Source organism: Dendrobates tinctorius, unplaced genomic scaffold (assembly GCF_039654945.1).
Source record: "Dendrobates tinctorius isolate UK_male_01 unplaced genomic scaffold, ASM3965494v1 ptg000293l, whole genome shotgun sequence".
Classification (NCBI taxonomy): Eukaryota; Metazoa; Chordata; class Amphibia; order Anura; family Dendrobatidae; genus Dendrobates; species Dendrobates tinctorius.
Genome location: NW_027361960.1, coordinates 18,846,767 through 20,000,199, shown reverse-complemented (window position 1 = coordinate 20,000,199; position 1,153,433 = coordinate 18,846,767). Strand labels below are relative to the sequence as shown.

Genomic DNA, 1,153,433 nt, shown 5'->3' with positions numbered 1-1,153,433 from the left:
TACGGGATAATGGGGAAGAGACAGAAGTTCAGGGGTGCGGCACCTCGGGTGGTGGAGAGGCGGCAGCTTGGGTGGTGGTGTAGAAGTCACATCTACGACCACCACACTCTCCAATTGACACCTCTTGAAATGCAGCCAAAATGTCAAAATCTCTAGCTTAATTTATAGAAAATGTAGGGGTTCCTTTTTGACGTCATCATCCAACAAGTCCAATATTAGTATGTGATGGCTTGTCAGAATCCATGCCAAGTACACCAGGTTTCAGTAGTTGCGAGTCCTGGCCCCGTGCTCTTCCAGGTGTTCTTCCTCTGGCTCTTCCAGTCATGATTTAATCTAGAAGATTTTTCCTTCGTAATCCAGAGACAGAGTACAACACCGCCCAAGCGTTCACCCTCTGCTCCTCAGACTTTCTATCTTCACAGTGAATGCCTATAGGCAGAAGATGATGATGGTAGTAGTAGTTGGAGCATTTAAGACAGTCATGAAGCAGCCATAACAACTTGAAACAGAAGTATTTTTACCGAGATACCACACTGTTCAATATGTGGCCTGTATTTTTACCCAAAAATAGTGTAGAGAACTAGGGTAACAGACGGAAAATACAGTGGAATATAGTCCTGAATTGCTACAATTTGTAGTCCACAAATACATCAGACGTCTGACAGCGATACCAGACTGTTCAATATGTGGCCTGAATTTTTTATATTTAAAAAAGTCTTTAAAAAATAACCAGACTCGGGAAGACCTATCAGTTGGACTGGCAACTTACATCAGGTTGGTGTTACGGGGAACGGTTGCCCGCCTTCTGTCTCCAACTACCACACAGCTTCCTGCCTGAATGGGTGCTACGCCTCCCTACCCCTGTGTGCTGTTGTCCTCGCTCTGCATGTCCTCCTGCCAGGTTGGGTCAGTTACTGTTTCATTCACCACCTCATCTTCCACTTCCACACCCTGGTCCTACTCCTTTCTGGCAAATGTGTCTCATCATCGTCCACCTCTTTGGACCATGGCTGCTCAAATATTTGGGCACAGCTACATGGAATCTCATCTTGCCCCACTTCAAGTGGACCAGGAGAAGCATGAATCTATAAATGGATGTCACGGCATTGTCACAGTATGTCTGGTTCTGCGTGACGCGACCCGACGATCGGTCGGTCACAAAACCACAAGACAGACAAGGGGACACCGGGGAAACAATTACAACAGTGGGCCCTATAATAGGGAACGGGGAAGTGGACACCTCCTGCACTCCCTAAGGAAGAGCCCTGAACTCTCCTCATGTTCCCTATACAGGATCTTTCAACCTGTCGCTGACCAGGATACCTCAGTCCCTCACTTGCACTGCACCTATCCCTTACTAGGGAACTAGCAAGTGCGGACACTGGTCCTCACCGCTGTCCTAGTAAAACACCAGGGAAAACAACAGACTAGGAAAAACAAACAACTTAGCTTTCTCTGCTGCCAATGCTCCTGAGGCAGCAGAGTATGGCACCCAGACACAGCTTCCAGCAGAAACACCAAGACTCCAAATAAGCTGCAACAGCAGTGCTCCAAATAGCTCCTTTCTTCTCCAAGGTTGGTTAGTGAATGACCGGTATTACCAACAGGGAGCAGCAGCAGCTGACAACCTTTTATAGGAAGGAGGGGGGGTCACCACCTTCTGACTAATTAAACATGTAGTAACACCAGCGGCCACCAGGGGCAAAAACCCAGCAGCCGACCAACTACAGTTGTAGTAACACCAGCGGCCATGGGGGGCCAAACTCCAAATTAACCCCAGAGGCCAGAAAGGAAAAAGGTTCATATAAGAGAGCCCAGACTCTGCCACAGATCCGAAAATGGATTGTGACAATGGAAAAGTGAACAGCTCTTCTGAGTGTCCACATGTGGGATCAGTTGTCTCAGGGCACTCAGCATGGTGGGAGGAAAGAGGATCATGATGAGGAATATGCAGTCCAGACTTGATCGTGTTTAAGACAGGGTGCTGGAGGTGGTGGCCATGTAACTGGAAGTATTATCCGCTATCCAACCAACAACCTTTTCACACTGCTCTGGCTTCAATAGTGCTGTCTTGCTGTGGTCCCCTAGGAATTTTGACACTAAGGTTCAGCGAGAAGATGTGGGTGTTTTCTGTGGCCCAATTTCAGCTTGCCCACGGCCTCGGCATGCACCATCACATCCACTTCCCCATCCCTTGCCGCACGCCTTGACCATTGTAAATGGACTATAATACTTTTCAAGTTAACTACAATACAAATGGCTGAAATTAGAGCGAACTTGTATGTGAAACATGTGCGGGAAAAGCACACTTTAAACTATCTAGACTGTTGTTAAAAATGTTTTTTTGGTTATCCAATTAGTGCCACTAAGTACCGTAACAGACAGCAAAAACACTAGAATACGTAGGCCTAAAATTACCAAATTTGTAGCACACTGATGTATGAGGCGTGTCACAGATATACCACACTGTTAAATATGTGGTCTGTTTTATTTAAAAAAGCAACATAGTGCTGTATATAACTTGAGTAATAGACAGGAAAACACAGGAATACTGGCCTAAAATACCCAAATTTGTAGCACACGGATGTATGAGGCATGTCACAGATATACCACACTATTAAATATGTGGCCTGCTTTATTTAAAAAAGCAACATAGTGCTGTATATACCACCATGGTTACTTACCGGTAGCCGGTTTTTCCGGAACCCATGAAAGCACACTTGAGAGAGGGATCGGCCCTGCCAGGACAGGAACCTACTGAAATATAAGGGGTGGCACCTCTCCCCCGCTTCAGTTGGTTACAGAGCATTGAGAGGACATCCCGGTTAGTCACAAGTTTATCCAACACCACATCACACAAATACACCCTATTAACGTGCACATCCATACGGTGAAAAAGGGGGGGGGAATATACGGGTGCTGTCATGGGTTCTGGAAAAACCGGATACCGATAAGTAACCATGGTCGTGTTCCCTTCACCCATGACAGCACACCTGAGAGATTTTTGGAGACTTCGAAACACCTTAGGGAGGGACCACCACTTGCAGCACCCTTCCACCAAAGGTCAAGTCAGCAGAGGAGGATAGGTTTAATCTACAGTATAGTGTTTAAAGAAGGTTGATGGTGAGGCCCAGGTAGCAGCCTTACAAATTTGATCAATTGATACCTCTGCCTTTTCAGCCCAGGAGGCCGCCACGGCTCTGGTAGAATGAGCCTTGATGCTGTCAGGAATCAGAACACTACTAGCTGAGTAGGCTATACTAATGGCCTCCCTAATCCATCTGGCAATAGTCCCTTTTGATACTCCATAGCCCTTTCTGGCACCCTGAAAGGCTACAAATAGGGACTGGGACCTCCTCCACTGGCTAGTGACAGATATATATTCTAGCACGGCTCTCTTAACATCCAAATTGTGGAATTTTTCCTCCCCTGGATTTTTTTGATTTTCGCAAAAGTAAGGAAGAACAATCTCTCCTGACTTCGATGAAAATCTGATACTACCTTAGGTAGATAAGCGGGGTCTGTTTTTAATACCACACTGTCCTGAAAAACTTGTGTATAGGGTGGATTTACGGAGAGAGCCTGCAAGTCACTTACTCTACGGGCCGATGTAAGGGCCACTAAAATAATCGTTTTTAGGGTAAGATACTTTTTGGGTAGTTGTTGAATAGGCTCATATGGTTTTTTTGTAAGGGCCTCTAGTACCAGGTTTAGATCCCAAGGGGCTATTCTAGGTATTGGGATAGGTCTAGACCTATGGCAGGATTTAATATATCTAGCTACCCATCTGTTTGCTGCCAATTTGCAGTTATAAAACGCACCCAGTGCGGATACTTGAACTTTAAGAGTATTTACCGCTAACCCCAGCTGTAATCCTGATTGTAAAAACTCCAAGATGGCACTAATTGGGGGCTCTTGCTCTAACGGCTTACCTAGGAGCTGCAGGAATTTATTTCATGTTCTGCTGTAGATATTAGTCGTTACTAGTGTTGAGCGATACCGTTCGATACCCAAAAATATTGTATCGGATGGTATCGCCCGATACGAAAAAAATATCGGGTATCGCCGATTCCGATACCGGAAGTCCCATTCAAGTCAATGGGACTTCCGGTATCGGAATTAAAAAAAGCCCTTTATTTCCTTGTTGGCTAATTCTACATAATTGAAAACAAATAAGAATCATGTAGAATGTATTGTGGGAGGTGGAGGAGACATTAAAAGCATAGTGGTTTATTCAAATCACATGGCATAGCATTAATTCCAATTTTTTTTTTCAGTACGTTCGGAGTTAAAAAGATATTGACTATGCTAACCTTTTTTATATTTTGTCAGATATGTATGTTTCACAACTTCCATGCTCTTCACGTTCTTATGTACTTCTCCCACACTTTCTCCTTCATGATCCGCAGCAGTAGCATTTTTTTCATCAACTTTTTCTTCACCTTATTCATCTTCTTCTTCTTCATCTTCTTCCCATTATTTTTTTTTTCCATTCTTCATATTCTTCTTATTCAGCTATTATCAATTTTAATATGCTATTTCTACATCTTCTTCCTATTCTTCTTTGTCTTCATTTTCGTATGGTGACAGGCATTCCTGTAGTACTTATCTATAAAAGTTATAAGATTACACCTTACGTTCTGCCTGTCACTAAAGATTTACAACAGGATTTGTCCGCGTTCAGTTTGGCCTGCAGCAGCAGGCATTTTCCAGGGGCACCACGAGGAGGAACGGACTCACCCCCATTTACTGCTTAGTCTTCTTCTGCTTATAATTTTGATTTCTTCTATGCTGATTTTTAGTCTTATGCTTAATGTTCTTCTGCTTTCTGTTCTTCTGCTTTTGCTTCTTCTGCTTCTTGTTCTTCTGTCTTTTGTTCTGTATCTTGGTGGTTGTCTTCATGTTCTTTGTCCTCTTGGTCTTATTATTTAGGGTCATATTTCTGGTCTTCTTTGGTGTGGTCTTCAGGGTCGTCATCATCAGGGTCGTCGTCATGGAGATCAATAAGGATTACCAAAGACAATTTCAAAAAGCTTGATCTTGGAAATGTAGCAGAAGGTACAAGAAGGCTGAGAAACTGGCGAGAACCAGCAGACAGTGCTGGCACCCGGATGGGTAGCAGAAGGAACAAGAGCCAATGGCACTACCAAAGACCAACTGACGGTGCTGGACCACGGTTACTAAGCAGAAGGTACCTGTGCTAAAAAGCACTACCAAGGACCAGCTGACGGTGCTGGACCTCGGATACCGAGATGGAGGCACCTAGGCCAAAGGCTGTGGCGAGAACCAGCACACAGTGCTGGCACCCGGATGGGTAGCAGAAGGAACAAGAGCCAATGGCACTTCTGAGGACCAACTGACAGTGCTGGACCACGGTTACTAAGCAGAAGGTACCTGTGCTAAAAAGCACTACCAAGGACCAGCTGACGGTGCTGGACCTCGGATACCGAGATGGAGGCACCTAGGCCAAAGGCTGTGGCGAGAACCAGCAGACAGTGCTGGCACCCGGATGGGTAGCAGAAGGAACAAGAGTCAATGGCACTTCTGAGGACCAACTGACGGTGCTGGACCACGGTTACTAAGCAGAAGGTACCTGTGCTAAAATGCTCTACCAAGGACCAGCTGACAGTGCTGGACCTCGGATACCGAGATGGAGGCACCTAGGCCAAAGGCTGTGGCGAGAACCAGCAGACAGTGCTGGCACCCGGATGGGTAGCAGAAGGAACAAGAGCCAATGGCACTACCGAGGACCAACTGACGGTGCTGGACCACGGTTACTAAGCAGAAGGTACCTGTGCTAAAAAGCACTACCAAGGACCAGCTGACGGTGCTGGACTTCGGATACCGAGATGGAGGCACCTAGGCCAAAGGCTCTGGCGAGAACCAACAGACAGTGCTGGAACCCGGGTGGGTAGCAGAAGGTACCCATTCAAAGCAAAGTAGCCAGGCCGCAAGCCGGCCGCAGTTACCGAAACCCACAGTCCTACAGGGGGTCCATGTCCCATTGGCACTACGGATCCAGCCTTCAGTGCCAGTTCCCGCAGCCCACATAGGAGTCACCTAAACTGCAGGCACCGTAGAGTCGGCTAACCCGGCCGCAAGACGACAGGACAACGGATTGGTGGCATAGTGACCTTGACACTACCCGGAAACAGCAGGCGTGCTGAAAACAGGCTGGGCAACAGGGAGTACCCGTGCCAAAGACACTGCCGAGAACCAGCTGACGGTGCTGGAACCCAGATGGGTAGCAAAAGCTACAAGAGCCAATGGCACTACCGAGGAACAGCTGACGGTGTTGGACCACGGTTACTAGGCAGGAGGTACCTGTGCTAGAAAGCACTACCAAGGACCAGCTGACGGTGCTGGACCTCGGATACCGAGATGGAGGCACCTAGGCCACAGGCTCTGGCGAGAACCAGCAGAAAGTGCTGGAACCCGGGTGGGTAGCAGAAGGTACCCATTCAAAGCAAAGTAGCCAGGCCGCAAGCCGGCCGCAGTTACCGAAACCCACAGTCCTACAGGGGGTCCATGTCCCATTGGCACTACGGATCCAGCCTTCAGTGCCAGTTCCCGCAGCCCACATAGGAGTCACCTAAACTGCAGGCACCGTAGAGTCGGCTAACCCGGCCGCAAGACGACAGGACAACGGATTGGTGGCATAGTGACCTTGACACTACCCGGAAACAGCAGGCGTGCTGGAACCAGGCTGGGCAACAGGGAGTACCCGTGCCAAAGACACTGCCGAGAACCAGCTGACGGTGCTGGAACCCAGATGGGTAGCAAAAGCTACAAGAGCCAATGGCACTACCGAGGAACAGCTGACGGTGCTGGACCACAGTTACTAGGCAGGAGGTACCTGTGCTAGAAAGCACTACCAAGGACCAGCTGACGGTGCTGGACCTCGGATACCGAGATGGAGGCACCTAGGCCAAAGGCTCTGGCGAGAACCAGCAGACAGTGCTGGAACCCGGGTGGGTAGCAGAAGGTACCCATTCAAAGCAAAGTAGCCAGGCCACAAGCCGGCCGCAGTTACCGAAACCCACAGTCCTACAGGGGGTCCATGTCCCATTGGCACTACGGATCCAGCCTTCAGTGCCAGTTCCCGCAGCCCACATAGGAGTCACCTAAACTGCAGGTACAGTAGAGTCGGCTAACCCAGCCGCAAGACGACAGGACAACGGATTGGTGGCATAGTGACCTTGACACTACCCGGAAACAGCAGGCGTGCTGGAACCAGGCTGGGCAACAGGGAGTCCCCGTGCCAAAGACACTGCCGAGCACCAACTGGCGTTGTTGGAGCCCAGGGAAAATCATGGTGTAGGCCGAGGCCTACTTGGTGGTAGTTTTAGATTGTTTGTAGGCTACAACAGACTGTCAACGTGCTCCAATTAGGCATCTGTCTCCACTCTGTTTCCAGGATTTCACGTGACCACCAACACCGCCAGTTTATGCGTACAGTAGCCGTCTGCCCAATCCACACGTGTTCCTGTGTTACTGGTGTTCTGTAATGTCAGCAGATCCCCTGATGTTTGTCTGCCAATGTCTCCTGCTCTGTCCACATTCCCACCACTTGCAGTGGGAAGGTGGACAGCGCAGGAGACAATGCCGGACACACATTGGGGGATCAGCTCACGTTACAGAACACCAGGAACAAGTGTGGAATGCGTGGACGGCAACTGTGAGCAGGAACTGGCGGTGTTGGAGGTCAGGGGAAATACTAGAGACAGAGTGGAGACAGAGGCCAAATCAGAGAATGTTTAAATCTGAAGTAGTTACAATTTGGAGGCAGCAGCAGTTTGCCCTCCACACAGCAGGGGATCAGCCGACGTTACCGAACCCCACTTTCACATGAACGAGTGTGTTTTTCTGTGTGGACAGCACTTCCGAGCACCAACTAGCGTTGTTGGAACCCAGGGACAATCATGGTGCAGGCCGAGGCCTACTAGGAGCCAGGTGTAAAGCTGAGGTATTTTGACTTTGGAGGGAGCAGGACATTTTGCCCTCCACACAGCAGGGGATCAGCTGACGTTACTGACCCCCACTTTCACATGAACAAGTGTGTTTTTCTGTGTGGACAGCACTTCCGAGCACCAACTAGCGTTGTTGGAACCCAGGGACAATCAGGGTGCAGGCCGAGGCCTACTAGGAGCCAGGTGTAAAGCTGAGGTATTTTGACTTTGGAGGGAGCAGGACACTTTGCCCTCCACACAGCAGGGGATCAGCTGACGTTACCGAACCCCACTTTCACATGAACGAGTGTGTTTTTCTGTGTGGACAGCACTTCCGAGCAACAACTGACGATGTTGGAGCCCAGGGATAGTCATTTTGTAGGCTGAGGCCTACTTGGAGGCAGTTTAAGATAAGACGTTGTTTGAATTTGGAGGCAGCAGCAGTTTGCCCTCCACACAGCAGGGGATCAGCTGACATTACTGACCCCCACTTTCACATGAACGAGTGTGTTTTTCTGTGTGGACAGCACTTCCGAGCACCAACTAGCGTTGTTGGAGCCCAGGGAGAACCAGGGTGCAGGCCGAGGCCTACTTGGTGGCAGTTTTAGATTGTTTGTAGGCTAAAACAGACTGTCAACGTGCTCCAATTAGGCATCTGTCTCCACTCTGTTTCCAGGATTTCACGTGACCACCAACACCGCCAGTTTATGCGTACAGCAGCCGTCTGCCCAATCCACACGTGTTCCTGTGTTACTGGGATTCTGTAATGTCAGCAGATTCCCTGATGTGTGTCTGCCACTGTCTCCTGCTCTGTCCACATTCCCACCGCTTGCAGTGGGAAGGTGGACAGCGCAGGAGACAGTGGCGGACACATATTGGGGGATCTGCTGACGTTACAGAACCCCAGTAACACAGGAACACGTGTGGAATGCGTGGACGGCAACTGTGAGCAGGAACTGGCGGTGTTGGAGGTCAGGGGAAATACTAGAGACAGAGTGGAGACAGAGGCCAAATCAGAGAATGTTTAAATCTGAAGTAGTTACAATTTGGAGGCAGCAGCAGTTTGCCCTCCACACAGCAGGGGATCAGCTGACGTTACTGAACCCCACTTTCACATGAACGAGTGTGTTTTTCTGTGTGGACAGCACTTCCGAGCACCAACTAGCGTTGTTGGAACCCAGGGACAATCAGGGTGCAGGCCGAGGCCTACTAGGAGCCAGGTGTAAAGCTGAGGTATTTTGACTTTGGAGGGAGCAGGACACATTGCCATCCACACAGCAGGGGATCAGCTGACGTTACTGACCCCCACTTTCACATGAACAAGTGTGTTTTTCTGTGTGGACAGCACTTCCGAGCACCAACTAGCGTTGTTGGAAGCCAGGGAAAATCAGGTAGTAGGCCGAGGCCTACTTGGAGCCAGGTGTAAATCTGAGGTTGTTTGACTGTGGAGGGAGCAGGAAACTTTGCCATACACACAGCAGGGGATCAGCTGACGTTACCGAACCCCACTTACACATGAGCGAGTGTTTTGTCTGTGCGGACAGCACTTCTGAGCACCAACTGGTGGTGTCGGAGCCCAGGGAAAATCAGGTAGTAGGCCGAGGCCTACTTGGAGCCAGGTGTAAATCTGAGGTTGTTTGACTGTGGAGGGAGCAGGACACTTTGCCATACACACAGCAGGGGATCAGCTGACGTTACCGAACCCCACTTACACATGAGCGAGTGTTTTGTCTGTGCGGACAGCACTTCTGAGCACCAACTGGCGGTGTCGGAGCCCAGGGAAAATCAGGTAGTAGGCCGAGGCCTATTTGGTGGCAGTTTGCGATTGTTTGTAGACTACTACTAACTGTCAACGTACTCCAATTAGGCCTCTGTCTTCACTCTGTTTCGAGTATTTCCTCTGGCTTCCAACCACGCCAGTTGCTGCTCTGAAATGCCGTCTGCACAACTCACACTTGTCCCTGTATTACTGGGGTTCTGTAACAGCAGCTTCTCCCTAGAGGTGAGTCAGGCAATGTCTCCTGCTCTGTCCACATTTCCACTACAAGTAGTGGGAATGTAGACAAAGCAGGAGACATTGCCGTGCTCAACTCTGGAGATGAGCAGATGTTACAGGACCCAGGTACCACAGGAACAAGTGTGGATTGTGCAGACGGCACTTGAGAGCAGAAACAGGCGGTGTTGTAGGCCGGAGGAAATACTCAAAACAGAGTGGAGACAGAGGGCAAATCAGAGAACATATTAAATCAGAGGTAGTCAGAAGTTGTAGGCAGCAGGAGAGTTTGCCGTACACACAGCAGGGGATCAGCTGACGTTACCGAACCCCACTTACACATGAGCGAGTGTTTTGTCTGTGCGGACAGCACTTCTGAGCACCAACTGGCGGTGTCGGAGCCCAGGGAAAATCAGGTAGTAGGACGAGGCCTACTTGGAGCCAGGTGTAAATCTGAGGTTGTTTGACTGTGGAGGGAGCAGGACACTTTGCCATACACACAGCAGGGGATCAGCTGACGTTAACGAACCCCACTTACACATGAGTGAGTGTTTTGTCTGTGTGGACAGCACTTCTGAGCAATAACGGGCGTTGCTGTAGCCCAGGAAATAAAGTTCAGGTCATAGAAACATGAACACAACAGGAGACCTGGATCCTGTTGCCAGCCAATTATTTATTCTGGAAGAGGACTGGCAAATTTAGGTGAGATCCAGGCCTTGTTCATTTTCACAAAAGTAAGCCGGTCAACATTATCGGCGGATAGTCGCGTGCGACGGTCTGTTACCACACCACCTGCAGCACTAAACACACGTTCTGATAATACACTGGCAGCAGGGCAAGCCAGCACCTCCAATGCATACTGGCTAAGCTCTGGCCATGTATCCAGCTTAGAGACCCAATACTTGATCGGGGAAGAGCCGTCTGGGAGAACACTAACAGGGCACGACAAGTAGTCTGTCACCATCTGACGGAAACGTTGCCTCCTGCTGACTGGAGCCGTCTGTGACGGTGTAGCCGTTTGTGGCGGTCACACAAAACTTTTCCACATTTGGGCCATACTGACCTTGCCTTGTCCTGCGGCACTGCCTCTGCTACCTCTTTGTGCAAAGCTTCCTCCACTGCCTCTACCCACATGGCTGCTTTGAAAAGCACTACCAGCAACACTTGTGGGGGAAATGGAGAACATGATGGCCTGCACAAGTGTTTCTTGGTACTCCCGCATTTTTCGCTCCCGGTTCAACTGTGGTATGAGGCTTTGTAAGTTGTCCCGGTAGCGAGGATCTAGGAGGGTGTACACCCAATAATCAGCCATGTGGAGAATGTTGGCGATGCAGCGGTCATTTAACAAGCACTGCAGCATGAAATCAACCATGTGCTGCAGACTGCCAACTGGACCGGAAACGCTGTCCCCAGCTTGAGGCAGCATCTCTGCCTGCTCAGCATCACCCCACCCTCGCTGTACACACTGACTACTAGAGCCTTGTGTATCTCCCTCCTCTGGAGAGATGTGTTCCTCCTCCTCCATTGACTCCTCGTCATCCTCCTCACTAAGTGTCCCCTGCCTGGGTCTTTGTGTGGAAGCACGTTGCGCAGACTTGCCAGAAGCAGATGGCATTTCTGACTGCTCATCCTCGACCTCTTCAAAAACCTCCTCACTTAGTGCTTGTAAGGTTTTTTGAAGCAGACAGATGAGGGGGACAGTCATGCTGATTAGTGAATCATCTGCACTGGCCATCCGCGTGGAGTCATCGAAGGCACGCAAAACTTGGCAGATGTCCCTCATAGTGGCCCACTCAGTGGTGGTGAAGTGTGTCCGGCGCACAGTGCGACTTGTTTGCGCCTGATGCAGCTGGTACTCCATTACTGCTGCCTGCTGCTCACACAACCGCTCCAACATATGTAACGTTGAATTCCACCTGGTGGGGAGGTCACATATGATGCGATGTTCTGGCAGGCGAAATCGGCGTTGCAGAGATGCAATGCGCGATCTTGCCATGCTGGAACGCCGCAAGTGAGCACACTCTAGGCGAACCTTGTGCAGCAGTGCATCAAGATCCGGATAGTCCCTCAGAAAGCTCTGCACGACCAAATTGAGCACGTGTGCCAGACATGGTATGTGAGGGAGGTTGCCTAGGCCCAGAGCTGCCACTAGATTTCGGCCATTGTCACTCACTACCAAACCTGGCTGGAGATTCGCTGGCACAAACCACACATCGCTCTCCTGCTTGATGGCATTCCAGAGCTCCTGTGCTGTGTGTCTCCGATTCCCCAAAGAAATTAATTTAAGGATGGCCTGTTGACGTTTGGCCACACCTGTGCTCATATCTGGCCTAACAGGCTCACGCAGTGCTGATTCCGAGGAACTAGAGTAGGAGGAGGACTCAATATGTACAGACTGCATTCCTGCAATCCTTGGAGTTGGCAGAATACGTACAGAGCCACTCTCCAGATCTGTACCCGGCTCCACAACATTGACCCAATGGGCAGTGAGGGAAAGGTATCGTCCCTGTCCATGGCTACTGGTCCACGCATCGGTGGTCAGGTGGACCTTGCTACTGACGGCATTTAGTAGCGCATTTTTAATTTTTCCCTCCACATGCTTTTGCAGGGCAGGGACAGCTTGCCTGCTGAAATAAAAGCGGCTGGGCACATTGTATTGTGGAACTGCCAATGACATAAAGTTCCGGAAGGTGTCAGTCTCCACCAGCCTGAATGACAGCATCTCAAGGGCCAGTAGTTTGGCAATGCCGGCATTCAGAGCCAGTGCTCGGGGATGGTTTGCCGAGTATGGCCGCTTTTTCTCCCATGCCTGTGCTACCGATTGCTGGTGAGTGGCCTGGGAGTGTGCTGATGACTGCGAACGTGGTTCAGTGGGTGGAATTTCACTGGGTCTCTGGACAACAGTGGCAGTCATTCTTCCATGGCATTCCAGTGAGGAAGCCGAACCAGCTGTGTGTGAGCTGGAGGAAGAGGCCCCAACACGAGCTGAAGAGGTGGTAGGTGCTGCTGAAGGTTGGCCTACATCTTCAGTGTGTCTGTGTAACTCCACCTCGTGCTTGGTACGCACATGTTTCCACATATTTGTGGTATTGAGGTTGCTCACATTTTTCCCTCGTTTCACATTCTGATGACACAGCTTGCATTTGACAAAGCAAATGTCGTCTGCAACTGTGTCAAAAAAAGACCACGCACTGCAAGTCCTGGGAGCGCACGTTTTGTGTTTTGGAAGAGGATTGCTCCTCACGGGTGCCAAAGTGGAGGCTACAGGCAACCAAGTCTGCCCCCGCCCTCTCCCTCCTCTTTTGGCCGTTCTGGGAATCTCTTCCTCAGAGCTGCTCCCACCACCTTCCTGTGGCTGACGCCATGATAGGTCAAGGACCTCATCATCTCCACTCCCCTCTTCAAGCACCGGCTGGTCCTGGGTTGTCTCGCCAGCACAGTATGCACCAGAAATTGGCAACTGAGTCTCATCATCATCAGATGAGCACTGAGGTGTGCTGACAATAGGCACTGGCCCACCCGCCTCTTCAGATTCAGAGGGACAAAGCAGTTGCGCATCACTGCATACTCCCTCTTCTTCACGCTCTAGAATGCTGCTTGGCTGGCCACCTCTTTCCAAGCCAACAGATTCTGAGAACAGAAGTAAAGATTGAGATGGCTCCTGTCCAGGGCTCTCAGACTGCCTGGGCAATTTGGCAGGTGGTGAAGAGACAGATGGTTGCTCTTCAGTGCTCTGGCCTTGGGAGGATGCGGAAGTCATTGAAGTGGATGCGTTAGCTGCCATCCATCCGACAATGGCTTCAATTTGTTCGTCACGCAGCAGTGGGGTACGGCGAGGTCCTACAAAGCTGCGCATGAAGGACTGTTGCCTGGTAAAAGTGGGGGATGCCGGGTCACTGGTGGCCGCAGCAGACACGAAATCCCCACGTCCTCTGCCTGCTGAATCCCCCCGTCCTCTCCCTGCTGAAACTCCACGGCCACGACCACGTGCCTTACTCCCTGCCTTCTTCATCTTGGTAGACTGATAAAGATAGGCAGAAATGTAAAAAAGGGGTGGCTTAGTGTTCTTATTCCTGAACACCTGCTAACCAGTATAAGAAACACTAATTTGGCTAAGAGTGTGTGTACTACACTTTAATATGATCTAATGTGGCCTAGACAACTGTAAAGTGGAGTGTTTGGTGAACTTTATTTCCTTTTTTTTTTGGGGGGGAAAGGAAAGGATGTGACCAAAGTTTGAAAGCTATAGTATCACAAACTTTTTGGAGCGATTACAATGCAGGAAGCTAACCTACAATGCAATTGATGAGGCTCCAAAAAATAGGGTGATACTAGCCTGGCTGGCCCTGAAGGGCACAAGCCAGCAAAAAGGCTCCTCTATCTAATCCTATATAGTGTTTGCAACCAACCAATGACAATGGATGCGGTTGGAAGCACACTAATATAGGAGCAAAAATCTGGCTAAATTAGTTGCAAAAAAAGGACTATGTATGAGGCATTGACGCACGCTGAGCGGACTACAGCTAGCGGTGGCTGTAGAACGCACTGCAACGTGAGCTGCACTCACACACAGAGAGACCTGTCAGACAGCCAAAAACAGTGCAGAGAAATGGGCTATAGCACTGAAAGGCTGCTGAAAGGCTCCGCTGTCCACTCCTTTAGTGTTTGCAACCAACGTATATGGATACGTATGGAAGCACACTATACAGGAGAAAAAAATAGCAGCAATAAAAGAAAAATGTGTATGAGGCAGAGACACACGCTGGGCGGCCTACAAGCAGACGTGCCTGCAGGACACACTACACAGCGTGGGTCTGCACTCACACAGCCCTTGCAGACAGCTGTGAAAACAGCGCTGCTAGGGAAAAGCAAGCTATAGTGGTGGTTTATGTAGCCTGGGTTAAGCACTATATGTTTTGTGGAATCGCTATTTCTAACTGTCCCTCACAGTCTTCAACAGCAGCCTGTCCCTAACTGAATTCACAGCAGAGTGACCAGAAATGGCGGCTGCAGCGCTTTTTATAGTGCATCATGACATCATTTCAGCAGCCAATCACAGCCATGCCAGTAGTTAACATGCCTACATGCCTAACAGGATGTGCCCACACTTCTGAGGATCCCCATTGACTGAATCAAATCGAGCGGGCTCCTAGCATTATGGGAACTTCCGATTCCGGTATTCGATATGAAAAAAGTATCGGAACTAAGTATCGGAATTCCGATACAGCTAATATCGGCCGATACCCGATACTTGCGGTATCGGAATGCTCAACACTAGTCGTTACCAGTTTCTTACTTTTTAGCAGGGTGGCCACCAACCCGGGAGAGAACCCTCTATCCATTAGAAGTGACCTCTCAAATTCCACACCGTCAGATGGAATCCCTTGACCTGAGCGTGGAATTTTGGACCTTGAGTTAGCAGGTCCGGGAATTCCGGCAGAATCCATGGATCTGAGAGGGACATCATTCGAAGCAGAGAGAACCAGGGCCTTTTTGGCCAGAATGGGGCTATTAGGATCACCCTGGCTTGATCTTTCCTGACCTTTCTCACTACAGTTGGGATGAGTGTCACTGGGGGAAATGCATAGGCTAGCTTGAAGTCCCACGGGATGTGCAATGAGTCCACCACCCATGGCTTTTCCCTTGGGTTTAGTGAGCAGAATCTCTCCACTTGCCTGTTGTTTTTGTTGGCAAAGAGGTCTATCACTGGTTCCACCATAGCCGTATTATCTTTTGAAAAACGGACCGATTTAGAGCCCATTCCCCTTGCTTCAGTGTATTGCGACTCAGGAAATCAGCCTCTATATTTTCTGCCCCCTTTATCTGCAATGCCGTTAGAGAGAGTAGGTGCTGTTCTGCTCTGTGAAAAATGTCGCTGGCTGCCTTCATTAGGGAGTGTGATCTTGTACCCCCCTGGTGATTGATGTATGCCACTGTTACCTTGTTGTCTGACATGATACAGACATTGCGGCCACTGAGGAGGGGAATAAAGTCTCTTAGGGCTTTGCTCACTGCCCACAGTTCTCTCAAGTTGGAAGATGCGCCCTTTTCTTGAGGCCCCCAGGAACCCTGGGCCACATGACCCCTTAGTTGTGCCCCCCACCCTGAGGAGCTTGCGTCTGTCAGAATTATGTCGGTTACTGGTCTGTCCCATGGCATCCCTGATGCCAAGTTTGTCCTGTCTAACCACCAGTTGAGAGCGTCCCTGACCTCTAAGGAAAGCTCCAGTCTTCCTTCTAAATGCCCTCTCAGCGATCTTTGTACTGATAGAACCTCCCCTTGAAGCTGTTGGGTGTGAAATTGTGCCCACCTGACTGCCGAGATACAGGACGTCAGGATACCTAGCAAGGACATCGCATTCCTCATGGTCATATGAGGTTGGTCTCGGGCAGACAAGGTCACATACTCCACCTTCTCTATTTTGGCCTCTGGTAATAGACAGGCTTGTTGCTCTGAATCCAGGATAAAACCTGGAAAGGTCTGTTTTTTAGGGGCTGTAGTCTCTATTTTTTGACATTTACCATCCACCCCAGTTTCTGTAGAGTGTCGGTCACTCGTCTCAACTGTACCGTACAGTGGTCTTCTGAGCTGCCCACTATTAGGAAATCATCCAAATAGGGTATTATGATCGTGTCATGAATTCGGAGGAAGGCTGTCATTTCCGCTACGACTTTGGTAAAAACTCTCGGGGCTATGGATATGCCAAATGGAAGGACTCTGAATTGAAAATGCCTGAGAATGCCCTGGATATAGAGAGCCACTCTTAAATATTTTTGATAATCTGGGTGGATGGGGATGTGAGAGTATGCATTCTTTAAATCGACTACGGCCATAAAACAATCGTGATGCAGCAGTTTTATGGCTGTAGCTACCGACTCCATCTTGAAGGTCTGATTTTTTATCCACTGATTGAGGCCTCTGAGGTTTATGATTGTTCTGAACGACTGGTCTGGTTTTTTCTATCAGGAAGAGGGGCGAGTAGAACCCTCTTCTCTCCTGTTCGCTCGGGACTTTGGAAAGAACCTGCTTGTCTAGCAGGCTCAGGATTTCTGATTCTAAGGCCAACTGCTCTTCTATCGCCTTACTGATAGGGGTAATGACAAACGCTGTTTTCGGCTGGCATAAAAAAGGGATCTTCAGGCCTTCTCTTAAGATGCTTAGGATCCAGGTATTGGATGAGATGTCTTCCCAGGCCGGAGAAAAGAGCGCCAATCTCCCCCCTACCGGAATACTGGCGTCATTGTGGGGATTTCTTTGAAGTGGAGGTGGCTCCACCAAACATAAATCCAGACTCTTTTTTCCTTTTGTCTTCCCATCTCCTTCTATCTGCCGGAGGACGGCCCCTGTTGAATTTTCCTCTCTGAAAGGGCGGCCTCCTCTGATCTGCTGGGAACCTGGGGAAGCTTTTCTTTCTGTCATTAGCTTTCTCCAAGATGTCATCTAGGTTTTTCCCAAATAAAAACCAACCATCGCATGGGAGAGAGCACAGTTTAGCTTTAGACTGCAGATCTCCTGGACAGCTTTTAAGCCACAATGTGCGTCTGGTGGCGTTCGATAATCCTGCTTAGCTGTCAACCTCACAGAGTCAGCAGAGGTGTCTGCCAAAAAAGCTGCCGCCCCATGCAGAAGATACATATCTGCCAGTATTTTCTCTCTTGAGACTTTTGACGCTAGTCTCTCTTCTAATTGCTGCAGCCAAATCATTAGGGAATGCACCGTGCAGGTGTCAGCTATTGCGGGCTTCAATTCTCCTGCTGCTTCCCATGCATGCGAACATAAGGAGGAAAAAAAATTTTTTTTTCAAAATTTCAAAAAAAACAACATCATTTGAAAGGTAACTCACCAAACCCTGACTGATGCACTGGCAGGATGCAGCAGAGCCCCATTGATAAAGGCTGGGGCAGCACAGGTGCATTCCACTGATAAGGACAGCCAGTAACCCTATATGGTCCGGCTGCCCAGTGGAAAAAAGCACACTAATAAGGCTTGCTTAAGACATAAGTCACACTGATAAGTGTGATGCAATGTGTCAGAGCGGCCTATTGATGACGCCCATATTTATAGCAGGCGGGCAGCTCAACACTATATACATGCATCACACAGAAAGACCAAGTCAACATAAAGGGCTCTAACTGCATCCTGCAAAAATGATAAAAAGTGCAAAAAGAGAAATAGATATGGGGTATTAGTTACTATTTTGGCCAAAGCAGATAAGCTCACAACCCATCGTCAAGGGTCCCCAGATATTGTGAGTCCCTAACACTAAGTCTAAACTGCGAACATAAGGAGGAAAAAAAAAATTTTTGCCAAAATTTCAAAAAAAACAACATCATTTGAAAGGTAACTCACCAAACCCTGACTGATGCACTGGCAGGATACAGCAGAGCCCCATTGATAAAGGCTGGGGCAGCACAGGTGCATTCCACTGATAAGAACAGCCAGTAACCCTATATGGTCCGGCTGCCCAGTGGAAAAAAGCACACTAATAAGGATTGCTTAAGACATAAGTCACACTGATAAGTGTGATGCAATGTGTCAGAGCAGCCTATTGATGACGCCCATAATTATAGCAGGCGGGCAGCTCAGTTAGAGCCCTTTATGTTGGCTTGGTCTTTCTGTGTGATGCATGTATACGAGTATAGTGCTGAGCTGCCCGCCTGCTATAATTATGGGCGTCATCAATAGGCTGCTCTGACACATTGCATCACACTTATCAGTGTGACTTATGTCTTAAGCAAGCCTTATTAGTGTGCTTTTTTCCACTGGGCAGCCGGACCATATAGGGTTACTGGCTGGCCTTATCAGTGGAATGCACCTGTGCTGCCCCAGCCTTTATCAATGGGGCTCTGCTGCATCCTGCCAGTGCATCAGTCAGGGTTTGGTGAGTTACCTTTCAAATGATGCTGCTTCCCATGCATGTCTTAAGTAGGAGTCCGATTTTTTATCTAGCGGGTCCCTAAGTACCCCTGAGTCTTCAAAGGGCAGAGCCGATTTCTTGGATGACCTGGACACCGTTGCGTCAATCTTTGGGACTTTGTCCCATATTTCTGTGTCCTTATGCTCAAAGGGATACCTCCTCTTAGAGGAGGAGGGAAGAGCTCCTGACCTCTCGGGTTTCCTCCACTCTCTCGATGAGTGCCTGGACCTTTTCATTGACTGGAAAGGTCCGTTTCTTCCTCTCCTGTAGTCCCCCAAACATGACATCCTCCAGGGACTTAGCCGTTTTTTCCTCCTGTCGCCCAAACGGGGACCGTGGAAACCAGCCTATTCGGAATCTGTATGTGGGAGCTTCCTAGGAGGTTGAAATATGCAAAATCCAGCAGCAGCAGGTGAGGAGATTTTATTCTTACATTGATTTTGCAATCTCTCTAAGGATCTCTACATATCTCTGGGTAACGCTGTACAACACGGTTCAAAAGAACCCACATCACCAGTGAGCAGTGAGTATGTCCGTATGAGAGTTGAATAATAGAGTAATAAGATAATAATTGTCATCTGTATTATCTGTCAATCTGTTCTGGTAATATACTAATATACTAACTGTTTGTGTACTGGTGTACTGTGTAGCACAGAGCCTGGGATAGACTCCATGCAGTGTTGATTTTAGATTGACAGTAAAGGTACTGTCACACTTAGCGATGCACCATTGATATGACGCAGTCATAGTGGTGGCGAATGGGTTAATCTAACAAAGAGTTAATGTCACCATTCGATTGTAAGGTGACATTAACCCTTTGTTAGATTAACCCATTCGCCACCGCTACAGGGCAATGGGAAGCCCACACATTTTTTAACAACGAATTAACCCCTTAAAATAACAACTACAACTCCCAAATTTTACACACAAACCCTCATCTAATTATTAGTCAGGGACATATTAAAAAACATGAAATGAAATGCTTTACTGAATGCAAACCATGTGTCATTTCATGTCGGGTTGGGGAATGATTTGATAGAAGCCGGCAATTGAATAAGCGGCTATTCTGCTATGAAAAACTCTGTGAAATATAAATATATATATATATATATATATATATATGCTTGTTACAATGACATATGTATATACATACATACATCTGTTCTTTCGTTTCTTTATTAAACCTGTCAGTGTGAGTTTACTGTATAGCGCAATCGATTGCCGGCTTTTCTAAAGGACACCGGTTGCGTATTTCTCGCAAGTCACACATCTGGTCCGTGTGTAATGCGTAGTTTTAGTGCACTCATAGACTTGCATTGGCGTATTACGGGCTTAGTATGCTGACAATCGCAGCATGCTGCGATTGGCACGGACCGTAGAATACGCCCGAGAAATATACGGCTGTTGGGAGCAAACCCATAGAGAATAATTTGTCCATGTGTAATGCGTGCTTTTAACGCCTCTCACTCGTCCGTATTCCTCGCCAGTGTGACCCCGGCCTTAGGGATATACATAAATCCCTGATTGATGAGGGATTCCGATTAGGAATGGTCCTCTGTATGTGACAGAGGACATTATTCAACTCACTCTGAACTGAATTAGGCGCAGTGATTGATATAAGGGATTTTTGTTATCTTCTCTTTGTAAAATCAAATGACCACTGAAAAGTGAAAGGGAAAAAAAATCCCTGAATGAGCATGTATGAATGAATCAACTCTAGTGTTGAGCGATACCTTCCGATATCGGGAAATATCGGATCGGATTGGATCGGACCGATACCCCAAAAATATCGGATATCGCCGATTCTGATACCGGAAACCAATGCAAGTCAATGGGACACAAATATCGGAATGAAAAAAAACCCTTACCTTCCTTGTAGGTCAATTCTACATGAAGGAAAACAACTAGAAAAATGTAGAATGTATTGGGGGAGGTGGAGGAGACATTAAAGGCATAGAGGTTTAGCCCAATCAAATGGAATAGCAGGAATTAATTTTTTTTAAAAAATTTTTTAATTCTTCGGGGTGGTCTTCAGGGTCTTCGTCTCCAGGGTCGTTGGTTTCGGGGTTGTCGTCTTCTTCGGGGTGGTCTTCAGGGTCGTCGTCTTTAGGGTCGTCGTCAGGGAGATCCAGAGTGATTACCAAAAACCATTTCAAAAAGCTTGAACTTGGAAATGTAGCAGAAGGTACAAGAAGAGCCAATGGAACTACCGAGGACCAGCTGATGGTACTGGAACCCGGTTATTAAGCAGGAGGTACCTGTACCAGAAAGCACTACCAAGGACCAGCAGACGTTGGTGGAACTTGGATACCGAGAAGGAGGCACCTAAGCCAAAGGCTCTGCCTCGAACCAGCTGACGCTATTGGAACCCAGGGGGACATATTTAAGATTGACTTCCAAAGAGCCAGCAAATGGTACTGGAACTCAGATAGGCAGCAGAAGGTACACATGAAAAAAAAATTTGCAAGGCCGCGAGCCGGCCAGAGTTACCGAAACCCACAGTCCTACAGGGGGAGCTTGTCCTATTGGCACTACGGAACCAGCCTTCATTGCCAGATCCTGCAGCCCACATAGGAAGCACCTAAACTGCAGGCACCATAGAGTCGACTAACCCGACCGCAACAGGACAGGACAACGTATTGGAGGCAAAGTGATGTTGACACTACCCGGAAACAGCTGGCGTGCTGGAACCAGGCTGGGCAGGAGGGAGTACCCGTGCCAAAGACACTTCTGAGCAGCAACTGGCTGTGTTGGAGCCCAGGGATTACAGTAGGAACAGAGTGTAGCCAAAGGCCTAATTGGAGCAAGTTTAGTATCTGTAGTAGTGTGAATGTGAACAGAGCAGGCGAAATTGCCGGACACACAGCAGGGGATCAGCTGACGTTACTGAACCCCAATAACACAGGAGCAAGTGTTGAATGTGCAGACGGCACTTCTGAGCAGCAACTGGTGGTGTTGGAGCCCAGGGATTACAGTTCAGGTGGTAGAAACATGAACACAACAGGAGACCTGGATACTGTTGCCAACCAATTATTTAATCTGGAAGAGGACTGGCAAATTCCTGCGAGATCCAGGCCTTGTTCATTTTCAGAAAAGTAAGCCGGTCAACGTTATCGCAGGATAGTCGAATGCGACGGTCTGTTAGTACACCACCTGCGGCACTAAAGACTCGTTCCGATAATACACTAGCAGCAGGGCAAGCCAGCACCTCCAATGCATACTGGCTAAGCTCTGGCCATGTATCCAGCTTAGAGACCCAAAATTTGAAGGGGGAAGAGCCGTGTGGGAGAACACTGAGAGGGCAAGACATGTAGTCTGTCACCATCTGATGGAAACGTTGCCTCCTGCTGACTGGAGCCGTCTGTGATGGTGTAGACATTTGTTGCGGGCACACAAAACTTTGACACATTTGGGTCATACTGGTGTTGCCTTGTGCTGAGGCGCTGCTTCTGCTCCCTCTTTGTGCAGAGCTTCCTCCACTGCCTCGACGCACTGAGCTGCTTTGTAAAGCACTAGCAGCACTGCTCTCGGGTGGAATGGAGAACATGATGGACTGCACCAGTGTGTCTTGGTACTCCCACATTTTATGCTCCCGATTCAACGGTGTTATGAGGCTTTGTAAGTTGTCCCGGTAGCAAGGATCTAGGAGGGTGTACACCTAAAAATCAGCCGTGTTGAGAATGTGGGCGATGCGGCGGTCATTTCTCAGGCACTGCAGCATGAAATCAACCATGTGCTGCAGACTGCCAACTGGCCAAGAAACACTGTCCCTTGCTTGAGGCGTCATCTGTGCCTGCTCTGCATCACCCCACCCTCACTCTACATATTGACTACTAGAACATTGTGTACCTCCCTCCTCTGGACAGATGTCTTCCTCCTCCATTGACTCCCCTCATCCTTCCCACAAAGTGTCCCCTGCCTAGGCCTTTGAGAGGAATCACGTTGCGCAGACTGTCCAGAAGCAGATGGCATTTGTCACTCCTCATCCTCCACCTCTTCCACAACCTCCTCCATTAGTGCTTGCAGTGTTTTTTCAAGCTGGCAGATAAGAGGGATAGTCATGCTGACTAGTGCATCATCTGCACTCGCCATCTGCGTGGAATCATCGAAGGCACGCAAAACGTGGCAGATGTCCTTCATAGAGGCCCACTCAGTGGTGGTGAAGTGTGAACGGCGTGCAGTGCGACTTGTTTGCGCCTGATGCAGCTGGTACTTCATTACTGCTGCATGCTGCTCACACAACCTCCCCAACATATGTAACGTTGAATTCCACCTGGTGGGTAGGTCACATATGATGCGATGTTCCGGAAGGCGGAATCGGCGCTGCCGAACTGCAAAGCGCGATCTTGCCATGCTGGAACGCTGCAAGTGAGCGCACTCTATGCGGACCTTGTGCATCAAGATCCAGACATTCCCTCAAAAAACTCTGCCCGACCAAGTTGAGCACATGTGCCAGACATGGGATGTGAGTGAGGTTGCCTAGGCCCAGAGCTGCCACCAGATTTCAGCTATTGTCACACACTACCATGCCTGGCTGGAGATTCGCTGGCACAAACCACACGTCGCTCTCCTGCTTGATGGCATTCCAGAGCTCCTGCGCTGTGTGGCTTTGATTCCCCAAACAAATTATTTTCAATACGGCCTGCTGACGTTTGGCCACGGTTGTGCTCATATCGGTCGTAACAGGTAAGCGCTCACGGGTCCATGTGGAGGTAGACTGTGACGGCTCCTGCAGCGCTGATTCAGAGGAACTGGAGTATGAGGAGGAGTCAATGTGTACAGACTGGATTCCTGCAATCCTTGGAGTTGGCAGAACACGTACAGCGCCACTCTCAAGATCTGTACCCGGCTCCACAACATTTACCCAATGGGCTGTGAGGGAAAGATATCGTCCCTGTCCATGGTTACTGGTCCACACATCGCTGGTCAGGTGGACCTTGCTACTGACGGCGTTTAGTAGCGCATTTTTAATTTTTCCCTCCACATGCTTTTGCAGGGCAGGGACGGCTTGCCTGCTGAAATAAAAACGGCTAGGCACGTTGTATTGTGGGACTGCCAATGCCTGGAAATTACGGAAGGTGTCAGTCTCCACCAGCCTGAATGAGAGCATTTCAAGGGACAGTAGTTTTGCAATGCCAGCATTCAGAGCCTGTGCTCAGGGGTGGTTTGCCAAGTATGGGTGCCTTTTCTCCCATGCCTGTGCTACCGATGGCTGTAGACTGGCCTGGGAGTGTGAGGATGACAGGGAACGTGGTGCTGTGGGTGGAATGACACTGTGTCTCTGTACAACAGTGCCAGAGGTTCTTCCATGGCGATCCTGTGAGGAAGCCGAACGAGCTGTGTGTGAGCTAGAGGAAAAGGCTACAACATGAGCTGAAGAGGTCGTAGGTGGCGCTGTAGGTTGGCCTTGGTCTTCAGTGTGTCTTTGTAACTCCACCATGTACTTGGTCCGCACATGTTTCCACATATTTGTGGTACTGAGGTTGCTGACACTTTTCCCTCTTTTCACTTTCTGATTACACAGCTTGCATTTGACAAAGCAAATGTCATCTGCAACTGTGTCAAAAAAGGACCAGGCACTGCAAGTCTTGGAAGCGCCCGTTTTGGGTTTTGGAAGAGGCATGCTCCTAATGGGTGCCGAAGTGGAGGCTACTGGCAACCGAGTCTGCCCCCTCCCTCTCCCTCCTTTTTTAGCCGTTTGGGGAATCTCTTCCTCAGAGCTGCTCCCACCACCTTCCTGTACCTCACGCCATGATGGGTCAAGGACCTCATCATCTACACTACTCTCTTCAAGCGACTGCTTCTCCTGGGTTGTCTCGACAGCACAGTACGCACCAGAAAGTGGCACCTGAGTCTCATCATCAGATGCATACTGAGGTGTGCTGACCATAGGCACTGCCCCTCCCGCCTCTTCAGATTCAGAGAGACAAAGCTGTTGCACATCACTGCATACTACCTCTTCTTCAAATTCTCGAATGCTGCTTGGCTGGCCCCCTCTTTCCAAGCCAACAGATTCAGAGAACAGAAGTAGAGATGGCTCCTGTCCAGGGCTCTCTGACTGCCTGGGCAATTAGGCAGGTGGTGAAGAGACAGATGGGTGATCTTCAGTGCTCTGGACCTGAGAGGATCTGGAACTAATTGAAGTCGATGCGTTAGCTGCCATCCATCCGACAACGGCTTCAATTTGTTCGTCCCACAGTAGTGGGGTACGGTGAGCTCCTACAAAGCTGCGCATAATAGACTGTTCCCTAGTAAAACTGCAGGATGCTGCGTCACTGGTGCCCGCACCAGGCACAGAATCCCCACGTCCTCTCCCTGCAGAAACTCCATGCCAACGACCACGTGCCTTGCTCCCTGCCTTCTTCATCTTGGAAGACTGATAAAGATAGGCAGAAAAGTACTAAGGGCTTAGTGTGCTTATTCCTGAACAGCTGCTAACAGGTATAAGAAACACTAATTTTATAATGTGTGGACTAGACTTTAATAAGAGCTAATGTGGCCTACACAACTGTAAAGTGGAGTGTTTGGTGAACTATATTAACTCTTTTTTTCTCACAGAAAGACACTGGATGTGCCCAAAGATGTAAAACTTTTTGTAGCTATTACAATGCAGGAAGGTAACCTACAATGCAATAGATGAGGCTCCAAAAAATAGGCTAATACTAATCTGGCTGGGGCTGCAGGTCACAAGGAAGCAGAAAGGCTCCTCTATCTACTCCTGTATAGTGTTTGCAAATATTCTAGCTGGATACGGATGGAACCACACTAATAGGAGAAATCTGGAAAAATGAGCAGCACTAATGCAAAAAAGGAAAATGTATGAGGCAGTGACGCATACTGAGCGGGCTAGAACCGGAGGTGGCTGCAGAACACACTACAGCGTGAGCTGCACTCACACACAGAGACCTCGCAGACAGCCGTGAACAGAGCTGCAAGGCAAAAGAAAGCTTCTCACACAGCGGTTGCTAAAGTAGCCTGGGTAAAGCACAATAAAGCAAATCGCTAGCTCAAACTGTCCCTCAGAGTCAGAACAGCAGCGTCCTGTCCCTAAGTAAATTCACAGCAGAGTGAACCCAAAATGGCGGTGGCGGCTTTTATAGTGCATCATGACATCATTGCAGCAGCTAATCACAGCCATGCCATTAGTTAACATGCCTAACATGCATAACAGGATTTGCCCACACTTCTTAGGATTCCTCATTGGCTGAATTAAATCAAACTGGCTCATTACATTATGGGAACTTCCGATTCCGGTATTCGATATTCTAAAAGAATCGGAACTCAGTATCGGAACTCCGATATTGGATATCGGCCGATATTCGCTGTATTGCAGTATCGGAATGCTCAACATTAATCATCACACATCATTTTGTGTCAAGAGATTGTTACCTTTCTAGTTCTTGTGGGAGATCCCAGACAGATGCGTTATAGATATTTCAAATCTACATATGAGACTGACTGAATTGAGTAATGATATAGCTCGTGTTATATGTGGCATTACATTGTAAAGTTTCCTGGATGCATTTGGCCAGAAAAGGGCAAGGCTCGGTTACTCACATTATACAGTTAACTGCTCTTATAGTGAAATCCCGTGATTTTGAGAGTTTTGCAGAGATTGATTTTGATTAAGTCTAAAAGAACTACTGCCTTCTGTTACTGTGTGAAGGACGCTATATTTCTAAAATTCTGATGGGAGGGGGGAATGATAGGGCTGCGCAGTTCTCCTCTCCGTTGTTATCTCCGCTGAGTGTCTATTGGGAGGATTCAAGGAGCTTTGCTCAAGATTCTCTGTGGTTCTGTTCTTGGCGTAAATACTCGCTAGGAGATTTGTGCATTTTAAAGTAACAGTACTTAATTGAAGTGGAATGAAATTTTGTAAGTTGAAGTGAAAGTAAAATATGGTGCCTAATTTAGAAGGAAATTGTAAGTGATTGTTTGGTCATTATTGTGTTTGAACCTGCTTCTAGTTGTGTGATTGATTTGTATAGAAAATTGTGGAACAACAAAGGGGGTAGCTGACTGTATGGCTGATAAAGTAGGTTAGAGGCCTATCACACCTGGGCCTTCTTACTTTAGTCAGCGGGATTTTTTGCTGTGGGTGAGAGGCGAGGGCAAGGAGCCTTCTGGATACAGCTTGACAGGCTCACTCTGACTTGCTTTGTGTGGCCTGTAAGACAAAGGTCCAGGCACACAGAAGGGCATTTCAGAACAGAGGTGAGCTGTCTAAGTTGAAGCAGCCTTCCCACGTTCCATGGAGCTGGGCAGGAAGGAAAAAGACCTATTCCTATTCTAGCCAGCTGATCTAATGGGTGAGAGGCAGAGAGCCTTCTCGTTACATCCTGTAGGTCTACCGGGTGAGAGGCAAGGAGCCTTCCCACTACACCTTGGCAGGCTCTCTCTGACTTGCTATGTGTGGCCTGTAAGACAAAGGTCCAGGCACACAGAGGTGCATTTCAGAAGAAAGGTGAGCTGTCGGGAGTAAAGGTTGAAGCCAATGCAACTTTTTCTGTGTACAGTCGGTGCCCCCAATGGGATCCAAGACAGCTATGCAAATTGTAAAAGACAGAGAAGAAAGGAAGCAGTGAAACAAGTGGGACCAATATTGAAAAAGGCAAAAATACCAGAGTGTGAATGTTTGGCTGTACAAAAAGGCACAGACAAGGAAAGAAAATAGCAAGTGAATAAATGATGTTTGAGAATGTGCAGCAGTATGGAAGGTGTATTATGAATGTTTTGATTGACAAATTTTAACCAGAGACCCAAACAAAACAGATGGACTTGTAAACAATGTGGTCAGACTCAGACAAACCCAGACTGAATAGGTACTTGTGTGACCTGTACAACTGACCTAATCGAGTTGCGCTAAATCCTGTCCAGACAAGATCATATGTAGTGACATAAGATGCTGACATAATAGTGTGGGTAGTGGGGACATTGACCTTTGAGGAGTAAGCTGACAGTAGACATCAGACGACCAACCACATCAGGACCTATAAGGGCGACTAGAATAAGAAAGATGCAAGTGTATTATCCCTGGAGCCCCTCTGACCAGCTAGCTTTGCTGAAGCAGCTACCTGACCCTGAAAACCAACCATTCCTGTTTTACAGACACATAAAGGAAATACAGGAGACATATAGGTGTACCTGGTCAGACCTAGAGAGGTTGGTGAGTTTAAAGGCAGGTGACGCACTAGGACATATAATTAAGACACACACAGATGAGGCAAAGAATCAGGCTTGGGGCATGGATGAAAAATCTACACAGTCTGGGGAGACGTACTGTGAGTAAAACAGTGGGCTACAGTGGAGCAAACAGAGCAGTCTGTACTCCTGACTAACGTGACACAGCAATAAGGAGAGAGTGTAGAGATGTACTTTGGATGGTGAAGGCCTGTCACACTAAGCGATATCGCTAGCAATATCGCTATAACGTCAATGGTTATTGTGACGTAGCAGTGATATTGCTAGCGATATTGCTATGTCTGATACTTACCTCCAACCGGCTCCCCCGCTGATTATCGCTAATCGTGTGAGAACGTCCTGGACCGTTTCTCGTTGTCAGCTTCCTGCTGGGCTTCCTGTGGCGCCGACGAGCGATGCGTGGACACGGGCGGGAGGACGTCAGCATCGCCTCGTTTGACAGGTAAGTAGCGACCCCCAACCGCTGCTATGTCGCTGGTGAGATCTGCCTGTGTGGCAGCTCACTAGCGACCACTTAGCGATGCACCAGCGATCCTGACCGCGTCATATCGCTCGTCGGGATCGCTGGTGCATCGCTTAGTGTGACAGTACCTTAAGAATACTGGTTGAATGCATTCATTGATGGTATGAACCAAGACTTACGAGACACGTACAGACAGCCAGACCTGAATGGAGATATGTAGAGCCGAAAGACCTCCTTAAGGTAGCTAAAGTAGTTGAGCAAACAAGGACAATAAGACAACCTGTCATGTATGCTGGAGCACAAGGAAAACAGTGGAGACGTAGAAAGGGACCTAGGGACATAGAAGCAGTGAGGTGCCGGAAATGTGGTGCTTACAAAACTTATTGTTAGTGACAATACCCCTATGAATTTACTGTCATGATTAAATTGGAAAAAAAAAAAAGGGGAACCACTTCTCCTTGTTTAAAGCAATACCCCTTGAGCCTAGCCAAATCAATGGCCCTAAGCAGGGATATTAACCCCTTCCAGACATCCGATGTACTATCCCGTCCATGGGACCCGGGCCCCTATGCCCATGGACGGGATAGTACGTCTACTGCGATCAGCGGCGCCCACGTGGTGAGCGCCGCTGATCGCGGCCGGGTGTAAGCTGATTATCACAGCTGACACCCGGCACAATGTGTCAGGGGCGGTCACGGATCGCCCCCAACACGTTAACCCCTTGCACACCGCGATCAAACATGATCGCGGTGTACCGGGGATTAAAGGGAAGCATCGGCAGGGAAGGGGCTCCCTCCGTGCTTCCCTGAGCCCCCCACAGCAGCGCAATGTGCAGCGCTGCTGCCGGGAGCTCCTTTCCTGCAGGCCCCCGAATCCAAGATGGCGACGGGGGCCTTCGGGGGCCTGCAGGAAGCTGGCTTCCTCAGTGCCTGCAAAGCGCAGGCATGAGGAAGCCTTGTGCACTGCCTGTGACAGATCGCTGATCTGTCACAGTGATCTGTGATGTGATCTGTCACAGAACAGTGATGTCCAACCTGGGACTATTTAATAAAGTAAAAAAAAAATAAAAATAAAGTGTTAAAATAATTTAAAAAAAATCGCCAAATAAATTACAAAAAAAAAAAAATATTCCCCCAAATAAATCCATTTTTTGAAAATAAAAAAAAACAAAACAATAAAAGTACACATATTAGGTATCGCTGCGTCCATAACGACCCGCCCTATAAAACAGTCCCATTAGTTAACCCCTTTAGCGAACCCCTTAAAAAATAAAAATAAAAAACGAAGCAAAAAATAATGATTTATTATCATACCGCCAAACAAAAAGTGTAATAACGCGCGATCAAAAAAACGCATATAAATATCCATGGTACCGCTGAAAACGTCATCTTGTCCCGCAAAAAACGAGCTGCCACACAGCATCATCAGCGAAAAAATAAAAAAGTTATAGCTCGCAGAATAAAGCGATGCAAAAATAATTATTTTTTATATAAAATAGTTTTCATTGCATAAAACCGACAAAACATAAAAAAACGACCTAAATGAGGTATCGCTGTAACCATACTGACCCAAAGAATAAAACTGCTTTATCAATTTTACCGCACGTGGAACGGTGTAAACGCACCCCCCCAAAAGAAATTCATGAAATGCTGGTTTTTGTTCATTCTGCATCACAAAAATCGGAATAAAAAGCGATCAAAAAATGTCACGTGCCCGAAAATGGTACCAATAAAAACGTCAACTCGTCCCGCAAAAAATAAGACCTCACATGACTCGGTGGATCAAAATACGGAAAAATTATAGCTCTCAATATGTGGTGATGCAAAAACTATTTTTACAATAAAAAGCGTCTTTTAGCATGCGACAGCCGCCAAACATAAAAACCGCCATAAATGGTAAATCAAACCCCCCGTTATCACCCCCTTAGTTAGGGAAAATTAATAAAATAAAAAAATGTATTTATTTCCATTTTTCCGCTAGGGTTAGGGCTAGGGTTATGGTTAGGGTTAGGGCTAGGGTTAGGGCTAGGGTTAGGGCTAGGGCTGAGATTAGGGTTAGGGGTGTGTTGGGGTTCGGGTTGGAGTTAGAATTGGAGGTTTCCACTGTTTGGGCACATCAGGGGCTCTCCAAATGCAACATGGCGTCTGATTTCAATTCCAGCCAATTCTGAGTTGAAAAAGTCAAATGGTGCTCCTTCCCTTCCAAGCTCTGACATGCGCCCAAACAGTGTTTTACCCCCACATGTAGGGTATCAGCCTACTCAGGACAAATTGCAAAACAATTTTTGGGGTCCAATTTCTCCTGTTACCCTTAGGAAAATAAAAAATTGGGGGCAAAAATATCATTTTTGTGGAAAAAAAAAAGATTTTTTTATTTTCGCATCCGAGCGTTATAAAATTCTGTGAAGCCCTTGGGGGTTCAAAGTGCTCACCTCACATCTAGATAAGTTCCTTAGGGGGTCTAGTTTTCAAAATGGGGTCATTTGTGGGGGGTTTCCACTGTTTAGGTACATTAGGGGCTCTCCAAAGGCAACATGACACCCGCAGACAATTCCATCAAAGTCTGCATTCCAAAACGTCACTACTTCCCTTCCGAGCCCCGACGTGTGCCCATACAGTAGTTTTCTCCCACATATGGGGTATCAGCATACTCAGGACAAATTGGACAACATCTTTTGGGGTCCAATTTCTCCTGGTACCCTTGGGAAAATAAAAAAATGGTGACTAAAAGATCATGTTTGTGGAAAAAATACGAATTTTTTATTTTCACGCCCGGGCGTTATAAACTTCTGTGAAGCACTGGGGGGTTCAAAGTTCTCACCACACATCTAGATAAGTTCCTTGGGGGGTCTAGTTTACAAAATGGTGTCATTTGTGGGGGGTTTCCACTGTTTAGGTACATCAGGGGTTTTCCAATCGCGACATGGTGTCCGATCTCAATTCCAGACAAAAACGTCAAATGGCGCTGCTTCCCTTCCGAGCTCTGCCATGCGCCCAAATAGTGGTTTACCCCCACATGTGGGGTATCAGCATACTCAGGACAAATTGCACAATAACTTTTAGTGTCCTGTTACCCTTGGAAAAATAAGAATTGAGGGTGAAACGATCATTTTTGTGGAAAAAATATGATTTTTTAATTGTACTGCTGTACGTTATAAACTTCTGTAAAGCCCTTGTGGGTTCAAAGTTCTCACCACGTAACTAGATAAGTTCCTTGGGGGGTCTAGTTTCCAAAATGGGGTCACTTGGGGGGGTTTCCACTGTTTAGGTACATCAGGGACTCTCCAAACGTGACATGGCGTCCGATCTGAGTTCCAGACAATTTTGCATTGAAAAAGTCAAACGGCGCTCCTTCCATTCTGAGCTCTGCCATGCGCCGAAACAGTCGTTCCCCCCCACATATCAGGTATCAGCGTACTCAGGACAAATTGCACAATAACTTCTGCAGTCCAATTTCTCCTGTTACCCTTGGTAAAATAAAAAAAATTGAACCTGAAGTACTTTTTTTGTGAAAAAAGTTAGATGTTCATTTTTTTTTAAATATTCAAAAAAATTCCTGTGACGCACCTAAAGGGTTAATAAACTTCTTGAATGTGGTTTTGAGCACCTTAAGGGGTGCAGTTTTTAGAATGGTGTCACTTTTGGGTATTTTCTATCATATAGACCCCTCAAAGTGGCTTCAAATGTGATGTGGTCCGTAAAAATAAAATGGTGTTGTAAAAATGAGAAATCGCTGGTCAACTTTTAACCCTTATAACTTCCTAACAAAAAAAAATTTTGGTTCCAAAATTGTGCTGATGTAAAGTAAACATGTGGGAAATGTTAGTTATCAAGTTTTTTGGGTGCCATATCTCTGTGATTTAAGGGCATAAAAATTCAAAGTTGGAAAATTGCGAAATTTTCAAAATTTTCGCCAAATTTCCGTTTTTCTCACAAATAAACGCAAGTTATTTGAATGAAATTTTACCACTAACATGAAGTACAATATGTCACGAGAAAACAATGTCAGAATCACCGGGATCCATGGAAGCGTTCCAGAGTTATGACCTCATAAAGGTACAGTGGTCAGAATTGCAAAAATTGGCCCGTCATGAACGTGCAAACCACCCTTGGGGGTGAAGGGGTTAAAGAGTATGATAAGGCAGGGGTTCTGGTGCAAAGATCTTCCCCCTGCAACACCCCTTTGTATCCCATTATGAAAAAAGGACCTAAGGGTTCCCCTGACACAAAATGGTTCATGACCTAAGGGCTATTAATAATGTTACAGAGAGTATAACCTCAATTGTCTATAAACAGAAAGATAGTGAGGAAACACTTAGCTAACCTAAATGAATTCAAGTCTCCAGGTCCAGATGAATTACACCCCAGAGTACTGAAGGAGATAGCAGAAGAAATTTTTGAACCCCCTCTCCATAATCTTTGAAAATTCTTGGAGAACAGGAGAAGTTCCAGAGGACTGGAGAAGAGCAAATGTTGTTCCTATCTTCAAAAAGGGGAAGAAGGCGGACCCAGGCAACTATGGGCCGGTGAGTCTGACTTCTATACCAGGAAAGATCTTTGAACAAATTATTAAACAACATGTATGTCAGTACCTGGATAAGAATTAAGTGATTAAACAGAGTCAGCATGGGTTTGTAACTAATAAGTCATGTCAGACTAACTTAATTTCCTTCTATGACGGAATCACTGATTGGGTGGATCAAGGAAATGCTGTAGATATAGTATATCTTGACTTCAGCAAAGCATTTGACAAAGTATCTCCCACAATCCTTATTGAAAAAATGACTAAGTATGGAATGGACAAGGCAACTGTTAGGTGGATTCATAACTGGCTTAGTGATCGGACCCAAAGAGTGGTCGTAAATGTCTGCACATCCAGTTGGAAGAATGTCTCAAGTGGGGTGCCACAGGGCTCTGTCCTGGGCCCTGTATTGTTCAACATCTTTATCAACGATTTAGATGAAGGAATTGAGGGTAAACTGATTAAATTTGCTGATGACACAAAGCTAGGAGGGATAGCTAATACTAGAGAAGAGAGAGAGAGGTTTCAAAAAGATATAAATAAACTGGAGAAGTGGGCAGCAACTAACAGAATAGTTTCTAACAGGGAAAAATGCAAAGTACTACATCTGGGCAATAAAAATGAAAAAAACATATACAGAATGGGAGGAATAGGGCTAAGCAACAGCACATGTGAAAAAGACTTGGGTATACTAATAGATCACAGACTGAATATGAGTCAGCAGTGTGATGCAGCAGCAAAAAAGGCAAATGCAATTCTAGGATGTATTAACAGAAGCATACAGTCTAGATCACGTGAAGTCATTATTTCCCTCTACTCCTCTTTGGTCAGACCTCATCTGGAATATTGTGTCCAGTTTTGGGCACCACATTTTAAAAAAGACATCAACAAACTGGAGCAAGTTCAGAAAAGAGCGACCAGAATGGTGACCGGTCTGCAAACCATGTCTTATGAGGAAAGGTTGCAGGATTTGGGAATGTTTAGTTTGCAAAAGAGAAGACTGAGAGGAGACTTAATAGCTGTCTACAAATATCTAAAGGGATGTCACATTGTAGAAGGATCAACTTTATTCTCATTTGCACAAGGAAAGACTAGAAGCAATGGGATGAAACTGAATGGGAAGAGACACAGATTAGATATTAGAAAAAACTTTTTGACAGTTAGAGTGATATATGAGTGGAACAAGCTGCCACGAGAAGTGGTGAGTTCTCCTTCAATGGAAGTCTTCAAACAGAGGCTGGACAGACATCTGACTGGGATGATTTAGCGAATCCTGCTTTGAGCAGGGGGTTGGACCAGATGGCCCAGGAGGTCCCTTCCAACTCTACGATTCTATGATTCTTTGATTCTATGATCCACACACATCTGTCACAGATCCCAGTGATGTCAAAATGTTTCACAGTCCTTGATTTAGCGGGTGCATTTTTCTCTGTACCCCTGCACGCTGGCTGACAGTATCTTTTTCCTTTACTCATGAAGGTAAGCAATATTGTTGGACAGTCCTCCCACAAAGGGGGAAAGAAATCCCCTACCATCTAATCAGCAGTGATGGCAAGGATCCTTGAGTAGTGGCAATCACCTCATCCGCAGATTGTACTATTACAGTACGTGGATGACCTCTTGCTCTTCTGCCCGGACCAGAGGTCCTGCAGGGAAGCTACAGGTTTCTTGGTATGTTTTTTTTTTTTAGCAGAAAAGGGTTGCAAGGTCTCACGTGACAAATTACAGCATTGCAAACAAAAGGTGACATTTTTGGGACATTGTATTGCCGAAGGGACGAGACACCTGATTGATGACAGGAAACAGGCAATTTCAAATCTCCCTTTACCCAGGTCACATCAGCATCTACGCAACTTCCTAGGTTTGGTGACCTACTACAGGCCTTGGATAAGGTCTGCTTCACAAATGATGCAACCACTTTATGACTGCTTGTCATCAGACCCCTAATGATCTCACTCAAGAAGCAATTGATTCCTTCCACTCCCTCAAACTGCTCATTGTGTCAGCCCCGGCCTTAGGCATGCCAAACTGTGACCAGCCATTTTTCTTATTTTGCACAGAGCAGGGAGGACATGCTCCGCAGTACTGACACAACAACATGGAGGGAAACATAGACCAATAGCTTACTACTCAGCACAATTAGACCCGGTAATCAGAGGGTCACCTACGTGTGTAGATTCGGTAGGAGCAGCTGCACTACTACTAGGAAAGGAATGTGACATCACACTGACGTTTCCTTTGACAATTTATTCCCCACAAGACATCCATTCCATACTCGTACAAGTTCAACCCAAAATATCTGTCTATGGCCAGACAGCTCCGACTTGAATGTGCTCTACTAATTCCTGAGTATGTCACCATCAAAAGGTGTAACGTTCTGAATCCAGCCACTCCTGCCTGTGGATTCAGAAAAGGGGGAATTGGTGACCGTATTAGCGAGTGAGGAAGAATACTTTGACATGACGCATGAACATGACTGCATAGAACTGATGAGTCAGGAGACAGTGGATTTTGCATACGTTCATGAAAAACCTGTTCCTAATGCAGATTTTGAGTTTTCTTTTTTGTAGATGTCTCCAGATACCACCAGGATGGACGATTCTACACTGGATATGCAGTAGTATCCTCGCATGAGGTAATCCGAGCTGAACCACTCCCTCCTCACATGTCGGCACAGGAGGCAGAGTTGAAGCCACTCACTGAGGCGTGTAGAGCCGCTGCAGGTAAAGTCGCTAATCAGCCGGTAAGCCCATTAAGAATGCAGAGCTGGTGAAACAATTGATGGAGGCATTGATGTTACCAGTCCAGGTTGGCATTGTCAAGGTAAAAGCACACACAAAAGGTGGCTCCGTGGAGGTAGAGGGCAACAGAAGGGCGGACGAGGCTGCTAAAGTAGCAGCAAGGCGGCCTAGGGAGCAGTGGACTGTGGCGGGGAGTCAGCGTATTCCAGCCACACTGAAATCCCTCCAGCAAAATGCTGCCCAAACAGAGAAGGTACACCGGGGGAGACTGGGAGCTGAGCTGAACTCAAATGGAGTATGGGAGAATAAGGATAAATTGTGCCCACCGAAGTCCCTGTTCCCAATCATGGCGCAAGCAACACATGGCCCCACTCACGCCTCAAAAAGTCACATGTGTGCCATGGTAGATGCCTTCTGGATCGCTCCTGGTTTCAGTTCAGTTCAAGAAAGCGACACCTAGGCCTCTCTACCCATTTCAGAGGCTGCAGATTGACTACATACAGCTACCAAGGTAGGAGTGTATGCAAATATCCTAGTATGTGTAGATCTCTAATCTGGTTGGCCGGAAGCCTATTCGGTAAAATGTGCAAATGCTAAAACAGCTGCAGACAAACTGATGAAAGAACTGATCTGCTGGTATAGTGTCCCAGAAACCATAGAAAGCGATAGGGGTACACACTTCATGAGAGAAATAATGAGGGAAGTCATGCAGGCCCTGGGTGCACAGCAAGCATTTTATACACCATATAGGCCAATAAGTAATGGGAAAGTGGAAAGACTAAATGGGACACTTAAACTGAAAATTCAAAAGGCCATGGCAGATACGCTGGATGGAGTGCTTGCCTCTTGCACTCTTTTCAGCCAGACACACTCCAAATAGAAACACAGGCTTGTTTCTTTTTGAAGTCCTGTTTGGTAGTGCACCAAAGACTGGTCGGTACTTCCCACAGGTGCTACAAATGCAACACAGTTCTAGAACAGCCTATGTCCAGGCCTTGCAGAAAAGACTTAGTGTGGTGCATAAACATGTGTTATCATCCATTCCAGATCCTAATGCCAGTGCAGATGTGCATCAGCTGAATCCAGGTGATTGGGTGGTTATGCGCAGACACATGAGAAGGAGCCTGGACTCACGATTTGACAGCCCCTTCCAAGTCCAGCTGACCACATTCACCTCAGTAAAAACTTGAGGGAAAGCCCGCCTGGATCCATGCCAGTCACTGCAAGAAGGTCCTTTCAACAGCAGAATGACTGTTCTCCTAATCACCTTGCTGACAGTGACAGGGTTACTGCACTCTACAGAGACACAGGATAAACTCTTAGATGCTGACTGGGACAACAAACTTATTCTGCATCATGCTCTTCTCATAAAGGACATGGAAGGACAGAAACCGAAAGACTGTTGGATCTGTACACACAGCACAGTATCTGCAAGGACTATGCCATACTTAGCCTTACCTCTGGAGCCATGGGAGGTATTAACCCCACACTGCATACACAATGAGACTTGGACTCAATATAGGTTTTGGGGAAAAGATGTGGCCCGTGATATATCTGCCTCATTGGCTATAATCGGATGGGCCGCTAATTCCTGGTTTCAGTTTAATATAACGCGGCCTAAGGTACAAATGTGAAGGAGGAATGTGTCAAATAATTGGTCCCACCTGTTGTAATTATATCGACCCTGCTGGCAATCTCCAGATCAGGGCCAGTATAGACAAAAGAGGTGAACTTAGAGACCAATGGTTAAAACAACACAGTGCAAACAGAGACCCTGTTGAAGTAACACATTCTTTTTTTTTTAAATCCAGCAAATTGGTTTAATGGCATAGCAGGATGGATTTCTGGCATTGCACAGACTTGTATGCAAATGTTGTTGTTTTGCATATTGTTTTATGTAGCCGTAAAAGCGCTAATATATGTATTACTTAAGCTACCGAATAATGTAGGCATGAAAAAAGAATCTAAGGCTGAACCTTCTGTAGTGTATCATAGACCCCAGATAGCCATTGCTGATGGGGAAAGTGAGTGTCCACACTGAGGGTGGATGGGGGAAGCAGGTAGGAAGCCCGCTTATGGGTACTAGACCCATGAGACAGTAGCTCCTTTGTGGACATCAGCTGACCCTGGGGCAAAGGTTATACCATTTACAAAAGGGGGAAATTGATAGAGAAGGGTTAATTATTTGCCTTTAAATGCCTAACTGCCTTTAAATTCTTAATTTGCCTTTTGCCTTTCATTTATTCTTATGACACTGCAGCTTTGGCTGTCTCCTCTTCAAGGGAAATACGCTTCTTATCATATATGTTCTCAATAGTCAGCCACAATGTGTTCTGGGTACATTTTAAACAAACTATGACCCTGAAGTGATGGTGGGGGCCACATGAGCTCCATAGAATTACATATTGTTGTAAATGGTATAAAAGATTGCCTTGTGTTTCATTGCGTCAGATAAAGTGATAAAGTGACTGCCCATGTACAGTCTCTTTTGTCTCCAAGCGCTTGTAAATTAAGGGGGTAAAACTCCTAATTCAGCCTCACTGGTGATCTGGCAGACCTGACGTGGGTCAGAACGAAAACAGCTACGACAAGGCCCATTGTCACCCTGATGGCCTTGAGGAGAGCATCCGTGTCTTCTACTGGGAAACACCGTTTGCAACCTGTGTCACTGTCTGAGGAGTAGGAGGAGGATGGGTGTTCGGCCTGGGAAATGGCCGAGGAAGGTTTCTGAGGTAGAACTAGGGGGATTCTTCCTACTCTTTTTCCCTTTTTTAACAATGCTTTAAGTGAGCCTTCCATCTCCGACCTAATGACCGATCTAAGGTTGGTTGCGAAACTAGGTGTTTCTTCTGCCATGGTTTGCTAGATGCAGCTGGCGCAAAGGTCCTTTTGGTTTAGGTTTTCCCTAAGGAATTTAAACATACAAAGGAACGCCCCTATTAACAACTTGCTAACATTCACGAAGATCACTCATTACTAGAGTTGAGCGACTTTGCCTTTTTTTGGGTCGAGTTGGGTTTCATGAAACCCAACTTTCTAAAAAGTCGGTTAGAACGAAATCGGCCGATTATCGTGAAAAGTCGAAGGCCGACTGAAACACGAAACCCAATGCAAGTCAATGGGGAAGCAAAGTTGGCAGGGAGTGGAGGACATTAAACACACCTACAGTGCCCATTTGAATGGCAAAAACATCAATTTTTATTACTGAAGATTGTCAACCTTTATTTACTTCATAATAATAGTTACACACTGAAAACTGGGGGTTATTTGGCTAAAGTTGTGTAGGGGTAGGGCTGGCTCCAGGTTTTCATGTGCCCTGGGCCAAAGAGCGCCCCTTTAACACATACCACAACTCATGATGCTCCGATACGGTAGAGAAATAGCGGTATAGTACAATGAAAAATACTTCACTTTTTACATCTCATGACTGATATCGATTTTAAATTCTCCAATAGCAACAAAAACGGACAGTATATTACTCCATACAGTATTATGGGCACCGCATAGTGCACTATACAGAGTAATGAGGCCCATATATTTCTCCATACAGAATCATTGGTCCCATATAATGTTTGAAGCAGTATATGATGAGCTCCACATAATGCTACAGTATATGTTGGTCCCCATGGATGAAGCTCCACTGTCTTATGGGCCCAAATAATGCTCCATATATAATGGGTCCCATTTCTAATGCTCCAGTGTATAATGGGCCCTGTAAATGCTGCTCCAGTGTCTGATGTCCACTGTTGTAATGCTCCAGTGTATGGTGGGCCCCATATATCATTCTCCAGAGTATAGTGCTCCCCAAAAATTGCTGTCCCAACATTGAAAACAATAGTCTCCTCGCTAGGGAATCCCTGTACTAGTCTGGACTCCTCGTCGTCCCCATCTTCCATCTCACTGCACTTGGCTGTTTAGGCAGAGGGCGTACAGATGTGATGTCATTGCGCTCCCTGATCAGAATATCACTGCCAGGACACACGGAAGACGTCATGGCGGTGAAGCAGGGAGAGGTAAGTATTTCAACGTTGCAAGTGCTGTGATCCGGAGCAAGCAGGCGGGGCCCTGTTGTGAGTTCATTTTCCCCTTCACCGTCGATGTCTGATGAACTCCCTCTTCTGGTGAAGGAAGGTAGTGAGGCTGATTACCAAACACCTGATCTGGTAGATGATGACTGGGTAACAGGAAATTCTGACTGGATATAAGGCAGCCAACGCCCTTCTGAGTCGCTGGTGATTTCTCTGCTGGATTCTTGGAGACCAGTCTGATTCCTGCTTCCCAAAGATAAGTTTTTGCTCTGCTATTGAACTTATTAGTTTTGCTTTTTTTACCTTGTTTTTTGGAGTTCAGCCATCCCCGGTCGGGGGTGTGCTGAGTTCCATTTTTGTCTCTGATCAGTTTGTCTCTTTGCTCTGTCTTCAGAATTTATCTGAGTGCTGATATAGTCATTTTGAAGTCCTAGCGACTTCAGGGCCTGTTTTTCCTATCAGACGGTTGGGACATTTTTTGTCCTTTTTAGTTAGCTTGGGCCCCATCGTTTGCTCAACCTATCTTTCTATCTGTGTTAGTGTTTTCATCTTGCTTCAACGTCATTATATGTTGGGGGCTGCCTATTGCTTTGGGGTCTGCTCTGGGGCAGTTTAGATTTCCCCTTTCTTTCTTTAGGCCTATTTAGTTCTCCGGCTGTGATCGAGGGGTCTAGGGCATCGTAGGAACCCCCCACGGCTACTGTTAGTTGTTGTGGATAGGATCAGGGGTCTGCAATCCGATAGCTACCAACCTCTCCGGTTTTCTGGACTTAGCTTGTATTTTTGTTTTTTCCTCCTTCTGTGACTCATTCATAACAGAATCGCCAGTCATACCGCAGATCCTAGGGTACTCAATAGCAGGAGACAATTGTAAAAAAAAAAAAAGAGTTTGTCAGAATTTCTTTTTTTTTGTGTATATTTTTTCCTCTATGTCTCTGAGGCCGTAGGGGGAATTTTTTTTTTTCTTGCTCAATGGAGATGAAGCAATTGTCTGATCGTGTGGAGCAGCTCACTGCTGAAGTGCGGGGAATTTCCGCCTATCTTGCTCATTCACATGCTGCTGAACCAAAGATCCCTACTCCTGATGTGTTTTTTGGGGATCGGTCTAAATTTTTGAATTTTAAGAATAATTGTAAATTATTTTTTGCCTTGAAGCCTAACTCGTCGGGGAGCTCCGCGCAGCAGGTTAGAATTGTCATCTCTTTGCTGCACGGCGATCCCCAGGATTGGGCGTTTTCTTTGAAACCTGATGATCCTATTCTTACTAATGTGAACACATTTTTTCAAGCCTTGGGGTTGTTGTATGATGAACCTAATGCTATTGATCAGGCTGAAAAGGCCCTGTTGGCATTGAGCCAGGGTCGGGATTCTGCAGAGTTGTACTGTCAAAAATTCCAAAAGTGGGTGGTCCTTACTACCTGGAATAATGGTGCCTTGGCAGCTCTCTTTCGGAAGGGTTTGTCAGAAACCGTAAAAGATACTATGGTGGGATTTCCTGTTCCCTCTGGTCTTTACGATTCTATGTCATTAGCCATTCAGGTTGATCGGCGTTTGCGTGAACGCAAGACCGCACGAGAGGTGTTGCCACCTGTTGAACAAATGTCTGAACCTATGCAATGTGATAGAGTTTTGTCTAGGGTGCAACGTCAGGAGTTCAGAAGGCGTAATAAGCTGTGTTTCTTCTGTGGTGATGCCTCGCATATTATTTCTGTCTGCCCTAAACGAGAGAAATGTTTTGCACACAGATTTGCTGTGGGTGGTGTTCAACCTAAGTTTCTTCTGGCAATTACTCTGATCTACTCCCTGTCCACATTTTCCGCTAAGGCTTTTATGGATTCGGGAGCAGCTCTGAACCTGATGGACTTGGATTTTGCTAAACGTTGTGGATTTCCTATGACACCTCTGTGGACGCCTATCCCTTTGAGGGGTATTGATGCTACTCCTTTGGCGAAGAATAAACCTCAGTTTTGGACCCAGTTGGTAATACGGGTCGCCCCTAGACCATCAAGAGAATTGCAGATTTTTGGTGTTGCATAATTTGCATGATACCATTGTTCTGGGGTTTCCCTGGTTGCAAATTCATAATCCAGTTATGGATTGGAAATCTGTGTCTGTGGTGAGTTGGGGTTGTCGGTGTGCCCTTAGTGATGCTCCTGTTTTCTCCACCTCTCCCCAGTCGCATGATGTTCCTGACTATTTGGCTGATTTTTATGATGTATTTAGTGAGAATGAGTCTGCATCTTTGCCTCCTCATAGGAGTTATGACTGTGCAATTGAGCTGAGCCCTGGGTGTAAATTTCCCAAGGGTCGACTTTTCAATTTATCTGTACCCGAGCACGAGGCTATGCGATCCCATATTAAGGAGTCGTTGGAGAAGGGTCATATTAGACCATCCTCTTCACCCTTAGGTGCTGGGTTTTTTTTCGTGGCTAAGAAAGATGGGTCATTAAGGCCTTGTATTGACTATCGTGCCCTCAACAAAATTACTATTAAATATCAGTATCCGTTACCCCTGATTTCGGATCTATTCTCCAGAGTTAAAGGTGCTTGCTGGTTTACCAAGCTTGACCTCAGGGGGCGTATAATCTTATCCGCATTAAGCATGGGGATGAATGGAAGATGGCGTTTAATACTCCAGAGGGACATTTTGAGTACCTGGTGATGCCTTTTGGGCTCACTAATGCCCCTTCTGTCTTCCAGTGCTTCATGAACGACATTTTCCGAGACTTTGTGGATAAATTTTTGATTATCTATCTGGATGATATTTTGATCTTCTCCAAGGATTGGGATTCTCATGTGGAACATGTTCGGACGGTGTTCCGGATCTTGAGGGAGAATTTCCTGTATGTCAAAGGATCGAAATGCCTTTTTGGGGTCCAGAGGATTTCATTTTTGGGATTTATTTTGTCTCCGTCAACTATTGAAATGGATCCGGCCAAGGTACAGGCCATTTATGATTGGGTTCAGCCCACTTCTTTTAAGGCCCTTCAGAAGTTTTTGGGTTTTGCTAATTTTTATCGGAAATTTATAGCAAAATTTTCTAGTATTGCCAAGCCATTGACTGATCTGACTAAGAAGGGTGCTGATGTGTTGAATTGGTCTCCGGAGGCTGTTTCTTCCTTTCAGGAGCTGAAGCGAAGATTCACTTCTGCCCCGGTTTTGCGGCAACCTGATGTCTCACTCCCGTTCCAGGTAGAGGTGGATGCTTCTGAGATTGGTGCAGGAGCTGTTTTGTCCCAAAAGGATCCTGTAACATCTAAAATGAATCCCTGTGCTTTCTTTTCCCGAAAGTTCTCCCCATCTGAACGTAACTATGATGTGGGGAATCGGGAACTGTTGGCCATGAAATGGGCATTTGAGGAGTGGAGACATTGGTTTGAGGGAGCTAAACATCAAGTCGTGGTCCTCACTGACCACAAGAATTTGATTTACCTGGAGTCGGCCAAACGCTTGAACCCTAGACAGGCTAGATGGGCCTTGTTTTTTTACACGTTTTGATTTTGTGGTCTCTTTTCTTCCTGGCACTAAGAATGTCAAGGCTGATGCTCTTTCTAGGAGCTTCTTTGCTGATTCTCCTGTGGTGACCCAGCCTACCATCTTAGGCGAAGGGGTAGTTCTTTCTGCCATCTCGCCCGATTTGAGACGTGCTCTGGAAGAGTTCCAGGAGGACAAACCTGAGCGTTGTCCCAGTGGAAAGTTGTATGTTCCTGACCAGTGGAAGAAGAGAGTGATGTCTGAAGTTCATTGCTCTGCATTGGCTGGTCATCCAGGTATTTTTGGTACTAGAGATCTGGTGAGTCGGTCTTTTTGGTGGCCCGCCTTGTCTCGTGATGTCAGGAATTTTGTGCAGTCCTGTGGGACTTGCTCCCAGTCTAAACCTTGTTCTCGCTCTAGTGGGTTGTTGATGCCTTTGCCGGTCCCCAGGAGGCCATGGACCCATATTTCAATGGATTTCATCTCTGATATGCCTGTCTCTCAGAGAATGACTGTTATTTGGGTGGTTTGTGACAGGTTCTCTAAGGCTACTTTCACACATCCGGTGTGTGGGGTCCGGCGGCGTGCGGCGAAAAGCCGGGCCGCCGGATCCGGCCTGCAGCCGTGACACCGGATGTGTGTGCGGCGTCTGATACGGCTCGGACGTGATTTAAAGGAGCCGCAGCAGGAGGTGGACAGAGACAGCCGCTGAGAGAGACAGCTGCTGAAAGGGAGGTGAGGGGAGGGTAGGAGAGGAGAGGGGAGGGGAGAGGAGAGGGGGTTGGAGAGAGAGAGAGACATGTGGGGTTAACACTCAGTGTCCGGGCGAGAGAATCTCTCTCTCTTGCCAGGCACTTGTGGGGTTAACCCCACAGAGAGATCTCTCTCTCTCACCCAGACACTGTGAGTGTTAACCCCACAAGTGCCCGGCGAGAGAGATCTCTCACAAGTGTCTGGGTGACAGAGAGAGATCTCTCTCTCTCTCACCGGGCACTTGTGGGGTTAACATTTACAGAGTCCGGGCATGCGCTGTGGAAAAAGCCGGTCCGGCGCAGAGAACGTTTTTTCCAGACGCCGGACCGGCTGTTTTTGCCGGATCTGGCAAAAACCGGATACGCCGCATAGGCATCAGGCGCGATGCGGCGATAATGAAACTCTATGGGGAAAAAACCGGATCCGGTGGCAACAGGCGCCGGATCCGGTTTTTACACTTTTCGCCGCATCGCGCCTGATGCACAAAAAACTGATGTGTGAAAGTAGCTTAGATGGTTCATCTTGTACCACTCCCTAAGTTGCCATCTTCTTCTGAGTTAGTGCCCCTGTTTTTGCAACAGGTGGTTCGCTTGCACGGGATTCCTGAGAACATTGTATCTGACAGAGGAGTTCAGTTTGTGTCTAGATTTTGGAGGACGTTCTGTTCCAAGCTGGGAATTCAGTTGTCCTTCTCCTCTGCGTTTCACCCTCAGACCAATGGGCAGACGGAGAGAACAAACCAGACCTTGGAGTCGTATTTGAGATGTTTTATATCCGCTGATCAGGATGATTGGGTTTCATTTTTGCCCTTGGCCGAATTTGCTTTAAATAATAGAGCTAGTTCTGCCACTTTGATGTCACCTTTTTTTTGTAACTTTGGGTTTCATCCTCGATTCTCTTCAGGGCAGGTGGAGCCTTCTGCCTGCCCAGGTGTTGACACTGTGGTGGAGAGAATGCACCAGATCTGGGACCAAGTGGTGGATAAGTTATCTCTCCCCCAGGAAAAGGCCCAGCGGTTTTCCAACCGACATAGGACCGTTGGTCCCCAGTTTAAGGTGGGTGATATGGTTTGGTTATCATCAAAAAATATCGCTATGAAGGTAGCTTCTCCTAAGTTTAAGCCTAGATTTATTGGGCCTTACAAGATTTTGGAGATCATTAATCCGGTCTCTTTTCGGTTGGCTCTTCCTGTCACATTTAAAATCCATAATGTGTTTCATAAGTCCTTGTTGAAGAGGTTTGTTGAACCAGTAGTTCCTGGGGTGGCACCTCCGGACCCTGTATTGGTTGAAGGTAACATGGAATATGAGGTAGAGAAGATACTGGATTCCCGTCAGGCTAGACGGAGACTCCAGTATTTGGTTAAGTGGAAGGGTTATGGTCAGGAGGATAATTCCTGGGTCTCTGCCTCTGATATTCATGCCAAAAGATTGGTGCGTGCCTTTCATCGGGCTCACCCTGATCGCCCTGGTGGCGTGGATGAGGGTTCGGTGACCCCTCCTCAAGGGGGAGGTACTGTTATGAGTTCATTTTCCTCTTCACCATTGAGGTCTGATGAACTCCCTCTTCTGGTGAAGGAAGGTAGTGAGGCTGATTACCAAGCACCTGAGCTGGGAGAGGATGACTGGGCGACGGGGATCTCTGACTGGATATAAGGCAGCCGACGCCCTTCTGCCTCGCTGGTGATTTCTCTGTGGAATTCTTGGAGACCAGTCTGATTCCTGCTCCTCAAAAGCTAAGTTTTCTGCCTTGCTTTTTGCATTTGTGTTTTGGTTTTATTTTGCCTTGCTTTTCTGGATTCTGTCATTCCCTGCTGGGGTGAGATGAATTCCTTTGTGTCTTTTTGCTCTGTCTTCAGAAAATACCTGAGTACTGACATAGTCTTTTTGAAGCCTAGCGTCTTCAGGGCCTTTTTCCCTGTCAGTCTGTTGGCTCTTATTTTGATAGGGTTTTTCACGGATTGCAGACAGCAGCTTTCCTATCCTGTCCTTTCTAGTTAGCTTGGGCCTCATCATTTGCTCAGTCTATCTTTCTATCTGTGTTAGTGTTTTTTTTCTTCTTGCTTCACCGTCATTATATGTTGGGGGCTGCCTATTGCTTTGGGGTCTGCTCTGGGGCAGTTTAGATTTCCCTTTCTGTCTTTAGGCTAGGCAGTTCTCTGGCTGTGATCGAGGGGTCTAGGGCATCGTAGGAACCCCCCCACGGCTACTGCTAGTTGTTGTTAATAGGTTCAGGGGTCTGCAATCTGATAGCTGCCAACTTCTCTGGTTTTCTGGACTTAGCTAGCATTTCTGTTTTTGCCTCCTACGGTGACTCATTCATAACAGGCAAATGTTATGAACGACTGACTCACCAAATCTCTGGTACCAAAAATACCCGGATGACCAGTCAATGCGGAGCAATGGACTTCAGACATCACTCTCTTTCTCCAGTGGTCAGGAACATACAATCTTCCCATAGGGCAACGCTCAGGTTTATCCTCCTGAAATTCCTCCAGGGCGCGTCTCAAATCGGGCGAAATGGCAGAAAGAACTACCCCCTCACCTAGGATAGTAGTAGGCTTGGTCACATTAAGAGAATCAGCAAAGAAACTCCTAGAAAGGGCGTCTGCCTTAACATTCTTAGTGCCCGGAAGAAAAGAGACCACAAAATTAAAATGCGTGAAAAACAAGGCCCATCTAGCCTGTCTAGGATTCAAGCGTTTGGCCGACTCCAGATAAATCAGTTTCTTGTGATCGGTGAGGACCACAACTTGATGTCTAGCTCCCTCCAACCAATGTCTCCACTCCTCAAATGCCCATTTCATGGCCAACAATTCCCGATTCCCCACATCATAGTTGCGTTCAGATGGGGAAAACTTTCGAGAAAAGAAGGCACAGGGATTCATCTTAGAAGTCACAGGGTCATTTTGGGACAACACAGCTCCTACACCAATCTCAGAAGCGTCCACCTCCACTTGAAATGGAAGTGAGACATCAGGTTGCCGTAAAACTGGAGCTGAAGTAAATCTCTGCTTAAGCTCCTGAAATGCTGAGACAGCCTCAGGAGACCAATTCAGCACATCAGCTCCCTTCTTGGTCAGATCAGTCAGTGGTTTGACAATACTTGAAAAATTACCTATAAATTTACGATAGAAATTAGAAAAACCCAAAAACTTCTGGAGAGCCTTCAAAGAAGTATGCTGAACCCAATCATAAATGGCCTGTACCTTGGCCGGGTCCATTTCTATAGTCGATGGAGACAAGATAAATCCCAAAAATGAAATCCTCTCTACACCAAAGAGGCACTTTGATCCCTTAACAAACAGGGAATTCTTCCTCAATATCCGGAACACAGTCCGGACATGTTCCACATGGGAATCCCAATCACTAGAAAAGATCAAAATATCACCCAGATAGATGATCAAAAACTTATCCACAAAGTCTAGGAAAATATCATTCATAAAGGATTGGAAGACAGAAGGGGCATTAGAAAGCCCAAAAGGCATCACCAGGTACTCAAAATGTCCCTCCGGAGTATTAAACGCCGTCTTCCATTCATCCCCGTGCTTGATGTGAATAAAATTATACGCCCCCCTGAGGTCAAGCTTAGTAAACCAGCAGGCACTCTTAACTCTGGAGAATAAATCAGACATCAGAGGTAACGGGTACTGATATTTAACCGTCATCTTGTTAAGGGAACGATAATCAATACACGGTCTTAATGAACCATCTTTCTTGGCCACAAAAAAAAACAGTGCCTAACGGTGACGAGGATGGTCTAATATGACCCTTTTCCAGCGATTCCTTAATATAGGATCGCATAGCATCATGTTCGGGTACAGATAAGTTGAAAAGCAGACCATTAGGAAATTTACACCCAGGCATCAACTCAATTGCACATAACTCCTATGAGGAGGCAAAGACGCAGACTTACTCTCACTAAAAACATCAGAGAAATCAGCCAGATAATCAGGAATATCATGAGACTGAGGACAGGTGGAGAAAACAGGAGTGTCCCTAAGAACACACTGACAATCCCAACTCACCACAGACACAGATTTCCAATCCAAAACAGGGTTATGAGTTTGCAACCAGGGGAACCCCAGAACAATAGTATCATGCAAATTTTGCAGCACCAAAAATGTACAATTTTCTTGGTGGTCTGGGGCAACTCGCATTATCACCTGGGTCCAAAACTGAGGTTTATTCTCCGCCAAAGGAGTGGCATCAATACCCCTCAAAGGAATGGGCGTCTGCAGAGGCGTCAGGGACAAACCACAACGTTTAGCAAAGTCCAAATCCATCAGATTTGCTCCTGAATGCACAAAAGCCTTCGTGGAAAATGTGGACGAGGAGCAGATCAAAGTAATTGCCAAAAGGAACTTAGGTTGTATACTGCCCACAGCAAATGTGTGTGCAAAACATTGCTCTCATCTAGGGCAGACAGAAATACTATGAGAGGCGTCTCCACAGAAAAAACACTGCTTATTACGCCTTCTAAACTCCTGACGTTGCGCCCTAGAAAAAACTCCATCACATTGCCTAGGTTCAGACATTTGTTCAAAAGGTGGCAGCGCCTCCCGTGTAGTTTTACGTTCACGTAAACGCCGATCAACTTGAATGGCTAATGACATAGAGCCATCCAGACCAGAGGGAACAGGAAATCCCACCATAACATCTTTTACGGTCTCTGACAAACCTTTCCGAAAGAGAACTGCCAATGCACTATCATTCCATGTAGTAAGGACCGCCCACTTTTGGAATTTTTGACAGTACAACTCTGCAGGATCCTGACCCTGGTTTAATGCCAACAGGGTTCTCTCAGCTTGATCAACGGCATTAGGTTCATCATACAACAACCCCTAGGCCTGAAAAAATGCATCCACATTAGTCAGAATAGGATTTTCAGGTGTCAGAGAAAAAGCCCAATCTTGGGGATCACCGCGCAGCAAGGAGATGACAATTTTAACCTGCTGCACAGAGCTCCCCAATGAGTTAGGCTTCAAAGCAAGAAATAATTTACAATTATTCTTAAAATTCAGAAATTTAGACCGATCCCCAGAAAACACATCAGGAGTAGGAATCTTGGGTTCAGCAGCATGTGACTGAATAAGGTAGGTGGAAATTCCCTGTACTTCAGCAGCAAGTTGCTCCACACGATCAGACAGTTGCTTAATCTCCATTAGGAAAAAAAATCCTCCTACGGCACCAGAAAAAAAGAGGAAAAAATACATTAAAAAAAAAAAAAATTCTGACACTTTTTTTTTTCTTTCTCTAACAATTCTTTCCTGCTTTTGAGTACCCTAGAATCTACGGTATGGCTGGTGATTCTGTTATGAATGGGAAACCGAGGAGGAAAAACAAGACAACAAGCTAAGTCTCAGAAAACCAGAGAAGTTGGTAACTATGCAGATTGCAGATCCCTGATCTTAACCGCACAACTAGAAGCAGTCGTGGAGCATTCCTACGTTGGTCCTAGACACCTCATCACAACCGGAGAACTACATAAGCCTAAAGCAGGAAAAGAGGAAAACTAACTGCCCCAGAGCAGACCCCAAAGGAAAGACAGCCCCCCACATGTATTGACGGTGAAACAAGATGAAAATACAAACAAAGGCAGGAAAATAGGCTGAGCAAATGATGGGGCATGGCTAACTAAAAAGGACAGAAAAGGAAAGACACTGTCTGCAATCTGCCAAAAGCAACCTACAAAAATATTGTCCAACACTTCTGATAGCAAAATTAACCCTGAAGTCACTAGACTTCTAAACTTATATCAGCACTCTGAAATATTCTGAGACAGAGCAAAAAAGAGGCCAATCTAATAAGGGGCAAAAAGCAGATTGGCAAATACTGATTAATAGGAGTGGAATTTCAGCATAGCCCCAGCAGGGGCAGGCTGATTACACAACAAACTGAATTAACCAACAAGGGCAAGTGTGAACATTAGCAAAAAACAAACTTAACTTGAGAAGACTGGAAGAGAGCTGAAGTCCAGGACCTGAGAAGCAGACTGAATCACCAGCACCCGGATAGGGCGTCGGCTGTCTTATATCCAGTCTGATACTCCAGAGATCCAATCGTTATCTTCCTCATCAGGTGGCAGATCACTACCACTTATACCAACCACACTACCTCTTGTCACCACCAGAGGGAGAACGGAAGGGGAACTCTCAACTGGTGGAGCAGAAAATGAGTTCATGATACCCCGCCCTCATTATGATGTCATAATGCCCCTATCTACATAATGGGGAAAAAGTGTGTGCATATCAAGCCCAGCCCCTCATTATGATATCATACTGGTTTCCATGGCGACGCTGATTCATCATAGGTTGCAAGCCCCGCCGCTCATTATGATGTCATAATGGTTGACTATGGGATGGAGGATGTGTATAACAGGTATATGGGCACGGGACTATGGGATGGCGGATATGTATGATGGGTATATGGGCACTCTACTATGGGATGTAGGAAGTGTGATGGGTATATGGGCACTCTACTATGGGATGGAGGATATATATGATGGGTATATATGGGCACGGGACTATGGGATGGAGGATGTGTATGATGGGTATATAGGCACTCTACTATGGGATGGAGGATATGTATGATGGGTATATATGGGCATGGGACTATGGGATGGAGGATGTGTATGATGGGTATATGGGCACGGGCCTATGGGATGGAGGATGTGTGATGGGTATATGGGCACTCGACTATGGGATGTAGGATATGTATGATGGGTATATGGGCACGGGCCTATGGGATGGTGGATATGTATGATGAGTATATGGACACGGGACTATGGGATGGAGGATATGTATTATGGGTATATGGGCACGGGACTGTGGGATGGAGGATAATTATAATTTGCTGTAACTAACCACAGTTAGTTACTATGCCCGGGCAGCGCCAGGCTCTTCAGCTAGTTGTCTATAAAAGAGAATAAATATTATTGGGACTACAAATAATAGGGGCCTATATAAATAATAGATGTTTCAAATTGTCAATAAAAGAGAATAAATATTATTGGTGCTATAAATGAAAGGTACAATGAAACAATTCTGATTAACATATCAATTGGCTTATAAAAGAGATATCGCACTATGTTTCACTTTGATTACTGGGAATCATGTCAGTAACCAATTTAATACACTTTGATACACAACGATATCCATATGATATCTACTTGGGACTATAAAAAATAATTTAATACACTTTGATATCACTTTGTTTACAATTTGTGGGAATCGTGTCAGTAATCAATTTAATACACTTTGATTCACTACGATATCCAAATGATATCTATTTAATTAACTTTGATATCACTTTGATAGGGGGCGGGGCACCTTTCAGATTTCTTTTTGACGAGACTTCCCTCCACCTTACTACTCACGTGACTTATGAATGTAATTGCTGGCACCAGAAATTTTTAGGGGCTTCATCACAAATGGGGTGAATACATATGCACATGCTAATTTCAAGGTATTTGATCCCATAAATTTAATTTATGCCTATATTTTTCTCCCTTCACTTCGCCGACTTAGTGCTGATGCACCACACACAAATTGGATTACAAAAATATTTAAACACAGGTTGTAATGTAACCAAATAGGTAAGAAGCAAAGGGGGCAAATACTTTTCCAAGCCACTGTAAGGATGGTATGGTAAGAACCAACTGCGACCTAACATGGAATAGACCCATGCAATACAGGTACAGAATTATAAGAATAGAATACAATCTAATATAGAATAGACCTAAACAATACAACTACAGTGTAATAAGAACCAAGTAAAATTTAACATGAATTAGACCTAGACGTTACAGGTGCCTAAGCAATGGAGGTATAGTATGAAAAGGATAAACTATAATCTAACCCAGAATAGGCCCAAACAATACAGGTACAGTATGATAAGAAAGGACAATAATCTAACATTGAGTAAACCCAAACAATGGCAACATAATTAATGTGATATTTAATTTTCAGGGAATAAATGCATATTGTGAAAGAAATGAATATGTTTGGCTGAAATTACCTATTCTGGCACAATCAGCAGAGATCTCCTTAAGTCCCAATGTGTCTCAGTGAGATGATGCTCCCATTTCTAACCATTACTTGTCCACTTTGGTCCTATAATAATATGCCTCTGTTCTGTTATTCCAGAGCTCTTGGTCTCCTGTACTATAGAGATAAGGAACCCAACATTTATCCTTGGTAGGTTGACTTCACAATCACTCCAAATGTGCTCTGCAGCTCTATGTTTTCAGGCCTCAGGAAAGAATTTTCTCATCATGATGTATCAGAGCAATCAGAGATTGAAAAAATTACATCACAGATTGAAATTAAACTGATCTAAATGGGACCAAGCAAAACATGTTGTCCACAAAGCATATGGCATAACACAGTAAAATTAAGAAATTCCGACTCTAGGTATGCACTACTGAAAAAAGCAACAACAATATTTAGGAGTCTCCATAAAGCCAAAACTGTGCTGCTTCTTTAAATGGTTAAATAAATGATTTCTTATTGTTTTCACTGATAATTATCAAATAAATCACTTTCTAGTGGTCAAAAATGTAACACTATAATACACTGTATAACTTTTGTTTCCAAGGCTTCTAGCTTGCCATAATTTTACATATATATTAGAAGGCATATTCTGGCATCTTGGGTGATTAACATTTCAAATATCAGCTACAATACAAAGTGGAAGAATGTGCATCATTAGACATATATGTCTCAATTGATAGCGAAGCTAATTGGTAATAAAAGTTAACTATGTCTACTAAATCTAATTTTAAAGGCAACATAAAGTGCATTTGGCTTAAATGACCACTAAATCGAAAACATGACTTCATTGAAGAAACCAGCATTTCTGAAAAGGCATTTGTAAAGTTAACATCCACAAGCAGGATTCATCTTTATAAACAATATTGGGGGCGATAACAGTACACAGCAAAATCATACCCAATAAAAGTACTAGGGTATAATAAATTACTTTCAGCTGCAGTATAGCATTCCAAATAATTTTTAACTTCACTGGTATTAAAAAAATCTTAAATTCATGTTAATACATAATATTCTATAAAAAACTACTTACAGAAATAATTTATTTCATATTAACCCCTTACCAGCGTAGGACATAATAGTACACCCACGTCGGACACCCTCCCTTTGATGTGGGCTTCGGCGGTAAGCCCACATCTTTCCCCGGACTTGTCAGCTTTCCTACCCACCGGTTATTCCGGCTATGTGATCATGGGTTGGCATGACAACCAGAGGTCTCTTGGAGACCTCTACGGTTGTTACTGCCGGCTTAATGTGAGCGCCACTCGGTGGTCGGCTCTCATAGCAAGTAAGTAATTCTGCTATATAGAGGCAATCTGATCATCATCTGTATGTAGCACAGCCGATTGGATTATGGCAGCTTGTAGTCTCCCATGGAGACTATTGAAGCCTGCCAAAAGTGAAAAAAGTTTTTAAAAATATAAAAAAAATAAAAGTTCAAATCACCCCCCTTTCGCCCCAATCAAAATAAAACAATCAAAAAATCAAACATACACATATTTGTTATTGTCACACTCAGAATTGCCTGATCTATCATTAAAAAAAGGATTAACCTGATCGCTGAACGACATAGCGAGAAAATAGTCAAAACTCCAGAATTACTTTTTTTGGTCATCGCAACATTGCATTAAAATGCAATAATGGGCTTTCAAAAGATCATATCTGCACCAACGTGGTATCATTAAAAACGTCAGCTCAGCACGCAAAAAATAAACCCTCACTAAACCAGAAACTACAAAAAAAGGAAATGCTACGGTTATCGGAAAATGGCGCAATTTTATTTTCTTTTTTTAACAAAGTTTGGATTTTTTTTTCACCACTTAGAAAAGAACCTAGACATGTTTGGTGTCTATGAACTCATAATGAAATGGAGAATCATAATGACAGGTCAGCTTTAGCATATAGTGAACCTAGTAAAAAAGCAAAACAAAAAAAACAATAGCCGGATTGCACCTTTTTTGCAATTTCACCGCACTTTGAATTTTTTTCCCATTTTTGAGTACACAATATGGTAAAACCAATGGTGTCGTTCAAAAGTACAACTTGTCCCACAAAAACAAGCCCTCACATGGCCATATTAATGGAAAAATAAAAAAATTATTGGTCTGAGAAGAAGGGGAGCAAAAAACAAAAATGCAAAGCCGAAAATACCTCTGGTCATGAAGGGATTAAAGATGGGGGTTTTTTTGTTTTTCAAGAGCTCACAGCTCCTATTCATCTCAACTTTGTGCTTGCCAGAGGGTGGTGCAATCCTGAAAATTGACAGTTTGGGCCTCCATAATGCCTGAGCCATTGATCCAAACTGTGCGCTCTCCAAAGCTGCTGACGGAGACAGTTTTGCTTCTGAAGTCTCAAAAAAGCATGGGTTCTCAAAGGTGGCTGGATCTAGTCATGCGGCCAGCTTCAGAGCAGCTATTTCAAGCAGCATGGCAAAAAGCATGCAAATTAGTGATCCTCGCCTTTGAAACCAGCCAATGCAGTGATGGCGGTAACATCGATAATGAGTTGCAAACTATAAAATTAAAAATTGTTCTATTCTTCAAAACAAAGAGGGTATATAATATCAAGTAAAAGGCAAAAATGCATTATATAAACCCTTTGCAATTTTAACTATGTACAAGCATGAGACAACCCTTTTAAATTTAAGCAAGAATTAGACCGAAGTCTAAGTAGGAAAATAATAAAAAAAATAAACCTCATAGTATTTATGAGATATACTTTATAAAAGACTCCGTTTATTAATGGTCCAACCATGCAAGGAGGAGTTAAAAAAACAACTTAATTATTAGAAATGAGCGAACCTTTCAAGGTTTGGTTCGGATTGGCAAACTTCCCAAAGTTCGCCGAACATATCCGAACCCCACTGAATTCAATGGGAGGCAAAACCAAACACATAGGCAACACCTTCGGATGGGCAAAATAGCTGCCAAAACAGCCCAAAGTAGAGGCAGACACCAGGAAAAGTGGCATCAATTGATCCAGAGTACAAATATTATAATTGCACTGCATGGATGCATGGGACAGGGCATGGATCAGCATTTCTACCTTAAACATTGATCAGTAACATGTGGATGAGTGACAGGTATAGGTCTGGTGCTCTGAGAGCAATGCCAAATTCAGGCAAAACACATGAATTAGATCCAACTTGGAGTCCAAACATTTCCAAAAAGTAAGGGCAAACACCCGGAAAAGTGGCATCAATTGAATCACAGTAGAAATTTGATAAAGGCACTGTGACGCTTCAGGGATTTGGCAGCGTCCGAGAGTGAACCCTCTGGGTCGCGGAACTGAGGCCCCCGGGGCGAGCGCGCCAGGTGGAACCGACCCGTATACAGGGATCATTAGGGGCAGGCCCGCGGGGGTCAGACACTGTGACAGCTGGAACCAAGAGGGGCGGCTTGAAGGTCCGGAGTGGGCACAGGCAGGACTGGGGAACCAGACAGGAACCAAGATACAGGACTGTGGTAAGCATGGGGAGAGGCACGGAGCGGTAAGCACACTGGAGCACGGAACAGAGACGGAGACCAGAGGGGACATAGGCGGCGGAACAAGGACCAGGCAATACAGAAGACAGGCAGGGAGGCAGGAACTAGCACGCAGTGGCAGAGACAAACAAGTCTGGGACAGAGGAAACCACGAGACAGAGGGAGACACTATAGACAAGCTATAGGCGGCCAAATCAGTGTAGGGAAGACACACGATACTCAGGCGTCCTCCCCTTATGGGAGACACCTGATATATCCCCTGCTGACAGGTGATTGGCTGGCCAACATCCGGCAGCTGCCCACTGCAAGGTTAAGGGATTTGACGGGCGCGTGCCCGAGACCTAAGGCGCATGTGCGGGCTTGCAGTTGTCCGAGATGAAGGAGGAGGAGGGAGTGTGCATGAGCGGAGGGGAGTGCGGCAGGCTGGGTAAGGAGATGCAGCGGCAGGACCCGGTGCCAGTGGGTCTGAGATTGGCTAAAAACTTTTTCAGCATACGTGGAGCATTTACATTCTCCCGAGGCTCCCAGGACCTCTCCTCGGGACCAAATCCCTTCCAATCGATAAGGAAGAAGGTTTTTCCCCTAACTCTTTTCATGACGAGAATATCTTTAAGATCAAAGATGTTATCAGCCCCAATTGGCTGAGGGGAAGAAATAGGAGCAGGGCAAAACCCATTGAGAATGACAGGTTTAAGGAGCGAGACATGGAAGGTGTTAGGGACTTGGAGTGAAGCCGGCAACCTCAATTTGTATGCAGTGTTGTTGATGCGTCCAAGTACTTCAAAAGGCCCTATGTACCGGGGGCTCAACTTGTACGAAGGGACTTTCAGACGGATATGTTTGGTTGAAAGCCAGACTTTGTCGCCAGGATGGTATGGTGGAACGTCCCTCCGCCTTTTTTCTGCATGTCTCTTTATCCGGACACTGGAGTTCACGAGAGCGTGCCTGGTCTCTTTCCAGACTTGTGAAAACTCAGAGGCAAGAGCATCTGCCGAAGGAACCCCCGAAGATGTGGAAATGGGCAGCGGGACGCCAGGGTTCTGGCATGAGACCACAAAAAACGGTAACTTGGAGGTGGACTCATTAGGATGATTATTTGGGGCAAATTCTGCCCAAGGAAGAAGTGAGACCCAGTTGTCTTGGTGGGCATTGGAAAAGTGACGCAGGTAGGACGTCAGAACTTGATTGATTCGTTCCACTTGCCCGTCGGTCTGAGGGTGCTAGGCGGAGGAGAAGTCCAGAGATGTACCCATGAGCCGACAGAGAGCTCTCCAGAATCGAGAGGTAAACTGGACTCCTTGATCAGATACAATCTGTTGAGGGAGTCCATGCAGTTTGAAGATCTGATGGATGAAGATCTCGGCCAACTCGGGAGCCAAAAGCAAACCGGGCAATGGGATGAAATGGGCCATCTTGGAGAAGCGATCTACTACCACGAGGATAGTTGCACACCCAGTAGAGCGAGGCAGGTCTGTCACGAAATCCATGGCAATTTGCCGCCAAGGAGCTTCTGGAACAGGTAACGGTTGAAGAAGACCGGAAGACAGACTCCTCAGCACCTTGTTCTGAGCACAAGTAGTACAGGAAGCTACATAATCCGTCACGTCCTGGCGAAGAGAGGGCCACCAATAGTAGCGAGAGAGAAGCAAGAGGGTCTTCTTGGTCCCAACGTGTCCTGCAATTTTGGACGAGTGCCCCCAGCGTAGCATCTCCAGTCTTTTGCTCTGTGGAATGAAGGTTCTGCCTGGCGGAAGGGTGGAGAGGCTCAGGGGAGCCACGGTGATGACTTTTGCAGGCTCGATGATATATGATGGGACCTCCATTTCAGGTGACTGCAAAGACCTGGAGAGTGCATCCGCCTTGGTGGTCCTATTCCCGGGTCAAAAATGAAGCTTGAAGTCGAAGCGAGAAAAATACAGAGACCATCTGGCTTGCCTGGAATTGAGTCTTTGGGCAGAGTTAAGATAGGCTAAGTTCTTGTGGTCAGTGAAGATAGTGAAGGAGTGAACTGCCCCTTCGAGCAGATACCGCCATTCTTCCAGAGCCATCTTTATGGCGAGCAACTCCCGATCTCCGATTGAATAGTTACACTCAGCATAGGAAAAGGACTTGGAAAAAAACCCACAGGGAACCAGATGTCCAGATGATGCCCGCTGGGAAAGAACTGCCCCAGCACCGGTGGAGGAGGCATCCACCTCTAGGATGAAGGGCCGACTGGCTACAGGGCGATGCAAGATTGGTGCTGACGCAAAGGAGCGTTTTCAGGGCAAGAAAGGTGTCTTCCGCCTCAGGAGACCAGGCGTTCGACTTAGTTCCTTTTCGGGTCAGGACCGTGATGGGATTGGTCACTGAGGAGAAGTGAGGAACAAACTGCCTGTAATAATTGGCAAATCCCAGGAAGCGCTGAATGGCTTTCACTCCGACAGGACGGGGCCATTTGAGTAGAACAGAGCTTCTCGGGATCCATCTTCAGCCCAGAATCCGTGATTATGTTTCCCAAGAAAGGCAACGAGGTTTGCTCAAACAGGCATTTCTCTAATTTAGCATAGAGATGATTCTCCCGAAGGCGTTGCAGGACCAGGCGAACACTTCTCCGATGCGAGGATAGATCGGGAGAAAAGATGAGAATGTCATCAAAGTACACCACAACACAGGAGTACAACAAATCCCAAAAAACCTCGTTAACGAATTCCTGGAACACTGCCGGGGCATTGCAGAGTCCAAACGGCATGACCAAATATTCATAATGGCCATCCCGAGTATTGAAAGCCGTCTTCCACTCGTCCCCGGCACGGATTCGGATCAAATTATAGGCTCCTCGTAGATCCAATTTGGTAAAGACCCGGGCTCCCCTCAGCCGGTGAAAGAGTTCTGGGATTAGCGGAAGAGGATACCGATTTTTAACGGTGATATTGTTCAGGCCTCGATAGTCAATACATGGCTGGAGGGGTCCGTCTTTCTTCCGGACAAAGAAAAAACCCGTGCCTGCAGGGGAAGATGACTTCTGAAGGAAACCCTTGGCCAAATTTTCCTGAATGTACTCTGTCATGGCCGAGGTCTCATCTGGAGACAGTGGATACGTTCTCCCACTGGGAGGAGTGGCTCCTGGAATCAAATCGATGGGGCAGTCATAGAACCAGTAGGGAATCCGCCTCCTTCTTACTGAAGACGTCGGCATACGCGTGATATGGTGTGGGAAGTCCCGGAAGATCGGCTGGCTCCTGTAGCAGACGGGAACGGGCCACCAACAACAGACAGCGTTCATGGCAGATATGACCCCAGCGCAGAATCTCCCCAGAGCGCCAGTCAAGAACCGATTCATGCAAGCTGAGTCAGGGTAACCCAAGGAGAAAGGCGTGGGACAAATTAGGCAGGACATAAAAGGCTATCTTCTCCAGGTGAAGAGCTCCAACTTGTAGCTCCACTTCGGCAGTAACCATGGTGATGAGCTCCGGAAGTGGTCTGCCATCCACAGAGGCAATCGCACTCGGGTTTTCCAAGGTAACCACTGGAATCTGGAACTTGTCAACTTCTAGCTGAATGAAATTACCAACCGTCCACATATGCCTCCACAGATCTACGCTCTCGACCTAGAATAATTAAGGCTGAAATGGTAAGGGGCAGAGAGGAATTAGGGTCACCTAGGGAGGCCTCTCTTACCTGGCCTAGGTGGAGGCGTTTCCCGGTCTCACAGGACAGGTCCGCAGAAAATGGTTTTCTCCGCTGCAATACAGACAGAGACCTTCCGTCATTTTCTCTCTGCGCTGTTGCTCAGACAATCTTAAATGGTCTATCTGCATGGGCTCGGGGGCGGTATTAGCAGAGGGTGCAGAGGCATGTGGAATGGGAGCTTGATACAGCCTAAAGAGTCACTTTTCCCTAGCTGATTTGCGAGAACGTTCGAGAAACCGGAGATCTATACGGGTGGCCAGGGATATGAGATCCTCCAGGGTGGTGGGGGTATCCCGACCGGCAAGCTCGTCCTTTATTTTGCCAGAGAGACCTCTCCAGAAGGCTCCAACCAGGGCCTCATTATTCCACCCAAGTTCCGAAGACAGTGTCCGGAAGCGGATGGCATACTGTCCCACGGTAAAGGAACCCTGGCAGAGGTTAAAAAGAGCCTCAGTAGTAGAAGCCAACCATCCGGGCTCGTCAAATACCTTACAGAACATATCAAGAAAATTCTGGTTACTGGAAACCACAGGATCATCCCTCTCCCACAAAGGATTCACCCAGGCAAAAGCCTCCCACTCAAGGTGGGACACTATAAACGCCACTTTGGCTCGATCTGAGGGGTATTGCTGGGGTAGAAGCGCAAAGTGCAGTCTGCACTGGTTCAAGAAACCCCGGCATAGCTTGGGGTCCCCTCTATACCTGGGTGGTTTGAAGGGTGGAAAGCCGGGTGTCCATGGACTTTATGAAGGACATTAACCGGGTCTGGTTTTCCTGTAAGAAAAGCAATTCCTTTTGCGTAGCGGCCGCGGCTCCAGCAGGGTCAATGGCCTGAGTATACTGTGATGCTTCATGGATTTGGCAGCGTCCGAGATGCGGAACTGAGGCCCCCGGGGCGAGCGCGCCAGGTGGAACCGACCCCTATTCAAGGAACCGTAAAGGGCAGGCCCGCGGGGGTCAGACACCGCGACAGCTGGAACAAAGAGGGGTGGCTCGAAGGAACGGAGTGGCCACAGGCAGGACCGGGGTACTGGACAGGAACCAAGATACAGGACTCCATGCGGTAAGCACGAGGAGAGGCACAGAGCGGTTAGCACCAGGAAACAACTAGGACGACAGACAGACAGCAGGCAGGAGAACTGGACAGGGAGCGGGACAGACACTGGAGGACGGAACAGAGACGGAGACCAGAGGGGACATAGGCGGCAGAACAAGGACCAGGCAGGACGAAAGACAGGTAGGGAGGCAGGAACTAGCACACAGTGGCAGAGACAAACAAGGCTGGGACAGAGGAAATCAAGAGACAGAGGGAGACACTATAGACAAGCTATAGGCGGCTGTAGGTATTCAACTCGCTCAGGAGCCACGGGAGTCAATCAGGAGGCACGTTCCTTTAAAAGTTCAGAGGGTTTATTGCTTCATAACCCATAAAGCAGCACATAACACAATGAATAGCCTTTAGCTCAGGCAAAAGCAAGAATAAGTGTCCATGATTTCAGGCTCAGTCCTGGAGCCTCAGCAAACACAGGAGGCTTATCCGCCCTCACATACAGCCAATATCCACAGGCCTCACCGGGACCTTCCACATGGCTCAATCAGATCCATGCACTCTCTCTCATGTGACCTACTCTGGTTACCTTATATGGTCCGTAGCCACGCCCAGCGGGTCACATGGCCATGACCTCATCACAGGTCCTTCAAGCATTCATACACATATACTTTATTATGACACTCTTAAACACACCCCTGGGTGGATTTGTAGATGATTGATCCCGCCCATCTCATCAATCATCTGAATGCTTTTCCCTGACACATTGGAGCGACAGATCAGCTCTGCTGATCAGCACATAAGCAAGCCTTCATCTCAAGGCCACCTACTTTGAGATACATAATGATCCTTCAGCATCCCATACCCATTACCACAATGGATATGCCTGTAGGCCCGTCCTGGGACACCCACACAGCGCCCCCTAGTGGACATAGTGGTCACTGCACCACACGGCCAAATCAGTGCAGGGAAGGCACACGATACTCAGGCGTCCTCCCCTTATAGGAGACGCCTGATATATCCCCTGCTGACAGGTGACTGGCTGGCCAAGATCCGGCAGCCACCCACCGCAAGGTTAAGGGATTTGACGGGTGCGCGCCTGCGACCTAAGGCGCATGTGCGGGCTTGCAGCTGCCCGAGAGGAAGGATGAGGAGGGAGCGTGCATGAGCGGAGGGGAGCGTGGCAGGCTGGGTAAGGAGATGCAACAGCGGGACCCGGTGCCGGTGGGACGGCGTCATGCACGGCCGCCGACGTTACAGGCACAGAAGAGATACCTCAGGCAACAGCTCAAACTGCTTTTCTGCTCAGCCACACGCAGGTGCCACAAACATTAGGTTTGTGCCACGCTGGTCTGCCTCACTGCTGTCTTGGAAAAAACATTCTTAAGATTGTTTACAAGCATGTTTCAATATTCCAGCATGCGCGCATCCCTTTCCGGAGGAAAGCATCTGCCAGAATTTTCTCTTATACTGTGGATCTAACAGAGTGGCAACCTGGTAGTCAGCACTATTTCTAACCCTAAGAATACAGGCATCATGTTGCAGAAAGTGCAGCAAGAAGGTGCTCATGTGTCAGGTGCTTCCATGAGGTCTAAGTCCATGGTGTGTTGGTCAAGGAGTAACACTCAAGTTGCTTCCACTGTCCCTTCCCGCCAACCAGGGACGAAAGAGAGGGGATCATTATCCTCTTTTTTCCCTGATTGTAGCACACCAATCACCTCTTCCTCCTCGTTCTCCTCCATCTGTTCCTCGGCACCTGCACCTACACTAAAAGTATGTCTGGTACCATGAGCCCCCCTTTGATCACTATAATCCACACTCCCATGGCACCCACCTGTGCGATGACAGACCAGAACTTAGATATATTGTTGTCCCTTCTGCATCCACCTCTGCTTCCACCTCTTCCTCTGGGACCACCACCTCCTCACACCAACTATTCAAAGTGTACTCCAGCATGCAGATGATCAGAATAGTGATGCTGATGACAGCATCGTCAGCAATAACCATCTTAGTAGCCATTTTGAAACTGTGCAGAAGGGTGTAGAGGTCCTTCATCTGTGCCCACTCAGCAAGCATGATTTGAACCACGAGAAAATAGGGGGGGAAGCCAGCACTGCTTAAGGTTAGAACGCATAAATTGGAGTGCATATGCACATAATGTCTAGCTGTATTCAAAAATGAGATATTTAGCAAAAAAATTGATCAATTCAATTGAGCCACCCCGCCGCGCCAAGGCAATCTCATATGGGGGGTCCTACTCTATATATTTTTAATAAATACTGTGCCATTATGGCCTCCTAAATACATTTAGGGCATGACCACATCAAGTGCAATCTGTACCTGAACATTACTGGATCGCTCCCATGAAGCCAGATGAAGCAAGTGTAGATGAAGGCCAACCAGGTCTGAACACAGACATATCAGGAATGACCTCCACACATTGCCTGACCAGCAAACATAGATGAAGGGCGATGTTGGTCCAGACACAGGTGCACAATTAAATAAAGCTTGGGGCAGGGTGGGGCTGCCGTGTGTGTGCACAGCAGCCTAATCCATCACAATGAACACAGAAAAATTATGGCGGACATAACCAAGCGTGCACGGCAACAGTGGTGGTGAGCCACAAACCAACAACAAGAAAATAGGGGGGGAAGCCAGCACTGCTTAAGGTTAGAACGCATAAATTGGAGTGCATATGCACATAATGTCTAGCTGTATTCAAAAATGAGATATTTAGCAAAAAAATTGATCAATTCAATTGAGCCACCCCGCCGCGCCAAGGCAATCTCATATGGGGGGTCCTACTCTATATATTTTTAATAAATACTGTGCCATTACGGCCTCCTAAATACATTTAGAGCATGACCACATCAAGTGCAATCTGTACCTGAACATTACTGGATCGCTCCCATGAAGCCAGATGAAGCAAGTGTAGATGAAGGCCAACCAGGTCTGAACACAGACATATCAGGAATGGCCTCCACACATTGCCTGACCAGCAAACATAGATGAAGGGCGATGTTGGTCCAGACACAGGTGCACAATTAAATAAAGCTTGGGGCAGGGTGGGGCTGCCGTGTGTGTGCACAGCAGCCTAATCCATCACAATGAACACAGAAAAATTATGGCGGACATAACCAAGCGTGCACAGCAACAGTGGTGGTGAGCCACAAACCAACAACAAGAAAATGGGGGGGAAGCCAGCACTGCTTAAGGTTAGAACGCATAAATTGGAGTGCATATGCACATAATGTCTAGCTGTATTCAAAAATGAGATATTTAGCAAAAAAATTGATCAATTCAATTGAGCCACCCCGCCGCGCCAAGGCAATCTCATATGGGGGGTCCTACTCTATATATTTTTAATAAATACTGTGCCATTACGGCCTCCTAAATACATTTAGAGCATGACCACATCAAGTGCAATCTGTACCTGAACATTACTGGATCGCTCCCATGAAGCCAGATGAAGCAAGTGTAGATGAAGGCCAACCAGGTCTGAACACAGACATATCAGGAATGGCCTCCACACATTGCCTGACCAGCAAACATAGATGAAGGGCGATGTTGGTCCAGACACAGGTGCACAATTAAATAAAGCTTGGGGCAGGGTGGGGCTGCCGTGTGTGTGCACAGCAGCCTAATCCATCACAATGAACACAGAAAAATTATGGCGGACATAACCAAGCGTGCACGGCAACAGTGGTGGTGAGCCACAAACCAACAACAAGAAAATAGGGGGGGAAGCCAGCACTGCTTAAGGTTAGAACGCATAAATTGGAGTGCATATGCACATAATGTCTAGCTGTATTCAAAAATGAGATATTTAGCAAAAAAATTGATCAATTCAATTGAGCCACCCCGCCGCGCCAAGGCAATCTCATATGGGGGGTCCTACTCTATATATTTTTAATAAATACTGTGCCATTACAGCCTCCTAAATACATTTAGAGCATGACCACATCAAGTGCAATCTGTACCTGAACATTACTGGATCGCTCCCATGAAGCCAGATGAAGCAAGTGTAGATGAAGGCCAACCAGGTCTGAACACAGACATATCAGGAATGGCCTCCACACATTGCCTGACCAGCAAACATAGATGAAGGGCGATGTTGGTCCAGACACAGGTGCACAATTAAATAAAGCTTGGGGCAGGGTGGGGCTGCCGTGTGTGTGCACAGCAGCCTAATCCATCACAATGAACACAGAAAAATTATGGCGGACATAACCAAGCGTGCACGGCAACAGTGGTGGTGAGCCACAAACCAACAACAAGAAAATAGGGGGGGAAGCCAGCACTGCTTAAGGTTAGAACGCATAAATTGGAGTGCATATGCACATAATGTCTAGCTGTATTCAAAAATGAGATATTTAGCAAAAAAATTGATCAATTCAATTGAGCCACCCCGCCGCGCCAAGGCAATCTCATATGGGGGGTCCTACTCTATATATTTTTAATAAATACTGTGCCATTACGGCCTCCTAAATACATTTAGAGCATGACCACATCAAGTGCAATCTGTACCTGAACATTACTGGATCGCTCCCATGAAGCCAGATGAAGCAAGTGTAGATGAAGGCCAACCAGGTCTGAACACAGACATATCAGGAATGGCCTCCACACATTGCCTGACCAGCAAACATAGATGAAGGGCGATGTTGGTCCAGACACAGGTGCACAATTAAATAAAGCTTGGGGCAGGGTGGGGCTGCCGTGTGTGTGCACAGCAGCCTAATCCATCACAATGAACACAGAAAAATTATGGCGGACATAACCAAGCGTGCACGGCAACAGTGGTGGTGAGCCAAAAACCAACAACAAGAAAATAGGGGGGGAAGCCAGCACTGCTTAAGGTTAGAACGCATAAATTGGAGTGCATATGCACATAATGTCTAGCTGTATTCAAAAATGAGATATTTAGCAAAAAAATTGATCAATTCAATTGAGCCACCCTGCCGCGCCAAGGCAATCTCATATGGGGGGTCCTACTCTATATATTTTTAATAAATACTGTGCCATTACGGCCTCCTAAATACATTTAGAGCATGACCACATCAAGTGCAATCTGTACCTGAACATTACTGGATCGCTCCCATGAAGCCAGATGAAGCAAGTGTAGATGAAGGCCAACCAGGTCTGAACACAGACATATCAGGAATGGCCTCCACACATTGCCTGACCAGCAAACATAGATGAAGGGCGATGTTGGTCCAGACACAGGTGCACAATTAAATAATGGCACAGCATTTATTAAAAATATATAGAGTAGGACCCCCCATATGAGATTGCCTTGGCGCGGCGGGGTGGCTCAATTGAATTGATCAATTGTTTTGCTAAATATCTCATTTTTGAATACAGCTAGACATTATGTGCATATGCACTCTAATTTATGCGTCCTAACCTTAAGCAGTGCTGGCTTCCCCCCCTATTTTCTTGTTGTTGGTTTGTGGCTGACCACCACTGTTGCCGTGCACGCTTGGTTATGTCTACCATAATTTTCTGTGTTCATTGTGATGGATTAGGCTGCTGTGCACACACACGGCAGCCCCACCCTGCCCCAAGCTTTATTTAATTGTGCACCTGTGTCTGGACCAACATCGCCCTTCATCTATGTTTGCTGGTCAGGCAATGTGTGGAGGCCATTCCTGATATGTCTGTGTTCAGACCTGGTTGGCCTTCATCTGCACTTGCTTCATCTGGCTTCATGGGAGCGATCCAGTAAATGTTCAGGTACAGATTGCACTTGATGTGGTCATGCTCTAAGTGTATTTAGGAGGCCGTAATGGCACAGCATTTATTAAAAATATATAGAGTAGGACCCCCCATATGAGATTGCCTTGGCGCGGCGGGGTGGCTCAATTGAATTGATCAATTTTTTTTGCTAAATATCTCATTTTTGAATACAGCTAGACATTATGTGCATATGCACTCTAATTTATGCGTCCTAACCTTAAGCAGTGCTGGCTTCCCCCCCTATTTTCTTGTTGTTGGTTTGTGGCTGACCACCACTGTTGCCATGCACGCTTGGTTATGTCTACCATAATTTTCTGTGTTCATTGTGATAGATTAGGCTGCTGTGCACACACACGGCAGCCCCACCCTGCCCCAAGCTTTATTTAATTGTGCACCTGTGTCTGGACCAACATCACCCTTCATCTATGTTTGCTGGTCAGGCAATGTGTGGAGGCCATTCCTGATATGTCTGTGTTCAGACCTGGTTGGCCTTCATCTGCACTTGCTTCATCTGGCTTCATGGGAGCGATCCAGTAAATGTTCAGGTACAGATTGCACTTGATGTGGTCATGCTCTAAGTGTATTTAGGAGGCCGTAATGGCACAGCATTTATTAAAAATATATAGAGTAGGACCCCCCATATGAGATTGCCTTGGCGCGGCGGGGTGGCTCAATTGAATTGATCAATTTTTTTGCTAAATATCTCATTTTTGAATACAGCTAGACATTATGTGCATATGCACTCTAATTTATGCGTCCTAACCTTAAGCAGTGCTGGCTTCCCCCCCTATTTTCTTGTTGTTGGTTTGTGGCTGACCTCCACTGTTGCCGTGCATGCTTGGTTATGTCTACCATAATTTTCTGTGTTCATTGTGATGGATTAGGCTGCTGTGCACACACACGGCAGCCCCACCCTGCCCCAAGCTTTATTTAATTGTGCACCTGTGTCTGGACCAACACCGCCCTTCATCTATGTTTGCTGGTCAGGCAATGTGTGGAGGCCATTCCTGATATGTCTGTGTTCAGACCTGGTTGGCCTTCATCTGCACTTGCTTCATCTGGCTTCATGGGAGCGATCCAGTAAATGTTCAGGTACAGATTGCACTTGATGTGGTCATGCTCTAAGTGTATTTAGGAGGCCGTAATGGCACAGCATTTATTAAAAATATATAGAGTAGGACCCCCCATATGAGATTGCCTTGGCGCGGCGGGGTGGCTCAATTGAATTGATCAATATTTTTTTGCTAAATATCTCATTTTTGAATACAGCTAGACATTATGTGCATATGCACTCTAATTTATGCTTCCTAACCTTAAGCAGTGCTGGCTTCCCCCCCTATTTTCTTGTTGTTGGTTTGTGGCTGACCACCACTGTTGCCGTGCATGCTTGGTTATGTCTACCATAATTTTCTGTGTTCATTGTGATGGATTAGGCTGCTGTGCACACACACGGCAGCCCCACCCTGCCCCAAGCTTTATTTAATTGTGCACCTGTGTCTGGACCAACATCGCCCTTCATCTATGTTTGCTGGTCAGGCAATGTGTGGAGGCCATTCCTGATATGTCTGTGTTCAGACCTGGTTGGCCTTCATCTGCACTTGCTTCATCTGGCTTCATGGGAGCGATCCAGTAAATGTTCAGGTACAGATTGCACTTGATGTGGTCATGCTCTAAGTGTATTTAGGAGGCCGTAATGGCACAGCATTTATTAAAAATATATAGAGTAGGACCCCCCATATGAGATTGCCTTGGCGCGGCGGGGTGGCTCAATTGAATTGATCAATTTTTTTGCTAAATATCTCATTTTTGAATACAGCTAGACATTATGTGCATATGCACTCTAATTTATGCGTCCTAACCTTAAGCAGTGCTGGCTTCCCCCCCTATTTTCTGATTTGAACCACATCCGTACTGTGTTGGCCCAGGCTATGCAAAAGGACATACTGGACTACGGCTCATCGCTGCAACATGTGCAGAGTGGAATTCCACCGTGTCAGCACATCGCATATTAAATGTTTAACCAGTATGCCTAAAGACCTCTGCAACGATACAAGTTAATGACGTTTGGGGTGCGAATGGTGGAAGTGAGCACACAGCAACCATGCTTCCTGCAGCAGGGCACCCAGGCCAGGATAGTGAAGGAGAATTTGCTGTACCACAAGGTTGAGGACGTGAGCCATGCAAAGCACGCATGTAAGGTTACTCCGGCATAGGGTCACCACAAGGTTTGCACTGTTGTCACACACAACCTATCATGGCCACAGGTTCAGTAGAGACAGCTAATGCTCAACTCAACCTGGATAGCTGTCCAAATGAGCTGTGTGACTGCGATCTCCAAGGCATATTAATTTAAACAATTCCTGATTGTGGTAAGCCCTGGCTGTGCAGTACAAAGGTGGGGGAGATTCTCTTTGCTCTGTTAGAATGCATGTCTTATTAAGGGAGAGATTAAGGGCACAGGTGGCCCTAGAAGAGGTGGAGAAGGCATAAGCAATGGAGGAAGTGTTAGAAACAGAGGTTTGTCCCGCAAGCCTTGGGGATTCAAAAACCTGTGGAGCAGCCTCCACAGCCACCAGTCACCCAGTGCCCAGTCAGTGAGATGTAATGCCCCTGCCCATGTTTGCTCGTCCAGGTGTTAGTGGTGAAATGCACCTTGGCAGACATTGATTTTTTTCAAGGAATGGATAATGTTGCCTGCAACATGCTAGAGTAGCGCAGGCACAGTTTTTTAGAGAAATAATGGCGACTACAAAGGCCATCAGCTTTCGGAAACCGTTTGTATCCATCAGGCAGAAAGACAACATTTCCATAGCCGATACCATAACTGCAGGACTGAGGGCTGGCTGCTGTGCTGAAGGAGGGTAATTAGGGTGCCATCTCTGAGGATTGTACTGTGTGTTATGTTAAGGTCGAGGAAGAGAACAAGAGGCCACTTGATGCAGCACTTGCAATCCCCTGGAGCACATGCTGTTCCTGGTCCTCATCTACAAAGAGTACCACTATGCAGCTGCCAAAGAAAGGGAGTCGAGTAGCCAGTCCAGTAATGGACATTGTCAGTTGTCTTTTAATAGAAAAAGATGGTGTTTTGTTTATTATAGCTTTCAGTAACATTACCACCTAACCCATGTACACCTTGAACAACAAGCTTATTCTCCCTTCCACCACGACCTCGCTTTTTTCCCACTCATTTTGGATGTAACCTTCCCCTTTTCTAACCAGCTGTATCACAACCCTACGCCCAGACCTGTCAATCACCTGTCACTAACTTAATCAGTATTTGTTTGCTGAGATAGTGTGTCTGGACCACACTATTAGCTGAAAGGATTCAGATTCAGAAATGTGGGTTGGTGTCTGGACCACACCACTAGCAGAAAGGATTTAGATTATGAAATGTGGTCTGTTGTCTGGGCCACACTATTAGCACAAACAATTTGGACCACACTATTAGCACAAACAACTTAGATTCTGAAATGTGGCCTAGTGTATGGGCCACACTATTAGCAGAAAGGATTTTAATTCTGAAATATGAACTCCTAAATGTACCACACTATTAGCACAAATGATTTCGATTTTGAAATGTGGCTTGGTGTATGGCCCATGCTATTAGCAGAAAGATTTAGATTCTGAAATATGGTCAGGTGTCTGTCCCACACTATTAGCAAAAACAATTTAGATTATGAAATGTGGCCTAGTCTCTGGCCCACTCTATTAGCAAAAACAATTGAGATTCTGAAATATGGCCTGGTCTGTGGCCCACACTATTAGCAGAAAGGATTTAGATTATGAAATGTGGCCTTGTCTCTGGCCCATACTATTAGGCCAAACAATTTAGATTATGAAATGTGGCCTGGTATATGGCCCACACTATTAGCAGAAAGGATTTAGATTCTGAAATGTGGACTTCTGGCTGAATCAAACTATTAGCACAAACAATTTAGATTCCGAAATGTGGCCTGGTGTCTGGCCCACACTATTTGTACAAACAATTTAGATTATGAAATGTGGCCTGGTGTCTGGCCCACACTATTTGTACAAACCATTTAGATTATGAAATGTGGCCTGGTGTTTGGCCCACACTATTTGTACAAACCATTTAGATTATGAAATGTGGCCTGGTGTCTGGCCCACACTATTTGTACAAACAATTTAGATTATGAAATGTGGCCTGGTGTCTGGCCCACACTATTTGTACAAACCATTTAGATTATGAAATGTGGCCTGGTGTCTGGCCCACACTATTTGTACAAACCATTTAGATTATGAAATGTGGCCTGGTGTTTGGCCCACACTATTTGTACAAACAATTTAGATTATGAAATGGGGGCTGGTCTCTGGCACACACTATTAGCAGAAAGGATTTAGATTCTGAAATGTGGACTCCTAGCTGCACTACACTATTAGCATAAACAATTTAGATTCTGAAATGTGGCCTGGAGTCTGACCCACACTATTAGCAGAAAGGATTTAGATTATGAAATGTGGCCTGGTGTCTGGCCCACACTATTAGCAGAAAGGATTTAGATTCTAAAATGTGGACGCCTGGCTGCACCATACTATTAGCACAAATTATTTAAATGCTGGGAGGTCGATTTGACAGGATCCTATCTAGCTAAACTAGCTGACAATAAACCGCCTAGGTAACTATCTGACTACTTGCAGCAGGAGTAGCCTCTCTGCGCAGTTACACTGACAAAATGGAGCAAAAACAAGATGTTCTGTTTTTATATGGAGAGTGACATGTGACCTCAGCAGCCAATGACAGAAGCTCTTATGTCTGTATGTTGTGGATGGCTTCTGAGCCCTGAATGGCTGCTGGAATCTCCACATACGAAGTTAATTAAAAATCAAAAAACAGTCCGCCACTACTCTGACCTCTCCGCACCGTACCCTCTCCCCTTATCAAACAGGTCCCCCCTGCTCATCATATAGCTCCACTATCCTAGTCAAAGTCCTATCAAAAGCATTAGTGGAAACAAAACTCGGTAATTTACTGAGCTTTTGCCGAGTTTTACAGATTTTGATGAAAAATGCTTTGGAATCCAATCACGAATCCGAATGTGCAATGTTCATGCTGAATTTGAGATTGGCATTTTCCGAACGAGTTTGCTTATCTCTAATAAGTATGACAATCGAATTGTCATATCCATATAATTATTTCCTTACAATATTACAATATTCGATAACTAAAAAAATTGGAATGCTGACATTAAATGTATAAAATCAATACTCCTGTGAAAAAGCAAATGTGAAATGTGTGTCAGGGCTATCTCCTGGGATCCTGCACCTGCACTTTATTATGGGTAAGCTTCTTTAGCTGATATCTACATGCACATGCACTTTGCTGCTGTTACTTAATGAATATATGGGGATTGTATGATAGAAGACTGAGGCTACTAGGCATTTTGAGCTATTATGGCTTTCTCTCCCTATAACTTGTTCAAAAACTTTATTTGGTGCATTACAACTGATTCTTTACCAATGATTGTTTACTCCCAGGGAAATATTGTATCTTTTTATGTTCACCTCTATTTTATAGCATGTGATTACTGTATAAAAATGTTTTTGATTAATAAAGATTTGCTAATTGATTATACACATTTGAAGTGAGCACTACTTTTTTTAGCTATCAAGCATTGTATTGAGTAATAGTTTCTTCTAGTTACTGTATATTCAGATTTTGAAGTACTGATAGGGGACCATGTTATCTGCACAATAAATATGCCCCCAGCCTTAATAATTCTAACTTTTCCTGTGATTTTTTAATATTCCCTTATAATGTGGGATTACAAGGTCAGCAAAATAAGAAATGGTTTTGTGACGCCATCAGGACTCACTAAATATACAGTGGGGGAAATAAGTATTTGATTCCTTGCTGATTTTGTAAGTTTTCCCACTGACAAAGACATGAACAGTCTATAATTTTAAGGGTAGGTTAATTTTAACTTTGAAAGATAGAATATCAAAAATAAAATCCTGAAAATCACACTGTATAAATTATATAAATTTATTTTCATTTTGCAGTGAGAAATAAGTATTTGATTCCTCTGGCAAACGAGACATAATACTTTGTGGTAAAACCCTTGTTGGCGAGCACAGCAGTCAGTCATTTTTTGTAGTTGATGATGAGGTTTGCGCACATGTCAGGAGGACACTCCAGTACTTTAATGTGCTTCTTTTTGAGCCACTCCTTTGTTACCTTGGCTGTATGTTTTGGGTCATTGTCTTGCTGGAAGACCCAGCCATGACCCATTTTTAATGTTCTGGCAGAGGGAAGGAGGTTGTCACTCAGGATTTTATGGTACAAGGCTCCATCCATTCTCCCATTGATGCAGTGAAGCAGTCCTGTCCTGTGCCCTTAGCAGAGAAACACCCCAAAACATAATGTTTCCACCTCCATGCTTGACAGTGTGGACAGTGTTCTTTGGGTCATAGGCAGCATTTCTCTTCCTCCAAGCACGGCGAGTTGAGTTAATGCAAAAGAGCTCAATTTTTGTGTCATCTGACCACAGCACCATCTCCCAGTCACTCACAGAATCATAGAGGTGTTCATTGGCAAATTTCAGACAGGCCTGCACATGTGCCTTCTTGAGCAGGGGGGCCTTGCGGGCACTGCAGTATCTTAAACCTTTATGGCGTAATGTGTTACCAATGGTTTTCTTGGTGACTGTGGGGTCCCAGCTGCCTTAAGATCATTAACAAGTTCCCCCCGTATATTTTAGGTTGATCTCTCACCTTCCTCATGATCAAGGATACTCTACAAGGTGAGATTTTGCATTGTGCCCCAGATTGATGTCGATTGACAGTCATTTTGTATTTCTTCCATTTTCTTACTATTGCACCAATAGTTGTCTCCTTCTCACCCAGCATGTTACGTATGGTTTTGTAGCCCATTTCAGCTTTGTGCAGGTCTATGATCTTGTCCCTGACATCCTTATAAAGCTCTTGCCCATGTTGCAGTGGTGAGAATCTGACTGATTAATTGAGTCTGTGGAAAGGAGTCTTTTATAAAGGTGACTTTGTAAGACAGCTGTCTTTAATGCAGGTAACGAGTTGATTAGGAGCATCTGACTGGTCTGTAGGAGCCAGAACTCTTAATGGTTGGTAGGGGGTCAAATACTTATTTCCCACTGCAAAATGCAAATAAATTTATATAATTTATACAATGTGATTTTCTGGATTTTATTTTTGATATTCTATCTCTCAATGTTAAAATTAACCTACCCTTAAAATTATAGACTGTTCATGTCTTTGTCAGTGGGCAAACTTACAAAATCAGCAAGAGATCAAATACATATTTCCCCCACTGTATGTAGAGTTGTCAACATTCCCACAGTCGGAATGTGTCAAATGAATTCAAATGCAATTCGAAACTAATTGAAAGACAATAATTACTTTATATGTACCAAATTCTATTCTATTCTAGAATAGAATAAATTCTATTCTAAAGAAGTATGTGTAAAGGCAGCAAATATATTTTGAAATTGTTGTCTAAAGACTTGAAAAAATGTAAAATATAAAACCATCTTTAAAAAAAAACAAAAAGAGCCAAAAATGAGCCAATTGCATTACTACTGTAATCCAAAGGCTGACTGAATGCAAATAGGACATTTATGGTAAGTATGAATTGCACAGCTGTAATCCAGCTTTAAAAATGTTTAAGATATAAATGACCTAAAATCACAACAAGCGGAGACAATTTATTCTTGTTCCAGAATCTGTCTCTTTTGCAAATCAAGATTAAGAAGTCTATTAAATATCTGAACTATTTCATAATCCAGTGATTATAGAGGATAATGTAGGAATCTATTCTAAATTTAAAGTAGTTAATTGTCTTTTTACCAACATAAACTGTAAGTATAATACTAATACACTGAGCGTATATGTTTAAAGATTTATAACATTTACATGTTATGGATATCACATGAAGCAAGAATAGAATGTGTGGAATGGTATTTTATATTAACCCCTTCACCAGTTTTGACGTACCTATATGTCATGGTCGGATAGGGGTGCCCGTGCTATCACCGCCAGGAGCTCACCATAAGTAATAGCTGAGTCCTGGCTGTCACTGCCAGGAACAGTGCCCACATCGTACCCTGTTGTTTAACCCCTTAGTAACAGAGCCAATTTTGTCCTTAATGACCAAGCTCATTTTTACAGTTCTGACCACTGTCACTTTGAGGTTATAGCTCTGGAACTCTTCAACAGATCCCACTGATTCTGAGACTGCTTTTTTGTGACATATTGTACTTCATGTTAGTGGTAAAATTTCTTCTATATAACTTGTGTTTATTTATGAAAAAAGCAGAAATTTGGCAAAAATTTTGAAAATTTGGCAATTTTCAAACTTTTAATTTTTGTGCCCTTAAATCAGTGACATCGCACAAAATAGTTAAAAAATAACATTTCCCACATGATGCTATAAGGGTTAAAAGTTTACCAGCAATTTTCCCAACAAAATTTACAAAACCATTTTTTTAGGGACCACCTCACATTTGAAGAGAGTTTGGGGAGTCAATATAACAGAAAATACCCAAAAGTGACACCATTCTAAAAACTGCACCCTTCAAGGTGTGCAAAATCACATTCAAGAAGTTTATTAAGCCTTCAGGTGCTTCACGAGAACTAAAGCAATGTGGAATGAAAAAATGAACATTTTAATTTTTTCACAAAAAATTTACTTTGGAACCAAACTTTTTTTATTTTCACAAGGGTATCAGGAGAAAATGGACCACAAAATTTGTAGTGCAATTTCTCCTGGGAACGCCGATACCCTGTGTGTGGGGGAAAGCCACTGTTTAAGCGCATGGCAGGGCGCAGAAGGGAAGGAGCACCGGTTGACGTTTTGAACACAAAATTTGCTGGAATCAATGGCAGTGCCATGTCATGTTTGGAGAACTCCTGATGTACCTAAACAGTGGAAATCTCCCAATTCTAACTCCAGCCATAACACTCCAACACACCACTAACCGTAATCCCAACCCTAACCATAACCCTAACTACAACCCAAACATAAACACCACCACTGTAACCCCAACATCACAACCGTAACCCCAGCACAACCCTTATCCCACCCCTAGCCCCAACTCTTGCCCAAACCTAACCCTGGCCTCAACCCTAACTCTAGCGCTAACTCCAACCCTAACCCTAGCCCCAACCCTAATCCTAATGCAAAAATACACATTATTTTTACCTAACTAAAGGGGTTATAAAGGGGGTTTGAGTTACTATTTTTTTTATTTTGATCACCGTGATATGGTCTTTCACAGTGATCAAAATGAACCAATAGGAAAAATCTATTGTTGCCGGGTGCCAGCCAGCAGATCTTGGCTGAAGAAGACGCCGAGGGCCGGAGGATGCAGGAGGTGCCAGAGGTACCGGGGGGCTCGAGGGACCTTATTTCTCTCTCCTCTGATGTGCTAGATCATATCAGAGGAGAGATAAATAACTAGGAAATCAGACTTTTTATTTTTTTTGCAGTGAATAACGGCCATTATTGCAACACTGGCGACGGTAAAAACTGACCCGAATCATGGTTTTCCAACGGTGTGGGGTGCTATAACCTTATTTCACAGCACCGTTAAAAAGCAGCGCTGATGAATAAGTACCCTTAACTGCCGTTGTTAAAAGACATATCGGCGGTCGTTAAGGGGTTAATCCCCTAAATGTCGCTATCGATCGCAATATTTTTGAGGCTAGGGGTCCAATTGGCGACCCTGCAACGTCATCACGAGGGCCAGATCATTATCATAGCAACCCAAGGTCATCATGATGGCATTGTTAGATCATGCCAGGAGCATGGTCTAAGAGGTGTTCTGTCAGTGCAGCACTGACAGGTATAAAGCATTGCAGTGTTGGTGCACTGCAATGCATAATACCAGTGATTAGAATAACAAAAGTTAAAGTCCCAAAGAGAAACTGAGTAAAACAAAGTTAAAAAAGTAAAAAAATGTGTAAAAATATTTTAAAAGAATATCACAAATCAATTAAAAAAATAAATATTATACCAATAAATAGGAATATTTATGTAAAAATTTAATTATACAAAAATAAGTACTATTTGGTATTGACATGTAGTAGTAATAATAATAATAATAATAATTTTATTTCTATAGCGCCAACATATTCCGCAGCACTTATTTCATAGAGGGGACTTCTACAGACAACAGACATTACAGCATAGCATAGCAATAAACACAAAGATCAAAACAGATACCAATAGGAATGAGGGTCCTGCTCGCAAGCTTACAATCTGTAAGGGAAAAGGGGAGACACGAAAGGTGGATGGTAACAATTGCTTTTACCATCAGCATAGAGATGGTACTGGAACCCAAATCTACTGATTGCTTGACCAATAGGGGCAGTATACAAAGAGAAGAGGAGAGGGCCTAGAACCGATCCGTGACATGTATGGATTAACACCCTATAAGACTGTCACACTGGTTAACCTCTGTAGTGAACACTGTAAAAAAATTATTAAAAAACATGGCAAAAAACTAGGCTTTTTCATCAAATTGACAAACAAAAAGTAGGAGAAAACACGATCAAAAAGTTGAATGGAATTAAAAATGGTGTTGCTCAAAATGTCATCTTGTCTTGCAAAAAACAAGCTGCCATACAAGTCCATCAGAGAAGAAATAAAAATGCTATAGCTCTAAGCCCTATAGCTAACAGCTAAGCAAAAACAATTATCTATTCTATAAAATAGTTTTTAATGTGTAAAAGCATCAAAACATAAAAAATGATACATACAGTGGGGCAAAAAAGTATTTAGTCAGTCAGCAATAGTGCAAGTTCCACCACTTAAAAAGATGAGAGGCGTCTGTAATTTACATCATAGGTAGACCTCAACTATGGGAGACAAACTGAGAAAAAAAAATCCAGAAAATCACATTGTCTGTTTTTTTTTCATTTTATTTGCATATTATGGTGGAAAATAAGTATTTGGTCAGAAACAAGCAATCAAGATTTCTGGCTCTCACAGACCTGTAACTTCTTCTTTAAGAGTCTCCTCTTTCCTCCACTCATTACCTGTAGTAATGGCACCTGTTTAAACTTGTTATCAGTATAAAAAGACACCTGTGCACACCCTCAAACAGTCTGACTCCAAACTCCACTATGGTGAAGACCAAAGAGCTGTCAAAGGACACCAGAAACAAAATTGTAGCCCTGCACCAGGCTGGGAAGACTGAATCTGCAATAGCCAACCAGCTTGGAGTGAAGAAATCAACTGTGGGAGCAATAATTAGAAAATGGAAGACATACAAGACCACTGAGAATCTCCCTCGATCTGGTGCTCCACGCAAAATCCCACCCCGTGGGGTCAGAATGATCACAAGAACGGTGAGCAAAAATCCCAGAACCACGCGGGGGGACCTAGTGAATGAACTGCAGAGAGCTGGGACCAATGTAACAAGGCCTACCATAAGTAACACACTACGCCACCATGGACTCAGATCCTGCAGTGCTAGACGTGTCCCACTGCTTAAGCCTGTACATGTCTGGGCCCATCTGAAGTTTGCTAGAGAGCATTTGGATGATCCAGAGGAGTTTTGGGAGAATGTCCTATGGTCTGATGAAACCAAACTGGAACTGTTTGGTAGAAACACAACTTGTCGTGTTTGGAGGAAAAAGAATACTGAGTTGCATCCATCAAACACCATACCTACTGTAAAGCATGGTGGTGGAAACATCATGCTTTGGGGCTGTTTCTCTGCAAAGGGGCCAGGACGACTGATCCGGGTACATGAAAGAATGAATGGGGGCATGTATCGTGAGATTTTGAGTGCAAACCTCCTTCCATCAGCAAGGGCATTGAAGATGAAACGTGGCTGGGTCTTTCAACATGACAATGATCCAAAGCACACCACCAGGGCAACGAAGGAGTGGCTTCGTAAGAAGCATTTCAAGGTCCTGGAGTGGCCTAGCCAGTCTCCAGATCTCAACCCTATAGAAAACCTTTGGAGGGAGTTGAAAGTCCGTGTTGCCAAGCGAAAAGCCAAAAACATCACTGCTCTAGAGGAGATCTGCATGGAGGAATGGGCCAACATACCAACAACAGTGTGTGGCAACCTTGTGAAGACTTACAGAAAACGTTTGACCTCTGTCATTGCCAACAAAGGATATATCACAAAGTATTGAGATGAAATTTTGTTTCTGACTAAATACTTATTTTCCACCATAATATGCAAATAAAATGAAAAAAAAACAGACAATGTGATTTTCTGGATTTTTTTTTCTCAGTTTGTCTCCCATAGTTGAGGTCTACCTATGATGTAAATTACAGACGCCTCTCATCTTTTTAAGTGGTGGAACTTGCACTATTGCTGACTGACTAAATACTTTTTTGCCCCACTGTATGTGGTATTGCTGACATTGTACTGACCCGAAGAATAAAACTGCCTTAACACTTTTACCATACAATGAATGGCATAAAAAAAAGTCAAGAAAACAATTTATGAATTGTTGGTTTTTGTTTATGCTGCCTCCTAAAAATCGAAATAGAAAATGATCAAAATACATCAAGAGCCCAAAAATGGTGCCATTAAAAACATCAACTCGTCATGCAAAAAATAAGCCCTCACACAGCTGTCAGTAACATAGTAACATAGTAACATAGTTATTAAGGTTGAAGGAAGACTTTAAGTCCATCTAGTTCAACCCATATCGTATCCTAACTTGCCCTAACAGTAGAAATTAGAAAGATTGAAGTGATGCAAAAACTTGCTTTTGCACAAAAACAGGGTCTTTTAGTGTGTGATAGGAGCCAAAGATAAAAAAAAAATGTACTGCACGAGGAACGGAGTAAAAAAAAAATATGACTAATTCTTCGCCTAAATATCTTAAATATGTGATTCAAATGGAACCCTCGGCAGAAGATTCCCTAAAATGAGGCAGATGGAGACACTATGAACGCCGTCTGGCCTATGATCCAGCTGAGTCCCTCTTTTTAAGAGTGCAAAAAAGTCTGGTAGGACATAATCGTGTGCACCTCTGAAAAGAAGGACACTGCTGAAGAGAGACCAGAAGGAGTCAAGACAGAGTAACACTGTTGCCTCAGCCTAGATAACAGGATAAATGTGATACAAAATGTTATGTAAAAGGTTCCAACAAAAAGATTCAACTCAATACATAAAAAAACAACTTCCCACTCAGGTCCTTCATCTGTCAATGGGTCAATGGAAATATAGGGGGCTTCCACAAAACTGTTAGTACAAAAGCTCTGGAAAAGATCAATGGCTCCTTGCCACCCAAAAGAAATCCTGCAAATTCTGCGATCTCAAATCCAAATGTCCACATCCCTTCTGGGTCCCACAGTGTGCCTAAACCACATTTACCATACACATGTTTGGAATTTGTGTATGAGGTGAGGGCCCGCTTAATTTACAGGGTTCATGTCTCCAAAAGCACCAGCTGGGAACAATGTACTGGCATTATGGCAGATTTGCAATTTTCACATAGCAACGTCCATTGCTGCTTTTTTTCTGGAAAGCACGCATGGAGTCAAAATTGACACTATAACTGTAGATATATTCCCGAGTGGTGTAATTTCCAAAATGGGGTCACTTGAGGGGAGGATTCTGTTCTTCTGGTGCTTATAATATTTTCTGGCACTCTAAAATTTTGTAAGGCACATGTGGTGTCAATATGCTCACTGCACCTCGAGATAAATTCATTGAGAAGTGCAGTTTGTAAAATAACAAAACAAAAAAGAAAAATTTCAGCTCACCCATTCAGAGTATCCTCTATGGCAACTTGTGCATTTCAGAGCAGTCTGCTGGAAAACCAGATGGTAGGCATGGGCACTACGATGTGGTTAATCCTTGAATAACTCTCTTCCGTGCAATCTTCAGTGGTGAAACCAATTATATTGCAGACTCTTGAGTTGTCCCCTCAGTGTAGAGATGGTCTCCTGGATGCTTGTTCCGTACTGGACTGTATCCAAGTTTAGCTTTGTTGGGATTGCCTCATTCCTGAGAGATGTAAGGAAATACTCCTTGCAATTTCAGCCAGCTTTGCTCATTACTTGCCTTGTTCTGAGGAAAACCTATGGGCCTCAGTTTGTAAAATGGGGTCAATTGTGGCTGGGTTTTACTGTTCTGGCACCTCAGGAGCTCTGCCAACATGACAAGGCACCCTCAAACCATTCCAGCAACATCTGAACTCCAATATGGCACTCCTTTCCATCTGAGCTTTGCACTGTCTCAAAAGCACTTTTTGACCACATATGGGGTATTGGCAGTACTCAAAAGAAATTTAGTTTCAAATTTAATGGTCTTTTTTCTCCTATTATGCCTTCTGAAAATTGAAAACTTGTGGCCAAAGCAACATTTTAGTGGAAAATTGTCAAATATCCATTGACTCAGCCCAACGTTATACAATTTTGTGAATTGCCTGAAGATTAAAAATGCTCACTACAGCCTCAGATGAATTCCACGAGAAGTGAAATTTCCTAATGAGGGCACTTATGAGTGTTTCTGCTGTTTAGGCATATCAGGGGCATTTCAAATATGATATGGCATTCACAATTTATTCCAGACATAATTGTGCTCCAGAATTCAATTAACACTCCTTCCCTTCCAAGCCCTGCCGTGTGCCAAAACGGTAGTTTTCCACCACATATCAAGTATCAAAGTACTCATTAGAAATCGCCAAACAGATTTTGTGGTCCATTCTATCTTGCGACTAGTGTTGAGCGATACCATCCGATATCGTGAAATATCGGATCGGATTGGATCGGACCGATACCCAAAAAGAGAGGAGTTGTGGGTTGGAAGCGGAACCTTGCCTATAGGTTCTCAGCGCAAGGCCGGGGCCCGGTCCCCAAGGTTGTATGGTTCTGCAGCAGACACCAGTGGAGTAGTTGGCTGTAAATGCACTACTCCCATCCAAGACTTGGGGCACAACAGCATGTGTATAGAGAGCCGGGACTCAGGATAAAGGGAGTCCCCAAAGTAGGCTACAGCTGTCTGCCGTACAAGGAGAGTTGTTAGGAACATCTGACTGGAGGAACTTCAGAGTACCATGGTACTGGAGCTCTTCACATTACAAGGCGCAATAGAGGAGTCGTTCAGGAGAGGTACATGTTGGCGGAGTGTTGGAGAGGAGAAGCCTGACTTGCCCGGGAGGTTGATTGAGTCTCTGCCCCGGAGGACACGGCACGGAGGCAGGCACCAGTGTGTACCACGAACAGTGAGTAAAGCTTTGGAACTACAAGCTCTGGTGTCCTCCATTATTTTGTGCGCCAACCCCGTCAGCACCACTACATCTGGGTACCAACATTCCTCACACCGCCTGCGCCTATTCACTGCCCTGGGGTTACAGCTTCACCTTTGGGGTGCTACACCATCTCTGCTGCAACACACCATCAGCCCCAGAGGATCTGCACGCAGCGTTGGCTTAACATCTTGCTTGCCAAACACCACAGGTGGCGTCACGAACTATCACATAAACTATTTCTCTAACCACCATTGATTTGGGCGCCCAGGGCCACAGACCGGGTCACAGCTGCCGTGACATATCCCACTGACACCGGCCCGGTGCCGAGTACCCCGCTAGCCCTGGGAGGGCGACCCATATGTTTCACTACTTCCATGCTCTTCACCTTCTTTTTTACTTCTCCCACACTTTCTCCTTCATGATCCTCAGCAGCAGCAGCATCTTTTTCATCAACTTCTTCTTCACCTTATTCATCTTCTTCTTCACCTTCTTCCTATTATTCTTTTTTTTCCATTCTTCATATTATTCTTATTCAGAAGGAACAAGAAGGCTGAGGAACTGCCGAGAACCAGCTGACGGTACTGGAACCCGGATGGGTAGCAGAAGGAACAAGAGCCAATGGCACTACCGAGGACCAGCTGATGGTACTGGAACCCAGCTAATAAGCAGGAGGTACCTGTGCTAGAAAACACTACCAAGGACCAGGAGACATTGCTGGAACTCGGATACCAAGAAGGAGGCACCTAAGCCAAAGGCACTGCCGAGAACCAGCTGACGGTGCTGGAACCCAGATGGGTAGCAGAAGCTGCAAGAGCCAATGGAACTACCGAGGACCAGCTGACGGTGCTGGAACCCGGAGCGGCAGCAGAAGGAACAAGAGCCAATGGCACTACCGATTACCAGCTGATGGTGCTGGAACCCGATTACTAAACAGGAGGTACCTGTGCTAGAAAGCACTACCAAGGACCAGCAGACGTTGCTGGGACTCGGATACCGAGAAGGAGGCACCTAAGCCAAAGGCACTGCCGAGAACCAGCTGACGGTGCAGGAACCCGGATAGGTAGCAGAAGGTACCCATGAAAAACAAAGTAGCAAGGCCGCGAGCCGGCCGCAGTTACCGAAACCCACAGTCCTACAGGGGGTGCTTGTCCTATTGGCACTACGGAATCAGCCTTTGTTGCCAGATCCCGCAGCCCACATAGGAAGCGCATAAACTGCAGGCACCATAGACACGGCTAACCCGACCGCAACACGACAGGACAACGTATTGGTGGCAAAGTGACGTTGACACTACCCGGAAACAGCAGGTGTGCTGGAACCAGGCTGGGCAGGATGGAGTACCCGTGCCAAAGACACTGCCGAGAACCAGCTGACGGTGCTGGAACCCGGATGGGTAGCAGAAGCTGCAAGAGCCAATGGAACTACCGAGGACCAGCTGACGGTGCTGGAGCCCGGAGCGGCAGCAGAAGGAACAAGAGCCAATGGCACTACCGAGGACCAGCTGACGGTGCTGGAACCCGGTTACTAAGCAGGAGGTACCTGTGCTAGAAAGCACTGCCAAGGACCAGCAGATGTTGCTGGAACTCGGATACTGAGAAGAAGGCACCTAAGCCAAAGGCACTACCGAGAACCAGCTGACGGTGCTAGAACCCAGATGGGTAGCAGAAGCTGCATGAGCCAATGGAACTAGCGAGGACCAGCTGATGGTGCTGGAACCCGGAAGGGCAGCAGAAGGAACAAGAGCCAATGGCACTACCGAGGACCAGCTGACGGTGCTGGAACCCGGTTACTAAGCAGGAGGTACCTGTGCTAGAAAGCACTATCAAGGACCAGCAGATGTTGCTGGAACTCAGATACCAAGAAGGAGGCACCTAAGCCAAAGGCACTACCAAGAACCAGCTGATGGTGCTGGAACCCAGTTACTAAGCAGGAGGTACCTGTGCTAGAAAGCACTACCAACGACCAGCAGACGTTGCTGGAACTCGGATACCAAGAAGGAGGCACCTCAGCCAAAGGAACTGACGAGAACCAGCTGACGGTGCAGGAAACCGCATGGGTAGCAGAAGGTACACATGAAAAACAAAGTTGCAAGGCTGCGAGCCGGCCGCAGTTACCGAAACCCACAGTCCTACAGGGGGTGCTTGTCCTCTTGGCACTACGGAACCAGCATTTGTTGCCTAATAGTGGGAATGTGGACAGAGCAGGAGACATTGCCGGACACACATCAGGGGATCAACTGACGTTACTGAACCCCAGTAACACAGGAACAAGTGTTGATTGTGCAGACGGCACTTCTGAGCAGCAACTGGCGGTGTTGGAGGCCAGGGTAAATACTAGAGACAGAGTGGAGCCAGAGGCCTAATTGGAGCAAGTTTGCAATCAGTAGTAGCGTGAATGTGGAGGCAGCAGTAGACATTGCCGGACACGCAGCAGGGAAGCAGATGGCGTTACTGAACCCCACTAACACAGGAGCTAGTGCTTTTCTCTGTGCAGATGGCACGTCTGAGCAGCAACTGGCGGTGTTGGAGCCCAGGTTCAATCAGGGTTTAGGCTGAGGCCTAATTGTAGCAAGTTTTATATCTGAAGTAGTTTGAATGTGGAGGCAGCAGGAGACTTTGCCGGACACACAGCAGGGGAGCAGCTGGCGTTACTGAACCCCACTAACACTGGAGCATGTGTTTTTCTCTGTGCAGACGGCACTTCTGAGCAACAACTGGTGGTGTTGGAGCCCAGGTTCAATCAGGGTTTAGGCTGAGGCCTAATTGGAGCAAGTTTTATATCTGATGTAGTTTGAATGTGGAGGCAGCAGGAGACTTTGCCGGAAACACAGCAGGGGAGCAGCTGGCGTTACTGAACCCCACTAACACTGGAGCATGTGTTTTTCTCGGTGCAGACGGCACTTCTGAGCAACAACTGGTGGTGTTGGAGCCCTGGTTCAATCAGGTTTAGGCTGAGGCCTAATTGGAGAAAGTTTTATATCTGATGTAGTTTGAATGTGGAGGCAGCAGGAGACTTTGCCGGACACACAGCAGGGGAGCAGCTAGCGTTACCGAACCCCACTAAAACTGGAGCATGTGTTTTTCTCTGTGCAGACAGCACTTCTGAGCAACAACTGGCGGTGTTGGAGCCCAGGTTCAATCAGGGTTTAGGCTGAGGCCTAATTGGAGCAAGTTTTATATCTCATGTAGTTTGAATGTGGAGGCAGCAGGAGGCTTTGCTAGACACACAGCAGGGGAGCAGCTGGCGTTACTGAACCCCACTAACACAGGAGCTAGTGTTTTTCTCTGTGCAGACGGCACTTCTGAGCAACAACTGGCGGTGTTGGAGCCCAGGGTCATTCATGGAGTAGGCTAAGGCCGAATTGGAGCAAGTTTAATATCTGATGTTGGGATGAATGTGGAGGCAGCAGTAGACTTTGCTGGACACACAGCAGGGGAGCAGCTGGTGTTACTGAACCCCACTAACACAGGAGCTAGTGTTTTTCTCTGTGCAGACGGCACGTCTGAGCAGCAACTGGCGGTGTTGGAGCCCAGGATCAATCATGGTTTAGGCTGAGGCCTAATTGGAGCAAGTTTTATATCTGATGTAGTTTGAATGTGGAGGCAGCAGGAGACTTTGCCGGACACACAGCAGGGGAGCAGCTGGTGTTACTGAACCCCACTAACACTGGAGCATGTGTTTTTCTCTGTGCAGAGGGCACTTCTGAGCAACAACTGGCGGTGTTGGAGCCCAGGGATTACAGTTCAGGTGGTAGAAATACGAACACAACAGGAGACCTGGATACTGTTGCCAACCAATTATTTATTATGTAAGAGGACTGGCAAATTCCGGCGAGATCCAGGCCTTGTTCATTTTCAGAAAAGTAAGCCGGTCAAAGTTATCGGAGGATAGTCGCGTGCAACGGTCTGTTAGTACACCACCTGCGGCACTAAAGTCGCGTTCCGATAATACACTAGCAGCAGGGCAAGCCAGCACCTCCAATGCATACTGGCTAAGCTCTGGTCATGTATCCAGCTTACAGACCCAAAACTTGAAGGAGGAACAGCCGTCTTGGAGTACACTGAGAGGGCACGACATGTAGTCTGTCACCATCTGACGGAAACGTTGCCTCCTGCTGACTGGAGACGTCTGTGATGGTGTAGACATTTGTGGCGGGCACACAAAACTTTGCCACATTTGGGCCATACTGGTCTTGTCTTGTGCTGAGGCACTGCCTCTGCTACCTCTTTGTGCAGAGCTTCGTCCACTGCCTCGACGCACAGAGCTGCTTTGTAAAGCACTAGCAGCACTGCTCTTGGGTGGAATGGAGAACATGATGGAATGCACCAGTATGTCTTGGTACTCCCGCATTTTACGCTCCCGGTTCAAAGGTGTTATGAGGCTTTGTAAGTTGTCCCGGTTTCGAGGATCTAGGAGGGTGTACACCCAATAATCTGCCGTTTTGAGAATGTGCGCGATGCGGCGGTCGTTTCTCAGGCACTGCAGCATGAAATCAACCATGTGCTGCAGACTCCCAACTGCACAAGAAATGCTGTCCCCTGCTTGAGGCGTCATCTCTGCCTGCTCTGCATCACCTCACCCTCGCTCTACATACTGGCTACTAGAGCATTGTGTACCTCCTCTGGAGAGATATCTTCCTCCTCCATTGACTCCTCCTCATCCTCCTCACAAAGTGTCCCCTGCCTTGGCCTTTGTGAGGAACCACATTGCGCAGACTGTCCAGAAGCAGATGGCATTTGTGACTCCTCATCCTCCACTTCTTCCAAAACCTCCTCCCTTAGTGCTTGCAGTGTTTTTTGAAGCAGGCAGATAAGGGGGACAGTCATGCTGACCTGTGCATCATCTGCACTTGCCATCCGCGTGGAATCATCGAAGGCATGCAAAACGAGGCAGATGTCCTTCATAGAGGCCCACTCAGTGGTGCTGAAGTGTGACCGGCGCACAGTGCGACTTGTTTGCGCCTGATGCAGCTGGTACTCCATTACTGCTGCCTGCTGCTCACACAACCGCTCCAACATATGTAACGTTGAATTCCACTTGGTGGGTAGGTCACATATGATGTGATGTTCCAGAAGGCGGAATCGGCGCTGCAGAGCTGCAATGCGCGATCTTGCCATGCTGGAACGCCGCAAGTGAGCGCACTTTATGCGGACCTTGTGCAGCAGTTCATCAAGATCCGGATAGTCCCTCAGAAAGCTCTGCATGACCAAGTTGAGCACATGTGCCAGACATGGGATGTGAGTGAGGTTCCCTAGGCCCAGAGCTGCCACCAGATTTTGGCTATTGTCACACACTACCAAGCCTGGCTGGAGATTCGCTGGCACAAACCACACGTCGCTCTCCTGCTTGATGGCATTCCAGAGCTCCTGCACTGTGTGGCTTCGATTCCCCAAAGAAATTAATTTCAGTAAGGCCTGTTGACGTTTGGCCACGGCTGTGCTCATATCGGGTAAGCGTTCACGGGTCCATGTGGAGGTAGACCGTGACGGCTCCTGCAGTGCTGATTCTGAGGAACTGGAGTATGAGGAGGAGTCAATGTGTACAGACTGGATTCCTGCAATTCTTGGAGTTGGCAGAACACGTACAGTGCCACTCTCAAGAGCTGTACTCGGCTCCACATCATCGACCCAATGGACAGTGAGGGAAAGGTGTCGTCCCTGTCCATGGTTACTGGTCCACGCATCGGTGGTCAGGTGGACCTTGCTACTGACGGCGTTTAGTAGCGCATGTTTAATTTTTCCCTCCAGATGCTTTTGCAGGCCAATGACGGCTTGCCTGCTGAAATAAAAGCGGCTGGGCACAGTGTATTGTGGGACTGCCAATGCCATGAAGTTAAGGAAGGTGTTACCAGCCTGAATGAATGCATTTCAAGGGTCAGTAGTTTTGCAATGCCAGCATTCAGAGCCTGTGCTCGGGGATGGTTTGCCGAGTATGGCCGCCTTTTCTCCCATGCCTGTGCTACTGATGGCTGTAGAGTGGCCTGGGAGTGTGAGGATGACAGGGAACGTGGTGCTGTGGGTGGAATGTCACTGTGTCTCTGGACGACAGTGCCAGAGGTTTTTCCATGGCGATCCTGTCAGGAAGCCGAACCAGCTGTGTGTGAGCTGGAGGAAGAGGCTACAACACGAGCTGAAGAGGTGGTAGGTGGTGCTGTAGGTTGGCCTACATCTTCAGTGTGTCTTTGTAACTCCACCACGTGCTTGGTCTGCACATGTTTCCACATATTTGTGGTATTGAGGTTGCTGACACTTTTCCCTCTTTTGACTTTCTGATTACACAGCTTGCATTTGACAAAGCAAATGTCATCTGCAACTGTGTCAAAAAAGGACCACGCACTGCAAGTCCTGAGAGCGCCCGTTTTGGGTTTTGGAAGAGGAATGCTCCTAACGGGTGCCGACGTGGAAGCTACAGGCAACCAAGTCTGCCCCTTCCATCTCCCTCCTGTTCTGGCCGTTCGGGGAATCTCTTCCTCAGAGCTGCTCCCACCACCTCCCTGTTCCTCACGCCATGATGGGTCAAGACCTCATCATCTACATTCTCCTCTTCAAACAACTGCTTCTCCTGGGTAGTCTCGCAAGCACAGTACGCACCTGAGTCTCATCATCTGATGCGTACTGAGGTGTGCTGACCATACTGTAGGCACTGGCCCACCCGCCTCTTCAGATTCAGAGGGACAAAGCAGTTTCGCATCACTGCATACTCCCTCTTCTTCACATTCTAGAATGCTGCTTGGCTGGCCCCCTGTTTCCAGGCCAAGAGATTCAGAGAACAGAAGTAGAGATGGCTCCTGTCCAGGGCGCTCTGACTGCCTGGGCAATTTGGCAGGTGGTGAAGAGACAGATGGTTGCTCTTCAGTGCTCTGGCCCAGAGAGGATGTGGAAGTAATTGAAGTCGATGCGCTAGCTGCCATCCATCCGACAACGGCTTCAATTTGTTCGTCCCGCAGCACGTGCTTTACTCCCTGCCTTCTTCATCTTGGTAGACTGATAAAGATAGGCAGAAAAGTACAAAGGTGGGCTTAGTGTGCTTATTCCTGAACAGCTGCTAACAGGTATAAGAAACACTAATTTTATAAAGTGTGGACTACACTTTAGCTAATGTGGCCTACACAACTGTCAAGTGGAGTGTTTGGTGAACTTTATTTACGTGTTTTTTTTCAAAAAAACAAAAAGGATGTGACCAAAGATGTGAAAGCGATAGTATCACAAACTTTTTGGAACTATTACAATGCAGGAAGGTAACCTACAATGCAATAGATGAGGCTCCAAAAAATAGGCTAATACTAATCTGGCTGCGGCTGCAGGGCACAAGCCAGAAAAAAGGTTCCTCTATCTACTCCTACTTTATATAGTGTTTGCAACTAACCAATGTAGATGGATACGGATGGAAGCACACTAATAGGAGAAAAAAATCAGGAAAAATGAGCTGCAATAAAACAAAAAAAGGACTATGTATGAGGCAGTGACGCACGCTGAGCGGACTACAACCAGAGGTGGCTGCAGAACACACTACAATGTGAGCTGCACTCACACACAGAGACCTCACAGACAGCCATGAACAGTGCAGAGAACAGGGCACTAGCACTGAAAGGCTGTAGAAAGGCTCCGCTGTCTACTCCTACAGTGTTTGCAACCAATGTAGATGGATACAGATGGATGTACACTAATAGGAGAATTAATGAAAAATGAGCAGCAATAAAGCAAAAATAAATATGTATGAGGCAGTGACGCATGCTGAGCGGCCTACAACCAGAGGTGCCTGCAGGACACACTACAGCGTGAGCTGCACTCACACAGACCTTGCAGACAGCTGTGAACAGCACTGCAAGGCAAAAGAAAGCTATAGTGATTGATAATGTGATTGATAATGTAGCCTGGGTAAAGCACAATATTATATAGCAAATCGCTATCTCTAACTGTCCCTCAGAGTCTTGAACAGCAGCCTGTCCCTAACTGAATTCACAGCAGAGTGAACCCTAAATGGCGGCGGCGTCTTTTATAGTGCATCATGACATCATTTCAGCAGCCAATCACAGCCATGCCATTAGTTAACATGCCTACATGCCTAACAGGATGTGCCCACACGTCTGAGGATTCCTCATTGGCTGAATCAAATCAAACTGGCTCATAGCATTATGGGAACTTCCGATTCCGGTATTCGATATGCAAAAAGTATCGGAACTCAGTATCGGAATTCCGATACCGCGAATATCGGCCGATACCTGATATTTGCGGTATCGGAATGCTCAACACTACTTGTGACCCTTGTGAAAAGGAAAAATTTGGGGCTAAAGCAACATTTTTGCAGGAAAAATTAGATTTTTTTTTATTTTTATGGCTCAACATTATAAAATTCTGCTCACCACACTTCTAGATAAATTCCTCGCGGGGTGTAGTATCCAAAATGAGGTCACTTGTGAGGGTTTCCACTGTTTCCACTGTTTAGGAACATCAGGGGCTCTGCAAAAGTGACATGGCTAATTTTGTGTTCCAATAGTTGAATGGTGCTGCTTCTCTTCCAAGCCCTGCCGTGCACCCAAACAGTGGTCTCCCATCACACATGGGGTATCTGTGTACTAAGGAGAAACAGCACAACAAATTGTATTTCTCCTTTTCCACTTTTGAAAATTAAATGCAAAATTTGGGGCTAAAGCAATATTTTTTTGGGAAAAGTAAAATTTTGGTTTTGGTCCACCCACATTGATTTAATCCTGATGAAGCCCCTAAAGAGATAATAAACCTCTTGAAAGTGTTTTTGAGCACTTTGAGGGGTATAGTTTTTAAAATGGGGTAATTTTTGGGTATTTTCCTTCACATAGTCCCCTCAAATTAACTTCAAATGGGATGTGGTCCCTAGAAGAAATGATTTTGTAAATTTTATTGGAAAAAAAAATTGGTGATAAGTTTAAATCCTTCTGAGTAATAAAAAATTGTGTTTAAAAATGATGCGGAGGTGAAGTAGATATGTGGTAAATGGTATTTATTTACTAGTTTGTGTGATATTTGGTTTAAGGGCATAAAAGTTTGAAAATTGCTAAATTTTCACATTTTTGTTCAAATTTTCTGCATTTTCACAAATAAACACAAATCATATCGATCACAATTTATGACTAACATGATGTACAACATGTCACAAAAAACAGTCTTGGAATCACTTGGATATGTTGAAGCGTTCCAAGGCTATTACTTCATAATTTGACACTGGTCAGAATTGAAAAAATTGGCCTGGTCAGGAAGGTGAAAACAAGTAAGGGAGTGAAGGGGATAAAGGCTACATAATCATAATAAATAAATAAATGTAATATAATATAATAAATATAAATAAAATATAATAAATGTATTATACCACAATGAGTGAAGGTAGTCAAATACATATACAGTCATGGCAGAAAGTGTTGGCACTTTTTATGTTATATCATGAAAAACTGTAAAAAAAAAAATACATTATTATTGCAACCGTAACAATCCATACTACAGAATTGAACATGTCAGTTTCCCCTGTGGTCGCCATAAAAAATGGCATTTTTGCAATTGTTCTTACTTATTTCCCATGCTAAAAAAGTGAGTAATTGGTAGTATCCTGAGTTACAATTAACTATGAAATGACAAAATACAGTCTTTAAAAAGAAAAGTCAACAGAAATAAAAAATAAGGCTTTTAAGTCAGCAACTTAAATTATTTTTTAAAAACTGACCAAAGGTAGAAAAACATAAAAATAACTATAATGGAGCATGATATGCCTATGTTTGAATGAGCATTTCATTTGCAGTTTCACTTAAAGTGTACAGTACCTGCTGTTCCAGATGACTTTTCAAAATAGGGATAGGTTTACACTACATTCATGACTGTTCTTGTGCTCCTCTAAAAAGATGTACACAGCCACAAAGGAGCAGAGTCCATTGGACCTATGTTTGTGTTATTATAAGGAGTGGCTCTGATCAAAGACAAAAAATGTTCAACTGCCTCTACACCCCGGTCATGGGGTACATTGGAGTAGAGGGCTTGAACATCCATTGTTATGAGAACACAATTGGGGACACAAGGGAAAGCCAGGGACACAAGCCTGACTGAACAAACATTGCCAAAATATTAGGAATGTTTTTTTGCTACACAGCCTGTGAAAACATTTTTTAACTAACCACCAGAAAAATTTGGAATCTCTTAAATGAACTAGTATAGATTTTATACCAGACAATGCTTCTGATAGTTATGGGAGCCTGATCAATAGGGAAAGCTTTTGGATATTTAAGTTGGGGATTCTAGCTCCTGAGGGGTTAACCCTTACCATTGAAAAGGTTAATAGGTGACTTTTATTATATTGTGTTATTTTATTATATGTTGTTTTTATCTCCTGTTTCTTACCTTGTTTTATTACGTTTTATTTTACTCAGGCTTAGGGGTTTTATTTCATTCATTTTTATATATACATTCTTGTTCTTATTGTGTTTTTTACCATGTGACCTCATTTTTATTATGTGATCTGTTCTTATCATGTGTTTAAGTATATCGTGGCACAGCTGTGTAGGTGCACAAAAGAAGGTTCCCACACCAGGACAAATGTCAATGAAATTTTGGCACACAACTTGTATATGCTTTGTGAAGAATTTTATTTGCAGTCACACTTATACATAGACGTTTCGGCTGCTACAATTAGCCTTCATCAGTATACTGCAGAGTCAGAAAAGGCATACATAAGACAAAAACAAAATAACAAAAATGGATGCTACAAATAAATTGGAATACATCATAATTAAGAAAAAAACAAAATAGTGCTCATGTGATCAGGAGGCAGGGACAGAAAAAATATAAGGTAAGACTGGGAAGGGAGGAAAGGAAGGAAAAGGAGAAAGCACGTACCGAGACTGCTCTTATTTAGTCCATGAGTCAATGCCTTTAAATATGACAAGAGGTCCTTATATTGAGGTAATCTAATATAGGGAGGTAATATACCCTGATGAGGATTAATAAAGTGTACTTACTGAAGGTATGGCCAACAAATGAGCGGAGGGACAATATGTAATCCACTATCAAGATGATGGTCATGTGACCTAAATAAATGAGATATGCAGGTATAGGTAAAATTGAAAATTATGAACCCGTGTAAAATCAAAAATAATGTGGGTTCCAAACCTGAGATATATTGGAAGAGGACAAAATAATGTCTGAATATTCCTGATAGCAATAATCCTTGTCTCAAAAAGATTGTCTGTAAGGATAAAAATATTTATAGTCTGGACATACTGGTAAATAATATGCAGAATGATATTTTATCTAGAGACTTACCCCTAATGAAAATCAAAGTGGCAAAAATCAGAAAAAAATTTTTCTTTGTGTATGAATCTTCAGAGTACTGAAGTGCACAAACAGCCTTAGAGGTATGTAGCTGGCCATCTATATGGAAAGAAAAAACATGAGGGCCTTAAGTGAAAAAGGTAAAAACACAAAGGGTTAACTCTATATGTCAGAGTGTATTTCCTTACCGTTGGTGAGTGGTGGCGCCGTGTCCCCTTATGTAGAACGCGGTATCCGCCGCTTGTGGTGCAGGGCAATGCTGTGTCATATCGGGGTTTATATGGGCGCGGGGCGAGACAAACGCCCGCAGTGACCGGAACTGCGTCACTGGAAGTGACGCGAAGTATCGTGTCATTGTTTTGTTACCTGGTAACTGGTAACCAGGAAGCGTTGCTAGCCTGTGATGTGGATGGAAATGCAGGGTATGCGCCTCCCGCTGTGACTATAACCCTATGCGGGGAATCTAGCGATTAACCCGTTGTGGAACTAACAGTAACGGGCCACTATAACAAGGGGAAAAAAAGGGGAGAAAAGGGGGGGAAAGATATATGCAATAAAAGAAACACAGGAGGGAAGAGTCCGAGGGGTAGGAGGACCAGGATGGTGACATTTGCGTGTAGTTTAGTTTAGACGGCTCTGTGAAAACAAGACAATCTATTAATGTTATAGTATTTGAATACAGGGATCATTGATAAAATACTGTCCCACCATTAATATATACCCTAAAGGCTGATATTAGATTAACAATATTGTGTACAAAAAAGATACACTATTTACCCAGCATTATTAATGAGTCAAAATATATCGATTAGTATAATATAAACTCATTAGATGAAGGATAGTAAATCATATTCTCTGTTGAGGCCCCTTGGATGCAGAGTCTGTAACTCATGTATCCAGAAGGCCTCTCTTTTCTTAAGAAGCTGGATGTGATTTCCACCCCTTCGAGGGTGGGGGACATGCTCAATGACTTGAAACTTCAACTGGGGGAAGATGTGTCCTGCTGTGATAAAATGGTGTGGTACAGGTAATAGTGTATTTCTACATCTGATCGTAGACTTGTGCTTGCTAATGTGGTCCTTTACTGGTTGTGTGGTTTCACCTATGTAAAGTAGACCACACGGACACTTAATCTGGTATATCACAAGTGATGTATCACATGTACTGAAGTCTTTAATCAAATATCGCTTGCCCGAGTGTGGATGGTGAAAATAACCACCTTTGATTACATTGCACACTGGTTGCAATGTAAGCATGAGTAAGTGCCCGTCTTAGGAGTGGAGACGGGAATCTTTGTATGGAAGACCTAGTCCCTGAGCCGATGTCAGCCCTGACCAATGTGTCCTGGATGTTTTAAGGACGTTTATAGCATGGTAGAAAATTCTGGCGAAATTCAGCAATTTCCGGGTGTGCCTTTCTCAATAGGCCCCAATGTTTCCTGATAGTACGGTGAAGGATGTGCACGTATGGATGAAATGTATGGATGAAAGGTATTCTGCCTGTTACCGAAAGATGAGAGGAAGTAGGGGAATGAAGTGCCCGGTCCAGTAAATCTGATGGATAGCCTCTCCTCTGAAACTTATTATGCATTTCCCTCAGTCTATCTTTACTTGTGGTGGGGTCCGAGACAATGCGTTCGACCCTCCTGAATTGAGACGAGGGTATGGACTTCTTTGTAGAAAGAGGATGTAGACTCTTATAATGCAAGAGGCTATTGCGATCTGTGGATTTCACAAAGAGATCCGTACTCAGATATCCGTTTACATCTTTAATGATCTTAGTGTCAAGAAAACTCACTTCATGTTCATCCCTAGTAATAGTGAAAGAAAGACCAGGCCAAGCTGCATTAAGTATGTTATGAAATTCCTCAAGGGTGTTCAGTGGACCCGTCCATATGCAGAAAATATCGTCTATGATTCTTTTCCAGACTAGACAATTGGTCTTAAAGAGGGGATTGGAATACACTACATCATCCTCAAAAGTGGCCATAAACGTATTTGTATACGGGGGTGCTACGTTAGACCCCATAGCGGTCCCTTTTGTCTGCAAATAAAACGTATCCTCGAAAAGAAAGTAGTTTTTAGTGAGTACCAAAGTCAGTAGTTCGAGGCAAAAAGCAACCATATCACCGTCCATTTCTGATCGTGTCAATTGATGTCTAACACAACTGATACCCAAATCATGTGGAATAGATGTGTAGAGGTCCTTGACGTCAAAAGACACCAGGAGGGAGTCCTTTGGAACCTGGCCTAAAGTACTATAACCATGAGAAAGTCCCCTGTGTCGAGTAAAAAGGAAGGTACTTTGCGTGTAAGGGGTGTCAGAATTTTTTCAAAAAGTATGGATAGCCGTGACAGAATAGATTCTGTTGACGCCAATATGGGTCAGCCGGGGGGATTCTCCAATCTTTTATGAATCTTGGGAAGAACATAAAACACGGGGGTGATGGGGTCAGTTTTTATCAAAAAATCACGTTTTTGTATCAATGACACCTCTGAGGGTATAATCACTAACAATAGTGTTAATGGAATCTCTAACACTTCTAATGGGATCTTGAGGTAATATTGAATAGACTGAACTGTCATTGAGTTGGCGCCTAACTTTCCCTGATATAATCTTGTTTGTCCATTACGACAATTGCTCCGCCTTTATCGGTGGGTTTTATGATGATATTGGGGTCCTTGCGTAAAGCCTCTAAAGTTGGAAGTCAACTGAATCAAGATTAGGGGAGACATGTAATTTCCCTTTCTCAATATTCTGTCTTAGTTTGCGAAAAGCATTATCAATAAATTCTATAAATGATTCCACAGCATGGGAACCAGGTGGAGGTCTGTATACGCTTTTATTGCGGAGCCCCAAGTGGTCAATAGAAATGGGACACAGAGTGGTAGATAGAGTGGGAAGTACCTCCTTGTCCTTCTTGGCGAAATGTACCAAAAGTCTTATACGGCGATAAAACCGTTGTAAGTCCATGTCCATTTGAAATGTGCTCATTCTAAATGAAGGGCAATAGGATAAGCCCTTCTGTAGGAGATTGCTTTCTGCAATGCTGGGACCTCATTATCGTGTAGGATTCTGAATTTTTTCCTTCGTTGACTCCTGCGGATCCTCTTCTGCGTGGGCGTCTTCTGCATTGGTCTAAAAAATGCGATGACCCTGAACGATAATCTCTTCTATCCGTCTCAGAGCCCGATGTAGAAGGATCGTTGGATGACTGGTGGTCAAACCTAGAGGAGTTAGATAGAGAAGTGGTATTATAACGCCAGTGTTACATCCTATTATTATTATAATCTTCAGTGTCTCTCTGGAACTTAATTCTTTTTCTGTGTTCAGTGTCCCGCTTATGTTGATCTATAATCCCTTTCAGTTTGTCCTTCAAGGAAATAAGTTCGTCTAACGTACTGGACGAGGCCAGTTGTGACTCAATATTCTTGATAACGTCGCGACTAGTATTGATAGCGGTCTGCAAATGTTCAACAGTTAGAGTCAATAAATCAAATGAGCATTTATTCAATATTTGCTCAAATTTTTGGCAAAAATCGGTGGAGTCACTGAATAGAGTTGGCCGTAGTGGGACTCTAAGTCCTCTCGGGAGTTTCTCAAGAAGAAACTAATGCTATACTTTCTAAGCTCAGTTTTTCTAGTGATTTCCTCAAAGTCCCCCCAAAAGAGACGAGAGGGAGAGACCTGAAGCATGAATTAAGACACCAGACGAATCTTGAACTTCATTGTGCGACATTATCAGAATATTTCCGAGTCCAACGCATCCCTGTTAATGGAAGTGCTGCATCAAGTAGCCTCTCCTCCTCCTCCTCTCCTCCTTTTCCTCCACCTTAACATCATACGCAGTACAAGCCTCAAAAATTTCCAAATGCCCAACTGACTGTGGGGAACCTCAGATTGGCCATTCTGCAGAGCTGTGCACACACTGTATTCGATGGGCATCAGAGGTCTGCTCCAAAGAATCATAGAATCCAGAAAAGGAAAGTATTCTGCACCAATGTCCAAAATTTTTTCATGCTGGATTTGGAGCCGGATTAAGTAGGGTTCGAGCAGAATCCAACCCTCTTCAACAGACGTTATTCACCAAGGGTGGAGGTGATCCTGATGAGACTCAGATACCAGAGGTGCATGCTGACTGTACTGTGATGTTAGGGCAGGAAGAGGAGGATGGTGACTCTTAGGATGAGGAGTGTGAGGATGACAATGAGGTTGTAGATCCCACCTGGTGTGAACCCAGAGGTATGCAGCTGAGTAGCTAAGCAGAGGAGGTAGAGGAGGAGGAATATGAGGAGGTTACATTACGACTTCCCACACAGACATGAAGTGATGCAACCATGACAAGCACTGCATCCTCAGCCCCAACTCTGGCTGTGGCCAGCTTCAGTCGCGAGTGTGCAGTTCGCAGGGGTGGCAAGGGTTGCCTAGCCTGGGCCTTTATGAGACTACAAAGGATGACCCAACACACGTTATCTGTCAAATTTGGAAAAAACCTCAGTAGAGGCAAAAAGTGCAGTAATTTGACAACTACATGCATGAACCGACACATACACGATCAATGTGGCAGTGTGGGAATTTCACTGCAGTAAAATGATGATTAGCAGGCCTCGCCAACCACCAGCCGTCCCATCAACTCTATCTGCTACTTCATTCTCCTCTGTCACCATTCGAAGTCTTCTCACACAGGTCTCTGGCCACACAAACTACAATTGTTTACCAACCACAGGTGGTCACCTGTTACCAAAGTAGACATGTCTGCTGCTTTTGTGTCACCTAGCACAACTCATCTTTCTTAATCCACCAGAACATCTCCGCCTGCACTTTACTTACAGTCCAGCAGTTTGTCCTGTTTTCCATACTCCGCCCCCTCTCAGCACAGCAGCCAGCCCTTGGTCCTGCAGTTGTAGTCTTGTAAAAGAATGTTTCCTCCTACACATGGCAAAGCTAAGAGCTTGAACTCCACCATCTCCAATCTGTAGGCCACAGAAATGCTGCCTTTCCGCCTGGTGGATACAGATGGTTTCAAAAAGTTGATGGCCACTGCAGTCCCTCAGTACCATTTGCACAGTCGCCATTACTTCTCTAAGAAGGCTGTGCCTGCGCTACACCAGCATGTCACCTACATCATCAACATCTCACTGACTGGGCACTGGGTGACTCTGGTGGCTGTGGAGGCAGGCGGTCATGGGGCTGCTCCCCAAGTCTTTGAATTCCCTAGACTTGTGGGATAAACCTCTGTATCTAACAGGTCCTCCACTGCTTCAGCCTCCTCCACCTCCTCTATGGCCTCTATATGTGGCCTCATCCTCTCCATTAATCAGACACATGTTTCCAACAATGCAGACATAATCTCCTCCTCTGTACTGCACAGCCATGGCTAACCGCAATCAGGCAGTGTTTAAATTAATATGCCTTGGAGCAGGGCCGCCATCAAGGCATTACTGCCCTGACTGGTATATGGGGCACGATCAACAGAGGGGGCCGCATCGGGCCCCGTCACCTCTACCCATCGGGCCCCACTGTCCCACCTCCAGCGGCAGGTTCAGTTACTCTATTGCCGTGCAGGCCCACATGGCAATAGTTAAAGCCGCCAGCCAATCGGAGGCTGGCAGCTGACATCAGCGCGCATGGTACCGGCGTCTGAAGTCATTGTCAGTAACCGGTGAGTGCGCGCTTTCAGGTTAGGGTGAAGATCGCTCGCCGCTAGAGCGTGGCAAGGTAAGGAGAAAGGTGTTTTCTTTAATTAGTATTGAAAGTGGCAAGCCAGCAGGAAGAAGACGGAGCAGGATTGGAGACACTGGGGGCAGGATGGAGACGGGGCAGGATTGGAGATGGGGCAGGATTGGAGACAGGGCAGGATTGGAGACACTGGGAGCATGATTGGAGACACGGGGGCAGGATTGGAGACATGGGGGCAGGATTGGAGACACTGGGGGCAGGATTGGAGACATGGGGGCAGGATTAGAGACACAGGGGCAGGATTGGAGACATGGGGACAGGATTGGAGACACAGGGGGCATGATTGAAGACACAGGGGGCATGTTTGGAGACACAGGGGCAGGATTGGAGACATGGGGGGCATGATGAAAGACATGGGGGCAGGATTGCAGACACAGGGGGCATGATTGGAGACACTGGGGGCATGATTGGAGACATGGGGGCATGATTGGAGACACGGGGCAGGATTGGAGACACAGGGGCAGGATTGGAGACACCGGGGCAGGATTGGAGACAAAGGGGGCAGGATAGAGACATGGTACAGGATGGAGACAGATGGGGCAGGATTGGAAACATGGGGGCAGGATTGGAGACATGGGGCAGGATAAAAGACATGGGGGCAGGATTGGAGACACAGGTAGCAGGATGGAGATATGGTGCGGGATGGAGACAGATGAGGCAGGATCATGGGGCAGGATGGAGACAGATGGTGCAGGATCATGGAGCCTGATGGATACAATGGAGACAGATGGGGCAGAATGGGGAGATCATATGGGGCAGAATGGATACTCATGAGCGCAGGATGGGAAAACATATGGCTTAAGCCAGTAATGAGACACACGGAGGTCAGGATGGGGGATATTATTACCATAGGTGCTAATTAAGGGAGATGGTTAAGGTCACTGCTGGTACTCACCAGCGCATCCCTACTCCTTGGCATGCCCCCGCTGCTCAGTGCGTTCCTGCTGCTGGTCTCCTGGGTTCCAGGCGCGTTTGTGCTTTGCGCATGCGCGGTGGCATCTCTTGCACCGCAAGGGTCCCTGGGAGCTCTGACCCGGTGGCTCCACCCCCAACATGGCGACACCCACCAGGTATTTCTGCCCGGCGTCTTCCCAGGTAAGACGCCTGGTTAACTTATGCGGTGGCGCTAGCTTCTTGCTGGCGTCCTCTTAGGTCCTCAGGTCCCTGTGCCTTTGCTGCACCTTTTGCTCTGTGTCTCTGCTCTACCTCTTCGCCCTGTATCTCTGCCGTACCATTTACGCTCGGTGTCTCTGCCGCACCTCCTCCCCCTGTCTCAGCTTCACCTGTTTGCTCTGTGTCTCTGTCTTCACACTTGTACAGTACCTCTGCCTTGTCTTCCTGTCTGTGTCTCTGCCACCTCTGTCTGCTGCGACAGCTGCAGTCTTTCCGTTCCAGTGCTTCCATTGATTTCTGTGTCCTCTTAGCTGGTTCCTCTAATTGTTACCTTATTTGTCTCCCTTTCAGCATCTTGCCTCTGCCAGCCCCAGGTCCTCCCGGTATCGCCTGTCTTCTCTACTCCTCGGTTTCCAGTATCCCCTGGCTCATATCCACTATATTACCTCATCTCGGCCTTCCTCTTTATCCTGCCTGTGACGCCCTAGTCGGCCCTTTGTCTCCGGCCGTTGTGGTTCCATCCCCCCTGGGTCTGCCCCTAAAGCTCCCTGTATAGGGGGTGGTCTACACCTGGTCCGCTCGCCATCGGGGGCTCTGGAGCCACAACCCAGAGGGTCCACTTCAGGGTTTTTCTCTAAGTACCCTAACGGTCACAGTATAACCGTAACAGTATAACCAGACCATGGACCCCGCTGGAGCCTCGGTCGCCCAGAAGGAGCTTGTCTATTTGTGGGAGAAGCAGACATGCATTATGTCCTTCATGAAGTCTATGGACTCTCATCTCTCCGCACTCCAGTCCTCCGATCCAGGAAACGCCTCTCAGCTGGCAGGCCTGCAACAGGAGTTGGCCCAGCAGCGAGACACCCAGGCCCATATTCTTACATATATGGCCTCAGTGGATGACCGGTTTCTTTCCTTGCAGTCGGCCACCTCTGCTCCCATTCCAGCTTCGGTTCCCCACCCTCCTCCCCGTTTGGCAAAGCCACCTCGGTATAACGGTGACCCCCAAGCTGTGCCGGGTTTTCTTAAATCAATGTCGTCTCCATTTTGAATTCCTGCCTCTGCAATACCCCACAGATGGGGCCAAGGTGGCCTTTGTGGCGTCCACCTGGAGGGGGACGCTTTGGCATGGGTTAACCCCATCTGGGAGTGTGACGACCCCGTGGTCTCCCAGCTGTCAACCTTCCTGGAGACCTTTCATTGAGTGTTCGAAGAGCCGGGTCGCTTATCCTCTACCACTGAGTCTCTGTTTAGCCTGCACCAAGGGTCCCTAACTGTAGGCCAGTACGCTATCAGGTTTCGTACTTTGTCTTCCAATTTAAGCTGGAATAACGAGGCTTTCGTGGGAGCCTTCTGACGAGGTCTCTTGGGGCGAATAAAAGATGAACTAGCAGGTTGTGACACTCCAACTGCCTTGGAAGATCTAATTTCATTAGCCACCCATATTGATCTTCATTTTCAGGAGCGTGCCCATGAGAGAAGGAATCCACGTCTTCCTCCGTCTGCTTGTAGACCACCTAGCCCGGGACCTCCTCTTCAGCTTCTGGACCTGAGCCAATGCAAGTAGACTGGCTTAAACTATCCGAACAACGACGTAAGGAGAGACAAACGCAGGATCTTTGTTTCTACTGCGGGAGTGCCTCCGATCTGCTTCAAGCCTGTCCAGAACGTCCAGAAAACTCTATCGCCTAGGTCAGGTAAGTGTTAGGTGTTGGGTTCCTGTCGCTGCACAGCAGGAATCCCAAGCCTTGCATTTGGCAGTCTCCCATTCCTCTCCGGCTGCAGAGGAGGCTGCTCAGCAGACTTGTCGATCCAGGCGCTCTGCTCAGACCAGCTTTGTAGGTTGGGTTGCTGCTGCCACCTCTGGTCTAGCTATAGCAACGCATGCTGGTCAGCAGCGAGCTACTCCAGAGACTAAGTCCTCCTTTCGGTCCACCAAGCATGCACGTGGGACGATTTCTTATTGGAGATCGGAGGTCACATGCTCAGGTCCTTCTCCAGCTCGGATTGGACCATCAGGAAGGTCAGGAAGGTCCCGGAAGGACTATAAAAGGTTTGCATGGCCACTCGACCATGCGCTAATATAGAGAAAGATTTAAACCATGTGGAACGAGAGTTGTATGCATGTATGAATGTCTTTGGTGAATGACTCATTAGAAACCCATACCCTTGGTACGCATGTGTTGTGTAGCCTAGCCTGTTAGCGCCCAGGCTGAGGAGCAAGTAGGAAGCAGAGTCAGAGACTGGCATCAACGCCAAGTGGTGGCTTGGTCTGTACGCCACGGTTCACTTGGTCGACACTCCACAGTCGCCAGCGTTACGTAGTGTCGTCTGCTGTTGCGACACTGCACGCTTAGTAGGTCTAGAGGGACTCTGACCCTGTGTCCTTGGGGCTGAGTTCTGTGACCTGATACTGAGCGTTTACCTTGTCTGTGAGCTTTAACAGGCACCGGCATTTATGTTCAGCTGTAGTGCGGCTTTGTGAAGCAACAGAGTCTGCTCCTGTACACACCGAGTGACGTTAACCCGCATGTGTTCCTTTATTATACCATCATATAGCGTCCGTCATTACTGAGCAGCAGTTTACCACCACTGCACGGTTGACCCCGGGCTGCGAACGCACCTTATTACCATCTTTATATGGTTCGTTCCGCCAGCCCTAATATTATATTAGCGCCATGGTCTGGCTAGTAATGGCGGACGAACAGCGATTGCAGCGGTACATCCAGCAGCTGGAGGGTAGGTTGGCGGCTCTTGAGCACAAAACCTCAGCCATGGATGTTACTGCAATAGCTGTTCAGGCTGCTAGCATGGCTGCAGCTATTTTGTCCACTGCCACCCCTGCTCCGACATTATCCCACCTCCCACTGCCACAAATTTTCTTGCGATAGTAAGGCATGTAGGGGATTTCTGAATTTCTGAGCCAGTGTGCAATACACCTTGAGCTCCTGGCTGCACGTTTTCCCTCAGAGTGGGCTAAGGTGGGGTTCATAATATCCCTCCTATCAGACAGGGCATTGGAGTGGGCCACGCCATTATGGGAGTGCGGCGATCATGTGGTACAGAGTGCTCCACGGTTCTTGAGCACTCTGAAACAGGTCTTTTTAGGACCTCTGTCACCCATGATACGGCGCTCCAACTGCTGGCATCGACACAGGGCTCGTCCATGGTCAGACATTTTGCCGTCCACTTCCGGACCCTAGCATCTGAGCTGGAGTGGCCGGATAAAGCCCTCATTTCTGTATTTTGGAGGGAGCTGGCTGTCCATGTGAAGGACGCTCTGGCCACTAGGGAGATTCCCACCACACAGGAGGAGTTAATAGCAATATCTACTCGCATCGACCTCCACTTTAATGAGCGAAGGTTGGAGCGAGCCCAGGGCAGGCAGAGGTTTCGGCTGGCTCTCACCTTCGCCATACCTCTGGAACCTCTGGTCCAGGCGTTCGAGCCACATGAGGCCATGGAGACGTCTCGAGTGGGATCCAAGTCCCAGATCGCTCTGGCACGCATGGTCTGTCATGTCTGCCGGTAGTCAGGACATCTAGCCTCCAGATGTTCTCGGCAACTGGGAGAGCGTCCCCGTTTGGTGACCTTGGGAGCTGGCTCACTAAACGCAGTGGTGTCTTCTTCTAAGTTGACCTTTAAGGGGACAATTTCTATTGGCCCATCCACCCATGTGGTAGAGCTTTGCGTGGATTCCGGTGTGGAGGGCAACTTCATGTCCTCTGCCTTCGCCCGATGGCACGCAATTCCACTAGTTATGCTCGCCAAGCCAGTTACCATACGGGTGATAAATGGGTCGACACTACCATCACAGATAACCCATCAGACCATCCCTTTTGCGTTATCCATGTCTCCTTCCCATCAAAAGATCATCTCCCTGCTAGTCATTCCCGAATGAATTGACGAGGTACTCTAAGGGATGCCGTGGCTACGTATCATTCCCCTCATATAGAGTGGTCCTCAGGGAGAATTCTGGGATGGAGTAAATCTTGTGTTGGTAGATGTCAAAGGGAGTGTGTTCAGGTTGCTACTACTGAGGTACCCGCAGATCTCTTCTCCCTCCCCAAACACTATTGGCCCTATGCGGACGTGTTCTCCAAGAAGGCAGCGGAGACCCTTCTGCCTCATCGGCCCTATGACTATTTGCCCAGTGCTGAGCCTCCTTGGGGTCGAGTTTATCCACTCTCTCTCCCGGAGACGGAGGCAATGTCTCAGTATATCAGGGAGAATCTGGCAAGAGGCTTTATTAGGAAGTCAGTCTCACCTGCAGGGGCGGGGTTTTTCTTTGTGCAGAAGAAGAACGGAGAACTATGTCTATGCATAGATTACAGGGGTCTTAACGCCATCACTGTTAAGAACAAGTACCCTTTGCCCCTGATATCGGAGCTTTTTGATAGGTTGCAGGGAGCTAGGGTCTTTACCAAACTAGACCTGCGAGGTGCTTACAACCTGATTCGCATCCGTGAGGGGGAAGAATGGAAGACAACATTTAACACCAGGGATGGGCACTATGAATATCTGGTGATGCCCTTCGGGCTCTGTAATGCTCCGGCCTTCTTCCAAGACTTTGTGAATGACATCTTCCGGGATATGCTCACCACCTCTGTTGTAGTCTATCTGGATGATATCCTCATCTACTCTCCAGATATAGACTCCCACCAGAGAGATGTTTTCAAAGTCTTCGACCTCCTACGGGCAAACTCACTCTACGCCAAGTTGGAGAAGTGTGTGTTTGAGCAGGAGTCCATGCCATTCCGGGGCTATATCATCTCCACTCAAGGATTGGCCATGGATTCTGCCAAGCTACAGGCGGTTATGGATTGGCAGGAACCTTATTCCCTTAAGGCGGTGCAGCGCTTTATGGGATTTATTAACAATTACCGCCAATTCATTCCTCACTTCTCAACCTTGGTAGCTCCCTTGGTGGCCCTCATCAAGAAGGGAGCAAATCCTAAATTGTGGTCAGAGGAGGTCTCCAAGGCCTTCCTCTCTATTAAGTCTCATTTTAACAGCGCTCCCATTTTACATTGCCCCGATGTAGATAAGCTGTTTATTTTAGAGGTGGATGCCTCGTCCGTCAGTGCTGGAGCCGTCCTGTTACAGAAGGACGCTCAAGGTCGAAAGCACCCTTGCTTCTTTTCTAAGACCTTCTCACCGGCGGAGAGGAACTATTCCATTGAGGACAGGGAGTTGCTGGCCATGAAATTGGCCTTTTCTGAATGGAGACATCTCCTGGTGGGGGCCCGTTACCCCTTCCACGTCTACACTGACCACAAAAATTTAGTGTATGTACAAACTGCCCAGCGACTAAACTCTCACCAAGCCCGAGGGTCTCTCTTTTTCTCCAGGTTCCACTTCATCCTACATTTTCTTTCCGGTGAGAAGAATGTCTGGGCCGATGCGCTCTCTCGCTCTGTGGTATCAGCAGAGGAGGAGGAGGAGGAGCCTCGGTTAATTGTACCATCTGAGAGCCTGAGGACGGTGGCTTCGGTCACCCTTGACTCTGTACCCCCAGGGCAAGACTTTTGTCCCTGTCCGTTTGCGTCCGGAGGTCCTCTCTTTGGCTCACGTGTCCAAGGTGGGTGGACACTTTGGTACAAAGCGGACAGTTGAGCTTTGGGCGAGGACGTACTGGTGGCCACATATGGCCCGTGACGTCAAGGACTATATTCAGGCATGCGTCTCCTGCGCCAAGAATAAGTCTTCCCGGCAACGACCCTTTGGGTTACTTTACCCCTTACCCGTGGGGGACAGACCCTGGGAGATGGTTGGCATGGACTTAGTGGTGGGTCTACACAAGTCCAGTGGCAGCACAATTATTTGGGTCATCACTGACCGTTTTTCTAAAATGGTGCACTTGGTGCCTCTCTCTCGGCTACCTTCCGCACGGGGCCTAGCAGTGTTGTTTGTTAAACACACTTTCCGGTTACACGGCAAGATTGTCAGTGACTGGGGTCCCCAGTTCGCGTCTCGGTTCTGGAGAGAGCTCTGTCACTTGCTCAGTTTTGAGCTGAATCTCTCCTCGGCCAATCATCCCGAGACTAATGGGTTGGTAGAGAGGGCCAACCAGACCCTGGTAACATATCTCCGACATTTTGTCTCGGCCAGGCAGGATGACTAGGCATCCTTGTTGCCATGGGCAGAGTTCGCCTTGAACAACACTGTGGCCGATTCCACTGGCCAAACCCCATTTCTCCTTAACTATGGCCAACATCCTCGTGTCCCAGTGCCCATGCCCGTGTATTCAACTGACTCTAGGGTGGCAGACTGAGCGATGGAGGAACGTGATATTTGGGACCGCACCCAGGAAGCTATTCGGGCCTCTAAAGAAAGAATGAGGGTCTCCGCGGACACACACCGGCATCCTGCTCCATCCTTCTCCCCTGGCGACTTAGTGTGGCTCTCCGTCCGTAAAATCAGGCTGCGAGTCGAGTCCACTCCTCACTACATTGGTCCCTTTTAGGTCCTCGAGCAGATCAGTTCTGTGGTCTATCGGCTGGCCCTTACACCACACTTGGCTACTCTGACACCTTCCACGTGTCCCTTCTTAAGCCGGTCCACATGTCTCGGTTCTCTGAGTTATCTGCCGGAACATCAGACCTCTCCTCAGTTGAGTTTGAGGTTAATGCCATCATGGGATGCAGGGTGGTATGTGGAAAAAACTTTTATTTGGTGGACTGAAAGGGTCATGGTCCAGAAGATCGGACCTGGGAGCCAGTGGAGAACATCCGCGCTCCACTTCTCATTGCGGCATTTGAGCCTAGCGAGGCCTAGAGGGGAGGGGGCCCTAGGAGGGGGGTAATGTTAGGCGTCGGGTTCCTGTCGCTGCACAGCAGGAATCCCGAGCCTCGCATTCGGCAGTCTCCCATTCTTCTCTGGCTGCAGAGGAGGCTGCTCAGCAGACTCGTCGATCCAGGCGCTCTGCTCAGACAATCTTTGCAGGTTTGGTTGCTGCTGCTACCTCTGGCCCAGCTATAGCAACGCATGCTGGTCAGCAGCGAGCTACTCCAGGGACTAAGTCCTCCTTTCGGTCCACTGAGCATGCCCGTGGGACGATCTCTCATCGGAGGTCACATGCTCAGGTCCTTCTCCAGCTCGGATTGGACCATCAGGAAGGTCAGGAAGGTCCCGGAAGGACGCGGCTATAAAAGGTTTGCATGGCCACTCGGCCATGCGCTAATATAGAGAAAGATTTAGACCATGTGGAGAGAGAGTTGTATGCATGTATGAATTTCTCTGGCAAATGACTCATTGGAAACCCATACCCTTGGTACGCATGTGTTGTGTAGCCTAGCCTGTTAGCGCCCAGGCTGAGGAGCTAGTAGGAGGCAGAGTCAGAGACTGGCATCAATGCCAAGTGGTGGCTTGGTCTGTATGCCACGGTTTACTTGATCGACACTCCACGGTCGCCAGCGTCACTTAGTGGCGTCTGCAGTTGCGACGCCACACGCTTAGTAGGTCTAGAGGGACTCTGACCCTGTGTCCTTGGGGCTGAGTTCTGTGACCTGAAACTGAGCGTTTACCTTGCCGAGCTCAGTGACCTTTAACAGGCTCCGGCATTTATGTTCAGCGGTAGTGCTGCTCTGTGAAGCAACAGAGTCCTCTCCTGTACACACCGGGTGACGTTAACCTGCTTGTGTTCCTCTATTATACCGCCATATAGCGTCCATCATTACTGAGCAGCAGTTTACCACCTCTGCATGGTGGACCCCGGGCTGCTAATGCACCTTATTACCATCTTTATTATTTGGTGCGTTCCGCCAGCCCTAACAGTAAGAGAGCCTCCCTAGGTGTATGTGATACCTCTCTATCCCTCACTCTGTCCGCCCTGCTGCATGTAGGTGGTAAACATTTTTCGGTGGCAGCCTATGACGATTCGGGCGCAGCCGGGAACTTTATTAGGCTCGAGGAGGTCATTAAGTTTTCTGGCCCAGTGAGGACCTTGGAGAATCCTCGGATCCTCGCATCCATAGATGGCAAACCCTTGCAGGAGATCATTACACAGGTCACTCAGTCACTCAAGAGGTGGAACTTCAGGTAGGGGCTCTGCACAAGGAGAGAATCGTATTTTGTTTTAGCTGGTATCTCTCATCCAATTCTTCTCGGTCTTCCTTGGTTGCGGACTCACGAGCCCACCTTGGATTGGCATAATGGAAATATTTTGCACTGGGGGGAGTCCTGCAGGGCACGGTGTCTGCTGTTGGTGCTACTGGGAACCCATCATCCAAATTGGGGATCGTAAGTCACCAGGTCAAGGTGTAATTGTTACTGAGGCTAAGGGAGATACAACAGCAGTAGTGCTAGGCATGAATGTTATGCGTCATGTGTTTCCTGAATTGCTCGCTGCCTTGCATGCTTCTCTCCCTTCTGCTTCTTCCCCTTACAGGAAAGCTGTTCAACGGACCATCAAAGTGCTCTGCACCCAACAGAAATTTACCAACTGTAAAGGTGAGATCTGCCGTGCGTGTATCAACGCACGACCAGTTGCCTTGTTGGCCAATAGCGAGGCTTTAGTCTGGTGCCGACCCTGACCAGGAATTAACAACGAAGACTATGAAGCACTTCTCGACTCCATCCCAATTGAAGGTCAGCCCCTGATAAAAGCTGCCAGAGGTATCGTCACTGTCTCAAACGGTAGAGTACCAGTACGGCTAATCAACCTGAGTGATGCACCCATCGAGCTATACAAGTTTAATTCAGATAGAAAAACTGGAGGAAAAAGAGTCCAAAAGCTATATACATAAATATTTTATTAATCTATTAGAAGACACATGAATTAGATACAGGACATGTATAGATAAAGTAAGTGGTCTAATGGTGGTTTAGCCTGAAACAAATAAAACAGATCAGCAGCAATGACATTATAAAAGGCCAGCTGAAACAATGATAGCGGGGTGAATGTAGTGCCTATCAAATGTGAAGTGGAACTAGTAAATAATCATGTACAAAAATTGTATAGATATCAGAAAAATTGGTCACAGTCTATTGCACTCTATCCCTGGAACATGAGCTGCTGGCAAAGTGGTGGAGGATGCAGTCACAGCAGACATAAGATGGTCACAATCCGTGTAACATATATATATAATTACTGCAATGAAGGCCATGGCGGACCGTAATGGTATCAGCTGTCGCTGCAGGGCGCCACCAGACAGGTCAGGAAATACAGCACTGGAGAGAGCCGCAAAGTACTGTCAATCAAGATGCCAACGTCACACTACATAAAGAATTGCATATTGCACAATGCCCGCATAAAAGCAGTATTAAATGTTAACACATACCCATCATATCATGTAACAGGCGCTGGTCAGGAGACTCCAACGCATGCGCTACTTTCCTCTCGGCATTGGTCTATTAGAGTCGTGACTCTATGTAACTGGATATAAAGGGGTTTGTTTTACATCTTTGGCCACGCCCCCGAGGAAGCGGTATCTAGACCACGAAACGCGTGTTGGGGTCTCCTGACCAGCGGCTGTTACATGACATTATGAGTATGTGTTAACATTTAATACTGCTTTTATGCGGGCGTTGTGCAATATGCAATTCTTTATATAGTGTGACGTTGGCATCTTGATCGACAGTACTTTGCGGCTCTCTCCAGTGCTGTATTTCCTGACCTGTGTGGTGGCGCCCTGCAGCAACAGCTGATACCATTAAGGTCCGCCATGGCCTTCATTGCAGTAATTATATATGTTACACGGATTGTGACCATCTTATGTCTGCTGTGACTGTGTCTTCCACCACTTTGTCAGCAGCTCATGTTCCAGGGATAAAGTGCAATAGACTGTGACCAATTTTTCTGATTTCTATACAATTTTTATACATGATTATTTACTAGTTCCACTTCACATTTGATAGGCACTACATTCACCCAGCTATCATTGTTTCAGTTGGCCTTTTATAATGTCATTGCTGCTGGTCTGTTTTCTTTGTTTCAGGCTAAACCACCATTAGACCACTTACTTTATCTATACATGTCCTGTATCTCATTCATGTGTCTTCTAATAGATTATTAAAATATATGTATATAGCTTTTGGACTTTTTTTCCTCCAGTTTTTCTATTTGATATAGAGTCGTCTCTAGGGACATTGCATGAGGCAGCATTTAGGGATTTATAATTATGTGTTAAACATGCATTTTTGGAGTTTTCTTGTTGCACAAGTTTAATTCAGTTGCTCAACTGTACATCCTTGATCCTGAAGACATCATAGATGACGAGACACTCGCTCATCAAAAGTCGATGAAAGCCGCTCCCAAAGGTTCTAATACACCCACTACCTTCTGGTGGAATGAACTTAATGTCGGGGATGCTAACACTCCCATCGAACACATCCAGCGTGTCACCAAAGTTGCTAAACGACACAGCCAAGCTTTCAGCAAGCACCCACTTGACTTTGGCAGGACATCCCTGATACAACACAGAATCCAAACTGGTGATCATCCTCCTATCAAGGAAAGACACCGTTCAGTACCTCTTACTAACTATCAGAAAGTAAAGACGCTGTTAAAGGAGATGAAAGATTCTAAAGTCATTCGGGAAAGTCAAAGCCCATGGGCTGCACAAATCATCCTGGTGAAGAAGAAGGATGGTAACATCAGGTTTTGTGTCGACCACAGAAAGCTGAACAGCGTTACGCACAAAGACACCTAACCTCTTCCACGGATTGAAGAATCCATCACGGCTCTTTGCTCAGCTGCATATTTCTCCACTCTTGACTTGACCAGTGGCTATTGGCAGGTACCCATTGCTCCTGAAGATAGGGAGAAGACAGCCTTCACCACCCCGATGGGACTCTACGAGTTTGTCGGTATGCCATTTGGGTTATGCACTGCCCCTGCTACATTTCAGCGACTCATGGAGAGATGTCTTGGTCACCTCATCTTCCAAAGTGTTCTATTATATCTTGATGATGTGATCGTGTATTCTCGTACTTATGAAGAACACTTTGGCCATCTTGCAGAAGTATTCAAGGTACTCATTGAACATGGCCTGAAACTAAAGCCATCAAAGTGCCATCTGCTCAAGCTGAAGGTCAAATACCTGGGTCATGTTGTAAGTGCCGAAGGTATCCAGCCTGATCCTGACAAAATATCAGCTGTGAATGACAGGGATACTCCAAGAACTGTGAAAGAAGTCAAGAGTTTCTAGGGTTTGCAGGCTACTACCGCCGCTTCATCCCTCCTTTTGCGCAAATAGCAGAACTCCTTACAGAACTGCTACGAGGTTGCCCTAGAGAACACTACGACAGAAGACTTCCAATTGATTGGTCTGAATGTCAAGAAACTGCCTTTCAGATGCTGAAAAGCTTACTAACTTCCCCTCCAATTCTGGAGTATCCTGACTACTGCCACCCTTTCTGTAGCTACACGGATGCCAGCTATCAAGGCCTTGGGGCAGTGGTATCACAAGTCCAGAATGGCAAAGAGAGAGTCATTGCCTATGCCAGCTGAAGCTTGCGAGGCGCTGAGAGGAACGATAACAATTACAGCTCATTCAAGTTAGAGCTGCTAGCTCTTGTGTGGGTCGTCACTGAAAGGTTCAAAGGTTACCTCGCGGCTACCCCCTTCACTGTTTACACGGACAATAATCCTCTCGTTCACCTTAATATTGCATGGCTAGGTGCTCTGGAGCAGATATGGGCTTCAAGATTGGCGAGTTTCTGCTTTGACATTAAGTATCGCAGTGGCAAGATCAACATCAATGCAGATGTGTTATCTCGTTTGCCCATAGGAGAAGAGCCTCCTGAGGAAGATCTGTGGGAAGATGTCAAGATGCCTCCCTTCTATCAAAGATTTGCTACACAGAACGCCACTGCTGCTACACAAACTGATGCAGTGTCTCAACCGAAACCGGATTTGTCCCAAAATCCATTGAGATGGAAAACCCTTCAAAAGGAGAATAGTGTCCTAGGAGAGATCTATGAATACCTGACTACTGGGAGAATACCTGCCCGACGATGCAGACGATATCCTGATGTTGAGCTTAATCATCTATGGAGACAGCGCAAAAGACTCTTCATTCAAAAGGGCTTGATCTTGCACAATTCCCTGGACCCTGTTTAAGGTGAAAGATTACATCAGATTCTAATCCCACGGCAAGATGCCAGAATTGTTCTCGATGCCTACCATGACCAGTCTGGGCACTTTGGCGTACACAAAACTGAAGCTACCATACGCCAATGCTTCTATTGGATTGGGATGCGTTCAGATATAGAGAATTGGTGTAGCGCATGCTCAGCTTGCAATCTCACTAAAGCTGGTAAGAAAGATGCCAGAGCTCCTCTTCAACTAATCCATTCTCAGAAACCGAACTAACTAGTTGCTCTTGATCATGTGAAGCTAGCTCCAACTCGTTCGGGCTACACATATGCCCTTACCATGGTGGACCACTATACTAAGTGGGTTGCCATTAAACTGGTGAAAGACCTTACAGCTCGGACTACAGCTATCACCTTCTACCACGAATATGTGAGACATCACGGTTGCCCTGAAGCAGTCCTCACAGACCGTGGACCTGCCTTTGAGTCCCAACTATTTCAAGAACTCTGCCAATTCCATGAGTGCAAGAAGCTAAGAACCACTGCCTATCATCCACAAGGGAATGGCCTTTGTGAGAAAGTCAACCAGACCATCAATATGCTGTGAACAGCATCTGTTACCAAACAAGCCGAATGGTCTCAACTACTTGATGACTTAGTGGAAACCTACAACAATACTGTCCATTGTTCTACTGGCTACTCGCCATATTACTTGATGTTTGGAAAACAAGGTCAACTCCCAAAAGATCGTGCTTTGGGAATCCATGTTGCCGATGTGATCAATCCCCTGCCTAAAACTGACTGGGTCTCAGAACATCAGCGAAGAATACATGAAGCCCAGCAGATCGTTGATCACTGCATGGGCGAAGCTCACCGTCAACAGGAAGAGAGCTACAATCAAAGAGCTAATGCTTCTCCACTTCACCTTGGAGACAAAGTGTGGCTAAAGAAGTGCCACCTTACAGGGAAACTCGAATCACTCTGGGAAACAGAGCCCTACACAATTACAGCTATCATATATCCGGAGTCCGGTGTATATGAAGTGAAGAAACCCGGAATAGCCTCACAGACGGTGCACAGAAACCGCATGAAGTTATGTACAAAAGAGGATCCACTGGTGATGTCCTCACCTCCTCCACAAATCATGCCGGGTTACACACCAAATCCTACCTTGGAGCCATTTTAGTTAGTTAGTCAGTTTAGTAATGTTTACGCCTCTGCAGCTAGATAATACCATGCACTTTACTTATTGTTTGCATTATTTTCCTATGCAGCCGTGGACTTATTATGGACTGGTGGTTGACACTAAATTGCCTTTCCAGAGCCTTTCATACGGACGATAGTATGTTGCAGAAAGAGACTTTATTTCACAATGGCACTTCCACCTTCATGTTTTGCAGATGTTTATTGCATATTGTTCTCCCATATATCTGTGCATGCTTGCCTTGGTGTTGCTTTACATTACCTGTATATTTCCTACTTTAGTAGTCCACCACTCGCACAGTCGCCAAGGACGGCTTATCATCAGAGGGGAAGTATGTAGTGACCCAGTCCAGAGTGTGTCTGTCCCTTTAAGTAATACTGAATTGTGAGTAGCTTCTGTACACTACTGCTCACTCTCTAACTGGCTTTCTAATTTATTTGTGAGCTGTAATTCTCCATTTCTAGTCACCTTCATTTTAGATGCAATGCATTTCTCGTTTGCTATGTTCTGTCACCATCTAATGGTGAAAGTGTACAATGACTGAATTATTCTTTTGTAAGGATCTGAGATGTGAATTCGGTTTCCTATTGGCCAGCTCCTAGTCACATGCTCAATAGGAGGAGCTGTTTTGCAAGGCAAGTCTAGAATGTTCGGTAGTCTAAGGGATGCCTTCAGGGAAAGCAGAACACACGTGGAGGAGGTTTTCACCTCAAGATCTCTTGCAGGCAGAAAAGCCTGAGTTCCCTCTAACCTGTACAGAAATCATTCTATTGCTGACAGGATTCACCACATGTAAAGTATTGCTTACAGGATTCACCACATCTAAAGAATTGCTGACAGGATTCACCACATCTCAAATATTGCTGACAGGATTCTCCACATGTAAAGTATTGCTGACAGGACTCATCACATATAAAGAATTGCTGACAGGATTCACCACATCTAAAGTCTTTATGACAAGATTCATCACAGTTTCTACATTCACCTATAAGTACTTGTGCATATGCCGTGACACACTGTGGAGATAACCCCAAGTACAGTTCTGTAACCTCTAATTTCTGCATCTACCTCCCTCTGTAAAATATCAAAAGACATTGTCCAGTGCTCTTAAAGCTCCAGACCATAATCACATCTCAGCATCTAAGTGTGAACTGTATTTGCCGTGGACTACCCATGAGAGACTGTTCCTTATTTGTTCCAAGTTATAATTCCTGTTCCTACTGAAGTAAAAGCAACTGTTATCCTCGAGACCGGTGTGTGTCATAATTCCTTCGGCTGTGGACACCGTGTGGGCCTGGATAGCAGGGAACATTCGGCCGTGTCATTACAGCAGGACCATAGCATATGTAGCATATCGGTGTAAGGTTCTCAGTCTTTTTTGACATGTTCTTTGAAATTCAGTTTTTTGCATCAGCCATTTTGTTTTCTGTCCTGCTGCAGCTATCTTGCCCTCAGTTAATATGCAGTTTCCAGCTTTCATGTTCCCGCCCTGATTCTCTCCCTCTTGCCTCTTAAGCAGCCTCGGCTGAGCAATCAGTGCTTCAGAATCAAGTCTGCAGTTTGCCTGTGACCTGGCTCCTGGAAATCTTGGACTTGGTACTCCAGCCATCTCCTGCTGATGAACTTTTGAACACTTGTGGACACTGGAAACCTGCTGCCTGCTAAATCCACAGTTGCAAGGGAAGTAACAGAGAGAGACCATGAACCTGTTGTGGAAGTTCTGCTGTGCTTAAAGTTTACTCTGGCCTGATGTGCCTCCTGCCTCTGTATCTGCAAACTGTGTGAACCCTTTTGCTTGCTTGTATGAAGTAATACAAGTCCTTCCTAATCACACCTGTGTCTCCTGTGTTTTTCCTCGCACCCAAGCACAAGACGCTATATGAATCGTACACAGTACATCACAAGATTCTGAAGCTAACGTTGGTGTCTGCTGGGTCTGGGAAGGCCGTGTCTGCCGTGACCGTGGATGTCAGATATCCATTTATATCTTCTGTGAGGACAGTGGTTGTGACTTCTCACAACCATTCCAGGTGAGCGCATTCCCTTCTTTTTACTCTGGAGTGTTACCACAGGTAAACACTATTGTGTGTTTTTTTTTCCTTCCAGTACTTCTGTCTTAAAGGATCTGGAAGATGGAGGCTCGCATAAAGGAGTTGTGTGGTGTGACTGATACAATCCTTGAAGATATACAGACTTTAAAAACCCGCTTTGCAAGCCTGCAGGACCTTAAAAATCACAATTTGCAGGTTTTTGGACAAACTACTCAGGATTTTATGAGTCAGGACTGAGGCTCTAGAGGAACGAGTCAAGGCTCCAGTCATAACCCCGAGTTCTGGGATCCCCAAGTTACCCCCTTTTCATTTTGGCGGTGAACGTGAAAAATTCAAGGGATTTATTAACCAATGCAACCTGTTTTTCTCTGCACATGCTTCACAATTTCCCACTGAACGATCCAAAGTGCTTACTATAATCATGCTGCTTACCAACAAGGTTCTGATGTGGGCAAATCCTCTGATTGAGACTGAGGATGAATGTTTTAATCATCTTGATGCTTTCATTTCAGCCATGGGGCAGGTGTTTGATGACCCCAACCGAGGTGCAACAGCTGAGGCAGCCATGTTAACTTTGCACCAAGGTAAGCACTCAGTAGCTTAATATGCCTTGGATTTCAGGAGATGGGCTCTCGATACCACTTGGGACAGTTCCTCCAAAAATCTATTTTTTTGGAAAGGGTTGTATCCTCAGATTAAGGATGAACTTGCTCGAGCAGACCCTCCCACTGCATTAGGTGACTTTATTAACTACTGCATCCGTATCGATGCTCGTCTTACTGAACGCAGACAAGAGATGGTTCGAAAGTAATCGCACTAACTTTTTCCTACCTTCCTCCCCAGCTAAGGAACCTTTGAGTAGAATCACACGGGAACCAGAACCTGAACCCATACAGGTGGACTCTGTACAGAGATGGGTTAGTGATGCATGCAAAGAACATCGCCTAAAGGAAAATCTATGTTTCTACTGCGATAAGTCAGGGCACTTTATTATAAACTGCCCCAGCCATTCTCGTAAGACTACTGCAGCAGTCATTCACTGTGAGTGTTGTGAAATGAGGTCTGTCATGTCCGAGCCTCAGGCTCCAGAGAGATCTGCAGCCATAGATATTGATTTCTCGGACTTAAACTCCGTTAGTTCTGAGGCCAATGACTGTGTAAACGCAGCAATTTTTCAAGTTTCCTCAGCCGTGTCCCAGCTGAGCTGTAAGAAGAACAATTCTCATTGCTTCCTTTCCATCAAACTCTGGGTTGACTCTGTCTGGGTGTCTAGCTCTGCTATGATTGGGGCAAGTGGAAATTTTATGGATATTTCCTTTGCTCTGAAACATGGGATACATTCAGTGAAGAAGGCTACTCCAGTACAGACGGAGACTGTGGATGGCTCCCTGCTGACCTCTGGACCAGTGGATCAGGAAACGGCACCTTTGAAGGTCCTTTTGGGTAAAGATCATCAGGAGAAACTGTCTTTTATGCTTATCTCTTCTCTCCACTTTCCCATTATTCTAGGGCTACCATGGCTGTAGGCTCAGAACCCTACAATTAACTGGGAGACCAAGGAACTGCACTTTCCGGAGAAACAGATGAGTCCAGAAGTTTCCGCTTGCTCTGTTCCTAAAGGAACCATGTCAGTCCTGGAACTACCAGCTGTATACCAGGACTATGCGGATGTGTGTGACAAGAAGAACGCTGACCAGCTTCCCCCTCACTGTCCATATGATTGTCCAATTGAATTATTGCCTGGAGCAGAGATACCTTTTGGTAAGATCTACCCCCTGGCGGGGCCGAGCTAAAGGCTTTAAAGGACTATATAGATGAAAATCTAACCAAGGTCTTCATACGCCACTCTTCATCTCCTGCAGGTGCACCCATCTTCTTTGTGAAGAAGGATGGCTCTCTGAGACCCTGCATAGACTATAGGGAACTCAATAAATTTACTGTTAGAAACTGTTATCCATTGCCTTAGATCCCAGAGTTATTGGAGAGAGTGCGGCATGCCAAAATTTTCTCTAAACTGGATCTCCGTGGGGCCTATAACTTGGTCCGTATTAGACCTGGGGATGAATGGAAGACTGCATTCAGGTCACGCTATGGACACTTTGAATATCTAGTCATGCCTTTTGGTCTGTGTAACGCCCCAGCCACTTTCCAACACTTGGTGAATGACATCTTCAGGGATCTCCTAGATACATTCGTGGTGATTTATCTGGATGATATTTTAATTTTTTCTAAAGACAGAACCATCTTTACTTCAAACTTGAAAAGTGTGAATTCCATAGGACCGAAATTCAATTTCTGGGGTAGGTAATGTCTACACAAGGAATTAGTGTGGATGGAAGCAAAACCCAAGCCATCAACGATTGGCCAGTTCCTAGGAATGTGAAGGAAGTGCAGCGCTTCATCGGGTTTGCCAATTTCTATAGACACTTTATTAGGAATTTCACTGAGGTAGTGTCACCTATCACACAACTTACCCGGAAGGAGTCTAGGTTCTCCTGGACCCCTCAAGCCCAAGAAGCATGTTCCCATCTAAAGGATAAATTTACCACTGCACCTATCCTAGTGCATCCCAACCCCGAACTTGCCTTCATAATAGAGGTGGATGCTTAAAGACTGTGCCATCGGCGCTATACTCTCTCAGAGAGCAGGTGAGAAGAATGCCTTGCATCCTTGTGCTTTCTTTTCCCAGCGGTTATCTTCGGCTGAGAGGAACTACGATGTGGGCAATAGAGAATTGTTGGCCATTATTGCCGCCTTCAAGGAATGGAGACACCTTCAGGGATCTGCACCGCAAATAGTCGTCCTGACAGACCATCGCAACCTTGAATTTATCAGGTCGGCTAAGTGTCTGACTCCTCGCCAGGCTCTTTGGAATCTTTTCCTAAGCCAATTTAATTTTGTAATTTCTTATAGACTAGGATCGCGCAATGGAAAGGCTGATGCACTCTCTAGGATTCATTCAACAGAGACCCGTCCATTTACTCCTCCTAAGGCTATTCTTCCTGACTCTAGATTCCTGGGAGTGATTGATAATCAAGACCTACTTAAGGACATCAAGGAAGCATATCATTCGGATTCTTTGTGAGCACAACCTCCAAGGGACGTAAGTCTTGTCTTTAAGAATGGTGTGTGGATACAGGGACAACGTTTGTATATACCCGAAATGGTAAGATTGAGAGTATTGCAACTTATCCATGGTTCTAAGATAGCTGGGCATAGAGGAGTTCTAAAGACACAAGAATTTCTTTCTCGTTTCTTTTGGTGGCCCACTTACAGAAAGGACGTTTTAAACTATGTCACTTCATGTGAAGTCTGTGCAAGATGCAAGACACCACGCTCCTCGCCAACGGGTCTATTGCAACCCCTTCCCACGCCGTCCCGCCCATCTGGATCCATTTCTATGGACTTCATTGTAGAGTTACCAACCTCTCAAGGGAAGTGGTGGTGGATCGGTTAACAAAGGCAGCTCATTTTATTCCCTGTGTTGGCTTACCCACTGTAAAACAGACATCAGACTTGATGATTCAGAATGTGTTTCGCTTGCATGGAGTACCGGATGAGGTCATTTCAGATCAAGGGGTGCAATTCACTTCAAGGTTTTGGCAGAATTTCTGTGCCGCATTGGACATTAAAGTAAACCTTTCTTCTGCTTTTCATCCCCAGACTCATGGACAGACAGAACGGACCAATCAGACCCTGGAGCAGTATCTCCTTTGCTTTATCTGCCACCTAGATGGATGATTGGGTGGATCTACTTCCACTGGCTGAGTTCTCTTATAACAACTCTCTGAGCGCCTCCACTTAGCAGTCTCCTTTCTACGCCAATCTAGGTTATCATCCTAACATTCTGCCTCGATTTCCCATAGATACGCCCTTGCCGGCAGTGGCTGAAAGAATGACATCTTTACAAAAGAATATTGATCTTCTAAAGGAAAATCTGGAATTGGCTCAGGAAAGGTACAAGAAAGCAGCAGATAAATTTCGTAAACCTGCACCTGCTTTCAAGGTAGGAGACTTGGTCTAGCTGTCAACCAGAAATCTTAAGTTAAAAATTCCATCATCTAAATTGGGACACAAGTACATTGGACCCTATAAAATCAATAAAATTATAAGTGCCGTTGCTTGTTGTCTTCAGCTGCCCAGATCTATGTCTTTTTGACATGTTCTTTGAAATTCAGTTTTTTCCGTCTGCCATTTTGCTTTCTGTCCTGCTGCAGCTAGCTTGCCCTCAGTTAATATGGAGTTTCCAGCTTTCATGTTCCCGCCCTGATTCTCTCCCTCTTAAGCAGCCTCCGCTGAGCAATCAGTGCTTCAGAATCAAGTCTGCAGTTAGCCTGTGATCTGGCTCCTGGAAGTCTTGGACTTGGTACTCCAGCCATCTCCTGCTGATGAACTTTTGAACACTTGTGGACGCTGGAAACCTGCTGCCTGCTAAATCCACAGTTGCAAGAGAAGTAACAGAGAGAGACCATGAACATGGTGTGGAAGTTCTGCTGTGCTTAAAGTTTACTCTGGCCTGCTGTGTCTCCTGCCTCTGTATCTGCAAAGTGTGTGAACCCTTTTGCTTGCTTGTATGAAGTAATACAAGTCCTTCCTAATCACACCTGTTCTCACACCAGCCTTTTTCATCCACACAGGAGTCCTATATACCCTATGTATGGTGAATAATTGCGACACCCTCCCAGACTCACTTATAGAAATTTTAGGGACATAATGCAAGACCAACTCCCACTGAACATCCAATATGTCTCCCAAGTCCACAATCGACCTAACTTTGGCCGTCAATGGATGTCTGTCCAAAAAGGTGTCAAGCAATCCATTGTAAAGAAGCGTTATAAAACCCCTAGTACTCCTCTGTGCCCCAAGTATACTCAACAAACTGTCCCTCTGTATCATTATCGGTGATCTTCTCCACTTCTTATGAAATGCATGCCACAGCTGCAGGTACTGGAAGAACATATTGCATTCCAATGGGAATTCTTTCTCAATTGCTTCAAATGTTTTGAACGTCTCATCATCCAACAGCTGCGACATATACCTATTCTCCACTGTTCAAAATTTCGTAGATGTAGCATTTCGATCAACCGCGGATCATACCAAATAGACGTGTAACTCGTGTATTCCCTTATTTCCCTCCACTGCTTAAGTTTCTCAAGCAGTGCCAGTGTTGGAAACCTTCTAGAACTCAGCCAAAATCTGCCCGCCTCCAAGGAAGCCAACAGTGGACCCTTCCCCACCATGTGAGATATAACCTTCCCCACTGAACTGTGATCCCCCCCATCCCACCATATGTTGACATTGAGACTCAATGTAATATAATCATTGATTGGGGACAGCCGGGCCTCCATCGTCTTTTGGGAGCTGCAACAACTCTAGCTTGATATGCGCTCGTCCTTCCTTCCATATCAAATCCCGGAAGATGGCATTAATTCTATAAAATCTGTTCTGAGGTAACCAGATTGGTGCATTATACATCACATACAAAAACTAAGACATGAGTATCTTCTTAATTAAGTTTGCACGCCCGGCCATTGTCAAGTTTAGCTTCCTCCACGCCACGATCTTTCGTTTAAACTTACACAATAGCAGAGTCAAATTAAGCCTCTCATAGTCCATAAGATTGTTTGATACCTTAATACCCAGATATGTAACTTCCTTGACTACCTGTAGTTGAGTTAAACAATCTCTATCAACAGGGATCCCGCGGTCCAACGGCAGCAGCACCGATTTATCCCAATTAATACGTATCCCAGATACACCATCATATTCATCAAGAACCGTCATCACTGCCCTCAAAGAACCCCCCACATCCCCCCAAAACAACAGCATGTAGTCGGCATAGAGTGCCACCTTTTCTTCGTGTGTTCCATATTGGAATCCCACAATATTTTGCTCCTGTCTTATTACCGCCGCCAGTGGCTCAAATGCTATGGCAAACAGAAGGGGAGACAGGGGAAACCCCTGCCTCGTACCCCTAACTAAGGAAAATTCCTCAGACAACTGCTTATTAAATCGCATTCTGGCCTTTGGAGCAGTATACAGCAATTGAACCCACTTAATAAATACTTCCCCAAAGTCCATGTAGCGCATTGTAGCCCACAAGTACCTCCACTCTACGCTATCAAATGCTTTGGCAGCGTCTAATGACAGGATCGCTCTATGCCCTACATTGTCCGCCTCCACCTGCATATTAATAAAGAGTCTCCTCAGATTCGCTGCTGTGGATTTGTTTTGCAGGAACCCCATCTGATTATGGTGTATTATAGATGTTATGACTTTACTAAGACAATTAACCATCATCTTCACCAACAATTTTACATCTGTTGTCAATAATGAGATCGGGCAATATGACACCGGTGCGGTGGGATCTCTACCCTTTTTGGGAAGCAAAACAATGATCGCTTCTCGCATGGACCGCGGGAGTTCACCCCTCTCTTTTATATACTTCCAACAAAACAGGCAACAGAAGTTCTTTATATTTTTTAAACATTTCCCCCGGCAGTTTGAGTAATACCCTAATTATTTTATTATTATTCAAATATTCAATTATCAATAATCATTTAATTATGAATTATTAATTATGTGCACCTAGTACAAGCAGTTGTGTATGTGTACATGAGGAATAGCATTATTTCTAGTCATTACATTACTTGTATAAAGGTTCTCTCTAATTTTAAGTTGTCCCTATGCTAGTTAGCAGACACTAGCTTTTAGGATGTTTCTTACATGCAGTACAATTGAGGGATTCTAAAGGCCCCGTCACACTAAGCGACTTACCAGCGATCCCGACACCGATATCAAGGTGTCAGCATCGCTAGTAAGTCGCTATGTGATCGCTGGTGAGCTGTCACACAGACAGCTTCACCAGCGATCAGCACAGCGATGCCGAGCGCCCGGCATCGGTGGCCATCCCTGTAAAAAATAGAATCAAAATAAAAAATACAGTTATATTCTCACCTTCCGACGTCCCGTTCAGCCATCCTGCCTCTCTCCACGCTCCGGTCCCAGTCATCCTTTGCGAGAATGACTGAGAGATGTCACGGTCTCGAGGGATAACAAAGTCTCGCGGTCATTCGTGCAAAGGATCACTGGGACCAGAGCGTGGAGAGAGGCAGGATGGCTGAACGGGACGTCGGAAGGTGAAAATAACTATATTTTTTATTTTTTTTATTATTTTTTACACCTGATCGCTGGTCTCCCGCCTGGCACACACAGCGATGCGTGCTGGCCAGCGTGAGACCAGCGACCAAAGAAATGTCCAGAGGTTTTTTCCAGCGATCAGCGATACCGGCAGGGGGGCCGCTCGCTGATCGCTGTCACACACAGCGATCTCGCGGGTGAGATCGCTGTTATGTCACAAAAGTTGTGACTCAGCAGCGATCTCGCTATCGAGATCGCTTAGTGTGATGGGGCCTTAAGGCTATGTGCACACATTGAGTATTTGGATGCAGAAATCTCTGCATCATTTCTGCATCTGTTTCCAGGAAAAACAAAGTGACAAAAACAAATGTTTTTGCTGCATTTTCCTCGTGTGCTTTTCTAGCATTTTTGGACAACAATGAATGCTACAAAGATAGATATTAGATATGATAAAGACAGACAAATCGACAAAAAGACATACTGTATAGATAGGCAGACATATACTGTAGACATAAAATTGCACAACCCCTCAATATATTATAAAATGGCACCCTGTGCAGTTTATTGGACAGATTTTTATGATTAAATATAATCATAAAAAAACAACTTGGGGTCCCCTCTCATTTTTGATTATCCGCAAATGTAAAGTAGACAGCTGTGAGCTAATATTATCAGGCTGGGAAGGTCCATGGTTATTGGGCCCTTCCCAGCCTAAAAGTACCTGCTTTCAGCCACACTAGAAGTGGTGCATCACATTAGAAGTGCCGATTCTGGCGCTTCACCTTTGCTCTTGCCGATTGCTCTGGTGTGGTGGCAATCGGTCATGGTAGTTGTCAATTGTCATAAATGACAGAAGTGTCTATCAGACACACCCATTACTTACTCCAATCAAAACCCCTAATCAAAAATAAAAAACAGACACAAAAAACACTCCTCCACACATTCCCTAGTTCCCAGGTCCGCCTTTAGTCCAGAGAATCCGCCATAGCACACAGAATCCGCAAATGGATACCTGAAGAACATAAAAAGAGAGGAAAAAAAAAAGACACTGTCCCTCGTTCACCAATTTATTAGAAAAAAATGTTCCCACACAGGTCCAACATAGTCCAAGCGAATCCAGTGTAGTTCTTCAAATCCTCTGTGCAAAGAATATGGAGACTCAATCTGAGGCTCAATAGCCTTTACCAGCAGCCACTCTCAACTCCTCCTGCGCTGCACAAGACCTGATGGCTCGGAACAGCAGTATCGTCATTAACTACACCACTCATTAGAGTCACCGGAACAGAGCGTGGAAAATTTTTTTTCTCATAAATTGGTGAACAAGGGACAGTGTTCTGTTTTTTTTCTCTCTGTCTCTCTTTCAAATAAAAGTAGAAAAAACAGGGTTTGATGCCAGCTGTGATTTTTGACAATTCACAGATGACATCAGTTCCAACCACTATTACCCTGATTGCCACCACCCCAGGGCATAGAGGAACAGCGAGACAAAGCTCTAGCACAGGTGTGTCTCATGTGATGCAGCACCTCTGGGGCACCTGCGAGCTGGTACATTTAAGGCCCCGTCACACACAGCAATCTCGCTAGTGAGATCGCTGATTTTGTGATGGGGATCAGCGACCGCCCCCCCGCCGGTTATTGCTGATCGTGCACTATCGTGCACAGCCGTTTTTTGATTGTTGGTCTCCCGCTGGCAGCGCGCATCGCTGTGTGTGGCAGCGGGAGCCAACGATCAGTGAGGCTCCCAGCCCTCTAAGCAGGCGCTGGGAGCTGGTCTCTAAGGTAAATATCGGGTTACTAAGGGGTGCACGTCACTTAGTGTACCTTAGAAACTTGCGTGCTGGCAGCTCCTGGCGCAAGCACGCAGGTTTCTAAGGTACACATTGGGTAACTAAGTGACGCGCGCCGCTTAGTAACCCGATATTTACCTTAGAAACCAGCGTCCTCGCTGGTGCTGATTGCTGGTGAAGCTGCTTGTTTGGCAGCTCACCAGCGATCATGTAGTGATGCACCAGTGATCCTGACAAGGTCATATCGTTGTCGGGATAACTGGTGCATCGTTTAGTGTAACGGGGCCTTTATTCTGGCAAGGGCCCAATAACCTTGGATTTTTCCAGCCTGATAGTATCAGCTCACAGCTGTCTGCTTTAGCTTTGCTGGTTACTAAAAATAGGGGGGGACCACGTCGTTTTTTTCATTTATTTATTTCATAAAATGCTGTTCAATAAGCTTCACAGGGCAAAATGTTATAATATGCAGGGGGGTCATTTTATATATGTCTATATGTCTGTCTATATCTATCTATATCTATTACCTATGTCTATCTATTATCTATTTCTATAGATCTGACAGAAGAAAGGAGACTCTCTTTAATGATTAATGTAGAAATCCTTTATTGGTACTTCAATTGAAAGGGATATATTAAAACCATTTAAAAAAGAAAATCGTGGAATGTGTAGGATGCAAAAAATAGACAATATAAAAACACCACATTGGTTGTAAATATAAAATGGATAGGTATACACTACATTTAACAAATGGATGGTAGTGTGATGCATAGAGTAAATAGCATATGTTTGCTCTGCCTGCACCATTATAGTCTATGTCCCCGTTGTCGCATATCAAAAAAAGGAGAAAAAGGATCAATGCATAGAAATGGAGCACACCTTGTTGTAGAAAAATATGTAATAATAATTTTATTAAAATGATGAACCACAACAAACCACATACATAATAAAACACCATTAAAATCTACAATAACAATAACACATAGCCCAAGGTCCCGTGCTTATACAAGATGGCACACTAAACCTGATCCTGAATATACAATTATGTGTAAAATATGGTACACCAAAAATCATGAGGCCATGCGACCAGGGATTCACAGCCAGTCTCCCATGCCAGTACTAGCCAAGCCTCAAGCTGCTTAGCTGCTGTGATCTGACGAGGGCATGCAAATTCAGCTTAGAATGGCTGTTGATAGATGTACAATGCACCATGTAGCACCCTACTATTTAATATTTTCCCATTGGTAGTGCTCCTATTACATTTATCGCTTAGCCTCCCGTTGGTGCATATGTCCAAATCCTGTTTTGCAAGGGGGTCTGGACATAAGCACCAATGGGACCAACGAACATGACCAAAAATGCTGTGAGAAAGGACCCTAAGGCTGGTTTCACATTTGCGTTTTTTAGCGCTGGAAAAAAACGCATACCTGCGCATGCGTTTTTTCCCCTATATTTAACATGGGTGCGCATACCTGCGCGCTGGTAAGCGCATGTATGCGATTTTCATGCGCTGCGTTTTTTTGGGGTGTGCGTTGGTATTTTCCAGACGCAGCATGTTGCATTTTTTGGAAAAAAAACGCAAACGCGGTAAAAACGCACTAAAAACGCATACAAACGCATAAAAACGCTGCGTCTTTTTCATGCATGCTCATAAAAATGCTTGAAAAAAACGCAGCAGTTGTATGCTTATGTATGCGTTTTTTCAATGCGTTTTTTTGCGGGAAAAACGCGCTGCAAAAAAAAGCAAGTGTGAAACTAGCCTAAGGCCTGTTTCACACTTGCTTTTTTTTGCAGCGCGTTTTTCCCGCAAAAAAAGCATTGAAAAACGCATACAAATGCATACAAACGCTGCGTTTTTTTTCAAGCATTTTTATGAGCATGCAGGAAAAAAACGCAGTGTTTTTGTGCGTTTGTATGCGTTTTTTGTGCGTTTGCGTTTTTTTACAGATTTTGGAAAAAACCCCAAAAAAGAAAAAAAAAACATTCAACAACACACAAGACCAATGGGACTTCATTGTGGGTGTGGTATGTTAATATATAGACCCTGTCTACAGTATTCTTCACATTTGCTTGATTCTTCTCGTGACCATGGATCTGCGCTGGAAGAGTTTTCACTTCAACTTGGATTTGGACATCGCGATGGCTCAGGCGTATGCAGTTGCTTGCCATGAACAAAGGAAGAGAGAGAGGGAGCGAAGACGGCAGCGGCGGCGTATGTGGATACATCCGATTGTTGAACTCCGGGAGAGCCGTGGGGCATACCACACCCTCTACAGCGAGCTCCAGGCAAACCCGGAGAAATTTATAGATTATATCCGGATGTCCCAAGAAAGTTTCAGGGATTTGCTTGCTCGTGTCCAACAATCCATCCGGAGACAGGACACACAGCTCCGTCGTGCGATTCCTCCTGAGGAACGGCTACTGGTGACATTACGGTATGTAATATTAAACCAAGGGGTGCGGTCTGATGTTTTTTTTTTAAATTTAGTATTCAAAACCTTGGGTAATTAGTTTTCGTGAATGTACTAATATTTTATTTTATAGTTTTTTAAAATAATATACATAAATATTAATTTTACTTCTTTGTCTGTTCACAGATTCCTGGCGACTGGAGAAACCCTATCTTCACTACACTTCCAGTACCGTACTGGAATCTCTACCTTGTCTGGAATTGTTGCTGACACCTGCCGGGCTCTCTGGAATGTTCTTTGTCCAGAATTTCTGCCCCTGCCCACCGCTGAAAAGTGGATGGAAATTGCTGACAAATTCTGGACAGTATGCAATTTTCCCAACTGTTTGGGAGCTGTTGATGGTAAACACATACGGATCATCAAACCCAAAAGAACGGGATCTGAGTACTATAATTACAAAAAGTACTTTTCAATAGTACTCATGGCCATTGCGGATGCCGGATGTATGTTTGTAGCAGTGGACATTGGAGCATTTGGCCGTGGTAATGACTCACAGGCTTTTAAAAACTCAGACATGGGCCGGAGGTTGTATGGCAACCAATTTAATTTCCCTATGTCACGGCCTCTTCCTCACACCGAAGCTCCGCCACTGCCCTTTGTAATGGTTGGCGATGAGGCTTTTCAAATGTGCGGAAACTTACTGAAACCCTACTCCAGCCGGGACTTGGACCACACCAAAAAAATATTTAATTACAGGCTGACCAGGGCCAGAAGAACTGTCGAGTGTGCTTTTGGGATTCTTGTCTCCAGATGGCGAATTCTGGGCACGGCCATTAATCTTAAACTTGAAACAGTCAATGAGGTGGTGAAGGCGTGTGTGGTTCTACATAACTTTGTGATGGCTAAAGAGCACCCGACCTTTGAACTGGACGATGATGCTCCTAACCCATTGCCTGAATTCACTCAGCACACTCTCAGGTCATCCGTTGAAGTTGGCCAAATGAGGGACCAATTTGCGGCCTACTTTATTTCTGATGTAGGACGGGTGCACTGGCAAGATGAAATGGTGTAATGTTTTTGTTTGTTTATGATAATAAAAAACCTTATTTGATACCATTACTGAGTGCACTATATTTTTTAAAATCCAATTAAATAAAAAACTTCCCATGTATAACTGAATTTTTTGATGTTCACACACCTGGGCAGGTAAATACACATATGAGTTAAAATGCAGCAGGCCATGAATCAGGAAACCAATTTTTTTCAAGAGAAAATTGTCAAACTAGTTGAAAAAAAAGTACCGTATGTGATTTCAACCCCACCCAATGAAAGTCAATCGTGAATACAAGTCAGCATTGAGTGGATGAATGTAATCAGCTCAATTCCAACTTTGATTTAAAATTGTGGTATAAAATTGTGGTAGTGTATAAATTGTGGTAGTTTATCTAGACAAGTTTCTAGAGTTATTACACTAGGCCTTGGAATGACTATACTAGGTCGTGGTATTTAAAATATGAGTATAGTAGGCCTTGGGCCTACTAGTATAGTCATATGTGAAATTACCACGGCCTAGTATAGTCATACCAAGGCCTACTGTAATAACTCGATTTTTACCAACTAGGATCTTGTTTCACGAAAAACAAACTGGTGAAACTTGACAAGTTTCAACAGTTTGTTTTTCATGAAACCAGATCCAAGTTGGTAAAACTCGAGTTATTACACTAGGCCTTGGAATGACTGTACTAGTCCGTGTTATTTCACATATGACTATACTAGGCCTTGGGTTGGTTTTTAACATGTATTTACCCATCAGTGTGTGTGAGCGGCGCAAACAACATTAATGAAACTTTGTAATGGTGAACCACAAATGTAAATTTATTTTTAATCACAAAAATAAGCAAAAAAATTATTTTTTCCGGCGTTTGGGGGCAGATGGTTTCAATTTGGGGGTGTGCAGGGAATATGCAACACTTGCAGTTGAAGACGGTGTTTGAGGGGAAGGGGCAACAAAACTTGTGGGGGAAGGTAGTCCAGTTAAGGGAATTAAAATAGGAACACTTGGAGGAGAGGAAATCTGTTCAGGTACATTTGTTGTAATGGCATGTCGCCGTAGGCTTGTGTGCCTGGACCGACTTTGGCCCAATGCCCGCCTTGATTGATTTCGGCTTGAACTTGGGGCAAATATTGAGTGTAGGTCCCCCGTCTGCTGGGGTGGCTGCTGCTGCTGCTGAGGTGGCTGCTGCTGCTGCTGAGGTGGCTGCTGCTGCTGAGGTGGCGGCTGCTGCTGCTGAGGCGGCTGCTGCTGCTGAGGTGGCTGCTGCTGCTGAGGTGGCTGCTGCTGTTGAGGTGGCTGCTGCTGCTGAGGTGGCTGCTGCTGCTGAGGTGGCTGCTGCTGCTGCTCTTGGTTGTCAGTGCTCGTCCTTGCAGGAGGACTGGTGGCGGCAGTGATGGTCCAGGTTTGCAGAGTGGTGGTGGCAGGGCTACTACATGTTGTTGTAGCGGCAGGGCTGTTCCATGTTTGCCTAGTGGTGGCTGAGCTCCACGCATGCATGGGAGTGGCGGTGGTGCTCCAGACAGGAGCAGCGCTTGCCATGGTGGTGTCGGTGAAGTGACCAGCTGCACTCAGACTTGTGGTGGTGTAACGGTGGGTGTCCTGGCTTTGAATAGAGGTGTCCATGCAGTGGTATGCAGCACAAGTCGGTAGTGAGGTGAAGCGAGTCAATGGTGGCACAGGTGGAAATGACACCACTGACTGCTGACCGTACCGATTATGCTGCATAGCCTGCAAGAAAGCATTGTTGCAGGCCTGCAGCACATTCAGCTGTTGCTCAGGACTAAGGTGTTCCGCCATGCCCTTTTCAATCTTACTAAAAAAATGGTGTGCTGGTCTGTTGAGGTCAGCCTCCAGACGGTCAAGGCGCTGTTCTACAGAATTGAAGCGGTGTTCAAAGTGGTTAAAACCACGTTCCATGAGTGCAAAACCGCTTTCAACTCTGTCGGACAGCGACTTGAGGCTGGAATTAAAGGCCTCGCTCAAATGCATAAACTCGGGCAAGACATTCCTGTCCAAGGCCCTCTGCCGCTGGCGGGTAGTGCCCGCATAACCAGTGGCAGAGACCTGGGACAGGGGAACACCTGATGGCCCAGCTTCCTGGACACCAGCTGTCTGTGTGGCTGACCTGCAAGGTGCTTCCTGGCTGTCGGATGGCTGGGACGGGTCAGAGGACGTCCGAGGAAGGACCGCTCCAGGGCCAGGTTGCAGGGTGCTGCTCCAGGTGCTGTGGAAGAAAGGAAAATCATTACTACCATGCCTTTACAAGAAGCATCAGCTGTGGATTAGAAAAACACAGATTAATAAAAATAAAAACCCAAAATTTATAATACTTACGATCTCGTGGCAAGGACCGGTCTAAGGAACTGCAACGCGTGATAGTGACGGTATCTAGTTCTGGTCCTTGACGCAGATCCACTGCGAACCTGGCCCTCAGCACGAACATCACTGTTGAAGCGGTCCTTGATCGAACGCCAACGTGTTCGGACTTTGTCCACTGTTGGGAAAAAAAAAACAGTGCCGTCAAGGCCAACAGTCACTGCGGCACAATATAGCAATACAATACTCAAAGCAGTCACTGTAGAGCCCGATGACACTGTTGGGTTTCCTGCTAGAATATACCTAGCACGAAACCCAACAGTGCCGTCAAGGACAACAGTCACTGCGGCACAATATAGCAATACAATACTCAAAGCAGTCACTGTAGAGCCCGATGACACTGTTGGGTTTCCTGCTAGAATATACCTAGCACGAAACCCAACAGTGCCGTCAAGGACAACAGTCACTGCGGCACAATATAGCAATACAATACTCAAAGCAGTCACTGTAGAGCCCGATGACACTGTTGGGTTTCCTGCTAGAATATACCTAGCACGAAACCCAACAGTGCCGTCAAGGCCAACAGTCACTGCGGCACAATATAGCAATACAATACTCAAAGCAGTCACTGTAGAGCCCGATGACACTGTTGGGTTTCCTGCTAGAATATACCTAGCACGAAACCCAACAGTGCCGTCAAGGACAACAGTCACTGCGGCACAATATAGCAATACAATACTCAAAGCAGTCACTGTAGAGCCCGATGACACTGTTGGGTTTCCTGCTAGAATATACCTAGCACGAAACCCAACAGTGCCGTCAAGGACAACAGTCACTGCGGCACAATATAGCAATACAATACTCAAAGCAGTCACTGTAGAGCCCGATGACACTGTTGGGTTTCCTGCTAGAATATACCTAGCACGAAACCCAACAGTGCCGTCAAGGCCAACAGTCACTGCGGCACAATATAGCAATACAATACTCAAAGCAGTCACTGTAGAGCCCGATGACACTGTTGGGTTTCCTGCTAGAATATACCTAGCACGAAACCCAACAGTGCCGTCAAGGCCAACAGTCACTGCGGCACAATACAGAGCAGGGAAATACTCACTAAACGCCTTTTTGGAGGATGCTGTGGCGCTGTCCCAGCCATCCATCAACGCTGCGGCCACCTCATTCCATAGCCGCCGGGTCACCACATTGTCCTTGTACAGCCGGTCACGGCTGTCCCACAACGGCGCACGCTCCTGGACCAGGCTGATGAGCTGCTCATTATCCAGGTAGACGCCTTCATCACGTTGTGGAACCTAGACAAAACACATTCATTAGAATAATCAAATTTAAATTGAATAAAAAGTTACCAAAAAAAAAAAAAACATAAAAAAGAGTAAAAATAGAAGATAAAAAATAAAGAACATTACAAATCATTTGATACATACATTCCGTATCACCACCGGGACTTGGCTTCGCTGCTCCTGCTCTTCGCCCTCAGTAGTCCCGTCCGCAGAAGATGATGATGATGATGTCTTAAAAAAGTTGAAAAAAATGTAAGAGATTTGGAGTAGCAGCAGATATACTTACCAGATGCACGAAAATAATCACCTCACGGTCTGCTTGCGCCAATTCCTGCCGCGATGGTGAATATTCGGATTCTGAAGACATACTGCATGTAAAAATAATAAAAATCATTAGTACATACATAATTTAAAAGGACAGGCATATAATGTAATATACTCACATTCTTGACGCTGATAGAAGATGGGTTCCTTGGTGACTGTCTGCTCTCCAATCTGTCAGTGTAGTAGTGGCAGAGTTTTGGCAGGCACCTCCTTTATATAGACTTTTTTTTTTTGACTGAGAAGTTTATAACTAGTACAACAAGTGGACACCGACAAAAAGAAGTTTATATCTAGGACAACAAGTGGACACCGACAAAAAGAAGTTTATATCTAGGACAACAAGTGGACACCGACAAAAAGAAGTTTATATCTAGGACAACAAGTGGACACCGACAAAAAGAAGTTTATATCTAGGACAACAAGTGGACACCGCCAAAAAGAAGTTTATATCTAGGACAACAAGTGGACACCACCAAAAAGAAATTTATATCTAGTACAACAAGTGGACACCACCAAAAAGAAGTTTATATCTAGTACAACAAGTGGACACCACCAAAAAAACGCAGCGCTAAAAAAACGCATACATGCGCATGCCATAATAACCCTAACCCTAACCCTGACCCTAACCCTAACCCTGACCCTAACCCTAACCCTGACCCTAACCCTGACCCTAACCCTGACCCTAACCCTGACCCTAACCCTAACCCTGACCCTAACCCTGACCCTAACCCTGACCCTGACCCTAACCCTGACCCTGACCCTGACCCTGACCCTAACCCTGACCCTGACCCTGACCCTAACCCTGACCCTAACCCTAACCCTGACCCTAACCCTTAACCAAACCATACCCTGATCCTAACCCTAACCCTGACCCTAACCCTGACCCTAACCCTGACCCTAACCATGACCCTAACCCTGACCCTGACCCTAAACCTAACCCTGACCCTGACCCTAACCCTGACCCTAACCCTGACCCTAACCCTAACCCTGACCCTAACCCTAACCCTGACCCTAACCCTAACCCTGACCCTGACCCTAACCCTTAACCAAACCATACCCTGATCCTAACCCTAACCCTAACCCTAACCATAACCCTAACCCTAACCCTAACCCTTAACCAAACCATACTAACCCTAACCCTGACCCTGACCCTAACCCTGACCCTGACCCTAACCCTGAACCTAACCCTAACCCTAACCCTAACCCTGACCCTGACCCTGACCCTGACCCTGACCCTGACCCTAACCCTTAACCAAACCATACCCTGATCCTAACCCTAACCCTAACCCTGACCCTAACCCTGACCCTGACCCTGATCCTAACCCTGACCCTGACCCTGACCCTAACCCTTAACCAAACCATACCCTAACCCTAACCCTGACCCTAACCCTGACCCTAACCCTGACCCTGACCCTGATCCTAACCCTAACCCTGACCCTGACCCTAACCCTAACCCTTAACCAAACCATACCCTAACCCTGACCCTGACCCTAACCCTAACCCTAACCATTGTAAAAAAAAAACGCATGTGCAAAAAAACGCATACATAAGCATGCCAATGCGCACATATGCTCACCATAGACTTATAATGGGTGTCTTGCTGTAAAAAAACGCATTGCGCGCGCATGTGTTTTTTTGAGGCAAATCGGACGCACAAAAAATGCAACAGGTTGCATTTTGTGCGCCCGAGCGCATACCGCAAAAAAACGCATGCGCGGTAAAACGCGTACAAACGCATGTGTATGCGCACATAAGCGCATCCCATGCAAAGTATAGGAAAAAAAAACGCATGCGCTATTTAGCGCTAAATTACCGCGAAAAAAAAACGCAAATGTGAAACCAGCCTAAGCTGTTGTACATGTAAATAACGCATGGTAATAGTATGTTCTGTAGAGAACGCCTTTCACTGGGTGCTCTCTACAATCCAGTGTACTTTGGTTTTTCGAATTAACTGATGTTAAACACCTTCACCTCATTCTCTAAAATTTATCAAATTAAAATTATAGTGGGGTGTTGATTTTTTCTGTGTGCAAAAAAAAAAAAAATCAAAGCTCAACTTTTGAAAGTCTACCTTTTGTTTCAGGGGGTTCATATGAGGAGCAGCACTAGATTGGGCCATTACATGACTAATATACTTAACTTTTTTACCATTTTTCCTCATTTATAGGTTGCATCTGAGCTAGTCCCTGGAGACTTGCCCCTGTGATGTCTGTAATACACAGCACACTGAGGTATGATGAAATTCTTCTCCTTTGTGTCCATTTAGCATACCAAAAAAAATGCCAAGTAAAACCAGTAATTTAATTAACAAGGTGGAGACATAATGTTCAGTTATTTAAGACTGTTCAAGAAAATGCTGACACCCAAAAAACACAATGCTGTTTAATTTCAAATGCTGTGCAGCTCATCTTCAAATCTTGTGTAAGGTCAAGTTCACACTAGACGTTTTTGCAATGTTTGTGTGTTTTTTTAAGCTAATTTTCATCTGTGTTTTACAGTACCAGCAAAGCCACTGAGATTTCCCAAATCTCATGCACACACATTATTTTTTTTGTCATTGGTATTTTGTGCTTTGCATGTTTTTTTTTGGACATAGAGCATGTCACTTATTAGGGGAACAGATAGGGCAATCTGTCACAAAGACAGGGATCGTCGAACGGTGTGCTGCCTACCTGGTGCTCGAGTCCAACACATCGCTGATCGGGTTGACAGATTCCTGGGAAGGGTTGGTGAGGATCTAGCAGTCATGGTGCACATTGGCACAAATGACAAAGTTAGAGGTAGGTGGAAGGTCCTTAAAGATGATTTCAGGGAATCAGGCTGCAAGCTTAAAGCAAGGACCTCCAAGGTGGTATTTTTGGAAATACTTCCTGTACCACGTGCCACGCCAGAGAGGCAACGGGAGATTAGGGAGGTTAATAAGTGGCTCAGGAATTGGTGTAGGAAGGAGGGGTTTGGGTTCCTGGAGAACTGGGCCGACTTCTCAGTTGGCTACAGGTTCTACGCTAGGGAGGGGAGGGTTCAGCTGTGCTGGGGGAGAAAATGGCTAGAAGGTTGGAGGAGTGTTTAAACTAGGGAAGGGGGGGAGGGTATTCCATTTATAGGAGGGGAAGACAGTGCAGATAGAGACCTGGGCACAAATAATGAAATTGGGGGTGGGTTTAGAACAGTTAATAATTTAAGAAAGAATAGAGGTACAGAGAGATACATAAAGTGCATGTATACTAATGCCAGAAGCCTCGCCAACAAAATGGAGGAATTAGAGTTAATTTTATTGGAACATAATTATGACATGGTGGGGATATCTGAGCCAAGACTGGGCTGTTAATTTACAGGGCTATAGTCTGTTCAGAAATCACCGTACAAATAAGCAAGGGGGAGGTGTGTGTTTATATGTAAAATCATACTTAAAACCCATCCTGCGTGATAATATATATGAATCTAATGAAAATGTAGAGTCCCTGTGGGTAGAGATAAGGGGAGGGGGGAAAAATAATAAATTACTTATACTTATTTGTTATAAGTCTCCTAAAATGATGGAAGCAACAGAGAATATCCTCATCAAGCAAATAGATGAAGCAGCAACTCAAGAAGTCATTATTATGGGGGACTTCAACTACCCTGAAAAACATTGGGGAACCGAAACCTGCAGTTCCAGCAAAGGTAATGGGTTTTTGACAACTATGAGAGGCAATTACCTTTCACAACTGGTTCAGGACGCAACAAGGGGGGGGCACTGCTAGACCTAATATTAACCAACAGGCCAGACCGCATATCAAATATAAGGGTTGGGGGTCACTTGGGTAATAGGGATCACAAAATAATAAGATTTCCAGTGTCCTTTAATAAGATGTGTAGTAGAGGGGTTACAAGGACACTAAACTGCAGGAAAGCAAATTTCCAACGGATGAGAGATGATCCTGGTGCAATTAACTGGGACGATATCCTGAGACTTAAAAATACACAAAGAAAATGGGAGACGTTTATTAGCATCCTGAATAGGACCTGTGCACAATATATACCGTATGGGAATAAACATGCTAGAAATAGGAGGAAACCGCTATGGCTAAATAGAGCTGTAAAGGGTGTAATAAGAGATAAAAAATAAAGCATTTAGAGAATTAAAGCAAGTAGGTAGTGATGAGGCATTAAATAAATGCAGAAAATTAAATAAATTCTGTAAAAAGCAAATTAAGGCAGCAAAGATTGAGACAGAGAGACTCATTGCCAGAGAAAGTAAAAATAATCCCAAAATATTCTTTAACTACATAAATAGTATGAAACTAAAAAATTATAGTGTTGGCCCCCTTAAAAATAGTCTGGGTGAAATGGTGGCTGAGGATGAGGAAAAAGCCAATATGCTAAATGACTTTTTTTCAACAGCATTTACACAAGAAAATCCCATGACGGATAACATGATCAGTGATAAAAATTCTCCATTAAATGTCACCTGCTTAACCCAGCAGGAAGTACGGCGGCATCTAAAAATCACTAAAATTGACAAATCCCCGGGCCCGGATGGGATACACCCCCGAGTACTGCAGGAATTAAGTACAGTCATAAATAGACCATTATTTTTTGTTAGGAATGGCAGAACGCACTAAATAAAATAAATAATAAAGTGCGTTCGCCGCTCGGGGTCCACCGTGCAGAAGGTGTTATAACTGCTGCTGAGTAATAGCAGATGTGCTATATGGCGGTTTAATGCGCATGGGGTTAAACGTCACCCAGGTGCGCAAAGCAATCACTGTTTAATCACAGAGATGCCAGTAAGGGTAAACACAAAAAGGCTGAGCCTGTTAAGCTATGTGCCCACGTAGCGATTTTCAAGCAAATTTTTCCTGAGCAGAAACGCATGTTCTTGCCAGGGAAATCGCATGCGCTTTTTGACACGTGTTTTTGACATGATTGTCAAGCGTTTTGACATGCGTTTTCCCATGCCTTTTTGCTCATATAATTGATGGTATGCGAAATCGTGAGCGATTCCACAAAATTAATGAACATGCTGCGTTTTTTACCGCTAAGCGATTCCTCAGCGGTAAAAAACGCACCATTGGCACAACATGTGTGTTTTCTATTGCAAATGCATGGAACGCTTATTTTAAGCGTTTCCGCGGCAGAATCGCGCGTTAAAAAACGCAGCGGAAATGCTTAAAAACCGCTACGTGGGCACACAGCCTTAGCGTCACAGGTCTCAGATATATGCACACACAGTATCAGGTCACATGTGCAGGACCAAAGGCAGAAGGAACTGCATCCATCTAGACCTACCGTGTGTGCGGCTTCGTTACTGCAGGCGCCAAAGAGAGCTGCAACTGCAGCATGGCGTAGGACACTGCCGCGAGACGATAGTCCCATGAGGAGTAGCACAATCGGATGCTAGTGTAGAGGCGCGGTGTGCACAGTGGCCTAAGGCTTGCCACTGACTGGCGCTGACTTGCTGAACTAATTCCCTATCCACATGCGTAATATCAGAGGGAAGGGGTTTCAAATGAGTCAGTCACCAGAATCATACATCCGTCACCATTCACACATCTAGCAAGTAATGTCTATAGTAGCGCATGGCCAAACGGCCATGCGGTCCTTTTATAGCCGTGCGCTGCTGGGACCTTCCAGATCTCTGAGATGGACCAACCAGATCAGGGGATGGACCTGAGCACGTGGCTCCCGAGCTCCAATGGGAGATCGTCCCATGAGCATGCCCAGTGGAGCGGCAGCGGGACTTAGCCTCAGGAGTGACTTGCTGCAAAGCAGTATGTGAGGCTCTTGACTCCTGTTGTGTAGCTACAGGAATCCGACGCCTAACAATTTTTAATCTTTAGATGCCATAATAACAGGGTCTGTACTACAGGACTGGCGTATAGCAAATGTGGTGCCAATATTCAAAAGGAGACAAAAACTGAACTTGGAAATTATAGGCCAGTAAGTTTAACCTCAACTTTGGGTAAAATCTTGGAGGGTTTTCTAAGAGATACTATACTGGAGTATCTGAAGAAGAATAACCTCATGACCCAATATCAACATGGGCTTATAAGGGACCGTTCCTGTCAGACTAATCTAATAAGCTTTTAAGAAGAGGTAAGTTCCGGACTGGACCAAGGGAATGCAGTGGATGTGGTGTACATGGACTTTTCAAAAGCTTTTGATACGGTGGCATGCAAAAGGTTGATACATAAAATGAGAACAATGGGGATAGGGGAAAATATGTGTAAGTGGGTTAAGAGCTGGCTCGGGGATAGGAAACAAAGGGTGCTTATTAATGGAGCACACTGGGACTGGGTCATGGTTAGCAGTGGGGTACCACAGGGGTCAGCATTGGGCCCGCCTCTTTTTAACATATTTATTTATGACCTTGTAAGGGACATAGAGAGTAGAATTTCAATATTTGCATTTGACACTAAACTCTGCAGGGTAATCAATACAGAGGAGGACAATTTTATATTACAGGAGGATTTATGTAAACTAGAAGCTTGGGCTGATAAATGGCAAATGTGCTTTAATGGGGATAAATGTAAGGTCATGCACTTGGGTAGAACAAACAAGATGTATAATTATGTGCTTAATTGTAAAACAATGGGCAAAACTGTCACTGAAAAAGACCTGGGTGTATGGGTGGACGACAAACTCCCATTTAGTGGCCAGTGTCAGGCAGCTGCTGCAAAGGCAAATAAAATAATGGGATGCATTAAAAGAGGCATAGATGCTCATGAGGAGAACATAATTTTACCTCTATATGTCACTAGTGCGACCACACTTAGAATACTGTGTACAGTTTTGGTCTCCGGTGTATAAGAAAGACATAGCTGAACTGGAGAGGGTGCAAAGAAGGGCGACCAAGGTTATTAGGGAACTAGGGTGTCTGCAATACCAAGACAGGTTATTACACTTGGGGTTATTTAGCTTGGAAAATCGAAGGCTTAGGGGTGATCTTATTATAATGTATAAATATATGCGGGGACAGTACAAAGACTTTTCTAATGATCTTTTTACTCTTAGACCTGTGACGGGGACAAGGGGGCATCCTCTCCGTCTGGAGGAAAGAATGTTTAAGCATAATCACAGACGCGGATTCTTTACTGTAAGAGCCGTGAGACTATGGAACTCTCTGCCATATGATGTTGTAATGAGTGATTCCCTACTAAAGTTTAAGAAGGGACTGGATGCCTTTCTTGAAAAGTATAATATTACAGGGTATATACACTAGTTTCCTTAATATTGCGTTGATCCAGGGAGCTAGTCTGATTGCCGTATGTGGAGTCGGGAAGGAATTTTTTTCCCCAATGTGAAGTTTACTGTTTGCCACATGGGATTTTTTTGCCTTCCTCTGGTTCAACATGTTAGGGCAGGTTAGGACAGGATATGGGTTGAACTAGATGGACTTAAAGTCTTCCTTAAACCTTAATAACTATGTTAACATGTTACTATGTTACAATGTTACTTCTTTCAGTATTTTTTCAGCTGAAAAAACACAGCAAAAGCACACGTATCATGTTTTGCTACGTTTTTTAGTCACAACCTGATTCTATGGAATAGGACTTTTTTTCTAACGTTATCAGCATGCGCAAGAGACAAATCTAGCATGTCAAAAATGCCGAAAAAATGCAAGAAAAACCTACTTCTTTTCTCCCAAGAGATCAGGTTTTGCTGCAGAAAAAAAAAACACTGGAAAAACGCCTAGTGTGAACTTACTCTAAAAGTTACATATACTAATTTATGACTTTCAAGAAAGTGAAAATACATTTTCTACCTATATTTCATAATTCTTAGAGAAATTGTTCACAATATGTATCTTGAAGGAGGTATGGCTTGTGATGTACACAGGTGACTTTTCATGAAATCTACACTAATCTCTCAGAAAAGAAAACATTGGAATCTCATGCAGCAAGCAGAAAATGGACAATGCAAGTCACCTCGTTTTAAAGTATTGACTATCTCGGTCTATTAATTTTGTGTTTGTTCTCTTATCACAACCAACCAGACAACTTTTGTCAATAAAAGTGGAAATCTTCTGCGTAACAGATGTGAAATGTGCTGAGGTATTTAATTTATTTTGGACCCGTCTGTCCATATATTTCTTTTAGTGTTGTTTGTCTAGTCTATGCTATGTAAGCAAACTTGGAATTACATTTCTCTCACTTCAATCGGAGAAATTTCTACATAGCCAATAGTTAATTCAAATACCATTAGTATGAGTCTGGTCTTCATATCTATCTATGCTTAGAAATAGTGGTGTGGTATTGAAATATCCCACGCTTTATCTTTGACAGCAGGTTATTGTTGTAGAAAAAAATTTCAGATTATAACTGGACATCCATGTACAGCAGCCTATTGTAAATAATGGGTATGTATGTATAAAAATGTATATCTGCACTGTTCCTCTAACTAAACTGAATTTTCAGGGCAATGTAGTATGTGGCATTTTGAAATATTATACTTAAAGGGAAATTGTCCCCAGGTTTATGCTACCTCATCTGAGAGCAGCACAATGACGGAAAAAAGACGCAGAATCCAACGATGTATCACTAAGTTTACTGAGTGCAGCAGTTGAGACACAATCAGGGTTTTTGCCGAAGAGAGCTCAGAAAGCTGACAATGAACAATGTCTATTGACAATTGCTGTTTGTATATATCCAACATATATAAAAGCAGTGTCCCTGAACTTTTTTTTTCTCTCCCTTCTCCTGCCTTAGTTGATTATTTGACCTAACACCTGTTACCTGCTTCAGTGCACAGCCTGGAGGAGCACTCTCATCCTCCTACACAAGCATGCTGCAGTCTGGAGACTTCAGGGAAAATGCCGGACGTCAGAGATCCACAGTCCAGGCACATCGGCCCCTGGGCAGCTCTGATCAAACCTGCCTAGGGGCTCAGGTATTGTCCACAAATGCGGCTAAAGTTTTGTTACCCGTCTCTCTCTCATTTTGTAAGAAATCTCTGTGTTTGAAAGCTTATGTGGATAGTGGCTCTGAGGGAAATTCTTTGGTTGCCAGGAATCTGGCTGTACTGCTACTGAGGCTTAATGCCCCTATTAAAACCACTGATATCAATGGCACATCTATTGTTCAGGGTGGAGTGGAATTCATTACTCCAGGAATTGCAATGTCAGTGGGGGCATTACATACTGAACATATGTCATTTTTTGAGATTGATGATTTATCAGACGCAGTTGTTTTGGGTATGCCGTGGTTACACAAGCACAATCCTGTCATTGACTGGCACCTTGGTGATATTGTGCGCTGGAGTCCACACTGTCAGGATAACTGCATATTGCTAGCAGTGAACCAGGTTGATGTTAAAACCCCTAAAACCCCATGATCTCTCTATGCACAACCTGACAGTCTTTATGCCTCTCGTCATGAAGTTATTTAGCATTTCCTCTCCTCCCACAGTGGGACGGCCGCAGGTGCCTCCTTGCAGTGTTGGTATGTAATGGATGTGGTGCAGCTTGTGTATCCCTTTACTCTTTACTTCTGGCCACCATAGCAGCCATTATAGCAGCTTCATTTTCCCATAGGTGTCTCCCTTAAAGCCCAGTCACTAAGAGCGCACAGTACAACTTATTGGTATGTGCCTCCTTCTCTTGATCTTGTTCTTCACGATTGCTTGCTATTCCCTGTGCCATCATTTATTCTGTGCTATAATGTGAACGATGTCTTAGCATGTTATCCATTTTTCATTTTGAAAACCCATGTAATTTGTTGTATATACTTTCTTTGTCAATTTTTATTTTTGTTATCTTTATTTATATTTCACAGTACATTGATGAAGGTCCTAGACCGAAACGTCTGTATGTATGTACTGCAATTCATTAAAACCACCTTTCTGCATCAGAATCTTTTTGGTGTGTGCCAAGTCTATTTAAATTGAAGTTCACGGATTGGGATCCTACTTGTGCACCACCTCCGTTTACCAGGGTTGTGCCAACGGTTTTGTACTAATGATGTTAAAACCTCTGTGATACCTTATGCTTTCAGGGACTATGAGGATGTCTTTTCTGAAGTGGAATCTGAGAAATTACTCCCTCATAGAGAATATGATTGCCCTATAGACTTGATTCCGGATGCCCGTCTCCCAAAGGGGGAATATTTAATCTCTCTGGTCCAGAGCGTCAGGCCATGAGTGACTACATAGCAGACAGTTTACAAAAAGGCTTTATTAGACCGTCCACTTCACCAGTTGGGGCCAGGTTCTTCTTTGTGGGAAAAGAAAGATGGGGGTCTCAGACCTTGCATTGATTACCAGGAATTAAACGCAATCACTGTAAAGAACCAGTATCCGCTTCCACTCATCCCTGATCTTTTTAATCAACTTATGGGAGCCCGTTGGTCTACTAAACTTGACCTCCGGGGGGCATATAATCTAGTCCGCATAAGAGAGGGAGATGAGTGGAAGACCACGTTTAACACCCCCCTTGGCCACTTTGAGTACCTCGTAAAGTCATTCGGACTCAGTAACGCACCTGCCGTGTTTCAAAATTTTGTGAACGATATTTTCAGAGACATTTGTGGGGTGTATGTAGTCGTGTATTTGGATGACATCCTGATTTACTCTGCTGACCCTGTGACACACGCTCAACACGTCTGTTCTGTGCTCCAAAGACTGCAAGAACATTCTTTATTTGCTAAACTAGAGAAATGTGTTTTTTTTGCTGAGGAGGTACAGTTTCTGGGGTACATGGTCTCAGGCAAAGGTTTCCGCATGGATCCTGCAAAGATCCAACCCATTAAAGCATGGGTACAGCCCAAATCGCTAAAAGCGCTGCAGCGATTCTTAGGGTTTGCCAATTACTACCGCAAATTTATCAAGGGTTTTTCAGAGATTGCCAAACCACTCACGGATTTGACCCAGAAGGGGCAGACGTGGCTAATTGGAAACCTGAGGCACTTCAGGCATTTTCTACTTTAAAGGAGTGTTTGTGGCTAACCCGGTACTAATCCAGCCTGACCTAGACCGGTCGTTTGTGGTAGAAGTGGATACCTCTGAGGTTGGAGTAGGGGCAGTGCTTTCACAAGGCACGGCATCCCCTACGCAACTTCGTCCATGTGCTTTCTTTTCCCGAAAGTTCTCTCCTACGGAGAGGAATTATGATATAGGGAATCGGGAATTGTTGGCCATAAAATGGGCCTTCGAGGAATGGCATCACTTCCTCCAAGGTGCTAAACATAAAATTACAGTGATCACAGATTACAAGAACTTGACCTACCTGGAGTCAGCCAAAAGACATAATTCTAGACAGGCAAGGTGGGCCTTGTTTTTCTCGAGATTTGACTTCGTAATCACCTTTCGTCCAGGTACTAAAAACGTAAGGGCTGATGCCCTCTCTTGCAGTTTTTGCCCCTCACAAGCCGGGGACTCTGAACCAGTTCCTATATTGGCCAATGGAAATGTTTCGGCAGTGTCTTTGGACCTTCTGGAGGCGATCCGTAGGTCCCCAGAAGAAGCCCCTGACATGACGCCCCCCAAAAAATTGTTCGTACCGGCCACGTTTCGCCTGCAAGTTCTGAAAGAGTCGCACTACTCTGTTCTGGCAGGCCATCCTGGTGTCAATAATACCACCAGACTGGTGACTAGGAATTTTTGGTGGTTAAGGATTGTAAAGATTATGTGTTAGCTTGTGAAATCTGTGCCCGCACCAAGTCCCCCCATAATCGCCCTGCCGGCTGGCTCCAGTCCTTGCCCATCCCTGAGAGTCCATGGACCCACATCTCCATGGACTTCATTACTGACCTGCCACCCTCAGAAGGGAAGATGTGTATCTGGGTGGTGGTGGATAGGTTCAGTAAGCAATGTCATCTTGTTCCCCTGTCTGGTTTACCTAATTCTGAAACTTTGAGTAAGCTCTTCATTGTTCATGTTATACGATTGCACAGCGCTCCGGTGAATATTGTGTCCAACAGGGGTACCCAGTTCGTTTCTAAGTTCTGGAGGGCGTTCTGCAAACGCATGGGCGTTGAATTGTCCTTCTCCTCTGCCTATCACCCTGAGACCAATGGTCAAACTGAACGCACCAACTAGGCTTTGGAGCAGTATCTCCGCTGTTACGTATCGGAGCATCAATCTGATTGGGTGGAACATCTGCCGTTAGCTGAGTTCGCCCTGATCAACCAATACCAGGAGTCCATCAAAACTACCCCTTTCTACTGCAATCATGGACTGCACCCACGCTTTGGTTCATTTTCAGCCAGGTTGTCGGAGATCCCGGGGGTAGAAAAATCTATACATCGGTTAAAGACTATCTGGTCGGAAGTAAACACAAACTTGAAGGGGTCCCAGGTTAGACAAGCTTTGGCTGCAAATAGATGGTGATCCAAGGGACCACACCTGGGAGTTGGGGACAAGGTCTGGCTTTCCACCAAGAATATCAAGTTTAAAGTGCCGTCTGCCAAACTGGGTCCAAGATTCATTGGTCCATATGAAATATTGGAAGTGATTAACCCGGCAGCTTTTCGTTTAAAACGCCCTCAGTCTTTTAAATTGCCCAATGTTTTCCACAAATCTCTCCTCAAGTTGTACCGCTCTCCAATCCATCTTGTCCAGTCCCCTCCTCCTCCAGTTTTGGTCTGGGGCACCTTGGAATACGAAGTCCAGGGTGTTCTTGACTCCCACTTAGTGAGAGGTTCCGTGCAGTAACTGGTGCACTGGAAGGGCTACGGCCCAGAGGAGAGGTCCTGGGTTCCCGCTAGTGACATCCACGCCAAAGGTTTGATTAGAAAATTTCACCTCCTTCACCCTAACAAACCTGGTTTTGAGGGTCCGGAGGCCCCTCTTAGAAGGGGGGGTACTGTCACATCGCCATTTGATACAGGGACTGCTGTTCCTGCTTCGGCCACTAGGAGGCACCAGACTGGCACGTCGCTGTCAGACCCGAGCTCTGCTATTCCGGTCTGTCATGTCACTGTCAAACTCGGGAACGGCTGTTCCTGCCTCAGCCACTGGGAGGCGCCGTGGTCTGCCCGTGCGTACTGCTAACAGGGGAGAGGCTCCTCCGCAGGCATCTGGTGGCCGCAGGCTGTGCTCCTCTGTCGGTCATGAAGGGGTTGGTGCATCACCATCTGGCCTGGTCCTGGGGGCGGTCCTAATGACATCATCAGACCGTGAACCTGTGAGGGATGATCTGATCCCTCAAATATCTTCGGGCTGGTCTTGCAGGCCGCCAGATATAGTCTTGGTTTCCCCAGTGTGCTAGTTTGCTATTTGCTATCTTTGATTCTGACCTTTGCCTGGATTTCTGACTCTGCTCCTGTCTAACGATTTTGTACCTCTGCCTTCCTCCCGGTTTATGACTCTGACCTTGGCCTGGATATGACTCTGCTACTGTCTGCCGTTTTTGTACCTCTGCTGCCCGCCTGGTTTAGACTTGGATTCCTGACTACACTTTCGGTCCCGTTTTTTAACCCCTTTCTGGCCACCGTCCTACTCTGGTCCGCTGCTCTTATCCAGACAGCTACCTCCTGGGCTCTGCTGTAAATCCAGATCCCTGTATAGGGGTAAAGGGTATCGGGGTTGCTCGGGGTGCTGTCTTACTGCAGCCCAGACTCGCAGACGGACGTTACACTGGGATTCTGGACAGCAGAGAGGTGACGTCTGGGCCAGAGAGGTAGATCTGAGTGTCATCAGCATAAAGGTGGTACTGGAATCCGTGGGACTTTATGAGTTGCCCCAGACCAAGTGTATAGATTGAGAAGAGTAAGGGTCCTAAAACAGAGCCTTGGGGGACTCTAACAGAGAGAGGGTGGGATGAGGAGGTGGTGTGGGAGTGAGAGACGCTGAATGTGCGGTTGGAAAGGTATGAGGAGATCCAGGATAGGGTGAGGTCTTTGATGCCAAAGGAGGAGAGGATCTGTAGTAGGAGGCAGTGTTCAACTGTGTCGAATGCAGAGGACAGGCCTAGAAGCAGGAGTATAGAGTATTATCCATTTGATTTGGCTGTAACTAGGTCGTTAGTAATTTTGGTCAGGGCTGTCTCAGTGGAGTGATGGGGACGGAAACCTGATTGTAGATTGTCAAAGAGCAGGTTAGTTGATAGGTTGGAGGAAAGTTCAGCGTGGACGTGCAGCTCCAGGAGTTTGGAAGCGAATGGGAGCAACGATATTGGGCGATAGCTGAACATAGCGGTTGGGTTGAGAGTTGGTGTTTTAAGGATAGGCGTGATTGTGGCATGTTTGAAAGCAGAAGGGAAGGTACCGGACGTTAGTGATAGGTTGAAGAGGTGGGTTTGGGATGGGATAAGCGTGTTGTGAGGTTGGGGAGGAGGTGGGATGGGATGGGGTCGAGTGCACAGGTTGTGAGGTGCGATTTGGAGAAGAGACAATTAAGCTCCCCTTCAGTGATATTGGAGAATAAGGTTATGGGGTTTGGGCATTGGTCTGGTATACAAAGGGGTTGTGGTGGTTGAATGATGAAGACTTGCCTTGTTTGGTCGATCTTATTTTTGAAGTGTGTGGCAAAGTCCTCGGCAGAGATGAGGGAGGTTGGAGGGGGCAGTGGTGGGCGGAGGAGGGAGTTAAAAGTTTTGAATAACTGTTTGGGGTTGTAAGATAGGGAAGATTCGAGGGTTGTGAAGTAAGCATGTTTAGCAGAGGTGAGGGCATATTTAAAAGCGAGTGTTGCCTGTTTGAATGCAGTGAAGTCGGCTTGCGACTTTGTTCTCTTCCAGCGCCGCTCTGCAATCCTGGACACTTGTCGTAGCTTTTTAGTGGTGCTATTGTGCCAGGGTTGTCTGTTGATACGTCACATTCTGCCATGAACGAGAGGGGTGACCGTGTCAAGAGCTGATGCGAGAGTGGCATTGTAGAAAGCAATGGCACTGTCTGTGTCGTGGAGTGAGGATATGGATGCCAGTGGTAGAATAGAGTCAGAGAGCGTGTGGGTGTCTAGGTGTGCAAGGTTTCTGCGGGGGTACGCATGTTGCTGGACATGGGTGCCAGGAGGAGGAGGACAGGGATGAGAAAGTGAGTAGATGGTGGTCGGATAGAGGAAGAGGGGAGGTAGTGAAGTTAGAAAGAGAGCAGAGTCGGGTGAAGACCAGGTCTAATGTGTGTCCATCTGTGTGGGTGGCTGAGGAGGACCACTGAGTAAGTCCAAAGGATGAAGTAAGGGACAGGAGTTTGGAGGCTGCTGACTGAAGGGTATCAGTGGGGATGTTGAAGTCACCCATGGTGATAGTGTGGATGTCAGTTGAAAGAAAATGAAGAAGCCAGGTAAAGAATTGGTCAATGAAGGAAGTGGTCGGGCCTGGAGGTCAGTATATGATGGCCACTTGGAGGTTGGAGGGAGAGTAGATGCGGACAGAGTGGACTTCAAAAGAGGGGAGGATTAGGGAGGGAAGTGGTGGGATTTGGTTAAAGGTGCAGTTGGTAGAAAGGAGAAGACCCACTCCTCCACCATGTCTATTGCCAGGGCGAGGAGTGTGGGTGAAGGGGAGGCCACCGTGACACCATGCTCAGGCCCTATTGCAGCTCGGATTGGGCCATCAGGAAGGTCCCGGAAGGCTGCGTATATAAAAGGATCGCACGACCGCACGGCCGTGCGCTAATATAAAAAAAAATTAGACCTGGTGGAGTGAGTGTTGTATGCATGTATGAATGTCTCTGATGAATGACTCATTAAGAAACCCCTACCCTTGGTGCGCATGTGTTGTGCAGCCTAGCCTGTTAAGCGCCCAGGCCTAGGTGTAGGTAGAGGCAGAGGCAGTGTCCACCGGTGGCTCTACACGCCACGGTGCACTTGCTCGACACTCCACCATAGGCAGCATCAATAGTGGCATCCGCAGGTGCAACACCACATGCTCAGAGGGTCTAGAGGGACTCTGACCCCGTGTCCTTGAGGCAGAGTTCTGTGACCGCATTCTGTGTGCTCCATTGCCGAGCTCTGTGAGTTCTAACAGACTCCGACTTTTATGTTCCGCGGTAGTGCGGTTCTGTGACGTAACAGAGTCCGCTCCAGTACACGTCAGGTGACTATTAACCTGCATGTGGTCTTTTATACCGCCATATAGCATCCGCCATTACCAAGCAGCAGTTTACCACCTCTGCACTGTGGACCCCGGGCTGCGAACGCACCTTACTATTATCTTTATTATTTGGTGCGTTCCGCCAGCCCTAACACTGGGCTATGGGATAGAAGATATGTATGATGGGTATATGGGCACGGGACTATGGGATAGAAGATATGAATGATGGGTATATGGGCATGGGACTGTGGGATGGCAGATAGGTATGATGGGTATATGGGCACTGGACTATGGGATAGAGGATAATCATTATAATTTGTTATACCTAACCACAGTTAGTTACTATGCCCGGGCAATGCTGGGCTCTTCAGCTAGTCATTGAATAATTGTGACATCATCAGTTGATTATGGCATCATCGATTGATTGTGATATCATCATATGATTATGACATCATCAATTGATTGATATCATCAAATGATCATGACCTCATTGAATAATTATGACATCAAATGATTATGACATCATCAGTTGATTATGACATCTAATGATTATGACATCATTGAATAATTGTAACATCATCAGTAGGGATGAGCAAGTACTGAAGTATTCGGACTCGCTATACTCGTACTGAGTATACCGTAATACTCGGCTATTTGGTACGAGTAGCGAGTCCAATGATAGTCAATGGAAAATGAGAGTAATTGTCTGCTGGACCCTACAAAGCGGTCTGGGGGCTGAGGAAAATGCTAAAAAATGTGTAAATGTTAAAAAAATGTATGCTGTAAACAAATGTATATAACATGGGGGCACCTGATCAGGGGCTGCACGAGTGGTTTTACACCACTGCTTCACTAGAATGTACAAACACTATTTGAAGTCCTGTCGTTTTTTGCTGGCAGAGCGGGACACGTACACCACTTACGCAGTGCCAGTGATATACAGTAGAAGTGCCGTAAGAGTGAGTGATGGTGGAGGTGATCTTCTGACAGCTAAGTGTGTAAGTGATGTAAGAAGAGAGATCTGCCCTAGGGGCTGTGTGATGGTTAATGCAGGAAGAAGCCACCCATCATCATCACAATTATAAAGTTTGGACTTCTAGCTTTGTTGTTCCACTGCCCAATGTGTAGGCACAGACATAGTGTCTTCAAAACATTAGCCCTAGTTGCTGTCTCATGGATGACACAGGAAGGAGGCCTCAAGAGCCAGACAATTATGAAAGTAGACTACTAGCATGGTAGTTCCAGTGCCCAATTTGCAGGCATAGACATAGTGTCTTCAAAACATTAGCCCTAGGGGCTGTCTCATGGTTGATGAAGGAAGCAAGGCAGGTCTGAAGGACCAAACAAGTATGATGAAGCTAGGACTACTAGCACAGTAGTTGCAGTGCCCAGTGTCCAGGCATAGCCATAGTGTCTCCAAAAATTAGCCCAAGGGGCTATATCATAGTTGATGAAGGAAGCAAGGCAGGTCGGAAGGGGCAAACAATTATGATGAAGCTAGGACTACTAGCACTGTAGTTGCAGTGCCCAGTGTCCAGGAATAGCCATAGTGTCTCCAAAAATTAGCCCAAGGGGCATGGTACCATGGTTGATGAAGGAAGAAGGGTCTCACTCTCATTACAAGTGCCTCCAATGGGAAATATTAATTAACAGAACATTGTTTTTAGCTTATTGACCATGAGGTACATGTGGCAGAAGCATGATCTGAAAACATGTGTAAGAAGAAGAAAAGGGGCTTGTATGGGAAGGGATGGACGTGATCACCAATTTAAAAAAAAATAACATTTTGGGTGACTTTAGGTTGGGATACCGTCATCTGGTGGGCTTAAATATTGTTGCGAAATCCAGTCCTTGTTAAATTTTATCAGAGTCAGCCTGTCTGCATTCTCTGTAGTCAACCGTGTGCGTGTATCTGTGATGATTGCCTCAGCGGCACTGAAAACGCGCTCTGACATCACACTAGCAACAGGGCAGGCCAGCACCTCCAAGGCATATAAGGAGAGGTCTGGCCAACTGTGCAGCTTGGATACCCAGTAATTAAATGGAACCGAAGCATCAGGAAGGACGCTGGTATGGTCACTTAGATAGTCGTTGACCATTTTGTTCAACTTCTCCCTCCTTGACATTGTTACTGGTCCAGCAAGTCCTTGCTGATGAGCCGGTTTATTGAAGATGGCCCAGTTTGTGGACATTTTACCACCACCTCTTTTGGACCTGCTTGGCATGTCTCTCCCCATTAATGCATGCTGTTAAATAGAGCTGGTACCTCTGCTAGCAGTGGTGTCTAAAGGTGTTGCCATCAAATGATCGACAACGGCCCTCTTGAAGGATTCCATTGTGAAACCCCTTGGTGACTGCAACAGTAGTGTGGGTCTAGAAAGGTGGCCAACCAGTATAGGTTACTATTGAAAATGTGGATTACGCGAGGGTCTTGGCACAGACAGTCAGATATGAAGTGTGCCATGTGTGCCAAAGAGGCAAATCTTCTGTGACCCCAGAAGGAGGATCAATACCCATCCTCTCCTCACACTGACTCTCCTCCTCCACCTCCTCCTCTCCAGCCCACCCATGCTGGACAGACATGAAGCTGGGTGTTGGGATTCCCCTCTGTAGCATGAGGTGTCCCCTCGGTACCACTGAAAAAGTAGTCCTCTTCCTCCTCGTTTTCATCATCATCTTCATCCCCCAATCTTGCCTGATGATATTGGCTGGGCTGGGTAGGATCACCCATTGTGAAATCTTGCTCCATACCCAGCTGCTGGGCACGCAAAGATTCCATTTTTTGATTCTGCAGCGATTTTTTTTCAGCAGACATAGCATAGGGATGGTTATGCTGATAACAGCCTGATCACCGCTCACAAGCTTGGTGGGTGCAGTACTCAAAGTTATCAAGCACCTCACAAATATCGGTGATTCACACCCACAGTTGTTATGTATCTTGGCTGAGTCTCAGTGTGATGGGCATGTTTAAGCTGGTATTCAGCAAGTGCCCTCTGCTGCTCACTTATCCTTGACAACATATGATATGATGATTTCCATCATGTTGGCAGGTCACAAATGAGTCTGTGGTTTGGCAAATTAAATTGCTTTTGAAGCGCTGCAAGACCAGCAACAGCGGTTGAGGAATGGCGGAAAAGGGCGCAAATATGGCGCACCTTCTCAAGTAGGTACGGCAAGTGAGGGTATGTTTTTATAAATTTCTGCACCACTAGGTTCAGCACGTGAGCCATGCATGGCACATGAACATGTACATATACACCCATTGTCGCAGACAACCAGACCGGGCTGGAGTTGCAGTGGGGAGAGCCACTGATTGGTCTGTTGTTTTAGTTCTTGCCACAGCTCTGCTGCAGTGTGTTTCACCTAAACAGATCAGCTTCAGCAGAGCATGTTGCCACTTTGCCGATGCGCTGCTGCACAGCTCCCAACTTGGGAGTGATGTGGAGGGTAATTCAGCATAGGATGACGAGGCAGAGGAGGAGGAAGAGAGGAGACAGGACGTATATGATGAGGCGGAAACCCTGATTGAGGTTGGACCCGCTATTCGTGACGTGGGTAGGATATGTGATGGTCCAGTTTGAGACTTTGTCCCACCCTCCACCAGGTTGAGCGAGTGTCCTGTGACAGATGTATCGTCCCTGGCCACAAGTACTAGTCCACGTGTCTGTTGTAAGATGGACCTTCCCGGTTACGGCATTGGTGAGAGCACGCTTAAGATTGTTTAAGACGTGCTGGTATAACGCAGGGACGGCACACCGGGAAAAATAGTGCCGGCTGGGAACCGAGTATCGTGGGGCAGCCACAGCCAAAAGATCACGGAAAGACTGCCCCATAAGCCTAAATGGCAACATCTCCATGGCTAGCAACTTGGCAATGTGCGCGTTCAGTATTTATGCTTGTGGGTGCATGGCTTGGTAATTATGCCTCCTTTCATACATCTGGGGCACGGACAATTGGATGCTTTCCTGGGACAAAAAAGTGGATGAGCTTGTTGTGTCCTGTGTCTGTGCAACCGCAGCTTGTGAGCAAGAGGTATGATGATCACCTGCTTCCTACCCAGCAGATTGGGAAGGACGAATCACAGGCGATATGGCAGTGGTTTGACCCACAGACACCGATTTGGCACCCTGTTGTTCAGACCACCGAAGAGGGTGTTTGGCTGCCACGTGTTTCCGCATACTGGTGGTGCTTTGGTTGCCTTTACCCTGGCCTCTGCTCAGCTTCGTATGGCAGATGCTACAGATGACAACATTTGGTTCAGAAGGACTATCGGAAAATTTTTTTCCAGGCAGCGGCTGAACGCACCCTTGCCTTGACTTGGGGCACAGAGGGATTGCTCTTGGCAACAGTTGACACACTTCACACTCTGCTCAAACCAGTAGCGCTCGGTGCCTTTGTTGGTGCTACATATCCACCTTCTTCCTCTGTGCTGCTGTGTTGGCTATGCGTGCCAACGGTCCAGGTCAGATCAGTGGTCTCATCATTGATCACCTCGTCGTCCATGTCATCTTCCTTCCGTGTTGATATTGGGGACTGGCCAGATGGCAACTGTGTCACATCACCAACAGCCTCCACCTCTTCACCCGGTATATCACGTGGCTTTCTTCTAGCAGTGGGGTTTCAAATATTTGGCCATCATCAACAGACGATACCTCCTCACACTCCTTTTCAATGTCGCGCAGTGAGAGGCCAGAGGCAACGAAAGGAAATGGACCAAACAGATCCTCGGAGTGGCCAAGGTTGACTTCAAGTGTTTCCTGTGACTCTTGACTGGGTGATGAACTAGGAACAGGTTGAGAATAGGATGACCCAGCGTTCTCTGTATGGACAGTAGACTGTTTTGTCATGGACGATTGGGTGCTACATTTCATTGAGGCCTTATCAGCCATCCAAGACAGTATCTGCTCTTGTTCTTCTGGCTTCCAGAGCCATTTACATTCCAGACCAGGAAATTTCATCAGGAACCTAGATGCATCAACCTTCTTCAGTCTCCCAGACTCTGTGTCTTGTTGGGCATCAATGACAACCCCACATCCATGTCCCTGTCCTTTCACAACAGCCTTTTTAGGAATTTTTTTTTCTGCCATAGTTGCAGATGTTCAGATGCAGATATTGGGGAACAAGGAGCAGTTAGTGCTTTGTGGAAGATAGAACGACAGTCTAGTACTGCTTTGTGTTTTACAAACATCACCGCAGCAGCAGAAAAATAAAGTGAGATTACGCACCCCAGTAACCACACAAGACAGCGGTGCTGCCACTAAAAAATTGCCCTGAGGTTTAAAGTGAGATTACGCACCCCAGTAACCACACAAGACAGCGGTGCTGCCAATAAAAATGCCCTGAGGTTTAAGGTGCGATTACGCACCCCAGTAACCACACAAGACAGCGTGTCAGTTGTTCAGTACCGTGCGTCCTATTCGCTGTGAACACAGCACCACAACAGCACAAAAAAACTGCCCTACAGGGGTAAATGAGACCCCGAAAATAGCTGTGAAAACTGTCACTACTCAGTCCCTGACCTTATACTTTCAGCTCTGAAAATAGCTTTTGGGTTTTACAGAGGATTTCTGGATGATTTGCACAGTCCAGACCCTGACCTTATACTTTCACCTCTGAAAAGAGCTTTTGGGTTTTACAGAGGATTTCTGGATGATTTACACCAAAAAACACAACTCTCCCTACAAGCTGCTCACACATGCAATGTGCAGAAAATGGCGGCGGCAGGGCTTATATAGAGCCAGGCTATGATTCATAGGCTATAAGTCATAACCTATAACTTGCGTATGATGCTGGACGGCCAGCCAATCATAGTAATGCCGCCCACAACCAAGAAGACTGTGGCATTACTGTGATTGGCAAATGCTGGGCGGGAGATCCGAATAGTGTGAGGCGAGTATTTATACTCGCTATGTTCCGAGTAGCGCGAGCACTTCACTACTCGCCGAGTACCGAATACCCACAATTATGCTCGCTCATCGCTAATCATCAGTTGCTTATGACATCATTGATTGATTGTGATATCATCATATGATTATGACATCATGGTCAATACACACACATACACACACATATATACACATACATACACTCAGTTTATATATATAGAAGATTACAAAAATGTACCGCAAGCCACAGATTACTGTATGAGTGAGAAATTTAACCCAACAAAATTTTTAAATGCTTTTTTTGGAGTGATAAATATGACAGTAATGTACCCCAGACCACAGAATACTAGAGATGAGCGACTTTGCCTTTTTTAGGGTCGAGTCGGGTTTCATGAAACCCGACTTTCTCAAAAGTCGAGTCGAACGAAATCAGCCGACTATCGGGAAAAGTCGAAGGTCCGACTGAAACACGAAACCCAATGCAAGTCAATTGTGAAGAAAAGTCGGCAGGAAGTGGAGGACAGTAAACACACCTACATGCCGGACTGTTTTTTTAAAGTGCGCGAAAACTCTCTCACTCTATCTCTCTCCGCGGATGCTGCACATGTCATCTCGTTGCCCACAGTGTACGTCCTTGCTCAGTGGCTGAAAAAAATCACGTGCAAGCATTCTGGGAAATCCGACTTTGTTGCTCGTTTTGCCGACCACATGGCCGACTTCACGCTGTTGTTGGGTTTCGGTCGGCGAAACCCGACTTTGCCATAAGTCGGCAACTTATGAATCTGGTCGACCTGTTTCGCTCAACTCTACAGAATACTATATGAGTAATTTAATCTAGAAAAAATTAATTGGAATGTTATATAACAAGAAAAAGGTACAACAAAACATGTAATGCTAGATGGTTCATACAATATATTCAATTTTTTCACCAAAGAAATTGCAGAGCTATATATTTTGCAAGGTACTGCACAGCCTTATTATCTGTCTATAGACTGTAGTCTGCCACTGTTCCTGCTCCTGCAACTCTCTTTCCCTAACTAAACTAAATGCAGAATGTATCTGATACAAACGGCAAAGCAAACAATTAGCCCTTAGAAGGGCTCTTAGTATGATGGTTCAGCTTCAGCACCAGTATTAACACAACAGGACTCTGATTTGTTATACTGCCTGGACAAACACTCTCTTCCTCCAAAACAAACTGTCATAGATCTGTGTAATGTAGTCAGTATGCCGGTCAGGTGGCGTCTATTCTTTTATAGCCCTTGATGATGTTGCATGGCCAGCCAATCACAGTAATGCCACTACCAAGATGGCATTACAGTGACGCACAATCAATCTTGCATGCTTATTGACTGTGCAACAGACATCAAACATGCGGGGCAGGGATTGAGTTTTAAATTGAGCTCCTCCCAATGCTCATTGAGTAACGAGCACATCCGAGCACTGTTATACTTGAGTGATATCCGAGTATCACTCAGCACGTTCTCTCATCCCTAGTAGTAATATTGCTAGTAGTAATATTGCTTGCTAAAAGGTTGCTGCTCAAATATTGTCTGAAACCATCTGTTCCAACACGACAAGAACTCAAAGACGAACTGAAACATTTACTATACCTGGAAAGGCTTGATGCTAAGAAAAAAAGAGAGGACAATTAAATATTTTTAAAAAATGGAAGCCATTTATTTTGAAATACTGTAATTCAGAAGAGATATCCCAAATAGTTACACCAGTTATTACGTACATATAGTATCATCAGGAGAGACTAAAAGGCACTATGGACAAACTAATGGTAGGCATCTAAATATCTCAACTCTATGACAATACTCTAGATTGGTTTCTTCCCTGACATAAATCATTGAAAGAAAAAGCAGGAAAGGGTTATCACAGAACAGCAACCAGGTTTACAACAACTTAGGGTCCCGTTACATTTAGTGATGCACCAGCGATCCCGACAACGATACGACCTGGTCAGGATCGCTGGTGCATTGCTAAATGGTCGCTAGTGAGCTGCCAAACAGGCAGATCTCACCAGTAGAGTTGAGCGAAACGGGTCGAAAAAATTCAAAAGTCGCCGACTTTTGGCAAAGTCGGGTTTCATGAAACGAAACCCGACCCTAGGATGAGGTCGGCCACGAGGTCGGCGACTTACGCGCCAAAGTCGCGTTTCAAAAGTTTGTTTTGCGCTCTTTTTCAGCCAATCAGGATCCACGGACACTGTGGGCAACGTGATGACATAGGCACGGGTCACCACCATCTTTCAGAAGGGCGTGCAAGTGATTGGCTTGCTTTGGTGGGCGTCACAGGGGGTATAAAAGGGCGTGCACGCCGACCGCCATCTTACTTCTGCCGATCTTAGTATAGGGAGAGGTTGCTGCTGATTCTGTAGGGAGAGCGTTAGGCAGGGAAGAAGACAAAAAAACTGCTTCTGCTGCTAGCGATTTGGCCTGCACAACACACCAGTCACTGTGTGTGCAGTGCAAGGGGAGGCTATATAGTGGTGTATCAGTGGTGTTGGTTGTTGGGCTGCCTTCTAAGGCTTCCTGACATTCCTGCATTGCTGTTTACCCACTGCTCCGCAAACTGCTTTTCTAAAAGCAATCCCAATTTTTTTTTTTTGTCCTGCTGAGAAGAAAAAAAAACTGCTTCTGCTGCTAGCAATTTGGCCTGCACAACACACCAGTCACTGTGTGTGCAGTGCAAGGGGAGGCTATATATTGGTGTATCAGTGGTGTTGGTTGTTGGGCTGCCTTCTAAGGCTTCCTGACATTCCTGCATTGCTGTTTACCCACTGCTCCGCAAACTGCTTTTTTAAAAGCAATCCAATCTCCCTTATCCTCTAGTCACTTTTGTCACAGCTGTGCCATCGAGCCTGTCACATAGCGCTCAGATATTCATTGGGCCTCACACAATCCAAAAGTGTCCAGTGTCCAAAAGTGTGTGCAGAGATTCAAAATCTCCCTTATCCTCTAGTCACTTTGGTCACAGCTGTGCCATCGAGCCTGTGACATAGCGCTCAGATATCAGTGGGCCTCACACAATCCAAAAGTGTCCATCCAGTGTCCAAAAGTGTGTGCAGAGATTCAAAATCTCCCTTATCCTCTAGTCACTTTGGTCACAGCTGTGCCATCGAGCCTGTCACATAGCGCTCAGATATCAGTGGGACTCACACAATCCAAAAGTGTCCATCCAGTGTCCAAAAGTGTGTGCAGAGATTCAAAATCTCCCTTATCCTCTAGTCACTTTGGTCACAGCTGTGCCATCGAGCCTGTCACATAGCGAACAGATATCAGTGGGCCTCACACAATCCAAAAGTGTCCATCCAGTGTCCAAAAGTGTGTGCAGAGATTCAAAATCTCCCTTATCCTCTAGTCACTTTGTGGTCACAGCTGTGCCATCGAGCCTGTCACATAGCGCTCAGATATCAGTGGGCCTCACACAATCCAAAAGTGTCCATCCAGTGTCCAAAAGTGTGTGCAGAGATTCAAAATCTCCCTTATCCTCTAGTCACTTTGGTCACAGCTGTGCCATCAAGCCTGTCACATAGCGCTCAGATATCAGTGGGCCTCACACAATCCAAAAGTGTCCAGTGTCCAAAAGTGTGTGCAGAGATTCAAAATCTCCCTTATCCTCTAGTCACTTTGGTCACAGCTGTGCCATCGAGCCTGTCACATAGCGCTCAGATATCAGTGGGCCTCACACAATCCAAAAGTGTCCATCCAGTGTCCAAAAGTGGGTGCAGAGATTCAAAATCTCCCTTATCCTCTAGTCACTTTGGTCACAGCTGTGCCATCGAGCCTGTCACATAGCGCTCAGATATCAGTGGGCCTCACATAATCCAAAAGTGTCCAGTGTCCAAAAGTGTGTGCAGAGATTCAAAATCTCCCTTATCCTCTAGTCACTTTGGTCACAGCTGTGCCATCGAGCCTGTCGCATAGCGCTCAGATATCAGTGGGCCTCACACAATCCAAAAGTGTCCATCCAGTGTCCAAAAGTGTGTGCAGAGATTCAAAATCTCCCTTATCCTCTAGTCACTTTGGTCACAGCTGTGCCATCGAGCCTGTCACATAGCGCTCAGATATCAGTGGGCCTCACACAATCCAAAAGTGTCCAGTGTCCAAAAGTGTGTGCAGAGATTCAAAATCTCCCTTATCCTCTAGTCACTTTGGTCACAGCTGTGCCATCGAGCCTGTCACATAGCGCTCAGATATCAGTGGGCCTCACACAATCCAAAAGTGTCCAGTGTCCAAAAGTGTGTGCAGAGATTCAAAATCTCCCTTATCCTCTAGTCACTTTGGTCACAGCTGTGCCATCGAGCCTGTCACATAGCGCTCAGATATCAGTGGGCCTCACACAATCCAAAAGTGTCCAGTGTCCAAAAGTGTGTGCAGAGATTCAAAATCTCCCTTATCCTCTAGTCACTTTGGTCACAGCTGTGCCATCGAGCCTGTCACATAGCGCTCAGATATCAGTGGGCCTCACACAATCCAAAAGTGTCCAGTGTCCAAAAGTGTGTGCAGAGATTCAAAATCTCCCTTATCCTCTAGTCACTTTGGTCACAGCTGTGCCATCGAGCCTGTCACATAGCGCTCAGATATCAGTGGGCCTCACACAATCCAAAAGTGTCCAGTGTCCAAAAGTGTGTGCAGAGATTCAAAATCTCCCTTATCCTCTAGTCACTTTGGTCACAGCTGTGCCATCGAGCCTGTCACATAGCGCTCAGATATCAGTGGGCCTCACACAATCCAAAAGTGTCCAGTGTCCAAAAGTGTGTGCAGAGATTCAAAATCTCCCTTATCCTCTAGTCACTTTGGTCACAGCTGTGCCATCGAGCCTGTCACATAGCGCTCAGATATCAGTGGGCCTCACACAATCCAAAAGTGTCCAGTGTCCAAAAGTGTGTGCAGAGATTCAAAATCTCCCTTATCCTCTAGTCACTTTGGTCACAGCTGTGCCATCGAGCCTGTCACATAGCGCTCAGATATCAGTGGGCCTCACACAATCCAAAAGTGTCCAGTGTCCAAAAGTGTGTGCAGAGATTCAAAATCTCCCTTATCCTCTAGTCACTTTGGTCACAGCTGTGCCATCGAGCCTGTCACATAGCGCTCAGATATCAGTGGGCCTCACACAATCCAAAAGTGTCCAGTGTCCAAAAGTGTGTGCAGAGATTCAAAATCTCCCTTATCCTCTAGTCACTTTGGTCACAGCTGTGCCATCGAGCCTGTCACATAGCGCTCAGATATCAGTGGGCCTCACACAATCCAAAAGTGTCCAGTGTCCAAAAGTGTGTGCAGAGATTCAAAATCTCCCTTATCCTCTAGTCACTTTGGTCACAGCTGTGCCATCGAGCCTGTCACATAGCGCTCAGATATCAGTGGGCCTCACACAATCCAAAAGTGTCCAGTGTCCAAAAGTGTGTGCAGAGATTCAAAATCTCCCTTATCCTCTAGTCACTTTGGTCACAGCTGTGCCATCGAGCCTGTCACATAGCGCTCAGATATCAGTGGGCCTCACACAATCCAAAAGTGTCCAGTGTCCAAAAGTGTGTGCAGAGATTCAAAATCTCCCTTATCCTCTAGTCACTTTGGTCACAGCTGTGCCATCGAGCCTGTCACATAGCGCTCAGATATCAGTGGGCCTCACACAATCCAAAAGTGTCCAGTGTCCAAAAGTGTGTGCAGAGATTCAAAATCTCCCTTATTCTCTAGTCACTTTGGTCACAGCTGTGCCATCGAGCCTGTGACATAACGCTCAGATATCAGTGGGCCTCACACAATCCAAAAGTGTCCAGTGTCCAAAAGTGTGTTCAGAGATTCAAAATCTCCCTTATCCTCTAGTCACAGCTGTGCCATCGAGCCTGTCACATAGCGCTCAGATATCAGTGGGCCTCACACAATCCAAAAGTGTCCAGTGTCCACAAGTGTCTGCAGAAATTCAAAATCTCCCCTGTCCTATAGACACCTTGTACCTTGTTTTACATTACTATATAGTTTGTTGGATTTTGTCTACATTTCTACCAAAAATGAGGAAGGCTGGTGGAAGAGGCCGTGGAATTGGGTGGGGGTTGGCAGCTGGTAATGATGGTGTAGGTGGTGGATCTGATGGTAGTGGCAAGAGCAAAATAGGACCGAATGCAGGAGGTGCTGACCCTGCGTCATCGTCTGGCTACATAAGGCCTCGAACGCTTAGTTTTCTAGGAGTTGGCAAACCGCTTTTAAAGCCAGAGCATCAGGAAAAAGTTTTGTCTTACATTGCTGACTCAGCCTCCAGCTCTATCGCCTCCTCTTCTTCAGTTGTAAAAAGTAAAAGCACTGAGTCGTCATTGGAGGCTCATGTTCATGAACCACACCTTTCCTTGTGTCCTTCACCCCAACCAAGATTGAAGGATGACGCAGGCCATACTACTGATTACTCCATGGAGCTGTTTTCACATACCATGCCTGGATTATCAAGTGAAATGGTGAATTACCCAGGCCAAGATGAATCTGACATGGAGTGCACTGATGCACAGCCGCTGATGGATGATTCTGCTGGTACATTCACTCAGAGCACTACATTGTCCTCGCAGTGTACAGAGCCAGATTCTGACCCTGATGAGACTCAGGTGCCCCTTCCCGCACACTATACCACCATACACGGTGACACAGAGGAAGGTGCACATGACATAGAAGAGGAGGTGATGGATGACCCAGTTGTTGACCCAGATTGGCATCCATTGGGGGAAGAGGGTGCTGCTTCCAATAGCTCAGATGAGGAGCATCCACAGCAGACATCGACATCGCAACAGCTGTTATCTGGCAGGCCCGGAGCACTCCAAAGACAGGTTCCAAACATCAAAAGAGTTGCTGGACAGCTTGTCCAGAGGGTCAAAAGATCACAGCGTGCTAGGCCGCAAAATGTCTGCCAAAGTAGGAAGAGTGCAGTGTGGCACTTTTTTGACCAAAATCCTCATGATCAGGCCAAGGTTATCTGTAAGAAGTGCGCAAAGACCTTTAGCCGAGGGAAAAATTTGAAAAATTTGAATACCAGTTGCATGCTTAGACATTTAACCAGCATGCACTTGCAAGCGTGGACACAACACCAAACCTCAAGTGCCACATGTGCAACTGATCACAACGAAGGTAGTCAGCAACGCTACATTGTTTCCCCCACTGTAAGCCCACCGGTTAGCACAGCAGCAAATGTTGAGGTGTCGTTGCAAGACCACAGCAGTCAGGGAATCCCACTGTTATATCAACGAAAGACTGATTCTAGGCCATCAGAAAGAACACCAACTCCATCACCATCATCAACCCTCTCTCAGTCCGCCCTCTCCACCGCTACTTCCACCATATGCAGCTCTCAAGTCCAGCTCACCCTCCCAGACACTATGAGTAGGTCAAGAAAGTACTCAGTCTCTCATCCGCGTACACTGGGTTTGAACGCCCACATTGCCAAACTAATCTCGTTTGAGATGATGCCCTTTCGGTTGGTGGAAAGCACAGCTTTCCGCGAACTCATGGCCTATGCAGTACCACGCTATGACCTACCCAGTCGCCACTTCTTCTCTCGCAAAGCCATCCCAGCCCTCCACCATCATGTGAAAGATCGCATTGTCCATGCACTCAAGCAGTCAGTGAGCGGAAAGGTGCACCTCACAACTGATGCATGGTCCAGTCGGCATGGCCAGGGCCGTTACGTGTCCATCACTGCGCACTGGGTTAATGTGGTGGATGCAGGGTCCACAGGGGACAGCGGTGGTGGGACAGTGCTGCCTAGCCCACGGTATAGGAAACAGTTGGCTGTAGGCGTTCGACCCTCCTCCTCCTCCTCCTCCTCCAGAAGCGAAAGCTCGTCCACAGAGTGCAGTCGTACGAGCACTCCATCTGCAGCTGCCACTGTTGCACACGATGTGTCCCCCTATCGAGCAGCTAGTGGAAAGCGTCAGCAGGCTGTGTTGCAGATGATGTGTTTGGGCGACAGACACACCGCCGAGGTGCTGGCCGAGTACTTGAAGCGACAAACTGAGTCATGGCTGGGCAGTGTACATCTTGAGGCAGGCAAGGTAGTTAGTGATAACGGCCGTAATTTTGTGGCAGCCATAGCCCTTTCAAAACTCAGCCACATACCTTGCTTGGCTCACACCTTGAACCTGGTGGTGCAGTGCTTCCTCAAAAATTATCCGGAGTTAACAGCCCTGCTCCAGAAGGTGCGAAGACTGTGCGCGCACATCCGCCGGTCGCCTGTACACTCCGTTCGTATGCAGAAGCTGCAGCGATTGCTCCACCTTCCCAACCACCGCCTCATTATCGACATTGCAACAAGGTGGAACTCCACCCTGCACATGGTGGAGCGGCTGTGCGAGCAGAGGCAGGCCATAATGCATTTGTGGGAGGATACACGGCCAGGCACTTTGAGAGCAGACATGGAGTTGACAGGTGTGCAGTGGTCGAAGCTGAAAGACCTTTGTAAAGTCCTTCAGTGTTTTGAGGAATGCACACGGCTGGTAAGCGCAGACGACGCCATCCTAAGCATGAGCATCCCACTTATGCGTCTGCTCATGCAAACTTTGACGCACCTTAAGGAGCAGGCGTCTGCAGCCAATGTTGATGAGGAGGAAGAGGAGGAGGGAATCCTTCATGACATTCAGCCATTGTCTGCTCAGGGACCTCTCCTGGACGAGGTGGAGGAAGAGGAGGAGGAGGATGATGATGGGGATGATTACTTAGGGGAGGAGGTTGCATCTCGTGGGGCAAGTGAAAATGTTGGCGTGGCAAGGTCTGGTACAGGGTTTGTGCGTGACTGGAGGGATGTGGATTTGCCAGAAAGTGCTCCTCCACCCAGCACTCGCAGTGCATCATTGACACCGGGAATATTGGCCCACATGTCAGATTATGCCTTGCGGATCCTAAAAAGGGACCCCCGCATTGCCAAAATGATGAACGATGACGACTACTGGTTGGCCAGCATCCTGGATCCACGCTATAAAGGCAACTTACAAAACATCATGCCACAGGAGAACCTTGACCTAATATTGGCTAATAAACAAGCAACTCTGGTAAATCGGTTGCTTGAGGCATTCCCAGCACACAGCAGCGGTGATGGTTCTCACACGAGCCGTACGGGCCGGGGGCAGCTTGGCAGAGGTGTTCGTGGTGCACACAGCAGAAGTGGCGTTGGAGACAGGGGTTTCATGACAATGTTGTGGACTGATTTTTCAAATACCGCTCACACAACTGGTAATACTGCATCGATGGAAAGTGACAGGAGACAGCAGTTGTCAACTATGGTTACAAACTACTTTTCCTCCCATATCGATGTTCTCCCACACAGGTCATTCCCCTTTGACTATTGGGCCGCTAAACTGGACACCTGGCCTGAATTGGCACAATATGCCTTACAGGAGCTCGCTTGCCCAGCTGCAAGTGTGCTATCGGAAAGAGTCTTCAGTGCAGCTGGATCAATCCTGACAGAAAAAAGGACCCGTCTGTCAACCCAAAATGTGGATGATCTAACCTTCATTAAAATGAACCACGCATGGGTTTCCAAGGATTTTGTCCCACCTTCCCCTGATGACACATAGGGTGACAGAAAAATGGCTTGCTTTGGTCCACCTCTTCCTGGTACTTCACCTATTTCGCCTTTTGCATCAGCTGAATGTCCAACATCAACATATGCCACTTTCTAAAACTCCCTAACTGTGCTGCCTCCCCCCCATGGCCGGGGTCACCACCTAGCGCACGACACCGTGCGAGTGCCGTTGCCCTGAACAGGTGGGTAGGCCGACTCTTGGGCGCGGGCACTGGCACAGGGTCCCTCATAGTGCAATCAAGTGTCTCTGACGGTGGTGGTGCACACCCGCCGTCAGACACACCGCTGTACTATGAGGGGCCCAGTGTCAGTACCGACGCCCACGAGTGGGGCCCCCCTTGCTTGGGCAGGGCCCCAGCATTTGCAATCTTTACCTCTCCCTGCTCCTCCGCTGTGTAATCTGGGCCGTCAAATCCATACTGTGCCTGACACCGTCTGAGCCTGCCTCCTGATGTATAGACATATATTTTGAATGTGTACGCTATCCATACATGTTATCCGGGGAAAAGGGACCCTTTCTAACCTTTGTGCAATCACGTGCAATCCATACTGGGCCTAACACCGTCTGAGCCTGCCTCCTGAGACATATATTTTGAATGTGTACGCTATCCATACATGTTATCTGGGGATACGGTACCCTTTCTAACCTTTGTGCAATCACGTGCAATCCATACTGGGCCTAACACCGTCTGAGCCTGCCTCCTGAGACATATATTTTGAATGTGTACGCTATCCATACATGTTATCTGGGGATACGGTACCCTTTCTAACCTTTGTGCAATCACGTGCAATCCATACTGGGCCTAACACCGTCTGAGCCTGCCTCCTGAGACATATATTTTGAATGTGTACGCTATCCATACATGTTATCTGGGGATACGGTACCCTTTCTAACCTTTGTGCAATCACGTGCAATCCATACTGGGCCTAACACCGTCTGAGCCTGCCTCCTGAGACATATATTTTGAATGTGTACGCTATCCATACATGTTATCCGGGGATACGGTACCCTTTCTAACCTTTGTGCAATCACGTGCAATCCATACTGGGCCTAACACCGTCTGAGCCTGCCTCCTGATGTATAGACATATATTTTGAATGTGTACACTATCCATACATGTTATCTGGGGATACTGTACCCTTTCTCACCTTTGTGCAATCACGTGCAATCCATACTGGGCCTAACACCGTCTGAGAATGATAGATGGGGCCCACCATACACTGGAACATTCCAAAGGTGGACATCAGACACTGGAGCAGCATTTACAGGGCCCATTATACACTAGAGCATTAGAAATGGGGCCCATTATGTTTGGAGCATTATTTGGGCCCATAAGACAGTAGAGCTTCATCCATGGGGACCAACATATACTGTAGCATTATGTGGAGCTCATCATATACTGTTTCAAACATTATATGGGACCAATGATTCTGTATGGAGAAATAGATGGGCCTCGTCATGAGATGTAAAAAGTGAGGTATTTTTCATTGGACTATACCGCTATTTCTCTGCCGTATCGGAGCATGATGAGTTGTGGTATGTGTTAAAGGGGCGCTCTTTCGCCCAGGGCACATGAAAACCTGGAGCCAGCACTCCCCCCCCACAGTCTGTAGCCAAATAACCCCCATTTTTCAGTGCGTAACTTGTATTATGAAGTTAATTAAGGTTGACAAGCTTAAGTAAGAAGAATTGATGCTTTTGGCATTCAAATGGGCACTGTTGGTGTGTTTCCTGTCCTCCTCTCACTGCCGACTTTTATTCCCCATTGACTTACATTGGGTTTCGTGTTTCGGGACGACCCCGACTTTTCCCTATAATCGGACGATCTTGCTCGACCCGACTTTTGGAAAAGTCGGGTTTCACGAAACGAAACGCGACCCTAAAAAACCAAAAGTCGCTCAACTCTACTCACCAGCAATGCAGAAGCGGTCGGCACTTACCTGTCAGACGCGGCGATGAAGACGTCCTCCCGCCCGCGTCCATGCGTCGCTCGTCGGCGCCAGCAGGAAGCCCAGCAGGAAGATGCCGACAAGAAATGGCCCAGGACGTTCTCGCGCGATCAGCGATAACCAGCGGGGGAGCCGGTGGGAGATAAGTGTCACATATAGCGATATCGCTAGCGATATCGCTGCTGTGTCACAAAATCAGTGACACTTTCGCGATATTGCTAGCGATATCGCTATGTGTGAAGCCCCCTTAAGAGTTAAGCAAAAGGATAAAACCAAAATGAACTATGAAAATATATTTCAGAGGGCAATATGTTGAAATGTTACAGGGATAAAACTGTCCTATTTTCATTTTTCTAAGCCGATCCAATGTACACCAACAAGCCTGCGTGCGTGCATTGAATAGCTATATACAATGTAAGATAAAAGTTTTATCTTGTTTGTTTTTGTTTACTTATTACACAAAATCAATAAAAGATATAAAAAAATCAGTACAGATGTGAACATAACAAATATCTAAATAGATAACATAAGAAGGTTTATACAGTAGATTATGGTATATGAGTATACAGTATTTAAATGTTGCATTAACTGTCATTTTCTTTATAATATTTATTTTTCTGTTTTGTTTTTTTATGTTATTTTTTTACATTTTTCTAGCTTAATTTCTCATATCCATTACACCTGTTCTTCAGATTTTCTATCTATCGAGTCACATGTGGTCATGCATATTGCTTGCATTATGTAATATTTGTTAGTGCACAATGAATTCTCTATGCCCCGGAATATAAGCTCAGCTGTTGTATTAGTCAAGCCTGATGAAGAGACCTGAGTAGTCTCGAAAGCTTGCAATTTGTTACCATCTTTTCAGCTAGCCATTAAAAGGTATCAACCACTGAGGACTCTCAATTCTGAATATATTTCAAGCTCAATGATGGACATTCATAAATAGCATAGATGCACTTCTTGTGTCAGTATCTAGTCCTAGAATCTGTTTTTTCTTGCCCTTAGACTTGCCCTTAGTTAACATGGATCTTGATGTTTCACAAGTCGGCCATCTTGCTTCCTGCCAAAGCTGTATATAAAGCCAGCACCTGTTCTGTTTCATTGCTTGAGTATTATGTTTTGGACTTTGTGCCTCTGCAGTCCCAAGCCTGGACTTCCTATCCCTGTTGGTCCTCTCTTAACGGCGGAGTCCTCTGCCAACCTGCACGTCTGGATCCCTGCCTGCTGACCGAGTGATTGCTGAACACCTGACTTCAGAAACCTCTGCCTGACTACACCTGCGGTGAAGTAAGAACTCCAGCCAGCTAGTGTGTTCCTCCGCTCTGCAAGGGTCTGTGTCTTGTGCCCGCATTGCTCAGTGACTTTGAATGCTGTGTCGCAGAGTATCAACTCTGCTAAAACCATTTATCAGATTGACTGAACATTTATCTGGACTTATATGTTATCAGATCACTAATACAATATTGCTTGCGCAACCCATTGCGTCTGCAGTCTCTTTGACCTAGCCACTGGTGTCCAGTTGTCTCCACTAGTATCGTGACATCTTGCATGAGCTGCGCTTCTCTGCCCTCGAGTCTGGCGTACGACGGCTGGTTGCCATGGAGAGGTGGATAATAACAAATCCTCCCTGGGGGGGCGGAGCATCACGATAGAGTGCGCGTCGATTTGCTGCAGATCTATAGCCACTCCTCTTACTATCGTAATGACACCTCGGCCATGCCCTTGTCACGATCCATGCTGGATTGTGACAGATAAAAGCAAATGTTACATTTTTTTTTCCTTTAAGCTGTTTGCTTAAAGTTAGTTTTGCCCCCGGTGGCCATTAGGGTCATTACACAGTGGTGTCTTTAGTTCTAGTTTTGCCCCCCGGTGGTGGCTAGTATTATTACACGGGTATCACTAGCATGTGTGATGGCTTTGGCTCTTGCCTATAAAGGAGAGTCAGGTGGTCTCACTCACAGATGGTGATATTGGTCATTTCCAACCATCCTTGGTGGAGGAAGGAGCTAGAGAAGAGTTCCTTACAGCTCAGTCAGAGTCCTGGTGGTGAAGGAACAACAGTGTCCAGGAGTTCCTTGCAGCTCTGACAAAGCTTTGGTGAAGTAGCAGCTATTCAGAAGGAAAGCTGCACTCAGGTGCTGGACTCTGTTGCTGGGAGCAATAGCAACAGAGCAAAGCTAAGTGGTGTCCCTGTTTGTAACTTTCCTTATGTGTGTTTTAGTGCAGTGGTGGGATTAGTTTCTGCACCGTCCAATTCATTAGAAAGGGATAGGTGCAGGGCGAGCTAGGGTTTTTAGGTATCCTGCTCGTCGCCAGGTGCGGAACCTGCCTAGGGACTGTCAGGAGAGTACAGACACTGACTCAGGGGAGTGCAGGAGGTCTCCACGTCCCCGTTCCCTATTGCAGGGCCCTCCATTGTATTGGTTTCCCTGGTGTTTCCCTTAACTCTGTAAATTCGCCCTGCTGGAGGCGGTGTATCCAGATACAAGTGAAATAGAAGTGTTTTTTGTTGGGGGTGGTGATCAGGTTATATTTATATACACTGCTGCCGATTGCAATCCTCTCTCCCGATGTGGGGTAAGCATGCAGTATAATGGTCGGGCCCCGCGTTACCACAAAGGAGAAGTTGCACAGCAGTAATCATTTTGCTGATCTAAGGGCCCAATTCTTAATTAACCAACATTACCTGATGAAGCCCAGAGAGTGAAACGAGTGTCAAGGTCCAGCAGGTCCCACGTAGTGTCTGTCCTTGGAAAAAATTTATGTTACACCATGACCACAGGTATTGACTGATTTAATCAGATATGCAACACCTAGCACTATTTTCACTTTATTTCTTTTCTGAGTATTCGTCTCTCCTTGTGTATTTGACTATACCTGCATAAGAGCTATAGCTATATGCATTTGTGCTATATACACCTATATGCTGCTATTGCTATGTATTTCAATACAATGGATGCTATCATGCTGCTAGTGTAATTATAGACCATCTAATATATAAAGCTCATTGTGGGTGTGTATGTGTGTACGTCCGGGATTGGCATCTGCACCGTCGCAGCTACAGCCACAAAATTTGGCACAGTCTCACGTCTGGACCCCGAGAGCGTCATAGGCTATGTTGTGAGGTGAAATTTAAACCCCGCGCGGTCCAATTCACCAAACAATTTTACCCCTATCTACATAATGGGGCAAAAGTGTATGTATGTATTGGCATCTGCACCGTCGTAGCTACAGCCATAAAATTTGGCACAGTCACACGTCTGGACCCCGAGAGCATCATAGGCTATGTTGTCAGGCGAAATTTTAATCCCACGCGTTCCAATTCACCAAACAAACCTATCTACATAATGGGGAAAAAGTGAAAGGAAAAGTGTTGGAGGCAAATTGACAGCTGCCAGATGTGACCAAGGGGGACTTAAAGAACGAGAGTGATGGCGCCAAAGAGTATATACCGTACATTTGCTAAGGTGGGGCCCTGACATGGGATACTCACCACATACGGGGATATGAACACACACAAAATGTGCCACACACTACCACGTGCTTCAACACATATACCACCCTCAGCACACATTTCACCACACATACACCAACCTCGCCACATAAAAGTCGAAACACAAAAGTCACCACTCAAAACTCGCCACGCTGTCCCAGAGCTGTTTAAAAGATGAAAATTGAGCTGTGATTGGTTGCTATCAGCAACAGTTTTCTTTGTAGACATTTGTGGTAACTGAGGCCTATTATTCTTATCATTTCTATGATGTTATCGTCCTTCTGTAAAGCTGGAAATAACACAATTTATTACCGTGCCAACACAGACCACCCTCTGGTACAGACTGCAGGGGGAACCCAGTATCACACAGGATAGGATTAAGGCCCCATCACACTAAACAATGTCCCAGCGATCCCACCAATGATCCGACATGATGAGATCGCTGGGACATCGTTTAGGCTGATCGCTGGTGAGCTGTCACATAGACAGCCCCAGCGATCAGGACCAGCGACGCTGGACGCTGGTTTCTAATGTAAACATCGGGTATCCAGAAGCCGCGCGACTCCTGGATACCTGCTGTTTACCTTGGAAACCGGTGTACACGGAGGAGTCGCGCGGCTCCTGGATACCCGATGTTTACATTAGCAACCAGAGTCCAGCGTCGCTAATCGCTGGTCTCTCGCTGTCACACGCAGCGATGAGCGCTGGGCAGAGGGAGACCAGCAATCGAAAAACAGCCCAGGCCGCTCGAGCACGATCAGCGATAACCGGCAGGGGGGCCGGACGCTGATCCCTGTCACACACAGCGATCTCGCTGGCGAGATAGCTGATGTGTCACAAAATCAGCGATCTCGCTAGCGAGGTCGCTTAGTGTGAAGGCGCCTTTAGATTCACAGCTCAGCAGTCAGTATCACACAGGATAGGATTAGACACATGGCTCAGCAGGCAGTATCACACAGGATAGGATTAGATACACAGCTCAGCAGTCAGTATCACACAGGATAGGAATAGATACATGGCTCAGCACACAGTATCACACAGGATAGGATTAGATACGCAGCTCAGCACACAGTATCACTCAGAATAGTATTAGATACATGGCTCAGCAGACAGTATCACACAGAATAGGATTAGATACACAGCTCAGCAGTCAGTATCACACTGGATAGGATTAGATGCATGGCTTTTATGTGCAATATAATCATTATAATTTGTTATAACTAACCACAGTTGGTTACTATGCCCAGGCAATGCTGGGCTTCTCAGCTAGTTGTCTATATATTTATAACTGAGAGGTCCACTGGGAGTTCCAGCATGTCTCTGTTTTGTAAAAATTAGCCTGATTTAAGGTTTTTGGATATTTATAGTGCTTATTATATCTGTTTATACAGTGTTGTGCAAATTAATTGGGACAAAGCAGTTTTTTAAGTAAAATCTTAAGTTGGTTACCAGTCAGTGATTCAAACCAGTTTTAACTGCTTTCAACAGGCACTCACACCTGTTCAAAGCAGTTAAAACTGGTTTGAATCACTGACTGGTAACCAACTTACCATTTTACTTAAAAAAATGCTTTGTCCCAATTAATTTGCACAGCACTGTAACATTGAGATACAAAAGACTATATATTTGTTTACTTACTTATATATAAATCCATAGGGTCTGATACAGAATTGTTGTTGCCAAGGTATCTATTCCATTATTTCCAAACACTGTTTTTCGGTGATTCCTTTGTATCCCCATTCATACTGCACTCACACACAAATGATACACCATTTGAAAGGTAAACTTGCCCCCTTCAGCAAGAAAATAGCCAAACAAACCACACATCCACGATTTGATCACAAAATACAGTTTAAACATTAATTTTCATAAACCTGCAGTAAGGAAAAATGACCTGCAGATGGCACCACAATACCCCAAAGCACACTACCAACACATTTGTAAACATGCACTGCTTTTGCGCTGATTACTTCGCCCCACCCACACACATGATACGCCATTTCAAAGGCAAACTTGCTCCCTTCAGTAAGAAAACAGCCAAACAAACCACACATTCACGATTTTATCACTAAATACAGTTTAAACATTCATTTTCATAAACCTGCAGAAAGACACAATGACCTGCAGATGGCACTTCAACCAGAAAACATTTTTTGACCTCTACTTATCAAACAATTTATTGTATTAACCAATCTACATATATAAATATGTGTCTGTGTTCATCAGCTCATGAAATACATTTACATTTGACCAGCTTGCTTTTTCTGAAATTGCCTGCATCCCCGACGACCAATGTGCGAAAATTTTGCATGGGCCAAGCTAGTATACTTATAATTGTATTGGGAATTAAATGAGAGAACATAACGTCTCAATATATCTTTTAGCAGACAATACAATATGTACACACTATATACAGCTCTAGCAAAAATTAAATGACCACTGCAAAATTTTCAATTTGTCTGATTTTCTCTTTATAGGTATATTTTTGAGTAAAATGTAAATTGCTCTTTTATTCTATAAACTACTGACATATCTTCGAATTTTCAAGCACTACATTTTGTCTTTATGTTCAGAAAATGAGAAATGGTCAAAATAACAAAAAAATGCAGTGCTTGCAGACTTGAAATAATGCTAACAATACTAATGTTTTAACGCAGGAAGAGATCAGAAATCAATATTTTGTGGAATAACCATGATTTTTAATCACAGCATTCATGTGTCTTGGCATGCTTTCCACCAGATTTTCACACTGCTTTTGGGTGACCTTATGCCCCTCCTGGTACAAAAATTTAAGCAGTTCTTTATTTGATGGTTTGTGACTCTCCATCTTCCTCTTGATTGCATTCCAGAGGTTTTCAATGGGGTTCAGGTCTGAAGATTGTGCTCATCATGACAGGGATTTGATGTGGCGGTCCTTCACCCACACATTGATTGACCTAGCTGTGTGGCATGGCGCACTGTCCTGCTGGAAAAAACAGACCTTAGAGTTGGGGACCATTGCCTGAGCAGAAGGAATCGACTGTTTTCCAGAATAACCTTTCATGCGGCTTGATTCATATGTCCTTCGCAAAGAGTAACCTGCCCAATTCCAGCCTTGCTGAAGCATCCCCTGATCATCACCGATCCTCCACCAAATTCCACAGTGGGTGCAAGACACTGTGGCTTGTATGCCTCTCCAGGTCTCCATCTAACCATTAGACGACCAAGTGTTGGGCAAAGCTGAAAATTAGACTCATCAGACAAGATTACCTTACCCCAGTCCTCTATGGTCCAATCCTTATGGTCTTTGGCAAACTTCAGCCTGGCTCGCCTTTGCTTCTCATTGATGAAAGGCTTTTTTCTTGCTTTAAATGACTTGAGCCCTGCCTCCAGGAGCCTGTTACGAACTGTTCTTGCTGTGCTCTTCACCCGAGCTGCCATTTGCCATTCCTTCTGTAGGTCACTTGGTGTCATCCTGTGGTTGCTGTGTGACATTCGAATAAGATGACAGTCATCCCGGTCAGTGGAGAGTTGTTTTCGCCCTCTGCCAGTCTGTAGCTTTGCTGTTCCCAATGTCTGCTGCTTGAACTTGTTGTAATTGACTGCCATCTTAGAAATTTTAAGGATGGAGGCAACATGACACTCAATGTATCCCTCTGCTAGTAAAGCCAGAATTGAACCTCTCTTTTCTTCACTCAAGACTTTTCTTTTCAACTCTTTTGGCATGGTGAAAAGATATTTTTTTCATTCCTATTACTTATGGGATATTACTAGCACTTGTTTTGCCATCCAGCTTGTCCTATTGCAAGAGGATTGTGAACACCACAGCAGAATATTAAAAAACTTTCCTTCGTTAAATAAGATTTGGTTCAGGTGATCTCCTTGTCAGAAGCACATTAAGTATAATGAGGTGTACTCTGGTTGGAATTCAACTGACACTGGAATGGAATGGCTGTCAGATATGTAGATCAACATAAAATTAGGCCCAAACTAAATTCAACATATGGCACTTCAAAGAACATAAACACAAAAAATGGGTGCTGGTGTCATGAAACAATCAGCCCCAACAAAGAGACCCATAAAAAATGGATATATTTAAGATAGTAAATTTTATTGATATAGTATAAATATATGCACAAAAATTGTGGCACAAAATATCTGCAAAAAAGTACAACCAGAAGGGGGCACCAAAGTATCACTCCATCTATAATACAATCAATTACAATGTGACAATAAGTCACCAAACAATAGAGGCATATCAAATAAGTTTATAATTTCATATATCACATAGGGTCCATAATTACAAGCAAAAACATGGAGACTCTTATAGCAAGCTGATTTAAATGTTATTTAAATTGGCGCTATGATCTCTCAGCAAGAGAGTTAAATAGCCCAAAGAACATATGTATAAAAAATCAGACTCCCATATTAGTATGACAATTAATTAGACCGCCATGAAATGTATCTGAAAAGAGTTGCCAGATGATGCAGAGGAGTGAGACAGACGTGCCCCCTCGTCCCGACGCGCGTTTTACCCGCAGCTTCTTGAGGGGGCATGTCTAACTGGGGTCTGGGAGGGCTTCTTATATCATAACGTGGCCAATAGAAACGCCGGATATAATTCAGAGGAAGTGCTCATCAGTGATTCACCACCAGACAAAGCGGCACATGCGTCCGTCAACTTCTTAACCACTTCTCAAGTGTGCTTCCTGGATAGCGCTGTCTGGACCGCGCGCTGGAACGCAAGCCGGGACAGAGATAAGTGCTCCAGGAAGTACGTGGAACGATGACGATACCCGCATGCGCACAGCCTTTTGGAGGTCAAAGAACGGAAACTAAGTGTAACGAACAATGAAGGAACGAGAAAATCCTAATAAGATAGGGAATGGGATTGTCCTATTGCAAGAGGATTGTGAACACCACAGCAGAGTATAAAAAACTTTCCTTCGTTAAATAAGATTTGGTTCAGGTGATCTCCTAGTCAGAAGCACATTAAGTATAATGTGGTGTACTCTGGTTGGAATTCAACTGACACTGGAATGGAATGGCTGTCAGATATGTAGAGAAGCTGATTTTTATAAAACTGTGCATTGGTGTCTTAATTTTTGCCAGAGATGTGTATATATAATATATAATATATATATATAATATACACTGCTCAAAAAAATAAAGGGAACGCTAAAATACCACATCCTAGATATCACTGAATGAAATATTCCAGTTGCAAATCTTTATTCATTACATAGTGGCATGTATTGAGAACAATAAAACTTAGAAATGATCAATGTAAATCAAAATTAATATCCCAAGGAGGTCTGGACTTGGAAAGATACTGAAAATCAAAGTGGAAAATCAAATTACAGGCTGATCCATTTTCAGTAGAAATGCTTGAAGACAAGGAAATGATGCTCAGTAGTGTTTGTGGCCTCCACGTGCCTGTATGACCTCCCTACAACACCTGGACATGCTACTAATAAAGTGGTGGATGTTCTCCTGAGGGATCTCCACCCAGACCTGGATTAAAGCTTCAGTCAACTCCTGGACAGTCTGTGGTGCAATGTGGCATTGGTGGATGGAACGAGACATGATATCCCGGATATGCTCGATTGAATTCAGGTCTGGGGAACTGGCAGGCTAGTCCATAGCATCAATGACCTCATCATGCATTAACTGCTGATACACTCCAATCACATGAGGTCTGGCATTGTCCTGCATTAGGAGGAACCTAGAGCCAACCGCACCAGCATATGGTCTCACAAGGGGTCTGAGGATCTCATCTCGGTAGCTAATGTCAGTCAGGCTACCTCTGGTGAGCATATGGAGGGCTGTGCGGCCCTCCAAAGAAATGCCACCCCACACCATTACTGACCCACTGCCAAACCGGTCATGCTGAAGGATGTTACAGGCAGCAGATTACTCTCCACACCGTCTCCAGACTCTGTCACGTCTGTCACATGTGCTCAGTGTGAACCTGCTTTCATCTGTGAAGAGCACAGGGCGCCAGTAGCGAATTTGCCAATCCTGGTGTTCTGTGGCAAATGCCAAGCATCCTACACGGTGTTGGGCTGTGAGCAAAACCCCTATCTGTGTACGTCGGGCACTCAGACCATCCTCATGGAGTCGGTTACTAACCGCTTTTGCAGACACATGCACATTTGTGGCCTGCTAGAGGTAATTTTGCCGGGCTCTGGCAGTGCTCCTCCTGTTTCTCCTTACACAAAGGTTGAGATAGCGGTCCTGTTGCTGGGTTGTTGCCCTCCTACAGCCCCCTCCACGTCTCCTGGTGTACTGGCCTGTCTCCTAGTAGCGCCTACAGCCTCTGGACACTACTCTGACAGACACAGCAAACCTTCTTGCCACAGCTCACATTGATGTGCCCTCCTAGATGAGCTGCACTACTTGAGCCACTTGTGTGGGTTGTAGAGTCCGTCTCATGCTACCACGAGTGTGAAAGCACAACCAACATTCAAAAGTAAGAAAAAAAAGTGATCCAGCTGGAGACGGAGGCGGCTGCAATTTACAAAGCTTTATTGGACAACTTAAAAATATGTTGGTTCTTTAAAAATTTCTATAGCAAACACCAAGCACACCAGTGAGGAGGATCAACGCGTTTCAACTAAAAAATAGTCTTAGTCATGATCTACCTGCTAATACATTGAGAAACTATATATAGAGTGCACATGACATTGATTGGACAGACAATTAAAAATGCAAAAAAGCATATACAAAAAAAAAAAAACCCAAATATTTCTTGGTCAAGAATCATCATGGATAACAGTGAATTAGGATAAAACATTTCCTTATAAGATACTGCATAAACAATGTTCAGTATAATTTTATTAAATCTTGTCTGGCATTGAGACCATGGGGAATACGGGTGTCTACTACTGATGAACTTTCAGACTCTTCAATGAGTTCAACTAGCAGTATACATTCTGTGGATCAGAGGTCGGCTTCCAACATTCCTAGTACCAGTGGAGCGATTTCAAAAAACGCAGGAAACTTGTTTTTCTTCCTCTTGCTCCTAATTCATGTGGATGCTCACCACAGTCCGTGCTGGGCGTTGGCAGGCTTGGGGATTGCTTTGCAGACGGGTAAGCTGACTACAACTTTTTTTTTAACATTCAAAAGTGACCAAAACATCAGCCAGGAAGCATTGGCACTGAGATGTGGTCTGTGGTCCCCACCTGCAGAACTACATTATTGAGGGTGTCTTGATAATTGCCAATAATTTCCATCTGTTGTCTATTCCATTTGCACAACAGCATATGAAATTGATTGTCAATCAGTGTTGCTTCCTAAGTGGACAGTTTGATTTCACAGAAGTTTGATTTACTTGGAGTTATAGTCTGTTGTTTAAGTGTTCCCTTTATTTTTTTGAGCAGTGTATATAATTTTTATAAAGTGTCAGAAATGTACTTTCATACATTTTGAGTAGTTTGGCTTTCATTCTCATTTTAAAAGATGGGAAAATGTATGTTTTTTTATTAGTTTCATAGTAATTCTGCACACTAATAATTGCTCAATAATTATGTACACATAGATATTCTCCTAAGAAAGAACTCACTTTTAGTTTACTTAAATATTCAGGATTGAGGTTTATTAATTTTCCTGATTGAACATCAGCACTGCTGTTTTTCAATAATAAAATTAATCATCAAATATACAAATTGCTTTATAATTATGCATACACTGGAATAGCCCCCCACACTGTTTCTCTGCATAATATCCCCCACACACTGCCTCGTTTCATAATACCCTCCCACGCTGCGATCTTATAATTTCCCCCAAAGTAGCACAGCTCCATAACATCCCCAACGCTGCTCCCTCTCTCTCTCCACTGACCCATAATGTGTCCTCACATTCCCTCCCATCTATAATAGTAGTTTGTACATTCAAATGTGCTCTGCAGTGACAGCAGTGTAATGAGATCAACAGCGTGATGACCTCATCATGTAGCTGCACATCGGAATGGCAAGATGACAAACTTTTCCCTGCCCCTGTCCCAGGACTCAAGTGCTCAAATGAATGAATTAATTTATGACATGAATAGAATTAAATACAGGAACAAGGAAGCCGGAGTCTACCGCTTCTTTGGGGTCCGTAAGAAATCCTTTGGTGGGCCACGTGCAGCCGACGTGCCGAATGTTGTGTAGGGATGCCATATAACCGACTTACTGAAAAAAAATACCTATTAAAATGTAACTTTTATTAAGTACCTTTAAAAAATCTTATTACTGATTTTTGATACAAATATCCCCTAATCCATGGGATTAACCAAACTGGGCTTCTAACATTACTTAAGAAGAATGGATGATAAATTGCAGATCAAACTGATCTACCCAGTCAAAAAGCCAGTTAAATTTTTCTGGCTAGATATAACAAACTACAGCAGGAAAAATTCCTGCAAAAACAGCCCATAAGAGCCTCAAAAAAAGAAAAACAGAAAGGGAAGGGACAAAAAATAATATGTATACAAAATTGATGTATAGTGCTGCACACTAATTACAATTACACTCAGCCGGTGTGTGGAAAAGAGTGATCTGGCCCTATAGATAACTTGACCTAACTGAACACCTACCTAGGTGTGGAGGTTGGCACCCTAAGAAACACGAAAATGCCCCCCCCGCTCGTGCGTCGGCTGTCCCTATTCTCCTATATCTCCCTATAAGACGTAAGACCAGAAAAAGAGCCAGGTGGCCTGTATCCACTTGTTTAGGCCTCCTTCACGCTTCCGTTTTTGACCATCAGTCAAAATCCGCCAGATTTTGAAAAAAAACGGATCCGCCAATTTTTTTGGCGGATCCGTTTTTTTCCCCATTGAGTTGCATTACTGGCGGATCTTGACGGATGGCCAACCGTTGGATCCGTTTTTTTGCGGATCCTCCAAATTTTTTCCGTCCGCTGGCAAGCCTGGACGGACACTGCAAGGTTTTTTGTTGTTGTAGGGTCCGCATGCCCGGAGAAAGGAAGTCAGGGAGAAAATTAACCCTGAAATCCCTTCTGGCGGACGAAAAAAATTCTCTCTCTCTCTCCCCCCCCCCCCAGGCAGCGGTTCATTTAAAATTCGTGATTCTACGGATCCGTCAAAAAACGGATCCTGTGCCATCCGTTCACATCAGTTATGAACGGATCCGCTTTTCCGCCTTTTTGGCGGATTTTAACTGACACAAAAAACTGAAGTGTGAAAGAGGCCTTAGGAGATCTTCATGGATGCAATAGAATGTTTTATACAATCAGATATAGGTGTTTAGAAAGAGTAAAGAGTCCATGCAGCCTAAGCTGCTTCACACCACTCATATTAACTACATCTAATATATAAAGCTCAATGTGGGTGTGTATGTACAGTATTTGTGTGTGTGTGAGTGTGTATGTATGTACAGTGGGGCAAAAAAGTATTTAGTCAGTCAGCAATAGTGCAAGTTCCACCACTTAAAAAGATGAGAGGCGTCTGTAATTTACATCATAGGTAGACCTCAACTATGGGAGACAAACTGAGAACAAAAAATCCAGAAAATCACATTGTCTGTTTTTTTTTCATTTTATTTGCATATTATGGTGGAAAATAAGTATTTGGTCAGAAACAAAATTTCATCTCAATACTTTGTGATATATCCTCTGTTGGCAATGACAGAGGTCAAACGTTTTCTGTAAGTCTTCACAAGGTTGCCACACACTGTTGTTGGTATGTTGGCCCATTCCTCCATGCAGATCTCCTCTAGAGCAGTGATGTTTTTGGCTTTTCGCTTGGCAACACGGACTTTCAACTCCCTCCAAAGGTTTTCTATAGGGTTGAGATCTGGAGACTGGCTAGGCCACTCCAGGACCTTGAAATGCTTCTTACGAAGCCACTCCTTCGTTGCCCTGGCGGTGTGCTTTGGATCATTGTCATGTTGAAAGACCCAGCCACGTTTCATCTTCAATGCCCTTGCTGATGGAAGGAGGTTTGCACTCAAAATCTCACGATACATGGCCCCATTCATTCTTTCATGTACCCGGATCAGTCGTCCTGGCACCTTTGCAGAGAAACAGCCCCAAAGCATGATGTTTCCACCACCATGCTTTACAGTAGGTATGGTGTTTGATGGATGCAACTCAGTATTCTTTTTCCTCCAAACACGACAAGTTGTGTTTCTACCAAACAGTTCCAGTTTGGTTTCATCAGACCATAGGACATTCTCCCAAAACTCCTCTGAATCATCCAAATGCTCTCTAGCAAACTTCAGACGGGCCCGGACATGTACAGGCTTAAGCAGTGGGACACGTCTGGCACTGCAGGATCTGAGTCCATGGTGGCGTAGTGTGTTACTTATGGTAGGCCTTGTTACATTGGTCCCAGCTCTCTGCAGTTCATTCACTAGGTCCCCCCGCGTGGTTCTGGGATTTTTGCTCACCGTTCTTGTGATCATTCTGACCCCACGGGGTGGGATTTTGTGTGGAGCACCAGATCGAGGGAGATTATCAGTGGTCTTGTATGTCTTCCATTTTCTAATTATTGCACAGTTGATTTCTTCACTCCAAGCTGGTTGGCTATTGCAGATTCAGTCTTCCCAGCCTGGTGCAGGGCTACAATTTTGTTTCTGGTGTCCTTTGACAGCTCTTTGGTCTTCACCATAGTGGAGTTTGGAGTCAGACTGTTTGAGGGTGTGCACAGGTGTCTTTTTATACTGATAACAAGTTTAAACAGGTGCCATTACTACAGGTAATGAGTGGAGGAAAGAGGAGACTCTTAAAGAAGAAGTTACAGGTCTGTGAGAGCCAGAAATCTTGATTGCTTGTTTCTGACCAAATACTTATTTTCCACCATAATATGCAAATAAAATGAAAAAAAACAGACAATGTGATTTTCTGGATTTTTTGTTCTCAGTTTGTCTCCCATAGTTGAGGTCTACCTATGATGTAAATTACAGACGCCTCTCATCTTTTTAAGTGGTGGAACTTGCACTATTGCTGACTGACTAAATACTTTTTTGCCCCACTGTATGTGTGTGTGTGTGTGTGTGTGTGTGTGTGTATGTGTGTGTGTGTGTGTATGTGTGTGTGTGTGTGTGTGTGAGTGTGTATGTATGTATGTGTGTGTGTGTGTATGTCCGGGATTGGCATCCGCACCGTCGCAGCTACAGCCATATAATTTTGCACAGTCACACGTCTGGACCCTGAGAGCGTCATAGGCTATGTTGTGAGGCAAAATTTTAACCCCGAGAGTTCCAATTCACCAAACAATTTTGCCCCTATCTACATAATGGGGAAAAAGTGAGGAAAAGTGTTGGAGGAAAAATTGACAGCTGCCAGATATGAACAAGGGGGACTTAAAGAATGAGAGTGATGGCGCCAAAGAGTATATACTGTACAGTTGCTAAGGTGGGGCCCTGACATGGGATACTCACCACACACGGGGATATGAACACACACACAAAATGCGCCACACACTACCACGTGCTTCAACACATATACCACCCTCAGCACACATTTCACCACACATACACCAACCTCGCCACATAAAAGTCGAAACACAAAAGTCGCCACTCAAAACTCGCCACGCTGTCCAAGAGCTGTTTAAAAGATGAAAAATGAGCTGTGATTGGTTGCTATCAGCAACAGTTTTCTTTGAAGACAGTTGTGGTAACTGAGGCTTATTATTCTTATCATTTCTATGGTGTTATCGTCTATTAGATACACAGCTCAGCAGTCAGTTTCACACAAGATAGAATTAGATACACGGCTGAGCAGTCAGTATCACACAGGATAGTATTAGATACACAGCTCAGCAGGCAGTATCACACAGGATAAGATTAGATACACGGCTGAGCAGTCAGTATCACACAGGATAGGATTAGATATACAGCTCAGCAGTCAGTTTCACACAGGATAGGATTAGATATACAGCTCAGCAGTCAGTATCACACAGGATAGGATTAGATACACTGCTGAGCAGTCAGTATCACACATAATAGGATTAGATACACAGCTTAGCAGGCAGTATCACACAGGATAGGATTAGATACACGGCTGAGCAGTCAGTATCACACAGGACAGTATTAGATACACAGCTCAGCAGGCAGTATCACACAGGATAGGATTAGATACACAGCTCAGCAGTCAGTATCACACAGGATAGGATTAGATACACAGCTCAGCAGTCAGTATCACACAGGATAGGATTAGATACACAGCTCAGCAGTCAGTATCACACAGGATAGGATTAGATATACAGCTCAGCAGACAGTATCACACAGAATAGGATTAGATACACAGCTCAGCAGTCAGTATCACACAGGATAGGATTAGATACACAGCTCAGCAGTCAGTATCACACAGGATAGGATTAGATACACAGCTCAGCAGTCAGTAACACACAGGATAGGATTAGATACACAGCTCAGCCGTCAGTAACACACAGGATAGTATTAGATACACAGCTCAGCAGTCAGTATCACACAACTGTAGCCTGGTCATGTGATGATCCAAGCGTCAGGAAGTCTATTGGGCATGCACAATGGAATCTTGAGGACAGAAGCCTGTCTGATTGTGCGCAGGTAATGTGCCCCTATTGTTATGTACAAATGGTGATGCTAAACAGGAAGTGCCTGATCGCATGGAACCAGAGATATAAAAAGGGGGAGTATTAACACCCCTGCAATTTTGCCAGATAATACTTAGTTTCTTCCTGAAAATGATTGCAAACACAAATTCTTTGGTATTATTATCTTCATTTAATTTGTCTTAAATGAAAAAACACAAAAGAGAATGAAGCAAAAAGCAAAACAGTGATCATTTCACACAAAACTCCAAAAATGGGCCAGACAAAAGTATTGGCACCCTCAGACGAGTCATATAGCGGGATTATAGATCCACCAAATGTTTGTAGTAGATAGCAATGGATAAAATATAACTTTTAATCAAAGTCTCATAAAATAACAATGATCACCCAGTGAAAAATACCAAAAAAAACAAAAACCACAAAAAACATGAAGACAGGTAAAAAATACTCACAGCTTGTATCTGCCTGTATTGAGTATAGGCCTCTTGGCAATAATGAATAGTTTATCTGTGGTATATCAGAAAAGGCCGCAGTATATTTTATATACAAATGCTTCAAATTTAAATTTTACCGTGCAGCCTAATATAGCTTTACCAGGAAAACATGTCAATTTTTATGCCAATGGGACATAATTGTACCGTTGGACTAGATAAACAGTGATAATGAACCAATGGAACATGTGTTTACATATGTAACCAGTTCCTCCTTGGCCACTGTTATTAGTAAAAGGGAACAATTGATGAATATCAGGAGGCCATTGTTATAGCAGCTAATAAGGCAGTGATGGAAACATTACGTTATGACAAATCACATTAAAGGAACCAAGCTACCCCACTGTATCAGTGAGCATTCCAAGTGGCCATAACCAGCTCAAATACAACAGTGCCACGTTAACACATACTAGTGCGGCTTTTAACCTATTGGATCTCACCCAGTCTTGAGGAATTCATACATTTCTGTGCCCTCTATCATTGCCACAAAGTCATGGTGGACGATACCAGGTGTGCCTGCCTTGTAGGTTGCGTCCCCCGACGCATTTCGTTAGATTACACTCATCAGGGGAGCTATAGCAAAGAATGTGGCTGCCTTACCCAAATGACATCATCATCACCATGGCAACCGTTATGACATAACCGTCACCATTGCAACCTATTAAGACATCATTGTCACCATGACAACCATTGTGACAGCATCTTCACCATTGCAACCTATTATGACATTAGCGTCACCATGGCAACCATTATAACATTATAATGAGGGTCGGTGCTTGCAACCTATGATGACATCAGCGTTGCCATGGCAATCATTATAACATCATAATGAGGAGCGGGGCTTGATATACACACACTTTTCCCCCATTACGTATTTAGGGGCAAAATTGTTAGGTGAATTGGAACATGCAGGGTTAAAATTTCGCCTCAGAACATAGCCTATGACGCTCTCGGGGTCCAGACGTGTGACTGTGCCAAATTTTGTGGCTGTAGCTGCGACGATGCGGATGCCTATCCCAGACATACACACATACACACACATACATACACACATACATACATACACACCCACATTGAGCTTTATATATTAGATTATTATACAGCACCTGCGTCCCATAAATGAAATCACAATTATCAAGCCTCACTAGTATATATATCAATTATTGTAGAACCTATTCCAATAAAAGAAAAAAGGGGGAAGAACAAATACAGGGATATATAATATATTTAAAATACAGGATACAAGATATAAATACCGGGTCACATGACCCAGTTATGGTCATGACTTTATGTTAGTGGACAAGGAATCAGATGAAACAGTAATTTTGTTGCTCATTAGGACCTTCAGCACAAGAGTACAGTTGTGTCCAAAAGTATTGACACCCCTGCAATTCTGTCAGATAATACTCAGTTTCTTCCTGAAAATGATTGCAAACACAATTTCTTTGGTATTATTATCTTCATTTAATTTGTCTTAAATGAAAAAACACAAAAGAGAATGAAGCAAAAAGCAAAACATTGATCATTTCACACAAAACTCCAAAAATGGGCCAGACAAAAGTATTGGCACCCTCAGCCTAATACTTGGTTGCACAACCTTTAGCCAAAATAACTGCCACCAACCGCTTCCGGTAACCATCAATGAGTTTCTTACAATGCTCTGCTGGAATTTTAGACCATTCTTCTTTGGCAAACTGCTCCAGGTCCCTGATATTTGAAGGGTGCCTTCTCCAAACTGCTATTTTTAGATCTCTTCACAGGTGTTGTATGGGATTCAGGTCTGGACTCATTGCTGGCCACCTTAGAAGTCTCCAGTGCTTTCTCTCAAACCATTTTCTAGTGCTTTTTGAAGTGTGTTTTGGGTCATTGTCCTGCTGGAAGACCCATGACCTCTGAGGGAGACCCAGCTTTCTCACACTGGGCCCTACATTATGCTGCAAAATTTGTTGGTAGTCTTCAGACTTCATATTGCCATGCACACGGTCAAGCAGTCCAGTGCCAGAGGCAGCAAAGCAACCCCAAAACATGAGGGAACCTCCACCATGTTTGTCTTTAGGGACCGTGTTTTTTTCTTTGAATGCCTCTTTTTTCTCCTGTAAACTCTATGTTGATGCCTTTGCCCAAAAAGCTCTACTTTTGTCTCATCTGACCAGAGAACATTCTTCCAAAACGTTTTAGGCTTTTTCAGGTAAGTTTTGGCAAACTCCAGCCTGGCTTTTTTATGTCTCGGGGTAAGAAGTGGGGTCTTCCTGGGTCTCCTACCTTACAGTCCCTTTTCATTCAGACGCCGACAGATAGTACGGGTTGACACTGTTGTACCCTCGGACTGCAGGGCAGCTTGAACTTGTTTGGATGTTAGTCGAGGTTCTTTATCCAACATCCGCACAATCTTGCGTTGAAATCTCTTGTCAATTTTTCTTTTCCGTCCACATCTAGGGAGGTTAGCCACAGTGCCATGGGCTTTAAACTTCTTGATGACACTGCGCACGGTAGACACAGGAACATTCAGGTCTTTGGAGATGGACTTGTAGCCTTGAGATTGCTCATGCTTCCTCACAATTTGGTTTCTCAAGTCCTCAGACAGTTCTTTGGTCTTCTTTCTTTTCTCCATGCTCAATGTGGTACACACAAGGACACAGGACAGAGGTTGAGTCAACTTTAATCCATGTCAGCTGGCTGCAAGTGTGATTTAGTTATTGCCAACACCTCTTTGGTGCCACAGGTAAGTTACAGGTGCTGTTAATTACACAAATTAGAGAAGCATCACATGATTTTTCGAACAGTGCCAATACTTTTGTCTACCCTCTTTTTTATGTTTGGTGTGGAATTATATCCAGTATGGCGTTAGGACAATTCTTTTTGTGTTTTTTCATTTAAGACAATTTAAATGAAGATAATAATAACAAAGAATTTGTGTTTGCAATCATTTTCAGGAAGAAACTGAGTATTATCTGACAAAATTGTAGGGGTGTCAATACTTTTGGCCACAACTGTATGTGCAGCCTCGTGAATTGGATAACGTTCCACTGCCAGACCGCTCTGCCCGCAATGAGTCTCTACTGATGAACAGAGGGGGAAACGCGTTGACAGTGGGCGAACTCAATCTGAGTGATCATACTATCATGTACTTATGGGCTAATACTATGCAGCAACTGATGGTCACAGATAAGTACAAAGTTTGGTTGTTTTGACATATGGGTTCACATTTATGCATAGATGGGCATCTGTATCTGCCTAAGGTATCGATAGTGGTATTTAGCCACTGACTATTTGTATATTTTCATTAGTATGTGAACCTGTTACCTTATGTGATCCATCTTTGGTGTTTACGGATTTGTTTTGAGGGTATACTGCTGTAGTTTAGAATCCAGGATCGAGGCTTTAGTTCATCTTTATGTGTGTATGTCAGCAGATATGTTGGTATCACTACCCTTGTACACAAAAATGGCATCACTGTAGCAACATGATGGATCAGTAGATATATTTGCTGTGACTAATCATATATTGCATATCTATTTTAGTGGATTTTCTTTTTGGGTTGGGACTTTTAGGTTGTATCAAACAATTTATCTAATACTAGCTGAAGAGCCCGGCGTTGCCTGGGCATAGTAACCAACTGTGGTTAGTTATAACAAATTATAATGATTATATTTCACATAAAACCATTTCACATCATATATTCAACACTAAAGATTTGCAACACAAATTAAACGATTACCCAAGTATCCTCTCCTGTGTGATACTGACTGCTCAGCCGTGTATCTAATCCTCTCCTGTGTGATACTGACTGCTCAGCCGTGTATCTAATCCTCTCCTGTGTGATACTGACTGCTGAGCCATGTATCTAATCCTATCCTGTGTGATACTGACTGCTGAGCCATGTATCTAACCCTATCCTGTGTGATACTGACTGCTCAGCCGTGTATCTAATCCTCTCCTGTGTGATACTGACTGCTGAGCCGTGTATCTAATCCTCTCCTGTGTGATACTGACTGCTAAGCTGTGTATCTAATCCTATCCTGTGTGATACTGACTGCTCAGCCGTGTATCTAATCCTATCCTGTGTGATACTGACTGCTGAGCCATGTATCTAATCCTCTCCTGTGTGATACTGACTGCTGAGCTGTGTATCTAATCCTCTCCTGTGTGATACTGACTGCTGAGCTGTGTATCTAATACTATCCTGTGTGATACTGACTGCTGAGCCGTGTATCTAATCCTATCCTGTGTGATACTGACTGCTGAGCCGTGTATCTAATCCTATCCTGTGTGATACTGACTGCTGAGCTGTGTATCTAATCCTATCCTGTGTGATACTGACTGCTGAGCCGTGTATCTAATCCTATCCTGTGTGATACTGACTGCTGAGCCGTGTATCTAATCCTATTCTGTGTGATACTGTGTGTTGAGCTGTGTATCTAATAGACGATAACACCATAGAAATGATAAGAATAATAGGCCTCAGTTACCACAACTGTCTACAAAGAAAACTGTTGCTGATAGCAACCAATCACAGCTCATTTTTCATCTTTTAAACAGCTCTGGGACAGCGTGGCGAGTTTTGAGTGGCGACTTTTGTGTTTCGACTTTTATGTGGTGAGGTTGGTGTATGTGTGGTGAAATGTGTGCTGAGGGTGGTATATGTGTTGAAGCACGTGGTAGTGTGTGGCGCATTTTGTGTGTGTGATCATATCCCCGTGTGTGGTGAGTATCCTATGTCAGGGCCCCACCTTAGCAACTGTACGGTTTATACTCTTTGGCGCCATCGCTCTCATTCTTTAAGTCCCCCTTGTTCACATCTGGCAGCTGTCAATTTGCCTCCAACACCTTTCCTTTCACTTTTTCCCAATTATGTAGATAGGGGCAAAAAATTTTTGTGAATTGCAACGCGCAGGGTTAAAATTTCGCCTCACAACATAGCCTATGATGCTCTCCGGGTCCAGACGTGTGACTGTGCCAAATTATATGGCTGTAGCTACGATGGTGCAGATGCCAATACATACACTTTTTTCCCCATTATGTAGATAGGGACAAAATTGTTTGGTGAATTGGAACGCTCAGGGTTAAAATTTTGCCTCACAGCATAGCCTATGATGCTCTCAGGGTCCAGACGTGTGACTGTGCCAAATTATATGGCTGTAGTTGCGACGGTGCGGATGCCAATACCGGACATACACACACACACACATACATACACACCCACATTGAGCTTTATATATTAGACTAGCTGAAGAGCCCGGCGCTGCCTGGGCATAGTAACTAACTGTGGTTAGTTATAACAAATTATAATTATCCTCCATCCCATAGTCCCATGCCCATATACCCATCATACATATCCACCATCCCATAGTCCCGTGCCCATATACCCATCATACATATCCTCCATCCCATAGTCCAGTGCCCATATACCCATCACACATCCTCCATCCCATAGTCCCATGCCCATATACCCATCATACATATCCTCCATCCCAAAGTCCCATGCCCATATACCCATCATACATATCCTCCATCCCAAAGTCCCATGCCCATATACCCATCATACATATTCGCCATCCCATAGTTGAGTGCCCATATACCTATCACACATCCTTCATCTCATAGTCCCATGCTGTGCCAAATACCCATCATACATATCCTCCATCCCATAGTCCTGTGCCCATATACCCATCATACATATCCGCCATCCCATAGTCCCATGCCCATATACCCGTTATACATATCCTCTATCCCATAGTCCAGTGCCCATATGCCCATCACACATCCTCCATCCCATAGTCCCGTGCCCATATACCCATTATGACATCATCATCACCATGGCAACCGTTCTGACATAACTGTCACCATTGCAACCTATTAAGACATCATCGTCACCATGACAACCATTGTGACAGCATCTTCGCCATTGCAACCTATTATGACATTAGCGTCACCATGGCAACCATTATAACATCATAATGAGGGGCTGGGCTTGCAACCTATGATGACATCAGCGTTGCCATGGCAACCATTATGACATCATAATGAGGGCGGGGCTTGATATACACACACTATTTCCCCATTATGTATTTAGGGGCAAAATTGTTTGGTGAATTGGAACACGCAGGGTTAAAATTTTGCCTCACAACATAGCCTATGACGCTCTCGGGGTCCAGACGTGTGACTGTGCCAAATTTTGTGGCTGTAGCTACGACGATGCGGATGCCAATCCTGGACATACACACATACACACACATACATACATACACACTCACATTGAGCTTTATATATTAGATTATTATACAGCACCTGCGTCCCATAAATGAAATCACAATTATCAAGCCTCACTAGTATATATATCAATTATTGTAGAACCTATTCCAATAAAAGAAAAAAGGGGGAAGAACAAATACAGGGATATATAATATATTTAAAATACAGGATACAAGATATAAATACCGGGTCGCATGACCCAGTTATGGTCATGACTTTATGTTAGTGGACAAGGAATCAGATGAAACAGTAATTTTGATGCTCATTAGGACCCTCCAGGACAAGAGTACAGTTGTGGCCAAAAGTATTGACACCCCTGCAATTCTGTCAGATAATACTCAGTTTCTTCCTGAAAATGATTGCAAACACAAATTCTTTGGTATTATTATCTTCATTTAATTTGTCTTAACTGAAAAAACACAAAAGAGAATGAAGCAAAAAGCAAAACATTGATCATTTCACACAAAACTCCAAAAATGGGCAAGACAAAAGTACTGGCACCCTCAGCCTAATACTTGGTTGCACAACCTTTAGCCAAAATAACTGCGACCAACCGCTTCCGGTAACCATCAACGAGTTTCTTACAATGCTCTGTTGGAATTTTAGACCATTCTTCTTTGGCAAACTGCTCCAGGTCCCTGATATTTGAAGGGTGCCTTATCCAAACTGCCATTTTTAGATCTCTCCACAGGTGTTCTATGGGATTCAGGTCTGGACTCATTGCTGGCCACCTTAGAAGTCTCCAGTGCTTTCTCTCAAACCATTTTCTAGTGCTTTTTGAAGTGTGTTTTGGGTCATTGTCCTGCTGGAAGACCCATGACCTCTGAGGGAGACCCAGCTTTCTCACACTGGGCCCTACATTATGCTGCAAAATTTGTTGGTAGTCTTCAGACTTCATAATGCCATGCACATGGTCAAGCAGTCCAGTGCCAGAGGCAGCAAAGCAACCCCAAAACATCAGGGAACCTCCGCCATGTTTGACTGTAGGGACCGTGTTTTTTCTTTGAATGCCTCTTTTTTTCTCCTGTAAACTCTATGTTGATGCCTTTGCCCAAAAAGCTCTACTTTTGTCTCATCTGACCAGAGAACATTCTTCCAAAACATTTTAGGCTTTTTCAGGTAAGTTTTGGCAAACTCCAGCCTGGCTTTTTTATGTCTCGGGGTAAGAAGTGGGGTCTTCCTGGGTCTTTTACCATACAGTCCCTTTTCATTCAGACGCCAACGGATAGTACGGGTTGACACTGTTGTACCCTTAGACTGCAGGGCAGCTTGAACTTGTTTGGATGTTAGTCAAGGTTTTTATCCAACATCTGCACAATCTTGTGTTGAAATCTCTTGTCAATTTTTCTTTTCCGTCCACATCTAGGGAGGTTAGCCACAGTGCCATGGGCTTTAAACTTCTTGATGACACTGCGCACGGTAGACACAGGAACATTCAGGTCCTTGGAGATGGACTTGAAGCCTTGAGATTGCTCATGCTTCCTCACAATTTGGTTTCTCAAGTCCTCAGACAGTTCTTTGGTCTTCTTTCTTTTCTCCATGCTCAATGTGGCACACACAAGGACGCAGAACAGAGGTCGAGTCAACTTTAATCCATGTCAACTGGCTGCAAGAGTGATTTAGTTATTGCCAACACCTGTTAGGTGCCACAGGTAAGTTACAGGTGGTGTTAATTACACAAATTAGAGAAGCATCACATGATTTTTTGAACAGTGCCAATACTTTTGTCCACCCTCTTTTTTATGTTTGGTGTGGAATTATATCCAATTTGGCTTTAGGACAATTCTTTTTGTGTTTTTTCATTTAAGACAAATTAAATGAAGATAATAATACCAAAGAATTTGTGTTTGCAATCATTTTCAGGAAGAAACTGAGTATTATCTGACAGAATTGCAGGGGTGTCAATACTTTTGGCCACAACTGTACGTAGCCTAAATATCCATTAGCATTCTTTTCTTAGTAGGGATTTATCAAAGCTACCCCCCAGTGGGTTTCACCGCACTACTTCAAGAACACAAAAAGACACATTTTTTGGATTGTTCTGATGCACCAGTCTGATATGTCTCGCCAAATGTGTATCTCTCTCATGTTTAATATCGCCCGTGCTCCCCCACTCATCTATGCAACTCCCTTTTAGTTTTTCCCACATAATTATATGGGCAGGAGCACGTGGAAATATACACTACACCTTCCATTTTACAATTCGCAAAATCACGTATGTAGTAGATTTTTTCCGATGTGTTCCCTTTAAAAGATTTCTCTAATCCAAGGACAGAACTTACAGTTACCACACTTAAAAATACCACATGGTTTACGATCCTGCCACATCCCTTGTGGTCTAGGTTTGTCCTAAAAACTATGCACCAACCAATCAAGCAGTGATCTCCCTTTTCTCTATGTCACCTTAGGTGTACAAGGAATAAAATCCCTTAATTCAGGGTCAGTCCTTAGGATTTCCCAATGCCTCCTCAGTATATTCTGGACCTCATTTGATCTGTTATCAAACATGCCAATAATTCTCGGTATCTCTGGTGAATCCTCACTCAGAGTGGGGTGCAATAAATCTTGACGATTCCGTCCTGCCGCATGATCCCATGCTTTATCTATTACATCCGTTGGATAGCCTCTCTGTGGAAACCTGCACCCAAGATCATGGGCTTGTACATCAAAGTCTCGTTTCTCTGAGCAGGTCTGCCATATAACAAGAATAATAAAAATAATCAATACAGGCTTTAAGCATTCATTATAAAAATTAATGTTTTTTTCCTTTTATTTTTTGGGGATACCAAGAAAACATAAGTTTCTATTACAATGCATGGTCAAAATGATGAAATTTGAAACATTTTTAATATATCTAATAAATCAAGAAGCCAGTAATCCTGTTCAACCTTAAACACAGGCAAAAGGTCCATTTTGCTCAATTTCTTTTTAGAGCTTAAAAAATATAAAACACACAACCCAGGGCAGCAAGGAGACTAAAGCAATCTCCACGCTCCATTTGAAACAGCCATTTAGATGTAAGATAAGTTCCTTGCTTTCTATTTCTTAACTTTTGTTCTCCTATCGATTGTTATCGTGTGAAGTAATCAATTTCCTTAAATGCACCATGCATTTTAGTAGATAAAAAGGTGCGAATGGTGGAAGTCATCATTTTTTTAGAAATATAAAGTAAATCAAAATTACTCACGTCATCCCTCCCAAAAAAATAAAATTAAAAAAATAAACAAAACTTGTCATAACTGTTAGTTAATGTTTTAGAAAGTTTCAGTTAACATGTTTTATTCATGTACTCTCCTACACTTTTGTGTTAAAGCTCACCTCTACATAAAACAAAGCCGTGAATAAGGCTGAGTTCCATACCCTACTGTCTCTCAGTTCATAGTCACAAAACATTAACTAGCTTTTTATTACATTTTTAGTATATCACATTGGCTTGCTCCAAGTTTCAATAAGTGGGGGGTACAAGTACTGATATCCCACCAATCCTTAACACAACAGGGCAGAAGGGCTCAGTGTTGTGCTCTTTCTCAATCAGCTATGTTAGGCTGACCTCGGAGGGCAAAGTGAGCAGTGTAGAGTGCACGAAAAGCCAATAGCTATGTAATCGTTGGGGCTGAAGGTTGTTTCCTACTAAATCTTTACAGTGCTGAGAGATCACGCTGGAACTGTAGCTACCAGCAGGAAGGAGTAGGAGATTACTTTATTATGGATTTCTATTGATAAACTCCTATGCCCTCTCTTGTGGCGGCTGCAGACCGCTAAAACTACATCTATTTATAACATCTATGTAGGGGATATGACTGGAAGCTCTGTATCAGAAAAAAATGAGATTTGACAGCTATACATGTACAATATATTAAGAAATTATGGCAATCAACCGAGAATGAAATTCGATGTATGATGCTAGCTGTCCCTATTCGAGTATTTAACCAAGATAAAATAAAGTTATCACTTTTTCCCTGACTAACAAAGTAAGGCTACCGTCCCATCTATGTATACATGCTCCAAAATGAAATTGTATCCTATTATAGTGAAACAGGAAAATAGTTCATTTATGTGGCTTTTTCTTTCCTAGTGGTTTAGCTGTAAGTATCGTAATGATCGCAGTTGATCCCCGAGCTGGAGAGGCTACAGACCAAACTCGCAGGCTGAGACACAGAAATGCAACTGAAAGATATAGAAGGGCAGTGGCATGAAGAAGATCTGCGAAGGGAAGAGAAAGCGCTGACCAGTAATACATTTTCCTGCTTTTAGCACCATCTGCACTATTAGACAGTTTTTGATTATCTCCCTCATTATGTGCACTTTTAAGAAGTGAAATCATGACAGGGATTTTATATGTAAAGATTTTAATTGCAGGCACTGTATTTGGTTGGAAAGGTTGATTAACACAATACAGAAGAAAAAAATTGGCAGTGGATAAAGCAGTTAGCTTGAAACTTACGAAAGGGTAACTATGAGCCTTGCAAGTAGTGTGTAAGAGGGTGGTTTGCCATTAGGATGAAAAGGACACTGGTATCCTTTTGGTGAGCTTGATGTTAATGATCACTGTGTGGACCAGAGTGGTTCTTTTCTAACTTTCCATGAACCTAATACTAGGCAGGAAAGCAGGGTGCTCTAGCACAGAGATGATCACTCAGAAGAGGTATACTTACTCTGTTTGGTGAGAAACATATGTTGCTAGCTAACCAGCTGGACTAAAGTGGTTCTTTTTCATTCACTTCGGTGGCATAGCAGAGAAAGGGTGCTTTGTGCTCAGCAGACTCCCAGAAGATACACCCAAATAATGATTGTTAGGTAAACACAGAGATAAAATTTGTCAAAATTGTGTGTAAGATGATATTGTTTAATAGTGAGCACTTTAAAATACATATCATTGATTTTTAATGAAAAACAAAGAGCAGAACTAAAAACTTGACCATTTTTAATTTCAAATAATTCAGTTAAAGATTGCATTTGTAAACATACACGTGCAGATCTATCATTGTTATCAATCCAACCAAAGAAACTGAGACAAGAAAACTCTGCAAAGCAGAATTTTTTTGTCCTGAGACTGCACGATCTGCTATTGGTAGGGGCTTTTTGCGAAGAAGAGTGCTGATTCCATATTCTAGCTTAGTTGCTAGGAGATCCAACCCTACTCGTTTTTTAATCTTGTTTTTTTACAGGAGACCAGGACTTAAAAGTCACCACTAGTCACCGATGCTACACTCACAGCAGCTCATTCTCCCGGGGTTTTCAGCCAGGACGGTCACATCGGTGCAAATTCCAGGTTAAAAAACAATTATTGCAGACATGGATTACGATGTAGGACAGTATGAGGGATTCCGTGAGGGATATTGTTGTTTTGTTGTTGTTTTATTTTTTTGCAGGAAACGAGGGCTTCAATTGAATGGGTATAAGGCAAGTTTATCTGTGCTTGTTATTTTTGAATAAATTTGTAAAACAGTGTGTATTTTTATTTCAAATAAAGTACGTTATTCTGTGTTTTTTATTGCCAGTATGATTATGAGGTTAGTAATGTGGGCCTCTTATAGATGCCTATCCATTATTAACTGCTGAGCTTGATGTCACCTGAAAATGCAAAGGTGACATCAACCCCACAAATATGAACAGTACTTTCCACCACCACAAAGCAAATGGTAAGAGCCAAACAAGGTGCCAGAATTTGAGCATCTAATATATGAGTCTTTTCTGGGGTGGCTGCGGGCTGCTATTTTTAGGCTGGAGGGGCCAATATCTATGTCCACTTACCAGCCTGAGAATACCAGCCCCAGCTGTCTGATTTAGATTGGCTGGTTGTCAAAAAGGAAGGGGACCACTATGTTTTTATTATATATTTAATTTTAAAAAATGGTGTGGGGACCACTCTATTCTGGATAACCAGCCATAATAAAGCTGACAGCTGAGGGTTGCAGCCCACAGCTTTTATTTTTTTCCATGCCGGTTATCCAAAATAGAACAAACTCCACGTCATTTTTTAAATTATTTATTTATAGCGCAGGCACCGGCTGATGAATTATGCGATTGCTATCGATAGCAGCATTTAGCGGGTTAAGCACCAGGTGTCATTAATAATAAGCTAGGAGAATATTTGGTTAAGGATGACTCCCTTATCCCAATAATTTATAAAACTCTTATCGATCACCATGGCCAGCCCACAGTGGCATCAACCAATTCGGTGTTGTCACCCATATCCATCACATTGGAAAAAATTCTGACATCTAATTAAAGGGACAAAATCCTTTTTGTTAGATTTGTTTTTCAAATAAAATAAATAATATTGATTATATATTGCCTGATACCATTTTAGTAACTATAGATGTGGCAAGTTTATATACCAATTAAACACCAAAAGGAACTTGCAGTGGTGGCAATAAAATGGCTTTTGAATTTAACGGAGTTATCAGAATTACAAAGGGATTTTATCACTGATCTTTTAACAATGGCATTAACTGAAAATTATTTCCTGTTTCAAGTTACTTTTTGCAAACAAAAAGGGGTTTCAGCGATGGGTGCTAATATGGCCCTCCATACGCAAATGGACATATGGATTTTTTTAAAGAAAAACGTATATATAATCACACTTTATTTCAATCACATGTAAAGATGTGGTATAGATTTATAGATATCATTTGTGTATGGGAGGGGTCACTGGAAACATTACAAATTTTTCATAATTATTTGAATAGCATCTAGATTGAGTTACAATTCTCTATGTAATGCAGTTTACAGGAAATTATTTTTCTCAATACCTTGATTATTAAAAATTATAGCTTTGGTTTTGATATTGCCATTTTTTTAAAAAAAAGTATAGATAAAAATAGTGTATTACATTTAGAACGTGCACATCCCTTCATTAAAAAAGGTAATCCCAATATCACAGTTTCTGAGGGTCAGTAGGATTGTTTCTGAACCCCTTACATGTGAACGTAGGCTTGCAAAGATGAAAAGCAATTTCCATACCAGGGGCTATCCCATACACCGCTTGGCCAAAGCTGAAATTGATACTGCAATTGAGAAAAGTGCATCAAAGATGATGATGTCTAATAGAATTCCTTATGTTAGAGAATTTCACCCCATAAATATTAAAGTGAATCAAATAGTTAAAAAAAACACTGGTACATTTTAGATCAATCATGCCCAGACAGTCTGAAATTTAGAAACCCAATATTAATTTGTAATAAAAGTTACCAATATTAGAAATAAATTGGTTAACATGGGAAGTGAGATTAAATTTCCTAGACAATCTTTTATTTCCACCACAAAATATGGAACGTGTCGTTGTTTAAATTGTGCACAATTTTACACGTCCACAGACAGCACAATCCTAGAAGATAAACCTTTTTTACCTGCATGTCTAACAACATTATTTATTTAATTAGTTGCCCCTGTGGGTATATATACATTGGGGAAACAATCCAACAAGTTAGGCTATGCTTAAAATAAATTGACTATTAGATTTTTAAAGATAAAAACCATACTATAGCACAATTAAAATTCCAAATAATAGAACAAATCACAATCCCGAGAAAAGGTGGTAATATTAAAAAAAATTCTCCTCCATAGAGGGTACATACTCTCAATTCATTATAGTCAAAAGGTCTGAATAGAAAGTATGAGATTAATCGCATCGTGTGAGAGTTATTTTGCTTTTCCTTTGCTTATATTTTTCCTTTTCTTTTTAGATGTCCCTTGTTCGTTAATTCACATTGATGAGTCCTTATATGAAATGATATGCGGATCAAGTGGATTTGGATCAATTAAGAGCTGATAAATTGATCGAGAAATAACATGCGGAGAAATAGATAATACATTTTTAAAAATATTTTTTTTTAAATTAAAAATATACATGGATATAATGAATTTAATATATACATTTCATATTAATAACAATAAATCTACTTTAGTGCTCCAGTATATATTTAATTCATTTCCATTGGATGAATGGATGTATATATTTTTTATGGAACATGCGAATTGGAAAATTATTTTGTTTTGTTTTTTTTTTCCATAGTTGTATATTTTGTATATAACAAATAATTCTTGTATTCTGTTATTTTTTATTTTTACGTGTATAATTTACATTGAATATAACCATATTTCTATAATGAAGTTTTATTCACATGTGGAACATATGATGTAATTTCCTTTGTCTGATCCTTTATAAGCATACCTTTGTATCTTCACTGCAGCATGGAAAAAACCCTGGGATGGGCTGAAATGTCTAAAGGCCCCGTCACACTAAGCGAGATCGCTAGCGATATCGCTTAGGCATCACCGGTTTTGTAACGCAGCAGCGATATTGCTAGCGATATCGCTATGTGTGATACTTACCTCTGACCGGCTCCCCCGCTGGCTATCGCTGATCGTGCGAGAACGTCCTGGGCCGTTTCTCATCGGCCGCTTGGACGTGGGCGGGAGGACGTCTTCATCGCCGCGTCTGACAGGTAAGTAGCGACTGCCGACCGCTGCTGCATCGCTGGTGAGATCTGCCTGTTTGGCAGCTCACTAGCGACCATTTAGTGATGCACCAGCGATCCTGACCGGGTCGTATCATTGTCGGGATCCCTGGTGCATCGCTAAATGTGACGGTACCCTAATAGGATTAGTGCATTGAATAAACATCAATTACTCAATACATGAGTGCCAGACTTTTTTTTTACTTCTACTTCAGCTGAAAACAAGGCGGCAACCTGGACATACCTACCTACCTGGACGTATGGATACGTCCAAGGTCGCGGAGTTAAAAAGACCACTCTATATATTTGTTCTAAGCAATGGTATGTGCCCATTTCTCAGGAGTACATGTAACATGAAAACTCACAAGTCCGCAAACTCTTTAAACCTGCTAATTAACAATATATCTGTAAGTTCATAGTGCTTGGTCACCTGCCAGCTCCACTTTTATAGGTAACTGACAGATGCAGATATTCATGTTACACTTTTTGCATTTTTTTATTAGAACATTCACATCTCCTATAATGCATGTCTACATGTTCTGTAATGTGTTTGCAAAATACACAACAGCAAATCCAACTGACCAATGTGGATTTAATGACTGACTTGCACCATATATTAAGGAGCAAAAGGAGTAAATCCGGTACATCCATCCATCAATAAAACAGACATTTTTATTTTTATTGGGAAGACATTAAAATCTTTGGAATCCAAAACACATATTAAAAAATCGACGCATTTCTGGCACACACAGGTGCCCTTGGATATAGAAAATGAACATGGTAATAATATTTAAAAATCTGCAAACCAACTGCAAACCAACTGCATCAGTCAAAACAGAATGAGGTAGGTAAATATATAAACTGACAAATGAAGCAAATAAAGAGAATGACGTAAATACTCGTGTATAAGCAGATTTTTTTCAGCACTTTTTTTGTGCTGAAAACGCCCTCCTCAGCTTAGACACGAGTCAATTCATTTCTCTATAAAAGCGCACAGTGACAGGTGCTGCCGCTGGCTTCCAGCACACATCTTTCTTACCTTCCATGTGCGCCATCGCTGCATCTTATTCGTACCGACGCCAGCAGCTCTTCCAGACGAGCGATCACGTGGCCCCGCTCATTAAAGTAATGAATATTCATGCCTCTCCACTCCCATGCATGGAGTGAAAATTAGTTACCTTAATGCGTGGGGCCATGTGATCACTCAGCCGGAAGAGCTGCTGGTGCCAAAACGAGATACAGTGAGGGTACACAAGCAAGGTAAGTAGGATGTTTTTCTTTTTTATAGGATAAGGATAGGGGATAAGGAGCCATTCATACAAGGATAGGGGATAAGGAGCCATGCATTCAACGACAGGATGGGGGAGCCATGCATACCAGGACAGTGATGGGGGAGCCATGCATCCAAGGACAGGGACCGGGGAGCCATGCATACAAGGACAGGGACTGGGGAGCCATGCATACAAGATCCAAAGCGCCTATTGTAAAGCAAGGTGTTTTTGCCCATTGCCTCCTCTAACGGGCCTGTCACTTTTTCAATGCCATAAAATAAGAATTGTTACATGTCACCCTTGTAAATTACAGTGTAATATTTAACTGCACCAGCATATCTACTATTGCTATTATTGATGTTGGCTATGTGTTCAGAAATTTGTTTCTTGAGTTTTGTGGTCATTCATCTAATGTAGCATAAATTACACATGCGGCATTCAATAAAGTGAACTACATCATGGTGTGAAATGCAATTGATGAATGAATCAACATTTCATTCCATACAATTTAGCAGTGTGAGGGATTGTTTCTTGTTGGCAGCAAAATTACAGACATTTCACCTGTCCCCCACGCATTTGAAAAACCCTTTTGAAGAGAGACCAAGAGGATGATGATCATGTAGACCACATCATACTGGGAGAAAGGACGTCCCCAAGTGAACGACTCCTCTTGACAACACATCAACCCTCATCAATAATGTGGAGGAATCATCGTAGCCTTCCAAGACACAAGGTAGCTTCTTGCAGGAAACTTCAGTAGAGATGCCAGCTACTATGAAGGATGAGGTGGTCTCTGAGGCCACAAGTCAGGAACAGCCAGAAGTGGCCACTTTGGTCTCTGAATAGAGTTGAGCGAAACGGGTCTGTCAAATTAAAAAAACGCCGACTTTAGCTAAAGTCGGGTTTTGCCGATCGAAACCAGACCATAGCGTGAAGTCGGCCATGAGGTCGCCGAGCACCAAAGTCGCGTTTCAAATAATGCTTCCAGCGCCTTTTCTCAGCCAATGAAGGTGGACACACACTGTGGGCAACGCGATGACATGGGCAGCGGCCACCACCATCTTAGAGAAGGGCATTGAAGTGATTGGCTGGCTTTGTGTGGCATCACAGTGGGTATTAAAGTCCATGACCGCTGACCGTCATCTTACTTCTGACGATCTTAGAATAGGGAGAGGTGCTGCTGCTGCTGATTCTGAATAGGGAGAGAGTTAGGCAAGGAAGAAGAAAAAAAAATTGCTTCTGCTTTTCACTGTACAGTTAGTGTGCAGTGAAAGGGGAGGATTTTTGTTGTGTGCAGCAGTGGTGATTAGGCTGCCTTTTAAGGCTACCTGATAGCTGCATTGCTGTGTGCACACTGCTGTTCAAACTGCTTTTACAAAGCACTCCAAATTTTATTATTTTGTTCTGGTGAGTTACCGAGCGTTCATTTTTTCACACATCGTATAGCGGTGTATGCTCCTCACACACTACCGTGTACCGGCTGGTATCACGGACAAATAGAAGCTATCTTGGTGTGACTCTGGAAAAACAAGCCGAGGAGATTTTCCATTTTTTCCAGACCTACAGTTGTGGCCAAAAGTATTGACACCCCTGCAATTCTGTCAGATAATATTCAGTTTCTTCCTGAAAATGATTGCAAACACAAATTCTTTGGTATTATTATCTTCATTTAATTTGTCTTAAATGAAAAAACACAAAAAGAATTGTCCTAAAGCCAAATTGGATATAATTCCACACCAAACATAAAAAAGAGGGTGGACAAAAGTATTGGCACTGCTCGAAAAATCATGTGATGCTTCTCTAATTTGTGTAATTAACAGCACCTGTAACTTACCTGTGGCACCTAACAGGTGTTGGCAATAACTAAATCACACTTGCAGCCAGTTGACATAGATTAAAGTTGACTCAACCTCTGTCCTGTGTCCTTGTGTGTACCACATTGAGCACGGAGAAAAGAAAGAAGACCAAAGAACTGTCTGAGGACTTGAGAAACCAAATTATGAGGAAGCGTGGATGGGATCGTTGGGGCATCGATAGGCTGATCGCTGGTGAGCTGTCACATAGACAGCCCCTCCAGCGATCAGGACCAGCGAGCAAGCTGGTATCCAACGTAAACAGTGGGTTTCTAAGAGCTGAGTGAGTGCTAATTAGAGGTCACAGAACTCTGTCCCAGAGGCACAGGACTAGAGTTCCGAGTCTAGACCATCAGCGCTCGGCGTCACGGCTGCGGTGTCAGAAAAAGGATGGAATATATACAATCGTGCCAAGTGCGCACAGTACCGCTGCGGCGGATGGCACTAGCCACCCAGGGTGGGGAGGAAAGCGCTAGAGTTGCGCACGGCGTCGCACTGGTGGTTACTGCTACCTGCCGCGGTACGACTCAGTGCCCTGAGCAGGGAGGCACAATCGGACGCTAGAAAGTGCAGAGGACTGAGATGCACTGTGGCGTATAGCTTAGCCACTGACAGGCGCTGACTCTAACCTCTAAGCCCTAACAACAGACACAACCAAGGGTAGGGGTTTCATAATAAGTCATTCGCAGTAACAAACATCCGTCATCATACACACCATAAGCCATAAGAGTCTATACTAGCACATGGCCGAGCAGCTATGCGACTCTTTTATAGCGGCGTCCTTCCGGGACCTTCCCAGTGGACCAATCAGAGCAGGAAAGGGACCTGCGCATGTGACCTCTGACCTCCAATGAGAGGTCGTCCCATGGGCATGCTCAGTAGGCAAAATACAGGACTTACAGTTGTAGCCAAAAGTATTGACACCCCTGCAATTCTGTCAGATAATACTCAGTTTCTTCCTGAAAATGATTGCAAACACAAATTCTTTGGTATTATTATCTTCATTTAATTTGTCTTAAATGAAAAAACACAAAAAGAATTGTCCTAAAGCCAAATTGACATAATTCCACACCAAACATAAAAAAGAGGGTGGACAAAAGTATTGGCACTGTTCGAAAAATCATGTGATGCTTCTCTAATTTGTGTAATTAACAGCACCTGTAACTTACCTGTGGCACCTAACAGGTGTTGGCAATAACGAAATCACACTTGCAGCCAGTTGACACGGATTAAAGTTGACTCAACCTTTGTCCTGTGTCCTTGTGTGTACCACATTGAGCATGGAGAAAAGAAAGACCAAAGAACTGTCTGAGGACTTGAGAAACCGAATTGTGAGGAAGCATGAGCAATCTCAAGGCTACAAGTCCATCTCCAAAGACCTGAATGTTCCTGTGTCTACCGTGCGCAGTGTCATCAAGAAGTTTAAAGCCCATGGCACTGTGGCTAACCTCCCTAGATGTGGACGGAAAAGAAAAATTGACAAGAGATTTCAACGCAAGATTGTGCGGATGTTGGATAAAGAACCTCGACTAACATCCAAACAAGTTCAAGCTGCCCTGCAGTCCGAGGGTACAACAGTGTCAACCCGTACTATCCGTCGGTGTCTGAATGAAAAGGGACTGTATGGTAGGAGACCCAGGAAGACCCCACTTCTTACCCCAAAACATAAAAAAGCCAGGCTGGAGTTTGCCAAAACTTACCTGAAAAAGCCTAAAACATTTTGGAAGAATGTTCTCTGGTCAGATGAGACAAAAGTAGAGCTTTTTGAGCAAAGGCATCAACATAGAGTTTACAGGAGAAAAAAGAGGCATTCAAAGAAAAGAAGATGGTCCCTACAGTCAAACATGGTGGAGGTTCCCTGATGTTTTGGGGTTGCTTTGCTGCCTCTGGCACTGGACTGCTTGACCGTGTGCATGGCATTATGAAGTCTGAAGACTACCAAAAAATTTTGTAGCATAATGTAGGGCCCAGTGTGAGAAAGCTGGGTCTCTCTCAGAGGTCATGGGTCTTCCAGCAGGACAATGACCAAAAACACACTTCAAAAAGCACTATAAAATGGTTTGAGAGAAAGCACTGGAGACTTCTAAGGTGGCCAGCAATGAGTCCAGACCTGAATCCCATAGAACACCTGTGGAGAGATCTAAAAATGGCAGTTTGGAGAAGGCACCCTTCAATTATGAGGGACCTGGAGCAGTTTGCCAAAGAAGAATGGTCTAAAATTCCAGCAGAGCATTGTAAGAAACTCATTGATGGTTACCGGAAGCGGTTGGTGGCAGTTATTTTGGCTAAAGGTTGTGCAACCAAGTATTAGGCTGAGGGTGAAATGATCAATGTTTTGCTTTTTGCTTCATTCTCTTTTGTGTTTTTTCATTTAAGACAAATTAAATGAAGATAATAATACCAAAGAATTTGTGTTTGCAATCATTTTCAGGAAGAAACTGAGTATTATCTAACAGAATTGCAGGGGTGTCAATACTTTTGGCCACAACTGTACACCTTATAGACCTGTCTGCTTTTCAAACAGTTTCGTATATCTGCTGTTTGATTACGGTCAAAACTAGACAGAGACAGCGTGTGACAGTCCGTATACAAATAGACGGAGATTGACAATTTTCCATACAGACACCGTATAGTGGTGTACACTCCTCACACACTACCGTGTACCGGCTGGTATGACGGACAAATACAAGCTATCTGTGTGTGACTGTGGAAAAACAAGCCGAGGAGATTTTCCATTTTTCCAAACCTACACTATAGAGAGCTGTCCGCTTTTCAGTTTCGTATATCTGCTGTTTGATTACGGTCAAAAATAGACAGAGACAGCGTGTGTCACTCCGTATAAAAATAGACGGAGATTGACAATTTTCCATGCAGACACCGTATAGAGCTGTCCGATTCTCAAACTGTATTGTATATCTGCCGTTCGCATTACAGTCACATCTATACAGAGTCAGCGTGTGTGTGTGACACTCCGTAAATACATATACAGAGATTGTTAGTTACACAAAAAACGCATACAGCTGTACACTTCTGATACAGTTCCGTATATCTGCTTGTTGGATAACGGTCAAATACATACTGGGAGAGTGTCTGTGACTAACAAAATATATATGTAGATTTAATTTTTTTAATACACCTTACACAGCTGGACGCTCCTCATACAGTACCATCTCTCTGCTGGTATTTTTGGTACATTTTCCCAAACATGAGGAAGTATGGTGGAAGAGTCTGTGGACGTGGGCAGGGGGGCGCAGCTGGTACTGATGGTGGTGGTGCATCGGCTGGTTCTGGCAAAAGCACAATAGCAGCTAAGACAGGGGGTGTTGAGCCTGCGTCATCCTCTGGCCCAAGAAGGCCTGTAAGGTTCCCTTTTCCTGGAGTGTAAGGTTCCCTTTTCCTGGAGTAGGAAAACCACTTTTAAATCTGGAGCATCAGAAACAGGTTTTGGCGTACATTGCCGAAACAGCCACCAGCTCTATTACCTCCTCTTCTGAACGTTCGAAACCTGCAAGCACGGAGTCGTCAGTGCAGGGTTCTGGTCAGGAAAAACACCTTTCCTTGTGTCCTTCACCCCCATCAAAAGTTAAGGATGCGGCAGACCACACTTCAGATTACTCTGTGGAGCTCTTTTCACATACCATGCTTGGGTTATCCAGTTAAATCCTGAATTCCCCAGTCCAAAATGAATCTGACATGGAGTGCACTGATGCACAGCCACTGCTAGATGATTCTGCTAGTACATTGACCCAGAGCACTACATTGCCCTCGCAGTCTACTGAGCCAGAATCTGACCTTGATGAAACTCAGGTGCCCCTTCCCGCATACTATACCACCTTACACGGTGACACAGAGGAAGGTAAAGAGGAAGGTGCAGATGACTTTGAAGAGGTGATGGATGACCCGGTTCTTGACCTGGATTGGCATCCATTGGGGGAGGAGGGTGGTGCTGGCAATAGTTCAGAAAAGGAGAAGGATCCGCAGTAGGCATTGACATCGCAGCAGCGGTTATCTGGCAGGCCCGTAGCTGTCCAAAAACAAGGACCAAAAACTAAAAGAGTTGCAGGACAGCTTGGCCAGACGGTCAACTTAGCACAGCGTGCAAGGCCAGAAAATGTATACCATAGTAGGAAGAGTGCAGTGTGGCACTTCTTTGTCCAAAATCCTACTGATGAGGCAAAGGTTACCTGTAAGAAGTGCAGAAGGACCTTTAGCCGAGGTAAACAACTCAGAAATTTGAATACCAGTTGCATGCTTAGATATTTAATCAACATGCACTTGCAAGCGTGGACGGACTACAAAACCTCAGGTACCACATGTGCACCTGCTGTGACTGAAGGTAGCCAGCAACGCTCCATCGCTTCCCCCACTGTAAGACCACCGCTACCGTTAAGCACACCACCAGCACTAAATGTGGAGGTGTCGTCGCAAGGCCAAAGCACTCAGGGAATCACAATGGTTTTGCAGCACAACACTGAATTTAGGCCATCACCACCAATACCATCACCAACCCCCTCTCACTCCGTCCAGTCCACCACTACTTCTCCCATATGCAGCTCTTCAGTCCAGCTCACCCTACCAGACACTTTGAGTAGGACAAGAAAGTACTCATCCTCTCATCCGCGTACACTGTGTTTGAACGCCTACATTGCCAAACTAATCTCATTAGAGATGATGCCCTACCGTTTAGTTGAAAGCGAAGCTTTCTGCGAGCTCATGGCCTACGCTGTCCCACGCTATGACCTACCCAGTTGGCACTTTTTTTCTCGAAAAGCCATCCCTGCCCTCCACCGGCATGTGAAAGACCGCATTGACCATGCACTAAAACAGTCAGTGAGTGGAAAGGTGCGCCTCACAACAGATGCATGGTCCAGTAGGCATGGCCAGGGCCGTTACGTGTCCATCACTGCGCACTGGGTTAATGTGGTGGATGCAGGCTTCACAGGGGACAGTGGCGATGGAACAGTGCTGCCTAGCCCACGGTATAGGAAACAGTTGGCTGTAGGCTTTCGACCCTCCTCTTCCTCCATAAGCGAAAGCTCGTCCACAGAGCACAGTCGCATGAGCACTCCATCCGCAGCTGGCAGTGTTGCACACAAGGTGTCCCACTATCGAACAGCTAGTGGTAATCGTCAGCAGGCTGTGTTAAAGATGCTGTCTTTGGGTGACAACAGACACACCGCGGAGGTACTGGCTGACTACTTGCAGTGACAAACTGAGTCATGGCTGGGCAGTCTACATCTTGAGGCAGGCAAGGTAGTCAGTGATAACGGCCGTAATTTTGTGGCAGCCATAGCCCGTGCAAAACTCACACACATACTTTGCCTGGCTCACACTTTGAACCTGGTGGTGCAGTACTTCCTTAATATTTATCCGGAGTTAACATCACTGCTCCATAAGGTGCGAAGACTGTGCTCGCACATCCGTCACTCAGCCATACACTCAAGTCGTATGCAGAAGCTGCAGTGATTGCTCCACCTCCCCAAGCACCGCCTAATCATAGACGTTGCAGCAAGGTGGAACTCCACCCTGCACATGGTTGAGGCTGTGCAAACAGAGGCAGGCTGTAATGCTTTTGTGGGAGGATACATGGGCAGTCAGTTTGAGGGAAGACATGGAATTGTCAGGTGTGCAGTGGTCAAAGCTGAAAGACCTCTGTAAAGTCCTTCAGTGTTTTGAGGAATGCACATGGCTGGTAAGCGCAGACGACGCCATCATAAGCATGAGCATCCCACTTATCCGTCTGCTCATGCAAAGTTTGACGCTCTTTAAGGATCTGGCGTCTGCAGCAGAGGAGGAGGAACAGGAGGAGGAGGAGGGAAGCCATGCTGACAGTCAGCCATTGTCTGGTCAGGTAACTGTCCTGGACGAGGTGGAGGAAGGGGAGGAGGATGAGGGGGATGATTATTTTGGGCAGGAGGATGCTTCTCAGAGGGCAAGAGAAAATGTTGGCGTTCCAAGGTCAGGTACAGTGTTTGTGTGTGACTGTAGGGATGTGGATTTGCCAGAAAGTGCTCCTCCACCCAGCAGTGGCAGTGCATTATCGACACCTGGAACATTGGCCCACGTGTGCGATTATGCCTTGCGGATTCTAAAAAGGGACCCCCGCATTGCCAATATGATGAAGGATGACGACTACTGGCTGGCCAGCATCCTCGATCCAGGCTACAAAGGCAAATTACACAACATCATGCCACAGGAGAACCTAGAGATAATATTGGCTAACAAACAAGCAACTCTGGTAAACCGTTTGTTTAAGGCTTTCCCAGCACACAGCAGCGGTGCTGGTTCTCCCACAAGCCGTAGTGGGCACAATGGAAGAGGTGTTCGTGGGGCACACAACCGAAGTGGCGTTGGAGACAGGGGTTTAATGACCATGTTGTGGAATGATTTCTCAAGTACCGCTCAAACAACTGCTAATACTGCATCGATTAAAAGTGACAGGAGACAGCTGTTGTCAACAATGGTTACAAACTACTTCTCCTCCCATATCGATGTTCTCCCTCACAGGTCATTCCCCTTTGACTATTGGGCCTCTAAACTGGACACCTGGCCTGAATTGGCACACTATGCCTTACAGGAGCTCGCTTGCCCTGCTTCTAGTGTGTTATCTGAAAGAGTCTTCAGTGCTGCTGGATCAATCCTGACAGAAAAAATGACCCGTCTGTCGACTCAAAATGTTGATGATCTAGCCTTCATTAAAATGAACCATGCATGGGTTTCAAAGGATTTTGTCCCACCTTCAACTGATAACACACAGGTTGCCAGAAAACTGCCTCGTTTTGTCCTCCTCTTCCTCGGACTTGCCCAATTCCGCCATTTGCAGCAGCTGAATGTCCAGCCTACACATCAACATATGCCATTTTTTAAACCTCCCTAACTGGGCTGCCCACCCCCCCAAGGGCTAGGGTCAACACCTGGCGCACCCGGGCCGTTGCTCTGAACAGGTGGATGGGCCCACTGATGGCTGACGGCACTGGCACAGGGTCCCTCATTGTACAATACAGTGTCTCTGACGGTGGAGGCCCACTCGCCATCAGACACACCAGAGTACTATGAGGGGCCCTGTGCCAGTACCGTCAACCACGAGTGTGCCCCCCCGCTTGGTCATGGCCAGAGCACTTGCCAGTTGCAATACTTACCTCTCCCTGCTCCACCGCTGTGTAGTCTGGGCAGTTAAATCCTTCACAGGGACGGCCACTAGAAATTTGGTGTATTGATCGATGTTGGTTAAGATGTAGCTATGGCCTGTCCTTCTGGCCTCTACCTTCAGATGATCAATGGCTACCATTTGTAATGGATGTCAACTTACAAGCGGATGCAGTGGCGCTTTATGATCACCTTTCACCTTTCATTTTGTCAATGTCTCCTCTCATGCCAATCCAATAGAATTGCCTACGGCCTGTGGCTTCTGTCTTTTGCACTCCAAAATGACCAGACACATCATGAAAGGCAGTAAGGACCATGTGTACATCTCTCCCTGTGATCACAATTTGATGGAGACGAGTAAGGGTGATGTGATCCACGCTACTGCGATAAAGCAATCCTTTCTTCACAAAAAAAATTTTCGCGGTCTCCACAGATACAGTAATTGAGGGTCTACATCGCCTCTGCAACATCTACAGGGAGGTTTTCCAGCGATGAATAATTCCCAAATTTCTGCTAACACTCAACTTTCCATCTGTACTTGTATCCATGTAGTTTCCAGTAGCGGAGAGTCTGGACTGGCTTACTGAGATTGAAATATAAACGAAGATTTAAAAGTACCACAACACTGTATACTGTTATACGCTTCTAATACCTTTCCCTTTTTCTACTTTTTAAATTCTGGTGTAATACATAGTGAGCCTGTGAGTGTCTGTGTCTGACTCCGGAAGTATAGACGGAAATTTACAATTATCCCTAGACTGGATACACCTGGTATGTGCTGATACAGTACCTTTGTTAAAAATTTGTTATTACGGTATCATCCATTGGGAGTGAGCGTGTGTGGTTTACGCCTTCTATATATACGGTGAATTGGAGATACCCATTTTTACCCTATACTCGATACAGCTTGTATCTTGTTATACAGTACCTTTGTTCGACATTTAGTATTACGGTCAAATCCATACTGAGTAAGAGTCTGAGAGTGACTACGGGACTATGTATACATAGATTTCAATTGTACCCTATAATATATATACTTGCTATCTTGTTATCCAGTACCTTTTTCACAACATTTTTTTATTATGGTCAAACCCAGACTGAGTGAACGTCTGAGGGTGACTCCGGAAATATATACCGAGATTTCAAATTTGGCCAACACTGTATACAGCTGTACGCTTCTGATACAGTAACCTTTTTTGCTATTTAGATTTTGGTGTAATCTATAATGAGCCTGTGAACGTCTGTCTGTTACTCCGGGAATATATTTGGAGATTTAAGATTACCCCAACACTGTATATAGCTGTATGCTTGTGTTACATTACCCATTTACAGCTTTTCATATTCTTGTGTAATCCATACTGGGCCTGAGAGCGTTTCTGTCTGCCTCCTGAAATATATACGGAGATTCCTAATGTTTACACTACACTATATATACCTTGTATCTGGTGATACTGTACCCTTTTTCAACTTTTTATTTTATTGTGTACTCCATACTGAGCCTGTGAGCGTCTGTATATGACTCATGAAATATATAGAGATTTACTGTTTTTCCCTAGACTGTATAGAGCTGTACGCTTCTGATACAGTACCATATATCTGTTGGTATTTTGGGTCCATTTTCCAAAACATGAGGAAGTATGGTGGAAGAGGACGCAAATGTGGGCATGGGGGGCCACCTGGTACTGATGGTGGTGCATCTGCTGGTAGTGCCAAAAACACAATAGCAGCTAAGGCAGGAGGTGTTGAGCCTGTGTCATGGTGTAGCTCTGGAAGGCCTGTAAGGCTCCCTTTTCTGGGAGTAGGTAGACTGCTTTTAAAGCCAGAGCATCAGGAACTGTTTTTGGCTTACATTTCTGAAACAGCCTCCAGCTCTATCGCCTCCTCTTCTGAAGTTTAAAAAAATGCAAGCACTGAGTCGTTAGTGCAGGCTTCTGGTCAGGAGCAACCCCTTTTCTTGTGTCCTTCACCCACACCAAAAGTGAAGGATGCGGCAGCACACAGTTCAGATTACTCCATGGAGCTCTTTTCACATACCATGCCTGGGTTAATTAAAAATGGGGCCCATCATATACTGGAGCATTCCAAATGGGGGACATCAGACACTGGATCAGCATTTAGAGGGCTCATTATACACTGGAGCATTAGAAATGGAGCCCATTATATATGGAGCATTATTAGGGCCCATCATACACTGGAGCATCATCCATGAGGCCCATCATATAGTGGAGCCTTCCAGATGGGGGACATCAGACACTGGAGCAGTATTTACAAGGCCCATTATACACTGGAGCATTAGAAATGGAGCCCATTATATATGGAGCATTATTTGGGCCCATAACACACTGGAGCATCGTCCATGGGGACCATCATATACTGTAGCATTATGTGGAGCTCATCATATACTGTATGAAGCATTATATGTGACCAATTATTCTGTATGGAGAAATATATGGGGCTCATTATTCTGTATGACACACAATGTGGTGGCTATAATACTGTATGGAGTAATATACTGTCCTTTTTTGAGCTATTGTACAATTTAAAATAGATCAGTCATGTCATGTAAGCAGTGAAGTATTTGTCATTCATTGTACTATACCTATATTTCTGTGCCGTATCGGAGCATCATGAGTTGTGGTATGTGTTAAAGGGGCGCACTGACACTCTTTGGCCCAGGGCACACGAAAACCTGGAACCAGCCCTACCCCCCCACAACTTTAGCCAAATAACCCCCAGTTTTCAATGCGTAACTATTATTATGAAGTAAATTAAGGTTGACAAGCTTCAGTAATAAGAATTGATGTTTTTGGCATTGAAATGGGCACTGTAGGTGTGTTTACTGTCCTCCACTCCCTGCCGACTTTGCTTCCCCATTGACTTGCATTGGGCTTTGTGTTTCAGTCTGCCTCCGACTTTTCGCTATAGTCGGCCGATTTCGTTCGACCCGACTTTTGCGAAAGTCGGGTTTCATGAAATCCGACTCGACCCTAAAAAGGGCACAGTCGCTCATCTCTATCCCTGACTAAGGACAAGGGTGGAGACACCAAAGAAGTGCTACACCAATGGCAGTGGCACTACAAGTTGATCAATGGGTTCTGGATTTTTTGGGGAACATACAGCATGATAACAACACAGATGGTTTCCTGAAAAATCTAGTGCTCGTTTTTCACCAAATACCCCAACACTTCCATCTCTGGGTAAGAAGCACATTGATGATAGTGGTGGAATCATCTATCCTACTAAATGACCCTCTGTCCCTTTTAAGCTACATTGAGCAAAGCTGGATTCAACCTTCTTCCTCGCAAAGTTCTACGCCATCCAGCCATTATGGCAGTGCCCCAAAATATGGTCCCAATGTGCCACAACTTCCTAATCATCCAAACACACACTATACCTTGCCCCTGACATACAGCAGGGATTGTGGCCACTCCAGCCAGTAAACCATTTATATGTCCCAAGGCTCATATAACCTGCCTGAAAGTGTCCCTCCCCTTCCAATGGATAGTTTTGGGCAATACACACAAGCAACAATGACGTCTGCACAATTGCCTAGGGGTCAAAACTTGACACCAAGTGCCTTCAGTTTTAATTTGCAGGAGGACTATGCCCATCTCTAGTTTTTTTTTCTTCTTTGAGACTCATTATTATTTTCTGATTGGTGTGCACAGTGCAAAATTTTATGGTTATGGTTTATACAGTAGTAAGCATTATGCAAATAAAGTTATGATCTGCAAAAGTTTGTTTGCTTCTCTTTAAACATTCTTTAACCATTATCATTACATGTGTACTAGGATCACTTTAGACGAGTGGTTCCCAAACTCCAGTCCTCATGGACCCCAACAGGTCATGTTTTCAGGATTTCCTTAGTATTTCACAGGTGATGGAAGGCATCAGGAATTCTCTCACATGTGTAACAATATGGAAATCCTGAAAACATGACCTGTTGGGGTCCAAGAGGAGTGGAGTTTGGGAACCACTGCTTTAGACCAATGGTGTTGTAAGGTTGGAGAATTTTGATGATCAAGAACATTACACTTCAACTACATCTGTTAGTAGGGTCCAACACTGTGCTGCCCTGCATTCCAGACAGCGCCTAAGCACAGTGAAGCCTCACATACACATTGTATGCCCCCACATTATAGATATACTACACTTCCATTTGTACACACATGTTGAATCCAACGCTGGTGACAATCATATTTTCAAATGAATCTCTTCATGGTTGCATCATTGTTATATCTATACGAGTGCATCTGCAACTCATGTATTGGACCTACAAGTCAATGGTCCTCATTTTCTTGCAAGTCTCCATCCAGCACCAAAACATGTCAGAAAAGCAAAAGAAAAACACTACTCCGAAGAAATGACAACAATTAATGAAGTCCACTAATGGGGTCCATTTAACATGGAAGTGATGCTTCAGGGGACATAAAATAATCTGCATGAAAGTCCCTGATGCACAGTCCACAGGGGCAGCCCCATGGTAAGACATCCAAATAAGTAGGAGTATTAGAGCCAGAAATATGAAGCTGCTAGATTTCATCCTGACCCAAATCATGGATCCTACTATAATTATGCAGGATGACATTGGCCTTTATCACGAGCGTGATGTTATCTGGTTTCATCTGAATGGTACCGGTGGAACACACACCACTTAGACTTTATGATCCCAAAGGCACACTCCACACAATAAATGGCACATGAAAGTAGCTCCTCCCAAGTGAAGTCACTAATTTACACAGCAATCCCACAAATTTTTTTATTTTCACAAGGGTAGCAAGAAAAAATTGACACCAAAATTTGTTGTGCAATTTCTCATGAGTACGCCGAAAGCACATTTTTGGAGGAAAACTACTGTTTGGGCACATGATGAGCATACTACCCAAGACCATTTTTTCTCAACCGAGAAGTAGGCAACACTCCATAACACTTAGAACCATATACTGTAGATCATGCAGCAATTGTTAGGCATCGAGTTTCCCCCACTGCACAGGGGGAATCTCAAGCCATGTCCTTTGCGGTCTCCCATTCCTCTGCGGCTGCAGAGATTCCTGCTCAGCAGAGACTCCTGCTCAGCAGAGATATCGGTCCAGGAATCTTGCCCAGGCTAATGCTAGGCATCTGGTTGCTCCTTCAGGCTCTGCTGTAACACCATGTTTGAGTCAGCAGCAAGCAGACGCTCCAGGGACTACAGTTGTGGCCAAAAGTATTGACACCCCTGCAATTCTGTCAGATAATACTCAGTTTCTTCCTGAAAATGATTGCAAACACAAATTCTTTGGTATTATTATCTTCATTTAATTTGTCTTAAATGAAAAAACACAAAAGAGAATGAAGCAAAAAGCAAAACATTGATCATTTCACACAAAACTCCAAAAATGGTCCAGACAAAAGTATTGGCACCCTCAGCCTAATACTTGGTTGCACAACCTTTAGCCAAAATAACTGCCACCAACCGCTTCCGGTAACCATCAATGAGTTTCTTACAATGCTCTGCTGGAATTTTAGACCATTCTTCTTTGGCAAACTGCTCCAGGTCCCTGATATTTGAAGGGTGCCTTCTCCAAACTGCCATTTTTAGATCTCTCCACAGGTGTTCTATGGGATTCAGGTCTGGACTCATTGCTGGCCAACTTAGAAGTCTCCAGTGCTTTCTCTCAAATCATTTTCTAGTGCTTTTTGAAGTGTGTTTTGGGTCATTGTCCTGCTGGAAGACCTATGACCTCTGAGGGAGACCCAGCTTTCTCACACTGGGCCCTACATTATGCTGCAAAATTTGTTGGTAGTCTTCAGACCTCATAATGCCATGCACACAGTCAAGCAGTCCAGTGCCAGAGGCAGCAAAGCAACTCCAAAACATCAGGGAACGTCCGCCATGTTTGACTGTAGGGACCGTGTTCTTTTCTTTGAACGCCTCTTTTTTTCTCCTGTAAACTCTATGTTGATGCCTTTGCCCAAAAAGCTCTACTTTTGTCTCATCTGACCAGAGAACATTCTTCCAAAACGTTTTAGGCTTTTTCAGGTAAGTTTTGGAAAACTCCAGCCTGGCTTTTTTATGTCTCGGGGTAAGAAGTGGGGTCTTCCTGGGTCTCCTACCATACAGTCCCTTTTCATTCAGACGCCGATGGATAGTACGGGTTGACACTGTTGTACCCTCGGTCTATATGGCAGCTTGAACTTGTTTGGATGTTAGTCGAGGTTCTTTATCCAACATCCGCACAATCTTGCGTTGAAATCTCTTGTCAATTTTTCTTTTCCGTCCACATCTAGGGAGGTTAGCCACAGTGCCATGGGCTTTAAACTTCTTGATGACACTGCGCACGGTAGACACAGGAACATTCAGGTCTTTGGAGATGGACTTGTAGCCTTGAGATTGCTCATGCTTCCTCACAATTCGGTTTCTCAAGTCCTCAGACAGTTCTTTGGTCTTTCTTTTCTCCATGCTCAATGTGGTACACACAAGGACACAGGACAAAGGTTGAGTCAACTTTAATCCGTGTCAACTGGCTGCAAGTGTGATTTCGTTATTGCCAACACCTGTTAGGTGCCACAGGTAAGTTACAGGTGCTGTTAATTACACAAATTAGAGAAGCATCACATGATTTTTCGAACAGTGCCAATACTTTTGTCCACCCTCTTTTTTATGTTTGGTGTGGAATTATGTCAATTTGGCTTTAGGACAATTCTTTTTGTGTTTTTTCATTTAAGACAAATTAAATGAAGATAATAATACCAAAGAATTTGTGTTTGCAATCATTTTCAGGAAGAAACTGAGTATTATCTGACAGAATTGCAGGGGTGTCAATACTTTTGGCCACAACTGTAAGTCCTGTATTTTGCCTACTGAGCATGCCCATGGGACGACCTCTCATTGGAGGTCAGAGGTCACATGCGCAGGTCCCTTTCCTGCTCTGATTGGTCCACTGGGAAGGTCCCGGAAGGACGCCGCTATAAAAGAGTCGCATAGCTGCTCGGCCATGTGCTAGTATAGACTCTTATGGCTTATGGTGTGTATGATGACGGATGTTTGTTACTGCGAATGACTTATTATGAAACCCCTACCCTTGGTTGTGTCTGTTGTTAGGGCTTAGAGGTTAGAGTCAGCGCCTGTCAGTGGCTAAGCTATACGCCACAGTGCATCTCAGTCCTCTGCACTTTCTAGCGTCCGATTGTGCCTCCCTGCTCAGGGCACTGAGTCGTACCGCGGCAGGTAGCAGTAACCACCAGTGCGACGCCGTGCGCAACTCTAGCGCTTTCCTCCCCACCCTGGGTGGCTAGTGCCATCCGCCGCAGCGGTACTGTGCGCACTTGGCACGATTGTATATATTCCATCCTTTTTCTGACACCGCAGCCGTGACGCCGAGCGCTGATGGTCTAGACTCGGAACTCTAGTCCTGTGCCTCTGGGACAGAGTTCTGTGACCTCTAATTAGCACTCACTCAGCTCTTAGAAACCCGCTGTTTACATTGGATACCAGCGTGACGCTGGTTTCCAAGGTAAACATTGGGTTTCTAAGAGCCGTGCGGCTCTTAGAAACCCACTGTTTACGTTGGATACCAGCTTGCTCGCTGGTCCTGATCGCTGGAGGGGCTGTCTATGTGACAGCTCACCAGCGATCAGCCTATCGATGTCCCAACGATCCCATCCACGTCGGATCGGTGGTGGGATCGCTGGGACATCGTTATGTGTAACGGGGCCTTTAGTATAGGAACACATGTTTTTATGTCTACAGTAATATATCGCCAATCCAAATGTTAATACAAACATAAATAAACTCCCCACCAAGAAACAGTTTGCCTCAATGGGGATAAGCCAAATTGCTATATCGTTCCCTATATGTAGAGACCACAAGGTGTCAGTCAATCCTGCCAACAAGCTGCAGACAGAGTCAAGACAGAAATAGTGGATCAAACATATTCAGACTGTCATATTGACTATGTAAATATTACCTTAGTCCACTTTACTGCAAACATAGACGCCGCAGTGGCGTGCTGTCCCCCCTGTCCCCGACGCGCGTTTCGCACCATGCTTCTTCCTGACAGTCATGTGAGGGCTTGTTTTTGCAGGACAAGTTGACGTTTTTATTGGTATTATTTTCGGCACATGGCATTTTTTGATCACTTTCTATTCTGATTTTTGAAAAGCAGAATGAACAAAAACCAGGATTTTTTTTTTATTGCCATTCTGCGTGTGGTAAAATTGATTAGGCAACTTTATTTTTCAGGTCAGTAGGAGTACAGCGATACAACATTTATATAATTTTTATGTTTTGCACTTTTACACAATAAAAACTATTTTATAAAAAAAATAATTGTTTCTGCATCACTTTAGTCTGCGAGCTATCACTTTTTTATTTTTCCACTGATGGAGCTGTTTGTTTTTTACAGGACAAGATGTAATTTTCATTAGTACCATTTATATTTCCATTTGACTTTTTGATCACGTTTTATTCCATTTTTTGTTTGGCAGCATGATAAAAAAGCAAAGGTTTATGCGCCGTTTTTTTTACGGTACAAAAGGAGTTAACTAATGTGACAGTTGTATAGGTCGGGTCGTTCTGAACGCAGCAATACTAAATGTGTACTTTTTTGTTTTTAAATATATGTATTTATTGGTTTAATATTTTATCTTTTTTCTTTTGTGATTTTCATTTAATAGTTTTAAAACATATAACTTTTTTTACTTAGTCCTTGTATGAGACTTGATTTTTTATTTTTCTGATCACTGGTCTCATGAATTACACATATATTGCATTGTATGAGATCTAACAGTTTTACTCCGCCAGATTTACTCCGTTTTATTTTTCTGATCACTGGTCTCATGAATTACACATACTGTATATTGCATTGTATGAGATCTAACAGTTTTACTCCGTCAGATCAACTAAGCTGCTGACTGAGTCTAAGGCTGTGTGCACACGCTGAGGATTCTGCTGCGGATCCGCAGCGGATTTGGTCGCTGCGGATCCGCAGCAGTTTTTGCTGCGGTGTACAGTACCATTATTCCCTATGGGAAATGGAAACCGCAGTGCAGATGCTGCGGAATATTCCGCGCGGATTATCTGCGGTTTCTAAACCGCAGAAAGAATTGACATGTCAATTCTTTCTGCGGATTCTGCAGCGGTTTCCTATCTCCTCCATTGTGGAGATGGTGAAACCGCAGGGCCAAACCGCAGGCTAATCCGCAGATAAACCGCGGGTCTTTTGACCTGCGGATTTATCTGTCGATTTTGCAAAATCTGCGCGGATGAATCCGCAGACCAGTCCGCGTACCCTTACAAGACACCATAGCTGGCTGACCAGGAGGTCACCACATGACCTCTGGGTGCCATGACAATGCTCAGATCCAACGTGATGTGATCACATCTCATCTCGGGGGGGGGGCATCGGAGAGCTGAGTAAAGCAATGGTCTCCCTTTGCTATTTTCTAGATCTAGAAGATAGCAAAGGGTTAACATCATTGTGACATGATCCAATCAGGTCCCAATGATGTTACCTGTCTGGACTATTGCTTTGCACCGGAATCACAGTGCTTGCAAGATCCTAGGGATCTTGAACGTTGAGAGACCACCAACTGTTGATAAACATTGGCGATGCACAGAGTCCATAAAGTGCAAAGCAAACGTTTATCTACATTGGGTGGTCGGGAAGCAGTTTAACAATGTTGCAATACCACACTTCCTAATAAATATATACCAAGTAATTACTACATATCTAAATGACCATACCAGCAACAAACATGGGTTAAAGGGAACCTGTCATGCCAGATGACAGTATTAACTTGCAGATATAAGGCTATTTTGCAGGTCAATAGCACAACTTCATTGCGTGCCCGCAATACCAAAAGTGTATAAATCGGGTAAAAATAAGTTTTTGGACCATGAGCCGCTGGCTTTCAGCCATGCACAGACCAATTACCTTCCCCACTCACAGCACTGAGAACAGTGGATGAAATCATGGGCCAGCACTGATTAGTTGCCGACTCAGCATTTTAGTGTGCAGTCTGCTGTCAATGGGAAGGGGGTAGGTCAGCTGCTCTCAGTGCTGCAAGCATGGTCTATATTTGGTCTGGGCATGGCTGCATTACTGTAAGGGTCACAAAGCGGGTGCCTTTATTGTGCTGGTTATGCGTTTAACGCATCCTTACACAGTGGCACTAACGCTATGTAACAGATGCGGTAATGCACCCATTGGCCGAAATGTTAGTAACACATCCTAACACATGCCTAATTCGGCATGGGTTAGCGATGATGCGTTACTTTGTGACGCACCCGAGAACGCAGTCTACAGCTTTTTCGGATGCGTCGGGTTTAACGCACAGCAAAAGGATGCGTTCGTTGTGCATAGACCTGTATGGCTAATGCATACTAGCAAAACGCTACCATGCGTTAGCGCATACGTTAGCGCTAGGTGGCCAAAAAAGTTAAAAATGACATCTGCGTTAGCGCATCCGTTTAACGGATCCGTTAAACGGATGCCCCTAACGCAATGTGAACCTAGCCTTAATACTGTTATCGGACATTTAGCGGACATAACAGGTTCCTTCTTTTTAGAGACCTCAAGACACATTTTTAGTTTTTGAGGGTCAAAGTTGTAAGTATTAGAGCTCAAAAACACAAAAAGTACCATCAATACATGAAACAAATGAGGACAATGTCATTCTAAAAAGGAATGTTAAAGCAGCAATGACTCCCGATATAATTATACCAGTCAGCGCTCTTTTACGAATGGTTTGACAACATCATACTGTCAGACATACATCGCGGAGAGACACAAAACCACCATCAATCTCATCACATTCGCCTCAGGGTCAGAAGGAGTCTTTCCTCGGGAGAAATTCTTAGCTGCATACACGTGTCATTGTACACTATTTTGGGGTGCAAATGTTCCAAAAGTTGGTCAAATGTTCAAATGGATAGACCGCAAATGAAAAAAACGTTGCAGTGTGTTGGTAAATTTTGGTATACAAAGCATGGAAGTTATGCTTTTTTTTACTATACTATCATGTATGTAGTTTGTGCCACATTTTGGTTTAACATACTTTTTTGACAAATGTGTGACATTTAATTTGTGTTCAAAACTTTGTTACCACAATTAGCCAACCCATAATCTCGATGGGGTTTAATAATGCCCTTTTGTTTGGAATGTAATGTATGAAGAATAGAAAAAAAGACTGTTATTTATGTGCTGTTATTGCAGTAAATAATCAAGGACGAAAGTGTTGGCATCTTTCAAATTGCTCCAGAAAATGAAGTATTTCTTCCTGAAAATTATTGCGATTACAAGTTTTGTTATACATGTTTATTTCCTTTGTATGTATTGGAATAAGACAAAAGGGCAAATTAGACATAATTTCACACAAAACCCCCAAAGTGGGCAGGATAAAATTGTTGGTACTTTTCCAAAATTGTGGGTGAACAACTTTGTTTCACGCATATGACGCTCATTCAAACTCAGCTGGCTGTGACAAGTAACAGGCGTGAGGAATATTAACGCCACACTTGAAACCAGGTAAAAAGAAGAGACGTTGACTCAATCTTTGCATGGAGTACAGAAAGAGGAGAAAAGAACTGTCAGAGGACTTGAAAAACAAAATTGTTGAAAAATATCAACAATCTTAAGGTTATTAGTCTATCTCCAAAGATCATGATGTTCTTTTGTCCACGGTGTGCAACATAATCAAGAAATTTACAGCCCATGGCACTGTAGCTAAACTCCCTGGACGTGGACGGCAGAGAAGAATTGATGAAAGGTTGTTACGCAGGACAGTGTGGATAAGCAGCCCCAATCAAGTTCCAAAGAAATTCAAGCTGTCCTGCAAGCTCAGGGTGCATCAGTGTCAGCCTGAACTATCTTTCGATATTTGAATGAAATCTTAGATTTTTTAGGTAAAGAATGAGGCCAACAAAGAAGAGACCACAGTACCTACAGTAATATATATGGTGTAGGTTCAAATATGTTTTAGGGGTGTTTTGCTGCATCTGGCACTAGGTCCCTTGACTGTGTGCAAAGCATCATGAAATCTGAAGCTTACCAAAGGTTTTTGGGTTTCAATGTAGTGCCCACTGTCAGAAAGCTGTGTTTGCGTCCTAAGTCAAGAGTCTTCCAGCAGAACAATGACCTCAAACATACTTCAAGAAGCACCCAGAAATAGATGGAAACAAAAAGCTGTACAATTCTGAAGAGGCCAGAAATGTGTCCGGATCCAAAGCCCATTGAACACCTTTGGAGAGATCTTAAAACTGCAGGTGGGAGAAGGCACCCTTCAAATATCATAGATCAGGAGCAGTTTGCAAAAGAAGAGTGATCCAAAATTCCAGTTGGGGTTTTGTTTGAAATTATGTCCAATTTGTCTTTTTTCTGTTTTTCCAATACACACATAGGAAATAAACATGTGTATAACAAAACATAATAATAATAATAAATTCTATTTCTATAGCGCTGACATATTCCGCAGCACTTTACATTACAGAGGGTACTTGTACAGACGATAGACATTACAGCATAACAATAATCACATAGATCATAGCAGATACCAAGAGGAATGAGGGCCCTGCTCGCAAGCTTACAATCTATGAGGAAAAAAGGTAGACCCGAAAGGTGAGTGGTAACATTTGCCCTGATTGTTTGGACCAGCCATAGTGTTAAGTGTGTAACAGTACGGACACAGAGGGCTGATAGATGCATAAAGCATGTGGGAACATGATGCGGGAAACCTGGTTAGGGTAAAACTTTTGACTATGCCACACAGGGATAGTTAGGTTAATGTGTTGAGGCGGTAGACCAGTCTGAATAAATACGTTTTCAGGGCACGCTTAAAATTGTAGGGATCAGGGTCTAATCGGATTGACCTTGGAAATGCATTCCAAATAATTGGCGCAGCACGTGTATAGTCTTGGAGACGGGAGAGGGAGGTTCTTATTACTGAGGATGCTAACCTCAGGTCATCAGCAGAAGTAGGGTGGTAGGGTGGTAGACTGAAACGAGGGAGGAGATGTAGGGTGGTGCTGTGCAATGGAGAGCTTTGTGGGTGAGGGTAATAAGTTTGCACTGGATTCTGGAGTGGATGGGTAGCCAGTGTAATGACTGGCACAAGGTAGAGGCATCGGTGTAACGATTGCCGAGGAATATGATCCTGGCTGCAGCATTCAGGACAGATTGGAGGGGGGAGAGTTTGGTAAGAGGGAGACCGATTAGAAGAGTGTTACAATAGTCCAGACGAGAATGAATAAGAGAAACAGTAAGAGTTTTTGTGGAGTCAAAAGTAAGAAAAGGTCGATTTCTAGAAATGTTTTTGAGGTGCAGATAACAAGAGCGAGCCAGTGATCGGATGTGGGGGGCAAAGGAGAGCTCGGAGTCAAGTATGACCCCAAGACAGCGGGCATGTTGCTGGGGAGTAAAGGTGGAACCACACACGGAAATGGCAATGTCGGGTATAGGTACATTAGTAGCGGGAGGAGACACAAGGAGTTCAGTCTTTGACAGGTTCAGTTTCAGATATAGTGAGGACACAATGTTAGACACAGCGTTTAGACAATCGCTGGTGTTTTCTAAAAAGGCAGGCGTGATGTCAGGAGAGGAAGCGTATAATTGGGTGTCATCAGCATAGTGATGGCACTGGAAACCAAATCTACTAATTGTTTGACCAATAGGGGCAGTGTACAAAGAGAAGAGGAGGGGGCCTAGGACAGATCCTTGAGGAACCCCAACAGTAAGGGGAAGATGAGAGAAGGAGGAACCAGCAAAAGATACAGTAAATGAGCGGTCAGAGAGATAGGAGGAAAACCAGGAGAGAACGGTGTCCTTGATTCCAATGGAGCGGAGCATAGTGAGGAGGAGCTGATGATCCACAGTGTCGAATGCTTAAATGAGGGAAAGATCCCAGAAGAGAGAGAGAGGTTAAATATAACTTATAGAGCACTAAAAACTCCAACAGTAAAACAATATTTTGCCAGTGCGGGAATGTTGAAACCCAACCATAATAAACATTGGAAGATAATACTGTCTTCTCAATTACCTGCTGTAAAAAATGGAAAAAATGTGTTAGCCCAAATAAACATGGTAAAAATTAAAAAGTCACTTATACAAAGCACATATAGGTAGAACGTGAATTCAAAATTAGAGAAAAAATAAGCTGACATTCAATGGACATTACATATTAAAAATAAATTGGGAAGCAACGACTTTTGAGGTATTCATTTTAGGTCTATACGGATGTTTAGTTTGGGAAGTAGTAATCATCGATGTATTCAATGTACGATGTATTGCTGACCAGGAAGAGGTCATTAGTGCATATGTCAGTGATGTCCGCAGGATAATTCCTGCCATAACTTCTCCAGAGAAATACCCACTACTGAAAATTAACAAAGACCCACAAAGCGCTGCCATTTATGCTTAAAATGAGGCATTAGGAAGAACACAATACACCAATATGAAACCGGCCCCACAAAACCTGGCCTATGCATCCAATGATGTTTCCAAATGTATCTCACTTTTTGGATTTTTACAAGTATTTATTTTTATACTTCAGGTTGCTACTTCACAAACTACAAATTCTTACTACTATACCCCTAGATGAATACCTCAAATGTTGTCACTTCACAAACTAAAAATTATCCCTTTACCCCCTATCTGAATACCTTTAAACATGTTGCTTCACAATTTTTTTTTAATATACCATGACCATTGAATGGCAAATTTTTATATCTCATCTTGGAATTCACTGTCATTCTAAAAAATAAAAAAGAGATACTTACACTTAAAGAGGTTGCCATATGGTATAAGTCTGTATTCACTCTATGTGACTACAAACTTGAATCCATGCGGTGCATCCGCTGTGAAGATTTACAAATCTGTAGTCACATGGAGTGACTGCAGACTTGTACCCTAAGGTTGGACAATCCCTTTAAGCAGTAGGTGTGGACTGGCGCTTCATTGGTATCAACCCAGCAGTGACAATGGACTAGAGATCATTGCTGTAGGTGGCACCCTGCCTAAACAGGGGTAATCTGGATAACATATTGTTAGGGCTGGCGGAACGCACCAAATAATAAAAAGATAGTAATAATCGTCACGCTCCCACAGCGGCGTTGCCCACTCCAATGCCCTGTCCGACAGGAGGGATACTATGAATCCCACCTTGGCCCGCTCTGAGGGGAAACGTGCAGCCAAGAGCTCAACGCGTATAGTACACTGGTTCACAAACCCCCTACACGACTTGCTCTCACCAGAAAACTTATCTGGTAGCGGGAGGTGGGATAAGGTCGGAACAGGGGTGGAAGTGGACAAATTGGCTGCAGCCACGCTAGCAGCCTGAACAGCTACCGTGGTAACATCCACGGCTGAGGTTGTACGCTTGAGAGCTGACAACATGCCCTCCAGCTGCTGGATGTACTGCTGTAGTCGCTGTTCGTCCGCCATTACTAGCCAGACCCTGGTGCAAGTATAATGTTAGGGATGGCGGAACGCATCAAATAATATAAAGATGGTAATAAGGTGCGTTCGCAGCCCGGGGTCCACTGTGCAGAGATGATAACTGCTGCTCGGTAATGGCGGACACTAAATGGCGGTATCGCACTGGAGACACGTGGGTTAAACGCCACCCAGTATGTAGTAGCGACAGGCTCTGTTGCTTCAGAGCCACGGTATCGTATAACACAGATGCTGTACCCTGTTGACTGTCACAGCTGAGTCAGATCTAGTGTACGGTCACAAGACTCTGCCCCAAGGACGCCGGATAAGAGTCTCTCTAGACCCACTAGGCGCACGGCATTGCACCTGCGAACGCCACTAATAGACGCTGGCTACTGTGGAGTGCAGACAAAGTGCACAGTGGCGTACAGGCAAAGCCACTACTTGGCGCTGATGCTAGGCCCTGACTCTGACTCCTGCCTAGGCACTAACTGGCAAGGCTAATCAACACATGCGCACCAAAGATAGGGGTTTCATAATGAGTCAGTCACCAGAGACATTCATACGTGCATACAACACCCACTCCACATTGTCTATACTAGCGGCCGTGCGATCCTTTTATAACCGCAGCCTTCTGGGACCTTGCTGACAACCCAATCCGAGCTACTTGAGGACCTGAGCATGTGACCTCTGACCACCAATGAGCGGTCGTCTCCCAGGCATGCTCAGATGGAGAATAGCAGGACTTAGTCCCAGGAGCGTCTGCTCGCCGCTGACTAATGCTGAACCTGGGGCGGCTGAGCAGGAACCTCTGTGGCTGAAGAAGCATGGGAGCCTGCAGAGGACATGGCTCGAGATTCCCCCTGTGCAGTGATGGGAACCTCACACATGTAGCATTGCTGCCTAACAAAAACTCGGGTTGTTGGCAATCTAGGGGTAACCAATAGCCTAGTGCAGCAGCGTTATTTTGATAACTAATTATGTAATCAAAAAATAAATGTACCCTCTCTACTATCAAAGAATAAAAAAAATGATTCCACTTAAACAGTAGGTGTGGAGCAGAGTGGCAACTCAGCAAAATTAGGCAGTGGACTGGAAATCACGGCTGTAGGTAATATAGTGGTAACCGGAAAAAAAAGACAAGAAACAGCTCAGGGATTATGATATCTATATATGTAATGCAATATTAAATGTCATCTTCCCTAATCCCACCGCCCTCCCCTCCCCTGATAAAAAAATGATGTTTCCACTTAATGAGTGCAGACTGGTGACTCCGTAAGATCAGACTGACTTTAGACCATTGCTGTAAGTGGGGCCCTTCCTACAAAGCCTGCTCCCACAGCTGACCGTGCGGCCTGCAGCGCTACCGGCCATCACCGTACAGCAGAGCACTGCGGGCCGCACATGTCACACAGCGCAAAGCATGTCGGACTGGGGAGGAGCAAGCCGCAGTCTTACGTCGTTTCCTGAGTCGCAAGTTACGTCACTGGAGTAGTTGACACGTCGCCTAGCAACAAGGGTCAGCGTCTGCCGTTGTTGTCTTGGTAACGGTCATAAACTAGAGGACCTAGCTCCAGCTTCAGGGTACTCGGACACGCACGTTCAGCGACATCTGACCTCAGCCGAGATCCTGACCATGGTGATCGAGAGCAGCGCCAGCAAGAGCAGGGACAAAACCGCCGCAGCCTCCGGATTTACTGTGAAAGCCCTGATGAAGAACGCAGTGGTAAGTGACAGCAGTGATGGCCGCTGTGCCCCATGTTATAATGTGATGCTGCCCCTTAGCCTGCCACTGAGGTCTACACCACCATGTGCTGAGCAGCGCCCCTAGTGGAGAGAACTGCACTGCACTGCATGTTGGCATGTGAGGGGATGCTTGGCATGGTGGGGTGCACAGTATGGGGGTGCTGCTCCTCTGTGCTCACAGCGTGGCATGGTGGGGGTGCACAGTATGGGGGTGCTGCTCCTCTGTGCTCACAGCTTGGCATGGTGGGGGTGCACAGTATTGGGGTGCTGCTCCTCTGTGCTCACAGCATGGCATGGTGGGGGTGCACAGTATGGGGGTGCTGCTCCTCTGTGCTCACAGCGTGGCATGGTGGGGGTGCACAGTATGGGGGTGCTGCTCCTCTGTGCTCACAGCTTGGCATGGTGGGGGTGCACAGTATTGGGGTGCTGCTCCTCTGTGCTCACAGCATGGCATGGTGGGGGTGCACAGTATTGGGGTGCTGCTCCTCTGCGCTCACAGCTTAGCATGGTGGGGTTGCACAGTATGGGGGTGCTGCTCCTCTGTGCTCACAGCATGGCATGGTGGGGGTGCACAGTATTGGGGTGCTGCTCCTCTGCGCTCACAGCTTAGCATGGTGGGGTTGCACAGTATGGGGGTGCTGCTCCTCTGCGCTCACAGCTTGGCATGGTGGGGGGTGCACAGTATTGGGGTGCTGCTCCTCTGCGCTCACAGCTTGGCATGGTGGGGGGTGCACAGTATTGGGGTGCTACTCCTGTGCTCACAGCTTGGCATGGTGGGGGTGCACAGTATGGGGGTGCTGCTCCTCTGTTCTTACATCTTGGCATGGTGGGGGTGCACAGTATGGGGGTGCTGCTCCTCTGCGCTCACAGCTTAGCATGGTGGGGGTGCACAGAATTGGGGTGCTACTCCTGTGCTCACAGCTTAGCATGGTGGGGGTGCACAGTATTGGGGTGCTACTCCTGTGCTCACAGCTTGGCATGGCAGGGGTGCACAGTATGGGGGTGCTGCTCCTCTGTTCTTACAGCTTGGCATGGCGGGGGTGCACAGTATGGGGGTGCTGCTCCTCTGCGCTCACAGCTTAGCATGGTGGGGGTGCACAGAATTGGGGTGCTACTCCTGTGCTCACAGCTTAGCATGGTGGGGGTGCACAGTATTGGGGTGCTACTCCTGTGCTCACAGCTTGGCATGGTGGGGGTGCACAGTATGGGGGTGCTGTTCCTCTGTTCTTACAGCTTGGCATGGTGGGGGTGCACAGTATGGGCCGGTGTTAGTCAAAGTGAGGCCCTAGGCAAAGTTTAAAATGGGGCCCCAAATGCTAACATATTCACATCACACAGAAGCATTTCAATTGCATTTACATGCGCTGAGTTCAGGACGCTAAGTGAGTGTGATCGACAATATTGAAATCATTCAACACTTGTTTCCCGGCCTCTTTCCACTGTCTGAGAAAGAATGATGGGAACAGAACAATCACTAATGGATCACGAATAGATCACCATACAGTGTCATGTTATCAGCAGCACATCTACAGTTTACACCAAATAGTCCTCCATATAATATAATGTGCCCCATAGTCCTCCATATAGTATAATTCAGTCCTCAGTCCTCCATATAGTATAATACACTCCCCATAGTCCTCTATATAGTATAATACACTCCCTATAGTCCTCCATATAATATAATGTGCCCCATAGTCCTCCATATAGTATAATACACTCCTCAGTCCTCCATATAGTATAATACACTCCCCATAGTCCTCCATATAGTATAATACACTCCCTATTGTCCTCAATATAATATAATGTGCCCCATAGTCCTTCATATTATTATTATTATGCATTTATATAACCATTTATTCCATGGTGCTTTACATGTGAAAAGGGGAAATATAGACAAGTATAATAAACATTCCAAAAGAACATCCTTATTCCATTATTAGTAGAGTACATAAATAATGCCTCATGAAATCTTATAGTATGGAGACGATTCTCAATTAAATGAGAGAGAAGAGAACATAGAATCCAAATCCATTTCAAACATATATATATTTATTTATCAAAAAGTAGACACATATCAGAGATACAGGATAATAAAAAGAATCAATAAAATGGGTAATCACATAAGGCCCGATACTAGAAAAAACAAGTGGACGACCTGTATTGGGTATGGTTGCCCAGACGAATCCCGTAGCGTAGGGAATATATGATTCTATGTATGAAATACTGAGTTAACCCCGGTTGGTGACTAAATACACATGCCAGTGACTGGTAGATAAATGCCCAAGATGTAAATCACCAGTGTTGCAAAAAGAGAAGTTTTGCAATTGTGTGACTCCCGTATATAGTAATCCAATGTATGTATGGTCAAACGGGAGAAAGAAAAGGCAATTAGAAGTGCAGCACTGGTAATAGAGTAGTATTGAAGATAGTTATTACACCAACCAAGTAATATATGGTGAGATATATGGTTCAGAGGTCGCTTATGAGAAGCTTCCCCTATGCAATATATTGTGTTGCAAACCCAGAAAAAGAATAACAATACCAATTGTTGGTGAGCTGGGTGTGAATCAGCCAGTGCTGAGAACGGTTGTGTCACCCCCATATGTTGAAAAATAAAGTAACAGTTAACACAATTGTCTGTTACTGTTGTAAAAAAGTAAGGAAAAGGAGGGCAACCACCGCTCGCTGCATTGGCCGTGGTATAGCATTAAACTGAGTCTTGTTCAGAACTCAGTAATGCACCATATCAGCTGCATATAGTAGAACATATAACAATAAACCCTGCGGAAAAAGTCAAAGTGAGCTTAAATAAGCTGGATAAACATACCCATCATATCCTGGTGTGTAGCAGGCGCCAACTTGTATACCCCTACGCGCGTTTCGCGGTATACAAAACCGCTTCCTCGGAGGGCGTGGCTATAATTGTGAACGTCCCAATCTGTAGATGGAACAAAAACCTACTCTATTAAACAACATATAACCTGTAACACTGCTCAAGTCATCTACTATGCAACGTGTGAGTGTCCGAAAGTTTATGTAGGTCTCACGAGTCGCCAATTAAAATTACGCGTTCGTGAACATGTCCGCGACATCCTTGCATCAAAGACGATTACTGATTTGACACAGTTAAAAACCATACCATATTATAAACCAGTATTGCATGTGGGCGGGCTTCCCTCTGAATATGTAGTAAATGAGTGGGACTATTCCAGCACATCATGCCGCATTTGGAGGTTGCTTGTGCACATGTCGCGGGCACGGAGACAGCCGGCGCGTCACTACCGGCTACGGCTGATGACGGTTGCAGTTGAGTGACGTCACCGGGTATTTCGGGTGAACCGCATGGCCATCTTGGCGCCTAATGGCGACGCGACTTCCGGGTCCTGTATGCCGGTGCCACGCGCCACTTAGTGCAACACTCTACAGCTGCTAAGGGGGTTTAAATGGCATGAAGAGACAGACTACACCACCTCAGCCCCCTGACGAAGCCTACGCGAAACGCGTGTAGGGGCGAGCTGTGCGGCATGCGGAGCATCCATGGGTAAGGTATTTAGAATACTGTGATCATATGTGCTGTTAATATGGGGTCACTATGGCTACTATGCTATGATGACTAATTTTTTGTGGGGCCTCATAGTTTTACTGCACTGGTGTCCAGTTTCTTTGGATATGTAGGTTGTATGATACAAAATTACTGCTAGCACTGTCACTTTAATATAAGTTGTAATGTGATTAATAAGTTTCCCATTGGTTTGTTGTGCGCTGCTGCACTCTTTTTGCTGCACCTTAAAACCCTGTACAAATCACTCTATAATGATTTGACATTGTCTTTATGTTGGTATCTCTTATATGAGATTAGTAAAGCCTTTTCTGATTTTACAAGTATAATAAACATGTGTAAGACAAGCGACACACAAGTACATAAGGAGAGGGGACCCTCCATATAGTATAATACACTCCTCAGTCCTCCATATAGTATAATACACTCCCCATAGTCCTCCATATAGTATAATAAACTCTTCATAGTCCTCCATATAATATAATGTGCCCCATAGTCCTCCATATAGTATAATACACTCCCTATCCTCTATATAATATAATGTTCCCCATAGTCCTCCATGTAGTATAATACACAACTCAGTCCTCCATATAATATAATGTGCCCCATAGTCCACCATATAGTATAATGCACTCATCAGTCCACCATATAGTATAATACACTCCTCATAGTTCTCCATATAATATAATGTGCCCCATAGTCCTCCATATAGTTCAATACACTCCCTATAGTGCTCCATATAATATAATGTGCCCCATAGTCCTCCATATAGTATAATACACTCCTCATTCCTCCATATAATATAATGTGCCCCATAGTCCTCCATATAGTATAATACACTCCTCAATCCTCCATGTAGTATAATACACTCCCCATGGTCCACCATATAGTATAATACACTCCTCATAGTCCTCCATATAGTATAACACACTCCTCATAGTCCTCCATATATTAAAATACACTCAGTCCTCCATATAGTATAATACACTACTCTGTCCTCCACAGTCCTCATCATAGTCCTCCATATATTAAAATACACTGCTCAGTCCTCCATATAGTATAATACACTCCTCATAGTGCTCCATATAGTATAATACACCACCAGTCATCCATGTAGTACAATTCACTTCCCATAGTATAATGCACCCCATAGTTCTTCATATAGTATAATGTATTCCCCATAGTCCTCGATACAGTATAATTCAGCCCACATATAGTATAATGCAGCCACCCCATAGAGCATAATGCAGCCACCCCAGAGTATAATGCAGCCTCGCCATACAAAATAATGTAACCCCCATAGAATATAATGCAGCCCCCCTCTTATAGTATAATGCAGCCACCCCTTAAAGCATAATGCAGCCACCCCACAGAATATAATGTAACCCCCATAGAATATAATGCAGCCCCCCCTCATAGTATAATGCATTCCCTCCATTGAATATATGGCAGCCCCCCATAGAGTATAATGCTGCCCCCCAGAATATAATGCAGCCCCTTATATAGTATAATGTAGCCCCTCCATAGAATACAATGTAGCCCACCTCATATAGTATAATGCAGCCCCAATGGAATATAATGTAGCCCCCTCATAAAGTATAATGAAGCCCCCATGCAATATAATCTAGCCCCCCATAGAATATAATGCAGCTCCCCCATATAATACAATGTAGCCTCCTCATATAGTATAATGTAGCCCCCTCTGTTGTGAATTCTCTTGCTCGGAGTTCTGAGCCGAAGCTCCTTCTGCTCCCTCTGGTGGTTGCTGAGAGTAGTGGAACTGGCCAGGTGGATGGAAGTTCCCCACCATTTGCTCAGTCTGTGTTTGTGTCTCATCTTGTCTCACCGACAAAATATGTTTGGAGGCTGTCTATTCCTTTGGGGATCTGCTCCGGGGCAGTTTAGATTTCATCTTTCTGTCTTTAGGCTTAGGCCTGTTTCACACTTACGTTTTTCAGATCAGTTGTAATCCGCGAAAATGGCAGAAAACGGATCCGCCGGTGTTTTGACTGCAACTTGTGCCACCGGACCGTTGATTTGACGGATCCGGCAAAGGTTGAATTTTAAAGGAACCCGTGTCCGGAAAAGAGAGAGAGAGAAGAGAGAGAGAGAGACTTTTTCTCTCTCCCGGAACGGCATTCAGGGTTAAAAATGTTCCCGGATCAGAGTTTACGGGCATGCGCAGTTAAAAATAGCGGACCGTCAACAAAAAAAAACGTTGCAGCGTCCGTCTCATCCGCCCGGGAGAGGGTAAAATTTTGGCGGGTCCGCGAAAAAATGGGTGTGACGGACGACCGACAGTCAAGATCCGCCACTAATGTAAGTCTATTGGGGAAAAAAACGGATCTGCCCCTTTCTTGGCGGATCCGTTTTTTTCCGAAATTGGCGGATTTTGGCTGACGCAGAAAAACTGAAGTGTGAAACAAACAGGCTAGTCCTCCGGCTGTGTCGAAGCGTCTAGGACATCGTAGGAACGCTCCACGGCTACTGCTACTTGTGTGGATCGGATCAAGGGTCTGCAATCCGCTTAGTTACCAACCACTCTGGTCTTCTGGTGGCTTAGCCTTCTCCTGCCATCCTCCTCAGGGACCCATTCATAACAGAATCACCAGCCAAACCGCAAACTCTAGGGTACTCAAAGGAAGGAAAGAATTGTAAAAAAAAAAAAAAAAGGTGTCAGAATTTTTTTTTATATAATTTTTCCTCTTTTTCTCTGGGGGCCGTAGGAGGATTTTTTCTTTAATGGAGACTAAACAATTGTCCGATCGTGTTGAGCAGCTCGCTACTGAAGTGCGGGGAATTTCTGCCTATCTCGCTCAATCATCTGCTGTAGAACCAAAGATCCCTACTCCTGATGTGTTTTTCTGGGGATCTGTCTAAATTTTTGAATTTCAAGAATAACTGTAAACTATTTCTTGCCTTGAAGCCTAATTCATCGAGGAGCTCGGTGCAGCATGTTAAAATTGTCATCTCCCTGCGGCGTTGAGATCCCCAGGATTGGGCCTTTTCTTTGACACCCGGAGATCCTATTCTGGCTAATGTAGATGCGTTTTTTCAGGCCCTGGGGTTGTTGTATGATGAACCTAATGCTATTGATCAAGCTGAGAAGACCTTATTGGCATTGAATCAGGGTCAGGATGCTGCGGAGTTATACTGCCAGAAGTTCCGAAAGTGGACGGTCCTTACTAAATGGAATGATGATGCCTTAGCAGCTCTCTTTCGGAAAGGTCTAGCAGAAACCGTAAAAGATGTTATGGTGGGATTTCCTGTCCTCTCTGGTCTTAACGACTCCATGTCATTAGCAATTCAAATTGATCGACGTTGACATGAACGTAAAAGTACGTGAGAGGCGGTGCTGCCTTTTGAACAAACTTCTGAACCCATGCAATGTGATAGGGTTTTGTCTAGGGCGCAACGTCAAGAGTTCAGAAGGCATAATAAGTTATGCTTCTTTTGTGGGGACGCCTCTCATGTTATTTCTGTCTGCCCTCAACGAGAAAAACGTTTTGCTCACGCATTTGCGGTAGGCAGTGTACAACCTAAGTTCCTGTTGGCAGTTACCTTGATCTGCTTCTTGTCTACTTTTTCTGCTAAGGCCTATGTTGATTCAGGAGCAGCTTTGAATCTGATGGATCTTGACTTTGCCAAGCGTTGTGGTTTCCCCATGGTGCCCCTGAGAACCCCTATTCCCTTGAGGGGGATTGATGCTTCCCCTTTGGCTGAGAATAAACCCGTTTTGGACCTAGGTGGTAATGCGGGTCGCCCCGGACCATCAAGAGAATTGTAAATTTTTGGTGTTGCACAATTTACATGATACTAGTGTACTGGGTTTTCCTTGGTTGCAAACCCATAATCCTGTTTTAGATTGGAAATCTCTGTCTGTGGTGAGTTGGGGTTGTCAATGTGTTCTTAGTGACATTCCTGCTTTCTCCACCTCTCCCCAGTCTCAAGACATTCCTGACTATTTGGCTGATTTTTCTGATGTATTTAGTGAGAGTAAGTCCGCGTCTTTGCCTCCTCATAGGAGTTATGACTGCGCAATTGAGTTAATGCCCGGTTGTAAATTTCCCAAGGGTCGGCTTTTCAACCTATCTGTACCTGAACATGGTGCCATGCGATCTTATATCAAGGAATCATTGGAGAAGGGTTATATCAGACCATCCTCTTTGCCTTTGGGTGCTGTTTTTTTCTTTGTGGCCAAAAAAGATGGCTCATTAAGGCCATGTATTGACTATCGTTCTCTTAACAAGATCACTGTTAAATATCAGTACTCGTTACCCCTGATTTCTGATTTATTTTCCAGAGTTAAAAGTGCTTTTTGGTTTACCAAACTTGACCTCAGGGGGGCGTATAATCTTATTCACATCAAGCACAGGGATGAATGGAAGACGGCGTTTAATACTCCGGAGGGACATTTTGAGTACCTGGTGATGCCTTTTGTGCTCACTAATGCCCCTTCCGTCTACCAATCTTTTATGAACGATATTTTCCGGGACCTTGTGGATAAGTTTTTGATAATTTATCTGGATGATATTTTGATTTTTTCCAGTGATTGGGATTCTCATGTGGAACATGTCTGGACTGTGTTCCGGATTTTGGGGGAAAATACTCTGTATGTTAAGGGATCGAAATATCTTTTTAGTGTACAGAGGATTTCGTTTTTGGGATTCATTTTGTCCCCATCTGCTATTGAAATGGACCCGGCCAAGGTACAGGCCATTTATGATTGGGTTCAGCCCACTTCTCTGAAGGCTCTTCAGAAGTGTTTGGGTTTTGATAATTTTTACCGTAAATTTATAAGTAATTTTTCTGGCATTGTTAAACCTCTTATGGATTTGACTAAAAAGGGCACTTATGTGGTAAATTGGTCTCCAGAGGCAGTCTCGGCATTTCAGGAGCTTAAGCAGAGATTCACTTCTGCTCCGCTTCTACGGCAACCTGATGTTTCACTCCCATTTCAGGTGGAGATAGATGCTTCTGAGAATGGTGAAGGAGCCGTTTTGTCTCAGAGAGATCCGGTAACCTCTAAGATGAATCCTTGTGCCTTCTTTTCTTGAAAATTTTCTCCATCTGAACGTAACTATGACGTGGGGAATCGGGAATTATTGGCCATGAAGTGGGCGTTTGAAGAGTGGAGACATTGGTTGGAGGGAGCTAGACATCAAGTTGTGGTCCTCACCGATCACAAGAATTTGATTTATCTTGAATCAGCCAAGCGCTTGAATCCTAGACAGGCTAGATGGGCCTTGTTTTTCACGCGTTTTAATTTTGTGGTCTCCTTCCGGGCACTAAGAATGTTAAGGCGGACGCCCTTTCTAGGAGTTTCTTTGCGGATTCACTTGACGTGACCGAGCCTACGACCATTCTAAATGAGGATGTAGTTCTTTCCGCCATCTCTCCTGGTTTGAGACGTGCCCTGGAGGAATTTCAGTAGGATAAACCTGAATGATGCCCTATGGGAAAATTGTATGTCCCTGACCAGTGGAGTAAAAGAGTTATGTCTGAAATTCATTGCTCTGTGTTGGCTGGTCATCCAGGTATCTTTGGTACCAGAGATTTGGTGAGTCGGTATTTTTGGTGGCCTGCCTTATCTCGTGATGTCAGGAATTTTGTGCAGTCCTGTGGGACTTGTTCTCGGTCTATGTCCTGTTCTCGTGCTAGTGGTTTGTTGATGCCTCTGCCGGTGCCCAGGAGGCCATGGACCTCAATGGTTTTTATCTCTGATTTCCCTGTCTCTCAGAGAATGACTGTTCTTTGGGTGATCTGTGATAGATTTTCTAAGATGGTCCATCTTGTACCACTCCCGAAGTTGCCATCTTCTTCTGAGTTGGTGCCCTTGTTTTTACAACAAGTGGTTCGTTTGCACGGGATTCTTGAGAACATTGTGTCGGACAGAGGGGTCCAGTTTGTTTCCAGATTTTGGAGGGCTTTTTGTTCCAAACTGGGAATTCAGTTGTCTTTCTCCTCTGCATTTCATCCTCAGACCAATGGGCAGACTGAGAGAACAAACCAGACGTTGGACTCCTATTTGAGATGTTTCATATCTGCTGATCAAGATGATTGGCTAAACAATAGGGCTAGCTCTGCCACTTTGATGTCTCCTTTCTTTTGTAACTTTGGGTTTCATCCTCGATTTTCTTCTAGGCAGGTAGAAGCTTCTGCCTGCCCAGGTGTGGATTCTGTGGTAGAGAGAATGCAGCAGATTTGGGACCAAGCAGTGGATAAGTTGTCCCACTCTCAGGAAAAGGCCCAACGGTTTTCCAACCGGCATAGGACCATTGGTCCCCGGTTTAAAGTGGGTGGTATGGTTTGGTTGTCCTCAAAAAATATTCCCATGAAGGTTGCCTCTCCAAAATTCAAGCCAAGGTTTATTGGACCTTATAAGATTTTGGAAATCCTTAACCCCGTTTCTTTTCGTTTGGCTCTTCCAGTTACGTTTAAGATTCGGAACGTCTTTCATAAATCTTTGTTGAAAAGGTTTGTGGAGTCAGTTGTTCCCATGGCAGCGCCCCCTGACCCTGTACTGGTTAAGGGTAATTTGGAGTATGAGGAAGAGAAGATATTGGATTCTTGTCTGGCTAGACGGAGACTTCAGTACTTGGTCAAGTGGAAGGGTTATGGCCAGGAGAATAATTCTTGGGTCTCTGCTTCTGACATCCATGCCAAAAGATTGATTTGTGCCTTTCACCGGGCCCATCCTGATCGGCTTTGTGGCATTGATGAGGGTTCGGTGACCCCTCCTCAAGAGGGGGGGTACTGTTGTGAATTCTCTTGCTCGGAGTTCTCCCTCTGCTCCCTCTGGTGGTTGCTGAGAGTAGTGGAGCTGGCCAGGTGGATGGAAGTTCCCCACCTGACGACGATAATTGGAGACCTGGGATTACTTGCTGGGAGCATATAATTAAGCTGGCTGCTCTTGGAGGTTGCTGGTGATTTCCTCCGTGTGCATTTGGAGCTCTTTTGTCCCCTGCCTGATCTGCATGGTTCAGCTAAGTGATTCTTTTGCTAATCCTTTGCATCTAATCTGGTTGTGTCTTTTTTTTGCTTTCTGTTTTGCTGCTAGGGTTCAGCGTGCTCCCTGCTGGGGGCAGCGCTGGGCCCTGCCTCATATGTTGCAGCTTGTTCAGTCCCCTGTTATGTTAGTATCTTTTTTGCTTTGCTGCCAGTTTATACCAGAGTGCTGAACTAGCAAGGGTGAGATCGTGTGATCTCAGGTTTTTTTGTATATCAGAAGTGTTGGACTTTTTTAGGGTTTTGTGCGTGATTGCAGACAGTATCTTTTCTGTCCTGTCCTGTCTAGACAGCTTGGGCCCCACCATTTGCTCAGTCTGTTCTCTGCCTGTGTTTGTGTCTCATCTTGTCTCGCAGACAATATATGTTTGGGGGCTGTATATTCCTTTGGGGATCTGCTTCAGGGCAGTTTAGATTTCATCTTTCTGTCTTTAGGCTTTGTTAGTCCTCCGGCTGTGACAAAGCATCTACGGCATCGTAGGAACGCTCCACGGCTACTGCTAGTTGTGTGGATAGGATCAGGGGTCTGCAATCCACTTAGTTACAAACCTCTCTGGTCTTCTGGTGGCTTAGCCTTTTCCTGCCATCTTCCTCCGTGACCCATTCATAACACCCCTCATAGAGTATGATGCAATCACCCCCATAGAATAAATATAATACAGCCCCCCCATAGAATATAATGTAGCCCCCCATATTGTATAACACAGCCTCCCCCATAGAATATAATATATATAGCACAGCCACAAAGTATATAACGCAGCCGCATAGTATATAGCACAGCCCACATATTATATAGCACAGCCCACATAATATATAACACAGCCCCACATTGTATATAGCACAGCACCATTTGGTATATAGCACAGCCCCACATGGTATATAGCACAGCACCACACCACATGGTGTTACGTGTTACAGAACCACTTAGCACCCAGAATATGTTGTGCAGTTATATGGATGTATAATAGGTTCTATGAGAGATGCATGTCCCTAATGTATCAGCATTCCCCTTTTGTCCGCCCTCCCCCCACCTTTGTAATTTCCACAGTAAACATGGCGGGCTCCGGTCACCTGCGGCTTTTGTAATGCATGTCTGGCCTGCCCTCGGTACCTGTGTGATATATTCTGTGTCCTGTGAGTAAAGTGTTGTCAGACTGGAAATACATGGAGAAGCAGTGATCTTTTATATGCGTCCATGTAACCCAGGGATTCCAGCCAGCATCAGTCATTCAGACTCCAGCCAACGCAGAGCGGACCTCCGAAAACACGGGGTGGTACTGAAAGAGGTACCCCAGCTTGGTAGACCCCGTTACACTGGTGGCAGACAGCGGGATTTGATACCCCTTCTACAGGAGGAAAGGAATGAATGGAAAATGACTACCAGAAGTTAAAGAGGACTACATTAAAAGATATGGTGGAAGCGCGAGGGTTGATCGCCAGCAACAAAACAAAAGCGGATTTGATAGCAGCCATCATGGAACACGCCAGTGCAGCGCCTCCCAATGTGAACGTGGAGGAGACCGAATTCCAGAGGGAGGTAAAGAACAGACTGGCGTTCTATGGCCCAAACCCTGCGGTAGAGATCACACAAGAGGTGATGGCTGATGTGCGTACTGATCTGAAGGAAAAGATGGCCGAGTGGACCAGGATAGAGCTAGCCAAGATGGAGATGGCAGAGCGGACCAAAGTGGAGCTGGCCAAGATGGAGATGGCAGAGCAGAGAGAGGAGTGCCAGCGAGCAGGGGGAGCTCTGGCCTTCGACCAGGTACCTTCAACAGTAAGCCACAAAAAGATCCAGTATAATGCCTTCCGATAGGTGGGGGAGGCAGAGGAAGACATTGATGGCTTTCTGCAGGACTTTGAGCGGCAGTGTGCCCTTCATCAAGTGAAGCCGGAGGAACGGGTTCAGATTCTGGCCAGCAAGCTGACAGGCCGAGCAGGAGACGCCTATCGCACGGTACCTGATGAGGACTGTATGGACTATGAGCGGATCAAAGAGGTGATCTTGGCCCGGTATCCGCTGACACCAGAGGCCTATCGCCAAAAGTTCCGCGGACTTATAAAACGCATAACCGATACCCACGCTGAATGGGCCTGTAAATTACGGCGGTCACTGCTACAGTGGGTACAAGGGAGCCAAGCAACCACTAAGGAGGACGTCCTCCAGCTCTTCCTGTTAGAACGATTCTTTAATGGACTAAACCCCTAGACACAGGAATGGCTTTGGGACAGGCGGCCAACGACTCTTGAGGAAGCCGCTCGTCTGGCCGATGAACATCATGATGCCAGGAGGCCGCAGTTCTCCGGATCAAAGGTGGTCACTAGGGGCCCGCCCATGGACCTGGAGGGCCCCAAACCACCGAAGATTGTAGGGAGATCAGCTAGAAACCCGGCCTACCACAGTCCCCCTGGGGCGCGATGCCACACCTGCCGTCAGCTGGGCCACCTGCAAAGACAATGCCCTACCGGACTCAGCATACCCAGTGGCCAAAGGTGGGAACAGCTACCTTCAGCCGGGCTGCTGTACACTGCTACCAAGGCGAAGCTGACCCGGCATTGGGGGCTACGACTAACCAAGGGTTGGAAGAGATGGAGGAAGTGCTGCATGAAGTAGACCCCGTGCAGGCAGCCCGGGTAGATAATCGACAACAGCATCGACAGGTCGTGTGGGTTAATGGGAAACGTATGCAGGGACTAAGAGATTCCGGAGCAACTTTGACCCTTGTGAAGCCTTATCTCATCCGGGACCGAGAGAAGACGGACCAGACAGTGGCAGTCCGTGTAGCAGGGGGAGCTATACATCGATTACCCACTGCCAGGATTCACCTGAATTGGGGAGTCGGGGATGGCCTTGTTGAGGTCGGCTTGATGGAGGATTTGCCTGCAGACGTCTTGCTGGGAAATGACTTGGGGCCCATGTTGTCTGCATCCTCGGTGGCCCCTCAGGCTGAGACCTATCCTGTGACCACCCGGAGACAAGCTCGAGCTGCGGAGGTGGAATCACACTCAGAGGAGGCCCAGGTAAGACATACCAGCCCTGCACGTATTCCCATAGCCAGACACATTTCTTGGGCCACCCCAGATTAATTTAAGAGGGAGTTACTTGAAGATCCTTCATTAGAGGGATATCGTGGGAAGGCACAGGAGGGGAGAGGAGTACTGGAAGGGGAACAGTTTGTATGGAAGCAGGGACTCCTCTACCGGATCACAGAGCAGCACCACACAGGGACGAGCCCCACTATAAAACAACAGCTGGTAGTTCCCAAGAAGTATAGGCAGGAGCTACTGCGAATCTCTCATGATATACCCTTGTCCGGGCACTTCGGCATCAGTCGCACCAAGCATCGTCTGACACAAAACTTCTTTTGGCCGGGGGTAACCTATGATGTTCGTCAGTACTGCCAGACCTGTGACAGTTGTCAGCGCATTTGCAAGAGGGGGATCGATGCAAGGCCAAATTACGCCCCCTCCCCATTGTGGAGGAACCATTTAGCCGAGTAGCGGTCGATCTGATAGGGCCGTTAGCCAAACCCAGTCCGTCCGGGAAAAAGTATATATTGACCGTGGTAGATTATGCCACACGGTATCCAGAGGCGGTTGCGTTACCTAACATATTGGCAGAGACGGTGGCGGCCGCCCTGCTCCAGGTTTTCTCACGGGTTGGATTTCCCCGGGAGATTATCTCGGACCAGGGTACCCAGTTTACAGCAGAGGTGACCGACCAACCAACTGTGGAAACTGTGCGGCGTAAAGTCCATTAGAAGCGCCCCGTACCACCCGCAAACCAATGGGTTGTGTGAACGCTTTAACGGGACATTAAAACAGCTCATTGGGACTTTTACCAGGATCTACAGGGACTGGGAGAAATTCTTGCCACACCTCCTGTTTGCCTATCGGGAGGTGCCCCAAGAATCAACGGGGTTCTCCCCGTTCGAGCTGGTATACGGGAGACGGGTAAGGGGACCCCTAGACTTAGTGCTGGAACACTGGGAAGGGGAGGGCCTCATAGAAGGGGTACCTATTGTACCCTATGTGCTGGAATTCCGGGACCACCTACAGGAGGTGACTCAGGCTGTACGTAAGAACATGCAGGCGACCCAGTGGCGCCAGCGCATATGGTACGATCGGAGGGCCAGAGAGCGCACTTTGGAAATAGGACAGAAGGTCCTGGTGTTAGAGCCCACTAAGCAGAATAAGTTTCAAGCTGCATGGCAGGGGCCCTACCAGGTAGTGGGGAAAATAGCCGACACAACCTATAATGTCGCCGATTGTGACGAACCCAAGGTTATCCGCATGTTCCACGTGAATATGCTGAAGCCCTACCGGGAGCGCCCTGAAGAGGTAGTGGCCATCTGTGCACCTGAAGCAGAGGGTTTAGCCGGACTTCCCTTGCCGGATGTCTTAGGGGAAAGGACTCAGTCTAAAACATGGGACCAGGTACACTTGGGTGAAGACCTAGGCCCCTGGGAGAGACAGCAGGCGGAGACATTGTTGAGGCTGCGACAGAGGATGTTTTCAGAGAGGCCGGGGTACACTCGCCTGGCACAACACAAGGTTGAGACCCAGGATCAGACCCCCCTGCGACAAAACCCCTTCAGCGTCCCTGAGTCTGTACGAGAGGGGATGCGACAAGAGATGTTGCGTTTAGGGGTCATTGAAGAGTCAGATAGTCCCTGGGCATCCCCCGTAGTGTTAGTGCCCAAGAAGGATGGGACTACACGGTTTTGTGTAGACTATCGTAAGCTCAATGAGAAAACAGTGACGGATGCATATCCCATGCCGCGTGTGGATGAGTTGTTAGACCGGCTGGCGGGGGCAAAGTATTTGACCACCATCGATCTATGCAAAGGCTACTGGCAGATTCCCCTTAGTCCTGACGCTATTCCCAAGTTGGCATTTGTCACCCCGTTCGGCTTATTCCAGTTTCGAGTTATGCCATTCGGGATGAAGAATGCCCTGGCGACCTTCCAAAGGCTGGCTGACCGGCTTCTGGATGGTCTCCAGGACTATGCTTGTGCCTACCTGGACGACATCGCCATCTACAGTGCGACATGGGAAGAGCATCTAAATCACCTAGAGACAGTATTGGACAGGATCCACCAGGCCGGAATCACCCTGAACCCAAACAAGTGTCACGTGGGCAAAGCAGAGGTTCAGTATTTAGGGCATTGGGTGGGAAGTGGGAAACAGCGACCAGAACCAGCCAAGAATGAGGCCATAGCCAAATGGCCCATCCCACGCACTAAAACTCAGGTCATGGCGTTTCTAGGGACAGCGGGGTATTACAGGAAATTTGTTCCCAATTACAGCAGCGTAGCCAAGCCCCTCACTGTTTTGACCCATAAGAACCAACCCCACCAGGTAACCTGGACCTCAGAGTGTGAGGAAGCCTTCCGCCAACTAAAGGACGCCCTCACCAATACCCCTGTATTGGCCGCACCCGATCCAACTAAACGTTTCCTTGTTCATATGGACGCTTCAATGTTTGGATTGGGGGCAGTACTGAGCCAAGTCGGGCCGGACGGCCAAGAACACCCGGTAGCTTACCTGAGTCGGAAACTACTGCCCCGTGAAGTAAGCTATGCGGCCATCGAGAAGGAGTGCCTAACGGTAGTATGGGCACTCAAGAAGTTGCAACCATATTTGTATGGACGACAGTTTTCCCGTCTAACGGACCATAATCCCCTACTCTGGCTTAATCGGGTCTCCGGAGACAACGCCAGATTGCTGCGGTGGAGTTTAGCCCTACAACCTCTGGACTTCACCATCCACTACAGACCCGGCAAACAAAACGGTAACGCCGATGGACTAAGTCGACAAATGGAACTTGTACCAACCCCATAAACTTCGGTCATCCCCAAACCGATCCGTTGAGGATCAGACTGTGTATGCCGATCGCGTCGCTGAAAAGGGGGAGGCGTGTTATGTGTTACAGAACCACTTAGCACCCAGAATATGTTGTGCAGTTATATGGATGTATAATAGGTTCTATGAGAGATGCATGTCCCTAATGTATCAGCATTCCCCTTTTGTCCGCCCTCCCCCCACCTTTGTAATTTCCACAATAAACATGGCGGGCTCCGGCCACCTGCGGCTTTTGTAATGCATGTCTGGCCTGCCCTCGGTACCTGTGTGATATATTCTGTGTCCTGTGAGTAAAGTGTTGTCAGACTGGAAATACATGGAGAAGCAGTGATCTTTTATATGTGTCCATGTAACCCAGGGATTCCAGCCAGCATCATTCATTCAGACTCCAGCCAACGCAGTGCGGACCTCCGAAAACACGGGATGGTACTGAAAGAGGTACCCCAGCTTGGTAGACCCCGTTACACATGGTATACAGCACAGCCCCACATTTATTAATTTTGTTGCCCTCCTTTGTACCCGCTCTAGTTCCATTATATGGGGGTGCTGCTCCTCTGTGCTTATAGCGCATGGTGGGGGTGCACATTATGGGGGTGCTGCTCCTCTGCACTTACAGCTTGGCATGGTGGGGGTGCACAGTATGGGGGTGCTGCTACTCTGCGCTTACAGCTTGGCATGGTGGGGGTGCACATTACGGGGATGCTGCTCCTCTGTGCTTACAGCTTGGTATGGTGGGGGTGCACAGTATAGGGATGCTGCTCCTCTGCGCTTACAGCTTGGTATGGTGGGGGTGCACAGTATGGGGGTGCTGCTCCACTGTGCTTACAGCTTGGCATGGTGGGGGTGCACAGTATGGGGGTGCTGCTCCTCAGTGCCTACAGTTTGGCATGGTGGGCGTGCACAGCATGGGGATGCAGCTCCTCTGCGCTTACAGCTTGGCATGGTGGGGGTGCACAGTATGGGGGTGCTGCTCCTCTGTGCTCACAGCTTGACATGGTGGGGGTGCACATTATGGGGTGCTGCTCCTCAGTGCTCACAGCTTGGCATGGTGGGGGTGCACAGTATGGGGGTGCTGCTCCTCTGCGCTTACAGCTTGGCATGGTAAGGGTGCACAGTATGGGAGTGCTGCTCCTCTGCGCTTACAGCTTGGCATGGTGAGTGTGCACAGTATGGGGGTGCTGCTCCTCTATGCTTACAGCTTGGCATGGTGTGGGTGCACAGTATGGGGGTGCTGCTCCTCTGTGCTTATAGCTTGACATGGTGGGGGTGTACAGTAAGGGGTGCTGCTCCTCAGTGCTCATAGCTTGGCATGGTGGGGGTGCACAGTATGGGGGTGCTGCTCCTCTGCGCTTACAGCTTGGCATGGTGGGGGTGCACAGTATGGAGGTGCTGCTCCTCTCCGCTTACAGCTTGGTATGGTGGGGTGCTGCTCCTCTGTGCTTACAGCTTGGCATAGTGGGGGTGCACAGTATGGGGATGCTGCTGCTCTGCGCTTACAGCTTGGCATGGTGGGGGTGCACAGTATGGGGGTGCTGCTCCTCTGCGCGTACAGCTTGGCATGGTGGGGGTGCACAGTATGGGGGTGCTGCTCCTCTGTGCTTACATCTTGGTATGGTGGGGGTGCACAGTATGGGGGTGCTGCTCCTCTGTGCTTACAGCTTGGCATGGTAGGGGTGCACAGCATGGGGGTGCTGCTCTTCTGTTCTCACAGCTTGGCATTGTGGGGGTGCACAGTATGGGGGTGCTGCTCCTCTGTGTCTGTGCTTACAGCTTGGCATGGTGGGTGTGCACAGTACGGGGGTGCTGCTCCTCTGTGCTTACATTGCCATCCGCTGAGGTCTACATGACCATGCTGTGGGTTTTGTAGCAATGCCCCCATGGAGAGTACTGCATTGTGTTCAGTCTTCTCTATATGGCACCATATTATGGCACATTATGGGGTGTATGGCATCTTGGCACACAGTCTGAGGTTGCTGTCCCTCCGCTGGGGTCTATGTCACCATGCTGTGAGTTTCTGTGTGGTCAGTCTGCTTTTCTGTATGTTACAGCACATTATCGAGTGCTTGCTATCTTAGAGCACAATTTGGGGAATTTCACTTTTCTGAAATATAGTAGATGCACAACAATCTATTCATATCGATATGCAAAATGTGCAGTTGGCACAGAGGCACCCAACATCTCAATAGTTTACCAGTATATAGATGTCACAGTCAGGAAACGCTGCGGGTTTGACGCTGTGTACATCCGCAGCATCCAGATGTTACAGCATAGTGGAGGGGATTTCATGAAATCCCATCTCCACTATGTGTTCAAAAGACGCAGGTGGTAAACCCACGTATCCTCACATGCGGCTCATCTTTCCAGACCGCAGCATGTCTGTTTACAATGCGGCAACGCTCCGTCTCTGCAGCGTAAATTTCCCATAGGCAACCAATAAATGCGGTAAAACCTCATCTAATGATTAGACATATGTGTAATAACTGCGTAAACGCAGCTTACTACGTATGTGTATTAATTTACATAAGGTCTTACCTCCTCCCACTGCCGGAGATCGGCGTCCACTGCAGTTCTCGCGATAACTTAGCTTACCATGAGAACTGCCGTGTTACCGCGAGAACTGCCATACATACCGTGTTACCGCATGAGTCTCGCATGTCAATACCCACCACTGCTGCCGGCACTCGGGATCGGAGTGTGCGGCTGCATGTATTTCTATGTAGCTGAACGCTCCGGTCCTGAGTGCTGTCTATCTATCCCATATCTATCTATCTATTTATCTATCTATCTATCTACTGTATCTATCTATCTATTATCTCTCTCTATATATCTATCTATCTGTCTATCTATCTATCTATCTATCTATCTATCTATCTATCTATCTATCTATCATCTCTCTCTCTATCTATCCCATATCTATCTATCATCTCTCTATCTATCTTTATCTCTCTCTATCTATCTATTATCTCTCTATCTATCTATTATCTCTCTATCTATCTATTATCTCTGTCTCTATCTATCTGTGTGTGTAAACATTCTTCAATGGAGTATGTAAAAGAAAAGCTTGGATAAGGAAATTATATCACAATTCTTTTTTTTTTTTTGTTAAATAATATATCTTTATTTAACTTACAAAAAAAACGCATACAAATCCGCAAGAAAAAAACGCATCAAAAACGCAGGTGAGCTGCCAGTGACCTCTGATGCAGATTTCACCTGCGTCAGATCCTGAGCAAATACCGAGCCAGTCCTGACCGTAGAAACATACCCTTAGAGGCAGGTGTGGCTAGAATGTACATGGAGGTGCAGGACCATGCTCAGCCCGTATCGCCCGGCTTTATGATTTATATGCTGAGATGGGACAGAATGTGATAGAAAACAATCAGAGCCACAGAGTGCTCCCTGTCATACCGCCATACACCTGCATTAGTGAGGCCATGCAGTCAGGGCATTGCAGAGCTCTATAGAGTCACTGGCCGAGCTGTCTGCTAATATAATAAGGAGACTTATAACACATTCAGTCCCGAAGAACACATCCTAGGGACACTGTGTATACAATAAAGGACAGCACTTTACATAATCTGAGAGAACACTACAATATATACTAAAGCACGGTGCTATACATAATGATGGACTTTCTTTTACCAACAAGAGTATTACTCCCATCTTCTCTATACTAGTAAAGATGCATTTACACTGAAAGATAATCATGAACGAGCTTACTAATTATTATTAATAATAACAACAACGTAATAACCCTGGTTTGACAGTAACGTTTTCAGCCTAAATACTGGCCTTGGGCTATGGCTGATAGCCCAGATTGCCCTCCCTAATATCCGCCCCTGACAATTTGTAATCAACAGGTGAATAGTAAGAAAAGCCTGGATTATGGAGAGAAACTGGGAATTACACTTTTGAGCTAAACGTGGCATTTGGCTGCATGCTTTTCTTTCAGTGATGTGTTTGACATTTGTAGTGATGGACATAGTGATGGATTCTAGAATAGCAGTGCTGGTCATACGATGCAGCAAGGCTGAGAAATCGTTCTATCTGGCTTCTTCATGTTCGGCCCCTTCACACATCCTCTAAAAAACCATACTTGTGAGACCGTCCATTTTTACTATCCGTGTGGTTTTCAGTTGGCCGTTCATAGGTACGTGTGTACCATCCATGTGCCACTCATATCTACATGTGTACCATCCATGTACCATCCATGTGCCATCCATGTCCACGTGTGTACCATCCATGTGACATCCGTGTCTACATGTGTACCATCCATGTGCCACCCATGTCTACATGTGTACCATCCATGTACCATCCATGTGCCATCCATGTCCATGTGTGTACCATCCATGTGACATCCGTGTCTACATGTGTACCATCCATGTGCCACCCATGTCTACATGTATACCATCCATGTGCCATCCGTGTCTACGTGTGTACCCTCGATGTGCCATCCATGTCTACGTGTGTACCATCCTTGTGCCATCCATGTCTACATATGTACCATCCATGTCTACATGTGTATCATCCATGTGCCACATTCAAGAACTTTATTAACACTTTAGGTGCTTCACGAGAACTAACGCAATGTGAAAGGAAAAAAATGAACATTTTACTTTTTTCACAAAAAATGTACTTTAGATCGAAACTTTTTTATTTTCACAAGGGTATCAGGAGAAAATGGACCACATTATTTGTTGTGCAATTTCTTCTGAGTACACCGATACCACATATGTGGGGGAAAGCCACTGTTTAAACGCTTGACAGGGCTCAGAAGAGAAGGAGCACCGTTTGACTTTTTGAAGGCAAAATTGGCTGGAATCGATGGCTGGCACCATGCTGTGTTTGGAGACCCCCTGATGTGCCTAAACAGTGGAAACCCCTCCAATTCTAACTCCAATCCTAACACAGCTCTAACCCCAACACAGCCCTAACCCTAATCCCAACCCTAACCCCAACACCACAAATGTAACCCTAACTCATCCAAAACCCCAACACAATCGTAACCCAATCCCAACCGTAATCCCAACCCAACTGTAACCCCAACACAACCCTAACCCCAATCCAACTATAACCCCAACCCAACCTTTACCCCAACACAACCCTAACCCCAACACATCCCTAACCCCAACAAAACTGTAACCCCAACACAACACAAAGGCAAGGGTTGATTTACTATTTTTTTTATTTTGATCACTGTGAAAGGAAAAATCTCCTATTGCTGCCGGGTAACGATCGTCAGATCTCACCGGGTGCACTACGCATGCACTCGCCATTATCTTCCAGAAAGATGGCACAGAGGGCCAGGGTACAGAGCAGGAGGATCTGGGGATGGCGGAGGTATCGGGGGGGCTCGGGTACCCCATTTCGCTCTCCTCTGGTATGCTTGATAATATCAGGAGAGAGAAATTATTGAAAAACCAGACTTTTTTTGTGATCGCCATTATTCGGTGAAAAAACAGCAATCACAAGCATAGGGATGTGTGAGGTGCCAAGGGGAGAGGTACTAGAAAACAGGTATATTTCTCCCCGTTTCATTTCATATGTCTCCCTGTACTGATGATGAAGCCAGTTTATTTCACTGTAATCCAGTCCTGGTTTCCTTAGTGATCAGCATGGAAAGGACTGGTAGTTCCCCCTCCACTAATTCAATACAGGTTTTGGTTTCCTGACTGGTCCAGCTGATATAATCAGGAGGAGCTGGGATCTCTCAGTCTATCTCGTCTGCTGAGCTGGGAGCTGACACAGTAAGATAACATGGACTTGTTTGCTGTTATATAGGTTTATTTTGTAGTTAGCCTGCTATTGTTAGTTAGTGGCCAGACGGCCTTAGACGTTTTATTTCATGTTTGGCATGTGTAACATTGGATAACAAGTGTGCACAATAAATATGCCGTGTCCATATTGCTAGTCTGCTGAAGTGACTTCATAGCCACACGCTTGTGCCAAAGCAAAGATCCTAGCTGAGCTATCTATTCCCCACAAATGGTGTTTCGAATGCGGGCACTTGTGGCTGCTGGACTGTGACTGCAGAGAAAACGCTGTGTATGTCCTGGCTGAAAGCTTCTGCGCTTTTGAAGAGCCAAGAGTCCAGTAATATGGAGGAACTAGTGAAGCAGTTATTGCAAGCAAATGTGCAACAACAGCAGACTAATACTTGCTTCCAGAAGGCTCTGGAGCAGCAACACCAGATGCAGCAAGAGCAGTTGGAGGCAATAAAACAGGCCTTGGTTCGGCAACCCCGAGATGAGGGAGACCGTGCACAAAGCGCTGCTAGTGCGCAGAAAGCCGTACAGAAGACTTTGCTTAAAATGACCGCAGACGATGATGTGGAAGCATACCTCACCGTGTTTGAACGTATTGCAGAACGTGAGCACTTACCACTGGACAGATGGGCTGAGGTAGTGGCTCCATTTCTGAGCGGAGATCCACAAAAAGCCTATTACGATCTGAGTGGAGCGGATGCTATGGACTATATCAAACTCAAAGGCGAAATCCTGGCAAGGCTGGGAGTAAACACGTATGTACGTGCACAGAGGGTGCATTTATGGAATTTTGTGGAGCATCAGCCAGCCCGCTCACAAATGCATGATCTCATCCATCTGGTAAAAAAATGGCTGCAACCGGAGGCTTTAACGTCCGCACAGATGGTGGAGCGTGTTGTTCTAGACAAGTACCTGCGGTCCTTACCCGCTAAGATCCAGAGGTGGGTTGGACAGGGTGACCCAACTACCGCTGACCAGTTGGTGAATATGGTCGAACGCTACAATGCTTCTGAAAGCCTACTCCAAGGGACGTTAGCACCCCACTGGCCCCCCAAGAAATCGCTGGAGAGTCCTGCGAAACCTACTCCATCTTCAAAAGAAGAGAACGTCACGATGAAGGGTAGCAGACCTACAAAGGACTATGGAGGTGGTACGGGCTCACATCAAGCCAGCAGACCTCGTCTGGGATCTCCATCGAGGAGACAAGGGCCTATACAATGTTGGCGATGTCGCGGGCTTGGCCATGTAGCAGCTAACTGCCCAATGACTACAGAGCCAATGGACTGTAATGCTATGAGGCGTCTTTCATTATATGTGCAGTCAGTCTGTGTGGCGGAGACCCTCACGGGAAATGAACAACACGTGTGCCATGTCGAGGTTGACGGTTATAGTGTGAATGCCGTCTTGGATTCCGGCAGTCAAGTAACTTTGGTACATGCCAGTTTGGTGGACTCTAGCGCCCTAACGAACTTAACCGTGGGCATTAGTTGCATCCATGGGGATACTAAGAACTACCCCACTGCCTGGGTTACTCTTGCCACGCCAGTAGGGACGAAAAGACATCAAGCGGCAGTCATAAAGTCTATGGGACACAGTGTAATCCTGGGGAGAGACTTTCCCTTATTTTGGGACTTGTGGAACTTCAAAAGTGGCATGAACCCTCTAGTTGAAGACGGTGCTCCGGAGCTAGCCCCTGAACCATTGCAGCAAGACGACGGAGAACTCATCTCAGAGGAAGTACTAGAATCTGTGGACTCTCCTCTGGCTGTGTATGCAGGCGAGGCAGACCAGCTAAAGGATGTTTTAGAAATGCCTGACCTTGAGGTGGCCCGTGGTAAGTTCGGGACCGCTCAGCAGCAGGATCCCACTCTAGCAAGGGCGTGGGAAAACATAAAGGTCTCCGAGGGAAGACCATTGTACCCAGGGGCTCAAAACGAGTTCCCACACGTGGCGGTGCAGCAGGATATGTTGTATCACATAGACAAGGTGCGAGGGGTGGTGGTAGAACAACTAGTGGTACCTAAGTCCTTTCGCCAGGTAGTTTTGGAGTTGGCACATAAACATCCCTTGGGAGGACACCTGGCGGTAGAAAAGACAAAACACCGTATTCTGCAACGTTTCTTTTGGCCGGGTCTAGTGGGAGACGTGACCCAGTACTGTCGGTCATGTCCTACGTGTCAATTGACCGCACCTATGTCACATTTTAGAAGCCCCTTAGTGCCCTTACCAATAATAGAGGTGCCCTTCAAGAGGATAGCAATGGATATAGTCGGTCCATTAGTTAAATCTGCCAGGGGCCATCAGTACATTTTGGTAGTATTGGATTACGCCACGCGTTGTCCCGAAGCAGTGCCCTTGCGGAATGCCAATGTGAAATCAGTTTCAAAGGAGCTGGTTAATATGTTTTCCCGCACTGGCATTCCGAAAGAGATACTTACGGATCAAGGGACCCCCTTTATGTCTCGTATACTTAAGGATTTATGTAAACTGCTAAAAATCTCCCATTTGCGTACCTCAGTATATCACCCTCAGACTGATGGTTTGGTGGAGCGCTTTAACAAAACCCTAAAGGGAATGTTGAAAAGGGTGGTGGATAAGGACGGGAGAGATTGGGATGCCCTACTACCATACCTCCTGTTCGCTATATGTGAGGTACCCCAATCCTCCACAGGCTTTTCACCTTTTGAGTTGGTTTATGGGCGGTGTCCTAGAGGCCTGTTAGATATTGCCAAGGAGACTTGGGAACAAGAGGTAACTCCTTATCGCAGTGTAATTGAACACATAACACTTATGCAGGACCGAATTGCAGCAGTTATGCCAATAGTTAAAGAGTGTTTAGAGCGCGCACAACATGCCCAAAGCACGGTATACAACCGAGCGGCAAAAACACGAGTCTTTCAACCCGGAGACAGGGTGTTGGTATTGGTGCCTACCATAGAGAATAAATTTCTTGCGAAATGGCAGGGACCATACGAAGTGCTGGAACGAGTAGGTGAAGTAAATTATAAGATACACCAACCAGACAAGAGAAAGCCCGAACAAATATACCACATAAACTTGCTTAAGGCCTGGCGGGACAGGGAGAGTCTGGTGGCAGGAGCTGCCCTTGAGGATGGGCCTCGAGGGGCACCACCTTCTAAGGTAAAGGACCCCCAGGTAGCTCCGCCAGAAGTGGGTATTGCAGACACGCTATCCGAAAGGCAAAAACGAGAGACCAGGGAGTTCATACAGAGGAACGCAGATATTTTCTCGGAACTTCCTGGCCGGACTCACCTAATTAAACATGACATTATTACTGATCCACAGGCGCGGGTATGGCTTAAACCATATCGAATTCCGGAGGCTCGGAGACAAGCCATTGCCCAGGAAGTGAAGAAGATGTTAGAGCTCGGGGTCATCGAGGAGTCCCGGAGTGATTGGGCTAGCCCTATCGTACTGGTGCCCAAACCCGATGGGACTATCCGATTTTGTAACGATTTTCGGAAAGTAAACGAAGTATCGAAATTCGATGCCTACCCGATGCCAAGAGTCGATGAACTGATAGAGAGACTGGGTTCGGCTAGGTACATATCTACTATTAACTTAACAAAAGGTTATTGGCAGATTCCCCTCACGGAATCAGCCAAAGAGAAAACTGCCTTTGTTACGCCCCAGGGATTATTCCAGTACCGAGATATGCCATTTGGGTTGCATGGTGCCGCAGCCACCTTCCAACGTCTAATGGATATTGTCCTAAAACCCCATGGCCAGTATGCATCTGCGTACTTGGACGACATTATTATCTTTAGCAATGACTGGGACACACATTTGTCAAAAGTACAAGCCGTCTTAGACTCCTTAAAAACAGCTGGGTTGACTGCCAATCCCAAGAAATGTACGTTGGGATTGGAAGAGGCTCGCTATCTGGGATATAGCATAGGGAGAGGCGTCGTGAAGCCTCAAGCCAATAAAGTGGATGCTATTCCAAATTGTCCACGACCGGTAACCAAAAAACAGGTTGGAGCTTTTTTAGGGATCGTTGGTTATTATAGGCGGTTCATCAAACATTTTGCGACCATCGCAGCTCCTCTCACAGATCTTACTAAGGGGTCGAAATCTGTCACAATAAAGTGGAACGCAGAAGCAGAGGAGGCCTTTCAGCGATTGAAAACAGTCCTCTGTGACCAACCAGTGTTGGTTGCACCAGACTTTAAACGGGAGTTTATTGTCCAAACAGACACCTCTGGGGTGGGCCTCGGCGCGGTTTTGTCTCAAGAAGTAAATGGCGAGGAACACCCAGTGGCTTATCTAAGCAGAAAGCTTACGAGAGCAGAAAAGAACTACAGTGTAGTTGAGTGGGAAGCCCTGGCTGTGAAATGGGCCCTGTGCACCTTGCGCTATTATTTACTAGGTCGCCAGTTTAGGCTAGTGACGGACCATTCGCCCCTAACATGGATGTCCCGGGCAAAAGAAGGCAATGCACGGGTGACACACTGGTTCTTAGCATTACAAGGGTTTAAATTTTCCGTTGAGCACAGGGCGGGCACAGCGCACAGAAATGCAGATGCGTTGTCTAGAACGCACTGCTTGGTGACTCGTCGTGTCCGACCCCACGGGCTCGAACAGAGGAGGGGGGTGTGTGAGGTGCCAAGGGGAGAGGTACTAGAAAACAGGTATGTTTCTCCCCGTTTCATTTCATATGTCTCCCTGTACTGATGATGAAGCCAGTTTATTTCACTGTAATCCAGTCCTGGTTTCCTTAGTGATCAGCATGGAAAGGACTGGTAGTTCCCCCTCCACTAATTCAATACAGGTTTTGGTTTCCTGACTGGTCCAGCTGATATAATCAGGAGGAGCTGGGATCTCTCAGTCTATCTCGTCTGCTGAGCTGGGAGCTGACACAGTAAGATAACATGGACTTGTTTGCTGTTATATAGGTTTATTTTGTAGTTAGCCTGCTATTGTTAGTTAGTGGCCAGACGGCCTTAGACGTTTTATTTCATGTTTGGCATGTGTAACATTGGATAACAAGTGTGCACAATAAATATGCCGTGTCCATATTGCTAGTCTGCTGAAGTGACTTCATAGCCACACGCTTGTGCCAAAGCAAAGATCCCCAGCTGAGCTATCTATTCCCCACAGATGGTAAAAACCGACTCGAATTATGTTCTCTATGGTCTCGGCTACCTGGGGTTTTCCGATGCTGGGAGGGCGCTATACACTTATTTCTCAGCAACGGCGCTTAGAATAAGGCCCCTTAACTGTCGCTGTTAAAAGGCATATCGGCGGTCATTAAGGGGTTAATATATGTACAGTAAGTTATAAATACAAGTTATATATGTGATAGATATCTATTTATCTATCTATCTTTTTGCACATCCTTAACACATAAAAATCTGTAAATGCTATTCTGCATTCTATTCCGTATGTGTCACACGGATGTCACATGGATGGTACACACGGATTGTACACTGAGGTCATCTGAGGTCATCCATGTGCTGCACGAATTTACATGGGCCCATGGACTTGTATTGGCCCCTTGTCATTCATGCTGCTCCTAAAACACGGACATGGGTCACACAAATACACAGTCCTTGTGAAAACACGGACATGTGTGCAACTCTTGTCTACTATTTAATTGTCTAATTCTGTCTGTCTGTCTGTAATGGAAATCCTACCTTGCTGATTGGTCGCGGCAGTTTGGCCACGACCAATCAGCGACAGTTGCTTAGTCTTCGCAGCAACACGGCTGCATTGCTTGTTGTACAGGCACATTACAGCCGTTAAGGCATCACTGCTGTCGCTCATTACACAGGCACAGTCCTGTACATATTCTGGAGTACAATACATTAGGTAACAGCAGAAAAGTGACTGCAGCTCTGGGTGTAACTGGAGTACAATACATTAGTTAACAGCAGAAAAGTGACTGCAGCTCTGGGTGTAACTGGAGTACAATACATTAGATAACAGCAGAACAGTGACAACAGCTCTTGGTGTAAATGGAGTACAATACATTAGGTAACAGCAGAACAGTGACTGCAGATCTGGGTGTAACTGGAGTACACTACATTAGGTAACAGCAGAACAGTGACTGCAGTTCTCGGTGTAACTGGAGTACAATACATTAGGTAACAGCAGAACAGTGACTGCAGATCTGGGTGTAACTGGAGTACACTACATTAGGTAACAGCAGAACAGTGACTGCAGCTCTGGGTGTAACAGGAGGACATTAGGTAAGAGCAGAACTGTGACTGCTGCTCTGGGTGTCACCTGCGTACAATACGTTAGCTAAGAGCAGAACAGTGCAGCTCTGGGTGTAACTTGCTTACAATACATTAGGTAAGTGCAGAACGGTGACTGCAGCTCTGGGTGTAACTGGACTACAATACATTAGGTAAAAGCAGAACAGTGACTGCAGCTCTGGGAGTAACTGGAGTACAATACATTAGATAACAGCAGAACAGTGCCAGCAGCTCTGGCTGTAACTGGAGTACAATACATTAGGTAACAACAGAACAGTGACAGCAGCTCCGGGTGTAACATGAGTATAATACACTAGATGGTGGCCTGATTCTATCGCATCGGGTAGTTTAGAGTCTCTGTTAAAATAGAAAATAGTTATATGCTTACCTTTCGACAGCCCCCCGGACTCTGTCCTGCCTCTCACCACACTCCCGGCATCTTCCGGTCCCAGTAATGATTAGCGAGAAGGGCCGGAGATGACGTCACTCTTGCTAGAGCGCGACGTCATCAGCGGTGTTTCGCATAAAGCATTACTGGGACCGGAAGATGCCAGGAGCGTGGTGAGAGGAGGGACAGAGTCCGGGGGCTGTCGGAAGGTGAGTATATCACTATTATTTATTTTAACAGAGACTCTAGAATACCCGATGCGATAGAATCGGGCCACCATCTAGTACTTTATAATGCATATGTGTGGATAGCTGTCTTCGGTACGTGTGAAAACGGGGGCCTTAAAGGGAGTCTATCAGAAGTCAATATTTTTAGGAGTAGTGAGATTAACATTAGAATAAAGTCCAGGTCCTGAGACCCCCGGTGATTGCTCATAGAGCCCCTTGAGATGTGCACAATTTAGGAGATAGCAGCACACAGCTCCTTCCTGAGAGTGTACACAAAGCTGAGTATGGATGAAATAGAAATAGCACTCGGCCCTATGTTATACTATGGGGCAGTGAAGATCTTCAATTTTTTTGCATGTTGATTCTGCATGAGAGAACAATTGCAGTTATTGTGAGTGGCTACGGAATTTGGATCATGCGCACCCATACAAGTCAAGGGGTGCATCTGAAACATCAGACTGGACTCGGATGTCATCCCAGTGCAGTCTGATTACCGCAGACACAGAGAATGGAGAAGATGGAGGAATACATCTTCTCCATCTTCTCCACACCTGTGATCCGATTCTGTCATGTGAAATAATCGGATCACACTAAGTTGACTGTCGGCTCAATCTCTGGCAAACTTGAGTTGAGTGTCATTAGCATACTCGCCCTGATTCTCTTGTATGGCAGAATCTATTCCTGTCTGACTGCAGCCTTAGTTATACACTCGGTGGCCAGTATATTATGGGCACCTACTTAATAGAGATGGCTCATGGAGACAAAATCAGTTGTTATGCCTGTGTAGATCATACCGATATCATGAAGGGACATATAGACCCCTCTGTATTATCCATACCTGAGAATCACCCTGTAAGAGTGGCTACCCTTCTGGTGGTCTCCCATCTGATGGTCCGACATGTACTACTACATTTCCTTCCCCTCTTGCCAGCTTTGGATTTTAGCTGTTGTCGATCTGCAGGAACAGCTTACCGCCTTGGTGGGTTTTCTCCTGAAATACTTTGTTGGGCATCCTTCCTTCTCTGTAAAGTCTGCGATCTGAGTGGATCCCTGCTCTGCTCACCTCCAATCTCCATAATCCCCTTAACGCATCCGTTTATTGTATCTTATGGTCCGCACTTGATTTTGCTTGTGTTTCTTATATTGGCCTATGTTCGCACATGTGCTTCCCCCTCCTTCCTCCAACACTTAGAGCTTGAGAGATATCATTTAACCATTCTGTCTTGAACCAAGCACTCTCTCACATTATTATGGGGAAGTAATCATCAGAAAATGACCTATTGTTTAAATCAGGTTTTTGTGTCACGCATATTTCTTAAAACATTTTTAGCAATATTTTTTATTTAGTATACATATTATTTGTTGTATTAAAAATAAATTACAGAAATCTTGCAATTTTTCCCATTGGACACTGGAGCTTTTTTTATACTCATACTTCTAGAGATGGGAGAAATGATTGCCAGGACTTCGGTCCAACAGCCAGGTAAGTAATCTGTGACCATAACTCCATAACAACCGCTGATACATATAAAAATGGCAGACTATAAATGGCCTTATTCCCTCATTGTTGTTTTAAAACTGCAATCGGGAATATGTTTATAGCGCCACTCAGCGTCAGAAAATCTCCGGGATTTTAGTGTAGCTGAGACCCTAGACAACATGGTCAAGGCTGGTTTTTCCAGTCTCTGATCATGTGATTGTCACTATTCAATGAATTAGGTGAACAAGTAACAAAAAAGGGTGCCAGCTATTAAAAACATTAACAACAGCTGGTATTTTTCCTATTAGTTAATTTTGATCACAGTGATAGACTCTATCACAGTGATCAAAAGTCAATAATTAATATGTCACACCCCCTGTGTCATCCCCTAGTCACATTACTTTTTTTTTTGGGGTTGGGGTTAAGCTAGGGTTTGGTTGGGATTAGGGTTAGGATTGGGCTTAGGGTTAGAGTTGGTCTTTGTCACGGTATTGTCACGGTATGTCTGGCTCTGCGTGACGCGACCCGATGATCGGTCGGTCACAAAACCACAAGACAGACAAGGGGACACTGGGGAAACAATTACAACGGTGAGCCCTATAATAGGGAACGGGGAAGTGGATACCTCCAGCACCCCCTAAGGAAGAGCCCTGAATTCTCCTCACGTTCCCTATACAGGATGTTTCAACCTGTCGCCGACCAGTATACCTCAGTCCCTCACTTGCCCTGCACCTATCCCTTACTAGGGAACTGGCAAGTGCGGACACTGGTCCTCACCACTGTACAAGTAAAACACAAGGAAAAATAATGGACAGGGAAAAACAAACAACTTAGCTTTCTCTGCTGCCAATGCTCTCCTGAGGCAGCAGAGTACGGCACCTGAACTCAGCTTTCAGCAGAAACACCACTGCTCTAGATAGGCTGCAAAAAGCACTGCTCCAGATAGCTCCTCTCTTCTCAAAGGTTGGTTAGTGAATGACCAGTATTACCAACAGGGAGCAGCAGCAGCTGATGACCTTTTATAGGAAGGGGGGGGAGGTCACCACCTGCTGACTAATTAAACATGTAATAACACCAGCGGCCACCGGGGGCAAAAACCAGCAGCCGACCAACTACAGTTGTAGTAACACCAGCGGCCATTGGGGGCAAAACTCCATATTAACCCCAGAGGCCAGAAAGGAAAAAGGTTCATATAAGAGAGTCCCAGACTCTGCCACAGATCCGGAAATGGATCGTGACAGGCTTAGCGTTAGGGTTGGGCTTAAGGTTAGGGTTGGGCTTAGGATTAACATTGTTTTTACCAAAGTTTTAAAAATGATGACTAGTGTTGAGCGCAGTGCCGTAACGATAAACTTCATGGCCCTGGGGCAAAACTTCATAGTGAGGCACCTCAACATTTCAATTACTAGAGGTTGTGCGGAACGTGGTGAAGCCTGCTATGCATTGTTGTACACCACGTTCTGCAAGACCTTTAATAGATTTTGTTTATGATGCAAGTTCTAGATTCAGCCGCTCTCTCCAGGAGGAGAGAGACTGGAGCTGACATTTCTGCCTCCCCCAGCAGGTGCCAGACATCAAATACTACAACCCCCGACCACAGGTACAGTAGTCACTATTGCTCCCTCCCGGTTGTGAGGAGAGACTGAGTGGGGATTGTACACAGCTCTGATTATTGAAAACAAGAGGCAGATGACTCACTAAGAAGATAGATACTGCATGACCCGGAGCCGGGAGGAATGTGTGATTATGGATCAATAGTATAACGTGGCACAGCTGTGTCGGTGCACAAAAGAAGGTTCCCACACCAGTATAGAATAAGCAAAAAAATTTTGGCACTCAACTCGTTGCAAAGATGAAGAATTTTTATTTGCAGTCACAAATATAGACATTTTGGCTGTATCAACTAGCCTTCATCAGTAAACAAGACTGCTCCTATCTCTATATTTTTCTGGCCATTATATTGTATGACCAATAGTAAATTAGGTGCTATTGGAGGTGATACCATCCACCATGTAAGAACTGGTATATAAACCATTAGATCTGTGACTTTGAAAAGTTCCAAAGGTTGCACCAACCAGAAGTTGGCATAAACATCCTATGGCTATGCCCGAAGGGAATTGTCCCAAAGGGGATTACTTGTGGGATTGGTAAATCCTGTGACTCATAGAAAACCCCAATTTCATGCTGTAAGAACAGCAGCTGCCTGTAGTTTCAAATGTCTGTTGTTGGTGGGTGGCAGCAGGACCTGTGCGAACACGGCATCCAACGCTGGTGTGGGAACCTGCAGACTGGAGAGGGGCAGGGCTTCTCACAGTTTGTCACAGAGATATTTGTGTCTGCTGAGACTGTCTCCTCTCAATGCTGAGAGTTTGTTACAGTGTGCACTGTGCCTGCCTTGCCAACTCTCTGTGATCTCCAGACTAACATACTGTTACAAATCTTGTGCTATGAGACTCTCCAGGCCAGTGCAGGTTTCCATTCATTGACAGCTGGCAGAGCTCCTGGAAATGATTGAAATGAGAGTATCCTGTCCTCCGGGTAACATTGTCTGACAGGAAAGTTTGCCCCCTGTACTCCCCCAACCTCCCCCCCCATATTGACACAGGCACAAACCCCTCTCCATGTCACCTACCCCCTCACAGTGCTGGAACATCCCAATCCCCATATTCCACCCCCCTCCGCACGATGCTGGCACATCACCCCTCTCCATGTTTATAGTATATGGAGGACTATGGGGGGTGCAGTATACTATATGGAGCACTATGATGGTGCATTATAATGGGTGACTATGGATGATGCACTATAATATACAGAGCCAATTATACTATGTGGAAGCCATTATAATACTGGGAGGGCTCTGTGAGGGGCATGATAATACTTGAAGGACTATAAGGAAGCCTTTATACTTTATGGAGGGCGATTTAAAGAGACACTGTCACCAGTGTCACTTACGTGGCTGCTCAGTGTAGTTTTCATAAAATCTCTGTTCAATCAGTTTGAAATTATCATTGTAGGACTAATCAAATAGTCCAGCACATTCATTTACTGCTAAATATGAATCAGGGAAAACAGTAATTATATTAAAATTACAGCAAGCAGCTCAGTAAGTGACACATCGCTGGAATCCGGGTCTCTATCTCTACATTATGCTGCTATCAGATGGGATGGCAAAATCCTGGTGACAGTGTCCCTTTAAGGCTGTGTGGGGGCGATAATACAGTGTGAAGAGATGTTGGGGCCATTATACTGTATGAAGGACCGTGTGGAGTTCACAATGGGAATCATACTGTAGAAGAGGGGTAGTCTTATACAGCAAGTATATTCCAAACTCTATATTTTAACTGGAAAAGTTGGGGGTCGTCTTAGATGCCCAGTCGTCTTATACACCGGAAAATACGGTAATGCTAAATACTATCTACCTATACACGCACTACAACTACTATATGCGACACAGACTGCACTGACGATCCGACACTGGCCGCTGACCGATGAGCAATGGCCAATGAGCAGTTCAGCAGTTGGGGTAAACAAGACCTCAGTGTCAGTGCACGTCGCATCGCGGCCGCTGCTTGAACTATTGGCTGAGTCATCGCCTGGCACGACACCACACGATCAGCTAACAGTCTACTGTCTGCCATAGAGCTCCTATTACTAAGCGACATAGCGTTTCCCCGTTTAAAGTATAAACGAACAAAAAACGTTTACGCTTGCACTTTCATGGATCTTTTCGTTATTTTTATTAACTTTAAACTCGAATAATATAGGAGCTTGGAATTTTATGAGAAATTAAAGTATTAAAATACAATTTTTTACCATCAGTTTGGGGCCTCTTGGGTGGTTGGGGCCCTGGGGCAGTGCCCCGGCTGCCCCGGTTGTAGTTACAGCCCTGATTAGGGGCTCTCCAAATGGAACATGGCGTCTACTATCGATTCCAGCCATTTTTGCATTCACAAATGGTGCGGCTTCCCTTCCGAGCCCTGCTGTGTGCCCAAATACTAGTTTTCCCCCACATTTGAAGTATCGGCGTATTCAAGAGAAATTGCACAACAAATTTTGGGATCCATTTTCTCCTGTTACCCTTGTGAAAGTAAAAAATTTTTACTTCCACATTCCATTAATTCCTGTGAAGCACCTGAAGGGTTTTTAGAATGGTGTCACTTTGGGGTTATTTTTTGTCATATAGACCCCTCATTGTCACTTCAAATGTGATGTGGTCCCTAAAACAATGGTTTTGTAAATTTTGTTGGAAAATTTAGAAATTGCTGATCAACTTTCAACCCCTCTAACTTTCTAACAAAATAATTATGTTTCAAAAATTCTGCTGATGCAAGGTAGACATGTGGTAAATATTATTTAGTAATAATTTGTTGTGGTATAACTATCTGATTTAAAGTCATAGACATTTAAAGTGTGCAAATTGCGAAATTTTCAATTTTTTTGCCAAACTTTCAACATTTTCATAAAAATACACAAATCCTTTTGACCAAAATTTAAGTCTAAAATGAAGTACAATATGTCATGAAAAAAAACAGTTTTAGAATCATCGGGATCCGTTGAAGCGGTCCAGAGTTATTACCACATAAAGTGACACTGATCAGATTTCAAAAATTTGTCCTGGTCATTAAGGTTAAAATTATCTCCATCATTAAACAGGAGGTTTGTGACTCTCCTTCACTTTTTTAGAAATAAGAGAAGGCTGGTAGTGCAATAAGAGACTGCGCTGCTGTGGTAGAATTCAAGATATCTTTATTGCCAATAAAGATATCTTGAATTCTACCACAGCAGCGCAGTCTCTTATTGCAATACCAGCCTTCTCTTTGTACCAAGTCCTTGGACCTCGTGCAGACTGCTGCAGCTGTTTTATGCGATTATAGGTGTTGTGACTCTCACAACTCTATCAGGTGAGCCTAACATTTGCTGTGCACTCATCTACTTTCCATACAGACCTACGCATTGGAAGCGCCCTGTCTCCCCCTTTTACTTTTTTAGAATTGAGAGTCCTCAGTGGTTGATACCTTTTAATGGCTAACTGAAAAGATGGTAACAAATTGCAAGCTTTCGAGACTACTCAGGTCTCTTCATCAGGCATTGACTAATACAACATCTGAAGAATCACATTTATGCACAAAACAGCACAGAAATAACGCAATAGATAATACAAGTGACGTGAAGCAGAATTGTCATTATGGGAGAGGAATAGACATAAATATTGGAGCAGTTCATAGATAAGGAGTGTGAAAGTTTTATTGTCCTCTGATTGGAGTCTGGTACTGTGTTGTGTGATGACCCCAGAAGGTCTGAAGAGCAAATTCCTTAGTTGATGTAGAAAGACCTAAATCCATGCGACACATTCATTCCTGCACTGAGTGTGTCAAAGGTTGTCATAAATGTATATTCCCAGACCCTCCTGTCTCTCTGAGACTTGAAGTTACCTTTTAAAACAAGTAATTTAATGTCCATCATGCTATGACCGGGGATACAAAAATGTTTTGCCACAGGTAAATCCATTCTTTTTTCTGTTATTGTGTGGCGATGAGAATTCATCCTTGTTCTCAGTTTTTGCCCCGTCTCCCCCCACATACAGACCCCCGGTTGGACATTTAGTACAAATACTTAGGTACACCACATTAGATGTGATGCACCTGAAAGTACCTGGGATCTTGTAGTCCTGATGTGAGTTGAGGATCATTATCTTGTCCGTGGTCATTATAAATGGTTTTACATTTTTTCTGGTTGCAAGGAAAGTTTCCTGTAGCTGTTGAAGAGGACAGGGAGCTTCTGACAATGATGCTTCTTAAATTTAGGGGCTGCCTAAAACACAGTAGTGGGGGATCTGGAAATATGGATTGTAATTGGGCATCTTTTTGTAGTAACGGTTGTAATTTCCATGCAGCTCCCCTTAACACCTCCAGATTTGTATTGTAGGTGACTACTAGAGGCACTCGGTTATTTTCTTCTTTAGCTTTGTAATGTAGCAGGTGATTCCTTGATATTCTGGTGGCTTGTGTAATTTGTTTTTCAATTGCTCTTGGATGGTAGCCCTGATTCAAAAAGGCGACCAAGGTCTTTGTCTCTTTCCATGGGGTTGGAACATATACGATTGTATCTGATGGCTTGACTGTAGACTATAGAGTTTTTTTATGTGTTTTTGATGGAAGTTGTCCCATTTAAGGTATGTTGGACGGTCAATTGGCTTCTGATATAGGGATGCCTCTATTTCATTGTTCTTTAGCTTAATGATGGTGTCTAAAAAGTTAAGTAGTTGAGTGTTAAGTTGATGATGGGATGAAATTAATTAAACTGTTCCTGGAATGTCTTTAGCTGTTGCTCAGCCTCCGTCTGTCTATTTACTGGCTAACACAGTACAAAGATGTACAGTATATCTTTCCTGTATCTCCTTGACTTTGGCATTTCCAGCTCTTCTTTTGATTTGCTGGGCTAGCTCAACAGGATTATTGGGGTATTACACACACTTAATGGTATTTCTATTTTACTAATAACCTATCCTTAGGATATTAGCAGATCAATGGCGGTCCAACATCCGACAACCCCATTGATCAGCTGTTTGCAGCTCTGACAGTGGCCGAATGTAAACAATGAATTGAAACCAGCAAAAATCAACTGATCGCCATGGTAGCTTTTTTCTTAAATACTAAAGTGGACCACCTTTTGCAAAACCAAATACATTGTAATGTACTTTGAAAGTCTAATATCTGATTTGCTGGAGATAGAACAACACAGCTCCGTACATTGTAGTGACCATTTTCAGGTGCTGCAGAAAGCTCCTATTCAAATGAATGGGAACTGACCTGCAGTACCCGAGAATGACCACTATGCGATGTATGAAGCTATGCCGTGCCGTGCCAGCTGCGTGCAGTGTTTACATGCATTTGACGGTAAAAACTGACAGTAACCGAATTCTGATAAAAACTGACATTCTGATGGTAGAAACCAACACACTGACCAAATTCTGGTGGGAAAAACTAACACCCTGACCGAATTTTGGTGGGAAAAACTGACACCCTGACCGAATTCTAATGGTAAAAACTAATACACTGACCAAACTCTGATGATAAAAACTGACACACTGACCGAATTCTGATGGTAAAAACTGACACACTGACCGATTTCTGGTGGACATAACTGACACACTGACTAAATTCTGATGGTAAAAACTGACACACTGACCGATTTCTGGTGGACATAACTGACACACTGACTAAATTCTGATGGTAAAAACTGACACACTGAACAAACTGTGATTGTAAAAACTGACACACTGACTGAATTTTGACAGTACAAACTGACACCATGACACCATGACCGAATTCTAGTGGGAAAAACTGACACACTTACCAAATTCTAATGGTGCAAATTGACACTGACTGAATTCTGATGGTAGAAACTGACACCCTGACTGAATTCTGATGGAAAAAACTGACACCCTGACCAAATTCTGGTGGGGCAAACTGACAATGACCAAATTTTGATGGTAAAAACTGATACTGACCGAATTCTAATGACACTCTGATAAAAAACACTGATGAAACTCGTGCAAGAAAATTACTGTTGTCAGAATCACCCCTAAGGAATATCAGGAGTGGACAAGCTCTTTAAGCCTATTTAATTTTTCTTAGCTACAATTACATACAATTACCCTCATTCCATTGTCCACTAAGAATTGTTTCTACTTATTGGTCCTGATTTGAAATAATTGAAAAGCCTATATTTAGAGGCTATCAGATATTTTTCTCCATTTCATGCAAATGGTAAAACATATTGCTTTTAAACAGATGAATGCAGGTCTGTCTGTCTAACTAATTCCCTGCCATTCATGCAGAGGAAAAGCAGATTAAAATAATAGCAGTGCAGTCAACCATAGGCTCCCAGACACCATTAATACACCAATACCCTTGTTATAGCTCACTATATTGGGTACTTAATTAGTGGTGCGCCAGCAATCAGGATCATTGCCAAAAAAGAAAGCAGCCATCGATCATCAATGCTCATAATAAAACGTCAGGTATTTATATCTGCTGCAGACTTGATGGCGGCCAGTGAGACCGTACAAATATTGATCACATCACTAAAACGTCAAAGCAGAAAAGCAAAACAGGAGATTTTGAACGTTCGCTGATGTCAATGTGTAAAGGAATTGTTCAATTTGAATCATAGTGGAAAAGTAGGATATTGTGTCTCATGAGACTTGTCTGCCGATAGGCTTCGGCATTTTAGTCTCTTTACTATGGCTGGCCATACCCATACTGTCCACTATACTTACCATCACAATGAGATAGATAACTATACAACCGTCACCAGTGATGTGTCTGTGCTGAAATATAGTAGCTCTTTATTTGTGATCCATGTGAGACGCTCCAAAAACCGCTCATGTGCATGGCACCCTAGAATCAAACATCACTGATCTGATGGCAGCTTGTCAAGAACGTACCTGGAAACATCACTGGTGGCATTAGCTGGGCATTGTATGGTGCTATTTTTTGCTTACTATATTACCCTTATGTCATTAATATTTTTTGTAAGCACAGTACATGGACACAGTGTGAAACTGCTATTTGGCACTGTATGGCATTATTAAAATTCAGTATCTGTTATTACAGTGCTTTGCAAAAGTATTCGGCCCCCTGAAACTTTTCAACCTTTTCCCACATATCATGCTTCAAACATAAAGATACCAAATGTAAATTTTTGGTGAAGAATCAACAACAAGTGGGACACAATTGTGAAGTTGAACGAAATTTATTGGTTATTTTAAATTTTTGTGGAAATTCAAAAACTGAAAAGTGGGGCGTACAATATTTTTCGGCCCCTTTACTTTCAGTGCAGCAAATTCACTCCAGAAGTTCATTGTGGATCTCTGAATGATCCAATGTTTTCCTAAATGACTAATGATGATAAATATAATCCACCTATGTGTAATCAAGTCTCAGTATAAATGCACCTGCTCTGTGATAGTCTCAGGGTTCTGTTTGAAGCACAGAGAGCATCATGAAGACCAAGGAACACAACAGGCAGGTCCGTGATACTGTTGTGGAGAAGTTTAAAGCCGGATTAGGATACAAAATGATTTCCAAAATTTTAAACATTCCAAGGAGCACTGTGCAAGCGATCATATTGAAATGGAAGGAGTAAATCTACCAAGACCCGGCCGTCCCTCTGATCAGAGATGCAGCCAAGAGGCCCATAATCACTCTGGATGAACTGCAGAGATCTACAGCTGAGGTGGGTGTCATGATCCCAGTGCTGGTTTTGACCTGCACGTCAGGGGTTAATGTTTTGGGCTCAGTGCAGGCTTGACCTGTACGCCGGGGGTTAATTATTGTAGCCTCTCTTTGGCTGAGGGAGGGCTTCTTATAGCCCTGGGAGACTCCAATCCCTGTCAGTCATACTTTTGCCTTTGGCCGAGTGTGGTGACCCATGTGTGCCTGTGCCTTCTGATTGTCTTCTAGTTTGCTTATATGGTTCTGACCCGGTTCTGTCCCCTGTTGTGAGTTTGTCTCTTGATTCTGTACTGTTTATCTGCTTCTCTGGTTTCTGACTCATTGCCTATGTCCTGACTAGTCTCTGATTGCCCCTCTTGTGCTTTGCTGCTATCTCCATGTATGACTCATTTCTTACGTTCTGACTACTCTCTGCTTGTCCCTCTGGTACCGCGCTGCCCTCTCTGTGTATGACCCCCGTTTGTCTGATTTGAGGATCCCTGTAGTAGAATCCTGAACTTATCTCCAGCAGCAGGACACTAAGCCCCGTGCCCTGTAGTCACATGATCGTAGGTCCTTCACTGCTTTCTACCTTCAGTGACACAGGTCCTGTGAGCCTGGAGCACGCATCGTCACCACTGCTGCCCCGCTCCACAGGTATCTTTGGGCACAGGTTTGTACTCAGGACATGCGCACTGGCTCAGTGAGCAAGTGCAGTGCGGTGTTCCGGACATTATAACTGACCATGAACTTTTTTTTCTCTCACTTCTGCAGCATGGACCCAATGCATGCTTTATCTGAGCAGGTGAAATGCTTGACTCAGTCACTGCGGAAGCTAAGTTTAGAACACCAAACTCTGACCCAGTCCCAACAGCAGGTTGCGGACTTGGTTCAGGGGATGCTTTCCGATGGGTTTCAGCAGGTGGGGACAAGAGATGTCATTTTAGTCTCACCCGAATCCCCGGTTGAATTACCAGGTACGTTTGCTGGTAACAAAAATGATTTTAGAGCATTTAAGGAGGGCTGTAAGCTCTTTTTCTCCTTGAGACCCCGCTCCTCTGGGGATGAGAAACAGAGGGTGGGGGTGATTATTTCCCTGCTTAGAGGGGCCGCTTCTGCCCAAGAGAGAATGACCGTGGATGCGTTTTTTGAGCCTTAGGGCTTATTTGCGATGAGCCCGATAGAGTGTGTTTGGCTGAGATGAGTGATGAGTGTCTGTCAGGGGAAGCACTCGGCCGAGTGGTTCTGTTCTGAATTTAGACGTTGGGCAGCTGAGATTTCTTGGAGTGATGCCGCCCTTCGGGGGTTGTTCCGTAGAGGCCTGTGTGAATGTCTGAAGGATGCCCTGGCACTTCATCCTCCACCTGACTCCCTGGAGGATGCCATGACCCAAGCGGTTCGCATGGATCGCAGACTGCAGGCAAAAGGGGTGATGCAACTCGAAAGCTCTTTATTCCCCAGTGGAGGTGAGACCCGAACTCCTCCTGAGGCTATAGAGGTGAGCGCTGTCACCTGTGAGGAGAAGGAAAGAAGACGCCGCCGGGAGAAGCAGTTGTGCTTTTATTGTGGGGAATCTGGACATTGGAAGAAGGACTGCCCCTCCTGTCCGTCATCCTCCAAGGTGGCGTGAAAACGACCAGGTCTGGGTAGTAATCGAGGAGGCTACCCAGACCTTCAGGTACCTTTTTCCTCGCTTGCAAAAATTGTGCTTCGGGTGGAACTGGATCTTGCTGATGGTCCTGTTCAGACTACCGCCTTTGTTGATTGTGGCTCTGCTGTTAACCTGATTGATGCCCGGAATGTAGCTCTTAATAAGATAGGGACAGTCAGGCTTCAGGACCCTGTTAAACTTGTGGCAATTAACTCGTCCTCTCTTACCCGGGACGGTATCTGTTTCAGGTCTGAACTTTTTTCTCTGAAAGTGGATCCCACTCATGTGGAAAAATTAACTTGTCTTGTGTTAGATAACTTGCCTGCAGGACTGGTACTGGGGATGCCTTGGTTTCAACGCCATAATCCTACCATTGATTGGGTGACAGGGGAGATCACCCAATGTGGATGCAAAGATAAATGTTGTAACCTGGGGCCTCATGTTAAGTCTGTTAAAACCGTATCTGTGTCATCTGTCGGTCTGGAAGGTATTCCGGAGTACCTGAAGGATTTCGAAGACGTATTTTTTTCGAAAGCGAGGCTGAGGCGCTGCCACCACATAGACCCTACAATTATGCCATTGATTTAGTACCCGGAGCCAAGTTACCTAAGGCTCGATTGTTCAATTTGTCAGGGCCTGAGCGCCAAGCCATGAAGGAGTACATAGCTGAGAGTCTCCGCAAAGGGCATATCAGGCCTTCTGTGTCACCCCTGGCAGCAGGATTCTTCTTTGTGAAGGAGAAAGATGGTAGTTTGCGGCCGTGCCTCGACTTTCGGGAACTTAACAAGATAACGGTTAGGAACACTTATCCACTTCCCCTCATCCCAGACTTATGTAACCAGCTATCTGGGGCCCAATGGTTCTCCAAATTAGATCTTCGGGGGGGGGCCTACAACCTGATAAGGGTTCGGGAAGGGGACGAGTGGAAAACTGCGTTCCTCACATCAGGGGGACTCTTTGAAAACCTGGTTATGCCGTTTGGGTTAACTAATGCCCCCGCTATTTTCCAAAACTTTATCAATGTAGTGTTTTCTGACCTGATAGGCCATTTGGTTGTCATTTATTTGGATGACATTTTGGTGTATTCCCCGGACAGTCAGTCTCACTTGCAACGTCTACAGACAGTACTCTAGAGACTCAGGGAGAACCACTTGTTTGCTAAATTGGAACAATGTTCGTTTTTCATACAGGAACTGTCTTTTTTAGGGCTGATTGTATCTTGTGAGCGGTTTCGTATCGACCCTAAGAAGATGCTGGCGATCGCAGACTGGGTTCAGCCTCATGATCTCAAGTGGCTCCAGCGCTTTTTGGGATTTGCTAACTATTACCGGAGATTCATTAAAGGTTTCTCTCAAGTGGTTAAACCACTCATGGATCTTACCCGGAAGGGGGCTGATTTAAAAAATTTGTCAGAACTCGCTAAGGAGTCCTTCTCAGCTCTTAAGAAATGTTTCTGTCACGGTCACGCCTGTCTGGACGCAGCGAATACCGCAAGGCGAACCCATATGACACGCGTGACTCTGGATACACCGCCTCCAGTTGGGCAAATTTAAATAATAAGACGTGCAGCTGGATACACCACCTCCAACTGGCGAATTTAGATATTACACGTATACAAAAGTCTGGAAACCCCGCCTCCAGCAAGACGAATTTAAATAATAAAGGGAAACGTGGGAGTCAATAACAATGGAGAGACCTGCGATAGGGAAACGGGGAAGTGGAGACCTCCTGCACTCCCCTGAGTCAGTGTCTCTACACTCCTATCGTTCCCTATGCCGGTTCCGCACCGGGCGACGCACAGGAACCTCAAAACCCTGACTCGCCCTGCACCTAAACCCTCACAAGGGAATTGGTCAGTGCGAAAACTAATCCCACCACTGCACTGAACACACATAAGGAAAAATGACAATACAGGGGGACACCACTTAGCTTTGCTCTGTTGCTTATGCTCCCCGCAGCAGAGCCCACCACCTGCGTACATCTTCTCCTTCAACCGGATCCATCACCATAACCGGATCCATCACCATAGTGCAGCCTTGGAGCAGAGTCCACCAATTGCAGCTGCCCAGTAAACAGAGTCCCAAAGATGAGTCCAGCTTCTGCCAAAAAGTCCAGCATGCTTGAGTCGAACTTTTCCGCCAATAAGTCCAGCATGCTTGAGTCCAGCTTTCAGCAACCAAGTCCAGCATGCTGAGTGCAACTCTCACCATAGTCGCCACTCGACCAAGCCATGCAAGCACTTCCTGCTGACACCATAAACTGCGACTCCACCACGCCATGCCAGCCCTTCTTGCAGACCCCATCGTTGGACTCCACCAATCCATGCCAGCACTCCTTGCAGACTCCACAGCTGCCACTCGTCCCCTCTGGCTGGGCTGCCCAGGACTCTTGTTCAGCTTCATCTTTCACCCAGGCTTCCTTGTGACTAACTGAAGACCTATCACCAACAGTGATTGATACACCTGACACTCTTTTATAGAGCATTCACACCTGCTTTATAATTACGTGCACTTAACCAAAGAAACTAAAGTGCACTACCTCTCACCACCACCGGGGCAACTTAGAACAAACGACACCACAGTGCAATAATTCTAATGGCCACCGGGGGGCAATCACACCACTTTGAAGTTCGGCGTAATATCACTCGGGCCCAGGGAAGGTATAAATATTTTGCTGACAAAAAGAGAGCCCCGGGACACATGTTTCAGGTAGGGGAGAAGGTTTGGCTTTCCACATGTAACTTGAAGGTACCATCAGCTAAATTGGGACCAAAGTTCATTGGTCCGTATGAGATTGTGGAAATAGTCAACCCAGTGGCATATAGGCTGCATCTACCCACCTCCTTCAAAATATCCAAGAGTTCCATAAATCGCTTTTGAAACCCGTGAGGTCTGTCAAGGAGGACTCCGAGCTTGTTGTTCCTCCAGTGTTGGTGGAGGGTCACTTGGAGTATGAGGTCGGACATATTGTGGACTCTCAGCGGGTGCGCCACTCCTTGCAGTACCTGGTCCACTGGAAGGGATATGGACCAGAGGATCGCTCGTGGGTTCCTGCTCACTCTGTACATGCGGATCGCCTGGTTCGGGCTTTCCATGTCAAATACCTGGGGAAGCCTGGGGGTCCAGAGGCTCCCCGTTGAGAGGGTCGTACTGTCATGATCCCAGTGCAGGTTTTGACCTGCACGTCGGGTTAATGTTTTGGGCTCAGTGCAGGCTTGACCTGCACGCCGGGGGTTAATTATTGTAGCCTCTCTTTGGCTCAGGGAGGGCTTCTTATAGCCCTTGGAGACTCCAATCCCTATCAGTCATACTTTTGCCTTTGGTCGAGTGTGGTGACCTCTGTGTGCCTGTGCCTTCTGATTGTCTTCTAGTTTACTTATATGGTTCTGACCCGGTTCTGTCCCCTGTGAGTTTGTCTCTTGATTCTGTACTGTTTATCTGCTTCTCTGGTTTCTGAGTCATTGCCTATGTCCTGACTAGTCTCTGATTGCCCCTCTTGTACTTTGCTGCTATCTCCGTGTATGACGCATTGCTTACGTTCTGACTACTCTCTGCTTGTCCCTCTGGTACCGCGCTGCCCTCTCTGTGTATGACCCCCGTTTGTCTGATTTGAGGATCCCTGTAGTAGAATCCTGCACTTATCTCCAGCAGCAGGATGCTATGCTCCGCCCCTGCAGTCACATGATCATAGGTCCTTCACTGCTTTCTACTTTCAGTGACACAGGTCCTGTGAGCCTGGAGCTCGCATCATCACCACTGCTGCCCCGCTCCACAGGTATCTTTGGGCACAGGCTTGTACTCAGGACATGCGCACTGGCTCAGTGAGCAAGTGCAGTGTGGGGTTCCTGACAGTGCGACAATCAGTCGTACACTGCACAAATCTGGCCTTTATGGAAGAGTGGCAAGAAGAAAGCCATTTCTCAAAGATATCCATAAAAAGTGTTGATTAAAGTTTTCAACAAGCCACCTGGGAGACACACCAAACATGTAGAAGAAGGTGCTCTAGTCAGATGAAACCAAAATCAAACTTTTTGGCAACAATGCCAAACGATTTGTTTGGCGTAAAAGCAACACAGCTCATCACCCTGAACACACCATCCTGTTGTGAGTTCATTTTCCCCTTCATTACTGAGGCCTTTAGGAACTCCCTCTTCTGGTAAAGAAAGGTAGTGAGCCTGATTGTCAAACACCTGAGGCTGATGATTGTGACTGGCTGAGTGGAGTTACGGACTGGATATAATGCTGCCGACGCCCTTCTGCCCTGCGGGTGATTTCTCTGTGGGATCCTTGGAGACCAGTCTGAATTCCTGCTCCCCCAAAGCTAAGTTTGCTGCTCGGCCTTTTGCTTTTGTGCTTTGACTTTGTTTTTGCTTTGTTTTTCTGGATTTCTGCCATTCCCTGCTGGGGTGTGCTGAATTCATTTAGCTCTGTCTTCTGAAAATACCTGAGTGCTGATTCAGTTGTTGAAGCCTAGCTGCTTCAGGGCCTTTTTCATATCAGCTGGTTGGCTTATGTCTTTGATAGGGTTTTGGCAGATTGCAGACAGCAGCCTTCCTGTCCTTTCCTATCTAGGTAGTTTTGGGGCCCCGTCTTTGCTCAGTCTATCTTTTTGTCTGTGTTAGTATTTTCATCTTGCTTCACCGTCATTATATGTTGGGGGCTGCCTATTGCTTTGGGGTCTGCTCTGGGGCAGTTTAGATTTCCCCTTTCTTTCTTTAGGCCTATGTATTTCTCCGGCTGTGATCGAGGGGTCTAGGGCATCGTAGGAACCCCCCACGGCTACTGCTAGTTTTGTTGATAGGTTCAGGGGTCTGCAATCTGATAGTTGCCAACTTCTCTGGTTTTCTGGACTTAGCTTGTATTTCTGCTTTTGCCTCCTACGGTGACTCATTCATAACAGAATCACCCGCCATACTGCAGATTCTAGGGTACTCAATAGCAGGAAAGAATTGTAAAAAAAAAAAAAAAAAAAGTGTGTATATTTTTTCCTCTATATCTCTGAGGCCGTAGGGGGAATTTTTTTTTTCTCTCAATGGAGATAAAGCAATTGTCTGATCGTGTGGAGCAGCTCGCTGCGGAAGTGCGGGGAATTTCCGCCTACCTTGCTCATTCACATGCTGCTGAACCAAAGATTCCTACACCTGATGTATTTTTTGGGGATCGGTCTAAATTTTTGAATTTCAAAAATAATTGTAAATTATTTTTTGCCTTGAAGCCTAACTCGTCAGGGAGCTCCGCGCAGCAGGTTAAAATTGTCATCTCTTTGCTGCGTGGCGATCCCCAGGATTGGGCGTTTTCTTTCAAACCAGATGATCCTATTCTGACTAATGTGAACGCATTCTTTCAAGCTTTGGGGTTGTTGTATGACGAACCTAATGCCATTGATCAGGCTGAAAAGACCCTGCTGGCATTGAGCCAGGGTCGTGATTCTGCAGAATTGTACTGTCAAAAATTCCGAAAGTGGGCAGTACTTACCTGGAATGATAATGCCTTGGCTGCTCTCTTTCGGAAGGGGTTGTCAGAAGCCGTAAAAGATACTATGGTGGGATTTCCTGTTCCCTCTGGTCTTGACGATTCTATGTCATTAGCCATTCAGGTTGATCGGCGTTTGCGCGAACGCAAAGCTGCACGAGAGGTGTTGCCACCTGTTGAACAAATGTCTTGACCTATGTAATGTGATAGAGTTTTTTCCAGAGAGCAGCGTCAGGAGTTCAGAAGGCGTAATAAGTTGTGTTTTTTCTGTGGAGATGCCTCGCATATTTCTGTCTGTCCCAAACGAGAGAAACGCTTTGCACACACGTTTTCTGTTGGGGGTGTTCAACCTAAGTTTCTTCTGGCTATTACTCTGATCTGCTCCCTGTCCACATTTTCCGCCAAGGCGTTTGTGGATTTGGGAGCAGCCCTAAACCTAATGGACTTGGATTTTGTTAAACGTTGTGGATTTCCGATGACACCTCTGCAGACGCCTATCCCTTTGAGGGGAATTGATGCTACTCCTTTGGCTAAAAATAAACCACAGTTTTGGACCCAGGTGGTAATGCGGGTCGCCCCAGACCATCAAGAAAATTACAGATTTCTGGTGTTGCATAATCTGCATGATACTGTTGTTCTGGGGTTTCCCTGGTTACAGATTCATAATCCAGTTTTGGATTGGAAATCTGTGTCTGTGGTGAGTTGGGGTTGTCGGTGTGCCTTTAGTGAGGCTCCGGTGTTTTCCACCTCTCCTCAGTCGCATGATGTTCCTGATTATTTGGCGGACTTTTATGATGTATTTAGTGAGAATGAGTCTGCGTCTCTGCCTCCTCATAGGAGTTATGACTGTGCAATTGAACTGAGCCCGGGGTGTAAATTTCCCAAGGGTCGGCTCTTCAATTTATCTGTACCCGAGCATGAGGCTATGCGATCCTATATTAAGGAGGCGTTGGAGAAGGGTCATATTAGACCATCCTCGTCACCCTTGGGTGCCGTTTTTTTTTTTTGTAGCCAAAAAGGATGGATCATTAAGATCTTGTATTGATTATCGTGCCCTCAACAAAATTACTGTTAAATATCAGTATCCGTTACCCCTGATTTCTGATCTATTCTCCAGAGTTAAAGGTGCTTGCTGGTTTACCAAGCTTGACCTCAGGGGGCGTATAATCTTATTCGCATTAAGCATGGGCAATGAATGAAAGACGGCGTTTAATACTCCGGAGGGACATTTTGAGTACCTGGTGATGCCTTTTGGGCTCACTAATGCCCCTTCTGTCTTCCAGTGCTTCATGAACGATATTTTCCGAGATTTTGTCGATAAATTTTTGATTATCTATCTGGATGATATTTTGATCTTCTCCAAGGATTGGGATTCTCATGTGGAACATATTCGGACTGTGTTCCGGATCTTGAGGGAGAATTCCCTGTATGTCAAGGGATCTAAATGCCTTTTTGGAGTACAGAGGATTTCTTTTTTGGGATTTATTTTGTCCCCGTCAACTATTGAAATGGACCTGGCCAAGGTACAGGCCATTCACGATTGGGTTCAGCCCACTTCTTTGAAGGCCCTCCAGAAGTTTTTGGGTTTTGCTAATTTTTATCGGAAATTTATAGCAAAATTTTCTAGTATTGCCAAGCCATTGACTGATTTGACTAAAAAGGGTGCTGATGTGTTAAATTGGTCTCCGGAGGCTGTTTCTTCCTTTCAGGAGTTGAAGCGAAGATTCACCTCTGCCCAGGTTTTGCAGCAACCTGATGTCTCACTTCCATTCCAGGTAGAGGTGGATGCTTCTGAGATTGGTGCAGGAGCTGTTTTGTCCCAAAAGGATCCTGTAACATCTAAAATGAATCCCTGTGCTTTCTTTTCCCGAAAGTTCTCTCCATCTGAACGTAACTATGATGTGGGGAATAGGGAACTGTTGGCCATGAAATGGGCATTTGAGGAGTGGAGACATTGGTTGACATTGGTTGGAGGGAGCTAAGCATCAAGTCGTGGTCCTCACTGACCACAAGAATTTGATTTACCTAGAGTCGGCTAAGCGCTTGAACCCTAGACAGGCTAGGTGGGCCTTGTTTTTTACACGTTTTGATTTTGTGGCTTCTTTTCTTCCTGGAACAAAGAATGTCAAGGCAGACGCCCTCTCTAGGAGCTTCCTTGCTGATTCTCCTGTGGTGACCAAGCCTGCTACCATCTTAGGCGAAGGGGTAGTTCTTTCTGCCATCTCGCCCGATTTGAGATGTGCTCTGGAGGAGTTCCAGGAGGACAAACATGAGCGTTGTCCCAGTGGAAAGTTGTATGTTCCTGACCAGTGGAAGAAGAGAGTGATGTCTGAAGTTCATTGCTCTGCTTTGGCTGGTCATCCAGGTTTTTTTGGTACTAGAGATCTGGTGAGTCGGTTTCTTTGGTGGCCCTCCTTGTCTCGTGATGTCAGGAATTTTGTGCAGTCCTGTGGGACGTGCTCCCGGTCTAAATCGTGTTCTCGCTCTAGTGGGTTGTTGATGCCTTTGCCTGTCCCCAAGAGGCCATGGACCCATATTTCAATGGATTTCATCTCTGATATGTCTGTCTCTCAGAGGATGACTGTTATTTGGGTGATTTGTGATAGGTTCTCTAAGATGGTTCATCTTGTACCACTCCCTAAGTGGATTCCTGAGAACATTGTATCTGACAGAGGAGTGCAGTTTGTGTCTAGATTTTGGAGAACTTTCTGTTCCAGACTGGGAATTCAGTTGTCCTTCTCCTCTGCTTTTCACCCTCAGACCAATGGGCAGACAGAGAGAACAAACCAGACCTTGGAGTCATATTTGAGATGTTTTATTTCTGCTGATCAGGATGATTGGGTTTCATTTTTGCCCTTGGCCGAATTTGCTTTGAATAATAGAGCTAGTTCTGCCACTTTGATGTCACCTTTTTTTTGTAACTTTGGGTTTCATCCTCGATTTTCTTCAGGGCAGGTGGAGCCCTCTGCCTGCCCAGGTGTTGACACTGTGGTGGAGAGAATGCACCAGATCTGGGACCAAGTGGTGGATAAGTTATCTCTCTCCCAGGAGAAGGCCCAGCGGTTTTCCAACCGACATAGGACCATTGGTCCCCAGTTTAAGGTTGGAAATATGGTGTGGTTATCATCAAAAAATATTGCTATGAAGGTGGCTTCTCCTAAGTTTAAGCCTAGATTTATTGGACCTTACAAGATTGTGGAGATTATTAATCCGGTCTCTTTTCATTTGGCTCTTCCTGTCACATTTAAAATCCATAATGTGTTCCATAAATCTTTGTTGAAGAGGTTTGTTGAACCTGTTGTTTCGGGGGTGGCACCTCCAGACCCTGTATTGGTTGAAGGTATCATGGAGTATGAGGTAGAGAAAGTACTGGATTCCCGTCTAGCTAGACGGAGACTCCAGTATTTGGTTAAGTGGAAGGGTTATGGTCAGGAGGATAATTCCTGGGTCTCCGCCTCTGATATTCATGCCAAACGATTGGTGCGTGCCTTTCATCGGGCTCACCCTGATCGCCCTGGTGGCATAGTTGAGGGTTCGGTGACCCCTCCTCAAGGGGGAGGTACTGTTGTGAGTTCATTTTCCCCTTCATTACTGAGGCCCGAGGAACTCCCTCTTCTGGTAAAGAAAGGTAGTGAGCCTGATTATCAAACACCTGAGGCTGATGATGATGACTGGCTGAGTGGAGTTGCTGACTGGATATAATGCTGCCGACGCCCTTCTGCCCTGCGGGTGATTTCTCTGTGGGATCCTTGGAGACCAGTCTGAATTCCTGCTCTTCCAAAGCTAAGTTTGCTGCTCGGCCTTTTGCTTTTGTGCTTTGACTTTGTTTTTGCTTTGTTTTTCTGGATTTCTGCCATTCCCTGCTGGGGTGTGCTGAATTCATTTAGCTCTGTCTTCTGAAAATACCTGAGTGCTGATTCAGTTGTTGAAGCCTAGCTGCTTCAGGGCCTTTTTCATATCAGCTGGTTGGCTTATGTCTTTGATAGGGTTTTGGCAGATTGCAGACAGCAGCCTTCCTGTCCTTTCCTATCTAGGTAGTTTTGGGGCCCCGTCTTTGCTAAGTCTATCTTTCTGTCTGTGTTAGTATTTTCATCTTGCTTCACCGTCATTATATGTTGGGGGCTGCCTATTGCTTTGGGGTCTGCTCTGGGGCAGTTTAGATTTCCCCTTTCTTTCTTTAGGCCTATGTATTTCTCCGGCTGTGATCGAGGGGTCTAGGGCATCGTAGGAACCCCCCACGGCTACTGCTAGTTGTGTTGATAGGTTCAGGGGTCTGCAATCTGATAGTTGCCAACTTCTCTGGTTTTCTGGACTTAGCTTGTATTTCTGCTTTTGCCTCCTACGGTGACTCATTCATAACACCATCCCCACTGTCAAACATGGTGGTGGCAACATCATGGTTTGGGGCTGCTTTTCTTTAGCAAGGACAGGGAAGATGGTTAAAATTGATGGGTAGATGGATGAAGCCAAATACAGGACCATTCTTGAAGAAAACCTGTTGGAGTCTGCAAAAGACCTGAGACTGAGACGGAGATTTGTCTTCCAACAAGACAATGATCCCAAACGTAAAGCAAAATCTACAATGGAATGGTTCACAAATAAAGGTATCCAGGTGTTAGAATGGCCAAGTCAAAGTCCAGACCTGAATCCAATCGAGAATCTGTGGAAAGAGCTGAAAACTGTTGTTCACAAATGATCTCCATCAAACCTCACTGAGCTCGAGCTGTTTGCCAAGGAAGAATGGGCAAGAATTTCAGTCTCTCGATGTACAAAACTGATAGATACATACCCCAAGCGACTTGCATCTGTAATCACAGCAAAAGGTGGAGCAACAAAGTATTAAGTTAAAGGGGCCGAATAATATTTCACGCCCCACTTTTCAGTTTTTGAATTTCCACAAAAATTTAAATCAATACCGCCTTTGATGACAATGAAGTCTACGAGACAAGGGTGAGAGGGAAAAAGAAGGAGGGCGCAGATCTAAGTGCAGAGTTTTAATTATGTCAGAAATAAAAATTCTCACCTTTTTGGTATCTTGTTGCTCAGCGTGTAACCCTGTGTTTGGGTAATGGAGTAATCCTCTGGATCTGCTGACCTGCAGCTCAAAACAGGTGGAACGAGCTACCTTGTAGGAGATTCGTCAGGGAATGCAGAAAAGGATTTCCAGTTTGTCAAGGAGCGCTTCCGACTGATTCATTAATTACTCCGAATATTTCAAAGAATATCCAGTGTATTATTAGACATACAAACACAACGCGTTTCGGCTATACATCTATGTATAGCCGAAACGCGTTGTGTTTGTATGTCTGATAATAAACTGGATATTCCTTGAAATATTTGGAGTAATTAATGAATCAGCCGGAAGCGCTCCTTGACAAACTGGAAATCATTTTCTGCACAAAAATTTAAAATAACCAATAAATTTCGTTCAACTTCACAATTGTGTCCCACATGTTGATTCTTCACCAAAAATTTACATTTGGTATCTTTATGTTTGAAGAATGATATGTGGGAAAAGGTGGAAAAGTTCCAGGGGGCTGAATACTTTCACAAGGCACTGTGTATATAATACAATATTGCACATTTTTTGCTAGATTCGTAAGCAAGCTTTGGTGAGATTACAGGGGAACATTTGGAAACACGTTCTTACAATGCTATTAACATTATTCCTTTTTTCCTTAAATTCACTAATGCAGTATAATATTTGGAGGACACCACTCAGTGCATTAGATGGCAGCATCTGATTGATAGTGGCATGCTCGCCACCACTTAACAGCCTCTCCTAAAATTACCATTAGTGCTAAAGCTTTTTGAAATGCAGTAATCATCAGGAAAAGGGATCGTCACCTCTGGACATCACCTTGTTAAATGAAATGTCCTTCAGTGCTGATTTGACGCATGGGGGGGCTTATCCTAGGAATTCCGGTATTACAAGTCTCAGATGTCAAGCCTTTATGTTTGTGCTCGTTACCCAGCGCTGCAAGTAAACAGAGCACTACAGGCCATTCACAGAACAACAGCAGCTTTACACGTGTGCTAAAAATATGTACAGGACAATGATCTGACACAAAGGAGAGACATCGTTAAAGGGAACCTATCAGGAGGATCTTACAAGGTGAACTAGAAGTACTGTATGGCTGTATTGCAGTAATGCAATGTGCCAGCACTGAGAAATCAGGCTTTACCATACAGTTTACCATACAGTAACGTAGTTATATGCAGAGACTTGTTAGTCACTATCATCAGCTGCCGGAGACCCACCTGTAAGACCAGTGCACAGTGCGGCTCGTTCCACGGCAGCCATTAAAAGTATATACATGGCTGTGATCATACAGCCAGTGCCTGACACAGTTTAGGCAGCATGTATCACCTGTCAAGCTTCCTTTAAAGGGAATATGTCACCTATTTTTTCGACTATAAGATGCGGCCACCGCCATCAGGGGCTTATCTACAGCATTCTGTAATGCTGTAGATAAGCCCCCGATGTAACCTGAAAGATAAGAAAAACACGTTAGATTATACTCATCCAGGGGCAGTCCGGGTTCGGGCCGGGTCCGATGGGTGTCGCTGTCCGGTCCGGCGCCTCCCATCTTCTAGCGATGACGTACTCTTCTTTGCTTCACCCATCGGACCCGGACCGCCCACCTCGGTGAGTATATTATAACTCATTTTTCTTATCTTTCAGGTTACATCGGGGGCTTACCTACAGCATTACAGAATGCTGTAGATAAGCCCCTGATGGCGGTGGCCGCATCTTATAGTCGAAAAAATAGGAGACAAATTCCCTTTAATGTACAAAAAAGGTAAACTGTTCACGCACCCTGATTGTATTGTTACGTGAAGGAGCGAGCTGCCACTAAAAGCCAGCACTTGCCTCTATCAGCAGTGACTGGAGCCAGCTCTGATTGCTGCTATTTAATCTGCAAATTAACCCTAGATCTGCAGATTAATAACATCCAAACTGACAATATCCCTTTAAGAGGTTAACTGGGGGAAAGTTGTGGTCGTGAATCAGTTAAGAAGAATATGAGATGCTTCCTATTTGGCTAGAAAAATGAGACTGGGTGCTAATATGATTAATATGGAAGGCACATGTAGGATAGAATATCATATAACAAAAATGTTGTTGCTTGAGGTATAAACATTGGTAAATTTAGTGCCGCGGTTATACAAGGGAATTAAATAGATATAGCGATATTTACAGCCCACGGTCCTACATTTCCAGACAGCAGGATAAATGTCCCTGGCATGATGAGACATTCAATTAGGACGGGGACACATTTAATCACTGATCCTGCAGCATTATAAATAAGACCGCAGCCATCTAGTAAATAATAGAAATAAAATGATACCGCCCTACGTAAAGTATACTGTGAAGGTTCTCTCTGCCGCCCTGGCTAATGTAGCGGTATGAACATGGATTGTATAGTCACCGGGAAAGTAATTAATATTATTGAGTATTTCATATTCCAGAGTTTTTCCTTGGACCACGTATAGCTGGTTATTTATGCAGCCGGAATTTCCGAAAAGTTGCTTTATAATACCAATGTTTCATTTGCAAATAGCGTCTTTTTTTTTTTTGCTCTCAAGTCACTAAAACTGTTCAATGAATTTTCCCTTCAAGATGTTGCTTGCCAGAAGCAGCCATAAATCCACAGATAGTCGGTCAAATTTATCAGAGTGCTTCTATAAATACTGCTACAATACACCTTGTCTTGCATTAATAAATTTGAGTGAGGTACATTTGACCTTGGTTGATGAATCGTTGTTCCCTTGGATTCCGTTTTTTCGCTTACTGGTGGGCAGAGATGTCGGAAACCTCATTAGTGGGTTTAGAGATTAATCTTTGAGACACGTGTGTTTCGGCATACAGAAGCTCTTCAATTACATATGACAGGTATAGAAGTATTGCTCCGCTTGTTATAGAAAAAACCCGAGTTGTCACTAATGACAGTCATGGTCATAGGGTGTCTAATTTGGAGAATGGGAATGTATAAAATCCTATTATTTATTTTAATTACAGAACATGATGAATATCGAACTGTTGCGATTTTGGAAATCATTTTCTACCTTGACATACACAAATTGTCTCTTCAGAGAGGAAGAGGACTAGAACTCTACTGCCACCTATAGAAAGTAGCAATCCTAAAAGTCAATGTTGACCCTTTAACAAGCCTTGTCACATGACTTAGGATAAAAGCCAAAACCAGAATCTCAACTTGCAGACACTATGTTTCGGGGTACTGCCCCTCATCAGTGCAATGTGAGATCTGCTTTGGCTATGTAAGAGGCATCTGACCGGGATCCAGAGGAGTATTGCGGCCTTAAACTCTTCATCTCAGCATGCTTAACATGTCTACCTGGACAGAATTTTGTTATCACATAACAGTTGCACCTGACTTAAATGTAAAGATTCTTTTTAAAGCACCAGCGTCTTTTTTTATTTTATTCCTGGTGTGGTGTTACTAATCTAACAGTGACTCAATCTTATAATCACCAGACAGCCTTCCCGGCACCACTCCGTCCCGCGCCGCCTTCTTATGGCCACAACTTCTGACTGTTCGGAAGTCAGAGGTAACTGTCTCAAGTGCTCAATGTAAGTCTATGAGAGTCTCATTCTGGACTCATTCCGGTTCGCTTAGGCTTACATTGAGTTCTGACTTCTGGATCGACTAGCAAACACTGGAGCGATCCAGCAGGTCACAAACTGCTGGAGACCATCCATAGCTGTGCCGAAAATAGAAGAAGACGGCATCTGGTAAGTATAAGAAAAGGGTCAGAGAACTTAGTTTGGTAGCACCACTCCAACGATTTAATAAAACAAACGCTGGAGTGGTGCTTTTAATATCACCGATACGAGGGGAAACATGGCTGGACATGGTTTTGGTGGTCTCTAAAACAAGACCTACTGTGTCCACCTGACTTGACAACATCATTTGAATGAAAAATTGACTTTATAAAATCACTGCTCAAAACACAGAGTAAGCACACTTACACTCACTGGCCACTTTATTAGGTACACCATGCTAGTAACGGGTTGGACCCCCTTTTGCCTTCAGAACTGCCTCAATTCTTCGTGGCAGAGATTCAACAAGGTGCTGGAAGCATTCCTCAGAGATTTTGGACCATATTGACATGATGGCATCACACAGTTGGCGCAGATTTGTCGGCTGCACATCCCTGATGCGAATCTCCCGTTCCACCACATCCCAAAGATGCTCTATTGGATTGAGATCTGGTGACTGAGGAGGCCATTTGAGTACAGTGAACTCATTGTCATGTTCAAGAAACCAATCTGAGATGATTCGAGCTTTATGACATGGCGCATTATCCTGCTGAAAGTAGCCATCAGATGTTGGGTACATTGTGGTCATAAAGGGATCGACATGGTCAGCAACAATACTCAGGTAGGCTGTGGCGTTGCAACGATGCTCAATTGGTACCAAGGGGCCCAAAGAGTGCCAAGAAAAAATTCCCCACACCATGACACCACCACCACCAGCCTGAACCGTTGATACAAGGCAGGATGGATCCATGCTTTCATGTTGTTTACGCCAAATTCTGACCCTACCATCCGAATGTCGCAGCAGAAATCGAGACTCATCAGACCAGGCAACGTTTTTCCAATCTTCTACTGTCCAATTTCGATGAGCTTGTGCAAATTGTAGCCTCAGTTTCCTGTTCTTAGCTGAGAGGAGTGGTACCCGGTGTGGTCTTCTGCTGCTGTAGCCCATCTGCCTCAAAGTTCGACGCACTGTGCGTTCAGAGATGCTCTTCTGCCTACCTTGGTTGTAACGGGTGGCAATTTGAGTCACTGTTGCCTTTCTATCAGCTCGAACCAGTCTGCCCATTCTCCTCTGACCTCTGGCATCAACAAGGCATTTCCGGCCACAGAACTGCCGCTCACTGGATTTTTTTTCTTTTTCGGACCATTCTCTGTAAACCCTAGAGATGGTTGTGCGTGAAAATCCCAGTAGATCAGCAGTTTCTGAAATACTCAGACCAGCCCTTCTGGCACCAACAATCATGCCACGTTCAAAGGCACTCAAATCACCTTTCTTCCCCATACTGATGCTCGGTTTGAACTGCAGGAGATTGTCTTGACCATGTCTACATGCCTAAATGCACTGAGTTGCCGCCATGTGATTGGCAGATTAGAAATTAAGTCTTAACACACAGTTGGACAGGTGTACCTAATAAAGTGGCCAGTGAGTGTATGTACGGCAATGGACATGTTTGTAAAACAAATCTTCAAATATCCTCTTCAGAGCGGAAGATGACCTGAATTCTAGTGATGTTATTGTACAGTAGTTATTCTATAAATCGAGATTTCTAGGTCGCTGTTATCAAATAAATGAGTGGTGATCAGCAATTTATAATGTCAATCAGTACTTGAATATTTAAAGAGAATCTGTCAGCACACAATGGCTGTTCAAGCTCAGCATATTGTAGGGGATATAGATGTAATAAAAGTCATACCTTTAATGCCAGTTGTCTTCCGTTCTTTGCCATAAATCTTTCCTTAGTCAAATATGGCATGGCTGAACAGTTTAGCTCACTCTTCCATCTACTTGTTTTCTATCTAGAACGAAAAACTAAAGAAATGAACTGTAGTATAAGTTGGTGTACATTCAGCATGTAGTGCATGTTCACACTGGCCACTAAACAGACAAAAACAAGCTAAAAACAAAGTAAGAAAATAAATAGCAATTATGCATCAAATGATATAATGTGCTTGGTTCCTTTTGGATAAATATTTAGGCTTAATGTGCGCTGCTGAGACTAGGATAAAGTCACCACATGAGAATCTTTTTAACTCTTTATTCCCAACGCGTTTCAAAGTGAAAAGCCACTTCTTCTTCAGGGGATGACATATAGTGGATAGATACAACCTTCTCTGGTTAAATACATTCATTATTTGAATTTCGGCGCCAAAAAACCACATGGGATGAGAGGACAGATGTCAGAGTTCAAGGGTTAATGGAACGTGAAAACAGTTTATAAATGTTCTTATTATTTAACAGTAACATTTCTTAATTTCTCTTTACAGATAATATATTGAAAAAGAAAAAATAAAAAATAAAGAAAAACTACATACTAAAAAAAGGTTTAATATGGGAGATGGATCGAACCCATTGAAAAAATTATATACATATCGTAGTCTAGAGTCTATACCACTCGAACAGAGCGGATTTCGTTCCAAAAAGGAAGAAAACGGGAAAGAGTATTAAAATATGTTAAAAGATGTAATTAAAATTTCTTTAATTAAAATTGTATTAAAATGTGGATGAAAATTGTATAAAAATTGTGTATAATAAAATTGCGTTGGATTGATAATTGTTTGAAAAGGATTTTTTGCTATATGGACTTAGTGATATAATTCTGAGGCGGGATGTCAAAATGATCGATTGGTGCATGGTAAAAGAAGCGGACCTACAAAAATGAGTCCAGACATACCCCACGGAAGCAAGTTCTCATCCAAAGTCAGAGAACACCTAAAACATTAAAAAATTGCAATTTGGATGAGAACTTGCTTCCGTGGGGTATGTCTGGACTCATTTTTGTAGGTCCGTTTCTTTTACCATGCACCAATCGATCATTTTGACATCCCGCCTCAGAATTATATCACTAAGTCCATATAGAAAAAAATCCTTTTCAAACAATTATCAATCCAACGCAATTTTATTATACACAATTTTTATACAATTTTCATCCACATTTTAATACAATTTTAATTAAAGAAATTTTAATTACATCTTTTAACATATTTTAATACTCTTTCCCGTTTTCTTCCTTTTTGGAACGAAATCCGCTCTGTTCGAGTGGTATAGACTCTAGACTACGATATGTATATAATTTTTTCAATGGGTTCGATCCATCTCCCATATTAAACCTTTTTTTAGTATGTAGTTTTTCTTTATTTTTTATTTTTTCTTTTTCAATATGTTATCTGTAAAGAGAAATTAAGAAATGTTACTGTTAAATAATAAGAACATTTATAAACTGTTTTCATGTTCCATTAACCCTTGAACTCTGACATCTGTCCTCTCATCCCATGTGGTTTTTTGGCGCCGAAATTCAAATAATGAATGTATTTAACCAGAGAAGGTTGTATCTATCCACTATATGTCATCCCCTGAAGAAGAAGTGGCTTTTCACTTTGAAACGCGTTGGGAATAAAGAGTTAAAAAGATTCTCATGTGGTGACTTTATCCTAGTCTCAGCAGCGCACATTAAGCCTAAATATTTATCCAAAAGGAACTATACTGGCGGTCACGGTTGTGAACCTCGGGCGTGCAGCATGCTGACAGTGATTTACATGCTTTTATTCGTTCTGGGAAAGGTGAGTAGATTCCATTTGAATTTGTTCTATCTTCCACCCAGATAAGACCCTATTGCGCTCTTTCCTTTTTAGTTTTATAATGTGCTTGGTTAACATAGTTTTGATAAAAAAAAACATAAAAACCATCCCACCATGTCATGATGACCCTATTTGGGGCAGTCCTAACTTCTAGTATTAACACCTTACCATACTGTATGTCTAAATTACATTAATGTGAATAAGGGCTAAGAAGGACCGAGTCCCCGATGGACACCCAGCGATGGGGAGCCATATAAACATAATGTCCAGTTCAAAGAAAAGGGAGGTCATGCCGTTATTTGCACAGAGTGTAAAAACCTAAAACGAAAACCTAAAGAAATGAACTGGAGTATAAGTAGGTGTGCATGCAGCGTTTAGGTGCATGTTCACACTGGCCACTAAACAGACAGAACCTAAGATAAAAACAAAGTAAGCAAATACCCTGCAGTAAATAAATAAATAGCCACAGTGCATGAAAATTATATAGGGTACTCAGTTAACATAATTTTAATTAAAAAAACAACATAAAAGCCATTCCAGTACGTCATGGTGACCCGATTTGGGACTGTCCTATCCTACAGTATTAAAATCTTACCTTTTGCCTAAATGACGTAAATATGAATGCAATTGTAAATCCAGGGCTGTCAATCAAGGAAGAGGGGTCAGAAATAGATTGAAAACTAGTAGCTGGGAAGTTTCACTGAACTGCTTAACAATACCAAAGGTGCAGCGAGCACTTCTCACACGTTGACGGACTTTGGTAAGTAAGGGGGTGCCTCACCTGTCCCTGGAACTGGGACCCTAACTATCCCTGTCCCGGGGGTACTCTTAAAGGTAGAGAGACCAGAGTCTCCAACCTTACTATGCTCCTATTAAAGCCCTAAGCTGTCTCCTCCCACTCCCCCCAGGAAGCCTGGGACAGAGACAGATATGTTAGTGCATATACACGTAAGACAACAGGGATATCCAAAAGCAACTTACATACTAAAAAAAGGGTAGAGAGGAATAAAGGGAAGGGTAGGAAGGTACAAACCATATGGGAATAGGTAAATGGAGAAAGGATACACCCAAAAACAGCAGACAACAATCTCCAGCAGCAACTACCAACTCCAGCAAACCACTAGATTTTCACAGGCAGGGGTCTGGCCAGGTTTTATAAGCAAAAATGAGCATGTCAGGAGGTGCTGCATATCTCAATCCAGCATACAAAGAGTTGTTAACCTGTTCAGCACCAAAGGAAACTAAGTCCATTTAATATGAGGGACAGAACACACAGGCTAAATGGAAGACCTGCGCTTCACAGTACATAAAGACCGCCTATTCCCAGATCTCCCAGGAGGATGTGACCAAATCATGACAGCTCTGCATTAGTAAATGTGAATAAGGAATGATTACTGGCAAATGCAGCAACAGATTTGGACACTAAAAGTATCATTTTCAATTATGGCTATGCTTGGTTTGAACAGGTGTCGAAGTAGTAACATCTCTCTTTGTGGAGAGCGACATACTACTCGGGTAAATTGGATATGCATATTGTCTCTCCAGAGAGGAAGATGACTTAAGCCCCCGTTACACATAACGATGTTCCAGCGATCCCACCAATGATCCGACATGGATGGGATCGCTGGGACATCGTTAGGCTGATCACTGGTGAGCTGTCACATAGACAGCCCCTCCAGCGATCAGGACCAGCGAGCAAGCTGGTTTCTAAGGTAAACATCGGGTATTAAGAGCCGCGTGGCTCCTGGATACCCACTGTTTGCATTAGAAACCAGCATCCAGCGCCGCTGATCGCTGGTCTCTCGCTGCTACACGCAGCAATGCGTGCTGGCCAGTGGGAGACCAGCGATGAAAAAGTGGCCCAGGTCGATCGAGCACGATCAGCGATACCTGGCAGGGGGGCCAGTCGCTGATCCCCGTCACACACAGCGATCTCGCTGGCGAGATCGCTGTGGCATCACAAAATCAGCGATCTCGCTAGTGTGTGACGGGGCCTTTAAACTCCGGTGCCATTTATTGGAAGTAGTGATCCTAAAAGTCAATGTATTTTGAACAACCCTAATTAAGGGAGAGAGGGAAAAAAGACAGGTGAGGCGCTTCCTCCGACCGTGATACGTTTTTACTAACAGTAAAAAAAAATGTTGTTCAGTTGTGGTTATGCTCACCTTTAATCAGTAAGAAATACACATTGAAATTCTCAAGGAATCGATTCTTTGGGTACCTCTCTGCCGTGTCTTGTATATTCCAATAAGGTGCGCAGCTCACTTTGGAGAACTATGTACTGATCCTACTTCGGATATACATAGGTAGTAAAGTGTGTATGAAGAGGAACTCCATGCAAATGTGGCGCTAAACACCTTAGGATTTCTTAAATACATCCAAATACGAGAAAAATCTGTTTTAAAAAATTAACTTATATTCTCAAAGAAAAATTATTAAAATACAGTACAACGTGTTTCGGCTGCTTTTTTCACAGTGCAGCCTTCATCATGTAACAAAAATAGACAACATGCAAAAGCACTATAAAGTTGTACTGTATTTTACTAATTTTTAATAATTTTTCTTTGAGAAATAAAATTAATTTTTTTAAATAGATTTTCCTCGGATTTGGATATATTTAAGAAATGCTAAGGTGTTTAGCGCCACATTTGTATGGAGTTCCTCTTCATACAGACTAAGGGTACAGTTACGCGAAGCACCAGCGATCCCAACAACGATACGACCTGTAAGGATCACTGGTGCGTCGCTAAATGGTCTCTAGTGAGTTGTCAAACCGGCAGATCTACTAACCGACGTAGCAACGATCCGGCGATCCATATAACGACCTCGGCTGTTGTTGGTACCTTGTCACACAGCAGCTATTCTGAATGATTCCAGCCTGCGTCCCTGAGTTCTGCGTGGCCAATGAGGTCGCTCGTCGGTGTCAAACATAGCGATGCATGCTGGCCAGGCGGTCGCCGCTGCGTGTCACATGTAGCGAGATTGCAGGCGAGATCGCTGCTGCGTCACAAAATTGGTGACGCTTTAGCGATCTCGCTATGTGAGACGGGGCCTTAAATAAAAGTCAATGTCATCCCTTTAACCCCTTACCTACAATTGACGTAATATTCCGTCCATGTGTCCATGGACCTAATTACCATGGACGGAATATTACGTCATCGCGATCAGCGGCGCCCACGTGGTGAGCGCCGCTGATCGCGGCCGAGTGTCAGCTAATTATCATAGCTGACACCCGGCACAATGTGTCAGGGGCGGTCACGGACCGCCCCCGACACGTTAACCCCTTGCACACCGCGATCAAACGCGATCGCGGTGTACCGGGGGTTAAAGGGAAGCATCGGCAGGGAGGGGGCTCCCTCCGTGCTTCCCTGAGCCCCCCACGGCAGCGCAATGTGCAGCGCTGCTGCGGGGGGCTCTTTCCCTACAGGCCCCCGGATCCAAGATGGCGACGGGGGCCTGCAGGGAGCTGACTTCCTCACTGCCTGCAAACCGCAGGCATGAGGAAGTCTGCAGCAGTGCCTGTGACAGATCGCTGATCTGTCACAGTGATCTGTGATGTGACAGATCAGCGATCTGTCACAGGACAGTGATGTCCCACCTGGGACAAGGTAATAAAGTAAAAAAAAAAAAAAAAAAAAAAAAGTGTTAAAAATAATTTTAAAAAAATCGCTAAATAAATCAGTAAAAAAAAAAAAATATTCCCCAATAAATCCATTTTTTCAAAATAAAAAAAACCAAAAACAATAAAAGTACACGTATTTGGTATCGCCGCGTCCGTAATGACCTGCCCTATAAAACTGTCCCATTAGTTAACCCCTTTAGCGAACCCCTTAAAAAATAAAAATAAAAAACGAAGCAAAAAATAATGATTTATTATCATACCACCGAACAAAAAGTGCAATAACGCGCGATCAAAAAGACGCATATAAATATGCATGGTACCGCTGAAAACGTCATCTTGTCCCGCAAAAAACGATCCACCATACAGCATCATCCGCAAAAAAATAAAAAAGTTATAGCTCGCAGAATAAAGCGATACAAAAATAATTATTTTTTATATAAAATAGTTTTCATTGCAAAAAACCGACAAAACATAAAAAACGACCTAAATGAGGTATCGCTGTAACCGTACTGACCCAAAGAATAAAACCGCTTTATCAATTTTACCACACGCGGAACGGTGTAAACGCACCCCCCCAAAAGAAATTCATGAAACGCTGGTTTTTGTTCATTCTGCGTCCCAAAAATCGGAATAAAAAGCGATCAAAAAATGTCACGTGCCCGAAAATGGTACCAATAAAAATGTCAACTCGTCCCGCAAAAAATAAGACCTCACATGACTCGGTGGGTCAAAATACGGAAAAATTATAGCTCACAATATGTGGTGATGCAAAAACTATTTTTACAATAAAAAGCGTCTTTTAGCGTGCGACAGCCGCCAAACATAAAAACCGCCATAAATCGTAAATCAAACCCCCCGTTATCACCCCCTTAGTTAGGGAAAAATAATAAAACTAAAAGAAAATGTATTTATTTCCATTTTCCCGGTAGGGCTAGGGTTAGGGTTAGGGCTAGGGTTAGGGTTAGGGCTAGGGTTAGGGCTAGGGTTAGGGCTAGGGCTCAGATTAGGGTTAGGGGTGTGTTGAGGTTCGGGTTGGAGTTATAATTGGGGGTTTCCACTGTTTGGGCACATCAGGTGCTCTCCAAAGGCAACATGGCGTCTGATCTCAATTCCAGCCAATTCTGCGTTGAAAAAGTCAAATGGTGCTCCTTCCCTTCCAAGCTCTGCCATGTGCCCAAACAGTGTTTTACCCCCACATGTAGGGTATCAGCCTACTCAGGACAAATTACAAAACAACTTTTGGGGTCCAATTTCTCCTGTTACCCTTAGGAAAATAAAAAATTGGGGGCAAAAATATAATTTTGCGGAAAAAAATGTTTTTTTTATTTTCACGCCCAGGCGTTATAAACTTCTGTGAAGCACTTGGGGGTTCAAAGTGCTCTCCACACATCTAGATAAGCTCGGTGGGGGGTCTAGTTTCCAAAATGGGGTCACTTGTGGGGAGTTTCAATAGTTTAGGTACATTAGGGGCTCTCCAAACGCATATGACACCCGCATACCAATCCATCAAAGTCTGCATTCCAAAACGTCACTACTTCCCTTCCGAGCCCCGACGTGTGCCCATACAGTAGTTTTCTCCCACATATGAGGTATCAGCGTACTCAGGACAAATTGGACAACAACTTTTGGGGTCCAATGTCTCCTGTTACCCTTGGGAAAATAAAAAAAATGGGGACTAAAAGATGATGTTTGTTGAAAAAATACGATATTTTTAATTTCACGCCCGGTCGTTATAAACTTCTGTGAAGCACTGGGGGGTTCAAAGTGCTCACCACACATCTAGATAAGTTCATTAGGGGGTCTAGTTTCCAAAATGGGGTCACTTGTGGGGGGTTTCCACTATTTAGGTACATCAGGGGCTCTCCAAACGCAACATGACACCCGCAGACCATTCCATCAAAGTCTGCATTCCAAAACGTCACTACTTCCCTTCCGAGCCCCGACGTGTGCCCATACAGTAGTTTTCTCCCACATATGAGGTATCAGCGTACTCAGGACAAATTGGACAACAACTTTTGGGGTCCAATTTCTCCTGTTACCCTTGGGAAAATAAAAAAATGGGGACTAAAAGATCATGTTTGTGGAAAAAATACGATTTTTTTATTTTCACGCCCGGACGTTATAAACTTCAGTGAAGCACTGGGGGGTTCAAAGTGCTCACCACACATCTAGATAAGTTCCTTGGGGGGTCTAGTTTCCAAAATGGTGTCATTTGTGGGGGGTTTCTACTGTTTTGGTACATCAGGGGCTTTCCTAACGCGACATGGTGTCCGATCTCAATTCCAGCCAAAAACGTCAAATGGCGCTGCTTCCCTTCCGAGCTCTGCCATACGCCCAAATAGTGGTTTACCCCCACATGTGGGGTATCAGCGTACTCAGGATAAATTGCACAATATCTTTTAGGGTCCTGTTACTTTTGGAAAAATAAGAATTGAGGGTGAAAAGATCATTTTTGTGGAAAAAATATGATTTTTTTAATTGTACTGCTGTACGTTATAAACTTCTGTGAAGCCCTTGGGGGTTCAAAGTTCTCACCACACATCTAGATAAGTTCCTTGGGGGGTCTAGATTCCAAAATGGTGTCATTTGTGGGGGGTTTCCACTGTTTTGGTACATCAGGGGTTTTCCAATCGCGACATGGTGTCCGATCTCAATTCTAGCCAAAAACGTCAAATGGCGCTGCTTCCCTTCCGAGCTCTGCTATGCGCCCAAATAGTCATTTACACCCACATATGGGGTATCAGCGTACTCAGGACAAATTGCACAATAACTTTTAGGGTCCTGTTACCCTTGGAAAAATAAAAATTGGGGGTGAAAAGATCATTTTTGTGGAAAAAATATGATTTTTTAATTGTACCGCTGTACGTTATAAACTTCTGTGAAGCCCTTGTGGGTTCAAAGTTCTCACCACATATCTATATAAGTTCCTTGGGGGGTCTAGTTTCCAAAATGGGGTCACTTGGGGGGGGTTTCCACTGTTTAGGTACATCAGGGGCTCGCCAAACGTGACATGGCGTCCGATCTGAATTCCAGCCAATTTTGCATTGAAAAAGTCAAACGGCGCTCCTTCCATTCTGAGCTCTGCCATGCGCCGAAACAGTGGTTCCCCCCCACATATCAGGTATCAGCGTACTCAGGACAAATTGCACAATAAGTCTTGCAGTCCAATTTCTCCTGTTACCCTTGGTAAAATAAAGAAAATTGAACCTGAAGTATTTTTTTTGTGAAAAAAAGTTAAATGTTCATTTTTTTTTAATATTCAAAAAATTCCTGTGACGCACCTAAAGGGTTAATAAACTTCTTGAATGTGGTTTTAAGCACCTTAAGGGGTGCAGTTTTTAGAATGGTGTCACTTTTGGGTATTTTCTATCATATAGACCCCTCAAAGTGGCTTCAAATGTGAAGTGGTCCCTAAAAATAAAATGGTGTTGCAAAAATGAGAAATCGCTGGTCAATTTTTAACCCTTATAACTTCCTAACAAAAAAAAATTTTGGTTCCAAAACTGTGCTGATGTAAAGTAAACATGTGGGAAATGTTATGTATTAAGTTTTTTCAAAATTTTCGCCAAATTTCCGTTTTTTTCACAAATAAACGCAAGTTATTTGAATGCAATTTTACCACTAACATGAAGTACAATATGTCACGAGAAAACAATGTCAGAATCACCGGGATCCATAGAAGCGTTCCAGAGTTATGACCTCATAAAGGTACAGTGGTCAGAATTGTAAAAATTGGCCCGGTAGTTAACGTGCAAACCACCCTTGGTAGTGAAGGGGTTAATGAGCCTTGCCACATGACTTAGGATAAAAAGCCAAACCAAAATCTCTATTTGCACATTGTTTAAAGATGTTTCCTCTCCACAGTGCAAAGCAAGAGAGCTGATTTGGCTTTTATGAGAGGCTTCTGACTGGGTTCTAAGGGGTAACATCTCTCCTTGTGTAGAGTGATATTCCTTATATGCCAGTGTAAGGAAACAATGCTCCTCTGGGAAATGAAATATGCAAAGACAGTTATTTTGGGCTAACAGACAACATTTAACATTTACATGTTGCAATAAGTTTTTTTTTAAATTTTTTCAAACAATTAATTGTATGAAACCTTTTCCTGTTTTGTCAGTAGGATTTACCTCCAAAAACAATAATTTTTAGGTCAACAAAAAAGAATGTTATCAGTGTACATTAAGCAAATTACACAGGTCAACGAAAAAAATTTTTTTTTCTGGTGTCCAAAATATTTTAATGAATTTGGGGTATTTTTGGGGTGCTGATTCTGAATATGTCATCAGTTTTGCCAGATTGGCTCAAGTTTTTGAGATTTTTGGTATCTTATTTATAGCACTTGTTGGTAAATGCGACGCATCATCTCATTAATTTCTTTGGATTAGTACTTGAACTGAGCAGTTCTCAATATAGTTTTGTGTTAATTAGTGTTCTAAAAGTTTGTTCATAGCTTGATTTTTGCACTAACTTTATGTTGTTGTCTGTTTTCCAGTGAAAAGCATGAACTCATCATGAAGAAGTTGTCTTAACGATCCAGACTCATTCTGTTACATTTGTGGTGAATATACACTGCCAAAACATAGAAGAAACATAACAGACTTCGTAAAAAAAGTGTATTTTGCCTATTTTGGGGTTATGCTTGGGGACCAAGACAAGTTTTGGGCACCACACATAGTGTGCAAAGCATGTATCGAATTATTACGAAAATGGAGCAAAGGACAAAGAAAAAGCTTCAAATTTGGTGTTCCAATGGTGTGGAGAGAGCCAAAAAATCATCATGATGACTGTTATTTCTGTGCAGTGCAAGTGCAAGGATTCAATAAGCATAAGAAACGAAAATGGGAGTAACATGGAATCTGCAAGAAGGCCTGTCCCTCATTGTGAAGATGTGCCTGTACCTGTGTTTACCATAAATAACAGTCATCATGATGATTTTTTGGCTCTCTCCACACCATTGGAACACCAAATTTGAAGCTTTTTCTTTGTCCTTTGCTCCATTTTCGTAATAATTCGATACATGCTTTGCACACTATGTGTGGTGCCCAAAACTTGTCTTGGTCCCCAAGCATAACCCCAAAATAGGCAAAATACACTTTTTTTACGAAGTCTGTTATGTTTCTTCTATGTTTTGGCAGTGTGTATTCACCACAAATGTAACAGAATGAGTCTGGATCGTTAAGACAACTTCTTCTTGATGAGTTCATGCTTTTCACTGGAAAACAGACAACAACATAAAGTTAGTGCAAAAATCAAGCTATGAACAAACTTTTAGAACACTAATTAACACAAAACTATATTGAGAACTGCTCAGTTCAAGTACTAATCCAAAGAAATTAATGAGATGATGCGTCGCATTTACCAACAAGTGCTATAAATAAGATACCAAAAATCTCAAAAACTTGAGCCAATCTGGCAAAACTGATGACATATTCAGAATCAGCACCCCAAAAATACCCTAAATTCGATGAAATATCTTTGGCACCAAAAATGCTGTTGACCAGTGTTATTGATTGTTTATTGATGAGCATGTTTACTTTGAACAAAGATCACATATAATCGTGTATGTGAACAATATTTAGGCAATGATTGCCACATATAAAAGGTCCCTTAGCTTTAGATCAGATTACATGGATCAATCTCATTGCATGCAGGAGAGTGTAAGCTGCCGACCATGCATCTGCCCACCACACTAAATGCTATTAGGCATGAGTTGATTTCCATCAGATACTTCATAAATTTACCGCCACAATTTCATATCTGAATGTGGCCTAAGGACACTTTGAGTGACAGCTCAGTCTCCCTATGGGATCTGTAGTTAGGTGGACTGTCAGTGTTGTGTGTGATAGTTCAGTCATCCATTCTGATGCTGGGGCATGCTAGACTGTCAGCATATTGATTGACAGCCCTGCTGCTCAATCTGGTCTAGCCGGCAGGGGTTTCCCGTGGCATTGCCCGTCTTTCATTATTGGCAATGTATTTAGCTGGATTGCTGTCTGCAGTCCAATGTCAGTTGTAGCTTTGCTTAAGTTAGGTGTGTGTGCTTGGTGCTTGCTCTGTGTGTGACTTGTTGATCTTGTTTCTGACCTTGGATTTGTTGTGACTATTCGTGTGGATTATCCCTTCTGCTTTTGTCACTCTCTGAACTTCAGGTGTCTGACCCCGAACTTGGCCTATGAGTATCCATTTTTTGTTCACCCTGGTTTTGACGTTCCCTTCCTGGTATTTGACCCCGGCCTATTAACTGACCACGCCTTTGCCTTACCCCTCTGTACTACGAGCCCTCCTTGTATCTGACCTCGGGCCTCCTGACTATCCTGTCTCATGGCTTGTCCGTGAGTAGTGACTCAGTGTCACATTTACACCACGTGCTGCTCTATTTCAAATGTATTTTTTTTACTAAAAAGTGACTTTTATTAATTCATCAAATATGTCATAAACAGAACAATTAGTTGCTACATTGTGGAAACCATATCATGACAATGCGTAATTGGAACATAGATATGTACTATGTACAGCTAGAGAACACATACAATGTCTGTTTGACTTCTATCCATATTTACTTGGCTTGTCTGTAAGATTTTAGTATGCAAGCAGTGCCTTTTCATATATACAGTAGCTAAAGGAAAAAATTGAGCTGACCTTAAGATAACTCATGTGTGGTATTTCATGTTCATATATATAATTTCATTTTTATGTTTCTCATTTAATTTGATAGCAGCAACCTAGAAATCCCTGTAGATAGAAGTGAATAGAATAAGTACTGTACAATAATATCACTGACTGTACAACACAAACAGACGGTTCTGGGACTTGCAGGTTGTTTGCTTTTTGAAGGTCACTGGCATAGAAGCAGAATCCATTTTATCAATGGAAATTGTCTATTTTCTGGGTAGACATATGATGTGCAATTGTATTCATAGAGATAGTAGGTAGTGGTGATAATTTTAACATTTATAATAACAATATCTGTGGCATAGGAAGATGTCAGCATGAATATTTAAAAGGGTTTTCTAACCAGCTTACAATTGACATTAGGACAGCTGCAGCCAAAACCCAGTGCTGTCAATATTACTACAGCTAGTGATTGATTCTTGCTACATATTGAAAAGCCAAAAAAGGAATAATAGAATACAAGTAATGAGCCAATCAAGAATCACAATATATAAAGGAATCAGCAACACTTAGTATCCACATATAGATTAGAAAGGGTGTCTAAATAGGCAAGTAGAAATAGATTGCACAAAAATTGGTTTCATATAGTAGATATATATATATACATACATATGTAGCAAAATATATAGTATAATGCATAGTTGCAAGTTTTTTCAAATATGTATATATGAAAAACAAGGCAGTTTATGTCACCAATTAGATATTAAAGTGCACAGGTGCGTATGTCAAAATATATCCATAGGTCTAAAATAATGTTAAAGCAATCCTAAAAAACGGATCTGCCATATATACATAAGGAGATAGAGGGTTTAATCACATGTCAATGGTGATAGATAACATTGCCCGATATAATCAAGTTAAAAAAAGAACCAGTGCACAAGATTGTTATACAAAAATTACAATAAGCCAAGACCCAGACTTACTATTAGTGGAAATCGGGACCACAACACACATTTCGCTATTTAGCTTCCTCGGAGGTGCCTCCCGAGGAAGCTAATTAGCGAAACGTGCGTTGGGGTCCCAGTAAACTGCCTTGTTTTTCTTATATACATATTTGAAAAAACTTGCAACTATGCATTATACTTTATATTTTGCTACATATGTATGTATGTATATATATATCTACTATATGAAACCAATTTTTGTGTAGTCTATTTCTACTTGCCTATTTAGACACCCTTTCTAATCTATATGTGGATACTAAGTGTCGCTGATTCCTTTATATATTGTGATTCTTGATTGACTCATTACTTGTATTCTATTACGGTATTCCTTTTTTGGAAGAAAATAATAAAAATATACATTTTTTTACTTTATTGCTCTTTAATCCATTTTTTCTTTGGGTATTATATCTTGTTGTGATGGATGAGTTTGATATTAGCCTGCTTTTGGTTTGATATTGAAAAGCCACATCAATGCTGGAGACTGGTAAACAAAAATTCTTAGGAGATAGAGAATATTCCATTTATTTGAGAGGAATTTAATTTTACTGGAATGTAAAATTAAAAAAAAATTTTGAGAACACAGATTTTTGTAAATTTGCTTTACGCCGATTCAGCAAAACAGAGACTGGCTGGCCATCATTTTGCTGAACTGTAGATGACTGGCAAAAGTAAAAAAAAAAATTATATATATATATATATATATATATATATATATATACACTCACCTTACCACCAATCTGTCCTCAGGGCTTCTTTGTGCTGTCCCATCTTCCTGTTCATTTTAGATAGGGTCTTCTGGCCATAGCCAGGCCTTAAAGGTCACCTCGTTTCCCTCATCATGACATGCAATTCTCAGTTACTTCTCAGACTTGTCAGTGGCTGCAAGTCCCGAATTAGATTGACCAGATCAAAGATTCAACAGCAGAAAAAGAACCGGACAGAGGTCACTGTGCATCAGATGTCTGTTCAGATGTATGTTACATCACGACTTGTGATGTGCAGTGACTTCTGAGGCCTAGTTGCGGCTTGAGTTTACAAACCTAAAATGAACAGACCGGGAGAAGTGGTTCGCAATGGGGAAAAGAAGAAACTAGAGGATCAGACAGCGTTCAGCCTGCAGTGGAGGGGTCAGACAGTTTTTTCTTTGTTTCTTACATCTTATTCATGGAGAATAACCTTGCTGCAAATAGATTTTCCAGGGTTAGTTTGCATGATTTGGCAAATTCAAATGTTGTCAGATACACTCATCTTTACTAGGTGGCAAGGAAGCCTTAACATTCCTGTGGAAGGAGATTAGTAATTCAAAGTATTATTTTTTTTACATCTGTAAAAAAAAAAATCATTAGGTTGATTAACCCTTTCTCCAGTAATAAAAATTACTTATAGATCAATGGGGATCCGACAGCTGGGACCTACACTGATCGGCAGAACTGAGAACTTTTAAATCCATTAGAATGGAGCGTCGGTGCGTATGCTTATGGCCATTTCCAACAGCCTCTCCATTTATTCTCTGTTCCGCTGCCAAATAAAGCCTAGCACAGTGCTTGGCAGCTCCATAGGGAATAAATGGAGCCCAGTATGACATGCACAATGCCGCCCCATTCCAACAGGGATAATAGTTTCCCATCGATGATAAAGTTACCCAGTGTTCTGCCGATTGGTGCGGATCCCAGCTGTCAGACCCCCATAGATCTTTAAGTCATCACCATTCAGATAGACTTCACTGAATAACCCTTCAAAGTAAATAGTACGCAGGAACGTAAGGTCCATTTACACTGCATCATTATTGGGAATGAGCATTTATAGGAATGTGTAAACAGAACTCGCGCTACTGAGAGTAATAGCAGACTGTGTGCACTGAACAATCTATTACCATATTTACTAATCAGTGGTTATTCATCTCTGCAATATTGGGTAATGTAAATGCAGTTTTATATGTACACCTAGAAAATTTGTTTTAACACTTATCTCGATTTTATAGAATCATTACCCTTGTGTTTAATTTGCTATTGTTTTTGTCATGTTTTAAGCCAATACATATATAGTACAGGTCAAAAGTTTGGACACATCTGTCCTTGCAATGGTGTTTTTGGTCATTGTCTTGTTGCAGCACAAGTGATGGACCCACTATATGCAAACCAGATGGGATGGCATGTCATTGCAGAATACTGTGGTTGCCAATCTATGTAAGTGTGCTTTGAATTTGGAATTAATCATCAACAGTGCCACTTGCAAAGCACCCCCCCCACCATAACAACTCTTCTTCCATACTTCACGCTGCATCACTTGTGTAGAAACCATCTGCTCACCCTTTCTGCATCCCACATAGACATGGAAGTGGGTACCACAAATTTTGATTCAGCAGACCACAGTATAGATTTCCATTAATTGACCCCATAAAATCTCTTCTATTTATTTGCGGTTCTCAGTGGAGACTTCTTTGCAGCAATTGGAACACTTCCCGCAGTCTCTTCTGGATAGTTGATGTTGAGCTATGTCTGCTACTTGAGGTCTGTGCATCATATATGAAGAATGTTATCTTAGGTGCTGTCATTTTGAGGTTTCTGAGACTGGTAACTGTGATGAACTTATCCTTTGCAGCAGAAGTAATTCCTAGTCTTCCTTTCCTGGGCCTACCCTCATGAGAGACAGTGACTTACAGTTTCATGCCTGACTTTGAGAATTTCTTCAAACTTTTCGCAGTTTACTAGATTGACTGACCTTTATGTGTTTAATCAATAATTGGCTGTCATTTCTCTTTAGTTAGTTGCCATATACTGGCTTCAAACATACAGTATGTGGAATAGGGCTTGACATTGTATGGAACTGTTTGACTAAGGCTCATTGTTGAGTCAATAACTCACACACTATGTGATGGAAATAAAGCCACACTTTTCAATTTTTCAAGACCCTGTTGCTGCTGTCTTTACATGTACAGATATGTATGTATATGAAAAGAGTTGGTGCAAATATGCAGCCTTGATTTACACATTTATTTATTGAGAAGGGTTCTGAAAGGATATTACTTTACAAACACCATCATCATTGTCCCCATTGGGCGGACAATCTAAATTCCCTATCAGTATGTCTTTAGAGTGTGGGAGGAACCGGAGTACCCGGAGGAAACCCAGGCAAACACGGGGAGAACATACAAACTTCTTAGTGTCCTTGGTGGAATTTGAACCCAGGACTCCCACGCACATTTCTAATTTATATATACTGTATATATATCTATATATATATATATACACAGTATAAATCAAGAAAAAAGGGCAGCACTACCAAAACAATATAGTAGGTGCAAAACCTATTCAGTAGTGTCCAAACAGCCAAATTAACAAAAGGAAAAAAAAGTGGCTTGACAAAGACAGGTCACCGTTGAAACGTTGCCACCTAAGGATCAGTAAAGTATCCACTGTTTTCACATTTATTTGAGTGCTGCCTATTTTTTTTCCATTTTTTTTCTTTTATATACACAGTATATTTATATATATATATATATATATATATAAAGCTCTTCATGTGGCTTATAGGATTATATGTTGAGTCCCTGGACAGGGACAAAATTTGGTATGCAGTGGGGTATATTGAGTACTAATACCTGGAGCACTCCATTTTTGTCCTTGTGTCATTGATCTACTGTTTTGAGTCTCCTTGTGTTGTCACAAAAGACTACAACGCTTTGCAATCTTCTCCATATTCACCATGAATAATTTCCCATTTTCACTGGAAGGTCACATTGAAGAGGACTGATAATCTCTCCCGACATTTCTGATTTATTAAATACTTATATACTGCAAACTAACAATGCTGGCGCATCTTGTATTGAAACTGTGTATTGGGCGGTTCCACTGTTATTCCTACTAGAAGTTGATGAATAAATTGACTCATAGTTTTTACCAGTTGGGGGCTGTTCTTGCACTATCCAATCAGTGTTGACAAAGTAGGGATACGCCCATTTGACATGAGTAACATTAACACCCATTTGTCAATTTTTTTACAGTTATAAAGGAGGAATAATAGAACAGCACTATGTGGAGTATAATGGAAAGACGTCCACTATTGAATCCTATGGGATATTGAGATGTGTCGGGTAGAGCTTTAGCTAACTTAATTTAGCATTTTTCTGTTCCAGTTGCCGTTTCTTTCTTGTGTTGGAGTAGGACGTGTATCCGTAGATTTTTAGATATCATATCTTTCGGTAAGACCTCTTTGGATCAGCTTTGTTGTCTCTGCCTGGTAAATCCTCATGTTGGAAAATAAAATATTCCATAATACACAATTACAGTAAAATCTAATTTGCCAGTGGCAGTTGTCAGTGATTTGTGAAACAATACAAGTCATCTGTCTTTGTCCTTATTGCTGACGCGCGCATCAAGCACTGAGTATTGCAGGGAATTGACAGCATTGTACCTCTCTGAAAGGAGCTGTAGTGACAAAGATAATAAATCAATCTCAATATGCTTCTGTCTGTCAGTGTCAGAAATGACACATATTTTAACATTTCAGAGCAAAGCCACAAATTGATGGATATCACAGAATAAAACATTAGCTCAAATAAATTGATTCTGACTTTCTGCGGCATGCATACAAATTTCCTTTAGCAGACTTGTGCCATGTATTGAATATATTGTAAAACAACCTGCATATTCTGCGCCAACACAAACAATAGCATTAATATGCACCGTCCTAGTAAGGGGAAGGTCGATCTGATTTCTTAGTATAGCCTAGAAAAAAAAATGGAATCCATTTTCCTGATGCACATAGGAAAGCTATAGGGTCCCATTTAGACAAGTGGATAACTGGAAATTGCTCATTCCCAGCCGTCTACACAGGCCAGCAAACATGCAAAGGCAAAAATTGCTCATCCATTGGGTGCGGTGACTTTTAATATGACTTCAAATCTCATCATCCTGTGAAAACAGTTGTTCTCTACACATAGGATTCTGGTGTTCTTGTAATGGGCAGTGTAATGGGCATGTAATGGGCAGTGTAATGGGCAGTGTAATAGGCGTGTAATGGGCAGTGTAATGGGCAGTGTAATGGGCGTGTAATGGGTAGTGTAATGGGCAGTGTAATGGGCGTGTAATGGGCAGTGTAATGGTCGTGTAATGGGCGTGTAATGAGCGTGTAATGGGCAGTGTAATGGGCATGTAATGGGCAGTGTAATGGGCAGTGTAATAGGCGTGTAATGGGCAGTGTAATGGGCAATGTAATGGTCATGTAATGGGCGTGTAATGGGTAGTGTAATGGGCAGTGTAATGGGCGTGTAATGGGCAGTGTAATGGGCGTGTAATGGGCAGTGTAATGGGCAGTGTAATGGTCATGTAATGGGCGTGTAATGGGTAGTGTAATGCGCAGTGTAATGGGCGTGTAATGGGCAGTGTAATTGGCATGTAATGGGCAGTGTAATGGGCGTGTAATGGGCAGTGTAATGGGCGTGTAATGGGCAGTGTAATGGGCAATGTAATGGTCATGTAATGGGTGTGTAATGGGTAGTGTAATGGGCAGTGTAATGGGTGTGTAATGGGCAGTGTAATGGGCATGTAATGGGCAGTGTAATGGGCGTGTAATGGGCAGTGTAATGGGCATGTAATGGGCAGTGTAATTGGCAGTGTAATGGGCAATGTAATGGTCGTGTAATGGGCGTGTAATGGGTAGTGTAATGGGCAGTGTAATGGGCGTGTAATGGGCAGTGTAATGGGCGTGTAATGGGCGTGTAATGGGCAGTGTAATGGGCGTGTAATGGGCAGTGTAATGGGCAGTGTAATGGGTGTGTAATGGGCAGTGTAATGGGCATGTAATGGGCAGTGTAATGGGCGTGTAATGGGCAGTGTAATGGGCATGTAATGGGCAGTGTAATGGGCAGTGTAATGGGCAATGTAATGGACAGTGTAATGGGCATGTAATGGGCAGTGTAATGGGCAGTGTAATGGGCGTGTAATGGGCAGTGTAATGGGCATGTTATGGGCAGTGTAATGGGCGTGTAATGGGCAGTGTAATGGGCAGTGTAATGGGCAATGTAATGGTCATGTAATGGGCGTGTAATGGGTAGTGTAATGGGCAGTGTAATGGGCGTGTAATGGGCAGTGTAATGGGCGTGTAATGGGCGTGTAATGGGCAGTGTAATGGCAGTGTAATGGGCAGTGTAATGGATGTGTAATGGGCAGTGTAATGGGCCTTATGTTTGTATCTGTAAATCAATAGGGTTAGTGTAAGTGTCCTTAGTCCTTCCAGACCTCTACTGCCAATCACTGCAGTGGAAAACCCTTTTACTGATTCCAAAGATAGGACATATATATAGAGATGGATATGAAGGTGAGAAAGTCATTTTTTCCCATCAGGTTCGTTATGATATCTGCTTTCTTAGCCACTGAGCGTTTCCAGCCCAAGGCCTCATTTTCATGGCAGCATTGAAATATAGGCGAAATAATGAGATAATACGGACTTAGAACACATATGTATCAGACTACAGAAACATTGATAGTTGCATTGCCCCTGATTGCGCTATGGAAGTAAGGTGGACGTGAAATATTGTCATGTAAGGGAGGCTATACCGGCAGCCATCGCTGCTGAGAAACACGTTATTTTGTATTAGCTTAATAGAAAGGTAGATGGATCACACAAAAAGCCCAGCGTTGCATCGGACAGCATTGTTCTCACATAGCAAACATGACCTTTAAGTGGAAATAAAAGTATGCATGTGAAAAGGAAAAGTCAATAAGACATTTAGATTTTATGATACACATCTAACCAAAAGGGCAGAGGATTTACCCAATTAAAGTGTTCCTGAGTGAGCTATTTGATCCTGGAATCAAACAGGGGAAGAGTTCTAGTCTTTAGATGAAGTCCTGCGTAGGCGAAATGCATGAGTTAGTATTTCAGTGTGGCATGAATGTAAAGGCAATCTGTCAGCAGGTTTTTACTATGTAATCTGACAGCACCGTGATGTAGGGACTGAGACCCCAATTCCAGTGATGTGTCATTTAATTTAACGGGTGCAACAGTTGAGATGGTCACAGTTTTCTCTGCTGTAGATCTAGCAGGGTTCAGTGTTTGATCCGTATAAAACCCTACCCATGACCCACACCACAACTTTCATTGTTGGGGGTGGGTTGGACTAGTATGCACAAGGCCAGTTGTCCTCTAGTGATAATGACCTGCTCATAAAGCACTGATTGTATTGAAACAGCCTCATAAGTATCACATTTCTGGAATTAGGGTCTTTGCTTCTACATTGTGGTGCTTTCAGATTACAGAACAAAAACCTGCTGAAAGATTACCGTTAATTGGTGATTCCTTTTTGGGTATCCTACTGATATTTTTTTTAAAGGAAATGTCCATGCATTTAAGTTTGCTTTGACTACTTCTTGTATCATTTACTAATGACATGTGGAACGATTCCAAAGGCTCCATGGAAAGGCTTCCAGAAATTAATACCTGCAGTAGTTTTTCCTATGTTTCTTTTTCGAAGTGATATTTTGTACAGATATGGTATGTTTTATATTTTTAGTTGGCACTTTTCAGAAATGTTAGTGTATTATCAGTTTGCGGCACGCACAAAGCTCAAGATGCTTCAAAATGATTACAAGATGTATGCCTTTTCATTAGTTTGGTGCGTCTTACTCCAGCAGCCTTCTGGCCAGGATTGGCGTAACGCTTGCCATACACATAAGTAGCTGACGACCATGATCAGCTTATTTTTACCAGTACTAGCAGCATGTTCATTAGTACATGTGGTAAGTACTATTCACCTTAAAAAAACAGCCGAGTATGGAGTCATATCTTGCAAGTACCTCCTAGGAGAGGTAGCCGCCATATAAATAAATGTCCAACATGTTTCTGGCTTTCCATACGTCTCTGACCATGTTGCAAGGCTTGCTTAACAAATGTCGTATTATTTTTTTTTCATACATCAATAGTTAAAGTAAAAAACTTTGTAATATTATTATTATTATAATATATTATATTATTGTTTCTTTTGAACTGATTTATCATTCTTAAAATAATCAGATTTTCCCATTACTGAGTTAGAAAATGAAAGTTGGTGCTTATAATGTTCTATGGGGATCTGTAACTGACTTTTCAGTAGAACGTTCAGCATAACCTATCTGCCTGTAGTTCCTCCTTCCCACATAGAATTTTAAAAGCACCGACTGTTATCACTTATCTCAGTAATGGGAAAATTAGTTTTCAATGAATAAGATTATGCCTGTGAATTGAAAGTGAAAGATCAGCCCAATGGAAACAAATTTTGTAGATAAAAATAAGAAACTTTGTGATATATTATGTACACTGTTGATATATGAAATAAAAATTAAAACAAAGGTTGCTCTTTAAGTGTTATAGATGGACTTATAGAGTAGATTGGGTAGATAATGTTACTCTCCTATGTGCATCGGCTCACACTAAAATCTTTGTATCCTGCATATGGCTGGAGGTGAGGACACAGCACAAGCACACTGAAAGGGATTCACTAATTGTGCAAATCCAGCTTCACACCCTTATAGAAGTAAACCCCAGAAGTTAAGTTATCCACACATAGGATACAGATAAAACCCCACAGATCCTTCCAACGCGTTTTGAACTTATGATTCCTTAGTCATAAATCAACCATGACTAACTATTCATACGTTCAAACTGCGTTGGTTGGATCTGTGATGTTTCATCTGTATCCTATGCACTTTGTGAATTTTATGTGTGGATAAATAACATTTTGGATTTGCTACCAGGCTGTAATGCTGGATTTCGACAGTTGGTCTCTTCTAGGTGATGCTTGCAATATAGTTTATTTTGTTTTGCGAGAGAGCTATTATATGGGAAATTTCATTTTTAAACTATTTGATTCATACAGTAACTTGAATATATTGGTGTTGCCCTATATGATTGCTGGTTTTATAGTGTTTTTTTCTTTTAGGTATGAAATGTATGGTTATGTGGTGCACAGACACAGGTGTAGAGGCAATGCTCCATTGAAAAAAATGTGTAAGCAAGCTAATGGTAAAAAGGAATGAAAAATATCAGCCAAACAGGACAACCATCTGTAGACCACTTTATCAGGGTTGTTGCTCCTCATCAGTGCAAAGCAGGGTGCTGGCTGGTGGAGATAGCTGTGTAGCAGCTCAGGAGAAGTGTTGGCTCTTCTTAAAGGGACCTGGTGTATAGAGATTTATCTACAGGCAATTCTCAATGGGAAAAGTATACAAATTAGCGCTACGTAGTGGCCCAACTGGAGGTTGTAATGTTAGGTCCCGATGAGATACTAGATTTCATTCTTCTGGAAGAGTACCTGTAGCCCATATAGTACATAAGGTGTATGGTTACTCTGTATTTTGGAAGTTAGTTTTAGGTTAGGATATAGTACCATACATAAGTACCGGTACATATGTTTTGGCTTTGTTTTTTCGTTGCCTTAAACAATCCATATGTTATAAAGGCTTTATTTCAAGTACATTCTGCTTTTACAATGTGCATAAAAAAAATCTGAACTTCTTTTGATTACGAGACAATCAGGAAAGCATCCGTTCCTGTTCAATGCTTCTCTTCCACTCTGTGCCTCAGGAGAACACATATCAACTTGTCATGAGATGCGGACTGGGCTAGAACCCAACAGCACAATTCCACCTTGAGTAGTCAAAAAGACACATACGTTGGGAAGCTGTCATAAGAAAAAATGCCTATCTTAGCTGGAATAGTAGACTCGGATGAGAATTTTTCAAAAGATTTCTACCATGATATAATGTTTGAGAATATCATATCTTATGTAGTGTCTCGTTTTCAGTCTTCAGTAGTGTTCCGCACCTTTGCCTACCAGCTTCCTGCTTAGCTGATAATTGCCAACAGAGCAAGCTCTGCTTTTGCCCTATTTAAAATGTTCTGATCCAGCAATTGGGCCAGCTTCAGAGTATCTATTGCAAGGTGTGTAGTAAACAGCTTACAAGTGCACACTAATTGCCTAGGAAACCGTCCACCTCTGAGGTGGCTGGTAACCTTGGCAACAAGCTATAAGCTATAGAATTAAAATGCCCTCCATTCTTGAGAATATCTAGACTTTTAATAGGGGGGAAGTTGCAAAATGTCTTTGTTTTTACAAGCAGTATGCAATTTTACCATTTTAAGATGAGTCGGCCCTTTAATACTGTGAAGCCTATAACAGAGTATATTTAGCATACATTTATAGTGGCCAGCAATCAGTCGGGTGAAATGCACACAGGAAAATTGTATTAATGATCATACTGTATACATGGAGTTGTTATTGTACTGTCTAACCAGGCAATTGCACGACCATTGATCGGATTACATGTAGCCAATTGGCGGCCCTGATCAGCCAGGGTAAAAGATCTGAGGAGTCTTAGAGTTTGCCAGACACACTGGATGAGTGTGTGTTACCATTGAGCCACATCACACTTGTTATTATTATTATTATTATTTATTGTTATAGCGCCATTTATTCCATGGCGCTTTACATGTGAGGGGGGTATACATAAAAACAAGTACAATAATCTTAAACAATACAAGTCATAACTGGTACAGGAGGAGAGAGGACCCTGCCCGCGAGGGCTCACAATCTTCAAGGGATGGGTGATAATACAGTAGGCGAGGGTAGAGCTGGTCGTGCAGCGGTTTGGTCGATCGGTGGTTACTGCAGGTTATAGGCTTGTCGGAAGAGGTGGGTCTTCAGGCTCTTTTTGAAGGTTTCGATGGTAGGTGAGAGTCTGATATGTTGTGGTAGAGAGTTCCAGAGTAGGGGTGATGCGCGAGAGAAATCTTGTATGCGATTGTGGGAAGAGGAGATAAGAGGGGAGTAGAGAAGGAGATCTTGTGAGGATCGGAGGTTGCGTGCAGGAAAGTACCGGGAGACGAGGTCACAGATGTATGGAGGAGACAAGTTGTGGATGGCTTTGTATGTCATGGTTAGGGTTTTGTAATGGAGTCTCTGGGCAATTGGGAGCCAGTGAAGGGATTGACAGAGGGGAGAAGCTGGAGAATAGCGGGGGGACAGGTGGATTAGTCGGGCAGCAGAGTTTAGAATAGATTGGAGGGGTGCGAGAGTGTTTGAGGGGAGGCCGCAGAGCATGAGGTTGCAGTAGTCAAGGCGAGAGATGATGAGGGCATGGACTAGGGTTTTTGCAGATTCTTGGGTGAGGAATGAACGGATGCGTGAAATATTTTTGAGTTGAAGTCGGCAGGAAGTGGAAAGGGTTTGGATATGTGGTTTGAAGGAGAGATCAGCATCAAGGATTACTCCGAGGCAGCGAGCTTGTGGGACTGGGGAGAGTGGGCAGTCATTTACTGTAATTGATAGGTTCGTAGGGGGGGTCACGTGAGATGGGGGAAAGATGATGAATTCTGTTTTGTCCATGTTGAGTTTCAGATATCTAGTGGAGAAGAAGGATGAAATAGTGGACAGACATTGAGGGATTCTGGTTAGTAGGGAGGTGATATCTGGTCCAGAGATGTAGATCTGTGTGTCATCAGCATAAAGATGATACTGAAAGCCATGAGATTCTATGAGCTGTCCCAGGCCAAAGGTGTAAATAGAGAACAGCAGGGGCCCTAGGACTGAACCTTGTGGGACTCCGACAGATAGGGGGCGAGGTGAGGAGGTGGTGTGTGAGTGGGAGACGCTGAATGTCCGGTCTGTTAGGTATGATGAGATCCAGGAGAGGGCCAAGTCTGTGATGCCGAGGGATGAGAGGGTCTGTAATAATAGGGAATGGTCCACTGTGTCAAAGGCAGCCGACAGGTCCAGGAGGAGGAGGACAGAGTAGTGTCGCTTGCTCTTGGCAGTTAAGAGGTCATTGGTGACCTTAGTAAGGGCAGTTTCAGTGGAGTGGTGTGACCGGAAGCCAGATTGTAAGCGGTCGAAGAGGGAGCAAGAAGAGAGATGGGAGGACAGTTCAAGGTAGACGTGTTGTTCCAGTAGCTTGGAGGCGTATGGGAGAAGTGATATAGGGCGATAGCTAGATACAGAGGATGGGTCAAGAGAGGGCTTTTTGAGGATAGGTGTGATGGAGGCATGTTTAAAGCTTGAGGGGAAAACACCAGTTGTTAGTGATAGGTTGAAGAGATGGGTTAGGGTTGGGATGAAGACTGTGGTGAGGTTTGGGATGAAGTGGGATGGGATCGGGTCGAGTGCACAGGTGGTGAGATGTGATCTTGAGAGTAGAGTGGAGAGTCGATCTTCTGTAATGGTGGAGAAGTTGGTTTTGAAGGTGGAGGGCTGGGAAGTCGGGAGGAAGGGCTCTGGGGGTTGTTGACCAAAACTGTCCCTGATGTTATCAATTTTCTGCTTGAAAAATGAGGCAAAGTCTTCAGCTGAGATGAGTGGGGAGGGAGGAGGTGCTGGGGGGCGGAGGAGAGAATTGAAGGTGTTGAATAACTGTTTAGGGTTGTGAGACAGGGAGGATATGAGAGATGAGAAGTAGGTTTGTTTAGCTGTGGCGAGTGTGGTCTTGAAAGTAGTGAGGGACTGTTTGAATGCGATGAAATGCTCGTTGGAGTGGGATCTTTTCCATCTGCGCTCAGCAGCCCTGGAAGCTCGCCTCAGCTCTTTGGTCAGGCTGGTGTGCCAGGGCTGTCTGTTGATTTTGCGAGTTTTGGTATGTGTAAGTGGGGCAGCGGATTCCAAAGCTACAGCTATTGTGGTGTTATATAAAGCGGCAGCGTCATCCGCATTGTGTAAGGAACTTATATCTGTAAGAGGGAGGAGGGATTCGGAGAATGAGTGTAGGTCAAGGTGTTTAAGATTCCTGCGAGGGTGTGAAAGTTTGTGGGGTGGGGATTGTAGACATGGAGTGAAGAGGGAAGAGAATGTGAGCAGGTTGTGGTCAGAGAGAGGAAGAGGTGAGTTAGAGAGGTTAGATAGGGAGCAGAGGCGGGTGAAGATGAGGTCCAGTGTGTGGCCATCTTTGTGGGTGGCTGTAGAAGACCATTGAGTGAGGCCGAAGGAGGAAGTGAGAGATAGAAGTTTAGTGGCAGCTGAGAGGGAAGTGTCAATGGGGATGTTGAAGTCGCCCATGACTTGTTGATCTTTGGCATTGAAGTCATCATACTAATAATTATATTAGTTGACAAAAGGCACAGGTTCATCGAGCTCAGCCATTCTTCACCAATAATACAATATTTATCACAAGGTTATCTATAATTCATAATGCCATCCCCACAGATGACTTTTTCCCATTTAGAGAATTTAAAATATACTACTTAACTCTTTGTTTTCTGTCCCTTAGCATGTTTCTTTAACCCCTTTACGACCTTAAATGTATCCATACCATATGTCCAGGTTGCCGGGTACTTACCGACCTTGGACGTATGGATACGTCATGATATGGATACGTCTGATTCTGACAGCTGACATCTGGCTCTGGCGGTGCGATCGCAGCATTTAGTGACAAGGCAGAAGGAAGAAAGCGCCTCTGCCCTTAGATCGGCATCCCCACAACGTCATCATGGGGCCCCAATCGTTGCCATGTCGACCCAATGTCGTCACGAAGACATCCGCTGCACCAGGCACTAGGAAGTTAGTTAGGTCACGTGCAGTACAAGATCTAACTAACTTGCGTCTGCAGCACTGACTGACAGGTTATAAAGCATAGCAATGCTCCTGCATTGCTACGTCTCATACGTAACTGTGATCTGACTGTAAAAAGTGAATGTCCCATAGTGAGACTAAGTAAAAAAGTTAAAGAAAGGTGAAAAAAGTTGTAAAAATATTTTTTAAAAAGACACAAAATAATTACGAAAATTATTTTTTACCCATAAATAAATATTATTGTGAAAAAAAATGGTACCAATAAAAACGTCAACTCATCCCACAAAAAAGCAAGACATCACATAACTTTGTCAGCAGAAAAATAGACAAATTATAGAATTATAGCTATCAAAAGATGGGGAGGCAGAAACTAGTTTTTAGAAAAAGAAGCGTCTTTTAGTGTGTGACAGCAGCCAAACATAAAAATCAAATATAAATCTGGTATCGCTGTAATCGCACCGACTCAAAGAATAAATTAGTCTAATCGCTTGCACTGCACAAGTAAGGCTAGTATCACATTAACATTCAGAAGGGCTGCAGATGGCAGCCTCCTTCCTTCTTTCTTCCTCAGTGAAAATGTAGCGTTTCCGTGCGGTCGCCGCACACATCAAATCGCCACATGCGGATGCATCCACATACAACGCATGTCCCTGCGTACCCAGTTTTAAAGATAGGTATGCAGGGAAACGCTGGACGCATGCGACAGTAGGCGGAGTGTGGGCGGAGCTTCACGGAGGAAGAAAGGAGGACGTAGACTGCCATCCGCAGCCCTCCTCAAAGCAAGTGTGAAACCAGCCTAACGAAGTAAAAAATACAGTGGGGGAAAAAGTATTTAGTCAGCCACCATTTGTGCAAGTTCTCCCACTTAAGAAGATGAGAGAGGCCTGTAATTGACAGCATAGGTAGACCACAGCTATGAGAGTCAAAATGAGAAAACAAATCCAGAAAATCACCTTGTCTGAATTGGCAAGATTTATTTTGCAAATTATGGTGGAAAATAAGTATTTGGTCACCTAAAAACATGCAAGATTTCTGGCTCTCGCAGACCTGTAACACCTTCATTAAGAGGCTCCTCTTTCCTCCCCTCATTACCTGTAGTAATGGCACCTGTTTGAACTTTTTATCAGTATAAAAGACACCTGTTCACAACCTCAAACAGTCACACTCAAAACTCCACTATGGTGAAGACCAAAGAGCTGTCGAAGGACACCAGCAACAAAATTGTAGCCCTGCACCAGGCTGGGAAGACTGAATCTGCAATAGGCAAGCAGCTTGGTGTGATGAAATCAACTGTGGGAACAATAATAAGAAAATGGAAGACTTACAATACCACTGATAATCTCCCTCAATCTGGGGCTCCATGCAAGATCTCACCCCGTGGGGTCAAAATGATCACAAGAAGGGTGAGCAAAAATCCCAGAATCTCACAGGGGGACCTAGTGAATGACCTGCATACAGCTGGGACCAACATAACAAAGGCTACCATCAGTTTCACACTATGCCGCCAGGGACTCAGATCCTGCAGTGCCAGACGTGTCCCTCTGCTTAAGCCAGTACATGTCCGGGCCCTCCTGAAGTTTGCTAACGAGCATTTGGATTATCCAGAAGAGTATTGGGAGAATGTCATATGGTCTGATGAAACCAAAGTAGAACTGTTTGGTAGAAACAAAACTCGTGTTTGGTGGAGACAGAATGCTGAGTTCCATCCAAAGAACACCATACCTACTGTTAAGCATAAGGGTGGCAACGTCATGCTTTGGGGCTGTTTCTCTGCAAAGGGACCAGGATGACTGATCCGTATACATGAAAGAATGAATGGGGCCATGTATCATTAGATTTTGAGCGCAATCCTCATTCCATCAGCAAGGACATTGAAGATGGAACGTGGATGGGTCTTTCAGCATGATAATGATCCCAAGCACACTGCCAGGACAACGAAGGAGTGGCTTCTTAAGAAGCATATAAAGGTCCTAGAGTGGCCTAGCCAGTTTCCAGATCTCAACCTCATAGAAAACCTTTGAAGGGATTTGAAAGTCCGTGTTGCCCAGCAACAGGCCCAAAACATCACTGCTCTAGAGGAGATCTGCATGGAGAACTAGGCCAACATACCACCAACAGTGTGCTCCAGCCTTGTGAAGACTTACAGAAAACGTTTGAGCTCTGTCATTGCCAACAAAGGATATATAACAAAATATTGAGATCAACTTTTTATAATGACCGAATACTTATTTTCCACCATAAATCTTGCCAAATCAGACAAGGTGATTTTCTGGATTTGTTTTCTCATTTTGACTCTCATAGTTGTGGTCTACTTATGTTGTCAATTACAGGCCTCTCTCATCTTTTTCAGTGGGAGAACTTGCACAATTCTTGGCTGACTAAATACTTTTTTCCCCACTGTACATAAAAACAATTGTTCACATACTGTTGATTTGTTCATTCTGCCTTGCAAAGATCGCAGTAAAGCTCGGCTCACTTTTATCCTGCACGCTACGCTGAGCACTTACGCCAGGGTTTCCTTGTAAACCTCTAAAATACGTGATTCAGACAGAACCCCTGGCAGAAGATTCCCTACAATGAGGCAGATGGAGGCACTGTGGACGCTGTCTGACCTGTGATCCGGCAGTGTCTGTCTTTTCATGAGTTGTGCATTAATGTGCCATCGGCCATAGTTTTGAGCACCTCTGAAAAAAGGACACCGCTGAACAGAGGCCAGACAGAGTCCAGAGTAGCACTGCTGCCTCATTATAGTGAATGGATCCCTTGGGGTTTTCATCTGAATTACATCACTCGGAGATTTAAAGGGAAACCCCAATGTAAGTGCTCAGCATAGAGTTCCAGATAAATGTGATCCAAAATGTTATGTAAAATATTCCCAGTAAAAGCTTCAACTAAGTCCACAAAAAAAGCTAGTCCTCACTCATATCCATCATGTGTTAATGGAAATATATGGGTGTTACAAAGCACAAAAGCTCTGGAAAAGCTAAATGACTCCTCGCCCCCCTAAGAGAAATTCAGCAAATTCTGTGCTCCCAAATCCAAATGTCCCCTCCCTTCTGAGCCCCAGTGTGCCTAATCCACATTTAGCGTCCACATGTTTGGCATATCTGTAGCCATGAGAGACCCGCCTAATTTACAGTTGCATGAGCTGGGAACAATATACGGGCACTATACCATACAGATCACTACAACTGCAGTTTGCAATTTTCACTCAGCAACATCCACGGCTGCTTATTTCTGGAAAACACCTATGGAATCAAAATCGTCATGACACCTGTAGATAAATTCCCAAAGGTGTATAATTTCCAAAATGGGGTCACTTGAGGGGGGATTCTTCTCTTCTAGAACTTAGGAGCTCTGTATATGGAGTGCGCAAACTATTATATAAAATTCTGCGCTCCAGTATGCCTCTTGAATAAGGCTACTTTCACACATCAGGTTTTCGGCGTCAGGCGCGATCCGGCGTCGTGCCGGAATGCCGGATCCGGCAAATGTTTTGTAAAACCTGATGTGCCGGATCCGGTTTTCTGCCGGATCCGTCTTGTTCTTGACAGACAAAACCGGATCCGTCTCATCCGGTTCATCCGTTTTTCTATCCGTTTTTCGACGGATTACGCCGGATCTGGTTTTTAAAATTGACCCTTGTGGCCTTCCGAACGGGATTGGCTACTGGAAAACTATATATAGCATGTTCCTACATCCCTTCTTTGACAGGTTGTAGAGGAGAAAGTGCAGGTTGGAGAGAAGAGCAAGTTACTGGCGAAGATGGATGTTGTCATTGGAAATATTACCACTAGAAGTTCTGTGACGGTTTCAGTAATGAGGGACAATTTTGCACTATACTTTATGTCACCTCAAGGCAGAGTACACTGGCAGGATGACAGAGTGTGAAAGATTTGTGCCCTCACCAAACTTGTGTACCTTCTGGACCAACAGTATATACCTTTGCCAACCAAAGTTGGCTATCTTGTCATGGTCTTACTATTTTTAGCTTTAGGCCACAGGTGTGTACCTGGTTGTGTTTTATGCAAAGTATTTCACCTTTTAACAAAAGTTGTGTACATTGTTAGGAAATCACCAACAATAAACACAACTTTTCAGGTGAAATACTTTGCTTCAAACACAACCAGGAACACAACTGTGGCAAAAAGCTAAAATTTACCCACAGTTATATACCTGGTTTTGAATACCTTTTTACCTTTTAAATACCCTGTATTTAACCTTTTTTTTAAACATATTTCGCCGCAGAAAGAAATGACAGACAACCAGTGTAAACAATAATTTAACTTTTATTTAAAATATTTTTTTTTGTGTAAACTGTTTTTAAAGTTAAAAAAACTTTTTTAATAAAGGTTTGAAACCAACCAAATGGGCATTTTTATTAAAAAAAAAACATTATAACTCGGTGTAGTGTGGGGTGGAAATACTGCTGGAGGGGCTGCGGGACACTTCGACAATGGGAGTGTGGAGAGAGGACTGGGATCGTGGTGGGGAAGGAACAGTTAGAGGTGATGGTGTGGAAAAAGCTACAGAATGGGTGGACATGTGGGAGGCAGAAGAGGTGGTGGGCGGTGGAGTGGAGGGTTGGGCAGGGACTGTAGGAGCAGATGATGTTGATGGAAAGTTGTACGGGGAAGGAGTTTGGTACGGGGAAGGAGTTTGGTACGGGGCAGGTTGCTGGAAGTGGGGAGATGTCTGGTACTGGGGAGGTTGCTGGTACTGGGAAGGTTGCTGGTACTGGTGAGGTTGCTGGTATGTAATAGGAGGGGGAGGATGGAAAGTGGCTGGAGGGGGTGCAGATGTAATAGGAGGGGGAGGATGGAAAGTGGCTGGAGGGGGTGCAGGTGGAGGAACTACAGTGGTGGGAGGTGGAGGTTGGGAGGTAACCTGCTGTAGAGCACCGTGGCACGAATGCATTACATGCATCTGCTGGGTAGGAGATAGTGTTGCCATGCGCTCCACAACAGACCTGAAAAAGGTGTGGTTTGGCGAAGATCTTGCTTCTGAATGCATGGTTTGCAGAAGTGTCTTCACCTCCAGAATGCTGGAGTTGATCTGCTGAAAGCCTGCGGAGATTTGCTCTGACAAGACTTTTAGACAGTTCTGGAAAGATGCATTCAGATGCAAGAACTCTGGCGCATAACTCTTTTCCTGACCCCTCTGCCGCTGCCGCCCAGTACCCGCAGGTGTACTAGAGGTGGCAGGGGCAGAAGGGTGGGGTAAAGGGAAAGCGATCTCCTCACCAGCAGCTTCATGTAATGTAGGCGGCCACGATGCTCCTGTGCTGGTGGATGGGACAGATGGGTCGAATGTGTGGGAAGGCTGGGAAGGTGCAGATGTACCGGGGCGGTCGAAGTGTCCCTCGGTGCCGGTCTCCTCAGGGATCGCCTCAGAAGGGTCCAATCGTGCAGGCTCCCGAGTGCTGCTCACCGTGCTGTGGAATAAAGAGAAAAAAAAACAATTAAAATACTGACATGGTATGGCCCTGGCTCAAAAAAAAAAGTTACATCTAACATTTTTTTTCACATGTGGTGTGTAATATTTACCTTCTAGTGACCATTGTTTCCCGGAGGAACGACAGGGCTTGTGCTTACTTGTACTTGCTCCTGCGTCCTCCAGATCCACTCGGGGCCCGCATCTCTTTATTGAACTCCTTCTTGAAACGATCCCTCACAGACCGCCACCGATTCACAATTCTGTTCCCTGAAACGAGAAAGGAGTGGTTAGTATACAACATCAGTGTTTCACAAACTCCAGTCCTCATGGTCCCCAGGGGTCATGTTTTCAGGATTTCCATAGTAAATAGAAATCCTGAACACATGATCCGTGGGGACCACGAGGACTGGAGTTCGGGAAACACTGGTTTACATCAAGCAACCGGTACTGTATATACTTACGCTCTTTAATCTGGGCCCGAACATCGAGGTCCTCCCAGCGGCCCACAAGGAGCGAACAGATTTCCTCCCAGAGTCGTCGGGTAACGATAAGGTCAGCGTGGCGGCGGTCAGCCATATTCCAGAGCGGCTCCCTTTCTCTGACGAGATCGATGAGGTGGTCCACATCGAGTCCTCCATCCTCACCGTCAGAGTCGGGAGCACGCTGTGAAGGCTGTTAAAGAAAAAGACAAAAATAACATAATTAGCCTCCACAAAAGAAATGAAATAAAAAGTGCAAAAAAACAAAGCAAAAATATTTATACTTACACGCTGGTGACCGCCGCGTTGCTGTCGCCGACGACCCTGGGAGGCACTGCGAGGACCTCTTGGCCGAGCACCAGATTGGGAAGACTAGAGAAGAAAACAAAAAATGTTATGTCTTTGGATGTAGGCGTTTGTTTGCTGTGTGTGGTCTGCAGAACATTGTTTTCTATGTGTTGTGTGTAGTGTGATGTTGTGTTTCTGCGTTTGATGCAAAAAACTTACCAATTGTGAGCCCACTCCAGGTGTCTGTCCACCCCTTCCTTCTTCTTCTGGGAGCTCCTCTTCATCTTGTGAATCCTGTTTTGAAATAAAAGGCAATGAATAGACATATATTACAGAGATGATGGATTTTGGAAATAAAAACTTACCGTCAAACGCTGACGATGCGAGGGAGGGCTCCCAGAAGATGATGTGCTGTCTTCCTGGTGGCCACACTCCATGCCTGTGGGTGGTGTTCCAGCTGCTGCCATTGCTGCTGCTGCTGCATCTATTGGGCGGCTGTTGAATAAAGAGAAACAAAGGGCCAATGAATATCTTGATATTCAATAGCCCTAGTTTGGAGGAATGGGGGATTTGATAATTACCGTCTCTCATCTGCTGCTGGCCTCCCCTCCTCAGCATGTTCCATTTGCTGCTCCATTTGGGGTGGTGGTGGTGCTGATGGTGCTGCAGTGGTCTCCTGCCTTCTCCTGCTGCGCTTGGTTGCTTTCTTGGGTGGCATGTTGGGTGTGGCTGTGGGTCCCACTGTCTTGCTTTTATATGTCTTGTGGGCAGAGCTACTGAGCATGCTCAGACCAAAAAAAACGGATCCGGCTACCGGATCCGGCTTTCGCCGGATCAGGCGCATTGCGGCGCTCATAGGCTTTCATTGTGTGAAAAAGACGGACGCGCCGGATCCGGCGTGTCCGGCTTTTTCGCCGGAGACAAAAAACGTTACAGTAGCCGTTTTTTCCAGACGCCGGATCGCGACACATTGCCGGATCCGGCGAAAACCGGATGAAACGCATGGCCATCCGGCGCGATCCGGCGCAAATGCAAGTCAATGGGGGGGAAACCGGATCCGGCATTGCATTTCGCCGGATCCGGTTTCTGTCAAAAGCGCCGGATCGCGCCTGACGGCGAAAACCTGATGTGTGAAAGAGGCCTAACAGTACTGCTTAGCCATATGGCAAAACTCGGGAGGGATGGAGCGCTATTTTGCTAGTAGTTCTCTGTCCTTCCAGAGTTTCGCTGTATGACTGAGCAGTACTGTACAACCACATTTGAGGTATTTCTACATTCAGCAGAATTTGTGGGACACAATTTTTGGCCATTTTTACCCATTTCCCAGTATAAAAATGTAAATCTGGGGCTAAAACAACATTTTGGTGGTATAAATATAATTGGTTTTCTTCATTGCCCTATAATATAAAATTATGTGACCCACCTGTGGTGTCAATATGATCACTGCACCCCTAGGTGAATTTATTTAGAGGTGTAGTTTGTAAAATTGGATCTCTTATGGAGGGTTCTGCTGTTCTTGCACCTCAGGGGCTCTGCCAATGTAACATGGCATGCTCAAACCAGTCCAAAAATATGTGAAATCCAATATGGTACTTCTTCATGGCCTCCATCTTTCTGCTGGGGACCTGGAAATGGAAACCACATCTATCATACAGTTATGACAACCATTGGCATTGGTTATTTCCAACAATATGACCCTAAAACAAGGAAAGGTTGTGTGCCCCTGGTCTATCACATTTGCCTGTTTATCACTGAATTGTTGGCACCTTGAACTGTGTACTAGGTAAATCCAATTCCACTAGCCCCCACTGTAGATATGTATTACATTCTAGTTGTCATAGATTGCAGATTTTTGTTCTTGTTTTATGACTTATCTTTATTACAATTTTCTGCATGGTGATTGTGGCAACTATATACGGGGATGGCGTTTACCATTATTTCATGGCCATTGCTGCCATCACATTGTCTTATTTTGCCTCATGCATTTGGTGCTCCATTTTGACTTTCTACAGCCAATGTGTCTTTTAACTCCTTAGATCTATACCTGACATAATAAAGCGTAGAGAGAATTCCTAGTCACCACCACAGAACTCATGAAATTATTCTACCAATGACCTATAGTGTTATAATTGGGCTCAACCTTGAATTTCGCCACCACCCTTCAAATAAATGATCTGTGAGCTGGAGCCATTGCCTGAGGAAGGAAGCTAAGTGGTCATGAAAGCCGGCAGCTAAAAACATTCATTAGCCTCTAATAATATGATCTTTATTGAACCTTTGTGAGCTTTTCTGTCAGGCAAGCGTGATGAAACCATAGCAAGTCTCTGAGAGCCTTTACCTTTCCTCTATGAGGTGTGCTAGGATGGAGTGTGCGGCACGTTCCTCTGCCTTGTTTCCCATATTCGAATGCGTCTCATTCATTATTAACGGCATTGTCTATACAGTGTGTTACTATTACACCACACAGCATCGCTATTATCTTCATCCAAACACGAAAATACATTGATGCATTTCTTTTACACTTTCTAACATAGTTTGACATCTTTATGGTGATGAATATGTATGCAATGCCTCTATAATGTGCCAGTAAATGATAAATATTAGCCGGCTGCCATTTGCCTGCGTTGTAAATACTGCGGGTGCGCTCTGGGTTATGATTGATTCAGATGAGTTTTATTGTGTTTTGTTGCCCCCCTGCTGGTAAAACAAAAATGCAGACATTTCTTATGCAAAAATAGCTAAATATAATAGAAATAAGATGTTTTGTTGACAATTCAAGCAAAGGAAAAATTATATCTGTAACTGTACAAGAACATTTTGCAGGTTGGTAGTTTACTTCAACTTATTGGGCAATACTTTACATTTTTAGTTTTTTTTATGCTAGAAAAGCTTTATAAAATATCAGAGATAACTCTGAAATAATAGAGCACATGGAATGCTGACTTCTTTTAAATCATGCCAGCTAAAACTCAATTTTTGGGTTGATCACAGAAGCTGCTAATGAAAGTATGGCAGAGTTTTTTTTCCAAATGTCTTAATATCTGTCCAAACATATATCAGTGTGATTTGGTCTGAATAAACAATTCATTTGATTTGCCAGAGCTATGGCATAATGGCCCGTCAATTTAACTATTTGGCCTTATCACCGTTAACCCCTTTGCGACCTGCACTATACTAGTGCTGCTCAGGTCGCTTCCCTCCCTTTGATGTTGGCTGCGGTGGTGAGCCCACATCTTTCCCGGTATATGTCAGCTGTTTTGAACAGCTGACATGTGCCCGGAACAGCCGCGGGTGGAATCGCAGAACACCCACAGCTAACCCGTTAAATGCCGCTGTCAAACTCTGTGACAGCGGCATTTAACGTGCGCTTCCGGCCATCGAGTCGGAAATACGCTCACCGGTGACCCCCGTCACGTGATCGCGGGTCACCGATGGGTTGGCATGACAACCAGAAGTGTCCGTGCCGGATTGCTTTGAGCGCTACCCAGTGGTCGGCGCTCATAGCAAGTGAGTAATTCTGCTACATGCAGGCCATCTGATCATCGCCTGTACATAGCAGAGCCAATTGTGTTATGACAGCATCTAGTCTCCCATGGAGACTATTGTAGCATGCCAAAAGTAAAAAAAAATGTTTTTAAAAATATTAAAAAAATAAAAAATATATAAAAGTTTAAATCACCCCATTTAAAATAAAACAATAAAAAAATCAAACATGCACATATTTGGTGTCGCTGCATTCAGAATCGCCCAATCTATCAATAAAAAAAAGATTAAACCGATCGCTGAAAAGCGTATTGAGAAAAAAGTCAAAACGCCAGAATTACGTTTTTTTTTTGGTTGCCATGACATTGCATTAAAATGCAATAACGGGCGATCAAAAGATCGTATCTGCATCAAAGTGGATCATTAAAAACGTCAGCTCAGCATGCAAAAAAATAAGCCCTCTTCCAACCCCAGATAAAGAAAAATGGAGACGCTACGGGTATTGGAAAATGGCGCAGTTTTTTTTTAACAAACTTTGGATTTTTTTTCACCATTTAAATAAAAAAGAACCTAGACATGTTTGGTATCTATAAACTCATAATGACCTGGAGAATCATAATGTCAGGTCAGTTTTAGCAATTGGTGAACATAGTAAAAAAAATCCAAAAAACCATTGTGGAATTGCGCTTTTTTGCAATTTCACCGCATTTGGAACTTTTTTCCCATCTTTAAGTATACGATATGGTAAAACCAATGGTGTCGTTCAAAAGTACAACTTGTCCCCCAAAAAACAAGCCATCACGTGGTCATGGTGAAAGAAAAATGAAAAAGTTATGGCTCTGAGAAGAAGGGGTGGGAAAAACAGAAGCGCAAAAACGAAAAAGGGCAAGGTCTCAAAGGGGTTAAAAGCCCCCATTCACATTAGACGAATGTCAGCAGAAACCACCGATACTAACTTGTTCATCTGATAATCTAATGTGTATGGGGGCACCAAACTGATGTTTGGAAGAGATGTCAATCGTTGGGGTTGCCAACCATCCAGAAATTCTTGCACAGTCAATCAAAATGACTCATTTTCTTTCCACTGTTGGTGAAAAAAACTTGAGTTATTAATGATTTTTTTTGCTGCTGTAGAAACTTTTGCAGATCTTTATGACTTTTTGTTATCATGCTTTTACATTTCACAGTGAAATCAGTTGATGTCTCCATATAGGATTTATTGTCTGTAGACATGGATCACTTATACATAATATGATAGTGATTTATTATGGTCATCTAATGTCTCTGTATAAAAAAATTGTCTGTTATTTTTTGAGAAGCTATCCAGAAAAAAATTAAAATAAAGTTGGCAACCGTCGATCACATTGTTCTCCTGGAGATAATCTGCCAAATGAGTGCTCCTGTGTATGGGATAGTCAGCTGAGATGGTTGTTGGCCACACATTTGGCTGAAGCATTGTTTGGCTGACAGCCATCTGATGTGATGGGGGCTGCCATAGTGAAAAATTAAAATCCTCTCCAAAAGAGCTAAAGAGCTAACACTTCAAGCTCTTTTTGAAGTAGGCCTCACACATTGAACATTTGGGGAAGAGGAAAAAAAAATTAAAACTGGGAAGTTAGGGAGAAAGAAGCAAATTAAAAGAACCTTTGAAGCAGAGACCTCCTGCCGTGGACAGGTAATTAAAACAGGATATCTGCTGTGGAAAAAGACAGCGAGAATGATATTCGTTTATGCATAGGTGGAGGAAAATTGTGTTCCCCAGGAAAGAACTTCCTTTCATGAAAGACTCTTGCAACCTAGCCAGTGCCAGTGGTTAGATATGAATATTGGGATTTGTATCTAACCAATATTTATGGTATATGGATTTTCGGTGTCTTAGTGAAGGGAAAGACGTGATGCATTCAATCATGTTGCCATGGGGCCATTAGAAACTCTCCAGCTTAATAATGTTCCAATAGATGATGCGAACTAGGCAATGTTTGATCTCTATGTAATGGTAAAATCGTGATAAGAAATATGACATCAAAATCTACCACCTGTAACCACCAGGGGCGAAGTTATTCTGTAAGTTGGTGATCTCATAAAATTCTGAATGGCTGATCACCTCCCACAAACAGCACCAACATGAGGTCATCAAGGGGAGATGTGTGGGCGTAATTTGCAGCTGATGAAAATCTGGGTTTGGGTTATTGTTCATTGGGAAGACATAGTTCACTGTGTCAGTGTTCCATTTTCATAATCTGAGTGCTTCACTCTGCTAAGCTCTGAGCCATTTCTGTGACTAGGTTTATTCTCTTTCATTATTCCTTTTTATCTTATGTGATTGCATATATTGTATGGTTTGTTCCCATTTTGTATCATCTTGTATATTTTTTTATAAACACTGCCTATCTTTCTGGATTACATATTTAGATGTAATAACTCTGCTCCTCTTGCTCTGTAAACCGCACCCCTGAAGCTATATGTTACCTGTAACGGGTGTCCAATCAGCCTGTGTAAACAATCGGTGGCAGCTAGTTGTGGTTCCTATTGCTATTGCGGAGCTGGCAGTGACTGTACGGGGTATATATATACAGTATATATTGCATGCATTGAAATTGGAGGTGTATATACAGTGGGGAAAAAAGTATTTAGTCAGTCAGCAATAGTGCAAGTTCCACCACTTAAAAAGATGAGAGGCGTCTGTAATTTACATCATAGGTAGACCTCAACTATGGGAGACAAACTGAGAAAAAAAAATCCAGAAAATCACATTGTCTGTTTTTTTTTCATTTTATTTGCATATTATGGTGGAAAATAAGTATTTGGTCAGAAACAAGCAATCAAGATTTCTGGCTCTCACAGACCTGTAACTTCTTCTTTAAGAGTCTCCTCTTTCCTCCACTCATTACCTGTAGTAATGGCACCTGTTTAAACTTGTTATCAGTATAAAAAGACACCTGTGCACACCCTCAAACAGTCTGACTCCAAACTCCACTATGGTGAAGACCAAAGAGCTGTCAAAGGACACCAGAAACAAAATTGTAGCCCTGCACCAGGCTGGGAAGACTGAATCTGCAATAGCCAACCAGCTTGGAGTGAAGAAATCAACTGTGGGAGCAATAATTAGAAAATGGAAGACATACAAGACCACTGGTAATCTCCCTCGATCTGGTGCTCCACGCAAAATCCCACCCCGTGGGGTCAGAATGATCACAAGAACGGTGAGCAAAAATCCCAGAACCACGCGGGGGGACCTAGTGAATGAACTGCAGAGAGCTGGGACCAATGTAACAAGGCCTACCATAAGTAACACACTACGCCACCATGGACTCAGATCCTGCAGTGCCAGACGTGTCCCACTGCTTAAGCCTGTACATGTCCGGGCCCGTCTGAAGTTTGCTAGAGAGCATTTGGATGATCCAGAGGAGTTTTGGGAGAATGTCCTATGGTCTGATGAAACCAAACTGGAACTGTTTGGTAGAAACACAACTTGTCGTGTTTGGAGGAAAAAGAATACTGAATTGCATCCATCAAATACCATACCTACTGTAAAGCATGGTGGTGGAAACATCATGCTTTGGGGCTGTTTCTCTGCAAAGGGGCCAGGACGACTGATCCGGGTACATGAAAGAATGAATGGGGCCATGTATCGTGAGATTTTGAGTGCAAACCTCCTTCCATCAGCAAGGGCATTGAAGATGAAACGTGGCTGGGTCTTTCAACATGACAATGATCCAAAGCACACCGCCAGGGCAACGAAGGAGTGGCTTCGTAAGAAGCATTTCAAGGTCCTGGAGTGGCCTAGCCAGTCTCCAGATCTCAACCCTATAGAAAACCTTTGGAGGGAGTTGAAAGTCCGTGTTGCCAAGCGAAAAGCCAAAAACATCACTGCTCTAGAGGAGATCTGCATGGAGGAATGGGCCAACATACCAACAACAGTGTGTGGCAACCTTGTACAGACTTACAGAAAACGTTTGACCTCTCTCATTGCCAACAAAGGATATATCACAAAGTATTGATATGAAATTTTGTTTCTGACCAAATACTTATTTTCCACCATAATATGCAAATAAAATGAAAAAAAAACAGACAATGTGATTTTCTGGATTTTTTTTTCTCAGTTGGTCTCCCATAGTTGAGGTCTACCTATGATGTAAATTACAGACGCCTCTCATCTTTTTAAGTAGTGGAACTTGCACTATTGCTGACTGACTAAATACTTTTTTTCCCCACTGTAATAATAATCTTTATTTTTTATATAGCGCTAACATATTCCGCAGCGCTTTACAGTTTGCACACAATATCATCACTGTCCCTGATAGGGCTCACAATCTATATTGTTAGTTCCCCAATAACCAGCCTAGTACTGAAAGCAGCCACAGTCTCGTCCAATCATCACTTGTCCTGATGATTGGAGGCAGCGGAGTTGCTTTACCTTGTCACCTGGTGGCAGTGATGGAATCTGTGTGATCTCTCAGTTATTATCTGTGACAGAGTGGTAACAGTGCTGGGTTCTGCGTAGCCCCCCCCCCGGCAGTGTATCTTTGATAGGGACCTTTACACTTGGGTGAGCCAGCGGGATGTGAAAGACTTGTACAGTATAGCTTTCTTGTGGAATATCTGTTGCAAACACATTGTGATAGTTTGCACAAGTGCAGACAGAGACTTCATAACATAAGAATTGCTGCAGATTATTTGCAAACTAGTAATAAACAGAGGGTATTCCTTTTCTACTATTTTGCAAGCTTAGCCATCAATAGTGCTGGTAGCATATAAGAACCCATTTTAGAAGCCTGTTCTTCCTTGGAGCACTCCGAGCTTGTAAGCCAGAACACAAGACTAGCAGGACCTTAGGGCTCATTCAGACAAGCGTATAATTTATCTGTGTGCTGTCAACGCACAAAAGGACTGCATAGAGAGAACATAGACCCATTATAGCCTGTGCCAGTACACATGGCAATTTCCTACGCGGACCGATAATTTGCATGGAAACAATCACAGCATGTACTACTTTGGCCTGTTTTACGTTCAAAAATCATACATCAATTGCAAAGGCAGCTCCTGCGCCCATCCACAATGTGGACAGAACTTGAAGCTGCACAAGGAGCCGGTCAAGTCCACACATTTCGGTTGTGAATGGCCAAATTTCCAATATGGCAATCTGAAAATAAAGTCATAGAATGCTAATAACTGCTAATTAATTACCGGTTCCAACTGCCCACATCACAGCTGAAAAAAGGATGCTCTGTATATTGTACAATGAAAGCATTCTAATAGATACAAAAACTAAAATGTTAAAAATGTGCAATATTTCTAATATTAAAGGAGTTGTCTGATTGGTGGGGGTTCATTATCCATTTGTAGAAGCCATCCTCTTGTCAACATCACTTTTTTTACAGATGGTGTTATGTTTGCATCAACAATTTGTTGAAATTTCATTGCATTCATTCTTCCCTCTATCCGTTAAATGTTCTGCGTGCCAATGTCTGCAAAACAACCCCAAAGCATGATTGAACCACCCCCATGCTTAATGGTTGGTGAGATGTTCCTTTCCTGAAATGCTGTGCCTTTTAGTCTCCACACATATCTTTGATCATTGTGGCCAAAGAGTTCTACTGTAACCTCATCGGTCCACAGGACTTGTTTCCAAAATGCATCAGGCTTGTGTAAATGTTCCTTTGCATACTACTGATGCTGAATTTTATGGTGAGGATGCAGGAGAGGTTTTCTTCTGATGACACTTCCAGCAAGGAAATATTTGTTGAGGTGTCTCTAAATAGTAGAGTAATGTTCAGAACTCCAGAGTCTGCTAAATCTTTCTGAAGGTATTTTGCAGTCAAGCAGGATTTCTAATTTGCTTCTGTAGCAATCTTACAAGCAGCTGTCACTGAAATTTTGCTTGGTCTTCCAGACCTTATCTTGACCTCCACTGTTCCTGTTAACTGCCATTTCTTAATTAAATTTTGAAACTGATACCCTTCTCCTGCTTCGTGAAACTCCACCATTTTCAGAGTGCTAGGCCAGCTGCTTAGAAGAACCCATGGCTGCAGTTTTTGGCGCAAGATTAGAGGAGGCTGTGTTTTTATAAAGCGGGGAAATTTGCATCACCTGGCCTTTCCTAACAATAATAGTGGACAAGCCATAACCCTAGCAGGTTAATTAAGGTCTGAAGCCATAGTCAAAGTTATTATATTATATATATATAATTTTTTTGCCTAAAATACAAAGGAAATGTGTCCTCTTTAACTTTTGGGGGGAAAAAAGTGTGACTTACAATCCGAAAATATATTTGCATGTACAATTTTATTTTTTTTGTGCATAATGTGAATATGCATGTAAACAAATATGCATGTGTTTTCATGGATGGTGGGGCCCAGACAGTCTTGCCCAGGCGCCCATCACTGTGTTCACCTCTGCCACTATACATAGAGAAACATATATCTTGATCTGTTGAGTTGTGACACTACACTAGTGGGATAGAAAAGCGGCGCACATTAAACACTAATGCTTTCAGCAGCTTTGTCATTTCTTCCTGGTGTCTTGGTAAAGTCTGATTTTTCATTGCTTATGAAGCAAAGGGACTTGCACAATAATAGCTGTGTAATTAGATCTTGGTCAGATGAAAGACTAAAAGCTTACAATGAAGTCCCTATTCTTTGAGACCAGCATGATTGGTAGCTATGGGGAAATTGTGGAGCCACATGAGTTCATATAAGCAAATGTTGTAATGAGATAACTGTTCCCGGACTTAAACGGATAACCGAAAAATGGAAAATGTACTGTCGGCATTCTGTTACTAACGAGACTTGGTGAAAATACAGTAATGTACAAATGAATCAGTCCTCGAAAAAGAAGAATGGATAGAAATACTTTTACTGATGTAAAATTGAGATCTCTTCTAAATGCAGAATGTGCAGTTACTGCAGTTCATGGGATTGTCATTTTCTGGGGGTTGATACCCTGTTACGTCTGGGAACCATTTATAGCCAAATTTATCGAAACTGTGTAACCAGCAAACTGGCCTATTTGCCCATAACAGTCAATAAAGTGCAGTTTTTCAGAGCTTCTAAAATTGATTGTACATAATTAGAAAACCGTGACTGCCACAACATCTGTTATTGGTTGTGTCTGGTATTTCAGCACAGCTACACTACAGTGATCGGGACTGAGCTGTAATACCACAAACAACCTGTAGGTGGGTGTGGCACTAGTTGTGTAGATACCTATGATATAGCATTTATAGATAACTAGACATTTTGGTAGGCATTGAAAGTTCCTAATTGCTATAAATTTAGGTTGTTAATTGGGGTTCTGGAAAATGTATTCTTTTTCATTTCATACATGCGTGCACGTTCTGTATTGATTCTCTGAGCACGTTCATCACAGCACCTCTAATCTGGAATTGCACATGAAGTCTGGTGGGCTCATTGCGCCCATAAAGAGGAAATTTTGTGTGTGCATACACAGTCTATTGCAGCTGATATTAAGTTCATCCTTATGTCCTGTAGAGCAAAATCTCTTTCTGTACTGATAGCAATTCGCATTACATGGGCAGCGCTAGAGCTACAAGTGGTCATTATACCTAATATCGGTGTGGTTGGAGCAGAAAGCACACTATTGTTAACATGTAGCCGCACTTTTCAAGGCATTATCAGTTGTAAATTGGACCATAATTTTTTTATAAAAGTCATGCAGTTTACGTGTCAGTCATACAACCATGTTTAAACACGTACATGAAAAAATTGTATCTGTGTCATCAGTGTTTTGGATCAGTGTACGGTCCATGTGTCCAATTTTACCATCAGTGTGTCATCAGCCTGTGGTCCTTGTGTCTGTTTTACCATCAGTATATTGTCCATGTGTCCATTTCTACCATCAGTGTGTCATCAGCCTGTGGTTCATGTGTCCGTTTCTACCATCAGTGTGTCATCAGCCTGTGGTCCATGTGTCCGTTTCTACCATCAGTGTGTCATCAGCCTCTGGTCCATGTGTCCGTTTCTACCATCAGTGTGTCATCAGCATATGATCCATTTGTCCGTTTTTTACCATCAGTGTTTCATTCCTGTGTCTGGTTTGACCCTCAGTGTGTGACCAGTATATGGTCCATGTGTCTGTTTTTACCATCAGGTTGTCATCAGTGTGCGGTCCGTGTGTCCATGTTTGCCATTAGGGTGTCACCCTTGTGTCCGATTTTACCAACAGTGTATTAATTTTTACCATCAGTGTGTGTCATCGGTGTGCGGTCCATGTGTCCATGTTTACCATCAGTGTGTCCGTTTTTACCATTTTACCATCTGTGTGTCATTCATATATGGTCCGTATGTCTGTCTTACATCAGTGTCATCCGGGTGTCATTTGAGTGTCCGTTTTTACAATCAGTGTGTCATCCATGTGTCTGTTTTTACCACCAGGGTCTCATGTGTGTGTCCGTTTTTACCATCAGTGTCATTCATGTGTTCGTTTTTACCGTTAAGGTGTCATGTGTGTGTTCATTTTTACCATCAGTGTCATTTGTGTGTCCGTTTTCACCATCAGTACGAGTTCCATGTGTTGTCAGTGTTTTTTAAAGATGGATAAATAAATGACAAAGCTTCTCCTATACTTTACCATGTAAAATATGGATGGCACCTGTGTTCTTTATGTATTTTTAATGTTGTGACAGACTTGTACAAGTATTTCCATCCATAATGCCAGAATAAAAACAAGCATGTCTGTGTGAGTTTTGTATCGACGTAAGGTCCATGAAAAACCCGAACATATGAATACCAACATAGATCTGGCATGGACCAGACCAGCACATCAGCCTCCTCCAATTGGAAAACAGTTTTCCCATGCACAGTGATTTCAGTTGGAGGAGGCTGATGGACAGGTCTTGCCCCCCTAAGTGAAGAAAGGACAGTCAGCAGCACTCTCTAGAAGGACGCAAGGTCAGAAGCTCCAAGAAACTCATTTGTTGATTCTCCAGTACATTCACAAGAGACAGCTTCCAAATCCCGGGTATACAGCTAAAACAAAATATATCACTTTTGTATAAGGCAGAATAAATTTTGTTTTACTTCTACACTCAAGATTTGGATGCCGGTCTTGCCCCCCATCAACAGGAGGAGCACTGTGCAGTCTGAAAGAAAGTTAACACTTGTGTATTAATAGGTATCCCAAAATTTTGTCTCCAACTCATTTAATGAAATAAAGATTAGGTAGCTTACAGCTTTAATATAAAATCAGGCTACATAATGTTTGGGGTGTTTTTTTACAAGTTTTTATTTTCTTTAACAAAGCAGATCATGACAAATTTACAGACACAATGAGTGAGATTCCTCAAACCTTTTATGCTAGAAAACTAGCATAAGACTCTGAAAAGTTGTTCATTTCTTGCATAAAGTGGAGTTCTTAAAAAATGTGACTTTTGACGTTTTCACGCCAGTTTGAATTAGCCCCGCCGAAATGGGCAAAGCTGGGAGGAAGCAAGGCGGGATGGGTGGTAACTATGCCCCGCCCCCTAAATTCACCAAAAGTGTAGGCGTCTTTCATACCTGAAGTGCTACTCCAGTCAATGGCTAGATTAGCATTTCTGTGGAGGCACACAATGGAGCACATCGCAGAGGAGGTGTGCCAAATTCATTAAGTGGCTTGTGCCTCCTAATTCGAAGGATTGTATTTCAGAGAGCCCTTTATAAAGACTGTCAGCAACTTTGCCTACCTGACTTCTGGTATTTGCCAGGCTCAACATATACTACAACATGAGCTCTTTTTGTTTCAGGTTAAACTCACACAACTATATTTTTACATTCTACACTCTTTTTTGAGGTGTTAGCCTTAAACATAACTTATGTCTATAATGACAGGGCTGGTGATTACTGGTGAAATCACAAACTAAAAAGACATCCAGTGGCTTTATAGTCTTCAGTATGATCATATGTTAACCCCTTAAGCCCCAAGGGTGGTTTGCACGTTCATGACCGGGCCAGTTTTTACAATTCTGACCACTGTCCCTTTATGAGGTAATAACTCTGAAACGCTTCCATGGATCCCGGTGATTCTGACATTGTTTTCTCGTGACATACTTTATGTTATTGGTAAAATTTAATTCAAATAACTTGCGTTTATTTGTGAAAAAAATGGAAATTTGGCGAAAATTTTGAAAATGTTGCAATTTTCCAACTTTGAATTTTTATGCCCTTAAATCACAGAGATACAGCCCACAAAAAACTTGATAAGTAACATTTCCCACATGTTTACTTTAAATCAGCACAATTTTGGAACCAACATTTTTTTTTTTGTTAGGAAGTTATAAGGGTTAAAAATTGACCAGCGATTTCTCATTTTTGCAACACCATTTTATTTTTATGGACTACATCACATTTGAAGCCACTTTGCGGGGTCTATATGATAGAAAATACCCAAAAGTGACACCATTCTAAAAACTGCACCCCTTAAGGTGCTCAAAACCACATTCAAGAAGTTTATTCACCCTTCAGGAATTTTTTGAATATTTAAAAAAAATTTTTTTTATTTTACCAAGGGTAACAGGAGAAATTGGACTGCAAAAGTTATTGTGCAATTTGTCCTGAGTACGCTGATACCTGATTTGTGGGGTGAACCACTGTTTCGGTTCATGGCAGAGCTCAGAAGGGAAGGAGCGCCGTTTGACTTTTTCAATGCAAAATTGGCTGTAATTCAGATCGGACGCCATGTCGCGTTTGGAGAGCCCCTGATGTACCTAAACAGTGGAAATCCCCCATAAGTGTCCCCATTTTGGAAACTAGACCCCCCAAGGAACTTATCTAGATATGTGGTGAGAGTTTTGAACCCACAAGGACTTCACAGAAGTTTATAACGTACAGCGGTACAATTAAAAAATCATATTTTTTCCACAAAAATGATCTTTTCACCCCAATTTTTATTTTCCCAAGGGTAACAGGACCCTAAAAGTTATTGTGCAATTTGTCCTGAGTACGATGATACCCCACATGTGGGGGTAAACCACTATTTTGGCGCATGGCAGAGCTCTGAAGGGAAGCAGCGCCATTTGACGTTTTTGGCTGGAATTGAGATCGGACACCATGTCGCGTTTGTAAAGCCCCTGATGTACCAAAACAGTGGAAACCCCCACAAATGACACCATTTTGGAAACTAGACCCCCCAAGGAACTTATCTAGATGTGTGGTGAGAACTTTGAACCCCCAGTGCTTTTTGCCCCCAATTTTTTATTTTCCTAAGGGTAACTGGGGAAATTGGACCCCAAAATTTGTTTTGCAATTTGTCCTGAGTAGGCTGATACCCTATATGTGGGGGTAAAACACTGTTTGGGCGCATGGCAGAGCTTGGAAGGGAAGGAGCACCATTTGACTTTTTCAACGCAGAATTGGCTGGAATTGAGAGCCGACGCCATGTTGCATTTGGAGAGCACCTGATGTCCCCAAACAGTGGAAACCCCCCAATTATAACTCCAACCCTAACCCCAACACACCCCTAACCCTAATCTCAGGCGTAACTCTAGCCCTAACCCTAACCCTAGCCTTAGCCCTAACCCTAACCCTAACGGGAAAATGGAAATAAATACACTTTCTTTTAATTTTATTACTTTTCCTTAACTAAGGGGGTGATAACGGGGGGTTTGATTTGAAATTTTATGACGGTTTTCATGTTTGGCAGCTGTAACACGCTAAAAGGCGCTTTTTATTGTAAAAATAGTTTTTGCATCACCACATATTGATATAGCTATAATTTTTCCGCATTTTGACCCACTGAGTCATGTGCAGTCTTATTTTTTGCGGGACGAGTTGACGTTTTTATTGGTACCATTTTCGGGCATGTGACATTTTTTGATCGCTTTTTATTCCGATTTTTGAGACGCAGAATGAACAAAAACCAGCGTTTCATGAATTTCTTTTGGGGGTTGCGCTTACACTGTTCCGCGTGCGGTAAAATTGATAAGGCGGTTTTATTCTCTGGGTCAGTACGGTTACAGCAATACTTCATTTATGTCTTTTTTTATGTTTTTGCGGTTTTATGCAATGAAAACTATTTTATCTAAAAAATAATTATTTTTGCATCGCTTTATTCAGCGAGCTATAACTTTTTTATTTTTTCTCTCATGATGCTGTATGGCAGCTCCTTTTTTGCGGGACAAGATGACGTTTTCAGCGGTACCATGGATATTTATATCTGTCTTTTTGATCGCGCGTTATTGCACTATTTGTTCGGCGGTATAATAATAAATCATTATTTTTTGCTTCTTTCTTTTTTTATTTTTATTTTTTAAGGGGTTCACTAAAGGGGTTAACTAATAGGGCAGTTTTATAGGGCAGGTCGTTACGGATGCGGCGATACCAAATATGTGTACTTCTATTGTTTTTTTCTTTTTTTCTTTCCAAAAAATGAATTTATTGGGGAATATTTTTTTTTCTAATTTATTTAGCGATTTTTTTTAAAATTATTTTTACACTTTTTTTTTTTTTAACTTTATTAGGTTGTCCCAGGGGGGACATCACTGTCCTGTGATAGATCGCTGATCTGTCACGTCATAGATCACTGTGACAGATCAGCGATCTGTCACAGGCATAGACGCAGACTTCCTCATGCCTGCGCTTTGCAGGCACTGAGGAAGTCAGCTCCCTACAGGCCCCCGAAGGTCCCCGTCGCCATCTTGGATACGGGGACCTGTAGGGAAAGAGACCCCCGCAGCAGCGCTGCACATTGTGCTGCCGTGGGGGGCTCAGGGAAGCACGGAGGGAGCCCCCTCCCTGCCGATGCTTCCCTTTAACCCCTGGTACACCGCGATCGTGTTTGATCGTGGTTTGCAAGGGGTTTAACGTGTCGGGGGCGGTCCGTGACCGCCCCTGACACATTGTGCCGGGTGTCAGCTGTGATAATTAGCTGACACCCGGTCGCTGTGACGTACTATCCCGTCCCTGGGGATTAAGTCCCAGGGCACATGGACGGGATAGTACGTCACATGGGATTAAGGGGTTAATATGATGATGGAAATCACTTTCATCTTTGTACAATATAGAAGTTACTTTGTACAAATATAACATGTCCAAAATGAATTGCATCATAACAACGTAAGAGCAACCACAATCTTACAAAATCTAAATCGGAAAAAGATTCAGATTTTTTTTTTGAAAGAATGAGTGTACAGATGTAACTTGCCAGTTGAATGAAATCCATTCCCATTCCCAGATGTCTCTCTGTCGAAAAACGTGTTTTGTTCTTAGTTTTGAGATACATGAAGAACTTCTGTAACTGTTTCCAAAAAGTGTCAAAAATAATTAGTCCCATTGGTTTTCTTTGTGACTGTGCAGTTTTATGTAGTCACAAAAAATGTTATATCAAGCATTTACTAGCCTAAAATAAAAAAAAAATATTACAAATGTTCTCTTGATATTTTCCCGAAGGACTAATTAATGCAGTGCATTAAACATGTAGATGGCCATTACCTTATCATTGCACAATATGCGGAAAATCATGTCCACGTTTCCGTTGTGCGTGTAATAAATGCAAAACTATGGAACAGATGGAGAAGATCTAATCTGTGGACAGCTCCTTTTATTAAAGATAATAAAGTGTGAAGATGAATTAGTTACCAAAGTAAAATTAGCCATTCAATAAAAGAGTCCAATATTAGATAATATTTAAGCTAAAATATGATTTTTAAAGAAAAGCATATGCACAGTGCACTCTTCTATTCAATTATGGGAAGTCAGGAAGACTGGCAAGAAGTGTTTACAGTATCCTCAAATACCATAAAGAGGATTAGTCAAAAAGAAAGCAGGCATGCCAGGTATTTTTTAGAATATCAAACTGTATATTTATTATTATCATTCAAATTTCTCATAATGATGAAATAATAAAGTAAAACCTGATAAAATCCAATAATATAAATGCCTGAAGGGCTGGATTTATTTTCTTTGCTAACAGGCTCGGACTTGCCCATCGAGGAGCACTTGAATTCCCCAATGGGCCCCATACAGAATTGGGCCCCTACCTCCCCATAGGAGCAGTAGTTGGCACAGTATACTTGATTCACTATGTAGAGACAAAACATCTCATTATTCGTTTATCAAATTACCCAAACTATTGTGATATAGTATTATAGGCAAATTTTTGTCTGTGTATTATTATTTATTATTATTAAAGCGCCATTTGTTCCATGGCGTTTTACATGTGAGGAGGGGTATACATAATAAAAAACAAGTACAGTAATCTTAAACAATACAAGTCTTGACTGGTACAGTAGGAGAGAGGACCCTGCCCGCGAGGGCTCACAATCTACAAGGGATGGGTGAGGATATAGTAGGAGAGGGTAGAGCTGGTCATGTAGTGGTTTGATGGTTACTGTCGGTTGTAGGCATGTCAAAATAGATAGATGTTCAGGTTCCTATTGAAGGTTTCGATGGTAGGCGAGAGGCTGATATGTTGGGTTAGAGAGTTCCAAAGTAGGGAGGATGTGCTGGAGAAATCTTGTATGTGAATGTGTTAAGAGGAGATATGAGGGGAGTAGAGAAGAAGATCTTGTGAGGATCGGAGGTTGTGTGCAGGTAAGTACAGGGAGATTAGGTCAAAGATGTATGGAGGACACAGGTTGTGGATAGCTTTGTATGTCATGGTTATGGTTTTGAACTGGAGCCTCTCGGTAATGGGGAGCCAGTGCAGGGATTGACAGAGGGGAGAGGCCAGCGAATAGCAGGGGGGCATGTGAATTAATCAGGCAGCAGAGTTTGTAATATTTGCATGTAGCTTACCCGTGAGCCCCCAGAGTAAATATTACTACTGTATTTGGCCTTTGGCATCCCAGTCCAACACTAGATATAATTACTATAGTCTTCAAGCAGAGTTACACTTTCTAAAGACTTTACAGATCTGTCATAGAGATTCAGTCATATGTAAAAGTTTGGGCACCCCTATTAATGTTAACCTTTTTTCTTTAAAGAAACAATTTTGGTTTTTGCAACAGGTATTTCAGTTTCATATATCTAATAACTGATGGACTCGGTTATATTTCTGGATTCAAATGAGGTTTATTGTACTAACAGAAAATGTGCAATCTGCATTTAAACAAAATTTGACCGGTGCAAAAGTATGGGCACCCTTATCATTTTCTTGATTTGAACACTCCTAACTACTTTTTACTGACTTCCTGAAGCACTAAATTGGTTTTGTAACCTCATTGAGCTTTGAACTTCATAGCCAGGTGTATCAAATCATGAGAAAAGGTATTTAAAGTGGCCACTTGCAAGTAGTTCTCCTATTTGATTCTCCTATGAAGAGTGGCATCATGGGCTCCTCAAAACAATTCTCAAATGATCTGAAAACAAAGATTATTCAACATAGCTTTTCAGGGGAAGGATACAAAAAGTTGTCTCAGAGATTTAACCTGTCAGTTTCCACTGTGAGGAACATAGTAAGGAAATGGAAGAACACAGGTACAGTTCTTGTTAAGCCCAGAAGTGGCAGGCCAAGAAAAATATCAGAAAGGCAGAGAAGAAGAATGGTGAGAACAGTCAAGGACAATCCACAGACCACCTCCAAAGACCTGCAGCATCATCTTGCTGCAGATGGTGTCACTGTGCATCGGTCAACAATACAGCGCATGCATAACTCCTTTTTGTATGACCAAACAACTCAATCTTTGTTTCATCAGTCCACTGGACCTTCTTCCAAAATGTAACTTGCTTTTCCAAATGTGCTTTTTCACACCTCAGGCGACTCTGTTTGTGGCGTGCTTGCAGAAACGGCTTCTTTCGCATCACTCTCCCATACAGCTTCTCCTTGTGCAAAGTGCGCTGTATTGTTGACCGATGCACAGTGACACCATCTGCAGCAAGATGATGCTGCAGGTCTTTGGAGGTGGTCTGTGGATTGTCCTTGACTGTTCTCACCATTCTTCTTCTCTGCCTTTCTGATATTTTTCTTGGCCTGCCACTTCTGGGCTTAACAAGAACTGTACCTGTGTTCTTCCATTTCCTTACTATGTTCCTCACAGTGGAAACTGACAGGTTAAATCTCTGAGACAACTTTTTGTATCCTTCCCCTGAAAAGCTATGTTGAATAATCTTTGTTTTCAGATCATTTGAGAGTTGTTTTGAGGAGCCCATGATGCCACTCTTCATAGGAGAATCAAATAGGAGAACTACTTGCAAGTGGCCACTTTAAATACCTTTTCTCATGATTTGATACACCTGGCTATGAAGTTCAAAGCTCAATGAGGTTACAAAACCAATTTAGTGCTTCAGGAAGTCAGTAAAAAGTAGTTAGGAGTGTTCAAATCAAGAAAATGATAAGGGTGCCCATACTTTTGCACCGGTCAAATTTTGTTTAAATGCAGATTGCACATTTTCTGTTAGTACAATAAACCTCATTTGAATCCAGAAATATAACTGAGTCCATCAGCTATTAGATATATGAAACTGAAATAGCTGTTGAAAAAACCAAAATTGTTATAAAGAAAAAAGGTTAACATTAATAGGGGTGCCCAAACTTTTACATATGTCTGTATGTCAGAAGTTTTTTATTAGAGGTGTTTGGGTACAGAGAATTCCACCATTGGCTACATTAAGAAATATCTGAAGCATTAACCCATCCCTCATCCTGAAGTACATATATATCATACTTAAGAGCTAAGCCCGTTTTAATCAGGTTAGGTGTTGGCTGTGTTGGACTGCCAACACCTGCTTCTAACAGCAGAAGTCAGAACTCGTTTTGATTGTTGCTGTTTAACTATTAAATGCCACTTTCAGGAGCTGAGAATACCTTTAAATGGTTCCTCACTGCCTATGGGCACATTCAGGCACCCATCAGCATCGCTTCAGTGTGATCGCAGGGAGCCAATGCATTTTTATCAGCAAGGAAACTTCTGAAGGCTTCTGCCGCCACCATCTTGTTACACCTTGGAAGCCCACCCAAAGGCAGGGATTTGTCAAACCTGCAGGTGACCCATGTGGTTTGTGGACTCACTGTGCCACAGATCGGACTTACCCTGGAGGGGCATGACTAAGCAGCTATTTTTCTGTTAACTAGAGCCTCTAGTGGTGAGGTCAGGCATGTGCAGCAGGTAGCTTGCCAGGTACCACTCCAGGGCTGCGTCCAGCAGTAGCAGCTGACCCCACAGGTCTAAACTATTAATCCAGACTCCTGGTCAGGGCAGGCTGTGCACAGGAAGTTCAGAATGTTAAAAAACAGAAATGTAGATTTTTTTGCAAATTTATTAAAAAAGAAAAAGCTGAAATATCACATGGTCATAAGTATTCAGCGCCTTTGCTCAGACACTCATATTTAAGTCACATGCTGTCCATTTCCTTGTGATCCTCCTTGAGATGGTTCTACTCCTTCATTGGAGTCCAGCTGTGTTTAAACTGATAGGACTTGATTTGTAAAGGCACACACCTGTCTGTATAAGACCTCACAGCTCACAGTGCATTTCAGACCAAATGAGAATCATGAGATCAAAGGAACTGGCCAAGGAACTCGCAGACAGAATTGAGGCAAGGCATAGATCTGGTCAAAGTGACAAAATAATTTATGCAGTATTCAAGGTTCCTAAGAGCACAGTGGACTCCATAATTCTTCAATGGAGGAAGTTTGGGACCACCAGAAATCTTTCTAGACCTGGCCGTCCAGCCAAACTGAGCAATCGTGGGAGAAGATCCTTGGTGAGAGAGGTAAAGAAGAACCCCAAGATCACTGTGGCTGATCTCCACAGATGCAGTAGGGAGATGGGAGAAAGTTCCACAAAGTCAACAATCACTGTAGCCCTCCACCAGTGAGGCCTTTAGGGCAGAGTGGCCCAACAGAAGCCTCTCCTCAGTGCCAGACATATGAAAGCCCACATAGAGTTTGCTAAAAACTCATGAAGGACTCCCAGACTATGAGAAATAAGATTCTCTGATCTGATGAGACAAAAATAGAATTTTTTGGTGATAATTCTTAGCAGTATGTGTGTAGAAAACTAGGCACTGCTCATTACCTGCCCAATACAATCCCAACAGTGAAACATGGTGGTGGCAGCATCATGCTATGGGGGTGTTTTCAGCTGCAGGGACAGGACAACTGGTTGCAATTGAAGGAAACATGTATGCTGCCAAGTACAGAGATATCCTGGATGAAAACTTCTTCCAGAGTGCTCTGGACCTCAGACTTGGCTGAAGGTTCACCTTCCAACAAGACAATGGCCCTAAGCACAAAGCTAAAATAACAAAGGAGTGGCTTCAGAACAACTCTGTGACCATTCTCGACTGGCCCAGCCAGAGTCCTGACGTAAATCCAATTGAGCATCTCTGGAGAGAACTGAAAATGGCTGTCCAACAACATTCACCATTCAACCTGACAGAACTGGAGAGGATCTGCAAGGAAAAATGGCAGAGAGTCCCCAAATCCAGGTGTGAAAAACTTGTTGCATCATTCTCAAGAATACTCATGGCTGTACTAGCTCAAAAGGGTGCTTCTACTCAATACTGAGCAAAGGGTCTGAATACTCATGACCATGTCAGTTTTTCTTTTTTAATAAATTTGCAAAAATTTCTACACTTGTTTTTTTTTAGTCAAGATGGAGTGCAGAGTATACATTAATGAGAAAAAAATGAATTTTTTTGAATTTAATAAATGGCTGCAATATAGAAAAAGGAACAAAAAGCAGCACCAAAAATAGTGGGGGTGCAAAAGCCTCCCAGGTACGTACCCTTGTAGATATATCCAAAAAATGGAGGCAGAACACCAATAAGTGAAAATCACATGCAATTTAATTGCCCATATGGCTATGTTTCAGTCCAGAGATGTGGACCTTTCATATATGTGATATCTCTGTGTCCATAAAAGTTTGATCTACGAAAATATAATATTATTTAACCCTTGTGTTAATCGGCATAAAAAAAGCAGAAATTGAAACAGCCAGAAGTGCTGTTTTTTAGTCACTGAACCTAACCCCAAAATTTAATAATAAGCTATCAAAGCATTGCCTGTACCCCAAAATGATACTGATAAAGCTACAGCCTGCTACACATTAGGTCCTTATATAGCTCCTTTGACAGAAAAGTAAAAAAGTTATAGATCTCAGAGATCCAATATTTTTAGAAAGTTCAGATTTTTTTTTAACTTTTTAAGTTTTCAATTTCTTTTACAAATTTGCTTTCACCTTAATCATTCTTACCCAACGTATCATATTGCCAGGTCAGTTTTACTTTACAACGAATATTGTAAAAACTAACTCCAAAAAGACACTGGCAGAAATGTTTTTTCTTTCACCATTTTATCCCTCATGGAATTTTTTTTACCTGTTTTTCTGTACATTATATAATAAAGTTAATGGTGTCATTCAGTACAACAATTTGTCGCACAAAAAATAAGCCTTCATAAAACTATGTTGACGGAAAAATAAAAAAATACTTATGGCTCTTGGAAGAAGAGAATTAAATGAAAAAACGAAAAAAATGTCCCAATTCCAAAGTTAATCACTCCAAGATCAACCTTTATTCTTGGAGAATGAGCAGCACTTGGCTGAACGCTCTTGTTCATGTGGGTCTCAGAAGTCGTTAAAGCTCTTTGATTTGGCCATAAATAGGCTTAGAAGATCGTTCTGGAGAAAAGAGATAAGAAAATTGCTTAGCCTTATCAAGTCTAACCTGCACCTAACTGACCATGGCATACAAAATGCATAATTTCTTTACTAAATACAATATATATTTTTTTATTAGATGTATAACTGCTATAAAAAGTGAACAAATTATATTGTTGCAAAATGTAACCACATAATGAATTATAACCTCTGCTAAAAATTGCAAAAATTAAATTTTAGTTCCCAAATGTATCCTTAGATCTGTCAAACCATCGCTTCAGGAGCTGGAAGTAGAGCAGAGATTGCATATAGCAAACATTTACACAGAATTCCGCTGTTGACTGCTGTAGCTGCAAGATAAAATAACGTGACCATAGTGTCGTAAGCTTCTGAAATAACAAGGACTGAACGGTGCTTTATGAAAATGTTATATAGTACACTTACTACTGTATACATGATATTATATAGGTGCAGACACATGGCTTGTCAACTTGGAATTCAGTATACTACTCATATTCTGAGAGCTATATCTTTTGACGGTGGATGAATGGAAAACATTAATTTCGATTTGTTAGTTTTTTTTCCATAGCGTTTACCCATACGGATTAAATAATGAGACATTTTTGTGGCTAAAATCATTACAAAAGTGTTGATTCCAATTCTGTACTATTTTTTACATAATATCAAAATGTTTATAAGGAACCTGTCAGCAGATCTCACCCCCAAATGATTCATATGTGCATGAAGCTCTTTCAAAGAATATTCCAGCAATACATTTACTTGGCCTCTCTGTTCCTCCATTACTAAGAAAACCGCGTTTTGCATGTCACTCCAGCTCTATTTCTTGCCTAGAGCCACCTTCTCGTGCTTGAATGATGGTCTCCTTTGGCTGATGTCACACAGCGTTGATGTTGTCAGTCCAGCAGCAGGAGGCGGCTCTGGGTGGAGAATAGGCCAGGAGTGAAAGAGGCTTCAGATCGTCCGTAACTTTTTGCATATCAATTGAAACGGTGATTTCTCAGTAACCGGGAAATGGACTGGCCATGTAAAAGTCTTACTGGGCTTGATTTTGAAAGAGCTCCATGTGCATGTAAATTGTTTGGGGGTAAAATCCTGCTGACAGCCTCCCTTTAAGAAAAAAAATTGTGATTTCTATTTTGTTTTATTTTTTTGGTTTACTTTATCTTTGATTTATAACTTTTTTTACATTTTATTTTAGTCTTATTACAGGACTTGAAATTAAAGAGTACCTATCATGAAAAATTACTCCTCCTTTTTTATTCTAATATATTATTAGAAAAACACACCTAAATTCTAAATATAAGTAATTAAAAAATCACTGAGGAGAGGTCTTTAAAATGTAATATGCAAATTTATATGCTAATGACTATCAGTATAAAGTCGCCAGCATTTCTAAGCATACCTAGCTACACTATGTCACTCCACAGCACGGAGGTGAGGCATGTGTTCTGAGCACATACCATCTTCAGGAGCAGTATGCACTCCAGAGACACACTGTAGCTTTATTAGAAGACTTTTCCCCTCCTGTCCGCAGCTTCAACCATTGTCACACTGGTCTGTGCTTTGATCAGAGTGAAAATGCTCTGATCAGAGCACAGAGAACCAGTGTGATAGTGATAGATAATGAAGCTGCTGAGAGGCAGGGACAAGTGTAATAATATATAGGGTGGGCCATTTATAGGGATACACCTGGGTGGGCCATTTATAAAGATGCAATGCAAAATGGCCGACTTCAAAATGGCTACTATGGTCACCACCCATCTTGAAAAGTTTCCCCCCTTCCATATACTAATGTGCCACAAACAGGAAGTTAATATGACCAACCATTCCCATTTTATTTAGGTTTATCCATATAAATGGCCCACCCAGGTCTATCCATATAAATGGCCCAACCTGTACTTATTGCTGCTGGAGCGGCGGAGATCAGTCTTCTAATAAAGTGCAGCGACATCACCGTGAACAGCACATATGGGAACACTTCCTGGTCTCTCTCCTCCCTAAACAGAGATACCATAATAACTAGTGAGATCTTGCTGTTTAGTGAGGAGAGAGAGACCAGGATGTGTACTCATACATGTGACTCCCGGGGACATCGTTGCACTTTATTAGTAGACTGATCGCTGCCGCTTCCCTGCTCTTCATCAATGATAAGTATATTACAGCTGTCCCTGCCTGTCAGCAGCTTCTCTGTCTATCAGAATCACTAGTCATTGCTTTCATTGAAGCATTTTCACCCCGACCAGAACACAGACCAGTGTGACAATGGTAGATAGTGAAGTTGTTGACAGGTAGGGAAAAATATTCTAATAAAGTAGCAGTTTACACGGGATCAGCATGCTTTCAGTCTCTGCCTGAGCATGCGCATTAGAAGCTTATGTGACACAGAAGCTTCAGTGAGAAGCTGTGCTATTCTCAATATGGCAACACGCTTCCATTGAAACAATAGGTATAAAGAACAATGTTTTCATAGTTAGATACCGACTTTTTGAAAGTCAGCATCTATCATTACCTAGTACACATACACATTGTTAGGGCTGGCGGAATGCACCAAATAATATAAAAATGGTAATAAGGTGCATTCGCAGCCCGGGGTCCACCGAGCAGAGATGTTAACTGCTGCTCGGTAATGGCAGACACAAAATGGCGGTATCGCACTGGACACACGGGTTAAACGCCACCCAGTGTGTAGTTGCGATGAGCTGTCACTTCACAGAGTCGCGGAACCACAGAACACAGATGCTGTACCCTGTTAACAGTAACAGGGCACAGCTGAATCAACGCTAGTGTCCGGTCTCAAGACTCAGCCCCGAGGACGCGGGGTAAGAGCCTCTCTAGACCCACTAAGCACACAGCGGCGTACCTACGATCCCTGGACGAATACTGACTAATAAATTTGGCGCACTGAGTGTGCACAGCGTTGCACTGGTGACCACCACTAACCACCCTGACTAGGGATTCTAGCGCACTGATTGCGCATGGAGTCATGCTGGCAAGCTCCACAACTTGGCGCTGACTCTGCCTCCTACCTGAGCTATCAGCCTAGGCACTAGCTGGCAGGGCTGAACAACACATGCATACCAAGAGTAGGGGTATCATAATGAGTTCAATGAAAAGATCCAGCTCACCAGAGACAGCATCCTGACATCGGAGCATGAAACCACTGTGTCAAAGCGCTTGGTTAAAACAGTGAAGAGAGGAATGTCCAGCTCCACTATGTAGTGAAAACATAAATCCTTTTATTCACTTAGTCCATTCAAAGGTGAAGTTAAAAGGCCAGCATAGAAAAACAAGGCTTGCGTTCTCAACGCGTTTCTGGTGACTTCGCACCCTTTGTCATGAACTACGCAACGCAAGCCTTGGATTGGATTGGATTTATGTTTTCACTACATCGTGGAGCTGGACATTCCTTTCTTCATTGTTTCATAATGAGTCAGTCACCAGAGACATTAATACGTGCATACAACACACACACCACATGGTCTATACTAGAGCACAGCCGTGCGATCCTTTTATAACCGCAGCCTTCCCAGACCTTGCTGATGACCCAATCCGAGCTGCTTGAGGACCTGAGCATGTGACCTCTGACCACCAATGAGCGGTCGTCTCCCAGGCATGCTCAGATGGAGAAAAGCAGGACTTAGTCCCAGGAGTGTCTGCTCGCCGCTGACTAATGCTGATTGCTATAGCTGAACCTGGGGCGGCAGCAGCAACCAAATGCATAGCATTAGCCTGAGCAAGGCGCTGGGACTGACATCTCTGCTGAGCAGAAGCCGCTGCAGAAGAATGGGAGACCGCAGAGGACATGCCTTGAGATTCCACCTGTGCATATTTTTCAACAGGAGTTTTGTGAATTGTTTCTACAGGGTAAACCTGCAAATGGTATCGATTTTCTAAAGTAGCAGAAGTAGGAAATATAAATCTAATATTCACAATAAAATCATATTAGAACAGTGTTATTGGGTAATTGTATACCTTTTTGAAAATTGTTAAAATATAGTGACTTGATGAAGTTTAAATACTATACATAAGGATACGACAGTGAAATGTAACTGAGGAAGAAGTATTAATCCATCATTAATTATAAACCAACTTTCTTGTCATTCATCTATGTTGATCACCAAGCATTCGTTATGCAATCGACTTATTCTATTAAAAATCACTTTCACATCCCAATAAGCAGAATCTGTATATACTATAAGATGAACACATTTCATGGGAAAGAACACAGAGCTCAGAGTCCATTGTGTTCTGCTTTTTATCCTCAATTGCTTGGTAAAGCCAACTGGCACAGCCATACAGATCTGCATTTGAATATCGTCCCCTTGCTATTTTACGGTTATGCACTGCGGCTTCTGTTTTAACACTGGTTTTCTCTGGATGGATCTTTTGAATGCAGTGCTAAGAATCTGGATTGTTTTCCTTTTAGACAAGTGGAACTAAATGCTTTGGAGCCAACAGAGGAAGCCATTTACAAAGCTCAAAAGCACTTTCCGATTGCCAAGCACAGTTACGCTTCATGGCAGGAGATGTCTTGGTGATGTCAGGAAGTTACCAAAACAGGAATGGAATAATGGCAGTCAGACAAATCACATTCAATAAATTCTCTTTCCCTTATTGTGGGATGAAAGCAATTCTTTGCACAAAATATTTCAAAACTAGTTAGCTCTACAACAATCAGATTATAAGAAATGAAACACATTTATAATTTCAGGTAGAAAAATAAGTAATTGTTTTCTCTGTCCTTATTATTAGATTTCCATTTTCACATGTCAGATGTTTGTCGAGTTTTTAATTATATATATATATATATATATATATATATATATATATATACATATATATATATATATATATATATACACTCACTGGCCACTTTATTAGGTACACCTGTCCAACTGTGTGTTAAGACTTAATTTCTAATCAGCCAATCACATGGCGGCAACTCAGTGCATTTAGGCATGTAGACATGGTCAAGACAATCTCCTGCAGTTCAAACCGAGCATCAGTATGGGGAAGAAAGGTGATTTGAGTGCCTTTGAACGTGGCATGATTGTTGGTGCCAGAAGGGCTGGTCTGAGTATTTCAGAAACTGCTGATCTACTGGGATTTTCACGCACAACCATCTCTAGGGTTTACAGAGAATGGTCCGAAAAAGAAAAAAAATCCAGTGAGCGGCAGTTCTGTGGCCGGAAATGCCTTGTTGATGCCAGAGGTCAAAGGAGAATGGGCATACTGGTTCGAGCTGATAGAAAGGCAACAGTGACTCAAATTGCCACCCGTTACAACCAAGGTAGGCAGAAGAGCATCTCTGAACGCACAGTGCGTCGAACTTTGAGGCAGATGGGCTACAGCAGCAGAAGACCACACTGGGTACCACTCCTTTCAGCTAAGAACAGGAAACTGAGGCTACAATTTGCACAAGCTCATCGAAATTGGACAGTAGAAGATTGGAAAAACGTTGCCTGGTCTGATGAGTCTCGATTTCTGCTGCGACATTCGGATGGTAGGGTCAGAATTTGTCGTAAACAACATGAAAGCATGGATCCATCCAGCCTTGTATCAACGGTTCAGGCTGGTGGTGGTGGTGTCATGGTGTGGGGAATTTTTTCTGGGCACTCTTTGGGCCCCTTGGTACCAATTGAGCATCGTTGCAACGCCACAGCCTACCTGAGTATTGTTGCTGACCATGTCCATCCCTTTATGACCACAATGTACCCAACATCTGAAGGCTACTTTCAGCAGGATAATGCGCCATGTCATAAAGCTCGAATCATCTCAGATTGGTTTCTTGAACATGACAATGAGTTCACTGTACTCAAATGGCCTCCTCAGTCACCAGATCTCAATCCAATAGAGCATCTTTGGGATGTGGTGGAACGGGAGATTCGCATCAGGGATGTGCAGCCGACAAATCTGCGCCAACTGTGTGATGCCATCATGTCAATATGGTCCAAAATCTCTGAGGAATGCTTCCAGCACCTTGTTGAATCTCTGCCACGAAGAATTGAGGCAGTTCTGAAGGCAAAAGGGGGTCCAACCCGTTACTAGCATGGTGTACCTAATAAAGTGGCCAGTGAGTGTATATGCTATATATATATATATATATATATATATATATAATATTAATATATAAAATATTATTATCTGTAATGAAGCAGATAAATTTTATAATTGTGAAGACCTTCTCTAAGTAACTATCAGAAACCACAGGAAGTCATAATTCAAATACAAGCCGGGAGATAGTATGCTCCCTAAAGCAGGAGCCTGTTTTGCTGTAAATCTAACTAAATTAGTACATAGACCACATAGGGGAGTTGATCACCGCATAAAGTTCCTTAACCGAGAATGGTGGTGGAACTACAATTTCCAAACTAGAATGCCACAAGGGCATGAATGTTAAATATGACCTCATATAAGTGAGCATATATCACATCCCGACACATTCCACACACCCTAGTTACTTAATGCAATTTGCCACCACTCATCAAACAGACGGGGTGATGAGTCCCCAAAATATATTATTACTTGGCAATCAAAAGGTCACATACTCTCTCAAAGGCTATGGATTCTTTAGAGCATACAATGATCGACCTTATTAAAGATAAAAAAGCTAAAAATAAAACGACACACAAATCTGCAAAATAGTTATAAAATAAAAAGGTTGACATAACAGAAATACTTAAATGTTTCCATCTACAGTTATCTTCCGTTCCCGTGAGGGAAGGAGAAATGAATGATGGATTACATCAGCATGCACAGCCCTCACATGTGAGCCACTTCTTTTGTGCCACCCTTTTTAAACTCCTGACCATAAGCTCATATTTCCAGGATGACTCAGATTGGTCCATTTAAAAGTTGCTGTTTATGAATGGACAATGAGTTGAGTTGTGGCATTTCAAATATCCTGTGTCTCCACCCCTTTCCTCTGTACAGTAAATAGGAAATGTTCTGCCCAGCTACAAACCATTTGCTATCTCCTTTTGAAGCTCCAATGACAATCCTCTCAATGTTCTTCCAGAAGACCCCCCCGACTTCCTGCAATAAGAGTATGCAGATGTTATCTCTGTGTAGAGACAATATGTGGATACAGTCTTGCTAGTTATTTCACTGACATTATAGTTTCCCTTACAATTATATACTTCCTTCTCACCATCTCATGCAACATCAGTGACTGACCTCACAAATGCTTTTCTGGATAAATGTAAAATTCCACAGACACATTCCAACATTTTGTAGAAAGCTTTTCAAAGAAGAACAAATGCTATTATAAATCCATGCGAATCCCTATAGATTTAGATTGGGATGTGATTAAACCTCCCTCCACATAAAAGGTAATAGGTTTCCAATACTTTAATACATATAGTGATATGTACAATACCTGTATCAGTTATTCTACCCTTAAAATTCACATACAATTTTATTTTGCAAAACACATTTTCACCCACCAAAATCCCCTTAATATTGCAGAATGTGGGTGAATCTCTATGCCTGAAGTATCATTTCTCCTTGCGGAGAATGACGCCTCTCACACAGCCAAACCAGGTCTCACACTTTGCACTGATGAGGGGCAGTACCCCGAAACACAGTGTCTGCAAATTGAGATTCTGGTTTTGGCTTTTATCCTAAGTCATGTAACAATGCTTGTTAAAGGGTTGACATTGACTTTTAGGATTGCTACTTCCAATAGGTGGCACTAGAGTTCTAGTCCTCTTCCTCTCTGAAGAAACAATTTGCTATCTCTATGCCTGAAACATGTCATAAAACTTATTGCAATCACAGTTTGCATTGTATACAGCTCAGTAGGGTAATGTAGTTCACCAGTATCCCAATATCTTTAACTCTCCAAGGTCTACCCTCCAGACCGTCTGAGTTTCTGGAAACAACAATATTTTACAAACTCTTTAATTTGGACAGGGGGAGTCAGCCTTCTCCCCATGGTAGCATTTTAATTATTATTCTTTATAATCAGATTCATTCAACTACATCACATCTGTGCAGCAAAGGAATGGGTTTTGTTAATTTTACTCTCCTTCCATTGATGATAACTTCAAAAAGACCTGTTTGTTCTTCGCACCTTTTAAGTAAAACCCATAACACTGGAATTCTTTAGAAGGTTAATGCTTTATCATGAGACTTATATTACACTTTTCTCCTTGACCAAACTTTTTGTAGTCATTTGGTTTATTTTACCTTAAAAAAAAACTTAAAGTAGACAAAACAATCGGTGTAACTTTTCCCTAATGTAAAGTTATATTACACAGTAGATGCATCTCAGTGAAATATTAATTACCTGCTATGAATGTTTCTTTGCTAAATGTGTTACCTACAATCTGAAAAGATTAATTAATGGAAAGTATATTTCAAACTTCTGCATTTTAGCCGGTAATTTGTTTCTGCGGCTTTATATTACATGGTTGTCAGCCTTTGAAAACAATGTCTATGATTTTCAAAGAGATTTTTAATCATCTCTGAAGTGAAATAAACACATGCTGGTGTTAAGTGGTTTTGCAATAATGACAATAAGAAGTTTTTAAAAATTGTTTGCTTAGCCATTGCGGCAACCTAGAGATATCTGCCAGTTTATGCCTGCTTTTAGATCTTTTCAGCCAAGAAAATACAGCGTAAGCTTAGCATGTTACCTGAAATTCTGCCAGTATGTAGTCATTATTAACACTGATATTTTCCTATATGCACATTAAATTTCCAGTCATATTAAGAACCTCTGTGTACATGGACTTCATGGCTTCAATACATAACGGAGTCCTGAAAGCCATGCTGGCTGTGTCTTTACATGCTTCTCGAGAATATTGTGAGCCCCATTGGGGATAATGTGTGCAAACTGTAAAGTGCTGCGGAATACGTTGGCGCTATATAAATATAAAGATTATTATTATTATTAATAATAAATCATCTTCTATTCTATTGGGATACTATTCAGCCAAATAGTAATGGATTCGGTTGTCGAAGATTAGAAAAGCATAGTTGCGTTTGTTTCAAGAAGTGAAGATATACTAGTCCATAGGTTTTCTCTGGTACTGCTGCATAGCTCCATTGAAGTGGGTCCGAATGGAAATGCCACACACACACAGACAATTGTGGATAAATGGCGTGCATTCTGTTGATATGAGGCAGGTGCAGGCTGAACCTGGAGTTAGTCCAGTAAAGTCAAAAATATAAGGAAACAGACGCACTCGAGATATGATTTTTCAAATGCATATAGAAGAATTTATTGAAGTCACCACAGAAATAATGAAGTGTGGAGGTAACGTTTCGACCCTGTATCCGGTCTTTCTCAAACCTCACTTTAAGCAGAACAGAAGTTTGAGAAGGAGAGGCAATAGCGGAGTAAATACAGAAGGATCACAAGAAGAGCTATGAGCCATACAGGGAAGTCTGGCAGGGCACAAGAAGGGACAAAAGTCCTGGTATGAGCTTATGGTCTGGGGCGAATGTGTCATCTGTGGTGATGTGACACACACAGATACACATCCTGTGAACACGTGTGGCACTGTTTCTGCATAACCAGCCATATTTTTCTAAAAGACTCTCTTAAGCCCCTCTGTAGTTAATAGATAGCTATCTCTCCCGACTCATCTATGCGCAGAAGCGCTCTGCTTAGCGGAGCATTCCTGTGTTTTCTGTGAGAAAGCTACTTCCAGGCTTTTTTTTGGAAGCCCAAAATTGGATATGTTGGATCTTGATCCCCTCCAATATTATCTGTTAGGGGTGAGTGGGAAGGCCCAATATACTGTTGGATGAGCCCATGGATATTGACAGTTCAGAAGACGTTAGTCTAATGTGTATGAGGGGCCTTTATTCTCTTTTTGTTAGGAAACCATACAACAGAGCAATTTATGTAATAAAAGTGGTAAATCTTCTCGTGCAAATTGAATGGATTTGTTCATCTACTTCATGGTTCTCAGTAAAATTTTAAAATTTTTTACACATCTTGTATTCCGGACCTTATCAGTGACCCAACCTTGTGAATTAATCAGCGTTTGTTACACAAAAATCACTCAACTTACTTCATTAACACAAAAACCTTCTTAGCCTTTGATAAATGATCCCCATGGCTCCAAAACCACAATAGGAAGTTTTCATGCATAGAGCTATACTTGGTAATCAATTTAATGAACAAATTAATTTGGCTTCTCGTAATGAAGTGCTTAATTAACATCCATTGTCCTTCAGTGAGATTGGTATTTCTCCGATGCAAATCCCACTGCATTCAGTAACCATTCCATAAAAAAAACCCTACAATATTGGAGTGTAACAGCAACACAATAATAAATGTTAAAAAACCGCTATAAACCTTTCTGTAAAGTTTGCAAAGCGAGATGTTTTTGTTTTGTCTTCCATTTATCGAGGTCGAATGGAATATAAATATTTTTCTGAAAGTGTGATATCAATTGTAGGCTTTAAATGCCCTTGATTAATAAAAATACATGTGGTTGCAAAGTATAGCTCTGCTTTTAAGCTGTTAAGAAGAACATAAAATGATTATAGCTTGCAGTAAATGTTATTACTGATCGGAGATGTTTCCTGAGGGATCAAGCAATCTTCTGCACTTTTCTTAAAACTGACCCTCTCACCTTGAGAAAGCAGACATGAAGGAGAGCTGCAAATACAGGACCACTGTCAGGTCAACCTGTCGTGGCTCTGACAGGTCTCTGATATAAAACCCAATTTACTGTATAAGAAGCACATCCATTATCCTCCTGATTTTAAAATAGAACATACATCAGCAAAATGATAAAAGAAAGTGCTTAAGAATTATGAAAGTCAAGGACTATGTCATATCGGAAAGTTTTTTGCATATTACTGATTCAAATTACGTTAAACCTTAATAACATTCTTCTTTCTTCATATTTCATACAAGTGCTTAGCATCACAGAAAATGAATTGCTCATCCAAATTTATCCAGCAACAGCCATTAGATGAAATATATTGCTGTTTCTTCCTCCGAGCGGAGTGTAAAAACAGTTCCCTCATATGTTCTAAATACGCTACTTAATTATGTTTTGTTTTATACGCTCCTTTACTTAGTAATGTTTAACGGGATGTGCAGTTGTCGGCATGACCTCATAAATTGCATTTGGATTTCTCCATACATTTAGGCTTGTGGCATGATGGATCACAATGATTTATGTCCCATGCTTAAATGTGGGTGACTTTTATGGAGTGAGATGAAATGCATGTGCGTAGCCAGTTCATAAGATGTCTATTTAGCGGAGTTTTCAATTCGTTGGTCCGGAATTATTAAATTGATAGCATGCACATGATCAACCCTTATTCAGGAAGAGTCTCCTGCATCTCCGTATGTTCAGGCTATGAATAAGTAGCAGATAACTCAGCAGTGATGCCAAGATCTGATTGCTTTTCATGACGTCAAAAGGCTTCCTGTGGTCGCTTTTTCGCAAGCGTCTTGGAAATAGCTACGATCTCTCCAAAACCAATTTTTCCAAAATGACACCTAGTCAAAAAGGCAATATCAGTTTATTTTGGTATGGTGTGGAAAAGTCAACAAAATGTTATATTGATCTGATGACTATTTTAATCATACTGTCAGGTAGTCATTACAATATGAACTCTCCAGCAATCATTTAGCCTGTGCCCATTTGGAGACTGTAGAATATAGGATAGCTTTTTGATGGATCCTTAGGACAACTGGTAATTCATAATCCTCAACGCTCATGGGTGGGTGATTACTGCAGTGAGAGGGCACAATTTCACTAGTTAAAGGGAATTTACCACTATATTTGCACTGACAAATTTGAGAGCACATCATGGGTTGTACTGTTCTGTTTGGTGTAGTTCTGATAAAATAAAAGTTTTATTGGCATGAGATTCTCGTAAACCTACAGCTATGTAATTTGACCATATCCCCACCAGTGATTGGCACCTATGCACAGTGCATACAGAAAGCAGTCAAGCCGTAGTGAGGGTGTGGTTATACCGAGCTCAGCATTCAGAGGACTGGTAGATCTGCAGGAGATAAAACTTTTATCAAAACTGCAGCCCCGGATGTGACACATTACTGAAATCAGGGTCTCTACCCCCACATTCTGCTGTAATATCCTTTAAAAAAAACAAGAGATCATAGACATTTTTGTTTTGAATATAAATGTAAATACTTTTATTCCCCAAAAAGACAAAAGCATTCTAGGAGTGATACCTTTATTGGCTAACCAGAAAAATTATATATGCAGCATTCAGAGCACAGAGGTTCCTTCATCAGGCGTGTTTACAATACAGACTTGTCTGATGATTGAGCCTCTGTGCTCTGAATGCTGTATATATATATATATATATATATATATATGTTTCTGGTTATCCAATAAAGGTATCACTCTTTGAATACATTTTTGGGGCAGAAAAGTATTTACATTGATTTTTCTGGTAACACGGTACCACAATATACTTTTTAATTGTAAATCATGCCTTTGAACATGAAATAATATTTTTTGCAATATTTTTGCTTTACCTGACACATAGAGCATTAGTATATTATTTTATATTCATATTATGATATGTTACAATTTCACACATTAAAGACCAGACGGTATAAATAACAGTAGAACTGCAATGTCAGTAGCTTCCGTTTTCCTTACCTTGTGAAAGCAGTTTTCCTTTGAGCTAAGTAGTGTTGGCAATGAAGTGAGATCAATATAAGAATGAAGTTAGATTTAATGTATTTGCAATAGTTCAGAGGAAAGGTTTAGTAAATTGAGTCACATTGCACAAGAAAAAAGAGCCGAAATTTAAAAGCAATAAATAACACTTGTAGTTCAATCACATTCCTAGCTCCAGAAGGATCTATGTCATTAACCAAAAATGGTTTTTCTGAAAGGTCAAGAAGGGTTCCTTAAGGGTAACCTAGCAGGTCCAAATTATCGAGAAGAGTAGTGCCAGATCCTTATAAGATGTAAAACTTTATGTAGTCATCATTAAAAGCAGATACTTTAAACTGGGAAAATAGAAACTACAACGCGTTTTGAACGCTCTCCGGCATTCGTTGTCTGAGCTGAGTCTCAGCTTATCCCAAAATACTTATATATCGAAGTTAAGCCAATCAAAATAAAAATAGGAATCTCATGATATACACAGACAAAACACAATAAAAAGTCTGATGAAAACAAGAAATGTTAATTTTTCAAAAAACATAATGACATTTAAAGGAAATTTAGATTAAAAAGGATGAAAAAAATTAAAAATGAATAGTTTCTCTTTTCCAAGTGTAACATGGAATCTGCTTTTAATGATGACTAAATATAGTTTAACATTTTATAAGGATCTGGAACTACTCTTCTCAATCCTTTCGGTTACTTATGTATGGTCAATACGGAGTTCCGTGTCACTTCATACCTCAGTCCTCTATGATGAGCTGGCTTCAGGTCACTAACTGCTATTATTGAGGTATACAATCCAAATCTAATAAGGTGTTTGATATGAACACTAATAGCACAATCTCTCAAGAATTAACTTTTATTCCGCTGTGGCTCTATGCTAATGAGACTGGGCTAATCCACTGGGGCATCTCTTGCCCATGCTAGTCCTGCCTCAGATCTTCTAATCACAGGTCACTGGGTATGACTGACAGGCTGTACGATGGTCCTAAGATAACAGGGATGTGTTTGCAGGCTGTCAATCATTCTCAGTACATGACACATGTCCACCACATATCTGTCTTCCGTTTGTCGTATTTTGCTTTTAACCCCTTCACCCCGAAGCCAGTTTTCACCTTCCTGACCAAGTCAGTTTTTTCAATTCTGACTACTGTCGCTTTATGTTGTTGCCGAGTAAAAATTGCTAATCTGGTATTGTAGTGCCCGTACATTGTAGTGACAAGTGTGTTGTAGTGACCAGTACGTTATGCCTAGCTTGTGCTTCTGGAGACACGCACCCATAAATTAGGCAGGCTCTCATCGCTACAGAAATGCCAAACATGTGGACGCTAAATGTGGTTTAGGCACATTGGGGCTCAGAAGGGAGAGGGGCATTTGGATTTGGGAGTGCAGAATTCACTGGATTTCTTTTGGGTGTTGAGGTGCCACTGTGCTTTTCCAGAGCCCAGAGCCTTTGTTCTACCAGTAATGTCGAAACCCCTATATTTTCGTTAACAAATGAAAAACCTAAGTGGGAACTTGCTTTTTTTGTGGATTGAGCTGAAGCTTTTATTGGGAACATTTTACATAACATTTAGGATCACATTTATCTGGCGCTCTAGGCTGAGCACTTTCTTTGGAGTTTCCATCTAAATCTCTGAGTGACATGACTGATTTAACCCCCGAGGGATCCATTCACTATTTTGAGGCATCAGAGTTACTTTAGACTCTGCCTACCCTCTGTTTAGCGGTGTCCTTTTCAAAAGTGCATGTGCACAAAATTGTAGTTGAGCCCGCTTTTATGAAGGCCTAAAAAGACGAAGACTGCCGGATCACAGGTCCTATGCATCCTCAGTGCCTCCATCTGCCTCATTATAGGCCTGTTTCCAGACAAACATTTTTTTTTTTATGTTTGGCTGCTGTCACACACTAAAAGATGCTTTTTATTGCAGAAACTTGTTTTTGCATCCCCATATTTAGACAGCTATAATTTTTACTAGATTTTAGCGCTCGGAGTCATGTGACAGCTTCATTTTTCCTCAATGAGTTGACAATTTTATTGGTACCATTTTCAGGCACATATTTTTTTATCGCTTTCTATTCTGAACAAAAACCATTAATTCAGGAAATGTTTTTTTTTTTTTTTTATACTGTTCCCCGTGTGGTAAAATTGATAAGGCAGCCTTATTCTTCAGATCAGCACGATTACAGCGATGCCTCATTTATATAATTTTTTTGTTGTTTTGGCGCTTTTACACAATAAAAACTATTTTATAGAAAAAATAATTGTTTTTACATCGCTTTATTCTGACAGCTATAACTTTTATTTTTCTACTGACGAAGCTGTATGACAGCTTGTTTCTTTGTGGGACAAGATGTATTTTTCAGCGGAACCATTTTTATTTACATTTGTCTTTTTTATCGCTTTTTTGCACTTTTTTTGCGGTATGTAGATAAAATATAGATTTTTGCCTCATTTTTATTTTTTTTTTACGGTTTTCACTGAAGAGGTTAACTAGTATAACAGTTTTATAAGTCGGGTTCTGTCGGACCCGGCAATACCAAATATGTGTACTTCTTTTGTTTATTTTTGTACATAAATTAATTATATTTATTGGATTAATATTTTTTCATTTTTTGTGTTCTTTATTTGATGAATTTGTAAAAATATTTTTACAATTTTTAATTGCTTTTTTTTACCTTTTTTGCATTTTCTGCACTGCAGGGCATCAGAGCAGCATCTGACAGGGAGGTAGGAGACGTGTTAGCTCCTGCTCTTAGCAGTCACTTACAGGCCACCTTCCCTTAAGAACTCTGAAGGACCCCGGGGCCATCTTGCGACCCGGATCACCATGGAGACTATTGGCACGACGTGAATGCATTGCATTGCGCTGATGGGAGCAGACAGGGAGCTCCCTCCCTATGTGATGCTCCTTGATGTCGCTGTCACTATTGGTAGGAGCATCAGGGGGGGTTAAACATCTGTGATTGGTGCTATCACCGATTGTGGGCGTTGCTGCAGAGTGTCAGCTCTCACATAGAGCTGACACCTGCAGTATGAGCCCGCGATCGCAAGGCCGTATATATACTTCTCTTTACGAGAACGCAGCTCCCGCAGATCAGTATTTATGGCGCACATCAGGAAGGGGTTAATATTAGTTTACCCCCAGGATCTTCATCTTACCATTCCAGTATGCATATCTATGGCAAGTAGGGGGAGAATAGGAGTAGTAGTCTGCACTGCTGATGTAATTCAAAATGATTAAAGGGAAACTGTCACCTCAATTTGGCATGGTATGTAAATGAGTTGTATCCGGTCCAATGGGCGGTGTTGTGGCTCCTTCCCTCCACTCCTCCTTGGCCGCTGTATGCAATCTTTCTTGGAATTTCCGTAGTTGGCGTCCAGATTATGCGTGTGCGCATTACAATATCCTATCGCGCATGTGCAGTATGCTTTGCCCAACTGCGGGCAAAGCCGAAAAGCAGTAGTGTGCGTGTGCCGGTGAACTATGTCCCTGAAGTATTTCACTGCCATTTCTGTGTTCCGTGACAAGGTTATTAAGGGAATGCGTGAACAGCAATACCAAGACAGGTTACCAAAGTTAGGGTTATTCAGTGTAGAAAAAGAAGGCTTGGGAGCAACCATATGACAATGTACAAATATACTGTTGTGAGTTCATTTTCCCCTTCACTACTGAGGCCCGAGGAACTCCCTCTTCTGGTAAAGAAAGGTAGTGAGCCTGATTATCAAACACCTGAGGCTGATGATGATGACTGGCTGAGTGGAGTTGCTGACTGGATATAAGGCTGCCGACGCCCTTCTGCCCTGCGGGTGATTTCTCTGTGGGATCCTTGGAGACCAGTCTGAATTCCTGCTCCTCTAAAGCTAAGTTTGCTGCCCGGCTTTTTGCATTGGTTCTTTGACCTTGTTTTGCTTTGTTTTTCTGGATTTCTGCCATTCCCTGCTGGGGTGTGCTGAATTCCTTTAGCTCTGTCTTCTGAAAATACCTGAGTGCTGATTTAGTTTTTGAAGCCTAGCTGCTTCAGGGCCTTTTTCATATCAGCTTGTTGGCTTATGTCTTTGATAGGGTTTTGGCAGATTGCAGACAGCAGCCTTCCTGTCCTTTCCTATCTAGGTAGTTTTGGGCCCCGTCTTTGCTCAGTCTATCTTTCTGTCTGTATTAGTGTTTTCATCTTGCTTCACCGTCATTATATGTTGGGGGCTACCTATTGCTTTGGGGTCTCCTCTGGGGCAGTTTAGATTTCCCCTTTCTTTCTTTAGGCCTATTTAATTCTCCGGCTGTGATCGAGGGGTCTAGGGCTTCGTAGGAACCCCCCACGGCTACTGCTAGTTGTGTTGATAGGTTCAGGGGTCTGCAATCTGATAGTTGCCAGCTTCTCTGGTTTTCTGGACTTAGCTTGTATTTCTGTTTTTGCCTCCTACGGTGACTCATTCATAACAGAATCACCCGCCATACCGCAGATCCTAGGGTACTCAATAGCAGGAAAGAATTGTTAAAAAAAAAAAAAAAGTGTGTATATTTTTTCCTCTATATCTCTGAGGCCGTAGGGGGAATTTTTTTTTCTCTCAATGGAGATAAAGCAATTGTCTGATCGTGTGGAGCAGCTCGCTGCGGAAGTGCAGGGAATTTCCACCTACCTTGCTCATTCACATGCTGCTGAACCAAAGATTCCTACACCTGATGTATTTTTTGGGGATCGGTCTAAATTTTTGAATTTCAAAAATAATTGTAAATTATTTTTTGCCTTGAAGCCTAACTCGTCAGGGAGCTCCGCGCAGCAGGTTAAAATTGTCATCTCTTTGCTGCGTGGCGATCCCCAGGATTGGGCGTTTTCTTTGAAACCAGATGATCCTATTCTGACTAATGTGAACGCATTTTTTCAGGCCTTGGGGTTGTTTGACGAACCTAATGCCATTGATCAGGCTGAAAAAACCCTGCTGGCATTGAACCAGGGTCGTGATTCTGCAGAATTGTACTGTCAAGAATTCTGAAAGTGGGCAGTACTTACTACCTGGAATGATAATGCCTTGGCTGCTCTCTTTCGGAAGGGGTTGTCAGAAGAAGTAAAAGATACTATGGTGGGATTTCCTGTTCCCTCTGGTCTTGACGATTCTATGTCATTAGCAATTCAGGTTGATCGGCGTTTGCGCGAACGCAAAGCTGCACGAGAGGTGTTGCCACCTGTTGAACAAATGTCTGAACCTATGCAATGTGATAGAGTTTTTTCCAGAGAGCAGCGTCAGGAGTTCAGAAGGCGTAATAAGTTGTGTTTTTTCTGTGGAGATGCCTCGCATATTATTTCTGTCTGTCCTAAACGAGAGAAACGCTTTGCACACACGTTTTCTGTTGGGGGTGTTCAACCTAAGTTTCTTCTGGCTATTACTCTGATCTGCTCCCTGTCCACATTTTCCGCCAAGGCTTTTGTGGATTCGGGAGCAGCTCTAAACCTAATGGACTTGGATTTTGCTAAACGTTGTGGATTTCCGATGACACCTCTGCAGACGCCTATCCCTTTGAGGGGGATTGATGCTACTCCTTTGGCTAAAAATAAACCTCAGTTTTGGACCCAGGTGGTAATGCGGGTCGCCCCAGACCATCAAGAAAATTGCAGATTTTTGGTGTTGCATAATCTGCATGATACTATTGTTCTGGGGTTTCCCTGGTTACAAATTCATAATCCAGTTTTGGATTGGAAATCTGTGTCTGTGGTGAGTTGGGGTTGTCGGTGTGCCTTTAGTGAGGCTCCGGTGTTTTCCACCTCTCCTCAGTCGCATGATGTTCTTGATTATTTGGCGGACTTTTATGATGTATTTAGTGAGAATGAGTCTGCATCTCTGCCTCCTCATAGGAGTTATGACTGTGCAATTGAACTGAACCCTGGGTGTAAATTTCCCAAGGGTCGGCTCTTCAATTTATCTGTACCCGAGCACGAGGCTATGCGATCCTATATTAAGGAGGCGTTGGAGAAGGGTCATATTAGACCATCCTCGTCACCCTTAGGTGCCGGTTTTTTTTTGTAGCCAAAAAGGATGGATCATTAAGAACTTGTATTGATTATCGTGCCCTCAACAAAATTACTGTTAAATATCAGTATCCGTTACCCCTGATTTCTGATCTATTCTCCAGAGTTAAAGGTGCTTGCTGGTTTACCAAGCTTGACCTCAGGGGGGCGTATAATCTTATTCGCATTAAGCATGGGGATGAATGGAAGACGGCGTTTAATACTCCGGAGGGACATTTTGAGTACCTGGTGATGCCTTTTGGGCTCACTAATGCCCCTTCTGTCTTCCAGTGCTTCATGAACGATATTTTCCTAGATTTTGTCGATAAATTTTTGATTATCTATCTGGATGATATTTTGATCTTCTCCAAGGATTGGGATTCTCATGTGGAACATATTCGGACTGTGTTCCGGATCTTGAGGGAGAATTCCCTGTATGTCAAAGGATCTAAATGCCTTTTTGGAGTACAGAGGATTTCTTTTTTGGGATTTATTTTGTCCCCGTCAACTATTGAAATGGACCCGGCCAAGGTACAGGCCATTTACGATTGGGTTCAGCCCACTTCTTTGAAGGCCCTCCAGAAGTTTTTGGGTTTTGCTAATTTTTATCAGAAATTTATAGCAAAATTTTCTAGTATTGCCAAGCCATTGACTGATTTGACTAAAAAGGGTGCTGATGTGTTAAATTGGTCTCCGGAGGCTGTTTCTTCCTTTCAGGAGCTGAAGCTAAGATTCACCTCCGCCCCGGTTTTGCGGCAACCTGATGTCTCACTTCCATTCCAGGTAGAGGTGGATGCTTCTGAGATTGGTGCAGGAGCTGTTTTGTCCCAAAAGGATCCTGTAACTTCTAAAATGAATCCCTGTGCTTTCTTTTCCCGAAAGTTCTCTCCATCTGAACGTAACTATGATGTGGGGAATAGGGAACTGTTGGCCATGAAATGGGCATTTGAGGAGTGGAGACATTGGTTGGAGGGAGCTAAGCATCAAGTCGTGGTCCTCACTGACCACAAGAATTTGATTTACCTAGAGTCGGCTAAGCGCTTGAACCCTAGACAGGCTAGGTGGGCCTTGTTTTTTACACGTTTTGATTTTGTGGTTTCTTTTCTTCCTGGAACGAAGAATGTCATGGCAGACGCCCTCTCTAGGAGCTTCTTTGCTGATTCTCCTGTGGTGACCAAGCCTGCTACCATCTTAGGTGAAGGGGTAGTTCTTTCTGCCATCTCGCCCGATTTGAGACGTGCTCTGGAAGAGTTCCAGGAGGACAAACCTGAGCGTTGTCCCAGTGGAAAGTTGTATGTTCCTGACCAGTGGAAGAAGAGAGTGATGTCTGAAGTTCATTGCTCTGCTTTGGCTGGTCATCCAGGTATTTTTGGTACTAGAGATCTGGTGAGTCGGTTTTTTTGGTGGCCCTCCTTGTCTCGTGATATCAGGAATTTTGTGCAGTCCTGTGGGACGTGCTCCCGGTCTAAATCGTGTTCTCGCTCTTGTGGGTTGTTGATGCCTTTGCCTGTCCCCAAGAGGCCATGGACCCATATTTCAATGGATTTCATCTCTGATATGCCTGTCTCTCAAAGGATGACTGTTATTTGGGTGATTTGTGATAGGTTCTCTAAGATGGTTCATCTTGTACCACTCCCTAAGTTGCCGTCTTCCTCTGAGTTGGTGCCCCTGTTTTTACAACAGGTGGTTCGTTTGCACGGGATTCCTGAGAACATTGTACCTGACAGAGGAGTCCAGTTTGTGTCTAGATTTTGGAGAACTTTCTGTTCCAGGCTGGGAATTCAGTTGTCCTTCTCCTCTGCTTTTCACCCTCAGACCAATGGGTAGACAGAGAGAACAAACCAGACCTTGGAGTCATATTTGAGATGTTTTATTTCTGCTGATCAGGATGATTGGGTTTCATTTTTGCCCTTGGCCGAATTTGCTTTAAATAATAGAGCTAGTTCTGCCACTTTGATGTCACCTTTTTTTTGTAACTTTGGGTTTCATCCTCGATTTTCTTCAGGGCAGGTGGAGCCCTCTGCCTGCCCAGGTGTTAACACGGTGGTGGAGAGAATGCACCATATCTGGGACCAAGTGGTGGATAAGTTATCTCTCTCCCAGGAAAAGGCCCAGCGGTTTTCCAACCGACATAGGACCATTGGTCCCCAGTTTAAGGTTGGTGATATGGTGTGGTTATCATCAAAAAATATTGCTATGAAGGTGGCTTCTCCTAAGTTTAAGCCTAGATTTATTGGACCTTACAAGATTGTGGAGATTATTAATCCGGTCTCTTTTCGTTTGGCTCTTCCTGTCACATTTAAAATCCATAATGTGTTCCATAAATCTTTGTTGAAGAGGTTTGTTGAACCTGTTGTTCCGGGGGTGGCACCTCCAGACCCTGTATTGGTTGAAGGTAACATGGAATATGAGGTAGAGAAAGTACTGGATTCCCGTCTGGCTAGACGGAGACTCCAGTATTTGGTTAAGTGGAAGGGTTATGGTCAGGAGGATAATTCCTGGGTCTCTGCCTCTGATATTCATGCCAAAAGATTGGTGCGTGCCTTTCATCGGGCTCACCCTGATCGCCCTGGTGGCGTAGTTGAGGATTCGGTGACCCCTTCTCAAGGGGGAGGTACTGTTGTGAGTTCATTTTCCCCTTCACTACTGAGGCCCGAGGAACTCCCTCTTCTGGTAAAGAAAGGTAGTGAGCCTGATTATCAAACACCTGAGGCTGATGATGATGACTGGCCGAGTGGAGTTGCTGACTGGATATAAGGCTGCCGACGCCCTTCTACCCTGCGGGTGATTTCTCTGTGGGATCCTTGGAGACCAGTCTGAATTCCTGCTCCTCTAAAGCTAAGTTTGCTGCCCGGCTTTTTGCATTGGTGCTTTGACCTTGTTTTGCTTTGTTTTTCTGGATTTCTGCCATTCCCTGCTGGGATGTGCTGAATTCCTTTAGCTCTGTCTTCTGAAAATACCTGAGTGCTGATTTAGTTTTTGAAGCCTAGCTGCTTCAGGGCCTTTTTCATATCAGCTTGTTGGCTTATGTCTTTGATAGGGTTTTGGCAGATTGCAGACAGCAGCCTTCCTGTCCTTTCCTATCTAGGTAGTTTTGGGCCCCGTCTTTGCTCAGTCTATCTTTCTGTCTGTGTTAGTGTTTTCATCTTGCTTCACCGTCATTATATGTTGGGGGCTGCCTATTGCTTTGGGGTCTCCTCTGGGGCAGTTTAGATTTCCCCTTTCTTTCTTTAGGCCTATTTAATTCTCCGGCTGTGATCGAGGGGTCTAGGGCATCGTAGGAACCCCCCACGGCTACTGCTAGTTGTGTTGATAGGTTCGGGGGTCTGCAATCTGATAGTTGCCAACTTCTCTGGTTTTCTGGACTTAGCTTGTATTTCTGTTTTTGCCTCCTACGGTGACTCATTCATAACATATACTGTATGAGGAGACAGTGCAGAGATGTTTCTAATGGTCCTCTTATACATAGGCGATGATGACAAGGGGGCATCTTCTACGTCTGGAGCAAAGAAGTTTTAATCATCATACTCATAATGATATTGTAATGGTTGATTCACTAAAAAGTATAAGGAGGCCTGGATGCCTTTCTTGAAAAATATGTTACAGATTAAGGGCACTAAGTTCTGTGATGAGGCATTGATCCAGGGAACTAGTCTGATTGCCACATGTGGGGTTGGAAAGGAATTTTTTACCGTAATATGGGGCACTTAGCATCTTCCTCATGGGGTTTTTGCCTTTCTCTGGATAATCATGTTAGGCTATAGGTTGGACTCGATGGGCTCATATCTACCTTCAAGCTTAAAAACTATGAAACTATAAAATATTATATTGACGTATCTAATAGCGTTGAGCATTCCGATACTGCAAATATCGGGTATCGGCCGATATTCGCTGTATCGAAATTCCGATCCCGAGTACCGATATTTTTACAATATCGGATACCGGAATCGGAAGTTCCCATAATGCAATGAGCCAGTGTTGTGGCTGTGATTGGCTGCTGAAATGATGTCATCATGATGAGCGGTCTGTGCGCATCATGATGACACAGACCCCCAGCAGCCCGCACAGACCCCCAGCAGGCCCACACAGACCCCCAGCAGCCCGCACAGACCCCCGGCAGGCCCGCACAGACCCCCGAGAGGCCCGTACAGACCCCGCCCGCACACACAGACACGCACAGTGTCCGCCCACGCACCGCCCACACTCTTCCCCCCTCCTAAAATGGATGTACAAGTAAAGAAAGGGTTTTTTAAATTCCATTGACTTGAATGGGACTTACGGTATCAGAATCGGCGAGACCTGATACTTTTTGGGTATCGGCCAATCCAATCCGATCCGATATTTCTCAATATAGGATGGTATCGCTCAACACTAGTATCTAATAAACTTGTATTCTTAGATTACCGTACTTCTGATTCTCATGTTTATGCCTGTTTGCTGTTGGGTTTTCAGGACATTAATTTACCATCCTATTCTATATTGCTCTTTTTTAATGGAAGGTAATACCTGAATGACTATGATATCTCTCATCTTTATGGCATATCCACAGGATATAACATAAATGTCTGAAAAATGAATGTCCCACACCTAGACTGACAGACATACTGAAAATAAGGACATGCCTTTATATGCCATGAAAAACATGATTCAAATACACCAAAAAGTGCTCTTATTCTCTATATTGTGATTGACCAGCCTTTCATTTGATAGCTGCTTCTTTTATTGTGAACATTTTCATTAGCTGGAACCTGTCAGTCGATTCATGCTGCCAAAGCTATGCTCTTGTGTTTCAGAGAAAACATAGTTTGAGGAGCCAACCTAAGGCTATGGGAATGGGTGTGATAGTCCGCCGCCGCCCCAGCCGCCTTTTACCCACTGCTCTAGATGATTGACAGGTCTTTCCCTATATGTAAGAGGGCTACAATCATGCAACTAGGCTTTGATTCATACTGCCCATAGTTTCAGTTCCCTTTAAATTTGATACAATATATTTTAACCTGCACATCCTGATTCTTGTATTTATTACAAAGCCTCATTAAACCTCTATATCTTTAACCGAACATAAATGGAATTTCATGGACTTTTATTAAAGACCTTAGAGGAAGAGAGAAGAGACTCTATATAAGTCTACAAACTAGATTACTCCAAGCAAATGTATTTAAGATCGCTTAGTGACATATGTATTGAAGAAAACTCTCTCGGCTTAAACAATACATTGAAGTAAAAATCACGTTTGTGTTAATTTTTGTAAAAAACTTCGAATCTCATGTTTCTCCCATTGAACTGATTTGAAATGGACAAAGATGTTTTCATGACCGTTAATCACAAACATTGCAGATATCTGACGTCTATCTGTAGAGAAAAAGAATGAGTACAATAAAAGCGAATCTTGTGTTTTTTCCAAATATACTTGCAAGTCAAGATAGTGTATGGGAAGTGATATATGCTTTATGAAGGTGATGTCAACAGCCAGTGAGAAAAGTGAGTGCACACACAATGGATGCTGTGGGAGGTGAAAAAGATTATTGGATTATGACAACTAAATAGGATGAGAAGATTAATAGAAGGAGACAAGCTTTAGAGAGGTACGAGTGATGGATAGCACTATGCTGTTATTACAGATGATGTCTGCTGCATCTTCCTCTGGTTTGGAGAAGCCAACTCACTATAATACATGTACAGAGCACCTAAAGTAATTACAGTGTAGTGATTGGTAATGTAGAAACTAAGCTTGTAGGTGTATAGTTATATTAGATATACTGTACGCACACACGTGCGGGTTCGGCACTCGACGTGTACACATCTCTAGAAGAATATACACATGTAATAATACATATTAGAGATGAGCAAAACCTTTTTCAGGACCCTGGTCTAGTAACTGTGCCAGTAGTCTGTGAACTTACATGCGGTCTACTGTTTAGTAGAAGGGCTAAGAATGCTATCAGGGTCTACTGGAGGGGCAGCTGGACCATGGTCCTGCAAATCTTTTTGTTTAGCTCTGAGATATATACTTTCTTTGGTGCAGAATGTCTGCTATTGGAGGGATTAGTCACACATGGAATAAACCAGTTCCATACATTTTACGGGGATTATCTTTGATACATTTTGATGAATTTCTACAAATCATATCCAGATGAAGAGGACAGATTTAGAAATTTCTCCTACAGCTTCAGCACCCAGCAGGGCCTTGTAGCAGCCATTCTTTTAGAGCTAGCACACTGTAAAAGCAGTGTCGATTTTCATTATATTTATTCTGCTTTTAGATACTGTAATATATTTGCCTGTCTAATTCCATGTGCCTTCAGTCAGTTGCTGCGACTCTGACTCACTGACTGCTGGGGAGGCTAAGATGATCGTTGCTGGGCAGAATGCTTGGTGCCTAGCTCGTCATTCATTCAGGAGACTGATCTTTCTTTCTGCTAGATGGTGTACATGCCACCTTGCAAGAGCTTCTCAAGTGCTGCTGTACCACATGACTCCCACCTACCTATTTGTTTAGTTCTAGTCATGTATGTAAGTGAGGTCTTCCAGACTGGCCATTGATTTGTGGTAGTCAATAGTTCATTGAAAAGGCGAATTCTGCTACCAATGACCACATCTCTGCCTGGTGAGTCTGTCATTCTTCCTGTCTCTCTAGTTCAGATCCAGCAAGCGGACAGTTCTTCTGTCAGGTTGCTCCTTCAGCTAGCAGCTACTCTGTGGACGCAACCCAGGGCCTCTGCAATGAAGGCCATTCTCTTTATATAGACCTGCTGTGCAGAATGCCTTTAGCCAAGTCTGTCAGTTAAAGCCCTATAAAAATCAACAGATTTTAATATCAGAGACCACACGCTAAATCTATGAACTCGAACAGGGTAAATGTGGGCAGTTTGAAAGTCCTACTGGCTATCTTTTGATTATTTGGAAGTCTGTTCAATAGTAATGAGCGAACGTGCTCAGATAAGGTGTCATCTCAGCATGTTCCTGTGCTAACCGAGTGTCTTCTGCATGCTCGAATAATATGTTTGAGTCCCTGCACCTGCATGTCTCGCAGCTGTTCGACTGCCACACAAAATGCGTGGGTTGCCTGTTTGTTATGCAACTTCTGTATGTGTTGCGGCTGTTCGACTGCCGCACAAAATGCGTGGGTTGCCTGTTTGTTATGCAACCTCTGTATGTGTTGCGGCTGTCGAACCGCCACGAGTCATGCAGGTGCAGGGACTCAAATATATTATTTAAGCAGGCCGAAGACACTCAATTAGGACGCTAGCTTGGTTGCATAAGATCTTAACCAAGCATGTTCACTCATCACTACTGTTAAACAATAACATTATATTTTTTAATGTCTAATTTTATTAATTTCCAGTATGCATTTCTCCTGAAATTAGGTTCAGCAGAAATACAGGGGACTAGGTCTCTAGCTGTTATATGGACATTAAAATTTGGTAATATTATGGCATTATAACCTGACGCATATTTGCGCTAAATGTCCTTTCACCATAAATTGTGGAGAATACCTTTAGGTTAAAGACAGTTTTCCCATAAAAAAGTAATCAGTAGATCTTGTAATAATAATAAGTTCCGCAACGGGATATGTAAAAAAAAATATGTTACTGTACTAAGGTAATCTTATAAATGAGCCCCTGCTGTGTACTGTGTAATGGCTGTGTCTGAACGTGCAGGAACATGGCCTTATCATACCTCACCTCCTGGGCAGGGGAGAGCAAAAGAGAATATACAGACAAGGCAACATCAATTGCAGTTGATTTTTCCTGTGATCTAAAACATGTTTTTAAACAGGCAGGTAAATGTTTTGCCTCACAAAAAGAATCAGCTGTGATCCTATGCTGTCCTGCCTGTATATTCTTTTGCTCTCCTCCTGCCCAGGAGCTGTGGTATGATCAGACCATGTTCCTGCACAGTCAGACACAGCCATTACACAGTACACAGCAGGGACACATTTATAAGATTACCTCAGCACAGGAGCGTTTTTTAACCCCTTTCTGCCATCTGATGTACTATCCCATCCATGTGCCCCGGCACAATTAGACCATGGACGGGATAGTACGTCATGGCGATCGGCCGCACTCACGGGGGGAGCGCAGCCGATCGCGGCCAGGTGTCAACTGATTCTCACAGTTGACCCCCGGCACTAACTGCCAGGAGAGGTCACAGACTGCTCCTGGCACTTTAACCCCTGAAACACTGTGATCAAACAAGATCGCAGCCTTCCAGTGCCAGCAGATCGCTGCTATGGTAACCCGATGTTGTCATGACGACATCCGGGTTACCAGAGCTGAGAAACTTCCTGTCATGCGCAGTGCATGTCAGGAAGACTCTCATCCATAATGACCCAACCTATAAACCTGTCCCATTAGTTAACCCCTTTAGTGAACCCCATAAAAAAACCAAAAAAATAATGCTTTATCATCATACCGCCGAACAAAAAGTGGAATAACACGCAATTAAAAAGACGGATATAAATAAACATGGTACCGCTGAAAATGTCATCTTGTCTTGAAGAAAACGAGCTGCCATACAGCATCATCAGCAAAAAAATAAAAAAGTTATATCTCTCAGAATAAAGTGTTGCAAAAATAATTATTTTTTTATATAAAATAGTTTTTATTATATAAAAGCGCCAAAACATAAAAAATGATAAAGCGACAGTGGTCATAATTGTAAAAATCGGCCTGGTCATTAACGTGCAAACCACCCTTGGGAGTAAAGGAGTTAAATAGATCCTATTATGGAGCTTATAATTATTCCAAGATCTATTTTTGAAATTATACTTTGTTTATGGGACAGCATCTCTAATCTTAAATTCTGTATGAACTTTAATAAGGCTGTCTTGTTTTCAGGGTCATTCTTTACTAACAGATTCAGTGTTATTACTGATTATTATACTGTGTTTGTTATTATGACATAGTGTTAGGCATTGAGTTCCCACCACTGCACTGGGGGAATCTCAAGCCATGTTCTCTGCAGTCTCCCATTTTTCTTCAGCCACAGAGGTTCCTGCTTAGCAGAGACATCGGTCCCAGTGTCTTACTCAGGCTGATGCTATGTCTGTGGTTGCTGCTGCTGCTGCCGCCGCGCCCCCCCCCCCCCCCCCAGGTTCAGCTACAGCATCTGCGCTAGCAGTGATGGACCCCCGAACGCTGCAGACGGCGTCCGAGGGTCCGTCACAGAATGACGGCACATCGCTAACGCATGCCGTTTATGACACGCGTTAGCGATGCGCTCGTCTATAGGAGTGTATGGGTGCGTTAACGCACCCGTTACATAGCGTTAATGCCGCTATGTAACGGATACGTTAAATGCAGCACCTGAATGCTATGTGAACCCTGCCTTAGTCAGCGGCGAGCAAACGCTCCTGGGACAAAGTCCTGCTTTTCTCCATCTGAGCATGCCCGTGAGACGGCCACTCATTGGTGGTCAGAGGTCACATGCTCAGGTCCTCAAGCAGCTCGGATTGGGCCATCAGCAAGGTCCTGGAAGGCTGCGGCTATAAAAGGATCGCATGGCCGTGCGCTAGTATAGGCAATATGAAGTGAGTGTTGTATACATGTATGAATGTCTCTGGTGAATGACTTATTATGAAACCTCTATCCAGAGTCATTGCCTAGCGTCAGCGCCTAGTTGTGGCGTTCGCCAGTGCCTGCTTGTCATAGCATCAATGTAGCAGGCAGCATCGCGCGCGTCATACCGAAAGTACATTAAAAAATAGGGAAATCATTAGCGCTGACTCAGCTGTGCCCTGTGACAGTCAACAGGGTACGGCATCTGTCCTCAGTGGTTCCATGACACTGTGCAGTAACAGAGCCCGTCACTACTACTCACTGGGTGTCGTTTAACCCACGAGTGTCCAGTGTGATACCGTGATTTTGTGTCCGTCATTATTGAGCAGCAGTTAACGGTGGACCCCAGGCTGCGAACGCACCTTATTACCATCTTTATATTATTTGCTGCATTCTGCCAGCCGTAATACATAGTAACAGTATTTAATAATGATAAATGTTATTGATGCTCAGAAATGCTTAAAGGGAATCTGTCACCCTTTTTTTGGCCTATGAGCTGCCGCCACTGACATCAGGGGCTTATCTACAGCATTCTGTAATGCTGTGGATTAGCCCCCGATGTAACCTTAAAGATAAGAAAAACGAGTTAGATTATACTCACCGGAGGGGGCGGTCCGGTCCGATGGGTGTCGCTGTCCGGTCCGACGCCTCCCATCTTCATACGATGCCATCCTCTTCTTCCCTTCCTGTAGTAGCTCTGGCGCAGGCACACTGCTCTGCCCTGTTGAGGGCTGAGCAGAATACTGCAGTGCGCAGGCGCCGGACCTCTCCCAACGCCTGCACACTGCAGTATTCTGCTCAGCCCTCTCCAGAGCAAACAACAGGTAGGGAAGAACAGGATGGCGTCATATGAAGATGGGAGGCTTCGGACCAGACAGCGACACCGATCGGACCGGACCGCCCCCTCCAATGAGTATAATCTAACATGTTTTTCTTATCTTTCAGGTTACGTCGGGGGCTTATCTACAGCATTACAGAATGCTGTAGATAAGCCCCTGATGTCAATGCCGAAAGCTGATATTCCAAAAAAAGGGTAACAGATTCCCTTTAAAAAGATCTGCTCCCCTGCAATAGTTAGCAAAATGTATTATCAGCCTCATCCCATATCAACTAACATACTTTGTTCACCTTCTAACCAGCAGTGATAATAACAAAGCAAGCCTTTAGATCTGCTTATCTGCTCACAAATACCGAAGTCTTATGTTCGAATTCTATTAAAATTCATATTTGCATCTTGCTACAAACTCCAGTGCGATTTTTCATCACAGAAATTCATTAAATTCACATTGTTTTCATTTTACAAATCTCCGCTCCTGACAGGTTTCCTGTGATTAGTAAACACAATATATATGCGATCTGACACCGCCGATGATGGAATTGATGCTGACATGATACTCAGAAAGCATTATTTATCCCCACTTCGTATTTTACTTGTACTGTTTGGAATGTTTCTTCCTAATTATTAAAAACTCTTCACTTTCGCAGGTGAAGCATGTTTAGTTCTGCTGCAAAACAGTCTTCATTATTGAGCAGGAAGTGCATGAAGGCAATTTCTAGAAATGTTTTTCCCATTGTCTCCCTATTGAAGGTTATAGAGTTCAGAAATTGTTAGATCAGCTTACTTATTAACCCTTTACCACAAAAGGGCATAATATTAACATCCTATGAAGGTGCCCTCAGGAGGGGGTTCAGTAGTTGAGCTCCCATCACATGTGGCAGATACCGGCTATAATACTTAGCCGGCATCTATCTCTACAGTGACAGCTGGCGACAGGTTCCAGCCAAAGCTTGTATCTATGTAAATGCTTCTGTCAATCTCTGACAGCGAAATTTAAATGGAACATGTACTGGAGCCTGTGCGCACCGTCTCCCATCACCCACCCCCCCACATTGTGATTGCGGGAGACCGATAGGTTACTATGACAGCTCGGTCCGCCTATGAAGCTCAGCCATTGGCGATCCAATCGGACTTGGACCGAAAATATGGTTGTCCACATGAGCCTATGGAAAAGCTATCAATATAAAAGCACTGGACCACCCATTTAATAATACACGGCACAAATAGAAATGGAGACCCTGCAAGCAGGTGGTGCTGAGCCATAGTGCGGCAATGTGCATGAGGCCAGCACAAGGACATTCCCAAATTTTAAGGAACTTTGTAGACAATCTTACATGTATATGGGAGGTACAGTTGATGTTAATGTAAAGTTTGCTTCTTGAAATAAATCTAACAAGTAGTTATTCCATCATTTTTTAATACAGCACACACATAAAATATAGCAATTACAGATTAAGAATGATTTAAGTGACCTCAGCATGGAGGATCAAATGCGTTTGCAGCAAGTGTCTTTTTGAGATAATTCTCTAGACTCTTCAATAACTTATTATACCAAATAATTGTGGTATATTTGCATTGAGAGCGCTCTTCCTCTACTGTCCGTCCGGTTGTGCCATTGTATTTACAAAATGTTTCCAACAGTGATATCAATAGCAAAACATTTCTAAATTGACTTTACAGGAAGGTCTCATTGCCTAGCAACTACTTGGAATTCACATTTTTGAATGCAATTTTCATCAATTCTGCTTATTGAGAAGAGCTCTCATTTTCATGTCTCTTGGAATGAAAGAAGATATAAATTACACATATGGAGAAAATAGAGTATAGATGGTCACATTTTCTGCGTCCCATGACAACGTGAATTTGTTTGCATTTTGAAGTGTTCCTTATCTTCACATGGATAAGAGTTCTAATTTCATGACTGGTCACTACAGAAAATACAACCAGATATGAACATTTAGATTACAATCACATTGAATAAACCCTAAAAGACAAAAATTACTTAAAGGGAATCTGTTAGTTAGATCAGCTGATCACTACGGAAAACACAACCAGATATGAATATTTAGATTACAATCATATTGAATAAATGCTGAAAAGGCAAAAAATACTTAAAGAGAATCTGTTAGTTTGATCAACCCCCCAACTGAATATGGGGTCAAGCAGGTCTGTGAAATGCAAATCCACCTACACTTGTATATCTTCTATCTGTTGCTGCATTCCTGATAAATTAACATTTTAATACATGTGCAAACAAGGCTTTTATTGCACTTGGCATGACAGAGTATTTAATCTATGCCTTCAAATGATATTTCTGTGTGATGTCATGTGCCAGGCAAGGAAATCAGATAGTGAGCTATCAATCAAGATGAAGAGGCTGGTGCTGGGTGGGGAAACAACCTCATAAGGCAGAGACTAGTTAAGTGCTCTAGCATGCCCAGAACTTGTAATATATCATTTACATATGAATAAAATGCTACTTTCTCTGGAATGCAGCAACAGATAGAAGGTGTTAAAGTGTCAATGGATTTATATTTATAGACCTGCATGTCCATGTTTGCCTATTTCCCTGATCTATACACAGCTGTATATTAACCCCTTTCTGCGATCGTACGGAATAGTATGTCCGATGGCAGCACCCCCACTTTGTTGTGGGCTCTGGCGGTGAGCCCGCATCAAAGCTGGGACATGTCAGCTGTTTTGAACAGTTGACATGTGTCCACAATAGTCGCGGGTGGAATCGCGATCCACTCACGTCTATTAACTAGTTAAATGACGCTGTCATACCGGGCCATAGATCGTAATGGCGTATGACGGCACATGCACAATACTAATTTTATGCTTTGCCCACAGTTGAGCAAAGCATACTGTGCACGCGCGAGAGGCAACTCTACGGGATCTGTGATATTCCCAGATCATAATGCGTACAGCAAGGCAAGGGGGGGAAGAGAATGAGAATATAGCCCCGCCGATTGGACCGGACCGCGGAGATTTACATACACCGCAGGAGAGCTAAAAACGGTATTTATGCATCAAAGGTGAGGAGTCAGGGAGTATCAAAAGTACTGCTATAATGCTTATGTGACACTAAATTGAATGATATCTTTACATCATATCACAAAAAAAGGGGGACAGATTCCTTTAATAAAAAATATCCAAGTAAAATAAGTAAGGCCTCATTCAGACATGCATAAATCACATACTTGTTTTATGTGTGTTTTTTTTACGAATTGAACACATGACCATTATAGTCTACGGGGCTATTCATATGTACATGTTTTCTTGCAAGTGGTTCACAAAAACACTAGCGACGTCCCATTATGTAAACATTCCTCTTTTTCTCAAACTTCCTTATTTAAAGAGGGAACTGAGGATAGATACCGGTTCACCTAAAATGGATCAAGGTTGGATGACCAGAGGATGATCTCTGAAGCCTTCTTTAGAGAAATGGGAATATTTCTGTTTTTATCCCATTTTAAAAAAATGGGCTCTATATAAATTGCTATTCTCAAAATCTTGCATCTATAAGAGTTTGCCATTGTCTTCACCAAAATATTAATGAAGGGTGTCTGGGCGGCACGGTGGCTCAGTGGTTAGCGCTGTAGCCTTGCAGCGCTGGAGTCCTGGGTTCGAATCCCACCAAGGACAACATCTGCAAGGAGTTTGACATTTTCAGGATACAGACATTAATGACAGTTACAGAAACAGACAAGAAATGACGCCGATGCTATAGGATGTAGTTTTTGACATGCCATGCCTAAATGACATGTAAGGATGCATTTACACTACATGATAATCATGATCCAGCGTTATTAAAATGCTCATTTCATGATTATCTTTCAGCTGATCGCCCTATGAACAAACAAAACTCTCGTTCAAAAAGGTGAAATGATGTTTTGCGCGGATCATCATCCTGTGTAAACAGGACTTTCACTGCCGAGAAACATGACATCCTATTGACACTTAGTGATCTAGTGAAGATCTCTCCTTGCACGTCATTTGCTTTCGTCTGCCTACGTAAACAGTAATTTATATGACCGGCTATAGGAAAAAGTTTAAAGATTGGCAGTCATATTGTGCCACCATGTACTGAGGTACAAGTAGGTGACAAATAATACATATTAGAAGGGACACCGTGCACCCATAGATGCATTGCGTGCATGGAACCTTATTCATAAAGTAAATGAAATACTAAAATGATAGTATGGTGTAACTACCGCAGTGTGAGTTTTATTACTTCTATGTCCCAAGTGCACTTTAATATACTGCAGAGTGTGGTTGACCTTTTACTCCAGAAGTTAATTATATTCTATAATGCAGCTCTATTTGTCAGGATCCTGACAGTGCCGGCGTACAGCCCTCGCTGAGCAGGGACTCACCAGTGCTGTAGGGGTCCCGGGGACAGTAACAGCTGGAAAGTACAGACGCACAGGACCTGAACGCTGAAGTATTAGCAAGCAGGCACGGGACCTACGGTCATGTGACCACAAGGGGGCGGGGCTTAGCGTCCTGCTTGCTAAGATGGAAGAACACTCAGAGTCGGGCAAACCAGAGATCATACACAATACGGGCGAATGAGGTACAGGAGGGACAAGCAGATGGGAGGTCAGACGAAGCCAAAGGTCATACACAAGAGGGCTGTGCGGTACAAAAGGGACGAGCAGAGAGCAGTCGAGTCACAAGCAGAGGGTCATACACGAGAGGACGGTGCGGTACAAGAGGGTCAGGCAGAACTCGTAACAGGGACAGAACCAGATCACAACCAAACAAGCAACAAGTTATCAGGCACAAGGCACACGTACACAAGAGGTCACTTAACTCAGCCGAGGGTAGGAGTATAACTGACACTGGACCCAGTGAGCATTAAATAGCCGCCCTCTGCCAAAGAGAGGCAGCACAATTAACCTCCAGTCTGACCAGGATGGGCCAAAGCAAAACCCCGTCCTGGATCATGACATATTTTAGAGGACCTTTTACCGTGGACTGACGTGATTAGAGTAGTGCGAGTGTTTTTGCTCGTCTCTAGTCATCATAGCTGTTAGGTCATACCAGATAAATTGACATTAAACAATGCCTACTAAGTCATCGCAAGTGTAAATCCTCTAGTGGGACTCAACAGGACAAAAGAAAAATTAGAATTAAAAAAGTGCAATAAAATAAAGTCACACTTCCCAATTTTTTTTAATTTTATGAAAAAATATTTTATTGCTGTTTTTCCCATTCCTTAGCAAAAGTGAAGTTTGAGTTAAGCAATCGATGTCTACCCCCCACAGTGGGACCAATAACACTGTAATCTGTCCCAAAAAACACAAGCTACATAAATAGGAAAAAAAAGGTGCAGTTCTTGGAGTGTGTTGAAATAAAAAAAACAGCTTTGGTCCTTAGGATTCTGAATAACCTTTGTGACCATGCTGACCACTAGTACATTGTATGCCTAGGTGCGTGTACCCAACGCTATTCAGCTGCAGCCTTGCCGGAGAAGCTTGGAGAATGAAAGATATGAGACCGCCATTCATGGGGATCGTCTGTGTTTAATCTTTGATGCTGTCACAAGAAAGCAGTAATTTTATTAAGACTGGAGATGGAATCCATATTTGTTGTTTTATTAGTTGTTTGATAAGCGACACAGTTAATAGCAGACATGTAGTGGTTTCTTACGTCTGATTGATAGTTTCCTGCCGGGCTTCTCTGTCTGATTGTGAAGTGCTAATTTCCCTCCGTGCGTCCTTCTAGTCGCTGGAGTGCATATCTGAACGCCCTCTTTGGTTTCTAGGAGTCACTTTAGATTCTGACGTGCTGTTCGGAGCTGCCGTATAATAGCAGCGTTCCGCAACCGGGTTCGTCAAGCAACTGTCCACATAAAGCATCTTGACAATGTTAATTACTTGGTGTTAGCTGACATTTGTCACTAACACCCGGGTAGGAACTTTAGTCTTCTTTTGTGATTTAATAGTAAGGATGTATAAATGACATGACCAATGAGTATTGCAAGCACATTCAGACTATCTTCATTCTGTAGCTCAGCTTGAGACGGGTTTTCTATGCACAGCTGTATTGTGCACGTACTATACATTCTCTGTATAGCGCAGGACATTTTGAAATGCATATAATATGCAAAGAAATGGCCTGACAGATAAAGTATAATTATGCAGTTTAGTAATATTAAATGAGCTGTCTCAGAATAGACCATGGCAGAATATTGCTTGGTGGATATACCACCAATGTCACATCACTTGGGGTCTACCTGCAGTAACCCCCACCGATTACTAGCAATGACAACACCATCATTGGTGTTACCTCTTGTTTGCTCCACCTGGCTTTTTTCTAGTGGTCATATTGATGGAGATTGTAGTCAGTGGCCAGCAACAGAAAAAGCCAAGGGGATCAAACAGAAGATGAAGCTGTTGTCATTCTGAGTCACAGTGGGTGGACTACCACTATTCGAACATTGGCTGTATATACTGGCCATATAGACAATATAGAGTCACTGCACACGCTGATTATGCTTAATGTGAAATAAATTTATTGCTTGACGGTGAGGAAGCGACATCTATCGACGTTTCGGCCACATCGGCCTTTATCACAATAGTCGCTGTAATAAAAATAAAATACATACTGTACATAAAAATATATAAATATGTCAAAAAATGTACACTTTATACAACATTTATACATGTAGTATCCCGGGAGAATAGAATACATGCATTAGAATCATTTGGGAGAATATAGAGACATTCGAGACGTAAGAATGAGAGATAATGTGGTAGATAAGACACTGTAAGAAACAATATGGAGGAACGCGGTCATACCCCTTTAAATTGAATGTAGGATTCGCTTTCACCAAATCGATAATGTCACTGCTAGGCATAAATGAATTGATAGCATATTCTGTAAGTAAGGATAAATGGACATATCGTTAGGGTGACATATAGTAAATAAAGTACTGAACTGGGTGTCTGTAGGCACAATAAATAGATCAGATTAACCAGCGTAAACAATATAGCTAGTTATGTGCACAAGAGACTTTCAAGGACTATAAAGGTTTGCCTATGCGTATAGCCGGTGGATATTAAGGAAAAAGGTATAGTGTATTTTGGGAAAAAATACCAACATTGTCGATAATCCTGTTCCTTGAGGAGGTGATGGACTGGTAAATATGCCAGGGCTGAATGGAGAAAAAGGGGTACGTTAGGTATAAAATAGGATTGATGGTCCTGATTTGCTACCATATTCAAGTTGGTGGTATAGCGGTGGTCCCTGTATGGGACGGTACTTACAGTTATTGGTGGCGCAGTGGGTGAAATATGCACAGTGGTGCCAAGGCAGTGAGTGGATGCTGAGAGGCAGATGCGTTTTTTATACTGTCCGGTCCGGTCATGTGACCGGAAGTGAGGTCAGACGCCGGCGCGTGCGCATTGGAGCGCGGCTGTGTCGTCTCACAGTGTTACCCACCAAAAAGATGTCGCTGGCTGCCCACACATGCGCAATAAAGCGCGGTCAGGAAATATTTAATGACGGCATGCAGAGGCTGCTGAGGCTTTAAGTGGGACACACGCCTCTAAGGGGGAGGTGCAGTATGTTACACATGAAAAGGCTGGGCAGTTGAGATATAAAACAATTATATACAGACAGGTTTATTGCAAATAAGATAAATACACATATACATAGTATTTAAGCTGCGTAGGAGTCCAAACTTAAATAGGATGAAATAAACTAAAAAGAAATAAAAGGAATAATATGTGGCTTGGGGGTGAGCGGGTAATGAGGCTGGAAACGGATGTAAACAATGAGATGAACTGTAATCAAATGAAAACTAGGAAAAATAAAAAAATAGATAAAAAATAAAAAGAAAAAAGAAAAAAAGGGAAAAAAAAAAGGAAAAAAAGGGGAAAAAAAAAAAGAAAAAAAAAGGAAAAAAAGGGGAAAAAATTTTTTTTGGGGAAATAAATAAACAAAAACAAAAACAAATTGGCAAAATGAAAATAAAAAAAACCTTTAGAAAAAGGAAAACTGAAAAAACAGGGAAAAAGGGGAGGGAAATAAAATGAAAACTTGAAAAAAAATTTTTTTGAAAAAGAAAAAGAAAACACATTATGGTTCATTATCTTACCACTTGGGTTAGATGTAAAAAGAGACTCAAGAAGGCAACCACTCAATGGGTCTAAGGGAAAAGAAGGGGAAAAAAATTATTATTAGATTAACCAATCAATATCTCGGTTGAGACCCCTCGGATGTAAGGTGTCAAGAGTGTAGATCCAGAACGTCTCCCGTTGTTTTAAAAGGCGAATATGGTTACCACCTCTTTTGGGTCTAGGGACTTTCTCAATTATTTGGAATCGTAATTGTGATACGTTGTGTCGGGCTTCCTTGAAATGGGCAGGAAGTGGGAGCCATGTTTTACCACACCTAATCGTGGACTTGTGACTGGATATTCTATCCCTAATAGCCTGGGTGGTTTCACCCATGTACAGAAAACCACATGGGCATTTGATGATATAAATGACGAAGTTGGTTTCACAAGTGAAGTAATCTTTGATTGGATAGGATTTGCCAGAACGTGGGTGAACTATTTCATTGCCTTTAATGATGTTAGAACAGCTCATGCAATTTAGGCAGGGGAACGTACCTGTTCTTTTCTGTCCTGTCAAAGTCTGTGTATTGATGTGACTGGAGGTACCCAGGTCAGCACGGACTAACTTGTCCTTGATATTTTGAGGTCTCCTCAAGCACATCAATGGTGGAGATTTGAAAATGTTGATTCTAGGATAGGCTCTGGTCAATAAAGGCCAATGTTTGTGGATGAGATTGTGTATTCTTTGCATGGATGGGTGGTGACCATGAACAAATGGGAGTCTGGGTGGTTTGATTGTTGTGGTTCCGGTGGTGTCAGAGTCAATCAGTGCTTTGGTCATCTCAGAGGCCAGAAGTGCAGGTGGATAATGTCTAGATTCAAATTTATTGGACATTTCTCGTAACCTGAGGTCTCTAGTTGATGGATCTGACACAATCCTGGTGACCCTTTTAAATTGAGATCGTGGGAGACTGTTGCGGGTGGACCTTGGATGGCAACTGTCATACAGGAGAAGGTTGTTGCAGTCAGTGGGTTTAGTGTAAAGGTCGGATGAAAGTCTTCCTTGTGCGTCTTTATTAACCCTAGTGTCCAAAAAAGTGATTGATTCCAAGTTATGGGACATTGTGAATTTTAACTCATGTCTGGCATTATTAATGGTGTCATAGAATTTGAAAAGGCTAGTTGAGTCCCCACGCCATATACAGAAAACATTGTCGATGTAGCGAAACCACACTGTGGCCGATTCCTGGAAAAGAGGATTAGAGTAAATGTAGTCTCGTTCAAACTTATCCATGTACAGATTTGCGTACGCGGGGGCTACATTAGAGCCCATCGCGGTGCCACATGTCTGGATGAAGAAATCATCCTGGAATCGGAAAAAGTTTTCCCGTAAGACTACGTTTAAAAGGTCCAAACATAGTGCCTGTGTGTCTGGTTCAATATTAGCTTCAATGAGAGTTAGTTTGACAGCCTCTATACCTTTGTCATGTGTTATTGATGTGTATAAACTGTTGACATCAAAGGTGCAGAGAATGCTGCTGGGTGAAATGGAACTAATGGAACGGATCTTATTCAGGAAATCTCCTGTGTCCAGAATGAAAGATTTGGTGGTATGAGTAAATGGTGTTAATATTTTTTCCAAGAAGATGGATAAGGGATTGAGAATTGAGTCTGTGGAGGCTACTATGGGACATCCAGGAGGGTTGTGTAGGTCTTTGTGAATTTTGGGGAGGGTATAGAGCACCGGGGTTATTGGATGTTGAGTTGTCAGAAATGTTCTGGTCTTTGCATCTATAGTCTTGAGCTGTATGTGTTTATCAAGAATTTCATCTATTTTCCTGCATATTTGGAACATTGGGTCAATATGTACTTTCCTGTATGTGTTGGTATCCGAGAGTTGTCTCTTAATTTCGGTCACGTATTGATTCTTATTCATGACAACGATTGCACCTCCTTTGTCTGCCGGTTTTATAATGATGTTAGGATTATCTCTCAAGGATGAGATGGCTTGTTTTTCAACAGGTGATAAATTATGGCGGACAGGAAGTAGGCCCAATCGTTGTTCATGGATGGTCTGTTTAATATCCCTGTCAAGGAGGTCTATAAAGGTCTCAACTGCATGATTAGTTTAGGGAGGCATGAAGCTACTTGGATTGCGTAACCCTAGGGTGTCAATTGTGATAGAAGGGCTTACATCCCGATTGGGATCTGGAGATGTGATATTAGTTAACCTTGTTGGAGAATCATCAAAATGTACCTTTAATCTAATGTTGCGATAAAATGATTGTAGGTCTTTCTCTAATTGGAAAGCATCCCATCTTGGTGTTGGACAGAATGAGAGACCTAGGTTTAGTACTTTAAGCTCTAAAGGAGAAAGGGAGTAATCAGAGATGTTTACTACTAAGTTTGGACTCCTACCTGTTGTGACCGAAGAGTCATCTGGCGATTTTGCTCTCCTCCTCCTCGACTGCCTTGTTGGCGTGCGTTTTGACCTAAAAAAGGAACTCTGGAAAGAGAAGTGCTGCCAGTGTCGCTCCCGGATCCAGGTGAAGAACCTCCAACCGGAGAGGATCCCCCGGAGGCTATATGTCCCCCTTGTTGGCGACGAGATCTGGAACGATAGTGTCTCGGTGCTGGATCTTCCCATCTGTACACTCTGTTATTCAGGTAGTCTTCTGTGTCACGTTGGAATTTGGATCTCTTCCTTTCTTCTAGAGTTTTTTGGTGTGTTAGTAGAACAGTATCTACTTTATTTTTGAGAGTACTAAACTCCGTATTGTTCAAAGTTGAGGTTAATTGGGTCTCTATAGTAGAGATTTTTGCTTCGGTATCAATTATGGCTTCTTGAAGGTATTCAATTGTGAGTAAAATTATGTCAAATGAGCATTTATTCAGAATTCTCTGAAAAGTGGCGCAGTACTTGGCGTTGTCAGAGAAAAGAGTGGGTCTCAAGTGGCTACGAAGCCCGCGGGGTATCTTCCCCTGTCGATGGTATTCGCCCAACGTGGCGCAATGTAGATCATAAGCTATGAGTCTTTTCTTTTCTTTCTCCCAATCTCTCGTCTTGATGTCCCTACTGGGAACGTGAAGAAAATCTGAGCCGGATCTGATTTTGGATAGAATCGTTGATCCTAGTGCATCATCGTACATAAATGTTTCAGACGTCATGGATACTGGGTCGGTGCTAATAACCAAAAAATTCTTAAACTGGATACTATAGATGGTTAGCACTCGGCCTGAGAGTTGGAGTTAGCGGTGCTAGTGAAAAGGAACGGATAGTCCCCAAATTGCATAGACAATATAGAGTCACTGCACATGCTGATTATGCTTAATGTGAAATAAATTTATTGCTTGACTGTGAGGAAGCGACATCTATCGACGTTTCGGCCACATCGGCCTTTATCACAATAGTCGCTGTAATAAAAATAAAATACATTTATACATTTATTGAAAAGGACTATCCGTTCCTTTTCACTAGCACCGCTAACTCCAACTCGCACGCCGAGTGCTAACCATCTATAGTATCCAGTTTAAGAATTTTTTGGTTATTAGCACCGACCCAGTATCCATGACGTCTGAAACATTTATGTACGACGATGCACTAGGATCAACGATTCTATCCAAAATCAGATCCGGCTCAGATTTTCTTCATGTTCCCAGTAGGGATATCAAGACGAGAGATTGGGAGAAAGAAAAGAAAAGACTCATAGCTTATGATCTACATTGCGCCACGTTGGGCGAATACCATCGACAGGGGAAGATACCCCGCGGGCTTCGTAGCCACTTGAGACCCACTCTTTTCTCTGACAACGCCAAGTACTGCGCCACTTTTCAGAGAATTCTGAATAAATGCTCATTTGACATAATTTTACTCACAGTTGAATACCTTCAAGAAGCCATAATTGATACCGAAGCAAAAATCTCTACTATAGAGACCCAATTAACCTCAACTTTGAACAATACGGAGTTTAGTACTCTCAAAAATAAAGTAGATACTGTTCTACTAACACACCGAAAAACTCTAGAAGAAAGGAAGAGATCCAAATTCCAACGTGACACAGAAGACTACCTGAATAACAGAGTGTACAGATGGGAAGATCCAGCACCGAGACACTATCATTCCAGATCTCGTCGCCAACAAGGGGGACATATAGCCTCCGGGGGATCCTCTCCGGTTGGAGGTTCTTCACCTGGATCCGGGAGCGACACTGGCAGCACTTCTCTTTCCAGAGTTCCTTTTTTAGGTCAAAACGCACGCCAACAAGGCGGTCGAGGAGGAGGAGAACAAAATCGCCAGATGACTCTTCGGTCACAACAGGTAGGAGTCCAAACTTAGTAGTAAACATCTCTGATTACTCCCTTTCTCCTTTAGAGCTTAAAGTACTAAACCTAGGTCTCTCATTCTGTCCAACACCAAGATGGGATGCTTTCCAATTAGAGAAAGACCTACAATCATTTTATCGCAACATTAGATTAAAGGAACATTTTGATGATTCTCCAACAAGGTTAACTAATGTCACAGCTCCAGATCCCAATCGGGATGTAAGCCCTTCTATCACAATTGACACCCTAGGGTTATGCAATCCAAGTAGCTTCATGCCTCCCAAAACTAATCATGCAGTTGAGACCTTTATAGACCTCCTTGACAGGGATATTAAACAGACCATCCATGAACAACGATTGGGCCTACTTCCTGTCCGCCATAATTTATCACCTGTTGAAAAACAAGCCATCTCATCCTTGAGAGATAATCCAAACATCATTATAAAACCGGCAGACAAAGGAGGTGCAATCGTTGTCATGAATAAGAATCAATACGTGACCGAAATCAAGAGACAACTCTCGGATACTAACACATACAGGAAAGTACATATTGACCCTACGTTCCAAATACGCAGGAAAATAGACGAAATTCTTGATAAACACATACAGCTCAAGACTATAGATGCAAAGACCAGAACATTTCTGACAAATCAACATCCAATAACCCCGGTGCTCTATACCCTCCCCAAAATTCACAAAGACCTACACAACCCTCCTGGACGTCCCATAGTAGCCTCCACAGACTCAATTCTCAATCCCTTATCCATCTTCTTGGAAAAAATATTAACACCATTTACTCATACCACCAAATCTTTCATTCTGGACACAGGAGATTTCCTGAATAAGATCCGTTCCATTAGTTCCATTTCACCCAGCAGCATTCTCTGCACCTTTGATGTCAACAGTTTATACACATCAATAACACATGACAAAGGTATAGAGGCTGTCAAACTAACTCTCATTGAAGCTAATATTGAACCAGACACACAGGCACTATGTTTGGACCTTTTAAACGTAGTCTTACGGGAAAACTTTTTCCGATTCCAGGATGATTTCTTCATCCAGACATGTGGCACCGCGATGGGCTCTAATGTAGCCCCCGCGTACGCAAATCTGTACATGGATAAGTTTGAACGAGACTACATTTACTCTAATCCTCTTTTCCAGGAATCGGCCACAGTGTGGTTTCGCTACATCGACAATGTTTTCTGTATATGGCGTGGGGACTCAACTAGCCTTTTCAAATTCTATGACATCATTAATAATGCCAGACATGAGTTGAAATTCACAATGTCCCATAACTTGGAATCAATCACTTTTTTGGACACTAGGGTTAATAAAGACACACAAGGAAGACTTTCATCCGACCTTTACACTAAACCCACCGACTGCAACAACCTTCTCCTGTATGACAGTTGCCATCCAAGGTCCACCCGCAACAGTCTCCCACGATCTCAATTTAAAAGGGTCACCAGGATTGTGTCAGATCCATCAACTAGAGACCTCAGGTTACGAGAAATGTCCAATAAATTTGAATCTAGACATTATCCACCTGCACTTCTGGCCTCTGAGATGACCAAAGCACTGATTGACTCTGACACCACCGGAACCACAACAATCAAACCACCCAGACTCCCATTTGTTCATGGTCACCACCCATCCATGCAAAGAATACACAATCTCATCCACAAACATTGGCCTTTATTGACCAGAGCCTATCCTAGAATCAACATTTTCAAATCTCCACCATTGATGTGCTTGAGGAGACCTCAAAATATCAAGGACAAGTTAGTCCGTGCTGACCTGGGTACCTCCAGTCACATCAATACACAGACTTTGACAGGACAGAAAAGAACAGGTACGTTCCCCTGCCTAAATTGCATGAGCTGTTCTAACATCATTAAAGGCAATGAAATAGTTCACCCACGTTCTGGCAAATCCTATCCAATCAAAGATTACTTCACTTGTGAAACCAACTTCGTCATTTATATCATCAAATGTCCATGTGGTTTACTGTACGTGGGTGAAACCACCCAGGCTATTAGGGATAGAATATCCAGTCACAAGTCCACGATTAGGTGTGGTAAAACATGGCTCCCACTTCCTGCCCATTTCAAGAAAGCCCGACACAACGTATCACAATTACGATTCCAAATAATTGAGAAAGTCCCTAGACCCAAAAGAGGTGGTAACCATATTCACCTTTTAAAACAACGGGAGACGTTCTGGATCTACACTCTTGACACCTTACATCCGAGGGGTCTCAACCGAGATATTGATTGGTTAATCTAATAATAATTTTTTTTTCCCTTCTTTTCCCTTAGACCCATTGAGTGGTTGCCTTCTTGAGTCTCTTTTTACATCTAACCCAAGCGGTAAGATAATGAACCATAATGTGTTTTCTTTTTCTTTTTCAAAAATTTTTTTTTCCAAGTTTTCATTTTATTTCCCTCCCCTTTTTCCCTGTTTTTTCAGTTTTCCTTTTTCTAAAGGTTTTTTTATTTTCATTTTGCCAATTTGTTTTTTGTTTTTGTTTATTTATTTCCCCAAAAAAATTTTTTTCCCCTTTTTTTCTTTTTTCTTTTTCTTTTTTATCTATTTTTTTTATTTTTCCTAGTTTTCATTTGATTACAGTTCATCTCATTGTTTACATCCATTTCCAGCCTCATTACCCGCTCACCCCCAAGCCACATATTATTCCTTTTATTTCTTTTTAGTTTATTTCATCCTATTTAAGTTTGGACTCCTACGCAGCTTAAATACTATGTATATGTCCAGCCTTTTCATGTGTAACATACTGCACCTCCCCCTTAGAGGCGTGTGTCCCACTTAAAGCCTCAGCAGCCTCTGCATGCCGTCATTAAATATTTCCTGACCGCGCTTTATTGCACATGTGTGGGCAGCCAGCGACATCTTTTTGGTGGGTAACACTGTGAGACGACACAGCCGCGCTCCAATGCGCACGCGCCGGCGTCTGACTTCACTTCCGGTCACATGACCGGACCGGACAGTATAAAAAGCGCATCCTGCCACTCAGCATCCACTCACTGCCTTGGCACCACTGTGCATATTTCACCCACTGCGCCACCAATAACTGTAAGTACCGTCCCATACAGGGACCACCGCTATACCACCAACTTGAAAATGGTAGCAAATCAGGACCATCAATCCTATTTTATACCTAACGTACCCCTTTTTCTCCATTCAGCCCTGGCATATTTACCAGTCCATCACCTCCTCAAGGAACAGGATTATCGACAATTTTGGTATTTTTTCCCAAAATACACTATACCTTTTTCCTTAATATCCACCGGCTATACGCATAGGCAAACCTTTATAGTCCTTGAAAGTCTCTTGTGCACATAACTAGCTATATTGTTTACGCTGGTTAATCTGATCTATTTATTGTGCCTACAGACACCCAGTTCAGTACTTTATTTACTATATGTCACCCTAACGATATGTCCATTTATCCTTACTTACAGAATATGCTATCAATTCATTTATGCCTAGCAGTGACATTATCGATTTGGTGAAAGCGAATCCTACATTCAATTTAAAGGGGTATGACCGCGTTCCTCCATATTGTTTCTTACATTGTCTTATCTACCGCATTATCTCTCATTCTTACGTCTCGAATGTCTCTATATTCTCCCAAATGATTCTAATGCATGTATTCTATTCTCCCGGGATACTACATGTATAAATGTTGTATAAAGTGTACATTTTTTGACATATTTATATATTTTTATGTATGTATTTTATTTTTATTACAGCGACTATTGTGATAAAGGCCGATGTGGCCGAAACGTCGATAGATGTCGCTTCCTCACCGTCAAGCAATAAATTTATTTCACATTAAGCATAATCAGCGTGTGCAGTGACTCTATATTGTCTATGCAATTTGGGGACTATCCGTTCCTTTTCACTAGCACCGCTAACTCCAACTCTCAGGCCGAGTGCTAACCATCTATAGTATACTGGCCATATGTCATAATGTCTTTTATTATACTTTCTGTCTTTTTATTATACTAACTCTTTATAAGGAATCTCTCAGCAGAATTTCATCCCACAAACTCTTAATATCTGCATGCAGGTCTTTCAAAAACAAGTGCAGCAAAACCTTTACATGGCCACTGCATTCCTCCATTTTTGACAAATCAGCGTTTGAATTGATAGACAAATGAGGCTGAAGGGCTATGGTACATCTGAAGCCTCTAATAGTCCAGCTCTATTCTCCGCCCAGGTCCACCTCCGCCTGCTGCTTAACTGACAGACTTTGATGTGTGACTGCATGAAAAGGAGACGACAATCAAGCGGGAGAAGTTGGCTGTAGGAAATCAAATAGAGGTGGAGTGACAGAGGCTTCAGATTTACAAATAGTTTTTCAGCCTCATTTAGATACAAATTCAGATGCTGAATTCTCAGTAATGGGAAAATGGACTGGTCATGTAAAAGTATTGCTGGACTTCTCTTTGAAAGAATTACATGTGCCTGTAAATATTTTGGGATCCGAAATCCTGCTGACAGATTCCCTTTAACCCCTTTGCTCCCCAACCCTTTTTCATTTTTGCGTTTCTGATTTTTGCTTCCCTTATTCTCAGAGCCATATTTATTTTTTCGTCAATTGCGGTCAATGGCCAATTGAGGGCTTGTTTTTTGCGCGATGTGTTGCACTTTTGAACGACACCATTGGTTTTACCATATTGTGTACGCAAAAACGGGAAAAAAATTCCAAGTGCGGTGAAATTGTCAGAGCCCACATCAAAAGGGGAGACACAACATGCGCAGTACATGTACGGTGCATGTCGTGAAGGGTGGATCTCAGAAAATAAGAAGAAGGAACAGCATCCAATCCGGGTGAAAAAAGTCACTACATTTATTCTGCCAACAGTACATCAGTGGATCTATCACCAGAATTCACATTCCAAATTGCATACCTTATTAAATAGTAGTCTGAGAACTGATGTGCTTACTGTGAAAATCCATGTTAGAATGGCTATATAATCCCTTCCACCCTTCCTATTAAAATGAGCACTTTATGAGTCTGGCTAGAGATGGAAACTAGCATGCCAACCTCATTAGGTTTAAGTCATCTATTAACTAATGTAGTCAGTTTGTATTGTAAAGTCTGATGACAGATCCATCTCCTGTTGACAGGGAATAAATGTCCGTTGAGGAATAACCCATTTTATAAGAAATTACAAGATGAATCATACATATTTTTCCCTTTTATAACCTCATATTACAATATACATACATTTTCAAAGCAAGGATATTGTTAGAATATGGTCATGAATATTTTTCTCACCACCTGCTACATTCATTCAACTTAGTACTATTGCTTGGCAGTGCATTTGCCAAGCTGTCTTAGCTATTCAGGCATTTTATCAACTCAACTAAGACAAAATAGCATGAACTAAATTGAATCGTTGATGACTCTCTGGAGATAATGGGCTCCTGGCAAGATGCACACTAGTGCCATTAAAGATGCAGCCATCATTTATGCTTGACCTATCTACGTCACGGTGGCCTGAAATATTGTACAGCCGAACAATAGGGTACATATAATAAAGATCCATAAGCAAGTGTGAGGGATATAGGGAGCCAGACTAATTATTTGTGGTGGAAACACAATATAAGGTACATGCTACACTTGTTCAGGATTCTTGGTGCTGACCCATCTGTATCAAATATTTATCATCTCATTACACATATAAATAAGTCATACCGTCTACATTTTATACAAATTCTAAGCTGCAGTAGAAGTTGGAATTGAAAACTGCATGATTTTAGGCAGTTTCTACTTCAGGCACTGTAATAAGTCTTTTTTTATAACAATAGATTTATGTATTTTTGTTATTTTTATTATGTAAGTACTAGAGGTGTGCCCGAAGCTATCTCATTGGGAGCGAAGTGTGTGTGTCTAGCCGCTGCCCGCCCACCCATCTCCGTGCAGTCACAGCCGGCAGGAAAGACGGTGGTTTGCGGCCTGTGCTGGAGATGGGGTGCGGCGCCGCCAGAGGGCGCCCGCACCACATCTCCAACACAGGCTGCAAGCCGCGGTCTTTCATGCCGACTGTGGCTGCACGGAGGTGGGTGGGCAGGCAGCGGCTGGATCCGGTGCGTGTAGTCAGGCGGCGGCGGGTCCTGGCGGGGGTCCGGCTGTGGGTCCGACGGCGGGCCCTGGCGGCGGGTTCTGGCGGGGGTCCGGCGGCTGGGGGTCCGGTGTGGGAGTCCTGCTGGTGGTACTGCAGAAGGGCCTGGTACCACCACCGGGTGCCATATTGGAATACCCATCACTTGGGTATTCCAATATGGCGGTCGGCATACTTCCGGTCGGCATGGTGAGTTAAGGGATTCGAGGACATCCAGACAGAAGTGGATAATGGACAATTTAAGACAATTATATAGTAGATGAAGCAGTGGCAGGCTCCCTCTTTTTTATGAGCTGAAATGTCTTATAAAGAAACAAGGTGTAGAGAAGTGTCTACTGGTTGATCCTCTCCCAGCTTCTTCGAGACCAACTCAGGTTGATTAACAGTAGGATGATGAGTGTCACCCAGGCCGAGCTGACAATGATGGAGCTGATGGAAGAAGCCCGGCAGATACTTCTTCCCACCTCTAGTTCTTTTTACAACTATTTAATGGAAAACTGGTTTAGTTGCCCATAGCAAATAAGCTCAGCTTTAATTTCTTAATCTGCTCTGGTAAAATGGTAATAAAATTGAAAATATGAAAATAGGTTTAGGCAAAGGATTTGTCCATTCTTTAAAAAAAAGAAACTTTCTTCTTTAAATGCAATAGGTTATATGCTAATCATATGCACTCATAATCACAAAAATAATTTGAAGCTCGTAGACCTAAGGCCCGTTTACATCAGTTTATACAGGGCACTTAATGACCGCTAATCAATAAACAAGATGCTGATGGGCTGTCATTTATTTTTTTAATACATGCACACTATACTCCTGATGTGCATTGAACGATCTGTAATAGATGGATCATTGCGCATAATCTACCGTTGTTCTCGATAGCATGAGTCCGAATGTTGTTTTGCCTATAATGATGATTTTAGGCCAGCTTAAAAATCACTTCCTTCGACGAATGAGAGTTTTGCATTCAGTCTATCTGGTGATTGGCAGTCTGTTTATACCGCAAGATTATGGTGAAGCGAGCGATCATAGGCATGCGCTTTCAGAATAGTATTGCTGGGTACACGCACCCCTAGACTGAGCCTATGTGGTTCATTTTCACTTCCTCTATTTATGATCAGAACTATATAGTAAAACAGATACTGTTGACTACAGCAGTCATATTTTATGTATTGCACATATTTATGGCTATATACAGTGAATAAATTGTCTGCAGTGTGAATATGTTGGCATTTTGTGGTTTGTCTTCGCATTTTCACTAAATGGTACACAGTCGTAAGCTTTGACATTTTAAAAGTTATTTTAGTTTTGCTGGTGAAGAATAAACCTTTGTGCCTATATCAACAAATCCTGCAAGCATATAGTTTTCAGCAGCATCTTCAACCTGGCGGCATGCAAAGAGGTAGAATACCCCAGAGAATGGTGGTGGCTGTAGAAATTGGCCCTCGCCTCTTAGTTTTTAAGAAAATTTTTTTAAAAAACCACAGGCATAATGGTGCATAAACATCTTGAATAAAGTTAGAGCTGCAAATCTTCTTTTTTCTTGTATAAAATGATTTCCTCTTTCCCTGATCGCCCACTTTTCTTTTCACGCAGCGACCTCTTCTTATGTCACTTCTTTAATGCTCCCGTAATCTAGCAGGAGCATTTAAGGTCCTCAGCTGGAAGACACAGCTGGGAACCCTGAGTAAGCGGTTTATCACTGCTTTTGCCTTTAAGTGCTATATAATGAATCGAAGCATCAGCAATATTGATGCTTGTATTGGACCCAACATTGCCATGATCACTATGTGTCTCCCTGAGTTTGCAGGGCTCCTGGGACATAGCAGCTCCAGATCAGCTCTGCCAGTTATGTGTGTCACTATAGAGGCCGTTTCTTTTTATTTAACTAGAACTCCTATAGATGCTCCAGGTACAATGAAAAGCTAAGCAATAGACATACCCACCATTTGCCTGTTCGATGGTTTGTCACTTTTTCTACATTTTCATTCTTGGTTTTATATATGTTGGTTTAGTAAAATTATTGATTTTATACCTGGCCTATGTTTAAAGCACTACCAATCAGCCACTACCAATCCTTATTCCCTCATCGCCGATTTAAAACATTGATTGGGAATAAGTCTATAGCACCCCCCAGAGTCTGAAAATAATTTGGAGAACACGATCAGGGCCGGTTTTTCGGGTTCCCCATCACATGATCACGCAAAAAAAAGTGTGTCTGCTATAACAATAATTTCTCTTCTGACATGATATAACACGTCAGAGGAGAGATAAATGATGTCCCCATGTCCCCCTGAGTACCATCTCCTTACATGGGCCTTCCTGCTTAATCCCCCGACTCTTCATGAAAAAATGGTAGGCGCATGCGCAATGCACCTGCCGAGACCTGCTGGCCAGCACCCGGCAACAGCAGGGAATTTTACGATTGTTTCCAGACTTTTGTTCACTGTTATATACCCTATCACAGTGATCAAAAGCCCAATAATTAGTAAAACATCCCTTAGTCAGATTACATTTTTTTATTTTATTTTTTTTATTTCTTTCATTCTTTGCTGTTAGGGTTACGGTTGGGCTTAGGGTTAGGGTTGGGCTTAGTGTTTGAGTTGAGCTTAAGGTTAAGGTTGGGTTTAAAGTTTTTGGTAGGATTTGGCTTAGGTTAGGGTTGGGCTTAGTGTTAGGGTTGGGCTTAGTGTTAGTGTTGTGGTTATGGTTTTTTCAAAAGTTTTAAAAAAGTGATGACGATATGATGACTAGTGTTGAAAACAAGTGTTACTCAAGTTTGCAGCAGGTGCTCGGGTATGCAACAAGTATCACGGGTGCTCGACTGAGATGCTCGAGTCCATGCCCCACATGTTTTACGGCTGTTTGACAACCCAAAAAACATGGGGAATTGCCTGCCATACATGGGCAATCCCTGCATTTTTTTGGCTGTCTAACATCCGCAAAATCCTGCGGAACAGGAACTCAAGCATGTTACACAAACACTCGTGATACTCAGTGCATACCCAAGCACCCGATACAAACTCGAGTAGCGAGCACTTGCGCTAAGCAACAATGATGACATATTCATTATGACGACCTAACATTATCAAATTTTGTGTAGTACATTTCAGTTCAAAATCCTTACTATACTCAGGGAAAAAATCCTTGAGGGATATAGTTTCCAAAATTGTGTCAGTTGTAGGGGTTTTATACTATTTAGGCACCATAAAGGCCCTGCAAATGTTACATGTCATCTGCTATCTATTTCAGCCAATTTGTGTTCCGAGCTCTTCTATTTGTCCAAACAGAACTTTTTGACCTACATGTGAGGTATCGCTGCGCTCAAAAGAAAGTGGGTAACAAATGGTGGGGTCTAGTTTTTGAGGCTAAATCAAAATTTTAGAGGTAAAATTTAGATGTATTTTTTTTTACATTCCACTTTGCATTAATTCCTGTGCAGCTCGTGAAGGGTTAAAAAATTTACTGACAACAGTTTTGAAGTATTTGAGGGGGGGGGCGGTTTTTGAAATGGTATCACTTTTGGTGGGTTTCGAATATGTAGGCCTCTTAAGGTCCATTGAAATCTGAATAGGTCCCTAAAGAAACAGGTTTTGTAAATTTGTTGAAAAAATGAGAAATCGCTGCTAAACCTTTAAACCCCTCTAACATCCAAACAAAATAAAACGATGTTTGAAAAATGATGCAGATGTGAAGTAGACATATGGGAAAAGTTATTTATTAATTATTTTGTACAAGCATGACTGGTTTAAGGATATAAAAATTGAAAGTTCGAAAATTGAGATTTCTTTTCACATTTTTCACAATATTTTCACAAACGCCAGTTATATCAAAGAAATGTTACCACTTTCATGAAGTACAATATGTCATGAAAAAAATAGTCTCAGAATCAGTGCGATCTGTTGAAACGTTGAAGAGCTACAACTTCATAAAGTGATGCTGGTCAGATTCCTGAAATTTGGCCTGGTCATTAAGGTGAAACTTAGCTCCATAACTAAGAGGTTAAAGTGCTCGCATTTTTTCGGTGTTTATACATTGTTTTGCTTTACGGCTTAGCTATAAGGACTGCAGTTTAGGTGTGTGTATATATACATTTTGACTCAAGGTGTGAGCCATTCTCAAGTGAGCATACTAGTGTATCAAAAGACCATATGTAGGGCTGTAAACACTACTTTAGTGTCTAGTTAAATACTTCTGTTTTCTCACTTTATTATGAAACGTTTTGGGTGTTTTTTTTTGTTTGATTTTGTTTGATTTTAATACAGTAATATTCCTAATTCCTGTTTTGCGCGTTTATGACATATTCTGCAGTTTTCTGAACTCACATAGAAGTGAATAGAAAGAGCCTTGGATGCGTGGACCCCTCTTCATTCTCAGGGGCATAAGAGGTGAACCTGTGATTGTGACACGTGCAGATCCCAGTGGTAAAGCTAACATACTGTATATCGGGTATTTAGGACATAACCTGTAGATTTTCCACCATCTATGAAGCTGTCAGAAGAGGGCAGCATCATAAAAATAACAAAAAAGCAAACACCCCCAGGGAAGGTCAAAAATAGGCATTGTCAGAATGATCTGGGAGGACTCTGTCTCACGTGACCTTGCTGAGAACTTTTCACTCCTGTTGTTTCCTGTGATTATGGTATCCGGAGAGAACTGTACTGTAGCATGGCAGGACCAGTGAAGTTGTTTGTGTCTCTTTCTGCCTTACGTTTTGCCTTAAGCATGTGAATTGCATGGTCAATAGGGTTGCGATCTGGTGATTGACACCGCCATTGCAGATTATTCTACTTCTTTTCTTTAAAAAATTCTTGAGTCATTGTCTATCTGTACTGTGAAGCGCTCTCAAATCAACCTTTGCTGCATTTCATTGAATTTGAACAGAAAATATAGCCCTGTACACTTCAGAATTAATCCAGTTGCTACTGTCTTCAGTCACATCATGAATAAACACTAGTGTCATTGAAAGCCGTGCATGCCCATGCCATCACACTGCCTCCACCATGTTTTACAGAAGATGTGGTGTGCTTTGGATCATGAGCCATTCCAAGCCTTCTTCATACTTTCTTCTTCGCATCATACTGGTACAGGTTGAACTTAGTTTTATCTGTCCAAAGAATGCTTTTTCAGAACTGGGCTAGATGTTTTTTGTTTTTTTTTTGGCAAAGTGTAATCTTTCCTTTCTATTTTTAAGGCTGATTAATGGTTTGCACATTGTGATGAACCCTTTGTATTTTCTCTCATGAAGTCTTCTCTTTATGGTAGACTTAGATACTGAAACAACTAGTTCCTGGAGAGTGTTCTTGACTTGAGTGGATGTGGATGTTGCAAAGAGATTTTTCTTCACCATGGAAAGAATTCTGCAGTCATCCACTTCTGCTGTCATCTGTTGATGTCCTGGCCTTGTTTTAGTTCTCAAGCTCACCAGTGTGCTCTTTTTTCAGGATGTGCCAAACTGTGTGGTCACTCATAACATTTCTGTTATCTCTTTGATTTCTTTTTTTATTCAGTCTTGTGATGTTCTGCTTGTTTTCCATTGAGAACTCCCTTGACCACATGTTGTGGGTTCACTGCAACAGCATCCAAATGCAAATGCCACCCCTGTAAACAGTTCTAGACATTTTACCTGCTTAATTGATGATGTGTTAAAGAGGGAATAGCCCATGCAGCACATTAACCCCTTCCTGACATGCTAGTACTGCTATGTGGCTGCTGCGTTCCCGCAAACAGCAGTACTAGTACAGCACCGCGATTGCGCGGCCTCACGCTGAGTGTGACAGCTGACACCCCGCAACAACGCCCATGATCACATTGTTCTGATGGACCCCTGGCACCAAGATGGCTGCGGGAACCTTCTGGGTCCTGCAGAGAAGGTGGCATGTGAGCTTCTTTTGGGAGCATGCCTCCTTCCCTGCCTGTCAGATCCTGATCTGATACTCTGCAGTGCAGAGTGTGAGATCAATGATCTGATGTAAAATAGTAATTTCCCATACTGGGACTGTGTAAAAAAGTTGAAAAAAATATATGTTACAGAGCGTAAAATTTTACCACATGCGGAACAGTATAAAAAAACAAAAACAAAATGAAATTCCTGAATTGCTAGTTTTTGTTTATGCCCTCTCCCAAAAATAATAATAGAAAGGGATCATAAAATGTCATGTGCCCAAAAATGGTACAAATAAAAACGTCAGCTCGTCCCGCAAAATGCAGGCCCTCACATGACTCTGTTGGTCGAAATAAGAAAAAATTATAGCTTTCAAAATGAGGTGATGCAAAAACTAGTTTTCACAATAAAAAGCATCTTTTAGTGTGTGACAGCAGTCAAACATAAAAACCCAATGTAAATATGGTATTGCTGTAATCGCACCAACCCGAAGAATAAAGTCGCCTAATCACTTATACTGCATGAGGATTGGCGTAAAAAATAAATAAAACCAATTCTTCACATACTGTTGATTTTTTTCATTCTGCCTCCCAAAGATCGCAGTAAGGCTTGGCACACATTTACCCTGCGCACTGCGCTGAGCGCTTACACCGGGGTTTCCATGTAAATCTCTGAAATACGTGATTAAGACAGAACCCCCGATGAAAAATTCCCTATAATGAGGCAGATGGAGGCACTGCAGACACCATTGGACCTGTGATTTGACAGTATCCGTCTTTTTAGGATTGCATAAATGTGCCGTCAGCTACAGTTGTGTGCACTTCTGAAAAGGACACCGCTGAACAGAGCCCAGACGGAGTCCAAAGTAAATATGCTTCCTCACTATAGTGAATGGATCACTCGAGGGTTTCATCTGAATCACGTCACTCAGAGTGTTAGGGTCGGCGGAACGCACCAGATATAAATAATAGGGGGTGCGTTCGCCGCCCGGGGTCCACCGTGCGGTAGGTGACAAGACCGCTGCTGAGTAATGGCGAATGCACCAAAAGGTGAAGTACTGCGCTCGGGTTAACGTCACCCGAACGCTAAGAGCGGCTCTGTTCACACACAGAGTCGCTAACACAAAAGACTTATGAGGACGCTGGCCCTGTTCACTTCACAGGCTAACCAGCGAGTGACGTTGCAAACGCAGACGCCAAGGACGCTGCTACTGCAGCGCGGCAATTACTATGGCCGCTGAACGACGGCGCCGGAATGACCGAGCACCGTCAGACGCTAGTGTGCAGTGCAGGAGGCACAGTGGCGTGTAGCTTGCCACAATCTGGAGCTGACTACCCAACAATCTGTCACCATTCGTAATAACCGAGGGAAGGGGTTTCAAATAAGTCAGCCACCAGTCCATGCATCCATCACCATACACACACAGCATAATATGCTACACTAGCGCATGGCCGAGCCGCCATGCAGGCTTTTTATAGCCATGCGCTTCCGGGACCTTCCAGTACTATAGGAAGGACCAATCAGATCCGACATAGGACCTGCACATGTGACCCCTGCTCTCCACTGAGAAGACAAGTTGCGGGCATGCCCAGTAGCACGGCACGAGGACTTAGCCTCCGGAGCAGTTCCCTGCAAAGCAGGTTGCGCCACCATTGCTGCACCAGAGGTGGCAGCAACATCCAGGCTCACAGAACAAGTCTGAGGGAAATGCCTGGTTCGCCGAGAATGCTGAGCAGGAGTCTGAGCGGTCGGAGGAGAATGGGAGACCGTAGGATGTCTGGCTCTGGATTCCCGCTGTGCAGTGCCAGGAATCCGACACCTAACACAGAGATTCAGATAGAAAGCCCAAAGTAAGTGCTCAGAGTAGAGCACCAGATAAATGTGATCCTAAACGTTATGCAAAATGTTCACAATAAAATCTTCCACTCAAGCCACAAAAAAAGCAAGTCCCCACTCATATCTGTCAACTGTTAATAAAAATATAGTGGTCTTCCATGTTACTGGTAGTACAAAGGCTCTGGAAAAGCTAAATGGCCCCTTGGTCCCCAGAAGATATTCAATAAATTCTCCACATCCAAATACTCCCCCTCCCTTCTGAGCCCCAGTGTGCCTAAACAACATATAGCGACCACAGGTTTGACATTTCTGTAGTGATAAGACCCTGCCTAATTTACAGGTGCATGTCTCCAGAAGCATAAGCTGGGCATAACATACTGGTCACTACAATGGCAGTTTGCAACATTCACTGCTGACTGATTCTGGAAAACACCCATGGAGTCAAAATCATCGCTACATCTGTAGATAAATTCCCAAAGGGTTATAATTTCCAAAATGTGGTCACTTCAGGGGGGAATTCTGCTTTTCAAGCATTTAGTAGATCTTTATATGGAATCCGCAAACTAGTCTAGGAAAATCTGCACTCCTGGAGGCAAATAGCGCTCCGTCCCTCATGAGTCTCTCCATATGGCAAAGTAGTACTATACAGCCACATATGGGGTATTGCCATGTTCAGTAGAAATTGTGGGACAAATTTTAGTGTCATTTTTACCCATTTCCCAGTGTAAAAATTTAAAACTTGGGGCTAACACACAATCTTGGTGGTAAAAATGTTAATTATTTGTTCTTCACTGCCAATGGTATAAATTTCTGTGACACACCTGTGGTGTCAATATGATCACTACACCCCTAGATGAATTCATTGAGAGGTTTAATTGGTAAAATGGGGTGACTTATGGGGGGTTCTGCTGTGGTGGCACCTCAGGGGCTCTGTCAATGTAACAAGTGCAGCATAATCTGCACTGTAATATGGTGCTACTTCTCTTCTGAGCTTTACATTGTTCCTCAAAAGTAGGTTTTAGCCACATATGGGGTATCATTGAACTCTGGAGAAATTGCAAAACAAAACGTCATGGTCCATTTTCTCCTTTTGCTCTTGTGAAAATACAAAATTTGTAGCTAAAAAAGATTTTTTCTCGGAAAAATGTGATTTTTTTTATTTTCACGGCTTAACTTTATAAACTTCTGTGAAGCTCCTGTAGGTTTAAGGTGCTCAATACACTTCTAGATAAGGTCCCAAAGGGGTCTAGTTTCCAAAATGGGGTCAATTGTGGGGGTTTCCACTGTTTAAGCACGTAAGGGGTTCTTCAAACGCGACATGGCATCTGCTAATTATTCCATCAAATTTTGCATTCAAAAAGTCAAATGGCGCTCCTTCCCTTCCAAGCCCTGCCGTGCGCCCAAACAGTAGTATTCTCCCACATATAGAGTATCGGCATACTCAGGAGAACTTGCACAACAAAATGTATGGAGCAATTTCTCCTGTTACCCTTATGAAAATGCAAAATTTGGAGCTAAAAAAAAATTATCTGGGAAAAATGTGATTTTTTGCATTTTCACATCTCTATGTTATACACTTCTGTGAAGCACCTGTGGGTTCAAGGTGCTCAATATACATCTAGATAAGTTCTCTAAGGGGTCTAGTTTCCAAAATGGTGTCACTTGTTGGGGGTTTCTACTGTTTAGGCACATCAGGGGCTCTCCAAACGCGACATGGCAACTGCTAATTATTCCAGCATATTTTACATTCAAAAAGTCAAATGGCGCTCCTTTCCTTCCAAGCCCTGCCATGTGACTAAACAGTAGATTTCCCCCACATATGGAGTATTGGCATGGTCAGGAGAAGTTTCACAATAAAATGTGTGGTGCAGTTTGTCCTGTTACCCTTGCAAAAGTAAAAAAAAAATTAGGTCTAAAAGGAAAATTTTTGAGAAAGAAAAGTAAATGTTTCTTTTTTCCTTCCACATTCCAAAAATTCCTGTGAAGCACCTAAAGGGTTAATAAACTTCTTGAAAGTGATTTTGAGTACCCTGAGGGGTGCAGTTTTTAGAATGGTGTCATTTTGGGTCTTTTCTGTCATATAGGCCCCTCTAAGTCATAACTTCTTATATGGTGGATGGGGTATTTAGTTCTTTCCGGTTTGTGAGTGTGGGTGCTACTACTACTCGTGCTCCCTTATATTTACACCCCATTGTGAATAGATTGCTCTCACAAACTGCTAACATGGCACCCGTTAGCACCCGCTGAGTCATATAGCCTCCGGTTGCAGCTCGTAAACTACACTCGCTACTAGCCATGGTATAGTGGGTAATTTAGATTTCTCATGATAATGACAAGTTTTTCTCTAAATTGTAATAAAACAGAGGGTACACTGTTAACCTAGAAGATGCATGTTTCCAGTAATTTAGAACAAAAGAAATGTTCTAATCAATTTTCTCGCACCAGCATTATCTTAAGTATTATTTGTTTACAGTTATTATCCATGAGCAAAGCAATCGAGGCAGGATCTGCAGTAAACTCTGGCCAATTATAATGATTTTCACCCATATGTGGGAAATAGAATACATTTGTTTCATTTTAACTAATTTGTATCTTGAATGTTTACAGAAACAACGAGAAATTAATCATTTCATTCTTATTTTCCATTAGCAACAAGATGTGTAAAATTATCCTTTCTAATAGAATGGATGAAGCACTGCTTGGGTTCTATAATGAAAGACAGTGTTGGTTATGTATTTTTTTATATAATAAACAAAGTGAAATTTGTTTGCTCTGGAGAATCCAATTGAGAATCTCTGATCCTTGCAGCAGGTCACAAAGAACTAATTAACCTGCAGAATCATCAACATCATTTGGATAAAGCTCATCTATATATTGGAGACAATCAATAACACTTTTCTTCAAAAGGAAATCGATGCGTAGTGAATGAAGGGGTGTAGAAACCAATTGTCTAATATAACATGAAAAATTACTAATTTTTGGAGAAATGTTGTAATAATGCAGTTACGTTCTCTATCATAAAACTATCTGCATGTCCTTAGCCTGAATGGGGTTCTCATATCCCTGTCCTGTTATATGTGATGTTCTAGTTATCTGTATTAGGGCTCATACATGCCATGGTGTTATGTAACTGTGGTGTATGGTCTTTGAAATGTTAGTTATTATGGATGAGCTCACCTGTAGAAGCACAGTAATGCACTGCTTCCTGGGAAGAATATGGTCCATATAGTGCACTATACAATGATATCGACACTCTGGAACACCATTGAGATTCTACATCACATGTATCTGCCCTAATAAATAACAAAAAATAAAGGCAACGCTTTAATGAATAATGAGAAACAATGTGGATTTATTCACCAAAGATGCAATGTATCAGCATCCTTTTCTATTTCTTGATATAATATTTGGCTTTTCTCCTTGGCAGAATATTGATGCACCCACAATTTTGGACTGTTTTGTTAAATACAGCTCTGGAAAAAATTGAGACCACTTTCAAATGTTCAGTTTGTCTGATTTTTCTCTTTATAGGTATACTAGCTATGAACCCGTTCTATGCCTGGGTGGCGAACATTTTTATTGGTATATGGTCTCCCATCCTGGTATGTGCTGCCCCCCTCCTATCCTGGTGTGCATGGCACCCCTCATCCCAATCCTGGTATGCATGGTACCCTCACCCCCTCAATCCTGGTAAGCATGGCACCCTATTCCTCATTCTGGTATGCATGGTCCCCTCACCCCCCAATCCTGGTATGCATGGTACCCCCTTATCCCTATCCTGGTATGTATAGTCCCTCACCCCCATATCCTGGTATGCATGGCCCCCTCACCCCCCAATCCTGGTAAGCATGGTCCCCTCACCCCCCTATCCTGGTATGCATGGTCCTCACACTCCCGTATCCTGGTATGCATGGTCCCCCTCTCCCCCCTATCCTGGTTTGCATGGTCCTCTCACACCCCCCATCCTGGTATGCATGGTCCCCTCACCCCCCTTTTATGGTATGCATGGTCCCCTTACCCTCCTTTCGTGGTATGCATGGTCCCCTCACCCCCCTTTCGTGGTATGCATGGTCCCCTCACTCCCCTTTCGTGGTATGCATGGTCCCCTCACTCCTCTTTCGTGGTATGCATGGTCCCCTCACCCCCCTTTTGTGGTATGCATGGTCCCCTCACTCCCCTTTTTTGGCATGCATGGTCCTCTCACTCCTTTCGTGGTATGCATGGTCCCCTCACCCCCCTTTCGAGGTATGCATGGTACCCTCACTCCTCTTTCATGGTATGCATGGTCCCCTCACCCCCTTTTCATGGTATGCATGGTCCCCTCACCCCCCCTTTCGTGGTATGCATGGTCTTCTCACCCCCCTATCCTGGTATGCACAGTCCCCTCACTCCACTTTCGTGGTATGCATACTCCCCTCACCCCCCTATCCTGGTATGCTTGATCCCCTCACCTCCCAATGCTGGTATGCATGGTCCCCTCTCCCCCCTTTCCTGGTATGCATGGTCGCCTCACCCCCCTTTCCTGGTATTCATAGTCCCCCTCACCCCTATTAAACTACACACATACAGAAAAAAACATTTATACTCACCCTTCTTTCCTGTGCTCCAGCGCTGTCACGTTCTTCTGGAGGCCGGGGGGAAGGAGTCTGGCACCAGAGTACGCGCATGCCCATCGTGCTGCCCAGCACCATATTGCTGAAGATACACTGCAAATGTGTCTTCAGTAAAATGGCGCCGGATCGTGCTATGCGCATGCGCGATTCCGGCCGCACTCCTGCCCCGGTCTCCGGCCGAAGAGAAGCACCACGACAATGCTCCTCCCGGTCAGGTAAGTATGTAAGTATGGTGCCTGAGATCACGGTATGTACGCATACCGCCATCTCCGGGCGCCATACACACTCCTTACCGCTGGATGCCTCATTCTGTCTGGAGCTAGACTGCGCAGGCGCATTGCGCTTGCGCAGTCTATAAAGGCTTCAGACAGAGTGATGCTTAGCCCGTTATATTATAGATTGTTTAGTAAAATGTAAATTGTTCTTTTAGTCTATAAACTTCTGACAACGTGTCTCCGAATTTCCAAGCAAAAAAATTTTGGATTTTTTTTCTGACAAAAATGGTCAAAATTAAAAAAAAAAGCAAACAGTGCTTTCATACCTCAAATAGTGCAAAGAAAACAAGTTCAGAATAATTTAGAAACAACAATACTAATGTTTTAACTCGGGAAGAATTCAGAAATCAATATTATGTGGAATAACCATGATTTTTCAAAACAGCTTTCATGCCTTTCATGCGTCTTGGCATGCTTGCCATCAATCTTTCACACTGCTTCTGGCACAACAATTTAAGGAGTTCTTTGCTTGATGGCTTGTGGCTATCCATCATCCTGTTGATTACATTCCAGAGGTTTTCAATGGGGTTCAGGTCTGGAGAATGTGCTGCCCATGACAGGGTTTTGATGTGGTGGACTCTTAAGTAACCTCCCTAAATCTGACATTTCCCTCTCCATGGGTGGCACCACAATAACACCCCGGCAGCAGGCGCGCTGTCTGGGTGTTATGTTTGACACCAATCTCTCCTTCACATCCCATATACAATCTCTTGCCCGCTCTTGCCACTTACACCTAAAGAACATCTCTAAAATCCACCCTTTTCTCACCATGGAAACAACAAAAACCCTCACTGTAGCATTGATCCACTCCCACATAGATTACTGCAATGCTCTATTAATTGGCATCCCCATTACTTGACTATCCCCTCACCAGTCAATACTTAATGCAGCAGCCAGAGTCATCTATCTGGCTAATCAGTACTCGGACACGTCCGCTCTTCGCCAGTCCTTACATTGGCTGCCCATTCATTATAGGATCCAATTCAAAGTACTTGTTCTCACCCATAAAGCTCTCCACAGTGCAGCACCCCCCTACATCTCTGCAAACGACTTTCGACTAACCTCTGCACTAATCCGTACCTCCCACTCCCGATTCCAAGACTTCTCCCGCGCTGTGCCAACCCTCTGGAATGCTCTACCCCAAGAAATTAGGACTATCCACAATTTGCATAGTTTCAGGCACTCCCTCAAAACACATTTGTTCAGAGCGGCCTATCACGTTCACTAATCAAAGTCATTCTATGTGTAAGTGTGCATGTGTAGCCCATTCACTTTCTTCATCCATCCCTCACTCCCTCAAGATGGCTGGACCATCATTGTAAATACACACCTGTACTTTGTATCTCCTCCACCTCATTGTAGATTGTAAGCTCTCACGAGCAGGGTCGTCTTATTTTGCTTTAATTGTTGTATTGTTAACGTTGTTACGTATGACTCATGTTTTGAAACTGTTAAACTGTAAAGCGCTGCGGAATATGATATATACACTCACTGGCCACTTTATTAGGTACACCTGTCCAACTGTGTGTTAAGACTTAATTTCTAATCAGCCAATCACATGGCGGCAACTCAGTGCATTTAGGCATGTAGACATGGTCAAGACAATCTCCTGCAGTTCAAACCGAGCATCAGTATGGGGAAGAAAGGTGATTTGAGTGCCTTTGAACGTGGCATGATTGTTGGTGCCAGAAGGGCTGGTCTGAGAATTTCAGAAACTGCTGATCTACTGGGATTTTCACGCACAACCATCTCTAGGGTTTACAGAGAATGGTCCGAAAAAGAAAAAAAATCCAGTGAGCGGCAGTTCTGTGGCCGGAAATGCCATGTTGATGCCAGAGGTCAGAGGAGAATGGGCAGACTGGTTCGAGCTGATAGAAAGGCAACAGTGACTCATATTGCCACCCGTTACAACCAAGGTAGGCAGAAGAGCATCTCTGAACGCACAGTGCGTCGAACTTTGAGGCAGATGGGCTACAGCAGCAGAAGACCACACTGGGTACCACTCCTCTCAGCTAAGAACAGGAAACTGAGGCTACAATTTGCACAAGCTCATCGAAATTGGACAGTAGAAGATTGGAAAAACGTTGCCTGGTCTGATGAGTCTCGATTTCTGCTGCGACATTCGGATGGTAGGGTCAGAATTTGGCGTAAACAACATGAAAGCATGGATCCATCCTGCCTTGTATCAACGGTTCAGGCTGGTGGTGGTGGTGTCATGGTGTGGGGAATTTTTTCTGGGCACTCTTTGGGCCCCTTGGTACCAATTGAGCATCGTTGCAACGCCACAGCCTACCTGAGTATTGTTGCTGACCATGTCCATCCCTTTATGACCACAATGTACCCAACATCTGATGGCTACTTTCAGCAGGATAATGCGCCATGTCATAAAGCTCGAATCATCTCAGATTGGTTTCTTGAACATGACAATGAGTTTACTGTACTCAAATGGCCTCCTCAGTCACCAGATCTCAATCCAATAGAGCATCTTTGGGATGTGGTGGAACGGGAGATTCGCATCAGGGATGTGCAGCCGACAAATCTGCGCCAACTGTGTGATGCCATCATGTCAATATGGTCCAAAATCTCTGAGGAATGCTTCCAACACCTTGTTGAATCTCTGCCACGAAGAATTGAGGCAGTTCTGAAGGCAAAAGGGGGTAGAACCCCTTACTAGCATGGTGTACCTAATAAAGTGGCCAGTGAGTGTATATATATATATATATATATATATAAGCAGCACCAAAACCTTGCTTGTAATTGTTCAGAAAATTTACATGGGAGAGAGGAGCAAATGAGAGAGAGGACACTGCTGACCATAAGAGCTTACACTTTACATGAGAAAGAGACAGAGAGAGAGGGGACCCCGCTGACTATAAGATCGTACACTTCATAAGGCGATAAGGAGAACCCCGCTGACCATAATATCTTACACTCTACATTAGAGAGAGAACCCCACTGACCAAAATATTTTATACTCTGCAGCAGAGGTCTCAAACGGCATTCCTCAAGGGCCGCAAACAGGTCATGTTTTCAGGATTTCCTTGTATTGCACAGGTGATAATTTAAGCACAGATAATGATTCCAGCAATACTAAGGAAATCTCAAAAACACACATGGTTTGTGGCCCTTGAGGAATGCAGTTTGAGACCTCTGCTCTACAGCAAAAAGAGAGGAACCTGTTGATCATAAGAGCTTACACTCTATGTTAGTAAGAGAGGATCCCTGTTGACCATAAGAGCCTACACTCTACAGGAAAGAGAGGGGAAACTGCTGATCATAAGATCTTACACTCTAAGTAGAAAGAGAGGACCTCCATTGACCATAAGAACTTAAACTTTACAGGCGAGAGAGGACCACACTGACCATAAGAGCTTACAGTATGTAGGAGAGAGATGACCCTGCTGTCAATAAGCACTTACTCTTTACAGGCTCGAGAGGACATTTCTGGCCGACACTGTGCTTGGTTATATCCGGCTGTCCCAGTACTAAACAATAGAGTGGAAGTACTTATGAGTGGATCCACACCATTTTATTAGGGCATTTCTTTGGATCAGTGGGGGTCCTAACGGTCAGACCTCCAGTAATCAACAAGTTATGGCCTATGCTGTGAATAGGTGGAAATCACCCTTTAACATATTAGTCTATGCCTTATAAAGACATTTATGCTGATGTTTTCTTGCTTCCCGTTATGGAAATGACATAAGATTCTCTGTTAGCTATATCTCTTGCATGACTTTGTTGTTATGGAGTTCATCACCTAACATACTGTGCAGAGCTGCAAACATGCCGCGACTATAAATAAATGGTAACGATAATAATAAAATGTGTGTTTGAGGCACATATTATAAACTAGTGACTGGGAGATGATTTACTAGCCCCCTGCAATATCCCACCGTTCAGGTGTGCGTGAAAGCTTAATTAGGTCTGTGCTGCTTGTATTATTCCTCTGCATTTGGCCATGAGTGATACATTGCTGGACAGATAAAACAATTTTTCACTTCGCGATGCCACATTTAAATCTCCGCAGGATCTATGCATGTCGCTGAGTGGAGGTCTATTTTATTTGCTCAACCTCCCGGTGTTTTCTTGTTCCTTCTGCTTCCTTTAGCCCGAAGAACTCCTCCACAAACAGACAACACACCATTTTAATAAGACGCGATGCAATATAAACACAGCATAAAGCATGGAATCATTTTGCTGGGCTTTTTCCATGCTCAGTCTGTGCTTACGTTCCAGTTAGCACGTTTGCTTGGAACGTTAAAGGGCATAAAATGAAGTAAACAGGAGGACATGTAGCGAGTGCTGAAGCTGCGGAGGATGTATTTATATATATATATTGGGTTTTTTGATGTTGGTTTTCGATTAGCCTTGTTGACCAGCCTTATCACATACTGTTCTTTAAAATACCACAGTAAATGTCATCAGATACATGGGCGAAGAGTGATTTTCTCCGCTTTGTTATTCCACGTGGTAGTGAAATTTGGATCAGTAACTTGTGTTGCTTTTGAGGAAGATAATCCTCACATATAGGAGATGCTAGAGACAAGTCACCATTACTCTGTTTTCTGTTAGTTTTCATTGTGCCCACAGAAGTAGTAAATGTGGATGATGATAACAATGATAGTGGGGATGACCATTTACCAGTAAGTGTCTTTTACCCAAACGGAGCAGAGCTATGCTTGTCATCTGGCATACCTTACACATACCGTACTTACAGACTCAATTAGGCCTTATTCACTATTCTAGTAAAATTAAGTTGCATGATGGAACGGCCAGGGGCAGATTTACTGTCTGTGAAGCCTGTACACATAGGATCATAATAGAAAAAGGGACCACTGTTTCCCTAAAAGCAGCAATCTGCTACTGGATAGCACGTATGGCACAGAGTTATTGATAATGGCTCATAGTTACTGGTAGAAGAAGAAGTGGCCCATTTTCTGTTTTTGCATAGGGGTCCTCTGGTGTCTGTGTCATCCCCCAGGAATGACATTTTGTGTGTCACCTACTGCTTGTATTCTGTCATCCATAGGAACTAAAGCCTTAGGCTAGGTTCACATTTGCGGTTGAGTATGCAGCGTATCGTCCGCCACCGCAAATGCATACAAAAACGCATGCAAACACATGCGGTTGCAGACTATTGGCAAGTGCTATTTTCCCGGTGAATTTTTTAATGTACACAAGCCACGCCCAGTGGGCGTGTCTATGTAAATTGTTGCATATGCAAACGCAAAGCGTACACATGTGCTTGCGTATGCCTGCGTTCTCATAGGCTGTCATGTGTTATTTTGACACAAGCGTCCGCATGCGGATGGCCGTGGATATTTGACGCCCCCAGAATTGCAACATGGTGCGTTTTCCGTGCCACGCCGCACCCTGGAAACGACGCATGTGTACACATCCACAGACGAACGCATGCAAACGCATGTTCATGCATACACCATGTTACAGATAGGTATGCATGACACATGCGGATGGATGCAGATAAAACGCGGCAGACACAACCGCAAATGTGAAACCAGCCTTATTCAGACTTCCATGAGTTTTCATATACATTAAAACTTGTACTATTGTTCAGAAGTTATCAACTTTGATCATCAGGATTTCATCAGTGATATTTCACTAAGAAAAAAAATGAACAAAACCGGCAAAGCTCCTCTCCGTTACTATATCAATCATGGACAGCACACGGATGACACTCTAATGTCATCCGTGTGCTGTCCGTCATTTTTACCGACCCATAGACTTGTATGGATATTTTAGATCATTAACTTGTATGGATATTTGTGATCATAGACTTCTATGGGTATTTTTGATCATAGGCTTATATTGGTATATTTTATTACAGACTTGTATGTGTATTTTTTTGAAGACTTGTATCTTTATATTTTCTTATAGATTTGTATAGTTATTTTTGATTGTAGACATATATGAATAATTTTAATTATAGACTTGTGTTGGTGTTTTTCGATGTAGATGTGTATGAGTATTTTTGATCACAGACTTGTATGGGTATTTTTAATCATAGACATATATAGGTAATTGAATCCTTGATTTATATAAAAAATGGACGTGTCTTCGTGATTTTTTAATGATCAATCAGTCCTCAACAAATATGTAAACGTGTACACAGGCCAATTGGCCATAATGGGTACTTGTTATATCTGCAAAAAACACAGATAGCACTCGTACGTGTCTCATGGACATTTGAATAAGGCCTTAGTCTGTTTTCTACACACCATTAATTCAGAGGAGTGTAGGCACAAAATACAGCAGTTATTAGTTACTAGATTATGGCCCGATGCTATCGCATCGGGAGGATGCAATAGCATCACACCTCTTGCCATGTTATCCCTCAACACACACACTCCTCTCACCTTTCACCATCTCCACTCACTCTCTCACTCCACATACGACCCCTTCTCTCACTCCGTCTCTCATACTCACGCCGTCATCGCCGCTGCTCCACGATCCCCATCTTCTTCCGCCGGTGCCATCCTGGATCCAGACGTTGTCCACGCCGGCGACATGTTCTTGCGGTGACGCCATCTTGAGTATCGTGAAATCCCGCGATACTCAAGATGGCGTCGCCGGAAGAACATGTCGCCGGCGTGGACGATGTCGGGATCCAAAATGGCGTCGGTGAAATCTCGCGAGTTTTCGCCGACGCCATTTTGGATCCCGACGTCGCCGGCAACATGTTCTTGCGGCGACGCCATCTTGAGTATCGCGGGATTTCGCTGATCCAAAATAGCGTCGCCGCAGGAACATGTCGCCGGCGTGGATGCCGTCGGGATCCAAAATGGCTTGGATCCCGACGTCCCCCACGCCGGCGACATGTTCTTGCGGCGACGCCATCTTGACTATCGCGGGATTTCGCCGATCCAAAATGGCGTTGCTGCAAGAACATGTCGCCGGCCTGGAGGATGTCTGGATCCAGGATGGCGCCGGCGGAAGATGATGTCGGGGATCGTGGATCAGCGGCGATGATGGCGTGAGTATGAGAGACGGAGTGAGAGAAAGGGTCGTATGTGGAGTGAAAGAGTGAGTGGAGATGGTGAAAGGTGAGAGGAGTATGTGTGTTGAGGGTTAATATGGAAAGAGGTGTGCGGTGACGTCACCGGTTACAACTGGACGGAAGTTGTTACAACCGGAAGCTGCTTAGGGCATTTATTATTATAGATAACCAGGTACAGACTGGGGATGAAATTCAGCCCTGGCATTTGAAATCACACAGGCCCATGCTGTCCTCATCCCCAAGCACCAGATGGGATATATTACAAATATTACCCTGGATGGAGGAAAGCAAGATTTACTACAAGACCAATATTTCAAATGATACCCATGGCCTGCTGGGGTAAGTGACGGAGTCAGCGACTTTGTGCTCTGTCATAACTCTTAACAGTGTGGGTGTCTTGAGAACAACGATACTGTTAACAGTGTAGCAGACAAGGCAGCTCACAACCAGACAGACCCTTCTGGCATTTGCCAGAATGGCCAGTCCAGCCCTGGTTATAACATTGTGCTAAATGGAACCTATCAGCAGGATTTTGCTAAGATAACTACACACAGGACCATATTGGTGCTTTGATACTGAGTAAAATGATACCTGTGGTAAATAAAAATATTTTTTGGATTTTGTGTAATCATGGTTTGAAGGTTTCTTATAATCATAGCTTCAGGCATCAGAACGGGACTGGAGTAGGCTCTGCTATGGCCCCTCTCTGCTGATTCTGTTGTCTTTATCATCCTCCTGGTTTAAGCCTAAATCTGCACTTGCGCCACCATAGGTGCCATCTTACAGAATAATACCAGGAGGTAAGTGTGCGCAAGCGCCGCCCGCTGCTAGGATGGTATCGGCACACAGTTTAAACTAGGAAGACGATAAAGACAACAGGAGCAGTGGAGGGCTGTGGCAGAGCCAAAAACCCTACCCACAGTCCCGTCCCAATTCATGAAGCTATGATTGTAACAAAATTCATATAGCACAAGTCATATAACCAGGTTGAGAACATACCCACAAAATTTTAAAGTGTAGTGATGAGCGAGTATACTCATTGCTCGGGTGTCCTCCGAGTATTTGGCGTGCTTGGAGATTTAGTTTTTGTCGTCTTATCTGCATGATTTGCGACTGCTAGACAGCTTGAATACATGTGTGGAATGCCAATTTGTTAGAGAATTCCCACATGTATTCAGCCTGTCTGCAAGTCGCAAATTATGCAGATAAAACGATGAAAACTAAATCTCCGAGCATGCCAAAATACTCGGAGGACACCTGAGCATGCTTGGGAAAACCTGAGCAACAAGTATACTCGCTCATCACTATTAAAGTGTTCTCCCTTCAGTTAGACAGACAGATAATAAAGCTGGGGAGTACTCTTATACATAATGAAAACTTGTGAAACCATCAAAAGATGGAGTAACCATAAACCACCAAGTGCCAATTAAAAGATACAAGTTTATCAAGATGATTAAAAATGGAAAATTTCAAGCATAGAATGTCAAGGTCTAATAAGGAAAAAAAAATGAGTAATAGAAGGAATTGCAGAGTCTGATGTAGGGTATGGGAACAACCTCTGGGAGCCCCAGCATATAAACCAAGGTCGTTAGATAAGATAAAATAGCAAGTGCACACAAAAGTCAAAAAGACAATCCTAGTTAGTTCTTGCAAGAACCGTAAACATCATGGTAATTTGATATCAATATGTGCAATTATCAAAATGAGAAATGCTTATCCATAGTATTCCAGGACTAAAATGCGCTCCTTGCTACCCCAACGCGCGTTTTGTGTAGTTGCTTTTTCAAAGGGAAGAGTCAAGGGGAAGCTAAGATTATAAGAAATCTTCAAACCCTGATTACACAAAATCCACAGGTATCATTTTAATCAGTATCAAAGCACCAATATGGTCATGTGTATTTAATTTAGCAAAATCCTTCTCACAGGTTCTCTTTAAATACAGTAAAATAAAGAGCTTTGTTAAAATTTAAAATTGCTCCAATTTGCATAGGACTGTAAATATGGCATACATTTCAATAGGACTGCAAGCATTATGTACACTTGTATAAGATTGCAAGTACTGCATACATTTTCCAAGGATTACAAGTATTGCATATATTTGGATAGGATTGCAGATATCGCATACATTTGCATAGAGATTCCAAATTTTGCATACATTTGCATAGGATGGCATTTTGGAACAAGTGTAAGAAAGTCTATTAAAACACCTAGCGGAAGCATATTCCACACGATCAATTTTATCTGAAGTGCCTTTGGCTTTACTGTATAGTATCACACTTTCCAATTACATCCGTTAGACTTTAATCCTTCCGAGAATTAGACACAAATACTAATAGTCTCACCTGCTAGCTTTGTTTTGTCTTTTTTCAGGCTACTAAGGAGAAAATTGTTTCAGGTACTTCCAGAACAGCAAATATTGATGTTTTGTGGGCTTCCTGCCTTCCTCAACCTGTCACTTACTTTGTAGTCGCACAGCTAAAGTTGATTTTAAGCATGAAGCGCTGTGAAAGTAAAATTCTTTTGAGAGCCAAGGACCTGAATTATATTTCGTAAAGGAAAATTGATTTATAAGAATAAATACCAGTATCAAACCCATTCAGATGTAATTGTCAGAGCGCTTAAAACAGTTGCAGACTGAAAAGCGTTTGTACAAAGGCTCCATATCCAATGGCTCTATTCATGCACAGTTTTAGCGCCGTATAGTCTGCGCTCTATTTAATGGTGTGATTTAAAAAGAAACTCTTTATAGCTCTTATCAGAAAGTTTACTAATGGGACGTACTTTATAAAGCAAAATAACATATGGAGTTCAAACTGCGCTTTGATTCCAAGTTCCTTGTGTGTTTTTACCATTGACGAAATGTAAATGTAGTTGTCTTGTGTGCCCTTGTCTACAAGCAATGTGCCATAAACACTCATAAATTACTTTTTCGATTGATATTCCAACTACTTTCTTCATCAAATCACTAAAGAGTTTGTCTGATAAGAAATACATTGATTTTCAGATTACAGCACGTCGATGTTAGTAGGGTAACTACACTGTTCCCCATGCTGCAGGTTGGTTCCCATTGGTCCTTGCTTCTTTCACCTTCTCTGTGAATCAGTTAAGCCTTTTCATATGTTTTACTCTCTTTTCTCACGTTACTGTCTGCTACATTGCAGTACTTCTGCTTTCCAGTTGTGTCCTATAAGTGTTCTCCTACTAAGCTCTGCCAGAACCGATCTTTATTAGGCACCCTATAATCACTGCATATGAGGTAGCAGAGTGGCCACTCCCTTCTAGACGCAAGGTGCTGTGGTCGCTATTGATCATGGCCCCTCACTCCCTGATGTCCTTGACCTTCCCTCATCAAGACGAGTTGAAAAATACCCATTGCAGTGGTCTTACTGTATTTTTAATGTAAACTTTTTTGAAAGGGGTGGTCCACTACATTAAACTACTCTAACCCCTTCATAACCAGGTGATTTTCCTTTTTTTACATTTTTTCCTCCCCTTCTTCCAAGCACCATACCTTTTTAATTTTCCGTTCACATAGACATTTGAGGGCTTGTTTTCTGTGTGACGAGTTGTACTTTTGAATGACTCCATTCATTTTATCATGTGATGCACTGGAAAGCTGGCAAAAAATTGCAAGTGTATTGAAATTGCAAAAAAAGTACAATTCCACAGTTGTTTTTTCAATTTGTTATTTACAATGTTCACTATATGGCAAAGCCGACCTGGCAATATAATTCTCTAATTCAGCATGATTATGCAGATACCAAACATGTATAGTTAATTTTTTTACTTTAATCCCTTCACGACCTTAGATGTATCCATACGTCCAGGTCACCTGGTACTTACCAACCATGGACGTATGGATTTTTTTAATGGATATGTTTCAGACAGCTGACACCCAGCACTCAGTGCCAGGAGAGGTGCCCCTAAATGTTGCAAACACGTAGCAAGCAGGGAGAGGGAAGACCTTGTATTGGCATCCAGTGATGTCATCATGGGGGGCTTGATCGTTGCCATGGTGACCCGATGGCATCATGACGACATCCGGGTCATGAAGGACTAGCAAGATAGTTAGATCATACGCAGTGCATGGTCTAACTTGTGTCTGTAGAAATCGCAAAATTATATATATATAGGCAAAAAACGATGCTTTATCATCATACCGCTGAACAAAAAGTGGAAGAAAACGCAGTCAAAAAGACAAATGTAAATAAAAATTGTACTTCTGAAACAATAATCTTGTCCCACAAAAAACAAGCCACAATACAGGTCAATCAGCAGAAAAATACAATAGCTCTCAGAATAAAGCGATGCAAAAATAATTATTTTTTCTATAAAATAGTTTTTATTGTGTAAAATCGCCAAAACATAAAAAATAAATAAATGAGGTATCGCTGTAATCATACTGACACGAAGAATAAAGTCATCTATTTTACAATACACGGAACAGCATACAAAAAATTTCAACTATTCCTGAATTGTTGGTTTTTGTTTATTCTGCTTCCCATAAATTGGAAAAGAGTATGATTAAAAAATGTCATGAGCACGAAAATGGTACCAATAAAAACTTCACCTCGTCCCGCAAAAAATAAGGTTTCACATCACTCTGTCGGCAGAAATATAGAAAAATTATAGCTCTCAAAATATAACAATGCAAAAATTTGTTTTTGGAAAAAAGTGTCTTTTACTGTGTGACAGCAGCCAAACATAAAACCCGATATAAATCTGGTAATGTAATCGCACCGACCTGAAGGATAAAGTCATCTAATCACTTATACCACACGAAGAACAAAATAAAAAATAAATAAAACCAATTTTTCACCTGCGGTTGATTTGTTCATCCTGCCTCTCAAAGATCAGAGTAAGGCTTGGCTCACATTTATCCTGCATTCTGCACTCAGCACTTTCACCAGGGTTTCCATGTAAATCTCTGAAATATGTGATTTAGACGGAACATTCAGTGGAAATTGCCTGTAATGAGGCAAATTGAGGCACTGAGGATACTGTCTGGTCTTTTGGTCCGGTGGTGTCAGTCTTTTTAGGTGTGCATAAAAGTGCCGTCAACCTTAGTTTTGTGCAATTTTGAGAAGAAGGATGACGCTAAACAGAGGCCACATAGAGTCCAAAGTAACTCTGCTGCCTCATTATAGTGAATTGCTTCCTCGGTGGTTTCATTTGCATCATGTGACTGGACATCCAGAATCTCTGAGTGGATACAAGGCCGCCGATGCCCTGCTGGGTTGCTGGTGATCCTCTGCTCTGAGCTCTGGCCTCCAGTTTAGTCCTGTCTACTAAAGCTAAATTTTTGCTCTGCTATTGTTCCATGAGATTTTGTCTGGTTTACTTAGTGTTTGTGTTCAGCCAGCCCTGGTTGGGACTGGCTGAACTCCATTTTTGTCTCTGATCAGTTGATCTCTTTGCTCTGTTTTCAGAATATACCTGAGTGCTGATATAGTGATTTTGAAGTCTAGTGACTTCAGGGCCTTTTCTATCAGACGTGTTGGACATTATTTTTGGCAGGGTTTTTGCGTGATTGCAGACAGTTGCTTTTCTTTCCTGTCCTATCTAGTTAGTGAGGGCCCCATCGTTTGCTCAGCCTGTCTTTCTGTCTTTGTTTGTGTTTTCATCTGTTTTCACCGTCAATACATGTTGGGGGCTGTCTATTGCTTTAGGGTCTGCTCTGGGGCAGTTTAGATTTCCCCTTTCTTTCTTTAGGTTTATTTAGTTCTCCGGCTGTGATCGAGGTGTCTAGGACCACCGTAGGAACACCCCACGGCTACTGTTAGTTGTTGTGAATAGGATCAGGGGTCTGCAATCCGCTAGCTACCAACCTCTCCGGTTTTCTGGACTTAGCTTGTATTTTTTGTTTTTTCCTCCTCCGGTGACTCATTCATAACACATTTCCCAGTGCGAAAATGTAAAATCTGGGGCTAAAACAAAAAGTTGGTAGTAATAATTTAATTATTTTTTTCTTCACAGCCCATTGGTATAAAATTCTGTGATCCACCTGAGGTGTCAATATGAATTCATTTAGAGGTGTAGTTTGTAAAATGGGGTCTCTTACTGGGTGTTCTGCTGTTCTGGCACCTTAGGGTTCTCCCAATGTGATATTGCTCCCTCAAACCAGTCCAGCAAAATCTGAACTCCAATGTGGCACTTGTTCCCTTTCTGAGCTATACACTGTGCCTCAAAAGTAGTTTTTAACCCCATATGGGGTGGGGTATCATCGTACTTAGGAGGAATTGCACAACAAAATTTGGGGTCAATTTTCTCCTGTTACCTTGTGAAAATAAAATATTTGGGACTAAAAGAACATTTTTGTGGGAAAAATGTGATTTTTTTATTTTCACGACTCAATGTTATAAATTTCTGAGAAGCACCTGGGGATTCAAAGTGCTTACTACACATCTTATTTCCAAAATGATGTCACTGGTGGGAAACTTCCACTGTTTAGGCACATCAGAGACTCTCCAAGCACAACATGGTGTCTGCTAATTATTCCAGCAAGTTTTCCATTCAAAAAGTCAAAAAGTGCTCCTTCCCTTCAGATTCCTGCCACACACCCAAACATGGATCCATGATTAAGACTCTTTTGAGTTGAAACGCGTTGGATTTTTTACCATCCACTGGGGTAACCACTACCTGTAACATGTTCTTTTAACGAAAAGCAATAAAGGAATATTTTTTATAACTACCTTGCTGCCTGAGATCGCTGGAGATTACTGTGTGTAAAGAATAAAGTTGCCTATAGCACATGAGGAATGGCATAAAAAGGAAATAAAACCAATTCTTCACATGCTGTTGATTTTTTTTATTCTGCCTCCCAAAGATCACAATAAGGCTCTGCGCACATTTATCATGCGCTCTGCACTGAGTGCTTACACCGGGGTTTCCGTGTAAATCTCTGAAATACCTGATTCAGACAGAACCTCTGGTGGAACATTCCCTGTAATGAGGCAGAAGGATACACTGTGGACGCCGCCTGACCTGTGATCTGATGGTGTCCGTCTTTTTAGGATTGCATAAAAGTGCTGTGTCGGCCACAATATTATGCACTTCTGAAAAAAGAACACTGCGGAACAGAGGCCAGACGGAGTCAAGAGTAACTCTGTTGCCTCACTTTAGTGAATGGATCCATCGGGGGGGTTTCATCTGAATCATGTCACTCTGAGATTTAGATGGAAACACCAAAGTAAGTGGTCAGCATAGAGCACCGAATAACTGTAATCCTAAACGTAATGTAAAATCTTCCCAATAAAAGCTTCTACTCAGTTTACAAAAAGAGCAAGTCGCCACTCAGATCTGTCATCTGTTAGTGGAAATATAGGGGGCTTCCACATTACTGGTAGCACAAAGGCTCTGGAAAAGCGAAATAGCTCCTCACCTGCCAAAAGAAATTCAGCAAATTCTTCGCTCCCAAATCCAAATGCCTCCTCCCTTTTGAGCCCCAGTGTGCCTAAACAATGTATAGTACCCACATGTTTGGCATTTCTGTAGTTATGAGAGTACGCCTAATTTACAGGTGCGTGTCTCCTGAAGCATGAGCTGGGCATAATGTACTGGTGACTGCAACATACTGATCACTACAACAGCAGTTTGCAATTTTCACTCAGCAACATCCACTGTTGCCTGTTTCTGGAAAACACCCATGGAGTCAAAATCGTCACTAAATTTGTAGATAAATTTTCAAAGGGTTATAATTTCCAATATGTGGTCACTTGAGGGAGGATTCTGCTTTTCTATACTTAAGAGCTCTTTATATGGAATTCACAAACTAGTCTAGAAAAATTTGCACTCCAGGAGGCAAATTTTACGTTGTAAACTTCTGTGAAGCACCTCTGGGTTCAAGGTGCTCAATACACATCTAGATAAGTTCCCTAACGGGACTAGTTTGCAAGATGGTGTCACTTGCTGGGGGTTTCCACTGTTTAGGCACATCAGAGGCTCTCCAAACGCGACATGGCAGTTGCTATTTATTCAAGCATATTTTACATTCAAAAAGTCAAACGGCGCTCCTTCCTTTCCGAGCCTTGCCATGCGCCCAAACAGTAGATTTCCCCCATATATGGGGTATTGGCATGCTCAGGAGAAATTGCACAACAAAATATATGGTCCATTTTCTCCTGTTACCCTTGTGAAAGTAAAAAAAAAAATAGTTCTAAAGGAACATTTTTGTGAAAAAGTAAATGTTTATTTTTTCCTCCACAGTTTCAAAATTCCTGTGAAGCACCTGAAGGGTTAATAAACTTCTTGAATGTGGTTTTGAGCACCATGAGGGGGCAGTTTTTAGAATAGTGTCATTTTTGGGTATTTTCTGTTATTTAGGCCCCTCAAAGTCACTTCTTAAGTGTGAGGCAGTCCCTAAAAAAATGGTTTTTCAAATTTTGTTGTATAAATGAGAAATTGCTGGTCAGCTTTTAACCCTTATAACTTCATAATAAAAAAGTTATGTTTCAAAAATTGTGCTGATGTAAAGAAGACATGTATGAAATGTTATTTATTAACTATTTTGTGCGATATGACTTTCTGATTTAAGGGAATAAAAATTTTAAAAATTGCAAAATTGTAAAATTTTTTGCCAAATTTCCATTTTTTGCACAAATAAATGCAATTCATATCAAAGAAATGTTACCACTATAATAAAGTACAATATGTCACGAGAAAACAATCTCAGACTCACCGGGATCCGTTGAAGTGTTCCAGAGTTATTACCTCATAAAGTGACAGTGGTCAGAATTGTAAAAATTGACCTGGTCAGGAAGGTGAAAACAGGCTTCTTCCCAAAGGGGTTAAAAAATGAAAAATTGCTGGTCAACTTTTAATTCTTATAACTTGCTAACCGAAAAAAATGTTTCCAAATTTGTGCTCAAGTAATGTAAACATGTGAAAAATGTTATTTATGAACAATTTTGTGTGACATAACTCTTTGATTTAACCCCTTCATGACCCAGCCTATTTTGACCTTAATGACCTGGCCATTTTTTTGCAGTTCTGACCAGTGTCCCTTTATGATGTAATAACTCAGGGACGCTTCAACGGATCCTAGCGATTTTGAGATAGTTTTTTCATGACATATTGGGCTTCACATTAGTGGTAAATTTAGGTAGATAATTTTTGCATTTATTTGTGAAAAAATCAGAAATTTGGCAAAAAGTTTGAAAATTTCGCAATTTTCAAATTTTGAATTTTTATTCTGTCAAACCAGAGAGTTATGTGACTAACTAATAGTTACTAAATAACATTTCCCACATGTCTACTTTACATCAGCACAATTTTGGAAACAAATTTTTTTTTTGTTAGGAAGTTATAAGAGTTAAAAGTTGACCAGTGATTTCTCATTTTTACAACAAAATTTACAAAACCAATTTTTTTTAGAGACCACCTCACATTTGAAGTCACTTTGAGGGGTCTATACGGCAGAAAATACCCAAAAGCAACACCATTCTAAAAACTGCACCCCTAAAGCTACTCTAAACTACATTCAAGAAGATTATTAACGCTTCAGGTGCCTCACAGGAACTAAAGCAATGTGGAAGGAAAAAATGGACGTTTTAATTTTTCCAACAAAAATTTTCTTTTAGCATTAATGTTTTCATTTCACATGGGTAAAAGGATAAAATGGATCCTATAATTTGTTGGGCAATTTCTCCTGAGTACACCGATACCTCATATGTGGTCATAAACCACTGGGTGCATGGCGGGGTTCAGAAGGGAAGGAGCGCCATTTGACTTTTTGAATGGAAAATACGCTGAAATATTTAGCGGTTGCCATGTCACGTTTGGAGAGCCCCTGTGTGCCTAAACATTGGAGCTCCCCCACAAGTGACCCCATTTTTGGAAACTAGACCCCCTATGGAACTTATCTAGATGCATAGTGATCATTTGGAACCCCCAGGTGCTTCACAAATTATTCCGTAAAAAAAAAGTACTTTTTTTCACCAAAAATTTCTTTTAGCATCATTTTTTTCATTTTCACATGGGCAACATGATAAAATGGATCCTAAAATTTGTTGGGCAATTTCTCCTGAGTACACTGATATCTCATATGTGGTTATAAACCACTGTTTGGGCGCACGGCAGGGTCCGGAAGGGAAGGAACGCCATTTAACTTTTTGAATGGAAAATTAGCTCCAATCTTTATTGGACATCATGTCGCATTTGGAGAGCCCCTGTGTGCCTAAACAGTGAAAACCCCCCACAAGTCACACCATTTTGGAAACTAGACCCCTTAAGGAACTTATCTAGATGTGTAGTGAGCACTTTGAACCCCCAACTGCTTCACAAAAGTTTATAATGCAGAGCAGTGAAAATAAATAATCACTTTCCTCAAAAATTATTTTTTAGCACGCTATTTTTTATTTTCACATGGAGAAATTGGACCACAAAAGTTGGTGTCCAGTTTGTCCTGAGTACGCTGGTACCCCATATGTGGGGGGAACCACTGTATGGCGCACGGCAGGGCTCAGAAGGGAAGGAGCGCCATTTAACTTTTTGAAATGAAAATTAGCTCCATTCGTTAGCTGATACCATGTCGTGTTTGGAGAGCCCCTATGAGCCTAAACTTTGGAGCTCCCCCACAAAGGAACTAATCTAGATGCATAGTGAGCACTTTGAACCCCCAGGTGCTTCACAGAAGTTTATAACGCAGAGCTGTGAAAATAAAAAATATTTTTTTTTCCTCAAAAAATTATTTTTGTGTCCGCAATTTTTTATTTTCACAAGTGTAACAGGAGAAATTGGACCCCAAAAGTTGTTTTACAGTTTGTCCTGAGTACGCTGGTACCCCCATATGTGGGGGGAACCACTGTTCAGGCACACGTCGGGGCTCGGAAGGGAAGTATTGACATTTTGAAATGCTGACTTTGATGGAATGGTCTGCAGGTGTCATGTTACATTTGCAGAGCCCCTGATGTGCCTAAACTTTGGAAACCCCATACAAGTGACCCCATTTTGGAAACTAGACCCCCCAAGGAACTTATCTAAATGTGTGATGAGCATCTTGAACCCCCAAGTGTTTCACAGAAGTTTATAACGCAAAGGTGTGAAAATAAAAAATCATTTTTTTCCTCAAAAATAATTTTTTAGCCCTCAATTTTTTATTTTCCCAAGGGTAACAGGAGAAATTAGACCCCCAAAGTTGTTGTTCAATTTTTCCTGAGTACGCTGATACCCCATATGTTGGAGTAAACCATTGTTTGGGCACACGTCGGGGCTTGGAAGGGAGGGAGCACCATTTGACTTTTTGAACTCAAAATTGGCTGGAATCAATGGTGGCAACATGTCGCGTTTGGATGTGCCTAAACAGTGGAAACCCCTCAATTCTAACTCCAACCCTAACCCCAACACACCCCAACCACACCCTAACCCCAACACATCCCTAGCCCTAATCCCAACCCTAAACATAACCCTAACCCCAACACACCCCTAACCCTAATCCCAACCCTAAACATAACCCTAACCCCAACACACCCCTAACCCTAATCCCAACCCTAACCCGAACACACCCCTAACCCTAATCTTAACCCTAATGCCAACCCTAACCCTAGTTCCAACCCTAACCCTAATTCTAACCCTAATTCCAACCCTAACCCTAATTCAACCCTAACCCTAATTCAACCCTAACCCTAATTCCAACCCTAACCCTATTTCCAACCCTAACCCTAATTCTAACCTTAACCCTAATGGAAAAATAAAAATATTTTCTTTATTTTATTATTTGTGCCTACCTATGGGGGTGATAAAGGGGGAGTTTATTTACTTTTTATTTTATTTTGAATGAATGAATGGAATCTGCAACTGGAAGATTTGAGCGGGCGCACTGCGCATGCGCCCGCCATTTTTTAAGATGGCAGCGCCCATGATCTGGGACTGTGGGACACCGGGAGCGACAGCGGCACTCGGAAGGTACCGGGGGGTGGGAGAGGAGGTGATCGGAAGCTGGGGGGAGCAGATGATGACAGCAGTGGCAGATCGCCACTGTCATTCAGTGGCGGGGGGCAGATCATCCCTGTTAGCTGGTGGGGGGGTTGGATCGGTGTCTCCGGCCATGGCCAATGCTACTGCAGTATCGGCCATGGCTGGTTTGTAATATTTCATCAAATTTCATTGATGAAATATTACTATCGGTCTGATTGGCTGTTTCACTTTTAACAGCCAATCAGAGCGATTGTAGCCACGTGGGGGCTAAGCCACCCCCCCGGGGTGAAGTACAAAGCCCCCTGTACCTGCGGGTCAGGTGACCTTTCAGTGACCCCGGTCACCCGACCCGCAAGGGAGCTTTGAAGTCATGACATAGCATATGCGTCATGGTCAGATTGGCACCGACTTTCATGCTGCATACGCTGTGTCACAGGTCGGGAAGAGGTTAAGGGCATATTGGCTAAATTATACTACTATCAAGAAGTACAATATGTCACGAAAAACAATTTCAGAGTCAGTGTGATCCGTCAAAGCGTTCCATAGTTATTACCACATAAAGTGACAGTGGTCAGAATTGTAAAATTTGGCCTGGTCATGAAGGTGAAAACAACCTTGAGGTGAAGGGGTTAATGGAACCCTGTCATCACAGAATGACTGTTCAAACTAAATACCGCCACTTTGCTCTTCTTGGTGTAGCCAATCATTTAAATACACCTTCACAATTGCCTGTTTTTCCCTCTCCACCCCCTTCTTGTTTGATTGACAGCTCTAGCTTTATGTGGGCCAGAGAATGGTGGAGATAAAGGTAAACCTAGCAGGTGGGAAGGTGTATGTTAGGATTGGCGAAACGCACCAAATAAGAAATTATAATGAGCTGCATTCGCAACCCGGGGTCCACCGTGCACTGATGGAAAAACCGTAGCTAGCACAATGGTGGAGCACAGCTGCGAGAAAACACTTTCAACACACTGAATCACTCAGTGTGCGCAGAGCGCAGAGTACCAAGCTCTGTTACACCACAGAGCGGTACTTAAAAGCAAATCACAAAGGACTATACCCTGTTAGACTGCACAGGCATATAGAAAGCAAAATATTAATTGGGGCCCTATAACTTAACCCCCCAAGGAAGACTAAGCTGGTGGTTGACCCTGCTCTAACACACGGTGTACTTTAGCACACACATCTGAAGACGCCCAGTGCAGATGCTAAGTTCAAGCGGGAGTTCCCTCCCTACACTGCCTGTCTAGACAAACACTCACAATGCTATTAGCGGCACATGTGCACAGAGGACCTTTTATACATATAGCTCAAGTCCAGACAGACAGAACCTTGCCTGTGGACCAATCAGAAGCTGCCACATAACCAGAGCAGGTGATGTCTGAGCACCAATGAGAAGGCACCAGATCCCGGACATGCTCAGTAGGATGAAATCTGGGCATTAGGCTACAGAATACAATGCAGCATGTGTAGAGCAGTAGTCACCATAGGCTTAGCTGGAGAGCCAGCAGCAACTACATGTGCAGCCTGAGCCTGGGCAAGGCACTGCGACTGAAGTCTGTGTTGAGCAGTCATGCCAGTGGCCAAGCCTGAATGGGAGACCACAACACCAGACAAGGCTTGAGATTCATTCTGTGCAGTGGGAGAATACTGGTTCCTAACAGTGGATATAAATGATTGGCCTTCCTTGTGATTGTCTCTTATTCATTTTATTGTAATGTGGCGGTCAAATAAATATAATTCTGGTGTTTACATTTTTTTCTCGTTAAGCCTTTTTTTCTCGAGTTTTTCAAATGCAGTGACACTAAATATGTGTATTTTTAACCCTTACTGCCATTGGATGGGATACTACATCCAATACCACTACCCCGCTTTGATGTGGGCTCCAGCGGTGAGCCCGCATCAAATCTGGGACATGTCAGCTGTTTTGAACAGCTGACATGTGCCCGCAATAGGCGCAGGTGGAATCGCGATCCCCTCTCGTCTATTAACTAGTTAAATGCCGCTGTCAAACTCTGACAGTGGCATTTAACAAGTACTCCGGCCATCCGGCCGGAAATGCGCTCACCGGTGACCCCGTCACCTGATTGGGGATCATCGGTTCATCGGCATAACAACCAGAGGTCTCCTGGAGAACTATATGGTTGTTGATGCCAGATTGCTATGAGCACCACCCTGTGGTCGACGCTCATAGCAATGCAGTAATTTTGCTACATAGAGGTGATCTGAGCATCGCCTCTATTTAGCAGAGCCGATCAAGTTATGGCAGCTTCTAGCCTCCCATGGATGCTATTGAGGCATGCCAAGACTTAAAAATATAGTTTAAAAAAAATATAAAAGTTTAAATCACCCTCCTTTCGCCCCATTCAAAATAAAACAATAAAAAAACAAACATACACATATTTTGTATCACCGTGTTCAGAATCGCCTGATCTATCAATAAAAAAACGTTTAACCTGATCGCTAAACTGCCTAGCGGGAAAAAAAAAACGAAATGCCAGAATTTTTTTTGTCGCTGTTACATTGCGTTAAAATACAATAACGGGCCATCAAAAGAACATATTTGCACAAAAGTGGTATCATTAGAAACGACAGCTCGGCGCACAAAAAATAAGCCCTCACCCGCCCTGAGATCACGAAAAATGGAGACGCTACAGGTATCGGAAAATGGCACAATTTTATTTTATTTTTTTTTTAGCAATCTTTGGAATTTTTTTTCGAGTACATGATGTGCTAAAACCAATGATGTCGTTCAAAAGTACAACTCGTCCTGCAAAAAATAAGCCCTCACATGACCATATTGATGGGAAAATTAAAAAGTTATGGCTCTGAAAAGAAGGGGAGCGAAAAACAAAACGCAAAACTGAAAAAAGCTCTGGTCATGAAGGGGTTAATGATTTTTTTTTTAATTTTTACATTTTTTTTTCCAATGGGGTAAAAGGAGGGTGATTTTAACTTTTTCATTTTTTTTTAAAACTTTTTTTAACTATATGTAATAGTCTCTGTAGGGGACTTGAAGCCGCAATCATCTGATCGCTTTTACTATACATCACGATCTCCTGAGTGCCAGTTAAAGGGTGGCTTTCACAGGGTAATCGTCATGACATGCATGGAGGTCTTCAGAAGTCCCCAAGTTGTCATGGCAACCCAGCAGTGGCCCACAATCACGTCACGGGTGTGCCAGTGTTTTCGCAATGGGCCCCGCCCTGCTGGCTCTTGTTAGGCTAGTTTCACACTAGCGTTTTTGAGCGCAGCGACGGCCTGCGCACGGCCGCCGCTAAGCCCCACCCCCTGCCGCGCCTCCGCCGGTAGCTCCGCCTGCCGGCGCATGATGCTGCATGCGCCCTGCGTCCCCTATCTTTATCACTGGGGGCACAGGCCATGCGCAGTATGCATTGCCGTGCGCCGACTTGCGCCAAACGCAACCTGCTGCAGTTTGGTTGCGCCGGCGCACCGTCAAAAAGGCACATGCTCCGCCAAACGCATACTATGCACGGCCTGCGCCCCCAGTGATAAAGATAGGGGACGCAGGGCGCATGCAGCGTCATGCGCCGCTAGGCGGAGCTACCGGCGGAGGCGCTGCAGGGGGCGGGGCTTAGTGGCGGCCGTGCGCAGGCCGTCGCTGAGCTCAAAAACGCTAGTGTGAAACTAGCCTTAAGTGCCGCTGTCAGAGGTTCAGAGCAGCATTTAACAGGTTATCAGCCACAAGCGGAGATCTGTTCTGCCTGCATCTGTTAGAGGCACATGATGTCTGATTAAAGGGAATCTGTCACCCATTTTTAGTGATATTATGTAAAGATATCATTCAATAGTGTGTCACATAAGGATTCTATTAGGACTTTTGATTCCCCCTGACCCCGTACCTTTGATGCATAAATACCTTTTTTATCTCGGTTGAGATGTGTGTAAATCGCTGTGGTCTGGTCTGATGGGCAGGGCTTATTCGCCTTCTCCCCCTGTCTTGCTCTACGCATTTCTTCTTCTTCCTGCTGTTCACGTAGTGTTTCCGCGGTTGCGCATTGAAAATGCCTCCGGCGCTTGCACAGTATGCTTTGCCTAACTGTGGGCAAAGCATATAATCGGTACTGCTCATGCGCCGGTATTTTCCAGCGTGTCTATGCCCCGGGAGTCTGCAAATGCAGGATACACTTCCTGGCTGCTGGATGCATAGTAAAGCCCCGTGCTGTGCTGAGGAAGCCATAGTGCCAGCTCCAGAGGCCTTTTTTAAGGCGCAAGCGCTGAAAACTACGGCGTCTGTGAGATTCACAGATGAAGCTACGTTCAGCAAGCCGAGGAGGGGGAGAAGGCAAATAAGCCCCTCCCATCGGACCGGACCGCGGCGATTTACATACATCTCAACTGCGATAAAAAAGGTATTTATGCATCAAAGGTGCGGGGTCAGGGGGAATCAAAAGTCCTAATAGAATCCTTATGTAACACACAATTGAATATCTTTACATGATATCACTAAAAATGGGTGACAGATTCCCTTTAAATAATCCAGAATCTGTCAGGAAAGAGAGGACTTGATATATGACATAAATATACCGTAAGTCAAATGTCTTGAAGGGGTCTTAACCTTCAAATGTCTTGAAGTGGTTAAAACCTCTTTTGGAGAGTAGACAGGAAAATGCAGTGTTTTTCTCCTGATCCACTGTCTCTGTGTGTTAGCACACAATGTCAAATTTAATGTTAATGATAGCCATTAAAAGCATAAGTAATGAAAATAGATGGCAAATCAATACATTTGCAGTGAATTATGGTGATTTTTCATCATGGACAGTGATTAGAAAATAGAAATGTTATAAATTAATTGATCTACATAAAATGGAAAAACTGATCCACCAGGTTTGACATTTTTATTAAATCAGGTTTGTTCACTTCAGAAGCTTAAAGAATAAGGATCAGGCATCCCTATCAATAAACATATGATGCCTCTTATTTCTCTTCTCACCTTGTACTAATATGTGTACAATCAGAATCAACCATTTTCAAATAGTAAACTGCTAGCCTGGCGTTGTGATGGTTGGAAAAAGACATGATAAAAAAGAATTTTGTCTCATTGCTCAGCTTTGTTTTTTACATTTATTTAATTAAAACAATCTCTGTGCGCATCTATTTTCATTAATTAGGTGAAAGTTTCTCCCCATTTCATGCTAAGTTAGAGCACCACCGCAAGTACACTGATCTACATGCTGATTTATGGCAGATTGCATCATCTAACATTTATTACAGTAACCACTTAATAGAAGACAAGAAGTGTTTAAAATCATAGCCAGACAGTAAGATTTAATACTAAGGACATCACTACGCAGGTTATTCAAGATGTTCAAAGACATATGCTGAAAATGTGATTATACAGTTAGATATATAGGAGAGATTAGCTGATCAAGTCAATGCAAATCGAATTTGTGAATTTTTGTCACACTTTCTGGAATTCCCTTGACCTGGTCAATTCCAACAATTTGCAATTTGCTTTGTGTGAAGTGACAAATCCACCTGCTGCCATTTTACAAATGGACAAAGAAGGCAGAAATGAGCTTGGCCACAGTCAGACTTCCCGTAATGCCTTCATTTTATGACATTATACACAGAAGAGACTATCATAGCCTGCATAAAAGCAGAGGCAGGGTGTCAGGAACACCGCACTGCACTTGCTCACTGAGCCTGTGAGCATGTCCTGAGTACAAACGATACCTGCAGAGCGGGGCAGCAGCGGTGAAGATGCGTGCTTCAGACTAACAGGACCTGAAGCACGTGACTGCTGGGGGCGTGGGCTAAGCTCCACAGAGCTAGGAGCTGAAGTAAAACTCCTAGAAAGGTAACTACGGGACAATGTACCAAGGGGCATAGGCAGAGACATAAACCAGATTAAGCTGGGGTCAAAGCACGAGATAGCACGACAATACCAAAGGGTTAGACAGCGGATAATCAGGACGTAGCAATAGATCAGAAAACCAGAACGGGTAATAGACGGTACAATAGGGACAAACTGTAATGGAGTAACGATAGCCAAGCCAGGAGGTCAGAACCGGAGAAGACGATAGTACCAAAACGTGAGACAGAGAACAGAGTGAGGGGACAGACCGGGTCATACACGGGAATCAAACAAGCAACGCAGTATACACGCACACCAGGGGTCAGACACACAGCCAGATCAACAGTATAGCTGACAGGGAATCCTAGTCTGAAGTGAGTATAAATGCCCCTCCCAGATCCCAAGAGAGGCCGGCAAAAGTTAACCCTGCGAGAACAGGACATTAACCATGTCCTAACCATGACACAGGGAAAGCAGCAACCATTTTGTGATGAGCCTGGATTACAGTTTCTGTGGACACATTGAACAAAAAGTTTGTTAGTCAACAGCAGTAGTGAAGGTTCGTGTAGTCTCTGAAGGAAAATAGTAATAATAGATTCAATTGCTAGGGGGAGAGAGAAATAGGAGAGCTATCAGTAGTGTTTAATCCAAACAGTGATTATAGTGCAGCTGCTGTATTTCAGTTACTCATTTTTTTCATTCTTCATGCAGTAGCAAGCCAACAATATTGGCAAAAAAAACTTCAGTATCTGCAAGACAAAGTGTACGAGTCAGAAACTACTTTGCTGAGTTCTTATGCACCTGTTATATAGCTGACAGTAGTACAACCAAATGCATTTCACAATTGGCCTCTTTTGCAAGCATACTAGTAGAGTGGAAACAGAAGACATTAGGAAATATGTACAATATATCATATCACTCATTTCAAAGTTGTAGCAAGATGACGTTACCACTGACTCCATAAGTTTGAATCAGTTTCTACATATTCCTCACCCTGTGTGCCTGTTACAGCAGTAACAGGTAACCTCTTCAATTGTTGACTTTCAATTATTTGAATGACATCACTGTCTTTTTTTTATCTCTTATTCCCCAAAGCACCAACATGGCAGATATTTCACAACAACAGTTGATTTTTCGGATTAAATGAAAAGTCAGCATTGTACATGCATAAGATGGGGGCCTAGGAGGTGGAGGACATCATTTAATTGCATAGCTATGTTGTTGGGACGGTCAGCTGTGGGGGTAAGGGGTGGCTCAGTGGTTAGCAAATCCCACAAAGGACAACATCTGCAAGGAGTTTGTATGTTCTCCCTGTGTTTGCGTGGGTTTCCTTCGGGTTTTCCAGTTTCCTTCAACATTCCAAAGACATAGTGGTAGGGAATTTAGATTATGAGCCCCATCGGGGACAGTGCTAATAATGTCTGTAAAGCGCTGTGGAATTAATGGAATAAATAAAATAAATAAGGGCACGGCCAATGGCGCAGGACATTTTCCACGCTGAGAGAAGTTTGCGTGGGTTTCCTCCGGCTACTCCGGTTTCCTCCCACATGCTAAAGACATAATAAAGACATACTGATAGGGAATTTAGATTGTGAGCCCCATCAGGGACAGTGATGATAATGTGTGCAAATTGGAAAGCGCTGCGGAATATGTCCGGGCTATATAAAATAAAAAATAATAATAATAAAAGTGTCAGACATGTCAAGGATGATGATGATTGCATGGTGGGCAGGACGTGGGAATGAGGTGATATGACTATGCGATGTTATCAGAGAAGGAGGGTGACATCAGTAATAAAGAGTCCAGCTGCTTCTTCCTCAGTGATCTTGGGAATAGGTGATGCCACAACTGCAATTATTGGAGGAGACTCAACAGCTTCTGAAATCTGTGGTGGTGGTGGTGATGGTGGTGTGTCCTACATGCAGTAATTTTGTGTGTGGAAGCTGTTTCCCATGCATACAAAGGATATTTTACAGTTTAGGCTCTTTATTAGGAAAATAAGCCATGAATGTCCTACACAAATAGACTAGAACTATGTTTCTCAGTCATCATTAGAAATGGCATCACCTACTCAAGTGGGAAAAGCAATCAGAACAGAAATATGGGCATGGCTTAAACTGTCATTCTCCTTGACCTTTTTATTATCTTTTTGGTAGCAATGATGCATCCTCAAGTACTCCTTGGATGTTGCCATCTTTCATCAGTATTTTTTGGACATTGACTGCTTTGAATTCTCCAAATAGTACCCTGCATAGCATTGGGTCCCTGCATAGGACTGGTACAAAAGTTGAAAGTTTTTTTTAGACAATATTGATGAGCTTTTACGACTACAATTTTAATTACCATCGTCCACATTTAAAAAAAAAACATGTATTTTTTGTGCATTGACGGGGTTAAATTTCTCTGGTAGGACTCGGCACAGGATTTGGTCCTGTGCAAGGCAGGTACAAAAGGCTTTTTTTAAACAAAATCCATGAGCTTCTATGACTACAATTTAATTTACCACCATTCTCATAAAAAAAAATAAATATAGGTTAGGAATTGACTGGTGTGAATTTCCTTTGATAGTATCCTGCACAAGATTGGGTGCTAGTGCATGGCTGGACGCAAAAGACTAAAAACATGTTATAGCAAAATTCATGAGCCTTCCTGGCTACAATTTTACTTTACCACATCCTCATTAAAAGAAAAAAACAATTTGGCCTCTAGCACTGTACACATGATTAGTCCCATACACAGGGCTTCCATGATTTTTTACAAAAATAAGTGGCTCTCGTGCCAGTGGGCATCCACTCATCCACTCATGAGCAGGAACATAAGAGACTGTTGTACTGTTATTTTTCATCACTAATCCACATAGTTGGAAAGGGCATTCATACTAGGAAGCTTACGCCGACTACATTTACACTTGGTCTGGACATCTATGTAGGCAGAAAAACCTACATAGAAACCAGCATAGCTTATAGGACAGACAGTGATGTATGAATGGATAGTCGTCATGGCCTGGCCCTTGTGTGCATAGTTTATAAGATGCATGGTTAGACCAGCTTTGGCATGCACCACAGGCCTATGCAGGAGAATTCTTAGTAGACCCCATTCAGAATATGTACTCCAGATACATTTAATAGGGTAATTTGGGCTATTACCCCGAGACCTGATCATTATGATAGCCCAAGTAGGTTTTGACTCCAATTCCTATGGAGTTGCTTCATTTTTTTGGCCACATTCTCTTTATGGGCCAAAATGGTGACTTTGCAGGAATGCCTCACACTGCAGGTGATCAGGCTTATCCATGTCTTTCATATTTGGCAACTCATTGGAATGGTTGGAATATAATACTTCCTTTATGGAACACAGCTTTTGCCTGTCTGCTAAGGGCTCATTCAGCTGTCAGTGAAAACTGGTTTGCTTTGTAATCTAGTAAAAAGAATAAGCATCTTATGTTATGGGGGAACATGGTATCAGTTATGTTTAACTAAAACATTCCTGGTCCATTAAGTTGTCCCATACACATTAGGTTGATCAATACCACTATAATTACAGGCTTTACTTTAAGATTCCTGCAAAATTTGGTGGGACCAGCCAATCATGTGTACAGAGGCCTCCTAAATCCTTCTCACACATGATCCTGAGAAAAAGAATGATCTAGCATGTAGAATTTCAAATCCTAATCCTTTTGTTCCTACTGAAGATAAACTACCTTCTCCCCCATTACCAGAGCAGTCTGGCTTATTCCCCTTTTCCCATTCCAAACTTAGTCAAGTGCGACCAAACTAAGCCGGCGTGTGTATGGTTGGTCAGGAATTATATCTGTCCGAAGAACATGGTGTGTGGACATCCTTACACCCTTTTTACATCAACACAGGATGTGTAGTCTTAAGTGCTATTCTTGGATTCAAAAAAGAAAATCCTGACTAAAACCTGCTTGAGCCATTAGAGGTTAATGAGTTCCATCAGGATTTGATAGGATACCTTACAGCACAAATCTATCAAGGCTTTCATGGCTCCATAATTTCAGCTTGAGTAGAGCCTTAATTTACAACCCCAATGGTAGACATCATAACTAAAATTTATCCAGACAAAATTCTTACGCCAGCTATCCTCCAATCTCTCCCGCTATGCAATATTTTTGATTTTTTCACATGCACACGTTGTGCTTACATCAGCAATGTTCCTGGTGACCTTTAGATGAAAGGTACAGATGTAGGAGGGTGGCCAAATATAACTCAGGTCCTTAATATATCGAAATACTACAGTTTGAGAGCAAAATCGAGCACAAACTTCACAAAATCTTTAACTAAGATTTTCTTGGTAAATACGAGTGCAGTTCTGTTTTACTATTGCCAAGGGATGGAAGTAGGGTTGTGTGAGCAGCGCCATATGCCGTTCTTCGCCAGATAAGAATAATTTGGAGCTGAATTCATACATGCAGTGGTAATTGTAGCCTTGTTCTGTGTTTTTTTTAAAAGCTTCCAAAGTACAGAAGTGCTGCTGAAATGGGCTTATATATGTAGGCTTTAGAAGTACAGCAGCGTTTTCTCATTGTATAACTGTTTAACAAAGCATTACCGCTATAATAAGAAGTTCTGCGGCTTTAAAAAAATATTTGAAACCTTTGAATTGATTGCTGATTCCTTTCACTTCCTCTTGTGTCTTAATCTATCAAAAGAGAGAGAATTAAAATGAGATTTGACATGTCTTTCTTATACACTGCCAAAGTGGTTTTATAAGCGGTAATTGTACTCGCTTCAGTTAAGTATACACGCGCGGTATGAGGCGGCTCTTTGCATCTTTGAATTGGTGTTGTCATTATTGAGCTGGAAGCAGCAATGTGTGATCTGCGCATAGAAAAGCCGCTCTATGCCGATGGGCTTAAATTGAAATCTAACAAAGTTTACAATATGAAATCAATAGTTTCATTAAAAAAAAACATTTTTTTTGTCTAATCTTGCCTTCACATGTGGTTGGATCATAATAGACATTAATGCTGCTGAACTAAACCTATTCTTTTACCAGTGTCCTCTTTGTTAAAAGACTGCACATGGATAATTTAAGAACTGAACAATGTATTATATTCCACTGTGCATGTACATTTTCTTATATCATTCATTAAATATAACCCTCTCTAGACCTTTCCGGAGATTGACAGGGAGAAAACATGGAGCTTTTTGCCTTTTTTTAAAAAGTTTTTTTTCAATGTGAGATAACCTTATGTTTTGAGCAACATAAAGGTAAATTGTTGTGCATGCAATGTGTTATTTTTTTGGTTTTGTTTCTTTCCCCGAAGGCAGAGGAGAGGTACAATATTTTATCTGTAGAAAATCCATTCCGCTTTTCATCTCAGACTATGGTCTTAAACTGGCCATACACATAAGATTAGGATCTGCAATAATGCATCTGATCAATCACTTGTCAGTCCATTCGTATGAAAGATTAGATTTTAAAGGGAATCTAACAGCTGGATTTCACCCCCCAAACTATTAATATGCACATATAGCTCTTTCTGTCATGACCCCGGACAGGATGGTTTCGCCTCCATCCTGGTCAGGTCAGGGTTAATTTCAGTTCGCCTCTCTTTGGTTCTGAGGTGGCTATTTAATCTTGGCAGTTCCTGGGCTTGGTGTTGGTGATACTTCCGAATATTTGGTTTGTGATTGCTGACCCAGGTTACTCATCTGTAATCGTTGTGCCTCTGTGCTTGTGTGCCTTGCTTTGTATGACCCAGTTTGTCCCCTAACTTTTGCTTCTGTATCCTGCTTTGTACTGCCCTGTCCCTCCTGGTTATCTGACCCCTTGGCTTGTCTCCAATTACTCTCTGTCTAATCCCTAGGTACCACGCTTTCATCTGGCTTTTGACCCTCGGCTCTCCTTTGACTAGGTTTACTTTCTGTTCTCTGTACTTCACGCTTTCAGTTGCCTTCCCCATCCTCATGCATGGTGACTCCACCCCCCTGGTCACCTGACTGCTTAGTTCCAGGTCCTGTGTTCACTGCTTAGGCTCAGGTCCTTGCGCACGGCGTGCCTGGCTCCTTCACTCCCTGAGCTCATTCACGTGCCCCCTGATAGCACCCCTGGGCTTTGCCAGTGACACCAGTGGTGTCATCATATTTTCATAGACAAGTCTAGCTTTACTTGGCCAGTCCATTCTTCGGTTACGGAAAAATCAGCGTTGGAATTGACATGCCTTCCATTGAGGCTGTAGATCTGAAGCCTCTGTCACTCTAGCTCTATTCCCTACCTAGTGCTGACTCCTCCTGCTTTACTGACAGTCTATTCTGAGTGACATCAGGAAACGGTGTCTTCAGTCAAGCAGAAGGCATAGCGGGGAATAGAGTTTGAGTGGAGAAGATTTCTGATCTACAGCATGTCAATTAAACCGTGGATTACTCTGTAACGGAGGAATGGACTGCCACTTTAAAGGTTTTGCTGGAGTTGTCTTTGAAAGAACTACATGCACATATAAATAGTTCAAGTGAAATCCTACCAACAGATTCCCTTTAATATGCCAGATTGAATTGACAGATCAGGAGCACAACAAAAAAAATTGTTTAAAAAGTTACGATACACATTGGTGAATGATCCCCCAGTAATGGCCAACCACATCATAAACACACTTTCAGCAGATGAGTAGTCAAAAAAAAAGACAACACGACTTGACATGTTTTACTTTTTTGTAAGACTCAGGTGATCCATCTGGTAAAATGTTAAAACTATGATCAAAAGAAATGATGAAAAAATCACCCATTTCTGAAAAATCTCTTCTTATGCAAATTGGCTCTGGACAAAGGACTAGATCTGATCTCATCCTGTAGGATCTGTAAAGATTTTCCCGAAGTTCTCGATGAAAACTATCGTAATATGCGCGTCTGTACAAATCGTTTCTGATAAATATACTAGATATTTTTTACTCATTAGACACTCTTTTAAATGCCTAGAAAAGATTGCTTTGATATGTTTGATATGGTGACATTATTTATTGACAATGGCCGCTGTTTGGTGCAAACTATTGGTCTAAAGTAAGCCAAGTAAGAGCTGGAATTAGGAAAAGAAATATGTCTAATTTTTGCATGAGCCAAATCTATCACTAAGGGTATGTACAAACATTGCAGTGCAGCATTGTGGCACGAACAACACTGCATACAACACCACATACAATATACACATTTTTGATGTGTTTTTAACTTCGGTTTTTGCAGCATTTATTTGAATGGCTGAAAAGTGCTGTTTAGTCTAAGATTATGGGGCTTAGCTATTAGCATTAGTAAATGTGGGCCATATTGTATACATTAGTCTATGATATCATTTGCCCCAGAGACATGACATATCCTTTATTCACATGTAAACTCAGATATATGTAAGAATAAGACTATAACAAAAGAGTTTTTGAGGCTTTTGTGCATAGTGAATATTTGCATTTTTAAGGAGGCCTGCAGTAAAAAGTTCCATTAGCGTTATTGCTTTCTGCTTCGCCAAAGTTCCATTCCATTATGATTGTCATAAGTATTAGCCATGCCATTTTCCCTGTCATTGGTTAAATCTCAGAAAGTGGCTGCATTAATGAATCGGAAGAGGTCAAACAATAAGATTGCTTTTGACTTGTACTTTTCCTAATGAAATTAAAGGTCTATTAAATTGAGAGTGGGGGCTGCAATGATGGACAGTTTCACTTCTCAAGTATTACTAGGAAAAATATCAAATCATAGAAAATATGTTGATGCTGTCAATTTATATACATGTGTGCGTTTTTATACTCTTGATCTTTACGTATATATTATGCCAGAACCTTTGAGAATACCGATTGTTAAAGGGGTTTTTTCACCAACAAAGTTCATTTTAAAGTTGATTTTAATCAATACAATAATATAATAATTTCCACAATTGGATGCATAAATAAAATATTCCTATGTTGAGATAATCTTATACATGTGTTCCTGCTGTGCACTGTGTAATGCCTGTGTCTGACCATGCAGGAACATGGTCTGATCATACTGCAGCTCCTGGGCAGGGGAGGAAGTATACAGAGAGGACAGAATGGAATCGCTGCTGATTATTTCTATGAGGTAAAACATTTCCCTGCCTGTTTTTATACATGTATTACCTCAAAGAAAGAATCAGCTGTGATCCCATGCTGTCCTGTCTGTATACTCTCTTTTGCTTCTTCCCCTGCCCAGGAGCTGCGGCATGATCAGACCATGTTCCTGTATGGTCAGACAACGCCATTACACAGTACACAGCAGGGGCACATTTATAAGATTATCTCAGCACAGGAACATTTTATTTAAACACATCCAATTGTGAAAGTTATTATTATTCCAAGATCTATTGCTTAAATTGTACTTTGTTTGTGGGAAAACCCCTTTAAGTCTGATTAACCAACCCCTTAAAGACCTATAATGTATAGTATGTTCATCACAAGTGGCGTAAAGGGTGTATGGTTTGTCCTCATGCAGCGCACTTTGTTGGTATGTTACACTGCCTGCATCTGCTGGTAACAGTAGTGTCCAGAGCTTCCTCCAAGCACTGATGGTTATACATTTAAATGTTCACCATCATTTCCTGACACCGGCATTTAAACGTACTGTTTGGGCCTGCATCCGCTGCCATCAGGCCCTGCAATGCAATTGCAGCAAAATAAATGTATTACTATGGCAGCCGGAGGCCTACTTAAGGCCCTTGTTACTACCATCTTGGTTCTCCTATGAAGTGGAATTTGTGGCCTGGCGTCATAGGAGACCACCCATTACACCATATGCTGTAATGCTGTAGTAATGCAACATACAGTTAGGTCCAGAAATAGTTGTACAGTGACAGAATCTTCGTGATTTCAGCTCTGCAGGCCACTTTTGTTGATTTAAAATGAAACAAGTGAGATGCAATTGAAGTGTAGACTTTCAGGTTTACTTTAAGGGGGTTGAACAAAATTATCTTGTGAAATGTTTAGGAATTGCAACTATTTTTCTACAGTGTCCTCATTTCAGGGGCTCAAAAGTAATTGGACAAATTAACTTTACCATAAATAAAATGTCCATTTCTAAGGGTATGTGCACACGTTGCGGATTTTGATATAGATCCGCAATGTTTTTGGACGCGCGGAAATGCATCAAATCCGCAATGTTGTGCACATGCTGCGGAAAAATCCGCACAGATTTGCAGCTGTTTTTTTCCGCAGCATGTCAATTCTTTTTGCGGATCCGCAGCAGCGTTTTTAGTCTGGCATATATATATATATATATATATATATATATATTCATCTCTCTCTCTCTCTCCATTCCCAGTAACACCAAACAAATCCGCACAGCAAAAACGCAATATATCCGCATCAATTCCGCAAGCGTTTTGCCCTGCATTTTTCTACCAAGAGATGCAGATTCTCTGCAGAAAATTCCGCAGGCTAATCTGCAGCGTGTGCACATACCCTAACACTGTGTATGGAATTCTTTGCAGACAATGACTTCCTCAAGAATGAAAGCCATGGACGTCATCAAACTCTGGATTTCCTCATTTGTGATGCTTTGCCTTTACTGCTGCCAACTTCACTTGTTGCTAAGTTTGTGAGCTTTCTGCCTTAAGTTTTGTGTTAAGCATGTGAAATGGGTTTGTGATCTGGTGATCGACTCAGCCATTGCAGAATATTCCCCTTCTTTACCATAAAAACTCCTGGGTTGCGTTTGCAGTATATTTTGGATTATTGTCCATCTGTGAGCAGCATGGTGCTTAATGGTTAGCACTGCAGCCTTGGGTTCAAATCCCACCAAGGACAACATGTGCAAGGAGGTGGTATGTTTTATTTGATCTTGCATGTGTTTTCTCTGGGTTCTCTGGTTTCATCCAAAACACTCCAAAGACATACTGACAGGGAATTTAGATTGTGAGCCCCATCGGGGACAGTGATGGTAATGTCTGTAAAGCGCTGTGGAATTAATGGCGCTATATAACTGAGTAAAATGAATAAATAAAATACTGTGAAGAAAAAATTCTCTGTCTTCTCCATTCTGCCAGATGACATCCGAGTGCAGTCCGATGTTTTCCACAGACTCATTGATATGCATGGCCGAGTGTGATCTGAATATCGGATGTAAATCATGCATACTGCAATGATTTCCTCCTATAGACTCTGTCCATGGTAAAAATTGGACATGTGCACAGCCCCATAGAATAACATTGACCAGTGTCGCACCTGGACCTACAATAATGTCATCCGCTAAAGCCCTAATGCTTAATTACTGGTTTGTGTGAATGTATCCAGAATGAATGTGACCCCACTAACTTATATTAATGGCATAAGTGATTACACACGGGAAGCTTGTGTATGGGGAAGAACCTCAATGACTACACATAGCCCTACATCATGTGCGTGACAAATCTGTAATATTGTCCATTACTCATTGAGTTTGAAGCTTTTCATTTCCTGTAGAAGTTATGATGGAAATCATTACATATATGACTAAATAAGTATTCACTAATTATATAGCGTTTTGTCATGATCAATATATGGAGGACATTGTGTATCAGATTATGGACATACATTAAGGAATTGCTTTTCGCAAATCTCCGTAGAAGAAGCATTACCATGCAGAGTTCACTTTCATCTTCCCCAAATGCTGTGCGCTGTAGAATTAAATATATGTATAAGTATGATGAATGGGACAGGCGGGGATCTCACTGATATATGCATTACTTTGTAGGTGAGAGGCCCCCCTGCAGCAGGAGCATTCAAGGAACGACCTGCAAGGCCCACGGCTTTTCGCAAGTTTTATGAGCGAGGAGACTTCCCAATTGCCCTTGAACATGATACAAAAGGAAACAAAATCGCCTGGAAGGTAAGTGCGGGCACAGCTGTGACTGCCAGCTGTGCCGATTGAGGGGACAAGTTCTGGCGCCAAACAACGTTGGCTTCTAAGTAAATAAACCGGAGACATTTCTTTACAAATGAAAGTTTTTTTTGATGGAAGCTGTTCAAAGGCAGCCCCCCGAGCCGACCGTCCACCTTGCCTAACAATGAAATTATCGTCTGGAAGAGAGGACGATGACAGAGCCTCTTTGCCTGTGAGAATTATCTCCTACATCAATTCATCTCTATTTTTATGAGGACCTGGCAACCCTGGCTCCTTCAGACAGTCCATCAAGTGATTGCATATTGCTAGCTGTAGCCATTTATCTCCCCCAAATTTCACCTTCCTGCAGGACACTTCCAAATGGAAGCTTTAATTACCTAAATGGATAGGTCAGAATTGGCTGCTCCCTAGGAAACGCGGAGCAGAATATAAACCACGGCAGATTCTTATTCCGAGACTGTGCTTTTAGTCTGCAGCATATGTCAAGCAACGTAATCGCTGTCATACATGCCTCTGTTAGAGGCTGACCTCCACTGCTGAAATCATTACAGCACCGACATTTCGCTGACAAAAGGTTAATTGGCTTCAAAATAAATGTATTGCCTAATGACTCCATTCCAATACGGCTGGGCTGCTGTCTCCGAACGGCCCACTGATGTTATTTGTAAAAACTTGCCAATCTCTTTAACTCACCAGGGCAAGCTTTTAAATTTAATTTGAGAGAACGAATACTGATCTTTTCCCAGCCCCGGCCATTTAATTATGTGTATTCCCGGAATCTTTTCTTCCTCCTTTATTTCTCCTGGTCAGAATCATAAATTCATGAGGGCAAAATAAGTGAGAAATTATTGTTTGAGCATTCCAGCAAGACAGATGGAACCCAGCGTCTTAAAGTCAAATGCTAGTAACAGCCAAGGATAGCAACTCTACAATGTGGCCACCCGTTGAGTGTGAGAAGAATCAAGGTTGTAGCAACTCACTGAGTGCAAGGACAAGCAAGGGTGTAGCCACTCATGGAGTGTGAGGACAAGCAAGGTTGTAGCCACTCACGGAGTGTGAGAGCAAGCAAGGTTGTAGCCATAAACGGAGGGTGAGTTCAAGCAAGGTTGTAGCCACTAACGGAGTGTGAGGACAAGCAAGGTTGTAGCCACTCGCTGAGTGCGAGGACAAGCAAGGTTGTAGCCACTCACTGAGTGTGGGGACAGGCATCTGTTTAGCCATTCACTGAGTGTGAAGACAACCAAAGTTGTAGCCACTCACGGAGTGTGAGGATAAGCAAGATTGTAGCCACTCACTGAGTGCGAGGGCAAGTAAGGTTGTAGCCACTCACTGAGTGAGAGGAAAAGCAAGGTTGTGGCCACTCAGTGAGTGTGAGGACAAGCAAGGTTTTAGCCACTCACTGAGTGCGAGGACAAGCAAGGTTGTAGCCACTCACTCAGTGTGAGGAAAAGCAAGGTTGTAGCTACTCACTCAGTGTGAGGAAAAGCAAGGATGTAGCCACTCACTGAGTGCGAGGACAAGTAAGGTTGTAGCTACTCAGTGAGTGTGAGGACAAGCAAGGTTGTAGCCACTCAGTGAGTGTGAGGACAAGCAAGGTTGTAGACACTTGCTGAGTGTGAGGACAAGCAAGGTTGTAGCCACTCACTCAGTGTGAGGACAAGTAAGGTTATAGCCACTCAGTGTGAGGAAAAGCAAGGTTATAGCCACTCAGTGTGAGGAAAAGCAAGGTTGTAGCCACTCACTAAGTGTGAGGACAAGTAAGGTTGTAGTCACTCAGTAAGTGTGAGGACAAGCAAGGTTATAGACTCTTGCTGAGTGTGAGGACAAGCAAGGTTGTAGCCACTCACTCAGTGTGAGGACAAGCAAGGTTGTAGGCACTCAGTGAGTGTGAGGACAAGCAAGGGTGTAGACACTTGCTGAGTGTGAGGACAAGCAAGGTTGCAACCACTCACTGAGACCTGTGATTGCTTCTTTTTTTCATCAGACTAAATAGCAGAATGGAATTGATAGACAACTGATATTACATGTATTCTCCTGCTGGCGAGAAAAATAACATCTTTAAGAAATGTGGCTGGTTTGATAAACTGTATTTAATAAGATATCCAGCTATGCATTGTAAAATACAGTAAGAAGAGCTGCAGATTTTATTTATACAGAGCAAATAGTATTTTTTTTTGTCTGAGTAAACCCGACTGGAAGGAAATTATTCTAAAGTTTAGTTCGGAAATTTCAAGTCCTAATATTATGTCCTTCATTTGACAGCTTGTGATCTGAACCTAAGCAGATTATGTATCTGTACAACGATAATGGCTGATATGGTTGTTTGTGAATAGGAAAGCTAAGCAGATCATAGCGCTCCTATGTCCCCGAGCTGAATCCAGCACAGTGTGGTATTCTCAGAGATTTATCTGCTGATTATACTATTCCTAATACATGAAAAACAATTGCCGATCTAGATATATTTGCTAGGTATGCCTGCTCGGAATAGAAATGGTTCAGATATATGAATATCATTCTTTCCATTACGCGTCATGACTCATATCCATGCCTATGGCCTTTACTGTATAGCATTTCACTTACTTGTCGTTTTAATCCTAATAATAGGGCACTTGGTTATAGGAAGGAAAAATAATGTTTAGTGATCTCCTTCTACTACAGATTTGTTCCGTTTTGGTAGGATTGTTAAGGTTTTTGCCATCTAATCTGAGAGCAGCTTTATGTAGAGGCAGAGATTCCAATGATGTATCACTTACTGGACTGGTTTATGTAGTTTTGATTAAATCACAGATTTATCAGCAGGAAATTATTGCTTGAGAACTAGTAAGCCTTCTACCATGTAATTCACCATGTACATGTACAGTTCTGCAACCACCACTGATTGGCAACTTTCTGCCTATGGACAGTGCGCACAGAAAGCTGCCAATCACAGTGGCATAAGCAGGTTTATACAGAGCTCAGCATTCAGAGAATTGGTAAATCTACAGCAGAGAAAACAGTGATTTTATAATAAATATAAGAAAGAAGCTCAGTAAGTGACACATTGCTGGAATCAGAGTCTCTGTCCCTACGTCATGCTACTCTCAGAAGCAAAACTATGCGGCAAGCAGCCCAGTAAGTGATACATCATGCTACTCTCAGTTATTAGCAAAAACCTGGAAACAGATTATTTTTCAGGTTTCTGTGTTTGCTAGTCTTCTTTCCTTGGTCCTCTCTCTTCTTTATAGAAGTTATTTGAAGATGCATCGTAAGGCGCCCTTCAAACGTCCGTTTTTATGTATCCGTATGCCATACATTTTTAAGAGCTGCAAATACTGACACACACCCATTGTATTCAATGGTGGAGCGCACATGTCAGGTTTTTCACATGGACTGTGCCGTGTGCGGGCCGCACACATACACACTGATGACACATGGATGATATCATGTGTCTTGCGTGATACGTACCGGCGCCTGGAAAGAAGCAGTACAGCTTGCGTTGTTCCGAGGTGCCGGCTTCTGAGGGCAGCTCTCATCATTATCTCTTGGTAGTGCTGAGATCAGTACAACCAGGAGGCAATGATGGGAGTTGTAATCAGCACCCGCTGTGTCCCTCCTGTGTAAAATAAAGAATTAAATAAGAAAAAAGATGTGGGCTCCCACACAATTTTCATAACCAGGCGGTGGCGTAATAGTGTTGGGGTCGATGTCACCTTTGTATTGTCAGGTGACATCAAGCCCAGGGGTTAGTAATGGAAAAGCGTCTATAAGATACCGCCCATTACTAACCCCATAGTAAGTATTGAAATAAACACACAGCAAAAATAAAATCCTTTATTTGAATTAAAACAAAACACCCTGTTTTTTACAGTTATTTAAAAATAAACACAGTTATACTCACATTTACACCCAATCCATGGAAGCCCATGTCTCCTGTAAAAAACAAAAATAATAAACAACCATTTTGCTCACCTGTCTGATGTGAAGATAATCCATACTGTCTGACATCTGATTTTCAATATGAACAGTGCCATGATGCGACCATTCCCTCTGAAAAGCAGGACACAATGAGCTGCTGTGAGTGCAGTTCACTTTGAACTGCCTGATGAACTGCAGTGATTTCAGTGAGATCACCGCGAACACCGTGAGGTCACCGCAGTTCATCGGGCCACTCACAGTGAAGTAAGCCTGGGAACACACCTTCGGTGACCAGCATTAACCTCTATGACGTCACCGCTCATGACTGTATCTGCGAACTCAGCACCTCATTGTCTCATGGTTTTCAGCCTGGATGGATAAAACTTCAATGGGGATTGCAATTAGTCTTGCTTTGGCCAAGATGGAATTGAATTTTTTTCAGAGTGGGTGACACGTTCAGCAGTCATGGGGAGAAGAAGTGGCTCTTAAGTGGAGAAACAAGCAAGTTTCCCTCATAAGATATGAGAAAGTCTCTCATATTCACTTGTACTATTAAGTTCTGCAAAGTTTGTTAGAAAGAAAGTGACTGTTTAAACTGCAGTTTTATTGATTTAGGGTATCCTTTTTAGGTAGAAGCTGCAATTAATTCATCAACATGAGTCCAGCTTCCCACTCCTTCAGTAATAAATACCTGATATTGCCTAGAGATCTTTATGTCAGCCATACTTTTTCTCTGTTGTGGCCACTGGAGAAGAAATATGCCGTAATTGGTCAAATGGACAGGGCTTGTCGTTCATCATGCAGCCAGTAGTGATGAGCAAACGTGCCCGGATAAGGTGTTATCTGAGCACGCTCGAGTTATAACCGAGTGTCTTCAGCATGCTAAATGCTATGCTCGAATTCCCATGGCTGCATTTTTCATGGCTGTTCGACAGCCGCGAGACATGCAGGGGTGGGACTCAAACATAGTATTCGAGCACGCAGAAGTCACTCGGTTAGCACAGGAGCGTGCGCTGATAACACCTTAGCTAGCTGCCAGCTCTGAGTCATACTGCCCATAGTTTGGCTAGCATGAATCAAGTGACAGGTACCCTTTAAAAGGAATCTTCACTAGTGATGAGCGAGTATACTCGCTGCTTGGGTGTCCTCTGAGTATTTTGGCATGCTCAGAGATTTATTTTTCCTCGTCTCAGCTGCATGATTTGTGGCTGCTGGACAGCCTGAATACATGTGTGGAATGCCTGATTGTTAGGGAATTCCCACATGTATGCAGCCTGTATACAAGTCGCAAATCATGCAGCTGAGACGAGGAAAACTAAATCTCCGAGCATGACATAATACTCAGAGATCACCCGAGCATGCTTGGGAAAACCCGATAAACGAGTATACTCGCTCATCACTAATCTTCACTGTCACGCTCGTGCCTTGACTGAGTGGCGCGAGCCAGGGGGTTGTGGCCCCACTGTGCCACAAACCAAACTACCCTGGAAGGGGCGTAACTACGGCAGCTACCTCGGTCTTCACTGGACCCTCTGATAGTGAGGTCAGGCTTGTGCGGCAGGTAGCTGCCGGGTGCCACTCCAGGGTGGTGTCTGGCTGTGGTTGCTGATCCCACTCAGGAACAGGACACCTGGACAGGTGCGAGTGACAAGCAGGCTGAGACACAGGCCAGGCGGGCATGGCTTGGAGACACAGGACAGGCGGGCACGGCTTGGAGACACAGGACAGGCGGGCACGGCTTGGAGACACAGGCCAGGCGGGCATGGCTTGGAGACACAGGACAGGCGGGCACGGCTTGGAGACACAGGACAGGCGGGCACGGCTTGGAGACACAGGACAGGTGGGCACGGCTTGGAGACACAGGACAGGCGGGCACGGCTTGGAGACACAGGACAAGCGGGCACGGCTTGGAGACACAGGACAGACTGGCGTGGTATGAGAAGGGGCAGGTAGGGACCTGTTCACACAGCAGGTGCAGGCAGGAGGGAGTGGTGTATGTTGGAACAGGATTTGGACCTGTTCACACAGGAGGTGCAGGTATGGATATAGGCAGGAGTGTGGAGTAGGCAGAGCCACAGGAGTGCGGGGCAGGCAGAGCGGCTAGAGAGCCGTGCAGGCAGAGCGGCTAGAGAGCCGTGCAGGCAGAGCGGCTAGAGAGGCGTGCAGGCAGAGCGGCTAGAGAGGCGTGCAGGCAGAGCGGCTAGAGAGCCGTGCAGGCAGAGCGGCTAGAGAGCCGATTCACAGACAGAGCTGCAATGGTGCAGATTCACAGATAGAGCTGCAAGGGTGCAGGTTCACAGACAGAGCTGCAAGGGTGCAGATTCACAGACAGAGCTGCAAGGGTGCAGATTCACAGACAGAGCTGCAAGGGTGCAGATTCACAGACAGAGCAGCAAGGGTGTAGATTCACAGACAGAGCAGCAAGGGTGCAGATTCACAGACAGAGCAGCAAGGGTGCAGATTCACAGACAGAGCTGCAAGGGTGCAGATTCACAGACAGAGCTGCAAGGGTGCAGATTCACAGACAGAGCTGCAAGGGTACAGATTCACAGACAGAGCTGCAAGGGTGCAGATTTACAGACAGAGCTGCAAGGGTGCAGATTCACAGATAGAGCTGCAAGGGTGCAGATTCACAGATAGAGCTGCAAGGGTGCAGATTCACAGATAGAGCTGCAAGGGTGCAGATTCACAGATAGAGCTGCAAGGGTTCAGATTCACAGATAGAGCTGCAAGGGTGCAGATTCACAGATAGAGCTGCAAGGGTGCAGATTCACAGACAGGGAGGGCACAAGGAAAGATACAGCAAGGAAGGAAGCCACGGACAAGGAGAAAGGGAGACTAAGGTACAACAGAGCACAGACAAGGTACTGGAACCAAGACTCAAGGGCCAGGATATTCAGCCTCCTGGCAGGCAGACAAGGTACAAGGCAAGACAAGAAGTATTCCTCCAGAGAAGGAGGAAATACACAGAACAGGGTCTGGCTTCCTCAGCAGCAAGATACTAACTGAGATTAGACATTGCTTAGGCAAAGGTCAGTGAATGTGGCGAAACTAAATAGTCAAGGGCTCTAGGTGATTGGTAAGGGACATATTACACAGGTGCACCCTGACTGCATAAGAACCAGAGAGTTCAGGCGCCGCCCCCCTATACACACAGTCAGGAAACATGGAGAGCAGAGGCACAGAGATGGCAACAGACAGAATTCACAGCATGACTTGAAGCCGAAAGTAAGTTGGTGTGCGGGGGGATGGGAGGCCATGCAGTGATGCCAGCAGGGTTGTTACATTCACTTTTTATCATCTTGCCAATTTTAAGTTCAAAATATTTTTTTTAATATAAGATAATAGAGGCTGCAACTCCATGTTGTCATACAGAACTCCAAATCTAGTACATAGACGTAGCAGAAAAATGTAATATGCTACCTACCTGTAGCTGCCACTAGAGGGAGCATGGGTACTCACTGCAGTCAGGTCCTAAGCTCGCTCTAATGGGTTGCTGCAGGTAGTCAGGATGTTTTGTATAGTATGTCTATTTATGTATATCCCAGATAATTGGATCTCTGCATCCAACCACTGTTAAAATATATTAATACATTAAAAATCCGATATTTGCGATCCCTTTTAGATAGAAACGTAAAAAATGATAATTATTTTAACCACTGAAATCACCAAGATTTAGACAAAATCTTACTTTTGGTTGGTCCCTTCTTATTGCACGAAAAGTTGTATCAACATTTAATCAGGTTTCTTCTGAAATGCTGATATGAGATATAATCTCGATACCGTGGTAGTGTAGTCATATTTAAGAAATCTCCTATAATGAACAAGAGATCATCCTCAATATATATGTGCCACTATCGTCATCATCGCTAATATTTTACTTTCTGGATCTATTAGAATTGTAATGAATAACAGTTGTGTCCATAATGACAATTTGAGCAGATTGGCGGTGAGGATTGACTTTAGTATCTTTTCTATATATTAACTTACTAAGGCTGGTTTCACATTAGCGTTGAAACAATGCTGCGCACTGCGTCGGTAAGCCCCGCCCCGATCCGGCTCCCTGCCCGCCCCATCCGGGATCACCGCCTACTATCGCATTTGCACGCATGCTGCATGTTGCATTTCGGCGCGCACGGCGCACCGTCAAAAGTGCGCAGCACGCTACTTTCACACTGGCAGCGCATGATCTGCGCACCCTATGCTAAGGATAGGGTGCGCCGATCGCATGCGTGCAAATGCGATAGTAGGCGGTGATCCCGGATGGGGCGGGCAGGGAGCCGGATCGGGGCGGGGCTTACCGACGCAGTGCGCAGCGTTGTTTCAACGCTAATGTGAAACCAGCCTAAAGGCTGTATTTCATCTGGCATCATGTTTTTGAAACCTAATCTTTGTAGTATAATGTAGGGACAGAGACCCTGATTCCAGTGATCACTTACTGCTCTGCTTGCTGTTTTTAAAAAAATGTCCTGCTGTTAAAACAGTGATTTTATGACTAGTCCTTCATAGTGATTAGTAGTGATGAGTATACTCGTTACTTGGGTTTTCCCAAGCATGCTCGGGTGTCCTCTGAATATTTTGGCGTGCTCGGATATTTAGTTTCTGTCACCGTAGCTGCATGATTTGCGGCTGCTGGACAGCCTGAATACATGTGGGGATTTCCTAAAAATCAAGTAATCCGCACATGTAGTCACGCTGTCTAGCAGTCACAAATCATGCAGCTACGGCAACACAAACTAAATTTCCAAGCACACCAAAATGCTCGGAGGACACCCAAGCATGCTCGGGAAATCTCGAGAAACGAGTTTACTCACTCATCACTAGTGATTTACCTATACACAGAAAGCTGCCAATCAGTGTGGTGGGTGGGGTTATATGGAGCTAAGTATTCAGAGTACTGGTAGATCTCCAGTCGTTAAAACTGTGATTTCAAAAAAACTGTAGCAAGCAGCCTAGTAAGGAATATTTTGCTAGAATCAGGGTCTCTGCCCCTACATTATGCTGCTCCCAGATGAGGTAGCAAAAACCTGGTGACAGATTCCCTTTAAGTCACAATATTATATATATTATGCAATGTACCAATTACAGTGATCAGCTACACTTACCTTTGCATAAATACTTCTTTGGTCTGGAGCCATGGCAGACTCGCTGCTCCCAGTACACTTAACGGACTGAATAATATGCAGCGAAATAAACTGCTACAATTTATAGCCCCACTGCCTAAGTGCAGTTATTAAGGCACTCTTCATTTCTGCAGTATAATATGTACATTTTCCCAAGACCTTTCACAGCGCTAATATCCACGTTATCAGAAGTGCGTCAGCGCCGCGGCATTGTTCTGGGATGCACAGCGGATGTCATCTCCTATCGGCGTGTGAGCACATACATTGCATGTAATTACACTATATCCTGTGCTAAGAGGCTGATTACACCTGTGAGCACACAACACTCGCACCATACCGTCACTATCATCCTTTCCATGTGTGTGGTCATGTTATCATCAATCGCAAAAATATTTAGAAATAAACAATTCTTAATCTTCCCACTGTTGATATAATGGCCTGAAGAAACACTGATCTGGTGGCCGTCAGAGCTGGACTGGAGGTGCTGGAGCAGTACATCTGATTAGCGCCCTTCCCAACCAGTACGTTTAGTAGTCTAACTACATCCTGCTGAAGGGAAGCGTTTAAGGAATATTGCAGATAGTGATGCTTTCAATGAGGATGGATTTTTTACACATGCCGAAGGTGCTATATTTTGTAGGAAACCTCTCAAGCAAGGCTTTAGGAGTTCATTAAGCAACCTGCATGGAGGGATGGAGCAGTGAGTAATGAAAAGTGTTTTACACACAAGTGTTGGATGTAATCTAAACCCTTCCAGCAACGTTGAAAGGATGATTATGCAGCTATTTTTTTCCCTCGCAACAAACCAAGTTGTATTTTCCATAATTGCTTAGAAGCATATTTCCCCTGATATATCAATTGCGTGAAGAGATACGAAAAGCACAGCATGACGCCTAAAAGTACTGTAATATGGAATATCTGGGATTTCTGTTGAAAGTAAGACAGCAAAGGAGACTAAATAAATCTAATATGTCTATATGTGCGTGTATGGGATTTCTGAGGTGATAGATTATGAAATATTGTGGATTTTTGCAGCGGTCATTGTTGGAAGACTTAATAATATCCTCATACGAGGGGCGCCTGAAAAGTTCGAGGCCCACCAATGAAATCTTTTCTGCATGGTCTTGTTTTGCAATGCAATTTGTTATTTAGTTAGTTGAATGGTCGCATGAGCAATCTGGATTTATTTTGATTTTTTTTGTTTCCGTTACAGCTTTTTAAAGTTGGGTCGCAAGGCTGAAATATGGAAATGGAGAAGTTGGCAAAGTTCACACATCGGCTGCTGCAATTCACTCCTGTGGTTTCCAACTGCTTCAGCACCCACCGTATTCCCCTGATTTGGCTCCCTCGGACTATCACCTATTCCCACAGAGGAAAAAGCACCTTGGTGGAAGGTGGAATTGCAGCCATTGCAGCAGCCGATGTGTGAACTTTGCCAACTTCTCCAAGGTGTGTGCCTTTGCAAATCAGTTTACTTAAACAGCCAGACTCGAATGAAAGAGTAGAACCATCTCAAGAAGGATGACAAGGAAATGGACAGCATGTGACTTAAATATGAGTGTCTGAGCAAAGGGTCTGAATACTTATGATCATGTGATATTTCAGTTTTTCTTTTTTTAATAAATTTGCAAAAATTTCTACATTTCTGTTTTTGTTTTCAGTCAAGATGGGGTGCTGAGTGTACTTTAATGAGAATGGTTGCAATGAAACAAAGATTGAAAAATTTAAAGGTGTCTGAATATTTTCCATACCCACTGTATTTCAGGTTTCAGGGCTGTCGCTGGGCAACATTGAGTTTTATCTCCCTCTAAAAAGTTTCTATTGGGTTCAGGTCTGGAGACTGGCTAGGCCACTCCAGGACCTTGAAATTCTTCTCACAGAACCACTCCTTAGTTGCCCTGGCTGTGTGTTTTTGGGTCATTGTCATGCTAGAAGACCCAATCACGACCCATCTTCAATTCTCTTACTGAGGGAAAGTGGTTGTTGGACAAAATTTCATAATACATGACCCCATCCATCCTCCCTTTAATATGGTTCATTCATTCTTTCCCCTTTGCTGAAAAGCACCCTCAAAGTATATTTCCCCCACCGTGCTTCACAGTTGGAATGGTATTCTTGGGGTGTTACTCATCCTTCTTCTTCCTCCAAACATAGCGAATGGAGTTGATACTAAAAAGTTCTATTTTGATCTCATCTGACCACACAGTCTTCTCCCATGCCTCCACTGGATCATCCAAATGGTCATTGGCGAACTTCAAATGGGCCTGGACATGTGCTGGCATTAGCAGGGGGATCTTGTGTGCCCTGCAGGATTTTAATCCATGACGGCATAGTGTGTTACTAACAGCAATGTTTGAGACGGGGTTCCAGCACTCTTCAGGTCTTTGACCAGGTCCTCCTATATAGTTCTGGGCTGATTCCTGACCTTTCTCAGAATCATCCTTACCCCATGAGGAGAGATCTTGCATTGAGCCCCAGACCGAGGAAGATTGACAGTCATCTTGTGTTTCTTCCATTTTCTAATAATATGGCCAAAAGTTGTTGCCTTCTCACCAAGCTGCTTGCCTATTGGCCTGTAGCCCATCCCAGCCCTGTACAGGTCTACAATTTTGTCCCTGATGTCCTTAAACAGCTTTTTGGTCTTGGCCATGGTGAAGAGGTTGGAGTGTGAATGATTGAGTGTGTGGACAGTTGTATTTTATTCAGGTAGCAAATTCAAACATGTGCAGTTAATACAGGTAATGAGTGCAGAGTAGGAGGGCATCTTAAAGAAAAACTAACAGGTCTGTGAGAGCAAGAATTGTTGCTGGTTTTTGGGTGATCAAATACTTATTTCATGCAATATAATGCAATTTGATTATTTAAAAAGCACAATTTTTTTTTTGTTTGTCTTTTATTTTTAGATCCTGTCTGTCACAGGTGAAGTGTACCTACAATAAAAATTACAGACCTCTCCATTCTTTGTAGGTGGGGAAACTTGCAAAATTGGAATTGTATGAAATTCTTATTTTCCCCACTGTATATTTGTGTATATATACTGTGTATATATATATATATATATATATATATATATATATATATATATATATATAGGAGAACAAAAAGGAAATCCAGCAAGAACTCAGCAAACCAGGATTGGAGTAAAATGATGCTTTTCTTTATTTCTTCAATAAGGTTAAAAAGACGACCCACAAGGATCAGGAACCAGAGTGCATGGCAGAAATAAACGCAAATGGGACTACGCGTTTCGGCGACCTAACCGCCATCTTCACGGTCCAAACCTCAAACCTTTAGCTGGACACTGACATACATACTCATATATATATATATATGAGTATGTGCCGTGAGTGGACATACCATTGGGCAGACGTACAGGGATCCGGTAGTTAATGGCACCCATTTCCACCTACAAAGCTGGTGGAATTGTGCATTATGATGAGCTATTGGACTGCAAAGGGCCCATATATTGTTCTTGCACAGTGACCCTCTGCTGTCATGTGTCCGCTCCTGTACAGTTCTTTCCAAAACTTTTAGGCAGAAAGACGCTTTCAAAAATAGAAGGAAAAATAATCTTTTTTTATCAACTAACAAAATGCAAAGTTAGAGAACAAAAGAAAAATCTAAATAAAATCAATATTTGGTGTGCCCACCCATTGCCTTTAAAACAGCATTAATTCTTCTAGATGTATTTACACCAAGACAGGGAGTTTGTAGGATTCTAATTGGGTGTATCAGTAACCAATTATACCAGACAAGTGGTACTAATCATCACTTTCATATATAGTTTATTACAGTAATTAATAGAAACAGAAACAGCTGTGTTGGAGGCTTAAAGCTGGGCTATTGCAGAGAAAGCCAGGAGACCTTTTAATTAATTTTATTTTTGTATTTATTTTTTTTGTATTTCAGCGTCACCGCTTATCTGTATTAGACAACCCCTTAAATACAGCATTCGATAGCATGAATAAAATAAGATCTGCCGCTAAATTCTATAGTCCGAATATAAGCCTTTTTTCCACTTCTATACTTCTGTCTTAACCTGAACCGAGCAAATTCTGCTGTACCGTTCCTTACATAATAGGCTCATATGTATATACAGATATATTTTCATGCTATTGTAAAAAAGGACTGAGAAAGACAGTGAGAAGCTTCCTACCTCCTACACTGTGAAGCTGACACAATAGAATTGCAAATTTCCCTGTCATCAATTAATAGCTCGGGCTTATCGCAAATTTTTTCGAAATCTTGAATAGTGCAGCATGTAATTTATTGCTCTCCTTTTTGGGATCCAGACACAATTAAAGACGTCTTTTTATTTGATGTAAATTGCAAACTCTTGGAAACATACAGAATGAAAATGCAGTCGTGTATTAGAAATAACTTTAATTTAAATTTGCTAAATGACCTCCGAAAGCTCGCTGAAAGATTTTCCGCTGAATGGGCTGACGCACCATGCCTGTATAATTTATGTGGGGAATTAGTGCGAATGGTTCACTTTTATGGAGAAGTGCTGCTTGTAGCAGGCCGGCAGAAACCATTTTCCCCCAAGCTTCCATCTGTTCTTCAAACCAGGGCATATGCCATCTCATCGAGCTTGAAAGTCAACTGATTTATAACTCCTGAAAAGTGCATAGATTGAAAAGAAAGGTCGACTGCCGTTATATGACAGTGATTTGTTAGGCACTTGGATAAAGACAATTCACATTACTATGGACCCGAGGGAAAACTAGCGATTCTGTAAGCTTCAAAACTTGCTGGATTGACAACCAGGAGAAAAGAAAAACACTATTGAGTTAAAAATCTATTGTTGACCGTTTTCTCCTTTTACAATGCAGGGGTTAAGGGTGGGATGTAGAGCAACAACGCTAAAATGATATTGTTATCAATTTGTTTCAGGCAGAAGAAGGTTTCTTTGCCGGGCTGCAAAGGTTGCCATCTAAAAGTGTCAGAGCTTGTTACACTTTAATCTTTTAACCGTAAGCTGAGACATCAGTCTTAAAAGTGCTGCTTGCTGCTTTTCGGAAAGTTCCGCTCAGGATCACATACAGGACGCTGATGAGTTTTCTCAAGCTGCCCTGAAGGTGAATCCTCCTCGGTCCAGGCCCAATTAGTAATTTAATAAATGTTTGAGGCTTGTTTCCATCACTTTAATTCTTCCCACCCACCAATATTACCGCAGGACTACAAAGTAATAAACCGTCTGTTGGGTAGGAAGCCAAATCAAATTGACAATATGTCCATAAAAAGAAATCAATGTGTGTTTTGATGTTTTCATTTGAAGCTGAATTCCTTCCTATATTTTCACATTTAAATCAGTGTGATCTGGGATTCTGTGCTCTCTGCTGTAGGAAATGGATTTATTTGATGTTTAAATTAAATCAGAAATATATCATATGTTACACAAGTGCATGAGGAATAGAACAAATAAGGCAAATATGGGAAAATTATTTTGTTGACTAATATTATTATTTATACAACATCAATGATTCCACATCAGAAAGGAGTTACATGCAACATACAGATATAATTGACAATAAACAAACTAGCAATGATAGACTGGTAGAGAGGGAAGAGGACCCTGCCCTTACAGGCTTACATTGTACAGGATGATGGGGAAGGAGACAGTAGGCTGGGGGGGTTGAAGTACCTCTGGTGGTGTTGAGGTGGCAGAGCGGTCATTTCAGGCTGTAAGCTTTTTTGAAGAGATTAGTTTTCAGGTTCTGTCTGAAGGATTCAAATTTGGATGTGTTGGAGCACAGAATTCCAGAGGATATTTGGGAGAAGTCTTGGAGGCGATTGGGTGAGGAACGAATAAGTCTAGTAGGAGAGAAGGAGATCTTGGGAGGAAGGGAGATTACGTGAGGGAAGATATTGGGAGATTAGTTTGGAAATGTACGGAGGAGACAGGTTATGGATGGCTTTGTAGGTCAGAGCCAATGAAGGGATTTGCAAAGGGGAGAAGCGGAGGAGTATCGAAGAGAGAGATGAACTAGTCGGACAGCAGTGTTAAGGATGGACTGAAGAGGTGCGAGAGTGTTAACAGATAGGCCAGATAGTCAAGGCGGGAGATGATGAGGGTATGCATAATCATTTTAGTAGATTAAGGGAAGGGGAAAGGACGGATTCTTGAAATATTTTTGAGCTAGAGGCAACAGGAGGTGGCGATAGCTTGGATGTGCAGTTTGAATGCCAGGGCAGAGTCAAGGGTTACTCCATGATGTCATTTATTGTGATAGATCATGTAGGGAAGATATGTGAGATGGAGAAAAGATATGAGTTCAGATTTGTCCACATTGAGCTTGAGTAAGCGGAAGGAGAAAGAAAATATGACACTCCGGGATCCACAGAGGTAGATCTGAGTGTCATTGGCATATACAGTGAGGAAAAAAGTATTTAGTCAGCCACCAATTGTGCAAGCTCTCCCACTTAAAACGATGAGAGAGGCCTGTAATTGACATCATAGGTAGACCACAACTATGAGAGTCAAAATGAGAAAACAAATCCAGAAAATCATCTTGTCTGATTTGGCAAGATTTATTTTGCAAATTATGGTGGAAAATAAGTATTTGGTCATTAACAAAAGTTCATCTCAATATTTTGGTATATATCCTTTGTTGGCAATCACATAGGTCAAACGTTTTCTGTAAGTCTTCACAAGGTTGGCACACACTGTTGGTAGTATGTTGGCCCATTCCTGCATACAGATCTCCTCTAGAGCAGTGATGTTTTGGGCCTGTTGCTGGGCAACACAGACTTTCAAATCCCTGTAAAGGATTTCTATGAGGTTAAGATCTGGAGACTAGCTAGGCCACTCCAGGACCTTCATATGCTTCTTACGAAGCCACTCCTTCATTGCCCTAGCGGTGTGCTTGGGATCATTATCATGCTGAAAGACCCATCCACATTTCATCTTCAATGCCCTTGCTGATGGAAGGAGGTTTGCACTCAAAATCTCACGATACATGGCTCCATTCTTTTTTTCATGTACACGGATCAGTTGTCCTGGTCCCTTTGCAGAGAAACAACCCCAAAGCATGATGTTGCCACCCCATGCTTCACAGTAGGTATGTTGTTTGGATGCAAATCAACATTCTGTCTTCTCCAAACATGACGAGTTTTGTTTCTACCAAACAGTTCTACTTTGGTTTCATCAGGCCATATGACATTCTCACAATACTCTTCTGGATATTCCAAATGCTCTCTAGCAAACTTCAGATGGGCCCAGACATGTACTGGCTTAAGCAGGGGGACACGCCTGGCACTGCAGGATGTGAGTCCCTGGCGGCATAGTGTGTTACTGATGGTAGCCTTAGTTACGGTGGTCCCAGCTCTATGCAGGTCATTCACTAGGTCTCCCCATGTGGTTCTGGGATGTTTGCTCACCGTTCTTGTGATCATTTTGACCCCACGGGGTAAGATCTTGCGTGGAGCCCCAGATTGAGGGAGATTATCAGTGGTCTGGTATGTCTTCCATTTTCTTTTTATTGCTCCAACAGTTGATTTCATCACACCAAGCTGCTTCCCTATTGCAGATTCAGTCTTCCTAGCCTGGTGCAGGGCTACAATTTTGTTACCAATGTTCTTCGACAGCTCTTTGGTCTTCACCATATTGGAGTTTGGAGTGTGACTGAGGTTGTGGACAGGTGTCTTTTATATTAATAACAAGTTCAAACAGGTGCCATTACTACATTTAATGAGTTGAGGACAGAGGAGCCTCTTAAAGAAGTTACAGGTCTGTGAGAGCCAGAAATCTTGCATGTTTTTAGATGACCAAATATTTATTTTCAACCATAATTTGCAAAATTAATCTTGCCAAATCAGACAAGGTGATTTTCTGGATTTGTTTTATCATTTTGACTCTCATAGATGTGGTCTGCCTATGATGTCAATTAAAGGCCTCTGTGATCTTGCACTATTGTTGGCTGACTAAATACTGTTTTTCCCCTGTAGGTGGTACTGGAAGCCATGGAACTTTGAGTTGTCCAAGGCCAAGGATAAAGATGGAGAAGAGTATGGATCCTAGAACAGAGTTTTGAGAGACTCCAACAGAGAGCGGGTGGGATGAGGAGGTAATGTGGGAGTAGGATAGACTAAATGTGCGGTTGAAAAGGTATGAGGAGATCCAGGACACTGCAAGTCATTGACGACAAAGGAAGAGAGGATCTATAGTAGGAGGCAGTGGTCAACTGTGTTGAAGGGAGAGAACAGTTCTAGAAGGAGGAATATAGAAAATTGTCTGTTAGCTTTGGCTACAAAAGGTGTTAGTAATTTTGGTCAGGACAGTTTGAGTGGAATCAGAAGCCAGATTGTAGGTTGTCAAAGAGCAAGTTAGGGGTACTTCACACTAAGGGAGATCGCTAGCGAGATCGCTGTGTGTGGCACGCATCAGCAACTGGCCCCCCCCGCCGGGTATCGCTGATTGTGCAGGAATGTCCTGGGCCATTTTATGATCGTTGGTCTCCCGCTGGCCAACACACATCGCTGCATGTGGCAGCGGGAGACCAATGATCAGCGAGCTCCCAGTCCTGTAAGCAGATGCTGGGAGCTGGTATCCACGGTAAATAATAATCTTTATTTTTATATAGCGCTAACATATCCCGCAGCGCTTTACAGTTTGCACACATTATCACCACTGTCCCCAATGGGGCTCACAATCTAAATTTCCTATCAGTATGTCTTTAGAATGTGGGAGGAAACCGGAGTGCCCGGAGGAAACCCACACAAACACGGGGAGAACATACAAACTCCTTGCAGATGTTGTCCTTGGTGGGATTCGAACCCAGGACCCCAGTGCTGCAAGGCTGCAGCGCTAACCACTGAGCCACCGTGCCGTGCATTAGTGGGTAACTAAGTGCGCGCGTCACTTAGTTACCCGCTGTTTATCCTGGATACCAGCGTGCACGTGCTGGGAGCTCACATCCAAGGTAAACAGCGGGTAACTAAGCGCCGTGGGCGCTTTGTTACCTGTGTCCTCGCTGGTCCTGATTTCTGGTGAGTCTTCCTGTTTGACAGCTCACCAGCGATCATGTAGCGACGCACCAGCGATCCTGACTAGGTCGTATCGTTGTCGGGATCGCTGGTGCGTCGTTTAGTGTAACGGGACTCTTAGAAGTGAGAGTTAAATTCAGCGTGAACATGCTGCTCAAGGAGCTTGAAAGCAAATGGGAACAGTGATATGGTGTGATAGCTAGATAGTGCAGTTGGGTCGAGTCATGGCTTTTTGAGAATAGGCATGATTGCATGATTGTGGCATGTTCAAAAACAGAAGGGAAGGTAACAGAAGTTATTGATAAGAGTTTTCTGCGGGGGAGGACATGGGTGACATTTGAGGAGGACAGAGATGAGAAATTGAGTAAATGGTGGTCAGACAAGGGGAATAGGGAGACTGTGAAGTTAGATAGGGAGCAGAGACGGGTGAAGATATTGTCTAATGTATGTCCGTCTGTATGGGTGGCTAAGTAAGACCACTGAGTATCATAGTATCATAGAATGTTAGATTTGGAAGGGACCTCAAGGGTCATCGTGTCCAACCCCCTGGTAAGTGCAGCGCAGGATTCACTAAACAGTCACAGACAGGTATCTGTCTAGCCTTTGTTTGAAGCAAAAATTCACTACACACTCTAATGCAATAATTTGCAACCATCAGTGGAATTTTATTTTAGACATACAGGTAAGTGCCAAGTTACAAAAATTAGTCCAAAACCCAGTAAAATAGAAACACCCGACGTTTCGACCCTCCGGGGTCTTAATCATGGGGTTTACTTGGGTTCAAGAGGAATGGGAGCCAGGTTTAGGGAATAGCCGTATATAAGCTTCCATGCGGGTAATGGTAGGCTGTAGATAAATGGTAACCTTTGCAAGATATGAAATGTACCAGGTAATGATAGCTAATAGGTTAGAGGTAACCTTTAAGAGGCTTTAAATGGAGGCCCGGTAGAGTCCTGTGCAATAAAAGGCGTTGCTTTTTGTGTGTAATATTTTTCGTGTCCGGGATGGTAAGATAAACTGTACATGTTGCTGCGCACTTATAGTCAGAGTAGTGCCAATCATAGGTGGCCAATGGTGGTAACTGCGTCCTGAGGCTGTTAGGGCTGGCGGAACGCACCAGATTATGAAATAGTAGAGAGTGTGTTCGCAGCCCGTGGTCCACCGTGCAGAGGTGGTACACTGCTGCTAGGTAATGGCGGAAGGGAAGAGCGGCGTGAAAACAGTCACACGTGGGTTACGTCACCCAGTGTGAAAAGGAGCGGATTCTGTTACTTCACAGAACCGCACAGCCGCTTGAAAGTGAATGCCGGGGCCTGTTTAGCTCACAGAGCCTGGCCACAGAGCGCACAGCAAACAGCCACAGAACTCCACCCCAAGGCATGGGGTTAGAGTCCTTCTAGGCCACTGAGTGCGCGGCGTCGCTGCCACGAATGCCGCTATAGACGCTGGCTAAGGTGTGCGGAGCAATTGCTCTGAGGCGTGCCGAGTCACTGATAGTGACTAATATCTGACTCAACTCTGTCATACCTACACCTAAGCCTGGGCGCTAGCAGGCTAGGCTGCACAACACATGCGTACCAAGAGTACGGGTTTCATAATGAGTCAGCAACCAGAGACATTCATACATGCATCCATCACTCACTCCTTATAGTCAGAAAATACTGGCTATCCTAGCGCATAGCCGAGAGGCCATGCGAACCTTTTATAGCCACGAGCGTCCGGGACCTTCCTGGCTTCTCGGATGGGTCAATCCGAACACGAGCAGAACCTGAGCATGTGACCTTCGATTTCCAATGGGAGATCATGCCACAGGCATGCTCAGTGGCCCGACATGAGGACTTAGTCCCTGGAGAATCTCGCTGTTGAGCAGCATGCATTGCCATAGCTGTGCCAGAGGTGGCAGCAGCAAGCAAACCCACGGAGCTGTTCTGGGCAGAGTGCCGGAACCAACGAGTTTGCTGAGCAAGCTCCTCTGTGGCTGGATAGGAATGGGAGACCGCCGGAAGTAAGGTTCGGGATTCTGACTGTGCAGCGACAGAAATCCGATGCCTAACAGAGGCTGTAGGACCATCCAGGATATGCTTGCGCCCTCCTCCCCTGGCTGGGTGTTTGTGATACTGTGGACAGGCTGATTATGGGTATGTGACACTGCTCCTATATTTATTAATGCATCTCTTGTCTGCACTAGCACCTTATAATGACTATTATGGACTTATTCCATTGATGTGTTGGGGCTTACGTATTTGCTGCATGATCCCATAGCCTGCATTTATTCCCTCTATCACTTTTTTGTGCACTTTACTTGGGTTAAATTCCTTTCCTCTTTATATGTATTTTTGTCATTTTATGACTTTGAATATATTCATTATGTGTATTGTAATCTGAATAAAATTTATTACTTGCTTTATACTCCTTTTGTGAGTGGTGTGCTTTGGATACCTGGTATCCCTTTTTGAGCTAAGGACATACAGTATGTAAGCAGGGTGAAGGAGTAAGTGTGGGGGGAAAAGAAAAGTTAAGTACATTTAATAAACAGTGGTTACTCTTACGTTCTGGTCACTTCTGGGACATTTCTGGAATATTTCTGCTGTACACTTAAAGAGCCACACTTGATGGAACCATTCAGACCTCGGTCATCTCCAAATTTATACAGCTTTAAGTGCACATGGAATAGATCAGGTGTGAGCAGGAGGGAAGAACTGCATGAAGGCAGGTCAGAGAAACAGCAGGAGGTGATTAGGAGACAGGAGATAAAATGCATTCAGGATGAATTGCATTCAGGAAGCAGATTTACCCAAATAGATAGAGATGACTGTGTATTAGCATCAATGGATTAAAGGGATATTGCAAGTAGTAGGAAGCAGACACACCTGTGGATGAATTAGATGGATTGTCAGGTCAAGAGTAGTGGTGACATTGAAGTACATATACATGGGATTACATTTCTGGAATATTTCTGCTGTACACTTAAAGAGGCACACTTGATGGAGCCTTTCAGACCTACAATACATAGTAAATAGTACATAGGTACTAATGTGTATTTTTCATGCATATATGTATATTTCGATATATACCCCTACTATAGTTCTGCAACACTGTTCCATATCTGTCATTAATTAAAATCTTTATTAAAAATGGTCCATTTGTCAAGAAGATTCATCAATATAATTTCTGAAAGGGGTTTTCTTGGTTGGGCAACACTGGGCAACAAAATTATAAAAGAACAAGTATTCACTACTGTTGTTCATCACTGACTTCAGCGGTGTACCATGTCATCATTGAAGCCATCTAAACAGCAATTGGTCATGACCACTCATTGGCAGTTATTTACATTGTCTATAGTACATAAATATTATGCATAATGGCAGTTATATTTGAATCCATTCCGGGACACCTTTGGATTGTTTAGGGTTGGGGGTCATACTAAAAAAGGTATTAATAACTTATAGATTAATTTTTATAAATGGTTAACAAATCTTTTATCAACTAGTTTAACCAACTGATAAAATGTGCACTATGAAACTGCAAATGGAAGCGGAACAATTCCACTGGCTAGTAATTGTAAGTGATATATTGTGGAAATATCCCTCAGTGAACACTGGTTTTAAAAGCAAGACATAAAAGGGTGGCTTTATCTGTAGCTTTTGAAGCTGTACGCAGTTTCTGATTCACTGAATAAAGCCTTTGTCTTTGCTATGATTACGACTTTCACTAAGTGTTAAGCGTATTACAAATAACACTTCAATGCTGTATATCAGGCACGGCTTCATAAGAGTCCGTATAAGCTTTTCTGAAGTATTCTTGTTTAGAATATTGATAGTTTGAATTCCCTGTAGCTTTTATTGTCATTCTGTTGTATGATGGAACAATGTTTTCTGCTTTTCAAAATGTCCATCTGAATATTCCAAAAATTAATTTATGTATTTCCAAAAAATAGATGCCCAAAATATCTTTCCAGGCCTGGAACAATGGTAAATATAAAGGCAGTTTTCTACAGTGCCGTTGGTTTGCCCATTTTATAGATTAGCTGCCCTTAAAGGGAATCTGTCACCCTTTTTCTGGCATCAACATCAGGGGCTTATCTACAGCATTCTGTAATGCTGTAGATAAGCCTCCTATGTAACCTGAAAGATAAGAAAAAAGAGTTCGATTATACTCACCCCGGCGTTCGGTCCGGTCCGATGATTGTCGCCGTCCGGTCCAGCACCTCCCATCTTCATACGATGCCGTCCTCTTCTTCCCTGCCTGTCGTGGCTCCGGTGCAGGTGCACTGCTCTGCCCTGTTGAGGGCAGAGCAGAGTTCTGCAGTGCGCAGGCGCCGGGAGAGGTCACGTATGGATGAGCACGCTTTCACTGTTTGTGGTGTGATTTATGTATAAACATGGTGTGTTTCTGATAAGTAGTATGATAAAAATGTTTATTCATTGGCAATAACCTTGGGGTCCTCCTATGCTCTGTAATCCAACTGATGCGATGGAGAGGTACCGCCATTTTATCTGTAGATTCCCTGTCCCTGAAGGTCTGATCCCCTCTCTCCATGGTGCTGTCATGGACTCTGAGAAATCCCGCTACCGGTAAGTAACTATATCTTTCCCTTTTATATACATTTGTAATAAACCTGTTTAATAGATTACTCCGTAAATATGTAGATTGTTACATAGTATAGTTAATAAGCGCTGTATTGGGCAGGCCATGATTTAGTATGGTAGACAGCACCAACTTCTGCAATGAAGGTCAAGAATGTCAACCTTATATATACAAAGTACGGTAGTGAGTCAACTGCTGAGAACAAAAAGTAGGAAATGACTATAAACTTTTCATAAAGCATAAAACAGTGAAGACACTAAACTGATTTGTGAATTGTTATATAAAATGAATTGCTGCGGTAGGTACGGTAACAAATCCGTCAGATTAATGGCCACAAAGAAAGAACGGGAGAGAACGCAACTGTAATAGTTATATTGCATGGTAAAAGAAAAAGTCACACAGATGCTGTACTAAAAATATAAACTGAACAAAGCCTCGTAGAGTCATAAAGGGAAGAAAAAGATACATTTAGAAGCAAGGGGGAAATAAAAACCTTTCAATAAGATCTGACCTCAGCTGACACAAAAGGACTTGGAGTTACTAAAATAAACTGAAGCAGTGCTGGAAAGTTGGCTGGAGAAGTGGAGTAAACGTTAAGGCCACTTTTAAAACAATGTATAAATATTTTCATTTTTTATATTTTTTGTTATATTTTATGTATATTTATGTCATTCTTAAGAGTGTCCAGCTACAAGGTCACCACGAATATTGACGCCGTCGTTCCACTCTTAATTACAGCAGTTCATTCATATTCGGCCTGTATCATGGCCTCGGTTAATGAGGCCAACAAGTAAATATAGTGACATTTTAGTAACTGAACAACATTGTTGAACTTGTATACTGTAGATAAGTAGCATTCAAGTATTTAAAGCAAGGATTACTCTCCCAAAATGAGTTGGAAGTTACTGCCTTAAACAGATTAATATAGCTCTTTTTTCTGCTATCTGTTGGGCATCAGAGCGTCTGACAGCTGATTTCACGATTGGTGTTTGTGTGTTTTGCGTGTGTGGCCAGATGTTAGGCTAGTTTCACACTAGCGTTTTTAGCTTCAATAGAATCGCATACAAAAAACACATCATACGTTTGTATGTGTTTGCTTTTTAAGGCGCATGCGTTTTAATCAGTTTCTAGCCATGTTAACTCTTAAAATGCATGCGCTTTTAAACGCAAGCGTGTGCACGTCTATGCGCACGCCTGCGTTCCCATAGACTGTAATGTGATTTTTTTTTTTGCGCATTCCGTGCCCAAGCGTGCGCATGCGTTTTTTGAGACAGGTCGGACGGACCAAAAATGCAACAGGTTGCGTCCGGCGCGCCTAGGCGCACACTACAAAAAAACGCATGCACACAAAAAATGCATACGCTAGACCATGCGCCTCCATGTTAAAGATAGGGATGCAGGAAACCAGCCTTACATTATGGTCAGTAGTATAATATGAAACACAGTCCATGCAACACATTTTATTTTGTAGTGTTTTCCTGGTTATTTGTAGGTCAGTGGCTTTAGGAAATACAAAGGTGAAATAAAATTTTGGGGTTTGACTTTTTTGTTACCTTTTTTTATGAATAGGGTAGGAAAAAGACTTGTGCAAAATGACTCTAAATAAGAAATGCTAGAAGAGCAGCGCTCAGCAGAATGATCAGTGGCGCCCCCTCATCTATTCTTCCCCAAGTCAAAACTTGTATGTATGACTTGTCAGACGTTAAAAAGTTTGTTAAAATTATAGTTAAAATTGGAGTTATACTTTGTATTCTACATTTTGAAAATTGGAGACTTTCACCTACCAAATAATTCATCATAAAAGATTACTGCTATATTCCACAACATTATCAAAATTTTGCTAAGCCTTGAAAAACATACATTTATTGATGGAGCTAAATGGGTAATTTGTGATGGAGTTTTTAAACAATATCTTTGTATAAGTCCTTCCTTTATACACTGCTCAAAAAATAAAGGGAACACTTAAACAACAGAATATAACTGTCAGGAACACCGCACTGCACTTGCTCACTGAGCCAGTGCGCGTGTCCTGAGTACAAAGACTGTGCACAAAGATACCTGCGGAGCGGGGTCTCAATGGTGACGGTGCATGCTCCAAGCTCACAGGACCTGGAGCACGTGACTGCTGGTGGCGTGGCCTCAGCTCCACAGAGCCAGGAGCTGCAGGGAAACTCCTAGAAAGGTAACTACAGGGCAATGTTACCAAGGGGCATAGACAGAGACAGAAACCAAATCAAGCCGGTTCAAAGCACGAGATAGCAATACAGTACCAAAGGGTTAGACAGAATGGATAGTCAGGACGTAGCAGTAGATCAGAAAACCTGAACGGGCAATAGATGGTACAATAAGGACAAACTGTAGCGGAGTAACGATAGCCAAGCCAGGAGGTCAGAACCAGAAAAGACAATAGTACCAAAACGAGAGACGGAGTACAGAGTGAGAGAACGGACCGGGTCATACACAGAACCCTGGTAAAGAGTGAGTATAAATACCCGTCCCAGATCCAGAAAGAGGCCACGAACACTTAACCCTGTGAGTGCAGGACAAGAACCCTGTTCAAACCATGACAATAACTCCAATTAAATCAAACTTCTGTGAAATTAAACTGTCCACTTAGGAAGCAACACTGATTGAGAATCAATTTCACATGCTGTTGTGCAAATGGAATAGACAACAGATAGAAATTATTGGCAATTATCAAGACACACTCAATAAAGGAGTGGTTCTGCAGTTGGGGACATCTCAGTACCAATGCTTTCTGGCTGATGTTTTGGTCACTTTTGAATGTTGGTTGTGCTTTCACACTCGAGGTAGCATGAGATGGACTGTACAACCCACACAAGTGGCTCAGGTGGTGCAGCTCATCCAGGATGGCACATCAATGAGAGCTTTGGCAAGAAGGTTTGCTGTCTCTGTCAGCGTAGTGTCCAGAGGCTGGAAACACTACCAGGAGACAGGCCAGTACACCAGGAGACATGGAAGGGCTGTAGGAGGGCTATACCCCAGCAGAAGGACTGCTACCTCCACCTTTGTGCAAGGAGTAACAGGATCAACACTGCCAGAGCCCTGCAAAATGACCTCCAGCACGCCACAAATGTTCATGTGTCTGCACAAACGGTTAGAAACCGACTCCATGAGGATGGTCTGAGGGCCCGGCATCCACAGATGTGGGTTGTGCTCACAGCCCGACACCATGCAGGATGCTTGGCATTTGCCACAGAACACCAGGATTGGCAAATTCGCCACTGGCACCCTGTGCTCTTCACAGATGAAAGCAGGTTCACACTGAGCACATGTGACAGACGTGACAGTGTCTGGAGACACTGGAGACATCGTGGAGAGTGATCTGCTGCCTGCAACATCCTTCAGCATGACCAATTTGGTGGTGGGTCAGTAATGGTGTGGGGTGGCATTTCTTTGGAGGGCTGCACAGCTCTCCATGTGCTTGCCAGAGGTAGCCTGACTGCCATTAGGTACCGAGATGAGATCGTCAGACCCCTTGTGAGACCATATGCTGGTGCAGTTGGCCCTGGGTTCCTCCTAATGCAGGACAATGCCAGACGTCATGTGGCTGGAGTGTGTCAGCAGTTCCTGGAAGATGAAGGCTGTGGTGTAGTGACCACTGGGTCTGCTAGGGGGCACTGTGTGGGTGTCCCAGGAGAGAGGATGAGTGGCAGAGTGCTGAATGATCGTTATGTATCCCAAGGTAGGTGGCCTTGGGATGGAAGCTTGAATACGTGTGTTAATCAGCAGAGGTACTGCTGAGCTTTCATTACACTGTGTCAGGGAGAGCTTTCCAGGTAGCTGGTGAGACGGGCGAGACCAGCTACCTACAAATCCACCCAGGGGTGTGTCTAGAACGCCATAGTAAAGAATGTATGAATGCTTGTAGGACCTGTGATGAGGTCATAGCCATGTGACCCGGTGGGCGTGGCTACGGACCATATAAGGTGGCCAGGGTAGGTCACATGAGTGAATGCTTGGACCCAGTTGGTCCGTTTGGAAGGTCTCGCTGGAAGACGTGTCTGCCTTCCTGAAGTGCCTGTGTGTAATGGCTGCACGTGTCTGAGAGTTCCCAGAGGAGGGAATGGACATCTGCAGTGTGGTGAAGCAACCATAAGATAACCAGGCCATGGGATGAGATAACTGTGAGGCTAGAGAGCCTGCGTATTGGACATTGCATAACCTGTGTGACTACAGGGTTAACAGAGTGGAGCTCTGTCATGGACGCTATGCTGTTTGATATGAACTTTCTATTGCTTTGGGTTTATGATGCCTGAATAAACCGCATGGACTGTTATTGTTTTATGGAAAACCCGTGCCGGATCTGGTTATTTGGCTGCAAAGCGAGTATCCCCAACCTTAATAACAAGCGCTACCTTACAAGGCATTGAAGCTATGGGCTGGCCTGCCCGTTCCCCAGACCTGAATCCGATTGAGCACATATGGGGCATCATGTCTCGCTCCATCCACCAAAGTCACATTGCATCACAGACTGTCCAGGAGTTGGCGGATGCTTTAATCCAGGTCTGAGAGGAGATCCCTCAGGAGATCATCCGCCGCCTCATCAGGAGCATACCTAGGCATTGTACAGTAAGGAGGTCATACAGGCACATGGAGGCCACACACAATACTGAGCATCTTTTCCTTGTCATGAGGCATTTTCACTGAAGTTTGTTTTTCCACTTTGATTGTGAGTATCAAATCCAGGCCTTCATGGGATATTCATTTTGATTTACATTGATAATTGTTATGTTTTATTGTTGTGAACACATTCCACTATGCACTGAATAAAAATTTGCAACTGGAATATTTCATTCAGAGATATCTAGGATGTGGTATTTTAGTGTTCCCTTTATTGTTTTGAGCAGTGAATTTCTCATTCCTTTGAATCCATTTTTTAGCTAAAAAAAACTGCATCAAACTTGCACAGAAAAATGTCATAAAACAGGAATGTGTGATTCCAGCCTATTGTCTGTTAGGGTAAGTGTCACGCGGGGCTTAGGTCAACTAAGGCAGAAATACCCGGGGCCCCTGTGATGTCCCTTTAACTAGGGGAAACCCTGTCTGACCCTCAACCCAGGGTTTTTGCTGATGGTGCAAATGCCTGAGCCTCCACCCTTTCCTTATCTCCTGCTCAGCCCTAAGCTTAACCCTCCACCCTCCACCCAGTGAGGAGACAAACCACCAAAGCCCCAAACAATAAAGACAGACAGGGAGAACTTAAACTGCACCGCGCCGCATACACACAGGACTATACAGTAATGTGAACAGGGCACAACAAAACACAAATATGGGAAGGCGAGAAGGTAACAATGGATCATACGACGCCAGATATGAATCTCTCTCTCTCCAACACCTCCACTCCAGACCGGAACCACTTGGTATGACACACAAGCTATAATCGGCGACGCCCATAGGCCAGCACGACTATTTAAAGACCGTGGGCGTGACCAAACATACAACCTGATCTTCAGGTAGATTAACCCCCGATAGCCTGAGAAACTCAAGCCGGCGCCACTGAGGCTATAGTGGACGGAGGTAGAACTACCTCTGCCTGCCGGACGCTGTGGTGTGAATAGCGTCCGACATGACAGTACCCCGTCTTCTACGAGGGACCCCAGGGCCCTCAAGACTCATAGGACCCGGCTTGTCCGGATGACGACGGTGAAAAGAACTGACCAGCCGATCTGCATGTATGTCCGAGGCTGGTACCCAAGACCTCTCCTCCGGACCATACCCCCGCCAGTGTACCAAATACTGAAGAGTACGGCGCACTACTCGAGAGTCCACTACCTTGGAGACCTCAAACTCTAAATCGCCATCCACCATGACTGGAGGTGGCATCGGCGTCGTGTCCACAGAGCCTACCACCTTTTTCAATAAAGCCCTGTGAAACACGTTGTGTATCTTGTATACTGCAGGGAGTTCCAACCGATAAGCAACTGGGTTAATGATGGCAGCAATCTTAAAAGGCCCAATAAACCTTGGACACAATTTTAAAGATGGAATTTTGAGTTTTATATTTTTAGTCGCTAACCACACCCATTCACCCACACACAGGTCCGGACCTGGCACGCGTCTACTGTCAGCCACCCATTTGTACCTCGCACTCATGCTCAACAATCGCTGTCTCACCCTCCTCCAGACCGATGATAATTGAGCTCCTAGCTGGTCCTCCTCCGGGACGCCCCCCGAGTCACCCTGACGTAAGGTACAAAATTGAGGATGTTGACCGTAAACACAAAAGAACGGAGACTCTCCCGATGACTCTTGACGGTGATTATTTAACGCGAACTCGGCCAGAGGAAGGAAAGTAGACCACTCCTCTTGGTTGTCGGACACAAAGCATCGTAAATACTGCTCCAGATTTTGGTTCATGCGCTCAGTTTGACCATTTGACTGTGGATGAAACGCCGATGAATGTGACAACTTGATCCCCAAACGTGAGCAAAAAGCTTTCCAAAACCTCGCAACAAATTGAGTTCCCCTATCAGATACTATGTCCGACGGAACTCCGTGGAGTCTGACCACCTCCTGCACAAACACCTGAGCCAACGTCTTCGCATTGGGCAAGGAGGGCAATGAGACAAAATGCGCCATCTTTGAAAATCGGTCAACCACCACCAGGATGACCGTGTTCCCCGCCGAGACTGGCAAGTCAGTGATAAAATCCATGGAGATTTCTGTCCATGGTCTATTAGGTACCCCCAGAGGCTGTAGCGTGCCAGCAGGACGGGCTCGGGGCGACTTGGCCCTGGTGCACGTGATGCAAGCTGCCACGTACGAGACAACGTCCTGCCGGATTTTGGGCCACCAGAAACGACGCGATACCAGCTCCAAGGTGCCCTTAACCCCTGGATGACCAGCCAGTACTGAGTCGTGATGTTCCCTCAACACCTTAAGACGAAGATGAAGGGGTACAAATGATTTGCTGGCGGGAAGTCCTGGCGGTACCTCCTCTTGGGCCTCGGCAATCTCCGCCTCTACCTCAGTCGTGAGAGCCGAAACCACTACACCTTCCTGGAGGATGGGTACCGGCTCTTCCCGAGGTTCTCCCCCCGGAAAACACCTGGACAAGGCATCCGCCTCGGTGTTTTTAGCCCCGGGACGTTAAGTCACCAGAAAATTGAAACGTGTAAAATACAATGCCCAGCGAGCCTGCCTAGGAGACAGACGCTTGGCCGACTCCAGATAGAGCAGGTTCTTATGGTGATAACTGTGACCTGGTGAGCCGCCCCCTCCAAGAAGTGTCGCCATTCCTCAAAAGCCAATTTGATGGCCAACAACTCCCTGTTGCCGATATCATAATTCCGTTCGGCCGGCGACAGCTTCTTGGAGAAGTAGGCGCATGGATGCATATCGCTCAAAGATGAGCCCTGTGACAGTACTGCCCCCACTCCCACCTCAGATGCATCAACCTCCACCACAAAAGGTTTAGACACGTCCGGTTGCACCAGAATGGGGGCTGAAGCAAAACTGCTCTTCAGACGCTCAAATGCACGTATCGCCACCTCAGACCAGCTAGTCAGATCGGTACCTTTTTTTGTCATGTCCGTGAGCGGTTTGGCTATAGTAGAAAAGTGTTTTATAAATTTCCTATAATAATTAGCAAACCCAAGGAACCGCTGGAGCGCTTTCAGATTATCAGGCCTTTCCCATTGTAGCACCGCTTGCACCTTAGCGGTGTCCATTTTAAACCCTGCGGCGGACACAATATATCCCAAAAAAGGCAACTCCTGAACAAAAAATAAGCATTTTTCCAGCTTAGCATAGAGCTTATTCTCACGGAGCAACTGTAACACCTGCCTGACATGCTCTAAATGAATGTCCCGGTCGCTCGAATAAATGAGGATATCATCCAGGTATACAATCACAAATTTCCCCAGGACATGAGCAAACACGTCATTAATAAAATGTTGGAAAACAGCAGGCGCGGTTGTCAACCCAAATGGCATAACCAGGCTCTCAAAATGACCCTCAGGAGTGTTAAAGGCCGTCTTCCACTCATCCCCCTGACGGACCCTTATGAGGTTATACGCCCCCCTGAGGTCAAGCTTGGAAAACCACTTTGCCCCCGCCACCTGGTTGAACAAATCAGGGATCAAAGGCATCGGGTATGGATCACAGATCATAATCTGGTTTAACTCCCGGAAATCCAGACACGGCCGTAACCCCCCATCTTTCTTCTTAATGAAGAAAAACCCCGCTGCTACAGGCGAGGACGAAGGCCGGATGTGTCCTTTGCTCAGACTCTCCGCGATGTAGTCTTTCAGAGCTTGTCTCTCTGGACCAGAAATGTTAAACATCCTGGCCTTAGGTAATTTGGCCCCGGGTTTTAACCTAATCGCACAGTCATAGGCTCTATGTGGAGGCAGTTCTGAGCAACCCTTCTCAGAGAAAACATCCGCGAAATCCTGCAAAGCCTCCGGAAGGCTGGGCGTCACGGCGGACACACATGTGGCCAAGCAATTGTCCTGGCAAAAACCACTCCATTGGACTATGTCCTGAGTTTTCCAATCAATCACCGGGTTGTGCCTGGACAACCATGGAAAACCCAAGACCATTTGTGCTGGGAGATTACGGAGGATCCTACATGTAACCCACTCCGAATGTAGGACCCCAATGTGGAGTTTCACCTCAGCCACAAACTCCGTAATCTCCGCCTGAGGGAGGGGAGCGGCATTAATGGTAACCACCTGAATAGGATGAGGGAGTTTTTCGATCTTAAACCCGGCAGTGCGTGCAAACTCCTCATCTATGAGATAGGTGGCGGAACCGCTATCCACAAACACTGATATTGGTAGCTCTCTGCCCGCGATAATAACCTTGGCAGGGAGCATACATTGAGATACCATCATGGAGGATATGCATACGCTCAGTTGGGTCTCCTCCATACCCACTGAGCTTAGTAGTTTTCCGCCGGTGTGACCTTCTTCGGTAGCACAGGACAAGCGTTAACATAATGATTCCTTTTACCACAGTAAAAACATGCTCCGGGCTTCGTGAACCCAGGGACGCGACGCTTAACCTGTGACACCCCCGCAATTTGCATAGGCTCAGTGGGCTCACCTGCAGCAACCACACTTGCACCCCTGCTTTCCCCCAGGGGTAGCGTCTCCTGTGCCCCCTGACGCAAACGGCGATCAATGCGTATAACCAAACTCATGGCAGACTCCAACGATGCAGGAGTCTCATACATCAGGAGGGCCTGTTTAACTCTTCCTAAAACCCCCTGAATAAACTGACTCCGCAGCGCTGGGTCGTTCCACTGTGTGTCTACTGCCCAACGGCGAAATTCGGAGCAATAGTCTTCCGCCATACGTTCCCCCTGACGGAGGGCGCGGATTTTAGATTCTGCTAGAGCTAATCTGTCGGGATCATCATAAATGAGCCCGAGTGCAGAAAAAACATTATCGACAGAATGAAATGTAGCAGAGTCAGCTGGTAAGGAAAATGCCCATGCTTGGGGGTCCCCACTCAGTAATGATAACACCAGGCCCACCCGCTGAGCCTCATTACCTGAGGAGACCGGGCGCATGCGGAAGTATAACTTGCAGGCCTCCCGAAATATGACAAATTTGCTGCGTTCCCCTGAGAATCGTTCTGGCAGCGGGATCTTCGGCTCTGCACCGACACCTGCAGATGCCGTTTGCACCTTCGCTACTACCAGGCCCTGCTGCTGAACTGCCCCTTTCAACTCGGAGACCTGTAAGGACAGCGCCGCCAACTGGCGGGTTATGGAATCCATGGGATCCATGGACTCCTGAAAAATGTGGGCCGATTATAATGTCACGCGGGGCTTAGGTCAACTAAGGCAGAAATACCCGGGGCCCCTGTGATGTCCCTTTAACTAGGGGAAACCCTGTCTGACCCTCAACCCAGGGTTTTTGCTGATGGTGCAAATGCCTGAGCCTCCACCCTTTCCTTATCTCCTGCTCAGCCCTAAGCTTAACCCGCCACCCTCCACCCAGTGAGGAGACAAACCACCAAAGCCCCAAACAATAAAGACAGACAGGGAGAACTTAAACTGCACCGCGCCGCATACACACAGGACTATACAGTAATGTGAACAGGGCACAACAAAACACAAATATGGGAAGGCGAGAAGGTAACAATGGATCATACGACACCAGATATGAATCTTTCTCTCTCCAACACCTCCACTCCAGACCGGAACCACTTGGTATGACACACAAGCTATAATCGGCGACGCCCATAGGCCAGTACGACTATTTAAAGACCGTGGGCGTGACCAAACATCCAACCTGATCTTCAGGTAGATTAACCCCCGATAGCCTGAGAAACTCAAGCCGGCGCCACTGAGGCTATAGTGGACGGAGGTGGAACTACCTCTGCCTGCCGGACGCTGTGGTGTGAATAGCGTCCGACATGACAGTAAGTTAGGATAGGATATGGGTTGAACTAGATGGACTTAAAGTCTTCCTTCAACTTTAATAACTATGTTACTATGTTACTATGTCTCTGTCCGTGCCACCTAGAAATAATGAAACTGCATCAGCTGGTTCCATGATAATAAAATATTGCATGATATGAAACATTGTGTTTTTTTATCACTTTTGGGTGTAAGCCATCTCAAGGGAATCTGCCACCAGGATTTTGCCATCTATCCTGAGAAAAGGTTAGTGTAGAGACATAGTCCTTGATTCCAGTGATGTATCACTTACTAGACTGCTTGTTGAAATTTTCATAAAATCTCTGTTTTATCAGCAGGAAATTATCAGTAAACTTGCTGCCATGTAATAAGTCATAAAGATGACATCTGAATAACCTTGCCCCCACCACTGATTGACAGATTTCTTCCTATGCACAGTGTACACAGAAGGCTGCCAATCAGTGATGTGGGCGGGGTCATACAGAGTAGGATTTGGAGAACTGGTAGATAAAATCAGCAATTTTATAAAAAATACAATAAGCTCAGAAGCTCTATGTATGCTGCTTTCAGATGGGGTAGCAAAATCCTGCTGACAGATTCACTTTAAGTTTCTCTACAAACTGGTTGTCACTATCCATCTCATCATCTTTTGGTAATATTAAAAACACTTAAATATATAGATAAAATATATATACGGTAGATATGATATATAGATAAAAAGTAATATCAAATCCATCTCCATTTACTTTTCAGAGGCAAACAGCAGGCAATGCTCATACATTTTTTAACATTTTTTCTAAGTGAGGAAATACGAGTCTGATACAAACAGGTCTCTAAGTATGAGGCAAGAAGGTTCCTTTCGTACAGCACTGCAGTCTGCGGCAAACCAACGGTGCACTTTGAAATTCTTATGCAAGTGTAATCATCAGCAGAGCAAATATACAGTACTTTCTGCAGAGGCTTTGCCGAATAGAGCAGGGTCATTATTATTCTTTGCAGGTCCAACGTCTTCTGTCTCATTTAAAAAAGTGATTAACCCATACAATTCAGCTTCTGTACATCAGATAAAAAGTATAAACAAATTCTTGCACCTCTCTGCAGTTCTGTTCCCAATGCTTTGATATAAGAGTCAATTACAGAAGGTTTTTAGGGTGTTTATTTTTATTTTTTTACAGCCTCACCGTAAATGTAAGCAATTTACAATTAAGGCCTCTTTCACACATCAGGTTTTCGCCGTCAGGCGCGATCCGGCGCTTTTGACAGAAACCGGATCCGGCGAAATGCAATGCCGGATCCGGTTTCCCCCCCATTGACTTGCATTTGCGCCGGATCGCGCCGTATGGCCATGCGTTTCATCCGGTTTTCGCCGGATCCGGCAATGTGTCGCGATCCGGCGTCTGGAAAAAACGGCTACTGTAACGTTTTTTGTCTCCGGCGAAAAAGCCGGACACGCCGGATCCGGCACGTCCGGCTTTTTCACACAATGAAAGCCTATGAGCGCCGCAATGCGCCTGATCCAGCGAAAGCCGGATCCGGTGGCCGGATCCGTTTTTTTTGGTCTGAGCATGCTCAGTAGCTCTGCCCACAAGACATATATAAAAGCAAGACAGTGGGACCCACAGCCACACCCAACATGCCACCCAAGAAAGCAACCAAGCGAAGCAGGAGAAGGCAGGAGACCACTGCAGCACCATCAGCACCACCACCACCCCAAATGGAGCAGCAAATGGAACATGCTGAGGAGGGGAGGCCAGCAGCAGATGAGAGACGGTAATTATCAAATCCCCCATTCCTCCAAACTAGGGCTATTGAATATCAAGATATTCATTGGCCCTTTGTTTCTCTTTATTCAACAGCCGCCCAATAGATGCAGCAGCAGCAGCAATGGCAGCAGCTGGAACACCACCCACAGGCATGGAGTGTGGCCACCAGGAAGACAGCACATCATCTTCTGGGAGCCCACCCTCGCATCGTCAGCGTTTGACGGTAAGTTTTTATTTCCAAAATCCATCATCTCTGTAATATATGTCTATTCATTGCCTTTTATTTCAAAACAGGATTCACAAGATGAAGAGGAGCTCCCAGAAGAAGAAGGAAGGGGTGGACAGACACCTGGAGTGGGCTCACAATTGGTAAGTTTTTTGCATCAAACGCAGAAACACAACATCACACTACACACAACACATAGAAAACAATGTTCTGCAGACCACACACAGCAAACAAATGCCTACATCCAAAGACATAACATTTTTTGTTTTCTTCTCTAGTCTTCCCAATCTGGTGCTCGGCCAAGAGGTCCTCGCAGTGCCTCCCAGGGTCGTCGGCGACAGCAACGCGGCGGTCACCAGCGTGTAAGTATAAATATTTTTGCTTTGTTTTTTTGCACTTTTTATTTCATTTCTTTTGTGGAGGCTAATTATGTTATTTTTGTCTTTTTCTTTAACAGCCTTCACAGCGTGCTCCCGACTCTGACGGTGAGGATGGAGGACTCGATGTGGACCACCTCATCGATCTCGTCAGAGAAAGGGAGCCGCTCTGGAATATGACTGACCGCCGCCACGCTGACCTTATCGTTACCCGACGACTCTGGGAGGAAATCTGTTCGCTCCTTGTGGGCCGCTGGGAGGACCTCGATGTTCGGGCCCAGATTAAAGAGCGTAAGTATATACAGTACCGGTTGCTTGATGTAAACCAGTGTTTCCCGAACTCCAGTCCTCGTGGTCCCCACGGATCATGTGTTCAGGATTTCTATTTACTATGGAAATCCTGAAAACATGACCCCTGGGGACCATGAGGACTGGAGTTTGGGAAACACTGATGTTGTATACTAACCACTTTGTCCTTTCTCGTTTCAGGGAACAGAATTGTGAATCGGTGGCGGTCTGTGAGGGATCGTTTCAAGAAGGAGTTCAATAAAGAGATGTGGGCCCCGAGTGGATCTGGAGGACGCAGGAGCAAGTACAAGTACGCAGAAGCCCTGTCGTTCCTCCGGGAAACAATGGTCACTAGAAGGTAAATATTACACACCACATGTGAAAAAAAATGTTAGATGTAAATTTTTTTTTTCAGCCAGGGCCATACCTTGTCAGTATTTTAATTGTTTTTTTTTCTCTTTATTCCACAGCACGGTGAGCAGCACTCGGGAGCCTGCACGATTGGACCCTTCTGAGGCGATCCCTGAGGAGACCGGCACCGAGGGACACTTCGACCGCCCCGGTACATCTGCACCTTCCCAGCCTTCCCACACATTCGACCCATCTGTCCCATCCACCAGCACAGGAGCATTGTGGCCGCCTACATTACATGAAGCTGCTGGTGAGGAGATCGCTTTCCCTTTACCCCACCCTTCTTCCCCTGCCACCTCTAGTACACCTGCGGGTACTGGGCGGCAGCGGCAGAGGGGTCAGGAAAAGACTTATGCGCCAGAGTTCTTGCATCTGAATGCATCTTTCCAGAACTGTCTAAAAGTCTTGTCAGAGCAAATCTCCGCAGGCTATCAGCAGATCAACTCCAGCATTCTGGAGGTGAAGACACTTCTGCAAACCATGCATTCAGAAGCAAGATCTTCGCCAAACCACACCTTTTTCAGGTCTGTTGTGGAGCGCATGGAAACGCTCTCTCCTGCCCAGCAGATGCATGTAATGCATTCATGCCACGCTGCTCTCCAGCAAGTTACCTCCCAACCTCCTCCTCCCACCACAGTAGTTCCTCCACCTGCACCCCCTCCAGCCACTTTCCATCCTCCCCCTCCTATTACATCTACACCCCCTCCAGCCACTTTCCATCCTCCCCCTCCTATTACATACCATCCACCTCCCCAGCACCATCCACCTCCCCAGCACCAGCAACCTCCCCAGCACCAGCAACCTCCCCAGCACCAGCAACCTCCCCAGCACCAGCAACCTCCCCAGTACCAGCAACCTCCCCAGTACCAGCAACCTCCCCAGTACCAGCAACCTCCCCAGTACCAGCAACCTCCCCAGTACCTGCAAACTCCCCTGTACCTGCAACCTCCCCAGTACCAGACATCTCCCCACTTCCAGCAACCTGCCCCGTACCAGACATCTCCCCACTTCCAGCAACCTGCCCCGTACCAGACATCTCCCCACTTCCAGCAACCTGCCCCGTACCAGACATCTCCCCACTTCCAGCAACCTGCCCCGTACCAGACATCTCCCCACTTCCAGCAACCTGCCCCGTACCAAACTCCTTCCCCATACAACTTGCCATCACCATCATCTGCTCCTACAGTCCCTGCCCAACCCTCCACTCCACCACCCACCACCTCTTCTGCTTCCCACATGTCCACCCATTCTGTAGTTTTTTCCACACCTTCACCTCTAACTGTTCCTTCCCCACCACGATCCCAGTCCTCTCTCCACTATCCCAGTGTCGAAGTGTCCCGCAGCCCCTACAGCAGTATTTCCACCACACACTACACAGATTTATAATGTGTGTATTTAAATAAAAATGACCAGTTTTATGGTTTCAGTTTTATAGTTTCAAAGCTTTATTAAACAAGTTTATTAAAATTTTAAAAAAGTTTACTAAAAAAAACATTTTTCAATAAAAGTCAAATTATTTTACACTGGTTGTCTGTCATTTCTTTCTGCGGCGAAAAAGGTTAAATACAGGGCATTTAAAAGGTGAAATGGTATTCAAAACTAGGTATATAACTGTGGGTAAATTTTAGCTTTTTGCCAGTTGTGTTCCTGGTTGTGTTTGAAGCAAAGTATTTCACCTAAAAAGTTGTGTTTATTGTTGGTGATTTCCTAACAATGTACACAACTTTTGTTAAAAGGTGAAATACTTTGCATAAAACACAACCAGGTACACACCTGTGGCCTAAAGCTAAAAATAGAGACCATGACAAGATAGCCAACTTTGGTTGGCAAAGGTATATACTGTTGGTACAGAAGGTACACAAGTTTGGTTGGGCACAAATCTTTCACACTCTGTCATCCTGCCAGTGTACTCTGCCTTGAGGTGACATAAAGTATAGTGCAAAATTGTCCCTCATTACTGAAACCGTCACAGAACTTCTAGTGGTAATGTCATGGTAATCTTGCAAGGTGGTTTCTTCAGAGGTGTCCTCAATGGAAATGGGTTCCTTGCAGATAACAAAATTGTGGAGTACCACGCACGCTTTGATCACCTCGTCCACAGTTTCTGTCTTGAGGTTGATCGCAGTCAATAGGACCTGCCATTTGGCTGTCAGAATACCAACGGTACATTCAACCATTCTTCTTGCTCTTGTGAGGCGGTAATTAAAAATGCGTTTTGGTCTTGTCAATCCTCTGCTAGAGTACGGTTTCAAAAGGTGTTCTGACAGCTGGAAGGCTTCATCCCCTACACAGACAAATGGCATAGGTGGACCAGATGTTTGCGGCAGCGGTCTAGGTGGTGGGAACTGGAAGGTGTTTCCATACAGTTTACGCCCCATGGCAGACAGTTTGAAAACTTGAGAGTCATTGGAGCGGCCATAGGCCCCAATATCAACCGCAATAAATTTGTATTCCGCGTCAGCGATGGCCATGAGGACAATTGAAAAATATTTCTTGTAATTGAAATATTCCGATCCCGATCCAGCTGGCTTTACAATGCGGATATGTTTCCCGTCCACAGCGCCCAAGCAGTTTGGAAACTGACATATCTGTTGAAACTTGTCAGCAATTTCAATCCACCTCTCTTGTTGTGGGCTCTGGTAAAAACTCTTCAGCTAAGGAGTCCCACAGTGCACGGCATGTGTACTTCACAATTCCAGATATGGTGGAAATCCCGAGTCTGTACTGGAAATGCAGTGACGAAAGGGATTCTCCAGTTGCAAGAAATCTGTGGGGAATTAAAAAACAATCAATTAGTTTTAAATCACAGCATTACATACCAAAACTGACCTATAACACTTGGAGATACAAACTACCACCAACAAGATTGCAGTGAAAGTGTGCTCTGATGCGAGCATATCCAATAAATGTGGCTTACCTTAAAGTCACCATCAGACGCTCTGCGGGTGAAACAGAGAAGCGGCAATAGGTGTCCGCTTTTCTTATGAGGTGTGCAATGCGCTCCACCAAGTAATCAAAATTCTCCATTTTCATCCTAACATATCCAAAAAATGTATCCGGGTTTCGTTGGAAGGTCCATGCAGAGTGTAGAATAGACCCCACGCGTCATTCTCTTGGCTGTGATGGGGTGGATCCACAAACGTCGTCTACGATGCCTGATGCGCTGCTGTCTCGCTCTCTCCTTCTCCAGAACAATCACCCTCAAACGATTTGCCTCCGCTATAAAATCCGCCAAATTCTTCAAAATATTTCCAATGACAACATCCATCTTCGCCAGTAACTTGCTCTTCTCTCCAACCTGCACTTTCTCCTCTACAACCTGTCAAAGAAGGGCTGTAGGAACATGCTATATATAGTTTTCCAGTAGCCAATCCCGTTCGGAAGGCCACAAGGGTCAATTTTAAAAACCGGATCCGGCGTAATCCGTCGAAAAACGGATAGAAAAACGGATGAACCGGATGAGACGGATCCGGTTTTGTCTGTCAAGAAAAAGACGGATCCGGCAGAAAACCGGATCCGTCACATCCGGTTTTACGAAACATTTGCCGGATCCGGCGTTCCGGCACGACGCCGGATCGCGCCTGACGCCGAAAACCTGATGTGTGAAAGTAGCCTTAGTCTTGGTCCACGTATGTCTGCCTTGCTTCATCGTATCCATTCAGCTCATCGTCTATGGCAGTACACAGGTGCGGGTGCTGTTCCATTGATCTGATTGTGCTGCATGTTGCATGGGAGCATATGGGGAAAAAGCCTGAAGGCACCTGATACAGTTTTGCACCAATTTTACTGTCAGTTCTTTTCCATTGAGTTGCTTATGTGTGTAGAGAAGTGGACTGACCTATGAACCTGTCTGAAGAGGAACAGCAAATGGAAAATGTGCAGTAGATATACTTGATGTGAATTTGTATATACATGTGGAGAGACAACTAGAAATAGTGAAAGATGGTGAAGTACTGGGTTTTGGCCACTAGGGGGAGACAAATAACAGCAGGAGAAGGAGACGGTGCAGTACTAAGGTTTGGCCGCTAGAGGGAGACAGAAGAAAGCAGGGAATGGACTTAACAGCAGCTAATGCTAAAGAAACCGCAAAGTCATGGTGGACAGAGTTACAGGGACTCAAGAGGGGAATTTCCAGGGAGGGGAATAAAAAGGGAGACAGAGTTCCAGAAGGAAGCTAGTCCAGGAGGAGGAGTTCAGCGGAGGGGAAGACTGAAGGAGGAAGAGACTGAAAGGAGGAAGAGCTCCGGAAGGGACTGGAAGGAGAGACAGTCATAGGGGTGGCCCTGACAGGAGAGCCGCAGGACAGAGGAAGCCTGGGGGTACCAGACAGAAGGACTTGGACAGGCGAAGCGCTGTGGTGCTAGGCCTAGGGCAGCCACAGAGATAGAACCACGAGAGACGTCAATTGAGGAGAGAGAAGAAGGTGCAGGGTACCCGGGCCTGTGTGTACGGAAGCTGTCATGCTGCTGTGGTCGTCGGGAGGATGACCAATAAAGAGGACCTGTTGAATGTACACCGGTTTCTGTCTCCAGTCTGTTCACGGCGTTAAATGGACCACCCCCCAGTCGGGACACGTTACTACATGTGAACCCAGCCTAACATCTATTTCTGCTACACTCCACTTTCTCACAACGAGGTATAGACCTGTTCCATTGCTGCATTAATTTGAAGCAAGAACTGTCAAATTGAATGATATTGCTGCTTTAAAAAGGGAATAGGATATTGAATGAGCATTATCTCTACTTATATGACTACTACCCATATTTAGTGCACATTTATGTATATGTCCATATTGTCTATTATATCTATAATTGAAAGATGTCCGGTGGATTCATTTTTATAAAGGCGCTACCATTCTAAAGCTTATCGGATCCCCTCGGATCTGTGCTTTTTGCTCCTGTCTTAGCATAAAGGAAATGCATGCTTAGCCAATCACTGATCATAGCGGTGACCCACATCTGCCAGAAATTGTTATTATTATTTATTTATATCGCGCCATTAGTTCCATGGTGCTGTACATGAGAAGGGGGGTTTACATACAAAGTTATAGATATTGTTAACAGTAAACAAATTTACAATGACAGACTGGTACAGAGGGGAGAGGACCCTGTACTTGCGGACTTAGATTCTACGGGATATTGGGAAAGAGACAGAAGGTCGGGGGAGGCATGCTTAGCTAATCACTGACATACCGGTGACCCACATCTGCCAGAAAAGCATGCTTAGCCAATTTCTGACCATAGCGGTGACCCACATCAGCCAGAAATGCATGCTTAGCCAATCTCTGACCATAGCGGTGACCCATATCTGCCAGAAATGCATGCTTAGCCAATTACTGACCATCAGGGACAGTGCCAATAATGTCTGTAAAGCGCTGTGTAATTAATGGCGCTATATGAATGAGTAAAATAAATAAAAATAAATAAATAACAGTGACAGACATCAGCCATAAATGCATGCTTGGCCAAATACCGACCATAGCAGTGGCCCACATCAGCCAGAAATGCATGCTTAGCCAATCACTGACCATAGTGGGCAGGTGCAGTGGCTCATTGGTCAGCCTTGCAGCCCTGGGGTCCTGGGTTCAAATCCCACCAAGTACAACATCTGCAAGAGTTTGTATGTTCTCCCTGTGTTTGCGTGGGTTTCCTCTGGGTATTTAGATTGTGAGCCCTATCGGGGACAATGCTAATAATGTCTGTAAAGTGCCATGGAATTAATGGCGCTATATAAATGAGTAAAATAAAATAAATAAAAAGCGGTGACCCACATCAGCTAGAAATGCATGCTGAGCTAATCACTGACCATAGTGGTGACCCACCTATGCTACAAATGCATGCTTAGCCAATTGGTGACTAGCTTGGCATTTTCTTAAGCAGCTTCATCTGGTAGTTCTTACAGTTTTGAATCGGTTCCTGGATGTTCCGAGGGGTAAGGTTTCTCCTTGTGGAGAGTGACATACCATCTCTGTCTTGTCAAGGTAAGGAGACTTATTCGCCGTGCAATGCTTCTCTGGGAAATTTAATATACAAATTGCCTCTTCATAGAGAAAGAGGACTTGATCTCTATAGCACCACCTGTTGGTAGTAGCGATCCTACAAGTCACAATCAACCCTTTAACGAGTCTTGTAATATGACTTACAGGGCTGCCACTAGGAATTTCGGGGCCCCATACTGGCAAAATTTTTGGGGCCCACTTGAGACTCTGCCCAGGATCCACCCAGCCCTGCCTCCACCCCTCAAACTGTCCACAGTCCCATCGCTCTCTCTTGGAAAAACTCCACTTCTCACCTATCACACATTAACAGTTCCCATCACCAGATCACACATATAGCTGGCAGCTTTTGCTTTGGACAAAAGATTTTTTTAAGCCGCCACCATAACAGGGTAGACACTTTTGGCCGGGCTCTACTCTACTGTAAATATTTGTTAAAATATGCAATACACTTTAGGTATATTTTTATTTATTTTTCAATTTTTAAAATGACCAATAATATCACATACAAGGAACAAATACCGCTACACCATGTCTAGACCACATATTACCACCACATAGTGACCTATAATACCACATACAAGGAACAAATACCACCGCACCATGACCAGACCACATATTACCACCACAAAGTGACCAAATAATAGCACACACAAGGGACAAATACCACCGCACTATGCCCAGACCACATATTACCACTACATGGTGACTGAATACTACAATACTGATAATTAATAAAAAAACATAATACTATCACCATAAGTGGCATTATACACAGGAGATCTGTACTTAGTATGCAGTGTCTGTGTACAGGTAATATAGTGATCAATGACATTATACACAGGAGCTCTGTATAATGTACAGGTAACACAGTGATCACTGGTGACATTATACACAGGACCTCTGTATATATAGTATACAATGTATAGTGTCAGTGTACAGGTAGCACACTAACTCACCAGTGACGTCTCTTGGTGAAGTCCTTCATCCTTGCTTTTCATTCATCCAGCACAGATTACCATCACGTCTTCCAGCCAGGACTCGTCTCTGCAGGAAATAATACAGTTATCTAGAGCTCCGCTTGCAGAACACATTACTTATTTTTTCCCAACTTCTACATTATACCACATGAAGAAAAAAAGGCGACAGTGTCGCTCTGCACAGTAACAGAACAGCCCCCCATTTAAAACAGTATCCTCAAAAAATTAAATACATCAATGCAGTAATAATATCCCTTAATTAGCCCCTAAGGTAATAATATCCCCCATCCTGACCCCCGTGTGTCTCCTTCCTGGCTTTAGCCATATGTTCTCCCATCCCTCATGAGTATCCATTCTGCCCCCATATGATCTCCATCGTATCCATCCTGCCCCATGATCATGTGCGATCTGTCTCCAATCAAGCCCCGTATCTCCATTCTGCCCCAGTCTCCAGCATTCTGCCCACATGTCCAGCATTCTGCCCCCATGTCAAGCATTCTGCCCCCATTTCCAGCATTCTGCCCCATGTTCAGCATTCTGCCCCAGTCCAGCACTCTGCCCCAGTCCAGCATTCTGCCCCATGTTCAGTATTCTACCCCAGTCCAGCATTCTGCCCCATTTTGAGCCTTTTGCCCCATGTCCAGCATTCTGCCCCATGTTCAGCATTCTGCCCCAGTCCAGCACTCTGCCCCAGTCCAGCATTCTGCCCCATGTTCAGTATTCTACCCCAGTCCAGCATTCTGCCCCATCTTGAGCATTTTGCCCCTTGTCCAGCATTCTGCCCCATGTCCAGCATTCTGCCCCATGTCCAGCATTCTGTCCCAGTCCAGCATTCTGCCCCATGTCCAGCATTCTGCCCCAGTCCAGCATTCTGCCCCATGTTCAGCATTCGGCCCCATATCCAGCATTCTGCCCCATATTCAGCATTCTGCCCCAGTCCAGCAATTTGCCCCATGTTCAGCATTCTGCCCCATATCTAGCATTCTGCCCCATATTCAGCATTCTGCCCCAGTCCAGCATTCTGCCCCATGTTTAGCATTCTGCCCCAGTCTCCAGCATTCTGCCCCAGTCTCTAGCATTCTGCCCCATGTTCAGCATTCTGCTCCAGTTGCCAGCATTCTGCCCCAGTCCAGCATTCAGCCCCAGTCTCCAGCATTCTGCCCCATGTCCAGCATTCTGCCCCATGTTCAGCATTCTGCCCCATGTCCAGCATTCTGCCCCAGTCTCCAGCATTCTGCCCCATGTCCAGCATTCTGCCCCAGTCTCCAGCATTCTGCCCCAGTCCAGCATTCTGCCCCATGTTCAGCATTCGGCCCCATATCCAGCATTCTGCCCCATATTCAGCATTCTGCCCCAGTCCAGCATTCTGCCCCAGTCCAGCATTTTGCCCCATGTTGAGCATTCTGCCCCAGTCCAGCATTTTGCCCCATGTTCAGCATTCTGCCCCATATCCAGCATTCTGCCCCATATTCAGCATTCTGCCCCAGTCTCCAGCATTCTGCCCCAGTCCAGCATTCTGCCCCATGTTCAGCATTCTGCCCCTGTCCAGCATTTTTCCCCATATCCAGCATTCTGCCCCATATCCAGCATTCTGCCCCATATTCAGCATTCTGCCCCAGTCTCCAGCATTCTGCCCCCATGTCCAGCATTCTGCCCCAGTCTCCAGCATTCTGCCCCATGTCCAGCATTCTGCCCCATGTTCAGCATTCTGCCCCAGTCCAGCATTTTGCCCCCGGGGCCCCCCGGATTGCCGCTGTCAAAAAAAAAAAAGTTCTCCATACCTGGCCACGTTCCAGCGGCGGGCGAGGCTCCGTCCCTCCACGCTGCAGCATGCTCTAGCCGGCGACTGACACTGACGTCAGATGCCGGCAAGGTGAGCGCTGCGGCTGACGTCAGCTGCCAGCCTCTGATTGGCTGGCAGCTGTCAACTATTGATGTGCGGGCCGCCGGGCCCGCATGTCAAAAGCATTTAGCTGCCACCCGCAGCGCCGCTAGCCAAGGCCCGGTTTACCTGCCAGTAGGGGCCCAGTGAGCAGAGGAGACTGGGCCCGATGCGGGCCCCATACGCCGTCAGGGCAGTAATGCCCTAATGGCGGCCCTGATGACTTAGGATAAAAGCTAAATCAGAATCTCAATTTGCAGACACGGTGTTTCGGGCTATCGCTACTACCAACAGGTGGCGTTATAGAGTTCAAGTCCTCTTTCTCTCTGAAAAGGCAATTTGCATATTTATTTTCCCAGAGGAGCATTGCATGGGGAATAAGCCTCCTTACCTTGACAAGCCAGAGCTGGTATGTCACTCTCCACAAGGAGAAACCTTACCCCTTAGACCTCAGTCCAGAGCCTCTCACCTAGCCAAATCAGTTCTCATACTTTGCACTGATGAGGGCCAATAGCCCGAAACACCGTGTCTGCAAATTGAGATTCTGATTTGACTTTTATCCTAAGTCATATTACAAGACTCGTTAAAGGGTCGATTGTGACTTGTAGGATCGCTACTACCAACAGGTGGCGCTATAGAGTTCAAGTCCTCTTTCTCTCTGAAGAGGCAATTTGCATATGGATGTTCTGAGCATTTGATGGCTGCTTCGCCTTCACTTTGTATTCAAAGTTATCCCAAACTATGTCAGTTGGGTTGAATTTGGGTAATTATGGAGGCCATGTTATCTGATATAGCCCTCCATCACTCTCCTTCTTGGTCACATAGCCCTTGCATATAGGCTGGAGGTATACAAGGAATTTTTCCATAGCTCATACCCTTTGTAAATGAAAGTGACTACACACACTTTTATTATTATCTGCTATATTCTGTATCTATTTGATATGCCATAAATGTATTTTATTGGCAATCCCCTGTAGGAAATAAATACATTTTCTCTAAAATGATATATGACTGTTATGTCAAAATGTTTTATCTATTTGAATATAGCACCTGTCCGCAATTATAGGCTGGTTGATGGATTGTACAACAGCAGACATACATAATCTACATGCCTTCACGTGCTTTGCTATCATATGAAGCTTCATTAGGTTCATGGTCTGTCTTTCTACTCCCTGTAGTGGTGCTCACTTTATTTACTGCCAGTCAGCAATGGTTAGATTCAGTCTTTTTTTGACAGACCTGATCCTTTAGGTTATTTGATATCTTCAATTCCCTAGACACTAAGAAAGTGTTTTATGTCACAAAAGAGACCCCTGGGAAAGCAACTGGGAGTTAAAAGGTGAATCTCTTTGTCCGTAATGCAGTTGAAATATTTATGTCCTTACACTGTGATGTACTCAAAAAGGTTAGACTTTGCTGGAGGTTTATAGTAAGTGGATACTAACATGATGCACTGTATCAAAAGGTGAATAAGTTACCGACTTTACGGAAAGAAGCTTTTTAAAGTCTATGTTGTAAACTGTGTGAGGCAGTGACCGGTGTTATATGTGAGGGTCACTATATGTCCCCCTGGATGCACACAGAAGCGTATTGAGGCAGCGGGGGGAGTGCTTTGCAGTCACAGGCAAGTAAGTCTTGGTCTTGGGCAAGCTTTTTGTCCAAGGCAGATTTAAGAAAACCTGCCATGGGCTTTTATTTTTTAAATGGACCACAGGATGGTAGTGGGGCAGTCTGTTTGTTCCCGGCCAGGTTTTCCAAGTGGCCTACAGCCAGCGTCAGACTGAAGCACTTTGGGCCCACCGGAGAAAATCATTCTTGGAGCCCACTATGTAGCTACATAGTAATAAATACAAGACCACCAATTGTGCGGTAAAACGCGCTGATATCAGGGTATAATATAAGGTAGTACGCGTCATAATTATGTAGCAGGTGTTGGGGTAGAATCATAGAGGGGTAGCCCCCTCATAGAATATAATGTAGCCCCCTCATAGAATGTAATGTAGCCCCCCTCATAAAATATAATGCAGCACCCCACAAAATATAATGCAGCCCCCTTATAAGGTATAACACAGTCCCCACCATAGAATATAATGTAGCACCCTCATAGGGTATAATGCAGCCCCCTCATATAGTATAATGCAGCCCCACCACAGAATATAATGCGGCCACCCCATTAATTATACTGTAACCCCCTCATAGGGCATAATGTTGCCCCCCTCATATAGTATAATGTAGCCCCCCAGAATATAATGTAGTCCCCTGAGAGAATAATGCAGCCCCACCATAGAATAAAATGCAGCCCCCCATAGAGTATACTGTAGCCCCCTCATATAGAATGATGTAGCCCCACAGAATATAATGTAGTCCCCTGAGAGAATAATGCAGCCCCACCACAGAATATAATGCAGGTCCCCACAGAGTATATTGTAGCCCTCTCATACAGTATGATGTATACTCAGAATATAATGTAGCCCCCTGAGAATGCTGTCCCCCCACAGAATATAATGTAGCCCCTCATAAAGTATAATTCAGCCCCTCTCCACCCCATCATTGTCCTCATCAACACCTTCATCATTGCCTTCTCCCCCCCACCTTATCACTGCCCATTCCACCACCTCAATCACTGCCTCCTCCCCCACCACCATCATTGTCCATTTCATCACCTCCATCATTGCCTCCCCCACCACCATCATTTCCCATCACCTCCATCATTACCCATCACCTCCATCATTGCCTACCCCAACCATCATTGCCCATCACCTCCATCATTGCCTCTCCCCACCAATATCATTGTCCTTCCCCACCACCTCTCTCTCACATACACACACACACAGCACCGCACCACATACACACATGCAGGCACAAAAACACACAGCACAGCTCACCTCCCCGCAGCAGCACATCCCGGCAGCCTCTTCCTCGCCGGGCGCCAGGCAGGAACAGGTGAGGTGGAGAATAGTGCTCTCATCTGCAGACTGCAGTGCACACACAGACACTCTGTGCACAGCTCACCACTTAGAAGCTGGCAGTAGCAGCAGGTGATATGAAAGGTTTGCCGCGCGGCTGCACTGTTCACATCATTTGCATAGCTTTCTCACTGCTGCCGGCGAGAGAAGAGTGTGCACCACTCAGTGCACACTTCGCATGGCAGGGACTAAAGATGGAGGCAGGAGCTGGGGCTGGGGGCGGGGCCCACCAGAGGATTCTCCGGTGTCCCTGTTCTTTAGTCCGATCCTGCCTACAGCCACAGGTTGCTTGTTAAAAACCCTGCAGCAGAGGGTGGGGTGTGTCAGTTTTGGTTTGCTAGCATGCAGAGCAGGAGGCGCTGCAGAGCTCAGCCTGTGTGAAACAACACAGAGCCAAGCAGAGCCAAAAGGCCTGGCACCCCTCAGCATACACAGCGGAGCAGTTGCCCACGGCAACAGGTCTCGGTTACGGTCTGTCTTGTTTCCTGGCTGCAATCCAGAGGATACCCTTTTGTTTTTTATTTTGTGAGTACACTGAACATTAAAGAGACTTTGGTTTTGAACTTTCCTTTGGTCACTGCCTGACTGTCACAGGCAACCAACCCTGCTGCACTAGAACTGGTATCATACAAAACTCTTTCCTATTGTTCTACCAAGCAGAGCTTTCAAAAATGCTTTTAAAAATAGCTATATGTAGTACATAATATAAAATATTGTTGTATATTATGTATAAATATATATATACAATTTTATATCCTTAATATAGACAGGGTGAGCCATTTATATGGATACACCTAAATAAAATGGGAATGGTTGCTTACCCAGATCGTCATGCTGAATTTGCAGAATGGGCAAAGCAAAAATTGGAACAGGACCCTCAATTTACACTGAAAATTATGTTCAGTGATGAAGCAAACTTTTTTGTGTGTGCCATTTATATGGATACACCTAAATAACATGGGAATGGTGACATTTTTCTTGTGCGTAGGGTGTCTTGCATTGAAATCTGCAGCAATGACCCAGGTACTGCGTTCACCAGACATCAACACAATTTCTATCCACACATCACATGTTAAACTCTGCGACATGTCAATGGCTGTAAATAACTCATGAAAGAATAAAGTTACAGTAAAGCCAAGCACACCATTGTTTTTCTTGTGAAATTCTCTATAAGTTTGATGTGCCACATGACCCTTTTCCCATTGGAAAAAATAAAGTTGGATCCAAGATGGTTGACTTCAAAATGGCCGCCGTGTTCACTACCCATCTTGAAAAGTTTCTACCCTCCTATATATTAATGTGCCATAAGCAGGAAGTTGATATCACCAACCAATCCCATTTTATTTAGGTGTATCCATATAAATGGCCCACCCTGTATATATGTATAGTAACTTTTCAAACAATATATTCCATAATGTTCGTCCCCAGTGACCTATCTCAGACATGTCATACACTTGATTGCACATACACTTTTGGGCTAATTTCACAGGAAGCCAATTGTCCTAATATTTTGTTTTTGAAATGTGAGTTCACTCAAGGAAAAAGTCAATGAAGCATGCAAAGCATTAACCATCACTCTGCCATTCAAGGAAATTGTCGGTTATGACATTGATTTTCATTAATTTGTCTAAGGCTTTGTTCACATTGCTCTAGATGCATGCACTGCAGTTATTGCTGTTAAGGTGACAGAATCCTGAATGCAGATTGTATACTGTAATGCTATATATATATATAGAGAGAGAGATAATGTATATATTGAGATGTTGTGTGTGTATTAAAGAGGTTGTCCTCTACTGGATGATTTCTTCTTAACTGGTAAAGTGCTCCATGTAAAATTAAAATAAAAAAAATTCCCTCATCTCAAAGACTGATGCTGTTCCTTCTGTGTCAGCACTGTGTCTCTCGCAGTCACATGACATTGTGACAGCTGCAGCCGAACCTTGGCCACTGATCAGCTGCAGCCTTCTCACTATACCATCAGAAATTTGTCAGCAGAATAGAATTCACATAGTAATTTGCCATCATGTGTCAGTCATACACACTGCAGTATGCCATACCCATTATTCCACAAATACTGTAACTATTGCCGTATGCTGATGTGACAGAGTTCTATCAAAGTCAAGAACCAAGGCAGCTACCCTGAAGCCATTTGTATTTTGTTGTCTATTTAATGAACTAAAATCAACGCTGGGGAAGTGGAACAAGTAATGAGCATGAACTGCACAACTCTTCCTTGCCACTTTGCTGCTTATTAAGAGATTGCTTAGGAAACTTTGTTTACATTGAGCATAATAATGATGAAAACAATGTGTTTCCAGTGTAGCAACAAGCTGTAATTAACTAGCTCCAAGTGCAAGCGAATAGTGACAGAGGGTTATAATTTATAGCTTGTATGTAATGATTAATTCATCGCTGGTTAGTGTATGATGACTGAAGAAATGGAATAAAATGTGATGAAAACTGCTGTATTCTTTACAGCCATTACCCTAACACTGAGAAAGGATTTACAGCCAATGTGGAACTCAAGTACTCAGTGCCTAGTACCATGGGGACACACTGCCCTTTAAAGGGAGCCTGTAACATTGAGACTGTAGTCAACTCTGCATCTGCCATGTTAGGCCTCATTCTCACATCTGTGTTTAAACACACACATGAAAAAAATGCTACCGTGTCATTAGAGTTTACAGTCAGTGTGTCATCAGTGTATGGTCCATGTGTCAACAGGGTACAGTCCGTGTGTCATCAGTATTTTGGGTCAGTGTGTCAACAGTGTACAGTCCGTGTGTCATCAGTGTTTTGGGTCAGTGTGTCATTGTAAGAGGTGGACTGACCTATTGGCCTGTCTGATAAAGAGGGCAATGGGAAAGAGATGATGCATACAATGCTTTATTTTGACTTGCATGTAGATGTGTGGGATAACAGCTAGAATTAGTGAAAGATGGTATAGTACTGGGTTTTGGCCACAAGATGGGGACATAGAGTAGTGAGAGAAGGACTTAACAGCAAGCCTTAGGCTAGGGAAACCGCATAGTCATGGTGGGCGGAGTTACGGGACTGAGACGGGGATTTCCAGAAAGAGGAGATATAAGGAAGGAGAGTCCCAGGGGAAGGGCAGACACCCAGGAGGAAGAAAGAAGTGAGAAGAGCTCAGTAGAGGACAGAGGAAGGAGAAGCTCAGGAAAGACAGAAGAGAAAGAGATGGTGACTAGGAGAAGGGGGTGGCCTGGAGAGGAGAGCAGCAGGATGGGAAGGCAGTGACTAACGGAGGTCTGGGGTACAGGACGGCTGGACACCGAAGAGTGAGTAGGTGTTGCAGCAGACAGACTCGGATGGGGGAAGCGCTGTGGCCGTGGACCTAACGGCAGCCACAGTGAAGAAACCCAGGGGTCTTCTCAAACAGAAGCTGAAGGAAGGTGACAGGTACCCAGGCCAGGGAGCAGAAGCTTTTGTGTCTGCTGTGGAAGTCAAGGGGACACCCAATAAAGTTTGTCACATGACCACGGGTCACCAATGGGTTGGCATGACAACCTTGGGTCTGCAGGCGACCCCTGTGGTTGTCATTGCCGAATTGCTATAAGCGCCACTCGGCGGTCGGCGCTTATAGCAAGTGAAAATTTCTGCTACATAGACCAGGGCTGCAGCACCATTCAATGTACCACAAGCAATCAGATGATAGCAGTTTCTAGTCTCCGTTTGGGACTGTTGAAGCAAGTGAAAAGTAAGAAAAAAATGTTTTTAGAAATAGTTAAAAAATACAAAACTTCACCCCCCATTCGCTCTATTTAAAATAAAAATATAAAAAAACACATATTTGATATCGCCATGTTCAGAATCACACGATTAAGATACAAAAAATAATAATCCGATCGGTAAACGGCGTAGCCAAAAAAAAGTCAAAACGCCAGAATTACGTTTTTTTGGTCACCGCAACATTGCATTAAAATGCAATAATTGGTGATCAAAAGATCATATCTACACCAAAAAGATATCAATAAAAACGTCAGGTCGGCACGCAAAAAATAAGCCCTCACCCAGCCCCAGATCACGAAAACTGGAGACTTTAAGGGTCTCAGAACATGATGCTATGTTTGGTATCTATGAACTCGAAATGACCTGGAGATTCATAATGTGAGGTCAGTTTTAGCATTTTTTGAACATTGTAAAAAAACAGCTGTGGAATTTCTGTGTTTACAATTTTTTTTCCCATTTTACAGTACACAACATGATAAACCAATGATGTCATTCAAAAGTACAACTCGTCCTGCCAAAAACAAGCCCTCACATGGCCATATTGATGTGAAAATAAAAAAGTTATGGCCATGGGAAGAAGGGGAGCCAAAAACGAAAATGCAAAAATGAAAATGGGCTGTTGCGTGAAGGGGTTAGTTACCAAAAAGAAAAAAGATATCGTGTTTAAGGAAGGATCACCAAAATCAATATAGCAAAACGGTATATATAAATTTATTGAGACATATCAACAAAAGGAAAACAACCAAACAATTAAAAAAGGGGTTAATGTTACAGGTTCTCTTAGGACAGAGCATCTCTCTGATTTTAGACACCAGCTACTTCGGTTCCAGGTTCTGGTGGGCAGCGTAAATTAACGATCTTTAATAACAAATTTGTGTGACAAATTTTAGTGCTATTTTTACCCATTCCCCATGTGAAAATGTAAAATTTGGGGCTAAAACTATTTTTTTGGGTAAAATGTAATTATTTTTTCTTCACTGTCAGTGGTATAAAATTCTGTGACACACTCGTGGTGTCAATATGTTCAATGCATGCCCTCTGCTACCTATTCCAGCCAGTTTTGCTCTCCAAAACTAAAATGGCACTCCGTCCCTTCAAAGCCTTGCTGTGCATCCAAATAATAGTTTTGCACCACATATAAGGATGTCTATGTACTCAGGAGGAATTGCACAACAAATTTTACTGGTCATTTTCTCCTGATACCCTTGTGAAAATGAAAAATTTGGGGCTAAACTCAACATTTTCGATTGAAAAAGTAGAATTTTTATTTGTTCCTTTCACATTGCTTTAATTCCTGTGAAGCACCTGAAGGGTTAATAAAGAGTTAATAAACATCTTGAATGTGGTCTTGAGTACCTTCAGGGGTGCAGTTTTTAATATGATGTCACTTTGGGATATTTTCTGTCAAATAGACTCCTCAATGTCACTTCAAATGTGATGTGGTTCCTAAAATTTTTTTTCTACATTTTGTTAGAAAATTGAGAAATTGCAGATCAACTTTGAACCCTTTTAAGTTCCTAGCAAAAAAAGAATTATGTTTACAAAATGATGCTGATGTGAAGTAGACACGTGGTAAAAGTTATTTATTAACTATTTTTATGTGATAAAACTATCTATTTTAAGGGCATAAGAATTTAAAGTTGAAAAATTGCAACATTTTTAAAATTTTAGCCAACATTCCAATATTTTAACAAATAGACTAAAAAAAAATCTGCCTAAAATTTACCACTGACAAGAAGTACAATGTCTCATGAGAAAACTTCTATGTAGATGGGAGGAGGGATGGGCTAGAGACAGAACTCCTCCTCCATCCTCTTCCTCTTATCTACGTAGAACTGTATCCATAGCACCTGCCATCCCCTATCTCGGTAATGGGAAAGTCTTCACTGAACAGAGATTTTACCTCAGAATTAATACTTTTGATAATGAATGATTAATTTTGGCAGAGAAAAAAGCTAATTTTTCTGATAAGATGTATTACAAAGTTTCTTACTTTCACATGTACTTTTGATTTATGAAGTAAAAGTTAAAACGACAGTTACTCTTTAACTAAATATAAATAAATAAATGCAATTGGTTTGAAGCTGGAGGAACTGCAACAGTAATGAATCAGTAAATTATGTTATTAATTGCTAAGGATGGCAATTAATCTATGAATTGTAGTAGGGTGGGTTGTTTAATTATTTTTAAGTGAATTAAATCATGAATAATTACTCTAGAAAGCTGCGCAGTGAGTCTCTGCGCCCGCTTTGTGCTGGATATAAAATATATACAAGCTAAGACTGTAAATTAAAATAAAAAAATATTTGTTATGTCCTATTCTGTGTAGGTGTACTTCTTGATAGGCGACATGCAGAAAATGAAATGGAGGAAAATCTATCACAGGTGTGATGCAATGTGGATACATTTGTCTATATAGTGATTTACTTCCAATGCAATTAATGATTTAGCTTTTTCAAGATAATCAATTTATTTGATTATTTGGTTAGGAATATTCATATAACTCTAATGTAGTCTGATCCCTTATGAGCTGTTGTTAGCCTTGAGTTAGAATAACTGTAGTAATGTACCTATCAAATATCGATGTAAGGCCATGTTCACACATTCAGTATTTGGTTAGTATTTTACATCAGTCTTTATAAGCTAAAACCAGGAGTGGGTGATAAATACAGAAGTGGTGCCGGGTTTCTATTATACTTTTCCTCTGATTGTTCAACTCCCGATTTGGCTTACACATACTGATGTAAAATACTGACCAAATACTGAACATGTGAACTTGGCCTTAAGTTGTACATTTCCATTAATGGACCTAATCCACTTCCCTGTTCTACAGATTAAAGAAATATTTAGAACATGGTAATTTTTAAATTTGCTAAAGTAATGGTCCACGCCATAAAATCTACATACTTCCAATATGAATATGAGGGCAATGACATCATTGATGCAGCAGTTTTCAATACTGACACATTTAGTAGCCTTTTCAAAGTGCCTCAATAGGTGACTCACGTGGCTTATCAGCTGCCAATGGCAGATTTCAAAGTGAGGCACTCTCTAGTTTGCCTGCTGCATGATATAATCTATCACCGCTTTACCCTGCTTGTACAGGCGCTCCAGTATATGCAATGTTGAATGCTGCAGTCTTGCAAATTAAGCATTGCTCAGGCAAACCATATTGTTTTACTCTCTCCTGGACATGGGAACCAACTTCTTCAAGCAGGTATACTTCTTTAAGAAATTTTGCATGTTCACCTTTAGGATGTGTGTTATGCAGGGAGCATGTGTTACTTTGCCTAATATAATGCACTAATAATGTTCTGGCACTTTCTGCAATGCCTGGTTGTAGTTGATGGGGAGTGATCCAGCCTGAGATTTGCTTCTTGATGTGGAGGAGCAACCCCTGTAAAGCAGGATTGGACACTGACAGTGAAGTTCCCATGTGCAGGCCTTATGTCTGCCCACTCCTGCCCCATCCATCTAGCACATTTACATGCATATTTACATTAGGCACAATATCATACAGTGTGCACATTATACACGTGCATTTACAGTATATTGTTTAAACACAATATATATAAAATATGTACATACACCACAACACAGGAATAGGCCAAAACCTTGAGGCTCAGAATCTATATTTTACTGTATGTGTTTTATATTTCCTATTTGCATTTCAGCCATCATGTCCCCTGATTGCTTGGGCACACCAACAGGGCAGCGGCCTCTCCCTTGTGTTGAGCATACTTGTCACTCATCGTCAATATGATTAAGTCCTTAGGGTTCCCATTTTCCAGTTATATCTCATTCTGAGAAAGCTCTGCAGAGTCCCGATATAGCCAGCATGACAGCTCTTGCCAGTATAGTTACCTAATGGAGTAACAGAGGAAATTGTTAAGAAGAATGACTTGTATTTATTAGTGTGTTCCAAATTGTAGCCAGATAGGTAAAATTTGGATATCACTGATATTATTTAAATGAGCTGTTATAATAGGTGCTTTATTTACTACTAATAACGCTACCATAGTGAAGCAAATGCTTATAAACTGGTATTTGTGGATAAAGTGTACAGGAAAATGCATTCACCTACCTTAACAGTTAATGTTGGTTTAACCCCTATATATTATATGGCACCACAAGAGCTGCTTTCCCGCAAACCTCTGTTTTAATACGGTGCCCCAATCACGTGGGGTCACGCTTAGCACCACCGCAATCGGGTGCTGGTGTCAGCTCTATATGAGAGCTGACTCCCTGCAGCAACACCCACAGTGGACACACTGACCATGGATGTTTAACCCCATGATACCCCTATCAATAGTGACAGCGACATCAAGGAGCATCGCAGAGGGAAGGAGCTCCCTGTCTTCTGCCATCAGCACAATGTAATGCGATCGTGTTGTGCCGATAGCCTCTATGGTGACCCTGTGCCGGAAGATGGTCATGCCATCCATCACAGTCCTGCAGTGAAGGTGGCCTGTGAGCGCTTGTTAAGAGCAGGAGCTGACACGTCTCCTTCCAGCCTGTCAGACGCTGCTCTGATGCCCTGCAGTGCAGAAGCATTACAGAGTATCAGATCAGCAATCTGTCAGTGTAAGGATGCTGTCACATCCTGGGGCAATGTAAAAAAGTTTAAAAAAAGTTATTAAAAAGTGTAAAATATAAAAAAAAAACAAAGAACAAAAAAATGAAAAAATATTAATCCAATAAATACATTTATTTTTGTAAAAAATAATGAACAAAAAAACTACACATATTTGGTATCGCCTTGTCCGGAACGACCTGAGGTATAAAACTGTCCCACTAGTTAACCCCTTCAGTGAACACCATAAAAAAAGGCAAAAAACTATGCTTTATGATTATACCGCCGGACGAAAGTGCTCTAAAACGCGAGCAAAAAGACGAATTTAAAGAAAAGTGGTACTTTTGAAAATGTAATCTTATCACACAAAAAAACGCCGCTATAAGGCTCCATCATCATATAAAAATGTTATAGCTTTGAGAGTAAGCGATGCAAAAATAATTATTTTTTCTATAATATAGTTTTTAGTGTGTAAAAAGCACCAAAACATAAAAAAATTATATAAATGTGGTATCGCTGTAATCGTACTGACCCGAAGAATAAAGCTGCTTTCATCACGTGCGGAACGGTATTAAAAAAAAATATATTAATTCCCGAATTGCTGGTTTCTGTTCATTCTGCCTCCCAAAAATCGAAATAGAAAGCGATCAAAATATGTCATGTGCCCACAAATGGTACAAATAAAAACATCAACTCATCCCATAAAAAAGAACACTGTGGGATCTGCAACACAGTGTTACGGATCTGCGACTCAGGACTAGGGTAGAAGGGGGAAAAGCTGACCCTGTACTAGGACTTGGCTGAAACCCTACGATGGAGTGGGCGACCTTTTCCTTGTGAATAGACCCACCAATGTTTCTTAGGCTAAACTCAAACGAAGACCTATAGGTAGGGGGAAGGGTATCCCTGAACGATAAAGGAACTGGGAACAAAAAACAGGTAACCTCCTAGCAGAAAAATAGAGGAAGCTGCAGAAACGAACAGAAAACCAAAAACAAAACTGGTAGAACTAGAGATCCCCGAACTGCTCAATATCACACACAGAAAGCAATCAAGGCACCAAGCCAGAACACTAGCAGATAAACACTGTTGTTCAGGAAGGACTGGGAGGCAGGTGCTGGGTAATAAAGGATGATACAATCACCTGACCTAAGACTAACCCAGCACCAGAGGAAAAAGACCAGCTGCCTGAAAACCACAACAAGGTGGCGGATGGTCAAAACGAAATAGATTCTAACAGTCACATGACCCTGTCTGCTTAAATATGGAGAAATTAAAGCTGTTTAAATGTGGTGATGCAAAAACTAGTTTTTGCAATAAAAAGCATCTTTTAGTGTGTGACAGCTGCCGAACATAACAACCCGATATAAATCTGGGTTCACTGTAATCACAACAACCCTAACATTTATCCTGCACTCGGCGCTGAACGCTCACACTGGGGATTCTATGTAATTCTCTGAAATACATGATTCAAACGGAACATCCGGCGGAAGATTCCTTATAATGAGGTAGACGGAGGTTCTGTGGATGCCATAGAACCCGTGATCCGGCAGTGTCTGACTTTTTAGGTGAGCATAAAAGCATAGCCACAATTTTGTGCGCGTCTGAAAAGTAGGTCACCGCTGAACACAGGCCAGACGGAGTCCAGAGTAATTCTGCTGCTTCATTATAGTGAATCGATCCCTCAAGGGTTTCATCTATCACGTCCCTCAGACATGAAACAACAAACTAAGTGATCATCATAGAGCGCAAGATAAATGTGATCCAAAATGTTATGTAAAATGTTCCCAATAAAAGCTTCAAATTAATAAAAAAAGCAAGTCCCCACTCAGGTCCATCACCTGTCAATGGAAAGATAGGGGGCTTCCACGTTACTGATAGTACAAAGGCTCTGTACAGTTGTGCTCAAAAGTTTTTCTTGGCCTTTTTTCAGAGAATATGAATGATAACACCAAAACTTTTTCTCCACTTATGGTTAGTGGTTTAGTGAAGCCATTTACTGTTAAATTACTGTGTCTTCTCTTTTAAAATCATAATGACAACCCAAAATAATCCAAATGACCCTGAGCAAAAGTTTACTAAATTTTTGTGACTTTTTGTGGTCTCACGGCATTTTCATCCAACTATGACCCAACTAAAGGTGGAACGGGACGTGCACCTCTTAATATTTTAGGAGCGTCTGACTCCCACATGCCTCCTCATGAAGTCCGGCATGAAAAAAGGCTAATCCTGATGATTCGAGGCAATAAACTCTAGTTTACATATAAAACATTAAAATAACCTCGCTCAGTATTCAAAAGTTCTGACAATGTGCATATTTATCTTATATTTGTGATAACATTACATATGCTTTTCAACCTTCTTTTTGTAGAAAAAAAATGTGCATTTAGGAAGTTGAGGCCATTCTCTTTTATTCTCTAGTTAGTTGAAATAAATTGCCCATGTGCTGTATTAGGACTGCTGGAGAAGGCCTTTGTGTAGCAAAGGCTAATGCACAGCTGAAGGTCTCTAAGTGGGCCATTTAAGTATGAAAAATTTCTGTTGACATCTGTAAATGTCCTTATATTAATCTGTGTCAGACCTCTACAGCAAGAAAGCAGTTTAACATGAGCAAATCATAGTTACAGTATGTTCTAAAACTATTTTCAGGTCTTTTAGAACAATCTGTATTCTAAACATTAAGCTCGCTTTGACGCCACAGGCTAGTCCTCAAGGTCCAATACTTAAACACGCAGTCATGAAAGCCGAAATCAACCACTGTAATTTATAGAATGTCTTTTGGCTATTTTTCATAGCATAGCCTATTTCTTGCTTAGTGACAGATTGAAAAGTTTCTGTCCAGATTTGCTTTCAATAATGTGTTGCTTTTATTGTGAAGATTCATAAAAGTAAAAGAAGTAGCCTTGCTTCACAATTATTATTATTACCGGTATTATTATTATTGAGTTGGGTAAATATATAATATAATTTTCATGTAGGGTAATGTTATTATTCATCTTGGAGCAGTCAGATTCCAATAAAACCCCCAAATAGCATGTCACCATAATTGTGACTTATTAATTTTACTCTGCTTTGTTTTGCTACTGCTCAATAAAGAGAGAAACCTAGAGGTGTGAATAAAACTATCAAACCAGATGATAATAAAGTGTCTGACATACAATGTAGACAGGAATTAACCGTCTGCCCCAGGATTGTGATTTGTTCTTGCGTTACTCTCCATGTCCAATTGCTGAAGTTCAGCAATTTGAATTCCGCGGTCATTGCAGGTGCATAATCCCAATGGGTTAATACGGCATTTCTGGCATTGCTGAAGGCCTCTGTAGTTTACTTGTTAGTTCTTCTCTGACGTTTGGCCACAGACTGGGCTTCATAGGAGAACAGCAATTTTGCAATATACGCAATATGTAATATAAACGATAATATGATAACAACTTAAAGTATTCTAGGGAAAATAAGGTGAAAAAACAAAATGTTTTATAAAATATAAGACAACATATTAGAGTTCTTGTCTTCAGAAATAAAGAAATTTGATTTTTTTTAAAACAAAATATATATGCTATTGTCGTGTTAAAAAAAGTCTAATGTGTAAAATTAAAAAAATATATAAACTATACATTAAAGGGGTGGTCCAGCACTTAAAGTGTATTTTCTAAATTTTTATCCTTACATCCTAACCACTTTTGTAATTTGTTTTACACTTCTTCCTATCCTGCTTTACCGTACTACGGTACGGTGATGTTTCTTTTGAAGAGAGTCTCATACGTCATGTCACAAAAGGCTGGAGCTGCACTCACTCCCAGCAGTGTCCATCGCCCCTCCTGAAACAGGACATCAGCAATGGACATCACTGCGCATACTAGTTTCTTGAGAAGATGTCCTGGATCTTTGGTGATGAACGCTGTGGGCGATGTAAGTGCAGCGCCAGCATTCTGCTTCTATCTCCGCAACAGCTTCTATTAAAAAGTCATTGTCAGGAGAGGAGATAACAGGAGTGAGTGACCAAACGTTGCAAAGGATGATAATTCTTTCGAAAAGTTGTGGGAGGAGCTGGTGTCACTCACTGCTTCTTTCTCCTCCCCTTGCTGACATCTTTCACAGAAGCTACAGAGGTGGCGGAGATAGATGCAGAGTGCTAGTGCTGAACTCACATCTCCCACAGTATGGATGTAGGATGTCTTCAGAGGGGGAGGCGATTCAAGAAACTAGTCATTTACTGCAGCTCAACCCCCTGTGATGTCCTGTTCCAGTGGAGGCCATAGATGCTGCAGAGAAGTGAGTGCAGCCCCAGCATCTTGTGACGTCACATTTGAGACTCTTCTAAAATGAAACATCACTGGAATTGATGTAAAAAAAACGTTAAGGGATTACCCAGATAGGTAAAAGTGTAGATTTTTGTGTAATGCAGCTAATTACAAAAGTAGTTTGGGTGTAAGGATAGATATTTAAGAAATACATTTTAGGTGCTGGACCGTTCCTCTAATGTACAGTTTAAATAATTTTATAATTTTACACATCAGATTTTTTTGAACATTGAAAAATCCAGAATCGCCATTTTTAAATCATCGCACTTCCAAAAAGAATGCAATAAAAAGTGATCAAAATGTCATATGTCCCTCAAAATTGTATCAGTAAAAAGTAAGCTGCAGGCGCAAAACACAGAAAACAGCTTCATTGATGGAAAAAATAAAAAAAAAGTTATGGGTCTCAGAAAATGTCCACCCAAAGTTTGGTATCACTGCTATCATACTGATCTGAAGATTCACGTGTCCAGGTCATTTCTACCACATAATGAAATCTGTAAAACAAAAACCAAACAACAAATGGTGAAATTGCGTTGATTTTTTTTTGTAATATGCATTTTTATAGTACATAGTATGGTAAGAAAAAAAACTATGTATGTTTGGTATCGCAGTAATCATACTGACTTGGAGAATCATGTTGCCAGGTCATTTTCATTATATGATGAATGCCATAAAAAGAAAACCCAAAAAACAATTGCGAAATTGCGCTTTTTTCAAAATTTTGCTTCATGCTGCACTGAATTTTTTTCCTGTTTTATAGTACATCACATGATAAATGAATGGAATTGATCAAAAGTACTACTTGTTCCCCAATAAACAAGACCTCAAACGGCTAAATCGGTGGAAAAAAAAATTGCTTTTGAGTGAAGGGTAGGAAAAAACAAAAGCACAAAAACTGAAAATTCTCTAGTCATTAAATATGTTGATGGTATTCTTGGCTACAGCCTCTGTACTGTGAGCAGTAGGGTGACTGGATCTCATATGGGGGGAAAAAAATGTCAGAATCTTGTTCGTCTGGACCCCACAAAACGATTCCCCTTTCCAGATATTGAGAGAGCCAAAATTTGAGCTCGATCAAACGACGTTAACCCGTGCCGCTCGTCGCTCAAAGTTTGAAAAAAATCCAAATTGAGGTATTTTAAGATTTAGGTATTTTGCATAGTCTGTTAGACTATAAAGAATGTGACAACAACATTGCAGAAATAGCCCTGACCAAATTTTCAAACCATTTGTGGTATTTGAATGCAGAGTTGGTGGGATTATCGTTTTTTGATCCCACCATTACAGACAATGAAAAGTTGTTAATGGCTAATAAATTGCTCAGTAGCACAGCTGAACCATCAGAGCACGCTAACCTACATGAGTTGATAATTTTACATAGTTATCTAATCTATTCTAGAGCTTTTGTTAAAGTAGTTTTTGAAACGTCAGAATATAATGCTCGGCATTTGCTTACAACTTGCAGGACATATTGCTTTTGTTCTTCATCTTTTGTCAGAAGGTCGTTAAAGTCGGTTACTTCCTACCTCTTTTAATTTTTCTTTCCTAACTTTTGGATTTACAACCCTAGCGTGCTCTGATGGTTCGTCTGTGCTACTGAGCAATTTATTAGCCATTAACAACTTTTCATTGTCTGTAATGGTGGGATCAAAAAACGATAATCCCACCAACTCTGCATTCAAATACCACAAATGGTTTGAAAATTTGGTCAGGGCTATTTCTGCAATGTTGTTGTCCCATTCTTTATAGTCTAACAGACTATGCAAAATACCTAAATCTTAAAATACCTCAATTTGGATTTTTTCAAACTTTGAGCGACGAGCGGCACGGGTTAACGTCGTTTGATCGAGCTCAAATTTTGGCTATCTCAATATCTGGAAAGGGGAATCGTTTTGTGGGGTCCAGACGGACAAAATTCCGACATCGATTTTTTGCGGTCACCCTAGTGAGCAGAGTAGGACGACAGTAAGTGTGGACCCACTGGCTGGGCTTACCCTGCAGGGGTGTGACTAAATATCTTCAAGATTTTCATTAGAGTCTCTGATGGTGAGTATAGGCTTAGACCGTTGAGGTAGCCAGCAGGTGCCACTCCAGCGTAGTGCCTGGTCCTGTAGCAGCTGACCAATGGGAAATAGCACAGAGGTCAAAAACAGAGACATGGACAGACAGTCCAAGGTCGGGGGGCAGCACAGGTCTAAAATGCAAAGCAGGAAGCAGAGAGAACAGACTAGACACGTAAACAAGTCAGGTCGCTACAAGCATAGACTAAACCATAATGCACCAAGAGAGGTGACTAGCAACTGACTGCAAGTAGAACCTTCGCTCACGTAAAGTGTGGGAGAAGGAGCTACCTAATATATTCCCTGCTGGCAGGAGATATGGCAGGGAAGAAAATCTCTTGCAGGACACGGTGGTTTTAAATTCTTGCAGAATCTGGCTGCGCCTTCCAATAGCCGGGTTCAGACCTTCTAGCAACAGGAGGAGGGTGTGGCAGTGCTGAGGCATCTCAACAAGATGTTTTGACACTGAGAGGAGCAGAATGGTTCACGCAGTGAGTCTGATGGAAGTTACGAACCATGCAAGCCATCGGCATGACACAGAGCTGTACTGTTACGGCTATTGAATCATGGATGGACACAGGTGTTTCGGTAACAGCTCAATCAAAATAGGTGTAAAAGATGGTGCCTTGGCTTATCAATAGGATCCTTACACCTAAAAAAATGTACCTGGACCCATTAAGGTGCTTTGCCTTTCTTTTTAAATGAATCATTTGAAGACAGTACCAAGAAAAATAGTTTGAGTGGACAACTGCAAGAAATGGCAGACTATTTTCATTTGTTTTGCAATTAAAGAATGCCGCAGACATCTGTTTCATTAGTCTAAAGCACATCAGAGCACAAGCTGCTGCTCCAATATTTTAAGCTTTCTGTGGATAGAAACAACCTGCCATGATTAGAAATAGCTTATGAGGTAATGCAATAAGCTAGTTTTATAAATAAGCTTATGTGACACAGAAGTTACTGAGAAAGAACTTATTAATGGTCAGACAGGGTTTAATAGCTGCAATGGTTGAGGGCTTTACTGGTAGATAATTGCCTGTGACTTAAGTTATGTCTGTACATAAAAAGCACAGGTGCATAATGAAGGTCAAGGACAATTATTAGCCTGCGCCATCTACTCAGAAGAGATGGAAATAGAATGGTCGTTTTCTGCTTTAATTTTCTAAAAACTACTATTTTTTTTGCATGTCCGTATCCTCTTCAGCTGCTAATACTGGAAGACATGTAAGATTGAATGTTAGCCTGAGAAGATGAATCAGTATTGTTCTCCGGACAAATCAAGACATAATGACAGCTAATGCAGATCCATTATATCAACAGAAGCTAATGTAACTGTTCATGTTCTATGGTACTTTTATTTGGAAGAAGTATCTAGGGTTATCCTATATACCACAGTTACAATAGAGCCGACATCTTTTTTGAGAACGTGACCGCTTTCAGTGTAGATGTGGCCACACATGCGCAGCTCACAATTTATATGAGAGTTCTGAAAATTGTAGCGCAGGTATGCTCTTGTAGATATGCCTTAAAGGGGGGATCTGGTGCTTAAATGTAACCCCTGCTGACGATTCATTCAAGGGGCAGTGCAAGAAGCAGTGAGTGACACCAGCGCCACCCCCTGATGATAAGAAGCTTTGGGGCGATACTGATGTCATTCACTGCTTGTAAAGGGCCTGTCACACTAAGCGATATCGATAGCAATATCGCTATAACGTCACTGGTTTTTGTGACGTTATAGCGATATTGCTAGCGATATCGCTGTGTCTGATACTTACCTCCGACCGCTTCCCCGCTGGTTATCGCTGATCGTGCGAGAACGTCCTGGACCGTTTCTCGTCTGCTTCCTGCTGGGCTTCCTGCTGTGGAGACAAGCGGCGGGTGGATGCGGGCGGGAGGACATCAGGATCGCCTCGTCTGACAGGTAAGTAGCGACGCCCGACCACTGCGATGTCGCTGGTGAGATCTACCTGTGTGGCAGCTCACTAGCGACCACTTAGCGATGCACCAGCGATCCTGACCGCATCATATCGCTGGTCGGGATCGCTGGTGCATCGCTAAGTGTGACAGTACCTTTACGCTGCCCTCTTTCAACATCTTTCACAGTTGGAAGCTATGGCTGCGCTCACATTTCCCACAGGGCCCATCATCCAGGAACCTGGACGTCTTCAGAGAGGGCAGCAATGCAAGAAACTAGTAAATAGCTGTAGCTCTGCCCCTCAGTGACGTCCTGTTCCAGGAGGGATGATGGACGCTCACGTTAGAGACTCCTCTCAAACTAAATGGAAGTACAGTAAAAAAAAATTTAGAGTTTAGATTGATAGGGAGAAGTATAGGGTATTGTGCAGTAAAGCAAATTACAAAAGTGGTTCAGGTGTTAGGTTAAATAGTTAGAAAATACATTTTAGGTGCTGGACCACCCCTTTAAATGTATGAAATGAGAATAACCCTTTAAACTTTAAATCAAATTATTTTAATATGAGACCTTCAAACTCCCAAGACCCCTGGTAAATAGCTGACCTTGAGACATTGGCCTCAAATTCACCCTGCTGCCACCATATGAAAACTATGTATGACACACGGTAGCTCAGTGGTTAGCATTGCAGCCTTGCAGCGTTGGGGACCTGGGTTCAAATCCCACCAAGGACAACATCTGCAAGGAGTTTGCATGGGTTTCCTCTTGGTTCTCCTGTTTCCTCCCACATTCCAAATACATACTGACTGGAAATCTAATGGGGGCAGTGATTATGACTGTAAGGCACTGTGGAATTAATTAATATCAGTGAGTAAAATTAATAAATAATGGTTGTCTATGTAAAACATGGATGAATGGGTTCTGCAGAAAGCAAATTCATAGAGGGAGGGGGTGAGAAGCAGATAACCACTTAGCTATAATGCCCTAATAGCGGTTTAGAATGGGGTTGCCTAGATATTCAGACTTAAGGAGAAATTTTGAATTGAAGCTCTAGCTGCAGTGACATACCAAGATGTGGGAATGTTACATTTTTTTGTATATAAAACTTATGCATAATGGATACAGTAGGTTGTAAAGGTGCATTTACACTCCTCGATAATCGAGAAGGAGCCCAGCAATTCTCGTTTCCCAATAATTATGCATGTAAACAGGCTGGCAATCAACGAAGTGACAAAACACTCGTTCTTCAGGTGATATGATCTTTTGGTTTGTACGAAAGATCATTGTTGTCTGCAGCACATCATCGTGTTTAAACAGGACTTGTGCTGCTGAGAACAATTGCGGCCTATGTGCAATGAGCTATGACAGATCTGGCAGTATGTATCTGAGTCGCATACTATTAAACAGCAAGTTGCTGATCGGCATTTGTTTAACTCACAGTAGGGGTAAATTGCACCTTATGTCTAAATAATTGCACAATATGAGGAACTAGTTCAGTATTCTGTAACATTTTACTTATATTATTATTTTATAGTCTTCCTTCTGTTTGAACACCAAGTTAAATTGGATAATTAAGCATCTGATGCAGACTATATGTCTGCATAGGATAATTGGTGCAGAGAATTTTTTCTAACCTCATCACACAAAAGGGTCCTCTCAATTAGGAGTTTTATTAGACATTGAATTATTTCTGAATTTCTGGTTTGCACTTGTTACTGTTTAAAACAAAATGTATAATTTGCCTCTTAGAATTTCTTATACTCTTCCTTATCTTTTCTTCTTAATAATAAGGTATTTGAGCATATCAGTGAACAGGTAGTGTTGTAAATAAATTGTCACGACTCTGTTGCCAGGTGTCCAGGGACAAGTGGCTCCTTCCATGTCTCTAACGTTAGGGGCACCCTAGCTCGCCCTGTTCCCTGGATTACTTCTGATGGTGAAGATGCCAGGGCCACGCACCTTGCCTTAGCTCCTGAATCTGCCCTCAGTCTGTACCCTTCCCCACCCAGGGAAAAGGGGAGTAGTAGTAGTGTACCGTAATACATCAACCAGACTAACAAGGTAATACAAATATGCACACATGTATTACAAAGGAATACATCGGGAGTTGAGGATGGGGTTAAACCAAAGTAGAAGAAGAAAGATAATTATCATACACTCAAAATCTAGCACAGTCTCAGACAAACCCACCAAACACCTTCTACTGTAATAACCAACAACAACAACCTCCAGCAATGCAGCATAAGCTATTTCTGACAATGAGTACTATCTAGAACTCAGATTTTATAGGAGATGGAAGTTGCTTAACAGTGCACAGCTGAGATCCTAAACGCTCTAGGAGCGCTCAGCAGAGCAGATTAACCCCTGCACTGTCAAAAGAAATTTACACCATTTAATAAGAAGGTGAAATGCTTCTAATAAGTGCAGGAGTAGAACAAATCAGATGCTGCAGTCTTCTAGCTCCTCTCTGTCGTGGAAAACCCATGACATAAATTTTCCCTTTTTTATTTACTTATATTAATCAACACTGAGGATAAGAAATTCAGGTTACTTAGACTGTAGACAGACTAATTAATATATTCTTACTGCTCTACTGATAGTATAAGGTTCATACTGGAATAAGTTTTTTTTGTGAACTTTAACATTAGAATTTCTGTTAGTGTAAAAATATCTATATATCTATGTATCTATTGGTCTGCCTGCCTGTCTGTCTATCTGTCAGTCTAGCTATCTGTGGGTCAGTCTGTCTAGCTACACTCATGGCTGAAAGTGTTGGCACCCTTTTATTGTTCCAGGAAATGAAGTGTTTCTTCCAGAAAATTATTGCAATTACACATGTTTTGTTAGACACATGTTTATCATCTCCTTTGAGGTGGAACAACACAATAAAAACACATAGAAAAGGCAAATTGTACATAATTTCACACAAAACCCTAAAAATGGGCCAAACAAAATTGTTGGCACCCTCAAGTTATTGTTTGGTTGAACAACACCCTTTGGAATAGATAACTGCAGTCAATTGCTACCTATAACCATCAACAAGCTTCTTACACCTCTCAACTGGAATTTTGGACCACTATTCTTTTGCAAACTGCTCCAGGTCTCTCATATTTGAAGGGTACCTTCTCCCAACATTAATTTCATGATCTCTCCACAGATGTTCAATGGGATTTAGATCTGGACTCATTTCTGGCCTCTTCAGAACTCTCCAGCCCTTTGTTTCCATGCTTCTGGAAGTATATTTTTAGGGTTTTTGTGCAAAATTATGTCCAATTTTCCCCTTTTCTCTGGGGTTTCCAATTCCTAGGCCCCCAACGGTCAATACAATAAAGGCGCTGTGATGCACCTCTGTATTTTATCCAGGCACAAAAGCTTATCTACTGGCACAGCTGTGCCTGGCATTTTAAACTTAATTATTAACTATAAAGTTGACTAATCTTTAAATTTTTACTGGAACTACATAGGAGGAAACAGGTTCTCCTAAGGGGTGTGCAATTTTTCTACCTCTGAGTCTTTGACCAATCATAAAAGCAGGAGGCATCACAGAGGGGGAAAAGTACAATGCCCTTGAAGAGAATCTGTTACCTTGCATGTGGTTGAAGGACACAATTACATATCAACTTTATAAGTGAATATCTCAGGAACTAAAAGTTTTTTTACAAAACTGAAAAAAGTTGTTGCTCAGCTCTTCAGCCCCTATATCAGAATGTAGCCAATTTAAAAAAATGAAAAGTGATGAAAGGTCGAAAGGTCCTGTAAAGGTGGGTGGGCTTCCTCTGATAAAAGATTGAAGATCTATCCTAAGTAATATTTTGCGCTTAGAAAAAAAAATGAAATGTCTTACAGAAATAAAAATGTTGGGATTTATTTTTGTCTGCTGTCAAAACTATTTATTAATGTTTTTTTTTTAGAAAATAAGTTATTCTCTACTTAATAACAATGGTTATCTGGCAGTTTGTCGGGAAAATAGAATAAAACTCCTAAATCTTAACATTTACATGCACTGTAATGTAGATCAGTTTTATTTCACTATTGACCTTTACAAATATCACCATAAAAGTTGATTGATAGATGTATTGTTGGTTGACTGCTGCAGATATTCAGCCTTGGTTCATTGACTTGTTCTGCTGGCCTGATCAGAAACGGCCTATTTATTTTTTCTGCCATGGTGTGTCCGGCCTGACCATTGTGTAAATTCCCAAAAGAAGCTTTTGTTTGGTGCACCATAGGATAAAATATTCATGATATCAGTTTTTTTATACATTAATTTGTTATGTATGTAATTATTGCCTGTTTAGGGTTAATAGCTTAATAAATTATCTCCAAAATGTTACAAAAAATGTATTCAGTGATGTTTTATTAGCTTGAAAGGTATTACAATTCTTTAGTTTAGCTGGGCAATTTATAGTGCAAGATCTCTAAATCCCGTATTGGACCTTCCTGGTGTTTCTTCATCTTCTATAACTTCAGAGAAGTAACAATAGGCTTATTATTCTTTGCAGTAAGTATGAAGACCAGTTCGGATCAACAGTTGTTTTTCCGATATCCGTACAGTGTCTGGTCCTTCTTTCGCAGAATGAACACTGCGCACACTGAGCCAGCAAGAAATGCTATGATTTGTCAACTCTGAGGAAGGAAAATTTATACAAGCACCTGATTGTAAATTAATTCTATAAAAAGCTTAAATCTTTTTAGAAAAGTTGGCCAAGATTAGAAAATTTGGTAGGAAATAGTCGTTTCTTATTCTTGAATCTTCTTATTCGTCACCATTTGGGAGATGGTGGATAGGTTGGCACCACTTCAGGACTAGCGGAGACCACTAACGCAACAGATATTGAGTAGCGAGGAATTTAATCCATAAATAAGGGTTAGTTACTTATTTTATACTTATTTAATATACATTTGAACAAGTTTTCTTTTTAGGCTAGAAAAGAAAAGTCTAAACCAGTATTTTAAATAGCTGTAAAATAAAATAAAAAAATATATTCAGAATAGAATTCTACAAAGTTAATTTTTTTTTGTGTGTGCCTTTGTCATAACTTTTTTTAATAGTTGGAATTTTTACGTAATTGAGTGCTTTTGATCTTGCTAACGCATTAAAATGAAATCTTGGCTTTCTCGTAATTGCAATAAAAAAGGTCCATTAATATAATTAAATAATTTTAAAGTGCACTAGAGCATATATACATGCACAGTATATAACCACGTTCCCAGAAAGAACGCAGTCATATTTTATATACATTTCAAGGAAAAACATTTTACCATTTTATTGCAGACAAGACCGGCAATTTAAGTCGTAATTTCTCCAAAGTGATGGAGTCTAATTTATCTAACAGATAAGCTGATCTTAAGTGCAGTAAACTATAGGCTTATCTAAAGGTATGTGGAAATCCTCACTGACACTTGCTGTGCTTTCTTGTCTGGTTAGTAGTGAAAGTATGCTTCTTACAATAAAGTCCCCTTTACATTTAGCGATGCACCAGCGATCCCGACCACGATATGACCCGATCAGGATCGCTGGTGCATCGCTAAATGGTCGCTAGTGAGCTGCCAAACAGGCAGACTCACCAGCGATGTAGCGACGCAGCAGCGGTCGTTACTTACCTTTCAGAAGCGGCGATGAAGACGTCTTCCCGCCCTCGTCCACGCGTCGCTCGTCGGCGCCAGCAGGAAGCAGCCGATGAGAAATGGACCTGGACGATCTCGCGCGATCAGCGATAACCAGCGGGCGTGCCGGTCCGAGGTAAGTATCACACATAGCGATATCGCTAGCAATATCGCTGCTGCGTCACAAAATCGGTGACGCTTTAGGCCTCTTTCACACTTCAGTTTTTTGCATCAGTTATAATCCGCCAAAAAGGCGGACAAGCGGATCCGTTCTAAACTGATGTGAACGGATGGCACAGGATCCGTTTTCAGACGGATCCTGAAAATGAAGAAATTTAAAGGAATCGCTGGCCGGAGAGAGAGAGAGAGAGAGAGAGAGAGAGAGAGAGAGAGAATGAATTTTTTTTTTGTCCGGCACCCAGAAAGAAATTCGGGTTAAATCAGTGTTTGCAGGATCCGCCAGAGAAAAAAACGTTACAAGCTCCGTTTTGAAATTTTTGAGGATGGTGACGGACAGCAACTTTTGGCGGATCCTCACAAAAAACGGATGCAACGGACAGCAATCCGTCACAATCCGCCATTAATGCAAGTCAATGGGAAAAAAACGGATCCTCAAAAAAAAATTGAGGATCCGTTTTTTTTCAAAACCTGGCGGATTGTGACTGATTGTAAAAAACGGAAGTGTGAAAGATGCCTTAGCCATATTGCTAGCGATATCGTTATTTGTAAAGCCCCCTTAAGTCACTAACCTTTAAAGGGAATGCATCATAATAAAATGACCTATTGTTTAAATCAGATTCTTGTGTTAGGTGTTTCTTTTTCTTTTAGCTTGGCATTTTTTGTAAATCACAGTCTGTATTTAAAAGAAAAAAATAGAAATTGTGCAATTTTCATAACCCATAACTCCAACCCTTCAACTTAAAGGGTTTATTCAAGACTATTTATTTTTACTATGGACTTAAAAGCTAATATTCAAGAAGTAGTTGCTAACAGAAGCAACAACTTGTCTGTTCTATCCGGTGCCTGCACGGATCAGTCATTGATCATTGACCACTCCTGCTGGCGATTCAGCTGCTTCTTGTCAACAGAACAGCTTTTTGTTTTCTGGGCTGCTCTGTCTATATGGCATGACTGCTGATGTCACACAAGCTTCCTGCAGTTAGGCAGTGGGGAGTTCGCTGTGAATCAACATGACATCATGCCCAGTCAACTGAGCAGAAGATAAGCCATTGCTCTGTTGACATGACATCAGTGTGGACCGCAGAATCGCTGGTAGGAGTGGTCCGTGACTACTTTGTGCTGGCAGAGATCGGTGCCAAGCAGAACAGGCAGGTATGAAGCAACTACCTGCCTGTTAGTTTTCAGGTCCATAGGAAAAAAAATGGTCCTGGATAAACCCTTTAATTGCACTTCTAAATCCCCACAAAATATAAGATAAAGGTGTTAAAATATCTAGCCATAACAGTTGTGATAAAATTGTCAAAGCGCATATTAACATATTTATTATTTATATATTAATTATTTTTAATGTTTCATATGTTAATCAGAAAATAGGCAAATCTGTATCTTCCAGTTCCATATGGAGAGACCATTAGGCCTGCATTTGCACCATACCAGACAATATAATGATGCTCTGTGTTATTTGTGTGCTCCATTAGCAATTGAGAAATATGTCATCTTTAATATTAGTAACTAGCTGAAGAGCCCGGCGCTGCCCGGGCATAGTAACTAACTACGGTTGGTTACAACAAATTATAATGATTATATCTATATATATAAAGCTGAGTGTATAGCCCTGCCCACGTCGCATAGCCACATTCACTATAATATCCCACATCATCCCATCAGCCACAGCTACCGGACTACTACCACTAATATCCCACATCGTCCCGTCAGCCAGAGCCACCGGACTACTACCCCTAATATCCCACATCATCCCATCAGCCAGAGCTACCGGATTACTACCCCTAATATCCCACATTGTCCCATCAGCCAGAGCCACCGCACCACTACTCCTAATATCCCACATCATCCCATCAGCCACAGCTACCGGACTACTACCACTAATATCCCACATCATCCCATCAGCCAGAGCCACCGGACTACTACCACTAATATCCCACATCATCCCATCAGCCAGAGCCACTGGACTACTACCCATAATATCCCACATCATCCCGTCAGCCAGAGCCACCGGACTGCTACCACTAATATCCCACATCATCCCGTCAGCCAGAGCCACCGGACTACTACCACTAATATCCCACATCATCCCATCAGCCTGGGGTCAGAACCACAGAGCTGAGTGGAACGGTCCTAACTTCCATAACGGGGATCCCTTTAAGAGAGGCCTGGGGTCAGAATCAGAGCACTGAGGGATTTGCCCTGACTTCCATACCAGAGATCCCTTTAAGAGAGTCCTGGGGTCAGTACCAAAGCGCAAAGTGGATTTGCCCTCACTTACGTACCGGGGATCCCTTTAAGAGGGGCCTGGGTTCAGAACCAGAGCGCTTAGTGGAATTGCCCTATCTTCCATACCAATGATCCCTTTAAGAGACCCTGGGGTCAGAACCACAGAGCTGAGTGGAACAGTCCTAACTTCCATCCCGGGGATCCCTAGAAGATGTGCCTATGGGATGGAGGATGTGTGATGGGTATATGGGCACGGGAGGGGTGATTTATTTCTGTCATGTACTCACTGCTGCTTTCTGGGGGGCAGACAATGGCTGGGATCTTATGTTTCCAGGGATGCTAGATTTCTCCCACCCAGTCAGTGTCTGCTGAGGTGTTGTCGTGGAGTGAGAAAACTGTTGCTCATAGCAACCAATCACAGCTCAGCTTCTTTTAAACAGCTCTGGTGAAACGAAAGATGCTTCGTGATTGGTTGGTGATACACACACACATTCAATTTTATATATATAGATGGCTACTGTCATAATAAACTTCATACCTGCAGCACCAAGAGTCAATATGGAGAACAACTCACAAAAGGTATCTTTTCATCTCCAGAGAGGAAAAAATAGATTTGAGTGGGGTCTTCTCTGACTTTTCCCATCATTAATAAAGCATATTATCCTATAAATAACAAGCATTATAACATTACTTTTAGTTGTATAGAAATCAGATTATCTCAGTTTGAAAATATTTCTTTTTTTCATGTTACAAAAGAATCAATGTAGCTTGTAACTTGTATTGCCTAAAATAGAGAAGGCAAATAATTTTTATTGTATACTGATGAAATCTAGCAACTGCTATGTGTTACTCTGATAGACATAGTTAATGGTACTGCAAACTATTCGGGAATATTACCTATACTTTGTCTGCCATCGAGATATCTTAATGTACCAGAAGCCGATAAGCCTTGCTTGCTCCACGCGAGACACAGGGAACATTGTCACCATTAGGTGGCTCACTATGAATGCACATGAGAGAAAGTCAAGCAACCCCTCCTCCAGCCATCATTCTGCTGTTGCTATGTGCTTTTCCATGACAGCCCAGTCTCAGCCCTGTGTGTGAGTCATTGAGAAGAATAAAACAGAGGGAAAAATGCGGCCTCGGAAATCTAGAATAGCAGAGCCGAGGTCTTGCTCTGTGGACTGTTCAAACCGGAGACCAAGCCGAGAGGTCTATTTGTTGTATGGAACTGCTGCTTCTTTGTTTCTTATGTTCTTGGCGCGCTCTGAAAGAGCTGGGTCTGTATTACTTGGGCCCTGCTGTGTCACTTAAGGGAAATAATAAACCATTGTATTCATTAAGCAACCCTTGTTTTAGCAAACAAATCCCAGATACTGAAAGAGGAACATTTTTGAAGAGGAAGAATTAGTAAGAATGCTTTACAAAATTCCCTAGAGAAACGGCTTTGTTTCCTCTATTTTATTGCTACTTACTGGGAAGATTCATATTCAAATCGGTTAGGGTTGTGAATCGGCCATCAGAACATTCTCATGCACCCAGGAAGGCCATGATTATGGCTAATTACAATGAGGGATGGGATACGTACAGCACGGCTCAATCAGATTCCTGTTCTAGCATGAAAAGGCCGCCGCCAGCCAATGGAGGTGTGATCTTAGTCATTACCAACAATGGAACTGTCTGAAGCTTTGTAAATTGACTTAAAGCTCTGATTAATCACTGTATTCCAAGCTAAAAACATGGCTAGAAAATCACTGTAATAGGACAAAGATTAACCAGGTTTTCCAGGAATTTCTAAAAAGAATGCAGGAAGCGAGAAGACGACTGAGAAGCAGCCTCAGCCCTTACATTATTCCCTGAGTCAACACCAAAGGTCACCCTAAGGATTTCAGCTCCGCGACAATCGCGTATATTTTGTTACGTCTGATGCCTTCCATTTTTCATATAATGAACATTTTACATCTCAGCCATTTTATATTTCTCTAACAGGCAAGATTGTTATTGTTTTCATTGCGTGAAGAATAAAAGAAATGCAAGTACTGAACTTGTCTAATCAAGTGACACAGAAACGTAAGGTCAGCCACAGGCAGAATACAGACAAATGCACATCATTTAACTCCTCCGACCCAATGAGTGTTATTATTTAAGCAAGAAATGATGTGTGCATTTCTGCTATACTGTACATAAAATGTTGCCAGCCTTTGGTTTTTTACTATTTCTGTAATATAAAAAAGACGTTATATAATATTAATAATAATATTTCCTTAGCACCAACATATACTGCAGCTTATAAAAATCTAAGCATGTTCCTAACTTGCTAAGTGAGTGCAAGTGGTGAAATGTTGGTTTGTTTTTACGATGTAAGGAGAATCTGTCACTAGGATATTTACTCCTTTTAGATTTATGTAGTGCCAAATTATTCAGCAGCCAGTACAGAGATAGTCATCTCTCATATCACGTATTCTGCGCCATATTTTTCTTTATTCTCCCCAATGGCACTAAAGAGTGGAGCAGATTTACTAATTTGTCTGAAAATGCAACAAATTTTTCACTTGTTCATGCTGGACGATGCATTTAGTACATCTTCACACACTTTGTAGCAGCCATTAGTTGCACTATTTTGTCCCTAAGTCTTAGTGCAATTTGAGCTATGCCACTTCCCTTGAAACACGGAAAGTCCACTATGCCGTACATTTTATCTAATAAATCTTACATATGGCATCTTATGGAATATTCTGCACATTTCTTGCTTTATGCAACTGTGGGGAAGGTGACTTGACGGACAGACTTGACTGGAAGTAGGAGGGGACGATTTGTGCACTACAGACGGAGATTGGCAATCACAGAAAGGTAACATCAGGGAAAGACAGAAAAGGGAGTGCAGTACCGAGATTTGACCACAAGATGGCAGGGAGGAGTGTAGTTCAGGACTTAACATCAGCTTATAGCTATAGAAACTGCTTAGTCATGGGGGCGGGGAGATAGGAACCCAGGAGGGAAATTCCCAGTGAGAGAGGGGATAAATAGAACAGGTTGGGGTTCCAGAGAGGTTAGTCCCAGGAGGAGCTCAGCAGAGGAAGACTCAGGACAGAAGATGGAGAACGGTGAAGAGCTCAACCAGGAGACTGACAGGAGAAGACAGTCGAGGGGGTGGCCCTGACACGACGTACCGCAGGACAGACGAGGCCCCGGGGGTAACGATTGGATGACGACCTCGGGCAGGTGAAGCGCTGGCAGTAGATTGGTCTAGGACAGCCCCAGCGAAAGATCCGCGAGGGACGTCATCACGACTAAAGTAAAGGTGAAAGGTACCCAGGCCTGCAAACGGAGAGCTGTAAAGGAACTGCGGTGCATGGCTAAGGTTGTCAGGAGGACGGCCAATAAACCCGGATCTGTTACAACTGAATTCTGCCTCCATCTCGTCTTTGCATCATCCGGTCGTGGTAAGCAGTGGACCACCCCCCAATCCGGCACCCCACCACATTTGGCGTAGTCGGCAGAAACGCCGCCGCTAATACTACACCTTCCGCGGCAGGCCTGCACCAGGAGAATTCCAAAGGACTTGGGCTACTTACCTGTGGATTACAACTTTGCTCACCTGTGGATTACAAATTTACCCACCTGTGGATTACAAATTTGAGACTCGGTTCCGGATCCTGGGCTGTCATCGGGAGATCCGGGGCAGTACCAGACACCAGACAACATGGCTGTGGTACTCCAACGCAAGGAAGAGGCTCTGGCGTTTGCAGCTGCTTTGGATGGACTGGGGCCATTTCAAATTTACCCCTGGGGAAGCGGTGTATATCTGGGGACCACCGCCCCCTCATACTGGACCTGGGAAGATGGGTGGAAAAGCCGACCATCGCCGGCTGCGACTGCTTGGCGCCATTTGACTGCTGTACACCGGACGGGATGCGACGCTGCAGCTGCTGTGGCCTTGGACGCCTGGAATGGCAGTGGCGTCAAGAGGTCGAGTCTTGCTGGGAGAACTGCTTTCTGGAGCCATTGACAGCCCCCCGGACATCGAGCGGAGAGGAGGAGCGACGGCAAGCCCTTTGGGAGGAGCCGCGGAAAACATCGTCTGGGGGCCTCTCCGCAGGACCCACGAGCCTGGAGGCTAGCCCTGCCAGGCGGTGGGGTGAAGATCGGAGGTTGCGGGAGGAGCCGTGGCCTGTCAGAGGCCGCGGCGCCGGGGAAGCTGAGAGGTCCCCCGACTCTGCCGGCGGCTCCGCGTCCAGCCCCCTCCACCCAGCCTCCCTGCGCAGCCTCCTGTGTTCCTGTGGGCCTGACTGCAGAGGGCTCTGCGGCCTCCGCCGAGCTGAGCGGCGCCTCTGTCCACATCCCCGAGTCACCCCGCCCGGCGGCGCCATGTCCGGTGTTGCCGGTGCGGAGTCCACCGATGGCCATCCCTGATGCGTTCCATCTTGCGGTGGTGGCCTATGCACCGCGGCCTGCTGCCACTCTGGCTCCAGCTGCAACTCCGGTTGTGGCCTGCCCCGCGGCCGCATCTACGTCACCCACAGAGTCGGCCACGGCCTGCTTGTTGGGCACTGTGGCCTACCCGCCGGGAACCACTGCTGCCCCTGCCCATCGCCCGGCCCCAGAGGCTGCTGGGCCGCCGGAATCTGCGGCCGCCTCTGCCCCGCTCTCAACCCTTGCCGCGTCCCGCCCACCGGACTCTGAGGCCTACACCAGACCCTCCATCTCGATCGCGGAGGTCATACAGAAGAAAAAGGCCAGGGAGCGGGAGGTCTGGAACCTGCTCCACGAGAGAGGGGAGGCTGGCATGGCGGCTTCCCGATCTACGGGGCGGCTCGTGTATACCAATGTGGACAAAGGATACGGGTTCATTCGGGACCTCGCAACCGGCCAGAAGGTATATATCAATATGACTTCCATCCATCACGGCCGGGCTTTGCGGGAAGGGGACTTGGTGTCATACTACAAGGAGTACTGTCCACGCGGCTACTACGCGGTAGCCATGATTGCTGAACCCGAAAGCCACGAGCCCCCGTAGAAAGGACCCCTAGAGACACTCCCTGCATCCCGGGAGCTCCACGGCTGTGGGGCCCCTTGCTACCGGCTGTCAGGAGATGGTCTGGACTGTCGGGATTTCGCTGCACCATTGTGCAGGCCACGAGGACGTTTTTTTGTCCAGGTTAAGAAGAATGTTTTTTATTGTTTGACCTTTTCTCCTGACATAGCGGAGATGTGGGGGAGGAAGTACTAATGCTAAAGGAAGGGGGAGTAGTTACATTTTGTTTTAAAGATGCTGTGAAAAATGTTATGTTGAAAGAAAAGAAAAAAAAGCGGAAAAAAAAACAAAAAAAAGGGGGGGTTATGCCGGTTGAGTAACTCCTATTGTTATTAAAGTAGAGGTAATGGTAGACTAAAAGTTGAATTAATGTGTGGTATGTATAGAAAAAATGTGTGTGTAACAAAAAGAAAAATGTGTGTGTAACAGGTCCCGGGTATGAGGTAGATGTGACGAAGACGCCGATCATGACTCTTTTAAGTGAAGGACGAAGAGACGAAGAACATTGAACCAGACAGTGGTCCGTCAGTCAGGTCCCCGACACCACGGACACCCCAAAAGGACAGGCGGGCGCCAATGATGACCTGGTAGGCAAAAGGCCTCGGTCATGGCGTACCGGACAACTGAAGGTAGTAGAAGGGGAGAGTAGTGGAAATACACGCCGTAGAGTAGTCCGGGTGGACCTCGCCAATCTGAAAGAAGTTGTCACGTGGCGTGCGCACCGGCGAGTAGCAGTAGGCTGCTCGGAGCATGGTGCTCCCAGTTTGGTTCAGCCCCCGTGGGTGGCGGGTTTGGCCCAACGACCAGTCCGACAACAGACTGTGGATAAGCTTTAGGACGATGTAGGTAGGGAGTACGATTGTCGGGACGACAATAGACAAAGGAAGGGGGAGTGTGGGGAAGGTGACTTGACGGACAGACTTGACTGGAATTAGGAGGGGACGATTTGTGCACTACAGATGGAGATTGGCAATCACAGAAAGGTAACAGCAGGGAAAGACAGAAAAGGCAGTGCAGTACCGAGATTTGACCACAAGATGGCAGGGAGGAATGTATCTCAGGACTTAACATCAGCTTATAGCTATAGAAACTGCTTAGTCATGGGGGCGGGGAGATAGGATCCCAGGAGGGAAATTCCCAGTGAGAGAGGGGATAAATAGGACAGGTTGGGGTTCCAGAGAGGTTAGTCCCGGGAGGAGCTCAGCAGAGGAAGACTCAGGACAGAAGACAGAGAACGGTGAAGAGCTCGACCAGGGGACTGACAGGAGAAGACAGTCGGGGGGGTGGCCCTGACACGACGTACCGCAGGACAGACGAGGCCCCGGGGGTACCGATTGGATGACGACCTCGGGCAGGTGAAGCGCTGGCAGTAGATTGGCCTAGGACAGCCCCAGCGAAAGATCCGCAAGGGACATCATCACGACTAAAGGAAAGGTGAGAGGTACCCGGGCCTGGAAACGGAGAGCTGTAAAGGAACTGCGGTGCATGGCTAAGGTTGTCAGGAGGATGGCCAATAAACCCGGATCTGTTACAACTGAATTCTGCCTCCGTCTCGTCTTTGCATCGTCCGGTTGTGGTAAGCAGTGGTCCACCCCCCAATCCGGCCCCCACCACACAACCACCAATGTGAAGATGTGGTTCCTTTGGCACCATAGGACTGTGAGGCTGCCATATTTAGGCAAATCCCACATACATTCATATGTATTAACTCTGTATAATATTGAGTATGTTGCTGTGTATTCAATTTCCCCATAGTTTCTGATTTTTCTTAATAAGGCACAGTGGCTTGCAGTTAAAGGGGTTGTACATTTCATTTTCGTTGAAGTACATTGTGCTCAACTCCTTTTCCATGGATAGTTGTGCAGTTGTTTATGGAAGAAAGCAGTCATATTTTTTAGCGTGAACATCCCTTTAAAAAGACTCTTTCTGCACATAATGACTATTCAAACCAAATACAGGCGCTTGGTGCACCCTTGGTGTGGCCAAACAGTTCAGTGCACTGTCCCACCTACTTATTTTCCATCTATCCCCCTTCTCTTTTTTGATTAGCAGCTAAGGCTTTGTAGAGCGGAGATAGATGGAAAACAAGCAGGTGGAACGATGCACTAAACTGTTTGGCCACACCATGGGTGCACCAAGCGCCTGTACTTGGGCTGACAGATTCCCATTAAAGACTTCATGCACAAAGCTATGTTGCTGATCTGTGTTGAAAAGGTCTGTAATACAGCTTCATGCTTTACCTTTAAGTGTCTCAGATTTTGCAGAGCTTTATTATCTTCCTGAAGAATTGTTAAAAATCGGTATCGTGACACTTTCCACTATTAAGATTTGGTTCTTGGGGAAAATCCTGTTGTGCACAATTCCACCTTTAAACAACAGAAATAGTATAAATAGCTCAGTAATACAGAGCCATAAAGTCTCCGTGCGCTGCTATACAGGCTTTGTGCATATAAGTTTTGTTAGCGCGGGTGGTCAGGAGCGGGAACTCCGAGAGTGGACCCTCTGGACCGTGGCACCGAGGGGCCCCGGGCGAGCTGCCAGGTGGAACCGACCCCTATACAGGGACCGTTAGGAGCAGGCCCAGGGGTTCGAGTACCACGGTAGCCGGTACCGAGAGGGGCGGCTCAGGATGGACCGGAGTAAGACTGAGACTGGAGTTGGACGGCAGGAGCACTGAAGACAGGACTGGAGTAGGACTGCAGGAACACAAGGCAGGGCTGGAGTAGGACGACAGAAACACTGAAGGCAGGACTGGAGTAGGTTGGCAGGAACACAAGGCAGGACTGGAGTAGGTCGGCAGGAACACAAGGCAGGACTGGAGTAGGTCGGCAGGAACACAAGGCAGGACTGGAGTAGGTCAGCAGGAACACAGGTAGCGGGACTGAGAAGCTGCTGTGAGGAGCAGCCGAGATAGGAACTGCAGCAGCAGTGTGTGCACGAAGGAGCGAGGCCAGAGTGTCAGGAAACACAACGATCAGGCGCCTCCCTCAGGGGGAAGCGGCCTGATATGGCCCCGTCTGGTCAGCCATTGGTCCACAGGTGCTTCCGGGTTAGGGCACAGCCGGAGCATAAGAAGCAGGAAGGAGGCGCGGCCGCGGCCTATGGCGCATGCGCATAGCATGCAGGGAAGGCATCGGTCGCGGACCTGTCTCAGGTGACCGCCGCGGCCGTCGGGTGGAGAGAGGCTGCGGCGTGGGAGCGGAGGGCGACTGCGGCGTGGGAGCGGAGGCCGGGTGAGTATGGCGGAGCGGTGTAACAGTACCCCCTCCCCTAAGCCGCCCCCCCGGAGGTTAACAAGAAACCTCTTGAGGATACGGGGAGTATTAATATTCTCCCGAGGCTCCCAGGATCTCTCCTCAGGACCAAAGCCCTTCCAATCAACGAGAAAGAAAGTCCTACCTCTAACACTTTTCACAGCGAGGATGTCCTGTACTTCAAAAATGTTGTCGGCCCCCACCGGCTGAGGACCAAGATCAAGCGAGGAGTGGAAACGATTTAGCACCACAGGCTTCAGGAGAGAGACGTGAAAGGTGTTCGGGATCCGGAGCGAAGCAGGCAACCTCAATTTGTAGGCAACTTCGTTAATACGTCCCAGAATTTCAAACGGACCAATGTAGCGTGGACCCAACTTGTAAGAGGGCAGTTTTAGTCAGATGAATTTGGAGGAGAGCCAGACCTTGTCGCCAACACGATACGGAGGAGAATCCAACCTCTTTTTGTCAGCATAGTTCTTCATCTGATCAGCGGATCTCTTGAGTGATGTGTTGGTCTCAGCCCAAATCTTAGAAAATTCCGAGGACAAGGCATTGGCCGTGGGTACCTCAGAGGCAGGGGTTATCGGAAGAGGAACACCAGGATGTCTGCCAAAAACAATGAAAAACGGAGACTTGGCTGAAGACTCACCAGCATGGTTGTTATAAGCGAACTCTGCCCAGGGGAGTAAGTTGACCCAATCGTTCTGGTGGGCGTTAGAGAAGTGGCGTAAGTATCCCGTAAGCGTCTGGTTGGTACGCTCTACTTGTCCGTTGGACTGTGGATGGTAGGCCGAGGAGAAGTCGAGGGAAACGTTCATGAGCTTACAAAGCGAACGCCAGAACTTGGAGGTAAACTGAACCCCTCGGTCAGACACAATGCGTCGAGGTAGACCATGAAGCCTGAAGACTTGATGAATGAAGATTTTGGCCAGCTCTGGCGCTGAGGGAAGGCCCGGCAGATGGATGAAGTGAGCCATCTTGGAAAAACGATCCACCACCACCAGGATGACTGTGCAGCCCGCAGAGCAGGGTAGATCGGTGATGAAATCCATGGCGATGTTCTCCCAAGGAACCGTAGGGACAGGCAACGGAAGCAACAAGCCGGACGGAGATCTTCGTGGCACCTTGTTTTTTGCACAGGATGGACAAGAAGCCACAAAGTCGAGTACATCTTGGCGAAGTGAGGGCCACCAGTAGTGACGTTTGATAAGGTCAAGAGTCTTCTTAGTTCCGGCATGGCCGGCCAGTTTGGAGGAGTGCCCCCATAGAAGAACCTTTTGCTTGAGATTCTCTGGCACAAGCGTCTTGCCAGGCGGAGGAGTAAGCCAGTTCACTGGAGCCACGGTGATGATCCTAGTGGGATCAATGATATGTGACGGTTCCTCCGTGGATTCGTGTGGTTGGAAGACCCTGGACAGGGCGTCAGCTTTGGAATTCTTGTTGCCGGGACGGAATCGGAGCTCGAAATCAAATCGGGCAAAAAATAAAGACCATCTGGCCTGGCGAGGGTTTAGTCTCTGGGCAGACTGGAGATAGGCCAGATTCTTGTGGTCCGAGAAGATGACAAAAGGATGTACAGCTCCTTCCAGGAGGTGGCGCCATTCCTCCAAGGCCAACTTGATAGCCAAAAGTTCCCGGTCACCGATCGAGTAGTTACACTCGGATGGAGAAAAGGCCTTCGAGAAGAAGCCACAAGGGTGCAGGCGACTGGAGACAGTTCTCTGGGACAACACCGCCCCGGCACCAGTCGAGGAAGCATCCACCTCGAGTACAAAAGGTCGATCGCTCTCAGGGCGATGCAGGACCGGAGCCGTGGAGAAAGCCCGTTTTAGGGTCAGAAAGGCCTGCTCTGCCTCAGGAGACCAATCCTTGGAAGTAGACCCTTTACGGGTGAGCACAGAAATGGGTCTTGTGATCGCGGAGAAGTGGGAGACAAATTGCCGGTAATAGTGGGCGAACCCGAGGAATCGTTGTATCGCCTTTAATCTGACGGGGCGAGGCCATTTGAGGATGGCAGACAACTTCTCGGGGTCCATCCTTAGACCAGCGTCGGAGATAATGTATCCCAGAAATGGCAGAGAGGTCTGTTCGAAGAGACATTTCTCGATCTTTGCATACAGACGGTTCTCCCGAAGCCGCTGAAGCACCAGGCGGACACTCTTTCTGTGGGACGAGAGGTCCGGCGAGAAGACGAGGATGTCGTCTAAGTACACGACCACACAGGAGTACAAGAGATCCCGGAAGATCTCGTTGACGAACTCTTGAAAGACTGCAGGAGCATTGCAAAGACCGAAGGGCATGACCAGGTACTCGTAATGGCCATCTCGAGTGTTGAAAGCGGTCTTCCACTCGTCACCTGCACGGATACGGACCAGATTGTAGGCTCCTCTGAGGTCCAGCTTGGTAAAGACCCGAGCCCCTCTGAGACGGTCAAACAGTTCTGGAATGAGTGGAAGAGGGTACCTGTTCTTGATAGTAATCTCGTTCAAGCCCCTATAGTCGATGCATGGCCAAAGAGTCCCGTCCTTTTTGACGAAGAAGAACCCGGCTCCTGCGGGCGAAGAGGATTTCCGTATAAAGCCTTTGGCGAGGTTCTCTCGGACGTACTCAGACATGGCGGTTGTCTCCACGGGAGACAGAGGGTAGATTCTGCCCCTTGGGGGGGTTGAACCAGAAACAAGTTCAATTGGGCAGTCAAACGGCCGGTGTGGAGGGAGGACCTCCGCTTCCTTCTTATCAAAAACATCGGCGTAGGAGCTGTAAGCTGGAGGAAGACCCGGGAGGTCTGGAGGTGACCGTGGAGCGGCCGCCAGGCGGACAGGAATCAGACAGCGAGCTTGGCACGGGTGCCCCCAGCGGAGTATCTCCCCAGAAGACCAGTCAAGAACAGGCTGAAGAGTCCTTAACCATGGAAGACCGAGTAGAATGGCGTGAGAGAGCTTAGGTAAAACGTAAAAGGCTATCTTCTCTCGATGTAAGGCTCCGATTTGCAATTCCACCTCTTCAGTGACTAAGGTGACGGACACCTGTAGCGGTTTGCCATCCACGGTGGCAATCTGAATTGGGTTAGGTAGAGTGACTACAGGAATTCGGTATTTGTCTACCTCCTCCGGCCGAATGAAGTTACCCGCTGAGCCCGAATCCACGTAGGCCACCTCGGAACCACGCCTCCCTCCTGAAACCAAAAGCACAGAAATCGTAAGGGGTTGAGAGGAATCATCATCATCACCTAGGAAGGCCTCTCTTACCTGACCTAGGTGGAGTCGTTTCCCTGTCTCTTAGGACAGGTGCGGATATAGTGTGACGAATGACCGCAATAGACGCACAGACCTTGTGCCCGTCTCTCTCTCTGACGTAACTTGGCCAACCTGAGATGATCTATCTGCATGGGCTCACCCGAAGAGAGGGAAGAAGATCCGACTGAACGTGAGCTGGCCGACTGAGTGAAAGGAGAAACTGACCTGGAGGAGCGCCTGTCTTTCACTGACTCCCGAGCGCGCTCCAGGAAGCGCAGGTCAATGCGGGTAGCCAGCGAGATAAGGTCCTCTAAGGTGGACGGGGTATCTCGACCTGCGAGTTCATCCTTTATTTTACTAGAAAGACCGCGCCAGAATGCCCCCACCAAAGCTGCGTTATTCCAGCCGAGCTCGGAGGAAATAGTGCGAAAGCGAATAGCGTACTGTCCGACCGTGAGAGAGCCCTGGTGTAAGTTAAAGAGTGACTCAGTGAGAGAGGCTAACCGGCCCGGCTCATCGAAAACCTTACGAAACGTATCCAGGAAAACCGGGAGACTCGAAACGACCGGGTCGTCACGTTCCCAGAGCGGGTTTACCCAAGAAAGGGCCTCTCCCTCCAGATGGGACATGATGAAGGCCACTTTGGCCCGGTCCGAGGGGTATTGCTGCGGCAGCCATTCAAAGTGGAGACTACACTGATTTAAGAACCTCCTACAGAGCTTGGGATCCCCAGTGAAACGAGGCGGCTTGGCGAGGCGGGGCGTCGGAGGAGCAGTAGACGCAGGGGGAGGTGTCGGCACTGCAGCGGCAGCCTGGAGGGCCGACAAGCGACTATCAAAGGAGGCCATGTAGGACAAAATGTGGGTTTGAGTATCTTGCTGCTGACCCAGCTCCTGTTGGAGACTGGCCAGCTGAGTGGCATTTCCAGGATCGGCCACCTGTAAGGCCGACAAACGGGTGTCCATCGACTTCATGATTGACATAATGCGCCCCTGATTCTCCCGTAGGAATAGCAACTCTTTCTGGGTAGCAGCCGTAGTACCGGCAGAGTCCATGGCCTGATCGTACTGTTAGCGCGGGTGGTCAGGAGCGGGAACTCCGAGAGTGGACCCTCTGGACCGTGGCACCGAGGGGCCCCGGGCGAGCTGCCAGGTGGAACCGACCCCTATACAGGGACCGTTAGGAGCAGGCCCAGGGGTTCGAGTACCACGGTAGCCGGTACCGAGAGGGGCGGCTCAGGATGGACCGGAGTAAGACTGAGACTGGAGTTGGACGGCAGGAGCACTGAAGACAGGACTGGAGTAGGACGGCAGGAACACAAGGCAGGGCTGGAGTAGGACGACAGGAACACTGAAGGCAGGACTGGAGTAGGTCGGCAGGAACACAAGGCAGGACTGGAGTAGGTCGGCAGGAACACAAGGCAGGACTGGAGTAGGTCGGCAGGAACACAAGGCAGGACTGGAGTAGGTCGGCAGGAACACAGGTAGCGGGACTGAGAAGCTGCTGTGAGGAGCAGCCGAGACAGGAACTGCAGCAGCAGTGTGTGCACGAAGGAGCGAGGCCAGAGTGTCAGGAAACACAACGATCAGGCGCCTCCCTCAGGGGGAAGCGGCCTGATATGGCCCCGTCTGGTCAGCCATTGGTCCACAGGTGCTTCCGGGTTAGGGCACAGCCGGAGCATAAGAAGCAGGAAGGAGGCGCGGCCGCGGCCTATGGCGCATGCGCATAGCATGCAGGGAAGGCATCGGTCGCGGACCTGTCTCAGGTGACCGCCGCGGCCGTCGGGTGGAGAGAGGCTGCGGCGTGGGAGCGGAGGGCGACTGCGGCGTGGGAGCGGAGGCCGGGTGAGTATGGCGGAGCGGTGTAACAAGTTTGCCATGTCGATAGAAATGATATTTCCGTATGCTTGAGATTTTGGTTAGATAGCATGGTCGGCCGTCTGGTTTTGTATTCGTAAATATATCTTTATTCTAAGTATTTGATTAAGAACAAGCGGAACGGTGTGTATGTCTAGCCTTCCTGTGTAGAGCCATTTTATTACACAGACAACTGTTATGTGTCATAGTTTGGAAAGCAGATACAGTGATGATTGAAATGTGACAAATGCACTGTAGAGCCTTTTATAAAAGGAAGGTGCTAACCTCTGATGAATTATTTGCTTTATCTGTTAGCACATATGTGGCAGGTGCAGGCTCTTTACAAGTGCAGCCAGTCATAGGAACAGCTGCTCACAAGCACAGCTGCCTTCAAACAGTGTTAGGCTTGTGTGTGATGGAGTGTCCGAAAGCGTATTACCTTAGGTAATGTGTCATATTAGATTGGGGCAGGAAATGAGCACATGGTCGGATCTTCTTAAGTAATTACTACATTACAGCACTGTGACAAGGAAGCAGAAAAAGGCAGAAGTGAATACTATTCTGATGTGGATGGTTATTCTTTGGTCAAAACAGTGAAACAGCTGTCACTCGACTTTGCTGATCTGGCTCTTTCATAATAAGCTCAGACTAGACAATTGTGTCTATAATCCCCAGAGCAAATGTGAAATCTCTGATCCAGGGGGCGACATACAATCATTGCAACCCGTGCAGATGCATCGGAGCCCAAGATGGAAGGGGGCTCATTTCTATCTCCAAGATAGGTAGAATTGTGCATTACCATGAGCAGTTGGACAGTAAAGGGCTCTCATGTCTGTGTCTGCTCCTGCTGTGATCATACGTAATTAATTTTTATAAAGCTTTTGTATATTGAGTAAAAGTGTAGAAGATGTCTGTTCTTGAAAAACTTTTGTCAAAGGCTTCTTTCACACTTCCCGTATTTTTTTTTGCAGCCCGTTTTTGCCGTGATTTTCACGGTCTCCCGCAAAAATGGGACTCAAAAAACCTTCTCGGATCACCATTTTTCCCTGTTTTGACAAATTGGTGGGGGAAAAAAATGGCGTTCCGCAAATACGGTGTACTGCAAAAACAAGCGCCGTGTCCGTAAGCCGTGAAAAATATCGAGCAAGCTTGATATTTTTTCATGGCCGTAAATACGGCCCTTACGGCCATACGGTGCACGGCGCTCCAACTAATTTTTGCGGGCCACAAAAACAAAAAAAAAAATAGAAATCTATTGGAGCCACAAAAACAGCCAGCAAAAACACAGAAAGTGTAATAGAAGCCTAAGGTAGACCATGGCAGCATGGTTTCTCAGTGGGTAGTACTCTTGTTTTGCAGGGCTGGACAACATCTTCAGGGAGTTTATATGTTCTCCCAGGGAATAGGTTGTTTTCCACTGAGCACTCTGGTTTTCCTTCTCCCCATGGTTGGGTAGGTTTCCTCCGGGTTCTCCGGTTTCTTCCTACACTGCAAATACATACTGCTAGTGAAACTAGATTGTGAGCCCCAATAGAGACAGTGCCAATAATGTTTGTAAAGCTCAGTGGAATTAATGACGCTACATAAATGTTGTGGGTGTGTCAGAGGCTGCAGACTGTCACTCTGCATCTGACTGCAGAAGGTCTAAGCAGCTTGCTTTGGAGACTTCTTCCTGGGCCTTCTGACTCTAGGACCCAGTAGCAACCTTCCCCCGGCTCTAGTGGACACACCTGGACAGAAGTGTTTATAACTTCCAGCTAGCTGCTGGAAGTTGCGAGTGATATTGCTATTTCCATTTCACTGTTGAGGCTTGGAGCTATAGCAGTCAGCTATCTTTCTCTCTGAATCTACTGAAGCTAAGTGTTTCATCCTGTCCTTCTCACTGCAGGGCTTATTGCCAGGGTCAGGCACGGATTAGGTATCCTGCTCAGCGAGAGGTATGGAACCTATATAGGGATGATAGGACAGACAGGGTGACATTAGATCTGCTTAGGGGTCTCCACTCCCTCTTCTCTAGTGTTTGGTTCCCTTTTCCTTATGCCTTCTTGTTGCACTTAGTCTTTCCTACACATTGTGTGACAATAAAATAGCATAATAAATAAATAAAAATCAATTAAAAATTTCATGTAACGGTATATCCACATGAATGTTCATTGTCCATGTTCTGTCAGTTTTTAAAAATGGGCAGCACATGGATCAATACAATGTAACAAAACTATTCACACATCTGCTTTTTAAAAGTATCCATGAGTCAGTGAATGTCTTAGAGCAGGTTTAGACAGCCATACTAACACTCCGACTAGTGGAAGTGACGGGCTTTGTGTGCAGCTCCTGTGCTCGTCCATGTGGCAGTCAAGCACAGGATCTGGCTGTATTTGACTGATCTAGTCTGTAGATTGGACCGAACTAGTACATACTTCATTTTTTTTTTCACATATAAAAATTTGTTGGTGTCCACAGGCGCACTGGATACTGTTGTATCAGTGTGCTGTCCATTGACAGTTCAACATCATGCTGACCATAAATATAGCCGCCTGGACCCCATTTTTATAGATCAGAATCGGCTAATTCAAAATAAGAGGCTATATTATATTATTAATTCACAGAATTCTGGAACTTTGTAATATACTTTTAGTTCTCTACTTTTCATTGAAGATTCAATTTTTTCTCGGCATTTTAATGCAGTTGTGCCCCAATAGCTTTGTTTCATTTCTCTATAACCTTTAGGACTTTTTACTGCTCAATTTACCATTTGACCATTTTGTGCATCATATAGAGGTACCTGCACTTACATGAAAGGCTGCATTCTGAGCGAGTCTGAAAGAATACACAGTTGCCCTCATTACTTCTCTGTTGACTGCCAAGAATAAAGAAGTAAACATGAACAGCTTCTAGTGTATCTCCCCCAGTCTCGATCAATTTTCCTAATGAAAATTCTATGGGCCTATCTATTATCCTATCAATTCATTTATCTATGGCAATGAATAAGAGACAGATAATTATGGGCATTTTCTTACATAATGGCACCATAACGAATGATGAAAGAATGTATATGTTGCTACTATTCTATTCTAGCATAGCACAAAATGCTGCTGTCAATCTCATGGGTTTGTCAGTAATTTCAGTGTATTTTCCTGTCCTGTGTTAAAGTGGACATTGCCCCGCAGTATCCTCATTAGTTTTGCTACTATCACAGTTCGAGAAAATACTGAAAGAAAGATGGCCGGTGCTGAGACTCACAGGCATAACCAAACCTCGATGTATGTCCAAAAAAGATGAAGGCAGCACTCCAAGTTCCAAAAAGATTCTGTGCTTTATTGACACAAAGTCACAGTGGTGACGTTTTGTTCCATGTGTGGAACCTTTTCAAACACTGCAATGTTAAACAAGTGAAATATAAATAGGTATATCAATTACAAAAGTAATTAAAAAAATACAGTAATTTCATAAAAAATTCCAAATATACGGTATATACTGTATATTATGATAAAATGTAGCACTTTATGACCGAATTTGCTCATCTATCTATCTATCGATCTATTTGTCTATTTATCTATCCCAACAGTGGGGCTTAAATTGGATTGTTGAGGTGAAGTCACCGGGCCACGCAAGGCAGCGGACACATTGTAAAATGATAATCATTGTGACTATAAGTGATACTTATCTACAGCCAATAATTCTGCTGCATAAGCTGTATTCACTGTGAACTTTAAAGTGATAATAAGTACAGTCAAAATAACCTGAATAAGTTTTTTCAGCCTACAAAAATTATGCACGCCTTACTTTTTTTTTATGAACTGGAGAAAAGCAAAGTTATTTAGTTTTACAGACTGTCCAGGAATTTCTGGACGGTTTACTACCCTTGGGGACGGTATCATAGCCCATGATACCCAGGACAGGTGTGTAGCAGGGAGCCATAGTTTCCTCAAAAAGATCAAACTACATTTCCATCAATCAATTCCATTAGCCAATCATGATGTCCCCATAACTATGATATTCTCAAATGATGCTCATGAAAGTGACAATGTCCCCAAAAGAGGATCTACTGTACCTCTTATACCAATATTGTAGCGGCCCTTACTACGAAACCGCTACATCACACCCCCCTATGACATATTCCCTCACTGCTGACTTGTAAAGGAGGAGAACCCTTTGCAATCTGCTAAAAAGTGTACATAGTGAGGTATCTGCTTAAATATGCACATATATTCAGGAAGAATGGCTTAGAAAAGTCCCTGCTACTTTGGACCGAAATATTGTTGCACATTGTTAACATTTTGCTCAACATTTTTCAGAGTGAGGTTTTTCTCCAGTATCTAAGACCACTATGTTATGGTCTGAGGGTTTGCACCCACATACAAAGGACTGCCTGGAGGAGCTCTGAATTCGATAGATAGACAGAAAGAAAAGACATACATAGAGGCAAACAGAAGGCAGAATGAGAGAGATGTATTCGGTGTCCTGCATTTGACATGTAACCTTACAGCCAGTATTACCCCACATTTATGCTTGTCGTGTTGGAAGATACTGTTACAAGGTCTTCACCCTGTTAGGATGAGAACTTGCTAATGTGTGAACATGACTCTGATTGCAGTTTATAATTGCATATTCTCACATGCCAAAATAGATGTGAATGCAGGCAGCAAATTGAGAACACATTGGATGAAGGATTTGGTGAATGGAGACTAGCAGCAATTAGTTTATTTTGAGTCCTAACCTTAATGATCCAGCTAATTTATACTTTCACCTCCACAAATGCGACATTTTATCAGTTTGCTGTCCGAACAGATATTTGTAATGTTTTCGTACAATATTTCCATTTTTGCTTAATTCACAGTCAATCATTAAGCCTTCACTATATATATATATATATATATATATATATATATGGACAGTATATATATTTAGACAGACTCACATATACAGTCTATATTTTCTGGCCAGAGGTGGTTCCATATTTAGAAATATCCTAAATTATCTCTGGATCTATCCTGAGTACGGTGGTACCCCATATATGGGGGTAAACCACTATTTGGGCGCATAGCAGAGCTCGGAAGGGAAGGAGCGCCGTTTGACCTTTTCACTGCAAAATTGGCTGGAATTCAGATCGGATGCCATGTCAAGCTTGGAGAGCTCCTGACGTGCCTAAAAAGTGGAAACTCCCCACAAGTGACACCATTTTGGAAACTAGACACCCCAAGGAACTTATCTAGATATGTGGTGAGCACTTTGAACCCCCAAGGGCTTCACAGAAGTTTATAACGTACAGCCGTACAATTAAAAAATCATAATTTTTCCAAAAAATGATCTTTTCACCCCCAATTGTTATTTTCCCAAGAGTAACAGGACCCCAAAAGATATTGTGCAATTTGTCCTGAGTACGGTGGTACCCCATATATGGGGGTAAACCACTATTTGGGCGCATAGCAGAGCTCGGAAGGGATGCAGCGCCATTTGACTTTTTTGGCTGGAATTGAGATAGGACGCCATGTCGCGTTTGGAAAGCCCCTGATGTGCCAAAACAGTAGAAACCCCCCAATTCTAACTCCAACCCTAACCCCAACACACCCCTAGCCCTAACCCTAGCCCTAACCCTAACCCTAGCCCTAATGGGAAAATGGAAATAAATACATTTTTTTTATTATTATTTTTCCCTAACTAAGGGGGTGATAACGGGGGGTTTGATTTACTATTTATGGCGGGTTTTTATTTTTGGCAGCTGTCGCACGCTAAAAGACGCTTTTTATTGTAAAAATAGTTTATGCATCAACACATTTTGAGATCTATAATTATTCCATATTTTGACCCACCGAGTCATGTGAGGTCTTAGTTTTTGCGGGACGAGTTGATGTTTTTATTGGTACCATTTTCGGGCACGTGACATTTTTTGATCGCTTTTTATTCCGATTTTTGGGACGCAGAATGAACAAAAACCAGCGTTTCATGAATTTCTTTTGGGGGGGTGCGTTTACACCATTCCGCGTGCGGTAAAATTGAGAAAGCAGTTTTATTCTTTGGGTCAGTACGGTTACAGAGATACCTCATTTATGTCTTTTTTTATGTTTTGGCGCTTTTATGCAATGAAAACAATTTTATATAAAAAATAATTATTTTTGCATCGCTTTATTCTGCGAACTATAACTTTTTTATTTTTTCGCTGATGACACTGTGTGGCAGCTCGTTTTTTGCGGGACAAGATGACGTTTTCAGCCGTACCATGGTTATTTATATCCATCTTTTTGATCGCATGTTATTGCACTTTTTGTTCGGCGGTATGATGATAAAGCTTTATTTTTTGCTTCGTTTTTTATTTTTATTTTTTAAGGGGTTCAATAAAGGGGTTTACTAGTGGGACCATTTTATAGGGCGGATCGTTACGGACACAGCTATACCAAATATGTGTACTTTTATTGTTTTTTTTTATTTTCAAAAAATGAATTTATTAGGGAATATTTTTTTTAATTTATTTAGCGATTTTTTATAAATTACTTTTACACTTTTTTTTTTAACTTTATTACATTGTCCCAGGGGGGACATAACTGTTATGTGACAGATCGCTGATCTGTCACATCACAGATCGCTGTGACAGATCAGAGATCTGACACAGGCACTGCTGCAGGCTTCCTCATGCCTGCGCTTTGCAGGCATGAGGAATCCGCCTCCCTGCAGGCCCCCGAAGGTCCCCGCCGCCATATTTGATCCGGGGACCTGCAGGGAAGGAGACCCCCACAGCAGCGCTGCACATCGCGCTGCTGTGGGGGTCACAGGGAAGCACAGAGGGAGCCCCCTCCCTGCCAATGCTTCCCTATACCCCCGGTACACTGCGATCATGTTTGATCGCAGTGTGCCAGGGGTTAACGTGTCGGGGGTGGTCCGTGACCACCCCTGACACATAGTGCCGGGTGTCAGCTGTGATAATCAGCTGATACCCGGCCGCGATCAGCTGCGCTCCCCCCGTGAGTGCAGCTGATCGCGCTAGACGTCCTCTTCCGTCATTGGGACTTAGGTCCCAGGTCACATGGACGGAATAGTACGTCTAATGTAGGAAAGGGGTTAAAGAGCATGCTAAATCATACAGCAGCACTTCCATGTGGCTGACAACTGGTCAAAGCCCTACATTTTAAGGATTCATTTTGCAATCTGATGCCTATGATTTAGTTACTGTACTATCAATCATTTTTTGTTTTAGCGCATATCTGTTTTTCTTAGTTGTATGAACCAATGGCATTTATGGTTTAGCACCACTTGGACCTTCATATATCTTGAGAATATCTTGGTTTGCGCTGTCACAATAAAGAGATGGCACAAGTTAGCTCACCAAATTTCAGAACTTCCATATACTGTAAGTAAATGGAGAGGTCCACCCATGGGTGACCAATTCTTCTTTCCCGGCAGCATGCAACAGGGCTCATCTCTAAAGATTGATGTGGGATCCACATCTAGTCTAAATATGCTGTAATCACTGGGAATACCCATTTTTATTATTTGTGTAGCTTACTTATCTAGTGCCATTAAAAAAGCACTTCCATCAAAATGTTTATCCTCTTAATATATTGCAGTCATCATATTATATAGCACTTTGTACTTATACTTGCCTATTTTGCCTTTCTAACCAGTAAGAAAAGCAAAATGTACTTATCTGTATGATGCTATCTCCATTGCGTCTAGACTGCCACTAGACCATAGTTTAGCATCGGCCCGTTTTCCTTTTTGTAATTTATAAAATGTATAAATAAATATACTGTATATACTCGTGTATCAGCCGAGAATTTCAGCACTTTTATTGTGCTGAAAACGCCCCCCCCCCCCCTCGGCTTATACATGAGTCATACGCCAGAAAGCCGGCGGAGGAGGGGAAGCGGGGGAGCAGCTGCAGCCGCCGGCTAACAGAAGAGATCATACTCACCCTCCTCCGCGTCATCACTGGTCTTAATCGCAGCATCTCCATCCCAGGACCTTCTTCCTGTGTGTGTGCAGTGTGTTGATCGGTCACATGACCCCGCTCATTAAAGTAATGAATATGCATGCGTCTCCACTACCTTAGGCATGGAGTGCGTATTCATTACCTTAATGGGCGGTATCACATGACCACTCAGCACACTGCACACACAGGAAGAAGCTGCAGGCCCCGGGATGGAGATGCTGCGATGGAGACCAGCGACGGCACCAGGAGGGTGAGTAGGACGGGGGGCCCGAGCCATGCAGGATGGGGAGCCAAGCCTTGCAGACCAGGGGGCCACACAGGACAGGATGGGGGAGCCACATACCAGGACACAGGACGTGGGAGCAGAGCTATGCAGACCAGGGGGCCACAAAGGACAGGACGGGGGAGCCACATACCAGGACAGGACGGAAGCCACATACCAGGAAAGGACATAGGAAGCCACATAGCAGGACAGGACGGGAGCCACATAGCAGGACAGGATGGGAGCCACGTAACATTACAGGACGGGAGCCACATAGCAGGACAGGATGGGAGCCACATAGCAGGACAGGACAGGAGCCACTTAGCAGGACAGGATGGGAGCCACATAGCAGGACAGGACGGGAGACACATAGCAGGACAGGATGGGAGCCACATAGCAGGACAGGACGGGAGACACAAAGCAGGACAGGATGGGAGCCACATAGCAGGACAAGGATGAGTGGACAATGCATACCCAGCTTATACTCGTGTCAATAAGCTTACCCCGTTTAGTGAAACATTTAAGTGTGACAAAAATGCAAGAGGAAAAGAAATTAGGAAGGAGGCAAACACTTTTTCACACAACTGTTCACAATAGCAGTAATTTTGACCAGGAGGGCTTTTTTTCATTTTGCTAGTGAACATGTATGGCTGATTGTAAGGCCTAAGTGAGGTAACATATTGTACGGACCATTGCAGCAAAAAAATTCGCATTGCTTATAGCTCTTTCATAGGCGATGAAAAGATGTATACTTGTAGTTGCCACAGGAGAAGAGAAAGAACTATTAAGTTGTGATGATAAGAAACAAAGTGTCTCTGTAAGACATCTTACAGAGTATACAGACAGGACTGCATGGGATCACAGCTGATTCTTTCTGTGAGGTGAAACATTTCCCTACCTGTTTAAACAATGTTTTACTTCAAAGAACCAATCAGCTGTGATCCCATGTAGTCTTGTCTGTATACTCTCTTTTACTCCCCCCCTTGGCCGGAGCTGTGGTATGATCAGATCATGTTGCTGCACAGTCAGACTCTCATGGTTCAGGACTTTGTGCTATTTTAACCTACTCTTGAGCCGGGCTCTTTGTCACTGATACTTCCATTCTTCATCTGAGCAGCTGACCCAAGTTATACTTGTGTATTCCGTTTGTTCCTCTGTGTGCTTGTACCGTGTATGATTCGGCTTGTCCCTCGTTTTGTGTCTGTATCGTGATTCTGTACCACTGATATCTCTTCAGTCCTGACCCTTGGCTTGTTTTCTGACTTCCCCCCTCATCTGTGTCCCTGGTTACTGCATTCCTGTCCGGCTTCTGACTTCAGCTCGTATTGCACTATTCTCCTGTCTCATTCCTAGGATCCTGCGTTACCATCCGGTTACTAACCTCCACTGTTCTGACCATTCTCCCGGCACTGCCGGCTCTCGCTCTCACTCGCTCTCTCGTACAGGGGATTGGCTCCACCTCAGGCCACTCCCCTGATGGTCATGTGTCTTGCCAGGTCCCGCTCTGGTGTGGCTTTATACACAGCAGTGGCTGCACACTCCTACACAAGACTGCTGCCCCCTCTACAACACTCCCTCCGGTGCGTACACGTAAGACAAACAATCAGGGTGTCTAAACACAGACACAGCAATTACACAGTACATAGGAGAGGGAAATTTATAAGATTATCTCAGCACAGGAACATTTTATTTAAACATATCCAATTAGTGGATCTATTGATTAAAATTAACTTTTCTTCATGGGAAAACCCCTTTAAATAGCGTGCACATTGTTGCACTTTCAGCAGCATTGTATATATCCTCGGGATGTATAAATGACTTTGTCTATTAAACTAAGAATCTCAAAGTCATTGACGGCTTGGGTATATTAGATTTTTATCAGCACTCAGAATTAATGAATAACTCCCTCTGTCTGCCCTCTACTTGCAATTGAAAATGTGTCAGGGATCTCAATCATGGAACGTTAATACCAAGTTTTTCCTGAACGTTAAACAATACATTTCTGACCTGACTGTAGACGTTCGGACTTCTTATCAATTGAATCAACCACACAATTGGCTTGTTACAATCAGGAAGATCAAAGGCCTCTCTTGTTATTAAAGAATCATTTGCTTGGCCCCTTTTTATCTCCTTTATAAATTCCCCGCACTTTTTCCTCATTTGTCGCATTGATGCTTTATAACGTTCCATTGATTAATGCGTCGTTCAGGTTGTTTACCTATAAATCATGAGATGACTTCTTTTGCAGTGTGGGGTCTTACAGTATGCAGAATTTACTGATGTTATATTGCTTATGTATTGTACTCTTGTGTTATACAGAGAAAAGATAAAATAAATCGTGAACCTTTCTATTGTTCACAATACGAGAAGTAGTAGTAAAGGATGCAGACATATATCTTTTGATACTTTCCTGCAGCCGTTGCTGATGCGCATACTCATTTGACTTTTATATACAATCAAGTTCTACAAATATAATAAATATAACTGGAAGATCTGCAGCCAATGCAACAGCTTTTAATCAACACTGCAGCAGCTAGCCGAGAAAGTGAAACATTGCTGGAATTAGGGTAACTGCCCATCCATCATGCTTTTCTCATTTGATGTAGCAAAAGCCTAGTGACAGGTTCCCTTTAAATTCTTCAACAAGAAGGGAATATGATAATGTCATAAGCAGCGACTTCTAAAGGAAATAATGGATCAAACATGTTGAAACTCAACACATCAGATATTTCTTTCCCCATAAATATATTTTTAGTCGCCCCCACCATAATTATCCTTTTAGAAGCCATTGTTTTTTAAATTGAATGCACAGGCATAGCCACACCACTTTTGCCCCTCCCAAGCTTCACCCATTTTTGTAAAACTTCTTTAAACTGGCGTGGATGCAAGGGGTAACGTTTCTCTTTGTGGAGAGAGGCATGCAAAGCCTGGCATGGCAATTTGAGGAGTCATTTAAGCCTACCAATGCTCCTCTGGAAATTAATTATGCAAATTGCCTCTTCAGAGACGTAGAGAATTAGAACTCTAGTGCCACCTTTTGGAAGTAGCAATCCTAAAAGTCAATATCGACCCTTTAGAGAGCCTTGTCACATGACTTATAATTAAAGCCAAACCAGATCTCACACTTTGCTTTGATGAGGGGCAGCACCCCGAAACACAGTGTCTGTAAATTGAGATTCTGGTTTGGCTTTTATCCTAAGTCATGTAGCAAGGCTCGTTAAAGGGTTAATATTGACTTTTAGGATTGCTACTTCCAGTAGGTGGCATTAGAGTCTTCATAATCTTCCTCTCTGAAGAGACAATTTGCATATTTAACTTCCCAGTGAAGCATTGGAAAGCTTTAAAGTCTCCAGACATTGGCATGCCAGGTTTGGTATATCACTCTCCTCAAGGAGAAATGTTAACCCTTGGATCCCGGTCAGACTCCTCTCACACAGCCATACCAGATCTCACACTTTGCACTAATGAGGTTCATCACCTTGAAACAGTGTCTGTAAATTCAGATTCTGGTTTGGTTTTTGTCCTAAGTCATGTGGCAAGGCTCGTTAAAGGGTTGACATTGACTTTTAGGATTACTACAGTACTTCTATTAAGTGGCACTAGAGTTCTGGTCCTCTTCCTCTCTGAATTTACATGTTAAATTGGTGTGAAAATTCCAAAAGTTGCCAAATTTCAGTGAATCTCTGCAATGCACAAAAAAAATTGTGACTTGCCATAGCTTTTATGCCAGTTTCCGGTGTAAAAGTTTTGCTGAATCAGGTCCATGTTTTTTTAAATTTTAGTTTTTGTTTTTTTATTTCCTCTTCTTCTTTCGCATTTATCTAATTTCTTAACACATAGCCAAAACAACGCAAGATTTTCCAAAAGGGTCTCCAAATTTATATACGAAGATTTGATCTTCTAGTAACCACAGAGAAGTAAATTCTGCATTCTACAGCCATTCACAGTCTTCATAAACAGTAAAAGCATAAATACTGTAGTGCCTTGAAAATACAAGGTAATAATACAAGATCATATAGAAAGAAATTCCAGATGATGACAACAACATAACATCTAGTATTAAGAATTGCAAGTATAAGAGTATATTTATTAAATCTGGAGGCGTATAGCCCAGATTCTAAGTTGATGTAATCCTCTTGAACAAAATTGGACACCTTGGAGGATGTAATTCCTTTTATTGGTCTGACATAAACCATAATGTGTTTTATATAGAACTGTTCATAATGGAATGACACAAGAACAATGCATCCCTTCCCCTAAAGGTTCTGATGTGTTATTTTTCATATCAATTTTGAAAAAGGAAATGAAAGACTTTGTCGTTGGACTGCAATATTTTGCTGAATGCAAATCTTTGTACTGAAAATAGAAAGCACAAAGAGATGGTCTAGGTTGTACGTATTTATATTAGTGCCATGCAAGAAAGGTTTCATTGAAGATTATGTGAAATGTGAGCAAAAAAGTAAATACATTTCGCAGGATTGAAAAGAACCAAATACAAAAGAAAAAAGAAACTCAAAATCAATAGAAAAATGTCCCTTCCAATAACACAGATGGTTAAAAAAATAATCCAGTTGAGGATTTTATTGTGGTCTACACTGTCTATATATTTTATTATGGTGTAATTATTGATATTATTTGAGTTAATAGTAATTTTTAAAGCAAATTAAAGAACACAAAAAGAAACCAAAGACATCTCCTTTTGTTAAACGTCTACCTCAGTTTCAAGGTGTTACTGTGACCCCAAGCAATCAGCTGTATTTGATGTCCAGTATGTCTGCCGCCCCACCAAAGGGGAAATTAAAGGGGTTGTCCAGTCTTAAACTACAAGTCTACAGTCACGCTATGTGACTGCAGACTTGCGAATCCTGACATGTCTCACACACTGTTCACTGTAAGGATTCTTTGATGCTGGTACTGGGAACTGTGGTTATGTAGCCCCAAGTTTGCGATATGCATACGCCGGCCACATTTCAACTAGATAGACGTGGCTCTAAATGTAAACATATTGAGTGAGGCTGGAAGCAATCTACGGTAATCGAAATCTAGAAGTATGCATATTGCATACTTGTGGTCACATGACAACCATTAGCGATGACGTCACCAGAGCTTCATCACAGCATGTAATGCAGGCAGTGTGAGGATTCACAAGTCTGTAGTTAGACCGGACCACCCCTTTGAGCATTACATATACACAGGGAATGAATGATATGTATACAGAAATGTAGAGTGTCGCACGGACTGCCGTACATGTCTGCAGTGATGCTGTATATTGCAATGCAGTGCATGATTTTTCTTTCATGGATACTCACCATCTGTAAAAAAAAAAACATAACTTTTTTGTGCCTTCATGTAAAACGGAAAGTACAGTCTATAGGAGTCTATTCATGGATGTGTATGATACAAGACCATAAGACTGTCCACATATCATTCTTATGTAGTATTTATAAAGTAGTAATGTGTGCAGGTACGGACTGGGACTGAAATTCAGCCCTGGCATTTGAAGTCACACAGTCCCATGCTGTCCTCGTCCCCAAGCACAAATATTACCCTGGATGGAGAAAAGCAAGATTTACTACAAGACCAATATTTCTAATGATACCCGTGGCCTGCTGGGGTAAGTGATGGAGTCAGCGACTTTGTGCTTCGCCACAACTCTTAACAGTATTGCTGTCTTGAGAACACTAATTCTGTTAACAACATAGCAGTCAAGGCAGCCCCCAACCAGACAGGCCCTTCTGGCACTTGCCAGAATTGCTAGATGGCCAGTCCGGCCCTGTGTGTGTGCACACATCCTTAACCTTACTGTGGAATTATTTATTTGATCAGTCATCACCCATGACACTAAAACCACTGACACGTCAAATAGCTCATTACAATGTCAGCTGTCAAGATGAGGGATGTATTAGGAAGCAAATGAACAGCCGGTTCCTAAAGGTGATGTTTTGGAAAGGGAAACATTTTTTGAGCAATTTTGACAAGGAACAGCGCATCCCCAAAATAATAGGTCTTCTTATTTCCTAAAAAATGGTCCAAGGGACAACAATCATTGAGCCTGCAACAAGCTCACAGACACCCAAGATTCATTTATACATGTGAGACATACAATCATACCCACTTGAAAGGCCTTAGGATACACTATGCATCACAGCCACAGAGTGTCTATACCGGCCTGTCCACGGCCAACAGATAGCTACAAGGCATACATAGGCATCAGACCTGATTTATGAAGTGAAGAAAGAAGGTGGTCTAATGAATCACGTTTATTTTTACATGTGGATGGCTACATGTGTGACCTGAGGAACACCGAGCATTAGGATCAACTATGGGATGAACCTCAAACCAGCATAGGCAGTGTGATGCTCTGAGCTATGCTACCAAGCAATCCTTGGTGCCAGTATTTATATGGATATTACTACCTAAACATTGAGACACACCTGGTACACCCCATCGTGATGCTATTCCTTAATAGGGACCTCGTTTTTCAGTATAATGCATTTTGATGCACTGCAAAGCTTGTTCAGTGCTGGTTTGACGAGTATGAAAAACATGCATTATGTGTGGGAAAAGGATAACATGAGAGATTCAGATCCTCTAGCTGGGCCACCAAACCATGCTTATTGCCGACTTTCCCTATAGATGGAGGAAAGAAAACCATGTTATATGTGATTGTCTTTCTGCTGTACAAACATTTGACTAGTTGACTGCCAGCTCATTTATGTATTGGCTATTGACCTTGGTCATAGACCTTCAGGGTTCGGGAATATTTGGAGACATGGCTTGCATGTATTGTGCCACTCATTTTTCTTCACTTTTGCTTACACCAAGAGTAAGGGTTAATAGAAGTGAATAAAAAGTAGATCATATCTACAAGATATCTGATGAAACTCGATTTTCTGCAGTGAAAAGATAAAATAAATGAACTAGTAAATGAAACAGCAAAAGCAGAAGTGAAATGTTTTACAGCCAATCACTTTTAGCTGGGGATTTGCATGCCTCGGCTTTTTCTGCTGTGGTATTTATTTAATTTTAAAAGAAATGGGATTACAGCCTCCAAGCTCCAAGGTTTTTAAGCACTCAGTTGCTAATACGCTGATCCATTTTGTTCCGTTGTCAAGCGATTGAATTTTTTTCCCTAATGGTAAGATTAGAGCTCGCTTTGCTTCCCTTGCCAAAGCCTAGATCTTCGTTTTCCTTTGTAAAAAAAGTGTAGACCCACTTAGCAACAACTATTGTGGATGCAAATCAGTGAGAATGGCTTGCCAATTTGCAACGTCTTAAGCATTTGTAGCTTTTAATACATACCCTCATGAGGATTATACATATTGCTGTACCTGTTGCAATAGTCTATTGTTGTTTTTCTCCTATAATACCTTACCAATAATGAGCAGAATGCTCACATTCACTATGCTGATATCAGAAGACCCAATCATGTCTGGGATTGGAACTGGTGAGAAGCATTCTAGTGCAGCGAAGTGGCTTTATGCCTGAAATCATGATTTATTGGTATAGTAAGTGATGTTACCTATGAAGAACACCTACTGATAAGATTGTCTGCAGAAAGAACCATCAGCTGAAATTCGCTGATCATTTCAACAGTTTTTTATGTATGTTGTGGCGGCATCAAGGTTGCCATCTGCTTTTATGGTTTATTTGGGCTACAAATACAGTCTTTAGACACTTCCAAAACAACGAAATGTACACTATTAGCGACCTGTCGTAATCATTTTTAACAGCTTAATTAGCATCTGTTCAATGGACCCTTCATTTTTAGTTTAGATAATTGTGTTCTACTTCTCCCTAGTTTAAGTTAAAGGGTTTGTCCGATCATGTTACATATTATTGATCCGATCACAACATATTGATGATTCTATTAACCACAACATATTGGTGATTCTATTATTAACCCTTTAAGGACTAGACCTATTTGGGCCTTAGAGGGCAAACTTTTTTTCTGCTTTCTCCGTCTTATTCAAAGAGCCATCTTTTATTTATCATTTTACATGTCACGGTTCCACCCCTCAGGATGTCTGGGATGCAGTTACTGACAGCTCGGCTGTCCAATCCTGTTCAGGGGCGTGCTGAGCTGTTAGTGTGTTGATTGACAGCTCGACTAGCCAATCTGTGACTGGGAGGTGTTGGCTGTCTCCGAGTGTTCACTATCCCGGGTAATTGTCATGCCTACTTAACTGAGCATCTTCTCCCAGACCACTGCCAGATTTACATTCAATGAGTGAGGTTTGTGCTTTTCTGTTCCTTGAGTTCTGTTTGCTTTATCTGTTGCCTGACCTTGGACTTTGTTCTGACCATCCGCCTGTTTAACCCCTCCTGGTCTGAACTATTATCCTCCCGATACTCTGACCTCGGAATGTTACCTGACCACGCTCTTGTCTCCTCCTTCTGTTTATGACGTACCCTCCTGGCTTCTGACCTTGGACTCCTTGACCACTCTGACTCACGGCTTGACCGTGAGCAGTGACTAGCGTCACATTACATCATAAAGTAGAAAACACCGTGTGCACTGCTGTAGTGGTGCCAAGTTAGGTTCCCCAACCATATAAGTGTTGTAGTATTTCTTGTATAATATTGTATATATCCACGACCGAATTGCATTTTATGTGATTTTTGTACATACTTTATTTATTTTTGTTTATTTATTTTTTTCACACTGTAGTAACTGATGAAGGTCTATATTGACCGAAACGTTTTCTAGTACTACAATAAACTGCCGCACCAAGTATTAAGTTGAGTGCCAGGTTTTCATTTTAACATTACATCATAAAAACTTTGTGCAAACTTGCTATTTCAGCATGAGTTATATTTTTTAACAGCGCCTTTTTTGGTACATACTTTTTAACTTATGCACTAAGATATACTTATACAATACTGTGCAATAGTTTTAGGTGATGGAAAATACTTTAAAAAATTCAAGTGTTAATAGTTAGTTTTTATCAATTGATCACACTTAAAAACAGCATCAATTCTTCAATATATACTTGTACACAGTCAGGGATTTCGTAGTTAGGTGAATGAGTAACCAATTATACCAAACAGGTGATAAAGGTCATCATATTCATATGTTAAACACAATCATTAAAAGATATATCCAGGACTGTTTTATTTTTTTTGCTATGGGCCAAGAACTAACAGGCAAGTAGTTGCTAACTAGCTGTTACTCTGCCTGACGCCAATTTATACTGGCTCAGAGAAGTTACAGACAGCGATTCTGCGGCTTCTTCTGAAATCGTGTCGACAGAGCTGCTCTTTCTCTTCCGCTCTGCTCTGTTGACGGGATGTGAGTGCTCATGTCATGGCTTGTTGCCATTCAGTATGACGTCAGCAGTCATGCCTTATCAACAGAGCAGCCCGGAAAAGGAAGATCTGCTTTGTTGATGTGAAGTAGCAGAATGGTCGGCTGGAGCAGTCTATGACCATTCTGAGCTGGTGCTAGGTAGAACAAGCAGGTAGTTAGCAACTACCTGCTTGTTGGTTCTTAGGCCCAAAATAAAAAAAATAAAATAGTCCAGAATTAACCCTTTAACTGAAAGAGGAATTGCAGTGTAAGCAATGAAATAAGCTCAGAACTGGCTTGAAATTATGGAAATCATAGGAGTGATAGACATGTTAATGATATACGAATGATGACAGAATGGAAACACATTTTTCAAAATATCTCAATTTATTCAGTATCGCCTATGAGCGCTGAATGCAAAAATACATGCACTTATACACCTTTGTATACTAAGAATGAGGTTATTCATGGTTATCAAAGTTTTGTTCTGCCACCCTGAATGCACTTGGGATGGCAAATTATCAAGGTCTGGTGCTGGCACTGATGTTCCCTCATGAAGGCCTCTTCATAACATTGAGCACATGGTCTCCAAATGGAGATTGAAGGCTGGAACGGTGCAGTGGAGGCTTTAATTGGCTTTGTCTTGGACACAGTCTTAGCTAGAGATAGCACTCATGTGGCTGCTGAAGGCGATCATTGCTTCCATCTTGGTCCTTCTGTGTCATTGAGCCACTGGCTTAGCTTCATAGGAGACCATGATTTACACTAGATACTGCAATATTGTAATAGCGCAGTACATAGTATAAGCGATTAAACAAGACCAGGTTCAGCTACCATAACAGAACTAAAAAGTAAAGTAAAAAGTTTTTAAAAATATACAAAATATTAAAAAAACATACAAATTTGAGTAAACCTTAATTTTCCCCTTAGTAGATTTTAGGTTAGGATCACTTCTACGTTCCGATTTCAATTTTAATGTTCTATTATTGGAACAGAAAAACAAAGTGGACACTAGTGCTCAATATGTCACATCCGCTGACACAAAGAGATCTGTCAGGAATCTGTGATGATGTTGATCTTTTTCCTGGATATATCGCTCTGCGTGCTTTGCTATTTTTGCCATTTTTTTACAGGATTTATTTGTGGTGGAGGCTTCTAATGCAGATGTGAGCCTAGGCCTAATTGTTGTACAATCCTGGAAAGAGATTGTTCCTTCCTTATTTCCTACTTTAAAAACATAGCAAGAAACAGATTCAGTACCGGGAATTCAGTCCATTGAAAAATGCATGTTTGGATTTTCTTGTTTCTTTCATCTTCACATAAGACTGTGAAGTGATCTACAAGCCACTTCAGTGCTGAGGTTGGTAAAGTCTAAAACTAATCTTGTGCCGTCTTTGTAGACTTAGGTTTGAAACTCTGCTGCTTTATTTAGAGCGGACTCTGAAGTACCTTATGTATGCAGTTATAAAAATACCAGCAAGGAAGTAACACAACAATGCCAAATAGGAGGCACGATTACTTATTTTTCGACATAAAGCTCCTTAATCTCAGCCTGGATTCGGAACAGGAATATACAAATAACACCCTATTCCACCTGGAAGTGAAGTTTTCTGTTCTCTGGGTCTAACTGGAGAAAAAAGTAATCGTAAAAATAAGAGACTGTATTGTAGTGCCAATCTATAGAAGCACTGTTACCGTATATGTTCTATACCAATAACCCTTTTTCTTACTCCTGTGGGGAATTGAAGATTCAGGGGTTACAGTGTCTCCGCTCTGCTTTGGATTTGGCGCTTTGCTTGGTTTTTGCAGACTAGAGCATGTCACTTGTTTCAGCATTTTTCATCCATTGAAAGTGATGGATGGTGAAAAAATGTTGAAAAAACGCAGGTATCAGGTTTGGCTGCGTTTTTCTGTCAAAATCTTATGATGTAGAATATGATTTTTTTTATTGTCAGTAAACCTTATCAGTATGCTCAAGAGACAAATATAGCATGACAAAAACGCAGCAAAAAAAGAAAAACAAGCAAAACCTGCTTTTTTCTAGCACTTCTTTATGGCTAAGGCTACGGCCACACTATCAGTATTTGTTCAGTATTTTTCTCAGTAATTTGTAAGCCAAAACCAGGTGAGGAACAATCAGAGGACAAGGTATAATAGAAACAAGTGCACCAATTCTGCATGTTTGATCCACTCCGGGTTTTGGCTTACAAATACTGATGTGAAATACTGACTAAATACTGATAGTGTGGCCGTAGCCTTAGGCCTCTTTCACACATCAGGTTTTCTGCTTCAGGCGCGATCGAGCCGGATGGCCATGCGTTTCATCCGATTTTCGCCGGATCCGGCAATGTGACGCGATCCGGCGTCTGGAAAAAACGTTGACTGTAACGTTTTTTGTATCCGTCGAAAAAGGCGGACACGCCGGATCCGGCGTGTCCGGCTTTTTCATACAATGAAAGCCTATGAGCGCCGCAATGCGCCGGATCCGGCGACAGCCGGATCCGCCGGCCGGATCCGGTTTCTTTGGTCTGAGCATGCTCAGTAGCTCTGCCCACAGGACATATATAAAAGCAAGACAATGGGACCCTCAGCCACACCCAACATGCCACCCAAGCCAAGAACCAGGAGCAGGAGAAGGCAGCAGACATCTGCAGCAGCAGCACCATCAGCACCACCCCAAATGGAGCAGCATGCTGAACAGCGGGAGGGGAGTCCAGCAGCAGATGAGAGACGGTAATTATCAAATCCCCCATTCCTCCAAACTAGGGCTATGGAATATCAAGATATTCATTGGCCCTTTGTTTCTCTTTATTCAACAGCCGCCCAATAGATGCAGCAGCAGCAGCAGCAATGGCAGCAGCAGAAACACCACCCACAGCCATGGAGTCTGGCCATGAGGAAGACAGCACATCTTCAGGGAGCCCTCCCTCGCATCGTCAGCGTTTGACGGTAAGTTTTTATTTCCAAAATCCATCATCTCTGTAATATATGTGTATTCATTGCCTTTTATTTCAAAACAGGAATCACAAGATGAAGAGGAGCTCCCAGAAGAAGAAGGAAGGGGTGGACAGACACTTGGAGTGGGCTCACAATTGGTAAGTTTTTTGCATCAAACGCAGAAACACAACATCACACTACACACAACACATAGAAAACAATGTTCTGCAGACCACACACAGCAAACAAATGCCTACATCCAAAGACATAACATTTTTTGTTTTCTTCTCTAGTCTTCCCAATCTGGTGCTCGGCCAAGAGGTCCTCGCAGTGCCTCCCAGGGTCGTCGGCGACAGCAACGCGGCGGTCACCAGCGTGTAAGTATAAATATTTTTGCTTTGGTTTTTTTGCACTTTTTATTTCATTTCTTTTGTGGAGGCTAATTATGTTATTTTTGTCTTTTTCTTTAACAGAAAGAAAAAGATCCGTGGTCCCCACGGATCATGTGTTCAGGATTTCTATTTACTTTGGAAATCCTGAAAACATGACCCCTGGGGACCATGAGGACTGGAGTTTGGGAAACACTGATGTTGTATACTAACCACTTTGTCCTTTCTCGTTTCAGGGGAGAGAATTGTGAAGCGGTGGCGGTCTGTGAGGGATCGTTTCAAGAAGGAGTTCAATAAAGAGATGCGGGCCCCGAGTGGATCTGGAGGACGCAGGAGCAAGTACAAGTACGCACGAGCCCTGTCGTTCCTCCGGGAGACAATGCTCACCAGAAGGTAAATATTACACACCACATGTGACAAAAAAATGTTTAGATGTAACTTTTTTTTTTCAGCCAGGGCCATACCATGTCACTATTTTAATTGTTTTTTTTTCTCTTTATTCCACAGCACGGTGAGCAGCACTCGGGAGCCTGCACGATTGGACCCTTCTGAAGCGATCCCTGAGGACACCGGCACCGAGGGACACTTCGACCGCCCCGGTACATCTGCACCTTCCCAGCCTTCCCACACATTCGACCCATCTGTCCCATCCACCAGCACAGGAGCATCGTGGCCGCCTACATTACATGAAGCTGCTGGTGAGGAGATCGCTTTCCCTTTACCCCACCCTTCTGCCCCTGCCACCTCTAGTACACCTGCGGGTACTGGGCGGCAGCGGCAGAGGGGTCAGGAAAAGACTTATGCGCCAGAGTTCTTGCATCTGAATGCATCTTTCCAGAACTGTCTAAAAGTCTTGTCAGAGCAAATCTCCGCAGGCTATCAGCAGATCAACTCCAGCATTCTGGAGGTGAAGACACTTCTGCAAACCATGCATTCAGAAGCAAGATCTTCGCCAAACCACACCTTTTTCAGGTCTGTTGTGGAGCGCATGGAAACGCTCTCTCCTGCCCAGCAGATGCATGTAATGCATTCATGCCACGCTGCTCTCCAGCAAGTTACCTCCCAACCTCCTCCTCCCACCACAGTAGTTCCTCCACCTGCACCCCCTCCAGCCACTTTCCATCCTCCCCCTCCTATTACATCTACACCCCCTCCAGCCACTTTCCATCCTCCCCCTCCTATTACATCTACACCCCCTCCAGCCACTTTCCATCCTCCCCCTCCTATTACATACCATCCACCTCCCCAGCACCATCCACCTCCCCAGCACCATCCACCTCCCCAGCACCATCCACCTCCCCAGCACCATCCACCTCACCAGTACCAGCAACCTCCCCAGCACCAGCAACCTCCCCAGTACCAGCAACCTCCCCAGTACCAGCAACCTCCCCAGTACCAGCAACCTCCCCAGTACCTGCAAACTCCCCAGTACCAGCAACCTCCCCAGTACCAGACATCTCCCCACTTCCAGCAACCTGCCCCGTACCAGACATCTCCCCACTTCCAGCAACCTGCCCCGTACCAGACATCTCCCCACTTCCAGCAACCTGCCCCGTACCAGACATCTCCCCACTTCCAGCAACCTGCCCCGTACCAGACATCTCCCCACTTCCAGCAACCTGCCCCGTACCAAACTCCTTCCCCATACAACTTGCCATCAACATCATCTGCTCCTACAGTCCCTGCCCAACCCTCCACTCCACCACCCACCACCTCTTCTGCTTCCCACATGTCCACCCATTCTGTAGTTTTTTCCACACCTTCACCTCTAACTGTTCCTTCCCCACCACGATCCCAGTCCTCTCTCCACACTCCCAGTGTCGAAGTGTCCCGCAGCCCCTACAGCAGTATTTCCACCACACACTACACAGATTTATAATGTGTGTATTTAAATAAAAATGACCAGTTTTATGGTTTCAGTTTTATAGTTTCAAAGCTTTATTAAACAAGTTTATTAAAATTTTAAAAAAGTTTACTAAAAAAAACATTTTTCAATAAAAGTTAAATTATTTTACACTGGTTGTCATTTCTTTCTGCGGCGAAAAAGGTTAAATACAGGGTATTTAAAAGGTGAAATGGTATTCAAAACTAGGTATATAACTGTGGGTAAATTTTAGCTTTTTGCCACAGTTGTGTTCCTGGTTGTGTTTGAAGCAAAGTATTTCACCTAAAAAGTTGTGTTTATTGTTGGTGATTTCATAACAATGTACACAACTTTTGTTAAAAGGTGAAATACTTTGCATAAAACACAACCAGGTACACACCTGTGGCCTAAAGCTAAAAATAGAGACCATGACAAGATAGCCAACTTTGGTTGGCAAAGGTATATACTGTTGGTACAGAAGGTACACAAGTTTGGTTGGGCACAAATCTTTCACACTCTGTCATCCTGCCAGTGTACTCTGCCTTGAGGTGACATAAAGTATAGTGCAAAATTGTCCCTCATTACTGAAACCGTCACAGAATTTCTAGTGGTAATGTCATGGTAATCTTGCAAGGTGGTTTCTTCAGAGGTGTCCTCAATGGAAATGGGTTCCTTGCAGATAACAAAATTGTGGAGTACCACGCACGCTTTGATCACCTCGTCCACAGTTTCTGTCTTGAGGTTGATCGCAGTCAATAGGACCCGCCATTTGGCTGTCAGAATACCAAAGGTACATTCAACCATTCTTCTTGCTCTTGTGAGGCGGTAATTAAAAATGCGTTTTGGTCTTGTCAATCCTCTGCTAGAGTACGGTTTCAAAAGGTGTTCTGACAGCTGGAAGGCTCCATCACCTACACAGACAAATGGCATAGGTGGACCAGATGTTTGCGGCAGCGGTCTAGGTGGTGGGAACTGGAAGATGTTTCCATACAGTTTACGCCCCATGGCAGACAGTTTGAAAACTTGAGAGTCATTGGAGCGGCCATAGGCCCCAATATCAACCGCAATAAATTTGTATTCCGCGTCAGCGATGGCCATGAGGACAATTGAAAAATATTTCTTGTAATTGAAATATTCCGATCCCGATCCAGCTGGCTTTACAATGCGGATATGTTTCCCGTCCACAGCGCCCAAGCAGTTGGGAAACTGACATATCTGTTGAAACTTGTCAGCAATTTCAATCCACCTCTCTGTTGTGGGCTCTGGTAAAAACTCTTCAGCTAAGGAGTTCCACAGTGCACGGCATGTGTACTTCGCTATTCCAGATATGGTGGAAATCCCGAGTCTGTACTGGAAATGCAGTGACGAAAGGGATTCTCCAGTTGCAAGAAATCTGTGGGGAATTAAAAAACAATAAATTAGTTTTAAATCACAGCATTACATACCAAAACTGAGCTATAACACTTGGAGATACAAACTACCACCAACAAGATTGCAGTGAAAGTGTGCTCTGATGCGATCACATCCAATAAATGTGGCTTACCTTAAAGTCACCATCAGACGCTCTGTGGGTGAAACAGAGAAGCGGCAATAGGTGTCCGCTTTTCTTATGAGGTGTGCAATGCGCTCCACCAAGTAATCAAAATTCTCCATTTTCATCCTAACATATCCAAAAAATTTATCCGGGTTTCGTCGAAGGTCCATGCAGAGTGTAGAATAGACCCCACGCGTCATTCTCTTGGCTGTGATGGGGTGGATCCACAAACGTCGTCTACGATGCCTGATGCGCTGCTGTCTCGCTCTCTCCTTCTCCAGAACAATCACCCTCAAACGATTCGCCTCCGCTATAAAATCCGCCAAATTCTTCAAAATATTTCCAATGACAACATCCATCTTCGCCAGTAACTTGCTCTTCTCTCCAACCTGCACTTTCTCCTCTACAACCTGTCAAAGAAGGGCTGTAGGAACATGCTATATATAGTTTTCCAGTAGCCAATCCCGTTCGGAAGGCCACAAGGGTCAATTTTAAAAACTGGATCCGGCGTAATCCGTCGAAAAACGGATGGACCGGATGAGACGGATCCGGTTTTGTCTGTCAAGAAAAAGACGGATCCGGCAGAAAACCGGATCCGTCACATCCGGTTTTACTAAACATTTGCCGGATCCGGCATTCCGGCATGACGCCGGATCGCGCCTGACGCCGAAAACCTGAAGTGTGAAAGTAGCCTAAGAGAGCAGGTTCGCTGCAGAAAACAAAAACACAGCAAAAACACCACGTGTGAACATAGCCTTAAGCGGTTATCTGGGACTATTGTTATTTATAGGGCTAATAACTTATCAGCACATAGTTGCCAACTGCGTACCTGTTCTGCTCTATGACCATATCTTTCCACTACCCTGCCAGTGATTCTCAGGCTTTCTTTGACTTCATAAAAGCAGAGCAGACAGCTATCACTCCGCTGCCTATCTGCTGTCTGTCAATTAGCATGACGTTTTCAGTAGCGTCTCATGGAAAGAACAGACTGGAAGAGGAAAAGCTTCTCTGTTAATGTGACATCAAAAAAGCAGGAGAACCTCCAGCAGGAGCAATCCGTGACTACTCGGAGCCTGAAGATACCATCACAGGGTAGAACAGACAGGAAGTTATCAGCTACCTGCCAGTAAGTCTTAGGCCCATAGAAAAAAAATTCCCAGATAACTCCTTTAAGTTGGCACCTATGTACATCACACAGGTTGCACGGCTAACAATCCTTGAATGCCACTGCCACATTTCAGCATAATGCAAGTTAACCCCTTTACGACCTTGCCCGACCTTTGAGGGTTGCAGTTTTTAGAATTGGGTCACTTTTGGGTATTTTCTGTCATATAGGCCCCTCAAAGTCACTTCAAATGTAATGTGGTTCCTAAAAAATTGGTTTTGTAAATTTTGTCGGAAAAATAAGAAACTGCTCGTCAACTTTTAACCTTTATAACTTCCTAACGAAAAAATGATGTTTCAAAAATTGTGCTGATGTAAAGTTGGAAAAAGTCAGAATAGGTTGAACTTTTTTCTTGTCACGGTGTGATGCAGCAGTAGCATACAGTGATGTTTGCCCATGGGACCCTGCCTTCGAAGTCACTGTGTAGTCCCACTCTTATGGACACTGCTTTAATGGTACATTTTTAAAGTTTGGTCTACATATAAAGGTTTTCCACTACTCGGACAACCCCTTCTCAATCCCTATGTTTCAACCTTGTAAAATAATAACACCTATAGTCACCATTGGTGTCAGTGTCATTCCAGTAGTCTTGGCACTGGCTCTCCATTTTTATGTAATGTGATCCCTACAGCCTATCAGCCCTGGCTTCACTCTCCCTGCCTTTGGACGAATCACATACATCAAGAAGAAGTGAGAAAGCAGCAATTTGTCCACACGGATGACTTGACATAACAGTGTCACAAGATCCCCAGGACAACGAGTGCCGAAACCTCTGGAATGGCACTGGCACTGGAGGTGAGAATAAGTGTTATTATTTTCAAAGGGGAACATAGGTATTGAGAAGTGGTTGTCCGAGTAGTGAACAACCCCTTTAATATTGTTCACACTAGCCTGCAAAACCTAGTTAGCAATAAGATTCATAAAATGTACCTATATTGTATGTTTTTGCCAATTTATACCCATTTCTTACCACTACAATCGTATTAGCTGTCTAATCAATAATAAAGTCATTGTGGTTTCTCAGGAATCATAGTGTCCCCATTATGTGGTTAAAATATACCCGAAAAATATAGGGTACAGAAGGTTCCAGCAATCACATTGTAATGTCATTTATTGTCTGGTTTATAGTGCAATGTACTGTGCTGCTATAATACTGCTTGTAGTGTCATATGCTTCACATCCATATCAAGATTACAAAGAATGTAATCCCTGTCCCATCCACTTGTCAGTCTGGCATGTTCCAAAAATACCATCAGAGCTTATCAATAACTAGTACAATTAATGTTTGTGTGAGGGTTTAGAGAAGGGCAGAGAAAACAGCCCAAAAAAGGAGAACTTTTTTGTAAGCTTTACAAATATGCTGCAGTAACTAATATTTTTTAATCTGTATTTTGGTATTGGGACTTATTGTTTTCACCAGAACACCTTGTAACTTTACATAAATGTCATTTTTTTTAAATATAGCTTTGGTATGTCAAGCAGAGCCATGCTTTGAAAGGGTTACTGCTTGAGACGAAAGTTGTTGTCACACTTCCAAGCATTAGCCCTAATTAATTCAAAGCACAAGTCAATCATAAGTCTTCTAACTATCACTGAAAGAAGCACCTCAAGGGCAAGGAAAGACTTAGGATATATAGTTTCTAGGCGTACATAAAGACTGTTCGAAATCTTGTTCTAGCCCATATTTCTGAATTCTTTCCAAGCATCCCAATGGTTAATAGGCACTTTTCATCAAGAGTTGCTAGGCAACTAGTGGGAATTAAAAAAAGAAGTTCTGTAACGTTTGTTACCTTGTCAGTTATAAGAGATGTTATTTAAAGAGAGTTATATAATACTTGCAAGTTAATATATCCATCTGCCTTAAATAATACCACATTCGAGAGAAAAAAATCACTTTGGTTGTGATAATGTAACTGTGCTCGTCAAGCCGGACCTTTCAAGGTAATGTGATGTTGTGCAATAGCATTGGACGGTAAATCATAAACATTCTAGAAGTCTTTTCAATCTATAGATTTTATAAGTAGTTCAGATACTTCCCTCTGAATTTGTGCCATGTTGTGCTACGATGGTTTAGAAGAGCTGCCTCAAAAAGCCATCTCATCCTAGTACATGTGTATCCCCTGGTATTGTTCAACGTACATTAACCCCTTTCTGACATCCGTATGACCGTGGACGGGATAGTACGTCGGGCCCTTTAATGCGATACCGCGACTTAAGTCGCAGTGATCGCATTAAAATTCTGACACCATCTCACCTTACAGAAGATAGCGTTGGCCTCCCGAGCTGCGATCCTGACCCCCGGCATCCAGAAGGCTGTGATTGGCTGTTCAATTCTGAACAGCCGATCGCAGCGTTTCTCATTGGCTGAAACAATCAGCTTGGCTGAAACAATGATGTCCTAGGCTAGGATCGGAGTACCGATGTACTCGATCCTAGAGCCGGTGCCTGGCAATGCCAGGCACCGGCAAAAAGCCCCCGGATTGGCGCGATCACCGATCTAATCGATCGCGCCAATCGCAGCGCACAGCGGTGCTATATCGCCGCTGTGCCCTGCCAGTACCGGCCCGAATTGTTGCTATATTAGCACCGATCCTAGGCTGGAGCCTGCTGCAGGCCCAGCAGGGCCTTCAGGAGCTGGCTTGCGCGATCGATTAGCTCGGCGATCGCGCCAACCACAGGGCACAGCTGCGGTCACGATGTGACCGCTCTGTGCCCTGCTGGTGACCTGGGCATGACCTGCCTAGGAATCGGAGCTGTGAGCTCTGATCCTAGGCAGTTGCCATGGTCACCAGGCAGATCAGGGATTGGTGGATCGATGTAATCATTCGATCCCACCAATGCCAGGTCACAGCACCTGCCTCTGACCTGTCTGACCTGTCTGCAGGGGTCCTCACTCTAGCTGAGGATTCCTGCAGAGAGGTCGGACGCAGCAAGAGCTCCTGTGCTGGTTATTGTGGTGCCACAACTTGTAGCATCACAATCCCTGCAGAAAAGAAAGAAGAAAGAAAAAACCGCCAACCTTAAGTGTTCCTGATCCCTGATCCCCTGCCCAATCTATCTTCACCCCCCATCCCTCCTTCCCCCTCTTTTTACCCCCCTTCACCCCCCTTCATTTTTTTCACCCCCCTTTGTGCCACCTAACTACAACTCTAACTGATCCCTGCCCAATCTCTCTTCATCCACCCTAATCCCCCCATCCCCTTCCCCCTATTTTTCCCCCCTCCACCCCACTTTTGCGCCGCCTCCGTGCGCTGCCGCCCGAGCGTTGATCAGTGACGCAGTTCACTGATCAACACTCGTGCTCGCTTTTCTTTCCTTAGTCCCCTTTGCGCCACCTCCGTACACACATCCCGCAGCCGCAAAACTTGGATAAGTGACACTTATCCAAGCTTGTGCCTGCCGTTTTTCATTTTTTTACCCCCCTTTGTGCCACCTAACTACAACCCTAACTGTTGATCCCTGCCCAATCTCTCATCATCCACCCCAATCCCCCATCCCCCTTTTTGTACCCCCCTCCACCCACCTTTGTGCAGCCGCCGAGCGTTGATTGGTGATGCAGTTCATCGAGCAACACTCGTGCTCCCTTTTTTTTCTCAGCCCCCTTAGCGCCAACTCCGCACACACATCCCCCAGCTGGCAAACTTTGATAAGTGACACAGTTCACTTATCAGAGTTTGTGCCTGCCGTTTTCCTTTTTTTTTTCACCCCCCCTTGCGCCACCCCGTGCGCACATCCAGCAGCCTAATTTTGATAAGTGACACTTATCAGCTAGGGCCTGCTGTTTTAGACTTTTTTCCACAGCTTTTTCTTTACAGAAAGTTTACACCAATCACTTCCCCCCCTCATGTACACATACAGTTTTCAATAAAGTGCACACCCAAGCACCATATTTACACAAAAATGTCATCAAATTCATCCCAACAGCGCTATTCAATGGAGGAGGCATATGCTATACTTGCCTCCGACACTGATAGCGAGGATGGCGATCCCACTTTTCTTTATTTTTCGGATTCTTCATCCTCTTCCCCCTCTTCATCTTCCTCCTCAGGTCTTGCGGAACCGCCACGCAAACGCTCCAGGACAGAAGATGAGGCAGCGCCCACCATGCCCGCAGCTGACCCAGTGCTCCCCGTATGGACCTCACCCCCCGGAAAATTACGAGCCACTGATTCCTGATTTTGTGGCAGAATCAGTAATCAAGTTTGACACCACCGGCCTCACAGAAATTGACTTTTTCAAAGTCTTTTTCTCTGAGCATTTTGTTAACCTCATGGTGGAGCAAACTAATTTGTACGCTCGTCAATTTTTGGAGTAAAACCTGCGTTCAGCATTTTCAAACTGGTCTCCTGTAGACGCAGTTGAAATAACGCAGTTTTGGGGCCTGGTCCTCCATATGGGGATACTGAAGAAGCCGGAAATTCGGCAATATTGGAGTGTTGATATTTTATACAACATTCCAGTGTTCCGAATAGTCATGGCCCGGACATGTTTTGAGGCCATCCACAAGTTTCTGCATTATACTGATAATGCACAGTGTCCCGCACGAGATGACCCCAACTTTGACCATCTTTTCAAAGTTCGGCCGGTCATCGAACACTTCAACAAAAAGTTTGCTGAAGTGTGCGTGCCCCAAAGGGACATCTGTGTGGATGAGTCCTTGGTTCACTTCAAGGGAAGGCTGCGATTCCGTCAATACCTGCCCAGTAAGAGGGCCAGGTACAGAATCAAACTCTATAAGCTGTGTGAGAGTACCTCAGGGTACATCAACAGGTTTAGAGTTTACGAAGGGAAGGACACCCGGATTGAACCCCCTGAGTGTCCTCCTTTACTGGGAGTGAGTGGGAAAATTGTGTGGGATTTGGTGCACCCACTGCTGGATAAAGGTTATCACCTCTACACTGATAACTTTTATACCAGCATCCCACTCTACAAATCCCTCTCTGAGCGACGTACTGCAACCTGCAGTACTGTCCGCAAAAATCAGAGAGGCCTCCCGAAGACGATACTTGGGCAGATGCTCCGAAAAGGTGAGAGCAGAGCCCAATGTAGCGACCACCTGCTGGTGGTCAAGTACAAGGACAAGAGAGATATCCATCTCTTGACCACCATACACGGTGATGGCAGTACCCTCTGCACTGTACGGGGTACCTCTACACAGGTCCGCAAACCGACATGTGTAGTGGGGTACAACAAAAACATGGGGGGCGCTGATCTCTCCGATCAACTCCTCCAACCGTACAATGCATTGAGGAAGGCCAAGGTGTGGTATAAAAAGCTGGCCGCGCACATCCTCCAAATGGCAATGCTCAACGCATTCCTGCTGTCACAATGTGCATGCCCCAGCCATACGTCGTACCTTCAGTTCCAGGATGTGGTGGTTAAGGCCCTGATGTTTGGCGCTCAGGAAGGAGCGGGCCACAGTACTTCTGGAACTGAAGGTGCTCGTATTGTACCAGGTCAGCATTTTCCGGGGGTGGTCCCGCCAACCCCAAGAAAAGGTAAGCCGCAAAAAAGGTGTCGAGTGTGTTACAAAAAAGGAATATGCAGGGACACCACCACTTAGGCCTCTTTCACACTTCAGTTATTTGCATCAGTTATAATCCGCCAAAAAGGCAGACAAGCGGATCTGTTCTCAACTGATGTGAACGGATGGCACAGGATCCGTTTTTAGACGGATCCTGAAAATGAGGAAATTTAAAGGAATCGCTAGCCGGGAAGGAAGGAGTGAGAGAGAGAGAGAGAGAGAGAGAATTTTTTTTTTTTTGTCCGGCACCCAGACAGATTTTGGGGTTAATTCATTGTCTGGAGGATCCGCCGGACAAAAAAATGTTGCAAGCTCCGTTTGGAAATCTTTGAGGATGTTGACGGACACTAACATTGTGGCGGATCCTCAAAAAAACGGATGCAATGGACGGCAATCAGTCAGGATCCGCCAATAATGAAAGTCAATGGGGAAAAAACGGATCCGCAAAGAAAAATGGCGGATCCGTTTTTTTCAAAATTGGCGGATCTTGACTGATTGTCAAAAACGGAAGTGTGAAAGAGGCCTTATCAATGCGACACCTGCCCCGAAAAACCTGGCCTGTGTATGAATTATTGCTTCAAATTGTACCACACCTCCATGCACTACTAATTTACATTAGATTAGTTGGGGGCACATCTAGATTTGTTCTTTGGGGGTCTAGTATCCAAAATGATGTCACATGTGGGTTTTTTTCCTGTTTAGGCACATCAGGGGCTCTGCAAGAGGAACATGACGCCAGCAGACCATCAAAGTCTGCATTCCAAAATGACACTACTTCCCTTTCGAGCCCCGACGTGTGCCTAAACAGTTTTTTCCCACATGTGGGGTACCAGAGTACTCAGGACAAATTGGACAGCGACTTTTGGGGTCCAATTTCTCCTGTTACTCTTGGGAAAATTAAAAATTGGGGACTAAATGATCATTTATGTGGGAACAAAACAGGATTTTATATTTTCACGCCCGGGCATTATAATCTTTAGTGAAACACTTGGGGGGTTCAAAGTGCTCACCACACACCTAGATAAGTTCCTTAGGGGGTCTAGTTTCCAAAACGGGGTCACTTATGGGGGGTTTCTACTGTTTAGGAACATCAAGGGCTCTGCAAATGGAACATGATGCCCGCAGACCATTCCATCAAAGTCTGCTTTCCAAAGCATCATTACTTCCCTTTCGAGCCCTGACGTGTGCCCAAACAGTAGTTTTCTCCCACATGTGGGGTATCAGCGTACTCAGGACAAATTGGACAATGACTTTTGGGGTCCAATTTCTCCTGTTACTCTTGGGAAAATTAAAAATTGGGGACTAAACGATCATTTATGTGGGAACAAAACAGGATTTTATATTTTCACGCCCGGGCATTATAATCTTTAGTGAAACACTTGGGGGTTCAAAGTGCTCACCACACATCTAGATAAGTTCCTTAGGGGGTCTAGTTTCCAAAATGGGGTCACTTATGGGGGGATTCTACTGTTTAGGAACATCAAGGGCTCTGCAAATGGAACTTGACACCCACAGACCATTCCATCAAAGTCTGCTTTCCAAAACGTCATTACTTCCCTTTCGAGCCCTGACGTGTGCCCAAACAGTAGTTTTCTCCCACATGTGGGGTATCAGCGTACTCAGGACAAATTGGACAATGACTTTTGGGGTACAATTTCTCCTGTTACTCTTGGGAAAATTAAAAATTGGGGACTAAATGATCATTTATGTGGGAACAAAACAGGATTTTATATTTTCACGCCCGGGCATTATAATCTTTAGTGAAACACTTGGGGGTTGAAAGTGCTCACCACACATCTAGATAAGTTCCTTAGGGGGTCTAGTTTCCAAAATGGGGTCACTTGTGGGGGGTTTCCACTGTTTAGGCACATCAGACGCTCGTCAAACGCGGCATGGCGTCCGATCTCAATTAGAGCCAATTTTAGGTTGAAAAAGTCAAACAGGGTTCCTTCCCTTCTGAGCCCTGCCATGTGCCCAAACAGTGGTTCCCCCCCACATATTGGGTATCAGCGTACTCAGGACAAATTGTACAACAACTTTTGGGGTCCAATTTCTCCTGTTACCCTTGGGAAAACAAAATATTGGGGACTAAATGATCATGTTTGTGGAAAAAATATGATTTTTTATTTTCACGCCCGGGCGTTATAAACTTCTGTGAAGCCCTTGGGGGTTCAAAGTGCTCACCACACATCTAGATAAGTTCCTTAGGGGGTGTAGTTTCCAAAATGGGGTCACTTGTGGGGGGTTTCCACTGTTTAGGCACATCAGACGCTCGTCAAACGCGACATGGCGTCCGATCTCAATTCCAGCCAATTTAGGTTGAAAAAGTCAAACGGGGCTCCTTCCCTTCTGAGCCATGCCATGTGCCCAAACAGTGGTTCCCCCCCACATATTGGGTATCAGCGTACTCAGGACAAATTGTACAACAACTTTTGGGGTCCAATTTCTCCTTTTATTCTTGGGAAAACAAAATATTGGGGACTAAATGATCATGTTTGTGGAAAAAATATGATTTTTTTTTTCACGCCCGGGCGTTATAAACTTCTGTGAAGCCTTTGGGGGTTCAAAGTGCTCACCACACATCTAGATAAGTTCCTTAGGGGGTCTAGTTTCCAAAATGGGGTCACTTGTGGGGGGTTTCCACTGTTTGGGCACATCAGGCGCTCGTCAAATGAGACATGGCGTCCGATCTCAATTCTAGCCAATTTTAGGTTGAAAAAGTCTAACGGGGCTCCTTCACTTCTGAGCCCTGCCATGTGCCCAAACAGTGGTTTCCCCCCACATGTTTGGTATCTACGTACTCAGGACAAATTGGACAACAACTTTTGGGGTCCAATTTCTCCTGTTACCCTTGGAAAAATAAAATAATTGTTGCTAAAATATCATTTTTGTGACTAAAAAGTTAAATGTTCATTTTTTTCCTACAACGTTGCTTCTGCTCCTGTGAAGCACCTGAAGGGTTAATAATCTTCCGGAATGTAGTTTTGAGTAGCTTCAGGGGTGCAGTTTTTAGAATGGTGTCACTTTTGAGTATTTTCTGCCATATAGACCCCTCAAAGTGACTTCAAATGTGAGGTGGTCCCTAAAAAAATGTTTTTTTTAAGTTTTGTTGTAAAAATGAGAAATCACTGGTCAACTTTTAACCCTTATAACTTCCTAACAAAAGAAATGTTGTTTCCCAAATTGTACTGATGTAAAGTAGACATGTGGGAAATGTTATTTAGTGACTATTTTGTGTCACATATTTCTCTGTTTTAAGGGCATAAAAATTCAAAGTTTGAAAATTGCAAAATGTTCAAAATTTTCGCCATATTTCTGTTTTTTTTTTATAAATAAACGCAAGTTATAGTGAAAAAATTTTACAACTAAAGTGAAGTACAATATGTCATGAGAAAACAAACTCAGAATCACCTAGATCCGTTGAAGCGTTCCAGAGTTATAACCTCATAAAGGGATAGTGGTCAGAATTGTAAAAATTGGCTCGGTCATGAACGTGCAAACCACCCTTGGGGGTAAAGGGGTTAAGGTTCGGTTCATCGAGATGTTTATGTAAAACACCTTCAAATGTTTCAAAATTTTAGCACATCACAAAGTTACATTTTTTTTTTTTTTTTTGGATTTGGAGTTTACTTTTCACACCACTTTTGGCCAAGTCCACCAAAAAGTGTGGAATTGATGAGGAGCTGGGGAAGAAGAGGGCATAACAGCCCCCTTTTTTTCATTAAAAGTCTCACTGCACCTTACACCAGAAATGGCACATTCCAGCAAGAAGGTGCACTTATTTAATTGAATGCAGTACGCCTCTTAATGAATTTGACACATCTTATTCCTGCACACCCATCATTGATTAATCAGGACCTAAGTCTTCATATCTCCACCATTGTTCACCCGACAATGTTGACATCAGTGTAGCATATAACTTAGCGTTCATTAGCAACTCTTTCCAATGTCTATATTAACATTTACAAGGACTTTGCGCGCAAGGTAGTCTCATAATAGGACTGAGAAGCAGGTACTACCAGTAGCAGGTGATATTGCGTCGTATTGGGGTAAGTGTCCAGTGGTGTCACTTAGCATGGAACATCAACTGCAATGAAAAAAGCTGCAACAGCTACATCTTGATCACTAAGCTACTGTATGACATCCTGTTCATATGTAATACATTGCTGTTGTGTGAGTACTCCTTTCAATGTACTTTTTATTCTAACTAAATTGCTACCAACAGATTACCCCCACACCATCACGCCTCATACTATATGGATTAATTGTCAAAAGATCATTCACTATCTCTACATTCCCCAAAATATGGTGTTTGAATCCAAAATATCAACCATTGACATACCAGATAGCGGGACAGATCTCTATGTCTACCAACTTTATTTCTTGTCCCAAGCAAGTCTTCTTTTTCTAATTTGGGCTTCCTTGACATGTGTCTGCTGCTTAAGCTTTAAGAGGACCTATCACTGGATTTTATAATTGAAACTGAGTACCTCCTGCAATTGCCACTGATTCAGGAACAGTTCTTTCGTCTATTCGAAAGTTCTTTCCTCTATGCCCACTTCTGTCAGCAACGAGAAAAATAAACACCCACATAGAAGTTCTGTGATGCTAAAGGGGAAAATTGCATCTTTATTATTGGGGGGCATAAAAAAGGAGGAGGTTCACAGAATAAAACTGTTCCATAATCAGTGGAGAATCATAGAATCATAGAATCGTAGAGTTGGAAGGGACCTCCTGGGCCATCTGGTCCAACCCCCTGCACAAAGCAGGATCCGCTAAATCATCCCAGTCAGATGTCTGTCCAGCCTCTGTTTAAAGACTTCCATTGAAGGAGAACTCACCACTTCTCGTGGCAGCTTGTTCCAATCATTGATCACTCTGTCAAAAAGTTTTTTCTAATATCTAATCTGTGTCTCCTCCCATTCAGTTTCATCCCATTGCTTCTAGTCTTTCCTTGTGCAAATGAGAATAAAGTTGATCCTTCTACAATGTGACAGCCCTTTAGATATTTGTAGACAGCTACTGTATTAAGTCTCCTCTCAGTCTGCTCTTTTGCAAACTAAACAATCCCAAATCCTGCAACCTTTCCTCATAAGACAGGGTTTGCAGACCGGTCACCATTCTGGTTGCTCTTTTCTGAACTTGCTCCAGTTTGTTGATGTCTTTTTTAAAATGTGGTGTCCAAAACTGGACACAATATTCCAGATGAGGTCTGACCAAAGAGGAGTAGAGGGAAATAATGACTTCACGTGATCTAGACTGTATGCTTCTGTTAATACATCCAAGAATTGCAGTTGCCTTTTTTGCTGCTGCATCACACTGTTGACTCATATTCAGTCTGTGATCTATTAGTTTACCCAAGTCTTTTTCACATGTGCTTAGCCCTATTCCTCCCATTCTGTATATGCTTTTTTCATTTTTATTGCCCAGATGTAGTACTTTGCATTTTTTCCTGTTAAAAACCATTCTGTTAGTTGCTGCCCACTTCTCCAGTTTATTTACATCTTTTTGAATCCTCTCTCTCTCTTCTCTAGTATTAGCTATCCCTCCTAGCTTTGTGTCATCAGCAAATTTAATCAGTTTACCCTCAATTCCTTCATCTAAATTGTTGATAAAGATGTTGAACAATACAGGGCCCAGGACAGAGCCCTGTGGTACCCCACTTGAGACATTCTTCCAACTGGATGTGCAGCCATTTACGACCACTCTTTGAGTCCGATCACTAAGCTAGTTATGAATCCACCTAACAGTTGCCTTGTCCATTCCATACTTAGTCATTTTTTCAATAAGGATTGTATAAGATACTTTGTCAAATGCTTTGCTGAAGTCAAGATATACTATATCTACAGCATTTCATTGATCCACCCAATCAGTGATTCCGTCATAGAAGGAAATTAAGTTAGTCTGACATGACTTATTAGTTACAAACCCATGCTGACTCTGTTTAATCACTTCATTCTTATCCAGGTACTGACATACATGTTGTTTAATAATTTGTTCAAAGATCTTTCCTGGTATAGAAGTCAGACTCACCGGCCTATAGTTGCCTGGGTCCACCTTCTTCCTCTTTTTGAAGATAGGAACAACATTTGCTCTTCTCCAGTCTTCTGGGACTTCTCCTGTTCTCCAAGAATTTTCAAAGATTATGGAGAGGGGTTCAAAAATTTCTTCTGCTATCTCCTTCAGTACTCTGGGGTGTAATTCATCAGGACCTGGAGACTTGAATTCATTTAGGTTAGCTAAGTGTTTCCTCACTATCTTTCTGTTTATAGATATCCTGGATTCTTCTATTCCCTTAATAGGACAGTGAAGAACAGTTGATGTTACATTTCCTTTCTGAGAGAAAACAGATGCAAAATAGGAATTTAAAAGTTCGGCCTTCTCAACATCCTGTCTTACTATTTCATCATTTTCATCCTGTAAAAATCCTATAGCATCTTTGACTTTTCTTTTACTTTTGACATATCCCCAAAATCCTTTATTATTGCTTTTGACATCTCTTGCAAGCCTCAATTCATTGTCAGCTTTAGCTAATCTGATTTGTGCCCTGCAGGTTCTGCAGACATCACTATATTCTTCTTTAGATATGCCTCTCTCTTTCCATTTTATAAACATTTTTTTCTTCCTTTTTTGCATGTGCTTAAGTTCTGTGTTCAGAAGCGGCAATAGGATGGGGTACTCAGTCTAAATGAAAAATTCCAATCAAAGGTCCTCTTTAAGATGCCTGTACATATTAGATAGTGGTTACCTAAAGCTCGTTCAGCCCAAAGCTATATTTTCTAACTCCCCTGTGTACATGCAGGCTCTACTTGGCCAAGGATGCATGAGTTTTCAGTGGGAAGAGTGAAGTAAGACGCTGCCAGACACCACAGATGGCAATTTATTCCTTCAGAATCAAAAGGACTGAGCATTGTCATTTATCAAGCCTGAGCCTTCCATCCACTGTCATGGTCTGACAGGGAAAAGAAAGAGACCCCTACACATTAGATGGTAGCTTTAACCAATGGGTTTGGCTTACATTATTCTATTGTATAGGTCTTTAGTATAGTGCTGCCCATAGGTATGTCCTCTGATTGATGGCTAAAATTATCGCTACTTATTTATTCTTTCTCTCCTTCGTTTCCTAACTATCCTCATCAAGGCATCATCACGGCACGTGGTCGCACCAATTAAAGAAACTTGTAATTTTTTATTTCTTGAATTAATGATCTGATATTTTTTATCTTTACCTTTTTTACCTTGATTCATTCTAGCCTTATTATGGGCTACTCTAAACAATATTTTGGCACAGTTTAGATGTCATAGAAACACATCAGAGTTTTCATTGGTGGGTTCCAAGATAGATCAAAGCTGGAGCACCTAGTGACTGTGGCGCTTAATGACTTTTTCGTACCAAATTTATAAAGAGAAGAGGTTGTCTGAGGAATCCAATTCTTGAAGATGCTTTCAATTCATTTTAACGGCATAGTTTTCTTATACTGGAGGGTGCCAGAAATAGAGAGGAAGATGGCTGCTTTAATGGTTAGACTTTAGTTCTTCACAAGTCGCACACATTCAGGATGCTGAAAGTCTTTTATAGTTTTTGCTTTTTTCTTTAATAGTGCTCGGTAACCTTGCCTAAAGTCACTGATCTTAAACAGACTGTCGTATCATAAAAGCGAAGCATTGCAGGTGTACTGTGAATGCCTTTTAGAAGCTTTTTTTAATATACTAAAAATATATGCTGTATGTCATAAGATCGCGATGAAGAAAACATGATGAAAAGAAATATTTTATATTCCAACATCTCATCACTCATTAATATATACATGCCTCACTAAAAAAAAAAACAACCCAAAAATGGTAAAATCATTGCTGGTTTGGGATATAGAACTTGCAGGCATGATACATACTAGTTTAAGGAACACAGCGTCTTTCTTTTATCCTCTTATTATGAATTTACTGTAGCTCTCCATGAACATCTGTTGGTTGTATTTTAGCATTCTATCGGCTGCCCAAAGCGCTCATAATGAGTAGAGACAAGGCAGATGCTGCACCAATACAGCAGACTATAGTCATTCTTAGGAACAAGTGATATTGAACCACGCGGGAGCTAGTCAGCAAATAGTGACTTACAAAAAACATGAAGAACAAGTAATGGAACACATTCCAATTCATCCACCCGGCCACATACTGCGGGGAATTGTACAGATTCCAATAAGTACAGCATTAGTTTATATTGTAAAAGTACAGGCCTGTGTTTCTTCATGGCTGAAGTAAGTCTGAATCCAGAAAATTATCATATGCATGATATGAGGGCATTATCTCCCCGCAAGGATGTCTTTATTTGCCCTCATTTACAAATCAAAACAAATGGACATACTACATGCAACTAGCGATAAGCGATTGTGCTCAGATAAGGTGTTATCCGAGCATGCTCAGGTGCTAATAGAGTATCTTCAGCATGCTCGAATAATAGGTTTCGAGTACTCGCGCTTGCATGTCTCGCGGCTGTTTGGCAGTCGCAACACATGCATGAATTTCCTGTTTGTTAGACAATCCCTACATGAGTTGTGGCTGTCGAACAGCCGCGAGACATGCAGGCGCTGGGACTCAAACATAGTATTCGAGCACACCGAAGAACTCTATTAGCACCTGAGCATGCTCAGATAACGCCTTACCAGAGCATGTTCGCTCATCACTACATGCAACCTACATACAACATAAGCCTCATACAAGAAAGTACTACAATTATGTGTGTTGAAGACATAAGAAAACCACATTATACTCATAAATTCAGACGGGATTTGATGTTCCTTCCCATTTTACACGCCATGATTAGCACAATATGATCTGTGATGTCAGACCTATTTCAATCACAGTGGAAATGATTAATGTCAATTAAACAATTACTGCATCTAGAGATCAGAAATAATCATGATAAATAGCGGAATATAAACTCAGCCTTACACTGGGTGTCCAACTAATTGATTTCTTATGTAAATGCATATGCATCAAGGCTTAAAAATCATTTTTGCAATGGTTTTCATTAAAAAAATTCTCAGCGTTTAGCATGTGCAAGTTCTTTGTTTCCTGGCACATTCAACGTTACTGTGGTCTGTGGTCATCAATCAGCTGAAAGGAGACAGGGCCCCGTCACACATAGCGACTCACCAGCGATCCCAACAACGATATCACCTTGTCAGGATCGCTGGTGAGTCGCTACATGATCGCTGGTGAGCTGCCAAACAGACAGCTTCACCAGCGATCAGCACTAGCGACGCCAAGCGTGCAGCGTCGCTGTGTACCTTAGTTACCAGCGCGCTGGTGCAGGGAGCTGGTAACTAAGGTACACATTGGGTTTCTAAGGGACGCGCAGCACTTCGAAACCCAATGTGTACCTTGGTTACCAGCTCCCTGCATCAGCGCGCTGGTAACTAAGGTACACATCGGGTTTCTAGGCGCAGCGCGCCCCCTTAAAAACCTGATGTGTACCTTAGTTACTAGCTCCTGCTCGCTGGTCTCCCGCCTGGGACACGCAGCGATGCGTGCTGACCAGAGGGAGACCAGCGACCCCAAAAATGTCCAGACATTTCAACAGTGATCAGCGATACCCGGCAGGGGGGCCGGTCGCTGATAGCTGTCTCACACAGCGATCTCGCTGGTGAGATCGCTGTTGCGTCACAAAACTAGTGACTCAATAGCGATCTTGCTAGCGATCTCGCTGTGTGTGACGGGTGCTTAAGAGTTACAGACTCCATGTCATAGTGGGCTGACTGAGGACTCATTCTACAGCAAGGAATACATAGTACAGGACAAGGGCTATAGAGGATGGAGCATTTTTAATGAAACCCAATAGCTGAAATGATTTTTAGCCCCACTGAACGACCACCAATCAGCTACTTATTTGCTGATCGATGATTGTTTGCTTACACAAACCGTCCTTGCTAAATGATGCTCGCTGAATGATCGGCAGTAGATCATTCAGTGCACGTAGGATGCCATTCTTCTAAGCAGCCCACGTCCTGTTTACACAGAACAATGTATTATCACAAACCAAACCAAAAGATCATTTCACCCGACGAACAAGCATTTTGCTCATTCTTTGAGTGATCAGAAGCCAGTTTAGACTGCGAGATTATCATGAATACTTTTAACATGATAATCGTGTATACCATATACAGTCTAAAGAATGAAAGATCTGTCTTGTAAAACATGGCTATTAGTGTTTGTCCCAATAAATGTTTTATTAAAATGCAATTTCAGTATGTTTGTCTCACTTTTCTCCGCATTTTCAATACACAAAATAAAAGACACTTATTGGGGCCATTTATGAAACTTGAAAAGACAAACTGTCCTTATTGCCCATGACAACCGATCACAGCTCAGCTTTCAGATTCTTTTTTACTTTTGAAAAATATAAGCTGCCCACTGATTGGTTGTTGCTGTGGGCAATACGGACAGGTTATCTTTTAGGCGGTTTCATAAATCTGCTGCGGTCTGTAGGTTAGTGTGTTATGGGATATACAGAAAGTTTACGGATAGCTATAAAATGGTGATTATTGTCTGGGGATACTAATTCGTATTCAGCTACACATTTAGTGAGTGAGCTTTCTAAAGGAAAGGATTAAATACATTATTCTTGCTGCAAACATGTATAGCACATTTTCATGGTAGCCAGCCATCAGACATCCCCGCACTATCCTATTTACGTTGTATTACACAATTGTCGAATTTTTTACTAGAGATACAGTTCATGTGTTTTGCAAGTAGTATACAAACAAGTGTTATCATCCAACACAGACCATTGTCTAGCGTCTCTGCTATTAAAGCGTAGCTTCAGTGTGAGACAGAACACTATACAATAGCGCTTCAGACGGATTTATGAAATGGGATTCAATAGACAAAAGGCTCTTATACTGGTACAATACGTATCACCCAACATTAGGTACCGCAAGTGCTGGCAGATGTCACCGGCCTACATCTCCCGTGACGCCTCTGACAAGTGTTATTTAGATTACTTACATTCTTCTAATTCTGGCATTTTGTGTATTAGAAAGAAATGGAGAACTACTCAAAAAAATAAAAAGCAATATAATATTTTATTTATCTCATCAGTAAAGCAGCGCCGCATTGCTTTGATTTATTTGTCACTTTTAACTGGTAAAAGAGGCTGACATTTGATTGTTGCCGTGAAATTCGAAAATGTTTGCTTTATAAAAGGGGCTGAGAGCAGTGTCTTTCTACTGAATGGTCCATTAGCAACCTAATGTATTAGAACTGTATTTTACATTGATGCTGAAGCTTTGTAACAGTTTTTCTATATTCAGCATGACTGTACAAAACAAGAAAACTATTTTCTGAAAGTCTGCGGCTGGTTATTTTCCATAGTGGGGTTCAGAGCTACAAGGTTATTCCCTTATGGAAGTTAGTGGTTCTAAAGGAGAGAAAAACATTAATGCAAAAGTTGCGCAAACTAAATTACTGTTGAAGATAAAATAATGTATTCTATAAAAACTAAATCTATACAACTATCAAAACTTCTGATAATTTATTATTCTACTGTTTATCCCAATTCTGTATCTCCACGAGGAGTTAGTTTTCTATAATGGGTAAAATTATTGGCTAAATTTAAAGACCACCAATATCCATAAAGTGGTGTCTGCATGCCATTTCTGACTTTACCGCCAAAACTCCACCTACCCCCGACAAGCCTATGACTGCTGGACTGTGGAATTAAATAGCTTAGCCATTGGCTCGCAAGGAGTTGGCAAAATTTCAGTAGCCTTCGCAGCATTAGCATGCAGATACACCCTTAGGCCTGTTTCACATTTCAGTTTTTCGACATCAGTCAAAATCCGCCAGTGTGAAAAAATGGATCCGTTTCCGTTTTACCACAAACGGATGACACAGGATCCATTTTTTCACGGATCCGTTTTTTAGCTGATAGTTCATGAAATTTGAAGTGACATGACTCTGTAAAGGGAGAGAGAGAGAATTTTTTGCTGCCAGAACGGAATTTGGGGTTAAAATTCATGAAAGGAAATTGTTTTGGGCATGCTCAGTATAAAAAGGCGGATCTGTTGGCGGATTCTATCAATTAACGGTTGCCAACTGATCCGCCACCCATAAGCGTCCATTATAACTCATAGTGGACAGCGACGGATACGTTGCTATCCGCTTTTTCGACGCACACAAAAAGCGTTTCATTGTCTGTCCACTCAAGACAGTGGACGCCAAAATTATGACGGATCCGTCAAAAAACAGATGCAACGGATGACCATCTGTCAAAATCTGCCGCAATGCAAGCCAATGGGAAAAAAACGCATCCGCCAAAAAAAATGGCGGATCCGTTTTTTTTTTCAAAACGACGGATTTTGACTGACATCAAAAAACTGAAGTGTGAAACAGGCCTAAGTCTTTCTCTTTTTCAGCTTTACCCAGCATTTTACTATTTAATATGTAATTGTTGATTTGTTTCATTTTCCCAACAGCATGACATTTCAATTATCCACATCAAATATCTCCTGTGTTAGAGCATAGTATCAGCTAAAAGTATTTAATTATACTATAAAACTCATCAACAAGGTTATTGAGAACATATGAAAAGGAAGATGGCCCAATACTGACCCTTGTTGTACCCCAGTGTTAACTTTGACGCAATCTTTGTTTCCCATTTCTGGAGCATCTTTGAATAAATGAATACATTGGCATGTGGGTGTGATTTTGTTATTTTATGCAAAATAAATATTTTTACTAAAGCCATTAAGAGTTTTAACACCACTTGCATTCCAAGTGCGCCATTTCTGATTAAACCCATATTTGTTTTGTAATTTGAGAAGAAATAGATCCGTTTGGAATTTCAAAATGTTCCTTAGAATTTGCTTTCTCTTTTTTCTCTGACAATGTTGAAAGGATTTTCCTTTCAACTTCAAAGAATCTATCAAAAGCATTAAAAATTATATTAGCGATGCCCTGTCCTATTCCATTCTCAACCTATTGGCAATATCAAGAATAACATTTTGCAGGCAGCTAGCGTTATTAGATTTTTCATGTAAATGCCATAGACTATTGTAATTTTTAGTTCAATGCCCCCGTTGAACTGCATATGAATTTGCAGAAAATGGATTTTATTGTCACTTTCTTTGTTAAAATGAAACACATTTTCGAAATATTCAGCAAAACTTGATCATCAAGAGGAAATGGAAACTACTTTTTTTAGGTTCCTTCAATCTGCAGAACATTAGTAGATACAGATAATAAACTGTTGAACAAACCGTATAGAGTATGGCTCTCATTTACAGACTGCACATTTTTATTAGATAGATACCGTAAGTATATAAGAAAGGTATTCCTTTCCCGTACCATACCATATCACAATAGAATATTTCCATAAATATTTTATTTCATAGATATTCTGTGACTTGTTCTGAATATTATAATATACATTATTTCATAATCTATTTGACGCATAAAAGCATACCACTATTTTATATGATCAAAAGGCTACCCATACGGGTCAAGCGCATAGCATCCGATTTTTAAAAAGAAAACTGCTTTTGGTCTTGTAAATTTAAATCACTGCTTATATATAAAAGCTGATGTCATACTGATGCCATATGGATGACACATGGGTGACAATACAGATGAAAAAGCATCTATTTTTCTCTGGATGAAAATTGGACAATTTTTGATATGGTCGTGAACTTACTCCAGACCAGATTCCCTGTAACCTTTTCATTTCCACCATATACTCGTAGGCATACCGACCATCTTTGAGAAGACCATCCCCCTTGAAGACTCCTTTCAGTGCAATTTTGGGTGGTCTCAAAGAGGTTTCGCTGTATATGGCCTTGTGTAGCCTCATATCGCTCGTTTCTGATCTGTTCTTAAAAAGAAAAAATCCAAGTATAAGTCGAAACTAAAGCCTTAAAGTGAACATGTGAAAAGTTCCATTAGGAAATGTTAATAATATATTCAGAGTCACTAGCTTTACTTTTCTTTCTTTAGTAAATCAAAGCTAGGAATGACGTGTGAAGACACACCATGGAGTGGCACATGGATATCCGTGGACCTGTAAATCAGACTTGGAGCTACTCCGTGTTCTGTCATACATGTTAATGCGCACAACCCTTATTTGTGCATGTGCCCTTTATTCCTACCTGATTAAGGCCACTTTCGGATGACCATAGTAAATGTATTATTTGTGCGACTATTGAAGAAACAACACCTTGATTTACAGGAATTACAATACCACATGTCTCTGTGATGCTTTAATTTCAAGTGTGATTTATGACAGGAGACTTTAGGGTTGAGTTCTTAATATGGGACCCAAAAAAGAATAGCCATGTTATAATTATCTGAAAGATGCCTTAAATTAAATTAAAAGGGCCTTAAAGGGAATATTTTATCATTATTTTTGCCACATAATCTGAGGGCAGCATAATGTGGGGTCAGAAACCCTGATTCCAGTAATGTGTCACTTGCTGGACTTCTTGCTGTAGTCTTCATAAAATCACTGTTTAATCAGCAGGAGTTTTTTTTTACTGTAGAACTAGTAAACCTGCTGTCATGTAATCTTCCATATTCATAAGCTCTATATAACCCCGCCCCACCACTGATTGGCAGCTTTCTGCCTATGCACATTTACACAAAAAGCTGTCAATTAATGGTGTGGGTGGGGTTATATAGAGCTCAACAATCAGAGAACGTGTAGATCTTCAGTAGATAAAACAGGGATTTTATCAAATCTCCAGGAAGCAGCAAAGTACACGACACATTGCTGGAATCAGGGTCTCTACCCCTACATCATGATGCTCTCAGATGAATAATAAAAACCTGGTGATAGATTCACTTTAAAACCTGTTCTACAATATATGAGCAATTTGTGATTTATTCTTTACATGGCATCTAAGTGCAGCTTTAAGTGCTTGTATTTAGATTTTGTTCTACCTTATTATATTATTATTATGGAACAGTTAGGAAGTGTTAGTAACACTGCACTTTTAGCAATAACAATAGATTTGCATGTAGCGTATACACATTTCTAAACAGGAATTTTAGCAAACTACAAAAATATTCAGTATGATGGAATATCATTCAAAGTTGTTATTATTAGGAGCAACGCTGTTATTGTCACATATTGTGATGAAATGTCTGCATATTCCAAACCACAGCACAATAATGATCTCTATAAAAACAAAAACTTCAGGAGTCTGTCTATTTGGCTGCCGTGTTCTTGTCAGAAAAACATCTTTTTACTAGATAATGTAGCTCTTCTTCTGTTGCAAGAATTTCCATGCAAATAAGATCAGTTTTATGCATCATTACCAAAGCTAAGTTGCATGGAAATAAAACAGTATTTCCTGTAATACATTTCCGAAAGTCAGTCCTTGCTTTGACCCGCTATAAATTTGACAACACTTTATATGACTGGTATCAGAAAAATGGAAACTGAAAATTAAAAAGTAAATATTTTATTAGCTGAGAATGATAGGATGCACATTACATATGCTCATAGTATAACAGAATGCTCCAGCTATTGGTAGGAAATCACAAGCGTCCTACCTGATATCATTGAACAGAGTCTTAGGCAAGTAAATAAATGTTCCCCCTGAAAAAGTATACTGTACAGAATATGTGGGCATTTTTCGACCAAAATACTATTAACCTGCAGTTATAGGGTTAATCTGCACGTTAATGGCATTACAGTGCTGTCCAGCCACCTTACTTAAAGCAGCGCTATCAGAAGATGAACTTTATTTCTTCCAGAAGCCGCCAGATTTCACTCATGCAGACGTGAGCAGAGTTACTACAGTTGTAACAAGGTGGCACAAGATAGTAGTCATGTTCAAGTCCACTTAAAGCAACAGTCGATATGTAAGGGGTTACGGAGACTGACCTATGCCCCAAACATGTCTCGGTTAACTAAGGTTCTAATATGTATTGAAATGTACCTGATGCTATGTATACAGTATATGTATGTTTTGTAAATAGGGAAAGTGCAGTTATAGGGTTAGTCACTAGAGGGGGGCATAGTAGGATAGGAATAGGAGCTTAGTATAATAAATATTTCACATAGAAGGGGCCTACTGTGGGTTAGCTAGGAGTATTTCCTGAATATAATTAGTAGGGCTAGGGAGCCCGGACAGTCCTGTAGGGCCTTAGAGCCCAGTCAGTACAGGTTGCCCTGTAATGTTATAAGCTAGTAGCCCAGTCATCAAGGGCTTAGGAACCAAAGGACACAGCAGCAGTGGAATGCAGGGCAGCAGCAAGATGTAGCAGCTTACGACGTGGGCAGATGCTCTCATGTTTGGGGCGAAACGGACAGGGGAACTCCTGAAGGTAGTAAAGCTGGACACAAGGAATGCTGCGGTACCGGAAGAGTCGGTACGACCCGGGAGCATTCCAAAAGAAGTAGGGAAAGGCACAGGAAGTGACAAGGATGTGTACTGTAATGTTTCCTGTGATGTTGCTGTAACTGAGCTGGATGTACTGTGAATGGATTCAAGTATAGTTGGTTGTTACAAATTGAAACTGGACTCTGTCTCTCTTTATGTGAAACTGACAGGAGTGAACCCACAGCTAAATATAGGGGATACTGATAGTACAAAAGGTGTTACAGAAGGTAGACTGCAAAGGGTACATTGTATGTATGTGTCGGGTGGCCAGGGTGTGCTCAAGCAGCTATGATTGCAGGCCACGACTACAACCCTGGCACCCCTCACACACAAACACGCCAGCCCCTTGCACATGAAATGATAGGTGCGGTTTCAGTCCCACACCACAGTCAGTTACCTTCTCTTCCACGCTCACTGCAGCCACTGAGGGTGAGGATACAGGAACAAAATACGTCAAGCACAGTTCTGATCCAACAAGGAAAACTTTACTGTACATGGTATAGTGCTTCCTGTTCTGTCCCTTTATCTGCTTGGGGCCAGTCAGTCTCAATGGCTCCCCTTCAAACTGGAGTGCCACACAGTCTTTCTGAAGATGGACCTATGGTCCCAGAGTCCATCTACTCCGCCAGGCAGATGATAGCAGCAGTCTGCGGCAGCCTTTATTCCCCAGCCAGGAGTCCTTTCTGTCCCAGACGGGGACAAACTTCCTGCCTCTGGCAATCCTGCCCAGGCTCTGACCGGGAACAGGAATTTCCTGTTCCTTTGAGGCTGCTGATCCAGCCTCCTTTAATTAACTCCTTACTAGCCCTAATCTACCATCAGGTTACATATTACAATGAACATGTTATGACAATACAAACACAGCACATGAATTCAGTACAGACACAGCACATCAAACTGATATTTATTAACATACGGGTACCACATGAGGCGAGGGCGAGGGGGCAAATGAGTGTCCCCGCCACCTTCTTACACCGTCACTGATCAATACACAATGAGTAGCAGTTGTAAGAACCCCAGCACTTTGACAGCTCGCCCTGCAGTGTATCTGCACACAGTGAGCTGTCAATCAATATACCTGGGACATGCTAACAATTGCCGCCCACTGTGCACCGAGTGGTGATTGAAGCCACTCTGTGCATGTCCCTATGACCCTATGACTTTCTCTTATTAGCTGGGCTTTCAGTACGGAGGCCAGACCGCATTGGAACTCTGCGAACCTGCAGATTAATCTTGTATCTTTAAGTTAATAGCATTTGGGGACACAACAGGTTCCCTTTAAAGTGAATTCCTGTCACTTGTGCTCTAACCCATCGTCACTCTGTTCCACCTTATGGTATTATGAGATGTAGCTATGACACAGTAGTACCCTCAGAATTGTCAGTGTGAGGGAGCAGCTGTGCTTAGAGGGGCATTACTGATTCCCAGCTGCTGCTCCCAATCTCTGTTATTGTCTGCAGCAGTGATGATAGGCTGACAGCACTGTGACCAATAACTGAGCTCAACAGCTGTGCCTGAATTGGTGTCATGAGCCACTGATAGCTGCTTGTAACGTCCGTCTGCGGTTCTGGGCTGCAGCCAGGCAACACCCCGAGAAACACTGATACCCTTTACCCCTATACAGGGATCTGGATTTACAACAGAGCCCAGGAGGTACTGTCTGAATAGGAGCAGCGGCCAGAGCAGGACGGTCGTCAGAGTGAAGTACAAAAACGGCAGGCAATAGCAGAGTCAATTTCAGGCCAAGGTCAGAGTCAAAAACCAGGAGGGCAGCAGAGGTACAGAATCGTTAGGAAGTAGCAGAGTCAGAATATCCAGGCCAAGGTCACAAAACAGGAGAGTAGCAGAAGTACAGAATCGTCAGGCAAAAGAGGGGTCAGAAATCCAGGCTGAGGTCAGAGTCAAACAGAAATCAATCACTAAGTAACACACAGGGGAACCAAGAATATATCCGGCGGCTTGCAAGACCAGTCCCAAGGTATTTGAGGGATCAGGTCATCCCTCACAGGTTCCTGGACTGGTGATGTCATTAGGGCCGCCCCCAAGACCAGGCCAGATGGAGTTGCAGTAACCCCCTGATGACTGACAGAGGGGCGGAGCCTGCGCCCACCAGATGCCTGCGCAGGAGCCACTTCTCTGTCACCACCATAACTCACGGGCGGACCACGGCGCCTCCCAGTGGCCGAGGCAGGAACAGCCGTCCCCGAATCTGACAGTGAAGTGGCGGTCTGGCGCCTCCTAGTGGCCGTGACCGGAACAGCAGGCCTTGAATCCAACGGTGACGTGACAGACCGGCGCCTCCTAGTGGCTAAAGCTGGGATCATAGGCCCTGAGTCTGACGGCGACGTAATAGAACCACGGCGCCTCCCAGTGGCCGAGGCAGGAACAGCCGTCCCCGAGTCTGACGGCGAAGTGGCGGCCCGGCGCCTCCTAGTGGCTGCGACCGGAACAGCAGGCCCCAAATCTGACGGAGACGTGACAGTACCCCCCCTTCCAAGAGGGGCCTCCGGACCCTCAAAACCTGGTTTGTCAGGGTGGAGGAGGTGAAACCTTCTAATTAGTGCTTTTGCATGGATGTCCCGCGCAGGGACCCAGGACCTCTCCTCCGGGCCGTAGCCCCTCCAGTGTACCAGATACTGTACGGACCCTCTTACAAGGCGGGAGTCAAGGACACCCTGGACTTCATACTCCAAGGACCCTCCGACCGAAATGGGAGGAGGAGGGGACGGGACAGGGTGAATTGGGGAGCGATACAACTTGAGGAGAGACTTGTGGAAGACATTGGGAAATTTGAAAGACTGAGGGAGTTTTAAACGGAAGGCCACCGGGTTAATCACCTCTATAATCTCATATGGACCAATAAATCTGGGACCCAGTTTGGCAGACGGTACTTTAAGCTTGATGTTTTTGGTGGAGAGCCAAACCTTGTCTCCAACTCCCAGGTGCGGTCCTTTGGATCGCCGTTTGTTCGCTGCCGAGGTCTGTCTAACCCGGGCCCCTTTCAAGTTAGAGTTTACCTCAGACCAAATGGTTTTTAAACGATGTATATTTTTCTCTACCCCAGGAAGCTCCGACATTCTGGCCGAGAATGAGCCAAAGCGCGGATGCAGCCCGTGGTTGCAGAAAAAGGGGGTAGACTTAATGGAGTCCTGATACTGATTGTTTAGGGCAAACTCGGCTAGTGGCAGATGTTCTGCCCAATCGGACTGGTGTTCTGAGATGTAGCAACGAAGGTATTGCTCCAGAGCCTGGTTGACACGTTCGGTTTGCCCATTGGTTTCAGGGTGGTAAGCCGAGGAAAAAGATAGCTCAATACCAATGCGTTTACAGAACGCCCTCCAGAACTTTGACACGAATTGGGTACCCCTGTCAGACACAATATTGACCGGGGCACCGTGTAAACGTACCACATGTACAATAAACAGTTTACTCAACGTTTCCGAGTTAGGTAACCCCGACAGGGGGACAAAATGACATTGTTTACTGAACCTGTCCACCACCACCCAGATACACGTCTTTCCATCTGAGGACGGTAGGTCCGTAATGAAGTCCATGGAGATGTGGGTCCATGGACTCTCGGGGGTGGGCAAGGACTGGAGCCAGCCAGCAGGGCGAGTATGGGAGGACTTGGCGCGGGCACAGACCTCACATGCTAAGACATATTCTTTGCAGTCCTTAACCACCGTCGGCCACCAAAAATTCCTAGTTATCAATCTGGCGGTATTATTGAGACCAGGATGGCCTGCCAAGACAGAGTCATGTGATTCTCTAAGCACTTGTAGGCGAAACGCAGGTGGAACGAACAATTTGTTGGGTGGCGTAGTGTCAGGGGCTTGTTCTGGGGATTTACGGATCTCCTCCAGAAGGTCCAATGACACTGCGGAGACAATGATCCCAGTGGCCAATATCGGAACTGGTTCACAGTCCTCGGCTTGTGAGGGGCAGAAACTGCGAGAGAGGGCATCGGCCCTCACATTTTTTGTACCAGGGCGGAAGGTGATTATAAAATTAAACCTAGAGAAAAACAATGCCCACCTTGCTTGTCTAGGATTTAACCTTTTTGCTGATTCTAGGTATGTCAGATTCTTATGATCGGTAATTACCGTGATCTTGTGTTTGGCGCCCTCGAGGAAGTGACGCCATTCCTCGAAGGCCCATTTAATTGCCAATAGTTCCCGATTCCCAATATCATAGTTTTTCTCCGTGGGAGAGAATTTGCGGGAAAAAAACGCACATGGACGAAGCTGAGTGAGGGATGTAGTGCCTTGTGATAGCACTGCTCCCACTCCGATTTCAGAGGCATCCACCTCCACAATAAATGGACGGTCCAGATCCGGCTGAACCAAAACTGGGTTGGCCACAAAACTCTCTTTTAACGTAGAAAACGCCTGAATTGCCTCAGGATTCCAGTTGGCCACGTCCGCCCCTTTCCGGGTCAGATCCGTGAGTGGCTTGGCAATCTCTGAGAAACCTCTAATAAACTTGCGGTAATAATTAGCGAACCCCAAAAATCGCTGCAGCGCTTTCAGCGATTTTGGTTGCACCCAAGCCTTAATAGGCTGGACCTTGGCAGGATCCATGCGGAAGCCTTTACCTGAAACCATGTATCCTAAAAACTGTACCTCCTCAGCAAAAAATACACATTTCTCCAGTTTAGCAAACAAGGAGTGTTCACGTAGTCTTTGTAGCACAGAACAGACGTGTTGAGAGTGTGTCACTGGGTCAGCAGAGTAAATCAGAATGTCATCTAAATACACCACGACATACACCCCACAAATGTCTCTAAAAATATCGTTAACAAAGTGCTGAAATACGGCAGGTGCGTTGCTGAGTCCGAACGGCATAACCAGGTACTCAAAATGGCCAAGGGGTGTATTGAAGGCCGTTTTCCACTCATCCCCGTCTCTTATGCGGACTAGATTGTATGCCCCCCGGAGGTCAAGTTTAGTAAACCAACGGGCTCCTGTTAGCTGATTAAAAAGATCAGGGATGAGTGGAAGCGGATACTGGTTTTTTATAGTGATTGCATTCAACTCCCGATAATCAATGCAGGGTCTGAGACCACCATCTTTCTTCTCCACAAAGAAGAACCCAGCCCCAACTGGAGAAATGGACGGTCTGATAAACCCTTTTCTTAGGCTATCTGCAATATAGTCATTCATGGCCTGACGCTCTGGGCCAGAGAGATTAAATATTCTTCCCTTAGGGAGACGGGCATCCGGAATCAGATCAATAGGGCAATCATACTCTCTGTGAGGGGGTAGCTTTTCAGATTCTACAATAGAAAAGACATCCTCAAAATCTCTGAAAGCAAACAGTATGCGGGGGGTTTTAACCTTAACTTGGTTTACTGCCAAGGATATGCAATTTTTCTGACACTGTGGGCTCCAGCGTACAACGTCACCCAAGTGCCAGTCGATGACAGGATTGTGCTGGCGTAGCCATGGCATACCCAGAATAACTGCAGAGGTTAAATTGTCCATCACAAAAAATGACACCAGCTCAGTGTGTAAGGCTCCCACAGACATGGCAACCTTGGCAGTAACAAACTTAACCCCCTCCTGAATAATGGACGTGCCATTAATAGCCGTGGTTTTAATAGGGGCATTAAGTTTTAGTAGAGTTACACCCAAATTCCTAGCAGTCAAGGAATCCATAAAATTTCCTTCAGAACCACTATCCACATACGCGTTTAAACACAGCGATTTCTGACCACATGAAACTGAAATGGGTAATAAAACTTTAGCCGCATCTGCGGGCAATACCTGAACCTCTGGGCAACCATAGCCAGAGTAGTTGCCCAGAGGTCGACGTGCCAGGAGCATGGATCTCTGAGGTGCAGCTCTCTCCCTGAAGACTCCAGACTGCCGCATAGTTGTCCAAGAAAATGAGAGAGATCTTCCAGGCTGTGCACTGCAACAGGTGTTCAGGCCAAAAATCAGCTCAGTCAGAAGAAGAGAAAAAAAAAAAGTTCAGGGAGACTGCTTTTGTATATGTTGGGTATATACACAAGAAGCAGTTAATTTTATGGCCGGATATAAGGTAACGTCCGTCTGCGGTTCTGGGCTGCAGCCAGGCAACACCCCGAGAAACACTGATACCCTTTACCCCTATACAGGGATCTGGATTTACAACAGAGCCCAGGAGGTACTGTCTGAATAGGAGCAGCGGCCAGAGCAGGACGGTCGTCAGAGTGAAGTACAAAAACGGCAGGCAATAGCAGAGTCAATTTCAGGCCAAGGTCAGAGTCAAAAACCAGGAGGGCAGCAGAGGTACAGAATCGTTAGGAAGTAGCAGAGTCAGAATATCCAGGCCAAGGTCACAAAACAGGAGAGTAGCAGAAGTACAGAATCGTCAGGCAAAAGAGGGGTCAGAAATCCAGGCTGAGGTCAGAGTCAAACAGAAATCAATCACTAAGTAACACACAGGGGAACCAAGAATATATCCGGCGGCTTGCAAGACCAGTCCCAAGGTATTTGAGGGATCAGGTCATCCCTCACAGGTTCCTGGACTGGTGATGTCATTAGGGCCGCCCCCAAGACCAGGCCAGATGGAGTTGCAGTAACCCCCTGATGACTGACAGAGGGGCGGAGCCTGCGCCCACCAGATGCCTGCGCAGGAGCCACTTCTCTGTCACCACCATAACTCACGGGCGGACCACGGCGCCTCCCAGTGGCCGAGGCAGGAACAGCCGTCCCCGAATCTGACAGTGAAGTGGCGGTCTGGCGCCTCCTAGTGGCCGTGACCGGAACAGCAGGCCTTGAATCCAACGGTGACGTGACAGACCGGCGCCTCCTAGTGGCTAAAGCTGGGATCATAGGCCCTGAGTCTGACGGCGACGTAATAGAACCACGGCGCCTCCCAGTGGCCGAGGCAGGAACAGCCGTCCCCGAGTCTGACGGCGAAGTGGCGGCCCGGCGCCTCCTAGTGGCTGCGACCGGAACAGCAGGCCCCAAATCTGACGGAGACGTGACACTGCTAAGCTCAGTTATTGGCTGCAGTGCTATTAACGCAATGTCAGCACTGCAGACAATTATAGACACTGAAAGCAGCATCGGACACTTGCTGTGGGCACCAAGGATGGTGCATAAAGCACAGTTTGATTTTGCAGCAGGGGGAAAAAGGTTTTCTGAAACTGAAAGCATCTCTATCAGTAGGCGCTTCCTGATGCAAGCGTTTTATTCATAGAAGCCTCCAATCCTATTTAAACCCGTATTTGGTACATAAAACTGATGTTCAAGTACCCAAAGGCTGGGTTTACGCTACACGATCACAGGCATTAAACAACCCTAGATCAACTGCATGTAAACTCATCGGCAGTTGTTTTATAGCCTGTTTAGATATACTGAATCCACTGCACAATGTGTCGCCAAGAACGATGATTTAAACTTGCTTAAAAATCATCTAAAAGAAAGATATTACTTTCTCTTTGTTGTTTGGAAAGAACACAGTACCTACTGTCCAGTGTGGTGGAGGTTCAAATATGCTTTGCGGTTGTTTTACTGCTTCTGTGTACGAGGCGTCATGAAATCTGAAGATTACCACAGGATTTTCAGACACAATGTAGTGTGCAAATGGCTGGTACCTGTCTGCAGAATGTACAGTGTATATGTATATATATATAATATGTATATACATTCATTAAACTGGGGGCAGATCAGTGAGGGATCAGTGACCTGTCAAAAACCAATACTAATGAATATGTAATCATAGCACCTTAGGAAGACCCCCCACAGACGGGCGGTCGGAGCACAAGCATATCATTAACGCAAAACTGAAAATAAAGATTACACAACCACAAGACGGATATCATCACCCAAGGTATCATTGTATTCAGTATAATGGCACCAACCTGACACTGTAGGTTACTGTACACAATCTTGCTGACAGGTTCGCTTTAATCTAATATATAAAGCTCAATGTGGGTGTGTATGTATGTCCGGGATTGGCATCCGCACCATCGCAGCCACAGCCACAAAATTTGGCACAGTCACACGTCTGGACCCCGAGAGCATCATAGGCTATGTTGTGAGGCGAAATTTTAACCCTGCGCGTTCCAATTCACCAAACAATTTTGCCCCTATCTACATAATGGGGAAAAAGTGAAAGGAAAAGTGTTGGAGGCAAATTGACAGCTGCCAGATGTGAACAAGGGGGACTTAAAGAATGAGAGCGAAGGCGCCAAAGAGTATATACCGTACAGTTGCCAAGGTGGGGCCCTGACATGGGATACTCACCACACACGGGGATATGAACACACACACAAAATGCGCCACACACTACCACGTGCTTTAACACATATACCACCCTCAGCACACATTTCACCACACATACACCAACCTCACCACATAAAAGTCGAAACACAAAAGTCGCCACTCAAAACTCGCCACGCTGTCCCAGAGCTGTTTAAAAGATGAAGAAAGAGCTGTGATTGGTTGCTATCAGCAACAGTTTTCTTCGTAGACAGTTGTGTTAACTGAGGCCTATTATTCTTATCATTTCTATGGTGTTATCGTCCTTCTGTAAAGCTGGAAATAACACAATTTATTACCGTGCCAACGCAGACCACCCTCTGACACAGACTACAGGGGGAGCCCAGTATCACACAGGATAGGATTAGATACACGGCTCAGCAGTCAGTATCATACAGGATAGGATTAGATACACGGCTCAGCAGTCAGTATCACACAGGATAGGATTAGATACACAGCTCAACAGTCAGTATCACACAGGATAGGATTAGATACACGGCTCAGCAGTCAGTATCACACAGGAGAGGATTAGACACATTACTCAGCAGTCAGTATCACACAGGAGAGGACTAGATTCACGGCTTAGCAGTCAGTATCACACAGGAGAGGAATAGATACACAGCTCAGCAGTCAGTATCACACAGGATAGGATTGGATACGGAGCTCAGCAGTCAGTATCACACAGAATAGTATTAGATACACGGCTCAGCAGACAGTATCACACAGAATAGGATTAGATACACAGCTCAGCAGTCAGTATCACACAGGAAAGGATTAGATGCACGGTTTTTATGTGCAATATAATCATTATAATTTGTTATAACTAACCACAGTTGTTTACTATGCCTGGGCAATGCCGGGCTCTTCAGCTAGTTATAATATAAAGGAAAAGATAATGTTTAATATATTTTAGTCTTATGTATTGCAGTTTTCACCTCAATTTTCACAAAATTGTCAAAAAGTTGGTGGAAATACCACAATACAAAGCGAACACAGCAAAAATATAGATGTGTATTCAGTAGTATCAGTTCAGAATGATTTTCTTCAGTACTTCATTGCATGCAGACAATAGTGGTTCAATGTAGACAATTGTATTCAGGTGCATAGCGTGCTATTGAAGCTCTGATTGACTACAGCCGTCGAGTATTCTGCATAATAGAATATTTGAACAGGAACTCAAATTACCCAATTTTTTGAGTGTTTTATACTTATAATATTTCCTAACTAGTTCCAAAACCCAAGACATTTTATACTCTAATAGTGAACTACTACAACAATTGCTAATATCAATATTGGTACCCTCTTAGAGAAGATCCAGATTGCTGATGTATTAGGACTATAGCTCATGCATCATGACAGTATTAATGCTTCACAAAAATGGGTTTTTATGCTCTTCCATCTGGAACACAGATATCTTGCTTAAGATGACAACATTTGAAGAGGTTCAACTGCTCGCAAGAACTCTATGTCCTTAGGATATATCATAAATAAAATGATGATTGATGTAGAACAAAATACAATCACAGAGGCCCCTAATGTTTTTTCCCAGTTTTCTGGACTTATTTGTTCTTTTTAATTGCTTTAATGCTTGTTTGTGCCTAATTCCCTTTACATTTTGCATCACTTTTTGTGTTGTTTTTTTATCTCCTTCGCGACATGTAACGTACTGTACATATGATGTCCATGACTTTGATGCAGATTCTCACACCGAGCCCACATCTTTACTGGCAGATGGTGGCTGATTTAATCATTTTATTCTAACTAAAGAAAAATCAGCATTGTACATAGAATTATGTTTATCAATTAACAAAATACAATGTGAATGAACAAAAGATAAATCTAAATCAAATCATTATTTGCTGTGACCACACTTTGTCTTCAAGACAACATCAATTCTTCTAGGTACACGTGCACACCATTTTTGAAAGAAGGTTGTTCCAAAACAATCTGGAGAAGTAACTACAGATCTACTGTGGATGAAGGCTTGAGCAAATCTTTCTTATGTAATCCCAGAGAGACTTGATGATGTTGAGATCAGGGCTCTGTAGGGTCCATAGTATCACTACCAGGGCTTCTAGATCTTCTTTATGCTGAATATAGTTCTTAAATGTAACGTATCAGCAGTATTTCACCTCAAATCTGTTTATATGCTCATGTAGCTCTTTCAAAGACAAGTCCAGCAATATCTTTACATGGCCAGTCCGTTTCTCTGCTGCTAAGAAATGAACGTTTGCACTGATATACAAATAAGGCTGCAGATCTGGAGCCTCTGTCACTACAGCTCTATTCCCCACTCAGTTCTGCCTCATCCTGCTTGACTGACTACCTCTATGCAGTGTGACTTCAGGCAAAAAAGCCATCAGTCAAGTACAAGATAGATGCATTAGCAATAGCAATAGAGCTGGAGTGACAGAGGCTTCAGATCTACAGCCTCATTTGCTTCTTGGTTCAAATGCTAATTTCTAAGGAATGGAGAAACGGACTGTCTAGGTAAAAATATTGCTGTATTTGTCATGGAAGAGCAACATGCATATAAATACTTTGGGGTATGAAATCATTCTGACAGATTCCCTTTAATGACATTGCCATATGGTTTGGGGTCATTATCTTGCCGGATCTTAAATTTAGAGCTAATCAAATACTTCCCTTATAGTAATGTAGAATATATCTGTCTGTATCTACCGTTAATCCTGGCCAAATCCCCAACTACATGTGTTGAAATGCAGTCCCAAACTTGCAGGGAATCTCTGCCATGCTTCACTGTTGCCTGCAGATGCTCATTATTTTAATGTTCTCTATCCCATTGGTGAACAAACTGTTTTTTGTTACTGCCAAATATTTCACATTTTGACTCATCAGTCCAGAGCACATTCTGTCATTTTTCGGCACCCAAGTTCATATGCTTACTGTTGTAGTTGAGCTTCTTAGCCTTATTTCCATGTCGAAGATATGGCTTTTTGGATACAATTCTTCCATGAACTGTTGGATATCTTTTGATTTCAAAGGAAAATAAGCATAATGTGTCTAGATTTTGCTGCACTGTTTAGTGCCGATGTGTGGTTACAGCCGCAGCTCACTATAGACCGAATGGTGACTGCTAGAGTTGAGCGACTTTTGGTTTTTTAGGGTCGCGTTTCGTTTCGTGAAACCCGACTTTTCCAAAAGTCGGGTCGAGCAAGATCGTCCGATTATAGGGAAAAGTCGGGGTCGTCCCGAAACACGAAACCCAATGTAAGTCAATGGGGAATAAAAGTCAGCAGTGAGAGGAGGACAGGAAACACACCTACAGTGCCCATTTGAATGCCAAAAGCATCAATTCTTCTTACTTAAGCTTGTCAACCTTAATTAACTTCATAATACAAGTTACGCACTGAAAAATGGGGGTTATTTGGCTAAAGTTGTGGGGGGGGGAGGGCTGGCTGCAGGTTTTCATGTGCCCTGGGCGAAAGAGCGCCCCTTTAACACATACCACAACTCATCATGCTCCGATACGGCAGAGAAATAGCGGTATAGTACAATGAAAAATACCTCACTTTTTACATCTCATGACGAGGCCCATCTATTTCTCCATACAGAATCATTGGTCCCATATAATGTTTGAAACAGTATATGATGAGCTCCACATAATGCTACAGTATATGTTGGTCCCCATGGATGAAGCTCCACTGTCTTATGGGCCCAAATAATGCTCCAAACATAATGGGCCCCATTTCTAATGCTCTAGTGTATAATGGGCCCTGTAAATGCTGCTCCAGTGTCTGATATCCACCTTTGGAATGTTCCAGTGTATGGTGGGCCCCATCTATCATTCTCCAGAGTATAGTGCTCCCCAAAAATTGCTATCCCAACATTGAAAACAATCAAATAAGTCTCCTCGCTAGGGAATCCCTGTACTAGTCTAGACTCCTCGTCGTCCCCATCTTCCATCTCACTGCACAGTATTTCAACTTTGCAAGTACTGTGATCCTGGGCAAGCAGGGGGGGCCCACTCGTTGGCGACGGCACTGGCACAGGGCCCCTGATAGTACGGTGGTGTGTCTGATGGCGGGTGGGCCGAACCTGCACTTTCATCTGCAGCTTCCTCTTTGTCACCGTGTAAGATGGAACTGTAAATGGGAAGGGTAACCTGAGTTTCATCAGGGTCAGATTCAGGCCGGGTAGCGTGCGAGGGGAATGTAGTGGTCTGGGTCAATGTACCAGCAGATTCATTGAGCAGTGGCTGGGCATCAGTGCACTTGTGTCGCCCCCAGGAGTACGGTCGCCACAGTGGCATTACCTTCTTCCTAGGGAGTGTGATGTCATGCTTGGGAGCAACGAAGGATCTCTCTAGCAGGTTAACTGATTGGGCGGCGTTATTCCCACGAGTCATGACCCTCCAAACAGCGTTCATGAAGGCAAAGTGTTTGTTTTACGTGGGCAGTATGGTTGCAAAGCTGAACCTTAAAGGAATGTCCAGAAGGGCACCACCAGGAGTGGAGCCTACGGTTAAATTCGACTCCACCTGGGAAACCTCAACCATGCCAGCAACAGAACAGATGCACACATTGCAAGCTTAATTCCGTTAACGAACGAGACTCCGTCATGCCCCGCGGTCCGAGTCCGGCTTACTAGAGGGACACGTGAGGCTCTGGCACATGAGATTGGCCAATAACTGGTGTGTCATGCCCTTATATGTCCGTGGCTGCATGTGCGCTACACTGAAAAGGCCAGCGTTTGTCGCTTACAGGTGCAGATAACCCGCTGAACAACGTTAGTGATGGGGATCACTGATTACAATTATTACCCGCGAACAATGATTTCCCAGTAAGTGCAGGTCAACCGCAGTTCCGGAATTAGGCCTAACCGTCATTCCTGAAAAAATGAAAAACTTACGTGTGCAAACCACAGGTGCTGTAGCTTGCTTAACAGCTCGCAAGCCGTTCTCACGCCCAGTATGGAGTACACGTGATTGCACAAAGGTGAGAAAGGGTACCGTATCCCCGGATAACATGTATGGATAGCGTACACATTCAAAATATATGTCTCAGGAGGCAGGCTCAGACGGTGTTAGGCCCAGTATGGATTGCACGTGATTGCACAAAGGTTAGAAAGGGTACCGTATCCGCGGATAACATGTATGGATAGCGTACACATTCAAAATATATGTCTCAGGAGGCAGGCTCAGACGGTGTTAGGCCCAGTATGGATTGCACGTGATTGCACAAAGGTTAGAAAGGGTACCGTATCCCCGGATAACATGTATGGATAGCGTACACATTCAAAATATATGTCTCAGGAGGCACCCTCAGACGGTGTTAGGCCCAGTATGGATTGCACATGATTGCACAAAGGTTAGAAAGGGTACCGTTTCCCCGGATAACATGTATGGATAGCGTACACATTCAAAATATATGTCTCAGGAGGCAGGCTCAGACGGTGTTAGGTCCAGTATGGATTGCACGTGATTGCACAAAGGTTACAAAGGGTACCGTATCCTCGGATAACATGTATGGATAGCGTACACATTCAAAATATATGTCTCAGGAGGCAGGCACAGACGGTGTTAGGCCCAGTATGGATTGCACGTGATTGCACAAAGGTTAGAAAGGGTACCGTATCCCCGGATAACATGTATGGATAGCGTACACAATCAAAATATATGTCTCAGGAGGCAGGCTCAGACGGTGTTAGGCCCAGTATGGATTGCACGTGATTGCACAAAGGTTAGAAAGGGTACCGTTTCCCCGGATAACATGTATGGATAGCGTACACATTCAAAATATATGTCTCAGGAGGCAGGCTCAGACGGTGTTAGGCCCAGTATGGATTGCACGTGATTGCACAAAGGTTAGAAAGGGTACCGTATCCCCAGATAACATGTATGGATAGCGTACACATTCAAAATATATGTCTATACATCAGGAGGCAGGCTCAGACGGTGTTAGGCCCAGTATGGATTTGACGGCCCAGATTACACAGCGGAGGAGCAGGGAGAGGTAAAGATTGCAAATGCTGGGGCCCTGCCCAAGCAAGGGGGGCCCACTCGTGGGCGTCGGTACTGGCACTGGGCCCCTCATAGTACAGCGGTGTGTCTGACGGCGGGTGTGCACCACCACCGTCAGAGACACTTGATTGCACTATGAGGGACCCTGTGCCAGTGCCCGCGCCCAAGAGTCGGCCTACCCACCTGTCCAGGGCAACGGCACTCGCACGGTGTCGTGCGCTAGGTGGTGACCCCGGCCATGGGGGGGGGCAGCACAGTTAGGGAGTTTTAGAAAGTGGCATATGTTGATGTTGGACATTCAGCTGATGCAAAAGGCGAAATAGGTGAAGTCCCAGGAAGAGGTGGACCAAAGCAAGCCATTTTTCTGTCACCCTATGTGTCATCAGGGGAAGGTGGGACAAAATCCTTGGAAACCCATGCATGCTTCATTTTAATGAAGGTTAGATCATCCACATTTTGGGTTGACAGACGGGTCCTTTTTTCTGTCAGGATTGATCCAGCTGCACTGAAGACTTTCCGATAGCACACTTGCAGCTGGGCAAGCGAGTTCCTGTAAGGCATATTGGGCCAATTCAGGCCAGGTGTCCAGTTTAGCGGCCCAATAGTCAAAGGGGAATGACCTGTGTGGGAGAACATCGATATGGGAGGAAAAGTAGTTTGTAACCATAGTTGACAACTGCTGTCTCCTGTCACTTTCCATCGATGCAGTATTACCAGTTGTGTGAGCGGTGTTTGAAAAATCAGTCCACAACATTGTCATGAAACCCCTGTCTCCAACGCCACTTCTGCTGTGTGCACCACGAACACCTCTGCCAAGCTGCCCCCGGCCCGTACGGCTCGTGTGAGAACCATCACCGCTGCTGTGTGCTGGGAATGCCTCAAGCAACCGATTTACCAGAGTTGCTTGTTTATTAGCCAATATTAGGTCAAGGTTCTCCTGTGGCATGATGTTTTGTAATTTGCCTTTATAGCGTGGATCCAGGATGCTGGCCAACCAGTAGTCGTCATCGTTCATCATTTTGGCAATGCGGGGGTCCCTTTTTAGGATCTGCAAGGCATAATCTGACATGTGGGCCAATGTTCCCGGTGTCAATGATGCACTGCGAGTGCTGGGTGGAGGAGCACTTTCTGGCAAATCCACATCCCTCCAGTCACGCACAAACCCTGTACCAGACCTTGCCACGCCAACATTTTCACTTGCCCCACGAGATGCATCCTCCTCCCCTAAGTAATCATCTCCATCATCATCCTCCTCCTCCTCTTCTTCCTCCACCTCGTCCAGGAGAGGTCCCTGAGCAGACAATGGCTGAATGTCATCAAGGATTCCCTCCTCCTCTTCCTCCTCATCAACATTGGCTGCAGACGCCTGCTCCTTAAGGTGCGTCAAAGTTTGCATGAGAAGACGCATAAGTGGGATGCTCATGCTTAGGATGGCGTCGTCTGCGCTTACCAGCCGTGTGCATTCCTCAAAACACTGAAGGACTTTACAGAGGTCTTTCAGCTTCGACCACTGCACACCTGTCAACTCCATGTCTGCTCTCAAAGTGCCTGGCCGTGTATCCTCCCACAAATGCATTATGGCCTGCCTCTGCTCGCACAGCCGCTCCACCATGTGCAGGGTGGAGTTCCACCTTGTTGCAAAGTCGATAATGAGGCGGTGGTTGGGAAGGTGGAGCAATCGCTGCAGCTTCTGCATACGAACGGAGTGTACAGGCGACCGGCGGATGTGCGCGCACAGTCTTCGCACCTTCTGGAGCAGGGCTGTTAACTCCGGATAATTTTTGAGGAAGCACTGCACCACCAGGTTCAAGGTGTGAGCCAAGCAAGGTATGTGGCTGAATTTTGAAAGGGCTATGGCTGCCACAAAATTACGGCCGTTATCACTAACTACCTTGCCTGCCTCAAGATGTACACTGCCCAGCCATGACTCAGTTTGTCGCTTCAAGTACTCGGCCAGCACCTCGGCGGTGTGTCTGTTGCCCAAACACATCATCTGCAACACAGCCTGCTGACGCTTTCCACTAGCTGCTCGATAGGGGGACACATCGTGTGCAACAGTGGCAGCTGCAGATGGAGTGCTCGTACGACTGCGCTCTGTGGACGAGCTTTCGCTTCTGGAGGAGGAGGAGTAGGAGGAGGAGGAGGAGGAGGGTCGAACGCCTACAGCCAACTGTTTCCTATACCGTGGGCTAGGCAGCACTGTCCCACCACCGCTGTCCCCTGTGGACCCTGCATCCACCACATTAACCCAGTGCGCAGTGATGGACACGTAACGGCCCTGGCCATGCCGACTGGACCATGCATCAGTTGTGAGGTGCACCTTTCCGCTCACTGACTGCTTGAGTGCATGGACAATGCGGTCTTTCACATGATGGTGGAGGGCTGGGATGGCTTTGCGAGAGAAGAAGTGGTGACTGGGTAGGTCATAGCGTGGTACTGCATAGGCCATGAGTTCGCGGAAAGCTGTGCTTTCCACCAACCGAAAGGGCATCATCTCAAACGAGATTAGTTTGGCAATGTGGGCGTTCAAACCCAGTGTACGCGGATGAGAGACTGAGTACTTTCTTGACCTACTCATAGTGTCTGGGAGGGTGAGCTGGACTTGAGAGCTGCATATGGTGGAAGTAGCGGTGGACAGGGCGGACTGAGAGAGGGTTGATGATGGTGATGGAGTTGTTCTTTCTGATGGCCTAGAATCAGTCTTTCGTTGATATAACAGTGGGATTCCCTGACTGCTGTGGCCTTGCAACGACACCTCAACATTTGCTGCTGTGCTAACCGGTGGGCTTACAGTGGGGGAAACAATGTAGCGTTGCTGACTACCTTCGTTGTGATCAGTTGCACATGTGGCACTTGAGGTTTGGTGTTGTGTCCACGCTTGCAAGTGCATGCTGGTTAAATGTCTAAGCATGCAACTGGTATTCAAATTTTTCAGATTTTTCCCTCGGCTAAAGGTCTTTGCACACTTCTTACAGATAACCTTGGCCTGATCATGAGGATTTTGTTCAAAAAAGTGCCACACTGCACTCTTCCTACTTTGGCAGACATTTTGCGGCCTAGCACGCTGTGATCTTTTGACCATCTGGACAAGCTGTCCAGCAACTCTTTTGATGTTTGGAACCTGTCTTTGGAGTGCTCCGGGCCTGCCAGATAACAGCTGTTGCGATGTCGATGTCTGCTGTGGATGCTCCTCATCTGAGCTATTGGAAGCAGCACCCTCTTCCCCCAATGGATGCCAATCTGGGTCAACAACTGGGTCATCCATCACCTCCTCTTCTATGTCATGTGCACCTTCCTCTGTGTCACCGTGTATGGTGGTATAGTGTGTGGGAAGGGGCACCTGAGTCTCATCAGGGTCAGAATCTGGCTCTGTACACTGCGAGGACAATGTAGTGCTCTGAGTGAATGTACCAGCAGAATCATCCATCAGCGGCTGTGCATCAGTGCACTCCATGTCAGATTCATCTTGGCCTGGGTAATTCACCATTTCACTTGATAATCCAGGCATGGTATGTGAAAACAGCTCCATGGAGTAATCAGTAGTATGGCCTGCGTCATCCTTCAATCTTGGTTGGGGTGAAGGACACAAGCAAAGGTGTGGTTCATGAACATGAGCCTCCAATGACGACTCAGTGCTTTTACTTTTTACAACTGAAGAAGAGGAGGCGATAGAGCTGGAGGCTGAGTCAGCAATGTAAGACAAAACTTTTTCCTGATGCTCTGGCTTTAAAAGCGGTTTGCCAACTCCTAGAAAACTAAGCATTCGAGGCCTTATGTAGCCAGACGATGACGCATGCTCAACACCTCCTGCATTCGGTCCTATTTTGCTCTTGCCACTACCATCAGATCCACCACCAACACCATCATTACCAGCTGCCAACCCCCGCCCAATTCCACGGCCTCTTCCACCAGCCTTCCTCATTTTTGGTAGAAATGTAGACAAAATCCAACAAACTATATAGTAATGTAAAACAAGGTACAAGGTGTCTATAGGACAGGGGAGATTTTGAATTTCTGCAGACACCTGTGGACACTGGACACTTTTGGATTGTGTGAGGCCCACTGATATCTGAGCGCTATGTGACTGGCTCGATGGCACAGCTGTGACCAAAGTGACTAGAGGATAAGGGAGATTTTGAATCTCTGCACACACTTTTGGACACTGGACACTTTTGGATTGTGTGAGGCCCAATGAATATCTGAGCGCTATGTGACAGGCTCGATGGCACAGCTGTGACCAAAGTGACTAGAGGATAAGGGAGATTTTGAATCTCTGCACACACTTTTGGACACTGGACACTTTTGGATTGTGTGAGGCCCAATGAATATCTGAGCGCTATGTGACAGGCTCGATGGCACAGCTGTGACCAAAGTGACTAGAGGATAAGGGAGATTTTGAATCTCTGCACACACTTTTGGACACTGGACACTTTTGGATTGTGTGAGGCCCAATGAATATCTGAGCGCTATGTGACAGGCTCGATGGCACAGCTGTGACCAAAGTGACTAGAGGATAAGGGAGATTTTGAATCTCTGCACACACTTTTGGACACTGGACACTTTTGGATTGTGTGAGGCCCAATGAATATCTGAGCGCTATGTGACAGGCTCGATGGCACAGCTGTGACAAAAGTGACTAGAGGATAAGGGAGATTGGATTGCTTTTAAAAAAGCAGTTTGCGGAGCAGTGGGTAAACAGCAATGCCAGCCTGTCAGGAAGCCTTAAAAGGCAGCCCAACAACCAACACCACTGATACACCACAATATAGCCTCCCCTTGCACTGCACACACAGTGACTGGTGTGTTGTGCAGGCCAAATTGCTAGCAGCAGAAGCAGTTTTTTTTTCTTCTCAGCAGGACAAAAAAAAAAAATTGGGAATGCTTTTAAAAAAGCAGTTTGTGGAGCAGTGGGTAAACAGCAATGCAGGAATGTCAGGAAGCCTTAGAAGGCAGCCCAACAACCAACACCACTGATACACCACTATATAGCCTCCCCTTGCACTGCACACACAGTGACTGGTGTGTTGTGCAGGCCAAATCGCTAGCAGCAGAAGCAGTTTTTTTGTCTTCTTCCCTGCCTAACGCTCTCCCTACAGAATCAGCAGCAACCTCTCCCTATACTGAGATCGGCAGAAGTAAGATGGCGGTCGGCGTGCACGCCCTTTTATACCCCCTGTGACGCCCACCAAAGCAAGCCAATCACTTGCATGCCCTTCTGAAAGATGGTGGTGACCCCTGCCTATGTCATCACGTTGCCCACAGTGTCCGTGGATCCTGATTGGCTGAAAAAGAGCGCAAAACAAACTTTTGAAACGCGACTTTGGCGCGTAAGTCGCCGACCTCGTGGCCGACCTCATCCTAGGGTCGGGTTTCGTTTCATGAAACCCAACTTTGCCAAAAGTCGGCGACTTTTGAAATTTTTCGAAGCCTAAATATTGATTTAATTTGGATTTCTCTTTTTCTTCATTCTGGCAGCAAGATGGCTTAGTGTTTAGCACTGTTTATTTGCAGACCTGGGATCCTGGATCCCACCAAGGGTAATATCTGCAATGAGTTGTATGTTCTCCCTATGTTTGCGTGGGTTTCCTCTGCCAAGTTCTCCGGTTTCCTTCCACACTCCAAAGATATACTGATAAGGAGATTGAGAGCCCCAAAGGTAGGCAGTGAGGATAATGTATGTAAAGTGATAGGAAATATGATGGTGCTTTATAAGCAAAGCATAATAAATGCAAAATGTACTTTGTATTTTGTTCATTTATAAAAAAGAATCTATTAGCACCTCTCTTTGTGAAAGCATTCCTACTTGCAGTATTTTTTCACATCTGCTTACTTTTGCACATAGCTATATGTACGGTATGGAGCATTATATGGGGCCCATTATACTGTATGAAACAATATATAGGGGCCATTATACTGTATGGAGCATTATATGAGGTCTATTATACTGTATGGAGCATTACATGTGGCCCATTTTTTCTGTATGGAGCAATATATGGGGCCTATAATAGTGTATGGAGCGATATATGATGCCCATAATACTGTATGGAGGACTATGTGGTGCCCACAATACTGTAAGGAGAACTATGTGGTGCCTATGATACTGTATAGAGGACTTCATGGTACCCGTAATACAGTGTGGAAGACTATGTGGTGCCCATAATACTGTATGGAGCACTATGTGGTGCCCATACAACTATATGGAGGACTATGTGGTCCCCATAATACTATATGGAGGACTGTATTGTTAGGTCCAAAATTTGTGTGACTGCAGAATTTTGAATTCTCCCAGGGCTCTGTGCACTGACAAGATTCATCGGTTTCTAAGCTATTGTACAATTTACAATAGATATCACTGATGTATTATAAGAAGAAAGTGAAATCTTTGGCATTGTACTACAACACTTATATTTCTTATCTGTGCATCAAGAATCGTGTTATTTGTTAAATGGGCCTACTAAGACTCTTTCATCCAGCGCCCACGAAAACCTGGAGCCAGCCCTACTGATAGGGAATCTATCTTGTGAGCACTAATGGGTATCTTGATGATGTCTGTAAAGTGTTGTGAATTTAATGGTGCTATATAAAATAACTAAGCGATTGTGCATTAATTTTAGCTGTATTGGTGTGAATGAAAGTTACAACAAGATAACCCCTAAAAAGTGGAATGTTTTTTCTAGTGGAGGCCCTAGATAATGACGCTCTCATTATCTTTCCTGAATTGAGAGTCCTCAGTGGTTGATACCTTTTAATGGCTAACTGAAAAGATGGTAACACATTGCAAGCTTTCGAGACTACTCAGGTCTCTTCATCAGGCTAGACTAATACAAAATCTGAAGAGTCACATATTTATGCACAATACAACACAGAAAAAATGCAATAGATGAGACAAGTGATGTGAAGCAGAACTATCAATATGGGAGAGGGAGAAACATAAATATTGGACCAGTACATAGATAAGGAGTCCGGATGTTTTATAGTCCTCTGATTGGGGTCTCCTAATGTGTTGTGATGCCCCCACAAGGTCTTGGAAGCAAATTCCTTAGTTGATGTAAAAGGAATTTAATATAATGTGTATGTGTGCTGTAATGCAGCCACATTAATAGGATTAGTGAACCAATGATCACAAAATACATGAGTTTTCCAGAGAAGCCAGGATTTTGTTGCTCACAATGCGTGTATCATTAAAGATTTCATGCTGAACAATTTTCTATATATCACTGACTACAAATTCTTTGTTCATTGCACTCTGCATTGGTGCAAAAGAAACAGATTAAGAAAAATGTAAAATTTGATACTGCAAAGGTATATTTTTTCTTTTAAAATTCAACACGGCAGCTGAAAACCAGTAATTATAATGATCATTAGTAAAATTATTGTCACTATTATTTTATGATCATCATCCTAGATTATAACGAAGCAAGCTATTATTCTACATGGGATAAAATACTTTTTCATATCAACTTCTAAATACTAAATTGCATCTTAACACCTTTGCACATTCGTATGACATCCCCATAAATAACAAATGAGCTCATTACTATGCATATTGTTAAGTGAATGCAAAATCAATTATTAATCAAATAATCCCTATGAGCTGGGAAAGGTTTACTCTCAACACTATGGAAATGTATGCAGAGAAGGTATTTGCCTGGGGTACTTATTTTGCTTTCTCTATTACTCATTTATTTTAAAAACTAAACTGTATTTCCGCCTTTATTGGTTGGAACAAGTTGTATACAATAGGAGAGAATTCCAGTGGCGTAGGTGGTGCCAAAGCAGTGGGCTTCCTAATAGATCACTTGAAGTAGCAACACTGTATTAATTTAATTCAATTTTAGTTCTACATTTACAAAAAAAATTATCCTCATGGTAATGCAAATGATATAAAGAGCAACTTTTTTAACTACTCCGTGACCTCCCATAGGATTTACATGTCCGGGCAGTCCCCCATCCTACTCTGCAATTATGTTCTAATAGGTCACTGCATAGTAGCACAGCCATTGTGTAATTGCGGGAGTGTCAATCTGTCTGTCACACACAGCCAAAGTCCCCACAGGGAAGGCACAGAGAGTTTATTAGGAGACCCAGACAGCTCTATTTCCCTTGTAACTGGGACTAATATACCAGCCCAGTTACAAGGGAAATAATATGAATATAAAAATATTTCTGTAATAAACTGCAGGTACTGAGGATGTCACCATGGATCCGAGACAGACCAAGAGTTAAAGGTTTATTTACAGGGATTTTCTCTCCACGCAGGGAGGAACAGAAGGGGGTTAAATGTGACAGTGTAAAACAGTAAAGCAGCACAGTGGAACTGAAGAAAGCAATAAAACAGTAATGCAGCATTGAAACCTTTAAACTGAGAAAATTATAACTTATCAGTCCGGGGAAAGCTTGATTGAAGAGTCTACTTCTCCCACATTGGCACAGACAACAGCGCCGCTAGCAGTCTCTACTCTGAATTAAATTGGGCCCTCCAGGGCTTAAAGCAAGAAGCAGGGAGATGATGTGAACCTGAATCTTCCCTGCTCTGAATCTCTGTATGCTACCCCGCCTGTCTCTCCGCAGGAACGATGCTACGCTTACTGTGAAGTCTCCTCCACACTCAGGGGCTCTGGCTTGTCACCGCGGTCCCTGGTACTGCACACTCGTGTCACTGTCTCTGCATTGTCAGAGGGAAGTCTCCTCTAGTCACGGAGGCTACCGAGTCCACATACTCACATACGGTGCTCTCAACACCTCGTCCTTCAGTCTCAGTCCCTTGAAGGGGGGTTCTCTCTCTTTGGGAGCGCAGTGCTGCGGCCTGCTCTCTGTCTTGCGCACTCTGCTCTCTGTCTGGCTCACTCTGCTCTCTGGCGCGCTCTGCTTTCGCACCCTCACCCTGTACAGCTTCCTGTCCACCGCCCCTTTCATCTGGTCACTGCCCCCCACGGTCACATGGTTCAGTTGGTCCGGGCCAGAAAGTCTTCCCCACGGCAACCCTGCTGTCTGGCTAGGTGGTTCCGGACACGGAGCAGGAGAGGTAACCCCTTTTAGGTTCTTTCTCTTCACCCCCTTACATTTCAATACAATATTTAAATGCCCCCCAAAGATCGTTTATGACAATAATAGGGGCACAATATGCAAAAATGAATGAAATATAAATACATTAAAAAAATAGGAAAAATTAAATAAATAAAAATACCATTATCAAATCACTGTTACTATTCCCACCCCCATAAAAAAGTGTGCACAATATAAAAATATTAGTTATAGAGTGGAACACAATTTGTAAATGTGTTTTAGCTTTCCTGTGTAGTCATAAAAAACCGAACCACTTATTACCTTTATTTTTTCCACCAATAAAGCCCTATATCAGCAAAAAATAAACAATATGCATCATAAAAAAAGACACACAAACTAGTTGAATATCCAAGTGAGATATGTTTTTACATATCTTTAAACCCAATGTATGAAAAAAGAAACAAAAATGTGCCTGGTTAGGAACAGGGGTAAACAGCCTGGTCTTGAACTGATCACCGTAATCTATTTTTTTCTCTCAGTTTCTTTCTCATTTTGTGCAAATAGAAGTTGCTTTAATACATATACTTATTACATTCTTTGTAATGTAATATATATTCATATATTTTATATTTAATCAAGAAGTGATGGAGAATTGAGGTACGCATATGAGTATCTGGTACAATTCAAGAAGTTCCACGCCAGCATTAGAACAAAGCAAAGGTGGTGTTGATCTATGACATGCCTTTGATTGGGGATTGTCTGTCTTAAGGGCAGTTTAGTAGTTCCATTTAAGAACATATGGTCCTGGTTTACGTCAGCTATTTTTTAAAAATAGTAATATCTGTTGTATTAAGCTATGTTTGGAATGTATTAAGTCAGTGAACATGATTCTTCATACACCGCCCAGATACCTACGGTAAACAAGAACGCTTTCATGTCATTTTTCTGCTGACGTCAACAATAATTACTGATCAAAAGAAAACCTATCATCAAAAGTTATTTTTTATGTTGTTGTCATTTTTCTAAAAACTTTTTGAAGTGCGGGTATGTTATTTTGTTGGATTTCACAATATAATTTGCATTTTTGCAATTTGCTGTATACAAGCATAATAATGTTCCCTTCCAGATGAGTATGAGGGAGAAAAGGATTGGGCATATTGATTACAACACCCAATCCTTTCATTTCACCAGGAAACATGTCACCTCCCGGTGTCTTACAGTGGCATACTTCCAGGTTCGGACTGGCCCACAGGAGAACAGGAGAATCCTCCGGCGGGCCCCTGTGCAAGAGTGGGTCATCACCCTCCTATATGAGCAGTACTTGGGAAAATACACTTGATTCACTATGTACAGACAAAGGCAGCATCTTATTAATTTAATAATCAACACAGTTCATTGCTATAGACATTTGTGAATGAGAGGATAAAGTCACAGTTGCGTTTAGCAGAAAAGTGGGGCCCTGGATTTGATGTTACTGGTGGGCCCTTGACATCCCAGTCCGACACTGCTTCCCAATTGAAATCACATGAATTCTCGACTAAGGTGAAGCATACACTTGTAGGAGTAGTCGGGAGACAGAGAAAGCTAATGAGTGTTTGGCCAACTGCTATCTAGGGCGTATTGGTACTTGTAGTCTCACTTTGTGAGATGAGTTTTGTTCTGCAATAAAATGAGTGACACTTTAAAACTGGACCCAAGATTTTGTGCCTCTGTGCATTCTGCTTAATGAGAACCTGTCAATGTTGTAATTACATTGAAAGTAATCCTAACGTAAGATTTGGAAACTTTCCAATCTAATTTATTAAACTATATGAGGTGGAAAACATTACAAATTTACATTCCGGATTCATAAAAGGAGCATATAATATTTAAATGGGACATCTAATGCTCGCCACAAAATTTGCCAGCAAACACTGTCAGCAGTTCTAGCAACCTTTCAGAGATTAGTTAAACTGCATAATATTTTTCTTGTCTTACTTAGTCCAAGAATCTACTGAAAGAAATGAATTAAGATAATCATTTAGGGCTTCAAGAAATATAAAATTTCAACTTTTTTTTATCTGAAACTCCGTTGTCTGAATGGGTGATACTGTTATGGAAGCCTGTATTCTGTCTATATTACTGTTGATAAAGGCTGTTAAAGGAGTATTTCTCATGTTATGAAATTGGTATAGTTTGTAATTGACTTGCTTTTCCTATCTGCTGTTATTCTCCTGCTATGAGAGCTTTTATCTTACATAGTGTGCAACGTGTTGCAAAGGAGAATGACCCCCAGAGGCTGGCTCAGCATGGACAGTAGCTACATTTCAGTCTGAGGAATTAACTCATTAGATCTCAGCCACCTTTTTCCAGGCTATTGATTTCTATAAAGTAGCTGCTCACCTCTTTAACCCTCCCTGTCAGCTCCTGACTTGTTATCAGTCCTGCAAAATCTATACTTCATCCCCCACCATAGAAAGTTTTCAGTTGAGCTGTACCTGCACTTCAAAGGCCCTGCTATTTCTGTACCCATATATAGTGATGACAATGTAGGCACCAGAATAAGCACTGAAGTTAATGTGTCACAGTAGCATAATGAATGAAGCTACTGAAGTGTCGCTCAAAAGTGCCACAAGCCGGCGTTCACAGGAGGATCATAATGACAGGCACAGGGATCTTCAGCGGACTTTTGACTGTCATGAGTAACCATCGATACCCTGCGATCATGTGACGGGCTGATGGAAGCGTGGAATGACACGCACCCCTCTGGCACATGTGAAATCCAGCTATCGGAGATTTAACAGTTTAACAGCAGCAGGCGAAGCACCACTCCACCCATGGAAGTTAAAGACACATGACAGCTTATTAAATCAACTGTCATGTGCGGGGAAAGATGGCAGGCTCAGCTCTGGATCCTGCTTCAAAGTCAGGGACACGACATATGAATATAAATATACGTCATTTGTCGTGAAGAAGTTAAGAAGATATCTTCATAATGGAGGCCTTGCTTAATTAATTAATTAAGGTGTTTTGATAATAAAAATACTATAAGGGAATTGTAATTATTTTACTGCCTACCATTGCAATGGTTGTCTCGTCTTCTTAAATGGATAAAATAAAACAAACAACTTTGCAATTTATCAACTTTGAGTTATGCACCTGGGTGAAGTATTGTATATTTAATTTAGCCAATTAAATGCTCAGAATTAAACTGAGTCTATCAGCATAATATAACAATTCAAACCAAGCACAACAATTCAAACCAAGCCCACTTGGCGTGGACAAACAATTTTCTATATCCTGCCAATGAAATAAGAGAGGGCGGAGATAGATGCAAAAGCGGAAGGTGGGAATATGCACTGTTTGGCCATGCTAAAAGTGCTTGGTTTGAGCAGTCATTTTGTGATGATAGACTTTCCTTAAGGTAGTGTATTTGCCTTGTGGGAAAAATAAAGAAATTAAGTAACATTATTTCTGTAACGTTACTGGGCTATGTATACACACAGAATAGACATTGCGCAGTGTGCTCCGCGCTAACCAGTATATGTGCTGCCTCTGGCCCTTGCATTTATGTAGGAAAAGGAATTACAGTTTCCAGAGAGATGTTCAACCTCATCACACAAATCAATTGTTACAGAGGCCACTTTTCCATTCCCCAGAGACCAATTATGCTACTTATTTAGTGCTGTGACATTTGGTTTCCCACATATTGAAAGTTTGAAAGATCCAATACCGCACACTTGATGTATCCTGTGTTATCTCTGTAATTCAAAATGAGACAATGTCTTCCCCACTACATGTTAAAAACGCAGCTATATTTTTTTTTCTATCCATTCCAGCAACAAGAAAAACTGGGTGGCATGAGAGATAACGCGAGTGTGTGTTCTCTTTAGGGATGTAGCCTGAAGTCCTAAATGAAATGAGTTTGATAGTATCAGCGTGGTCTCCAGTGTGCACTACAGGTTTGAGCTGGAGGAATAATTCCACAGTTAGACATGATTGATGGCCTTTGTTTAGGAGAAGACTGAAAGTGAACTAACATACCGACCAAATTGCATCACGCCACTAAAGAACATGATCCCTGCAGATCAGGGTTATATTACTTGATGAACTCATATTATAGCTTTTTGCTACTTGCTTGCTTCCTGCTGAGATAGAAAAAGCTTTGCTACAAAGCACATAAGTTGAATCGTCACTTTTTATCTATAGAGACACAAATAAATGCTATTTTGCTGTAATTCTCCAAATGTAGTACTGCCTCAGTTATTGCTCACTCGTTAAATAATAAAGCATGGGGTGTCAGTACGTAACGTGACATGCAAAGTTTTCTCACCTTCAATTTAACCATCATCTTTTAAGATGCCATATAATTTTGGAAACGGCCTTTGGAAATGATGTCAAGCATATTTTTGTGATTGGTTTTCATTAGGAAACAAGGATTTTTTTTTCCTAGACAGTATATTAAACCTCCACCTGCAGTTGATGTGTATATTCTACTTCAGTTATAGAGGACTTCCCAACGTAGACATCAATGACTTATCACTAGGATATACAATCAATGTTTGATCCTGGTTGTGTGCAAAAGCCAGGATCTCCACAATGGCCTCATTCAAAAGGGTCATGACCGTTCAAGCCAGTCTTTGACGAATTGCTATCGGCCAGTCAATGTGTCCATAATCATAGTAGAGCCTGATTCAGAGTGAGCATCTTCAGGAATAAGCTGGGCCACTGCTTGTCACTGAAGTCTAGAACATTGCTTTGGGTTCCTGAAGTTGGACACCTACATATTAGTACTCTTGCTATAAATGTTTAAGAATATTTCAGTTCATCGACTTGTATAGACTCTTGCATTCATATGGTCACTCTTTTTGAACTCTTTAGTGACTCATAAACTTATATTTGGCTGTTTCCTAACTTAACTTGCTTCTAATCCCAACATGCCCCAAGATGCATGATCAGAGATTTTAAACAAACATGGAATAGAAAATATATTCATGATACCTTGACGGATGATATCCATCATCAACCTGTCACTCATAGTATTCCATTTTGAAAAAACAATGTATAAATTAACAAATACTTTTACTTTACTGGATTGCAGTGATTAATGCTTCTGTTGGATCCTAATTGTTAGCAATTTGTCAAACATAGACTCCTATGTTAATATAATGTATATATGTTGAATTATCGATTTGTATTGGATTTCACAAGATTAACATCACATAATAGAGAGGAGATGGAGCTGACAGCTTGGTGTGAGCACGGAGATCCAACTGAAAGAGAGTTATACTTATGGCTTGTGTCTCTAACTTGAACCTTCTATATTTTACTAGAAAGAAGTGCTAGAACAAAGAGTGCCATTTTCTGTAAGCTGCTTCTAAAAGCAGTTTACAACTGCACGATGAAACAAACAGAATTAAATAGCTGATTGTGATGGTGAAGTAGAGCTGTCTTGCAGAAGTGAAGGATAAAGATTTTAGTAATTACTACGTGGGGAGTAAAGGTTGTGGACAGTGTAGGGATTGAGAAGAGGAGGGAAAGGAGAGCGACTGCACAAGCAGTTCACAGCTAGTAGAAGCAAACTCTTGCCCCGTGTTTCTGTGATTCGTCTCTGCTTCTCTGTTACTAGAGATGGATTAACTTAACAACAGGCAGTGGACAACAAGATGCAGAGGAGGAAGACACCTAATGATCTACATGTTAGGGCATTTTTATAGGGTAAAATATAATTTTCAGTAACTATTTTTTTGCAATGTTGATACTAAATACACTGGCTATTAAATGCAGATAAATTTATTGAAAGGACAGGGACCATTTAAAGGTGTACTCACCTGTCTATGTGTAGGGAATTATTTTTCTTTTCAATTTGTTGTATGGTCTTGCCACAACTAGGCAGTTTTTTATAGGTTTGCTACAGATTTCACTCTGTACATGAAAAAGGTTGAAATTCATGGTGATTTTTGATTCTCTTTGTTAATAACGAAGTTTGAGAATGGTTCAAGATACTAGCATAATTCTAAATGACAATCAACATAATAGCCTTTTGTTTTTGTCATGTGTATTACTATGATGTGAGTTCTCTAATTTAACTATCCTTATTTTTTCCCCACCACTCGTCCTTACCTCTTCCTTCTCCCTCTACCCCCTATACCTTCCCATAAATTTCTTAAGTTATATTAAATGGAAGCAATGCAGCTTTATAATGGTTAAAATGTTAATAAAAATATTGGAAAAGAAATTAATGGTGATTTAAAAATTTGGACCACATCAGTGTCCATGCTGAAAATTTTCCAGAATGTACAGTAGATGAAATTAATAAAATCTTTACATTATTTCTACTGTGTCCTAAGGTAGGTTTTTGCAGCCAAATCCTTGTTCAAAATCTGCCATAAATTTGCTAACATATCCATAGAAAAAAGATGATTAAAAGGCTTATTTTACTAATATGAAAAAAGACTTTATTGTTTAGAACCATAGATAAAATACTACATATCACCAATTAGGGGAATAAGGGGAAGTAAACATACACATATGTATATTGTGATTACGCCTCTAAAAAAGAGGCCCCTTGAAGAAGGCAGGTCCGAAACGCGCGTCGGGGCGGACGCGCTATCCAGACACCGGAGCACCTCCTGACCGCCACTGCCGGTAATAATCATTATAGTATGGACGTTGCCCCCTGTACATATAGCGGCCATTTGTTGGCGGTATTATAGATAGCATTATGGGTGATTAGTCAGGATAAGTGGCTGCATTTAGGCATCACTCCATATATGTTTACTACTATAAATGATAACGTCTATTATTTATAACGGCTATTTTTTAGCGGTGGATGCTTAATACAATAGACATCTATAATATGGGCTCTTTATATTATGTTGCAGTATGTGAGGATATAATATTGTATGGTTAATTACTTATTCCCTTTGAGGCTGATGTACTATTTTGAGTAAAACTGCCATTTCTAGATAGCCATATAATTGGAGTTGTATAACAGCCTATATTTTCCAGGTGCTGGATGTGTGCGTCTTTTCTAGATGTGTAATCACAATATACATATGTGTATGTTTACTTCCCCTTATTCCCCTAATTGGTGATATGTAGTATTTTATCTATGGTTCTAAACAATAAAGTCTTTTTTCATATTAGTAAAATAAGCCTTTTAATCATCTTTTTTCTGTGGATATGTTATGTATTTGATGATAGGCGTTATTAATCCGAGTGGATACATGGGGACTATAATTAATTATATACAATAATTGTTACCATGTGTCCTAGTCATACTTGGCATATTCGTAAATTTGCTAAGCATACCATTACCTTAAACTTTAAACTTATATATAACAACCAATAATTGAAAATATGACCCCATATCACAGTCATACAGATAACAAATCTTGAAGGTACCCAAAATATGTCACATCAAGGGTTTTTATTAATGTATTAATTGTTTGTTGTGTTTTAGTGAATTATACAATAAAGATTGATGTTAACAATTGATTTAATTCAATAGATATTATTTACTGCTCTAATTGGTGGTAATAGGCTTGATTTATACTTCTATATGATCATTTTTTGGTCCTGTTAGTATCAAGAATCAACATCTTGTTTTTAGTGAGCCTCCTGGCGATACAATCTAAAATTATATTTAACTACTAATGTGCATTATAGCAAGTATAATTTTTATCAGATTGTTCAACAACCCTTTTGACTTTTGAAAACTTTTAGGTTTGGATAACCTCCAAATTTTGTTTTGACTGACAGCCAGGCTAACATATCATCAGCTTGAAGTGACCCATCCCAGGGCTAGCCCTGAGTTTGAGTTGTGATTGACAGTGTCATTTTTATTCCAAAAAGGGAAATACAAATTTTCTTTTACTTTTTCTTATATTTCTACATAGGAATAGAAAAAATTAAACAAATTTGACACCGAAGAAATAAACTGTATAAATATCAAGTACCAAATTAAATAGTTTTGCTGAAAAATTTGATTATACTTACTGTTATATTTGACTTTTTTATTCACCGTTTCCTCTTTTGGATTGCTTTATTTCTTATGAGGTTCCTAGTTTATTTTTAGAAAGAACCTTTGCAACAGTTAAATCAGATCTCTCATTTGCTCAAAAAAAGTAGCTAAATACTTTAACAAATCCCCGAAATCTCTCGATTCTGCCACTCTTTTCTATTTTGTGCTACATCACTTCATTGTAGAGATATTCACATTTGTTACTTTTGGGACGCGCTATGTGAAATTTCTGCTTGTGCTGCAACTGGGCGTTTCTTCAGTCTTCTCTGGAGGCATGGACTTTCACCCCTCCATACCAGATGCTGCCTACATATCTCAGCTCGACAGCTGATTTAGCAGTCTAGCAGTTTAAGACACTGCTGAGTTGTAGGAGGGGTGAAAGCAAAGGTTCTCAGAAAAGACTGTAGAAATGTATAGTTCATCTGCAAGCAGAGATTTCACATGCTGCGCTGTAAAAGCAACAAATATGAGCATCTCTGCAATGGAGTGACGTAGTGCAAAATGGAAAAGAGCAGAAGGATTTTCACAAGTGACAAAAGAATATTCAGGATTGAGAGTCCTCAGTGGTTGATACCTTTTAATGACTAACTGAAAAGATGGTAACAAATTGCAAGCTTTCGAGACTACGCAGGTCTCTTGATCAGGCTAGACTAATACAAAATCTGAAGAATAACATATTTATGCACAAGATGTTAAATATGTAATTCTTCAGATGTTGTATTAGTCTTCGCCTGATGAAGAGACCTGAGTAGTCTTGAAAGCTTGCAATGTGTTACCATCTTTTCAGTTAGCCATTAAAAGGTATCAACCACTGAGGACTCTCAATTCTAAATATTCTATCTACTGGCTAACACGGTACAAAGATATATATCTTTCCTGTGTCACAAGTGACAAGTCCTTTTTAAGCTTACTATACATATAAATCAAAATTAGTTTGAGCCTGGACCCAGTGTGCATGTTCATGATGTGGTTGTCAGAAATAGCAGTTGATTGGCTTCACATTGGCTGAAGTTTTAGGAGCTGGAGAGGGGAGGCAGAATGTAGCCCAGCATAACAAGGCAGGTTGATATAATTTTTTAATCACCCCTGAGTTGTATACTTTAGTAAATAATTGCATTCCTCATAGAATAACAATTCTGGAGTATCTTTTCTTATAACTTTGCATTCAACTTTTATTCTGGTATTCCTTCTAAAAATGTATGAATACATTGCCAAATGTTTTGCACAGTTATATTTCTCAAAAGGGAATCAAACAAACTGCCTATGGAGACATGCTCAACTTTTATTTCCCATTTGTCAAATATTCATAAATTTAGATTAATTTCTAGGAATAACAAAGGAAAAGTACAACTCCGAGTTCTCCTGCAATATGCTCCCATAATTGTCACATATGAGGAACACAAGTAGTTTACTAAAATACCATAGACCTTATGGCTATGTAGTGATTGCATTACATGATTGTCACTATGGAAAAAAGGAAACAATGACATCTGAGAGGTCAAGATAATTTAGAAACAGCTTGAAAAGTCTTTACTGAACTCTTATTTTAAGAGGACTTGCTCTTTATAGCTAAAGCTCGTGGGAACTTTTTATGAACTCATATATTTGGTAAGTTTTTATTCTGCAAGTAAAAATGTACAGTGTTCCTTATTGATCCATTAAGATTAGACAGAAGAAACATGTAAAGTATTTATAATGAAATATGCCAAACCTAAGGTAACAGTTCTCACTCCTGCATTGTTTACTGTTTCCTAAACGGAATAAAATTACAAGTTTCCTTGATATCACAAGCAAGTGCATTGTTTACTGCTTCAATAATGTCATCGTACCAGTAATAAAAGTATATGGTGTGATACGTCTCATTGCCTAGCCCATTGGTGAAATTGCCAACAACCATTTTATCTTCCGGAAAGGTAAATCGACTGCACAGGCTATCATTTAAGGTAGCAACACTATCTAACCAAGAATTTATTTCAATTTTATTTGCTGCAAACTATCACTGTACTGGAGGGATAAAATATGTGAACAATATATCAGGTACTAGGTTTTCAGCCCAAAGGCACATACTGAGGTGAAGGTTGATCGTCAAGTGGCAGTCTAATGTCAGCTCTGAAGGAAAAACATTCTATTTTATTTCTTAAATTATCTGTGACTTCTCATCTGGAATAAAGGTGTTATAGTTTAGTCTTCAGGAAACAAAGTCTCTGCTGACTAGAGCTGCTGATACATATTCATAAACATATGCACACATTATTTCATACACAAATCTAGGTATATATACAGGTATACACATAATCATATATGTATGAAATATATCTTTATATATATATATCTACATATAAACAAATATGTAGCTATATGGGATAGATAGATGGATAGATAGATAAATAGATAGATAATAGATATGGGATAGATACAGGTGCTTCTCACAAAATTAGAATATCATCAAAAAGATAATTATTTCAGTTCTTCAGTACAGTACAAAAAGCGAAACTCATATATTATATAGAGTCATTAAAAACAGAGTGATCTATTTCAAGTGTTTATTTCTGTTAATGTTGATTACTATGGCTTACAGCCAATGAAAACCCAAAAGTCATTATCTACCGATAGGTTGTTTTAAAGTATAAACAGCACTTATTGAGTCACAACAGCGAGATCTCTATATAACCTGCGGTAATCTCACAGTGAGACTGCAAATGTCACCATGGAACGTTGTGGGAAGTCGCACAGCATGCCGCGTTCCCGCAACTCAAAAGTTCATATTCAAATTTTGCTTAAAAGTTGGGTCTTTTACAGGCAGTTTAGGAAAACATTTCTTTCTTATTTTAAATTGCAAATATATAGAAAAGTACTGAGTATGGGGCAGCCTATTATTTTACTAAATAAGATAGGTAGTCACATACCGGAGAGATAGGTACTTTTTAAAGAAGGCAAGAACAACATCTTCCAGAAAAAGAGGAAATATTGTCCTTTGTCATTCACCCCTTCTCATAAGTACATACAGGTGCTTCTCACAATATTAGAATATCATCAAAAAGTTAATTATTTCAGTTCTTCAAATACAAAAGTGAAACTCATATATTATATAGAGTCGTTACAGAGTGATCCATTTCAAGTGTTTATTTCTGTAAATGTTGATGATTATGGCTTACAACCAGCGAAAACCCAAAAGTCATTATCTCAGTAAATTAGAATACTTTATAACACCAGCTTGAAAAAATGATTTTAAAATCCGAAATGTTGGCCTACTGAAATGTATGTTCAGTAAATGCACTCAATACTTGGTTAGGGCTTCATTTGCATCAATTACTGCATCAATGCGGCGTGGCATCGAGGCAATCAGCCTGTGGCACTCCTGAGGTGTTATAGAGGCCCAGGTTGCTTTGATAGCAGCCTTCAGCTCATCTGCATTATTGGGCCTGGTGTCTCTCATCTTCCGTGTGACAATACCCCGTAGGTCAGATGAGTTTGCTGGCCAAACGAGCACAGTGATACTGTTGTTTTTAAACTAAGTATTGGTACTTTTGACAGTGTGGACAGGTGCCAAGCCTTGCTTTTCAGCTGAGGGAAGCATGAAGTGCTCTAAAATTTTCTAGTTGACAACTGCACTGACTTTGGTGTTGATAGAACACAGTGGACCAGCATCGGCAGATGACATGGATCCCCAAACTATCAATGATTGTAGAAACTTCACACTAGACCTCAAGCAGCTTGGATTGTGTGCCTCTCCACTCTTCCTCCAGACTCTGGGACTTTGATTTCCAAATGAAATGCAAAATTTACTTTCCTTGTAGCGTGTGTTAAGTGACTGCCTTCTGGACATCTGTCAAGTCAGCAGTCTTCCACATGATTGTGGAGCCTACTGAAACAGACTAAGGGACCTTTGTAAATAATAATAAAAATCTTTATTTTTATATAGCGCTAACATATTCCGCAGAGCTTTACACTTTGCACACGTATAAGAAGCCTTTGCAGGAGTTTTTTGTTAATTTTTCTAATTTACTGAGATAATGACTTTTGGGTTATCATTGGCTGTAAGCCATAATCATCACCATTAAGAGAAATAAACACTTGAAATAGATCACTCTGTTGGTAATGTGTTATGATTCGGTCACCGAGGAGGATTACCGGGGAATTAGCTAAGCAACCAGGAAGCCAGAAAGGTTGGCAACTTAGCGGATTGCAGACCCCTAAACCTACTGTAACAACACAACAAGCATTAGCCGTGGGACGTGCCTACGATGACCTAGACGCCTCAGCACAGCCAAAGAGTTAACTATGCCTAAAACAAGAAAGGGGAAAGCTAAACTTCCCCAGAGTAGAACCCCAAAGGAATAGATAGCCCCCAAACATATATTGTCGGTTAGACAAGATGGGGCACAAACCCAGGCAGAAACTAGAGTGAGCAAATGATAATAATAATAATAATAATAATAATAATAATAATAAATTTTATTTTTATAGCGCCGACATATTCCGCAGCACTTTACATTTCAGAGGGGATTTGTACAGACAATAGACATTACAGCATAACAATAATCACATACAGTAGATTATAACAAATACCAAGAGGAAAGAGGGCCCTGCTCACAAGCTTACAGTCTATGAGGAAAGAGGTAGACACGAAAGGTGGGTGGTAACAGTTGCCCTGATTGTAAGGACCAGCCATAATGTTAAGTGTTTGACAGTACAGACACAGAGGGCTAATGGATGCATAAAGCATGTGGGAACATGATGCGGGAAATCTGGTTATGGTAAAACTTTTGGCTGTGCCACACAGGGATAGATTAGGTTAATGTGTTAAGGCGATAGGCCAGTCTGAATAAATGCGTTTTCAGGACACGCTTAAAATTGTGGGGATTGGGGACTAATCGTATTGACCTGGGAAGTGCATTCCAAAGAATTGGCGCGGCACGTGTAAAGTCTTGGAGATGGGAGTGGGAGGTTCTGACTATTGTGGATACTAACCTCAGGTCATCAGCAGAACGGAGGGCACGGGTAGGGTGGTATACTGAAACAAGGGAGGAGATGTAGGGTGGTGCTGAGCCATGGAGGGCTTTGTGGGTGAGGGTAATAAGTTTATACTGAATTCTGGAGTGGATGGGTAGCCAGTGTAATGACTGGCACAAGGTAGAGGCATTGGTGTAACGATTGGTGAGGAATATGATCCTGGCTGCAGCATTCAAGACAGATTGGAGAGGGGAGAGTTTGGTAAGAGGGAGGCCGATTAGAAGAGAGTTACAATAGTTGAGACGAGAATGAATAAGAGAAACAGTAAGAGTTTTTGCAGAGTCAAAAGTAAGAAAAGGTCGAATTCTAGAAATGTTTTTGAGGTGCAGATGACAAGAGCGAGCCAGTGATCGAAAGTGGGGGGCAAAGGAAAGCTCAGAATCAAGTATGACCCCAAGACAGTGGGCATGTTGCTGGGGAGTAATAGTGGAACCACACACAGAAATAGCAATGTTGGGTATAGGTACATTAGTAGCGGGAGGAAACACCAGAAGTTCAGTCTTTGACAGGTTCAGTTTCAGATATAGTGAGGACATGATGGGGCCCAAACTGTCTAGATAGGACAGGACAGAAAAGATACTGTCTGCAATCACGCAAAAACCCTAAAAAATCCAACACGTCTGATATACAAAAACACTGAGGCCACACGACCTCTCCCCCGCTAGATCAGCATTCTGGTGTGAACTGGAAGCAAAGCAAAAGATACTAATATAACAGGGGATTAGCAATAATGAACAGAATGACATAAGCTGTGACATATGAGCAGGGTCCAGCACAAATCCTAGTGAGGAATAATGCTGAACCCACACAGCAAAGCAGAAAGCAAAGAAAGGCAAAAACTATATCAAATGCAAAAGATTCAGCAAACAAATAACTTATCTGACTGATGCAAGACCAAGGAGGGGAAAAAGCAGACTTCACCATGCAACTGAAGGAAGCTTGCTCACTTAAATCCTCCCATTCTGTAACCCCTGACTTCCAATCATCGTCTTCAGGTGATAGACTTCTGTCAATACGACCAGCTCCACTACCACCAGAGGGAGGCCCGACTCAGAAGTCAGATTAAGAGAGTTCACAACAGTAATGACTCTATATAATATATGAGTTTCACTTTTTGTATTGAAGAACTGAAACAACTTAACTTTTTGATGATATTCTAATTTTGTGAGAAGCACCTGTAGATAGATAAATACAAGAATAGATGATAGATTGATAGATAGATACAGGGATAGATAGATAGATAGATGGATGGATGGATAGATAGATAGATACAAGGTTGAATGCAAAGATAGGTAGAGGGTTAGATAATAGATAGATAGAAGGATAGATATATGCGAGAATAGATAGCTAGATAGAAGGATGGATAGATACAAGGATAGATGCAAAGATAGATAGATAGATGACTAGATAATAAAAAGATAGATAGATACATTTGTGCTCAAAACTTTATATACCCCAGCAGAATATTTGCTTTCTTAGCCTTTTTTCAGAGAATATAAATCATAACACCAAAACTTTTTCTTCACTCATGGTTAGTGGTTGGGTGAAGCCCTTTATTGTCAAGCTGCTGTGTTTTCTCTTTTTAAATCATAATGACAACCCAAAACATCCAAAAGAACTTGGTCAAAAGTTCACATACCCCATTTCTTAATACCGTGTATTGCCCCCTCTAACATCAATGACAGCTTGAAGTCTTTTGTGGTAGTTGTGAATGAGGTTCTTTATTTTCTCAGATGGTAAATCTGCCCACTCTTCTTGGCAAAAAGCCTCCAGTTCCTGTAAATTCCTGAGCTGTCTAGCATGAACTACGAGCTTGAGATCTCTGTTATGAGTGAGTCACCGTAGGAGGCAAAAGCAGAAATACAAGCTACGTCCAGAAAACCAGATAAGTTGGCAACTATCAGATTGCAGACCCCTGAACCTATCAACACAACTAGCAGTAGCCGTGGGGGGTTCCTACGATGCCCTAGACCCCTCGATCACAGCCGGAGAATTAAATAGGCCTAAAGAAAGAAAGGGGAAATCTAAACTGCCCCAGAGCAGACCCCAAAGCAATAGGCAGCCCCCAACATATAATGACGGTGAAGCAAGATGAAAACACTAACACAGACAGAAAGATAGACTGAGCAAAGACAGGGCCCAAAACTGCCTAGATAGGAAAGGACAGGAAGGCTGCTGTCTGCAATCTGCCAAAACCCTATCAAAGACAAAAGCCAACAAGCTGATATGAAAAAAGCCCTGAAGCAGCTAGGCTTCAAAAACTAAATCAGCACTCAGGTAATTTCAGAAGACAGAGCTAAAGGAATTCAGCACACCCCAGCAGGGAATGGCAGAAATCCAGAAAAACAAAGCAAAACAAAGTCAAAGCACCAAAGCAAAAGGCTGAGCAGCAAACGTAGCTTTAGAGGAGCAGGAATTCAGACTGGTCTCCAAGGATCCCACAGAGAAATCACCCGCAGGGCAGAAGGGCGTCGGCAGCCTTATATCCAGTCAGTAACTCCACTCAGTCAGTCATCATCATCAGCCTCAGGTGTTTGATAATCAGGCTCACTACCTTTCTTTACCAGAAGAGGGAGTTCCTCGGGCCTCAGTAATGATGGGGAAAATTAACTCACAACAGTACCTCCCCTTTGAGGAGGGGTCACCGAACCCTCATCTACGCCACCAGGGCGATCAGGGTGAGCCCGATGAAAGGCACGCACCAATCTTTTGGCATGAATATCAGAGGCAGAGACCCAGGAATTATCCTCCTAACCATAACCCTTCCACTTAACCAAATACTGGAGTCTCCGTCTAGCCAGATGGGAATCCAGTACTTTCTCTACCTCATATTCCATGTTACCGTCAACCAATACAGGGTCTAGAGGTGCCACCCCCGGAACAACAGGTTCAACAAACCTCTTCAACAAAGATTTATGGAACACATTATGGATTTTAAATGTGACAGGAAGAGCCAAACGAAAAGAGACCGAATTAATAATCTCCACAATCTTGTAAGGTCCAATAAATCTAGGCTTAAACTTAGGAGAAGCCACCTTCATAGCAATATTTCTTGATGATAACCACACCATATCACCAACCTTAAACTGGGGACCAATGGTCCTATGTCGGTTGGAAAACCGCTGGGCCTTTTCCTGGGAGAGAGATAACTTATCCACCACTTGGTCCCAGATCTGGTGCATTCTCTCCACCACAGTGTCAACACCTGGGCAGGCAGAGGGCTCCACCTGCCCTGAAGAAAATCGAGGATGAAACCCAAAGTTACAAAAAAAAGGTGACATCAAAGTGGCAGAACTAGCTCTATTATTTAAAGCAAATTCGGCCAAGGGCAAAAATGAAACCCAATCATCCTGATCAGCAGAAATAAAACATCTCAAATATGACTCCAAGGTCTGGTTTGTTCTCTCTGTCTGCCCATTGGTCTGAGGGTGAAAAGCAGAGGAGAAGGACAACTGAATTCCCAGCCTGGAACAGAAAGTTCTCCAAAATCTAGACACAAACTGGACTCCTCTGTCAGATACAATGTTCTCAGGAATCCCGTGCAAACGAACCACCTGTTGTAAAAACAGGGGCACCAACTCAGAGGAAGACGGCAACTTAGGGAGTGGTACAAGATGAACCATCTTAGAGAACCTATCACAAATCACCCAAATAACAGTCATCCTTTGAGAGACAGGCATATCAGAGATTAAATCCATTGAAATATGGCTCCATGGCCTCTTGGGGACAGGCAAAGGCATCAACAACCCACTAGAGCGAGAACACGATTTAGACCGGGAGCATGTCCCACAGGACTGCACAAAATTCCTGACATCACGAGACAAGGAGGGCCACCAAAAAAACCGACTCACCAGATCTCTAGTACCAAAAATACCTGGATGACCAGCCAAAGCAGAGCAATGAACTTCAGACATCACTCTCTTCTTCCACTGGTCAGGAACATACAACTTTCCACTGGGACAACGCTCATGTTTGTCCTTCTGGAACTCCCCCAGAGCACGTCTCAAATCAGGCGAGATGGCAGAGAGAACCACCCCCTCGCCTAAGATGGTAGCAGGCTTGGTCACCACAGGAGAATCAGCAAAGAAACTCCTAGAGAGGGCGTCTGCCTTGACATTCTTCATTCCAGGAAGAAAAGAAAACCACAAAATCAAAATGTGTAAAAAACAAGGCCCACCTAGCCTGTCTAGGGTTCATGCGCTTAGCCGACACTAGGTAAATCAAATTCTTGTGGTCAGTGAGGACCACGACTTGATGCTTAGCTCCCTCCAACCAATGTTTCCACTCCTCAAATGCCCATTTCATGGCCAACAGTTCCCTATTCCCCACATCATAGTTACGTTCAGATGGAGAGAACTTTCGGGAAAAGAAAGCACAGGGATTCATTTTAGATGTTACAGGATCCTTTTGAGACAAAACAGCTCCTGCACCAATCTCAGAAGCATCCACCTCTACCTGGAATGGAAGTGAGACATCAGGTTGCCGCAAAACCGGGGCGGAGGTGAATCTTCGCTTCAGCTCCTGAAAGGAAGAAGCAGCCTCCGGAGACCAATTTAACACATCAGCACCCTTCTTAGTCAAATCAGTCAATGGCTTGGCAATACTAGAAAATTTTGCTATAAATTTCCGATCAAAATTAGCAAAACCCAAAAACTTCTGGAGGGCCTTCAAAGAAGTGGGCTGAACCCAATCGTAAATGGCCTGTACCTTGGCCGGGTCCATTTCAATAGTTGACGGGGACAAAATAAATCCCAAAAAAGAAATCCTCTGTACTCCAAAAAGGCATTTAGATCCTTTGACATACAGGGAATTCTCCCTCAAGATCCGGAACACAGTCCGAATATGTTCCACATGAGAATCCCAATCCTTGGAGAAGATCAAAATATCATCCAGATAGATAATCAAAAATTTATCGACAAAATCTCGGAAAATATCGTTCATGAAGCACTGGAAGACAGAAGGGGCATTAGTGAGCCCAAAAGGCATCACCAGGTACTCAAAATGTCCCTCCGGAGTATTAAACTCCGTCTTCCATTCATCCCCATGCTGAATGCGAATAAGATTATACGCCTCCCTGAGGTCAAGCTTGGTAAACCAGCAAGCACCTTTAACTCTGGAGAATAGATCAGAAATCAGGGGTAACGGATACTGATATTTAACAGTAATTTTGTTGAGGGCACGATAATCAATACAAGGTCTTAATGATCCATCCTTTTTGGCTACAAAAAAAAACCCGGCACCTAAGGGTGACGAGGATGGTCTAATATGACCCTTCTCCAATGCCTCCTTAATATAGGATCGCATAGCCTCGTGCTCAGGTACAGATAAATTGAAGAGCTAACCCTTGGGAAATTTACACCCCGGGCTCAGTTCAATTGCACAGTTATAACTCCTATGAGGAGGCAGAGACGCAGACTCATTCTCACTAAATACATCATAAAAGTCCGCCAAATAATCAGGAACATCATGCGACTGAGGAGAGGTGGAAAACACCAGAGCCTCACTAAAGGCACACCGACAACCCCAACTCACCACAGACACAGATTTCCAATCCAAAACTGGATTATGAATTTGTAACCAGGGAAACCCCAGAACAATAGTATCATGCAGATTATGCAACACCAAAAATCTGCAATTTTCTTGATGGTTTGGGGCGACCCGCATTACCACCTGGGTCCAAAACTGAGGTTTATTTTTAGCCAAAGGAGTAGCACCAATCCCCCTCAAAGGGATAGGCGTCTGCAGAGGTGTCATCGGAAATCCACAACGTTTAGCAAAATCCAAGTCCATTAGGTTTAGGGCTGCTCCCGAATCCACAAAAGCCTTGGCGGAAAATGTGGACAGGGAGCAGATCAGAGTAATAGCCAGAAGAAACTTAGGTTGAACACCCCCAACAGAAAACGTGTGTGCAAAGCGTTTCTCTCGTTTAGGACAGACAGAAATAATATGCGACGCATCTCCACAGAAAAAACACAGCGTATTACGCCTTCTGAACTCCTGACGCTGCTCTCTGGAAAAAACTCTATCACATTGCATAGGTTCAGACATTTGTTCAACAGGTGGCAACACCTCTCGTGCAGCTTTGCGTTCGCGCAAATGCCGATCAACCTGAATGGCTAATGACATAGAATCGTCAAGACCAGAGGGAACAGGAAATCCCACCATAGTATCTTTTACGGCTTCTGACATCCCCTTCCGAAAGAGAGCAGCCAAGGCATTATCATTCCAGGTAGTAAGTACTGCCCACTTTCGGAATTTTTGACAGTACAATTCTGCAGAATCACGACCCTGGTTCAATGCCAGCAGGGTCTTTTCAGCCTGATCAATGGCATTAGGTTCGTCATACAACAACCCCAAGGCCTGAAAAATGCGTTCACATTAGTCAGAATAGGATCATCTGGTTTCAAAGAAAACGCCCAATCCTGGGGATCGCCACGCAGCAAAGAGATGACAATTTTAACCTGCTGCGCGGAGCTCCCTGACGAGTTAGGCTTCAAGGCAAAAAATAATTTACAATTATTTTTGAAATTCAAAAATTTAGACCGATCCCCAAAAAATACATCAGGTGTAGGAATCTTTGGTTCAGCAGCATGTGAATGAGCAAGGTAGGCGGAAATTCCCCACACTTCCGCAGCGAGCTGCTCCACATGATCAGACCATTGAGAGAAAAAAAAAATTCCCCCTACGGCCTCATAGATATAGAGGAAAAAATATACACACCTTTTTGTTTTTTTTTACAATTCTTTCCTGCTATTGAGTACCCTAGGATCTGCGGTATGGCGGGTGATTCTGTTATGAATGAGTCACCGTAGGAGGCAAAAGCAGAAATACAAGCTACGTCCAGAAAACCAGAGAAGTTGGCAACTATCAGATTGCAGACCCCTGAACCTATCAACACAACTAGCAGTAGCCGTGGGGGGTTCCTACGATGCCCTAGACCCCTCGATCACAGCCGGAGAATTAAATAGGCCTAAAGAAAGAAAGGGGAAATCTAAACTGCCCCAGAGCAGACCCCAAAGCAATAGGCAGCCCCCAACATATAATGACGGTGAAGCAAGATGAAAACACTAACACAGACAGAAAGATAGACTGAGCAAAGACGGGGCCCAAAACTACCTAGATAGGAAAGGACAGGAAGGCTGCTGTCTGCAATCTGCCAAAACCCTATCAAAGACATAAGCCAACAAGCTGATATGAAAAAAGCCCTGAAGCAGCTAGGCTTCAAAAACTAAATCAGCACTCAGGTAATTTCAGAAGACAGAGCTAAAGGAATTCAGCACACCCCAGCAGGGAATGGCAGAAATCCAGAAAAACAAAGCAAAACAAAGTCAAAGCACCAAAGCAAAAGGCTGAGCAGCAAACGTAGCTTTAGAGGAGCAGGAATTCAGACTGGTCTCCAAGGATCCCACAGAGAAATCACCCGCAGGGCAGAAGGGCGTCGGCAGCCTTATATCCAGTCAGTAACTCCACTCAGCCAGTCATCATCATCAGCCTCAGGTGTTTGATAATCAGGCTCACTACCTTTCTTAACCAGAAGAGGGAGTTCCTCGGGCCTCAGTAATGAAGGGGAAAATGAACTCACAACAGATCTCCCTGGAGTGGGTCAATGATACTGAGGTCAGGAGACTGAGATGGCCATTCCAGAGCCTACACTTTGTTCTGCTGTAGCCAATGACAAGTCGACTTGGTCTTGTGTTTTCGATCATTGTCATGTTGGAACAACCAAGTACGTCCCATGCGCAGCTTCCAGTCTGATGATTGAAAATTTGCCTCCAGTATTTGCTGATAACGTACTGCATTCATCTTTCCTTCACCTTTGACCAAGTTTCCCGTGCCTTTGTAGCTCACACATCCCCAAAACATCAGCGATCCACCTCCGTGCTTTATAGTAGGAATGGTGTTCCTTTCATTATAGGCCTTGTTGACCTCTCTCCAAATGTAATGTTTATGGTTGTGGCCAAAAAGTTCAATTTTGGTCTCATCATTCCAAATTACTTTGTTCCAGAAGTTTTGAGGCTTGTCTCTGTGCTGTTTTGCATGTTGTAGGCGAGATACTTTGTGGCATTTGATCAGTAATGGCTTTCTTCTGGCGACACGACCATGCAGCCCATTTTTTTTAAGTGCCTCCTTTTTGTGCATCCTGAAACAGCCACACCCCTGGTTTTCAGAGAGACCAGTATTTCAGCTGATGTTATTTGTGGGTTTTTCTTTACTTCCTGAACAAATTTTCTGGCAGTTGTGGATGAAATTTTTGAATGTCTACCTGACTGTGGTTATGTTTTTACAGAGCCCCTGATTTTCCATTTATTAATCACAGTTTGAACGCTGCTGACTGGCATTATCAATTCCTTGGATATCTTTTTGATTCCCTTTCCTGTTTTATACAGTTCAACTACCTTTTCCTGTAGATCTGTTGACAATTCTTTTGTTTGCTTTCCCCATGCCTCACAATCCAGAAACATCAGTGGCTGGATGAAAGATGCTAGAGTTTTCTGGATCCTAGAAACTCACTCAGCTTTTATGCACACACACTGATTACAAGCAAACAGGTCACTGGTGAGGATGTTACTTTTAGTAACCAGTCAAACCCATTTGTGCATGTTATCAGGCCAAATTCACCTGGGTATGTGAATTTTTGATCACAGTCAATTGGATGTTTTGGGTTGTCATTATGATTTAAAAAGGGAAAACACAGTAGTTTGGCAATTAATGGCTTCACCCAAACACTAACCATGAGTGGAGAAGTTTTGGTGCTATCATTCATATTTTCTGAAAAAAGGCCAAGAAAGCAAAAATTCTGCCGGGGTATGTAAATTTTTGAGCACATTATATAGATAGATAGATAGATACAAGGATAGATAGATAATAGATAGATAAATAGATGATAGAAAGATAGCAGACACCTCTAGTCCTCAGTCATTTTTGTTTCCTGAAAGGGCTTGTCACACTAAGCGAAATCGCTAGCAATATCGCTACAACGTCACTGGCTTTTGTGACGTTATAGCGATATCGCTAGCGATATCGCTATGTCTGATACTTACCTCCGACTGCTCCCCCGCTGGTTATCGCTGATCGAGCGAGAACGTCCTGGACCCTTTCTCGTCATCAGCTTCCTGCTGGGCTTCCTGCTGTGACGACGAGCGACGCGTGGATGCGGGCAGGAGGACGTCAGGATCGCCTCGTCTGACAGGTAAGTAGCAACCCCCGACCCCTGCGATGTCGCTGGTGAGATCTGCCTATGTGGCAGCTCACTAGCGACCACTTAGCGATGTACCAGCGATCCTGACCGCGTCATATCGCTGGTCGGGATCGCTGGTGCATAGCTAAGTGTGACAGTACCTGAAGACTAAGCTATAATACCTTTATTCCAGATGAGAAGTCACAGATAATTTAAGCAAGAAACAGACTACAGCAGACATCTTTAGTCAGCAGAGACTCCTTGTATGACTGTGAATCAACCTACATGTGAAAATGATGATCATTATCTCCTGTTTCGTATTATTGGTTACACATACGCCTAGCTATAATCGTAGAAAATCTCTGACTGCACAAGTGTTTCTAGAAGGATTGATGCTTGTTTTAAAGGTGAAGAATGTCCATGCCAAATAGTAATTTGATTTAAATTTCTGTTGTTTTCATTCACTTTTGCACAGTAATGGATATATACAGTGCCTTGTGAAAGTATTCGGCCCCCTGGAACTTTCCATCCTTTTCCCACATACTGTATCATGCTTCAAACATAAAGATACCAAATGTAAATTTTTGGTGAAGAATCAACAACAAGTGGGACACAATTGTGAAGTTGAACGAAATTTATTGGTTATTTTAAATTTTTGTGGAAATTCAAAAACTGAAAAGTGGAGCGTGCAATATTATTCGGCCCCCTTAACTTAATACTTTGTTGCACCACCTTTTGCTGTGATTACATCTGCAAGTCGCTTGGGGTATGTCTCTATCAGTTTTGTACATTGAGAGACTGAAATTCTTGCCCATTCTTCCTTGGCAAACAGCTCAAGCTCAGTGAGGTTTGATGGAGATCGTTTGTGAACAGCAGTTTTCAGCTCTTTCCACAGATTCTCGATTGGATTCAGGTCTGGGCTTTGACTTGGCCATTCTAACACCTTGATACCTTTATTTGTGAACCATTCCATTGTAGATTTTGCTTTATGTTTGGGATCATTGTCTTGTTGGAAGACAAATCTCCGTCTCAGTCTCAGGTCTTTTGCAGACTCCAACAGGTTTTCTTCAAGAATGGTTCTGTATTTGGCGCCATCTATCTTCCCATCAATTTTAACCATCTTCCCTGTCCCTGCTGAAGAAAAGCAGGCCCAAACCATAATGCTGCCACCACCATGTTTGACAGTGGGGATGGTGTGTTCAGGGTGATGAGCTGTGTTGCCTTTACTCCAAACATATCATTTGGCATTGTTGCCAAAAAGTTCGATTTTGGTTTCATCTGACCAGAGCACCTTCTTCCACATGTTTGGTGTGTCTCCCAGGTGGCTTGTTGCAAACTTTAAATGGCACTTTTTATGGATATCTTTGAGAAAAGGCTTTCTTCTTGCCACTCTTACATAAAGGCCAGATTTATGCAGTGTACGACTGATTGTTGTCCTACGGACAGACTGTCCCACCTCAGCTGTTGATCTCTGCAGTTCATCCAGAGTGATCATGGGCCTCTTGGCTGCATCTCTGATCAGTCTTCTCCTTTTTTGAGATGAAAGTTTAGAGGGACGACCGGGTCTTGGTAGATTTGCAGTGGTATGATACTCCTTCCATTTCAATATGATCGCTTACACAGTGCTCCTTGGGATGTTTAAAGTTTTGGAAATCATTTTGTATCCAAATCTGGCTTTAAACTTCTCCACAACAGTATCACGGACCTGTCTGTTGTGTTCCTTGGTCTTCATGATGCTCTCTGTGCTTCAAACAGAACCCTGAGACTATCACAGAGCAGGTGCATTTATACGGAGACTTGATTACACACAGGTGGATTATATTTATCATCAGTAGTCATTTAGGACAACATTGGATCATTCTGAGATCCACAATGAACTTCTGGAGTGAGTTTGCTGCACTGAAAGTAAAGGGGCCGAATAATATTGCACACCCCACTTTTCAGTTTTTGAATTTCCACAAAAAGTTAAAATAACCAATACATTTTGTTCAACTTCCCAATTGTGTCCCACTTGTTGTTGATTCTTCACCAAAAATTTACATTTGGTATCTTTATGTTTGAAGCATGATATGTGGGAAAAGGTTGAAAAGTTCCAGGGGACCGAATACTTTCGCAAGGCACTGTATATAGTGACATGTAAAAGTTTGGGCATCCCTGGTCAAAATTACTGTTATCGTAAACCATTAACCCCTTCATGACCCAGCCTATTTTGACCTTAATGACCTGGCCATTTTTTGCAATTCTGACCAGTGTCCCTTTATGAGGTAATAACTCTGGAACACTTCAACGCATCCTAGCGATTCTGAAATTGTTTTTTCATGACATATTGGGCTTCATGTTAGTGGTAAATTTAGGTCGATAATTTTTGCGTTTATTTGTGAAAAAATCAGAAATTTGGCGAAAATTTTGAAAATTTCGCAATTTTCACATTTTGAATTTTTATTCTGTTAAACCAGAGAGTTATGTGACACAAAATAGTTACTAAATAACATTTCCCACATGTCTACTTTACATCAGCACAATTTTGGAAACAAATTTTATTTTGTTAGGAAGTTATAAGGGTTAAAAGTTGACCAGCGATTTCTCATTTTTACAACAAAATTTACAAAACCATTTTTTTAGGGACCACCTCACATTTGAAGTCACTTTGAGGGGTCTATATGGCAGAAAATACCCAAAAGTGACACCATTCTAAAAACTGCACCCCTCAAGCTACTCAAAACTACATTCTAGAAGATTATTAACCCTTCAGGTGCTTCACAGGAACTAAAGCAACGTGGAACGAAAAAATGGACATTTTAATTTTTCAAACACAAATTTTCTTTTGTCATCATTTTTTTTCATTTTCACATGCTTCCCATGTCACGTTTGGAGAGTCGCTATGTGCCTAAACACTTGAGCTTCCGCACAAGTGACCCCATTTTGGAAACTAGACCCCCCAAGGAACTTATCTAGATGCACAGTGATCACTTTGAAGCCTCAGGTGCTTCACAAATAGATCTGTAAAAAAAAAAGTACTTTTTTTCACAAAAATTTTCTTTTAGCCTCAATGTTTTCATTTTCACATGGGCAACAGGATAAAATGGATCCTAAAATTTGTTGGGCAATTTCTCCTGAGTACACCGATACCTCATATGTGGTCATAAACCACTGTTTGGGCACACAGCAGGGCCTGGAAGGGAAGGAGCGCCATTTAACTTTTTGAATGAAAAATTAGCTCCAATCGTTATCGGACACCATGTCGCGTTTGGAGAGCCCCTGTGTGCCTAAACAGTGAAAAACCCCTACAATTGACACCATTTTGGAAACTAGACCCCTTAAGGAATTTATCTAGATGTGTAGTGAGCACTTTAAACCCCCAAGTGCTTCACAAAAGTTTATAACGTAGAGCAGTGAAAATAAAAAATCATTTTTTTTCCTCAAAAATGCTGGTACCCCCCATATGTGGGGGGGAAACCACTGTTTGGGCACATGGCAGGGCTCAGAAGGGAAGGAGCGCAATTTGACTTTTTGAAATAAAAATTAGCTCCAATCGTTAGCGGACACCATGTCGTGTTTGGAGAGCCCCTGTGTGCCTAAACTTTGGAGCTCCCCCACAAATGACCCCATTTTGGAAACTAGACCCCCCAAGGAACTTATCTAGATACATAGTGAGTACTTTTAACCCCCAGGTGCTTCACAGAAGTTTATAACAGAGCCGTGAAAATAAAAAAAAAAAATTTTTCTGTCCGCAATTTTTTATTTTCACAAGGGTAACAGGAGAAATTGGACCCCAAAAGTTGTTGTACAGTTAGTCCTGAGTACGCTGGTACCCCATATGTGGGGGGAGCCACGCCGGGGCTCAGAAGGGAAGCAGTGACATTTTGAAATGTTGACTTTGATGGCATGGTCTGCGGGCATCATGTTACATTTGCAGAGCCCCTGTTTGCCTAAACAGTGGAAACCCCTCCCATGTGACCTCATTTTGGAAACTAGACCCCCCAAGGAACTTATCTAGATGTGTGGTGAGCACCTTGAACCCCCAAGTGCTTCACAGTAGTTTATAATGCAGAGCCGTGAAAATAAAAAATCATTTTTTTCCTCAAAAAAATGATTTTTAGCCCGCAATTTCTTTTTTCACAAGGGTAACAGGATAAATTGGACCCAAAAAGTTGTTGTCCAGTTTGTCCTGAGTACGCTGATACCCCATATGTGGGGGATGACCACTGTATGGGCACACATCAGCGCTCGGAAGAGAAGTAGTGACCTTTTGAAATGCTGACTTTGATGGAATGGTCTGCGGGCATCATGGTACATTTGCAGAGCCCTTGATGTACCTAAACTGTGGAAACCCCCCACGTGTGACCTCATTTTGGAAACTAGACCCCCCAAGGAACTTATCTAGATGTGTGGTGAGCACCTTGAACCCCCAAGTGCTTCACAGAAGATTATAACGCAGAGCCATGAAAATAAAAAATCATTTTTTTCCTAAAAAAAAATGATTTTTAGCCCGCAATTTTTTATTTTCACAAGGGCAACAGGAGAAATTGGACTCCAAAAGTTGTTGTCCAGTTTGTCCTGAGCACGCTGGTACCCCATATGTGGGGGGAACCATTGTTTGGGCACATGGCAAGGCTCGGAATGGAAGTAGTGACGTTTTGAAATGCAGACTTTGATGGAATAGTCTGCGGTCGTTGTTACGCTTGCAGAGCCCCTGATGTGCCTAAACAGTGGAAACCCCCCACAAGTGACCCCATTTTGGAAACTAGACCATCCACGGAGCTTATCAAGATGTCTGGTGAACACTTTGAACCCCCAAGTGCTTCATAGAAGTTTATAATGCAGAGACGTGAAAATGAAAAAATAATTTTTTTTCCACAAAAATAATTTTTTAGCCCCCAATTTTTTATTTTCCCAAGGGTAACAGGAAAAATTAGTCTCCAAAAGTTGTTGTGCAATTTTTCCTGAGTACGCTGATACCCCATATGTTGGGGTAAACCACTGTTTGGGCACATGTCGGGGCTTGGAAGGGAGGGAGCACAGTTTTGACTTTTTGAATGCAAAATTGGCTGGAATCAATGGTGGCACCATGTTATGTTTGGAGACCTCCTGATGTGCCCAAACAGTTGAAACCCCTCAATTCTATCTCCAACCCTAACCCCAACACACCCCTAACCACAACCCTAACCCCAACACATCTCTAACCCTAATCCCAACCCTAGCCATAACCCAAACCCCAACACACCCCTAACCCTAATTCCAACCCTAATCACAAGCCTAACCCTAATCCCAACCCTAACACACCCCTAACCCTAATCTTAACCCTAATTCCAACCCTAATTCTAACCCTAACCCTAATTCCACCCTAACCCTAATTGCAACCCTAACCCTAATTCCAATCCTAACCCTAATTCCAACCCTAACCCTAATTCCAACCCTAACCCTAATTCTTAACCCTAACCCTAATTCTTAACCCTGACCCTAATGGAAAAATAAAAATATTTTCTTTATTTTATTAGTTGTGCCTACCTATGGGGGTGATAATCGGGGGGTTTATTTACTTTTTATTTCATTTTGATCACTGTGAGAGTGATCAAAATGAAAGAATGGAATCTGCAGCAGGCGGCGCCCATGATCCGGACCCGCGAGACACCGGGAGTGACAGGGCGACTCAGAAGGTACCGGGGGAGGTGAGAGGGGCATCAGAAGCTGGCAGGGAGGGAGGGAAGAGGAGGGGGGCAGATGATGACAGCGGCGGCAGATCGGATCGGTGTTACCAGCCATGTCCGATGCTACAGCAGCATCGGCCATGGCTGGATTGTAATATTTAATCAATTTTCATTGATAAAATATTACTATCGCTCTGATTGGCTGTTTCACTTTTAACAGCCAGTCAGAGCGATTGTAGCCACGTGGGGGCGAATCCACGCCCCCTGTGGTGAATTTCAAAGCCCCCTGTATCTGCGTGTCAGGTGACCTTTCCGTGACCTTGGTCACCCGACCCGCAGGGGGCTTTGAAGTCATGACACGGTATGCGTCATGGGTCGGATTGGCACCGACTTTCACGATGCATAGGCTGTGTCACAGGTCGGGAAGGGGTTAAGTAGGTTGAAGATTAAATTATCTTTAAAAGGCCTAATGTTAAAGATGACACATTTCAATTGTCTTTTAGGCAATAAAATGCATTTTTTCCATTTTAAAAAATACAATAAGCAAAATGGGCTGATGCAAATGTTTTGGAGATTTGTGTGCTCAGATAACTTTGACCAATGTTTCAGCCCTTAATTAGCCTGTTAGGGTTATGACTTGTTCACTATCATCATTAGGAAAGGCCAGGTGATGCAAATTTCCCAGCTTTATAAAAACCCAGCCTCCTCTAACCTTAAGCCCCCGTTACACACTGCGATATCGCTAGCAATATCGCTGTAAAGTCACCGATTTTGTGACGTTGCAGCGCTATTGCTAGCGATATCGCTGCATGTGATACTTACCTCCGACCGGCTCCCCCGCTGGTTATCGCTGATCGTGCGAGAAGCTGCTGGATCATTCCTCGTCGGTCACTTCCTGCGGCGCTTCCTGCTGTGACGATGAGCGACGCGTGGAGCCAGGCGGGAGGACGCAGGATTGCCTGGTGTGACAGGTAAGTAGCGATCCCCGATCCCTGTGATGTCGCTGGTGAGATCTGCCTGTGTGGCAGCTCACTAGTCACCACCTGCCGATGCACCAGCGATCCTGACCACGTCGGGATCGCTGGTCCATCGCTAGGTGTAACGGTACCCTTATGCCATAAAAAGTCAGCCATAAGTTCATCTAAGCAGCTGAAAATGAAATGGTGGACGCTCACAAAGCAGAAGGCTATGAAAAGATAGCAAAGTGTTTTCAAGTAGCCCTTTCCTCAGTTCAAAATGTAATTAAGAAATTGCAGTTAACAGGAACAGTGCAGGTTAAAATATGGTCTGGAAGACCAAGCAAAATTTCCATAACATCTTCTTGTAGGATTGCTACAGAGGCAAATGAGAACCCTTGCTTGACTGCCAAAGACCATCAGAAAGATTTAGCAGACTCTGGAGTTGTGGTACATTGTTCTACTCTTCAGAGTCACTTGCACAAATATGGGCTTCATGGAAGTGTCATCAGAAGAAAACATCTGCATGAGGATTTGGTCAGCAATAGTGGTGTCCTCAGATATACTTATCCATCATGCAGTACCATCAGGGAGGAGACTGATTGGCTGATTGGCTCCAAATTTATTCTGCAGATGGACAAAAACTCACACATACAGCTGTAGACAAGAATATTTTTTTCTACAATTCGGTGAAAAATACATATGATAGGTCACTATGGTCTAGGCCAATGTTGTAAGGGAATGCACAATAGTTATAGTGCATGTAGGAACTTCCCCCATTCTTGCCTCACAATCCATGTGTTGGAAAAAGGTCTGTTATATTATAAAAAAATCACATCTTATGAATTGTCAGTGGATTGGGGAAATAAATAATTCATGACTAGTAATGCAAAAAATTGTTGTGCCAAGTTTGTTTGTACGCCATAACTTAAGGAGTGGAACCTTACTCAGGCACCCAACTTTGACGTGTGCAGTGTATCCCTGTCATGGCCCAAACGTACAGCCAATGTTATTCAAGGTTTAAAGAAGAACATGGGGTCCTGGAAGTGGTGATATGGTCACTACACAACCCTGATCTTAACAACATTGAGTCTGTCTAGGATTACATAAAGTGACAGAAGAATTCACTCAATCCTAAATCTATGTATATCTTATGTATAAGTACAAAGTTGGTGCTTAAAAATCTTTTCAGTTTCTACATTTCCACAACTTTCCCTTCCTTTTCCAAACGTACAAAATCTCCCCAACGCGCTCCTACTACTTTCTGTGCTTGCTGCTGCCCCACTTACCTTATTACTGGACAAACTGTCAGGAAAAGTGCCGCCAAATGTACTTAAGAAATTATGCTGTCATATCCAAAAAATGGTGTCACACAGACACTATTTCAGCGCTACTGAAAACAATAATGCAATAAAAAATGAACACATTGTGAACTACGCAAAGTGATAATATGATAAATGCACAATCAGTAATAGGGCCATGTCATAGACCCAGTATTATGCCCATCATATTTCCAAATTATTTGAATGACAAAATAATGTCCTTCTAGACAGCTATAAAGTGGCTTTGATAGTAATATTGCCGCTTTTCTACCCCAAGCCTTTCTTTGTTTCCACCTCAGTAAAAATACCCACATTTGTGCTCCCTACAAATTCATATTACTCATTAAACAAATAATAAAGGTGGGCATTTTAATTGTGTGGGTGGCGCACATGGGGCAGCTAATTCTGATGCATAAATGGGGTATACATAGTAATTGCACTGGTGCTCTAAAAATAAATAATAATAATACCCTCCTCCTACCCCACAGCAATAATTAAAAGGAAAACCTTTATAACCTAAAAAAGTAAAAATATCCATCTTTGTGCCCCCAAATAGATAACATCTTAAATCTTATACTCTCCTTTCTCCAATCTTTGTCTTCTTCTGGCCTGTACAATGAGCAGCCCAGTGCAGATGGCCCGACATTGTCATGTCCTCGCTCCTCCAGTGTATTGCTATCATAATCTTTTCATGATCATTACATTTTCATTAGATTTTTGGCTATTTGTAAACTAAGGTCCTTTATATTTTCATGATGAATGCAAATGTCACACGCTTTCTGTGAAATTTCCTGTAAGTGAGCTTGGAAAGAAATACAGTTCCTGCAAAGTAAGTGATAGGATCTGTAGCAAAACATTCGTAGCGATGAGCAGATGTGACCATATGGTTTGAAATGGTCGCATGTTAGGACATTTAGATGCCCATCTGGTAAAGCAAATTAAATGATCCTAGACACAATTGGATTGATGAAAAAGAGGAAAGAGTGACCATCCATAACTGGCAGTGTCCCCTGTGTCTATTTGACATTGCATAAAAAGAATTCACTCACATTACACCGAATGAAACCGTCCTGCCAGAATTACAATATAGAAATGTAAAGCTGCTATACAGTGTGCTCTTCTGTTATGATGGTTCAGTCCTCCAACTATCTGTTCTGCAGCAATGCTATGATTATATGTATTATTCCTTTTATGCCATGTCTTGTAAATTATGACTATATGTATTTTTAAAGAATTTTCAGCATTTTTAAAATATTCTTAAAAGAGATTAATGGCTGGAGGGGTGTCTGGAAGTGCGTCAAAAACAAAGGTGTATCTATTTCAGTTGCGTATTGAGTCACAGTATATAACATAATCACAAGCTTTGATGAATGCCAATATTTCATCTTTTCTGTTTGGGCTGTGACATAAAACATAGGCCCCATGAAATACTGATGTATTGCAGAGCCATGGGCCACTACTTGTGACAATGGCAATTACTTGTATTCCTGGACATATTACATAGGCCTTGAAGGGGGGTAGTTCTGTATGTGAAATGCCTTTTTCCAGCAAATCTTGTATTTTGCTGCAGGGTCTTCTTGTTTAATGCAAGTATGAAGTTGAGTTGCTAAAAGTATTCCGTATGAAGATTTTCAAAGGGAGCGTCTAAGTGACTTATACTGAAAATGAAGTCTTGTATGATTAATGCCATTTGTGGAAATATCTATTTGGAAGTAAAGAAGAAAGAATGCTTCAGTCCCCTTAATATGAATGCCATATGATTTCCACAGTGCCTTACAGTATAAGTTAAAGGGAACCTGTCAGGTGATTCATGCTGCCAATCAGCATGATTTGTAGCCTGGCTGCACCATTGCAGCCTGGTATATTGTTCTCTGAAACGCTCCAATGTTTCAGAGAAAATATAATTTATATATCCGGCCATAAAAAAGACTAGTCCGGCTCCTCCCCTGGCCGGCTCTTCCTGGAGCCACTGCAAGTGATTGACAGGTCTCTCCCTCATGTGCTCATATGGACAGACTTTTTAAACAACTGCATTAACACGTGCAAGAGCCAGCCAAGGGCGCTGCCAGATTAGTCTAGTCTCTGCCTATATTCCATGACCAGGTCTCCAAACTATAAATTCTCTGAAAGGCTGGAGTTTACCTGGCTGCAGTCATTCAGCCAGGCTGTGATTCATGCCCACCAGCAATTTGGAGAGTATAAATTGTCTGGGAGGTTCCCTTTAAGATTGCTCAAGCTTATGTCTATTGGTAACAGTCTGAAGTGGAATAGATTGATGTCCCATAACAGACTTAATAGGAATGGTGACGACATGCACAGACTGTGAGCCGGCAACTAGAGCCTTTATCTATCAATATTATAAACTTGTTAGTAGTCTGTACGCTGCCATGTGATGTCTATGTGATGCACATATGTGGCGCCCCTGAGGGTTCAGTCGCCACAGAGGTACTGCACCTCCTCCTGAGGTGTAGTATCCCACTCCCCAGGTAAGATGGTAACACCTGACCAGACTCCAGCACCTACATCCAGCACAGACACCTTAGAACAGCAGAGCACCCTTTATGGCAGCTGCTTTGGTTCATGAAGGGTGCTGGGTGGTGGGTGGAGCTTAAATTACACTAGAGGGGAAAGCTGACAGGAAGTTAGGTCAGTTCCCCGCAGGGGGAAGCAGAGAGAGGACCTCTTTGCAGTCAGAATCCCCATGGAGGGGGAGAAAGATGGTTCCCCACTGGGGGACGGAGTGAAAGGACTTAGTTGTGGCAGCCTCCTGTGAGCTGGAGCTGCTGGCAAGGAAAGCAGAAAAGAGAAGGATCAGTTGTTCAGAAGGAAGATAGATAAGAACGGAACATGAGGAGGAGAGACACTGGGGATTAGGGCTAGAGCAGGGCCCTTTCCTAAGTTTAATGCGCCAAGGCCAGGCGCCGGTATCCGAGGCTGTGTGTGATACTAATGATCCTACAGCAGAAACCAGAGGAATAGAAGTTGTGACCACTTTATTCCCCTAAAGACTTGCAGACACAGCAGCAATGTGTGTGAGCCAGGACATGATTGTAAGGAGTCCCCGAAGCAGGCTACAGCTGCCTGTCAAGCGAGTGGAGTTATAAGTAACATCAAGAAGGAGGAACTTGAGTTTAATTCAGAACTACAAGTACTTCAGATTAATGCTAGAAAGGAGACATTCAGAAAAGGCACATTTGGAAATGAGTGCTGGAAGGGTGTATTCCATCTGCCTGGGAGTTGGCTGAGCCCCTGACCTTGAGAGCATGGCGCTGAAGCAGGCACCTGTCTATGCTAGAAAAGTGAGTAAAGTATCGGAACTGCATTCAGCTGTGCCGTTGCCTTCTTCCTGCACCAACCTGCTCAGCAATGCTACATCTCTGTGCCTAACACCACATAATCTACCTCAACACCTACTCCCGCTGCCCTGGGACTACAGCTCTGCCTGTGGCGAGCTATTACATCTTTGCTGCACCACACCATCTGTCCCAGAGGATCTGCACCGCAGCGCTGGTCCACCCTTCTGACCAGATACCACAGGTGGCATCACGAACTATCTACCTATAAACTTTATTCAGCTTCATTTCACCTATTTTACATGGATGCCCAGGGGCACGGACCCGGCCACCGCCACCGCGACACTTCCCCTTTAAGACACCGGCCCGATACCGAGTAATCCCCACAGCCCTGGGGTGATCTACATACTCTACCCATGGCTTCTGAGGATATATAAAATGAGGTGCTGACACACTCTATAATTTATTAGTATATTCCATTTGCATTCACTAGAAACCTCACTTATCAGAAGGAAAAAATCAATCCTGGTTGCCCATAGGAACCAATCACAGCTCAGCTTTAATTTATCAAATAGCTGCAGCAAAATTAAACCAGTGCTGTCATTTGTTGCTATCAGACTATTAGATGGACACTAATGCATGTTATGGCACACCACAGTCTGTGGTTGAATTATTACAGATCTGTACAATATTGATGCCGTGGGCAAAAGCCCTTACCAGAGACAAGCAAATCAATCAAATTTGTTGCAAAACTAGCAAATCTGGCATTTTTGAGACTCAATTTGCAAGAGACTAGCAAAATGGCAGCCTGCCATTTCACTGCATTCTTTTGAGCCTCTGGAAGAGGTCAAAATAAAAAAAAATTCTACTCAACTGTTCCAAACCCTGACTCCATACGCTGCCTTATGCAGTCAATAACAAGTCACCCTATATGATTGCAGAGGCCTCAGAACCAAAGAGCTGCATAGACGACTGTGTAGCTGTGGCAATAGTGTAAGGTAGTGTTCCCCAACTCTGCTCCTCCAGAGCCATAAACACATCATGTTCTCAGGATTTCCTTAGCACAGGTGATGGAATTATTGCCTGTGCAGGTGGTGGAATTCGTCCCTGTTCTGGTGATGCAATTATCACCTGGGCAATACTAAGGAAATCCTGAAAATATGACCTGTTGGAGACTCTTGAGGACAGGAGTTGGGGAACACTGGTCTAAGGAGTCTTGTGAGGCATAAGACAGTTGAGTGTAAAGTGTTTTTTAACCACTTGCCTCTCTTCCGTCTTTTTAACTTGGGGGTCTGGAGAGACCTCAGGGCATAATGAACGTCTTTTCACTCCAATCAGGGCACTCTACATTCAGAAAAATTTTATTAGGACCAAATTTAATCTCCAAGCCAAATCCACCAAAATGGATTTCAGTACACTCACTTATCTCTAGCTCTTACTCTTTAGCTATACAAAAATAAATTTTATGGATTAGATGAAGTTGATGATAATCAGTAACCCATTATTTTTGCATCAATACAAGGCTCTTATAGTTAAAGGGTTATGTTTTAACGACAGGATGTGCATTGAAATGATATACATGCCGCGGCTGACACAGTATTACTTAGATAATAAAGAGGTAGATGCTGTATGTGATCCGTCTTGTACCTGTTATGGTGTTGTTAGCGGTAACAGCTCAATGATCAGAAGTATGTCAGCTCTTTGATTTATAATGGTGGAGACTAGAATTCATGACAAGATAGTTTAATTCGACAACTCAGAGTAGATAAGAAGCTTGTCGGAATTATATTACTAGATGCTTCGGGATGTCTTTTGAAGTTGTTCTGTTCTGACAATTAAGAAAGGCTTTTCTTTGATAACTCCATTATATTTAGACACGCAGCAGATAGATTTTCTTATTACTCTTGACTGTGGCGGCACAAAATAGTGTACTTAACTTATTACTCAACAATAAAACACGAGGACAATAATCTCATTTCATTTACTAATGAACACTATTACTTCTTTACTTCAGGAGTCTCATTTATCAAAGAAAAGGCTCTGCACATTATATCCACATATATTCTAATACATCAATTAATTATGTATGAAAATCTAGCAAACTGTCATTAAATACAACCATACAACTATTTTTCTATATCTGTGATTGATAAATTGACTCTACCTAGTCACGTCAAATCATTCTTATATGTAACCAAGTAATCTAAAGGTTAAAGCAGTTACGTACATAGAAATTATGGGGCCTCATAGCAGAAGTCATAATGGGGCTCCCTCTCTATACACCTCCCCCCAAATATTTGGCAGAGTAGGTGGGGTCATATCTCCTAACTTTTAAAATCAGAGAGAGGGACAGGTATTATGGCATGGTACACATTAATTATTCCAAAACTGAAGCCCTTTAGTGTTCTCACCCACTGTTATACCCATTTCATGATCTTTCTAGAGTGTAATGCCCTAATAAATACTCCCCATGCTGCATAATACCTCCACATTCCCCCTCACACACATTATAATGACACCACAGTGCATCCAGCAAAGTATGATGCCGCCACAGTAACCCAACACAGTGTAATTTCTCCCACAGCTTGATGCCCTTAAAGTGTCCCCCACGCTGTATGATGCCCCCCATTCCCACCTACATAAAGCATGAAGGCTCCACAGCCCCCTATACACAATATGATTATCCCCACAGTCCCACACATTATGAGGGCTCGCACAAAAATATGATGTCTCCAAGAGATCCCAAAGTCAGTGTGAGAGTCCCCACACAGAGTATAATGTTACCCACAGCCCCCACAAAGTAAGAATGCCCCTATAAACAAACTGATGTCCACTATAGCCCCAACATGCAGTATGAGGGCCCCCACAGCTCTCTACATAGTATCAAGGTCCCTACACACAATATGATGTCCCAAACAGATTCCACTGACAGTGTAGGGGTCCCCACACACATAATGTAGTTCAGTACCCAACATACAATTTGAGGGCACCCACACAGTATGAGGGCCCCCACACACAGTTTAGTAGCTCTCCCCCCACAAACAGATACACATTATGATGCTTACCAGATAGGATAAGTTCTCACAATGTGTTTTTGATCCCGAAAATTTGTGCTGTGCCAAAAAAAGTAGCTATCATCTTACAGTATCTGCACAGTGGATTGGGTTTATAGCAATCTCAGCCTACTGTGCTTCACTTTTGTGCTGCGTAAACTCACCTGCAGTTCATACATAAAATACACAATATGTCAACTTCTCTTGCATTAGATGCAGAAATTAAGCAGGTAAAAAACACATGTGTTTTTAATTAGTTTCTGTCATGGGAATGCACTACAAAAACATATAATCCCCACATGACTATATTAATAAAGTTTTGTAAAAGCCAAATACCAGGAAGCAGTTTTGTTTAAAACATGACATACCAAAAAGAGAAACATACCAGCATAAAAAAACAGATGTAAGAAGCTACCTAAAGTGTCCTAATTTACCTAAAAGGTGCAGAAATGCTGCAGTAAATCTGGAACATTACAATACACAGTCTAAAGTCTATCAGATGATGAGATGCACAGTGCAAACCACTTAGCCAGTATTGATCGTAATGCACTTATGGTTTTTGCTAAGCCGGTTGCTCAATTGCTTTGATTGAGAGCAGTTGCATAAGTGTTCTGGTGCAATACTTAAACAATATAGCACACAAAGATGGTGCCTATTACAATGCAATATTGCTGCACTGGTTAAACATGATGTAGTCATATCAAAGGCCTGGGATCCTATGTTGGAAATGCTGGAAATCTGGAAGCCAAATTACCATCCATAATGGATAGCACTTGCCGTTAACCCCCCCCACACACAGTAAGATAAATTGGCCTGCACTCTGTCCAAAAGCGAGGTGCCGGTGCAATGGGCCCTTAGGACCCTGTATCCATATGAAGAAAATTCACAGCGCACTCAATCCCTAAAGTGATTTTGATGCCAAGGAGAAATGTATTTATATTGTTAGCGTGGGTGGTCAGGAGCCGGAATCTCCCGGAGTAGACCCTCTGGACCATGGCGGCGAGCTGCTAGGTGGAACCGACCCCTATCCAGGGACCATTAGGAGCAGGCCCAGGGGTTCAAGTACCACGGTAGCCGGTACCGAGAGGGGCGGCTCAGAATGGACTGGAGTAGGAGTGCGAGACTGAAGCGTAGACTGTAAGGCTGGAATATGGAGAGATGGCTGGAGCGGAACACAGGAGACAGGACTGGAGTAGGACTGTAGGAGTGTGGATAGCTGGATGGAGCAGAAACACAGAAGGCAGGACTGGAGTAGGATGGAACAGGAACGCTGGTGCAGGACTGGAGTAGAACGGAACTGGGACACAGGAACAGGACTGGAGTAGGATGGAACTGGAACACAGGAACAGGACAGGAGTAGGATGGAACAGGAACACAGGAACAGGACTGGAGTAGGATGGAACAGGAACGCTGGAGCAGGACAGGAGTAGGAAGGAACAGGAACACTGGAGCAGGACTGGAGTAGGACGGAGAATACTGCAGGGAACACGAGAGACAGGGCTGCGAGGCTGCTGCAAGAAACACCGCGGACGGAACCGAGAGGCTGCAGAGAGCACAGGAGGAAGCAGGACCCAGAGAGCAAGGTAACACAACGATCAGGCGCCTCCCTCAGGGGGAAGCTGCCTGATATAGCCCCGTCTGGTCTGCCATTGGTCCGAAGGTGCTTCTGGGTCAGAGCACAGCCGGAGCACAAGAAGCAGCAGGGAGGCACGGCCGCGGCCTATGGCGCATGCGCATTGCATGCAGAGATGGCGTCGGCCGCGAGCCCGTCAGAGGTGGCCGTCGGGTGGAGAGAGGCTGCGGCATGGGATCGGAGACCAGCTGCAGCATGGGAGCGGAGGCCGGCTGCGGCATGGGAGCGGAGGCAGGCTGCGGCATGGGAGCGGAGGCCGGGTGAGTATGACAGAGTGGTGTAACATATATGTTCACATATAATATTCATGGAGCAGAGAAAGAAAAAATGTGTTAGAGCGACTCTGACGTTTCGACCGATTACCGGTCTTATTCAATATGTCGCCTTGTGCTGAGTAATATCTGAGCAGTCATATAAAGTGGGTATAATGGACAGCGCTCCCGTGCTTTGTCTCCTTAAGAAGTATGCTGCAGCTGCTTCTGCTCACACTGGCGAAACTTCAGAGTCGCTCTCTGCTCCACGAATATTATATGTGAGCATATAAATAAATTTCTTCTCGGCATCAAAATCCCCCCCACACACACACACACACACTTTCATGCTGAGGACTTTTCCAAAAAAGAGTAAGACAGTAAACTGCTATGAGACCCGGCTGCAGCTAAACAACTCCTCTTCACTGTATTGAGTAGAAACTGGTAGCCTGGACGCCCTTTTGAATGATCAGAGGGATCTCACCTTCAGTGATCAGACATTTTTCAGTATACTGTTAATAGGTCATAAATGCCCCTTGTTGGGCAAACCCTTTAAAGATGTATTATAGTTTCATAAAATAAATGCTATCGTGTAATGAAAAGTTATACAATTTTCCCATATACTCTCTATGTTTATTTCTCACGATTTTGAAGATCTCTCACTAGGAACCTTCACTGATTACTTCCTGAGAATAATAATTTTTTCTGGTGGTGTGACGGACACATAGGATTGATTATAGTATGTGTATCGGAACTGTGCCTTGTAACAAGCCAACCAGATATAGGTCCTTCACATGACAGGACTGATTCTTATCCCCTGGGAGTAAGCGGTTGAGAATAAGTAGAAAGCTTGAAAAAAGAAACATGCAAAATTGATACAAAATGTGTGTATGATGAAATATTATGCAAATAATAAACTAGAGTTTTAATAAAAAGTTATCTCATGGCTGAGGAGGACATTGAAAGAAAGCCGAAATGAAATATCAGATGTATTGTTGAGGTTTATTTCCCATCTTTTGGATTCTCAGAGCAAATAAAGGATTTATCTTGGGAGATGAAGAATCCTAAACTGTATATTTAAAAGGAGAAGCACAAATCTAGCTTTTGCTTATTTGTATGAGATCAAGGATCGCTGATAATATCTTTGCTTTACACCACCTTAATGCATTCAAATACTAAACAATAAAACATAGGCTTCTTTTTTACCACTAAACTCTTTCTCATAGAAGCACATGGGATTTTTCTTTTACCTTCACCAATATTTTTATAATACAACACTTAAAATGTAGCGCACACAATTGTTTTATTATAAAACAAAACAGATATCTAAAGTCAGATCTAGAGTTGGGTGGATCGATTCGCAGGAATCCAGTCCATCGGCCTGGTCTTTAGTCTCTGGCCCCTGGACAAGAGGCTCATAAATCTCTTACCAGCCACGATCCCCAGGGATAGTTTTTAATTACCTGAGCTGGTGCAATGTCATCTGTGTGTCACAGTGCAATGATGTTGTGGCAGCCCGGCTAGTCAAAAGCCACCTTTGGGAACACGAAAAGTAAGAAATTTGTGAGCCTGCTGTCTAGCAGCCATAAACTGCACACCTAGCTGATGGATTAAGATTCCTGTTAATCAATCCACTTAACTTAAGTCAGCTCACCAGTCTTGACCACCATGTTTCTCAGAACTGAGACAGTGCAACAGCATATTGAAAAAGAGACAGTCCAGCAATCAGGGATGTCTTCATAAAAACTTTCAACTTTGTTAAAAAATATTAAAATCCACATGGAGCTTCTGTGTATGGTCCAGCCAACATGTTTCGGACTGCAGACCATGTTTAGGGATTGATGCAGTCAAATTTATCAAACATTATGTAACACTGATATATTTGGTGCAAATGAAGGCAACACAGTCACATTTACAGACATGGACAAAATTGTTGGTACCCTTTTGTTAAAGTAAGAAAACTCACAATGGTCACTGGAATAAATTGAAAATGGCAAAAGTAATTTCCAATTTTAGTTTACTGAATATCCACTAATGGAAATAAGACATTGCTTTTAAAATGTGGTTCAACAGAAAAAAAAAATAAAACAAGCCAATGAAAATGGCCTGAACAAAGAAGATGACACCCTTAACTTGACCAGGGGTATTTCAGTTTTTGTGTTTTGGTTTCTTGCTCCCCTTCTTTCCAGAGCCATACCTTTTTTATTTTTTGGTCAATATGTGTGAGGGCTTGGTTTTTGTGGGACAAGCAGTACTTTTGAACGACACCATTGGTTTTAACATATCATGTACAGGAAAATGGGAAACAAAATTTCAAGTGTGGTGAAATTGCAAAAAAAAGTGCAATTCCACAGTTGTTGTTTTTTCCATGTCAACTAAATGCTAAATTTGACCTGCCATTATGATTTTCAAGGTCATTTCGAGTTCATAGACACCAAACATATCTAAGTATTTTTTTTATCTAAGTGGTGAAAAAAAAATCCAAAGTTTGTTAAAAAAATTGCGCCAGTATAAGATGCCCGTAACGTCTCCATTTTTCGTGGTCTGGGGTTGGGCGAGGGCTTATATTTTGCATACCGAGCTGACATTTTTAATTATTCCATTTTAATGCAATTTTGCAGCAACCAAAACTGTAATTCTGGAGTTTTCCCTTTTTTTCTCTATGTTGCACCCCTTTTTACACATGCACTACAAACAAATGATTTCTGTAACTCTGAATGAGATTTCTTCACCTATCTACAGGTAATTTTATGCATTCCTCATTACAGAACTGCTCCAGTTGTCTCAGATTTAAAAGGTACCTTCTCCAGACTGCATGTTTCTGTTCCTTCCACAAATGTTCGATAGGATGAATGGAAGATCAACGCTCATAGAAGCCACTTCAAAATAGTCCTATACTTTGCTCTTTGAGATTCTTGGATAACTGTGGGTTTTGGTCAATATCCAGTTGAAGGACCCATGACCTGTAACTCACACCAAGTTTTGGAATCCCCGGGCAGCACATTTTTCTCCAGAATTACTTGATAACCTTTCATTGTACCCTGCACAAATTCAAGACATTTGATGCGAAATGCAGCAAAGAAGCCCCAAAATGTAACCAAGCCTCCTCTTTTTTTCATAGTAGGTACAGTGATCTTTTTTTGTATGTTTCATTTGTGTGTCTGTGAACACAGAGCTAATGTCGCTTGCCAAACAGCTGCAGTTTTGTCTGATTTGTCCAAAGCATGTTCTCCTAGAAGCTTTGTGGTTTGTCAATATGCATTTTGGCAAATTCCAGTGTTGTGTTTTATAATTTGCTTTTAACAGTTGTTTTCTTCTTGGTCTTCTTCCATGAAGTCCACTTTGGCCAAGACTGCGATGGATGGTGTAATCTGACACTGATGTACCTTGTCCTTGGAGTTAAACTCAAATCTCTTTAGAAATTGTCCTGGCTCTTCTTTGGTTACCATTCATATTATCCATCTCTTCAATTTGTCTTCAATTTCCCTCTTGCGGCCACATTCATGGAAGTTGTCTACAGTCCGATAGAGTTTAAACATCTGAATAAAATGTGCAGCTGTAGTAACAGAAACATTAAGCTGTTTGGAGATGTTTTTATGTCCTTTACTTTTAACATGTTTGTCTATAATTTTCTTTCTAATCTCCTGAGACAATGCTCTCCTTAACTTTCTTTGACCCAGATTCAGTGTGGTACACACAGTGGTACCAAACAGCACAGTGACTACTTTTCACCCTTTGAAATGGGCAGTCTGGCTCCTTACAAGTGTGTGGACACTTTTGATGATAATTACAGGACACGCCTTAGCTTAACCTGCCTCTATGGTCAAATTATTTTCTATCTTTTCTAGAGGTATAATCATTTTCGGCCAGGCCATTTTCATTAGTTTTTTTTTTTTTTTTGTTTTTTTTTACATTTTTCTGTTGAACCGCAGTTCAAGTAAGTCTTACTTTGTTAGTTGATATTCAGTAAATTTAAATAGAAAATTGCTTTTGTCAGTATCAGTGACCATTGTAGGTGTTTCTTACTTTAACAGAAGAATACCAACAATTTTGCCATGTCTGTAAAACTGACTTTCAAAAATGTATTTCACTATAATTACCTTCCATTATGTATATGTTCACGCTGCTAATATATGTGCATTCTGTATAATCTTTTAGGTCTTGATCTTTTAAAATGTCATGCATCATATAGAGATATAAAAGTTTCAAAAGTGCTGCAAACCATGCAGTCTTTCTTTATTCTCTGCCGGAGTCATTGGACTGGAGCGTGATCAACTAACCCATTGCAAGCTTTTGTTTTCCCTTTATTTCCTAATTTATAACAAGTGTTTTCGATGTCATTTTATGAGCGTCACAAGATAAGAAAGCAATGTTTTACAAAGCTCACTTGCTATTGGAATCTGTGTAGAAGATCTTAAGAAGTGCGTAAAGGTGATATTGATCTCAAAGGTTGAGTGAGAATAGATGTGACTTGTCTTGTGCAGATTTAAGCTCTGGTGATCTTCAAATACAAATGTCTGAAGCCAGAGGTAGACATAAAGTTTCTGTTGTTTCTAGTACAGCTGTCATGCATTTCAGTTTCAAAAAGATGTGTAGATGGTGGTACTGGCCTAGATTTTTACACAATGAATTAAAATTGGTTCATAAAAAAATAGGAAGTTACATACAATACAAAACCTAAAAAAGACAAAATGAGCAAAAACCCTACTGTAAATAAATAACTAAAAAGCAAAAGAGCATTTAAATAAAACAGAGTTTTAGTAATACTGTTTTTGATCAAAACTACCATAAAGCTGTCCCACCGTCAACAAGGTGACTCTGATCGGGACGGTCCTACAATGTCTAAAGGCCCCTTTACATTTAGTGATGCACCAGTGATCCGACCACAATACGACCCGGTCAGGATTGCTGGTGCATCGCTAAATGGTCGTTAGTGAGCTGCCAAACAGGCAGATCTTACTAGCGATGTAGCGACGCAGCAGTGGTCGTTACTTACCTTTCACACGCAGCGATGCTGACGTCCTCCCGCCTGCGTCCACACGTCGCTCGTTGGCGCCAGCAGGAAGCGCCTGATGAGAAATGGACCAGGCCGATCTAGTGCGATCAGCGACAGACAGCGGGGGAGCCGGTCGGAGGTAAGTATCACACATAGCGATATCGCTAGCAATATCGCTGCTGCGTCACAAAATCGGTGACGCTTTAGCGATATTGCTCGCGATATTGCTATGTGTAAAACCCCCTTAACCCCTTACCTACAATTGACGTAATATTCCGTCCATGTGACCATGGACCTAATTACCATGGACGGAATATTACGTCATCGCGATCAGCGGCGCCCACGTGATGAGCGCCGCTGATCGCGGCCGAGTGTCAGCTAATTATCATAGCTGACACCCGGCACAATGTGTCAGGGGCGGTCACGGACCGCCCCCGACACGTTAACCCCTTGTACACCGCGATCAAACACGATCGCGGTGTACCGGGGGTTAAAGGGAAGCATCGGCAGGGAGGGGGCTCCCTCCGTGCTTCCCTGAGCTCCCCACGGCAGCGCAATGTGCAGCGCTGCTGCGGGGGGCTCCTTTCCTGCAGGTCCCCGGTTCCAATATGGCAACGGGGACCTCCGGGGGCCTGCAGGAAGCTGGCTTCCTCAGTGCCTGCAAAGCCCAGGCATGAGGAAGCCTGTGCAGTGCCTGTGACAGATCGCTGATCTGTCACAGTGATCTGTGATGTGACAGATCAGCGATCTGTCACAGGACAGTTATGTCCCCCCTGGGACATTGTAATAAAGTAAAAAAAAGATTAAAAAAAAGTGTAAAAATAATTTAAAAAAAATCGCTAAATAAATTAAAAAAAAAAAAATATTCCCCAATAAATTCATTTTTTGGAAATAAAAAAACCAAAACAATAAAAGTACACATATTTGGTATCACCGCGTCCGTAACGACCCGCCCTATAAAACTGTCCCAATAGTTAACCCCTTAAGCGAACCCCTTAAAAAATAAAAATAAAAAACAAAGCAAAAAATAATGATTTATTATCATACCGCCGAACAAAAAGTGCAATAACGATCAAAAAGACGCATATAAATATCCATGGTACCGCTTTAAACGTCATCTTGTCTCGCAAAAAACGAGCCACCATACAGCATCATCAGCGAAAAAATAAAAAAGTTATAGCTCACAGAATAAAGCGATGCACAAATAATTATTTTTTATATAAAATTGTTTTCATTGCATAAAAGCGCCAAAACATAAAAAACAACCTAAATGAGGTATCGCTGTAACCGTACTGACCCGAAGAATAAAACCGCCTTATAAATTTTACCGCACCCGGAACGGCGTAAACGCACCCCCCCAAAAGAAATTCATGAAACGCTGATTTTTGTAAATTCTGCGTCCCAAAAAACGAAATAAAAAGCGATCAAAAAATGTCACGTGCCCAAAAATGTTACCAATAAAAGCGTCAACTCGTCCCGCAAAAAATAAGACCTCACATGACTCGGTGGGTCAAAATATGGAAAAATTATAGCTCTCAATATGTGGTGATGCAAAAACTATTTTTACAATAAAAAGCGTCTTTTAGCGTACGACAGCCGCCAAACATAAAAACCACCATAAATAGTAAATCAAGCCCCCCGTTATCACCCCCTTAGTTAGGGAAAAATAATAAAATTAAAAAAATGTATTTATTTCCATTTTCCCATTAGGGTTAGGGCTAGGGTTAGGGCTAGGGTTAGGGCTAGGGTTAGGGCTCAGATTAGGGTAAGGGGTGTGTTGGGTTTAGGGTTGGAGTTAGAATTGGGGGTTTCCACTATTTGCGCACATCAGGTGCTCTCCAAACGCAACATGGCGTCTGATCTCAATTCCAGCCAATTCTGCATTGAAAAAGTCAAATGGCGCTCCTTCCCTTTCAAGCTCTGCCATGCGCCCAAACAGTGTTTTACCCCCTCATATGGGGTATCAGCCTACTCAGGACAATTTGCAAAACAACTTTTGGGGTCCTATTTCTCCTGTTGCCCTTAGGAAAATAAAAATTTTGGGGCAAAAATATCATTTTTGTGGGAAAAAATTTTTTTTTTATTTTCATGCCTGGGCGTTATAAACTTCTGTGAAGCACTTGGGGGTTCAAAGTTCTCACCACACATCTAGATAAGTTCCTTGGGGGGTCTAGTTTCCAAAATGGTGTCAATTGTGGGGGGTTTCCACTGTTTTGGTACATCAGGGGCTTTCCAAACGCGACATGGTGTCCGATCTCAATTCCAGCCAAAAAAGTCAAATGGCGCTGCTTGCCTTCCGAGCTCTGCCATGTGCCCAAATAGTCATTTACACCCGCATATGGGGTATCAGCATACTCAGGACAAATTGCACAATAACTTTTAGGGTCCTGTTACCCTTGGGAAAATAAAAATTGGGGGTGAAAAGATCATTTTGTGGAAAAAATATGATTTTTTAATTGAACCGCTGTACATTATAAACTTCTGTGAAGCCCTTGTGGGTTCAAAGTTCTCACCACATATCTAGATAAGTTCCTTAGGGGCTCTAGTTTCAAAAATGGGGTCACTTGTGGGGGGTTTCCACTGTTTAGGTACATCAGGGGCTCTCCAAACGCGACATGGCATCCAATCAGAATTCCAGCCAATTTTGCATTGAAAAAGTCAAACGGCGCTCCTTCCCTTCTGAGCTCTGCCATGCGCCGAAACAGTGGTTCCCCCCCCACATATCAGGTATCAGCGTGCTCAGGACAAATTGCACAATAATTTTTGCAGTCCAATTTCTCCTGTTACACTTGGCAAAATAAAAAAAATTGAACCTGAAGTAATTTTTTTTGTGAAAAAAAGTTAAATGTTAATTTTTTTTAAATATTCAAAAAATTTCTGTGACGCACCTGAAGGGTTAATAAACTCCTTGAATGCGGTTTTAAGCACCTTAAGGGGTGCAGTTTTTAGAATGGTGTCACTTTTGGGTATTTTCTATCATATAGACCCCTCAAAGTGGCTTCAAATGTGATGTGGTCCGTAAAAATAAAATGGTGTTGCAAAAATGAGAGATCGCTGGTCAACTTTTAACCCTAATATCTTACTAACAAATTCCAAAATTGTGCTGATGTAAAGTAAACATGTGGGAAATGTTACTTATTAACTTTTTTGTGTGCCATATCTCTGTGATTTAAGGGCATAAAAATTCAAAGTTGGAAAATTGCGGAATTTTCAAAATTTTCGCCAAATTTCCGTTTTTCTCACAAATAAACGCAAGTTATATGAATGAAAATTTACCACTAACATGAAGTACAATATGTCATGAGAAAACAATGTCAGAATCACCGGGATCCATGGAAGCGTTCCAGAGTTATGACCTCATAAAGGGACAGTGGTCAGAATTGTAAAAATTGGCCCGGTAGTTAACGTGCAAACCACCCTTGGTAGTGAAGGGGTTAATACTAAAAACCTCATCATGTGTCAATGTTGGCGTCCGTGTGTGAAGAAGGGCAGACAAAAGGACCAGATCCCAACCAGTGGACACCAGTCAGGGGAAGCTTTTAAATACAATTTCCAGCTCAGGAGAGGGAGGCCACACCCCAGCTTGCACAGAATGCAAAAATACAATGAAAAAACACAAAAATTGAGCTTGGTTTGAGTTGGTGCACATGCAGCACATAAACACATGTTCACATTTGCCATAAAACATATAAAACCTACAAGAGAAAAAATGAGCAAAACCCCTTGCTGCACCTAAGTAAATAAAAAGCAAAAAGTGCATTTAAATAATACAGAATTTTTAGTAATACTGCTTTTGATCAAAAAAAGCCGTCCCACAATGTATACAAAATACGGAGATGATTTTTATTTAATGGATATATACTACACAGCATACTTTGAGAAGTAAGCAGTGGAATTTGGAGGTTACAAGAACAGAGTATATTATGGTCAGGGCCGAACTGGCCATCTGGCAATTCTGGCAAATGCCAGAAGGGCCTGTCTGGTCATGGGCCGCCTTGTCTGCTACGCTGTTAACAGAATCGGTGTTCTCAAGACACCCATACTGTTAAGAGTTGTTACGGAGCACAAAGTCACTGACTCCAGCATGCCACGGGTATCATTAGAAATATTGGTCTTGTAGAAAATCTTCCTTTCCTCCATCCAGGGTAATATTAGTAATATATCCCATCTGGTTCATGGGGACGGGGACAACATGTGCCTGTGTGATTTCAAATGCCAGGCCCAGTCCATACCTGATTATGGGCTTAGAAAGATTATATAGAAGCACTGGAAAGGGAAGTCTTTGTTGTGTTAACCAGATATGAATATGGCCATGTTCACATCAAGTGTTTGTGGAGAAACAGCCCTCCCTCAATCAGAATAATGCAATCAGAAGGCAGTATATCATACTGGTGAAATCTATGTATAATTATACTTCCAAGTCTTAAAATCCTTAGATTTCCCTTCAGTAACAGTCCTGTTTTCAATAATTAATAAAATCTGTAAATTGATGCGCTAAATGAAAGATGAAATAGTGTTTAGACATTAGGTGTTGTGTGCTATTTTTCCAAGTTTCTAATTCATTAATGCTACAGAATATAAACAATTCTAGCAAATGATAAAAGATAAAAAGCTAGATGTAATCCAGGGACAACATTGTGTAATATGACTTGTAATCAACATTTATCTGAGACCAATCTCAGAAACCATGGTATGATTTTATTTAGATAATAGTATCATTTGATGTGAAATTACATCCTATTAAATTGATGTGATCTGATTATAACATCTTCAGTGATGAGTACGACATTATTTCCTAAGGATGAAGGGAAAACAGGTTAAAAGCCATCAAGTGTTCAACATACCTTCAATCATTGTATTGAATACAGTCTAAATATTTCATATAAGCCTGCATACTGGCGTTGCACTACACTTTTTACCAAAGGCTAATAATACTCCCCTTAGTATTTTTTAGGAATATTTTTAGCCTAGGAGGAATACATAACTTGCAGTAGCCCCATTTGTTGTACAAACTTTAGGTATACAGAATGTTAAGAACTCGCTATTTATACATATAACAATGCATTCACGAACAGAGGTGATGCAAAACCAATATTACATCATACACTAGTAATTATAAAGAATACAGTTGGGTCGCCTGCCAGGGCAGTGGGAAAACTCGGCACCGGCCAGTTCTTAAAGGGATGTGTCACAGCAGCAGTGACCCAGTCCATGGCCCTGGGCATCCAGTAAAAGGGGATATTTACAGGGGAAAAATAAAGTGTTTGTAAAGTGTTTGTGACGCCACTGTGATTTTTGGTTAGAGGTGACCAGCGCTGCAGGGCAGATCCTCTGGGACTGATGGTGATGCAGCAGAGTTGGTATAGCTCTGCCAGAGTTGGCAGAGCTTTGTCCCAGGGCAGTTGTTGTAGTAAAGATGTTGTGTTTGATGATGATAGATGTAGCAGAGTTGGATTGGTGATGCAGGAATAATTAGAGGACACAACAGAGTGCAGTTTCCTTTACCTTTTACTGAGCTGTGCAGGTACAGTCCAGGGCTCAGGTTACTGATGGTTCTGGAGTCGGTCAGCCTGAAAGCAATTTGGGAATCTCCTTATTCAGGTGGGCTGTGAGACCTCCTTTCTAGCGCTATTCTCTGAGATTCTTTCTTCTGTAAACTCTATTCAAGTTCCTTTCTCTGTCTGATGCTTAGGTAGAATTCCACTCGCATGACAGGCAGCTGTAGCCTGCTTCAGTGATCGCTCCTATCTGGCATCTTTGCTGTGTCATCGAGTATCAATTGGGACAGAGGATCTGTGGTCTTCTGTCCTCCGGACTCTGCTGCTGGGGCTTTTGTACCCACACAGCCTCGGACTCCGGGGTCCGGTCTCTGGCGCTCAAGCCTGGGGCTGCGCTCAGCTATAGCTTCTGTCCCCCAGCTTCTCTCCACACGTCCTGTCTCAACGTTGTTCAGGCTCTAACTAACTACTAACTTCCTGCTTCTGACCAGATAACAGCTCCCCAGAAGTCGGATTTAGAGCTCTTTCTGCTGGCCTGGAGCAGTAACTGCATTGTATGCTGGAACTACCTGGTAAGGAGATTCCCTCTTTGCTTCCAGGCATGACATCACTCCCACTTGGAGGGAGGCAAGGCCATTATGGCAGCCAAACTCCTGGGGTTCCACACAGTCATCTCCTATATTAATGATGATCAAGGTCCTATGTAGTGATGGTCACTGCAGTATACAATCTAAGAGAGTGGTACAGAAGTCAGCAGAGCGTCTTAATAATTTAAGCACTACGGTATTCTATCAATAATCTTCACTTTTGTCTGAATACAGTCATAATATTCTTATCATCATAGAATTTGGTGGAATTTGACTATAATATGCCAACCTGTTCTGATCAGTACCAGGTCAGAATCTCCTTGACCTTAGAATTAGGCGGCCACAGATGGAAAAATCCCTTAAAGGAGTTTACCAAGTTTGGAAGTTATAGGATAGGATAATTTTCTGATTACTGAAGGTCTGACTGATGGGAGCTCCATCAATATCAAGGACTGTGACTCTTCAGAGCCCTGTGTGAATGGAGTGGTCAGTCATACTCACTGTTTCTCCATTTACTCTTTATGAGACTAGTGGAAATAGCCAAGTGTAGCACTCCCATTATGAATGATTGGGGCAGATGTATGTGCTCATTCATAATGTATGGGACTGCCAAAACTAGAGGAACGCTGTTCTTGGCTATATTGGACAGTTCTGTAGACTATGAATGAAATAGGCGATTATAGTATCCTTGTTGTTTCTAACAGTCAGATCTTCAATGATCAGCAAGTCTTAACCTGTCCACCTGCTATTTTAACCCCTTACCGATATTCACCATATATGCATGTGGGGAACAGGGTATGGCGCAAGCTCACGGGGTGAGGCTACCCTATGCCAGACAGATAATTTCTGTGACACACAGCAAGGATTTCCTCCAGCAGCCGGTGTTGGAGTGGAGCGCCAACCCGCAACTGATAGCCTGTTAAATAGCATTATCAATCTCTGGCATCTGCATTAAGCTGGAGTCACACATAGCGACTTACCAGCGATACCGACACCGATATCAAGGTGTCAGGATCGCTGGTAAGTCGCTATGTGATCGCTGGTGAGCTGTCACACAGACAGCTTCACCAGCGATCAGCACAGCGATGCCGAGCGCCCGGCATCGCTTGCCATCCCTGTAAAAAATAGAATTAAAATAAAAAATATTGTTATTCTCACCTTCCGACGTCCCGCGCAGCCATCCTGTCTCTCTCCACGCTCCGGTCCCAGTAATCCTTTGCGAGAATGACCACGAGACGTCACGGTCTCACGGGAGCGCGAAGTCTCACGGTCATTCGTGCAAAGGATCACTGGGACCGGAGCGTGGAGAGAGGAATGCTGCGCGAGACGTCGGAAGGTGAGAATAACAATATTTTTTATTTTAATTCTATTTTTTACAGCTGATCGCTGGTCTCCCGCCTGTCACACGCAGCGATGCGTGCTGGCCAGCGGGAGACCAGCGGCCAAAAAAATTTCCAGAGGTTTCTTACAGCGATCAGCGATACCGGCAGGGGGGCCGCTCGCTGGTGAGATTGCTGTTACGTCACAAAATTTGTGACTCAGCAGCGATATCGCTAGCGATATTGCTATGTGTGACTCCCGCTTTAACAGCCCACTTGCAGGTAGGTACATCATTCTTCAAAGGAAACTGTGACTTTTGTTGTATACAGCAATACTTCCGTATTGCTTTAAAAAGCACAAGCGATCAGATGATTGCAGTATCCTCCATTAAAAATAAAGATAGTAAGAAAATAAAAAGTACACAGATGTGGTATTGCCACTATGTAAAAGTCAGATCTATCAATATATTAAATTAGCCTAATTATTAAACCTTGTAAACAGAAATAATTTTTACACTGCCAAAATTGCATTTCTTGTTGTTGCTGCAACACCGCAAAAGATAGCTGTAAGAAACAATCAAAATGTCACATCTAACCCAATATGGCTTAAAAGAAATAGTACCGCTAAAGTAATAAAAAAGCTGGAACATTTTGGTATCACCGTAATCGCTCTGACGAGGAGAATCACGATGCCAATGTCAGTGTTGCGGTTTTTTTGCAATTTCACTGCACTTGGATTTTTTTCCCCGTTTTCCAGGACATTATGTAGTAAAATTAATAGTGTCATTCAAAATTACAACTTGACCTGCAAATCAAGCCCTCATATGTCTATGTGGACAGAAAAACATAAAAGTTATGGTTCTTGGGAGAAGGGGAGGAAAATACAAAAACATAAAAATGGAAATTGGCAGTGTCGAAAAGGGTTAATTGCACCAATTTGCTTATTCTTTCTCCTATCCCGTCCACCTTTATTATGTCTGTTATTCCCTTTGCTTATTAGTGCAGCCATGTTTTGTATGTCTTTACCTATTCACAGGCACTGGGAGCTACACTTTAAAAAGTTACATAGCAGTCTGCTGTATACAGTGAAAGGGAATCTGTCAGTAGGATCATCCCTTCTAAGTCATCTATATGGGCATGTACGTCATAGGAAGCTGAATAAAATTATACCTTAATAGCTGTGTCTTATTCCAGAAAAATAACAATAACAATCTCCTTAATTCAAAATAATCTCTGGAGGAGGCGTCTCATGCAGATCAGTGTCCGGCCCATAGTCCTGAACAGCTCATTTGCATATAAGAAAAATATGGATGTCTTCGGAATAAGACATCGGATCTCAGATATCAAGGTATCATTTTATTCAACTTTCAATTTCCTACATGCCCATATAAACAACCTAGGAGGGTTCATCCTACTGACAGATTCCTTTTAAGCTGTTTCTTCTCAACATCAGGTCACCGTCAGGAGGGGAGATTTCTTGTGCAGTAAATTCAAGTAGTACCGACAATTCGACAATTAGGAGAAACAGGTCCCACCAATCCTGCAATAGGAACACACTTGTACCCACATCAGACCTACGTTCATGGTGCACAGAGGCTGGGAACGTGTAGGCTCTTTTGAATTATTATGACCTTCCTGATTGCTTCAGGGAAGATGTCAGAACACAGGCACCTAACCTACCCTCACAGTATTTCATGAAGTATTTGAAGGAGCCTGATATTTATTTTAAGACAGATAGGCTTCTCTCCCCATCTGTCCTATTTGTAGATGAAGCGCAGAAGTCGAGGGAGGAGTCACAGTACTACAATGCGCTGTACTTTTCTCTGCCTGTGTAATAACACGTATGAGGCATTTCTAAAAGTCTCCAAAGGCGTCAGTGATGCCTATACTGGTGTTATTTTGACCTCTGTGTATGTCATTAAACTTTTTTGTGGCTTATGTAGCTCTAACATGATTCTGTTTCCATTGAGCCTCACTTACTTTGTGTATTGCAGACATACTACATGCACACTATTGACTATGTAATTATAATGCTGCTAGCAAAAATGTTCACAAGGCACTTTGTCTTATTATTCTGCCAATGGTGAGATGTTGTTCTAGGCCTTCAACCCTTTTGTGATGCCATGGTCATCCCTTATCTGTACATATTACATTTTTCAGTTTCAGTCATTTTATTTCCATATGATGTTTCATAATGTACACCCATCAGCATGCCTTTCATCAAGCAACTTGATTTTTTATATAAATTTTTTGTAATTGTACAGTAACCGAACATATTATTATTTTTGTTATATGCTAGTTTTAAACTTAAGCAAAGTAAGGTGTAATTTGTAATCTTTCAGTCTAGCTGTGATTTACCTCCATTAACATTCATAAATTCAATATATAACATGTTGCCTTTCAATATTTATTGCTTATATAATATAATAATTTAGAATAATATGACATGTTCTATATAATTTATGTCAAGTAGAAAATTCATATAAAATTGGTGCAAAAGAATACATACAGTATGTCCTGTATATAAAGTATATAATACCCAGTACCGGGGTGTGGTGAGTCCCCGGTAACAACTATTGAGGTAATTACATTCTACCATGCTCTCTTTTATTTTGTCCTTCTGTGATATGAATCTGGCAGAGTCACATTCATAACACTGGAAGTATTACATATGTGTGTATATATTACTGTGGCCTTTATTCTGTGTATTGAGCGCCAGATTGGAAATCTTAAATACTCGGACAACCCCTTCCCAATCACTATCTTCCCCCCTTATAAAATAATAACAACTCTAATCACCATTGGTGTTGGTGCCATTCCAATGGTGTCAGCACTGGCTCTCCTGGGGCTTGTATGACATTGTTATGTCACGTGATCCCTGAGACCAATTAGCAGCCACTTCACTTTCCTCTCCTTCGGACGTAGCTGACATCCGGAGAAAGTGAGAGCTGTAGCTGCTCTTACTCTTCCTCCAGATGTCTGATTCGTCCAAATGAGAGGTGAGTTAAGTGGCTGTTGTTTGGTTGCAGGAATCATGTGACATAACAATGTCATACAAGCCCCAGGAGAGCCAGTGCTGACACCATTGGAATGGCACCAACACCAATGGTGATTATAGGTGTTATTATGGTGTTTTATGAGGAGAAATATGGTGATTGAGAAGGGGCTGTCTCAGTAGTGGAAAACCCCTTTAAGATAATTAAAGATGTAGAAAAACTAACAGTCTAAAATGAGTTTATTTTAAGTACTTGCTGTTGTGTAGGTCCCTTATATACAAGTATTAGATTAATTATGATAAATCTTCACCATTTTTATATTTTACAAGTCTGCTTTTACGTAAAATAAATGTTTTTCCATGAAGCAGAATGGCTAACTACTAGTACTAGTCTATTGGCATGTTTTATTTTACCCACATTTAGAGCCATTAGATCCACAGCACTTTACTGACATTATTATTACTCTCCCCATTGGGGCTCACAATCTAAATTCCCTATCAGTATGCCTTTTGAGTTACCCAATGTGAATGTCCAGTGTCCCATAAAATGTGCTGATAACATCTAAAATGTAAATATTTGTTAGATTAACTAGACCACACTTATCGTATTTAGATTTTTAACATAGGTTATTTTTTGGTTATTTGTTTCTCTTCCTTAGTATTAAAGCTTTACTACATTAAATAGCAGGTAAGAGAGTCATTTGGTAGTTGAAGCACAGATTGTCTTAATAGGTTGGTGCAGCATTTTTAGAAGTCAAAATGTACCATGGGAGATACAAATGTTAGCTAGGCCAAGAGCAAAGCTATTTCTAGCAAGGTTTCGGCAGATAAATTAAAGTGTTACCAGGCTATTGAGTCATAAAGAACAATGTTCATATATTGTGGAGAAGCAAGGTTTGGCAGCTTAAAAGTCATGTGGGATTTTTGTAATGGTTTTATAATTTGGAGGTTAAAATAAATATATAAGATTATTTCCTACCTTCTTTATAGTATATGGCCCATATAGCTTACACTGTTTTCAGACTGTACATGCAGAGTGATAGTATGCTTGCTTGCAAGGGATATTCTGATATACATAACTTAACTCCTAAAAAGTATACATTACATATTATGTGTCCTCAACATATAGTAATTAGATCTTGTTATTTATGGCTCGCTGCATAGGATTAAGCTGCCGATAATCCCTCAGATTCTAATGGCCCCGTCACACACAGCGACTCACCAGCGATCCCGACAATGATATCAACTTGTCAGGATCGCTGGTGAGTCGCTACATGATCGCTGGTGAGCTGCCAAACAGGCAGCTTCACCAGCGATCAGCACCAGCGACGCCGAGCGCGTGTCGTCGCTGTGTACTTTAGTTACCAGCGCACTGATGCAGGGAGCTGGTAACTAAGGTACACATCAGGTTTCTAAGGGGCGTACATCACTTAGCAACCCGATGTGTACCTTGGTTACCAGCTCCCTGCATCAGCGCACTGGTAACTAAAGTACACATCGGGTTTCTAAGGACCGCCCGGTGCTTAGAAACCCTGCATTTACCTTAGTTACCAGCGCGCTGATCGCTGGTCTCCCGCCTGTCACACGCAGCGATGCGTGCTGGCCAGCGGGAGACCAGCGATCAAAAAAATGTCCTGGCTATTTCTGGACGATCAGCGATAATCGGCAGGGGGGCCGGTCGCTGGTAAGTATCACACACAGCGCTCTCGCTGGTGAGATCGCTGTTGTGTCACAAAACTTGTGACTCAGCAGCGATCTTGGTAGCGAGATCGCTATGTGTGACGGGGGATTTACAGTAACGACCCATCCTTTACTATAATTGTGAATGAGTTGAGCGACTGAGCGGTGTGCCAAAAAATGTTAGTTCATCATGCGGGAATAGTTGAAATAGTTTATGGGAGTGAAAAAATTCTTGTTCAACTTTCGAAAATTGTATAATATAAATTGAGGTTTTTCATTCTTTCAATGATTAAACATAAACATAAACAGGTCTGATAATGTTCCAAGGCAATAGTTCTGTTGCAGTTGGAGCATTGGAACGAAAAAATATTTTTTTTTTTTAAATTTTTTGGTTTGATAATTTGATGAAATTTTCTTTGTAAAGTATCATCAGACATGTTTGGACAATACCTTGTGATTTCATTTATCACTTAGGTGAAGGATAAACCTACTTACTCTTCAGATTTCCTGTCTGGGTGATCGCAGTGCTCGATGTTAGTTGTAACGATGTAACGGGCGCTATTTAACCATTTCATTTCTATTTTTACTTGATAAACACTTGTCTGACATTGTGTGCTAGTTGAGAGTTGTGTAAACTAACTCTTACATTCTATAGTTCTTGGCTGGTGGATCATTCTCAGTTTTAGCACTAGGAGTTATTGGTCGGTGTAAATTAGAATTATTTTGAGAGGAAATTAGGAGCACAATATGAAGTACACAAGAAGAAGGAGAATTGCCTGACAGCAACTTGGATAAATAAGCAGAAAAACAGCTTGAAAAAAATGTCAGAACTTCAATTTAGGAAAAAAAGTATTAGAAATGTTTAGGAAGGTTCACAAGTGATGTCCTGTTATTTTCTAAATTATAAGACTCAGTTTTGTCCTTTAAAATGGGGGGAAATGGGGGTGCATCTTATAATCTGAATTGTAGCTGCGGTGGAACTTACCAGTTATGGTGGAGCAGGGTTCCAGGCTGTCAGAAGCTTATGGCAGCGGTGGTGGTAGGAGTCAGGTGATGGCTACTGGCCCCAGGCTTGTAAGACCAGGTGTTTGTGACAGCCTGTAGCCTCACACTTTCCATTTTCTTCTATGCAGTGGACTCTGAGAAAATAGCCGCCTGAGGTGGCGCATGCACAAATCCACATCTTGTCATCAAGATCGCAGCTCCCAAGATTTCAATTACGCATGTGCTGCCTCCATTTTCCTGGAGTCCACCGCATTAGAAAGTATGGAAGGTGTGATGCTTCGGGCTGTCACAAAATGTCGACTGAGCCCCCGCATCACTGAACACCTTGTACCAGCCTGGGGCTAGCAGCCATGGCCCGACCCCTGCTGCCACTGTCCTACCAGCCTGGAGCCCGCAGCATCTCCTGTCTCCGCCAGCAAAGACCCTGCCACCTGTCCTGAAAAATACGGTACTTTGTGCTATTAGTAATGACCATGCAGTGTTATTTGAAGTTACTCATCTGAACACTGGAATAAGTCTTTAACAGTACAGATATGTAAAGATATTCTAAACTTGTATAGCCTGATATTCACATAAGTATAGTTAGACTGCAAAAGTACATGAATGTCATATCCATATTATTTTATGTGCCCCTCACCCAAAAATGTATTTATTGTAACTGGAATCAGCTTTCACATAATCTTAAATGAAGCCAATGTGATCATTAGGGAAGGATGATGGCGACTGCTTCCATTCTCTATAAAATGGACAAAAAGTGTAGTGGTTAAAACTTGGAAATGATATAATTCAATACAAATCTAACAAGAAAGACTTCTGTGGGACCTAGTCATGATGTTGACCTATGTACCGTGCCAGCAGCTACAAAGCTTATATCAAAAAGCCACCTACCACTTTCAAATTTTTGTATGTTTCTTGATCATCATAAGCCGTTTTGAGCCTCGCAGAATCTTTTCACAAAGCTTCCTATCATAATCAAAGTGAACAGGTCAAGAGCAGGCAGCTTCTCATTAATGATCGCTTATATGGATTCCAACCACTGGCCTACTTCAAGTCAATACGTACTAATGGTAAAAAATTGTACTCTGTCTTTTTATTACTAACAGGAAGAAAAATATGTCTAACGCTTCTTCTTACTGAAAGATAGAAATGTGAAAACTTTTGAAACCATTTCTTCTTCATTTAATTGGTGTTTGAACAGTGATTTAGCTGAAATGTCATAATGACTGCAGCCTAATTGAATAATAATTGTTTAAATCATTAATTGAAAAATATTATAAAATATTGAACCCTATTAGTATTGAAAGAAATTATTATGTTGAGAGATTGATAGTGAGATTACCTAAACCATTCTTTTGACATAGCAGCACCACGTCACTATCGCTGTGTTGCCATATTTTGGCAAATCGAGTGTGTTTAGATATGGATTGTACATATACACAGTTTATTCCCTGGTAGTCCTTTCAGTGGCTCTATCCATTATCTTTGAATTGTATCTTTGCCTATAAAAGGGTCTCCTGGGCTGAAGAAGATGTATTTCATTTATCTGTCTGTCTGTCTATCTACCATGTGTCCATTTATCTCTGTAAATAAAGATAGGTAATGCTTGCAGTAGGTCACAGTAGATTTTCTGTAGGGCTTCATTGATTAAAGAGGTCATACATTGATCTGTTCACCTTGAAACATAAGCATGTTTTTCAAATAAGACGATCAATCTACGTTCTGCCCCATCTTGAGTAGTAGTCATTTGTCATTTGGCAATATGTTACCTAATATGTTATGACTGAATTTTAAACAACATGTCGTGAAAAGCTGGAAGAAACAAAATATGTCTTTGTAGTCTGTGAGAATGAAGAGAATGGTCCAAAGTCGCCTTGGGGAATATTAGGTACTTGTTTTAACAGTAGTTTTAGAATAAAGGGAGTATGTAACTTACATGTGTAAATATAATAATAAGAGTAATAATATAGCTGTAATTATGTAAAATATGGAATATGCCACATTCCTACTTAGTTAACATTCCTCATGTTTGACCCTGTTATAATAAAAACACCTATACTCACCTCCAGCGCCATTCCATTGGTGTTGGCACTCATCTGAGGTTTTTACGTCACACAAGCCCTGCTCCCAATCAGCGCAGGCTTGAACACCCCAACCTTCGGACATATTGAACATCAACATAAAGTCAAGTAAGAGCTACAGCTGCTCTCTGGCTTCCTCTTGATGTTCGATTTGTCCGAAGGTGGGGACAGTCACACCAGCGCTGATTGGGCGCAGGGCAGGGCTTGTGTGACCTAACAGTCTCCCATGAACCCTCAGAACGTGAGTGCCGACACCGCTGGAATGGAAACTGAGTATGCGTGTTATTTTAGCGGTACCAAACATGAGGTATGAGAAGGGGTTGTCCTAGTAGTGGACAACCCTTTTAGTGGAGGTTGGTTTACCATACTCTGGACTTTTTTAACCGTATTAAAAGTACTCTGGACCTTCATTTACAAAACCTAATTTCCCTTGGTTTGTATGGGTAAATTGCCTCATAATCTTTCTTTTTTCACTGGTGGTTTATTAATTTGTACGTTTTAACCTTTTTGCTATAAGGAAAATTAACTCCCAATTGATTGATGTTCTTCCCAACGTGAGATGCATTTGATGTAGAGCTGTAGGGAGCTGTAAAGAGAAAGAAAAACAGCTGGACCAATGATGAGACTGGAGGTGTTTCTCAGACTACTTCAGAATCCCTGTAGACACTGTAGCTAAGCTGTATTCTGCTCTGTCTAAATATATCTCCCCTAAAAAGTTACCAAGCAGAAAGCACTATGAAATTGAAATAGCACCTCAGTGTAATTCATAGGTGCTGACCTGCATCTCACTTTGACGTCCACAAGGGTACATCAAAATACACCCGTGTATAATGTGATCTCCAGTATTCCTCATAGCTGAATATTCTTGGTAGTTTGGTACAATATGCAAATATTTTCATGTATATGTGTCAATTCATGGTTACAAATAATCTGGTTTTATCCATGAAGCTGTAATACTTGTATTTTTGCCTTGAATAAATGATTCTGATTCAAACATAAAAGACATTAAAGAACTGTGACCCGATATGTTCAGTCTATTCCTAAGTGCTTGTACACATTCTTCTGATCCAGAAGATCAAAGATCACTCAAAACAAACTGAGATCATGTCCAGTTTAGTGCTGTCAAATAAAATATTGGGATTTGAAGCATGTTACTATGGTGTGTTTATTTGATTTATAGCACCTTTTTGTGGGAAGATTGGAATTATATCTTCTTTATTATGTTTTTGTACCCTAAGAAATCATGAGATTTACCAAAAATGGTTGATATGTCAAGTCATTACATGGTTTTGTACAGTTCAAAGAGCTAAATTTTAAGAGAGCAACTGCATTATTAGGAGAGCTCCTACAAATTCCTTGGTTATCATTATTTTTGTATCATTTTTTCTGAATTGCCTTAGAAATGTTTTTGTATTTTTGATGCAAAGATAGTGAACATTTAAGTGAAACAAGAAGAACATGCAAGAAATAATATCTTGTGAACTGTGGTCCTTTGTTGCTTGCAATGGAAATGTGCCGAGTTGTATTTTTAGATAAACGCTATGTATGTGGAGAGCAGTAGTTTCTTTGCAATTCATTATATATTTATTACAAAATTGTATAGAAAACGTCATGAAAAACTCTCTAGTTTGATGTATTTGATGGTTTGTCAGTGGCTGTCACTGACATCTTCCGCTCCTTTTCCTGGCAGGGAATGAAAATAATTGCTAGAAACCGTATCATTGGGTTACCTGAGAAATCCCAAAGTCTAGTAACAGGCATAGAAACTTTCTAGGTATGAACAATTCAGGCATTAGGGCATATGGAAACCATTGTTTTATTGTGTAAATTAATGCAATTAGTAATATACAGAGGAGGGGCTCATTAAGAAAGTGAGAAGATTTAATGAGGGTTTGTATTACCAGATAGTGTTTGCATTGGCATGTCTCGCTAAGGGAGTATCATCTAGGTAGGGGTATCATTTACAAGGCCACTTGTGAGTGTGGAATGAAGTACATGGGAAAAAGCAGTAAGAGAATTCCACAGATGGGTTGGAGAACTCATACGTGATATTATCAACAAGAAAGATTCTCTAGCAGACATGTCAACGCAACACATCGGGGTAACATAGATGCAATCAAATTCATGTGAATTGACAAAATTGAAGCCCCATATAGGGGAGGTAATTGGGACAAATTGATTCTCCAAACAGAAACAAAATAGATTTTTTGATTGAACACCACATCTCCCAGGGGTCTTAAAGAGCAATTAACTTTCAGTCCATTCCTGAAAATAGGGATTTATAGGGACATCCAGTTAGAGATAGCTGTCGTCGAGTGGGGATGTCACTTGCGTAAGAAAATAGGATGTCAACCTCTGCTGATAGAAAAGTGTACAGCCTAGTGAGGACCATTATAGGGACAGCATAGATCTTTTATTCTAGGCAACCCCCTTGTATTTTGCCCTTTATCTCCCTCTCCCCTACCCCCACTCTCTTCTCAAGAGCAGTCTGGTTCCGTTCAATCTGAGCCCAGGAGGTCCGTCTATTGTCTAATGTCTAATGCCAATAATCTATTACTACATGTATGGTCTGACTTTGGTTGAGTGTCTTGTCATATCTTCCCAAGTGAATCCAAGAATACTCCTACCCTTGTTTGTGATTCTGCACATTTCTCATACTTCAACCAAAACTGTTTAATATTCATAGTTCTGGCTTGTATTTATGGTGCCTCATGGAGATGTGATGCATGTTTTGACAGACATCTATGTTTGTGAGAAACTCTGGTTGCTATCCGTCGTATCATGACTTGCATTCCAGTGGTTAGTGACTGGAGCGCAGACCGGAAGTGACATATGAGGTTGATGGCCAGCCGACTACGTTACAGGCACCGGATGTACATCAGAGTCCTGGTACACAGCCCGCAACCAGGAAGTGATGATGGCCACATGCCACAAATGTAAGCTTGTGTCCCTGTTGGAGGAAAAGTTGCAAAATCTCGAAGAGAGGTTAGCTACATTGAAGATCATTAAGGAAGGTGAAGAGTTTTTAGACAGAGCAGAATTATCTCTTCATGTTACAGAAAGAGAAGAAATTCGAAGTGCACCTGAAGAAACAGAGGGATGGAAACATGTGACCCAGAGAAGCAGGAGGATCGGGAGTCAGTCAGCGCCCATACTGTTAAGGAACCAGTACTAGGCTCTTACTCAGGAGAACGATGAAGAAATAAATCAGGATAAGACTCTGCCGACAAACAGCAACCTTGTACGCCTTCAGAATTCTCATGGATGGAGAAAGAAAAATGTTGTGAAGAAGAAACGGAGAGTGGTGGTCATGGGGGATTCCCTGTTGAGAGGAACAGAGGCCACTATTTGCAGACCGGATATAACTTCAAGAGAAATGTGCTGTCTTCCAGGTGCAAAAATTAAAGATGTGTCTGACAGGATACCAGGACTCTTCAGACCTACAGACGACTACCCATTCCTGCTAATACATGTGGGGACAAATGACACCATGAGAAATGACCTGGAAACCATCTGCAGTGACTTTGAAAACTTAGGTAAGAGAGTGAAAGAACTGGGAGCGCAGGTGGTCTTCTCTTCCATCCTCCCAGTGGATGGCCATGGAACAAGGAGGTGGAATAAGATTCTGCAGGTGAACAACTGGCTACGTCGATGGTGCCGTCAGGAAGGTTTTGGATTTCTGGATCATGGAGTGAATTACCTATACGATGGACTACTTGCTAGAGATGGGGTGCACCTTACGAAGACTGGAAAATATGTATTTGGAAGTCACCTTGCTACACTCATCAGGAGAGCTTTAAACTAGAACAACGTGGGAAGGGAAGCAAAAGGCCAGAAAAAGCCATACACCTGACAAATACTATTGAGAACTCTGCTATTAGAAGTGGAAAGGAAGAACAAAGACAAAAGAATCTAAATAATAAAAATATTAGAGAAAGAGAAACCAATCACAAACTAAAATGTTTCTATATTAATGCACAAAGCATGGGCAACAAACAAGGAGAATTGGAACTACTAACAAAGGAAAAGAAATATGATGTCATTGTAATCACTGAAACTTGGTGGGACAATACACATGATTGGCATACAAGGCTAGAAGGATACAACTTATTTGCAAGAAACAGACTTGATAAACGAGGAGGAGGTGTCGCACTGTATGCTAGAAACGAGTATATCTGCACAGAGATCCAAGCTTCAGAGACTGGGAGTTCTGTGGAAACTGTTTGGGTAAGAATACAAGGACAGAACAAAGGAAAGGACACCATTGTAGGCATTTACTACAGACCGCCTGTGCAAGCTGAAGATATGGATGAACTCTTTATGCATCAAATGGCCAAATTCTCCAAAAAATATGACATAGTTGTCATGGGAGATTTCAACTATCCAGACATTTGTTGGGAAACTCTCTCAGGCAAAACTATCAGGTCAAGGAAATTGACAACTTTAACTTCCAAAAGGTAGGGGAGAAAACAAGAGGATCTGCTACCTTGGATCTAATCCTCATAAACATGGAGGAAATGGTTGAGGAGGTAAAAGTGGCTGGGACCCTAGGAGGTAGCAACCATGCTATTTTAGAATTTTGAATAACTAGAGGAGGAAGACCTGTGAAGACTCAGACATCAAGGTTAGATTTCAGAAAGGCAGATTTTAAGGGACTCAGAAAGAGAATTGGAGGGATACAATGGCAGGATATATCCTTAAGGACAAAAAATGTCCAGGAAGGATGGGAAATCTTGAAAAATGAAATTCTCAAAGCACAATTGCTAACAATTCTGAAAAGAGGGAAGAATAGGAAGCATTTAAGGAAACCAGGATGGATGAACACAGAACTTAAGCACATGCTAAAAAGGAAGAAATAAATGTTTATAAAATGGAAAGAGGGAGGTATGTCTAAAGAAGAATATAATGCTGTCTGTAGAACCTGCAGGGCACAAATCAGATTATCTAAAGCTGACAATTAATTGAGGCTTGCAAGAGACGTCAAAAGCAATAATAAATGATTTTGGGGATATGTCAAAAGTAAAAGAAAAGTCAAAGATGCTATAGGATTTTTACAGGATGAAAATGATAAAATGGTAAGACAGGATGATGAGAAGGCCGAACTTTTAAATTCCTATTTTGCATCTGTATTCTCTCAGAAAGGAAATGTAACATCAACTGTTCTTCACTGTCCTATTAAGGGAATAGAAGAATCCAGGATATCTATAGACAGAAAGATAGTGAGGAAACACTTAGCTAAACTAAATGAATTCAAGTCTTCAGGTCCAGATGAATTACACCCCAGAGTACTAAAGGAGATAGCAGAAGAAATTTTTGAACCCCTCTCCATAATCTTTGAAAATTCTTGGAGAACAGGAGAGGTCCCAGAAGACTGGAGAAGAGCAAATGTTCCTATCTTCAAAAAGGGGAAGAAGGTGAACCCAGGCAACTATAGGCCAGTGAGTCTGACTTCTATACCAGGAAAGATCTTTGAACAAATTATTAAACAACATGTATGTAAGTACCTGGATAAGAATGAAGTGATTAAACAGAGTCAGCATGGGTTTGTAACTAATAAGTCATGTCAGACTAACTTAATTTCCTTCTATGACTGAATCACTGATTGGGTGGATCAGGGAAATACTGTAGATATAGTATATCTTGACTTCAGCAAAGCATTTGACAAAGTATCTCACACATTCCTTATTGAAAAAATGACTAAGTATGGAATGGACAAGGCAACTGTTAGGTGGACTCATAACTGGCTTAGTGATCGGACCCAAAGAGTGGTCGTAAATGGCTGCACATCCAGTTTGGAAGAATGTCTCAAGTGGAGTACCACTGGGCTCTGTCCTGGGCCCTGTATTGTTCAACATCTTTATCAATGATTTAGATGAAGGAATTGAGGGTAAACTGATTAAATTTGCTGATGACACAAAGCTAGGAGGGATAGCTAATACTAGAGAAGAGAGAGAGAGGATTCAAAAAGATATAAATAAATTGGAGCAGTGGGCAGCAACTAACAGAATGATTTTTAACAGGGAAAATGCAAATTACTACATCTGGGCAATAAAAATGAAAAAAGCCTATACAGAATGGGAGGAATAGGGCTAAGCAACAGCTCATGTGAAAAAGACTTGGGTATACTAATAGATCACAGACTGAATATGAGTTAACAGTGTGTTGCAGCAGCAAAAAAGGCAAATGCAATTCTAGGATGTATTAACAGAAGCATACAGTCTAGATCACGTGAAGTCATTATTTCCCTCTACTCCTCTTTGGTCAGACCTCATCTGGAATATTGTGTCCAGTTTTGGGCGCCACATTTTAAAAAAGACATCAACAAACTGCTGGAGCAAGTTCAGAAAAGAGCGACCAGAATGGTGGCCGGTCTGCAAACCCTGTCTTATGAGGAAAGGTTGCAAGATTTGGGAATGTTTAGCTTGCAAAAGAGAAGACTGAGAGGAGACTTAATAGCTGTCTACACATATCTCAAGGGCTGTCACATTGTAGAAGGATCATCTTTATTCTCATTTGCACAAGGAAAGACTAGAAGCAATGGGATGAAACTGAATGGGAGGAGACACAGATTAGATATTAGAAAAAACTTTTTGACAGTTAGAGTGATCAATGAGTGGAATAGGCTGCCATGAGAGGTGGTGAGTTCTCCTTCAATAGAAGTCTTCAAACAGAGGCTGGACAGACATCTGTCTGGGATGATTTAGAAAATCCTGCTTTGAGCAGGGGGTTGGACTAGATGGCCCAGGAGGTCCCTTCCAACTCTACAATTCTATGATTCTATGATTCTATGGACGCTGATGGCACATGTGATGCTGTGGCGGTAAGGATTTAAATGCGACCACACAGCATCACTACAGTATAGCAGCTGATTTCTTGCATGGCATAGCATAACTGCATTGTGGTAATACAAACCACCTATTTACCTCACTCCCCTGATGAATCAAGTAGAGGAAACACATCGTGATATGGGAACATGAAGGATATGGAACGGTCCCCAAAGTGAACTGCAATAGAAATGAGTATGATGCCAGTTGAGGGGTGAGATGGTTCAATTTATTTGTTTTTTGCACTTTCTTGATGACCAGAGATTCTCCCAAATATACAGTTTGGGGGATTCTACCTACATGCATATTGGTTCCATAACCACTAGCATTCCATGTTTTTAGCATGTTTGGATAGATGGTGTTTTTACGTCATCGCTTATTATTATTATGTTATATTGGATGATGGTTCTCTGATTTGATATACTGCTAGTGGTTCTGTGAGTTGGTGTAAAATCTTTCTGTGCCCATTTGAGGGAGGGCTATGAATATGCCAACTGTCATTAAATGTCATATATGTGGTGATGTTTATACTGATTCTGTGACAGATGTCTGTTATGCTCTTTGAGTAAGGGCTAAGGTTATGCCATTTGTCACATATATGATGTTATTATACTGACTCCAGTATGGAGGTAGTGCACATAATATAGCAATACAGTGTCCCAATATAACCAGAGATGGTATTGACAGCTGCTATTTTTAATTTACATTATTTTTGTTAATAAATAAATAAATTATTAAAAGTGATATTTTATCCTCTACGACTTGCTATTTCTACATTTATCACACAGAGGTTGTTACTTTTGCATTTATGCCATTGGTCTCATCAGCACGCTTCTGATTACGCCGATTGGTGCGCTACCGAGAATGATGATCTTTTATTAAAACCAAAAGATAATTTTACCCAATGAAATGACATTTTGCTTGTTTCTTTGGTGATTGGAAAAAAAAACATGACAAAAAGAAACAGAAACCTAAAAAAGGGCAGTGTAGCAAGATGTAAACAAAAAAAATGGCAAAATGCAAATGCAAAAAGGCACATGCAATTCTAGGATGTATTAACAGAGGCAGTCTAGATCACGTGAAGTCATTATTTCCCTCTACTCCTCTTTGGTCTGACCTCATCTGGAATATTGTGTCCAGTTTTGGGCGCCACATTTTAAAAAAGACATCAACAAACTGGAGCAAGTTCAGAAAAGAGCGACCAGAATGGTGACCGGTCTGCAAACCCTGTCTTATGAGGAAAGGTTGCAGGATTTGGGAATGTTTAGCTTGCAAAAGAGAAGACTGAGAGGAGACTTAATAACTGTCTGCAAATATATCATGGGCTGTCACATTGTAGAAGGATCATCTTTACTCTCATTTGCACAAGGAAAGACTAGAAGCAATGGGATGAAACTGAATGGGAGGAGACACAGATTAGATATTAGAAAAAACTTTTGACAGAGTGGAACAGGCTGCCACGAGAAGTGGTGAGTTCTCCTTCAATAGAAGTCTTCAAACAGAGGCTGGACAGACCTATCTAATTATCTTTTTACTCTTAGACCTATGACGGGGACAAGGGGGCATCCTCTACGTCTGGAGGAAAGAAGGTTTAAGCATACTCACAGATGCGGATTCTTTACTGTAAGAGCAGTGAGACTATGGAACTCTCTGTTATATGATGTTGTAATGAGTGATTCCCTACTAAAATTTAGGAAGGGACTGGATGCCTTTCTTGAAAAGTATAATATTACAGGGTATATACACTAGTTTCCTTAATATTGCGTTAATCCAGGGAGCTAGTCTGATTGCCGTTTGTGGAGTCGGGAAGGAATTTTTTTCCCCAATGTGAAGCTTACTGTTTGCCACATGGGTTTTTTTTGCCTTCCTCTTGATCAACATGTTAGGGCAGGTTAGGATAGGATATGGGTTGAACTAGATGGACTTAAAGTCTCCCGTCAACCTTAATAACTATGTTACTATGTTACTATGATTTAGTGAATCCTGCTTTGAGCAGGGGGTTGGACCAGATGGCCCAGGAGGTCTCTGCCAACTCTAAGATTCTATGAAACAGCATGATTAACCATAGTCAGACAAGACCAAAATTTATGGCATGGGTATGGATATAACATACAGTTCTATATAAACCTCTATGAACAACAAATGCTATGTCTATAAATCACTTTACATTATCGCCATTAGTAGTCGACATACTGGGCTGTGTTGGTTCTTCTGTGCATGATGGCATATTTGGTGATGGGCAAACATGCTCGGATAACATCTTATCTGTGTCTGCTCGGGTGTTATCTGAGTATCTTGGGAGTGCTTGTTTATTATGTTCCCGGGTGTTATCTGAGTATCTTGGGAGTGCTTGTTTATTATGTTCCCGGGTATTATCTGAGTATCTTGGGAGTGCTTGTTTATTATGTTCCCGAGTGTTATCTGAGTATATTGGGAGTGCTTGTTTATTATGTTCCCGGGTGTTATCTGAGTATCTTGGGAGTGCTTGTTTATTATGTTCCTGGGTGTTATCTGAGTATCTTGGGAGTGCTTGTTTATTATGTTCACGTCCCCTCTGGCTGCATGATTTGCGGTTGATAGACAGCCTAAATACATGTGGGGGTTACCTAGCAATCAGGCAATCCCTGCATGTGGTCAGACTAAGGGTACCGATACACTTAGTGATGCGCCAGCGATCCAGACAACGATATGGATCGCTGGTGCATCGCTAAGTGGTCGCTAGTGAGCTGCCACACAGGCAGATCTCACCAGCGACATCGCAGGGGTCGGGGGTCGCTACTTACCTGTCAGACGCAGCGATCCTGATGTCCTCCCGCCCGCGTCCACGCGTCGCTCTACGGCGCCACAGGAAGCCCTAGCAGGAAGCGCCCAACGAGAAATGGTCCAGGACCTTCTCGCGCGATCAGCGATAATCAGCGGTGGAGCCGGTCGGAGGTAAGTCTCAGTCATAGCGATATCGCTAGCAATATTGCTGCTACGTCACAAAATCGGTGACGTTACAGCGATATTGCTAGCGATATCGCTATGTGTTACGTGGGCTTAACAGCCACCAATCATCCAGCCACAGGGATGCGAACAAAATATACAAGCCCTCCCAAGATACTCAGATAACGCCTGAGCATGCTCAGATAAGGCGTTAGCAGAGCACATTCACTCATCACTACATACGATGGGTATAGGAGTCTGACTATATGATTTTTTGCTGTATGGATGTTAATGCGGGGAGTCTGTTGACTATTTTTGATGATAACTTAAAGTGATTTGTATACATAGCATTCATTATTCACATAGGTTTATATAGAACTGTATGTTATTTCCATACCCATGCCAGTAATTTTAGTATTGTCTGACTATTTACGGTTAATCATGGTGTTTCCATCTTACCACACTGTCCTTTTTCAGGTTTTTATGGGTTTTTTTTAAAGGGTTTTGTCTTCTGTAAGTTGCGTTTTTAGTGTATGTCAATAAAGTTATATAATTTTGGCATTAAGATTTGCATAATATTTTTGGTGGTAATTATAGGACTAAATGTTGTTTTAGGATGGCTCCAATAATTGTACCTAATTATTCTAAATATGGATCCAGTTTTCCACTTTTGGCTGATATTTAGACTTCAAGATTTTTGTGAAATGAGGGCTCCTAGGAACGCTCATTCACAATAATCTTGCATTATAAATGCACCTATACACAACAATCTGGTATTTTGACCTTTCCTATAAATCTCATGCAAAATAAAGGAAAAGGACAAAATACAAATACGCTATAATGAGGCGCCGTGGACTGAGAAATAAGTGTAGCTTTAGGTAACATTAGCTTAGTCATGAACGGCTTATAGAGACCTTGAATAAGTAATAAAGTCATACAAAATCAGCTTTTCCTTTGTTTTCCTAGTTTTTGCAATTTGCCTTCTCCCTTTGAACCTTTTACAATAAAGCTGACCATTTCATCGCTCAGCTGAATAGAAATAATTAGAGATTAGAGTTTTAAATGTAAATTAAGGTGTTTTAGAGATGAAATATGAAGCTTAATGGCTTTTTTGATCTGTGACGCCCAACACAATTATACCTTAGTTGTCTCATCATGTATATGCAGAAAATAGCAAAACCTGAACGAAAATACATTCAGTGAATCGGCGGGGAAGCTAATTGCTAGCTGAGGAGATAATCTCTGGCCATTATCGTGTATATTCTTATTTGCTTGAAAATAAGGGTCAAGATTTTTTTTTTATCACTTGCTTTTCTAATTGTATTTCTGCTCAGACTTTTAAATATATCTGTGACCCCCATGTTGTCACTGATTGTTTCATATCAGATTTTACTTTTAATACAAAGTATGAGAGAACTCTTAAGTAGAGATTATTTTCTTTATTTATATATAAATGAAGCATTAATATTCCCACAAGGAAGTACTTTGAAGTTTAGAATGATTTTAATGCCCAAAATGCAAGATATATTGGAAATTAAAGAGAAGTTAGCATAAAAAGTGACATTAGATAAGTTTGTAAGACTTTTCTCAAACATATGATGATTTCCCCTGGTATTCCAGGAACGCAGCATTCACTTTTAGCTTTACCAATGGGAGCACAACATCTGGTGAGGTGAGGTCCTCTTCTAGGAGATACCAGTCGTGAGGAGATAGATGATTCTATATGTCACATCTGACTAGTTTAGTGAGATGTGCTCATATCTGGCACAACTTGGACTGTTTCACTGTTTTGACAACTCTGGTCTACAGAGTAAGGAAAAGAGAATCAGTTCACCTATTTTTCTGATAATTATGGAAAAGATTATCCTAACCAGGGTGGATTAAATCCCTAATGCCCCTTATTGTACTCCCCATCAACAAGATGCAAATTAGGCAAAGTCTTTGTTATCTCCAATCAGAAATCTGAACCGTACATTATACAGAATATTATTACTTATCAGCCATGAAATTATGTGTCCCTGTGTATGATGCAGCCCAGCTAATAGCGCAAGACACAGCTGTTTCTAAGGGGGTTAATCTGCCAGAGGAACTACTTAAAAGGAGTAGGATATAGCTTGGTTAGGGACCCGTCACACTCAGCGATCTCGCTAGAGAGATCGGTGATTTTATGACACATCAGCGATCTCGCCAGCGAGATCGCTGTGTGTGACGGGGATCAGCGACTGGCCCCCCTGCCGGTTATCGCTGATTGTGCTCGAGTGGCCTGGGCCGTTTTTCGATCGCTAGTCTCCCGCTGCCCAGCAGCAGCTCCTGGATACCCGCTGTTTACATTAGCATCCAGCGTCGCTGATCGCTGGTCTCTCACTGCCACACGCAGCGATGCGTGCTGGGCAGCGGGAGACCAGCGATCGAAAACGGCCCAGGCCACTCGAGCACAATCAGCGATAACCGGCAGGGGGGGGGCCGGTCACTGATCCCCGTCACACACAGCGATCTCGCTGGCGAGATCGCTGATGTGTCACAAAATCAGCCTAACGATGTCCCAGCGATCCCATCATGTCGGATCGTTGGTGGGATTGCTGGGACATCGTTTAGTGTGACAGGGCCTTTACTATGTGTGCTCAAAAATAAAGCCACAGAAAACTGAGGAGAAGCTGTGATAGGATTTACCTTTGTTTCTGCTTTTAGCCTCCATCTGATGATCCATAATACATAGGAACCCATTTTACATCTCTTCTTACACATCTACATCTAGAATGAAGAAATCCCTCATATCTATCCTGTTTTGATGTCTAACAGCTCAGAGGCATGAAAGTGGTTGTCCCATGAACAAAGAACATTTTAATTAATAGATCTTGAAATGACAAGAAGTTCCACAGTTGGATGTGTAAAGGCCCCGTTACATTTAGCGATGCACCAGCGATCCTGACAACGATATGACCCAGTCAGGATCGCCAGTGCTTCGCTAAATGGTCGCTAGTGAGCTGCCAAACAGGCAGATCTCACTAGCGATGCAGCAGCGGTCGGCGGTCAATAATTACCTGTCAGATGCGGTGATGATAACTTCTTTCGCCCGCGTCCATGACTCGCTCGTCGGCACCAGCAGGAATCCGACGATGAGAAAACGGCCCAGGACGTTCTCGCGCGATCACCGATAACCAGCGGGGGAGCCGGTTGGCGGTCAGTGTCACATGTAGCGATATCGCTAGTGATATCGCTGCTGCGTCACAAAATCGGTGACGCTTTAGCGATATCGTTAGCGATATCGCTATGTGTAAAAGGCCCTTTAAAAAAATGTTCCTGTGCTGAGATAATCTTATAAAAGTGTCCCTGCTGTGTACTGTGTAATGGCTATGTCTGACAGTGCAGGAACATGATTGACACACATTACTTCTGGCCATTGGAGACATTACTCCTGGCTTTAGACAGTTTTTGTAAATAACTTAACATTGAGTGTGGCTTAGGAGGAAAAGGAGGTTTCCAAAGTTTACAAAGATGCATGAACCTCGGTGATAAGCTTTGTGCTTGTTCAGTCTGTCTTGTGTAAGAATTAGACAGGACTAGTATATTTGGCATAATTGTGTAGAGTCTCTGATGGAGCCAATTAATGAGTAGTTAGTTTGCGTGGCTTAGAAAGTAATTGGTGACATATTCGTACATACTTGTCTCTGTGACTAACATCCTTGTCCGTGTGTTTAGGCCTAATCCCAGCCAGTGTTTACAGCCGAGCAGATTATCAATTACTTAACATCTGGGTTCTGTACTTTAATTCCCTTCATTAAACCGGTGGTATATAATCTTAAAAACAGACTCTTTTCTTCCTCATTACCAACATATTCATACTTGTTCCATTTGCTCAGTGGGATTGGGACTTACTGTAACAATTGGGTTAATATTTGACAAGCTTCATGCTTCGTACAGTTGTGTCGAATATGTTGTTGCCTTATAAATAAGCGATAATAATAGAGTAATACTAACTTCAGGCTAAGCTAACATAATCCTTGGAGATCTGCCAAATGTCACTCATTTAAATTGCATCTCATTATTAGGCAGACACTCATTCGGCACATGACTTACTGTAACCCGCGGTCCTGACCCTTCCACTGACGGAAAAGTATGGGACATTTTTAAAGGCTATGAAAGCCTGATATCGAAGTGAGCAGAAGAGATCCTACAAAGATATGATGTGTTCCAGGAACAAGCTTTCCATGACATTAGCATGTGATGTGCGAGCACTATGGGTCACATACAGTCACACAATTGTTAGCACTCTTCGCATGTTATTGTCATCCTCCATGTCGGGCTACGATACTTATGGCTCATTGCAGTCATGAAGGTCTTTCGGAATGTCATGATAAAAGTTTTCCCTGATTATTTTCATTATTCTGTGATTGCTCGTAGGTCACTTACCTTCTGTTACTGCCTTCAGGCTTTAGGGAAGAAGAGCAAATTATGCAATACTCCCAGTTACCACCAGTCATGGGAACACTGTTATCCGGAGGCAATAAGTGCTTCCTGCCAAACCTTCTGAGCAGCTGTTCCCTGGATTAATTAAGCTGCTTTTTGTTAATAAACACAGCTTGCACATAAAGATAGCAGTCCTTCATGTCAACATTCCACTGACCTTGTTTTTATGGTCAAAAGGGGTATTTTTGTTCATCAAGGTGATTATATGTGTTTGCATTAGCTTGGATGGAATGAGTGGATGAAACGATAGATGGATAGATAGACTGATAGACAGACAAATAGATACTGTAGCTAAATAGATATGGGACAGATAGATAGTTGGATAGATAGATAGACAGATATGGGATAAATAGATAGATACAGTAGATAGATAGATAGATAGATAGATAGATAGATATGGGATAGATAGATATATAGATATGGGATAGATAGATAGATAGATATGGGATAGATAGATAGATATGGGATAGATAGACAGATAGATACTGTAGATAGATAGATAGATAGATATGGGATAGATAGATAGATAGATAGATATGGGATAGATACAGTGGGGCAAAAAAAGTATTTAGTCAGTCAGCAATAGTGCAAGTTCCACCACTTAAAAAGATGAGAGGCGTCTGTAATTTACATCATAGGTAGACCTCAACTATGGGAGACAAACTGAGAAAAAAAAATCCAGAAAATCACATTGTCTGTTTTTTTTTCATTTTATTTGCATATTATGGTGGAAAATAAGTATTTGGTCAGAAACAAAATTTCATCTCAATACTTTGTGATATATCCTTTGTTGGCAATGACAGAGGTCAAACGTTTTCTGTAAGTCTTCACAAGGTTGCCACACACTGTTGTTGGTATGTTGGCCCATTCCTCCATGCAGATCTCCTCTAGAGCAGTGATGTTTTTGGCTTTTCGCTTGGCAACACGGACTTTCAACTCCCTCCAAAGGTTTTCTATAGGGTTGAGATCTGGAGACTGGCTAGGCCACTCCAGGACCTTGAAATGCTTCTTACGAAGCCACTCCTTCGTTGCCCTGGTGGTGTGCTTTGGATCATTGTCATGTTGAAAGACCCAGCCACGTTTCATCTTCAATGCCCTTGCTGATGGAAGGAGGTTTGCACTCAAAATCTCACGATACATGGCCCCATTCATTCTTTCATGTACCCGGATCAGTCGTCCTGGCCCCTTTGCAGAGAAACAGCCCCAAAGCATGATGTTTCCACCACCATGCTTTACAGTAGGTATGGTGTTTGATGGATGCAACTCAGTATTCTTTTTCCTCCAAACACGACAAGTTGTGTTTCTACCAAACAGTTCCAGTTTGGTTTCATCAGACCATAGGACATTCTCCCAAAACTCATCTGGATCATCCAAATGCTCTCTAGCAAACTTCAGACGGGCCCGGACATGTACAGGCTTAAGCAGTGGGACACGTCTGGCACTGCAGGATCTGAGTCCATGGTGGCGTAGTGTGTTACTTATGGTAGGCCTTGTTACATTGGTCCCAACTCTCTGCAGTTCATTCACTAGGTCCCCCCCGCGTGGTTCTGGGATTTTTGCTCACCGTTCTTGTGATCATTCTGACCCCACGGGGTGGGATTTTGCGTGGAGCACCAGATCGAGGGAGATTATCAGTGGTCTTGTATGTCTTCCATTTTCTAATTATTGCTCCCACAGTTGATTTCTTCACTCCAAGCTGGTTGGCTATTGCAGATTCAGTCTTCCCAGCCTGGTGCAGGGCTACAATTTTGTTTCTGGTGTCCTTTGACAGCTCTTTGGTCTTCACCATAGTGGAGTTTGGAGTCAGACTGTTTGAGGGTGTGCACAGGTGTCTTTTTATACTGATAACAAGTTTAAACAGGTGCCATTACTACAGGTAATGAGTGGAGGAAAGAGCCAGAAATCTTGATTGCTTGTTTCTGACCAAGTACTTATTTTCCACCATAATATGCAAATAAAATGAAAAACAAACAGACAATGTGATTTTCTGGATTTTTTTTCTCAGTTTGTCTCCCATAGTTGAGGTCTACCTATGATGTAAATTACAGACTCCTCTCATCTTTTTAAGTGGTGGAACTTGCACTATTGCTGACTGACTAAATACTTTTTTGCCCCACTGTATGAGATAGATAGATAGAGACTTGATAAAGGACGCCGGAATGCTCATAGTTTTTTGTTTTTTTGTTTGTATGAAGTAGTTTTCCTCGGCTTGAAATCTATTTTAGAATTTGTAGGTCAAATATCAGTTAGGCCTCTTTCACACTTCAGTTTTTTGCATCAGTTGAAATCCGCCAAAAAGTCAGACAAGCGGATCCGTTCTTAGCTGATGTGAACGGATGGCACAGGATCCGTTTTGAGACGGATCCTGAAAATCAGGAAATTTAAAGGAAACGCTGGCCGGGATGAGGAGAGAGAGAGAGAAAGAGAGAGAGAGAGAGAGAGAGGTTTTTTTTGTCCGGCACCCAGAAAGAATTTCGGGTTAAATCAGTGTCTGGAGGATCCGCCAGAGAAAAAAACGTTACAAGCTCCGTTTTGAAATCTTTGAGGATGATGACGGACACCAACTTTTGGCGGATCCTCAAAAAAAACGGATGCAACGGACAGCAATCCGTCACAATCCGCCATTAATGCAAGTCAATGGGGAAAAAAACGGATCCTCAAAAAAAAATTGAGGATCCGTTTTTTTCAAAACGTGACGGATTGTGACTGATTGTAAAAAACTGAAGTGTGAAAGAGGCCTTAGATGTCATGAGTAATTTTAGAAGTGACTTACAGACACAGTACACAGTAGTTGATCATAGATTTTGGAAAGCTTAAGGGTGCTTTTATTAGTCACCACTCACCACCTGTCATTCTGTAAATCTCTGCATAGTTATCCGTTTCATGTTTCTTTCTTTGACTGATGCCACCGACACAATGTTACTTTTATATTTGATACTGGGTGAGTTCATTAAATCAGCTGCGTGCAAAATGGAATATTCGTGATTTGATGTTGCTTTTAGATTAGTTTCTTGCAATGCGTTATTAATGGGTGATACGCAATCTGTAATATGCTAAACTTACAGATAAAATATTCCTATATATATATATATATATAAACGCCTTTATCATGTCTGTTTGTAACCGAAATCGCGCAGCTGTTTGTAACAGTAAGCTGCGCCTGCCGCTGATTGGCGGCCGCGACCAATCAGCGGAGGGCGCAGTCCGGCGCAGTGCTCAATGGGGCGGCAGGCCTTGATCTGTAGAAAAGAGAATTAAAATTAAAAAAATGTTATTCTCACCTTCCGACAGCCTCCGATCTTCTTTTCACGTGCCCGGCCTCGCGGTCCCAGTAATGCCTTGCGCCTTAGACCGGAGATGACGTCACTCTCGCGAGAGTGCAGCGTCATCAGCAGTGTTTCGCGCAATGCATTACTGGGACCGCGAGGCCGGGCGCGTGGAAAGAAGATCGGAGGCTGTCGGAAGGTGAGTATATAACTATTTTTTTTAGCAGAGAAAGGGGGGTGAGGGGGACCATGCATACCAGGAAAGGGGGGTGAGGGTGACCATACATACCAGCAAAGGGTGGTGAGGGGGACCATGCATACCAGCAATGGGGGAGGGAGGGGGACCATGCATACCAGGAAAGGGGAGAAGAGAGGGGGACCATGCATACCAGGAAAGGGGGGTGAGGGTGACCATGCATACCACCAATGGGGGGTGAGGGGGACCATGCATACCAGCAATGGGGGAGAGGGGGACTGTTATGAATGGGTCACCGAGGAGGAAAAAACAAAACAAGCTAAGTCACAGAAAACCAGAGAGGTTGGTAACTATGCAGATTGCAGATCCTTGATCCTAACCACACAACTAGCAGCAGCCGTGGAGCGTTCCTACGATGAATGTAGATGCTTTGTCACAGCCGGAGGACTAAATAAGCCTAAAGCAAGAAAAGGGGAAAACTAACTGCCCCAGAGCAGACCCAAAAGGAAAGACAGCCCCCACACATGTATTGACGGTGAAAAGATGAAAACACAAACACAGGCAGGAAAATAGGCTGAGCAAACGATGGGGCCCAAACTAACTAGAAAGGATAGGAAAGGAAAGACACTGTCTGCAATCTGCCAAAAATCCTACAAAAATAATGTCCAACACTTCTGATAACAAAATTAACCCTGAAGTCACTAGACTTCTCCCACTATATCAGCACTCTGAAATATTCTGAGACAGAGCAAAAAGAGGCCAATCTAATAAGGGACAAAAAGCAAATTGGCAAATACAAATAAATAAGAGTGGAAATTCAGCACAACCCCAGTCGGGGCTGGCTGACCACACAAAAAACTGAATAGACCAACAAAATCAAGTGTGAACATTAGCAGAAAAACTTAGCTTGAGCTGACTGGAACAGAGCTGAGAACCAAGACCTGACAAGCCAGAAGGAATCACCAGCACCAGAATAGGGCTGTCTTAAATGCAGTCTGAGATTCCTGAGGTCCAATCATCATCCTCCTTATCAGGTGGCAGATCTCCACTGATTAAATCAGCCTCACTACCTCCTGTTACCACCAGAGGGAGCCTGGAAGGAGAACTCACAACTGGTAGACCAGAAAATGAACCCACAACAGGGGACCATGCATACCAGCAATGGGGGGAGGGAGGGGGACCATGCATACCAGGGAAGGGGGGTGAGGGTGACCATACATACCAGCAAAGGGGGGTGAGGGGGACCATGCATACCACCAATGGGGGGAAGGGGAACCATGCATACCAGGAAAGGGGGGTGAGGGTGACCATGCATACCAGGATAGGAGGGTGTGGGTGACCATGCATACCAGGAAAGGGGGGTGAGGGTGACCATGCTTACCAGGAAAGGGAGGTGAGGGGACCATGCATACCAGGATTGGAGAGTGAGAGGACTATGCATTCCTGGATTGGGAGTGAGGGGACCATGCATATCAGGATTGGGGGGTGAGGGGACCATGCATACCAGGATAGGGAGGGAGGGGTTCCATGCATATCAGGATTGGGGGGTCAGAGGACCATGCATATCAGGATTGGTGGGTGCATTATTGCATTATTATTATTATTATTATTATTATTATTATTAAAACTTCATAAATAAACTACATACATATTCTAGAATACCCGATGCATTAGAATCGGGCAACCATCTAGTTACAACATAAAATCCTACAGTAATTTATATGACCAGTATAGGCATACATAAAATAAAAAAACATTTATTCTATACTCCTGGTCCAGCAGAATTTGTATAAATTCAATTGATTACTACCCACTCCCTCTTCCCTCTCTTACGAAGGCTCCTTTGCGTACCTTTGCGTAGTAGTTATGTGACAATTACTTGTTTTTTTTTAATTATTACTTGTGGTTTGGTAATTACTAATTAGTAATAATAATTATGATCTTGCCATACTAGAAATGAGCTCTCCATGTGTTGCCATTCTTCTAAGCTTCTCATGGACTTGTCTCTATACATCACAGTCAATCTGAGGATGCAGAGCTGCAGGGAGGAGAAGGAGCGCTACTGCAGCGACCAATGATGAGACAGGGGGTGTCTCAGACTACCTTAGACTTCATATATACAGTGTAGCTAAGCTGTAGTTACAGATCACAGCTCTGCCCCAATAGAACTGAGCTAAATGGAGCTACTGTCAGATCTGAGAAAATTAAAGTGGTAGTTAGCATCTCTTTTAGTTCTTGACTTATGGGTATTGGATCTTGTCTAGTAAATTAGGAGGCAGAAGCTAAGTGATGCCCAGACACGCCATCTATCCCTTTTACACAGTATAGTCTGCTACATCACTGATAGATAGATAGATAGATAGATAGATAGATAGATAGATAGATAGATAGATAGATAGATAGAATATATATGTGATCCAGTGTTGTATCAGTGACCAAACTTGAAGCTAGTTAGCTCCAATGTAAAATTTCCAACTGGGCCTTGAGTGTAGTAACACTCCAACCTGAGTGTAGTAACATTGGTCTTTTTATATGGCCCCAAATTACTTGTGGGCTCCTATAGGCTCCAGGACGCAGATTAAGTTCTAAATGAAACATAACATTTCAGAGCCCACCTGCTTTCACCATCTTTGCCTCTGTAACATCTATCTAAAAGACAAAACATACACATCATTAATTAACAAAAGAGATCTACTACAAGATGGAGTATTTTTTGTGTGGTGAAGGAAAGTCCAGCATAATTTTTGCAGCTCAATATAAGCTGGTTAGTCACATTTTCAGTTCACAGAATTAAAGTGTTATAAAGTATTCTAATTTACTGAGATAATGACTTTTGGGCTTTCATTGGCTGTAAGCCATAATCATCAACATTAACAGAAATAAACACTTGAAATAGATCACTCTGTAATGACTCTATATAATATATGAGTTTCACTTTTTGTATTGAAGAACTGAAAAAAATAACTTTTTGATGATATTCTAATTTTGTGAGAAGCACTTGTATTCTCTCATTTGAGAGAATCGGGGGTCAGTTATGCAAATCACACTCTGATCAGATTTTGTTGAGAGTGGGATTTGCATAACTGACCCAATTCTCTCAGATGAGAAGATGGAGAATAAAATGTCTCCATCTTCTCCATTTTGTCAGTCCATGGAAATCAGACTCCACTCCAATATCATCTGTTTAGTCTCATGTTTTCCACAGACTCATTGAGTATCACGGCCAAATGCGATCAGAATATTAGATCAAGCTCAATTTTTTTCCTCTGACAGACTTTATCTGAGGAAAAAATCAGACATAGAATACCATGGGGCGAGTGTTATCCAACAAAATGACAGATAGCACTCATCTGATTATTACGGCTGTCTGCAAGAGCCCTTATTGTCACGATGTGACTGGTACTGTGTGATGCGACCCGATGATCGGTCGGTCACCAAACAACAAGACAAAACAAGGGGACACCGGGGACACAATTACAACAGTGGGCCCTGCAATAGGGAACGGGGAAAGGGACACCTTCTGTACTCTCCTGAGCCTGTGTCCTGGACTATCCTGTCGTCTCTATATGGCTTCTTTCAAACCATCACCGACCAGGATACCTCAGCCCTCACTTGCCCTCCACCTATCCTTCACTAGGGAATTGGCAAGTGCGGACACTGGTCCCACCGCTGCACTAATACAACACCAAGGAAAATAATAGACAGGGAAAAACAAACAACACTAAGGCTATGTGCACACGGTGCGGATTCTGCTGCGGATTCGCAGCGTTTCTGGCCCTGTGGGTCTGCAGCAGTTTCTGCTGCGTTGTACAGTACCATTGTTTCCAATGGTAAAACCAAAAACGCTGTGCACATGCTGCGGATTTTTCTGCACGGATTTTCTGCGGGTTACAATCCGCAGCATGTCAATTGTTTGTGCGGAATCCGCTGCGGTTTCACATCTCCGCCCTTGTAGAGGTGTGAAACCGCAGGGCTAAACCGCAGGTATTTTTGACCTGCAGTTTTTCCAAAATCCACGCGGAAAAATCAGCACCACCAAAAACTACGTGTGCACATAGCCTTAGCTTTTTCTGCTGCCATGCACAGGACAGCAGAGTAAGGCACCCGAATTCAGCTTTCAGCAGAAACACCACTGCTCCAGAAAGCTCCTCTCTTCAGCAGCATCACCACTGCTCCAGATAAGCTGAACCACCTCTGCACCAGGTAGGACCAGTCTTCACAACGGTTGGTTTCCAAAGTACCTGTATTACCAACAGTCAGCTGGTGCACCAGGTGACCTTATATAGGAAGGTGGGAGTGGTCCCCACCAGCACCAGCAGACTAACTAAACATGTAGAAACAAGAGTGGCCACCGGGGGGAAAGCTGAAATTAACCCCCGATGGCCTGAAAGGAAAAAAGTTTACTGTATATCAGAGAAGCCCAAACTGACACAGATCCAAAAATGGATCGTAACACTTATGCTAGAATCACACGACAATGTAAAAAATGTGTGTCGTCCAGAAAAGTGGGACGATTTTTTTCTTGCTTGTAATCCATAGTCCGTATACAATATGTTTTTTACAGCAGATATTAATCATTTACAAGTCCATTTACAGTTTTATATGCTACAGAATTGTAATGTATCCGTAAAATTCCGATGTTATACTGTGGCTCCGCACGGCATCCAATTTTTTTTGTCACACCCACAGACTAGAATGGGAGATTCTTATCCGATTTTCGTAGACAAATTGGGCGTGCTGTGATTTTTTTCACATGTAGATTCAGTCAGTGAAACAAATTGCCCAACTGCACTACCCCATTGAATAACATTGGTCCGAGTGTGGTCCCTTTTTTTAACAGATAGCATTCGGACTGAAAATATGGTCGTGTGCATTAGCGGCGTCAATCCGTTATGACTCCTTGGGGAAGATGTGCTTCCATTTAAAATGCTTTGTTGGCGCCATATGTCAGAGAAATTGTCCTTCAGAAGCATAGCAAAATCTTACAGATCTAAAACCTCAGTATGCCTCAATAATAGGAAAGAAAAAAGGTATATATAGTATTGACAACCAGGATCTTCGCAAATTGTATCAATACTTTAAAAAATGATGGTGTTAGCGCACGTGCAAAACCTGGTTTTGAAATTCCATTTTCTAAATGGAATTGTCTGCCAGTAGTGTGTTTTCATTTGTTCTAGAAAAAGTGAGAAAAAAGTGTTAGAAAATATTTATTTAGCTGCTATCTTTCACGTACGTAGGAGGTTAGCAGCCACGTTATTAAAGCTACTTGAAAAAAATTGCTTAACACTTAATTGACTAATTAATGCTATGCACTAGGTCTGCGCTAGTCTCATATGATACATACAGAATAGAACACTGCATTGCTTTATTATATGGGGCACGCATCTGTGGGGCATTAGCAGATAATAATAATAATAGGTGATAAGCGAGGATTTTCTGCATGCAACATTCATACATACAATTTACCAGTACAGTATATAAAGAGGATTGTAAGTTCGGAGTGTTTTGCATTTGGCTGCAGGGTTTATTAAAGTTTTACGCTGCATTTAGAATATACCTCAGATAAATGATGTAGCTAATAAAACATTCCCTTCTTAATTTTGCTGTGGTGATATAAGGGTGTAAAACTTTTATAAGTTTTTTTGCCGTTGGGTCAACTCTTTCCATTTGATAAATGTCTCCATTATCTTTCATCAGGAAAACAATAGTGCAAACCCCTAATAATATGTCACTAGGATGACACTAATAAATGGAACTGGCAAGTATGGGATCCCTCCAGTAATTTTGATGCATTACATATAATTTATGTCTATTTAAGTATGCTGGGCTCATCTGATGGAGTACATCATTACTGATATGTTATGACATTCACAGATTAGAATATTTAGAGGCCACAAAATAAATAGAAAATATTGAAAATAATAATGTACAGTGGAATGGCGCTTGGCATGAGAGTAGTTGAGTTACACTATAAAGACAGTTTACAGGTATAAGTCAGATATTGAACTTTTATTTTTTATTTATGCATCCAACCTTCTCCGAACTTCTCTCCAGAAGTTAGCGCTATTTTGTATTAAAACTTCTACTTTCAACTTTTTTCTTTGAATGAATCCAACCAGCTGTGAATCTGACTTCTTTAACGCCCACATCGGACTCCCCCTGTTTGGTAATCTTTACAGCTGACATGTGCCCGCAACAGCCGCGGGTAGAATCGCGATCCACTCATGACTGTTAACTAGTTAAATGCCCCTGTCGATCTCTTACAGCAGCATTTAACTCGCACTTGCCGGAAGAGTGTCCTTTATCCCGCCCATTGGTGACTCCCATCACATGATCACGGGTCGCCTATGGGTTGGCATGACAACAAGAGCTCTCCATTAGATCTCTATGGTTGTCTGCATGGCTTTTGATTCCAGAAGGTAAGAGATTTGCAAGCCTCACGTCCAGCGGCCAGAGATTACTGACCTGTCCGATGGACCAGAGTCTGGTAAACCGATCTGCCCAACTCCAGTTACTATATAGTATAATACATGTTTGTGCTGGGTCTCGGTCTTTATTATTTATTCATACTTATTTCATTATGCTTGCTTATAGAAGCATTCTACAGCATTTTATATACAGTATATCGCAAGAGTGAGTACACCCCTCATATTTATGGAAATATTTTAGTATATCTTTTCATGGGACAACTCTGAAGATATGACACTGTGATACAATGCAATCTAGTGAGTGTACAGCTTGTATAACTGTGAAAATTTTGTGTACCTATAAATAACTCAACACACAGTCATTAATGACTAAATGCTGGCAACAAAAGTGAGTACACACCTAAGTGACAAAGGTCAAAATGTGCCAAATTAGCCATTTTCCCTCCCTGGTTTCATGAAACTCATTAGTGTTTCAAGGTCTCAGGTGTGAATGGGGAACAGGTGTGTTAAATTTGGTGTTATCACTCTCACATTCTCTCATACTGGTCACTGAACATTCAACATGGCACCTCATGGCAAAGAACTCTCTGAAGATCTGAAAAAAAGAATTATTGCTCTACATAAAGCTGGCATAGGCTATAAAAGATTTCCAACACCCTGAAACTGCACTGCATCATGGTGGCCAAGACCATACAGCAGTTTAACAAGACATGTTTAGCGTCATATCCAGTGGTTGTTTTTGCAAAACAGACATACACTCACTGGCCACTTTATTAGGTACACCTGTCCAACTGTGTGTTAAGACTTAATTTCTAATCAGCCAATCACATGGCGGCAACTCAGTGCATTTAGGCATGTAGACATGGTCAAGACAATCTCCTGCAGTTCAAACCGAGCATCAGTATGGGGAAGAAAGGTGATTTGAGTGCCTTTGAACGTGGCATGATTGTTGGTGCCAGAAGGGCTGGTCTGAGTATTTCAGAAACTGCTGATCTACTGGGATTTTCACGCACAACCATCTCTAGGGTTTACAGAGAATGGTCCGAAAAAGAAAAAAAATCCAGTGAGCGGCAGTTCTGTGGCCGGAAATGCCTTGTTGATGCCAGAGGTCAGAGGAGAATGGGCAGACTGGTTCGAGCTGATAGAAAGGCAACAGTGACTCAAATTGCCACCCGTTACAACCAAGGTAGGCAGAAGAGCATCTCTGAACGCACAGTGCGTCGAACTTTGAGGCAGATGGGCTACAGCAGCAGAAGACCACACCGGGTATCACTCCTCTCAGCTAAGAACAGGAAACTGAGGCTACAATTTGCACAAGCTCATCGAAATTGGACAGTAGAAGATTGGAAAAACGTTGCCTGGTCTGATGAGTCTCGATTTCTGCTGCGACATTCGGATGGTAGGGTCAGAATTTGGCGTAAACAACATGAAAGCATGGATCCATCCTGCCTTGTATCAACGGTTCAGGCTGGTGGTGGTGGTGTCATGGTGTGGGGAATTTTTTCTTGGCACTCTTTGGGCCCCTTGGTACCAATTGAGCATCGTTGCAACGCCACAGCCTACCTGAGTATTGTTGCTGACCATGTCCATCCCTTTATGACCACAATGTACCCAACATCTGATGGCTACTTTCAGCAGGATAATGCGCAATGTCATAAAGCTCGAATCATCTCAGATTGGTTTCTTGAACATGACAATGAGTTCACTGTACTCAAATGGCCTCCTCAGTCACCGGATCTCAATCCAATAGAGCATCTTTGGGATGTGGTGGAACGGGAGATTCGCATCAGGGATGTGCAGCCGACAAATCTGCGCCAACTGTGTGATGCCATCATGTCAATATGGTCCAAAATCTCTGAGGAATGCTTCCAGCACCTTGTTGAATCTCTGCCACGAAGAATTGAGGCAGTTCTGAAGGCAAAAGGGGGTCCAACCCGTTACTAGCATGGTGTACCTAATAAAGTGGCCAGTGAGTGTATATGAGTGCTACCAGCGTTGATGTAGTGGTTAAAGGAGTGGGCAGTCAACTTGTCAGTGCTTAGACCATATGCTGCACATGGCATAAAATTGGTCTGCATGGCTGTCATCCTAGAAGGAAGCCTGTTCTATAGATAATGCAAAACAAAGCCTGCAAACAGTTGGCTGAAGACAAGCAGAGTAAAGGCCCATCACACACAGCGATCTCGCTGTGTGTGATGGGGATCAGCGACCAGCCCCCCCCGCCATGTATCGCTGATCGTGCTCGATCGGCCTGGGCCATTTTTTGATCGCTGGTCTCCCACTGGCCAGCGCGCATCGCTGCGTGTGGCAGTGGGAGCCAACGATCAGCGAGGCTCCCAGCACTCTAAGCAGGCACTGGGAGCTGGTCTCTAAGGTAAATATCAGGTTACTAAACGGCGTGCGTCACTTAGTTACCCAATGTGTACCTTAGAAACCTGCGTGCTGGCAGCTCCCGGCGCGAGCACGCAGGTTTCTAAGGCACACATCGGGTAACTAAGTGATGCACGCCGCTTAGTAACCAGATATTTACCTTAGAGACCAGCGTCCTCGCTGGTGCTGATCACTGGTGAAGCTGCCTGTTTGGCAGCTCACCAGCGATCATGTAGCGATGCACCAGCGATCCTGACAAGGTCATATCATTGTCGGGATCACTGGTGCATCTTTATGTGTGACGGGGCCTTAAGGCTTACTGGAACCATGTCCTGTGGTCTGATGAGACCAAGATAAACTTATTTGGTTCAGATGATGTCAAGTGTATGAGACAGCAACCAGGTGAGGAGTACAAAGACAAGTGTGTCTTGCTTACAGTCAAGCATGGTGGTGGGAGTGTCATGGTTTGAGGCTGCATGAGTGCTGCTAGCTGCTGGCTGTGAAGATCTACAGTTCATTAGGAAACCAAGAATGCCAGTATGTACAGTGACATACTGAATCAGAGCATTATTCCCTCCCTTTGGAACCTAGGTCGGAGGTCAGTATTCCAACATAATAATGACCCCAAATACACCTCTGAATGTAAAGATGCTGGACTGGCCAAACATACCGTATGTTGAGACCTAAATCCTATTGAGCATCTGTGAGCCATCCTCAAACGGAAGGTTGAGAAGCGCAAGGTCTTGAACATCCACCAACTCTGTGATGTCATCATGGATAAGTGGAAAAGGATTCAAGTGGCAACTTGTGAAGCTCTAGACACCTCCATGCCCAAGAGAATTAAGGCAGTGCTTCAAAATAATCTACATTGTAACATAGTGTCATACTTCTGTGTTGTCCCATGAAAAAAATATAAGAAAATTTCCATAAATGTGATGGGTGTACTCACTTTTGTGATATACTTTATATTGTCATCATCACTTTCCCAATTAGGGACTCACAATCTACCATAAATACCCTATCATTATGTCACTGAAGTGTGGGCAGGAACTGAAGTACCCAGAGTAAACCCAAGCAAACTACACAGATGTGGTCCATGGTGGGATTCAAACCAAGGACCCCAGTACTGCTAAACAGTTGTGTTAGCCACTTAGCTACCCACTTTGCTGCCCTCTCTGTTTTTGTCTGCAGAGGGAAAGCCAAGCATATACCCCAATATGGAACTGCTGTATTAATTTTCTTTTTTTATCACATCAATCACCCGCTGATAACAGTATCAAATGTAATAATTAGTTTTATTTAGATAAAAATAGTTCAGATTGCAGAGCTGTAAATTCTGGTAAGAAACTGTGTTTTCGGGGATTTTGAATGTACTTTTTACCTCTTCCTTGGACAGCATGCAGTTTGTTCTTCATAGAAAACCTTGTACTAAAACAATGCTTCACTGTTAATAAGAAGTTGTAGCTCTATGGTATTAATAGCTCCACTAAATGTGAATATATTCACTTTGTCAATCACTGAGGCTAAATGCATCATTCTTACATCTCTTAAAATCTAGATAGTATCTATGGAGTGGAAGAATATCTGACATTACTTTCCCTCACTGACTGTCTTTTGTTTCTCTATTCAACAACATACATGAATGCGTGATTGACACTTTTTACACAGCACAAGTGATTTCTGATGGATTCTACATAGAAGAAACCATTTGACTGGTGGTGAGATAAGAGTCTGTTATTTACCTTGTACAGACAGTTCCTGAGTGCATTCCACATTTATCAGCCTTGTCTGCTGGACACTTTAATTAGTATGGATCTGGCATATGCTGCTGCTTCCTATCACTATTCTCTACTTAGCCACGCATTAAATTAGGGATGTTTCTATTTTTAATATTCCCTCAATCAGCAAAGCAAACAAACACCCTATTCTTATCAAAAAATTGCAACCCTAAACTGTTTGTATTTGTTAAGGATTTGGAATTCTTTATGATAGCTATAGAATTAAAAAGTCACTAGACACTAGTATATTTTTATGTCCATGTTTGAAAGGAGAATTGAAATCCCTTGGTAGAGGAAAATTAGTTGTGATAAGGAAAAGTGCCATAACGTTCTCATTGATGAGGGACCAACGTCTGGGACTATAACTCACATGAGAAGTTCCTGATGAGTTTTTCCTTTCTTAGCAATGCCCACCACACCTCAAAACCTTGCTCAAATAATTAGAGCTTCCTTGTTCTCTGCACAGTGGTTCATCAGGGGCATCACTGTGCTGGAATTATTGGAAAGTAAGTTCTTCATTCTTGTGCTGCTCATATAAATTAGATGCTTGTCGGCCAAAAGATGCTTCTGCCAATTGTTTGGCCGACAGACATCTCTCCCATACACAGCAGTCCTCACTGGGTGGAGTGCACCTGTGTTCCATATGAGAAAGTCAACAAATGATATGTTGGCCAATCTCTGGGAGAACAATGCAAACGTTCGACATCTCTCCCCACCATCAGTCAACTGGCGCTCCCATATACATTAGACCATTGGCTGAATCTGTCCACATGAACTAACATTAGTCTAAAGTGTGTGGGTAACAGTGGGGCTCTTGGAGCTCGGAGTGACATTGAGCATTTATTATGCTTATATAGCATCACCAAATTCCATAGTACTCCACATACATACTGGGGCTCACAATCTAAATCTCCATCATCATGTCTTTGGAGTTTAGGAAGAAACCCACACAAACTTAACATGATATTTTGACTTCCTGTTTGAGTATAATCACAGGTGACATTACAATACAGCTAAATTAGTTTTTTATAGGTTGTCGTCATTGAATTAGAATAAAAATCCCAAATGTGTATTTATTTGCTTTTAGTGTTAGACTATTGTTCTACCAATGACTATTATGGGCAACCAACATATCTTGTTACAGTTCATATATTTCCTCACCAGAAACTTCCATTATTTTCTCCCTCTAAGGATTCCTAATTAGTTAAAAAAAATCTACTCAGAAACAGTATAAACTATGACCATTGTATCTATCCACCACTTAACAAAACAGGCCTGCTAGCAAAATATAAAATGCAATGCTCTGCTAAATAGATTTCTTTTCAAAAGAGTGTTTAATTAACTGAAGCCATCAAATGATATCGCTAACAGCCTACAATGCAAGCGGTTGTTGAGTAAAAGCCTTTCTCGGAACACTCAACATCTATTTAAAGGTGTAAAACCATTATATTGTGCTATAATACTTGTGTGCTTGAAGGCAATAAATATAGGTCAGCATGTAAAACTAAATATTGTGAAATATACAAGATGTAAAATCACATTTTGTAAGCCAATTTAACAATTTCCAAATACAGATTATATTTTATAATTAAAAAACAAAAAAATTGAGGAAACCACAATATATAAACCAAGTTACATACAAAGCTAAGCTGGCCCAACTGTCAGGTTCAATCAGTTGAAATATCCAATTATTTTGATCCAAAGATCCAAAAGAAAATGTAACACACCCTCAAGATGACAGTTGCCAAATGGTAAAGGCAAAATTGCCTTTATCATGGTTTTTTAAATATCAACATTTTCATTTACAATATGTGAAGTAATTTTAGTTAGACTGTTATATTGTGATATAAGTGTACACTTGTGATTTTAGTCTACAAATTGGTCTATTAATAATTCAAACTAGACTGATATATTGTGATATAAGTCTGCTTTGTTAGTTTACGGGATCCATAGGCATATGGAGTTTTTGAACAGTGCAAAAAAAAACAGAACCTCACTGAAGTGATCATGTATTGTGCTTCAGTTTCAATCCCACAGAGATAATTAGGATCCTTTTAGGTAATATTTTGACCAATACATGAAAAAGACAACACGAATATGAATTAACCAGTTTAAAATAAGGGTATTTAGAATAGTCTATCCAGAAACATCTTAACAATTTTACTTCTCAAAATAATTGAAACAGTTTGTTATTAGTAGAGATGTATGTAACTTTTTAATGATAGAGTAGGAGAATTTATGTTGTTTCCTAGATTTTTCCTTTTAAAGAGGACTCTGATCTGGCTAAATCCTTAGTCACATGAAAAGACTTGTTATAGGGTTGACTACTGACTTATTGGGTAGATACACCCAGATGGTGGTCTTAGGAGGATGTTTTCTTTTTTCTAATTTGCATACTCTTTTCATTGGGAGCATTACCTGACCTTTTAAGGCCTCTATACACATTAGACTAATGTCAACCATACCCACCAAGATCAACGGGTTCAGCCAACACTCTAATGTGTATTGGAATGCCGGCCATACGATTGTCGGGGAAGATGTCAATCTGGCATGTCTGATTTCAGACTGCTGATTGCTTTGTTCTCCTGGAGATAAGCTGCTAGCAGAGATGTCTGTCTGCTGCTTTCTCATAGAGAGCATAGGAGCAATTGATTGAACAAGCACTCCTGTGTATGCGAGAGACAGTCAAGAAGGCAGTTAGCTGAACAATTGACCAAAGCATTGTCCTTCTGACAGCCTTCCAATATGTATTGGGTAATTTAGTTTTCCTATACCAGCTGGCAGTCTACATCTAATACATATAGATACCTATAGTCTTCCTACACCAGCTGTCAATATCTAATGTGTATAGGGGCCTTTAGTCTTCATACATCAGCTTGCAGTCTACAGCTAATGTGTATAGGGGCCTTTAGTCTTCCTACACCAGATGGTAGTCTACATCTATTGTATATAGGGTCCTTTTGTCTTAATACATCAGCTGGCAGTCTATATCTAATGTGTATCAGGGCCCTTAGTCTTCTTACACCAGTTGGCAACCTATATTTAATGTGTAAAGGGGCCTTTAGTCTTCCTACACCAGCTGAGGATCTCATCTAACATATATAGGGGTCTTATGTCTTCCTACTCCAGCTGGCAGTCTACGTGTAATGTCTGTAGGGACCTTTAGTCTTCTTACACCAGCTTGCAGTCTACATCGAATGTGTATAGTTTTCCTGTACCAGCTGGCAGTCTACATCTAATATGCATAGGGGTCTCTTGTCTTCCTACAACAGCTGGCAGCCTACATTTAATTTATATAGGGTAATTTATTTTTCCTACACCAGCTGGTAGTCTACATCTAATATGTGTAGGGTCCTTTGTTTTCCTACACCAGCAGGTAGTCTACATCTATTGTGTATAAGGGTCTTTTGTTTTAATACACCAGCTGGCAGTCTACATCTAATGTGTATCGGGACCTTCAGTCTTCCTACTCCAGTTGGCAGTCTACATTTAATGTGTATAGGGGCCTTTACTTTTACTACACCAGTTGATAGTCTATATCTAATGTGTTTCAGGGCCTCCAGTCTTCCTATACCAGCTGACAGTCTTCATCAATTGTGTATAGGTGCCTTTTGTCTTAATATACCAACTGGCAGTCTACATAAAAAGTGTATAGGGTCCTTTTGTCTTCTTACACCAGTCCACAGTCTTTACAAAGAGAGACAAATGTATTAGATATTGAGCAACTTAAGAGAATGAGATTATCAGCTGGGCTAAATAAATGACATTGCTTATGTATGGTATGTCTAATTATGAGTGAAAAGTATTCTGCCTCTCCACATACAGTAGATAAACGTTCAAAACTGTACATGTGGGAAAGCCAAACACATTAGAAAAGCATAGCATAGACTTAATTTATATTGAAAGGACAGAAATGTATTACCCTTTACTATGGATTATGCTCTCATCTATGCCTTCCTCCCTCCAGCACTAAAGTAGTTAATTAAACAAGCTGCTTATATAACCTTGAAAGGTCACGTTATAGGAATACTTATTACAGAAATTGAAATAGCTTAGAAGAAAGGCCTTGAAACACTGCCAAATGATCAATTTCTTAATTGAAAAAGTCCTGTATAAAGTGAGTAATACGGACTAAAATGAATAGGAGTTTAGCGGGTGAAGCCACACTTAGCATCTTATATTGAATTTGCAGTAAATGAGTTGCTCTGTGACAGTCCTTTCAAATAAATAAATACTGAGCATTTTCCTTATGTCCTTTAGAGAATATTTCTTTTTTTCTGCAGTGGCTGTATATGCACATGTGAAATAGGTTACTGTAGCATAACTAGTTATTTGCAGACATAGTTAGCAGTTAATTTGAAGATTTCCATATGACATCATCTTATGTGCATCACCCATTTAGCTGGCAGTGTTCTTTTTTTAGACACCCACCATGTCCTCTTAGTAATATGATGCTGAGTCACTTCTCACAGACAAGCCAAGAGATGGGATAGTCAAGGAGTCTAAGGTCAGAAGCCAGGAGGGTACGTCATAAACAGAAGGGAGTGACAAAGACGCAGTCAGGTAATGCTTCGAGGTCAGAATACCAGGAAATAGCAGATCAGAGCAGCAGGGGCTAGATAGACAGATGGTCAGAATGAGGTCTAAAGTCAGGCAACAAAAGATCAAAGCACAGAACACTAAGCATAGAGTGACCAACCACACAGAAGCTGAATGTATGTCTCGCAGAGGTCTGGGAGTAACAGTCCAGTTGTGCAGCCTGGCAATCACCTGGTATAATGAACACCTGGAAACAGTTTTCTCATCTCAGTCTCAGATTGGACGGTTGAGCTGTCAATCAACACACCGAACAGCTTCAGCACGCCCCTGTACCAGATTGGACAGCCGAGATGTCATTAACTACATCCCAAACACACTGATTGGTGGAACCGTGACAGTCTTCAGTTCATATAGTCACTGTATTCTCTGTAATCACTGATGATCATGGCAAATGTATTGCAACAATTTGGAACATCAACTTGCTCTTGTTGCTTTTTTGAGTGAAAAATAAGACTTTTCTATCCTTGTGGACTCATCAATAATATAATTTTCTTTTCTATCACCCGCCAAGGAGCTGAGCATTTTATAGAGCAGCAGTTGAAGGTATGTTTGTGGCGCTACTTTAGCTGCCTAGACCAGATACATTTCCTACTTTGGGTAAGGAGTATGGAGATTAGAAGTGTGGGGAAGAAAGAAACTCTCTTTCAAAAACCAACTATCGGGTGTAGATACCAATCAAAGTCCAGCCTTCTAATGAGCTTTGTGAAATATAGAGGTATATTAGCCATGCCAGACACCATCTACCTGTTTGATTTGTAAGGTATCTACCTCCAACATGTGGCACTTGCAAGATTTTTCTGTCTTCTGAAGAAAGCTCATTTGCATACGTTTTTCACATGCAGTCTTGCCAATGAATCTTAAGGAGAGCTAGTCTGATATAAAGAAATCTCTTTCTCAAAGAGACCAGTTTGTACATTGCAAACTTTACAACTGTGGAGAACTTTTAGGGTTGAGCTGGCCAGAAGTAAATGATGCGCCGTCCTCACAGGTTGCAATGCTTACACAGGACGATGCACCGTCAGGAACGATGATCTTTTTCACTGCGAAAAGAGCCATTTCACCCAGTTTTTCTTGTTCATCTGGTGATTGGCAGCCTGTTTACATAGCAAGAGAATCATGCAACGAGCGTTATTAAGAACACCCCTTCACGGTTATCTTTCGGTGTAATGCAGAGAAGTCCGGCAATCTGATTTTAGAATTGCACAACCATTATTGATGATGCATTATGGCAGAAAATGCCATGACTTTATGTCTTTTACTACCACACAAAGGACCATGATATGGTGAAGCAATACAGATAATAGCGCGAGTAAACAAGTAACAATACCTTTGTAACACACATATTTCCATTTATCACATTTCACCCTTTGAAGGGAAATAAAGAAAAGGCATTTGAAGCAGAGCTCTGATTTCATGTATGACACATGGCTGAGTGCCATACGGGTGAATTTCATCTCTGCTGAGAAATGAGTTTAACCAATCGTCAGAATGCAGCAATTTACCAGAAGTACATTTTAGATATTTTTTTGGCAGAAGACAGCAGAAATGAACATTTTTTTTCAGATCGTAAAACAGGTTTTGCAGCCTGTACACTAAACTATTAACATATGGCTAATTAAAACAAACATTATTCATTATTCCAGTTGGTGGTGTCCTACAAGCGATCTGCTAGTGGCAAAGTGTGCAATGCGGGAACTAACTAGCGCTACTTCTTACAGCCACTACTGGAAGATAATCAGTTTAAATAACATTTTAGGATTTTATTTCATCACTTTTGGGAGAAAATTCAGCAAAATCAGACTCGGATAAAATCTACACTTACAGTTTTTTCTATAATAAGAATCGAAATGCATCAACCACAAATATGCATATCGGCTGTCATACATGGTAGAGTAATGGATGCCAATAATTGTTGTCCCACTTTGGAAATCTGGGCAGCTTGGTGGCACAATGGTTATCAATGTGTGTGCTCTGCAGTATATGTTGGTACTATTTAGACCTCACCTATAGCTGACTTTGCTATTCACTTACACTTTGTGTATGGAGGCGGCATTAATTAACGGACAATGGAAACATCAGCTCAGCGCCACAAATTCGGGGGTGCTGACTGAAACTGGTATGAAAATGCCAAAAGTTGCAACTATTTTTTAACAAAAATTTTGTGACTTTTCAAGTGTTTTTACCTAGTTTTCTGGTGTATACACTTTGATGAATCAGGTTATTATAATAATATTATAATAATCTTTATTAATATAGCACAAATCAATTCTGCATCAATTTACTATTCAGATGGCACATATACAAATATGTATATAGATGAAATTAATAATGTCATAGTTATAAACTATATGATTCAGACAAGAACAGTAAAGATGCTGTTCACAAGAGCTTTCAATCAATGCTCGCTTACATAGCGCCAGCATATTCTGTAGCGCTTTACAAACATCATCATCGCTGTCCTCGTTAAGGCTTACAATCTATATTCCCTATCTGTATGTCTTTGCAGTGTGGGAGGACTCCGGAGTACCCGGAGGAGACCCAAACATACATGGTGGGAAATGAACCGAGGACCCTTTCAATCTTTGTGGAAATTAATGGCCCTATATTATTGAGAAAAATGAATATACAAATAAATAAGGAACAAATATTTGCTTGCACATTGATATTATAAAGTGTGTAATAAAGAAAATGTTCACTTTAAGAAAAAACAAGATAAAACCATACAAAAAAAAAATAGAGAATATTCAAAGATACTGTTACTAATAGTAAAATGAATAAATAAAATGCAAATTAAAAATGTATACATTTACATGCTTATTTCAGTAGAAATCCACAGGAAATCTTCCATTGACTGCCATAGTAGTAGCAATCATATCCCCATGTTGTGAAAGACCCTAGGCCATCTACAGCCTGTAGCCAATTACCTTCATTCTGAATATCTGTCTCCACAATGTGCCTTTAATATTACCGCTGGCGTTCGCATGATTTAGGACGAAGCACCTCTTTCAAGAATCCCTTGTGTTCTCCATTGGCTCTATTCCATGTTAATAATACCTTCTTTTTTTCTTAACTTGTTTTAGGTGGAGATTGAGAAATTGGATTATCACCACTACTTGCCTCTATTCTTTGATGGTCTTTGTGAAATGGCGCATCCGTATGAGTTTTTTGCACGTCAAGGAGTCCATGACATGCTAGAGCATGGCGGACCAAAGATTCTTCCTGTCATTCCGCAGCTCATTATACCTATAAAAAGTAAGTCAGGAAAAATGATAATTTACGTAATTTTCTTATTTTATACGGTACTAGCTGAAGAGCCCGGCGCTGCCCGGGCATAGTAACTAACTGTGGTTAGTTATAGAAAATTATAATTATCCTCCATCTCATAGGCCCGTGCCCATATACCCATCATACATATCCTCCATCCCATAGTCGAGTGCCCATATACCCATCACACATCCTCCATCCCATAGTCCCATGCCCATATACCCATCACACATCCTCCATCCCATAGTCGAGTTCCCATATACCCATCATACATATTCTCCATCCCATAGTCCCGTGCCCATATACCCATCATACATATCCTCCATCCCATAGTCCCATGCCCATATACCCATCATACATATTCGCCATCCCATAGTCGAGTGCTCATATACCCATCACACATCCTTCATCTCATAGTCCCATGCCCATATACCCATCATACATATCCTCCATCCCATAGTCCCGTGCCCATATACCCATCACACATCCTCCATCCCATAGTCCCGTGCCCATATACCCATCATACATATCCTCCATCCCATAGTCCCATGCCCATATACCCATCATACATATCCTCCATCCCATAGTTGAGTGCCCATATACAAATCACACATCCTCCATCCCATAGTCCCGTGCCCATATACCCATCATACATATCCTCCATTCCATAGTCCAGTGCCCATATACCCATCATACATCCTCCATCCCATAGTCCCGTGCCCATATACCCATCATACATATCCTCCATCCCATAGTCCAGTGCCCATATACCCATCACACATCCTCCATCCCATAGTCCCGTGCCCATATACCCATCATACATATCCTTCATCCCATAGTCCCATGCCCATATACCCATCATACATATCCTCCATCCCATAGTCCAGTGCCCATATACCCATCATACATCCTCCATCCCATAGTCCCGTGCCCATATACCCATCATGCATAGCCTCCATCCCATAGTCCAGTGCCCATATACCCATCACACATCCTCCATCCCATAGTCAACCATTATGACATCATAATGAGCGGAGGGGGTTGCAACCTATGATGACATCAGCGTCGCCATGGCAACCATTATGACATCATAATGAGGGGCGGGGCTTGATACACACACCCTTTTTCCCCATTATGTAGATAGGGGCAAAATTGTTTGCTGAATTGGAACGCACGGGGTTAAAATTTCGCCTCACAACATAGCCTAGGACACTCTCGGGGTCCAGACGTGTAACTGTGCCAAATTTTGTGGCTGTAGCTGCGACGGTGCGGATGCCAATCCCGGACATACACACATACATACACACACTTGAGCTTTATATATTAGATTTAAAATATAGTATTCTGCTATGACTAAGTCACCAACTTTACTAGACACTGGAGAGTTACAGAATCTGAAGATAAATTCCCTTTTCTGCTTTACTGGCAAAAGGCTGTACCATTTTTGCTGAATAGCCGAATCCGTTTATTTTTTTATGAAATATTACATTCTTTTGGCTAGCACCGTATTTTGAAGCCCTCGCTGTGACGCCATTGTTGGCACTATATGTAGTGGATATTTCTTCAGACCTTCAGTTTTGAACATTACATCCATAGAACCATCTTTTATAAAGTCCTTGACTATGAAATGATCCTGTGTTCCATCTAATGTTTTTAAATGCCGGCACAATTATTAACAACTTCTCATTTTATAGCAATTGGTAATGTACAGTAATGTATTTCCCCAGGTCTCCATTAAGTCATAAAACTGGGAGTAATATGAGGGTTTCTAAATGATCAGAAATGGAGTCAGGCACTTCTTACTAAAGGATTTATTAAAAAACATAAAACTTCAATTTAAAACAGGAAAACAAAATTAGGTTCTATAAAAAGGTGCTGATCCTACATAAAATGCACCTGGTATGAAAGCACCTACACGTACAATATATACACTCGGCATTCGATATAGCAGATGCAGCATATAGCATCATCTGCATCAGTGACACTCATTAGGCTTGTGTAAGTAATGGTCGGAAGATGTTTCTCGCCTTTTGGAGCATTAAATTGTGTTACATTCAATTGAACTTAGATGAAAGAATGGATTTTGGGTCTAATGATAGCTTAGATTGGGCAAGCCTATGCAATGTCTGACTGTATGTGGGCAAAAGGGTAACAATGTTTTGAACTTTGGACTTGAGACTACCATCTGCATAACTAATCATATGCTAAATAATTGCAAGTCAAATTTATGTATGAGATAGCCAAGATGATAGTCTATAAAATGACGGCAGTCTCATGTATGAAGCAGTAGTGGATGGTGAGATATGGAGCATGAAATTCAAAAGTTCAAAACATTGTTCCCCTTTTGCGCGTCAGTGTATATGGCATCTTGGAAACAAATCGGTCAGCAGGTTTTTGCTAACCCATCTGAGAGGGGCAAAAGTTAGAAACCGAGACCCTGATTCCAGCAAAGTATCACTTACTGAGCTGTATGCTGTCATTTTGATAAAATCAGTTTTATCTGCTGCAGACCTACCAGTTCTCTGAATATTGAGCTCTTTACAACCCGCCCACACCAATGATTGGAAGCTTTTTGCCCATGTACACAGAAAGCTGCCAATCAGCAGTGGGGACAGGGTTATGCAGAACCCATGAATTCTCTTGACTACCTGGCAACACGTTTACTAGTCCTATAATTGAAATCTTCTGATAAGACAGTGATTTCATTAAAGCTGCACTACGCAGCTCAGTAAGTGATACATCACTGGAACCAGGATCTCTGTCTCCACGTTAGATTTAGTGGCAAAAATCTGGTCACGGATTCCCTTTTACCATACTTCCTGACGTAGAGTGAACTGTACATGATAATTAAATTGTATAATCGTTGATTAAGTCTTTAGGCTCTCTCTTCTGAGTTTTAGAATAGAAATAATAGTGTGCATTATGTAGAAGGCCTAGTCAGAGCACTTTTAAATGGATTCGAACATAGAAATGCTATTATATCAATGCATGGCAAATGTTTCTGTGAAGACTTGTTATCTTTGCAGAACTGAGTCGTTAGGAGACAGACAAGACGAGCTTTATCTGTTCCTTAACAGGTTCACTTCCTGTTGTCACAATGTCCGAAATAAGTAACTGTGATTTCTTTCTCCTTTTTTTGATTGAATACACTAATAACAGAGCCAATGTGAAGGAAGAATAGCGTGCCTTCTTGGGGGCTAGTGAGGTGTCAGCACAAACTGTGGGAACAAATAACAGTCACACAAGGCAGCGTTTTATAACATCAGGACCGCAATCCATCTTTTAGTACATTCAAGGCTTTGACTAATAAAGGCCTTTTTACAATTCCCAGCAGAGTCCAGCTTAATTCCCTACGGTGCCTCAGGGGCCTGAAATACATTGCTTTGTTGCAATAAAAAAGGGAAAAAATTGAAAGCGTAAAAAGCATAATCAGTGTTTTTATAACTGGCCCACATGAGTAAGGGTTAAGGGCTCTGTACCAACAAGTGACCTTTAACCCTGACTTAAAATCATCACGATTTCTGTAAGCCCTTTGGCAATTGAAAGAAAACTGCTAGCGAGCAAGAAATAGTAACGACATAGTAAATGTTATTGCAGAGGAACTTATTCTGACATCTCATAGTTATGAAGAGCTACAGTCTATTAAATGCATTAAATACAGTATGGCTCACAATGAGAGCCAGCATGCCGAAAAGCTGTCTATTTTGTATGTATGATATGTACTTATGAGTAAGGGGTGAATGACAAAGGACAATATTTCCTCTTTTTCTAGAAGATGTTGTTCTTGCCATCTTTAAAAAGTACCTATCTCTCCGGTATGTGACTACCTATCTTATTTAGGAAAATAATAGGCTGCCCCATACTCAGCACTTTTCTATATATTTGCAATTAAAAATAAGAAAGAAATGTTTTCCTAACTGCCTGTGAAAGACCCAACTTTTTAGCAAGAGTCGAATGCGAACTTTTGAGTTGCGGGAACGCGGCATGCTGTGCGACTTCCCACAACGTTCCGTGGTGGCATTTTCAGTCTCACTGTGAGATTACCGCAGGTTATTTAGAGATCTCGCTGTTGTGACTCAATAAGTGCTGTTTATAATTTAAAACAACAGTTACCTATCGGCGGCTGCCTATTCGTTTCTTAAATAAAATATGCAGTCACATGCTGGTGATAGGTACTCTTTAAGAAGCAATTAAAAGGTGAATTAGGATGGTAGAATTTAATGACTACAAGCAGGAATCTCGAAAATGTAAAAGAATTAAAGTTGTTTTCTCAGGCAATCAAGCAACTTCTACAGTGAATGTATCATATTGAATTATGTGTACACTGGTAAGATTTTGCTCCTCATGCCGGTTTGAGCGGTCGTCATGTCAATGCTCATATGGGATTTGCATGTTTGTGGTCAACGGACCAGCGTCTCTTCCTACTTCACTCAAAAAAAATTCTGTGGAAGCATGGTTGAAAAGCAATGTCTGACTTTCATTTGTTCATTTTCATAGATTTTCAATTTATGATTACTTTTGCCAGATTCAAGTTATTTCTGTGACCAGTCTGGGTTTTTCTGTCATTAAACAAGGGGTACCAACAATTTTGACCACGTGTGTAGATTACTATTGACCCCTTAATGGGCCTAGCCACATGACTTAGGATAAAAAGCCAAACCAAAAGTTTAATTTGAAGATGTGTGTTTTGGGGTCAGTGCAAGACAGGACAACTGACCTGGCTGGGTGAGATGCCTCTCATCAAACAGTTCTCCTGCTTTGAACTAATGAAGAGCACATACCCTGAAACACTTGCCCGAGATTGGAATTTCTGGTTTGGCTTATTATTATTAGTCATATGGCAAGACGCTCTAAAGGATCGATATTGACTTTTAGGATTTTTTCTTCCTATAGGTGGCACCAGAGTTTCAGTACTCTTCCTCTCTGAAAATATAACACAATGCATTAAGTTATACCATGTCCAGAGATGTATCACAATACTAAAAAGTATAACTGGACACTTAAGCTCTAATAGCTGTGATGCAGAGAGAGGTATGGTGCTGGATAGGAGATATATTCCTTTCAACAAATGTCTTGCGCACTGGAAAGTGACAGGGAAGGAGGTCAAGACCTGGCTTGGACCTTCTCTGTTATTCTGGATTATTGGGGCAACACCCGTATTCCACAGCTCTGCCAGTCTTAGCACAGCATAAATAGACAGCTAGAACTCCTGAGTGTGTGCGTTGGGTGGGAAAGAGCTGAGGGGTATTTTGTGGCAACATCAGACCGGAACAGGTTTGGCACGTCTGGGCCCTAACCTATGCTGTGGAAACAAGCAGGGCTTTTGCTTTATCTGATGTAAGACTGTGTTTTATTTGTCTCCTGCCATTGTGAATAAAGGCCCTGTTACACATAACGATGTCCCAGCGATCCCACCAATGATCCGACATGATGGGATCGCTGGGACATCATTAGGCTGATCGCTGGGGAGCTGTCACAAGACAGCCCCTCCAGCGATCAGGACCAGCGACGCTGGACGCTGGTTTCTAATATAAACATCGGGTATCTAAGAGCCGTGCAACTCCTGGATACCCGCTGTTTACCTTGGAAACCAGTGTGTACGCCAGTTTCCAAGGTAAACAGTGGGTATCCAGGAGCCGCGGCTCCTGGATACCTGATGTTTACATTAGAAACCAGAGTCCAGCGTCGCTGATTGCTGGTCTCTCGCTGCCACACGCAGCGATGCGTGCTGGACAGCGGGAGACCAGCGATCGAAAAACGGCCCAGGCCAATCGAGTACAATCAGCGATAACCAGCAGGGGGGCCGGTCGCTGATCCCCGTCACACACAGCGATCTCGCTGGCAAGATCGCTATGGCATCACAAAATCAGCAATCTCGCTAGTGAGATCGCTGTGTGTGACGGGGCCTTAAATCACTGAGCTTGAACTGAAAGCCTGCTTGTGCCTCTTTACTGCATCCCTGCCATTGCCTACCACATTGAATCCCCACACAGCATTTATTTCTCTAGTCTTCTCTAAGTATTTTTTTAATTTTGTGTAAGTGTATTAAAATAGTTACCGATCACCATTTTCCCCAGTTTTCAACACTTCTTCTGGAGCATGTGACCTCAAATCAGACAAGGACAAGGCAGTTCACTTAGGGGTTTATGTGTGGATCGTAAGTAAAATACTCAATGTAAGTTTATGGGATTCTGTAGAGAGTCTCATGGATTTACTCTAGGAAAATAGATATTGCTCCACACAATACACCATTTGGGAGCCAGAAAAGCTGAAAAGCAGTCACATGGTCCAGAGTATGACTAGAACAGTGCTGAAAACCAGATCAATATGTTTTTTTTAAGACACTCAGAAAGCAAAAAATCATTTATTTACTACTTTAAAGGGAACCTGATAAGTCCATAAATGCCATTAGATTACAGATATAGGGTTAATCTGCAGGTTAATAGTGTTCCAATGCTGTACAAACTTTCAGTCATAGAGGCGTCCTTGGAGCGGATAACGTCACTGCATTGTACGCAGGCTGGAAGCACACTCAAGCACTTTGATTGACAGCTCACTCTGCAGCGCATCTGTGCAGAGCGAGCTGTCAAAGAAAATATGAGGGCGTGCATACAGCTGCTTTTCTCAATGCCGTGAGTGGTAACGGAAGCCGCTCCCAGGCACACCTCTATAACTGAAAGCTGGCGGCTACTGGGATGAATGAAGATCATTTTCTACCAGTAGCTACACTTTTAGTAAGGTTATGGAATGATCTTAGCCTGCAGATTAACGCTATATTTGCATGTTCATAGCATTTGGGGACATGCCAGGTCCCCTTTAGTAAGAAGTCACTGAACATGATAAGCTGGGTGCCGAATTACTTTGCTTTACTTTTCTTCATCGGGTTACTTGTGATAGGTTAAGAAATGCTTCATCTGTATGACAAGCCCTCAAATCGGCAAGCGAATCACTGTTAGGATTTGGCATGAGACAGTTACTGTCAAAGTTGCATCCTTTCTTCTAATTAAAAACCAAAATGAATCACGTGTTCAATGACAGCCAAATGAATTCACTTCTAGCCACCTGGCACTGGTGGGGGTCCCAGGCATACTTTAGGTACTCTTTAATGCATCAAGTTGTGGTAAATGGATCAATAAAAAGATCTCTTAGGTTATCATCATTTCACAATTAATTGCATCAGAAAATCTGATATTAAAGGTAATCTATGCACAGAAGGATTTTGACTGCATGACGGCGGCTGATAAATCTATTCATGATGAGAAAAGCTTCATTGTGAGCTGAGAACACAAAACTTGCCTGTGAATACGTTCACAGAGTTGAGGGGGGCACGCAGATAGAAATGAATGAGCATAATATTTTTCATTGTGTAGTTCATGCTATAATTATGCAGCATTACCTCTAATTAATTCACGACTTTGTATAACTTAAAGCTAGATGCTTAACATAATGCTCCATTCATTGGCGCAGCTTCTAGGCTGCTGTTCTTTAGGAAAAATTATATTACTACATCCTCCTATGGAAATAAACATTGCCAGCAAATAGGTACAGTCCACATCTGTCGTCTCTTTCTGAGACATGACTAATTCTCTGATTGTTGGTTTAGAAGGAATGCTTGCCTTGGTTATCCTCCCACTAAGTACTCATAAGAAAAGAGAGGATGAGACAGCTGTGTCTGTATTGGAACAGGTTTCCAAGAAAGATGCTGCTGCAAATGTTAAGTCTGCTGTATGTTACTGTTTTGAAAAGCTTCACTAAAGCTTTTTTTAACATTGGTATTATTGAAAGTCTGTCAAGATTTCAGATATTTATGTAGACAATTTTTTACAGTCTTTAACCCCATTCTGACATTAGACGTTCTATCCCATCCATGAAACCCGTGACATTCTGACCACGGGATAGTACGTAATCGTGATCGGCTGCGCAGACAGGGGGGGTGCGCGGCCGATCGCGGCCGGGTGTCAGCTGATTCTCACAGCTGACACCTGCCAGTAAGTGCCAGGAGCAGTCATGGACACTTTAACCCCCGACACACTGCAGTCAAACAAGATCACAGCATTCCAGTGGCATAGGGAAGCATTGAGCTTCCTAAATAAAAAAATAAATAAACATTTCCCCAAAAAATACATTTAATTATGTAAATAAAAAAACAATAAAATACACATATTTAGTATCGCCGTGTCCATAATGACCCCACCTATAAAACCCCTTCAGTGAAAACTCTAAAAAAAAAACAAGGCAAAAACCAATGCTTTATCATCATACCGTCAAACAAAAAGTGCAATAACACGCGATCAAAAAGAAGGATATAAATAAACATGATATCGTGGAAAACATCATCTTGTCCCACATAAAATGAGCTTCCATACAGCTCCATCACCGGAAAACTAAAAAAGTTATAGCTCTCAGAATAAACCGATGCAAAAACAATTATTTTTTATATAAAATAGTTTTTATTGTATAAAAGCGCCAAAACATAAAAAAATATAAATGAGGTATTCGCTGTAATCGAACTAACCTGAAGAATAAAACTGCTTTATCAATTTTACCACGTGGGGAAGGGTATAAACGCTCCTCACAAAAAAATTAATGAATTGCTGTTTTTTGTTCATTCTGCCTCCCAAAAATCGTAATAAAAAGAAATCAATAAATGTTATGTGCCCAAAAATGATACCAATAAAAACGTCAGCTCGTCCTGCAAAAAACAAGACCTCACATGACTCTGTGGGCCAAGATATGGAAAAATTATAGCTCTCAAAATGTGGTAATGCAAAAACAATTTTTTGCGATAAAAAGCGTCTTTTAGCGTGTGACAGCTGCCAAACATAAACCCGCTATAAAACCCAGGGTTAGGGTTTGGATTAGGGTTGGGATTAGGGTTAGGATTAGGGTTAGGGTTGGGATTAGAGTTAGGGGTGTGTTAGGGTTAGGTTTGTGGTTAGGGTTATGGTTAGGGCTGGGATTAGGGTTAGGGGTGTGTTGGGGTTAGGGTTGGAGTTATAATTGATGTTTCCACTGTTTAGGCACATCAGGGGCTCTCCAAACGTGACATGACGTCCGATCTCAATTCCAGCCAATTTTGCATTGAAAAAGTCAAATGGCGCTCCTTCCTTTCTGAGCTCTGCTGTGCACCCAAACAGTGATTTCCCCCCACATATAGGGTATCTGCGTACTCAGTACAAATTGGTCAACAACTTTTGGGGTCCAATTTCTCCTTTTCACCTTGTAAAAATAAAAAATTGGGAGCAAAAAGACAATTTTTGTAAAAAAATATTAATTTTCATTTTTACAGTTGTACGTTATAAACATCTGTGAGACACTTGGGGGTTCAAAGGGCTCACCACACCTCTAGATAATTTCCTTAGTGGGTCTAGTTTCCAAAATGGTGTCACTTGTGGGGGTTTCCACTGTTTAGGCACATCAGGGGCTCACCAAATGCAACATGGCATCCGATCTCAATTCCAGGCAATTTTGCATTGAAAAGTCAAACGGTGCTCCTTCCCTTCCAAGCTCTGCCATGCGCCCAAACAGTGGTTTACCCCAGCATATGTGGTATCAGCATACTCAGGACAAATTGTACAACTTTTGGGGTCCAATTTCTCCTGTTACCTTTGGTAAAATGAAAAAAATTGGACCTGAAGTATTTTTTTTGCAAAAAAAAGTAAAATGTTCATTTTTTTAAAACATTCCAAAAATTCCTGTGGCGCACCTGAAGGGTTAATAAACTTCTTGAATATGGTTTTGAGCACCTTCAGTGGTGAAGATTTTAGAATGGTGTCACTTTTTGGTATTTTCTATCATATAGACCCCTCAAAGTGACTTCAAATGTGATGTGGTCCCCCCCAAAAAATGGTGTTGTAAAAATGAGAAATCGCTGTTTAACTTTTAACCCTTATAACTTCCTAACAAAATAAAATTTTGGTTCCAAAATTGTGGTTATATAAAGTAAACATGTGGGAAATGTTACTTATTAAGTGTTTTGTGTGCCATATCTCTGTGATTTAAGGGCGTGAAAATTCAAAGTTTTCACCAAATTTCAATTTTTTTCACAAATAAACGCAAGTCTTATCAAATAAATTTTGCCACTATCATGAAGTACAATATGTTTCAAGAAAACAGTGTTAGAATCACCGGGATCCACGGAAGCGTTCCAGAGTTATTACCTCATAAAGGGACAGTGGTCAGAATTGTAAAATATTGGCCGGGTCATTAACATGCAAATCACCCTTGGGGGTAAAGGTGTTGATGCTATTTTTGTTGACATTATTAGTCAGTTGGTTTTATCAACATTTATCAGTATCCATTACGGATCTACAGGGTGATTCACCTGCTACTTTACCCTGAAAAATTACTGTACCTTCTAAGAGACAATCTATAGTACTGAGACTTGGACTGCACATACCTTGGTTCATGAGAAACTGAGGTTTTAATACAAGTGTTGAAAATGTCCACCATTCGCATCTAAGCACGCCTGCACACATCTTTCCATATTGTTGAATGTGTTCCACAGGATGTCTCGGGTCATAGCCTGAATTTCTCACTCTAAGTTCTCATGGTGTGTCTGTCATGTGTGTGGCTTGTTTCTGTATATCCGACCCAATATCGAATCTCTTGATCGAGCTCTTTTATTTCCTGAATAACAGTGACTTTGTATGGGCAAACACGACCTTTTCTTGGCCTCTCGTTGACATGTGTAATACAACATACCTGTCTCTTAGGAAAGCCGGTGCAACAATTTACATGGAGGTGGCACAAGTCTCTGTTTCACATCTTGAATGGTTTCCTTAGACATTCTGGGAAATCCTTGCCTATCCCGTAATGTTCCCGTGTTCCATCTTATTCACCAACAACAGAATACATGGTTTGGATGGCGGATTTTGACCTCAAAACTTCTTTAGAAACTCACTTTGGCACCTCTTTAACCCCTTAACCCACTTGCCATTTTCCGTTTTTGCGTTTTCGTTTTTTGCTCCCTTTATTCCCAGTCCCATAACTTTTCTATTTTTCTGTCAATATGGCCATGTGAAGGCATGTTTTTTGCAGGACAAGTTGTAATTTGAATGACACCATTGATTTGAACATATTATCTATTGGAAAACAGGGAAAAAAATCCAAGTGCGGTGAAATTGCAAAAGAAAGTGCAATCCCACAGGTGTTTTTTTTTTTTTTTTACCATGCTAAAACTGACTTGCCATTATGATTCTCCAGGTCATTACAAGATCATAGACACTAAACATGTCTAGGTTCTTTATTATTTAAGTGGTGAAAAAAAAATCCACAATTTGTTACAAATAAAAAATTGCCCCATTTTCCGAGACCTTTAGCGTTTCCATTTTTCATGATCTGGGGCTGGGTGAGGGCTTATTTTCTGCATGCTGAGCTGACATTTTTATTGGTACAATTTTGGTGTAGATACATTCTTTTGATCACCTGTTATTGCATATTATTGCAATGTAGCGGCGACCAAAAAAACGTAATTCTGGCGTTTTTAATTTTTTTCTCGTAATGCCGTTTAGCGATCAGGTTAATTCTTTTTTTTACATTGATAGATTGGGCGATTTGGCACACAGCGATATCAAATATGTGTATATTTATAATGTAATAATTATAAATATACAAATATAAATTAATCCGATCGGTAAAAAAAATCTAAACGTTTTTTGGTCACCACAACATTGCAATAAATTGCAATAAGATTATTTTAAAATATCGTATCTTTTCCAAAATGGTATCAATAAAAACAGGGTACAAAAAATAGGCCATTACACAGCCCCAGATATTGGAAAATGAAAACGCTACGGGTCTCGGAAAATGGAGTCAAATGGAGTCAAACACAAAAAATCTTTTTTTACACAAATTTCAGAATTTTTTTCACCAATTAAATGAAAAAGAACCAGTACATCTTTGATATCTGCATATTCATACAGACCTGGGAAATCATCTTACGAGGTCAGTTCTACCATATAATGAACAAAAAAAGTGTAATTGAGCCTTTTTTTGCAATTTCACCTCGCTTGCAATTTTTTTCACGCTTTCCAGTACACTATGTGGTAAAATCAATGGTGTCATTCAAAAGTACAACTCATTCTGCAAAAAACAAGCTCACATACAGCTATTTTGATGGAAAAATAAAAAGTTATGGCTCTTGGAAGAAGGGGAGGAAAAAATGAAAATGAAAAATGGAAAAGCGCCCAGGGAGGAAGAGGGTAACAGATAGCACTCTTACCGAAAATACAGTTGTGTGCACAAACCCTATGGATAGGTCATTAGTTGTTTAGTCCCGGACAACCTCTTCATAATAAGGTATACATTTGTTCAAGGATTTGCACTATAAGTACTCTATTTGAAATGACTATGTTGAAGAAGTATTGATCATTTAATTAAGGGTCAATTCTTTTTTAAATGCAAGCAGCAGATATACCATAAGTATAAAGTATGAAGCTTTACAGAGGGTCAGTAGGTAAGGGAACCCACTGCACCCTAACAGCAGCATACTGCATTTGATTAGGCTACATGTATAGGTAGTGAATTGATTAGTTCACAATTATTGATTGTTGGATTGTTAGACATAAGTGGGTGATCAGTGATGAGCTTTAATCGAGCAAATGGCAACCTGTTGCAAGACATTATCAAACATCAATACATGGTAGAAGATAGTGGACTGAATATCAGACATTCATGAGTAGCATTCAGCGCCATGTAAAAGTTTGGACACCCATGGTCAAAATTACTGTTATCGTGAACAATTAAGCAACTTGAAGATGAAATAATCTCTAAAAGGCTTAGAGTTCTGTTTTCAGCCACCACATACCTGCCTGTATATTATTATAAAGACTTTTGATATTTTAAAATACTTGATGTATTGACCCTTTTTATCAGAGTTACTTTTGTAGGTTTTGCCATTTTCTTTGAATGCAATTTTTAAAATGAAAAAAAAAATGACAATATATTTTTTTGCCTAAAATATAAAGGAAATGTGTCATTTTTACCTTTAGGCCTTTTAGAGATCATTTCATCTTCAAGTTTCTTAACTGTTCACAATAATAGTAACTTTGGCCAGAGGTGCCCAAATTTTACATGCCACTGTAGTACCGTCCTGTGATGCTTGTACTTAGATTTGTAGAGTTGAAACAGAACAAAAGAAATGTACATTCATTACATAGTTCATAGACAATGACACCATATCGGTTATCGATAAAATCCACGGAATTAATAATGGGTATTATATGATTGATATTTTAGAAGTATTTTTAAAGTGTGACCAGTATGGACCTATCTTTTGATTTTGACCCATGCTAAATTAAGAGTTTCTCATGTTAATGAGTGTATATACACTGTAATCTAAACCTTGAAATCTTGTTTTAGATGCTTTGAATATTCGTAATCGTCAAGTGATATGCACCACCCTAAAAGTACTACAGCACCTGGTAGTTTCAGCAGAAATGGTGGGAGAAGCCCTTGTACCTTACTACCGCCAGATTCTCCCAATTCTCAACATCTTCAAGAACATGAATGGTAGGTCTGGATTTTTACGTTGGCATTTATGCAGTACCCGTCATCAATCTGGGAGTGCCCTTTTTATTTAATAAATGAGTGGGCAGCCCGACATTGGTGATTATTCTAAATATCACCTCTTAACAAAAATGGCCAGAAGTAACTCTAACACACCCAAAAGGGCCCGACATTCTAGCAGAAGTTGTCCTCGAACTTACAAGTTGTTGGATCCCAACATGTAGAGAGAGATCCCACAACTCTCTGCGGTCCCTCTCACATTATTTTAGCAAAATCTCACAAGATTCCATTCTTTAGACTAACTCAGGACTGTTGTGTAGTATCATAGGCTATTACAGTAACATCAATTGGGGGTTCCTATGTTTCGGTAAGGGCTTAGTAAAGCATGTAACAGCGCATGGTTAGTGCATGGAGCAAGATCTCCTTTTTTTGCTACAAGAAGGACCATGGAGGGTTGTGGGATCCTGCTCTGCATTCCTTCATCTCACAACCTGGAAGATAGAGACAACTTTTGCTAGAAAGTTGGGGGGAGTTAGGGTTACTAATTCCTCTTTTGTTAATAGGTGATATTTAGAAAATCACCAATAAGGGGCTGCTCACTCTTTTATGAAATAACTAGACAGCTGCAGATTAGTGATGTGTTCAGTTTAAGGCTAGTTTCACACTAGCGTTTAAACGACGCGCGCACGGCGCCGCTAAGCCACGCCCCCTGCCGGCTCCCTGCCTGCCCCTTCCTGTTATCGCCTCCTCCGAGCGCAGAGGGCTGCATGCGTTATGCGCACCCTATCTTTAGCATAGGGTGCGCAGGCCGTGCGCAACTATGAATATAGCGTGCGCTGCGCATTTTTGAATGTGCGCCGTGCGCGCCAAAATGCAACATGCTGCGTTCGGCGCGCACGTGGCACCTCCAAAAATGCGCAGCGCACGCTATATTCATAGTTGCGCACGGCCTGCGCACCCTATGCTAAAGATAGGGTGCGCATAACGCATGCAGCCCTCTGCGCTCGGAGGAGGCGATAACAGGAAGGGGCGGGCAGGGAGCCGGCAGGGGGCGTGGCTTAGCGGCGCCATGCGCGCGTCGTTTAAACGCTAGTGTGAAACTAGCCTTAGCCTCATCTAGAAAAGTGTTGAAATACTGATTGGATGGTTTTTTTTCTCAAAACTGTAACTGTACATTATCTTGTAAATTGAATCAATTTATTTTTGAGTAAAAGGAATCATGGGGTATGGTAACAATGCTTAGATAATGTATTTTCACAGCTAACTCCATTTGGAGATCAGCAACCACATTCCCAGTGCTGGGTTGTAATAAAATTACTTTTAATTTATGGTACATCTCACGTACAGCTTATTAAACCGAGTGCAGAAGCGCTGGAGCCATTGGATAATCTCCTAATAATTACATTTTAAAGTTCTGTAGCTTTTGATGAGATGAGCATTTGTTGTCAGTCTGCGTGCTATAAACACGAGCTTATAATTTGGATGGGCTCTTGATACAACCAAATTCCAATTGACAGCCATTGTTACTGGTTCATTGGATTCATAGCCAGACTTAAGTGATAATGGCAGTTTCTTCATTTCTGTAACAAAGAAAACTTGTTACTTTAACTGTATTAACATCTCGGTATTCCACATTCTATTTAGCTCATAGTCACCATGGATTCTTTCTCCACAAGGTCTGATAGAATCAATTACCACTAATTTAACTGTTCACATTCTTCTATGTGATGTAATACATGTATAATGGAAAGCAATTTCTTATATAATGTTCTAAAATCTGTTTCACTATTCTACGCAGAAAAAAAATGTAGGAAAAGTGAACGTGATGTCTGATTGCGCCATATTAGCCAAGATGTGTTTCCTTTAGTAGCAGCTTGACTAATTTTAGTTAAATGAGACCTACTGTAAGAAATGATAAATGACACAATTTGCTGGGATATATTCCGAGCATAGTGCCATGTGTCTAAAATTCAATAGATATTATTGAGTAGTTACAGTCTTGCTCTATAAGTAGACGATTATTAATTGTATCTCAGAGAAAGAAATGTAGATATTGTCCTCCATTTACGCATAAAAATAGCCTCACTGGTTTACAAATCCTTTAGATTAATGTAGACTCAATCCACAAAATGTGGCCACTTAATGTGTTTGAACATGTCCCAACTTTCCCAACTTTCTCCCAATGGAGTTGGAGAGACAAAGGGTCTGGCCAATAGCAATCTAGAGTTTGTGGCCAGCTCTACTCATTATCCAATGTCACAGTAAATACAGTAAATCCTATGGACATCTATGAAAAAAAGTAAAACATTTGCCCCATATATGCTCTACTTTAGGACTCTTCTTGTAGGTATCGGACTTCTGACTGAGGTCATTATCACTATCCTCCATTTTGATAACATTTGATTGCATTGCTCTGTAAAATTATTTCATACTCAGTCTATAACAAAATAAGTTGCACCAAATATCTGCATAACATAAATAGGATTTTTATCAAGAATGTCTAGATACAGTTATCCATTCATCCTTCCTTCTATCATATGAAGTTTGCCAGTGCTGTATGCTAACAAACATCGCCATGCCATGATGTTCCCATCTTCAAACTTCACTGTTGGTACTGTGTTTTTGCGGTGATTTGCAGTGTTTTTGGCATCCAAAGATGGTGTGTTTTATGACATCCAAAGGATTAAAATTTTATCTCATCCGACCAGAATATATTCTTTCAGTATTTCCCAGGCTTGTCTATCTGTTATTGAGCAAACTTTAAACACGCTTGAACATGTTTTTTGTTCAGCAATGGAGTTTTGCATGGTGAGCGTGCATATATCTGCTGATCCCAGGTCCTCTGTAGTTCTCCACAGTTGGACAACTTTTCTGATAATTGTTTTCACTCCTCTGTTTGCATGGAGCACCTGGTCATGGCCGGTTTATGGTGAAATTATGTTCTTTCCACTTCGGGATTACGGCCTCAACAGTGCTCACTGGAACCTTCAGTAGTTTAGAAATTCTTCTGTAACCAATGCCATCAATATGTTTTGCTACAATAAGGCTATGAAGGTTTTGAGACAGCTCACTGGTTTTACCCATCATGAGATGTTTCTTGTGTGGCATTTTGGTAATGAGACACCTTGAATCAGCTGATACTATTTTTCACCAAGTGGCAGGCTTTTTGTACCTCTCTTTCTTCATTTGTTCAATACTTTTTTCCTGTGTTATTTCTCATTATTACACATAACTTAATTTATGGACATCTACGGTATGATTTCTTTGCCTGTGTGGACTGGATGAGTTGTTACCGACATATGGTCAGAATAATGGTCATTAGCACCTTTTGAAATACAGTATATTTACTTAGCAAATTGGTGACATGTTTAATTCTTATTTCACCTGCTGTATGTTATAAAAATATGTAACATAACTAGGGATTAGCCAGTATACGCGTTAGGATTCGGTACTCGGCCAGTAATGCGGTACTTGCGGTACTCGAATCCTGGCGAGTATTTCACTACTCGCCTCGCAGTATTCGGCACAGACCGCACAGTCCCCGCGCAGCCCAGCACAGTCCCGCACAGCCCAGCACAGTCCTGCACAGCCCAGCACAGTCCCGCACAGGCCAGCACAGTCTTGCACAGCCCAGCACAGTCCCCGCACAGTCCCCGCGCAGCCCAGCACAGTCCCGCACAGCCCAGCACAGTCCTGCACAGTCCCGCACAGGCCAGCACAGTCCTGCACAGCCCAGCACAGTCCCCGCACAGTACCTGCACATCCCAGCACAGTCCCGCACAGCCCAGCACAGTCCCGCACAGGCCAGCAGAGTTCCACACAGCCCGGCATAGTCCCCGCAGTCCTGCAAAGCCCAGCACAGTCCCACACAGCCCGGCATAGTCCCCGCACAGTACCTGCAAAGCCCAGCACAGTCCCGCACAGCCCGGCACAGTCTTCGCACAGGCCAGCACAGTTCCGCACAACCCGGCACAGTCTTCGCACAGGCCAGCACAGTCCCGCACGGCCCGGCACAGTCTTCGCACGGGCCAGCACAGTCCTGCGCAGCCCGGCAAGTCTTCGCACAGGCCAGCACAGTCCCGCACAGCCTGGCACAGTCTTCGCACATGCCAGCACAGTCCAGCACAGTTTTCGCACAGTCCCCGTCCAGCACACACACAGCCCATTATTCGCATTTCCCATATACTTACATTGGACTCGCTACTCGTTACGAGTACCCGAGTATTAGGCGGTACTCGTAATGAGTACAGCGAATCCGAATACTTCACTACTCGCTCATTCCTAAACATAATTTACATGGAGTCGGTGCGTGAACTTGATTATACATATACTTAGAACATATATGGTGTGCTATGATCGCGCTGCTCTGCTTTTTTGTCTTATCTTTGTGCTGTGTCATTTTATATGTTTTTATGTTTCAAGAAATATTGCTTCTATAACTATGGTATTGCTTTAGTTGTACACCTTGTACACTTCTAGTTTTCATTCTATGTCTTTCAGCTTTGCATTTTTTGCATTGTAGGTATTATAGTTTGCAGATCTTATAGTAGACATTACATTTGAGGAGCTCTACTATGTGATGAATACAGAACCTATCTAGTTCGCAACCCATTACCCTGCCTGTAATAATTATAACAAAACAATGAAATGTGTCTAAAAACAAAAAGACAGTAAAAAATGAATTGTGCTAACAGACTTTATACACCGTAAGCAGTAGCTGCACAAGATAAACAGTATCTCTATAAAATAAACAATGGCTTCACTCCGCCTGATTGAGATCACTCTTAAAATCTGTCTGCTACCAGCATATAACCAGTGTGAGAAATCTGTTTTCTCCCACACTGATATACATTTGCATGTTTGATATTGCAGAGAGATGAAAGGATACAGCTGATCCACTGCCTCTATATCTGTCGTAGACTCTTATCTGCCCTTATTTTGTCTGAGTGAGAAAATGTAAAAAATAAAATGGAGAGATGCCGGTGCTTTAAACCCTTTTGATTGTAACACGATTCATCATTTGCAATGCAGCGAGGAAGTGGCTTTGATTGCTGAATATGTGTCATAACTTACAAGTATCCAGATGTTCGCAACGTGGATCATTTCTATTCTGCTATATATTCGTGCACGCTCTTATGTGCTTGGCTAATAGTACGGCTCTGTTCCTGCTAACCTAAAGCCGCATTTCCATTGCTTGCCTACTCTAAGTGTCTCTTGATCTTCTTGGTCACTTGCCCCGATGTTTACTCCAATTCATTTTGCTAATTATGATTGTATATTGTAGGGCATTGTAGCCCTCGATAACAAAGCTGTCAAAGCACAATAGCTGATTCAATGAAGCCTCCATGTTCTGCATCAAAAATATCATTTTAAGTGAAAAATTCATACTTCAAAGTGTGCACTTCTATTGAAGTCTATGAAGCTAGTAGCACTAAAAATGAATGATGCTACTTTACAAGGAGTGAGAGTACTTCTTAATGAGTGAAATGTAACAAGCGCAGATCATTGCTGTATAATAAGAAAGTCATCATTTTTCATTTCTATGAAGTTGTCCATGGGAAGGAGCTTTCTGTCACCTTCTACTGTGTATCCATGTCTACCGCCAATTTCCCATAGAAGCATTGCCATTTTTCATAAATGTTTGATGACATTTGGTGAAAAGTAGAGTGACTGGATATGCTAAAGCATTAAGTGGTTCCTATATCGAATGGAAATAATGCTGGCTGCATTTCTGATCCCAAAAGCCATCTACTCTATGAAACCATTGAGCCGTTGATATTAGCATGTTCGGAGAGTCCATTCCTCCACTTTTCTGTTTTCGCAGTATATTATTTAATTCAAATTAACATTTTCCCGACTTTCAGGCAAGCAAATTGTCTGTTATGGGATTGCCTCATTAAGAGTTTTTAACTACTAAACTTCATTTTAGAACAGATAAAAAAAAGATATTTGGAATTATAGCTCTTGTACATTCTGTGATCTCGGCATTTCTAATGATCTACAAAGGCCTAGAGATTTCTTGATAATGTTGTTATTGATGTGTTTGTGTAAGATAGGCAGCAATATTTGTCTCCTGTGTACATAATTAGAACCAGCAGCCTAATCTTGCAGGTAATGAACAAAAAAAAGCTAATCTAATGATGATGATTCAACGAGTTATGTCCAAATATCAAACTGTCTCATGACAAGACTAATCTCTTCTCTGTTCCTGCTGCACACACTGCTCTTGGTATTTGTATTGTGCCATGGTAATTGATACTTGATGATAATTTTATATTTGAGTCTTGTATATAAATTAGCAGTCTAAGGTTATTTGTATATCAAACATGTTGTACAATACCTATAGGAAGAATTGGTGAGATCGATTAATGGGACTCCAGTCCATAGACCAGGCCAGTAGTCCTTGACCACTGAATGAGAGGCTCGCGAATCTCTTACCATATAGGATCCCCAGTGAGGCTTTTGAGTAACCGGGTGGCATGACGTCATCACTGCGGCATGATGTACAGATATTATCGCAAGCTAAAAACAAAAGCCCTGCCAGGTATCCTGGAAGGAATGAGATTCACAAGTGTAATGCTACTGCAGTGCAATATAGCGCAACCTACACCAGGGGTGTTAGTGAGAGGTTGCACACACAGCATAGCAACACTGAGCAGCAGCACAAGTGCAACCATGTGGCAAAAAAGTGGTCAGACGAGCTGAATCAGAAACAGTCAGGAGCAGAAGTACCCAAGGTAACAGCAGTACACATGGTCAGAAACAAGCCAGGGGGTCAGCAACGGTTGGAAAGGGATAAGACAAAGACAAAAGACAGAATCAGGTCCGAATGCAAGCCAAGTCAAAACCAGGGAGCCAACATACAGGAAAACACTGAGTCAGGACAGACAGAGGGAATAAACAGACACGAGGCAAGTCAGGGATCACAGCAGAATAAATCAGGACATACCAGAGTCAGATACACATGCCGATTTCAGAACTATAGCTGACACCACCTGCAGGATGCAGCAGAGCTTTCTGAGCAAACCTGAAACCAGACTGAGGTTGAGAAACGTTAACCCCTGAAAAGACCAGACTGGAAACATGGAAAGACAGGACTCAAAACCTGGTCTGGATCATGACAGCAAGACTCTCGTCCAGCATCCAGGGATTACTGACCTGGCCGATGAACTGGAGTCCCACAGATTAATCCACCCAACACTATATATTGGAATTATCATGGGAAGTGGTTTTATAGTCTGCTGGTGACACAGGATTACATGAGTAGTCACATCATAAATATTTATGGTATAGCTATAGGATAAGGATATAGACGATATCCAGTTTGAGATGCTTTGAGCTGGATCTCCTTTGTACTTAAAGGGAAACTTTGAGCAGATGTTCTCTATGTAAACTGAGGAAATCATGAAGTAGGATTTAGAACACTTAACTCAATGATGTGTCACATGTCCAGCTTTGTGGGATTGTTTACTAAGACTGAAGCTTTAATCACCTAATGAGTAACATTGCTGTGACTAGCTTACCTTGTGAGCCCTGCTCCGACTCCACTCCTTCCTGTGATAAGCAGCTCACTGTCTATTGACAATGTACATAGAGAGCTAAGTATGGGCAGGATTTGCTTTCACTGCTCTGTTGCATTGCTAAATCTACAATCTAAAAGCTCTGATTCTGTCAGAACTGATACACCCAGTAAACTAAGTGATGCATCGTTGGATTCAGGGTCTCTTTGCCTGCATCATGCTGCTCTAGGAAGAGTTAGCAAAAACCTGGAAGATTCACTTTATCCATTTAATGTCCATGGCAGTGGCTATGTTCTGGGCTCCAGTGGACCTATTGCTGCATTGGTGAGCTGGATTTTTCTCTTTTTTTCATACCTACAGGATACTTACCAATATTCAGGGCATCAAATTCAGAACTTTTAAACCCTTCCCCAGGAATATCTGGAACCACCCACCTAAAACACTGACTTTTGGGCATGGTTGTGCTAACCTCTACCTTTTTTCTGGCCCAGTTTGTCAGCATTTGTTGCAAAATTGTGTGTTGTAAACTGAGGCAGTTTTTTTTGCATAACTTTATATGAACCCTACTAATCTGTATAGGGTTATTTTTGTGATAAGTACATGGAATATTGTAAGCCCCATGCAGATGAAATGGACATTTGCAGAAACATCTGCACCAAGTCTGATATATGTAGACTCACCCTAAATATCTAATAGGTGCAAGTTTCATTTCTGTGGTTTGTGTACCATCTACTTTATTAGGTGTGTCAGGAGTCAATGGACCCACATACACTACCGTTCAAAAGTTTGGGGTCACCCAGAGAATTTTGTGTTTTCCATGAAAATTCATACTTTTATTAATCAAATGAGTTGCCAAATGAATTTAAAATCTAGTCCAGACATTGACAAGATTAAAAAAAAAAGATTTTCTTTTGAAATAATAATTTTCTCCTTCAAACTTTGCTTTCGTCAAAGAATGCTCCCTTTGCAGCAATTACAGCATTGCAGACCTTTGGCATTCTAGCAGTTAATTTGCTGAGGTAATCTGGATAAATTTCACCCCGTGCTTCCAGAAGCCCCTCCCACAAGTTGGTTTGGCTTGATGGGCTCTTTTTGCGTACCATACAGTCAAACTGCTCCCACAACAGCTCAATGGGGTTGAGATCTGGTGACTGCGCTGGCCACTCCATTATAGATAGTATACCAGCTGCCTGCTTCTTCCCTAAATAGTTCTTGCATAATTTGGAGGCGTGCTTTGGGCCATTGTCCTGTTGGATGAAATTGGCTCCAATCAAGCGCTGTCCACAGGGTATGGCATGGCGTTGCAAAATGGAGTGAAAGCCTTCCTTATTCAAAATCCCTTTTACCTTGTACAAATCTCCCACTTTATCTGCACCAAAGCAACCCCAGACCATCACATTACCTCCACCATGCTTGACAGATGGTGTCAGGTACTCTTCTAGCATCTTTTAACTTGTTCTGCATCTCACACATGTTCTGCTGTAGGATCCAAACACCTCAAACTTGGATTTGTCTGTCCATAACACCTTTTTCCAATCTTCCTCTGTCCAATGTCTGTGTTCTTTTGCCAATATTAATATTTTCCTTTTATTAGCCAGTCTCAGATATGGCTTTTTCTTTTCCACTCTGCCCTGAAGGCCAGCATCCCTGAGTCGCCTCTTCACTGTTGACGTTAACATTGGCGTTTTGCGTGTACTATTTAATGAAGCTGCCAGTTGAGGACCTGTGAGACGTTGATTTCTCAAACTACAGACTCTAATGTACTTGTCTTGTTGCTCAGTTTCTTGGCAATTTCTCGCATGGAATAGACTGTCGAGTTTCACATGAAAGTTCTTATTTTCAGGCCATTTTGAGAGTTTTATGGAACTAACAAATGTAATGCTCCAGATTCTCAACTAGCTCAGAGAAAGGTCAGGTTTATAGCTTCTCTAATCAGCCAAACTGTTTTCAGCTGTGCTAGCATACTTGCACAAGGGTTTTCAAGAATATTCTAACCATCCGTTAGCCTTCTTACACAGTTAGCAAACACAAAGTACCATAAGAACACTGGAAAGATGGTTGTTGGAAATAGGCCTCTATACACCTATTTTGCATTACAAACCAGATGTTTGTAGCTAGAATAGTCATTTACCACAATAACAATGTATAGAGTGTATTTCTGAATCATTTAATGTTAGCTTCATTGGAAAAACTGTGCTTTTCTTTCAAAAATAAGGAAATTTCTAAGTGATCCTAAACTTTTGAATGGTAGTGTAGATAACATAGATAAAGGTCTAATGTATGGTACATCTCTTGGAGATTGAAATACCCCTTTAAGAATAAATTTAGATGGACATGTCTTATTTGACTGATATATTAATTAGACTTTAAATTTAGGAATTATAGGAATAGCAACGCAGTATATAAGCACCATATGTAGAACAATTAAGGAGTTACTTTTCTGACACTTTTGTATTTATTTTCCATAAATCATGCAACACCATTTGTCTATTTTTGTTCTTCATTTTCCCTGTTGCATTTTATGTTAAGCACACAAAGAAAAACCTCAATATATTATTCAATGTTAAACCAGACTCAAACATTCTGGTTTTAGTAAAGCTTGACTTACCCCTATGTATGGGATAGTATCTAACAGTCCATGGCTAATAGAAAGGGCCATGCACTGAGTCAAACTGAGCTTAGGCCTACTGAATCCCACATGTAGGACCACACATTTGCTGCATGTACTTTTTTTTCTCTTAAGAAAATAATATCTTCAACTGGTTGCAGAAAATTAAGTGCAGCTATTTCCCTTGCAATTGCATTCCTCCTCATTTACAAAACAGATACATGGTATATACTCTTTGTACTTCTTTTTTTTCTAAACAACATAGCTATTCCAAAGATCTGACTGAGTCTTAAAGCGGTTGTCCACTACTAGGACAACCCCTTCTTGATCAAAATGTTTGGCCCACATAAAATAATAAAGCCTATATTCACCTCCTGTGCCGATGCCGTTCTCACAGTGTCGGCACTCGCGATCCCGGGTCTCTCGTGCGGTTGTTGTAACACGTGACATCAGCAACCAATCAGTATTTGCTTCACTGTCCTCACCTTTAGATAAATCGAACATGGAGAGGAAGTCTGGGCTGATCTGTTCAACTTCCTGCTCAATTTGACAGGAGGCGGAGACAGAGACACTGGCACTCATGGGGCGCCGGCGTCACGTGTCAAAACAACAGCACGAGAGCCCCGGGAGATGGAGTACCAACACCACGGGAATTTCTAATATATCGTGGCACAACTGAGTTGGTGCACAAAAAGAAGGTTCCCACACCAGAGTAAGTAATTGAAAAAAATTTTTGGCACTCAACTTTTGCAATATGTGAAGAATTTTATTTGCAGTCACAAATATTAGACGTTTCGGCTATAACAGTAAGCCTTCATCAGTTCCCTAGACTGCTCATGTTCAACAACTCTCTGAATTTTTGAATGAAGCACCACTGATAAGAGAAGTATAGGCCAAATTGTCCACAAAAGATCCGGAGATCTAGGGAAGAATTGGAAGACGGGACATGACGGGACATCACGGCCGTGATCGTATAGTGGTAGCTACGCGACCCCCCGCACCACTATTCATACACTTCTGGGGCTGTCACCTTTCCATAGTTTAGATTAATATATTAACCCTACATATCAGATTGACCTTTAAAGAGACTCCTGTATAGGATACATACTGTACATATTGAGGATATCATATTTATGTCCCGTCTTCCAATTCTTCCCTAGATCTCCGGATCTTTTGTGGACTATTTGGCCTATACTTCTCTTATCAGTGGTGCTTCAATCAAAAATTCAGAGATTTGTTGAACATGAGCAGTCTAGTGAACTGATGAAGGCTTACTGTTATAGCCGAAACGTCTAATGTTTGTGACTGCAAATAAAATTATTCACATATTGCAAAAGTTGAGTGCCAAAATTTTTTTTCAACACCACGGGAATGACGCCAGCACGGGAGGTGAGTATAAGCTTTAAAACTTTATGAGGGCCAAGAATGGGGTATGAGAACTACTTAAGCAACTTCTTTAAGGATATGTCGCAGCATACACTTCAGTAATATTATGGTTTATCTGTGATAACTAATAAATATGCTTTGGAGAACCTCTTTTTTAAGGCACCATTTAAATAAATTGGTTACAGGCAGTGCACCTTTGATGTTGTACTTTGCATTGAAATTCTGGCAGACATTGTTGTATATATAGCACCACCAAAGGGGAAATGAAGCAATATAGTATGGCCATTATCGGTATAATGTATAGATGTACCACCATGTTCCAGAAGTTCTTTGTAGATGCTGTCTCCCCTGTCTAATTGGTGTAGGTTGCAAAACAGGATCTCTCCAATATTCTGCACGTTGAATGTAGAATATCAAAAAGAGGCTTGGTTTTATACAGCCACACATATTTATAAATGCAAATTGCGATGCAATTATAGCTTAAATGTATTTACTACACTATTACTTTATATTCCATTTATGTTTATAGCAGTGACCCGAGAAGTTGTGAATAGAATTTGATTAATGTATTCATTATAATGCATTGGATATGGTGAGGCAAAGTATCTGCTCTGCTCCAATTAGCTTCCTACTATAGCAGCAACCAGAGCGATATCAACCCATGATGATTGGCATATACTATTTTTAGTGCCAGCATCCATTATCTCTTGTATCCATTGCCCTGTATTATCTTTGTGTGTGTTTAGAGTTGGTGCGTGTGAACGTATAAACTATTAATGAGCTGTTTGGGTGCACTATGCAATAGTAAATTATCTCTATGAGCAACATCATCCTATGCTGTATCCTATAATATGCTGAGGGGGTTCAGCTTGCAGCTAAAGGAAGTTTCTGAGGTCATGAGCACAACTGATGATTTTATTGGAGTGGATATATTTTACAGATTTAATATAAAGAAACATCCGTTCAATGTATTTTCCATAAAATTCTAATCAGGAAGATATCTGGAAACATACAATATATTTATTATTTGAAAATGTATTATTCTATATACTATAATTTAAATCAAATTGTGCAAGCCCACCTGCCATAACAAGGCGACCTTTCTGAGGTCATGAGCACATCTGATGTTTTAATGGAGTGGATTTATTTTACAGATTTAATATAAAGAAATATCCATTCGTTGTATTTTCTATATAATTCTAATCAGTAAGATATCTGGAGACATACAATATATTTATTATTTTACAATGCATTATTCTATATACTATAATTTAGATCAAACTGTGCAAGCCCACCTACCACAACAAGGTGACCTCATTCAGATGACTCCTTACATAACAGGAGCTGTTTCTTTCTCTCTTGAACAAAAAGAACTTAGCTTTATTCTAAACTAGTTAAAAACAGCTTTGGATAGCTGGGAGAAGTACACAACCAAGATCGAGGCAGTTACCAGCCCCACATGTACAATGGAAAAGGCAAAATTAGCACCTACCAACAAAGTGAGACATATAAACAAGTTCAAATCTATTGTGACTGTAAGCAAACTATTTAGATGCATATGTTGGTTACTCCTAAATTTTAGGGTCTTGCACATTTTGACTGAATTGTGTGAGTCCACCTGCTACATCATGGTTTGATTCATACACTAAACAGCTGAACCTATAGAACAGATTGTGATGGGTGGTCACTCAAAAATGTACCCTACGGCTAGTTTCACACTAGCATATGGCAGAGCTGCGGTGGGAGGCGGACTTCCGCCGTGAAGCTCCGCCCCCTGCTGCACCTCCTCTGGTCAGCCCCGCCTACGTCGGCATGTGGCCTGCATACCCTATCTTTAACATTGGGTATGCAGGCCATGCTGATGTATGTGAATGCCTCTGCATGCGTTGTTTTGACGGTGCAGTGACCTGTACCAAACGCAACATGTTGGATCTTGTTGCAGTCGCCGCACCGTCAAAAAGACGCATGTGGAGGCATCCGCATACATCGGCTTGGCCTGCATACCCAATGATAAAGACAGGGTACGCAGGCCGCATGCCATTGTAGGCGGAGCTGAACAGAGGAGGTGCGGCAGTGGGCGGAGCTTCACGGAGAAAGTCCACAGCTCTGCCATACGCTAATGTGAAACTAGCCTATGAACCTCAGATATTTATATATAACGAATATAAGCATCTTTGTGTTAGTTTATTTCACTTTGTTAGGAGGTGCTAACTTTGTCTGCTATAGCTAGACACAAATGCTCTAATGTCAGTGTAGCACACCTTGCTTGTTAGTTTTATGTTTGCAACATCTGTCTAATTTATCTCAAAGAAATGTATGTACGCACTGTAAAAATGCAATTCGGGTAAATTAAACCGATTTTCAATTGCCAAAATATCCGCAACAAATCACCAAGTTGTGAATATACTAGATATGAGTGAATTAATTTGATGGTAAAACCAAGTCATATGTGATGTACCTATTACCCATTCTATTATCTCGGTGCTGACTGTATGACTTGTGTCGGTTTAAAACTTAATAACAATTTATTGGTTGCAAAAAATAATGATGGTAATCAAATTTTTTGTATCACATTGATTCTGTCAAATTCGAACAATTTGTGTGTCTAGCTTCACGGGAATTGTCTAAAATGGTTGCTGTCATTTTTCGCATTGCAAAATATTGCATCAGCCACAGAAGGATTGCATAATCTCGGGTGTGGTAGGATTGCCCATAATTCCTTGCAGGTATCACAACACATGGCATATCCCAACCAATCAGGAGTCACTCTCATAGCCTATATATGAACTGGGAATACATAAGCCATTTTGAAGTGTATCTGGACAGTGAGAGGATGTCACAGCTCACAGCTGAGCCCTAGATATAGGGAAAGAAATCAATAAAATACTGAATAAACTGCACAGATCATGTGTGACAGCACAACAGTGAAGAAAATCAGTGTGCGAAGAAAGGAGAATAATACAGATTTAAATTTTAGATAAAGATAAGAGAGCAGATCAACTCCATAATGCCGGGCAAGGGAGGCCACGTAACAGGTTGGAGTAGCAATTTTGCGGCTGCTTCTTCAAATAATCATTTTACGCACTGTAGTTTTTTTGGTATTTTAAATCTGGAACCTAATTAAAGAAAAACAAATATTTTTCAGATTCTAAAACACACTATTTTCCCCCAAAATTTGCTGGAGTGGAGCGGGGTCCCAGGGTCGCTGTTGCCGGAAGCTTCTGGCAGTGGTAGAGGCAGGAGTCTGGCGATAGCTGCGGGCCCCAGGCTGGTACGACGAGGCATTTGGCTGTGCAGGGGCTCAGCCAACATTTTTACATACTTTTCTATGCAGTGGACTCTAGGAAAATGGTTGCGGGAGGCTGCGCATGTGCAAATTGAGATATCGCCACCGAGATCTCATGTTCCGAGATCTCAATTTCGCATGCGTCATCTCCAATGGCCATTTTCACTGCCGCACTAAAAAGTATGGAAGGTGTGGGACTCCAGGCTTTCACAAAATGCAGGCAGAGCCCATGCATCACTCAACACCAACTCCCAACTCCTGCCACCACCAAATACCCTGTCCTACCAACCTGAAGCCCGCAGCATTTATTGCCTCCGCCATCAGCGACCCTGCCACCTAGGACCCCGCTCCACCACCGCTGTCCCCCAGGTAAGCTACTGCAAAAGAGGATTATATCATGCACCATATTATAAAAAAAAGGTTTTTTTCCTATTTTCCTCCCCAAAATTTGGGGTTGTGTCTTATAAACTGGTGCGTCTAATAATCCGCAAAATACGGTAATTTTGCTGTAAAAATGTCAACTTGATAACTGTTTCCAATAGTCTAAAAATAGCTGAATGCATCTTTTGACTTTAATACAGGGTATTGTAGCTCCGGTCAATAGAAGATCAGTAATGCAGGGTTACTTATCCTATCCTATGTGAATGACTACAATTTCTAGCCTGTATAAAAACAATATGGCTACTTAATGACTGAAAATATGAAGCCTGAGCTAAGTGTGCTAGACAAGGCGTAAAGCAGATATGGCACATTCTCCAGATTGCTATATAGAATAATCAGACACCTAGCATTATTGCACTTATATATAGAAATGGAGACAGCTCATCATGTGATATGTATGGAGCGTCCCAGGCTCTCAGCTTCCCTAGAGGAGAATGAGTCTATTGCTTCCCAGGGTCTCGGCAGCATCAAGAGACAGCTGCAGGAAATTTAGAAGTGAATTGCAGATTTCTAAGTATGAAGAGGTTGAACATCCTCTCTAATTGCTCAGCAAAGGGGGCCGTGTTTCCGCACCGGGGTGTGAAAGAAAATGCCAGAGAAAGACCGAGATTCCATTGGGATGATTACATCCATTTTTTTCCCTTTTGTAGGACTCTGCAAAATGTTTTTGTAACGTGTCACTAAATATCTGTAAGCTATGGAATTCTTTGTGTGCTCTGAGATCTACCAAGAAAAAAACAACAAGTAATTTAGCATTGGTTCCTTACGAGAAAATGACAGTTATTTTTGGTGCGAAACGGCACCGCGGTGAGCTTGACAGGTTTGGAACGGTCGGGGGGGGGAGGCGGGCGGCGATGAAAGGGTTAAGCCGTAATGTGTCATTTGAGCAGCATGTATAATTATCTCGGAGGAAATCGGAGTGCTCTAAGTATTGACAATGAATGAGGTTTATCACCGAAACAATGGCAAAAAGTACTATTTATGCAAGATAGCGTCGGGGCTTGGATGCAAGCCACCAACTGTTCTGACCTGTCAGATTGGAATCCATGCTAATACGGAACATATTAGTCTTTGTGTTCGGGAGGGGAAAAGCAAATGAGAGCATCTTTATCGTAAATGGAATGGTAAATAGCAGCCATATTCATTTTAGCAGTACGCTTGGCAAGTGTGTTTTGTTGCTCATATATCTGGTGACATTCGCCTGCAGAAAGCAGAAAGCATTTCTAAGTGGTGTTCATTACACCGGCTCCAGACTGAAAGCATGATTGGAGAAAATGCAAAGAATTCTGACATGTTTTCAACTCAAGAACTAAAGGAAAGCTCCACTAAAGAGACTTTCCGACTTTCCTGGAGATTTTCTTAACAGAAGCTTATCAGAATATCTCCTGTGGCTAAAGATTTGTTCTTACTGATGTTTTTCATTATTTTAGTAGAGCTGTCATTATAGAGGATTAAATATAATATATTTCCTAAATCTGAAAAATGTAAATGTAACCTTGCATGTATCTATGAATGTTTAATATCGCTTCATTAGGATAGATCTCAGTCTCACTAATCCAACGCTGCTAATGTACTGCCTTCCTGGTAAAAGGAGAAGAGGTTTAAAGGTGCAAGTAGGAGATATTCAATAACAGCCATTCGTGCCGTTAGCAAAACTGGTCAAATATTTAGTATTGCCTATCCATAATCACGGTTAAATAGACATTAAATTTACCCCTCCAATTACGGAAATGGTCACCCCCAGTGTACTATCAGTCAACGTACCCTCAATTCGCAGATAATGTGCTAAATAGGCAATCTGCAAATCACTTTTTTTTTTTAATTATGTTGCCTTAAAACAGAAAAATAATTTCAATGTTGTCCACTAGGTGTCTCCCTTCTGTCTAACTTGATGTCTATATGTTGCAGCAGTGGGTCTTTGTCTCTCTGCTCTTGCTCTCCTACTTGTCATACTGCATAGGGGCCCAATAGAGAACTAAGCTTTCAGTTCATCGCAGGACAGCGACACGTGCAATGCTTGCGTTGAAGCAAGAAAAAGGTAGTCCAAGCACCTATAGTGCTGGTGGAAGATACAGACTATGAGGATTTTGATAGTTCCTGGACATATTACATATGTTTTTATCTATTAAATGTTGTATCTTCAGGTGTTAAATTCTGTTTACTTTCTGTGTCAGATGAAAATTTTAGACAGGCATCTGTAAGATGTATGAACATGTCAATGTGTGTCAAACTGAGGATTGTACTAAGGCTGGTTTCACATTTGCATCTGTTTGTGCAGCGTTTCATCCGCATAGATCCGTATGCGTCATGTGTACGCAGGGGCATGCATTTGCATGCTTTTGCGTACGCATGCATCATTTTTCGTTATGTGGCGTGGTCAGTGAATGCAACATGTTGCATTTTTGGAAGTGGCAAAAATTTTTCAAATATTCGCAGTCATGCACAAGCAGATGAGTGCGTAAAAAAACGCCTTACTGTCTATGGGAACGCATGCGTACGCAAGAACATGCATATGCATGCGTTCAATACGCATGCGTTATTCAAAATGTGAATAGTCCCATGAGACACGCCCATTTGTGCCTGATGTCATATCGAACCCATGCGCATAAACAATGCAAACCCATGCAAAAACACATATAAACGCAACTTTTTTTGGCGTCATGCGTAAGATGATGCGGATAAATAAAGCTGCGTAAACATGCGTTTTGCATGTGTTTTTGCATGCGTTTGCGGATGAGGATAATACGCTGCGGACTCAAACACTAATGTGAACCTAGCCTAAGCCATATGTCACATGTCAACCCCATTTTTTCTCTTTTATCACCAGATTCATGCAACAAAAAAGATTATGGCACAGTTGCTGTATTAGGATATATACATGTACTCAATTTTTCAACAGTAGTCAAGTTTGTTGCTGATAGTTTTATGAATAAAAAACTGTTGCATGTTTCTTTTTCTGCAGCAGGCATATGGATTTCTTCAAGTGCTGTTCAGAAGAGTGGGACAATCACAAATATTTCTACAAAAAATCTTAAAGGGAATTTTTCACCAGGCTTAGGCTACCTCATCTGAGAGTACCCTTAAGTAGGCAAAGAGAAGCTGAATCCCAATAATGTATCACTCAGACTGCTGGATGTAGAACATTTGATACAATCAGAGATTCAGCAGTACAGCAGAGCTGAGGAAGCTAACCCCGCCCACACCAAGCTCTGTATATACAATGTCCATAGACCGTGAGCTGCCTATCATAGGAGGGGGCGTGTCAGACTAGCATGCATGCACCGCTGCTGTGTCCTAGCAATGGCAAGCTCCTGGTGCTAAAACAATCATTGCAGGTAATTAAAACGAGGAAGGTTCATGTGGGGCATCAGCTGAAATCTGCGTTTTTAACCCCTACAGCATGCTGTCTTCACATTACACAGCAAAAACCTGCTGGCAGATTCCCTTTGAAGACAAAAGTTGAATGTAGAGAAGTCAGCACTAAAATATGGTAGTGCCTATAAAAGAAAGACTGCACTGAGCATTTTTAAAACCTTTTCAAAATGACTAGAATTATTTTTTTAGCACTATATCTTGGGATTTCTTAGCAAGTACGAAACATTCTAGGTCATTTTTCTTTTGTAGAAAATTAGGAAAATGTGTAAGAAACCTCTAGCAAGTCCATCATTACAGAATGATTGTTCAAACTAAGCACAGACGCTTGGTGCACCCTTGTCATGGCCAAACAGTTCACTTAACTTTCCCACCTATTTGTATCCTTCTACCCTCCTCCACCTCTTGTAAAGCCCGTGCTGTCAATCAAGTAAGAGGAGGGCGGAGATAGATGAAAAACAATTAGGTGGGAAGGTGCGCCAAACCGTTTGGCCACACCAAGGGTGCACCGAGCGCCTGCATTTGGCTTGAACAGTCATTTTCTGCCAATAGAGTCCTTTAAAGTATGAATACAAATTTTCCTGCAAAAAGTTTTGATGAAGCCCTAACCTAAAGAGTGTAGTCAGTAAAATATAATATGAAATATTCATAAATAACGGAGAAAAAAGGCTGAAATAATATTGATAAAATGAAATGTTCTCTCTCTCATTTAATAAGGCCGTAAACAGTGTTTATTTACTCGGCCACAATAATCGTTGCGCTGAATCAATGTAATAACCTTTGTGATTGATCTGTCGGAATATTTGTCTTTTCCAGCTGCATAGAGAAACAAGTTTGCTGTAGTATTGAAAGTTGCCATTGACCGGCTCCCAAATGCTGGACGACCTGTTCTTAATGCTCCCAAGTAAATTCCAGCAGCTCTGAACCGCAAATTGTTTCTGATTATGCTGCATGTATAAAAGGCTGGCTAATCGCTGGAAGGGGACAGATACAATGAGCACCGCTGCTCGGAGCCCCAAACGCTTCCTCCGAGGCTACAACAAGGTTAAATTCAGAGAATTATAATCTAACTCTTTAATCTAGCAACCGTGAACAAGAAATCTATCGGCAGCGTTTAAAATAAAGCTTAAAGGGAAAGTATCGTCAGCAAACGTGCTATTCTCTAAGTCAGGGTACTATGATAAACATAGTCACATTTGTCACATATACATTTCTCATATCTCTCATTTTAAGATATTCAGAAGTCTTGCAGTTTTATCTCTGGCCGTTGAGTCTCTTAATGGACTGACACTTAGTGGTCACTTTTCAGTAGTCACCTCATTATCATCACAGGCAGATTTACAATAAACGGTAACACCTGTATATAGGTAACACAGGATCCAACATTCATAAGAGGTGGTGATCAAAGCTCACCTTCTCCTCCTCCCTGCACTGTGGTCTCCATACAAACTCTCCCATGGTCTTCAGTCTATTGTCTCCTATGGCTTGTGTAGCTGCTGTAAACCATATCGCTAATGTCATTACCCGCTCGGGCAAGATGGCTGCCCCATAATCACGCAAAAAAGCAGAATATATTTACAACCAGAAAGATGACCAATCAGTTGTAAGTGTCCTTAGAAAGCTGCATCAGTTGTATGACTTCTCTTGTTATATTTCTGCAGATCATTTGGCCCTGACTAATAATTGAGCTCAAGTAGGTTAGTAATGATGGGGTACAGCTGAGTGAAGACATTAAACATTGTAGACTGTTTTCTTTTGTTAAAGGGAACCTGTTATCAGGTTTTTGAGAGCAGCATCGAGTAGGGGCAGAGATCCTGATTCCAGAGATGTGTCAGTAACTGTACTGATTGTTGAGGTTTTTATAAAATCACAGTTTTATCTGCTGCAGATCTACCAGTTCTCTGAATGCTGAGCTCTGTGTAATCTCACCCACACCACAGATTGACAGCTTTCTGTTTGCACTGTGCATAGGCAGAAAGCCGCCAATCAGTGCTGGGAGTAGGGTTATGTAGAGCTTATGAATATGCAGGACTACCTGGCAGCAGGTTTATTAGTCCTCTAGTGATACTCTCCTGCTGATAAAACAGTGATTTTATCAAATCTACAGCAAGCAGCCCAGTAAGTGATACATCACTGGAATCAGAGTCTCTGTCCTTACATTATGCTGCTCTCAGATAAGGTGGAAAAAGCTTTTGACTTCCTTGAATCATGCAGTTTTTAAAGTATTTATCATGTTCTGCCTGTAAGCCAATTTCTCGGTGTAGTACAGGTGCATTTTTCCGCTCCTCTTACTACCCAATCAATACTCCAGCCATATTGTTGACTCACCCTTATTTCCTGAGCTGCCTCCCATTTTTAAGCTATTGACAGATCATGATAATTAGTTTATTTTGGCACAGACACAACTATAAGTACAGTGCTGTACCGGTATATAGAACAACCGGTGGTGGTGCCCGGAGTTGGACCTCCACTGGTCAAGTAACGATGGGCTATGCAGAGCCTAGTCCCGGAAAACTCCATTCTGGCCATTATCATGCTGTGACATTTGTCATAGGTAAAATAAGTCTTGTTGTGGAGGATATTTAAGCATTTCATTGGTGGAATCCCATATAGTAGCTCTGTATCATTTCCTCTAGCCTTTTGCACATATGTCTTACCAGCAAGCCGCACGAGCCTGGGGTGGTAGCACCGGCCTTTGTAAGTCCTGGGCTCAAACACTATTAACTTATCCCCTTTGGATAATATAAGTGTTTGTAAATGTGTGATTATTGCAGCCACATAGGAATTTCAATCTTAGACTGAAGGAAACTGTGTACTTGATGACCCTCCCAAGCCTCTAATTACCATGCTAATTATTCTCCGCTACTGTGATAGTCTCACCTGCCGTTCTGCGCTCACAGAGGAATAACTAAATGCTGAAGTGAACTCTTTTCCACATGTTATTGACTGGTAAGCCAAGCACAGTGTTAACGTGGTTCATTAAAATAGTATATCATCATTATGTGAGCAGACGGGGTCCCACGCTAATAACACTGGTCAACAGCATTTTTGGTGCCAAAGATATTTCATCGAATTTAGGGTATTTTTGGGGTGCTGATTCTGAATATGTCATCAGTTTTGCCAGATTGGCTCAAGTTTTTGAGATTTTTGGTATCTTATTTATAGCACTTGTTGGTAAATGCGACGCATCATCTCATTAATTTCTTTGGATTAGTACTTGAACTGAGCAGTTCTCAATATAGTTTTGTGTTAATTAGTGTTCTAAAAGTTTGTTCATAGCTTGATTTTTGCACTAACTTTATGTTGTTGTCTGTTTTCCAGTGAAAAGCATGAACTCATCATGAAGAAGTTGTCTTAACGATCCAGACTCATTCTGTTACATTTGTGGTGAATACACACTGCCAAAACATAGAAGAAACATAACACACTTCGTAAAAAAAGTGTATTTTGCCTATTTTGGGGTTATGCTTGGGGACCAAGACAAGTTTTGGGCACCACACATAGTGTGCAAAGCATGTATCGAATTATTACGAAAATGGAGCAAAGGACAAAGAAAAAGCTTCAAATTTGGTGTTCCAATGGTGTGGAGAGAGCCAAAAAATCATCATGATGACTGTTATTTATGGTAAACACAGGTACAGGCACATCTTCACAATGAGGGACAGGCCTTCTTGCAGATTCCATGTTACTCCCATTTTCGTTTCTTATGCTTATTGAATCCTTGCACTTGCACTGCACAGAAATAACAGTCATCATGATGATTTTTTGGCTCTCTCCACACCATTGGAACACCAAATTTGAAGCTTTTTCTTTGTCCTTTGCTCCATTTTCGTAATAATTCGATACATGCTTTGCACACTATGTGTGGTGCCCAAAACTTGTCTTGGTCCCCAAGCATAACCCCAAAATAGGCAAAATACACTTTTTTTACGAAGTGTGTTATGTTTCTTCTATGTTTTGGCAGTGTATATTCACCACAAATGTAACAGAATGAGTCTGGATCGTTAAGACAACTTCTTCATGATGAGTTCATGCTTTTCACTGGAAAACAGACAACAACATAAAGTTAGTGCAAAAATCAAGCTATGAACAAACTTTTAGAACACTAATTAACACAAAACTATATTGAGAACTGCTCAGTTCAAGTACTAATCCAAAGAAATTAATGAGATGATGCGTCGCATTTACCAACAAGTGCTATAAATAAGATACCAAAAATCTCAAAAACTTGAGCCAATCTGGCAAAACTGATGACATATTCAGAATCAGCACCCCAAAAATACCCCAAATTCATTAAAATATTTTGGACACCAGAAAAAAAATTTTTTTTCGTTGACCTGTGTAATCATTTGAAGGTCAGCCATTTTCTTCCTACTGAGACCCGTAGCCTTGTGCTAGGTGCAGAACGGCAATATTCAGACAGATGCTGAACCTAGTTTGGGTGGTCACAGTTTGACAGCCCTTTCGCTGAGCAGGAGACATGTTCACAGCAGTTGTCACATCCCGATCACTACCCTCATTACTTAAATTAGCGATGGCTATCCTGGTAATGGAAAGAATATCATTGCCAGAAGTCCCGCTAGACAACAGATAGCGGAAGGCTGTAAGTTAATTCGACACCTATCTCCCCACTCTACTTGACTTGCCCTATCAATTGTTTTACCAATGAGCATGGGGGAGAAAGCTGCTGTCAGATCGCACTGGTTGTTTCTTTATCTCTCCTAAGAATTAAAGGATCCGATGGCTAAATTTATATTGCCCATTCCTCTCCCCTGACATCGTGTGTGGAAGCAGTGTCAGGAGTCCTTATGTACATTAAATGATTGGCAGATCCCACCAAAATCAATGGAAGAGAGAAGAACGACTTTGCTGCCAAATGCTAGATCAGTAGATTAGCATTTAATTATGGCTTAATGGGGTTATCCACTACTTTAATATTGATGGTCTATAATTTGGATAGGTCATCAATATCAGATTGTGGGTGCTGACACCTGGCACCCACTCTGATCAACTGCTCCAGGTACTGGAGGTGGCTGGATGTGATCAGTCATGGAGCAGAAAAGTACAGCTCCATTAGCGGTACAGTGGCCATGGCCGGTGCTGCACATCCACCCCTATTTGAATGGATAGAATCGGCAGTATCCTGCTTCTGCCACTATACATTTGTCAGAGCTGTGCTGTGCAGATTCACAAATGATCACATATGGCTTCCACCAGCAACGGTAGCACTGATCAGTCGGCATGCCGGTGTCTCCTCCCACCAATTTGATATTGATTACATATCCTAGGGACAGGCCATCAGTGTAAAAATAGTGGACAACCCCTTTTTCCATGTCTGTTGAGGAATAAGACATGGGAAATGAATTTTGCATAGAAGGGTGAAGAACACATGCAGGAATCTTTAATAAGTCTAATTTTGTGCCTCTTCCAAACCCCAGCCCTTGTTTGGGTTTTGAGAACAACGAAACACTTAAGCTATGCATTGAACTGCTGGGTCATGCAGTGTGTCACCCCCGTATGATAATTGCTTATTTAGGCACATCATATCATTTAATGTTTGTTTTTTGAATTGATAATATTTCTGTATTGATAATTTTTAAGAAAAACATAAAAAAGACATTTTACGATTCAAGTAAACATCAACACTGGAGTGATAAGAATGTCTAGTGCTCTCATTCACAGGAATGTAATGGAAGGTCATTCTATCTTAACAGTTATAGTTGTTCAATGCAACTAATAGAAACTGTAAAAAAAAATGTGTAAGTGACAGAGAAAGAATTTTAGAGACTTTCTAAGGGTCATTGAGCAGGCATGCCATTCCTTTCCATACAGTAATACAAATTGATAGATGTGGCCTGATTCTGTGTGTTCAAGGAGGAAAGTTGAGTCAAGGTAAAGCCAAAGCCAGTGCCTTTTAGGATAATCCTGTGCAAATTTTAATAACAATCTATGTCCTTAAAGGGGTTGTCCTGTCCAAATTGTAACGAATGGAAGTGGAGGCAGAGATGGTGAAGTTCACATTCGTTTTTATTTTTAAAGTGGAACCTTGGGACCACGGTCCGGGGGGCTCCGAAGGGGGTGTGACTAGTGAGCCCCAGGCACCCGTAGTAAAGCCCCTCAGACAGGGCCAGGATGGAATACCCGGAGGACACAGGTGCTACCTCCAGTTAGACCCCGAACACGTGGCAGCTGTCCCAGCGGGACCAAACGGGATAACAGTAGTTACAGCAGAGTCCGTAATGAGCCAGGTCCTGGATCCGGGTAGATGGTAAGGAGTTGGTTCCAGTGGCCTTCACACAGTACTCAGACACGGATGACTGTTGGCGGAATGGGATGGCTTTCGCCCAGATGGTTGCAGATATAATCAGGAAGCACAGGACACTGATATGCTGTGGAGACAGAGAGCATTAGAAAATGCACAGAGGCTGCAGACGCAGCGCAGACAGGTTAGCATGAGAACCGGATGTAGCAATGATTGAAACTCGTTGCTCTAGCGCTCTCCCTATGGAGGAGAGGCCAGAAATAGCAGCCAGTGCGCTGCCATTGGGTAATTGCACGTTTTGAATAATGCACGCCGTCCCTTTAAGAAGGCAGGAGAGCGGGCGGGCATGTGCTAATAGCCTTAGCTACAGATCTCCTCACAGGACGCCAGGAGGTGGAGGCAGGAGGGAGGCCTGAATGCTGAGCAGCAGCATGAGATCCAGAGGAGGCCGGCTGCTGCCTAAGGACAGCATGTGAGGCTCGAGGTGAGTGCCCATAACGGAGGGCAGCGGCAGACCTGGACGCAGCGCCAGGATGGGGACCAGTTGTAACAGTGGCAGACCTGGGCACCGCGCCAGGACAGGGACCGCGTGTAACAGTATCCCCCTCTTTACACCACCTCTTCTTCAAGCCTGCGTAGAACCGTTTAAGGAGAAGAGGGGTCTAGATGTTCTCCCTAGGCTCCCAAGATCTCTCCTCAGGACCAAAACCCCTCCAGCCCACCAGGTAGTAGGTCTTACCCCTTACTTTTTTTACGGCCAAGATATGTTTTACCTCAAAAACATCATCGTCCGAGACAGGGTCAGGAGTGGTACCCGGATCCTTAAAGAAAGGGCTCAAAACTACCGGTTTGAGGAGAGAAACATGAAAGAAGTTAGGCACACGTAGGAAAGTAGGCAACTTCAGCTTGTACGAGACTGGATTGATCTGTCTCAAGATCTCAAATGGTCCGATGAACTGGGGACCCAATTTGTATGATGGCATCTTTAAACGGATATACTTCAAAGAGAGCCATACCGCGCCAGGACAGGGACCGGGTGTAACACAAATTGATAAGTCTGCAGTCACTCTGTGTGACTTGCAGTCTTATGAATCCCCCCAGCGCATGCACTGTCTGCTACAAGGATTCACCGGTTTCAAACCTGCGACCTTAGGATATATATGAGTTTTATATATTCCCGGCCAGTGGACGTAGTCTCTAGTTGGCCACATCCACTGGCCAGCCGTGTCACTAGACGAGTCCCATCCTCGTTCAGTACAAGTGTATGGAGCAAGGACGCACCCCACTGGCCGGGAATATGTATAACTCATACATCATCAGAAACCGGAGAATCCTCACAGCCCACAGTGCGTGCGCTGGTGGGATTCATAAGTCTGCAGTCACACAGAGTGACTGCAGACTTACTGAATTGGACCGGACAACCACTTTAATAATTTGGCATAGTAAATAGCAATAATTACTTTGATAGTCACATGTATGGAGGGGTTGACTCACCCAGCTGCTTGCACAGGTAGACACAAGAACACTTCTTGTGTAAGTCACCTGCTGGTTTATTATAGCACAGCATAAACCATGGCAGGGATTAACAAAATAAACAGGGACTTTCTGGAATAAAGGCAAAATAAAAGATAAAGTAAAGCAAAGTCCTTATATCTTCAGGTTTTGCCCTCTCAGACCACCATATGTCTTCAGCTCCACCTGGAGCCACCATCTGGATACTTTCCTCTCCAAACACACAACAGAGAAAAAGAATACATGTAGTTGGACATCTAACTTCCCCAACCACACCCTTGAGGTGGAGATATGGTGAGTAGGTGTCCCACCCATCTCTCACCTACTCACAAAAATCCCAAACCCTTGTAATGTCTGGTTGTCCCCTTCAGCACATAGCACGCTGGAGAGAAATTTATGGGTCTCACATCACGGAAAGCAATCTACTTGACACATACAGTATTTCCCCTCACACACAGCGCCAGTCACCCTGTCACACATGGCATCACAAGATGGCATGCCTTAGCCCCTTTTTCCTTCCACATGCTTTTTCCTTCTATCCTTGTTGCCAGAGCTGACTTTTTCCATTTTTACTACTTCTCTTTCATGTAAAGATGAAAAGTATTGGAAGGCCACTAGTTAGGCATCAGAGCCTTCGATAATGATCCACGTTTCCTTTCTTCCTTTTAATTTGATCACATAATAAGGAAGAGATAGATAGTTGTATGTAATTGAGATTTACTTGTTAATAATATCTTTTTTTATTAGCAAATAACGGACATGTAGTGTGAGCTACCCAGGGAAATAAGCATCATAATATACATATATCCAGAGACCACCCCAGACAGACACTTACAGGAGCCAATGCCAGATCTACATATGGAAATGTAACATTTCCTTATTTCTCAACACTTCATATTTGTAAATAAAAATAAAGATGTTCCATTTTAGAAGACATATGTTTTCCAGTATGGTTTGTATAACTTCATGTTTATCTGCTGTAAGTGATTTTGTCAAGGTAGTTTCTGAGAAATAAATAACTCCCAAGTGATCTAGAGGTTGTTTTCTATGTAGCTTTTAAAATACAAAAGGAATTTTGATCAATCTGCTATTATACAGCTTTTTGGTTTCCTAGAAGCCAACATTTTATCTATTGATTTCTAGGACAGATTTGCACACAACATAACTTTATTCTGATGTCTGCATGTTTGGTAAAAATGACCTAAATATGTTATTAAATTCTTACTGGTTGCAACTTTAACAAGAATGAATATAAAGTGTAAGCTAGAAAACCACTAATGAGAAAAATAACCAACAGGTTTGTAACTTTGTAAAAACTGATTTTTGAATAGTCACTAATCTGTTTGTTGTAGCACAGTGATCTGCAAATACAGTATATCCTCATACTTTATCCCAGCTGTTGGTTACAAGACCCCCAACTGCCCATCTATGGGGCATGAAGACAGTGAAGAACTGCTGTCACACTGTCCATAGGAAGCAAAATTTATGTTTTAAGAAGGGGGACTCACTTTTTCACACAGGGCTCTGTAGGTTTGGATTTCTTTTTCCTTTAATAATGCAGACCATTTAAAAAACTACATTTTGGGTTTACTTGTGTTATCTTTGTCTAATATTTAAATTTGTTGATCTGAAACATTTAAGTGTGACAAACATGCAAAAGAACAGGAAATCAGGAAGGGGGCAAACACTTTTTCACACACCTATATACTGTATATATATGTGCGTGTGTGTATATATATATATTACATATATATAAATATATAAATCTATATTTATATATTGTAAGGCAGCGGTAGCACTGTACGCAGTGAAGAGGCAGTGACCCACAAAATTCAAACACAAAAGTGTCTTTAATGTGTTTCCTCACAGCATTAAAGTCCAGTCCACACAAGTGCATAACTTCAGTGCATATAATTAATTAGTATCCATTTCACAATTTTTAGAATATGTATTATACGGCATCCTTCATTTTACAGAAACTAAACAGGCCTGTCTTTCTCGCCGTATCCAAGACTCTATTCACACAGCATTACATGTTGCAGGCACTACGCACGCTAGTCCTCCTCTGACTAGTTCCCGTGGGTGTCTTTCACCGCTGCATCACAGTCTCTTTACTCACACAGCCATACACACTCCAGGATATCCTCCGAATCACAGCTGGGCATCATATCTACCTGTTTTGCAATCGTTACACACGCCAGTCTTCTTTCGGGCACAGGACATCCACCTCCGGTTCACCTCCGGGCACAGGACTGTCCACATCCGAGACCAGTCACCGTGGACGACTTACATCTCTGTGTACACTGCGGGTTGCCAGGCCTCACTCTGGCCCTGAAACACCTGAAACTCACTAAGCACTCACTCACTCCTACTCAGATCTCACTAACCCTTTCCTGCAGGACTTTTATCACAGAAACCTGTGGCTTTCAGCCACATGGAAAACCTGGATCCGGAATAGAACAGACTGCAACACCATCATACTGCAATCTGTTTCAAACACAACATCCAGATCAGGTTTTCCCTACCTCTGACTTGGACACTAACATGTCCAAGACTAACACATACTGTTATTATCAGTCTGCATTGCAGTCACAGCTATGCCTGTGACTGCCATGCACACTTATTGCCTTCATACACCTCTGTGCATATCCTGGGGAGACTACACAGCGACCCCTACCTGTGACATCAGTCACTGCTTCACCATTGCAATACTAGCTACGCCTGTGACCGCAATGCATTTCCATAGCCTCATTATGCCTCCATGCATATCCTGGGGAGAACACAAAGCGCCCCCTAGTTGTAACAGGGGTCACTGCTTCACATATCCCCCTCCCCTGTTCAAACCTGTGGGGTTGAACACTTGACACCCCACATGGGCACGAAACAGGTCATCTGCATGCCCCAGGGACATCCCCGCCCCAAAACACTGCACTAAGAAACCAAAGTAGGGACCGGAACCATAGATCAGCGCATGCATCCCTCCCCTTTGCATTTCTCCTCCATACTTCCCTATGGGACCACTCATCTCACCGTTCTCCATTGCAGACACCATGCTCACTTTCACATTTAACCGTAGATTTGGGCCGATTTTGGGTGGTCTCGACCTTGTTTATTTTGGGTTCAGTAACTCCACATCTCATCCTGTCACCTAGGTACTCGCCTTCGGGCCTCTGGTACCGTTTCCTATGTACCATTACCCATGCATTGGTGACTACGTCATGCTGAAACACCGTGATCCGCCCCGGCAACATCGAGCATCCATCTTTATTATGTCGCACCCGAACCTGAGCCTCCCGACCTTGCTGTATTGCAAGCACTCCATCTATTTTACCCTGACCCCCGGCCATATCTTTGGCCGGTGCCAGATGGTTCCTCGTGTGCACGTCCCCAGTCGCCTCTGCCACCACACACTCCCAGTTCTTCCCAGCGTTCTTTTTAAACCTGCGGTTTTTACACCAGTTTTTCTGCTTGGGACTCGGGAACTGAGCTGTTCCAAACTTACCAGGGGACATTTCCAGCTCGTGGTTCAGTGGTGTCTCCACGACCTCTACTCCCAATACCTCTAGAGGGAGCCTATCGGGGGTACACGCTGTCCTTACGTTGGCAACCCCTGTGGTAGATATCTCTGACTTGACATCTTCGGGTTCTGCACCCCAAACAACATTTTCATCCCTCCCTGCCAATACCTCTAGGGGGAACCTATCAGGATTACACTCTGTCCCTAGTTTGGTGACCCCTATGACTGGTATCTCAACATCTTCGGGTTCTATGCTCGGCACAACCTTTACCATGAGAGGGTTGACCCTGGTCTCCCACAGGGACCAAAACGGGGGCAAGTCTCTCCCCAACACAGTCCCATATGGAAGGGTCTTTGCCACTCCCACCACATGTTTAATATCCCCACATGGTGTAGAAAAATTGACCTCAGCGGTTGGGTACTCCCAGATTTCCCCATGGATATCCATCACCTCCACTTTCCATCCTTTAGGGTTGTCCCCGGCAACAAGGGACCTATGGACCAAAGTCACCCTGCTCTCTGAGTCCAGGAGAGCCTCTGTGCTGCATCTGTTCACAAGTAACTGGCACAGTCACTGTTCGCTGTCAGTAGTGTCCATAGTGGTGTTACAGACCAGCACACATAGATTCATGGCAAGTATACCCGCAGTCCATGGGCTCAGATGTCACAGAACAGTTACTAGCCCCATGTTCAGACTCTGGAACAATGTTCTGAGTGGGTTTATACCGCTCAATCAATTTTATAAGCAGGTCCAGGTTGCCCAGGTCCCTTTGCCTAACCCATCGCTGTATGGCGGCCGGCAGAACCCGCACCATCCGATCAGCCACAACTCTCTTCATCATCTCGAATGGGGAAAAAAACTCAGGCTGGAGCCACTCCTCCACCAACTGCAACAAGTCATTTGCCTGAGACCTGGCGGGCCGAGACTCTACATAGGTCCACTGGTACACCTAATGATCACCCCTTACCTTTGGGGTCTCTTCACGACTCTGCTGAAGCTCAGGTAGCTTCCACTGCAGCGCATCTTGCTGCGACCGCTGAAACTGCAGCGCCTCTTGCTACTGCTGCAGAACCTCTTGCTGCTTTTGCTGACTGAGCATAAACTGCTCCAAAAGTTCCTCCATTTCTCCAGCATGCTTGTACAATGATCTGCAGCACTCTCTGGGGTATGCCTCAGTTCACTCTGCCTGCATTCTCTCCACCATATGTCAGGCAGCGGTAGCACCGTACGCAGTGAAGAGGCAGTGACCCACAAAATTCAAACACAAAAATGTCTTTAATGTGCTTCTTCACATTAAAGTCCAATCCATACAAGTGCATATAACTTCAGTGCATATAATTAGTATCCATTTCACAATTTTCAGAATATATATTATATGGCATAATTCATTTTACAGACACTAAACACGCTAGTCTTCCTCCGACTAGTTCTCGTGAGTGTCTATGCGCCATATCCAAGACTCTATTCACACAGCATTACATGTTGCAGGCACACGCTAGTCCTCCTCTGACTGGATCCCGTGGGTGTCTTGCACAGCTGCATCACAGTCTCTTTACTCACACAGCCGTACACAGTCCAAGATATCCTTCGGATCGCAGCTGGGCATCATATCCACCTGTTTTGCAATCGTTACACACGCCAGTCTTCTTTCGGGCACAGGACATCCACCTCCGGTTCACCTCCGGGCACAGGACTGTCCACATCCGAGACCAGTCACTGTGGATGACTTTCATCTCTGTGTACACTGCAGGTTGCCAGGCCTCACTCTGGCCCTGACACACTTGAAACTCACTAAGCACTCACTCACTCCTACTCAGATCTCACTAACCCTTTCCTGCAGGGCTTTTATCACAGAAACCTGTGGCTTCCAGCCACATGGAAAACCTGGATCTGGAATAGAACATACTGCAATCTGTTTCAAACACAACATCCAGAGTAGGTTTTTCCTACCTCTTGTCAGGAACACCGCACTGAACTTGCTTACTGAGCCAGTGCGCGTGTCCTGAGTAAAGCGAAAGAGTGCTCAAAGATACCTCTGGAGCGGCAGCAACCGAGTAGATGCGTACTTCAGAGCCGCAGGACCTGAAGCACGTGACTGCTAGAGGCGTGGCCTAAACTCCACAGAGCTAGGAGCTGCAAGAGAATTCCTAGCAGAGTAACTGCGAGACAAAGTTACCAAGGGGCATAGACAGGGAGAATAGTCAGGATGTAGCCAATGAGTCACACACAGAGAAAGTTGCAAGGTACCAAAGGGGCGAGCAGAGAGTAGTCAGGTCACAGGCAATGAGTCATGCACAGATAATAGCGCAGTACAAAATCAACAGGCAAACTCACAACGGGAAACAGAGCCGGGTCAGAACCATATAAACAAGCCATAGCAACAAACAGGCACACGGGGGTCAGCACACTAGGCCAAAGGCAAAAGTATAACTGGCAGGGATTGAAGCTTCCCAGGGGTTTAAGAAGCTCTCCCAGAACCAGAAAGAGGCCACAATCATTAACCCCAAGTGTGCAGGTCAAAACCTGCACTGAGCTCCAGACATTAACCCCCGGTGTGCAGCTCAAAAACCTGCACTGGGATCATGACAGTACTCCCCTCTCAACGGGGGGCCTCTGGACCCCCAGGCTTCCCCGGGTACTTGGCATGGAAAGCCCAAACCAGGCGATCTGCATGTACCGAGTGACCAGGGACCCATGAGTGCTCTTCTGGTCCATATCCCTTCCAGTGGACCAGGTACTGCAAAGAGCGGCGCACCCGCCGAGAGTCCACAATATGTCCGACCTCATACTCCAATTGACCCTCCACCAGCACTGGAGGAACAACAGTCTCAGAGTTCTCTTTGACAGATCCTGCGGGTTTCAACAGAGACTTATGGAACACATTAGATATTTTTAAGGAGGCGGGGAGATGCAACCTATATGCCACAGGGTTGACTATCTCCATAATCTCGTACGGACCAATGAACTTTGGTCCCAACTTAACTGATGGTACCTTTAAGTTGATGCTACGTGTGGAGAGCCAAACCTTCTCTCCCACCTGAAACATGTCTCCCAAGGCTCTCTTTTTGTCCGTAAAATATTTGTATCTCCCCTGGGCCCGAGAGATATTACGCCGGACTTCAGCCCAGAGGTTTTTTAACCGTTGAACGGACCCCTCTGCTCCTGGACAACCGGAATCTACCCGAGAAAACTCCCCAAAATGCGGATTAAAGCCATAGTTAATCAGGAATGAGGACATGTTGGTGGACTGACTCACCCGGTTGTTAAAAGCGAATTCAGCCAACGGTAGTGCATCACACCAATCCTCCTGTCTGGCGGAGGTCAGACACCTGAGAATTTGTTCCAGGGATTGATTGGTGCGTTCTGTCTGACCATTGCTCTCTGGGTGATATGCCGATGAGAAGGAGAGTGAGATGCCCAATTTCATACAGAACGCCCTCCAAAATTTGGCCACAAACTGCACATCTCTGTCAGACACAACATTCAGGGGTACCCCATGCAATCGGACCACATGCTGCACAAACAACCTTGACAATGTTTCTGCTGAAGGTAATGCTGCCAAGGGAATGAAATGGGCCTGTTTAGAAAACCTATCCACCACCACCCAGATCACGGTATTGCCCCTGAAAGGTGGAATGCTGGTAATTAAATCCATGGAAAGATGAGTCCATGGCCTATCAGGAACCGGTAAAGGTATGAGTTCCCCAGCCGGTCGGTTATGCGAGCTTTTGTAACGGACACACATGCCACAAGCAGAAACAAATTCCTTGACATCGGACCTTAATGAAGGCCACCAAAAACCCCTGGCTACTGCCTCTCTAGTGGCCGTGATACCTGGATGAGCACTCAGCCTTGAATCATGAAACTCCTGCAGAAGTCTAGGCCGCAATGAATCTGGAACAAACAGTTTATCGCCTGGCCTGGTTGCCGGAGCTAGGGCCTGAGCCCTTAGGATTTCTTGTTCCAACTCAGTTGAGACCCTCGCCACTACAACCCCTGGGGGGAAGAATGGAGGACGGCAGCTCAGGGGGAGACACTGGATCAAAACTTCTGGAAAAGGCGTCCGCTTTGACATTTTTGGACCCCGGTCGAAAAGTAATTGAGAACTGAAATCGTGAAAATAAAAGTGACCAACGGGCCTGTCTAGGAGTAAGCAGATTCAAGGTATGCCAAATTTTTGTGATCCGTGACAACCGTGATAGGGTGAGCCGCCCCTTCCAAAAAGTGCCTCCATTCCTCAAACGCCAGCTTGACCGCAAGAAGTTCTCTATTGCCTGCATCATAGTTTTTCTCAGCTGAAGAGAACTTCTTGGAGAAGAAGGCACAGGGTTTGAGATTGGTAAGGGTGGCCGGACCCTTGGACAGCACAGCCCCCACCCCCACTTCAGCAGCATCCACCTCCACAATGAATGGTTTGGATGGGTCAGGTTGTACCAACACCGGGGCAGACATGAAACATTTCTTAATCGCTGAGAAGGATTCCTTAGCGAGTACAGACCAATTTTTTACATCAGCTCCCTTCTGGGTAAGATCAGTGAGTGGTTTAACCACTTGTGAGAAACCTTTAATGAATCTCCGGTAATAGTTCGCAAATCCTAAGAAGCGCTGGAGCCCCTTGAGATCTCGAGGCTGAACCCAGTCAGCGATCACGAGCACCTTCTTAGGATCCATAAAAAACCCCTCACAGGACACAATCAACCCCAAAAAAGACAGCTCCTGTACAAAAAAACGAACATTTTTCCAATTTAGCGAACAATTGGTTCTCCCTGAGTCTCTAGAGAACTGTCTTTAGATGTTGCAAGTGAGATTGACTGTCCGGGGAATACACCAAAATATCATCCAAATAAATAATAACAAAACAGCCTATCAGATCAGAAAACACAACATTGATGAAATTTTGGAAAATAGCGGGTGCATTAGTTAACCCAAATGGCATTACCAGGTTCTCAAAGAGTCCTTCTGATGTGAGGAATGCCGTTTTCCACTCGTCGCCTTCCCGAACTCTTATCAGATTGTAGGCCCCCCGCAGATCTAACTTGGAGAACCATTGGGCACCAGCTAACTGGTTACATTAGTCTGGGATGAGGGGAAGCGGGTAAGAGTACCTAACCGTTATCTTGTTCAGTTCCCGAAAGTCGAGGCACGGCCGCAAACCACCATCTTTTTTCTTCACAAAGAAGATCCCTGCTGCCACAGGTGACACAGAAGGCCTGATATGCCCTTTGCGGAGGATCTCAGCTATGTACTCCTTCATGGCTTGGCGCTCAGGCCCAGACAAATTGAACAATCGAGCCTTAGGTAACTTGGCTCCGGGTACTAAATCAATGGCACAATCATAGGGTCTATGTGGTGGCAGCGCCTCAGCCTCACTTTCGGAAAAAACTTCTTCGAAATCCTTCAGGTACTCCAGAATACCTTCCAGATCGACAGACGACACAGACACGGATTTAACAGCATTAACAAGATGTCCCCGGTTACCACATTTATTATTGCATCCCCATTGAGTGATTTCCCCTGTAACCCAATCAATGGTAGGATGATGGCGTTGAAGCCAAGGCATCCCCAGTACCAGTCCTGCAGGCATGTTATCTAGCACCAGACAACTTAGTTTCTCCACATGAGTGTAACCCACTTTTAGAGAAAAAAGTTCAGCCCTGCAACAGATACCGTCTTGGGTAAGAGGAGATGAGTCAATTGCCACAAGTTTAACAGGATCGTGAAGCTTGACTGTCCCTATCTTATTAAGAGTCATAACCTTGGTATCAATCAGGTTCACAGCAGAACCACAGTCAATAAAAGCAGTAGACTGAACAGGACCTTAACCAAGTTCCAGTTCCACCTGCAGCACCATTTTTGCACATGAGGAAATTTGTACCTGAAGGTCTGGGTAGCCTCCTCGACTACTACCCAGACCTAGTCGTTTCCCGCCATCTTGGAGGATGAAGGACAGGAGGGGCAGTCCTTCTTCCAATGTCCAGATTTCCCACAATAGAAGCACAACTGCTTTTCACGGCGGCGTCTTCTTTCCTTTCCCTCACAGGTGACAGCGCTCACCTCCATAGCCATAGGAAGAGTCCGGGTCTCATCTCCACTGAAGAATAAGGGCGTTTCCCATTGCGTAATGCCTCTAGCCCGCAGCCTGCGATCCATGCGAACCGCTTGGACCCTGGCATCCTCCAGGGAGTCAGGCGGAGGATGAAGTGCCAAAGCATCCTTCAGACGTTCACACAGGCCTCTGTGGAACAGCCCCCGAAGGGCGGCATCACTCCAGGAAATCTCCGCTTCCCAACGTCTGAATTCAGTGCAGAACCATTCGGCCGAGTGCTCCCCCGACAGACACTCATCACTTTGTCCTCAGCCAACCGCACTCTATCAGGCTCATCATAAATAAGCCCTAAGGCTTCAAAAAATGCATCCACAGACATTCTCTCAGGGGCAGAAGAGGAAAGCGAGAATGTCCAGGCTTGTGGGGACCCCCTAAGCAGGGACATCACCACCCCCACCCTCTGTTTCTCATCCCCAGAGGAGCGGGATCTCAAAGAAAAAAAAAGCTTACAGCCCTCCTTAAATGCCCTGAAATCATCCTTGTTACCAGAAAATATATCTGGCAATTTAATCAGGGATTCAGGTGGGACTAAAATGACATCTCTATTCCCCACCTGCTGGAAGCCTGCGGAAAGTACCCACTGGACTGAGTCCTCCACACGCCGTTGGGACTGGGCCAGAGTTTGGTGTTCCAAACTAAGCTTCTGCAGTGACTGAGTCAAGCATTTCACCTGCTCAGATAAAGCACACATTGGGTCCATGCTGCTGAAGTGAGGAGAGAAAAAAAAATTGTAGGCCAGTTATAATGTCAGGAACACCGCAATGAACTTGCTCACTGAGCCAGTGCACGTGTCCTGAGTAAAGCGAAACAGTGCTCAAAGATACCTGTGGAGCGGCAGCAACCGAGTAGATGCGTACTTCAGAGCTTCAGGACCTGAAGCACGTGACTGCTAGAGGCGTGGCCTAAACTCCACAGAGCTAGGAGCTGCAAGAGAATTTCTAGCAGAGTAACTGCGAGACAAAGTTACCAAGGGGCATAGACAGGGAGAATAGTCAGGACGTAGCCAGTGAGTCACACACAGAGATAGCTGCAAGGTACCAAAGGGGCAAGCAGAGAGTAGTCAAGTCACAGGCAATGAGTCATACACAGATAATAACGCAGTACAAAATCAACAGGCGAACTCACAACACGAAACAGAGCCGGGTCAGAACCATATAAACAAGCCATAGCAACAAACAGGCACACGGGGGTCAGCACAAGCACACTAGGCCAAAGACAAAAGTATAACTGGCAGGGATTGAAGCTTCCCAGGGGTTTAAGAAGCTCTCCCAGAACCAGAAAGAGGCCACCATCATTAACCCCAAGTATGCAGGTCAAAACCTGCACAGAGCTCCAGACATTAACCCCCGGTGTGCAGCTCAAAAACCTGCACTGGGATCATGACACCTCTGTCTTGGACACTAACATGTCCAAGACTAACACTTTTATTATCAGTCTGCATTGCAGTCACAGCTACGCCTCTGACTGCCATGCACACTTATGACCTTCATACACCTCTGTGCATATCCTGGGGAGTCTACACAGCGACCACTACCTGTGTCATTGGTCACTGATTCAGCATTGCAATCCCACCTGTGACCGCAATGCATTCCCATACACACACACATACACATTTATGTATTCACCTACACACACAAACTCACATACACACACGTACTCACATACACACACACGTATTGACATGCACACACGTATTCACATGAACACACACATACACACATATTCACATACACGCACACGTATTCACATACACACACATGTATTCACATACACACACATGCTCACATGCACGTATTCACACACACGTACTCACACACACACATGTACTCACATACACACACATGTACACACACACTTCCCTCCCGATGCGATAGCATCGGGCACACCTCTGGTATTATATAAATGATTGAATTAGGGCTTATTTAAGCAGACATTTATATGTATATATATTTATAAATATATATATGTGTGTGTGTGTCTGCTTAAATAAGTCCTAATTCAATCATTTGTATTTTTTCAGTCTTTTTTCATTTTTATCTTGTGGCTTTTTTTTGCACCAAATTCTTCAAAATAGCGCACACAGTTCAGAAATTTTGCATAAAGTAAACAAAAGGTCATCATTTTTGTCTTAACCTGTCTTGCTCATTTTGCAAAAATGGCACAAACATTGCTGGCATACATAAAGTCACCCCAGTGAGTGACTGCAACAAATTTTGCAACTTTTCAAAAAGTTGCCACTGATGAGTCAGATAATAACATCTGCAAACCCTAAATTCTGCCCGGAGTGGCTCATCTAAAAAAAACAAAACAGGTGAGCGGATTTAAATTGGACAAAAATAAAGGCGCAAATAGAGGAATATGGCACAAACAAGGTGCAAAGCACTTAAAACTTGTCACAAAACAGGTGCAAATGCAATAATGAATTGGGCTCACAGTTTTTTTTCCTGATGGATGTTCTTTATAATATGTAAAGCGCTTAGAGGTGATCCATCCGGAACACATAGACAAATTATAGAAATCATTTGCACCATAGAACAAATACTAGAAGTTGGACATGGAACCAGCTGTGACCACATGAAGCTTGTCTTATGTTTCTGCTGTTCCTGAATTATATTTAGTCATACTTTAATTCAGAGTTTATTTTCAAGCTCATTGTGAACTGTACTTTATGTAAAAACTTTACATAATGATTTGTAATAAGAGCAATTGGAAGAAAAACTAAAACTGAAAAGCTTTCAAACAGCATTGATTTTTAGTTCCTGCTAACCTGAAGTAGACTTGAGCCTAGAGCAAAGCTCCTCAGTATCCCAGTGCAATCTATTGAGCCATTCAATTCCTAGATTTTCTCCTTTTTAACCTTTTGGGTTTTTCTCTCCATGACTATACAATAACTCATGCAATGTACAAAATCCCTGTCTGACTACTTAGTAGCAAAACCAATATACTAGGTGTGATAAATGACAGCGTGAAATCTGAGAAGTCATATTCTCGTCACAGCTGAATTCTTTTTTAAGTAAAATTAAGACGCCCAAATTCAATTTTAAGATTTTTATGTTTCACAGAAATAGTATATCCAGACATATCAGTTTTTAGCTCGCTATAAACATAGGATATTAGTTATTGATTTGGATTCCCCTATTAACATGTATGCTGGATTTCAATAAAGTAGAGGGGAATAGTGAATGCTGGATACCTTAGAAGGCAAAATAATAACTGAAAATGTAACCCATGGATGTCAATGGAGACATCTGGGATTGGGGCAAAGTAGGCAAAGCTTCTCCACCTACTCTTCTCCACCCTGTTACAACACGTGATTGCTGCAGCCAATTATTGGCCTTCCATCATTGCTCAAAGTCTGGAGGGGGAGCAGCGGAGGGTCTGCACTGGGACAGCAGGGAATTCGACAGAGCAGTAAAGCTGATTTTGATATTTTACACCACCATTACCTGCTTATGACCCAATATTGTCCAATCTTCGACAACAGCTTTTCCATAGCAGGTTATTCAAAATCCACCATCATGAATCTTATTTCTTTGACCCGCTTACTGCTGATATGTGCTACTGTGGAGAAAAAGTATCCAAGACTTGAACAGCAGAAACATAGTAAAGTATAATTTCCTACAACTTAGCTAATTTTGTATCTTTGGATCTGTTGCTCTCAGATAGAGATGAGTAAATAAATTAAAGTGGAATAGAATGCTTCTCGAATTTTCCAAAAATCTGCAGGGATTCAGTTGGCCACCATTTTTCTGAAACATAAAAGGCCATTAAAATGTTAAAATAAAAATCCTTATACTCTCTGGCACCTTGTACTCTCTGGTCTATAATACTCTCTGGCCCCTCTGCGTCTGTCCACTCCTTTTCCGCTGAAATCCCCGGGCCTCTCACACTGGGCCGGGGCTTCCGGCTTTGATGAGGTTCCAAAAGGATTCTACACAAACACGTGAAAAAGTGCACATGTACAGCACCCTCTCGGGTTCCATCATAGCCAGATGTCCCGATCTAGCATGAGAGGCCCTTGGATTTGGACATTAAATTCATAGAGAATAACTTCTCCACAAATCAAATTTCCCATGAAAAAATGTGTAAACAGCCTGATCCGCTCATCTCTACTCTCAGAAAGGGAAGAACATGTGAGTTTGAGAAATAATTGATGTTTTCAGATGTTCTGTTTTCATACATAGAAATGTAGTCTAGCACATACAGGTCATATTGTTTACAAGGACAGCAGCAAATTCTTGATCTTTATGATTGGGGAAGCTCTGCTGATATTTGCTAAATACATACTAATCACAGTAATGAACCTGATCATGCACCCAATTGCAACACACATTTTACAGCTGCAGTATGAGACGTTTTAATGAATTCCTACAGTGCAGGTGTCTGGAAAGCTTTTCTAACCTTCAGAACGCAGTAACTTGATTGTTCAAGTGCTGTGAAATGTCAATGATGAGGCCTTGGCTAGTGGCATTTGTGCTTTACCTGGGCTATGTAGGAGCAGATGATGTCAGCATGAGAGCGGAGATAAAAAATGTACATTCCATTGTGATTAAAGAGTATTTGTACATAGAAATGAAATAAAAATACCTAATGGGGGATTATGGTCCACAATGCTGCATTATAAGCAATTAATAGTGTTGGTGCAACTTTATTTTCATGTCCCGTTCCGTCAGCCACGACAGTGGTCTGTGGCTGCTGCATGGGACAAGGAGTACCTCCTCTTACCTGGTGCCATCTGTGTCTCCTATTTTGATTAAGTGGCCTGGTGCAATGTCACATTGCAATGATGATGTCACGCCAGGCTGACTAATCAAAAGACATCTGCAGGTAAGAGACCTTATTCCCTTTCTGATGTTGTGGCCGATGGAATGGGGTGTGTGAATTGATTCACACCAACTATAGCAAATATCTGATTAAAAGCTTGTATCCTTGTCGTCCCCATTATTGAACCAACTCTACTAGAGCATTGTCATCGAATATAGACGTCATGTACTCTATTTATAGCATGGGAATTGTAGCCATTACTGTTAACACATTACTAAGGTGCTACAGCCACGGTAAGGTGTAAAAGTTACACTGTGGCGGCGCCATCCAGATGAAAGAGACATTTTTTGCAGCCAATCTTACATGTGTGAATACACCAAGCAGTCTCATAGCCTACAGTTTAGTGTGAATGGTCCATAATCTCCTGTGCTCTGCTTGTGGCTCCTGCACTCCTCTATTGGCGGTACATTGATAAGAAGTACATACTTATGGATTAGGTTAAAGCTGGTCACACACTGGGCATGTTTGGGCAGCACTAATTCCTTCCTACCCCCATACAGGTGCACATTGGCTCCTCCGAGCATGCATGAGTTTGGGCAGGAGAAACTACTGCCAGACATCTCTGGTGGTGGCTTATCTCCCTTGAGAACAAAGTTATCAGGCATGTTGAAATCCAGCAACTTGACATAATTTTCTCCAACATCTGCAATCTAAGGAAAGTTGGGACAGTCCCATAAATATTAGATAATTGACCAGCATCCCTAAATGCAATAGGTTTAGCTGAAATGTAATTTGTATGGCCAGATTTATTGTGAAAAAATCCAAAAAGTCTTTGTCTTCCTACAACATGGGTAGAGGTGTGTAGTCACCATGCAATTTTTTTATAAACTCGTGTGAACTCTACGGGGCAGGTTTTGCTGCATTTTTAGGGTCAAAACCAGGAGTAGATGCCACAAGAGAATCATAGATCATTGCTTTATCTCATTCCCATTGGATCCAGTTCTTGTTTTGGCTAAAAATCGAGCATCAAAAACTTGCGTATCATGTGATTCCAGAGAAAAAAGTAACGGGTAATGTGACTCTTTGTTCTCATAGCAAAAAATGTCTGTGTGCCAGTAATCTCAAAACAAGACAGTTTGCGCAGAGCATCACTGCATCAATCACTTTCTTTTATGCCAATAGATATTCTAATATTGAAAGAATTATGCAGGAAAATGGAATTTATCAGAAAAGGATATTGCATTGTTCGCAGAAATGAGCTTGCACGCAGATGCCGATTTGGGTCTAACAGCCCTAGAAAGGATTTGATTTATGACCTTAAAATTAAGGTTGCTTTTAATTGCAAATAGTTTTGCCTTTTTACAGAAAAATCAATACTTCATTGAGAACGGACTACATTGCGAAGCTTTTACGGATGCAATTTAAAATATCTATATAGAGAGAAACAATATGCCGGCTTTCTGCAAGTAAAATGTAGTTAATCTCCATATCCTTACGTCCATTAACACAAATGTGTGCGGCGCTACACCTGGCGATCCCTGCGCAATAATGGTGTGATGGAATTAGATGGGACATACAACATCAGTCAGACTCGTGGTAATAATGTGTCTTTATATTTCATAGCAGTAACAGAAACCAGCAAATATCACATTATAATATCATTATTCTCTTCTCTATGCTTAGAAGCAAAGGTCTAGATCTTATTTCTCAGCCTAATTGTATTTCTTTTCATTCTGTAGATTTAATAAACTTTGGATTATGAGTTAAAGGGAATCTGTCACCAAGTTTTTGCTACCCCTCCTGAGAGCAGTATGATGGAGATTCCAGCGAGAAATCACTTACTGGTTTGCTTGCTCCAATTTTGATTAAAAACTGTTTATCTGATGCAGATCTACCAGTTCTCTGCTCTAATGCTGAGCTTTGCATATCACTGCCCTCACTACTGATTGGCAGCCTTCTGTGTACACTGTGCATAGGCAGAAAACTGCCAATCAGTGGTGGGGGTGTGGTTGGACTGTCTGGCAGGAAGCTGCCAATCAGTGGTGGGGATATGGTTGGACTATCTGGCAGAAAGCTGCCAATCAGTGGTGGGGATATGGTTGGACTATCTGGCAGAAAGCTGCCAATCAGTGGTGGGAATGTGGTTGGACTATCTGGCAGAAAGCTGCCAATCAGTGGTGGGGGTGTGGTTGGGCTGTCTGGCAGAAAGCTGCCAATCAGTGGTGGGGGTGTGGTTGGACTATCTGGCAGAAAGCTGCCAATCAGTGGTGGGGGTGTGGTTGGGCTGTCAGGCAGAAAGCTGTCAATCAGTGGTGGGGATATGGTTGGACTATCTGGCAGAATGCTGCCAAGCAGTGGTGGGGGTGTGGTTGGATTATTTAGCAGAAAGCTGCCAATCTTTGGTGGGGGTATGGTTGGACTATCTGGCAGAAAGCTGCCAATCAGTGGAGGTAGTGTACTTGGCCTATTTAGCAGCAGATTAGCTAATCCTCTAGTGATGAAACACTGCAAACAGCACAGTAAGTCATATATTACTGGAAACAGGGTCTCTGCTTCCAAAATGCTGCTCTCAGATTTGAATTTTACAAAACGATTTGGATTATAGTGCACCAAAATTATGTAAATGAAGATTGAAATTAATTTATATAAAACATTAGTAATTTTTTTATCATACAAAAAAAAGTACAAAACATAACAGATTGGTAAATGGTGATGAAAAAAGGATAAGTGTCACCATGTGACTATACTGTCACTATACTGAATTGCCTGAGGCTCAAACAAAATGTAACTTGTTGCATGTCTTATTTTACAAACTAGAAGTTACTTTGCAGGATCCTAGGAGTGAGGCAGCATGTACGTATTGTGGTGTAGTGACCACTGTGTCCACTAGGGGGCGCTGTATGGATGTCCCAGGAGAGTGGATGCATGGCAAGATACTGAATGACCGTTATGTATCTCAAGGTGGGTGGTCTTGAGATGGAGATTTATGTGTGTGTTAATCAGCAGTGATACTGCTGAGGTGCTGGTTCAATGTGTCAGGGACTAGTTACCTAAAAACCCACCCAGGGGGTGTGTTTAATAACGCTATTGTAAAGTGTATATGTGTGTGAAGGACGTGTGATGAGGTCATAGTCATGTGACCCGGTGGCCGTGGCTATGGACCATATAATGTGGCCAGGGTAGGTCACATGAGGTGAATGCTTGGACCCGGTTGGTCCAGTGTGGAAGGTCCCGCTGAGATGGGGCTTCCTGCCTAACAGCCTGTGAAGTGGCTGTGGTGAATGGCTGCAAGTGCCTGAGAGTTCCCTGGAGGGAATGAATGTCTGCAGTATGGAGAAGCAGGCATGAGAGAACCCTGACGGGGTGAGATATAACTGTGAGGCTGAAAAGCCTGCGTATTGGACACTGCTAACAGAGTGAAGCTCTGTCATGGACGCTATGCCGTTTATATATTGCTGGTCATGATTTATGATGTTTAATAAACCACATGGATTATACTGGTTTATGGAAAACCTGTGCCGGATCTGATTTTGTGGCTGCCAAGCGAGTGATCCCCTACTTAAATGACAGCGCTACCTCACAGTATACACATCAAAAAGTGTGTTAACAAAGTTGCCAAGTGACATAAACAGTATGCTCACAATCCTAGTCCACATTGCAAAAAATATAGACACACAGTAAGGAGAAAGTGCAAATGCCTACATATAAAGTGCTGAGTATATTGCTACTGCTTACCCATGTAACATAGTAACATAGTAACATAGTTAGTAAGACCGAAAAAAGACATTAGTCCATCCAGTTCAGCCTATAAAATTCTGTCAGAATAAATCCCCAGATCTACGTCCTTCTAAAGAACCTAACAATAACTGTAAGATACAATATTGTTACGCTCCAGGAAGACATCCAGGCCTCTCTTGAACCCTTCGACTCAGTTCGCCATCACCACCTCCTCAGGCAGGAAATTCCAGATTCTCACTGCCCTAACAGTAAAGAATCCTCTTCTATGTTGGTGGAAAAACCTTTTCTCCTCCAGACGCAGAGAATGCCCGCTTGTGACCGTCACCTTCCTTGGTTTAAACAGTTCCTCGGAGAGATATTTGTATTGTCCCCTTATATACTTATACATGGTTATTAGATCGCCCCTCAGTCGTCTTTTTTCTAGACTAAATAATCCTAATTTTGCTAATCTCTCTGGGTATTGTAGTTCCTCCATCCCCTTTATTAATTTTGTTGCCCGCTCTAGTTCCATTATATCCTTCCTGAGCACCGGTGCCCAAAACTGTACACAGTACTCCATGTGCGGTCTAACCAGAGATTTGTACAGAGGCAGTATAATGCTCTCATCATGTGTATCCAGACCTCTTTTAATGCACCCCATGATCCTGTTTGCCTTGGCAGCCACTGCCTGGCATTGGCTGCTCCAGGTAAGTTTATCATTAACTAGGATGCCCAAGTCCTTCAACATGTCAGATTTACCCAGTGGTTTACCATTCAGTGTGTAATGGTGATATTGATTCCTTCTTCCCATGTGTATAACCTTACATTTATCATTGTTAAACTGCATCTGCCACCTTTCGTCCCAAGTTTCCAACTTATCCAGATCCATCTGTAGCAGAATACTATCTTCTCTTGTATTGACTGCTTTACATAGTTTTGTATCATCTGCAAATATCGATATTTTACTGTGCAAACCTTCTACCAGATCGTTAATAAATATGTTGAAGAGAATAGGTCCCAACACCGACCCCTGCGGTACCCCACTGGTCACAGCGACCCAGTTAGAGAATATACCATTTATAACCACCCTCTGCTTTCTATCACTAAGCCAGTTACTTACCCATTTACCCACATTTTCCCCCAGACCCAGCATTCTCATTTTGTGTTCCAACCTCTTGTGTGGCACGGTATCAAACGCTTTTGAAAAATCAAGATATACCACATCCAATGACTCACCTTGGTCCAGTCTATAGCTTACCTCTTCATAAAAACTGATGAGATTGGTTTGACAGGAGCGATTCCTCATAAACCCATGCTGATATGGTGTTAAACAGTTATTCTCATTGAGATAATCCAGAATAACATCCCTTAGAAACCCTTCAAATATTTTATCAACAATAGAAGTTAGACTTACTGGCCTATAATTTCCAGGTTCACTTTTAGAGCCCTTTTTGAATATTAGTACCACATTTGCTATGCGCCAGTCCTGTGGAACAGTCTTATTTATAAGGCACGTCACTCCGATGTATGGAGGCGGCGTGCACAGAAACAGGGATACCAATCCCAATATATATGAATAAATATGAAATCCGGCACTCCCAGTTGCAGAAAAAAGAATTTTCGTTTTATTCACAGCTTTAATTTTCCACAAGACAATAGATATGTAACGTTTCGGTCCTTAAGATGGACCTTCTTCAGACAAGTGGAGCTGTGAAGAGACACCAAATGAAAATCGGCGCTATCCAGTATATATCATATCATTATGAAAAGGAGCGCTCCTTTTCATAATGATATGATATATACTGGATAGCGCCGATTTTCATTTGGTGTCTCTTCACAGCTCCACTTGTCTTAAGAAGGTCCATCTTAAGGACCGAAACGTTACATATCTATTGTCTTGTGGAAAATTAAAGCTGTGAATAAAACGAAAATTCTTTTTTCTGCAATTGGGAGTGCCGGATTTCATATTTAGTCCTGTGGAACAGACCCCGTCACTATAGAGTCTCTAAATATAAGAAATAATGGTTTGTCTATTACATTACTTAGTTCTCTTAGTACTCGTGGGTGTATGCCATCCGGACCCCGAGATTTATCTATTTTAATCTTATTTAGCCGGTTTTGCACCTCTTCTTGGGTTAGATTGGTGACTCTTAACATAGGGTTTTCTTTGTCTCTCGGCATTTCACCTAGCATTTCTTTTTCCACTGTGAATACCGTGGAGAAGAATGTGTTTAATATGTTAGCTTTTTCCTCATCATCTACAACCATACTTTCCTCACAATTTTGTAATGGGCCTACACTTTCACTTATGATTCTTTTACTATTGATATAGTTGAAGAACAGCTTGGGATTAGTTTTACTCTCCTTAGCAATGTGCTTCTCAGGTTCCTTTTTGGCAGCTTTAATTATTTTTTAAGATAAAGAATTTTTCTCCTTATAGTTTTTTTTATAGCTTCAACGGTGCCATCCTGCTTTAGTAGTTTAAATGCTTTCTTTTTACTGTTAATTATCCCTCTTACTTTTTTGTTTAGCCACATTGGGTTTTTCCTATTTCTTGTCCTTTTATTCCCACAAGGTATAAACTGCTTACAGTGCCTATTAAGGATGTTCTTAAACATTTCCCATTTATTTTCTGTATTCTTATTTCTGAGGACATTGTCCCAGTCAACCAGATTAAGGGCATCTCTAAGCTGGTCAGATTTTGCCTTCCTAAAGTTCAGTGTTTTTGTGACTCCCTGACATGTCCCCCTAGCGAAAGACAAGTTAAACTGTACAATATTGTGGTCGCTATTTCCTAGATGCCAAACAACCTGCAGATTTGTTATTCTGTCAGGTCTGTTAGATAGTATTAGGTCTAAAAGTGCTGCTCCTCTGGTTGGATTCTGCAAAAATTGTGAAAGATAATTATTCTCGGCTATTAGCAGAAACCTGTTGCCTTTATGGGTTTCGCAGGTCTCAGTTTCCCAGTTAACCCCTTTCTGACATGAGACATACTATCCCGTCCATGGGACCCAGGCCCCTATTCCCATGGACGGGATAGTACGTCTACCGCGATCAGCGGCGCCCACGTGGTGAGCGCCGCTGATCGCGGCCGGGTGTCAGCTGATTATCACAGCTGACACCCGACACAATGTGTCAGGGGCGGTCACGGACCGCCCCCAACACGTTAGCCCCTTGCACACCACGATCAAACATGATCGCGGTGTACCGGGGGTTAAAGGGAAGCATTGGCAGGAAGGGGGCTCCCTCCTTGCTTCCCTGAGCGCCCCACGGCAGTGCAATGTGCAGCGCTGCTGCGGGGGGCTCCTTTCCTGCATGCCCCCGAATCCAAGATGGCGACGGGGGCCTTCGGGGGCCTGCAGGAAGCTGGCTTCTTCAGTGCCTGCAAAGCGCAGGCATGAGGAAGCCTTCTGCAGTGCCTGTGACAGATTGCTGATCTGTCACAGTGATCTGTGATGTGACAGATCAGCGATCTGTCACAGGACAGTGATGTCCCACGTGGGACTATTTAATAAAGTAAAAAAAAAATAAAAAAAAATGTTAAAATAAATTAAAAAAAATCGCCAAATAAATTATAAAAAAAAAAAAAATATTCCCCCAAATAAATCCATTTTTTAGAAATAAAAAAAAACAATAAAAGTACACATATTAGGTATCGCCGCGTCCGTAACGACCCGCCCTATAAAACAGTCCCATTAGTTAACCCCTTTAGCGAACTCCTTAAAAAATAAAAATAAAAAACGAAGCAAAAAATAATGATTTATTATCATACCGCCAAACAAAAAGTGTAATAACGCGCGATCAAAAAGACGCATATAAATATCCATTGTACCGCTGAAAACGTCATCTTGTCCCGCAAAAAACGAGCTGCCACACAGCATCATCAGCGAAAAAATAAAAAAGTTATAGCTCGCAGAATAAAGCGATGCAAAAATAATTATTTTTTATATAAAATAGTTTTCATTGCATAAAACCGACAAAACATAAAAAAACAACCTAAATAAGGTATCTCTGTAAGCGTACTGACCCGAAGAATAAAACCGCTTTATCAATTTTATCGCACGCGGAACGGTGTAAACGCACCCCCCCAAAAGAAATTCATGAAACGCTGGTTTTTGTTCCTTCTGCGTCCCAAAAATCGGAATAAAAAATGATCAAAAAATGTCACGTGCCCGAAAATGGTACCAATAAAAACGTCAACTCGTCCCACAAAAAATAAGACCTCACATGACCCGGTGGGTCAAAATACGGAAAAATTAGAGCTCTCAATATGTGGTGATGCAAAAACTATTTTTACAATAAAAAGCGTCTTTTAGCGTGCGACAGCTGCCAAACATAAAAACCGCCATAAACAGTAAATCAAACCCCCTGTTATCACCCCCTTAGTTAGGGAAAAATAATAAAATAAAAAAAATGTATTTATTTCCATTTTCCCATTAGGGTTAGGGTTAGGGCTAGGGTTAGGGCTAGGGTTAGGGTTAGGGCTAGGGTTAGGGTAGGGTTAGGGCTAGGGTTAGGGTTAGGGCTAGGGTTACGGTTAGGGCTGAGATTAGGGTTAGGGGTGTGTTGGGGTTCGGGTTGGAGTTAGAATTGGGGGTTTCCACTGTTTGGGCACATCATGGGCTCTCCAAATGCAACATGGCGTCTGATCTCAATTCCAGCCAATTCTGAGTTGAAAAAATCAAATGGTGCTCCTTCCCTTCCAAGCTCTGCCATGCGCCCAAACAGTGTTTTACCCCCACATGTATCAGCCTACTCAGGTCAAATTGCAAAACAATTTTTGGGGTCCAATTTCTCTTTCTTACATCAGGGGCTCTCCAAACGCACATGACACCCACAGACCATTCCATCAAAGTCTGCATTCCAAAATGTCACTGCTTCCCTTCCGAGCCCCGACGTGTGTCCATACAATAGTTTTCTCCCACATATGGGGTGTCAGCTTACTCAGGACAAATTGGACAACAACTTTTGGGGTCCAATTTCTCCTGTTACCCTTGGGAAAATAAAAAAAATTGGGGACTAATTGATCATGTTTGTGGAAAAAATACAATTTTTTTATTTTCATGCCCGGGCATTATAAACTTCTGTGAAGCCCTTGGGGGTTCAAAGTGCTCACCACACATCTAGATAAGTTCCTTAGGGGGTCTCGTTTCCAAAATGGGGTCATTTGTGGGGGTTTCCACTGTTTAGGTACATTAGGGGCTCTCCAAAGGCAACATGACACCGGCAGACCATTCCATCAAAGTCTGCATTCCAAAACGTCACTACTTCCCTTCCGAGCCCTGACGTGTGTCCATACAGTAGTTTTCTCCCACATATGGGGTGTCAGCATACTCATGACAAATTGGACAACAACTTTTGGGGTCCAATATCTCCTGTTACCCTTGAGAAAATGAAAAAATTGGGGACTAATTGATCATGTTTGTGGAAAAAATACGATTTTTTTATTTTCATGCCCAAGCATTGTAAACTTCTGTGAAGCCCTTGGGGGTTCAAAGTGCTCACCACACATCCAGATAAGTTCCTTAGGGGGTCTTGTTTCCAAAATGGAGTCATTTGTGGGGGTTTCCACTGTTTAGGTACATTAGGGGCTCTCCAAAGGCAACATGACACCGGCAGACCATTCCATCAAAGTCTGCATTCCAAAACGTCACTACTTCCCTTCCGAGCCCTGACGTGTGTCCATACAGTAGTTTTCTCCCACATATGGGGTGTCAGCATACTCATGACAAATTGGACAACAACTTTTGGGGTCCAATATCTCCTGTTACCCTTGGGAAAATGAAAAAATTGGGGACTAATTGATCATGTTTGTGGAAAAAATACGATTTTTTTATTTTCATGCCCAAGCATTGTAAACTTCTGTGAAGCCCTTGGGGGTTCAAAGTGCTCACCACACATCCAGATAAGTTCCTTAGGGGGTCTTGTTTCCAAAATGGAGTCATTTGTGGGGGGTTTCCACTGTTTAGGTACATTAGGGGCTCTCCAAAGGCAACATGACACCCGCAGACCATTCCATCAAAGTCTGCATTCCAAAACGTCACTACTTCCCTTCCGAGCCCCGACGTGTGTCCACACAGTAGTTTTCTCCCACATATGGGGTATCAGCATACTCAGGACAAATTGGACAACAACTTTTGGGGTCCAATTTCTCCTGGTACTCTTGGGAAAATAAAAAAATGGTGACTAAAAGATCATGTTTGTGGAAAAAATACGAAGTTTTTATTTTCACGCCCGGGCGTTATAAACTTCTGTGAAGCACTGGGGGGTTCAAAGTGCTCACCACACATCTAGATAAGTTCCTTGGGGGGTCTAGTTTACAAAATGGTGTCATTTGTGGGGGGTTTCCACTGTTTAGGTACATCAGGTGTTTTCCAGTCGTGACATGGTGTCCGATCTCAATTCCAGCCAAAAACATCAAATGGCGCTGCTTCCCTTCCGAGCTCTGCCATGCGCCCAAATAGTGGTGTACCCCCACATGTGGGGTATCAGCGTACTCAGGACAAATTGCACAATAACTTTTAGGGTCCTGTTACCCTTGGAAAAATAAGAATTGAGGGTGAAAAGATCATTTTTGTGGAAAAAATATGATTTTTTAATTGTATGGCTTTATGTTATAAACTTCTGTGAAGCCCTTGGGGGTTCAAAGTTCTCACCACACATCTAGATAAGTTCCTTAGGGGGTCTAGTTTCCAAAATGGTGTCATTTGTGGGGGGTTTCCACTGTTTTGGTACATCAGGGGTTTTCCAATCGCGACATGATGTCCGATCTCAATTCCAGCCAAAAACGTTAAATGGAGCTGCTTCCCTTCCGAGCTCTGCCATGCGCCCAAATAGTGGTTTACCCCCACATGTGGGGTATCAGCGTACTCAGGACAAATTGCACAATAACTTTTAGAGTCCTGTTACCCTTGGGAAAATAAAAATTGGGGTGAAAAGATCATTTTTGTGGAAAAAATATGATTTTTTAATTGTACCGTTGTACGTTATAAACTTCTGTAAAGCCCTTGTGGGTTCAAAGTTCTCACCACATATCTAGATAAGTTCCTTGGGGGGTCTAGTTTCCAAAATTTTGTCACTTGTAGGGGGTTTCCACTGTTTAGGTACATCAGGGACTCTCCAAACGTGACATGGCGTCCGATCTGAATTCCAGCCAATTTTGCATTGAAAAAGTCAAACGGCGCTCCTTCCATTCTGAGCTCTGCCATGCGCCGAAACAGTCGTTCCCCCCCACATATCAGGTATCAGCATACTCAGGACAAATTGCACAATAACTTTTGCAGTCCAATTTCTCCTGTTACCCTTGGTAAAATAAAAAAAATTGAACCTGAAGTATTTTTTTGTGAAAAAAAGTTAGATATTCATTTTTTTTTAAATATTCAAAAAAATTCCTGTGATGCACCTGAAGGGTTAATAAACTTCTTGAATGTGGTTTTGAGCACCTTAAGGGGGGCAGTTTTTAGAATCGTGTCACTTTTGGGTATTTTCTATCATATAGACCCCTCAAAGTGACCTCAAATGTGATGTGGTCCTAAAAATAAAATGGTGTTGTAAAAATGAGAAATCGCTGGTCAACTTTTAACCCTTATAACTTCCTAACAAAAAAAAATTTTGGTTCCAAAATTGTGCTGATGTAAAGTAAACATGTGGGAAATGTTAGTTATCAAGTTTTTTGTGTGCTGTATCTCTGTGATTTAAGGGCATAAAAATTCAAAGTTGGAAAATTGCGAAATTTTCTAAATTTTTGCCAAATTTCCGTTTTTCCCACAAATAAACGCAAGTTATTTGAATGAAATTTTACCACTAACATTAAGTACAATATGTCACGAGAAAACATAGAATTACTGGGATCCATGGAAGCGTTCCAGAGTTATGACCTCATAAAGGTACAGTGGTCAGAATTGTATAAATTGGCCCGGTCATAAACGTGCAAACCACCCTTGGGGGTGAAGGGGTTAATATCCGGGTAGTTAAAGTCCCCCATAACAAGGACCTCATTATGGGATGGAGCTTCATCTATCTGCCTTAGTAGTAAACTTTCCATGATTTCTGTTATATTTGGGGGTTTGTAACAGACCCCAAAGAGAATTTTGTTACTATTTTTCCCTCCATGTATTTCAACCCATATGGACTCGACATCCTCATTCCCTTCGCTAATATCTTCCCTTAAAGTGGACATTAGACAAGACTTTACATAAAGACAAACCCCTCCTCCACTCCGATTTTTACGATCCTTTCTAAACAGACTGTAACCCTGTAAGTTAACTTCCCAGTCATAGCTTTCATCTAACCATGTCTCGGTTATTCCCACTATGTCATAGTTACCTGTAGATATTTCTGCTTCTAGTTCTTCCATGTTGTTTGTCAGGCTTCTGGCGTTTGCGAGCATGCATTTTAGAGAATTTTGCTTTGTTCCAATCTCTTCCCTGTTGATTGTTTTAGAAATTTTCTTACCACCCTTCTGAGGATGTTGTCTTGGATCTTCTTTGCCACACCTCATATCATTCATCAGTATAATATCTGGTTTCATGTTCGTGTCTAACGTTTTTCTTCCCATCCCCTCTTCTTCTAGTTTAACGCTCTCCTGATGAGTGTAGCGAGTCTTCTGGTGAATGTGGGACAGAAAATGGTGCACACTCTAATCCTTAGCCCCGACGCATGTTTCACGCTATGGGCTTCCTTGGGGGGAGGGGTTGACATTTGGTAGCAAAAACCTGGTAACAGATGTCCCTTAAAACTGATGTTGAATCGTACACCCTGTCCAAGGTGAAGGGTACCATGTTCGCATGCGGCAGATTTGTTGCAAAATTTTTTGCTACTGTCCCACCATTCATATGCATTACTTACAGAACGCCATGAAACTGCTGCAGAAATATAGTTAAAGTGACACAGAACCATACTGTGTCTACTTTCTTAGAAACAAAAAAAACAAGAAGTTGACAATGAACCTGAATGGATGTAGTCTAGATTTTGAATGACTCAATGCTTTAGAAGAAATAAAGAAGGCTGCCTATATGTAACATTTATAAAACACATAGTATCTAATTAGTTCCTTGCATGTTCTTGTATCTCATTTCAGAAATCACTCAAATCATGTGTATGTAGGCAAGGATTCTGATTGTAGCTTCCATCATCTTCCCCTGAAGTCAGGACTATTTAAAGGGGTTGTCCAAAGAACAAAATGCATTTTAATTAATAGATCTTGGAGTAGTAATAATTTCCAAAGTTGGATATGTTTGAAATAAAATGTTCCTGTGCTGTGATAATCTTATAAATGAGCCCCTGCTGTGTACTGTGTAATGGCTGTGTCTGACCGGACAGGGACATGGTCTGATCATACCATATCTCCTGGGGGGATGCAAAAGAGAGGATACAGACATTATAGCAGGGGACAGGGGTCGCAAATGAACATTTCCCTGCCGGTTTTAAACAATGTTTTACCTGAAAGAAAGAATAATTTGTGATCTCATGCTGTCCTGTCTGTATCCTCTCATTTCCCCCCCCCCCAGGAGCTGTGGTATGATCAGACCATGTCCCTGTACGGTCAGACACAACCAATACATAGTACACAGCAGGGGCACATTTATAAGAATATCTCAGCACAGGAACATTTTATTTAAATACATCCAATTGTGGAACTTATTATTATTCCAAGATCTATTGATTAAAATGTTGACTAAAATTAACTTTGTTCATGGGAAAACCCCTTTAAGGCCTGACAACATTACTCCATAATATTTGTATATTTGAGAGGTGGCCTCAAATTATATTTTTTCTCTAGTTATTAATGTTTGATCATTAACACTGAATTCCATTAACAGTTTACGCTGTCATTATTTTCATATCGTAACACTACTTCTTTAATAATTTCGAATATGTTTTTGGTGGTGTAAAAAATGAATAAGTAACAAATACTGTACATGCTCCAGAAAAGTACTTATGATCAGGACTTTCACATTAATTTACAGTTATTGCTTTTTCCCTGCCATAAAGTCACACATTAATAAAGAACTGATGACATTGTACTTGCAGATATCTTTAGATACAGCTCATGCAGCGCAGCACTTCTACTTTTAGGTTGCACTTGTTATTGTACGGTTTAGCAGCTTCATTTTCTGTATTCAGACTGTACATATTCTTTACATGTATACTTTGCAATCTACACATAATACTGACCACATAACTTCAGTAATACCTTCCTGCACGTATACTGAAGGTGAAAACACGCTACTGAGTGGCTGATTTCTGTGTACACTGTGCATAGGCAGAAAGTTACCAATCAGTAAATATACTTTACATGTATACTTTGCTATGTACACATAACACCAGCATCATTTCTTCAGTAATACCTTCCTGCATGTATACTGAAAGTGAAAACACAAAGCTGAGTGGCAGATTTCTGTGTACACTATGCATAAACGGAAAGTTACCAATCAGTGGTTGGGGTCATCCAGAGCTAGTGAATATGAATATGAATATGGTCATCAATTTCTGGGATCTTTGGGGAGCAAAATCCAGTAAACTTGCCAATCTCCTGTTACCATTGGCTAGATGTTTTTGGATGCTGCCGGAATTTGGCAGCTTCGTAAAAACTAAAGTGGTTATGGCCGGGTACTGCACATCCGCTCGCTCTTCAAAAATTCACTACAGAAATGACAGAGCTGCTGTATTCCAGTAACATCTGAACATATCCGGCAGCTGTCGCCTGCATCAGTTGATTGTCGAGAGTGCATTTTGTTGTATCCCCATCGATCAGATATTGATGGACTGTCTTAATGATAAGGCATCAATAAAAGAGTAATGGCTAACACTTTAAGGATCATGTCCTCCTGGCTGAAAAAAAACTAGATTTATTCACAAGGCACAAAAAAATCAGGCGCAAGGGCTAAATGTCAGGAGTGGTGGAGGCGTTGGAGAAAAAAACAAACTTCCAGATTCAGGGGAACAGTGGCAGCTAGACAATGAAAAGAATTGCATGTGCATGTTTCTGGCAAGTGACAGGTCCTTTTTAAAGATTATACTCAACACATAACTACTGGTCAAAATAGTGATGGATAATAATAAAATACCAGAAAACTGACCACTATTGGCCGGTGCCTGAGGGCCTGTAGTTCCCAATACACTTTTTGTTTAAGTTTGATGTCACCGGTGGGATTCATTGCCATAAGTCTATTTTGCACAGGTAGTTTATCATAGATGAATTGACAGTCGCCATTTAGTATTATTTGCTGCCACTATTTGGTAAAGTAGACAAGCCTTTGTATCCTCTGGATCATGACAATAAATTAAACGATATAATATAAAGTATCAATAGCAATGTCTGGAAATTAAATCCATTGTTTATTCTATTATGTCATTTTTTTCACCACACTATGAGCCTCTATTTTATACATATAAAAGGCACAATTAATATTGGGTATGAGTGTGCGCCAATATAAGCAAGGAGACATATGTTCTTGACATAAATTGTCATAGTAATGTGCACTAAAATACATTCTCCATTATTCCATTTGATTTCTGCCAGCGATTTAGGTTTCTGCTACTCGCTGATTGCAGTTGTTCTTTTTTAAATGATACACTATTAGAACAACAACCTTAAGAAATAAAGAACAATGCTTCCTTAGAATCGAGGGTCTTTACGCTGTCTCCGCATACTTATTTCTGCCAGAAAGTCATTGGCAGGTCACATAAAGGCAAAGTTAAAAGTAAAATTGTAAGTGGAAAAGTATGATTACTCACCAAAAAGCAGAAAAAAAGTGCATTTCACCTTCCTGTCCTATTTGCCCTGCTACTCATACAGTAGCAAAAGGAATGTAATTTTACCTGTCATTGCAGTTGACATGCCATCACTCAAATACATTTTGAGATTGTTCAAAAGTATGCCTATATTTTCTTCGCTGTAAAATACTGGTATTTCCAAGCTGAAGTGACAACCTCTTGAAAGTTTTAATGGAAAGTAACTACAATGCTTTAACACATTCCTTGCATTTAGAATAGTTAGGAGACATTTGCAGAACCTGTATATTCTAGTTATGAAACTGCAAGAAAAAGTACACTTATGTGAGAAATTAGGTCTGTCTAGGTCTAGTTTTTTTATATATATGTTGGTTAGTGTTATAAATCATAATTTGTGTTGGAAATATTGTCAATAGTGACTTAATATAGAAAAATTAGAGGGCACCACATATAAGGGATACACAAGAAGTCTGTAAAACAACAACCATAAGAAAAAGAGAAAAGCTACAGACTGAAACCAGGATCACCTAAATAAACAAAGTAATTTTATTGGATACAAAAAAGGACATAACCCATTAAAAACATTTAAAAAGTCATGGATATAACAGTAAACCCTGCTGGCTCAAAATAAGGCTAGAAAACTCCCCCAAAGAGAAGCAAATGATGTACCCAAATGGTTAATGTTGGTTCACATCGCAGAGAGATATTTGAGCAGGACAATACATATAAGAGTCAACAATAATAGCTCAATGCCTATAAATAGTTAAATATGGGCATAATAAATTAACTCCATTTAGGAAAAAATAATAATAAGACAATACCCATTCATTAGTCACCAGCAAGATAATGTAAAGTGTAAACGTGCGACCATAAATATGCCTCAATAGCTACAATCACTGTGTGAAATCCTATAGGAAATCACAAGGAGGAAGGGAAAACCATCCCACAAAGTGCAAGATGCAATAATCACAAAAGATATACATACAGAAAACCGCATGAATGTCACAAATACCAATCCCTCCAAGTAGAAGCTGAATATAATGAACTAGGCATATCTATTGCAGGGGGAGCTTGTGGAAATGCCTGACGCGGGTCGCCACACCAAGGAGGCTTCGTCAGGGGCAAGTGGTTATACCCAGAACATATCCTATATAAGTATTCCACAAATTAGCAAATAAATAAAATGCAGCTGCAGTGTTACCTCGTCACACACATGCCTTTAGAAGCGGCGGCAAGTCCTCAGAGGGTAGAATGGGAGCGCGTAAACATCACACGTGCATAGAGACAAAATCAAGTAGACTCCGGAAGTGTATTGGACGCGCAGGTCTCAGAGCAGTTGACGCCTGCGCAGTCAGATTATTTGCCAGGTGTAATGCCTGACACAGATCTCCAACAAGGGTCAGCGCCTGCGCAGTCACATGCCGCCTCCTCATAACACAGAAGTACGTCACAGGGGAAAGGGAGTAGCCATGGTAACAGGAGAAGAAAATACATGGCATGTTGTACAGTGCAAAGATAGCGATCGCACAAAAGTGAATAAAGGACAATTCAAATGCACTAGTGATACTAAGATAATAGTTACAGAAGACAACGATCGCTAGTATTATGTGTGTTGATATGCCAAGATAAATGATCCAGCATTGCGCTTGTCTGTTTCTGATCAACAAATAAGCAGTAGTCTTTAGCAAAAGTCAGCGCCTGCGCAGTCACATACTGCCTCCTCCATGCATCGATCGCTAATAATGTGGATATACCAAGGTAAATCGCCTAATATTGCACATATCTGAGTATAGTCAACAAAATAAATGATAGCCCCCAGCAAGAGTCTGCGCCTGCGCCTTCACGTGCCGTCTGCTTACAGCACTGAAATCTAAAAGAAAGTTATATCATAGGCGGAGGCGAATAACAATAGTAACCAATTACAGTTCAATGATGACAATCACACAAGGTGAGTGCATCAAGGGCAATTTAGATGCACCAATAGTAAGGTAGGAAATAGGTCATCAAATAATAATTTGTAAACATGAATATATATCTACCATTGCTTATATCCCAAAGCCGATCGACTCATGCGCAGTAACCTAAAGACTAACAAATGCTCAGGTGCAATGTGATTATAAAAGAACGCAACTAAAGGCAAAGATGATAGTAAACAATATCGCACAGAAGAACCTGTGTGAATGGTGCACCAATAAAGAGTAGAAACTTCATCAAATGGAAGGTGACCTCAAGGCAACTGGAGATGCTAAATAATTTAGCATACACATGATGCATTCAAAAGAGCAACGCACAGATAGCTTAAGATATCTGAAAAGTCATTTGCCTTTCAATATGAACATATACCAAAAAAAAGCCTAATTAAATACGAATAGAATAAAGAACACACAGTGCTACATCATGTGAACACGTATAAGCAGATGTTTATTAAAAAATCAAGCTATATTGGACATGTCGATACATACAGGCGTAATCAAAAGTGTATTAATGCGCCCAGGTAGACAAAGGGAACACACATAAGATGTCTCATAGATCGATTGTTTTGCGGTGCGCAAAAAAAGCACATGACCTGCAAAAAGCAAAAACCTGATGGAATACTAATAGGGCCAGAGGAAGTGAAAACGCAATACCACATAATGTGAGCGCGTACAAACAAATTCAATAGTTTATTATAGAATTTAATGACACTGAACGCATCAGTGCTCAAGAATATTCAGAAATCGATGCACCTATATAGAAAGAATGAATACCTACACAGAAGGTAGTCAAAATCAAGGCCATCAACTAAAGAGCCCATTATAGTCCTTTTCAGAGTAAAGTGAACATAAATACATTTACCCAGCCACTCCCTGTAGATTGTTATTAAGAGGTCAATGGTACCTCAGACAAGCCAAAAAGGCTTATGTCATATCTCGACCAAAAAGAGATGGTCATCCAGAATCGAAAACCCAGATATTGTAATACTGTAAGCATATCATAATTATTATTAGTAGATCAAAATAAAATGGTCATCAAAATTCAAAAGGCACACATACCATGATATTCTAGTCCTATCATAGATATTCTCAATAAATCAAATGGACTAGTACAGGTATTGTGTCCATAGTATATAATACATTAATTGAAGAGCAATAGCAAGGGTCAAAGATTGTACATGATTCTTCAGTTGAGGAACTCAAAACCCACATCACATATTGATGCGGAATTAAGTGGACAAGGAAAAATAGGGCAAAAATCGCCCAATAAAGTATATATTAAAGCAAGATATAACTATACATTCATTCTATATACGTGGGGGGTACAAAGAGAAAATAGGCAACCCCACCTTATGGATAGAGCCTGCCTAAGAGTATAGCAAATAATGAATGGAAAACAACTGTCTTCCAAATATTTTCCACAAGCTTCTCCCACAATGGACACACGTCGGGGCTCGGAAGGGAAGTAGTGACGTTTTGGAATGCAGACATTGATGGAATGGTCTGCGGGTGTCATGTTGCCTTTGGAGAGCCCCTAATGTACCTAAACAGTGGAAACCCCCCACAAATGACCCCTTTTTGAAAACTAGACCCCCTAAGGAACTTATCTAGATGTGAGGTGAGCATTTTGAACCCCCAAGGGCTTCACAGAAGTTTATAATGCCCGGGCATGAAAATAAAAAAATCGTATTTTTTCCACAAACATGATCAATTAGTCCCCAATTTTTTTATTTTCCCAAGGGTAACAGGAGAAATTGAACCCCAAAAGTTGTTGTCCAATTTGTCCTGAGTATGCTGACACCCCATATGTGGGAGAAAACTACTCTATGGACACACGTCAGGGCTCGGAAGGGAAGTAGTGACGTTTTGGAATGCAGACATTGATGGAATGGTCTGCGGGTGTCATGTTGCCTTTGGAGAGCCCCTAATGTACCTAAACAGTGGAAACCCCCCACAAATAACCCCATTTTGGAAACGAGACCCCCTAAAGAACATATCTAGATGTGTGGTGAGCACTTTGAACCCCCAAGGGCTTCACAGAAGTTTATAATGCCCGGGCATGAAAATAAAAAAATCGTATTTTTTCCACAAACATGATCAATTAGTCCCCAATTTTTTCATTTTCCCAAGGGTAACAGGAGAAATTGGACCCCAAAAGTTGTTGTCCAATTTGTCATGAGTACGCTGACACCCCATATGTGGGAGAAAACTACTGTATGGACACACGTCGGGGCTCGGAAGGGAAGCAGTGACATTTTGGAATGCAGACTTTGATGGAATGGTCTGCGGGTGTCATGTGCGTTTGGAGAGCCCCTGATGTACCTAAACTATTGAAACTCCCCACAAGTGACCCCATTTTGGACACTAGACCCCCCACGGAACTTATCTAGATGTGTGGTGAGCACTTTGAACCCCCAAGTGCTTCACAGAAGTTTATAACGCTCGGACGTGAAAATAAAAAAATCATTTTTTTCCACAAAAATGATATTTTTTCCCCCAATTTTTTATTTTCCTAAGGGTAACAGGAGAAATTGGACCCCAAAAATTGTTTTGCAATTTGTCCTGAGAAGGCTGATACCCTACATGTGGGGGTAAAACACTGTTTGGGCGCATGGCAGAGCTTGGAAGGGAAGGAGCACCATTTGACTTTTTCAACTCAGAATTGGCTGGAATTGAGATCAGACGCAATGTTGCATTTGGAGAACCCCTGATGTGCCCAAACAGTGGAAGCCCCCAATTCTAACTCCAACCCGAACCCCAACACACCCCTAACCCTAATCTCAGCCCTAACCCTAACCCTAGCCCTAACCCTAGCCCTAACTCTAACCCTACCCTAACCCTAGCCCTAACCCTAGCCCTAACCCTAACGGAAAAATGGAAATAAATACATTTTTTTTATTTTATTATTTTTCCCTAACTAATGGGGTGATAACGGGGGGTTTGTTTTACTATTTATGGCAGTTTTTATGTTTGGCAGCTGTCGCACGCTAAAAGACGCTTTTTATTGTAAAAATAGTTTTTGCATCACCACATATTGAGAGCTATAATTTTTCCGTATTTTCACCCACCGAGTCATGTGAGGTGTTATTTTTTGCGGGACGAGTTGACGTTTTTATTGGTACCATTTTCGGGCATGTGACATTTTTTGATCGCTTTTTATTCCAATTTTTGGGACGCAGAATGAACAAAAACCAGCGTTTCATGAATTTCTTTTGGGAGAGTGCATTTACACCGTTCCGCGTGCGGTAAAATTGATAAAGCGGTTTTATTCTTCGGGTCAGTACGGTTACAGCGATACCTCATTTATGTCGTTTTTTTATGTTTTGTCGGTTTTATGCAATGAAAACTATTTTATATAAAAAATAATTATTTTTGCATCGCTTTATTCTGCGGGCTATAACTTTTTTATTTTTTCGCTGATGATGCTGTGTGGCAGCTCGTTTTTTGCAGGACAAGATGACGTTTTCAGTGGTACCATGGATATTTATATGCGTCATTTTGATCGCGCGTTATTACACTTTTTGTTTGGCGGTATGATAATAAATCATTATTTTTTGCTTCGTTTTTTATTTTTATTTTTTAAGGGGTTCGCTAAAGGGGTTAACTAATGGGACAGTTTTATAGGGCGGGTCGTTACGGACGCGGCGATACCTAATATGTGTACTTTTATTGTTTTTTGTTTTTTTATTTCCAAAAAATGGATTTATTTGGGGGAATATTTTTTTTTTTTTCTAATTTATTTGGCGATTTTTTTTTTAATTATTTTAACACTTTATTTTATTTTTTTTTAACTTTATTAAATAGTCCCATGTGGGACATCACTGTCCTGTGACAGATCGCTGATCTGTCACATCACAGATCACTGTGACAGGTCAGCAATCTGTCACAGGCATTGAAGAAGACTTCCTCTTGCCTGCGCTTTGCAGGCACTGATGAAGCCAGCTTCCTTGAGGCCCCCGAAGGTCCCCGTCACCATCTTGGATTCGGGGGCCTGCAGGAAAGGAGCCCCCCGCAGCAGCGCTGCACATTGCGCTGCCGTGGGGGGCTCAGGGAAGCACGGAGGGAGCCCCCTCCCTGCCGATGCTTCCCTTTAACCCCGGTACACCGCGATCGTGTTTGATCGCGGTGTGCAAGGGGTTAACGTGTCGGGGGCGGTCCGTGACCGCCCCTGACACATTGTGCCGGGTGTCAGCTGTGATAATCAGCTGACACCCGGCCGCGATTAGCGGCGCTCACCACGTGGTAGACGTACTATCCCGTCCATGGGCATAGGGGCCCGGGTCCCATGGACGGGATAGTACGTCTGATGTCAGAAAGGGGTTAATCAGGGCTAGCAGGATTTATTGTCATATCCATGACATTTTAAATGTTTTTAATGGGTTATATCCTTTTTTGTATCCAATAAAATGGTTTTGTTTATTTAGGTGATCCTGGCTTCAGTCTGTAGCTTTTCTCTTTTTCTTACTGTCAATAGTGACTGCGCGTCTGCAAATGTAGAACAGTGTTGTCCGATCATTCGAACCATACCCCTTAAATTTTCTGGCACCAATCAGTATAAAGTCTAATGTCTCCCATATGCATAAGCCCCCGTCTCACATAGCGAGATAGGTAAAGCATCACCGATTTTGTGACGCAGCAGTGATCTCGCTACATGTGACACGTAGCGGCGACCGCCCCCCCCGCTGGATATCACTGATCGTGCTAGAATGTCCTGGGCCATTTTTTTATCGTCGGCGTCCCGCTGGCCAGCATGTATCACTGTGTTTAACACCGATGAGCGATGTCGTTGGCGACGCAGAACTCAGGGACGCAGGCTGGAATCGTTCAGAATAGCTGCTGTGTGACAAGGTACCAATGACCACCGAGGTTGTTATATGGATTACCGGATCATTGCTGCATTGCTGAAGAGATCTGCCTGTTTGGCAGCTTACTAGCGACCATTTAGCGATGCACCAGCGATCCTTACCAGGTCGTATCGTTGTTGGGATCGCTGGTGTGTCGCTATGTGAAACGGGACCCTTAGACTACTGTCAGCTGCACCCACCAATATCAACAAGTTTGGCCAGCACTCTATTACGTATGGGACTCAGTCCAACTGATTTTGAGGAGGATGTCGGTAGGATTTTAGCTGCGGATGGTATTGTTCTCTGAGAGATCATTATGGGAGAGGGAAAAACATAAATATTGGACCAGTTCATAGATAAGGAGTATGGATGTTTTATTGTCCTCTGATTGGGGTCTCCTAATGTGTTGTGATGCCCCCACAAGGTCTTAGGAGCAAAGCTGGAATGAATATGTCACATGGATTTATGTCTTTTTACATCATTTAAGGAATTTGCTCCTAAGACCTCGTGGAGGCATCACAACACATTACCCAATCAGAGGACAATAAAACATCCAGACTACTTATCTATGAACTGGTCCAATATTTATGTTTTTCCCCCTCCCATAATGATAGTTCTGCTTCACGTCACTTGTCTTATCTATTGCATTTTTTCTGTGCTGTGTTGTGCATAAATATGTGACTCTTCAGATTTTGTATTAGTCAATGCCTGATGAAGAGATCTGAGTTGTCTCGAAAGCTTGCAATGTGTTACCATCTTTTCAGTTAGTCATTAAAAGGTATCAACCACTGAGGACTCTCAATTCTGAATTTTTTACATCCAGTTGTGGAACTTATTATTCCAAAATCCATTCATTAAAATGGACTTTGTTTGTGAGATGACCCCTTTAAGAATTGAATTGCTGTATATACATAATATAAAACATTCCTCTTTTGATTTTTTTATTGAACCATATATAGAAAACAAATAATTCATAGTAGTTATTTGTTTGACTTACGTTCTCGTGATATTTTCAGTGCATTGGTAGGAAAATATCTGTATGTGGCTGACGAGAAGCATTGTATATTCTTGTGTTGAAGACCTAGCATAACATGCATTCTTCCAGTCATTATATGAAAGATTAATAGACCATTTTCTTGTATTTCTGTTTTATGTCAGATTTGTTTAAAATCTGTACAGGGAAGTTGTATGCGTGGATTTCCATGAGCGCCCTTATTGGCGGTGTGCATCAAGTGCATACTTTCTAATAACCATTGTAGGCCAAGCGTATCATAGATGCTGTATACAAACAATTCAGTAACATTAATGATGGTCTCTTGGTTTTGTTTCTCTAGAACAAAAATAAATGCTTTCTAGAAGAAATAATACATGGACCATGTAATTGAATAAACCGAATTGTGCTATAAATATTTATGGTGGTTGTATTATTATATTATTGTAATTTTATTTTATTGTCTTTCCAGTTCTATCAAGTAGACTACAGTCCAAAATAATTCTTCTATATCCTCTGACGTGTCTGGAATTTAACAATCACTGGTAGCTGTTATTTTAAAAAATGAAGCAGAAATTCTAGAAACTAGCACAACTCCGTTGATGATATTTTTCTTTCTCCTTCTAAGAATGAACAGGGGATGTTTTAGTATTTTTGAGAAATTATTGTTTTATTTTAGTATTGTATATTTGACCTTGGAATTGCAAAGATTGTTTTTGACACTTAAGGGACATGTGTGAAGCCCTGAAGATCAGAAGCAGTTAGCATTCGCCTTAACAGCCTCTGCAAAGGCCATTTTTCATGGTGACAAAATTTTAGCCCATGATACATTATGTTGAGATTTCTAGCATGGACCTCTCTTCTGCCAAGACAGAAAGAACTGAAGAATCATTTACCAGCCTTCCTCACTGTTCTTGCTATTACTTTTTAAAAATGTAGGCATTAAAGTGGTTATCTACTACTTCTAGATCAATGACATATTATTATGAAAAGTAATCCATATATAACAGACGGCACCCCATTGATCAGCTGTTACCGCATTCGGCAATGGCTCTATATAAAAAGTGTACTGAGCGGAACAGCACATCTTTGTACTCTGTTGAGAACTTGAAATCAAATCCTATTCAAAAGAATAGGAGCTGATTTGTAATACCAGGCAGCATCTACTAAGCAACTCAAAGCTATAAGCAAAACGGAGTAACGAGAGACCACCGGAGAATAAGTATACACATAATATTTATGTAGAAAATCACATATAAAATCTGACTAAACGCCATACATGTGAACATGATAGACACATTAAGAAAACAGATGGAGGAGACATGAAGGTAGGCAGGGATTAGGCAAAGGATCAGACTTCCTTGCAGCCCCTGACACGCGTTTCGCGTACTTGCTTTATCATAGGGGAGTAGATAAAGTGTCCTTTCTCATATATATATTGCTGTCATGAGACAGGACACTTTATGTATTCCCCTTTGATAAAGCAAGCACACAAAACGTGAGTCAGGGTCTGAAAGGAAGGCTGCAGTGGTCTGGACCTACCATGGATAAACAGGTGTATTGACATATAGGTATATCCTACCACTATTCATAGTGTTTTTTATTTGGTGTCACCTGTATGCATTGTTATTGTGATTCTTCTTTACCCTGCTTCCCCAGGTTCTATTTTGATTCTTTGCCTATTCCTTGCCTACATTCACGTCTCCTCCATCTATTTTCTTATTATGTCTATCATGTTCACATGTATGGTGTTTAGTCTGATTTTATATATGATTTTCTAAACAAATATCATGTGTATACTTATTTTTTGGTGGTCTCTTGTTACTACGTTTTGCTTCTAGTTTTGGTATATTATTTGGAGTACTCCGCTTTTGTGTTGATATTTCGGTTACATGTTGGGAGAGCTTGTCTCTAATTTGCTCTCAGCCCCAATACATAAATTGTGCTTTTTGTTTCCTGTTTTAGCTAGCATCTACTAGACAGTATATTGAGCTGTGCTGTTTCTCACCATAAACTATTGACACCCAGGCATTGCCAGAGGTGATAACTGTTAGGGCTGGCGAAATGCACCAAATAATTAAAGATGGTAATAAGGTGCGTTTGCAGCCCAGGGTCCACCGTGCAGGGATGGTAAACTGCTGCTCAGTAATGGCGGACGCTATATGGCGGTATAATAGAAGGACACACGTGGGTTAACGTCACCCGGTGTGTACAGGGGCGTACTCTGTTGCTTCACAGACCTGCACTACCGCTGAACATAAATACCGGGGCCTGTTAAAGCTCACAGACCTCGGCAACATAAGCACTCAGTATATGGTCACAGAACTCAGCCCCAAGTACACAGGGTCAGAGTCCCTCTAGACCTACTAAGCGTTCGGCGTCGCAACTGCGGACGCCACTAATTGACGCTGGTTAGCGTGGAGTGCCGACCAAGTGCACTGTGGCGTACAGACCAAGCCAGCATTTGGCGTGGATGCCAGTCTCTGACTCTGCCACCTACTTGCACCTCAGCCTGGGCGCTAAAAGGCTAGGCTACACAACACATGCGTACCAAGGGTAGGGGTTTCATAATGAGTCATTCACCTGAGACAATCATACATGCATAGAACACTCACTCCACATGGTCTATAATCCTGTTCTATATTAGCGCATGGCTGGGCAGCTATGTGAACCTTTTATAGTTGCAGCCTTCCGGGACCTTCCTGGTGGTCCAATCGGAGCAGCAATAGGAGCTGAGCATGTGACCTACGACATCCAATAAGAGGTCATCCCACGGGCATGCTCAGTAGGAGAAAAGCAGGACATAGTCCCAGGAGCGTCTGCTCGAAGCTGAATCATGCATGGTACAATAGCTGAGCCTAGAAGAACAACCAGATGCCTAGCATTAGCCTGGGCAAGATGCTGGGACTGACGTCTCTGCTGAACAGGAACCTCTGCGAATGCAGAAGAATGGGAGACCACAGAGAACATGGCTTGAGATTCCCCCTGTGCAGTGGTGGGAACTCGACACCTAACAATAACATCTGAATGGTGGGGGTGTTAGACACCCATTTATCTTACATTCATCACCTAGGAATTAACCCCTTCCCGACATATGACGTAGAGTTACGTCAAATGTTGGGTCTCTGAATTTGACGTGGGCTTGCACATCAAGCCTGCATCTTTCCCGCAGCTGTTAACTTGTTAAATGCCTCTGCAATCTTTGACAGCAGCAGTTAATGTGCTCTGGCAGGGGGGTGCATCATTCCATACGCCCATCAGAGCGCCAATGATGTGATCGATGTTCACTGATGGGTGCCATGACAGAGGGGAGTCTGTTGAAAAACCCCTGCCTCTCATTATGGTACTCCTGTGAAAGTGAGTCTGTGGCTAGCATTCATAAGAGATCATATTTTTCTTTATATATAGAAGTACAAATGCACTGCTGTGTATAGGAGAGGTGATCAGATGATTGCAGGTTCAAGTTCCTTAAGGGGATTAAGAAATTCAGTAAAAAGTGAGAAAAAGTTTTTAAAAATGTGAAAAAAATATAAAAGCTCAAATCACCCCCTTTTGCCCCATGAAAAATAATGCAATTAAAAAAAAAACAAAACACCTAATTGGTATCACTGCATGTGAAAAAAGACCGATCTATCAAAATATAAAATAAATTAATCTAATCAGTAAAAATCGTAGCGAGAAAATAGATTGAAATGACAGGATTATGTTTTGCTTTTGGCCGCCGCAACATTGCAATAAAATTCAGTAAGAGGTAAGCAAAATATTGTATCTACCCTAAAATGTATCAGTAAAAACATGAGCACAGGTTGCAAAAAAAAAATTAGCCCGAAAATTTAAAACATTACATGTCTGGGAAAATGGCAATACAAACAAAATTTTCCAAACATTTTCTCATCTTAAATTAAAAAAAAAAAACTATACATACATGGTGTCTGTGTAATCGTACTGACCTGGAGAATCATATTGCCAGGTCAGTTCTATCATACATGGAACATAGTAAACTAAAACCCCCAAAAACAATTGTGGAATTGCACTTTTTTTTGCAATTTCAACTCACTTAGAATTTTTTTTCTAGTTTTCCAGTACACCATATGGTAAATCAATGGTGTCATACAAAGTACAACTCGTCTCACAAAAACAAGCCCTTGTACGGCTACAGTATATTGACAGAAAAACAAAAAAGTTACAGCTGTATCTAGCTTTCAGCAGGACATATTTCTGGTCAGGTTGCTAGGCCTTATAAAGTGTATTTTTGTTGACAAAAGTTGATTAGGAATTCCTGTTGCGGTCGACGAGTCTATAAGGCCGCTTTCACAATTCAGGCTTTCGGTATCCGGCATGGTGCGTGGAAAAACCGGACTGCCGGATCCGGCGCCTGTTACGACCAGATCCGCCTTTTTCCCCGTGCTGTTTCATTGCTGCCGCATTGCACCGGATGGCAATGCGGCGCGTCCATTTTTTTCCGGATCCGGAGAAAATAGCCGGTCCGGCTTCTGGAAAAAACATTGCATGCAACGTTTTTTCCCAAAGCCGGACCGGTTTTTCGCACTGCGCATGCCGAATATATCCGGCAGAAAGAATGATCTGGTGTCTGCGTTTGCGGCCGGATCCGGTAGTCCGGTTTATCGCCGCATCGTGCCTGGACAAAAAGCCTGAAGTGTGAAAGTGGCCTTACTCTAGGATTTCAGGTCGTGTTGTAATGTTTTTCTAATGGGTTATTTTAGTCATATTTTTTAAAGGTTATTTTTGTTGACAAATTATTATAGGAACATAAAAAAGGAGAGCCATTTCTGATGCCTTTCGGTGGCACAATTACTAACAAGTGTGTATTTATTCTCCACACAACTTCAAAGAACTATATTCTAAACAATAACTAGGGGCCAAACTAGGGCCTCCTGCTAATCGTCTACACAGAATTACCCATAGCCTCTCTGTACTACGTAGCCATAAGGTCACCATAGGCTTCAAAGGGAGGAGAGTTTTGTAGTAAGGCATCTCATGGAGCAGACCACAATGCTTTTATGTTGGATTGATATTGCATCAAAAGAAAAAACAGTCTCTAAAAAGTTTAGAGTTTAGTTCTAAAATATGTGATTATTTTTATGGTAATAACAGTGATTAATTTAAATGAAAACTGTATTGTGTTTGATATTTCCATGTGTGAAGGCAATGTGCAGCAAAGGAAAATATTAGACAGGGTTTCTGTACAATATTGAATTCTGTGCACAAGCTGCCCACACAGCCAATACCATCTTCATAAGGGCGACCTGACATCTCAATTGATTAATTCACGTACAAGAACCTTAATTAGTATTGTTTGAGGCGAGTGATCACAGTGCAATCTGTGGTTTTCAGCTTTATTGATTTGGTTATAAACAGAATATTTTGAGTGACAGGCACATTGCTTAGAAATGCCTACATCACTCCATACTGAACTACAGGCAGTACATGAACACATATGCAAAGGAATAGCATGGATCAAACATGTCCTCTGCTGTGACACTATGCCACTATCTAAATATACACTGCTCAAAAAAATAAAGGGAGCACTTAAACAACAGAATATAACTCCAAGTAAATCAAACTTCTGTGAAATCAAATTGTCCACTTAGGAAGCAACACTGACTGACAATCAATTTCATATGCTGTTGTGCAAATGGAATAGACAACAGATGGAAATTATTGGCAATTATCAAGACACCCTCAATAAAGGAGTTCTGCAGGTGGGGACCACAGAGCACATCTCAGTACTAATGCTTTCTGGCTGATGTTTTGGTCACTTTTGAATGTTGGTTGCGCTTTCACACAAGCATAAGATGGACTATACAACCCACAAAAGTGGCTCAGGTAGTGCAGCTCATCCAGGATGGCACATCAATGCAAGCTGTGGCAAGAAGGTTTGCTGTGTCTGTCAGCGTAGAGTCCAAAGGCTGGAGGTGCTGCCAGGAGACAGGTCAGTACACCAGGAGATGATGAGGGGGCCGGAGGAGGGCAACAACCCAGCAGCAGGACCGCTACCTCCACCATTGTGCAAGGAGGAACAGGAAGAGCACTGCCAGAGCCCTGCAAAATGACCTCCAGCAGGCCACAAATGTGCATGTGTCTGCACAGACGGTTAGAAACCAACTCCATGAGGATGGTCTGAGGGCCCGATGTCCACAGATGGGGGTTGTGCTCACAGCCCAACACCATGCAGGATGCTTGGCATTTGCCACAGAAAACCAGGATTGGCAAATTCGCCACTGGTGCCCTGTGCTCTTCACAGATGAAAGCAGGTTCACACTGAGCACATGTGACGGACGTGACAGAGTCTGGAGACGCCGTGGAGAGCGATCTGCTGCCTGCAACATCCTTCAGCATGACCGGTTTGTCAGTGGGTCAGTAATTGTATGGGGTGGCATTTCTTTGGAGGGCCACACAGCCCTCCATGTGTTTGCCAGGGGTAGCCTGACTGCCATTAGGTACTGAGATGAGATCCTCAGACCCCTTGTGAGACCATATGCTGGTGCGGTTGGCCCTGGGTTCCTCCTTATGCAGGACAATGCCAGACCTCATGTGGCTGGAGTGTGTCAGCAGTTCCTGCAAGATGAAGGCATTGAGGGTATGGACTGGCCCGCCCGTTCCCCAGACCTGAATCAGATTGAGCACATCTGGGACATCATGTCTTGCTCCATCCACCAACGTCACTTTGCACCACAGACTGTCCAGGAGTTGGTGGATGCTTTAGTCCAGGTCTGGGAGGAGATCCCTCAGTCAGGAGACCATCGGCCACCTCATCAGGAGCATGCCCAGGCGTTGTATAGTAGGGAGGTCATACAGGCACGTGGAGGTCACACACAATACTGAGCCTCATTTTGACTTATTTTAAGGACATTACATTCCACTTTAATTTTGTGTGGGACCCCAAATCCAGGCCTCCATTGATTAATAAATTTGATTTCCATTGATGATTTTTGTGTGATTTTGTTGTCAGCACATTCAGCTTTGTACAGAATAAAGTATTCAATGAGAATATTTCATTCATTCAGATCTAGGATATTATTTGAGTGTTCCCTTTAGTTTTTTGAGCAGTGTATTTCTAAAAAGGATTCTGGCATTTCAGATCTTGGCACTGCTTGAATAGAGTAGAAAGACTATATATTATGATTAGCCCTCAGTATGGAGGATGGACAATCTAATATATAAAGCTCAAAGTGTGTATGTATGTATGTGTGTATGTATGTGTGTATGTATGTGTGTATGTCCGGGATAGGCATCCGCACCGTCGCAGCTACAGCCACAAAATTTGGCACAGTCACATGTCTGGACCCCGAGAGCGTCCTAAGCTATGTTGTGAGGCGAAATTTTAACCCCGCGCGTTCCATTTCACCAAACAATTTTGCCCCTATCTGCATACTGGAGGAAAAAGTGTGTGTGCATCAAGCCCCGCCCCTCATTATGATGTCATAATGCCCCTATTTGCATACTGGGGAAACAGTGTGTGCGCATCAAGCCCCACCACTCATTATGATGTCACAATGGTTGCCATGGCGACGCTGATGTCATCATAGGTTGCAAGCCCCGCCGCCGCTCATTATGATGTCATAATGGTTGACTATGGGATGGAGGATGTGTGATGGGTATATAGGCACTGGACTATGGGATGGAGGATATGTATGACGGGTATATGGGCACGGGACTATGGGATGGCGGATATGTATATGGGCACAGGACTATGGGATGGAGGATGTGTGATGGGTATATGGGCACTTGACTATGGGATGGAGGATATGTTTGACGGGTATATGGGCACCGGACTATGGGATGGCGGATATGTATATGGGCATAGGACTATGGGATGGAGGATGTGTGATGGGTATATGGGCACTGGACTATGGGATGGAGGATATGTATGATGGGTATATGGGCACGGGACTATGGGATGGCGGATATGTATATGGGCACAGGACTATGGGATGGAGGATGTGTGATGGGTATATGGGCACTGGACTATGGGATGGAGGATATGTATGACGGGTATATGGGCACGGGACTATGAGATGGCGGATATGTATGATGGGTATATGGGCATGGGACTATAGGATGGAGGATATGTATGATGGGTATATGGGCACGGGACTATGGGATGGAGAATATGTATGATGGGTATATGGGCATGGGACTATGGGATGGCGAATATGTATGATGGGTATATGGGCACGGGACTATGGGATGGAGGATATGTATGATGGGTATATGGGCACGGGACTATGGGATGGTGGATATGTATGATGGGTATATGGGCACGGGACTATGGGATGGAGGATATGTATGATGGGGATATGGGCATGGGACTATGGGATGGAGGATGTGTGATGGGTATATGGGCACTTGACTATGGGATGGAGGATATGTTTGACAGGTATATGGGCACGGGACTATGGGATGGCGGATATGTATATGGGCACGGGACTATGGGATGGAGGATATGTATGACGGGTATATGGGCACGGGACTATGGGATGGAGGATGTGTGATGGGTATATGGGCATGGGACTATGGGATGGAGGATATGTATGATGGGTATATGGGCATGGAACTATGAGATGAAGGATATGTATGATGGGTATATGGGCACTCGACTATGGGATGGCGAATATGTATGATGGGTATATGGGCACGGGCCTATGGGATGGAGGATGTGTGATGGGTATGTGGGCACGGGCCTATGGGATGGAGGATATGTATGATTGGTATATGGGCACGGGCCTATGGGATGGTGGATATGTATGATGGGTATGTGGGCACGGGACTATGGGATAGAGTACAATTATAATTTGTTATAACTAACTGCAGTTAGTTACTATGCCCGGGCAGCGCTGGGCTCTTCAGCTAGTATATTCATAAATGTGGAAAAATATAGAACACAATATCCTGTTGTTTTTGTAGTCCCATGTTCTAAGCTTCACATGTAAATCTTAGTTTGTCAGGTGTACAGTGAAAATATCATATGTCCATATGAATAATTATCATTAGTGATGAGCGAGCGTGGCTGTATAGCTCGTGGCTGTTCAACAGCCGCAACACATGCAAGGATTGCCTGTCGAACAACTGCGAGACATGCAACCGCAGCGACTCGAACATAGTATTCGAGCATGACAAAGATACTTTATTAGCATCTGGGCATGCTGGGATGACACCTTATCCGAGCTCGCCTGCTCATCACTAATAATTAGTTATTAAACCTATAAAGATTGCCTCCACCTTAAAGTAGGCTAGGCCACCAAACTAATTTTATATGTTACCTGCAAATCATAAACATCGCTTGTAATCAGTCATCCAGATTAGGACGAGTACTTACTGTCGCTCTAATCAGTTATAGCTAGCTAGACTGCATGACATCTTAATGAGCTCTGAAACTAGACCAGTGATTTTAGCCAAACCCATCTCCTCCAAAAGTAAGAGAGAACCATGGGGGATCTTACCACTCAGACCAGGGTACTAGTGGACAGGGTTAGAGGTCTCAAGGCAGCTTTTCATACCCTCTTCTGCTTGGACAAGGAGCAAGAATCCCGAAACCTATATATTTGCAACTGATAGTTCTAAAATATTATTCTTATAACATCACTGTGCCAAAATGTTCCCACAATGTGCAGTGAGTCTGAATAGAACACCATACGATTTCACATAAAATGCTCAGAAGTTTCAACTTAACAAACCTTTAAGTTGCCATGTTACAATGAATGTCGGAAATCCAGGTGTCCCACTAGTGCAATAAGCGTTTGACCTGTCACCTCTTCAGGGAGATGTTGGATAACTATGTATCAATAACTATTTCTAATGAGTGTTGGAGGTATGTGTTATGAATTGATTACAGACGATGGTTGGGGTTTATAGATGATATGATATTAATAGGATTATTAATGTGTGTGCTCACACAGATCTTGTGTGCAAGTTACAGCTGGACCTACGATAACCTTCACCCTTTATGTAATACTCCAGAGAAGTTAAATTTTTTAGAAAGAGATGACATCCAGTCACCAATAGAAAACAGTTATAACATATCCACATTTATTGTGCTACATGAATTCCATAACTGAGTTCTAGGGGAACACACACATATAAAGTGAAGAGTAACCATGAGCAAATCAACTAAAAAAAGATCACCTTGAAGCTTTGATAGAATATAATGTACCTACATCCCACATTGCGTACCATCTGTTCTCAGTACATTAAATCACTGTTACTTAAGTTTGAATAACTTATTTTCTTAGTAAAAGAAATGGCGTTGTATGTTTAAGGCATCACACTAACAAAACAAATAGCTCGCTTATTTATAGCCCTGGAAACGACGTGAAATGATTAATAATAAAGTTACCGTATTTTTCGGACCATAAAATGCACTTTTTTCCCCCAAAATTTTGGGGGAAAGTGGGGGGTGCATCTTATGGTCGCAATTTACTAACCTCTGATCATGGCTGGAGGCTGGTGCGGGTGCTGCAGGGCTCTGTAGTGCGATGGCAGCAGGCTGTGCTCCGGTGCAGGGGTAGCGGCTCTCTGTGCTCCGGTGCAGGGGCGGTGGCTCCACCGGCATTTCCTCCAAGACCGGAGGCCCCTGCACATCCCTTGCTGGCCGCCGCCATGTTGTGGTGGCCTCCGGGAACATGGACGCCGGGAAGATGGCCGCCGGTCCGGGGACGGCGCATGCGCAGGTTCAGATCCCGTCCCGAGATTTCGGAGGACGAGATCTCATTGCGAGATTTGAATCTCGTCCCCTGAGATCTTGGGACGAGATCTGAACCTGCGAATGCGCAGTCCGCGGACCGGCGGCCATCTTCCCGGCGTCCATGTTCCCGGAGGCCACCGCAACATGGCGGCAGCCAGCAAGAGATGTGCGGGGGCCTCCGGGCTTGGAGGAAATGCCGGCGGAGGCGCCTCCCCTGCACCGGAGCACAGAGAACTGCCACCCTCACCCCACAGAGCCCTCCTTCCCCAGCCCAGCTGCCCCAGCCCAGCACAGCTGCTCCAGCCCCAGCCCCAGCACAGCTGCCCCAGCCCCAGCACAGCTGCCCCAGCACAGCCCAGCTGCCCCAGCCCCCGCACAGCACAGCTGTCCCAGCCCCAGCACAGCACAGCTGCCCTAGCACAGCCCAGCTGCCCAAGCCCAGCACAGCCCAGCTGCCCCAGCACAGCTGCCCCAGCCCAGCTGCCCCAGCCCAGCTGCCCCAAGCACAGCTGCCCCAGCACAGCTGCCACAGCCAAGCTGCCCCAGCACAGCCCAGCTGCCCCAGCACAGCCCAGCCCAGCTGCCCCAATACAGCCCAGTTGCGCCAGCACAACCAACCTGCCCCAGCACAGAGCCGCCACCGCACGAGCCTGGACCACTGAATGACCCCTGTGACCACTCCTCCACCTGTGCCGGATCCCTTCCCAGGTAAGCTGAATTCGGACTATAAGACGGACCCCCATTTGACACATTATTATTTTTTTCCATATTTTCCTTCTGAAAATTGGGGTGCATCTTATGGTCCGGTGCGTCTTATAGTCCAAAAAATACGGTATAATACAGTAACCAGTCAAAAGTTTAGACTGTGATATGGTTTTCCTTGTTCTCATTGGAATGTGTATATTATACATTTAGACTGAATGCATCAAAACCATGAAAGAACATATAGTGAAAGAAAGAAAAGAGAGACACCTGTGAAACCAATCAGAATATATATGAAAAATATAGGGAAAGAAACAAAGAAATGCCTGTGAAACCAATTAGAATATATGTGAAACCTCAGATTCCTCAAAATACTTCCCTTATATTTTGATGACAGCTTTACACACCTTTGGTATTCTCTCAAGCAGATCATTTAGTTTGTTACCAGAAATAACTTTCTAACAGTTTTGAATGAGTTCTCAGAGGTGATGTGCACTTGTTGACTGCTTTACCTTCACTTTGCCATGATTGTGTAGGCCCTGTCATCTGACAGCGCACTAGCCCTTTCTGATTTGATCAGATAACCCTTTCATATACTGTAGGTGATTTTTGATCCATTGACCTGTTGCAAAATAAATGGTAGTCTCACTAAGTGATACCTAGATGGGGTGTTATGTCATAATAGAATGCTGTGGCAGTCATCCAGGCTGTGTGCCTTGAATTTGGAACAAATTTCACCGCCAAGCATTCCTATACCATCACACCTCCTCCTACATGTTTTATGATGGGCACCACACACATAGAAACCATCAACTTACCTTTTCTCCATCTCATAAAGATGCCAAGTACTTGGTACCAAAAATCTAACATTTTGACCCACTGTACCACAGTCATTTCCTCTAATCTAATGTCCAGTCCTTGTATTGCTTGTCCCAAACAACAGCAGTTCTCAGTAGTGGCTTCTTTGCAGCAATTCAGCTAAAAAGGCCTGTTCTCACTTTCTCCTCTGGACATTTGATATTAAAATGTGTCTGCTGTTTGATGTCAGTGCATCATTTATGTGGGCTGTTATCAGAGGTTCTGTCAATTTGCATTTTCTGAGGTTGGTAACTCTGATGAACTTATCCTCTGCAGTAGAAGTAATTTTTGGTCTTCCTTTTTTTAGGTTGTAGTCAAGGCAGCCAATTTCATCATAGGAATTGGTAGTCTTCATGACGGCATTTAAGAATATCAGTAAGATTCTAGCAATTTTATGCATTCATTGACCTTTATGTCTTAAAGCAACAATCCGCAAATAAACTCTTGACGAGGCATATCTGTTCATTGGAAGTCATTCCGAGTGACTCATGAAGCTGCTTGAGAGAATATCAAGGACGTGTAAAGCTGTAATCAGACTAAATGGGGTTATTTGAGAAATCTATGGTTATACACACATGCTGGTTTATTTCACATTCGTATTTTTACTCCTGAATTTGATATATGTTCCTATGAGGTTTTGCTGCTTTTTCTTTGAATCTTCAATGTCTAAAATCCAATAATCCAAAAAAACTGCATGAACAGGTATGTCCAAACTTTTAGCTGGTGCTGTATGAAATAATATAAATGTTAGATTGTTTGGGTATTATCCCATTACAAGAAAACTTTCATCTGAGAGCTACTGTGGCAATCAACTGATCTTTTAGGCTTCAAGACATCTGGCCAAAATCTCGCTTTGCTGAAAGAACTACCCTATGAGCAGTTATTACCTTCAATCACTGTCTCCTTCTTCATCCCTTTCCCTCAGTACCAGACTGTCACGTCTTTAGTTCATGTAAGTGCTTCATAACAATCAAATCTATGGTTTGTGATGAACTGATCAGAGCCAATTTTTTTTAACCCATACAAAATTCAAAAGGGTTTTTCACTTCCTTGAAATTGATGACCTATTCTTATGATAGTTCATCAATATTAAATATGAGGGGATTCTACACACGGCACCTCCACCAATGAGTAGTTACTAGCTCTGCTAGGGGCCAAAAATCAATAGCGTGCAAAGTCTACAACCACAGCAACACTCATTGTTTTGTGGTCTTTTCCAGATACTGCAAATAATAGTAGCTGATCTGCAGTAGTTGGCAGCATCCACTAAACAGTGTAACCGAGCTGCGATGTTCTGCTATGTAAAGGGCTTTCATCTAGCTGTTGCCAGAGCTGGTAACTGATTGGTGGGGGTGCTGAGTTTTGGACCACCATAGTTCTTGTATTGATGAGCTATCCTAAGAATTGATCCTCAGTATTATAGGAATGAAAAACCTCATTGGAGGTCACTAAACTAATAGTGTGTAACCTTCTTTAGGCTGTGCTCAACATCTGCGGTGTGAATAGAGTTTTCAAAACTGTATCCATATACAATAGAAAAAACCCACGCAAATTTTCTAATCTACAGCAGGCTCATTCTTGCGAGATTGCTAACTGCAAATTTCACCCTATGCAACTCTTTCTAATACAGTAGAGTGAGATCGGGGACCGAATGATATAATCTCCATGTCACACATTTTGTTGTGGATTTCTTTTGGATTTGCAGCCAAATTTGCAGCGGAAATTTTCCGCCATGTGTGAACGTAGCCAAAAAATTGATTTATTTGGTGAGATTTTCCTGCTTTAGACTGCCATAAATGATCTGTAAGTATTATGAATGCTGATCTCTGACCAATATATACATGAATTATCTATACGTTCTTTCAATTAAAGCTGGAATTTCTTCCTAGCTATTCTTACTGATTGCTATTTATTTTCATTTGTACGCAATATTAAAAAAATGTCATTTACAATCAAGCTGGCTGTTATGTGTTACATCTGCATGTGGATCTGTGTTTACTTTTGCCCCTCCTTTGGTTTTATGTTAATGAATTGTACATGGCAGGGTGGGGGGACGAGGCTCGCTGGAATGATAGACGTGATATCTTTGTTATATGCTGGCAAGACTCAGGAACGCTGTTCTGTTAATGGCAGTGGTGTCATGTGCTGCGGTAATTGTATGTTTTCTCATTTGTGGCATTATTATTTCAGGATATGAATATTTTACAGACCAGTGATGGGTGCATCATAGCTTCAGTACGCAAGAACAGCAGACTTTGTGTAAATGAATAGCTGTGTAAAATGAAGACAAACAAAGATAATCGGTATGACAGCCCAGGGACTGATTTAGTTGGGGCTGCGCTTTTGAAATGCGAAGCTGGAGTAGTTTGCTTGGAGAATTTAATCAGCCACACCGCATTTCTGCCATTATTCCCTTTGAGATTCTAATAATTTAATGTCTTATTGATTCATCGTTCTTAGCTTATTGTATAACTCAATTTAAAATCCTGCACTGTGGCAATTTTATCTTCTGGCCCCATTACAGGAGGAATTCATTTTGGTTTTGAGGTTGAATTCTACAATCGAATGACACAAATGCAGAGAAGATGCAGGAGAGGATAGAAGGCTGTAGAGACGCATTTACAGTCTAGGCTTTTTTTTAAGTAGATAAATGGTGACATTGAAGCAGGCAGAAATGAAATGCTATCAGAAGCGATGTAGCCTTTATTTTTAATAGCGCTTTCCTTACTTCCATTAGTATTTTTCCTCCTCAGCTTCATTTGTCACAGATCATTTTTCAGGATAATAGTATCGTAGTGTTAGAACGGGATGGAAGATATGGATAGCCTTGGAGAATTCATTTTAATGTTTCGTCATCGCCAGATAGAAGGAAAGCAGGTGCAGCATGGGAATGCCAGCGATTGTCTGGCAAGGAGCGTGTTCCTCTTCAATGAGTGAAGATGTGCTTGAGAGGCAGAAGTGGTCTTCTTCTTCTTCTTCACTGTTTGCTGATTTTAGCTTTTCTGAAAATAAAATAGTTGGGTCTCATTCTTGCAAGTTAGCACTTTCATTTATTAGGAACCTGGACTTTCATACAACATTTGCCACACATCCAAAAATACATCTCTTTGTGTGTTAAATGTGTCACTTCTAATATTTTACTATGGTCGTATCACATTTTACAACGTCTCATTGCGAGCAACATTTCTGAAATTTATTGTAAACCTTCGTCACTGGCTCGGGGAAAGGTCTCGGCAGACGGGTGCTTTAGCATCCAATTATTGCTTTCAAATTGAACTCGAGTAATAACATTGTTGCCAACACATTGCACTCTTCATAAGGAGGCATTTACATAGAAATACATAGTATTCTTCTGCTATCCATACAATATGTAATTCACTTGGAAGATTGCAATATAACATCCTCAAGGAGATATTTCACTAACCTCTTCACTGGAGTTATTATTTCAACCTCTTATAAACTCCAAATGCATTTTCTCTTTCTACTATTAATCTCCTAGAAATAAACTGCATTTCTACCTAGATAAGAGGCTGGAAGTGAATGGTATTGCTGACTGGCTATTAGTGTGAATGAACAGTGTATTAACAAAGAGGCGCATTGTGGATAGAGCTGACATACAGTATGTGGTAAGCGCTAGCAATGCTGAATATGTGTGTCTGGTACATTATTTTGATAAAATACACCTACAGACTCTTACCACTATTATCATATTGCTTGTTCACATTTACAGTTTGTTCTGTCATAGACCAACCCAGGTAGGGATTTCAGCTATTGAATGCCTGACATTTCTTTTGTGGACATTGGATATGTGAGGATAATTTCATGTATTCAGTTATTTATTTAAATTGGTCTTCTCACCCCAAATGTTCCTGATATTACACAACATGCAACTAAAGGGGGTTTTACACATAGCGATATCGCTAGCGATATCGCTATAACATCACCGATTTTGTGACGTTATAGCGATATTGCTAGCGATATCGCTATGTGTGATACTTACCTCCGACAGCTCCCTCGCTGTCCATCGCTGATCGCGCGAGAATGTCCGGCTCCATTTCTGTTGGGGCTTCCTGCTGTGACGACGAGCGACGCGTGGAGGCGGGCGGGAGGACATCAGGATCGCTGTGTGTGAAAGGTGAGTATCGTGCGCTGCGTCGCTGCTGCATCGCTGTGAGATCTGCCTGTGTGACAGCTCACTAGCGATCATTTAGCGATGCACCAGCGATCCTGACCGGGTCGGATCGCTGGTTGGATCGCTGGTGCATCGCTAAATGTAAAGGGGCCTTTATTTTTAGTAATTCCTAAGGGGAAGTAAATAAATGGCTCAATGCAAATCCTACACAATGCCATCAAAACGCACAAGTATGCTAAGACAGATCAATAGATATATATCAAATATCCTACAGTTTTAAAGCATATCTGCCCCTTCATGTAAACCTAGAGTAAAAGCTTGTGCTTGCTACACCCAACATTTCCCACAAAAAGTGTAACTTGATTCATGTTGCCCATACCACGAGCAGCATGAATCTGGCTGTACGATTGAAGCCAGGTATGTTTCTCTCTGAAACATTCCGGCGTTTGAGAAAAATATAGTTAGAGGATCCTGCCAGGGATCTAGAGACAAGACTAATCTTGCTCCATTCCAGCAGGCTGTTCAAAGGTGATTGACTGGTCTCTCCCTATGTACTCACAAAGAAAAGATCTGTCAATCACTACTTGCAGCACTGAGAAGAGATGGACAAACTAGTCTGGTCTTCGGCTATGAAGGCTACAACTATATTTTCTCTGAAACACTCTGAAAAATATACCTGACGACAATCGTGCATCCTGGAGTTAATTCATGCAGCCAGGGATTTGGGGAGCATGTATCAGATGATAAGTTTGCTTTAAATATAATGCACTATAGGAACAGAAAAGCGCAAATAGGGTCTTATCCGATGATAATATTAAGAAATATAAGAAATCCACTCACCTGCTATAGGAGAGATTACGCATATAAAATTGGTAGTCAGCTGCTGCACGTCCAATGGTCAAACAAGTGACCGCTGATATATCAAATCTCATGGAACTTATTTTTGGACTTCCATGCGCTGCTTGACATAATACACGATTTCAATTGTAATAGAAGATTAATAATTTATTCCCAATGCGTTTCGAAGTAAGAATTACTTCTTCCTCAGGGGATGACAGACATAAAAGAAATATCGTTGTTTCCACATTAAATACACTCCAAATTTGAAAATTGGCGCCGACAGTCACATGCTCTTTTACAAACTGTCAAAGTTCATACTATGACGAAATGGATCAAACAGTTAGAATAAGACAATCATTAATCTCTACTTTTACCATTCCTCTTTGCTTTTTTTCAGTGTGTTCGCATTTTCTTTGATGTATTTTTGTTTTTGTTTTTCTTTCTTTTTTTCTTTTCTTTTCTTTTATTCTTTATCTGTAATATAATAAAGGAATTTTATTATGTAGAGATTAATGATTGTATTATTCTAACTGTTTGATCCATTTCGTCATAGTATGAACTTTGACATTTTGTAATAGAGCATGTGACTGTTGGCACCAATTTTCAAATTTGGAGTGTATTTAATGTGGAAACAAAGCTATTTCTTTTATGTCAGTCATCCCCTGAAGAAGAAGTAGTTCTTACTTCGAAACGCGTTGGGAATAAATTATTAATCTTCTATTATAACTGCAGTCGTGTATTATGTCAAGCAGCGCATGGAAGTCCAAAAATAAGTTCCATAAGATTTGAGGTTCACTTTAAACACAGAGAGAAAGACCTATGATTTGTCTTGTATCTGTTGCAGATGGATGTCTTAAAATGGATGGCACTTTTGACTGATTTTCCAGGGTTAAGTAACTTGCAGATTGTATATCCAATCATTTATATAGTCACTGATACTCGTATCTCCCATTATATCTTACCAAATTAGAAGATAGACCATAAGATCCCATAAAATATCTCAATTTTAATCTGATAGCCTTTGAAAAACAAGAATAAACTTTTTTTTTGTAGATTAATTTTCAAGTAAAATGTTTTCTACAGAAATGTATAGAAAGAGTACAGATAAGTATAATACGCCAAGGACAATATAAGTACAGCAGACATGTTTCCTGTACTAGCCGGCATAGCCACCAGTTTGGTTTCATCTTAAACTTTTGATTTTTAATAAGTAGAACAAAATTTAATGTTTTAATGTGTAGCCTAATTCAGATGTGTTGTTGAAAAACTAATGTCTTCCAGCAAGACTTTTGGAAACCAAAGTTTCATTTGCTTATGGCTGTCTGGTTGTATAATCATAGTGATTATATTGATTGATGACAGTGCTTATAGTAATACAAACCTCTGTCTAATTGAATGTTTGTTGATTGCACGGTTGTAGAGGAATATTTCTTATATGTCATGTACATATTGAAGTGGCTAATCATTATAGTGCAGATAATGCAGCTATTTCATCTAACTGTAAATTGCATACATTATCGTTATTCTGAAGTGTAGCTAATACGGCCACTCTGGACCAATCCCAAGGATCAGTAGTTTATAGCATGGGATACTATAAAACTTAACGTTTAATAAAAGGATAAAACATCAAACACCAATAAACCATATGCATGACATAGATATGCAAAAAAGGCGCTTGAAAGGAGAACAGTGCAATTAATAAAAAATGCGGGATCTCACCCGTTTTTCTGGAGATCACACTCAAAAGGTGGCACATGGTGTCCTATGCTATAAGATACATTAGCTTTATTCTTTAAATATTTGTTGTATAAGCTTCAGAACATGTGCACCTCATATTAATCCTTACATGATAACTCAGGTCACCTTTTCAGCTCCCGAGTGAGGCCTATGAGGAGATGGCAAAGCATGAAGCGCTGTAAAAAATGGCTGCCAAATAACTGCTTCATTGGTAAATAATAAGAGTCAACTGAGTTTCCAAACCATCACTCCCAAAGACTGAGACATCAAACTACCAGTATACAGGAACTGATAAGAGTGATCTGTGTTGGCATAACTTTAAGGAGTTCTAAAATGAAACTATGAGTAAAAGAGTTCTAAATTGGCATCTTGCACAGTGACTCAGCAATGGCCTTATTACATTATGGATCTGAGAAATATTTTTACTTCAGGGGAACCCTTACTACCACTATTACTTTTGCAAAGCTAGTGTAGGGGCAAGCAAAGCAGTTTACATTTTTTGCCGAGTATCTTTGAGCATTCGAAATCAGTTTGCCAGTCTTACAATGAAGTTGGAAGGTTCTGCTGTTGCTGTCTTGTGGGATATCCTGAAGGGGTGTCAAGGAACATCAGTTAGGAAATACTATCTTAGGCAGCAAGTAACCCACATATTGCTTTTGCACAGACATCCCTTGCTTATACACCATGAGTTTAAAGAAGAAGTCTGTAATTTCAGAGTAGTTCCCTCTTAGTTGAGTAATAACTATGTTTTATAGATATTAGAGATGATTGAATCGCTTCCCGTATCCCCAGGTCAGTGCTCTCTGGTTGTAGACAGGAGCTGCACAAATTTTCTGACCTTCTGGGATCAGCAATCCCCTGCTTGTGTTATGATTTGCTGCGCTGGTGCGTCATCACCTGTGTGCATAAATGACGTCCCATCAGGCCAGCGAAGCAAGCACAACATTGAGAAACCCGGAAGATCAGGAAATTCAGGCAGCTCCTGTCTACTGTCAGAAACCACAGACCTGGAGCATGGACCTGCGTGCTCAAAGTGATCCGCTCATCTCTGATGTACATATACACTCACTGGCCACTTTATTAGGTACACCATGCTAGTAAGGGGTTGGACCCCCTTTTGCCTTCAGAACTGCCTCAATTCTTCGTGGCAGAGATTCAACAAGGTGCTGGAAGCATTCCTCAGAGATTTTGGACCATATTGACATGATGGCATCACACAGTTGGCGCAGATTTGTCGGCTGCACATCCCTGATGCGAATCTCCCGTTCCACCACATCCCAAAGATGCTCTATTGGATTGAGATCTGGTGACTGAGGAGGCCATTTGAGTACAGTAAACTCATTGTCATGTTCAAGAAACCAATCTGAGATGATTCGAGCTTTATGACATGGCGCATTATCCTGCTGAAAGTAGCCATCAGATGTTGGGTTCATTGTGGTCATAAAGGGATGGACATGGTCAGCAACAATACTCAGGTAGGCTGTGGCGTTGCAACGATGCTCAATTGGTACCAAGGGGCCCAAAGAGTGCCCAGAAAAAATTCCCCACACCATGACACCACCACCACCAGCCTGAACCGTTGATACAAGGCAGGATGGATCCATGCTTTCATGTTGTTTACGCCAAATTCTGACCCTACCATCCGAATGTCGCAGCAGAAATCGAGACTCATCAGACCAGGCAACGTTTTTCCAATCTTCTACTGTCCAATTTCGATGAGCTTGTGCAAATTGTAGCCTCAGTTTCCTGTTCTTAGCTGAGAGGAGTGGTACCCAGTGTGGTCTTCTGCTGCTGTAGCCCATCTGCCTCAAAGTTCGACGCACTGTGCGTTCAGAGATGCTCTTCTGCCTACCTTGGTTGTAACGGGTGGCAATTTGAGTCACTGTTGCCTTTCTATCAGCTCGAACCAGTCTGCCCATTCTCCTCTGACCTCTGGCATCAACATGGCATTTCCGGCCACAGAACTGCTGCTCACTGGATTTTTTTTCTTTTTCGGACCATTCTCTGTAAACCCTAGAGATGGTTGTGCGTGAAAATCCCAGTAGATCAGCAGTTTCTGAAATTCTCAGACCAGCCCTTCTGGCACCAACAATCATGCCACGTTCAAAGGCACTCAAATCACCTTTCTTCCCCATACTGATGCTCGGTTTGAACTGCAGGAGATTGTCTTGACCATGTCTACATGCCTAAATGCACTGAGTTGCCGCCATGTGATTGGCTGATTAGAAATTAAGTCTTAACACACAGTTGGACAGGTGTACCTAATAAAGTGGCCAGTGAGTGTATATATGTCATTAAGTACTCATCAGCAATCCCATATTGCTTGCCTCCACATTTCTCCAGTCCAGTATGTTTTAGTGAAGGGTAAGGGTCCATTGTTGCTTAGTCAGAAAACTGGTCTAAGCACAATGCAGATAAATTCCATGCGCCTAGGAAAGACGTTGTGCTTTTGCGCCAATAGTCTGAAGACGACTGATCTGCAACAATTTTTAGTAAAACATTTCAGTTATGAGAGAAACAATGCAGATGGTATTTATATCATTCATTACTTGTGAAGAGAGTATTCTGCTTAGGAACCCCCGCTGTATAAAATGTGCAAACAATGTCACTTCTGTGCCTTCACAATGACTCGATCTGTAATGTTTGCAGAATAGCTGTTTAGTACATTGTTGCAAGGTTGAGTGGGTTAATTAAATGGAACACAGTGGGCAGAAAACATCACGTTTCATCTACAATACCTACTCACTCAAGTATTTGTCTTCAACTCTTATGATAATGGAAGTTTATTATACAAGTTGGAGGAAAATGCAGTTCAAGCAGATGAGGAGCAACCATTGCTTTCATGCACCAGCACAATGTCTTTTATACGGATCAAGAACATTTAAGTACTAGAAATCCTTGCTAGCAGATTTCTCAGCATTTCCCCTGAGACTTAGACTAGCTATTTAATTTATTACAGTATTCTGCGGTGGACCACAAACCTAAGTGGATCCCCCTAGATTGTTAAATAGAAACCAGTGTGAAAAGTGGCAACGTTCTACTCTCATATTTGGTCATATTGAACAGTCACATGAGAAATAAGCAATACTGCTTATTGACAGACCATACGTACATTCCAAAGTGTCTTCATTCTCCATCTTTGTGCAGACTATCACCTAGTAGTAGTAACCCTGATTAATTGCATCAAAAGCAAAATCCACATGATAAAACAGAAGGGTATGTTCACACATCATCTTTTTCTAGTGGATTCTACCTGGAAGCCACCTGAAAAAGTGCTAAAAAACCCCCAAAAATAATGCAATGTCAAAATGACTTAAGGGCCCTTTACACATAGCGATATTGCTAGCGATATCTCTAAAGCGTCACCGATTTTGTGACGCAGCAGCGATATCACCAGCGATATTGCTACATGTGATACTCACCTCCGACTGGCTCCCCCGCTGGCTATCGCTGATCGCGCAAGATCGGCCTGGTCCATTTCTCATCGCCGGCTTCCTACTGGCGCCGATGAGCGAGCAATGGACGCAGGCGGAAGACGGTCACCCTCGCCGCGTCTGACAGGTGAGTTCGACCGCCGACCGCTGCTGCATCACTAGTGAGATCTGCCTATTTGGCAGCTCACTAGTGACCATTTAGCGATGCACCAGCGATCCTGACTGGGTCATATCCTGGTCGAGATCGCTGGTGCATTGCTAAATATAACGGGGCATTTACTGTCCATATGTTCCCACAATTGTTACATCTTCTAACCATTTCAGGTTTCAAAAACTGTGACGTGGCTAATAGAAGTAGCCAACCGATTCTCCAGGCGGCTTTCAAAAAGATGTCAGAAGTATCAGGGAAAGTACTGCCGTCATTTTCGTGGAGTATCTTCTGTATTAATAAAGATGTGGATATGCCAGCAGCTAATAGACGCTGTGTGCTTACCCTTGCTTGCGTAATGGTATATTGTTGTCTGTGAGCTATTGACTTATGTCGCCTCTACTATACATTGATGGAATTTTTTATGTTTCAAAATCAAGCACAATGGACTCAGTGTATTAAACCTGACACATGGTTTCTTGTAGTTTCTGACTTCTCTTGCTCCAAAATCATCTGAATCCGGATTCTGAAGAGATAATTTGTTCAGAATGGTAGAATCTGGTTCTACTTGCTGATCTATGTATAAAATAATAATAGTTCCAACAACAAAACCAGTCTGTGCCATTTTGAACAAATTACCTCTTTCAGCATATTAATTCTGTTGATTATTATTATTATTATTATTTAAATATCATCCCGATTCACTCTACAAATACACAGCAGATGAATTATGAGTGAAATATAATGTAAACCGACATGAAAAGTAACGTCTCGCTCTGTCGACAGGTATATATAAAATACAAATTTCTTATTTGAAGTGTGATAAGGCATCAGAAATGTTCTTTGAAAACTCTGGCAGGTTATGTCATGATAATGATTATGCGCACATCCTTTCAGTATAGAAAATAACAGATAAACTATTTGATGAATTAATATCTAAAGAATTTGTGTAGTCACAGACTGTCCCTAAAATCTTGGATTTGCCTGGATTCCTCTTGATGGGTGTGATGTGTTCAAATTGTTATATTTAATAAAGTTTCAGATTAATATCATATTCACTTGAGTTCTGACTTGCATTACAGTGGGGCTTTTGCATTCCTTATCTATTTAGCTGCCAGAATCGCTTTTCCTTCACCCGTAATGCGTGCCCCCTAGTCTTTAGTATGGTCTTTGGAAGGAATAAGTCATGTGCCAGTCCTCTGTACTGACCACACATATACAAATAAATGAGATCTCCTCTGAGGCGTCTTTTTTCTAAGCTAAACAAGCCCAACTTTTCCAACCTCAATAAAGAACCAAATGAAGTGCTAAATACCCCTAAAAATTAACTTTTATTAATATATTAAAAGTATTCACAATACTAAAAAAGGTGCTGTGAGCAAACAAGGGCCAATAAACACACAAAAACACAATATAACCAATCAGAGGTTTTATAACCAAATGTAGAGAAAAGTGGGAGGACTACTCTCTCCCTAAAAGCCCTGAGAGCCGCCCTACCTTCTAGCGGAGGTTGTCACCCTAGTTGTTGATGCAATGGTACCCCCTGCTCAACGTTGGTAGCCCTGTAGACCCTATAACACCCTAAACATACCAAAAATAGAAAAACACAGCAAAAACACACACATAGAAAAACCATATAAATACCCCTAAACTCAGCAATAGGACTACTCCATCCTAGGGGCATTACTCTTCATTTATCAACTGACACTTTATTCTCAATCCCATCTACAAGATCATTAAAAAAGAAATGAAAAAGTATCAGTCCTAGTACAGATCCCTGCGGTACTCCACCTCTGGCTATATCCCTAATTCCTTACCCATCTGCATATACAGTAGTTTCCCCCAGTCCTTGCTTTTGTAGTTTCAGTATAAGACTGTTATGTGGAACAGTATCAAATGTAAAATCCAGATAAATCCCATCAGCCGCATTACCAACATCCAGATTACTTACCTCCTCATAGAAACCCAACATGTTGGTTAGCCATGACTTATTCTTCATGAATCCATGCTGGTTGTCAGTTATTATATTATTCTCTGCTATGTATTTCTGCAAGCCATCTTTTATAATGCCCTCAAAAACTTTGCACACTACTGATGTCAGACTTACTGGATGGTTGTTGCCTGGATCCACCTTCTTACCTTTCTTAAATAGCGGCATCATGTCAGCCATCCTCCAATCCTGTGGCACCGCCCCTGTTACAAGAGACTTTAAGAATATGAGATACAGAGGTCTGTCAATTACTGAGCTCAATTTCCAGAGTATCCATGGATGAATGCCATCTGGGCCGATGGACTTGTCAATTTTTAATTTGCTCAGATGCAAGCGTACTATTTTTTGTGTTAAACCAGTTATATCAGGTGGGGAGCTTTGATTTTCACCTTGTTGAAGGATAACTAGAACAAACAGGTCATTGGTGAACATGGATAAAAAGTGCTTGTTTAATATCTCAGCCTTTTCCTTGTCCTCTATAATATTCTTGTTATTATAATTTTCTTGTTATAGGCCAATACCATCTGTTTTGTTTTTCTTTTTGGCATTGATGTATTTATAAAAATTTGGGGGATTTATTTCAATTTTGCTGGCGATTTGTTTCTCTGTAGATAACTTTGCTAGCTTGATTTCCCTTTTTCATCTCTTATTTATATGTTATACTTCTGAAATGCTATGTCTGTTTTCTCAATCTTCAGGATTTTGAATGCCCTTTGTTTTTGTCTTATTACACTTTATACTGCCTTATTTCTCCATAATGGTTTCTTTTTAATCCTTGATGTTTTATTACCACAAGGTATAAGTTTTCTACATGATTGTAGTAGTATATCCTTAAACATGCCCCATTTATATTCGGAATCCCCAGTTACCATGATTTTGTCCCAGTCTACTTGAATAAGCTCTTCCCTTAATTTGTGGAAAGCAGCCATCCTTATGTTCCAGAATTTTGCTTTTCCCCTTTTGAATGTTTGATTGAATATTACCTTGAAACTTACCATATTATGGTCACGGTTACAGTACGTGATCTATGTACTTGTTCTGGCAAATGGTGAGTTATAAATGGCATTTGAAAATGACTTGTGGGGGATGTAGAATTGTCAGTTTAATGTGGAAGTTGCGGAGGTAAATGTGTTATTTTACTCTTGTGCTTACACACAATAATAGCAATGTAAGTATTATAAAAATATCTAAAAAAGGATTATTGTTGATTAGGTTGTGCCAAACAGCAAGCTATGCATCTAACTACATTGAGAAACTTTACTCTGCTACATCTGTCACTTGAATATATTCACTTTTTTACTCCTATTATCTGCATTCTTACATTATTTGAGCTGTGTTAGTCCAGGATGTTTACCGTTATCTCATGGAACAACAGCATTCTTTAAAAATAGTAGTGGTTAAATGTTGCAGATATCCTGCTCATTACCCAGAGCTGATGGAGCTCAACATTTCTCACTCCAAACAATGCAAAGCAACCCATTAGCTGCCTCTCTGGACCAAGAAAACCATATTGTAGCAATTACAGTTTCAATTGCAGCTAAGACAGTTTTCTAATATATGGGCTGTGAGCGATATTCATGTGTGCATGTGCGTCAGAAAATTACTAAATACAGCTGGAAATGTGGTATGTCTTATACATACTGTATGTGTTTTGTATCCAATATATGGAGTATTGTTATTATTTATATTTAGAGCACCATTGATTCCATCATTCTGTCCATTTGAAGGGGCTACATACAGAATACAAAATAAAATACAGTCATGAAACTAACAATGACAGACTGGTACAGAAAGGAGAGGGTCCTGCCCTTGCGGACTTACAGTTTACAGGATTATGGGGAAGGAGACAGTAGATTAGACGGTCAGAAGTTCCGGTGGTGGTGATGGGGAGTTATTGCAGGTGGTAAGCTTTCTTGAAGAGATGCGTTTTCAAGTTCCATCTGAAAGTTTGACGGATAATAGGACATGTTGGGGCACACAATTCCAGATGATGGGTGGACACTCGGGAGAAGTTTTGAAGATGATTGGTGGAGAAACGTATAAATGTGGAGAACAGAAGGAGGTCTTGAGAGGACCGGAGATTACGTGTTTAAGATATTGGGAAATTAGTTAAGAGATACATACGGTAGTGACAGATTATGGACAGCTTTGTAAGTCAATGTTAGCAGTTGGAACTGGATATGTTGTGGAATTGGGAGCCAATGAAGGGATTTGCAGAGGGAAGAATACATATGTATTATAGGAAATATATATATGTAAAATAGTTATTCATACTAATACATTGAATTTAGCTTGGTTGGAATATTATATTTCAGATAAGTGTAAGAGTAGATACATCTTTCGGTATAATGGGTGATTTTGTGTTCTTTACATTTTTGTAAGCGCTATCGAAATCCTTCACCTGCATCCGTCATTCCAGAGGCAAGTCATGGGCACTGTTTGCACATATTTGCATCTTCTGTAACACTAACAATGACATAAGGAACACTAGAACACCAGAAAAATACAAATGGGAGGGGTTGACGAAGAATTGATCGCAAAAAGCCAGGACACTTCCATGGTTTGGCACACCCAGCAGACACTTGCCAGCATGGATCAAGCTGGAATTTGAGATCATTTATATAGCTATGCTTCCACCATGCATGCTACTATAGGTATGGATATGTGACCTACATACTATTCCTAGTTGTTTACTGGTGTGAAGGGTAATGACACATGAACTCATTTTAGGTACAGTTTCTAAATATTACCTGCTAGTTCAGTAAGTAAATATTTTCCTTGCAGAATCCTTCGTAGCATAGCTGTCTCTACAGTGAATCCTCACATTTTAGACACAGTCTCCACAGACTGACTGGTCCTAAGCGAGTGACCTTTAATCACAAGGGTAGACTCAAGATAACAAGTGACAGTTACTTCACCATAGTTTTATTTCAGTGTTTAAGCAGGTTGCGGTTTCTGGATTAACATTTGGTCTTTAGTTTGAAACCTAATCTAAGACGGCGCACTTACAGTCACTATTTATAGCTTAGTCACATGTACCTTTATGTTTTATCATGGATGAGCATGACTTTTTTATGTTTAAGTGGAAAGAGGGGTTTCTAATTCTGTACAATGATTTTAAATGTATTGTCCCACATTTACAACTTCCACATTAGCGACATGATAGGTGAGAATGTCCATCAGCTAAACGTTCATTACACAAGCAAATAATTGTGAACGATGCAATTGCAAATCATGGCCAGGAAACAATGTCAGACAAGTGATTATACAGGATGAGATGAGTGAATAAGGATGTCGAAATAGCGATTGTTACACCGAACATCGAGCACTGTGATCACACACAGGTAATCTGAAGTGTGGGAGGGTCAACCTTCACATGCCCAAATTGATACTATCTATTTCTAATACATTAATTCATAAAGGTATTGTGCAAACATTTCCGATGATAGTGTATGAAAAAATTGTAATCTAATTAACGAAGCAAATACTGTTTTTTATAATCATGAATATGTACTGGTTCCATGTGTTATGGATTTATTGCAGTGGCATACAACCAGCCCTATTTACGACTTCAATTCCTACTCCTCCATATTGCCAGTCAAATCGTTGAAAGAGCGAACAATCTCCATTTACATTTACATTTTCGATAGTTGGACGAGAATTATTTTGCTTGCATTGATTCAAGCGTTTTTCGGCACATGGTTCAGTGGCTCAGCCCAGTCACATTACACAATTATCGTGAATGGTGGGCCGTTACTTTTAGAATCTGACGGCATATTGGCAGGTATGAATGCAGTTTAAGGATCGCACCGCTGGCCCCCATGTGAATAGGAAGCAACGGTCTTACATTTGCGCTGTGGCTCCATTCATTGTCTATAGGCTATCAGTGTCAGGTATGATAGGGATCTTCTGTATTAGGGCTCGCTCACACAAGAATGTCCGAGTGTTATGTGATGTTTTTTCAGGTAGCACTCAGCCCAGTGTTATTTAATGTGGCAGAGCAGATCTACGAATATTTTCTCATGATAATTCAGCATGAGAAAAGAATTGTAGCGTGCTGTGGGTGCATCTGATAATCAGATTGCACACACCCTTACAAGTCTGTAGGTGATTGTGAAAAATAGGACTACACTTAGATGTTATCCAACTGCAGCCTGATGACCCCGGCACATAGTCATTGGAGAAGACGACACAGGAATTAGGTTCTCAAACTTCTCACCTATGCTGCGATTCCCTCATGCGAGAGAATTGGATCACAGTAAGGTGACATTGGGATTGCAGTAAGGTGACATTGGGATCACAGTAAGGCGACATTGGGATCACAGTGAGGTGACACTCGGCTCAAGCTTTGACAGAATATGATCCGAGTGTCATTTGCATAATCGTCCCAATTCTCTCACATGACAGAATCGACAGCCATGTGACCCTGGCCTTATAATTTGTGCAGGTTCCCGTCGCCCATCACAAACAGATGGCATACTGATAGCATATGACATAGACAGGCATCATTCTTTGGGCCACTTTCAGTCTGTATTTGCATTTAACATTCACAACTGGATATATTTACGTATTCCAGTTTTATATTGTTGTTTTTTGTTCAATTAAACTTTGTCATTAATAAAGCGAATTCTAACACTTGTTAAATCTTCAGCGCCCCAGAGACCCGCTCCCTTCCCATCCTTTATTACAGAACACTAAACTTGCTGAACCAGTTACAGTGTTTTCTTTTTAACATGAAATATTAATGAAAGCTGTTGAGTTCATTCGGAGGCGTACACACGTCTGACTATTTGTTCATCATATTCAGTCAACAGCTGCATAATACTTTGCAGAAAAGCATGAAGCACAGCAGAGTCTTTGAATATTAGATTGGCATTAGACTGGAGATCAGCAGGTCTATGATGCCGAGGCTCCTTATCCGGCACGCGGAGCTTTGCTAAGATGGTGCAATATTAAGAAAATGATTAGAATTACTGCACTTTCTGATGCCTTTCAATGATTAAATATTCTAAGTGAAGAACACTGTAAAGTCAATGTTACATGGCTAAACAGAATAAAGTACTTATACATTTTTGTTTCATTGTGAAATATCCTAGAAAATATGTGTAGCTCTTCTCAAGTATGTCAGAAAAGTGCTGGGTACATAGTGACAGTATTATAAGGTGTATATGAGATGAGAAGATTCCAGGACCCCATTAAGTCACGATATACTGACTGGCCAGCCGTCACAGGGCAAAGAGTTTCGCAATAAATTGTCTTAGAAAATATCTTGAATTTTACTCAGCAGCAACCATATCTATGCCTGACCTGTGCTGTAAGTGCAGATCTAAGTGCCCTAGGCAGTGGGGCTTATGTTGCACTAGCATAACCATCCATTATTATATAGAGAGAGTTAAAGGGACGCTGTCATCATAAAGTGACCCATTGTGTAAATCAGTTATACATGTATTTTTTCAAAAAATGTTGCCACACTTTTATTTCTTTCATATCATGATATGTATTAAAAAATGACAAACAATAATAATAATCTTGCGATTTTCACACTGGCCACTGGGGCTTTTTAAGATTTTAGACTTCTACTTCCTGTCTTTTTAGGAAGAGTTTCTAGCAAGGCAACTTGTTATCAGAGGCAGGATTCCAATCACAGGTAACACCTCTATTTACAACTGACACAACAGACACAGTAGGTGATGTCACAGATGACCCTGCCCCCAACAATAATCAGGCTCATTAGATACTTTAATAGAAAAGATAGGTTCAGGGACTGATCATTGTGGCTATGTACATTTGTTGTTCCTGAAACAAGAGGAAGTTAAAGTCTAAGAAAGCCCCAGTGGCAAGTGTGAATGTTCCAAAATAACTAATTTATTTTTTTAATAAAGATTGTGATATAAAAAAGCCAACATATTTTCAAGAAATATATGAAATACAAAAACCTGATGCAAACAATATCATTTTTTGATGATAGGTTCCCTTTGAATATTATAGTAACAATTAGACCCATGAGAAGTGGTCTGGGCAGCTGAGTCATATTCAGCTTTCTCAAAGACTGTAAAAAAAACCTGTAAAGGTCTTTAGTTGTCCTCTTTAGCTCTATGCAGAACTAAAGATGAAATGACAATTTTAGGCTGTATAGCACTGCCCTCTTAAAGGGATGTGAAAGGAATGAGGAAGAGCAGTAAATACTAGAAATGTAATGACATGAACCAAAAACAACACCTCATTTGCGTTTTTGCAGTTATATTTTTGGAGCAAAATTGATACAATGTATCATGTATAGTGCAAGGTTAAAGGGGTAGTGCAAAAGTAAATTCCAGTATTATACCAATGTACAAGTTTCTATTTATCCTTCAATATAAAAATACATTTCCATTTCATCACTCTTATCAGTTATTATCCACAATGTTCCTCTCACAATCTACTTTCCATGTCTCCTTGTATACTAATATCGATTTCACTGATGCTTGTCATTATAAGCTTGAAGCATCAGTCGCTTGAATGTAAGGTGCAGTTCCCTGTAGTGGCCACTAAACAATGTATGGAGTTGTGCAGTTTTGGCTTTGTGCATTTATTCTTATTTATTTATTTTACTCAATTATATAGTGCCATTAATTCTACAGCGCTATACATACATTATTGTGATCCACATTGAGGCTCACAATCTAGAATCCCTATCAGTATGTCTTTGCAGTGTTGGAGGAAACCGGAGAACCCGGAGGAAACCCACTCAAACAAGGGGAAAACTTACAAACGCCTGGCAGATGTTGTCCTTGGTGGTATTTGAACCCAGGACCCCAGCTCTGCTAGTCTGCAGTGCTAACCAGTGAGCCACTGTGCTTCCCGTCGCTTCCATCCGGCAACTGCCGGGGTAAATAACAGTTGATGACTTGGGAGCAGGATGTCACCCTTCACCGGCCTGATATTGATGACATATGCTAGAGATAGTTCATCAGCATGTTAGTCCTAAAATACTCTGCATTGTGTCTATGGCCCCTTCAAGCAGTTAGAAAACAGGAAAGCTCCCGGAAGTCTTCTTGTATCACTATTGAAGACAAATCCATCCACACACACATTATCTGCAAATATATTGGGATCATTCTACCTTTCATTCTGCACTTGGTCCTAATTCTCTTGCAGATCTTAATTTCACTTCAATATTGATTCATTTTAGGAAATAATTAGGAGACACTTATATGAAACATTTCTTTTTATTATCATAAAATAGACCATAACTTTCAAACCTCTGAAAAATTGGGTGCCGGATGTTGCTTATGTTTATTTGTATACAGGCAGGTCCAGACATTACATGTACAACATTTATACTTGTCCAGTTTAATTGGTTTTACGGCATTAGTTGAAGAGAAGCGTCAATGGTAACCCTTACATTTCCCAGGAAAGGTACAAAAATTGAACAGTGTTCAGTAAAAGATCCCCTAATGTCTACAGGCAATAACTTATATTATAACCCATTTTATTAATTGATTTTAAGAAGAAATCAATTGAACCAGTCTTAGGGTGCCTAGGGCAATTTAGAATAATTTGTGCACTGTACGAATTTTAATAGCACTGCCCGAGAGATGAACTCTAGTGACCGATACTTAACAGAATTTCTTGCTTTTTTAGTGCTTGAAAGGAAATGTGGATCAATGCAGTTAATGTAGAATATGCTATTCTTGTTATAAAAGTGGCAGGAATTCACACTGAATATCAGGCTTTCTCCTGTGCTGCAAGTTTTATGAGAACAATATATTCCGTTGTAATAGAAAAAGTGGGATTCGTACTTGATAACACTATCAGCCCTCTGACTATGTTATTTCATTTCCTCTGACAAACAATACCAAGTTTGTTTTTTGTTTTTTTACTTTTTAGTTTATTGTTACATTTTAGGAAGCATTTCAAAGCATATTGTGCCTTAAGGTCCTTCTGTTAAAGGGGTTTTCTGAGAGTTCCAAAAAAAGTCCCATAACTGCAGAAAAAAACATGTTTTCTATATAAATGAAGGAGTTAATTACTTTCTGATTTAACATTTTGCCCAGCCATGGATTATTTTACAATGTGTCAAGTTATTTTTTTTCATTTTACCTCCCGTCTAGGATTGTTTCACTATTTCGAAATACAAGACACATGAGCAGTCCTTGTACTCATTGAAAGATCTGGGATTACTGAGCATAGATTGGAGCTACAGTGATGCCACCATTTTGATCACCATTTGCCTTCAAAACAGCATCAGTTCTTTCATGTACACCTGCACACAGTTTTTGAAGGAACTCGGCATGGAGGTTGTTCTTTGAGAACTAACAATAGATCATCTGTGGATGTGGGCTTCTGTCTCCTCATGTAATTCCAGACAGACTATATGTTGAAATCAGGTCTTTGTGGGGGTCATATCATCACTTCCAGAACTCCATGTTCTTCTTTATGCTGAAGATAGCTCTTAATGAATTTTGGCTGTATGTTTGGGGTCATTGTCCTGTTGAAATTTACAATTGGAGCCCATCAAAAGCCTTCCAAATGGTACTGCAGGATGCAAAAGTATCTGTCTGTATTTTTCTTCATTTTTGGAAGCAATTAATCTTGACCAAATTACCAACACCATTGTCTGAAAAGTAGCACCAAACTTCAGGAAATCTCCACCATGCTTCACTGTTCCTCATAGACACTCATTATTGTACTATTTTGAATTCTCTTGTGGCAATCAGATATTTCACATTTTGACCTACCGCCAGTTTCCTGCATGCTAGTTCCTATGTTTTCATGTATAGATGAGTCACTTGGCCTTGCTTCCATGTTAAAAGTATAGATTTTGGTCACAATTCTTCCATGAAGACCACTTTTTGCCAGACTTCTCTGAACAGAGAACAGAGAGCATTACAATGAAACACTTCAAAGTGCCCTGGATGAATTTGCACCTCCTATACATAGAACACCACAACACAGACGGCGACAACCCTGGCACACCTTGCAAACACGTTTCTTGCAGCGGTGCTCCAGGTGCGCCGAACATTTGTGGAGAAAATCCAACCTACCCGAAGATTTCATTCATTATAAGTTTATGCTTCGAACATACAACACTGCCCTTCACCTCTCAAAACAAACCTATTTCAACACCCTCATCACCTCACTGTCCAATAACCCTAAATGTCTCTTTGACACTTTTCATTCTCTACTCAACCCAAGAGTACAGGCCCCAACCACGGTGCTTCGAGATGACCATCTGGCCAATTACTTCAAAGAAAAAATTGACCAGATCGGACAGGAAATTATCTCCCAATCACCTCATACCATGCACTGTCCTCCCTCCCCCGCTGCATCTAGCTCACTCTCTGATTTTGAACCAGTCACAGAAGAAGAAGTAAGCAGGCTCCTTGCATCTTCTCACCCAACCACTTGCACCAGTGACCCATTTCCGTCACATCTACTCCAGTCCCTTTCCCCTGCTGTCACCCCTCACCTAACTAAAATATTTAACCTCTCTCTCTCTTCTGGTATCTTTCCCTCCTCATTTAACCCCTTCACCCCCAAGGGTGGTTTGCACGTTCATGACCGGGCCAATTTTTACAATTCTGACCACTGTACCTTTATGAGGTCATAACTCTCGAACGCTTCCATGGATCCCGGTGATTCTGACATTGTTTTCTCGTGACATATTGTACTTCATGTTAGTGGTAAAATTTCATTCAAATAACTTGCGTTTATTTGTGAGAAAAACGGAAATTTGGCGAAAATTTTGAAAATTTCGCAATTTTCCAACTTTGAATTTTTATGCCCTTAAATCACAGAGATAAGGCACACAAAAAACTTGATAACTAACATTTCCCACATGTTTACTTTACATCAGCACAATTTTGGAACCAAAATTTTTTTTTGTTAGGAAGTTATAAGGGTTAAAAGTTGACCAGCGATTTCTCATTTTTACAACACCATTTTATTTTTAGGACCACATCACATTTGAAGCCACTTTGAGGGGTCTATATGATAGAAAATACACAAAAGTGACACCATTCTAAAAACTGCACCCCTTAAGGTGCTCAAAACCACATTCAAGAAGTTTATTAACCCTTTAGGTGCGTCACAGGAATTTTTTTGAATATTTAAAAAAAAATGAACATCTAACTTTTTTTCATAAAAAAAATACTTCAGGTTCAATTTTTTTTATTTTACCAAGGGTAACAGGAGAAATTGAACTGCAAAAGTTATTGTGCAATTTGTCCTGAGTACGCAGATACCTGATATGTGGGGGGGAACGACTGTTTCGGCGCATGGCAGAGCTCAGAATGGAAGGAGCGCCGTTTGACTTTTTCAATGCAAAATTGGCTGGAATTCAGATTGGACGCCATGTCACGTTTGGAGAGTCCCTGATGTACCTAAACAGTGGAAACCCCCTACAAGTGACCCCATTTTGGAAACTAGACCCCCCAAGGAACTTATCTAGATATGTGGTGAGAACTTTGAACCCACAAGGGCTTTACAGAAGTTTATAACGTACAGCGGTACAATTAAAAAATCATATTTTTTCCACAAAAATGATCTTTTCACCCCAATTTTTATTTTCCCAAGGGTAACAGGACCCTAAAAGTTATTGTGCAATTTGTCCTGAGTACGCTGATACCCCACATGTGGGGGTAAACCACTATTTGGGCGCATGGCAGAGCTCGGAAGGGAAGCAGCGCCATTTGACGTTTTTGGCTGGAATTGAGATCGGACACCATGTCGCGTTTGGAAAACCCCTGATGTACCAAAACAGTGGAAACCCCCCACAAATGACACCATTTTGGAAACTAGACCCCCTAAGGAACTTATCTAGATGTGTGGTGAGAACTTTGAACCCCCATGGGCTTCACAGAAGTTTATAACATAAAGCCATACAATTAAAAAATCATATTTTTTAAACAAAAATGATCTTTTCACCCTCAATTCTTATTTTTCCAAGGGTAACAGGACCCTAAAAGTTATTGTGCAATTTGTCCTGAGTACGCTGATACCCCACATGTGGGGGTAAACCACTATTTGGGCGCATGGCAGAGCTCGGAAGGGAAGCAGCGCCATTTGACGTTTTTGGCTGGAATTGAGATCGGACACCATGTCGCGTTTGGAAAACCCCTGATGTACCAAAACAGTGGAAACCCCCACAAATGACACCATTTTGGAAACTAGACACCCTAAGGAACTTATCTAGATGTGTGGTGAGAACTTTGAACCCCCATGGGCTTCACAGAAGTTTATAACATAAAGCCATACAATTAAAAAATCATATTTTTTCCACAAAAATGATCTTTTCACCCTCAATTCTTATTTTTCCAAGGGTAACAGGACCCTAAAAGTTATTGTGCAATTTGTCCTGAGTACGCTGATACCCCACATGTGGGGGTAAACCACTATTTGGGGGCATGGCAGAGCTCGGAAGGGAAGCAGCGCCATTTGACGTTTTTGGCTGGAATTGAGATCGGACACCATGTCGCGTTTGGAAAACTCCTGATGTACCAAAACAGTGGAACCCCCCACAAATGACACCATTTTGGAAACTAGACCCCCCATGGAACTTATCTAGATGTGTGGTGAGCACTTTGACCCCCCCAGTGCTTCACAGAAGTTTACAACGCCCGGGCGTGAAAATAAAAAATTCGTATTTTTTCCACAAACATGATCTTTTAGTCACCATTTTTTTATTTTCCCAAGGGTACCAGGAGAAATTGGACCCCAAAAGTTGTTGTCCAATTTGTCCTGAGTATGCTGATACCCCATATGTGGGAGAAAACTACTGTATGGGCACACGTCGGGGCTCGGAAGGGAAGTAGTGACGTTTTGGAATGCAGACTTTGATGGAATGGTCTGCGGGTGTGATATTGCCTTTGGAGAGCCCCTAATGTACCTAAACAGTGGAAACCCCCCACAAATGACACCATTTTGTAAACTAGACCCCCCAAGGAACTTATCTAGATGTGTGGTGAGCACTTTGACCCCCCCAGTGCTTCACAGAAGTTTACAACGCCCGGGCGTGAAAATAAAAAATTCGTATTTTTTCCACAAACATGATCTTTTAGTCACCATTTTTTTATTTTCCCAAGGGTACCAGGAGAAATTGGACCCCAAAAGTTGTTTTCCAATTTGTCCTGAGTACGCTGCTACCCCATATGTGGGAGAAAACTACTGTATGGGCACACGTCAGGGCTCGGAAGGGAAGTAGTGACGTTTTGGAATGCAGACTTTGATGGAATGGTCTGCGGGTGTCATGTTGCCTTTGGAGAGCCCCTAATGTACCTAAACAGTGGAAACCCCCCACAAATGACACCATTTTGTAAACTAGACCCCCCAAGGAACTTATCTAGATGTGTGGTGAGCACTTTGACCCCCCCAGTGCTTCACAGAAGTTTACAACGCCCGGGCGTGAAAATAAAAAATTCGTATTTTTTCCACAAACATGATCTTTTAGTCACCATTTTTTTTATTTTCCCAAGGGTACCAGGAGAAATTGGACCCCAAAAGTTGTTTTCCAATTTGTCCTGAGTACGCTGCTACCCCATATGTGGGAGAAAACTACTGTATGGGCACACGTCAGGGCTCGGAAGGGAAGTAGTGACGTTTTGGAATGCAGACTTTGATGGAATGGTCTGCGGGTGTCATGTTGCCTTTGGAGAGCCCCTAATGTACCTAAACAGTGGAAACCCCCCACAAATGACACCATTTTGTAAACTAGACCCCCCAAGGAACTTATCTAGATGTGTGGTGAGCACTTTGACCCCCCCAGTGCTTCACAGAAGTTTACAACGCCCGGGCGTGAAAATAAAAAATTCGTATTTTTTCCACAAACATGATCTTTTAGTCACCATTTTTTTTATTTTCCCAAGGGTACCAGGAGAAATTGGACCCCAAAAGTTGTTGTCCAATTTGTCCTGAGTACGCTGACACCCCATATGTGGGAGAAAACTACTGTATGGACACACGTCGGGGCTCGGAAGGGAAGCAGTGACGTTTTGGAACGCAGACTTTGATGGAATGGTCTGCGGTTGTCATGTGCGTTTGGAGAGCCCCTGATGTACCTAAACTATTGAAACTCCCCACAAGTGACCCCATTTTGGACACTAGACCCCCCACGGAACTTATCTAGATGTGTGGTGAGCACTTTGAACCCCCAAGTGCTTCACAGAAGTTTATAACACTCGGACGTGAAAATAAAAAAATCATTTTTTTTTCCACAAAAATGATATTTTTGCCCCCAATTTTTTATTTTCCTAAGGGTAACAGGAGAAATTGGACCCCAAAAATTGTTTTGCAATTTGTCCTGAGTAGGCTGATACCCTACATGAGGGGGTAAAACACTGTTTGGGCGCATAGCAGAGCTTGGAAGGGAAGGAGCACCATTTGACTTTTTCAACTCAGAATTGGCTGGAATTGAGATCAGACGCCATGTTGCATTTGGAGAGCCCCTGATGTGCCCAAACAGTGGAAACCCCCAATTCTAACTCCAACCCGAACCCCAACACGCCCCTAACCCTAGCCCTAACCCTAGCCCTAACCCTAGCCCTAGCCCTAACCCTAGCCCTAGCCCTAACCCTAGCCCTAGCCCTAGCCCTAACCCTAGCCCTAACCCTAACCCTAGCCCTAACCCTACCCCAACACACCCCTAGCCCTAACCCTAGCCCTAACCCTAATGGAAAAATGGAAATAAATACATTTTTTTTATTTTATTATTTTTCCCTAACTAAAGGGGTGATAACGGGGGGTTTGATTTACTATTTATGGCGGTTTTTATGTTTGGCGGCTGTCGCACGCTAAAAGACGCTTTTTATTGTAAAAATAGTTTTTGCATCACCACATATTGAGAGCTATAATTTTTCCGTATTTTGACCCACCGAGTCATGTGAGGTCTTATTTTTTGCGGGACGAGTTGACGTTTTTATTGGTACCATTTTCGGGCATGTGAAATTTTTTGATCGCTTTTTATTCCGATTTTTGGGACGCAGAATGAACAAAAACCAGCGTTTCATGAATTTCTTTTGGGGGGGGTGCGTTTACACCGTTCCGCGTGCGGTAAAATTGATAAAGCGCTTTTATTCTTCGGGTCAGTACGGTTACAGCGATACCTCATTTAGGTCATTTTTTTATGTTTTTGTCGGTTTTATGCAATGAAAACTATTTTATATAAAAAATAATTATTTTTGCATCGCTTTATTCTGCGAGTTATAACTTTTTTATTTTTTTGCTGATGATGCTGTGTGGCGGCTTGTTTTTTGCGGGACAAGATGACGTTTTCAGCGGTACCATGGATATTTATATGCGTCTTTTTGATCTCGCGTTATTGCACTTTTTGTTTGGCGGTATGATAATAAATCATTATTTTTTGCTTCGTTTTTTATTTTTATTTTTTAAGGGGTTCGCTAAAGGGGTTAACTAATGGGACAGTTTTATAGGGCAGGTCGTTACGGACGCGGCGATACCTAATATGTGTACATTTATTGTTTTTTTTTTTTATTATTTTAAAAAAATGAATTTATTGGGGAATATTTTTTTTTTACTAATTTATTTGGCGATTTTTTTTAATTTATTTTTACACTTTTTTTTAAATTTTTTTTTACTTTATTACATAGTCCCAGGTGGGACATCACTGTCCTGTGACAGATCGCTGATCTGTCACATCACAGATCACTGTGACAGATCAGCAATCTGTCACAGGCAGTGCACAAGGCTTCCTCATGCCTGCGCTTTGCAGGCACTGAGGAAGCCAGCTTCCCCAGGCCCCCGAAGGCCCCCGTCGCCATCTTGGATTCGGGGGCCTGGAGGATAGGAGTCCCCCGCAGCAGCGCTGCACATTGCGCTGCCGTGGGGGGCTCAGGGAAGCACGGAGGGAGCCCCCTCCCTGCCGATGCTTCCCTTTAACTCCCGGTACACCGCGATCGCGTTTGATCGCGGTGTGCAAGGGGTTAATGTGTCGGGGGCGGTCCGTGACCGCCCCTGACACATAGTGCCGGGTGTCAGCTGTGATAATCAGCTGACACCCGGCCGCGATCAGCGGCGCTCACCACGTGGGCGCCGCTGATCGCGGTAGACGTACTATCCCGTCCCCGGTCATACGGGCCCGGGTACCGTGGACGGGATAGTACGTCTCATGTCAGGAAGGGGTTAAGCATGCCATCATACATCCACTACTTAAAATACCATCCCTCGACCAAAACTGTGCCGCTAACTATAGACCTGTCACTAATCTTCCCTTCATCTCTAAACTCCTGGAACGCCTGGTCCACTACCGTCTTATCCGCTATCTCTTTGATAACTCTCTTCTCGACCCTCTCCAATCCGGTTTCCGCTCTTTACACTCTACTGAAACTGCCCTCACTAAAGTCTCTAATGATCTACTAACAGCTAAATCAAATAGTCATTACTCCATGCTAATTCTTTTGGATCTCTCTGCAGCATTCGACACTGTGGATCAGCAGCTCCTCCTCACTATGCTCCATTCCATTGGCCTCAAGGACACCATTCTCTCCTGGTTCTTCTCCTATCTCTCTGACTGCTCCTTTACTGTATCTTTTGCTGGCTCCTCCTCCTCTCATCTTCCCCTTACTGTTGGGATTCCTCAAGGATCAGTTCTAGGCCCCCTCCTCTTCTCTTTGTACACTGCCCCTATTGGTCAAACAATCAGTAGATTTGGTTTCCAGTACCATCTCTATGCTGATGACACCCAATTATATGCTTCTTCTCCTGACATCGCACCTGCCTTTCTAGAAAACACCAGCGATTGTCTAAACGCTGTGTCTAACATCATGTCCTCACTTTATCTGAAACTGAACCTGTCAAAGACTGAACTCCTTGTGTTTCCTCCCGCTACTAATGTACCTATGCCAGACATTGCCATTTCCGTGTGTGGTTCCACTATTACTCCCCAGCAACATGCCCGCTGTCTTGGGGTCATACTTGACTCCGAGCTTTCCTTTGTCCCCCACATACGATCACTGGCTCGCTCTTGTTATCTGCACCTCAAAAACATTTCTAGAATTTAACCTTTTCTTACTTTGGACTCTGCAAAAACTATTACTGTTTCTCTTATTCATTCTCGTCTCGACTATTGTAACTGTCTTCTAATCGGTCTCCCTCTTACCAAACTCTCCCCCCCTCCAATCTGTCTTGAATGCTGCTGCCAGGATCATATTCCTCGCCAGTGCTTACACCGATGCCTCTACCTTATGCCAGTCATTACACTGGCTACCCATCCACTCCAGAATCCAGTGCAAACTTATTACCCTCACCCACAAAGCTCTTCATGGCTCAGCACCACCCTACATCTCCTCCCTTGTTTCAGTATACCATCCTACCCGTGCCCTCCGTTCTGCTGATGACCTGAGATTAGCTCCACAATAATCAGAACCTCCCATTCCCGTCTCCAAGACTATACACGTGCTGCGCCAATTCTTTGGAATGCACTTCCCAGGTCAATACGATTAGTCCCCAATCCCCACAATTTTAAGTGTGCCCTGAAAACTCATTTATTCTGACTGGCCTACCGCCTCAACACATTAACCTAATCTATCCCTGCGTGGCACAGCCAAAAGTTTTTACCATAACCAGGTTCCCCGCATCATGTTCCCACATGTTTTATGCATCCATTAGCCCTCTGTGTCTGTACTGTTACACACTTAACATTATGCCTGGTCCATACATTCAAGGCAACTGTTACCACCCACCTTTCGGGGCACCCTTTTTTATTTCCTCATAGATTGTAAGCTTGCGAGCAGGGCCCTCATTCCTCTTGGTATCTGTTATGATCTATGTGGTTATTGTTATTCTGTAATGTCTATTGTCTGTACAAGTCCCCTCTGAAATGTAAAGTGCTGTGGAATATGTCGGCGCTATAGAAATAAAATGTATTATTATTATTAACAGTAGATGGGTGTATATGGGTCCCAGTAGTTTCCCCCAGCTGTGAGCTGGTGGCACTGCTGGACTTCTTCTGATTTCCACGGGAAGTAAGCATCATAATTTTTCACCTGCTACACTAAGTTTCCATGATTCCATCTATGGTCTTCAACGTTACCCATTTCTTGGTGTCCTCAATGCTGAGAAATACATGCAGATACTTAGCATCATACAATACTATCAGGGAGCCATATGATTAGCTCCAAATTTAGTCTGCAGCAGGTCAATGACCTCAAACATACATAATGTCAGTAAGAACTATTTTCAGCGTAAAGAACAAAGAGTCTTGGAAGTGATGATATGGCCTCCACAAATCCCTGATTTCAGCTCATCGAGTTTGTGTGGCATTACATGAAGAATCAGAAGGATTTACACAAGCCAACATCCACAAAGATTTGTGGTTACTGCTCCAAGATGTTTGGAGCAACCTCTCTGCTCAGGACGCTGTTTTGTAAGCAAAATTTGGTCACACCAATATTGATTTGATTTACTTTTCTCTTTTGTTTATTCAATTTGCATTATGCTACTTGATAATAATAAACTATTAACACTTCTATTTTTAAAAACATTCTCTCTTTTCAATATGTTTTCCATATCTACCAAAAACTTTTCTCAGTACTATACTTTTGATGTAGTACTTTGGGCAGCAGACATGCTAGAGTGGAACTTGTCGAGATGCAAGAAATATGCAGACAAAAATTTTCTTGGCCATAATTTACAAACAAAAAAGTAATCAACCTCCACAATTTCTATAGGACCCATTGCATTCTGATTCCTATAGCTTTACAGCAAGCAATATCTGAGATTGTGCTGAACTTACATTCTAAGGTGTGAGTTTTGGCTAATACATTTAATACTAATCACGTTTTTGGGATATCCTGAAGTAGCATAAGAATTATCCTTTCAGATTGTAATTAATGCTTTCAAAGCTGTCAATAATACAATGCACATTTAATCAAATAATGTAATACTTGGATCATAAGTTGGATTTTTCTAGAATCACAGTATGTAAATCCAGGCTTAAATTGATTCACGTAACTAGAAAACTGTAAAAGACGCCCTCCACCAATAATCAGTTGGTTTTACTTCTATTCTTTCCTTTGCCAACAATCAATTATTAACAAGGGAAGCTAAGTATGGCCACATGGGTGTCACATAAGAAAAAAGCCTCACTGAGTCCTTTTCTTATAGTGACCTAAAGTGACTAGAAGCGGAAAGTATCACTCATATTGAAATCTTAAGTCCTATCTGTGTATCGACAACTTTAGACTTACTGTATTTTAATAAAAAATAACCTAAAAATAATCAAAAAATACAACCTTGATGACGTATTGAATGTACTTATAAAGAGGTGTAACTAGGGTGGGGGCATGTGGGCCACGTACCCCCGATGCAGCCCCCCACTCCGGCCATGAGGGAAGGCTAGTATCTCACTTCATGAGGCAGTCTGAGACAGCCGACATGGAGTAAAGGTAAAACGCTGACACCATGGGGGGAAAGCATGCAGAGGAAGGAAAGTGTGAATAGTTGGGACAGTATGGAGACTGGACTGTATAGGGGACACAGTGTGAGGGGACATTATGAAGAGGAGGTCCATTTTGTAAAGGAGACAGCGTGGGGTAGACCTTAAAAATAGGGACTATGTGGTGATTATAGCTTATAAGGGTGGACACTGCGGCAATTATAACTAATGGAGTTGGACAGTGTGGCGTTTATAGCTAATAAGCGCAGACAATTTGGTACTTGTAGCTACTAACAACAGGCTGCCAGGAGAGGTGGTGAGTTCTCCTTCAATGGAAGTCTTCCAACATAGGCTGTACAAACATCTGTCTGGGAAGATTTAGTGAATCCTGCATTGATTGAGTTGGACCAGATGACTCAGGAGTTCTCCAACTCTACCATTCTATGATTCTTTGATTCTATGATGACGGCTCTGGTTCTGTATTCATGTAATGATGGTGGTTTTGCATCAGTATACATATACTGATAGTAGAGACAAGAAAAGATGCCCAATACTCTGCAAGAACAACAAGGCGGTAACCATAAAGAATAAACAGCCATTTAAATCAAAGATACCACTCCATACATAATGCGAGCAAGGAGAAAAAAGGAGTAATGGATTTCAAAAAGTAAATATAAAAGTACAACATTTATTAAATAGCACATGCACAGACATGTATTAAGTCAAAGAGCAAAATTGCAAAGAAATATTAAGACGCAGACAGGACTGACCAGAAGGGGAAAATAATAACAAACTGTGCCCCAAACTTACAAAAATACACATCCTGCAGCAAATATGCAAGCTGTAATGCAGGATATATCCAGCGCAGGTAAATATTGCGGCAAAAAATGCACATAATCAGAAAGTGAGGAAAAATCCTGCCTCAGTATTTATGAGGCACTAATGGTAATAGCGGTAGGCAGATCCCATTAGAGTAATCCCTAAAACCATGATGGAGGCATGTGGAGTGAGGGTGGGAAGCTTACCTAAGGGAACACAGATGCACAGATCCAGGTGGCGACCCCCGACACGCGTTTCGCGCTCACACAGAGCGCTTTCTCAAGGAGAAGTGAGTAGCAGTTCTGGTGGTCTACTCATGTACTGATGATGGTTCTGGTGCTTTTTTCCTCTACTATTATTGGTTCTGATCCTGTACACATGTTGTAATCTATATCTTTTCAGAAAACAAAATACATGGCTATGGCAATAAAGTATTGTGCTGTTGACAACTTAAGGATTACTGCATCTGTGTTTATGTTAGTAGCATTCATTTGAAAAATAACCACTGTAGCATGCCAAATCCTAACATCGTGTAATAATTTCACTGTTGGGCTTCAGCTATGCATCACATGACCATTCATCTGTGATTTTCATGCTTATTTTCACATGCCAGCTAGTTGTTTCTCTTCCTCCACCTCTCAAGCAGGGGCTGTAGTGCTTCACTGTACTGTGAGAGATTTAAGAAAAGAAGCCAGTCGGCACGTGATTCTAAGCATGCAAGTCGCATGTGAACATTCACATGATGACTACTCAAACCGCTTAAGCTGCATGTAAGAGGGGCACCAAACTGAATTCCTGTCCTGTGTGCAGGAAACCCAGATTTGCCTCTGGCTTAAACATAAAGAGCTTGAACACCTCATATATACCCAGCTGCAACAACAATATTATTATTATTATTTATTTATTTATATAGCACCATTGGTTCCATGGTGCTGTACATGAGAAGGGGTTACATACAAATTACAAATATCACTTACAGTAAACAAACTAACAATCACACACTGATACAGAGGGGAGAGGACCCTGCCCTTTCGGGCTTACATGCTACAGGATGGTGGGGAAGGAGACAGTAGGTTGGTGGGTTGCAGCAGTTCCGGTGTTGGTTGAGGTGATATCACCGGTAGTGGTGAGAGAGAAGGAGGCAGCAGGGATCATTGCAGCCTGTAGGCTTTCTTGAAGAGGTGGGTTTTCAGGTTCCATCTGAAGGATCCAAAGGTGGTTGATAGTCGGACTTGTTGGGGCAAAGAATTCCAGAGAATAGGGGAAATTCGGGAGAAGTCTTGGAGGCGGTTGGGTGAGGAGCGAATAAGTGTGGAGGAGAGGAGGATAGGCACTTAGGCACTTATAATTGGCACAATAGGCACTTTCCCTATATAACCATATTATGCTTCTTTTCCTACCGATATTGCATTTAACCACAAAGCCAGTGGCCACTCGGTGAGAAAGTAAATATTCACTGGCGCTTTTCTTTTCAGATTTCAAATGTCACATATCTTGTAGTTCTTATCTAAGTTCTGAAGTAGTTTATATAATGAGTTATTTTGGCAGAGAGGAAAGCTCTTCTTGGTCGGTTTGAGGATTGGAAGTAGATCTGGCCTTATTTTTTTCGCTATCCACTTCAAGTAGATGTTTGAACTGCACTGAAGAATGATGGATAACTTTGAAATCGGCTAAGGTTTAGTGTCCAGGTTTATTTCTAAGCCTTCAGTTTATTTGTTAATGTACCAGTTACCCTTTTTTATAAGCATTGCAGTCTGCTCTTGGAGGGAACACTGGTGGATGACAGATTATAATGAGGAAAGTAAATATACATTATTATTTATGGTACCGTGCAATACCTGTTTAATATTTGATATAGGATAGCCTGACGTAGACACAAATTGTGTGGATGCTCAGCTACTCCTCTACCCTGGTTTATTGTCTGTGTTCTATTCTCTAAATCACTTCCCATAGATGTAATTTTCCTCCCATCGTTCACATATATATTCTTTTTAAAACATTTTGGCACTATTCCAGAGGACGACAGAGGAAATGCCATATTTGAAAAAAAAAAAAACCTCAGCAATTTGGATGAGAAGTTTTGAAAAAGCAAAGTTAGGATGTGTCTAATTTCCCTGGAGATGGTATATATCACCTACAGCTTGCCTTCTTCTCGCTCCTCGTAGTAGAGGAACGCTTGGCATACATTTTCTACATGGATTTCCATAAATTTGAAACCATCTGGTATGATAGTTTACTCAAGTTTTCGCGATTAACCATAATTAAATCTCTCGGAGAGAATCTGAGACATTGAACATTAAGAAGCGTAAAGCCATTATAATACACTTGATTTAGTGTAAATGTGAAATGATGATTAGCACGTGCCATTATTAGGATTGGCTTCTTCTTGTTTCTTTGTAAATAGAAGAATAGAATATTTTACTTTGTATCATAACGTTTAAGCCAGGTACACGTTCAGGGCAGCGATAACACTCAGAATGTTCCAAAGAGTTCCTACCCTCACTCCATAAAAGTGAAATTCAGTATTACGGTGCTTTAATTATTCCATAAATAATTATTGTTCAGCCTTATTTATTATACATTGCTTATATAGCTCCATCATATTCCACAGGGCTTTACAGACATTATCATTGCTGTCTCAATGGGGCTCAATCTAAATTCCCCATCAGTATGTCTTTGGAGTGAGGAAACCCACGCAAACACGGGGAGAACATACAAACTCCTTGCAGATGTTGTCCTTGGCGTGACTTGAACCCAGAACCCCAATGCAGTGCTAACCACTGAGCCACCATGCCACCCAATTAAAACTCAAATCTCTTGATGAAAAAGTGAGTTAGGCTGTCAGCAGTATTTTTATTCCTTGTCCCTCTTCTCCCCATTAATCTTCTAATCTGATTCATGACCAAATCAAAATTGAACGTTGGTCATAAATCAGCATAGAAGATAGTAATAAGGATCACAGGCTTTGCCACCAGATAAGCTCATCAACAGTTTGACCTCTTAAAGGGGTATTCCCATCTCAAAGATCCTTTTTGAGTAAGTAATAGGTGTAATATTAATGCTATTACCGTAGTAATTACCTCCAATTAGATATTCTGTATAGGCAGTCCCTTAGGTATCCATGGTTACAGCCACTATGGCTTTCCTGTGATCCAAATTACCGACGACCCCGGTACCATTTTTTCACGTATGTGTTTAAACAAGAACATGTGAATTATGCCTTACATAGCACTGTATAAACTGAGGAATTCCACAGTATTTTGACAGTTCTCTTCTGGTTGCAGTATTACTATTGAAAAATGTCCATTATATTGCCCAAGTAGTTGCTGATTAATTAAATAACTGGCTTGAATGGAAGGATCATGTGAACGTGCAGTGGTATAATCATGGATTTCTACACTCGCCAGCATTATAGGTCTTTTTTTCTGTTTATGAACCTTGTAGATGCTTGAATGCCCAAAATCTACCCTGCACTTGCATTGATAAAACTTTTCCACAACGTGCTCTCAGTCATCCTTACCACAATGATTAGCAAGTCTCCACCGTGCCAGGCTGTTCAATACAGAGGATCATTCTAATTAGAACAGCAACTTGCCAAACAGCGCCCAATTATTGCCTTTAAGTGCATTAGAAGATTGTTCTCTTCCCTGAAATTAAATCTGAAAATGATGGTTCTAAGAATGTCAGCTCTCTGGCCTGTGTGGCCCAGTTATCTGACCTATTCATGCTGAAAACAGCAATATCATCAGTGTGTGAAATTTGATTTTCCTATTAAACATGGATGCCGCCGCTGTGCTTTGTTTTGTGTTTAACCAACCATATTTATTTTTAATTGGATGGTAGGAGGAGGTTTAGAATCCAGTGCAGATAAGCTTGGTTTTCACTTTAATTTCCATCATTCCATGGTTCTTACAGATACTTAACCAATGATGAATATGCACCAGTACGGATTGTGAACCAAGCATGTTGAATGCTAAATACACTCAGCTCGAATCTTAATGCTTGGGATGAGATTTGCATTCATCTGACCAGTACAGTACATGACGGAGGAGAGCTACAAAGCAGAGATAAAAGGGTGCAATGTGACCCTAAAGGGGTCCTCTTGAAATGAACCACTGACGTTTTGACATCCATTTTTGAAGTGCAGTGATCTGACCCCAGGAGGACCCCTGCTAGCAGCACGATGGCACAATGAAAGGACTTTACGATAAAGGCACTCCTCTCTGAATTCTGGGTCCCCTCATTGTTTACAGAGGCATGACAGCCTAAGTGAGGAAACATATATGGCCCAGCCTTACTATAGAACATCAGGGCTAAAGTCCTACAGAACCCTGCCACTTGATCCATCCTGCCCAAATCTTGGGGAGCATTAATGAGAGCCTGGCTATACAATTGCAGTTAGTTAGTACATTTTTTTCTAAACATAGGGAATATATGGAGGGACAAGTTGAATCCGATGTGGAACCCGGACAAATTTTCCCCGTTCTACTCCAGGTGACTGACTAGATTTTCCATTTATTCACACATTGGAGAGACCTGTAAACTTGAGGTGGAGGGACAGAGAGACCACAATGGACTTATCATGCCTCTCCCTATGGTCCCTGAACAGATTTTAAACCTAGGCTCTAGTTCTTGCTAGCTATGATTTCAGCAGCATGAATCGGGTGACAGGTTCCATTTAACCCTCTCACGACATCCTCCATACAAATATGGCTCAAGTCAGAAGCGGGTTCAAGGGGTGAGCTCGCCCCATATTTGTCCGATGATGTCTGTGTATTATAGCCAGGACCTGCCTCTAATGCTTGTTAATCAATGTTACAGCGGCATTTAACATTCACTGGCATGTATATGCATCATTCTCTCCGCCTATCGGCACGCCTTTGATGCCATCACAAATTGTCGATCGGTTATCATGACATCCAGGGGTCAGCTGATGACCCCCATTCCTGTCATTATGGAGCTCCTTTGAAACCCTGCCTGACGTCGGGCTTCAAAGGAGACTGTGATTTCTGCTATATGCATTGATACTGATACTGTGGAATCGCTGTATATAGCACAAGCGATTGTACGATCATATCTTCATCCTCCAAGGGGCTAACAATAACATAGAAGAGTTTAAAAAAAGTTTTAAAAAATTTGAAAAAAAAATAAAAAACACAAAAGTTCAAATCACCCCTTTTTCCCATCATTGAAAATAAAAATATTAAAAAAATTAAAAATACACATATTTGACATCACCCCGTTCAGAAAAGTCAGATTTATTAAAATCTAGAAAACAATTAACCGGTTCGGTAAACACCGTAAATGAAAAAATTCAAGAACGGCAAAATTATGTTTTTTGGTCTCTGCAATTCCACGAAAAATGCTGTAACAGTGCTCTAACAAGTGATCAAAATGTCACATCTATCGCAAAATTGTACTAATAAAAACATTGTCTCACCCCACAAAAAATTAAGCCATCTGCTGAAAAATTAAAATGTAACTGGTCTCGGAAAATGGTGACACATCCACCAAAGAATTTTTTTTTTTGCAAATTTCTGACTTTTTTTCACCACTAAAATAATAAAAGTGGACATGTTTGTTATCACCGTAATCATATTGATGAGGAGAATCATATTTCCAGGTCATTTTTATTATTAATAATAATAATTTTCTATGGCACCAACATATTCTACAGCACTTTACATTTTAGAGGGGACTTATACAATAAAAGACATTACAGAATAATAATAATCACATATATTTTTAACTACAAAATGTACATTGTAAAAACAATTACCAAAAAACATGTCAAATTGCATTTTTTTCAAAATTTCTCCCCACTTGGATTTTTTTCTGCTTTCCAATACACTATGTAGAAAATGAATGGTGTCCTTCAAAATTGTAACTCAACCTCCAAAAAACAAGCTCTCATAAGTCTATATAGAGAGAAAAATAAAAGAGTTATGGCTTCGGGAAGAAGGGGAGGTAAAAACGATAACAAAAAAATGGAAATTGGACGCATCGTGAAGGGGTTTAAGGATACCCAGAGTAGTCCCACTGGTGTATGGGAGAATTTATTCTTATTTCATTTAATGTTTTTTCTTTTTGTTTCATTTATTTTTTTACTTTTTGCTCAACCAGATTTTTGCAAAAAAAATTTTTTTATTTTTTTTTATTGAGTGTTAGTTGGTTAACTAGAAGAGCATTATCAACCACTCAACGGACTTACTGTTATTTATTCTAAAAATTGGCGTAAATGATAGCAGGAGCCTATAAACACCTAAATTGCTGTTTATTGTGTACGTCCTGTTGTGACAGTAAGAAGGATAAGATATATAAAATATTCCTTTTTTGGGTCTAAGGGAAGCTGGATGTCATGTCCTATGGGTAATGGAAGGATTGTATTAGCCATTGCCATCCAGCATCTATTAAACTGAAATAACTCCTAAGTGGCTGCATATTATAATACTTTACACAAGAGGAGAACTCAAGGACTCCTATTTCTAGGAAATTGCTTGATTTAAGGGGGGAATAACACAAACGAGCCTGAATACCCCTGGGAAGAGGAATAAAGCAGTTGCGATATGGTGACTGAATGTGCGCCCGTTCTCATGCTTTGTTTTCAGATACGCCATTGTATTTGCACAGTTTTGTACTGTAATTTACAAGGTAATTTAGCTAATGCATGCTAGATCATATACAGCAGCATCTGTGAATGATAATCTCATATTTGTGAAATATAAGAGAGACCACCTTTGAAAACAGTCATTTTTCTGACAAATATAGCTCGCAGAGCTCAGCATGGCATATGGTTCTCTGATTATACAACTTACAGATGAATTTTGCATAAATTTAGCTAGAAGGACACTCCAGCTCCTGCAGCAATATCCATCTCTGATTGACAGCTTCACTGTTTAATTAGGTCCTGACAGATCCAATGATCCACTATTTCCATGCTGCTGATCAGGGCTTATAATTAGACAAGCATAACTACGCTTAAAGAAGACTGACATATTGTTCCCAAGGCGTGACAGCTACGTTATAGATCTGAGTGCTATATGCGCCCACACTCTGGATTGTAGAAGATTTCGACTTTTTGTATGTTGTCAAAAAATAGTGGTCGGAATTGTATAAAATGCTTTTCTCTTTCTGTATGGTACAACCGGTATTTTACAAAGTCAGCCCCTGTGTTATTAAGGGAGCGGCACATGCTCTCATGTTCATATGTTGTGCTCTTGTTTTTATTTGCATGTATAGTACAGTATATCTGGGAGGAAACTGATACATGTGTGAAATATATACACACCACACAGATGTTAGAACTATTCAGATCCTTGCACTGCGAGGGATACCTGCTGCTAGCCGTGAATGAAAACCATGACACACTATGTGAACTGTAGAAATGTGAGTACACTTCCCTGGCCGAGGTTTACTTCCGAAACCCTAAGCATCAAACAGTTGGGTCCCTAGGTGTGTGAACTAAAGTTCTTTACCATAAACGTTACTCTCGAGGTGGACTCTGCCGTGTCATGGTGGAGCTGGGGACCCTTCATAATCTTGGAGAATAAGACAGACTGTTTTAGAAAAATACACTCTTTACTAAGTGTTGGAACTACAAACAGGTAGTAGCCAGTTCAGTACTTGAATATATTTTCTTCTGTCTCGCGGCGGTAATAGATGGAGGCACATAACTTGTGGGTAAAGGTACTGTCACACTAAGCGATATCGCTAGCAATATCTCTATAACTTGCGACGTTATAGCGATATTGCTAGCGATATCGCTGTGTCTGATACTTACCTATGACCGGCTCCCCTGCTGGTTATCGCAGATCGCGCGAGAACGTCCAGGACCGCTTCTCGTTGTCAGCTTCCTGCGGCGCTTCCTGTGGAGAGGCGAGCGACGAGCGTGGAGCCGGGCGGGAGGACGCAGGATCGCCTAGTGTGACAGGTAAGTAGCGACCCCCGTCCCCAGCGATGTCGCTGGTGAGATCTGCCTGTGTGGCAGCTCACTAGCGACCACTTAGCGATGTACCAGCGATCCTGACCGCGTCATATCGCTGGTCGGGATCGCTGGTACATCGCTAAGTGTGACAGTACCTTAACATTGCTGGTGTACACCAGGCTATGCTGGAAAACTCCATCTACCTGTTATAGGGCCACATGGATCAATATTTTTCGCTATGTCCACTGCACCCTAACTACACTCTGTGTGAACAGTGTAAGGAGCTCTCTCTAGCTACCACTTTACTGACGTTCTCCAGCATGACTGATCCCTTATTCCTTCACTGCAGATCTCCAGATCTAGCACTTCACCTGCACTCTGAGACTCTTTCATTAGGTTCCTCAACTTGCCTTGCTGAGGAGTGATTCTACCATCCCTGTTTTTTGTGTGTTGTAAGGCTTGCTACTTCTTGCAATACTGTACCCACATACAACTTTGAGAGTCTTATATCTTTCCTAGTTCACTGTTAACTAACTACAAACCAGGAACTAACACACAGGTCCCTAGTACTCCTCCCCAACTATGAGCTGGCCCTACAGTTAACACTGTCACATTTGATTAACAGGATCTGCAGCTTCCAGGAGGATAAAACATGCAATAATATACATTTTGCATAACAGTAAAAGCTTGGGTGTCTCCAGTGGGGTGTGATGCACCCTTATCCACTTTTACAGAAATATACAAATTTAGCATCTGGTCACATTGTAGCTGCAAAATCCAATTATATGACGGGAGTATGTTATGATGAGTCACCGAAGGAGGAAAAAACAAAATACTAGCTAAGTCCAGAAAAACCAGAGAGGTTGGCAGCTATCGGATTGCAGACCCCTGAACCTATCCACAACAACTAGCAGTAGCCGTGGGGGGTTCCTACGGTGCCCTAGACCCCTCGATCACAGCCGGAGAACTACATAGCCTAAAGACAGAAAGGGAAAAACTAAACTGCCCCAGAGCAGACCCCAAAGCAATAGGCAACCCCCAACATATAATGACGGTGAAGCAAGATGAAAACACTAACACAGATAGAAAGATAGGTTGAGCAAATGATGGAGCCCAAGCTAACTAAAATAGGACAGGATAGGAAAGCTGCTGTCTGCCATCCACAAAAACCCTATCCAAAATGTGCCAACCGTCTGATAGGAAAAACAGGCCCTGAAGTCGCTAGGCTTCAAAAGACTAAATCAGCACTCAGGTATATTCTGAAGACAAAGCAAAAGATCAACAGATCAGAGACAAAAATGGAATTCAGCTCACCCCCGGCCGGGGATGGCAGAACGCCCAAAAAACAAGGCAAAACAAAAACAAAACTGAAGTGTACAAAGCAGAGCAGAAAAACTTAGCTTTGAGATGCAGGAATCAGACTGGTCTCCAAGAATCCAGCAGGATCACCAGCAAGGCAGAAGGGCGTCGGCTGCCTTATATCCAGTCCTCAATTCCAGCCACCCAGTCATCATCTAGCTGCCCAGGTGTTTGGTAATCAGCCTCACTACCTTCCTTCACCAGAGGAGGGAGTTCATCAGACCTCAACGGTGAAGGGAAAAATGAACTCACAACAGGAGTATTTGCTAAGAACATAAGGTACATATGTGTTGATTCTTTACTGCCCGACTACTCTCTGTACAGGCAGTCTATTTTTTTCTGCCTGCATCCTGTACAGTAATGAAACATCCTGATACCATGACAGAATTGCAAGAAAAAACATAGTAAATAGTAATGACACAGCTAGGCAATGTATTGGATAAATGGGCCTTGTATAGTACAACAGGGAATTGTATTGTGGACTTTGTGTATGGACTCTTTATGGGCATCTGGGACTTTGTATACAGACTCTATATGTGCACTGGATGAACTATATATATTGAAAATATATGGTTTTCTAAGAACAATGCACATTTTATTTATTTAGTTATCAATATTGTCTAATAGATTTTCTGTATTAAGGAAAAAATGCAGTTAAAATTTAAATGTTGAGCTAACATTTTAGCTCAGTATTTTTCATCAGTAAGTCAAAACCAATATCTATTCTACACGAGGAAAAACTATTAAGAAAAAATTTGCTCTATTTCTGTGTTCTGGATCTACTCTTGGCTCTTATTATCAAAGGCCTGTTTTTTGACAATTTCAGTGTATCCTATGTGATATATCCAGCAGAGCCATTGCATCCTATGTGATGTAGACAGTAGTCTCAGTGACTCCTATGTGATGTATACAGCAGTCTCAGTGTCTGCTAAGTGTTGTACACAGAGCTTCAATATATCCCATATGATGTATACAGCAGTCTGAGAGTGTCCTATGTGGTATATACAGCAGTCTAAGTGTATACTATTTGATGAATATAAAAGTCTAATTGTATCTTCTGTGATGTATACAGCAGTCTCAAGGTCTTCAATATGATGTATACAGCAGTCTCAGTGTGTCCTAAGAAATGTTTTCAGCAGTTTCAGTATATCCTATATGATGTATAAATAGTAGCCTCTGTGTGTTCTAGGTGATGTACAATATATACTGAGTCTCAGTGCCTCCTATGTGATATATACAGCAGTTTCAGTGTATCCTATGTTATCTATAAAGCAGTCTCAGTGTTTACGTGTTTACTATGTGATGTATACAGCAGTCTCAGTTTCTCCTATGTGATGTATACTCCAGACTTCCCACTGCTTGAGTTTTCAAAATGTTATGTGAGCATAGAATAATTTCCCACTTTGAGGAGAAATGCAGTAAGATGCATCTGTGTAGCAATCAGTTCTTTTCAAAACTTAATATTGCAAAAAGTCATCCATGCACCAGACGGATGTATATTTGGAAAAGCAGTTGAGAGTATCAACATCAGCCATTCTACCTAACATCACAGCAGTACCAAAGAGAAGCTGTTCCAGCTATCAAATTAAGAGTGAGTTGATTAAAGGCTTGACCATACATAGCAGGATAATGTTGAAGTTACTAACTTTTGCGGCCTGTAAATAATATTCTAAATATCCAAATGACCCTTGTTAATAAATGAGGAGAAGAATGACGCTGGACATTGGAGAGAGAGGCAGTAGGTGAGTGTTTTAACACATTTACGCTACATTACATGCATATACACACATTTAATGGATAAAAAACAATGGGGGTGCTTCTTTAATGTATCTGCACAGCTCTAATTTTGGGCTTATTTCCTCTTCATGTGCTTTCCATCCTGTAAAGTGCATAACTGTGTACAATCCCATCCCATTCCATCCTGCTATCACAGGTGACAGGAGAAGCTCTGACGGATCTGTAACATTTCTGCAAAATGCTCAGCTAGACAAAGCACATACCGTGTGTTAGGACTGGTGGAACGCACCAAATAATATGAAGATGGTATTAAGGTGCTTTCACAGCCCGGAGTCCACCGTGCAGAGATGTTAACTGCTGCTCGGTAATGGCGGACACAAAATAGCGGTATCGCACTGGACACACGTGGTTTAAACGCCACCCAGTGTATAGTAGCAATGGGCTCTGTTGCTTCAGAGCCACGGTACCGCATAGCACAGATGCCGTACCCTGTTGACTGTCACAGGGCACAGCTGAGTTAGCTCTAGTGTACGGTCACAAGACTCTGCCCCAAGGACGCAGGGTAAGAGACTCTCTAGACCCACTAAGTGCACAGCGTCGCACCTGCGAATGCCACTAATAGATGCTGGCTACTGTGGAGTGCAGACAAAGTGCACAGTGGCATACAGGCAAGCCACTACTAGGCGCTGAAGCTAGGCCCTGACTCTGCCTCCTACCTGCACTATCAGCCTAGCCACTAACTGGCAAGGCTAATCAACACATGCGTACCAAGGGTAGTGGTTTCATAATGAGTCAGTCACCAGAGACATTCATACATGCATACAACACTCAATCCACATGGTCTCTACTAGCGCACAGCCATGTGGCTGTGCGATCCTTTTATAACCGCAGCCTTCCCGGACCTTCCTGATGGCCCAATCCGAGCTGTTTGAGGACCTGAGCATGTGACCTCCGACCACCAATGAGCGGTCATCTCACAGGCATGCTCAGATGGAGAAAAGCAGGACTTAGTCTCTGCTCGCTGCTGACTAATGCTGAATGCTATAGCTGAACCTGGGGCGGCAGCAGCAACCTGATGCATAGCTTTAGCCTGAGCAAGATGCTGGGACTGATGTCTCTGCTGAGCAGGAACCTCTGTGGCTGAAGAAGAATGGGAGATCGCAGAGGACATGGTTTGAGATTCCCTCCTGTGCAGTGGTGGGACCTCAACGCCTAACACTGTGCAGATGAAAAATGGTAGAAGTCTTTTTTTCATGAAGACTATTAAGAATGTTGCATAACTTTGCATATAGGAAGCCAATGAACATACAAACAAAATCTGAGTAAAGGTATACATTAAAGTGTCTTTAATGAAGGACTAGCTTGTATGAGAAGCAGTCCTTAATTGGAACTGATAATAATATTTCCCAAAATTAGTTTCTCGCACCATAAGGTATAATTTATCTGTAAAATCTGAATACAATTATTATATAAAGTGCAAAAATAAAAATGTGGTGTTATTTCATACATTCAGTTAAAGTTGATATTCTTCACATTAATCTATTGTAGTATACAGCCATTTTAAAGTCATAATGATGAAACTTAATTGCTACTTTCTGTATATTTAGTGATTGTGCCTTCAGCAATGCATATTTCCTTTGCTTCATGTGTCTTTGTGACATCGGCAGAGAAGTGAAATAGAAATTTGCATTCTTTAATCAAAACAGCGAAAGAAGGGACAATAAATGTGGGTGGGCTTCTTTTAAATATACATATCAGCTTCCAGAAATGTTACCCTAGCGGCTCAGTGATGACTGACTGCTTAATGGGTTTGTTGTCTCCCCCTATTTGTTCCTTTCTGTAACATGTACCCACTAGGTTTCTGTGTTGTCGTAATTAACCCACCTGCTACTCTATATTTTTTATTCTTGTCTGTAAATCCTTTATTTGTACTTCACAAAACAGTAGGCATGGATCACAATGAGCCTTTTTTTTCCATAGCATTTCAAAGACTTCCTGCACACATATGAAGGAATGGAATTGTTTATCATATTTTATAGGTACATTAGTGGGGAAGATTAAACTCAACTGGCCTTTGTTCAGTGACAGCACAGCAAGTAACGGGAAACTAAGTATTATTATTCAGAACAATCTAAAGTTAAAGAAAATTAATAAATCTATACAAACTGAGTACAGTTTTTTGAGTTGTTACATTATGTCTAGGAAATGTGTTGTAACTTACAGAGAATGTGAAACCTTTAATTTTACATAGCAGATATATGACATGTTCGAATTCTGTCCCAAATACACATGGACTGTAACTTACTATATCACACAGCCTTAGAACTAATTCAGTCTTCCACTTCTCACATACATGGACTATATGAATTCAATATTTTGGGGAACTGCCCTGAATTTCATGTTCTGTAACTTGCATTCTACTCTGGGAGCAGAAAGTTCCTCTTTATTAGAATGTAGTAGAATGAAGAGATAAAGCCTAATTTCTCTTATTTCCTGTCTGCAGTTTGACAGACAGGAGAGCAGGAGCAGATATACAATCCCGGCCCCACTTCCTGTAATTTGTTTCAGAATCTTTGCTACTTTAAGGGGGTTTTAGACATAGCGATATCACTAGCGATATCGCTATAACGTCACCGGTTTTGTGACGTTATAGTGATATTGCTAGCGATAACGCTATGTGTGATACTTACCTCTGACCGGCTCCCCCGCTGTCCATCGCTTATCTCGCGAGAATGTCCAGCTCCATTTCTCGTCGTCGGCTTCCTGCTGGGCTTCCTGCTGTGACGACGAGTGACCCGTGGAGGCAGGCGGGAAGACGTCAGTATCGCTGTGTGTGAAAGGTGAGTATCGTGCGCTGCGTCGCTGCTGCATCGCTGTGAGACCTGCCTGTGTGACAGCTCACTAACGATCATTTAGCGATGCACCAGCGATCCTGACCGGGTCGAATCGCTGGTCGGATCGCTGGTGCATCGCTAAATGTAAAGGGGCTGATAGACAGATTACACTCGACAACAGTCAGTAGACACCAAATTTGGGGGATAAGATAATATAATTTTATTTAAGTGAATTACAGATTGAGTGTTAAGCACATAAATGAAATCAAGTTTTCTGAAAGTACATTAAGGGACTTGAAAAGTTTTTTGCTACCCTAATGTTTGATGTTCTACAAAATAGCAAATAAAACATTGATAAGTGAGGGTCTGATCATTTAGCCAAGGTTTACTGCTATTTACATGTATGACATATGTGAAGATTATAAAGGATTGCAAGTAAAAGTGCATTTGTTTAACCCCTTTCTGTCATGTGACGTACTATCCCATCCATGTGCCCTGGGACTTAATTCCCAGGGACGGGATAGTACGTCACAGCGATCAGCGGCGCCCACGTGGTGAGCGCTGCTGATCGCGACCGGGTGTCAGCTGATTATCACAGCTGACACTCGGCACAATGTGTCAGGGGCGGTCACGGACTGCCCCCGACACGTTAAACCTTTGCACACCGCGATCAAACACGATCGCGGTGTACCGGGGGTTAAAGGGAAGCATCGGCAGGGAGGGAGGGGGCTCCCTCTGTGCTTCCCTGAGCCCCCCACAGCAGCACAATGTACAGCGCTGCTGAGGGGGGCTCTTTCCCTGCAGATCCCCAGATCCAAGATGGCGACGGGGACCTTTGGGGGCCTGCAGGGAGCTGACTTCCTCAGTGCCTGCAAAGCGCAGGCATGAGGAAGTCTGCGTCTATGCCTGTGACAGATCGCTGATCTGTGATGTGACAGATCAGCGATCTGTCACAGGACACTGATGTCCCACCTGGGACAATGTAATAAAGTTAAAAAAAAAGTGTAAAAATAATTTTAAAAAAATCGCTAAAAAAAATAAAAAAATTCCCTAATAAATTCATTTTTCGGAAATAATAAAAAAAACAATAAAAGTACACATATTAGGTATCGCCGCGTCCGTAACGACCCGCCCTATAAAACTGTCCCATTAGTTAACCCCTTTAGCGAACCCCTTAAAAAATAAAAATAAAAAACGAAGCAAAAAATAATGATTATTATCATGCCACATAAAAAGTGCAATAACGTGCGATCAAAAAGACACATATAAATATGCATGGTACCACTGAAAACTTCATCTTGTCCCGCAAAAAACAAGCTGCCATACAGCATCATCAGTGAAAAAATAAAAAAGTTGTAGCTCGCAGAACAACAATATTTTTTATGTAAAATTGTTTTCATTGCATAAAAGCGCCAAAACATAAAAAAACTGCCTAAATGAGGTATCACTGTAACCGTACTGACCTGAAGAATAAAACCGCCTTATCATTTTTACTGCACGCGGAACGGTGTAAACGCACCCCCCAAAAGAAATTCATGAAACGCTGGTTTTTGTTCATTCTGCGTCCTAAAAATCAGAATAAAAAGCAATCAAAAGATGTCACGTGCCCAAACATGATACCAATAAAAGCGTCAACTCGTCCCACAAAAAATAAGACCTCACATGACTCAGTGGGTCAAAATATAGAAAAATTATAGCTCTCAATATGTGGTGTTGCAAAAACTATTTTTACAATAAAAAGCGTCTTTTAGCGTGTGACATCTGACAAGCATAAAAACCGCCATAAATAGTAAATCAAACCCCCGTTAGGGAAAAATAATAAAATAAAAAAATGTATTTATTTCCATTTTCCCATTAGGGTTAGGGCTAGGGTTAGGGCTAGGGTTAGGGCAAGGGCTGAGATTAGGTTTAGGGGTGTGTTGGGGTTAGGGTTGGAGTTATAATTGGGGGGGTTTCCACTGTTTGGGCACATCAGGTGCTCTCCAAATGCAACATGGCGTCTGATCTCAATTCCAGCCCATTCTGCGTTGAAAAAGTGAAATGGTGCTCCTTCCCTTCCAAGCTCTGCCATTCGCCCAAACAGTATTTTACCCCCACATATAGGGTATCAGCGTACTCAGGACAAATTGCAAAACAACTTTTGGGGTCCAATTTCTCCTGATACCATTAGTAAAATAAAAAATTGGGGGCAAAAATATAATTTTTGTGGAAAAAAGTGTTTTTTTTATTTTCATGCCTGGGCATTATAAACTTCTGTGAAGCACTTGGGGGTTTAAAGTGCTCACTACACATCTAGATAAGTTCTGTGGGGGGTCTAGATTCCAAAATGGGGTCACTTGTGGGGAGTTTCAATAGTTTAGGTACATCAGGGGCTCTCCAAACGCACATGACACCCACAGACCATTCCATCAAAGTCTGCATTCCAAAACGTCACTACTTCCCTTCCGAGCCCCGACGTGTGCCCATACAGTAGTTTTCTCCCACATATGAGGTATCAGCGTACTCAGGACAAATTGGACAACAACTTTTGGGGTCCAATTCATCCTGTTACCATTGGGAAAATAAAAAAACTGGGGACTAAATGATCATGTTTGTGGAAAAAATAAGATTTTTTTTATTTTCATGCCCAGGCATTATAAACTTCTGTGAAGCCCTTGGGGGTTCAAAGTGATCACCACACATCTAGATAAGTTCTTAGGGGGTCTAGTTTCCAAAATGGTGTCACTTATGGGGGTTTTTCACTGTTTAGGTACATTCGGCGCTCTCCAAAGGCAACATGACACCCGCAGAGCATTCCATCAAAGTCTGCATTCCAAAACGTCACTACTTCCCTTCCGAGCACCGACGTGTGCCCATACAGTAGTTTTCTCCCACATTCGGGGTATCAGCATACTCAGGACAAATTGGACAACAACTTTTGGGGTCCAATATCTCCTGGTACCCTTGGGAAAATAAAAAAATTGATGACTAAATGATCATGTTTGTGGAAAAAATGCAATTTTTTTATTTTCACGCCCGGGCGTTATAAACTTCTGTGATGTACTAAGGGGTTCAAAGTCTTCACCACACATCTAGATAAGTTCCTTGGGGGGTCTAGTTTCCAAAATGGTGTCATTTGTGGGGGGGTTTCACTGTTTTGGTACATCAGGGGCTTTCCAAACGCGACATGGTGTCCGATCTCAATTCCAGCCAAAAACGTCAAATGGTGCTGCTTCCCTTCCGAGCTCTGCCATGCGCCCAAATAGTGGTTTACCCCCACATGTGGGGTATCAGCGTACTCAGGACAAATTGCACAATAACTTTTAGGGTCCTGTTACCCTTGGAAAAATAAGAATTGAGGGTGAAAAGATCATTTTTGTGGAAAATATATGATTTTTTAATTGTACGGCTGTACGTTATAAACTTCTGTGAAGCCCTTGGGGGTTCAAAGTTCTCACCACACATCTAGATAAGTTCCTTGGGGGGTATAGTTTCCAAAATGGTGTCATTTGTGGGGGGTTTCCACTGTTTTGGTTCATCAGGGGTTTTCCCATCGCGACATGGTGTCCGATCTCAATTCCAGCCAAAAAAGTCAAATGGCGCTGTTTCCCTTCCGAGCTCTGCCATGCACCCAAATAGTCATTTACACCCACATATGGGGTATCAGCATACTCAGGACAAATTGCACAATAACTTTTAGGGTCCTGATACCCTTGGGAAAATAAAAATTGTGGGTGAAAAGATAATTTTTGTGGAAAAAATATGATTTTTTTATTGTACCGCTGTACGTTATAAACTTCTGTGAAGCCCTTGTTGGTTCAAAGTTCTTACCACATATCTAGATAAGTTCCTTGGGGGGTCTATTTTCCAAAATGGGGTCACTTGTGGGGGGTTTCTACTGTTTAGCTACATCAAGGGCTCTCCAAACGTGACATGGCGTCCGATCTGAATTCTAGCCAATTTTGCATTGAAAAAGTCAAACGGCGCTCCTTCCCTTCTGAGCTCTGCCATGCGCCGAAACAGTGGTTCCCCCCCACATATCAGGTATCAGCGTACACAGGACAAACTGCACAATAACTTTTGAAGTCCAACTTCTCCTGTTACCCTTGGTAAAATAAAAAAATTGAACCTGAAGTATTTTTTTTGTGAAAAAAGTTAAATGTTCATTTTTTTCAAATATTCAAAAAATTCCTGTGAAGCTCCTGAAGGGTTAATAAACTTCTTGAATGTGGTTTTGAGCACCTTAAGGGGTGCAGTTTTTAGAATGGTGTCAGTTTTGGGTATTTTCTATCATATAGACCCCTCAAAGTGGCTTCAAATGTGATGTGGTCCGTAAAAATAAAATGGTGTTGCAAAAATGAGAAATCGCTGGTCAACTTTTAACCCTTATAACTTCCTAAGAAAAAAAAATATGGGTTCCAAAATTGTGCTGATGTAAAGTAAACATGTGGAAAATGTTACTTATTAAGTTTTTTGTGTGCCGTATCTCTGTGATTTAAGGGCATAAAAATTCAAAGTTGGAAAATTGCGAAATTTTCAAAATTTTCGCCAAATTTCCTTTTTTTTCCACAAATAAACGCAAGTTATATGAATGAAATTTTACCACTAGCATGAAGTACAATATGTCACGAGAAAACAATGTCAGAATCACCAGGATCCATGGAAGTGTTCCAGAGTTATTACCTCAAAAAGGGACAGTGGTCAGAATTGTAAAAATTGGCCCGGTCATGATCGTGCAAACCACCCTTGGGGATTAAGGGGTTAAAAAGGGAAGAGACTATTCAACCAACTCTAGCTCTACGTTTATGAATAACCCTAAAACCAGCTCATTCAAGGGACCTGTGAGTATCCATCAGGAGATCAAGAAAATGAAGTGGTGTCAGCAGAAGTCTCATCTCATTGAAAGTAGTGATATTGTTTCCTCTGTAAAGCATCCAGATACCTTAATAGTTTAACCAGAGGCTAGCTTTTTAGAGTTACAGAAAATAGGATGTCAAGGTGTCCAATCTTTTCGGCAAGAGGCCAGACCTTACAACCAGAGCTCTTCCTTCAGCACAATTTTCCTGCTATGCTTCTATTGGGAGAATATTCTAAAGTGGATAGCTTCTTTCCACTATATCTAACATAGAGACACTAGCTCAATTTTTTTACAGCTCCTGCTCTATTTGTACCTTTTTCCACTGGTACAGAGTAATAATTCTCAGATCCTTTTGCAGACTAAAATTTTTAACAGTTTTGAGATATTATCAGATGTGAATTATTTGCACACCTCCCAAGTCTTAAGGATGTAAGAATTACCAAATAATATTATGTGTATGGGGCAGATCGCCTTTTTTGTCTTCTAGCCTGGTGCCAATTTTACATGTTTCAATAATATAAGAAAGATATTTTGCTATAAAATTGCATGTAGTTGATGTGTTTAGCAAGAAGAAAACCTTTGGGAATAAATACATTTTCTAAATGCTAGCCATCTTTTCACAGCAGGAGGCAGAGCTTTGTGAAGAAATTACAAGCAATTCTGCCATCTGTTTAAGCAGTGAATACATTCACAATTGTGATACTTTTATATTATTTTGAATTAACATTTTTATTTTAATTTCTATAATATTTGTCCTTAAAAAGTTTTATTCTATAAATGTTTCTTTTATTCTGTACTTTTTATAGTTGAAAGCAATTTGCACTATAAGTAGGCATACCATGTAAAGATCTTATATACTTCATAGAGAGTTATAGTTGTAACGGCAGCATGGCGGCTCAAGGGTTAACACTGTTACTTTTCAGCGATGGGGTCCTTCGTTGAAATTCCAACAAAGATGACATGTGGACAAATTTTATGTGGTTTTCCTTCCAATCTTCAAAGACATGCTGATAGTAAAGCTCTGGAAATATGTTAACATTATATGAGCAAGCATACTCAATAACATAACAGTTAGTGATAGTCCATGTGGTTTATCATTCATGCAATCACTTTTATTCTGTTATCAATAAAAATCTTCCTGTTGGTTTGGACACTTACTGGGGTAAATTGTAAATTTGGTAAAAAAAAACCCACCAAAAACACTTCACATCTTCATTTTAAGACAAGACAGATATGACAACTTTTGTTTCAAGGAGCCCTTACAAAACACAGAGGACTTGATTCATCAAAACCGACAATCTTCACGCCGGTCTTGATGAACGAACGAGGTGTATGTCGAGGCTCCTGATTCAGTAAGGGGCAGATCTCTTTTAATGAATCTGTAGTGTCTGATGAGTGGCATGCGTGTGTGTGCCTGTGGTGTAGCAAACAACACCACTGGTCATGCACCTGACAAGTGGCGGTCACCACACCCGTCACTCCCAAGCTCCACCCAGTTTATTGGAGCTGGGCAAAAGTAGCATGAGACAACCAAAATTCCAACTGCACCAAAATGGTTTGACTTTTCAAAGCTTTTTACGCCAAAATAAAAGCTTTGATGAATCAGGGCTAGAGTCCTTCTACTTCTGCACTCGTTATTCGGTAAATCAAAAAATCCTTCATGAACTCAGAGGAATAGGGAGCTAGAGGCTGGGCATGGATTTCTGTGGGTGATGGTTCCTTACAAGTTGGAGCAATGCTGTTCTGTCTGAGGCTCCTTAATATCTCTTTACCTTTAAGGACGTTTATTTTTTATTTTTAAACCTTCAAATTGGTTTAGGGGACAGAATAGTATTAAGAACACATTGCTAGATGCCACTTTTTAAGTAGTAGTTTCCTTTACGCAATATATGTGCTTTGAGGTGTATTCCAAGTTGTGTGAATGTAACTGGATACTTGTAAAAATGCAATCTTTGCCGTATATCATACAGGCAGTACCTAACTCCTTTTCAAATGCTGGAGGCACCATTAACTCCCTATTATTTATGGTGGATCAGTCTTTTAGGAAAGTGTTAGTGTTTACTAGTACTTGAATTGACTGTACAAATCACTGATCTGCTGTGAATCCACCTAAAGGCAGCTTAGGGCACTCATGGCTAACTGCCAATGTGAACGTACCCCAAGAAAACGTAAAACTTACAGAAGCATACATACAGAGCTCGTCTGGAAAATAAAGAGAAAAGGAAATTCAAAGACAAGAAAAGCTTTCCCAGGTTCCAAGAGACAAAACATTGCTACTTACATTAAGAAATACATTGCTGAGCTAACAATAGTGATTCCGCTGTCTCCATCTTCCATCTCTCTATTGTGTTTCTACCTTTAGTATCTGTTCAAAAGAATAAAATGCTGCCTGTACGAAGTCACCTGGTTTATCTGAAGCAGAAGAGCACAGTAACATTAATGATCTTCCTATATAGTAGTGTGAAAATGTAACATATGTCACATTATTCTTCCCTAAGAAGTGTTCGAGATTTAAGGCGTTATTTACTAAAATGTGACATAAGAGGTTTGACGTCTTTCTTCTGTGCTTTAATTAGGTGTCACCATTAGATGAGACATTGCACAATTTCCAGTCACTTTCCCTAATAAAATGTACTTTTATTTGCACAGACCTGGAAATCTAAGGTCTATACTGCTTAAATATTATATTTCAGGCAAGATTTCTTGCTTATTGCTTATAGTTAATGACAGTATTAATAATAATTTAAAAAAACCATTGCGTTACAAAATACGATCAGATTTAGGTGTAACATGTGTGACATTTGAAATATTCCCCCGTCCTGATTTTTAACTTTGTATTAGCTGGAACCCCAGTGAATAATCGCAGAGAAAATTAAGAAGCAGTTTTATCTACTTTGTCAAGTGCCTCATTTATAAGTTTGAACAGTAAATTAGACCCCCAAAAATTAAACTATGGCATTTTTTATTCATTTGATGTTTTTTTTTCTAAAAGCACTATCACATTCCGCAACGTTGTAAAGAGATTTTCTTATAATACATGTGTAAAGCAGCCAGGGTGGTAGTCATGGCAACTGGCTGTTCTGTTCCCACACCTTGGCACCCCACAGATTTAATATAATGTCTTGTCCGGTGCACATGCACGTGTGCTGCAGAATGCTCACATTCACTGCCAGAGTCCCCTCGGCTGCGGTCATCCCAATTCCACATCTAAGAACTTCACAAGCCACTTCTGAGTCAATGTCCTTTTCCAATGGTTTACCTTTACTGAGCAGCAGGGTATCCACCAAACATGCAGCACACTCTGTACAGAGTGGCATTTCCTCAGCTTTCCCTGTTTCTCTTGCAGTCTTTTTCTCCTTCCGGCAATCCCTGCTTTACTTCTGGGCAATCTCTGTTACACTCCTGGACAACCCCTGTCCTGCTTCTGGACAATCCCTGTCCCATTCATGCTGTAATCCCACCAGCTTTCTACCATTCCCTGGTCTGGCTTCAATAGGAAAAGGTGCCAGGTTCGCCATCTCAGCTTCACCTGCCCCGGTGGTAGACCTGAGATCCTCTTCGGTTTGGTCTCTGTTTTTGCTGGTGACCACCCACACGTTGCTCAGCCTGGGGCCCATTCCTGTCATAGCAGCTTTATTTCCATGGCTAGCAGACTGTTCTTTCTCACTGGTCACTGCTGCATCCCGATTGCACTTAGCTCTAACCAGGAAGTGCCCTGCTATATCTCGCTGCTCCGTGCTGCACTGCTTTGTTGCCCCTCCCTACAGGAAAATGCCTATACCAACTAACCTAAGCTAATAATCCTATTCCATATCTCTAATGTGCCCCACTACTCTAACCCCACTATTTTCCAATACTAACCTCAATACTATCCCTACTTCTACACATATTAAATACATCACAATATAGTACCTAAACAATACAGCACATTACACTAACATCTGCAAATAACAGGGTGCCGTACGTAAGACACATATACCGTATCCACAGGGGGTAGACACCTGACGGACCCTGTCACCTCCTTACACATGTCCGATGATTCATGACAACAATTCGACTTTTAAATCTCAAACAATCTAAGACCAATGTAATTCAAATGACAAACAAAGTAGCACTCTGTAATGTTATAGCATGCAAATATGAAATGTGGAGATGGCTACTTTTAGTAAGCACCTGTACACACCTGTTTTCTGTTTGGAATTGACGGTCTATCTTTTGCTAGTTGAATTTCATTCAAAGTCTTGGAATGGAAACTCATTAGGACTGTTAGGGTCTCCTACTAATTGCATTGCTGGGTAGAATAGTAAAGGACTAAAGGTACTGTCACACTTAGCGATGCACCAGTGATCCCGACAATGATATGACCCGGTCAGGATCGCTGGTGCATCGCTAAGTGGTCGCTAGTGAGCTGCCACACAGGCAGATCTCATCAGCGACATAGCAGGGGTCGGGGGTCGCTACTTACCTGTCAGACGAGGCGATCCTGATGTCCTCCCGCCCGCGTCCACGCGTCGCTCGTCGGCGCCACAGGAAGCCCAGCAGGAAGCTGACGACGAGAAACGGCCCAGGACGTTCTCGCGCGATCAGCGATAATCAGTGGGGGAGCCGGTCGGAGGTAAGCATCAGTCATAGCGATATCGCTAGCAATATTGCTATAATGTCACAAAAACCAGTGACGTTATAGCGATATTGCTAGCAATATCGCTTAGTGTGACAGGCCCTTAACTGAAGCCTACATTGCAGAACACAAAAAGGTATCTAATTGCTGCAAAAATCAACTTTGAACCTTAATAGAAATGAGGATGAAGTACAGATGTGCAAATCAATATGAGGTGCCTTTTTCCCCTGGAATCCAACACAACGATGAATGGCTGACATGTTTCTAGATTCACTTTTGGTTCTGGATTTGGTAAAAAAAAATAAACTCAATTAACCCAAGCCCTTTTTGTCCCTCTGCACAGCTTCCCCGCTTGGTTGCCCATGCAGGTAGCTCCATTCTATCTGGTCTCCCTTTCTAAACAGTGCTCTTTGGCGCTTTCTGCTATTCTCAAGGGCTCATGAGACGTCATTGACATGCATTGCCCCACAATATGACGACATCGAATGAGATCTAATGAGCGCTTGAGATGACGAAGAGTACCATGAAAATGGAAGACTGGACTAGAGGGAGGTATCTATGTGGGGGACCAATCAGGTGGTTTTGCCGAGAGACAGGGAGAGCCAGGACATAGTGCGTAATTAATAAAAGAACATGTTTATTATGCTCTGGGCTTTGGAGGCCACTGCTGCCTGATTGTAATTTGGATAAAAATAATTTGTTCTGCCAATCAGTATGGGTCCCAGCGGTCGGACCCCCACTGATCAATAAGTTATTACTTAGCGATAACTTATTTTCATCGGAGAACCCCTTTAAAGGCCTGATTTTAGGTGCTTCTCAGATAAACAACATAGAAGATTGATCTATGTTTCCATTTACTTGCCATGGTACTTTCCTGTGACTAGTCATATCAGCTGGATTCTTGATAGCCTATTCGTTTAAGGTCACGGCAGGAGGTCTTTTTAAGTCTGAATAAGCTCTTAACAGAAGGCACTGGTTGGGAGTAAATTTGATAACAAGCTGTGATCAATACCAAGAAAGGCAAACCTCTACAATCCCTTATAATTTCACAAGGAACTATCACATAAAATAATTTATTTTATCTTCAACTCTTGCTTTAAACTACTTCCTGGCTTCTAAATGCTTCACTTTGCTGGAATGGAGATTCACGCGCCCACCTTTCTTATACAAGAAAGCTTTTATGATACAATTCAATTCTTACTTGTTGCTATGATTTTTATCAATATACTCTCTCCATAGCCAAGGTAATATAGAGCTCTATACCTGACTAAACTCGAACCATCTGTAACGTCCACCATAATCAAATATAAAGACCATTGTGGCTTTTTCTCCAATGTTCTTTGTAAATCCTTTCTGTTCCATCAAGCAAACAACATCTAATGTTAAGATTTCACCTTAATTCACACCGAAATGTACTCTCTGGTCACCTATTTTCATCTTGGTAAAATAGACTTTTCTTTATTACGGAAGAAATTATTCTGACTTTACTTTCCTTCCTGGTCTACAAAGTGCACCCAAAGGTAACATCCTTGTTATCATGGCCCTGGCAGTCAATGGAGGATTGCTTTGTTTTCTGGTACGTTTTCCAGCAAATGTATTGCGGTTCTCACTGTACAGAATAACACAATTTAGGAAGACCTGTCAGGTCTGCAGTTTGCAACATTCAATCATAGTTAGTACTCATTGCCTTTGATTGGATAACATTTGAGATGAACTCTCTTCTCATTGCCCATCTTATGGCACAATGTGAACAATATATATCTTTAGTGCTTAATATTATTGTATCGATTTCACTCCTTTGATTTAGTTGCTCTAGAAACCTTTACTCTGTAGATGAACCGTAGCAAAAAACATATTGTAATTTCCCCCAAAATGCACAATGCCCAGAATTGATTGTGCTTTCTAATCTGACATCTATCAGATCTTCGTGCACTTTGTAAGGCCAACTTGGGACCAGTGAAATTTCGGTCAGTGATTTTTTCACAGTGGTCAGTGGCACCATTCACATGAACAATTTTCACCACGTACCCCATGCCCTAGATTTAAGCCATCTGACACATATTATCTCACTGTGGACAGGTGCTCAAAGCTGAACACAGCATAATCTCATCCTTCTGCATGTGACCTGCACAATTCTTCATGTGAATTCGTATTCAGTTGAGAAAAATATCAGTATCATGAAAGAATGTGTGCTACTATGATACGTGCTACTTACACTCCAGACAGTGCATTGCTCTCTGGATTAGCCAAGGCAAAGTGCTACTATGTGAAAAAAAATATATATATATTTAGGAATGCTGGTTTATTAAGTCACCAGTAATTTAACATTTAGCAAATGGTCTTTATATATAAAGAGAGAGAGGAAAGAGGAGGAGAGTGATGATGGAGGGAGAGAGATCAAGGGAAAGAGAAGAGAAGTACCAAGAGTCTGTACCCCATTTCCCTCTTCCTCGTGCTATCTCCCCCACTCTCTTTCCCCCTTCTCACTATCTAAATATATATTTTAATAATTAATTTACAGTACAGAATGTAAACTAAACAGCATTATTGGTGTTGCCTGATTACTACGCCTGGTCAGACATTGGCAGATCTGCCTGTTTTTGTAGAACAAGTCCTGGGCCAATGTGGACTGACACGCAACTGATTAAAAGCTTGTAGTGCACTTCAGAGCCGTCCCTGATATGTTCAGCAATCACCGTTGCTTTGTTCTGTTTGTTCCTTCCAGTATCTAGCATGAACCCATCTGCCATAAATAATTAGTGAACCTTTTTTAACAAGTGCTCTCAGCAAAGATGCCTGGAAAAAGTGTAAGATTATAATTGTACACATACAAATAAAACCCTAAAACACAAGTTTCATCCAATTACGAAAAACTGAAAGAGGGGTCCTCCTGACAATCAAGTCCTAGCGAAGAACACAGCAGATAGCTCAATTCACTCCTGTAGGAAGAGTAATGGATAGAAATGTACTCATATATTCCGATTTGGCTGCATTTCCTAAACAGGAAAGAGACATATAGATTCCCCTGAATGTTTAACCTTTTGCTACCAAATAAAGATCGGCTTCCTTTTTTGGGGACTAGAGGGTCTATGCACTGGCTCACAGCATGACATGAGAGTACAAAGACGGGCAGATGAAGAACCAGTGTACACCGAGTCCTGGTCCTTTCTCTACTGGTCACACTGGTCTCATGCCTTTAGACAACAATGACTGAGTTACGAGGACATGAATGCTGGTTGATTAGGTCACCAGTAATTTAACATTTAGCAAATGGTCAATAGAATCTGACTAGATAAAGGGATTTAAATTATCGATAAATATTGAATATCCTGATAAGAGAAACATATCTGTTCTATCTACCAATTTTAAGAACTTGCAAGAAGGTTGTTGAATCTGAGAGTAAACATAGGTTAGTCTGAATATTTTAAAAAATGCCTTACGGTACTAAGGGATGGAGCAGGGGAATAGTTATATAAGAAAGGTTAAAAGAAAGCAAATACTTTTTCATATATTTTTATTTTAATTTGAGACTATTGTGCACTTTTTGACAGCTTTCAAATATACTTTTAAAAAGTCTGAGACACAAATTTGTGCTCTTGGCACCAATACAAAATCTGTAACAGGGTGCACAAAACACCATGCATGATCTTAAATAATGGTGTCTTCATGAGTTTCAGCAGGTCGTTTAACCCCTTAGTGACAGAGCCAGTTTGGTACTTAATGACCAAACCAATTTTTACAATTTGACCACTGTCACTTTATGAAATTATAGCTCTGGAACGCTTCAACATATTCCACTGATTCTGAGGCTGTTTTTTCGTGACACATTGTACTTCATGTTAGTCGTAAAATTTCTTTGATATAACTCGCCTTTATTTATGAAAAAAACAGAAATTTGCAATTTTCAAATAAATTTTTAATTTTTGTACCCTTAAATCAGAGAGCAGTGTCACACAAAACAGTTAATATATAACATTTCCCACATGTCAACTTTACATCAGCACAATTTTGAAAACATAATTTTTTTTTGCTAGAAAGTTAGAAGGGTTAAAAATTTACCACCGATTTCTCATTTTTCCAACAAAATTTACAAAACCATTTTTTTTTAGAGACCACCTCACATTTTAAGTCAGTTTGGAGGGGTCAATATAACAGAAAATACCCCAAAGTTACACCATTCTAAAAACTGCACCCCTCAAGGTGCACAAAACCACATTCAAGAAGTTTATTAACCTTTCAGGTGCTTCACAAGAACTAAAGCAATGTAGAAGGAAAAAATGAGCATTTTACTTTTTTCACAAAAAAAATACTTTGGAACCAAACTTTTTTACTTTCATAAGAGTATCAGGATAAAATGGACCACAAAATTTGTTTTGCAATCTCTCCTGAGTACGCCAATACACTGTATGTGGGGGAAAGCCACTGTTTTGGCGCATTGCAGGGCTCAGAAGGGAGGGAACACGGTTTGACATTTTGAATGCAAAATTGGCTGGAATCATTGGTGGCCACCATTTTGCATTTGGAGACCCTGTGGTTTACCTAAACAGTGGAACCCCCCAATTCTAACTCCAACCCAAAAACACAACCCCAACCCACCCCTAAACCTAATCCCAACCCTAACCATAACCTTAACCACAACCCTAACCTTAACACACCCTTAATCCTAATCCCAACCCTAACCACAACCATAACCCTAGCTACAACCCTAACCCCAACACAACCCTAACCCCAACCCTATCCCCAACCCTAACTCTAGCCCAACCTTAACTTTACCTTTGACCCTAGCCCCAACCCTATCCCTAGCCCAACCCTAACCCTAGCTCTAGCCCCAACCCTAACCCTAGCCCCAACTCTAACCCTAGCCTAACCCTAACCCTAGCTCTGATCCCAACCTTAGCCCCTAACTGTTATGAATGGGTCACCGAGGAGGATAGCAGGAACAGGCTAAGCCACCAGAAGACCAGAGAGGTTGGTAGCTAAGACCCCTGATCCTATCCACACAACTAGCAGCAGCTGTGGAGCGTTCCTACGATGCCCTAGACACTTCGTCACAGCCGGAGGGCTAACTAAGCCTAAAGACAGAAAGATGAAATCTAATCTGCCCCGGAGCAGATCTCCAAAAGAATAGACAGCCCCCAAACATATATTGTCGGTGAGACAAGATGAGACACAAACACAGGCAGAGAACAGACTGAGCAAACGGTGGGGCCCAAGCTGTCTAGACAGGACAGAAAAAGATACTGTCTACAATCATGCACAAAACCCTGAAAAAGTCCAACACTTCTGATATACAAAAAAACCTGAGATCACACGATCTCTCCCCCGCTAGATCAGCACTCTGGTATAAACTGGCAGCAAGTAAAAAGATATTAACATAACAGGGGACTGAACAAGCTGCAAAATGTGAAGCAGGGCCCAGCACTGCCCCCAGCAGGGAGCACGCTGAACCCTAGCAGCAAAACAGAAAGCAAAAAAAGACACAACCAGATTAAATGCAAAGGATTAGCAAAAGAATCACTTAGCTGAGCATGCAGATCAGGCAGGGGACAAAAGAGCTCCAAATGCACACAGAGGAAAAAGTCACCAGCAACCTTCAAAAGCAGCCAGCTCCATTATATGCTCCCAGCCAGCAATACCAGATTCCCAATTATCATCATCAGGTGGAGAACCTCCATCAACCTGGCCAGGTCCTCTACTCTCAGTAACCACCAGAGGGAGCAGAGGGAGCTTCGGCTCAAAAATCCGAGCAAGGGAGTTCACAACACCTAACCCTAGTCCCAACACTAACCCTAATGGAAATATGGAAATAAATACATTTTTTTTATTTATACCTATCTAAGGGGTTGATAAAGGGGGGTTTGATTTACTATTTTTTTATTTTGATCACTGTAATAGGGTCTATCACAATAATCAAAATGAACCAATAGGAAAAATCTCTTATTGTAGCTAGGTACCGGCCGGCAGATCTCGGTGGGTGCACTGTGCATGTGCCCACCATTTTCATCCCGGAAGAAGACGCTGAGGGCCGGAGGAACCGGTGGACATCGGAAGTACCGTGGGGGCTTGGGGGACCCTATTTCTCTCTCCTCTGATGTGCTAGATCATTTCAAAGGAGAGAGAAATGGGAAACCAAACGTTTTTTCATTTTTTTGCTGTCGCCGTTGTTCGGTGAAGAACGGTGATCGCAACACTGGAGATGGTAAAAATCAACCCCAATCATGTTCTCCGGGGTCTCAGCTACCCCCAGTAGTCGAGACCCTAGAGATTTTCCGACGTTGGGAGGCACTATACTGTACACTTATTTCTCCGCACCGTTAAAAAGTGTACTGTCACCATTAAAAGGCATATTGGCGGTCGTTAAGGGGTTAAGCCCCTTCAGACACCAGTACCTGGGTGGAACTGCAACCTCTGCTCCCAGTACAATATATTTATATATATATATGTCTATATATATACATATATAAATATATATATACACAGCACTGGCAAAAATTAAGAGACCACCACATCAAACCCTGTCATGGGCAGTCCATTCTCCAGACCTGAACCCCTTTGAATACCTCTGGAATGTAAGCATGCCAAGACACATGAAAGCTGTTTTTAAAGATCATGGTTATTCCACAAAATATTGATTTCTGAACTCTTCCTGAGTTAAAACATTAGTATTGTTTCTAAATGATTATGAACTTGTTTTCTTTGCATTATTTGAGGTCTGAAAGCACGGCTTTTTTTTATTTTGACCATTTCTCCTTTTCAGAAAAAAAAAAAAAAATTATTGCTTGGAAATTCGGAGACATATTGACAGAAGTTTGTAGACTAAAAGAACAATTTACATTTTACCCAAGAATAAACCTATAAAGTGAAAAATCAGACAAACTGAACATTTGGAAGTGGTCTCTTAATTTTTGCCAGAGCTGTATGTATATATATATATATAAGTTATCATATTTAATACTCCTATGGTAATTACCTTTTATTAATAAAATAGGACACACCTTACTATCGGAGTCTTACCAGATATGGGCAACAGAAAATAAAAAAACAACATTTTTTCCTACTAATTAAAACTTCCCTTGTGATACAGACCAGTCAATATTACTATGGTAGAATAAGTAGGTAATACATTTATTGCAAGTGTTTATTTACTGAATATACACACAGCTCTGCTACATACACACAAGCACACAGCTCTGCTACACACACAGCTCTGTTACTTGGGCGCACACATATTCATCTCTGGTACACACAACTCTTCTATATGTACAGACAGCACTGGTACATCAACACACACAGCTCTCAGCTCTACTATATTGACCCAGAGCTCTGCCACATCAGAACACATACCTCTGCTACATATTGTATGCACAGAAGCCACATTTTGAGGTTCCTTACAGGCATGTGATTGATCAGATGACCTGAAAGGTCCTTGAACTAGTTAGAACCTGCAACATCCATGCAAAGATGAGCAGGTCCTGGTAGCTAACTCTCCTGACCTACTACGATCAGACTGATCAGTGTAGGGCTGGAGGAGAGAGAGCTGTATTGCTAGTGCTCTCAGTGATTGTGAAGGATGCTGTGTTAGTGTTCTCCTTGATCATAAGAAGCTGCCTCTGTACTATAAGATGCACCCTTTTTAGCAAGATATTTTATATAAAAGTATATCTTCTAGTCAAAGTATGTTTTTCTCCAAACCTAAGACAACCCATTTAAATCTCCAATATTTCTATTTAAACCATTATTAAAAAAGGTGATGTTGAAAGTATCAAGCTCAGCACTACTTGTGTTGTGTTGAATTTAATTTTACTTTCGTTTATTCACATAATTTATTACAGATAATTACTGTATATAAAAGTTATTTTAGTGAAGAACAGATAATATCTTTTATCATGACATGGGTATTTTATGTACATCTTGTTTTAATAATGTGATACCTTCGTTGTGTTGATGCTACCGCATTTCTTTGCCATTGGGACATGTATTTTAATAAAAGTGCATTGACAGAGGCCAAGTTGAAAACATAAAGATCAATAAAGAAAAAGGCACACTTGTAGTAAGTTATATGTTTTTCCTATAATCCACAAATCAGCATCAATAGCTGTAATATCGTTATCTCTTCAGAGATGTCCATAGTGTGATAATTTGACACTGTACGGCGGGATAAGAAAATCACTAAGAAATTATTTTAACTTTGAAACAATTTGATTTGAATATGTGAACAGCAAATTATTAAAACTGTAGCCTTGCTTTTTATCATATCTGTGAATAAGAATTATTATTATTATTATTATTATTATTTATTTATATAGCGTCATTAATTCCATGGTGCTGTACATGAGAAGGGGGGTTACATACAAAGAATTGTTTTTCTTCTTACACCGGGATCATACGGTAAGACTATCCACTTACAGTATAGCAGGTGACAGAGAATAGTTGTGTTCTAGTGATTCACTGTAGAAAGATTTGTTGATAAGGCTACAATTAACTTTTCCTTCTGCTCATTTATAATACTATACAGACCCTCATACACAATGAAGTTTGCTGAACTGCCAAATTTCTGCGAGGCTGGATGACCATCTAATGTGAATCGGGACCTCTCAGCTGTACAGATAATGTCAAGGAAACAAGGATCATGTATTGTGAATCTCGAAGCTTAGAAACTATAGGAGAGAAGAAGCACACATAGGGTCTTATCCCACAATTTCAGAATCTGTTAATCAGAAAACTGCTCATCTGGTGCCCCTTTAATAAGGCATATAAACGTACGCTGCCGCAGATCCACGGGTCAGAAATTGATCATATCAGGAACCATACAAAGGAAGATATTTTGTGGATATCATCCACGCTGCTGAACAAATTGAAATCCGGATGTATTGATGAAAAGGAATGCTAGTTTTATTCAATGCGTTTCGAAGTTTAAAATGAATTCTTCCTCAGGAAATACCACATACATATAACAAAACAGTGATGGTTTGCTGTATAAGTAGATTCAAAATTCAAAATCAGGCGCCAAAAGAACCACCTGACAGTGTCACTGACACTGACACTGATTATCAGGTGGTTCTTTTGGAAAGAGTTAAATAAAACCACCATTCCTTTTCATCAATATGTCCGGATTTCTATTTGTTCAGCAGTGCAGATGATATCCATAAGATTCCTTTGTATGAATCTCGAACCTTGATGTTTTTGTTTCCCCAAGGAGTTAAACTACCGCCTGATGTATAGACTTCATATTCTGTCTTCATGAGCATGTAGTTGTATGGGGATATCGGCAGATGGCACTGCAGATGAGAACTATCTGATCTTTAGGATAAAGATGAATTTGGCAGATGATGCGAGAATTCCAATACCTGCGGGTTTTATGTTTGGAGCAGTAGCGGCATTTTACTAGTCTTTTGGCCTTGTTTTGATATGCATCAAGGTTGTATCTAATGATTTAAAGGGACTATCCAGGTTTGGTACAAAAATGTTTAGTCAGTCAGTTCAGCTATATGCATCCTTCCCCATGCTGACTTCCTTGAGATGAAAGATGGAGGTGTTTGTAAGGATGCTCAGTTCTGCTCTACTTTGCACACAGTAGATGCAGAGATGAGGGCTGAGGACAGGACTGTCTGTTATTCCATGTCTCAAAGGTAAAAGTATGTTCTTCTGACCCTTTTTGGGCATGTTCCTTTCCCCCTGGCATGATGCTTCCTGCTTGTGATTGGTCAATGTCATGCAGGGGAAAAGTACACATCCCCAGAGAAGAATCTCTGTGCCTTATCATAATTTATAACCAAAACTTTAAAAGATAATATCTCCGCTACGGAGATGAGAAATTAAAAAATAAAAACTATGTTTTACTCAGCTCTGTATTCACTATTCCATGACGAGGCCAGTTTGGCACTTGATAAGTTCTCTTAAGCTATAACTAGAGCAGACATAGGTGACAGAAATTGATTGATATTGTGAATACGTAAAAGTACAAGGCAGTACTCTCATCTCTGGGGCCTATTTGTTTCTAGACAAAAGGAATATAATAATCTGTGATCAATGGCAGTACATAGGGCCAGAGGGCTATGTTCATGATGTCTTATAGGCTTTTATATACAGAATATATTTCCACCATACATACACATGTATGTAATTTTCTCATGTTCTTATTCATAAGCTGGGCAATGGTTATAAAACAGGAATACATGAATTTATTAGAATACAGAATATCTCATATATCCTGAGCACAGACTGGAGAACGCATTGTGTTTCTTGTCTGTATTGTTCCATACACGTCCTACATGGATTTCGCTAAACAGAAAGACTGCTTGTTTTCAGGGATTCACGTTGTGATGTTAATTGCTGGAGGAGCATAGTTGAAAGAGTGGGAATACAGAACATGCTGCTGTGTTCACCCACTCCTGTCATTGTCTGGCTGGAAGGATACACAGTGGCCATGTTATAAAATAAATATATGTATGCACCTGGCATTCGACCAAATGAGGCCTGTAACTTTGTGTAATTCTTTTTTATTACGTATCTATAAAATGTGACTGCATTACGCTGACAACATGCAGAAATATATCTTGTGATTTTTGTTAAGAAATTGGGTGATCATTATGTCTGAGAACTATGAAAATGACTTACAGTATCCTGCAACATGACACCAAAGGTTTAGCTACCATTGTCCGGTCTCTGCGATTCATTGCAAATGACTTTTCCCTAGATCTTTTCTATCCTAAGTTTGTGTTATCATTATGGCATTAGCTATCAAGGAGCTGTAAAATCATTCTTGGGTATGGGGGTGGATTAATTTATTCTAATAAAGTGTTTGATGTAAATTATCAGTCCTTGAAGAATGTAGTTTTCGCCCGTAGTGTTGTATATGAGGCAGGACTAGTCCGGCGGGCATCTCTTACTCCTGACTAGTCTTGCGTTGGGTCTTCTCTGGGCTTGACCGGCAACCTGAATATACCCCCGTTGGTTAGGGCCTTTATGCAGGATGTCCATCATGCCTGGGAAGATAGGATTACGAGCAATACTAATTCAGAGAAAGAGACACCTCACTAGACTAGCGCTGCCTTATTTGCGTGTGGAACACTGCAGGATAAGACAAAATACTTCAAAGATTGCAGAGCTAATAAGTTACATCAAACACCCTATAAAAATAAGGAAATATGCTTCCATATTGTCATAGTAGTGGATGGGGACAGTCAGTGGACCCAACGGGATCCCTTTAAATGATTGGTGATAGCAGATTGACTTATCTCAATGCCTTATACTGAGAGTATACTTTGGAGATCTACTTTATTTATTGTTTATTTATTATGCTTACTGATAGCGCCATCATATTCCACGGCACTTTACAGGTATTGTCATCACTGTCCCCTTTGGGGCTCACAATCTAAATTCCCTAAGCGTATGTCTTTGGAGTGTGGGAAGAAACCAATGAACGCATTCATACCTTTCTTCACTTACAAAGTCTCATGTAAAGGTTTATTCCCAAGTACAAGTGAATGATGGCTTATTACTTTGATGTGCCTACTTGTTATGATCAGTGACGGCTTAAGTACCGAGACGCCCTGCAATTCTATGCAGATAGTGGCCACAATGCTGATTAAATGTTGATTTATTGCTGTGACTACCTCACTGTTATTCCCTGCACAGTAGTGATCTCAGCTGCCTACCTGTGCAGAATACTGCACCTTCCCCAATTCACCTGCATGGGGCCATGCTGTTGTTTCATGCACAATGGCTGGCCATGGCGCCACCGTTGACCGAAAAAAATTTAAAGGAGACACAGCGTTAAACTAGGCCATCACTTTACTATATGGAAATACTTTAGCGCCAGGTCCTCTTCAAATTCAGCATTGTACTGTAAATACAAACACATTCTTTTGCTTGCTAAAAGCACACTTCATGTGCCGTAAGTAAATATGTATATACACTCCTCAACAATGAAATCGCAAAACCAAGAATGAGAAGTCATGGCGTTATGACAATCACAGGATCGATAGACATGATAATAATAATATGCAAATGAAGAAAATTTTGTTTCCATTTTTTAAAAACATCTTGAATTCTTCAGTATCTGCAGTGAAATACATGCCCTTCCATGTCTGGCATACTATCAATAAGATTAATGTTTGAGAAATGTTCTGCCATATTGAATGCATTTGAGCACATAAATTATCAATATCCACTGCTGGAAGCTCATTTTGCAATTGCCAACCTATGATGTCCAAGATGTGCTTCATGGGAAACAAGTCTGGGGATGCTACAGGTCATTGCAATACGTTTAGACCATACAAGCTGCTCTCAGTAGCACAAGTAACATGTGGCCTGTAGTTGTGTTGAAAAACAACTCCTGGAACATTTTATAGAAATGGCCATACCACTGGCTCCACAACCAAATCAATGTAACACCAGGCTGTTAATACACCTGGAATGAAGCCTAGAGGGTATGGGCTATCATTATAGCACTCCACACCATAATCCTGAGATTAGGACCAGTGTGTCATTACTTTGTGAAGGCCTCTTCATGGCATTGCCCAAGTGGTCTCCAGACCAATCTCCAGCTATTATTGCATTCAAGGCACGACTCAGCCAGAAATAGATGAACCTGTCACGCTCGGGTTGGGAGAGCTGCCGACCAGTCCATGCACTGCGTTCCGATCTCAGTCTGATTTATACAGTCATGTGACTGCGACCATGTTACTACTTAATTACTGACTTTGTGCAAGAATGTAGTAGATTTGGTGCCATTTCTCTTTTACTCTTTCATTTTGATAATATAAACTATTAACAGTCCTATTTTTGCAGCATTTTCCCTCACATGCCTAAAACTTTAGCAAAGTATTATATATATAATATAAATATAAAAAAATTATTTTTGTCATTTAGCAAAATGCAAAGTGAATGATCAAAAGAGAACTCTAAATCAAATCAATATTTGGTGTGACCACTTTTTACATTTAAAGCAGCATCAATCAACTCTTCTAGGTACAGTTGCCTACAGTTTTTTAATCCCTTTATGACCTTAGACATATAGGTATGTCCAAGGTCGTCTACCCCCATTGATACATGATCCGGCGCTAAGCCCGCATCTTTCCCGACCTATGACAAGTGATTTGATCAGCTGTCTTGTGCCTCTAACAGCCGCTGGTGGAATCGCAATCCACCTGTGGCTGTTAACATGTTAAATGCCACTGTTAATCACTGACAGTGACATTTAACTCTAGCGTATAGGAAGCACATCATGAGACCCACCCATCGGCACCCCTGCTACATGATCACCGGGGCACCAATTTGTTGGCATGACAGCTAAGGGTCTGCAGGAGATTATGATTTCTGATACATTTAGCAGAGCTGAAGCCCTGCTATGTGTAGCACAATTGATCACGATTGCAGCTTGAAGTCTCCTAAAGGAACTATTGAAGCATGTAAAAAGTTAAAACAAATGTTTTAAAAAAATTAAAAAAATATAAAAGTTCAGATCACGCTCCTTTTGCCCCATTCAAAAGAAAACAATGCAAAAAAATAAAAAATGCACATATTTAGGATTGTCACATTCCAAAATGCCTGATCTATCAAAACATAAAGTAAATTAATCTGATCAGTAAACGTCCTAACGAGAAAAAAATCAAAAAGGCAAAATTTGGGAGTTGAGGTTGACACAACATCGAAATAAAATGCAATAACAGGCAATCAATACATCGTATCTACCCCAAGATGGTATCAATAAAAATGACAGCTCGGTGTGCAAAAAATAAGCCCTCACCCAGCTCCAGATCCCAAAAATTGGATACGCTATGAGTCTCAGAAAATAGCGCAATTTTTTTTTCACCACTTAAAGTAAAAAGAACCTATACATGTTTGGCATCTGTGTCCTCATACTGTCCTGGAGAATCATAAAGGCAGATCAGTTTTAGCAGTTAGTGAACATGGTAAAAAAAAATTAAAAAACAATTGGGGAATTACACTTTTTTTAAAAATTTCATCGCACTTGGATTTTTTCTCCTGTTTTCCAGTACACTACAGTATATGGTAAAATCAATGGAGTCATTCAAAAGTACAACTCATCTCGCAGAAAATAAGTCCTCACATGGCCATATTGTTGGAAAAATAAAAAAGTTACGGCTCTTGGAAGAAAGGGAGCAAAAAGCAAAACCTAAAAAAATGGAAAACTGCAAGGTCGTGAAGGGGTTAATGAACTTGGCAGAGAGGTCATTCCAAACATCTTAGTGAAATAACCACATATCTTTTTGTGGATGCAGACTTGCTCAAATACTTCTGATTGTTCTCAAACATGCTCATGATATTGAGATGAGGTTACTGTGGGAGCCATGCCATCACTTCCAGGACGTCTTGTTATTCTTTATGCTGAAAGTAGTTCTTAATTACATTGGATGTATGTTTTGAGTCATTGTCCTGCTGCAGAATAAATTCGGAGGCTCTCTGATCAGATGCCTTCCTGATGGTATTTCATAAGGAATAAGCATCTACCTGTATTTCTCAGCATTGAGGATGCCAAGAATTGGGCAATGTTGAGGACTGTAGGTGCAGTGGTCAGCCAAGGAAACTGCAGCAGATGAAAGAGGTATCATCCTTAATTCTCATTGATATCGAAAGATGTCCAGCATTGCCATCAGCTCAGAACTGGCAGCAACTGATCAGAGAAGTATGTCCAGAAGTGGTCTTTGATGAAGAACTGCAGCCTAAACCCATACCTTCAACATGGAAACAAGGCCAAGCGACTCAACAATGCACCAAAACACATGAACTAGAATGCAAAAAAATGGCAGAAGGAGTTCCGCAATGATTAAATATTTGGCTGTCACAAGGCAGTTTGTCTGCTGAAGAGCTTGACAGAGGTGCAATAATGAGTGTTTGCTGACAATAGGGAAGCATAGTGAAGGTTCCCTGCAAATTTGGGCTTCATTTCAGCAAATGGAGTTAAGAATTTGGTTAGGATTAATGGTGTCATCAATGCTAAGAAAATGCAGACAGACCACTGCATCTATGCGTCTATAGTCCACAAAGTTGGACAATTTTTGGTGTCCTCAATATTGAGAAATACAAGCAAATACTTATCCATCATGCAATACCATCAGGGAAGCATCTGATTGATTCTAAACTTATCCTGCAGCAAGACAATTACCCCAACTTACAACCAATACCATTAAGAACTGTCTTCAGTGTAAAAAAGGAGAAGGAGTCTTGAAAATTATGATATGAACTTCACAAAGCCCTCATCTCTTCATCATCAAGTCTGTGTCAGGTTACAGGAACAGAAAAAAAAAGCTTTGTGCAAGATCTGTGGTTAGTTCTCCCTAGATGTTTGAAACAGCCTTACTGTTAAGTTCCTTCAAAAACTGTGTACAAGTGTACCAAGAAGAATTAATGCTTTGATGCTGTTTTGAAGGCAGTGGGTGGTCACTCCAAATATTGGTATATCTTTTGTCATTCATTTTGGATTTTGATAACTGATAAACGTAAACTATGAACACTTTATGTATATATTTTTTACATTGTAGAACTAACAAAGATTAGCTAGGTGTCTTACTAGATAAAATAATGGTATGTGGTGTAAATTTCATTTTCAACTGCATTGTATTAAAGGTATTTCTATGATTTTATTCGCTCTTTTAGGCAGTAGAATTACTTTGGAAGTAACATGATTTTCATATAGTCGGCTAAGCATTTGAGTGATGTTGACACATTTTAACAGTAAAACAGTCCAGCAATGATAAGCATGATTTAAACTACAGCTTAATTCATTAGGTTGTCTGTTTTAACATAGCTTCTGAAACCTGCATTTCAATGAGACAAAGGAATGAAAAATCCATTGAACAAGTGCACTTTGTGATTGCACTCAAGTACTTTGTGCGAAAAAATAGGTTAAGAATATTCCAGCTACCATGAAAGATCCCAAGGGCGCATCCATCTGATACAGACACTAGAATATATTGCTGCCTTTAATATTTGTGGCATCGTCCTAATTTGATACAATTATATGAATGCCGAATTAGGCTTTATCGTCTGACATTGTATTCGTCTGTTTTGAAAACTAAGAGCACAAATGGCTATAACAGCATAACAAATATACCGACATGTTTGAGCAAGAGGTTAAAGAAGACAGCTTAACAATATTTGCATATTTTAAATATCATTTGCATATATTAAGAGTGCCTGATTGAAGATATACCCCTAGGATTTTTCTGTTAGTTATTGCGTTAAAGGTTTAGAGAAAATTTTGGAACATCGTAAAAAATCACATAAGAAGCCAGCCGGGCCCCAGGTATGCTAATTATTTACTACCAAGTGACTCACAAAAGCTGTTCTATTGCTTTGTATTGCAAATTGTCACGGGAAGGAAATGTTTTAATAGCTCTTGGGCCACAACCAAACAAACCATGGAATAACCTTGAGCTTCAAATGTCAGGCCCGCGAGCTCAGGGCAGTTCATGTATGTGCTACATTTTTATAAGTGGATGAATGCTTTCAAGGCACGCCACAAATACTGCGGCCAGCAACCAGGCTTTTCCAAGAGTTCTTGCAGATTGACATGTTCTGAGATATTAACCTTTTCAGGATCCCAGCAATAACGCTTGTTGAGGGAGATCCTGCATCTGAACGGTTCCTATTCACAGTGTATCTAATATTATAAGCACATCAACAGCTTGAGATTCCGGAAACTGTGAAAAAATCCCATGTCCTATATATAGCTATGTAACCGATGTAAAGTGTTTCATCCGGGAGTAGCGCTACATATATAGGAACATTAGATTGCTTGTCCCACACACCAATTTCTTTAATCGAGGCGTTTTACTTGTTTTTATTGTCGTTGCTCGGCAACCCAATAGGTCTTTTGTTTAGAGTGAATGATTTGTTTTTCTTGATGCCATTCCCCCCCATATATATGCATGACTGTGGATTCAGACTATGAATTATGTATGTTAATGAAATGTCATGTTTTCAGAAATAAGTGTAGGCGATGCAGCAATGTTTGCAGTCTCATTTTAGTAATATCACGCACTGTACATGTCAGGATATCGACATAGAAAACAAATTCCTGGACTGTTTGCAATACTATACATTTTACTGTACACTTGCAAGTATTCAGAATAATTTTCTATTCCCTTCTTTTTGTCGTTGCGTTAAAGAGATATTGACATGTTCAAAATGGTTCAAACACCTAGAACATAGGAGGGAAATGAACCACCACCATATAAAGTATAATTCTTAAAAAATAATTATATTAAATGTCAAAAGTACAAACAAATAGTGAAAAGCTGCTGTACACCAACATGCAGGGGACAGGTCACCAATAAAATGCAAAAATTCAAATGACCTCATACAAATAAGCAGCAATCATAAAAAAGTGCAAAAGTGCAAACGTAGTGACAAATTATTACAAGTACCTAACCGCAAGAAATACAAATAACAGGCAGCAATCACAAAAAAATGCAATGTGCAAAAACAATATAATGGTAATACACAAGCACCTAACCACAAGTGTAGTAGACTGAGATAGAACGCAATACTATAGAGGTCAGAGAGTAACGCATAAGAAAAAAGTGCCTAGTGCTCGAACAATGAAGCCAAATGGCAAACCGCTGGGTAAATAAACTGATAGCCAAAATTGTCCTAACTACATAGAAAGCATAGCACCAAATGGGCAACTTACTGCAATATAAGCGGTGACCTGGAGTTTTTTCCCATCACCCCAACGCATGTTTCGTTTTAATCCACTTCCCACTTCTCCTGAAGAAGATTAAAACGAAACGTGCATTGGGGTGGCTGGGACACTCCAGATCACTGCTTATATTGCAGTAAGTTGCCCATTTGGTGCTATGATTTCTATTTAGTTAGGTCAATTTTGGCCACCAGTTTTACCCAGCGGTTTGCCATTTGGCTTCATTGTGCGAGCACTAGGCATGGGTGTGTCAGGTGTTACAGTCATCCTGGATCCGGCAATAGAAGGTCTTTGTGATTAGCTCAAGCACCTTCTTAATTTTTGCATCTCTGTTATGGAGCAATATCCTTTTCCCTCTAGGACCCAACAGTTACCTCCATCTTCTGATTCTAATTACACACCTTTGCTGATGGGTAAATATATTCAATTGCTGCAGCATGGTGCTGTGTCAGTGCTTACTTGTCTCTGTCTAGTTGGAAGTACTAACAGTCGGTCCTTCTAAGAGGACTCTTGGAGGATTGCTGGCGTGCAATTTTGAATGTCTTCTCAAGCTAAGTGTTCCCCTCTCTGTCTTTAGTTGGAGTAGGGACTGACTAGTGCTCACCCCATCACTCCCCTAACCAGTGCCTGTCACTAGAGTAAGGCAAACATTAAGTTCCTCCTCGGCGATAGGTGCAGAACTTGTATAGGGACAGTTAGGGCAGACAAGATGATCTTAGCTCTGCCTTGGGGGTCTCCACTACCCATTTTCCTAGTGTTTGGGCTCTCCCCTCACTCTCCTCATTGCTGTGCACTTACTTGTCCTTCACCCAGTGTGACACACCCACGGGCCTCATGTATACAAACATAGATTTTAAATGATTAAAATAAAACTTCTTAATCTTTTCCAACAAGTCCTTATATCATTCTGTTCAGTTTCTTGTTCTTTTTACCATGGCGTCCATAGATCGGACAGCATATACAATGAGTCAGGTTACCGTTCAACTTGTCCTAAAACTGTAGGAAAGTATGTTTATGTAGGGTACAGATTTATACCATGGAATTCATTCCGTGTACCAGTCCCTGTAGTAGTGTTATCTTTATACAATAACTAATGTCCAATTGTGATATCAGGAAATTGACCTTATTATGTGGCAGAAGTGATCCCAAAATGCATGTACTATATCGTGTTAGTAATGATCTTCTGCACATAACAGAGCAGTGTGCATTAGTATTGTCCTATGTGTGCTGTACTGGCTCTATCATGTGCCGCATGTATCGAGGGAGTCTTCTAAGGCTAAACATAGCATTGCAGCATGCAGCAAGTGTTCTGTTGGAATTTCGTGGAATCTGACAGGACAAAAAAATACAGCTGTTATTAAATTTTGCATGTTTAGGCTGTCTATGCACCGTAAAATGAAATGTATGTGGGTCACCCTCCCAGGGCTGTGGGGTACTCGGTACCGGGCCGGTCTCTCAGAGTGGATTGTCACAGCAGCGGTGACCCGGTCCGTGGCCCTGGACGCTCATGTAAATGGGGTTGAGTGATGAAATAAAGTTTATATGTGATTCGTGATGCCACCTGTGGTGTTCGGCAATGAAGGTTTTAATCCGATGCTGCAGACAGATCCTCTGGGACAGATGGTGTAGTGCAGGAAAGATGTTGTAGCCCTCCACAGGCAGGGCTTTTGGTGCCAGGGCAGAGTGGATAGGTGTTGGGGAAGAGGGTGCAGTGTCTGGCACAGAGATGTAGCAGTGCTGATGAAGTTGTAGGAAGAAGGCAAGGACACAGCGGAATGTAGTTTCTTTACCTTTACTTGTAAGTGCAGTCCAGGGTCCAGATTACAGATGGCACAGGAGATGATTAGCCTGGAAGCAACTTAGGAATCTCTCTCTCAGATGGGTTGTGTAGTCTCCTCTCTAGCGCTTACTTGAGGTACATGCAGTACAGTGTTACACTGACGTTTCTCCTTCTTCTTCCCTTTTGGATCTACCTCGTATGGCAGACAGCTGTAGCCTTCTATCTCTCTTGGCTCACCCTTCGCTGTTGTGCCTCCGAGTCTTAGTTGGGAATAGAGCATTTTCAGCTTCCTATTCCTCTGGTTTCTGTTGCAGGACCTTCAGTATCCATACAACCGTGGAGACCTGACTCCAGATCATGCGCTATCACTGGGAGGGAGCTCTCTATCCTCTGCTCAACCTCCAGCTTCTCTCCACATGTCTACACTCTTTGCCCTCCTCACACTAACTGACTAATTTCCCTTCCTAGCCCTCAGAGAGCACTCCTCCCCCAATTCTGGTTCAGCGCTCCCTCTGCTGGCTTGGAGTGGGAACTGTGTTGCATGTTATGATCAACTGCCAGAGAGACCCTTCATTGCCTCCAAGCCTGACATCACACTCCCTAGGAGGAAGGTAATGCCAGTGTGGCAACCATATTCCTGGGGGCGCCACATTTGCAAGTACATAGCTGTTAACAAATATCCCTTGCAGCAAATGTTACATTTTTTTTTACCCCGAATCCTTGCTTACAGGGGTGATATACTCCTTCCATATTGTTGACTCAAAGCATAACCGACAATTAAATGGTTTACCCTTATGCAGCAATGTTCAGTTCTGACACTTCCAGAAATCTGGCATCAAAAGTTGCAAGAAGTTTGGCAAATTTACGAAAAAATGGATCTACGGTACTTTTAGTATTTTTATGCACAGAGCAAAAGCCAATAGTAACCATCCTCTTTGTTTAACTAGTTATATAGTTACATTGATTGCAGTTTGAGCAATGACAGCCATAGTGTCATTACCACAGCAAAGAAGGCTCAAGGCCGCATGGACCGGGGTGTGCCGATTTGATTAATGGCTTTATAGGATGAATAAATGAGCGTCGTGCACTATTGACTCTTCTTCTGGAGTCATAAAGCTTCTGGTCTGATACTCACCTCACATATAGCGCTACACATTATTGTTTGAACCATTGCATTGTCAAATATGTCAGGAAATCTATGAACGCTAAACATGGCACATGGTTTGTTACCTGTGAAGACCAGCACAGGCGGGCAATGAAGTGCTGAGCTGGATGAAAAAAGCTCTTAAGAAAATGGATTTTTTTCAGAGAGCGTCCGTGTCACATTTTGTGTATGCTGCTGACAATATGACGCACCGCCTCTGTTCATCAGGCTGGGAATATGCAGTGTTTCTATGATATTGTCATGTACAAGATATAGTGAGGTTGAAAGATATTCTGGGAGAGATCTATGACTTGTGTGCAGTAACTGAGAGATGTTATATCGGAGTCTCTGGTGTGTTGAAGGGCTTTCATTTATCCAGATATAAATATGGCCATCACCCCAGATGATCATTCTTCTTCCACAGGGAGTGGTAATCATAAAATGAATCTCTTTTTGACATTGAGGGAACATACTGGATTTGTATATTAATCTTTTTCTTGACATTGGTTTTCTAATTCTCGGAAAAATACAATGACAACATAATCTTACATTTATGGTAATAAACAAAGAACAGCTAATGGCGATGAGACGGATAACAATTCGTAAAGTAATACTGTGGGCTGTGTTCATGCCAGGACAAACACATTTCTTGGTTTATTTTTCCATCTTATACTTGGGAACCTGTTACTGACATTTGGCAGAAAGCTCATAGGTCTTTTTTGTAAGGTTCTGCAATCCTCATAGGTTTTATTACCTTTTATTTTATGAAACCCATCTACAAAATAACATGTGGGACCAAACGTCATTTTCACCTAAAAAGTGCAGTATTTGGCCGGGGTCACACTTGCGAGTGTGATGCGAGAGTCTCGCACTTGAATACCCATCACTGCCGCCGGCACTTGGACTGGAGTGTGCGGCTGCATAGAAATACATGCAGCCGCACAGTCCGGTCCTGAGTGCTGACGGCAGTGATGGGTATTGATGTGCGAGTTTCTCGCATCACACTCACAAGTGTGACCCCAGCCTGAGATTGGTGATGTCTTCCTAAAAACAAATGAAGCCAGTACTTCTCCAGACCAGTGAGTGACTACATGCTATCTAATGGAGCTGGGCTACATAGTCACCGATCGCCTGACAATGCGTTGCAGCAGCAGCAGCCAACATATGCCGCAGCTCTCCCTAAAGAAGGACTTTATGAATTATTGCAATAGAATACCAAGTGTTTCGCCATAGTTTCCTCTTCATTTACAATTAATTATATGGGATTTTTTCAAATCCAATTCTAGATAAAATCCTAAAGATTGGTTTACGTTCTCTAGTTTTCTATACTTACAGTGGGGAAAATAAGTATTTGATACACTGCCGATTTTACAAGTTTTTCCACCTACAAAGAATGGAGATGTCTGTAATTTTTATCTTAGGTACACTTCACCTTTGAGAGACAGAATCTAGAAAAAATCCAGAAAATCATGTAAGGTCCGTTTGGCACACAATCAGCATATACTGTATACTAAAAACACTCACATCTCAACATTGCACCCAATTTCTGTATTTCTCTAGAGCTGCCCCATTTCTCTGGAGATTTTCTCCTAATATTCCTGCATATCTCTTAAAGTCTATCGTACAATCACTAGAGGAAATAAAGCATTTGTCAGCGCCCTGTACAGTGACCAAGAAAGATTTTCCTAATGCAAAGTGACTGTGATGTAAGCACAGAGTCGTCAAAATGTGTCAAACCCTGCTAAAGCAGAGCGGACATTTCCTCCAGTTATCTGTACTATCATTGCACTTTCCCATTAAATTATTGATAGCTTTGATGACTCAGTCATTAGACATGTGAAGATCTATCAGAAAAAGATTAGCGACAGGTGGAAAATATAGAAGCCCATGTATATGACCTTCAAATGAATTGATTATATCTGTAGTATTCCATTTTAGCTTTATTTCTTTTAGAAATTTGCAAATTGCAAGTAAGCAAATAACCAATTACTTAAGTCTACACTCTGAAAACTAATTTGAAAAATTTTCTCAGTTCATATTATTTCATATTATTCGAGAACCTATTCATGTGATTTCTTTAAACTGCATACAATAAACTGAAAGGCTCTTTCATCTGTGACAATCTACCGACTTCATTGTATTTCCATAGCAATAGGAGCATGGAGTGACACAGGGAAATTTATTGCCTGAAGATTTATTTTCATAAAGAAGAACTGTTAGGAAGCTGTGAAAGTACTGCTGAATATGGACTCAGGATGCCAACCACAATTCATGTATTCTGAGAAACTGATCCTTGATATATATCTCGAGAAGAAAAAAAATCATACTGTTAATCATATTTTCTAAGGGGGAATTTTGTTACTATAAATATTGTCATCAGGATCACTTTATAGGAAAAACCTGAGTGTTTTACTACTGTGAGAGGCTGACTTACTTTTAAAGATCTGCAGTCCAAATACTGTCTGCAAATGATGTAATTCATACATAACTTTTATTATTACACACTGGTATATAGAATCTAGTTTGAAGTATGTTTATAGTTTTGCCTATGTATCAAAATGGAATATATGGAAGTTTGTAAAAACACATAAGTGAAAGTGACACCTTCCTCACCTTCCAATAGTCTTTAGATACTATATTCCATCCGGTAACACCTGTAGAAACTTCTTCAACCATCAAAAAAAAACATGCCCTAGTATGAAACAGTATATTCTTTGTAGTGGGTTGAGGAAGGGTATGTAGCTACAGCAATATCTGGTCCTTAGGTCATTTTCACATGGTACGAGTATGGATTGTGATGTCCAGACTGGTTGCTGGTATCCTGATCTGAATTTGACAGCTTTCAAGACATATAAGAGGCTCATGAGTCATGAGTAGATAAATGAAAATTTGTGATATATCTTAGAAGTGAAAGTGACATCTTCCTCACTTTTCAATGGTTTGTAGATACTACACTGCTCAAAAAAAATAAACAATACAAGGTAACTCCAAGTCATTCACACATCTGTGAAATCAACCAGGTCCAGTTATGAATCAATACCGGTTGTGGATCAATTTATCCTGCTGTTGTGCAAATTGAACAGACAACAGGTAGAAATAATAGTCAGTTAGCAAGACAATCCCTATAAAGGAGTGGTTCTGCAGGGGGTGACCATAGACCTTTTCTCTGTTCTCATACTTTTTGACTGTTGTTTTGGTCACTTTTGCATTTTGTCATTGCTCTCACCAATAAAGGTACTGTACAGTAGCATGAGGTGGTGTCTACAACCCACATAAGTTTCTCAGGTATCAATTTGAGCTGTCAGCACAGTGTCCAGAGCATGGAGCAGATACCAGAAGACAGGCCAGGACACCAAGAGATGTGGCTGGGGCCGTAGGAGGGCAACAACCCATCAGCAGGACTGCTACCTCCTCCTTGCACAAAGCCCTGCAAAATGACCTCCATCAGGCCACTAACATCCATGTGTCTGCTCAAACAGTCAGAAACAGACTCCATGAGGGTGTTATGAGGGACCGACGCACACAAGTGGGTATTGTGCTTACCAATCAACACCGTGCAGGGCGTTTGGCATTTGCCAGAGAACACCAAGATTGACAGATTCAACATTGGCTCCCTGTGCTCTTAACGAATGAGAGCAGTTTCACACTGAGCACATGTAACAGATGTGACAGAGACTGGAGATACTGTGGGGAATGCTCTGCTGCCTGCAACATCCCCCAGCATGACTGGTTTGACAGTGGGTCAGTAATGATGTGGGGAGGCATTTCCTTGGAGGGCCACACTGCTCTCCATTTGATAGCCAAAGGTACCCTAACTGCCATTATGTACCAGAATGAGATCCCCAAACCCATTGTGAGACCATATGCAGGTGTAGTGGACCTTGGGTTCCTTCTGATGCATGACAATGCTAGGCCTCATGTGGCTGAAGTGTGATACTCAGGCATGAATCCAATCGAGCACATCTGTGACTTCATGTCTTGTTCCATTGGCCAATGCCATGTTACACCGCAGAGTGTCCAGGAATTGACTGATGCTTTAATCCAGGTCTGAGAGGAGGCCCTCAGGAGAACATCTGCCGCCTCATTGGCAGCATGTCCAGTCATTGTAGGGAGTCCACTGCCTCATCAGCAGCATGCCCAGATGTTGAAGTGACTACTATTGTGGGGTGTTCATTGCACTATGTATGCCTTCTATTGGTGAACTGCCTTTGTACTTGGTAGATTCATTATACCTATCCCATATCAGATACATTGATCATATCCCTCGTACATTCTCCTACACTGGACTATTTGACGCATTAGTTAATCTTTATATTGGATGTGTCAGTAGTGACAGAAAGGTCAGCCCACGGGAGCAAAGGCACCACTTTGCGCTTACATAGGGTGCCAACCTCTGCTGGTAGACAGGAGAAGAACAAGGAATAACTATTCCTCCCCCTTTTGCTTCACTTTTGGCTTACGTTTATATTTGAGGCCCTTTATTTACTATCCCACTCCTGAGCTGAGGTATATACATGATGCACTAGATACTTTATTCATTGTATGGCCCTTAGTGGATACAGATTTATTTTATGGTTTTTATTGTATATAGTCTTTCTGATCCCTTAAATTCCTTTTACTATCGCGCCACAGTTTGGCTGGCTTAATATTTCCAGGTTCTAGGCCCTAAATTGCATTTTTTGGTTCCATTGTGTAGGGCTAGAAAGGATAGAAAAGTGGGGGCGCTATTTGCGCAGACTGAAGGGTGCCAACCTCTGCTGCAAGGTAGGGAGACTATATCAAGCTGAGCAGGGTCAGGCATTACCCCCAGGTTCTTCTGGGTGCTGTATAATTTGGTGATGGTCGTTCTTTCTTTTTAGTTTATTCATGAATTGTTTGGTTGATAATTTTATTTAAATCCATTAAAGGTTACATTTTATTATATATCTTTTAAGTACACAGTCTTTCGGTGAAATAATGACCAGCGCCATTCTAAACTGATTCTTCTTTCAGAAATTAGTATACTGGATTTAGCACAAAAAGACGGGTTCATGGGTATCATTCTATCTTTTTACCTACACAATATTACCTATGGTAGTCTAATTAGTGTTTCACCATAATGCATAAATTGTAATGTATAATCATATTAAAATATAAAAGGAAACCTAGATGGTAGTCAATATATTGGTAGCACGATGCTATATGCTACTATTTTTCTGTTATTAGCCAATATTTTGTGTTTTGGATTGGAATACATGGTTAATACTGTTTTCCCGCTGAAAAGTTCACACACTTTAGAAATACTTTGTAATGTTTTTAATTGTTTGCAGTTGTCTTCCCCATATGCACATAACTGCTATGAAACAGGACTCTGCGTGTTGCTCGTGGATAGTGATAGCTCTTTACATCCACTAAATTGTCAGACAACTGACCTAACAGCTTGGCCCTGGTTGTATCCGTGTAACTGTCTTCTGATCTCTGACAATGAACCGCCCGCTGAAAAACAGATAACCTGTAGAATTCTAAAAGAAGCATTGACAGTAGTAAGATCAGTAGTATGAGCAAATGGTACTAACTAGAACACTGTCTCTAGATTTTATGTGCTCAAATATAGAACTTCCCTCGAATTCTGTTCAGTGGTAAAAATATTTACTGGGCACATTATGAGGCCACTTTCCAGTGTGGAAAATCGTTAAGACTGCAGAATTAACCCATGCTACTATAAAAATTATATGTCTTCAGAAAGATAATAATTGACCTGTAATATGTTTTTGGAACCTTACGTTAATTTCTCAGCTGGTCTAAAGAGCAGTAAAAAAACACTTCACTTTCGCAGTGTCGGAGACTGTGCCAGGGTTAATCCGACCCATTAACTAATCTGTTGCCAGGTTTTTGCTACCCTAAGGATGTTAGAGCCCTGAATCCAGCAATGGAACACTTATCGGTCTGCTTGTTGTAGTTTTCATAAAATCACTGTTATATCTGCTGCAGTTCTCTGATGCTAAGCTCTGTATAACCTCACCCACAACTCTGACTGACAGCTTTCATTATACACAGTGTGTAGGCAGATAGTAGCCAAACAGTGGTGGAGGCATAATTGGACTACATGGCAGCAGGTTTTCTAATGGTAATATCCTGCTGATAAAATAGTGATTTTATCAAAACTGCAGCAAGTAGCCCAGTAAGTGACACCTCTAGAATCAGCTCCTCTGTCTCTAAATCATGCTGCTCTCAGAATAGAAACTCTGTGATAGATTCCTATAATTGATTATGTAAACTCACGGAAAAGTAATTTTAAAGCATTGTGATAAAAAATTATGATTATCTTTCATTCATCTTTTGGAAAAACATGAGTTGCCGATTGCTGGTTGGTGTGCACACTGTCCAGGACATAGAATGGAGCTGTCCCTACATAGGCTAGTATTGCTTTTGCTGTAGGTGGCACAGTGTGACTGGCTCGTGCTGGCGCACGTTTCAGCAGCTGCTGATTACAGTTTTCTTGCTGCCCTCATTCATCATTTCTTATCTGAAGTCTAGTGAATTGAGAAGACCCAGAGGCAAGCGTTAAGACATGACTGCCACCCAGGATTTCTTGACTGGGAAAACCATTACATGATACATGCGCTGCCCCTCTGACAGGGTTGGAGAGATAATACAGTGTTTTAAGTGAAGTAGAGACCTACATTTCCCAATGATACCCTCCCAAATAGAAGCTATATAAAGTCCTTTTTTCCTGTCAGTCCTACTAGTATTTCCATAATGTATAAATATTTATGTATGAAAATACTACTGGAAACCAAAAATTAGATGAACTTGTCTGTAGAGGATAATAATTCAGGCTTAATACTTGATTCTGGGAATAAATATTATAATGTGTTGACCAGAGATGGTGCTAGGGTCTTAAAAGATTAAGGTACATGTCTGCTCATACGTCCCCTCACCACTTAATATAAAATTATATACATATACAGTTGTTGCTGCTGCCACACAGGATTTCTGGAGTGGCAAAACCATCACATATACTACATCTTTTTTTCCTGTCTTTTCCATCAGGCCTGGACTGCCACAGCGACTTATTCATGACTTACATCTCTGCAGAGTTTATGACAAAGTCACAATTTACGTTCATATTTCCAGCATCGTCCCCAACTGCCCCTGTACAAACTTTCCATCCTAGTACTAACCCTATAATAATGACCCCCTAAGTGTCCACTTCAAGTATTAATTCACCACCCCCGTCCCCGAGGTCACCTTGTAGTAATAATGCTCACCCAAGTGACCCTCCAGTAATAAAGCCCCAGAGTGCACTTCTAGTAATAATGCCTCCAGAGTGCTGCAGTAATGACCTCTGAGATCCCACGAGTAACAATGACCCCAGAATGCCACTTTTATAAATAATGTCCCTCCAATAGTAATGCCTTTAGTGCCCCTTCAGTAATAATGCTCCTTCAGTAATAATTTACCAAGTGTGCTACACTTCCCACAAAAAGTATGCATCCTCTGTACCGCTTCCTCCATGTCCACAGTCATTGGGTCTTCTTCTGGCCAGCACCACAATTCAGCTCGTCATTATACCATTTTTGTCAAGAAGGTAACGTTTTGTAAGAAAAAAGACTATAGCTGCCTGCAGCCCAGACAAAAAGTAGTTACGCAGGGAGCCAAGAATTAAACTGGAATTGCCAGAAATCTGGGGCACTGGTCAAGAAGTGTGGGGCCCATGTCCCAGATCTTTGGTGCTAGGGATGCCATTGTTGTCAACCATACGAAATCATCCAAAATGATGTAAAAAAACCCTGCTATAATAGATGATGGTGCTATGTAAATAGTGAATATGTCATGATATCATTATAAGGTTTTATGTACACCGCAGTGCTTATAGTGGAAAATACCTCTCCATAGATGGAGTTAGCTTGCCATGATTTTCTTTCTGAAAAAGCACTATATGCCTCCATAAAAGTATTCACAAACATTAAACTCTTGATACAATTTTCTTTCCATTATTGACCTAATGGGCCCCATAGGTATTAAGCTATTGTTGGCTAAGCTCAGCAGTATCGATGGCTTCAGTCAACAGTCTCAGCCCAACTAATCGTTGGGGAAGTTGTTGAATGGGCATATCTGATTTTGGACAGCCAATCACTTTATTCTCCCAGAGATGGGTCGCTCGTCACTAAATGTGTCTGGTGATGGATTCCTCATAAAGATCACACCAGTGGTTGGCTGAACAAGGACTCCTGTGTATGGGAGCGACAGCCAAGATGTCTGTCGGCCAAACAATTGGACAAGGTATCATTTGACAGCCATCTAATATACATGAGCAACCATAACTCTTCTGCTAAGCAAAAAAAAGCAACTGATACTATGATATTTGGATGTTTTTTGAATCCTTTGAAGACAATGGACTTCAGAAGCCTTAACGTATATAAAACCAAATTTGAGCTTATTGGAATAACTCATTCTAAAGTGAAAATAATTTTGCTGCTTTCCTTGATTTCATCTTATTAAGTTATTTATTTTGTTGCATGGCCCAATATATTGGTAAGACCTGAACTTCGGCCCATGATGGAAAGCATTGTTTTTTAATGTAACTTTGCTGTTTATAAAGTAACTTTCTTGACTTCTACTCATATAAAATGCATATAAAATTAATATTTATGACCAGTTTTCATGACAAGCATTTTATTCCTGCACAAATGCTGTACAATTATATGTGCAGGAAAATACAATCTTCTGCTCAGATATAATAGAAAATGGCTGCAAGTAGCTTTAGTGACAAGAACGCATTAGGATGTGCAAATTTCGACATTTTGGGGCAAAATGAAATTACGTTTTCATCATTTTACCTTAATTCTGGTTGTTATGTTGCAAAATCTATAGTCATTCAGGGATATTACATTTTACATTACATGAAAATAGTATATATTCTAAGCTGGTTTGTTCAAGCATTGGGGAAGGAGTAATGAATTTTCCAAAATAAGGAAATATGAATGAGTTACCCCTTGAGCCTCCTGCCACTATCACAGGGCCACTCTGGGTATAAAGTGTGTGACTGCTGAACAGCAGAAGCCACTGAAACTGCAGCGCTAGACTTCTGACGGATTTTAGTGCCAAGAAATGCTTTTTTCTTTATTGTAGAACTTTCCCGGTTCATTGTCTAATTTTAAAACATCCCAACAATTGCTTTAAATGAAGGACTAAAGAACATACAGTATTTAAAACCAATATTCAATGCATAGTGCTTATATTTATCTACTCTAGTTTGTCATAAGGTGTTGAATTCACCAATGTAATTTTGATGATCCAAAGGGGGCTTTACACATAGCGATATCGCTAAAGCATCACCGATTTTGTGACGCAGCAGCGATATCGCTAGCGATATCGCTACTTGTGACATTCACCTCCAACCGGCCCCCCCGCTGGCAATCGTTGATCGCATGAGATCGGCCTGGTCCATTTCTCATCGTCGGCTTCCTGCTGGCGCCGACAAGCGAGCCATGGACGCGGGCGGAAGACTGTCATCATCGACGCGTCTGACAGGTGAGTATCGACCGCCGACCGCTGCTGCATCGCTGGTGAGATCTCCCTGTTTGGCAGCTCACTAGTGACCATTTAGCGATGCACCAGCGATCCTGACCGGGTCATATCATGGTCGGGATCATTGGTGCATCGCTAAATGTAATGGGGCCTCAAGACATAAATTAAAGGTATAATTTCTCTAATCTCCACTCAGTACACCCAAACATCAAAATCCCAAACTATTCACTTGTATCAAAACTTTATCTATGCATCAGGTGTCTAAGAGCAGCCAGAAGCCTAAGGATCCATTTACACTAGCCGATGTGCAGCACTAAACAACTACTGGTCAGCAGCTTGTTTGCTGATCATCTGTCATTTCATTTCTTGTTTATACAAACTGCACTTTAGATGCCCACTAAACAATCAGTAATAGATCGCTCAGTGTGAAAAGGCTGCCTTTGTTCTCGACAGCTGGACAATGTCCTGCAGAGAACAATGATCTTTTTGTGTAGCACAAAAGATCATTTCACCCAACGAACAAGCATTTGGCTCCTTCTTCAGGTATTTGGTAGCTTGTTTAGACTGCAAGATTATTGTGACACTTCCTAAGAACAATGATGTTTCAGTTAAAATGGACTTTAGGTTTATTTATAAGATCTAGAACTTTAAAAAATGTCAGTTTAGCTATCTAACTTAACCAAAACAAGCAATCGTAAGAGAAGACCGAAACTGAAATACATAATGTTCTCTGATTTCTACTCATCCACTTACTAAAATTTGGGTAATTGGCAAGTACATGTCTTAGAGCAGTAATCTACATGAAAATATAATAAAAAACAAGACTATGTGTATTATGAACAATAGTGTAGGCAATGCATAGCAATAATGCTGTAGGCTTTGTTGTATACTAGTTTATGGCCTAGAAATAAGACCTTCCAGGGTTGGGAATAGAAATCAGCTCAGTGTGAGACTTGTTTTCAGAATAAATATTGGTAAGGTAGGTCAGAGTTGAATATTTAAAAGGGGCTCAGTGATAAAGGCATAAATAATAGACAAAAAGAAGCATGCTGTTTTTAGAAATTGATCAATGTCTAAGCAGGAGATGTGCTTCCAGTACTAAGGGCAAATATTCCCACTGTTATCCTTCATACTAAATATAATTTGTTATATCAGTGAAAAATATTGATTTTTAACAAATTTCAAACATTTCTGTTTCAATTAAAAATGGTCCAGTCGTTAATCACGTGTATGCATGTGTGGTTGATAGGTTGGAAACATTGGAAATTCTAGTATATGATATTTTGAAAATGTCAGTATCCAGCTCATTATTATTATTATTATTATTATTATTATTTATTTTTAATTCACCATTTAGTTCTTGATGCTGTATATGTGAAAAAGGTCACATACATATAATACACATGAAATATATATGTAAAATACAGTAAATAAACTGTGACAGACTGGTTCAGAAGGGGAGAGGACTCTACCCTCACAGGCTTACAGTCTACAGGGTATTGGGAGTGAGACAGAGTAGGATGGTTGATAAAGCACTGGTGGTAAGGAAGTGGCAGGAGGGTTATTGCAGGCTGCAAGCTTTCCTGAAGAGATGAGTTTTCAAGTAGTGTCTGAAGGTTTCTATTATGAGAGACGATAGGACGTGTTGAGGTAGTGAGCTCCAGAGGTTGGGGGTTGATCAGGAAAAACTTGGCAGGTGGTTGGAGAAGGAACATAACGTACAGGGCAGTAGGTCTAGTGAGGTTCGGAGATTATGTGTGGGGAAGTATCAGAAGATTAGCTTGATGATGTAAGGAGTAGACATGGATGGCCTTATAAATTATTGCTAGAGATGTAAACTGAATTCCCTGAGGAATTGGAAGCTAATGAGGTGGAGGAGTAGCGTGGGGGAGAGATGGATTATTCAGGCATTAGAAATAATAGAAAACATTTAGATTCCATGTACCTGTGATCAGTCATTATTTTTCTGAAGAGCATATAAACCAACTTCTAGATGACGGTGACAAGTGCTTCTATTCTGAAACTTGTGAATCCATGTAGACATTTAAAATAACAATATTAATACAAATAATAACTTTTCACACTTTTACATCTTTTTTGTTGATTTTGTTTTTACTGCATATCAGATTCTTGTTAAGTTGAACACGTGAGTCATATTATTTTCACTCCCTTAAAATAAATAGCTTTCATTGAAAAATAATTTTGCTCTTGGTTGCACAACATAATTATTATCAGCTTTTGTGTTCAGGAAACTGGGGATGAAAGACAAATACTGTAGTATTGGCTAATTTGGGAGGACAATTAGAACTCATGCAAACTTTTGAACTAGGGCTCCATACAACCTCTGAGTTGTATGGAGCCAAAATATGTCAGCCATTTACATCTATGAAACCAATTGTACATCATTGTATCAGTGACTTCATAAAAAGACATTCAGAAAATTTTGTATCTGTCGGATTCAGTAGAAAGCTAATAAAACAAATATAAAGTGGGGTATGGAAAGTATTCAGACCCCTTTAAATTTTTCACTCTTTGTTTCATTACAGCCATTTGGTAAATTCAGAAAAGTTCATTTTTTTCTCATCACTCTGCACCCCGTCTTGATTGAAAAAAAACAGAAATGTAGAAATTTTTGCAAGTTTATTAAAAAAGAAAAAATCGAAATATCACATGGTCATAAGTATTCAGACCCTTTGCTCATTATTTAGAAGCGCCCTTTTGAGCTAGTACAGCCATGAGTCTTCTTGGGAATGGTGCAACAAGTTTTTCACACCTGGATTTGGGGATCCTCTGCCATTCTTCCTTGCAGGTCCTCTCCAGTTCCGTCAGGATGGATGGTGAACGTTGGTGGACAGCCATTTTCAGGTCTCTCCAGAAATGCTAATTTGGGTTTAGGTCAGGGCTCTGGCTGGGCCAGTCTAGAATGGTTACAGATTTGCTCTGAAGCCACTCCTTTGTTATTTAACTGTGTGGTTAGAGTCATTGTGTTGTTGGAAGGTGAACCTTCGGCCAAGTCTGAGGTCCAGAGCACTCTGGAAGAGGTTTTCATCCAGGATATCTCTGTACTTGGCCGCATTCATGTTTCCTTCAATTGCAACCAGTCATCCTGTCCCTGCCGATGAAAAACACCCCCATAGTATGTTGCTGCCACCACCACTGTTGGGATTGTATTGAGCAGGTGATGAGCAGTGCCTGGTTTTCTCCACACATACCACTTAGCATTATCACCAAAAAGTTCTATCTTCATCTCATAGGACCAGAGAATCTTATTTCTCATAGTCTGGGAGTCCTTCATGTGTTTTTTAGCAAACCCTATGCAGGCTTTCATATGTCTGGCACTAAGGAGAGGCTATCGTTGGGCCACTCTGCCATAAAGGCTCGACTGGTGGAGGGCTGCCGTGATAGTTGACTGTGTGGAACTTTCTCCCATCTCCCTACTGCATCTGTGGAGTTCAGCCATAGTGATCTTGGAGATCTTCTTTACCACTCTCACCAAGGCTCTTTTCCCACAATTGCTCAGTTTGGCTGGATGGCCAGGTCTAGGAAGACTTCTGGTGGTCCCAAACTTCTTCCATTTAAGGATTATGGAGGCCACTGTGCTCTTAGGAACCTTTGAATACTGCAGAAATTATTTTATAACGTTGGCCAGATCTATGCCTTGCCACAATTCTGTCTCTGAGGTCCTTGACCAGTTCCTTTGATCTCATGATTCTCATTTGGTCTGACATGCACTGTGAGCTGTGAGGTCTTATATAGACAGGTGTGTGCCTTTACAAATCAAGTCCTATTAGTTTAATTAAACACAGCTGGACTCCAATGAAGGAGTAGAACCATCTCAAGGAGGATCACAAGGAAATGGACAGCATGTGACTTAAATATTAGTCTCTGAGTAAGGGGTCTGGATATTTATGACCATGTGATATTTCAGTTTTTCTTTTTTAATAAATTTGCAAAAATGTCTACCTTTCTATTTTTTTTCCAGTCAAGATGGGGTGCAGAGTGTACATTAATGATAAAAAAATAACTTTTTTGAATTTACCAAATGACTGCAGTGAAACAAAGAGTGAACAATTTAAAGGGATCTGAATACTTTCTGTACCCATTGTATATATGTTACAAGAGAAAGGGGAGAATACTGTCTGACTACCATTGATGATGCAGTGATCATCAATTCTGTGGGTAATTGACACTTGGCTTTCATGAGACATCTCAATTACCTACTTGGGCTCCTTCACTGTTGGGATCTGAAGGTTTCCCTCGCCTGTGTTTTTCTTATTGTGGCACATTTATTTCTGTAATTTATGCTACCTTTATGTCCAGTCACACAATTTTGTTGTATTTTTTTTATGAAGTACATACAGTGGCATGCAAAAATTGGGGCACCCCTGATCAAAATTACTGTTATTGTGAACAGTTAAGCAAGTTGAAGATGAAATGATCTCTAAAAGGCCTAAATTATGGCATGTTCAGTATCATCGTTAATTAAGGCCAGGTGATGCAAATTTCCCAGCTTTATAAAAACCCAGCTTCCTCTAACCTTGTGCCCTAAAACTGCAACCATGGATTCTTCTAAGCAGCTGCCTACCACTCTGAAAATTAAAATGGTGGAGGCCCACAAAGCAAGAGAAGACTAAAAGAGGATTGCAAAGCATTTCCAAGTTACCCTTTTCTCAGTTTGAAATGTAATTAAGAAATGGCAGTTAACAGGAACAGTGGAGGTCAAGATAAGGTCTGGAAGACCAAGCAAAGTTTCAGTGAGAGCTGCTTGTAGAATTGCTAGAGACATAAATCAGAACCCCTGCTTGACTGCAAAAGATCATAAGAAAGATTTAGATGACTTTGGAGTTGTGGTACATTGTTCTACTGTTCAGAGACATCTGCAAAAATATGTCCTTTATAGAAGAGTCATCATAAGAAAACCTCTCTTGCATCCTCACCATAAATTTCAGAGTCTGAAGAATGCAAAAGTACATATAAACAAGCCTGATGCATTTTGGAACCAAGTCATGTGGACCGATGAGGCCACAATGATCAAAGGTATGTCTGGAGAAAAAAGCATAATTAGCATATTTCCCAGAGGAGCATTGCGGATTTAAGTCTCATCTCGACATGCTTAGCATGTCATTCTCCACAAGGAGAAATGACACTTCTTGGATATCGGTCCAACACCTCTCTCACAGCCAAACCAGATCTCACACTTTGCACTGGCGAGGGGCAGTACCCCGAAACACAGTGTCTGCAAATTGAGATTCTGGTTTGGCTTTTATCATAAGTCATGTAACAAGGCTCATTAAAGGGACAACATTGACTTTTAGGATTGCTACTTCCAATAGGTGGCACTAGAGTTCTAGTCCTCTTCCTCTCTGAAGAGACAATTTACATAATTAGCATATTTCCCAGAGGAGCATTGCGGCTTTAAGTCTCCTCATCTCGACATGCTTAGCATGTCATTCTCAGCAAGGAGAAATGATACTTCTTGGATATTGGAAAAAAAGGGCACAGAATTTCAGGAAAAGAACATCTCTCTATTAGAATGGGGGTGGATCAGTCATGCATTGCAGTTGTGTTACAGCCAATGGCATGGAAAACATTTCACGGGTAGAGAGAAGAAGGAATTTAACTAAATGTCAACAAATTCTTGATGCAAACATAACCTCTATATAACATAACATCTGTAAAAAAGCTGAAGTTGAAAAGACGATGGCTTCTACAAATAGGTAATGATCCTAAACACACGTCAAAATCCACAATAGACAACCTCAAAAGGTGCAAGCTGAAGGTTTTACAATGGCCCTCACAATCCCCTGATCTGTAAATCATTGAAAAGCTGTGGCTAGACCTCAAAATAGCAGTGTATGCAGGACGATCCAGGAATCTCACAGAACTGGAAGTAATTTCCAAGGAACAATGGGTGAAAGTCCCTTAAGCAACAATTTAAAGACAATTTTCTGGCTACAAAAACTGGTACTAACCATGCAGGGTGCTCAAACTTTTGCATCTGCCCATTTTCCTTTTTGTATTTTTAAACTGTAAAAGATGAAAATATGTATATGTTTTTTGCCTAAAATATAAAGGAAATGTGTCATCTTTAACTGGAGGCCTTTTAAAGATCATTTGCTTAACTGTTCACAATAATAGTAATTTTGACCAGGGGTGCGTAAACTTTTACATGCCACTGTATCTCTCTGTTGGCTACAATTTATTTAGAATTTGCAAACAAATGGGTACAATATAATTATTCACACTTCACATATTCACGTTTGTGCTTTGCTAGAAATAAATGGTTCTTCCCCAAACGTTCCCGCAGGATAACAAATAGGAAAGATGTACGTGCCTCTGTGTGCACCATGCAAACTTAATGTAATCAGAACTAAAGTATTCAAATTAGAGCATGCTGAGATACACATAAATCTGTCTTATTTTGTAGCCTACGATATATTGTAAAGTTTAAACATCTGATCTCACTATTTCAAGATTTCTTCTATAATTAAAGGAAATTGTGTAGGAAACAAAAAAAGGACTTTGCATCTGAATCTTTGAAACGTTTTGAATTTTATATTTCTATCTTTCTTTTCACATGGATACAGAATTTATATATAAAGCTTTTGTTGTATTTTCCACTTTAAGAATGAACACTTCTCAAATAAAATATGATATGTCTTTGTACCATGTTACCCAGTAGATGGAAAAATGAGCAAAACTGGAGACCATAGTGGTTGATACCTTTCAATGGCTGATGATAACAAGTAACAAGCTTTCCAGACTACTCATGTTTCTTCATTAGGCAAAGAATAACCCAATATCTGGAGGTCAAATATTTATACACAGCAGGACATAGAATATTACAGCAATAAGACAAGTGATATGAAGCAGAACTATAAATGTGGGACGGGGAGAAATAGTTGTGGCAGTAAATATTGGAACAGTTTATAGATAAAGGGTGTGACAGTTTCATTATGACTGATCAAGGTATGGTCCAAGGTTGTGATGCCCTCATCAGGTCTGAGGGGCACATTCCTCAATGTAGGGTGTCCAAGGGGTAACATTTTTCCTGGTTGAGAGTGCCAAGATGACTTAAGAGGCTTATAAACTGGAACCTCTGGAGGTGTTGAAGCAAGCTGCACGGAAACGACAACCATTATTACAAAAAGATGACATTGGAAACCATAGTTCCAGAACCCCCTCTTCTTATTTTAATTGTTTCCCAAATTTGAGACGCATCATTGTCAAAGGTTATCTATCCTCTCAACAACAACAGAATCATTTTCCATCAACCATAAAAAATGTAAAACCTGCTCGTACAGTATATGGTAACCAGAAAAAGATTCCTAGGATTACAAGATTCTAGGTACTTTCAGCTTCATGAAACCTAATGTGCTATAGTTATATATACCAAATGTCTGATAGGAGGCCTTTATGTAGGGAAAATAGGGCAAAGGCTTAGAATGAGGATAAATTCTCATAGCCACACAATAGAAGTAAAAAAATAGATCGACCTGTGGGCAAACATTTTTGTAACCCTGATCACACCATCATGGACATGAAATTATTATTGAAAGGTAGCTTCAAATCCCAAAGAGACATGAACAGTCTGGGAGTACAAACTCATGACAACGTTTGTTACAGGAATGAATGTATCATGTGAATTTGTTTTTCACATAAATTTAAAGCACCTACAGTGTTTTTTTCAGTGCTGGAGTGGTCCTTTAATGTAAGGTCCCTGCTCTTGATCTTATGCTTATACTCCAGGGTCTTCACCTTTTTTTGTCATTGTTCCGGTCCCGCGGCTCCATCTTGGGACCGCAATTTCTGGCTGTTCAGAAGACAGAAGTTACATCACCATCCCATAATGTAAGTCTTTAAGAGCCTCTTTCTTGTATTTAGTTGTGACCTCCAGTTCACTCAACAAACACTGGACTGATCAGGAAAGTCACAAACTGCCGGAGACTGATGGGAGCGGCGGTGATAAAAGATGAAGACGGCAGCAGGTAAGTATAAAACTAGGATCAAGGACAGGGACCATAAATTAGAAACACCTCTCCAGTGATAAAATAAAAAGAAATGCTGGAGTGATTCTTTGAGGAATGTGCTCTTCAGACCTAGTGAGGGCAGCGCAATGCCAGACCAGACCTTAATCAGTGGACATTAAAACTTTCATACTCCTTATTTATGAACTGCACCGATATTTGCTGCCAAAACTAGAGATGAGTGGATCAAATTGTGGGGCTCAATCTAATGTCCAGGTTAGTGGTACCTAGTCAAGAGGCCTGAGAATCTCTTACCTTCTGGCTTCCCTAGCGCTGTTTTTCATTAATTCTGGCTGGCATACAGATGATGTAGGGATTTTATATTACACTGAGCTTGATGAAGATACAGTAACTGAGTAGTCAAGAAAGTTTGCTATGCATCATCATCATCACCTGTTCAATTAGCCATTAAAAAGTATAAATCACTAAGGGCTCAGAATTTTTATTATTTCACTTATCCAGAGGAATGCCATCTAAGTCTTATAGATGAGGTTTGACAGCTTGGACATCCTCTCAAGTATAGATGTGAGGGCAGTGGTGTCACAGGGGCCTGCTGACGCCAGCACATACTTTAAATGTATATGCATCCTTGGATGCACATCCACCTGAAGTGTATGGCACCGCACAGACCATGGGGTCCGTGCGTCGCAATACATGCTGCTGGACAATTAGAGGACAGCAACTGACGTTGGCACATGACCCCATTGTACTCTGAAGTCAGCTGTCGGCTTCCAAAGAGGATACGCGCAGAAGGGGAGTGTAAGTATTTATTTATTATTTAAATGAGTGGCCATACTACACCATGTTCTAAATTATTATGCAAATGATATTTTTCTCTGATTTTCCAAAATGGTCAGTGCAAATGACAGTCAGTCTAATAAAAGTCATCACCCATTAGATTATACATCGAATTTTATTGAAGAAACCTCCCAGTGATAACAGTATAATCTCCAAACTAAATAAAAACTCAGAAAACACTGTTCCAAATTATTAGGCACAGTAGAATTTCTAAACATTTGATATGATTTAAAGAACTGAAAATGCTCATTTGTAGAATTTGCAGCATTAGGAGGTCACATTCACTGAACAAAAAAGCTATTTAACTCCAAAACATCCTAACAGGCTAAGTTACATGCTAACATAGGAACCCTTCTTTGATATCACCTTCACAATTCTTGCAACCATTGAACTTGTGAGTTTTTGGAGAGTTTCTGCTTGTATTTCTTTGCATGAAGTTAGAATAGCCTCCCAGAGCTGCTGTTTTGATGTGAACTTCCTCCCACCCTCATAGAGCTTTTGCTTGATGATACTCCAAAGGTTCTCTATAGGGTTGAGGTCAGGGGAAGATGGTGGCCCCACCATGAGTTTATCTCTGTTTATGCCCATAGCAGCCAATGACTCAGAGGTATTCTTTGCAGCATGAGATGGTACATTGTCATGCATGAAGATGATTTTGCTCCTGAAGGTACATTTCTGCTTCTTATACCATGGAAGACAGCTGTCAGTCAGAAACTCTATATACTTTGCAGAGGTCATTTTCACACCTTCAGGAACCTTAAAAGGCCCTACTAGCTGTTCCCCCATGATTCCGGGCCAAAACATGACTCCTCCACCTCCTTGCTGAGGTCGCAGCCTTGTTGGGACATGGTGGCCTTCCACTAACCATCCACTACTCCATCCATCTAGACCATCCAGGGTTGCTTGACACTCGTCAGTAAACAAGACTGTTTGAAAATTAGTCTTCATGTATGTCTGGGCCCACTGCTACCATTTCTGCTTGTGAGCACTGTTTGGGGGTGGCCGAATAGTAGGTTTATGCACCACAGCAAGACTTTGAAGGATCCTACACCTTGAGGTTCGAGGGACTCCAGAGGCACCAACAGCTTCAAATATCTGTTTGCTCGTTTGTAATGGCTTTTAAGCAGCTGCTCTCTTAATCCGATGAACTTGCCTGGCAGAAACCTTCCTCATTCTGCCTTTATCAGGAAGAACACGTCTGTGCTCAGAATCAGCCACAAATCTATTAAAACTACGATGATCACGCTTAAGTTTTCAGGAAATATCTAATGCTTTCAACCCTTGACCAAGGCATTGCACTATTTGATGCTTTTCGGCAGCAGAGAGATCCTTTTTCTTTCCTATATTCCTTGAAACCTGTGCCCTGCTTAATAATGTGCAACATCCTTCTTAAGTAGTATTTCTTTAATTGGTCTCACCTGGTAAACTAATTAGCACAAGCATTTGAGATTGATTTCAGTGATCCAAAGAGCCCTGATACACAATACCATCCATGAGTTTATTTGAAAAACAAAAAATTACATCTTTATGACACTTAAATCCAATTTGCATAATAATTTGGACATTCTACTATGGATGACTATGGACTGTGCATTATACTTTATGGAGGACTAGGGGCCTCTCATTATACTTTTGGGAGGACTATGGGCCATGAATTATACTTTATGTAGGACTGTGGGCCGTGCATTATATTTTATGGAGGACTGTGGGCAGTGCATTATACTATATGGAGGACTATTGGCTATGCATTGTACTTTATAGATGACTATAGGCCATACATTATACTTTATGGAGGACTATGGGCTGTGCATTATACTATATGGAAGACTCTGGGCTGTGCATTATACTTTATAGAGTACTATGGGCTGTGCAGCATACTATATGGAGGACTATAGGGAGTGTATTATACTATATGAAGGACTCTGGGGGTGTGTTATACTATATGGAGGACTATGGGGAGTGCATTATACTGCTGCTATAGGGTCCCATGACTTCTATGTACACCCCTAGTGAGTATAATGGTTTATTTCTTTCTATACATTAAAAACAGTGGCAGAACGGGGGACATATACAGTTGTGCTCAAAAGTTTACATACCCCAGCAGAATTTTTGCTTTCTTGGCCTTTTTTCAGAGAATATGAATGATAGCATCAAAACATTTTCTCCACTCATGATTAGTGGTTGGGTGAAGCCATTTATTGTTAAACTTCTGTGTTTTCTCTTTTTAAATCATAATGACAACCCAAAACATCCAATTGCAAATAATGTACATCAAGCATATTTAATGTCTTAATGTCTTAAACAGATAGGAGATCTACAGTAGTCCCACAAACAGAATAGAAGTCTTACCGTAATTCTGTAACCTGTTGTAGGCTTACCCCGTTCCTTCTACAATGGCTGACCTGCTTTGGTCCTACTCAGTTTTGCTCAAAAGAGCAATTTTGAACCATACTTTACCCTTTGGTTGTTAAACCTAGCCCTAGTTTGCCTAGATATTGCCTGTCTGCTTGCTTCTGCCTGAGGATGGTATGTCTACTATCAGCAGAAGACAGTGGCAGGGTTATAATTTTGATAATCGGGAAACACAATGAGATGTCATAGTAACCACAGAATTAAAACCTTATGCTATATTCACACATCTGTGTGTCACGGTGATAGTATGGAACTCGATTCACGAACTTGGCGCAGTGTTCTGACCCAAACATGACGGCCTCACATATGACGCTGTCAAGATAGTGAATGTCACCTTAAACTGAGGTGTATAATATCTCACTTTGCAATTGAACTGCTATATTTCGTCTTGTTTGTAGATCCCTTATGGTGCGCTGTTCTTGTATCTATTGAGATGCAATATCTTTCTTTATCCTTTATTTTTTTTATATAGTGCTAACATATTCTGCAGCGCTTTACAGTTTTCTCACATTATCATCGCTGTCCCGATGGGGGTCACAATCTAAATTCCCTATCAGTATGTCTTTGGAATGTGGGAGGAAACCGGAGTACCTGGAGGAAACCCACGAAAACACGGGGAGAACATACAAACTCCTTGCAGATGTTGTCCTTGGTGGGATTTGAACCCAGGATTCCAGCGCTGCAAGGCGGTAGTGCTAGCCACTGAGCCACCATGCTGTCCACATCAAAGACATCCATGCAGTAGGGCACTAATAGAGAGGCTACACCTCTGCGCCCATACTAATGTTTATCACCAAATGATATAATTGCATATTTTTAAGTACAATTAAAACCTTTTGTACATTAATATTTGGTTTAAGAACGAAAACATTTATTTAAAATGTCACCCATTCATCCCTCAACAGACCAATCTGCTAAAGCTTTCCCTAGAAATTTGCTATTAATAAAATCCTTTAGCCATGATTCTATGTCTTTGTGACTGGGAAGTTCAGTTACATCAGCTGGAAATAGTAACATAAGTCACACCTAATCCATATCAGCCTCAGCCTGAGATCAGCTTACTACATAAGGGTATTGTGGAAATTCCTCCTGATAACACTGTGTGACTATGACAGCCAGTGGCAGAGAATGCTAATATTGGCATTTTACTAGTAGTTGGTGAGTGGCCGTGACAAGCCATTTGTTTAATCACCTAAAAGACATTGAAGATGATCAGTCTCTGCAGCACAACATGTGTATATATATATATATATTATATATATATATATATATATATATATATATATATATATATATATATACACAGTAAATATATATAAATATACAGCTCTGGCAAAAATTAAGAGACCACTGCGCAGTTTTATAAAAAATCAGCTTCTCTACATGTCTGACAGCCATTCCATTCCAGTGTCGGTTGAACTCCAACCAGAGTACACCTCATTCTACTTAATGTGCTTCTGACTAGGTGATCACCTGTACCAAATCTTATCTACAAAGGAAAGTATAAGAAACCCTGCTGTGGTGTTCACAAGCCTCTTGCAATAGGACAAGCTGGATGACAAAACATGTGCTAGTAATATCCCAAAAGTAATAGGAATGAAAAAATAGCTTTTAATCATGCCAAAAGAGTTGAAAAGAAAAGTCTTGAGTGAGGAAAAGAAGGGCTCAATTCTGGCTTTCCTAGCAGAGGGATATAGTGAGCGTCATGTTGCCTTCATCCATAACATTTCTAAGACGGCAGTCCATTACAACAAGGTCATTCAGCAGACATTTGGGACAACAAAGCTACAGACCATCAGAGGGCAAAAACGACTCTCCACTGACTAGGATGACTGTCATCTTAGTCGAATGTGACTCAGCAACCGCAGGATGACATCAAGTGACCTACAAAAGGAATGGCAAATGGTAGCTGAAGTGAAATGCACACGGCAAGAACAGTTCGCGACAGGCTCCTAGAGGCAGGGCTCAAGTCATGTAAAGCTAGAAAAAAGCCTTTCATCAATGAGAAGCAAAGGAGTGTCAGGCTGAAGTTTGCCAAAGACCATAAGGATTGGACCATAGAGAACTGGAGTAAGGTAATCTTCTTTGACGAGTCTAATTTTCAGCTTTGCCCAACACCTGGTCATCTAATGGTTAGACAGAGAACTGGAGAGGCGTACATGCGACAGTGTTTTGCACCCACTGTGAAATTTTGTGGAGGATCGGTGATGATCTGGCGATGCTTCAGCAAGGCTGGAATTGGGCAGGTTAATCTTTGCAAATGTGAATCAAGCCGCATACAAGGTTATCCTGGAAAAACAGTTGATTCCTTCTTCTCAGGCAATGTTCCCCAACTCTGAGGATTGGTTTTTCAGCAGGACAATACACCATGCCACACAGCTAGGTCAATTAATGTGTGGATGAAGGACCACCACATCAAATCCCTGTCATGGCCAGTCCAATCTCCAGACCTGAACCCCATTGAAAACCTCTGGAATATAATCAAGAGGAAGAACTGCTTACATTTTTGCGCCAGAAGCAGTGTGAAAGACTGGTGACAAGCATGCCAAGACGCATGAATGCTGTGATTGAAAATCATAGTTATTCCAAAAATATTGATTTCTGAACTCTTCCTGAGTTAAAACAATAGTATTGTTGTTTCTAAATGATTATGAACTTGTTTTCTTAGCATTATTGGAGGTCTGAAAGCACTGGCGTTTTTTTTAAAATTTTGACCATTTCTCTTTTTCAGAAAAAAAAAACAAAATTTATTGCTTGGCAATTCTGAGACATGTTGTCAGAAGTTTGTAGACCAAAAGAACAATTTATATTTTACTCAAAATATATATCTATAAAGAGAAAAATCAGAAAATCAGACAAACTGAGCATTTGAAAGTGGTTTCTTAATTTTTGCCACAGCTATAAATACTGTATATATATATATATATATATATATATATATATATATATATATATATATATATATAAAATAAGAAACAACAGCACAGGAAAAAATAGGGTGCAAAGCCTCCCAGGCATGTGCCAGTCCTTGTAAATAAAAATCTAAAAAGATGGAGGCAGCACACCATATGAAATTTTAGAAAGAAGTGTTATTTAATAGCCCATGTGGCGACATTTCGGTCTTGAGTGCATACCTTTCTTTTTGAATGCAAAATTTGATGGAATAATTAGCGGACGCTATGTCGCGTTTAAAGAGCCCCTGATGTGCCTAAACAGTGGAAACCCCCTGCAAGTGACACTATTTTGAAAACTTGACTGCGTTGGGACCTTATCTAGATGTGTATTGAGCACCTTGAACCCCCAGGTGCTTCACAGAAGTTAATAACAAATCACATTTTTCCCACAAAAATCTTTTTTAGCTACAAATTTTATATTTTCACAAGAGCAAAAGGAGAAAATTGACCCCAAAGTTTGCAGTGCAACTTCCCCTGAGTTTTCTGATACCCCAAATGTGGTTTATAACTACTTTTGAGGCACAGTGCAAAGCTCAGAAGGGAAGTAGCGCCATGTTTTAGTGCAGATTTTGCTGCACTTGTTTGAGGGTGCCATATTGCATTGGCAGAGCCCCTGAGGTGCCAAAACAGCAGAACCCCCCATAAGTGACCCCATTTTACCAATTAAATCTCTCAATGAGTTCATCTATGGGTGCAGTGATTACATTAACACCATAGGTGTGTCACAGACTTTTATACCATTGGGCAGGGAAGAAAAAGATAATTTACATTTTTACCACCAAGATTGGGGTGTTAGCCCCAATTTTTACATTTTCACACTAGGAAATGGGTAAAAATGGCACCAAAATTTGTCTCACAATTTCCGCTGAATGTAGAAATACCCCATATATGGCTGTGCAGCACTGCTTAGCCATACAGAGTGACTCAGGAGGGGCAGAGTGCTATTTGCCTCCTGGAACACAGATTTTCGTAGACTAGTTTGTGGATTCCTTATAAAGAGCCCCTATGTGCTAGAAAAGCAGCATCCCCCCTCAAGTGACCCCATTTTGGAAATTATAACTCTTTTGGAATTTATCTACAGATGTAATGATGATTTTGACTCCATGGGTGTTTTCCAGAAACAGGCAGCTGTGAATGTTGCTGAGTGAAAATTGCAAACTGCCGTTGCAGTGACCAGTACATTATGCCCAGCTCATGCTTCGGGAGACACACACCTGTAAATTAGGTGGGCTCATCACTACAGAAATGCCAAACATGTGGGCGCTGTATGTGGTTTAGGCACACTGGGGCTCAAAGGGATGAGACATTTGGATTTGGGAGCCCAGAATTTGCTGAATTTGTTTTGGCAGGTGAGGAGCCATTTCACTTTTCCAGAGCCTTTGTGCTACCAGTAACATGGAAGCCCCCTATATTTCTGTTAATAGATGACAGATCTGACTTGCTTTTCTGTGGATGAGTGGAAGCTATTATTGGGAACATTTTACATAATGTTTGGGATCACTGTTATCCGGCGCTTTACGCTGACCACTTACTTTGGAGATTCCACGATGGATCCATTCACTATAGTGAGGCAGCAGAATTATCCTGGACTCCATCTGGCCTCTGTTCCACAGTGTCCTTTTCAGAAGTGCACAAAACTATGTCAAAAGGCACTTTTATGCAATCCTAAAAAGACTGACACCACTGGTTCACAGGTCAGACGGCGTCCACAGTGCCTCCATCTGCCTTATTATAAGGATCATTCAGCCAGAGGTTCTGTCTGAATCACTTATTTCAGAGATTTATATGGAAACCTCGGTGTAAGCGCTCAGCGTAGAGTGCAAGATAAATGTGCGCCAAGCTTTGCTGCGATCTTTGGAAGGCAGAATGAAAAAATCAAGAGCATGTGAAGAATTGGTTTTATTTATTTTTTATGCCATTCCTTGTGCGGCATAAGTGATTGGGCAACTTTATTCTTCAGGTCAGTGCGAGTACAGCAATATCAGTTTTATATCGACTATATTGCGAAAACTAGTTTTTGCATCACAATATTTTGAGAGCTATAATTTTTTCATATTTCGGCCGATAAAGTCATCTGAGGGCTTGTTTTTTGCGGGACGAGCTGACGTTTCTACTGGTACCATATTCGGGCAAAAAAACCTTTCAAACAGATTACAGGTGAATTTCAAGCTCAAGGAACATCTGTGTCAGATTGCACCATCAGTCTTTGTATGAGCCAAAGTGGACTTCATGGGAGATGACCAACGAGGACACCATTGTTGAAAAAAAAAATCATAAAAAAGCCAGACTGGAAGTTGCCAAACCACATGCTAACAAGCCACAAAGCTTCTGGGAGAAAGTCCTATGGACAGATGAGACAAAAATGGAACTTTTTGGCAAGGCACATCAGCTCTATTTTTCACAGATGGAAAAATGAAGCATATCAAGAAAAGAACACTGCCCCTACTGTGATACATGGAGGAGGCTCTGTTATGTTCTGGGGCTGCTTTGCTGCATCTGGCACAGGGTGTCTAGAATCTGTGCAGTGTACAATGAAATCTCAAGACTATCAAGGGATTCTAGAAAGAAATGTGCTGCCCAGTGTCAGAAAGCTTGGTCTCAGTCACAGGTCATGGGTCTTGAAACAGGATAATGACCCAAAACACACAGCTAAAAACACCCAAGAATGGCTGAGAGGAAAACATTGTACTATTCTGAAGTTGCCTTCTGTGAGCCCTAACCTAAATCACATTGAGCATCTTTGGAAACAGCTTAAACATGCCATCTGCAAAAGGCAATCTTCAAACACACGGCAACTGGAGCAGTTTGCTCTTGAGGAGAGGGCCCAAATACCTGTCGAGAGGTGCAGAAGTCTCATTGACAACAAAATATTAAGTTAAGGGTACCATCATTTCTGTCCAGGCCTATTTCATGAGTTTTATTTTTTTTAAATTCTGTGGAAGCATGGTTGAAAAGCAATGTCTGAATTTCATTTGTTCATTTTCATAGATTTTTTATTTATTATTACTTTTGTCAGATTCAAGCTATTTCTGTGATCATTGTGGGTTTTTCTGTCATTAAACGAGGGATACCAACATTTTTGACCACGTGTGTACATGTGTATGTGCAGTCTGTATATACATACCGTATATACTCGCTTATAAGCTGAGATTTTCAGCCCATTTTTTTGGGGAGGGGGAGCTGGGGTGTCAGATCATACTGACCCCCCTGGTCTGGTATCTGCAGCCCCCCCGCTTCTCCCACAGTCTCAGGCACCCTCCTTCAGCGGTCACGTGGTACCGCTCATTAAAGTCATGAATATGCACATATTCATGATTTTAATGAGCGGTATCATGTGACCGCTGAAGGAAGGAAGTGCTGCTGGAGAAGCGGGGCTGCAGAGACCGCACCAGGAGGGGGTAAGTATATGCGATATTCACCTGTCCCCGGTCCACCGCTGCTGCCTCTATGTCCTCTGCATCCTGTGTCTGTGATGTTCAGGTCAGAGGGCGCGATGACATAGTCAGTGTGCGCCGTGCCCTCTGCCTGAACAGTCACTGACAGAGGACCCGGAAGACAGAGTGGTGCACAGCGATGGACCGGGGACAGGTGAATATTGCCAGTGCCAGGGCCCTGAGCCAGTGGTGACACTGGAACCTGACCTCCTTAGCGCACCAGTGTCCCCACCTGCTCAGGACACCGGCACCTTGTCCCCAGAGGTGAGTATGGCTTTTTTTATTTTCAGCAGCAGCATATGGGGACATAATCTATGGAGCATCTTATGGGACAGCATATGGGGGCATAATGTATGGAGCATCTTATGGGGGCATAATGTATGGAGCATCTTATGGGGCATAATCTATGGGGCATCTTATGGGGACATAATCTTTGGAGCATCTTATGGGGCATAATCTATGGAGCATCTTATGGGGCATAATCTATGGAGCATCTTATGGGGACATAATCTTTGGAGCATCTTATGGGACATAATCTATGGAGCATCTTATGGGGCATAATCTATGGAGCATCTTATGGGGACATAATCTTTGGAGCATCTTATGGGGCATAATCTATGGAGCATCTTATGGGGCATAATCTATGGAGCATTTTATGGGGCAGCATATGGGGCATATTATTTTATGGAGCATCTTATGGGGCCATTATTAACCTTTGTGCAGCATTATATGTGGTATATTTTGTATGGAGCACCTTATGGGGCCATCATGAACTGTATGAAGCATTATATGGGGCTCCTGATTCAATATGGATATTCAAAAACATTTAACCTACTGATTAGAGTTGAGCGAAACGGGTCGAAAAATTTCAAAAGTCGCCGACTTTTGGCAAAGTCGGGTTTCATGAAACGAAACCCGACCCTAGGATGAGGTCGGCCACGAGGTCGGCGACTTACGCGCCAAAGTCGCGTTTCAAAAGTTTGTTTTGCGCTCTTTTTCAGCCAATCAGGATCCACGGACACTGTGGGCAACGTGATGACATAGGCAGGGGTCACCACAATCTTTCAGAAGGGCATGCAAGTGATTGGCTTGCTTTGGTGGGCGTCACAGGGGGTATAAAAGGGCGTGCACGCCGACCGCCATCTTACTTCTGCCGATCTCAGTATAGGGACAGGTTGCTGATGATTCTGTAGGGAGAGCGTTAGGCAGGGAAGAAGACAAAAAAACTGCTTCTGCTGCTAGCGATTTGGCCTGCACAACACACCAGTCACTGTGTGTGCAGTGCAAGGGGAGGCTATATAGTGGTGTATCAGTGGTGTTGGTTGTTGGGCTGCCTTCTAAGGCTTCCTGACATTCCTGCATTGCTGTTTACCCACTGCTCCGCAAACTGCTTTTTTAAAAGCAATCCCAATTTTTTTTTTTGTCCTGCTGAGAAGAAAAAAAAACTGCTTCTGCTGCTAGCAATTTGGCCTGCACAACAAACCAGTCACTGTGTGTGCAGTGCAAGGGGAGGCTATATTGTGGTGTATCAGTGGTGTTGGTTGTTGGGCTGCCTTTTAAGGCTTCCTGACAGGCTGGCATTGCTGTTTACCCACTGCTCTGCAAACTGCTTTTTTAAAAGCAATCCAATCTCCCTTATCCTCTAGTCACTTTTGTCACAGCTGTGCCATCGAGCCTGTCACATAGCGCTCAGATATTCATTGGGCCTCACATAATCCAAAAGTGTCCAATGTCCAAAAGTGTGTGCAGAGCTTCAAAATCTCCCTTATCCTCTAGTCACTTTTGTCACAGCTGTGCCATCGAGCCTGTCACATAGCGCTCAGATATTCATTGGGCCTCACACAATCCAAAAGTGTCCAGTGTCCAAAAGTGTGTGCAGAGATTCAAAATCTCCCTTATCCTCTAGTCACTTTTGTCACAGCTGTGCCATCGAGCCTGTCACATAGCGCTCAGATATTCATTGGGCCTCACACAATCCAAAAGTGTCCAGTGTCCAAAAGTGTGTGCAGAGATTCAAAATCTCCCTTATCCTCTAGTCACTTTTGTCACAGCTGTGCCATCGAGCCTGTCACATAGCGCTCAGATATTCATTGGGCCTCACACAATCCAAAAGTGTCCAGTGTCCAAAAGTGTGTGCAGAGATTCAAAATCTCCCTTATCCTCTAGTCACTTTTGTCACAGCTGTGCCATCGAGCCTGTCACATAGCGCTCAGATATTCATTGGGCCTCACACAATCCAAAAGTGTCCAGTGTCCAAAAGTGTGTGCAGAGATTCAAAATCTCCCTTATCCTCTAGTCACTTTTGTCACAGCTGTGCCATCGAGCCTGTCACATAGCGCTCAGATATTCATTGGGCCTCACACAATCCAAAAGTGTCCAGTGTCCAAAAGTGTGTGCAGAGATTCAAAATCTCCCTTATCCTCTAGTCACTTTTGTCACAGCTGTGCCATCGAGCCTGTCACATAGCGCTCAGATATTCAATGGGCCTCACACAATCCAAAAGTGTCCAGTGTCCAAAAGTGTGTGCAGAGATTCAAAATCTCCCTTATCCTCTAGTCACTTTGGTCACAGCTGTGCCATCGAGCCTGTCACATAGCGCTCAGATATTCATTGGGCCTCACACAATCCAAAAGTGTCCAGTGTCCACAAGTGTGTGCAGAGATTCAAAATCTCCCTTATCCTCTAGTCACTTTTGTCACAGCTGTGCCATCGAGCCTGTCACATAGCGCTCAGACATTCATTGGGCCTCACACAATCCAAAAGTTTCCAGTGTCCAAAAGTGTGTGCAGAGATTCAAAATCTCCCTTATCCTCTAGTCACTTTTGTCACAGCTGTGCCATCGAGCCTGTCACATAGCGCTCAGATATTCATTGGGCCTCACACAATCCAAAAGTGTCCAGTGTCCAAAAGTGTGTGCAGAGATTCAAAATCTCCCATATCCTCTAGTCACTTTTGTCACAGCTGTGCCATCGAGCCTGTCACATAGCGCTCAGATATTCATTGGGCCTCACACAATCCAAAAGTGTCCAGTGTCCAAAAGTGTGTGCAGAGATTCAAAATCTCCCTTATCCTCTAGTCACTTTTGTCACAGCTATGCCATCGAGCCTGTCACATAGCGCTCAGATATTCATTGGGCCTCACACAATCCAAAAGTGTCCAGTGTCCAAAAGTGTGTGCAGAGATTCAAAATCTCCCTTATCCTCTAGTCACTTTTGTCACAGCTGTGCCATCGAGCCTGTCACATAGCGCTCAGATATTCATTGGGCCTCACACAATCCAAAAGTGTCCAGTGTCCAAAAGTGTGTGCAGAGATTCAAAATCTCCCTTATCCTCTAGTCACTTTGGTCACAGCTGTGCCATCGAGCCTGTCACATAGCGCTCAGATATCAGTGGGCCTCACACAATCCAAAAGTGTCCAGTGTCCACAAGTGTGTGCAGAAATTCAAAATCTCCCCTGTCCTATAGACACCTTGTACCTTGTTTTACATTACTATATAGTTTGTTGGATTTTGTCTACTTGTCTAACAAAAATGAGGAAGGCTGGTGGAAGAGGCCGTGGAATTGGGCGGGGGTTGGCAGCTGGTAATGATGGTGTTGGTGGTGGATCTGATGGTAGTGGCAAGAGCAAAATAGGACCAAATGCAGGAGGTGTTGAGCCTGCGTCATCGTCTGTCTACATAAGGCCTCGAACGCTTAGTTTTCTAGGAGTTGGCAAACCGCTTTTAAAGCCAGAGCATCAGGAAAACGTTTTGTCTTACTTTGCTGACTCAGCCTCCAGCTCTATCGCCTCCTCTTCTTCATTTGTAAAAAGTAAAAGCACTGAGTCGTCATTGGAGGCTCATGTTCATGAACGACACCTTTCCTTGTGTCCTTCACCCCAGCCAAGATTGAAGGATGACGCAGGCCATACTACTGATTACTCCATGGAGCTGTTTTCACATACCATGCCTGGATTATCAAGTGAAATGGTGAATTACCCAGGCCAAGATGAATCTGACATGGAGTGCACTAATGCACAGCCGCTGATGGATGATTCTGCTGGTACATTCACTCAGAGCACTACATTGTCCTCGCAGTGTACAGAGCCAGATTCTGACCCTGATGAGACTCAGGTGCCCCTTCCCGCACACTATACCACCATACACGGTGACACAGAGGAAGGTGCACATGACATAGAAGAGGAGGTGATGGATGACCCAGTTGTTGACCCAGATTGGCATCCATTGGGGGAAGAGGGTGCTGCTTCCAATAGCTCAGATGAGGAGCATCCACAGCAGACATCGACATCGCAACAGCTGTTATCTGGCAGGCCCGGAGCACTCCAAAGACAGGTTCCAAACATCAAAAGAGTTGCTGGACAGCTTGTCCAGAGGGTCAAAAGATCACAGCGTGCTAGGCCGCAAAATGTCTGCCAAAGTAGGAAGAGTGCAGTGTGGCACTTTTTTGAACAAAATCCTCATGATCAGGCCAAGGTTATCTGTAAGAAGTGCGCAAAGACCTTTAGCCGAGGGAAAAATCTGAAAAATTTGAATACCAGTTGCATGCTTAGACATTTAACCAGCATGCACTTGCAAGCGTGGACACAACACCAAACCTCAAGTGCCACATGTGCAACTGATCACAACGAAGGTAGTCAGCAACGCTACATTGTTTCCCCCACTGTAAGCCCACCAGTTAGCACAGCAGCAAATGTTGAGGTGTCGTTGCAAGGCCACAGCAGTCAGGGAATCCCACTGTTATATCAACGAAATACTGAATCTAGGCCATCAGAAAGAACACCAACTCCATCACCATCATCAACCCTCTCTCAGTCCGCCCTGTCCACCGCTACTTCCACCATATGCAGCTCTCAAGTCCAGCTCACCCTCCCAGACACTATGAGTAGGTCAAGAAAGTACTCAGTCTCTCATCCGCGTACACTGGGTTTGAACGCCCACATTGCCAAACTAATCTCGTTTGAGATGATGCCCTTTCGGTTGGTGGAAAGCACAGCTTTCCGCGAACTCATGGCCTATGCAGTACCACGCTATGACCTACCCAGTCGCCACTTCTTCTCTCGCAAAGCCATCCCAGCCCTCCACCATCATGTGAAAGACCGCATTGTCCATGCACTCAAGCAGTCAGTGAGCGGAAAGGTGCACCTCACAACTGATGCATGGTCCAGTCGGCATGGCCAGGGCCGTTACGTGTCCATCACTGCGCACTGGGTTAATGTGGTGGATGCAGGGTCCACAGGGGACAGCGGTGGTGGGACAGTGCTGCCTAGCCCACGGTATAGGAAACAGTTGGCTGTAGGCGTTCGACCCTCCTCCTCCTCCTCCTCCAGAAGCGAAAGCTCGTCCACAGAGCGCAGTCGTACGAGCACTCCATCTGCAGCTGCCACTGTTGCACACGATGTGTCCCCCTATCGAGCAGCTAGTGGAAAGCGTCAGCAGGCTGTGTTGCAGATGATGTGTTTGGGCAACAGACACACCGCCGAGGTGCTGGCCGAGTACTTGAAGCGACAAACTGAGTCATGGCTGGGCAGTGTACATCTTGAGGCAGGCAAGGTAGTTAGTGATAACGGTCGTAATTTTGTGGCAGCCATAGCCCTTTCAAAACTCAGCCATATACCTTGCTTGGCTCACACCTTGAACCTGGTGGTGCAGTGCTTCCTCAAAAATTATCCGGAGTTAACAGCCCTGCTCCAGAAGGTGCGAAGACTGCGTGCACATCCGCCGGTCGCCTGTACACTCCGTTCGTATGCAGAAGCTGCAGCGATTGCTCCACCTTCCCAACCACCGCCTCATTATCGACATTGCAACAAGGTGGAACTCCACCCTGCACATGGTGGAGCGGCTGTGCGAGCAGAGGCAGGCCATAATGCATTTGTGGGAGGATACATGGCCAGGCACTTTAAGAGCAGACATGGAGTTGACAGGTGTGCAGTGGTCGAAGCTGAAAGACCTCTGTAAAGTCCTTCAGTGTTTTGAGGAATGCACACGGCTGGTAAGCGCAGACGACGCCATCCTAAGCATGAGCATCCCACTTATGCGTCTGCTCATGCAAACTTTGACGCACCTTAAGGAGCAGGCGTCTGCAGCCAATGTTGATGAGGAGGAAGAGGAGGAGGGAATCCTTGATAACATTCAGCCATTGTCTGCTCAGGGACCTCTCCTGGACGAGGTGGAGGAAGAAGAGGAGGAGGATGATGGGGATGATTACTTAGGGGAGGAGGATGCATCTCGTGGGGCAAGTGAAAATGTTGGCGTGGCAAGGTCTGGTACAGGGTTTGTGCGTGACTGGAGGGATGTGGATTTGCCAGAAAGTGCTCCTCCAACCAGCACTCGCAGTGCATCATTGACACCGGGAACATTGGCCCACATGTCAGATTATGCCTTGCAGATCCTAAAAAGGGACCCACGCATTGCCAAAATGATGAATGATGACGACTACTGGTTGGCCAGCATCCTGGATCCACGCTATAAAGGCAAATTACAAAACATCATGCCACAGGAGAACCTTGACCTAATATTGGCTAATAAACAAGCAACTCTGGTAAATCGGTTGCTTGAGGCATTCCCAGCACACAGCAGCGGTGATGGTTCTCACACGAGCCGTACGGGCCGGGGTCAGCTTGGCAGAGGTGTTCGTGGTGCACACAGCAGAAGTGGCGTTGGAGACAGGGGTTTCATGACAATGTTGTGGACTGATTTTTCAAGTACCGCTCACACAACTGGTAATACTGCATCGATGGAAAGTGACAGGAGACAGCAGTTGTCAACTATGGCTACAAACTACTTTTCCTCCCATATCGATGTTCTCCCACACAGGTCATTCCCCTTTGACTATTGGGCCGCTAAACTGGACACCTGGCCTGAATTGGCCCAATATGCCTTACAGGAGCTCGCTTGCCCAGCTGCAAGTGTGCTATCGGAAAGAGTCTTCAGTGCAGCTGGATCAATCCTGACAGAAAAAAGGACCCGTCTGTCAACCCAAAATGTGGATGATCTAACATTCATTAAAATGAACCACGCATGGGTTTCCAAGGATTTTGTCCCACCTTCCTCTGATGACACATAGGGTGACAGAAAAATGGCTTGCTTTGGTCCACCTCTTCCTGGGACTTGACCTATTTCACCTTTTGCCTCAGCAGAATGTCCAACATCAACATATGCCACTTTCTAAAACTCCCTAACTGTGCTGCCTCCCCCCCCATGGCCGGGGTCACCACCTAGCGCACGACACCGTGCGAGTGCCGTTGCCCTGGACAGGTGGGTAGGCCGACTCTTGGGCGCGGGCACTGGTACAGGGTCCTTCATAGTGCAATCAAGTGTCTCTGATGGTGGTGGTGCACACCTGCCGTCAGACACACCGCCGTACTATGAGGGGCCCAGTGCCAGTACCGACGCCCACGAGTGGGCCCCCCTTGCTTGGGCAGGGCCCCAGCATTTGCAATCTTTACCTCTCCCTGCTCCTCCGCTGTGTAGTCTGGGCCGTCAAATCCATACTGTGCCTGACACCGTCTGAGCCTGCCTCCTGAGACATATATTTTGAATGTGTACGCTATCCATACATGTTATCCGGGGAAACGGTACCCTTTCTAACCTTTGTGCAATCACGTGCAATCCATACTGGGCCTAACACCGTCTGAGCCTGCCTCCTGAGACATATATTTTGAATGTGTACGCTATCCATACATGTTATCCGGGGATACGGTACCCTTTCTAACCTTTGTGCAATCACGTGCAATCCATACTGGGCCTAACACCATCTGAGCCTGCCTCCTGAGACATATATTTTGAATGTGTACGCTATCCATACATGTTATCCGGGGATACGGTACCCTTTCTAACCTTTGTGCAATCACGTGCAATCCATACTGGGCCTAACACCGTCTGAGCCTGCCTCCTGAGACATATATTTTGAATGTGTACGCTATCCATACATGTTATCCGGGGATACGGTACCCTTTCTAACCTTTGTGCAATCACGTGCAATCCATACTGGGCCTAACACCGTCTGAGCCTGCCTCCTGAGACATATATTTTGAATGTGTACGCTATCCATACATGTTATCCGGGGAAACGGTACCCTTTCTAACCTTTGTGCAATCACGTGCAATCCATACTGGGCCTAACACCGTCTGAGCCTGCCTCCTGAGACATATATTTTGAATGTGTACGCTATCCATACATGTTATCCGGGGATACGGTACCCTTTCTAACCTTTGTGCAATCACGTGCAATCCATACTAGGCCTAACACCATCTGAGCCTGCCTCCTGAGACATATATTTTGAATGTGTACGCTATCCATACATGTTATCCGGGGATACGGTACCCTTTCTAACCTTTGTGCAATCACGTGCAATCCATACTGGGCCTAACACCGTCTGAGCCTGCTTCCTGAGACATATATTTTGAATGTGTACGCTATCCATACATGTTATCCGGGGATACGGTACCCTTTCTAACCTTTGTGCAATCACGTGCAATCCATACTGGGCCTAACACCGTCTGAGCCTGCCTCCTGAGACATATATTTTGAATGTGTACGCTATCCATACATGTTATCCGGGGATACGGTACCCTTTCTAACCTTTGTGCAATCACGTGCAATCCATACTGGGCCTAACACCGTCTGAGCCTGCCTCCTGAGACATATATTTTGAATGTGTACGCTATCCATACATGTTATCCGGGGATACGGTACCCTTTCTAACCTTTGTGCAATCACGTGCAATCCATACTGGGCCTAACACCGTCTGAGCCTGCCTCCTGAGACATATATTTTGAATGTGTACGCTATCCATACATGTTATCTGGGGATACGGTACCCTTTCTCACCTTTGTGCAATCACGTGTAATCCATACTGGGCGTGAGAACGGCTGGCGAGCTGTCAAGCAAGCTACAGCACCTGTGGTTTGCACACGTAAGTTTTTCATTTTTTCAGGAATGACGGTTAGGCCTAATTCCGGAACTGCGGTTGACCTGCACTTACTGGGAAATCATTGTTCGCGGGTAATAATTGTAATAAGTGATCCCCATCACTAACGTTGTTCAGCGGGTTATCTGCACCTGTAAGCGACAAACGCTGGCCTTTTCAGTGTAGCGCACATGCAGCCACGGACATGTAAGGGCATGACACACCAGTTATTGGCCAATCTCATGTGCCAGAGCCTCACGTGTCCCTCTAGTAAGCCGGACTCGGACCGCGGGGCATGACGGAGTCTCGTTCGTTAACGGAATTAAGCTTGCAATGTGTGCATCTGTTCTGTAGCTGGCATGGTTGAGGTTTCCCAGGTGGAGTCGAATTTAACCGTAGGCTCCACTCCTGGTGGTGCCCTTCTGGACATTCCTTTAAGGTTCAGCTTTGCAAACATACTGCCCACGTAAAACAAACACTTTGCCTTCATGAACGCTGTTTGGGGAGGGTCATGACTCGTGGGAATAACGCCGCCCAATCAGTTAACCTGCTAGAGAGATCCTTCGTTGCTCCCAAGCATGACATCACACTCCCTAGGAAGAAGGTAATGCCACTGTGGCGACCGTACTCCTGGGGGCGACACAAGTGCACTGATGCCCAGCCACTGCTCGATGAATCTGCTGGTACATTGACCCAGACCACTACATTCCCCTCGCACGCTACATGACCTGAATCTGACCCTGATGAAACTCAGGTTACCCTTCCCATATACAGTACCATCTTACACGGTGACAAAGAGGAAGCTGCAGATGAAAGTGCAGGTTCGGCCCACCCGCCATCAGACACACCACCGTACTATCAGGGGCCCTGTGGCAGTGCCGTCGCCAACGAGTGGGCCCCCCCCTGCTTGCTCAGGATCACAGCACTTGCAAAGTTGAAATACTGTGCAGTGAGATGGAAGATCGGGACGACAAGGAATCCAGACAAGTACAGGGATTCCCTAGCGAGGAGACTTATTTGATTGTTTTCAATGTTGGGACAGCAATTTTTGGGGAGCACTATACTCTGGAGAATGATAGATGGGGCCCACCATACACTGGAACATTCCAAAGGTGGACATCAGACACTGGAGCAGCATTTACAGGGCCCATTATACACTAGAGCATTAGAAATGGGGCCCATTATGTTTGGAGCATTATTTGGGCCCATAAGACAGTGGAGCTTCATCCATGGGGACCAACATATACTGTAGCATTATGTGGAGCTCATCATATACTGTTTCAAACATTATATGGGACCAATGATTCTGTATGGAGAAATAGATGGGCCTCGTCATGAGATGTAAAAAGTGAGGTATTTTTCATTGTACTATACCGCTATTTCTCTGCCGTAACGGAGCATGATGAGTTGTGGTATGTGTTAAAGGGGCGCTCTTTCGCCCAGGGCACATGAAAACCTGCAGCCAGCCCTCCCCCCCAAAACTTTAGCCAAATAACCCCCATTTTTCAGTGCGTAACTTGTATTATGAAGTTAATTAAGGTTGACAAGCTTAAGTAAGAAGAATTGATGCTTTTGGCATTCAAATGGGCACTGTAGGTGTGTTTCCTGTCCTCCTCTCACTGACGACTTTTATTCCCCATTGACTTACATTGGGTTTCGTGTTTCGGGACGACCCCGACTTTTCCCTATAATCGGACGATCTTGCTCGACCCGACTTTTGGAAAAGTCGGGTTTCACGAAACGAAACGCGACCCTAAAAAACCAAAAGTCGCTCAACTCTACTACTGATGTCTTAATTAATTTTACTTTTATTGGTATCTATTTTTATTTTTTAAATTTTCCAGTAGCTGCTGCATTTTCCACCCTAGGCTTATACGTGAGTCAATAAGTTTTCCCAGTTTTTTGTGGCAAAATTAGGGGGGTCGACTTATACTCGGGTCGGCTTATTCACAAGTATATACGCTATGTATGTGCAGCGTGTGTATACAGGTATGTGTGCAGTGTGTATATCCATGTGTATGTGCAGTGTATGTGATGACATAATTATATTTGAATAAATATTGATTGTTTTTCTTGGAAACAAGAAGCAAAAAATATAAGACCCTGTTTTATTTTAGGAGAAACACATTATTAGAGGGTCTGCATATGGCTACTGTTGTCTTTAATATTCAGTCACAATTACTCAATGCCCCTTAATTCTCTGTTTTAATACAGTTCTCAGATTTTATATTATGTGTAGTCAGGAGAAGGCATTCAGCTATTCAGTCACTTTGTCATTAAGAATGTCTGACCCTTTAGTAAAATGACCCTTCCTTCTGTCTTTGTTTTGTCAGACATAAAACTAAATTAAAAAGGCTGTTGCCATTCACACAACATACGTTGCCATGGTAACAGATTGTGTCAATGAATATTATAGATCAAAATTTGAACGTGTGAAGAAAGAAAACATTAGAGATTTCTATTGCATCTTAGTTTAAGAAAGCTGGAAAATAGTGTGTCGTAGCACACAGAAGTGGGCTCGTTCTATGTCATAGGAAGAAACACAGACTAGGGCCAGACATATCATTGGGCCCCTTTGGATAAGGGGGCCCATTTCCCCTTTCAAATCAGGAAGCAGGTTCTGTCACAGACACAAACAGGGGCTGATAAACTGTTCTTTCCCAGGGCCCCTCTGCCGTCTGTGTCTGCCACTGACAGAGACAGCTTCACAGCATGATGGACCGGCTCTAGGTCTGCTGCTGATCACTCTTGATGAGTACATTATCTTAATATTTGACGGTGTGAAGACATTTGTATCAGTTGATGTAAAACATCATTGCTGATGAAATCCAGTCTAAAAATACACTGTAACAACTATAACCTTATAGTGCAATAAGGCGATAGGAATGCTAACAGCCCTTATACATTGATTGTGTAGACTCTGTTCAACACATTTGAGCTATTCTATACCCCTGTTCTGCCCCATCAGTGGAACAGAACAATAACATTTATAGAAGGCCGGATAAATTAAATGGTGGACATTGCCTGACAGCAAACTGCACTATATTTCCCGTAAATAACATAGACTCCATGATAGAGGCTCCATCACAGATGTGCATAAAGTCATATATGCACAGTTATGGCCAAAAGTTTTTCAAGTGAGAAATTTTCATTTTCACAAATTTTGCTTCTTCAGTATTTTTAGATCTCTTAGTCACATGTTCCTATGGTTACTGAATGTCCTATGGTTATCAGCATTTCATAAGATTTTAAGCTTTTATTGACAAATCCATCAAGAATACGTAAAGACTCAATATTTACAGTGTTGACCCTTATTCTTCAAGACTTCAGCAATTCCCTCTCGCATCTGAATATCAGCTTCTGGGCCAAATCCTGATTGATCGCAATCCATTTTTACCTAATTAGGGCTTGGTGTTTATCACAATTTCTGTTTTGTTATTGTCACCCACTAATTGAGGACTGACCACAAGTTCTCAGTGAGATCTAAGGAGTTTCCTGGTAATGGAACCAAAATGTCAATGTTTTGTTCACCACTTAGTTATCACTGTTGCCTTGTGTCATGGTGCTCCATCATGTGGGAAAACGAATTGTTCATCATCAAATTTCTTCTGCATCATTGGGAGAAGCTCCACTCAGAGAATGTTTAGATCGCATTCTTTATTCGTAGCAATTGTGAGTCCACTCCTTTGGCTGCTTTACTGTTGGCATGACACAGAACTCATGGCAGCTGTTACCTTTTCATCAATAGACAATCATTCTTCTAAATCTTCGGAACAGTCTGAAGGGGCTTCATCAGAGAAGGGGGTTTCATCAGAGAAAATAGCCTTTCCCCAGTCCTCTGCAGGCCAGTCTCGGTACTTTCTGCATACTGTCAGTCTGAACTTGAAGTTTTTCTTGGATAGAAATGGATACTTTGTTGTCTCTTGATACCTGGTCAGCCTTCAAAAACCATCACCTTACTGTGCGTGCTGATGCACTGGCACCTGCTTGCTGTCATTCCTTAGCAAGATCTGCACTAATGTTGAACCAGTCACGTAGCTGAATCCTCTATAGAAGACAGTCTTAGCCCTTGCTGGAGTTTCTTCGGCACCTTGAAGCCTTCACTGCAAATTAACCTCTATGTTTTAAGTAGTTGATGATCCACTAACTGTTTGATTTAGGGGCAGTCTTGCCTGTAAAGCACCTTTGCTGTGAAGCAATAATGACTGAACATTTTTTGGAGGTGACTTTGGTTATCAAAACACAATGATTTCAACCTTCAACCACCGGCCCTCTATTAAAGTAACCAGTCTGGTGTTTTAATCCAATCAGCATGAAACTGTAATATCAGCTGCATTGTCCTCGTTAACACTTTCTCCTGAGATAATCAAAAGATCACTGAAATGATGCAAAGAGGTCATTTTGAGCAGGGCTGAAATTCAGTCGAAATGTTTTTTTTTTGTGATTAACATTCTTTTCATGTCAAGAAATGCCTGCAGTTGTTTTTTTTTCTTCGATTCATATGATAAGTCTTCATAATAATCTACAATTAATTCAAATTGCCACTTTGAAACCTGAAACAGACATCTTTGGAAAAAACAATATTAATGTTAATCTAATTTTTTTTCCATTACTGTAGAGGTTCAATATTATCTCTGCTAAAAAGAAAAAAAATGGTATGTACGGATATAATGTTTTCTTCTCACTAGAGCAGCATCTTGTGCCTCAGAGCTGCTCTTCCTTCATATGTAGTGAAAGAAGGTTGCAGCTTTGGGCAGCCATATTGGAAACTATGGAGCTAGTGTGTACTATTTGTGCTTACGTAGGTTAATGCAGGATCGGAAGGTGAGCTTTTTTTTAGTTATCCGCAAGTAGCTAATTCTACACTTGGCTTCTAAATTTTGCTGCAAGCTTTGGAAATGTTCCTGTAGTTACATTATGCTGAAGCAATGAAGCAACATCACTCAGCAGTATAAATAAGCATACGGAATGAGAAGATCCTATAAGGTGCATCCATCGGGTTGTAGATCTATGTCTGTTTGCTATTATTTATTCATTAGTACAATAATAATGCCGTTGTCTTTAAATCAGGTGTAATGGCCTGCTTGAGAGTGTATTGAGCATAGCTTCTCGTGACCTTAAATAGCATTATCTATTGTGCCTCCAGCTGGTATTGAGCATGTCATTGTGCATCCTTACATAGGAGCAGCAGCCACAAATGGCACAATATTATGTTGTAGGAGATGCTTGTTTTATGCTTGAATGTGATTCAGAATGAATAACAAATTGTTTAAATGTAAGCAATGTGTTCTACATTAATACAAGCAGACACATGAAAGATGCTTTCATAGTCTGACGGCATTGTAGCGCGCATTATTTTTTGTGGCCACAGGACGATGCCGCATTGACTGCCCCCCCATTATATCCCCAGGTGAACCCCACTTTTTTGGATTATAAATTCTTATGAAATTGGCTATAAGCTAAGTATATTTTTTTACTTATTCAGGATAGCGTCCTAAATCTATACGTTGCCCTATATTTGTGTTCTATATCACTTGTGTTGTCATCTATAGGAGTCAGATATTTGCCTATGACTATGGAAATGTATTCTGATCATTGGGATAGGAGCATATTATGTTGATCTCTATCTGGGATTTTCATTACCTGTGCTGCACTTTATATTCGGGGTGTTATAGGGTCATAAGGGAGAGCAGCCAACTGGCGGGGTGCCATATCAAGTTAAATTAGGGTGCCAACCTATGCTGACAGGTAGGGACTCCTTTAGGGTGTGACAGTTTTTCACACTGTATCCTATTGATATATAATTTTTCTTTTTGACCTGTATATTTACCCTTACTAGTTAATGCATATATTTATATACACCTTCTAATATTTTAGATGCTTTTTGCGAGAATATGTGAGTTTTTAACTTAACCCTTAACGGTTATATTTTAGGGGTCTATTCTGTTTTCCGCTCTCTAAACTAATTGGGGCCCCACCTTCAATATTTTTTTCGTTTTTTTGTGTAACGGCATTGTAGGTATTGTCACAGTAATGATCAGTTGTATTTTATTTCCAGTGATATTATAAATAAAAGGGATCAAGTAAAACCCGTCTGCACTGTGTGAGTAAGCTTTGTGCTGCACTCCAGTCTTCTCTACTTCTAATAGAAATGTACTCGTGGTGTCTGCTGTATGAAATTAATAGCTCCATTGAATGCTTTCCTCTTTGCATTTGTGATTTGCCGGTAAAGGATATTGACAGGCTACCAGTCTGATGAAGTGATTAATCTTCACAAGCTTTTCTTGTCACTGAAACCATTGGCTAATGAAAAGACCTGAGCATGCATTACAATTTACAATTCATCAATTGAAAGAAAAACTGCAGAAATAATCTTCTCATTTGCCTTCCTCTAATCCCCCGTGGTTGTGCACTGCTCCAATGTGCTCGTCCATTATTTGCATAAGTTTGCTCTTCACATATGTATTGCAAAGTAGTGAAAATAACAAAATATGTGCGTATGTTCTAGTACAAAGGGATATATACTGGATCATTCAAGTTATTCTTTTTCTCGCGGAATAGCATTCTTTATTTTTCATCATTGTGTCAGTAGTATATTATTAATCTCTCTTATCATTTTGTGCTGTACACAATTTACAGGAAACCTGTCACATTGTACCTGCATTCTGTTCTGTGGACATCATGATACAGATTAGGATGATATATGAGTGTGTTGGAAAAGATTCAGTACAACTTGTATTTTATTCAGTTGCATTCCTGGTGCTTGTGTGCATACAAGTCCAGTGGGCGGTCCTACTCAGTGATTGACAGTTATTTCTGCATACGGTCATACAGGGAAGTCTGCCAGTCACTGAATAGTACCGCCCACTGGACTCATATGCATAGAAACTGTATACTGAAACTTTTCCTACAAAAATAAATATTAATCTGGTCAACCCCTTCTCTGTAACATCCAGCCTGCATATCAGATATTACCTTCAAAATATACATGACAAAAAGGCACAGCAATTATATTATTATTGTTTTTACATATCCCGGACATAAACCTCGCGGACATAGCACTAAAAAACTATTTGACCCCTCATCACAGTTAGACGCACTGTTACACCCAAAGTCGGGTTCCCTTCTTTGACGCAAATTTTATCATTGCTGGCAGACACTGGCTTTGTTATTCAGCCAATATCTGCCTTTAGGAGCCATGGGTAAAGCTGAGCTCTGCCCACTGCGGTTAACCTCGTAAATGCCGCCCTCAATCTCTGACAGTGCCATTTAATGCTTGTGAACTGGGGGGGCATGGCGGTCGACACACCAAGTGCTCCTCCTTGTGATCGCATGCCCAAGGGTTGCAATGGCAACCGGAAGTGTAATGAAGAGCCCCGTGCCTGCCATGATGGTGTTCCTATGAAAAGCATGCTGTGGTTAGAAATGACAGGAGACTGTACTTTTCACTACGTGCTGCAGAGTTATGTTATTGTGTTATATAGTATGAGCAACCACAGGATTGCAGGTTCAAGTACGCTAAGGCTACTTTCACACTAGCGTTTTTTTGGCACTGCGCTCTGTGCTCAGTGCAAACACATACAAAAAATGCATCAAGCGTTTTGTATGCGTTTGCTTATTTTTTCTGCATGCCTGTTAACCAGTTTGACTCTAAAAACGCATGCGTTTTTAAACGCTGACGTGCGCATGTCCATGCGCACGTCAGCATTCCCATAGACTGTAATGTGTTTTTTCGTGCGCATTTGTGCGCATGCGATTTTCTCACACAGGTTGGGCGCACAGAAAATGCAACAGGGTGCATCCGGCGCGGATAGGCACACACTGCAAAAAAACCCGCATGCGCACAAAAATGCATACGAACACTAGACAATGCGCACCCATGTTAGACATAGGGGCGCATTGCGCACGCAGCGCAAAAAGACGCTAGTGTGAAACCAGCCTAAGGGGACTAAAAAATAAAGCAAAAAGTAAAACTATACAATTTTAATCACGTCCCCCTATTTTCCCTCATTAAAAATAAAGAAATAATTGAAATTTAGAAAATAAACATATGGGGTCTGCTCTATCAAAATATGAACTGAGTTAACCCTATCTGTAAACATTGTAACACCTCAAAAAATGTGTCAAAATGGTATCAATTAAAACGTCAGCTTACCATGTAAGTTCTGAAATTCCAATTTTTTTCACAAATTAAATAAAGCAAAAGGTTTGTACACCATAATTGTACTGATCTGCAGAATCATGTTGCCAGGTCACCACACAACAAATGCTCTAAAATCAAACCCAAAAGCAATAGGAAATTTGCATTTTTTGAACAACTTCTCTGTACTACAATTTTTTATGTTCCTCAGTGCACTGAATGGTACAATGAATGGTATAATTTATAGCTACAACTTGCCCAGATGAAAACGCATGGATAGAAAAAGAAAAAAGTTATAGCACTTGGTAAAAGGAAAGGAAAATAAAAATTAGTAATGTGGAAAATCACCTGGCCAGGAAAGGGTTAGTGCAAAAGGTGTCAGTAATGACAAACTACATAATGTTAACCCATTCACACTTGTGCGATTTTCCGCTTTCAGTTTTTGTTTTTTCGCTCCCCTTCTTCCAAGAGCCATAACTTTCTTATTTTTCTATCAATATGACCATGTGAGGGATTGTTTTTCGCAGGACGAGTGGTACTTTTGAACGATACGATTGGTTTTAACATATCGTGTACTGGAAAATGGGAAACAAATTGTAAGTGCAGTGAAATAGCGAACACAGTGCAATTCCACAATTGTTTTTTTAGGTTTTTTTATTCGCCATGTTTGCCAAATGCTAAAACTGACCTGCCATTATAATTATCCAGGTCAGTATGAGTATGCAGATATAAAGCATGTACAGGCTCTTTTTTATTTAAGCGGTGAAAAAAAATCCGAAATTTGTAAGAAAATTTTTTTGCCTTTGTCAGCATTTTCCAAGACCGTTTTTCAGAATCTGGGGCTGGGTGAGGGCATATTTTCCATGTGCAGAGCTGACGTTTTTATTGATACAATTTTGGGGTAGTTACAATGTTTTGATTGCCTGCTATAACGTTGTTGCGGTGGCCAAAAAATAATTCTGATGTTTCATTTTTTTTCTCGTTGCGTCATTTAATAATAACAATAATAATAATTTTTATTTTTACTAATATTTACCGTTTACCAATCAAATTAATTTACTTTATTTTTTGATAGATTGGACATTTTTGAACTCAGCGATACCAAATGTGTATTTTTTTTTTGTTTTATTTTGAATGGGTCAGAAAGGGGGATGATTTGAACTTTTGTGTTTTTTATTTTTTTGATATGTTAAAAAATGTTTTTCTCTTTTTAATGGCTTCAATAGTTTCCATAGGAGAATAGAAGCTGCTATCATCCGATTACCTGTGCTACACATAGCAGGGCTTCTCGGGACGGTGTTCTTAGGAGATTTACAATGACAGGCCCTGGGGTCTTCTGCAGAACACCGGCTGTAATGACAACCCATCAGCACCCCACAATCGCGTGACAGGGGTTGCGAAGGGCAGGTCTTGTGGTGCTCTTCTGGCCAGCACGTGATAAATTCCACTGTCAGAGATTGACACGGATCCATCTGTGGCTGTTAGTAGAGTTGAGCGAAACGGGTCGAAAAATTTCAAATGTCGCCGACTTTTGGCAAAGTCGGGTTTCATGAAACGAAACCCGACCCTAGGATGAGGTTGGCCACGAGGTCGGCGACTTACGCGCCAAAGTCGCGTTTCAAAAGTTTGTTTTGCGCTCTTTTTCAGCCAATCAGGATCCACGGACACTGTGGGCAACGTGATGACATAGGCAGGGGTCACCACCATCTTTTAGAAGGGCATGCAAGTGATTGGCTTGCTTTGGTGGGCGTCACAGGGGTTATAAAAGGGCGTGCACGCCGACCGCCATCTTACTTCTGCCGATCTTAGCATAGGGAGAGGTTGCTGATTCTGTAGGGAGAGCGTTAGGCAGGGAAGAAGAAAAAAAAACTGCTTCTGCTGCTAGCGATTTTGCCTGTACAACACACCAGTCACTGTGTGTGCAGTGCAAGGGGAGGCTATATTGTGGTGGATCAGCGGTGTTGGTTGTTAGGCTGCCTTCTAAGGCTTCCTGACAGCTGCATTGCTGTTTACCCACTGCTCTGCAAACTGCTTTTTTAAAAGCAATCCCAATTTTTTTTTTTGTCCTGCTGAGGTACTGAGCATGCATTTTTTCACACCATACAGCGGTGTACGCTCCTCACACAGTACCGTGTAACGGCTGTTATCACAGCCACAGTGAAGCTATCTGTGTGTCACTGTGGAAGGATAAGTGGAGGACTTGTTCCATTCTTACAGACCTACACTCTAGGGAGATTCCTATTCTGCCCAATTCTACATACACCTTGTAGTTTGTGATACACTAGCCAATTTCTGCCTGTGACATAGTGCTCTGATATTCAGTGGGCCTCACACAATCCAAAAGTGTCCAGTGTCCACTAGTGTGTGCAGAAATTCAAAATCTCCCCTATCCTGTAGTCACTTTTTTCACACCTGTGCCATCGAGCCTGTGACATAGCGCTCTGATATTCAGTGGGCCTCACACAATCCAAAAGTGTCCAGTGTCCACTAGTGTGTGCAGAAATTCAAAATCTCCCTTATCCTGTAGTCACTTTTTTCACACCTGTGCCATCGAGCCTGTGACATAGCGCTCTGATATTCAGTGGGCCTCACACAATCCAAAAGTGTCCAGTGTCCACTAGTGTGTGCAGAAATTCAAAATCTCCCTTATCCTGTAGTCACTTTTTTCACACCTGTGCCATCGATCCTGTGACATAGCGCACTGATATTCAGTGGGCCTCACACAATCCAAAAGTGTCCGGTGTCCACTAGTGTGTGCAGAAATTCAAAATCTCCATTATCCTCTAGTGACATTTTTCACACCTGCGACATCGAGCCTGTGACATAGCGCTGTGATATTCAGTGGGCCTCACACAATCCAAAAGTGTCCAGTGTCCACAAGTGTGTGCAGAAATTCAAAATCTCCCCTGTCCTATAGACACCTTGTACCTTGTTTTACATTACTATATAGTTTGTTGGATTTTGTCTACATTTCTACCAAAAATGAGGAAGGCTGGTGGAAGAGGCAGTGGAATTGGGCGGGGGTTGGCAGCTGGTAATGATGGTGTTGGTGGTGGATCTGATGGTAGTGGCAAAAGCAAAATAGGACCGAATGCAGGAGGTGTTGAGCCTGCATCATCGTCTGGCTCCACAAGGCCTCGAAGGCTTAGTTTTCTAGGAGTTGGCAAACCGCTTTTAAAGCCAGAGCTTCAGGAAAAAGTTTTGTCTTACATTGCTGACTCAGCCTCCAGCTCTATCGCTTCCTCTTCTGAAGTTGTAAAAAATAAAAGCACTGAGTCGTCATTGGAGGCTCATGTTCATGAACCACACCTTTCCTTGTGTCCTTCACCCCAACCAAGATTGAAGGATGACGCAGGCCATACTACTGATTACTCCATGGAGCTGTTTTCACATACCATGCCTGGATTAGCAAGTGAAATGGTGAATTACCCAGGCCAAGATGAATCTGACATGGAGTGCACTGATGCACAGCCGCTGATAGATGATTCTGCTGGTACATTCACTCAGAGCACTACATTGTCCTCGCAGTGTACAGAGCCAGATTCTGACCCTGATGAGACTCAGGTGCCCCTTCCCGCACACTATACCACCATACACGGTGACACAGAGGAAGGTGCACATGACATTGAAGAGGAGGTGATGGATGACCCAGTTGTTGACCCAGATTGGCATCCATTGGGGGAAGAGGGTGCTGCTTCCAATAGCTCAGATGAGGAGGAGCATCCACAGCAGACATCGACATCGCAACAGCTGTTATCTGGCAGGCCCGGAGCACTCCAAAGACAGGTTCCAAAAATCAAAAGAGTTGCTGGACAGCTTGTCCAGAGGGTCAAAAGATCACAGCGTGCTAGGCCGCAAAATGTCTGCTAAAGTAGGAAGAGTGCAGTGTGGCACTTTTTTGAACAAAATCCTCATGATCAGGCCAAGGTTATCTGTAAGAAGTGCGCAAAGACCTTTAGCCGAGGGAAAAATCTGAAAAATTTGAATACCAGTTGCATGCTTAGACATTTAACCACCATGCACTTGCAAGCGTGGACACAACACCAAACCTCAAGTGCCACATGTGCAACTGATCACAAAGAAGGTAGTCAACAATGCTACATTGTTTCCCCCACTGTAAGCCCACCGGTTAGCACAGCAGCAAATGTTGAGGTGTCGCTGCAAGGCCACAGCAGTCAGGGAATCCCACTGTTATATCAACAAAATACTGAATCTAGGCCATCAGAAAGAACACCAACTCCATCACCATCATCAACCCTCTCTCAGTCCGCCCTGTCCACCGCTACTTCCACCATATGCAGCTCTCAAGTCCAGCTCACCCTCCCAGACACTATGAGTAGGTCAAGAAAGTACTCAGTCTCTCATCCGCGTACACTGGGTTTGAACGCCCACATTGCCAAACTAATCTCGTTTGAGATGATGCCCTATCGGTTGGTGGAAAGCGCAGCTTTCCGCGAACTCATGGCCTATGCAGTACCACGCTATGACCTACCCATTCGCCACTTCTTCTCTCGCAAAGCCATCCCAGCCCTCCACCATCATGTAAAAGACCGCATTGTCCATGCACTCAAGCAGTCAGTGAGTGGAAAGGTGCACCTCACAACTGATGCATGGTCCAGTCGGCATGGCCAGGGCCGTTACGTGTCCATCACTGCGCACTGGGTTAATGTGGTGGATGCAGGGTCCACAGGGGACAGCGGTGGTGGGACAGTGCTGCCTAGCCCACGGTATAGGAAACAGTTGGCTGTATGCGTTCGACCCTCCTCCTCCTCCTCCAGAAGCGAAAGCTCATCCACAGAGCGCAGTCGTACGAGCACTCCATCTGCAGCTGCCACTGTTGCACACGAGGTGTCCCCCTATCGAGCAGCTAGTATAAAGCGTCAGCAGGCTGTGTTGCAGATGATGTGTTTGGGCGACAGACACACCGCCGAGGTGCTGGCCGAGTACTTGAAGCGACAAATTGAGTCATGGCTGGGCAGTGTACATCTTGAGGCAGGCAAGGTAGTTAGTGATAATTTTGTGGCAGCCATAGCCCTTTCAAAACTCAGCCACATACCTTGCTTGGCTCACACCTTGAACCTGGTGGTGCAGTGCTTCCTCAAAAATTATCCGGAGTTAACAGCCCTGCTCCAGAAGGTGCGAAGACTGTGCGCACACGTCCGCCGGTCGCCTGTACACTCGGTTCGTATGCAGAAGCTGCAGCGATTGCTCCACCTTCCCAACCACCGCCTCATTATCGACATTGCAACAAGGTGGAACTCCACCCTGCACATGGTGGAGCGGCTGTGCGAGCAGAGGCAGGCCATAATGCATTTGTAGGAGGATACACGGCCATGCACTTTGAGAGCAGACATGGAGTTGACAGGTGTGCAGTGGTCGAAGCTGAAAGACCTCTGTAAAGTCCTTCAGTGTTTTGAGGAATGCACACGGCTGGTAAGCGCAGACGACGCTATCCTAAGCATGAGCATCCCACTTATGCGTCTGCTCATGCAAACTTTGACGCACCTTAAGGAGCAGGCGTCTGCAGCCAATGTTGATGAGGAGGAAGAGGAGGAGGGAATCCTTGATGACATTCAGCCATTGTCTGCTCAGGGACCTCTCCTGGACGAGGTGGAGGAAGAAGAGGAGGAGGAGGATGATGATGGGGATGATTACTTAGGGGAGGAGGATGCATCTCGTGGGGCAAGTGAAAATGTTGGCGTGGCAAGGTCTGGTACAGGGTTTGTGCGTGACTGGAGGGATGTGAATTTGCCAGAAAGTGCTCCTCCACCCAGCACTCGCAGTGCATCATTGACACCGGGAACATTGGCCCACATGTCAGATTATGCCTTGCAGATCCTAAAAAGGGACCCCCGCATTGCCAAAATGATGAACGATGACGACTACTGGTTGGCCAGCATCCTGGATCCACGCTATAAAGGCAAATTACAAAACATCATGCCACAGGAGAACCTTTACCTAATATTGGCTAATAAACAAGCAACTCTGGTAAATCGGTTGCTTGAGGCATTCCCAGCACACAGCAGCGGTGCTGGTTCTCACACGAGCCGTACGGGCCGGGGGCAGCTTGGCAGAGGTGTTCATGGTGCACACAGCAGAAGTGGCGTTGGAGACAGGGGTTTCATGACAATGTTGTGGACTGATTTTTCAAGTACCGCTCACACAACTGGTAATACTGCATCGATGGAAAGTGACAGGAGACAGCAGTTGTCAACTATGGTTACAAACTACTTTTCCTCCCATATCGATGTTCTCCCACACAGGTCATTCCCCTTTGACTATTGGGCCGCTAAACTGGACACCTGGCCTGAATTGGCACAATATGCCTTACAGGAGCTCGCTTGCCCAGCTGCAAGTGTGCTATTGGAAAGAGTCTTCAGTGCAGCTGGATCAATCCTGACAGAAAAAAGGACCCGTCTGTCAACCCAAAATGTGGATGATCTAACCTTCATTAAAATGAACCATGCATGGGTTTCCAAGGATTTTGTCCCACCTTCCCCTGATGACACATAGGGTGACAGAAAAATGGCTTGCTTTGGTCCACCTCTTCCTGGGACTTGACCTATTTCGCCTTTTGCATCAGCTGAATGTCCAACATCAACATATGCCACTTTCTAAAACTCCCTAACTGTGCTGCCTCCCCCCCATGGCAGGGGTCACCACCTAGCGCACGACACCGTGCGAGTGTCGTTGCCCTGGACAGGTGGGTAGGCCGACTCTTGGGCGTGGGCAATGGCAGAGGGTCCCTCATAGTGCAATCAAGTGTCTCTGACGGTGGTGGTGCACACCCGCCGTCAGACACACCGCCGCACTATGAGGGGCCCAGTGCCAGTACCGACGCCCACGAGTGGGCCCCCCTTGCTTGGGCAGGGCCCCAGCATTTGCAATCTTTACCTCTCCCTGCTCCTCCGCTGTGTAGTCTGGGCCGTCAAATCCATACTGTGCCTGACACCGTCTGAGCCTGCCTCCTGATGTATAGACATATTTTGAATGTGTACGCTATCCATACATGTTATCCGGGGATACGGTACCCTTTCTCACCTTTGTGCAATCACGTGCAAGCCATACTGGACTTAACACCGTCTGAGCCTGCCTCCTGATGTATAGACATATATTTTGAATGTGTACGCTATCCATACATGTTATCCGGGGATACGGTACCCTTTCTCACCTTTGCGCAATCACGTGCAAGCCATACTTGGCCTAACACCGTCTGAGCCTGCCTCCTGATGTATAGACATATATTATGAATGTGTACGCTATCCATACATGTTATCCTGGGATACGGTACCCTTTCTCACCTTTGTGCAATCACGTGCAATCCATACTGGGCCTAACACCATCTGAGCCTGCCTCCTGATGTATAGACATATATTTTGAATGTGTACGCTATCCAAACATGTTATCCGGGGATACGGTACCCTTTCTCACCTTTGTGCAATCACGTGCAAGCCATACTGGGCCTAACACCGTCTGAGCCTGCCTCCTGATGTATAGACATATATTTTGAATGTGTACGCTATCCATACATGTTATCCGGGGATACGGTACCCTTTCTCACCTTTGTGCAATCACGTGTAATCCATACTGGGCGTGAGAACGGCTGGCGAGCTGTTAAGCAAGCTACAGCACCTGTGGTTTGCACACGTAAGTTTTTCATTTTTTCAGGAATGACGGTTAGGCCTAATTCCGGAACTGCGGTTGACCTGCACTTACTGGGAAATCATCGTTCGCGGGTAATAATTGTAATCAGTGATCCCCATCACTAACGTTGTTCAGCGGGTTATCTGCACCTGTAAGCGACAAACGCTGGCCTTTTCAGTGTAGCGCACATGCAGCCACGGACATGTAAGGGCATGACACACCAGTTATTGGCCAATCTCATGTGCCAGAGCCTCACGTGTCCCTCTAGTAAGCCGGACTCGGACCGCGGGGCATGACGGAGTCTCGTTCGTTAACGGAATTAAGCTTGCAATGTGTGCATCTGTTCTGTAGCTGGCATGGTTGAGGTTTCCCAGGTGGAGTCGAATTTAACCGTAGGCTCCACTCCTGGTGGTGCCCTTCTGGACATTCCTTTAAGGTTCAGCTTTGCAACCATACTGCCCACGTAAAACAAACACTTTGCATTCATGAAAGCTGTTTGGAGGGTCATGACTCGTGGGAATAACGCCGCCCAATCAGTTAACCTGCTAGAGAGATCCTTCGTTGCTCCCAAGCATGACATCACATTCCCTAGGAGGAAGGTAATGCCACTGTGGCGACCGTACTCCTGGGGGCGACACAAGTGCACTGATGCCCAGCCACTGCTCGATGAATCTGCTGGTACATTGACCCAGACCACTACATTCCCCTCGCACGCTACACGGCCTGAATCTGACCCTGATGAAACTCAGGTTACCCTTCCCATATACAGTTCCATCTTACACGGTGACAAAGAGGAAGCTGCAGATGAAAGTGCAGGTTCGGCCCACCTGCCATCAGACACACCACCATACTATCAGGGGCCCTGTGCCAGTGCCGTCGCCAACGAGTGGGCCCCCCCTGCTTGCTCAGGATCACAGCACTTGCAAGGTTGAAATACTGTGCAGTGAGATGGAAGACGGGGACGAGGAGGAGTCCAGACTAGTACAGGGATTCCCTAGCGAGGAGACTTATTTGATTGTTTTCAATGTTGGGACAGCAATTTTTGGGGAGCACTATACTCTGGAGAATGATAGATGGGGCCCACCATACACTGGAACATTCCAAAGGTGGACATCAGACACTGGAGCAGCATTTACAGGGCCCATTATACACTAGAGCATTAGAAATGGGGCCCATTATGTTTGGAGCATTATTTGGGCCCATAAGACAGTGGAGCTTCATCCATGGGGACCAACATATACTGTAGCATTATGTGGAGCTCATCATATACTGTTTCAAACATTATATGGGACCAATGATTCTGTATGGAGAAATAGATGGGCCTCGTCATGAGATGTAAAAAGTGAAGTATTTTTCATTGTACTATACCGCTATTTCTCTGCCGTATCGGAGCATGATTAGTTGTGGTATGTGTTAAAGGGGCGCTCTTTCGCCCAGGGCACATGAAAACCTGGAGCCAGCCCTACCCCCCCACAACTTTAGCCAAATAACCCCCATTTTTCAGTGCGTAACTTGTATTATGAAGTTAATTAAGATTGACAAGCTTAAGTAAGAAGAATTGATGCTTTTGGCATTCAAATGAGCACTGTAGGTGTGTTTCCTGTCCTCCTCTCACTGCCGACTTTTATTCCCCATTGACTTACATTGGGTTTCGTGTTTCGGGACGACCCCGACTTTTCCCTATAATCGGCCGATCTTGCTCGACCCGACTTTTGGAAAAGTCGGGTTTCACGAAACGAAACTCGACCCTAAAAAACCAAAAGTCGCTCAACTCTAGCTGTTAGGGGGTACATGACAGCTGATCAAATCAGCTGTCATGTGCAGGGAAGCATGCAGGTTCAGAGCTGGAACCCGCAAAAAGACGTGGACTTGACCGATGACCTACCTATATGTCATCAGTCGTGATGGGGTTAAAAACATATATAACTGCTTAGAGGAGAATCTACCTTGTTAGATTGATCCTTAAGCTCCAGGTCTGAGTGGGCGCACGGACTCCTGGCATTGAAGCAGCAGCTGGAAGCCACGTATGCAGCAAGGACTTGGAGCACTCTAGGCAGCAGGCAGACGGGATGCAGGAAAGTCCAAGACAATACAGGCAGAAGCAGATACTGATGCAAAATAAAACAAAAGGACCTAAGAGTCTTAATACTTAGAAACAGGTGTATGTCTTAGTGGGTCTTGTATAGATGATGATGTGGAAGGACTCCAAGCGACTTGTAAAACCTGGCGTGGAGCACAGCAATGGGCAGCAGCAATAAGAAAAGGTGATGGAGCCCTGCCTAGCTGAGGCAGATGCATAACACTACACAATCAAGATGGGTCACCTAATAAATGGAAAACAAAGTGCAATAAACACTTACAGAGCCAGTGCACACCTAATAAAAATTTACCTGGGTTTCATCTTGAGCCAAGCAGGTTGATTTTTATTAGGTGATTAGGGGTGTGCTGCCTTAATGTGTGTTTACTTATTCACATTATGCTTTTTTTCCATCATTTGAAGCAAAGATGAATACCTCCCACATCAAATGCTACAACATCTAGTATTTTGTATGACCGCCATGATGTTTAAGAATAGCATCATTGCAACATCTTTATTTTCCCATTCAACAAAAACTACCTTTTTTAGAGCTTTAATGCTGAATGGAGAGGATGCTCAACTTGTCTCTTCAAAATTCCTCCTAAGTGTTTGATTGGGTTCAGATCAGAGTACATACTTGGCCACTAAATCTTGTTCACGCTCTTCTTCTTCAGAAATCCAGCAGATATCTATTTTGGATCATTGTCATGTTAGAAAAGTGCACATCTACCAAGGGATCAGAGTGATGGTAGCATCTTCTCTTTCAGTATAAGGCAGTACATTTTTGAAATCATGACACCATAAAAGAAATGTAGGTCCTCGAAACCAGCATGCAGCCCCACATAAGGACACTGCCACCACCATGTTTCACTGTGGGCAAATCACTTTTCTTTGTACTGCTCACCTTTGCAATGCCATACAGTTCTGAAGCCATCATTTCCAAAATAATTTATCTTGGTTTCATCACTCTAAAGTATAGAGTCACGGTAGTGTACACATTTTCCTTCATGGGCCCTGGCAAATTGTAGGTGGGCTATTTTGGGAAAGAACTTTAGGAGAGTCTGCTATCATGGATGGTCTGCTATCATGGATACCTGGCAGTTATAACATGGCTGAATGTGACACGCATCTCTATTCTCTTCATACAGGTAACCACCTTTTCCAATCTCTGCTCTGAATCCACTCCTGTGTCTCCATTCAATGTCAGCAAGCAGTTAATCCTGAATGCTATCTATGTGTTTTCAACTCTGCAAGCTTATATCTGGTAACCAGCTTTTCCAATCTCTGCTCTGAGTCCACTCCTGTGTCTCCATTCAATGTCAGCAAGCAGTTAATCCTGAATGCTATCTATGTGTTTTCAACTCTGCAAGCTTATATCTGGTATATAGTTTTTTTCAACTTACTCTGCTTGTCCCCTTATGTTGTGAGGTCAAGAAACTTTTCAAAGTGCTTTATGATCCATGTAGTGCTGGACATGTGTTTATTTGACCACAACATTTTATTGGGTCCTGGTGTCTCAATTTAGTGTGATTGATTAACGAGCAGAGAGAGCCACAAAAAAAAACAAAAAAAAAACTTAGCCTTAACCTCCTATATATTCAGACCTAGCTAGGGGGAGCATTTATGCAGGGGTGGCATTTATGCACATGTAATCGAAGTACATGTATCAAAGTACTTCTGGCAGTTATAACATGGCAGTTAGACAGGGCAGGAGACAGGTAAGACATTTATATACATCTACTCCCTGTACATTTGGAGTACAACAAATATATACCATATGCATTTGTGTAATTTTTATCCTGGCCGCTGCATTCACACACATCCACCGCCCTGGCATTAACTCTCCACACTCCATCCATATTGGCACCTCGCTTCTTTCCTCTCCTATGTATAGCACTCATGCTCTTTTCACATTGTTAAATTGCACAGATCCAGCCAGTCCCACCATTCAACACCAGAGACGCTCTCACAAATCACTTAACCATCTGCTCACTCTTTCTATCCTCCTTCTCCTAGTTGCAGGAGACATTGCTCCCAACCCTGGTCCCCCATGTTATAGGAAGTCAAACCCCCCCACTGCTACACTCAGAAACCCCTCTAATCTTATTAATATTCCCTGCATGCCATCTGTCTCTCTTAATTGTGCACTTTGGAATTCTCGCTCAGTGTGTAACAAACTCTCCTTCATTCATGACTTCTTCCTTTCTAATTCTCTTAACCTCCTGGCTCTTACTGAAACCTGGATCCAGCAGTCAGATACTACCGCTGCTGCTGCTCTTTCATATGGGAGACTACACTTCTCTCATACCCCAAGATCAGACAATAGAGCTGGTGGAGGCGTTGGTCTGCTCCTATCACCAAAATGTACCTTTCAGGTTATCCCTCAAGTACCCTCACTTGTCTTCCCTTCTTTTGAGGTCCATGCCGTCAGACTCTACACCCCCTTCTCCATGCGAGTGGCGGTGGTGTATCGTCCTCCCGGCCCCTCCCATCAGTTCCTGGATCATTTTGCCACTTGGCTTCCACATTTTCTCTCCTGTGACATCCCTACCCTCATCATGGGAGATTTCAACATCCCCATTGCTCTTCCCCTCTCCCCATCTGCTACTCACCTTTTATCTCTAACCTCCTCATTTGGCCTTTCGCAGCTTACTAATTCTCCAACGCATGAAGACGGAAACTCCCTCGACTTGGTCTTCTCTCGGCTTTGTGCAGTGGATGATTTTGCAAACTCCCCTCTCCCGCTCTCTGACCACAATCTTCTTTCATTCTCTATAAAGAACTGCCAGGCTGCTCAGGTTACCCCCACTGTCCAGACTTATAGAAACACACAGGCCATTAACACCCAGAAACTTCTGAAGAACTTGCAGTCTTCATTGGCCCCTATCTCCTCCCTCTCATGTCCTGATTCTGCATTGAAGCATTACAATGAAACACTTCAAAGTGCCCTGGATGAATTTGCACCCCCTATAAATAGAACACCACAACGCAGACGGCGACAACCCTGGCACACGGTGCAAACACGTTTCCTGCAGCGGTGCTCCAGGTGCGCCGAACGTCTGTGGAGAAAATCCAATCTACACGAAGATTTCATCCATTTTAAGTTTATGCTTAGAACATACAACACTGCCCTTCACCTCTCCAAACAAACCTATTTCAACACCCTCATCATCTCACTGTCCAATAACCCGAAACGTCTCTTTGACACTTTTCATTCTCTACTCAATCCAAGAGTACAGGCCCCAACCACGGAGCTCCGAGCTGACGATCTGGCCAATTACTTCAAAGAAAAAATTGACCAGATCCGACAGGAAATTATCTCCAAATCCCCTCATACCATGCACTGTCCTCCCTCCCCCACTGCATCTAACTCACTCTCTGATTTTGAACCAGTCACAGAAGAAGAAGTAAGCAGGCTCCTTGCATCTTCTCGCCCAACTACTTGCACCAGTGACCCATTTCCGTCACATCTCCTCCAGTCCCTTTCCCCTGCTGTCACCCCTCACCTAACTAAAATATTTAACCTCTCTCTCTTCTGGTATTTTTCCCTCCTCATTTAAGCATGCCATCATACATCCACTACTTAAAAAACCATCCCTCGACCAAAACTGTGCCGCTAACTATAGACCTGTCTCTAATCTTCCCTTCATCTCTAAACTCCTGGAACGCCTGGTCCACTCCCGTCTTATCCGCTATCTCTCAGAAAACTCTGTTCTCGACCCTCTCCAATTCGGTTTCCACTCTTTACACTCCACTGAAACTGCCCTCACTAAAGTCTCTAATGATCTGCTAACAGCTAAATCAAATGGTCATTACTCCATGCTAATTCTCTTGGATCTCTCTGCAGCATTCGACACTGTGGATCATCAGCTCCTCCTCACTATGCTCCATTCCATTGGCCTCAAGGACACCGTTCTCTCCTGGTTCTCCTCCTATCTCTCCGACCGCTCCTTTACTGTTTCTTTTGCCGGTTCCTCCTCCTCTCACCTTCCCCTTACTGTTGGGGTTCCTCAAGGATCGGTTCTAGGCCCCCTCCTCTTCTCCTTGTACACTGCCCCTATTGGTCAAACAATCAGTAGATTTGGTTTCCAGTACCATCTCTATGCTGATGACACCCAATTATACGCTTCTTCTCCTGACATCACGCCAGCCTTTCTAGAAAACACTGGCGATTGTCTAAACGCTGTGTCTAATATCATGTCCTCACTATATCTGAAACTGAACCTGTCAAAGACTGAACTCCTTGTGTTTCCTCCCGCTACTAATGTACCTACACCCGACATTGCCATTTCCGTGTGTGGTTCCACTATTACTCCCCAGCAACATGCCCGCTGTCTTGGGGTCATACTTGATTCCGAGCTTTCCTTTGCCCCCCACATTCGATCACTGGCTCGCTCTTGTCATCTGCACCTCAAAAACATTTCTAGAATTCGACCTTTTCTTACTTTTGACTCTGCAAAAACTCTTACTGTTTCTCTTATTCATTCTCGTCTCGACTATTGTAACTCTCTTCTAATCGGTCTCCCTCTTACCAAACTCTCCCCTCTCCAATCTGTCTTGAATGCTGCAGCCAGGATCATATTCCTCACCAATCGTTACACCGATGCCTCTACCTTGTGCCAGTCATTACACTGGCTACCCATCCACTCCAGAATTCAGTATAAACTTATTACCCTCACCCACAAAGCCCTTCATGGCTCAGCACCACCCTACATCTCCTCCCTTGTTTCAGTATACCACCCTACCCGCGCCCTCCGTTCTGCTGATGACCTGAGGTTAGCATCCTCAATAATCAGAACCTCCCACTCCCGTCTCCAAGACTTTACACGTGCCGCACCAATTCTTTGGAATGCACTTCCCAGGTCAATACGATTAGTCCCCAATCCCCACAATTTTAAGCGTGTCCTGAAAACGCATTTATTCAGACTGGCCTATCGCCTCAACACATTAACCTAACCTATCCCTGTGTGGCAGAGCCAAAAGTTTTACCATAACCAGGTTCCCAGCATCATGTTCCCACATGCTTTATGCATCCATTAGCCCTCTGTGTCTTTACTGTTACACACTTAACATTATGGCTGGTCCATACAATCAGGGCAACTGTTACCACCCACCTTTCGTGTCTACCTCTTTCCTCATAGACTGTAAGCTTGCGAGCAGGGCCCTCACTCCTCTTGGTATTTGTTATAATCTACTGTATGTGATTATTGTTATGCTGTAATGTCTATTGTCTGTACAAATCCCCTCTGAAATGTAAAGTGCTGCGGAATATGTCGGCGCTATAAAAATAAAATTTATTATTATTATTATTATGGATGACACCCATGTCTGCCATTCCTCTAAAATTTACGCTGTATATTGTCACCATAAACACTCACCCCGGTTTGGCTTTATACTTCTTTAAGTAACTGAAGTGAACTTGATTTTCTTCAACACTTCTCTTCAAAACACTTCCTATTTATGTGTTAACTTCCATTGTCGGCCTGGAAGAATCTATGGGATGTTTGCATTTCCATCTTTGTAAATTTTTTGTAACACTTTTACTACAGTATTGTGACTGATAAGTAAAGCTTTGCATATTTTCTTGCATCCTTGACCTTTGTTGTGTAAAGAAATTACAGTATTTTGTTTCTTAGATCTTGTGACATTTCTCTTCTATGTGGTGCCATTCATGACAGTATGAAATTGGAAGGGATTTATTTTGTTAATACCCTTTTATAGTCAATTGTCTGTTAAACACCTGTAGAGCCAATGTCAGTCACGGCCGGGGTCTCTGTTACAATGTGTGCTCTGTATACTCAGAGTGTTGACTGAACCAGTGTCGCCCCCACCTCCATGACTGAATATCAAATGCTGGCTGAGAGAATAAAGTTAATTTTCTCCCCACTGCATTTGGTTACGTGCAGGCACCAGGCAGCATGATAATGCTGTTAATCTGCAGATTAACTGCATATCTGCAGGTTAACAGCGTTACTTCTGGTGACAGGTTCCCTGTAAACTCACCTGTGGTTAAATTATTGTTTGATTGGTGTGTACTCATTTTTTTAAAATGGATTGGTCATGAATGAATTTGTTAGGAAAATTACTTTTTTTGGGTGGGCAAAATAACAACTCTTGTTTGCAATTAATGGCTCGCATTTGTGGGAGTGTTCCGTAGTATTGTGTACGACAGAAAATGTTGATTCTTAGGAAACTAAAGGTTTTATGACAAATCTGTTGGAATGTACTTATTTATGCTGTGCACTGCATATATTTTAATACCGTTCATAATTATTTTAATCTTGCATTAAATATATATATATATTTTTTTTTATAGATCTTTAGTGATTTGGCTTTCTAGGGTTCATGATAAGTATAACTGTTGCTTTACATGTATAGAGCTATCAGATTTGTGGGTCTTGAATATGGGGTTTATTTTTTATTTACTAAGAGTGAGAAACACCAATTTTAGTCCTTAATATAACAACATTTTACTCATCCAGCATTAGGGTAAGTGCACATGGGGCATTTGGGAAAATATGTGTATTACAGTAGCAGCATTGTGTGTGAGATTTCCCATTTCATCTACACACTAGATTAAAAATCTGCACTCTGCATTGTCCTGCGCCGTAGTGTTAAACTCCGCAACATGTCAGTTTATGATGCGGCTGAAGGCTGATGTAAATCACAATGAGATCAACAGTGGTGTTTGCCCATCGTGTGTGCACAGGCCCCTAGAGGGGAATATAGGAGTTAACTCACTTTTCATTCTCTCCTGCTTGATGAGAAACGCCAATGTTATTATTCTTATTAATTATCATTATTATAATCGTAATCATAACAGCAATTAGATAGAAAATTCAATTATCTGATTTGTTTAGAGAATCAGTAAATGAGGTATCTCAGTTATGAGATACAATTTATCTACTCGGAACATTATAAAATAATTCTACAATGCAAACATCTATTTTCCCTTGGGATCTCCTCTGTCCCTTCTTGAAAAACGCATGAAAATAAAGAAAAAAAATCCTTCATGTGTTTAATGATGTTTACCTCACAAAATGTTATGCTGCTGCATCCCACAGTCGCACTGGCTAAATGGCATATACATTATAATATCATTTCAATGTCATGAATGAATTAGAAGCTAACACTCCAAGAGCTTCTTAATAAATATGGAATGTAGCCTCTGGCAACAAAGTCCATCCAGCTCTTCTGGTTGTCTATGATTGCAGATGAGAGCCAGGAAGCTACTTTATAACGAAAGGTAATTATGTTCTCACGCATAGTGGGCTCCCTGTTAATTTATGTCACTGCTCTTTTTTTTATATTTTCTCTGAGCTAATGCGTACTAGTATGTAATAAATATCCAAGACACTGTCATATGCCTTTGTGTAGTTTCAGGAGATAAATATTGAAATTGATGGAATGCTTTAGTTTGCTGTTTGCATGTTACAAGAGGAAGTCCCTGTTCCCATTGGGGCTTACAATGTAATTCTCCTATGGCAGTGTAGGGAAGGTGACCTGACGGACGGACTTGTCAGCATGTAGGAAGGAGAGTTTGCACATTTTAGGCAGATAGCAGTTATGACAGTGGGGAAACAGCTAGGAAAGTGTAGGTGACGTGCAGTACCTTGGGTTGACCACTAGATGGCAGGGAGGAGTGTAATTTCAGGACTTGACAGCAGCTTAGGGCTTTAGAAACCGTTGGTCATGGGGGGCGGAGTTACAGGGAACCGGGAAAGTTATAAATTTGACAGGAGGGTTCCAGAAAGTCCTTGTCTCCGGGAGGTGCTCAAGAGACCAGGAGTCTGTGACAGTTTATGTGCTGTGAGGAGAGCCAAACCAGGGGACTGAGGAAAGAGAAAGTCAGGGGGGTGGTCCTGACATGAAGTACCGCAGTACAGACGAGGCCCCGGGGAAAATCATACCGTATTGAAGACGAAAACTGACCAGTAAAAGTGCTGATGGTGTACGAGCCTAAGGCGGCCACAGTGACTGTGCTGACAGGATCGTCGCTAAGTGAAAAAAGGGACGGTACGTGTGTTTACATCCCTGGTGAAAAAGTATGGTGTGTGTAGCAAGGCCTGGAAACGAAAGGCCCTGAAGGTATTATGGTGTACTGCTGAGGCCGTCAGTCGGACGGTGAGGAATAAACTTGGACCTGTTGTACCCGAAACCTGCCTCCATCTTTTGTCTGTGACGTCTTTGTGCGGTATACAGAGGGACCACCCCCCAGCCCAGCCCACGACTCTGCACTGTAATTCTCCTATGGCAGCACACCACAAATAGGAAGATTTCATAGGGCAAAAACACCATACAAACTCTATTTAATCGGGGACCTCAGCATATGAAACCCCTTTACTGTTTTTTTTTTTTTTCATTTTTTACTCCCTTTCTTCCAGGAGTCATAACTTTTCTACTTTTCCATATCCATAGCCATATGAGGGCGCGTTTTTGGCAAAATGAGTCGTACCCTTGAATGGCACCATTCATTTTGTCATATAATGTACAAGAAAGCAGATAAAAAAATTCAAGTGTGTTGAAATTCCTTTCAATTCCACAATTTTTTTTTTTTTTCTATTTACCATGTTCACTGTATGTAAAACTGCCAATAGGATTCTTCAGACCAGTGCAATTATGCAGATATTAAACATGTCTAGTCTTTATTTTATTATTATTAAGTGATGAAAAAAAATCAGAAATTTGTATAAAAAATAATTTTGCTTGTGATGCCATTTTTTGAGACCTGTAACATTTTCATTTTTCGGGATACGGGGCTGGGTGATGGCTTATTTTTTGCGTTCTGAGCTGATGTTTTTACTGATAGCATTTTGGGGTACATACAATGTTTTGCTCAAGTCTTATTAAATTTTATTGCAATGTTGCCGTGGCCAAAAAAACATAATTTTTTTTCTCATCATGCCATTTACCGATTGGATAAATTTACTTTATATTTTGATGGATCAGACTTTTACTAATGCAGCAATACCAAATATGTGAAAACAGAAAGCAAAAAACACAAATATCCTGAACTAAAAGTAAAAAATATACTGCAAATAATGCATAAAGGTAATAATAATAATAAGGGTATTTAGTAAACATAATTTTGATCAAAATAATGTACAAGTCATCCCGCCACGTCACGGCAACCCTTGTGGGACAGTCCCTACTCTAGTATTTAAAACCTTATCACTTGCCAAGTGGTGTGAATGTGAATAAGGGTCGAGCGGCTGAACCACTTGTAACAGCTTAGGCCAGACTGGATGGCTTTCCCAGCTCAGAAAAAGGGCGGTCACACCCCTATATGCACTGAATGCACAATGAAATGAATAAAAAACAAATCTGAACTGAGACAAGTAAGTTAATGTGTATGCACAATGTAAGTGCATCTTAACACATGACCATTAACCAGAGAAAACAGAAAGCAAAAAACACAAATATCCTGAACTAAAAGTAAAAAATATACTGCAAATAATGCATAAAGGTAATAATAATAATAAGGGTATTTAGTAAACATAATTTTGATCAAAATAATGTACAAGCCATCCCGCCACGTCACGGCAACCCTTGTGGGACAGTCCCTACTCTAGTATTTAAAACCTTATCACTTGCCAAGTGGCGTGAATGTGAATAAGGGTCGAGCGGCTGAACCACTTGTAACAGCTTAGGCCAGACTGGATGGCTTTCCCAGCTCAGAAAAAGGGCGGTCACACCCCTATATGCACTGAATGCACAATGAAATGAATAAAAAAAAAAAAAAAAAAAAAAAATAATACCAAATATGTGTATATTTTATTAATTGTTTTATTTTTAATGGGGCAAAAGGAGGTTGATTAGAATTTTTGCATTTTTCTATTTTTTTATATTTTTTAAAACTTTTTTTTTACTTTTTACTGTGTTTAATAGTCCTCTTAGGCTAGTATCACATTTGCGCTTTATAGCGCAGCGACGGCCTGCACACAGCCGCCGCTAAGCCCCGCCCCCTGCCGGCTCCCTTCCCGCCCCTTCCGGTCATCGCCGCCTTCTAGCACACTTGGGCGCTTGCGATCTGCACACCCTATCTTTAGCATAGGGTGCGCAGATCGTGCGCTGGCCGTGCGCTAGCAGGATTTTGCCGTGCGCTGCGCACTTTTGAAGGTGCGCCCGTGTGCGCTGAACGCAGCATGTTGCATTTCGGCTCACACGGCGCACCTTCAAAAGTGCGATCCTGCTAGCGCACGGCCAGCGCACGATCTGCGCACCCTATGCTAAAGATAGGGTGCGCAGATCGCAAGCGCCCAAGTGCGCTAGAAGGCGGCAATGAACGGAAGGGGCAGGCAGGGAGCCGGCAGGGGGTGGGGCTTAGCGGCTGGCCATGCGCAGGCCGTCGCTGCGCTATAAAGCGCAAATGTGAAACTAGCCTTAGGAGTTGCGATCTTCTGATCACTTATGCTATAGATAATTCTCTGCTATGTATAGCGAAAATCATGTTCTCCTATGAACACCAGCTAAACACTGGCTTTCAAAGAAGTATCATTAAGACAGGTATAGGGATCATCACCAGAACCCAGCTGTTATGGTAACCCAATGGCCCCCCCATGATAAAGTCACGGGCGCGCTGATGGGTAGGTGGAATGACATTCCCCCCCTGCCAGTGTAAGTTAATTGCCTTTATCAGGTTAACATCCGTGGGCGGAGCAAAGCTCCACCCGTGGTTGTTAAAGGCACATGATGGCTGATTATATCAGCCATCATGTGCAGGGAAAGATGCAGGCTCAGCGTTTAAGCCCACATCAAAGGCAGGGACACAACATTTGATGAACATGTATGTCAAAGGTCGTGAAGAGGTGCATATGTAAAACAGTTACAGAAACCACATTGACTATGTAATGCCAGTTGAATTTGTTACATTTTCTAGCAAAGTTTAATTGATACTTTTTATAGTTACTTTCCATATCTGCTTATGAGTAGATGTATATCACAAATGCAAAAATGACGGTTATAAGAAAACATCCTTTGTAAAGCAGGTCAGTGTCTCCCCTTTCTAAAGGGTTAAAATTGGCAGCTGCATTTAATATAGTTTTGCCTCCCACTTGGTTTTCCCAGTTTTCTCCCACACCTAGGAAACATTTTTAGGTTAGGTTAGAATTTCAGCACTCAGTCATCCATACTACTGGTAAGATAAATTCCCACCTTTTTTTACTAAATCTGATAGCCCTGTAAGACTAGTATGTACCGTACATGCTCTCTAACTTACTGTATGTGAGCTAGTACTTTGTCATTGAGTTGTGAGTGACCTTGGTTTAGTAAATCATCCCTCTGCACCTTTTTTCTACAATATTCACACATATTATCCATAACCACCTCTATCCTTTTACTTAACCGCTTTCCATTCATTTGATTTCTTTATCTGTATCAAATATAAAATGAAATATCGCAGAAAGCCACCTGCTCTCTATCCCAACAAAATTAGCTATTTGATAGGAATGTTTTCTTGTCAGGTCACAATGGTTTGGTGATATTGTCAGATTGTGCTTTTACCCGATGGTAAATAGACTATATATTATGCTTTTTTATATCTTCTATTATTAGGTTTTATGCTGAACAGCTTGCACCATGTCTTCACACAATTGAATGAATAATTTGGATTATTAATTTGCGCTTCTATAATTACAGTATACAGGTTTTATTTTTCAAAGTCACTTTCTCATGCAGCCTACATCAATGCCAGCATTTCGAGGCTATAAAAAGTGTTATTTTTTAATGATCTTGCTAGTAATAAAACTTGAAATGTGATAAACCAAATAGAGAAACAAAGCAGCCAATTAAGGTAGATAAAATGTTATGGTTGAATTACAAATATACAGCACCTAAAAAAAATCATGTGTTGTAAAAACTTTGTCACATACCTTGACATTAGTGCAGCATAAATAATTGTGATTGTCTTTTTGAAAAAGAGATAAGATAGACATCATGGTCATGATGTACATGCTACAAGTATGCATACTCAATTATGTTGGTACAGTTATAAGTGGAAGTCCTTGAGAATCCATTGTCCATTGCGGCCATACACAATAGGAGTACATCTGTAAAAACATCTATCTAAACCTTTAACTGGTTGAACCTGTAGTAAATAGATGGGATGGTTATTTTATCTCTTCTCTGGCTGAGGGAGGGGGGTACCATATCAAGAAATTTCATTTCGGAAAATTGCATTCAACCATTCTAAGAGGATTATGTGTATTCTATTTATATATTTTCAATCTAGTCATGTAGATCTAGCTGTGTGTTACCCCAAAAAATTCCTCATCTAAAGATTTGTAGGTTCAATACCCGTAACTAGAGATGGGAGAAGTGATTTGAAGGATTCTAGGCCTTTGGCCGGGTCAATAATCTGTGATAACTGGATGGGAGGCATTTGGATCTCTTTACCTCCCAGAATTCCTAGCCCCTCTTCTGGCACAACATCATCATGGCAGTGTGATGCACACATGATGTTGTCCCATCTTGGTTAATCAAAAGAAAAGTCAGAAATTCCGGGAGGTAAGAAGATTTGAAGGCCATCCATCCAGTGGTCACAGATTACTGACATGGCCCTTGCAAACGCATAACACACATGGATGTCATCCATGTGACACGCATTGGCACCAGGGAGGAAGTGTTACAGTAAGTGCTGTTCTCCAATGCTGAACATGGCTCTCATCATTCTCCCCTGCTCTGCTGGTGATCAGCACGAGCAGGAGAGAATGATGAGTTATATTTAAGTGATAAAAAGAGACAGTAGGCGTCGGCTGATGGGACTATTACTCCCATCAGCCTACCCCTGCTGCTGCTAATAACAGTGAAAGCAGGAGTGGCTGATAAGTGTATTCATTGGTACCATTTTTGGGCACATGACATTTTTTGATTACTTTCTATTCCGATTTTTGGGAGGCAGAATGAACAAAAACCAGCAATACATGAATTTCTTTTTGGGGGGTTTATACTCTTCTGAGTGTGGTAAAATTGTAAAGCAGTTTTATTTTATGGGTCAGTACTCAGTACGATTACAGGGATACCTCATTTATATCATTTTGTATGTTTTGGCACTTTTTTATACAATAAAAACTATTTTATAGAAAAAATAATTATTTTTGCATCACTTTATTCTGAGAGCTATAATATTTTTATTTTTCCGCTGATGGAGCTGTATCATGGCTTGTTTTTTGCGGGACAAGATGACGTTTTCAGCGGTACCATGTTTATTTATATCCGTCTTTTTGATCACGTGTTATTCCTCTTTTTGTTCGGTGGTATGCTGATAGAGCATTGTTTTTTGCCTTTTTTATGATGTTCACAAAAGGGGTTAACTAGTGGGACAATTTTATAGGTCGGGTCGTTGCGGATGCGGCAATACCAAATATGTGTACATTATTGTTTAGATTTTTTTCATTCAAATATTTATTTAAAGATAGAATATATTGATTTTTATATTAATTTTTGATTTTTAAAAAAAATATTTTTACAATTTTTTTAAAAAAATTTTTCTTCTAACTTTTTTACTTTGTCCCACTATGGGACAATCATTTTTTGCAGGCTGATCGCTTCTATAGCATGGAAATGCAGCAGCATCTGCATGCTATAGAAACTGTCAGCTCTGCGCTGACAGAGAGACTTGCTGATCATGTACTGCGCATGATCAGCAAGTTTGCTAGGTCTGGTGACCCGGATGTTGTCATGACAACATCGGGTCACCATGGCAGCGATCGGGACATTCCATGGGGTCTCCGATCCAAAGGCATCCCTCTGCCGGCTTCCGGAATGATGCGATTGTGTTTGATCGTAGCATTTTGGGGGTTAAAGTGCTGGGAGTGGTCTATGACCACTCCTGGCACCTAGTGCTGGGTGTCATCTGTCAGAATCTGCTGACACCCAGCGGCAATTGCCCGCGCACCCCACGTGTGTGCAGCCGATCATGATAGCATAATATTCCATACCTGATCAGATAGGCCCAGGTCACATGGACAGAATATTACGTCAGATGTCAGAAAGGGGTAAAAGCTGACCATTCACGTGACATAGTTACTAGTCCTTTTTGCAACAGACAACTATCTCTGTCAACTTACCAGAGCATTCATATGTTTTCAGTGGTGGGAAAAAAGAAAAAGCTAGTGCCAGACACCTTATCTGCCCTCAAAACAAAACAATTGGCCATTGAAATTTGAACACCCTGATCCTTCTCTACCTTGGCATCATTGGATGGTTGAGAGACAGTAGCCCCCCCCCAAACAACAGATGGTTCCCCAGTCCCATCAAAATTGTTGGGTTCTGTCAACATTCATCAAATGTGTTTGGGGGTCTTAATACACAAATACCATGTACTGTATATGTTTTTTACACCTAACCTTAAACATCATAGGGTATACTGTGGCTATGTTATACACTTGTAAAAGCAATGCTTTTTTAGAAATTGTCACTATAAGCAGTATTTTGACAAAGGATGATTTATTGTGATGGTGAATATAAACTCAAGATAATATATGATATAGTTACATGTAACATTCAAAGTTACAGTTCTGTGTAGCTGTATGTTGTCTAGCTTACTATTCTTTTTTAGCATACTGTTGCCATTTGTATAATATCTGGGCAGTATGTTAAAATGAAGGGTATTCACGTTGAATAAATATTTCTACTTTTCCTGGTAAGTTCAATTTTAACTGTACCTTGTGTATTCGGTGACTGTTTAATGTAGCGGCAAAATGCGGCCTTGGATTTGCATTAGTAACCTATGAAATCTTCAATTACTTTAAAACCTTTTTCTTTTTCTAATTGCTTCTTAGAGTGAGGATGTCTGCCAATATTTAGGGAAAGGTTTCATTTCTGTTGAAATTAGTTTAGATCCAAACCAACATTCAAATTGGACCCAATCATGAATTGCAAATTGCTGCAGAATTTTACATAGCATTTTTGATAGCTTGTTTAAAGCATAATTGTCTTAGAAATTGTCTTGATTTACTGGCTCTTTGTTTTTAGATAAAAAATAGGACTCAAGTAGTTTATATTTATAGAGAATTAACTGAGATGTGACCATATTACAAACTAAAGGCAAACGGTTATTGTGTTTAGTTTTTCGAATTAATTATTACTTTTACAAACAAGCAAAAGAGGAAAACAAGTGGACATTTATTTCGTTTTATACTGTTCGAAAATATTGTTATTATTATTTATTTATATAGCACCATTAATTCCATGGTGCTGTACATGAGAAGGGGTTACATACAAATTACAGGTATCACTTACAGTAAACAAACTAACAATCACAGACTGATACAGAGGGGAGAGGACCCTGTCCTTGCGGACTTACATTCTACTAAATGTGAGTTAAAATACATTTTTATGTATACAATCACCAATTGTGATATGTGTACTACATACAGGAAGAGTTGTAATGGATTTTTTTAAGAAACAGTTCAAGTAGTAAGAATTGAAGTTAAAGCAGACTCATTCAGGTGTACAGTCAGTGGTGCTTGATGAATTTATTTTACTTTATTAAATTTCAATCAAAAAAAGAAAAATAAATAAAATGCATGGACAAAGGAGTTTGGAGAGCATGAAAAATGTCTTCCTCCACTGAAGAAAGGTAAAGAAGGAGAATGAGTTTGGAAATTAAAGCAGTGGGAACCATGATGTTGGAGGACCAAGTGGAACACCACCAACTTCCTCATCCTAGAAGCTGGTTCCATGTGTTTAACACTTAAATGAAGGATTCACTTTTCTTTTGACTTCAGTTTGAATAATTGTACTATGCAAATAATGATGGAACAAAGAAAGGGTGTAACAACCCTGCTGGCATCGCTGCATGACCTTCCATTCCCAACTCACCAACTTGCTCACTGCTCCAGGTCATGCTGTGATTTCTCTCTGCCACCAGCTCCTTGCATTGTCTCCTGTCTGCTATGTTCATGTTTCCTGACTGTGTGTATAGGGGGCGGCGCCTGAACTCTCTGCTTCTTATGGAGTCAGGGTGCACCTGGCTAATGTGTCCCTGAACAATTACCAAGAGCCCTCTACTATTTAGGGCTTCCCCACCCACTGGAACATTGCCAGAGCAATGTCTAAACTCAGTTAGTGTTTTGCTGCTGATTAAGCCAGGCCCTGTTCTGTAGTTCTCCTTCTCTGGAGGCTACACTCCTAGCTTTGTCTTGTGCCTGTCTGTCTGCCCTCCAGGAGGCAGAATATCCTGGTCTCTGTGCTATAGCTCCTGACCTTGTCTTGCTTAATACCTCTGTCCACCCTCAAGGAGGCAGAATATCCTGGTCCTTGAGTCTTTGTCCCTGTATTTTTTCTGAACTCTCTCCTACCTCTGCCTGCTTGTCTTTGGCTTCTTTCCCTGCTGTGTATTTCACTGTGTCCTCCCTGCCTGCTCTGCACCCTCGCAGCTCTGCCTGCTCTGCACCCTCACAGCTTTGCCTGCTCTGCATCCTTGCATCTCTGCCTGCTCTGCACCGTTGCAGCTCCGCCTGCTCTGCACCCTTGCATCTCTGCCTGTTCTGCACCCTTGCAGCTCTGCCTGTTCTGCACCCTTGCAGCTCCACCTGCTCTGCACCCTTGCAGCTCCGCCTGCTCCACACTCCTGTGGCTCCGCCTGCTCCGCACTCCTGTGGCTCCGCCTGCTCCGCACTCCTGCGGCTCTGCCTCCCCCACACTCCTGTGGCTCTGCCTACTCTGCACTACTGCAGCTCCACCTACTCTGCTCTCCTGCGGCTCTGCCTTCTCCGTTATCTTGCGGCTCTGCCTACTCCGCACTCCTGCGGCTCCACCTACTCCGCACTCCTGCCTGTATCCATACCTGCTTCTCCCGTGTGAACAGGTCCAAACCTGTCCCGTCATATTCCACTCCCTCCTATCAGTACCCATACCTGCACCTCCTATTTGAACAGGACACTACCTGTTCCTCCATATTCCATTCCTTTCAGACAGTACCCGCTCCTGCTGTGTTTAACTGGTCCCTACTTGCTCCTTCGTACACCACACCTGCCTGCCCTGTGTCTCAAGCCATGCCTGCCTGCCCTGTGTCTCAAGCTGTACCTGCCTGCTCTGTGTCTCAAGCCATGCCTGCCCTGTGTCTCAAGCTGTGCCTGCCTGCCCTGTGTCTCCAAGCCGTGCCTGCCTGCCAATGTTTTAAGCCGTGCCTGCTTGCCCTGTGTCTCAGCCGTGCCTGCTTGCCCTGTGTCTCACCCATGCCTGCTTGCCCTGTGTCAGTTGCACCTGTCCAAGTGACTTGTCACTGAGTGGGATCAGCAGAAACAGCCAGACACCACCCTGGAATGGCACCTGGCACCGGCCTGCCGCACAACCCTGACCTCACCATTGGAGGCTCCAGAGAAGACCAAGGCAGCTTTCATAGTCACGCCCCTTCCAGGGTAGTCTGGTCTGTGGCACAGTGGGGCCACAACGCCCCGGCTCGCGCCAATCAGCCAAGGCGTGAGCGTGACAAAGGGTAATGTAGTAATGTGAGTGACTGCTGGCAACAACTAAAGGTTCATAGTCACAAACATCCATCAAGTGCAGCAACAATGGATGAAACAGAGACAAATCGTACAAAGGATGACAAACAAACAAAAAGTAGAACTAAAATGTGGAAGAGAGGAAAATGCCACTAGTCAAAAGTAGCATGCACAAACTAATGTATGAAGCCAAAGTTGAACTAGGTAAGGTCAGGAGACAGAGAAGGTCTGCAATTCAGACAAGAATAGTGTTGTTAAAAGCTATAATTTAGGCAAACAGTTTGGGAAAAAATGAAGTGTTTAGCTGGTAAAAACATTTCTGGTTATTTATGATTATTAAGGGCACCAGAAACTGTATATTTCTTAGAAAGAGAGCAACAGTATGTTACTTCCAATAGATAATAATTAGAGAACTGTCCCGGCCGGTGACAGTCTTTTGGTTACTCACTGCTCCCTCGTTGCGCCAGCGTTCTTCACAGCGCGATTCTCAGCATTGTGCCGCCGGCTGCAGGGAAGCTACAGGACCTTCGTGACATCAAAAGTCACATGGTTGAATCCAGCGAGTAGCACAAACCAATTCCTTCCTACCTGTTTCGGAAGTACATGGCTTCCTTCATCAGGGATGGTCCGTCATAGGAATAATCATCTTTTAAACCGGCGGTTCAGATCTTAGTATATTAACCCATTGGGCACTGTCCTTATTTCTAATTGAACGCAAAGAGTTCAACTTCTGAGTTAAGTCCCCTTGGGATTTGGGAATCCAAATTAAAAATCCATTGGCTTTCAGCACGGGACATTTTCTTAATAAAATCCCCTCTCCTACAATCTTTCCGGACAATTTGTAACCCGGTAATGATAGCACCTGCAATGGATCCCGTGTGTTAGTCTGCAAAATGCTTTGACAGTGGGTGTCCACTAAACTTGTGTCTTATGTTTCTTAGATGTTCATTTATCCATACGCTCAATTGGCGCTTGGTCCTCCCCACATATAATTTCCCACAAGGACATTTCAATACATAAATAACCCCTGCTGTGTTACATGAAATATGATCACGAATAACAAATTCCATATTTGTATTGGACACAGTATATTGTTTTATGGTTTTCAGGGTTTTGCAAGTTTTGCATCTGCAACATGGATAAAAGCCAGGTTCATTCAAGAAGTTTTTTTGCATCCTGTTCTCATATTATGTTGATTAGATGACGCTACAAGGTACCCCAAATTCTTTGCTTTTCTATATATAAATTTTGGATGCACGGGTAATAATTCCCCTATTGTTTTATCCTCTTTTAATATTTCCCAATGTTTCTTCACGATGTTACGGAGGATATGGGTGTTTGCATTATATTGGGTTATGATGGAAAAATCAAAATGTTGATCCTCATTTTTATCCACTTGATCATCATTACTTTTGTCTTTATCCTGAATTAGGGTTTCCCTTGGTCTTTCCTGTACTCTGGCACTTTCTTCAGTAAGGAATTGTTCGTCATAACCCCTACTTTTGAATTTAGTGATTAAAAACTCTATTTCAGTACGGTAGTCTTGGTCTCTAGGACAATTCCTATGAGCACGAATAAATTGGCTTTTTGGCGACATTAATCAGCCAGTGTGGTAAATGGCGGCTATCCATAGAAATGTAATTGTTACAATCAGTTGGTTTATGGTATGTGCGTGTATGAACCAGTCCATTGTCAATAAAAATATTTAAATCCAAAAAATTAATCGACTCTGTGCTGGTGGTTCCCGTAAAATTTAAAGAATAATCATTTTTATTAATATCAATTAATAATTCTGCAAGTGTCTCCGGGCCATCAGACCATATAAAAAACACATCATCTATGAAGCGGCGCCATAGGACCAGATTCGCACGCAGCACCCCATTGGCATAGATGGTTTGTTCCTCCCATCCCCCCACATAAAGATTGGCGTAGCTGGGTGCGAACCTGGTGCCCATGGCCATCCCCCATTGCTGGGAGTAGTAGTGGGCCCCATACTGGAAATATTTGCGCTTTAAAATAAACTGCATACATTCCGATATAAAAGAGATTTGGTCCTGAGGTAGTGTGGTAAATTTATTTAAAAAGTGCGTGGCTGTTTCCAGACCCCTTTCATGTTGGATCACTGTATAAAGTGAAGTTATATCTAATGTTCCCAGAATAAAATACTCCTGCCATTGCATATTATTTAAAATTTGCTTGCCACCTTTTAAATGCGAGGGTAGCAAAGGAACTACTCTTTGTAAGTGGCAGTCCACATACAGTATTTAGACATATTTGCCGTTAGACATTGGATGCCGGAAATAATTGGTCTCCCTGGGGGGTTATTTAAACTCTTGTGCATTTTTGGTAGATAGTAGAAAAAAGGTATACGTGGTTGTGGGGTATCAATGAATACAAATTCCTGTTTATTTAGAATCCCCAAATCCAATCCCCTCTTAATGAGGGTCTTCATCTCCTTTTTATAGTCATCAGACGGATCAGCCTTTAATTTCACATATGTCTGTTTGTCATTTAGTAGACGTGTGCTTTCCTTTTTATAATCCCCAGAGTTTAGAACTACTATCCCCCCCCCTTATTTAGATCTAAATGAGGTATTACCTTCTGGATTGGTGACCTGTAGATATTACTGGAGTTCAGTGAAGGCTTTTTATAATACAGAAAGTATATCATTTAATATTCTACGAATGGTTTTTTGTTAGCTCTGTTATTTATTTGCATACCAAAAAAAATTATCACACCAATGGATTTTCTGATTGCATACTAGTTTGTTGGCGCAGTACCCATGCTTCTTATGACCTCCATTTTCCATCAGACATTTCTCACTTACATTTATGCATGTTCTAATAGACATCTTCGATGTGTACCATTAATCAAGTTTGATCTGACAGGTTGGCTGATGAAACCCCTTTGGCATTTACTAGTTGTCAATAGGCAATACTGAAATGGCAGAAAACATACAGCAATATTTCAGCAATATTTATTCATGCATGGACAACTTGCAAGTGCTTATTCCTTGTCAGTAATTTATATGGAAATGCAGTGACCACAGCTACTTATCAGCAAATATACATTAATGTGTACGTCTCTGCATCTATGACATGAATGACGCTTAATAAATAAATGAATTAAAAGGTGGAACTGCTTAAGCAACACTTACATGGTGCATTCACTAATACTCCCTGCACAGTCTTAGAGTATGTGCACACGCTGCGGATCCTGCTGCGGATCCGCAGCGGATTTGGCTGCTGCGGATCCGCAGCAGTTTTTGCTGCGGTGTACAGTACCATAATATCCTATGGATATCAAAAACCGCAGTGCAGACGGTGCGGATTTCTCCGCGCGAATTTGCTGCGGTTTCTAGACCGCAGAAAGAATTGACATGTCAATTCTTTCTGCGGATTCCGCTGCGGTTTACAATCTCCTCCATAGTAGAGTTGATAAACCGCCGGGCAAAACCGCAGGCTAATCCGCAGGTAAAACCGCAGGTCTTTTGACCTGCAGATTTACCTGAGGATTTTACAAAATCCACGAGGCCAAATCCGCAGAGCATTCCTCAGCGTGTGCACCTACCCTTAACATATCTATCCAGCGTTTAACTAAAGCATCGGTTCAAAACTGACACAGGAAGTGATGTCGGCCGTGGGGCGGTCCATATTCCGCTGCATCGGTTATTGTGCTGACGACAATCTAGTGGCCAGATCACAATGTGTCATGTAATGTTGTGATCCAGCACCTGGAAGTAAAATGATGAATGGCGACGGGTGCATTGTTGCATCAGTGGGCCATCAGGTGTAATCTACTTGAGTTGCATTAGATTAAAAATGGATATACTGTATGTAAACCCAGCCTTAGCGATTAACTCTAGTCTAATGTGCCAGAAATGTGTAACAATAGTTCTGTAAATTCCTTCAGTCTGACATTACTGGAATCTCAAAAATGGCTATCAGTTCTTTACAAAAACTAATATAACAATAAGCTCCTAAAAGGCAGCAGTAGCCAAAATGGTATTTCATTTAAATATGTTTGTTTTCACTTAGTCTCATCAAGAAGTGTACAAGTCCTTCCACACAAAACCTGTAGAAAAGCATATCCCTGATGTCTTCATCTCCAGCATTGACTTAATATTGCCTTTAGTCCACTTACCAGTCCCATTTTTCATATCATGCTCTGCCATCCGCTTTTTTTGAAACAATTCCTGTTTTGCAGCATTCTTCCAATACTATAGGTCCTGGAATTTCCTTTCCTTCTCATTTTCTCATGCATTGTGCCCGCCCTTTATTCAATGAATCGTTGACAGACAGAAAAGCAGAAGTAGAGAGACAACTCCACCACACATGCACACTTCCTGTAATTCTTCTCAGGAGCTCTGCTGCTAAAAACAACCTAGACAACAGTAGGTGCAAATCTAAAATCCCGAAACCAATGAAAGCAGATGCAGCCTGATAAATAGATAATGATTAGGGATGAGCGGACCTGTGGAAGTTCGGGTTCGCCTTTAGTCCAAAGTTCGGTTCGGGTACTAGTACTGTTCCCAAACTTATACATGAACCTGAACCCCATATAAATCAATGGATACCAGGACTTTGGATTTCTATGTCTCTCCTCCGGACTCCCGAACTGTAAAACGGACTTCCAGGAGAAGTCCGTATTCATAGTTTAGCACCGGTTCATTATCTCTACAGATGATAACCTTTATTAGAAATAAATCAAACATAAAAAAGGGGAAAAAGTAACATAAAGACCACACCAGTCCAGAGAATTGATCAACATGAAAAAGTAAAAAACACATACATAGTTCAAATAGGACTGTAAACTGCCTATCATAATGAGACCAGAGAGTGGTGTATACAAGGGCACAGCAGAGAGCTTAGTAACATACCTTGGTGTGAAATAGACAGAATATATAAATAGTGAGTAAGTGAAGTCACATAGATAATAAGCATCTGAACAAACCGGAGGAGGTGAGGAAAGGTACCCCTATGCGCGTTTCGAATTAGTTTCTTCCAGGGGTATCAATATGGATGTCTAGTAAGACAGAATGAAGATACCATGAGGACAGCATTTTAGAGCAATTTTTCAGTGCTTAGATAATATCATTTTAAGTGAAGTGCATGTAATATTAGAGAGCAGTGAATTGACTTCTAGTGATATAGCTTTACTCTTCTATGAGTAATTGTTACAATTTTATTATTGACCCTTAACCACATGAAGAAGACATGGTCATGCAACAGTGGTAATTAATAAGTATGAAAAATGTGCATATATGTTTGATTTCTGAAAAGTCGACTGTAATCAAAGCCACAAAATTCATCTAAATAGATAAACTTAATTTAAAGTTAATTTATCTAGTCTATATTCTTTGATAAATTGAAATACTATGTGCTAGCTAAACATTCTAATACTATATTGTGTCTCAGCTGGAATATGACATATTTGGATTTGAAAAAATTATTGGTAGTGCTATACTATAGACATTCATGCGTGGTGAAAAGAACAAAGGAATGGAGTGTTGACTTCAAATACGTAAAAAAAAGTAAATTTTATTAATCACAATCAATAATTAAAACAAAAAATATATATAAGAGGTGTACATAAAGAAGGAAACATCAAAAAGTCACCCAGGGAATGATCAGAAACATAGGATTATCACAATTCAGAGAAATCGTTGGTAACAAATGTATACCCAGGTGTACCGGATCTATCACATGGGAGTGCCTATTAGCACTTGCTGTAATTCTACACCCATGGAGGAATAATTCCAAGAAAGTCAGACAAATATATATATATATACAGTCATATGTTAAAGTTTGGGCACCCCTATTAATGTTAACCTTTTTTCTTTATAACAATTTTGGTTTTTGCAACAGCTATTTCAGTTTCATATATCTAATAACTGATGGACTCAGTTATATTTCTGGATTCAAATGAGGTTTATTGTACTAACAGAAAATGTGCAATCTGCATTTAAACAAAATTTGACCGGTGCAAAAGAATGGGCACCTCAACATAAAAGTGACATTAATATTTTGTAGATCCTCCTTTTGCAAAAATAACAGCCTCTAGTCGCTTCCTGTAGCTATTAATGAGTTCCTGGATCCTGGATGAAGGTATCTGTGAACATTCCTGTTTACAAAACAATTCCAGTTCAGTTAAGTTTGATGGTCGCCGAGCATGGACAGCCCGCTTCAAATCATCCCACAGATGTTCAATGATATTCAGGTCTGGGGACTGGGATGGCCATTCCAGAACATTGTAATTGTTCCTCTGCATGAATGCCTGAGTAGATTTGGAGTGGTGTTTTGGATCATTGTCTTGCTGAAATATCCATCCCCTGCGTAACTTCAACTTCGTCACTGATTCTTGCACATTATTGTCAAGAATCTGCTGATACTGAGTTGAATCCATGCGACCCTCACCTTTAACAAGATTCCCGGTGCCGGCATTGGCCACACAGCCCCAAAGCATGATGGAACCTCCACCAAATTTTACTGTGGGTAGCAAGTGTTTTTCTTGGAATGCTGTGTTTTTTAGCCTCCATGCATAACGCCTTTTTGTATGACCAAACAACTCAATCTTTGTTTCATCAGTCCACAGGACCTTCTTCCAAAATGTAACTGGCTTGTCCAAATGTGCTTTTGCATACCTCAGTCGACTCTGTTTGTGGCGTGCTTGCAGAAACGGCTTCTTTCGCATCACTCTCCCATACAGCTTCTCCTTGTGCAAAGTGCGCTGCATTGTTGACCGATGCACAGTGACACCATCTGCAGCAAGATGATGCTGCAGGTCTTTGGAGGTGGTCTGTGGATTGTCCTTGACTGTTCTCACCATTCTTCTTCTCTGTCTTTCTGATATTTTTATTGGCCTGCCACTTCTGGGCTTAACAAGAACTGTACCTGTGTTCTTCCATTTCCTTACTATGTTCCTCACAGTGGAAACTGACAGGTTAAATCTCTGAGACAACTTTTTGTATCCTTCCCCTGAAAAGCTATGTTGAATAATCTTTGTTTTCAGATCATTTGAGAGTTGTTTTGAGGAGCCCGTGATGCCACTCTTCATAGGAGAATCAAATAGGAGAACTACTTGCAAGTGGCCACCTTAAATACCTTTTCTCAAGATCTGATACACCTGGCTATGAAGTTCAAAGCTCAATGAGGTTACAAAACTAATTTAGTGCTTCAGGAAGTCAGTAAAAAGTAGTTAGGAGTGTTCAAATCAAGAAAATGATAAGGGTGCCCATGCTTTTGCACCGGTCAAATTTTGTTTAAATGCAGATTGCATATTTTCTGTTAGTACAATAAACCTCATTTGAATCCAGAAATATAACTGAGTCCATCAGTTATTAGATATATGAAACTGAAATAGCTGTTGCAAAAACCAAAATTGTTATAAAGAAAAAAGGCTAACATTAATAGGGGTACCCAAACTTTAACATATGACTGTATATATATATATATAATGCATCCATAGCATGTCAGTATTCCTACCCCTGCACAAGCAGTATAGATAGGTGGCTCCTATAAGTGCAGCCCATATGATTAACAAGTCAATATTAGTTTCCCTGAGCAAAACTTACCGATATTAAAGTGCCAGTGCAGTTCAATGCTCCCTGAGGACCGCTGATCATGCGTGATGGTCTTGAGGTCTTATATGATCCCTGGACCTTATTAGAATGCTTCTCAATTCTTAACAAGCTTGGGAAGCATTCTCTAAACATTACCACTTAGAACCAGATGGCTCCTGCGTGATAAGTATTTTCGAGATGCTTCTTCAACTTACCAATGAATAACAATTCAGGATTCCTTCCTTGCTATAAAAATTGTCTCAGCAAGACTCAAAACAGTTATGCAAAGGTAATTTTCCAGGTATGATATATAAATATATTCCCCTTCTCTAGACCAGTTTTCTTGTGACAGACCTTCAGTTCTACCATAAGTTATTCCTACTGGTCACATTCTTGAGAAGACCACTTATAATGTAATTTTGGGTGCTTTTCCTACAGAGGTTTTTTTTATAAGAAGGGCAGATGAAATCAGACAGCTGTGCATCAAATATCTGAAAGCCTAGTTCATAGAATCATAGAATCGTAGAGTTGGAAGGGACCTCCTGGGCCATCTGGTCCAACCCCCTGCTCAAAGCAGGATTTGCTAAATCATCCCAGTCAGATGTCTGTCCAGCCTCTGTTTGAAGACTTCCATTGAAGGAGAACTCACCACTTCTCGTGGCAACCTGTTCCACTCATTGATCACTCTAACTGTCAAAAAGTTTTTTCTAATATCCAATCTGTGTCTCCTCCCATTCAGTTTCATCCCATTGCTTCTAGTCTTTCCTTGTGCAAATGAGAATAAAGTTGATCCTTCTACAATGTGACAGCCCTTTAGATATTTGTAGACAGCTATTAAGTCTCCTCTCAGTCTTCTCTTTTGCAAACTAAACATTCCCAAATCCTGCAACCTTTCCTCATAAGAGAGGGTTTGCAGACCGGTCACCATTCTGGTCGCTCTTTTCTGAACTTGCTCCAGTTTGTTGATGTCTTTTTTAAAATGTGGTGCCCAAAACTGGACACAATATTTCAGATGAGGTCTGACCAAAGAGGAGTAGAGGGAAATAATGACTTCACGTGATCTAGACTGTATGCTTCTGTTAATACATCCTAGAATTGCATTTGCCTTTTTTGCTGCTGCATCACACTGTTGACTCATATTCAGTCTGTGATCTATTAGTATACCCAAGTCTCTTTCACATGTGCTGTCACTTAGCCCTATTCCTCCCATTCTATATATGCTTTTTTCATTTTTATTGCCCAGATGTAGTACTTTGCATTTCTCCCTGTTAAAAACCATTCTGATAGTTTCTGCCCACTTCTCCAGTTTATTTAAATCTTTTTGAATTCTCTCTCTCTTCTCTAGTATTAGCTATCCCTCCTAGCTTTGTGTCATCAGCAAATTTAATCAGTTTACCCTCAATTACTTCATCTAAATCGTTGATAAAGATGTTGAACAATACAGGGCCCAGGACATAGCCCTGTGGTACCCCACTTGAGACATTCTTCCAACTGGATATGCAGCCATTTACGACCACTCGTTGGGTCCGATCACTAAGCCAGTTATGAATCCACCTAACAGTTGCCTTGTCCATTCCATACTTAGTCATTTTTTCAATAAGGATTGTATGAGAGACTTTGTCAAATGCTTTGCTGAAGTCAAGATATACTATATCTACAGCATTTCCTTGATCCACCCAATCAGTGATACCGTCATAGAAGGAAATTAAGTTAGTCTGACATGACTTATTAGTTACAAACCCATGCTGACTCTGTTTAATCACTTCATTCTTATCCAGGTATTGACATACATGTTGTTTAATAATTTGTTCAAAGATCTTTCCTGGTATAGAAGTCAGACTCACCGGCCTATAGTTGCCTGGGTCCACCTTCTTCCCCTTTTTGAAGATAGGAACAACATTTGCTCTTCTCCAGTCTTCTGGCACTTCTCCTGTTCTCCAAGAATTTTCAAAGATTATGGAGAGGGGTTCAAAAATTCCTTCTGCTATCTCCTTCAGTACTCTGGGGTGTAATTCATCTGGACCTGGAGTCTTGAATTCATTTAGGTTAGCTAAGTGTTTCCTCACTATCTTTCTGTTTATAGATATCCTGGATTCTTCTATTCCCTTAATAGGAAAGTGAATAACAGTTGACGTTACATTTCCTTTCTGAGAGAACAGATGCAAAATAGGAATTTAAAAGTTCAGCCTTCTCAACATCCTGTCTTACCATTTCATCATTTTCATCCTGTAAAAATCCTATAGCATCTTTGACTTTTCTTTTACTTTTGACATATCCCCAAAATCCTTTATTATTGCTTTTGACATCTCTTGCAAGCCTCAATTCATTTTCAGCTTTAGATAATCTGATCTGTGCCCTGCAGGTTCTGCAGACAGCTTTATATTCTTCTTTAGATATGCCTCCCTCTTTCCATTTTGTAAACATTTTTTTCTTCCTTTTTAGCATGTGCTTAAGTTCTGTGTTCATCCATCCTGGTTTCCTTAAATGCTTCCTATTCTTCCCTCTTTTTGGAATTGTTAACAACTGTGCTTTGAGAATTTCATTTTTCAAGATTTCCCATCCTTCCTGGACATTTTTGTCTTTAAGGATATCCAGCCATTGGATCCCTCCAATTCTCTTTCTGAATCCCTTAAAATCTGCCTTTCTGAAATCTAACCTTGACGTCTGAGTCTTCACAGGTCTTCCGCCTCTAGTTATCCAAAATTCTAAAATAGCATGGTCGCTACCTCCTAGGGTCCCAGCCACTTTTACCTCCTCAACCATTTCCTCCCTGTTTATAAGGATTAGATCCAAGGTAGCAGATCCCCTTGTTTTCTCCCTTACCTTTTGGAAGATAAAGTTGTCAGCAAGAGAGGATAAGAATTTCCTTGACCTGTTAGTTTTGCCTGAGAGAGATTCCCAACAAATGTCTGGATAGTTGAAATCTCCCATGACAACTATTTCATATTTTTTGGAGAACTTGGCCATTTGATGCATAAAGAGTTCATCCATATCTTCAGCTTGCACAGGCGGCCTGTAGTAAATGCCTACAATGGTGTCCTTTCCATTGTTCTGTCCTTGTATTCTTACCCAAACAGTTTCCACAGAACTCCCAGTCTCTGAAGCTTCAATCTCTGTGCAGATATACGCGTTTCTAACATACAATGCGACACCTCCTCCTCGTTTATCAAGTCTGTTTCTTGAAAATAAGTTGTATCCTTCTAGTCTTGTATTCCAATCATGTGTATTGTCCCACCAAGTTTCAGTGATTCCAATGACATCATATTTATTTTCCTGTGTTAGTAGTTCCAATTCTCCTTGTTTGTTGCCCATGCTTTGTGCATTAGTATAGAAACATTTTAGTTTGTGATTGGTTTCTCTTTCGCCAATATTTTTATTAATTAGATTCTTTTGTCTTTGTTCTTCCTTTCCACTTCTAATAGCAGAGTTCTCAATAGCATTTGTCAGGTGTATGGCTTTTTCTGGTCTTTTGCTTCCCTTCCCATGTTGTTCTAGTTTAAAGCTCTCCTTACAAGTGTAGCAAGGCGACTTCCAAATACATGCTTTCCAGTCTTCGTAAGGTGCACCCCATCTCTAGCAAGTAGTCCATCATATAAGTAGTTCACTCTGTGATCTAGAAATCCAAATCGTTGCTGACGGCACCATCGACGTAGCCAGTTGTTCACCTGCAGAATCTTATTCCACCTCCTCATTCCATGGCCATCCACTGGGAGGATGGAAGAGAAGACCACCTGCGCTCCCAGTTCTTTCACTTTCTTGCCTAAGTCTTCAAAGTCTCTGCAGATGGTTTCCAGGTCGTTTCTTGTGGTGTCATTTGTCCCCACATGTAGTAGCAGGAATGGGTAGTCATCTGTCACCTCTCATCCCTCGGCATCACAGACTTGGCCCTCTCCTGGATCTCATCATACCTAACAGACCGGACATTCAGCGTCTCCCACTCACACACCACCTCCTCACCTCGCCCCCTATCTGTCGGAGTCCCACAAGGTTCAGTCCTAGGGCCCCTGCTGTTCTCTATTTACACCTTTGGCCTGGGACAGCTCATAGAATCTCATGGCTTTCAGTATCATCTTTATGCTGATGACACACAGATCTACATCTCTGGACCAGATATCACCTCCCTACTAACCAGAATCCCTCAATGTCTGTCCACTATTTCATCCTTCTTCTCCACTAGATATCTGAAACTCAACATGGACAAAACAGAATTCATCATCTTTCCCCCATCTCACGTGACCCCCCCTACGAACCTATCAATTACAGTAAATGACTGCCCACTCTCCCCAGTCCCACAAGCTCGCTGCCTCGGAGTAATCCTTGATGCTGATCTCTCCTTCAAACCACATATCCAAACCCTTTCCACTTCCTGCCGACTTCAACTCAAAAATATTTCACGCATCCGTTCATTCCTCACCCAAGAATCTGCAAAAACCCTAGTCCATGCCCTCATCATCTCTCGCCTTGACTACTGCAACCTCATGCTCTGCGGCCTCCCCTCAAACACTCTCGCACCCCTCCAATCTATTCTAAACTCTGCTGCCCGACTAATCCACCTGTCCCCCCGCTATTCCCCAGCTTCTCCCCTCTGTCAATCCCTTCACTGGCTCCCAATTGCCCAGAGACTCCATTACAAAACCCTAACCATGACATACAAAGCCATCCACAACTTGTCTCCTCCATACATCTGTGACCTCGTCTCCAGGTACTTTCCTGCACGCAACCTCCGATCCTCACAAGATCTCCTTCTCTACTCCCCTCTTATCTCCTCTTCCCACAATCGCATACAAGATTTCTCTCGCGCATCACCCCTACTCTGGAACTCTCTACCACAACATATCAGACTCTCACCTACCATCGAAACCTTCAAAAAGAGCCTGAAGACCCACCTCTTCCGACAAGCCTATAACCTGCAGTAACCACCGATCGACCAAACCGCTGCACGACCAGCTCTACCCTCGCCTACTGTATTATCACCCATCCCTTGAAGATTGTGAGCCCTCGCGGGCAGGGTCCTCTCTCCTCCTGTACCAGTTATGACTTGTATTGTTTAAGATTATTGTACTTGTTTTTATGTATACCCCCCTCACATGTAAAGCGCCATGGAATAAATGGCGCTATAACAATAAATAATAATAATAATAATAATAATAATAATAATAATAATAATAATAATCTGTAGGTCTGAAGAGTCCTGATATCCTGTCAGACACATCTTTAATTCTTGCACCTGGAAGACAGCACATTTCTCTTGAAGTTATATCCAGTCTGCAGATAGCGGCCTCTGTTCCTCTCAACAGGGAATCCCCCATGACCACCACTCTCCGTTTCTTCTTCACAACGTTTTTCTTTCTCCATCCAGGAGGACTCTGAAGGCGTACAAGGTTGCTGTTTGTTGGCAAAGTCTTATCCTGATGTATTTCTTCATCATTTTCCTGCGTGAGAGCCTGGTCCTGGTTCCTTAGCAGTATGGGTGCTGACTGCCTCCTGATCCTCCTGCTTCTCTGGGTCACATGTCTCCATTCCTCTGTTTCTTCAGGTGCACTTGGAATTTCTTCTCTTTCTGTAACATGAAGAGATAATTCTGCTCTGTCCAAGAACTCTTCACCTTCCTTAATGATCTTCAACGTAGCTAACCTCTCTTCGAGATTTTGCAACTTTTCCTCCAACAGGGACACAAGCTTGCATTTGTGGCATGTGAAGTTTGGCTTTTCCACTGGTAAATCTGTGAACATGTAGCAAGAAATGCAGCTCACCAAATGGCTCCTGGCCTCTTCCATCTTGAGATTTCTTAAAAACGATGAAAGATGAGCCAGAATTCACGCGCCGAGACTCTTCACTTATCCCAGAAGGCACTGGGAATATGCAAATGATCTCCTCAAGACTCTTCCCCTGGTAGTTGGCTGAACCAGTTGATTTTGGGAAGATTGCCCAATGATCTCATATATATTAGGTAGGGAAAAAAGTACAGAAGTATCAGTCAGTAATGCAAAATCAGGAAACAGAGCTGTGGCTTTAAAATGAAAAATCATATATTGGGTCAGAGGCCATATGTGTCAGTCTAACGAAGGTTTTCCCAGATCATTCAGCCAGCAGCAGTCTCTCCCGTCTCCTCAGTGATCGTTGCAAGAAAGCTGCCAGACTCCTCTGGAAGTGACTTTTATCACCAATATAATAAAAGCATTGGTAGTCCAAAATCAGTCAGGCCGGATCCTTACCTCCCCTGACATAATCTGCTGGAGAAGAGTCGGGAGGTCCCCATATACATTACACTGTACGTCGAGCCTGACCATAATAGTAACTTTAGCTACCCTTAAACTTTAGTCACATAGTCACATTTTACAATATTGTGGGGTAGAAGAATAAATACAGTTTTGTGTCTATAATATACTCAATATTCACAAAGTGACCATTAATTGTGTATTCTTTATTATGCAATGTGATCATGTGTGTTGAAAGTCACCCCAATGTTATATCAATAAAGTGTTTAACTTTATACAGAATATAATTAATAGCATTATGCAGTATATATATATATATATATATATATATCACTTTATGCAATATATAATTAATAACATTATGCAGTATATATATATATATATACAGTATATATACATATATATATACAGTAATTGTTTGTAGTATGCAATTAATTACATTATACAGTACGTAAATAATGTAATACACTATATGAATAGTATATAAATAATAAAGTAGTATACACATTCTTTATCATCCTAAATGTCCTGAGGATATGCATCCCAGGTGTGGAGGCCCAATAAAAAAAATGAAAGCATGTATGTGTTCATGTTAATTAGTAGATTATACTAGTTGACGTGTCAGTCCTTAAATTATTACAAGAAGAACTGAGATATGACTCACTAATATGAAAAATCTTACATATATTTACACCGTGTACCTTATGCAATACATCATATAACAAATATTCCAAAATGACTATTGTTATTAGCATAAGAGCAGGTTTTATGAGCACAGACACTCCTATGATTCATGTCAGTTAGTGAGAGTGACCTATTAATTAACTTAAACACATCCGGTTACATGTATATTATTCCACCGTAACGTATATCCAATTTATCGAACGCTTGCTTTACGCAACCTCTTTCCATGTCATAGTTCCCTTGGCAACTATCTAACAGGACCCTTCACAAGCAGCGGTTATCATGGGTGGAGGGCAAATCTAAAATGAATCATTTTCTTAGTTTTGGGCATCCATTAATGTATATGATCGTCCAGTGGTGTTCTTTAGCCCAAAAAAAACCAAGCCAACATGAAGAGGTCCAGCTGCATCCTGCAAAAAAGAGAAAAAGTGCAAAAAGAGAAAAAGATATGGGGTATTAGTTACTATTTTGGCCGAAGCAACAGCGCACATAAGGAAAAAATTCCCAAAAATTAAAAAAAAACACATTTGAAAGGTTGACTCACCAAAACCCTTCATGTTGCCTTGTTTTGTTCTGTGTGATGCATATATATAGTGCTGAGCAGCCCGCCTGCTAATACTAGGGGCTTCATTAATAGGCTGTTCAGACACTTTGCACCACACTTATCTGTGTGACTGATGTCCTATACAAGCCCTATTTGTGTGCATTTTTTCCACTAGGCAGCCAGACCATGATGGGTTACTGGCTGTTCTCATCAGTGGTTTTCACCTGTGCTGCCCCTGCCTTTATCAATGGAGGTCTGCTGCATCCTGCTAGTGCATTAGTCAGGGTTTTGGTGAGTCAACCTTTCAAATGTGTTTTTTTTTAATTTTGGGGAATTTTTTCCTTTTGTGCGCTGTTCAGATTTAGTGTTAGGGACTCATAAAATTTGGGGACCCTTGACGTTGGGTTGTGAGCTAATCTGCTTTGGCCAAAATAGTAACTAATACCCCATATCTTTTTCTCTTTTTGCACTTTTTATCATTTTTGCAGGATGCAGCTAGACCTCTGCATGTTGGCTTGTTTTTTTCCGTGTGATGCATATATATAGTGCTGAGCAGCCCACCTTCTAATGCTATGGGTGTCATTAATAGGCTGTTCAGACACTTTGCACCACACTTATCTGTGTGACTGATGTCCTATGCAAGCCCTATTTCTGTGCATTTTTTCCACTAGGCAGCCAGACCCTCCTGGGTTACTGGCTGTTTTCATCAGTGGTTTGCACCTGTGCTGCCCCAGCCATTATCAATGGAGGTCTGCTGCATCCTGCTAGTGCATTAGTCAGGGTTTTAGTGAGTCAACCTTTCAAATGTGTTTTTTTTTGTAATTTTTGGGAATTTTTTCCTTATGTGCGCTGTTCAGATTTAGAGTTCTTTATCCCAAAAGGTCATTTCATGGAGGGGATTTTATCTAAAGTAGACAACCCCTTTAATTGCTCTGTTTTGCGACCTTTCCTAACTTGCATATTCTTATGTGATTATTTCTACTGAAATACAGTTATGAATCTTCTCGGTCTTATCTGTAATATATAATCCTGAATATGTGTCAGAATGGTCATAAAGTTATCTCTGAATAGTAATGTCAGTAAATGGTAATTGAATGAATCAGCGGCTGGATTTTAAGTTTACTGTTTTGTTTGCAGCTGAATTGCTGATTCCAACTGTTCTTTCCATGCAGTTTTCTGTTCTATTCATTACAGTGTAATTGTCTTATTCAGATAATTGGGAACACACATAATTGCAGGCCTGGATGTGTAATCAACAGACCTAATCAAAAGAGAAACATAATTGTTTTTGTAGTATAAGCCAAAAAGGTGAATGTTTCCTCTACATGGTTAAATCAGTTTTCTCAGGAACTTCAGTGCACCAGATCTGCATCCATATGAAACTCAGCCTTCTGCAATAGGGTATCAATCCTAATATTTAACGGGAACATGTCAACTGATTCATGCTTGGATAACCATGGGTAGTGTATTTGGCTGCATTATGGCTCCCTATATACTCACTTTGGTAGAAATTTGTCAGTCATGGGGAGCAGGGAGAAGATTCTGGAGACCTGCCTAGTCATTGGCTGGCTCTTCGGTGTATATTGTAGAGTTTCACAGTAAAACATAAATGGCGGCAATAATGCAGCCTGTGGGTCATTTAGGCAAACCGTACTTTAGGCAGCATGAATCATCTAAAGAAAAGGGAGTGCTTCCTGTGAACATTAACTTTCTGTTGTAAGGGTCTCCTAAGGATAGGTGGATCACAGGGACTTCTACTTCTGTCAGCAAGTGTTAAATACTCACCACAGGAATATTACACAGTTACCATGAAATTAATGTGATGCATTAAAGGGGTTGTCCACTAGTAGGACAACCCTTTCTTGATCAAAATGTTTGGCCCCCCCATAAAATAATAAAGCCTATATTCACCTCCCGTGCCGGTGCCGTTCCCACGGTGTTGGTGCTCGCTTTCCTAGTGCAATGCAGTTGTTGTGACGCTTGATGTTGACGGCCAATGATCCCAGGCGTCACTGTCCTCGCCTTTGTACAAATCGAACATGAAGAGGAAGTCCGGGCTGCAGCCGCTGTCGGACTTCGTCTTCATGCTCAATTCGACAGGAGTTGGGGACAGTGATACCAGTGCTGATTGTCATTGTCTCCTCCTCCTGTAACAACAAAAGCACAAGGAGCCCTGGGAGCCCCACAAGACCAAATGTTGACACCGTGGGAACAGGAGGTGAGTATACACTTTATTATTTTATGGGGTCAAGCGTGGGGTATGAGAAGATATTGTCCAGGTAGTGGACAACTTCTTTAATGCACCAGGATCTCCAGCATGCGAGACTCTCATTGTAGTCACCCTTTAAATAAGGGTTCTAAATGGGAACCTTCACCCCTCATTTAAGTCAGTTCTTTACAATGGTTATTCGTCACTGTGCTATATTTTATTTACAGTGATACAACCACCTAAAAAGGCATTACAATCTCTTCTTGGGAGTAGTGTTGTAGAACAGGATGGTCAGTATGCATAATATATGGCAGAAGTATAAAGCTGATCTACATGAAAGGTGGTCTACTCAAAGAGGTGCTAATAAGATAATAAAATGAGCTGTTTAAACTTCCATCTGGTCTGAGAACATTTGTCCTGTAGACATGAGAAGCTTTCAGAAAATGAAAGTGATCACGATTTTTATCATTCTAACTTCAAGTGAAAAAGAAAGGCAGTGAAGGCAGGTAGAAGGCTTTTTGTTCCTCTTGGAGGGAAATCGTGGCTGCTGTTAAATACAAAACACTTTAAATGTTCAAGTTCAAATGAATCAGTATTGCTTCCATCTACACTATGCAGTTCAGTCACATGGACTCTGGTTAAGTGTATGCCTGTGCAGAACATTACTGCCTTTCATAGGATTTCTATAATACAAAAGAACATGACAGCTAAAGTGGAAACTATGGGAAGTGCTGGATCCACCCCTGTACTTTAAATCCTTTATTGCAAGACCTACTGTATGTGCAACACTGTTCACAACCCAAACTCATCTTTGGTATCAGTGTCCTCCTTGTCAAGATCATATAGTCTTACAGCAATGGAAAAGTTGCACAAACTAATAAATTAAATAAGCTCTTCCAAAAGGCAACTACACATTACAGATACAGCTTTGCTCAGTTCTGTTGTTCTGCTTACAGTATAATATAAATAATACTATTTACACTATAATTTACTTTTTTATGTTCTCTTCCACAATTTCATGCACTGCTATATTCCCCAATCATGAATACATTATGAAAATAACAAAACTTTCAGGAGGGTATGATCGCATTTTTACAGTGCATGTGTGCAGCAATGAGCTCATGGAGTTGCACATGCAGCCAGTCACGTCTGTAATTTGTGGATGTGGCTTGTCTGATATGTTTAGCGCATAGGACAGAAGGATACAAGTATTGCCAACCATCTGCACAGTCTGTAACAAGATACTTTTCTCCAGAGTACATTGTCATATATTGATGTACCTGTGACGTTTTGAAGCTGGAAGATCTTGTACAGGTTATTGTAATTATTACGGTTGAGCGAGACTCAGGTCTATCCGCTGGTCAGTAGTCTTTGGCCACTGGATGGGAGGTTCTGATTAGCTTCTACTAACATCATCTGTTTGTCACGCCACAAGCCGGATCCTGAGAACCGAGCTGCCCAATTCTACTAATCATCATTTTATAGTTCACAGTATGTCTAACCACTGTAACTGAAGCATCTGTAGGAAGTATCCCCACCTAAAAAAGGTGATTTTTTTTATTAAAATGAGCAATAGGAAAGCAAAGTACACATGTACTGTTATTCCACGGGGGTCTATGTCCACCAATGGGTACACCAAAGTAGCAACTTTCAGATAATTCTAATGTGCAGGGCCACCTATACTGCTGTTTTGGCATTTGTATTAGTATCTGATCACTTAGCACTCTGTCGCTATCTTTGGAGGGTTTTTTTTTTATATAACACGTGCCATAGGAGATCCATGCCGCTATATGTTTTAAAGAAAGTAATAATGGTTAAATATACTCTTATTTTTACTTCATGTCTGAAAGTACACATTTATTCAGTAATGTAGCATCAGTCACACTTTTCTTAGAAGCAAAGATGTGCCTCTGATTTTTTAATTTTTCTGTGACAGTAGCTGTTTTCTTTGGACCCTGTAAAAATGTAATCACCAGTAAAATATCTGATTGCCCTGTGCTGAATTGATCATGGTGGAAATAAGCTACAAACAGCCATACCTCCAGTGGGCTAGAATGCACGTACTTTCCATCTGTGACCTGAAGCAGCACAGAAATTTCACGTATACTGTATTTAAATGTACTAAATGTACAAGAAAGGTACAGTGAGGAAAATAAGTTTTCAATACACTTCAAATTTTGCAAGTTTTCCCACCTACAAAGAATGTAATTTGTATTTTGGTTACACTTCACCTGTGAGAGACAGAATCTTAAATATAATCCCAAAAACCACTTTGTGTGATTTTTAAACAATTACATTGCATTTTATTGCATTAAATAAGTATTTAACACATGTAAGGTAGCGCTGTCATTCAAGGTTGGGGACACTCGCAAGGCAGCCAAATAATCACGTCCGGCACGGATTTTCCATAAAACAAAAACAATCTATGCGGTTTATTCAGGCATCATAAACCCACAGCAGCAACATAAAGTTCATATAATCAGCATAGCGTCTATGACAGAGCTTCCCTCTGTTAAGCCTGTGGTCACACAGGTCATGCAATGTCCAGTACTCAGGCTCTTCAGCCTCACAGACATCTCACCCCATCAGGGTTTACCTCATGGCTGCTTCAGCTCACTGCAGACATTCATTCCCTCCAGGAAACTATCAGACACTTGCAGCCATCACTGACAGCATTCACGTGCTGTCAGGCAGGAAGCCCCATCCCCCAGTGGGACCTTCCACAATGGACCAACCGGGTCCAAGCATTTACTCCTGTGACCTACCCTGGCCACCTTATATGGTCCGTAGCCACGCCCTCTGGGTCACATGGGTATGACCTCATCACAGGTCCTACAAACATTCATACATTCTTTAGTATGGCATTCTAAACACACCCCTGGGTGGATTAGTAGGTAGCTGGTCCAGCCTGTCTCTCCAGCTACCTGAAGACTTCTCCCTGACACATTGGAATGAAAGATCAGCTCTGCTTATCAGCACATAAGCAAGCCTTCATCTCAAGGCCACCCACCTTGAGATACATTGCGATCATTCAGCATCCTACTCCTATCAGGACACTGGAAATGCTTATACGCCTGTCCTGGGACACCCACACTGCGCCCCCTAGTGGACACAATGGTCACTACACCCCACACAATATAGAAACGGAACTTAATATTTGGTACAGTAACCTTTGTTTGCAATTACAGAGGTCAGACATTTCCTGTAGTTTGTACACACCGTAGCAGGGATTTTGGCTCACTCCCCCATACAGATTCCGCATCTAGAATAGTGTGTCCGGGTCTGGGCACCACATTTTAAAAAGACATTGAAAAGCTGGAGCAAGTTCAGAGAAGAGCTTCCAGGATGGTGAGCGGACTGTAAAGTATGTCCTATGAGGAATGGATAATGGATCTGGGAATGTTTAGATTGCAAAAAAGAAGGCTAAGAGGAGACTTAATAGCTGTCTACAAATATCTGAAGCGATGTCACAGTGTAGAGGGATCATACTTATTCTCATTTGCACGTGGAAACACAAGAAGCAATGGGATGAAACTGAAATGGAAAAGATACAGATTAGATATCAGAAAAAAATTTTTGACAGTGAGGGTGATCAATGAGTGGAACAGGCTGCCACAAGAGGTGGTGAGTTCTCCTTGTCCTGTGTAGTTCTGGGCTGATTCCTGACCTTTCTCAGAATCATCCTTATCCCACAATGCAAGATCTTGCATGGAGCCTTGGGCCAAGGAAGACTGACAGTCATCTTGTGCTTCTTCCATTTCCTAATAATTGTGCTACCAGTTGTTGCCTTCTCACCAAGCTGCTGGCCTACTGTCCCATAGCCCACACAATGTGATTTTCTGTTTTTCATTTTTTGATTCTGTCTCTCACAGTTGAAGTGTGCCTATGATAACAATTACAGACCTCTCCATTCTTTGTAAGTGGGAAAACTTTCAAAATCGGCAGTGTATCAAATACTTATTTTCCCCACTGCATTTCAAGGCTTGTTAGGCATTAATATTGGAACAGTTGTAGACATTTCAAAGCAAATAAATAGCTTCTCTAAAGTTCAGACCACCAGCACCATCCTGTAAGTTGAAATCTTTCACTACATGTTGATGGTAGCTTCTTTTTATAAGGAATAGTTATCAGACATAGAAATATATTTCAGTCGCTGCCAAGTACATTTCAGCAAGACTCACAGCAGGGCAAGTTAATCACTAGAAATAAAGTCCACCATGCTGTGAGTCAGAACACTGAAAGAAAGAGGCCAGTTACAAAGGAGAGATGCTGTAATGTAATCTGGCAAACTTCAGTCATGTCTTTGCCCTCATGAATTTAGCAGCTTTCCAGAGAATGGGCAGGATGTGCAAATTAGTCTATGAATTGTGTTATATACATAGTACTCTACCTGTCTATATAGCATAATGCATACACATTCAGGTTAGCAAAGAACCATAATAATTACTAGTCTGAGACAAAAGATTGCAAATAAAACCAAAGATCACAGCACATCATAGCTGCGCTTTTGCAGAATGCAAGGAGATGGACAATTTCTGCATTATTAGATCTATCTGACATCCAAATAGGTCTCTTTTGATCCCTACATATGTATATACTCTTTATAGCTGCCCAGCTAGAACAAAATGAAAAACAATAATGAAAACAGAGCCCTAGTATGTCAGCTGAGACATAAATCTTACAAATGCCAGAATCCAATCTGAAGAAAAATCATAATTAATAAACCTTGTTGAAGTGAACCTGTCACTGGGAAATTCTTGTCTAACCAAGCATAGTTATTAAAATGTTGGGTTATTCTAGGTCTCGGAGTCCTGTAGACAGCTTCAATCAATGATTGGCAAACTGCGTGTATGAGTACGCATATAGGGATAGCTGTCAATCACTGATAAGAACTGCCCATTGGACTCCTAAACCCAGATTAACCAAAGATTTTATTCAATAAGATGTTAGTTTACTGTATCTTTTTACACTAAACTATATATATCACCTGTTTAGGTCCTTCTGCTCTATGACAGGATGCTAGTCGATCAGACTTCTTAATGTGATCGGTTCCCTGTAACATGCGATGTTTCTAGCCTCTTCAATCTAGAAATATCAATAGCAATATCCATTAGTATAATTAATTAATGAAAGTGCTTAAACGGTTGTCCACTATTTTCATAGTGATGACTTATCTTTAGCATAGGTCATTAGTATCAGATTGATGGGGTCTGATACTTAGCAACTGAGCTGCAGGTTCCAATAGCAGCCACTAAATAGTGTATGGAGCAGTCCTATTCCTCTCTGTACACTATCTACATCCAGCTGCTGTAAGGCCTGGTTCACACGCTCAGTATTTGGTCAGTATTTCTAAGCCAAAACCTGGAGCGGGTGATAAATACAGAAGCGATGACATTTTTCTATTATACTTTTCCTCTGACTGTTCCACTCCTGGTTTTGGATTACAAATACGGATTTAAGATACTGACCAAATACTGCACATGTAAATGTGGCCTAAGAAAACAGCTGATTTGCGGGAGTGCCAGGTGTTGGACCTCACTGATCTCATTATGATGACCTATCTAAGGGATAGGTGGGCAACCCCTTTATCCTATATATCTTATGGTCACAACTGGTGTGCACAGTCATACACGTCATGACACCCTAGGCCTGTTGAGTATGTAGTTTATTTACTTAATCTAGCCTGATGATTCCTCATGTGGAGTTGTACATTCTCTCACCACGTGTCCTTCTTTAGCTGATTCTTATCCAACCCAAATCATATTTGTGAACCATATATGAGTATCCATATTTTGATATGTCACCGTGGTCTTAAAATGGGCACACCTGCAAGTTAGCAGTTCAGAATTTGTATCCTTTTTAGCAATATTAAGCTAACAACATCTCATAATATTTAGACTTTGTGGAAATAATTCACGCATCCCACTCCATCTACCTCAACTGTGGTCTGTGGCCGGTGGACGGGAGAGGAAGTACCGCCTCTGCTTCTGAGCACCCGGCCTGGATGACATCATCATTGGGATGGGTTGCACATGTAACGTCACACCATGTCCAACGTCACACCAAGAAGAGCTGTGGACATCAGCAGGTAAAAGGCAGCACTCCCATGGCCATTGATGGGCTATGGATCACGGTCATGGCCGATGGGTGTAGAATCTGTGAATAAACTCGTGCCAACTCTTCTAAATTAACAACATGTAGAACTACAATAATATTCTAGAAATAATAGGAGTTGCAGGCAGAAAATCCAAATATGTATGCCTGTCAATGATTAGCATAAATGTAAATTTACAAAGTCCCCAGTAAAGTATAATATATGGCTTTCTACTAGTTCCTTGAAACATGAACAGGTAATTTAGTGCACAAACATCACTTCCGCAATGTTAATAGGTGACACAACCGTCTCTACAACCGTCATAAAGACTTACGGTAACTACTGCAAAGCCTTCTGCAGTCCCGCAATATTCCACTTCTCCAACAATGCAACTCTTGAGGTAAAAAGGTCACATGTGGCATCATATGATGAATTTGTTGTGAGAGGTTTATTATACAAGCAATTATATGTTGTGTTTTATTATTGTTAATTTTATTACAGCAGTATGAAAGGTGCTAGCATAATTACGGTTTCTCTTTTGTAATAGCCCCATGGAAATATAGTCTTCTATTGTTTGATTCAGTGTTCTTAAGCTTGGGGTTGTGCACATAACTCAAGGACATGCATAATAAAAAAGATCTAAACAGCTATTCAGATATAAAGGCTGAAGTACATTTGCTTCTTGGAGAATATGCAGTCATATTTTCCTTTTTTATGCTTTTTTAAGTATTTGGGAAGTACGTGAGTAAGGGGAAATAGTTCTTCTAAGCAGCACTAAAGTGCCATCAGAGAAATTAGTGACATTTTCATTTTAATGCCATTAAATTGTTAATTGGATTTTTGCATTTCATTTTCATTTTTTTGGCTCTTATGTAAATATAGCGATAAAACTTCTTAGGCATGCCTTTGAGCTTATGAGACACGTTCTGGTCATCAGAAAGCATTTTTTAAATTTGCAGTGTGCAAACAAGGCCTACGACTGTACACAGAAAGTCATTCCGAATTTGTTCTAAGCTCATTTTCATATTACACTAATTAGACTACGCAACTATAAAATCTGCAAAATTAATTCCATCTATTGCTCTCTGGCATATCCTCATTCTCCTAATTCTCCGATAAGATGAACTTTTACAAAGTAGATTATTTAATTGCAATCGGAAACTAAATGGTGGGGCTGCTCCTGATGCTCTGACGCAGTCTGTCCGTGACTGCAATGATCACTCGAAGTTTAGGCAATCGAGTAGATGATTTTTTTAATGTTGGACCTTTTACAATGAATACAGATGACAGAATTATTTAGCCTGATTTACTAATTTATCTGATTTGTCATGCTATAGAGCACGACTGGAGGTCCCAATCACCTGTTGGGCTCATAAATTGACTTAATAGCCTTAAATCTGATGTGCTGGTGCCTTAGTGCATCCTAATGACTCAGTAATTATGCCAATTTTAACGTACCTCCAATCTGGGGAATTATTTGTGCATCTCTAGCAAAGTACATGTGTAGGGTCATCAGTAACAAGATGAAAATGTGTTATATGATATGTAACCATTACTCACAGGAACACTACACCTGTATTATAGTCCCTTTTCTCCGGAATGGCCAATCCATTGTAAAGAAGAAGGGAAAAGGTGGTCTGAAGATCATGGCTACAGGCTTTTTGGGCTTTGTATGCATACTAGCGGTCAGCTCTGTGTAGACCATGAATACGCAGGGAATTTAAAGGGACTGTTACCAGATTTTTGCTACCTAATCTAAGAGCAGCATGATGTAGGAGCAGAGATCCTGATTCTAGCAATGTACCATTTAGATGTTTGATGTAGTTTTGATAAAATCTGCTGCCATGTAGTCCTCCATATTCATGAGCTCTGTAGAAATCCGCCCCCTCCACTGATTGGCAGCTTTCAATGATGTGGGTGGGGTTATACAGAGCTCAGCATTAGAGAACTGGAAGCTCTGCAGTGATTTTACAAAAATTGCAGTAAAGTAAGTGACACATCGCTGGAATCAGTGTCTCTGCCCCCACATCATGCTACTCTCAGAGTAGCAAAAACCTTGTGACCAATTCCTTTTTAAACAGAACCTGAAAATTAAAAACATAGTTCTGGACTTATCTAAACATGTTGTGTAAAAGAGATGAATCTTGCTTTAAACCATAATTACAATACAAATTAAACAATGCAACATCCATAAAATCAGTTTTAAAAGAATTAAAAAACCACGTGATAATTACATATAAATCTCAGCAATTTCTGGTAGCGGCAAGAGGGAGATTTTCATGGCCAGAGCTCCATATTTGATATTGGGCATTACGGCTGCATCCAAAGTGGAGCTGTAATATGGACATGTGTTATGTTACGTATTTCAAATATTGCAGAATCACCCAGCACAGAAATAAAACTGTTGTGTGGATTCTCATTATGCAAGGTAATCTAATTATCTGTATTTGTCAGAAAGTTTTTTAATTACCTTAATTAAAATGAGCCACGTGTAATGATATAAATATAGATAGCATTATCTTTAATGGATGTGGTTTTTTTTATTTTCTCAGTTTACAGATCAAGTCAGGCATCGTAATATTGTTCAGGGGTTATCATTAAATAAGCAAGCCTGCAGTATTTATACAGAAACATGTCACTGTTCTTGACCCATAAGGCAATCTTGAGTGATTTATTTATGACAGTTAATTACCGTATAAAATATGAAAAATAATGCATTCAGAATGATGCTTGTAATAATGAAATCGTAAACGCTTGTTCATTCATAATATAGACATTAATAAACTATTTTAGAAAATAGTCCTTCCTTCCATGCATTGCACTTACAGGCCTTATGCACATGACTATACTATATGCTACTATGCTTGTCACAGAGATCGTGAAGCTTCATGGGGGTTCCCTCCTTTGTGATGACAGATTGGGGGGCCCAATTTGTATCTAAATTCTGGAGGGCATTTTATTCTCACATGGGGTTGCATCGATCTTTTTCTTTGGCGTTCTATCCTCATACTAATGATCAGACTGAACGTCTAAACCAAAGTCAGGTGTTTTCTGTCAGATAACCAGGGGGATTAGTCTTATTTTCTACCTTTAGCTGAGTGTATTTTAAACAATCATCACAGTGAGTCCCCTGATAAGTCGCCATTTTTTTGATGCATATGGCTTCCATACTCAGTTCTATGTCTTCAGTAAGGAGGGGTTTTCAGGGGCTCTTGGGGAGGAACGATTCTCTCCATTACTCTCATCTGTATGACAATAGTTGCAGAACAACTTAAAGATCATGGAGGACAAAAACAAAAGCAAGGAGGATAAGAAATGGTTGTCAGGACTGGTCCTGGGTGTGAATGATTTAGTATAGCTGTGTGCCAGAAATATTAAACTGAAAATCCCTTCCTGGAAATTAGATCCTAGCTTCATTGGTCCTTAGAAGGTGGTCATCATAATTAACCCTGTGACCTTTTGACTTGAGCATCCTTTAACTCTCAAAATCCACAATGTTTTCCACTGGTCATTGCTCAAAAAATATGTAGCGCCTGTGGAGCTGTTACCCATGCCGCCACCACCGATTATTGTTGATGGTAATTTGTAGTTTCAGGTGGCAAGAATTGTGGATACGCGTATGGTTTGCCACTCTTTACAATACTTGGTGCACTGGAAGGGGTATGGTCCTGATGAGAGGATGTGGGTGCCAGCATCTGATTTTAATGCCAATAAACTAATCCAGTCCTTTCTTGTGGCCCATCCGGACATACCCAGTCCCTAGGATCCAGTGGGCCCTCATAGAAGGGGGGGTACTGTTACAAGAGTGTCACGTCCCCCTGGAAGACCTGGAGTTAGACGGTCACGTCGGGTAATGTATCGCAGGTCTTCTTTAGATATGGTGTGATTCAAGTCCTATTTTAAATGGATTTCCTTTCCTTCAGTGCTTAGAGGGTTAAGGACACTTTTCATGCTGGCTTATACCATACTGCCTGTTTTTTCCCAGCTGCAACTGCTTATCATTTATTCCCTCTATATATAGTGGCTCTGACCATTTAGTCCTTGCAGGTGAAAGATTTATTTTCCTGTGCTGTGTGCTAAAGGTGAGTAGTATAGAGTTGTAGTTATAGTGATCTACAGTTTGCTGAAGTATGTGTGTTTATCTCCTGGTCCCTATTGTAGTTTATTCCTCCCTGTCCCTATGCTCCTTCCTATGGTTGGTTTGTGCTTTTGTATGACAGAGGTTTTATGTAATCCCTGTTTTGTCTTTGTGTCTTGTTTACCTCACATTTCTGTCCCATGCACACAGTGTGAACGGAACGCAAAGGTACTGCGCTCTGTAGCTCCACAGCGGTATAGTGCTACAGAGCACCTAAGGCTAAGCACACTGCGTTAAACATCACGCTGTGTGCACAGAACATAAAGAACCTGCCCTGTTACTCCACAGAGTGGTAAGAAGGAACGTGTCTAGCACGTGGGAAACTGTGCCCTAAGTATTGCATGTGCTAACAGGTGCATGCCACAGCTTGTGGCCTGGCTGTGCCCTGTGAACTAAGGAAAGCATGCACTGGCACGTGGCTTGACTGTGCCCTGAGTACTAGCTAATGCGTGCCATGGCGCGTGGTCAGACTGTGTAAAGGATAACCTGCCTCATTTGGGTCAAATAACACATCTACTCTCAGCATACACTCAGAGACACAGGCCATAAAGGCAGAGCCGAAGCCCCAAACACACATGACGCAATAGGAATGTGATCATAGCACGCCAACGGGTGCCTCAGAGATCCTTTTATAGCCTAGGCCAGTCAGAAAGGACATTCCTCGCTGGCCAATCCAGACTTGCTGCGGGATCTGAGCAGCTGATGACCGATCACCAACGGGAGGTCGCCACCTCACGAGCGTTCTCAGTAGAGTGAATCCTGGACTTAGCCTCAGGAGTGACTGCTCGCCGCTGACTATTGCCAGTTACTATTGGTGCACCTGGAGAGGTCGCAGTAACCAAGCACACACCCTGAGTCTGAAAAAGACGCCGAGACTGATGTCTTTGCTGAGCAGCATTTACTGCGGTCGAGACTGAATTGGAAACCACAGGAGAGGAAAAGGCTTGGGATCCATCCTGCGCAGAGAGAGAATCCTGGTGCCTAACACACATAACACAATATCCATAGTGCTAGTATTTTGCCAAATGAGAGCGGTGTGATAAACTATGTATGTTTTGAACTCAAGGCATTAAAAATTGGTGTATGGACAGTAATTCCCTTTACCCATGAATATTTAAGTTCCTTAAAAATTTAGTTTAAAAAAATGAGATGTAATTCAAAGGGACTAAATTTAAGAAATACTTTTGTAAAGTGATTTATAGATGAAACAATGATTACTGTATTTACATTAATGTTACAATGTGTATGTCTAGAGACATATACAGTGTATATTAGTTGTATGTATGTATATACAATCAGATCCAAAAGTATTAGCACCCTTGAAATTGTTCCAGAAAATGAAGTATTTCTCCCAGAAAATTATGGCAATTACACGTTTTGCTATACACATGTTTATTTTCTTTTTGTGTATTGGAACAACACAAAAAAACAGAGACAAAAGGCAAATTTGACATAATTTCACACAACCCCATGTTCCCCAAAATATATATATATATATATATATAAAAATAAATGAATTAATTATAAAGAGTCTTAACCATGGCAGTACTCCTGCATGCTGACCTCTGCACAGTTCACAGAGAATATCCAGAATGAGCTCCAATAGAAGTCAATGAAAATCTCCAGACTAGCATAATGGAAATCATTACTGTTTGTATTGCTTCAGCCTTCAGAGAAATAGAAAAGAGGCACAATACAAAGTTACAAAGTTACTTAGAAATATAATGTGTCCAAACGTTATTTTATCATGCTTTGTAACTGTTATTTCATTTCTACAATTATTATCATCAACCAATCTTAATAGACAAAGTGATTTCAGCGCTTATAAAAAGACCAAAATGTCACATTATTGCCGCTAAATTGCACATTAAACCATAATAATGCCAATGTATTACTTTGCTAAGTAGAACAAATGCTCCGTAAATTGTAAAAAAAAAAGAACATTTTGTTTGCGTGTTTGGACCAAAGTGTGACATTTCTATCAAAAAGAACAACTTAATCCTAGGTAAATGATTGCAGTCATATTCTGCCTCTCATAGCAATTGATTATAGAGAGATTAAGGCAGTGTGAAATCCACAATGGTACCTGCATGCAGTCCTCCATTACACTAGTTGCTGGGAAAACAAATGATTATTTGTCTGGCGCGGGCTTTAGTAATGCATCACCCTGTGTGAATGCTTTCAGGGTGACACTAGGTTTGATCCTTTTATACAAGCGCCTTGTAATGAATACATAAATTGTGTTTGTTGCATAAAGCTAAGCATTACTCTGCATTTTCTATTCTACCTGGAAACGCGGAGCTGTTCTGCACCTAGAAATGTATTCTTATATGTTGGGTTCCCGCGATCCAGAAACTGTTTAATCTCCCAGAAGCCGAGAGCAAATAATTATAACGTTCCGTCTTTGAAAGATGAACACTTGCCTTTTTCTGTTTAAAGTATTTGTTAAACTAAGGAAGGTTTACACAGCTTGTGTGGAATTATTTTCTATGAACGAAGCCCCCTTTTCTGGATTCTTACTATATGCACATGCCAGTTCTCCCACTCACCTCATAGCAGTATGCTAGAAAGTAACAAACTGTCTGGCAAGCACCATACTGCTTGTATTTTACTTGGAATTTGTCTTAAATATGTCTCCTTACTAGTAATGAGCAAGCATGATCGTTTCCTAATCAAGCACTTCGTCGTGCTCGAATACTGTGCTCGAGTCGCCACGGCTGTTTAACAGCAGCAACACATGCAGTGATTGCCTATTTGTTAGGTTATCCCTGCATGTGTTGCGACTGTCGAACAGCCGCAAAACATGCAGCCGTGGTGACTCCAGCATAGCAATCGAGCACGCGGAAGTGCTCAATTAGGACGCGATCATGCTTGGATAACACCTCGTGTCACTCATGTAAGATGTAAGGGTCAAAACCATTACCTTAAAGGGTATGTGTTGTCAGAAAATGACCTATTGCTTAACCCCTTTAAACCTCTTCACGACAAATGACGCCTACATAGGCGTCATGAAAAGGCGTGCCCAAACGACCTATGACGCCTACGTAGGCGTCATGCTATAAATAGCCCCCCGCGGGTCGGGTGACCGGGGTCACTGAAAGGTCACCCAACCCGCACACAGAGGACACTCTATGGTTAATCCCAGGGGGCATGGCTTATCCCCCACATGCCTACGATCGCTCTGATTGGCTGTTTCACTTTTAACAGCCAATCAGAGCGATTTGTAATATTTCACCAATGAAATTTGGTGAAATATTACAATCCAGCCATGGCCGATGGTGCTCTCGGTGTCCCACCGTGGCTCCTGGCGTCCCGCTGTCCGGATCATGGGCGCTGCCATCTTGCAAAATGGTGGGCGCATGCGCAGTGCGCCTGCCATTGTCCAAGATGGCGGCACCCATGAATTTGCCGGCTGCCTGTTCATTTTTCATTTTGATCACTGTGATACACTCTCACAGTGATCAAAATGAAAAAAAAAAAGTAAATACACCCCCCTTTTATCACCCCCATAGCCAGGCACAAATAATAAAATAAAAAAATATATATTTTTTCCATTTAGGGTTCGAACTAGGGTTAGGGTTGGAATAAGGGTTAGGGTTGGAATTAGGGTTATAGATAGGGTTAGGGTTAGAAATAGGGTTAGGGCTACAATTAGGGTTGGAATTAGGGTTAGGGTTAAAATTAGGGTTAAAATTAGGGTTAGGGGTGGAATTAGGGTTAGGACTGGAATTAGGGTTAGGGCTGGAATTAGGGTTATTTAGGCTTGTAGTTAGGGTTAGAGTTGGGATTAGGGTTAGGGGTGCGTTGGCATTAGGGTTGTGGCTAGGGTTATTATTAGGGTTGGGTTAGGGGTGTGTTGGGGTTAGAGTTGTAGTTAGCATTGAGGGGTTTCCACTGTTTAGGCACATCACGGGGTCTCCGAACGCGACATGGCGCCACGATTTATTCCAGCCAATTTTGCATTCAAAATGTCAAACAGCGCGCTCTCCATTCTGAGCCCCGACGTGTGCCCAAACAGTGGTTTACCCCCACATATGGGGTATCAGCGTACTCAGGAAAAATTGCACAACAACTTTGGGGGTCTAATTTCTCCTTTTACCCTTGGGAAAATAAAAAATTGTGGGCTAAAAAATGATTTTTTTATTTTCACGGTTCTGCGTTATAAACTTCTGTGAAGCGCTTGGGGGTTCAAAGTGCTCACCACACATCTAGATAAGTTCCTTGGGTGGTCTAGTGTCCAAAATGGGGCCACTTGTGGGGGGTTTCCACTGTTTAGGCACATCAGAGGCTCTGCAAACGTAACATGATGCCCGCAGACCATTCCATCAAGTCGGTATTTCAAAACGTCACTACTTCCCTTCCGAGCCCCGACGTGTGCCCAAACAGTGGTCCCTCCCCACATATTGGGTACCAGCGTACTCAGGACAAACTGGACAACAACTTTTGGTGTCCAATTTCTCCTGTTACTATTGTGAAAATGAAAAATAGCGGGCTAAAAAAATCATTTTTTGAGGAAAAAAAATATTTTTATTTTCACAGCTCTGCGTTATACACTTCTGTAAAGCACCTGGGTGTTCAAAGTGCTCACTATGCATCTAGATAACTTCCTTAGAGGGTCTAGTTTCCAAAATGGGGTGATTTGTGGGGGAGCTCCAAAGTGTAGGCAGACAGGGCCTCTCCAAACACGACATAGTGTCCGCTAACGATTGGAGCTAATTTTCCATTCAAAAAGTCAAATGGCGCTCCTTCCCTTCTTAGCCCTGCCGTGCGCCCAAACAGTGGTTCCCCCCCACATATGGGGTGCCAGCGTACTCAGGACAAACTGAACAGCAACTTTAGGGGTCCAATTTATCCTGTTACCCTTGTGAAAATAAAAAATAGCGGGCTAAAAAATCATTTTTGAGGAAAAAAAAATGATTTTTTTTATTTTCATGGCTCTGCGTTTATAAACTTCTGTGAAGCCTGGGTTCAAAGTGCTCACTACACATCTAGATAAGCTGCTTGGGGGGTCTAGTTTCCAAAATGGGGTCACTTGTGGGGGTTTCTACTGTTTAGGCACATTAGGGGCTCTGCAAACGCAACATGATGCCCGCAGAACATCGCATCAGTCTGCATTCCAAAATCGCACTCCTTCCCTTCTGAGCTCTCCCATGCGCCCAAACAGTGGTTTCCCCTGACATATAGGGTATCGGTGTACTCAGGACAAATTACACAGCAACGTTTGTGGTCCAATTTCTCCTGTTAGCCTTGTGAAAATAAAATATAGCGGGCTAAAAAATCATTTTTGAGGAAAAAAAATTATTTTTTTTATTTTCACTGCTCTGCATCATAAACTTCTGTGAAGCACTTGGGGGTTCAATGTGCTCACCACACATCTAGATAAGTTCCTTGGGTGGTCTAGTTTCCAAAATGGGGTCACTTGTGGGGGAGCTCCAATGTTTAGGTACACAGGGGCTCTCCAAACATGACATGGTGTCCACTAACGATTGGAGCTAATTTTCCATTCAAAAAGTCAAATGGTGCTCCTTCCCTTCGGGACCCTGCCGTGTGCCCAAACAGTGGTTTATGACCACATATGAGGTATCAGTGCACTCAGGAAAAATTGCCCAACAAATTTTAGGATCCATTTGATCCCATTGCCCATGTGAAAATGAAAAAACCTGAGGCTAAAAGTCCTTTTTTTTTTACGGATCAATTTGTGAAGCACCTGGCGGTTCAAAGTGCTCACTATGCATCTAAATAAGTTCCTTGGAGGGTCTAATTTCCAAAATGGGGTCACTTGTGGTGGAGCTCCAATGTTTAGGTGCACAGGGACTCTCCAAACGCGACATGGCAACCGCTAAATATTCCAGCATATTTTCCATTCAAAAAGTCAAATGACGCTCTTTCCCTTCTGAGCCCTGCCGTGCGCCCAAACAATGGTTTATGACCACATATGAGGTATCGGTGTACTCAGGAGAAATTTCCCAACAAATTTTAGGATCCATTTTATCCTGTTGCCAATGTGAAAATGAAAAAATTGATGCTTAAATAAAATTTTTGTTGGAAAAATTAAAATGTTCATTTTTTCCTTCCACATTGCTTTAGTTGCTATGAAACACCTGAAGGGTTTATAATCTTCTTGAATATAGTTTTGAGTAGCTTGAGGGGTGCAGTTTTTAGAATGGTGCCACTTTTGGGTATTTTCTGCCATATAGACCCCTCAAAGTGACTTCAAATGTGAGGTGGTCCCTAAAAAAAAATGGTTTTGTAAATTTTGTTGTAAAAATGAGAAATCGCTGGTCAACTTTTAACCCTTATAACTTCCCAACAAAAAAAAATATTGTTTCCAAAATTATGCTGATGTAAAGTAGACATGTGGGAAATGTTATTTATTAACTATTTCGTGTCACATAACTCTCTGGTTTAAAGGAATAAAAATTCAAAATGTGAAAATTGTGAAATTTTCGCCAAATTTCCGTTTTTTTCACAAATAAATGCAAACATTATCGACCTAAGTTTACCACTAACATGAAGCCCAATATGTCACGGAAAAACAATTTCAGAATCGCTAGGATGAGTTGAAGCGTTCCTGAGTTATTACCTCATAAAGGGACACTGGTCAATATTGCCAAAAATGGCCAGGTCATTAAGGTCAAAATAGGCTGGGTCTTGAACGGGTTAAGACCCAGAAATTTTTATTTTTCTTCCCCTTATTCAGAGACCCATAACCTTTTATTTATTCTTCCTTCCATATGAGGGCTTGTTTTTTTGCGGGATGAGTTTTAGTTTTGAATGACGCCATTTATTTTACCATATAGCATACTGAAAAACAGTAAAAGATTGCCAAGTGCAGTGAAATTGCAAAAAAAACCTTAATTACAATAGTGTTTTTTGGACTTTGTTTTCACAACATTCATTGTGTAGTAAACATGACTCAGTAATGTCATTCTCGTTGATTTTGGCGATACCAAACTTGTCCAGTCATTTTTTTTTTCTTTTATTTTAGTGGAGCAAATAAAATATGAATTTGTAATTGTGAAATTGTTGTTATCATCTTTGGAGTCCTGTAACTTTTCTTGGCTCTTTTTGTCTTGCTGCAGCAGTTTCAGGGATCTTTTTTGCATGTTTATATGATTTTGGGGTACACTTGACGTTTTGGTTGCTTTTTATTGTATTGTTTTGGTAGAAAGAGCCCCAAATGATAAATGGCTATTCTGGTATTCTGTTTTTTTTCATTATTAATTCTATGGCTTAAATAATTTAACCATGGACTAAATGCAAAATATATATATTTTTTAAATTTCTTTACTTTGAATGATATAGTTGGAGTAATTTAAACTTTTAGAGTACGTGCGGAAAATATTCAGACCCCTTTACATTTTTCACTCTTTGTTTCATTGCAGCCATTTGGTAAATTCAAAAAAGTTCTTTTTTTTCTCATTAATGTACACTCTGCACCCTATCTTGACTGAAAAAAAACAGAAATGTAGAAATTTTCACAAATTTATTAAAAAAAAGAAAAACTGAAATGTCACATGGTCATAAGTATTCAGACCCTTTGCTCAGACACTCATATTTAAGTCACATGCTGTCCATTTCCTTGTGATCCTCCTTGAGATGGTTCTACTCCTTCATTGGAGTCGAGGTGTGATTGATTAAACTGATAGGACTTGATTTGTAAAGGCACACACCTGTCTATATAAGACCTCACAACTCACAGTGCATGTCAAACCAAATGAGAATCATGAGGTCAAAGGAACTGGCCAAGGAAATGAGAGACAGAATTGTGGCAAGGCACAGATCTGGCCAAGGCTACAAAAGAATTTCTGCAGTACTCAAGGTTCCTAAGAGCACAGTGGCCTCCATAATCCTTAAATGGAAGAAGTTTTGGACCACCAGAAGTCTTCCTAGACCTGGCTGTCCAGCCAAACTGAGCAATCGTGGGAGAAGAACCTTGGTGAGAGAGGTAAAGAAGAACCCCAAGATCACTGTGGCTGAGCTCCACAGATGCAGTAGGGAGATGGGAGAAAGTTCCAAAAAGTTAAGTATCACTGCAGCCCTCCACCAATCAGGCCTTTATGGCAGAGTGGCCCAACAGAAAGCCCGCATAGAGTTTTCTAAAAATCACATGAAGGACTCCAAGACTATGAGAAATAAGATGCTCTGGTCTGATGAGACAAAGATATAACTTTTTGGTAATAATTCTAAGCGATATGTGTGGAGAAAACCAGGCACTGCTCATCACCTGCCTAATACAATCCCAACAGTGAAAGATGGTGGTGGCAGCATTGTGCTATGGAGGTGTTTGTCAGCTGCAGGGACAGGACAACTGGTTACAAATGAAGGAAACATAAATGTGGCCAAGTACAGAGATGTCCTGGATGAAAACCTCTTCCAGAGTGCTCTGGACCTCAGACTTGGAGTGGCTTCAGAGCAACTCTGTGACCATTCTTGACTAGCCCTGCCAGAGCCCAGACCTAAACCCAATTGAGCATCTCTGGAGAGAACTGAAAATGGCTGGCCACCAACATTCACCATCCAACCTGACGGAACTGAAGAGGATCTGCAAGGAAGAATGGCAGAGGATCCCCAAATCCAGATGTGAAAAACTTGTTGCATCATTCCCAAGAAGACTCATGGCTGTATTAGCTCAAAAGGGTGCTTCTACTCAATTCTGAGCAAAATGTCTCATTACTTATGGCCATGTGATATTTCAGTTTTTCGTTTCTAATAAATTTGCAAAAATTTCTACATTTCTGGGTTTTTTTCAGTCAAGGTGGGGTGCAGAGTGTACATAAATTCAAAAAAAGTTCATTTTTTTCTCATTAATCAAATGGCTGTAATAAAACAAAGAGTGAAAAATTTAAAGGGGTCTGAATACTTTCCGAACCCACTGTACATATTATACTGTTTAGTCACCATAGGGGACTTGAACCTGTGAAGACAGTAGTGCAGTATATGGCTAAGCTTCACAGGAGGGCTCAATACAGTTATTGGGACCCGTCTGCCATTGTGATTAATCAGTTCTTCACTATAACGTCTCGGGGGGGAGCCAATGCTCAACCCCACCGGAAATTATGCCATTTATATGTCTCTCTCAGAGATTCACATGGGTATTAGAATGGTAAAATTACTGCAATCAGATCAAGCTCTGGTTTCTGCACTTACAGGGAGATGCTGACATCTGACTGGCATGAGCCAGCTTTATACTCTCCTTAGCCAACTATGAGGAAAATGTACTTCATAGTTTGTTAAGGAGTTAAATCAGGTTTTTGTGTTACATTTATTTATTTTTTATCTTTTTTTAATCACAATCTTTATTAAAAAAAAAAAAATCAAAATGAGTAATCTTTCAATTTTTACATCAGCCGCTGCAGACATTTTAGTCTTCTACTTCCTATCTTTTTAGGAAGAGATTCCAGCAAGGCTCCTTGTGTACTGAGGCAGGATTACAATGTCCGGTAACGCCTCTATACTCAGCTGATCGCACACGATCCATAATAGGTGTCCCGCACCATGCGCTCAATAGATATTGCAATACAAAATATAGGGTCCAAATTTGTTCATTGATACTAATGTGTATGTTGGTTTTCTGAAACAAGAAACTATAGTCTAAAAAATACCTAGTGGCTGATATGGAAATTGCAAGAGTTCTAATGTTTAATGAAGACTGTTATATGGGAAAAACATTGCCAAAATACACTTAACACAAAAAAACCTGATATAAACAATAGGTCATTTTCTGATTGCACAGCCACGTTAACGAAAATATCCTTGAAAACCATTTTAATTACAAAGATCAAAACTTTGGCACTGATTGAATCTCTAATATATCTTCATAGCAGTTGGAGATGTATTTTTACAGAGCTCCTAATTGCTTGCACATACATAGAGTTACATTATTACATTCTGGTTGCCTGAAGCCACCACTAAAGGGAATGTAGGATATTACCTCCGACTGCATATCAAATTTGAACATCATGTATAGCATCATATATAACCAAAGTGTTAAATATACCACTGACTGAATAAGTACGTCCATCATGTAAAGGGTGACATTTTAGTTAGTCATGCAGATGTTCAGAATACTACCAAGAACTCAGTGATTGCTTAGAGAAAGATTGTGTTAGGGTTAGCGGATTGCACTAAATAAAATTAAAAAATAAAATGCAATCGCAACCCGCGGTCCACCGTGTGCTGATGTATAACTGCGTTCACCTTAATCAGACTGCTTTAATTCCACAAAGTATGGACAGAATGCAGAATACCAACCCTGTTAACTTCACAGAGAGGTAGTGCAAAAGAGTTGAGCTTATTCTGTAACTGAACTGTGCTAACGGAACACTAGAACGAAGCAGTTGCTAAATCAAAAGAAATAACTCAAATGACGCTAGGAACAAAACCCAGCTTGCTCTGTAACTGAACTGTGCTAACCGCACACATGAGCGAAACAGATGCTAAGCCAAGCGGAATAAACCATAAGATGCTCAGACTCAGTAGGTAGTCAAATACACAAGTGCAGGCAGAGTGATAGAGTATCCACTCACAACCACCGAACCCAAATGATACTAGCGTGCCCGCTTGTGCCGCTGAGAGCCTTTTATATGTTGGGCTCCACCCCAAACACTCACACCCAGCCGCCCGTGACATCGCCCGCGGGCCAATCCGGAGCCGCCACATCACCAGAGCAGTTAACGTCTGACCACCAATAAGAAGATGTCATATCACGGACATGCACATTAAGGAGATCTCTGGACTTAATAGACTCCAGAGTGCAAGGCTGCACCTGTATATCTATGGTTATCATAGACTTGGCTGGAGAACCAGCAGTAACCAAGCGTATACCACGAGCTTGAGCAGGACACTGGTACTGATGTTATGAACTCATTTTCGGCTCCACCAGTTGAGAGTTCCCCTCCCGTTCTCCCTCTGGTGGTGACAGGAGGTAGTGAGGTTGGTTTAAGTGGTAGTTATCTGCCACCTGATGAGGAAGATAACGATTGGATCTCTGGAGTATCAGACTAGATATAAGACAACCAACGCCCTATCCTAGTGCTGGTGATTCAGTCTGCTTCTCAGGTCCTGGACTTCAGCTCTCTTCCAGTCTTCTCAAGTTAAGTTTGTTTTTTGCTATTGTTCACACTTGCGCTTGTTGGTCAGTTCAGTTTCTTGTGTGGTCAGCCTGCACCTGCTGGGGCTATGCTGAATTTCCACTCCTATGTATCAGTATTTGCAAAGCTGCTTTTTGTCCCTTATTGGATTGGCCTCATTTTGCTCTGTCTCAGAATATTTCAGAGTGCTGATATACTTTAGGTGTAGAAGTCTAGTGACTTCAGGGATAGTTTTGTTATCAGTAGAGTTGAGCGATACCAGCCGATACTTGAAAATATCGGATCGGAATGGATCGGCCGATCTTAAAAAAAAAAGTATCGGTATCGCCGATTCCGATACCGGGAACCAATGCAAGTCAATGGGGCCAAAATATCGGAATTAAAAAAAACCCTTTCTTTCCTTGTAGGTTAATTCTACATGAAGAAAAACAACTAAGAATAATGTAGAATGTATTGTGGGAGGTGGAGGAGACATTAAAGCCATAGAGGTTTAGCCCAATCAAATGGAATAGCAGGAATTAAACTTTTTTTTAAAGATGTTAGGAGTTACAAAGATATTGACTATGTTAGCCTCATTTATATTTTGCCAGACATGTATGTCTTCTTCTTCTTTCTTCTTTCTTCTTCTTCTTCTTCTACTTCCTTTTTTTACATTCTTCTTCTTCTTCTACTTCCTTTTTTTACCTTCTTCTTCTTCTTCTTCTTCTTCTTCTTCTTCTTCTTCTTCTTCTTTATATTCTTCTTCTTCTTCTTCTTCTTCTTCTTCTTCTTCTTCTTCTTCTTCTTCTTCTTCTTCTTCTTCTTCTTCTTCTTCTTCTTCTTCTTCTTCTTCTTCTTCTTCTTCTTCTTCTTCTTCTTCTTCTTCTTCTTCTTATTCTTCTTCTTATTCTTCTTCTTCTTATTCTTCTTCTTCTTATTCTTCTTATTCTTATTCTTCTTATTCTTATTCTTCTTATTCTTCTTCTTCTTATTCTTATTCTTCTTATTCTTATTCTTCTTATTCTTCTTCTTCTTATTCTTCTTCTTTATATTCTTATTCTTCTTATTCTTCTTCTTTATATTCTTCTTCTTCTTCTTCTTGTTTGTGTCAGGCATTCCTGTAGTTGTTATCTAGAAAAGTTAGAAGTTTACACCTTCCGTTCTGCCTGTCACAAAAGATTTACAACAGGATTTGTCCGCGTTCAGTTTGGCCTGCAGCAGCAGGCCTTTTCCAGGGGCACCACGAGGAGGAACGGACTCACCCCCATACACTGCTTAGTCTTCTTCTGCTTATAAATAAGATAATATCATTTGCTCAGAGTATTAGTCTTATGCTTAATGTTCTTCTGCTTTGTTTTTTTTATGCTTCTTTGTCTTCTCTCTCTTGTTGTTCTGCATCTTGGTGGTTGTCTTCCTGTTCTTTGTCCTCTTGAACCAGCTGACAGTGCTGGCACCCGGAGGGGCAGCAGAAGGAATAAGAGCCAATGGCACAACCGAGGACCAGCTGACGGTGCTGGAACCCGGTTACTAAGCAGGAGGTACCTGTGCTACAAAGCACTACCAAGGACCAGCAGACGTTGCCGGAACTCGGATACCGAGACGGAGGCACCTAGGCCAAAGGCTCTGACGAGAACCAGCTGACGGTGCTGGAACCCGGAGGGGTAGCATAAGCTGCAAGAGCAAATGGAAATAGCGAGGACCAGCTGACAGTGCTGGCACCCGGAGGGGCAGCAGAAGGAATAAGAGCCAATGGCACAACCGAGGACCAGCTGACGGTGCTGGAACCCGGTTACTAAGCAGGAGGTACCTGTGCTACAAAGCACTACCAAGGACCAGCAGACGTTGCCGGAACTCGGATACCGAGATGGAGGCACCTAGGCCAAAGGCTCTGATGAGAACCAGCTGACGGTGCTGGAACCCGGAGGGGTAGCATAAGCTGCAAGAGCAAATGGAAATAGCGAGGACCAGCTGACAGTGCTGGCACCCGGAGGGGCAGCAGAAGGAATAAGAGCCAATGGCACAACCGAGGACCAGCTGACGGTGCTGGAACCCGGTTACTAAGCAGGAGGTACCTGTGCTACAAAGCACTACCAAGGACCAGCAGACGTTGCCGGAACTCGGATACCGAGATGGAGGCACCTAGGCCAAAGGCTCTGATGAGAACCAGCTGACGGTGCTGGAACCCGGAGGGGTATCAGAAGTTACCCCTGAAAAGCAAAGTTGGCATGCCGCAAGCTGGCCGCAGTTACCGAATCACACAGTCCTACAGGGGGTGCTTGTCCTACTGGCACTATGGAACAAACCTTTCTTACCAGAACCCGCAGTCCACATAGGAAGCACCTAAACTGCTGGCACCCTAGCCTCGGCTAACCCAACCGCAACACGACATGGCAACTTGGGGTGGCAAACTGACATTGACACTTCCCGGAAACAGCAGGCAGGGATGGAACCAAGCTGGGCAGGAGGGAGTACCCGTGCCAAAGTCAGTTATGAGCAGCAACTGGCGATGTTGGAGCCCAGGACAAGCACTTAGCAGGCTGAGGCCTGATGTGCTGTCAATTGGGAGGCAGCAGGACAGATTGCCATCAAAACAGCAGGGGAACAGCTGACGTTACTGAACCCCACAAACACAGGAGCTAGTGTTTTACTCTGTGAAGACAGCACTTCCGAGCAACAACTGGCTGTGTTGAAGCCCAGGGACAAGCACGGAGCAGGCTTAGGCTGCATTGAAGAAATTTTAAGATCGGTTGTAGACTACTAATTTGAACCAAGCTCCACTTAGGCCTGTGGCTTCACTGATTTTCGTATTTCCCCTGTCCTCCAACCCCGCCAGTTACAGCTCCGAAGTGGCGTCTGCACAATCCACACTTGTTCCTGTGTTACAGGTGTTCAGTCCGGTCAGTTAATCCCCTGATGTGTGTCCGGCAATGTCGCCTGCTCTGTCCACATTCCCATTATGGGAATGTGGACAGAGCAGGCGACATTGCCGGACACACATCAGGGGATTAACTGACCGGACTGAACACCTGTAACACAGGAACAAGTGTGGATTGTGCAGACGCCACTTCGGAGCTGTAACTGGCGGGGTTGGAGGACAGGGGAAATACGAGAGACAGTGGAGCCACAGGCCTAATTGGAGCACGGTTAAAAATCAGTAGTGGTACGACTGTGTAGGCAGCAGGAGACTTTGCCATCCACACAGCAGGGGATCAGCTGACATTACTGAACCCCACTGAGACACGGGAGCAAGTATCTCTTTCCGTGTGGACGGCACTTCCGAACTACAACTGGCTGTGTTGAAGCCCAGGAAATAGGAGGGTGTAGGCAGAGGCCTACTGTATTTTGAATGAGGTGACAGCAGGAGAGACTGCCATCCACACAGCAGGGGATCAGCTGACGTTACTGAACCCCACTGAGACACGGGAGCAAGTATCTCTTTCCGTGTGGACGGCACTTCCGAACTACAACTGGCTGTGTTGAAGCCCAGGAAATAGGAGGGTGTAGGCAGAGGCCTACTGTATTTTGAATGAGGTGACAGCAGGAGAGACTGCCATCCACACAGCAGGGGATCAGCTGACGTTACTGAACCCCACTGAGACACGGGAGCAAGTATCTCTTTCCGTGTGGACGGCACTTCCGAACTACAACTGGCTGTGTTGAAGCCCAGGAAATAGGAGGGTGTAGGCAGAGGCCTACTGTATTTTGAATGAGTTTACAGCAGGAGAGACTGCCATCCACACAGCAGGGGATCAGCTGACGTTACTGAACCCCACTGAGACACGGGAGCAAGTATCTCTTTCCGTGTGGACGGCACTTCCGAACTACAACTGGCTGTGTTGAAGCCCAGGAAATAGGAGGGTGTAGGCAGAGGCCTACTGTATTTTGAATGAGGTGACAGCAGGAGAGACTGCCATCCACACAGCAGGGGATCAGCTGACATTACTGAACCCCACTGAGACACGGGAGCAAGTATCTCTTTCCGTGTGGACGGCACTTCCGAACTACAACTGGCTGTGTTGAAGCCCAGGAAATAGGAGGGTGTAGGCAGAGGCCTACTGTATTTTGAATGAGGTGACAGCAGGAGAGACTGCCATCCACACAGCAGGGGATCAGCTGACATTACTGAACCCCACTGAGACACGGGAGCAAGTATCTCTTTCCGTGTGGACGGCACTTCCGAACTACAACTGGCTGTGTTGAAGCCCAGGAAATAGGAGGGTGTAGGCAGAGGCCTACTGTATTTTGAATGAGGTGACAGCAGGAGAGACTGCCATCCACACAGCAGGGGATCAGCTGACGTTACTGAACCCCACTGAGACACGGGAGCAAGTATCTCTTTCCGTGTGGACGGCACTTCCGAACTACAACTGGCTGTGTTGAAGCCCAGGAAATAGGAGGGTGTAGGCAGAGGCCTACTGTATTTTGAATGAGGTGACAGCAGGAGAGACTGCCATCCACACAGCAGGGGATCAGCTGACATTACTGAACCCCACTGAGACACGGGAGCAAGTATCTCTTTCCGTGTGGACGGCACTTCCGAACTACAACTGGCTGTGTTGAAGCCCAGGAAATAGGAGGGTGTAGGCAGAGGCCTACTGTATTTTGAATGAGGTGACAGCAGGAGAGACTGCCATCCACACAGCAGGGGATCAGCTGACGTTACTGAACCCCACTGAGACACGGGAGCAAGTATCTCTTTCCGTGTGGACGGCACTTCCGAACTACAACTGGCTGTGTTGAAGCCCAGGAAATAGGAGGGTGTAGGCAGAGGCCTACTGTATTTTGAATGAGGTGACAGCAGGAGAGACTGCCATCCACACAGCAGGGGATCAGCTGACATTACTGAACCCCACTGAGACACGGGAGCAAGTATCTCTTTCCGTGTGGACGGCACTTCCGAACTACAACTGGCTGTGTTGAAGCCCAGGAAATAGGAGGGTGTAGGCAGAGGCCTACTGTATTTTGAATGAGGTGACAGCAGGAGAGACTGCCATCCACACAGCAGGGGATCAGCTGACGTTACTGAACCCCACTGAGACACGGGAGCAAGTATCTCTTTCCGTGTGGACGGCACTTCCGAACTACAACTGGCTGTGTTGAAGCCCAGGAAATAGGAGGGTGTAGGCAGAGGCCTACTGTATTTTGAATGAGGTGACAGCAGGAGAGACTGCCATCCACACAGCAGGGGATCAGCTGACATTACTGAACCCCACTGAGACACGGGAGCAAGTATCTCTTTCCGTGTGGACGGCACTTCCGAACTACAACTGGCTGTGTTGAAGCCCAGGAAATAGGAGGGTGTAGGCAGAGGCCTACTGTATTTTGAATGAGGTGACAGCAGGAGAGACTGCCATCCACACAGCAGGGGATCAGCTGACATTACTGAACCCCACTGAGACACGGGAGCAAGTATCTCTTTCCGTGTGGACGGCACTTCCGAACTACAACTGGCTGTGTTGAAGCCCAGGAAATAGGAGGGTGTAGGCAGAGGCCTACTGTATTTTGAATGAGGTGACAGCAGGAGAGACTGCCATCCACACAGCAGGGGATCAGCTGACGTTACTGAACCCCACTGAGACACGGGAGCAAGTATCTCTTTCCGTGTGGACGGCACTTCCGAACTACAACTGGCTGTGTTGAAGCCCAGGAAATAGGAGGGTGTAGGCAGAGGCCTACTGTATTTTGAATGAGGTGACAGCAGGAGAGACTGCCATCCACACAGCAGGGGATCAGCTGACATTACTGAACCCCACTGAGACACGGGAGCAAGTATCTCTTTCCGTGTGGACGGCACTTCCGAACTACAACTGGCTGTGTTGAAGCCCAGGAAATAGGAGGGTGTAGGTAGAGGCCTACTGTATTTTGAATGAGGTGACAGCAGGAGAGACTGCCATCCACACAGCAGGGGATCAGCTGACGTTACTGAACCCCACTGAGACACGGGAGCAAGTATCTCTTTCCGTGTGGACGGCACTTCCGAACTACAACTGGCTGTGTTGAAGCCCAGGAAATAGGAGGGTGTAGGCAGAGGCCTACTGTATTTTGAATGAGGTGACAGCAGGAGAGACTGCCATCCACACAGCAGGGGATCAGCTGACATTACTGAACCCCACTGAGACACGGGAGCAAGTATCTCTTTCCGTGTGGACGGCACTTCCGAACTACAACTGGCTGTGTTGAAGCCCAGGAAATAGGAGGGTGTAGGCAGAGGCCTACTGTCTTTGTAATGCGGAGACAGCAGGAGAGACTGCCATCTCCACAGCAGGGGATCAGCTGGCAATGATGAACCCCACTAACACTTGAACGAATGTGTTTGGCTCTGTGGAGACGACACTTCTGAACACCAACTGACGCTGTTGGAGCCCAGGATTAGGCGAGGAGCAGGCTGGGGCCTACTGGATTTTGGCAGGTGAAGGCAGCAGGAGACTTGCCATCTCCACAGCAGGGGAACAGCTGGCAGTGCTGAACCCCACTAACACTCTAACGAAGGTGTTTGGCTCTGTGGAGACGACACTTCTGAACACCAACTGACGCTGTTGGAGCCCAGGATTAGGCGAGGAGCAGGCTGGGGCCTACTGGATTTTGGCAGGTGAAGGCAGCAGGAGACTTGCCATCTCCACAGCAGGGGAACAGCTGGCAGTGCTGAACCCCACTAACACTCTAACGAAGGTGTTTGGCTCTGTGGAGACGACACTTCTGAACACCAACTGACGCTGTTGGAGCCCAGGATTAGGCGAGGAGCAGGCTGGGGCCTACTGGATTTTGGCAGGTGAAGGCAGCAGGAGACTTGCCATCTCCACAGCAGGGGAACAGCTGGCAGTGCTGAACCCCACTAACACTCTAACGAAGGTGTTTGGCTCTGTGGAGACGACACTTCTGAACACCAACTGACGCTGTTGGAGCCCAGGATTAGGCGAGGAGCAGGCTGGGGCCTACTGGATTTTGGCAGGTGAAGGCAGCAGGAGACTTGCCATCTCCACAGCAGGGGAACAGCTGGCAGTGCTGAACCCCACTAACACTCTAACGAAGGTGTTTGGCTCTGTGGAGACGACACTTCTGAACACCAACTGACGCTGTTGGAGCCCAGGATTAGGCGAGGAGCAGGCTGGGGCCTACTGGATTTTGGCAGGTGAAGGCAGCAGGAGACTTGCCATCTCCACAGCAGGGGAACAGCTGGCAGTGCTGAACCCCACTAACACTCTAACGAATGTGTTTGGCTCTGTGGAGACGACACTTCTGAACACCAACTGAAGCTGTTGGAGCCCAGGATTACGCATGCCGCATGCAGAGGCCAATGGGCAGCGGTTTTTAAGGAGGTTGTGGACTACTACTGATTCTAACCATGCTCCACTTAGGCCTCTGGCTCCACTGTCTCTACTATTTACCCTGGCCGCCAACCCCGCCAGCTACATCTCTGAAGTGGCGTCAGCACAATCTACACTTGTTCCTGTGTTACTGGTGCTCAGTCCCGTCAGTTGATCCCCTGATGTTTGTCCGGCAAGTTCGCCAGCTCTGTCCTCATTCCCACTACTGGTTATGGGAATGTGGACAGAGCAGGAGACCTTGCCGGACACACATCAGGGGATAAACTGATGGGACTGAGCCACAGGAACACAGGAACAAGTGTAGATTGTGCTGACGCCACTTCAGAGATGTAGATGGCGGGGTTGGAGGTCAGGGGAAATAGTAGAGACAGTGGAGCCAGAGACCTAAGTTGGGCACGGTTAAAAATCAGTAGTGGTTTGAATGTTGATGGAGCTGGTGACTTTGCCGTCCACACAGCAGGGGATCAGCTGGCATTACTGAACCCCACTAATACAGGAGCTAGTGTGTTTCTCTGTGCAGACGACACATCTGAGCGACAACTGGCTGTGTTGAAGCAAAGGGATTATAGTTCAGGTGGTAGAAAAATGAACACACCAGCAGACCTGGATACAGTTGCCAACCACTAATTTAGTCTGTAAGAGGAATGGCAAAGTCTTTGGAGATCCAGGCCTTGTTCATTTTCAGAAAAGTCAGCCGGTCAACATTATCGGAAGATAGTCGCGTGCGACGGTCTGTTAGTACACCACCTGCGGCACTAAAGACACGTTCCGATAATACACTGGCAGCAGGGCAAGCCAGCACCTCCAATGCATACTGGCTAAGCTCTGGCCATGTATCCAGCTTAGAGACCCAAAACTTGAAGGGGGAAGAGCCATCTGGGAGTACAGCGACAGGGCAAGACATGTAGTCTGACACCATCTGACGGAAGCGTTGCCTCCTGCTGACTCGAGGCGTCGCTGATGGTGTAGACAATTGTGGTGGACACACAAAACTTTGCCACATTTGGGCCATAGTGGTCTTGCCTTGTGCTGCGGCGCTGCCTCTGCTCCCTCTTTGTGCAGAGTTTCCTCCACTGCCTCGACGCACAGAGCTGCTTTGTAAAGCACTAGCAACAATGCTGTCGGGTGGAATGGAAAACATTATGGACTGCACCAGTGACTCTTCGTACTCCCGCATTTTACGCTCCCGATTCAACGTTGGTATGAGCCTTTGTACGCTGTCCCGGTAGCGAGGATCTAGGAGGGTGTACACCCAATAATCAGCCAAGACGAGAATGTGGGCGATGCGGCGGTCGTTTCTCAGGCACTGCAGCATGAAATCAACCATGTGCTGCAGACTCCCAACTGCCAAAGAACCGCTGTCCCCTGTTTGAGGCGTGACCTCGGCCTGCTCTGCATCACCCCACCCTCGCTGTACATACTGAGTAGAGGTTTGTGTACCTCCCTCCTCTGGAGAGATGTCTTCCTCCTCCATCGACTCCTCCTCATCCTCCTCACAAAGTGTCCCCTGCCTAGGCCTTTGTGAGGAAACACGTAGCGCAGACTGTCCAGAAGCAGATGGCATTTGGGACTCCTCATCCTCCACCTCTTCTGAAACCTCATCCCTTAGTGCTTGCAGTGTTTGTTGAAGCAGGCAGATAAGGGGGACAGTCATGCTGACTAGTGCATCATCTGCACTCGCCATCCGCGTGGATTCATCGAAGGCACGCAAAACGAGGCAGATGTCCTTCATAGAGGCCCACTCAATGGTGCTGAAGTGTGAACGGCGCACAGTGCGACTTGTTTGCGCCTGATGCAGCTGGTACTCCATGACTGCTGCCTGCTGCTCACACAACCGCTCCAACATATGTAACGTTGAATTCCACCGGGTGGGTAGGTCACATATGATGCGATGTTCCGGAAGGCCAAATCGTCGCTGCAGAGCAGCGAGGCGCGATCTTGCCGTGCTGGAACGTCGCAAGTGAGCGCACTCTATGCGGACCTTGTGCAACAGTGCAGCAAGATCCGGATAGTCCCTCAGAAAGCTCTGCACGACCAAGTTAAGAACATGTGCCAGACATGGGATGTGTGTGAGGTTGCCTAGGCCAAGAGCTGCCACCAGATTTCGGCCATTGTCACACACTACCAAGCCCGGCTGGAGATTCGCTGGCCCAAACCACACATCGCTCTCCAGCTTGATAGCATTCCAGAGCTCCTGCGCTGTGTGGCTTCGATTCCCCAAAGAAATTAATTTGAGTACAGCCTGTTGACGTTTGGCCACGGCTGTGCTCATATCGGTCGTAACAGGCTCCTGCTCTGCTGTTTCTGAGGAACTTGAGTAGGAGGAGGAGTCTATGTGTACAGACTGGAGTCCTGCAATCCGTGGCGTTGGAAGAACACGTACAGCTCCACTCTCCAGATCCGTACCCGGCTCCACAACATTGACCCAGTGGGCAGTGAGGGAAAGGTATCGTCCCTGTCCATGGTTACTGGTCCACGCATCGGTGGTCAGGTGGACCTTGCTACTAACGGCGTTTAGTAGCGCATGTTTTATTTTGCCCTCAACATGTTTCTGCAGGGCAGGGACGGCTCGCCTGCTGAAATAAAAGCGGCTGGGCACGTTGTATTGGGGGACTGCCAATGCCATTAAGTCCCGGAAGGTGTCAGTGTCCACCAGCCTGAATGACAGCATTTCAACTGCCAGAAGTTTGGCAATGCCAGCATTCAGAGACTGTGCTCGGGGATGGTTTGCCGAGTAAGGGCGCCTTTTATCCCATGCCTGTGCTACCGATGGCTGTGATGGATGGGAACGTGCTGCTATGGGTGTAATCTGACAGGGTCTCCGGACAACAGTGGCAGAGGTTCTTCCTTGGCGATCCTGTGAGGAAGCCGAACCAGCAGTGTGTGAGCTGGAGGAAGAGGGCCCAACACGAACTGAAGAGGTGGTAGGTGGTGCTGTACGTTGGCCTACGTCTTCAGGGTGTCTCTGCAACTCCAACTCGTGCTTGGTGCGCACATGTTTCCACATATTTGTGGTATTGAGGTTGCTGACATTTCTCCCTCTTTTGACTCTCTGATGACACAGCTTGCATTTGACAAAGCAAATGTCATCTGCAACTGTGTCAAAAAAGGACCACGCACTGCAACTCTTGTGAGCGCCCGGTTTGCCTTTGGAAGGAGGAATGCTCCTAACGGGTGCCGAAGTGGAGGGTACAGGCAACCAAGTCTTCCCCCTCCCTCTGCCTCCTGTTTTGGCCGGTAGGGGAATCTCTTCCTCCGAGCTGCTCCCACCACCTTCCTGTTGCTCACGCCATGATGGGTCAAGGACCTCATCATCTTCCCTCCCCTCTTCAAACAGCTGCTTCTCCGGGGTTGTCTCGCCAGCACCGTACGCACCAGAAAGTGGCAACTGAGTCTCGTCATCATCTGATGCGTACTGAGGTGTGCTGACCATAGGCACTGGCCCACTCGCCTCTTCAGATTCAGAGGGACAAAGAAGTTGCGCATCACTGCATACTCCCTCTTCTTCACATTCAGGAATGCTGCTTGGCTGGCCCCCTCTTTCCAAGCCAACAGATTCCGAGAACAGAAGTAGAGACTGTGATGGCTCCTGTCCATGTCTCTCTGACTGCCTGGGCACTTTGGCAGGTGGTGAAGAGACAGATGGTTGCTCTTCGGTGCTCTGACCCTGAGAGGATGCGGAAGTAATTGAAGTCGATGCGTTAGCTGCCATCCATCCGACAACGGCTTCAATTTGTTCCTCCCGCAGCAGTGGGGTACGTTGAGGTCCTACAAAGCTGCGCATAAAGGACTGTTGCCTGCTAAAACTGGGGGATGCTGATCCACTGGTGCCCGCAGCAGGCCCAGAATCCCCACGCCCTCTACCTGTAGAATCCCCACGTCCTCTCCCTGCTGCTGCTGAAACTCCACGCCCACGCGCCTTACTCCCTGCCTTCTTCATCTTGCAAGACTGCTTAAGATAGGCAAAAAAGTACAAAGGGGGGCCTTAGTGTGCTTATTCCTGAACAGCTGGTTACAGGTACAAGAAACACTAATTTTATGAAGTGTGTGTGTGTGTGGACTAGACTTTAATAGGAGCTGATGTGGCCTACACAAGTTCAAAATGTAGTGTTTGGTGAACTTTTTTTGTGGTTTCTTTGTTGGAAACAAACTCAAAGTATGTGAACAAAGAATTGAAACTGATAGTATCACCAACTTTTTGGAGCTATTACAATGCAGGCAGGTAACCTACAATGCAAAAGATGAGGCTCCAAAAAAATTGGGTAATACTAATCTGGCTGCGCCGGCAGGGCACAAGCCAGAAAAAAAGGCTCCTCTATCTACTCCTATATAGTGTTTGCAACCAACCAATGTTGATGGATACGGATGGATGCACACTAATAGGAGAAGAAAAAACGAGCTGCACTCAAAGACAAATATGTGTGAGGCAGTGACGCACGTTGAGCGTCCTACAACCAGACGTAGCTGCAGGACACTCTACTCAGCGTGAGCTGCACTCACACACAGTCAGAGGCCTCTCAGACAGCCGTCAACAGTGCAGCTAAGTGGGCACTGGCACTGACAGGCTGCAGAAAGGCTCCGCTGTGTACTCCTTTATAGTGTTTGCAACCACCGTAGATGGAGACGGATGGATGCACACTAATAGAAGAAAAAATGAGCTGCACTCAAATAAAAATATGTGTGAGGCACTGACGCACGCTGAGCGTCCTACAGCCAGACGTAGCTGCAGGACACACTACTCAGCGTGAGCTGCACTCACAGACAGTCAGAGACCTCTCAGACAGCCGTGAACAGTGCAGCAAAGTGGACACTAGCACTGAAAGGCTGCAGAAAGGCTCCGCTGTCTACTACTAGTGTTTGCAACCAACGTATATGGATACGGATGGAAGCACACTAGATTGAAATTATGTAAAAAATGCAGCTCAAAAAATAAAAGATGTATGAGGCAGCAGTGATCACACTGGGTGGCCAACAGCCTGACGTGGCTGCAGGACCCACTCCACAGCGTGAGCTGCACTCACACAGCCCTTGCAGACAGCTGTGAACACTGCTGCTAGGGCAAAGAAGGCTACAGTGGTGGTTTATGTAGCCTGGGTAAAGCACTAGATGTTTGGTGGAATCGCTATTTCTAACTGTCCCTCACAGTCTTCTACAGCAGCCTGTCCCTAACTGAATTCACAGCAGAGTGACCAGAAATGGCGGCTGCGGTGGCTTTTATAGTGCATCATGACATCATTTCGGCAGCCAATCACAGCCATGCCAATAGTTAACATGCCTACATGCCTAACAGGATGTGCCCACACTTTGGAGGATTCCCATTGGCTTAATCAAAGCAAGCAGGCTCATAGCATGATGGGAACTTCCTATTCCGATTCCGGAATCCGATATGAAAAAAGTATCGGAATTAAGTATCGGAATTCCGATACCGCTAATATCGGCCGATACCCGATACTTGCGGTATCGGAATGCTCAACACTAGTTATCAGAAGTGTTGGACAATATTTTTGTAGTTTTTTTTGGCAGATTGCAGACAGTGTCTTTCCTTTCCTGTCCTGTTTAGTTAGCCGGGCCCCATCGTTTGCTCATCGTTAGAATGCAAACGTGTTTTCCCATAGTCCTTTAAGCAGCACGACATATGGAGATAGTCTCTGCTCTGCAAGCTGATAGGACAGGTAGAAACTTTACTTTACATACAAACACTGTATGCAGAATTATTAACCAAGTGAGGATTTTCACCATATCATCATTTTTATGCAGATTTTCCAAACTTAAGCTGTATAAACTCAAATGGTGATTGAATGAATTAGATCAGGTCACATGTATTTGTGTAATGAGGGTGGTCCTAAGAATACAACGCTCTTTTTAAAGGTTATACAAAAATGCCAGTTCCATATTGTTAACGTACTCATATATTTTAGCGACTCCATCCTAATAAATATAACAAGGAGGGCTAGAGTCTGAATATGCTAAAAGATATCAAAGTTTATTTATTACAACATAACGTAACAATCGCAAAATACATAATAGTACATAATTACACTTACAAATGTGATTTGATCTCTACATTAAAAGTAGGCCGGGAATAGGTTATGACATAATAAGTTAAATAAATGCAACTGAAAGTAAAATTACAAATCAACCAATGTCCTGATATAGGGGCACTTCACAACAATAGCACCACTAATCCCACCCAATGAATAGTAGGAAGAAGAAGAGATCCCAAATCATAAAAGGCAATTTTATTTAGTCAATTTAAAATACATAAAAAAGCAAAATGCCGTGGGGGACACCACAATATAACCACTTATATACAAAGGAGAATGATCTCCATAATGTGTCAACTTGCAAAACAAGGTTTACTGGAAAAATGAATATGAAATATATATGTTTATATACACATCCGAATAATAACTCCCACTGGAATAATAGGTGTAAACATGAATATCAAAGTAAATCTCAACACATATCCCACCATAGGAAAAACCCCCTACCAATGATAAAGTGCTCCAAAAATGTATATATCAATTCACCCAATGACCCACACCTCCCTCTGAATGAAAATAACAGAACCAGAGGTGCATATCCAAAAGCCTCCCCTAGGTAAGAGATGGCATGTGGTGAATGACAAGCGCTACATATAACATATCACAATCTATAGCCCAATAAGACGCAAAATAAAGGAGGCAAATTGTTACCTAAGTGGCGGTGGTGGTAAGCGTGGTGTCCCCTCACCCCGACGCGCTTTTCGCTCCTGCTTCTTCCGGGGACGTGTCAGGGAGAGGGGCGGCCATGTTCTTATAGGAGTGCTCTAATGGCGTCCTTACATCAGCTGGTATACACGGTGCCTAGCGCATCACTCCGTCCCCTCCATGACGTGCTTCCTTCCGACGCTCCCTGGCACGCAAGCACAGGCTCCTGCGTGTCAGTGCTGGAGTATCATCGGAAGCGACAGAGGACCGGGTGTCCGGGCATGCACACATACTCAGCAGCAGATACAAGGCAGCCTCAATGCATGACAATATGAAGAGAATGACTGATAAAATGCAAGTGCCTAAAAGTGTCAAAAGTGACATATATATATATATATATATATATATTAAAACCTAAATAGAGTGCCAAAACACCAAGTGCAAATAAATCAAAATAATCTTTATTAATACTAATTAAGTGCCATGTAATATGAGTATGGGATAAAATCCTCTTATTGAGTGCCATTGTGCATACATAAATAGCCCAATACAATACATTGGAAAAAATACAATTTTTATCTCACAACAATTCTTATAAGGAAACCCTTATAACTGTGCCATTGTGCTCTGTGCATATGATAATACCCTAACACAATAATGTTAAAATGTTAAAACGATACACATTATTTTATCTCACGTCATTAAATATTTTTATCTCGCCAAAACACATCATTAAATAAAATCAAAAACTACATAATGATATAAAAATCAATTGTATCTTCAATTCTTTCGAACCGACCCATGTGAATAGATGCACGATCACTTGATGCTGTCAAGCTCAATAAACTCCATACGAAGTCAGACTCCCATGTCACTAATAAAGACCAAGGAACACTCAAACTAAAAAAGAGAGATTAAAAATTAATATCATAATAAACACATACTATACCTAAAGAAAAATGAATGAGAAATAATAAAAAACCCCACTCCAACCCTATTAAAAAGATACCGTTCACAGAAAAGCAGAGAAGGTCATATTTTCTGTCATGATCTGAATTTGATCTGACAGTTTTAAAAGCACAGAGTGAACTTTTTTTCCTTTTGGCAAGTTGCCAAAGTGACTTGACTGTCCCCGGTGGTGGTTAGTGGTATCGCACTTTAGGTTTAATGCGCACATAATTATGAATCAGGTGTGGGGCTCTATAAATGAGTCTCAGGGTGTGTAATCACTGCTGGTGATATTCATTCATTGATTCTGAGTTGGTGAGAGCCTGGTGGAAGGATGGAGCTGAGGAGGAGTCCTGCGCAGCTTAGCCAGGGGGGACGTGTGTCAGCTATGGTGTCTGGACGAAGGGCTGGCATGGCGTGGTGGGGTCGCAGTGATGGTGTCGGCAGGAATTGTCTGCATGGACTGGTGGAGTGGCGACTATGGAGAGTGGCACTCACCATGTGGGACTTGGCTGCTGAGCTGGACTCAAGCATGCTTGCCTTCGTGGCAGAAGCTGAACTCATCTTTGGGACTCTGTTACTAAGCAGCAGCAACTGGTGGTGGACTCTGCTCCAAGGCTGCACTATGGTGAAGGATCCTGTTATGGTGATGGATCCGGGTGGAGGAGAAGACGCACGCAGGTGGAGGGCATCTGCACGTATTATTATTTAAATTCACCACTGGAGGCGCTGTATCCAGGGTCACGTGTGTTATGGGTTCGCCTTGCGGTAACATCTGCGTCCAGACACGCGTGAACATGACATTTTCATTAAGTCCTGCCGGACTGAGGGTACCAAGACGGTATATCCATCGGCATTCTTATTGTGCCAAGCTTTTGCACATGTCCCCACCCATAAAACCCAAGTCCATTTGGTCAATAGCTTTAATACGTAACCCACAGGGATTACATTCATGAAACTTTTTAAAATGGCGTGGTATGGTTTTTAAGAGAACATCATTTTCCATTGTGGAGGCCTTCTCGATATCCAAAACATGCTCTCTCACCCTAAATTTAAGCTCTCTTGTGGTAAGCCCCACGTATAATTTTCCACAAGGACATTCCACTTGATATATCACACCTTTCGAGGTGCAGGTAAGATGCTTGCGAATATCATACCAACGTGACCCATCAAAGTTTTTAAATTTCTTTGACTTATCCAGATTTAAGCAGGCCTTACACAGGCCACAAGGAAAAAATCCCGGGGACAAGGGCCTACTCGAATTACTTTTGGGAACATAATGGCTATGGACCAACAAGTCCTTCAAATTAGCTGAACGCCTAGCTACGCATTGTGGGGAATGAGGTAAGGTTTGTATTAAAACCGGATCACTGAGAAGAATATTCCATTGTTTAGAAATCAACTCCTTGAGGTTACGCCATTGACTATTGAAAGTAGAAATGAATCGTACCTGTTTATTACATCCTTTGTCAACCACTTTATTATTATATAGTAGTTCATTTCTTGAGGTTTCTAAGGCTCGTTTATAACCCCTCTTGATAGTCCTTCGGCTATACCCCCTGTCTTCAAATCTTCTAGTCAATTCCATACATTGTTTTTCAAACGCGTGTGGCTCCGAACAAATGCGCTTAGCTCACAGGAACTGCCCTATCGGAATTCCATGGATGGTGCTAGCCGGGTGGGCTGAGTCTGCTCGCAAATATGAATTCGTAGCCGTTGGTTTCCTATAAATATCCATATGGATCACTCCATCTTCAGAAGCCTCGATCAAAATATCCAGAAATTCCAGTTTTCTGCCAGATTTAAAAGTAAACTTAACATTAATATCATTGTCGCTAAGCTTCTTCATCAATTTCTCCAATTCTGACTCAGTCCCTTCCCACACAAATAGCACATCATCTATGTATCTCATCCAGCTATGAACCTTCCCCATCTCCTCGATCTTATCACTCAAAAAAATCTCCCTCTCCCAGGCCCCCAAAAATAAATTAGCATAAGAGGGGGCACAAGAGGCCCCCATTGCCGTACCTTGGAGTTGAAGAAAGATCTTATTATCAAAAGTAAAGATGTTATGTTTCAAGATGAACCCCAAAAGGATCAAAATCAATTCTGCCAAAGGGCCCTCAATATTGCTGGAACATAGGAACCATGATGCTGCTGCCAATCCATCAGAGTGTTTATTTGAGGTGTATAAAGCATCTACATCAGCTGTAACCAGCGTCTGATGCTCCTTCAGTTGTAGCTGATCAATACACTGCAAGGCTTGATTATTATCCCTAATAAAAGAAGGGAGAGTAGACACAATTGGTTTTAGAAAATGATCCACAATATCCGAAATGATCTCGCACATCCCTCCATTCCCATCCACAATAGGCCTCCCAGGTGGATCAAGGGCATTCCTATGTACCTTGGGAGTGAGGTAAAAAGTCGGCAATTTGGGTTTAAAATTGCGAATCCTATCTAGAAGTGTCTTTGAAATCAAACCATCATAAAAAGCCTTTTCCAAAATAGCAATCAAATCCTGTTGAAACGAAGAGACAGGATTAAATGTTAATCTCCTATAACATCTCTCATCGTTCAAAAGTTTATACGCCTGTCTTTCATACATCTCAATGGGCCATATAACTAAGTTCCCCCCTTTATCTGCTGCTTTTATCAAGACATCATCCCAATCCATTAGTTCCTTCAATGCTTTACGTTCCTGCCCCGACAAATTATCTTTAAATTTCTGGGACTTAGGAAACATCTCAATATCCTTAGTCACCAAACGAGTAAATACCTCTACTGCCGGACACAAGTTAAAAGAAGGAAAATGTTTTGATTTGGAAAAAAGGCCAGATGGAATAGTACAAACCTCATGTGATTCATTCCCAGTATCCAGAGATTCCAAAATTTCAATAGCCTCCCTTTCTTCAGAAGTAGTCGAAAAATCATAACCCAAATACTCAGGTTTATAATGTAATTTATTCAAAACAATTTTTCTAGCGAATAAATTCAAGTCCTTTATCGCAACAAAGGGGTCTAAATGAGAAGAGGGGGAAAAAGTTAAACCTCTTTCCAACACTTGTATTTGCACTGATGTCAACATATGTGAGGAAAGATTAATCACCTTAAAAGAATCCTTTGATTTTCTTTGTTTCTGTACTTTATGGAACATATCGGGGTATTTGCATCTCCCACCACTCCTCAATTGAAAATCCCTGTTGTATCCAGATTCAGCCAAGGATACACTACTCTCACTTCCTGACAAGATGGAAGTGTCCGACCTATCTTTAGGAGTCTGCTGTGTTGAAGTATCAGACTTTTTTTTTTAATTGCCAACGATAAACTCTTTGTAATTCATAGTCTTTATTGTCACAAATTTTTTTTCAGTTTTCCCCGGCTGATATCTTCTTCCCATTTATCAACCTCTTTTCTCAAGTCCTTTAACCATGATTCCAGATGTTCTTTAGATATATTAGACTGTAATAACTTATGTAGAAAATCCAAGTTATTATCAATACCTTTCAAAGACACAGTATTGTTCTCAATAATAATTTTAATAAAATCAAAAGAACAATTACTGGCCGTATCCATCCATTTATGAGTCATTTCATCGTTATGAAGCTCAAATGTGGGAAAAAGCTGTACTCTAAGGCCACGAGGAATGATTTTTTTCTCCAGATAATTTTCTAATGAGGCCCGATTCCACCAAATTTTAATTTTCTTGTGTAGAGCATTCTTATACTTGGACATAAATTCTCTGCTATCTGTGGAAGTATCTTGCAAAACATGAACGGCATTTTGCTTAAAAATATCATCAGCTTTTGAACGCCAAGTTTGTTCCTTAGCTCTTAAATCCATATTGGGGACAATCTGTTATGCAAACAGAAAAGATACAAATCAACCAATGTCCTTATATAGGGGCACTTCACAACAATAGCACCACTAATCCCACCAAATGAATAGTAGGAAGAAGAGATCCCAAATCATAAAAGGCAATTTTATTTAGTCAATTTAAAATACATAAAAAAGCAAAATGCAGTTGGGGACACCGCAATATAACCACTTATATACAAAGGAGAATGATCTCCATAATGTGTCAACTTGCAAAACAAGGTTTACTGGAAAAATGAATATGAAATATATATGTTGATACACACATCCGAACAATAACTCTCACTGGAATAATAAGTGTAAGCATGAATATCAAAGTAAACCTCAACACATATGCCACCATAGGAAAACCCCCCTACCAATGATAAAGTGCTCCAAAAATGTATATATCAATTCACCCAATGACCCACACCTCCCTCTGAATGAAAATAACACAACCGGAGGTGCATATCCAAAAGCCTTCCCTAGGTAAGAGACGGCATGTGGTGAATGACAAGCGCTACCTATAACATATCACAATCTATGGCCCAATAAGACGCAAAATAAAGGAGGGAAATTGTTACCTAAGTGGCGGTGGTGGTAAGCGTGGTGTCCCCTTACCCCTTACTGACGTAGTCAGTGCGCGCTGAGCCCTCTGCTGCTTGAACATCGCTGACAGAACCCTGCAGACAGAGCAGCAGCGATGGACCGGGGACAGGTGAATATCTCAGGTGCCAGGGCTCTGAGCCAGCGGCAACACTGGCACCTGTCCCCTGTAACGTGCCAGTGTCCCCGCCTGCATAGGGACCCAGCACCTGGCCCCCCGACGATGAAAAGTGAGTATGTCATTTTTTTATTTGCAGCAGCGGCAGCAGCATATGGGGGCATAATCTATGGAGCATCTTATGGGACAGCATATGGAGGCATGAACTATGGAGCTTCTTATGGGGGCATAATATATGGAGCATCTTATGGGGGCATAATCTATGGAGAATTTTATGGGGGCATAATCTATGGAGCAGCTTTTGGGGGCATAATCAATGGAGCATTTTATGGTGTCATAATCTATGGAGCATTTTATGGGGCATAATCTATGGAGCATTTTATGGAGCATCTTATGGGGCATAATCTATGGAGCATCTTATGGGGCATATTCTATGGAGCATGTTATTGTCACGATGACCCGTCCTGTGTGACGCGACTCGCAGGCCGCTAACTGAAACAACAAGACGCGGCACGTGAAACTGTCCTGTGTGACACGGCCTGCAGGCTGGTAACTGATACAACAAGACACAGGGAAAAGGGAAACAGTTACAATGGTGGGCTGTTATGAGCTCATTTTCTCCTTCACCTTTGATGTCCAATGAACTCCCTCTGCTGGTGAAAGGAGATAGTGAAATTGATTTGGATGGGAAAAACATGTCATCTGAACAGGTGGAGTGTGATTGGACATCCGGAATCTCTGAGTGGATATAAGGCCGCTGACGCCCTGCTGGGTTGCTGGTAATCCTCTCTGCTCTGAGCTCTGGCCTCCAGTTTAGTCCTGTCTACTAAAACTAAGTTTTTGCTCTGCTATTGTTCCATGAGATTTTGTCTGGTTTACTTAGTGTTTGTGTTCAGCCAGCCTTGGTTGGGACTGACTGAACTCCATTTTTGTCTCTGATCAGTTGATCTCTTTGCTCTGTTTTCAGAATATACCTGAGTGCTGATATAGTGATTTTGAAGTCTAGTGACTTCAGGGCCTTTTCTATCAGACGTGTTGGACATTATTTTTGGTAGGGGTTTTGCCTGATTGCAGACAGTTGCTTTTCTTTCCTGTCCTATCTAGTTAGTGAGGGCCCCATCGTTTGCTCAGCCTGTCTTTCTGTCTGTGTTTGTGTTTTCATCTGTTTTCACCATCAATACATGTTGGGGGCTGTCTATTGCTTTGGGGTCTGCTCTGGGGCAGTTTAGATTTCCCCTTTCTTTCTTTAGGTTTATTTAGTTCTCCGGCTGTGAACAAGGTGTCTAGGACCACCATAGGAACACCCCACAGCTACTGCTAGTTGTTGTGAATAGGATCAGGGGTCTGCAATCCGCTAGCTACCAACCTCTTCGGTTTTCTGGACTTAGCTTGTATTTTTGTTTTTTCCTCCTTCGGTGACTCATTCATAACAGTGGGCCCTGCGATAAGGAACGGGGACATGGAGAACTCCTGCACTCCCTTGAGTCAGTGTCCCTAACACTCCTAACGTTCCCTATGCCGGTTCAGCACCGGGCGCCGATCAGGATACATGTCGCCCTAGCAAACCCTACACCTATCCCTTACTAGGGAGCTGGGTGGCGCAGGCACTGGCCCCACCGCTGTACTAATATACAAAAAAACACAAACAGGGAAACACCACTTAGCTTTACTCTGTTGCTCTTGCTCCCGGCAACAGATTCCACCACCAGAATGCAGCTTTCCTCCTGAATGGCTGCCACCAAGCTCTGTCAGAGTTGCCAGGAAATGCCCTATGACTCCTTCCACACCAGCGCTCAGACAGTGCTGCAAGGAATGCTCTCCAGCTCCTTCCTACACCAAGGATGGTTGAAATGAACACTATCACCAATACTGATTGCAACACCTGAGACTATTTTATAGCAGAGCCAGAGCAATCACCTGCATTATAATCATGTGCACTTATCTAAAGAAACCAGAGTGCAATGACGCTCACCACCACGGGGGCAAACTTAGCACAAAAGACACCACTGTGTAATAATACTAATGGCCACCGGGGGCAAAAGCCCATACTTAAGCACAGCTTAAGGAAAAAAAAGGTTACCTGTGCTTTTATCTGTCATGATCCGGCATGGATCATGACAGTTATGGGGCATAATCTATGGAGCATCTTATGGGGCATAATCTATGGAGCATTTTATGGGGCATAATCTATGGAGCATTTTATGGGTCAGCATATGGGGCCATAACCTTTATGGAGCAGCATATGGGACATATTCTATGGAGCATCTTATGGGGCCATTATTAACCTTTGTGCAGCATTATATGGGGCGTACTTTGTATTGAGCATCTTATGGAGCCATCATGAACTGTATGGAGCATTATATGGGGCTCCTGATTCAATATGGATATTCAAAAACATTTATCCTACTGATGTCTCAATTAATTTTACTTTTATTGGTATCTATTTTTATCTTTGAAATTTACCAGTAGCTGCTGAATTTTTCACCCTAGGCTAATACGCAAGTCAATAAGTTGTCCCAGTTTTTTGTGGCAAAATTAGGGGGGTTGGCTTATACTCGGGTCGACACGAGTATATACTGTACGTATAAGTTTAAATATCTGCATTAGCCAAAATGCAGATTTTCTTTTTATTTGCTTCTTTGCAAATTTAGCAGATTTTTCTGAACTGTAATGGGTTTTAAAAGGTTTAAAAATTCTGATACGCACCTTACCACTCTCTTCTTCAGCCCCTGTGCTCCTCACTGTCACCTGTTTGGGCTTCGCTGCATCTTTTGACCACTGACTCCCATGCTAAGATCCCTGGGCCTCTCACAGTGAGCCAGGACATCCTAATGTGATGAGGCCCAGGATGGTTCTGTGAATTCACAGCACACATTATGACGTTGTGACTTTTCGCATGAAAGCTCAGAACGCTGTAGGCAATTATTAGAGCAGGAAGTCTGGCTCACCAAGGATTTCAATGCATGAAGCGGGGTTCAGAAGATGTGATGTGGTCCAGACTTGTGATAATGAATCGCAGAAGCTCCGGAGAGGTGAGCGCAGAGTTAGTATAGCAATCTTTTTAATCTTTTACTTATGTCAATATAACAATAAAGGATGTGATAAAAAAAGTACATTTTATTGATCATGGAAAAAAAGCGGTATACATAAAAAAGGGACGAGACCGCATACCACACAGGTAAAGATGGTAAAACAATTTGTATAAACAATAAAAGACAGGAAATACACTGCATAGTACAAAACCTAATATAATGTCAAATGTGAACGGCAAAATTGTATACGTACTCAAATATGACCAAGAAAAAATATAGCACCAAAGAAGATGACTGACAAAAGTGTAAATATATGGGGATTGGACACTCAGGTATGCATAGTCACATGTCAGTGATGAAGGTATCAAGTAGGTATAATGCCAGGTAAGGGAAATCCCATAAAATTGATAGAAGTAACAGGTTAATATAAACTTAGATAAGTGTAGTCACTTGTAAATTACAAGGTTATCAAGTGGATGTAATCCCATATAGGACATGGTAAATAGTCAGCATTTTCTCATAACGCCTGAGGAAGGCACAGCCGAAACGCAAGTTGGGGTGTGCACTTCATAAAGGAGCATTAGGTATGTATTTTAACTACAGTTTGCCCCTTCTATGAGATTATGCTATTTATCATGCCCTATAGGGGATTACTCCCACTTGATGCCCTCATGATACCCTCACTACACTCTCATGTACTTTTCATCTAAACGCGATATACACTTGTGACACATCTTCCTATTACTTATAGCTTTTTCACGAGTCTGTACATACATATTTCTACAGATCCCTTTTACTCTTTCCTTCCTGTATAAAGAAGTCATGTATACATCCAGTATAGTCAGACACAGCCATTACACAGCACAGAGCAGGGGCACATTTACAAGATTATTTCAGCACTGGAACATTTTATTGGAAATTATGTAACGAATGGAAGCGGAGCCAGAGATGGTGAAGTTCACATTCATTTTTATTTTTAAAGTGGAACCTCGGGACCACGGTCCGGGGGCTCCAAAGGGGGCATGACTAGTGAGCCCCGGGCATCCGTAGTAAAGCCCCTCAGACAGGGCCAGAATGGAATACCCGGAGGACACAGGTGCTACCTCCAGTTAGACCCCGAACACGTGGCAGCTGTCCCAGCGGGACCAAAAGGGATAACAGTAGTTACAGCAGAGTCCGTAATGAGACAGGTCCTGGCCGGGTAGTTGGTAAGGAGTCGGTTCCAGTGACCTTCACACAGTCCTCGAACTCGGATGACTGTTGGCGGAAGGGGATGGCTTTCGCCCAGATGGTTGCAGATATAACCAGGATAATCAGGATACTGATATACTGTGGAGACAGATAGCATTAGAGAATGCACAGAGACTGCAGACGCAGCGGAGTAAGGTTAGCATGAGAACCGGATGTAGCAATGATTGATACCCATTGCTCCCGCACTCTCCCTATGGAGGAGAAGCCAGAAATAGCAGCCAGTGCGCTGCCATTTGTTAATTGCACTTTTTGAAAAATGCATGCTGTCCCTTTAAGAAGGCAGGAGAGCGGGCGGGCGTGCCCTAATAGCTTTAGTTACACATCTGCCGACAGGACGCCAGCAGGTGGAGGCAGGAGGGAGACCTGAATGCTGAGCAGCAGCATGAGACCCAGAGGAGGCCGACTGCTGCCTAAGGACAGCGTGCAAGGCTCGAGTTGAGTGCCCAGAACGGGGGGCAGCGGCAGACCTGGACACAGCGCCAGGACAGGGACCAGGTGTAACAGTGGCAGACGTGGGCGCCGCGCCAGGACAGAGACCGGGTGTAACAAATTATTTTTATTCCAAAATCTATTGATTAAAATGTACTTTGTTCTTGGGACAAACCCATTGATAAAGACCTGCAGAAGAAAGAAAAAAGATGTGTTAGATTGTCCACTCACCACCTGGCCCATTGAGCTAAATAAAACAGAAGTTTGGGGCATTTAATTTATTTATTTATTTTACTCATTTATAATGTGCCGTTAATTCCACAGCGCTTTACAGACATTATTGGCATTGTCCCCAATGGGGCTCACAATCTAGATTCCCTATCAGTATGTCTTTGGAATGTGTTGGAGGAAACCGGAGTGCCCGGAGGAAACCCACGCAAACACGGGGAGAACATACAAACTCCTTGCAGATGTTGATTTTAGATAATGTTTAGATGAAAAATGACCACCTTTCCTAACAGCTCGTAGGGATGAAAAATTCCCTATATGTAATTTTTGCCATAAAGAATAGTAAGTATGAGCATTTTATTTCAGGTAATGCATTACAGTGGGAATGAATCACAGGATTAGCACACAGGATAAGAGATTTCTTAGGAAAATATAATCATTTGACAATTGCTCATGTATGAAACATGGCCGGTCAAATTTTACAATAGTCCAGAAGTGGAATTATTAATGAAGCTGCTAAACATCAATGGCCTAAACATCTCTTATTATGCAGTTGACTTGTCAGGAACACCGCACTGCACTTGCTCACTGAGCCAGTGCGCGTGTCCTGAGTAAAGCGAACTGTGCTCAAAGATACCTGTGGAGCGGGCAGCAGCCGAGTAGATGCGTGCTTCAGAGCAGCAGGACCTGAAGCACGTGACTGCTGGGGGCATTGCCTAAACTGCAGAGAGCTAGGAGCTGCAAGAGAACTGCTAGCAGGGTAACTGCAAGACAAAGTTACCAAGGGGCATAGACAGGGAGGATAGTCAGGACATAGCCAATGAGTCATACACAGAGATAGCTGCAAGGTACAAGAGAGGCGAGCAAAGAGTAGTCATATCACAGGCAATGAGTCATACAAAGGGAGGGTAGCGAAGTACAGAATCAACAGGCAAACTCACAACGGGGAACAGAACTGGGTCAGAACCATATAAACAAGCTATAACAACGAACAGGCACAGGCACACAGAGGTCAGCACACTCGGCCAAAGGCAAAAGTATAACTGGCAGGGATTGGAGCTTCCCAAGGGTTTAAGAAGCTCTCCCAGAACCAGAAAGAGGCCACAATCATTAACCCCAAGTGTGCAGGTCAAAACCTGCACTGAGCTCCAGACATTAACCCCTGACGTGCAGCTCAAAACCTGCACTGGGATCATGACATAACTAATGTGAAAACAATTGAATCTTTTCTAAAATGTATTAAGCCGTTATCAATAATGTAGTGCAAAAAGTAAATTAATGAAACCATATTTGAGTATCAAATTCCAAAGACTTCCTTGTTGAGAACACTCAAAAGTATCATAGGAGACGGTTGTTTGCCAAGTCTCAGGTGTGCTTTTGCACAACCATGACAAATATGAGAAAATTCCGCAACTATCTTCAATGAGTTTTGAGTATCACTTTGTCAAAAAAATGTTTGGTATTCCAATATGTGTGCTAACTACCCCTAATATTGCATTCCCATCTTGTTTTGCTTAAGACATTGCCAACCTGAAAAACTAGTTTTAAATTATTTTTGTTTTTTTGTTCTGCATACCCAGACTGCAAAAGTTATGTTTCCTCTTATTTGGGTAAGACTACCCCTCTAGAGAGCCAGAGGATTCTCTGAGGAGCTCAGTCTTTAGCAAATTATGGGGTCCCAATTACAAGACGGCCCCAAAGGGCTAGCAGTAGACAACTCAAGTTAAAATGCTTTTTGAAATCTGTCGCTAGGATCTATTACTTTTTACTGATTCTTTCACAGCTAACCTTCATTTGACCTTGATTGATATGTAAATTGTATGCAAGGAAAATAATCCTAAATTTACAATGTAAAGTGGACATAGACAATTTTTGTGGAAAGAAGGTTGGTTTTCACTTATTTTATGGACCAAGAGACTACAATACTATCTCTTAGGGCTCATACTCACTTGCGAGAGACTTGCACGATTCTCGTGCGAGTCTCTCGCATGAAAACCCAGCACTTGGACCGGAGCGAGCGGCTACATGTATTTCTATGCTGCTACACGCTCCACTCCCAGTGCCAGCGGCAGTGCCAGGTTTTCATGCGAGAGACTCGCACGAGAATCGTGCGAGTGTCTCGTGAGTATGAGCCCTTAGCCATTCATAGGGATTGAAAGTAATAATGGTTCTAGATACAATTCTGGCCCAGCGCTGCTGTTCTCATTTTTCCAGACCAAGCAATATAAATTTGCCATATTTTTTTAAGATGTGTTATATGCATTGTAATTCTTCTATCTTTTCTGTTGCTTTTTCTGTGTTTTTTTTATGTACATCTAAGTACTGGTATGTCTCTTATTAGTATACTAGAACAGTTATTTTAATGACCGTAGTGCCACATACCTTAAAAAATGCAATTATTATAGGAAAATATCATTAGAGTCTTTTCTGCTTCTGTAGAGAGAAATATCACACGACCGTGGCAGGTTACATTTATTAAAGGAAATATAAATATTGGGTTTATTAGATGCTACCTTCATTGTTACTGTTCATTACTTTGCACAAAAGTAACAACAAACAATACTTATAACGAATGCAGATTTCACATTGCACTAATGAAATGGCTATATGATTGCTGCCTTATCTACCCTTGCATACCATCACTCGTACAGACGATCCGCTGTGTCTGTGTAATATGTGGAGGGTATGGCTTCTTTATTATAATAATAATAATAATAATAATAATCTTTATTTTTATATAGCGCTAACATAATCTGCAGCGCTTTACAGTTTGCACACATTATCATCACTGTCACCGATGGGGCTCACAATCTAAATTCCCTATCAGTATGTTTAGTATTACACCATTAGTATTTAAGTATCAGGAAATGTCATCATTTAATTAGATAGCTTGACTGATTTATGCCTATTTTAATTTAATAATTGTGATGTCCATATATGGATATAACAAATATATGTTACTAGTGATAGTTTTGAAAGTATTCTTACTTTGTAGGATTTTTTCTACACCTGTCTAAGGCCTGTTTCACACTTCAGTTTAAGAGAGAGAAAGAGAGAATTGTTTGGGCTAGAACGGATTTTGGGGTTAAATTTCATGAAAGGAAATTCTTCCGGGCATGCTCAGTTTAAAGAAATGGAATCCGTCAACGGATTCCGTTGTGACGGACGGGGACAGATCCTTCACCCATAGGCGTCAATTCTACCAGACAACGGGTGCTGACAAATCCGTCACCATCCGCCTTTTTGATGCAGACAAAAAACGTTCCTATGGACGATTTTTTTCCAGACGGACCCAAATTTTATGACGGATTCGCCGCACAACGGACGCAACGGAAGGCCATCCGTCACAATCCGCCACCAATACAAGTCTATGGGGAAAAAACGGCGGACTGTGACTGACGCCTGCAAATGGAAGTGTGAAACAGGCCTAAATCTTTTATACTGTATATATGTGTGTATTTCCCATATTTCTCATTAGATTGAGCTTGTCAAAAAATCTTACTGTATAACAATTAGGTTTCTGAATGTAATTTGAAAAGCTTAAAGCTTATATCAAGGATCAATTTAGCCATTTGTAGCCGTTTTATAGTAGTTTGCAGTATTACTAGCATAAGATACTCTTTTCATCAGTTTTGCATCTGCCCTCCTTTGTTGAATTGGTCTCCTTCCTTCTCTGGTAGCTGACAACATTATCACTTCTCACTTCAGCACAGAAGTAGTCTCTGCTGCTACTTTAGAGCATGTGTAAGATTTTTCTTTAACTCCTGAACTTGTAGTGAGGCGGTCAGGAAGGATAGGTGTAATCTTCAGCAGCAATAACTCTACGATGCTGTGCTAACCATAACCTTTCCATTCACGAATATGTAGGGTATACATGCTAATTTATCTGTAGTGCTGCCAGTAGAGCAACATGGGTATATATTTACATAAATATATATATATATGTAAATAAATTAATGTGTGTGTATATATATATATATATATATGTACACACAGTATATACACATTTATGTATGGATATATAATATTTTAATGAGATGTTTTCTGATTGGGAGCCTCTGAACACCAGAGGTCAGTGGTAAGGTTATGGAGATGCCTTCTTTGAAGCTGGGCTCAGATTGCAGCTGTCTGCACTATACCTGGCTCTTAGATAAACAGAGGACTTATGTTTCCAGTGCTGCCAGTACTTTAACCTTCATGAGCACACGTGTTCGGTCTGGGGTCTGTGCATTCACAAAGCCTGTCTCTGGAGACTTACACAATCCATCAGCCATTTCTGCTCTTTCATCTGTGGTTTCGAAAGCATTCCTACCGCATGCAACTTCATGTTCCTATTAAATATTCTGATTGGAGAAGTGACCCTTTCTCTTTCAGCTAACAAAAGGCACTAACAGGAAAAAGACAGAACAAATATTGGACGTTTAGTGAGTTGCTGTTTGAGACTGGCAGAACGCATATGAATATTAAAAATGCAGCTTATAGCATTAAAAATGTCCAGAGTTTCCTCACTTCTATTCTCTGTATTATCTCTTTATTCATCATAGGTGTAAATATTGTAATGCTTTTCAATGTCACAAAATCATGCCTTTCTGCATTCAGAACATCTAAGCCCTACGCTATGTTCACACATTGCATTTCTGCTGCGTTTTGTCTTTATGCCAAGTTTAAGCTACGTTTAAGCTGCTTACAAAAAGCAGGTTTTGCTTATTTTTTGCTGTGTTTTTTGCTTAGTTTTTTTGCTGCAGTTTTGTCAGGGTACATTTGTGCATTCTGATAAAGTTTAGTGCAAAAACAAATCTGATTCAACTTCATCAGGTTTTGGCATTAAAAATGCATCAAAAACTGATACCTGTGTCTTTTGCTTAGATTTGCAGCATTGTTTGTACCACTCATTGCTTTCAATGGGTGAAAAACTGAAAAAATGCTGAAAGAAGTGCATGCTGCATTTTGCAACAGTCAGGAAAAAACCAAGCCGTGCACATGAGATTTCTGAAATCTCATTGACTTTGCTAGTACTGTAAAACGCAGATAAAAATTTGCATAAAAACGCTGAAAAAAGCTGCAAAAACACAACGTGTGAACATAGCCTTATAGTCTTTTTTTTAGTTGTAGACTAAAGGCCAGATAGAAGTAGGGTGATGGTTGAACATTACGGTGACAGGGGTGTACACCCTAGTCCATATTGACCGTTACAGTTTATACCAATTGCATTTATTTTACTTATTGTATTTTTCGGATTATAAGGTGCTCCGGATTATGAGACACACCCAAAATTTGGAGGAGAAAAATAGGAAAAAAACTTTTTTTTAATAAAATGGTGGTGCTTGTTATAATCCATGCGTCTTATTGCTTGGTGAAGCGGGGTCCCAGGGTCGCTGCTGGAGGAGGCAGGAGTGGGGTGATGCTGCAGGCTGGGATGAGGAGGTGTCCAATGTGCAGTACGCCGCTGCGAGTGTCTGATGCCGATGCTGCGCTGTGTGACGGTGCTGTGGGGGGCTCTGCCTACATTTTGTGAGAGGCCAGAGCCCCCAGGAGTTCCATGGTTTTCTCCTGTGCGGTGGACTCTGGGGAAAATGGCCGCCGTGGGGTGGCGCATGTGCAGATGGAGATCTCAGCACCAAGATCTCGGGACATGAGATCTCAGCGCATTTTCTCAGAGTCCACCGCACAGGAGGAAACCATCGAACTGCCGGGGATTCTGGCCTTTCACAAAATGTTGGCAGAGCCCCCCACAGGACCGCCACTGGGACACAGCGCTGCACTGTCACGGGGACACAGCGCAGCACTGCCACTGGGACACAGCGCAGCACCGCCACAAGACACCCGCAGCAGTGTGCCTATAAGGTATATCCGCATTATAAGCCGCACCCCCTTTCCCCCAAAAAAATTTTGGGGAAAAAAGTGCATCTTATAATCCAAAAAATACAGTTAGCACAATTAATTCCACAGCGCTTTACATTCATCATCACTGTGCCCATCGGGGCTCTCAATCTAAATTTCATATCAGTATGTCTTTGGAGGGAGGAATCTGGTAGAAATCCACATATATACAGGAAGGACATACAAACTTATTGCAAATGTTGTCCTTGGTGGGATGTGATCTCAGGTCCCCTGTGCTGCAAGGCTGTAGTGCTAACCTGCAGGTTAAGAAGGGGCAAGATTCCCTTTAAAGAACATCAGAGCATGTATTGGTAGCAACATTTCAGCTGTTTTTTCTCATATACAGTATATATATATGGTATATTATAGTTGGAAACTAACACTGATTTGTAGGACTGGAATAGCTTACATTTAGGGTATCATTTCCTGACAGAGGATTTAAAGGATTCAAAACATTGTATACAAAACAGCTTTTTCAATGAGTAACGTATAATGGGTATTATCAGTACTGTAATGTATGGCATGGTAAGGAAATGCTCCTGGCAATAAATGTAGCTGCCATGCTCTATTCATTATGGACTGGTATGCGTTTGGCTATAAATCTGTACATTTGTCATCATATTACTATAGTTACTGTGTTTATAGGGAAATTGTAATAATTTATTAGATTAAAAACATGAACTAAAACGGAGTTAAAAATACAATCAGAACATGAACTAATGTCAGAATTTTAGCTTTCCTCTAACTGTTACAAACCTCCAGTTCCGTGATTAATGACTTATTGAAATGTTATACTGTTGCTGCATACTAAGCTTTTGTGATTCTTCTGCCAGGCGTAATGCTGCAGTTTTATAATACATGGAAATAAATCCGTTTATGCATAGATGTTTTTCAGGTCTGGCAAGCAGCTCTTATCAAGGAGTATATCAATTTTTGTTTTCTACTTTCACACCTTTTGCAGTGATAATGTATCTACACAGTTACACAACTGTTTAACAAGTGTCCTCGGATGAAATAAACACAGTTTGTCTCCCAACACAGACTTACGTAAACTTCCGTGCACACTGTTCAGCAGCAATCCATCTGATGAAGGTCTGAGGGTCAAACGAAAACATTACAAATACTGGACCATAGTACCAATAACACAGCAATTTTCTTCTTACATCTGAGTGCTGGATTCTGTCTTTTCTATCCAGCTTCTTTACAGTAGCAAAACATTGTGGATGCGCAATCATTCTATCATTTTACTTTGCCCTCTGATTAAGTAGGGTGAAACGTGCATTGAGGTGAAGGTACAGAAAGTTGCAGTGCTTCATTCTGTGTTGTGCTTTACTCATCTGTCCTTGTGGATTTTTTGCAGCGTCTATTTGTATATTCGTTTCCTGGCTTCCTGTTTGTCCTCATATTGAGTTACCTTGTGTTCTTGATAACTTAATTTATATTTATCTTATAGTTTCAAAATATCTTGTGTGCTTTAAAGGGGATCTGTTACCCATTTTCGGATTGTAAGCTGGGGCCACCGCCATCAGGGGCTTATCTACAGTATTCTGTGATGCTGTAGATAAGCCCCCAATGTAACCTGAAATATAAGAAAAACAAGTTAGATTATACTCACCTGGGTGGCGCGGAGTAAAGGGCAGAGTAAAGTTCTGCAGTGCGCAGGCGCCGGGAAAGGTCAGAGAGATCCGGCGCCTGCGCACTGCAGTACCTTACTCTGCCCTCAACAGGGCAGATAAAGTGCGCCTGCGCAGGAGCCGCAGCAGAAGTAAGAAGGAGGACATCATCACTAGAAGATGGGACGCGCCGGACCGGACCGCGACACCCATCGGACCGGACTCCCGGGTGAGTATATTCTAACTCGCTTTTCTTTCAGGTCACATCAGGAGCGGCTTATCTACAGCATTACAAAATGCTGTAGATAAGCCCCTGATAGCGGTGGCCGCAGCTCACAGAGCAAAAATGGGGTGACAGATTCCCTTTAAAATACAGTGGCGCGCTATTGTATTTCGTGGAGGTTTTTTTAATTTTATTTCTAAACTGCTACAACCAAATATTGCTATGTAGCCCAAGCTTAGATCTTACCAGCAGAAATCGATCAGACTCTTTTATTTCCTTAGTGCCATCTACAGAACTTGAATGGATATGTAATTAGTTTCTATGTGCAATGTGGCATTTTCCTTCTATTCTAAGTTTGTGATCCAATATCCTTAAATTCTGAAATCTTATTCCATCTTGAAGACTGTATATATCTATATGGCAACTTTTTTGTAAAATTCCCTGCTTCACAAGACAGGTTTTGTTCCCTTTCTATTATTAGCGTATATGTAGATAACCGGTTTATTCACAATGTCCGGCTGTGCAGACAGTTTATGGTCTGATTGTGTCAGTAGGTATCTGAGCGCTCATTTTATTTGTAGCGGAGCCAGCCAGGTTTGTGTGTGTAACATTACTCAGCCCCACTTTGTTTCGTTATTGATCTTTCTCAGCTACACAAGCAATTTTGAAAGTTTTACCTTATTATTACAGCAATAAAACTGCTCAGCAACTCAGATAAAAATATCAATCCCTTTTACAGTGATTTAATATATCATCTGCTGTTATTTGTCAGGGAAAAACACACGCGCACACAATGCCTTTGTTTTCATATTAGGACTTCAATAAAAAATGTGAAGTAGGCAAGGATTCTGTTTGATCCTGGCTAGTATTTCCAGGGAATGGAAAATAGTGATAACAGCTGTCATACTGGCTTCATTTCAATGTATTTGTTTCAGGAGCAAATCACAAGTGTATTTGTACTTGACTGGCATCATTCGTAAAACTTGTCCATGTGTTCCCCCGTCACGGAGACATCTGACAGGGGTTTTTCAGAAATGTTTCTGCAAATAGCATTGTGTCTTGCAGTAGTTTAGAAGGACATGACACAGTATTTTCTTCTATTTATGTTGCCTTTCCAACCTCTCGTTGCATTGATGTACTGACTACAGGAAAGGAGACTGTGACAGTGGTTAAATTAGAAATATAGTCTTTTATATGGCTTGTTTTCATCCTGACTTTCCTGCACGGATAATAAACACACTTTCCTAAGCAGGACCGATATCCACGGGAATGCAGCCTCGCATGTTATGTATTGCAAACAGAAACCTAATGGTGTGAGGCCTCTATGATGTCTCCACAAATTACGAAGCAGAAGCCTAAACCAGTAAGTAATTTCCTAGGCCATAGGCCACTCAGTGTTATCAGTTTCTCTAAGTGTACTACTTTATACCAGTACCTAAGAGCAAATCTCCGGAATCACGCCCTCAAGTATTGGTTTTCATATGTCCACATGGGAGGAATTTGTACATATATTGCAGTGTTTGCATTCCTTCTCCATGGACATGAAAAATGTAATCCAGGGTAGTCTACTGACAACATGTGCTGTATACGCCGATAGCGCTGCCTCTTCAGCTGCCAGCTTTCACAATTGCTGCTTTAAGCTTCAAAATCTAATATAGCAGGTGAAGGAGATATTTTGGATAACATAGGTTGTTTATAGTCTTCATAGGTCTTGCCATGCAGTCTAAGGCATTCTTTGTAGCTACAAGTAGTGAGATCCAATTGACTGGAAAGCTGCAAAAATAGATTAATAGATTGGTGCTTTGGTAACATAAAGGGGTTGTCTCATTAATCATTTTCACAATACAACCCTTGGGGTAAGTCCAAAACCAGTTAACCTGTGCAATATCAACTGCGGCCAGTTATGCATTTCTCCAGCGTTGACCATATAGTAATTCATGGTAGCCATAATAGTAAACCAATACAGCCATTTAGTAGTAAAGGGTTATGAATAGGGATGAGCGGATCCGTGGAAGTTCGGGTTCATCGGGTTCGACTGGACTGTAGTCCAAAGTTTGGTTTGGGTACTAGAATTGTACCCGAACTTGAACCTGAACCCGAACCCCCATAGAAATGAATGGTGACTTGAACTTTGGAGCTGGGAAATCTCTCTCTGTCTCTCTCACTCTCTATCCCTCCTTCCCTCTCTGTCTGACTTCGGAGACCCGTGTGTTTTAAACATTGCCTTCCCCCCTCCCCCCAGTCCTGTAATGAAACACGGACAGGCCTAGATGGGTTGACACAGGTCGGTCACAGTTTATTAATTACACCAGCAGAGAAAGGTTACATTTCGTAATGGGCTCATCGCCGAAGGCCCTGTCTCCGACCGACACGTGAGCCGGCCAGTGAGCGGTCACAAACCTTTGCCTCCCTCAACCTCTTCCGCTGTGACTTAATAACATCCAGTATATATGTAATTTTTTTTTAAATGCAACATAAAAAACAAAACAGAGTTCAATATATAAGGGTGGGACAACAGCTTCCAAGGGTCAGCCGGAGGGAAAAGAGAAAGGAAATAACCCCGAGCACCTGAATTTAACCCATGTAGGTGTTGCGACCGCCCCTTTCACCCCATTGGTCAGTTGGGCTTCCAACTTAATGCATCACCTGGGAGAGTAGTGGGAGGGGGTAATTGGGCACTGGACTATCCTCCTTCTAGCTTTAGTTATGAGGGGCTTCGCAATGAGAGGCACATTCCTTAGGTAGTACCGTGCCTACCATTCTCTCTCCTTCATTCTCTCTCTCTTGGTTTTTCTCTCTCCCTCATTTGCTCTCTCCCTCTCTATCTTTCTCTCGCCCTCATTCTCTCTCTCTCTCTTCCTCTCGGTCTTTATCTGTCCCTCCTTCTCTCTCTCTCCCTCTCTCTGAACTGTAAAATGGACTTCAAGGAGAAATTCACGTTTCCAGTTTGGGTTCGCTAATCTCTAATTATGAATAATCATAGATCCTTAAGAAGGACACATAAACCCTTGACAATAATTTCATCCAAAAATAGCAAATGCTTTATTAGTACAAAGATTATTATAAAAACATATATAGCAAAATGAGGTCATAACATGGTGCAGAGAATGAAACCAAGCACTGGTGTATAAAAGGCATATTATGGTTCCAATCTTCTTTTCTGCAGAATTTTATTATTATACATCTGTACATGATTTTTGTTGTTTCTCATATAATTCTGGGTTTTCAGTATTTTTATAGAACTCACTGTGTACGTAATTTCACCTTTTATGGAAACATTGTTTTTCCTGTGAAATATTGCTCATACTCCACATCTTTGGATGTATATACATATTTATTTGCACATTTCATACAATATTTTATTTATATTTATTTATATATACTTTTGTTATACTTATTTTCTCTCTGATATATATGTCACTTAACATATGTACCTTTTTTGCACACACAAGTGTATATATTTATTCTCATATATTTGTTTATTTGTCTTATTTACATTGTTTTGTTCTTTTTTCTTTTTTTCCTTTTCTCTCCTTCTGCTTTTCCTTTTTCTTTCCCCATTCCTCTTTTTTCCCCATCACTTTATACTTGCATATTTACTTTGAGACCTTGACACTTTTCCTCTTCACTCACAGATCCTCTATAACACTTATATTTACCATGGTACTTTGATGTATTATTAAATGTCTAGAGGACATAATTGTTTTCACTATGACTATGTAACATCTCAGTATTTTTCTGCACTTTTTACATGTGTTTTAACTTAGGATTGTGCAACCTTATGTATAACTCTGTGTATAACTCTGTTCACATGGGAATTGAGAACCACTTGTATTGGTACTCCATCAAGCTATTTACTTTATTAATGTTACTGAGTATTCCATGTGACTTCTATGGATTTACTTTTTTACATGATGGCTTCAGAAGTGCCAGCAGCAGTGCGGTACTCTCTGTCTCATCTGTTCAGCTCAATTTGAATTGTAATAACACACTTTTTGCTTCATTCTTAATGCACTACTATGTAGCAGCAAGACAGCACAATATTTTTTACAGATAAAAAAAACCCTGAAATCTGTGACTATCAGATATGATGTATTTGCTAGTTATAAGTGACTGTATTGAGCCTTTTTCTTTTTTGTGCAGTCCTTTTTGTAATTTAAGAAATAATTGTTTTTAAGAATGCAAATGAAAGTTAATTAAATCCAGGCATTTAACTGCAACTGTGTACTTCAGTGTGTGTGCCACAAACAATTCTTTTTGCGTATCTATTTTGCAAGTCAAATGTTACATCTGTACACACCACACCAATACAATGCCTTGTTGCAAGTGTTGAATTTTTAATTGTCTACCCACCTAGCATTTCTTATTTTGTCATTTTTTTGGGGGAAAAGGTTGAATTTAATTAAGAAATATAAAAACGTAGATCTTTGACTGCAAGTTTGTTTTTGAACATCTGTTTTACTAGATCAGTTTGACAATCTTACTAGCCACACCTCTACCACAGCCTGATGCCATAACACTTTGTTTTTTGTACATTTACTTAACTAGCATTTTTTGTTACATCCATTTTTGCTAGCGTTGAATAGCTGGGGTTGAAAAGATTGTCAAAAGTTAATTATAATGTTGATCAAAATGTATGGTAAAGAAAATGTGGTCGTACTACCACCAAAAACAAGCCAAAATTGGCCTCCTTTGCTTCAAGGAAGTGTATTAGTTTAGAGGTAGCAGTGGACATTATTTGATATACAGTTTAACATATCACTCATCTCACAGAAGGATGATGTTACCTTTGACAGTGACACTGTCAGTTAGAGATGGTGTTCTACACAGTATAGTCTGCCTGATCATAAATAACTAGGAGGGATAGTGTTTGGGCTGTTTTTCATGAATGTACTGTTTTATTATATGGGCTGTTGGTTACTACAGGGTTAACATCACCTTATGAAGTCAGGTTGACATTACTCAGGCTGTGTTTGAGTTGAAGAGCTTGAAAAGGGTTGGATTCCTTGCAATGCTGCAATTTGTGGCAAATCAGCTAGCTGTGAATTGCTTTTTTTTGGCAAAATTTGTCAAACCTGGTGATTTTGAATTTCAAAAGAGTCAATCATCTCTGTATGAGTATAACTTGTGCAGAAGTACTAAATTGTAAGTAGATAAGTGGAAAGAAAATATTTTGATAAAAAAGTAAACAAACAACAGATTCTACAATGAGATTTTTTTGGGTCTGGCAAAATATTTTATTAAATCATCAAGAAAATAATGTATTTATTCATGTGTGACTGTAAATGCTGAGATTTTGGTCTTCTATTTCATCATCTCATTTTGGTAACGTGATGAGTCACTAGATAATTAAAATCATCATCTCATCTGTACATAATAAAAACAGCTGCTCATGTCATGTAGAAATCTGAATCTGTTCTTTCTAGACGTAGCAGCTTGAGCGATTTAAAGAAGGTATTTGTTAAGGCCTTTGAATATTTCTTTTTTTTTGCCTAAATCCCCATCATTGCTATTTACAGTGTATGTAGAAAATTAACATACTGCAGAAAGCAAGTCTATGGATGTGATTAACATAAACATACTGTATGAACATTTATATGTAAACATAAAGGGTTAAGTTCATGTAAAAAAAGAACTCGTAATGATGATTTAATTTAAAAAAAATGAATTTTTAAAATGCAAGAGATGAATTTGCTATGAATTATACCTAAAGGTGCATACACATTGAATTAAAATAATCTGATTTTGCATGCCCATGTATCTGATGTCCTAGGGTGTCTCCTCCACAGCAGAGTTGTGGGATTCTGATGCTTTATTCCCTTTTGCCAACTGAAAACACAAATGGCTTGGATGACAGATACTGCAAATGTCTGAGTAGCATAACTAGAATGTATGAAAGAGAAAAGTGATGCAAGGAACCAGCCACACAAAGTTTGTGGAACCTACGCTAACAATTTTTCCACCCGAAACATATACCTAGGTGGTGAATGGATTGGTGAGGTCTGACGATCGGTTTCCTCATGATCATGAGAAGAGGAGATCCAGTTGTCATAATTTCGAGCAGTAGTGTCAATTCAGATCTATTGGTAAATGCCAGTTACATAGACCAGGGTTTCCGAACTCCAGTCCTCAAGGCCCACCAACAGATCATGTTTTCAGGATTTCCTTTGTATTGCACAGGTGAAACAATTATCACTTGAGCAATACTAAGGAAATCCTAAAAACATAATCTGTTGGTGGGCCTTGAGGACTGGAGTTGGGGAACCCTGACATAGACCCACCGAAATGAGTGGCGCAGTAGTCAAGCATATTCACATCGGAGTTCAGACATTTTTCAGGATCAGTTGAGGTTCCCAACAATAAAACTCACACTGATAATAAATGCATCAACTATCCAGTGGGTCGGTCATAATTGTCATTTCACGGGATATCCCCATTAAGAGAGAAGGCAAAAGAATGAAGAAAGCCAAGAAAATAAATGTTAGACTCTGTGTAGAGGTAGAATAAAACACCAATCCTGAGTGACAAAGATGGCACAATCCAACTCTATCATGGGTTATCCAGTGTGATTATCAAGATCTTCCCAAAAAAGCATAGCACCTTCATTATATCCAGGTACTGGAGATATGCTTCAACATGTTTGAAAATTTCATGACTTTGAGTGTAACCAGTTTCAGATAAATTTGTATGCTTCGCTCTAGCAAATATTGGTTCGCATTACACAGTGACTGCTTCTCATCCCGGAGGCAAGAGGAGCACCTTAATGTTAGAGATCCCAATGTACTGTAAATGTTTCCAGTAAAGCGGGAAAGAATATGTCTTGTTACATTAAAATATATCTCTCACTGCTTTTCTTCTACTGAAGGAGTTGAGCAACGCTGCTCATTATTTCTGGATAAGTAATGTAACAATATTCAGAGGGCAGGTATACTTTAAAGCGTATCTGTATCTGCATTGCATAGAAACCTTTCTGGAACGTAATCAAACATTATTCAGTAAGAAATGTAACAGTACATACAGCTTGTGAAAAAAACTGACAGCAACATACCGGCAGCTACTGTATATTAAGTGTTTCTATATCGCATGTAAAATGAATACTCTCACTATTTCCTTTTCATTAATTGATATGGCTATAATCAGGCTCCACTGGAAGCATTTACATCCACAATCAATGTTTGTATGGCGTTGCGAGCAGATTCCTGCATTTTAAAGCCCTGTCTGTCTCTGCATGGAGCACTGATATAAAGTAACAGTTAGAGGGATGTCTCAGGAAAACCTCATGTATCAGTATCAATTTGCTTCAAAGTACAGATGATGACTGCATACTTAACATTAGGTGTTCTGAACAAATCAATGCGATTCATCTTTCTTGTAGAGACAGTCATTAAACTGTTTCACTGAATTCATCCCTAATTATCTCACTTTGAGATGGAATATTTGCTAATTTCAGTAGAGATGGGGAATAAGCAGTTATTGTACTTGGCAGGTGACTTTTGCTGTGAAGCTGACCGTTTTAGTCAAATCACATCTGAGAGATCATTTTATACTTGAAGGCAGAGAAAAGTGCGATTTCTTGTGAATAGATGTTCCATAGTGCCCTGAGAAAATCCATAATAACAGTCCTACTGAATTGCTCTATGGTATAGAATGTACCTTCTATTTGCTAGGTTTGTCATTTATTAGCTGCCTAAACACATTTTTTGATGATCTACAAATATTGTATATTATGAGGCAGGGAGGGGAATCATATGCAAGGGTCGATATGTATCCCCAGGATGCAGACGAAGTCCTATTAGACCCACTGGAGTGCCTTGTGGTCACAGCAGGACGCCTTTTAGTTACAAAGCAAAATAAAATTAAGCATGGACCTGTCAAGCTATTTGGCCAAGGCATTGTTCAGGAAAACCTGTTATGGGCTTTATTTTTTAAACGGACTACAGGAAGGTAGTGTTGCAGTCTGTTTCCTCTAGGCCAGATCTTGGAAGTGGTGCATGGCTACAGATTCCAGGTTAACCCCTTAACCCCCTGTGCTTTTTTTGATTTTGTATTTTCGTTTTTCGCTTCCCTTCTTCCCTTCTTCCCAGAGCCATAACTTTTTTTTATTGTTTCCATGGGCACAAATTCCAGGTTAACCCCTTAACTGTCTGAGCGTCTTTTGGTTTTGCTGACCTGTCATTATGATTATCCAGGTCATTATGAGATCATAGACAACAAACCTGCCTATGTTCTTTTTTATCTAAGTGGTGAAAAAAAATTCCAAGCTTTGTATAAAAAAAAAAAAAAGCACCATTTTCTGATACCTGTAGCATCTCCATTGTTTGTGATCTCGGGTTGGGCGAGGACTTATTTTTTTGCGTGCCGAGCTGACATTTTTATCAATACCATTTTGATGTAGATACAATCTTTTGATCACCAGTTATTGCATTTTAATGCAAATGTCGCAGCGACCAAAAAAAAAATTATGCTGTTTCTCGCTACACCACTTAGCGATCAGGTTAATCCTTTTTTTATTGATAGATCAGGCAATTCTGAACCCGACGATACCAAATATGTGTATGTTTAAGTTTATTTTTATTGTTTTATTTTGAATGGTGCGAAATGGGGGTGATTTAAACTTTTATATTTTTTTATTTTTTTAATATTTTTAAAAACATTTTCTTTTTACTTTTGGTATGCTTTTATAGTCTCCATGGGAGACTAGAAGCTGCCACAATCCGATCGGCTCTGCTACATAGAGGTGATGATTAGATTGCCTCTACACCGTGTGCAGAATTATTAGGCAAGTTGTATTTGAGAGGATTCTTTTTATTATTGACTAACAACTATGTTCTCAATCAACCCAAAAGACTCATAGATATCAAAGCTTAATATTTTTCGAAGTTGGAGTGGGTTTTTTTTTAGATTTGGCTATCTTAGGAGGATATCTGTTTGTACAGGTAACTATTACAGTGCAGAATTATTAGGCAACTTAATAAAAACCAAATATATACCCATCTCACTTGTTTATTTTCACCAGGTAAACCAATAGAGAAACACAAAATTTAGAAATAAACATTTCTGACATTCAAAAACAAAACAAAAAAAATCAGTGACCAATATAGCCACCTTTCTTTACGATGACACTCAAAAGCCTTCCATCCATAGATTCTGTCAGTTGCTTGATCTGTTTACGATCAACATTGCGTGCCACAGCCATCACAGCCTCCCAGACACTGTTCGGAGAGGTGTAATGTTTTCACTCCCTGTAGATCTCACATTTTATGAGGGACCACAGGTTCTCTATGGGGTTCAGATCAGGTGAACAAGGGGGCCATGTCATTAATTTTTCTTCTTTTAGACCTTTGCTGGGCAGCCACGCTGTGGAGTATTTGGATACATGTGATGGAGCATTGTTCTGCATGAAAATGATGTTTTTCTTGAATGATACCGACTTCTTCCTGTACCACTGCTTGAAGAAGGTGTCTTCCAGAAACTATCAGTAGGTCTGAGAGTTGAGCTTCACTCCATCCTCAACCCGAAAAGGTCCCACAAGTTCATCTTTGATGATACCAGCCCATACCAGTACCCCACCTCCACCTTGCTGGTGTCTGAGTCAGAGTGGAGCTCTCTGCCCTTTACTGATCTAGCCTTGGGCCCATCCATCTGGCCAATCAAGAGTCGCTCTCATTTCATCAGTCCATAAAACATTAGAAAAATCAGTTTTATCTTATGTTTCTTGTTGAAAGGTGGTCATTTTTCAGCCTTCCTTAGCTTGGCCATGTCCCTGAGTATGGCACTCCTTGAGCTTTTTGATAATCCAGTAACATTGCAGCTCTGAAATATGGCAAAACTGGTGGCAAATGGCATCTTGGCAGCTTCACGCTTGATTTTCCTCAATTCATGGGCAGTTATTTTGTGCCTTTTTTTATCAACACGCTTCTTGCGACCCTGTTGGATATTTGCCATGAAACGCTTGATTGTTCGGTGATCATGCTTCAAAAGTTTGGCAATTTCAAGACTGCTGCATCCCTCTGCAAGACATCTCACAATTTTTGACTTTTCAGAGTCTGTCAAATCTTTCTTTGGACCCATTTTGCCAAAGGAAAGGAAGTTGCCTAATAATTAAGCACACCTTATATAGGGTGTTGATGTCATTAGACCACACCCCTCCTCACTACAGAGATGCAAATCACCTGATTTACATAATTGGCAGTTGGCTTTCAAGCCTATACAGCTTGGAGTAGGACAATATGTATAGAAAGGATGATGTGATCAAAATACTCATTTGCCTAATAATTCTGAACCCAGTGTATAAAGCAAATTTACTCACTTGCTATGAGTGCTGATCACTGGGTGATGCTCACAGCAAGCCAGCACTGACAACCATAGAGGTCTCCAGGAGACCTCAGGTTGTCATGCCAACACGTATTTCCGGCGTGATTGCTGGAAGCACTTGTTAAATGCCGCTGTCAGTATTTGACAGAGAAATTTAACTAGTTAATAGGCGTGGGTGGATTTCCATTCCACCCGCAGCTATTACGAGCACATGTCAGCTGTTCAAAACAGCTGACATGTGCTGGGAAAGATATTGGCTCACCGCTGGAGCCCACATCAAGGGGAGGGAGTCCGACATTGGTGTAAATGTATGCCCAATGTTGGAAATGGGTTAAAACCCATGCAGCAAGGGTTTTGGTGTGTCAGTTTGGAGTTTGTAACTTGCGGAGCAGTCGGCTCTGCAGAAGCTCAGCCTGTGTGAGTTAACGCAGATCCAGCAGACTGAACTCCTGGAACCCCGCAGCGTGATACAGTGGTGCCTTCGCCCTCGGCAACCCGTCTTCCACAGACTGCTTTTTGCCCGGCTGCGATCCGAAGTATGTGCCGTATGCTGTACACTGTGTGACTGTGGACATTAAAACACGTGTGCTGTGAACTTTTCCTGTGGTCACTGTCTGTCACACTGAACCAACCCTGCTGCACTACATTATATATACTGCTCAAAAAAATAAAGGGAACACCACTTCTGGGAAAAGAATTTGAAGTAATCCCAATTATGAATCAATTTTTCCTGCTGTTGTGTAAATGGAACAGATAACCCCTATAAAGGGATATGTAATGAATAAAGATTTGCAACTGGAATGTTTCATTCAGTATTATCTATGATATGGTATTTTAGTGTTCCCTTTATGTTTTGAGCAATATATATATATGTATATATATACAGTATATAGATAATCACAGGCTGCTCTAAGTGTGTTTTCCAGTAAGAAATCTATTTTTTACCTTATCATTGCTTTCACAATGCACCACTTATTCTTTAGCAGGTTCTAAATATCATATACTTTATTTAGGATATGGTTTGTGTGATATTATATCTAATCTAGTCTACAGTGCCGGCAAAAAAAATCTTTCAAGTTCAATGAAACCACAAAATCTTAATATTCAAGTGGATTCAAGTGTTTTATTGTGGATATTTTATCACAATTAGTATTTTGTCATGTCACCCTTACATTTTATCACCATCTGCAGTCGTTTAGGCATGGATTCAGCAAGGCTGGCTAAGTATGTGGAGACCATGCTTACCCACATTGTCTTCAGCACCTCCTTTAGATTGTTGATGTTGCTGGGTCGTGTCTCTTGAACCTTGTTTTTCATTAAATTCCAGGCATTTTCTATGGGGTTAAGGTCAGGGGAATTACCTGGCCACTCTAAAATGTTAATGTTATGGTCACTGAGAAACTTTCTCATGGCCTTGGCTTTGTGTACAGGGGCTCTATCATGCATAAAGTAATCACACTGATGTATGACCCAAAAAGTAAGCTTGTGTTCTTCCAAAACAGTAATATAATTGCTTGCTTTCATAATTACATTCTTGGGAAGGAAGTACAAACCTGCCCTGCCCATGCTTCCACTGAATGCACCCCACACCATCACACTGTCAGGGTGTTTAACAGTCTTAGGCTAGTTTCACACTTGCTTTTTTTTGCAGCGCGTTTTTCCCGCAAAAAAACGCATTGAAAAAACGCATACAAAAGCATACAACTGCTGCGATTTTTTCAAGCATTTTTATGAGCATGCATGAAAAAAACGTAGCGTTTTTAAGCGTTTGTATGCGTTTTTAGTGCGTTTTTACCGCGTTTGCGTTTTTTTCCAACATTTTTAGGTGGCCCCTCACACTACCCAAACCATGACTTTACTAACCCTAACCCTGACCCTAACCCTAACCCTGACCCTAACCCTAACCCTAACCCTGACCCTAACCCTTAACCAAATCATACTTAACCCTAACCCTGACCCTAACCCTGACCCTAACCCTAACCCTAACCCTAACCCTGACCCTAACCCTAACCCTGACCCTAACCCTTAACAAAACCATACTTAACCCTAACCCTGACCCTAACCCTGACCCTAACCCTTAACCAAACCATACTTAACCCTAATCCTGACCCTAACCCTGACCCTAACCCTAACCCTGACCCTAACCCTTAACAAAACCATACTTAACCCTAACCCTGACCCTAACCCTGACCCTAACCCTAACCCTGACCCTAACCCTTAACCAAACCATACTTAACCCTAATCCTGACCCTAACCCTGACCCTAATCCTTAACAAAACCATACTTAACCCTAACCCTGACCCTAACCCTAACCCTGACCCTAACCCTAACCCTAACCCTGACCCTAACCCTTAACAAAACCATACTTAACCCTAATCCTGACCCTAACCCTGACCCTAATCCTTAACAAAACCATACTTAACCCTAACCCTGACCCTAACCCTAACCCTGACCCTAACCCTAACCCTAACCCTAACCCTGACCCTAACCCTTAACAAAACCATACTTAACCCTAATCCTGACCCTAACCCTGACCCTAACCCTTAACCAAACCATACTTAACCCTAACCCTGACCCAAAACCCAACCCTAACCCTGACCCTGACCCTAACCCTAACCCTAAACCCCCTTAACTAACCCTAACTCTAACCCAAACCCCTAAATTCCATGGTTAAAAAAAAAAAACGCATATGCAAAAAAACGCTTACATGAGCATGCCAGTGCGCACATATGCGCATCCATAGGCTATAATGGCCATTTTTAGCGCAAAACGTGCGCATATGTGCGCATGCGCTTTTTTGCAGGGCCAAAAAATGCAACATGATGCGTCTGGAAAATCCAATCGCACACCCCAAAAAAACGCAGCGCATGAAAATCGCATACATGCGCTTACAAGCGCGCAGGTATGCGCACCCATGTTAAATATAGGGGAAAAAAACGCATGCGCAGGTTAGCGTTTTTTTCCAGCGCTAAAAAACGCAAATGTGAAACCAGCCTTAACTGTATATTTTGGGTCATACCGAGACACGGTACTCGGACGACGCACAACCTTTGTGCCTCCCCTGACCAGCCTGAAAGTGCTCTCATCACTAAACATCACTTTCTTCCACTCTTCAGATGTCCAATCTTGATATTTCTTACAAAAGGCAAGCCTTTTCTTCTTCATTGCTGCTGTGAGCAGGGGCTTCTTTGCGGCACGGCAACTTGGTAGACCCAGGTCCTTCTGCAGGCAGTGACGAATTGTCCTAGTTGCGATGTTCTGGAGGAGCATAGGGTACTTGTTTTTTAGTTCAACAGCAGTTATAGAAGGATGTGACATCACTTCACGCTTCAGGAGATTATCAGTCCTTGGTGAAGTCTTCTTAGGTGCGCCAGAGCCTGACTTCCTCTGTGGTACCATCCCAGGAGGCAATGATGCCGCTGACCGCTTCAGTTGATAAATTGCTTCTCTTGACACTCCCAGATCTCTAGCTACAGCAATCACCGAATCCCCCTTCTCGAGCAGAGTCAAGGCACGGGATTTCTCTTCCATTTTAAGCTTCTTTCGACCCATTGTGGGAGATAATAAAAAACTGAGGGAGATAATAAAAGACTGCCTAATAGCAAAACTGGCTGAGCTGCACATAACAACCAATCAGAGTGCAGATTTCGCTTTACCAGAGAAGTGAAAACTGAGCATTGATTGGTTGATATTTGCAACAAAGCCAGCTTTAATATTAGACAATTTTTTATTATCTCCCCCATTGTGTACTGTACACTTTTAAAAAGTGAAATTATGATGTGGATTTTATATGTAAAGTTTTTTTTTTGCTGCGCAAGTGTAAAGATTTTTTTTGCCGGCACTGTATATCATTCCAAGCAACAGATGACTCATATAAAAGACAGTAAAAGAAAGAAACCATCAGTGATAAAAGAAGGGGGAATTTGTGACTATTAATATCATTTAAGTGAACAGAAATAAAATGCAGGTGAACAACTGGCTACGTCGATGGTGCCATCAGCAACGATTTGGATTTCTGGATCACGGAGTGAACTACTTATACGATGGACTACTTGCTAGAGATGGGGTGCACCTTACGAAGACTGGAAAGCATGTATTTGGAAGTCGCCTTGCTACACTTGTAAGGAGAGCTTTAAACTAGAACAACATGGGAAGGGAAGCAAAAGACCAGAAAAAGCCATACACCTGACAAATGCTATTGAGAACTCTGCTATTAGAAGTGGAAAGGAAGAACAAAGACGAAAGAATCTAATTAATAAAAATATTGGAGAAAGAGAAACCAATCACAAACTAAAATGTTTCTATACTAATGCACAAAGCATGGGCAACAAACAAGGAGAATTAGAACTACTAACACAGGAAAAGAAATATGATGTCATTGGAATCACTGAAACTTGGTGGGACAATACACATGATTGGAATACAAGACTAGAAGGATACAACTTATTTGCAAGAAACAGACTTGATAAACGAGGAGGGGGTGTTGCATTGTATGTTAGAAACGCGTATATCTGCACAGAGATTGAAGCTTCAGAGACTGGGAGTTCTGTGGAAACTGTTTGGGTAAGAATACAAGGACAGAACAATGGAAAGGACACCATTGTAGGCATTTACTACAGGCCGCCTGTGCAAGCTGAAGATATGGATGAACTCTTTATGCATCAAATGGCCAAGTTCTCCAAAAAATATGACATAGTTGTCATGGGAGATTTCAACTATCCAGACATTTGTTGGGAATCTCTCTCAGGCAAAACTAACAGGTCAAGGAAATTCTTATCCTCTCTTGCTGACAACTTTATCTTCCAAAAGGTAGGGGAGAAAACAAGGGGAACTGCTACCTTGGATCTAATCCTTATAAACAGGGAGGAAATGGTTGAGGAGGTAAAAGTGGCTGGAACCCTAGGAGGTAGCGACCATGCTATTTTAGAATTTTGGATAACTAGAGGCGGAAGACCTGTGAAGACTCAGACGTCAAGGTTAGATTTCAGAAAGGCAGATTTTAAGGGATTCAGAAAGATAATTGGAGGGATCCAATGGCTGGATATCCTTAAAGACAAAAATGTCCAGGAAGGATGGGAAATCTTGAAAAATGAAATTCTCAAAGCACAGTTGTTAACAATTCCGAAAAGAGGGAAGAATAGGAAGCATTTAAGGAAACCAGGATGGGTGAACACAGAACTTAAGCACATGCTAAAAAGGAAGAAAAAAATGTTTATAAAATGGAAAGAGGGAGGCATATCTAAAGAAGAATATAATGCTGTCTGCAGAACCTGCAGGGCACAAATCTGATTATCTAAAGCTGAAAATGAATTGAGGCTTGCAAGAGATGTCAAAAGCAATAATAAAGGATTTTGGGGATATGTCAAAAGTAAAAGAAAAGTCAAAGATGCTATAGGATTTTTACAGGATGAAAATGATGAAATGGTAAGACAGGATGTTGAGAAGGCTGAACTTTTAAATTCCTATTTTGCATCTGTTTTCTCTCAGAAAGGAAATGTAACACCAACTGTTATTCACTGTCCTATTAAGGGAATAGAAGAATCCAGGATATCTATAAACAGGAAGATAGTGAGGAAACACTTAGCTAACCTAAATGAATTCAAGTCTCCAGGTCCAGATGAATTACACCCCAGAGTACTGAAGGAGATAGCAGAAGAAATTTTTGAACCCCTCTCCATAATCTTTGAAAATTCTTGGAGAACAGGAGAAGTGCCAGAAGACTGGAGAAGAGCAAATGTTGTTCCTATCTTCAAAAAGGGGAAGAAGGTGGACCCAGGCAACTATAGGCCGGTGAGTCTGACTTCTATACCAGGAAAGATCTTTGAACAAATTATTAAACAACATGTATGTCAATACCTGGATAATAATGAAGTGATCAAACAGAGTCAGCATGGGATTGTAACTAATAAGTCATGTCAGACTAACTTAATTTCCTTCTATGACGGAATCACTGATTGGGTGGATCAAGGAAATGCTGTAGATATAGTATATCTTGACTTCAGCAAAGCATTTGACAAAGTCTCTCATACAATCCTTATTGAAAAAATGACTTAGTATGGAATGGACAAGGCAACTGTTAGGTGGATTCATAACTGGCTTAGTGATCGGACCCAAAGAGTGGTCGTAAATGGCTGCACATTCAGTTGGAAGAATGTCTCAAGTGGGGTACCACAGGGCTCTGTCTTGGGCCCTGTATTGTTCAACATCTTTATCAACGATTTAGATGAAGGAATTGAGGCTAAACTGATTAAATTTGCTGATGACACAAAGCTAGGAGGGATAGCTAATACTAGAGAAGAGAGAGAGAGGATTCAAAAAGATTTAAATAAACTGGAGAAGTGGGCAACAACTAACAGAATGGTTTTTAACAGGGAGAAATGCAAAGTACTACATCTGGGCAATAAAAGTGAAAAAAGCATATATAGAATGGGAGGAATAGGGCTAAGTGACAGCACATGTGAAAAAGACTTGGGTATACTAATAGATCACAGACTGAATATGAGTCAACAGTGTGATGCAGCAGCAAAAAAGGCAAATGCAATTCTAGGATGTATTAACAGAAGCATACAGTCTAGATCACGTGAAGTCATTATTTCCCTCTACTCCTCTTTGGTCAGACCTCATCTGGAATATTGTGTCCAGTTTTGGGCACCACATTTTAAAAAAGACATCAACAAACTGGAGCAAGTTCAGAAAAGAGCGACCAGAATGGTGACCGGTCTGCAAACCCTGTCTTATGTGGAAAGGTTGCAGGATTTGGGAATGTTTAGTTTGCAAAAGAGAAGACTGAGAGGAGACTTAATAGCTGTCTACAAATATCTAAAGGGCTGTCACATTGTAGAAGGATCAACTTTATTCTCATTTGCACAAGGAAAGACTAGAAGCAATGGGATGAAACTGAATGGGAGGAGACACAGTTTAGATATTAGAAAAAACTTTTTGACAGTTAGAGTGATCAATGAGTGGAGCAGGCTGCCACGAGAAGTGGTGAGTTCTCCTTCAATGGAAGTCTTCAAACAGAGGCTGGACAGACATCTGACTGGGATGATTTAGCGAATCCTGCTTTGAGCAGGGGGTTGGACCAGATGGCCCAGGAGGTCCCTTCCAACTCTATGATTCTATGATTCTATGATTCTATGATATAAGCACCAGTATGAGAATTATAGTAAAAATTTAGCTAAAATATAGTACTGCAGAATATTAAGTGTAGATGCCATTGAGATACCATGATAGAAAGGGGGCAGAAGATCCTGGCATCTGGATACACAAACTCCTGCACTTATTAGAACTGCTTCACCATCCAATTAAACAGTGCAGGTTTCCTCGCTGTCATGGCAAGAGTTAATCAGTTCAGTTGAACTCCTGGAGCTCTCCAGCTTGAATTGTCTCAGCTGTTCAGTGTTAGGCTACTTTCACACATCAGGTTTTCGGTGTCAGGCGCGATCCGGCGTCGTGCCGGAATGCCGGATCCGGCAAATGTTTTGTAAAACCTGATGTGCCGGATCCGGTTTTCTGCCGGATCCGTCTTGTTCTTGACAGACAAAACCGGATCCGTCTCATCCGGTTCATCCGTTTTTCTATCCGTTTTTCGACGGATTACGCCGGATCTGGTTTTTAAAATTGACCCTTGTGGCCTTCCGAACGGGATTGGCTACTGGAAAACTATATATAGCATGTTCCTACAGCCCTTCTTTGACAGGTTGTAGAGGAGAAAGTGCAGGTTGGAGAGAAGAGCAAGTTACTGGCGAAGATGGATGTTGTCATTGGAAATATTACCACTAGAAGTTCTGTGACGGTTTCAGTAATGAGGGACAATTTTGCACTATACTTTATGTCATCTCAAGGCAGAGTACACTGGCGGGATGACAGAGTGTGAAAGATTTGTGCCCTAACCAAACTTGTGTACCTTCTGGACCAACAGTATATACCTTTGCCAACCAAAGTTGGCTATCTTGTCATGGTCTTACTATTTTTAGCTTTAGGCCACAGGTGTGTACCTGGTTGTGTTTTATGCAAAGTATTTCACCTTTTAACAAAAGTTGTGTACATTGTTAGGAAATCACCAACAATAAACACAACTTTTCAGGTGAAATACTTTGCTTCAAACACAACCAGGAACACAACTGTGGCAAAAAGCTAAAATTTACCCACAGTTATATACCTGGTTTTGAATACCTTTTTACCTTTTAAATACCCTGTATTTAACCTTTTTTTTAAACATATTTCGCCGCAGAAAGAAATGACAGACAACCAGTGTAAACAATAATTTAACTTTTATTTAAAATATTTTTTTTTGTGTAAACTGTTTTTAAAGTTAAAAAAACTTTTTTAATAAAGGTTTGAAACCAACCAAATGGGCATTTTTATTACAAAAAAAACATTATAACTCGGTGTAGTGTGGGGTGGAAATACTGCTGGAGGGGCTGCGGGACACTTCGACAATGGGAGTGTGGAGAGAGGACTGGGATCGTGGTGGGGAAGGAACAGTTAGAGGTGATGGTGTGGAAAAAGCTACAGAATGGGTGGACATGTGGGAGGCAGAAGAGGTGGTGGGCGGTGGAGTGGAGGGTTGGGCAGGGACTGTAGGAGCAGATGATGTTGATGGAAAGTTGTATGGGGAAGGAGTTTGGTACGGGGAAGGAGTTTGGTACGGGGCAGGTTGCTGGAAGTGGGGAGATGTCTGGTACTGGGGAGGTTGCTGGTACTGGTGAGGTTGCTGGTATGTAATAGGAGGGGGAGGATGGAAAGTGGCTGGAGGGGGTGCAGATGTAATAGGAGGGGGAGGATGGAAAGTGGCTGGAGGGGGTGCAGATGTAATAGGAGGGGGAGGATGGAAAGTGGCTGGAGGGGGTGCAGGTGGAGGAACTACAGTGGTGGGAGGTGGAGGTTGGGAGGTAACCTGCTGTAGAGCACCGTGGCACGAATGCATTACATGCATCTGCTGGGTAGGAGATAGTGTTGCCATGCGCTCCACAACAGACCTGAAAAAGGTGTGGTTTGGCGAAGATCTTGCTTCTGAATGCATGGTTTGCAGAAGTGTCTTCACCTCCAGAATGCTGGAGTTGATCTGCTGAAAGCCTGTGGAGATTTGCTCTGACAAGACTTTTAGACAGTTCTGGAAAGATGCATTCAGATGCAAGAACTGTGGCGCATAACTCTTTTCCTGACCCCTCTGCCGCTGCCGCCCAGTACCCGCAGGTGTACTAGAGGTGGCAGGGGCAGAAGGGTGGGGTAAAGGGAAAGCGATCTCCTCACCAGCAGCTTCATGTAATGTAGGCGGCCACGATGCTCCTGTGCTGGTGGATGGGACAGATGGGTCGAATGTGTGGGAAGGCTGGGAAGGTGCAGATGTACCGGGGCGGTCGAAGTGTCCCTCGGTGCCGGTCTCCTCAGGGATCGCCTCAGAAGGGTCCAATCGTGCAGGCTCCCGAGTGCTGCTCACCGTGCTGTAGAATAAAGAGAAAAAAAAACAATTAAAATACATGGTATGGCCCTGGCTGAAAAAAAAAAGTTACATCTAACATTTTTTTTCACATGTGGTGTGTAATATTTACCTTCTAGTGACCATTGTTTCCCGGAGGAACGACAGGGCTTCTGCGTACTTGTACTTGCTCCTGCGTCCTCCAGATCCACTCGGGGCCCGCATCTCTTTATTGAACTCCTTCTTGAAACGATCCCTCACAGACCGCCACCGATTCACAATTCTGTTCCCTGAAACGAGAAAGGACAAAGTGGTTAGTATACAACATCAGTGTTTCCCAAACTCCAGTCCTCATGGTCCCCAGGGGTCATGTTTTCAGGATTTCCATAGTAAATAGAAATCCTGAACACATGATCCGTGGGGACCACGAGGACTGGAGTTCGGGAAACACTGGTTTACATCAAGCAACCGGTACTGTATATAGTTACGCTCTTTAATCTGGGCCCGAACATCGAGGTCCTCCCAGCGGCCCACAAGGAGCGAACAGATTTCCTCCCAGAGTCGTCGGGTAACAATAAGGTCAGCGTGGCGGCGGTCAGTCATATTCCAGAGCGGCTCCCTTTCTCTGACGAGATCGATGAGGTGGTCCACATCGAGTCCTCCATCCTCACCGTCAGAGTCGGGAGCACGCTGTGAAGGCTGTTAAAGAAAAAGACAAAAATAACATAATTAGCCTCCACAAAAGAAATGAAATAAAAAGTGCAAAAAAAAAAGCAAAAATATTTATACTTACACGCTGGTGACCGCCGCGTTGCTGTCGCCGACGACCCTGGGAGGCACTGCGAGGACCTCTTGGCCGAGCACCAGATTGGGAAGACTAGAGAAGAAAACAAAAAATGTTATGTCTTTGGATGTAGGCATTTGTTTGCTGTGTGTGGTCTGCAGAACATTGTTTTCTATGTGTTGTGTGTAGTGTGATGTTGTGTTTCTGCGTTTGATGCAAAAAACTTACCAATTGTGAGCCCACTCCAAGTGTCTGTCCACCCCTTCCTTCTTCTTCTGGGAGCTCCTCTTCATCTTGTGAATCCTGTTTTGAAATAAAAGGCAATGAATAGACATATATTACAGAGATGATGGATTTTGGAAATAAAAACTTACCGTCAAACGCTGACGATGCGAGGGAGGGCTCCCAGAAGATGATGTGCTGTCTTCCTGGTGGCCACACTCCATGCCTGTGGGTGGTGTTCCACCTGCTGCCATTGCTGCTGCTGCTGCATCTATTGGGCGGCTGTTGAATAAAGAGAAACAAAGGGCCAATGAATATCTTGATATTCAATAGCCCTAGTTTGGAGGAATGGGGGATTTGATAATTACCGTCTCTCATCTGCTGCTGGCCTCCCCTCCTCAGCATGTTCCATTTGCTGCTCCATTTGGGGTGGTGGTGCTGATGGTGCTGCAGTGGTCTCCTGCCTTCTCCTGCTGCGCTTGGTTGCTTTCTTGGGTGGCATGTTGGGTGTGGCTGTGGGTCCCACTGTCTTGCTTTTATATATGTCTTGTGGGCAGAGCTACTGAGCATGCTCAGACCCAAAAAACCAGATCCGGCCACCGGATCCGGCTTTCGCCGGATCCGGCGCATTGCGGCGCTCATAGGCTTTCATTGTGTGAAAAAGCCGGACGCGCCGGATCCGGCGTGTCCGGCTTTTTCGCCGGAGACAAAAAACGTTACAGTCTCCGTTTTTTCCAGACGCCGGATCGCGACACATTGCCGGATCCGGCGAAAACCGGATGAAACGCATGGCCATCCGGCGCGATCCGGCGCAAATGCAAGTCAATGGGGGGGAAACCGGATCCGGCATTGCATTTCGCCGGATCCGGTTTCTGTCAAAAGCGCCGGATCGTGCCTGACGCCGAAAACCTGATGTGTGAAAGAGGCCTTATACATTCCCCTCTGATATATATGATCGCCACTGATACTTGGGAGTTTCCAGTGATAATTTTACTTCCTGTTTTGTAAGTGGAGGAAAAAGTTCAGTGTTTGGAGTTGGCGGTTTGAGAGTTATTCTGAAGATTCTAGCGTGCAGTTGGTTTTTCCTTATCACAAAATTGGTTTCCCCTTCCTATACCTCCTCTGCATCCCACTCTATTATTTTGTGAGTGTATTTTTATGATTGTAGCTTTCTTTTATCCCCTGTCTGTTAATCCTGTCTGTCTGGTTGGTGTTTTCCTATAAACTTCAGCCCCTCACCTCTCTGGGGGAGGGATCAGATAAGGGGTAAGTTAGGAACATAGGTACGAGAACCCAGCGTCTCCAACTTCAGGAGTACTCTGGGGGAAAGGGATAGAATTGGATGCTCCTAGTTCAAGGGATCTGGTAGGTGTCCACAGTCCCTTTACACTACTTGACTCTATAGATGTGTTACATTTGAAGTATTGAAGTAGTATGTTGTAGTTTTGCTTGCTCCATAATTACAAGGAAAGATGGTAATAGCAGATTTGACATTTCTTAGGAAGATTTTATAATCTATAGAATTTCGGAATGACGAATATACAGTATATATGCAACATCGTGTGTGTCGCCTCAGCCAGTCTAACACTTTAATGGTCTGATAATATAGTTGAATATATATTTTAGGGTGATGACCTTCGCTGTAAACTGCTGATATTACTAATTTCTTAAAGAAAACCTTTTTATTTGCATCTGTCAGTAGAGAATTATCCTGTCATTGTGATGTTTTAAAAGCCCCATCACATTTAGCGATGCACCAGCAATCCCGACAATGATATGACCGGGTCAGGATCGCTGGTGCATCGCTAAGTGGTCGCTAGTGAGCTTTCACACAGGCAGATCTCACTAGCGATGTAGCGATGCAGCAGCGGTTGTTACTTACCTGTCAGACGCGGCGATGAAGACGTCCTCCCGCCCGCGTCCACGCGTCGCTCGTCGGCGCCAGCAGGAAGCCCAGCAGGAAGCAGCTGACGAGAAACGGCCCAGGACGTACTCGCGCGATCAGCAAAAACCAGCGGGGGAGCCAGTCGGAGGTAAGTATCACACATAGCGATATCGCTAGCAATATCGCTATAACGTCACAAAATCGGTGACGCTTCAGCGATATCGCTAGCGATATTGCTTAGTGTGACGGGGCCTTAACTTGGACATAGATAAGCTGCTATTCATGCTATTCAACCTATTGTTTTAAGAAATCTCAGCAATGTGATTATAAAAAATCATAGGGAAATAAAAACCAGCAGTGGACAGATTTGGCTAAGAAGAAGCGTGGTCGATTGAACATGCCCGTGATTGAGCCAATTGCTTGGACTAAAAATACAAGCTACCAGCATTGACAAATAGAATAATGGCTTTCTACGTGTCACTTATTGTATGAAAATCTTATATATTGCTTAGCAGAACACATATTATGTTTCTTCACTAGACAGTTGAAGCAGATTAGATTAGAGAAAAAGTTTTGAAGACCTATTAGAAGCGTACCTAGTTTTATAAGTTTATACACATGGATTCAAAGAACTTAGCACCGTTGTCATGCAGCATTAGGATCCTAAGTTCATCACCAGAACAGTGCATTTTGTTTGTTATATGTTTGGGTTTTAACACACTTGAAACCTTTTGAATAAATGGGTATTTCTGGACCTTGGATACAATACCTCTTTAAGATTACCTATCAATCTCATATTGGTGGGAGGCGCTGACGGAAAGGGTAGTGGTGCTCTGACAAGTGCTACATGCCCTTTATGGGACTAACTGGAAAGAGATGTACTGCTAGATTAATTGATTCTAAATCCCACCATATACATTAGATGGTTATGACGATCATTCAGCCGGCAGCTCTCTCTTCCATATATACCGTAGGCACGATTGCTCTGCCGAGTACTCCTGTGTTTTCTGTGAGAGAGCCACAGCCAGACATGTCTGACAGCTGCTTATCTCCAAGAGAACAAAAGAAATGGCAGACTAAAATCGAATATACTGGATCCTTAACTTCCCCGCCAATCAATTGTCCAGGCCCCGGTAAATATTACATTGCTGGCCAAACCCGTCAATGTCGGTTGTTCAGCTGACATTAGCCTAATGTTTATTGGCTTAAGAACAATCTATTGATATAAAAGTTTCAGAAAAGTGCTTTATCTGTGCAGACATAGTTGCCAACTTTGGAAAGCCATATTAGGGATCATTATAGAACCACCTTGATATAATTTAGCCATCAAATTCCCTGGGAAAGCTCAGAACCTTCTCTTTTCCTGCAGCATAGCACAATATCTGCCCTTTTTGTGGTCTAGTTTGCAGGGCAGTTCCAAGATTGGACTGTAACAAGTGCAGTATGTGGTTAGTGTGTATGAGTGGTGTTGTGTGCATAGATTCTGTGTGTGGCGTGTGAAATGTGCATGATTACTAGATGAGGTTAGTGCTCTGTTTTATAATCAATGCATGATAACTAGATAGCACAGATTGACATTATTTGTATTTGCCAGTATGAATGGCAGATGGTTGATCAGTCTGTATCTGTGAGCACGATTTGTGGATATCTAAGCTACGCAGCATTAAAAGGTTTTGCAAATTAAAGGGAAAAAATGCTTCATAGCTCATGAATTGTTTTCTCTATATGATTAGTATCGATCCCTTGGTCGCCCTTTTTAGTTGTAGGTCACTTTGAAAAACTTTACAAAAGCACTTTAAATAATGAATAGTTCTTGTAAATTATGCAGACTTTGGTCCCATAGACTGAACTGACAAGAGTCACTTGTTATAGTAAATCAATAGTTTACACTCATAAAGTTTTTATTCTTTAACTTTTATCTTCTATTCCCCTTGCAAATTTTTGCTCCACAATGTGAAGTAAATTAAACAGAATAGAAGAGGCCATTGTATTAAGTCTATAAATTCCCTACATAGCTCAGATTTATGGAAGACCTTTTAATACCCGTTAAGTTTCTCCATGAACAAAAATGAATTCTTTCTTTAGAAAATGTTATATGATTTTCAAAGTATTTGAGAACACTGAGATGGAAGCGTTTTAGGAAATTTCTCTTTTTAATAAGGGAATGATTGCAGTTTTCATTGTTCTGTGTAATCACTTGGTTGTTGCTTTTCTTCTATATGTCTGCTAGGTATCTAAAAGCTCCAATTCTTCTTTATAAAAGAATTATTTTAATCATTATTATTATATAAATGTTTTTGGTTAGGCAAGTATGTAAGTATTTTACTACGTGTAGCATCAAAGTGAAAAAAATAAACGAGGCTGAGAACTAACAGTGGTCTCTTCTTCGTGCAGTTAACTCCGGAGATGGCATTGACTACAGCCAGCAAAAACGTGAAAACATCGGAGACTTGATTCAGGAAACACTAGAAGCCTTTGAACGTCATGGAGGAGAAGATGCCTTCATCAATATAAAATACATGGTCCCTACCTACGAATCCTGCCTGCTAAACTAGAATAAAATGGAATAAGAGGGAGGAATTCAAAGGCCTCCGTGTGTTGCTGAAACAGCACTCCAATTTGTTAATTTTTCTGTTATTTATGACTTTCTTTCTTCACATCTGCTAAAATGGGATCTTTTGGCCATTTGACTGTTAGTACTATTGTGCACCAGGCTATGGAATACATAAACACTGACTGTTTCATACATTACAATGGTGTACTGTGCTTTTTTTGTACCATGAAAGAATACGCTCTTTATGGCTGAGCTGACTGAAATGAGAGTCAGAGTTAAGACTTCACTTGTACAGACAATAAAACTATAATTTTCATATGCAATTCAGCAATTGCTGCTCTGTGTTCTGTTGCCCTAAGGGTGATGTCAGAGGTTTTAATGAGGGTTTGCGCTGACTACTTAATAGGTGTTTGTCATGGAAAAGAACTAGCGGGTTCAGCTGTGAGTTTTCGGCAGCTGTGCCATGTAAAGTGTCCAGTTGCATAGTAAACCACTTCAATTATTGCATACATTAAGGAAAAGTGACATTTCAGGGAATGTTTACTAAAATTGTCATATATTAGAAGGGGTTTTATAATAACTTCATATACTTCATCAAGCCTAGGAACGCTACATATCTATTGCCATCTGTCTACATTCAAAATCCCTTGGATGTTTTTTAACGAAGAGCTTGCATAGGTGGTTTGATATCTATACCTTACATTAGCTTTATTACCTGACCACAGGAAAGTCCCCCCCGAGAAGGATATCAGGAAGAGGGTAAATATCCTGCAGCTTCTTTGCTATTTTATCATTCTCACCTAGAAAGTGATTGATTTTAATAATTGAAACACTTGTGGTCCTTTGATGTAGGCCTCATTACAACATCCATTTCTCACATTCTCTACATATATTTCAAGGATAGAACATGTACCATTATAATCTTTAGAGTTATTCACATGTTCATGTTTTTTTTTTATCAAACATAACACTGAGACATGTCCATTTTTGTTTGGAGTTACCAATCAAAATCACCGACACAAGTCTATGGGTCTTTGGCTATGTGCACACGGTGCAGATTCTGCTGCGGATCCGCAGCGTTTCAGGCTCTGCGGGTCCGCAGCAGATTTAGCTGCGTTGTACAATACCATTGTTTTCAATGGTAAACTGAAAAACGCTGTGTACATGCTGCAGATTTTTCAGCGCGGATTTGCTGCGGGTTACAATCCGCAGCATGTCACTTCTTTGTGTGGATTCCACTGCGTTTTCACACCTTCTCCATTGTAATCCGCAGGTAAACCGCAGGTCTTTTGACCTCAGAATTTACCTGCAGATTTTTCCAAATCCATGCGGAAAAATCCACAGGATCTAAAACTACGTGTGCACATAGCCTGAGAAAATCAACGACAGCAAACAGATGACATCAGTGTGCAGTTTGTGTACGGTCTATGATTAACATTACAATGGGTGAGAGAAACGTATTCATTTATTTTTTTTATATGTGATGATCACTGATGGCAGCGTCTGAATGAGGTCATATATCTGTAGATTTACCTAAGATTCGCCTACAAAAGATGGATTGCTAGTAAAAACCATTTATGCCCAGAGCAGTCACTCGGAAATGTAGAAACAGTGAAGGCTATGTTCACATGTCCATACATTTTAAGGGTTCCAGCAACAATTTGTTGACAGAAATGTTTTGCAGAAACCACTCTTTTGTCCGGCTAAGGCTGGTTTCACACTAGCGTTTTATTGCGCAGCGGATCGTGTGCTATCGGTTGTACGCGCAATGGTCCCCTATCTTTAAAATGGAGGGCGCAGTGTCTAGCGATTGCACACGTGCCCCAGTGTTTTTGTGCGCTATGCATTTTCCAGGTGTGCGACCAGACGCAACAGACACTACATGTTGCATTTTTTGTTCCGCCCAGCATCGTTAAAAAATCCCATGCACGCGTGTGCGCACGCAATGCACAAAAAAAAGCATTATAGTCTATGGGGACGCTGACGTGCGCTGTGAAGTGCGCACATCAGCGCTTTGTGAGCGCGTGCGATTTCAGAGTAAACAATGTCTAGACACTTGTTTAATCCACCCCCTAAACAAGCAAAATTGTTTTGGAGGAGTGTACATAAAAGAAGGGGTCTGTAGTGCCAGACCACTCACTCTACAGACAGTCTGCAAGAGATAAGAAGCCCTGGAAGAGAGAATACACCCACCCAGCAAGAGACAAGACACAACTTTGAATAACAGCTTCAGCAGCTAAAATGTGGGTATTCTAAAATCTATATATGTGCCTGTCTTTTAAAATTTATTATGTACTAATGCTTTTTTTTATTCCAGCATGTCTTCTGGATCCGAATATTCGCCATCCCAAGAAAAACTGGCCCAAGCAGAGAGTGAGGTGAGTATCTTGCTGCCTTTGTGTAAGTATAGCTGCTGGGTAATAATTTGTGTTCTTTTACAGACCTCAGCATTGGACCTAGTAAGTGAGGCGGAACAGCGGGAGCAGCCTAGCCAAGTCCTGGTGAGGAGATGCAATGTAAGTATCCAGTCTTTGAATGTCCCTTTTTTTTTACATTTTTTTATACTCCTTTTTTTCTGTCCTGTTTTTCATCTTCTATATCTTTCTTCTTTTATGTTTTCTTTTTTTCTATTTCATTCTCCTCAATTTCCAAGATTATAAATTTTTTTTATTTCTAGGTTCCACAACGGGATGAAGACATCTATTTCGACTTGGAGCACCTGATCTGCCTTGTCCAGGACCGTGTCCCATTGTGGGACAGCCGTGACCAGCAGTACAAGGATACTGTGGTGACCCGGCAGCTCTGGAATGAGATGGCCACTGTGTTGATGGAGGGCTGGGACAGCGCCTCTGCAGCTTCCAAAAAGGCGTTTAGTAAGTATTTCCCTGCTGTGTGATGCCGCATTGACTCTTGTTCCTGAGGATACTGTTGTGTTTCCTGATAGATATCAGGGAACATAACAGTGTCCTCAGGATCAACAGTGACTGCTTTGTGTTTTTTACTGTTGTATTGATCATGGCAAGAATCTTGTTCATGAGGATACTGTTGTGTTTCTTGATAGATATATTCTATCAGGAAACATATCAGTGTCCTCAGGAACAAGAGTGACTGCATTGTGTATTGTAATGCTGCATTGATCATGCTTTTACTCTTGCTGCTGATGATACTGGTGTGTTTCTTGGAAGATATATTGTTACAGTAAACACACCAGTGTCCTCAGGATCAACAGTGACTGCATTGGATATTGTAATGCTGTATTGATCATGCTTTAACTGTTGCTGATGATGATACAGGTGTGTTTCTTGCAAGATATATTCTTGCAGTAAACACACCAGTGTCCTCAGGATCAACAGTGACTGCATTGTGTACTGTAATGCTGCATTGATCATGCTTTAACTGTTGCTGCTGATGATGCTGGTGTGTTTCTTGCAAGATATATTCTTGCAGTAAACACACTAGTGTCCTCAGGATCAACAGTGACTGCATTGTGTATTGTAATGCTGCATTGACCATGCTTTAACTCTTGCTGCTGATGATACTGGTGTGTTTCTTGCAAGATTTATTCTTGTAGGAAACACACCTATGTCCTCAGGATCACCAGTGACTGCATTGTGTATTGTAATGCTGTATTGATCATGCTTTAACTCTTGCTGCTGATGATACTGGTGTGTTTCTTGCAAGATATATTCTTGCAGTAAACACACCAGTGTCCTCAGGATCTACAATGACTGCATTGTGTATTGTAATGCTGCATTGATCATGCTTTAACTTTTGCTGATGATGATACTGATGTGTTTCCTGCAAGATATATTCTTGTAGGAAACACACCAGTGTCCTCAGGATCAACAGTGACTGCATTGGATATTGTATTGCTCTATTGATCATGCTTTAACTGTTGCTGATGATGATACTGGTGTGTTTCTTGCAAGATATATTCTTGCAGTAAACACACCAGTGTCCTCAGGATCAACAGTGACTGCATTGTGCATTGAATTCTTTTGTGATGCCGCATTGAATGTTTGCCAAGTTCACTCAGGTATGTGTGATGATACAGATGTTGCCATCAGTGCATTGTGTAACGTTTTTTCTTTGTTTTTTCAACAGTGAACAAAGTCCGCACACGTTGGCGCTCAATGAAGGATCGCTTCAACACTGATGTTCGTGCAGAGGGACAGGTTCGCAGTGGTTCAGTGGCAAGGACCAGAGCAAAGTACCGCTATCATCGCGAGTTGGCATTCCTAAGACCAGTCCTTGCCACTAGAGCATAAGTATTATTATTATTTTTTTTTTAATAATCTGTGCTTTTCTATTCCACAGCTGATGCTTCTTGTAAATGCTTGATAGTAATGTTTTAGTTTTCTTTCCACAGCACCTGGAGCAGCACCCTACAACCTGTCCCTGGAGCGGTCCTTCATCGATCGACCTCAGACCCGTCCCAGCCATCCGACAGCCAGGAAGCAACTTGCAGGTCAGCAACACGGACAGCTGGTGACCAGGAAGCTGGTCAATCAGGTGTTCCCCTGTCCCAGGACTCTGCCACTGGTTATGCGGGCACTACCCGCCAGCGGCAGAGGGCCTCGGACAGGCCTGTCTTGCCCGAGTTCATGCACTTGAGCGAGGCCTTTCATGCCAGCCTCAAGTCGCTGTCAGACAGAGTGGAAAGTGGTTTTTCACTCATGGAACGCGGTTTTACCCACATGGAACACCGCTTCCACTCTGTCGACCAGCGCCTTGACCGGCTGGAGGCCGGCCTCAACAGACAAGCGCATCATTTCTTTAGTAAAATTGAACGGAACATGGTGGAACACCTTAGTCCTGAGCAACAGCTGAATGTGTTACAGGCCTTCAAAACTGCTTACTAACAGGCTATGCAGCAGAATCAGTACGTGCAGCAGTCAGTGGTGTCATTCCCACCTGTGCCACCACTGACTCGCTTCACCACAGTACCGACTTCTGCATACCACTGCACGACCACCTGCATTCCTAACCAAGCCGGGCACCACTACACCACACCAATGCCGAGTGCTGCTGGACACTCCACCCCTGCCACCACCACCATGGTAAGCGCTGCTCCTGTTTGGAGCACCACTACCGCCACCGTTCCACCATCTTGGCGCACCGCCACTGCACAACCTGCTTGGGCCACCGCCACCTATTCTCCTGTTCGGAGCACCAACACAACATCTCCGTCTAGGAGCACCGCCACCACTCAGCATCATTATGTGTGCACCGCCACCACTCCTCATCAATCAAGGAGCACCGCCACCACTCCTCATCATAGGAGCACCGCCACCAATTCTCCTCCTTGGAACACCGCCACCACTTCACCTCCTAGGAGCACCACCACCACTCCTCATCATAGGAGCACCGCCACCACTTCTCCTCCTAGGAGCACCGCCACCACTTCTCCTCCTAGGAGCACCGCCACCACTTCTCCTACTAGGAGCACCGCCACCACTTCTCCTCGTAGGAGCACCGCCACCACTTCACCCACAAGAAGCACCGACAACACTTCTCCTTCTAGGAGCACCGACACCACATATTCTCCTTCAAGGAGCACTGCTACCACCACCACCAAACAGCAGAGGGTTGACCCACATTCCCTCTTTTTCTCATTACGGACACGGTCCACCAGCTCCAGGCGGTCAAGCAATGTAAGGCGGTCACATGGTGGTAGTCGGTCCAGGCAGGATACTCCTGCCCCAAAGAAGCACAAGAAACAAAAGACTTTGTTTGTCACTCCCCCCTCTCCTTCTAATGTTTCTCAACCTGCCTCCATTTCCATCCCTGAGCTCCCTTCCCCCACTACTTTAGTCGCTTCTTCACCTAGAACCCCTTCCTCAACTTCCAGCCGTTCCTTGTCTCTCCACACCCCCAAAGTATCCCAATCTTTCCCCAAACGTCCTTCAAAATAAAATTTATTTTTTTTTATTTTTAAAAAAATAAATGTGCAATTCTGCTTTCACAAAATACGGTTTCATTAATGTGTCTTTCGCCACCTACACACGCTGCGCCGTACACACACTGCGCCGAACACTTTGCATTTTTGCCACCACATAGCTCCATTACTGACATGTTTCTTGTGACAGTCTTGAAGATATGTGTAGTCAAAAACACAAATCTATATGACTTGTATTTTCCCCACCAGTCTCTTCAGTCAGCTAATATTACACAGACTGAATACAGGATGGTGTTAAGTGCAAGGAGTATCTATTGTTATCTTGCCAGGTATCATAAAAAGTTAATTGACTATGGTGCGTTTTACCATCATCATTTAACTTTTTGTGATACAAGACAAGGTGATTCTAGATATACCTTGTAAATAACCACATCCTTTATTCAGTGTGTGTTGATAAACTGAGGAGATGATGGGGAAAATACATGCCATATGTACAATACCCTGCCCTTGTATCATAACTATCACACCTGGGCAGGTGAATACACATGAGTTTTAACCTGCAGCATCACTTCAGTCTGCATATATTGCTATCAGACTATAGCGATGCTGCAGTTTACCTCTTATGTGTATTCTCCTGCCCATGTGTGATAACCTTCTGAAGTCAGAATGTGTTACTTTTGGCATCCTCACTTCAGCATAACACTAGGCCTGGGTATTGTAGAAGTTGTATAAACTTTATTATGTCTGCAGTCTGCGTTCAAACTGAAGCCACAGTGATGATAGTACAAATAATATTTATAGTCACAGCGTTAGGTGTCATAAATAGTGAGGGATGCTACTGCATTCCCAAATCACTATTTTTAACATCAGGCAAGGTGACTCAAAAATTAGTTGTATTATCTCCACCGTCGCAGCAAATTGAACTCAAAGTGTAGAGATGATAAAGATCATACAACTTATGTGTACGTATAGTCACCTAGTCAGGAGTACTAGTAAATTCATGATGCACAAAATACAGCATCATGTATTCACTTGTACACCTGGCCAGTTGATTATTGTATTGAAGTGTAAAAAGATAGAGTGCACTCGGTACAGGTATCAACACAGGTTTTTTATTAACATACACACAAAAGAAAACTTTTTCACACCATTTTCTTTTGCCATTCCACCCATCCTACATCTGAGTTGAAGTAGGCTGTAAATTGGTCCTTCATTTGGCCAACTTCAACGGATGACCTGAGAGGGTGCTGAGTAAATTCAGGCAATGGGTTAGGAGCTGCATCATTGAACTCAAAGTTTGGGTGCTCTCTAACATCACAAAATTATGTAGAACCACACAGGCCTTCACCGCCTCATCCACTGTTTCCAGTTTCAGATTAATGGCTGAGCTGAGAATGCACCATCTGGAGACAAGTATACCAAAGGCACACTCAACAGTTCTTCTGGCCCTGGTCAGCCTGTAATAAAAAATTCTTTTGGTGTGGTCCAAGTCTCGGCTGGAGTAGGGTTTGAGTAGGTTTTGGCACATCTGGAAAGCCTCATCCCCAACCATTACAAAGGGCTGTGGCGGACCTTCGGTGTTGGGAAGAGGCCGTGGCATGGGGAAATTGAACTGGTTGCCATACAACCTCCGGCCCATGTCAGAGTTCTTAAAAGCCTGGGAGTCATTCCCATGGCCAAATGCCCCAATGTCATCTGCAACAAACATACAGTCTGCATCCGAAATGGCCATGAGTACTGTAGAAAAGTACTTTTCATAGTGATAGTACTCAGAGCCTGCTCTTTTTGGTTTTATAATACGGATGTGTTTCCCATCAACGGCACCCAAACAGTTTGGGAAATTGCAGACTGTCCAGAATCTTTCAGCAATTTCCATCCACTTTTCCACGGTGGGCAGGGGCATAAATTTGGGACAGAGAACGTCCCACAAAGCCCGGCAGGTGTCCGCAACTATTCCAGACAAGGTTGATATTCCAATCCGGTACTGGAAGTGCAGTGAAGAAAGGCTCTCTCCAGTAGCCAGGAATCTGGGAAACCGAGAAACAACAAAAATTAATATTTGTGTATATGGATTTTTACAACACCAAAAAATAAAATTTAAAAAAAGAGAAAAAAAATGGCATACAAATAAATATGCAGCATTTTCTTTACTACATGGCATAAAAATAATACTGCAGCCTTTGGTTAACTACATGGCAGAACAATAATTCTGTCAGCTTTGGAATAGTACATGTGAGAACAAAGAAAATAATGCAGGCATTGGTTTTGCAATACTACGTACCGTAATGTGACCAGGAGCCGTTCCTCAGAAGGAATCGCACAACGGAGCTGTGTGTCCTGTCTCTGGATGGCATTTTGAACACAAAAAAGCAAATACCTGAAGTTTTGTTGGGACATCCGTGTGTAATCAGTAAATCACTGCAGAGGATGTGGTACACTCCACGGCTCTCCCGGAGTTCAATAATCGGATGTATCCACACACGCCGCCGCTGCCGTTTTCGATGCCTCTCTCTCTCCCTTTGTTGATGGCAAGCAACTGCAAAAGCCTGAGCCATCCTGATGTCCAGATCCAAGTTGAAGTGAATACTCTTCCAGCGCAGATCCATATTGTCAAGAGAAAATGAAAGCAAATGTGAAGAATTCAGCTGTAAACTGGGTCTATATAAAGAATTCCCATAACACAAGTCCACTGCTGTCCCACCGGTGGAGTCTGCTGCAAGAATTTTTCAAGGATTTTTCTCCTGTGATTGTGACACCATGCGCATAAAAAATGCAAACGCATGGAAAAACGTGTGAAAACGCATAGAAACGCAGCGCTTTTTGTCATAATGCGCACGATGATGCGACGAAAAATCACAGCGTTTACAAGCGTTTGTAAGCGTTTTTTGCATGCATATGATGTGCGCTTGAAACGCTGCGCAAAAAGGCGCAAGTGTGAAACTAGCCTAAAAAGAACTGATTTCAGTTGGATCCATTTTTAACATTAAAGTCTATGGAATACAGATTTGTTAAATAGCCATTTGTTTTCTTCCTAAAAAGGCAGTTTGATACATTGTTTAGTATTTGTAAAGAATGTTTAGGGCCATACACATCCTAGCAAGTTACTAAACAGAATTATTGAAGTAACTATTCTCCTCCCAGTAAACGAATCGGACAGAGTAAGATAACAGGACCCCTAACATATCCCTGCCAAATGGAGATGGGTCAGGCTACAAGCTCTGGCAACTACTTTCAGTAGAATTCTTACCTTTCTCATAAAATAATAACAGCATAGGAAAAAAAGTTGTGTACTTTGGGGGTGCATCTTAACAGGAAGTGCAATTTAACAGCTAGATATAAAAATCATTCATTGTTGGCAAACCATTTACACAACACCATGTACAAAGAGCATATTTTAAATGTAAAACCCAAGCATAATCATGGATACTGATATATTGGGCTGTTTATTTTCAATTAAGTTGACCAGCAATGGCCATTTAACCTAAAAGAAATTAAACAAACCCCATAACAGTTAAAGTAATATGTTTGATGGGACAAATACAGCTTGCAATAAAACTGATGGTGATTCTTGTGCATTATTCATGTACTGATGACTGTTTTGGTGCTGTATCCATGTACTGATGGTGGTTCTGGTAACAGATTCATATAGTGATGGTGGTTTTGGTTATATATAGTGATGAGCGAGAACTAAAAAACTCGGGTACTCATTATTAGAGTCAAGCAAATTGTAATGTTCGGGTGCTTGACCGCATTTCACTGTGAGAAATTTTGCATAGTGAACAGTGGTGAACTCACGGTGAACTGCGGTGAACTCACAGAGCTGAACTCCGGTGAAATCATTGAGCTTAAACTGGGTATGAACTCACAGACTTTTTCTCACGGTGCTGAGGTCACTGCAGTTCAGGGGCCTGGCTGGGAATACAGCCTCACCTTTGTTAATCTCGATGATGTCACCACTAGTCACTGATGCTGTGCTTGAACAAGCTCATTCCTCAATGGTTTTCAGCCTGGACGGTCGCATCTTGAAAACTGTATATTCTCAGATATGGATAAGGCATGGGACAGAATGACGGACAGGTGAAGTATATGGTGGCTTTTTGTTTTTGCTTTATTACAGTAGATGAGGGGTTCAATGGAATGGGCAAGAGGTGAGCATAACTATGTTTGTTATTTTTAAATAAAAGCAAAATACATTTTTCCTTTTTTATGTCAAATAAAGGACTTTATTCTGGCTGTGTGTTTATGTCTATCCATTACTAAACCGTGGGCTTGATGTCACCAGAAAATACAACCCAACAAATATAATCCCCACTTGCAACCACTGCAGAGCAAGTGGTAAGAGCTAGACAAAGCGCCAGAATTGTCGCATCTAATAGATTAGCCTTTTCTGAGGCGGCTGCTGGCTGCTATTATGCTGTGGGGAAAAATCCATGTCTCCTTACCAGCCTGAGATTACCAACCTCCATCTGTCTGTTTTAGCTTGGCTGGTTGTCAAAAATGAGTGGGACACCATACCAGGTTTTAAATTATTTATTTAAATAATTAAAAATATTGACCCCTCTATTCTTGATAACCAGCCTTGCTAATGCTGACAGCTGAGAGTTTCAGCCTGCAGCTGTCAATTTTGCCTGGCTACTTAACAAAAATACAGGGTAACCCACGTCATTTTTTGAAATGTGTTTATTTATAGCGCAGGTGGTGACTGATGAATTTTCCCCATCACCTCTTCCTACTCATCCTCCGAAGGTGAGATTGCGGTGAGCCCTGACTGCAGTACAGAGGTGGTGGGGATTCTCTCTGCACTGTTGGAACATTTGTCTCATTAAGGGTTGAGATTGAGAGCGCAGGTGGAGGCTCTAGAGGAGATGGAGGAGGCAGAAGCAGTGAAGGAAGTGTTACACACAGAGGTTTGTCCTGCAAGCCTTGGGGATTCCAAGACTTGTTGAGCAGCCTCTTACCCGCTTTCCCCCACAGTCACTGCCCAGTTAGCAGGATATATCATCCCTGGCCATATTTGCTCATCCAGGTGAAATACACCCTGGCAGACATAGATTTTTTCAAGTAATAGGTTATGTTTGTCTGCAACATACTGGTGTAGCACAGTGTTACGATCACGGACGCAGCATAGCATACCCAGCCAACGCTCCCATGTCGTCAAACCACCACATCTGGCAGCGACCTAAAAAGGAACTCAAGCTGTCTGGTGCAAGCCCCACCGGGTTGGACTGGAGCCGGCCAGAGATTGCACCAAAAAACAAGCTGAGCATAGAGTAGCAGAAACTCAGCAGACACACCAGACTCCTCCTTCCAAGATGAACCCAGGTTAGATCACAGATAGTTAGCAAAGAGTCACAGTCACTGGGTACAGGGTTCAAGATACAGAAGGACTTCAGGAACATAACACAGCAGGAATCAGTACAAGGACTTTGGTACCAACACATAAACAGGATAAGCCCAGGAACTCAGACATCAGCTGTCCCAAAGCTGATAACAGACTGAACAGAAATGGATCTGGGTACTTCGCCCCCCAGAGCAGGCGGAAGACAGGCATCAGCTCACCTAAAACTGCAGGCAGGACAGATGCTGAACACCAAACAGACATAGCAAGACTCAGAAACTTGATGCGGAGCTCTGGCAATGCCCCACAGGGCAGGGAAACTTTATATAGGAGCTGCCTCACAGCGATAGGCTGGAGCAGCAATTCTAGCACACACCCACTCCTCAAAAAAGCAGGGGAGGTGTGGACGCGTGCACCCTAAGCACAGCCAGACACAAATCAGCATTGCAAAGGACACCTGGCAGAGGCTGCAAGTCTGAACACACGTGGTAAGTCATGCACAACTGCAGAGGACCTAGCAACCCACGGATAGCTTTCCACAGCGGCAGCCAGGGACCGCACATGCGGGTGGTCATGCAGAACAGCGGAGACACTCACACATGTACGGCTATGCAGCAGAGCTGGGAACTGAGCAGCATCCATACAGGTAACTGACAACGGCATTCCAGCTCATTACAGGGAAAGAGCGAAGGGTTGAAGCAGAGATATGCAGAGTAGTGTCGGGTAAGCAGAGTACAAACACAGCAGCGTTACAGAATCCCCTCCTCAGGCCCTCTTTTCTGAAGACCCAAGCAAAACAAATTCACTTGGGTTTGGCAGAAAGTCCCACAGTTTACACAGTAGCAGCAGAGTCCAACGCTCAAAAAATCCCATTCGCACACCAACTGGGGTTTAGAGCAATTTAGTCTACTTACTAGGTGGGATCCGAGCTATCAAATCCACTCACCAGGCGGGGCTCAGAAATGTCCTGCAGTCCTTATAGGCTCAGCGGAGTCCATGGCCATAACTTCCTGTTACGATCGCGGACGAAGCGTGGCTTACCCAGCCAACGCTCCCATGTCGTCGAACCACAACGACGCCAGGGTATGCGTCCCAGGTGATCGTGGAATGTGATCCCACTGGACCACAGGGGGGACCCTGGCCTACCCAGATTAGGGAAGTGTAGCGACCGCATAACTTCAGGTATGAAGAAACATAAAGTTTACTTAAATAAAGCAAATTACATCAAAACACCAGGTTCCGGATTATGCACATCACGAAGGAAACACATCTCAGGTTGACAGGTGAAGCAAGAGGTCATCATGGGTTGATGCAGTCCAGGGTCGTCTGACATGGGCACACTAGGAAGGCCTCTCTCTCAGGCGTAGCACAGGCACAGCAGGAGAACATCAGACACCGACCTCAGACTAGCTTCAGATGATGGCAAGAGGTCATCACGGGTTGACGCAGTCCAGGGTTATTTGGCATGGGCATAATAGGATGGCTTCTCTCTCAGGCCTTGGGCATAGCACAGGCTCAGCAGGAGAACATCAAACACCGACCTCAGGCAGACTTCAGATGATGGCTAGGGTCATCACAGGTTGATGCAGTCCAGGGTTATCTGGCACGGGCATACTAGGATGGTCTCTCTGTCAGGCCTCAGGCTTAGCACAGGCACAGCAAGAGAACATCAGACACTGACCTCAGGCAGTCTTCAGACAATGGCAGGAGCCCTCATGGGTAGACCCCAGGGAACCTGCAGGACATCAGAACATAAGCAAGACATGGATAGCACAGGTCCAGAAACGTTGGCACTGCAGCATCGGGCATCGGCTGATTGGGTCCAGGGCTCACTGGTGGGACCGTCACTGGGGAACAGAGCTGAAGACTCCCAGAAACCACGGAGGAGGAATCCATCCAGGAACATGAGCAGGACCGCCTCAAGAGCATAAATTGGACTACAAGAACCATGGACTGAACATCTGGACACAGGCTGGACATCGGAGCACGGACAGACATCCGCACTCAGGCAGGACATCTGGACACAGGCGGGACATCGGAACATGGACTGGATGTCGGAACACGGACTGGACATTCGAACACAGACTGGACATCAGAACATGGACTGGACATCGGAACACGGACTGGACATCGGAACATCAGGGCACAAGCTGGACATCAGGTAGGACATCAGGATATTGGGACTCGAGTCGGACATCAGGACATCAGGGCACAAGCCGGACATCAGGATTCAGATCTCAGATAGAACATCAGAACACTGGCGTCGGACTCCGGTCATCTGGCAGCGGTCGACAGGCTCCGGACATCAGGCTGTGGACATCAGGCTCCGGACTTGAGGCCACAGTCATCAGGCTCCGGACATCTGGCAGCATTCGGCAGGCATCGGGCAGCAAAGGATAGGATCTGGACATCTGGCGGAGGACATCACAGGACATCTGGAAGTGGTCATCAGACACCGGAAATCAGGCCGTGGTCATCATCAGGCTCCGGACAAGAGGCCACGGTCATCGGGCTTTGGACATCTGGCAGCGACCTAAAAGGAACTGAAGTGGTCTGATGCAAGCCCTACCAGGTTGGACTCGAGCCGGCCGGGGATTGCACCGATTAACAAGCTGAGCACAGAGTAGCAGAAACTCAGCACACACATCAGACTCCTCCTTCCAAGATGAACCCAGGTTAGATCACAGAAAGTCAGTTAGCAAAGAGTCACAGTCACTGAGTACAGGGTTCAAGACACAGAAGGACTTTAGGAACATAACATAGCCGGAATCAGGACTAGGACTTCATAACACAGCAGGAATCAGGACAAGGACTTTGGTACCAACACATAAACAGGATAAGTCTAGGAACTCAGACATCAGCTGTCTGGTGCAAGCCCCACTGGGTTGGACTGGAGCCGGCCAGAGATTGCACCAAAAAACAAGCTGAGCATAGAATAGCAGAAACTCTGTCCCAAAGCTGATAACAGACTGAACAGAAACGGATCTGGGTACTTCACCCCCCAGAGCAGGCGGAAGACAGGCATCAGCTCACCTAAAACTGCAGGCAGGCAGGACAGGTGCTGAACACCAAACAGACATAGCAAGATTCAGAAACTTGATGAGGAGCTCTGGCAATGCCCCACAGGGCAGGGAAACTTTATATAGGAGCTGCCTCACAGCAGCAATTCTAGCATACACCCATTCCTTATAAAAGTAGGGGAGATGTGGCCGCCAGCACCCTAAGCACAGCCAGACACAAATCAGCATTGCAAAGGACACCTGGCAGTGGCTGCAAGCCTGAACACACGTGGTAAGTCATGCACAACTGCAGAGGACCTAGCAACCCACGGATAGCTTTCCACAGTTGCAGCCAGGGATCGCACTTGCGGGTGGTCATGCAGTGCAGCAGAGACACTCACACATGTACGGCTACGCAGCGAAGCCGGGAACTGAGCAGCATCCATACAGGTAACTGACAACAGCATTTCAGCTCATTAGAAGTGAAGAGCGAAGGGTTAAAGCAGAGTTATGCAGAGTAGCTCCGGGTAAACAAGGTACAAACACAGCGGTGTTACATGCAGGAACAGCTTTCTTAAAGAATGGCGACTGGGCAACTAGTGCTAGGGGACAGTTTTCAAAAACCGTCTTTAACCATTAGGCGGAAAGGTAGCATTTCCGTTGCCACCAGATTGGAGATGATGGGGTTCAAGCTCTTAGCTTTGGAATGTGTAGGAGGAAACATTCTTTTACGTGACCAGAACTGTGGGATCAAGGGCTGGCTGCTGTGCTGAGAGAGGGTGGAGTAGGTTCAACATGACAAACTGCTCGATTGTGAGTGAGGTGCAGGCAAAGATGTTATGGTGGATTGAGAAAAATGTGGCGTGTGCTCGGTGAAACAAAAACAGTAGGCATCTCCACTTCCATAACAGCTGACAGGCTCTCACTCACCCCGACTAAAGCAGATAAACAGGGGGAGGGTATTGAGGCCCGAGACCTGTTTGAAAACAAGTGCAATGGTGACAGGGGAGAAAGAAGCAGCTTATGCAGTTTATTGGATGGCTGGTGGTTGATGAGGCCCACTAGTCCACATTATATGGCAGTGAGATTCCCAGACTAACGCATGTTGATCGTGCATGTGCCAGTTCATGAATGTAGTAATCAAATTATTGCAATTTTTGCCTTTACTGATTTATTTTTTGCAAAGTTGGCAGATAGCGTGAGTTGGGTCATCCTTTGCAGTTTCAAAAAAGGCCCAAGCTAGGCAACCCTTGCCATCCCTTCTCACTGCAGACCCGTGTCTTACGCTGGCCATAGCCAGTTTTGTGTCACGGGATGTAGTGCTTGTCGTGGTTGCATCACTCTGTCTGTGCGGCAAGCCACAACGTAACTTCCTCATCTTCCACTTCCTCCAGCTCCTCTGCTTAGCTACTCAGCTACGTGCCTCTGGGCTCACAGGAAGTGGGATCTTCAACCTCATTGTAATCCTCTCTGTTCTCCCACTCCTTGCCCTGAAAGTCACCCTCCTCCTGCCTTGACAGAACAGTACAGTCTGCGTGCGCCTCAGGTATCTGAGTCTCATCTGTATCACCTCCTCCCCCAAGACGAGGATCTGGATTCTACTCGGACCCTACTTCATCCGGCTCCGTATCCAGGAGAAAAAAATGCTGGGCATCTTTGCAGATGCTTTCCTCCTCTTGATTTTGTGAATCATTTGAGCAGAATATGGATACCCATGGAATAGAATGTGTGAACAGATTTGCAATCTTGCCCATCTGTAGTTCCCCACAATCAGCTGGGCGCTTTAAGAGTTGTGACATGGGGTGAAACAAGGGTAATTGGGGTGCCACCTCTGAGGATTGTACTGTGTGTGACGTCAAGGTGGAGGAAGTGGAGGAGATGCCAATTGATGCAGTGCTTGTCACCCACTGGAGCACATGCTCTTTCTGTCCCTCATTTACAAGGCGTATCACTGTATGGCTGCCAAAGAAAGTGAGTGGAGTAGCTCGTCCTAGAAACAGATGTTGTCAGTTGTCTTTGGATAGGATGAGACAGTGTTTGTTCAGTAGAGCTTATAGCAATATTACCACGTATCCCACGAACACCAAGCCTATTACCGCCACAACCTCGCCTTTTCCCACTCATGTTGGATATACTGTTAGGCGCCGGGTTCTTGCCACTGCACAGCAGGAATCCAGAGCCTTGCACTCGGCGGTCTCCCATTCTCCTTCGGCCGCAGTGGAGCCTGCTCAGCAGTCTCGCCGGTCCCGGCGCTCTGTCAAGACGAGCAGCGTGGGATCAGTTGCTGCTGCCACCTCTGGTTCAGGTATGACAATGCACCCTGGCCAGCAGCAAAAGACTCCAGAATCTAAGTCCTTCCGTCACTCCACTGAGCATGCTCATGGGACGATTCCCCATTTGGGATCAGGAATCACATGCTCAGGTCCTTCTCCAGTTCTGATTGGTCCATCAGGGGGATCTGGAAGGTTTCGGAAGGTCTCGGCTATAAAAGACTCGCATGGCCCCTCAGCTATGAGCTAGTATAGACTCTAGTTGCTATATATGTGGTTGATGACGGATGCATGCACCTGGTGAATTACTTATTAAGATTCCCCTCCTTTGGATATTAAGCATTTGGTTAGGGTATCAGTATTAGAGTCAGCGCCAGTCAGTGGCTAAGCTATAGGCCACAGTGCACATCAGTCCACAGCACTAGCGTCCATTGGTGTCGCCTACTATGGGGCACTATCGTACCGCGGCAGTCACTGTCGCTCCGCTGCAGTCAGCCTCAGTTGCGTTCACGGTTGCCACATCGCACGCTCAGTAGGTCTAGAGGGATGCTGGCCTTGTGTCCTTGGGCCCGAGTCCTGTGACCATATACTGAGCGTTCATCTCCCCGAGCTCTGTGAGCTTCAACAGGCACGCTATTTGTGTTTAGCAGTTCGGCGGCTCTGTGAAGCAACAGAGTTCGCCCTGTGCACACCGGGTGATGTTTCACCCGCGTGTGTTCTCCCATTATACCGCCATATTGAGCAGCCGCCATTATCTAGCAGCAGTGTACCACCTCTGCACGGTGGACCCCGGGCTGCGAACGCACCTACTATTATTTTATAATTTGGTGCTTTCCGTCAGCCCTAACATATACTCTTTTAACCAGCTGTTTCACAACCCTAGGCCCAGACCTGTCAGTAACTTGTCACTAAATTATCAATCAGTATTTTTTGGCTGAAATAGTGTCTGGACCACACTATTAGCCAAAAAGATTCAGAAATGTGGGCTGGTTTCGGAACTACATTATGAGCATAAAGGATTTATATTCAGAAATGTGGCCTGGTGTCTGGACCACACTGTTAGCAGAAATGATTTAGATTCTGAAATGTGGCCTGGTGTCTGGCCCACACAATTAGCACAAACAATTTAGATGCTGACTTGTGGCTTGGTATATGGCCCACACTATTAGCAGAAAGGATTTAGATTTTGAAATATGACCTGATGTATGGCCCACACTTTTAACACAAACAATTTAGATTCTGAAATGTGGCCTGGTGTATGGCCTACACTTTTAGCAGAAAGGACTTAGATTTTGTAATGTGGACTCCTGGCTGGACCACACTATTAGCCCAACCGAGGTTATGAAATATGGCCTGGTGTATGGGCCACACTATTAGCACAAGCAATTTAAATTCTGAAATGTGGCCGGGTGTATTGCCTACATTATTAGCAGAAAGGATTTAGATTCTGAAATGTGGGAACCTGACTGAACCACACAATTAGCAAAAAGTATTTAGATTCTGAAATGTTGGCCTGGTGTATGTCCCACACTATTAACAGAAAAGATTTAGATTGTAAAATGTGGCCTGGTGTATGGCCCACACTATTAGCACAAATGATTTAGATACTGAAATGCGGCTTCATGTATGGCCCACACTATTAGCAAAAGCTATTTAGATTCTGAAATGTGGCTTGGTGTATGGCCCACACTATTAACAGAAACGATTAGCAGAAAGGTGTAGAGAGACAATTCACGCCACATGTCTAGCTTGGATATCCAATAGTGGTAAGGCACAGAGGAATCACTGAGGATGCTGGTACAGTCCGCAAGGTGCACCTTCAGCATCTTCCAAAAATGTTACCTCCTTGTCAGAGTACCATGTGCATCTGGGCCTAGGTGCTGGGAGGGTCTTAGAAAACTGTTCCAGATGTTTGAGAGTGTTCCCCTGCCTGTCACCTTAGTCTCTACTCCTTGGTTGTCCAAGGAACTGTGACTTTTTCCACTAGCGTTGCCAAATGGGAATTATTTAAATAATTCTTCAACTAGGGCCTTCTGGTACTGAAACATTTTATTAGACCTCTCCGCCATGTGAAGGAGGGATGCAAAGTTCTCCTTGTAGCATGGGTTTAGAAGGGTGGCAAACCAGTATTTAGTGTTGGCCAAAATGCATACAACACAAGGGTCATGGGAAAGGCAGCAGAACATAAACTCAGACATATGTGCCAGACTGTCAACAGCCAAGACTTCCCTGTGTCTCCACCAAGAGGGCGACTGTTCATGTGTTCCTCCTCATCCTCCTTCTCCTTCTCATCTTCAGCCATCTATGATAAACAGATGGGATGAAGGTGGTGTGGGTACTACCATCTGTAGTGCAGACAACCAGCTCATGTTTCTCCTCCTCTCCTCATTATCACTGAATACGTGTTGAGAAGATGAGATGAGGCTGGGCTGTGTAGTATCACCCAGTATGGTTTCTTTCTCCATCTCAACTTGCTCCAACTTCAAGTGTTTTAGAAGACAGACAAGCAGGTGATGCTTTTTATGAAGTCATTGCCGCTCGAAATCTTGGTCAAGTCCTCAAAGTTTTGGAGAACCACACAGATGTCAGACACACCCACTCATCAGATCCTATGTGCGAAGGCTGGCGGTCATACCAATGTGCATGGTGTAGCTGGTATTCAACTATGTAATATTGAGCTCCAATATGTGGTGGCATTGCACAGCAGTCGCTGAGTTGGAAGTTGCAAACGATGCTGCAGCGCTGCTAGGGTGGTAGCAGCTGTAGCAGACTTGCAGAAATGGGCAAACATGTGGCATACTCTCACAAGTAGCCCAGGCAGATCTGGGTAGGTTTTGAGATCTGCTGAACCACTAAGCTGAGCACGTGGGCCAAACATGGTATGTGTGCGAGGTTACCAAGCTTCAGAGCTGTCACCAGGTGACTCCATTGTTACACATTAGGATCAGGGTGAGGATTATGTGGTCCAGAATAATGGGTACTGAGACTGGACTGGTTGGTAGAAACGGTGGTGCTGACAAAGTGACTGGATGCATTATTTGCTATCCATCCAACAACCTTTTCCCACTGGTCTGGCTTCAAAAGTGTAAAAAATAAATTCGACAAAGTAGATGCAAAGAATATAAGGATATTTTATTGGTACAGGTTCATCCACTGCATAGAAAGAATTTGACATTTTGGATGATTACATGGTCTAAGTCAGAACAGTGGAACCTTCTTATGAGTATTTTCTCATGGTACTGGGGTTGTGCACTACCTTGCAGGGGATGTGGTGCTGGCTTCAAAAGTGGTGTTCCACGCTCCCCTATGAAGTTGGACAGGAAGTCAGATTGGCATGATGTGTGTGTTTGTTGTGTCCTGCGGCTGGCACAGTTTCACCATACCCACATCATCGACCTCTGCACTCACCATCAGCATCATGTCCACTTCCCCATCCCTTATGCCCATTTTACATTATGTATGATATATCCTTGTTGAGAAAACATTGCAGACAGTATTTCAATGCCAGCAAATTTTGCTCACTACAGATAGACATATAAGAATGTAGTATCAATATAGTAATGCTAATTGTAACCAAATTTTTTTTTGTGTATTTTGGGGCTCAACTCTAGCACGTTAAATGTTATATAAAATGTCACTGCTGAAAAACTTGCAGTATTACAATACCAGAAAAATTTGTCCACTTCAAATAAATGTGTAAGACTGCAGAATCAATATAGCAATGCGATTTTTTTTAACAAACTTTTTTTATTTTTTGGGAGGTTGGAGGCTTAACTCTAGCACAATAAATGCTGTATAACATTTCACAGCTCAAAAAAAGGCTGTATTACAATGCCAGGCAAATTTGCACACCTCAGACGGACATTTCAGACTGCATTATAAATATAGCAATGCGATTTTTTTTTTAGCAAACAATTTCTTTTTGGGGGGTTTTGAGGCCTAATTCTAGCATGCTAAATGCCATATAAAATTTCACAGCTTAAAAAAAGGCTGTATTACAATGCTAAGAATATTTGCACACCTCAGACGGACATATGAGACTGCAGTATAAATATAGCAATGCGATTTTTTTATTTAACAAACAATTTCTTTTTGGGGGGTTTTGAGGTCGAACTGTGGCACAATAAATGCTGTATAAAATTTCACTGCTCAAAAAAATTGCATTATTACAATGTCAGTCAAATTTGCCCAATTGGCATGGATGTATGAGACTGCAGTATCAATATTGCAATACTACTGAGATCCAACCCTTCTGAGGACGAGATTCTTGAAACGTGCATCAAGGGGCACATTGCAGCAGCCTTTAACCTGGGTAATTATGTGCACCTTATAATCAATATTCATCTTGTACCTTCTTTTTACTGGTATTATTGTTTATTATGTTTAACTATTTGATGAGCTATGGTGTGCAAAAGACCTTTCTGCTCTCTTGGCTCCTCATTCATTTTTGATCTTCATATATATATTTTACATTTTTTCTCATGAATTTCTTGGTGTCTTCTCATTGAGACAAAAATAACCCAGTAGTCCTGTTGGATGTGTTTATGTCCTTATTTCCATTGCGCATTTTTCCCTGGTCTATTTGAGCATTGTGCTCTCATTTATTAATTCAGGGACTTCATTGCAAGTTTCTATTTATTTGCTACAATTGCTGGACATAATTCATCCTCCTGCTCAGTGTTAGCCTGTTTTTTCATTTTTTGTCTTGAGTGATTTCATCCCTTTTTAAAAAAATAGTTTTTAAAACATGGTTCAATAAAATTTACATTTATACGAATTTGTTGGAGAATTTATGACCAGAACCATCATCAGCACATTAATACGGAACAAGAACCATCATCAATACATGAATATGGCACCAGAACCACTATTAGTACATGACTAAATGAACAAGTCTTAGCACAATCTTCAATTGCAGTTTCAGGTCAGACCCATATACATTTGTATTGTATGCACCTACAACTTCCAGTATTTCCATTTTAATGGTAAGGAGATGCTGGGGGTTGTTGTTAACAGCTATCATCAGACTGTGGACCATACAGGAACCTCAGGATTGATTAAACACAGTCCAAATTTCAAATAAACAATTACATCCAGGTGCCTTACAGGTGATGCGTTATCGCTGAGTGGTATAATTCTTATGCCTTTCATCTCCACCTATTCCAGAAGCTATGATGTCTATTTACAGTCAGACCTTGTATCTGCAAACTCCCCTTTTCATCAGCCCTCTGCAGCACATCCTGATGTAGTGGCTTCAAAAATAAAAGTATTGTAAGGTAGCGCTGTCATTCGGGTAGGGGATACCCGCTTGGCAGCCAATAAATCACATTCGGCACAGGTTTCTTAACATAACTCCAACAGTCCATGCGGTTTGTTAGGCATCATAAACCAGGAACAGCAACAGAAAGGTCATATAAACAGCATAGCATCCATGACAGAGCTTCACTCTGCTAATCCTGTGGTCACACAGGTTGTGCAATGTCCAGTACACAGGCTCTCTAGTCTCAGAGTTATATCCCCTGTCCGGGTTTACCTCTTGGCTGCTTCTCAGTGCAGACATTCATTCCCTCCAGAGAACTCTCACACACATCTCACGTGTACAGGAAGGCAGATGCATTTTCCTTCAGTCGGTCTCACATCAGCCCAGACGAGACCTTTCATATGCACCAACCGGGTCCCAGCATTCACCTCATATGACCTACCCTGGCCACCTTATATGGTCCGTAGCCACGCCCACCGGGTCACATGACTATGACCTCATCACAGGTCCTTGAACCACTCATATACACTTTATACTAGCGTTCTTAAACACACCCCCTGGGTGGGTTTTTAGGTAACTAGCCCCTGACACATTGAACCAGCACCTCAGTAGTATCACTGTTGATTAACACACACATAAATCTCCATCTCAAGGCCACCCACCTTGAGATACATAACGGTCATTCCGTATTTTGCCATTCATCCACTCTCCTCGGACATCCATACAGCGCCCCCTAGCGGACACAGTGGTCACTACACCACATACCTCCCCCCTCTGTTCAAACTTGTGGGGTTGAACACACAACCTTACACTAGGCTCTCAAGACCGGGCACTTATTACACCTTGCCCCACAGGTCGAGAGAACCGTCTCCATCTGTCATACGGCCTCATTCCTACGTTAGGCCTCCCCCGCCCCCAGCGGTCAGAATATCAGCCCTGATCTTTAGCCCTCCAGTCACAGCCTGTCTGCATCAACTACCACTTGCTGACATTCTTCGGCCATCTGCCATGTCACTTCTTGGAGGAACCCTTTGGTTCCTTACATCTTGGGTTGAAGGTGGCAGCCACCTGATGTTCCGTACCTCTTTATTGATTCGCCGACGGTCCAACCTCAACTGCTCAATCTCTAGCAGCATCCGAAAGTTTCTCAGGCTTTCCACAGAGCCAACCACCATGATGGGAATTCTACCCTCTTCACTGGATACCTGGTCTTCATCATCAGGCGGGATCCTCACCCTCACCACACCGGAGCTATTTACAAGGTCTTGCATTACCTTCCCGAATCTTCCAATGATTCTCCCCATCAGACCTTTGGGTATCAGAACTACATCTTTCCGCAAACCCAGCCAATCCATAGCCTCCCTTGCTAACTCTAGGCGTCGAGCAGCTTTCATATTACTCCGCCTAACCAACTGTTTGACGTGGAGACACTGCAGATGCATGTTTTTCAGGACAGCTACTCACTTTGCTGTGTCTTCCCTGGATGATATTATCACGAACTGTGGAGTCTCAGGCGCCCAGTGCACCTTACATGCTTTGACTGCCTCTTTGAAATCCTCATGCACACCTTCCTCAGCACAGGCTTCTTGCATGTCTTCTGGTACATCAATCACAAACTTGAAGGTCGTGGCCTTACTCTCTTCCTGGCCAGGAGGCTCTGGCTTTACCACAGACACTTCCCTCACTACAGTTGACCCGACCGGGTGACTGTCTTCTTCAGTTCTTAGCTCCCCAACTTCACGAGATCTCATCTCTTCACAGCCGTCTGCCAAGACGGGCACCGGCAGCTTCGTCCCACCAACTATTGGACCCAGCCGCTGTTCATCACTGTTCAAGTTCTTCTCCCGCAGAAGACAACTTACAGTTTCTTTGAGCTCCAAGACTTCTTTCTCGAGCTCCTCAACCCTGTGCTCAGCCATTTGTCTCAGGATTCTTTCTCGTTCGAGATGTCCTTCCACTGTCTCCTTTATCAGCTGTATCTCATGATCCTGTTCTCCTTTGGCCAGCATGTGTCGCACCACTACCTCTTTAATTATATTGTCAAAGGGTACCACTGGGTCAGTCCCATCAGTCGAGTGAACCCTCCAGTTACCGTCCACCAATGTGTCTAGTCCAGACATCTCATCTCCCAGCCCACCATCCGTCATGTCACGAGACGTCAGGTCTGTTCGTTGGGCAGATGTACTTCTTCTTTCAGTCAGTTCTACCTCCGACCTGTCCACTTTAGGAGGCGTCACCATCTCAGTGTCTGCTGGCCCCACAGTCGAAACATCCCCATCGTCCGACCATACGTCATCAAACAAAACAAAGTCCCAGCCCCTCTCCAAGGCATAGACTAAGTCCCGTGGTATCCCGCCCCCTTGGCACTCACCACCTTTGGTCCCCTCAAACATTACTCTGTCTACGACATAGTTCACCGTGACCCCGTGTTTACAGCAAACCCTGACGTTTTTTTCGGCCAGAGATAATACGAGTGGATTTCCTGTCAGAGTTACCTGACTCTCTGAGTCCAGTCTACCAGAGACTCCTTCCCGGTGCAGCATCACAGTACACACCTGTGGCCTGTCATTATCCGGAAAATACATGCTGCACTCCTCAAAAGACATACACACACACTGCGGTTCCCCAGACATTCCCACTGAGGCAACCAGTGCTGCCATCTCCTCTTTTGACACACCGGCCCCTTTCTGGACCACTCCAATTTGGGTCGCCGCCCCCTTCTGGGACTCCAACCCCTTTTGAGCTACTGCCCCCCTCTGGGACTCCACCTCTTTTTGGGTTACCACCCCAATTTGGGACTCCACTCCCTTTTGGGCTACCACCCCAATTTGGACCACCGCCCCCTTTCGGGATTTCCCCATGTCTGTTATACCGGTCTTCTCAGACCACAGTTCACACCACACAGTTTATGTCTCTTACGATACCATACAAGCCCTTGTAGGCACCACCACAGCTCCTGCTGTCACCGATCTTCGACACCACCAGCTGCCGTTCACACACAGCTGCTGGTGTCACCTTCGTAACCCTATCGAGTTACCGGAAGCCGCTTGTCACCTTCGTAACCCCGCCGAGTTACAGGAAGCCGCTTGTCACCTTCTTGACTCCCACTGAGCCACCGCAGGCTGAGTTGAGAAAAGAAAAAAAAGCACACCACAAAAAACTCACACATCCTGTCTGTGTGCTATTCAGGATGTTCCGTCTCCGCCTGAGACCGTCCAACACACAGGGCACACCGGGTGCTATTCAGGGAGCCGACCCTCCTCCCAGGGTTTCCCAACACACCGGCCTCACCAGGTCCAGGGGCTCAGCGGGTGCTCTTCAGGACATCCGTCTCCACCTGAGACTACCCAACAATCACGCCTCACCAGGTCCAAGGTCATACCACGTGCTTCAGGGATCCGATTCTTCTCCCAGAACCTCCCAACCCTGACCCTCCAGGACCTTGCTCACTGAACCCTCCAGGTTCACAGTCTTTCCCACTGACCCAGGTCAGTACAACACGAACACCTGTCCGTTACCTGTGTCAGCCACACAGGTCCTCGGGTACCTCTTATCCGCAGAGGCACCCTAGCAATCACCAGTCTCTTTCTCTGACCCCGGTCAGTACAACACGGCTTTCACGACCGTCAGCCCTCCTGGCTCAGCGTTGCCAGCACTGCACCATGGTCTTTGGAAATCGTTGCCCTTAGCAACCGAAATTTTGCAGTCCTCTACCGTTGCTCCTAGCAACAAGGCTACAACATTGCCCATAGTTTTCGCCACCAATTGTAAGGTAGCACTGTCATTCAGGTAGGGGATACTCGCTTGGCAGCCAATAAATCACATCCGGCACAGGTTTTTTAACATAACTCCAACAGTCCATGCGGTTTATTAGGCATCATAAACAGGAGCAGCAACAGAAAGTTCATATAAACAGCATAGCGTCCATGACAGAGCTTCATTCTGCTTATCCTGTGGTCACACAGGTTGTGCAATGTCCAGTACACAGGCTCTCTAGTCTCAGAGTTATATCCTTTGTCCGGGTTTACCTCTTGGCTGCTTCTCAGTGCAGACATTCATTCCCTCCAGGGAACTCTCACACACACGTCTCACATGTACAGGAAGGCAGACCCATCTTCCTTCAGTCGGTCTCACGTCAGCCCAGACGAGACCTTTCATATGGACCAACCGGGTCCCAGCATTCACCTCATGTGACCTACCCTGGCCACCTTATATGGTCCGTAGCCACGCCACCGGGTCACGTGACTATGACCTCATCACAGGTTCTTGAACCACTCATATACACTTTATACTAGCGTTCTTAAACACACACCCTAGGTGGGTTTGTAGGTAACTAGCCCCTGACACATTGAACCAGCACCTCAGCAGTATCACTGCTGATTAACACACACATAAATCTCCATCTCAAGGCCACCCACCTTGAGATACATAATGGTCATTCCGTATTTGGCCATTCATCCACTCTCCTGGGACATCCATACAGTGCCCCCTAGCGGACACAGTGGTCACTACACCACAGTATGGATAGACTTTTTATGTCCCCTCCTTAAAAACATATTTCCATACTGTGCCCTAAATAAGCATTTTATGGTATATGTCCTCCACAATGGTCATTCTCGCTAAAGCTATAGCTTTAACCGCAGAGTTGTCATTCGTCAATGTGACAGCCACCAACAATATGCAGGCTGAAAGCAGCATGAGGCCTGCTGGAGTAAACGGAAAAGCAGGGAGCTGATTGGAGCTGCTTTGCTCCTGCCCCAATGCTTTAATTGCATTTGTGTCTTAAAAGATGCATATACAATTTAATGGTGAGACAGAATGACAGCTGGGGCATGGGTAGAGAAAGCATTCTTATTGACTGACTGAGACTTCTCACCTGTGTCCCATCCTTCACTGTGCTGAATGCGGCCAACCGAGTGGCCACAGGCACAGTTAGTGATTTTTTTTTTCAAATTGCTGGGGAGCAACACTTACCAGTGGAGTAAACTGAGGCATCAGACTTAATAAGCTGGGCTGGTACTAGTAAAATCACATCCAAATGAATCTATCATAAATAAATGGCAAAAGAGGTATCAAGTAGTCAAAAGGTCAAACCAGCAAGGGAATTCAAAGGTTAAACATAGCCCAGGTTAGAGCACAGAAATTTAGCCGAAGTTGTGCACCAGGGTAGTAACATAGTTTATACAATAGATGGCACAGGGGACAGGATATAGGAAATTTGAATAGCGCTCTTAAAACAGGGATTGGTCATCCAAGCCATCCCCTAATTTCTGCACTTAACAGCTCTTGTGATTGACTAGTCAGCCAGCCAGAATACCTAATTGTCCCATATTGCTGCCAGTCATACCATCTGTCATTACAGCAGATGACAAATATAATCCTGCAAGTGAGTGCACAAATGAATATTATACACATAGACATAGTTCATGACTGTAACGGATCTGTGTGAACCATGAGAAGAGGCATTTTGGTGTGGTTAAGATCAAAATTTGCAAACATATAAATGATATAAAGAAAAAAAATCAATAAAACAAAGTTACCTTCTCCAACAGTTAGCAAAAAGGTTTAATCTCACATTGGAAAGAAAAACGGTTCTTTACTAGGAAGGTGTGGTGCAGTTCTTAGCAAAAGCAACAGATAGCTTCAAGATTTGGATACTTTCTTGAAGCACAATAATTATGATTATTATTTACTTTCAGAGCACCATTGATTCCATGGTGTGGGACATAAGAAGGGATTGCATACAAAATGCAAATATGGATTACAGAGAACAAACTAACAATGACACACTGGTACTGAAAGGAGAGAGCCCTGCCCTTGTAGACTTAAGCCCCACGTCACACATAGCGATGCACCAGCGATCCCGACAATGTTATGACCTGGTCAGGATCGCTGGTGTGTCACTACATGATCGCTGGTGAGCTGCCAAACAGGCAGATCTCACCAGCGATCAGGACAAGCGACAATGTGGGTAACAAGCGCACGCGTCGCTTAGTTACCCGCTCCGTACCTTGGATACCAGCGTGCTGGCTCTGGGAGCTGGTCTCCAAGGTAAATATCAGGTAACTAAGCGGGCGGCACTTAGTTACCCGCTGTTTACCTTGGATACCAGCTCCCAGCGCCAGCACGCTGGTATCCAAGGTACACATCAGGTAACTAAGCGATGCGCACGCTTAGTTACCCGCGGTTTACCTTGGATACCATCTCCAGCTCAATGATCGATGGTCTCCCGCTGCCACATGCAGCGATGCATGCTGGCCAGCTGGAGACCAACGATCAAAACAATGTCCAGGGCATTCGAGCACGATCAGCGATACCCGGCGGGGGGGCCGGTCGCTGATAAATGTCACACACAGCGAGATCTCTGGTGAGATCGCTGTTGCGTCACAAAACTTGTGACTCAGCAGCGATCTCGCTAGCGCTCTCGCTGTGTGTGATGGGGGCTTTACTTTACGTTCTACAGGATATTAAGGAAGGAGACAGTATGTTTGGGAGTTTACAGCAGTTCTGGTTGAGGCAAGGTGGCAGCGAGGTCACTGCAGGCTGTAAGCTTTCTTGAAGAGATGGGTTTTCAAGTTCAGTCTGAAAGTTCCAAATGTGCTAGATAATCGGACGTGTTAAGGCACAGAATTCCAGAGAATGGGGGATAGTTGGAAGAAGTCCTGGAGACAATTGGATGAGGAGCATATAAGAGTGGAGGAGAGAAGGAGGTCTTTAGCAGATCGGAGGTTACATGTTGGAAGATATTTGGAGATTAGTTTGGAGATATTGCAGAGAAAGGTAGATTAGTCGGGCAGCATAGTTAAGGATAGACTGTAGAGGTGCAAGTGTAGATCGGAGGCCACAGAGAAGAATATTGCAGTAGTCAAGGCGGGAGATGATGAGGGCTTGCATTAACATTTAGTAGATTGAAGGTTGAGGAAAGGATGGATTCTGGAAATATTTTTGAGAGGTTACAGCTAGGTAATTGACTTGCTGTACAGGGGAAAGTGTGATGTCATTATTGTGATACATAGATCGGGTAGGGGGATTAGATGAAGTGGAGTAAAAATAATGAGTTCATTTTTGTCAACATTGAGCTTTAGGAAGCAAAAGGAGAAGGAGGAAATGGCTAATAGAGACTCTGGGATTCTGGACAGCAGAGAGATGACTTCTGGGCTGGAAAAGTAGATCTGAGTATCATCAGCATATAATTGGTCCTGGAAGCCATGGGACTTTATGAGTTGTACCAGGCCAAAGGTCTAGACATAAAAGAGTAGGGGTCCCAGGACAGAGCCTTGATGGACACTGACATAGAGAGGATGATGAGACAGTGTGGAAGTGGGAGACACTAAATGTGTGTTTGGATGAATATGATGCGATCTAGGAGAGAGCAAGGTCTTTGATGCCAAGGGAAGAGAGTATTGGGTGCAGAAGAGAGTGGTTGACTTTGTAGAAGGCAGAGGACAGGTCTAGAAAAAGGAGTATATAGAATTGTCTGTTAGCTTTGGCAGTAAGCAAGTAATTTTGGTCATGGCACATTGGTGGAATGGTGGGGAAGGAAGAGGGATTGTAGATAATCAAAGATTGAGCTAGATGAGAGATGGGAGGAAAGTTCAGTATGTACATGCCATTCTAGGAATTTGGAGGTGAACGAGAGTAAGCGAAGTGGGGCGATAGCTGGCCACAGAAATCGGGTCAAGGGATGGTTTCTTCAGGATAGGTGTGATTGTGGCATGTTTGAAATCAGAAGAGAAGGTACAAAAATATCAAGGCTTGTTTAAATAAATAAAATATATATTTATAACATTATTATACATAGGATTCCCATTTTCTATGTCACATGGCATCATGAGTTACTATGTTCATTTTAAAATATAGTCGAGGTAGATATAGTGCATAGCCATGTTTTTACAGTATGCCTTTAACATTTATACCAGAAAGAATAAGTTTGCTTTTAGTCCAAATTATTCAGAATTGCTCAAAAATAAAAGTATTCTACACAAAGACACAGGCACAATAAAATGTATAAAATCTTCAGAAGATTTTTATTCCCATTCTATTTTGCAAGCATTGCAGACTGATCTCACCCGCAGTTAAGACTAGAGCAGTGATTTTGTGCTGTGCATAATGTTGCTGCAGAGTTAGTAGAAATCCATAAAATTCTAGACTTGATTGCAGTGACGATAATTTTTACTTGACTAACAGTGAACAAAGTAATCAGTGGCTTGAAATACCCAGCGAGGCTACGTTTAATTCACTAGGAAAACAGACTTATCTAAATAATGGATTGAAATCAAGGTATATTGATGAAACTACTTACATTTGTGAATTAAGCAGCAGCTCCACTACAGTACTTTGTATCTGCACACAAGCATTAAGGATGTAACCAGACAGAAAAAAATTAAATCTTTATTTTGGGGATAAAAATCATTACACAGATTAAAAAAATGTATGGATTGTGCAGCATGTGTCATTGTATCTCACCGAGAGAGGGTCTGTCCAAGCTGCGGTCAGGGCTTTTTTGAAGCGTGCCAATAAAGTTATGGACCATTTAGGTGCTGGTTCATACAACTGAATGCACCTGACATTGATGACCAGTGTAAAAAAATAGTAAATATGGCACTGTTTATTTTTTTCTGAAGAATTCCTTTTTGACAATTTTTAATAAAGTTGAAAAGTATGCAAAGAGAACAATAAAATGTAGTCTACATACACAGCTGTATAAAGGTTGGGAAATGCTTCCAATAAATACACCTAATATGCATCACAGGCATGATGTGAACACTTGTATATAAAGTGAAGCTATCATCAGAAAATCATCTTTTGTTTCAATCAGGAATTTGTACTACATTTATTATTATTTTTTTTTTATGGCACTCTTAATTGCTCATATACAGTGCAGCAGGATATTATAAATAATAATGACATGGATGGCAGTGAACTTCTCTTCTTTGTTTATGGTCATTATATCTGGATTGATATCCTTGAGATAACTCAAACATACTGTACGTTTGGATTATTAGAGCTCTCAGTATAGACAATTAAGGCCCTGATACATCAAAGTGATTATGACAGAATTCTGGTGTAAATCGCTTTAACCCCTTAACAGCATTGCATGTACTTATACATGGAAGGGAAGTACTTCCAGACCAATGACGTATATGTACATCATGCCACCACTTAACGCTCAGTAATAGCATGAAGGTGCCTGCTGTTTCTGATATCAGGGCACTGAGACTTATTGCCACAAGTCTTGTGCAATCCCCTGCAACTACGGTCGCTGTGATTGGCTGTTTAATTCTGAACAGTCAATCACAGAGATTTCAGTGTTTCAGGCAGTGAAGTTGCCCCTCTCCCTAACCCCTTTCCTACCCACTTCTACCTCTGGGCACTGATCAGTGCTTCATTGCTGGTTAGTGGCAGTTTTTTATCTTGTGCATCCATCCTGCAGCTGCCGAGCGCTGATCAGTGTTGCAAATCAATGATTGACACGTGCTCACTTTATTCCAAGATTTATTTTCCTTTTTTTAATCACCTTTTTGCACCTCATTCCTGCATGGGTCCTACAGCCATTGAGCACTGGTCAGTGATTTACAGCACTGATCGGCATCCAGTTGTTTTTCTTTTGTGTGTCTGAAAAAAGAATCAAATAAAAAATAAATTACAATAGTTGATAGGACTGAATTAAGGACAGTAAAAATACACTGTAGTAGTCTGTGTCTACTACAGTATTTTTTACTGAATAAAATCAGGGGTAGTGTCAGATACTTAAGCAAATAAAAAGAATGAAAAATAATTTAGATTAGTTGACAGAGCTAGATTAGGGACAGTAAATACAGTATTTACCATAGTAATCAGCATCCACTACAGTATTTTTTTTACTGAATTTAGTCAGGCTTAAGGTACTGTCACACTTAGCAATGCACCAGCGATCCCGACCAGCGATATGACGCGGTGAGGATCGCTGGTGCATCGCTAAGGCTAGTTTCACACTTGCTTTTTTTTGCAGCGCGTTTTTCCCGCAAAAAAACGCATTGAAAAAACGCATACATAAGCATACAACTGCTGCGTTTTTTTCAAGCATTTTTATGAGCATGCATGAAAAAAACGCAGCGTTTTTATGCGTTTGTATGCGTTTTTAGCGCGTTTTTACCGCGTTTGCGTTTTTTTCCAACATTTTTAGGTGGCCCCTCACACTACCCAAACCATGACTTTACTAACCCTAACCCTGACCCTAACCCTAACCCTAACCCTGACCCTAACCCTAACCCTAACCCTGACCCTAACCCTTAACCAAATCATACTTAACCCTAACCCAAACCCTAAACCCTAACTAACCCTAACCCTAACCCTGACCCTAACCCTAACCCTGACCCTAACCCTAACCCTAACCCTAACCCTGACCCTAACCCTAACCCTAACCCTGACCCTAACCCTTATCAAAACCATACTTAACCCTAACCCTGACCCTGACCCTAACCCTAACCCTAACCCTAACCCTAACCCTAACCCTAACCCTGACCCTAACCCTAACCCTAACCCTAACCCTGACCCTAACCCTTAACAAAACCATACTTAACCCTAATCCTGACCCTAACCCTGACCCTAATCCTTAACAAAACCATACTTAACCCTAACCCTGACCCTAACCCTAACCCTGACCCTAACCCTAACCCTAACCCTGACCCTAACCCTAACCCTAACCCTAACCCTGACCCTAACCCTTAACAAAACCATACTTAACCCTAATCCTGACCCTAACCCTGACCCTAATCCTTAACAAAACCATACTTAACCCTAACCCTGACCCTAACCCTAACCCTGACCCTAACCCTAACCCTAACCCTGACCCTAACCCTAACCCTAACCCTAACCCTGACCCTAACCCTTAACAAAACCATACTTAACCCTAATCCTGACCCTAACCCTGACCCTAACCCTTAACCAAACCATACTAAACCCTAACCCTGACCCAAAACCCAACCCTAACCCTGACCCTGACCCTAACCCTAACCCTAAACCCCCTTAACTAACCCTAACTCTAACTCAAACCCCTAAATTCCATGGTTAAAAAAAAAAACGCATATGCAAAAAAACGCTTACATGAGCATGCCAGTGCGCACATATGCGCATCCATAGGCTATAATGGCCCTTTTTAGCGCAAAACGTGCGCATATGTGCGCATGCGCTTTTTTGCAGGGCCAAAAAATGCAACATGATGCGTCTGGAAAATCCAATCGCACACCCCAAAAAAACGCAGCGCATGAAAATCGCATACATGCGCTTACAAGCGCGCAAGTATGCGCACCCATGTTAAAGATAGGGGAAAAAACGCATGCGCAGGTTAGCGTTTTTTTCCAGCGCTAAAAAACGCAAATGTGAAACCAGCCTAAGTGGTCACTAGTGAGCTGCCACACAGGCAGATCTCACCAGCGACATAGCAGGGGTCGGGGGTCGCTACTTACCTGTCAGACGAGGCGATGAAGACGTCCTCCAGCCCGCATCCATGCGTCGCTCGTCGCCACAGCAGGAAGCTGACGACGAGAAACGGCCCAGGACATTCTCGCGTGATCAGCGATAGCCAGCGGGGGAGCCGGTCGTAGGTAAGTATCAGATATAGCGATATCGCTAGCAATATCGCTATAACGTCACAAAATCAGTGATGTTATTGCGATATTGCTAGCGATATCGCTTAGTGTGACAGGCCCTTTAGTGTCAGATAGTAAAGTATTAAAAAGAAGAATAAAAAATAATTTAGATTAGTTAATAGAGCTAGATTAGGGACCTTTTGATCCACAGTAAATATAAAGTAAATCGCTTATGCTACAGTAATTTTTTGCTAAAATATAATCATAATCCGTTTCAGATAGTTGCAGGCGCTCAGTAATTTGTTTTTACAGATGTCAATTAAGTAACTGTAGCTTCTGAATTTTAGTGAAAAATCCTTGTAGTAGTTACTATTATTATTATTATTATTATTATTATTATTTATTTATATAGCACCATTGATTCCATGGTGCTGTACTGTACATGAGAAGGGGTTACATACAAATTACAGATATCACTTACAGTAAACAAACTAACAATCACAGACTGATATAGAGGGGAGAGAGGACCCTGCCCTTTCGGGCTTACACTCTACAGGATGGTGGGGAAGGAGATAGTAGGTTTGGGGGTTGCAGCAGCTCTAGTGATGGTGAGGCGGTAGCTCCAGTTGTGGTGAGGAGGCAGCGGGAATCATTGCAGTCTGTAAGCTTTCCTGAAGAGATGGGTTTTCAGATTCCGTCTGAAGGATCCGAGTGTGGTTGATAGTCGGACATGTTGGGGCAAAGAATTCCAGAGGATGGGGGATATTCGGGAGAAGTCTTGGAGGCGGTTGGGTGAGGAGCGAATAAGTGTGGAGGAGTGAAGGAGGTCTTGAGAGGACCGGAGATTATGTGAGGGAAGATATAGGGAGATTAGCTCAGAGATATATGGAGGAGACAGGTTATAGATGGCCTTGTAGGTCAGTATTAGTAATTTGAATTGGATACACTGAGGGAATGGGAGCCAGTGAAGAGATTTGCAGAGGGGAGAAGCGGAGGAGTAGCGAGGAGAGAAATTAATTAGTGAGGCGGCAGAGTTAAGGATGGACTCGAGACGTTTGAGGGTGTTAGCAGGGAGGCCACAGAAAAGGATGTTGCAATAGTCGAGGCGGGAGATTATGAGGGCATGCACAAGCATTTTAGTAGACTGAGGGTTGAGGAAAGGATGGATTCTGGAAATATTTTTGAGCTGGAGGCGACAGGAGGTGGAGAGAGCTTGGATGTGCGGTTTGAAGGACAAGGCAGAGTCAAAGGTTGCTCCAAGTCAGTGGACCTCTGGTACGAGGGAAAGCATGATGTTGTCAATTGTTATAGATAAGTCGGGTAAGGAAGATCTGTGAGATGGGGAAAGATGATCAGTTCAGATTTGTCCACATTGAGTTTGAGGAAGCGCGAGGAGAAGAAGGAGGATATGGCTGATAGACACTCCGGGATTCTGGACAGCAGAGAGGTGATGTCTGAGCCAGAGAGGAAGATCTGAGTATCATCGGCATCAAGGTGGTACTGGAATCCATGGGACTTTATGAGTTACCCCAGGCCAAGTGTATAGATTGAGAAGAGTAGGGGTTCTAGAACAGAGCCTTGGGGGATTCCAACAGAGAGAGGATGGGATGAGGAGGTAGTGTGGGAGTGGGAGATGCTGAATGTGCGGTTGGAGAGGTATGAGGAGATCCAGGATAGGGTGAGGTCTTTGATGCCGAAGGAGGAGAGGATCTGTAGTAGGAGGCAGTGATCAACTGAGTCGAAAGCAGAGGACAGGTCTAGAAGGAGGAGTATAGAGTATTGTCCGTTAGCTTTGGCTGTAAGTAGGTCGTTGGTAATTTTGGTCAGGGCTGTCTCAGTGGAATGATGGGGACAGAAGCCAGATTGCAGATTGTCAAAGAGCAAGTTAGATGAGATGTAGGAGGAAAGTTCAGAGTGGCCATGCTGCTCCAGGAGTTTAGAAGTGAATGAGAGCAGCGATATTGGGCAATAGCTGGACGTGGCTGTTGGGTCGAGGGTTGGCTTTTTAAGGATAGGCATGATTGTGGCATGTTTGAGAGCAGAAGGGAAGTTACCAGAAGTTAGTGATAGGTTGAAGAGGTGGGTTAGGGATGGGATAAGAGTGGTGGTGATGTTGGGGAGAAGGTGGGATGGGATAGGGTCAAGTGCACAAGTGGTGAGGTGTGATTTGGAGAGAAGATGAGCAAGCTCCCTTTCAGTGATGTTAGATAGGGAGGTTATGGGGTTTGGGCATTGGTCTGGTGTGCAAAGGGGTTGTGGTGGTTGAGCAATAAGACTTGCCGTGTTTGGTCTATCTTGTTTTTGAAGTGTACGGGAAAGTACTCGGCAGAGATTAGGGAAGTCGGAGGGGGCAGTGGTGGGCGGAGGAGGGAGTTAAAAGTATTGAACAACTGTTTGGGGTTGTGGGATAAGGAAGATACAAGGGATGTAAAGTAGGCCTGTTTAACAGAGGTGAGGGCAGATTTGAATTAAAGTGTTGCTTGTTTGAGTGCAGTGAAGTTGTCTTGCAAATGTGTTTTCTTCCAGCGCCGTTCAGCAATTCTGGCTGCTTGCCGAAGTTTTTTAGTGATGTTTTCGTGCCAGGGTTGTCTATTGATTCGTCGCACTCTGTTGTGCATGACAGGGGCGACCGAGTTGATGGTTTGATGCAAGAGTGGAATTGTAGAAGCTAGTGGCAGTGGCAGTGTCGTGGAGTGAAGATTTGGAGGACAGTGGTAGAATAGAGTCAGAGAGCGTGTGGGTGTCTAGGTGTGCAAGGTTTCTGCGGGGGTTCGCATGTTGCTGGACATGGATATAAGTTAAATGGAGGGCACCACTAGCAAAATATATAAAGGCAAGAGGGTTCACTAGGGTATGCAGGAAACATGTAATAGAACAAGAGAAAGATCAAACCCATGGAAAGGGAACACCTCAATTGCACAAAAAATACTACATGTATATAAAAAGTTTTAAATTTAATTGACCAAAAAAGAGATATATAAATGACAGAACAAAACACATATACAGTAGAATAAAAATGGTTGGGAGATATGTTTCCAGCAGTGAGGAGAAGCAGAGAGAGGGAGAGCATGTGGGGGAAGGAAGATGGGTGGCTTGTTTTGTATTTTATTAGGAGAGCTCTGAGGTCAAGGAGCAGGTCAGTAGAGGAGGTCAGGTGGGGAGGCAAGAGGGAAGGCGATATTATTATTTGGGTAGCTGGTGCTGGGGTTTGCGGATAGCAAAGGAGACTGAGGAGTAATGGAGCCCAAACTGTTAGAGTGTATGTCAGCATGGTGAGAGTTATTGTGAAGGCAAAAGAACTTTAGTACATGTAAACATAGCGGTTAGTCGTACCTTCTGGTCACTTCTGGCTCATTTCTGGCATATTTCTGTATACTACAGTTTTTTTCTACTAATATATAGAATCTAAATCAGTGTCAGATAGTTGTGTGCACTTAGTAATTTGTTTTTACTGACATCCATCTAGTAATTGCAGTTTCAGATTTTTAGTGTAAAATTCTTGTAGTAATTACAGTGGGTACGAAAAGTATTCAGACCCCTTTAAATTTTTCACTCTTTCTTTCATTGCAGCCATTTGGTAAATTCAAAAAATGTTATTTTTTTCTCATTAATGTACACTCTGCACCCTTTTGAGCTAGTACAGCCTTGAGTCTTCTTGGGAATGATGCACCAAGTTTTTCACACCTGGATTTAGGGATCCTCTGCCATTCTTTCCTGCAGATCCTCTCCAGTTCAAACAGTTGGTGGACAACCATTTTCAGGACTCTCCAGAGATGCTCAATTTGGTTTAAATCAGGGCTGTGGCTGGGCCAGTCAAGAATGGTCACAGAGTTGTTCTGAGGCCACTGCTTTGTTATTTTAGCTGTGTTTTAGGGTCATTGTCTTGTTGGAAGGTGAACTTTTGGCCAAGTCTAAGGTCCAAAGCACTTTGGAAGAGGTTTTCATCCAGGATATCTCTGTATTTTGCTGCATTCCTGTTTTCTTCAATTGCAACCAGGTGTCCTGTCCCTGCAGCTGAAAACACCCCCATAGCATGATGCTGCCACCACCATGTTTCACTGTTGGTATGGTATTGGGCAGGTGTTGAGCAGTGCCTGGTTTTCTCCACACATACCGCTTAGAATTATCACCAAAAAGTTCTATCTTTGTCTTATCAGACCAGACAATCTTATTTCTCATAGTCTGGGAGTCCTTCATTTGTTTTTTAGCAAACTCTATGCATGCTTTCATATGTCTTGCACTGAGGAGAGGCTTCTGTTGGGCCACTCTGCCATAAAGGCCCAACTGGTGGAGGGCTGCAGTGATAGTTGACTTTGTGGAACTTTCTCCCATCTCCCGACTGCATCTGTGGAGCTCAGCCACAGTGATCTTGGGGTTCTTCTTTACCTCTCTAACCAAGGCTCTTCTCCAACAATTGCTCAGTTTGGCTGAACAGCCAGGTCTAGGAAGACTTCTGTTCGTCCAAAACTTCTTCCATTTAAGGATTATGGAGGCCACTGTGCTCTTAGGAGCCTTGAGTACTGCAGAAATTCTTTTGTAACCTTCGCCAGATCTGTGCCTTGCCACAATTCTGTCTCTGAGCAACTTGGCCAGTTCCTATGACTTCATGATTCTCATTTGATCTGACATGCACTGTGCGCTGTGAGGTTTTATATAGACAGGTCTTTACAAATCAAGTCCTATTAGTTTAATAATCAAGCACAGCTGGACTCCAATGAAGGAGTAGAACCATCTCAAGGAGGATCACAAGGAGATGGACAGCATGTGACTTAAATGTGAGTGTCTGTCTGAGCAAAGGGTGTGAATACTTATGACCATGTGATTTTTCCATTTTTCTTTTTTTAATAAATTTGCAAAAATTTCTACATTTCTGTTTTTTTCAGTCAAGATGGGGTGGAGAGTGTACATTAGTGAGAAAAAAAAGCTTACAATCTAATTTTTTTCTATTCTTTCTATTCTTTTTTATATTATTTTCTTCAATTGTTTCTGTTCTTTATTTTCAGATTCTTTTCTTCTATTCTTTCTGTTTTTTTCATTTCTTCTGTTCTAAATCTAATAAAAAAAAGTTTATATCAAACACATACACATACACGTAAACAAAATTTGGTACACACACCACACAAGTGAAAAAATTTCCAGCTCATCCCAAACACGGTATTCAGCTGAGTAGGCATACACCTTCCTTGACTCCAATACCGATAGTGAGAGAGAGGCTGCCACCGTCCTTTATTTTTCCCCTTCCTCCTTATCCTCATCCTCATGTGATACCAAACCGTCTTGCAGCCACCCCATGACAGAAAATGAGCCAGTGCTCACCGTTAGTAACCTCCGGTGGATCTCATATCCAAAAAATTATGTGCGCCAGATTCCTGATTTTGTGGCACAATCAGGAATCCAATTTGACACGACCAGCCTCACAAAAATTGACTTTTTCAAATTATTTTTCTGTCACATTTTTGTAGATCTCATGGTGTCAAAAAGCTAATAGCAAAGCCACAAAAGAAGAATAAAGCCTCCAAAAATTCAAGCTACACAGCAAAAAAAAGGGCAGCACCGCTTACCTGCCTATATCTTAGAACAAGTGCACTGCAGGGTGCAGCCAGCCCAAATAGAAAGATGTTGGCAACATAGGTGCAAAATACTAGATAAACAGCAACTCTTCACCTACCCATTCCTGGAGGGGGGCGACTGCTCAGTATACATTTGCACAATAAAGGCCCGCAAAGGGCGCTGTTCACATTAGGGTACTGCATAGTGCCTGGTTCACAGCCTATTAGTCATGCCTCTACTATTTGATTAGGCAGGCTGGCCAGCACACCCTCAATGCATCCCAGTGTGAACACCCCTCATACGAGACCAGACGTGTTTGGGCTTGGCTGCACCCCGAAAAATATAGTGCACAAAATACACAAAAATAGTGAGGTACTGGTTGATATTTTGGCCAAAATATGCAAGCTCGTATTTGGGTAGGTGGAGAGTGGCTGTTTATCTAGTATTTTGCACCTGTGTTGCCAATATCTTGCTATATGGGCTGGCTGCACCCTGCAGTGCATTTGTTCTAAGATATGGGCAGGTGCTGCCCTTTTTTCTGCTGTGTAATTAGAATTTTTGGAGGCTTTAGTCTTCTTTTGTGTCTTTGCTTTTAGTTTAGTGTAGGGACTCGCAAGTGTGGTGATCTTGATGCGGATTGCGAGCTTGGGTATTTTGGCCAAAATATCAACCAATACCTCACTATTTTCAAGTATTTTGTGCACTATATTTTTTGGGGTGCAGCCAAGCCCAAACACGTCTGGTCTCGTATGAGGGGTGTTCACACTGGGATGCATTGATGGTGTGCTGGCCAGCCTTCCTAATCAAATAGCAGGGGCGTGACTAATAGGCTGTGAACCAGGCACTATGCAGTACCCTTATGGGAACAGCGCCCTATGCGGGCCTTTATTGTGCAAATGTATACTGAGCAGACACCCCCTCCAGTAATGGATAGGTGGAGAGTGGCTGTTTATCTAGTATTTTGCACCTGTGTTGACAACATCTAGCTCAATAGGCTGGCTGTACCCTGCAGTGCATTTGTTCTGAGATCTGGGCAGGTAAGCGGTGCTGCCCTTTTTTCTGCTGTGTAATCTCATGGAGTCACCAAACACCCAGCAATTTCTATCCCAAAATCCCACTTCATCATTTGTCAACTGGACCCTTGTAAACACCTTAGCAATAGTGAAGTTTTAGGGGCATAGTTCTTCATATAGTGATAGTGAAAAAGCCAGGCATTCAGCAATATTGGAGTGTTGATGTTTTTTACAATACTCCATTCTTCTACATGACTACACCCCAGATATGCTTTGAGGCCATCCATAAATTTTTGCATTGCAACGATAATGCACAATCGCCTCCTCGAGATGACTGCAACTTTGACTGACTTTTCAAAATTTGGCCTTTCATTGATTACTTCAGCAACAAGTTTGCTGAGGTGTATGTTTGCCAACAAGACATCTGCTTAGATGAATTCCTAATATATTTCAAGGGAAGGATCAAATTCTGGCAATACCTGCCAGGCATAGAATTAAAATCTACAAACTGTGTGAGAGTACCTCATTGTACACCTACAGGTTTAAGGTTTGTGAAGGGAAAGACACCCGGATTAAACCCCCTGAATGTCCCCTTGTCCTGGAAGTGTGTGGGAAAATTTGTATTGGAATTAGTGCACCCACTGCTGGATCAAGATTAACACCTTTGAGTAGATAATTTTTATGCCAGCATCTCACTTTTCAAGTCCCGCAAGTCAGAGTTACCATAGCTTGCGGTGCTGTATGCAAAAATCAGAGAGTACTTCCAAGTATGCTAATTGGACAGCTACTCAAAAGGGGTGAGAGTTGAGCCCAATGTAGCGACAACATGCTGGTGGTCAAGTACAACAACAAGATGGTGATGGCAGTACCCCCACCACTGTATGAGGTTCTTCTGCACAGGTCACCAAATCATACTGTGCCCTGGGGTACAACAAGAACAAGGGGGAGTTGATCACACTGATTAAGTCCTCCAGCCCCACAGTGCCATGCAAAAATCTAAGGTGTGGAACAAGAAGTTGGCTGTGCACATCATAGAGATGACATTGTATAACGCTTCCATGCAATCACGATGTGTACACCAGATCAGGACTTTCCTTCAGGAGGTAGTGATCAAGGCCCTAATATTTGTTAGATAGAAAGGAGCTGACCCCAGTACTTCTGGAACTGAAGGTGCCCTTGTACCAGGACGACATTCCCCTGGTGATGTATTTCAAACTACAAAGACAATAAGTTGACAAAAAAAGTGCAAAGTGTGTTACAGTATGGGGATATGAAAAGACACCATTTATCAGTGTGACACCTGCCCCGACAAACCTGGACTGTGTTTGAAAGACTGTGTCAGAGTCTATCCAACTTATGTATGCCAACCTGATGTATTCTAGGCTACTCAGATATACCAACCTGATGCACTCTACACAACTCACGTAGGCCACCTTGATGCACTCTACCCAACTAACGTATGCCATCTTGATACACTCTACACAACTTAGGTATGCCACCACAGTTATACAGTTCACATACCAAGAAAACACTTGATCAATTCCAATATAGGGTCACTTGTGGGGGGTTTCCACTGTTTAGGCACATCAGTGGGTCTCCAAATGTGACAAGGCTCCTGCAGACCATCGAAGTCTGTATTCCAAAACGTCACTCATTACGTTCCGAGTTGTGCCGTGCTGCCAAACAGTTATTTTCCCTCACATGTGGGGTATCTTCATACTCAGAAGGAATTCCGCAACAAATTTTGGAGACCATTTCCTCCTCTTACCCTTGTGGAAATAGAAATTTGGGGCTAAAATGTGAAAAAAATTGGATTTTTTATTTTCACGGCTCAACGATATAAATTTTTATGAAGCACCTGGAAGTCCAAGGTGCTCACCACACATCTAGGTAACTTTCTTGATGGGTTTAGTTTCCAAAATTGGGTCATTTGTGAAGGGTTTACACTGTTTAGACTCATCAGGGGATCTCCAAACACAACATGACCCCTGCTGACTATTCCATCAAAAGTCTACGTTTGAAAACATAATTCCTTCCCATCTGAGTCCTGCCATGCTCCCAAACAGTAATATTCAATAGCAAATAAGGTATCAGCATACTCAAGAAATTGCACAACAAATTTTGCTGTCCATTTTCTTTTGTTAGTCTTGTGAAAATGACATATTTGGGATTATAACAACATATTTGTGGAAAAAAAGTAAAATGTTCATTTTTCCCTTCCACATTGTTTTAATTTCTGTGAAGCACATGAAGGGATAAGAAACTTTTTGAATATGGTTTGGAATACTTTTAGGGTTGCAGTTTTTAGAATCATGCCACTTTTGGGTATTTTTGTCATATTGGCTCCCCAAAGTCACTTCAAATGTGATGTGGTCCCTAAAAATTGGTTTGGTAAATTTTGATGGAAAAATGAGAAATTGCTGATCAGCTTTTAACTCTTCTAACATCCTAAGAAAAACAATTATGCTTCAAAAATAGTGCTTATGTAAAGTAGACATGTGGGAAATGTTATTTAGTAACTATTTTGCGTGAAATAACTCTCTAGTTTAAGAACAAAAAAATTTCAAATTTTTCTCAAAATTTCTTATATTTTCACAAACGGAAGTCGTATCAAATAAGTTTTACCACGATCATGAAGTACAATACGTCATGAAAAAGCAGTCTCAGAATCATTAGAGTCTGTCGAAGCGTTCCAGAGTTATTACCACATAAATTAACACTGGTCAAAGTTGTACAATTTAATCTGGTCATGATGGTGAAAACAGGCGATGTGGTGAAAGGGCTAAAAAGTCACAAAATTGTGCTACTTTTAGTGTTTTCATGTGAGTTTTGCCCTGTTCTACCATAATGAGTGGAGCTGGTGCAGGATGGTGATAGAAGGTTGTCTGACACCACAGCTTGTTTAATTCATGACAAGTTGTGATGCTTCTTAAGCCAGAAATCTTAATCCAATCCTTGAATTAGGGGCATTTGAGAAGTGGCATGGGCATCTGTTGGCTTCCGTCTCGCCCCCCATTCTTATCTGGCTCAGCCTATTTTGGTGGAGCTCTGTGAAGTTGACGAGAAAACACCTAAGTACTGTATATACTCGAGTATAAGCCGACCCGATTATAAGCCGAGGCACCTGATTTTGCCATGGAAAACTGTGTAAGCTTATTGACTCGAGTATAAGCTGGGTATGTCCCCTCATCCCTGCCTGTATGTATGGCTCCCCCTGTCGCTGTCCTGGTATGTGTGGCTCCCCCCATCCTGTCCTGGTATGCGTGGCCTTACCTTAATGAGCGGGCCACGTGATTGTTCAGTCAGCACAGGAAGAGCTGCTGGAAGCCGGCACCAACGAGATGCTGTGTGCATGCTGGAGGGTGAGTATGAAGTCTTCTGGAAGTCTGCGGCTGCGGCTGCAGCTGTCATTGTGATGGCTATAGGAAAAATGAACATTCATTTCTCTTTAGCAGAGGCACAGGCTTTAACCACAGCCGCTAGCTCCTGCCTCTGTGACCGCTCCCCCTCCCCCGCTGACTTTCTGGGACAACTGACTCATGTATAAGCCAAGGGGGGGTGCTTTCAGCACAAAAAAATGTGCTGAAAAACTCGGCTTATATACAAAAGTTGAGCAAAAATTTTGCGACTTGTCAGAGCGATTTACACAAGAAATTGATTGTTTTGATCAATCAGGGCCGATGTGTGTTATGGCTTTGTATAACCTATGAGTTGCATATAGCCCTTATGTGGACTTTCATAGACTTTTTACTTTACTGTGCTTTTGTGTGCCTCTGATTTCATATGATGGCTTACAGTGGTTCTTTCTGTCTAATTCACACAAAATCTGTCTGATTTATACACAAGAACTTGTGGTATGCTTTATCACATGTTGATTGTGGCAGGAGTTGCGAACAACTTGTGTAATTGGTCTTCTGCAGATATTGCAATTTACAGAAAACCATTATGCAGTTATTTTCCTAAATGATCCCGTTCTATTTGCATTCTAAGAAAAATTTTAGTCCCATCAATTGCTTTTAATAAATACGGATGAAAAAAGTGGAGTCACTGAATTAATGTTTGTGTGAACACTGAAATATAATTCTTACGACTAAGATTAAATGCCCAGGAATACTATTAATAATAATAATAATAATAATAATCCAACTAAAATAACGCAGTGGAAATAACTGCATTGCAGGCAGTCGCTTCACTTGTTTTCTCTCCCATGATTCATCATGTTCTTCTTTTATGATGTAAAATCCAACAAATTATGCTGGGCAGCAAAAATAGCATTTTAATGATATAAGGAGGATGAGTGTTATCGTGATCCCCGCATCACTATATTGCTATACTTGTTATCATTTATTCATACTGTACATTATTATTAATCACAAAGCCAGTACGACTCTCATCTGTTAATTTGATAGACAGATAACTTATTAAAAGTGGGTTTCTTCTGTTGTGAAATGCCATTATCCTATTTTATTAAATGTTTCCAGGATATTAGAATTTTTTTTATATTCACCTATCCTATCTCGCTATGAATAACTAATATGTGTAATCTTCCACTGAGTAGACTGCATATATTAATATTTCTCTTGCAATTTTCTCTAACATTTGTTTTATTCATTCACAAGGTAAACCCTTCTATTGTGAAATACCGGTGACAGGGTATATTTGTCTTCCGCTAAGTTAAGTTTAAATTTCTGCTGTATTATAAATTCACAGTCTGGAATTATAAAGTACATAAAAGGAAAAGTAAATTACATCAATTAGATAAATTAAACAATCCTCAGCTCCAAACAAAGAAAAGTTTAGATAATAGAATAGAAATTGACAATAAGGTTTGCAAAACGAAATATATGTATTTTTACACATTGATATTTAGAAGAGATTGAAGGAATCTTTTATATTTCAAACTCACCAAATTTGTCAAATTTTTCATAGAAATTCGATTTGCAGCAAATTGATTTAATGTAAATCAAAAATAATCCAAAGCTTTTAATTTTCCTTAAAAATGTGCATGACACTGTCCCTTTTCCTCGCATTTCTTCACTGCTGTGCTGATATACACTCTTTAGGCTGAGTTCATGCATTGTGGACGCATTATTTTTTTTCTGCAATTATCATGATAGATTTGCACCCCACAAGGGAAAGACAAACCAATTCCCTCGACCAATATTACTGAGGGCTGGCTGCATCCTGCAAAAATTAAAAATACATAAGATATTAATTGATATTATGGCCAAAATACAAAAGCTCGCAACCCATGTTTTGAAGTCCGTACACTAAAATTAAAAGCAAATCACTGAAAATTACATCAAATCCCCCCAAATATCCTAGAAGAAGACATGCCATAAATATTTTAATAAGTGGGGTATGAAATCCAGCGCTTATGCCCCGTATCCATACAGGGATTTGTAAAAGTTTGGGCACCCTTGGTCAAAATTACTGTTATTTTGAACAGTCAACCAAGTTGAAGGTCAAATGATCTCCAAAAGGCCTAAAGTTAAAGATGACACATTTCCTTTGTATTTTAGGCAAAATATACAGTGGGGAATACAAATATTTGATGTACTCCTGATTTTGCTAGTTTTCCCACCTAGAAAGATTGGAAAGGTCTGTACTAATGATGAGCGAGTATACTCGTCGGTTGGGTTTACCCGAGCATGCTCGGGTGTCCTCCGAGTATTTTGGCGTGCTTGGAGATTTAGATTTGGTCGTCTCGGCTGCATGATTTGCGACTTGCAGACAGGCTGAATACATGTGGGAATTCCCTAACAAACAGGCATTCCACACATGTATTCAAGCTGTCTAGCAGACGCAAATCATGCAGATAACACGACGAAAACTATATCTCTGAGCACGCCAAAATACTTGGAGAAAAACCCGAGCAATGAGTATACTCGCTCATCACTAGTCTGTACAACCCCAACAACACTGTCCCGACTGTGAAGCATGGTGGGGGAAACCTCATAACTTGGGGGTGCTTTTCTGCAAAGTGGACAGAACAACTGCACCATATTGAAGGGAGGATAGACGGGGTAATTAAATACAAATTAATTATGTAAAAATCATACAATGTGATTTTCTGAAATTTGTTTAAATTCTGTCTGTCACAGTTGAAGTGTATTTTTGATAAAAATGACAGCCCTCTCCATTTTTTGTATGTGGGAAAACTTGCAGAATCGGCAGTGTATCAAATACTTATTTTCCCCACTGTATAGTACATATTATTATTACTATTATTTATTTATATAGCACCATTGGTTCCATGGTGCTGTACATGAGAAGGGGTTACATACAAATTACAGATATCACTTACAGTAAACAAACTAACAATGACAGACTGATACAGAGGGGAGAGGACCCTGCCCTTTCGGGCTTACATGCTACAGGATAGTGGGGAAGAAGACAGTAGGTTGGTGGGTTGCAGCAGTTCCAGTGTTTGTTGAGGTGATATCTCCGATAGTGGTGAGAGAGAAGGAGGTAGCGGGGTCATTGCAGGCTGTAGGCTTTCTTGAAGAGGTGTATATATATATATATATATATATATATTTATATATATTCTTATTGTTTACATTTTAAAAATTACATAAGGAAAATGGGTGAAATGTAAAAGTTTGGGCATCCTGCATGGTTAGCACCTAGTAGCATCCCCTTTTGAAAGTATCACAGCAAGTTAACACTTTTTGTACCCAGCCAAGAGTCTTTGAATTCTTGCTTGAGGGATTTTATCCTTTCTTCTAGTTCTGTGAGATTCCTGGGTTGTCTTGCATAAACTGCTATTTTAAGGTCTAGCAACAGATTTTTAATTGCGGGCCAGTGTGAAACCTTCAGCTTGTGCCTTTTGAGGGTCTATTGTGGGTTTTGACATGTGTTTAGAATCCTGTGCCATTAGTTGCAACACAACCCCAAAGCATGACTGATCCACCCCCATGCTTAATGGTTGGCGAGATGTTCTTTTCCTGAAATTCTGTGCATCTTTTTCTCCACACATACCTTTGATCATTGTAGTTAAAGAGTTCTATTTTAACTTTATCGGTCCACAGGACTTGTTTTGCAAATGCATCAGGCTTGTTTAAATGTTCTTTTGCATACTTATGATGCTGAATTTTATGGTGAGGATGCAGGAGAGATTTTCTTCTGATGAATCTTCCATGAAGGTCATATTTGTGCAGGTGTCTCTGAATAGTAGAGCAATTTACACTCAGATTTTTTAAACTCAAGCAAAGGCTCTGATGTTCATCTCTAGCAATCCTATGAGCAGTTCTCACTGAAATTTTGTTTAGTCTTCCAGACCTTATCTTGATCTCCACTGTTCCTGTTACCTGTCATTTCTTATCTACATTTCAATCTGAGGAAGGGAGAACTTAAAAATGCTTTGCTGTCTCATGTAGGCTTCTCCTGCTTTGTGGACCTCCAAAATTTTCATTTTCAGATTACTTGCCAGGTGTGTAGAAGAACCCATTCGATATTTGCATCAGCTGGTCTTTCCTAATTATGATAGTGAACAAGCCATAACCCTCACAGGCTAATTAAGGTCTGAAACTTTGGTCAAAGTTATCTGAGCACACACATCTCTAAGGTTGCCCAAACTTTTGTACTGGCCCATTTTCCTTTTTGTAATTTTTAAAATGAATATTTATATATAAATATATATATATATTATTTTGTCTAAACTGCAAAGGAATTGTAGTTCTTTTATGCTATCTGCCTAACTCTTACATCTGCATGCTTGCGCCATATCACAGGCTGTGGTTGCTGATTAAGCATATACGTATGTTCTGCTCCAGATTTCATACCTGGCTTATTTTACTTACTTATATGACACCATTAACTTCACAGTGCTTTACAGGCATCATCACTGTCCTCATTGGTGCTCACAATCTAAATACTATCAGTATGACTCTATTTAAAACCTTTGTAACAAAATACTTCTTGCGTTATGCAGCTTGTGATTAACAATTATATGTAGGCTGTCAATGTAATATTGGGTTTATTTTTGAAAAATGTAGGTGTTTTTATATAGGAAAAATAGAAGTGGATCCAGCTCACTCACAGGGCTTATTTAAAAATTAGAAAATTTTTTATTGGATGATCCTTAAAAAATTAAAATGACAAAACAGACATCTCAGATGGCACAGCAATTACAGGGGGTGGTGTAATGAGACCATACGCGTTTCAAGCAACACGGCTCTTGAACATTGGGTGAGCTGAATGTTCTCTTTTGTTTTCACTCAGGTTTTTTTATATACATTATACCTTCCTTCATACTATGATGTTACTTTGAATCACTTTTTGAGCATGTTTGCTACTTTAAATGTATTTAATCTGAGGTTTCATTAGCTCCATACCACCTCTTTTAACTTCACTGTCTACAATTGGGTGTTGTATTACTGGGAAGATTAGACTTCATGGAAAGAGAATAATTAGTTATTTAAATAATCCCCCAGAATCAGGGTAAGAGGAGCAATGACCACACGCATCACAGACGACATCAGTGAAATGTAGGACATTTCCCATGACAGTGGGATAGTCCCACCAGATCAGGGCAGTCCAGCTGACTGCGGGACAGTTGACAACTATGCTAATAATATGGAATGATGGATAATTAAGTATCTGCCTGTATTACTCAGCATTAAGGACACCATTAATCCTGATAGATATAAATGACCAAATTGATTTTGTCTTGGTCTGTTTGTAATCTGTGGGCCGGTGCTCCAGGGGTTAATACTTCGGAGCCTCTTTATCGCTTGGGGAGGGCTTTATATGACTGCTATCCGGCTGACTCCATTACTTGTCAGTTATACTTTTGCCCTTGGCTGAGTTAGTTGACCCCTGAGTGCCAGTGCTTTGTGCCTGCTTTGTTGTCTGATCCCTTGCTTTTGACCCGGTCCTTTTACCGTTGTGCTCTTGCCTTCTGATTTTGTACTGTGCATATGTTCTACTGGTTTCTGACTTCAGCTATGTCCCTGACTAATCTCCTGTTTACACCCCTTGTACTTTGATTGCCCACATGGTTTTGACTCTTGGCCTGACTTTGACTACCCTTCTGTTTAGCGCTCATCAGTGCCCCTAACCATCTTGCCTTGCAGCAGGTCCCCGCATGCTCAGCGACTCCCTCTGGGAGTGTAGTGGCTGGCCCCACTCGGGTCCGCCTCTGGCAGTCACGTGCCGCAGGTCCTACTGACCGGCGGTCGTGTCTACCCTACTGCTCCCTCCGGCTCTACGCAGCCTCGTCGTGTCCAACCTGAAGCACTGACCATTGTATCAGTCACGGGGTCCTGACAATAAAACTGACCGTTACTGGTTTTCCTCCCTCCCCCTTACTTCGGCGTTTGGAGGTACTATGGATCCCATGTGCACCCTCTCTGAGCAGGTAAAGCACCTGGCTCAGATACTTCAAAAACTTAATTTGGAGCAGCAAACTCTTGCCCAGTCTCAGCAGCAAGTGGCTGATATGGTGCAGGGGGCTCTTTCCTCTGCACTTCAGGGGGCAGTTGCCCAGGATGTTGCTTTAGTGTCTCCTGAGCCTCCGGTTAAATTGCGGGACAATTTTTCTGGAGATAAAGAGAAATTTAAGGTTTTTAAGGAAATTTTTCTTTTCCTTAAGACCTCGCTCCTCTGGAGATGAATGTCAGAGGGTGGGGGTCGCTATCTCTCTGTTAAGGGGGGCCCCACATGCTTGGGTGTTCTCTCTCCCCTCTATGGCCCCTGAGAGAATGTCGGTGGATGCGTTTTTTGAGGCCCTTGGGCATATTAACAATGAACTTGAATGTGTGCGTTTGGCTGAGGATATGGTGATGAGTGTGTGTCGGGGGAGGCACTCAACCGAGTGGTTTTGCACTGAGTTCAGACGCTGGGTCACGGAGGTTTCGTGGAATGATGCTGCTGTCTGGGGTTTGTTCCATAGAGGCCTGTCCGAGCATCTGAAAGATGCCTTGGCACTTCATCCCCCACCCGATTCTCTGGAGGATGCCATGACCCAGGCTGTCCGTATGGACCGTAGGCTGCGGGCAAGAGGGGTGATGCAACTGGAGACACCATTGTTCCCCAGTGGAGCTGAAGCTATTCACACTGCTGAAACCATGGAGGTTGGCACTCTCACCCTCAAGGAAAATGAGAGGAGACGCCATCGCAATAAGCAGTTATGCTTTTATTGTGGGGAGTCTGGACATTGTAAGAAGGACTGTCCCTCTTGTCCCTCATCAACCAAGTCAGCTGAAAACAATTAGGTCTGGGTAGTTGTCGAGGAGGTTACCCAGACCCTCAGGTACTGTACATTTTTCCTCATTTTCTAAAGTGTTGCTGCAAGTGGAACTGTTGGTGAATGACTGTTCTTCTTTCTCTACAGCTTCTGTGGCCTGTGGGTCATCCATCAACCCGGTCAACTCTCAGTTAATATCACAATGCAAGATAGGGACAGTTAGGCTTCAGACTCCAATTAAAGTGGTGGCCATTGACTCTTCATCCCTCACCAAAGAAGGGATTCTCTATGTGACAGAGATCTTTTCGCTTAAGGTGGGCGCAGGTCAAAAAATAAATTGCTTTGTTATGGACAATCTGTCTGCTGGTTTGGTGTTAGGAATGCCCTGGTTACAATGCCACAATCCAGTTATCAATTGGGAGGCAGGGAAGATTGTTCAATGGGGCCCTAACTGTTTCGATCTATGTTGTAAATCAGCTTTATTGTCTGAATCCGTTAAATCTGTATCTGTCTCATCTGTCAGTCTGGAGGGTATTCCATAAGGACTTTCAAGACATGTTCTCCAAAAGTGAGGCTGAGGTCTTACCGCCACATTGACCCTTTGATTGTGCTATTGAGTTAATTCCTGGGGCTAAGTTGCCTAAAGCCCATCTTTTTAACTTGTCCACCCCTGAACGTTTGGCCATGAAGGAGTATATTACGGAAATTTTCCACAAAGGGCATATACATCCTTCAGTCTCCCCCGTGGCGGCTGAGTTCTTTTTTGTAAAGAAAAAAGATGGCGGTTTACGGCTCTGCCTCGACTTTCGAGAACTCAAGAAGATAATTGTAAGGAACAAGTACCATGTTCCCCTTATCCCTGATTTGTGTAACCAGTTGCCAGGAGCCAAGTGGTTTTCCAAACTTGATCTGCGGGGAGCCTATAATTTGATAAGGATCCGGGAGGGGGATGAGTGGAAAACGGCATTCCTCACATCTGAGGGATTGTTTTTCTTGTGAAATTCTCAATATGTTTGATGTGTCACATGACCCTCTTCCCATTGGAAAAAAAGTTGGATCCAAAATGGCCAACTTCAAAATGTCCACCATGGTCACCACCCATCTTGAAAAATTGTCCCCCTCCCATATACTAATGTGCCACAAACAGGAAGTTGATATCACCAACTATTCCCATTTTATTTAATTGTATCCATATAAATGGCCCACCTTGTATGTATCCTTTTTACTTTATACTCACATCTGGTGCCTGTGACTTTCCCGCGGTGAATGGCACTCCCTCTCCCCAGGGCTCCTGTGCAGTTACTATGACAAGTGAGCCTGGCTGTTATGATTGAGTCACCAAGGAGGAAAGCAAGACCAAGCTAAGCCACAGAAAACCTGAGAGGTTGGTAACTAAGCGGATTGCAGACCCCTGATCCTATCCACACAACTAGCAGTAGCCATGGAGTGTACCTACGATGATCCTAGATGCCTCGACACAGCCGGAGAACTAAATAAGCTTAAAGCAAGAAAGGGGAAATCTAAACTGCCCCAGAGCAGACCCCAAAGGAATAGATAGCCCCCAAACATATATTGTCGGTGAGACAAGATGAAAACACAAACACAGATAGGAAAATAGACTGAGAAAATGATGGGGCCCACACTAACTAGACAGGACAGGAAAGGAAAGACTCTGTCGGCAATCACGCAAAAAACCCAGCAAAAAATGCCCAACACGTCTGATAGAAAAATACTGAAGTCACTAGACTTCACCCACTATATCAGCACTCTAGTATATTCTGAAAGCAGAGCAAAAAAGAGGCCAATCTAATAAGGGACAAAAGCAAACTGGCACAAGTAGTAACATAAGGATGGAAATTCAGCACAGCCCCAGCCGGAGCTGGCTGAACACACAAAACTGAAATAGACCAAACCAGATCAAATGTGAACAATAGCAAAAGAACACTTAGCTGAGCATACAGGGACTGAGCTGGAAACTAAGACCTCAGGAGGCAGGAAAAAATCACCAGCAGGGATAGAGGGAGTTGGCTGTCTTAAATCCAGTCAGAAACTCCAGATCTCCAGTCATCCTCCTCATTATCAGGTGGCAGGCCTCTGTTAATTAGATCAGCTCCATTACCTCCAGTAACCACCAGAGGGAGCCCGGAAAGAGAACTCGTGACCCCTCTGTCAATATAACCAGCTCCACTACTTTCACTAGTAACCAGAGGTAGGCCAGAAAGCGAATTCACAACACCTAGCGCCCAATCAGCGCTGGTGTCACTGCCCCCTTCTGTCGAATTGAACATGAAGTGGAAGTCAGAGATCAGCTGCAGACCTAACTTCCTCTTTATGTTCAATTCGACAAAAGGGGGACAGTAACACCAGCGCTGAGTGGGCACCAGGTCACGTATAACAAAATCCGCATGCGAGCCCCAGGACTGAGAGTACCCACACCGCTGTAACGGTGGCGACATGGGAAGTGAGTATTGTCTTTTTTTTTTATTAGGGACAAACATTTAGTTCAAGAAAGGATTGTCCTATTTGTGGACACACCCTTTAAGAAAAATATATAAACCAAGGGTTATCTATCATGCCAAATGTGTTTTTTCGCTTATTTGACAGTCAAGCCATAAACTACATCATTTCTTTTGTATTACTTTTACTTTTGTTAAGGTAGGGTGTTTTGTGGTTTTCTTTCTAGAGACAAAATTAAAATCTCAACATTTCAGATATCTGAATGCAAATGTTGGCCTCACAAAGTCTGCATGTTTTAAAGAGAAAGTTTACATAGAAGAATTGATGCTTTGATGCAGTTTTGAATGTCCCACCAAATATTAATTTGATTTAGATTTCTCTTTCGATATTCATTTTGCACTTTTATTAATTGATAAAAATAAACTATTACCACTTCTGCTTTTGAAAATTTTCTTACATTGCTCTTTGCAACATTGCTTCCATACATGGCTAAAACCACATTAAAGGTTAAATATTTTTACATCTATTTTTTGCTAGTCTTTTGGATACTTTTTGTTTATTACATACTTAGTCCGCAGTGACATAGTCCTCTTCAGTAATTAGGACACTTCATAGTATTGGATCATTTGCATTCCTAATACAGAAAAGGATGTACTTAGCCTTTTAAATCAAAAGAACTCGACCATCTGCTGTAAATGTAATACATCCATTTGCAGCTAGCTCTGCATTACTGCTTAGCATAGCACGGGGAGTTAAATTACAGCTTGTGAATTCTGTTAGGCTGAAATATATGAAGTTACAAAAACCATCACCTTCAGGAAAAACTATCTTTGTACAGGAGCAAACCTCCACGCTTTTTAACGCAATTAAAAACACAATAGAGACACTCATTTAAATTGCCTTAGTTGACCTTTCATCACCTGACCTCCCATAAAGTGGACACCTCCGGACAGTAATTCCATGCAAATTGAATTAATTTCTGTAGGATACTATAATAAAATTAAAGTCAATCTAAAATGACTGTCAGACTGCATCAAATTTACAAAAAATAAAATCCTAACTATGGAACAGTTTATACACGAAGTTTGGATCTGCTGCTGACGTCGGCATTTCTGTTACACTGTGTGAATGACTTTGGCCTACATGTCATAGGAGTCTATTGGATTTAGCTTACAAAGGTTATAATTCAAAGAATTTGCCATTAGATTTTTTCCTCCATTTCCTCCAGCAACAATGCATTTTTTTAAATTGTGTCACTATTTTTGGAGAGCCTTAACTTTTTTTTTTATTTCTCTCTCAGTAGACCGGTGTTGTTTGTTGCTTGTGTGACAGGCTGACATATTTATTGATACCATTTTATGGTACATGCAATGTTTTAATAGCTTTTTTTATTGATTTTTTTTGGGAAATACAGCAAGCAAAGAACTCCAATTCTGACTTTTTACGGTTTTAATGTTTATTGTGTGATAAATATTTATATATTTTATTAGTTTGGGAAATTACGCACAAAGCAATAACAAGTATGTTACTTTTATTATTTTTTACGTTTACTTTTTATGGTTGGGGAAAGGGGATTTTTTTTAATATTGTTGAAAAAATATGTTTTTAGTTTTTGCACTTTTTATTAATTCCCTTAGGGTAGGCTGCGAGCACTTGATCACTCAAAAAATATAATGCAATACTGTAGTGTTTTGTGAAACTACTGTCCTGTTACTGGGCTTCACAGTAATAATACGATACAGACAAGGATGACTTCTGAGGGCCACTCTCTACCATAGCAATCCATCAGAACCCCATTATTGTGGGAGCCAATGGACTTCAACGTGACAGTTGCCATCTTGGATTCCATTTTAAGTGCCTCTCACACACTTTGGCAGCTTCATTTAGGAAGTCAAATTGATGTGAAAGCCTCATTTACTTTCGGGTACTTGCTATGTAATGAGGCTGCCACCCACACTGTATAGACAGGGTTCAGTTCCCTTGCTCCTTCCATAGTGACAGTGCACCGATAAGAAGTTAAAGTGGTAGTCCACTACTGGATAACCCTTATTAATAAGCACAGGGTGTAGTATAAATTAAGAAACCTGCACATTTATCCTCAGGCCTAGTGCTGCTCCTCTGATCTCAGTGTGGTGTATGATCATGTGACATCGAAAATGACACCTGGCCGCTGCAAAATATCAGTGGCCACTAATCATCGGCAGCTCTCTCGATTGTGTCAGAGCAGAACAGATTGGTTGACAGAATATTGAAGGCTGCTGCTGATCAGTGGCTGATGATTTGTTGCAGTGGTCACATGAAATGACGATAGCAAATCCATCGCTGACCTCAGAGGAATACTGCCTTTGTTGAAGGTAAGTGTTCCATTTTTTTTCATTTCTATTTTTTGGGGGCTATTAATATATGGCTGTCCAGTTTGAACACAATACAGAGTAACAAAGCGATCTATATTCATAATTAAACAACAGGTATACTGTATACATTTCAAGTAAGCTTTTGCTCCTTCACCATTGAGTAACTTTCACGCATATTTTAACATTTCCCTCTACAGTAATTCTTTAATATGCCTATTATCCTAATCCTGTGCCAACTCTTCTATGCGACCAAATTCGGCAAGTTTGTAAAATGTACAAAGAAAATTCTGTAAAATATAAAGAGATTTACAAAAGGTCATCTATTATTTTTAAGACGTTTAGAATAACTGAGCCAAGTTTAAATGCAATGTATACAGTATATTCTTAGCATTACGTTGCAAATACAAGAGTGCTACACGAAAATGTAAGATTATTTATTTTTGGTATCTTTTGTTAAAAGTTTCATGCTTATCCCATTCTTCTGGAACCGCTCCATGTAACTAAGCTAATTGGTTAAAACTTCCTATTCATCTTTAAGCTGCCTTGAACTTGGATGCTCTGAAGCTTAACACCATCATGTGTTAGGCAAAGGCCACATATCACAACATTACACAAAGTAGGTTCAACATTATCTATAGAATTGAGGTTTTTCTCTGAAATATCTTTTATAGCTTCATTGTAAAACACTACAAGAATTGTTCAGCTCCTATTCAGCTCTCTCATTATAGAAGTTTTTTTAAACTAACTTTTTGAAGGAAAAAAAGCAATAAAAAGCATTGATTCTGAAATCTATCTATTATCTATTTATCCAATATCTATCTATCTATCTATCTATCTATCTATCTATCTATCTATCGCATCTACAGTAGGTACGCAAAGTATTCAGACCCCTTTACATTTTTCACTCTTTGTTTCATTGCAGCCATTTGGTGAATTCAAAAAAGTTCTTTTTTTTTCTCATTAATGTACACTCTGCACCCCATCTTGACTAAAAAAACAGAAATGTAGACATTTTTGCAACTTTATTAAAAAAAAGAAAAACAAAAATATCACATGTTCATCCATATTCAGACTCTTTGCTCAGACACTCATATTTAATTCACATGCTGTCCATTTCCTTGTGATCCTCCTTGAGGTGGTTCTACTCCTTCATTGGAGTCCAGTTGTGTTTAATTAACTGATATGAATTGATTTGTAAAGGCACACACCTGTGCATATAAGACCTCACAGCGCACTGTGCATGTCAGACCAAATGAGAATCATGAGGTCAAAGGAACTGACCAAGGAGCTCAGAGACAGAATTGTGGCAAGGCACACATCTGGCCAAGGTTACAAAAGAATTTCTGCAGTACTCAAGGTTCCTAAGAGCACAGTGGCCTCCATAATCCTTAAATAGATGAAGTTTGGGACCACCAGAAGTCTTCCTAGACCTGGCTGTCCAGCCAAACTGAGCAATTGTGGGAGAAGAGCCTTGGTTAGAGAGGCAAAGAAGAACCCCAATATCACTGTAGCTGAGCTCCACAAGTGCAGTAGGGAGATGGGAGAAAGTTCCACAAAGTCAACTATCACTGCAGCCCTCCACCAGTTGGGCCTTTATGACAGAGTAGCCCGACGGAAGCCTCTTCTCAGTGCAAGACATATGAAAGCTTGCATAGAGTTTTCTAAAAAAAAAAAACAAATGAAGGACTCACTCCCAGACTATTAGAAATAAGGTTCTCTGGTCTGATGAGACGAAGATAGAACATTTTGGTGATAATTCTAAGCGGTATGTGTGGAGAAAACCAGGCACTGCTCATCACCTGCCCAATACAATCCCAACAGTGAAACATGGTGGTGGCAGCATCATGCTATGGGGGTGTTTTTCAGCTGCAGGGACAGGACAACTGGTTGCAATTGAAGGAAACGGTTCCATGACAATTGTGTACAAGATAATTGTGTACGGACAATTGTGTACAGAAAATTGTGTACAGGCCAATTGTGTCCAAGGACAATTGTGTACAAGGACAATTGTGTACAGGGCAATCGCCTTGTACACAATTGCCTTGTACACAATTGTCATTGTACACAATTGGCCTGTACACAATTGTCTGTACACAATAGTCCGTACACAATTATCTTGTACACAATTGTCCTGTCACTGAAGGAAACATGAATGCGGCCAAGTACAGAGATATCCTGGATGAAAACCTCTTCCAGAGTACTCTGGACCTCACACTTGGCCAAAGTTTCACCGTCTAACAAGACAATGACCCTAAGCACCTAGCTAAAATAACAAAGGAGTGACTTCAGAACAACTCTGTGACCATTCTTGACTGGCCCAGCCAGAGCTCTGATTTAAACCCAATTGAGCATCTCTGGAGAGACCTGAAAATGGCTGTGCACCAACGTTCACCATCCAGCCTGACGGAATTGGAGAGGATCTGCAAGGAAAAATTCCGTACTCACTGTTGTTATCTATTTATCTAGATATCTATCTATAATCTATCTATCTATTGTATCTATCTATTTATCTATTATCTATCTATCTATCTATCTATCTGTCTATCTATCTATCGTACATAGCAGTATTATAGTATATTATTATTAACAGAAAATCCATCAGGTGCATATTGACCATAAATCAAGAGGCCATGTATAAATAGGATTCCTAATATGAACCCATTAGCCACTCTGACATAGATATAATGACACAGAAGAGTTCAAAGGAGTTAAATGGCTAAACATTCTTTTAAACAAGTACCTAAGAAGTGGGCATACATAGAACTGTAGTACATAGAATTAAAAGATAGCACACTGGCTACCAGATAAAAAAAAAAGGTATAAAGTGAGATGAGTATAATAGGGTACTTATAGTATATAATATCTACAATACAAGTGCGAGTGAAAACCATGACCAGACTCTCACTATAAATAGAGCTGCATCAAGTTTAAAGGGAAAACCTCCCCCCTTTAATAATTGTATCAAATAAAGACAACTTTGGTCATGCTGAGGAGTTTAAATTATCAGTTTCAGTTAATAAGGAATAAATTCTTGGACTTTAAGTGCGCTGCCAGACAAATTCCATAACAACACAAGGTTAAAAAAGTTAACCCTTTAATCCCTACGCGTTTCGAAGCATAACGCTTCTTCTTCAGGGGTTGACAACCCCTGAAGAAGAAGCGTTATGCTTCGAAACGCGTAGGGATTAAAGGGTTAACTTTTTTAACCTTGTGTTGTTATGGAATTTGTCTGGCAGCGCACTTAAAGTCCAAGAATTTATTCCTTATTAACTGTGGTGCGGTTCCGCTGTGGACCGTTGGACGTGCAGCAGGCTGACATACTATACAGGCTTTACTTTCTCTTTGAGAAGGTGAGTATAATACCTTTACTATTTATACATTTTACCCGGATAAGACCCTATTGCGCTCTTGTTTCAACCTTTTAGTGCATACAATTTCTAAATATCAGTTTCATGCACATCAAGCTGAACAGTCGATCTTACCCATATAGTGCACCAAGTCAGGCAACCAGGTATCATAAAGCTCCAACGAGCGTTTCGCATATTTGGGATGTTGCTTCTTCAAGGGGACAAACAGACTGTTCAGCTTGATGTATATGAAACTGCCATTTTAAAAGCATCAGTAGATCAAGGTTTTCAAATAGTTGACAAATTCTTTCATGCCTTTAAACCTCTGAATCAGTGCATGCTACTACAATTTGGCCTGCCAATATAGATTCAACATTTGTGCCTAAAAGTATTTTTAATATATATATATATAAATATATATATTAGACAATGTGAAAAGGGCCTAAGAATGTAAAAATAACAGTCTTGGATCCTCTTGGAACCCTAAGGCCACGTACACATGTTGAGTATTTGCTCAGTCTTTTACATCAGAATCTGTAAGTCAAAACTAGGAGTGGAACAGTCAGAGGAAAAGTATATTATAAACACGTCACCACTTCTGTATTATCATCCACTCCTGGTTTTGGCTTTCAAATACTGATGTAAAATACTGAGCAGATACTGAACGTGTGCACGTGGCCTTAGAGGAATGAGCTTCTTAATGAAAAATGTATTCAGGACTACAAGAAAAATGTAGTTCCACTATAATTTTTGTATTGTTATTGATATAGATGGATTTTTCTGATAAATGACATAACAATGAATTAAAATAGTAACTAGGTCATTTAAGATTATATTGAAAGATTTTAATGTTTGCCTGACATTTTACAGAAATGCATAATACTACAGAAAATTCAGTTCAAACTTTTTATAATAATTATTAATTTGTATCTGGGTTAATTAAGCAAATTAAACCTCTAGAATAATGTCACCATTGAAGACTTGTTTAATATGTCGCTAGTCAGAGATATCCATTATGATGTCAATGAAACAGTGAGAATATTAATAAACTAGTAGCATAATAAGCTTAATAAAAAAATTGATTCAGTGGTAAGTTAACAGTTACAGGCTGTTTATTTCCAGCAGTCCTTGCCAGAGATATCTAAAAAGTTCTCTGCAGCAAAGGCAATTAAATAAAAAATTCTGAAAAAACTCACATTTAAAATCCTTTGCCCCTAAGCAGTCATATAGTAGATAGTAACAAAAAGGTTCATCCAACTGTTTTGTATTTTTGAGTGACAGCCATGCTGTAATAAACTTAAATCATTTAGATTAAATGGGTTGTCCATTCTTTGACAGTCTTTATTTAATGGCCTCAAGGTGTTGAATAATATGCTGATTAGTTGCAGCGTTGACTGCAGTGGTCAGATGGCATTGCTTGTGTCGTAGTCCAGAGGGAGACACATGAACAATAATGGAGCAGAAGCTTTGGACTGGGAAGTAAGTTTAATTTTTTTTTTAATAAATGCAGTAGCGTAAGGCATAAGCAGCATAAATAGGCTGGAGTCACATTACCATGTCAAAAAATCAGTCCGATATTGATCCAGAAAAGAATTTCAAGTGTCATGTGAGTGCGAGTAGAATGTGAGTTCCCTCACCTAGCATCCATATGGCATCAATATGACTTGCGTAGGCAATTCATATGTAATGCGATTTTAGCATCAGCTTTTACATACTCTGTCATTTCAAGCTAGTTTACAAACTAGTAAAGCAATCTTATAAACAGATATAGATAGAATAGATAGAATAGGATAGATATTCTGTAGAAATTCAATGCCACAAGCCCCCTACATATAATAAACTAACACCCTTTAGTGTCTTTCATATGGCACTAAAGGGTGTTTAGCCTTATTTAACCTATTAAAGAAATAATTATTTTTTAAAATGTCATGGGTTCCCCCTATTTTTAATAACCAGCTGGTGAGCTGGCATTATTATTTTGGGAAGGGGCCAAAATCCATTAGCTTCCCAGACTATTAAAACAGCTCGCAGCTGTCTGCGTAGCCTTTATTGCTTATTAAAAACTTAAACCCACAAATAATGAAGTGGGGTCCCCCTATTTTTAATAACCAGCAAAGGCTAAGCAGACAACTGCTTTCTGATATTAATGGACTGAAAAGGGGCCATGGATATTAGCCACTTCCCAGACTAATAACACCAGCCATTTGCTGCCCAAGAAATGGTGCACTCATTCAATGCATCAATTCTGGCACTTAGCCTCTGCTCTTTCCGATTGCCCTGGTGCATAGATAATCGGGATAATGGTTTTGGGTTGATGTCAGCTGTGTAATGTCTGCTGACATAAAGCCCAGGGGTTAGTAATGGACAGACACCCCCCATTACTAGCCCCCTAGTTAAAAGAAAGATACACAAATAGAGAAAAGTCCTTTATCTCCTTAAAGACGAACCATGGGCCTAATTTTTTAAAACTGATCAGTGTCATTTTATGTGGTAATAACTCTGCAACAATCCAACAGAGCCCAATGATTCTGAAATAGTTTTCTCACAACATATTATACCTCGTGGTAGTGGTAAAATTTGTTCGATATGACCTGCGTTTATTTGTGAAAATATTGGCGATTTTGGGGAAATTTTTAAAATTTAGCAATTTTCAAACATTTAATTTTCATGCCCTTAAATCAGAGAGTTATGTCATACAAAATAGCTAATAAATAACATTTAAAATGTCTACTTTACATCAGCACAATTTTTGAAACATAACTTTTTTGTTAGGAAGATAGAATGGTTGAAGTGACTTTGGGGGCCTATATGACAGGAAATAACAAAATGTGACACCATTATTAAAACTTCACCCCTCAAAGTCCCCAAAACCACATTCAAGAAGTTTATTAACCCTTCAGGCGCGTCACATGAATTTATGCAATGTGGAAGGAAAAAATTAACATTTATTTTTTCACAAAAATTTTACTTTAGCCCCAAATTTTTCATTTTCACAAGGGTAACAGGAGAAAATTTACTCCAAACTTTTTGTACAATTTCATCTGAGCATGCCAATGCCATATGTGGTAAAAGCTGCTGTTTGGGAACATTGCAGGGCTCGGAATGGAAGGAGCACTATTTGACTTTTTGAATGCCAAAATAGATAGAATTGAGACCGGACGTCATGTCTTGTTTGCAGAGCCCCTAAAGTGCCTAAACAGTGAAAAACTCCCAACAAGTGACCCCATTTGGAAAACTAGACCCCTCCAGGAACTTATCTAGATGTGTGTCAAGCACCTTGAACCCCAGGTGCTTCACAGAAGTTTATAACGTATCGCTGTGAAAATAAAAAAAGCACATTTTTTTCCACAAAAATGCTCTTTTAGCCCCATTTTTTTTTTTATTTTCACAAGGGTAACAGGAAAAGTGAACCCCAGAATTTGTTGTGAAATTTCTCTTAAGTATGCCGATACCCAAAATGTGGTTGAAAACTGCTTTTGGGGCACAAAGCTCAGAAGGCAAGAAGCACCATATTGAAGTTTAGATTTTGCTGGAATGGTTTGCGAGCGCCATGTCACATTTGAACAGCCCCTGAGGTGCCAGAACAAAAGAAACCCATCATACGTGATGCCATTTTGCAAACTACACCACTCACCGAATTCATATAGGGGTACAGTGAGCATGTTGACACCACATGTACCTCACAGAAATTTATACCATTGGGCGGTGAAGAAAGAATAATTACATTTCTACAGCTAAATTGTTGTTTAATTTTAATTTTTAATTTTCAAATTTTAATTTTTTTTGAGCGCTAATAGGAAAATAGTGATCTTGTGCAATTCCTCCTGAGTGTGTCAATGTGTTACATGTAATCGGGAACTACTTTTGAGGCACAGTGCAAAGCGCAAAAGTGAAGGAGCGCCATATTATAGTGCAGATTTTACTATTAGGGTTTGCGGGTGCCATGACCAACTGAGTGAGCCCCTGAGGTGCCAGAACATAAGGTGCCATAAGTGACCCCATTTTACAAACTACACCTTTCAATAAATTAGTGTAAGGGTTCAGTGATCAAATTGACACCACGGGTCTGTCACACAACCCTACACCATTAGGCAGTGATGAAAAAATTATTACATTTTTACCACAAAAATGTTTTAGCCCCAGATTTTACAATTTCTGCTGAATATGGAAATACCCCATATGTGGCTGTACAGTACTGCTTAGCCACAAGGCAAGGCTCAGAAAGGAAGGAGAGCTATTTGACTCCTGGTGCGCAGATTTTCTTAGAATAGATTGCGGACTCCATATACAGAGCCCCTAAGTGCTAGAAGAGGAAAGAACACCCTGTGATGACACATTTCATTTTAATTATGCCAGACATATATTTTCAGTAGGTAAAGCAACACAGATTATTGTTTGTACGAGTCTGAATGTTGATTTTTGAATTGATATTTGTGAATTGTTGAATATCTGCTGTTTACCTCTTATATCAGCTCCTATAGGTTATTGTCTGCTATATTTGGAGGACAGGGATGCAGGGTCATTGAACAATTGATGTTTGCTATTGCTAATATGTTGTTTGCCCATTGTTTAATTCCATGTAGATTGTACGTATACCTGCAAAGCAGTGGAGGAAAAACTATGCAGATTGATTAAATGCTCAAACAATGAGAGTTAATATCACCCCACCTCCCCTGTTACCTGTGCTTGATGCCTGAAGGACAGTTTTGAACTATAAAAGGGATCTGTCTCTGTTCCCAGACCATTCTAGAGGATGCCAGCTTAATGGAACCCGGCCCTAGCAAGAGGAATAAACATTTGCTCCATTGACCATCACTGAACCTTCAAAGACGTTTGGAGAATCAAGGTTGATACAATCAGGTCACCTGGCCACATACTTCAATAGACTGTCAGCTTCCTAAGCTTCTCGTTGCCTCCTCTTTGTAGGTGCTCTAATCCCAATGAGCCAGTAGAAGCATGAGACTCTGTAATTTGCACCATCTTGGGTATTTGCTAGGACTGTTCTATATGTTATTGTCTGATGGTGGTTCAGTAATTATTATTAATTATTGCCATACTGTTTTACTTTCAATATGTGTTGTCTGGCTAGTATTCTTCCCTTGGGAAAAAAGTGCAGGCATTCATTTGGATGAGCAGTGGTCCATGCAGACTTTCTGCCAGCGGATGAGAGCACTGACCCTCATGTCTCTACACCCCCTACAAGTCTAGTGATGACTTGACTCTATGTATTTTTTTCCAAAAACAAGCAGCAGTGGATGTTGCTGACTGGAAACTACAAACCTGCTATTGTGTTGCCCATGCATTGTAGTGCTCAGTACGTTGTAGTGTTCAGTAAAATATGCTCAGCTCATGCTTTTGGTGACACGCAACCGAACATTAATCGGTCTCTGATCACTACGAAAGCGCCAAAAATGTGGACGCTAAATGTGGCTTAGGCACACTGGGGCTCAGAAGGGAGAGGGGCATTTGGAATTGGAAGCACAAAATTTGATGGATTTATTTTGTTGGGTAACAAGCCATAGTGCTTTTCCAGAACCTTTATACTACCAGTAACATTCAAGCCCCTTTATTTCCATTGACAGATGACGAACCTGAGTGGGAACTTTTATTTTTGTGGATTGAGTTGAAGTTTTTATTGAGAATATTTCACATTAACATTTTTAATCACATTTATTCTGCGCTCTATGCTGAGCACTTACATAGGGGTTTCCATCTAATTTTCGGAATGACGTAATTCAGATGAAACACCAGAGCAATTAATTCACTATTGTGAGGCAGCAGAGTAACTCTGTACTTTGTATGGCCTCTGCTCAGCTGTATCTATATTTTCAGAGGTGCAAAAAACTGTGGCGGACTGTGCTTTAAAGAACGCCTAAAATGATGGACACTGCCGGATCATAGGCGGTGTCCACAGTGACTCCATTTGCCTTATTATAGGGAATCTTCCACTGGAGTCTCTGTCTGAATCATGTATTTAAGAGATTTACATGGAAACCTTGGTGTAATCGCTCAGCGTAGAGAACAGGATAAATGTGAGATGAGCCTTACGGGAGGCAAAATGAACAATTTACTACTAGGTCAAGAATTGGTTTCATTTATTTTTTTACGCTGTTCCTTGTGTGGCATAAATGACTAGAGGACTTTATTCATTGGGTCGGTGCAATTATGGCAATATCAGAATTATATATTTTTCTTCTGTATGGATGATGTCACACATAGGTGTTTTCCAGAAACAAGAAGCATCATCATATTTTTAGAGTTATAATCTTCCACATTTCTGCCAACAGAGTCATGTGAGGGCTTCTTTTTTACTAAAGAATTGTCATCTTTATTGGCACCATTTTCGGGCACATGACATTTTTTGCATTGCTGTATTCTAAGAGCTATAACTTTTTATTTTTTCCACTAATAGAGCATATGGCGGCTTGTTTTTTGAAGGACAAGATGATGTTTTCAGTGATACCATTTTTATTTACATTTGTCTTTTTGATAGTGTTTTTTTCCAGCAGCATGATGAAAAATGATTGCTTGCCATGCTTTTTTTTACAGCAGTCACTGAAGCGGTTAAATAGTGTGATAGTTTCATAGATCGGGTCATTCCGGACGCGGATATTCCATGTTCTTTTTCTTTTTTTTACATAAAAATGTGTATTTAGTGGTATATATATATACATATATATATATATATATATATACTAGATGGAGGCTCAATGCTATCGCATCGGGAGGGCGATAATGTCGCGATGGAGGCAGGCTTTGCAGCGTTGAGAATCTCTCCCCCCATGTGCTCACCCACCCTTTCCCAATGTGCTGACTTCTCCTGTCTGTGCTCTCTTCTTTGACCTGTCTACCCCATGCGCTATTCCCCTTGTCTGCTGTGTTCTCCCCTCATATGCTGTCCCGTTTGAGCTGTCTTCCCCTGTGCTCTGTCTCTCTCACCCCTGTGTCTGACCATGTACAGAACATACCACAGCTCCTGGGCAGGGGAGGGAGCAAAAGACAACACTGACATTACAGCAGCAGATTGCAGAGGATATATTTTGTGAGGTAAAATATTGTTTAAAAATAGTTAGTGAAATATTTTACCTCACAAAATGAATTCTCTGTAATCCCCTGCTATAATGTCAGTATTGACTTTTGCTTCCTCCCCTGCCCAGGAGATGTGGTATGCTCCGTACACGGTCAGACACGAACAATTTTTAAAATTAACTTTCATTTGTGGGAAAACCCCTTTAATGTGACTGACTTCCTCTGCCTGTAGACACATCGCGTATCTGCCACCAGGATCAGCCGAATGATTCACTGTGCCTGTGTGGAAATTCACCCAGGCACAGTGCGACGGTGTTCCACTGGTGGTACCATGCAAGAGGCTGCATGAGTGTGTGAGTGTGAGTGTGTGTGAGTGTGTGTGTGAGTGTGAATGTGTGTGTGTGAGTGTGACTGTGAGTGTGACTGTGAGTGTGACTGTGAATGTGAGTGTGAGTGAGTGTGAGAGTGTGAGTGCATGAGTGTGTGAGAGTGTATAAGTATGTGTGAGTGTGTGTGTGGCATATAGAGTGTGTGTGTGTGGTGCGACGGTGTTCAGCTGGTGGTACCACGCAATAGGTTGGTACCAGCATCAGTTTCCATATTGAGAAACCCATCACTTGGGTGTCCCAATATGGCGGTCGGTAAACTTCCTCCGCTTGGAATTCTGGGATACGGTGATATCAGGACAAAACAGGAAATGAAAATATTACAAGGCAAAAATACATATGGATGAAGCAAGAAGTATCCAGGAATACATCAGGAAAATGGTACCAAAAGATGAGATTCTGAGAGAAAGCCTAAGGCAGCAACAACAGATCTGGAAGGAAGAACAGGAACATGAAGTGCCATGGCAAGACAAGCCGCTGCATGGGATGTACCATCGACACATAATGAAGGTGGCTGACATGGAGAAATCCTAACAATGGCTGTAGAAAGCTGGACTCCAAGACAGCACAATGGCACTAATCATAGCAGCACAAGAGCAAGCACTAAGTACCAGGTCCGTAGAAGCAGGAATCTACCACACAAGACAAGAACCAAGGTGCAGACTATGCAATGAAACCTCAGAAACAGTCCAATACATAGTGGCAGGATGCAAAATGCAAGCAGGAACAGCGTATACTGAACGCCATGACCAAGTAGCGGGAATTGTATACAGGAACATCTGCACAGCATATGGGCTAAGACCCCTAAGTCCAGGTGGGAGACCCCAGAAAAAGTGGTGGAGAATGAAAGGGCTAAAATCCTGTGGGACTTCAAGATCCACATGGATAAGCAGGTGTTGGCTAACCAACCAGACATTGTGATAGTAGACAAGGATCAGAAGACAGCAACGATAATAGATGTGGCAGTGCCAAGTGACAGCAACATCAGCAAGAAGGAATATGAGAAGCTAGAGAAATACCAGGGCCTCAAAGAAGAGCTGGAGAAGATGTGGAAGGTCAAGGCAACAGTGTTTCCAGTGGTGATAGGAGTACTTGGAGCATTGACCCCTACGTTGGAAGAATGGCTGCAACTGATCCCAGGAGCAACAACTGAGCTCTCTGTCCAGAAAAGCGCAATGCTGGGAACAGCTAAGATCATGCGCAGAACCCTCAAACTCCCTGGCCTCTGGTAGAGGACCCGAGAATGAGAAAGAACAACAAAGACCACCCCCATTGGGAGTGAGAAGGAAGTTTTGTTTTTATTTTACTCAGTCCCTATGGGACTTTTACTTTTTTACTTTGATAGCATTGGTGCATTGCAATGCATTATATCTGTACAGAGTAAGATGCTTTCCATAGCTTGGTGACCGAGGTGGTGACCCAGGTCTCCATTGACAATTATCGGTCCCCCACTATGACATCACAGTGCAACCGATCTGAAGGGAGAGGGAGCTTCGATGGTATGGGCGTTAGGTGAGTATAACTATGTTTGTTATTTTTAAATAAAAGACTTTATTCTTCCTGTGTGTCTATTTGCAATATAACTGTAGGTTACCTTTCCTACTTATAGACATCTTTCCATTACTAACCCATGGGCTTGATGTCACCGGACAATACAAAGGTGACATCAACCCCACAAATATGAACCTCACTTGCCACCATCACAGGGCAATTGGGAAGATCTGGGCAAAGCACCAGAATTGGCACATCTAATAGATGTGCCATATCTGGGCAGCTGCGGGCTGCTATTTTTAGGCTGGGGGGGCCAATATCCATGGCCCCTTACCAACCTGAAAATACCAGCCCCTAGTTGTCTGCTTTAGCTTGGCTGGTTGTCAAAAATGGGACAGACCCCATACAGTTTTTTTATTCTTGATAACCAACCTTGCTGAAGCTGACAGCTGAGAGTTGATGCCCAGTTTTGTCTGGCTAGTTCTCAAAAATACAGGGGAACTGAAGTGGTTTTATTTTTTAATTATTTATTTATAGCTTAGGCGTCGGCTGATAAATATTCCCATCAGCCAACACCTGCTCTAGCTGTTATTAGCAGCAGCAAGCATAGGTTGATGATAACAGTAGTCTGATCAGCCGACGCCAGTGACCATTTGTATACTTTTTACCTCTGATCACAGCTGCAAGTTCACACTGTTATTTGATTAACGATTTTACCGATGATCAGAGGCAATGTTTGCATGCATATGACAGTTTGAGAAACACCCAAATACAGTAGTAACATGGACTTACTGGTGAAGTCCGTGTTCAGAGTCCATGACTGAACAGTAGGTGTTCGGTACAGACGCCGAACTTTATTTTTTGGTTCAGCCATTTCTAGTCCTAAATCCAAATGCCAAAAACTCACTGACACTGAAAGGACTTGAAAATCCTCCAAAAATATCCAAAAATCAATGAAAGAAGGCAGAGATGCTTACCTGCCAAGGCCTCAAAACAATTGCACTAACAGGGTGCAGTGGATCCATCTAATTATGGCAGGAACACAGGTACATATACTATTGCACAAAAAACTCCAATCTGTATATGGCTTAATTCACACAGAGGTGATGCAGAGCATCCGGCTTACAGCCTATTACCAACGCCCATACTTTTAGATCAGTGTGAATTATGCCATATACAGATTGGAGTTTTTGTGCATTAGTATTTGCACCTGTATTGCTGCCATAATTAGATGGGTCCACTGCACCCTGTTAGTGCAATTGTTTTGAGGCCTTGGCAGGTAAGCATCTGTGTAGGTAAGGATCCGTGACGTGGGTTGCCAGCTTACGCATTGTCGCCATAATATTAACTAATACCTTACATATTTTGATATGTTTTTGTGCACTTTATCTATTTTTCAGGGTGCAGTTGGCCCATATGCCTCTGTATTCGTGGACTCTGTTCACACAGGATGCATTTGGAAGGCACCGGGCAGCCCGCCTGATCTAATAGTATGGGCAATGGTAATAGGTTGTAAGCCGGATGCTCCGCATCACCTCTCTGTGAATTATGCAATATACAGATTGGAGTTTTTTTTGTATTAATATTTGCACCTGTGTTGCCGCCATAATTAGATGGGTCCACTGCAACCTGTTAATGCAGTTGTTTTGAGGCCTTGGCAGGTAAGCATCTATGCCTTCTTTCAGTGATTATTGGATATTTTTGGAGGATTTTCAAGTCCTTTTAGTGTCAGTGAGTTTTTTGATGTTTAGTGGTAGGACTGGCAAGTATAGGGATCCATGACGTGGATTGTCAGCTTACGTATTGTGGCCATAATATTGACTAATAACATGCATATTTTGATATGTTTTTGTGCACTTTATCTATTTTTCAGGGTGCAGTTGGCCCCATATGGCTCTGTATTCATGGCCTCTGTTCACACAGGATGCATTTGGGAGGCAACGGGCAGCCCACCTGATCTAAAAGTATGGGCGCTGGTAATTGTCACGTGGACCCGTCCTGTGTGATGCAACCAGCAGGCCGGTAACTGAAACAACAAGACATGGCATGTGAAACTGTCCTGTGTGACACGGCCCGCAGGCCGGTAACTAAAACAACAAGACACGGAGGAAGGGGAAACAGTTACAACGGTGGGCCCTGCGATAGGAAGCGGGGACTTGGAGACCTCCTGCACTCCCCTGAGTCAGTGTCCCTCACACTCCTAACTTTCCCTAGGCCGGTTCCGCACCAGGCGCCGATCAGGATACCTGTCACCCTAGCACACCCTACACCTATCCCTTGCTAGGGAGCTGGTGATGACTGGCTCCACCACTGTACTAATACACACTAGGGAAAAATACAAACAGGGAAACACCACTTAGCTTTGCTCTGTTGCTCTTGCTCCCAGCAACAGGGTCCACCACCAGAATGCAGCTTTCCTCCTGAATAGCTGCCACCAAGCTTTGTCAGAGCTGCAAGGAAATCCCCTCTGACTCCTTCCACAACAGGGCTCTGACTGAGCTGCAAGGAACTCTCTCTCAATCCTTCCTCCACCAAGGATGGTTGAAATGAACACTATCAACAACAGTGATTGCAACACCTGACACTCTTTTATAGCAGAGCCAGAGCAATCACCTGCTTTATAATCATGCACTAAACTAAAGAAACCAGAATGCAATGATGCTCACCACCACCAGGGGCAAACTAGAACAAAAGACATCACTGTGTAATAATCCTAATGGCCACTGGGGGCAAAACCAAAACTTAAGCACAAGCTTAAGGAAAAAAAAAGTTACATGTGCTTTTATCTGTCATGATCCAACATGGATCATGACAGTAATAGGCTGTAAGCTGGATGCTCTGCATCACCTCTGTGTGAATTATGCCATATACAGATTGGATTTTTTTGTGCATTAGTATTTTCACCTGTGTTGCTGCCATAATTAGATGGGTCCACTGCACCCTGTTAGTGCAATTGTTTTGAGGCCTTGGCAGGTAAGCATCTCTGCCTTCTTTCAGTGATTTTTTCTCAAATTCAAATGCCCCCTCCATTCTGATGGCCAGTGTGCCTACGTTTTGACATTTCTGTGGCAATGACAGCCCACCTAATTTACAAGTGCATGTCTCCAGAAGCATGAGTTGGTCACTGCAACATACTGGTCACTACAACATACTGCGGGCTACAGCATACTGGTGACTACAATGTACATGCACTACAATGCCAGTTTGCAATTTTTACTCAGCAACATCCACTGCTTTTTGTTTCTTGAAAGCACCCATAGAGTCAAAGTTGTCACTACACTTGTAGAAAAATTTCCAAGGGGGTATGTGTTAGGGTTTGCTGAACGCACTAAATAAAATATGATGATTAAGTGTGTTTGCAACCTGGGGTCCACCATACAGAGATGGTAAACTGCAGCTAGTGTGAGCAATGGCGAACGGGAGGGTAGCGCTAAGGCAACCTAAGCACACAGTGTTAGTCGTCACACTGTGTGAACAGCAGCCTAATAAGTGCGCTCTTTTACGCCATAGAGCGATAGGCAAATAACTGAACTAAAAGTGCTGTACCCTGTTAAATGTCACAGGTCTCTACGGCTCAGCCCCTAGAACGCTGTGTTTAGAATCTGACCAGACCCACATTGCACACGACGCCGCATAAATGGCGCCACTACTTGGAGCTGACATTAGGCACTGACTCTGCCTCCTAGATGGCAGGGCTGAGCAACTCATGCATACCAAGGGAAGGGGTTTCATAATCAGTCAGTCACCAGAGACAATCATACGTGCATACAACACACACACCATATGGTCTATACTAGCGCACGGCCATGTGGCTGTAAGATCTTTTTATAGATCCCAGTCTGCCAAGACCTTGCTAGTGGACCAATCCGGGCTCACTTGAGGACCTGAGCAGCTGACCGCCGACCACCAATGAGAGGTTGCTTGCCACCTCACGAGCATGCTTAGTAGGGCGAAACCCGGACTTAGTCTCAGGAACGATTGCTCGCTGCTGTTTGCTGCTGATTGCTATAGCTGAACCTGGAGAAGCAGCAATCAATCGCACAGCACGGGTCTGAGCAATAAGCTGAGACTGACATCTCTGCTGAGCAGGATCCACTGAGACTGAATGGGAGTCTGCAGGAGAAGACACGGCTTGGGATCCATCCTGTGCAGAGGAAGAATCCTGGTGCAAACTATTCTAGGAAAATCTGTGCTCCACGAGACAAGTAGCACTCCATCCTTCCCCAGTCTCGCCGTATGACTAATCAGTACCGTACAACCATATATACAGTATATCTACATTCAGAAGAAATTGCGAGACAAATTTTGGTGTCATTTTTGCCCATTTCCTTTTGTGAAAATCTAAAATCTGGAGGTAAAACAAAATTTTGGTGGTAAAAATGTAATCATTTTGTCTTCACTGCTAATGGTATAAAGTTCTGCTACACACCTGTGGTGTTAATATGATCACTGCACCCCTAGATGAATTCATTGAGAGGAGTAATTTGTAAAATGGGGTCACTTATAGGGGGTTCTGATGTTCTGGCACCTCAGGTGCTCTACCAGTGTGGCATGGCACTCTCAAAACAAAATCTGAACTCCAAAAAGGTGCTTCTTCCCTTCTGACCGTTACACTGTAAAAGTAGTATTCAACCACATATGGGGTATCGGTGTACTTAGGAGAAATTGGTAAATAATTTTTGGGGTCCATTCTGTCCTGTTACTCTCACAAAAATGCAAAATTTGGGGCTAAATAACATTTTTGTTGGAAAAATTTGATTTTTTTATTTTCACGGCTCTCTGTTATAAACTTCTGTGAAACACTTTGGGTTTTGAGGCGCTCATCGCACATCTAGATACATTCCTTGGTCTAGTTTACAAAATAGTGTAATTTTTTTTTTTTTAAATGCAACATGGCATCCGCTAATTATTTCAGCAAATTTTGCATACAAAAAGTCAAATGGTGCTCTTTCTTTTCCCAGCTCTGCCAATGCGGTTAAAAAGCTTTTGAGATAATTGTCCAATTACTTTTGGACCCTTGAAAAAGAGGCAGCAACATATTAAAGAGCTGTACTTCCTAAACCCTTACTTCAATTAGGATATGATTAACCTCAAATTAAAACTGAAAGTCTGTACTCTAAGCATATATTAAATATTTAACTGTATCTTTGTATCTGTTATGATCTATGTGATTATTGTTATGCTGTAATGTCTATCGTCTGTACATGTCCCCTCTGAAATGTAAAGTGCTGTGGAATATGCCGGCGCTATAGAAATAAAATTTATTATTATTATTATTATTAATATGTTTTGCAAACAGCTAAAATGTCAAAATTGTTATCACTGTCCAAATATTTCTGGACCTAACTGTATGTCTTTTTTCTTTTTTGCATATGAGAAAAACAGATAACACATGGATGGTAAAAAAACAAAACTCATGATAATTTGATGTGTCACACTAAACAAAGACATAGTCTTTGCTTTATGGATGAAAAAAACAGGCGTGAATTCGGCCTTCCTGAACATTTTGTAAAAATTGCGAAATGCATATAAAATTTAATTTTAAAACTCTGACTTGCTATTATCAGGACCCTGAAGGGAGAATGCTAACATTTCCACTTTGTAATGCTTCTCTTACAGTAACATAAATAATAGCATTTATATAGCCAATGATTAAATCAATTAATTTGTAAGTGATAATTATAAGTAAAGTACACCATATTAAAGGGAATCTATCACCAAAAAAACACTGTCAACCTGCAGATATGAGGTTAATCGGCAGGTTAATAGCATCACTAACTTTATTTACCCCGCAGTGTTTGGGTTTCAGTTACGGGGGTGACTCTTTTACCACGCATGTTACTTTTAATGTTTGTATTGACCATACATGTGATCCTGCTCACTCCTGGTTATATGTCACCCATCCTCCCCTCGCTGTACCAGTATGTCTCCTCAATATTTCCATCTTTGTGCTGTAATGTTCGATAAACAATGAATTTATATGTGATATTTGATTAATAAACTATTTGTATCTATTTTCATCTATTTTGGTGGATGTTTTTTACTCCGTTCTTCTGTTGGTAATATTTTGGGGAGTATTCCCTGCTAGTCACACTTTTTCTTGGTGATTTATTCAGGGAGAGAGTGATTTTTTCCTCTCTTGGCCACAGTGTTACGAATTGCTTATTTGATTATTGTTTTATTACCTGTTAAAGTAGTCTGACTCCGAAACGCAAAAGTAGTATTGAGTGCATTTACTGAACATACATTTCAGTAGGCCAACATTTCGGAATTTAAAATAATTTTTCAAGCTGGTGTTATAAAGTATTCTAATTTACTAAGATAATGACTTTTGGGTTTTCATTGGCTGTAAGCCATAATCATCAACATTAACAGAAATAAAAACTTGGAATAGATCACTCTGTTTGTAATGAATATATATAACTAGATTATGGCCCGATGCTATCGCATCGGGAGGATGCGATAGCATCACACCTCTTGCCATGTTAACCCTCAACACACACACTCCTCAACACACACTCCTCTCACCTTTCACCATCTCCACTCGCATCCACTCACTCTTTCACTCCACATACGACCCTTTCTCTCTCACTCCATCTCTCATACTCACACCGTCATCGTCGCTGCCCCGACATCTTCCTCCGCCGCCGCGATCCTGGATCCAGACGTTCTCCAGGCCGCCAACATGTTCTTGCGGCGACGCCATCTTGGATTTCGTGAAATCCCGCGATATTCAAGATGGCGTCGCCACAAGAACATGTCGCTGGCGTGGACGACATCGGGATCCAAAATGGCGTCGGCGTAATCTCGCGAGATTTCGCCGACGCCATCTTTTTGGATCCCGAGTCGTCCACGCCAGCGACATGTTCTTGCGGCGACGCCATCTTGAATATCGCGGGATTTCACGAAATCCAAGATGGCGTCGCCGCAAGAACATGTCGGCGGCCTGGAGAACGTCTGAATCCAGGATCGCGGCGGCGGAGGAAGATGTCGGGCAGCGACGATGACGGTGTGAGTATGAGAAACGGAGTGAGAGAAAGGAACGTATGTGGAGTGAAAGAGTGAGTGGACGTGAGTGGAGGTGAAAGGTGAGAGGAGTGTGTGTTGAGGCGGTGTGGTGTGTTGAGGGTTAACATGTGCGTGTGTGTGGTGACGTCACCGGTTACAACTGGATGGAAGTTGTTACAACCGGAAGCTGCTTAGGGCATTTATTATTATAGATATATGAGTTTCACTTTTTGCATTGAAGAACTGAAATAAATGAACTTGTTAATTTTTTGAGACGCAATTGTAGGTTATAATGTTTTTCACTGAATGACTGGCTGATTTTCTCATAGGAAAGCAGTGGGTGAGAATTATTTGTGTTTTATATTGATCTGTACTTGTATTTAACTAATACAAATGTATCATTACTGAAAGATTTTTGAAACAATACATTTTCTATGATGCATGTACTTATGTTTCATTTATGGTGAACAATAAGCAACCATGGTATCTACTTTATTGCTTTTCCCTTTTGTCTTAGCAACAATTCATATTGTGTCTGTAGTTTATCAGCTTTTTCTTTTGTTCATTTTTTGTAAGCTTGAAATAGCAAAATACAATGTCTTCCATGTACAATGCCTATTCAATCTTTGTACCTCCTGCTGAGATAACAGCCTAGTGGCACTAGTACCATCAATCATAATCCGGGATAGATTTTTTTTTATTTTCCTGTAAAGAAACGTAACTTGTGATTTACTATTTGGTAGGTCACAAACAATGTTTCTTCGTTTTTTCTTGGAAGTTTCTTTAAAGGATGCTAGGAGGAACACTATTTATTTATTTCTAAACCTTTAAGTCAATGCATCATAAAACTTTTTAGAAGTAAAATATGAAAGCTTTTCAATACTTATGACAGTGTTACATTTTTTTTCCCTCTCCTATGAATTTCTTGACATATGGTAAAATGTTTACGGGTATAGTCAGTAACTGTATTTTGTGGGATTGGCTGGTTGACAGCAGTTTATGAATGTTTATTGGAAATTTCAAAAAATCGGGGCATTTGATTGATATACCAAAATCAAAAGAGAGAAAAACAAAAACAGTTCACAAATCTGACTGAATATTGTTATCTTGTATAAAACTAACTGCAATCTATATAAATGCTGAAACACATAGAAGTAAAAAGTTAAATTCAATGAAAAACAAGAAAATACCTAATAATAGGTGAAATACATTGGTATTTAGTATTTTCACCCATTGCTTGTCAACAGCAATCATTTATACATCATTTATACATCGAAATGATTGATTTATACTTTCTTCTCATGTTTCTCATTTATTCTTCATTGTGAACCAAATTGAGGGATGCACAGTGAAAAACTATAATTGAAAGATTTATGCCTATTTTATATTTTAGACTCACGCATGGTTTTATCCTACAGATATCTAAACCCACATTTGAAGATTTGTTTAAAGTTTGAAAATTGACTTGTAAAGGTAGCTATCTCCCATAGTTTGCATTAGGGAATTAACATTTTTCCTTTTAATTCCATGATGCATTGTTTCAAATTAAGTTTAAAATTCACTTTGTTCATGTAAAAACATTTTAAATTTGAATTTAACAGATTAGTGGATGTGCCAAATTCACATTCGACAGATCATGCAACTTTGTCAGGGAATGGAATGTTCCTCATTATGCTCTACAGACACTATAATAAATCACTGAACAATTGTATCAAATTATTGTATAATACTCAGCATACATTCCAAGGATATACACATCTAAAAACATCTCTTTATTGTTAATCATTAAAACCTGATAATCATCTTATATCTTATACACCCCAAAAAAGTGAAAACCAAAAAGAAGAGAGATATAAAATATATATATTGGGTAGTCTAGATTATACTAGGGGGCAGTCATCCTATTTTGCCTGCTATTTTGGGGCGTGTTTATAGGGTGCCATACTCCGCAGCCAGGCAGAAATGAGAATAGCTGGCAAAATACAGTGACTGCCCCTAGTATGCTCTAGATTACCTTACATACATATATTTTATATCACTATTCTTTATGGTTTTTACTTTTTTGGAGTATATAAAATATAAGGTGATAAGAGCCAATATCAGGTTTTAATGAATAACAATAAAGAAATGTTTTTAGATGTGTATATCCTGTGAATGTGTACAGACACAAGAGCAAAACAAACATAAGTTGTCAAATAAAAATTAAAACCAACCTAACCTGTCCCATCTTATGGTCCTCTTCTTATTACCTTCCCCCCATCATGCATATTTTATTCAACCTGCTTCACTCTGAGCTTCTGGCCTTATCAGTGCCTTGGATGACGCACATCATAATGTTGTGACTAGTGTTGAGTGATACCATCCGATATCGTGAAATATCGGATCGGATTGGATCAGACCGATACCCAAAAAGTATCGGATATCGCCGATTTCGAAACCAATGCAAGTCAATGGGACAGAAATCTTGGAATTAAAATAAACCCTTTCTTTCCTTGTAGGTTAATTCTACATGAAGAAAAACAACTAATAATAATGTAGAATGTATTGGGGGAGGTGGAGGAGACATTAAAGGCATAGAGGTTTAGCCCAATCAAATGGAATAGCAGGAATTAATTTTTTTTTAAGACGTTCGGAGTTACAAAGATATTGACTATGTTAACCTTTTTAATATTTTGTCAGATATGTATGTTTCACTACTTCCATGCTCTTCACCTTCTTTTTTACTTCTCCCACACTTTCTCCTTCATCATCCTCAGCAGCAGCATCTTTTTCATCAACTTCTTCTTCACCTTATTCATCTTCTTCTTCACCTTCTTCCTATTATTCTTTTTTTTTTACATTCTTCATATTCTTCTTATTCAACTATTATTCTTCTTCATATTCTACTTCTTCATCTTCTTCCTATTCTTCTTCTTCATCATATTCTTATTTGTGGCAGGCATTCCTGTAGTTGCTATCTATAAAAGTTTGAAGATTACACCAGCCGTTCTGTCTGTCACAAAAGATTTACAACAGGATTTGTCCGGATTCAGTTTGGCCTGCAGCAGCAGGCATTTTCCAAGGGCACCACGAGGAGGAACGGACTCACCCCCATACACTGCTAAGGCCGGTTTCACACTAGCGCATTTTCAGCGCGCGCACGGCCGGGGGTAGCTCCGCCCCCGATCCGGCTCTCTGCCCGGCGTGCCCGCCCCTTCCTTGTAGCGCCGCCTCCTAGCGGACAGCGGCGCCTGCGATCGGCGCACCCTATCTTTAGCATAGGGTGCGCCGATCGTGCGCAGGCCGTGCGCTAGTTGCGCTTTGACCTGCGCTGCGCACTTTTGACGGTGCGCCGTGCGCGCCAAAATCCGAAAAGTTTGATTTTGGCGCGCACGGCGCACCGTCAAAAGTGCGCAGCGCAGGTCAAAGCGCAACTAGCGCACGGCCTGCGCACGATCGGCGCACCCTATGCTAAAGATAGGGTGCGCCGATTGCAGGCGCCGCTGTCCGCTAGGAGGCGGCGCTACAAGGAAGGGGCGGGCACGCCGGGCAGAGAGCCGGATCGGGGGCGGAGCTACCCCCGGCCGTGCGCGCGCTGAAAATGCGCTAGTGTGAAACCGGCCTTAGTCTTCTTCTGCTTATAATTTAGATAATATCTTTTGCTCTGATTTTTAGTCTTATGCTTAATGTTCTTCTGCTTTTTGTTCTTCTGCTTCTTGGTCTTCTGTCTCTTGTTGTTCTGTATCTTGGTGGTTGTCTTCGTGCTCTTTGTCCTCTTGGTCATCTTCTTCAGGGTCATCTTTTTGGTCTTCTTCAGGGTGGTCTTCGGGGTCGTCGTCTTCAGGGTCGTTGTCAGGGAGATCCAGAGGGATTACCAAAAATCATTTCAAAAAGCTTGAACTTGGAAATGTAGCAGAAGGTACAAGAAGGCTGAGGAACTGCTGAGAACCAGCTGACGGTACTGGAAACCGGATGGGTAGCAGAAGGAATAAGAGCCAATGGCACTACCGAGGACCAGCTGATGGTACTGGAACCCGGTTACTAAGTAGGAGGTACCTGTGCTAGAAAGCACTACCAAGGACCAGCAGACGTTGCTGAAACTTGGATAAGAAGAAGGAGGCACCTAAGCCAAAGGCACTGCTGAGAAACAGCTGACGGTGCTGGAACCCGGATGGGTAGCAGAAGCTGCAAGAGCAAATGAAACAACCGAGGACCAGCTGATGGTGCTGGAACCCGGAGGGGCAGCAGAAGGAACAAGAGCCAATGGCACTACCAAGGACCAGCTGACGGTGCTGGAGCCCAGTTACTAAGCAGGAGGTACCTGTGCTAGAAAGCACTACCAAGGACCAGCAGATGTTGCTGGAACTCGGATACGAAGAAGGAGGCACCTAAGCCAAAGGCACTGCCGAGAACCAGCTTACGGTGCTGGAACCCGGATGGGTAGCAGAAGCTGCAAGAGCCAATGGAACTACCGAGGACCAGCTGACGGTGCTGGAACCCGGAGGGGCAGCAGAAGGAACAAGAGCCAATGGCACTACCGAGGACCAGCTGACGGTGCTGGAACCTGGTTACTAAGCAGGAGGTACCTGTGCTAGAAAGCACTACCAAGGACCAGCTGACGTTACTGGAACTCAGATACCGAGAAGGAGGCACCTAAGCCAAAGGCACTGCCGAGAACCAGCTGACGGTGCTGGAACCCGGATGAGTAGCAGAAGCTGCAAGAGCCAATGGAACTACCGAGGACCAGCTGACGGTGCTGGAACCCGGAGGGGCAGCAGAAGGAACAAGAGCCAATGACACTACCGAGGACCAGCTGACGGTGCTGGAACCCGGTTACTAAGCAGGAGGTACCTGTGTTAGAAAGCATTACCAAGGACCAGCAGACGTTGCTGGAACTCGGATACCGAGAAGGAGGCACCTAAGCCAAAGGCACTGCAGAGAACCAGCTGATGGTGCTGGAACCCAGATGGGTAGCAGAAGGTACCCATGAAAAACAAAGTTGCAAGGCCGCGAGCCGGCCGCAGCTACCGAAACCCACAGTCCTAACGGGGATGCTTGTCCTATTGGCACTACGGAACCAGCCTTTGTTGCCAGATCCCGCAGCCCACATAGGAAGCCCATAAACTGCAGGCACCATAGACTCGGCTAACCCGACCACAACACGACAGGACAACGTATTGGTGGCAAAGTGACATTGACACTACCCGGAAACAGCAGGCATGCTGGAACCAGGCTGGACAGGAGTACCTGTGCCAAAGACACTGCCGAGAACCAGCTGACGGTGCTGGAATCCGGAGGGGCAGCAGAAGGAACAAGAGCCAATGGCACTACCGAGGACCAGCTGACAGTGCTGGAACCTGGTTACTAAGCAGGAGGTACCTGTGCTAGAAAGCACTACGAAGGACCAGCTGACGTTGCTGGAACTCGGATACCGAGAAGGAGGCACCTAAGCCAAAGGCACAGCAGAGGACCAGCTGACGGTACTGGAACCCAGATGGGTAGCAGAAGGTACCCATGAAAAACAAAGTTGCAAGGCCGCTAGCGGGCCGCAGTTACCGAAACCCACAGTCCTACAAGGGGTGCTTGTCCTATTGGCACTGCAGAACCAGCCTTTGTTGCCAGATCCCACAGCCCACATAGGAAGCCCATAAACTGCAGGCACCATAGACTCGGCTAACCCAACCACAACAGGACAGGACAACGTATTGGTGGAAAAGTGACATTGACACTACCCGGAAACAGCAGGCGTGCTGGAACCAGGCTGGGTAGGAGGGAGTACCCATGCCAAAGACACTGCCGAGAACCAGCTGACGGTGCTGGAATCCGGTTACTAAGCAGGAGGCACCTGTGCTAGAAAGCACTACCAAGGACCAGCAGACATTGCTGGAACTCGGATACCGAGAAGGAGGCACCTAAGCCAAAGACACTGCCGAGAACCAGCTGACAGTACTGGAACCTGGATGGGTAGCAGAAGGTACCCATGAAAAACAAAGTTGCAAGGCCGTGAGCTGGCCGCAGTTACTGAAACCCACAGTCCTACAGGGGGTGCTTGCCCTATTGGCACTACGGAACCAGCCTTTGTTGCCAGATCCCGCAGCCCACATAGGAAGCCCATAAACTGCAGGCACCATAGACTCGGCTAACCCGACTGCAACACGACAGGACATCGTATTGGTAGCAAAGTGACATTGACACTACCCGGAAACAGCAGGCATGCTGGAACCAGGCTGGGCAGGAGGGAGTACCTGTGCCAAAGACAATGCCGGGAAACAGCTGGCGGTGCTGGAACCCAGGGAAAATACTACAAACAGAGTGGAGACAGAGGCCTAATTGGAGCAAGTTTAAAATCTGTAGTTGTTTGAGTGTGGACAGAGCAGGAGAAATTGCCGGACACACAGCTGGGGATCAGAGGACATTTCTGAACCCCAATAACACTGGAGCATATGTTGACTGTGCAGACGGCACTTCTGAGCAGCAACTGGCGATGTTGGAGCCCAGGGTCAATCAGCGTGTAGCCTGAGGCCTAATTTCATAAAGTTTATTATCTGTTGTAGACTACTACTGATTTTAAACATGCTCCAGTAGTAGTGGGAATGTGGACAGAGCAGGAGACATTGCCGGACACACATCAGGGGATCAGCTGACGTTACTGAACCCCAGTAACACAGGAACAAGTGTTGATTGTGCAGATGGCACTTCTGAGCAGCAACTGGCGGTGTTGGAGGCCAGGGTAAATACTAGAGACAGAGTGGAGCCAGAGGCCTAATTGGAGCAAATTTTATACCTGATGTAGTTTGAATGTGGAGGCAACAGGAGAATTTGCCAGACACACAGCAGGGGAGCAGCTGGCGTTACTGAACCCCACTAACACAGGAGCTAGTGTTTTTCTCTGTGCAGACGGCACTTCTGAGCAACAACTGGCGGTGTTGGAGCCCAGGGTCAATCAAGGAGTAGGCTGAGGCCTAATTGGAGCAAGTTTAATATCTGATGTAGTTTGAATGTGGAGGGAGCAGGAGACATTGCCGTACACACAGCAGGGGAGCAGCTGGCGTTACTGAACCCCACTAACACAGGAGCTAGTGGTTTTCTCTGTGCAGACGGCACTTCCGAGCAGCAACTGGTCGTGTTGGAGCCCAGGGTCAATCATGGAGCAGGCTGAGGCCTACTTGGAGCAAGTTTAATATCTAATGTAGTTTGAATGTGGAGGGAGCAGGAGACATTGCCGGACACAAAGCAGGGGAGCAGCTGGCGTTACTGAACCCCACTAACATAGGAGCTAGTGTTTTTTTTCTGTGCAGACGGCACTTCCGAGCAACAACTGGCAGTGTTGGAGCCCAGGATCAATCATGGAGTAATAATAATATAATAATAAATTTTATTTTTATAGCGCCGACATATTCCGCAGCACTTTACATTTCAGAGGGGATTTGTACAGACAATAGACATTACAGCATAACAATAATCACATACAGTAGATTATAGCAAATACCAAGAGGAGTGAGGGCCCTGCTCGCAAGCTTACAGTCTATGAGGAAAGAGGTAGACACGAAAGGTGGGTGGTAACAGTTGCCCTGATTGTATGGACCAGCCATAATGTTAAGTGTGTAACAGTACAGACACAGAGGGCTAATGGATGCATAAAGCATGTGGGAACATGATGCTGGGAACCTGGTTATGGTAAAATTTTTGGCTCTGCCACACAGGGATAGGTTAGGTTAATGTGTTGAGGCGATAGGCCAGTCTGAATAAATGCGTTTTCAGGACACGCTTAAAATTGTGGGGACTGGGGACTAATCGTATTGACCTGGGAAGTGCATTCCAAAGAATTGGCGCGGCACGTGTAAAGTCTTGGAGACGGGAGTGGGAGGTTCTGACTATTGAGGATACTAACCTCAGGTCATCAGCAGAACGGAGGGCGTGGGTAGGGTGGTATACTGAAACAAGGGAGGAGATGTAGGGTGGTGCTGAGCCATGGAGGGCTTTGTGGGTGAGGGTAATAAGTTTATACTGAATTCTGGAGTGGATGGGTAGCCAGTGTAATGACTGGCACAAGGTAGAGGCATCGGAGTAACGATTGGTGAGGAATATGATCCTGGCTGCAGCATTCAAGACAGATTGGAGAGGGGAGAGTTTTGTAAGAGGGAGACCGATTAGAAGAGAGTTACAATAGTCGAGACGAGAATGAATAAGAGAAACAGTAAGAGTTTTTGCAGAGTCAAAAGTAAGAAAAGGTCGAATTCTAGAAATGTTTTTGAGGTGCAGATGACAAGAGCGAGCCAGTGATCGAATGTGGGGGGCAAAGGAAAGCTCGGAATCAAGTATGACCCCAAGACAGCGGGCATGTTGCTGGGGAGTAATAGTGGAACCACAGACGGAAATGGCAATGTCGGGTGTAGGTACATTAGTAGCGGGAGGAAACACAAGGAGTTCAGTCTTTGATAGGTTCAGTTTCAGATATAGTGAGGACATGATATTAGACACAGCGTTTAGACAATCGCCAGGCTGAGGCCTACTTGGAGCAAGTTTTATATCTGATGTTGTGTGAATGTGGACGGAGCAGGAGATGTTGCCGGACACACAGCAGGGGAGCAGCTGACATTACTGAACCCCACTAACACAGGAGCTAGTGTTTTTCTCTGTGCAGACGGCACTTCTGAGCAGCAACTGGCAGTTTTCGAGCCCAGGGTCAATCAGGGTGTAGGCTGAGGCCTAATTGGAACAAGTTTAATATCTGATGTATGGTGAATGTGGCGGGAGCAGGTGCCATTGCCAGACACACAACAGGGGAGCAGCTGGCGTTACTGAACCCCACTAACACAGGAGCTAATGTTTTTTTCTGTGCAGACGGCACTTCTGAGCAACAACTGGTGGTGTTGGAGCCCAGGATCAATCATGGTGTAGGCTGAGGCCTACTTGGAGCAAGTTTAATATCTGATGTAGTTTGAATGTATAGGGAGCAGGAGATATTGCCGGACACACAGCAGGGGAGCAGCTGGCGTTACTGAACCCCACTAACACAGGAGCTAGTGTTTTTCTCTGTGAAGACAGCACTTCTGAGCAACAACTGGCGGTTTTGGAGCCCAGGGTCAATCAAGGAGTAGGCTGAGGCCTAATTGGAGCAAGTTTAATATCTGATGCAGTTTGAATGTGGAGGGAGCAGGAGATATTGCCGGACACACAGCAGGGGAGCAGCTGACATTACTGAACCCCACTAACACAGGAGCTAATGTTTTTTTCTGTGCAGACAGCACTTCTGAGCAGCAACTGGTCGTGTTGGAGCCCAGGGATTACAGTTCAGGTAGTAGAAACATGAACACAACAGGAGATCTGGATACTGTTGCCAACCAATTATTTATTCTGGAAGAGGACTGGCAAATTCTGGCGAGATCCACGCCTTGTTCATTTTCAGAAAAGTAAGCCGGACAACGTTATCGGTGGATAGTTTCGTGCGACGGTCTGTTAGTGCACCACCTGCGGCACTAAAGACGCGTTCCGATAATACACTAGCAGCAGGACAAGCCAGCACCTTCAATGCATACTGGCTAAGCTCTGGCCATGTATCCAGCTTAGAGACCCAAAACTTGAAGGGGGAAAAGCCGTCTTGTAGTACACTGATAGGGCAAGACATGTAGTCGGTCTCCATCTGACGGAAATGTTGCCTCCTGCTGACTGGAGCCGTCTGTGATGGTGTAGACATTTGTGGCGGGCACACAAAACTTTGCCACATTTGGGCCATACTGGTCTTGCCTTGTGCTGAGGCGCTGCCTCTGCTCCCTCTTTGTGCAGAGCTTCCTCCACTGCCTCAACGCACAGAGCTGCTTTGCAAAGCACTAGCAGCACTGCTCTTGGGTGGAATGGAGAACATGATGGAATGCACCAGTGTGTCTTGGTACTCCTGCATTTTACGCTCCCGGTTCAACGGTGTTATGAGGCTTTGTAAGTTGTCCCGGTAGCGAGGATCTAGGAGGGTGTACACCCAATAACCAGCCGTGTTGAGAATGTGGGCGATGCGGCGGTCATTTCTCAGGCACTGCAGCATGAAATCAACCATGTGCTGCAGACTCCCAACTGCCCAAGAAACGCTGTCCTCTGCTTGAGGCGTCATCTCTGCCTGCTCTGCATCACTGCACTCTCGCTGTACATACTGACTACTAGAGCATTGTGTACCTCCCTCCTCTGGAGAGATGTCTTCCTCCTCCACTGACTCCTCCTCATCCTCCTCACAAAGTGTCCCCTGCCTAGGCCTTTGTGAGGAACCACATTGCGCAGACTGTCCAGAAGCAGATGGCATTTGTGACTCCTCATCCTCCACCTCTTCCAAAACCTCCTCCCTTAGTGCTTGCAGTGTTTTTTGAAGCAGGTAGATAAGGGGGACAGTCATGCTGACTAGTGCATCATCTGCACTCGCCATCCGCGTGGAATCATCGAAGGCACGCAAAACGTGGCAGATGTCCTTCATAGAGGCCCACTCAGTGGTGCTGAAGTGTGACCGGCGCACAGTGCGACTTGTTTGCACCTGATGCAGCTGGTACTCCATTACTGCTGCCTGCTGCACACACAACCGCTCCAACATATGTAACGTTGAATTCCACCTGGTGGGTAGGTCACATATGATGCAATGTTCCGGAAGGTGGAATCGGCGCTGCAGCGCTGCAATGCGCGATCTTGCCATGCTGGAATGCCGCAAGTGAGCGCACTCTATGCGGACCTTGTGCAGCAGTGCATCAAGATCCGGATAGTCCCTCAGAAAGCTCTGCACGATCAAGTTGAGCACATGTGCCAGACATGGGATGTGAGTGAGGTTGCCTAGGCCCAGAGCTGCCACCAGATTTCGACCATTGTCACACACTACCAAGCCTGGCTGGAGATTCGCTGGCACAAACCACACGTCGCTCTCCTGCTTGATGGCATTCCAGAGCTCCTGCTCTGTGTGGCTTCGATTCCCCAAAGAAAATAATTTCAGTACGGCCTGTTGACGTTTGGCCACGGCTGTGCTCATATCGGGTAAGCGTTCACGGGTCCATGTGAAGGTAGACCGTGACGGCTCCTGCAGCGCTGATTCTGAAGAGCTTGAGTATGAGGAGGAGTCAATGTGTACAGACTAGATTCCTGCAATCCTTGGAGTTGGCATAACACGTACAGCGCCACTCTCAAGATCTGTACCCGGCTCCACAACATTAACCCAATGGGCAGTGAGGGAAAGGTATTGTCCCTGTCCATGGTTACTGGTCCACGCATTGGTGGTCAGGTGGACCTTGCTACTGACGGCGTTTAGTAGCGCATGTTTTATTTTTCCCTCCACATGCTTTTGCAGGGCAGGGATGGCTTGCCTGCTGAAATAAAAGCGGCTGGGCACGGTGTATTGTGGGACTGCCAATGCCATGAAGTTACGGAAGGTGTCAGTCTCCACCAGCCTGAATGAGAGCATTTCAAGGGCCAGAAGTTTTGCAATGCCAGCATTCAGAGCCTGTGCTCGGGGATGGTTTGCCGAGTATGGCCGCCTTTTCTCCCATGCCTGTGCTACCGATGGCTGTACAGTGGCCTGGGAGTGTGAGTATGACAGGGAATGTGGTGCTGTGGGTGGAATGTCACTGGGTCTCTGGACAACAGTGCCAGAGGTTCTTCCATGGCGATCCTGTGAGGAAGCCGAACCAGCTGTGTGTGAGCTGGAGGAAGAGGCTACAACACGAGCTGAAGAGGTGGTAGGTGGTGCTGTAGGTTGGCCTACGTCTTCAGTGTGTCTTTGTAACTCCACCACGTGCTTGGTCCGCATTTGTTTCCACATATTTGTGGTATTGAGGTTGCTGACACTTATCACTCTTTTGACTTTATGATTACACAGCTTGCATTTGACAAAGCAAATGTCATCTGCAATTGTGTCAAAAAAGGACCACGCACTGCAAGTCCTGGGTTTTGGAAGAGGAATGCTCCTAACGGGTGCCGAAGTGGAGGCTACAGGCAACCAAGTCTGCCCCTCCCTTTCCCTCCTGTTTTGGCCGTTTGTGGAATCTCTTCCTCAGAGCTGCTCCCACCACCTTCCTGTTCCTCATGCCATGATGGGTCAACACCTGCTTCTCCTGGGTAGTCTCGCCAGCACAGTACGCACCAGAAAGTGGCACCTGAGTCTCATCATCTGATGCGTACTGAGGTGTGCTGACCATAGGCACTGGCCCACCTGCCTCTTCAGATTCAGAGGGACAAAGCAGTTGCGCATCACTGCATACTCCCTCTTCTTCACATTCTAGAATGCTGCTTGGCTGGCCCCCTATTTCTAAGCCAACAGATTCAGAGAACAGAAGTAGAGATGGCTCCTGTCCAGGACTCTCTGACTGCCTGGGCAATTTGGCAGGTGGTGAAGAGACAGATGGTTGCTCTTCAGTGCTCTGGCCTTGAGAGGATGTGGAAGTCATTGAAGTTGATGCCTTAGCTGCATCCATCCGACAGCGGCTTCAATTTGTTCGTCATGCAGCAGTGGGGTACGGCGAGGTCCTACAAAGCTGCGCATAAAGGACTGTTGCCTGGTAAAACTGGGGGATGCTGAGTCACTGGTGCCCGCAGCAGGCACAGAATCCCCACGTCCTCTCCCTGCTGAAACTCCACGTCCACGACCACGTGCCTTACTCCCTGCCTTCTTCATCTTGGTAGACTGATAAAGATAGGCAGAAAAGTACAAAGGGGGGGCTTAGTGTGCTTATTCCTGAACAGCTGCTAACAGGTATAAGAAATACTAATTTTATAAAGTGTGTGGACTACACTTTAATATGAGCTAATGTAGCCTACACAACTGTCAAGTGGAGTGTTTGGTGAACTTTATTTACGTGTTTTTTTCAAAAAAACAAAAAGGATGTGACCAAAGATGTGAAAGTGATAGTATCACAAACTTTTTGGAGCTATTACAATGCAGGAAGGTAACCTACAATGCAATAGATCAGGCTCCAAAAAATAGGCTAATACTAATCTGGCTGCGGCTGCAGGGCACAAGCCAGAAAAAAGGCTCCTCTATCTACTCCTATATAGTGTTTGCAACCAACCAATGTAGATGGATACGGATGGAAGCATACTAATAGGAGGAAAAAATCAGGAAAAATGAGCTGCAATAAAACAAAAAAAGGACTATGTATGAGGCAGTGACGCACACTGAGCGGACTACAACCAGAGGTGGCTGCAGAACACACTACAACGTGAGCTGCACTCACACGCAGAGACCTCACAGACAGCCGTGAACAGTGCAGAGAACTGGGCACTAGCACTGAAACGCTGCAGAAAGGCTCCGCTGTCTACTCCTATAGTGTTTGCAACCAATGTAGATGGATACGGATGGATACACACTAATAGGAGAATTAATGAAAAATGAGCAGCAATAAAACAAAAATAAATATGTAGGAGGCAGTGACGCACGCTGAGCGGCCTACAACCAGAGGTGGCTGCAGGACACACTACAGCATGAGCTGCACTCACACAGACCTTGCAGACAGCTGTGAACAGCGCTGCAAGGCAAAAGAAAGCTACAGTGATTGATAATGTAGCCTGGGTAAAGCACAATATTATATAGCAAATCGCTATCTCTAACTGTCCCTCAGAGTCTTGAACAGCAGCCTGTCCCTAACTGAATTCACAGCAGAGTGAACCCTAAATGGCGACGGCGGCTTTTATAGTGCATCATGACATCATTTCAGCAGCCAATCACAGCCATGCCATTAGTTAACATGCCTACATGCCTAACAGGATGTGCCCACACTTCTGAGGATTCCTCATTGGCTGAATCAAATCACACTGGCTCATAGAATTATGGGAACTTCCCATTCCGGTATTCGATATGCAAAAAGTATCAGAACTCAGTATCGGAATTCTGATATCGCGAATATCGGCCGATACCCGATATTTGCGGTATCGGAATGCTCAACACTAGTTGTGACATCATGACATGTAACGCAACTATATGATGCACAGGGACATCAGAGGCTTAGTTGGCCGGAAGCCATGGCCCAGAGGGAAGAAAGCCAAAGAAGATGTGCATGACAGGTGAACGAGAAAATAAGAGGTTGTGGGGCAGCATGACAGACAAGTCATGAGGTGAGTACTCTTTTTGTTAACCCTTTGCCAGCCCTTTTTTGGTTCAGCAATTTGGCAGCCAACTATTTGGTTGAGTTTGCATGGAATGAACTACAAAAAAAATCTGTATTCTGAATACGAACTTTTGTAAAATTTGAGAATTCCACTGTTCTACTCAAGTAAATTTGCTCAATTCTAGACCTGATAGGAGAAGGACAGGTAAGATATTTTGTATTACAAAATGTTTATAGAAAAGTATATGATGTCTCATTAATTTTTGGCTGGTATTTGAGCTGGAAACACGCTGGATTATCTGACTGTCTGTATAATTATATGCAAAATGAAAGACATGTCTCTGTAGTCAGAGTCTAAGGCTTATAATATACAGACATGGTCAAAATTGTTGGTACCCCTCGTTTAATGACAGAAGAACCCACAATGGTGACAGAAATAATTTGAATGACAAAAGTAATAATAAATAAAAAATCTATGAAAATGAACAAATAAAAAGTCAGATATTGCTTTTCAACCATGCTTCCACGGAATTAAAAAAAATAAATAAAACTCATGAAATAGGCCTGGACAGAAATGATGGTACTCCTCAAAATAATGTGACAAAAGGGAAATTTTTAATCAAGGTGTGTCCACTAATTATCATCACACTTGTCTACAATCTTGGAATCAGTGAGTGGGCCTGTATATAGGGCTACAGATACTCGCTGTGCTGTTTGGTGACATGGTGTGTATCACACTCAACATGGACCAGAGGAAGCGAAGGAAAGAGTTGTCACAGGAGAATAGAAAGAAAATTATATATGAACATGTTAAAAGTAAAAGTTATAAGACTATCTCCAAGCAACTTTATGTTCGTGTGACTACAGTTGCACATATTATTCAGAAATTTAAGCTCCATGGGACTGTAGCCAATCTCCCTGGATGTGGCCGCAGAAGGAAAACAGATGACAAATCAAAGAGACAGATAATACAAATGGTAACAAAAGAGCCCAGAAAACCTTCTAAACAGATTAAAGGTAAACTTCAAGCTCAAGGAACATCAGTGTTATATCGCACCATCCGTCGTTATATGGGCCAAATTGGACTTCATGGGAGACAACCAAGGAGGACACCATTGTTGTAAAAAAAATCATAAACAGCCAGACTGGAATTTGACAAATTACATGTTGACAATCCACAAAGCTTCGGGGAGAATGTCCTGTGGACAGATGAGACAAAAATGGAACTTTTTGGCAAGGCATATCAGCTTTATGTTCACAGACGGAAAAATGAAGCATATCAAGAAAAGAACACTGTCTTTACTGTGAAACATGGAGGAGGCTCTGTTATGTTCTGGGGCTGCTTTGCTGCATCTGGCACAGGAGGTCTAGAATCTGTGCAGGTTACAATGAAATCTCAAGACTATCAAGGGATTCTAGAGAGAAATGTGCTGCCCAGTGTCAGAAAGCTTGCTTTTTATTTGCAGGTCATGGGTTTTGCAACAGGATAACAGTCCAAAACACACAACTAAAAACACCCAAGACTGGATAAGAGGAAAACATTGGACTATTATGAAGTGCCCTTCTATGAGCCCTAACCTAAATCTTATTGGACATCTTTGGAAAGAACTGAAACTTGCCGTCTGGATAAGGCAACTTTCAAACACAAGACAACTGGAGCAGTTTGCTCTTGAGGAGTGGGCCAAAATACCTGTCAAGAGGTGCAGAAGTCTCACTGACAGTTACAGGAATTGTTTGATTGCAGTGATTGCCTCAAAAGGTTGTGCAACAAAATATTAAGTTAAGGGAAGGGTACCATCATTTCTGTCCAGGCCTATTTCATGAATTTTATTTTTTTTTAAATTCTGTGGAAGCATGGGTGAAAAACAATGTCTGACTTTCATTTGTTCATTTTCATAGATTTTTGATTTATTATTACTTTTGTCAGATTCAAGTTATTTATGTGACCAATGTGGGTTTTTCTGTTATTAAACGAGGGGTACCAACAATTTTTACCACTTGTATATGTAGTCTTAGACTTTTTGTCAGCCAATGTGTAGTGCACCATAATTGTGATACTTTTAAGTGAACCAGTAAAGTCACATACACACACAATTGGAAAGATATGTGCTGGCTTCATTCTTTCCATTAAGCACTTACTGTATAGCAAGAGATTGGCAACGTTAACTTAAAATCTATGACAAATGTCAATAGCAACCAATTTTTCATTTCTGAGATGAGATATTTTACTCTAGTGTCTTGCACTGCCAGGAATTGTATTGAGAAAGATGTATTTTTGAGTCATTGGAATGATTCATGGGTTTAATATCAAATGAGGAATCACACTATGTTGCAGAAAACAGCAATGTTTAGAAAATGCCTCAATTACAAAATGATTTATTATGGACCAACATTTCAATGAACTAAACAAAAAATCAATACACAGGCATATAATATCTCTTGCTTTGTCTTTGGTATACAAAGTGCCATCTCAGGTTAGCTACAAAGTAGCGCTGTAGAATAAGAGTAGGAAAATGTATCGAAAAGAGGGTTCTTGGGGCCCATTAGCATTTATTCTTTTGGTTTAATGGCGCTTTTGCCTTTAAATCAGCTAGAATTTTGCCTCCTAATGTTTTGAATGGGAATCAGAGCAGTTGAAAAAACATTGCATATCAAATCATGAGGTGATTATTGCATGGAAACTACAGCATGAAGCCACACCTGAATTAGCCCCATTAAATACAACAAAATGGCGTGCGAATCCGACACAGTGCAAGCTGTAAATCCCCATAGACTCAGATTTCAGGCTCAGATTTTCTGTCTAATCAGCAACTGTCTTTTCAGTATGAACATACCCTCAAAGCAAATTTTTCTTTTTGTCTGTTTACAAAGATTTTATCAGTATTATTGCATCCTCGAAGCTGGACATGCCAAGAAAAAAACAGACCCAACAGTATGTTTTATATTAAAGTTCAATTCAATATATTAACCCCTTAACCCCCAAGGGTGGTTTGCACGTTCATGAACGGGCCAATTTTTACATTTCTGACCACTGTCCCTTTATGAGGTAATAACTCTGAAACACTTCCATGGATCCCGGTGATTCTGACATTGTTTTCTCATGACATATTGTACTTCATGCTAGTGGTAAAATTTCATTCATATAATTTGCGTTTATTTGTGAAAAAAGCAGAAATTTGGCAAAAATTTTGAAAATTTCACAATTTTCCAACTTTGAATTTTTATGCCCTTAAGTCACAGAGATACGGCACACAAAAAACTTAATAAGTAACATTTCCCACATGTTTAGTTTACATCAGCACAATTTTGGAACCAAAATTTCTTTTTTGTTAGGAAGTTATAAGGGTTAAAAGTTGACCAGCGATTTCTCATTTTTGCAACACCATTTTATTTTTACGGACCATATCACATTTGAAGCCACTTTGAGGGGTCTATATGATAGAAAATACCCAAAAGTGACACCATTCTAAAAACTGCACCCCTTAAGGTGCTCAAAACCACATTCAAGAAGTTTATTAACCCTTCAGGTGCTACACAGGAATTTTTTGAATATTTAAAAAAAAAAAGGACATTTAACTTTTTTTCACAAAAAAAATAATTCAGGTTCAATTTTTTTTATTTTACCAAGGGTGACAGGAGAAATTGGACTGCAAAAGTTATTCTGCAGTTTGTCCTGAGTACGCTGATACCTGATATGTGGGGGGGACACCACTGTTTCGGCGCATGGCAGAGCTCAGAAGGGATGGAGCGCCGTTTTACTTTTTCAATGCAAAATTGGCTGGAATTGAGATCGAACGCCATGTCACCTTTGGAGAGCCCCTGATGTACCTAAACAGTGGAAACCTCCCACAAGTGACCCCATTTTGGAAACTAGACCCCCCAAGGAACTTATCTAGATACAGTGGGGCAAAAAAGTATTTAGTCAGTCAGCAATAGTGCAAGTTCCACCACTTAAAAAGATGAGAGGCGTCTGTAATTTACATCATAGGTAGACCTCAACTATGGGAGACAAACTGAGAAAAAAAAAAACAGAAAATCACATTGTCTGTTTTTTTTTTATTTTATTTGCATATTATGGTGGAAAATAAGTATTTGGTCAGAAACAAGCAATCAAGATTTCTGGCTCTCACAGACCTGTAACTTCTTCTTTAAAGGGGGTTTTACACTAAGCAATATCGCTAGCAATATCGCTAAAACGTCACTGGTTTTGTGACGTTATAGCGATATTGCTAGCGATATCGCTATGTGTGATACTTACCAACGACCGGCCCCCCCGCTGCTCATCGCTGATCGCGCGAGAATGTCCGGCTCCATTTCTCGTCGGGGGCTTCCTGCTGGGCTTCCTGCTGTGACGTCCAGCGACGCGTGGAGGCGGGCGGGAGGACGCAGGATCGCTGTGTGTGAATGGTAAGTATCGTGCGCTGCGTCGCTGCTGCATCGCTGTGAGATCTTTCTGTATGAAAGCTCACTAGCGATCATTTAGCGATGCACCAGCGATCCTGACCGGGTCGGATCGCTGGTTGGATCGCTGGTGCATCGCTAAATGTAAAAGGGCCTTAAGAGTCTGCTCTTTCCTCCACTCATTACCTGTAGTAATGGCACCTGTTTAAACTTGTTATCAGTATAAAAAGACACCTGTGCACACCCTCAAACAGTCTGACTCCAAACTCCACTATGGTGAAGACTAAAGAGCTGTCAAAGGACACCAGAAACAAAATTGTAGCCCTGCACCAGGCTGGGAAGACTGAATCTGCAATAGACAACCAGCTTGGAGTGAAGAAATCAACTGTGGGAGCAATAATTAGAAAATGGAAGACATACAAGACCACTGATAATCTCCCTCGATCTGGTGCTCCACGCAAAATCCCACCCCGTGGGGTCAGAATGATCACAAGAACGGTGAGCAAAAATCCCAGAACCACGCGGGGGGACCTAGTGAATGAACTGCAGAGAGCTGGGACCAATGTAACAAGGCCTACCATAAGTAACACACTACGCCACCATGGACTCAGATCCTGCAGTGCCAGACGTGTCCCACTGCTTAAGCCTGTACATGTCCGGGCCCGTCTGAAGTTTGCTAGAGAGCATTTGGATGATCCAGAGGAGTTTTGGGAGAATGTCCTATGGTCTGATGAAACCAAACTGGAACTGTTTGGTAGAAACACAACTTGTCGTGTTTGGAGGAAAAAGAATACTGAGTTGCATCCATCAAACACCATACCTACTGTAAAGCATGGTGGTGGAAACATCATGCTTTGGGGCTGTTTCTCTGCAAAGGGGCCAGGACGACTGATCCGGGTACATGAAAGAATGAATGGGGCCATGTATCGTGAGATTTTGAGTGCAAACCTCCTTCCATCAGCAAGGGCATTGAAGATGAAACGTGGCTGGGTCTTTCAACATGACAATGATCCAAAGAACACCGCCAGGGCAACGAAGGAGTGGCTTCGTAAGAAGCATTTCAAGGTCCTGGAGTGGCCTAGCCAGTCTCCAGATCTCAACCCTATAGAAAACCTTTGGAGGGAGTTGAAAGTCCGTGTTGCCAAGCGAAAAGCCAAAAACATCACTGCTCTAGAGGAGATCTGCATGGAGGAATGGGCCAACATACCAACCACAGTGTGTGGCAACCTTGTGAAGACTTACCGAAAACGTTTGACCTCTGTCATTGCCAACAAAGGATATATCACAAAGTATTGAGATGAAATTTTGTTTCTGACCAAATACTTATTTTCCACCATAATATGCAAATAAAATGAAAAAAAAACAGACAATGTGATTTTCTGGATTTTTTTTTCTCAGTTTGTCTCCCATAGTTGAGGTCTACCTATGATGTAAATTACAGACGCCTCTCATCTTTTTAAGTGGTGGAACTTGCACTATTGCTGACTGACTAAATACTTTTTTTCCCCACTGTATGTGGGAGAAAACTACTGTATGGGCACACGTCGGGGCTCGGAAGGGAAGTAGTGACGTTTTGGAATGCAGACTTTGATGGATTGGTCTGCGGGTGTCATGTGCATTTGGAGAGCCCCTGATGTACCTAAACTATTGAAATTCCCCACAAGTGACCCCATTTTGGAAACTAGATCCCCCACGGAACTTATCTAGATGTGTGGTGAGCACTTTGAAGCCCCAAGTGCTTCACAGAAGTTTATAACGCCGGGCGTGAAAATAAAAAAAATCATTTTTTTCCACACAAATGATATTTTTGCCCCCAATTTTTTATTTTCCTAAGGGTAACAGGAGAAATTGGACCACAAAAGTTGCTTTGCAATTTGTCCTGAGTAGGCTGATACCCTATATGTGGGGGTAAAACACTGTTTTGGCGCATGGCAGAGCTTGGAAGGGAAGGTGCACCATTTGACTTTTTCAACGCAGAATTGGCTGGAATTGAGATCAGATGCCATGTAGCATTTTGAGAGCACCTGATGTGCCCAAACAGTGGAAACCCCCCAATTATAACTCCAACCCTAACCCCAACACACCCCTAACCCTAACACTAACCTTAACCCTAGCCCTAACCCTAGCCCTAATGGTAAAATAGAAATAAATAAATTTTCTTTTAATTTTATTACTTTTCCCTAACTAAGGGGGTGATAACGGGGGGTTTGATTTACTATTTATGGCGGGTTTTTATTTTTGGCAGCTGCCGCACGCTAAAAGACGCTTTTTATTGTAAAAATAGTTTTTGCATCACCACATATTGAGAGCTATAATTTTTCCGTATTTTGACCCACAGCGTCATGTGAGGTCTTATTTTTTGCGGGACGAGATGACGTTTTTATTGGTGTCATTTTTGGGCATGTGACATCTATTGATCACTTTTTATTCCAATTTTTGGGACGCAGAATGAACAAAAACCAGCGTTTCAGGAATTTCTTTTGGGGGGTGCGTTTACACCGTTCCGCCTGTGGTAAAATTGATAAAGTGCTTTTATTCTTTGGGTCAGTACGGTTACAGCGATACCTCATTTGTCTTTTTTTATGTTTTGGCGCTTTTATGCAATGAAAACAATTTTATATAAAAAATAATTATTTTTGTATCGCTTTAATCTGCGAGCTATAACTTTTTTATTTTTTTGCTGATGATGCTGTATGGCAGCTCGTTTTTTTGCGGGACAAGATGACGTTTTTAGCGGTACCATGGATATTTATATGCGTCTTTTTGATCGCGCGTTATTGCACTTTTTGTTCGGCGGTATGATAATAAATAATTTTTTGCTTCGTTTTTTATTTTTATTTTTTAAGGGGTTCGCTAAAGGGGTTAACTAATGGGACATTTTTATAGGGCGGGTCGTTACAGATGCGGCAATACCAAATATGTGTACTTTTTTTGTTTTTTTTTCTTTTATTTCCAAAAAATAAATTTATTAGGGAATGTTTTTTTAATTTATTTATCGATTTTTAAAAAATTATTTTTACACTTTTTTTTTACTTTATTACAATGTCCCAGGGGGGACATCACTGTCATGTGACAGATCGCTGATCTGTCACATCACAGATCACTGTGACAGATCAGCGATCTGTCACAGGCACTGCACAAGGCTTCCTCCTTGCATGCGCTTTGCAGGCATGAGAAAGCCAGCTCCCTGCAGGCCGCCGAAGGTCCCCGTCGCCATCTTGGATTCGGGGACCTGCAGAGATGGAGCCCAGGGAAGCACTCAGGGAGCCCCCTCCTTGCCGATGCTTCCCTTTAACCCCCGGTACACCGCGATCGTGTTTGATCTTGGTGTGCAAGGGGTTAATGTGTCGGGGGCAGTCCGTGACCTCCCCTAACACATTTTGCCAGGTGTCAGCTGTGATAATCAGCTGACACCCGGCCGCGATCAGCGGCGCTCACCACGTGGGCGCCGCTGATCGCTGTGACGTACTATCCCGTCCCTGGGAATTAAGTCCCAGGGCACATGGACGGGATAGTGTGTCACATGAGAGAAAGGGGTTAAAATTAGTCATTTTTATCCAGACCGATTATTATTTAATAATTGCTTCCTCAAAAGTTTTCGGAGAAAAAGTACATTTTTTTCAACTATTCCACTATGCTCTGTTTTCTCCTTGAATAAAGTCTTATTATTTTCTTAGATTCATCTAAATCAGTAACTAGATTTACAACTACATCTTCTGCTCAGACTGAATTGTACAATAATTAATTGGGTTACATTTGCTTATGTTTCTGATTACTATCAATGTGCCAAAACTTTTGAGCTTACATTAAGAGGCTGAAAACATGCTTAAACTTTTAAGCATTTAAGAGATAGTTTATTAGTCTCTTAAGGTCTGTTACTGATCGGTGTTTGGTTGACTGCCTGTTACACAAGCAGATTAAATCAAACTATGAAAACTGAGCTATATACTGTATACTAGATCACTCAATCCATGTAGGCTGCCATGTTTCTAGGAAGTCTGAGTCCTGTTTACACAAGATCAGGCACTGCCAAGAACGATGATCTGCACAAAAGATCACTAACCTGTTGAAGGAGCATTTTGGTCATTCATTAACTGCTTGACAGCCTGTTTATGCAGCAAGATAATCGTGAAACAAATGTTTTTAGCATTCATGATTATCTTATAGTGGAAATTCACCTTTCCTGTGAATATCGGTCTAGATTCTCCTCTTTGACACTGGCTCTATAAATCTCTTCTGATCTGTAATCCAGGCTAGAAATTCCTATTTACATTGATGCACAGTATCAATCCGCAAATGTGTGAAAGCAGGGCTGTTATGGATGAGTCACCGAAGGAGGAAAAAACAAAAATAATAGCTAAGTCCAGAAAACCAGAGAAGTTGGAAGCTATCGGATTGCAGACCCCTGAACCTATCCACAACAACTAGCAGTAGCCATGGGGGGTTCCTACGGTGCCCTAGACCCCTCGATCACAGCCGGAGAACTAAATTAGCCTAAAGACAGAAAGGGGAAATCTAAACTGCCCCAGAGCAGACCCCAAAGCAATAGGCAGCCCCCAACATATAATGACTGTGAAGCAAGATGAAAAAACACTAACACAGATAGAAAGATAGGTTGAGCAAATGATGGGGCCCAAGCTAACTAAATAGGACAGGATAGAAAAGCTGCTGTCTGCAATCTGCAAAAACCCTATCCAAAAATGAACCAACAGACTGATAGGAAAAACAGGCCCTGAAGTCGCTAGGCTTCAAAAAGACTATATCAGCACTCAGGTATATTCTGAAGACAGAGCCAGAGATCAACAGATCAGAGACAAGAATGGAATTCAGCTCACCCCCGGCCAGGGATGGCTGAACTCCAAAAAACAAGGCAAACAAAACCAGAACTAAAGTGTACAAAAGGCAGAGCAAAACTTAGCTTTGAGAAGCAGAAATCAGACTGGTCTCCAAGAATCCAGCAGGAAAATCACCGGCAAGGCAGCAGGGCGTCAGCTGCCTTATATCTAGTCATCAGTTCCTGTGACCCAGTCATCATCTACCTGCTCAGCTGTTTGGTAATCAGCCTCACTACCTTCCTTCGCCAGAAGAGGGAGTTCATCAGACCTCACTGGTGAAGGGAAAAATGAACTCACAACACAGGGCTATAAGAGTTCCAAAAAGGGTTGTTTAGCCTTGATTTACAAAAAAAATTACCCGAAGTACTAAGAAATAATTAAATAGATAATATCTCTACTGGCATCCTTTACAAAGAACTTCTTGGATTGGTAACCGCTCTTTTGATGTTACTGATCGGTAACCTGCTTCTTAAATGGTGTGATTTAGTTCAAAGCATGAGAAATTGCAATTACACATTAGATCTTGCGCTTTCATAGTGAGGAAGGCCCTGGAAGGTTGTGCGATCCCTTTCTGTGTGCTAGGATCGCCCAACACATGAGTTAGGACCCAATTTTGACTTGAAAGTTAGCTCTACAGATGTACAGATCTTTTGAAATTCTAATTCATCAGGTTCGACAAATTTTCTCCAAAATTCAATTTGCGGCCAATAAATTTGTTGTGAATCTAAATAAAGCCACTAATATCCACTGAGAAGTCACTAATAAGCTGGAGCGAAAGAGAGAGAAAGAAGGAGATAGAAATCAAGTTTGTTTGCAGTGTGTGAAGAATAAAAAAGGCTGTCATTGAGGTGTTGTTACTGCAGTATTTCACAGATCACTCATTTCAACGCTTCAGTATATTACTTAATTATTAATCTCAGACTACCACTTCCGTTTTCATGGTGGTCCAGCACCACAATAGTATACACCAATTAGAATTTGGCCTTTTTCTATCACTATGTGTGCTCTGAACTCCTATCTCTACACTGTACAAGCTTAAAATAGCACTCCTTGGATAACCCGCATCTTGTATACTTGCTGCGATAGCCCACCTGATTGCAGTACAACGATGTGATACCATAGCTGCAGGGCATTAAGGGGTAGCCCGCACAGCCATGCAAAAAGTCACTAGTCCACTTGCTGATGCATCAACAGTGTGTGAAATGGCACCGGGCATGTTCTTTCTGCAATCCTCATGAATCAAATTGCAAAATGTTGACATTTGTGGGGACTTACAAATTTGAGGTCATTCAACTTGAAGTTGATCCTCCGTGGATCGATCTGCACATGTTACAGTATGAACCTTTATCCTGGCATTTGGGACACTTCTCAGCATTTTTATTTAGTTGTATTTAGTAAAATTGTCACTTGATATGTACTCTAGTTTTCTAAGTAACTCTATGGCCGCACTCTCCGTATAAGTAGTACTTAATAACTGAGATACCCATTTCGGTTCCCATTGCTAAAGGTAAAGGTGAACAAACAGTCATTGCAGCTTAGCAGTTTTTACTGGTGAAAAACCTGGTAATGAATGTGATGCCCCTTATGGCACATGCCTTTAAATCTTCATCTGTGTCATATATTTGATGTACAGATATATGTAAATTTCCTCTCTTGTACTTTCAGTTCCCTTTTCACTTTCCTCCTCTTACACTATAAGGCTGTTGTATGGCTTGTCAATAATCTTGCTTTCCATCACTTTAATGACTCTGCCAATAGAACTCACTTGCTCAAACAGTTCTTTTTAATTTTCAGGAAACCATATGCCAAACAAGTGTGATTGGTTCATGCAATATAAGTCTGCACAATGCAATCCTATTTTGTTGCACCATAAATTTTTATCCAGTTCTCTAAAGTTACATGCTGCACATTTATACAGATTCCGAAATGAATTCCATATTTTTTTTTACAAGTACACTTCTCAAGGTCATGGAAAAAATCCATTATTACATTACTTTTCCTTTTGATTAGAAATTGCATTTACTGTGATTACAGAATGGAAGGAAACATTGCCATAAGCATTAAAAAAACATGTTTTTCTGTCCTGCCTTGTCTTATCTTCATAGAAAGACCCATGTCTGCAAAGTGCAATAGCAATATCAATTACAAAAAAGACATTCGGCAAGCTGAATTATTCAAGCAATCATTCAATATGATTTATAGAATGGTGGTTACAGGCAGTCGTTAAGCAAGGCATTTTCCATATTCTATGTGGCAATAGATTATCCCTTGCACTGCAGAGTAGCAGTTGTAATCAACTAGAGGCTGAAATGTTTAAAGTCTCCTATTGTTCATATATTTCCATTAAACATAAATTGTCTGTGGGTTTCCTTCAATACTGCAATTCCTCAGAACATACACATTTCATTCTGTATGACATGAAGATAAGCTGCTGCTCTGTTGAGAGGGAGTAGTTGAATCTCTGGCAGGCGCGGTCAATGACCGTCACTGGGTATAACAGGCAGGTCGTTGCCCTGTTAGCAAATACATGTCTTTTTTATGTACGGGATATCCCCTTTAAGAAGTCTAATTTGACTTTTCAAAAAAGTGGATTAAAGCAGACTGATGTTTTAATCTAGAATATGCTGGATTAATTAGGATCTAACTTTTAACCCCTTTGTGACATCTGACGTACTATCCCATCCACGGTACCCAGGCCCGTATGACCGGGGACGAGATAGTACATCACCGCGATCAGCGGCGTTCTCGGGGGGAACGCCGCTGCTCGCGACCGGGTGTCAGCTCATTATCAGAGCTGACACCCGACACTATGTGTCAGGGGTGGTCACGGACCACCTCTGGCACATTAACCCCTGGCACACTGCGATCAAACATGATCGCAGTGTACCAGGGCACAGGGAAGAATCATGCAGGGATGCGGCTCCCTGCGTGCTTCCCCGAGACACACGGAACAGCGTGATGTGATCGCGCTGTTCAGAGGCCTGCCTCCCTGCCACGGGGGCCTTCGGGTTCCTGCAGGGAGGCAGCTTTCTCAGTGCCTGCTGAGTGCAGGTGCTGAGAAAGCCTCCTCAGTGCCTGTCAGATTGCTGATCTGACACAGTGCACTGCAAAGTTTCAGATCAGCGATCTGACACTTTATAGTAATGTCCCACACTGGGGCAATATAATAAAGAAAAAAAAAATTAAAAAAAATTCCTAAATAAATAAAAAAAATATCTCTAATAAATTATTTTTTTTGTAAATTAAAAAAAACCCAAAACAATAAAAGTACACATATTTAGTATTGCCGCATCTGTAACGACCCCTCCTATAAAATTGTACCACTAGTTAACCCCTTTAGTGAACCCCTTAAAAAAAACAAAGCAAAAAACAATGCTTTATCATCATACAAAAAGTGCAATAACGCGCGATCAAAAAAGGCGTATATAAATAACCATGGTACTGCTGAAAACATCATCTTGTCCCGCACAAAATGAGCTGCCATGCAGCATCATCAGTGAAAAAATAAAAAAGTTATAGCTCGCAGAATACAGCGATGCAAAAAATAATTTTTCTTTATATAAAACTGTTTTTATATAAAACTGCCAAAACATAGAAAAATGATATAAATGAGGTATCGCTGTAATCGTACTGACCTGAAGAATAAAACCGCTTTATCAATTTTACCACATGCGGAAATGGTGTAAACGACCCACCAAAAGAAATTCATGAAATGCTGGTTTTTGTTCATTCTGTGTCCCAAAAATTGGAATAAAAAGCGATCAAAAAATGTCACATGCCCAAAAATGGTACCAATAAAAACGTCAACTTGTCCCACAAAAAATAAGACCTCAAATGACTTTGTGGGTCAAAATGCGGAAAAATTATAGCTCTCAAAATGTGGTGATGCAAAAACTATTTTTACAATAAAAAGCGTTTTTTAGCATGTAACAGCTGCCAAACATAAAAACCCACTATAAATAGTTAAACAAACCCCCCTTTATCACCCCCTTAGTTAGGGAAAAATAATAAAATTAAAAAAATGTATTTATTTCCATTTTCCTGTTAGGCCTAGGGTTAGCGTTAGGATTAGGGCTAGGGTTAGGGCAAAGGTTAGGGCTAGGGTTAGGCTCAGATTAGGGTTAGGGGTATGTTGGGGTTAGGGTTGGAGTTAAAATTGGAGGGTTTCCACTGTTTAGGCACATCAGGGGCTCTCCAAACACAGCATGGCGTCTGATCTCAATTCCAGCCAATTCTGCATTGAAAAAGTCAAACGGTGCTCCTTCCCTTCCAAGCTCTGCCCTGCGCCCAAACAGTGGTTTACCCCCACATATGGGGTATCAGCGTATTCAGGACAAATTGCACAACAACTTTTGTGGTCTGATTTCTCCTGTTACCCTTGGGAAAATAAAAAAATTGGAGACTAAAAGATCATGTTTGTGGAAAAAATTTGATTTTTTTATTTTCATGCCCTGGCATTATAAACTTGGGGGTTCAAAGTGCTCACCACATATCTAGATAAGTTCCTTGGGGGTCTAGTTTCCAAAAGGGGTCACTTTTGTTTTTTTTTCACAGTTTAGGCACATCAGGGGCTCTCCAAACGTGACATGACAATCAAAGTCTGCATTCTAAAGCATCACTACTTCCCTTCTGAGCCCCGACGTGTGCCCATACAGTAGTTTTCTCCAACATATGGGGTATCCGCATACTCACTACAAATTGGACAACAAGTTTTGGGGTCTAATTTCTCCTGTTATCCTTAGGAAAATAAAAAAAATTGGGAACTAAAAGATCATGTTTGTTGGAAAAAATTTGATATTTTTATTTTCACACCCGGGCGTTATAAACTTCTGTGAAGCACTTGGAGGTTCAAAGTGCTCACCACACATCTAGATAAGTTCCTTGGGGGGACTAGTTTCCAAAATAGGGTCACTTGTGGGGGGGGTTGCACTGTTCAGGCACATCAGGGGCTCTCCAACCCCGATATGGTGCCTGATCTCAATTCCAGCCAATTTTGCGGCAAACGGTGCTCCTTCCCTTCCGAGTTCTGCTATGCGCCCAAACAGTAGTTTACCCCCACATATGGGGTATCAGCGTACTCAAAACAAATTGCACAATAACATTTGGGGTCCTGTTTCCCTTTGGAAAATAACAATTGGGGGTGAGAAGATCATTTTTGTGCAAAAATATGATTTTTTAATTTTAATCTGTACGTTACAAACTTATGTGAAGCCCATGGAGGTCCAAAGTTCTCACCACACATCGAGATAAATTCCTGGTTGGTCTAGTTTCCAAAATGGTGATGTGGTCGCTAAAAGAAAATTATGTTGTAAAAATGAGAAATCGCTGGTCAACTTTTAACCCTTATAACTTCCTAACAAAAAAATTTTGGTTCAAAAATTGTGCTGATGTAAAGTAAACATGTGGGAAATGTTACTTATTACGTTTTCTGCGGTACTATGATTATTTATATCTGTGTTTTTGATCACGTGTTATTGCACTTCGATGATGATACCACTTGGAAAAAGTATAATTTGCTACTTTTTTCTGTTTTTTTACGGCGTTCACTGAAGGGGTTAACTAGGGTGACACTGTTATAGATGGGATTTTTATGGACGTGGCGATACCAAATGTGTATTTTTTTGTTTATTTTATTTTTTTTACATAAAAATGTGTAATTTTTAGGGGATTTTTTAGGGAATTTTTTAATTATTTTTTATTATCTTTTAATACTTTTTTTTACATATTTTTTAAAAAAATGTTTTGTTTTTTTACCTTGTCCCTTCATGGGACTTTTACTTTCACTTTCAGGTATAATACATTACAATACTCCAGCATTGTAATGCATTATACCAATGCTGAAAGCTGGTGACACCATGCTGTGAGCATGGTGTCACCAGTTTTCCGTAGGTAAATGACCCAGAGGTTGTCATGACACCTCCGGGTCATCATGGCACAGGTCGGGCCCCGCGATTACATTGCGGGATGCCGACCTGAGGCAGAGGGAGCTCCCTCTGCCTCCCCCTCTGAACGCTGCGATCGCGCTCGATCGCAGCAGTGAGGGGATTAGCAGCCAGGGGCGGTGGGGGCTCTGCTCCTAGCTGTCAGTGCAGGACGCTCAGCCACTGCAGTGCTGAGCTCCTGCATTGATATCGGGCAGGAGAAGCTCAAATTTCAGCCTCTCCTGCTCATCACTGCTGTGTGTGGTCTGTCAGATTGACTTACCAATCACAGCACTGTGGGTGCAGGGACCGACTACAAGGGTCTCTGCCCCCCTTGCTGTGCCTCTCAGCTGTCATAGACAGCTGTCCTCACTGAACTGAAACTGCGTGTTTACACGTAGTGACAGTTCAAAGGCAGAACGTGCAGAGTCCGTCATGGTGCGGGAAGTTACCTCCTGCCATGACGGACTCTGCACGTCCATAGACATTAAGGGGTTAAGTTTTTTGTGTCATATCTCTGTGATTTAAGGGCATTAAAATTCAAAGTTGAAAAATTGCGAAATTTTCAAAATTTTCGCTAAATTTCCATCTTTTTAACAAATAAACGTTATATGAATGAAATTTTACAACTAGCATGAAGTACAATATGTCACGAGAAAAACAATGTCAGAATCACAGGGATCCATGGAAGCGTTCCAGAGTTATTACATTATAAAAAAACAGTGGTCAGAATTGTAAAAATTGGTCCGGCCATTAACGTGCAAACCATCCTTTGGGGTAAAGGGGTTAAAGAAAGCAGTAAATGTGATAACAACAAAATAAATTTACACACCTGTTATTTCCACAGGTGTTACAGTGCTGGCTTTCAGTAGCTACCACTTTACAAGCACCTGGCACTTGACCACTGCAACCAATCAGTGGCCTCAATGGTCACATGCAGTTCTACTTCTATTGACTCTCCCCTCACTCAGTGATGGTGCCAGAAATATGGCATGTGTCTGTTATTACCATTGAATGGCTGTAGCTGTCTTACTTGTCTTATGCTGAAGACAAACATAAGATAGACCACTTGAGCATCAACGCTAGATTGGAAGGAAAAAAAAAGGTGAGTGTTGGTTATTTTGTTATTTTCTAGCATTCATAGCTGTTTTAAAAAATGTTGCATAATCTATTTAAATTATTATAGTATCAACTTGAGAACATTACTACATGGCTATTTATGGGTACGTCTAAAAGTTTGTAAGCATTTTGGTTAGAGCCACTAAAGTCAAAAGTTATCGTAAGTAAGGACAATGGGATAGTTTGATTCTTGCTTACATAGGTACTATTGAAGGACCCACTCCAACTTTGTGCTACACTTTTCAGTAATATCTTTGACGCTGAACCCACAAAGTTTATTGTAAATTGTAGTGTAGAATTGAGTTGTATGATAGGGTATGCCACAAACAGAGAATGAGTCAGGCCTAACTAATAATAATTTATTACTGATTAATGCATCTATGGATAATATGCATCTTTATGATATTAATTCATACAAAGGATATCATGCAAAGCTAAGGTAAAGGAGATATCAAATATAATTGTTAGGAGAGGATGTGCAAACAGCATGTAATCTATAGCAAAAATATTCTAACCAAATAGCTGTTCACCTGCCATGTATGGTTGTGTGAAAAAGTGTTTGCCCCCTTCCTGATTTCTTATTCTTTTGCATGTTTGTCACACGTAAATGTTTCAGATCACCAAACCAATTTAAATGTTAGACAAAGAAAACACAAGTGAACACAAAATGCAGTTTTAAATCAAGGTCATTATTATTAAGGGAAAAAGAAATCCAAACCTAAAGGGCCCTGTGTGAAAAAGTAATTGCCCCCTAAACCAAATAACTAGTTGGGCCACACTTAGCAGCAACAATTGTAATCGCTAACTGGCAATGAGTCTTTTACAATATTCTGGGGGAATTTTGGCCCACTTATTTTTTCAGAATTGTTGTAACTCAGCCACATTGGAGGATTTCTGAGCATGAACTGTCTTTATGCTACAGGATCTCAATTGGATCAAGGTCAGAACGATGACTAGGACACTCCAAAGTCTTATTTTTTTTTTCTGAAGCTATTCATAAATGGACTTGCAGGAGTGATAATTGTCCTGCTTTTGTTAGGCTGACTCACTCAACTGCTCACAGAGGTAGGCACAGGAACGTTTCTTCTGCTGTTTTGAAAATCACAACATAAACCAGTGAAGGGTTCAGCAAAATAAACATGGACTTTTTTTAAAATGGAAAACAAAAAGATAACATATAGCATAGTCCTTAGGCCTGTGAGAATCCGCCCACTCAGGGTACAATCGACAGAGTCCAGAACAGTTGCACATAAACACTTCTCTGGAACTCCCTGCCTGGAGACCTACAGACAGAGGAAAAAAAACCTCAGTGGCTAGACATTTAACTTGCCGAAACACACCCTTAAGGTGGAGATATGGTGAGTAGTCATCCCACCATATCTTACAACTACTTACAAAAACACCCTGTCATTGCCGATTAACCCTTCTCAGCACATAAAATGCTGAAGAGAAATATCTGGGTTTTCACGTCACAGAAGATAGCAATCTACATGTTTAGATAGAGTCACTAGCAATGTATGTGAAGGAAACTATCACATATCCCCCTTCTGCCCAAATTCAGGGGTTTTGGTACCTTCAGACACCAGACAGGGAATTCTGCAGTGTTACCTTGCAAATCCTGAGTCTATGTTCTACGTGGAATAAAAAGTCCTGGAGGCCTAAGAACCACCTGGTCACTTTGGCATTCTTACCCTTATTTTCTCTTAACCATCTCAGAGGCGCATGGTCTGACATTAGTTTAAACTTTCGGCCTAGTAGGTAATACTTCAGTGTATCAATGGCCCATTTCCTGGCTAAGCACCCTTTCTCGACAATTGCATCTGACTCAGATACAGGATGGGATGTTTTTCATAATTTATCTGTTGAGAAAGCATGGCTCTCAGCCTGACTTCTGAAGCATCCGTCTGGACCTCAAATTCTTTACTGAAGTTCGGTGCAACCAGGACCGACTGTTTACATAGGGCCAGCTTCAGCTCTTGGAATGCCATCTCTGTTTCAGCAGTCCATTTCGTAATGATCGATTTGGTGCCTTTAAAGAGATCTGTATGTGGTACGGCAATCATGGCAAAATTTGGGATAAATTTCTGGTAATATCCCATAATACCAAGAAATGCTCTCACCGGCTTCTTGGAAAGCGGTTACGCTCACTTCTAGATTGCCTCAACCTTGTTTAATTGTGGCTTGATTTTGCCTCTCCCGACAATGTAGCCTAAGTAATTGGCCTATTCCTTCCCCAAAGCACATTTTTGGGGTATTTATGGAAAACCCTGCTTTCCTCAGAGGATTCAGAATCGCCTGTACTTTTGGTAGATGACTAACCCAGTTGGTGCTGAAAATCATTATGTCATCAAGGTAGGCTGCGGCATACTGCTTATGGGGAGCTAGGATGCAATCCATGGCCACCTGGAAGGTGGCTGAGGCATCCTGTCGTCCACAAGGCATTCTAGTATATTGAAAGCACCGTTTAGGTGTTGAGAATACTGTCTTATCCTTGGCATTCTGGGACATGTGGTTTTGCCTGCAGCACTTTGCCAGGGTGGTAATGTACCTCGCAGGTGCAAGCCTCTCAATGAGTTAATCGATGCTGGTTTTCAGGTATACGTCAAATTTGGACAATTCATTCAGACTGCTGTAGTTGTTATAAAACCACTCACCGTCGGACTTTGGAATGAGAACGATGGGTCTTGAACTTCTGCTTTTGGACTCCTTTATCACGCCGATGTCTAGAATTCTTTTCACCTCATTTGAGATTACCTCACAGCGTGCTTTTAGAATCCTATATGACTTAAGATTCACTTTTTTTTATGCTCTGTCAGAACTTCATGCTCCACCATCTGCATACGCCCCGGTAACTCCGAGAATAGGTCACGGTTCCGCTGTAGCAGTTATTGAACCTGTTGCTTCTGGCCCTTTGATAGAGTTTCTGCAATTGTGACATCCTTCACTTTGGCTTTCTGACAATGGTCTTCCAGCGATTACTGATCTTGCCACAGCTTTAACAAGTTCACGTGGTATACTTGGTGAGGTTTCCTTCGACCTGGCTAGTGGCCCTTGTAATTAACCTTGCCCAGTTTTTCCATCACCTCATATGGACCTTGCTACTTGGCCAGGAACTTTCTCTCGACTGTGGGGATTAGCACCAGTATGCGGTCCCCAAGCTGGAACTTCTTCAGCCTTGCTGATCGGTTATACACCCTTGCCTGTGCCTCTTGTGCCTGGAGGAGATGGACCTTCAAGATTTTCATCACTTTTGCTATTCTCTCCTGCATCTGGGAGATTTGCACTATGATGCTCTGGTGGGGTGTGACCTCGGCTTCTCATGTTTCCTTGGCGATATCCAGTAGCCCTTGCAGATGTCGACCATACAGGAACTCAAACAGAGAGAAACCAGTGGAGGCTTGAAAAACTTACCTTACAGAGAAGAACAGAAGCAGAAGCAGATTGTCCCAGACTCAACCATCCTTCTCAATGATCGTTTTGAGCATAGCCTTTAAGGTCTTATTTAAGCGCTCCAATAGGTCGCTTGTCTGTGGATGTAGACTAAGGTTCACAGCTGGGCAATCTGGAGGACTCTACACAGCTCCTTCATCACCTTGCTCATAAAGGTTGTCCCTTGGTCCTTCAAGATCTCCTTTGGCAGGCCGGTCTTATGAAAAATCTGGACAAGCTCTCGGGCTATACACTTGGTGGATTAGTTCCTCAGTGGTAAAACCTCCGGGTAACTGGTCACATAGTCCATGACTACCTCAAGATCATGGGACTTGGTACCACAGTCCAGTCCCATGGTTACTATGTACACTGAGTAGTTCTTGTCATCTCTGTGTATATAGAGAAGGCCCATGCATTTGTCAGAGATCAACTGGTGGGATAATGTAACACTGAACAGGGTCAGAGAAAGGAAATAGGTGGCACATCCATCCACAATATGTAAAAATTTAGTTCATGCTTTATTAATAATTCATAAAAAGCGTGGAATCCAAAAACTATGCATAAAAAGCTGATGCGTTTCTGGCATCCAAGCGCCCTTAGTCATAGGATATAGGTGAGCTTCAAAATTTCCCCCCCTCTCCTTAAACTGAACAGGGTCACCAGACTTCCTGAGTCCTAAAGTCAAAGTACCAGTACCCCATAAACTGACACGGAACACACCTACGGCCCCTTGCTGAGTTGACAGTCCACACTGCAGGCTGGATATTCATAATAGGTACAATGCTGCCCTAGGTTGCAGTCCATTCGTTCAGGGGCATAAGACACCCGGCAGCTATGTATCCAGGATTGTGATATCGCCAACAGACCACATCCTTAACAATATTTTTTGGGGACCCTCAGTAGAATTTGGATGTCCCCCGTTTGTGGCTCTAGAGCCGGTCTGTAGCGAGCCCACACTCTTTTAGGTATTCCAGTACTGGGAACTGATGATGTCCTGTTTCCCTAGTGATTCCTCGACAACCTGGTACCTCTGCACTAGGCCAACCAGATCATCCACGCTCAGAGAGTCGTCCTGGACAACCCATGTCTCCACTGTCATGGGAAGGGAGTGGATAAATCTGTCCATCACCAAATGCTTGACTATCTGAGCAAGAGTAGAAGACTTTGGCTGCAACCACTTCTGGACTAAATGCAGCAATTCACACATCTGCTAGTGAGGAGGTTTGTCGCCGGCATATGCCCAGTGGTGGACTCGTTGGGCTCTAAGTGACATAGTTACTCCCAGATGTGCCAAGATTTAGTTTTTTAACTTGGCATATTCCTTGTCATCCTGCAGTGTTAAGTCGTAATACAACTTTTGGGATTCACCTGTCAAATATGGAGCCAGCCCCTCTGCCCATCGCTTGGGAGAGGCTTCCGGCAAGTCAGCCACCCTCTTGAAAACTGTGAGAAAGGCTTCCACATCATCCCCGGGGTCATCTTCTGCATGGCTCATCTTACCCTCTTCTGGACACGTAAGTCATTATCTGGACTTGGGGAAGGGGCTGTTGGCCTCCCACAAACCGCCTCTGTGAGCAACTTAATCTGCTGCTGTTGTCGGCACTGATATTGTTGCTGCTGATGGTTCTGCTGAATCTTTTGCATAGGCAGCTTACTTGTCTCCTGGTGTGCCAACTGTTGCTTCTGCTGTTCTTTTACAAGGTGCTTAATCAGGTCCTCCATTGTGTCTGACATTGCTCCCTAGCTCACTGCCAACTTCACCCAAGACATGCAGGTCATCCGTAGCAGCTACACGTGTTCCAGGAAGGTTGCCCGCATTCTCCACTAACTGTGGTAGGTTGACTCACTCAGCTGCTCACAGAGGTTGACGCAGGAATATTTCTTCTGCTGGTTTATTTAAACCATGGAATAAACCAGTGCAGGGTTCAACGAAATAAAAATGGCCTTTCTGGCAAAACCAGGAAACAAAAAGATAACATATTACACAGTCCTTAGGCCTGCGGGAATCTGCCCGCTCAGGGTACAATCAACAGAGTCTAGCATAGTTGCACATAAACACTTCTCTGGAGCTCCCCTACCTCCAGATGCGCAGAGAAAAAAACTCAATGGGTGGACATTTAACTTGCCTAAACACACCCTTGGGGTGGAGATATGGTGAGTAGTTGTCCCTCCCACCTCTTACAATTGCTCACAAAAAATTCCAACCCTGTCTTGGCTGACTAACCCATCTCAGCACATAACATGTTGGAGAGAAACATCTGGGTTTTCATATTACAAGACATAGCAATCTACATGATATATATCTTCCTTCACATACATGGCTAGTGACCCTGTCACATGGTGCATAACCCAAGAGCGATACAGCTTGAGGTCATCAAACAGATGTCCAGACATTCTTCTTCAGGATTTTTAGACTGCAGAATTTATGGTTCCATTTACCACAGTAAGTTTTCTGGGTCCTGAAGCATCAAATCAGCCCCAGAACATCCCACTACCACCACCATATTATTCTGTTGATTTGATGTTCCTTTTCTGAAAAGTTACTTCTGTGTTACTTCTATTCCAGATGTAATAGGACATACACCTTCCAAAAAGTTACATTTTTTTCTCCTCAGTCGAAGGAATTTTCTCCCAAAAGTCTTGGGGATTGTAAGGGACGACAGAGATGTCCCTCCGCTCCTGGAGTATGCTCCCCACCCTTGGGATTACACAGGATCATTGTTTTTCTTTAATTAAAATCCAGGAACAAGCCTTTTGAAGCTCTGTGACTAGCAATTAGCTCTAGTGAGCTCTAGTGCAACTACAGCCAAACTGGATTCCTATGTCTAACTCTAGCACCACAGGTCACAGCAAGGCTCTGAGGTATTGAATCTAGAAAATGACCAATAATAACAGAATGCAATATCTCTGAGCCTAGCCGAACACATTCTCGGAACCGGCATTCCTTGATCACAGACCATTTCTCTATTGTCATCCTTTTTGGCGGTTTTAGTTCGTACTTTTGCATTTTGTCATTGCTTTCATCAGTACTGTACAGTAATATGAGGTGGTTTCTGCAACCCACAGAAGTTGCTCAGGTATAAATTCGGGCTGTCAGCACAGTGTCCAGAGCATGGAGCAGATACCAGGAGACAAGCCAGTACACCAAGAGACATGGATGAGGCCATAGGAGGGCAACCACCCAGCAGCAGGACTGCGACCTCCTCCTTGCACAAAGCCCTGGAAAATGATGTCCAGCAGGCTACTAACATCCATGTGTTTGCTCAAACTGGTAAACACAGACTACATGAGCCTGGTATGAGGGCCCAACATCCACAAGTCCCAACACTATGCAGGGCAATTGGCATTTGCCAAAGAACATCAAGATTGGCAGATTCAACATTGGCACCCTGTGCTTTAACGGATTAGAGCAGGTTCACATTAAGCACATGTGACAGACGTGACAGTCTGGAAAGGCCATGGAGAACATTCCACTGCCTGCAAGATCCTTCATCATGACCGGTTTGATAGTGGATCAGTAATGGTGTGGGAAGGCATTTCTTTGAAGGGCCACACAGCCTCCATGTGCTAGCTATAAGTACCCTGACTGGCTGCCATTAGATATCGGGATGAGAACCTCAGACCCATTGTGAGACCATATGCAGATGCAGTAGGCCCTGGTTTTCTTCTGATGCATGACAATTCTAGGCCTCATGTGGCTGTAGCGTGTCAGCAGTTCCTGCATGATGCAGACATTGATGCTATGGACTGGCATGCCTGTCCCCATACCTGAATCCAATCAAGCATATCTAGGACATCATGACTCTATCTATCCACCTAAACCACATTGCACCACAGACTGTCCAAGAGTTGACTAATGCTTTAATCAAGGTCTGGGAGGAGATCTCTCATCTGCAGCCTCATCAGGAGCATGCCCAGGCACTGTATGTAGGTGATATATGCCCGTGGAAGCCTCACACACTACTAAGCATAATTTCCTTATCACGAGACATTTCCACTGAAGTTTGATTTTTCAGTTTGATTTTTAGTATCATTCCAAAATCCAGACCTCAATGGGATATTAATTTTGATTTACAGGGATCATTTTTATGTTTAATTGTTTTCAACGTATTCCACTATGTATTGAATAAAATGTTGCAACTGGAATATTTAATTCAGTGATATCAAAGATGTGGTATTCTAGTGTTCCCTCTATTTTTTTGAGCAGTGTAGTTTGTCTGTGTATTAATTCTTTTAGTTACAGTATGTGCAAAATTTTGTAAATAAATACTGATTAAATTCCTACCAAAATTTTCTCACATGTTATTAAATGCTGAAATTAAAGGAATTTGCTTTTATTTATTCCCTTTACTGGAGATACTAAGGAGGAAATTTCATTATAAAACAAAAAAAATGGCTATTAGGAAATGACTGAGCTATCCCGCTTTCTGTAATCTCAGTGCTCAATGGGTTATTACATTACCAAGTAATACATTACTGCACATTAAACTATTACTTATAGTAAAACAGAAAAAGGGTATTAACATGGTTTTCATTATTCATAAAATTTCTAGCTTAATTACATATTATTGGCTACTGTACACATACTATATATAGATGTATAAGGATCGGATGTTTCTGCACACAAAGACGAGATACAACCTAAAATGACTGATCTTCTGATGATAATGTCTAGCTGATATTTTAGCATACAGTTTGCGTTTATTTTTTAATTAATCTATTGCTTAAATCAAGAAATGTTAATCATGGTAATGGCCATTTACACTTGAAACACCCAAATTAATGGCGCTGAACTGCAATATCACATCATCAGGCACAATTCATGAACAATAGTGGCACTGTAAATGGAAAAATAACACTTGTTTAGTATCTCATGAACTCCTATATGTAATCAAAGAAAAAATGGCACATTCTCCATGTTCAAATGGATGTTTGTAGGACTTTCATTAATGTATATTGATATATAACACTTTAAATTCACTTTTTTAACACAATTAGATAGGCTTACCAACCATTGGCGTGGAAGACAAAAAAAAAGTGATTAAAAGAAAGCTGAAATAGCCTAAAAGATTTGTCCTCAAAAATTGGAATTTCAAGCAGGAAATTAGAAGAGAGGAAATAAAATCCTAAAAAATGACCTTAAGGCTATGTGCGCACATTGCGTATTTGCTTGCAGAAATTTCTACAAGATTTCTGTATCTCTTGGCAGAAAATTGCAGTGGAAAATACACGTTTTTATGCATTTTTTATGCGTTTTTGCATGGGTTTTTTCATGGTTTTTTTTCATGTGTTTTTGTAAATTCATAGAGCTAAATAAAAATATATTATTTAAAAAAAGAATTGTGATATCATTTCCTTGTTCGACCTCTTCTTACAAATATAAGTGAATATATATATATATATATATCTATATGTTTCTCTCTCTCCCTCCCAATATATACTCAAGTATAAGCCGACCCGAGTATAAGCCAAGGCCCCTAATTTTGCCACAAAAAATTGGGAAAGCTTATTGCCTCGATTATAAGCCAAGGGTGGGAAATGCAGCAGCTACTGGTAAATTTAAAAAATAAAAATAGATACCAATAAAAGTAAAATTAATTGAGATATCAATAGGTTAAATGTTTTTGAATATCCATATTGAATCAGAACCCCCATATAATGCTCCATACAGTTCATGATGGGCCCCATAAGATGCTCCATAAAGGTTGATGATGGGCCCCATAAGATGCTCCATAGAAAAATTTGCCCCAGATAATGCTGTACAAAGGATAATGTTGGCCCCATAAGATGCTCCATAGAAAAATATGCCCCATATAATGATGCACAAAGTTTAATAGTGGCCCCATAATGTGCTCCATAATACAATATGCCCCATATGCTGCTGCTGCTGTGATTAGAAAAAAATGACATACTCACCTCTCATCGCTGGGGGCCAGGTGTTGGTGTCCTGAGCAGGCGGGGACACCGGAGCACTATGGGGGTCAGGTGTCGGTGTCGCCACTTGCTCAGGGCCCCAGCACTGGTTATATTCACCTCCGCGCTCCACTCTGTCTTCCGGGTCCTTTGTCAGTGACTGTTCAGGCAGAGGGCGCGCACTAACCATGTCATCGCGCCCTCTGACCTGAACGTCACAGCCAGAGGACCCGGAAGACAGAGCAGGGTGCAGCAGTGGAACACGGACAGGTGAATATAGCCAGTGCCAGGGCCATGAGCAAGCGGCGACATCGGCACCTGACCCCCAAAGTGCGCTGGTGTCCCCGCCTGCTCAGGACACTTGCACCTGGCCCCCAGCGACGAGAGGTGAGTCTGTCATTTTTTTATCGCAGGGACCGAGACTCATGTATAAACCGAGGCGGTCTTTTTCAGCCAAAAAAGGGGGCTGAAAAACTCAGCTTATACATGAGTATATACGGTATATATATATATGTAATACCAAACCTGAGGTTTAGTAATGAACAGGTGTCAGCCAGATACCCTCATTAATAAAACGGTAAATAAAGACACACACACACTCACCAGCCTATGTAGGAGCATTAACATATTTAACCTTCATATGCTGTAACAAAACAGCAACTGTCAGAAATCTGGGTGAAACGCAATATCTGCTTATTTAAAAAAAAATTTTTGAAGCTGTCATGTGGGACTGTGTTGTATCCCTCATCTGCTGTATTGTATATTGTATTACAGTGATTAGGTTTTTTAGAAGGACGTAGATATGGGGATTTATTCTGACAGAATATAGGCTGAACTGGATGGACAAATGTCTTTTTTCAGCCTTGCTAACTATGTTACTATGCTGGATGCATTGAACTCATCCAAGGATTATTTCTATATTTTCCTGGTGTCGGATTACCAGGTGGCGCCGTCGGATCTGCTCTCTTTGTGTGAACTCATTGTGGACTCATTACGGACACTGCAGAATTACCTTCATTTGTTTTGCCCTAGTTCCCTGTTCCAATAAATCTCATTGGATTGTTTATCGGCCAGGTGTCTCTTCCTGCTCTGTTGCATACCCTGTCACAACGCCTAATCCCCAATGCCCTCGTCTCCTGCAAACAATCAAAAAACAATAAAACAACATATAATACTATCCTTAAAAAGGAGAAAACGGAGTAACGGATCCAAAATATATGCAAAAGTATAAATTTTATTAGTACTCACATCAAGTGCTGACAAGTATACAAGTTGACTAAAATAGGGGGGATAAACCCCAATGATACAACAATCAGGACAGACAAGGACAGGGTAAATAAAATGATACCAGTGCTCCAAATCTACATGGCACAACGTTCAGTCAGCCCATGGGCATTGCACATAACAGACATATGTCTAATGGTAAAAGATAGTCAAATATGGCATACTCAATTAAATGTGTATTGTACATAGTTGTACATGTCTGGAGCGCCAAAAAAAAAAAAAAACATCTAGAGGGGTCAATGTGCAAGTCCAATGGACACTGAACATAAATGAAACAATGACATGTGAAAGAATTCTTAAATAGTTAATAACATATGTATCAACATATCAAAACTGCGCAATTGTGCCAGAGAGAACCCGGGAGACGACCCGCCCAGTGGTCCAAATGACCGAAGTGTGGAAACAAGTAAAGGCAGGCTGCTTACCGGGGAGCAGAGGAGGTGAAGGCCCATGCAACGACCCCCGACGTACGTTTCGCGCCCGCCACAGGAGCTTTATCAAGGGAGTGTTGACTGAGGTGAACCACCATGTTTTTACGCAGAAAGACCTCCCACTTGGAAGCGGTCACATGGGGCAGGTCTACCAACCAAAGGCAGCGGACAGAGCATGTGCAGTGCAGCTCACTCAAACCAGGAAGTGATCAATAGTATGGACAAAAAAAAAAAAAAAAAAGAGGCGGGACAAAACCGCACTCATATGAAAAACTAGATAGCATCGTTACCCTAGACGCCTGCGCAGTGTATTGCGTTGACAAAAAGTGTCAGAGCTCAATAAATAATAAAGATGTAATCAGACCATAATAGCGGCGCATACTCAGTGCAACACCTCAGTCCTCCAGGAAATGGGGCAGGCGTCACGCGTCAGGGAAAACACAGAGGGAAATTAACCCCGTGTATAACCTGAGGCGGGCAGACGCCCAAACCCATATCGGAGCAACGGGTGAGCGCAGGTATGCGCACTAAGGTCACAGCATAAAGAATCAGGAGAAGAAAATTAAAAAAAAACAAAAAAAAACAAAAAAAAAACAAAAAACAAATAAATAATAAACCAAGGTCACGAAGACAGACCATGGAGGAAATACAGTGAAGATAGTGACATCAATCATAATTGGGGCAAACAATATAAACACATTATATGATAGTGTGTGCTACCAAAAATCCAGAGCACCAGTAAGGATTGTAAAGGCACACAATAAGATTGATGCAACAGTCCAGAGAAACTTATCTTTTTTTTTTCTTTTTTTTCTTTTTTCCCCTCCTTCTTCTTTTTTTCTTTTTTCCTTTCCTTTTATATAGTAATAGATGAATGACCCGAACACGATGGAGTGTCCGCATTCTCCATGATATCAATATGCCGTGAAACGATGATGAAGGTAGATACTCTTTCCAGATCCAACAGATAATAAACGCAGGCGTGGGTACGGACATCCAGAATAGAGGGGTCCACACCACACAATGGTACCAGTGAGTCCACATGTAGCCAACACAGAAAACACAGGGAAACTAAAAAAAAAAATATAAAAAGACAAAAAGTTAAAATCATACAAACCGAACGTTGATAGGGCCTAAAAAATAAAACAGTGGTGAGTGCAGCGGAGACAGCAGAAGCTACAAAAATGAGGAGAAACTCAGAGATTCGTTAAGTCCTTTGGGGGTCATGGTATCCAGAGCGACGATCCACTTAGCCTCTCTCTGGGCCAACGCCTTTTTGTAATTTCCAGCTCGGATTCCCAAGTGTACACATTCAATACCTCTTACCATGAAGGACCCCGGGTCACAATCATGGGAGGATCTGAAGTGATGTGGGATGGTCTTAAGGGTAGTAGGATCGACCACTGTCTTGGCCGCCCGAATGTCCCTAACATGCTCACGAACTCTCACACGTAATTCTCTTGATGTGAGGCCCACATATATCAGTGGGCACCCACATGTCGCGTAGTATATGACATTAGTAGTACTGCAGGAAATGTGTTGTTTGATGTGAAAATCTTTTTCACCATCGGAGGACTGAAAGGAGGAGCAGCGAAGGACATTCGGGCAGGCAACACAGTGGCCGCAGGGAAAACACCCCCGAGTTGGACCAGTAGATCCAAAGGGGTTCGTTGTCGTCGCGATGTAATGGCTCTTGACCAAAAAATCCCTCAAGTTTCTACATCTTCTTGAAGTCATCAGAGGACGATCACCGATAACCTGGCCCAAAGATGGCTCCGAGCCAAGAATTGCCCAGTGTTTGGCCAAAATGCTCCTCATGTGTTCCCATTCATGGTTGAAGGTAGAGATGAAACGTATTGGGGCAGATCCACCTGACTTAGCAGATCTCCCAGTATTATCACGCCTCGAATAAAGCAAGTCCCTACGGGCAGTAGCCCTGGCTCTACTGTAACCCTTTCGTATGCTCCTGTTACTATATCCCCGGTTGCGAAAACGAGTCTGTAGGTCCCTAGCTTGCCTTTCAAAACCATCCTCGGTGGAGCAGATCCGCCTCATCCTGAGGAACTGACCGACAGGAACGGCCCTGATGGTAGAGGTGTTATGTGCGGACTCGGCATGGAGTAAAGAGTTGACAGAAGTGGGCTTCCTGTACACGTCAGTCTGGATCCGGCGTGTATCATCGATCTCCAGTGTGACGTCCAGGAAGTCAATAGTTTTAAGATCATATTTAAATGTCAATCTAATGTTAAAAGTATTAACATTGAGCCATGCCATGAAGTCTCCGAGCTGCTGCAGCGTCCCGTCCCAAAAAAATAAAACATCATCGATGTAGCGGTGCCAGCACAGCACATGGGAAGCGGCCGGTGCGCCCTCGTCGCCAAAGATGGATCTCTCCCAGGCACCCAAGAAGAGATTAGCGTACGAGGGCGCACAGGCCGCGCCCATCGCCGTGCCGCACCGCTGAAGATAGAATTGATCTTTGAATACAAAAAAATTGTGGGTAAGGACAAACTGCAGCAGCTCAAGGAGTAGTCCACACATCGGGCCGTCCAGGTCGGACATCCCCAGGAAGAGGCGGACCGCATCCAACCGAGGGTATGGTCAATACATGTATAAAGGGACTCTACGTCCGCGGTCACCAAAAAGGTATGACCGTCCACAAGGACGCCGTCAACCCGCGTGAGGACGTCCGTTGTGTCTTTAATGTAAGATGGTAATAATTCAACCAGTGGTTTGAGGTAGAAGTCAAGAAATTTACATACTGGGTCACAGAGCCCTTCAATACCAGACACAATCGGACGGCCAGGCGTCTCGACGGCGTCCTTGTGGATCTTATGCAAGAGATAGAAGGTGGGTGTCTTTGGGGTTCGGATCATCACCCCCTCAAAGACCGTTTTGGTTATAATACCCCCCTCCAAAGCTCGAACAAGAATACGCTGAAGGGAGAGCGAGAAGGAGGCAGTCGGGTTATAGGATAACCTTTCGTAAGTATTACGGTTTCTCAATTGCCTATGTGCCTCACGTTCATACATATGTGTAGGCCATACCACGACATTCCCCCCCTTGTCAGCAGGTTTGAAAACCACCCCCGAAAGTGATTGTAATTCGGAGATAGCCTTCCGCTGTCTCCATGTGAGGTTGTCAAATTTACGTCTAGATGGTAATTTTCTGAAATCCTCTGCGACTAGTTTTGTGAAAATGTCGATGGCGGGACTGAGAGACAGGGGGGGAATCTCGTGGATTTCGGCAAAACGTGTGGAGGAAACTTACTCCTACTTGGTGGTGTCTGCTCATCGAGAAGATCCTCCAAAACTCGAAGTGCCTCCATCTCACTCTCAGTCAACGACTCCTGAGAGATATTCTTATGGTGTAGCTTGCGTAATAGTAGCTTTCTGGAGAACAGGTGAAGATCCTTCAGTGCTACAAAAAAGTTAAAAGGATTAGTGGGGGAGAAAGTCAGTCCACGACTCAAAACCTCCAACTGGGGTTGTGTAAGAGCATGTGTTGAGAGGTTAACTTACCTGAAGGCCACCAGCTGAGTAATCAGTAAAATTGCGTCCTGTGTATGTCTTCTTTCTGGCAGATTGCCGTGTAACCACACGTTTAGTTACGGGGTCAGAGCTGGAGCTGAGGGTACCACCTGGATGAGACAGCTGCACCGATGCTTCGTCGTCAACAGAAACAGTGGATTTAATAGATGTAGATCTAGATCGAGAACGTGACATACTCCTATGTAACTGTCTGGATCTATCAGGAGGATGGCGCCATCTGTACACATGGGCCGTTAATTTATCCTGTATATCTCGTTTGAGTTTCTTCGTCTTGGTTGCTTGTGTTTCTTGGGCCCATTTTTGGAGGTCAACATCAAGTTCATCGTTAAACTTTTTGAGTGATTCCCCAGTTAAGCCTTTTTGTAAATACAATTGAATAATTTCAATCTCACTCTCAAGAAGAGTAAGCGTTTTTTTATTTTGTGTTTTCAATAGGTCCAAAAAACCCATAGAACATACATTGGCCAACTCCTCCCACTTGGCTTTGAAATCATCATCCTGAATGGGGAAAGAGGGGAAGACCTGGATACGCAGACCCCTAGGGATAAGATTATTCTGAAAATATTTGTCAAGAAATTCATGGTTCCACCATATGCGTGTGCGTTTCCTGAGCAGATCTCTGAATTTCAACATAGCTGCTTGCATATCACCGCTGCAACCACCAGTGTCCCCGCCACTACTGTCCTGGAAGGCATCATTAAGCTGCGCACGCCACGTCGTGTCGCGTGCACGAAAATCCATATTCGGGCAGGAAAATTCTGTGAAAAACACAGATACAATCAATACATATATGATAATGCCCAGTATCAGAGAATGAGACAAGGCGGTGACCATGGTCCAAAAACGCCTTGTGCATGGATTACCACTCCATATGCTAATCTTAAAAAGGAGAAAACGGAGTAACGGATCCAAAATATATGCAAAAGTATAAATTTTATTAGTACTCACATCAAGTGCTGACAAGTATACAAGTTGACTAAAATAGGGGGGATAAACCCCAATGATACAACAATCAGGACAGACAAGGACAGGGTAAATAAAATGATACCAGTGCTCCAAATCTACATGGCACAACGTTCAGTCAGCCCATGGGCATTGCACATAACAGACATATGTCTAATGGTAAAAGATAGTCAAATATGGCATACTCAATTAAATGTGTATTGTACATAGTTGTACATGTCTGGAGCGCCAAAAAAAAAAAAAAAACATCTAGAGGGGTCAATGTGCAAGTCCAATGGACACTGAACATAAATGAAACAATGACATGTGAAAGAATTCTTAAATAGTTAATAACATATGTATCAACATATCAAAACTGCGCAATTGTGCCAGAGAGAACCCGGGAGACGACCCGCCCAGCGGTCCAAATGACCGAAGTGTGGAAACAAGTAAAGGCAGGCTGCTTACCGGGGAGCAGAGGAGGTGAAGGCCCATGCAACGACCCCCGACGTACGTTTCGCGCCTGCCACAGGCGCTTTATCAAGGGAGTGTTGACTGAGGTGAACCACCATGTTTTTATGCAGAAAGACCTCCCACTTGGAAGTGGTCACATGGGGCAGGTCTACCAACCAAAGGCAGCGGACAGAGCATGCGCAGTGCAGCTCACTCAAACCAGGAAGTGATCAATAGTATGGACAAAAAAAAAAGAGGCGGGACAAAACCGCACTCATATGAAAAACTAGATAGCATCGTTACCCTAGACGCCTGCGCAGTGTATTGCGTTGACAAAAAGTGTCAGAGCTCAATATATTTTTTTGGCGACGGGACGCTGCAGCAGCTCGGGGACTTCATGGCATGGCTCAATGTTAATACTTTTAACATTAGATTGACATTTAAATATGATCTTAAAACTATTGACTTCCTGGACGTCACACTGGAGATCGATGATACACGCCGGATCCAGACTGACGTGTACAGGAAGCCCACTTCTGTCAACTCTTTACTCCATGCCGAGTCCGCACATAACACCTCTACCATCAGGGCCGTTCCTGTCGGTCAGTTCCTGAGGATGAGGCGGATCTGCTCCACCGAGGATGGTTTTGAAAGGCAAGCTAGGGACCTACAAACTCGTTTTCGCAACCGGGGATATAGTAACAGGAGCATACGAAAGGATTACAGTAGAGCCAGGGCTACTGCCCATAGGGACTTGCTTTATTCGAGGCGTGATAATACTGGGAGATCTGCTAAGTCAGGTGGATCTGCCCCAATACGTTTCATCTCTACCTTCAACCATGAATGGGAACACATGAGGAGCATTTTGGCCAAACACTGGGCAATTCTTGGCTCGGAGCCATCTTTGGGCCAGGTTATCGGTGATCGTCCTCTGATGACTTCAAGAAGATGTAGAAACTTGAGGGATTTTTTGGTCAAGAGCCATTACATCGCGACGACAACGAACCCCTTTGGATCTACTGGTCCAACTCGGGGGTGTTTTCCCTGCGGCCACTGTGTTGCCTGCCCGAATGTCCTTCGCTGCTCCTCCTTTCAGTCCTCCGATGGTGAAAAAAATTTTCACATCAAACAACACATTTCCTGCAGTAGTACTAATGTCATATACTACGCGACATGTGGGTGCCCACTGATATACAGTGGGGAAAAAAAGTATTTAGTCAGTCAGCAATAGTGCAAGTTCCACCACTTAAAAAGATTAGAGGCGTCTGTAATTTACATCATAGGTAGACCTCAACTATGGGAGACAAACTGAGAAAAAAAAATCCAGAAAATCACATTGTCTGTTTATTTTTCATTTTATTTGCATATTATGGTGGAAAATAAGTATTTGGTCAGAAAAAAGCAATCAAGATTTCTGGCTCTCACAGACCTGTAACTTCTTCTTTAAGAGTCTCCTCTTTCCTCCACTCATTACCTGTAGTAATGACACCTGTTTAAACTTGTTATCAGTATAAAAAGACACCTGTGCACACCCTCAAACAGTCTGACTCCAAACTCCACTATGGTGAAGACCAAAGAGCTGTCAAAGGACACCAGAAACAAAATTGTAGCCCTGCACCAGGCTGGGAAGACTGAATCTGCAATAGCCAACCAGCTTGGAGTGAAGAAATCAACTGTGGGAGCAATAATTAGAAAATGGAAGACATACAAGACCACTGATAATCTCCCTCGATCTGGTGCTCCACGCAAAATCCCACCCCGTGGGGTCAGAATGATCACAAGAACGGTGAGCAAAAATCCCAGAACCACGCGGGGGGACCTAGTGAATGAACTGCAGAGAGCTGGGACCAATGTAACAAGGCCTACCATAAGTAACACACTACGCCACCATGGACTCAGATCCTGCAGTGCCAGACGTGTCCCACTGCTTAAGCCTGTACATGTCCGGGCCCGTCTGAAGTTTGCTAGAGAGCATTTGGATGATCCAGAGGAGTTTTGGGAGAATGTCCTATGGTCTGATGAAACCAAACTGGAACTGTTTGGTAGAAACACAACTTGTCGTGTTTGGAGGAAAAAGAATACTGAGTTCCATCCATCAAACACCATACCTACTGTAAAGCATGGTGGTGGAAACATCATGCTTTGGGGCTGTTTCTCTGCAAAGGGGCCAGGACGACTGATCCGGGTACATGAAAGAATGAATGGGGCCATGTATCGTGAGATTTTGAGTGCAAACCTTCTTCCATCAGCAAGGGCATTGAAGATGAAACGTGGCTGGGTCTTTCAACATGACAATGATCCAAAGCACACCGCCAGGGCAACGAAGGAGTGGCTTCGTAAGAAGCATTTCAAGGTCCTGGAGTGGCCTAGCCAGTCTCCAGATCTCAACCCTATAGAAAACATTTGGAGGGAGTTGAAAGTCCGTGTTGCCAAGCGAAAAGCCAAAAACATCACTGCTCTAGAGGAGATCTGCATGGAGGAATGGGCCAACATACCAACAACAGTGTGTGGCAACCTTGTGAAGACTTACAGAAAACGTTTGACCTCTGTCATTGCCAACAAAGGATATATCACAAAGTATTGAGATGAAATTTTGTTTCTGACCAAATACTTATTTTCCACCATAATATGCAAATAAAATGAAAAAAAAACAGACAATGTGATTTTCTGGATTTTTTTTTCTCAGTTTGTCTCCCATAGTTGAGGTCTACCTATGATGTAAATTACAGACGCCTCTCATCTTTTTAAGTGGTGGAACTTGCACTATTGCTGACTGACTAAATACTTTTTTTCCCCACTGTATGTGGGCCTCACATCAAGAGAATTATGTGTGAGAGTTCGTGAGCATGTTAGGGACATTCGGGTGGCCCATACAGTGGTCGATCCTACTACCCTTAAGACCATCCCACGTCAGTTCAGATCCTCCCATGATTGTGACCCGGGGTCCTTCATGGTAAGAGGTATTGAATGTGTACACTTGGGAATCCGAGCTGGAAATTACAAAAAGGCGTTGGCCCAGAGAGAGGCTAAGTGGATCGTCGCTCTGGATACCATGACCCCCAAAGGACTTAACGAATCTCTGAGTTTCTCCTCATTTTTGTAGCTTCTGCTGTCTCCGCTGCACTCACCACTGTTTTATTTTTTAGGCCCTATCAACGTTCGGTTTGTATGATTTTAACTTTTTGTCTTTTTATATTTTTTTTTTAGTTTCCCTGTGTTTTCTGTGTTGGCTACATGTGGACTCACTGGTACCATTGTGTGGTGTGGACCCCTCTATTCTGGATGTCCGTACCCACGCCTGCGTTTATTATCTGTTGGATCTGGAAAGAATATCTACCTTCATCATCGTTTCACGGCATATTGATATCATGGAGAATGCGGACACTCCATCGTGTTCGGGTCATTCATCTATGACTATATAAAGGGAAAGGAAAAAAGATAAAAAGAAGAAGGAGGGGAAAAAAGAAAAAAAAAAAAAAAAAGATAAGTTTCTCTGGACTGTTGCATCAATCTTATTGTGTGCCTTTACAATCCTTACTGGTGCTCTGGATTTTTGGTAGCACACACTATCATATAATGTGTTTATATTGTTTGCCCCAATTATGATTGATGTCACTATCTTCACTGTATTTCCTCCATGGTCTGTCTTCGTGACCTTGGTTTATTATTTATTTATTCATTTATTTTTTTTTTAATTTTCTTCTCCTGATTCTTTATGCTGTGACCTTAGTGCGCATACCTGCGCTCACCCGTTGCTCCGATATGGGTTTGGGCGTCTGCCCGCCTCAGGTTATACACGGGGTTAATTTCCCTCTGTGTTTTCCCTGACGCGTGACGCCTGCCCCATTTCCTGGAGGACTGAGGTGTTGCACTGAGTATGCGCCGCTATTATGGTCTGATTACATCTTTATTATTTATTGAGCTCTGACACTTTTTGTCAACGCAATACACTGCGCAGGCGTCTAGGGTAACGATGCTATCTAGTTTTTCATATGAGTGCGGTTTTGTCCCGCCTCTTTTTTTTTTTGTCCATACTATTGATCACTTCCTGGTTTGAGTGAGCTGCACTGCGCATGCTCTGTCCGCTGCCTTTGGTTGGTAGACCTGCCCCATGTGACCGCTTCCAAGTGGGAGGTCTTTCTGCATAAAAACATGGTGGTTCACCTCAGTCAACACTCCCTTGATAAAGCGCCTGTGGCGGGAGCGAAACGTACGTCGGGGGTCGTTGCATGGGCCTTCACCTCCTCTGCTCCCCGGTAAGCAGCCTGCCTTTACTTGTTTCCACACTTCGGCCATTTGGACCGCTGGGCGGGTCGTCTCCCGGGTTCTCTCTGGCACAATTGCGCAGTTTTGATATGTTGATACATATGTTATTAACTATTTAAGAATTCTTTCACATGTCATTGTTTCATTTATGTTCAGTGTCCATTGGACTTGCACATTGACCCCTCTGGATGTTTTTTTTTTTTTTGGCACTCCAGACATGTACAACTATGTACAATACACATTTAATTGAGTATGCCATATTTGACTATCTTTTACCATTAGACATATGTCTGTTATGTGCAATGCCCATGGGCTGACTGAACGTTGTACCATGTAGATTTGGAGCACTGGTATCATTTTATTTACCCTGTCCTTGTCTGTCCTGATTGTTGTATCATTGGGGTTTATCCCCCCTATTTTAGTCAACTTGTATACTTGTCAGCACTTGATGTGAGTACTAATAAAATTTATACTTTTGCATATATTTTGGATCCGTTACTCCGTTTTCTCCTTTTTAAGATTAGCATATGGAGTGGTAATCCATGCACAAGGCGTTTTTGAACCATGGTCACCGCCTTGTCTCGTTCTCTGATACTGGGCATTATCATATATGTATATAATACTATCCTGTCTGATGTAGTCCATTTAATACCCAGTGTCCCACGGCGATCTCACGTGTAGAACAGTCACATCAAGAGATGTGACTGCTCTACCCTGCCTATGGCAATACACTGACAGGAGGTAGTCGCTCCCATAGTGTATCACTGCGTTGCTGTGAGAGTTCACCGGAGTTCATCAGCTCTGACGCTCTCAGTTACAGCAGCGCTGCATGAGAACCGGAGCTGATCAGCTGATGAACTCCAGTGAACTCTCATGGCTGCGCAGCGATACACTGGGGGAGCCATCCTGTCAGTGTATTGCCGGAGGCCGGGTAGAGCAGTCACATCTCCCAATGTGACTGTTCTACACTCAAGATCGCCATGGGATACTCGGTATTAAGTGGACTATGGCGGACAGGGAGTATATGTTGGTTTATTATTTCTGATTGCTTGCAGGAGACCTGGGCGTCAGGGATTAAGTGTTCAGTAAGTATGTATTTTGTATGTGAATATGTATGTTATATGTAAATATTTAGATTTTTTTTGCAATTGAACCCAGGCGCTGGATGATAAGACTATTCTCTCGCCTAATAATACAAGAAGTTTCGGCACTCAAACAGAAGTATATGCAGAAAATTAAATTTGTACATCTGATTATCCCAATGTCATGTTACATTTCAGTCTACAACTCAGACCTTTCTCAGACTAGAGGTATGGAGGTATACATGAGCATGGACAATCCATGAAAAACAGCCATGAGAAATAGCAACATTCTCCCTATTGGAACCAGAGTCTTGGAACAAAGGGAAGAAGTCCCTGTGGGTGCATAATCCAGTGTACACGCAGCGCTGTCAAAGGGGCTGGGGCGCCCCGTGGTTCTCCCATCATCGGCTCATGCTGTCTCTGCTATACGTGACAGCAGGCATAGCCAGATGGGAGTAGAAGTCTCATCAGACGACGCCTAAGTACAATCACTACGGGCTCTTCATCGCATGGGTACACACACACACACACACACACAGACAAACAAAGACAGATGCAGATACCCACAGACAGACGCAGACAATCGCAGACAGACGCAGACACCCGGAGACAGATGCAGACAGACACAGCCACACGCAGACAGACGATTACAGACGATTACAGACACCCACAGACAGACACGCACATACAGTGGGGAAAAAGTATTTAGTTAGCCACAAATTATGCAAGTTCTCCCACTTAGGCTGGTTTCACATTTGCGTATATGTGCACAGCATTTGCTCCGCATAGATCCGCATGCATCATGCATACATATCTTTAGCATGGTGTACGCAGGGACATTCGTTTGCATGAAAACACGCACGCATGAGTCTTTTCGCGGTGTGCAGCTGTGTCCAGTGAGTGCAGCATGTTGCATTTTTTGTTGTGTCAAAAACCCATCAAATATGCACAGGCATGAGCATGCGAATGAGTGCGTAAAAAAAGCATTTCTATCTATGGAAATGCATGCGTACGCAAGGACATGCATATGCATGCCTTCGAAATGCATGCGTTTTTCACATAATCATGTCTGGAAAATGAGACACGCCTATTGGGTGTGGCTTGTGTTAAGGAAATTCTACGAACGCATGTGCTGATAAAAATGCAAACACATGCAAAAAACGCATGCAACCGCAATGGTTTTTTGCCATCACGCATAAGCTGATAAAAAACGCAGCATAAACATGCGTTTGTATGCGTTTTGACATGCGATTGCGCTGGGCACTCAAATGCTAATGTGAACCTAGCCTTAAAAAGATGAGAGAGGCCTGTAATTGACATCATAGGTAGACCACAACTATAAGAGTCAAAATGAGAAAACAAATCCAGAAAATCACCTTGTCTGATTTGACAAGATTTATTTTGCAAATTATGGTGGAAGATAAGTATTTGGTTATCTAAAAACAAGCAAGATTTCTGGCACTCACAGACCTGTAAATTCTTCTTTAAGAGGCTCCTCTGTCCTCCACTCATTACCTGTAGTAATAGCACCTGTTTGAACTTGTTATCAGTATAAAAGACATCTATCCACAACTTCAAACAGTCGTACTCCAAACTCCACTATGGGGAAGACCAAAAAGCTGTCGAAGGACATTAGAAACAAAATTGTAGCCCTGCACTAGGCTGGGAAGACTGAATCTGCAATAGGCAAGCAGCTTGGTGAGATGAAGTCAACTGTGGGAGCAATAATAAGAAAATGGAAGACATACAAGACCACTGATAATCTCCCTTGATCTGGGGCTCACCCGGTTGGGTCAAAATGATCACAAGAACTGTGAGCAAAAATCTCAGAACCACACGGAGGACCTAGTGAATGACCTGCATACAGCTGGGACCACCGTAACAAAGGCTACCAGTAGTGATGAGCGAACGTGGTCCCCACTACTCGGTACTCACCCGAGTATCACTGTGCTCAGTGTACTCAGCGAGCACCGAGTAATTCCGTGATTACACGGCGGGAACTCGGGTCTCCACCCAGCAGGAATTGTCTGCCAGGCCATGAAACGCCGCAGCCATCTATCTTGTGATCGTGCAGTGATTGTCCGGCTGCACAGCATCATCAGGGGTATAAGGGACCGGATGCCGCCCTGCTCGCCGCATTCAGCTCTTGATTGAGAGAGTGCAGGTAGAGCGGCTGCCTTGATAAGGTCAGAATTGGGCATTAGTGTGGGGTCTACCATCCTAAATACTCACATCCAGCTAAGCCAACAGTCCTTGTAAGGACTATTTCTGAAGTATAAAGGTTCCAGTGTTAGGCAGGCAGGGGAGTGTACATTGCTGTATACACATCAGTGCAAGGCCTGCAGGCACTGTATGTGTGTATATAGAGCATTGCATATATCTGTGCATGCTGAAATTTTGGCTTTTTTTCTCTTTTTTGCCTGTCTGTTAGTTTTGCTTCAATAAAGCAGTATTTAGCTAAAAAAAAAAAGCAGTATTTAGGCAAAAAAAGGCCACCCACTTTTGGTGCGGTATCTTTGTGCCAGTTCCTATCTGTACGTGGTGAAATTTTGGTCACTTTACGGCTTTTTTTCTCATTTTTGCCTAGTTGTTAGTTTTGCTTCAATAAAGCAGTATTTAGGCAAAAAAATAAAAAGGTCACCCATTTTTTGGTGCGGTATCTTCGTGCCAGCTCTTATCTGTGCGTGATGAAATTTTAGCCAGTTTACGGCCTTTTTTCTCTTTTTTGTCCGGCTGTTAGTTTTGCTTCAATAAAGCAGTATTTAGGCCAAAAAAATAAATAAAAAGGTCACCCTTTTTTTGGTGCGGTATCTTCGTGCCAGCTCTTATCTGTACGTGGTGAAAGTGTCACCGGTTTATGTTGGTTTCCTTTTTTCGGCCTGGCTGTCACAGTCATTATATCCAGCAGTCTTTAGTATCCAGAAAATAATAATAAATTAATACAGTCTGTTATCTCAGGCTGAGGCCTGGTGTATCTGTGATGGAAAATTGTTTGCTTTGCAGACATACTTATGACATCTTATTTTTCTCACAAGAAATCCATTTGTATTGAGGTTTTGAAATCTTTCAGTAGTCCATTTAAAATGGGCAAGGGACAGGGAAGTGGATGTGATGCTGATGTTGCATGCAGAGGACGAGGCCGTGGTCAAGCAGAAAGTGGCCCTCAGCAAAGACCCACATCTGCACTCTCGACCTTCCTGTCCCAGTTTCTAGGGGACCGTACCACACCACTATTGAATCCACAGCAGTGTGAAACGGTTGTTGGTTGGATAGCTGATAATGCTTCCAGTCACTTAGCCAACACCACCACCACCACCACATCTTCCACACAGTCAAGTCTGAGTAGCTGTGAGTGTGGACCGGATATTACTCACCCTGATCCTCCTTCCTCCCACCATGCTGAGTGCCCCGAGACAACTGATACCACCCTCAGAAGAGCTGTTCAGTTATCCATTTGGAGATTCGTGCCTCTTGCCAGCTCCACTTGAAGCAGGGCAAGACGATATTCCTGTCAGGCTTCGGGTTCCTGTCGCTGCACAGCAGGAATCCCGAGCCTTACTTCCGGCGGTCTCCCATTCCTCTCCAGCTGCAGAGGAGGTTGCTCAGCAAACTCATCGGTCCAGGCGCTCTGCCCAGACCAGCTTTGTGGGTTTGCTTGCTGCTGCCACCTCCGGCACAGCTGTGGCAATACATGCTGCTCAGGGGAAGAGTCTTGAGGAGATCATTTGCATATTCCCAGTGCCTTCTGGGATAAGTGAAGAGTCTCCGCGAGCTCAACGATCACTGGGTTTTGGCGGTTGCAGCTGAAAAGAGGAAAGTGGAAAACCAGGGGAAGAGTCTTGAGGAGATCATTTGCATATTCCCAGTGCCTTCTGGGATAAGTGAAGAGTCTCCGCGAGCTCAACGATCACTGGGTTTTGGCGGTTGCAGCTGAAAAGAGGAAATCGGAAAACCAGGGGAAGAGTCTTGAGGAGATCATTTGCATATTCCCAGTGCCTTCTGGGATAAGTGAAGAGTCTCCGCGAGCTCAACGATCACTGGGTTTTGGCGGTTGCAGCTGAAAAGAGGAAATCGGAAAACCAGGGGAAGAGTCTTGAGAAATCGGCGCGCGAAATTTGGCTCATCTTTCATCGTTCTTAAGAAATCTCAAGATGGAAGAGGCCAGGAGCCATTTGGTGAGCTGCATTTCTTGCTACATGTTCACAGATTTACCAGTGGAAAAGCCAAACTTCACATGCCACAAATGCAAGCTTGTGTCCCTGTTGGAGGAAAAGTTGCAAAATCTCGAAGAGAGGTTAGCTACGTTGAAGATCATTAAGGAAGGTGAAGAGTTCTTGGACAGAGCAGAATTATCTCTTCATGTTACAGAAAGAGAAGAAATTCGAAGTGCACCTGAAGAAACAGAGGAATGAAGACATGTGACCCAGAGAAGCAGGAGGATCAGGAGGCAGTCAGCACCCATACTGCTCAGAAACCAGTACCAGGCTCTCACGCAGGAAAACGCTGAAGAAATACATCAGGATAAGACTTTGCCAACAAACAGCAACCTTGTACGCCTTCAGAGTCCTCCTGGATGGAGAAAGAAAAATGTTGTGAAGAAGAAACGAAGAGTGGTGGTCATGGGGGATTCCCTGCTGAGAGGAACAGAGGCCGCTATCTGCAGACCGGATATAACTACAAGAGAAATGTGCTGTCTTCCAGGTGCAAAAATTAAAGATGTGTCTGACAGGATATCAGGACTCTTCAGACCTACAGATGACTACCCATTCCTGCTACTACATGTGGGGACAAATGACACCGCAAGAAACGACCTGGAAATCATCTGCAGAGACTTTGAAGACTTAGGCAAGAAAGTGAAAGAACTGGGAGCGCAGGTGGTCTTCTCTTCCATCCTCCCAGTGGATGGCCATGGAACAAGGAGGTGGAATAAGATTCTGCAGGTGAACAACTGGCTACGTCGATGGTGCCGTCAGCAACGATTTGGATTTTTGGATCACGGAGTGAACTACTTATACGATGGACTACTTGCTAGAGATGGGGTGCACCTTACGAAGACTGGAAAGCATGTATTTGGAAGTCGCCTTGCTACACTTGTAAGGAGAGCTTTAAACTAGAACAACATGGGAAGGGAAGCAAAAGACCAGAAAAAGCCATACACCTGACAAATGCTATTGAGAACTCTGCTATTAGAAGTGGAAAGGAAGAACAAAGACGAAAGAATCTAATTAATAAAAATATTGGAGAAAGAGAAACCAATCACAAACTAAAATGTTTCTATACTAATGCACAAAGCATGGGCAACAAACAAGGAGAATTGGAACTACTAACACAGGAACAGAAATATGATGTAATTGGAATCACTGAAACTTGGTGGGACAATACACATGATTGGAATACAAGACTAGAAGGATACAACTTATTTGCAAGAAACAGACTTGATAAACGAGGAGGAGGCGTCGCATTGTATGTTAGAAACGCGTATATCTGCACAGAGATTGAAGCTTCAGAGACTGGGAGTTCTGTGGAAACTGTTTGGGTAAGAATACAAGGACAGAACAATGGAAAGGACACCATTGTAGGCATTTACTACAGGCCGCCTGTGCAAGCCGAATATATAGATGAACTCTTTATGCATCAGATGGCCAAGTTCTCCAAAAAATATGACATAGTTGTCATGGGAGATTTCAACTATCCAGACATTTGTTGGGAATCTCTCTCAGGCAAAACTAACAGGTCAAGGAAATTCTTATCCTCTCTTGCTGACAACTTTATCTTCCAAAAGGTAAGGGAGAAAACAAGGGGAACTGCTACCTTGGATCTAATCCTTATAAACAGGGAGGAAATGGTTGAGGAGGTAAAAGTGGCTGGGACCCTAGGAGGTAGCGACCATGCTATTTTAGAATTTTGGATTACTAGAGGTGGAAGACCTGTGAAGACTCAGACGTCAAGGTTAGATTTCAGAAAGGCAGATTTTAAGGGATTCAGAAAGAGAATTGGAGGGATCCAATGGCTGGATATCCTTAAAGACAAAAATGTCCAGGAAGGATGGGAAATCTTGAAAAATGAAATTCTCAAAGCACAGTTGTTAACAATTCCGAAAAGAGGGAAGAATAGGAAGCATTTAAGGAAACCAGGATGGATGAACACAGAACTTAAGCACATGCTAAAAAGGAAGAAAAAAATGTTTATAAAATGGAAAGAGGGAGGCATATCTAAAGAAGAATATAATGCTGTCTGCAGAACCTGCAGGGCACAAATCAGATTATCTAAAGCTGAAAATGAACTGAGGCTTGCAAGAGATGTCAAAAGCAATAATAAAGGATTTTGGGGATATGTCAAAAGTAAAAGAAAAGTCAAAGATGCTATAGGATTTTTACAGGATGAAAATGATGAAATGGTAAGACAGGATGTTGAGAAGGCTGAACTTTTAAATTCCTATTTTGCATCTGTTTTCTCTCAGAAAGGAAATGCAACATCAACTGTTATTCACTGTCCTATTAAGGGAATAGAAGAATCCAGGATATCTATAAACAGAAAGATAGTGAGGAAACACTTAGCTAACCTAAATGAATTCAAGTCTCCAGGTCCAGATGAATTACACCCCAGAGTACTGAAGGAGATAGCAGAAGAAATTTTTGAACCCCTCTCCATAATCTTTGAAAATTCTTGGAGAACAGGAGAAGTGCCAGAAGACTGGAGAAGAGCAAATGTTGTTCCTATCTTCAAAAAGGGGAAGAAGGTGGACCCAGGCAACTATAGGCCGGTGAGTCTGACTTCTATACCAGGAAAGATCTTTGAACAAATTATTAAACAACATGTATGTCAATACCTGGATAAGAATGAAGTGATTAAACAGAGTCAGCATGGGTTTGTAACTAATAAGTCATGTCAGACTAACTTAATTTCCTTCTATGACGGTATCACTGATTGGGTGGATCAAGGAAATGCTGTAGATATAGTATATCTTGACTTCAGCAAAGCATTTGACAAAGTCTCTCATACAATCCTTATTGAAAAAATGACTAAGTATGGAATGGACAAGGCAACTGTTAGGTGGATTCATAACTGGCTTAGTGATCGGACCCAAAGAGTGGTCGTAAATGGCTGCACATCCAGTTGGAAGAATGTCTCAAGTGGGGTACCACAGGGCTCTGTCCTGGGCCCTGTATTGTTCAACATCTTTATCAACGATTTAGATGAAGGAATTGAGGGTAAACTGATTAAATTTGCTGATGACACAAAGCTAGGAGGGATAGCTAATACTAGAGAAGAGAGAGAGAGGATTCAAAAAGATTTAAATAAACTGGAGAAGTGGGCAGCAACTAACAGAATGGTTTTTAACAGGGAGAAATGCAAAGTACTACATCTGGGCAATAAAAATGAAAAAAGCATATATAGAATGGGAGGAATAGGGCTAAGTGACAGCACATGTGAAAAAGACTTGGGTATACTAATAGATCACAGACTGAATATGAGTCAACAGTGTGATGCAGCAGCAAAAAAGGCAAATGAAATTCTAGGATGTATTAACAGAAGCATACAGTCTAGATCACGTGAAGTCATTATTTCCCTCTACTCCTCTTTGGTCAGACCTCATCTGGAATATTGTGTCCAGTTTTGGGCACCACATTTTAAAAAAGACATCAACAAACTGGAGCAAGTTCAGAAAAGAGCGACCAGAATGGTGACCGGTCTGCAAACCCTGTCTTATGAGGAAAGGTTGCAGGATTTGGGAATGTTTAGTTTGCAAAAGAGAAGACTGAGAGGAGACTTAATAGCTGTCTACAAATATCTAAAGGGCTGTCACATTGTAGAAGGATCAACTTTATTCTCATTTGCACAAGGAAAGACTAGAAGCAATGGGATGAAACTGAATGGGAAGAGACACAGATTAGATATTAGAAAAAACTTTTTGACAGTTAGAGTGATCAATGAGTGGAACAGGCTGCCACGAGAAGTGGTGAGTTCTCCTTCAATGGAAGTCTTCAAACAGAGGCTGGACAGACATCTGACTGGGATGATTTAGCGAATCCTGCTTTGAGCAGGGGGTTGGACCAGATGGCCCAGGAGGTCCCTTCCAACTCTACGATTCTATGATTCTATGATTCTATGATTCTATGATTCTCCAGGGACTAAGTCCTCATGTCGGGCCACTGAGCATGCCCTTGGAGTGATCTCACATTGGAGATCGAAGGTCACGTGCTTAGGTCCTGCTCCTGTTTGGATTGGCCCATCCGAGAAGCCAGGAAGGTCCCGGATGCTCGCGGCTATAAAAGGTTCGCATGGCCGCTCGGCCATGCACTAGGATAGACTGTATTTACAGACTATGTGGAGTGAGTGATGTATGCACGTATGAATGTCTCTGGTGAATGACTCATTAACAAACCCCTACCCTTGGTACGCATGTGTTGTGCAGCCTAGCCTGCTAGCGCCCAGGCTTAGGCGTAGGTAGGTCAGAGGTTGAGTCAGGCATCAGTCCTCACCAGTGACTCAGCACACCTCAGTGCACGTGCTCCACATTCCATAGCCAGCGTCTATAGCGGCGCTCGCGGCAGCGACGCCGCACGCTCAGTGGGCCTAGAGGGACTCTAACCCCGTGTCCTTGGGGTAGAGTTCTGTGGCCGTACACTGTGCGCTCTTTTGGCCGGGCTCTGTGAGCTAAACAGGCTCCGGCATCTACGTTCAGCGGTTGTGCGGCTCTGTGCATTAACAGAGTCCGCTCCTGTTCACATTGGGTGACGTAACCCACATGTGACTGTTTTTACGCCGCTCTATTCTTCTGCCATTACCTAGCAGCAGAGTACCACCTCTGCATGGTGGACCCCGGGCTGCGAACGCACCTACTATTATTTTATAATTTGGTGCATTCCGCAAGTCAGGAGGAGGAGCAGAGTGCGGATGTGGAAGATGAGGTGGTGGATGACATAGTGACTGACCCAACCTGGCAGGAGGACATGCAGAGCGAGGAAAACAGCATACATGGGGAAGGAGGCATATTACCCCAACAGGCAGGAAGAAGCAGTGTGGTGGCTGCAGACAGAAGGCGTGCATCTGTTCCCTGTAACACCAACAGGACGGAAGTGGCCATTCATTTGGTTAGATCTTTCCAAGTCTGGTTATTTTTTAGAGACTCTGCTTATAACCCAAACAGGCTATTTGCAGCACTTGCCATGCCCACATCAACAGGGGTAGCAAAGCTACCAGCCTGACCACCACCAGCATGATTAGGCAAATGGCAGCAAAGCACCCGACATTGTGGACTGAACCCCAGGCTCCAGGAACACTGTCTGCAGGTGCAACACTGCTTCTCCACTGTTTTGCATCCAAGCCAATCCCCAGTTCACCATGACTGCGAATATGCCTCGGGCCCTGCACCTGTTGTTGCCTACAGTCAACCAGCACCATCATCAAGCCTGTCCATGTCCTTGTCCCAGCCCAGCCTTCAGTTGTTTATACCCCAGTCATTGGAGCGCAAGCGGAAAAACACAGCCAATGTCCCACAGGCCACAGTACTTAATTTGCACATTTCTTGTCTGCTTGCGCTCAAAATGTTGCCTTTTAGGCTCGTTGAGATGGAAGCTTTTCACAACCTGATGGCGGCAGCTGTCCCAAGGTACTCGGTCCCGTCACCAATATTTCTCCCATTGTGCCGTACCTGCATTACACCAGCATGTGTCCCACAACATTACCCGTGCCCTCAACAATGCTGTTACTGGAAAAGTCCACTTAAACACAGACACGTGGAAAAGTGCCTGTGGGCAGGGATGGTACATCTCACTGATGGCACACTGGGTTAATATAATGGAATCTGGGACCCTATTGGACCTAGGGATGGAACACATCCTCCCCACGCAGAGGATTGTGGGCCCTACGTCAATCAGGGTTGCCCCCACAGTCTACAGCTCCTGCACCTCATCCTCCTCCTCCTCTTCTTCAGCCTCCATCTCTGAAATGAACACATCAGTCAGAAGCTGGAAGCACTTCAGCACTGCCTCAGCCAAGCAGCAACAGGCTGTGCTGAAGCTAATCTGCATAGGTGACAAACCGCACAATGCAGAAGAGTTGTGGACAGTGCTGAAAGAGCAGTCAGAAATTTGACTGACACCGCAGAACCTACAGCCAGGCATGGTCGTGTGTGACAATGGTCAGAACCTAGTGGCGGCTCTTAGGCAAGGTGAACTCCCACACGTACCTTGCCTGGCTCATGTGCTTAACCTCGTGGTTCAATGTTTTCACAAAAGCTACCCTGAGCTGCCGGATTTGCTACTGAAAGAACACCGTCTGTCTACCCATTTTAGAAAGTCAGCTACAGCTTCAGCCGCTCTTGCTGGGTTTCAGCAGCGTTTGCATTTGTGAGCAGAAAAGGGCAGTTGTTGACTACCAGCATCAACAAGGCCATCGATTTTCAGTTGCGATTCCACACATAAGACCTCAGGAGTGGACATGGATGTCAGACATATGTACCATCCTCCAGAACTGAAAGGGGTATTGGGGTGCATTGTAATTCTTGGCAGCCCAGCCACTCACTGCATAGGCAATAACAGCATAGAAGACCCACTGTTTAATAAAGGCCCTTTAAGCAGATTAATGCCACCTAAAGCCCTTCTAAAAATAGGCTTTGTGACTTGAAGAGTCCCTTCTTCAGAAATAAAACAAGATGTGTCTCCTTATGTGTCACACACCACATGGCCTGCTAGGGTTGTTAAATGTTAGACTATGTGTACACATTCGGAATTGCTGCGGAAATTTCTGCGGCAATTCCGCAACTTCCTGTCGCTGGAAATACGCATGTGGAATTGGCATGCGTATTCCCGCTAAACACTAGCGTTTTGCAAGCGTAATTAGCTTGCAGAATGCTAGCATTTTCCAAGCGATCTGTAGCATCAATTGGAAAACTTGATTTTACAAGATAGGATGTTAAAAATAATACAAATAATAAAAAAAATGGTTATTCTCACCTTCCGACGGCCCCCGATCTCCTCATCGGCGCTCCCAGCATCTTCCTTTCCCAGTGATGCTTTGCGCGAAGGACCTTTGCAACTTCACGCTCGTGAGAGCGCGGCGTCATCTCAGGTGATTCGCACAAAGCATCACTGGGACCGGAAGATGCTGGCTGCGTGGCGGACAGGCGTGAAGTCTCCGGCGGCCGTCGGAAGGTGAGAATATCACTATTTTTTATTCTATTTTTTACAGGATTATGGTACCCAGGGCCTGGAGGAGAGTCTCCTCTCCTCCAGACCCTGGCTACCATCCGCACATGAAGCGCTCACTTTACGCATGGTGGGCATAGCCACATGCGTAAAGAGAGCGTTTCAATGCAATCCTATGGGTGCGGAATCGCTGCGATTCTGCAAAAAGAATGAACATGCTGCGTATTTTTCCGCAATGCGATTCCGCAGCGGAAAAATCCACTTCATTAGCACAGCAATGTGGAATCCCATAGGATTGTATGAGATGCAATTTCTTAGCGTTTTCGCAGTGGAAAACCGCCATGAAATCGCTAAAAAAAGCAATGTGTGCACACAGCCTGACAATAACATTTCCCAGTGAACGCATTAGTATTGGTTGAAAGCAATGTTAAAGTTGAAAAATGCTTCAAAAACGCAGAGTCTGAACATAGCCCAAGTGGAGGAGGAACATTTTGGTCTGGGGTTATTTATTTTGCCTTATATGCAAGTCAATAACCTGGAAAGGATGTACCTTAACATATTTCTCAGCAAAATCCTTTATGGTTTCGTTTTGATATGTTTTTTGGTGCACCGGTAAAAATGGCATGAAACATTGTTTAATGCTGTGAACTAGGACTCAGGAATGCTTCCAGTGTTTCCATCATTTTCAGACATCTTACAGCCTAAAAAGACCCCCAGGGGGGATCGTGGTAAAAATGCTCGGGTCTCCCATAGACTTACATTGGGCTCATTGTTCTGTTCGAGTACCCGAGTATTCCAATTTGCTCGACCCGAACAATGAGCACCTGAGCATTTTAGTGCTCGGCCATCACTAGCTACCATCAGTAACACACTATGCCGCCAGGGACTCAGATCCTGCAGTGCCAGACGTCTCCCTCTGCTTAAGCCAGTACATGTCTGGACCCGTCTGAAGTTTGCTAGAGAGCATTTGGATTATCCAAAAGAGTATTGGGAGAATGTCATA

The 1,153,433-nt window shown here is 43.0% G+C and overlaps 2 protein-coding genes and 1 long non-coding RNA gene across 6 annotated transcripts; 2 read left to right on the top strand and 1 right to left on the bottom strand.

Annotated features, from left to right (window-relative positions):
* Positions 1-130,506: 130,506 nt before the first annotated feature.
* On the bottom strand, positions 130,507-131,556 carry LOC141072958 (uncharacterized). The gene is made up of 3 exons (XR_012226910.1): positions 131,134-131,556; positions 130,835-131,058; positions 130,507-130,702 (listed from the first exon to the last, which is right to left on the bottom strand). It is a non-coding gene; the product is annotated as an uncharacterized lncRNA (long non-coding RNA).
* A 91,184-nt stretch (positions 131,557-222,740) lies between these two features.
* Positions 222,741-1,015,645, top strand: PACRG (parkin coregulated). Of its 3 annotated transcripts, none has more exons than XM_073560175.1 (5): positions 222,741-222,995; positions 431,858-431,992; positions 682,831-683,002; positions 696,377-696,526; positions 903,250-903,402. In XM_073560175.1, exons 1-5 carry the CDS (start codon positions 222,906-222,908, stop codon positions 903,276-903,278), a joined length of 576 nt encoding a protein of 191 aa, XP_073416276.1. In that variant the 5' UTR covers positions 222,741-222,905; the 3' UTR covers positions 903,279-903,402. The 3 variants fall into 3 exon arrangements, with proteins under 3 accessions (XP_073416276.1, XP_073416277.1, XP_073416275.1); XM_073560174.1 differs by lacking the exon at positions 903,250-903,402 and adding an exon at positions 1,015,286-1,015,645 and having other exon boundaries at positions 222,748-222,995; XM_073560176.1 differs by lacking the exons at positions 431,858-431,992; positions 903,250-903,402 and adding an exon at positions 1,015,286-1,015,645 and having other exon boundaries at positions 222,747-222,995.
* Positions 1,015,646-1,017,985: 2,340 nt separating this feature from the next.
* LOC141072957 (uncharacterized) lies at positions 1,017,986-1,021,415 on the top strand. 2 transcript variants are annotated; one of them, XM_073560239.1, is made up of 3 exons: positions 1,017,986-1,018,318; positions 1,019,550-1,019,713; positions 1,019,815-1,021,415. In XM_073560239.1, the coding sequence occupies exon 3, from the start codon at positions 1,020,314-1,020,316 to the stop codon at positions 1,021,358-1,021,360; it is 1,047 nt and encodes a 348-aa protein (XP_073416340.1). In that variant the 5' UTR covers positions 1,017,986-1,018,318; positions 1,019,550-1,019,713; positions 1,019,815-1,020,313; the 3' UTR covers positions 1,021,361-1,021,415. The 2 variants fall into 2 exon arrangements, with proteins under 2 accessions (XP_073416340.1, XP_073416342.1); XM_073560241.1 differs by lacking the exon at positions 1,017,986-1,018,318 and having other exon boundaries at positions 1,019,400-1,019,713.
* Positions 1,021,416-1,153,433: the final 132,018 nt, after the last annotated feature.

Bases quoted from the DNA above. Each gene is read 5' to 3' on its own strand.
- PACRG (XM_073560174.1), top strand. From the start codon at position 222,906: ATGGTGATCGAGAGCAGCGCCAGCAAGAGCAGGGACAAAACCGCCGCA. The intron at 431,993-682,830 runs GTAAGTGCGGGC...AACTTGTTTTAG, and splicing joins GAAACAAAATCGCCTGGAAG to GTGGAGATTGAGAAATTGGA. The intron at 696,527-1,015,285 runs GTAGGTCTGGAT...TTCTTCGTGCAG, and splicing joins CATCTTCAAGAACATGAATG to TTAACTCCGGAGATGGCATT.
- LOC141072957 (XM_073560239.1), top strand. From the start codon at position 1,020,314: ATGCAGCAGAATCAGTACGTGCAGCAGTCAGTGGTGTCATTCCCACCT.